The 1,064,231-nt window shown below is 41.6% G+C and overlaps 3 protein-coding genes, 3 long non-coding RNA genes and 1 pseudogene across 8 annotated transcripts in view; 4 read left to right on the top strand and 3 right to left on the bottom strand.

Annotated features, from left to right (window-relative positions):
• Positions 1–4,236, top strand: part of LOC117263842 (uncharacterized) — a 4,305-nt gene extending 69 nt beyond the window's left edge. The window contains exons 1-2 of one of the 2 annotated variants that reach the window (XM_033637509.2): positions 1–228; positions 2,652–4,236. The exon at positions 1–228 is cut by the window's left edge and continues 69 nt beyond it. In XM_033637509.2, the coding sequence (XP_033493400.1) occupies positions 30–228; positions 2,652–3,292 (840 nt within the window). In that variant the 5' untranslated portion in view covers positions 1–29 and the 3' untranslated portion in view covers positions 3,293–4,236. Of the gene's footprint in view, positions 229–2,648 lie in introns of both variants that reach the window. The other variant, XM_033637508.2, reaches the window with a different exon arrangement.
• Positions 4,237–40,115: 35,879 nt separating this feature from the next.
• Positions 40,116–46,766, top strand: LOC144467458 (uncharacterized). The gene is made up of 3 exons (XR_013493654.1): positions 40,116–40,618; positions 43,455–43,520; positions 43,622–46,766. It is a non-coding gene; the product is annotated as an uncharacterized LOC144467458 (long non-coding RNA).
• Positions 46,767–51,566: 4,800 nt separating this feature from the next.
• LOC144467332 (uncharacterized) lies at positions 51,567–54,180 on the bottom strand. Its single transcript, XM_078175744.1, has 4 exons — positions 53,131–54,180; positions 52,686–52,841; positions 52,291–52,383; positions 51,567–51,924 (listed from the first exon to the last, which is right to left on the bottom strand). Exons 1-4 carry the CDS (start codon positions 53,230–53,232, stop codon positions 51,601–51,603), a joined length of 675 nt encoding a protein of 224 aa, XP_078031870.1. The 5' UTR covers positions 53,233–54,180; the 3' UTR covers positions 51,567–51,600.
• A 36,174-nt stretch (positions 54,181–90,354) lies between these two features.
• Positions 90,355–591,427, bottom strand: LOC117263568 (semaphorin-6D-like). 2 transcript variants are annotated; one of them, XM_078176102.1, is made up of 23 exons: positions 591,181–591,427; positions 511,472–511,606; positions 380,844–380,980; positions 335,229–335,452; positions 329,933–330,047; positions 328,331–328,388; positions 322,818–322,874; positions 322,353–322,454; positions 292,634–292,724; positions 285,409–285,531; positions 252,091–252,179; positions 240,862–240,951; positions 240,157–240,284; positions 239,143–239,274; positions 238,871–239,026; positions 217,126–217,299; positions 216,900–217,040; positions 201,761–201,838; positions 162,385–162,443; positions 162,118–162,171; positions 104,518–104,768; positions 93,693–93,824; positions 90,355–92,960 (listed from the first exon to the last, which is right to left on the bottom strand). In XM_078176102.1, exons 4-23 carry the CDS (start codon positions 335,383–335,385, stop codon positions 91,635–91,637), a joined length of 3,513 nt encoding a protein of 1,170 aa, XP_078032228.1. In that variant the 5' UTR covers positions 335,386–335,452; positions 380,844–380,980; positions 511,472–511,606; positions 591,181–591,427; the 3' UTR covers positions 90,355–91,634. The 2 variants fall into 2 exon arrangements, with proteins under 2 accessions (XP_078032228.1, XP_033492964.1); XM_033637073.2 differs by having other exon boundaries at positions 90,355–92,948.
• On the bottom strand, positions 268,680–270,366 carry LOC117263569 (uncharacterized). Its single transcript, XR_013493597.1, has 2 exons — positions 270,158–270,366; positions 268,680–269,283 (listed from the first exon to the last, which is right to left on the bottom strand). It is a non-coding gene; the product is annotated as an uncharacterized LOC117263569 (long non-coding RNA).
• A 45,950-nt stretch (positions 591,428–637,377) lies between the features above and the next one.
• Positions 637,378–649,936, top strand: LOC117264110 (uncharacterized). The gene is made up of 3 exons (XR_004502240.2): positions 637,378–637,416; positions 637,491–637,553; positions 643,460–649,936. It is a non-coding gene; the product is annotated as an uncharacterized LOC117264110 (long non-coding RNA).
• An 18,614-nt stretch (positions 649,937–668,550) lies between these two features.
• On the top strand, positions 668,551–672,174 carry LOC117263645 (uncharacterized; annotated as a pseudogene).
• The last annotated feature ends 392,057 nt before the right edge of the window (positions 672,175–1,064,231 follow it).

The following is a 1,064,231-nucleotide window of genomic DNA, read 5'->3' as shown; positions in this document are numbered from 1 at the left end:
TCCACTCCGCCGCTCAGACTGCTGCGAACATGTCTAAAATCGAGATGCTGAGGCTGCTCATCAATCAGCGGCTCACCGAGGCCGCGGAGGAGATCTTCGGGGTGTTTGGGAGAACCATAGCCGAGTACGAGGAAGAGATCTCCCGCTCAAAGCTGGAGATCGACCGGCAGCGGCGGCTGCTGGAGCTCTCCAGGAAGCCACAGGTCTCTCTGCAGGCCAACAGCACAGGTGAGGAACTGTTGGAGGAACGTTACCGACTCTCAGCCGGTTTATTGCCCACTGAGCCGCCCGATATTAGAAATATACGTAGAATAAAGCTCATGTGACAACAATACTTAGGGACTGTTCGTTACTTATGAGGGGGTAGGGGGTGATGTAAAAAGGATGAGGCATCTCAAATAATTGTGAAAAGCACTGTGGAGGGACGTATATTTGTTTTTTGGCCTAGGGGAGGGGCATACATATTAAATGGCTGTAGTTCTTATTCATTTTACCGCTAATTTTTTAAAGAAATCTTGCAGGTATGTTATACCAATTATCACAGCCAGGAACTGTAAAAACAGCAATTTTTGTTGGATTTTTAAATTTGTGATGGTGCTCAGACTGATCATGTGCATCAAAAGCCTCCATCAGAAAAAAACAAAACAAAACATAACCAGATCTGAGGTTAAAATAGTGATATTTAATTAAAATCAGTCTACGTCTCATTTAAAGTAGCAGTGTGTGTAATTCACTCATAAAAAAAATGTAGTTTCAGAATTTATGTAATTATAAGTCAGAATGAGCCTTAAAGGAATGAAAACAGAAGGGTTATTTTTGGCTGAACAAACGTTTTATTACTATAATTGAAACTATTATGATAATGGAAGTTTGTGTTAAAACTTTACCCTTTGATTCAAATAAAGGGGAGGCTCTCCATCAAGTTGCTTTTTTTATTTATTTATTTGTTAGTGTCGTAGATAAGCAAATGTACATGGTATGATAACTGTCAACTTTTACATCACAGTATACCTTACATCAAACATATCACTGCAGTGAAAAGTGATTAAAAAAAACAAAACAAAATACTAAAAAATTACCTCAAATTTGTTTTCTTCTAATTTGTCAAGGTTTTCATGTTTTCTTTAAAGATTGCTAAAATTACACCATTTATCACAGCCAGAAACTCTAAAAACAAAAAACTGTTATATCTTCAAATTTCTGTTGGTCCTAAAAATTTGGCCAAAAATAAACTGTTTGCACGATAAGAGTGAAACACTGAGGCTTTTTTTCAGCTCCAGGATTTCATCTTCAACTTTTATTTTTAAATCAATATATACATATAGAGATGTATTAATGTGTTGATCAGTTTAATGTTGCAGCTGGTAAAAGTGGAGCTCATTTTAATGACTTCACATACTGCTGGGTAGCTTCATGTATAAAAATACATCATCATTTCTGAACTGATTATATTTTGTATTATTAATCTGAATCTGTAAAGTAACTAAAGCTGTAAGATAAATGTAGTGTAGTAAAAAGTACAATAATGGCTTCCAAGATGTGGTTGAGTTGAAGTATTAAAGCTATAGTTGGTAATGTTGGAGAGCTAGCAACATTTGAAAGCGGCACCTCCTCTAAGCTCCGCCCCCTCCTCCCCCACTCGTCAGTGCTGTCCAAAGCCATGGCCCCACACAAGCTTGAACGCGCATCCTGCAGTCAGCAGGGCAGAGGAGAGCCGAGTAAAATAACAAATCCCCCCGAAGCAAACAAATAATTACCTGTCCAACAGGAAGACAACAACCTCTGCATCACTTTTCAGGCCCTTCAGCTCCCTCAGTTGTCTCCACCGTTCAAAAGCTGCATGGATGTTGATGTCTGGTTTGTCCTCTCGCTTTATCGAAAGCCTTTTTCGTCGCAGCCTTTTCTGCCTCTGACTTTCCTTTCTCAGCCTGTTTAGCGGGGCGAGCCGTTACAAATAACGCTGGAAGTGGTACTTTTGGCTGCATTTTCTCTGCCATTGTTCAGCAAACTCCTGCTAATTCGGTATTTCTGCTGAGGAATGTGCTGAATATTTCCGGCAATGGTGACACGTGATGAGTGCACGCAGGGAGGAGGGAGGGAGGGATGGAGGGGGGCTCAGGCAATACGAGACATGAAGGCATCTGATTGGTTCTTTCCATTCGCACCGAATGGCAGGGATTGGTCAGAGTTTTTACAGGCCTGCAGCTACCACAGAGGTCTGATTTTTTTCATCCCTTTTTCTGAACACATTATGTATTGACTACTCTCAGGGTGGAAGGACCATTTCACCCAATATAACAAAAAGTGTTTCTGAACAGGATTACCAACTATAACTTTAAGGGGCATGAAATGGAAATACTAGAAGTGAAAGTACCTCCAAATTGTACTTCAGTAAAAGTTATACTCTACTGCTGATGTTAGCATTTAGGTCAAAGCACTGCTGTGTTTTTATAACATCAGGTCATCAAGATATGACATTGCTGAAATGAGGTCAACTATAATATTAAATTATCTCCACCTTCACATGGTGGAAAAAGAAAACAAAGACACAGATCTCATTTACATTTGGAACATTTCAAGCTTTTCTTGACAAAGATTTGAGCAGCTTTAGTTGATCCACCCTTCCTGGCTGTTTTGTCTGTTGTCAGCAGCTGTCTGTGAGCAGCAGGACTGGAGTGCCAGTCTTGACCTGAATGAGATGAAACCTGCTTCCATCAAAGAGGAGGAGGAGCTGTGGCCGGAAGAGACGTCTCAGACGGCCGATCAGAACGATGTCAAGTTCGTGTTGTTCCAGAGTGGCGGTGTAAGAAATAAGCAGGGCGATGACCACATGACCTCCTCACTCTCAAAGCTCCAGGACCTGGGCGACTCAGAGCTGGACCCCCAGCCGGGCACCTCGGTCCAGCCGACCAGTTCAGACCTGGATGACGATGCCCCCGAAGCTGCAGATCCGGCTTCAGGTAACGGCGACTGCGTCGATCTGGACGCATCACTGTCTGAGGTAGTGGACTCGTACATTTGCACCATTTGCGGCCGTGCGTTTGCTCAGCGAGGCCACTGGGCCAAACACGTGCAGGTGCACCGCAAGGTCGAGAGCAAAGTGGACAAGTCATACACATGTGACATTTGCGGGAAGAGACTGACACGGTTTGACGGTTATCAGAAACACTTAAGAATTCACACAGGGGAAAAGCCATACTGCTGCGACGAGTGCGGCCGCAGATTCAGCGACAACTCAAATTATAAACGGCACATTCGCACGCACATGGGACAGAAACCACAGCAGAGCTGAGGCTGCGGGACGAGTGTTCATACTGATGTGTGACCAAGCAGGACAGACGATCTAACCTCTTTGAGCCAGGAAATGTCCAGTCTGATGTGGAAAAATATGAAATTCCTCCTTCCTCCACACCAGCTTATTTACTGAAACTTTTTTTTAAAAAACTACATCTGTATTTTACATTGAAAACAAACAAAACACAACACAGTAAACCTAGAAACCCAGAACAAATTATTCTACTACAGATTGTGTTCCAGATTTAAAAGGTTTCCAGGTTTTACTCCTGTTTTTTTTTTTTTTTTTTGATATTCAAACCAGAAAAACTAAAACTCGTTTATTTAAACTGTGTCGAAGGAGAAAGAAAGAACCAGCTGTGTTGGTCGACCAAACATGTCACCATTTCGTTTTGCTGCTGTTAAACAAGAGGAGGAAAACCAGGATTTTAAAGCATTTTTCTTGCGCCAACATTCCACTGTGAAAAAATAAACGGACTGGAAACTTTGATTTTTTTCATATTTCTCTACATTGGTGTGAACATGGACCCAGACAAGGAGGAAGAGACACTATAGAGTATTTTTCTATGTGATATATTTTGACAGATATTTCTGCACTGGAGGAAATGGTGATGTTGCACTTTACAGATGTATTAAACATATGTGACAGTCACAGGTTCAGTTTGCTGTCAGTTTAGACTCATTGAGATCTGCCTTGTTCATGATGGAACTCTGTGTCCACTAAAGATTATTTTTGAATTTGTTAATCTTGATGGTAACGGGGCAAAACAGTCATCCAGCAGTCATATTTTTGATTTAGTCAGAACTTTATGACACATCAAAGTCTGAAGTCTCATTTCAGGGTGTCAAACATGGCTGCCCATACAGTCAACAGGAAGTTAATTCTTTAACAAGGCTGTATGACATTTACTAAGGTAATAAAGTCACATGATTGGAAACTCATTTTTATGTTTCTCACATTGATTCAAATGCTTTGATTGTGTTACTGTTAAGTTTATGAAAATTTCACATTCAACAACAAACGTTTATATTCTTTTACGATGTCATGCTGTGAGCAATTTTAGTCAGTTTTAAAGGGTTAGTTCGACATTTTGGCAAATACGCCTATGGCCGTAATCCCTATAGTCATATGGGTAGGTACATTACCTTTAACAGCATATGTTTAGTGCAGTTACTCCCGTCATCAAAACAACAAGTTTGTTGAGAAGAAGCCAACTGCTGATCATGGCAGACTCAGGGCTTGAAGTTCTCTGGCACGGTGCCGGATTTCCGGTGCAGGAATATTTTTTCTCATAAATATTTTATCATCTTGCCGTAGCAACAGTCATTTAACCAGTTGTTGTAAAGCAAATCAAAGTGATAGTTCCAACTACCAATGGTGTATCACATTACTCAAGGTAAACAAGGAGTTCTAGCCAATCAGAGGCAGAGCAGGGCGGACCTTAAGTTTTCACAGTCTCTCATTCAGTCACGCCACGGACACACCGGACGCGGAACCGAAGCTCAGCGCCCTGCAGCGGAGGCAGTTTTCAATCGGTGCCCATGTTAACCTATCTGACTGTCCACACAGGCCGCTGAGCAGAGCGGAGCGCACTGCAGCGCTTCAGTTCAGCGTCTGGTCTGTTTCTCATGCGAGCCGCGAGCGCTTCTGTCAAGCTGGATAGAGCGGATCGTACCAAACAGGAAGAGGGGGGTGGGGGGGTGGGGGGGGGGGGTAGAAGTAAGTGAGAGATAATTTGTGAAGCCACAGATGGGTTGTCACTTGCTAATTAGCTCAGTCAGATAGAAGATGCTCCTTGATGTCAAAGGTTGTGACCTCAAGCCTCAACTGATGTAAAATGTACATTTTAATGCAGACGTTCTTGTTGTCTTCCTATTCTGCCTCTTGTTGCTCAGAAAAAGTGTAGTGAGCTAAGCTATTAGTTACTCTAATATTAAATCAAGCTTCACTACATCAAAGCTATCACCCTCAGAAATGTAGCAAGCTAAGCTACAGCAAAATGAAAGTAAGTAGTGCAACTACATCCAAGCTTTTTACTAAATTGAACCAACTTTGTGCCAAGTCAGTGTTATCTTACTGATCAATAAAACTGTCAGTCAAACAGATAAGGCCAAAACACACCGGCGCCATACGACGCGCATCAGAACAGCCGCCCCCATTATTTTCTATTTACAAACCCACACAGGCGGCGGCTCGACGCACTTTATGCTATTGTCCTATTTTTCCAGCTTCGCCGCCCTTGAAAAAGCGCTATTTTGTACTTCCCAGCCTAGCGGACTGGAGTGTGCAATAGAAATCTGGTTAATGCCCCGCAACGCGACGCTTTTTGTGTGTGTTGGGGGCGGCACTTGACCGCTGTCATATGACGCCACCGGTGTGTTTTGGCCTATAGGCAGGCAAAAACAGTGAGCTGCGCTAACTCCCAACACGACTCAAACCACAACAGCAAGAATGAAGACCTGCTTCAAACAGTCACAACATGGTCAAAAACGTACATGCGTGTATGTATGTGTATGTACACTGCAAAAACTCAAAATCTTACCAAGAATATTTATTTCTAGTCAAAACAAATCTCATTACAATTGAAATAAGACTCATCACCTAAAAAGTAACTTGTTTTTAGACAATTTTCACTTGTTTCAGGAAAATTTTCACTTGAAATAAGCAGAAAAAAATCTGTCCATGGAGCAAGTCTTTTTTCTTATTACAAGCAAAGCTTTTCTTATCAAGTGGCGTGTGCCGTCTACAGGCAGCAGAGCACCGTTACATGTACCAGCGTTGTCACGTCAGCGTGGTTACACCCCGCCTTTCCGAAAATAGACCTCCATTCTTCGTAATGGCAGGGTTTCCCATTTTTTCTAAAGGCCCCGCTATTCCAAATATTGGGGACAACCCCTCCATTCCGAAATTGATTTTCAAGTCCATATTTCTCCGAGTTTCCTGCATCAAACACTGCTGCCACTGCCGATGGAGTCAAATGGATCACGTGCATAATTAACCACAAAACAAGCAAATACTTCATCTTAATTACATATAACATTAATTATGCTTCAGCTGAATCCTCTAAGCAAATGACCATGTTGAATTGAAATTAGTTTATCATGTTAAATGTCCGAAATTGTATGAACTTGCTCCAATGCGTTAAATCAATCTTTGTGCATAATCACACAGCCTGATATGCCCTGGCAAACACAGTGGGACTGCTGTACAGACCGTTGGTCTTTCTTACCCTAACACCAGGGCCACACTGCCAATGAAGTGCTGCGACGCGCAGCGCACCGAAATTCTCGCGTGAGCCCGTTCACATTTCTCCACGCTGGTCGACAAGCGCTTCTGCTCCCAGCTGTTGTCTCCGTCACATTTGGGGCTGTTTTTCCATCAAGAGTATCTCTCTCTGTTTGCGTGTGTGTGCCCCAACCCCACCCCCTATAGCCAGCCCACACTCTCTCTCTCTCTCTCTCTCTCTCATTCTCTCTCCCTTTCTTGTGTGTGTGTGTGTGTGTGTGTGTGTGTGTGTTAGTGGGTGTGAGTGTGTGTGAGTGTGTGTGTGTTCATCTCTCTCACGCTCTGTTTAGATACCACTGACTAATATGTATAGCCTATATTCCTTCCCGGCTTGACACATTCGCTCGTGGCTCGCGCAGAAAATAGACCAGACGGGGCGTTGGTGGCTTAGTGGTGGAGCAGGCGCCCCATGTACAGGGCTGTTGTCGCAGCGGCCCGGGTTCGACTCCAGCCTGTGGCCCTTTGCTGCATGTCACTCCCTCTCTCTCTCCCCCTTTCACGCTTGTCTGTCCTATCCATTAAAGGCTAAAAAGCCCCAAAAAATATCTTAAAAAAAAAGAAAAAAGAAAATAGACCAGACGCCGAAACAGTCGCTGTGGATGACACAATTGGTTAACATGGGCGCCGAAAGGAAACTGGCTTCGTTTCTCGGCGCTTTGAGGCTATTCGCAGCACTTCCGCATCCGGTGTGGCCCTGGCGTAACCCTGGGTATTTTCTGAAAGCACAGAGCAAAGAAATGTCCTTTTTTTTTCTCCCCCAGTCTGCTGTCAGCAGGAGCGGTGGCTACAGTGGGGATTTCAGCACCACGGACAGCGCGTGTAAAAGACTTGACAAGCGTCTCCTTTTAAATGTGTTTGCTGCTAGCGAAACTATACATAATAAATGAAGACAGTGACATATTTTCAGTAAAAAACAATGAGTTGAACGTTCATTTCAAGCTTTTGTAGTACAACGATTTTCAGAATTGTGCGAGTGCGGCCGGCGAGCGGGCGGCAGTGTTTGATGCAGGAAACTCGATATGGACTTGAAAATCAATTTCAGAGTGGGGGTTGTTCGGAACGGCGGAGTTTCGGAATGGAGGGCTGTCCCCTGTCAGGTTTATGTGGAAGTGACTCTGTGTGGTAGTGGTGACAGTTTTATTTCAGTCCATAACAGAAATTTTCTGCTCGTTTGAGCTTAAGAAATGATTTTGGAAATGTAGCTTGTGTGGACGCTACCGAGCTAAGTAATCAATAAAAGAGCTTAACTACTGAGAAGTTACTTGATTCAGAAAACAGTGACGCTACCACCAAGCTACTGAGAAATGTAGTTAAACTACAAATGTCCGCTATTGTAGTGATGCTACTGCCCAACACTGACGATCACTTACCACTAGTGCTGCATGATTTGATAAAAATGTGCGATTGCGATTATGGTGGACAATATCGCGATTTACAATAAAATATAATAAATAAATGGTATCATGAGTCTTTTTGCTTGATTCAGTGTTTCCCCTACATTATATTAGGGGGGCACTGACCTGACATAGTTATTGTTATGGACAGACAGTGTGTCAATGACCGTCAACAGACTGAGCACAGTCAAACACGCTGCTCACACAGCAGTGCAGCATGGCACTGTACACACAGTGGAGCGAGCCTGCGTTGCGTTCAGGCGTTGTCACATAAATGACAAATTCCAGCACGCCATAGCACAACACAGCAGCATGTCAAGTGGGCCGAACCCGAGCAAAATTGCTCAGTTTTTCATTTGTTATGGAGTCCATGATTTCCCTGTGACACTTACAAATGTTTGCTTAACTGTGCTTGGATGTTGTTTTATGAGGCTCTGGCGGCTTTCAGTTGTCTCTTTGTCTTTAACGTTACACGGCTCAGCTTTCTCTCGCATGCACTCTTCCTACTTTTCCCTGTGCTGTGCTGTCTCAAGTGTTGATATAGATTGGTCGTGTTGCCGCGGGACGTGGTGACTTTAACTTTTACACTTACACAGCACGTCTTTCTGTCCAACGTCGCCGTACCTGAAAGACGTGCCGTGTAAAAGTTTAAAAGTTAAAGTCGCCACGTCCCATCTCAAGTGCTGTTAGAGATTGGTCGTGTTGCCGCGGGATGTGGCGACTTTAACTTTTACACTTACACAGCACGTCTTTCTGTTCAACGTCGCCGTACCTCAATCCAAAGTATCACCATGTAACAGATGTTTTTTTCGCTACCAACTCAGGCTGTTCATGGTCGTGCTCATGCTCTTCTTCAGCGTGTTGGTCACTGCTGCACGCACCAGGGGCCTGTATCACGAAGTGAGATCAACCTTTCCTGGGTTACCCAGACCTATCCTGGGTTGACTAACCCTAACAATGGCAATCAGGATAATCGGTATCACGACGCTGGATATCAACTCGGTAACTCAACCCAGGGTTGCTTTATCAAGAGCCGTGAACGTGCACGCAGCAGACCAATCACAATCATGAGAGAAGCGCAGTGTGTCCTCACAGAGCGACGTATGTGAGGGAAAAAAAAAAGTATTTCTCGTGAGGATCAGAGATTAATTCTACTAAAATATGAGGAGGAGAAAAGCAACATAACAGAAAAGGCCAACACCGTGGCAGCTGCAGGAGGAGGAAACATACGTGGCAACGCATAACGGGATGAATAATGTTTAGTTTTAGTTTAGATTAGTTTATTTGCACATAATGTTAAAAACAGACAGTATAACATTTACAAGATTAAAAAAAGAAAAGTGCCGGAGAGGTTAGAAGCCACTAAAAGCTTATCAAAGAAATTCCCCTGTCAAAACATCAATGAAATCACATAATAGAGAAGAAGAAAAACGGGTAAGGAAAGAAGAAATAGAGGAGGAGAGAGGGAAAAATCAAGACAAAACAAGGTAGCAAATAAAATTATGTGTAGGTTAAATTACTCAATTATTACTAAATTAATCACTGGTTCAAGTAGCTACAGTACCTGTACCTGTACATCTGACACTGATCACACCCTTGAATCCCATGAAATCAAGGCTGCGCAGATGAATTGTGTGTATTACAATTACCGTCTAACATCATTGCGTCTGATAAATTGGTCTTCTTTGTCATAACGTTATATATGCTACAATAAAGCTTAAAGCTGACGTCACAATTAAATCATATCAACACCAAATTGATAGTCTGAATAAAATCATCCTGATATTGAGCTGTGTTAGAAATTAACAGCTGCACAAAAATATACCTAGTCTCCCTCTTTAAAAAACAAAAAGGAAAATCCCTTAAACACCATGAAGTATAGACATGATAGACTACTTTCCACATTTCCAGCAGCAAAGCTGTCAATTAGGCCCATTATCTTTAACAGGGATCATTTCCTCCAACAAAACAAAATGTTGGCACTAATTAATGGTGCTATTAAGTGTCCGCAAATTATCAGTTTCTTTCTTATGAAGGGGTCGGATGAAATTTCGACTTCTTTCCACTCCTTTTTGAACAATCTTTTCATTGTCTGTTGTTGCTGCTTTCTTTTCTTTTTTAATGTTCAAAATAAACTTTCAAATCAAAATCAATCAAATTAATTAAACTTCCCATCATGACTGGACTGCATTTCTGTCAGCGGAGTCATTTTTTTCCGAACAGCTGATTGGCCAGTGAGTGGTGCTTTTTATAGGATCAGATTCAACCCTGAACGTACCCTGCTCCGGAGCAGGATAGCCGTTTAGAGTAAGTTACCATGGTGATGTACCCCGATAAGAACTGAACCGGCTTCGTGAGTTACCTCGCTAAGACATTAATCCTGCTTCGTGATACAGGCCCCTGGATAGCTTGTGGGTGTGATGTCAACAAACTCCACACACTACAGGAGAGGCAGTCACATTCACAGGCACACACGTTAACATTTATTTAGCCTACATTAAATCGCAAATCGCAGCCTTTTATGCGGTTATGTAATCGCACAGCCTGACACTGTGATTGCGATTAGATTAATTGTGCAGCACTACTTACCACGTCTGCTCGTTTTGTGATGCCGACAGATGGCATGGCAGTATCTTTCAAGAAAAATGTTTGAACCATTCCATTCCTGCGCTCCATCCTTTGACTGTAGTCCTCCGGTAAAAATGGTTGGAGCAAACAAACATTTTCCGAACCATTTCCACAGGCGTGTTGGGATCGATGTCCAGCACAAATAGCCATTGTTTCATCCTGTCCATATTTTTGGTTGGTACTACGTGAAACTTCACTCTGCTCCATGTCTTCGGCTTGTTACCGCAACCTTTTACAATACATGTGTAAACCATGATTTACAACAACACTCTGTAAACTTTTCTCAAACTTTCTGGTGCGTCCAGCTGACGATACCGCAAATGCAAGGCTGCAAGCAATAACTATGGCACTGTCTCAGGTACGCACTGTGTCACTCCACCCAGTGGTTTACTCAAGAAAATAGTATTTGCTTCATGTGTCGTAATGTTACTTAATTATACATTATTATTTCATAGCGTGGGGAGTGCGCAAGCCATGTGTTGTCCACTAGAGCGTTTTGGAGTCATTTGATGGTGTATTTGATTAGTCTTGAGGGAGAGAGGGGGCCATACCGTTCACCTCCATTTTGTGCGCTAAGCAGTGGGCAGCTCTGCCCCACCGATCTCAGAACAGTAGGCACTGACAATGAAAGGTAATGTACCTACTCATATGACTATAGGGATTACGGCAATAGGCGAATTTGCCAAAATGTCGAACTATCCCTTTAACCATTTCATTGTCTGTGAGACAAGGCAAGGCAGCTACATTTGTATAGCACATTTCATACACAAGGACATTTTAAAGTGCTTTACAGAGCAATAAAATGTGAAACATAATCAAAGACACAGAAAAGAATAAAGAGAAAAGAGATATAAAAAGGTAAAATAATTACTGAATGATTTCCAATTCTAAAAAAATCATTAAAAATAGCAAAAGTGCAGACAAAAGGCACAAAAATTAAAAGATTATTTAAAATAATTTGAAATTGAGTTTAAAAATCAGGTTGCAGTCATTACAGGGTGGCTTTGACGTAAAAGAGTTCAGAGTCAGGGATGCCTAATGTTATCTTGTAGGTTATTCCAGGTTTGTGCTGCTTCACCATGTTTTGTTCTGACCCTTGGGACGGTCAATAGGCCAGCCCCAGGTGTCCTCAGGGTCCTAAAAGGTTCATATGTCACAAGCATTGCCAAGAGATATTTGGGCGCTGAGCCACAGAGGTATTAGATTTTGAAATCAGTTCTCTGAGTGACAGGTAAACAGTGTAAGGATTTTAGAACTAGGATTATGCGGTCAATCATATTTCCTAGTTTTTGTCAGGACCCTAGCAGCAGCATTCTGAATAAGCTGATGTTGCCGAACAGCTTGTTTTGAAAGTCCTACAAACGGAACACTGCAGTAATCTTATCTACTGGAAATAAAGGTGGGTCAGCCTTTCAAGGTCTTGCTTTGACATTATTCCTCTGGCTCTTGGAATGTTTTTTAAATGGTAGTAGGCAGATGACATTACAGATTTTATGTAGCTGTGTAAATTTAAATCTGAGTCCAGGAACGTTTCTTTTGTGACTTTTAGTTATAAGAGAGAGGGATTCAAGGTGAGGCCTGACACTGTCTTTCTTTTTGATGCCCAAAGACAATGATGTCGGTTATCTCTGTTGAGTTGGAGAACATTTTGACATATTCAATTAATGATTTGCTCAATACAGTGACACAGGTGTTGTACAGGTCCATAATCACTGGTGAGAGCAAGATGTATATTTGCGTGTCATCTGCATAATTATGGTGGGCTACGTTATTGTTATTTTATGATTTGGCCTAATGGAAGCATATAGAAATTAAACAAGGGGTCCCAAAACAAGACTTCAGAAAACCCAAGAAATACTGAAGACTCCATCAGAACAATTTTCTGTATGTGTGATAGTCACTTTACAAACGCTAAAATCATTTCTGCTAAATTTTTGAATTCTGTGACATTTTTTGAGGTCCATATTAAGGTTGTTGTACATTGAAATACTAAAGTAAAGCACAGAGCTGGCAGTCCTTCCATCCATCAGCTCCAATTTGTTCAGCTTTTATTTACATCAATAGAAATGCAATTTCTATAAATGCAATAGAAAGGTTAGAAAAGATGGGAGATATCATTTACTCATATGGTGTAGAGAGGTTTGGGTTGCATGAGAGAAAGAGGAGTGAGAGGGTACAGTCAGGTAAATCTAGGCGGCAAAGAGAAATAGAGGAACTCGTCAAGGAAAGGAGACAGTTAAGAAAGGTGTGGAGAAAGGCTACAGAAGAAGAAAGGGAGGGGATTAAGGTGTTGCAAGAGGAGTTGAGAAGCAGACTAGCAGTTCTTAGAAGGGCGGAGCATCTCAGGAAAAAGAGGAGGAAGAAGGAACATGTAAGGACAGGTTTTTTCAGGGACCCTTTTAAGTTTGTTAAAGGATTGTTCAGCCAGGAAAAGGGAGGGCAGCTCAAAGCAGAAAGGCTAGAGGTTGAAGAATATTTGAGAAATACATATTCAGATTTAGAGAAGAATAGGATAGTAGGTTTCCCACCCGATATCCCTCCATTAGAAGGGATAGAGCATGAGATGGATGTCAGACCACCTAGGTGGAAGGAAGTTCAGGAGGTGGTCAGGCATGCAAAGGCTTCTTCGGCCCCAGGGCCTAATGGAGTCCCCTACCGGGTTTATAAAAGTGCGCCTGATACCCTTAAATTTTTATGGAAACAGCTAAGAATAGTTTGGGAGAAGCAAATTATACCAAGAGCATGGCGTAGGGCAGGGGGTGTCCTCATTCCTAAGGAGAAGGAGTCTGTGGACCTTAGCCAGTTCCGGATGATTTCTCTCTTGAATGTAGAATGGAAGATTTTCTTTAGTGTAGTTGCGCAGAGATTAGCTAGCTACTTAGAAAAGAATAGCTTAATAGATACCATGGTGCAGAAGGCAGGAATACCAGGTTTTTCAGGGTGTTTAGAGCATACTAGCATGATCTGGCACCAGATTCAGGCAGCGAAGATTAAGAAAAGGGACCTGCATGTAGTATTTTTAGATCTTGCAAATGCGTTTGGTTCAGTACCGCATAGCCTTATTTGGAGTGCGTTTGACTACTTCAGAGTGCCACAGGTAGTTGTTTACTTAGTGAAAGCATATTTTCAGGATATTAGGCTGTGTCTAAGTACAGCAGGTTTCACAACAGGTTGGCAGAGGCTAGAAATAGGCATCATGGCAGGGTGTACAATTTCTCCATTAGCATTTACTATGACAATGGAAGTAATCATCAGGGCTTCTAAGTGGGTGGTAGGTGGAGAGAGACGGCAGAATGGGTTGCATTTTCCACCAGTTAGGGCTTACATGGATGACATGACACTGGTGACCACAACAATGCCATGTACAAAGAGGCTATTAGAGAAGGTAAATAAGAACCTCAAGTGGGCCAGCATGAAGATCAAGCCTAGTAAATCTAGAAGCATCTCGTTACGTAGAGGGAAGTTAAGTGATAGGAAGTTTGTCATAGATGATGAGGAAATCCCAACAATTAGGGAAAAGTCAGTAAAGAGCTTAGGTAGGGGGTACAATGTGGAGTTGAATGATGTGGAACAAGTGGTGAAATTTAGGAAAGATGTGGCAGAAGGATTGGATAGAATAGATAAATCCGAACTTCCAGGAAAGTTGAAGTTGTGGTGTTTGCAATTTGGGCTATATCCTAGGTTAATGTGGCCATTATGAAATTCCAATATCCGTAGTGGAGAGAATTGAAAGGTCGGTTAGCTCCTATATTAGGAAGTGGTTGGGTGCTCCTAGGTGCCTAAGTAGTGTTGCATTGTATGGAAAAGGGATACTTCAGCTGCCAGTATCTAGTTTAACAGAGGAATTTAAATGTACCAAGGTCAGCACAGAGCTGTTGTTATCTGGGAGTAAGGACGTGGTAGTTAGGAGTGTAGTTCCAAATCCAACCAAGGGGAGGAAGTGGAACCCAAGATCGGCAGTTCAGGAGGCAGAGGCAGCTCTTAGGCATGCAGAGATTGTAGGTAATGTTCAGTTTGGCCGGGGAGGCCTGGGGCTTGGCTCAGGCAAACCGGTATGGAATAAAGCAGGTCTCAAAGATAAAAGAAAGCTGGTTGTAGAACAGATACGTAGACAGGAAGAGATGCTAAGGGGTGCAAAGGTAGTGGCCCAGGCTAAACAGGGACAGTGGTTGAATTGGGAAAGTGTGGAGAAGAGGAAGCTTAGTTGGAGGGACCTATGGAGTATGGAGGAGAATCGTATTAGATTCCTGGTAGGGGCTACATACGATGTGTTACCAACCCCCCAGAACCTAAAACTGTGGGTAAATGAGGACCCATCATGCCCATTGTGTTCACGTACCGCAACCTTAAAGCATATTTTGTCAGGCTGTAAAGTTAGCTTGTCACAAGGCCGATATACATGGCGACATAACCAGGTGTTGAAATGTTTAGCTGCAGACATTGAAGGGAAACGAAGACAGGTGAATTCAGAAGGTGTTAAGGATAGGAGTTTAGTAATTCAGTTTGTCCGTGAGGGAGAGAAACACAGAAGAGATAAGTTAGTGAGGAGGCAAGGGTGTGGCCGCCTAGAAGGTGCTTGTGATTGGGAAATGCAAGTAGATTTAGGGGGAAAGCTTGTTGTTCCCCAGGAAATAGTTTGTACCAGGCAGAGGCCTGACTTAGTGTTGTGGTCAGTGAGTCAACGGATAGTTTATTTCATTGAGCTGACAGTTCCTTGGGAAGACCCAGTGGAAGAAGCCTATGAAAGAAAAAAGCTTAGATATGCAGACTTAGGAGCAGAAGCTGAGCAGCGAGGATGGAAGACTAGGATTTGTCCAGTGGAAGTGGGGTGTAGGGGATTCATAGCAAGATCAGCTGTCTTGCTCCTGGGGGAACTCGGAGTGCGGGGACAGAGTTTGAGGAAGACAGTGAGGGAAATGTCAGATGAAGCAATTAAATGTAGCCAGTTCATCTATAAGAGAAGAAATAATGTCAGTTGGGGGCCAGCAGGGGGAGCTACTAAACAGGGCACATAACTCCTTGAGATCAGGTGGAGAGATCCACTTCCTCTCAGGAGGAAATCCAGGAAGAGGAAGGTTATTTAAGTGTGGGAGTGGCCTATCTGAATCCATTTTGTTTGAGGCCATGCGGCAAGGTGAATGTGTTTGCTGATCCTGTAAGTTTATTTAGCTCCTTTAACTTTAGCTTATATTGTAGTTATGCTATGTAACATGTGAAATAGAGTGTGGTGAATGTGCTAGGAAAGGTAGTATCAGCTCGCTTCTACCTAGAGTTCGCATGTATGGAGCCTGGGTTTGGTTAAAGGTGGCAGTGCTGTTTGGGCTGAGAAAGCCATGTGTAAGTAAGGTAAAGGAGGTTATTGGGTTGGTGCAGAGAGGGGAGCAGTGAGACCTGGCATTAGGGGAGTGTCTCTGGGACGCTAGAGATCACTGTCTAGCCTCCTGGAGGTGTCGTGGGACCAACTAGACGAAACACTGCTGAAAGGAGGTTCCCACCCAATGATCCCAAAGACATGCTAGTTATCACTGCTCATTGGTTTGTAGAGTTAAGCCTTGCCATATTAGCTTATCATAGGGCTTAGGTTTTTCACTGAGTGTTGATCCTTTCTCTAGAGCACAAACTTCTTGTGTTTATTTGAACATCTGTTTATCATTGACTTGTTTATAAAAAGTTTCCTTCAAATAAGTTTGAACAGCCGGGGTGTGAGAGTGATAATGTGACTGTTTTATCTTTTCATTTTTGTTGTATTTATCATCTATTGCGAAAAACCTCATCTGTGTTTCTGCGTGACCTGGAATCAACTCAAACACAGAAACAAAACATTTGTAGAACTTTTCAAAATGTCTTTTAAACAGCATCCCAAATGGTGTCTGTTTGGCAGCTATTTTAGATTTAGTCTTAGTGTTGAGATGAAAATGCTTACTAGTTTTAGTTAGGGATGTCCTGATCACGTTTTTTTTAATTGCATCCGATCTAATACAGAGTCCTTTATTTTGAAACCGAGTCCGATACCAAGTCCAATCCGATACTTTGAAAAGCATTAAGAAAGAAAAAAAAAGAATGCATTCAAGTTGTCCCATAAGGTTTGTTTTTTATCTAAATAGTATCCAAAAAGCTTATCAGTGGTTCAGCAGCACAAAATGTACACAAATTCTGAATTGCAAACAAATTGTCCCTCCAGAGCTGCCATAGGGCTGTGGTAGGCGAGGTTTCGCCGTTAGGTGTGGCTGTGTTGCTCGGAATAAAGAGAGAAGCAGTGGCCCGCTGAACTTGTTGTCTCGACTCCTGTCCGTTTATTGCTCATTAGCTGCCTTCAGTTAGGCGAACCCAGAATGCTTGGTTACAATACATTGGAAAGCGGAGGCAACAATGAACAACATAAATGAAAAACCTGGCCATTTTTGTTGCTTTGATTCCTCCGATCTTTTATTACCAATTCCGATTTTGTAAAAATAACGCTAGTTTTAGTCACATTTCAGTCATTTTTATCCTTCATACTTTTAGTTGACAGAAATTGACATGTTGGTCGACTTCTAGTCGAAACTTCTAGTTTCTGTATTGTTTTTATCTTTAAACTAATACAGTGAGGCTATTTCATGTATCAGAAATTAGAATCAAGGTGACAGGTTTAGACATGATTTTTTCTCCACTCTAAATAATTTCTGCACACTTACAAACTGTGATTTCTCCAGTAACTGTAACTCAACATCTCTCTATTTATGCTCTCAAAAACTTTGACGCCACAAATTCCCTGGAAGAGGGATCCCTCCTCAGTTGCTCTTCCTGAGGTTTCTACTGTTTTGTTTTGTGTTCTTCCTTATCCGCTGTGAGGGTCCTAAGGACAGAGGGATGTCGTATGCTGTAAAGCCCTGTGAGGCAAATTGTGATTTGTGATATTGGGCTTTATAAATAAAATTGATTGATTGATTGATTGAACTAGGCCTGTCGCGATATGTGATAAGTCAGTTAATTGCACGGTTAATTAAAAGGGAGACGGTAACTTTTCCAGCCGTGATTAATTGCCTTATTCATGCTGTTTGTTTTCCTCGTCTCTCTCTCCACGAAAGCGACTGTATGACAATATGGAGCTACATTAGGGTCAAATGTTTTGTACTTGAAAAAAATAAAGTTTGAAACTGAAAATTCATGTGTTGATCTTAAATTTTGAAAAATACAACAATGTATTCAAAATAAAAATAAGTATATGAAACGTTTTTTCAGGTTAAATATAATTTTGATTCACTTTGGTAATTCTTTTGAATGAATAATTTATTTTCACTTTTCACTTCCATATATATTTTAACATTTGAGGTCTTATTTTTTTCAGTTGCATGTTTAATAAATAATAAATAGAAAATAAATCAACACAAGAAACCTTTAAAATGTCTAACATTGAAATTAAAATAGTAGCAAGACTCCACACACTTCACTCTGACATCTCTCCACTTTGTATGTATAGGTCCTGTTTGTGCATGTGTGTGTCTTTCGGACCTGTGTGTAATTGACAAGCAAGAGTGAAAACATTGAATTTCCCCTCAGGGGGATTAATAAAGTAAAGAAACTTAAACTTTAACTTGTGCTTTGCCCCCCTAATAAATAAAAAATAGATTAAACACCACAAGACATTGTTGACATTTAACAAACAATGCAGCCTTTCCTTTTCAGTTATTTTAGTAGTGTCAGTGCCAGCCTGGTGCACAGGCACACAATATTGTACAACTGTTTAAACAAGCAATAGTCCATCCATGGCTCCAATTTCACTAATTGTGCCCAAAACAATGCCATCAGTGCTCTTTACTTAAACAGTAAGAGTGTAAACCAAATAAAAATATCACTCTCGAAAAACCAGAGCAGAAAACAAATAGTCAGTTAAATTGACCGCTACTCTTCCTATCCTCCATGTGTGTCTGCCATCTGCACACTGGCCTGGTGGATGGATAGTAAATGCTGGAGCGGATCACTGGAATGGACTGCTTGAATCGCGGAGTGCTGGGCTAGCCGGAAAACCTGGCTCGGACTCTGTGAAAAACTGGATCGGCGTTCTTGGCTTGGCATTTTTCCATGCAGTCTGATGCGATGCCGATGCACGTTTTTTGCTAATATCGGCAGCCGATACCAATCATCTGCAACATGTTAGTCTGCAACATGTTAGTCTGCGCATCTGCACATAAAAAAATGCAGTAGTCGGTGCCGATACCAGTAAAATTACGCGATTCTCGATACCAAAGTCGATACCACAGTTAAAAAAAATAAATCCTAAGATCCCATGCACTTAAACAAGAAATACTTTATTAAAATATTTGCGTATAAAATAACATTTCTATCAACAGATTGGTATTACTTATATTTTTTCTTTTTCTCTTTACCTATTTTTCGTTGTAAAAAACATTGATCAACATCTCAATAAACTCGATAAACTATTTGAATATTTACTATTTAAATCACACTGACAGCATTTGAGCCAACCACAAGAATGTGTGGAATTTCGTTGGTTTCATTTATTGTTTGTCCTGTCCCGGTGCGAACAGCCTTTTTTTTCACGTCCGTGGTCCAGTTGTGGAAAAATCAAACGTCCCAGTACAATAAATCAAACACACCCCAACCGCTGTGTTTCGGAAGTAGACGTGCATGCGCAGTCATGTACTGCTGAGAGTGAAATTCCCTGATTGTTAGCTCACACGCAGCTTGTTCAAGCTGTTCTGTGTTGTTGAAATTAAACAAAATAACATGGAACATATCTGCTTATTATGCTACAGATTTTAATTGGGATATTTTTTTTTTTTTTAAGATATTTTTTGGGCATTTTTAAGACTTTAATTGACAGGACAGCAAGTGTGAAGGGGGGAGAAAGAGAGAGAATGACGTGCAGCAAAGGTCCACAGGCTGGAGTCGAACCCGGGCTGCTGCGGCAACAGCCTTGTACATGGGGCGCCTGCTCTACCACTAAGCCACCGACGCCCCTTAATTGGGATATTTTTTGATGAACTGAATGACATTTAACGGAGTGTTGCACGTCTCAAAGGCTGGGCTCTTAGGAGACCACCGGACTCTGTCCCAGGGGAGGGGTTGAGGGAGAGAGGGAGATGTCCGGAGTCCGGACAAAGCTCTGCACGGAGCATGGACAGTTCAGAAGCAATTCGGAACGAGTTACAGTGCCTTGAAAAAGTATTCATACCCCTTGAACTTTTTCACATTTTGTGACCTTACAATCACAAACTTGAATGTATTTTGTTGAGATTTTATGTGATAGACCAACACAAAGTAGCACATAATTGTAAAGTGGAATGAAAATGATATCCGGTTTTCAAAATTTTAAGCGAATATAAATCTGAAAAGTGTGGTGTGCATTTGTATTCATCCCCCTGTACTCTGATACCCCTAAATACAATCCAGTGCAATCAATTGCCTTCAGAAGTCACCTAATTAGTAAATAGAGTCCACCTGTGTGTGATTTACTCTCAGTAAAAATACACCTGTTCTGTGAAGGCCTCAGTGGTTTGTTAGAGAACACTAGTGAACAACAGCATCATGAAGACCAAGGAACTCACCAGAGAGGTCAGGGATAAAGTTGTGGAGAAGTTTAAAGCAGGGTTAGGTTATAAAAAATATCCCAAGCTTTGAACATCTCAAGGAGCACCATACAATCCATCATCCAAAAATGGAAAAAGTATGGCACAACTGCAGACCTACCAAGATAATGGCCGTCCACCTAAACTGACAGAGCGAGCGAGGAGAGCACTGGTCAGAGAAGCAGCCAAGAGGCCTATGGTCACTCTGGAGGAGCTGCAGAAATCCACAGCTCAGGTGGGAGAATCTGTCCACAGGACAACTATAAGTCGTGCACTCCACAAATCTGGCCTTTATGGAAGAGTGGCAAGAAGAAAGCCATTGTTGAAAGAAAGACATAAGAAGTCCCGTTTGCAGTTTGCCACAAGCCATGTAGGGGACACTGCAAACATGTGGAAGAAGGTGCTTTGGTCAGATGAGACCAAAGTTGAAATTTTTGGCCTAAATGCAAAGCGCTATGTGTGGCGGAAAACTAACACTGCTCATCACCCTGATCACACCATCCCCACTGTGAAACATGGTGGTGGCAACATCATGCTGTGGGGATGCTTTTCTTCAGCAGGGACAGGGAAGGTGGTCAGAGTTGATGGGAAGATGGATGGAGCTAAATACAGGGCAATCCTGGAAGAAAACCTGTTGGAGGCTGCAAAAGACTTGAGACTGGGAAGGAGATTCATCTTCCAGCAAGACAATGACCCTAAACATAAAGCCAGAGCTACAATGGAATGGTTTAGATCAAAGAATATTCATGTGTTAGAATGGCCCAGTCAAAGTCCAGACCTAAATCCCATTGAGCATCTGTGGCAAGACTTGAAAACTGCTGTTCACAGATGCTCTCCATCCAATCTGGCTGAGCTTGAGCTATTGTGCAAAGAAGAATGGGCAAAAATTTCAGTGTCTAGATGTGCAAAGCTGGTAGAGACATACCCCAAAAGACTTGCAGCTGTAATTGCAGCGAAAGGTGGCTCTACAAAGTATTGATGCAAGGGGGCTGAATACAAATGCACACCACATTTTTCAGATTTTTATTTGCTTAAAATTTTTAAACTATGTATCATTTCCGTTCCACTTTACAATTATGTGCTACTTTGTGTTGGTTGATCACATAAAATCTCAATAAAAAACATTTAAGTTTGTGGTTGTAAGGTGGCAAAATGTGAAAAAGTTCAAGGGGTATGAATACTTTTTCAAGGCACTATAATTATCAGCAATTAGCCCCAAGAGGCCGTGTTTTGCCAGCGATTTTACCACGGCTAAGGGGTGCCCCTTAGCCGTGGTAAAATCCACGGCCTCACGGGGCTAATTGCTTTTATAAAACGGTCACTACATATACCTGGCTGGGTTTCATAAAATAAACACACATTAGTAAGAGCTGCAATAATTTATTAATGAGAAATAATCATTCTTTCACTCTTCCACCAAAGAAATAGTTCCTCAACAAGCAACAGATGGACGCAAAAACACACAGGAGCTACAGAAACACAGTGGAAAGCATGCTTAAAGCTTATTAACATTTATCATTGTTGACTATTTAGCTACATTTATCTGGATATTTCCATTAATTATGCAATTGCTGAAGTAGTGTTCAATTATGTTAGCACTCCTCTTTGCTAGTACGGGGGTGTCTGACTCTGGACAGGTGCGTTTTAATTGCGCTGTGCCAGAAGCAAGGATGTTGCTCCAGGATTTTCTCTCATCGTAGTTTGGGCGCCAGTATGACTGCAGGGAGGATTCACATTTATGCCCCGTTACTGACATGATTTCTCTCGCCTCTAAGCCAGCGTCAGAGAGTTTTTGTACAGTGGTGCTTCGCAGGCAGTGGTTGGTGTAGATGGTCTCGGTGCCGGCTACTTTACAGATCCGTGGCAACATGGAGCCGAGAAAGTTCACCCCCATGGGCTCTCTAGTATACCTAACCGTTAGGAGAGAGAAAAATAAGTCCCCTAAACGTTTCAAAGTAACTAAGCTACACTGTAACAAAACAAACAGACTTTACATGTTAACTTACCATACATCGTCGGTGTAGTTTCTCTGCTTTGGATGGAGATAAAAGGCCGGTGGATTGGGTGGCAGCAGTGACAGATATTTCTCCAGTGAAGCGACAGTACACAGTGGGTTCCCTGGCTGCTCGAACATAAATCCCCGCAGACTCTTTGTTTCATTCGCCGGCATCCTGGTGGTTTTTGGTGCATTCATTAAATGACAGCGTTGCATATTTTTGACCATTTTCGTCCTGTCGGATGATAAATGAGTCAGGCTTCATTTGGCGGTTGCCCTCCTTAGCTCTGCGCCCATATGCAGCTGCACATCAAACCAAACTTTGTTGACAAGACCCTCAGGTGTGTTTGGATTCAGTGCCCGAGAGAGCTTGATTTTCTGAAAGTCGGCCTGTGTTAACGCTTGGTGGTGGGATGTTTTGTCACGACCTTCTTTGCGAAGTTTCTGCACTACTCCAATGAAGACGTTGTTGCTGGTGGTGAACTCTGTATCGTTCATCAGACACCAGGATCGACTGATGGGCGGATCATTAATGTGACGGTTAAGCCCCGCACGAAGGCCAACATAACTGCTGAAACCGTAAGCTTCACCTTTCCCGTTTTTTACAGTGGCGGAGGCGGCAGTAGCTCAGTCCATAGGGACCTGGGTTGGGAACCAGAGGGTCCCCGGCTCAAGTCCCCGTCCGGACCAAATGTAGAGCGTGGACTGGAGAGGTGCCAGTTCACCTCCTGGGCACTGCCGGGGTGCCCTTGAGCAAGGCACTGAACCCCCTAACCGCTCAGGGCGCCTGACCAAGGCATCCCCCTCACTCTGACATCTCTCCACTTTGTGCATGTATCGATCCTGTTTATGAATGTGTGTGTATTTCGGACTTGTGTGTTAATGACAACGGAGTGAAAAAATTGAATTTCCCCTCAGGGGGATTAATAAAGTATATAAAATTAAAATTAAAACTGGTGGAGAACCTGGTTTAGCTCAATCTTGGTGACCGTTTTAAAATCAATAGCCACCTCCTTCTCGGCACACCAGGTCTGAAAACAGCGAACTGACCACAGAGTCTGTTTAACGGTCCCAGCTCCACTTCTTGCCTTTTCCAGCTCTTCAATCTCTCTTTCATTAATTTCAGCGTGTCTCCTTTCTTTTTCTCTTCCTTCTCGATCCCATCCATCTCCTCCAGCCACTCATCCATGCTTAATCCACCCAGTAAATCAAAATTCACAACAATGTCCGACATTGTGATAGGTAACAAAACAGCTGCAAACGGTTTAACAATTAAGTAGGCGGAGTAATACGGTGATGCGGTCACAGGTGTATGGTCATAGTGGTTTTACAACGGCTTCCAACCAATCACAATCAAGGCTTGGATCAACCCGTTTTATAAAAGCAATTAACAAACAGACAAAGTGGTGTTTAAAACTGCATATATTGCTAGCAGATCTATTCTCTGGCATAAAGTGGGCCGTGACTGGTTCTGAATGTGGGCTTTAGCAGGCAGCCGCTCTCTCCTCTTCCTTGTCATCCCCTCACTCTGAATGTAGGCATGGACTGTAACGCTATATGGCATATACTGCCCCCATCAGTTCTGGAAGAGTCATAGCACTGATTCTTACGCTGATATCGGTTCTTCGTGGCAAAAATGAGCATCGCCGGGTTTTTTTCATCATGGAATCGAAAGGTATCAGGAGTACTGGTTTTCATGACATCACTAGTCCTCTCACAGAGTTGGTGATTCAAACTGAACTTTCATCTCTGTCAGAGAAAACTGACTGTTTACTTACAGCACAGCTACACTCACAGATAACTGAGCCTCCTACCTGCCTGTCAAACCCTATCAACCCAGAAACCTTCTGTAGTCTGCACTGATTGGAGTCCTGCGGGGATCAGCTGTGAACTTCGGCGGTCGGTGGCTGCCTGCTCCGCTGCTGTTCAACAGCTAATGAGCGGAGCTAACTGCTAACAGCCATCGCTGCAACAAACAAACTCCACAAATCCATTCAGCGGCTCCACCATCCACAGTCAGACACACACACTGCTGATTATTTACTGCTGAATTGCAGCACACTACTCGCACCAATGGCTGACGCTGCTCCACTCTGAGTGTTTCTGCTGGCTAATGAAACATCCTGGTGCAGACTATACGTTGGAGTTTACCAACTTGTCGCTCATGAAGCATTTGAAGATAATTACAAACACTTTCAATGCCCGATAGTCCACCACCACTAACATTTTCATCACATCTTCCTCAATAAAAATGAAACAGACTTTCATCTTAGTTTTTATTATCAAGATTTCATCAGCGAAATAAACACTGCATCCAAATCCACCCAAATTCACACTTTTGACTTGTAATTCTAAGTCAGACCACAACAAGGCCAAACATGGTGGAAAAATTCTAATATTTAAAATGTCTAATATATGTTTTTTTTCCCTATTCTGGGGACACTGTCTTTCATAATGTCAATACAAAAAGAAAGACGTGAAGTCAACTACTTGACCTGCTTATTTTACACCAGCAGATGGCAGCACAACACTTCATTTAAAATAGCTTCTTTGTAAATCCACAGTGGTGAGGACGTTTAAATTCAGCAATATAATTTGTTTCAGTAGCTTAATTAGTCAATCACTGAAAGACACAAAACACTGCAGGTTCCCTATTTAAAGAGGAAGTGAAAACAAACTGATGAGAAGTAGCTCTGCAGAGACAGTCAGAGAATTACTGTCTGTATAAATAGAAACCCCATACAATGTAATTTATAACTGTGATTGAATATAAACAAACTTGTGTATAAAACATAAAACAAATAATTGTTTCACTCTTTTACAGATAGTGGTGGGTTACCCCCTTGTGTACACTCTGTAAAAACACTTCCCTGCTATGTATTGCAGATGTGCCTTATCTGTGGAACTTTCTCAAGGACCTCTTAAAAGGCCCCTTGAACTCAACAAGAATTTAAGGAACCCTCTTAAGGACTTGGAGCCCTTGAACAATCCTGGAATTCCCCCCATATATACTTTGAATCCCATTCATGACTTAAATTCCTTGAAGAACGCCTGGAGCATCAAACAAACTTGGACACACTAAGGGCTTCTAGATCATCCTCAAGGATTCCTGGACAGCAGCCCATATTCTTACAAGAACTAATGGGACACCATCAATGACTGTGAGATGTTCAAAATTATTCCTGGAACCCCTTCAAGGACTCCTGTAATCCTTTATAAAATTTGTGAAACTCCATCAGTGACTCATGTAACAATCTCAAGGACTCTTTGGCCACTCTTTTACAGGTGATGGGTTTTGTGATACATTCTACCTCCTCATGTACGCTCTGTAAAAAAGCCACTCACCTGCTATGTTGTGCACATTTGCACTATACCTGGAACTTCCTCAAGGACCTCTTTAAAGCCTCCTCGAACTCAACAATAATTTAAGGAACCCTCTTGAAGACTTGGAGTCCCTGAACAATCCTGGGATTCTCCACATGTACACTTTAAATCCCTTTTCATAACTCTTGAATTCCTTGAAGGACCCCTTCAGGGACCCTTTCTTCTTTCACAATAACTAACTTGGACACACCAAGAACTTTTAGAACATCCCAAAGGATTCCTGGACAGCAGCCCATAATTCCTTAAAGAACCACTGGGACACCATCAATGACAATGAAATGGCCAAAACAATTCCTGTAACATCTTCAAGGACTCCCATAACCCCTTCTAAAATGTGTGAAACCCCGCCAGTGACTCATGTAAAACCATCTCAAGGACTCTTGGCCCTCCTCAACGACACCAAGGGAATAATGAAAATAAATCATTAGGTGCGTGATTTAAAAAACAAATATGAAAATACATAAAATGACAAATCTGCCTTTAATTGAACATCATTAATCCTCAGTGTCACATTCGGTGTATGCCAAGTACCCTCGTTTGTCATCTCCTCACAAAAGATCCACGTCTTCCATTTTGTAGAACTTGAATTTAAATGGCTCCAGAATTGCGTCTTTCTCCATGTCATCAATCATGGAACTTTCATCTTCAACCCTGAGTCTGCCATACTGCTGCACAGCCTCTGCCAGTTTCTCTTCTCCCACTGTGATCACACTTGGCGACTCCACCTTGAAAACAAAGAACAAACTCTGAAAACAAGTGCTGGTTTGTTTCAACCCACTCTGCTGCCTTTTAACATTCATAAATTACACTGGCCCCAACTTTGTTCTACGGAGAAGACAGAGAGAAAAAAGGTAGTCTTCCTATAGCAAAACTGCTGTACCATAAACTTTCCCATAAACTTGCCATAAACTCTATTATTCACGTAAAAATAACAGCACGTAGAAAGCAGCAAAAGGACACTTCAAAAGGAGCTTTTTTTGTCAGAATAACCTAAGTATAAAACAGGAAAACATGCCAACACTTCCACTGACAAGCTGTGCAGCGTTCCACTTTATGCCCTGCACTTGTTTGAATAATTGAGTGATGCATCTACATAACAAAGAAAAAAGTAATGTTAAGTTCATAGTATATATTTCAATTAGTAAAAGTATAAACCAAGTGAAAGATAGCAAAACATTTCATGTTCATTTAGACAACAAATAACCTGAGCATCGTAGTCAACCGCTAGCCACTGTTAGTGTAACATATGTAACATTCGGTAATTTATGTGCATAGAGTGGCTGGTAAAATGGCAAACATATGCAACCCGTGCATTTGTTTTTTGGGATATATAAATTGTCATTGTCACTTACTGTCACGGTAGTAGTCAACTGGCAAAAGTCGGACACGGCGGCAGTCAAATAGCAAAAGTCCTTCACTTGTAAGCAACTGACGAAAATGCCGGAGTCCTTTTGGAGACGCACAAAAAGTTTGTTATTTCCAGGCCTGACGCTGGAGGCGGAGGAGCCTGCACCGGAAGCGGCCTCACGCTGGAGGTCTGCAGCCAGACTCTCTTGGAAGGTCGCAGCAGCTTGAGCCTGTCAGCCTGTGCTCAGGGTGACGCACACTTTGAGTTACAGTCACAAATCTTCTCACGCATTTGCAGATCTCACACGGCAGAAGAGTAGCAAAAATCACGGGTACAAAGAGAGCCAATTGAGGGGCCTGACTGAGTTAAAGCTGAAGACATAGATATTTACAAATCTGTCTACATATTTACGCATTTGCAGATCTGTGTACAGATTTACAGATCTCTGTACGCATTTGCAGATCTGTGTACAGATTTACAGATTGTTGTACACATTTACAGATCATTGTACAGATTTACAGATTGCAATACACTTGCAAATCTGAATACAGATTTGTAGATTTTTTACACATTTACATATCTGATTACGCACACAGATTCTAAATACACATTTGCAGATTTTTGTACACATTCACAAACTTTATTACGCTTTAACAAATTATTTTACACATGTACAAATTTGATTACGCGCACACATTGAGATAAGCATTTGCAGCTATTTTGCACCATAATGGCCCCATAACGGACCTCCTCAAAGGCCCCTCAAACCCAACAATAATTTATGGATCCGTCTTGAAGATGGTCCCTCATGTACACTTTAAATCACTTTTCCTACTCTTGAATTCCCTGAAGGACCCCTTCAGAAACCCTTTCTTCAACAACTACCTTGGACTAATCTCTAGAACATTCCCAAGGATTCGTCAAATAACTATTGGGACACCATCAATGACAATGAAAAGGTCAAAACAATTCCTGTAACATCTTCAAGGACTCCCGTAACCCCTTCTAAAATGTGTGAAACCCCACCAGTGACTCATGTAAAACCATCTCAAGGACTCTTGGCCCTCCTCAACGACACCAAGGGAACCCCTCAGGGATTCCTGAAATAGTTGAAACCTGTGAAGGATCACAAGATTTAAGTCAAAAGCTCCTGGAAACTCATTAAGAACCTTTGAAACTGCACCTAGGATTATTCAAACCCTTGTGATGACCCCAGGACACCCATGCGAACTCCAGGAGCTACAGAGCTGATAGTATGAACACCTTTATATAGTCAGCCATCTTAAGGACTGATCTACATGTTAGTTGAAACTGACTTTTTATCTCTTCAGAAGTGCACCGCAGTATTTCAACAGAAAAGCAGTGTGGCATTGGATGCTGTTTGTCTCAGGGAGAGAAGAAAAACTATTTTTTTTTTCTTTTGATTCATCATTAAAGGGGTTTTTTTTGGGGGAGTTTTTCCTTATCCGCTGTGAGGGTCTTAAGGACAGAGGGATGTCGTATGCTGTAAAGCCCTGTGAGGCAAATTGTGATTTGTGATATTGGGCTTTATAAATAAAATTGAATTGAATTGAAAATTGAAATCTGCCAAAAATGAAAATTGGAATGAAAAGAGAAAAAAAAAACACTAACCAGCAGGGCTTTATACTTATGACAGCAGGATGTAAAATATGCTGCTCATTGTAACAAACTGGATATGGAGAAAAAGACTTCCTTTGTTTAGTTTGTTTGAGTTAAGAACTTTGTCAAGGACCTCTGGATCTACTTTTTCAAGCAACCCCAGGACACCCATATGGATCCTTGGAAGCCCCTCAAAAACTTATGAACCCACCCAATGACTTAAAGACGAAATTTTGTAACAGCCTCAAAGACTTAATACACAAAGAGGATTTCTAGAATGCCCCAAGGGACACCTGAAATACCATAAAAGACTTCACTTGTCCTTAATGACTTCTGAAACACTTCCTTGACAGCAGGGATCTCTCTTGAGAACCCAAGGATCCCCATAAATAACTTTTAGGATGCTTTCAGACCTAGAGTTGTCTTGCTTTGGTCTGAATCAGGGACTAATTTTGTTACAAAGTTGCATAATTGCCTAGAGTTGGTTCATGTTCTCATGGCCGCATTTACAAGCGGACCAGATCAAATGCCTTTGCGAGAAAGCTGCTCTCGATTGGTCAGAATTTCCATGTGGAAAAAATCCAGGAAGTAAACAAAACGTCAGAGAAGAGTTCACTTACTTGATAAATACGACACTTTCTGATGTCACAATGGAGGGACAACTACACAGGTTGATTTTAGTGCTGGTCATCATGCACTATATTGCTTGCATTGTTTGTATCAGGCAAACCATATAGTTTGAAGACGATGCACAGTTCCAACTATAAAACACTTACTGATGCATTGGATGTGCTGAATGTGCATATTAAGGCAGTGCAGGAGGAGGCGCACATTGATAACCCTCTGGGACTGTAATATGCTCATGTGTAACCCAAGCAATGCATAATGCGAATGCAGTTGGTTCAGATCGAGGTCAGAACACGTTCTTACCACAAATGAACCACACCAGAGTTCATTTGTAACTAGACTGAGACCACCTAGGTGGTCTCAGTCTAGTTACTAGTCACTAGTCATATTGAGGTGTTTCTCAATATGCGTTCTTGTCTGTACTTGTGTTCTTGTGTCCCTGTGGAACGTCATCAGCCGCAGCCCAAGTACTGTCCCAATACACAAGTTGGCATTTCGCCAAGAACGGTCAAGAGCCCGGAAGTTTTCTTGACACGCCCCTTTTTACCGAGGATGCATCGGTTGGTAACTTGTACGTTCTTGTCAACACAAATATCCCGGCATGCATTTCGGCAGTCAAGAGAGCCCCGGGAAGCTTTGAAAAGGAGGACAAAAGCTGTAAGTTTTTTACAAATTTCGTATGCTATTTTATCACAGAATTAACTTCTGATGATTTTTTATGCGCAAAATGAACTGTGTAGTCTTCAAATATAGGCAGTTTTACAAAAATTGATGGCGAATTTAATAATTGCTCTAACATTGTCCGAGTTGAGAAGCTCCATAAACTGGCTCGCCTCCAGGCAGCACCTGTGGGGTTAGCTGGTTAGCTAGATGGCTTGCTCCGGTCTGCTTACCGTCCCCTCTTGTTTTCCCACTGTCCCACAGTTAGGTGACAGTGGCAGAGGAGAGTCAGACCCACAACTGTAAGATATGTTTTATTAATATTCGTACCACTGTTACTGTGTCATTACATTAATTTCTGAAAAAATGTAACGTTAAGTAACGTTAGTTTAATAGGTTGTAGCCTGTCACGTTAGCTTAGCGTTATAGTAAATGATTATATTCTGTGTGATGTTAACGTTACCATTGTAACTTAAATCAAGGGACAACAGAGCAAACCAGTGCCCTAATTGAGTGGCGAGCCGCCAACGAGGTCCTGTTTACAGGGAAGAGGAATTCCTCAAAAAATGGATGGGAGTGAGTTAGGGCTGTACCCAAATATTCGGATATTTGAATATTCATTTCTATGGGTAGGTATTCGAAAATTGGTATTTGATATTCGTTTTTTTTTTTGTTGTTTTTTTTGTTTTTTTGTGCTAAATGTAGTCTTTTGTTGTTGGTAAATGTAGGTTATCAATAAAAATCAAAACTTTTAAATTGCATTGTTAAAAATGTGAAAATATAGTATAGCCTACCAGCTGAGCTTGTGTGCACGGCACGCTTGAGCGCATCCATCTCACTCATAGCAGTGAAAGGCCCCGCTTCACTTTAGCAGTATGCCTAAGAGTGTACAAAATATGCGACAAGAAACTGGCATACCATGGTGGCACAACAAGCCTCAAAAGTCACCTGGATGCTGTAAGTAAAAAACCGAGACCGCTATGCTGAGTTATGCTCTGTCCAGTCACCATTTTGTTGTCTTTATCCCCCGTGTGCACTTAACTTTGCTTGAAAAATGGTTGCAACTAAAATAGGTACAATAAAACATAAGGAGTAACATAATATAGGGACATCTGGAGCTGAGGCAATTATTGGCTTAAAAGACGTCGAGTAACTTTTATTAGCTTATAGCCGTAGCCTAATAATAGTTTCCAATGTCTGTATAGGTGCACCCCCAGGCATCACAGCCATCTTCATCAACAACCACCACCACCAAGAAAACTGTACAGATGGTCCTACAGTTCCCAAAACCAATAAAAGAAAGAAAGAGATAACTGATGCCATTGTGGAGTTCATAGCTATTGATATGAGGCCTGTTAACGTGGTTGAAGGCGAAGGCTTCAGGAAATTAATGAAAGTGATGGAGCCCGACTACACTGTACCCAAGCGCTCTAGTGTTACGCATAGCCTGTCGCTGAAATACAGTGATCTGAGGGACCAAATTGCGAGTCTTGTTGAAAACGCAACTGCGGTTAGTTTTACAACGGACATCTGGACCTCAGTGAGTATGGAAGCGTACATGGCTGTCACCTGTCACTTTACTGACGATGAGTGGAAAATGTGCGCTTTTGTATTGGAGACGAAACTAATGGAACTGAGCCATACCACAGTGAACATTGCACAACAGCTCGGAGAGGCTGCGGACGCATATGACATTCCAAGTTACAAGAGAGTAGCCGTTGTTCACGACAATGCCAGCAATATGAAGTTGTGCACGGAGACGCTGAAGAACAAACCGGAGAAATGGGACATTGTTCAAGGGTGTCCTGTTCAGGACACACGCTACAGCTGTGCATAAATACAGCTCTAAAACAGGACAACATACGTCGCACAGTTTCAGCTGCCAGGAATCTTGTGGGACACTTCAAAAAAAAGTGCCAAGGCCACAGCTGCCCTGAAGAAAAAAACAGCAGCAGCAGAGTGTTGTGGAGCACAAGCTCATACAGGACGTCGCTACTCGCTGGAACTCGACGTGTAAAATGCTTGGGCGACTGGTGGAGCACTGATGGGCAGTGACAGCTGTTTTGTCAGATCCCAGCATCACAAAGAAAGGAGATCGCACCCTGGACCTGACAGCAGACCAGTGGAAACTAGCAGAGGAGATGACAGAGTTGCTAGGACCCCTGATCACGCTCACAGAGCTGCTATCAAGTGAGGAGAATGTGTCGTTGTCTGCTACAGTGCCAGTGCTCTTCAACTTTAAGAAGCGCCACCTGTCACCGGAGGAGGATGACAGCCCTGCCATCAGAGAACTGAAGAAGGCCCTCGTCACGGAGATCAACAGCAGATGGCAACTGTCAAGTTTGGAGGACAGCAGCATCTACCTCCTTTCTTCAGCACTGGACCCGTGATTCAAGCAGTTGAAATTCCTCCAGAACGACAAGAAGGACTCCGTCTACATTGAGGTTAGACTAACATAATATTTTATATTTAAATTAATAATTTAAAATTATTATATTAGTATTAGGCCACACTGGAAATAAGCCCTTGGGAATTCTTGTGTTTCTTTCATTTTGATTCTTTTTTATGCTTAGGCTCTAGGCTACTTATTGGCCTACACAAACAAAAAGGCTGGGCATCAAATAAAATGCTATTTTTGATTATTTTAAGGTTGTCAGCCTGGCTGAACATCTGCACCAGCGAAAGGCCATTGACTCGGTGGAAGAGCCGACAGCGAGCCACGGTGAAGAGACGCCACCATCAAAAAATGGAAAGAGAAAGATATTTCAATGCTGATGGAATCTGACTACTGTGACGAGGGAGAAGAATGGGACAGCGCAAAGAAAGAGATGGAGCAATATTTGAAAGACTGCAGTAAAGTCCCATCTGGCCCGCTTGCATGGTGGAAGCAAAATGCCGACCGCTATCCTAAACTGGCATTTGCCGCCAAACACTGCCTTTGCATTCCGGCAACTTCAACTCCCTCAGAGCGCATCTTCTCAAAGGCTGGCTACATCGTGAACAAGACCAGAAGTTGCCTTTTACCTGAAAATGTGGATAAACTAATCTTCCTCGCGCACAACATGAAGAGAGTGTAGGCTTGCTAAGGCTTGAAGCTTTCAGTTAGAAATTGTCAATGTGTGCTGTGCTGCTGTAGCCTAGGGTCCTACTGTGCCAATTGTGCAATTTAGTTTAATTTAATCTTATGATTATGACATTTCGTCATTTTAAATTGTTCTTTTGTTTGCTGTGGGAGCCTATATGTTATATTTGTTAGCCTACATTTCGTTACACATTTAGCCTATTCATTGTAAATGTTCGTTTTTGAAATGTGTGCTGCATTGCTTAGCTGTAATATTTTTCGTTTTTTGTTCAGGCTATTTAAATTTATTTATTATTTAGGCAACTGTGTTATGAAGGACTAGTGTATTTAGATTATGATTTATTGTGTAATATAGGCCTTGAGGCTATGGATCAATGTCAAGTTTTACCACTTTATCACTGTTCCCTCTAACTTGCAGCTGTTTTTTCGTTATCTTTTGAATTTAATATGAATTATGAAACCGTTTTTGTCAACGTTTGTTTCCCCCGTTTTGTACAATAAATTATTGTTTAAAGTTTCAACAAGTTTCTTTTGGAGTGCGAGACATACATAGACGTTGGAACTAGGGGTGCGGGGGTCCGCACTCGCACAATTCTGAATTTCGTTGTACTACAAAAGCTTGAAATGAACAATTGTTTTTTATTGAAAATATATCACTGTCTTCATTTATTATGTATTAATTTCTCTAGCAGCAAACACATTTAAAGGAGACGCTTGTCAAGTCTTTTTACGCACGCTGTCCGTGGTGCTGAAATCCCCGCTCCTGCTGACAGCAGACCGGGGGAGAAAAAAAGACATTTCTTTGCTCTGTGCTTTCAGAAAATAGTCCCACTGTGTTTGCAGGGCATATCAGGCTGTGTGATTATGCATAAAGATTGGTTAACGCATTGGAGCAATTTCATACAATTTCGGACATTTAATGTGATAAACTAATTTCAATTCAGCATGGTCATTTGCTTAGAGGATTCAGCTGAAGCATAATTAGTGTTATATGTCATTAAGATGAAGTATTTGCTTGTTTTGTGGTTAATTATGCACATGATCCGTTTGACCCCATCATGCGGTCCGTTCGTCCCTGCTGCTCACTATAAAATGTGTTTACTATAAATGAATGCATCTCTCTGCAGAGAGGGAAATATTAAAAAGTGATCCGGTCGGGCCGGGCCGGGCTGGGGCAGAGAATCTAAGCTCTAGCGGCTAAGCCTTGAGCTGAACATACTGAGGGATGTGTGTAGGGGACGAGAAGTTAGCACCATCCAGGATGTTGTGTCCATCCTGCAAACCTTGCAGCCCCAAACCCGCTCCATGCTGTCGGAGGTGGAGAAGCTCATTAAACTCTGTCTGGCCCTGCCCATATCTGTCGCAGTATCGGAGCGCTCTTTCTCAGCCTTGCCCATGCAGGCTGAAAACCTGGCTGCGCAACAGTGGTGGAGCCAGAATGTAGCTAATGGGTGGGCCTGCAAAAATTTGGATGGGCCTGATTATTTTTAAAGCTGAGATGTCTGTGGATTTAGAACATACTAAAACATGACTAAAACTGTGTGCCCGCACAAAGCCAGAAATATGCATACACATTATTTTCGGCATATTTGTAAAGCCGTGTGATGCTTGATTCTGTTTTATAACTCTCAGTTAATGTACATATTTGGACATATTGACATATTTGATGAAGCCTTATTGTTTTGCTGCTATTAAACAATGAGAGACATGTTTTCTCCGTTTACTTAATAGCATAAATATTCACACTACTGCGCACAGGGAGACAGAGACTTGCTCTGCTCCAGACACACTCAGCACCTTGGACATCACGGCGCACCTGACTGTTACGCTACAGTTACTAGCCTATAAGGTTAATTCATAAAGTTGGTGTTGGATACAGCACAGATATTGAAATGTCAGACCAATGGAGCATGTTCAGAGCCTCCTCACAGGCTCACACAAACGCAATCATAACATACCACGGCGGGCCAGAATAAAAAAAAAACAGTCTTACCTGTAGTTGATACACAAGGCGGAGTCTTGGGCTTGGAGTTAAAAGCGTTGATTATGTCATCATAATCCGAACTGTCAATCATCTCTCTTTCAAATGACAGGAGTGTCAGGTTGTTGAGGCGTCCAGTCAGCATGGATGATCTCAGGCGCGCCTGGATCCTGTTGGTAGCGGAGAAAAGTCTTGACGCTGCAGGAGGTCAAAGGGAGCGTTACGATGGCCCTTAACAGACTGTGCATATTAGGAAAAATGTCCGACAGGCAGCTGTCCAATATTTCCATCAGTGTGGGGAAGTTGTTCTGATCCATTTTCCATCTGATGTGCTGAGTGAACACAGAATGTTCAGCATCAGCTATTTCAATCCCATACAAGTCACACAGAGCTTTTAAAATGTCTTTGTCTCCAAAAGTGGCAGATCCAGGTGCAAAAGAGGCCGATGCTCTCATGATTCCATGTGTCCTCTTTAAATCAGCTGTTTAACTCCGATACCTGCCTGTCCAGAACACTGTTCCACAAAGCCTTTAAATCAGCATCACTCGTGATGGCCGATGTTTTCCCCAGTGTCATGGTGACAACAGATGTGCGAAACTTTGAAGGCAGCTTGCGCGCACGAGAAGCAGCCACATCCCAGTTAGCTATCTAGTGCTTTTCCATCAATTCTTCTGTCAGTCTGAGCACTTTTTCAAAGTCACCATCTGAATCATCCCGGAAAGCCGCATATGTACAGTACAGGCCAAAAGTTTGGACACACCTTCTCATTCAATGCATTTTCTTTATTTTCATGACTATTTACATTGTAGATTCTCACTGAAGGCATCAAAACTATGAATGAACACATGTGGAGTTATGTACTTAACAAAAAAAGGTGAAATAACTGAAAACATGTTTTATATTCTAGTTTCTTCAAAATAGCCACCCTTTGCTCTGATTACTGCTTTGCACACTCTTGGCATTCTCTCGATGAGCTTCAAGAGGTAGTCACCTGAAATGGTTTCCACTTCACAGGTGTGCCTTATCAGGGTTAATTAGTGGAATTTCTTGCTTTATCAATGGGGTTGGGACCATCAGTTGTGTTGTGCAGAAGTCAGGTTAATACACAGCCGACAGCCCTATTGGACAACTGTTAAAATTCATATTATGGCAAGAACCAATTAGCTAACTAAAGAAAAACGAGTGGCCAAATGAAGGTCAGTCAGTCCGGAAAATTGCAAAAACTTTAAATGTGTCCCCAAGTGGAGTCGCAAAAACCATCAAGCGCTACAACGAAACTGGCACACATGAGGACCGACCCAGGAAAGGAAGACCAAGAGTCACCTCTGCTTCTGAGGATAAGTTCATCCAAGTCACCAGCCTCAGAAATCGCAAGTTAACAGCAGCTCAGATCAGAGACCAGATGAATGCCACACAGAGTTCTAGCAGCAGACCCATCTCTAGAACAACTGTTAAGAGGAGACTGCGCCAATCAGGCCTTCATGGTCAAATAGCTGCTAGGAAACCACTGCTAAGGAGAGGCAACAAGCAGAAGAGATTTGTTTGGGCCAAGAAACACAAGGAATGGACATTAGACCAGTGGAAATCTGTGCTTTGGTCTGATGAGTCCAAATTTGAGATCTTTGGTTCCAACCGCCGTGTCTTTGTGAGACGCAGAAAAGGTGAACGGATGGATTCCACATGCCTGGTTCCCACTGTGAAGCATGGAGGAGGAGGTGTGATGGTGTGGGGGTGTTTTGCTGGTGACACTGTTGGGGATTTATTCAAAATTGAAGGCACACTGAACCAGCATGGCTACCACAGCATCCTGCAGCGACATGCCATCCCATCCAGTTTGCGTTTAGTTGGACGATCATTTATTTTTCAACAGGACAATGACCCCAAACACACCTCCAGGCTGTGTAAGGGCTATTTGACCAAGAAGGAGAGTGATGGAGTGCTGCGGCAGATGACCTGGCCTCCACAGTCACCGGACCTGAACCCAATCGAGATGGTTTGGGGTGAGCTGGACCGCAGAGTGAAGGCAAAGGGGCCAACAAGTGCTAAACACCTCTGGGAACTCCTTCAAGACTGTTGGAAAACCATTTCAGGTGACTACCTCTTGAAGCTCATCGAGAGAATGCCAAGAGTGTGCAAAGCAGTAATCAGAGCAAAAGGTGGCTATTTTGAAGAAACTAGAATATAAAACATGTTTTCAGTTATTTCACCTTTTTTTGTTAAGTACATAACTCCACATGTGTTCATTCATAGTTTTGATGCCTTCAGTGAGAATCTACAATGTAAATAGTCATGAAAATAAAGAAAACGTATTGAATGAGAAGGTGTGTCCAAACTTTTGGCCTGTACTGTAGTTTTCAGCGTTTCTATGAGGGATATGCAGTCTGTGACGCATAATGTTGAGCTCTGCAGCCCCTTTGTGGCAAAATCACTGTTTTCAAAAAGTTTGCAAAATGTCACAAGCATGAAAATGAACTTTTTCGTTTGCATCTGTTGCAACAGTTGTTCTGCTTCTATTTTAGTTTGTCCACTGCCTTCTGCACATTCAGCTAGAGCCTCCAGTAACACATCCAACAATTTCAATATCTTGTGCACCGACCCAGATTTTGAACTCCATCTGGTGTCGCTCGATCTCTCCAGCTCTATCCTCTGACGGTCGGGGTGCATCTCCTTTTGGATCTCCATAAATCGAGCGTGCCGCTGGGCCCCAGTGAAGAAGCTATGTATTTGATTCACAGTGTCAAAAAAGGTGCTAACATGCCCGGATTCTTTGGCTGCACTGCACAACACTAAGTTCAGCTGATGTGAGTTGCAGTGTACATAAATGGCTTTCGGAAAAGTTTCTTTCAGGACAACCTGAACCCCACCCCTGTGTCCCGACATAACAGATGTTCCATCAAAACAGAGTCCGACACAGAGAGAAGCATCCAGACCAAGTGGTTGAAGGGCCTCCAGGATCTTTTGTGATATTCCTTGTGCAGACAAGTCCGCGGCCTCAACAAAGCCCACTGCCCACTCTTTGATGACTGCTCCATGAATAAATCTCACACAAACAGCAACTAACTCTCGTTTCGCCAAATCTTTATACTCATCTGCAAATATTGCAAAATATTGTCCATGCAGTTCAGCCTTTATCTTACGAAGCAGGATTGATGCTGCAGCTTCAAGCAGCTCATTCTGAACCTGGTAGCTCATCAGTGTGGCATTTCGTGGCAGCTCCTTCAGTCGGTTATCAATTTCTGGTGCATATTTTGACATGAACTTAAAAAGCTCCAAAAAATTCCCTTTGTTGAGTCCTCGGTTTCTCTGTGGCCTCTGAGCGGGATTTCAAGCTTGGCACACAACATAACAATGTCCAGGACAACCTTAACATGTTCCCGGTGTCTCTCCACGAATGCTGGAGCATCACCGTGCAGCTGGTTCAACACTGTCCCGCGGCTTTGTGGCCCGTGGCTGTTCCTGAATGATGCCAGTTTTGTTTGCGCAATGACATGCAGCTTACTAGACTCATGTTTGTCGCAGGCCTCTCTGAGAAGTTTCCAGTTATTGTAGCCACTTATAAACGTAGTCTCAGTGTGCATCTCTGGAAAATGTCTGCAAGCTTTACAAAACACTGCATCTTGTTCTTTACTGTACTCAATCCACTTGTACTTCCCATACCAGTTGGCATTAAATGACCGCGATTTCCCACCTATGACAGTAGCTGGGAATGCTATTAGCTTGGGTTGAGTGGCTGGTTCCTCCATCGGTGATAAATCCAACAGTGTCCGGATTGGCTCACTAGATGCGGCCAGCGGCGGTCGGTGGGTCGGAGCCGGAGCCGGAGCCGGGTTAGCACAAATGCTAGCATGACTCTCGGGATGGCGACGATGACGTGGTGGCTCTTTCCCCCTCATTCCCCGGGCCAATTAAGTTCTCCTGACGACCATCCTCGTTAAGCACAGCCTGGTCCGAACTTTCTTCTGTCTGTAGACGTGGTTTCTTGAAAAAGTGGCTCAAAGATAACTGTTAAGCCATTGTTAAACGAGTTCAGCTTCCTGCTACAGTGCCTGTGACCCTCGGCACCCGCCGTCTGACTGCTTGTGAACTCAAGCATGTGCATGACATCGTCAATGACGCAACAGAGGAAGTTCTTTTTTTAAAATTTTTATTTAATTTTGAAATTTCTCAGTAAAACAGAAATGACAATTAAACATTTAAAACAGATTCTATGATAATTCTGTATGAATTGTGATTTATTTTTATTTATTTTTTCAAAAATTTTTTTTTTTTTTTCATGAATCTTACTGGGTGGGCAAGCTGTGCCCACCCAGGCCCACCCATAGATCCGCCCCTGCTGCGCAACACCATGATACAGGTAAGACTAACACATTTGGCCATTATGAATGCTCACAGTGACCTCACGGATGAAAGCGTAAGTAATGGCCTAATGATTATAATAATAATAATGTCAAAATATCATTTACAGACCTATTTAACAGACGATCACCCCCAACCCCACCCCCCCGCGCCGTGAACGAATATTCAGATATTCATTATAAATTCTGCCTAAGGTCCGAATGTTAAAAAATGGCATTCGGGACAGCCCTAGAGTGAGTATGCTTTTTATGTGTTTGCATGCGACAGGCGGTGGTCCATTGGTGTGTTTGTATCAGACTTGATAGCCTCTTAGAAGAGTTTGATGCTGAAAAAATAAAGAAAACAAATACAAAGTAGAAAGCTAAAGCAAATATTATAAAAGTAAATTGTAACCTGGTGAATAGATAAGTAATTTCACTCTGAGGATCAATAAAGTTATTCTTATGACTATTCTTAAAGTAGGCTGTAGTGTGGTATCAGTGCAAAGTACTTGAGAAGCGCAAAAGAAAAGTACAGGTGACAGTTATGTAGTTATCAACTTAAACAAAATGACTAATTTGTACTAACAATAATAATAACTTATGTGTACTGCCGAAGTGCAATATTGCCTTCATACGAAATGTCTGCATTATCATACCATAACTACATATCGAATGTTTCTGTCAGCTTGTGTGTTTGTCATTGAAATATCTCTGTTAACTTGTGTGTTTAATTTGTAATAATATCATGTAATATGATGTCTGACTAAGTTGTCTTCTTTGTGTGTGTGTGTGTGTGTGTGTGTGTGTGTGTGTTCTTTATCCAGAGTCTTCGTGAAAAATTGCGGCTTTGCTGTGACAGCCAAGCATGCCATGAAAAAATGGAACAACCTGAAGGTAACCCACCACTGTGTCTACTCTTTAGCAATGAAGCTATATACATATTTGTTAAATGTGGAATTCATCATCTCAAAAAAGTCAAGCTGAAAACAAATATTGGTATTACACAATATTTATGGAATCAGTATTTCATTGTGGCAAGACATCTTAAAATAACGGTATTATAACTTGACATTTCAACAGTTGATAGTGTTGCAACAAACATATTAGTCAACATTTGTGAAGCCATTCAAACTGGAAACCTTTTGGGACTTCAAGCGTTCATTCATTGATGCTGTCTTTTAGGAGTTTAGGGATCCTCCGACAGGGAAAGGGGTGGAGGCGGGTGGGGTGACTGCTGCACTCCGGGGGCAGCACTCCATAAGCCCGCCCCTGGTAGTGGCATCTAATTTGACCACCACTACAGGTGGTGTTGTCACCTCCCCTTCTCTGCCCCTCCCAAAGAACGGGCCAACCTGCCACCAAGAAAGAGGTCCAGGGTCAACCAGGAGCTCCTGGAGTTCCTGAAGGAGCAGGTAGAGAGAGAAGAGGCGAGGGAGAGATCAGCCACTGAAAGGGCTGAAAGATACTTGTCTCTCTTTGAGAAATTTGTAGATAAATTATAAAAAATGTATAGTTGATTAAATTTAATATAACAGTTCCTAATTATTGTTTGTTCCAAATTATTGTTTGATGTATTTGTTTTTGAATAAATATTTGAAATACGGAGTTTCAGTCTGTATGGTAGATGAACAGTTATACATAAAGTGGTAACATGCAGGCATGTGTTATTTAGACTTCACTTTCCCAGCATGTAACAGAGCCAACACACAATAAGGGACATAGTTTAGATCTAATTATCTCCAAAGGGCTCAACATTTCTGAGGTTGTGGTGACTGATGTTGCCTTTTCTGATCATTACTGTGTTTTCTTTAAAATGGCCATCTCCGCTGACACCAGTAAAATTACAACAGAGGTAATCAGAAAACGCTATATCAATGAAAACACCTGTACACTATTCACCCAGGATTTTATACCCACACCAGCTCTGCCCTCAGTTTCTGTCAATGATCTGGTTCATAGTTTCAGCTCTAAAGCTATGAATATCATGGATAATATTGCCCCCGTGAAGGTCAAAGTTGTCTCCGGTAAGAAAAAAACCACCATGGAGGAACGCCACACGGGTAAAAGCTCAAAAAAGAGAATGTAGAAAAGCAGAACGCAGGTGGCGAAAAACCAAACTCCAGGTTCATTATGACATCTATAAGGAAAGTCTGCACATCTATAACTTGGAGCTAAAAAGGGCACGGCAGTCCTTTTTCTCTGAGATTATCAACAAAAATAACAACAATGCACAGACTTCATTTACTGTTGTTGACAGACTGACAAACCCATCAGCGTCAGTCCCTCCTGAACTGCTATCCACCAAGGCATGCAATGACTTTGCTTCTTTTTTCACAGACAAGATTTTAAAGATAAGACAGACAGTCTGTAACTCCAACACAGTGGCTATTTCACCTGTGCCTCATAAGACTACTCCAGTTAATTTGGCACTTTTTCACCTATTAAATTATGCTACTTTGACAGACATAGTTAGAAACCTTAGGTCCACTACCTGCTGCCTTGACACTCTGCCTACAAGCTTTTTTAAAGATGTTTTTTAACTGCATAGCATCAGATATACTACAGATAGTAAACTGTTCTCTTCAGTCAGGCCTTTTTCCAATGGCCCTGAAAACTGCAGTCATTAAACCTCTCTTAAAAAAGCCTAATCTGGATGCCTCAGTAATAAATAACTACAGGCCCATATCAAACCTACCATTTTTAGGAAAGATCATTGAAAAGGTTGTTTTTCAGTAACTTAACACCTTCTTGGAGCAAAACAATTCCTTTGATGCCTTTCAGTCTGGATTTCGAGCACATCACAGCACTGAGACTGCACTTGTAAAAGTTTTAAATGACATTCATCTGAGCAGTGATGCATGAAAGATTTCGGTTCTGGTATTACTGGACCTCAGTGCTGCATTCGACACAGTTGACCATAAGATAATGCTCGACAGACTAGAAAAGTTTGTGGGACTTTCTGGCACTGTGCTACGTTGGTTTAAATCTTATTTACAAGACAGGGATTTCTTTGTGTCACTTGGCAATTATGAATCTGTGCGAACAAAAATTACATGTGGAGTTCCTCAAGGGTCCATTCTTGGGCCTCTTCTGTTCAACATCTATATGCTCCCTCTTGCTCAGATTATGGAATATCATAACATCTCCTACCATACTTATGCAGATGACACACAACTTTACATAACAGTGTCACCAGATGACTACAGTCCCCTACATCTGCTAAATAAGTGCATTGACAAAATCAATACGTGGATGTGCCATAATTTTCTACAACTAAACAGACAAAACTGAGATAGTTGTTTTTGGCCCCAAAGAACAAAGATCAATAGTCAGTGCTCACCTTGACACCATGACACTAAAACCTACAAATCAAGCCAGAAATCTTGGTGTAGTTCTGGACTCAGACCTAAATTTCAATAGTCACATTAAGACAATTACTAAATCAGCCTACTACCACCTTAAAAACATAGCAAGAATAAAAGAATTTCTGTCTAAACAAGATACAGAAAAACTTGTTCATGCTTTCATTTTCAGCAGGCTGGACTATTGTAACGGTGTCTTTACAGGCCTGAGTAAAAAATCAATCAGACAACTGCAGCTCGTCCAGAACGCTGCTGCCAGAGTCCTCACCAACACCAAGAGAGTGGAGCACATTACACCAGTGCTTAAGTCACTGCACTGGCTTCCTGTGTGTCAAAGGATAGACTTTAAAATCTTGTTACTTGTCTATAAAGCACTAAATGGTCTCGGGCCTAAATACATCTCTGATATACTTGTACATTATGAAGCATCCAGACCCCTCAGATCATCTGGAACAAGTTTACTCAGTGTTCCCAGGATCAAAACCAAACAAGGTGAAGCAGCCTTTAGTTTCTATGCTCCCCGCCTGTGGAACAAACTTCCAGAATATCTGAGGTCACCTGAAAGTGTCAACTCATTTAAATCAGGGCTTAAAACATTACTATTTACTGCAGCTTACCAGTGAACTAGATATGTAATTTATTGTTAGGATAATCTGTAGCTATTGTTTTTATATTTGTCTGCTGTTGCTTTTGCTTTATGTTTGCTTTTTAAATACATTTTCTGCACTGTTTTTAACTATTTATTGTCTTGCTTTTAGCTTTTGTTTTTAATGATCTATTGTTCCTTTAATGTTTTATTTTAATGTATTTCTCTTGTAAAGCACATTGAATTGCCTTGTGTATGAATGGTGCTATATAAATAAAATTGCCTTGCCTTGCCTTACAGGGACTCCTTGTACATTGGAGATCTTCGGAGGATAAGGGCATCATGGACTGACCCCGTGTTTCCAACGTAGGTGTCCAGAAATTTCCCGCCACTGTCACACACTCCCTGGAGCACCACTGAAGGGAAGAGCTTGCGGTTAATGTAGCATTTCTTCTGTGGTTCTGCAGATGGGAGAATGTGGACGTGGCACCCATCTATGGCACCAGCCACACACTGAAATGCCTCGTGCCCAGCCAGACGTGCAAAGCCTGCCCCCACATCCTCCATCTCTTCAGGCTTGGGGAAATGGATAACCTTGTGGAGGATGGCCATCATGTCCTCCACTTAAGTGTGGACTACCCTGCCAACTGTGGCCCTCGGCATGGCAAATATGTCTGCTGTAACTCTATAGGAGGTGCCACATGCCAGCCAGTAGAGACAGACAGCGGCTGTGGCTTTTACCGAGGCAGCATCTGGACCAGTAAATTGATGGTCTCCCTGGACAGCCTAAAGGCTGGTTTTAGGTCTGCCTCAGAGAAAAAGGTGCGGAGGATAGGCACACTGTTGTTTATCTGTGCATACCTCCGGGGAGAATGATCCTGAATTCAAAAAGAAAGATATATTTTTAATGTTTACAATCATGAATTGACATTTTAATTATATTTATTTATTTATTTATTTAACTATTTCATAGTTTTTATCTGTTTACTGTGATCATGCCTATTTTACTTAGATGTATTTAAAATTATGTAATGTAAAATGAATTAAATATTGTTCTTTTGTCAGGTTCTCATTACGCATTATCATTTATTATTTATCTTGTATACAAGTGAACTTCACTGCCAATGTGATATAAGGTAAGTGTGTGGCATATATTATTTAATGTCCTCAAATAAATTATAAAACTTAATATGGCGTTAATTCCATGCCCCCCACGATTTCACCACAAGGTGGTGCTGGGGCACCATCAACAGTACCAAAATATCAAATGTCAGATGTCAAATTTGACTGAGTGGTTGGAAATTCATGAATGAAAGGGGTGGGTCTATAGCGTCACTATTACACAGTTTGGGGAGGATCCTGGATCCTCCTGATCCATTAATAATAATGGAAATAAAAGTGCTGCTTGAGGGAAACTTTGTGAGATTTGCCTACTTACAAAGCCAGAGACAAACGCTAGGTTAGCGCAACGCCTTTCCTGACTCCTCTTCCTCATCCCGGCTCTTCTCAGCTGAGGACTCCTCCTCAGCCTGGTTCTTCTCAGCTGAAGACTCCTCCTTAGCTCAGCAGCCTCCTCTTCTGCCTCCTGGTAAAGAGTACCGAAGGCGATGACAGCTGCGATCGTTCGCCGGTCCATATTTGACATCAACCAGATTCAATATACTACTCTCAAAACACCCTCAGACACTCTTAAACAACGCGATCCACAAACAATAGCCTTTCCCGGGCTCTTTATTCCTGCCGTTGACTCGTGATGTACAGAAAATTCTTGGCTCGTGAGATTTCTAAACAGCTTAAACAAAATAAGGAGGTGAATGAAACAATGAAAGGAGGTTGTTGCTGCTTTATTAAAAAATAGGCATTACATTGTTAGTGTACACTTGTGGTAAATTACAACAGCTGAGCTTAGAGTATTGTGTGTGTGTGTGTGTGTGTGTATATACATATATACATATATATATATATATATATATATATATATATATATATAGTACCTCATCCTGCACGTCAGTGACAGCTCTCTGGGCTATCCAGCCTTGGTGAAACTTTTTGGAGCGCTGGCCAAAGACCCATCCAAATCCACCAAGGAGAGGACAAGATCTCAGGGTAGCTATATACACTAAGATGACAGATTGGCTTTTTTGGTGGAGATGGCACTGATGAAAGATGCGCTGGAGATTCTGCAGGCCCTGTCACTTTTCCTTGAGAGGAGAGACGCAACCGCTGTCAGTGCTAATACTGAGGTGGGCGTGGCACTGAGCGCACTGAGATCAATGAGGAAAGCCGACGGTGTGGACACAAAATGCATGCATTTTTTCGTCTTCTTTTAAATGTTATTTTGTCATCCCAATGGTTCAGGACGTCTGACCTTGAATAAAAATCAGATCCGATGAGAAAAAAAGTCTGAGAACCCCTGGTGTTAGGTTTACACAAGAAACAACTGTTTTCATATAGCCTGACTGTTGGCCTGCCGTTGTGTGGTAATTTTTTTTTAAATAAAAACGTTTCTCAAAATTATCCCCCCCCCTCTGCTTTTTTCACAAATCGCACCCTGTATACATATATATACATGCTGTGTGTGTGTGTAGCGCAATACCAATTGTTTTGGATGATAAGGTACTGGATAAAAAAGCACAGCTGTAGCAGGCTGTCTCGGGTATTGCGCAATACCTACAAGAACGCATAGTCTTAAACTGACAACAGAGCGTCATGTGTGCTCGTGACCTTGCCAGTTCATTCTTCCAAGCACGACTCGCAAGAACATTCTCCCCAAGAACACAAGTCCATTCTTTGCATTTTTGGCATTGAGAAAGGCCTATGGTCTTGTTCCGTTTTTTTTTGGTGCGCACCCGAGTGTGATTGCTGTGTTCACACCTGTCCAAACAAACTGCACTTAGGGGGCAAACGAACTTGAGATGAACTCAGTCTGTTCATGGTCGTGCTCATGCTCTTCTTCAGCGTCTATGTTGGTCACTGCTGCACGCTGGGTGGTCACCTGACCATATGTGCTGCACACACCAGCCCTGCGTTCCAAATCGCCCTTATAAAGTATGTAGCGTAGTATGCAGTATGCATGCAGTATGCATACTATTGGGACACACTACATCCGCCATCACATCCACCCTGAACTCCGACCCTCTTGCTCACCTCCGCTGCCGTCCGTAGCGCCACATTTGAATATTTTGTTTTGTTGTACTTCGGAGATGCAGCAAATCTCCTCTCGTTGAGCCCACCAGAGTCGTGCATACTGTCGGAGGTGCCGGAGAGCTCTGTTGCTGTTATGTCGTAATGTATGTTGTTGTTTCTAATAAACTGATGTGTTCACGTAAACAGTCCCAAGCCCATTATTAGTGACCTGTCTATTGAACTAGTCACCAGTAGGCATATTAACCCCCTTCACACACAGCTCTCTGTTGCTGGCAGATGTTTGATGTTAAATATATTTACAGCCATGCAGCTGCTGGCACTATATTCTGTCTGCACGTGAAGCAGCCTTACATTCACATTACTTTTATTTGTAGTGTAACATACTTGCACATTCTTACTACATTACTTAATATGTGTTTGACTTTTACTATTCATATATTTACTAGTCTATACTGCTCATACCTGGCCCATAGTGTATTCATATTTAGTCATATGCATTCATTATTTATACCACACTTACCCCACTGCCTGTACTGGTAGAATTTTCTATATTGTAGTCATAGTTGAACCCTAACACTGATTATACTATAATCACAATAAAGTTGAATGTTGTAACTGTGTTCTTGCAAAACTGTATGATATGTGACAGTATATAATCAGATCATTGCAGTCCTAATATGTAGTGTCTTAGTATCTCAAATTAAATAAACCATGTATGAAAGGAAGTGTGGGCGTTGGTTGTACACACAGCTCAGTCAGTGTGACGTAACTTCCGCTGCGCAAAGGATTGTGGGTCAGAATGGCCAAAGAAGCATATTGACATACATGCTGCGAAATATGACCGGATGTAGTAGAACATCCTGGTACTTTTGGCATACTGCATCTGACATACTATGTATTGGGACACACTAATTCTTTTTCTGGCATACTAAATAGTATGGTAGTATGGGTATTGGAACACAGGGCAGGATAGCTTGTGGGCGTAATGTCAACAAACACCACACACTACAGGAGAGGTAGTCACGTTCAAAGACACACACATTAATATTTTTTTCGCAGCCTTTTATGCGGTTATGTAATTGCACAGCCTGACATCGTGATTGCAATTAGATGAATTGTGCAGCATATTTTATCCATTTTTCATGCATATTGTTTATAATTGATACATGTTGTGCATTTTGAGTGTTTTTTTCATGATTTTTTAAAGTTTTTGGCTTATTGTAAACAATGTGAACTGAACTGAAATGTTCTCATTTCTCCGCTTCATTTGAAGCCTGTGGCTTGTAAGTATGTGCCTGAGAGATTTCCTTAGTGATGACATCATTTTAACCATATATGGCAAATGAAGGAAATACCTGCTTTTTCCGATAGATGGCACGCACACTATTCTCCTCTCCCTCTGCTCTCCACACAAGCGCTGAGGCATTAAGTTTGTGTGGGTGTGTGAGTATGTGTGGGGGAAAGTATGCATGTGAGTGTGCATTACCGTATGTCCTAATGCGTACAAGCGCAGGTAGCTTTCATGTGGCCGCTTTTCCATATCCTCCGTTTCATGTGTAACTCTTGTAAAGAGAGATGTAAAAGTTTAAACACCACGATATTTTTTATTATAAAATACGTAAAACACACATCTACACAGGGGCCCCTGCACAGCTTTGAAATAAACGAAATGCAGGACCTTTCCCAGCACATCAAATGTACAGTCGCCGTGATAACCAAAACAGACTCCAACTTTGTTTACACAGCTGCACCTGCTGCACAGTGCACAGGAGTACAGAGTACATTTATAGTGTTTTTTAGACCATAAAATGGAGTTGCATCATGACTTGGCAATTTAAGGGTTAAAAATTCATTTATCTTTGATATGTATGATTAGGACTGATACTGGTTTAAAGAATTAAATATATACATATATATATATATACAGTACAGGCCAAAAGTTTGGACACACCTTCTCATTCAATGCGTTTTCTTTATTTTCATGACTATTTACATTGTAGATTCTCACTGAAGGCATCAAAACTATGAATGAACACATGTGGAGTTATGTACTTAACAAAAAAAGGTGAAATAACTGAAAACATGTTTTATATTCTAGTTTCTTCAAAATAGCCACCCTTTGCTCTGATTACTGCTTTGCACACTCTTGGCATTCTCTCCATGAGTTTCAAGAGGTAGTCACCTGAAATGGTTTTCCAACAGTCTTGAAGGAGTTCCCAGAGGTGTTTAGCACTTGTTGGCCCCTTTGCCTTCACTCTGCGGTCCAGCTCACCCCAAACCATCTCGATTGGGTTCAGGTCCAGTGACTGTGGAGGCCAGGTCATCTGCCGCAGCACTCCATCACTCTCCTTCTTGGTCAAATAGCCCTTACACAGCCTGGAGGTGTGTTTGGGGTCATTGTCCTGTTGAAAAATAAATGATCGTCCAACTAAAAGCAAACCGGATGGGATGGCATGTCGCTGCAGGATGCTGTGGTAGCCATGCTGGTTCAGTGTGCCTTCAATTTTGAATAAATCCCCAACAGTGTCACCAGCAAAACACCCCCACACCATCACACCTCCTCCTCCATGCTTCACAGTGGGAACCAGGCATGTGGAATCCATCCGTTCACCTTTTCTGCGTCTCACAAAGACACGGCGGTTGGAACCAAAGATCTCAAATTTGGACTCATCAGACCAAAGCACAGATTTCCACTGGTCTAATGTCCATTCCTTGTGTTTCTTGGCCCAAACAAATCTCTTCTGCTTGTTGCCTCTCCTTAGCAGTGGTTTCCTAGCAGCTATTTGACCATGAAGGCCTGATTGGCGCAGTCTCCTCTTAACAGTTGTTCTAGAGATGGGTCTGCTGCTAGAACTCTGTGTGGCATTCATCTGGTCTCTGATCTGAGCTGCTGTTAACTTGCCATTTCTGAGGCTGGTGACTCGGATGAACTTATCCTCAGAAGCAGAGGTGACTCTTGGTCTTCCTTTCCTGGGTCGGTCCTCATGTGTGCCAGTTTCGTTGTAGCGCTTGATGGTTTTTGCGACTCCACTTGGGGACACATTTAAAGTTTTTGCAATTTTCCGGACTGACTGACCTTCAGTAATGATGGCCACTGGTTTTTCTTTAGTTAGCTGGTTGGTTCTTGCCATAATATGAATTTTAACAGTTGTCCAATAGGGCTGTCGGCTGTGTATTAACCTGACTTCTGCACAACACAACTGATGGTCCCAACTCCATTGATAAAGCAAGAAATTCCACTAATTAACCCTGATAAGGCACACCTGTGAAGTGGAAACCATTTCAGGTGACTACCTCTTGAAGCTCATCGAGAGAATGCCAAGAGTGTGCAAAGCAGTAATCAGAGCAAAGAGTGGCTATTTTGAAGAAACTAGAATATAAAACATGTTTTCAGTTATTTCACCTTTTTTTGTTAAGTACATAACTCCACATGTGTTCATTCATAGTTTTGATGCCTTCAGTGAGAATCTACAATGTAAATAGTCATGAAAATAAAGAAAACGCATTGAATGAGAAGGTGTGTCCAAACTTTTGGCCTGTACTGTGTATATATATATATCTATATATAAAGATTTTTACCCATTTTCTATCAGACTCCAACAGTTTGCAATAGCCTTTTTTTTTTTTTTGCTAGTAGAAAAAAAAATAGCAACCACTCAGATGAACTTACCTGAAAGTCAAGTACTTTATGACAGACTTGAGCCAGCGTTCATCCAGAACAACTTCTGCAAGCTTCTGATGTGCTTTGGATTCCTTCTGAATCAAGGGCTTGTCTCTGTTTTCTGTCAAGGGGGTGTGTGCACAGGTACCAAAGACCCACGAGTGTTCTCCTGTCACATGGTGTAAGACCCCAGTCCACATATCCTACAGATAAATAAACAAAAGTCAGGATAGCACACACACAATATATGCAGTATCACAAAACTGCACTCTAAATGCATGACCCATTTACAAATGGTGAATGAGCTTCATCAGCCACATACTTCACTCCATCAAAAGCAACTGTAATAGAGCTGAGTATCTCTCTAATAACTTGCCTGCTTTGCCTGTTTAATGTCCCTTATGCAAACGATTTTGGTGACAGCACTTTTTTGGACAGTGGTTACAATATTCACTCAAATCTGTCAATGTTATAATTGAATTTTACAGAGATTGCAAAGTACTTACAAAAAATGTGTCATAGTCATCGGCCATCTTGCAACAGTACACTTAAAAAAGAAAATAGTTGGACCAACTTAATTGAATTGTTTCAATTGGTAACACCTAAATGAATTATTCATTCATTCATCTTCTAACCGCTTCATCCTCTTGAGGGTCGCGGGGGGGCTGGAGCCTATCCCAGCTGACATCGGGCGAGAGGCAGACGCCAGACTATCGCAGGGCTGACACATAGAGACAAACAACCATTCACGCTCACATTCACACCTACGGACAATTTAGAGTTATCAATTAACCTAGTCCCCAATCTGCATGTCTTTGGACTGTGGGAGGAAGCCGGAGTGCCCGGAAAGAACCCACGCTGACATGAGGAGAACATGCAAACTCCACACAGAAGGGCTCCCACGCCCGGGATTGAACCGGCAACCCTCTTGCTGTGAGGCAAGAGTGCTGCCCCTAAATGAATTAAATTCTTTGAAATTAAGTTAATAAGTTAGATTAATGCAATTGATTTAAGTCACATGTACTTAATAATTTATTTGTTCTCAAATCAATGTTTTGCATTAATCCAACTTAAAATTAAGGCAAGTCAACTTAAAGTTTTCAGTTTTTCCAACTCAACAATTTACATAACCCAAAAGTAAAATATTGCTCCTTTCTGACCTAATACTATGGTTTCATGTAAATTACTTTTTGTAGTAACCTTGAAATGAAATTGTAGTTTGCTTAATATAAGTAAAATTACAATTTTAAGTTGGCTGAAAATATTTAAAAAAAACTCAAAATCTGATGTTTTTTTTTAATACTTTATTGTATAATTGTAATGACCCATTAACTTTATGGCCACCAACACAGCTTTTGGGCCAACACATTACATATTTGTCCTTTTAAAACACATATGGACAAAATGCATAAGTAACTGTTAGGAACACATAGTTATTTTGTCAGCAAAGTGCAAATTGTGGTTTGAGGAATATTTGTTGAGTCTCTTCATTGTATCTTGGAGCAAAAAAAACAAAAGGCCCAACATCCTAAAGAGACTACATTTTTAACATGCTATATGTCCAAACACCATTGTTCTTTCACAATATGGCACTAGGCCATTTGTTGGCCCAGAGGAGGAATCCATTGTAGTGTGTCGTTACTGCGAGCTTTGAAGTTTGCTATACAGATTATGGACTTTGGGGGACATCTTGTGCTGATCAAGCTGCATGATGATTTTTTGGAGCACTTCAAAAGTGAAGCGAAGGGGTTTTGGATAAGCTAAGTTGAGTGCATATATCAAACCTAGAAGCAAGGCACAAGCTGAGGCAACTGAAGTCAGTTCATGCAACACTTCCACGTCCTCAATGACAATGCCAATGTCTTCAGGTGGCTCAAGCAGTCCTTCCCCCTCCTTCCAAATGACAAACACTGCCATGGTGAGCTGCTCCAGGTCCCTCTGAGCATCATCTGCTCCAGAGTCCTACAGAGGGGTACAGGACACAAACACAAATCATCATTGGCCTCACTTCTTACTGTGATGAAGTTTTTGGGTGATGTACCAATATGTGTTATGTGCTGGGCTATTTCTTGATTGGGTGTCATCACACACCACAACCAGCAGAGAGAGGTGTATTAATCTGACCATCTAACTGTAAGCAAGAAAGATAAGATTTCCCAAAATGTTAAACTATTCCTTTAAATTTGTATAATCAACTAAGATAGGCAAATCCTTCTTACTTAAAAAAAATATTTGATCCAATATGTTGTGTATTGTTGCTGGGAATTACATTATGTCCAATATGGCCATGATAATAAATACAACATGTAAATAACTGTTGAAACTTACAAGATATTCCTTGATCAGGTCATCTGCATCTTCTCCCAGGAAGATGGTGAGGGCTTTCAGCACACACTCCCTCCGAAGATTAATGTCCACAGTCTAGAACAACAAACAATTCATTTTATTGTTCTAAATCTCATAAGACAGACATCCTTACTCGTATAACTTAACTCTTACACTTACTTTATTTAAAAACAGATAGTAATTTACAAGCCCAGAGATTCATTATCGAAAGAAAAAGGGATGAACTCAGTGGTGTGTATGAGTCGCCAAAAACATTCATGCATATGAAAGACATGATTAGCATTGGCCTGCCCATATTAATGTATTTATGAAGGATACAGATATATTGTGACAGCCCTCTTAGTTACAAAGGGTCTCGTTTGATGGTACAGATTTACCTGGTTCAAAGTGTCCATGATGTCCACAGTCTTTTGGCGTGTTGCTCCTCCTTTGGCATGGATGACTTTGATCAGCTGACTTGAGTGCATGTCTAACTGGGCCATGAACTTCTCCTTAAGAGGAACAGCCATGAGCCTATGGAACTCTGTATTAATCTAAAATCAAAACACAATGACAGTAGATATTGTATTCTGACAAAAAGAAAATGCCACTATTCTCATCCTGTATACAAACTCAGAACACACGAAGTAACCACTGAAGCATACCTGCCAAAATGTCAACACCCCAAAGAGTATAACAAATGTGGAAATTAAAAATGTAAATTCTGTCATTAAGTTCAGTGTTATATAATCTCAACCACATCAAATTATGACCAATTCATGAAAGCTCACTTTAACAAAACCTGAAGCATACAGACTTTCATTACTTCAGTTCCATTCTTACCTCTTTCTGTGTGAAGAGTGCAGGCCATCTGTCCTTGAAGTCCTGAATGCTTGGTTCTTGGTTTACCACCTCATGTCGTCTGTAGGCAAATGTGTTAGCCATTTTGTCTGCAATGACCCTTTAGTTGTTCCTTATCCCAATCTCTGTTCTAGTCTCATTTTTTCCAGGCTGTCCAGACTTTCACCAGTAGGAAAGGATGGATAAAAGTTAGCTTCAGACCGTTTTGGCTTCTTCACTTTTTTAGCAGGGAAAGCATCTGTAGTAGCTTTAGATTTCAGGGGGTTTACACACAGCTCTGGACACCCCTACAATTTGAGCTGAGTCCTGTAGTTTGCCATTTTGTACTTAAGTCGCTGTTTCCAACCATAGCAGCCATTAATTGAGCCAGGTTCTTTCAAACAAGGGTGCTTTTTGATTAGGGCCTCTGCAGCTGCGCAGAAATGTGCATCCTAAGGACAGAGGGATGTCGTATGCTGTAAAGCCCTGTGAGGCAAATTGTGATTTGTGATATTGGGCTTTATAAATAAAATTGATTGATTGATTGATTGATTGATCCTCTGGGTAGGCCTTGTATCGGTAAATTTCTTCTGATACTCTTTTCAGGATATCAGACAGCATTCGGGAGCTGACAGTCAACATTTTTTGGCTCACACGGTACTCAGTATTCCCCTTCTCTAGCCGTATCATATGAAAATTGGGGAATCGCAAAGTTCTTTGGCCACTATTGTGTTCGAGATGACACAGACTCAGGGGATGAGAGGATTATTGTGTTGTTTGATGCCAACAAAGCACCGTCATCAGACTCAAATGAAGGAGATGAAGTGGACTGAGTAGCACTGATCAAAGGTGGATTTGTTTGCTGGTGGATCACCTTGATTGTTCCCAAATCCTGAAGTTCAGTGATAGAATTCAGATTGAAGAAGTCGTTGCCAAAATCTTGGTCCATGTATTGGAGTCTGAGGTTACCCTTTAACCCAGAGGTAGTCTTTATCTCACTGAGAAGGTCATCTAGTGACTCTGGGATGCCATTTGGAAGAGTCAGTTTTTCAATGTTGTTCTCCCCTAATATCAATCAATCAATCAATCAATTTTATTTATAAAGCCCAATATCACAAATCACAATTTGCCTCACAGGGCTTTACAGCATACAACATCCCTCTGTCCTTTGGACCCTCACAGCGGATAAGGAAAAACTCCCCAAAAAAACCCTTTAACAGGGAAAAAAACGGTAGACACCTCAGGAAGAGCAACTGAGAAGGGATCCCTATTCCAGGACGGACAGACGTGCAATAGATGTTGTACAGAACAGATCAACATAATAAATTAACAGTAATCCGTATGACACAATGAGACAGAAAGAGAGAGAGACAGAGACAGAGGCAGAGAGAGATGCAGAACAGACGGTAATGACAGTAGCTTACAATAACATTAATGAAAGTAATAATATTATAATTAATAATAATATATTAATATCTGATAGTATACATGTGTGACAATAATCATATGTGTATAATAACAGTAGAAGTATGACTAATGATAACAGCAGCAGCAGGAGGCATCTGGCAGGACCACGGCAGCAGCATAACCACACACGTCACATTATCCAGGCACCACTGCAATACAAGTTAACCTGAGAGACAGTGGAGCACAAAGGCTCCGGAGAAGAAGCCGAGTTAGTGACATCCAGAATGGCCGAGTTAGCAAGATGCAGTAATAGGACACGAGAGAGAGAGAGAGAGAGAGAGAGAGAGAGAGAGAAGGGGAGAAGGAGAAGGAGAGAAGGTGCCTGGTGTATTATAGGGGGTCCTCCGGCAGACTAGGCCTAAGTCAGCCTAACTAGGGGCTGGTACAAGGCAAGCCTGAGCCAGCCCTAACTATAAGCTTCATCAAAAAGGAAAGTCTTAAATGTGGAGACAGTGTCTGCCTCCTGGACCGCAACAGGAAGATGATTCCACAGGAGAGGAGCCTGATAGCTGAAGGCTCTGGCTCCTGATCTACTTTTGGAGACTTTAGGGACCACGAATAACCCTGCATTCTCCGAGCACAGTGTTCTGGTGGGATAATATGGCACTATGAGCTCTCTAAGATATGACGGAGCCTGACCATTTAGAGCTTTATAAGTTAACAGTAGGATTTCAATTCTGGATTTTACAGGGAGCCAGTGCAGAGAAGCTAAAACAGGAGAAATATGATCTTGTTTCTTAGTTCCTGTTAGTACACGTGCTGCTGCATTTTGAATTAGCTGGAGAGTTTTTAAGGACTTACTAGAGCTACCTGATAATAGAGAGTTACAGTAATCCAGATTTGAGGTAACAAAAGTGTGGACCAATTTTTCTGCATCTTTTCGGGTCAGGATAGGCCTAATTTTTGCAATATTACGCAGATGAAAAAATGCAGTCAGTGAGGTTTGTTTTAAATGAGAATTAAAAGACAAATCTTGATCAAATGTTACTCCGAGGTTTCTTATGGTAGTGCTAGAGGCCAGAGCAATGCCATCTAGAGAAACTATGTCATCAGATAAAGAGTCTCTGAGTTGTTTCGGGCCAAGAACAATAACTTCAGTTTTGTCTGAATTTAACATCAGGAAATTCGTGCTCATCCAGGTTTTTATGACTTTAAGGCAATTATGAAGTTTAGTTAATGGATTACTTTCTTCTGGCTTCATAGATAAATACAACTGTGTATCATCCGCATAACAATGGAAATTTACAGAGTGATTTCTAATGATGTTACCTAAAGGAAGCATATATAGAGTAAATAGGATTGTTATTATTATTGTTATTAGGACTGTTATTACCTGCATCTCTCTCTCTCTCTCTCTCTGTCTCATTGTGTCATACGGATTACTGTTAATTTATTATGCTGATCTGTTCTGTACGACATCTATTGCACGTCTGTCCGTCCTGGAAGAGGGATCCCTCCTCAGTTGCTCTTCCTGAGGTTTCTACTGTTTTTTTTCCCTGTTAAAGGGGTTTTTTTGGGGAGTGTTTCCTTATCCGCTGCGAGGGTCATAAGGACACAGGGATGTCGTATGCTGTAAAGCCTTGTGAAGCAAATTGTGATTTGTGATATTGGGCTTTATAAATAAAATTGATTGATTGATTGGTCCGAGCACAGAACCTTGCGGAACTCCAAAACAAACTTTAGTATGCAAGGATGATTCATTATGAACGTGAACAAACTGAAAACGATCAGATAAATAAGATTTAAACCAGCTTAGTGCAGAACCTTTTAGGCCAATTAAGTGTTCCAGTCTCTGTAGCAGAATTTGATGGTCAATTGTGTCAAACGCCGCACTAAGATCTAATAAAACAAGTACAGAGACGAGTCCTTGTCTGAAGCAATCAGAAGGTCATTTGTAATTTTAACCTTCAGTCTTGCAGGTGTCGAACCAGCCATGGTGGCCTGAGAAGAGAGCACAAGCACAGTTAGTAAAGATCAACATGTAAAACAAATCCCCTCTAGGGGTACCACTGACTACTATCCGATTTAAGAATTTACTGTCAAACTATTGTATCAGACTGCATTCATTTTAGCTAGGTGGACTTAATAAAGTGGCAACTGTTATATTAGAAAAATGGGTTTAGCAAATGTAGAAAAGGAGGGGAGGAAAGAAGAGGAGAGGTGGAAGACAAGAGGTGAGAAGAAGAGGGGCGAGGAGGAGGAGGAGAGAAGGCAAAGAGAAGGAGGGGGGAGGAGGAGAAGAAGAGGAGAGGTGGAGGAGAAGAGAGGAGGCTAGTAGGAGAAGAGAGAGGGCAAAGAGAGGAGAAGGGGAGGAGGAGAAGAAGAGGAGAGGTGGAGGAGAAGAGGAGACGAGGAGAAGAGAGAAGGCAAAGAGAGGAGGAGAGGGGAGGAGGAGGAGAAGAAGAGGAGAGGTGGAGAAGAGGGGAGGAGAAGTGGAGACGAGGAGAAGAGAGAAGGCAAGGAGAGGGGAGGAGGAGAAGAAGAGGAGAGGTGAAGGAGAAGAGAGGAGGCGAGAAGAGGGGAGATGAGGAAGAGGAGAAGAGGGAAGGCAAAGAGAGAAGAGGGGAGGAGAAGAGGAGAGGTGGAGAAGAGAGGAGGCAAGAAGAGGGGAGACAAGGAGGAGGAAAAGAGAGAAGGCAAAGAGAGGAGAAGAGCAGAGGATTAGCATTTACTGACTGGAATCCAGCAACCTACATTATAAAATGACATAATGCCTACCCTGCTGCAACTATTAGTTGATTAATTGATTAGTTGCCAATCACATCGTCACACCATTTTGGCTTACAGTATGAAATAAATATGTTTTGAGAACACAACAGTATTGTATGAGTCTGGCATTTGTTTTCTCACTTAATAAAATAACTTATAACATTCAGAAGCCTCACCCTTTATACATGGACATATCTTTTCAAAGTCACAAGACGCATCCCCCTAATTTTGTAGTCTGCCAGTGGGTAGGTATCATGTAGTTCTTGTGGCTCAACAAGTTCCACTTGCATGGTTGGCGATGTTTTGAGATCATCTGTAGTGTTCCATATACCATCCACTAAGCTTCTTCACGATGAAGATTAGTTTGTCCTGCAGTATCACCATTTGGATGATTTCACTAAACTCTGGCAGTCCTCCCAGTGAGCCGTGGATCAAGATCATCCCACACTTGTAGTTTAGTCCATTATATGCTACACTTTTAGCCAAGCACACATTGTCCATATCTGGAGACTTCTGTCTCAGTGCATTTGAGATGTCCTTGTTAAGAACATCAATGTGAACAGTGGAAACATCCGTTACTTCCAGTGGGGGTTTGGTAAAGCTACTTGCATGCAAATGATGTGCAATCTGATACTGATGCCTCTGTTAAAGGGAAAGAAGCACATTTTTGAAGCATCTGATATTCCTTGCAACTCTTTTAAAAAAGCTATGCTTTGCTTCAAAACACATAGTCCATAGGGCAAGTAATGGCCCAAACTTACGGATCAAGTACGGATAATGCTCCAAGAAATGGTGCTTTGGTTTAAGCTCACAGTCTGGAAAAACCTCTTGAAATCTCTTTCTGTGCTCAGAGATCTTAAAACCAAGATATGCAATGGAGTCCACGGTATGAACGGGACTGACAACGAGATCAACAATGTCCTTCAGGGCTGTTAAGATCTCCCAAGCAGGCTCCTCACAGGGAACACTCTGTCCAATCAACAAAGGCAAAAATCTGATTAGACTCCAGTTCTCGTGTGTATTTCCCCCCGACAGTTTTTTTGGTTGCAAAACTGAGAGCCACAGGATGAGGTTGATTTGTTTTGTCAGCCCACTTAAAGTTGAAAGATAATATTGCTTCATTCAATGTACATAATGTGAAATACTTTTTTTTGATGAACAAACTGAGGCAAAGTGCAAGTTTGAAAGGGACAATTCCTTCAAAAAGATCATGTACAATGTCTGGTGGAAACCCAGTGGTAACATCAAAATATGAGAGGTGTTTTGACAAAACACACTTTGATTTCACACCATAATAACTGGGCAATTTGTTTTCCTCAAGGATTCTTAAATGATCTGCATGAATGTCTTTTGTTCTCAAAGTAAAGACTTCACTTCTGACTTCTTTAGTCTGGAACTCTGATCTCTCTGCAGTGCAAAATCTACATACATATGTCCCTGAGAAATTTTCAACAAATCCAGCAATACTGTGTGCACCAAGGTTGTCGGCGACCACACACTGAACTGTGCCTTTTACTGTTCTGCCTAACTTTGACAGAAATATCCCACTCTGTTCCAAAATTACAAGATCATTAATTACAGGTTTTAACACTTTCTCATACCCATAGCACTTCAGATTGTTACTTTTGATTAAAGCAGCCAAATAGATGGAGGGTAAAGCAGAGTTACAGCCTGGCGGCAAATTACCCAGAATCCAATACAAACCAAATATTTTATGCTTCCTCCTGGATGTACCAAGGGGATTACATATTTCAAATTCATCAATGTATAATATCAATGAAATGCTTTCTTGCTTAGACAACAGTTCATTTTCATTGAAGAAGGCACCATCAAAGACAGTTTTGTATAAGTTCACACAAGTTCTCTGTGGCTGATTATCTACAGTATTCAAATAATCCAAGATTGTCTGGCAGTCAAGAATATGCTGCAAAGACTTTAAAACTGAAATATATTGGAATGACTTATGATTTTTTCTGTCAAGTATATATTCCACTGGTTCCACTACATTAAAGTGGCTCTTATAGTAAGCTTTTCGCCTCCAATTACTAGAAAGTGGACCTTTATCTCCAATTGCTTTTTTTACAGGGTTTGTCTCACAGAGTACGCTGGCTAGCTTTTCAACAACTGACTAGGGATCAACCGATATGGGTTTTTTAGGGCCGAAACCGATACCGATTATTAGTAGTCAAGGAAACCGATAACCGATATTTAGAACCAATATTCATTTGCAGTAAAAATTAAAATTAAAAACACACCTGGGATTAGACTGAATACAACACAACCTGATCTCACAGAAATACGTGAAATGACCACGACCTCTTAACACCGCATTCCATGGTGGCAGCACATAATGGGTTGAAATTACGTGCTGCCACCAAAACAATGCCAATGTAAAGTCAATTAGGGTCCTCTCCCGTGGTGGACACACGGATTCCCTGATTCAATCACGTCACGTCAACCTCGTTTTCCTCAATAATATCTTTAACATTCCTGTATACACACAAAAACACGGAAGTGTTCTTGATATTAAAACGGCAAATATATTTCTCTGTTATAATTTCCCACCAATAATAATAATAATGATAATAACGTGATAGTTCGGCTGTTCTAGATATTTGTTATAGCCTATTCAAATATTCAATCCCAAAAACGCTGTTTCTAGAGAACTTGCTAAAATATCTGAAATGAACCATCATGCCTACTTTTTCTTAACATATTTCATCTAGGTGCAGTGTCATTACTAGTTCAGCTTTACTAGACATTTGATATATTCAGTTGATGTATCTTTTTACGACCCTGTTGCACAAGCCGCAAAAAACCTACCGTCCCAAAAACGCCGTTTTTAGAGTACTATCTAAAATAACTACAATTAGCCAACATCCTTGCTTTTTTTCTTAACATAGTCCATCTAGGTGCAGCGTAATAACTACTTCGGCTTTACTAGATATTAGATTTATTCAGTAGATCTATCTTTTTACAACCCTATTTTACAAGCCGCAAACGAACCTACTGTCCCAAAAACGTCGTTTCTAGTGTATTAGCTAAAATATCGAAAATTAGCCGACATCTTTACTTTTTCTTACCATAGTTCATCTAGGTGGAGTGTAATAACTCGTTCGGCTTTACTTGATATTAGATATATTCAGTAGATATATCTTTTTACAACCCTATTTAGAACCCTACTTTGCAAATCAGAAGAACTACAACTATGTTGCTGATATGTATCAAACTGCATGGCGCGGTCCCAGGGAATTGTAGTTTTTTTAAAAATCTAAGTGTTTTTCCCAGATTTGGAAGTTGTAAATACTGAATTGAGAGTACACTGTGGACTTTAAGGGGATGGTAAACACATTTATGAAATCAGATTTTAAATATCTAATTTCTAAATGGGTGAAAATTAATTTTATCCATATTTTATCCATATCTGACAGCACCCTCAGTTGTTGACTACACTCACATGATAGCTGAGGTCAAGAGCTCTCTATAACAGTTGGTACCATGTCTGTACCCCCTTTAGTTGCTGAGTTATAAGCCCTCAAACATGCACTGAGGTCAAGGTTCAAAGGTCAATGGCTGAAAGCAGGAGCCATGTAGAATCTTCATACTGACATATGTTACTATCCAGGTTGAGACCTTTCCAATGACGTATTTGGTTTAGCGCTACGACAAAGTTTAGATTTTTTCATTTTTTTGACACAAGCCATGCCAGGTGTAGTTTCAGTGAGCACTTTGAAGGCCCCGTGTATAAAATGAGTTTTGTTTGTTTCTTTGCTTGTTTTTTTCTTTTTTACTGTAGATAGTTACTAAAATGAGTCATCCTCAGACAATACAATACTACTAAAAAGTAAAACCAATAATAACAATAATGAAATAAGCAAAAATAATATTAAAATCATATTGAAATGTTAAAATCTATTTACAGAGTGGAATGGTAGCCTAATAGATAACTTAGATAATATTTATTATTGTTCAGACACTTTATTATTGCTTAGATACTATTTAGCCTATTATTGTATTTACTTTTAGCATGTTCTACTTTTGACTAATTTCTGAGAATTTATGATAAAAAAAATAAAAAAGGAGACAACCTCTTCAGTGTCTCACGTCAATTAATTAACACTATTTGTCGGCTTTTTATAATGCCTTTTTTTTCTGCTGCTGTCTCCAGTTGAGAGTGGTGATTTGCTAAATACATTCTACAATAACAATTAGATTAACATTTGGTCTATAATATTGTTGGCTATATTACGCATTTTAATAAAAAAAAACGGAAGAATAAAAGAAATAAACACCGAAATAATTACTTTTTTTTTATTGATACTCCTCTCTGACACACACACACACACACATTGAACACGCAATTGAATGAATGAATGAATGAATGAACATTGGAAGTGGTTCAGCCACAGTCCCGCCGGCTGTCGCGGTCACATTGAGATTACAATTGTTTTTTATTACTAATAAAATGTTTTATATTGACCTTATGAATGGTTTCGTTTTCAAATAAATATTTGGAAACGAAAATATGCTTTGGTGTACTTTTACAGAGTTTTGCAATATGTATATAGCCTACCTGTATCAAAATGTATAACTTTCAGCAGCAGTTTGTGTGACAGCTGCCACGGTCGGAGGTATAACCAGCGGGGCAGCCGCTGGTTCTGTGGCGCTGGCTTGGGGTCCACTCTCCCCTGGTGGAGTGGAGGGTGGCCGGGTTGCCAGGGGCAGACGGCTCCATGTGATGGTGTTTCCTCTCTGGTTCTTCCGTGCTCAGCCTTATTTTTATCTTCTTATTTATTTATTTATTAGTGGCGTCTGGATTCAGTTACGGCAGACGGATGGCAATCTGAAATGGAATGAAGCCCACAGATGGCCGACAGCAGCTACAAAACAGTAGTGGAACACGCCCCATCCGCCCACAGCACAATGCTCTTAAAGCCCTACGCTATCAAAAGCTGGCAAAATACATTTATTTTATTTTATGGCCTTGACATTAACCTGTCATATTGTTGAGTTATCAAGGACACTTCTGCGTTTTTGTGTGTGTACAGGAATGTTAAAGATATCATTGAGGAAAACGAGATTGACGTGACGTGATTGAATCAGGGAATCCGTGTGTCCACCACGGGAGAGGATCCTAATTGACTTTACATTGGCATTGTTTTTGTGGTGGCAGCACATAATTTCAACCCATTACGTGCTGTCACCACGGAATGCGGTGTTAAGAGGTCGTGGTCATTTCATGTATTTCTGTGAGATCAGGTTGTATCCAGCGTGCGTAAATACGAAGGCAGCCCTGCCACCGAGGCACCACACACCATCTACTCCCTCTCCCACAACCGATCCCTGCGTGTACGAGCGCTGCACGCACCCTCTCTCCATTAAATGCATTGAAAACAATGCCGGCGGCAGTAAATTCACGCTTTCTGGAAGCACCACAATTAAAGCATAATTGACCTTACCTCCCACATCACCTGTGGCCGTGGGGACAATCCAAAAAGTGTGACCGTGTTAACTGTGTGCGCCGACAGGCATGGGAACACTCAAGTATAAACGCACGTGCCCGAAGTGGTCTAAACGGAACCGCGGCCCAGCTTGCTGCGACAATGTGCTAATGCTAATGAATCACTAACACAGCCAACACCATCACACTGCATGAATAACGTTAAGCAAACGTTACGATATTAAACCAAGAGTCCCGCCCGCAAACTACTAACGTTCACCTACCTGTCCAGGCGCAAACTACCAAATGGTCTGGGGCCTCATTTATAAAGCTTGCTTACGCACAAAACAGGGCTTGAAAGTGGCGTACGCCACTTACCACGCAAAGGTTGTGATTTATAAAAATAAACTTGGAGGGAGAATGTGCGCACCTGTAAGCAAACTCTGAGTCATGCGTGCGCACATTTTGGAAGACACTGGGAAGTGGCGACGCAGACGGCGAGGTGGAGAAGTGGAGTCAGATTTTTATTGATGTCTCACACAAATTTAATGTCACGCTATATCCACCTTAGATCCACGTTATCATTGAAATTAAATCCAGCAGCCTTATTTTGCACTTGGAGTGAGTGATAATTGTTTCATAAAAACGTTGTAAAATCCAACTCAAATCCCGAATTGAAATTCTTTCTAAATACGTATTTAATCCGCACTGCCTCTAATGTCTAATTGTCCACTCTGTGAGTGCAGGAGGGGGAGAGGATGGCACGACTGCATGGAATATATTTGTTTATTTAGCTAAATATTTCCAGTGCATTTATCATGTCTCGAAATACAGCCATTAAGCACAACCGTTACACTCATTTAATCAGCCCTACTTAGACGTGCTGTTCATGACAAAACTGGCATGAAGAAACATGCGCCTATTACACTTTCATCTTTGAATTGTATTTCAAATTACACGTTGTATTTTGGGACAGGGATACCACTGGTTCATGCTGTAATTCAGGCTGGGAGTCTGATCAGACTAATTGCCATAAACATATAAATACTGCGGTGACCCTCGTGTGTAATTGCACAAGATGGCACTGGCACATACTCCTTTTTGCCTCCACCTTTAATAAATGTGATTCTTTATGTCGCACATCAATGTCAAACATCCTCAAATTTAAAATTCAATTCAATTCAATTCAATTTTATTTATAAAGCCCAATATCACAAATCACAATTTGCCTCACAGGGCTTTACAGCATACGACATCCCTCTGTCCTTATGACGCTCGCAGCGGTTAAGGAAAAACTCCCCAAAAAAAACCCTTTAACGGGGGAAAAAAAACACAGCAACACATTAACTACATGTTGGTAAAGGAGTAGAAATATTTGGTCTACCTTTAGATCAGACCACTTTTTTTTGTTTGTTCTGTCACTGTCGTGCAGTCCCACAGACACAGCTGACAGCATCAGCAGCGTTGATGTGTTGCCACTTTTTTCGCTTTCTTTTATTAGTGATCCTGCTGCTGTGGCCACCAAATAAAATCTTTCTTCAGTCCTCCACCTCCCGTTAAAGGGTCTCTAGCTCAGTCTCGGAGAAATTACGTTTTTTGGTTCGTTTCTCACCCGTCGCCTTGACTCACACAACACTCGCATGCCGGCTTATTTATATGCAGATCGCATTCATGAGGTGATTTGCATGACCATTTATGGTTGAACTAGGGCGTGCAAGTGTGCGTGCGCACGGTTTTATAAATCAGATTATTTTTTGGCGCATGCCATTTTCAGCTTTTGGGCGCACGTCAACTTTTAGTATGAATCCTAAGCACTCTTTTATAAATGAGGCCCCTGATATTTAACAGCTAATTTAGAGTTTTTCTTACTCTAAGCTCGCTAGCAGAATGCTAACGTTAACTGGCACAGCGGCAGGGTACAGTTAACTTGTTACTGACCAGCTAAAGCATCACTGGGGTATAATTTCACTCGAAGAGTTACACATCAGTGACGTGAACTTCAAGCTGTAACAATATATTTTTGACAAAAACAGCAAACTGCATTGAAATGATTATGTTAATTTAAAACTTGCTAACATTAGCAGGACTGAATGATAGCTGGTTTGGTTCAGTCAGTCATACAGTTGGGCCATTTTATATCTAACATATTAAATTATTTGTTTTACCTTTAACTTACCTTCAAAGACGATGGAGAATAGAGTACCGTAATTCAGTAACGTTATCTTTGTTAGCTCCTTCCCAAGTTGTCGGAGCCAAGTAAATGGCAGTTCAACTGCAGGCAGCGTTGCCAGGTGGGAAATGTAGGATTATCGTACCAGAGACTCAAAATTACCGTATTTTGAGGAAAATTATCGTACATCCGTCATAACCAAAATAACAATCCTACTGATGCGCTATAGGCAGTTATACAACAGTTAGTTTTGACCGAGTAATTTGATTGGATAAGAGGCATTCCGTCCATGAGTGCTGATATAGAGTATAACATCACTGGGACATGTAACAGTAAAATCACTCCGCTCACAGGTGTTATAAATATAAATACCATCAGAATATGTGACCTCTGTGTTTCTATCTCTGTGATGATCCCAAATACAAATATATGTGTCCACATTAATGTGAGAGGATGACAGAAGGATTGAAAACAGTTATTTTGAGGTTTAAACACGTTATTATGCAGATTCAGTGAGGTCACATATTCTGATGGCTGTGCATCTAGCTCTTTACAGCTGAACTTTGAAATGAAAATACATCTGTCCAAATATTGAGGCAATAACAGAGCACCTGTGTCGATGTTTACTCATTTATTAAACAGTGCATACATTATCACACAAAACGTTGTTATAATAAAAGTAATTTACAACATCTACCTTAAGGCTATCTACTTTCCATTGCCAGATAAAGTGTTACTATGTCTGGGATGGTTGTTATGGTCACGAGTGGTTTCTTAACAAACAGCAGAGCGACGGCAATCAAACTTTTGGGAGAAATTATTCATAGAATCATAGATGGTGTAGAGTATCTTTGGAAGTTTATGCCAATGGATCAATGTGTACGCCGTTAACGTAAATACTCCTCTTCTCTACTGTTGATGGCCACACACACGCAGACAATGTGCAACATCGCCCCCTGTGGTCACAGATTCCGACGGTCACAGATTTCGGTGCAACACCTGCCGTGCCAACATCCAGGTTTGCCAACGTTTCATCAGCTGAACTGGACGAAGTTACACAGTTGCAGATCAATGTAAATACAAAGTAGCTTGTGAGTTCCTGGCATGTGTGCTGCGTTGCCTGGCAATGGACTGGGGGAAATGTTTGTTTTTGCGGAGCTACATAACATACTTAAATCATTTATTTCATCACCTTTTGTTAACACTTCCTTACTCAGCATTGCTGTTTAAGCTGTTGTTGAACTGTTGTATAAAAGCAATATCACACTCGAGGTCGTGATGTTGTACTGTCCGTCCTGGAAGAGGGATCCCTCCTCAGTTGCTCTTCCTGAGGTTTCTACCGTTTTTTTCCCCGTTAAAGGGTTTTTTTTGGGGAGTTTTTCCTTATCCGCTGTGAGGGTCCAAAGGACAGAGGGATGTTGTATGCTGTAAAGCCCTGTGAGGCAAATTGTGATTTGTGATATTGGGCTTTATAAATAAAATTGATTGATTGATTGATTGATTGATTGATTGTATATCGTCATGGCTGTAATTGTCTTCTCCTATGACCGAATCACAGCCGTGACGATATACAGTACAACATCACTCCCTCTCATGTGATATTGCTTAAATATAGTCACTCTAGTGTTTACTTTATTTTCCATTTTCCTCGCTTCTGTTTTTCCTCTTCTTCTTGTTGTTCAGAGACAAACGTCACCCGTATCGCATGCTAAGCAAAGTGCGATTGGCTGGAAACATGTCACATGGGAACAGATGCCTTCAGGGCTCACAAAAAAACTCCGGCATACTGATTACAACCACACATTCATGAAATGGTCAAATTATCATACATTTGGCCTTTTTTGGGATTATTGATCGTACATTGTACAGAGGGCCAAATTATCGTACAAATACGATAATTATCGTACACCTGGCAACGCTGGGATCGCCCATTTATGTCGTTCTCTCTCCTCACTGGATAAAGGTTGTAGGATACAAGCAAAATTTTCTCCTCAGCTTACTGCAGAGCAGAGTGACTGACAGACCTGTGTTATGGACCAAACACTCTATATAAGTGATTGCTGTGGGAAGATAGAACTATTTAAGACTTATATTAACACAAATATATCACTTACTTCTGCTTTAAGTTCCAAATATATTTTTCCTGCATTTAAAGTCTTTGCTATGGTGTGATTTTGTTTATAATCTTTGATTTGATTAAACAAAAATGACATAATTACAGTAAATGCTTTAAAAAAAATCAAGTCTCTGGCAGCCTTCTTAGTGATGTGAGCTTTTTTTTACATTGACAGCAAAGCAAATAAATCTGCTTCTTTGGGAAAATTAAATCCAATTAGGCAAATATTAGTTTTAATTCAGTTAAAAGGTGTTGCCTCTCTCCTACTACTGTAAATAAGCAGCATGGTGTGTGTGTTTGTGTGTGTTTGTCTTATTTATTGACCATTTACGTCAGCAAAAATGGCAGAAAAAAGAAAAACCAACATCCAATCATTTTTTTCAATGCATCAAATCGCCAAGTAAGTAGAGAGACCCTGTAATATGAAAGGCAATTCAATAAAGTCTATAAAAGTCTTGGAGTGCTTATGGAAATGTTTCATAATGGTGTCATTAGGCAAAGGACGCACAGCGAACAAAGCCGGGCACAGAGAGGCAGGGACAGTCAGACAGGGTCATAGAGTCTCAGGTAAGTTTGATGAGCTTGTGTTTATTAGTGTTGTGACAAAAGCACCCCATTTGATTTAGACATGAAATAAAGTAGAGACAACAGTGTTGCTACTGTGTTGAATTGGGTGTAGGTAGTTATCAAATCAAATCAAATCAAACTTTATTTGTATAGCAGTTTTCATACATTAAAAATGCAGCACAAAGTGCTTCACAGAATAAAAAACAAACAAAAATATTACATACATATTGAAAACCCGCCCCTCCAACCCCCACATATAAACACACACATAAACATAAACATAAACACACACACACACACACACACACACACACACACAGAGTCAATATAGTCAATAACATGGCTGGGCACTGAGGAACCAGGTGAGGAAAGAGCCACCTATGGGGAGCCATCCACACTGAGAGGTGTCGCAGCCTATGGCCACAGGGAGCGCCGCCACAGAGACCACCCCGACCCAGACAAACCGAGGTAGGCTCCACACATGGTGCCTGGAGCCCCCCAATACTCTGGGCCTGAAGGATCTCCAGGACGACGTCCCCGCGGGCAGACTGGGCACACCTCTCAGTGTGGAGGCCCCCCATGAGGAAACACTGGAGCTAAAAACTAAAAACTAAAAACTAAAAGGCAATATGATAAGATTAAACAAGTATGAGATAAAATAATGATAAAATGCATAAAAGTGTAAGGATTTAGAAAGAATTAAAAATTTAAAGATTAAAATAATTTTAGATTTTGAAACTTAATAATAATAAAATGCATAGAGATTTAAAAATAAATCATTTAAAAGCATTAGAAAGTAAAAATAACATATAATAGAAGAATTAAAAGAGTAAAAGAAATCAGTTAAAAGCCAAATTAAAAAGGTGAGTCTTGAGCCTCCTTTTAAAAACATCAACAGTCTCTGCAGTCCTGATGCTCTCCGGCAGGCTGTTCCATAAGTGAGGGCCATAATGGCTGAATGCAGCCTCCCCATGGGTTTTTGTTCTCACTTTTGGAACAATTAAAAGGCCGGTGCCAGAGGACCTCAGCATCGGCAAGGGTTGATATGATAAAAGCAGGTCAGATAAATAAGATGGCCCAAGACCGTTAAGACATTTAAAAACTAATAAAAGAACCTTAAAATCAATCCTGAAACACACGGGGAGCCAATGCAGCGATTTTAAAACTGGTGTAACATGCGCCTGCCCTCTGGTCCTCATCAGCACTCCACTCAAGACCAGAGCGCAGGGCATTACAGTAATCTAAATGACAAGAGATAAAAGCATGCATCAGCACCTCCGTGTTAGCCTGAGAGAGAAACTGGTGGACTCTGGCTATAGTCTTATGATGATAAAAACCTATCTTTGTTACATTTTTGATGTGTGGAATAAAACTAAGCTCAGAGTCAAAAATGACGCCCAGGTTCTTCACACATTGTGAAGGTTTAAAATCTTGTAGTTTTGGTAAAAGTTTCTCTCTCTGGCCTTCAGGACCAATAACTAAGACCTCTGTTTTGTCCTGGTTGAGCTGTAGGAAATTCACTGCCATCCATGACTTGATATCTAAAATACGGTTTAAAAGGGTATCAATCGGCCCTGCGTCATCAGGAGACACGGCGATGTACAACTGTGTGTCATCTGCATAACTGTGGAAGCTGATGCCGTGCCTCCTGATGACGTCCCCAAGGGGAAGCATTGAGCACATAGATTAAAAAAAATTGGACCTAAAATTGACCCTTGGGGCACCCCACACCTAATTTCTGTTCTGGAGGAACATGTATCCATACTTACAAAGAAACAACGATCTGTGAGATAAGAGCTGAAAAACCAGATTGATATTTCTCTAAAATATTGTTTATTTTTAAAAAATCATTTACTTAGTTAAAAACCAGTTTTTCTAAAATCTTACTTAAAAACGGTAAGTTGGATACAGGTCGATAATTATTAAAAATTTTGGGGTCTAAATTACTCTGCTTCAGAAGGGGCTTCACCACCGCCATTTTGAAGGCAGCAGGAAAGACACCCGTCTGAAGAGAGTAATTTACTATATTTATCTGTATCTGTTCCTCAAAGAATCCATAAAATGTCTTTAAAAGTGATGTGGGAATTGGATCTAAAAGGCAAGTTGTTGGGTTTACCTGGGAGAAAACCCGACCAAGTGTCCTCGTATCAACCAGGGCAAAACTCTCCAGTGTTTCCTCAGGTAAAAGCAATGATCCAGGTGTGTTAAAAATTACATTCTGTTGGGATAAAAGACTGGACCTGATATCATCGATTTTACTTCTGAAGTGGTCTGCAAAGTCCTCGCAGAGGGCATCTGTTGATATGTTGGATGGTTTATTAAAATTGGTGTTGGTTAAAAGATCTAAGGTGGAGAAAAATGACACCCATATTTGATGTACATCACCACTTACTAGTCATTCTTGGTAAAGTAGGTTGAACATATTATAAGCCTTTATATAGGGGCTACTGTATTGATAAGGGACGCTGTTCTAAACATTATTATTACTTTTAATATAATTATTAAATACATTTGACCATGTCGGTTCCATTTATATGTGTTACAACAGTAAATTTGACTGCAACTTTGTTGGTCCCCCCCAAACATTGCTCTTGAGAAATATTTTTGTCTACTGTCCCCCCTAACAATGAAATGGAATTTCCGCCCTTGATTCAGTCTGATGCTCTACACTAAAATGAGAGTCCTGTTGGTCGAAGAAATGGAGCGTTATATTTCTAGATGAAGTAACGAACGGTTAAGTTAATCACAAATTCATTCCTCGGCGCGAGTGCCCAGAGTGCGCTCTGCCACTCTGAGAGTGCGGTGCTCTGGATAACCAAACCGTATATTATCACAGTGCTCCTAATTTAGAAACGGTCCGGTGTGTGCCAGAGTGCGCTCCCACACGTATTTTGAACGCAACGCTCACATCATCTTCCACCATTGTCCAAAACAATCCAACAGAAGTTGCTAGCTAGCGCTAGCTAAAGTCTGTGGAGAACTGTTTTGCCTCCAGCTAAGCCCCGTACACCAAAAAAACGTCATACTGTTAACTAACAGTAAAAGGGTCTATTTGTCCCATCCCTACTCTATAGTGATTGGACAGCTGGGTAAAAAGTTATAGTGATGAGCACAGTCTTTTAACCAACGCTGAATATTTTTGAAAACGGCAAACTAAGCGCAGAGTGGACGTTTGTGGCAGAGTGTAAATAGGCGGTGCTCCCCTTGCAAATAATTAACAAAATACACTGACCTCAGGAAAAAAGACTTTCATTTTTTTCTCTTTTTTTTATTAACCCTTTTATTCACCAATAAGTGCATACATATAACCAAATACAAAGTCAACAAGCAAGCAATAACATTGGACTGATGTAAAGTAAATGTGAAAGTAAGAAAGCAACAACGATAGTATGGACAACAATGAAGAACATAAAGATATTTAAAGACAAAACAAAAACAAACAAAAAAAATCGGGGAGAAACAAAAGGCTGTGAGAGACAAAACAACAAAAAATAACAAATAAATAAACAGCATTGATTGATTGGGTTTAGTTACATTTCATATTTGCAGAATGTTTTGGTTTAGTGTTATTTGTTTCTGCTCATGTCTATGCATATGCACTTTTTTTAAACCCTTTTTCTCTTTTCCTTCCTTGCTTTCCTCCTTTTTCTTTTCCTTCCCCTCCCTTCCCTTCCCTTCCCTTAGCTGCACAATTGTGTTTACTTTTATCTTTTATCTGTATTATATTGTATTGTACTGTATTGTATTGTGGCATCAGCTCACCGACAAAAGGACAGCGCTGAGAATTGTTGAATATATTTTATCGAATTTTTTTTTTTTTTTGCAAAGCTGATAGTTTTTCCAATGATAAGTGTTGTGTGAGGAGATCTAACCATTGTGAGATATTGACTTTTTCCCGTTTTTCCGGTTTAGTAGTATTGTTTTCTTGGTGATAGGGCCACAAGAAGCGGTGTGATGATTTAGTTTGGACATGTATCAATTGTATTTAGATCACCAAGTATACATAGCGAGGGGGAGAACGGAATGGTAAAGCTAAGAAATTGGGATAGTGTGGTGGTTACTTGTTGCCAGAAATGTTGTATTGGTGGACATGACCAGAGTGCGTGGAGGTAGTCGTCGGTTGAATTAAATGTAAAATGAGTGCATTTGTCTGATTCAATTAATCCCATTAAATTCATCTTGTGCTGTGTGATGTGTGTTCTGTGGATAATCTTATACTGTATTAGTCTTATGTTAGTGTTCCTGGACATGTAGAAGATGTTATTACAGATTTTATTCCAAAAGTGGTTATCAGTGCAGATGTTGAGGTCTTCCTCCCATTTGTTTGTAGGGATACATGATGTATTGTCAGTGTCGGATATAAGTTTATACAATTTTGAAAGTGGTTTCTTAGATTTTGCGATTTTATTGATCTCGTCCAGTAGCGGTGGTTGTCCTAGGTTTATGGTGTCTAGTTTTGCCTTTATTGCATGTTTTAATTGGATGTATTCTAAAAATTGTTGTTTCCCAGTACCGTATATGTCAATAAGCTGTTGGAATGTTAGCAGGGTGTTATGGTCAGAGATATGATGGAGGTGTATGATGCCTTTTTCTATCCATTTAGCGCCTGTTAGAGGTGATTTATTTGCAATGAAGTCCGGATTGTGCCATATGGGTTTTTGTGCGGTGGGTGAGATTGTGGTATTTTTTATATTATTGATTTTCCACCAAGTTGTAGATATTGCGATGTTTTTGAGCAGTTGTGTTTTTTGATTGTGTCACTGATGAAAGGTATGTCTGAGATTACTATGTTTTGGCATGCAGTTTGTTCAATGTCGAGCCACGGGTGGTGGTGATGAGTTGCGTGGATCCATTTGATAAGGTATTGTAACTGATTTGCTAAATAGTAGTGATGGAAATTTGGTGCTTCTAGACCTCCTTGTTGTTTTGATTGTTGTAATGTGGATAGTTTTATTCTGGGTTTTTCCAATAAAATTTTGTTATTAATGTGTCCAGTGTGTTAAACCATTTTACTGTAGGTTGGATTGGGATCATTGTAAATAAGTAATTGATTCTTGGCAATACCATCATCTTTATTGTTGCTATGCGTACTATAATGGAAAGTGCAGGGTTCTTACACTTTTTCACCAATGATTTTCCGGCACCAGCCTTCTCTTTGACTTGAAATTGTTTTATCTCAATGGGACCACCGAAAATGAATTATCGTAACACTAAGTAAAATTAGGTTTACATCTGACATGTATGGTGCCTCTCTAAAACAAAAAAACACCAGACAGGCACACTTAGATACATTACAGATGGAATATTCAAAGTCTGGAACTCAATGTGTAACAAATCTGTGTAGTGCAAGTCCTTGTATTCACTTTCAACAAAATTATATAAAATATAAAATAATAAAATATTTCTGTCCACCTGCTTTTGCATCTCTTTCAGTAGAAGTCCAAACGCTTTCCAGTTCACGTGTGGTCCGTCCATAGACAGCTGTATGAGGTTATTAACTCCTGTCTCGGACAGCACATTGCTAATCTTTTTGACGATATCAACTGCAGTGAAATGTCCCAAAAATTCCGAGCCAACATATTTAGTCTTTACTTCTGCTCCATCCCACAGCCTCACGTGTAAATCCATTTGTTTGGACTGCAAATGGTGGTTTAGGCTTTCGTCAAACAACACTACATATGCCGTTTGTTGGGACACTTCTGACAGTAAGAGTCTTTTAAAGTGCGGAGCAAGCCCAAAAGTACAGACATAGGCACACTTGTTCTCACCACAGGTAAATTTCGCTGCAGTCTGACTGTCCGGGAACATGGCGGCGAAAAGACGGCTCGTATCCTCGGATGACTTGAATGAGTAGTATGAATTCATGATTTTTTGTGCCCACAGTATCTCCGCTTTGAGGACTTCATTTTTTGCAGAAACGTCCAAAGTTGTCTGCTTTGTTGCTGTGGAAACTTTAGTAGTGTTGCTGGATGTCCTCACAGCATCGGAGTTCATAAACTCACCTATGGGTATTGCGCTGCTAGTAACTGCGGCTACAGTCTCGTGCTTTTTCCCCTTCAAGTGGCTAATGAGTGCTGCCTCGCCCATATTCGAAATGTCAAATGTTTTACAGCACAGTTTGCATTTAGAACGTCTTGGGTCAGTGTTTTTTGCCAGCCATAATTGGTATTTATCCTTAAAAAGCCATGTATTATTGAAGCTGCACTTCACTGGCATTTTGTCGGCATCGTCCTTTTGCTAGCAGAAGCAACTCCAGGCTAGTGGGCGTGCCTGCAGTTCCTAGGCGCGTGCACGCCGCATGCCCAGTAACACAGACTGAGCCAGACTGAATAAACTTTTCACACCACCAAAATATCATCACGGTCCGTGGCAATTTACATTTTATTACGACACATCGATTTTGTTTGGATTAATTGATGAAACTTTAGATATATTTCCATGACTTTTCCAAAACGTCTGAAAAAATATTATTTTCCATAACTTTTCCAGGGCCTGGAAATTGCATTTTAAAATTCCATGACTTTTCCAGGTTTTTCATGACCATACGAACCCTGAAAGTGGTAGTGTCATCCATCAGTTTAAGTCATCTTCTATTGTTTTTAGTAATGGTGTGAAGTTCAGGTGGAATAACTCTGACAGCTTGGTGGAGAATTTTATGCCTTAAAAGGCTTTTCTTATTGACGTGTTGAGGTGGAGCTGTCTTTGCAGCTGCACTCATTGCAGTCTTCCATGTGTTGTTGTTGTTCTTTGCTGGTAGGCATTTTTCTTTTCACTTGGCATTTAACAGCAGACTAGAGCATTTGTAGGCAAATATGCTGCCTTGTCAGTGCGGATGAATTGCGTCTTTAGTATCTACAGTACTGGAAAAAAGCAAGTATATTCATGTTTTCAGAATTTTGGCAATGAGAATGCTTCTCACGACATACCCAGAACAAATCACTCCTACAACTTTGTCAGGCAACCCCATCAAGAACTACTGATCTCCTTAACCATAAGGACCCCTTGAAACCCTCACTAAAGGACAACCATCAGAAAATTTTGTAACCTATTTAAGAACTCCTGTAACACTCCCACAGACAATGGGCATTCCCCTTAACGACCTTTGGAACATCCCATTCGCTCTCCTAAAATTCCCTCAAACACTCAAGAACATTTTGCTGCCCATCAAGAACTACTGGTCTCCTGTAATGGCTTAAACATGCTTGGGACAACACAAAGCCCTCCGAAAACGCCTTCAATATGTAAAGAGCCCACCCCCTGTGACACCTTCAGGGACTTCAAGAGTTCCACATTAGGACTTTGGAACATCCTAAAGACCCCTGCAGCCCATTCCAGGACTCCTGGAACTTTTAGGAGTCTTACAAAAGGAGTTCATGTACTTTTCAGGAATCCTAAAAGAAGTCTAACAATCTCTGAACACATTAAGGGCACCTTAGAACTTCTTCAAGGGCACCTGGATCCAACACTCCTGGACTCACCATATCCTGGAGCCTTGCCATGGACCAAAGCACATCTCAAGGACTCCCAAAGTCACCCCAAGAACTTCTGGAGCCCTTCAAGGATTTGTTTGTACACCTAAGTGAGTATGACTGTGGTTATCATGGTCTGCTGTCGCTTTTTATTCTGTTTTTCACCCACAACTTCAAAATAAGAGTTCACAGAAATAAGAATCACTATACTCTGAGGAATATTCCACAGTAGCCTTTATTTACACTGTCATCCACATTGTTAATTAATAGCAGTAAGGTAAACATAATTGCTTTTAACATTATTACATTGTCATTCCGGTGTGGCCCACTGGGTGGCACTGTGACTCCATTATCAGTGATGTCACAGTGTCTCTGTTCTCCATTGGTGTCTCCAGCTGAATCACAGAGAGCACGTTTAGAGGATGAGAATGGAGAACCACCAGATGAATTAACAAATTTATTTTCAAGGTTACAAGTGCATCCTCATACAAAACCCCTTTTTATAAAATGAGCAATAGTGTTTATTTTCTGCAGCGTCCCCACAGTAGCACCCAGTGAAAACATTCCTAAAGGACCATTGAAGAGTCAGTCAGATCATGAATGAACAGCAGCTTCTTTTTCTTTGTTCTTTTAGCAAGTTTCAGCAGCCTTCTGACAGTTTCTCTTCATAGCAGATGGAGATTCTTGTTCCTAGCATCATCTTTATGTCTATATGAATGCATTTCAATGTAAAACATTTGTAAAATATGATCTCTGCCTTGTTTACTGCAGGGTGAAAAATACTGACATGATATTTGTTATACCCTCTATTGTAGCTTCTGGGAAACAAGACTGTTTGGTGTGAAAGTGACTGCTGAGAGGCCTCATGGAATGATTTAAAGGACCATGAAGGTACCCTTTTTAAACCAATTAACTACAAGTAGCCTTTTCTTCAAGTCACCACTGACCATGCTCTCGAGCTGGGTTTTCTTTGAAAAAATTTTGATACCTGAGTTTCTGCACTGATACCAAAGTGATACTTTAGTTGATTTATTGATTATCACAAAACTCTTATTTTCGTTTAACAAAAGAAGCCAAACTTCTGTTTAAATGTTGTTCAAGTACAAGCAGTTGCTGAAGAACTGTGTCTGAATAAATTACGATGAATGCACATTAATATCAGCACGTCATCGGTATCAGCCAATATCAGCTTTAAAATGAACAGAATCGGCCAACATGCTTTTTCTTATTTTGCACATTCATTCATTCATTTTCCATAACCACTTCAAATGTTGTGGGTCATGAGGGGGCTGAAGTCTATCCCAGCTGACATTGTGCGAGAGGCTCACCCTTGTCAGGTCACCAGACTATCACAGGGCTAACACATGGAGACAGACAAACATTCACGTTCACATTCAAACCTATAGGCAATTTAGAGTCCCCAAATAACCTGCATGTCTTTGGTGTAAGAGGAAACCCGAGCACCCGGAGGAAACCCATGCTGACACAAGGAGAACATGCAGACTCCACGCAGAGGCTCTCCCACCTGGGGTTCTGACCGGGAGCCCTCTTGCTGTGAGGCAACAATGCTAACCCTTCCTGGAGACGAGTGCCAAGAACGCTACCAACATAGAGCCGGCTTTCATAACCATGGCTGCAGAGATCAAGAAGTGTGTGAATGAATATTACATACTTTGAAAAGCATTCTATTTCACGTCTCTATCTGCTGGTGGGCCATCACGATAAGAGTATGCATGTATAATGTGAAAAAAATATGAGACTTGATGATCACTAAAATTAGGTGGGGAAAAAAGTGGATATATCGATATCAGTTATCAGCTAAATAAGTTGTTATGTATGGGCGTATCAGATATCAGCAAAAAATCCAATATTGTGCATCCCTATTAATTACAGTCTAATATTGGCAATTTATTGATTTAAATCAGGAACTACCCTTCTAGCTGGCACCGGACATCAATATGACATCAGAAAGACGTTGGATTCTTAGGTCATACAGACGTTAAATTTTGGTTTCAATAAAAATCGAGTTGACAATATTTTAGATGTCTAACGATGTTAGAATTTCATGTTGTGTCGACGTTAACATTATGACATTGGGTTTTGTTCTTAATACTTAAATGTCATTTTTCAGTATCAATGTCATCTGTTGTTAGTATTTTACGTCAATTGACGTTAGCATTAGACATCTGACACTGAATTTTGGTCACCTGACATCATGACCTAAATTCAACCAGATATAAAAGTCTAATGATGTTGGTGGCCAGTTGAGTGAAGGACGAAAAAAATTGAAAGGATTCAGATTTATCAGAAAATCAGCTTTTGTGCCAGCTTTTGGCATGCGACAGTTTTCAGACACATTTTGGTTGGCACCAAAAAACGTATTTCAGTTGATACCAGATATACCACTTTCCAAATCACACCATGAGTTGAACGTATCAAACACAATTAGCTAAATACAACCAATTACTACGTTCAGTTTTCCATTTATCTGTTGTTTTTTTCCCATTAGGGGATGACAATTTCTGAAAAATGAAATGTCAGACATTTCTGAAATATTTTTAAAGACAACATATTCAAATGCTTTATTTGTCCAACCAACAGTCCAAACCCCAAATATATTCAGTTTACAGTAAAATACAATAGAAAAGCAGCAAATTCTCACATTGCTTTGACTCTTCAGAACTATCCTTAATTGAAGACCCAAATACTAGATTTTTTTTTCTTATGACCTTTCTGTTGATTTTTTTGTTATTCATTAAAGTATCATTATTATGATCATTATGTTGCAGGGATGCATCTATTTATTGGCTGAACACTCGCCATCAGCCGACATTCTCATCAGTTTTGGCTGAAAAGGCTGAAAAGTAGAGCAGTGTCCAGTCCTCCCAGGGACAATAGAAAAAATGTTTGGGACAAATGATTTCTTTCCCGGGACGCCTTTGGGACAAAAGGACGGAGTAAACTCACTTTCAACGCATCAGGGGATGCACCCTCGCTATTAACAGCTGGTGGCCAGAACCAATGTGGGATTTATGCTTCTGCATCGAATCGATGCTGTACCCTACGCCGTAGTCTGACATACACCTCCCCAGAAATGTAACTACACGTCACGGCGGTGCATACCTCCTGTCTATTTTTGTAAGCTGAAACCATTTCCCTCAGTGGAAACGAAGCTTTCATTAACCTATATTTCACTAGTCTCACTCACCAGACCTTTCTCAAGAAAAGAAAGGTCTGGCTGGACCGACTCTCACTTTAAGATTGGAGAAAAAAACGCCCCGGCTGCTTGTATTTCTTTCAACCAACCTCAATTGTTCTGGGCGGTGCCACAGCAACGGTGCGCTTGCAAAAATATTGCCGGGGGGAAACAGGTTTTGGTGTAACACACCCACAAAAATATCGCCTACAGGACGCGAACCATGGCAGAAAAATGGCTACATCCCCGCAAGATCAAACACCACAAAAGTTAGTAAAGGATGTGTTGAAAACAGTTGAAAACTGCTACACATCCAGAGGTGGTAGGACGGGACTTCAGCGGGTGGCTCGTTCCGCCCAATGAGAGACTGATCTATGCAGCAAACTTTCGCCCACTCAGACTAATATTTCACAGATAAGAAACAATAAATTGTGAAGACAATAAAGCCCCCACAAAATAGCATTTTAAATCTTGTGTGTGCTTTATCTTTGCTTTATTAGATATATTTGGTAGAGGAAATCTCTGCTTGTCGCTAGGCTAATATGTACTATGTAAAATGCCATAGGCTTATGCTAATAATGTTACCATGTTGTATTTGTTTGGAAAAAATTGTTTAGTATAAGACAGTTGTTTTGTCAGTGACCCTTGTGAGTTGTAATGGAGCTGAATGTTTTAATGTTAACTTATTTAAATGTTGCTGTTGTCCCTGGCTTCATATGAGTAGAGGAAAAGTCCACTCGCTGCTAGGCTAACTTATACAATGTAAAATGCTATAGGCTTGTGGTTATGATGTTAGCATATAGTATTTGTATTGAAAATGTGTCCAGCAATAGACAAGTGCTTTGTCTGTGAATCCTGTGAGTTATAGTGAAGCCAATTTGTGTACTTGTGTTTGAAATTGTTGCTCTTAAGCCATGTTTAATATTTGTTAAACGTGTTTTTAATGTGTGTTTAATGAGTTTTTTGTGTGTTTGGAAGCAACTGAACTTGAAGGGATAATGCACCCAAAAATTAAAATTCACCCATTATCTACTCACCCATATGCCAATGGAGGCTCAGGTGAAGTTTAAGAGTCCTCACAACACTTGCGGAGATCCAAGGGGAGAGGGGGTAGCAACACAATTCCACCTAATGGAGGCTGACGGCGCCCCAGATTCAAACGTCCAAAAACACATAATTGAAACCACAAAATATCTCCATGAGTCCGTAGTGATCCAATCAATCAATCAATCAATCAATCAATCAATTTTATTTATAAAGCCCAATATCACAAATCACAATTTGCCTCACAGGGCTTTACAGCATACGACATCCCTCTGTCCTTAAGACCCTCACAGCGGAGAAGGAAAAACTCCCCCAAAAAACCCTTTAACGGGGGAAAAAAAAACGGTAGAAACCTCAGGAAGAGCAACTGAGGAGGGATCCCTCTTCCAGGACGGACAGACGTGCAATAGATGTCGTACAGAACAGATCAACATAATAAATTAACAGTAATCCATATGTCACAATGAGACAGAAAGAGAGAGAGACAGAGACAGAGACAGAGACAGAAAGAGTGTCCCCGACATAAAAAGTTGTTTGGAAAAACAACGTCATTTGAACTCTGTTTTTAGCCTCATTGTAGCCTGTAGCTCTAACTGCCTCTCTGTACATCGCGCTTACGTCCTCCATTAGGTGGAGTTGCTACCCCCTCTCCCCTTGGATCTCCGCAAGTGTTGTGAGGACTCTAAAACTTCACCTGAGCCTCCATTGGCGTATGGGTGAGTTGACAATGGGTGAATTTTCATTTTTGGGTGCACTATCCTTTTAACAGCATTTTACAAAAACCCCGATGCTGACCAGTCTTTTGGAGGTGTAACTGCAGAGTGACACAGACACATCACCGCACAAGTATAAATGCTCACAACGGCATAGGTTACAGTGCAGGCTCTGCAAAGAGATAAATCCCGCTTAACGGCTCACAGAAGTTGCACGGTGTTACGTTATGATGCCTTCACGCTCCATTCAGTAAAAATGAATATTGGACAATGGTGAATGATAAAGTTATCATGATGTGTTCAATGTAATCTTGTAAAATGTAGCTTTTGGTAAGAAACTTAAATAAATTCAGCTGTTTGAAGGAGAAATGTGTCAATGTTTTCACAGAAATTTTAGAGAGGGAATTATGAAGTAAAGTTCTTTCTAAGACTTCTGGAGCAGTTATTTTAAAGGGTTTTTCATAAATGTGTATGATTGAATTTATGCTCAAGTGAAGGTAGTGTAATGAAGGACTGAATGACTTTAAAACTTTTTTTTTTTTATAATGATCATGCTTTCTTTTTTTGGGACACAAGGGGGAATAAATAACAACAAAATGAAAATAAACAACACCATTGGTATTGGTCCAGAATTTCATAATTGGTACATCCCTATTTTACAGTAATGCAGTTGCAAAAAACTGTTTTAATTTCCGAGAACCAATCATTAATTTTTTGTATCCATGTATTATTTTTCTTTTAGCATTGACATTTCCAACAACATATTTGACCAGCTGAAGCCTTGACTAGACCACATGCACGCTGCCTGGAACTGTGCAACCACTCACACAAATGGAAGTTTCATGTCAAAAAAATAAGAATGACCTGGTGTTTACTTATTGAATATGCATCCAGTTTTAATTCTCTGCATGTTGAGTTCTACAGACAAAAACAGGTTTTCAAATGTCAGTCAGCAGTGATGCTCAGTATCTGCAGCTCATTCCTTTGAATTACACAGAGAGCTCCAACTCGTGACCTCCTCTGTGACAGTACTGACTCATTATAATCCAACATTTTTCAAACGTTACTCTCGTTCTGTAGACACTCGAGAAACCGTCAGATCTTCCACAAAGAGATGAAGATCAGATTTGCTTTTCTCATGTGAACACAACCCGTTAATTTGGACTTTGATTCATTTAGGCAGTGTCTTCTCAGTGACCAGAACGACACTAATCTCTGATAACTATCAAACAGTTTCAGTCAGACGACAGATTCAGGTTGGAGATGAAAGCGGATGATGTAACCTCTTCAAATAAGAACCGTGACACAAGTCTGCGCTTAACATGAAGTAGAGTTTAATATCAAACTGGTGCTTTGTCCTCTCTTATTAAAACTGAACAAAACAGTCTGAGGTGAAAGCGGCGACTTTTACAGCATGGCTTATTTGGGAGGAGCTTCACTTTCCAGCCCCCCTTCCCTCCTTGACCGTCTGGTGCCGCCGGACTCAAAGTTGCATCATTTGGTGCAGAGGCTGCTTGCCTCATCTCCAGCAGACAGGGATTTTTCACGGATGCTCTGCTGCAACAACATTGCCACTATCGCCGCTTCCTTATTGCTTAATCTGTGCCGGAATTGTGCGTCAAGCTGGCTGAGCCACTCAGATAAAACTAAAACGGGATGTTTATTGGCTTTAGCGGCAGCAGGGAGCCAAATAAGATGCAGAAAAACTCACAGAAAAGTCTTATAAGTGATACCAACTGATATTGTTTTTTGTCTCTCCTGCCCTGTTCATTTCCTGCAACTCTTTAATCTGTTTTAATATTTCAGAATTCTTAATTTCCTGAAGAGGTCAGCGTTCATGTGATTAACTTTGATAGCTGCTGTCGACTTTCCCTCGTTGGTTAAAGGATTGAACCAGTGTTTTACAGCCTGTCATCAGCAGAGTCCCCACGGTCATGGAATTTTCTTGTTCGTAATGAAATTAATTGTTACAGTAATCTTCTGTGGATAACCCTCCTTGCAAGATGATGGCAAATTTATTTTATGTAAGTTAGCCGCTGACATAATGTAGCCTTAATTTGTGTCATCTCGGGGCTACATGAGCATTTCAGCATTTCAAAATTGTCTTATCGAAGAACGTGCAATGTCAATTTCCCATGACTTATACCAGCCAAGCCTTCTGCTTTTAGACATTACGTGTACATGTGACATAGTGTGGCACCGTTTTTTATGTGTAGTGAGACTCTCCTGCATGGGTGTGTGTGGAAAAGTATCATAACAACATGTCTCAGGAAGAGATCAGGTTAAAGATTTAGTAAGTGGATCTTGAATTAATATTTTTTCTTCACATCACTGCAGACCAACAGTTTTTAAGTTGATTACCTTCCTTTCAGACGTTGGACACTTTCAGCTTTGTTAAAACCGACATGAAAATGTGCATTTTTGATTCTAATGCCATGTAGCTACAACATAATGAAGCCAATTTTAAGCCAGATACCCCCTGCTGAATAATCTTCAGCAAAGCCTTGATTTTTTTGATTATTTTAACAATCATCTTGCCTATTGTTTAAGAGTGTTTTTTTTTACATCCCCTGATCTGCCTGGAAGTCCACACATATTAAATGTGTAATATTAACATGTTCTCATCCCAAATCATCAAAATAGAGCTGTTTTTACACAGAGATGGCGCTATATCATCAACCCGACAAAAGTCCCTTCTTTACAACCTTACTTATTTACTTTATTCTAATGTCATGTAGTGTTATGTGACACACATCAATAGCATAGCATGCTTCACAAACTAGTTCTTGTGTTTCAAATACATTGGCCAGACGTGGCCATCAAAGAGGCCGGGGGGGTCTGGCACCGTGTAGTTCCTAGAGCACCTCCTCTTTTTGCATTCTTGGTATGGGATGGAAATAAAGTAGCGTTGGTTGAGCATGTCGATCAAAGGTCCGTAGGTGTAAAGCAGTTTGTGAAACTAGCTGTCATTATTAAAATAACACTGACTTTTGATTTCACGCAGCAAATGAACAGTGGGCTCCCTAGAGATTTACAACAATACCTAAATACTAGATGACAAAATGGCACATATTAAGTCCTGTGGAATTGCTTGCCTAGTGTATACGGCCCAAAAGTTTCTAGTTTCTGGATTTACTGGAGTAGTGTTACTCCCACTGTCCCGGCCCATGAATTCCTGCTCGGCTCATAGACTTTACATTGTGATGACATCACAGATTTTTAAATTGCTTTTCTCTGCTTGAGGAAAGTTTAACAAATATAAAACCACCATGGATCAAAAATTACCAAAAATGGTAAGAGTCATAACTGAGTTGGAGGTGTCCTGTCAGCAGTTTTACAGATGTCTCTTTAATAATGACGGTCTATGGGAAAAATGCTTTTTGGGCCACAGGGGATTTATTTATTTTTTCTGCAATATCACGAGTGACCGCTGGGATAAATTGTCTGCAAGACTGAGCAGCATTCCTGGGAGCCTCAGTGAAAGCCCGGAGTTCGTTTGACCCATCCAACTCCGCTCTCACCTGCCCTATATGGATTTTGTCGCTCTTCGTATCAGCCGCCACCTGGTGCATTTCATTCCACCATGAAGAGTACTGGGCGGCACAATGGGACAGTGGTTGTCATCTTCCTGGTTTGAATCCAGGATGGGGGGCTTGAACATGTGGTGGGGGAGCCCTTCTGTGTTTGCATGTTCCCCCCGTTCCTCCCACAGTCTAAAGTCAGGCAGGTTAATTGGTGATTCTAAATTGCCTGTAGGTGTGAATGTGGGCGTGAATGGTTGTCTGTATCTGTGTGTTCGCCCTGCCTGGGAAGGTATGTTCGCAAATAACTTTTAATAGGAAGGTGGTATAGACTTGAAACTAAGCTTCAGGTCTGGTGACCTGTCCAGGGTGAACCCCGCCTCTTGCTCAGTGTCAGCTGGGATAGGCTCCAGCCCCCCGTGAACCCAACAATAATAAAGAGTACCTCTGTGCATTGGTGCCACTGACACAGCAGCGGTATTTGACGAGTTGGAAGTGAGAACAGGCTGTCAATATTTACAATCCAAAATCCTGACACTGGCAGTCCCGCAGGTTTTAGAGGATTTTGATGCAAAATCAAAAGGAATTCAACTCTGACTTTATTCATATCCAGCTTGCACTCTAACACGTACAGTCCATATTCACACCAGCTGCATGACTATTTCTACATATAAATTTTCTGTAAAAAAATCGGTTGTTGATGAATGGAATCTGTTATTGTGGTTTGTGCTGTTTGGGCCAAATCGTTGCTCTCTACACAATAAAGCAATAAAAGTATTAAATGTATCATTCCATGTCGTTATGTGTGGGGTCTCTCACATTTTCAACATCTGTTAAGATTTGTAAAATCTTTTAGTGGGAGCCAGACTTCAGATAGAAGTGAGTGATGAGAAAATTGGTCAGGTATACAATCACATGTTTTGGAATATGGTCAGCAGTAATATAAAGTGCATCTGAAGGGCTAAAACATGCAGAAGCACCAGCAGGTTCTTCATAGATTCAGGACAGCGAGTCTAAGTCCCAATTTCAGGATGGGGTGTTTCTACAGTTAAACTCCTCAGACCTCTTCTTGCAGTCAAAACTTAATGAATTTAAGAATGACCACATTCATTTTCCAAACTTTATCGAACCTGCACAGCAACATGTTTAAGCACCACAGGAGGTTAACTCTGTCAGCTGCTTTTGAGGTCACCCTCATCACTTCAGTTCATGCAGCTCATTGTTTTATTTACAGGTGTTCTGTTATTGTTGTTGCCGGCAGCGTTGCTCACCTGGACTGCCTCAAAATTTCCCTCTGTGTTAGACTGTTAACCTCTGACCGCTGCACTTGTTTGGTTCATTGTTTGCCTGTTTCAGGCTGAGTGCTCAAACTGAAGAAACATCCAAAGAATACAAAACTGACAAACACTGGGAGGTAAACGTGAAACAGCAAACAGCAGATCCTCTTCACAGTCGGGTATTTTTAGACCATCTATAAGGAAACACTCCCACAGACTAAGGTCAAACTAAAAAGCCTGTAAAAGTGAATGAATGTGGAGCAAAGTTCACCCAAATGACCACAAAAGTAAAACCTGTGAGATCTATCCATGCAGATAGGTTTGGTTTTCTGTGTCTGCAGGGTTTGAGAGACAGAGACACACTGTCAACAGTTTTCACTCAGACTAATAGTCCTCACAAGACCTGATGCAGGAACCGTACAGGTTCAGGTCCATGTTTTGTTATGGTCAGTCAGTTCTGGGTCCGGTCCCATTGTATTACTTTGGGTGTGAGACCCGTGATCACCGCTGATCACCGGAGAAACACATAATGATGATTAGTCTAATTCCCTCCAGGATTTCCAGGGTGATTTTTGGGATTGTTGCAACTTGGAAGGGCTCTAGTTTCCCGGCGCGGCACAGGGTGGTGCAGGGTGGTGAACCCCGCGAAGAGCTAGTTTCGAGCAGCGCAACCCGAGGCGTGCTCAGTTTGGTAGTTTGGCAGACCGAGGTGCGCTGAGATGGGTGTGACAGTGCTGCAGGGGGAGGTGTCGACAGATCCAGCTTGGCGCAGTGACAGTTTTGTGCCAAAAGGCTTCGTCGAAGGTGTGCTAAAAGCTCGCCAGCTGAAACCAGGTCTACTGTCAGCTCAGGCAAGCGCAGCTGGTGTAAGCCGAAGTTTGGCTGACCGGCGGACAGTGCGCACACGTCACCAAAACCTCACAGGCAGGTTTCCAGAATATCAGGCACATTAACGATGCAATAAATACCCAAAAAATGCAACTATCTGCAATCAGCACATAAATGTATCTCTATATCGACTGTCCTGTCACATCTGATGTCAGATCAAAGGGGATTGGCACCGTTTGGCACGTTTGGCACGCGTAATGGAAACCCAACTTGATTTGATTAACACAGCTGCAAACTAATGAGTTCACATCCCTCTCACCCAACCATAAACAGCCACAGCATCAGATAGGGAGTATATATTCAGCATCTGTCATCTTAGAAAAGTCCAAAGAAAAGAAACAGAGTGAGACTGCGAGAAAGAAAGAGAGAGAGCGCGCACGAGAGAAACGCAACATTGATTTACAATTGCGGTGACCTCCTCCCAGGCTACCTTTGCATCATCAGCCCGTGGAGGTCTGCTCACAGTTCCGTATATTCGGACACTGTGAGCAGACCTCCCGGACCAAAACATCAGTTTCCTCCTGGGAGAAGTTTGGCCGTCTGACGCTGCTGCTCTCTTCTGCCATGGCGAATTGAGTAAACTCTCATTATGACTTCGCGCGGCGCATTTCAGGGTGAGGAGAGGGGCTCATTTGATTGGTGTGATGTGAATCGGCTGTGTAAAACCCACTCCACGCCCTCTTTCAGACTTGCGCAGGTAGGAGGGACGGAGGTGGGAAAGAGGAGTAGCTGCGCCAGCATGCACGGTGTACCAAACTTGCAAAATCCGCCTGGCCACACCCAGTTGGCGAAGCGCAGGTGCGCTGCGCCCCCGCCTCGCCCGGTCTGTGAAACTAGAGCCCGAAATGTCTGATTTCATGGCAGGTTTTCAGAAAAAAAAATTGCAGTGCATGTTGTGATGTTTGGTAGGGCTGCCCCGTAACAGTCGACCAAACGTTAGTCGACCACAAAGGTCATTAGTCAGCAAGATTTCATTGGTTGCTTAGTCTCAGAAACAACAACAACAACAAAAAACAACCTGAAACTCTATTAGGAGCGGTACCTTGTCAATATAAGTCAAAACCTACAGTATATAACTGGACCATGTAGGAATTAAATTTGAGAGGACAGACACGGGAAGAGGCCACGCTCAGCAATCACAGAAGTCACGTTACAAACCAATTACAGCCGACAGATACCTTTCCTGTCTTCTGTCAATATTCAGTCTGATAAATACAGAAAAGTTGATCATTTCAGTGCAGGGCTACCCAGAGCTTTACATCTGTCCCACAGACGATAGGCCTACACATTTATAAACAGCGCCTGGAAGAAGATCAGCTCTGCACTCAGGATTTCAGATAAATAGGCTATACGGTGCTTGTTAACATAACTTAGCAACCTCAGATGCAACCTGTCGCTGCACTCCTGAAAGCTGGCACAAAAAAGGGCACAAGAGTAGCGCTCAGAGCCCAACCTTGCGTTTCCAGGCAGTTAAAGGCGTGGCATGTGTACGGCCCCTAATTTCCAGGGCTAGTACCTGTGGTTATTCCACAGGCTAGTTTATAACATGTCGGACATCAAATCCAAAGTGTGGGATCATTTTGAGAAGGTGAAGGATGAACCCAAGGTGATATGTAAACCCATCTTCATTCGTTGACTACAAACATGACGTATCATCTGAAACGTGTAAGTAGCTGCATGCCCATTAGCCACTTAGCACAACCATTACCGCTTTGCCGACAGCATAATTAACCGGTGGCTCGCTCAGTGTGTGATGTGCACTTGTAGATAAAATGTAGGCCTATGAAGGTCCATTCGTACGGTTTTGTATTTCACAATGTTGACAATGTTACTGATACTTTTCTCTCTCACACCTTCAACTCAAATCACCAAAATATATAATTTAATAATTAAATTAACATCGTAAACATGCTGGCGACTAGTCAATTAATGGCCCTAAATGACGACCATTGTTCGACTAGGAATATTCTTAGTCAGGGGCAGCCCTGCTGTTTTGCGTATTATTGTAAAGTGGGGGAGCAAATGAAAATGTAATGCTGTTTGGAGATGCTGTTTCTGAATTTGGAGCCTATCATTATGAGCATTCAATGTTTCCCACAGAATAAAAAATGTACAAGTGCTGAATCACAGTGCTGCACGCAGCTCTACAATGAAATGAGATTTTGGTAAATACAGTCATATTTGCCGTAAAGTTGCAAGCTTTGGACAAAATTGCAAGATCATGCAGAATTCACTAGGATTGGCTGAATTTGCTTTGTGATGGTTGTGATTGCAACATCCTCGAGGGACTGATTTAGGATCAGATTACAAAAGTAAAGGTAAAGTGAAAAAAAACAAGCAGCAGTGCCAGCGAGTTTGAGGTGGAGCAGAGGAAAGAGGGACAGTGAGCTGGACAATATTCACAGCTTCAACAAATTTTTATGAGGAAACGTTTTGATTCTTTTCATTGTTGGAACCTTGTGAACTAAAGGAATACAAATAATCAACTCATTTCTGTCTCTCTCGTTTACCGTGCCGGTAAATCTGAGTAATTTTACTTTGGTGCTCATAGTTTCTGTGAATCAAACTGAGTTATTGAATTGTGGAGATGAGGGATCTGAGCCGTGTAGAACTATCAGAAACTGGCAGGCATTACAGCAGCTCACATCCAAGCTTTTCTCATGCACTGTTCATACGTTTTCCTACAAAAAGTAATGCAGGTATTTTGAAAGGTTGCGATCACATGACCAATGTGTTGGCAGGAGTAAAGTTGAAACAGTCCTGAGCGAGTCCAATAAGGAGGCAGGTTGGGGTGGTGGATGGGTCACAAAACCCATGATGTTCCCCAGGAGACGGGTGTTCCGTGCCATGTGAACTTTGAGTCATTTTAAGGTATGTCGTCACCATTTTTCTTTTCCTAAACCTGATCTCAGTACCTTTATGTTAATTATGTAACTTTCAGTTAAGGACATGACATCATTCTTGGGGTGCTAATTTGTAGGATATCATACAAACTCTTGTGCGTGCATTAGGGATGCAGTCCTACAATTAGATGAAATTATGATGTTAATTCCACGACTGAAGAGACTTGATGATCTAAAATGACAACAAACAATAACAAAAAGTGGATATATCAATATCAGTATTGGTTATCGGTCAAATGAGTTGTTACATAATGGCAGATCAGATATTGGCAAAAAATCCAATATCATGCATCTCTAGTGTGCATTTTTGTTGGATATCATAGGAATCCTTGCACGGTTGTGCAGTGGTTAGTATAGTCACCTCACAGCAAGAGGGTTCCTGATTTGAACCCAGGGTAGGGGAGCCCCTCTGTGCAGAGTTTGCATGTTCTCCCCATGTCAATGTGGGTCCAGAGACATGCACATGCATGTCACGTTAATTTCTGACTCTAAATTGTCCAAAGGTGTGAATGTGAGTGTGTCAGCCCTGTAATAGTCTGGCAACTTGTCCAGGGTCCCAATGTCAGCTGGGATCCCTAACAGGATAAGTGGTTACGGACAATGAATGAATCATAGGAATCGTTGTATGAGGATACTTTGTCACATCACAACAACAAAATAAATAATAAAAAAAATAAACTTTCCCCTGTCAGACATGCACTGAGTCAGCGCTCTAATATCTCAGACAAAAACAGGTTGAATTAATATATTCTTAAGAAATTACCCCATCCAGTCGAATCTCAGAACAAATTTTTCCTGTCCATCAGGGTTCAGGTCCATCACTTTGGACTCATGACAACCTCTGATTCAGACTACTTTCTAATGAAAAAACAGTCTGTCTAAAAACTCTCTCTACTGTGGTCTGTGGATGATTCAGGGTAACTGGGACATTTTCTGGGCTGTCACAAACTCATTAACCTCCACTGAATCTGAGACACATACAACTCAAATCCATAACTATCTGCATGGCTACATATCACCAAAGCAGCAGTTCCCACCCGTCCTCACTGACCTTGCAGTCAACACACAGCGGAAACTCAACTAAAACAAGGGTTATCTGTCTTTAAAATTTCTTTTACTGACACTGATGTTACTTGAAAGTGAAACATATAACTATGTATACTGCAGGTTGTCATGCAGGTCATTTGACTCTTTGTCTTGCTACTACAGTAACTTTTGATGTTTATTGCTTCTTTTCTTTTTTGACAGAAAGTTAATAAATGTCTCTGATGATAAATGTACAGTGAAAACGATGGAAATGAACAACCCTTGTTCCATCCTGTCAGCACCTGAGGGGGGCCACAATACCCGCTTTGGGAACAGCTGCACCAGAGGTAAGAGAGAAGCTGTCTTTTTTAAGTTTGGGTGAACTGACATTTTAGTAAAAAGGCCAAACGCTGGTATACGTTTCATTCTGTGAGCTGTTTCTGCTGCTCAGGCAGGTTCACCTGTTGTTCCGCTGCAGACTGCAAGTGTCCCGTCAAAACAAACTCAGCAGGTGATGAGAAAACTTTTGATAAACAGCTCCGTCACATCACTTAATTGATACCCTGAAATGAACAGTTGGCCTCTTTCATTAAATACAGTTTGATTTGATCTTTGACTTCTATTTAAACATTTTACTGATCCTGCGGTTAATAAAAACTCAGCTCAGAGCTTGCAGAGCTCTTCGTAGATAAAGACAGATGCAAAAGAGAGAGGAGGGGTCAAATTAGGTCTTTTGAGAGCAGTTATTAATTCAAGGAAATCAATTCAGTAATTTGAACACACAAATTACTAAAGTGAAGGAGTATTAAGTGTACTGAGTGTATGAATTTTTAATTGGAGGGAATGATTTATCAGAAATCCTCTCTCGTTCACCTGCTGGGCTCCGTGGCAAACACAGCTCGATTAATGCTTCGTTTGTGGTTCAGATACCAATATGGTACAAAAGAGGACATTCATGTGTTTTGTGTGTACTGTCAGTGACGGCTGCTCTGATCTGGATCTCTGTGTCTGCTGGATTCTGACATTTCATACAGCAGCTCATGAAGCAAATCTCTCTTTGTCTCCTCACATTCCTCAAAGTGTTGCTGATGTGTTGGTGTACAAAAATCTCCATCTCCTGAACATCCCGTCATCTTGAAGCGTCGGACGTGATAACAAAACCTTCACAACAGTTTTTCTTTCTTTCTCCTTTTGGAGTTTTTATCACAGAGCAGAGAGAGAACCCTTCTGTCAATTTTTTATTATCCGGACCAGATTCAGAGGGACAAACAGACTTCCAAAAGACAGGAGCAACCCTCCGGGCATTTCTGTTGGATTTCTCCTGTGGAAAGAAATCTCATCATCCTGGAGCAATGTCCAACACTCCCTGGGGTCCTGGACTCAGTTCATGTGGGGTTTGCCGCAGTCCAATTTTCTGCTTTTTTTTTTTTTTTTTTGTTAATCTTTGCAAATTAAATCCGGGCCTTGTGCCAAGGTGCAACAACTGGGGACATTAGATCAAAGCGCTCACAAGGAAACTGCATTAATCAAGAATTTTTTCAGGCCACCTCAAGCCTTGGGGACTCCTTTTGAATCATTAACATCCTTCACCCTGCTTTTGGAATGTTTCTTAGACTCGTCTGAGCTGGTTTTGATCTGCAGTCTGTTGTGAGGGGAAAGTCGCCACAAGCGAGCGGCCCCGCCTGCCCGGAGAGATGAGTCAGAGATCTTATTTATTTGTAGATCAGAGTGTCTCTGTGGCTCTGTTTAGGGCTACAATGCAGCGGTTCTGACTCAGATAGGGCGACAGACGGCGTCCTCTCAGCAGGAAAGGAATCACAACTGAAGGGTTATAATGAGTAGTGATGGGAACAAACAGCTCTGAAGTCTCTTTTGTGTCTCTTCATCCCATCAATGCTCTCATTTTGTCTTTCCTCACAGGCCCTGCAGACATGTCGGAGTGCTTTGCTCTGCGAAGACTGCAGCAGCCATGTTAGAATGGTGCCACTTCCTCCCTCAGTCTCAGTAGTTGTATTTTCCTGCCTCTGCTACCGGTGATGTTGCCGTGTTTGGAAGGAACAGAGGTTTTGGCGGAACTTGGGGTTTGAGCGACGCCGTTCTCCGGACAATTGCTGCCCGCTGCATGTGTGGCCCTTCGCTGTAACTGTGCTGCCTTGTCAGGCAGGCGCTGGCAATGGACGGCCGCTGGCTCTCGCCATTGGTATCGGTGCTCACATTAGCTGCTGCACTGGTGCACGGGGGGCCGTTGCTACTGCTGTTCGTGTTCATTCTGGCTAGAATGTGTGCGTGCTGTGGTCCCCGTTGGTTAAAGCTGTGGTGGCGGGGCACTGCGCCGCCCCCACTGCCCATCTTGATGAGCGAGTGGCGCTGGGAATGGTGGCGTGCCACCGAGACGCTGCTTCCTCCAGGTCTCTCTAGAATCACCTGCTGCTGGAGCGGAGTTGAGGAGGAAGAAGAGGAAGAAGAGGGAATGGAGGTGGAGGAGGTTGGGTTGTTGGAGGATGAAGAGGAGGAAGAAGAGGAGGTGGCGGAGGATGAGGTGGAGTTTTGAGTTGGAGCGTCCAGGCGTTTGGGGAGGCCGTCCCTTGGTAGTGTGGAGGTGCTGTAATACGGACCTGATTCTGTCTCAGGGATCTGCTGCTGTTGATGATGACTGCTGCCGCTGCTGCTGTTATTGTTTTGGTGGTTGCTATGGTGATGGCTGTGGTTGTAGTGATGGGTGCGGGTGTGGCCGTGGTGATTATTAGAATGATGATGATGGTGATGATTATGATGATGTCCTCCAGAGGAGGAGGAGGACGCCCCGTGGAACAGGGAGGACGAGGAGGTGGCGGTGAGGACCTTGATGCCTCCAGTGCCCGATGCGCTGACCTCATGGATGTGTTTGAGCAGCTCATCCAGTGCTGACACATCCACCACTGTCTGGGGGAGGGACTGCTGGGAGTGGTGGTGATGGGGGACTCCCCCACCTCCTCCACCTCCTGCTACTGCTTGCTCATCATTCAAGAGCTTCCTCTCCTCAGGGAGGTGCAATGAAGTTGAAGAGGCACCCGCTCCATGGGCCGCTCCGTTGCTTAAACTGTTGCTGTGGTGATGAGAGAAGGGAAACACCTGCTGGTTCAAAGAGTTCCCGACAACGGCCATGAAACCCAGACTGGATCCGGAGCAGCTGGGCCCAGATATGGGGTTGCTGTCCTTGGCATTGTTGCAATTCTGGTTCTTCTCATACTGATGGTGCCTCAAGGCCTTCATGTTCTTGATGGGCAGCTCCGGAGTGGAGTCGGGCGTGGGCAGGCCGGACAGCTCTCCATCACCCTGAGATAGAGACTAAACAGAGGTCAGACCCATGGTAAGACACTTTAAACTCAAACAGGTCATCATTCTAAACTCCAAAAACACTACAGGATGACCCACTGGCAGTGGATAAACAGGAAACAGCTGATAGCAGGAATTAGCGAGCAGCTAGTAGCAAGAGGGAAACACAAACCTGACAGACACTGTAAAGATGAGCAACTGGGGAGACAAGGAATTGCGTGCCCTCCTTGCCCTTGCAATCGAAGAGGCCATTAACCGTCAGATGACGGGGACGGTGAAGGACGGGCCGACTTACGAGAGAATCGCCGAAGGACTGACTAGCTGCTGCTTCCTTCCCATGTCACTGTTTACGTCACACGCTGAGCTACACGTTTTGTTGCTTGTTGCTCATGCCCCCTATTGCCCTGAAAAAGGCGCATTCTGTATAAACAAAATTAGGTAGGCGTCATTTTGCTACACTGCCCGATTTTGTTTTTATACTGCCAATGCTGAAAAAAAGACTGATTGGGCTTTCCTGCAAATTTGCACAATTCCTATCTAAAAAGGGCTTTTCTCTTACTAAGTTTTCAAGCACACGCTGAGATATCTCTCTTGACATCACTGTGACATCATCAGGGCTATAAACTGTTTCCACAGACTGAGGAGGACTAACATGACTGGTGAACTGACCTTTCATATTAAATGTAATGACACTATTTTATCATGAACCAATCTAGGCTGCCCCTTCCGGAGGAGCCGCCCTACCTGGGAAAGGCTGAGGTCGGGGTCTCCCAGCGGCAGGCCCTGATGTCCAGGGGTGTGGAGATGAGGCTCCGCCCGGCCGTTGGGAATGAAGGAGCTGTACATCTTTGGGGTGGACACGTCCAGTTTGTCGTCCTGCAGGAAGACGAACCAAAAGAAGAGGAATAAGTGTAGTGTTAGTCTTAGCTTCTGTCTGAAGATAATCCATTCAGGGTGAAAGAAAGGATTCATCTTTTATAGTTCATAATGTCTTTAAAAAAACATTGAAAAGTATTCACTGCGTGTTTCAGGGCGAGTTTCAGTTATCATATTCCACAGAGTTTAATGAGGAGCTGGTTTAGATTTCATCAGAGGGATCAGAGGTCAGCAGGAAGCCAGCAGCAGCTCAGATATTCACTTTCTTGCTCAAGGACACTTAGAAAGAGCAGAGTTCATAATGAAACGGTCGATTGTAATGACTGAGTAAAAGACTGAAGCGAAGCTATTAACTTATCATGTACCCCCAAGTGAGGATGAATATTAACACAGCTGCTCAGAATTCTGCTGCTGATGTCACCGCTTCTGAGCCACTTCACGACAACCTACAAATGTGTGTAAACTGTAAGAACCTATAAACATGTTTAAGGCATTTGTGTGTATTCGTATTTAGTATCTTTGACGTTAAGTCTCAGCACTGTAATGCCACAGTAAAGGTTTTAATAGGTGAGTAGCATGAGTGTGAGATAGCAATTTAAGTCTCTGCTAAATAATAAAGTTTCTATCTATCTATACTATTTTTTATCATAAAGCAGTATTTTCTATCACTTAATAACTATTTCGGGCAGCTGTACAACATAAAAGCTTTCTTCAGCACATCGGATGTTACAGGGTATCTGCTGGATATTAAGTAATAAGTATTAAAGTCGATCAGTCAGTTCAGTGACAATTAAGGCTGTCTACCATAAATATATATTATTTATTCTATATCTAGATATGTTAAAAAGTATCGCTATTTATAGTAAGTATATAGTAAGCATTGTTGGTGGGAGCTTGAGATCTAAGATTTTTCATTGTCAACCACTGTTTCACTGTAATTGTACAAATCTCAATAAAGACATTTGAAACTGACTTTTTTTGTAGCATTTATTTATGGCAAACTATACTATGACATTTAATCACTTTTTAAGGCAAATTTTACGACATTTTTATGACATACCATACCATGACCTTTTTTTTTTCTTTTATTTTGTTACATTTTATGACTTTTCAGTGGCATGACATACTATGACACAGGCCTACTATACTGACTGTTATCGACATACTACACAATAACTTCAAAACTTTTTTGACGTACTATACTATGACTTATCTTTAACACTTTTCAACATACTATACCATTACTGTTTTTGACAAACTATACAATGACATTTTTGTTTGTTCTTTCTCAGATCATTCCTTCATTCTTGTCATCTCTGCATTCTGTAACAGTCAAATATATGAAATGTGCCTTTAACATGGTGTATACTGTGTCGCTTAACAGCAACGTCATCAAGCAGCGCCTGTTTTGATTTGAGTCTGTTGAGAGCGCACCCAACGCTGGTCAGACCGATACCTATGTGCTCCTGCTTTTTCTTTTGTCTCTCAACACAACAGTGATGGTTTTAAGTACATGTGGCGACTATTCTTTTCATGTATGAAAATGTAGTAGCCGTACAACCGGGCTTGGTAAGGTTGGAGTGTTTTTAAGTTGATGTAAAAAATAAACGACGAGCATTTGTGAAATCCCACACTCGTGTGGAAGTGAGTTTCTGCCTGTCGTCTAACTCCAAAGAGCTACACGGACCCAAAACCATTACAATTCGAAGGCTTCATCACATCGTCACAGCCGTCTAATCAGTTCCACAACCGGAAAACCTTCCATCAGCTTCACAGAAAGCTATTTGTAAAGATCTCGTCCAAAGCACACCCTCATCCCACCTTACTAGCTAGCGTCAGCTCCCCTTTTCCTCTCTAGACTTCACACTCATTCAGTTTTACCACGCAATGTATCCATAAAATGATAATAATAATAATGATAATACTGTTAATAATAAAAGAGAATTTCCTTCTCTACCCACAAGTACTCTTCTTCGACCCTCCACTTCGTCCCAGTTTTTTCTAATACAACTTCATATTTCCAATTCTGTCTCGTTCTCACTCCTCCACCGCTGGCCACCACATTCGCTCCCACGTTTGCAACAGTCGTAACCATTTCCTCCTCCCAGATCCTCGTATATCTGCCCCAGAAAAGCATTAATGGACAACCTCCTGCCCCATGTTTATCCCCTTCTCTCATTCGTTTATCCTTCCCCAACATTTTGTAATAAACAAACTCAGCCACCCCCACCCCTTTGTCCACAACCCGCGAGACGTACCCAGTCTCTACAGCAGCCAGCCTTTTGGGGGCATGATCACGTTCGCTTAACATGCTATTCATGCAGACACTCACCCTGGCCTCAGACCTGCACCATTTCATCAATCCGAGTGTCCCATATCCTCAATTGCCAATTCTTGCTTTCCCGTTATTAATTACAGAAATTCTGACAATCAGCACCAGCCTCCGACCTTTTGACTGTTTACTTGGGTTGTCTCTTCGCACGGAGCCACTGTAACCATTTACAGGCAGAAAATTCTTGGGTGCTGTTGTCTTAAGTAAACATCACACATATGCGCTATGATTCAAAACTTCCATGCACTCTTGAAGCTCTCTTTGGGGCTCTATCCAAAGCCGAGCTCATGAAGAGACAGCTCCCCCATTCAGTCTCACTCCCGGGATCCCTCCTGTGTTCCTGCCTTTGACTCGACACGTTCATCATCGTGCTCGCCAGCTACCCGGAAACCCAGCCATCATCCCTCAACCCTTAGTCTTCCATCCCTTCATCCCTCAACCCTCATACCTTCATTCCTTACTCAACATCCCTTGATCCTTACCCTGTCATCCCTAACCTTTCATCCATCTGGCCCTTGACCCTCATCTCTGCTACCCTTCATCCCTCAACCCTTCATCCCTAATCCATTCAACCCTCAACCCTCAACCTTCACCCCTCAACCCTTCATCCCTCATCCAATCGACCCTTGACCCTCAACCCTCATCCCTCAACCCTTCATCCCTCATTCCTTCATCCATTCGACCCTCAACCCTCATCTGTTCATCCCTGAACCCTTCACCCCTCATCCCTCATCTATTCGACCCTCAACCCTTCATCCCTCAACCCTCATACCTTCATTCCTCACTCAACATCCCTTGATCCTTACCCTGTCATCCCTAACCTTTCATCCATCTGGCCTTTGACCCTCATCCCTGCTACCCTTCATCCCTCATCCATTCAACCCTTGACCCTCAACCCTTTATCCCTCATTCCTTCATCCATTCGACCATCAACCCTCATCTCTTCATCCCTCAACCCTTCATCCCTCATCCATTCAACTCTCAACCCTTCATCCCTCATCACTTCATCCCCCATCCATTCGACCCTCAACCCTCATCCCTTTATCTCCCATCCACATCCTTTCATTCCTAATACCTCGATCCTCACCCCTTAATGCTTTCCTCAGAACCTATAATCCATCATATGCAATAAGTCATTCAAAATCTTTATCTTATTGATGTGGTCTTTGTTAGTGAACTATACTATGACAGTTATCGACATACTATACTATGACTGTTTTTGACATACTACACTATGACTTTTTTTAATAACTTTTTTCAACATACTATACCATGACTTTTTTCGACATACTATGCTTTGACATTTTTAACACTTTTTACCACTTACTATATTATGAGTTTTTTTGACACACTATACTATAAAATTTTACAACGTACTATACTATGACTCTTATCGACATACAAAACCATTACTTTTTAAAAAAAATTCTGACATACTGTACTATGACTTTTTTCCTCTAGTCTGCATGTCGAAGTATCCTTGGGCAAGATACAGAACCCCAGATTGCTCCTCACAGCTGCTCCATGGGTGTGTGAGAGCATGTGAATAGTTACTGAGTAGCAGTGTGTGAATGTGTATGTGAATGGGTGAATGTGACTCAGTAGTGTAAAAAGCGCTTTGAGTGGTCAGAAGACTAGTAATGCACCATAAAAATGCAGGTCCATTTACCAGGTCAATTTACCAGATCCATTTACATACTATATGACTTTTTTGGACATACTATACTATGACATTTTTAACTGTTTTTCGACATACAGTACAATCCTATGACTTTTTAAACTTCTTTTCGAAATACAATACTATGATGTTTTTTAACACTTTTGGACATACTATGATGTTTTAAACAGATTTTTTCTTATTACACGATGACTTTTTTGACATACTATACCATTACATTTGTAACACTGTTTTTTAAAACACTATACTATGACTTTTTTCTACATACTATACTTTACCTGTTTTGACCTTTTTCAACATACTTCATATGACTCTAATCAACATACTATACTATGACTTAAACTTTTTTTTGATATACTATATTACGACTGTTATAGACATACTATAACTTTTTTAACATACTATGTTATAACATATTTAACAGTTTTCATTATACTATACTATGCCTTTTTTCGAAATACAATACTATGACATTTTTAACAATACTGTCCTATGACATTCTTTGACATACTATACGATGATGTTTTTAACACTTTCTTCAATATACTATGATTGTTTTCAACATACTTTTTTATGACTTTCTTCAGCATACTATACTATGATGTTTTAAACACTTTTCGACATACTATACCATGACATTTTCAAACATACAATACTATGACGTTTTAAACACTGTTATTTACATACTATACTATGACTTTTTTCGACATATGCTATGACATTTTTAACACTGTTGGCAAAAAATTATACTATTTTTAACTTTATTCGATATACTATACGATGATTTATTTTTAAAAAACAATACTATAAAGGTTTTTGATATTCTATACCATGACTTTTTACCTCCGCCAAGGAGGTTATGTTTTCGCCGGTATTGGTCTGTTTGTCTGTTTGTTTGTCTGCAAAATAACTCAAAAAGTTCTGAATGGATTTTGATGAAATTTTCAGGAAAGGTTGATAATGGGACAAGGAACAGATGATAAAATTTTGGCGGTGATCGGTTGAAGCAAAGTGGATAAAATAATAAAATGGCGGAAAATGCGAGCTGCTTGGTGGAGGTCTGCGCTCTCCGAGTGCTTTTCTAGTTAAAGCTGTTTTCAAAATACTATACTATGACTTTTTTCAACATACTATACTATGATTTTTAAGCCTTTTTCGACATACTATACAAAAACTGTTACTGACATACTATACTATGATTTTTAACTATACTATGACTTTTTCCAAATACAGTACTGTAATGTTTTTCACACAGTTTTCAACATACTATACTATGATGTATTTCGACATGCTTTACTATGACATTTTAACACTTTTTTTATCATACCACATCATACTATAATATATTGAAAAAAAACATTTAAAAACATCATAATATAGTATGTTGAAAAAAGCATTAAAAACTTCATGGTATAGTATGTCGAGAAAAGTCAGTGTTGGTATGTCGACAAAATTGTTAAAAACGTCATAGTATAGTGGTTGAAAAAAGGCAGTATAGTATACCGAAAACAGTCAAAGTATAGTTTGTTGAAAAAAGCGTTAAAAATGTCATAGTATAGTATACTGTCTTTTTTTCATTAAAATTGTCATAGTATAAAACATTGTTCAAATCTTCATGAAAAAACTATTATTTGTATAGGATGCCATTATGACATTTTTGCTAAAAAATGTTATTGCATACAATACTATGACATTTTTCATGAAAACTTTCATTGTAGTCTAAACTTTGCCACGCTTTGACGTCGTATTCTAATATTTTGTCTTTTTTTGTGAAATGGCATACCATACTATAACAATTTGCATAACAATTACTTTTTTCATGAAAAATTGGTATGCTTTACCATACTATGATATTTTTATTTAAAATATATAATGTACTATACTTTTTACAGGAAAATTTGTATGGCATACTATATTATGACATTTTTGATACAAATAAATCATGGCATACTATACAATGACATTTTAATTCAAAAATATATAGAATACCATACTATGACATTTTTCCTGAAAGTTTTCATGGCATCCTATATGATGACATTTTTCATGCAAATTTTTATGGCAAACTATACTATGACATTTGAAGGAAATTGATTCGCTACTATTACATTTTTATTCAAGATATATAACATACTATACTATTACAATTTAATTGAGATTCCTGTACTGAAGAGCACCAGAGGTTGACCATTTTCACACTTTTTGAAGATCCCTGCAGCACTCCATGCATTTCTTTTTTCTATATAACATACTATACTATACATTTTAATGATTTTGTATAGCATTCTATAGTATAACATTTTACAGAAAATGTTATGCTATACTATTGTATGACATTTTTATTCAAAATATAAAGCATAATTTTCTTGGACATTTTTCATAATTTTTTATGGCATACTATACTATTACATTTTTCATGAACATTTTTATGTCATACATCTAGACAACTCTAGACCACTCAAAGCGCTTTTTACACTACGAGTCACATTCACCCATTCACACACATTCATACACTGGTGGCCGAGGCTACCATATAAGGTGCCACCTGCCAGCTTTCAACACACTCACACACCGATGGAAGCATCATCGGGAGCAATTTTGGGTTCATTATCTTGCTCAAGGATATTTGGACATGCAGACTGGAGGAGCTGGGGATCAAACCACTGAATTTCTGACTACCACTCTACAGCCGACTGCGGTATGCTATAGTATAACATTTTGAGGAAAACTTCATGCCAGACTATAATGTAATTTTTCATGAAAATGCTTGTGCCATACAAAACAATCGAATGTTTCCTGAAAAAAAATATGGTACAACATACTATGGTATTTTTTCATAAAAAAAATGTATGCCATGCTTTGACATTTTTAATTGATTGATTGCTAAACCATAGTATGGCATTTTTATGCAAATTATATAGCATACTATACTATGACATTTTTCATAGAAATTCCATGCCATAACATACTGTGATGTTTTTCATGAAAATCTTATGGCTTTCTATGCCATGACTTTTCAAAGAAAATGTTATGCCGTAGTATTCTATTGCAGTTTTCATTTAAGAAAAATGATAGCATTCTATACCATGCCTTTTTTCATGAAAAAAAAAATGATGGCATACTTTACTGTTTTTGTTTTTTTCTTCATAAAAATGTTATAACTACGGAGCCCCTAAAGTCCCCAAAAAAGAATAAAAAAAAAAAAAAATTCACGAGATACTAACTCGAGCACACGAGATAATATCTTGTGCGCACGAGATAAGCTAAATCGAGTGCACGAGATACTAAAACGTGCGCTCGACATACAATTATTTCCCACGCTGAAAGCTCAGAAAGGTCACTGTCTGAGTCAGTACCATGGCTGTGTACTATTTATAGACGAGGTTACGTTACAGCGCAGCCAGCCAGCATTGGCTCTCTGCCAAGTTTTCCAGCGCATCCACTTGAATATCAAACTGTATTTTGTGAATACAAACTGTATGCTGATGTTGTAAATAGTACAGGCTATAAACAGTAAGCAACATCTAAAATGATCCTCACTAATAACAAATAATGAATTATAATGTAGCCTAGTAAATCTATACAGTGCGACCACTAGATGACTGCTGGCTGCTGTCCAGTCCAGTACACAAGACACACTGGTCTCTGTGAGCTCGTACATCATCTCCAGGGGTCCGTTTAGTGAAAACTCAGAGTCTGTTAACCCTGAAATGAGGGAAACTCTGAGTTTTCCGTTTCAAAAAGGGAGGTAACTCAAACCAGAGAAAGAGGGGTAACTCTAGCCTGTTTCAGAGAGAGAGCTAACTTAAGCTCTCGGTCAGTTACCGTAGTAACAGACTCTATGAACCTAACCTGGTCGGGACCAGGTTTTTCTCAGTGAACCTCGAGTTTCTCTCTGTCTCCGCCCTCTTTCAGAGCCACACACTCCATTTGATTTCCTCATTCATTCAGTCAACAGGCGAGTTTTGGTGTAGCCTAGTTCTGCCGTCTGTCATTTTAAAAAATCATTAAAAAAAATCAGAATCAGTATATTAGAAGTCCATTAGGCACAGTAGGTGGCGACTTTTTTCACTTACATGTCATGTCCTTTTGATAACGATCCTGTGGATGAAGGTGCAGCATTACTGCGTAGAGAATTAAATATTCGTCAGGAGATGGTTATCAGACCGCGCATAGATGTTTTAGCATTTCCACACAGTTATCTTTTTGAGCTGTATCATTTCACGTCACAGTCCATCATCTACATACACAACCTAATCCGTCCTTACATTTGCAACATTACCAATCGTAGTCATGCTCTCACATCCCAGCAGATATTGTGTGTTGCGCTGCGTTTCTTTGCAAATGGAAGTTTTTTGTACAATGTCGGAGAGGCTGAGCACTTGAGTAGGCTAAGGCAACTGTATGCAGGGTGGTCAGAAAAGTGTGCTCATTTTACGGGCGTCTGCCTTCTTTCTGTTGGCTGAGTAGAAGTCTGTGTTAGTTTAAATAGGCTTAATTAACAGAACATGATATAGATGAGAAGACATTGATGTGTGTGAAAACAGCATTATGGTGGGGATAAAAAAACTGCACAGTCAAACAGCCACTTAATATTTACTTTACAATGTATAGCATGATCAAAATGAGGTACCCCCATGAGATTATGCTGAGCCTTACCTGTTTGAACAATGTTTTTATATTTCATCCTAAGCTGCTGCCAAGTGCGCTTCTCCCCCGCGGGATTGCACCTAAATGAAATAAATTAATAGGCTACCATTCAAGCAGTTTTCCCCTGTAATATTATTGTGATTGCAAAGGACTTAAACTTACGCATTGACCCGAGCAGCAATGTTCTCCCACGCCGTCTCCCTCTTTTTTGCAGCTGCAGCAGTGTTGCACTTCTTTTTGAAAACATGTGCAAACTCGCCGTATGAGCGCATTAAGATTTCTAATTCTAATGGGGTGAAAAACGCAGCCCTCCTCTTCCCCGTTGCCATGGTGACTCGTCAAATCGGGGCTCCATTGATGCTGGCTTTTTATAGTTGAGGTGCACGTGCTTAACTCCGGGGGTGAAACTACTCCGAGTTGATTAAACTGATTCAAATCAGCTGTTCTGGAACCGGAAACTCACGCACACTTATCAATGATTAAGGATTTGATTTGAAGTTATTTTATAATAACATGCAGTTATAAGAGAACTAGAATGTTTTGTTAAGAAAATGAAACTTTGATAACTAAATCAAGCCATTTAAGGAACAATATAACCCTGTCTGCAGGGACGAACGGACCACATGATGGGGTCAAACGGATCATGTGCATAATTAACCACAAAACAAGCAAATACTTCATCTTAATGACATATAACACTCATGCTTCAGCATAGAAAAATGTCGGGTTTAAATCGGGCTCAGGCCCATAATTACAGTTAATTGGACGGGCCGGACGGTCCTGAATATAACGTGCACGGGCTCGGGCCGAGTCGGGCTGGATTTTTTGGACCCGATCTAAGCTCTATTAGCTGCTCTCGTGGAAAGGGGGTCAGTTCCGGGGAACTCACATCCACTCGTTTCCCCTGAGCCGCCTCAAGCACTGCCGGCTCTCACCCTGCAGCTATGCGGAGTCCCTCCTGATCAAAACGCCGCTCCACCTCTGAGCGCAGCAGGTCCAGGGCCTCTGTATGTAGTCAGGCAGGCTGCATATGTGAGACAGTGACCTGTCTGAGCTTTCAGCGTGGGAAATAATTATATGTCGAGCGCACGTTTTAGTATCTCGTGCGCTCGATTTAGCTTATCTCGTGTGCACGAGAGCTTGAGTTAGCTTATCTCGTGCGCACGAGATAGTTTTTTTTTTCTTTTTTGGGGACTTTAGGGGCTCCGTATATAACACACAATACTGTGGTATCTTTAATGAAAAATGTATGGCACAATAGACTTTGACATTTTTCTTGACAAAATTTCTGGCATTGTATACACTTACACGTATTTTATGACAATTCACCAGTCAAAAATGAATTATTTTAAAATTTATAGATACACTTTTGATTGAAATTTAATAGAGGACTGTAGTCTGCAAGAGTAATAGATCATTGAAATTTGCAAACAGCCTACATAAACCTACAAACCTACATCACAAGCAGTCATCTTGTTTCAAACTGTGTATGTCTAGTCTGAAGTATGCTTGAGGTGAGCATATTCACACCGCACATTGTGTCTTTATGAATATCAGTTTATGTGTGGAAAATGTTGTATGCATGGATTTTCTGCATTGGCATGTTTATACATCTGGTCCCTGGTGTTGATAGTATATTTATGTGCACATGCAATGATGAGTATTTGTTGAGAGGGAACCCCTACATGACATGACCTTGAAGCTCACCAAAGTTTCATAAATTACCTTTTATCAAAGTTTACATTTTTCTGGTCCAATATTGGTTGTAGAATTTATGTGAACTCTTGGGAGTTATGACAAAGTAAGACTGTTTATTTTTGCTATCTTACATAATCATATAGTAAATGTAAGTTTACGTGTGTTGCTGATGTAATCATTAGAATTTCAAGTGGCAATTAGCCCTAAAAGCGTATGAAAAGGGTCTTTAAAAAAGATCTTAAATTTAATGTCAGGATTCCTGCACACACCGTGGATTAGTTTATGTTAATACATTATTTCCTCATACATCTTCCCTGTCCAAAGAGTCCACCCACCTTCGGCTGTCCATCCAACAGTCCGTTGAGCTTGGCCAGGGATCGCAGGGATAAGGCGTGTGGCAGCGACGCCTCAGGGTCTTTTCCCAGCCTCCTCGCCCGCTGAGCGGCGCTGCGGCTGCAGTAACATGACACCAGGAAACCTGACAAGATGGCACCCAGGAAGAAGGCCACCAGCACACAGGCAATCAGCAGGGTGTAGTGGACATTAGCACTTGCACGCTGGTCCATCTCAGGAAGACGACGAACACCTGGAAGACACAAGTGGAGAGGAAAAAGGGTTATTATTACATCTTTTTCACTACTGCCAAGGGGAAGGAGTCATTATATCCATCCATGTGACCAACATATCGTCAAGGCTTCGGGTGGGTCAAATGACAAACTACAGCTTTCTCTGTGGGTGGAAAAGTCTACGGCCGGACGAGTGTGACTTCTACATAAAGGACGTTGATGACATAGATGAGGATGCAAGAAGGAGGAAAAGAGGGAGGAGAGGTGAGAGCACAGTGAGAGGGTGGAGGAAGGAATAAAGGAAGAGAGAGACAGGGATGAGGATTGAACTTAATGAGAAAGAGGTGGTTCACAGGTAAGAAAACAGGATGATGGAGGAGGTGAAGAGGGTAATATCTGAGAAGAAAGAAGGAGAAAGGAAGGAGGGAAGACAGGAGGAGGAGAAGAAAAGAAGAGGAAAGGACTATGACTGCATCTGAGAGAAAGACTGGGGGTGGAGGAGGAGGGGTAGAGGATGACAAAAGGATGGAGAGATGATAACGGGAGGAGGAGGAAGAGAAATGAGGACGGGAGAAAGGATGGAGGTATGAAGGAGAGAAGAGATGAAAGAGCTTATTGTTTGGCAGCATTCACCTTGTCAAGTCCAGATACGACATCAAAGCTTCTCAGACACAATGACTCATCAGTCTGTCCAACAGCATTCACACACATGCACGCACGCACGCACGCACGCACGCACACATACGTAGGCACACGCACACGTGCGCGCACACACACACACACACACACACACACACACACACACACATTCGATGGGTAGATTATGCTGCAGTAATCAATATTTTGATACACGGATGCTGCTGATGTTGCATTCTAAGAAAGAATCAGTTTAAACTTTGTTAACTTGATCACCATCTTCTCACAGACATGACACATACTTCACTTCCTTTGTGTCAACAAATTTTTAAAAAGTTATGTCACTTTTGAAAAGTGAAGAATTTTCGAAAAGTTCTGTCATTTATGAAAAGTGAAGAAATTTTGAAAAGTTGTCATTTTTGAAAAGTGTAGACATTTTTGGTCAATGATCATATACAACATTTTATGTACGTATGCAATTTATTTGAACAATTATTTGTCATAGTATTTGTTGCATGTTATATTACAGGCTGTATGTCTATTCATGTTTAACCCTCACACATGTTATGTATATATACATATATGTTATTAATTTTTTGCGTATATTTTCCTGTTAGTACATATGTATATACTAATCTTCATATGTATCTGTATTGTGTGTTTCAAGCTGAAGTTGAAAGATAATTTTGTGAGTCAAATGTTTATTGTTGCCACCTGATTAGTATTGCTAAATGGCCAATGAATGCTAACAGAATATTGGCTATCATCACATGTCTGAGCTGTTCACACTGTTCTGGCACTCTCACAGCTTGGAGTTTGGTTTATTGCTCACTGCCAAGACTTAGAGACTGCCTGGTGGACACAGCGGAGCATTTAGCAACTAAAGAGACAGATTTTTTTATTTCCCTCAGACATAAACTGCTAATGAATGGTAAATGGACATCCGACCACTCAAAGCGCTTTTAACACTACGAGTCACATTCACCCATTCACACACACACATTCATACACTGGTGGCTGAGGCTACTATACAAGGTGCCACCTGCTGCTCAGTTTTTAACACACTCACACCGATGGAAGCATCATCGGGAGCAATTTTGGGTTCAGTATCTTGCTCAAGGATACTTCGACATGCACACAGGAGCCAGGGATCAAACCACTGATCTTCTGATTGGTGGACGACCCGCTCTGCCTCTGAGCGACAGCCGGCAATCATTGTGCTGCCCTGTAACTGCATAATATGGAAATAAGCAACTGATTGCTAACGAGTTTTCTTATAAGATGATATGATATGTCAAACCTCGTTTTCACTGTTGTTTCTGCTGAAAACAAGTGGACAAAAAGTGCAGCTTTAAAAGATCACCAACAAGACTCGCATAAAAAAACAACAAAAAAAATGAACTTATAGAGACCCTAACTGCAAATACTGCAACGACTTACATTTAACATGAGAAACAAAGACACTGATTCATATACAGTCTATGGTTTTTCTTGAAGTAGCATCTATCAGAGCAGCAGCTCAACACTTCAGCACAGGCTCCTCTTTGTTGTGTTTGTGTGTTTGCTGCAGTCACACTTTAGTTTGTTTCTGACAGCACTCGAAAGCAGCAGTCAGCAGTTGGTGCGTGTCATTAGCCACTTTAACAGATGAAAGCTGTGACTTTCAGGTAGCTTTTGCTTGTGTTAACCTCAGTTTTATCCTGAAGGCTTGATTGAGCATCACAGGAGCTCTTTTCATTACCACCACCCTGCTTCACATTCACAGCGACACACTCACGCCTGGCAGCCTTTGAGACCTCAGAGTGACAGCATGATTTACCTGCTGACACTTAAAGTGCATTTTACACCTTTTACAACATGCTTTGAACCGTTTATTGAGAATCTGGGGCGATTTTATAACATTTCATTTCAAACTTTATTTCATCAGGTAAAATGAAATATACGGTCTGTGTTGGTTGTTGGTGGATTATTTATTAAAAAAAACAAATTGGTATTAGAATCCATAATTTAAACAACTAACTTTCTGCAGCCACCTTTAAGCATTGGGTGCTACATTATTATTTCATAGTTCAGTTAAATCACTCAGAAAGAGCAGCCTGTTCCGGAAAGCTGATCAAAGGGCCAAAAATACCCCCAGAAACAAAAAGCTAATTTCATGCCCTGCACTGTTGACTGTCCGGGGGTTTTATTCCCCACTCCTCGCCTGTCCGGGACTCGAACTGGCAACTGCCTCTAACCTCAAAGCCAGCATCGCCTCAAGGCCTCCGAGGCTTCGCTTTGATACAAGACACCATGGAACAAATTTGTCTTTTATGCAACATGCTGTTGAAATAGAGCAAGTAGTCATTACACGTCCAGCCAGGATTCTCACACACACACACACACACACACACACACACCCCTGCGTTTAACAGGAGATGATTTCATGTTCGTTATTTCCACACTTTCATCTCTGTCCTTCACTCAGACAGTTATAAATAGGATGATGGAGACATACAGAGAAAAATATTATGCTAATTACAGCTCGACATGGAAATGTTTCATTCTCTGCCCTTCTCTCTCCATCTCTTTGTTTCTCTCAGTGTTCTTTGTCAGTGTGAGAGTTCCTCTTTCTCTCTGCTGTCACTCTCAATTGTAAAAGTTTCTGAAATCAAGGGTGAAATCTTTTGGGTGAAGTCTTGTCTCACTTTTCTGTCATCACTTTCTGTTTTCTGTCAGTCGAAAAACTTACAGTATTCTTAAACTCTCTCTGCTTTCCTTCAGTTCTTATCTTCCTTTATCTGTCTGTGCCTTATGTTCTTTTATTCTTTGCTCCATCTCTCCTTATTTATCCTCCTTTCCTCTCTTTTTTCTTCGTTAACCAAAATCAGTACAGAAGTACTTCCTGTCTCAGAAAATCAACAAATGAACCATTAAAACCAGATTCAGTAGAAAACCAAATGAGTACAATCCCTCATGCTGACGGCACGCTGATCGATTTCCAAACTTATGGACTTGCTGTGATGTAAATGATCGAAGGCCAATCTGAAGCAAAACAGACTGATCTGATGATGCAGGTAATGTGATGTGATTGAAAGATCCAGTTCTGGAGTTCCCAAGTTCAAGAATAAACTGTGATGGTCAACTTTCATCCAAAATGACTAAAAGTCATGACGAACTGCTGATAGTGAGGAACACTTTTGTAGAGACGCATGTGACAAGAGAGTGATGGACAATGTATAATAATCCTAAAATGAACTGAGGTGAGGGGTTTGGATGAACTTGAGGACACTGAGCTGGACTCGCCTACAAGCTCAAGTAAAGCAAAACAGCGAGACGAGTCAGCCTCACCTGGACTCAGGTAGGCCTCTATGTGTCCATTTAGCATTTCTCTCTGGCAGGACACTGGGGAGTGCTTAAACACAATTTTTACAACATTACACCACTCTAACCACTGTTGTATGACAGATTAGCATTACCCCTTTGGTTTTTATTATCTACTGGGGTTACTATCTATTTGTTTGACATTGTTTTTTTTCACCATAAGCACCAGCTGGTGGATGCTTATGCACATACTTTGTATGGATGAGCTAGTCAATGCTATTATGAAAATATCCCAAAAAATATTAAAAAGTCTGAAAAACCATTCAAGAAATTGTCCAAAAAATTGTGATAAAATGTCTGAAAAATATTAATAAAATGTCAAAAAAACGTCCAGGAAATTATTAATATGTCTGAACAATGTTCATAAAATGACCAAATGAAAATGCTGACGACATGTCCAAAATATATTATTAAAATGTCCAAAACAAAACAAAGTACCTATCCGAAAAATGTTGATAAATTGTCTGAAAAACATTATTAAAAATGTCAGGAAAAAATGTTAATAAAATGTACAATGAATTACAGAGAGCAGTAATCATCATCTGTGTGGCGCTTGGTGCACACACGGAGACAGAGATGCACCACCTGTTCTGCCAAACTTGTCGTGCATAAGTTGCAGAGCTAATGACAGACTCTTGACATAAACATGTCAGCCTTTAACAGTAAAATCGTTTCAGTATTAATTTTGAAATTCAGTATTTTTATCAGGCTTGAGTCCAATACGGCTACTGTATCTGATCCAAGCTCTATGGAGGATGTGGGTGCAAAAATATGATGAGAACTACTGGTAGGGTGTTTTCACACAGTTGAGGTAATTTGATTCACACCAGATTGTTGCATTTCAGTTCAGGTTCATTTTCTGTTCACACTGACTTTATTGATTTATCATGCTAAAATCATATGTGCTATGATAAAATCCTGTGGTTGGTTCATTTTCTTTCACACCACAGACTAACCGCACCAGAGTCCCTTTGGAAGCGGACCAAGACCCACTTTTTCGAGTGGTCTCTGTGTGGTTGTTTGGTCTGCACCAGGGTTCAATTGACAACTTTCACACTGGCCCAAAGGAACCGTATTAACCAGGCAAACAGACCTGAGTTCATTTTAACTGAACCAAACAGATTAGGTGTGAAATCACCCTTAGAATGAGCCCACTTCCAAGCATATTTTAGGCTAACAAAGCAGCAGTTTATCTTTGTTGTGATAGTTTCTGTGTGACATATCATACAGTTCAGGACAGAACAGAACAATTTCTCAAACGTTCTTTTCTTGGTGACAATGGTGACTAGTCCCTCTTCAAATATATGATTGGTTGCCTGAAAAGCAGTGACATTCAAGTCACCAGCGCCTTTCTGTATGGTGCAATCTGTAAATTTTGCAAATGCTGTGTAGCTTCCTGAGACCTGAACTTTTGTTTGGTATGCATTTTTAATTTCTGCTAGCTATTTGAGATCAGTAGGACCCAATAAGTATAAAACCTTAACACTGTCAACGATGATTAAGTCGCAATGTCCTCAATCGAGACAATAATAAAGTCCCAGTGTCCTCAAACAAGACGATAATTAAGTCCCAGTGTCCATAAACAAGATGATAATAAAGTCCTAATGTCCTAAAATAAGTACTTTTTATCAACAGTGTTTTAGCTTGTTACCGTTGTTGCCATATTAAAATACAACTGGCTGCCATCTTGTTTATACATGGATTGTTGTGCTCTTACTACCACTAGATGGCACAAAAAGTGAACTGTGACTTTAAGCCCGAGGAGGCCAATGCTCCACACACTAAAGTCAAGCTCCAGAAACTTCTGCCCTATTAGCATGCTCTCTTTCTCTGTGTCTCACTCTCTGCTGCTCTCTCGCCCACTCATTCTCCACAAGATCCATTGGTATTCACATGACGGCAGACGGCAGTGACACACACACAGAGCGGCTAGAGCGGCTAGAGCAGCGAGAGCAAGACAGAGAAGAAATGACAACGAGATGAAGGAGAGAGAGAAAAATGACAGACATGGATTAAGGGAGAGAGAGACATGTTAGAAATGAAAATGAAAGAGAGAATGTGTGTGTGTGCGTGCGCGCGGCAGGAGAGTGTGGAAAAAGGAGAGACCTTGTCAAGTTTGACTTTTTCACTTCGCCACTGAAAATGTTGGTAACACACACTATCCCCTCACTTTAAAGGTCAGACAACTCACATCTGACACACACACACACACACACACACACACACCTGACACACTGTGTGTCAGAGTGCGTGTCAGGGTGTGTGTATTGAATAAGAATGAAGCTGTTTCTCTGCAGCAGGTGAACCAACAAGCTGCTCCACTCCTCCTCACCACACTGTTGCTTCTTCTATTTTAATATCATCTCCTGGTGCTCCTCACATGTGTGTGTGTGGACACTGCACCTCCCAGAGGTCATCTGTCTATCAAACTATGTGGGCGGGGCTTAGTTTACATTATCACAGTTTCTTTCCTTGTCTCTTCCAACATCATGGCTGAGTGTTTGTAGAGATAATCAAACAAATCAAATTAAGTGTCACTGGCCCCTTCAAATCCTCTGGATGAACCAATCATTTGTGAAACTGCCACTGAGAAGCTCACTGAAGGAAATTACATTTTTGATACCAAAGAAACAGTTTTTGGTTCACTAATTATTATTATTATTTTTTATTTTTTATATAAAATTAAAAAAAATAAAAATTAGTGAACCAAATCCTTGGGCAAGATACTGAACCCCAAATTGCTCCTGATGGCTGGTAGGCTACATTGATGTGTGAGTGCGTGTGAATGGTTACTAAGTAGCAGGTGGCACCGTGTATGGTAGCCTCGGCCAACAGTGTGTGAATGTGTATTTGAGTGGGTGAATGTGACATGGAGTGTAAAAGCATTTCGAGTGGTCGGAAGACTAGAAATGTGCTATAATAGTGCAGTCCATTTACAATTTAAAATAACATATATCTTGTGCTCTACTAGCACATAAAGAAGGATGCAGGTGTGTGCAAAAACAATACATATTTATATTACACCTAGGCCCCATTTTAATCAAAAACTTACAGTACAGGGGCCTCATTTATAAAAGAGTGCTTAGGATTCATACTAAAAGTTGACGTGTGCCCAAAAGCTGAAAATGGCGTGCGCCAAAAAATAATCTAATTTATAAAACCGTGCACACGCACACTTGCATGCAATGTTCTCTTTATAAATCACAGACCTCCTGGAGTTGTGCGCACCCAGATCTGCCTCATATTCTGCCCTCTACACACCCTAGTTCAACCATAAATGGTCATGCAAATCACCTCATGAATGCGATCTGCATATAAATAAGCCGGCATGCAAGCGTTCTCTCGTTGTGAGTCACGGCGACAGGTGTGAGAAACTAACCAAAAAACGGAATTTCTCCAAGACTGAGCTTGAGACCCTTTAACGGGAGGTGGAGGACTGAAGAAAGATTTTATTTGGTGGCCACACCAGCAAGATCACTAATAAAGCAAAAAAAAGTGGCAACACATCAACGCTGCTGATGCTGTCAGCTGTGTCTGTGGGACTGCACAGACAGTGACAGAGAAAAAAAAGTGGTCTGAACTAAAGGTACACCAAATATTTCTACTCCTTTACCAATATGTAGTTAATGTGTTGCTTTTAAACTTGAGGATGTTTGACATTGATGTGCGACATAAAGAATCACATTTATTAAAGGTGGAGGCAAAAAGGAGTATGTGCCAGTGCCATCTTGCGCAATTACGCATGGGGGTCACCGCAGTATTTATATGTTTATGGCAATTAGTCTGATCAGACACCCGGCCTGAATTACAGCATGAACCAGTGGTATCCCTGTCCCAAAATACAACGTGTAATTTGAAATACAGTTCAAAGATGAAAGTGTAATAGGCGCCCATTTCTTCATGCTGGTTTTGTCATGAACAGCACGTCTAAGTAGGGTTGATGAAATGTGTGTAACGGTTGTGCTTAATGGCTGTATTTCGAGACATGATAAATGCACTGGAAATATTTAGCTAAATAAATAAATATATTCCATGCAGTCGCGCCTCCTCTCCCCCTCCTGCACTCACAGAGTGGACAATGAGATGTTAGAGGCAGTGCGGATTAAATACGTATTTAGAAAGAATTTCAATTCGGGATTTGAGTTGGATTTTACAACGTTTTTATGAAACAATTATCACTCACTCCAAGCGCAAAATAAGGCTGCTGGATTTAATTTCAATGATAACGTGGATCTAAGGTGGATATAGCGTGACATTAAATTTGTGTGAGACATCAATAAAAATCTCCACTCCACTTCTCCACCTCGCCGTCTGCGTCGCCACTTCCCAGTGTCTCCAAAATGTGCACACATTCTCCCGCCAAGTTTATTTTTATAAATCACAACCTTTGCGTGGGAAGTGGGGTATGCCACTTTAAAGCCCCGTTTTGTGCGTAAGCAAGCTTTATAAATGAGGCCCCAGACCCTTTCACTGTTGCAAACAATAGAACGTTTTTTGGTGGGCAGAGCTTAGTTGGAGGCAAAACAATTTTCCACAGACATTAGCTAGCGTTAGCTAGCAAGTTCTGTTGCCTCGTTTTTACACTACGGAGGAAGATGATACGAGTCTCTCTGAATAGGGTACATTCAGAAATATTCACTCTGAGTGTGGGAGCGTATTCTGGCACAAACTGGACTGTTCATAAATTCGGAGCGCTGTCTGAATGTACTGTTCGGTTCAACCTGATCTCACAGAAATACGTGAAATGACCACGACCTCTTCATACCACATTCCGTGGTGGCAGCATGTAATGGGTTAAAATTACGTACCGGTACCACAGACACAATGCCAATGTAAAGTCAATTAGGAATCTTTGTCATGATGGACACACAAATTCCCTGGTTCAGCAACGTCACATCAACGTCGTTTCCCTCAATGATATCTTTAACATTCCTATATACACACAAAAACACGATTGTCCTTGATAACTCAACAATATGACAGGTTAATGTCAAGGCCATAAAATAGATTAAATGTATTTTGCCAGCTTTTGATAGCGTAGGGCTTTAAGAGCATTGTGCTGTGGGCGGACGTGGCGCGTTCGACTACTGTTTTGTATGGTCTGTCGTCTGTGGGCTTCATTCCATTTCAAATTGCGACTGGTCTGCCGCAACCTGAATCCAAACGGCACTATCTCTGTTAAGAAAAGTGTGTGTGTGTGTGTGTCTGTGTGTGTGTGTGTGTGTGCATCAAATCTTATACCATGGCAATATAAACAGGATGAAGACAGGATGATCAAACTGGACTTTACATTTCACATCCCTCATTTAATCTCTGCAATTGTCACTTTCATTTTATTTCATCAAACTGGACTTACGTTTGTGCATTGCATTCAACTTCCACTGTTACATAATTTAATTATTTATGCACATTGTTGCTCTTGTCACTGTCATATATTTCATACACTTCATTTCTTTGTCCATAGCGCAGACCATTTTTCCTTTGTACAGTCAATATTTAATTTCACGTTTTATATACCATTTCCGGACTATTAGGCTACTATTCCACTCTGTAAATAGATTTTAAAATTTCAATATATATATATATTTTTTTTTTAAAGATTATTTTTTGGGCTTTTTCCTTTAATGTACAGGACAGAGTGAAATGGGGTGAGAGAGAGAGCGGGGGGTGACATGCAGCAAATGGTTGCAAGCCGGAGTCGAACCTGCGACCGCTGCAGCGAGGCATCGCCTCAGTACATGGGGCGCCAGCACTATCCACTACTCTACCGACGCCCAAAAAACTTCAATATAATTTTAATATTATTTTTGCTTATTTCATTATTGTTATTGGTTTACTTTTTAGTAGTATTGTATTCTCTGAGGATGACTTACAGTAAAAAAGAAAAAAAAAACAAGCAACCAAACAAAAGAAAAATCATTTTATACACTTGGCCTTCAAAGTGATCTCTGAAACTACACCTGGCATGGCTTGTGTCCGAAAAATGAAAAAATTAAAACTTTGTCGTAGAGCTAAACCAAATACATCATTGGAAAGGTCTCAACCTGGAGAGTACCATATGTCAGTATGATGAATCTACATGGCTCCTGATTTAAAATACTGACCTTTGAATCTTGACCTCGATGCATGTTTGACAGCTTATAACTCAGCAACAAAAGGGGGTACAGACATGGGACCAACTGTTACAGAGAGCTCAGCTATCATGTGAGTGTAGTCAACAACTGGGGGTGCTGTCAGATATGGGTAAAATATGGTTAAAATTAATTTTCACCCATTTAAAAGTTAGATATTTAAAGTCTGATTACATCCCCTTAAAGTCCACAGTGTACTCTCAATTCAGTATTAACAACTTCCAAAAAACACAACAATTCCCTAGGACCGTGCCATGCAGTTTGATACATATCAGCAACATAGTTGTAGTTCTTCTGATTTGCAAAGTTGGGTTCTAAATAGGGTCGTAAAAAAAAGATATATCTACTGAATATATCAAATATCTAGTAAAGCCGAACTAGAAATTACACTGCACCTAGATGAACTATGTTAAGAAAAAGTAAGGATGTTGTTTAATTTCAAATATTTTAGCTAGTACTCTAGAAATGGCGTTTTTGGGATGGTAGTTCTTCCAGCTTGTAAAGTAGAGTTGTAAAATAGGGTCATAAAAAGATATATCTACTGAATATATCAAATATCTAGTCAAGCTGAACTATTAGTCACACTGTATCTAGATGAGCTATGTTAAGAAAAAGTAAAGATGTTGGTTAATTTCAGATATTTTATCTAGTACTGTAGAAATGGCATTTTTGGGATGGTAGTTCTTCAGGTTGTAGAGTTGTGAAATAGGGTCGTAAAAAAAGTAAAAAGTCTACTGAATATATCAAATATCTAGTACAGCCAAATTATCATGTTATTATTATTATTATTATTATTATTATTGAGGGGAAATTATAAAAGAGTAAAAAAATATATATATTTGCACTTTCATGTTTTTGTGTGTATACAGAAACTGAGGAAAACGACGCTGACGTTGTGTTAAACCAGGGAATTCATGTGTCCAGCACAACAAAGGATCCTAATTGACTTAACATTGGCACTGTTTCCGTGGTACCGGCACGTAATTTTAACCCATTACATGCTGCCATCACGGAATGCGGTGTTAAGAGGTCGTGGTCATTTCACGTATTTCTGTGACATAGGGTTGGTTCAGTTATCCAGAGCACCGCACTCTCTGGGTAGCAGATTGCACTCAGTCGGAGATGGAGCAGCAGAACGCCGAGCGGAGTGAATGTAGGTTAACTTGGTTAATTTGGTTGGTTGGTTAATTTATGTAGAATTATAATGATACGTTTCTTCGACCAAAAGGGCTCTCATTTTGGTGTAGAGTGTCAGACTGAATTTACGAATGCACCATGTCCGGTCACTCACTCTCCGGGCCCGCAAGTGTTACTTGAATAAGTAAACACTGACCAACGGGACCAGGCTGACCCGTATGCTCTCGCAGTCGATAAATGATGTCACAGGAATATTTGTGGTTGATTACTATACCAGTCATACAAAGGGGGGTGACAATTGAACGGTTTCCTCCAGTTTGTTTTGCTATCACAGCTAATGTTTGCTAACATGCTAAAAAGTTCGCGTTGTGGAAAAATTCAATATTCTTTTTAAATACCTCCCCAATTTCTGATGAGGTGGACATGATAACCCTTAAAGGGGACATATTATGGAAAAATTACTTTTTCAGTGTTTTTATACACATATTTGGGTATCTGGAGTGCCTGCCCACCCATCAAGTGTGAAATTAGACAATCAAGTCAATGTTTTGAGAGCTCCCTATATTAGAAAACATATCTTTAAACAAGCCCTTCAGATTTTGGCCGACTTGTTTTGTAACTAGCCAGCTAATTGTAATAATACCACAAATGTTATTGTGTGTTATTAATCCCTACAACAGGAGATACTTTTTCCCTAACCTGATATGAGGTGTGTGCAGAACATGTGAGCATTTTTAAAGAATCTCCTCCTTCTAGTCCTTTCGTCTTATCACATATAACTGTAGTTGTCTTTGTTTTCGTTTCCAGGCAGTGGCGGCTGGTTTTGAGCCATGACTCTATTTTGGCTCCCAATAACACAACAAGACCTATTTTTAGACTTCTATGTAGCCTATAGCCCTGTGGTGGAGAGGTAGGTTTATCTCCAGATAGGAAACTGACATCACTGTGAGGCCCCTAAAAAGGTCTATAGTACCTTTAGAACCAAAAGTAATCCCTGTGGACATGCACTTAGACCTCAGGTATGTCTAGTGTTTCCACTGCAGACAGTACTCTTAAATATGGACGGGGATGTTGTCACTCACTGCTCCGTCCAGCACTTGCTGTATTTCTTACAGATGGAAGTCTGCACCTCGTTTATCGTCCACAGAACGAGGCTGCATGTCGACATTTTCACAACAAAATAGAACAGGCTGCAGTGAGAATCTCTCTCCATGGGGTATTTAAAATCGGCGGGTTTGTGCATTTAGTCCCTCTCAGGCAGTGTTGCCAGAGCCAATGGAATGAAGCTCTGCCACTATTTTTTCTTCATATACATTTTTCAAATGCTTGAAGATCTAATCATCAAGTGTGTGTCACTGACAAATGACAATGAAAACAAATGGAATGGTCAAAGTTGTCATAATGACATTTAAGGTGTGTAAATTGATTCATGACAATAACTCATGCACTGAGTAACATTACAAGTAAAGGTTTCTCCTTAAAAATTGCCGGCAGTTTTTTCTCAGTCTACAGCTGCTTCAAGAGGCAGCAAATCATCCATTTAGTTTATATCACTGTTTACTAATATAGCTAAAACTTGGCAAAGTATGAACAGTGGTTACATAAGATTCAAAACAAGCTACAACTCAGCCCTGAGCAAGAGTGACTCTACTGACCAAGAAGTGTTTCTAACTCCACTCTTTAGTGTCAGATCAGCGTGCTAGGTACCCCAACAGAGGGGTGATGAAAAATGGGGACGGTTCCTTTTGGTAGCATCCACAACTTTTCACAATGGAAACAGAAAAGTTCCTCTGGCGACTGGTATGAACACCAACAGTCTGCTGAAACATTTTTCTCCACAACTATTGCCGTGTCTTTAACACTCTACACAGGAGCACCACTGCTTCCCAACCGAGCAGCACGTCCGTTACCGAGGGGAAATATTCTGTTATAATACCATTAGCACCATGCAGGCAGGTTTAGCAAATTTCATTCTTTCCCCTCCACCTCCTGATAGTGTCAAACCCAAACATTCTGCAAATGTTTGGTCAAGTTAGTAAGTACTAATTAGAATAAAAAGTTTTATAGGGCTCAAAAGGGTGACGTAGCGGAGGTGGAAAAACCGCGATGCATTGTGGGCTTTGCGGGTAATTGGAAAGTTGTTTACGTTTCGCTGCGCTTGTGTTCTATTGTTGTTGTTTTAGCATTTTAAAAGTAACTGTATCGTTTGAAAATGGTGCAGACTTGCTGTGTCATTAACTGTCACAATCGTTCTCATGATCGCTACGGGAAGAAGATCGATGAGCTATAAAATGTGATATATTTTGATAGCAAAAACTGAAATAGAACTAGGGACAAATCTAACACAGTTGTGCAGTCAGGACTTTTAATCCCATTTTTAAAAAAAGAAAAAAAAAGTACACATCTTGATGTCACTAAAACATTGTTTCTCAGTTGTCTCCACAGGAGTAAACTTGTCCTAAATTGTGGTTAAGAAATGAAAGTTAAGAATAAAGATAAACTCCATGTTGTGCCCAACCATGTATGACGATGGAGAGTTAGAGATTTATGGTGTGAAAATGCCCTAATTCTGAAATAAATAACCGAGAAGCCCATACATTTTTTTTTTTTAAAGATATTTTTTAGGGCATTTTTCTGCCTTTAATTGATAGGATAGTGAAGTGTGAAAGGGGGAGAGAGAGAGAGGGAGAGACATGCAGCAAAGGGCCACAGGCTGGAGTCGAACCTGGGCCACTGCGGCAGCAACCTTGTACATGGGACGCCTGCTCTACCACTTTTGTTTGAAATAAATTGGTCCAGCAGACACCAAGATATGTTAATCAAAACCTGAGCAAGCAAACAGGCAGCACCACACGGAGGTGGGACACAGTGAGGCTTGTAAAGTTTACATACCTCTGAAATGACGACGGTCTTCTCTTTAAGGCGTAAAATTCGGAGGTCCTGCACCCACCCAAAGTTTGCTTGCCCATGAGCCCTTAAAGATTTGGCATTCCTAAATTTGTCGCCTGTATAATAACTTATACCGTTGATGAGATAGAGGACAAGCTCAGCTTCAGTCAACGGCGGCAGGGCTTTTAAATTCCGAGTCCAGTCTCCGTGCTCATACGGATCCACTCCACCTATTTTCTGGATTTTGTCAAGGTACCAAGCCTTTGGAACAGGGTCCAGCTTGTCTCGGTACCGTCCGACACACTTTTCCTTTGCCCGGTCCATTTAAATCTCTCGCTTCACGTCTCTCTCCCGGCGCAACGCAATGTAAACAAAACAATTTGCCCGTAAAAATGGCGCTGGTTACACACAATGCATTGTGAAGTCGCGTGCCCTTTTGAGCCCTATAATTTGTTACAGCAGACATGTGATGTGATGATCTGTTTCTGTGGGTAGGTTCAGATGTCCTCCAGGATTCGATCTGTAGCTGCTGGGTGAGGACAGATTTTTATCAAAGGTCTTGTCGCACAAACAGATAAGAGATATTTTAATATCTTCAAGGCATCTTTTTCTCACATCGTCTAGCCCAAGGACACTTCAGCAGGGCAGGTGTTTGCTGACAGTGTGGTATATTAATGTCAAAGGTCTTCACAGCGCTCACATCATCTAACAGTAAATGAACACCATCACACGATAGAGGTAACATCTCATTAAGAGGAAAGAACAGGAGGAAACCTTGAGAGGATATCTGTGCTCAGACAGAGATCGTCCTGCAGGTGATTGTCAGGTGTGTAATTACTGCAGCTAAACATTTGCTGCTTACTCAAGGACAGAGGAGGCATTCGGGAGGCCTCAGAAATATCAGTTTTCTGTTATTCTGAGGAATTAAAAGTTGTTTGAAAGTTAATCCCACTTCACCCAGTTAACCTTACTGGGAACTCATTATGTTCCCATTGGAGGACGGTTGGTGTGTTAGAGCCATTAAACTCCACATTAGGCCTTGTGTGGTGATAATGATGATGATAATGATGATGATAATGGGAAGGGAAGCACCACTTAACACTCCCTTAGTAATGTCAATGGAGTATTCCTTCAACCTTTTCATGGCAGTATTCTTGGTGTTGTTGTCAGCATGTTTTGATATTTGTAAATGTGTTTCACCGTGTGATTGAAAAGTGATCCACCAGATGGGCTCAGCAGCAGAGGATTTTTCAGTACTGTGAAACTGTTTGCTTCTCCGTCTCTGGGTGCCAAACATGTTTGAAAAGAGCACATATTGAGCTGCCAAAACTGAACCAGAAGAAACTGTGAGTAAACCACATACTCAGCCAAACTGGCTTTGTTGTCACTTTCAACTTTCTTCAGGAACATTTTGAAACTGGAAGTTTGTGTTTATTGCTCACTGCCGTTTTTGCCAGTTATTGAAACCTAAAAATGTGACTTAAGGAAACAGGGCGGACACCTCTCGGATGCTGTGCACGGACGGGCATGAGGACACATCTATTGCTAATGAGGTAACACACCTGGTCAATCAAGCAATCCATGCCTTCAAACATACATGTATTAAAATGTGCAGGGTTTTTTAATGCTGTTTGTACATTTACCCATGAAAAGTAATGCACCCAAATTCATACATATCCCACGTAATGATGAGCCAATAATTCATGTATAACCCAAATGTTATGGAAGGCTGCCATCACCTGAGCAATGAGCTGACAGGAGTAAAGAAGGAAGGAGTTCAGAGCGGTCTTTCATGAGGCAGGCTGAGGTGGTGGATGGGTCACAAAACACAGGACTTTCCCTCAGGTATGTGTGTTTGTAACCGTGTAACTTTGAGTCATTTCAGCGTACATCGTCACCATGTTTCTTTTCTTATACCCAACCACAGTGACTTTATTTACAAAAATCTAACCTCCGTAACTTTACGTTAAGTACGTAATGTCATTCACTCATTCGTAGGATATCACAGGAACCGTTCTGTGAGGATATGTTAAAATGTGAGACCTCAACCTAAAATCTGTGCCAACCAAAGTGATTACTGAATTGGTAATGGTACACTCTAAAGACCAGCCAACAGGAACAGACCAGTTCCATCAACTCCATTAACATATTTCTTTATATGAATGCAGAATCTGTAGGCAATGGAAAGAGATTTTGGAGGCGGTATCTTTGGTATTGGTATTTTGGTATGGTTTGTAGTCCAAAGTAGTTTTGAGCAGCAGGTAAAGTCCATGTGGAGAGCAAAGTAGGCAGAACGTATTGGTCATTGGTCAATATAGACCCTGTAACTGCACCGGTCCAATAAATAATGGCCACACATCATACAGATGTCTTTTTATGATTTCATCAGACACCGTGAAAACTACAAAAAATAAAACACATAAAACCAGTAAGTCAAAATATACATCTGTCAGTCATTTTGTAAAATCTCTTTAGCAAGTGTCTGTAATTAGACAGGCCCAAACAATTAAGTCTATCATGTTAACATCTGTCAATAGACAGATCCCAGTCCATGAACACAGCAACAGAAAATATCAAAAGTATATACAAAAGGCATTTCAACAATATTATGCACAAATATGACACAATTAAAGGTACATTACCGTGTGCGCCTCTTGAACCATGCAGAATATTGATAATTTAGGCCGTAGTACTCTATTCCTCTGCAGCCACATTTGGCTCTTTTCTCTGCAGGCATGTTGTCTTTCTCTCTCTGCTGCCTATTGTTTCCTGACCCATATTGCATCATGTGTGCCCTTCACTAAACTCTGTTCATTTGGCCTGTGACACTCAACATCAAAATAAAACATTCAAAAGCATCAGATTTTTTAACCAAAAATTATTTTTGAGGTAGTGTATTTAAATCCAGTTTTAAATTAAAGTTACCCTTTTAAACATTCTATTTATTACATTTAACACATTTTAATGACTGTATGAATTCAAACATTGATTGAATTATTACTGAAAAATATAAAACAAACATTTTAATGAAATCTCTGTAAAAACTGTCTCTCAGACAGTTACATACCCTTTTACTGTTAGTAAACAGTATGGCGTTCTTTTGGTGGGCAGGGCTTAGCTGGAGGCAAAACAGTTCTCCACAGACATTAGCTAGTTCTGTTGGCTTGTTTTAGACAATGGAGGAAGATGGTACGAGTGGTGCAATCAGAAATACTCGTGTTGGAGTGCACTTTGGCACAAACTGGACCGTTCATAAATCTGGTACATTGTATGATATGATATTAGGGCTGCACGATATTGGGAATAATTGACATTGGGAATTTTTTGCCCCCAGCAATATATAGTGCGATTTATATATATTTTTTTAAGGATGCATTATTTTCCACCAGATGACTTAAGTAGCTCTACTTGGTGAGAATTAATCATTCTGGAATTATTAGGCTGATATTGCTTTGAATGCAACAGCATAAAATGTGCTGAAAATAGGCATTTGTTCAGTTAAACCACCATCTCTTTCAGTGTTTCCCCTATATGCAACTAACAGCGGTGCACCACACTGCTGATTTTTTTTTTTTTTTTTCCGTCTTAGCTCTTTAGAAACTACCATTACATTATTTGGCACTATGGACGCTTCATAACCAGGTAAATTCACACACTTGTGAGTAAAGTGGAGAGGAGAGGGCTCTGCCTTATCTCTTCATAAACTAACGTTATATTATTTTGCACGACGGACGCTTCCTATAATAACATAACATTACACTATTTATCGTGTTATACAGTGAAACATTTCACCTTATAACGTGATGACTTATATTGTTTACACGACGGCATGTCATTTCTGTCTCTACATGGTCGCGCCTTCACAATTCTCCTCTGCTCTCTGTATCGCGCACGGCGGAGTTAGGCCCCGATGCACGCGCACACACACGCACACACACACACACACAGACACAGGTGAGCACACTAGAGCGCGGCTTGGGACATATTTTCCCAAGTCCAAGACATTTATAACCAAGCCAGGCCCGAACCCACAGCACTGTGCACACAGTCAAATAGTGGAGCCTGTGTTGCGTTCATGCGTTGTCACGTAAATAACAAATTCCAGTACTTGGATAGGCCATTTATTCTTTATTCCACTAAATTAGACACATTTTGTTGGTCAGTCATTAAAACGGAAGCGAGTTTTACCCGCATCACTTGGCAATTTAAGCATGCATGCTTAACTTAATTAGGGCAAGCCACATCGCAAGCCCTGCGATGTAAATATTGCACACGTGTGCATTGCGATGGCGATGCTTAAAAGATATATCGTTCAGGCCAGATTAATATGTTGTCTAATGTAGTCTGTTTCAAATGAAGCTGGTACGCTCTGCAGTTGTGGTGAGTAAAGGCCCAGACACTTTCTGTGAATTTTATTCCTTCATATGCTACAGTGTGAAGAAATAACATTCATTGCTAGCTTGATGCTAATGGCAGTACTCACCAGGTTCAGAAAATGCCTCTGTTGTTTAACGCCATCATTTTCCCTTTTTAGTCTGTGTGGTAACGTCCCTACATGATATATCCAAAAGGCTTGGGTGTTGTTGCCATACAGTTGTCCACGGTAGCAGATAGCTCTGTGTTTCTATTGGTGAAAATGACGGCTGTGACGTGGAAGACAAAAAGAAATTCAAACATGCTAGACTTTCTGTCAGGACATTGTAAGGCATCCCAGACGTGGTGTCAGTTGTTGTCTACTATGACACACTACACGAGATAAAACAATAGATTATTGCATATGACATTAGTAATTCACGCATCGGACTATAATCAAGCTGATATTGCGTAGTCTACGCTTCACAGATAAAGTTGCCTTGCCTTAACATTACAGCATAACAGTTTGTGTTATTGGGTAGCTTTGGTGAATCTGAACTGACCCTTTAAAACACCAAAGTCACACAATCACACAAACTAACTGATGGAGGCAGCAGTAGACCAGCAGCAATGTGTTCAACAAGGTTAAATCACTGTTTGTCTCAGTGGAGTCTGGCTTTGAAGAGAGCAATAGGGCTTCAGTTCCCTGTCAAAAATCCCTGCTGACAGTAAGGTGAGGCAGTGAAAATATTTTAAATGTAGCATATTGTGTTTTAGGGGTCTAAAATATGTTTTTGCTGTACATTGCTTAGCTTCTGTCAGTACTCCTGCTGACTCTTCAAACTGGGGGCGTGCTGACTAACCTCTGCTGTATGCAATACACCAGCTGTGGGTAAATACCTCATACAATGGCACTTGAAAATATCCAAACTCTCCCTTTTAACTGGTCTAAAATCAAGTGTGTGAAAACCACACACCATATGTGTAAAATGATAAAGTGTTGTACGTATGATATCATCATGAAATTTAAGTTAAGTCTCACATTTCATAAATGACATGCTCCTATAATGTGTCAAATGTGTTTCCATATGCCATGAACAACTGACATGAAATGTGATGAATACAATATTGCCATGGTGATGATAACCAGCACACAGGCCTAACTCTCTTTAAGTGGCACATTGCACAGGACATTTGGACAGGGACACACAATATTCATGTTATTATCTGTCCGACTGAGAAGAGAGTGTGTGTGTGTGTGTGTGTGTGTGTGTGTGTGCGCATGAACTTCTCTGTGTGCAATCCCCCACACACCTGCAGCAGACTTAGTTTGGGCTTAAAAACTGCCATTTAGTCTCTACATTATCCAGATGCACATAATGGGAGCGAAGTCACAAAGCATTAAATGCACTCAGGTAGACATACACCTAACTTCATAATGGTTTTGTTCTGGCTTTTCGCAGAGGAGTGTTTAAGTGTGTGTAAAATGTTCTCTTTGGGGTACTTCATCACAAATTTACATTTAAAACTGTGTAAAATATGTTTTCATCCTATCCTGTCAAATTTAAGAGCTCTTTATAGTGTATGGAAAGTGACAGCTGTCTCAAAGGTTTTGGGATAGCTGGAGTCAGGACAGGGTTAGTCTAGCTTACCACAAAGGCTGGAAGCAGGGGGGAAACTGCTATCTTAATATCAGACATCAGCCCAGTACAAGATCATATCAGTCTATTGTTTTATTTACCCCCTCCAAAAGCATTTAAATAATAGCAATAAGTATCATTAAGCAAAGAAACACTGCAGCAAAACTAGAGCAACAGTTCAGCACCAGAGAGCAGAGATTCTGTGTTGCCAGACTTGCTAGTCTTGGTGGTGCTTTTTGTGGTTGGTGTTGGACAGTAGCCACGTGTGGCTGCAGGTCATCATCAGGATAAGGATAACAACTCACCAGTCTGTAAACTTTCCTCCTGCCATCTACTGCTAGCTAGCTGCTGGCTAGCCAGGTCAAGGTTTTCAAATGTAAAGATCACTAAACAACATGGAAGATGGAGAGGAAATGGGCATCCGGTGGACTAGCATCCTGCTAGCTATTGTACAGGTGTTGGAAAATAAATTGGACGACCTCTGTGCTGCATCAGTTTCAAACAAGATATACGGTGTAATATCCCTTGATTCACTGAAATAAATTCTGCACAGCACCATTTAACAAGAAGACTACTCCTTTATATGCTGATCTGACAGAGCAGAGGACTGTGGGAGACAGGGAAAGGAGGCATGAGCTTCACGATGAATAAGGACTGGTGTGACAGTGGGAATGTTAGGTGCCTTCCTGTTCCTGCTGTGGATCACTGCTACACACTGTCCAGAGGTGGCTGCAGAGTGGCCCTGCCCATGTTCAGGAAGAAGTGACAGTTAAATCAGTTAAACCAAAAACCATGGATTACCAGACAATTATAAAGCAGCAGCGGACAATGTAAGAAGACGTAAAAAAGACTAGTTACAAGTTACAGTGAACAAGTTAAAGGAGCTGATGGATCACATTTCACTAGAGCTGTACTTTGTATGATTCCATGTGACAAATAAGTTACTGATTGCTTGATTTTTTTAAAAATTTTAATTTTATATACTTTATTAATCCCCGAGGGGAAATTCAATTTTTCACTCTGTTTGTCAATTACACACAGGTCCGAACACACACATGCACAAACAGGACCTATATATGCACTAAGTGGAGAGATGTCAGAGTGAGGCTGCCCATGACAGGCGCTCTGAGTGGTTGGGGGGTTCAGTGCCTTGCTCAGGGGCACCTCGGCAGTGTCCAGGAGGTGAACTGGCACCTCTCCAGCTACCAGTCCACGCTCCATATTTTGGTCCGGATGGAGCGACCTTCCAGTTCCCAACCCAAGTCCCTACGGACTGAGCTACTGCCACCCCGAGATGAATATGAACAACAATATGTGGTTCAAGATGGCATGATATGCTTAAACTATTTCTTAGTGAACAACAGTGTATTCATCCACCCAGCACTTCTGTGCAGTGTCTCTTAGCAACTTCAGCGTAAAAATGAGGCTTCAGGAAATTGCACCAACGGTTGTTTGAGCTTTACATTCTCTCAGCATCACACCAATTAATTTATTTACATATTATTTATAAGTAATCTCCGAGCCTCCTGTACTTTTGGCTGCCGCACCAGAGCCAATCACCGCCAATGATGTCTCAAATGACATCATCAGGCTCCAGCCCCCTTCAGGGCCACAACTTGCATCATCAGCCCCCCCTAGTGGGGGCCAGGTCGTATTACCCCCTGTGCCTGCTCTCTCTGTGTCTGACTTTTCTCAAATAATCAATTTCTCATCGCAGGTTCACAAAATCCCCGTACACATACATCCTTTCATCCCATCATCCCTTTCTCTACCCTTTCTTCAGCCACATACAATAACACGGCCCTAGACCCTCATCCCTTCATCCCTCAACCATCTTTCTCTTGCGAGCTATGTAGAGCCCCCTCCCACACTGCCACAGCATGCTCAGTCAGTGTTCCACCATCACGCTCATGTTCCTCTTCCACACACGCCTCATCAACGCCCTCATCCATTCGACCCTTGACACTCATCCCTTCATCCCTCAACCCTTCATCCCTCATCCCTTCATCCCTCATCCATTCGACTCTCAACCCTTCATCCCTCAACCCTTCATTCCTTCATCTATTCGACCTTTGACACTCATCCCTCACCCATCTCTCTCTTTCGAGCTATGTGGAGCCCCCTCCCACCCTGCCACAGCATGCAGTTCCACCACCACGCTCACACCCCTCTTCCACACACAACGCCTCAGTATTTTTGACTCACTTTCAAAAGCCCTGTGCCGGATCCTGACCAATTAATTACAGATTCCCTTACATTCTTCATCTTCTTGACGATTTCCTCATTGTCACTCCTCCATCCTCACCTCCTCACCACAGGCTCACTACCCTTACACAAGCTTTCTCAGAACTTGGTGTACATGTACACAGAAGAGCAATCCTCAAGGCTTAGCACTTCCACCAGATTCCTAGGCATCAAACTGGACTCCATTTCTTTTCAGGGATCTTTGTCCACAGAGAAAGTGCAGCACATCACTCTGCTTCTGTCAAACTATCTTCTGGTTGACAGATGCACAAAATGCCAGCTCCTGTCCAATCTTTTAATTAAAGCCGCAGCCATCCCATCTCTCCATGATAAAGTTGTTTTGGATGATGCATGCAAAATGGAAATGCATTTGTGGCAACATTTCCTTTCTTCTTGGAATGGCATTTCTTCTATGATGATTTCATCATTCAACTTTACATGGACGTAGCTCCTTCCGCAGGCCTCGGTCGTTACTACGGAGGGAAATGGTTCAATTCCACATGGCCCGCAGAGATCAAAGCCCTTGACTCAGAGTCCCACTCTCCCTCATCTGCGCTTCATGAGCTATATCCCATCATCATAGCTGCCATTCTTTGGGGGCTTAAATGGTCTAGGAAGACACTGCAGCTGTAGAGATCCTTAACAAAGGGCGATCTCGTTCCCCAGCCATCGTGCAGTTCATGTGCAGACTCACATTAATCTCAGCTCAACACCAGTTCATTCTCAGGGCAGCCCACATTCCTGGTTAGCATGACAGCATTGCTGATTCACTGTCTCATTTCTCATTCCAGAAATTCAGACACTTGGCCCCAGGATCAGATCTCCAACCTACGCCAGTCTCACCGTTTTCAGCCACGACATTCAAATAGCTACTCAGCTAAGAAACCTCTCTAACGCTTCACAGAAGCCATCCTTAACAGCCTCGCCCAAAGCACTCTCTCCGCTTACTTATCCGGCTGGAATTGCTTCAAGGCATATCACGCCACTTACCTGTTGCCATTTCGCTCTCTGGACATCATGTCCAAATGCAATTTCATCACCCATGCTCATCCCAATCAAAAAATCTGGTCGTCCACCATCCAAACCTACCTAGGTGGTATCAACGTTGTTATCAAACTAATCACTGGCCACCATTGCCCTTCAGTTTCTCACTCTTATGTCACAATGTTGATTAAAGGCTTGCGTAACCAAGAGAGCCCACTCTCACAGCTAGACGCTGATCACAACTGCAACTTCCTAAGCCTCTGTATTCATTCTCTATGCCCAGGCTACATATCCCCTATGGTCGACTTAACCCTAGAATCATGTTGATGTTCATAATGAATCATCCTTACGTACCAAAGTTTGTTTTGGAGTTCCGCAAGGTTCTGTGCTCGGACCAATCCTATTTACTCTATATATGCTTCCTTATAGGTAACATCATTAGAAATCACTCTATAAATTTCCATTGTTATGCGGATGATACTCAGTTGTATTTATCGATGAAGCCAGAAGAAAGTAATCAATTAACTAAACTCCATAACTGCCTTAAAGACATAAAAACTTGGATGAGCACCAATTTCCTGATGTTAAATTCAGACAAAACTGAAGTTATTGTTCTTGGCCCCAAACAACTCAGAGACTCTTTATCTGACGACATACACTGCCTGGCCAAAAAAAAAGTCACCACCAAAAAAAAAGGTCATACACTCTAATATTTCATTGGACCGCCTTTAGCTTTGATTACGGCACGCATTCGCTGTGGCATTGTTTCGATAAGCTTCTGCAATGTCACAAGATTTATTTCCATCCAGTGTTGCATTAATTTTTCACCAAGATCTTGCATTGATGATGGTAGAGTCTGACTGCTGCGCAAAGCCTTCTCCAGCACATCCCAAAGATTCTCAATGGGGTTAAGGTCTGGACTCTGTGGTGGCCAATCCATGTGTGAAAATGATGTCTCATGCTCCCTGAACCAGTCTTTCACAATTTGAGCCCGACGAATCCTGGCATTGTCATCTTGGAATATGCCCGTGCCATCAGGGAAGAAAAAATCCATTGATGGAATAACCTGGTCATTCAGTATATTCAGGTAGTCAGCTGACCTCATTCTTTGAGCACATACTGTTGCTGAACCTAGACCTGACCAACTGCAGCAACCCCAGATCATAACACTGCCCCCACAGGCTTGTACAGTAGGCACTAGGCATGATGGGTGCATCACTTCATCTGCCTCTCTTCTTACCCTGATGCGCCCATCACTCTGGAACAGGGTAAATCTGGACTCATCAGACCATATGACCTTCTTCCATTGCTCCAGAGTCCAATCTTTATGCTCCCTAGCAAATTGAAGCCTTTTTTTCCGGTTAGCCTCACTGATTAGTGGTTTTCTTAAGGCTACACAGCTGTTCAGTCCCAATCCCTTGAGTTCCCTTCGCATTGTGCGTGTGGAAATGCTCTTACTTTCACTATTAAACATAGCCCTGAGTTCTACTGTTGTTTTTCTTCGATTTGATTTGATCTCACCAAACGTTTAAGTGATCGCCAATCACGATCATTGAGGATTTTTTTCCGGCCACATTTCTTCCTCGAAGACGATGGGTCCCCACTATCCTTCCAGTTTTTAATAATACGTTGGACAGTTCTTAACCCAATTTTATTAGTTTCTGCAATCTCCTTAGATGTTTTCTCTGCTTGATGCATGCCAATGATTTGACCCTTCTCAAACAGACTAACATCTTTTCCACGACCACGGGATGTGTCTTTCGACATGGTTGTTTAGGAAATGAGAAGCAACTCATTGCACCAGTTGGGGTTAAATAACTTGTTGCCAGCTGAAAGATAATCGCCCATGCAGTAATTATCCAATAGGAGGCCCGTACCTATTTGCTTAGTTAAATCCAGGTGGCGACTTTTTTTTTGGCCAGGCAGTGTAGTTTCTCTAGATGGCATTGCTCTGGCCTCTAGCACTACCGTAAGAAACCTCGGAGTAATATTTGATCAAGATTTGTCTTTTAATTCTCATTTAAAACAAACCTCACGGACTGCATTTTTTCATCTCCGTAATATTGCCAAAATTAGGCCTATCCTGACCCGAAAAGATGCAGAAAAATTGGTCCACGCTTTTGTTACCTCTAGGCTGGATTACTGTAACTCTCTATTATCAGGTAGCTCTAGTAAGTCCTTAAAAACTCTCCAGCTAATTCAGAATGCAGCAGCACGTGTACTAACAGGAACTAAAAAACGAGATCATATTTCTCCTGTTTTAGCTTCTCAGCACTGGCTCCCTGTAAAATCCAGAATTGAATTTAAAATCCTACTGTTAACTTATAAAGCTCTAAATGGTCAAGCTCCATCATATCTTAGTGAGCTCATAGTGCCATATTATCCCACCAGAACACTGCGCTCTGAGAACGCAGGGTTACTCGTGGTCCCTAAAGTCTCCAAAAGTAGATCAGGAGCTAGAGCCTTCAGCTATCAGGCTCCTCTCCTGTGGAATCATCTTCCTGTTACGGTCCGGGAGGCAGACACCGTCTCCACATTTAAGACTAGACTTAAGACTTTCCTCTTTGATAAAGCTTATAGTTAGGGCTGGCTCAGGCTTGCCCTGTACCAGCCCCTAGTAATGCTGACTTAGGCCTAGTCTGCCGGAGGACCCCCCTATAATACACCGGGCACCTTCTCTCCTTCTCTCTCTCTCTCTCTCGTATTCTATTACTGCATCTTGCTAACTCGGCCATTCTGGATGTCACTAACTCGGCTTCTTCTCCAGAGCCTTTGTGCTCCACTGTCTCTCAGATTAACTCATATCGCAGCGGTGCCTGGACAGCGCGACGTGTGTGGTTGTGCTGCTGCCGTGGTCCTGCCAGATGCCTCCTGCTGCTGCTGCCATCATTAGTCATTAGTCATACTTCTACTGTTATTATACACATATGACTATTGTCACACATGTATACTGCCAGATATTAATACATACTTTCAACATATTGTACCACAGTAGCCAGAACTATAACTATAATATTATTACTTTCAATAATGTTGTTGTAAGCTACTGTTATTACCTGCATCTCTCTCTCTGTCTCTGTCTCTGTCTCTGTCTCTGTCTCTCTCTCTCTCTGTCTCATTGTGTCATGCGGATTACTGTTAATTTATTATGCTGATCTGTTCTGTACGACATCTATTGCACGTCTGTCCATCCTGGAAGAGGGATCCCTTCTCAGTTGCTCTTCCTGAGGTTTCTACCGTTTTTTTTCCCCGTTAAAGGGGTTTTTTTGGGGAGTTTTTCCTTATCCGCTGCGAGGGTCATAAGGACAGAGGGATGTCATATGCTGTAAAGCCCTGTGAGGCAAATTGTGGTTTGTGATATTGGGCTTTATAAATAAAATTGATTGATTGATTGATTGATTGATTGATGTTTCTGCTGGCTTTCTTTGGCTTCCTAAGGTGCTCTGAATTTGCACCTACTTCATCTTCCTACAATCTTTCTAACCATCCCGGCCTATCTGACATCACCATCCACACTTCCAACTCCCTCATATTTACCCTCAGAAGGAGCACAACAGACCAACTGGGAGTTTCTTTGCTAATTACATTTTCCACCTCAACTCCTATCTCAGCCCATACGAGCCACTGACAAATACATTAGTTCTAGGTATTCAGCCAGTGCATCACCTCAACCCCCTCTCTTTCTCACCGGAGCAGGAAAAATGGCCACTCGATTCTGGTTCGAGAAACATTTTCACAAAGTCCTCCGCATTTCAGGCATATCACTACTCAAGCCATTCTTTCGCATTGGCACTGCGTCCACAGCTGCCACACTGGGCATCTCAGATCAAACAATCCAGGTCCTCAGCCACTGGTCATCTCAGGCATATTGCTCCTACATCCGCAACAATCTCAGCGATCTCCATCAAGCCCATGCTCAACTCAGTTTACTTTAACTTTGATTCTTTTGGGGGTCTGTAATCAGCTCGGGTAGGAAAATGCCTGAGACAGAACCCCCACACTGAGTCTCCCTCTGCCCAATCTCAAGTTCATCCTCCCAGACCAACCTAACAGAAGACATCCCTCTTCTACCTCCACCTCCCACTTACATCCATTCACCATTCCTCAGTGAAATTAAGTTAATTTGTTAACTTAGGTTCAGTAGCAGGGCCACGCCTCAACCATACCCCTGATAACCTGTCAAGTCTACTTATACCTGGTCAACCCATCCTGCTCCGTTTGTCTCAGATTTCTCAAGAACAGACCGCGCTTCATGTCTGAACGCAGTATCAAACTTCGACAACGCTGAAACTTAGGTTTGTTAGGTTTCTTATGTTTGTCTCAGATTTCTCAACCCACCCTCCCTTTCCCTTCCCTTCATGCATCACCCCTCCTACCTCATCCCTACCAACATTCCGTCATCCTCTCTTCCCTTCTTCCATCATCTCTCCGAATTCAATCTGGTGCATACCTCTCCCATGTCTCTTTCTAGGTACTGTCTGGGGGGCCTGTAATCAGCTCGGGTAGGAAAATGCCTGAGATGGAACCCCCACACTGAGTCTCCCTCCGCCTGATCTCAAGTTCATCCTCCCAGACCAACCTAACAGAAGACATCCCTCTTCTACCTCCACCCCCACTTACATCCATTCACCATTCCTCAACAACTACACCTCCTGAATTACAATAAACATTTAAACGACACATTGTTGTTGCGTGGTCCTAGCTTGTGAAAAAATGTTCATACACACACACACAGCCCTCACACACACACACACACACACACACACACAGCACTGAAAGCAATCAGGCCAGTCTTCTAAAATCAGCTGGAGGTGTGGAGGCAACGTGTCACATCAGATTGTTAGCAGTTAGCAGAAAATGCAATAATCATCTAGTACTGATAATCTGTACAAAATGCTAGGCTAGGCTGCCTGTGTTAGGCTATACTTAAAGCTCTGCAGCTCCAGGTGACATTTTAGTCTAAAAAAAACGATGTTGCATGCAGCCGTTACCACGGTTACCTGGTGTTTAATGGAGACACCTGGTGAAAGACTGGCAGAAGTGGAGTGTCCTGGGCAAATTATAAGAGGAGCAAGAAGTTTTAAGTGATTTGCAGTTTTTGGTGAAGCTGTGTGAAATGTTTGAAATGTGTCTGTCTCAAAACACGCCCGCTGATGTGCAGAAGAAACTGTGTTGAATAATGTATCAGAAATACATGTTTGATACATACATGTGTATACACACATGATGTTCTGTGGTTATTTGATGTCAGCCTGATGCTGGTTGTACACAATGTCACCAGTAAATCTGCCATGTGTTCTTGTGGTTTGACAGCACACAACATTCCTCCAGTTAGATACTGCAAATTGAAGAGATACGTGCTGTATTTACCAACACATTTTCAAGCGGACCCTATCACAAATTGACGTTTGGTCATGGACTTTCCACGTTGAGATATGACATGCAAGGTACCCTGGGTGTGTTGGTTGTTGACGTTCTGGGATGCCGTGTCAACTTCAACCTGTTACATGCATTGTCTGTTTTCAAAATACACTTGTGTTTTTACAGGAAATGTACAGTTTGCATCCAGTCTCTTAAAATAAATGCACTATGTTGGTACAACACTGAAAATTGACATTTTCTTTGCTTCAACAATAAAACCACATGATTGCATTTGGGGAATAAAGAACAGGGTTTGGCTTTATGATCTTAAGTGACTGCCCTCCCAGGTGAAAGTCTGTGTTTGTTGGACCCATCCACTACACCTCCCACTCGCCCTATTCAGACTTGTGCTGCCTTAACCTTTGTTGTTGTCCCACCACGTTTCCCCTTGATGCCACAGGTTGCCATTAAACAATAACGGTGACCGGCCATTTATCATGCCGACGTGAAAGGACAGCTTTTTTCATCTGTCTGATGCCAGAAGTCACTGCCCAAGCGCTGGATTTTGATGACCTCCAGAGTGAGACTGGGTTCTACTTACATGTCCAAAAGAACCTTTCAGCTCTTGCAAGCTGACAGCGATACCTACCAAGAACAGTCCAAACTGGAGCACGCTGAGTCTCCTCACAATATGACGTCATCAGATTTTTGTATTATTCCATGTGTGAAGCACAGTCAGTATCACCACTGTAGCATATAAGAGTCCAATCTACTTGCATAGAGATGCATGCAGATCCATAAACTTTTAAAAATAAATTATATTTGCTTATCAACTTGCATAATCTACAGGTGCAAATATGAGATGCATTTAATTTATTTAGTGTGAGCAGAAGCAGGGATAACACATATCTCCACCGGGAATAAAAAATGAATGATCAGAGAGGGGAGAGATCAAAAACAGAGAGGGGTTCACACCCAGGTGGTTTTACACGCATACTAATAAAGTGACTCCTCCCTGTGTTCACTCTCTGCTCTCTTATTTATATTTTCACCATGAAGAATATATGAGATGATTTAAATCCCCCTGAATGATCACCATCATCATTGGACACAGGCTGGAAGCTGGTAAACAATGGCCGGCTGAATTTCATCCAGAGAAGCTGCTTTTATTCTTCGCCTCATTTTGCTTGGCGCCAGGAGAAGATGAAGATAATTAGCATCAACGCAACTGCTTTTGGCTGCTTCCTAACCCCTCATATCCCCGCCTGTTCAGCATGAGCCACACAACACACTCAGTCCATTTGTAAGAGCTCCAGCTCATTAAAAAACACTTTAACACGCTACAATGGCTCTTTTGCCTGCTCGCTGATGAACACACACACACACACACACACACACACACACAATAACACAAAAAGACACACTCATACACTCAGAAAACCTCTCACCAGGCAATTGGTACACACAATCACATGCACAGTTACTTGATAACAAACACACAAACACGCACACGCACACACACACACACACACACACACACACACACACACTTGTTTTTGTTCTTGTGCGTGGAAGCACATCAGAAACACTCGTACAGTATAATCACACTCTTTGTCTCTCTGATACACATACACTGTAATTAGAAGATGGTCTCTTCTGGAGAGTGGAGAGCTGACATTGACCTCGTTCATTTCTACCACAGAGATAAAGACTGTTGGTGAACATGTTCCTGTGCTGCAGAGTCCCACCGATCGATCACATCAACAGACAACCTGCTGCTGTTAAAGACAAACCAAGTTTCATTTTATCTTTAGAGGTCTGCCTCTGTTTGTTATGATGACACTGTGGTGTCAAAGTAATGGCTGAGGTCTCTGAACACATAAACTTCCTGCTCAACAAACTCATCACTGACATTCCATACAAATTTCAGGTGAAGCCATAACCATCAAAAAGTAATTTAAACATCTTAATTCACTCACATGGAACATTAACCAAAACACCAAACTAGAATTACCACTCCGTGGTTGTATGCCTCAGCGCACCAGTCAAGTTTCTCTGACAGTTTCCATCCATGTCTGTGAAAACATGGATGCTTCACACACAGAGAATCTATACAATCAGCACAGTGTCAAGATCAGAGTCACCAATTCAGTAGTTGACCAAATGTCTCCCCTTCTGTTCCTGAGATATGACACTGAGTAAAGGCCAGAAAAGTGTTTTATGCAGAATGATGATGTCACCGTGGAGCTGACCTTTGATCTTTTGGATATAAAATGTCATTGCTTCATCATTTTATCCTGTTCAACAATTGTGTGAAATTTAGTCATACTTAGTGTCATAGTGACCTTTGACCTTCAACCACCACATTCTAATCAGTTCATTCTTGAGTTCAAGTGGACGTTTGTGCCAAATTTGAGGAAATTCCCTCAAGGGGTTCTTGAGATATCACGTTCACAAAAATGAGATGGATGAATGCAATTTTGACTGCAAAATTTTTATCAGTTCATCACTGAGTCAAAGTAAACGTTTGTGCCAAGTTTGAAGAAATTTCTCAGGGTGTTCTTAAGATAACAGCTTTATGGGAATAGGACAGATACGCTCAGTTTAGACCAAAGATTTGTGACAGGACTGAACCATTTTAGAATGTTGCAGAGAAAAGTTGCAGCAGTCTGAGCTCAACTCAAACCGGCTGATGGAGTCACCTGCAACTCAGCTGGTCTAATCGCTGGCGGCTGGTTTTAAAGCACGTCACCTGTTTAAACAGCCAAAAAGCTTGTAGAGAAGTCCACTGGTCAAGTCAAAATGACCGCAGACGACATGTTGGCTTGCTGCGCAGGTGCTCCGTCCCCACCAAGCCCTCACGGTGTGCCAGTGTCGGATATTGGGTCGCTGCTGCTGCTCGCTGTATGTGCTTTTGCCCCGCCCACACACACACATACTCATTGAATGATTAATTGGCGCTGGTTATTTATATTATTGTGGCGTATTGATGAATGAATACAGTCCATCTGATGCTGGTTTTGTTTCGTCACTACTACAAATGCAACTGTAGCCAGTGTCTCACTGTCACTATTCTTATTCACTTAAGAAGCTACAAATTATATTCCACCACAATTTGAATTTGAATTTAAATTTGAATTTGAAAAAAAAAATGGACCTTCGAATGTGAAAACTGATATTCGATTGTGGAGAAAAAAAAAAAAACACCACCGCAGCTGTCCTCTGCGAGTGGGCGTTGGCATCAGATGCGCATTTCTCCAGCCTGGTCGACAAGCGGTTCTGCTCCCAGCTGTTGTCTCCGTCACCCGGCTTGACATATTTGCTCATGGCTCGCGCAGAAAATAGACCAGACATTACAGCTGCTCAGGTCAATAAACAATAGGGCTGCCACTGACTAAGAATTTTCCTAGTCGACCAATAGTCATCATTTAGGGCCATTAGACGACTAGTCACTAGCATATTTATGATATTAATTTAATTATTAGATGATATTTTTTGGGTGGGGTGACACAATGGTTTGAGTTGAAGGTGTGAGAAAGAATAGTATCAGTAACATTGTTAACACTGTGCTACATTACAGAGAAATACAAAATCATACTAATGACCCTTCATTAATATAGGCCTATATTCTATCAACAAGTGCACATCACACACTGAGCGAGCCACCTGTTAATTATGCTGTCGGAAAAGCAGTAATAATTGTGCTATGTGGCTAATGGGCATGTAGCTACTTCCATGTTTCGGATGATACATCATGTTTGTAGTCGCTGAATGAAGATGAGTTTACATATTGAGTTCATCCTTCACCTTCTCAGAATGATCCAACACTTTGGATTTGCTGCCCGACATGTTATTAACTAGCCTGTGTAATAACCACAGGTACCAGCCCTGGAAATTAGGGGTCGTACACATGCCGCGTCTTTAAGTGCCTGGAATACGTGAGGTCGGGGACTGGGCGCTACTCTTGTGGCTTTTCTGTGCCAGCTTTCAAGAGCACGGTGGTAGGTTGCATCTGAGGTTGCTAAGCAACCTTAACAAGCAGCATATTTACCTGAAATCCTGAGTGCCGAGCTGATCTTCTTCCAGGCGCTGTTTATAAGTGTGTAGGCCTATCATCCGTGGGACAGATGTAAAGCTCTGGGTAGCCCTGCACTAAAATTATCAACTTTTCTGTTTATCAGACTGAATATTTACAGAAGAAGGGAAAGATATCTGTCGGCTGTGGTTGGTTTGTAACATGACTCCTGTCTGACTGCTGTGCGTGGCCTCTTCCTGTGTCTGTCCAAAATTAAATTCCCACACGGTCCAGTTATATAGGTTTTGATTTTTTGACAAGGTGCAGCTCCCTACAGAGTTTCATGTTTGTTTTACTTTTTATTATTTTCTGCAACTAAGCGACCAATGAAATCTTGCTGACTAATGACCTCTCTGGTTGACTATTAGGGGACAGCCCTAGTAAACAGTGACAGCTCATATTGATCACTTTGGTGTTCGCCTCTGTTTTGTCTTTACAGACATGTACTTATCTCAGAGGTTTTTCTGACTTATCAATATTCTATTAATATCAATTACTGCAATAAGAATTGAAAACGATCTTTGGTAGTTCTGGAGAACTGTGGCTTCATCCGCAGTTTTTTAGCCACTTATAGCTCCTAGTTTTGTGGCACATCTCCTTTCAGTCTCAGCATTTTCTGATAAAGCCACTGTACATAGCAGACAGACTCTAGCTGGTTTTACACAGAGACGATACTACAGAGCCGCTAAAAAGTCCCCTCTTTATGGCTCCTTCACATTTTCACACAAAACCAAATGATGGCAGCATCACAGAAGCAAAAGACACGTGATAGGCATGACAGCGTCGGCCTATAGTGTGACATATAGCATAAACGTTGGCAGCGCTTTAAAAAAAAAAAAACAATAACGTAACATGTCAATAACAATCATTTACGGTCCCTGTTTAATGGTGGCTGATCTCATCCTCTGCTTGGAGGGTAAGGAGCTCCTGGACCACACTATTTTCAGAATTTTATGCAGCTGTTCTTCTTCTTTGAGTTAGCCGCTAACTGCTACCCATGTTTTTTTTTAAATCTCCCGTGGTAGGTGGTACACAACACATTGTCAATACATTACGACCGTCCTGTCCACGACCCTGTCCTACTCACTGTCCTGCTTATACAGACATCGCTTTGGCGCTGTTACTACCTCCCATGGCAGATTAAAGTGAGACCACGTTGTCCCCCCGATTCCACAATGGTACTTTATATACAGCACGGCAAGGTGGCGTAATGGCGTGACATTCCTGTCTTGAAAGGGCAGTGTAAAAGGGGCTACAGTTAGAGACTACCTGGTGAACATAGTGAAGCATTTAGCAGCTAAAGAGACAGATGTTCGTCTCAGGGGTTGGTGGAGAACAAAAACAGAGCTACAGACATAAAATCAACAAAATGACTTCACATCAGACAAAATATTCAATACCAACAATCATTCCTTGTTGGTTTTAGAAAGTGTGTGCTTCGGTCACAGCCCAGACGGTGCAGAGGTTTGATATTTAGCTGTAAAATGGATGCATGGCATGGCATTTTGACAGCTCTTTAGGATGGTCCGAGGTGACGAGGATGTTCTCCTCCTGCTTTAATACACATCTCCCCAGCAGAGGAGATGATCTAATGGAGACATCCTCACCTCCCTCACACACACACACACACACACACACACACACGCACACGCACACGCACACACACACACACGCTGCCTCATAGCTGACTTTTCTGCTCCGTCATCTACACTGGATCTCAAGGTCTCAGGCTCGTAGGGAGGAAATGCAACTTTTTAGTGTGTGTGTGTGTGTGTGTGTGTGTGTGTGTGTGTTTGAGTGAGTGTGTGTGGGTGTAAATGTGCACATGTGTGTGCAGGTGCAAGCAGGAAAAGGTGTGTATGTGTATGTGTATGTGTGCATGCACTCTGTATATTAATAATTAATAACTTCCCACACTACTTTCAGGTACAGGAAAGATGGAAAGTGTGTAAGTGTGTGTGCATCTCAAACTCTGAGCATGGCATGCTGAAAGTGATAGCTAACGAGGTTGCCATGGTGATGTGTGTGTGACCTCAGAGCAGATGGAGCACATGGGGGTTAGTGGTTTGATACCTGCAGCAGCTGCAGGAGGCTGGAGCTCTCTCACATCACATTTTAACAGTAAGGCTGAAATTATCATCACAATATTAATGATAATACTTTTTTATGTTGATTTTTGATTGGAGAGCAGTACACTCATGTAGAGAGTCAAACACATGACATCCCTGGAGTTTAGGCACACGTTGTAGGAAGATGTTTCAACCCAGTCATCAGAAGAAAATGTTGCCATTGTAAGTTTCTGTAAACCACAGATATGTTACATTTGTATGTTTCATATATTTCATATCAATGTTTTTAAAGTGACATAGCTGACTTTGTAATTGGGAGGTGGGGGGTTTGATGGTGTGACATCTAGGTGACATGCCTGCCTGCAGACCACTGTTCAAGACTGACAAACAACAAAATAGGTTGTTTTTCTTACTCACACATGGCTGTGTTTCCAGCAGGTTTGTGCCAACAAAACCAGGTATTTTAAGCCAAGTCCTGATCTTTTTCTAACCATAATCAAGTTTTTTTGTGCTTAAACATAACCACAGCATTGTTAAAACATAATGTTTCAAAGTATCTGCTAAATAATAATGTAAAATATAATGTGTCTGTGGTTTGAAATGTACAATGCTAACATTTTTACTTGAAGTGGTCATTTTGCAGACATTACAGCAGCACTCCTCCTTGAAGAAATCAATCAATCAATCAGCCTGAGAGGGCTTTACAGCATAAGACATCCCTCTGTCCTTTGGACCCTCACAGCAATGAAATGATGCCACATTTTGGGTGTTTCCCTTCCTGTCCTTGCTCATTCCCCTTAGATTCTGTTCTTGAATGTAACATGGATAAAAAACAGTCCATAAGTCAAATCAATGCTCATAATCTTGCAGCTTTGGACTCTTTAAAGCAGAGGTGTCTGCTCACTTCAATTTCAATCAATCAATCAATTTTATTTATAAAGCCCAATATCACAAATCAGAATTTGCCTCACAGGATCTCCCCCCCCCCCCACAACTGGCCAGAAGGCTCATCCTGTAGAAATGGAAGGGCTCTTCATCTCCAACATATGGACACTGAGGACGTTATGCATCATTTACAGCTGGAAAACATCTGCTGTTTTATTAAAGGATCAACTGCATGGTTCTTTACCACCTGACAACCACTTTTGACTTTTGTGGCAAATATGGAAGCTGAAAATTTGTAATGTAACATGCTACACTCCCCTACTTATGTCACACAAGTTAATTTATTTGTCGTCACCCCCCCCCCCCCCCCCTTTTTTTTTTCTTTCCTCTCTATTAGATTTCCTTTGACTGGTCTGGCTTTCTCTGTTTGTTGCTGGGTTGATGGGTGGGTGGAGTTGTCTTTTAGTTCTTACTAGTTCTGCGTTTGTTAATTAATAATCTGTATATCGTTATTAAATTACCAATAAAAATACCTTGTTAATTTTTTTTTTTTTTTTCCTTAAATGAAGCCACAGTTTGGACCATTTCTTGCAACACAGTCTGACTCCCAACCCGTCAAATACCAATATTTGGTGAGTGGCACAATTTAGCAGTGGTGTGAGACAACCCAGGCGGTGGCGTTTGTTGACGTTCTGGGCAACCACTTAAGTATAAGGAGCAAGGAAGTCCACATAGGAGGCAGGAGGGGACGTGGATGGGTCAAACAAACTCTGGACTTTCACCTGAAAGACTGCTGTCTGTTTCCCTGTGAAACCAAACGTCAATAGAGTTGTTTTCACAAAGATGTTGTACGCTGGTAGGTGTAGCATGCTACTCTAGTGACATCTGTCATGTGATGTTGCTAAAATAAGATCTATTTTAACTTTAAGAGATACAGAAATTGTTATATATGCTTTTATCTCTTGGCACTGCAACAGTCTTTATTCCTGTCTTAATCAAAAAACCATGCAACGACTTAAGACTGTTCAGAACTCAACTGCTAGGCTTTTAACCGAAATCAAGAAGCACAAACACACCACACCAGTTTTAGCCTCTTTACATTGGCTCCCTGTTTGTTTTAGGATCGACTTTAAAATCTTTTAGATATTTTTAGGACTAAAAGGTCTGGGCCGGTATTCACAAAGAATCCTAAGACTAAAAGTAGCTCTTAGTGACGTCATTCTAAGAAAAATCTTAGAATTCCTCGAATTCTAAGATTTTTCTTAGAATTTTCCCTTGGTAAGATAAAAGTTATTCACAAAGCATCTTAGGCCTTAAGAGAGCTCCTAAGGTGAAAAACTGTTAAAAGGAGCGAGGAGGACTTTTAAGAAGCCTAAGAGTGTCTCAAACAGAGAAGATGGCGGAAAGACAGAGAGGAAGGAGAGATATTCTCCATATATTGAACGACAGTGATTTAATAAGACGCTACCGGCTTGATAGTGCAGGGATAATGCTTGTGGTTGACCTCATTAGGGATGAGCTTACTTTTCCCACCCAGTGTAGTAACGCAATAACGCCTGCTTTGGATTGCAGCACGCACCAGCGCTTCTCACATTCATCGCTTGTGCGTAAAAGGAGAGGGAACGACGCATTGATGTGTCGGGCAATACGCTCCCAAGTCTGCCTCTTCCCTTGTGCCGTGATCCAGGGACCGAATTTCCCTCTTAAAACTCTGTTGTTCTCCTCCACAAGCTGTGCCAACAGCAGGCACTGCTCTTCTGTCCAGTTCGGCTTTCTCATTCTTTTTTCTCCATTTCATTTGTTGTTTTGGTCATTCTGCCAAATCAAACCGCTTTTTACAAGAAGGCCAGCAATCACAGTAATTGCTGACAGCTGAGTCTGCGTCCATCATTAATATCAAACAGATTAAGTAGTAAAATTACCAGCATGGCGAGTAAACATAACAATAAAAAAATCAATATAATAATCGGCATGTGAATGAGGTACGTTCAAACATTTTGAAGCTGTGTAACAATTAATTTAATTTTGCTGAGTTTCATCATCATGACATAAAATTATTTTCACGATTACACATTTCTTAATACAGTCTAAGTTCTATGATCGGTTAATTTCACTGTCCATTCATTACTAGGAGCGCTTTTTTTTTTCTTTTTGTAACAACCAATCACAGCTTTTAGAAGACTGCGTCATACGTAGCAATGGGGTCAACCACACCTCCTCACTAAGATAAAAGTTTCTGTCCCCTCCTTGTTCAGAGTTGCTCTCAGAAACTTTCTGAATCACTCTTAAGCTAAGATTCCTTGCTAGGAATTTTTAGGCTAAGTTAGGAGCTCTCTGAGAGGACTCTGAGAATCTTTGTGAATACTGGCCCTGATTACATTTCAGACCCTGTAGTCCCTTATCATAGTTTGAGATCCTCTGGCAGAGGTCCTCTGCTTGTTCCAGAGTTCAGGCTGAAGACTAAAGGGGACAGTGTTTTTGCAACCAGGGCCCTGAGGATCTGGAACAACCTGCCCAAGGATATAAGACTGTCTGAGTCACTGTCTTCGTTTAAGTCTCTCCTAAAAACATACTTCTATTAGAAAGCATATCCTGATTTAATCTGAGCTGTCTGTCTATTTTATTGCGATCTTACTGATGTTATTTCCCATTCATTATCTTGATTTTAGTTTTGGCCTTCTTTATTTTATCTTTTACTTTGGTGACATTGGTCTGGCCTGTGGCTCAGAAACATTAGTGGGTCAATCCCCAGCTCCTCCAGTCCGCATGTTTAAGTATCTTTGGGCAAGATACTGAACTCCAAATTGTCCCCGGCTGTTCCATCGGTGTGTGAGTGTGTGTGTGAATGGGTGAATGTGACATGTAGTGTAAAAGTGCTTTGAGTGGTCAGAAGACTAGAAAAGTGCTATACAAGTGCAGTCCATTTACCATTTCTTATTTAAAGCCAAAACACAAATTATTTTTTAAACTTAACCGTGTGCTTTTGTTGCCTAAAGCTCAGGAGGTAAACCTAAAAATTTTTGCTTAGGTTTTAAGTTTATTTTGAAAAAGACTACTGTAAATGCATTTAATGAGCATAAATTAAGTCCTGAACGTCCAAAACTGATGAAGGAGGGTACCTAGTGCTTCATATGCTGATGTGGTGGGCCACTGACCAAGCAACAGTATTTGACGAGTTGGGAGTAGGGCTGGGGGATATGAACAAAACTCATATCTCGGAATTTTCAGGCTGAATGGTGATACACAATATATATCTTGGTAATTTCTACAAAATGGGCTCACTGATCCAGGGCTAAAGTCCCCTGTTATTTTTGCTGTGAGTGTTTTTCCACAGCATGGCAGGTAAAAGAAGTTTACCTGTTGGAGGTGAGCTGTTTGCAGCGATGCAGTAAGAGCCTGTTGTCTGCAGCTCTTTATCAACATCTCACTGTGGCTGTTTCTGCTTTCACTTTCCTCCCTGCAGTAATATTATACTTGTCTTTATTGAAGAGAAGCTGCTAACAAAGTTAGCTAATTCAGTGACAAACACATTTCATGTCCTACAGATTCTTCACAATAAAAGTCCCCTGTTATTTTATGTAAAAACATTTATTGTGAAGCAGCAAAATAAGGTGTAATAATGTTGAGTTTTACAGCAGCAACTACACACAACTTCTAATACCACTGATGGCGAACATGTAACAGTAAAATAATGCACGTGTTCTCTAAGTAACAACAGGCCGCAAGAGAGAAACTAAACTCCAAACCACAGAGATTCAGTTAGAAGCTACAAAAGCATTGAGAGCTGAACACAGACTATTAAAAACACCTTTCACTCTGGTCGTCTGCAGACGGAGCTGAGTCTCACAACACACACGGCTTCTCTGAGGAGGAGAAGCAGGCTCATCAGGTGCTGGTCAGCGAGATATCACTGCTACCCGCTTAAGGGCAGGTGGCTCGGCATTTGGACCTACTCCTGAGAGGGTCCATCTCTGGCACAGCTCAGCGCGGCATGGTCTTAACTGGTAATGTAAATGAAAATCAGCGTGGCATGGCTTGACTTGACACGGCCAAGAGTGACAGTGGAAGTTTGGGCCCTGCACGTGTGCCATTTTATTAATCTCACAGACTGATTTAGCATAGCACGTGCAACTTATAGACTGATGTCTCACTGTAGACTAATTAACAGACAGATTAAACAGAGTAGCAGCTTTGTGTGCAGAGTGTGTGAGAGAGGAGAGATGCACACTGGTATGCATTATGTAACACAACTTGACCCTATATCGATGTAAACAGTGTTGTCCAAATCTATATCTTGCTTGAAAATATATTGATATATTGTACACAGTTATGTTGCCCAGCCCTTGTTGGGAATGAGAATGTGTTGTTTCCTCCTCTCACCCATGACTCCATCCTGTAGCAAGTTTCCAGCAATGTACACACGAGTTTGATATCACTGTTTTGCAATTGTTAGAAAAACATGCCAATATCAATAAAGGGAACTGTTGCTTGGAGGGAAACGATTTTAATGGATTGGACAATTTGGAACAGGTGTCCCTTTGTGAGGATATTGAATTGGAAGATCAGATATTTTGCTGTAAAACAAATAAAAACATGTTGTCAGTGAAAATTTTACATTTTTGTGACTTGTCATATTCCTCATTATGTTAATAGAAAACATAATCTGATATCTTGATATTATTTCCTTCAAATAATATTTGATGTTGCAGAATGTGCTGTACATAAACATGATTTCAGGAACTTCGAATTTTGGTTGTTTTTGGTTTCAATTTGCTTTTAATCCAGGAGAAAATGGAGTTTAGTCACTGAGGAAAGTCCATTACAAATGTCTGGAAGAGGACGTGTGTGATTTGGAATGGTGCATACACTTAATTTAAATGTCATGCAGCCTGTTGCTGTTGAACGATACGATGCTTAACACTTCGATTAAACAGCATTGGAGCTGTCAAGTATCCTGTAAATGTCATTGAAAACACAAGAAGCTGTTGTGTCCAATGTGATGTGTGTCACAGTCCCTGCAGGCAACACAAACCCTGTGACTGCTGTGGAGGAGTGGCTCCATGTCCAACAGCAGCAGACCACGGACAGAGTGATGGAGATTAACGACCTAATCGCTCTGACTTTGTCCTTCATGCATGAGCACAGGCGTAGGATTGGGTAGGGACAGTAAGGACACGTCACTACCAATATTCAGCCCCTTCTGTATTGTCCCTACCAATATAAACACTGGCTGTTGGTGTCCGCTCAATATGGTACACAAAGGGTTAACAATTGTTGGTGTCTACCATACGTCCCGCCTCTAACCTCGTATTGCTCATCGATTGGCTCTACCGTTATTTTGGCAATGTGTGATTGGTCCTCACCAGCACCGCTCGTGAGGGAACGACACATACATGCGCGTCACTGTTAGCGCTCCACACCAGAGTGCCAAGTGTGAACGTGCCCCAGTGATCTGTGAGTGTCTATGATCCTGATATATCGCACGCACAGCGTACATTTCAAATTCGCATTCTACAAACAAACACGTGCAGATTTCGCAGCTGAAAAATGACACGCCAGCAGGCCCAGCACCAACAACAGTTGTTGATGAACTGGATGAAAAGGAAGAAAACAGATGTGAGTTGGTTGGTTCAGTAAATAAGCTAAAAAATAGTATTTTCTGCCAACACCTGTTGATGTTAGGCTAACTGAATGGCGTTCCTTGGCAACTCTTTGCTAGGTAATGAGATACTAACAAGCGAATACTAGCTGAGCTAAGTTTGGCAACTATTAGATAAATATTGCTGCCAGAGAACATGAAATTCCACTTAACATGCTCCATCAGCAATTATAGATCTCATATAGTGATGACAAAGTTCAAATTAATGTTTGTAGTAAGATGACATGATAGAAACAGTCTGAATAAATAAAGTGTAAATAATAGCTCCTTCAGTGACAGTCTTCAGCATCCATGGTGTGTGAAGGAGAGACTTAGGAGAATAGAGATCCACTGCTCCCAGTAAAAACACCAACACTGAGTCATATTTATGTAATAGATATTGGGTGTAAGTGCAACATTTTGCACACAGTTGTATTATAATGATTTTGGAGCATTTACATTTTTGGTGATTTATTTTATTTATGTTTAACATGATGAAGCTGACTAACTTGTGTTGACATTATGGCTGTTCTTTAGCCTATATACATTCAGATGTTGTTTAATGAATTACACAATTGTAAAACATACAGTATGTTTTCCTCAGGCTACAACAATCAAAATCTATGACTGTTGCATCTCAAATTGTCCCACTGTTCACATGTAAATGGACCTGCATTTGTATAGCACCTTTCTAGTCATCTAGTGACCACTCAAAGCGCTTTTTACACTACGAGTCACATTCACCCATTCACACACACACATACACTGGTGGCCGAGGCTACCAAACAAGGTGCCACCTGCTACTCAGTTTTAACACACTCACACACCGACAGAACAGCCATCGGGAGCTACTTGGGGTTCAGTATCTTGCTCAAGGATACTTCAACATGCAGCCTGGAGAAGCCCGGGATTGAACCACTGATCTTTCGATTGGTGGACGACCCGCTCTGCCTCTGAGCCACAGCCGCCCCATGTTTTGCATCAATATATTTTTTGTCGGATGACAAGTAGGAGAGAGATTGGAGGAGATGGAGGAGGAGAGGTAGAAAGAGAGACAGAAGGAAATGGAAGAGAGACAGGAGCCTCACAGGTGGGATTCAGCATTGTGACTAGGGGTAAGTAAAAATATTTATTCTTGATTACTTTAAGTGAAGTGAATTTAAAAAATCCAGTAAATTCAAAACTTGAATTTAATGAATTGGATCTAATCTAATTGGAACTAATCTCTGACAATGAAAACAATCCCAAATTCCTCTTCTCCACAATTGATATTTTAAGAAACAGTAATTTTAACAGATCGCCTAAGACAACAACCAATGCCCTTTGTGAGGACTTTGCAGACCACTTCAGAAGTAAAATCAATGACATCAGATCCAGTCTTTTATCGCAACAGATTTTAACTGTCAACACACCTGGATCATTGCGTTTACCTGAGGAAACACTGGAGAGTTTTGCCCTGGTTGATGCGAGGACACTTGGTTGAGTTTTCTCCCAAGTAAAGCCCACAACCTGCCTTTTAGAACCAATTCCCACATCATTTCTAAAGACATTTTATGGATTCTTTGAGGAACAGTTACTGTACGTGGTGAATTGCTCTCTTCAGACGGGTGTCTTCCCGACCTCCTTGAAAATGGTGGTGGTGAAGCCTCTTCTGAAGAAGAGCAATTTAGACCCCAAAATTTTTAAGAATTATCGGCCTGTATCCAACTTACCATTTTTAAGCAAAATTTTAGAAAAACTGGGTTTTACCCAAGTAAATGATTTTTTAGATACAAATAACACTTTAGAGAAGTATCAGTCTGGTTTTAGGATGAACCACAGTACCGAGACAGCCCTTTTAAAGATTTTAAACGACATCAGGTGCAATTTAGATAACCATAAACTCACAGTCTTGGTTTTACTGGATCTGACCGCCGCCTTCAATACAGTAGACCATCACATTTTATTAAATAGACTGAGGCTCCTGGTCGGCCTTTCTGGTACTGTTTTTAACTGGTTCGTCTCTTACCTTACTGATCGACACTTCTTTGTAAGTATGGATACATGTTCCTCAGGAACCAATGACATAAAGTGTGGGGTCCCCCAGGGGTCAATTTTAGGTCCAACTCTTTTTAATCTCTACATGCTTCCCCTGGGGGACGTCATCAGGAGGCACGGCATCAGCTTTCATAGTTATGCTGATGATACGCAACTGTACATCACCGTGTCTCCTGATGACACGGGGCCAATTGATACCCTTTTTAACTGCATTTTAGACATAAAGTCATGGATGGCAGCGAATTTCCTACAGCTCAACCAGGACAAAACAGAGGTTTTAGTCATTGGTCCTGAAGACCAGAGAGAAACTTTTACCAAAACTACAGGATTTTAAACCGCATATTTCCACGTTTAAAACATAACAAAGGCAGGTTTCTACCACCTTAAGAATATAGCCAGAGTCTGCCCGTTTCTCTCTCAGGCCAGCACGGAGGTGCTGATGCATGCTTTTATCTCCTGTAGGTTAGATTATTGTAGTACCCTGCTCTCTTGTCTTTCCAAAAAGAGTATCTCAAATCTACAATTATTACAGAATTCAGCTGCACGAGTGCTGACAAGAACCAGAGGGCGGGAGCACATTACACCAGTTTTAAAATTGCTGCATTGGCTCCCCGTGTGCTTCAGGATCATTGTTAAATTTCTTTTATTAGTTTTTAAATGTCTTAACGGTCTTGGGCCTTCTTATTTATCTGACCTGCTTTTATCATATCAACCCTCGCGGACCCTGAGGTCCTCCGGCACAGGCCTTTTAACCATACCACAAGTTAGGACTAAAGCACACAGGGAGGCAGCATTTAGCTATTATGGCCCCCGATTGTGGAACAGCTTGCTGGAGAACCTCAGGGCTGCAGAGACTGTTGATGTTTTTAAAAAGAGGCTCAAGACTCATCTTTTTAATCAGGCTTTTAACTGATCTCTTTATCTATTTTAAATTCCTTTTGTCAGGCTTGTAACCAATTTATCTATTTGTTTTTTGTTTTTGTTTTTTTAAAAAAATGCTCTTACCCTTCCTCTTTTTACGTTCTTATCTCTTTTAATCTTTATCTTTTGTTATTTTAGTCATAGGTTTTAGTTTTGATGCATTTTATGTCTCTGTTTTAGATCATTCTTACCTAGCTATTAACTTAATATTATGAGCTAAATAGCTTTTTGTTTATTTGGTTCATTTTATACCTTTTATCCTATCCTACTGCTTTAGTCCCTCAGTTTTTAGCTCCAGTGTTTCCTCATGTGGGCCTACCACACTGAGAGTTGTTCCTGGTCTACCGATGGGGGTGCCATCCCGTGGACAGCTCTGACCTTGGTGGCTGAAGGGCACTGCACCTCGGTGTGGAGCCTCCTGTCTGCCCGGGTCAGGGTGGTCTCTACGGCGGCGCTCCCTGTGGCCGTGGTCCGTGGGCCCTCTCAGTGTGGACGGCCCCCAGAGGTGGCTTTTTCCTTGCCTCGGGTCTCGGTGCTCGGCCATGTCTCTTTAGTGATAGCTAGTGTGTGTGTGTGTGTGTGTGTGTGTGTGTGTGTGTGTGTGTATGTGTATACTTATGTATCTCTATGTGGGGGTGGGAGGGTTGGGTTTTCTCTTTTCTTTTTTGTTTTCTATTTTGGTTCTTTGTTGTTTTTAACCTCTGTGAGGCACTTTGTGTTACTGTCGTATGAAAAGTGCCATATAAATAAAGTTGATTTGATTTGATTTGATTTGATTTGATCCTGAAGTTGTTTTCTGCCTTTTTGATCGAGCTGATTTGCCAATATTTCCGCCATCAACAAGTGCAGAGGCTAGGGAGACATCATGGCTCATTTTCAGGAGCTTTTGCAGGTATGTCAAATTTTGAGTCTAAGTGATGAATGGAAACAACTGCTTTTGAAACCGAGAGTGCTGCAGCCATGTCTAATAAAAGTGTTTGTTTTTTGTCACTGACAGGCTCAGATTGTCATGCTAAGTGTCTGTCAACATTATGGAAAGGATCCCTATGGAAACAGACCTTTGTTTTAAAAAGTAAGATCCTTTTAATTTCACCCGAAACAGCCCCAAATTAACCACTGTTAAACCCACCAGACTCCATTCAAATAAACAGTCATTTTGTTATCATAAAAGACAAAAACAAAATAAAACTCACAAAAAACTGTTTTGGTTTGTCTTTCCACTGTTCCAACAATCACCAGCTGCGGTTTGGTTGAAATAAAACAGAGCCGTTTTAAGGAGTCTTAAAACGTGGTTTTGTTGTGTTATTGGGAGCCAGAATAAAAGGAGTCATGGCTCAAAACCAGCCACCAATGCCTGTCAACAAAAACAAAGACAACTATGGTAAAAAGTGATAAGACGAAAGCACTAGACACAGTGGTGGTTCTAGCCTAAATGGCACCCTGGGCGACACACCCCCTATGGCGCGCACTAGAGCACGGCTCGGGCCGCATTTTCCTGACAAAACCCAACCCAAGTCCGACACAGTTTGTTAACTAGCATAGTTATTGTTATGGACAGTGCGTAAATAACAAATTCCAGCATTTGAATAGGCCATAGCACAACACAGCAGCATGTCAAGTGGGCGAAACCCCAGCAAAATTTTGATACTACTGCACTGATCAGAAGAACACACCTGCAGCTAAAACCTCACCCTTCTGGCCTTCCTTGCCACAAAGTCCTCAGTGATGCCCCCCCCATCATCAAAAATGCTCACGTGTGCAGCACACACTTCATATCAGGTTAGTAGTATTTGCTGTTGTAGGGATGAATAACGTTATGTGTATGAAGGGTTATCATGTCCACCTCATCAGAAATTAGGGAGGTATTAAGAGGAAAACTGGATTTCTCTGTGACGCTAACCTTTCAGCTCATTAGCTAATGTTAGCTTCCATAGCAAAACAAGCTGAACATAACCATTCAATTGTCGTCCTCCTTTGTAAGATTGGCATAGTAATCAACCACAAAGCTTCCTGTGACATCATCCATCCACTGAGTGAGAGCATACGGGTCAACCAGTCTGGTCCTGTTGGTCAGTGTTTACTTATTCAAGTAACACATACGGTCCCAGAGAGTGAGTGACCTGACATGGTGCGTTGGTTAATTTCTGTCTGACACTCTACACTAAAATAAAAGCCCTGTTGGTTGAAGAAATGGAGCATTATATTTCTACATAAATTAACCAAAGGTTAAGTTGATCACAAATTCATTCAGCTCGGCGCTCTGTTGCTCTGTCTCCCCAGACGCCCAGAGTGCGCTCTGCCATTCCGAGATGTAACCGAACAGTACATTCAGACAGCGCTCCAAATTTATGAGTGGTCCAATTTGTGTTAGAGTGTGCTCCAACACTCGGAATGAGTATTTCTGAATGCACCACTCATTTCATCTTCCTCCATTTTCTACAACAAGCCAACAGAACTTGCTAAACTAGCTAATGTCTGTGAAGAATTGTTTTGCCTCCAGCTAAGCTCTCTAAAAAGTAAAAAAAAAAAAATAAATAAAAAATTCCCAGGGGGAGATCCCTTGGAGCCTCTATAGAAGTCCGGGCTAAGCCTCCAGTGTCCTCAAATTGGTTGCAGGATTGGAGCACTTGATGGGAGAAACACAGAGAACATGATAGGCAGCTGATGCAGTCTGTGTTAGTGCTGCAGCTGTTGCTGGGAACATGGAGGCACTTGTGCACTAATCTCTCAAGACAGATTCTGCAATTTACATTGTAAAATCTGTCGGCAGCCCTGCGTGAAAGACGACTACAGAGGGGGGGAGGGCGGGGCTTTGAGTTTGAACGATGCTGCGCTTTAGCCAATCACAATGGAGGGGGCGTGGCCGAGACGTGCAGGTGTCCCCAGGAAATGTGTACCTACAGAAACAGCAAGCTCCGCGTCCATAGCGACCGCTCCACCCAAAACGCTGTCTCATCAACGTGAAATTTTTTTTTTCCAGTGGATGTCTTAGTTACAACATGATTGAGCAAACTGGAGTAGTTTCATGTCGTATCCGACAACGGGAGGCTTTTAACAGATGACGTTCTGATGTTAGCTTTGCTAACTGTCCCTGTCAGCTGCAGCCACTGATGCTTTCTAGACATTGTGATTTCCCATAACTGAATAAATACCACACATAGCAACACAATACTGCTTTGCTAGCTCACTCATGTTGTAACTAAGATGTCCGCTGGAAAAAATATAATTACAGACACCGCTAACGGCTAACGTTAACAGCTAACGGTTAGCCCAGCTAATCTACGATAACCATGTTAATTACAAAACACACAGAAATAGTAACGTTTGTTCAATCATTGTGTTTATAGACTTAACAAACATCAGATTAGTCTACATGGTGATATAGAGACGTGAAAAATGTGATATATAGCTAAACTCTGCTGGTTTTCTACCCAAAGTATTTGTAAACAACACGGCGATTCCCTGGGGGCACCGCCGAAAGTGAAGGGCATGAGCGATCGCCGAGGCCCCTGCACTTCCGTTAGTCGAAAAACTCCGGGCTGTGCCTCCAGAGGTAAAGGAAGAAAAAAAGGTTTTTTTTTTACAGATGGATTTCCAGATTGCTTGTGCACATTCTGCTCGTGTCACTGCGTCAAGTCCACAATTGATTCAGAGATAATTGCAGGTGACAGGTCGCTTCTGAGGCTAAGGCTGAGGCAGAGCTCTGCAGGTGTGCACAAAACATGTTTTCACATGTAGCAAATTTGTTAAAATGTTCAACAGCACACAACATTCTTATGTGTTTGCTGTTAATATGTTTATTTCCTCAGCATGATTGTCCCCCCAAATGTTTTGCACACTGACAGAAATGTATTTCTTGGGTGTGACAAAGAATCAAATACACAAGATATATTAGAGATGTACAACAAGTGGATGAAGTGGAACAGCGACTGTGGGCTAAAGCTGATCAACTGCATCAGTCACCATCTGCTGGACACACTGAGGCACATTAATGGACATAAAGTGACATATCTCACTGGAACTCTTCCACGACACATCTGCTGAAGGATTGTTTTAATCCGACTGGATGGGAACACTGAATTCATTCTGAAACTCCTGACAAGTTCACCATTCAGGACATAAAAGCCGTTTTAATTGTTCATTATTAGGGCTGAGCTCAGCAGCAGAATAAACTTCATTTCATGGATCACCAACGGTACAATAAGTAATGTAAAGGTCACACACAGACAGCATTCATGTCATCTGAGAACCATCATCATTTGCATTTGCAGAATTCATTCTGCACAATGTCAACTCTCATCTAATAAAGAACTCCCCTGTAATGGCACTCTGCAGCATAATGGCCAATTTATGTCCATTCAGAGCCAAAGCTGCGCCCGCAGGGGCCTCCCTTGCACTGCATTAAATAACCAATTTGCAGCAAAAACGTCATTATGGGAATAGTTTTCCGCCAAACGATGTCATTACAGTAACAGCAGCCACTTTAGCGTGATGCTGCGAATAAATATGGGTGCAAGCTGGCTAAAACATCTATCATTTATTGTGTTCCGAGTCCTTCATGCCTGGCTGCCCGACACCATGAAGTTAATGCGTCAGACACCATTATGGAGGAAGTGCCTGCTGTCAGTCCTACTGTATAATAGCACCACCAACAATCACTCTTGACTTAATCACTGCATATTTAAGCTTCGCAATGAAAGCGTGAAGAATGAGCGTGCTGCCAGATGTGGCTAATGTTAGCTGGTGAGTGCTGTGGGTTCTTATTGTGTTATGGTACTATTAACTCGCTGGGTAATCCCCGCAGGCGTCAATAAAATCTAAAACTTAAATGACACGGTTTATCACGACACCATTAGTGCAAGTCAGGACATAAAAGTGTGGAAGGATGTTAAATAATCCGCCGGCACTGTTGGAGTCTCCCACTGCTTTACATCTGCTGCGCCTGTAATCATGTCAGTCAGTCAGTCAGTCAGGGCTAATCGCTGCACAGCGAGGTGTGTTCTGCCTGCAAACTCATATTTATGGAGGGAAAACTCAGGCAGGAAATCATTGTTTTATAACCTGCTCTGTAAGTGACTGCAGGCTGTCTGTGTAGTCTCACATCCTGCTGCTGTTTCACTGATTAAAGAGGCAAATTAAAGGTTGAGGTGAAGCTGCAGCAGCTACATATAAATACACCTGAGCTCCGGAAGTGTGGAAACACTGCTCAGCCTCATATTTCCCTCCTCTAACTGCATTGTAAGTGTATAAGTGGGCAAAGTCTGAGGCAATATTACAGCAAGACAAATGCATTCACATTTAAGGGACAAGCAGTGATATTTAACTGTCTCTCTGCAGCTGTTTCCATATGTTTCATTTTCTAGAACATGCGCTTCAACTAGTAGCAGCAAAGTCTGGTAGCTCTGCAATTTTACTTAGTTTTACTGAATGTTTATTACATTTTCTCAACTACTAATGGATACTTATGTGAAGAGAATAGTTTATTCAAGAGAGGAGCCTTTTTTTCGTTGAAACAGAGCAAGTCTGGAGGACACCATCCTATTCCAGCCGAGATGAAGAGGTGTTTTTGTGGTTGCCGTGCTGGTGCAAAGGTGAAGGCTTGGAAATGGAGATATAAGCCCTTCATCATGGGAAATGTCAACTCTCTGCCCAACAAGAGTGACAAACTGGAGATACTGGTGAAGACTCAGAAAGTATACCGTGAGTGCAGTCTCATGTGTTTTACGGAAACGTGGTTGAATCAAAACATCTCAGACTCCAATGTGGATCTACCTGGCTTCACTCTCATACGATCGGACAGAGACTCTAAAGCTAGTGGCAAGAAAAAGGTGGGGGCCTGGCTTTATTTGTGAACCAGAGATGGTGCAGTTCTGCACATATTACTGTCATGGAGAAGATGTGTTGTCCAGATATTGAACTTTTGGCAGTTGGTATGAGGCCATATTATGTACCAAGAGAATTCAGTCATATCATAACAATATTTGTGTACATCCCACCCAAGGTAACTGCTGAAGTTTCATGTTAAGTTCTCCATGAACTCGTTGCTAAGATACAGACTAAACATCCTGAGGCACTATTGATAATATCAGGAGACTTCAACCATGTTTCCCTCTCCTCTCACCTGACTGGATTTACACAGTTTGTTAACTGTGCAACCAGAGAAAATAAAACCCTTGATCTGCTGTATGTCAATGTCAAAGAAGCTTACAGAGCCACTGCCTTACCACCACTGGGCAGGTCAGATCACAACTTGGTTCTTCTGCAGACATGTTACAAACCCCGTGTGTGGAGGCAGCGTGCAACTAAACTCACAGTCATGAAATGGACACCAGAGGTTACTTAGGCTCTAAGAGACTGCTTTGAATGCACAGACTGGGATGTGCTGCTGGAAACAGAGGAGACCATCATGGACATTGATAGACAGGTTGACTGTTTTACTGATTACAACAACTTCTGTAAAGACACAGTCATACCTACAAAGACTGCACGCTGTTTCCACAATAACAAACCTTGGACTATCAGTGACATAAAGGCAATCCTCAATGAGAAGAAGGCAGCTTTTAGAGATGGTGACAAAGCACGGCTCAAACAAGTGCAACATGAGTTGAAGAAGAGACTTAAGATGGCAAAGGTGGAATACAAAAAGAAACTGGAGAGGAATCTACAACACAGCAACATCCGTGAAATGTGGAGAGGAGTCAACACCATCTCTGGTTACAACAACAAGAAAGGACAGCCAGTGGTGGGTGATGCAGAAAGAGCTGATGAACTCAATCAGTTCTTCAATAGATTCAATACGGCAGCCACTCCCACTTCCAATGGTGCTTCTCCTCCTCCTCCATCACCTCCACCTCCACAACTTGTGTACAACTCCAATGTGGCAGCCACCCCTCCTCTTACACCTGTGCCTCCACCCTTGTCTGTCACAGAGATAGGGTTGAGTTTGGAGCTGGGAAGACTTTGCTCTGGTAAGGCTGCTGGCCCAGATGGTGTGTGTCCAAGGCTCCTCAAAGACTGTGCTGCCCAACTGTGTCAACCTCTCCACAAGATCTTCAACCTCAGTCTACAGTTGGGGTGGGTGCCGGCACTGTGGAAGACTTCCTGTGTTGTACCGGTACCAAAAATTAAATGTCCAGCTGAACTTAATGACTTCAGACCAGTAGCCCTCACTTCGCACATCATGAAGACCTTGGAGCGGCTGATTCTACGCCTACTGAGACTTGAGGTCAAAGACAAACTCGACCCCCTGCAGTTTGCATACAAACACATTGGAGTGAATGATGCTGTCCTCTACATGCTTCACCGTGCCCTAGCTCATCTGGAGGAACCTGGCGCTTATGTGAGAATCATGTTCCTTGATTTTTCAAGCGCATTCAACACCATCCAACCCAACATACTCAAAAACAAGCTCACAGAGATGGCAGTGGATCCTTCCTTTATCTCCTGGATCACAGATTACCTGACAGGAAGGCCACAGTATGTCAGGTTGGGGAACTGTGTTTCTGGGACATTAATGAGCAGCACAGGAGCTCCACAAGGGACTGTCCTGGCTCCATTCCTGTTCACACTGTACACGGCAGACTTCAAATGCAACTCTGAGTCCTGCCACATCCAGAAATACTCGGACGACACTGCTATTGTGGCCTGTATCAGGAATGGGCAGGAGTCTGAATATAGGGACCAGATAAAAGCCTTCAGTGACTGGAGTCATAAGAACTGTCTCCTCCTGAACACCTCAAAGACCAAGGAAATGATCGTAGACTTCCGCAGGTCCAAGCCCCCTCTTCAGGCAATGAATACCTGTGGGGTGGACATCGAGGTGGTGCCAAGCTATAAGTATCTAGGTGTATACCTGGATAATAAGTTGGACTGGTCCCTAAACACAGACGCTCTCTACAAAAAGGGGCAGAGCCACCTCTTTTTCTTGAGGAAGCTCAGATCTCTCGACATCTGTAGTAAGATGCTGCAGATGTTTTATCAGTCTGTGGTGGCAAGTGTGTTGTTTTATGCTGTCTGCTGGGGAGGAAGCATCAGACACAAAGATGCAAGGCGGCTGAACAAACTAGTCAAAAGAGCTGGCTCTGTGATTGGAGTCAGGTTGGACACACTGAAGGAGGTGGTGGAGAGATGCACACTGAAGATGTTTGAGGCCATCATGAACAACCCAGATCATCCACTCCACAACACCTTGATGGACCAAAAAAACTGTGGTGGACGGCTCCTCTCTCCTCGATGCAGGACAGAGAGATACAGAAGATCCTATATACCAACAGCCATCAGGCTTTATAATTCTTTGACATATAATAGATGAACTGACAGATAATTGAATTTCCCCTTGGGGATGAATAAAGTTATTCTTATTCTTATTCTTATTTTGCGACTCAATTCTTCCTCAAAGAGATTTCAAACTTTCTGAACAGGTGCAGCATACCCGGCTCCGTAAAGAGCACAGAGTCCTGCACTGGAATGGGTACCCACGGGATGGTAAAAACATGTAATTATATATAAATTAACTCGTAAAAATGAACCACACGCTGGCGGGTAGTGGGTGAGACCTATATTTTTATATTTTTCAGAATGAAACTAAGTAAAAAGATGTGCAGTCTATGTGTAATATTTTGACATCTAAATCACTATCAAGCTGCAGCTCCTTTTATTTTAAAAGTCAGTGACACAGGTGGAACCTTTGACCCCGTTGTCACATTGGTCACCGACGCGGAGGACTCCAGTCATGAAACTTAGCAGCTCGTGGCAGTCTACATGGAGTTCAAGACACCCAAGGAGGTTCCTTTTGGGGTTTTATGGTGGTGAAAAATGTTAATGAAATGTCCAGAAAATATTATATAAATGTCTAAAAAAAAATGTTTCTAAAATGTCCAGAAAATCTTATTAAAATATCTGAAAAAAGTTGATAAAATGTCCAAAAAAAAAATTGATGAAATGTCTGAAAAATATTCTAAAAATGTCCAAAACAAATGTTGATATGATGTCCGAAATATATTTTGAAAACGTCCAAAAAATGTTAATGAAATATCTGAAAAAATCTTGATAAAGTGTTCAAAAATATTATTAAAATGTTGTAAAATTAAATTGTATTGAAAAGTAGCATGCTCAAATGTTTCCTAACCTGGCAGTGATTGAATGTTTCACCATTCCGCCATTAAGCACAGCCAGTGAAAGAAACACCTCCTCCACTGGATTTGGAATTCAAGAACAGAGAACCTTATTAACTTGAGTGACTGTAGCCTGTGTGTGTTTAATCACGGCTGCAGGTTGGGTCCTGGGTCTTTTATTAACGGGTGCAGCTTTGACTTAGACATAATGACAGGTAACGGGTCGGTTCTGGTCCCGAGCTTTACAGGTATGGGTGCCGGTTTTCAAAAATGGACCCGTGCAGGACTCTGGTCCTCCATGTTTGATTTTCAAGACCTGAACCCTCCCCGCTATCTGCACATATGATCAATGAGTTCTGCAACCCCACTGAGAAATTAATTCATCATTAAGTAGTTCAGAAATTAACTATTTAAAAACACTATTTATTTTTATGAATATTTTTGCTTATTCTCATAATATTAAGAAGCACATTCCCAGAGGGGGTGCCTGCTCACTGTTCTATAAGTCCCACGTCAAGACTTACAAGTCCAAAGTCCTAAACATTGAATTTTGAGTCCTATACAAGTCATAATGCGCTCCTTACCGAAGGTAATGCTATCTTAACTAAAGGGTAATAACATATTAAAGTTACAAAAATCATGCCTACTTTTTAAAAATTTTATCTATTTTTTAAAACAAGTGCGAGTGAACTTCATCATAAAAAAGTAGTGCTGACATAATATTTTCATAGCAGAAGCACATCAGAATGATTTTTTTTATGTTTCTGTCCTGACTTGTATTTAACTCTTCTCACATTGGAAAAATGTTTATGACTTTCTCTGGTCAAATTCACTCAAGGAAAGGTATCAAGTATTTTCAAATCAAAAGGCTTGAGTCCATGTAAAGTTGCAAGGTTTTAAAATCCAAGTCGAACTGCAAGTCTTTTTTGACTTCCTGAAGTCGAGTGTAAAATCATCAAATTTAAGCTGCTAACACCTAGAAAGAACAAGTTAATTTATCATTTTTAAGTTACGTGTCATTTATTACCAGTGAATTTATGTATCTATGAATGTTCATACATACATACATACAGTACATGAATGTTCTTCACTAGCCTTTTTGTCACAAAAACACAGATAAATAGAGTCCAGGTGGAAAAAATACCCTTTAACTTGAAGCTTAATGTAGTGAAAGGATGTCAACTGCTGATTTTTACGGTCACCAGACTTGAGTGGGTTCATTTCTTCAGGACAGCATCTCTGTGCTCTGTGGCTCTCAGAGCTCCTTTATAAAGGGTACTTTTCATTCTAGTCGTCTAACAGGACCTCATTTAGATGCCAGGTGAATGCAATTAACTTATGCGGCAGAATACAAAGCGAGGCGCTCTCTAAGCTCTGAGGACTTGGCTACCCTTTAAAAAAAATCCCATGGACTTCAGTGTTTAGTGTGGAAGCTGCAGCTCTCTGAAAGGATCAGGACTGCTCAGCAAAAAAATGAAATAAAATCTGCATCAATTTCCCACCAGGAATGACGCAAAACAAGTCAAACATGACAATGTCAAACTGAGCTGGTGATCGACTTTAGGAGGCTCAGAGACGTCTGATAAGAGACTTAGGATGTGGTGAAAAAGAACAACTAATCATTTATCTCAGTCAGTTTTTCTTAATCCTCTCAACTTCCTGTATTTTTCTGTGTGGTGACTCTGTGTTTTCTCTTTATCACCACTGACATGACGCAGCCACTCAAGTTCTCTTCAAGTGCTCCTGACAGACAATCTGTATTATTGAAGTCTGTGTTTCTGCTGTCTGTCTGCCCCCTCTCTGACTTTAATCACAGTAATACAGCTCAAAGAGCCTTAATGGGATTCACTGCGTGGGTCTGCTGTCGCTCTCTGAATGACAATTCCTGGGCTGGTTTAGGAATTACCAACTCTTTACAGTCAGGTAGCAGCCGAGACACGGCCATGAATACAGGGCAGGCCTCTTAGCAAGGCGATGCTTTGATCTGCTGGACTGTAATCTAGTGGAGGTCAAACCAAGCGACGAGCTACTGTACATCAACACGAGTCAATCGAGCGGTAACAACCAAATTTCTTCCGGTTGAGTTTGAGCTCTTCAGCAGAGGGGTCAAGATGAGCTCATTGGCATGTGCCTGCTGACACGCTGCTCTCTGTAAACCCTCAGACTTCTGGAAGATTCACTCTTTCGGGACCTTTTCTCCTGGTCGAAGATGTATTTAATAAATCTGCTGATTTCCCATCAATCAGAGACTGATCACTTATTGTACATGGAAATGTAAACTGCAGCGTCACAACAGCATTTGTGCAGATCAAACTGTTTTTTTAGATATATTTGTGAAAACAGAGTCTGAGTGGGCATTTCCCACAGCAACAGTTGATTGACAGTTGAAGGCCTGCGCTGCTAGGAGACATGTTGGTAACTTCAGAGGTGTCAGACTGTATATCCTACAAATTTTGATAGAAAACAATCTGTCACAATACAAAAAAATAGGTATTTTGATTTAGGATGTCTTACCATCAACATGTGAGACCCATCAGGCTGTCAAAGTAGTAGAATCAATACTTTTATAATGATGCATTAAATGACAATGGGAAAACAGTGTGCTGTGTGCCTCTCTGGTAGAAGCTGTGTCTTAATTCAGGGGCGGCATCCTTTGAAGGACGCGGCCTTCACAGTTTACGTCGGCCGCGTCCTTTAAAGACTGCATCAGCCAAACCGAATGGTCTCCGAAATGGGACAGTCTGGTATGCCGAGGATTTCGTGGTTGCATCACCAGTTGTTCTCGCCTCAACCAATTGCCGTTCCTGTTACCTAGCAACCAGCTAAACTTGACGAAAGAAGGATAAAGGTAGTAAGTAAGTTAGCCCTAAATCATGGACCCAGAGATTGATATTATATTTAAACTTTTTATTTAATACTTGAGGAGATGATTCACCGCCAGAGACACCGCCGTTTGATATATTTCAGGATGATGGAGGACCGTTTTCAGGTAAACTTTTTGAGTTAGGATTGTTTAAGCTGTGTGCTTTTAGCTAATAGTAATGTTAACAACAGCTAAGCGTTAGCTAGTTAACAACTGTTACAACTGGGCCACGAAGGATTCATCTATTGCATCCTCCAAATATTGGGAAAGAAAGCTGCATTTCTTGGCTGCATTTGAAGGAGCCTTCGAAATGGGACAGCCTTGGTCACACCGATTTGACGCAATCGGTCTTCAAATGCAGCCTTTGAAGGCTGCAGCCCCTGAATTGAGACACAGCTAGAGGGTTATCAGCTGAATCTGCAGCTCCCGTCGGCCTTTATGGAGTTTTATAGTGAGTATCATCTCATTGTTCATCCGTCCCATGGTGCTGTAGTCAACCAAAGAAAATCTTGGTCGACTTAAATTCTACATACTATTCAACGAATCAATCGGCCGAAGGGGGAAAAAAAAATGGGCACATCATTGCTAGATTAAAAGTGCTGTATGTAACTCTCGAGAAAGATAGTTGATTGTTGAGTCTCATTCCCAGTTCGTCAAATACCAATGCTTTGAGTTGGTGGTCGGCCTGAACCACCAACCCAAAGCATTGGTATTTGATGAATGACTTATAATATAGACCAGTCAGCCAAAACATTAATTTTTTCAAAGAAGAAGCTGTAAGAAGCCACTGTAGCCTGGTTGCTCAGCAGCAGATGGCAGACAGACACAGCTGGAAAATAGCTGGTGAACATAGTGGAGTGTGAATGATCATATTGCTCTGTAACCCCTGGACGTGGACTTCAATTTAGACGTCCTGTCCTGATGATGAGGTGTAATACCTCACCTGACCAGTGGTGGTGCTGTTAAATATCACATCATGACTCTCTGCTGCTGAAGTGGAATAAAAGCCATCATAAGAAGAGTTTCTTACCGTAGGCCGAGTCGGCTGCAGACTCCTGATTCCGTGTGGTTGCCAACACATCGGCTGCACACGAACACAACACAACCACAGTCAGATTCTTCTGCTGCACAAAACTCCACGTATCCCCTTAAAATTCTGCCCATTTCTTTCATTGTCCAGTTTATTGTCTGTATCATTACTGCACTTTTACAATCCACTGACTTTTACACTGTTTACACCTCATATTAGAACTGTTATCATAAGTATTGTGGCTGTAAAATGGCGAGTTTATCTCACCATGGCAGCTGTCTGGGTGAAACGAGTGGTCGCCCTCGATATCCTGTTCAAACCCGGCCCTGCACAGAGCCAGAGGAGGAAGAGGAGGAGGAGGAGGAAGAAGAGGAGAGAAGAGAAGAGGAGGAGAGCAAGTTAAACAAACAAAAGAATCAAATTCTTCAGACACATCTCATCCTCTCATGTCAGTTGCCGTGGGTTACCGTTGCCAGGGCAATTAATCGATGATGTCCATCCAGATAACGAGCTGCGACAATATTAATTAGATTATGTCACATAGTTCATCTGCAGCTCATCATTTACTTTGAAGGCTGAAGAGGTCGACTGAGGAAAAAGAGCCGACACCTTCTGTGGTTGTCCAATTAAGGATAAAGGAAGGTGACAGACGGCAATGAGAGGCGACCATGAAACACATACTGAGTCTCAGTGGCAGTAAAGTGAAACAGGGTATATCTCACTGCAGCTCCAGTAAATGAAGCCATTTACTTTCCTCACAGTGTCTCCAGCTCTGGCTTTGTGTCCCTGCTGTTAACTGTCTCTGCCTCTGTCACCAGCGGCGTTTCCATCTGACCTTCAAATCAATTTTAAAGGGCCAACAAATCTGGATTTTACTGCCACAAAATGACTGCAGTGTAACGGCAGTGTCAGAGCCGAGGAGCAGGAGATGGATTCTGCCTGTGGAGTTCTTATTGCGCACCTGCTCCAGGCGCAGAATAATAAAAACCTCTCTAGGTAATCACTTAAATGTTAGAAAAGAAAAACATGACTTCCGGTGCTACGATGCGTGGGTAGGCGGAAGATTTTGGAGCTCCCTGCCAATTGCTCAATAATTCTACACTGTCCATTTTTGTCAGTTGGGAACAAACAACTGTTCTGGTGATATTTTTGATATTATCACGTCTTTTTTGAGTAATACATTATGCTGAACCAGCCTCGTGCTAAGGGAGCTAGCCCTGACAAAGCTAACCCTGCCACATTGGACAATGCTGTTCTCAGTATTATTGCTTCACTTCGCACTGATTTAACATCTGAGCCGGCAGCACTGAAAGCCGACATTTGTGCTTCTGTGGACGCTAAAATAGAAAGTTTAGCAGCATCTTTGAGATCCGAAATTACATCAGTACGGACTGAAATACATGGCGACCTAGCGGCAGTCAGATCCGAGGCTGGGGCCTTGGCCAATCGTGTGACAGAGTTGGAAAAGGGGACAAATCACTGGACAGATGAGGCTACATCCCTGGAGATCAAACTACAAAACCTCACTAAGCAGGTGGCTTCCCTATCCGAGAAGTGCGAGGATCTAGAGGGAAGGTCACGTAGAAATATCATCATTGGCCTGCGTGAAGGCACAGAGGGACCTCGCCCGACCGATTTCATTGCTAACCTGCTAAAAGATGCTGTCATTGATAGCTTCTTGGGCTAACTGCTGGCTAATCTGGCCGGCTGGCGGTAGCCTAGCCGTATGTGAACTAATGTTAACGTTACCTGTTTGCCAAAACATATGCTGGACTTTTCCTATACGACCAGTTCTGGTAAACAAAGGCACAATGTGAACGTTACACCATCACGGAGATGTTTAGTTACTTGATAACCACTGTGTTTTGGTCAACATTTATAGCACGGTGTTGGGACTGCCGACTTGTTATCAGTCTGTCTTGTGCTAATGTTAATTTCTCAGCCACCTCAGCTTACATCCGGCTGCTCTCTGAAACTCCAGCCACACAAGCCTACACAGGCGGAGTGGACAACTATGACTGTCGTATTTGCTGAAAGAGGTTGGGCTGGATGGTTTACACGTTTTGCACTAAAGCTAGTTCTTTGACCAACAATTTTTATTCATATTTTGAGACGTACTTGGCTAATTGTGTTATGTTGTTAGCCCACTGTTTATAGTTTATACCTACATACCCATACTCTTGTTGGTAGGTACTTTTTATTTTATTTTATTTATTTATTTTTGTCTCTTGCTTACATCCCTAGTGTAATGGGCCCTACAATTTTGGCTGCTTTATTTACATGTTTTTTTTTAGCTGTTTTTCACTGGGCTCAATGGCAGTCTGTATTTCAGTTTATAGAATTTAGGTTTACAACTAGGAAATAGAGGGCTACAAAATGTTTTCCTATGCAAGATGAGGTTGTTATATACATCTGTTCTATAGTATTTTGTTATAGCTGGCCTCCTAAACAATAGCCATACCTCAGTTTAGAAGTTGGTAAGCTATTATGCAGGATACCATTCACATCTGCTGTCTAACTTTGGATGAGTCAATTGTATGTTTTTTGTATGTACTTTATTATAATGACTGGGGATTGTAAATATTTCTGCTGGTGTCACCTACTTTATATTTTTATTTATTTTTATAAGAGCTTAATAGCCATATGAGGATGGCACCACTTGTATAAACTACAATTCACTTTACCTGGCTACTGCCAGACAGGCTACCAATGCCTTAATACACTGTAGGTGCCTTGTGTATGTACACACATGTATATATATTTCAATCTCCCACTGAAACAGTTCAGTAACATTCCTAAGTGCCAATATATTTTCTATATATGTTTCTTATATTTCCATTTGGCAGGACTCCATTGTTTGCTTGGTTGTTAAATGTACGCAACAGCGTATGCTTGCCCCTGTTGGGGTTGGCTGTGGGGTGGGAGTAGGGGAAGAGGGATCTGGGGGGAGGGGTGGCAGGTTATGGGTGCTACTGTATGGTGTTTAGATTATTTTTATTTCGTTTTATCGTTTTCTTCTCTCTTTTTTGTTTCTCGTCTCTTTTCCCTTTTTTGTATTCTACCCCAAACTTTCCTCCTCTACCAGTCTACTGATGGTTAATACATCTCTCACTGACTGTATCTCTCCCTCCAACTTTGTCATTAGATGCTCGTGCCTTTTCTCTCCTGCGGTGATATATAATGCCACTACCATCTGGAACAGAGAGCAGTATGAGTAGGTCAATCAACTGCACAAGCTGGAATGTGAAAGGCCTCATGTGAATGTGAAAGGAAGAAGGTTCTCACTCATCTAAAACAGCTCAATACTCAGATTGTATTCCTCCAGGAAACACACCTTCGTGATTGAGATCAGGCTCTCCACTGTGGTTGGGTAGGCCAGCTTTCTCATTCAAAGTTTCAATTCAAATCCAGAGGGGCCGCTATTCTTATTAATAAAAATGTCCTGTTTTCGGTTTCCAAGGTAGATGCAGACCCCAGGGGACATTATATAATTGTCACAGGTCAGTTATATCATAGTCTGGTTACGCTAGCCAACATCTATGCCCCAAACTCAAATGATGCACAATTCCTCAAAGATTTTCTCTCCCGCCCTCCCAACATCAACACACACTACCTGATTCTTGGTGGGGATCTTAACTGCATCCTGTCCACTACTCTTGATCGTAGCTCATCAAAACCTGCCCTGCTTACTAAATGTTCTACGGTTATTAATTCATTCTTAAATTCCTATGGTGTTTCGGATGTTTGTCATTTTCTAAATCCCACAGCTCGCGACTACTCATTCTTTTCCCATGTACATAAAACCTTTTCTCAAATTGATTACTTTTTGCTAGACAACAAGTTGCTCTTGTCGGTTCGAAGTTGCAGTTATCAGGCTACTGTAATTTTAGACCACGCCCCATTATCTCTCGAACTAACTTTACCAAACCAACCCTTATCTCGCCAACCGTGGCGCTTTAACTCTCCCTTTCTTGAGATAAATTGTACCCCAGACATATCTATAGCAACTTTGTGGGAGACATTAAAAGCTTACATGAGGGGTCAGATTATGTTGTACTCTGCCTATACCCAAAAATGTAAAATGCAACGAATTAATGTCTTATAGGATTAAATACTTAAACTTGATAGAACTTATGCCTCTTCCCCGTCGCCTGAGCTATATAAAAAATGTCTTTCACTACAAACAGAATTTGAAATGTTGTCAACGGGACATGCAGAATGCCTCCTTTTGAAGTCACGCTCTAATAACTATGAGCAGGAAGAGAAATGCGGCAGAATTCTTGCGCATCAGCTTCGCCAATAACAGAAATTCGAACTCCCTCAAGTACGGTTACTACAAATCATGATGAAATAAATGATGCATTTCATAATTTCTATTCAAAACTCTACGCTTCGGACCCCCCTGAGGATCAGTCACTAATGGACTAAGTTGGAGATCCCCTCCATTGATGTAAATATTAGAGACAGATTTGAAGAGCCCATCTCTGAAATTGAAATAACGCAAGCAATTGGTACAGATGGCTTTCCGGCCGAATCTTATAAGACATTCTCAAAGCTCCTTTCCCCACTACTGGCCGAAATGTTCAAGGAGTCATTCATAGCTCATTCTCTCCCTCCATCATTATGTGAAGCCTCAATTTCTGTACTGCTCAAGAAGGGTAAAAACCCCCTCGACTGTACATCTTACCGACTTATTTCGCTCCTTAATACTGACGTGAAGATACTGGCCAAGGCCTTAGCTCACCGCTTAGAGACGGTCCTTCCTAATATAATTTCTCCAGACCAGACTGGATTTGTCAAAAATAGACACTCCTTTTTCAATCTCATTCAATCTCGTCATCTTTTTAATATTCTTTATTCCAATCCTTCCAAGACCCCTGAGGTGGCTGGTCTCATTCGATGCGGAAAAAGCTTTCGACCGCGTGGAGTGGGACTATCTTTTTTTTACTTTATGAAAATTCGGTTTTGGTGATAATTTTATATCTTGGATCAGATTACTGTACTCTTCCCCAAAGGCCTCAATACGTACAAATGACACAATATCCCCATCTTTCGAGCTGCATGGAGGAACTAGGCAGGGATGCCCTTTCAGTCCTCTGCTCTTCGCGATAGCGATAGAGCCGCTTGCTATAGCCCTGCGTAGTGACAGTAGTATCCATGGTATCCAAAGAGATCAGATGCATAAAGTATTGCTTTTTGCAGATGACCTGTTGATCTTTATATCCGATCCATCAACCTGCATCCCTAAGATCTTGAAGTTATTAAAAGATTTTGGAACTTTCTCTGGGTATAAACTCAATTTAAACAAAAGTGAACTAATTCCAATTAACACTGCGGCAGACGAAAGTCCACTCAGCTCCCTTCCATTCAAGATCTCACTTAATAAGTTTACTTATCTAGGTGTTGTTGTAACACGGAAGCATAATGATCTTTTTAAATGTAATTTTCTTCCTCTGTTGGGTCGTACCAAATTAGATCTGGAACACTGGTCTGGGCTCCCTCTATCTCTCACAGGCCGTATCAACGCGATTAAAATGAACATCTTGCCTAAATTTCTATACCTTTTCCAGTCGGTACCAGTTTACATTAAAAAATCCTTTTTCTTTTCATTAGATCAACTCATTTCATCATTTATATGGAATGGCAAAACACCTCAGATATGCAAAACTGTCCTTCAGAAACCCTGTGTAGCTGGCAGAATGGCCTTACCAAATTTCCAACATTATTATTCGTCCTGTAATGTAAGGGCACTGTATTTATTATTATTTATTTATTATGCTGATCTGTTCTGTACGACATCTATTGCACGTCTGTCCGTCCTGGAAGAGGGATCCCTCCTCAGTTGCTCTTCCTGAGGTTTCTACCATTTTTTCCCCGTTAAAGGGTTTTTTTGGGGGAGCTTTTCCTTATCGGCTGTGAGGGTCCTAAGGACAGAGGGATGTCATATGCTGTAAAGCCCTGTGATATTGGGCTTTATAAATAAAATTGATTGATAGATTGATTGTCCTACTGGCAGTCCAAGTCCGCAGGCACCGAAATTCCATGTTGGTTAGTCCTAGAGGCATCATCTGTCTCTCATACATCTTTACACTCTCTCTCAACACTTCCTTGGGCTCACCCTACATCCAAATTCACTACTAACCCAATTATATGTGAGTCTATTAAGATTGGGAAACAATTTAGACGGGCCTTCGAATTGAAAGATCTTCCCATTAGTACCCCTACCGCAAAAAAAATCTGGCTTTTTTTTTTCTATCGCTGATGGAACCTTTGAGCTTTGGAGACTCAAAGGGATACATACTTTGGAGGACCTATTTATTGACACTTTTACATCTTTCAATCAGCTCTCTGAAAAATTTGATTTACCACAGTCTCACTTCCAGGTCTGGGATTTTAGTCATTCTAAATTTAGTCACTTTCCAGTTCTTTCCCCAAAAACCCAATTGGATCATATTCTTAAACTCAACCCTGCGGGAAAGGTGTATATTAGTAAACTTTATTTTATGATCAACACTCTTGACCAAGTACCATTTGAACCTCTTAAAATTCAGTGGGAGAGGGATATGAAGATGTCTATCTCAGAGGAAATTTGGGATCATATCATTAAAAGGATACATTCATCTTCGATATGCACGAGACATTGTGTTATTCAATTTAAAGTGGTCCACCGCCTTCACTACTCAAAAGAGAAACTGGCGAAAATTAATCCTAAACTAGAATCGATGTGTGACAGGTGCAAACAAGATACTGCTAGTCTCTTTCATATGTTCTGGTCCTGCCCGACACTGACCCAGTTCTGGCAGTTGATTTTTGACACCTTGGCTACTGTCTTGCATTACCCACTTGAACCTTCTCCTCTGAGTGCCATTTGGTGTTGTTCCAGCTGGTGCACACTTAAATGCTACTCAGGCAAATCTGCTGGCCTACACCACTTTATTAGCTAGGAGACTGATACTGTTAAAAATGGAAGGAAGCTTTGCCCCCTACTTTTGCACATTGGATAAGAGCGGTCATGCAGTCATTTAAATTAGAAAAAAACAGATACATCACGAGAGGAATGATATTTAAATTCTACTTAACATGGAGCACCTTTTTAGACTTTGTGGAGGAATCGGATGCTCAGTTGCTCGCAGAAAGTAGTAATTCACTAGTAACTAGTAATTCACAATCCAGATCTACATCTCTTCTATCCTCTTTCCCCTTTTTTATTTATTTATATTTATTTTTTATTTTTATTTTTTTTAGATTCATTTTTTTCTAAAACTTTTATTTTGTGTTAAATTCTTTTATTTTTTTAGTTTTTCTTAATTTAGTTTAGGGTGGGAAGGGTCTGTGTAGTGGATGGGTGGGTAATGGGAGGCTTTAAAAACTGAAAAATAAACCTTGATTAAAAAAAAGGAAAAAAGAAAAGAAAAAATGGCAGAGAGAGAGGCATGCTTTTATTCCTAATTTCTCCAATGCATACTCAAAACTTCTGCCATTGAGAATTTCCACAGCACTAATTCCACTACAGTCATGTCATAGTCACCACTTTGTTCTTGGTTTGACTTCTCCAACAGAAATACTGTTTTCATTAACTAACTGCCTACAATTGCTGCTGGCTGCTGTTAAGCTCCTGTCATTGGAAATCAATACTCCCTCTGCAAATCCTTTATATTAAAAGTTTAAATGACATAATCCCTCACTGTCACATTTGGATTTCATTGTGAAACATCTGCAGGAGTTTCATTCAGTAACTTTAAAACAGTGAACTCTAAGAAATAAGGGTTCCAAAAAGGTTCTTTCTGAATGGGCTGAGTCTCCACCCAGAACCATTTGCTTGTGAAGAAAAAAGGCTTCTTCAGGTGTTCTTTGTAAGACAAAAGCGGGATTCATACTTGTGCGTTAGCTCCATGCAGAGCCTACGCCGTAACCTATGTCCATAGCCTACGCCGTTGTGAGCATGCATACTTGTGCGGTGGTGTGTCTGTGTCACACTGCAGTTACAACTCCAAAATATTAATTGGCGATGGGGTGTCTGTAAAGTGCTGTAAAGTTTAGCTGATTTAAAACACACCCAAAACACACATTAAACACATATTAAACACACATTAAACATGGCTTAATAGCAACAATTTCAAACACAAGAACCCAAATCAGCTTCATTATAACTCCCAAGATTCACAGACACATTTTCCCCACATATACAACATGCTAATGTTTTTAGCACAACCCTAAGGCATTTTACAATGTATAAATTAGCCTAGTGGCTAGCAGACTTTTCCCCTTCTCATATTAAGCCAGGAACAACAGCAACCATTCAACAAATGTAACATTACAACTCACAAGGTTCACCAACAAAACAACGGTCTTAGCTAAACACGTTTTCCGAACAAATAAAACATACTAACATTATTAGCAGAAGCCTATGGCATTTCACATTGTATACATCACCCTAATTTTCTCTGCTCATATGAAGCCAGGATAAATCAAACACCAGACTTAAAATGTTATTTTGTGGGGGCTTTATTGTCTTTACAATTTTATTGTTTTTTATCTGTGAAATTAAAGTGAATAAAAGCTTTGTTTCCACTGAGGGAAATGGTTTCAGCTTACAAACATAGACAGGAGGTCTGCGTTGCTGCGATGTGTAGTTACATTTCTGGGGAGGTGCGTGTCAGGCTATGGCGTAGGGTACGGCGAAGGCTCTGTGTTGACGCAGAGCATACACCATAGGTACAGCATTGATTCAGAAGTATAAATTCCGCTTAAGGGTTCCATTAAGAATCATTTTCATCCAAAGAACCCTTTTTGGAAGGAAGAGATTTTCAAGGATAACATTCAAACACGGCACAAGTTCTTTGTAAGACTTATGCCGCATTTGAAAGGGGTAGTGCTTACCATGTTTACAAGAAGAGTCCATGTGAATGCCCCCCTCTTGTGGCAATTACGATCTCATTAGAGGAAACTGAAGTCCACAAGTTCGTGTTCATGACTTCCCATGTCGTAAACACGAGCTCACAAATTCTATTTGAATGCAGGCTCCATTAAGAATCCATTTCATCCAAAGAACCTTTTCTAAAAGAAAGAGTTCTTCAAGGATTGTTGAAAGTACAGATGTTTACACGATTGTCTCCCTCAAATAATGGTATTTTCAAATGTAGTTGTATCTGAAATCCCCTAAATCAATCAATTTTACTTGTGTTCTGTCATAGTTGATAACTTTACCATCATTTCACACAATCCAACACCACATGGTCACATTATTATTATTATCTTTAAACACATACCCACTACTTCGCATTTTGTATTTGGCTCTAATTTGGAATCGAGCTGGTTCCCTACTCAACTGCACTATTTAAGTAGTATTTAGTAATGGCTGTAGTAGTAATGCTTCAATGAACTGTGAGTGTTGTGGGTTGTTCTGGACCACATCAGCTCTGGCCCTTAAAAAGCCTCATGAAGCCCAAGACTCCATGAGTAATGTAATCTGTTACTATTTTTCAAGTCCCTCCTGGGTGGGTACTAGATGAAACCTTTGGGATATGAAGGGATTCTTGGTAGAACCCCCCTGGGTGGGTTCTTGTTAGCACCCTTGGAAGATGGATAGGTTCTGGATAGAACAATCTGAAAGGACTCCAGGTCTAACCTTAGTAAAAGGTTCTACCAGGAACCAAACAGTGTTCTCCTATGAGGACAAGCTAAGAACCCTATAGACATTTTTGGCCTGGAGGAACTTTTCATAGTTCTAAGAACCCCCCTTTTTATTGTGTTGTTGTGTGTAGAACTGGGAATGATCTTAGATCACAGAACACCATTTTGAGGGACTTTTTTAGCTCCTATTTCAGAACAAGAGGAATCATGTCATGTGTGACATGTATGTTTAGTGGTCAAACATATGAGCGAATGCAGAACTGGCAACTGCCATTTTTAAAAAGCTGTCAGCTGTGTAAACAACAGACAACACAAAACACAAACAGTGGTTAGCACTGTCACCTCAGCTCATGTTCTCCCTGAGTCAACACAGGTTTTCTCCGGGTCCAAAGACATGCAGGTTGATTTGAGACTCGAAATTGCCCATATCCCACACATTTGTGTGTCATAATTAGCATAACAATTCTTGAATTATGTCCAAAAACAGTTTTGTAAAGTCATAGTGACCTTTGATCTTCGACCACTAAATTCTAATCACTGTATTCTTCAGGCCATGTGGACATTTGTGTCAAATTGAAAGAAATTCCCTTAAAGTGTTCTTTAGATATCATGTTCAAGCGACTGAGACAGATGCAAAGTCACATTGACCTTGACTCTTGACCTTTGACCACCAAAATCCAATCAGTTCATTGTTGAGTCCAAGTGAACAATTGTGCCAAATTTCAAGAAATTCCCTTAAGCTGTTCTTGAGATATTGTGTACATGCAAAAAAAATCGATGTATGGAAAACCTGAAAACATTATGCCTCTGGCCAGGACTATTACTGGCTCGGAGGCAAAAAACACAAGATAAAAGTGATCAGAAATAGTTTTTGAAAGAGGGGGTTAGATCGGGGCAAGTTGAACTTAGAAGTCCAAACTCCCAACTGGCTTGCTAACTCCCAAGATGCCTCACTGGCAGACCCTCACATTTCCAAACACTGAATCAAATATTCAAGATAAATGTTTTGATGAATCATCCACATATACAGTTTATTTCTCCTGCAAAATAATCGTAATCAATGTCATCAATCAGCTGATCCATCAGTTGATTGGGCTGCTTAAAATAAGCTGATGTAGCTGGGATGCAAGCTGAGCTTGACATTGTTTCCTGCCCGAACTAACGTTATTCTCAATTTGGAGACACAGTAACAGTTGTTATTCTGACTGTGATTGGGGAGGGTTCTGATTTTGACATGGCGATCAACAGCCAATGTTCACGACCACAATCTCTCTTTAACCTTTATCAAGTAGTTTAGGCCGCCTAAACGAAATCAAACCTAAACTAGAAAACATGGTAATTTGTTAAAACATTCAAATGGGTCATTTTGAAAAGTGTTGAGTTAACTCTGTAGTTTATGGTTTAATTATGAAGACATAATTATCCACCAATAACTTTACACAAATCTGGCCAGTAGTATTGGGGACATCTGGTTTAGAGTTGGACAGATGGACTGACATTGCCATCACACCCACAAGCAAAATCAAATGTCTTGCGGTAATGATATAGTTCTAGCAGTGTTTTTTTTTCAAAGCCAGCCAGAGTATTTTCATGATTTATTTTTCCAAAAACAAAAACAAAAGAGGAAACATTTGACGACACTCCAGTGAACCAACCTACAGTCATAAAGCATCAATAGGAAGTCGGAGTTGCCGTGATGTTTCTGGAGGTGGACAGGTATTTTCCCAGGAACATTTGAGAGAGTGAAAAGGTACATTGTTTCTCAAGCTGCTGCGTGCTGACACAGAACCATTCATCAGCCTGATCGTGCTCAGCCCACGCCCTTGTTTATTTGGCACAACGTGTTTCCAGCTCTGTTTATCACGTTTTGTCTGTATTGGCAAAAACATTTTCCACCTGAGTGATCGAGTGGGAGAAGAAACATTTATTTATTTTTTTTTCTGATGGTATAAAAAAAAAGTGACAAAAGGACATCAGTGTTAGTTTTCACCTGCTCAGACTTTGTTGACTTTATTTACACATTCAGCTTTTTCCTAGTTTCTCTAATAGCGTCAGATTTCCTGTTGATTCCCTTGGCACTTTGTTTTCCATGTTTTATCACTTTTGTCCTTTCTATTCATTTCTTCGATCATCTCTCTGCACTCCTTCATAACTCCCTTCTCTCACCCTTGTTTTCATATGAGCAGATGCAGTGGTGTGATGTTGTTGCTAGATAAATATGGCGTGGTAACTTCCTGTAAAACCTTGGCCTATTATAGATTGTGGTTAGGTTCGAACAGAAGTAGTTCATATGATGTGTTGTCAGACAGAAAATTGGATTCCATATTCCACAGCCCGGTCGGCAGAAGAAAATGTTGGTATGGTTTGTTTCTGCAAACCACAAAAATGTTACATTTGTACACTACATGGGTATCATATCAATATTAATTAAATGACGTAGCATATGACCTGTCTTTGCCATCAGGAGGTGCAGAGGATGGTGGATGGTGTGACATCGGGTGAGACACAGTGATAATTTTGTTGACGAAAACTATGAGGAAAGTTATTCGTCAACAGCCTTTTTTCGATGACGAAAACGAGGCGATGACAAGCTAAAAACAGATCTTGATAATAAAAACTAAAAATAGATCCATGTTTCATTTTCGCTGACAAGACGAGACGTGATGAAAATGTTAATGGTGGACGATGAGATGTTGCAAATGCTGCATGAGCGACAGCCTGGTAAACTCTGGTAAATAGTCTGCACCAGAATGTTTCGGTAGCCAGCAGAAACACTCAGAGTGGTTGATGCGAGTCGAGAGCTGCAATTCAACAGTAAATAATCAGCCATGTGTGTCTGACTGTGGATGATGGAGCTGCTAAATGGATTTGTGGAGCTTGTTCGTTGAAGCGGTGGCTGTTAGCAGTTAGCTCCGCTCGTTAGCTACTGAACGGCAGCGGACTTCACAGACTGATACCCGCAGGACTCCACTCAGTCCAGACTGGAGAAGGTTTCTGCTGTTTGACAGGCAGGTCGGAGGCTCAGTTATCTGTGAGTGTAGCTGTGCTGTAAGTAAACAGTCTAAACTCAGAAAAGCTTTCTCAGACAGATGAAAGTTTAGTTTGAATCACCAACCCTGTGAGAAGTTTAAACCTCCAGACTAACATGTTGCAGATGAAGAATAATTCAGGCTTTAATGAAGATATTTCTCTGCTTCTTAACAGTCAGGTGATAAGTTGGAGTTTACAATGAACCTGGGTACTAGTTGTTCTAGTTGTCTCAGATTAGTTATTTGTGGTGACAAAGTTTTTGAGAGCATAAATAGAGATGTTGAGCTTTTCAAATGATGATCAGTAAGTGTGTGCTCGTAAATCAGCCCTTAAATCTGTCAAGCACTGCTGGAGAAATGACAGTTTGGAAGTGTGCAGAAATTATTTGTCTAAATGAAAATTTTATACAACCCGTCACCTTCATTCTAATTTCTGATACATGAATTATCCTCACTGGACTAGTTTAAAGATAAAAAAACCCATAGAAATCATAATGATTAAACATTGACAAAATGTCATGAATTTAACTAAAACTAGACTCAAACTAAAAAAAATCCAGAACGATAAAAATGACAAATACTGAATAATAATAATAATAATAATAATAACAATACATTTTATTTGTATAGCGCTTTTCAAAACACTTTACAAAAAAACAAAAAAAAAAACAAGATAAAAACAACATAAGAGCAGTAAAACACAGTTAAGAGAAGGATTCGGGATTGAATGCAAGCCTGAACAGGTGGGTTTTGAAGATTTGACAGAGTTTAAGTCTGTACAGTTACGGATGTGTTGGGGGAAAGAGTTCCAGAGGGAGGGGGCAGCAGTGGAGAAGGCTTTGTCCCCCCAGGTTGTGTGCTTGGTCCTGTGTGGTAGAGAGAGGAGATTTGCATCAGAGGAGCGGAGACTGCGGGAGGGGGTGTGACGGTGCAACAGGTCAGTGAGGTAAGATGGGGCCTGGTTATGGAGGGCTTTGAACTGAATGCGTTGAGGAATTGGGAGCCAGTGGAGGTTCTGGAGGATGGGCCTGATATGGTCGCGGGAGCGGGACTGGGTGAGGAGACAGGCAGCAGAGTTCTGGATGTACTGTAGTTTGTTGAGGACTTTAGAAGATGAACCATACAGAATGCTATTGCAGTAGTCGAGTCTGAATGTTATGAATGCGTGAATCAGAGTTTCTGCAGTGGAGAAGGTGAGTGGGGGATGGAGCCGAGCTATGTTTTGCGGTTTTGGTGATATGATTAACGTGCAGTTCAAATGTTCAAATGAAAGGTTGCTGTCGAAAGTGACTCCGAGGTTGCGTAAATGTGGAGATGGAGAAAGTGTAGAATTTGTAACATTAAGGCTGAAATTATGGATGGTTTTTAGTAAGGGAACTGGGCCCGATCATGTCTGATTTGTTTAGTTGTTAGACAGTTGAGTTGTAGAAAGTTAGTTTGCATCCAGGATTTTATTTCAGTGAGGCAATTTTCAAGTGTGGAGCAGATTGCTGTAGTGATGGATTTGGTGGCAATGTAGATCCAGACGTCGTCGGCATAGCAGTGGAAATGGAGGCCATTTTGGCAGATGATGTTACCAAGCGGGAGGATGAAGGATGAAAAGGAGAGGACCAAGCACAGAACCCTGGGGGATGCCTTGGGACAGAGGAGCGGTGGAGGAGGTGCAGTTATTGATATGGATGAATTGCTGTCTGTTGGAGAGATATGATCTGAACCAGGAGATAGCCGTGCCAGTGATGTTGTAAGAAGTTTTAAGATGGGAGGGGAGGATGGAGTGTTTAATCATGTCAAATGCAGCAGTGAGGTCGAGCATGATGAGGATGTTGAGGTGTCCAGAGTCGGCGGAGAGAAGGAGGTTGTTGGTGACTTTGAGAAGAGCTGTTTCAGTGTTGTGTTGTGACTGGAATCCTGATTGAAACGTCTCAAACAGGTCGCTGGAGGTGAGGTGGGTTTTGAGGTGAGTGGCAACATTGGCTCCAGGATTTTTTGACAGTAAGGGGAGGTTGGAGATGGGCCGGAAGTTGGTCATGATGTCGGGAGTGAGTCCGGGTTTTTTGAGGATGGGGGTGACAGCGGCGGTTTCAAAGCGCTTCTTTTAGCGCACCTTCGGCGAAGCCTTTTGGCACGAAACTGTCACTGCGCCAAGCTGGATCTGTCGACACCTCCCCCTGCTGCGCCGCCACACCCATCTCAGCACACCTCGGTCTGCCAAACTACCAAACTGAGCGCGCCTCGGGTTGCGCTGCTCGAAACTAGCTCTGCGCGGGGTTTGCCACCCTGCACTGCGCCGGGAAACTAGAGCCCGTTGTGTCAAGTTGAAGCAATGTAGAAGATCCAGAAATTCAATGGCAGATTTGCAGACAGTATTATCAGTGTGGAGATTAAAATCGCCGAGGAGGAGAACAGAACGTGAAATGGCGCAGAGCTGGGTCAAAAAAACAGAAAAATCAGACAGGAAGGAGGGGTGTGGCTTGGGGGGACGGTAGATGATGGAAGAGACCAGGGGAGTCGGACCAGAGAGTTTGAAGACAAGATGTTTAAAAGAGTTAACTGCAGGGATGGATATGGTGATTATTTTGATGTCCTTCTGGTGAATAGCAGCAACACCACCTCCGCGGCTTCAGGGTGAGGTTTGTCCGTGTATGTGAATCCGGTGGGTGTGGTCTGACTAAGTGAAAAATAGTCCAGGGGTTTGTGCCATGTTTCAGTGATGCAAAGAAAATCCAGGTTATTGTCGGTGATGAATTCATTCAGGATAAGGCTTTTGTTGTTCAGAAATCGTGTGTTGAATAGAGCCAGTTTCAGATGACGTTGCTTTTGGACGGCTTGCGAGGACTGAGAAATAGTAATGGGTAGTAAATTCTGGGCACGTCTGTGAGCAAAGTGAGGCTTGATTGAGTAGGGCCTTTCAGTGATGATTACAGGAATGTTTGAGGGAGGGAGGACATAATCGGTGGAAACATGTTGTGAAGGGCTGGGAACTGTAGGATGTTTGGGATTTGACCTGGAGCTGGCTGTAGTGGTTAGTGGCAGTTGCAGTTGGAGCCTGTAAAGGGAGAGGTTGTGGGAGCCAGTGCTCGCAGAATGATCCGTAGAGGAAGAAGGGGAACGCACTGAGGAGGGGGTGTGGCACATGGACAGTCATGGACGTGTGTTTTCCGTGGTGTGTACAGTGTGCATTATGTTGGCTGCTAGCATGCAGCTACCTAGTTTGCTCGGGTGAAGTCTGCCATGCCTGTAGAAGGAGGGACGATTCCAAAGTAAGTTAAAATTATCGATTAAGTTAAAACTGTGCATACTGCAGGCAGCACAGAGCCAGGAGTGGAGAGAGAGGAGTCTTGAGAATCGCCCTGTGCCACGGCCAAGTGTGGAAAGAGGGCCGCTGATGAATATGGACTTCCCGCAGTCTTTTAATGTGGAGAACAGACTGTTAAAGTCATTCTTCAGCAGTTTGGTGTGACCTTGGACAACATCATTGGTACCGACGTGCACAATGATGCTTTTAATGGAGTCCGGAAAAGAGTGCAGTAAATCCGGGAGCTTGTCTGTGATTTTTGGGACAGTTGCTCCTGAAAAACAGTGAGTGCTAACGTTAAAAAATAAAAATTAAAAAAATAAAAAAAATAAAAAAATCCTCCTAATGGAGTCACCCACGATCGCAGTGGTTGGAGGGAATAAGGGACAAGGACGAGGAGGCAGCCACCTCCGCTCTGAGGGACGTGTCGATAGGATGTGTGGTGAGGACACAGCTGAAGCTGGGGGCTCACTTGTCCCTCCAAGGCAGGGAAGACCACTGAGCGTCTCGCTCTGAGAGCAGCATCCTTCACCATCTTCCGGCGGGAGGAGGAGGTCGAGGACCTGACCAATGGTCCCCGAGCAGGTCCACAGACCCCCTTGGCCACTGGCAGCGAAGCATTCACGGGGTCAGCAGGAGGAGAGGAGTCAGATTTCAGCGGAGGGAATTCCTTGACACTCAGGACGTTAAATCTGTTTTCCAGTTGGAGCTCACAAGGTGGGAAAGGTAGTAGGTTTGACCCCCCTCAACATTTTCCATTTATCCTGGACCACGGCTCTGTGTTGGGGGTGGAGGTGTTAGCTCTGAGCTTTGGATTTGGACTAAAAGTGAAAGTAGCCTTTGCACTCCTCCAAGCCCATTTTGGCTTATCCCCCAGCAGCAGCCACGGTTCCTCAGCGGGGGGATGTGGAGCTGGAACTGAGGGGGCAGGCGTAGGTGAGGCTGAGGCGGCATCATCAGGAGCCGGGACTGGCTGCTCAGCGGGGGCCAAGCCGGCGGAATTGATGACAACTTGTGGCGAGGAGCTGGTACCAGGTTCTGGGATGGTGGAGTCCAGATCTGCTGGGTTTGCAGGAGGACAGGTGTTGCCTATGGCACCTATGGTAACCACAGAGTCAAGGCGATCTTCTTCATTCCAGATCCAGTATAGGCTGGAGATGCGTTGCTCCAATTCAGCGATGATCCGGGACTTGTGGAGGCAGCTGTCACAGTTGTGGGGTGAGGTGAGTGGACCCATGGGAGCAGATCAGGTGGCCTAGGAAAAAGATAACAACTACGGCAGCAATGGTGCGATGTGTGACGGCGTAGCGAGTTTATATTTAGCAAGAAGCTACTTTCTCTAGCTTATAGCACTCCATGTAAGCCACCGTAGACAGAAACCTTATGTGTGGGGACTCTAGAGGAGACCGCAGTGTTTTGTAATCACAGATCAATAGGAGGAGGGTGGGTTTGGATACAGCAGAAAGTGGATGATATAGGAGAATATAACCCAGGATTGGAAATTTACCGTCGATGGCCCAGACAGTGGGCCTGCTGGAAGGTTTCAGGTAAGTTTCCGTGTTTTTCCCGCGCTGTCAAGAGGTAGTCAGCTGTTGTTTTGGCAGCGACTTGTAGAACAAGTGAAATCGGTGCCCGATGGCTATCACTTTCTCACTCGATGTAAGATAAGGTTAAAATCTAACAGTTCTCAAAAATGTATGTTAGAATAAAGCCAAAATCATGGCAAAAATTGGGAAAAAGATGGGTTTTAGACAGAGCGGCTGACAGGAGGACACAGACACTGACACATGCGTGATGAAAAAACACATTTTCTTCTTGAGACTAAGACTAAATCTAAAATAGCTGTCAAAAGTAACACTGGCAAGACGCATCCCAAGCTGCAGACCATTGTTCAAGACCAACAAAAAACAAAACTAGTTTCTTCAGAGGTCATCGCTGTTTTTTCTTTTTAGCCACCAAACCTAGGGGTTTTTTTTTAGCAACCCTTTGCTTTTTTGCCAATGGGGATAGTGTCACAAAAAGCAGTTGTTTTCATCACTGCATACTATGAAGTATAAAAAAGACTAAAATGTGACCAAAGCTGGTCCCCCAAAGGGATTTGTGGAGTTTGTTAGTTGCAGCGGTGGCTGTTAACAGTTAGCTCTGCTTGCAGCCACCGGCCGCCGCACTTCACATCTGATCCTCGCAGGACTCCTCTCAGTCTGGACTGGAGAAGGTTTCTGGGTTGATGCTATTTGACAGGCAGGAAGGAGGCCCAGTTATCTGTGAGTGTAGGTGTGCTGTAAGTAAACGGTCTGAACTCAGATCAGTTTTCTCTGACAGAGATTAAAGTTTAGTTTGAATCACCCTAACCCTAACCCTGTGAGAGAACACAAGTTTAAACCTCCAGACCAACATGTTGCAGATGAAGAAAGAGATACTGCCACAAATAGCGATTGTTTCTCAGCTCGCTGATTTTCCTGCAAGAATAATGCCATGAAAAGTGGTTGGTCCTCACTGAGGCATCATTGTATTTCTTGCTGGGAGAGTGCAATAAAAGGTGTTGTTTTTTAATCGAGACATCGCTTGCGTTTATTGCCAAGAAGGTGTCATGAAAATGTATTGTTTTTTACCAAGACATTGCTGCTTTCTTGCCAGAAGTGCGTCAAGAAAGGTTGTTTGTGTTGTTTTTCACCAAAACAGCACTGTTTTTTCCAGCAGACATCGTGCCATCAAAACCAGGTATTTGTCGCCAAAACATGCAAATGGTTTTGTGCATAAACCTAACCACATATTGTCACAACGTGAAGTTCCATCATGTCTGCTAGTAATGTACAAATGTAACAGTGGGTTGTGTTCCAAGATGGTGCCCAATTCATTCAAGCTGCTTACTGGGTGCACCAAAAAGGATTCTGCATGTTAAAGCCCATGTTGCACACAGTGACTCCCCACACACATTAATGGGACTTTCCAGTCTTTATTGGACTGAATGGATCAGATTGTCATTATACAAAGTGTCATACTGTTTTTTACAGAAAAATGTAAACACCATACATCATGACTTTTGTACTGTTGTACAAACTTCACCAAAATCACCTCATAGCCAGACCCTGTCCTCAGGGACTTGGTAGCAGCAGTTTGGGGAAGATGCTTGATTATTTCAACATGACAGTGTCCTCATGCACAATGTCCAACACATTCTCACTCCGACCTCGTCACATATAGAGCTTTCCACATCTACATAAGATGTGCAAGGTACCCTGGGTGCATTGATGTTCTAGAACGCCGTGTCAACTTAAGCATGTCACGTGTTGTCTGTTTTCAAAATACTCTTCTGTTTTCACAAGAAATGTATAGTTTCATACAGTCTCTTTCAAATTGAACATACTACATCAGTACAACATCACAAATTGACGTTTTTTTTTCCTTCAACAACAAATGCAAGTGGTTATGTTTAGCCAGCACAGGCACGTAGTTAGGTTTAGGCAACAAAAGTATGTGGTTGGGTTTAGAAAAAAAGAACAGGGTTTGGATTTACAGTCTTGTGGGAAGTGAACACTGGCTACCTGATTGAAAATCGTTGGTTGCTTCCCAGTCTGCTCTGGAAGAACTTGACTGGTCTGCACACAGGCCTAAATGCTGTATTTATATAAAATTTTTATCCAAAGCTCTTTACAACCCTCACCTTGATGTCTGTATGGATGCAAATCACTGCCACAAGGTTCAAAATCTGCTGGAAAGACTGAAACCAGGAGAATGAAGACTGTATGAGCAGCCAAAGCGATTTTCACATACTTTTGGCCACACTGTATCCTCTCAAACGTTCCCCCTGCACATACCAGTAGAAATGCAGACCACCTAATCCAATTATGGCTAAATGAATCATGCAACAGAAGAAGAGCTGTAGAACATGTCTATCATATTGAATGAACTCTACAAGTTTGGATTTATTATGAAATCATTATGCTTTCCTCTCTTCCCTTGCTCTAAATTTACCTCTCTCTACCTCACTTATTTGCTAACTCCTCCGCCCCCTCAGTCACTCAATATTTATCTCCCTTATCACTCATTCCCTCCCTCCATCACCATATTTCCTCCATCTCTGGAGCTACATTTCCACCAGCGTGGGCTGAGCTGTAAGTGAGGAGAGGGAAAAGAGAATGGGAGAAGGTTGTTGCGACGGCGAGCTGCCATAAAGCCAGAAACCTCTCGGGCATCTAAACGCCTCGTTCATCTACCAGGGAGCAACTCGGAGGAGGGGATGGAAATAGACTGCGTCAGTTATAAAATACAGCCAAGTGATCAGATTGTTGTTGCTGATTGTATTTTCATGTTCTCCGCATTCAGGCTCCACAGTAGAGGCATTAACAGGTTTCACTGGCTGTGAAATGTAATTACGGCCTATAAATGGCTGCAGAAAGTTTGCTAAAGGAGAGAACATTTACAGGTTCTGTGCACTCCAAGGATGCAACACTTTGTTTTGGTGTGATCTCAGCTCTCAGGTTCTGTCTCTGACTCTATGGAGGCTATGGAGTGTCCCTGAAACTTCCTCTGAAAGACTTGAAACTTGTCCCAAAAGATTTCAGAGCAGCTCAGTGTATAGATCAGTACACAACAAGCTCAGTGTAAACTAACAATCTCATCACATCAAGCTGCATGGCGCGGCCCTAGGGAATTGTAGTTTTTAAAAATATAAGTGTTTTTCCTAGATTTGGAAGTTGTAAATACTGAATTGAGAGTACACTGTGGACTTTAAGGGGATGGTAAACACATTTGTGTGATAAGATTTTAAATATCTAATTTTTAAATGGGTGAAAATTAATTTTATCCATATTTTACCCATATCTGACAGCACCCCCAGTTGTTGACTCTACTCACATGATAGTTGAGGTCAAGAGCCCTTCATAACAGTTGGTCCCATGTCTGTACCCCCTTTCGTTGCTCAATTATAAGCCTTCAAACATGCACTGATGTCAAGGTTCAAAGGTCAGTATTTCAAAGCTGGAGCCATGTAGAATCATCATACTGGCGTATGTTACTCTCCAGGTTGAGACCTTTCCAATGATGTATTGTTTTAGCTCTATGACAAAGTTTTGATTTTTTTTTTTTTCATTTTTTGGACACAAGCCATGCCAGGTCTAGTTTCAGAGAGCACTTCGAAGGGCCAGTGTATAAAATGATTTTTGTTTGTTTTTTTTCTGTTTTTTTCTTTTTGTTGTAGATTGTTACTAAAATGAGTCATCCTTAGACAATACAATACTACTAAAAAGTAAACCAATAATAACAATGAAATAAGCAAAAATAATATCGGGTCAGGTCGGGGCTGGGTGGCCGCTGGTTCTGTGGCCCTGGCTTGGGGTCCGCTCTCCCTGGTGGAGTGGAGGGTGGCCGGGTTGCCAGGGGCAGACGGCTCCATGTGATGGTGTTTCTTCTCTGGTTCTTCCGTGCTCAGCCTTATTTTTTTTTTTTTCTTATTTTCTTATTTATTAGTGGCGTTTGGATTTGGTTACGGCAGACAGATGGCAATTTGAAATGGAATGAAGCCCACAGACGGCAGACAGCAGCTACAAAACAGTAGTGGAACGCGCCCCATCCGCCCACAGCACAATGCTCTTAAAGCCCTACGCTATCAAAAGCTGGCAAAATACATTTATTTTATTTTATGGCCTTGACATTAACCTGTCATATTGTTGAGTTATCAAGGACACTTTCGTGTTTTTGTATGTATACAGGAATGTTAAAGATATCATTGAGGAAAACGAGGTTGACGTGACGTTTTTGAATCAGGGAATCCGTGTGTCCACCACGACAAAGGATCCTAATTGACTTTACATTGGCATTGTTTCCATGGTACCGGCACGTAATTTCAACCCATTACGTGCTGTCACCACAGAATGCGGTGTTAAGAGGTCGCTGTCATTTCATGCATTTCTGTGAGATCAGGTTGGTTTTAGTCGTGCACATGTAGGAGTACCACACCCTCAGTTTTATGTTGTATGGACAGAGATTGAGAAATATATTTTTGAGATAGTTATTGTTGAAATAACATTAGCCTTGCATTCGAGTTACTTCGAATACAAAGCTCGCTAGCTAACGCTGTCTGCTTATCAACTCCTTGATCATGGATCAATACAGAATATAGCAACTTTTTAACTTTACTTTTTTTTTCGGAGGACCACCGCAAGGAAACATGTTCTTTGCTGGGATTCTCAAATGAACAATGGATCACAGATACGTGTTTCTGGCTGCCAGTGTTAGCTAGCTGAAAAGTTGTCTATTTCCACTTTAAAATGTTGGTTAAAAACATTGCTGTCTGTTGATATTTTGTCAAGGGTTAATGTTAGAATGGATGGTCTGGAGGAACAAGTCATTTCGGCCAGAGAACAGGGGAAGAAAATTAGAAGCGTCCTGGCTCTAAGACCCTGGGCAAACTCATTCTCACTCCAAACTCGACACATATGGCTGCTTAGTCGCAGACTTTCCATGTCTACATATGATGTGCAAGGTACCCTGGAAGCATTGGTTGTTGGCATTCTGGGATGCCATGTCAACTTCAGCCTGTTACATGCATTGTCTGTTTTTATAATACACTATAATACACAGGGACTATACACAGTTTGCGTATAGTCCCTTCCAAAATAAATGCACTTCATTCAAATAAAACACAAGAAGTTTGTGCTCTATAGAAAGGATCAACACTCAGTGAAAAACCTAAGCCCTATGATAAGCTAATATGGCAAGGCTTAACTATACAAACCAATGAGCAGTGATAACTAGCATGTCTTTGGGGTCATTGGGTGGGAACCTCCTTTCAGCAGTGTTTCGTCTAGTTGGTCCCACGACACCTCCAGGAGGCTAGACAGTGATCTCTAGCGTCCCAGAGACACTCCCCTAATGCCAGGTCTCACTGCTCCCCTCCCTGCACCAACCCAATAACCTCCTTTACCTTACATTACACATGGCTTTCTCAGCCCAAACAGCACTGTCACCTTCAACCAAACCCAGGCTCCATACATGCAAGCTCTAGGTAGAAGCAGGGCTGATACTACCTTTCCTAGCACATTCACCATAGTCTATTTCACACGCTACATAGCATAACTACAATATAAGCTAAAGTTAAAGGAGCTAAATAAACTTACAGGATCAGCAAACACACTCACCTTGCCGCATGGCCTCAAACAAAATGGATTCAAATAGGCCACTCCCACACTTAAATAACCTTCCTCTTCCTGGACTTCCTCCTTACTACATCAGTACAACACCTCAAATTGAATTTTTTTTTCTTCAACAACAAATGGGCATGGTTGGGTCTAGGAAAAAAGAACAGGGTTTGACTTTACAATCTTACGGGAAGGGAACACTGGCCTTCCAGGTGAAAGTCAGTGGTTGTTGGACCCACCCCGGGGAGGGTGGGAGGTCGGTGGGGTCTGTCAGCTTTCCACCAGTGTCCACACACCCCTGGATGTGGATCCATGGACTTTGTCATTTTTTTCCCCAGGGGTTTCGTGCCCCTGACCAGCCATTCTACCATTAACAAAGTATCAACAGATTGCAAGGTTTTTTAATCAACATTTTGAAGTTGAAATAGACAACTATTCAGCTAGCTAATGCTGGCAGCCAGAAACAAACAACTATGATCCATTGTCCATGAGCAGTTTGAGATTAGAGCATAGACTGGCTGTAAACCAGTGTTGCCAACTTAGCGACTTTGTCGCTATATTTAGCAAGTTTTCAGATGCCTCTAGCGACTCTTTTTCAAAATACCGACTAGCGACTTTTTCTGGTGTTATTGGAGACTTTTGGAGACTCTGACATGAAGCACGTATTGTTCTTACTCTTCTCAATGAGCAGTGGGTGCGGCCATGGGCCCCTCCCCCATCCCACAGCACTCACAGGCGGCCCAGTCCTTGCACAGCAGTCCCTCCCAGCTGCAATCAGAGCAGGAGATGTTCATCCCTCTGTGTCCAGACTGCAAATGAATCGCGCATGCGCAATTGCGCAGCTGGCTGATCCCACCCTGGCTTACTGTCAGGGAAATTTTCTTTGTCTAAAGTAAGTCACTGAAAGAAAGTTCACTCGTAGTTCTAAACATATTCAGGGTATTTTTTACTCACTTTTTGTCTCTTCCATGACATTATTCCTTTCTCCTACAGCATCCATTACAATAACATGCACATGGCCAATTATGCAAATTAGGCGATGACGTCATTTAACGACTTCTAGTGACTTTTAGAACAGGCAATAGCTACTTTCCTTACTGAGTAGTTGGCAGGGCTGTAAACTCCAGTAAATAGTCTGCACCAGGATGTTTCACTAGCCAGCAGAAACAGTCAGAGCAGAGCAGCGTCAGCCATTGGTGCAAGTTGTGAGCTGTAATTCAACAGTAAATAATCAGCAGTGTGTGTCTGACTGTAGATGGTGGAGCTACTGAATGGATTTGTGGAGTTAGTTGCAGCGGTGACTGTTAACAGTTAGCTCCGCTCGCAGCCAGCAGCCTCCTCACTTCACATCTGATCCCCACAGGACTTCACTCAGTCCAGACTGGAGAAGGTTTCTGGGTTGATGGTGTTTGACAGGCAGGTAGGAGGCTCAGTTATCTGTGAGTGTAGCTGTGCTGTAAGTAAATGGTCTGAACTCAGATCAGTTTTCTCTGACAGAGATTAAAGTTTAGTTTGAATCACCAACTCTGTGAGAGGACACAAGTTTAAACCTCCAGACTAACATGTTGCAGATGAAGAAAAAAATTAGGCTTTAATGAAGATATTTTTCTGCCTCTTAACAGTCAAATGGATAAGTCAGAGTTTACAGTGAACCTGGGTACAAATCCTAGTTGTCTCAGATTAGTTATTTGTGGTGTCAAAGTTTTTGAGAGCATAAATAGAAAGATGTTGAGCTTTTCAAATGATGATCAGTCAGTGTGTGCTCGCAAATCAGCCCTTAAACCTGTCAAACACTGCTGGAGAAATGACAGTTTGGAAGTGTGCAAAAATTATGTCTAAATGAAATTTTTATACAACCTGTCACCTTGATTCTAATATCTAACTAAAACTACACTCAAATTAAAAATCAACCGAGAAGGATAAAAATGACTTAAACTAATATTTTCATCTCAAGACTAAGACTAAATCCAAAATACCTGTCCAAATGAACACTGGCAAGACACCTCCCAAGCTGCAGACCGTTGTTCAAGACTAACAAAAAAAACATGGTATGATATCTCTAAGATGACTGGTCATCAAAACTCTTCATCATCCCTTCAACCAATAATTAACAATAACTTCTTTTTACCTGGACAAGGGAAAGGGTTTTTTGAAGAGTGGTTTACAAAAGGTATTAAAACAATCGGAGACCTGTTTGAAGCAGAAACATTTATGTCTTTTCAGCAACTTCAGATTAAATATGGAATATCGTCCACATTCTTTTTTGCATATTTACAGATCAGACATTTTATATTCTCTGCCTGCAAGTTTCCTGATGATAAGTATGTTAGGAACACTCTTGATGACCTTCTTCTCACTCCAAATATTACAAAAAAGTTTATTTCCATTTTTTATCAGAAGCTACAGTCCTTGGACAAATATAACATTGATAAAAATGATCAGTACATGGGAGAAGGACCTAGGAATCCAATTTAGTCAGGAAGAGTGGTCTAAGATATTCTCATTGTCAAGTAAAATATTCTTATGTAATCGGTTAAATGAGAGCCAATACCGAATATTTCACAGGCTACAACGTACACCCCAGTTTCTCAATAAATGCAACTCCAATACATCTCCCATGTGTAAAAAAAGTAAGAAAGAGTTGGGAACTTATTTTCACTTAATATGGAAATGCCCTTTTATTGCACATTTTTGGAAAAATATTAAAAAAGAGCTCTGTACAATCTTGGGCATGGACATTAAAAGGGAACCTGCATTGTTTTCCCTCTCAGTACACTCTTATAATAAAACTCCTGTTACTAGCTAGACAATGTAACGCAGTGGTACAGAGAAATTTATAAGGTCTTACCAATGGAAAGCCTCTCTGCTACCTTAGGGGGAACAATACATTTTTTTTTTTAAAAATATGGCAACCAATTTTAGAGCATCTGCCATATGAAATTTCAGATTTACTACAGAGGGGTGGATTGACTTTCAGAATGAATTCCAATTGATAGTTAGTCCCTTCTTTTTTGTAATTTTATTTTAAGAATTCATCTTCTCATCAAACCCCTTTTCCTTGAAAACTTGTGACCTAATACAGGAATGGAGTAAATTTTCCTTTTGTGCTGTGCTTGTCCTGTGATGTATATTGTCGATGTTGCCATTTTGTTATGATTTGTGATTCAGGTGCTGTCATGCTTGTTTGTTTGTTTGTTTGTTTTTCTTTCTCTGTTGTCCTATTTTGTTTTTCTGTTTGTTTGTTTTTCTGTTTCCTTTTGTATATATATTATATATATATATATATATATATATATATATATATATATATATAAAAAACTAGTTGTGTCTTTGGGGGTCATTGCTGTATTTGCTTTTTAGCCACCAAACGTGGGAGTTTTTTGTTTTTTTTTTTACTAACGGGGATAGTGTCACAAAAAGCAGTTGTTTTTTGCTGAGACATCACTGCATACTATAAAGGATAAAAATGACTCAAATGTGACTAATGCCAGATTCAAACTACAGGACATTTTTGTCTGTTCCAACAATCACTATGTCAGATTAGGTGATTGTGGAGTCATAAACTCTTGCTGTGACTTGGCCAACAGACATGACACACGATGGTCCACACCAATCATCGCTGGTCGTCTTTCACAACATGTGTGATGTCATCGAGTTATTCTTGTCCTATTTTTATTATTATTATTATTATTATTATTATTATTATTATTTCAGTCACTGTGACTGTTCACATCCCTGCTGAACTGTTTTTTTAGTAATGTAAAAAGTGCAACCGGATGGGCGGAGCTACATTTTAAGCACCACATGCAAACTATGTAAGTCACTGAATCCTGCAAATGTTTCACGATAAAAGCCTTTGAAATTATGGTGCGATGCATTAAATTGAACAGAACAAATGGAAGCAGATTAAAAATAGAAATATAAAACTACAGAGGGAATGAGAAATAATGTTTGTAATGTAGTCTGTTTCAAATGAAGCTGCGACCCTCTGCAGTGGAGTAAAGTCCCAGATACTATCTGTAAATGTTATTCCTTTATATCCTCCATTATAAAGAAAGAACATTCTTTGCTAGCTTGATGCTAATGGCAGTACTCACCGGGTTGATAAAGTGCTTCTGCTGTAACTCTGTGTGGCAACGTCCCTACAGGAAACATCAAAAGGCTGGGGTGTTGTTGCTGTACAGGGAGAAGTTGTGGAAGACAAAAGAAAATCCAACATGCTAGACTTTCTGTTGGGACTTCGTGAGGCGTCCCAGACATGGCGTCAGTTGTCGTCTACTGTGACACATTACACGAGATGAAATGATGGATTATCACGTATGACACTTGTTGTTCACGATCTGAGCCGACACCGTACAATGCTGCAATGGGCTATAATTGGGCTGATATCATGTAGTGTGAACCTGACATAAAACTAATAGGAATCTTAAATAGCTACCAAAATTAACACTGCGTTATTATGCTACTTTTTCAGTGGCATAATATGGTCTCAAAATGACAATAATATTGATTATCACAATTATTTCTGGGAAAATACATCATCCAACAAAACTCGTTACATCATCCAACACACACACACACACACACACACACACACACACACACACACACACACACACATCTCCAGGGGAAACGGCTGACTTGCTGCCACGACAACCGAGTCCATCTGGTGCTCATCTCCTGTGGAACCTGTCTGTTTGTCCCTTGTCTTTCTCTCCTCTGCTCCCTCCATCTTCCTCCTCTACCTGCCTCATCCTCTTTCTCTCCCTCTTCTGCTGAAGTTAGTTCAACTTCTGTATGCTGTAAAATGTCCTTTTTCACTCCAGCTCTTGCCTTCCTTCCTCCATCCCTTCATCCCTCCTTCTCTCCCTGGAGGAAATCTTCCACTTATCAGCCGAAGTTTGAGAAGCTGGACTCAGTTCAGCTCAGAGATGTTCAGTTGAGTGAAGCTCTGATTATATCTGTGTCTTCAGAAGCTGTATTTATACTGAGGTCAGGCTTGGCTAGGCTGATTTGTTTTCTACAGTCCAAACTTTAACTTGGTTGGTTGGATGAATGGTTCCCAGACCCCCAATACAGCAGATCTGGCTCCAAATGTGTTCAATTCAGCTGTAGAAAAGTCACACAGTCTGAGGATAAAGTCTGAATGAGGTGGGTGGGACATGTGACTGTACTGTACTGTGTCGGGAGTTTTGATGTTAACAGAGGTGGATCAGATCCAGGAAGCTGTGATGAGATCTTCACTGACACTAATAGAGGATAATCACCAAACTTGGTCAAACTTCACTTCAGTGCAGAGCACACAGGACGAGCACTGACTGCTCTCCCATCAGCCTCCGACACATTCTAACACATGATGATGTTTATTAAAGGCAATGATGTCTGCTGATGAGGTACATGTAACCCGCAGACTTTTACTGGGTCACTGTGGTAGAGTTAGTTTGGAAAAAGAAGAACTGGAAACAGATAAGTCATTTTTCCTCTCTTTTGCTAAAAGAGGAGAGGATGCTGACGTGGCTGTCATGCCACCGCTGATGTTGTCTTCTTCTTCTTCTCTCAAATCTTTCTGCTCTACTCACTCTAATGATGCTCTCATATATAAATCCTCCACATCTCCCTGCTTGCACCCATTTTTCTGTCATTGTTCTCTTTTTCTTTTCACGTCTCCTCCTGATTCCTGATATCATCACACTACAGTTTGCCTGTGACATCATCTTATTCTGCTGAATTTGTGATTGGAGAAGTCAGCTTTATTTATCTCATTTCTCTGGATCAAACTGAAAAGTGTCATTTAATTTATATCATTGAATCATTTCAGTGTGATATTTTAATTTAGAAGAGTAACTTTGCTATCTGCAATGTTCCTAGCTCATATTTCATTTGGACCATTTTCTCCATGACACTAACTAGCTTGCCTGCCTCGTTCTGAAGACATCAAATATCGGCACTTGGGCAGTGAGCTGTCCTTTCACATTGGCGTGATATGCGCGCCAGGCGCTGTCAATTTGTAACGGTGTCTGACAGTGTCAGGGAAAAATGCAGCAGGACTACAACATAAGTTAAGAAGGCCAAAAGTCTGAGTAAAGGCCTTTTTTTTTTCTTTTTTTTCATCCGAAATTGTCGCATGCCTAAAAATAAATACACCCCCTCACACTGTGTCAATCATGTTTGCACACTGAGTCCGAAACTTTCATCCTTCATTAAACTTTTCGGAACAGGTTCATTTTTCTGCATTTTTCGTATCCGTCAGAGCCTTGAGAGACGTTTGACCAAGAGACAGTGAAGACAATGTGGCGGCGGGACACAGCCACGACAAGACAGAGGAACAGAATCATTTCAAAAGTAAGATAGCTCACTTCAACAGGTCAGATAGTAATATTCAGGTGGATGATGATAAAGAGGAGGAGGAGGATGTGGAGACTGAGAGGGTAGACAGCTCCGCAGCTGTGGTGCCAAATTTTGTCACATGTTGCGAATTCTGGCACAATAAAATGCAGGTTTCTGTGTGTTACTTCTTTTTTTTTTCGGATGACGGATTAAAAGAACGCATCCGAAAAAAACTGACTCAGTGTGCAAAGGCCTTAAGGGAGGGGTGGCAGATGGGTTCAACAATCACTGACTTTCATCCAGGAGGCCAGTGTTCACCTCCCATATGATTGTAAAACCAAACCCTGTTCTTTTTTCCAAAACCCAACCACGTGCTTTTGTTGCCCCAACCCAACTTTGTGTGTGTGTGTGTGTGTGTTGGCTAAATGTAACCATATGCGTTTGTTGTTGAAGGAAAAAAAACATCAATTCATGGTATTGTTCTGACGTACTGCATTTATCTTGACAGCGGCTGTATGCAAACAATACATTTCCTGTGAAAAATTAAATGTATTTTGAAAAGACACAATGCATGTAACAGGCTGAAGTTGACATGGCATCCAACAACATCAACAACAGGGGCAACCAGGCTACCTTGCATATCAGTGTTTCCCCATCCCCCCTTAAAGGTCAAGTTAATTTTATTAGGGTCCGGGCAGCTAAGCTGCCAGGACACTATTGTAATCCTAGGTATTCTTCTTCTTTCTTCTTCCGAGGAAATCATACTTCCCATGGGTGAAAATTCACCAAACTTTGTATACACACATACAGTGCCCTCCAAAAGTATTGGAACAGTGAGGCCAATTCGTTTACTTTTGTTGTAGACTGAAAACATTTGGGTTTGACATCAAAAGATGAATATGGGACAAGAGATCAACATTTCAGCTTTTATTTCCAGGTATTTACATCTGGATCTGATACACAACTTAGAAGATAGCATTATTTGTAATGGAACACAAAATTTTTAGGTGAGCAAAAGTATTGGAACATATAAACTTAAAACAGATTAAAGTGAATGAGACTTAATATAGTTGCAAATCCTTTGCTTTCAATAACTGCATCAAGCCTGTGACCCATTGACATCACCAAACTTTTGCATTCTTCTTTTGTGATGCTTTTCCAGGCTTTCACCGCAGCCTCTTTCAGCTGTTGTTTGTTTTGGGGGGTTACTCCCTTCAGTCTCCTCTTCAGCAGGTAAAATGCATGCTCTATTGGGTTTAAGTCTGGAGACTGACTTGGCCAGTCTAAAACCTTCCACTTCTTGCCCCTGATGAACTCCTTTGTTGTTTTGGCAATGTGTTTTGGGTCGTTATCTTGCTGCATGATGAAGGATCTCCCAATCAGTTTGGTTGCATCTTTCTTTAAATTAGCAGACAAAATGTTTCTGTAGACTTCTGAGTTCATTTTGCTGCTGCCATCATGTGTTACATCGTCAATGAAGATGAAAGAGCCTGTCCCAGAAGAAGCCATGCAAGCCCAAGCCATGACATTACCTCCACCGTGTTTCACAGATGAGCTTGTATGTTTGGGATCATGAGCAGATCCTTTCTTTCTCCAAACTTTCGCCTTTCCATCACTTTGGAAAAAGTTAATCTTTGTCTCATCAGTCCATAAAACTTTTTCCCAGAATTTTTGAGGCTCATCTCTGTACCTTTTGGCAAATTCCAGCCTGGCCTTCCTATTCTTCTTGCTAATGAGTGGTTTGCATCTTCTGGTGTAGCCTCTGTACTTTTGTTCATGAAGTCTTCTGCGAACAGTAGATTGTGATACCTTCACTCCTGCCCTCTGGAGGTTGTTGCTGATGTCACTAACAGTTGTTTTAGGGTCTTTCTTTACAGCTCTCACAATGTTTCTGTCATCAACTGCTGATGTTTTCCTTGGTCTACCTGTTCGACGTCTGTTGCTTAGTACACCAGTGGTTTCTTTCTTCTTCAGGACATTCCAAATGGTTATACTGGCTATGGCCAATGTTTGTGCAATGGCTCTGATTGATTGTCCATCTTCTCTCAGATTCACAATTGCTTCTTTTTCACCCATAGACAGCTCTCTGGTTTTCATGTTGGTTCCACCTCTAAATGCAGTCTGCACAGGCAAAACCTATCGTACCCAATCTGAAACTGAGCTCAGACATTCAGTGCTATTTATTGTTTGAATAATCAATGTAAATGGGAGACACCTGGGCAACAAAACACACCTGTCAGTCACATGTTCCAATACTTTTGCTCTCATGAAAAATGGGTGGGTTCAAACAAAAGGTGCTATCTTCTAAGTTGTGTATCAGATCCAGATGTAAATACCTGGAAATGAAAGCTGAAATGTTGATCTCTTGTCCCATATTCATCTTTTGATGTCAAACCCAAATATTTTCAGTCTACAACAAAAATAAAGGAATTGGCCTCACTGTTCCAATACTTTTGGAGGGCACTGTACATACATACATGTCTGTGTCGGTGTCCATCAAAGCGTTTTAGTAGTCAAAGTGCTCAGCCTGCTCTTTGTGACTGCTGGGGAGCAGCAGTTTCCTCTAACACCAATTTGTAAAAGCAAATTACAGTTAACAACTGTATTTTGTGGGAGACAGCACTGACATTTTGATTATCAGAGAAGAGAGAGGAATGCAGAGACAACAGATGATGGAGAGGTAAATCTGCCGGCTTTTAAGTCTGTGAATCCAATGAAGGGACCAAGACTAAATAAAAGTATAACTCTACACCTGTTGTCTGTGTTTATCTGTTTGCCTCTGTACATCTCCTTTTACCTACTTTTCTTTTGACTGTCTGACACTGATATCAGTATCTGAGCTCCGTCTCTCACTCGTCACTCTTCCCTTTCCACCTCTTGCATCACATCTTCGCCTCCCTCTCTGTTTCCCTCCTCGTCCCTTTTCATCTCCGCCGGCTCGTTCTTAATCACCCTGCAGCGTCTCATTTCTGTTGCGGCTGCATGCCACTGTGATTCTATTAAAAAGTCAGTTGTGTTTCTTATAAGTACAGTAGATATTGCTGTTTCCTGTGTGTAACCTTGCTTCCTTTTTCAACAGCTGGACCAGGACAGCTGGGTTTCAAACTCACCCTCTGCTCCTCCATTACTCTGTCTTTTGACCAGAAGTCAATCAAACAAGAAGCAAGAAAGCAAGAAGAAGTAATAGAAGAGAAAGAGGCAGATTTTCAGGAACTTTCGAAATACTAAGATAATAATTGTTTGCCTTGTAAGCTCTCAAAATTAAACATCTACCCTGGAACTGTCATCACTCACTGATCCAATGTCTTATTAAAAACCATGTATCTGAATTCAGCTGATTTTCCCTTCGGGATAACTATAGTTCTTTCTATTCTATTCTATTCTTCAAAATGTGAACTTTTTAGTCCTAGTCCACATGTACATGGGTATTTTTGAAAACGTAGCTCTTTCTATTTGTTTTATCCTTTCATCCACATGCAAACTATGTTAGCGGTCATGGAAAATGTAAGTTTTTGTAAAACTCCATGCAGGTTGAAGATTATCAGAAACTTCATTTTCATTGTTAACTGGGAAAACTGAGTTTTCAGCCTGTGATGTCAGAGTGTGCACTGTTACTTTCTCTGTACAGCGTCACACATGAGGTGACATTTAGTGTAATGGCGGACAATGACCAAAACAGTGCTGGCTCTAACGTTGCTACAGTAACAGGAATTTTGTATGTGTTTACACATAAATGTACAGTTAATGTCCCATTAAACTGAGGAACAGCGGTGTCAGTCAGCAGCATTTGGCAGAAAGTTTATCAAAACAAAGATGGAGGCACCGGAGAAAGAAATCAGACGTGCTGTATACGTTTAAATTAAAATGTCTGGACTTTTTGGATCTTCTAATATGGAAGGAAAGGACGACTTGAATATTTCACATGTGATTTGCAACCAATGTCATATGAAAAATAATACTACAAACATGAGGGCTCACCTCACACTCCATGGTGTTAGCCGCTGATGGCCTAGTGCGGCTGTACTAGATATTTGATATATTTATTAGATATACCTTTTTATGACCCTATTTTACAACTCTACAAGCCGGAAGAACTACCATCCCAAAAAACGCCATTTCTAGAGTACTAACTAAAATATCTGAAATTAAACAACATCCTTACTTTTTCTTAACATAGTTCATCTAGGTGCAGTGTAATTACTAGTTCGGCTTTACTAGATATTTGATATATTCAGTAGATATATCTATTTACAACCCTATTTAGAACCCAACTTTGCAAATCAGAAGAACTACAACTGTGTTGCTCATATGTATCAAGCTGCATGGCGCGGTCCCAGGGAATTTTTTCTTCTGATTTGGAAGTTGTAAATACTGAATTGAGAGTACACTGTGGACTTTAAGGGGATGGTAAACACATTTGTGTAATCAGATTTTAAATATCTAATTTTTAAGTGGGTGAAAATTAATTTTAACCATATTTTACCCATATCTGACAGCACCCCCAGTTGTTGACTACACTCACATGATAGCTGAGGTCAAGAGCTCTCTATAACAGTTGGTCCCATGTCTGTACCCCCTTTAGTTGCTGAGTTATAAGCCCTCAAACATGCATCGAGGTCAAGGTTCAAAGGTCAATGGCTGAAAGCAGGAGCCATGTAGAATCTTCATACTGACATATGTTACTCTACAGATTGAAACCTTTCCAATGATTTGGTTTAGCTCTACGACAAAGTTTTGATTTTTTTCATTTTTTGGACACAAGTCATGCCAGGTGTAGTTTCAGAGAGCACTTGGAAGGCCCAGTGTATAAAGTGATTTTCTTTTTTTACTGTAAACAGTTACTAAAATCAGTCATCCTTAGAGAATGCAATACTACTGACCAATCTAGTACATTACTACAGGCTTGGAGGAAGGTCTAAAGTGCTTGGGTTACGGTTAGGGTTGATAAGACCAAGCCGTTCTCATTCACGCATAGGTTACTATTTACACAACCCTGGAGATTTTTTGTATCTTTATGATTCTTGGTTTGGGGATTTTATGTCAGTGTGACATATATTCAATCAGAATCTGTTTTATTAGCCAATGCAAGCATACAACGAATGTGTCTTGGTGTTTGCTCCCAAAAACACGCAACACATAAGAATGGAAAAGAGTGGAAAAATGAGCTTCCAAATCCTCATATCTGATTTTTTTTTTAGATTTACTCTAGTGGTGGTCACATGCAGAATTACAAGATTGCACAAAAACAAAAGTATGAATGTATAATTAAGTGCAAATAACGTATCTTTACATGTTCACATCTGTTGTATAAGAGACGAGACCAGGGGCGGACTGGGACACAAATTCTGCCCGGAACATTCAGGCGCACCGGCCCACACGTTTCTACCTATAATCCTCTATATGCTTGTACACACTACACAAACTCTGTCCTCAAAATCAACTGCATAAATGGCTATGGGCTTATTATTTAACTTAAAATACGAGCATATGAGTATATCCTAATGCATCTAATTTTATGCACAATATAATTGTCTGCCCTGTCCTGCCCAGCCCTGCTCTTGTGTTACATAACCCCAGTTTATATCTCCATGGCTCACAGCGATGAACTAAGGAGGTATAAATTGGGCAATAGGCCCTATAGTCAACTTTTAGTCAACTTATTACTACAACAAAAAAATACCACTTCGTACTACTAAAAAGGTTTTCCTCTGGCTAAAATGTAATGCATAGTAGGCTATGCCTTCACATTGCACCTGTCATATTTCTGGTCTCATCCTCCTCCTCATCACGACTGGGGTTAGTCTGTCCCTCAGCTTCATTGTCGTTGGGACTGGGAGCACACCTTAACGTTAATTGCGTGCATCCACTGGGAAAAAGCAAGCACATATTTTCTTTTAGTACAAGTTTAAACTATAATGACTTAATGCAATACCTAGTAGGCTAGTTGGCCTCTTGAACCGGACACCTAGAAGAAATACGCAATTTGCCAAAGCCAAACTTGCACATTACACACTCATGAACATTAGCTAACGTTAATATACCTGCTATAATGGCACTGTCGGCTCCAGTTCCATCTCCGTCGTTAGCAACACCAGCAGCCTCAACCAACGCCGTGGCCCAACAGGTCGGTTATTTTGGAGCACTTTGCTGCCTCTACTTGTAAAGATTTAAGTTTTTTTATTCGAGTTTTTTCCACGCCACCCTTTCTTTTTTTAACCGACTTTTCCATGTTTTCTGTCTAACAGTCAAACTAGCCTGATCTGCCATGAGTAATGACTGATGACTGCGGCTGAGCCAATCAGATTTCAAGAAAAATGAGAGCCTTTTTCCTATTGGAAGAGGCCGCTCTTATCTCCTCCTTAAAGCATCAAAACATAAGATTGACACCTACATTCCCTCTGAACATCTCACAGCAAACAAACAACATGGGAGGGACGCACACTGCAGCACGGACAGCTAGCAATTAGCTTGACATTCACTAGTCTCACCGGGCGAGCCCCACAGGCTTCGTTCCACTGTGGCTGATTTAGATAACATGCAGAACTTTTTCCCCATCAACCAATCGATTGGTTAAGGTAGAAATTCAAATGACCAAAATTTTCTTTGACTGAGTACAGCCCTACTATAGTAACAACAAACAAAGCCCAAAGTACAGTCAGAGTTGTGATTGAGGCAGGATCAGCTCCACTGATGATTTGTACCAAAAAAAGAAAAAGCAATTGGAGAGAATCCAGATGCCATAGATCTGATGGCTTTCTTTTGTTTTTCCTGTTTCACAAATCCTTAATTTTGTACATTAATATGGTGCTTTTAGAAATAAGTCTCCCCTGATATAAAGTGTAGACATGTTTGTTGTTAATGGACCAAAACGTGCGGAGTAACTCCTTTCGATGCTTTTAGTTTGACTCTAAATTCAAGACACGAAAGTCAAAGCCTGAAGATGAAACCCCAGGTGTTTCTGTGCTTGACTCCATCAATATGCTGAGACAAGATGAGGTTTTAGCAGCACACACACACACACTGTGGCGCCACCTTCCAATCAATAACTCCAAAGTGTCAGGTAGCTCGCGCCCACTCCACAAGACTTCATGACAATCGATCTGCGGCCGAACCGCCACTTATTCTGCCGTTCCTCTGCTCCCCTGCCCCTCAGCCAAAATAAATCTAAACAATATTATTTTCATATTCATCTTTTCGGGGGTGGAGTTGTTTTAATCCTGGGAGAACTGTGGAGTGTTTGCAGCCTCCTCATCTGTAAATATCATCACTTAAAACTCCTGCATGTTGACAGCCACTCACAGAAAAAGAGTTGTTTTTCTGTCCAGAGCTGCAACAGAGATGACTAACCACGTCATGGAGTCACTAGAGCAGCTGCATGATGACATTTCTTGTTCAGTATCTGTCTGTTGCTGCGTTCACACAACTCTGAAAACCAACTTATCTAAACGCCTCACTCAGTGTTTGTCTCACAAACTCTTCTGATCAGACATTAAAGTTTAGTAATGAGCAGCAGGATGACCTCTTGTCCTTGAACATGTGTCTTTCAGAGACACTGATGCTGTTCAGTGCTGAGGCATCTGTCGTCCCAGCTCAAACAAAGTGTGTTACCTGCAGTGACACTGTGGGGATGGTGGCTGTGTGATCAGCAGATCAATGATCAGGAATCAGCCATGCATAAATGCCCGGCGCGCCAGCTGTCTACCAGAGTGTGAACTCTGAAATGCCTCATGTGGAAACTTTCCCCTGATGATCATCTAAACTTCATCTGATCTGATGAGCATGTAAACACCAGGACACTTCCTGTTTGCTTTGTTGAGGAGAGTTAACATATTGCTTTAAATATCAATCCAATTATTTATAGAACAGCGAAGGACAACATGAGCCATTTCCTTTGAGTGTTCCCGATTAAACAATCTCCCCTTGATCTTTTTACTGCAGACTAAGTGAGTACACTGCAGCTTTGGATCTCTAAACTGATGAGAACATTTAAGTGTTTCTGGATGGAAAGAAAAGCTTTGATTATTTGTTCACTTCATGTCATTCTTGTTTTTTTCTTCATCCACAGTCAGAGGATGTGTAACTATCTAGTGGGATTTATTTTCCAACAAGCTGATCAAGTTTCTAGTTTAGTTTAGTTTGGATTTTTGGAAGTGGAGTTAAATGAGGTAATTATCCCTAGTTAGTGTATTACCTACAGTTGATGGTGGTCAGCATGCCCCCAGTTTGGAGAAGCAGGCAGGAGAAACGGACTGGCTTAACACAACAAACTACAGAGAAACTCGTATTACAACACACAAAAAGGGCGACTTCATCCTTTGCTCAGGACGCTATTACTCCCCTATATCTTTACATAGCAGATTCAGTATCTGACCAAATGTCTCCTCTTCTGTTCCTGAGTTCTGATGTTGAGTAATGGCTGGTTTTCATATGGTGTTTACAGAGCATTATGATGTCACAGTGAAGCTGACCTTGGACCTTTCGGATTTAAATACCATCACTTCATCATTTTAACCTATTAGACATTTCTGTGCAATGTTGTCAAAAAATGTAAATAATTTCTTGCCAAAAACATGTTTTGTGAGGTCATAGTGACCTTTGACCTATGACCACTTACCTCTAATCAGTCCAACTGGACATTTGTACCAGTTTTGAGGGAACTCTCTCAAGTTAAGATATCACGTTTACAAGAATGAGATGGACTCAAGATCACAGTGACCTTTGACCTATGACTACCAAATTCTAACCACCTCATTGTGTTTAAGATGATGTTTGTGCCAAATTTGTAGAAATTCTCATAAGGTTTTCTTAAGATATCACATTCACGAGAATGAGACAGACAGGGTCACCTTGACCCTTGACCATCAAATTCTAATCTGTTCATTGTCCAGTCAAAGTGGACGTTTTTGCCACATTTGAAAAATTCCCTCAAGGCGTTCTTGAGATATCACGTTCACAAAAATGAGACTGACGTAAGGTCACAGTAACCTTGACCTTTATTCACCAAAATTGAATAATTTCATTGTTAAGTCCAAGAGGATATTTGTGTCAAATTTAAAAAACTTCCCTCGACGAAATCTTGAGATATCGTGTTCATGAGAATGGACGTAGGGACATATGGACAGACAGACAACCGACAAACATAATGTCTCTGGCCACAGCTACTGCCGGCGCAGAGGCATAAAAATAACCATCCAGTGAGCGGCATTTGTGCTGGTTAAAATGCTGCATTAATAAGGTAGATCTGGTACAAGCTGACAGGAAGCTGACAGACACATCAAATGACCAAACATTATAACAAGGCTGTGGAGCTCATCAAGACTGAATCAGAAAAACCTCTTCTGCTCTGACACATCTTCTGGTCTGTGTTGAGCAAATTAGCCACTAGAAGCTGTGGTTAATGGTGCTTCTGAGTGGCTAAGGGGCGTTGTTAGGCATGATGCAGAGCATTTACAAGTGTAAACATGAATCCATGGATCCATCCTGCCTTGTATCAAAAACTCAGACTGCTGCTGATGGTTTGATAGTGAGGGGGATTTTCCTGGCAAACATTAGGCCCTTTAATACCTGCTGAGAGTGGTGTACAAGCCAGACCTAGTGTTGTTGCTGACCATATGCATTCTTTATGGCCACAATCTACACATCTTCTAATGGTATCTTCCAGCAGGATGTCACAGAGATCAATGTGCTACAGTCACAAGATCTGATCATAAAGAGTTGGAATGGGCAGCTGCTGTGTGACACTGTCATGTCAAAATGACTTGTCATGGCGGAGCTAACAAAGCGGCCATCAGTGTATATTATACTGTCAGCAAATGTGGAAAAGCGAACTTTAAAGCTCGCAAAGAGATTAAGGTGACAGTTACTGAACAAGTGTTTGTGATGCTTCCAACACAAACTCAGAGAACAAACTGAGTCCTTTCCAACAAAGTTTTACACCAAGAGATTTATACCAACAGAGTGCATGCAGTACATTCTTGCTGACATCCATTTTAACATTTGTTCCCATTATGTTTCCTCATCCATCCTTTTACTTTGGCTGCAAGGATGAAAGGCATCATGGATTTACATCTCTCACATATACGAGCCACTGCTCGCAGCAGCAGATATATGAGTTGAGATGTCACAGCTTTATTAGCTGTCGGATTGATGATGGCTTAGAGAAGAAAGAGAGGAAAAAACCAAAGTGACAGAGAGGGAGGAAAAGAGGAAGTGACACGTACTTGAAACCTGGTGCCATGTTGGCACAACTCCCGGCCCGCAGCCAGATGCAGTATGGGTCACGAGAGGCCAGGCATGCTCTGGAGAAAGAGAGGAGAGGGAAGTTTGTTGTTTAAGTGGGCTGCAGGATATCAGGAAATCAGGAGTGGAACAGATAATAACACTCCTGAATATCAGACAACAATATTACTTGCGGTAACTAAACATAGTGGGGTGGCATAGCTCAATATTTTTCCAAAATCTTTTTTTTGTTTTTTTTAAGATTTTTTTTGGGCATTTTTAGCCTTTAATGGATAGGACAGACAAATGTGAAAGGGGGAGAGAGAGAGAGGGAGTGACATGCAGCAAAGGGCCACAGGCTGGAGTCGAACCTGGGCCGCTGTGGCAACAGCCTTGTACATGGGGCGCCTGCTCTACCACTAAGCCACCGACATCCCCAGAATCTTGCAATTTTGTGATAAAAGCACCAAATCTGGCAGATGTGTTGACAAATATATTTAGAACAAATCTGGATATTGGGACATCAGAAACTCGCCCACTGGTGGCCAGAGCAGGCAATTGAATCCTACCTGCCCATGGACCCGTCCCATTAATTGGATCCACTCCAAAATGTGATGGCTTCTAAACTGGACCATGCTACATGCCTCCACCAAGTTTTGTGAAAATCGGTTGGACAGTTTTCACATAATCCTCATCCAAAAAATGAACGGAAGTGAATGGGCAGCCACGTGTGGGTGGCCCGTGCAAACGCCCCCTGACTTGGATCAACACCAAAATTTAATGTATTTTAAGTTGGCACGTGTTACATCCCTCCACCGAATTTTGTGAAAATCGGTCAGGCAGTTTTTGTATAATTCTGCTAACAAACTAATAAATTGGGTGGCATAGCTAAAAAATTGTTCATTTTTGAGACAAAAGCGCCAAATTTGGTACATTCATAGCTTAATATACCAGAATAGAACACTTTTGTCACCCCCCCCAAGCTGCTGTTACCATGTTTTCAGCACCACAAATATAATTTAGAGACCAGTTAAAGTGAAAAATATGTTTCATTCTAATGTAGGACAGTAGTAAATTAAAGACATCCAACACAATGGTGAGATTTCAGTGAACATACTTAACAGTTACATTGTAACAGTTTGAACATATGATATTTAACTAGTACAGCCATCTGCAGCAATGTGGAACTTTAATAATAGAGCTGACAGAAGGATTATATGAGCCCCACTGGACAACGTTACCACAAGCATCAAAATCCTGGTGGAGGTGATCTCTTGTGGCTGCAAAAGTGGTTGCAGAAAACGCTGCTAGTGTAAGAAGGCTGCTCTTCAGTGCACAGGCCTCTGCTTCTGTGAAGGAGAATGTGAGAGCTGACCCTGGCCAAAGTCTAAAGTTCAATAACAGGAATGAGAAAGTTGATCAGGCTATTTTGCTCTATAATTTCCCATCTACCTTAATACTCCTTTTCTTTTAATCTTCAAGGTGAATGCATATTATCCTCTGTAGATTTTAAACTTTTTCTCATGTCCATTTTGAAAACAGATTTAGTTCAATTAATTCACGATATCTGAACATTAGAGAGCACAGAGCAGTGTAAGTGAAGAAACTGCATAGAGATATCAATGCTGGGTATTTGTAGAAAAATAATCCACTACCAATTTCATGGCCTGGTCTCTAAATTATATTTGTGATGCTGAAAACATGGTAACAGCAGCTTGGGGGGGGGGACCAAAGTGTTGTATTCCAGTACATTAAGCTATAAATGTACCAAATATGGCGCTTTTATTGCAAAAAATGAACAATTTTTTAGCTATGCCACCCAATTTATTAGTTTGTTAGCAGAATTATACAAAATTTTCACAAAATTCAGTGGAGGGATGTAACACGTGCCAACTTAGAATACATTAAATTTTGGTGTTGATCCAAGTCAGGGGGCGTTTGCACGGGCCACCCACACGTGGCTGCCCATTCACTTCCGTTCATTTTTTGGATGAGGATTACGTGAAAACTGTCCAACCGATTTTCACAAAACTTGGTGGAGGCATGTAGCATGGTCCAGTTTAGAAGCCATCACATTTTGGAGTGGATCCAATTAATGGGACGGGTCCATGGGCAGGTAGGATTCAATTGCCTGCTCTGGCCACCAGTGGGCGAGTTTCTGATGTCCCAATATCCAGATTTGTTCTAAATATATTTGTCAACACATTTGCCAAATTTGGTGCTTTTATCACAAAAATGAACGATTTTATAGCTATGCCGCCCCACTAACAGATGTTAAAGTGTTCTCAATTCTTGACTCAGACCTGTGCTTGTGCCACATCATCTAACCTGTATCCAAAATATCCCCAGATGGCTGACATGATTTTTTTTTTTTTTTTTTTAGACATCACTTCCTCTCTGGCATTCAACCTTTCATCTACACTTGACACACTTTCCATCTTCAATCATACAGTAGTGCTAAAGCACTAGTCCAGTAAACCTCACTCTCAGATTCTGACCAATCAGATGATGCTGTAAAATATTATTAAAATGTCTGAAAAATGTTATGAACATTTCTGAAAAAATGTAATAAAATGTCAAAAAATGTTAATAAAATGTCAAAAAATATAATTAAAATGTCAGAAAAAAAGGTATTGAAAGAGGCATGCTAAAATGTTTCCTAATCTGGCAGTGATTGAATGGTTTTTTTTACCATCCCATCATCGAGCGCAGCCAGTGAAAGAGACATCTCCTTCGCTGGATTTAGAAAACTGAGAACCCAGCTTAATGTGAGTGACTGTCCGATAGCAGGATTTTTGTCAACGGATGCAGCTTTGACTTAGACATAATGATGGGTGACTTCCGGTGAGGCGAGCACCCAAGATGGTAGTGCGACACTCCGTGGGGCTCCTATAACGATTTTGGAGATATCTAAGATAGATAAAATAACTACATATTAGAACAAGAAGGGAAGAAATATGCAGGGAGTCCAAAAATCCATCACACAGTACGGTCTGAGAGGCCAAATTAGCCAACCGGCCGCAGAAGACGTAGACGACAACATGGCGCCTCCGCAGATAGACACCGCAGCTGAACTAGCTAGCATTAAAACTTTGCTCTAAACCACTGCATCGGACATGAGCGGGCTGAAAGCAGGCATGGATGCAGTCCAAACTACAGTGGAGACGCTTGGACACCGGGTGACTGAGGCCGAAACACGGATTTCGGCGCTGGAGGATAAAGATGGGGTCAGAGAAACAGCGGTGAACACAGCGATGAGAACCGTCACACAGCTGCAGGAGAGAGTTATCTACCTGGAGGATGCCGGGCGGCGTAATAATGTTCGCATCATGGGGATAGAGAAAGGCACTGAAGGACATGATATACAGGGGTTTGTACAGAAACTCATCTCTGAAACACTGGATGTCGAGCTGACACAGGACTTTGAAATCAAGCGCTCCCACAGAACTGGCCAACGAGGAGGCAGAGACCAGCACATTCTGGTACGTTTCCTGAGATTCACAGCCAGGGAGGCTGTTCTACGTGTGGCGAGAGAGAAAGGACGAGCAACGTGGAAGGGTAAACCAGTCTCCTTTTTCCAGGATTTGCCTCAGGACGTTATCCACAAACGCAAGAAGTTTGATGGAGTGAAAAAGAAGCTGCAGAAAAAGGGGCTGCGGTACACTATGGTGTACCCAGCCATGCTGAGAGTTGTTGCCGACAACATCAGACACGCTTTCACTTCACCTGAGGATGCTGGAGTTTTTCTGTCATCAAGAGGCTGATAAAACAAAGTGGACGAAGTGACCTACTAGACAAGCCGTCTTACAACCCTGATTTGGTGAGCTAAATCCGAATTTACCTTGGACATATACAAATACATATATATACATATTTTTATTTTATTTTTATTTTTTTCTCCTTCTCTCTCTCTCTTTTTTTTTTAAAATCATCCAGCAGTTGTTTTTTTTTCCTCCTCATTGAGTCAGCCGGTATGATGGAAGACGGTGTTTACAAACATTGCAGTCCCCTCACTGCACTCGAGGAGATTGGATATTTATTTACTTTTATTTATTTATTTATTTATTGTCTTTCTTTACTGGGATGCTGCAAGGTGCGATAACGGTTGAAAAACCAGGACAAACCATCTGAACTTGTGATCTATACTTGTGTCATCTTTGAACAGACAAATTGAGTCATATTTTAAGTTAATTTACAGGACTATGGGGATTATAAGTGATTTCCTGCAGCATCTGACTTTATTTGATTTTTTTTTATTTTTTGATAGTGAGGGCTGTGAAAGACTGAAAGATTTGCATAAATTGCGTACAGGACTCAATGTTGGGAGCTGCTATGTAAAAGAAGGGAAGATTCTAACATTTTATGAGAATGAATCATAGGTTTGGAATTTATTTGCCAGATATATCTGGCTATAACTCGCAGGGTTTCGGATGGACTATGAACCTTATATCAGTAGGCTATGTCCAAGTAAGGCATGGGGAAGGACTACTATAGTTCTCCACTAAAACTACATGCAGGGATGGAGCTAAAATAGGAACAGGGGAGAGGAGGAGGGAAATATTAAAGGGGCAAATTTAGCTATTAAGAGGAAAAAACTTCTTCTGTACTGAAACAAAAAAAGGTAGATCTTTGTTTCTTGCAGGAAACTCATTTAAATAACGAGGAATCCACAAAACTCCAGAGAGACTGGGTTGGTAAAATATTTTTCAGTGCCTACTCCTCCAAACAGAGGGGAGTATGCATACTAATCCGTAAGAACCTTAACATTGTTATCCATAAGCAACTTTCTGGTGGGGATGGCAGATGGGTTGCATTAGACACAAGTTTTGGTGGCATTAGATGTTCTCTTATTAATATATATGCCCCAAATACTGACTCTCCAGATTTTTTTGTTGACATTTGCAATACTGTGAAACAGATTGGGAATACCTGTGACACTTGGGGGGGATTTTATCCAGGTGAGAAACCTGGTACTTGATAAATCAAATATCCCTACCACAAGAACAACACAGAAATCTCAACTAGCAATAGATGTTCTGGAAGAAGGTGTAGACAGAGGTACTACGAACAAGGGGAAACAGCTGGCAGGTTTCTGGCTCAACGAGCAAAACAACAATTCAATCAAACACTAATAACATCTGTGTTAAAGGATGACGGGGTCTTAACCACAGATAGTGGGGAGACATTTAGGACATTTTAATAATTGTTGTATACATCACAGTTCACCAAAACAGAGGAGGATATAGACATTTTTTTGTCAGTGGTACACTTGCCATCCCTATCAGAACAAATACAAAAAGAAATTGGGGGAGATAGTACATTAGAAGAAATCCAGCAAGCTATAAAAAGATCTGAATTCTGGGAAGTCCCCTGGGGGGATGGCTTCCCCACAGATTTTTATAAAGCATTTTCTGACATCTTGGCACCAAAGCTACGCACAGTTTTTCAGGATGCACTTAAAAAAGGCCATATGCCAGAGAGCATGCAATCCGCTGTGATCACACTCATACATAAAAAAGGCAAGAACCCCCAGCAATGCGGAAGCTATCGACCGGTCTCACTTATTAATGTAGATGCCAAAATATTGTCTAAGGTTCTAGCTTTAAGACTGGAGAAACACTTGCCCAGTCTTATTCACCCGGACCAGGTGGGTTTTATCAGGGGGAGGTCTTCTGCAGACAATGTTCGCAGGTTATTACATTTAATTTGGCATACAAGGAATAACATCGAACCTATGTCGCTAGAGTAGAGTGGAGGTATTTATTTAAGATGTTACAAAGGTTTGGATTAGGGTCTTCATTTATAAATTGGGTAAGACCGCTGTATAGCAATTCAAAAGCCTCAGTACTAACAAATAGAAAGATGTCTAAAAGCTTTGACCTGCATAGAGGCACGAGGCAAGGGTGCCCCCTTAGCCCAAAGATTTTTTGCGTTAGTATTAGAACCTTTAGCGTCTGCCATTAGATGCAACACAAATATTAGGAGAATTCACGCTGGAAAAACAGAACATAAACTGCTATTATACGCGGATGATGTGTTGTAATCATCATCAAATCCAGAATTAGCTGTTCCTCATATACTGTCGGTGATTGATTCCTTTTCTCTGATCTCAGGCTATAAGATAAATTGGGGGAAATCAGAGGCAATGCCTTTGTCAAAGATTTGCCCACTAGTGATTAGAAAAAAACTGGCAGTTTAATTGGCTTCCTTCAGGCTTGGTTTATCTAGGCATTAAGATTACCCCAGCCTTGAATAATATAATGATGGAAAATCTCCTCCCCCTTATTCAGAAAATTGAGAGTACTTTACAAAATTGGACAAAGCTGGGACTATCCTTATTAGGCAAAATAAACATCTTAAAAATGATAATAGTTCCACAAATCAACTATATCACATGTCTTTTACCTTTGAGATTCCCTCCCCCACTACTATCAAGATTCAATAGGGCAATAAATTCATTTCTATGGGCAGGCAGAAGACCTCTTTTTAATAGAATTAAACTGTGCGTGGCTAATGAGGATGGGGGTCTCAGTCTACCGAGAGTTGACTGGTATCACTATGCTTTTTTCTGAATCAGATGTCTAAATTGTATATGGCAGAAGATCAAGTCCCAGGATGGGTTTTAATTGAAAAGGAACTTACAGAACCCCTTCCGGTATGGGCTTTTATATCACAGACAGGAGGAGAAATACCATTTAGGAACCCATTGCTTGAGTTTGCAAGGGACACTTGGAAAATATCACACCAAATTACTGGGGAAAAACCATCTTTTACCAAAAAATCGCCTCTTTGGCACAACAAACTCTTAAAAGTGGGCAAGAAGACGCTTTATTGGAGAACTTGGGTCGAGGCAGGTATAATTTTTATTGATGATGTTTTCAAGGATGATAATTTTATGTCATTTCGACAGATAATGATTAAATATAGAATTCCTAAGAAAGACTTTTGGAAATATCTCCAACTGAGAAGTTGTATAATGTCCATGAAAAGAAAACTTCCCTTAATACATCAAACTAGTATACAAGAAATGTTACAGAACAGACAACAGGTGAAGGATGGGGCTTCGAGATTTTACAGTACTATGAGACAATCTCTCCCACCAAAACTCAATGATGTCAAACGAGCCTGGGAAGGGGATTTAAAAAGAGAAATAACTGATGAGAGATTCAAAGAAATTGTGGGTTCCTGGTGTAAAACATCGAGAGAAATACAGATGAGATTAATCACTTATAGTATTATTCATAGGAGCTACTGGACTCCATGTAAGATGGCAAGACTCAAGCTATGGGAATCTGATTTGTGTTGGAGATGTGATAGTGACAAAGGTACATTTAAAAAACATGTTATACAATTGTCAAATGACCAGGACTTTATGGTATAATATAATATTCTTCCTTAACAAGGTACTTGGTACTGAAATGGTACAAAGCCCAACACTCTGCATACTAGGTATAATACCAGAAGGGGCAGGTTTGACAGGCCAACAAGTTTTATGGTGTAGATTAGCTCTTATCACTGGCTGTAGGATAGTGCTTAGGCTCTGGAAAACAACAACTATACGGTAATACAGTTAAGGCTCTCTCTCTTGCTCTTTTGATGCCTTATTTCCTTCCTGGGATGGCCTGGGTGGTATTTTCTTTCTTTGTGATTATGTCTGACCATGTGGATTTATGCAACTTGTGAATGAGATGTGATGTGAATAGTGAGGCTTCATAAGGAAAATGTGATATGCATTGGGATTTGTAATGACATTGTATGCCGATTTTTGATGATGATACTGCTTACCCTGTGACTTCTTTCTTTTTTTTTATTTACTTACTTATTCTTGTAATTATTACTATTTTTTTTTTTATTTACTTTTACTGGTAGGGTCTGTTTCAGTTTCATCTTTTTTGTCGTTTTGAGCTTTTTCACTTGTATGGTACATCTTGTATCCTGAGTGATATTATTGTTTGTACTAAAAAAACAAAAAACAAAAAAAAAAAAAAACCAATAAAAAGAGAATTACAAGACATAATGATGGGTAACAGGTCGGTTCTGCTGCTGAGCTTTACGGATATGGGCCGGTGCAGGTTTTCATAAATGGACCCATGCAGAACTCTGGATTACATTATATCAAATTGCCAAGTTGACTTAAAATTAAGTTGTATTCACTTAATTTTGCAAAGTTGTTGCAACTTAAAAATGTTAAATTGACTTGTTCTTTCTAAGTGTCAGTAGCTTAATGCAACCAAGTTTGTTTCATTCAACTGGAAAGTTGTGTTTGTTTACTGAACAGAGTTTAGGAAACTAATTGACTTAGATAAATAAAGGAAGCACAATAAGGAATGATTATTTTTTTGTATTCTAACAAAATGCCATTCTGAGCATCTTAGGACAAGGCCAGTATATCTGGAAACAAATGAAATTATACAAGTTAAAAAAACTTTTTAGACTATAAAATGATCTTCCAAAAAAAAAAAAAAACATCTAATAAACCAATTGCTTTAAAAAGGTAAGAGAATAAAACTAATAGGGTTGCAACTGTATGAGATTTTTACTGTAAGATGACCGTCGTCGACAATATTGTGGTATCATGGTATCTTGGTATTACAGCATATATTATTATTAGTCAGAATGAGCCCTAAAAGACCAAAAATAGAAGGGAACTAATTGGAACTTAAAAAACATTTTGTTGATAGAAGTTTGTGTAAAGGGCGGCATGGTGATGTGGTGGTTAGCACTCTCGCCTCACAGCAAGAGGGTTGCCGGTTCGATCCCGGGCGTGGGAGCCCTTCTGTGCGGAGTTTGCATGTTCTCCCCGTGTCAGCGTGGGTTCTCTCCAGGCACTCCGGCTTCCTCCCACAGTCCAAAGACATGCAGATTGGGGACTAGGTTAATTGGTAACTCTAAATTGTCCGTAGTTTGTTTGTCTCTATGTGTCAGCCCTGCGATAGTCTGGCGACCTGTCAAGGGTGTACCCTGCCTCTCGCCCGATGTCAGCTGGGATAGGCTCCAGCCCCCCCGCGACCCTCAAGAGGATGAAGTGGTTAGAAGATGAATGAATGAATGAATGAATGAAAGTTTGTGTAAAGAGTCTCCCCTTAGAAAATAACAAAAATGAAGGGGAGATTTTCCATCCAGTTGCATCTTTTTTAATATCGTGGATAAGCACATTTACACGGTATGATAACCATCAACTTTTATACAAAGTTTGTGTAAAGAGTCTCCCCTTAGAAAATAACAAAAATGAAGGGGAGATTTTCCATCCAGTTGCATCTTTTTTAATATTGTGGATAAGCAAATTTACACGGTATGATAACCATCAACTTTTATACCTTAAAACTGGTATATCCCTTGTAGGAGCTTACAGCCTTCCTAAAACTCTCCAGATTCTGGACTACAAGTAAATAGACAATGACAAGGCCACAAGCGAGAGTCAAATGTTTATTGCCCTGCCCCCGAGCTTACTCCGGTCAGGAGGGATGCATCCTCCAGACATCCGGGTGCCAAAAGGGGGGGGGTAAAGAGTTCATTTGAGGTGCTTCAAATGCTTTTTAAGTCATTAACTTATAAAAGGGTCCCCTCCTCCGCCCTGAGGCAACGCGCCTTGATTAACAGCCCTGCTAGGATCTTAAGACAATGCTTCTTTTATCCACCACATCCTGTCCCTTCCTGTCACCCCGGGGGATCATGCCCTCCCCTCTCTTACCAAATGTTTCTGTGTGACAAAATTGAGATGTCTGTTGGAAGTGAGATTATACATTTGTTTTCTTCTTTTTGTTGGTTGCTTTCCTATGTTCAAAACTTTTACACGTGCATAATCATGTTTTCTATCTGAATGATACTTTGCTTTAACCCCGTAAAACAAAATATTTATAAGTTGCAAAATTCAATTTCAATTTCAACTGTTAACCCCTCATCTAACATGGAGCTGAGAGCTGTGAGTTGTGGGGTGCCACAAGGAAGTTCTTTGGGGCTGCTTTTGTTTTCAATATTTATTAATGATTTTCCTCTGATTTTGAATCATGCCACTGTTGCGATGTATGCTGATGACTCAACAATTTACACATCAGCACATACAACTGATGAATTGACTGCAATTTTAAATGAGGAATTAGAGTTAACAGAAAAATTGATGATAAGAAATAAACTGGTTCTAAATAGGGGAAAAAAACAAATGTGTAGTTTTCGGTTCAAAACATTCATTAAGAGAAGCACCTAAGCTTCACATATCCATGGGTGATACAGAGATAGAACAAGTAACCGAGGTAAAACTATTAGGAATTACTGTAGATAGTCAAATGTCTTGGAACAACCAAGTAGATCAAATAGTGCAAAGAATGGGTAGAGGTATGGCTGTGATTAAATACTGCAGAAAATTTATGTCTAATCATTTATTGAAGCAAGTGGTGCAGGCACTGGTGTTGTCACACTTAGACTATTGTTCTGTAATTTGGTCCAGTACATCAGGAAGTAATTTGAATAGGTTACATGTAGCCCAAAATAAAGCGGCTCGTTTGGTCCTTCAATGCCCATACCAAACAAATGTAAGTACAATGAATGATTGTTTAGCTTGGTTAAGTGTAAAATGCAGGGTGCAATATTCACTAATATGTCTTATAGGCATGTAACGATATGTCGAATTTCGCGGTGTCGCGATAAAATAAATTCTCAATACCGTCGTGGGAATGCCGGTAATATGACTGTGCGACTACATTCCCCATAATCCTTTGCATGCAACTGTGCACGCAGGTGAGAGCAGACTCGTGCAGCTCACCCTCTCAGCCTCCGACTCTGACCCGTGCGTGACCGGAGGAACAGCGAATAAAAGTAAGGAGATTGACTGTTCTTCTCTGTGGATTTTCTCCGCGACCGTTCATCATAGCGAGAAGCCACGCATATCACATGGAACAGCGGAATCGTGGCTTTCCGACAAGACCAAGTTGTCGGTAGTCTAATGTTTTCACAGCGAAAAACAATGATAAAGTTACACTAAAATTATGTATAACAGAGCTTTCATACAGCTTTGCACACACATTACTCTTGGATGGATTACTCGCGAATGCAGGGTCGCACAGAAATGCCATGCATATCACATGAAAGCACAAGACCAGAGCTTTCCTCTCCTCATCTCCTGTTCTGAGAAAGTGTTAGGGTCTCCTTGATGTCAAGATTGTCAACCTGGCGTGAACAAACTGAGTGAATGTGTGTTTTTGAGTTTTTCTATGACTTCCAGGGAAATGGCTGGGCTTTATCTATTTTGGTTTTCTTTTACACACACATCTCTCTCTCTCTCTCTCTCTCTCTCTCTCTCTCTGTCTCTCTCTCTCTCTCTCTCTCTCTCTCTCCCCGTGTCTCTCTGTGTATCTGTGAGTGAGGGATTGTGTGTTATTGAGTTTACATTATTTCTAATTTGTTAATTTTGTTGTTGTTGCAGGGTCTGACTGTTCTAAGTTCTGTATATTTGATGAATATTAAGATCCTCATAATTTGATGTCATTCAGATGACTTTCTAGTAATAGTACTACACTACTTTTGTTCAGAGTAGGTTAAAAAATACTGAATGTTTCCATTTTCATATTCTGTCACTATAGTTTTAATTGACATGACTTTGTTATGGCACTTTAATGTCTGCCTGCCTAGCAGTAATAGGGGGGAAATGAAAGCACATGTTCAACTGTATGTTGATTTGTTTATGATACGCTTCCAAGTTAAAAATAACATGCTGTACAGTGTACATGCACTATTTTTGAATAAAATAGCTATTTTTAACAATAAATTTTCTCTTTTTTTCCCCTTGTATAAATATCGTGATATATATCGTATTGTGGACTCTTTATCGTGATCATATCGTATCGTGAGTTTCTGGTATCATTACATCCCTAATGTATAGGACTTTAGCATTTTTTTCAGATACATATACGCGGCATAATAATTGTATTTTGATTTAATGTTAATTTGTATTTATTTTTCTTTTTTTTAGATCTCTTTTGGGCATTTTGCCTTCAACGGACAGGACAGGCAAGCATGAAAGGGGGAGAGAGAGAATGGTGGATGACACACAGCAAAGGGCCACAGGCTGGACTCGAACCCAGGCCGCGGCAACAGCCCTGCACATGGGGCCAACAGGATGGATGTTAAGAATTAATTTTGACCATAATGGGAAGAGTATGTGTCAATCGCGCGTAACATATCAGAGTATACGACCTCGTATAAGAAAAGCATTAAGTTTCCTCCAAAATACCATGATGAGACTATTTTTCAACTAAAGAGAGGTCGCCTTATCAAATCCGCCCACTTTGGCCAGATAAATACAAGTGCACTTGGCGTGGCTCGCCCTCTTGTTGGTGCTCTTGCTTCTTGTATTTTCCGTCCTCTTGTAATTTCCACTTTTTGTATTCTTGCTCTTGTTGCGCTCTTCTTCATTTTAGTCTCTTGCTTTTATGTTTTGCGTACGTTCTTTCGTTTTTACTTTATCTACTTGCTTTTGCCATATCTTATGTTTTAACCAGTTACGTTTGGTTCATGCGTAACTCTTTTGTGCTCATGATCAAAGTTATTTTAAACTTTTAAATTTTGCTTATCCACTTTTCTTTTATCTCCAGTGTTCAACATTTTTGCTCATTAATAATAACTTTGACAACAATATCGAACGGCCAACGATGTTTTCACTATTATTATAAGCGAGTAATCATAACGAAGTAGACCAGCACCTGCCGCCCCAGATTCATTGGAACCAGCGGCTGCCAGCCACTCATCACCGTGGCTCTTGTGCCAAACCCAAAGACTCTTTGCAGCGCAAGGGAAACGAAGTCTGGGGCCAACTGCAGGAAACCGCAGACTCATCCGCTCCCACACTGCTGTGGGACAGCCGGCTTCATTCTGCTGGAAAGTGTGGGAGCTGCGAAGCAACAGTTCAGCGCCCAAAGAGGAACTTCGCCTTTGATCCCCGCTGCTAAAAAGTAGGCCAAGAACTTCCATAACTTGAGTAAACCGCTGTGCGGTGAAGAGTGAGGTCGAGCAGGAGGCTTAGTTAATTATCCTGATTTTAATTTAGGTTTCATTAGGTGAATGGTTTTGCGCATCCCTGCATTCCCAATTTATATATAGCTTAACATACTCTGTCCCACTATTGCCAAACTAAATAACTCACACAAGTGTTACCTCTCATTTCATTCCATTTATATGTTGTGTCATATAATTATCATTTGCTATTCATTTATTCAATTGTTATATATTTAGCTTAAATAAATCTTCATTTAGCGCCAAGCTGTTGTCTGTGTATATATCTTTTGGACAGCTGAGCTGAGATCCCTGTATAGAGGATTCATAACCCAGATATTGAGATTGATTCATTATTGATAAGCGTACTGACTAATTAATAATTGGTTTACTGAGTTATTAATTTGAATAGTCACTTCCCTCATTCGGAGGGTGGTGCCCCAAAAATTTTATTACGAGTGCAAATATTCTCAAAAAGGTATTTCCCCTACACCCTGCAACCCTAATAGCTAAAAGCCTTAAGTTAAATTTACATATCTAATTGTTAGGAGTACTTCAAATTTACTTGTATGTTATTAATTCTGTGAGGTTGTTGCTACTTAAAAATAACAAGTGGAATTGATTTTTTCTTTTTAAATATTAGCAACTTAACTAAACCAAGTTAGTCTGACTTACCTCAACAGTTTATTCATGATTTTGACTGCTTCAAAAAATGAAAATAATTTATCTTTCAGGGCAGTTTATATAGTGTTGTGTGATGCTTCCTCACCTACTGTAACTGTGAGTGCTTACAGAAAACAAAACGTTTGACTGCAGGTAGTAATGTCTGGATCAAGACAAACGAGGTTGACACAGCTGAAGCAGGATTTAGGAGGCAGCAGAGATGGGAGGAGGGAGGAAGGAGGGAGAGGGAATGAACGAAAGACTAAGAGGGACAAAAAGGAAAGAAGTGGGGAGAAACATAAAGTGATTCAGAGACACAAAGAGAGACAGGAAAAGAGAAGATGAGACAGGAGAGAAAGAAGAGAAAGATGGAGACAAAAGAGTGAAAGAGGAGAGGACGCTGACTTCTGTATCAGCTGCTGCCACGTGTGAGACTGAAAGGCACACAGACACACAGACAGACAGACAGACAGACACGCACACACACACACACACACACACACACACACACACACACACACACACACACGGTTATTTTGTCTGGCCCTACAGTGAACTGTGTGTGTTTGGCATGTGATGTGTGTGTGACTGGCAGAGTGTGAACTAAATTAACTGGTAAAGGGTGACAGGCTTTGAGTGTGTGTGTGTGTGTGTGTGTGTGTGTGTGTGTGTGTGTGTGCGTACGTGTGAGCAGAAATAAAAGCTCTTAGAAATATAGTGTGTTTTTTACAAACTTGACATTTGTCCATTTGCAATGGGATCGCGACCCACTTTTAGACCATGACCCACCAGTTGGGAACCACTACTTTAGGGAGACACAGCTCACTTAAGCTGAGTCTTACGGCAGTCAAGTCCAAGTCCAGTTGGAGTCTATTTTGTAAATGTCCAGCCCTGCTCCCAGACAATGAAACAGTGACTGAGATACAGAATGTCTTTTTGTCCATGATGCTGATGAAAGCCTCTCTACAGCTCTGCAGCTGTTTCCACATCACATCGGCTGGCACTTATTCATCCTACTCACTAATTAAAATGAGTCTGATTAGTCTACGTGTGTGTGTGTGTGTGTGTGTGTGTGTACGCCTCCCCAGTGATGAATGTGCTCTAATTTGGGCAGTGAGCTCTGTTCAGTGTAATGGTGTCTATAAATGAGGATCTTTTTACTCATATTCAAATGTTGAGACTCGGCATCCCTGTCTCCCCTGGCACACACTCACTTCTACAACAATATGATGCCAAATTTAGATCACTATATTAATTTTCAAAAGAGTCTCCCATTCTGAGTTTTTAACCTTTTCCAGAATTCATTAAATTACAGTCTCTCTCTGATTTTTGTGCTGCATTTCAGAAAAGTTGAGCCGGTTTTATTTTAACACAACACGGAATATTAACAGTGTGTTTAACTGAGAGCAGAGGAGAATCAAAGAGGAGTTTTAATCTGGTTTTAACAATTAAAAAACAGTAGGCGGAAGAGCTGCTTTCAGTCCTGTCTCTTACTTTTTACAGGCTCCACGTTGGGTGCAGCGGCTGAGCGGCACCCTGATCACACAGCTGGTGAAAGCAACAAACAAGGCATGATGGTCCTTATCTAGCTCCAGTCCCAGAACCCTCCTGTCCTCCTGACCTTGAACATTACACCTGCACGCACAAACACAGAGCAGATTATAATCATATCAACGTGGATGTTAAATAATTTAGTAGAGTATTTTAACTCAAGTCTTACTTAGATGGGTTGTAGATGTCGATGTCCTCCAGCAGTTTGGATCCGAAGCTGTCGTTGGGATGTGTACTGGCCAAAACCTTCAGGACTCTGCCATCGTCTGAGCCCAGGAACATCACTGTCCGGTCCTTGTAGGGTCCCGCCGACACATCTACCACAATCTGAGTCAGTTTGGATCTAGTAAAAAAAAAAAAAAAAGAAAAAAAGATGCTCGGTGGCCTGTGAGAAACTATAAAATCTCCAAGTCTTTAAAACTTGCCAAGAGAATTTTGCTGACTGTGTAATGACAACCAAGTGCCAAAGACCACTAAGATAAAAAACAAAAGATCTGCCTCTTTATTACCCATATTAACCCTGACAGTAAACCTGTTTGATCTTTCTAAAATTTGTAGATGGAACATACTTGTACAGGCACAAGTCGTGCCTGTACAAGCCAAGAGTCCTCACAAAGTGACTTCCAGTTGCAAAATCTGAAGAGAATAAATCAGTGATTGGATTTTAAGAAAGACTTAAAGGGGACTTAAGAAGCTTTTTCTTATTTTCTGTTGTGTATATATCATGTTTAAATGTCAGATGTTCAGTTTAAACCTGACCAAAATTTGAAATAATGAGATAAACTATGTAAAAGTAAAAACCTCAAGCTTCAGATGTATCTAAGTTTGTTTGTTCTTTACTCTGGCTACATGATGACATCATAGTGTGACCCATTTCTTTATATGGTCATCAGCTCCAGACACATTATTGCAAGTGCTTACATTATATACACTGCTACATGTAGCTACATGCTAACATCACCAAAACATGGAATCTTATGCCCCTTTTTGACAGTCATGGGCTGGCTTGGCTTGGCTTGGTTTGGGCCGTAAGCCCAGCACAGCAGGGATTTGCATTTCCATTACAACAGGGCTACCTTCTTCAAGTTGTTTCTTAAACTGATATTTAAAATCAGAGTGCTAGTCCATGGCTAAAGCCCCCTATTATTTTTGTAACATGTTTTCCCATCACAGCAGGAGGGCAGGTAAGTTTTCCTGTTGGAGGTGAGCTGTTTACAGAAGTGCAGTAATGGCATGTTATCTGCAGCTCTTCATCAAACATCTCACTGTGGCTGTTTCTGCTTTTACTCTTCCTCCCTGCCATATTATCAGACTTGTCTTTATTGAAGAAAAGCCGCTAACAAAGTTCAGCTAATTCAGTGATGAACACATTTAATTGTCTAGATTCTTCACAATAAATTTCCCCTGCTATTTTGTTATGTAAAATATTTTATTGTGAAGCAGCAAAATGAGGAGATGTTGAGATTTCGAGTCGCAACTTCACACAACTTCTAACATGGCTGATAGCAAACATAAAACCATAAAATAAAGCAGATATCTTAAGTACAAACAGGATGGGGGGGAGAAACTAAACTCCAAACCACAGCGATTCACTTAAAAGCTACAAAAGTACTGAGAGCTGAACACACAGAGACTTTTAAAAACACCTTTCTCTTTGGTCTCCTGCAGACAGAGGTGAGTAGACTCTTGCAACACACACAGTTTGTTTGAGGGGGAGAAGAGGGGCTGTCGGGGTTGGCTGCGGTCAGCGAGACGTCACCAATACCCGCTTAAGGGTGGGCGGCCAGGCTTTTGGACCTACACCTGGGAGGGTCCATCTCCAGCGTGGTTTGGTGTGGCACGGTGCGTCTAAACTAACAATGGAGAAGAAATTACTCAGCGCAGCCAAAAGTCTTCGTCGTCGTCCTCCGCTTATCTGGGTTCGGGTCGCAGGGGCAGCAGCCTCAGCAAAGAAGCCCAGACAGTCCTCTCCCCAGCCACTTCCGTCAGCTCTTCCGCGGGAACCCCGAGGCGTTCCCAGGCCAGCTGGGTGATGTAGTCCCTCCAGCATGTCCTGGGGCGGCCCCGAGGTCTCCTCCCGGTTGGACACGCCTGAAACACCTCCCAAGGGAGGCGTCCGGAAGGTATCCTTACCAGATGCCCGAACCACCTCAACTGGCTCCTCTCAATGTGGAGGAGCAGCGGCTCTACTCCGAGTCCCTCCCAGATGTCCAAGCTCCTCACCCTATCCCTAAGGCTGAGCCCAGCCACCCTGCGGAGGAAACTCATTTCGGCCGCTTGTAGTTTCAATCTCATTCTTTTGGTCACTACCCAGAGCACGTGACCATAGGTGAGGGTTGGAACGTAGATCGACTGGTAAATCGAGAGCTTCGCTTTTTGGCTAAGCTCCCTCTTCACCACAACGGACCGGTTAAGCACCTGCATCACTGCTGACGCTGCCCCAATCCACCTGTCAATCTCCCGCTCCATCCTAGCCTCACTCGTGAACAAGATCCCGAGATACTTAAACTCCTCCCCCCGACCTGGAGTGGGCAATCCACCCTTTTCCGGCTGAGGACCTCAGACTTGGAGGTGCTGATTCTCATACCAGCCGCTTCACACTCGGCTGCGAACCGTCCCGGCAAGAGCTGGAGGTCACTGTTCGATGGAGCTAGGAGGACCACGTCATCCGCAAAAAGCAGGGACGAGATCCTCCCGTCACCGAACCTGACACCCTCCACCACTCGGCTGCGCCTAGAAATTCTGTCCATAAAAGTAAGAGTCCAACCCTCACCGGGAACAGGTCCGACTTACTGCCGGCCACACAAACCAGACTCATGCTCCTTCGGTACAGGGGTTGGATGGTCCTTAGCAAGGGGCCATCCAACCCCATACTCCCGGAGCACCCCCAACAGGATGCCCCTGGGGACACGGTCGTAAGCCTTCTCCAAATCCACAAAACACATGTGGACTGGTTGGGCAAACTCCCATGCCCCCTCCAGCACCCTGGCGAGGGTAAAGAGCTGGTCCACGGTTCCGTGTCCGGGACGAAAACCACATTGCTCCTCCTCAATCTGAGGTTCAACTATCGACCGGACCCTCTTCTCCAGCACCCTGGAGTAGACCTTACCGGGTAGGCTGAGGAGTGTGATCCCCCTGTAGTTGGAATACACCCTCTGGTCCCCTTTCTTGAAAATGGGGACCACCACCCTGGTCTGCCACTCCAGATGTCCACGCAATGTTGCAGAGGCGTGTCAGCCAGGACAGCCCTACAACATCCAGAGCCTTGAGATATCTAGGACGAATCTCATCCACCCCGGGGCTCCGCCGCCTCGGAGTTGTTTCACTACCTCAGCAACTTCTGCCCCAGAAATTGAACGACCCGCCCTGAGACCCCCGTCTCTGTTTCCTCACTGGAATACGTGTTGGTGGGATTGAGGAGCTCCTCAAAATATTCCTTCCACCGCCCGACAATGTCCCCAGTTGATGTCAGCAGCTCCCTGCCCCCACTGTAAACAGTGTGAGCAAGTTGCCGCCTTCCCCCCTGAGGTGCCGGACGGTTTGCCAGAACCTCTTTGGAGCTGATCGATAGTCTTCCTCCATGGCCTCACCGAACTCCTCCCACGCCCAAGTTTTTGCCTCCACAACTGCCGCCGCTGCGCTCCGCTTGGCCCGCCGGTACCCATCAGCTGCTTCCGGAGACCCACAGACCAACCATGCCCTGTAGGCCTCCTTCTTCAGCCTGACGGCTCCCCTCACCTCTGGTGTCCACCAGCAGGTTTGGGGATTACCACCGCCTCGACAATGGCAGAGCAGAACAAGGCCCATTCAGACTCAATGTCCCCCTCTGCCCTCGGGACGCGGTCAAAGCTCTGCCGGAGGTGGGAGTTGAAGATCATCTGGACAGGTTCTTCCGCCAGGCGTTCCCAGCAGACCCTCACTGTTCATTTGGGCCTGCTAGTTCTGCGCGGCATCTTCCCCCACCATCTGATCCAACTCACCACCAGGTGGTGATCAGTTGACAGCTCTGCTCCTCTCGTCACCCAAGTGTCCAGAACATATGGCCGCAGGTCAAATGATACGACTACAAAGTCAATCACTGACCTACGACCTAGGCTGTCCTGGTGCCACGTGCACCGATGGACATCCTTATGTTTGAACATGGTGTTAATTATGGCCAAACTGCAACCCGCACAGAAGTCCAATAACTTAACACCACTCGGGTTCAGACCGGACAGGCCGTTGCTCCCAATCACACCCCTCCAGGTCCCGCTGTCATTGCCCATGTGAGCGTTGAAGTCCCCCAGCAGAACAATGGAGTCCCCGGTCGGGGCACCGTCCAGCACCCATCCCAGGGACTCCAAAAAGGACGGGTACTCTGAACTGTTGTCCGGCGCATAAGCGCAGACAACAGTCAGGACCCGTTCCCCGACCCAAAGGCGCAGGGAAGCAACCCTTTCATCTACCGGGGTGAACCCCAACGTACAGGCAGAGAGTCTGGGGCTATCACAAAGCCCACCCCGGCCCTCCACCTCTCACCCGGAGCAACTCCAGCGAAGGAGAGAGTCCAAACCCTCTCAAGGACTCGGGTTCCAGAGCCGGAACTATGTGTCGAGGTGAGGCTGACTATATCTAGCCGGTAGCGCTCAACCTCTTCCACAGGCTCCGGCTCCTTCCCCGCCAGAGAGGTGACATTCCATGTCCCAAGAGCCAACTTCTGTAGCCGAGGATCGGACCGCCAAGGCCCCCGCCTTGGTCTGCTGCCCAATCCACATTGCACCAAACCCTTCTGGATCCCTCTGCTGGTGGTGGGCCTGCAGGGGGACGAGCCCATGTAGCCGGTTCGGGCTGGGCCCGGCTGGACCCCATGGGCGAAGGCCTGGCCACCAGGTGCTTGCCCATGGGCCCCAACCCCAGGCCTGGCTCCAGGGCGGGGCCCCGGTAACCCTACGGGCCGGGTACACGTGTCCTTGTTTTTATCCATCATGAAGGGTCTTTTGAATCGAATTTAATCGAAAAAGGATATTAGCTGCTGATGATTACAGATCATATTCTTGCGGTAACATGTTCAGTTGTGTTTAGAACATGGGTGCAGATCCCGGGGGGACAATTTCTGAAAAACACAAATTGCCCCCCCCCAACAAACTGATCTCTCTCCACTTTCTCTCAGCCACTGGAACGTGGCCATTGGCTGGTGCTCTAGCAGTAGTCAGTAAACAGATGCCTTTCTGTGGGATATTTATTCCTATAAAGATGATTAATGAATGGATATGAATTTATTTAAATAAATCTGATTTTACTGGGTCAACTTGTGTAACTTGTAAGTATTTATTGTGCTCCTAGAACTGTACTAAGGCTGCCTTTACACTACCATGTCTTGATGCCCAATTCCAATTTGTTGCCTATATTGCCTATATTTTTCCTGACTGCTGTTTACATGCTCTATTCACCTTATTTTTCACGGAAACACGGAGGCAAAACAGAACACAGCCAGCTTCCGTTTTTTTTGTGCGACACTTCCAGTCCAGCACTCTTGACCACTGTGTAAATGTCCCACGGTATTTGCTACAGTGACATTACTGCGCGCACGGAAATGTTTACATTACTGAAAGCAATTTTAAGGACTAACTTTAAATATTTGAAGTTAAACGTTAAAGAATAAATCACCTGGAAAGCTGGCGCTGCTCCACATAATTTAAAAGGTAACTTAGCCTTCACAGAGCGGTGGAAATGTCCGTGCAGCTGCAGACAGGTGCGGCTGGATGACTGATGCGTACATGCTGATTCGGGTGCTATCAGAGCCGATCCGCGCATCACTAATGGCTTAAAAACAACCCGTCCTGTGTTAGGAGTGTATGTCGCTGACAGAAAGAAAAAAAGAAAACAAAAAAAGATAGAAAAGCAGTGTACACCTCACATATTTATTTCTCACAGTTGCGTACACGTTTGGCTGGCATGCAGAAGCACCGTCTGTGTGTCTGTGTGTCGAGGGTGCGAGCCACAGCTTCAGCTGCTCAGGTTGAGAGGCTTTGTAGCCCGGTGTGTTTTTTCGCTGATTTGGTTCTGCAGGTTCTCTGCTGGTACACTGGAGACGGGGATCAAGCAGTTTGTCTCACTCGGGATTGTGCTTTTTTTGGTTCATAGTTTTTGATTGACGTGCGATTTATTTGGCTTTCCTTCCTTTCCCTCGCTCATGAGCACGTCATCAAAATGCACTGTCGTCACATTATTCATGACGTACGACGTGGATTGCCAGGAAATATCCGATCTGTCTGTTGAGATTACAGACCTATTGGCAGATACCTGATTCATATCCGATATATTTCCACATATGAAGGAGGCCTGAATCTGATCTGACAATATCCGATATCATACGTTTTTTTTCCTGTTTACACGTTCATGTTACAGATTCGATCTGTGCCACTTGAGAGGAAAAAATCGGAATTGGGTCACTTGAACCATGTAGTGTAAAGTAGGCCTATTACTAGCATCTCTGGCTCTGTAAAAACATGATTACTTAGTTTAGCCAAGCTCAGTTAGGGGCTCATGTTCTGATAATCATCCATATCCACTGATGTATACAGTAGTCCCATATACTGGGAGAAAGGGAAGATGATGAGGAGAATTGGGAATCTGTGAGAGGCAAGAGATGAGAACATGAGTGGACATAACATGCCTGAGACCCTGAAACTAGAACTCTGCTCGGACGCCCGTGTCCATGCTCCATCCCTCCATGGTATCTCCCAGGCACACTACATCATCAAACCATGTGATGTTTGGTATTACCGGATTCAGGAAGCTCTCGACTTTTCAAAAATGACATCGTTTTTCTTTCATTTCTTATGGATTTCGCACCAGAGCAGCCTAAACACACAAAGTCCAAAATCGCGATGAGTGGTGACAATTGTCACCACTTAAGTCATGTCATGCCGTTTTCAGAGGAGAAAAGTTAAACGATTACTCGCGATCTTAAGCGGAGCTTCAAGTGGAGACTTAGATCTTTTATAAAAGGTAAGAGTCTCACTCTTACCACTATTTTTGGCTGAGATATACCGCCTAGAAAGTGGGATCATAACTTTCACGTTTCATATGGCTTTATTTGGTGATATTTTATGGTGTTTCTGTCATAAACAACATCAGCTATCATAATCACACCTGATTTCAATAAGGTACAATGTTTGAAGCTGGCTGAGTGTTGTTTGATCACTGATAGTACTGTTTTGAAGCCCAGTGAGTGCTCTTGTCATTTGGAGCTCCGCCTGGATCTTTTCATGGAAAAAACACTGTAGAATGGTCATACTTTGAGCAATCTTCTTCAAATTTGAAACAAATGTTCATTGATAGTGTGCCTACAGCCCCACAGTGTCATTTACCTGCTCAAATGAAGCCACAGACAGTTATTCATCCTGAAAAACATTTTTTATTTTATTTTAGACAAAATCTTCAACTTTTTACTGACTTCAGAGGCCCATTACTCTGTCTCTGTATCACCTAGAGTGTTTCTGACACATTCACAAGAAACTTCAGGGAGTTTGCTTTCTGGCAAGACCTCATGCATGCATGTAGTCAGAGCAGTTCAGAGGCTACAGTCATTTTAATTTGGGTATGTCATTTTAGGCGTTTTCGCTACAAAATGGGGGTGGAGTGCACGAGGTTACAGCGAAGCAGTGAAAAGGAGGGTGATGGCTGGCTCCATGTACTATTGGCTGTTTAAGAGAAATAAACAGTAAAGGTAAGCATATGATTCTCTGTGTAGTGCTTTTTGAATGACTTGGTGATGGTGATGAGCCTCTATGAAATCGTGAAATATGCTAGCAGTCTCAAGCGCTCTGTGGGCATGATTTGCATGCAATTAAAAAAAAGATCACAACTGATTGTGTGTCCCTCAAACTTGTCATCAGATCTGCACCCATGGTTTAGAAGTGTTTTATTGCTGTTTTTTTTTTTTTTTTTTTAAAGTAGAATGTGCATCAAAAAACAATTATTTACCAAGTACAGTGCGACATGTAGCTACATGCTAATGTTTAGGGAACATGGAATCTTGATTTTTGTTGTCATTGTTATTTTTTCCGATATTTCAGATAAGGTTTCTGTTGGAACGTGTCAAGCTGTGAAGATTTTAGCGTAGAAGCTGTTATTGGGGAAAATCCTGCAGAGTGTACCCCTAAATAAAATATATAGTGACTCTGTTTCTTTGCAAACAAAAACTTGGTTATAAAACAATCAGACCTGTCATCATACAGTGCGTTTGTCAGATTGCGTCTCTTCTGGTTTTACCTGTCTTCTGTGATGTGATTTCATGTTGTCATGATTTAACTGCTCGTGCTGACTGTCTGCTTAACATGGCTTTGTATTAACTCCCTGCTTTCTTACATGTCCTACTCTGAATGATGCTGCCTTCCTCCTCTGAGTTTTTTATCCTGTTCAGCTGTACATGTTTGCTTTATCCACTTTTAATTCTACATTATGTGTATTTTATTGTTGTTTTAATGGCTCATTTAACATCTGTTCGAGGGACACTAGCTGAAAATTAGCTGTTTGAGCTAACACTAACACTAGTAATGCTGATCAATGTAGATCATCCCTGAAAATAAATTTATAGTAAGAAAAAAAAAAGAAAACCAGAACAGCTTTGGGTAGCCTTTTACACTCAACTCCCCTAAGACATTACAGAAAATTACAGTTAATCCTTTTGGGGGAAAAAAAAAAACAAAAAAAAAACACCATCATTGTCTGATATGATGTACAGAAATATGTGGGTGACTCTCCTGCACTTTTTCACCAATATGGGGCAATGAACAATTTACTCTGGCTTAAAATGACATGGGCTTTAAAACATGGTCAAGTAAGGGCTTGTGTACTGTACAGGATCACTATAAGGACAACAATTAAATGTCATTTGATGAGTTCAGGTTGAAATAATGAATTAAGGAATGACTATTTCAAACCAAAAAAAAAAAAAAAAAAGAACATAATAAAAAAAAACAAGACAAAATAATAGTGTCCAAAAAGGAGGTAGGTAAAAGTAAAACATATATGTCCCTACCCCTTTTTAAATTCATTTACAACTTACATACAACTATCCCTCTATTTACCACCCAATTAGATGAATAAGTAATAAACCGTTTATTTACAGTCCAAGTAGCACCCAGTGTCACAAAATAACTATGCACTCCCCTAACACAACCTTTCCTCCTCTATATATCTACCAAAAATATCTTTTTTGTATAGTTTTTAAAATTGATTTATATTTGTGCTTTGTTTCAACTCATCACGCAGCCCATTCCGCAAATCCACCTCATACACTGAAATACACAGTCTTTATTTTTTTTTTAATTAAATTCTCCTTTTAAATTACAACCCCCCTCCCTGTCACAATTTTTTTTTAATGTTGCCCGGAAGTAGATCAGTTCTTGTTTTAAACATAATTATTGTAGTTTTAAATTTGACCAGATCTAAAACATTTTATTGCATGTGACTATAAAAACGTAACTTGCTTTTGTAAGTGTTGCCCCAAACTTCTACATGGCAAGTCAAATATGGTAGTACAAGTGATGAATACAGAATGTGCAGTGATTTATGGTCCAGTATAAGGATAGACCGATACATCGGCCGGCCGATATATCGGGCCGATATTTGAGTTTTTTACTTGTATCGGCATCGGCTGATACGCGCGTGGGTTCGCGGATTTATTTTTCCCTGGCACTTTTTTTCATTTGAAAGTATGTGGTTAAGTTGAACAAAGCTGCTGAATCCTACTGTGTACAGTAGTTGTTGTTTTATTTATGCTTCAGCTTAAATATTGGTTTATTTTATAAAGACATTACTGGAAGATTTAAGAGCACTGAACTCTTTTTTTTATTTGAATGTATAATAATAATAATAATAATAATAATAATATTCTACCTGTTCTACCTCAACTTTCCATCTTGTTTTAGTATTTTTTACTGTTCAATAAATGTTTCTTATTTTAAACTTGAGACCTGAAATATTTGTTATCATTGTGTCATTTTTTTGATGTAAATTGAGGGAGCAAAAGCAGTATCGGCCCCAAATATCGGCTCAAGAAAATCGGCAGTCCATAATCGGTCATTGGCTAAGGGTGATGGAAAAAAATCGGTATCGGCATCGGCCCTAAAAAATCTATATCGGTCTATCCCTAGTCCAGTATGTGTTTTGCTTTCCCCAGACCTGTAATGCTCTTTGCTAGCATAGTTCTCACATAAATCAAATCATTGTTTTACTAACCCTAACCCTAACCCTTACACATTTCTGTCATGACCTCCAAAAGCTGCTGCAGATTTTCCCCTTAACAAAGAGCATTGGTGTCATCTGCAAATAAAACAAATTTTAATTTTCTGGACACCAAACATATGTCACTTATATACAAAATGAAGAGTTTATCACTTGCCACAGAAACACATTTTTAAGTATTTACAACTTAGAAGCTTTGTTTTGTCACGCCTGGGGAATTCTTTGCAAAAACCATCACTGTCCACATTAGAAGCATTTTCTATGAGGAACTGTTCTGGGAAAGGTCTGGTTTCTGATTTATACCATCTGCTGGTTGATAACCATCAGGACAAAACTGAAAGTAAGAGAATGGATTCAAGAGGACATTTTAGAGAGTGAATGGGATACAATATGTACAAAAGCCCAGACTCAGACCATCAATACTCGACTGAGATTACTACAACATCATTGGGTAATGAGAACATATGTCAAACCGGAAAAACTTAAATAACTTAAATATTCCTGGCCAATGCTATAAGTGCAACATACATCAAGGGACCTTGTATTACTGCCTATGGGAGTGTGTTGAGATCAAAAGAATCTGGAGGTCGGTGCTGCAGTTTGTGACGGATGACATCATCCCCAACACCTTTAAGTTCTAGGCTCTGCTTGTTAGCCATATTTCCAGACAGTTTTACTCTGCCCAGGAAAGAGAAAATGATGGTTGGTTGGTTGGTATATGTTTGTGCAACCTGTTAAATGTTTAAAATCAATAAACATATGTTTACAAGAAGACCAGAACACATCACAAAACCAAACCCAGCTGTAGGACTCCAATGCTGTCAAATGCAAACTTTGTAAGAGTTTTAGAGCTGATTCTTTATGGTCTTCAAAAGGTGTGATGGTCAACCATCAATAAATGGTCAACCTCTGGTGCTCTTCAGTGCAGGAATCTCAGTCTTGACATTTTCATCCAGGCCTTCATCAGGGCCCTGATGAAGGCCTGGATGGCTGAAACGTGTAGGTGTACGTGCATTTTAAATGACTTTGTAAGCCCATTTAATAAAGGCTTTTTATAAATGTCCCTCTGAGTGCCTCAGATTCTTCTTTTTGAAAATATCATTTTATTACATTTTAATTTTTGGTTTAATTTTATTTTTGCATTCTGATGTTATTCAACGATCATCTTCTGATTTTTGCAAGAAAGCACCTATTAGATAGTTTTTTCAAAAAGTCCTCAGCTGATGAAGTCTGCTCAGTTGTCATCACATGACTTTTGTTCAGTCACATGGTAACAGGCAGGCGTATACAGGAGATACATCTGCTGAGGAAGACTGGAAATAAGTTGGTGAGTGAACGTTGAGCATCTGTCTTGACCTCGCCGTCACGTTCACCCTCTGCACATTAACTCACATAAAAACAAATTCTCAATGTCTCACCATATTGGTGTGCAGAGGGCATTCTAGGAAATGTAGGAAGTATAGAATGTCCGTGGTGAACAGCTGGCCATCACAGACTGCTCTTCCTATCCCAGCCTGATGTTAAATAACAGAGTGAGACATCAACATCATCATTTTCTGGGTCAGCTTGGGCCTTTTCAGAGCTGAGGCTGATTCCAATGTCTCATTCCCATTTCAGACTGGTAATTAGACTCCATCAGAAAGTTGTTTGAAACCTGCAGACTCAGATTACAAAGGTCAGAGACTTTCAGAGCATCGAGGCAGAGATGGAAATAGACAGAGGGGACTTCCTGTGTGCTGATGACTGATCAGAGCTGATGATGATGATCCTGGAGACATTATCCCAGAGCGGCTGGAACTTTAAAACTCGCCGCACATTCTCGTCTTCCCTCTTGATATGTTGGATCTCTTTCTTTGCCGCTGTGTTCCTCTGTTATTTGTCTGGACTGAAGCTGAAACTGAACTCACTGCTGCTGATTGAGGAAATCAAAGATGTGTTAAAAATTCCGACCACAGTCATGGAGCCTGTGATGACTCTACATTTCACTGGCTCCAACATCTGACGATGGTCCTGAAGCTGCAGATAACTTCACTGTTGCATCTTGTAAACGTGTTCCAGAGTCACAACAACAATCCCGAGTTTCTTCTATTAAATCTCATCACCCTCCACAAATCAGACAGTTAGCAACAAGTAAACAAAAGCTGCACTCAATGCCAGGATGTAGACTCATTACTCCCCACTGTTTTAACCAAATCTCATGTGATGTATTTTTTATCATGCTGGGAGAGAAAAGAAAGACTTTAAGGTGAGTCATTGTCTGCTATGATGTGACATGATGTGTTCAGGATAGATACATTGGTCACTGTGACAGACTGCTGGTTACAGACACATCAGTTCTTCACAGTTTCACCTAACAGCATCAACACAAACATGTGATTGATGAGGCTGGAAACATTGACGTCACCAGGCGGTGAAGGGGGATTAATGATCCTTGGGATGATGGTCAGATAGTCACAGCTTTACTGGAGTAAAATAAAACAGAATTCTCTTTCCTGTCTCTATGTTTGCAGTTGAGGAGACACTGAGAAACTGCATGATATACATCCAGTAACAGTCATCCCACAGCGCTGGGGGCATCTGTCTGATAATGATAAGCCTCTCGGGCCATATTCTCATTTCAATTTAATCAGCTTTATTGACATGACATTATGGATCAAATATGTTGCCAAAGGAAAATGTCACACATTACATACACAATAGAATATATATCATAAATAAAAAAATTGAATTAAAAAAAAGAAACTAGAATTTCCGGTTGCATGCCTCCATGCACCAGTCAACTTTCTCTGACAGTTTACATCCATGTCCTTGAAAACGTGGATGCTTCACACACAGAAGAGCTGTGCAATCAACACATTCTCACTCCAACCTCATAACATATTGACGTTTGATCACGGACTTTACACATCCAGATACAACATGAAAGGTACCCTGGGTGCGCTGGTTGTTGACGTTCTAGGACGCAGGAAATGTATAGTTTGCAAACGGTTTCTTTCAAAATAAACACACTACGTCGGTACAACGCCCCAAATTAATTGTCTTTTCCTTTAACAACAAACGCACATGGTTGGGTTAAGGAAAAAAGAACGGGGTTTGGCTGTATAATCATTTACGGGACGCAAACACTGCTCTCCCAGGTGCAAGTCTGTGTTTGTTGGACCCATCCGCCACCCCTCCCACCTGCCCTACTCAGACTTTCACTGCCTTAACTTTTGTTCTTGCCCTGTCACGTTTCCCAGATGCCACCGAGTGCTGTTAAACTATAACGGCGACTGGCCGCGAATCACGCCAATGTTACAAGACAGCTTTTTTTCGTTAGTGTCAAATGCTGCAAGTCATTATAAGATTCGGATTTCAACGACTTCGGAGTGAGACCAGGTTGATATAATCACCACAGTTACAAGGTGAACACTCAAATGTCTACCCTTCTGTTCCTAAGATGTGACACTGAATAATGGCCAGAAGTATAAGGACGGACAAACGTCCGTATGAACAAACAACCCGAAAACAGAATGCCCCTGGCTATTGCCAGCACGGAGGTATAAAAACACTGTCTTACACTGAAATATTTCTGGCGTTGTGACATGTTGTAATATATTCACCCAACAGTTCATCTTCTCCATCTGTCTTTGAGAGGATAAGAAAGTCTGGGATTTTCTGGTTGAATTTGAAGAAATTTTCTCCAATTTCTTTGTATTTTGGACAACTTGTGAGAAAACTAGAATTACCGCCCCATGGCTGTATGCCTTCCTGCACCAGTCAAGTTTCTCTTACACATCTCTCCCCTCAACAGCACAAAAGATCAATACAATCAGCACAGTTTCAAGATTAGAGTCACCAGTTCAGTATCTGACCAAATGTCTCACCTTCTGTTCCTGAGATATGATGCTGAATAATGGCTAGAAAGTGTTATATGCAGAACATTATGATGTCTCAATGAAGCTGACCTTTGACCTTTTGGATATAAAATGTCATCACATGATCGCTTTATCTAGATAGTTGGGTGAAGTTTTGATGTAATTAGCAAATGAATTCTTGAGTTATGGACAAAAAATATGTTTTGTGAGGTCACACTGACCTTTGACCTTTAACCACCAAAATCTAATTAGTTCATTGCTGAGTCCAAGTGGACGTTTGTGTCAAATTTTAATTTAATTTATTTTTTCCAAAATGGCGAATGAGGAGTAGGCACGTTAACCTGTGGCTCTTAGGCTTCCTGACATTTAAAAGTTTAAGCCCCAGAACTCGCTTTTTCACCTTTTGCAAAATCAGCTCTTTTAAATGATACGAAATGACCTCTAAACCTGCTAAGATGACCACAAAGAAAGACTCCCTGCCCAAAGATGACACACTCACCACTGAATTCAGCATGGCGGCGTTAGCCAGCTTGCTGGAGGCCCACTGGGCGGCTCTCTCTGAAGAATTCAAGACAGCCACCTCCTCTCTCGAGTCTAAAATCAACCTGGTGCAGGCAACCGTGTCCAGTCATGGGCAACAAATTACTTCCCTTGAGTCTAATGCAAACTCTGTGAGTCAGTATCTGCTGTCTCTGGAGGCTACATGTGCAGAGCTAACAGCTAGCAATGCCAACCTAAAGGCCAAAGCTGCGGACCTAGAGGCCTGAAGCCGCCGCAACAATGTCCGCATAATCGGACTCCCAGAGGCGATTGAAAGCCTGCAACCCACATGCTTCTTTTCCGAACTTCTGTTCTGGCTTCTTGATGAACAAATCTTGCCTTCTCCCCCTGAACTGGACCAAATCACAGGTCACTAGCTGCAAAACTGAAGCAGGGTGAGAGACCAAGGCCAGTTATCGTCCGGTTCCACAACTTCCAGACCAAGGAAAAAGTAATTCATGAGGCACGGAGGAGTAGAGCCGATTTGCAATTTGAAGGCAAATCCATCGCTATCTACGAGAATTATACTCCTGAAGTTGTGGAGCAGCGGGCCCCATACCGGGAGGTTAAGGGTCAGCTTTACAAACTTGGATTTAGGCCTGTTCTCCAGTACCCAGCCAGGCTGTCGAAACAACGAAGACCGGGGACAAATTGCGGTTTGCATCTGCTGACGAAGCCAAGAAGTATCTTTTGGCTAGTTACACCTAGCACAGATTGCAACGAATACAGTAATATGAGCTGTCCTGGTGGCCTGTAAATAGCTATGGTGAAGAGTGTGTGTCTTAAATACTGACATAGTAGCCAATGTGCATTGACCGTAAGTTTGTAATTCATGGCTGAATCCATGTAAAATAGCTTACTGTCGCATGTTGCCATGGCAACTAACATGAACTTAGGCAGCAGTTCATACTCCTGTTATAAGTGGGACATGGTGTTATACTGGTTCAGATAGTTTAAAATCTGCTACATGTAGTGTTTTTGACATTTTAAGTTTGCTGTTGATGTGTGGTGTTTGGAATGAGAGAGGCAGTCCACGTGGTGCAATCACGCTCCAATATAGAATATATCTGCCTTTAATTGCTCATACATAGAGGAAAAATGCAATATTGTCATATTTAGGTTTAATGTTCACTGGTATAAGTAATTTACATGGTCTGTTATGTTTTTTGTTTTGTTTTGTTTTTTTGTTAGTTAGTTTTTTCCTGATTTTTTTGTTTATGTCTTTTTATGTATGTCTATATCTGCATATGCTAATTTGTGTACATATGTATATATTTATTTAAGGTTGTATAGACTTCCATTGATTCTGATTATAGCCTCTGGCTTAAACCCTTAAAGACAGCTGCAGGATAACTTGGTTGTTTTCAGTTGCAACATTATAGGTATGATAACGAAGAAAGGAAGGAAGGGGAAAAAAAAATCTTCTTTTTCCTCTCTTTTTTCTTTTTCTTTCTTTTGTGCGATTTCTCTCTTTTTTGGGAGAAGTTTACACTGAAAAAATAAAAAAAAAAATTGTATATAACATACTGGATCTCAGGGGAGGTGCTTTTCTAAACACAGGTGATATTAGCATAGGACCAAACAATTTTTTTTGTGAGTATCTGTGCAACTTTATGATGGGTTTTACTGTAGTTATAAGCTGCTATGACAGGACCCCTTGTTTAGGCTGTGGTGCTTTGTCCGAGATCCTATATTTTTGTGTTTTGCCAATTCATAAGTTAGAGAAATGGCACCATCCCACTAAGATGTGCTACCTTAAAGTGTTTTGTTTTGTTTGTTTGTTCTGTTTTGTTTAGTTTTGTTGTTTTTCTTGTTTGCTTGTTCTTGTTCTTTATATTTTCATGTTATGTACTACATTATATTGTTTACATTGAGGTAAGGTTACTTTAACAGAAACAGAGTTGTTAGGGACAGGAGAGGATTAACCTTTGTTGGGAAGGACAACAAGAAAGTGCTGCTGTATCTAGGGAGATACAAAGTTTGATGTTTCCTTCGGGATTAGGGTGTGTGTGTGTGTATGTGCCTTTTTTTTTTGTTTGTTTGTTTGTCTGCATTCTTTCCCGTTTACACTGTTCAGGTTACGTTGTATCTTAAGGGACCATGCCAGTGAGTGGTAGAAATATTCGCTTAATTTCTTGGATGTTTAAAGGGATGAACGGCATCACCAAATCCAGCAAGGTAATCACACACCAACAGCACCTCAGAGGAGACCTTTGTTTTCTCCATGAGACACACCTTTGCACTTGAGATATCGCTGGTATCAAAAAGCCATGTGTGACTGGATGGATGATTTTCCCTCCCTACCACTATATGGCACTGTGCCAGACTCCCAGACACTTTAATTGAGAGGTGGCGCCATGTGCCCTGAGAAATACAGGAAGCTAGCCGCCCCCCTCTTCCTTTCACTTCCTCCTTGAGCCAACATCCGGGTTGGTGTGGCAGAGAAAATTGTTTGGCCTCCCCAAGCCTGAGCTCACTGGTGTCATTGTCGCCTAGTGGAGCGGAGTATTGTTTGGCATGGCCAAGATATTGCGTCTTGGCTCATCGGCATCCCCAATTAAAGCGCCCTGCGTGGCTGCGGGTAGGGGAAGCGACTCCGTGCGGGCTTTTGCTGGGCGCAGCTTGGTTTCCATGAGTGTTGAGCAGTGAGTTTCGTTGCTCTTACCCACCTGCTCTCTGCGAGGCTTCACCTGTGTTCTCCGGCTGCGCTCCAGTGTGCGGCCCGTCTCCGGCTGCCACACTCTGGGACAGACTGCTGTTTTGGCTCTCTCTTTTCCTGCAGATACTCTTTCTTCAGAGTACTGTTTTGGCTTTCTTTTTGGCCCGCCTGGTTAATACTGCTCATTAAGCAGACACCTTTTATTGTATTTACATTGTTTAATTTCTTTTCTCTTCGTTTTCTGAGGCGAATTAGTTCTGTGGCCTCAGTTCATTTGGTTAGTTATTGTTTTTTGTCTCAGTTATCTACTATTAATTTGCACAAGTGTATTTTATTTATTTGCGAGATTTATTTTGATTTGCTTTTCTCCATAGGTTAAGTATCGGTGTATATGGATTTTGTTTATTTTGTGTATACATACTTTTTTGGGGTTTATTTTGGCTGTGCTCAGGTAGTGTGATTTTAATGTATTTTACTTCAGCTGGTTTTGGTAACTATATGTCACTCTTTTAGCAACTGTTTTCTTCTTTCTTTTGTTTAACAGGTGCTGGTGGTCTAAGCGAGCAGCAGCCCAAATCCCCTGGTTGGGGTGTCCCTTCACGATTCCTTTGTTGTTAGTGTGCTGTGTGACGGGTGGTGTTTAGTTTTTTTTGGATCCCTACCCCTCTTGATTTTCTGCTGCCGGGGTAAGCCCCAGCCCTGTCTCTCGCGTGCCCCTGCCTACCGGCAGTTGTTTTACCAAGCCTTTATAATGATGCCTAACCTGTAGCTACAGCATGTTATTTCATTAAATAAAGATGTATATTTTTTGGAACACGTCTCCGGCCCTGTGTGTTGACGAACCTGTGTGCCCTGTGCTTAAGTAGTTAAACCCAATTTCATAATTTCCTAGGGGTGAAATGCCCTTTGGTGGCGTTGTCAACAGTCCCCCTTATCCCCTTGCTCACGCCACACATGGATGGGTCACTTATTTAATTCTAGGTTCTCTGAGAGGGCTAGAGGGGTGGCTATTATTATTCATTTTCATATTGCTTATGAACCAACTATCAACTACTGTTATATCTGACCCAAATGGTCAATACGTTATAGTGTCCGGCAGATTACAGAATACTCCCGTAGTACTGGCCTCAATTTACGCTCCAACTTGGGATGATGATAAATTTATATCCAAATTCTTCTCCTCCATACCTAATCTCAGATCTTTGCAAAGTAACAAGTCACCAGGCCCTGATAGTTTTACCAGTTTTATAAAGCCTTCGCAACAGTACTTGCCCCGATCTTAGTAAGAGTATTTAATGATTCCCGTCTGAAAGGTCACCTTCCATCTAGCTTATCAGAGGCCTCTATTACCTTGTTGCTTAAAAAGGACAAGGACCCCCTACTGTGTGGCAGCCACAGGCCAATCTCTCTCTTATATATAGACTTTAAGATACTGACTAAGGTCTTGGCTTCTCATCTTCATAAAGTTATACCAAGCCTGATCAACCCTGATCAGACAGGTTTCATTTCAGGAAGGCAGTCGTTTTCAAATATCAGAAGGTTGTTGAATATTCTTTTTTTCTCCTACCACTAATTCTCCTGAAATCGTACTGTCTTTAGATGCGGAAAAAGCATATGATAGGGTATCTGTTTTACACTCTTAAAACATTTGTAGCATCCATAAATATTAATGGTATAAAATCTGGCCTTTTTTCATTGTCCCTGTTATTGTTTGCCCTTGCAGTAGAAAGCGAAGCTCTCGATTTACTGGTCGATCTACGTTCCAACCCTCACCTATGAGCTCTGGGTAGTGACCGAAAGAACGAGATCGCGAGTACAAGCAGCCGAAATGAGTTTTCTCCGCAGGGCGGCTGGGCTCAGCCTTAGAGATAGGGTGAGGAGCTCAGACATCCGGGAGGGACTAGGAGTAGAGCCGCTGCTCCTCCACATCGAGAGGAACCAGTTGAGGTGATTCGGGCATCTAGTAAGGATGCCTTCCGGACGCCTCCCTTGGGAGGTGTTTCAGGCATGTCCAACCGGGAGGAGACCTCGGGGCCGCCCCAGGACATGCTGGAGGGATTAAATCGCCCGGCTAGCCTGGGAACGCCTCGGGGTTCCCTCAAAGGAGCTGACGGAAGTGGCTGGGGAGAAGACTGTCTGGGCTTCTTTGCTGAGGCTACTGCCCCCACGACCCGGACCCGGATAAGCAGAGGACGATGAGTACAAGTACGGACGACGAGTTTCCGGTTATGAACTTAACCTAGGAAAAGGTAAATATTTTCCAATAAATTCACCCGCTGATAAGTATCCTCACACTCTCTTTCCTTTTCGGAAGGTTTCAGAGGGAATTAAATACCTAGGTATCTTCATCTCCAGGTCATTTGTGGATCTCTTTTCTAAAAATTTTCACATATTATTAGATCATTGTAAATTGGACTTATCCAGATGATCTTCCCTTCCGCTGTCTTTAATGGGTTGTGTTAACTTGATAAAAATGGTGGTGCTACCTCAGTTTCTGTATGTTTTACAACATGTATCAATATTTGTAAGAAAGCCTTTTTCCCCTTATTGGACCGAATGATAAATTCATTTTTATGGCGCAATAAACAAGCTCGTATTAGGAAAACTGTCCTTCAGCTCCCCAAGTCCAAAGGGGGCCTGGCTCTACCCAATTTCTGCCAGTATTGCTGGTCTTGTAATATTTACAAACGTCTTTTTTGGAATACAAATATGAAATCAGGCGAACAACCACATTGGGCCCAGATGGAAACAGCATCCTCAAATCTTTCCCTCTGGTCAGTGGTCTGCTCCCAGCTTCCTCTTCCAATTAGACAATTCGCGCAAAATCCGACTGTAACCAACTCCTTAAAAATCTGGAGTCAGTTTAGGAGACATTTTGGCCTTCATGCATTATCAGGTCTAGCTCCAGTTTTTCAAAATCACTTATTCTTACCATCTTGTTCACATCCAGTTTTTCAGACCTGGTCATACAAGGGTCTGCAGACCATTTACGACTTGTATGATGAAGAGATGTTTTACTCATTTGAGACTTATCAGCTAAATTTAATCTTCCAAATACTCACCTGTTCCAATTTCTTCAGATTAGACATTTTATACAGAATAAATTCCTGCAATTTCCCAATCATCCCCCTGACTCTATGATGGACTCTTTTCTATCACTTGACACTAGACTAAAGAAGCTAACTTCTGTTATTTATGATCATACTTTCAAGTTCGGCATAAGAAGGAGAAAAAAATAAGCTGGGCTATAATATCATATCATACAACAGGAGGATCCAACCAGGCAATCTGATGGGTCAACTAGACATTAGAACGTGATCAAATCAACATTACAGATCACTTAAAATATCACTCCGCAATTTCCATGTCAACACTGTAACTTCCTGAGCTGAATCAGAAGCCAGTCGACTACGATACTGAAACAAAACGGATCATGTGAAAATCAACTTTCTTTGATGAATATGATTCATGGTGATGTTAGATTGCTGCTGGACTGCTCCGTTAATACAGGTGCAGCAAGACAGACAAACAGTTTTGTGACTGCACTGATAATATTAAGGCATAAATTAAAAGACTGTTATTTTCTTTATCATTCTTTTGCTATGGTTTTAGAATTATGTAATTTAAGTAGCACGGAAAAAGAGGCATAGGTGAGCTGGTCAATTAATTAATATCAGCTATGCAGGTGCACTTCCTTTGTCTCCTGCACAGAGAAACAGGTCGGAGAAATGTCATTTACATCAGTGCTAAGATGACTGCAGAGACACTGTTGGAATGTGTATGTGTATATGTTTGACAGTAGCGCAAGTAACAATAATTTACGACTTACCGCAAATAAAGTACATAGCTTGCAAGCCGCGGTGTTACGCAAGCAGCAGGAGTGATCCTCTGATATTCATTCATACATTCATGTAGTGTAAGTTGTGACACGGTGCTGTGTGTAGATATGGTTATTCATTTCATTCACATAATGTAGTAATGTGTTGTCGATCTCTGAGTTGATTATAAGGTGTTTGTTTGTTTAGTGACTTATTGTTTTGATAGGGCAAATTTTATATGTGTGAATGAATTGATTTAAAGTAAATGAGTCATTTTATTCATTGAAGGGCTTTATGAATATTAGTTGGAAATTTGGATTTATTGTATTTGGGATTAAAAGCTAAAGTAAAAATAATTCAATAATTATTACAAATATTGCTGAAAACATTTAATAAATATTTGGCACAGCATGAGATTGATTATATTAACAAGTGTATTCGACATGAAAATATGATGTTTTGATTGAAATGAGGTGATTTATGTGATTTAAGACATGCATTTATTGGTTGAATTAACTGACAGGATTTATGTTTCTCTCTTTATCTACCTAGTACTCAAAAACTGATCATCATTTGAACAAAAGAAGAAAATGAGTCGAGTTGTCCCGCGTCTTCTGTTGTTGTCTACGCTGAGTCGAGTTCAAGTAGGCATTGAGGCTGAAACCCAGGAGAAACTCAACAGAAAATGTTTCTGAAAGGCTCAATGCAAACAAATCTGGATTGAAGCAAAATATTTCTGCTCTAAAGTGACTGGTCAATACTACACTAGAATGCCTGTGTGTGTGTGCGTGTGTGTATGTGTGTTACCTGCTGGAGGTCCTGGTGAAGCAGGGCCGGTCGTTGACGGAGGGGACAGCTTCATCCATCAGAGGATAGGACTTGATAAATGTCAGTGTCTCGTCTGGGAACTGAACTGATGATTTGTAGTCTGCAGCTGGACCATCGCCTGCACACGTACCGGGCCTGGAGGAAAAAAAAAACAACAAAAAAACATTTCATGTTAAAATGCTGCTGTGAACTCTTTAATGTGCTACACAGAGATACAGTGTTTTTAGATAACCCTAATAGTGGTGTCTCACCGTGGTCTGGGAACCTGCTCGTCAGGTACTGGAGTCCAGGACGAGTCACTGGTCCGCTGCTCCTTGAATTTACCATTGAAGACTTTCTCTATATCGTCCATGTAGAACGCACAAACTGCCGAGCCGGGGATACTGCAGAGAACCACAGACAGATTCATGTTTAATAAGCTGCAAATAATAATTCTGTCATAATGTTCAGAGAGCAGGAGGACATTCTGAGACTGTGATGAGGGGAGCTCAGAGGACATTTTCTCCATGTCAGACCAAACCTTCAAACCTAACAGTCAGTAAACCAAAACTGAAAATAAACCAAAACTAATAAAAACACACTGAAAGCCTGTAAGCACTCTGCTGAGTTTCTGACTCACAGCACAACAAACATGATATGATCCATACAGAGTGTAAATTTATAAAGTTCACTGGACACATAAGAAAGGAGCCTCTCTACTGTAACACTGAGTTCAACACATTGAGCAGGAAAAACTACTGAGGTGCACTTCCTTGAGTAGAACAAGGACTTAACGGACGACAGAAAGAAAAAACACAGAAAGAAATGCAAGAAGGGAACAATGACAGAAAAAAAGAGAAAAAACAGAAATAAGGGAAGAGTGAGTTTTTTCCCCTCTTTTAATGCATAAATAGTTTTGTTCATCTTGTGAGAAATGTTGTTGACACAATATATTCCTAATATATACCTTAATCATGACTCTAGAACCATGTCTTAATGACTGAGGAGCCAATTAAATGTCCCCACTTCCTTAAATAGTTTCACTTCTCAAAAATATATCCTAACATTCTAATAATGCCCTCATTTCTAAAAAAAAAAAAAAGTCTTTTCAAGTTCTCTCTTCAAGTTTTGAAAAATGTCCTCACTTTGACTCACTTTGGACTTATGTTCTCACTTTCTAAAAATGTCTTCATGTCCTAAAGACTGTCCTCACTTTTTAATGTCATTTCATCACTCCTCATGTTCAAGACTGACACTGGTCCTCACAAAGACAGAAAGATGTGCACCTGTTGGCCTGAGTGGTGAAGACTCCGACCACAGCAGGTCTCTGGTTGATCTGCAGCACATTGGTGAGAGACTGAAGAATGTCGAAGTAGAAGAACGACTCTCCAGGAACTGAACAGTTCAGACGAGCCTGAATAGACAGACACACACACACACACACACACACACACATGCGAAGTGCTGAGTTGTGGAACAGCCATAAAAAATACCGCAACATTAATTAGCTAATGTGTCTGAAACATGCCAATAAACGACTCTAATTGACCTCACATTGTGACACTTATGACATCCATCATTAGGGCTGAGTACTGCAACTCGATACCTTTGAGGTATCAACCAAAAGTCGTACTGAAACTTCTACAGTCATATGATACCTACATTGGATCCTTTTTGTACCAGGATCTAGAAACAAATTATTATTTGGATGTGCAGCTGCAACCCGTACAGTCTGAGGTGTGGTGAAGTCAAGCGCAGTGTATTTGATGGAGTTAGCAGTTCAGCATGCTGAGATGCCACTAAATCACTCAAAAGCAATTAAAGTACTTTACTAAATGCTTCCATTCACATGATGGGTATTGAATGAAGTAGAAAAAAGGTTGTGGCATCACTTCCATCCACTATTATCCTCCATTATTCTCACACACAGAGAACCTCAAAGCACAATCGTAGTTCATGTTCTTTGTTTAACTCATTCAGTGTGAAGTCACCTTGAGGAAGGAAGTCCAGTATCTCTCCAGAACTCTGGGAGAACCTCCGTTATCGTTCTTACAAACCCGGGCCACTCGAGAAAACACCACCTGGACAGAGACAGAGAGAGAGATGGCTTTACTACAGGTGTTTATGATGTCTGCTCTCTGGATTTATTTAGTCTCATGAATGGCCTTGACTTGGAGGGTGCCAAGATTTGCACCATCTTACAGGTTAAAATTGTTGGGTGTCACTAATAAACTGGGCTGCCGACCATGAGCCGACAACCCTCTTACAGATTACGTGGTAACTTCCACTGTGATAAGTGACCACCAACTCATTTTATAATCCAGAGAGTTTGGAAAAAACACAACTTCTAAACACCTGTAGGTCAACTGGTGCATCAGAGAAGACCCTGGGTAGGCTTCAGTGGAACAAATGGACCTTCGAATCCATTTATGGACATTCGAAGCTTCAGAGCTCAGAACAGAACGAATTTAATTCGAAGCATTTGAGGGGGGGTTTAAAAAAAAAAAAAAATTATGGCGAAAACGTAGTTTCTTCCAACATTAGAATTAAGATAAAAATATTCACAAATCAAAAAACACTAATGGTCGGTGATAAGTAGTGTTTAACTTTTGATTGAACACTAAATTAAAACCCTCGGCGCATACTGCAGCACAATCAAATCAAACAGATACGCAACTCAGAGCATCAGAAGTGTCTCTGACACCAGACTCAGAGCGGACCGGTGGAACTGGAAAATGCATATTTTACATCAATAAAATCTATTTTATCAGTATTTTGAGTCACATTGTTTAAAGAATTTAGTCATCTATGTTCAAGCAGGATAATAGCAGGACTCCATTGTGCGTCAGGCTTTCTATTTCCTTGTCGGAGAGTTTTTCTTTTTTAATTACTACTTACGTTTTTCAAGTGATTTCCCAAATTTGTTGTTGAGTTGTGATATGCCAATTGCTTTTAGCAAATCTGGCACTCTGCTTTCTGGGTGTTGTCGGGGCATATTTTAAAGTGCAACCACACATCTGATGACCTCTTGGACATGTCCGCCAGCTCTGAGTGCGCTCATTGTCAGTATCGGACTGGTGGGGGTTAGGGTTGTGTATAAGGCCTCCCCCCAAAAAACGGGAAAAAAGGCACCGAAGCTTCGAATTTTTTTTTTTTTTTTCACAATCGAATCCCGTGCCATCAAACGAAGCTTCGAAGCTTTGAATTTTTTGGGTCAGCCCTACTGCACTCAAACACTGTTCTTATTGCAAGTACAGAACACAGTGTGTGGGAGTTCTTTGTTACTAAATGCTACTAAATCCAGAGAGTTTTAAAATACTAACAGCTAAATCAGTCTGTAAAGCAGAGAGCTCGTTTCTCTTAATATAATGTATTAAGGATAACCTGAGAATAAAGAAAACCACCAGATGGCATAGTTCTGTGGGAAATAAGATGTTTTTGTGCAGAGAAAGATGAGAACAGAATCAACTGGTTTAAGGTGAGACAGCTCAGTCTGTGTTTTTTAGGCTCTAGGATCAAACCACAGATGAAGTGGATAACACTGTTCATCTTGTTACAATGCAATATTCTTATGAAACCTTTGGCATTTATGTGGATGCCACTTGAAACACTCCACCCACCCACACATCGCAGTGATCCCCCCAGGAGGGCAATGCACCATGCCACACCACAAAAAATATTTAGGAATGACCAAAAGAATGTGACAAAGAGCTCAAAGTGTTGACCTGGCCTTCAAAATCCCCAGATTCCAATCTGATCAAGCATTTGTGGGACTACATAGTACCCCACCTCAAAAGCCAAGAAGTCTCAAAGGATACTTTTTCAATGCCCTGGTGCCACACACCACAGGATATCTGCAGAGGTCCTGGGGTACATGCCTCAATAGGATCCAAGAAGGCCGCACCGTGGAGTTGGGAAATGGCTGAGGTAACAGCACATCCCACAGATGCTTGATTAGATTGGCACGGGATTCGATTGTGAAAAAAAAATTCGAAGCTTCAGTGCTTTTTTTTTCGTTTTTTTGGGGGAGGCCTTAAACGCAACACTAACCCCCACCAGTCCGATACTGACAACGAGCGCACTCAGAGCTGGCAGACATGTCAAAGAGGTCATCAGATGTGTGGTTGCACTTTAAAATATGCCCCGACAACCCCCAGAAAGCAGAACTGAAGCGCTGCCTCTGCGGGCGCTCCGCTCTGCTCAGTGCCCTGTGTGGACAGTCAGACAGGTTAACATGGGCGCCGATTGAAAACTGCCTCCGCTGCTGGGCGCTGCACTTTGGTTCCACGTCCGGTGTGTCCAGAATTGCACGGGTGTGTGGATGTCTGTTCATCATTTCGTTCATGTCCTTATTAATGCACACTTTATAACTTGCTTGTTCGATTTATTAAAAACAAACGAATGAAAACTAAATATCTTTGAATATCTTAAAGGAAAATTAAAATGACCGGTAAAAATAGATTATGACCGGATTTTTATGACCCTGTCGGTCAAAATGACCGGCGACGAAAAAGTCTGGCCAGGACCCAAACGTTTCCCATTAGAACACTGTATTATAACCAGGTGATCAATGTTATTCACTTGCTGACGTATTGCGGTAAGCGAGTTGTGTCATTTCCGGTGTTTCTGTGACAGCGTCTCTGTACTGCTCTGGTGAATTCTGCTAGCCTGCTTTCTCACTTCAGTTGCTTTAACGTCTACTTCAAGTCTTAACCCACAGTGGTTCTGTTTAAGCACTTATAGCTCTCCTCCTTTCTACGACTTTCTCGCTAATCTATTAGCTGTTGTTTGTACGTTACTAGCCTTGGTAGCTACATTAGCTTTACAGTTAGCGATGGCTTCTCCTTCTGCTCTTTCTTGCTCGGTGTGCCAAATGTTCAGTTATGCCTCTGCCTCCTTTAGCGACAGTGGTAATTGTAATAAGTGTAGCTTATTTGCTGCGTTGGAGGCGAGGCTTAGTGAATTAGAAGCGCGGCTCCACACCATGGAAAACCATTCAGTAGCTGCGGTAGTTAGCCAGCCCCCTGTAGCTGGTGCAGAGCCACATAGCATAGCCTTAGCCTCTGCTAACTGTCCTCCGGCAACCGGCTGGGTAACTGTTCGTGAGAGGCGCAGCTCCAAGCCGAAGCCCACGGCTCACCACCAGCCTGTTCACGTTTCCAACCGCTTTTCCCCACTCAGCGACACACCCGCTGGCAGCTCTATTCTGAGGAACGTGAAGTTAGCAACACCAGCGGCCATAGTCAAATGTATCCCTGGGGCCAGAGCGGGCGACATTGAGTCAAATTTAAAACTGCTGGCTAAAGCTAAACGTAGATTCAGTAAGATTGTTATTCACGTCGGCGGCAATGACACCCGGTTACGCCAATCGGAGGTCACTAAAATTAATATTGCTCGGTGTGTGAATATGCAAAAACGATGTCAGACTCCGTAGTTTTCTCTGGACCCCTCCCAAATCTGACCAGTGATGACATGTTTAGCCGCATGTCATCATTTAATTGCTGGCTGTCCAGGTGGTGTCCAGCAAACGATGTGGGTTTCGTTAATAATTGGCAAACTTTCTGGGGAAAACCTGGTCTTATTAGGAGAGACGGCATTCATCCCACTTTGGATGGAGCTGCTCTCATTTCTAGGAACCTGGCAAACTTTATTTGTAAATCAAAACCCTGACAACCCAGAGTTGAGACCAGGACTCGGAGACGCAGTCCTATACGCCTCTCTGAGCTTCTAGTTCAGTTACCCAGCCATAGTTTTCATAGTTTTATACAAACGGTGTCTGTCCCCCGACCACATAAATTATTTAAATCTAAAATTAAACATAGAGGAGTTGTGCATAACAACCTCATAAAAATTAAAACCTCTTCTGTGACAGAAAGACAAAACAGGAGAATTAAATGCAGACTGTTAAATATCAGGTCTCTATCGTCTAAAGCAGTGTTAGTAAACGAATTAATATCAGATAATCATATTGATTTACTCAGTCTCACAGAAACCTGGCTGTGTCAAGATGAATATGTCAGTCTCAATGAATCCACTCCTCCCAGTCATAATAATACCCACATTCCTCGAGGCAGCGGCCAAGGAGGGGGAGTTGCAGCCATTTTTAACTCTAGTCTGTTAATCAGCCCTAAACCTAAACTAGATTATAATTCATTTGAAAGCCTCATTCTTAGTCTTTTACATCCGACCTGGAAAACCTCGCAGCCACTTTTATTTGTTATAGTGTACCGTGCTCCTGGCCCGTATTCTGAATTTGTATCTGAATTCTCAGAGTTTTTATCCAGTTTAGTTCTTAAATCAGATAAAGTTATTATTGTAGGCGATTTTAACATTCATGTCGACTTTGATAATGACTCCCTGGCTACCGCGTTTATCTCATTAATAGACTCCATTGGCTTCAGTCAGGGTGTACATGAACCCACTCATTGTTTTAACCATACCCTCAATCTAGTTCTGACGTATGGAATTGAAATTGATAACCTAAAAGTCTTTCCACAGAATCCCTCGCTATCGGATCATTATCTGATTACTTTTGATTTCTTTTTACCCGATTACACGCCACTCAGCAACAGTTACTATACTAGATGTTTATCAGATAGTGCTGTCGCAAAATTTAAGGAAAAGATTACTCCGTCGTTAAATTCAATACCAAGTCCCTCAGTAACAGAGGTTTCCTGTACCGACTTTGATCATTTTGTCGATAGCGCCGTAGGCTCGCTGCGAACAACACTTGACTCTGTAGCTCCTCTTAAAAAGAAGTTAAAAAAGCAAAGAAAGTTCGCTCCTTGGTATAACTCTCAAACCCGTAAGTTAAAACAAATATCGCGAAAATTTAAAAGGAATTGGCGATTGACCAAACTGGAAGAATCTCATTTAATCTGGACAGACAGTCTCAAAACTTATAAGAGGAGCCTCCGCAATGCCAGAGCAAACTATTACTCAGCATTAATAGAAGAAAACAAGAACAACCCCAGGTTTCTTTTCAGCACTGTAGCCAGGCTGACTGAGAGTCAAAGCTCTATTGAGCCTTGTATTCCTTTAGCCCTTAGCAGTAATGATTTTATGAGCTTTTTTAATGACAAAATTCTAACTATTAGAGGCAAAATTCATGACCTCCTGTCCTCAGATAGTAGCTATCTAACCTCAAACACAGCTGTAACACCTAATATATATTTAGATTGCTTCTCCCCAATTTCTCTTCAAGAATTGACAGCAGTGATTTTTTCATCTAAATCATCAACATGTCTCTTAGACCCCATCCCAACTAGGCTACTTAAGGAAGTCTTACCTTTAGTTAACACTCATATATTAGATATGATCAATATATCCTTATTAACAGGCTATGTACCACAGTCTTTTAAGGTAGCTGTAATTAAACCTCTACTAAAAAAGCCCACCCTGGATCCAGAGGTGTTAGCCAACTATAGACCAATATCTAATCTTCCCTTTATGTCAAAGATCCTTGAGAAAGTAGTCGCAAACCAGCTGTGTGATTTTCTCCATGATAATAATTTATTTGAGGAATTTCAGTCAGGATTTAGAGTGCATCATAGCACTGAGACAGCACTAGTTAAAATTACAAATGACCTTCTGATTGCTTCAGACAAAGGACTTGTCTCTGTACTTGTTTTATTAGATCTTAGTGCGGCGTTTGACACAATTGACTATCAAATTCTACTGCAGAGACTGGATCACTTAATTGGCCTAAAAGGTTCTGCACTAAGCTGGTTTAAATCTTATTTATCTGATCGTTTTCAGTTTGTTGACGTTCATAATGAATCATCCTTACGTACCAAAGTTTGTTTTGGAGTTCCGCAAGGTTCTGTGCTCGGACCAATCCTATTTACTCTATATATGCTTCCTTTAGGTAACATCATTAGAAATCACTCTATAAATTTCCATTGTTATGCGGATGATACTCAGTTGTATTTATTGATGAAGCCAGAAGAAAGTAATCAATTAACTAAACTCCATAACTGCCTTAAAGACATAAAAACTTGGATGAGCACCAATTTCCTGATGTTAAATTCAGACAAAACTGAAGTTATTGTTCTTGGTCCCAAACAACTCGGAGACTCTTTATCTGATGACATAGTTTCTCTAGATGGCATTGCTCTGGCCTCTAGCACTACCGTAAGAAACCTCAGAGTAATATTTGATCAAGATTTGTCTTTTAATTCTCATTTAAAACAAACCTCACGGACTGCATTTTTTCATCTGCGTAATATTGCCAAAATTAGGCCTATCCTGACCTGAAAAGATGCAGAAAAATTGGTCCACGCTTTTGTTACCTCTAGGCTGGATTACTGTAACTCTCTATTATCAGGTAGCTCTAGTAAGTCCTTAAAAACTCTCCAGTGTGGGTGTTTAGAGCATACTAGCATGATCTGGCACCAGATTCAGGCAGCGAAGATTAACAAAAGGGACCTACATGTAATATTTTTAGATCTTGCAAATGCGTTTGGTTCAGTACCGCACAGCCTCATTTGGAGTGCGTTTGACTACTTCAGAGTGCCACAGGTAGTTGTTAACTTAGTGAAAGCATATTTTCAGGATATTAGGTTGTGTCTAAGTACAGCAGGTTTCACAACAGGTTGGCAGAGGCTAGAAATAGGCATCATGGCAGGGTGTACAATTTCTCCATTAGCATTTACTATGGCAATGGAAGTAATCATCAGGGCTTCTAAGTGGGTGGTAGGTGGGGAGAGACGGCAGAATGGGTTGCATCTTCCACCAGTTAGGGCTTACATGGATGACATGACACTGGTGACCACAACAATGCCATGTACAAAGAGGCTACTAGAGAAGGTAAATAAGAACCTCAAGTGGGCCAGCATGAAAATCAAGCCTAGTAAATCTAGAAGCATCTCGATATGTAGAGGGAAGTTAAGTGATAGGAAGTTTGTCATAGATGATGAGGACATCCCAACAATTAGGGAAAAGTCAGTAAAGAGCTTAGGTAGGTGCTACAATGTAGAGTTGAATGATAAGGAACAGGTGGTGAAATTTAGAAAAGATGTGGCTGAAGGATTGGATAGAATAGATAAATCAGAACTTCCAGGAAAGTTGAAGTTGTGGTGTTTGCAATTTGGGCTATATCCTAGGTTAATGTGGCCATTGTCAGTTTATGAAATTCCAATATCTGTTGTGGAGAGAATGGAAAGGTCGGTTAGCTCCTACATTAGGAAGTGGTTGGGCGCTCCTAGGTGCCTAAGTAGTGTTGCATTGTATGGAAAAGGGATACTTCAGCTGCCAGTATCTAGTTTAACAGAGGAATTTAAATGTACCAAGGTCAGGACAGAGCTCTTGTTATCTGGGAGTAAGGACGTGGTAGTTAGGAGTGTGGTTCCAAATCCAACCAAGGGGAGGAAGTGGAACCCAAGATCGGCAGTTCAGGAGGCAGAGGCAGCTCTTAGACATGCAGAGATTGTAGGTAATGTTCAGTTTGGCCGGGGAGGCCTGGGGCTTGGCTCAGGTAAACAGGTATGGAATACAGCAGGTCTCAAAGATAAAAGAAAGCTGGTTGTAGAACAGATACGCAGACAGGAAGAGATAGTAAGGGGTGCAAAGGTAGTGGCCCAGGCTAAACAGGGACAGTGGTTGAATTGGGAAAGTGTAGAGAAGAGGAAGCTTAGTTGGAGGGACCTGTGGAGTATGGAGGAGAATCGTATTAGATTCCTGGTAGGGGCTACATACGATGTGTTACCAACCCCCCAGAACCTAAAACTGTGGGTAAATGAGGACCCATCATGCCCATTGTGTTCACGTACCGCAACTTTAAAGCATATTTTGTCAGGCTGTAAAGTTGGCTTGTCACAAGGCCGATATACATGGCGACATAATCAGGTGTTGAAATGTTTAGCTGCAGGCATCGAAGGGAAACGAAGACAGGTGAATTCAGAAGGTGTTAAGGATAGGGGCTTAGTAATTCAGTTTGTCCGTGAGGGAGAGAAATACAGAAGGGATAAGTTAGTGAGGAGGCAAGGGTGTGGCCGCCTAGAAGGTGCTTGTGATTGGGAAATGCAAGTAGATTTAGGGGGAAAGCTTGTTGTTCCTCAGGAAATAGTCTGTACCAGGCAGAGGCCTGACTTAGTGTTGTGGTCAGTGAGTCAACAGATAGTTTATTTCATTGAGCTGACAGTTCCTTGGGAAGACTCAGTGGAAGAAGCCTATGAAAGAAAAAAGCTTAGATATGCAGACTTAGGAGCAGAAGCTGAGCAGCGAGGATGGAAGACTAGGATTTGTCCAGTGGAAGTGGGGTGTAGGGGATTCATAGCAAGATCAACTGTCTCACTCCTGGGGGAACTCGGAGTGCGGGGACAGAATTTGAGGAAGACAGTGAGGGAAATGTCAGATGAAGCAATTAAATGCAGCCAGTTTATCTATTACAGAAGAAATAATGTCAGCTGGGGGCCAGCAGGGGGAACTACTAAGCAGGGCACATAACTCCTTGAGATCAGGTGGAGAGATCCACTTCCTGTCAGGAGAAATCCAGGAAGAGGAAGTATTTAAGTGTGGGAGTGGCCTATTGGAATCCATTTTGTTTGAGGCCATGCGGCAAGGTGAGTGTGCTTGCTGATCCTGTAAGTCCAGTTAGCTCCTTTAACTTTAGCTTATATTGTAGTTATGCTATGTAGTGTGTGAAATAGAGTATGGTGAATGTGACAGGAAAGCTAGTATCAGCATTGCTTCTGCCTGGAGCTCGCATGTATGGAGCCTGGGTTTGGTTGAAGATGGCAGTGCTGTTTGGGCTGAGAAAGCCATGTGTAAGTAAGAAGGAAATCCAGGAAGAGGAAGGTTATTTAAGTGTGGGAGTGGCCTATTTGAATCCATTTTGTTTGAGACCATGCTGCAAAGTGAGTGTGTTTGCTGATCCTGTGAGTTCATTTATCTCCTTTAACTTTAGCTTACATTGTAGTTATGCTATGTAGCGTGTGAAATAGAGTATGGTGAATGTGCTAGTAAAGGTAGTATCAGCATTGCTTCTGCCTGGAGCTCGCATAAACGGAGCCTGGGCTTGGCTGAAGTTGGCAGTGCTGTTTGGGCTGAGATCACTGTCCAGCCTCCTGGAGGTGTCATTGTTGTGAGGGCTCGTCCTGGGGAGGTAGACTGTACAGCCTAACCCGGCGGGGGAGTGTGATAGCCTAACAAGGCTTCCTTCCCTGGGTCTACCTCCTCTGTGGTAGTATAGGTAAGGTAAAGGAGGTTGTTCGGTTAGTGTGGGGAGCAGTGAGACCTGGCATCAGGGGAGTGTCTCTGGGACGCCAGAGATCACTGTCTAGCCTCCTGGAGGTGTCGTGGGACTAACTAGACGAAACACCGGTGAAAGGAGGTTCCCACCCGATGACCCCAAAGACATGCTAGTTATCACTGCTCACGGGTCTGTATAGTTAAGCCTTGCCATAATAGCTTATCGTAGGGCTTAGGAGGATTATTCACTGAGCGCTGATCCCTTTTTTTTTTTTTTTATTATTATTAGAGCACAAACTTCTTGTGTTTATTTGAATTCAGCTAATTCAGAATGCAGCAGCATGTGTACTAACAGGAACTAAGAAACGAGATCATATTTCTCCTGTTTTAGCTTCTCTGCACTGGCTCCCTGTAAAATCCAGAATTGAATTTAAAATCCTACTGTTAACTTATAAAGCTCTAAATGGTCAAGCTCCATCATATCTTAGTGAGCTCATAGTGCCTTATTATCCCACCAGAACACTGCGCTCTGAGAATGCAGGGTTACTCGTGGTCCCTAAAGTCTCCAAAAGTAGATCAGGAGCCAGAGCCTTCAGCTATCAGGCTCCTCTCCTGTGGAATCATCTTCCTGTTACGGTCCGGGAGGCAGACACCGTCTCCACATTTAAGACTAGACTTAAGACTTTCCTCTTTGATAAAGCTTATAGTTAGGGCTGGCTCAGGCTTGCCCTGTACCAGCCCCTAGTTAGGCTGACTTAGGCCTAGTCTGCCGGAGGACCCCCCTATAATACACCGGGCACCTTCTCTCCTTCTCTCTCTCTCTCTCGTATCCTATTACTGCATCTTGCTAACTCGGCCATTCTGGATGTCACTAACTCAGCTTCTTCTCCGGAGCCTTTGTGCTCCACTGTCTCTCAGATTAACTCATATCGCAGCAGTGTCTGGACAGCGTGACGTGTGTGGTTGTGCTGCTGCCGTGGTCCTGCCAGATGCCTCCTGCTGCTGCTGCCATCATTAGTCATTAGTCATACTTCTACTGTTATTATACACATATGACTATTGTCACACATGTATACTGCCAGATATTAATACATACTTTCAACATATTGTACCACAGTAACCAGAACTACAACTATAATATTATTACTTTCAATAATGTTGTTGTAAGCTACTGTCATTACCTGCATCTCTCTCTCTGTCTCTCTCTCTGTCTCATTGTGTCATGCGGATTACTGTTAATTTATTATGCTGATCTGTTCTGTACGACATCTATTGCACGTCTGTCCGTCCTAGAGGAGGGATCCCTCCTCAGTTGCTCTTCCTGAGGTTTCTACCGGTTTTTTTTCCCCGTTAAAGGGTTTTTTTGGGGGAGTTTTTCCTTATCCGCTGCGAGGGTCATAAGGACAGAGGGATGTCGTATGCTGTAAAGCCCTGTGAGGCAAATTGTGATTTGTGATATTGGGCTTTATAAATAAAATTGATTGATTGATTGATTGACTTCACCTGTCAATGGTTTGAATGTTTTGGCTGATCAGTGTATACTGTCCTTCCGAGTGAAACGTTGCCAATGTACAACAAAGCCAAGATAATATCTGGAGAGTGTTTTACAGGCAGGATCTTCATTCAGCTGCAGAGATGAGGGTTGTTAATGCAGTGTGCTGCTTTACTGAACTGTGACGAGGTAACCTCAAAGCAGAGGTTGCCATGTAAATGCAGACACTTAAAATGAGTTTAAAAATACAATTTTGCACAAGGATCATGATTAACAGGTGAAGCAGCCCCTCACAGGATTTCAATCAGACAGAAGTCATTCGCTTTTGCCTGAATTTAGTTTTTAGGCTTTAGATAAAGAGGTTACCTTCAGAAACAGCTCTGCAGACTGAGACCTGACCTGAAGAAAACACATGTATTCATCATGCACAGCCAATCAGAGCTGAGTTTACTGCCTTAATACACATTTATGGATATTGTATAATATTGTTCTACACACACACACACACACACACACACACACACACACACAGGTGCACCTTGCCGAGGGTGGTGTACTCCACTGCAATCTCACTGAGGAAGAAGTATACGTAGTTCCCATAGTCGATGGCGTGCAGGAAGTGAGGCTCTGCAGTGAGAATTAGAAGAAGAAGAAAAAGAAGAAGAAGAATGTATGTTATCGACTTGTTCTATTTTCAAGGTAAAACTCTTCTCATATATTCTCTCACTGTAGCACATCACATAATATTCAACATGTCCTGACTAATAAAATGCAGTTTAATTCATCGCCAACTTTACTTCACACTTACTGACTCTTTACTTCTCCTAGAATCCAGTTCAAAATCCCCCAGATATAAAGCAAGGATTTGGGTGACGATGTTTTCAGAAAAAAAAAAAAAACGTTTCAGTCTACTGTTGAGGTGTAAAATGAAAAAGTTTGTGACTCGGCCATCATGTTGGAAACAGCTGAGCTATAACGAAGCAGTGGCCAGAGTAAACCTTCTCATGTTACAGCTACACAGGGCACTAAAATATGTTCCTGAGAACATCTGAGGTGAGAAATAGGCAATTAAGTAACACAATCTTGATTCATGTTTGCTAGTACCGGGTTGGACCCCCTTTTTAATTCTTGGTGTTATAGATTTAACATTGTGTGATAGCATCACACAGTCACTGCAGATTTGTTGGCTGCACATCCATGATGAGAATCTCCCGTTCCATCACATCCCAAAGGTGCTCTATTGAATTGAGATCTGGTGATTGTGGAGGCAACTGGAGTACAATGAACTCATTGTCATGTTCAAGAAGCCAGTTTGAGATTATTTGAGTTTTGTGACATGGCATGTTATCCAGCTGGAAGTAGCCATCAGAAGATGGGTACACTGTAGTCATAAGGGGATGGACACGGTCAGCAACAATACTCAGGTAGGCTTTAAACGATGTTGGTACTAAGGAGCCCAAATTGCGCAAAGAAAATATCCCCCACACCATTACACCACCACAAACCAGCCTGAACCATTGATAAAAGGCAGGATGGATCCATGGTTTCATGTTGTTTACCCCAAATTCTTACCCAGGGGCGGGTTTTTTCTGATCGCACGACGGACGCAAGTGGAACCATAATTTTAACACGAATACTTTATTTGCAGTATAAAAACAATCTAATGATACTGAACACAACACACACAGATTAGTCAGTCAGCAGAGTGTATTGAATATAATATAATTCTATGCAAAGACCTATTGCCAACCCAGTCCTGCACACTGCACCTGTACCTGGCACTGTTTTCCTGCTCCACTTTCCTCCTTCTCCTCCTCCTCTTCCTCCTCCTCCTCCTTCTTCTCCTCCACCTCCTCTTCCATCTCCATCTCCTCCTCCTCCTTCTCCTGCCCCCCCTCATCTGTCTCTTCCTCCTCCTCACTCCTATGACTGGCATTATCCTGTCCCTCTGCATCAACTCCACGACTGACACTGGCCTTGTCAGCTAACGATAACAGCAACAATGATAAATGTTATAGCAAAGAATTCACAGTGTTAGAACACTAATACAATATAAAAATCAACATAACAAAAGCGCCACACACATACACACACACACACACTGTAAATGAATTACTCACTTCAATGTATTTTTCTTGAGCTGGTAAAAATGGCTATATATTTATGTAGAAACAGAACAGGAAAACAGGATGTATAGCCTATATGGGCCGTTCTACCGAATTGGTGCAAACTGCTGTCCCCAAACAAAAAACCAAATTTAAAAAACATTTAAGTATGCAAATTTTACATGTTTAATAAGATCTTGTAGTTATCTATTGAAACACCAAATGATATTTAAGATATCAGTATGCTTAATATATATAAAATCATCATTTATAGGGTACTTTACATTGTGAGGTGGCTGTCCCCAACCCCAACTCCTAAATTTCAATTCATGAAAATGATAGTGAAATGATTTTTATAAAATGTTCTTTTGTTCTTTTTAGAAGGGTCTTTTTGATTTATTTGAAATGGAAGTGTAAAAAAGTAGATTGATTTTATATATTTTTTGTAAATCATGAAAATGTGTGTAAAAAATCTTGTCCCTCATTTTCTTGTCACTACCGAAACATTGTAGGTTTTAGTCCATAGGCTAAGACTGATTTAAGCCACACCTCTAATTTTTTTATCAGGAAGTATTCCTTTGTCCCTCTCATGTTTTGGCTGCATGGTGAGTAGCTAGGTCTCATCATTTTGAAGAAAAGGTGTTCAAAAGTCTGAAAATCAGTGTGTAACTTTAAGAGACGTCACTACCGGACACCTATTTACTGCACTTAAACAAACTTTTTTTGGTTTTATGGCAGAAAAAATAGTTTTTATGTGTGTGCAATAGTTCAGAAAACTGCTAGCTAACCATGTGCTGATCAGCCTCTTTAAGCTAGGCTAGCTAGTTATCTAAAATTGTCACTACCGAAACAGTCACTACCGAAACATGTGGTGACGTTTCGGTAGTGACATGATTGTTTCGGTAGTGACAAAATGGAAACTCCTCCCTCTGTTGGTGGACACTCCCCTTTACCTTTACCTACTACGTATGAACACCAGTATGTTTTTGAGTGCACACACAGAACAGTCATCATGGAATGTGAAGAGATATTTCCTGAAATTGACAAAAAGTGTATTGGATTACAAATGAAGACTGCACCTTTAAGTCAGCATGTTCCATTAGTTCCATCGGTCAGGCTCAGATTGACACTTGTTTTTGCCACTGCTTTCTAATTACTGACTTCTTAAAATGTGTCAGTAATGTTAATTTCTATGGTTAACTTATACAGGGAGAGAGACAGTATGCCAAATAACAAGAGGAGCAGAGCAAAAACAGGAGCAGAGAGACTGAGGGAGTACAGAAAAAGGTTGAGGGATGACCCTGTGAAGTACGAAGAGTACTTAAAAAAGGAAAGAGAAAGAAATAACAAACGAAGGGAAGAGGGAAAGTTGAAGAGTGTCACGGAATTATCTGCAAGGGAGCAAAGACAGCAAAGAAAGGAATGGAGGACAAGACAGAAAAAACACAGGATGATGAAAAGGCAGAAAGAAAAAGCTGTTTGCAGGGACACGCCACCCAGCACTTCCAGTGAGAGTGAGGGGAAAAAAGCGACCAAAAGAACATCAATGAACAGATACAGAAAATTAAAGAAATTGGAAGAGAAGATAGCAGGAATGCAGAGGAAGAAAGAAAGATATAAAAAGCGATGTCAAAGATTAAGACAGAAGATAATGTCAGAATTGTCTAAATCTCTGAGATCGAAAACAGATGGATGCACAGAAGTACAGATTTCCTAAACATGTGACAAAGACCCTACTTTTTCACAACACACTCATGCATCAAATAAAGAAAAATACAAATCTGCGAGCTACAAAGACAAACATTCATTCAGAAGATCTCTCACAACCGGGCTACTGAGGAAGTACAAACTTGTCTCTACAATGAGAAAATGTGTTGGTGTCTCCCACAAAGTGTTCAACAAGACTGAAAACCACCCATGTCTTACTTTCACCTATCAGAAAAATCACAAACAAAAAAACATGGACATCGTCAAAACATTTCTGAGTCGAGATGACAATAGTCGGATATCAGCAGGAAAGAAGGAAACAATCACAAGATTTAAAACAAAGAAACAAAAGAGGTTTCTGTCTGACACAATGCTGAATTTGTATCAGAAACTGATGTTGGAGATGCCTCATCTAAAGCTATCCTATTCGCTTTTCTGTAGGATAAAGCCATTTTGGATTGTTGCTCCAAACATCAGTGACAGGGAGACATGTGTCTGCAAAGTGCATGACAATGCCAAAATGAAAGCAGAGAGGCTAAAACAGCTTGGCATCATTAACTCACAGAGTTTGAACAAAGTGGCAGAGGAGTTGTGCTGTGACACACAGGTTAAGGCTTGTATGTACAGAGAATGTATCTCATGCAAGAACAAGTCGCTCACACATAGCGAAAAGACTTCAGGAGCAGGGGTCACATGGTGGTACCAGTGGCTCACAAAAAAAGAAGACTATGAAAAAGAAAAGGATGGAAAAAGAGAGACGATCACTGTGACAAAAACCATTAAACAGAGATGTGAGGGTAGCACAAAGCACCTACTGGAAAATTTTGAGAAGGAAATGAAAGACAAGGTGTGCAAGCACCTCTTCAACATCCAACATCAATACACACAGCTACAGTCTTTGCACAGATCTCTGAAAGAAGATGAGACTATTCTTCACATTGACTACGCAGAAAATTGGCAGTGCAAATATTCTAAGGAGGTACAGCAAGTCCATTTTGGAGCATCTCATAGACAGACAACACTACACAATGCTGTTTTGTACACCACAGAAAATACTCTGACATTCTGTGCCCTGTCACCCTCAATGAAACATGATCCTGCTGCCATTTGGGCTGAACTTGAACCGGTTCTTCAGTTCCTGAGAGTGAATCAACCAAAAGTTCAAAAACTCTTCTTCATTAGTGATGGGCCAACCATGCAGTATAGAGGCAAGAAGAACTTTTACTTCATGAGCACCATTCCTTTCCAGATGGGTTTTACTGCTGTGAACTGGAGTTTTCTGGAAGCTGGTCATGGTAAAGGGCCAGCTGATGGTGTCGGAGCCACCATAAAGAGAACAGCAGATTCACAGGTAGCCAGAGGTACTGACATACCAACAGCAAAAGCACTGTATGATGCACTCCTTCCTCTCACCAAAGCCAAACTCTTTTATGTGGAAGAAGAACAGATTTCAACAGTAAGTGCTCGCCTGCCAGAAAAGCTGCCCACCATCAAAGGCACACTCAGCATCCATCAGGTGATTTGTACAACTCCAGGCACCATCCATCATAGAGTGCTCAGTTGCTTCTGCAACAGAGAAGCAATCTGCCCCTGTTTCGAGCCAGTGTCCACCAACATTGCACCACCGACACAGCCTTCAAGAAATGTATGTGCATCTGCTGAACCACCAACCCCAACCTCAAACTCTGGATGTCAAGGGACTCTGTGTCCAGTTGACGACATCACAGAAGACCTTGTTGGCAAATGGTGCATGGTCACGTATGAAAGTGATCCATATCCTGGGATTATTGAAGATGTGGATGAAGGTGAGATATTTTCATTTTCATTTATAATATACAAACAGTTTATTTCTCCTATAAACTATTTTCCATTCTAATTTTCCATAACACTCGAATAAGTAACATCACCAGTCATGTCATTTGCCCTTTTTACGTCTTCAGGTGCAGTAGAGGTCAGGGTAATGCACAACATTGGACAAAACAGATTTTATTGGCCACTAGTTGAGGACAAGATCTGGTACACGGCAGACAAGATCGTCACCCTAATCTGTCCACCTCAACAGGTCACGAGCAGGCATGTCCAAATAAACCCACCAATGTACAAGGCTGTGTGTGAAAAGTTAGACTACTGAACAGACTTCTGAGTTGCACACAAACACACACACACACACACACTCAATCATTTCTGTGTTCATGTTTTGTAGACTTTTGTGAAGCAAATGTTCTCATCTTTTTAACCTGCGATACACAGTCAATCTCTCTCTCACTCACTCACTCTCTCTCTCACACACACACACACACACACACACACTAATTTCTGTGTTCATGTTCTGTAGACATTTGTTAAGAAGGTTTTCTCATTGTTTTAACCGTTTTAAATACATACTGTGGCTTTATTCTGTTGTTTAAAAAGAGGAGCTCCTTTAGAATTATTATCGCTCTGCATTTCTTTTCAGCTCTACAGAGATTTTCAGTGTCTATGTTGCTGTTCATAATAAAACAAAGTGATTCTTAAACAGTTTATATTGTGAGATGTTTTCTTTTTTTTAGGTAGAAAAATCAACATGTTATGATTTTGTTATGATTTCTCACTTGCAGTCTCGTCAAGACCGAAACTATCCAATACCTCTTCAGTAAGGTGTAATCTGAAATTCAAGCACTGTTATGTCATTTTCAGATATTTAATGTCAGATGTGTGTCTGATATACATGTGTTCAACATTTATGAGTTATTAGTTATTTTTATTGACATAAAATGATGACAGTCTTATTCAGCCGTGACAAACAATATATTGTGGTCACTACCGAAACGGTATTGTCACTACCGAAAATGTGCCGTCACTACCGAAACATGTGATGTTTTGTCAAAAATAAAGTATATTGAATTATGAACTAAGATATTGTGATGGTCTTTGGTTCAATGTGTATTAAAACTAATGAATCCTAAAGTTTGTAATCATTATGAACAACTTTATGCCCTTTTCAAAGAAAAACTGGATTCAAAATCCAATGATTCTGATAAATAATGGTTAAAAAATTTGTTAAAATTATATACTTTTCAATTTACCTGTGAATTTTGAAAAATAAAATTTCAAAAAAATATATTTACAAGGTAGATATAAACAAAATTTTTATAGATTAATATAACCATTTATTTCATGTGATATTTCATTGTGTTTCGGTAGTGACAAATTTTGGGAGAGGAAAAATATTCCAAAACTGTATGAAAATACAAAATGAGAATTAACTGTACAACTACTAGAAATGTGTACCTTGGATATTATACAACTAACATACATGAAAAGTTTTGGGGAAAAGACACATTTATTTCAAGATGTTTCCAACTCTGACTTTGCACCAATTCTGTAGAATGGCCCATATATTCAAATATTATCTTTTTAACTTTGAACACAGACTCTCTCCTGAAATAGGCTATGTTTTTTTTTTTTTGTAATAAAGAAATTTGTGCGCTTTTCTGGTCAGCCAGTATGGATTTTATTTTTAATTGATAAAGCAGATTAATGATTTATGCAAGTATGGTGTAACATTGCTGATAGGCTACCTTTAATGTTCTGTGTGCCCTGAACACATCCAAAAACGCAAACTAGAGTTCTCAATGGGCCTGAAAATCACAACCCGACCCGGCCTGCGGGTTTTTAAGCCCAGACCCGACGCAGCCGACACACCAGCATTAGCCTAATTGTCTGCCCGAAAAAAAGGAAGCCCGAGGCCCAACAAGCCCGAGTCATTTGCATATTTTTTCGGCCCGAACCGCGGGTCCGGTCGGGTTTGTCGAGCCGGCCCGACCCGTCTGGGATGATAGGGCCATGTAGGCAGTGCTTGCTAACAGCTCGTATCCCCCCTTAATATGCATAATATTAGATTGACCCAGTCTGACGTTCCACTCTGTGCCACTGCCACCTGCGGCTGCGAGGGCAGGCTGCTGTGCTCAACCGCGGCTGCATTTTATGGGGTAAAAAAACGTTCCCACCACCGGCCAGTTGTAGAAATAAAGCCTGGTCCCTTACCAATGGATGTAGCCAACGTCTGATCAGACGTCAGCGGGCTACATCACCTCAGCCAGCCATGCTTAGTCAACAGCAACAGCTAGCCTGGCCCCATTGCACTAGCCTGTTGGTCCCTGGCAGCGGTTTGGCAGCAGCTTGGCAGCGGCGGTGACTGCGGTGGCCTCTCCGATGGAGTCCGTCCTCTGGCCGAGGACCCGGCGGCTGCTCGCCTTCCCTGTTGGGTCGTTACAGGGCGTTAGCTTGACACGGCGGTGGCAGTGGCCTCTCAAGCGGAGCTACACCTGCACCAACTACCCTCGGCTTGAAGCGACAGTTCACCAACAACAGCGACGGCTCTTCCAGTAAACTCACAACCGCTGGCCCAGCAGCTGAATGCCTCAACCAATGTGCTGCATATGGACAACACAACGACAGCGGTGGCACTCCCAGCGGTGTGGAGCGGACTGAGTAACATCCACCCCACACTCCCGGCGGTGTGGAGCGGACCAAGTAACATCCATCCCACACTCCCGGCGGTGTGGAGCGGACCGAGTAACATCAACCTGTCCCCGGACAGCAACTTTGCTACAGCGGCAGCCCCAGCGGGACTATACCCTCAGCCACCAGCCCAACAGTGGGACAACGCTAACAATACACAGCGGACCTGTCTTCACAGAAAAGCCCAAGTAATGTTATAACTAAACTTAGAAATCGTGCTACCAAAAAAATATAGGTTCATGAAACTTTTCCATACTCTAAACTCTAGCTAATATAATGTGGGACCCACAATACAGAAATAAAGGACTTTTAGGAGGGCACCTGAATGTACGTAGTATGGTCCCAAAAAGGGAACAGCTGGAATATCTTCTTGTCAATTCTAATATTGATTTTTTGGGACTATCTGAAACATGGCTCAATTCCTCATCTCCAGAGGCTGCAATAGTGTTACCTGGCTATACACAAGATGAACTCTGTTCTGTCATGCTATACAGAAGAAATAAAAATAATCCGCTCGGATGCGGCCAAACTGCAACAGCGCGTCTCCAACAATGAAAAGACAACAGCTGCCAGTCAGAAGGACTTGCAAACTCTCAATAAAAAACTGGTGGAACTATAAGACAGCTCATGTAGAGACAACTTGCTAATATTCAACCTTAAAGAGGGTCTGGAGAAGGACAACGTTCTCGCCTACCTGACAGAGAAGATCCCGATATGGTCCACTAATCTGGCAGCTTCACCACCCCCCCAGAGCTGATGAGATGTCACCGCCTCAGGCGGCCGGTACACCGGTCTGACGGGAGACAACTTGGTCCCCAGCCGATGATAATGAAGTTCCTTCGCTATATCTACAGGGACCGCGTCCTGAATGAAGCACGGGGAAGTCCTCCTACGGTGGGTGGCCTCCAGCTGAAGTTTGCTACTGATTACAGTGAAGCGACTGCAGCACGCTGTAAACCTTGCTATAAGCTGATGCATAAGGCCCGGGCCTTGGGCTACAAGGTGTTTCTGCTATACCCTGCCAACATAAAGCTCACCAAGGGAAATGAAATCCACACCTTTACGAACTTAAAAGAAGTCACGGATTTCATCTCCCCCTCCCCACCACCAGCGGAGGACTGAGTGCTGGTGGTAACGCTAGACCGTCTCAAACTGGTGAAACATAAACATTCTAAATGGATCCCTTTATATTTCCTCTTTGAATGTATGTTAATGCAGAAGCTGACAGGAAGTAAACAGGGACCAAAGTTGTTGCCCTAGCAGCAGAATAGCAATGAAACGGTCCATAGGTACGCTGAGGCTGTTCTCAACTGCCGGGAGTGTCTTGAGTGTCTCAGGCTGTGCAGCTGCAAATCTTGCTTGAACTTTGTATACTGAACTGGAAAACAAACTAAAGACTGAGCCATATTTTTTTTATTTTATTTTATTTCATGTATTTTTTTGACCAATAGGGATTATTATGATGTCATCATATTGATAAGATCACTTGGGGATCTGTCTTATTTTCTGTGTTATTTTTTATTTTCTATAGCCCATTTTCTTCTGGTATGGAGGGGGTTGGAGGAGACATGACTGTTGCTCTTTTTTGTTATGTCTCACTCCTGCTGTGCACAGGGCATCATGGTGTTTGTTAGTTTGTTCATCTGTTGTCTTTGTCCTGTTGTTTGTTCCCAGAAATCATCCTCAACAGCCATCTCACTTATAAATGTCAGGTTTTATATGGGTTTTGATGATTTAAGTCGTGATGGAGAATATGTACAGCAGTGCATTAACAATGATGGGAATTTAAGTTGTATGTATAATGTATAAATATTAAATAATGTATAAATAATTATAAAAAAAAATACTCATTTCTGCACCTAAAAATTAGAAGTCTAAATAAACACCACGATGACCTAGTTTCTTTTCTCTCTAACTCAGGCTGTAGTTTTGATGTGATAGGATGCAGTGAAACATGGCTAAATGACAGCTCTTATATTGACATCCTGAATTTAGATGGCTACAATTTATATTATAAAAATAGACTTGGTAGAACTGCTGGGGGTACATGTCTTTATGTCAAGTCAAAGTACCAGGTAAATATTTGTGATGACCTTGGTATTGATAATGACTACTCTCTCTTTATTGAGCCAAATTTAATTAATGGTAAAAAAAAAAACAACTTATTGTTGACTGACTCTGACTTAAGTATATTCAAGGTCAAGCTGGATGAGCTTTTGTTCTCCATAAATAGAAAAAATAAAGCCTGTGTCATCCTTGGGGATTACAGATATAGATATATCCAAGGAAGATGCTGCTAAAAATGATTTCATCAATATTTTACACTCTTCCTCATTTTTTCCCACCATTAATTCATTTACTAGAGTAACACATCATAGCCAGTCAAATATTGACAACTTCATCACAAACATTCAAAATACTAGTTTGGTTTCTGGTGTAGTGCTTTGTGACATTTCTGATCATTTCCCCATTGTGTTATTTTCTTGATTATGTTTGCATGATGATGAACACACGTAATACAACAAAAACCAAAGTCTTAAATGAGAGAACCTTGCAGAAATTATGTGAAAGCCTGCAAGCCAAAACTTTTGACTCAGTTTATTGTTGCAGTGATCCTGAAACTACGTATGACCCTCTGATAAATGACATTAATGATTCCATTTGGAGTACAATACCAGAGAAGACTGTCAGATGCAGTATCACAGATTGCAATCCCTGGCTCACAAAGGGCATCTTAAAATCCATCACCCACAAAAACAAACTGTATGCGTTACATCAAGAATCCAAGTAACATTAGTAACGAGAAATACACAAAATACAGGAATAAACTCACACATATTATGAGATTGAGCAAAATAAATCATTACACTGAACTCATAAAAGCATCTCAGGGTGACTCAAAAAAATCTTGGTAAGTGCTAAATAAAATCCTTAACAGGGGCCCAAAAAAACACTGCTTGCTGATATTGATGATCTTGTAAACAACCTAAATAATTACTTTATTTCAGTCGGAGAAAATCTTTCCAATGTTATTAGCCATCCATGTGGTGCTTCGTTTAAACATTATTTGTCAGGTAATTACCCAGATTCATTTTTCATGAAGCCAACTGACAAAAATGAAGTCTTAAAAATTATTATGAACATGAAAAGCACTAATACAGCTGGGGTAGATGATATTTGCAACAAAATCTTGAAAGCCATCGTACATGTAATTATTGATCCATTTGTTCATTGTATAAATCTCTCTTTAATATCTGGAGTTGTGCAGAAAATGGCAAAGATTGCAAGAGTTGTACCAGTATTTAAGTCTGGTGCCAAAAATTGCCTGCATAACTACCGACCTTTAGCTGTCCTGCCTACACTCTCAAAGGTCTTTGAGAGAGTAGTATACGATCAACTGAGTAGTTAACTAGACAAATTGAATATTCTTACTCCATCACAGTGTGGCTTTAGGAAAAAGAGTACTACTTGTATGGCAGTTATTGATCTTACTGAAAAGATTAATGACGCCATCGAAAAAGGTGAATGTAGCATTGGTGTGCTTTTAGACCTATTTAAGGTCTTTCACACTATTGATTTTGAGATTCTTTTAAACAAATTACATCACTATGATGTCAGAGGTGTTGCACTTAGCTGGATCAAAATTTATATGTATGGTAGACAACAATATGTTTACATTAATGATCAAAAGTCTTTACGTAAATCCATCAAATATAGGGTCCCCCAGGGCTCTATTTTGGGGCCGCTCCTCTTTATCCTATATATTTATGATTTTGTAAATTCTTCATCTGTTTTACATTAAGTATTGTTTGCGGATGATACAAACCTGTTTTCGTCACATAAGAGTCCATTTGAATTACAAGATATCCTAAGCAGGGAGTTAGTGAAAGTGGACACATGGTTTAAATGCAACAAATTATCCCTAAATATTAAGAAGACAAACTACATTTTCTTTCTTTCTCATAAAAATTACTTGAATGACCTGCCTATTAGTATCAGTATAAATGGGCAGGATATTGAAAGAGTTTACTCCACTAAATTCCTGGGGGTCCATATAGATGAATTTGTATATTTCAAATGTCATATTGATTTTGTAACAAATGAATTGTCTAAATATGTTGGTCTGTTTTTTTAAACTGAGACACTTTCTCCCACTTTCAGCACTTCTCACCTCATATAAAACCTTATTTGAACCCCACATCAATTACTGCAATGTTACTTGGGCTAACACTTTTCCAGTCACCTATAGAAATTACAGATTCTCATGGTCACATTTTAATGCACCCACAACACCACTTTTTTGTGCTGTAACAGAATGTAACTTCTTTCATAATGCAAGTATGATTTATCAAGTAGTATATGGATTAAATAACCGACTGTGTGACCTTGTTCCAATCTGCCGTCCACAGCACTCACACGACACTAGGAAAAAGCATCTTATCTTTGGAAAGAAACAAAAACTAAAGTGCATCAGTCTGAGTGTCGTGTGCAAGGGTCCGCAGATTTGGAATGAGCTTGACGAAAACATCAAAATGTCACATTCAGTCTCCACCTTTAAGAAAAATTAAAAGAAACACCTTCTCTCAATGTATAATGATTAATTGATTGCATGAATGCCACTCATTGCACCGTATGTATGCAGCTGTATATCCTTATTTGGGGATTCGATGCTCTCCATCTTTTTGCCTTTTGCCTTGTTCTGACTTGTTCTTTTCTTTGATCCTGGGTTCCTATTGGGTGCTCAATAACCGTCTTTTCTGCATCTTTTGTTAATTAATATAAAGTTGGGGATAACCTATTTGGTAACACTTTATATTAAGGTACTGTAATAAGCGTTAATTAATGCTTAATAAGCACCAATTAACAGTTAATGAGCACTTATAAGACAGTGTAAGATGTTTATTACCATTAATAAGACTATATATGTGTGTTAATTATAGCATAATTAACACAGTTATTATTGCATATAGGAGCATTATAAGCACTTAATAGAAACTTGATATAAGGGTTAATTATAGAATAATAACCACATTTATTACTGGTTTATAAGACAGTATAAGACCCTATCAGATTAAATGAATAAGGCGTTATTAATAGTTAATAATGACCCTTTGCAGCTACTGGATCTAAAGTGGGAACAGTGTCATATAAAGGTTAATAAATTATTAATATGCTCTCAGGGCTTGAAACTAACGGTGTCCTAACGTCCCGATGACTATAAAAATTGCTACTGGGACACAAAGATGATTTGTCTGGGACAATTCCAGGACAGCAAAAAAAGAAAGTCAAAGCAATATCGAAATGGGTGTTATTTACAGCGTCATTATGTATGGGCATCTGAACGTTGCTTTTGTTGCTTGAATAATTTCAATAAAAACTTATGAACAGCAAAAATACAGTGGCTTTTGCTACACCTGATCTGGCTCCACACGCGTGCGCATGCACACACACACACACACACACACGGAACCCCTTCTTTCTCTATCGATACAGCCTATAACGCGTCTAATCGGCTATTTGAAGTGTCACCTATTCAGAGCGAAGCATGTCAATTCTGTTTTGAAATTCGTGTTATTTGCAAAGTCATCACATCTAAACATAATTTTGATGTTACTTTTAATCGTTTAAACAGAAAGTTAAGCACTAGTAAAGGCTATGGCCAAACTGTGCAAAATGCATCCTGGGATATTATCTCAACTCACTGCATGACGGTCACGCTGGGTGCCACTCGCCACCTATGATCACCACTCCTCATCAGAGTACACAACCTAGCAATGCTGAGATTAGGGATGGGCAACACAAGCAAAAACACTATTCGAAAATCATGGTAACTATTCGACGATTTTTCGAATAATCGCCCCCCCTCCCCCTCCCCTCACGGAGCCACGCACACAGAGATCCATTCATCATTACGGCCGGGCTTCACCAGCTGCAAAGCGTCACGTCAGCGTAGCGTCGCGGCGTATTCATTTGGGCTCCACTGACTGCGTATGGAAGTGACACGTAGAGAAGCCAGCAAGGTTGTTTACCGTTTGCTGAGCCGAGAGGCTGCGTGTAGGCTGCATGAAATGTTAAAGCATTTTCCGCCTAAGTTATTACATATATTTGAGTAATCTACAAGTTTACTGTACTGTTTGTCATCTACTCGCTTTCAAATGTCCGCCACGGACATTTACACAATGTCACGGATAAACATGGGTAAATGCATGAAAAAAAAAATCATCACATATCACCTCTGATAAGGGTTTATTCATTTAAAAACACATTGTGCTCGTTTAGCACACTATTTCATGTAGTTTTCATCTGCTGGAGGGTTGCGTAGGGGAGCGTAGCGTGACAAAAATAGAAGAGCCGTGTAAAATAGAGAGCTGTCGCGCGGCAGACGGGGGTTGCCGGTGGAGCCGCTGTAATTGATTAACAGGGGGGCGAGCTGCTACGGGACTCGCGCTGCAGACGTGTCGCGCCGCTGAGCCCGGCCGTACGGTCCCTCGCCGCCTCCTGCGTGCCTCGCTCTCAAATGACTGTGCATACTTGTTGTAGACTTGTGATACGCAAGCTTTGCCTCACAGAGTTTGCACTGCACCTCATTTTCGTTTATTTTGTCGAAGTTGTTCCACACTGAACTTTTTGATGACTGTAGTAGTCTCTGCATGTTTCTCCTGTTTGTAGAAGAGCATCAAACTAGCTGATAGCCCATCTCACACCGCTGTAGAAATCCTATACTGCCCTCGTGCGGTTAGGAGCTGAATTGCATGTCAAATAAAGGGGGGAAATAAGAAGGCGAATAGTAATAGTCGCATTAAAAAAATCGATTTTTCAAAATAAAACGACTATTCGAAAATTCGAAAATCGTGACCCATCCCTAGCTGAGATGGTTGAAAAAAACTGATGCAAGCTCCTCCAGTGCCGCTCCAGTTGGAGTAGGATGCGACACTTCGCTTCGGGACTCTGAAGACAATGACTGTGTGTTTTGAGGCTTATCCCGGCTTTGAGCATATCCGGGATATGATGTTTACATGGAACACAGAGAAACCTGGTTATTCATATCCCTGTATACATGATAAATACCAGTAACCCGTTTTCTGATCACTGCATCCTATCTGCGCAGGCGTGTGTTACGTCTTCTACGTCTTTTGTTTACAACAGATTGAGCGGGAAATGTGATATATGTATTATATTTAGAAGTGAGACAAAAATGAGACCTCTGTGGCTTCTAGCGGGCTTAGCATTACTTAATACCCACGTCGCATTACAGCTATGGCTCATCCACTTCATTTTCAGCAATGGGAGGAGAGAGCGACGACAAATATTGAATACGTCACCATCTTTGATTCGGCTGTCACTACCACTACGCAGTACAAGGCAACAGTGGATGAAAATACGTAGCCGTGACTGGTGGGATAGGATCGTCCTCATGGAGTTTACAGATACAGAGTGGAGAGAAAACTTCCGAATGAGTAGGGCATCCTTCAGCCAGCTGTGTGACGTAGTTAAACCATTCATGAAACCAGAGGAAGCTGTAGTACGCGCACCAGTCCCGCTACCTATGAGAGTGGCAATAGTTTTATACAAACTAGGTAGTTGCGGGGAGTATCGCTTAGTAGCCAACCAGTTTGGAGTTCACAAGAGTACAGTGAAAAGTTTGTCTACATGTTCTGTCGCGGGATGGTGGACAGAGTCATAGGGCAGTTCATTAAAGTCCCCAGCCAAGAGGAAGCCTTCCAAATAGCTGAGCGCTTTCAAAGAGCCTACGGGCTTCCCCAAGTGATTGGCTGCATTGACGGAAGCCACATCCCCATCCTGCCCCCTACTGACGGCTATCGAGACTTCATCAATAGAAAAGGATGGGCTTCTTATGTGCTACAGGGTGTTGTAGATGACCAATACTGGTATGCCCCCCCGCCCCTCTCTTATTATGACAGAAATAAAATAAATGAAATGAAAACATATAGCAAAGTTTGGCAACACACTTGTGACAGATAACTCAGATAGCCATCTAACAAAGCCCACTTTGTGATTCAGTTTTTGGAGTGTGAACTGCAGAGTGCCTGGCAGTGCCCATGATGCCAACGTTCTGCATCAGTCAGAGCTGTTCAAAAAGGCTGACCAGTTGCCCAAGGCAAGTTTGCAGTGTAAGAGTAAACAAATTCAAAGCTTACTTGCTTACATAGGTGATATTTTCTGTGTATGAGTCTGGAGTGTTTTGTCCCAGCTATTATCAATCTTTTTTTTGTTTGCAGGGAGTTGTGGAAGTTGATGGTCAGGGTGTGAATTACTTCATCATAGGCGACCCTGCTTATCCACTGCTGGAGTGGCTTATAAAGGGATATACACGCTATCCAGGACTAACCCCTGAGCAGGAGTCTTTCAACGTTTATCTCAGTGCTGCCCATACCTGTGTAGAAATTGCGTTTGGGAGACTAAAATCAAGGTGGAGAATTCTTTTAAAGAGAAGTGATTTGCACTACACATTTTCTCCTTACCTCATAGCAACATGCTGCGCCCTACACAACTTCTGTGAGAAAGAGAAGGACCACGGCAACCCAAGATGGATGCATGAGGCAACAATTCTGGAGGAACAATTTTCTCAGCCTGCAGATCATCCTGTAAATGCTGTCAGTGCTGATGGTCAAGCAATTAGAGAGGCACTCAAAAATCATATGGTGACAAACTTTCCCCTTCGTCAAGGTGTGCGTCCCTGAGCTGTTGTCGTGACAAGGAGCTGCTGACAATTGTTGTTGACAAACACTAGTATATTCCCCAGCAGTATCACATTTTATGAAGAAAATAATAATAATCAAAATGCCCTGTAAATAGTTCATCATTTTTATTAACAGTTGCCATTCATTAAATATCAAAAAATATTGGCCAGCTGGTTAACAATATAATAAACAAAACAATTTTAAAAAACCTAACAAAACCTGTCACAATGCTGTCCATAAAGTTAGAAAATATTACACAAAAGTGCAAATGACAGCAGCTTAGTCCTTAAAGTGCAAAATGTAAAAAAATGAACATGCTCTTTAAGCAAACATTTTCTGAAACACTTTAAAGTTCAAAAAAAGAGTTTTCAGAGTTGTCCTCCATTGCTCCTCCTCTCCCCTGTTGAGAGGTGTCAGGTGCAGGATAATAAGATGGAGAGACTTCGTAATGCATATTATTAGGATTAGCATAGGGAAACGTTGGCTGAAAAGATGGTGGAATGTACGGGCCTCTCATGCCGCCAAGTAATGGTCTCAGCAGGGACTCCATGGAGCGGCTGCTTTGCTGCATCACTTCAGTAAGAAGTTGACGCTCCCGCTCGAAGCTCTCTCGCAGCTGATGCTCCATCCAGGTATTTTGGGCCTCCTGGAACCTTTCTAGGAAATCCTGCTGGCGGCTGAGGGTGTTGTTGAGCCTTCTGCGCCTTCTCCTGTCTGAACACAACAACACATGTAACAATTTCAGTAACGTGCTTTAAATATGGTTTGAATTGAGCAAGTTGGGTGTATTCTTCATGTGGCATCAGCCTTACTTGTTTATATGTAATGTACTAATTTGTGAAATGTAATCTGCCACATGTAATTTGGATTCACCATTCGTTACTTGTTGAGATAACTTGCATTTACTTAGGTGTGTGCCTCGTTCATAATACACTGATAAGTCACAACATGGTGATAAGTTGTTGTTAAATGTAGTTACAGCAAGCTGTGATGCTCTTTGTCTGTTCTGACAGCTCTCTATCATAACCAGTATGGCTTTTGTCAGTTACTCAGAACCTTACACTGACCGTTTTTACAAGTGAGTGAAGGGTCTGTTCTTGAAGTTGATGTGTTATGGGGTGTCTCTGGCAATGCTCAGTTCTTACCAAGGTGGTCCGAGAAGAACAATAGGTGAACATGTGACAGGGTTATGGACACCCAAGGCTAACTGATACATGTGAGGAGCAAAGGCTAGTCTGATCAAACACAAGACATACTGAAGCACAAATAGACAAATAGCTGAAAAGATAAATACTTATTATGATAGAAAGCTGTCAGAACATGCATAGTGCAGTACAGCTTGCTGTAACAGTATTAAACAACAACATTAAAACAGTAAAATCATCTATTTAGTGACTGGATCTAATGTTAGGTCTGATCGTTGTATGTGTCTGTTTAATTTATGTGTTGGAACATACTGAGTTAGGTTAATAAAATTCATTATTCACCGCTTAAGAGAAAACCTAAATAAAGTGTTAAAAGACTAAAAAGACTACAGTAAAGATTATCTTGTGCGCCATAACTTGTGATACTGTATGTCACCAGTTACCTTGTGTTGTGGACTCTTGGGAGGGTCTCTCACATGATGCATAAGTAGGGATCCCTTCAGCAGATGCAGACAGGCTGTCAGCATTTGCGGATGCAGCAGAATCCTCAGTGGCCTCAGCTGGTGCAGGGGTTCTGGCTCTGCTTAAGTCCTCCTCTGCGTCATCATCCATATCTATGGAAAGAAATATTAGGCATGATAAATGTTTTGCATCTGCTTTTACTTGTTCACGTGTGAAAAATACAGTAAATATATAACGAATAGTGGCCAAAGTATGCGTAAAAGTACAACACCACACTGCGTGCAACACCACACTGAAAATACTTTACTAGTAAATGTTTTTGGTTTTTGTATTTTAAGAAAAACTTATTTGTTAAATGTATGTAGTTATAAGCAAAGTGTACTTCACTATCAGAAGTAAAAGTACTCATGCAGTAAAATGGTCCAAACTAGTTGTTTTTTTTTTAACCTACCTCAATGTCCCTAGATTCATACTTAAACTGCACTAATGTGTATGCTGCTACACTTCACTACTGCAAACTGCTGTGTGCAAATCTGTATAAATAGTTTTGGGTACTTCAATCTAGAGTAAAGCTTGGATTTGTATAGTACAGTATTGTTGTCATGAGAGAATCATGTGTATCAAATAGTTCTTTTGAGCTTAAAAGGTAGGAAGATTCATTCAAAATAAGAAGATAAATGATTGTCACTAGACCTGAAGTGAATGAATAAGTGTAATCTTATCAGTGCTGCCTTATAGCTGTGAAGTAAAAAAGCACAACATTTCTCTCTGAGATGAGCAGGGAAAGTATAAATTAGCATTATGTTAAGTGGTAACATTAGCTAAATAACTCACCTGGGTATAAGTCATCTCCCTGTGGAGGCTCTGCTGCATTCGAGAAGCCGATGTCAACACCACTGCTGGCTGCTGTTGCCAGAGGACGGTGACCTAACATCTCGTCCAGTGTTTCGAAAAATTTGAAGGTTGCTGGATCAGAGCCACTTTTCTGGTTCTGGCGCTTGGCTAAGTAGTAGTGCTTCTTCAATATTTTCCACCGTGACCTAACTTGTTCAACGGTGCGAGGTGGAAAACCAGCGTCACGTAGCTTGTCCGCAACAGACTTGAATAGGTCGGCATTTCTGTGTCTTTTGCCGTCTAAACACTTAGTTATGTTGAGTTCTTTCATTACTTTCAGGCAAAATTCAGTCTCTTCGTCGCTCCAAAAATGGGAAGCTCTCGTTGCCGCCATGTTTCTTCTTGTTTATCTGGTGCGTCACTCACTCTGGCGCCTGCGCACAAGGCAGGCAGCCGTCAGAAACCGGGATAAGGCGTATACATGCTCCAGTATCCCGGCTTCTATGAGAGTACTCCAGGTGACAAAACCGGGTTTCTTGAAACCGGAAAAAGGGCATAACCCGGTTTCTGAATTCGGGATATGGTGTTTACATGCACAAACACAAAAACGGGATACTTAAAAAACCCAATCAAAACCGGGATACTAAAGACCTTGTAAACACAGTCAATGTTTCATCTGTTTCTGCCCCTGTGGTAAGTTAGTTTGTTAAAGTAGGCTAGGCTAGCTTGTTGATTTTTAGCTAGTTCTAGTTCTTTGTGATAGCTAACACTAGCAACTCAGCTAATCATGTAAATGATGGCCTTACAAAGTTATAAAATGTGACTGTGTGTTCTAAATTTTGATGTTTATGATAATGAGTTAATCAGAAGAGGTGTACTCGGTTCATTCAGTCAGTAATAATTAGGCTAGCAACTTTAGCTACAGAGATGAAGGTCATGCTTGAACTAGCAGCCAGTCATGTTTCTAAATTTCCTACAGGTAAGCTGAGTATAATGAACACCCAGATAACAGTAGTATGTTTTAGCAGAACCTTAGTGTGTAACTGTGACACTCAGAGACATTGACTTTGATAGTGATTAAGAGAGTGTGTGTGTCGCGGCTTGTGGAGGGTGCCGCTAGAAATAGGTTCAGTAGCTAAGTGCGTCGCTAATGATGTTCTGTGGGAGTTAAAGTGGGTGAAATGTGTATGAAGATGCATATGGTTGAGATACAAGACTGACAATAAATGTGTGAAGCAGGATGAGCAGAGTGAATGTGTTAGGAGCATCGATGAGCTGTGTGTTATGTTGAGCAGGTTAATGGATATAAGCTGCCTCATGTTCATGCTAACTCCTGCTGATTTGCTAACGCCATAGCCTGACTTCGGGTTCGACTCCAGCCTGTGGCCCTTTGCTGCATGTCACTCCCTCCCTCTCTCCCCCTTTCACACTTGTCTGTCCTATCAAATAAAGGCTAAAAAATGCCCCCAAAAATATCTTAAAATAAATAAATAAATAAATAAATTACGGTGACCAGATGTCCCCGATTTCCGGGGACAGCCCCCAATTTGGGTGACCTGTTCCTGGTAAAAGCTGTCACCGATTTTGACATTGAATGGGGGAAAAATGCACGCAGACTCAAACATCACCTATTACGGTAGTCAGTAAATGCATCGCCAGAGAAGACGTCATAAGACGTACAGACGTTATCAGGAAGCACAACCAGACAAAGCAGCATCAACAACAATCTAGAAGCAGCAAAAAGGACAGAAAAGGAGAAAAGGAGACCAGCTGCCGAGTTAAATGGTATGTTGTGTATGAACTTACTTATTTTGTGTGAGTTGGCAGTAGATTTGACTGTGTGTGTGTTTAGCGAGGTAACATTCAGTGCATCTGTTTAATCTGAACTGAAGACCTAACGTAAGGTTACAAAAGTCAGTGAACGTTAACATTATGTCACTGTTTTTATATCTGTCATTGGTGAAGCTGTAACGTTAGCGTGAGATTACCAGGTGATGACACTGTTGTGGCTCCGTTTTAGAAAAGGAGGAGGTGGAAGACTGCTTTGGTAGCATAGGATTTTCCTGGAGGCATAGGGACCTGAGACTGTGTTAAAATAATAAATAAATAATAAGTAAATGGTTAATAGTTGTGTGTGTTAACTGCTGTATTTTGTGTCGGGCTGGCACCAGACAGTGCTGTGTGGGTAACCAATGACTGTAGTAATCTGTAATGACTAAATTAAATAAGTATTATATTACCAAAACTGCTGTTTCTTTAAGAAACTATTCACTTACTATTGGCTCTGTTCTTGCAGTTTTTCTCATGTTCTCCTCTGCTCTTATTCTGCCCAGGCTCCTGAGGCGGAGGCTATGGAGGTGGATGAATGAGGAGATCACGGTGATGTCATCCATTTTTTGATTGCCACCTTTTGTGTCATAAATATCAATTCAGTATTCAGTTATGAGTTGAAACCTTTGACCAAAAAAATCCATCCTAACTCAAGCTAATAAGATAAGATATTTTTGTCTTCCTCAGTGGATGGATGGTTGGTGATGACACTCATTTTTTTGATTGCAACTTTTGAGTAATAAAAGCTGGTCAAAATACATGAAAAAGTACTTGTCCCCGTTTTTTATTTCATAATGATAATATTTAATGATTTTTCACCGCCGCACTGAAAATGTCCCAGATTTTCATCTCAGAAATCTGGTCACCTTAGATTAAATATGTTTATGGGTTTAATTCTGAGCCTTCTCTTTCAGAGGGATGGGCTGACATTTCAGATGGTGTCTTGTAGCCATGCAGGTAAACAAAATAAACTCCCTAGAGAGGAATTAATATGCTACGGTGTATGTTTAGCAATCGTGACAGTGAAAGTTTTTTTCTTCTGTATTTCAGACAGTCCCAGGTCAGCATCTGAAGCAGTTCCTGGATGAAGTGGGACCTTTTCCCAGAAACACCTTCTCTGGTGTAAAACTCAACAGGAAACAAGTGGATGATGATGACTTCCACAAAGTGAAAGATAAACTAATCAATGGCTTATGTGACAACCTCACCACGCAGTTTGGCAACCTTGATGAGGGTGTCTTGAAGGCTGCTGCCACCATGTTTGACCTAAGCAGCTGGCCTGAAGACGTCACTGACCTGGCCACCTTTGACCTGGCTGATGTTGAGACTTTTGTCACTCACTTTCAGAAAACTGATGGGTTACAGGGAGCTTTGTGGAACATTGTGTTCCCGAACAGTGAATCTAAGTAACAAAATTTCTGAAAAAGCCAAATGAACTCAGATCTGTCATTTTTTTTAGAACTCAACTATTAGGGTTTCCAATCCTTTTTTCCTGTTTTTGACAATAGTGGTTGCATTAAAAATCAATATGAAAAGGATATATGTCCTTATGTTGTGTTTTCACCACCATTGGTAGGCTGAATTCTAATCACAATTGAATATAGCAGCTAACTCTGAATCAATCTACTCCAATTTTTTAAGTTCAAATAACTTATGTTTGTCTTAGTATGCCATTTTGAGGAAATGAGATTCCCATGATCCTTTGCCAAAGAAAATAATAACATACTAGAGTGAAAAGATTGCATCAGAATTCTTTAATGTTGAAATAATGATTGATATCTGGATGTTGCAATAGGTGCATAATTAATACAATTATTAACTTCAGTGAGTACATAATGAAGGGTTTATGAATGTCAACAAGACACTGTTCCCACTTTAGATCCAGTAGCTGCAAAGATGCATTAGGAGCTGTTAATAAGTGCATATTAATAATTTATTAACGTTTATACGACACTGTTCCCACTTTAGATCCGGTAAGGCAAAGGATCATTATTTACTATTAATAAGTGCATAATTAAGCATTTATTAACCGTAATATGGCATTTATATAAACTTCTTATAGTCTCATTAATGTTAATAAACATCTTGTTAATACTGATAAATTGTCTATAAGCTCTTAAGGATGTTCTCGTACCCAATAATATCTTATAAGCCAATAATAAATGTGTTGTATACTATTATTAACACTCATTAGGTCTTATTAATGTTAATAAACACCTTATTAATTTCATCTTATAGGGTCTTATAGTGTCTTATAAACCAGTAATAAATGTGGTTATTATTCTATAATTAACCCTTATAAATCATAATTAATGTAAATAGACATCTTATTAATATTTAGTATAAGTTTATAATATAAAATGTTAATAAGCATCTTATACCGTCTTATAAGTGCTCATTAAGCATTAATTAACGCTACATTCACTACCTTAATATAAAGTGTTACCACCTATTTTATTCTTTTATGCTGTCATAGCATGATTTCTGCTATACTTCTGTTTTCAGACTCTGATAATGTACATTGCCATATGAAATTGAAATTTGATTACTGTTTGTCTCGAGCTGAACTCATATTAATCTATGTTATGGGAACCCTATAACTTTTGGTGCTGATTTGCTGTGTTTATCTTTGCTCGGATACTCTAACTTTGGATCTGTATGACTGTTGCAGAGATAGTTTCTGGAACCACTGTGTATTGTTGTTGTCTTTATGTTCGTTGTTTTTGTGTATCTGTTTGTTGTTTGTGTATGTCTGGGCCCCCTCTTATAAGCTTAATTTAGCTTTCCTGGGGTGACCCATTTCACATGTCCTATGTGTGTTGAGCTCAACACATTTGAAGAAATTCCCTGGTATGTGAATAAACAAACATGACAAAGAATAATGTATTTCGAAGAGACAGGCTTCAAGGGAAGGGTGGTGGTGTCCTTTTTTATGTCAAAAACACAATTGCCTGTAAACAAATGATATGGCCTAATGACATCACAATTGAATGTGTTGGTATACATATCACACTTTCTTCCGAAATGTCCTTTACTGTGAACTGTCTCTACCGTCAACCCTCTGCCAAAGTTGATTTTTATGATTAAAACCCTCCTCAACCACTGTGATTTTAATAAAGAGGTACTTAATATGGGAGACTTTAATTCGGAATTGGAATGACAAAAAGAATAGGATAAACCTTAAGCAGATCACCAATCACCATAATCTTACTCAGTTAATTAACGCTCCAACTAGGATAACAAATCACTCTGAAACCACAATAGATTTAGTCTTCTCTAATAAACCAGAAAGAGTCATAAAATCTCATAACTTTCTGACTGGTCTATCGGACCACAACGCAATCTTCATCACCAGAAAACTCACTAAAAAGCGGTTCAATACTGCACTCTCAAACTCCTCTAAGGATTCCTCTAATTACTGCTTTATCCCTAAAAACCAAGAACAAAATCTATCTGAGGCCTTGAATGGTCAGGACTGGGATGAAATTCTCTCTTGTGATGATGCTAATATAAGTTGTGATTTTTTTCATTCTTTACTAAAAACAATTGTAACACCTTTTATGCAGAAGGGAAGCCACAAGAAAAGGGCGTACTCCCTGCCCTGGATTAGTAGCCATTAGTTTGTAAAAAACTTATGGTGCACAGGGACCAATTATTAAAAGAATCCCTAATTTCTGGCCTGACTAGACACAATTTTACATCAATGAGAAATCAAGTGACACAGAGTCTACGCCTAGCCAAGGCAAAAAAATGTATGTCTGTCATTGAAAATGCAAAAGGAAATAGCAAACTGATCTGGGAAAGCATAAATAAACTCACAGGTAGACATAAAAAAATCAAGACAATAAAGAACTTGAACTCAAATTCTGTGAAAGGCTGGTGTCTGAACTAGTGCTGCACGATTTTATAAAAATGTGCGATTGCGATTTGAGTGGACAATATTGCGATTTGCGATTGCGATTACAATATAATACATAAATGATATCATTAGTCTTCTTGCTTGATTCAGTGTTTCCCCTACATTATATTAGGGGGGCACTGACCTGACCTGACATAGTTATTTTATGGACAGTGTGTAAATGACCATCAACAGACTGAGCACAGTCAAACACGCTGCTCACACAGCAGCGCAGCACGGCACTGTACACACAGCGGAGCGAGCATATGTTGCGTTCAGGCGTTGTCACGTAAATGACAAATTCCATCACGCCATAGCACAACACAGCAGCGTGTCAAGTGGGCTGAAACCGAGCAAAGTTGCTCAGTTTTTCATTTGTTATTATATAGTTTGTTATGGAGTCCATGATTTCCCTGTGACACTTACAAATGTTTGCTTAACTGTGCTTGGATGTTGTTTTATGAGGTTCTGGCGGCTTTCAGTTGTCTCTTTGTCTTTAACGTTACACGGGTCGGCTTTCTCTTGCATGCATTTTTCCTACTTTTCTCTGTGCTGTCTCAAGTGCTGATATAGATTGGTCGTGTTGCCGCGGGACGTGGCGACTTTTACACTTAAACAGCACGTCTTTCTGTTCAACGTCGCCGTACCTGAATCCAAAGTATCGCCATTAACAGACGTTTTTTTCGCCATCAACTCAGCCTGTTCATGGTCGTGCTCATGCTCTTCTTCAGCGTCTGTGCTGGTCACTGCTGCACGCCGGCTGCACACACCAGGATAGCTTGTGGGCGTGATGTCAACAAACTCCACGCACTACAGGAGAGGCAGTCACGTTCACAGACACACACATTAACATTTATTTACATTAAATCACAAATCGCAGCCTTTTATGCGGTTATGTAATCGCACAGCCTGACATCGCGATTGCGATTGCGATTGCAATTAGATTAATCGTGCAGCACTAGTCTAAACCGGTCACACTTGCTACCAAACTAAATGAATACTTTTTAAACTCAGTGCTTGAGATCTCTCAATCCTTCTCAAAGCCCAGTGCCACCCAGCATCATTCTTATGCTCCAGCTGGGTTGCTGGTACAGCTAAAGGGTTAGCAGCTGAGCCCCCATCTCAAACATTTCAACCTGCTGTATCTAGTCAGCAATATTCTAATAATGATCCTGCACTTCTCATTATCAAAGAAGTAACTGTGTCTGAAGTAATAAACATTATTACTAACCTAAAAAATTCAAAAGCCAGGGATGATCATGGTCTTGATACCAGTTTTTTAAAATCTCATAAATATTCCTTAGCACAACCAATCACATATTTAGTCAATGTATCTATTAACCAGGCGACTATTCCATCAGTGTGGAAAGTGGCAACGGTAACCCGTTTTCAAATCTGGTGACAAAACCAGATTTGAAAACGGGTTACAAATCTGGTGACAAAACCAGAAAAAAACCCTGCCAACTAGAGGCCTATTAGCATCCTCCCAGTGACCTCTAAAATTGCTTAAAAGTGGATTGCTAAATCCATTAAAGAACATCTTAATAACAGTGGCCCACCTCTCCATCCTATGCAGTTTGGTTTCCATTCTCACCACTCGACTGAAACAGCCGCCGCCGTGTTTTTGTTGAGAAGGTCAAATATTACCTAGATAGATTTCCATGTGTTGGTGCTGTATTTATTGACTTCAAACGGGCATTTGTCACTGTCAATAATAATAATATCCAACTCTCTAGACTCTCTGGTTTTAATTTCTCCGATAATGTTATAACATGGATGAAATCTTATTTATCCAAAAGAAAAAATAGAAAAAAACTATGTAAGAGTTGGTGAGCACAAATCACCCTACCTGCATTGCCCAGTAGGGATCCCTCAGGGGTCCATACTAGGACCTCTATTGTTTTCTCTAATGAACTGCCAAATGTTTGCCCAAAGTCGAAACCCTTATGTTTGCTGATGATACAGTGATCTTTACTTATGCTGAAAACCCCCAAGATGCAGCTCAAAAATGAACCACTGCCTTAATCCACATTCAAAAGTGGCTGATTAGCTCATGTCTCTCACTAAATGTTAAAAAACGGTTTGCATGACCTTCGGTAAACCAACATCCCGCCTGTCTCCCTCTAAAATTTATTTGAGGGGTGAGGAGCTCCAGAATGTGAGTGAATTTAAATATCTTGGTGTCATGTTGGATTCAACATTATCCTTTAAAGTCTGTGTAAAGCAGCAAAAAATATCTGTTATAAGTTTGTCACATCACAGAAATATGTGTCATTAATCACTGAGCCAAATTTGAAAGATTAAAAAAATCGCTAAGTATATAAAATTAGGTCTCAAAATCATGGAAAAACAAGCACTTCTCTCTGCTGTGAAACGCTGGGGGCGTGTCTGGAGGGGTATGTCTGCAGCCTCTTGTCTCATGACTCCAGGCTGCAGCCACTCAGTCCACGCCCACTCGCGGGAGGGAAGCCGCCTCCGTGTACTGTACAAGGACGTAACCCCGCACCTGCAGCCAGTGGAACGGGAGGATGTAATCCAGGGAGGGAGAGTGTCTGTTCGGCTCCACAAAATATTTTTTCCAGCAGATGTCTTAGTTACAACATGATTGAGCTAACTGGAGTAATTTCATGTCGTATCCGACAACGGGAGGCTTTTAACACATGACGTCCTGATGTTAGCTTTGCTGCTGCTGTCAGCTGCAGCCACTGATGCTTTCTAGACATCGTGATTTCCCAAAACTGAATAAATACCACACATAGCAACACAAAACTGCTTTGCTAGCTCAATCAAGTTGTAACTAAGACATCCGCTGGCAAAAATATTTTTTTCACGGACCGTTTATTGAGTTACTGAGTTAGTTATTATAGACACTGCTAACAGCTAACGGCTAACAGTTAGGCCAGCTAATCTACGATAACCATGTTATTAATTACAAAACGTGCACACAGAAGTAGTAATGTTTGTTCAATCATTGTGTTTATAGACTTTACAAACATCAGATTAGTCTAAAGGGTGATATAGTGATGAGAAAAATGTGAGATATACATATATATATATATATATATATATATATATATATATATATATATATGTGTGTGTATATATATATACATATATAGCTAAACTCTGCTGGTTTTCTACCCAGAAGTTATTGTAAACAACAAGGCGATTCCCTCTCTTTATACTGCTACAGCCTCAGGGGGTGTGTTTGTAGCAGGGATAGCTCCATTACATAACGCGGCTATGATTTAAGGCCCGCCCACTAAATTCAGAACACAGAAACCTAGAAACGCAGTTTGTGAAGCCTAGCTCCACAATTCAATTGTAAATGGTTGAAAGGCTTTTGACCTATTTAATGTGTTTAGAAGAAAATTGCAGTATTTGCTTCACACAGACTTTAAGAACCATTTTAAAAGTGTCGTAAAATCTGTCAATTTTAATCTTCAAAATTTTAAACAGATCAGATCATCTGTGTCTGTCAGCATGGCCCTAACATTTTTACATTCCATGATTCTATCGCTTATTGATTACTGTATCAGCAGCTGGTCCTATACACGTGACTCAGATCTTAGATCTACTGAATCTTGTTTTAAAGAGGCACTGAAAGTCTTAGATAAGAAGCCCTTGTCTTATCACTATTGCAGCATTCTTGACAAATATGATTTCTTAAACTTTACCAATTTAAAAAATTTCAAATCTGCCTGTCTTATTGATAAAATTTTACATGGCTTGGCCCCTCCGCCACTGAACGATTTTATTAAACTGAGATCTCTCCGTGGCTCTACCTTACGAGTGACTAGGGCCATGGATAGAGGGGATTAGGAACTCCACTCCATGCAGACATCTTTTGCTCGGAATACTCTGTCTTTCAAAGGGTGTGCCTTTTGGAATAGCATCCTACCCTCCGTAAGGGAGTGCTCAAGTTTTATCACATTCAAGAAACAGCTTTTTTTTTTTTTTCCTTCTTTTTCTTCTACTTGTCTGCATTGGTCTTCATAGCTTAGCGCCACAAAAGGGTGTAAGCTTCTTGTGAAGACTGATGCACTGTTAATCTTGCAGTCAAGTATTTTATACCCATAATGCGTGGTTGTGACCATCACCCACCCTCCCTGGAGACTAGCCTAACAGCCTTTATTGGAAAAACTTCCTAATATGAGCCAGAGAGGGCCGTGATACACCAAAGTGTGTCAAGGGGAAAGTAAGGAAACAAGCAAGGGGGAGGGGGCAGGTGCTTAAGTCCTGAGTTATATAGTGACAGTGCATGCGGAGAAGGAGGAAAAACAAACAAACAAATAAACAAACAAACAAAAAAAAAAAAAACGGGAGAAACAGGCAGTGTAGCTGATGTATTGTGGCCTTGAGGTGGTTGTGCTCCATGCAGATTATCAAAAATAAACATATACATGTCTACTATACTGTACTGAAAAACAAAAACAAAAGAGAAGTCTATACTGAACACCAAAAATATCAGAGTCTTGGTGGAGGGGGAAAGCCCGATTGTAGAGAAGAGTTGCCAGCGCGGTGTGGTAGGTTTGAGAAGCAAGTGGGCCCCTTTGGAGTGATCCCATCGGTTCTTTGCGATGCGTCACAGAGCTGAAGTATCGAACATGCATGCGTGTATTTGAACCCTCCCAATGTGTTTATGAAAACCATCACCAGGGTCCAGGGCCAGCCCTGCGGGGGAAGGGGGGCGGTATGGCACCCCAAGACCGCAGGAGCGCCCAGACCCCAAGACCAGGGAGCCGCAGAGGCCGCAGGACACCACGCAGGCCCAAGGACCCGGGCGGCTGAAGTTGTGCTTAAGAGGAGGCCAAACCTATGATCATGTATAAATTCTGAATGGGCACGCTCTGGTTATGTGTAAAAGTTTACTTAAATCGTAAATCTGGGGTTAGGTGAAATAGGGCAACCTGCATGTTACAGTACGATTCTTTGCAGGGACCTATGCAATCCAGCAATGTGCAATTTCATTGCGCACTTTATATTTAATACACTGGGTTTTTGTGTAATACACATGTTTATATTCCTGGTTTTTGTGCAATTTATCAAAGGGACCTATGCAATCGAGCAACGTGCAATTTCACTTTGCACTTTATATCTACAAGCTGGGCTTTTGTGGGAACCGGAGGGTCGCCAGTTTGAGTCCCCGTCCGGACCAAAATATGGAGCGTGGACTGGTGGCTGGAGAAGTGCCAGTTCACCTCCTGGGCACTGCCGAGGTGCCCTTGAGCAAGGCACCGAACCCCCCAACCACTCGGAGTGCCTCACCAAGGGCAGCCCCTTCACTCTGACATCTCTCCACTTTGTGCATCTATAGGTCCTGTTTGTGCATGTGTGTGTTCGGACCTGTGTGTTAATGACAAGCAAGAGTGAAAACATTGAATTTCCCCTCAGGGGATTAATAAAGTAAATAAACTTAAACTTAAACTTAATAGGTAGCACAGGGAGAAGGCTTAAAAATATGTTATTAATTGTGCACATCTGTGTTGTCATATTTGACTAAAATGTAAAATACATATTGATGTTGATATGTTTAGTGTTGTGTCACTTTCTGTCTTCATGCCATTAAATTAAATTATGTGGCTTATTACCCTGTTACCTTGTAACAAGAAATGGCTAGAAAGTAAGGAAAGTTGATTCGGAAAAAATAATATTAAAGCCACAGTGTGTAGGAATTTCTCCCATCTAACGTTGAAATCATATATTGTATTCAAACAGATGGCGCACTCTATCGCCTCACTGTTTCAAACACGTATTGCAACAACTGTAGCCGCTGTGTACCAAAAAGCTATGATAACACTGATGAAACCATGTCATCCGATACTACATGGAGTATTCATTCAGGCTCCTACACAGACACACGCAACGCGAGTTGACAAACCCCCTCCTCACCATGCTGGCTGTGTTTACAACGTAGGACTGTTGGGGCGGATGTAAATTGAAACAAACCAATCACGTCTTGTCCTTTGACAACTGACAAGTGGCTCAACCTCACACACCTCATCCCTCTCCTCGCATTACTGCACCGCTAACAGCTGTTAGTGGCCAGCGGCACTACTGCCGCATAACAAAGTCCCACTCTTTGAGCATAATGCAGGATCATGTATTATGCAGCGTCACAGGAGACGGAATCCTCGTCGCCAAGAAAGTGCAAAAGGGAATCAAAAAGGCAGCGTGACCGGCGAATTAAAAAAACAAGGGTCAGCATTGGGGTTGCCTTTCCCAGGTGGAGAGAGCTGCTGAAGGAGAAAGGTAATACAATCACAGGCCAGCGCTAACAGCGGCTAACAGCGGCTAACAGCCAACAGCGGCGCTGGCCTGTGATTGCATTACCATTCTCCCTCAGCAGCTCTCTCTACCTGGGAAAGGCTACCCCGATGTGGGCCTTCGTTTTTTTAATTTGCCGGCCACGCTGCCTTTTCTATTCCCTTTTGTGCTTTCTTGTTGACAAGGATTCCGTCTCCCATGATGCTGCATATGCATGATCCTGCATTATGCTCAAAGAGTGGGACTTTGTTTCAAATTTGCCAGGGTAGTAGCGAAGCGCCTCTTGCTCCTCTCCTTCGGCTCCTCAGTCACGCAGTGCTGGCCTGGCTCTCAACGAAAACGCCGAAGGCGGTGCTGTATGTCCCTTGCTGGCGGGTGTATTCTCAAGATGGCGAAACGTAATGGAACCCCACAGACGACTTACCCGCACAATGTACAAACAAATCCGAAATTCTCCTTTTACGAGAATAAGTCAGATTATTGCTGGAGGTAATAGCACACCAGTGATGACATATTTATGAATGCAGACATCAATTTTTGCCAATAAACAACTAAAAATGTTACACAATGTCCCTTTAAAAAGTGAATGTTCATTCTTCTCGCAGCCAGTACCAAACCTTTGTGTCTCATGTGTTGTGAAACTGTGGTGATGATCAAAAACAGGAAAGTTAAGTGTCACTGCGAGAAAAAAACACAGGTCCTTTGAGGAAATATATCCACTGAAGTGAGAGCATGCAAAATAACTGAGCTGAGAGCCAAGTGTGACAGATCTACCTGACTCATCACACATTCATTTACTGCCCAGCCACGTGCAATTGAATGTTCACTGAACACACTGGGGCAACATAAAAAAACATTCAGTGACGCGAAAAATTAAGTTAAAGACTGCTTGAATGCCTCTGCCAAGAAGTTACTTGAAGGTAAAGAAAACTGTGTGACAAAATCAAGCAAATCCCAATGTCAGCGATGACAATCAGAAAACCAGAAATATTGCAACTACTCAGAATGCAGCATGCACATCCTTCGCCATTGATGAGTATTTAAACGTGGTCCTGATTTCTATTACTTGAAATGTAGGCTTCAAGTTAATTGTGCTAGCTAGAGGACTTATTTTGTTTATGGTATACACAGCTATTTGTTTTCCATGTTAAAAAGTATCCCACGTTGAATACTGTTGAAATGATAAGGAATGTAGGTTGTTTATTTTATTTGATAGGCATAGGGGTAGGCTATTGGATGCAACTTAGACATTATAAGATTCAGGATTCAAGATTCAGAAATTTTAGTAACTGGCCTTCCTTGAATTTTAATTGAATACCCCTGGTTTACAGTAACTATGTAAACTATGGAGGAGAAACTTGACATTTAAGTGCAGGAATACCCAAAGCTTTACATTTGTCAATACAATATTTTAGGTCTAATATACATTTTAAAAAAAAGAACACCTGGAAGAAGATCAGATCTGCACTCTGGATTTCTGTTTGAGTAGGCTATGATACGATGCTGGTTATGGTCACTTTGTAACGTCAGGTGCAACCGCAACCTGCCTTTGCACTCTTAATTAAAGGGACAAGAGTAGCACCCAGTGTCCCAACCTCACATTTTCCAGGCGGTAATGTGTTGTGGCCCTTAAGGTGTCAAAACTTAAGTTAGTGACGTCTCACAGCAGGCAACTACTTGCAATGCGTTGACCTGCAACATTTTTGTAGCTTCTTAAAATATGAATGAAGATAGCGATAGTAAGATACTGGCTACAGTTGTATTCGTAGTAGTGATGAAACAAAAACAAGCATCAGAGGGATTGTATTCATTCATCTATATGCCACAAAAATATAAATAACAAGCACCAATTAATCAGTCAGTGAGAATATGTGTGTGTGGGTGGGGCATAAGCACATACAGCGAGCAGCAGAAGCAATCCACTGTCCGACACGGAAACACCATGTGGAAATAAACAGAAGGCTCGGCGGGGTCGGAGCACCTGCCGCAGCAAGCCAACATGTCGTCTGCGGTCATTTTGACTTGACCAGTGGACTTCACTACAAGCTGATTGGCTGTTGAAACAGGTGACGTGCTTTAAAACCAGCCACTAGGGATTAGACCAGCTGAGTTTCAGGTGACAGCATCAGCTGGCGTAAGTCGAGCTCAGACCGGCTAGTTCACACCCTGCAACTTTTCTCTGCAACAGACCTAAAACTGTTTCATTTTGTCATGAATCTTTGATCTGCACTGGGTTTAATAAGTCAAACACCTGAACACTGCATGACTAAAATTTCAGATTTACATCACATGATAAAAAACTGAACCATCTGTCACAAGATGTAATTGAAAGCTTCAGAAAACAACAGGTAAGTTTGAGTTGGGAATGCTTTTGTCCATCTGATAACGAACACTGTGACCGACCTCTGAGCCACTTGGAGTCGTACTTGACAGTCCTGAGGACAGGTCGGCCGTCCCCCAGGCTTCTGTAGATGACGGCGTCGCTGGCCAGGAAGTCAGTCATGGTGGCCGAGTAGAAATCTCCCCCTGAGACACAGAAACATGTTGATGTTCACACTGACAATCTCAACTCCTCTGAGACAATACATTTCAAAAATTACTTAAAAAAACACATTTTTTATGTTTAAAAATTCAAACCAAAGTCAAACCAAATACACATGGTTGTATGTATCATTGTGAATGTCTCTTCTGTAGTTATGTATGTAATTATTGTTGTAGATTTGCGCTGGCCTTTAGTCATTTGTAACAGTTACCATATATTTTGGTTTCATACTTTACACTAACTTTGATCTGTAAAAAGTGTTTTTTTTCCCCCTAAATGTGTTTTGTTCTGTTTTATTAAACTTGCATAATGAACAGTAGTGGAAAGTGACTCAGTACATTTACTCAAGTACTGTACTTAAGTACAAATTAGAGGTACTTGTACATTTCCATTTCATGCAGCTTTATACTTCTACTCCACTACATCTCAGGTCCTGGTTCAGCAGAACTTTAAAATGATTGTAATCTGCAATCCTCACCACTAGATTACACTAACACCCTGTCTACACATATACAGATACTTTTGTAAAATATAATTTTTCCTCCATGTTATAGCCTCCTGTCTACATGCAAACAGAGTTTAAGGTCACTAAAACAGGGATTTTTCTTTTTTTTAAAAACACATTTGCATTTTTATCAAAACTGTGGTTGCTGTTTGCCAAAGGACTTCCTATAACACACTGAGCCCCTTTCTCCTCAATTTTCAATTTCATTCAATAAGTTTTATTAGCATGACATTTCATTGTTGCCAAAGCACAATTACAATATAAGACAGTGAATTCAATTAAAGCTACTCTTACCTTTCTTGCATTTCACACAGCACTTTTTACAAAATTTGAACATCCACAACTCCCGCCTCCCTCCAAAGTCCCACCCCCCTCCTCCTGCAACTCCACTTCCCTCCAAAGGTCTACTCCCCCCTCCTCCATTACGTCCTCATTACGTCTATGATAGACGTAGGCGTTGGCAGGGTAACGTTAGATGCACGGAAGAGGAGAAGTGAGTGTAACATGCCAAGAGGAGAGTAGAAGAGAACAGGAGCCCCAAGACCTTCTGATCTGAGGTAACGTTAGATACACGGAAGAGGAGAAGTGAGTGTAATACGCCAAAAGTAGAAGAGAAGAGGAGTAAAACACACTGCTGATTGCTAACGTTAGCCATTAGCAACTGGATGCTGTGTTGCCATATATAACGTTATAGCCTATGTCACATTAGAGGCAAACTAAAAGAGAAATGTTACGCAAACGGTTACGTCAGTCGGAGGCCTCCACGTGGGGATGACAGACAAGACGCTCGGCCAATCGCTGCATTTGGATGCAGTGATTGGTCAGTTTTCTTAGAACCATATGAGAATGGTACCATTATGAGTTTTAATCTCTGGTGGAATTCACTTACATTTTAGTGTACCATCAGCTTATTAATAGTATTTTAACCTAAACAAAGAAAAGCATAAAATTTCCAGAAAGAAAAGTGTCGATTAACTGCAATGGAATGTAATAGGTAATTAAATTAACAACAATGTATTAATACAAAATCATGGACAGACATGGACAGAGGCTTGTACGAAGCAGGATTTGGCATTAGCGAGGTAACTTCAAGGTTAACTCTGAGTTTTCAGTACTATGAAGCTGAGGCCTGCATTACGAAGCAGGATTTGGCATTAGTGAGGTAACTTCAGGGTTAACTCTGGGTTTTCAGTACCACGAAGCTACCATTTCATATCACATGAAGCAACCTACTTCATTCATGGTTCTGATGATGTTAACACCCCCGCCCCTTTTACATGAATACGCTTGCAGCTGGATAGGAAAACCCAGAGTCGACTGAACTAGTTGATAACCAGCTTCGTAGTACCAGTTATCCACACAACCAGTGTTAGGGTTAGCCAAACCAGATAACAAGAAGATATGCTGGGTAAGTTGATCTAGCTTCATAGTACGGGCCTCTGGTTCTCTATTTACCGGGATAAATCACTGTGGCAACTTATGGTGAACAGCCAACCTGCTCTGGAGCAGATTAACTTCAGGATATCGGATCACAGCCTGTCAACATACCGATCTCTGACCAATCAGATCACTGAAGAAAAGAGTATACATGAATGAAAGTCTGGAGTGACAAATAAGAGTGGAGTGGTAAATAAGAGGAGCCTATATGCTGTTATAGTTCTGTAGAATCATTTATTGCGCCAGGGCTCTATTTCCACTGGTTTTAAAACAGAGCTTCTAACAAATGGAGAGATCGTTCACAACACTAAATACATGATTTTAGCACTATTTGAAATGATTAAGTTTATTTTAGTCTGCAGTGACTGCTGACAGTGGCACTACTTTTACACTCTGATTCTATCACTGCAGCTCAAAATAACATGAGACACCTATGTGATGAGAACTAGGATAAAACAGATAATATTTTTTATTGGTAAAACAATCCACACACTGTTAAGTGGCCCCTGTTATTATAAATGTGATATTTTGGGCAGATAGACCTCATTGGTCATTAACTACTTTTCCACCCATTACTTCAGCAGCAAAAACAGTCTGGTGTTACGTTAAAGTGTTTTATGTGACATTCAGAGTAGTATTATCATCATCCAACGACACAGCAAAAAATACTCTATACTAACATCACATAGGCCCATAGCGATAGCAATAGTGATACCTGCACGGAATTTTAGTTTCAGATAATGGTGAATTTTGGATGGTGTTTTCAATGTGTCTAGATCTTCCGTTTAAAGACTACAGTTTGTCATTCACATCCCTCACCACTGACATTTTACTGCCTAGTAAACCACTGTTTCATCTCATATGATATGAAGCAGCCTACTTCATTCAGGGTTCTGATGATGTCGCTAGAAATCAACAACCCCGCCCCTTTTACATGAATGCGCTCATGGCTGGATAGGAAAACCCAGAGTTGACTGAACTAGTTGATAACTAGCTTCGTGGTACTGGTTATCCAGACGGCTAATGTTAGGGTTAGTCAGACCAGATAGCGAGAAGATATCCTGGGTAAGCTGAACTGGCTTTGTAGTAAAGGCCTCAGGTGTTATGTCTTGTTATGTTGGTTGTCTCTTAGTAATAAATAAATAGACAGTGTGAATTGTGAGGAGATGAATTCCAGGTTTTATGTCTTGTTATGTTGGTTGTCTCTTATAAAAGGCAGAGCACCTATGGCGCTGACACTATTTTGTCCAAGTAGATGTCGCATTCTAGTCTGGTCACAGAGTGTCAGAGAGTCTGTCTATCTCTCTCTCAAGCTCAGAGCAATATATATATATATAGGTGGCATGACACAAAAAAAAAAAAAAATCAAAATAAAATCATATATACATACACACACACACACACACACATATATATATATGATTTTATTTTGTATATGATATGTATATGATTTTATTTTGATTTTTTTTCAAAACAAAATAACAATACTGATACAATGCTCCCTTTCTCATGTCCCAAGCTTTCTCCAAATACTTTGCCAGTCCAAATAGGTCTTTTTCAAACAGCCAAGTCAGTCATTGTGAATCATCCGCATTTATACAATCTACCTTAATCTTTGTATTACTAAACAACTCCTCGCGGATCTTCCAATAAAAAGGACAGTACAAGACAAAATGATACTCATTTTCTACTTCTTTAAGGTCACACATTGGGCAGATTCGACTGTCTTCTTCCAACCCTACATACCTCCTGGTTTCAATATGAAGTGGCAAAATGCTTGCTCTAATCTGTGCACAGAGTGATCTTTGTTTCTTTGACAGGTTATACAGAACATGATTTTCAGTGAAGTACATGAATTTTATTTCACGGTAGGTACGTAGCTTTGGTTTACTCCAAATCTCATCTGCCCACTGTTGTTGAAACTCATAAAGCAGCCTTTCCTTTAAAGTTACAATGTCAGTTTTCTCTGTTCTGAAGAATACTTGTTCATATCCATATTTACAAAACAAATCACACATGTCCATTATCCAAGGTCCATTCCGTTGTATATCCCATTTGAATATTTTTTTTGCTAATCTATTATCATCCATATTGAGTAACCTATTCCATAATCTGGCAGCCCAAACCTTCCAATGGACTTCACTGGGTTCCCAGCCCGTAACCCCTGTGACCGCCAGCATTGGAACATATCTATGCACACCCAAAAAATATCGAATGGCCCGATTATGTACAGCTACACTCTTAGGATAACTACCATGACCCCAGATCTGAGCCCCGTAGTCCAGGACTGGACAGACACAAGCCTGAAAAAGTTTGGTATATGTAAGGAAACCAATATCTTTGAGTACCTTAATTTTACCAATAACTCCCCCTAGTGCTCTACCTGCCGATTCAGAGAGGACTGTTGTGCCTTGAACAAAATTCATGTACTCATCTACATAAAGACCCAAGTATTTATAAGAGCGAACAAAATTAATTTTTTGTCACCAAAATAAAACTGATATTTACTACAACAAATAAAAGGATTTCGGAAATGTATAACTTCAGTTTCTTTCATTTATGGACAGCCTCCATTTCTTGCACCATTCATTTGTATAAGACAACATTTTTTGCATATTGTGTTCATTTTCAGTCACTGTAATAATATCATCAGCATACAAAATAATGCTAACCATTTCTTCATTCATTGACTTAATTGCACATGCCAGATCATTAATATAAACTGCAAATAAAGTAGGAGACAAATTGTCTCCTTGTTTCACCCCCAAAGGTGTCGGAAACCACTCTGTGTAAGACTCATTTATTCTTACACAAGCTATGGGATTGCTATATAATGACTGTATAGATTTATAGAACTTCCCATTTACTCCATATTTAAATAACCTATACAACAAAAGATCTCTATACACAAAATCAAAAGCTTTTCTAAAATCAACAAAACAGACAAATCTCTTCTCTTTTAACCTTACCCTTACTATCAAGCTCAAAGTATAGAGTTGATCCAGACAAGCCCTGTCTTTACGGAATCCATTTTGTTCATCTACAAGGAGTTGTCTCTTCTCAAGATATGACATAAGTCTAATATTAAGTATGGAGGAGTATAATTTGTAAACAGTGCTAAACAAACTAATCCCTCTATAATTAAGAGGCACCCTTGGGTCATCGCTTTGAGATTTAGGAATCAGGGTTTTGATAGATCTAAGCCACGCAGAGGGTATTTTACCTGTTTCAAAACATTTTTTAAATAAGCCATGCAGAGTGTGAGAGAGCATTGGGAATTTCAGGACTTCATTTGGTAAATTTTCTATGGCTGTGGCTTTTCCTACTTTTGCTTTTTTAATAGCCAACTGAACTTCTTCCATAGTCAGCTCATGGTTAAGATCTTCATTACTGGTATGAATTTCATTTGCCATCTCACCCTCCTGCATCGCTTTCACAGAACATATTTCCTGATAAAATGTATCATCATTATTTGATGTACCATCATGGAACAATCCTTTAAAGTCTGCTTCCCATTTCTTAATAACTTGGAATAATGCTGTAATCTAGTTACCATGATTTCCCAGGACCTCCACAGGAATTCTCTTTATCCTTTTTGGGCCCAGTTTATTAATTTCTTTCCAGAAAAGTTGTGGGTTAGAAGTTTGAATCCTTTCAATGTACAATACATGTCCTCTTTGATAACATCTTTTATACTTTCTGTATGTCTTGTCAAATATGTACTGACATTCTTTAAAGACTTTTAAAAGGCCCTTTTTATCAGACTGGGTACCTTTGCATTTCAGAAATGAGTGTTCTGCTTTATGCATAGACTGCCATAGATATTGTAACTCTTCATTTTCTTGAGTATTTGGGGTTCTTTCCTGTTTTTTTTTTTACTTTGGCTGCAGTTTTTCTTCTCTTTTCCCACTTCATCATGAATTAATTTACAGAAATCTTCATACCACTTGTTCAATTCCTTTTGATCTTTGTGACAACTCTGTACCCTCTCTGTCAATACTGATAGACTGTTGTGCTTCTGGGCCGAAAAAGTTTTGGGGTAATTTCCTACACATGTTCCCTTTAACATAAAACTGATTGATTTGTGGCCCTGTCTCAAGTTGACCCATTACACGTCCTGCATGAAGTTTTAAAAATAACACAGAGTGATCGGGAAGTCCACAACACTCTCTAATTAAATTTATACAACCTGCATTATCTGCCAATTGACTTGGGGTGATCACCTCAAAAGAAATACAGTTCTGTAAACAATTATGTGGTACCAGTCAACCACCGCTCTCCCTTTAGTTGAGACAGAGGTAAAATTATCACTAAGGGGACAAATTCTTCCACTAACAATACATAGTTTAGAGTCCCTCAGAAATTCAATTAATGATTCACCATGTTTGTTAATGCATATATCTAATGGGGTTCTTATTGGCACGTCATCAGTTTCTTTTAAATAATCATCCAGTGCACCCACTCTACTATTAAAGTCCCCACAAACATATGTAGCATCAGCTTCTGAACATAAATATATCTGGCTCAAGAGATGACACGAGATGTCACCTGCTTCCGACTTGTCAGCTTTGCCACTTCGGAGATTGAGATTTTTCTCGCTCATATTCGCAACTATTTCTCAAAGTTTTTTTTCAGGTTTTTCAGGTGTTCTTCATATACATATACATACATATATATATATATATATATATATATACACACACATAGACATACATATATACAAACATATCTCATATGTCTCATATATGTATAAACATGTTTTATATGATTGTGTGTGAAAACAAACAAACAAAAAACATGGAGTGGGGAAATAAATAAAAAAAAGTACACTTTGAGCTTTAAGGAGATGAACACCGGCTTTTCTTTTCGGTGCTACTGTAAAAATTAGGGATCGGGGAAAAAAATCAATACAACATAGTATGGTGGTATTTTTGTGTGGCAGTATTGTATCGTCACACAGTGCCAAGTATCAGCTTTTTTATTATATAAATTATTGATATTACAAATACAATTTTTGTATACAATACAAATACATTTTTGAACCTCAGTAATTATTTGTATAAATAAATGTGACAGTATGTCTGTAGCATGACAGAGCCCAGTCATTGGTTATAAGTGATTTTCTAAAGTGACTTTGGACTCACCAGCAAACAGTCCAACGTTGGACTGACCAGACTCAAAGGGACAGCGAGCCTGACCGACCACCTCCTCTCCGACCTGCTCCAAGGACGTCATCTGACAGCAGAGAGGGAAATGATTCAATATATGTTTAAGATTAAGGAATAACAAAAACCCATACATAACATGAGGAAATATAAAAAGTGACTCTGTAACAACACTGAGCTCCTGTCTTAAATCATTTGTAGATAATGTGTGCTGAGATTATCCAGATGAGATAGATAGACAGATAGATAGATAGATAGATAGATAGATACTTTATTCATCCCATAGGAAATTAAAGATTATTCAGTGTGTCAGCAGAGATGACGATGCTGCTGATCAGCTGGTGTCAGTCAGTGTTGAGCAGAGACTCACTGCATGTTAATGTACCTCAGCTAATAATAAATACACTGACAGTGATGATGATTCTCAGACACAAAATGTAAACAGATATCACCAATCAAATCTCACACACACTTCACACACATACTTATGATAATATAGGGATCAATCATTTAGAGGCTGCATAAAATGACACGATGGTCATTTTCAGGCTTATCTTATGTTAAAGTAGCAACATGTACAGTAAAATACTGGTAAAATAAAAAAATAAAATAAAATAATAAAAATAAATAAATAAATAAAATTCTTCAATTCAATCAATTTTATTTATAAAGCCCAATATCACAAATCACAATTTGCCTCACAGGGCTTTACAGCATACAACATCCCTCTGTCCTTTGGACACTCACAGCGGATAAGGAAAAACTCCCCAAATAACCCTTTAACGGGGGAAAAAAAACGGTAGAAACCTCAGGAAAAGCAGCTGAGGAGGGATCCCTCTTCCAGGACGGACAGACGTGCAATAGATGTCATACAGAACAGATCAACATAATAAATTTACAGTAATCCGTATGACACAATGAGACAGAAAGAGAGACAGAGAGAGAGAGAGAAAGAGACAGAGACAGTCAGAGATGCAGGACAGACGGCAATAACAGTAGCTTACAACAACATTAATGAAAGTAATAATGTTATAGTTATAGTTCTGGCTATTGTGGTACAATATGTTGAAAGTATATATTGATATATGGCAGTATACATGTGTGACAATAGTCATATGTGTATAACAGTACGACTAGTATGACTAATGACTAATGATGGCAGCATTGCATTCAAACTCTTATTTTCAAACCACAGCTGTCAGATGCAGTGTCAGTGATTTTTCCCCAGATGTAGACACAAACACAGTGATGACTGAGTCTTTGCTGTGGCTGCCCCAAAACTCTGAAACAGCTCACCTATTCAAATAAAAACTGCTCAGACTACAGAAACCATTCTGCCGCCACTGAAGACCTTCCTCGTCTTCCATTTTCTGTTGTGCCTCATCCTCTGCTTTGCTCCGATTTGTTCTCTATTGAGTTTATTGTTTTCTTTTGTTTGCCCCTGTATTCATCTGTTTGAGCGTTTTGTGCCTGTTGAGTACTTTGGTCACAGCGGTTGTTTTTAAATGTGCTCTATAAATAAAGTTTGACTTGACTTATCAGTGATAGTTATGATGGGCCCCATGACACAAAATTTCAACTTAAAGTCTACACTGATGCATTGGATTGTCAAAATAAAATAAAACTTTACATTTACTTGACACAAAAACTCATCCCTTGTGAGCCTGGCACTTTATCAAATTTTAAGTTAAGAACTAAGCTGCTCGATATTATTGTTAACTCATGGTTTATTATTGGGGAAGCAGCGTACATCTTTACTGGCATCACAGTGTCTCTACAGAAGTGTATTCTGTCAGAATGTCCACCCTCCTGTCCATGTCCATGTTATAGTCCTGTGGCTCTAGTAGTACAGTCCAGTCTGTACATTCAAAACAGTCCCTGAGAGACTCACTGGTCTCCGAGGACCACTTCCTGACTGAGTGGGTGGTAACAGGCAACTTCAATACACAGGGTTTTTATGTAGGCTGGAGAGGAACCAGATTATGATCTGATCTGCCAAGAGGTGGTAGGGCAGAGGCACTGTAGGTGTCCTTGGCATTTCCATAAAACAAATCTAGTGTCTTATTCTCCCTGGTGGGACAGTCCACATACTGAAAAAAACCCTGTCAGATGGGAGGAGAGAGTAGTGTTGTTAAAATCCCCCTTATTAAAATGAATGCACTAGGGTGCTGGGTCTGGATTTTGGCAACAGTTTCATGGATGAAGTCACAGGCCACTGCCGTTGCTGCCCGCAGTGGAATGTACCAATAACCACCACAGTGGAGGATTTACCAGACTTGGAGGCTTTCATTGACCACTACTACTACAACCAGCAGGACAACATGGACAACAGAACACCCCAACCCAACAAAAAAAACAAGCGAGATTCATCCACCGACACAGAAGATCTACAAACCACAGAGATCGAGGTCAGTATTCTGAACAGTATCAATAAAAAACTCGATCTTCTCATCCCACTTCACGATGAAATAAAAGAGCTGAAAGCTAGCGTGGAATTTGCACACAACCACATCCTCTCCGTCAATAAAGTTAACAACTCGCTACAGTCATTCGTTAAAACCTTATCCGAAAGAATGGACACAGCCACCAGAGAAAACAAAATGATGAAAGAGACAATTTTGGACTTACAATCACGAAGCATGCGGACCAATCTGATCTTTTCCGGCATACCAGAAACCACACCAGACAACCCCGACACAAAACTCAAAGACTTCATGAAAACCCACCTCAAACTCCCACCGGACACAGTAAACAACATAACTTTCCATCGAGCACACCGCATTGGCACGGCATCATTCAGAGGACCCAGAGCAATCATCGCAAAGTTTGGACTTTTTTAGCAGAAGGAACTGGTCAAAAGTAAAGGCAGAGAACTGAAAGGAACTAAATTCGGACCAGTTTCCACGCGAGATTAATGAATGACGTAAAGTACTGTACCCGATCCTGAAGGACAACAGAAAAAAACAGTAAACAAGCTTACCTGGTCGTAGACAAATTATACATTGATGGACAACTCTTCTGCAACTCAAAACTAACCCCTTTTTTTTAAATGCAACAGGGATGTCTCGCCGCCTCTCACCCCCCCCCCCTTTTTTTTCATTTTTGTTGACATGGTTTTTCCTTATGTATATCGATTTTGCTTATTCCTTTCTCATCTCTTTCTTTCCTCTCACGCTGTCAGTAGGCACATGGGCTCCGCATACACACAGACGCATGCACACGCACGCACACGCACGCACACGCACACACACACACACACACACACACACACACACTTTTTCCTCATTTCAGTTTCACCCCTCTCCTCCCCCTTCCCCCCTCCCCTCACTGTCTCTCCTACCTTTGTTCACTCCTTCACTGTATGTTCTCACATTCCACCTTTGTGTCATGTCTGTTCAGTTACATGTCATTGCATTGTATTTGTTCATGTTGTACTTATATGATAGACTGTATCGACAATAAGGGCACACACACACACACACACACACACACACACACACACACAAACCAGCCATACTGTACTCACAGACCCAATTCTGATAGAGGCTCACCTACATCAACATAACACAGACACTTAAAGGGAAATTTCGGTTTATTTCAACCTGTCTCCTATCGTCCTAAATTTGGTTCAAGTGACTAGTGACATACAGATAATAGTTAGCATGTTAGCCGTTAGCCTAGATACAGCCGTAGCATCAGACCTGTTAAAACGTAATTGAACGGGCATCCCTTCAAGTGCAAAGTTAGTCCACTAAACAAGCTTTTTTCCCACAAAGACCGCCTCATATCATTAGGATTAATGTCAGAAAACATATAGAAAACGACATGTAAACGTGTTGTCTTACCTTACCGGTGTGCTAATTAAACTCCATCTCATTTACCGTGCTTTGTGTGACTTTTTTGCCTTGTTATCATGATTCAAACTGAGGTATTTGGAGAAGATCCAAGAAATAAATAACATCGATCCGTACGAGCTACCTGCAGCTGGAGCAGGGACCTAGATGCGTTGCCACCCTGTACCTACATGCACTTGGTTCACTACTTAGTTTTCGGCATTAGTTACTATACTATGCAGGAATTTAAAAGCCTGAAATCACCGAACAGTCCCACTAAGACATGGCATAATGGTTATGTGTGTTCTGTGTGTAAAAGGCAGCCGTGGACCACACTTTGCCACGATGACACACACACTCTCACTCACTCACAAGGTGAAAACAATCCCAGGCGTCGCGGTGTGTCACAGCTGGTAAAAATATTATTTAATAAGTTCACCAGCAATTTGTCTTTGTAGAAAGAGTGTCCCTGGTACTCTGGATAATCCACAGACCTCACTGTCAAGATTTTTTGTCATAGGGACTTCAGCTGAAAGCACTTCCAAAGAAAACTAATAACACTGGGTCACTGTTTCTGAAAAGATGTGTTGCTTTTGAATCTGTTAAATGTTTCCAATGTTGTGAGCATCGCAAATGAAATGCCTTCCACCGTACTGGAGGGTGGAGGCATCAATATCAGATATCTCAAAATAAATCCAAAATGATCCGCATGGCAAGATAGCCCTTGCGTCAGCCAGGACACGCATCTCTACTGTGTAGCCTCCTGCTCAGACGCAGGCAGCATATATTTCCCTCTCTGCACAGAGATGCATTTATTTATAGTAACCATGTTTTATAGTGAGCAGCATATACATGTCCTCTACAAATCCCAACCAAGTTTGGATGAACGAGTCACACTCAATCTGACAGGAAACGAAGGCTGCTCATCGGTCCCGTGCTCCGCTGTATGCAGGACGCACGGATTACATGAGAGGAGCGAAAGGATCCACTGTATAATTAACCACAAAACACGTAAATAACTTCATATTACTGGCGTGTAACACTCATTAATGCTTAAGCTGAGTCCTCTACGAAATGAGAATGTCCATTTGAAATAATCTTCTCATGTTTAATGTCCGAAAATGAATTAAATTTGTTCAAGGCGTCAAACTGATCTTTGTGCATGATGATCTCAAACACACTTGACTGACTTATATTTTTGTCAGGCTATTATTTTTTTCGTTATTGTATAATTATTTTCAGTAAATCAGGCAAGCTTCCGTTCGTCCCTGCAGACAGGGGCAAAAGGATCAATGCGCAGCCTCCGTTTCCTTTCTGATTGCATCCATCTTGTTCATTCAAACTTTGTAAACGCGGTTGGGATTTGTAGGGGACATATGTATGCTGCTCACTATAAAATGTGTTTACTATAAATAAATGCATCTTTGTGCAGAGAGGGCTTAAAATCTTCATCAGCAGGTCAACAGGAGAGAAGGTCCACTTTTGGAAATGCATGAAAGTCAGGAGCTCAGACTTTTCTTTTTTCATTCAAGGTTACAAATAATGCTGTTATGTTCCTTAAATGGCTTGATTTAGTTATCAAAGTTTCATTTTCTTAACAATAAAGATGCCGTGATCATCCATTCTAGTTCTCTTATAACTGCATGTTATTATAAAATAACTTCAAATCAAATCCTTAATCACTGATAGCCTAAGTGTGCGTGTTTCCCCCGCCCCTCCCAACAAAAACCCCGCCCCCCCTCTCAGAAAATAGTTCCGACGTCCATGCCTGCAGAACCTCACTCTGGTTAGACAGCAGCGAGCCAGGAGTGCGCAAGACCACCTTTTATTTATTTATTTTTTTTTATTTTACCCATTATCAAACCTGAGTTCAACTTATAATGACACGACAGTAAAAATATTGAATGGTTCTCTGTTGATTTTTAAGGCTTTACTGTAGGATACTATATACAGTAACCTGCATCGATACCGCTGCCCACCGCTACGGTGGGCGGAGGAATTAATAAAATAAATTAAAAAAGAATCATTTAATAGGCTACAAACACTCGATTTCTCCCAGTCAGAGCCAACATAAAAATTAGTTCAGGGAATTCCTGCTGTATGTTAGTGTGTCGGCTTTTTATCTATGAAAGCCAGGGACACCTGGCTCCAACACACATTCAAGAACTTCTTGTCACGTCACTTCAATTAAATGTGTTTATTTTACAATATCAGAATAATTAAGTTAATAAAGCTATGAAACGAAAAATCACAAAATCATCGAAAAACTCCATATAGTCTAAAAAGACTCAGTGTAGAAATGTCTTCTCTCTCGCCCCGCATTCCAAATAACCCAGTACGCAAACAAAAGGTTAGAGTATAGTTATGCTAAATCACTGGTGTTGGAGGGGGAAGGGCAGCTCACAGCGTGCACATTCCGGCAGCCGACATGAGCCGACAACATTCAATAGGTGTAAACCAGAGGGGACCCTGCCTGTTAGCGCAGTGTGCGGCTGAATGTGCATTATCCCTTTTAATTACACAACGGATCTTACTGCTCAGCATCCCCTTTAATAATTGTTTTTATTCTCTTGCCCAAAATAGCAAAAACAACTGCGCTTGGCCGCGTTATTTTTTTTTTATTTTGACTAGACTGTCTGCCGTCAGGGCAGCACGGTGGTGTGGTGGTTAGCACTGTCGCCTCACAGCAAGAGGGATCCTGGTTCGATCCCGGGCGTGGGAGCCCTTCTGTGTGGAGTTTGCATGTTCTCCCCGTGTCAGCGTGGGTCTTCTCCGGGTACTCCGGCTTCCTCCCACAGTCCAAAGAGGGGATTCCAGATTGGGGATTAGGTTAATTGATAACTCTAAATTGTCCATAGGTGTGAATGTGAGCGTGAATGGTTGTCTGTCTCTATGTGTCAGCCCTGCGATAGTCTGGCGACCTGTCTAGGGTGTATCCTGCCTCTCGCCCAATGTCAGCTGGGATAGGCTCCAGCTCCCCCCGCGACCCTCAAGAGGATGAAGCAGTTAGAAGATGGATGGATGGATGTCTGCCGTCAAAACAGAGGGGTCTTTGTACTGTATGTGAAAACTTCGGCTGCTTGTCAAATCCTGTAAAGTTGTGATTATAATTTCTTATTATTCAGTCTACAAGTAAAGTCTTAACTTACTGTGTATTGACCAGATCTATACAGTTAGGCTACTGTACAAGATTCTATTCAAGACGTTGAAGAGACTTATTGACAGATGCCTTTCATCCAGTCGTTAGTGGCTGGTTTTAGATCATAAGGCAAGTCGCCTGCACCCTCAGTTGAAATTAAAAAATTAAAAACTTTTCAAAAAAAAAAAAAAAAACCCACACCATTCCTCCGACTGACTTGTAGCGCCGGTACCCGGTGTATTTCAGCTGTCAGAGCTGTGCCAATTAAACGTGATGACGGTTCAACAAACATTAAACGTTAGACATAAGTGCACAGGACACAAGGACAGGACTGCTGCTTCATTCATGGGTTTTTTACGCGCATCCGAGCACCTGTGCCGTGCATAATTCAACTGGGAAGGCGTAGCAGAGCCAGCAGGATTTCTTCACAAGAACACAAATAATTTAAGATATTACACAGTTTTACACACAGTTTTACACACAGAATATCCTCTAAAATTCTCAATATCCTCGTTAATTGCCTTTTGCTGACAACAATCTCATGCAAAGCAGCAAGTGCAGAGTGAATGACTGAATGAATGAATGAGGATTCAAATTAATTAAAACGAGCGCACGATGTATATTTTTTCCTCTCAAGCCACTGCGGGGCTCCGTAATTTATTACAAAAAGATAAACAAAACAGGTTTCCAAATTCAAAATAACTTGTAAACTAACAAAATCTTCAGTATTACACCTTTTCGGTTACTTTTCTTTCAGACATTTTTTGAAGATGTGATCTCACTGATTAACTGAAAACAATTATACAATAACGAAAAAAATAATATCCTAACGAAAATAGAAGTCTAATCAAGTAAATAACCTTCAGAAAGTGCATCAGTAAAAGCCCAGTTCTATACTGCTGCCCGCTGCTGACACGCGCAGTGTGCGACTGAAATGTCTGCACTGCAGCACTGTAGCTGTGCCATATTCCACAATATCCAAACTTCGGAATGGCGGATCCTTTAGAAAAAAGAGAAAGGGCCGACATTTCAAATAATAAAGGCAGGAATTTTCGCAATGGTGGGACTTATGAAAAAAAGGTGAAGGACCACCATTCCGAATAATGGAAGTTAACGTTCAAAGAGGCAAGGTTTCGGAAAGGCAGACAGTTACCCCTGAAAAGAGTCGTTGCTATAGAAACGATACGCTTCCACGTTTGATAAACTGAATGGCTGCAGGCTGTTTTTTTGTGAGAGAAGCGCCATCTCATGGCGATACCCTGCAATTGAACAAGTGGGTGTGTCTAGAATTAAAATAGGAGAGGGAGGGGGGGTAGAGCCAGCACGGCAGCCGGCTGGCAGCCAGCTGGAACTTGGCTGGGATTTGGCTGGGATTTGACAGGCAGCCGTCTGACAGCTGGCTGGGAAGGGGAACTTTTGAGTGGCTCCTATTGTACATCCAATCGTAATTAGTGACCATGCACCAGTACCCCTCACCTTAAACTTTGAATCCGCTGTCAGATACTCTCCCTGCTGGCACCTCAGTATCTCATTAATCAAGGATTCTGATTTTACTGCTTTCATACAGAGAGTGGGCATGCTTTTTGGAAATGAATGACTCCCCAGAAATTTCATCACCAGTTCTATGGGAAACCGGCAAGGAGGTAATTAGAGGACAAATAATATCATACTCAACAAACAAGAAAAAAAAGGAAGAGGAACTAGAAAAACATCTGGAACAGAAAATTAAGCAACTCACAGACCGCTGTTCAAACAACCCCAATGAACAAATAAAAAAGGCGCTACACAGCACCAAATTACAGTTAGAGGAAATCACAAGCAAAAAAACACAATTTTTGATACAACTCAAATACGATAATTTTGAAAATAACAATAAATCAAGCAAATACTTAGCTAGTCAACTACAATGTAAAAAAGAAAAAGCAATAATTCCCACCATAAAAAAACTCTAAAAACACATTCTACACTAACCTATATTCTTCAAATACAGACCCTGACCCATCAAAGATACAGTCGTTCTTTAATAACCTGGACTTACCAAAACTATCCAAACAAGATACAGACACACTTGACAAGCCATTAACATCAGATGAACTCTACAAAGCCCTACTCCAGATGCCCAACAATAAATCACCTGGACCCGACGGCTTTCCTCCCGAATTCTATAAACACTTTCGGCACATACTATCCCCACTATTTTACAGACTAACATTAGAAATTCAACATACATAACAAATTCCTCCACACATGAATACATCCGTTATATCAGTTCTTCTCAAACCCAATAAAGATCCAACGCAACTTTCCAGCTACCGCCCATTATCACTTATAAACACAGACCTAAAAATCATCACAAAAGCTCTAGCCATGAGATTAGAAACAGTTATCTCCACCTTAATACACCCTGATCAGACAGGTTTTATTAAAAAAAGACATGGTTCTGACAAAATACGAAGACTATTCAATATCATTAATCTTTCACAACAAACTCAAATCAAAACAATAATCATATCACTAGACGCAAAAAAAGCATTGGATCAAGTTAACTGGACTTTTTTATTACACACATTGCATAGATTTGGTTTTGGGGAGTCGTTCATCCATTGGATTAAAACACTATACACCTCACCTAAGGCCACTGTCACCACAAACGGAATTACATCACACAGTTTTCACTGGGGCACCAGGCAAGGATGCCCACTCTCTCCTTCATTATTTGCAATCTTCATAGAACCACTTGCTCTTGCTATATGTCAGAACAATATCATCAAATGAGTTCACACCATAAACCACCAACACAAAATTAGCCTTTACACAGGTGATATTTTATTGATATTTTATTGTACCTACAATTACCTACCTTCAATAAAAAAAACCTTTAATCTTATTAACACCTTCTCAAAAATCTCCAATTACACAATAAACTGGAACAAGTCCACCATACTCCCACTTTCAGAAGATGCTTGGGATTCTGCAGAACAAAACTTATCACTTTCACTTCGCACTGGGAATATTAGATACTAAGGTACTCACATTTCCCCCAGGCTGTCAGAGTTGTTTCATCTTAGTTATACCCCATTATTAAAAACAGTAGAAGATGATCTCCGGCGCTGGATGAATTTACCATTATCTCTTTTAGGACGAATAGCCACTGTCAAAATGAAAATACTCCCCCACATCAATTACTTCCTCTCAATGCTGCCCATCATACCAACAGAAAAATGGTTCAAATCTATCGACTCTCTCATTACTCATTTCTACTGGAAAAATAAAAAAACAAAAATTAAACAATCTACTTTGCAAAAAAGCACATCTCAAGGCGGACTGGATGCACCAAACTTTTACTGTTAGTTCCTTGCAAATCAAACACAATATATTGCCAAATGGATCCACCAAACCAACCACAATACCTCATGGTCAGACTTAGAACAGCACTATTGCCAAAACATTTCACTCTCAGATCTACCTTTCCTCAATACAACCATCAAACGACATCCCTGCTTCAAAAACACGATAATCTCCACAACTCTGACAGCCTGGTAGAAAGTCATCAACATCTTCAACTCCACTCCAGCACCATGTAAATACACACCAATATGGCAAAACCCAGACTCCACAACAATCCTCTTCACTATCAGACAGGGGCACAAAAAGGTATCACACATCTCCGCCATCTCTTTCACGACAATTGGTTCATAGACTTCAAGGACCTCATACAGAACCACAGGATTACTAGACACCAATTTTTAAATTACTTACAACTTAAATCCATATTTAAATAAAAAATTAACATAAATCATTACCCACTTGAACCTTCTGAAATAATTGACAACATAATTGAATTTACAAATCTAAATAAACCAACCTCAAAACTATATTGATTGGATTTCTCATTCAAATATCACATTAATGAACTTATTTTAAACTTGCGACAAAAAATTGGCTTTCTGTACAGAAACAAATCTTGTTTCCCAGTGCTCTCAAGAAGAGTAATAATTGAAGCAGTGTTTATGTCTGTTATGGATTATGGTGATATTATCTATAGGCATGCTGCTGCCTCAACTTTGAAGCGTCTGGAATCGGTCTATCATTCAGTCCTTAGATTTATTACTAGTGATAAATATGATACTCACCACTGTGTTCTGTATGAAAACATTGGTTGGCCCTCTCTTGAGGGAAGGCGCAAGAGGCACTGGCTTTTATATATTTTTAAGGCCTTTCTAGGCAAATTACCACCATATATTGCAATTTTGTTGGAGTGGAACTCAGGCACTTACATGACCCGTTCAGCTGAATTGCTGCTACTCAAAGTTCCTCGAGTCCGTACAAGTATTGGTAAGACTGCCTTCTGTTATGATGCCCCTAGCTCTTGGAACGCACTACAACACATCCTGAAATTAAACACACTCCCTTCACTCAGAGTTTAGGACCTTAATCACAGATAACTGTGTTTCTAATTGTAATTGTTTCAGATGACTGTCTTTCTTGTTAAATGTATTTTGTTGTGTGTAATCATTGTCAATATTTTAATGGCTTGTCAACTCAACAGCATTGAAAATGAGGGTAACCTCAATGTCTATCGAGAATAAATAAAGGTTATATATAGACTAATATTAGCCTCAGATGATTCCAGAACACTCCCACTAGCCCACTGGAACACAGATCTAAACATCTCCCCATCACCTGACTTCTGGACAGGTATAAACAAAAACATATTTGCCATGACATCCAATACAAACCAATAAGTTTGTATTGGATGTTAATCCAATAAAAAACTATCCACCGAACACATATCACTCAATATAAAATGTATAAAATGGGACTGGCAACCACAGACACTTGCTCACAATGCACAATAGGCACAACAGATAATTACTTCCACGCACTCTGGGCTTGTCAACCGGTTCACTCTTTTTGGAACTCTGTCACAGAAAATCTTTCCACCATATTGGACTGCAGAATCCCTTCATCCCCACAGCTTTGCCTACTAGGAGACACTTCAGTAATCACCATACCAAACAAATACAAGAGCAGCTTGTTCATTTCTCTGTCCCCAAGAAAACAATTCTCTTAAACTGGAAATCCAAAACTCAATAAACATCATCCACTGGACCAATCTTCTCTCAGAATACATCTTTATGGAAAAATATCACTGCTCGCAATAACAACAAAATAACAGTTTTCACAGAAAGATGGTCCCCATTCCTGTCCTCGATGGGCCTGGGCTAGTAGCTACCGTGCACATTCCTAACACCCCGAAACACATCACAATTTAACACACACACACACACACACACACACACACACACACACTCATATTAATTAATTAATTCATTTATTCATTAATTTATTTATTTTTTCTTTTACTGATCTCTCACACATTATTATTTGTACTATTATTAGTATAACTGTTATTATTATTATTATTATTATTATTATTATATCATTATTGTAGTGATTGTGATAATAATAGTTATTATTGTTATTATTATTGTTGCAACTATGATTATGATTGAGATTGTTATGATTGTGATTATGACTACGATTGTTATAATTATAATTATTATTATTGTTGTTGTTATTATTGTTGTTATCATAAGACCATCACAACTATTGCTATAATAACATAAAGGCGGAGGGGTGGACGAGAACGGCTGGATGCGGTCGATCGCCCATAAAATAAAATGAAATCAAAGGAAATTAAAATTAATCAAAACTAACCACAGGGTAAAAGAACAGGGGGGTCACACTTTTTGAATAGTGAATTGACATTCCCCATAAGGACCGACGGCAGGAATGGCTTGTATCTCCACCTCCTAGCCTTTACCTTAGCTCCTGCTCTGCAGCCTCTGAACAGCTTCCTCAGCTCAGCTGGTATTGGGTGTCTAACTCTGTAAGTCAGGGGCGATTGCTCTGAGACAACAAGGGAGGCTGAACTTTCCCTAAAATTTCATAGAATGGTCAAATATGCACTATTGAATTTACATTAAAATAAGAATTTAAATTGCATTAAACGTGCACTAGGATACGATTAACATCATGACTATGAAGTTCAAACGCCAGCTGTTTATCACCAGTTTTCAAACGCGACCTCCCTGTCATACATTCTCGTGTCAGCCCGCTGGATGCAGAGCTTCCAAGCATTCCTATAAGACAACGCTGAGCAGATTTTTTCATGCAGTAAAGCGAGACAGTCATTGGATAAATGCGACAAAATTGTCACTTCCAGGGAGGCTTAGCTTCCGTGGGACCTAATGGAGCGGTAGGCAGGAGAGGACGCTCGGTGTATGCATGCTGATTGGAGGAATTGTCTAAAAGGCGGAACCCCTTTGTGATTGACAGCGCTTTGGAAATACACACTGGCATCGGCGAGTGGAGTCTTCAGACAGAGTGCTGTCCAGAGGTCCTTATTTCCATAAGTGATATAGCTCATTTTCACCGTTTGTACAGTACACACACACACACAACACACACTGTAAATAAAGACATAAACGTTGCGTTATTGAGTTTGTACTGTTTGGTGTCGTTAGTTAGTTCGTTTGTTCGTTGAATCACAAAGCTGTAGCTGTGTGTGTGTGCAGTTGGTATGACAGGGTCAAAGACCGTTTTCTGCAAAACAGTCTTTGACCCACATAATAAATGTGTGTTTCAGTAATATTTGAGAATGTTCAGAGAATATTGCTATATAGCACTGTTACCTGGGCCAGTGCTAAGGTGCTGCTCCTTTCAGGGAAACTTATTTTGAGAGAAAATCAGTTCTGGTGGTGTAGACACAGTTCAGGTGTTTAAACCCATCTGAAGATCTTTGAGGTTTTGCTGTGGTTCTATGGCATGAGTGTGGTTGAAAAACTGCTTCAATTAAATGTTCCTTTTATAAGTTACTGCCTCGCTACAATATGACAAATTTTATGATGTAACCTTCTGTAAGCTTCCCTTGTTTGAAAGACCAGCAGCTGCCACTGCCGTAAGTGGTTCTTCTCAGAGCCAGAAGATCGTCCCTCGTGTACACAACTTTACTCATCACATTGGAAAGTTTAACAATCATTAAAAAAGGAAAAAAACACACTCAAACATGACTCAAAAACAGGAGCTACTCAGACTTGCTGCCAGTCTAACCAGCGTACCTTAAAAAAAGATATCCCATTTCTGCCAATCAGGCCTGGAATTTCATCATTTTAGGGGCAAGGCCACTTGGCCTTTCGTGTTGTCAATTTTTTGAGGGCACAAAGGCCAAAAGCCAGGGCAGCAAGGCCATAAAATAAAACAATGATTTTAAATCCACGTCCATAATGAATTTAATTTAAGGACTGAGGATGTATAACTGTCTGTGAAATGAATAAATAAAACAAGCTCAAGTAATAATAATGAGTATAATAAGTAATAATGTGATTTATTTCATAGTACTAATAAACCTCATGTGTTTTTAATATATATGTTTTAAAAATAATCTTAAATATTAGGCCTAAATATTTTTGAGTGTACATGATAAACTGATTCACTGAACAAGATCAGCTTACAATTATTTTTGATGTGTTGTTAGATAGCTAACAAACAAACAAACTACAGCAGGGCTAATCAGTTACTATTTCAACTGGGCCACATTTCAAAACCAGATAATGTCGATGGGCCACATTGTTAGCAGCAAGCAAGCGATCCACTTTTTTTTTGCATACATATTGTAACGGACTGCGTGACGTGGTGTTAACTATTATGCTGTCACTGTAAGACATGTTATGTTCATCTAGTTAAAAGGTCTGTTATTGCAGTAACTGAGTTTTCCATGATGTCAGTGAACGTGTCATTGCCAGTGAAGTTGTATGTGTGTGTGTGTAGAGGCTGTGAAGCCTGTCAGTCATGTCAGCTACCTATGACAGTGATTTGTGTGAGATAGCCACTTGTGATTGGCAGAGGCTCTAAGAGGGAGGGCTGTTGTTGTTTCTGCTAGTTCGGGGGGGTGTGTAGTTGGCGGAGAAGTGGGAGATGTTGAAGTGAGCCGCTAATGTTAAGAGCACATTACGAGCAGACAGGTTTGTTCTTTTGGCGTTGGCTACGGCCCACAGTAGCCTGTATTAAGTTTCAGAATAAAGAGCAACGAAACGAGTTCATGCCTCGTAGCTTCATTGTGAAGGGATGCTACAATATACAGGCATGGCCCTCCTCAACATGATGTAGAAACAGAATAAAAAGAGCTATCAATGCACAGAAGCATAATAAGTGACATTAACAGTATCTAATAACACACAGTATCTCTCTACCAGCATCTCCCTCCCCCCTCTCCTCCACACACACACATGCACACACCCCACCTCCTAACGTTTTCCTTATAGGTCAGTTACACAGGATATAGTTTTATACAGTCCATGGCAGCAACAGTCATGTTTACAACAACAAAGTCACAATATAAACTCAATAATATCTCACTGGAATATAAATATTCCTCCTGACATCACAATACTGAGTGAAGAAAGTCACGTTATCTCAGCATGAAGACAAACATCAGTATCAGTCATTCATCCTGCTCTCTGTCCCTCCTCTACTGAGGACGCTCACTGTCTGCAGGTCGGCTGCCTCAGGTACATGTTCAGATAAAGTGTTAGCCTACACACAGACAGCTTTCATTTTAGTTTGTCTTTAACACTTTGCTGTTAGCACCGCGAGCGCGATGTGCTTGTGTCGACCGAGATCATAAATCATAATAGCGCTGAATGAGAGACTGCGGACAGAGCAGAATGAAATATTCTACATGCTGATCACATGTATTGATAAAGTATTGGCTTGGCTGGCAGAGGTTTTATCGCACTTACCCACAGTAACAAGTGCAGCTGTCGTTAACTAGAGTAATCTTGAAGTTATATTCCCTTCATCTGCACCGCGGCCCCACCGCTGCAGAATGATGACACATGAAACCAAAACTTTAAAAAGTAACGCCAATAATGGCGGAGCTTACTATTATTACAGTGTTGATTAAATTTACCTTTGGTTGTTTAATACCGGGTCTCGGTAGCGATCCCTGCCCGGGCGTTTGATGAAGTCTCCTGGTTGGCCGGTGATAGATTGGTGTCAAACTGTCGTTACAGCCCGTCCAAGCGGTTTATGCCAGGCTCACCACTGGTGATGTACGCATCGTCTCATTTGATGTTGCCAGATAAGAATCCAAAATGTCAGCGCATTTTTTTCTCAAAAGACGCGGGTGTCAAAGCCGTGTTGACAGGACAGAGAGACAGAAAACCGCAAAATCACCTGGGGGCAGTGCGGGCGGGGCATCAAGGCCACCGTGGCCTTAGGGCAGATATTTTTTTCTTGTGGCCCTCGTGGAATTCCTGCCCTACTGCCAATATACCCCCCTAAATAATAATAATAATAATAATAATAATAATGCATTTTATTTATAACTCACTTTACATTTGAAAACAAATCTCAAAGTGTCCTACACACATAAATTCCTCTTTGAGCACAAGGACATTTTTGCTCAATACACTGTTAGACGGCCCTCTCTGTCTACAGACCCCGATGCAACAGCTCTGCCTGAACTGCCTATATTTACACCACTGTATCCTACCTGATTATGTCTGCTGCATAGGAGGTAGTCACTAAAAAAAAAATAGATAATTTAGATTATTTAACCTGGGCGAAACTGTTGTGCAGCAGCTGCAGTGAAAAGAGTGCAAATTAAACAAAAATATAACCAATAAAGATTAGCAGTAAGGTGCAAAAACCAAATGCAAATCCTTCTGTTTCTCCTTCAGTGTAGCTTACAATTGAATTTAGTATATGGACAAAAATTAGACAAAAGACTCATTAAACTATGTTAAATATGATTAAGTGTTAAAAAGTCACTATTCTGTAAAATATTGTGTTTTTGTTCATCTTAGAATGAAGACAGAAAACCTCAAAAGTGTTTGCGGTTTTGAAGAATCTGATGCTAATGGAACAGATGCTAGCATTATAAAAGCCCAGCATGCTAGCATCCTACGATAACGTGTATACTGACCGTCGTCTCTCAGTTATTATGATGCTGATAACGTCATTGGCATGTTAGCTGAGCTGATAGCTCTCTGATGATAATTCACTGTCAGTCTGCCAGCTGTGTTGGTGATAAGTGTGTTCAGAAGCTACGTTACCTGAATGGCTAAAGGAGGCCTGTCGGTTGGCCTCATGAATACACAGATCTGCTGTTTCACCCTCAGGAAGACCTCAATCTATTTATCGCTGCGAGTGCTGACACTCTGACCACCGTGCATTTCTGCTCTGTTTGACTCCTCCATCATGAAGTGACTGATAACATGTTCATCGCCTCTTTCCTCCATGTTTCTGCTCTCACGCATTTTTGTTCTATTGTGTCCTGATTTATGTAGAATCTAGCATGATGAGGTGAAGCCGGGTGAATCATGGCCAAAATAAACATTTAATTACACTATAATTTTGTTTTCTTCCTTATTTATCTTTTTCAGCTTGTGCTCAGAGGTCACATCCAGCACCGCTCCACCATCATTTCCATCACTGTCTGCTGCTGTCTGAGGAGGAGGGGACATTAAACACTCCTCACTGTCTTTACTCAGGGACAATACAGCATCCATGATGACCCACTGCTGCTGTCTGAGGAGAAGGGGACTTTAAACTTTCCTCACTGTCTTTACTCAGAGAACACAGTGTCCATGATGAATTGATGATGATGGATTTTGTCATCATAAAACACATTTCATTCAAAGTCAATGAAAAAACAAAAAATGAAACAAACAAACAAAAAAACTCACAGAAATGCCTTGGTTTATCTCTTCACTGTTCCATCAATCACCAACTGTAGTTTGGTTGAAATAAATTCTTAATTCAACCTAAGTGGTTGAACTTAGGTTGACACTTAAGCCCTGTTTCCACTGAGCAGTACGCTACAGTTCAGTTCAGTACACATTTTTTCCATTTCCACTGTGAAAAGTTGTGGATGGTGCCAATGGAACCGTTCCATACCGTCCCCATTTTTGGACCCCCCTCTGCTGGTGTACCTAGCACACAGTTCTGGTACTAAAAGGTGGAGCTAGAAACACTGCAGTCCATTGATTAGTCAATAGAGGACGCTCACTCTGCTCAAGGCTGAGTTGTGGTTGGTTTCATCTAACCTCTGTTCATACATCAGTAAACTATACGTATTAAATGAAAGGATGTTTTGCAGTCTCTTGCAGCAGCTGTAGTCTGAGAAAAAATAACTTCATTCACTGGACCGACTGCCAGAAACTTTTAAGGTGGTGCTCTTACTTGTAATGTTACTCAATGCAAGATCTGACAACATGAATCCATCAGCACACCTTAAATTTCAATATGACAACTTTGACCATTCCATTAGTTTTTATTAGTAATGAGTGGATTATCAAGAGTTTAAAAATATATATTAGTTTTGACTAGATTATGTGAACTGCATATATTCTAATCCTCACCTGGAGAATAAAAAAAAGCCTCATGGAGCATACTTCCTCTGGGGTACGGCAACACTAAACCCCTGCGCTTGCTTGAGAAGGACTAAAATGCACAAACCTGCTATTTTTAAATATCCCATGGAGAGAGACTCTCACTGCAGCCTGTTCTATTTTGTTCTGAAAATGTCAGTGTGCAACATTGTTCTGTGGACGATAAATGAGGTGCCGACTTCTATATGTGTCACCGGTGATGAGGAAACACAGCGAGTCCTGGACGGAGCTGTGAGTGACAACAACCGAGGCCCACATTTAAAAGAACTGTTTGCGATGGCAACGCTTAACAGACCTAGGGTCTAGGTATCATATCTGAAGAGTTACTTTTGGATCCAAAGGTACCATACTGAAAGTGTTTGATGGAAACGGGGCTTTAGAATAAGAACCTGAGCCTGTCAGTGACAAAAACAAACACTTTTAGTGAATGTGGCTGCAGCATTCTCATTCAATACTGGACCCATTTTTAAAAGTGTTGTTCTCATTAGTCAGTTAAACACAAAAACATGTGAAAGTAGTGTCCAGGTTGAAAAATACTTAAGTCTTTAATATCTCTGGACTGAGCCGTTTCCTTTCTGACATGATGTTTTCAGAATCATTTCATTCTATGAAAGCAACTCTTACCTTTCTTGCATTTCACACAGCACACAAGTTTGAACATCCACAACTCCCGTCTCCCTCCAAAGTCCCATACTCCTTCTCCTGCAACTCCACCTCCCTCCAAAGGCCTACTCCCCCCTCCTCCATTACGTCCTCATTACGTCTATTTTCAACATTGTCAAGGTAACGTTAGATACACGGAAGAGGACAGCGAGTGTAACGTTACAACCAACACAGTCAAAGGCAACCCCGGAGTTTTAAAACTCAACCGGAGTCAGTGATGATTGATGAGTTTTAGAATAAGGTTACAGTGCTAACGTTACATAGTAGCGTTAACGTTACTAGTAGGTGGAAACGCACAAGGAAGATAACGTTAATGTTTCAGAGGCTATGCTACAGAAGGCTAATTAGCCATTAGCAACTGGGTGCTGTGTTGTCATATAATGTTCTGAACTGAACTTCTTTATTTTTCTTATGCGTAGCACAAAAACGCATATCGCATATTTCACATATCCCAGGCAAAAAGAAACAAATCATTTAAAAACAATTTGTGCAACATAGAAGAAAGAACATGAAGTGCAATAGTAAGATGAAAAGGGTCGACATTTCACAGTCAAAAACTCCACATCCTGAGAGCAGAACTGGGAGATCCTCTTCACATCACAGCACCATGAATTGTTTGTGTATATTGCAGGGGTGTAACGGTATATGTATTTGCATTGAACCGTTTCGGTACAGGACGTCCGGTTCATTGCAGAGGTGTACACAGGTGAGTTCCCACACGAGCATAATAAGTGGCAGAACGGAAGCTTCGTTTACGTTTGTTTACTATCCGCCTGCAGTTACACGTGCAGCCTCTGGTTATCTGATGTCATGGCTACCGCTAATGCTACCGCTGGCGAGAAACCAGAGCTTGAAGACTTTCCCTTGTCGTCAAAGTCTCCGGCTTGGGAACACTTCGGCAACATTGCAACAGACAAAGACAAGTGGACAAAACGACAGCAGTGTGCTGACATTGTTCTGTTATCGGGTACGTTTCTGGCAACACGACAAACATGCTAACTCATTTGAAAGGGCACCACCCGCGTGTGAATATCTCTGCTACAAGAAAAAAACCGACCTTAGTGCAAACACTGCTGACTTCGGCATTCAAGCAGCCTCTCCCTGGCAATTCAGATCAGGCCAAAGCTATAACAACTGCCATCAGAGTTTTTATAGCAGTGGATCTAAGACCATATTCAGTTGTTGAGAACGCCGGATTTTTTGGGAACAAGCAAAATCTGCTGTTGCCCAAGACTTGTCAAAGTCATATGCAGTAGCACTCACGACTGATGGATGGACATCCAGAGCTAACGAGAGCTACAAAACGGTGACTGCCCATCACATCACTCTTGAGTGGAATATGGTAAGTTGTGTTCTGCAAACGCGGTCCATGTATGAACAACATACCAGCGCAAATCTGGCAGAGGGACTAAAAGAGACAGTGTTGGAGTGGAAATTGGAGAGGCCAGGAACAACAATTACAGTCACAACAGACAATCAAAGGAATATTGTCAATGCAGTGAGTGAAGCTGGACTGGGCCCCCAAATTGGGTGTTCTGCTCACACTATTAATATAGCTTCACAGAAAGCAACATGTCTCAACAAAATGTCCAGACTGCTTGGTAAAGTGAGAAGGATTGTGTCTTTCTTTCATTGTAGCCCAACAGCTGCGCACATATTGGAGAGCAAACAGGAGATGCTTAATGTACCAAAACACACCCTTATTCAGGACGTCACCACCCGCTGGAACTCAAGTTATGTTAAGCTTCAGAGGTACCTTGAGCAGCAAGCAGCAGTGTACTAGGCACTGACAGAGAAGGCTCTCAAGAAGAAAGATATCACCACATTGTCTGACCAGGATGTGAGGATGGCAGAGGAGGTAAGTGAGGTCCTTAAGCCACTAAAAACTCTCACAACACTGATAAGCACTGAAGCTACACCTTCAGCACCTATGATCCTGCCCCTCAAAGCCACAGTTCTCCACTCTATGGAACCCAATGAGGGAGACAGTGCAACTGTGACCCAAGTCAAGGCTGCCATCAGAGAAAACCTGGAGGACAGGTACTCTTCTTGTCAAGACTTCCTCCACAAATGCACAGCGCTTGACCCGAGGTTCAAAGCCCTTGTAATGCCTGTCGTGACAGGATCTACAACAGCCTCACCACAGAGATTGTGGCCATGGAAGAAGAGGTATTGTAATCATTTTCATGTGCATAAAATGTCTTTGGCGGCCCGGTGGTGTGGTAGTTAGCACTCTCGCCTCACAGCAAGAGGGTTGCCGGTTCGATCCCGGGCGTGGGAGCCCTTTTGTGTGGAGTTTGCATGTTCTCCCCGTGTCAGCGTGGGTTCTCTCCGGGCACTCCGGCTTCCTCCCACAGTCCAAAGACATGCAGATTGGGGACTAGGTTAATTGATAACTCTAAATTGTCCATAGGTGTGAATGTGAGCATGAATGGTTGTTTGTCTCTATGTGTCAGCCCTGCGATAGTCTGGCGACCTGTCCAGGGTGTACCCTGCCTCTCACCCGATGTCAGCTGGGATAGGCTCCAGCCCCCCCGTGACCCTCAAGAGGATGAAGCGGTTAGAAGATGAATGAATGAATGAATGAATAAAATGTCTTTTTCACTGATCATTTTGAAACAATTAATTGCTAGTGTCAGTAGTATTCATATTAAATATTTATACATTTTTGGGGTATTTTATTTTACAGAGTGAGGAGGCCACAGGGGCAACAGCAGCAGGTTCATCCCCAGAGACAGGACACCCAGAGGCAACTGAATCATCTCCTCCTGTCAAGAAGTCAGCAATGGCTGAACTGTTTGGTGAGCTCTTCAAGACGCAGGTGGGAAACAAGGCTACTTTGCAGCTGGTGAAGGAAGAGGTTGCCGCATACAAGGCAGCGAGCTGTATTTCATTAGACTCTGACCCACTTCTATGGTGGAAGACCAATGAGCCCATATATCCCCTAACTGCCAAGTTAGCAAAGCGCTACTTCACCATACCCGTTACCTCTGTCCCTAGTGAGAGGGTATTTTCAACCACTGGGGACATTGTGACAGCCAGCAGATCTGCCCTTACTGTAGACAATGTGGACAAGTTAATCTTTCTGGCAAAAAACATGAAGGTTGAATTAAACTGAACAGGGCTACATGCTGGAACTGTTAATGCTGCACTTTGGACAATATGGAAGAATTAATGTCATTCTTAAAAAAGGAAAGGAAATCTGATCACACTAATATGCTTGAGCTGTTAGTGCTGCACTTTACACATGGAAAAGTTTTGTTAATCTGCGCCAACAAGCTGAGAAATTTATTTTTATAAGATTTTATATATTTTTTGTTTATTTGAGAATATTTTATTTATTGGAAAGCTTATTTTATATATATTTTGTTTATTTGATATTTTATTTAACTCATTACCAGCACTTTGCAGCAGTATTCTATTTTTTTATTTTATTTTTATATTTTGTATAATGTTACAATTACATTTGACTAAAAAATGTGTAAACTGTTGATGTTTACAAAAGTTCCTAATAAACAACAAGCAAATTTATGTTTTGCATTTTGTTCCCATACTGTACCAAAAATTAACCAAAATGTGACCTCAAAACCGAGGTACGTATCGAATCGTGATTTTTGTGTACCGTTACACCCCTAGTATATTGCCAGACCATCACCACGGAGCTTACCAGATGATGCAGCCTCCCTGTCCGCTCTATGTAGTGTTAGCCCCGTTAGCTCAACACCTGAGTCTGATATGTTACCATTCATCCATGTCTCAGTGAATACAAGGACACAGCATTCCCTCACTCCTTGGTTAGTGGATCTCCACAGTTGGATGTAATCCATTTTTGTGTCCAGCAAGCGGACGTTCGCCAGAAGGCCGCTGGAAACAGCTGGTTTGATGGGGTTAACTCTTAGCCTAGAGCTAACCCCTCCGCGCTTCCCCCGCTTCCGCATCCTGTCACAGTGCTGTTGGCGTCTCCCCGTCGGGACAGCTCCATGCGAAACCACGGTCATCTCAGGGCTAGCTCGACGTAGCAGGCCAAGCTTGCTACACATCCTGAGCTCTCTCGGTTGTAGCGTTAGATCTCTGCAGTTTCTAATGTCTGTTAGAAACTCGCGACTGCATTGCACTGAATAATTCACTTATTGTTGCACCGTGTTTACCTCACCGGTGTACGCAGAGGCTGCCACAAGCATTGATCGTGCCGCCATGTTGATTCAAACTTAGAGGCAAACAAAAAATACCTGTCCAGCAGAAACTCTGCGACCATCTCGTCCCTTTTCAGCTCAGGATGAAGCTGCATCAGTCTTCGCCATCGCTCGAAAGCAGAGCTGATGTTGACCCAAGTTTTGGCTCTTGCAGCATCGAGTTCTCTCTGAGTGTTAGCTTTTTCTGCTATATTCTTTCTTTTGCCAACTGGTTTCCCAGTTGGAGCGGCTGAAAGTGGAAGCGGCGGTCCGCATTTGTCTGCCATTGTTACGGAGAAAAGCTTATATCCACAAGCGTCCCTCCCCCGGGGGGAGATGTTACGCAAGCGGTTACCTCCGTCGGAGGTATCCACGTGGGGAAGACAGACATGACGCTCGACCAATCATTGCATTCAGTTCGAATGCAATTATTGGTTGGAGTTTTCTTACAACCATATGAGAATGGTATAATTATGAGTTTTTATCTCTGGTGGAATTCACTTACATTTTAGTGTGCCATCAGCTTATTAATAGCATTTTAACCTAAAAAAAGAAAAGCGTAAAATTTCCAGAAAGGCACGTGTTGCTTTAAGTGAGTTTTACTGAAGAAGGAGACAAAAGATCTGTGGGCTAACAAGTGTTTTGTTAGTTGTGAACTGATTGATTGAATGAATTAATTCTGCCACAAAATGTCACCTTGTCCAATGTCTTCTCATAGGACTCGTATGATATCCCATGAATTTGCATCCCACAAATGATGTTATGTTCTTAACATACCGTTATGTAATTAACATAAAGTTACAGATATTAGGGTTAGAAAAAGAAACATGGTGAGGACATCTCTTAGCATGCTTTCAGACCTAGAGTTGTCTTGCTTTGGTCTGAATCAGGGACTAATTTTGTTTTCTCAATTTTCTCACCGCAGCATTTACAAGCTGAACAGATCAAATGCCTTGCTCGAGAAAGCTGCTCTTGATTGATCAGGATTTCCATGCAGGAAAGATCCAGGAAATAAACAAAACATTGAAGAGTACACTTGCAAAATGAATGTGACACTTTCTAATGTCACAATGGGGACACAACTACATGGGTTGATTTTAGCGTTGGTCAACTTGTACTATATCACATGCATTGTTCATTTTAGGCAAACCATACAGTTTGAAAACCAGACGCGCCTCCAACTAGAAAACAATGTTTTGATGCATGGGATGTGCTGAATGTGAATATTAAGGCAGTGCAGGAGGAGGCGCACATTAAAAATCCTCCAGGACTGTAACATGCTCATGTTTAACCCAAACAATGCATAATGCAACTGCAGTTGGTTCAAATAACTGGACCGAAACCACCCCTTCAGGAAGGTCTCAATCCAGTTGTTTTGGTGATTGCTGTGTTCACACCTGCCCAAACAAACTGTACTTAGAGGGCAAACAAACTTGAGTTCGATTGAACCGAACCAAACAGGGCAGGTGTGAAAGCACCCTTAAAATTATTAAATGTTCATTTAGGGTTCACACAGATCCGAACACATGATTCCACTGGAAAGTCCCGGGCGTAAGTTCTGTGTTTTGTGACCCATCCACCACCACTCCGTACAACCACTTGGGACTGCTTTCTTGTTAAGTGCCATTAGGGCATTGGCCACATGATTTCAATCTTTAAAAATACGTGGTGTATGTACGTATTTCTGTGCATTGCTTTTAGGAGGAAAACATACAAAAAATTTGTGACAACAGCCTGCCTTGTTAACTGCTGGTGAGAGCAAGCCTCCTGTGCTTCCTGTTCTGATCTCTTTCTGGGCAGAAAAACATCACACAAAGTGAAAAGAGCTCCTGCACAGAGCTGAGCTTTACGTCCTGCTGGAGTTTCAGGAGTTAACAATCAACAAAATAACTTTATTGATTGAAGCTCGTCATTAGGCTCATAGCTCCCTGCTGTTAACATGCAAGCCTGTCGTCCTGGAAACAGGACGTTTACTGCCTTGTGTTTAAGGAAGTGTAAAGTCTTCAATTGTTTCCTGCAGTGATTCTGATTTAATTGAGTGCAATTTACAGACTTCACACTGATTCTTGCAACTCTTACAAAGTGAACTTTAACTCTAGAAAAAAACAGAATCTAATAAACATTAAAGGCTGATTTGTGAAAATTACAGCCATTCATGTCAACTTATAGCTGAACCAGTGCTACAGTGCAGAGCTGTGTCCTTGCTAAATGTCATTTTACTTACAAATGCATAAAGCTCACAGCTCTGTTAGAAACACGCATCACTGCAGTGATAAATAATAATAACCTTCATATAAAAACATGAACTTGGGGTCAACTTCCTGGCTCTTTGTGGATTTAACTTTTGATTAAAAAACACTTGGATCTATCATTTATATCCATTTCAGTCTGTCTCACAGTAAAATATGTTTAAAGCTTTTTCACTGATTATCTGTGAACCTGCAGCTTCTTGACTGTTTGAAAAAGACCCAAAATCACTTCCTGTTCTTTCAAAAGTGCGAGCTGATTTTATTTTGTGTGATCAATCAGTGAAATGAGAGCACTGTTTTTTTCTAAGTGCTGCTTATCTTGTTTTGGATCCAAAGCTCCCCATCTTCAAGTAAACTTGTTTTTCTCGCCGCCAGAGGTTTCAAAGAGCGGGAAGCTTCTGCTAAACGGGGCCAGTGCCTGTCAATCAAACCTGCAACGCCACAGCGTTGTGAAAGAAAGGAATGCACCTCTGGATTGACACCTGCAATTGTGGCTTTTGTGAAGGTGTTGTGTTTGGTCCTGACGAGGCGTCTTGAGCTGCCTGACACTTTCAATTAGGAGCTGAACGAGGAGGAGGAACGCCGCCGGAATAAAAGTCATCTCATCCCCTGTGCCCCGTCTCTCTGCTCATTAACCCGACGCTGCTGCTTAAGATGTGTTTGGAAATTCAATAGCTGAGAGGATAATGGGCAGGTTAGTGCACGCACAGACACACACACACACATACACACACACACACAAACACACACACACACACACAATGTTGTTATGAAATTGTGTTCAGTGAAGGTTTTATTTACAGGTACTTAATTTGCTGTTTGTGCAAAATACCCAGATAGCACACATACATCTGGCCAATGTCGACCTAAGGACGACACATCGGCCCATAATTTATAACGTCTGACAAGCGTTGGCCGAATGGGCGGATATCGTCAAATTTAATACTCTTTTGTCCCAGCTCATCAAACGTCTCTGTTATGTCGGCTTTGGGTCGGCCCATACCTGCCCACATACGGAAGTCGCCACAGAAGGCGGAATTTCATCTCCGCGGTCTTTGTTTGGAACTGAGCTCACAGGTCGCAGCATCTCATCGCAGTTGGTTTCAGGTAAGCTAATTGGAATAAATTGGCAGAAAATAGCTATGTTGTTTATTTTCTGACCGTTAAAAGAGGTTCCTGGTGAGTGGTGAGGCTCGACTGGTTGTATATAGCTTAGCACAGGTCCCCACCAGCTAACGTTATCTTTAGTTAACTGTTAGCTAGTTTAGCTCATGTTAGCTAACACGCTACAACTGTGGTGTTTTCATTTTATTTTCCCTAGTTGACGTTATCTGCTTATCTGGTTATCGTGAGCACTCGTTTTAGGGTTAAAAGTGGAAGTGCCTGGAGCTGCCACCCGTGGTCTCGGGCAGGGCTCGAGACTTAGGATCCCCTCATAGTGAAGTTTAAGGATGCCTTCGGTATGTTGTTAATGTGATTTTATGGGCAATTTATCAGTGGAGGTCTCCTCCTCTGCAAAGCAAACTGACCCGGTGGCTACAGGTAATAGCGCAGTTTTGAAACCACTGTTTTTCCGAGATGAAGGACTGATTGTTGACCTGCTTTTAACAGTTAATGTCAGCTCAGTTTGTGTCTGATCTTTGAGACCAATATTCATAGTTTTTGTAGACAGCTGGATAATCCGCACATTTCCTCCTCTCCAAAACAATCGGATCCTGTTATTTAACCGTTTCAACACTAAATTAAGCAGTGACGGACCCAAAGCCTTCAATCTGGCTAAAAGACAGTTAAAATGCTAAAAAATAAATACAGTGGTGAAGTTGGGATTTGTTTCTTGAAGTTACGTGCTTATCGTCTTTTCTGTCTCTTGCAGGCTGCCAGGAGAAGCGGACTGGCCATCAGATATTGTTTGTGGAAATTAGAAAATAAAGTTTCTCAAATTGACTTTTGTCTCTTCATTGTGCACACTTACACAGGAAATAGGGTAACAGTTAGCTATTTTTGAATGTCAGCATTGATTTCTCACATTGGATGGTGAAATATTTCTAGTTTGAAAGGTCCAACCTAAATGAATAAAGGTCGTAGTTAACGAAGCATATGAATATTAATACACAGTAGAAGGAGCGCCCACTGAGCGTAGCTTCTTTTATTGATCGTTTGAATGTCGTCTGGTGGTCATTTTCGATTGCAGGCCGACGTCTCGGCAATGTATTGCCAATGAGCAAACGCTCTCCCTGCTACGTCTTAACGATCTAAACTTGATATATCAGGCTGGCGCCGGCCAGATGTATGTGTGCTATCTGGGTAGCAAAAGTTTCCCCTTATTAAAATTGATTATAATCTAAAGTAGAAGGTAAATACTTGAATTCAGTGTGCTATAAATGCACCCAAAAAATATCCTGATATTATTTAGATAGGGGGAAATGTCAGTATATTTGTGTGTGTTATTTACAACAAGTCTTCCAACCGAAACAACCACATAGTTCATATGTTCCTACCCTCCCAGCACGATTAGGGCTGAATGTCGGTACTCGATAACTTTAAGGTATCGACTGAAATAACCCAGTACCAGGTAGCAACAAAACCTCTCCAGTCAACCAATACCTGCATTCAGTCCTTTTTGTGGCGTGGGTCTGATCCTGGAGCGTCCTCACTGCCTGTCACATAAGCAAAATAACTGTTGCTGCCGTCTCCGGAGCTGCTCTACTGTTGGTGAATGGTCAGTTCAACATCTGCCTGTTTAGCTAACAGGGCTAACATCCAACACTGAGCCATGTAACAGTCTCAAAAAACTCACACTAAATTGCTTGAGTATGTCCTTAATCCCCATGATAACATCAGCCATGTAATGCTAACAGTTAGCTCTGTATGTGTGCAGCAAGCAGGCCAGCCATTAGGCGTTCCCTGGCCAGATGAGATATATAATCCCTCCAGCGTGTTCTGGGTTTGCCCTGGGGGCCTCCTACCAGTGGGACGTACCCAGAACACCTCCAGCGGGAGGCACCCAGGAGGGTCCTGATCAGATGCCTGAACCACCTCATCTGACCCCTTTCGACATGAAGGAGCAGCAGCTCTACTCTGAGCTCCCTTTGGATGTCTGAGCTTCTCACCCTATTTCTAAAGGCCCTGACACACCAAAGCGGACGGTTGGCCGTCGGTCAAAGTTGGGCTGTCGCCCTAGTTTTTGCAGTGTGTCTCGCACCGTCGGCACTTCGGCGGCTTTTCGGCCGATTGAGCATGTTGAATCAGCGGCGGAGCTTGTCGGTGAGAGAGATCACTCTGATTGGCTGATTCACTCGCCCCTGTAGCGAGTGAATCTGCCTGTAGTGAAACCAGGACTAACCGGTGCTTCCTCCTCAGGCTCCACTTCACTCAGCTGCCCGACAGACCCACTGTTTCTTCCCACTTTAACCTGAATAACAAACTGGGGCTAGCTGGGAGGCTAGCGGAGTGTTAGCCACAGCATGACCGGAGGGTAGCACAGCCAGTTAGCCTCCGCTAGCCTCCCAGCTAGCCCCGGCTCTCTGTTTGGATCCAACCGGAGCACTGAGCCCCGGTTTGTTATTCAGGTTAAAGTGGGAAGAAGCAGCGGGTTTGTCGGGCAGCTGAGTGAAGCTAAGTGAAGTGGAGCCTGCGGAGGAAACACCGGGACCGTCTGGATGTAATAGTCTGTGGAGGTGCTGTGGTGCTCGGCTGCACAGATAGGAAACCCCTCGGCCGACAGGATGTACCACTCTCTCACTCCGCTGCTTTGTTTATCTCATGCATTCCTCAGACTTCTGGTTTCCCTTTTGGCGTTATTTCCTCTCACGCAGGTGCAGAACGTACGTGCTACTTGGCCGTCGGATGTAGTCTTTGTAGTGTGTTAAAATGCAACTGACACAGGGCGACGTGAGGCGATGTAGACGAATCAACAGTTGGCTTTCGTCGCTGCTAGTTCTTTGATGCCGGTTTGGTGTGTCAGTACCTTAAGGCTGAGCCCAGACACCCAACAGAGGAAACTCATTTCAGCTGCTTGTATCCGTGACCTCGTTCTTTTGGTCATTAACTATAGCTCATGACCACAGGTGAGGGCTGGGATGTTGATGGACCAGTAAGTTGGTCGTCTTTTCTTTAGGGGGACATAAAGTCGGTCCAGCTCCCACACAGGACAGGACAGGAACAGGAACAACTGTGTGTTTACCTTGTAGTTTCTGCAGGTGGGGTTGAAGGCGTTGGTGCCACAGGCGAACAGTGTCTCGTCGTTTCTGGGCACCAGCACTTTGACGTAGTTGTAGCACTCGTCCTGAAACACAAACAAAAAAAATGTCTTCACAGGATGAAACGTCTTCAGTGTGCTTGTTTTACTGAAGCTGTGAGAGTCTTTCTAATTTTATCTTTAGTGTCACTGAACTTTAAAGAAAAAAAGTCAGTCATTTATCATGTCTGTCAGGGATGAAATGTTTCCGAAAATAGTTTAGAATGACTGCTTGTCACTAATCTAACAAAATGTGTTTGAAAATATCTACATATGTGATTCTGTATTTTTAAACCATCCATAAACATAAGCCACAAATGAAACAGAGAGTAAGAGCATAGGAAAAGAAAAGGATATAAGGTAAAGGAAAAGGAGCAGAGACACAATGTGGAAACAGAAGAAGGAACTCACGCTGTTCTTCCCTCTGACCGTACACTTGCTGACATCTTTGGAGCGCCACGTCAGCTTCTGAAACACAGGAAGAGGACGTGCTGGATGTAATCTGGTGTGACACTTGCTTGTGAAAGGTGTAATTTACTCAGAGCATGCTCACATTAAGAGCTTTGATGATGAGATATAAATACAATCGCTCTGGTGAGGAGGAGTATGAGTCATAACTGACTGCACAAACACCTGAAGATAATCAGTGAGCAGTTACTCAGGACAGGGTTAAAGTCAGCTGGGAAGTTCAACATGTTTGTTTCTGAACACATGCAAATAATCATGTTGAAACTAGGAAGCCTTCTTCACTTTCAACATGCTTGTTGGTCATTGGCTGTAGTCTTCATGGTATGTTCAAGTGCCACTTTTCGCAGAGACACAGGCAACGGTAAGCCTCTGTCACCACTAGTTCTTTGTCAGTTTAATGTGTTTTTGGAAAAGCATAAAAACATGGACGCCTCGTAACAGCCAGTCATTTGAGGTAATTACTCCAACATTTCATGCTTGTAGTGTTATAATGTTAATGCACAGTATTTTAAACCCTCACATGACTGTAACTGTACAAGTATTGCCAGTTGGTCAACGATCTGAACGCCTGTGAGTGATGAACATTTCTACCATACATCTGACATGAAATGAATGTGGCATTGGCCGATAATGTTCTCTGACATTCAGGAAAAATATAAGTTCCGGAACTTTTTGTGATACACCTTCATGAGGATAATAGTGAAGAGTATTTCCATCTGAGAGAGAACATATACGGAACTAAGATTACAGTCTATCTTAGTTTGGAAGGGAAGTATGTTAATTTTGATGAGAACATGAGTTCATTATAAAATCAAATATCCTTAAAGAAAAAATATACAGACAGACAGAGACACTGAAAGGCAGAGGATGTGATGTGGTCCTCAGCCGGATCACTGATAACGAGAGTAACATCTCACATCAAAGAGCTGCTGTAGGCCATCCCACAATACACCGGGAGGCCCATTACTGTCAGGGTCCACCCTGTAACCTCCTCTCTTTGATGAGGACGAGGTGTGCAGATCAAAGGAAGCGTGTCTTTTGTGCCGGAACATTACGAGCTGCTGGAGTTTTTGATATTTACGGAGTCTAAAAAGTAAAGAGGATCTTTTGCTGCACTGTCAGCCGCCATGTTTGATGCTGCTCTCGACGCTTTGAGGGAAAGAGTCTTATGTAAGACCAAATCACAGAGAGGAGCTGCAGCACAGACAACTCTCTGTGAGGTTCAGTCAATATAGACAGTGACATTATTAAAAAGAAGCTCCAAACTAAATCTGAAGCCGTATTTTTATATTAACTTTGAACAATATCTGCAGAATCAGGTCCTTTCGCACATGTAGAACTTTGTGAGACTTGTTCTCTACAAAGTTACACTCTACCTACTAGAAATACTATGTTTAGATCAGGCGAGGACATAGACTGTACATAAAGACAGACAACATGCCAGCTCCTCGAAAGTGAAGCCAAAACGTGTGGATTGCCCCTTGGTGGCTGTATTATACGTCATAAACCCCTCCCCCTCCATGTAAGCAGATGGGACATGAACCAAGCAAAAAAAAAAATTGAAGTACACATTGAAGAAATTTCCCCCAAAGATGATTTTAGTCATTTTAGGTCTTTCTTATCACGCTGATGTTTGCTTTTCTAATAAGTTTGTTTTTAATTAGTTACTTGATGCTAAAAAACTGGGGTTTGATATAATGACTGACAGCTGTGGAAGCCAATCAGCATGCGTTCAATGGCGCTTCTCACAATAGGTCAGGCAGTGTATGGGCGGGAACTTAATAGACCCTTTTAGAGCCGACCCCACAATGATGTAATTTTATTAGCTGGAGGCAAAACCTGCCTCTCCACCACAGGGCTGTAGGCTACATATCATGATCATTCGTAGCCACACTCGTAGCCAAAAAAGACGTCATAGGCCCGGCCTGGCCCGTACTCTGAGCTGTTGGTAACTTTTGAGCCTGAGGCCTGCCCGAGGGCTGGGCCAGCCCGCGGGCTCGGGGGCTTTCTGGCTGACCTTTAAGTGGTGGTGCTAGTTCTCGAGTCTCGCCTGAGTTGCCATGTAAACACAGCAGCCTGCAGGGCAGGCTAACTGACCACGGTGAGAAATGATGCTATAAAAGTGGAGTGAATTTTCAGTTTTCAAGTCAATTTTGTATGCCACGGCTTCAGGGCACTTGGATTACGACAGATGAGCCGTTCTGATGTTTTTGAAATGCATTAGCGGAGTTTTATTACACTTTGAAAATGTGGGTTCCATGCATTTTAAGTGTAGCTGTTATTCCGGCTAGCTGTTATACTCCGATACCCCGAACAAGTTTTGTGGATTAAAAAACTACACTGGACTTCTTGTCGGCATGAGGGTGAGTAAGTAATGTCTGTATTTTCATTCTAAAGTGGCCATATCCTAACGCTGAGGACGGCTATGAGCTGAAACGCGTCCGTTTGACTGCTGCTGTGCAATCCACTATATTAAAAAGTATTATACTTATTAGTGAGTGCTGTCGGGTTTTTCTGCTTAGCTGTAATTTTTTGGACCATCACCCAATTACACTTTGAGACTTTTGAGTAAGCACGCCGAGTTTGCTGAAGACTCATCTCCATACACAACAGTACTAGCCAGCTGGCAGTGTCCTCCCCAAGATGGCGGCGACATTGACTCTTTGCCAAACCCTTCACCCTAAAGGCAGATTTATACTTGTGTGTCAGCTCTTACGCACGTGACATACACCGTTGTGAGCATTTATACTTGTGTAGTTGTGTGTCTGTGTCACTATGCAATTACACCTCCAAAACACTAGTTGGGTTTCTGTGAAGAGCTGTAAAGTTTAGCTGATTCAAAACACACATTAAACATGGCTTAATAGAGACAATTTCAAACACAAGTACACAAATCGGCTCTATTATAACTTGCAGCATTCACAGACAAGGCACTTACATTTTCCCAGCAAACACAACATGCTAATGTTATTAACACGGGCCTATGGCATTTGTGTGGAGATAGTGGAGATTTACTCTACTCATATGAAGCCAGGATAAATCACACACAGGACTTACAATGCTATTTTGTGGAGGCTTTATTGTCTTAAAAATGTATTGTTTCTTATCTGTGAAATAAATAAAAGCTTTGTTTCCACTGAGGGAAATGGTTTTCAGCTTACAAAAACAGACAGTAGGTCTGCATCAGTGGCATTTCTGGGGAGGTGCACGTCAGGCTACGGCGTAAGGTATGCTGTTAATTCAATGCAGAAGTATAAATCCCACTTAAGAAAGACTGTCAAATCATAACTTAGCAACCATACATGTTAGCATTTGTATTTTTCCACATGTTGAAGTATTGTACACAAGGTTTCCAAAACCAACACACAAAATGTCAGGACCAACACACAAAATGTCAGGAATGAATTTAAATTGTTTTAAATTTGTTAAATGTGATTGTCGACTCTAAAGTAACATTAGCATGCCTGGCTAATGAGTGTACTATCTACAGTAGTATACCAGCATTACTCTGAAAGCCCAGAGTTGAGGCCTTTGCACACCAGGTCCGTATTTTTCATTTAAAATCGTCGCACCTTTAAAAAAATAAATACGGCTGTGTCAATCACATTTCCATGCAGACTCTGAAATCTTTGTCTGTGGTTTTCGGAACACATTTACATCTGTCAAAAGCCTTTAGAAATCTGTCTGAACAAAAATGACTTAAGAAAATGTGGTGTAACCTCTGGCACACAAGAATACATAACAGGAGAGAGGAACAGGACAGAAGTAGACAACAATAAAATGAAGTAGAAATACATGGAAGCAAAGTCCTTCTGGAAATCTTCCACAACAAAGAGAAGGGAACATTACTCTATCCAGAAACACACAAAAGCAATGATTATGCTTACAGCAAAGTGTAATTTAGTAGTTGCACAGCATCATTTCATAACTGAGGCAGCTGTGGTGCCAAATGCAAGACCCAGGTAGAGAATGGCGACAGACAGGAAGGTACCTGCAGTGGAGAGAAGCAAGGAAGCAAATGTGGCGAATAAAGAGTATGATAAAACCCATCGCACTCAATGTGCAAGGTTACTGTGTGTACGATTTTTATAAGATGACACAGACTTGTTGTCCAAACGCCTTTACAGGTTATGTGAGGAAACTCAGGACTGAAACATTCACCGTGTGGGAGTCAGTCCTTGATGATAATAGAGTTTAGGCTAATGTTAGCTGCTCTCTCCTGATCTTTATTGGATATAGAGTGTCTACCTGAGATTACTTTGTATAGCTAATTGATAAGTCCTCATCCTATAAGCCTTTTCATTAAGTGGCTTGCCTGCAGCTGTCACTGTTACATTGTGTAAATGCAGAGCTAAAATGGAAATAATTGTATAGGGATTAGGCTTGTGCCAATTTCCGGTTTAACCGGTTCGGTCCGGTTTAAGAGCTCCACTCGGTTTAATTCACGTTAACCGGATAAACCGGAGGAGAAAAAAAAAACAAAAAAAAAAAACAAAAACTTTTCACATCGGCGGCATGTCAAGGGACTATATTCAACTTATCTTGCATTGTAACATGCATTATGACAACTTAATAAGGTTTAGGAGCCTACAAGTGTTTTGTTTAGTTTGTCTCAGAGGCTTCAGAGGGACTCCACAGCTCCGCTCAGCTCAGTTGTCTGCTGCTGCTGCGAGAGATCAAATTTCATTGGGGGCGGGGAAAAGTGCAAGGGAGTCAGCAGTCATTCAGTTTGTTGCCCTAGTAACCCGTTTCCACTGAAGAAGTTCCTGGTACTATTTGGGGGGCTGGAACTACTACAGGAACGTCCTCTCGCTCGGCCATCTCAACCACCGTGTCTCCACTGAGAGAGCGGAGTCGGAGGAAGGTTCCTTGGTGTCCTTCTGCATCTTCTTCTTCTTGTGTAAACTTGTGTGTATTGGCGGTTAATACTGCATTACTGCCACCTAGTGGATTGGAAGTGCATTACACCTATAATAGGCTTTTATTGGGAAAAATAGCTTAAATGTGACACCCAGTGCTAAAATTAGGTATATAATTCGATATATCGGTTCGGTTGGATATTTGGCTTGAAATCAAACCGGTTGGAAAATTTTCAAACCGGCACAAGCCTAATATGGATATATTCCTCTATCTCTGTGGTTCAGAGGTCGGCAAGGTTTAGCAGTTTGTAAGGAATCTTTGTTCGCTCTGAAGCCCATGATTCTGAAGCTCGAAGAGTCCACAAAATGTTCCAGAAAAAGTTCCATTTCTTCAATGGATCTCTCCCAAACCAAAGCAGAATGACATCATCAGATTTGCTTTGTCTTTTTTGGACTACAGGGGCTTTAAAAATATGAGTCGTTGGAACAGTGGCGTGCCACCAGAGCTGTGTCCCATCTGTCTACCTGGAATCGACATTTATGTTTTCTAGAAGCAACAAACCAAAAATAAACAGTTTAATATAAAATTTCACCCACCAGCTGAGGTACAAACTCCTCCGAAGCTGTCGTCAGGTTCACTGCAAACACATGATCCCTGAAGAGTTCAAAGCACAGAGTCAACATGCAGAGTCACACCTCAGGAAATACAATACATTACAACAAACGTTCTGATCCATATGTGTCGCTAATTGTATCTGTTGTTACAAGCTCGTCTGTGTCGAATCCAACATTTACCATCATGTCTGTCCACCAGTGTCAATTTTGACAGCTATTCTATATTTAGTCTTAATATTGAGATGAAAATTCTTATTACCTATGTTTTCTGTATGTTTTTATCTTTGAACTAATCCAGTGATGCTAATTCATGTATCAGAAATTAGAATCAAGGTGACAGGTTGTATAGAAATTTAATTTAGACAATTTTTTCTACAACTCCAAATAATTTCTGCACACTTCCAAACTGTCATTTCTCCAGCAGTATTTGACAGGTTTAAGGGCTGATTTGCGAGCACACACTGACTGATCATCATTTAAAAAGCTCAACATCTCTCTATTTATTCTCTCAAAATTTGACACCAGTAATAACTAATGTGAGACGACTATGATATGTACCCAGGTTGACTGTAAACTCTGACTTATCTATGTCGCTGTTAAGAAGCAGAAAAATAACTTCATTGAAGCCTGAATTCTTTCCTCATCTGCAGCATTCTAGTCTGGAGGTTTAAACTTGTGTCCTCTCACAGAGTTGGTGATTTAAACTAAACTTTCATCTCTGTCAGAGAAAACTGATCTGAGTTCAGACTGTTTACTTACAGCACAGCTACACTCACAGATAACTGAGCCTCCTACCTGCCTGTCAAACACCATCAACCCAGAAACCTTCTCCAGTGCAGACTAAGTGGAGTCCTGCGGGATCAGCTGTGAAGTCTGGCAGCCAGTGGGTGCTCGCTCCGCTGCTGTTCAGTGGCTAACAAGCAGAGCTAACCGTTAACAGCCACTGCTGCAACTAACACAAAGCCATTCAGCAGCTCCACCATCCACAGACACACATGGCTGATTATTTACTGCTGAATTAGTCAACGTCTTTTACAAATTTATGGTCCAGATTTAATCTACTTCTTATGAGGTAAGTGATTTACAAGGCCTCTTAACACCAATGATTTTCATTTCTGCAACAGAGCAATTTAAATAAGATCTAATTAGCTGATTCACTGTTAAAATACCATCCCACCAAAACAACAAAAATCCTGTGAATTCAAACACTGATCCAGATTTCAGCCTTAAAACTAAATTGATAATGTAGTGCTAATCATGGATTTCAAGAGACACAAGAGGATGTAAAATGTACAATATCTGCAAGAAGACCTGAAAGAAAGTTATATGATTTTCTTTAACCATTTATGTTGATATTTGTAATATTTCCTCCAATTTGCATGATTAATAAAAGACTTGTTCCTGGCCCTTAAATAATAAAAAATGTCCAAACATCATAAGGAAACAATTAAGTTCTGTGTTGTGCTTTTTGGTGTGTTTATTTCTCTACAGTGGATTTCTTTCTGTATGATTATTGAACAAGATTGAACATCCAACATTTGTGCACTTCATTGTGTGTGTGTGTGTGTGTGTGTGTTGACTGACCTGGCAGCGATGTACAACATGTGGTTGATGCGTAGCAACCTCTGAAAGTCCAGGCCCAGACGCAGCGTGTCATTGTCCTGAAGCAAACCCTGAAAACTTGGAAACTGATACGACTCTGCAGAGAGAGACACAGAGAAGATGAGGAAACAAGAGAACAGGCAGGAGAGTTTATAGGGACATTAGAAACGTGTCAAAGGGACACTCTTGGCCTCAGTTACATCAGAAAATTGGTCAATCATGACAGGTGCAGATTTTCTCCTGCATTCTTCCCACATTCATTCTGTCTGGGTCCTAAGTTGCCCACTAACTGAAGTCTGATCTTCAAAACACTATCAGATATTTTTAAAATGAAAATTCACTCAACCCCTTTGACAGCTACTTTTGGCATTGTAGGAGTGGAAAATAAGAATCTTTCAAGACCTAAACTCAAAGTATTGAAATCTGTCACTTTATTAGCACAGAGATTCTCCACTGGAAGAACCCTGAGGGCAGTAATGCAACATCTCAAACTTGGGACACTAAGATTGAGGGATGTACAATATTGGATTTTTTGCCAATATCCGATATGCCAATATGCAACAACTAATTTGACCAATAACCAACACTTGGCTTAACTCTAAACCCCCACCTTTTTGTTAATAACTTCCCCTGAAGTAAGTCACATGTACTTACTGTTTTACATCTTGTTGCAGATCATAATACATGCAATTGACCTTTCGCTTAGCCCCGCCCCTTTGTGATGGTCCAACAAGCTGTCAGAGTAAGCATGGAGCCCACACTGTAACTAACTGCACTCCCTGAAGAAATATTATCATATTTTTGAAAAAAATGAAACTGTGATTCCAGAAAGAAGCAGACAAAGGGGTCTACAAAATGCACTTGAAGGATACATCATGGATGTCAGACTCAGCAGCAAAAACAGGTTAAAAAGACAAAGATATCTAGAATCTAAAGCCAAACTATAGGCTACAGATCACAGTGTAAAAGTCAATCACCACATCACTGGTGATCGCCACAGAAGACAATGAATATAAAGGGAAACTTTGCCAATATTGAACAAGCTGTGTGGCATCGCAGTGTGTGCGGATGAACAGTGTTTGGCTTCACCCCCATGTCACTGCCAGCAGCACTCGTACCTCCACCACTGGACGGGCAGGGATCTGCGCAAAACACAATGAGACACAGCTGGTTGAATATCAACCAAGTTTCCCTGCTTCCCTTCACTGGCTTCTGTACAGCAGGGTAGGTATTTTTTTCAGTTATAATCATTAAAAAGCAAAAGCAGCATGTGTATACATTCAGTAGGCTATATCTTCAGTAGCCAGCTGGCTAGGCCTACACTTTTCAGGGTTTGATTTTTGGTTTTGGAACAGGGAAGAAACATATATCTTTTCCCAACCTCTCTAGGTAATGAGTATCATTAATACACAACGAGCACCAGGCACAACATTTGGCTCCAAATCCACAAAACCAGCCTGAAAATGAAGGAAATCTGAAACAACTGCATTAGAGTCAGTGGAGCACAGCTGTATTATTGTTGGACCCTGGTCTGAGCTGGCCCGATGATTGGCCAGTTTGCGTCCAGGGGCGGGACTTAGCAAAGGGACAACTGTCTGTTCCTTTAAAGTTTGTGTATGTATGTAGGTATCTGAATACGTGTGTACCTGTGCATATGTACACAGTTTGTTAATGTGTACTGTATCTTGAAATGCTGTATAGCAGTTTATATGTTGTTTAAAAAAAAAAACAATAAAAATATGTTAAAAAGGTTGATCATCATGTTTCACACCTGCTGTGCTGCCTTGTCTGTTTGGATAAATAAACTAAGCACAAAAAGTAAGGAAATTTGTGTTTGGTAGATTAGTCCTTTGTTGTAACAATGCTTCTTTGGCAATAAATTTTATACTGTTGGAAAGTCTGTTTATTTCCCTTTAAAATGGTGCCACATTTGTGAGGAGCATGCATTTGTGGGATGAGCAGCAGAACTGAGTATGTGGGTTGCGCCAATGCCAAACAGCTTTTTTTTTTTGCTGTTGACTCTTGTTTGGTGTTGTTTGGTGGATTGGATGATTGGAGTCTGAAAAAAGAAAAAAAACATTGGCAATTTAAAAATGTATTCATTTAACAAACAGGAGCCTCAGTCGTGTGTAGAAGAACCATACACAGCCACAACAGCCTGGCACCTCCTCTTCATGCTGGTCACCAGCCTGGTCACACACTGCTGTGGGATGGAATCCCATTCTTCAACCAGTATTTGTTGCAAGTCAGCCAATGTGGTTGTGTTGGTCACTCTGGCACAAACAGCACGCCCAAGCTGATCCCACAAGTGTTCAGTGGGGTTGAGGTCAGGACTGCTGACAGGCCATTCCATCCTCTCCACTCCCAAATTCTGGAGGTAGTGTCTGATAAACCGCTCTGTGTGGGGGCAAGCGCTGTCATCTTGGAGAATAGAGATTGGTCCCAGACTGTGGAGACATGGGATTGCCAATGGCTGCAGAATTTCATCTCGATATTTCTCTGCATTGAGATTGCCTCCAATGATGACAAGCCTCGTTTTTCCAGTGAGGGAGATGCTGCCCTACACCATCACACTGCCTCCACCAAAAGATGTTACTGCAGCAATCAGCAAAAGCGTTCTCCGCGTCTTCTCCACACAATCTGGACTCATTGCTGAACATAACGTTCCTCCACATGTTCAGGTTCCAGTGCACGTGTTGCCGACACCAGCGCAAACAGGCCTGATGGTGAAGGGCAGTCATGGCAGGACTCCTGGTGGCCCTATGAGACCGGAGATTGGCTGCGTGCAGTCGGTTCTGGATTGTCTGGGCAGAGAGCCGTCGGCCATATCGTCCTGCAAACCTTGACTGCAAATCTGTAGAAGACTGCCTATGGTTCCTAAGTGCTGACAGGATGAGGAAACGGTCTTCTTGGGGTGCCGTCTTCTTGGGACGCTCACTTCGCAGCCTGTCTCTGACATCCCCCGTTATATAGAACTTGGCCTTCAGTTTGCAGATGGTACTAGGGCTCTCTCCAAATAATGCTGCAACTTGGTTTTGCAGAACACCAGCTTGAAGTTGCCCTATCGCACGGGCTCTATCCAGATCAGTCAAACGTGGCGTGCCGATTCTTGGAGCAGACGCTGCAGTAGGTCCCATGCTCACAAGTGGCATGGGACCAACTTCAAGCTGGTGTTCTGCAATACCAAGTTGCGGCATTATTTGGAGAGAGCCCTAGTACCATCTGGCTCCTGGGGGTACCAGAAGCTCAAAACAAGAGTCAATAGCAACAGAAAGAAAAAAAAAGCTGTTTGGCATTGGCAGAGAAGATTTGGCAAATTTTTCATGCCAGCAACCCACATACTCAGCTCTGCTGCTCATCCCACAATTGCATGTTCCTTACAAATGTGCCACCATTTAAAAGGGATGTTATGTTTTGAGCTCAGTTCCTGAAAGAGACATGAGCTGCCAACAAAACCTCATTTGTAAAATTTTTATTTTTCAGTTACAGTTAAATACAATAATTTTTGGTGCTGCTAACAAAAGAAACCACACCGACTTTGCAACTGTGAAAAATGTTTCTGTGTTTGTTGTTGCAGGCTAAATATTCTCTGTGTGCACTGATAACATATTTCTGCACACAGGCATGCACATTCTTGTATACGCGTGAATGTGCACAGTATCCTTCCATTCCCAGAAAATAGAGCTCCCTGAGAGCCAGGGTGTAATTCAAACACATGCTTTAAGTTATGCATACAGAGAGTATAATGTTTTAAGTTTTAACTGTATTCTTTTACATTTTTGGTAAATTAGAACCATGAAAATCTATCGAACAGAAATTATTATGCATTTAAACAAAGAAAAAGAAAATAGTAGTATTAAAAACTTCTGGAAGAAAAGGTTGGTGAAGGAAACAAGTCTGGCTTAAATTTCTGGAGGCAACAAGGGATTGTTTTAATTAAGCAGCTATTCATTCATTCATTCTTTATTTCTGTGTCGTGTCATATGTTTGGCCCATCCCTCATGGGATTACAAGACACCACTTTTTACAAAACATACATCTTCCGGTCTTGCATACAAAACTTGTGGCAAAAGAAAAAGAAAGACAGACAATACAGAGGTATATATATATTTAACATAACTATCACAAATCTATACATTATCTTGATAAAGAGCTTTTTTCCTCTTCTCCCAGGCTTTCTCCACATACCTGGCTAATTTATATGTTTCATATGTGAACAGCCAACTCAGTCTTTGTGCATCGTCCATAGGCCTGTCGCGATTTGCGAAGTCTGTTAATTGCACGGTAAATTAAAAGGGAGACGGTAACTTTTCCAGCCACGATTAATTGCCATATTCATGTGTGTTTGTTTTCCTCGTCTCTCTCCACCAAAGAGACTGGACGACAAGTGCGTTCACTGCCGTGCCTCGTAATGAACGGACGGAAGGCTCTCGTCATCGAGTTTCTTTGTCTCTGTGGGGGAGGTGGGGCTATGGGCTACACACACACGTGAGGGGGAGACGAGGCGAAAAAAAAAAACAAAAACAGTTGAGCGTAAAAGAAAGACATGGAACTTGTTCCTAAACCAAATGCCACGGCCCCTGTGTGCGAGTGTTTTCGATTTAAACCAAATGACAGAGGGGAGCCCAGTAATTTGGATGAGCCAGTATGCCAGGTTTGTTCTAAAACCATCTCAACAAAAAGAGTGACTATGACCAACTTAACTGCACACCAGAGAGTGAGAGACTGAGAGTCTATTTTTTTGTATTTATTCATTAATTTCGATATTTTTACGTGTTATTTCAGATATTTAAATTTTCTTTTTTGCATTTCTAAATATTCTTGTTAAATAAATGTTTATTTCTCTTTAAAAGGGTGTACTTGCATCAATATGCCTTTATTATCATTATATAAGTTTAAAAAATGGTCTAAAAACAGCAAAATTACAACAATAATAAAAATGGTCTTAAAAGCACACTATTATGCAATATTATTGCTTGTCGCAATAATTTCTGACGCAATTAATTGCCCAGCAAAATTTGTTATCGTGACAGGCCTGATAGTCCATATTTATAAAATCAACGTCCATTCTTATCTTACTAAACATTCATTTTATTGTCTCCTTTATTAATAAGCAGTTTAATAACCACGAAGAAACGACAACCGTCCAGTGAGTGACGAAGCCATCCAATCAGGAGGGGTTTGTTTATACTATGAGACACAATCATATACATTTGAAGGCAGAATAGAACCAGGATTAGAATCTGACATCATCATCAATCAGAGAGTCTCTACTCACGCTCTGAGCTGACCATGTTGATTGGCTCCAGGTCTTTGGGAAAGGGTGCGGTCAAGGCTGACTCAGACAGGAAACAGGAAGTGAGGATTAGGAGCAGCAGCAGCAGAGGAGGAGGCAGCGGCTGCCACCATGGTGACAGCCAACTGTTCGTAGCCATTTTGTAGGATAGAGAGAGAGAGGGGAGGAAGGGTGTGGTGACGTCAGCAGGTCATGGTGGGTGCTGGCTGTGAGGAGAGAGATAGATGGGTTAAAGGCAGGAAATACAAAAAATAAAGGTAGTGCAGTAAGTGTGTGTGTGTGTGTGTGTGTGTGTGTGGGTCCTCTCAGTCTGCAGCTATAAATGATGGGGGATTAGCATTTAGCCTCACAGTTAGCCCTGTATTAACCTGCAGTTCACAGAGCACAGCCTACAATCAATTACTTGGATTAACATTAGTTTAGCCTGGGTGTGTTTGTGCTTATTTTGACAGCACACACACGCACACACACACACACACACACACACACACACATATGGACATAGCACCAAATTTGTTCAGAGATTGTCATTATACCTTGATGATGTTGTTGTTGATCTTGGAACAACTACAAATTTAAATTGATTTAAAATCACCTGACATTATTTTTCTTCATAAGATGAGATGCATCAGCAGGAGGCAAATCTTGGAAATATTTTCTCAGATATAGACTTTTATCTTAGTTATGTAAAAACTTTAGAAAACAAAAGCTATGTGTCACTGTGACCTTTCAAGATTGTAAATTTAGAGTTCACCTCTTTGCAGCCTTTTGCTGAATGTAATAAAAGAGAAAACAAATCTCTTGATGTCAGGTGGTTTAAGAGTTGGTGTGGAAAGATAACAGACCAAACATCAGGTTGAATTTACATCTTCGAACAGCATTATTGGACAGAAATAACCTGCTGTCAGTGAAAGAATTTTTCAGCTGCAAGTACATCTGATAGTCATTAGCACCAGCGTACCTCCCTACAGAGGCTTTGTAACAGCTTGTTTCACAAGTCTGCACCTTCATGTGTCTTTTTAACCTTTAGGTAATCTTTGTTTTTTTACACTACAGGTACAAACACTTGATTTAAAGCACCTGAACAGTGTCTGACTAATTAAACACAAGTTTTCCAACCAAGTACTGCAGAATACAGTAATATTTGTTGGCTGTTTGAGAAAGACAAAGATGTGTTTCATTAATAAAAAGTTGTTGCTGCGCTTCACACCTGCACCCTCCATTAACACTATCTGATTAGCCAATGGGCTACTGCAACCAGATCACCAGAAAAAATGGTGGTATTGTGTATTTCTGCAAAACCACAGTTACATTTGCACATTATTATGTAGCGAGGATATAAAGGAATAAAATCTACAGATAGTGTCTGGGCCTTTACTCACCACAGCTGCAGAGGGTACCAGCTTCATTTGAAACAAACTACATTTGAAACTCTCTGTATATCTTTACTTTTAATCCTCTCCTGTTTGTCCTGTTAAATTTAATACATTGTGCTGTCATTTCAAACTCAACACTTCCTGTATCTGTTTAATCTTAAAAGCCCCTCATAATTTCGATGTAAAGAATCACTTAATTTTCTTAAAAGGCTTTCATTGCGAAACAGAAACTTGTTGTGGAGGATTCAGTGACTTACATAGTTTGCATGCGGTACTTCAAATGTAGCTCCTCCCATCTGGTGACACTTTTTACATCAACACATTCTCACACCGACCTTGTCACATATCAACATTTGGTCATGGTCTTTCCACGTCCAGATACGACGTGAAAGGTACCATGGATGTGTTTGTTGTTCAAAATATGCTTCTGCTTTCACAGGAAATGTACACTTTACATACAGTCTTTTTCAAAATAAATGCACTACATCAGTAAAACGCCGCAAATTGACTTTTTTTTTGCCTTCAACAACAGACGCATGTGGTTAGGTTTAGAAAAAAATAACAGGGTTTGGCTTTACTATCTGACAGAATGCAAACACCGCTCTCTCCTGTGAAAGTCGATGTTTGTTGGAACCATCCACCACTGCTCCCACCTGCCCTACTCGTACCTTCCTAGCCTTTACTTTTGTTCTTGCCTGCCATGTTTCTCTCTGATGCCGCCGGGTGCCATTAAACTATAATAGCGACTGGCCATGTATCATTCCGACGTTAAAGGAGGTCTTTTTTTGTCAGTGTCTTATGACATCAAATCTGCCCAAGCGCCAGATTTTCGATGACTTTGGAGAGACACCAGGCTGTCTACATTACTGCAATAACAGTCCAGCTGGGACTTAAAGTGACTGAATGACATCAATGACATCACGCATGTCATAAATGATGACCAGCGATGATTGGTAATGGACCAATATGTAGTCTGTAACATCTGTCAGCCAAGTAACAGCAAGAGTTTATGACTCCACAATCTCCTAATCTGACGCAGTGACTGTTGGAACAGACAAAAATGTTCTTTAGTGTGAACCCGGCATCACACACTCATCCAGCAGTGATTATTGCCTAAATATCAAGACTATAATTGACTGGAAACAAAACTTTTTTTTAAAACAACTCATTGCAACTGGTTGAGAAATATAAAGGCTATAGTGCTACTGTCATTTGCTTACAGGCAAGTTTTGCCTCTTCAGTATGGCGATGCCACTGATGTATCACTGCAACGGGCTGACACAGTCAATGCAGTGTCTACGTATTTGCCTTTGGTTTCAACAACATAGTGAAGAGAAAAATCAGGTGAGTGTGAGATGATATCTGACCCAAATGACAACTCTGTGACCACTCGTCAAGACACTTCTATTTTGCATTTGTTCCAAATGCAACACTGTTTCTTTTGTTTGTTTGATTTGATTACAAATGATGATATCAGCTCAACAATTTGAGCGAAAAGTTGAGTCTTTTAAAAATGTACATTGATTTTTTTGGTATGTCCCCCTTTGGCTTTGATGACAGCGTGCACTCGAGCTGGCATGGACTCCACAAGTTTACCGTACTTTTGTATCAAGAAGTAGTTTGTCAGTGCCAAATTTGCTTAGATTTGATTGCTGACCTAGAATAGGAGCCAAATCTTAAATATTTCTTTTTCATTTTACATAAAATAAAACTTCTTCTTTTTTTTTTTTTTTTTTAATGTTTCTGAATCCTCAAATTTTCTGTTCATTTCCAGGTTTATGTGAAAGTATAAAGATTTAAAATTTGGTCTCACTTTTTTGGACCCCACTGTACAGTATACATATATATAAATGTATATATATATATATATATATATATATATATATATATATATATATATATATATATATATATATATACACACACATTTATATATATGTATACTGTACAGTGGGGTCCAAAAAAGTGAGACCAAATTTTAAATCTTTTTCTGTTCATTTCCAGGTTTATGTGAAAGTATAATTTTTGTATATATATACACATATATATATATATATATATATATATATATATATATATATATATATATATATATATTATATATATACATATATGTATATGTGTGTGTATATATATATATATATATATATATATATATATATATATATTTAGAGAGAGAGAGAGAGAGAGACTACACACAGTCTGTATGTGTTACATGTGACATGACCTTCTCAGAAAAGGGAAGAAATGTCTCCAACAAGAACTAAATAAAGCAGCCTTTTCTCCAAGGTGAGCTCTGTGTGTGTGTGTGTGTGTGTGTGTGTGTGTGTGTGTGTGTGTGTGTGTGTGTGTGCTTGTACATACTGCATAGTGAGGACCAAAAACTGTGATGATGAGGACATTTTCAGAAAATAAGAACATTTTGGCCAATTTTCGACCTCTTCAAAGGCCTTCTTGAGGGTTAAAGGAATAGTTTAATTTTTTTTCTAAGTGGGGTTGTATGTGGTACTTATCAATAGACAGTTTATTACATACAGTAGATGGCGGTCGGCATTCCCCCACTTTGGAGAAGCAGGCTGGAGTCCTACTCTCAAGCTAAGCAATCTACTGCTGTGGACAGGGTCAGCAACAAAATGTGTTTCAGCCACCTTAAAGGGCCAGTGTGTAATATTTGGCATGGTTTATTGTCAGTCTGAATCTGAATCTGAATATTCTACCCATTAATATGTTTATATTAAGTGTATAATCGCTATAAAATAAAATTTGTTTGGTCTTCGTAGCCTTATAATTATGCTTTTATATATATATATATATAGCAAGGGCCTTGCTTTAGAGAGGTCGCCATCTTGCACCGCCATGTATGTACGGCAGACCGAGCGGACAATCCAGCCAGCCAGAGAACGCGTTTCGCGTGTATAAATGAACCAACGAAGACAGCGGAAGGAAGGAAGAAGGAGGAGGAAACAGCAGAGAGTGTTAGTAGTTCGTCGATAGAGAGTAGTGAAAAGTTTTTTTAGTTATAAAGTTTGCGAATGGACCACACTTACCACGCAACAAGAGAGAACGAACCCGAACCGTCATCTGCGAGGAAAAGAAGACGCAACTTCACTCCTTGTGATGCACTCTCTGCGGCGCTTTTCCTCCTGATGATATATCTCCCCAACGATGGTAGCAGTAGCACCGAATCCCATTCTGTGCATTCAGCCTCTCTTCTCGCCTGCTCAGCATCAAACACATGGAGTTCCTCATCTGTATGCTCCAGCTCAAACAGGTATGGCTCTGGGTCTGTATCCGCTACAAGAAACTCTTCAAAATCGCGTTCAAAGTCGTCCATCGCAGCTGCTATAGTCCGGAGATATTGCTAGGCTAAATAAACACCTGAGCTCTGTTTACAGGCTATGCTGTCAGTCAGTGTGCGGGCTGGAGATTGGCGGAGCAGAGAGGGAGGGGGTGCCAACTCGGTATGGTAAACGAGTATGTGTGTATGAAGTGTGTCTGTTACGCTAGAAGAGTCAGAGTTTGGGACGGAGTCTTTTACCCCCTGGAGTGATACCAGAGTTTCTGGAGTACTCCAATAAACTGGCCTTTTTCCCGAATGCTCCTCTGGTCTCCTGCTCGTGAGGGATTCATTACAATATCGTAACATGGTTTAGATTTCTAAATAAATATTCACCTCGTTGCTAGATAGACCTATTCCTGAAAAACTCGTGCGCAAGGCTTTTTGTCCCTACGAGGCCGCTGTCATTTACCCAACGAGAGGGGTGAGTGAGTGAGCCCTGCAATCTAGAATTTGACCACTGATGTCACTGTTTTCAACCCATTTTACACACTGACCCTTTAAGAAGTCCCACCTAAATCGTCAATATCAGTTTAAATGTGCAATATGTAATTTTCTGCCGCTAGGGGTCTCAAACCAAAACAATAACAGAAGACAGAGTTGGATGACGTCACGAAGTAGCGTGGGATCATGGGAGTTGTAGTCATATAACAGATAAAGATCTGACGTTCCTCACTCCGTGAAACCGAAACCGGCCGTGGCAGTTTTTTTGGCAGAGCGAGCTTCAGCAGCAGAGAAATGCTCATGTTTACCGGGACAGCTTCAGTGTCGGAAGGTGCAGAAACCATCAGTGCATAATCATGATCCATGACGAGTTAGCTTAGCCTAGCAACAGTAACGTCTCATCAGGTCTGCTTCTTCTCCTCCTTCATTTAATGACTATGGTAACTGGAGTTACGTCGCCATTGACATGCGACCTAATGACACAGTCCGTAACTTTTATTAATATTTCATATTTATCTGGGTTTGAAAAATTGTTGGAAACATTTCTGATAATCGAAGTACACAACTAAACAAAATACACTGCCTGGCCAAAAAAAAAGTCGCCACCTGGATTTAACTAAGCAAATAGGTACGAGCCTCCTATTGGATAATTACTGCATGGGCGATTATCTTTCAGCTGGCAACAAGTTATTTAACCCCAACTGGTGCAATGAGTTGCTTCTCATTTCCTAAACAACCATGTCGAAAGACACATCCCGTGGTCGTGGAAAAGATGTTAGTCTGTTTGAGAAGGGTCAAATCATTGGCATGCATCAAGCAGAGAAAACATCTAAGGAGATTGCAGAAACTACTAAAATTGGGTTAAGAACTGTCCAACGCATTATTAAAAACTGGAAGGATAGTGGGGACCCATCATCTTCGAGGAAGAAATGTGGCTGGAAAAAAATCCTCAATGATCGTGATCGGCGATCACTTAAACGTTTGGTGAGATCAAATCGAAGAAAAACAACAGTAGAACTCAGGGCTATGTTTAATAGTGAAAGTAAGAGCATTTCCACACGCACAATGCGAAGGGAACTCAAGGGATTGGGACTGAACAGCTGTGTAGCCTTAAGAAAACCACTAATCAGTGAGGCTAACCGGAAAAAAAGGCTTCAATTTGCTAGGGAGCATAAAGATTGGACTCTGGAGCAATGGAAGAAGGTCATGTGGTCTGATGAGTCCAGATTTACCCTGTTCCAGAGTGATGGGCGCATCAGGGTAAGAAGAGAGGCAGATGAAGTGATGCACCCATCATGCCTAGTGCCTACTGTACAAGCCTGTGGGGGCAGTGTTATGATCTGGGGTTGCTGCAGTTGGTCAGGTCTAGGTTCAGCAACAGTATGTGCTCAAAGAATGAGGTCAGCTGACTACCTGAATATACTGAATGACCAGGTTATTCCATCAATGGATTTTTTTCTTCCCTGATGGCACGGGCATATTCCAAGATGACAATGCCAGGATTCATCGGGCTCAAATTGTGAAAGACTGGTTCAGGGAGCATGAGACATCATTTTCACACATGGATTGGCCACCACAGAGTCCAGACCTTAACCCCATTGAGAATCTTTGGCATGTGCTGGAGAAGGCTTTGCGCAGCGGTCAGACTCTACCATCATCAATGCAAGATCTTGGTGAAAAATTAATGCAACACTGGATGGAAATAAATCTTGTGACATTGCAGAAGCTTATCAAAACAATGCCACAGCGAATGCGTGCCGTAATCAAAGCTAAAGGCAGTCCGACAAAATATTAGAGTGTATGACCTTTTTTTTTGGTGGTGACTTTTTTTTTGGCCAGGCAGTGTATATAATATTGGTTTAGTCATTTTTAGACATTTTTATGTGGAAAAACTACATATTATACCTTTAAGTGTATGCTATATTTAGAATACTACAAACTAACTTACTGATCAAAATAGCAGCCAGCAGCTCCTGTGTTTAATTTTTCAGGTTGTAAAATTGCATTATTTATTTATTTATTTTGATGACCGCGATTCACAGCATTAGATTTCTTAGGTTCCATGTCAGTACTCCAGCCTGCTTCTCCAAACTGTACGTGTGCCGGCTGCCATCTACTGTAGGTAATACACTGACTATGGATACGTTCCTCATACAACCCCACTTCAAAAAGTCTCAACTATCCCTTTAAGGCTTGGTTTTAGGTTTCAGGTTACATTTACATACTGTTATTATACACATATGACTATTGTCACACAAGTATACTGTCAGATATTAATACATACTTTCAACATATTGTACCACAGTAGCCAGAACTATAACTATAATATTATTACTTTCATTAATGTTGTTGTAAGCTACTGTCATTACCTGCATCTCTCTCTCTCTCTCTCTCTCTCTCTCTCTCTCTCTCTCTCTGTCTCATTGTGTCATATGGATTACTGTTAATTTATTATGCTGATCTGTTCTGTACGACATCTATTGCACGTCTGTCCGTCCTGGAAGAGGGATCCCTCCTCAGTTGCTCTTCCTGAGGTTTCTACCGTTTTTTTTCCCCGTTAAAGGGTTTTTTTTTTGGGGAGTTTTTCCTTATCCGCTGTGAGGGTCTTAAGGACAGAGGGATGTCGTATGCTGTAAAGCCCTGTGAGGCAAATTGTGATTTGTGATATTGGGCTTTATAAATAAAATTGAATTGAATTGAATTGAATTTAGGTTTAGGGTAAGGGTAAGGGCTGTGGGGCTGTGTTTAGACATTTAGCTGTGAAGGTTAAGTGTAGGGTAAGTGGCTCGGGAATGCATTATGATAACAAGGGATAAAGGAATAAGGAATAAAACACGCACACACACACACACACACACACACACACTGAGGAGGCACAGCGAGGGTCTGAGAGACTTTTCATATTTTTGTTATTTGGTGGCAAAAGGCGTCAGAGAAATCCTCCAGGTTCGACTGTGTCTGCAATTTATAAACACCAAATCTGTCTGTGTCTTCCTGTCTGTCATGCACATACACACAAAGTAGAAGCTAATGCTGAGCTAACAAGAGGAAGCGGAATTTACTCCAGCAGAAGGACCCCCCCCCCGAGAAGTGTCAAACACTTAATTTCCTGCATTCTGGCTATTTTATGCACCAATTTGTTCTTGTTCTTTTAATGTATCAGGTTCAAAGTGCTCACTTCTCTCAACATGAATGTGAAGAGAAAAAAGAGTCACTATAGTAAACAGTTGCATCAGTTATATTAAGGTTGAAAACATCCTATTATAGACAGGTAAAATGTTTGGACTGTCAAAATAAATAATAATAATTATAGCTGCTGCGCAGCGATGGGTCAGGTCCGGGCATTTTTAGGCAATTCTGAGCAACAAGCAGAAGAATTGGAAGACATTTAGGAATTTAGCAACACAATCTGCCTTTTGCATCAGCTGAGGCTTGACCTCACAACCTCTGAGACAAAGGATCAAGTTCTATCTCACTGAGCTAATTAGTCAGTGACCATTCATGTGTAGCTTCACAAATTGACTAAGCCAGACGTGAAGGTTTAGCAGCCGTCCATGCATAGAAAAGCAGATTTCAAACCTACTGTAAAAAATTCAGTTATCGAAACAAAAATCTTAAAATACACATATTGCATCTAGACAGCATGGAGATGTTGGTAATTTGTTTGTAACAATGATTGATTTGCTCCATAAGTGGAAAAACTGATGTTTAAAATTGCCATTTTTACATTGACTCCAATTGTTCACATTAGAGCAAAATTCAAAATACTGTCAAAAATTCAGTTTTTGAGATAAAATTCTGAAATTTGCCACACATCATCTACCATGACTCTGGAATTTTGTTATTTTTTTCATGAACATTGAAGATTTATTTAGCAAGAATTTGCATGTATATGTTTACAGTACCATTTACAGTCAAACATTTTGATGAACTGTAGGCTCAATTTTTGATAAATCAAAAATCTGAGAAACATAGTTTTTGTAGGACAGTCTGAAGATGCTCTGTAGCAAGTTTGGTGTCAATTGAGCAAAAATTGTGGGAGGAGATAGGTTTAAGAAGTTTTACAGTTTTTGAAAAAAACAGAGTGATGAACTTCGTCACGTATGGTTGATTTGTTATGAATTTTAGACTTTAGAACTTTAGACGCTTGCTGTAGCGCCACCATCAGGAGTATTGGCTTGAGTTTACAGTTGAGGATATCTGGCATGAGACTGGACCTTTGTGCAAAGTTTGGTGAGTTTTCACCCATGGGAAGTATGATTTCCTTGGAAGAAGAAAGAAGAAGAATACCTAGGATTACAATAGTGTCCTGGCAGCTTAGCTGCCCGGACCCTAATAATCCCTTTTATGTATGGAACCTCCCATCTAGAACAAGCTTGAGAAGCACCCTCGTTTGAGGACTTGGCTCAGATTCTGGAGTTACTCCTTCAGGATTCTGACCCCATTTGATTCGGCGGTGGGAACTTCTTGTGACGGAATGCCTCTGCTGACGTCGATCCCAGCAGGATTCAAACCCTTGACCTTCCGCATGGAGGACGAGCGATCTAACCACTACACTGTCAAAATATATCTATTCAGTATATTTGAAAGAAACAAGACAGGGGAGGCTATATGCGAGACTCCTGTAGTTAAACCTTTTAAGACCTTTTTAAAGAAACTTTCCACAGCCTACTGTTTAAGACCTCATCACCACGTCCAGTTCTACCTGGTTATATCAGAAACTTTATTTACATTTACTATAGGACATTGACTGTAAGATAGCACAACTAAACAGTCAGTAGTTCCTGATAACTCCTTGGACCACGGTGTCCATGCAACATGATTCAGGGTGGGGATAATAAAATGAGGTGGGCATGAAACATACAGTGAGAGATTTAGCTTCAGAGGTACAATTCGTTTGTAGGTTTGTCAGTATAGACCCTTTTACTGTTAGTAAACAGTTTGACTTTTTTTGGTGGGCAGGACTTTGCTGGAGGCAAAAAAAATATCCACAGACATTAGGAAGCACTAGCTAGCAAGTTCTGTTGGCTTGTTTTAGACAATGGAAGAAGATGATGCGAGTGGTGCATTCAGAAATACTCATTAGCCCCTTTTCCACCAACATTTCCAGGAACCTTTATTACCAGGAATTTATTTACCTGGGTAAAAGAATTCCTGGTAATCTGTGTGGTTTTTGTTTCCACCGCACCTCAAAGTTCTGGAAAATGTATTCAAATTAGCGTGATGACGTAGATGATTCGGCGTGTGCCCTGTATTTGGCTCAGCCAGCTTGGCTGGTTACATGCTGGTGTAGAGAGTTGGGGCTGTTTGTCTCAGCCAGCAGCTAAGTTTAAAAGTATTTTAAGATAAGTGTCAAACTAAGTAAGTCTACATACAGACAGCTGTCATTTGAGCTTATTAGTAACAATTCACTATCAGCTGAACTAGCGTGCTGTCCTTGTGTAAAACATAACGTTAGTGACGGTGAATGAGACTGTGGACAGAGCATATTGAATATCGCTGTCTACATGTTTACATGTTCATGCTGCTGAACACATGTATTGATAAATTACTGGCTTCTTACTCGCTAAGGTTTAATGTCACTTACAGTAACAAGTGTAGCTGCTGTCAACTCGAGTCATTTTCAAGTTGTCTTCACTTTGTTTCCACTGCGGCCGCTCAGCTGTTCACAGATTACCGTGTCGCATTGGTGTATGTGTGTGTGTGTGTGAAGGAGTTAAGCGCCCTAATTTAGCCCTGGGGTTTTTCAAAATCCCCAGTAAATGACAAAAGTTCCTGTGGTGTAAAAGGGGCTATTCTGAGTGCTGGAGGGCACTCTGGCACAAACTGGACTGTTCGTAAATTTGTAATGCTGTCGCAATGTAGGCTACCATTCGGTTATTCAGAGCACCGCACTCTTAGAGTGGCTGACTGCATTCTGGGCACTTTGTCTGGGGGTGCAGAGCAGCAGAGCGCCAAGCGGAGTGAATGTGTGATTAACATAACCATTCATTAATTCATGTAGAAATATAATGCTCCATTTCTTCGACCAACAGGGCTTTTATTTTAGTGTGGACTGCAGACTGAATTTATGAATGCACAATATCAGGTCACTCACTCTCCAGGAACGCAAGTCTTGAATAAGTAAACACTGACCAACGGGAGCAGACTGGCCAACCCATCCGCTTTTACTCAGTGGATGGAAGATGTCACAGGAAGCTTTGTGGTTGGTTACTATGCCAATCTTACAAAGGAGGACGACAAAGGATTTCCTCCAGTTTGTTCTGCTATCTTTTTAGCTAATAAGCTAAAAAGTTAGCATTACAGAGAAATCCAGTATTCCTCTTAATACCTCCCCAATTTCTAATGAGGTGGACATGATTACCCTTCATACACATAAAGTTTTTTAACCGTACAACAGGAAATACTTTTTCCCTAACTGATATGAAGTGTGACGTGAGCATTTTTGATGATCGCCTCTGTCCAGTCCTTTCGTCTTATCACATTTTAGCATAGTTGTCTTTATTCTTGTTGATGGGCAGTGGCAGCTGGTTTTGAGCCATGACTCCTTCTATTATGGCTCCCAATAACACAACAAGACCACATTTTAAGACTCCTATGTAGCCTCCAGCTAACAAAATGATGTCATTGTGACGTTGGTCCGAAAAGGGTCTGTTAGTGAGCATGTTATCATTTTGCAGTCTAAAATATTACTTATAGGCACATTCCTAAACTTAATTAGGCTAGCCTTAGTAATTGTCTGGCATTTGCATGACGATATTACCATTGTTTTAAATTAGATTACATTTGAGCCATTATTTCCATGTTCTTGTGCTTTTGATTTTCTCCTGAGTTGTGCAACAATTTACGAAGTCTGTTTCAATACGAGCATTATTAATTAATCATTAATAATTTGCTTGAAGTGTAATAATGATCATTAAAATATCACCATGATGATGATTTACAGGTACATGTGATGAATGTCTAATGTCTAATGAGTGGTAAAGCGGGCACAGATATTGATAAGGAAACGGATTTAAGGGTGCCTCTGCATCAATTCATGTCCCACTGTAAGAGTGGAATCAAGGCTCATGCATGTGCATCCAGCTCTACAATGACTATGTAAAACAGAATCAGGCACACGTGAGGATTTATGAATTCATAAACTTTGTACTTCAACACCCGGGCGTAAAGGGACCCTTGTATATCTTTATCAAGCAGCAGTCAGTAAGTGTGTCAGTGAGTGTGCCAACGGTGGTCCTGTGCATAGGAGTCTCCATAACCATGGCAACAATGACGCTGGGTGACAGGTGACAGACGGATGCATCCTCCAGACATCCGGGTACCAAAAAGGAGGGGGGGTAAAGCATTCATTTGAGGTGCTTCAAATGCTTTTTAAGTCATTAACTTATAAAAAGGGTCCCCTCCTCCGCCCTGAGGCAATGCCTTGATCAACAGCCCTGCTAGGTTCTTAAGACAATGCTTCTTTTATCCACCACATCCTGTCCCTTCCTGTCACCCCGGGGGATCACGCCATCCCCTCTCTTACTAAATGTTTGTGTGACAAAATTGAAATATCTTTTGGAAATTATACATTTGTTTCCCTTTTGTTGGTTGGTTTTCTATGTCCTTAACTTGTACACGTGCATAATCATGTTTTCTATCTGAATGATACATTGCTTTAACCCTGTAAAACAAAAGATTGATAAGTTGCAAAATTCAATTTCAATTTAAGTTTCCTCCAAAATAACATGATGCGACTATTTTTCAACTAGAGAGAGAGGCCAATATGACAACAATATCGAACGGCCAACAATATTGTTTTCACCATTATTATAAGCGAGTAATCAGAACGAAGTAGACCAGCACCAGCTGACCTCACTCTTCACCCCAGATTAATCGGAACCAGCGCCTGCCAGCCACTTGCCACAGTGGTTCTCGTGCCAAGCCCAAAGGCTTTCTGTAGCGTGAGGCAACCAACCTGGGGCACCCACGGGACATTGCAGACTCAACCGCTCCCACACTGCTGTGAGACAGCCGGCTTCATTCTGCTGGAAGGTCTGGGAGCTGCGAAGCGACAGCCCGTGGCCCCAAAAGGAGCTGCGCCTTTGATCCCTGCTGCTAAAAAGTAGGCCAAGAACTTCCATAACTTGAGTGAGCCGCTGTGCGGTGAAGAGTGAGGTCGAGCAGGAGGCTTAGTTAATTATCGTGATTTTAATTTAGGTTTCATTAGGTGAATGGTTTTGCGCATCCCTGCGTTCCCAATATATCTATATCTATATCTATATATCTATATATAATATATCTATCTATATCTATATATATATATCTATATATCTATAATATATATATATATATATATATATATATATATATACATATATATTTATCTTAACATACTCTGTCCCACTATCGCCAAACTAAATAACTCACATGAGTGTTACCTCTCATTTCATTCCATTTATATACTGTTGATTTTGTGTTGTGTCATATAATTATCATTTGCTATTCATTTATTCAGTTGTTACATATTTAGCTTAAATAAATCTTCATTTAGCGCCAAGCCGTTGTCTGTGTATATATCTTTTGGACAGGAGCTGAGATCACTGTATAGGGAATTCATAACCCAGATATTGAGATTGATTCATTACTGATAAGCGTGCTGACTAATTAATAAGTGACTTACGGAGTTATTAATGCGATTAGTCGCTTCCCTCATTAGGAGGGTGGCGCCCCAAAATTTTATTACGAGTGCAAATATTCTCAAAGAGGTATTTGCCCTACACTCATGTCATTCCAAGCACGTGGAAACATAATTTATGCAGCCGGGTTTGCACAGAAATAAGGGACAAATTGTGTCCCGTATTGACTCAGTAAGGAACAGTACATTTTACTTTTGTTGCACTTGAGATAATTCTCTGAAAATTTAAGGTCTTCTTTTGTTGGCGCTTACCTGTAGTTGCTATGTCAGGAGCAGTTGTAACATGGCTGCATTAGCCTCACTCTAGCCTACCATTAATGTTGTCTACTGTAAATTAAATGGGTTTTTATATTAACAGGTCAATTTAGCTTTGATAATGATATTGTGGACCCATGTTCATGTGTATTTTCAGAACCAGGCTCTAAATTTTGCCTCTCTAAGATCAGACTTGATTTAAGCAATATTACACAAGAGGGTGTGCTTTAACATCATTTGTGGCACGATAGTGGAGGACTGAGGTGCTCAAGTGCAATATTGCGATTATACAAATACAACTATTACCAAGAAAAAAGTAATTAAATAAATAAGTAGCAATTAGTACTCAAAATAAAAAAAAACAACAAAAACAAAACAAAACTTTTTGTGACTGGGAAAATACATAGGGTCAGACTAATAACTGGAAAAGAATCAGTCATGTCAGTAGACTACTATACATAATAAAACCTACTCTACTACTCCAGGAGGTAGGTTGAAAGATAGTAACAACTGAGCAACAGACCCAATCACTTGGCCTTTTAAAAGTATGTTGGAGAATTTCTGCAAATGCTGTGGTTAAATTAAAGTTCTGAAACTCTTTTATTAAAGTTAGATAATAACCCATTTTTAGGTGGCTTTTTGTTGATCAGCTCTTTGGGTCATTTGACATAATGGACAAAAAATGTTTCAGATATGTTAGTTTAATAAATGTTGACTTCCAGCGTGCTTATAGGCTATATAATATTTGATAATATTTTTTTTCTATAGATTTTAGCCCATATACACAAATACATATAGTGCATGTGTGTGTCCAGAATGAACCACAGCAACGGCAGCAGACTCATCTTCTTCCAACCATTCATTAAACTAAGTCTGCTGCATAGATCATAATAAAAATTATGTAATAAAAAATAAATCCATTTTGTAGCAGTTTATGGTTTTTGCTCTGGCAGTTACAACATTGCCATAGAAATGGCGGAGCAATATTTTTAGTGATGAACCAGGTGTGCTGTTATGCTGATTTGAGCACATTCTAAATGTCCTGTTGACCAATCAGATTGCTTGGTCAGAACTACTTGTTGTATAATCACCAACCAATCATTTCCCACAATACTTTAAACGATCAGCTAAATAGTTCTACAAATAGTTTTCACAGTGTTCTTGCTCAAGCCCAGGGTTAGTATCAGTTTGTGAGAGCGTGTGAATGGTTACTGAGCAGCAGGTGCCACTCTGTATATTAGCCTTGACCACAAGTGTGTGAATGTGTGTGAATGGGTGAATGTGACATGTAGGGTAAAAGCACTGAGGGGTCCAAAGACTAGTTTTTGATATGACTAACACTTTCTTTGACTGCTGTGCATTTCTGTGTCTCTGTAATGGAAGACAGGTAAGTGTTAACATGTAGCAGAGACAGCTTGACCTGACCACTGTGGTTTCTCCTGAGGAGGAGGACGAAAGACGGCACAGGAAGTAGAAATATTATATTTTGAGGAGGATTCAGAGGTGCAGCTTCTATATGGATTAAAGGAGCATTAATTCAAATCTCCATGTTTATAGCTGTGATTTTTATTTTGATGCTCATGATGAAAATTAGGAAGAAAAGATGAGTGGAGTGACACATCTGTTTTTTAGTTTATTTGTAGAGGAGAGAGCTGTGGGAGTGCCTCTCTCCTTTTCATTTGTCACCCCGTTTGACAATAGGAGGCAGGAGAAGTGAGGAGACGACGGGGAGGAGGCGATGAAAGAGGAGATGAGAGGAGATCGTGTCACCATCACGCTTCCTTCTTTTCTGCTTTGTCACCGCATGACATAACAGGGAAGCAGGGAAGGAGTGAGGAGAGAAGGTAACAGGTAACACAGTTTAATGAAGAGGGATGGAAACAAATTCTCTATTCCCTGCAGCTCCCCTGTCTCCAACACAGACTCTGTATGTATCACTTTGTTTCCCCTGAACCTCCACAATCATTATTCTACAACAGTTTGGTTCAGAGAGGAGGGGAGAGGAGGAGGGAGGAGAAGAGAGACGAGGAGATATACAGGCTTAAATAATCTTCAAACTGTTGGATTTTTAACAGCATCTAAACGATGGACACAACAATCAAACTGTTTCTCCCACTAACTGATTCTGAACTTTTTTTTTTTTTAAAGATATTTTTTGGGGGCATTTTTGCCTTAATAGATAGGACAGTTGAGTGTGAGGGGGGAGAGAGGGAGGGGAAATGGCATGCAGCAGGGGCCACAGGCTGGAGTTGAGCCCGGGCCACTGCGGCAGCAGCCTTGTGCATGGGGCACCTGCTCTATCCACTAAGCCACTGGCGCCCCAATGATATACTTTTCTTTAAAATTAATGTCATTCATTTTAGTTTGGTGCATCAATCTTGTTAAACAAGGTGACCTCTTGACTACAAGTGCTTAAAATCTCTAACTCTACATGAAAGTCACCTGTCCACCGGCTGGCAGCACGGGGGAAAGACAAACACTGTGATGCCACACAGCTGTTTGAATATCAGTGTAGTTTTCCTTTATATTCATTGTCTTCTGTCACGATCGCCAGGTGATGTGGTGGTTCACTTTACACTGTCATCTGTGGCCTACAGTTAGGCTTTAGTCTTTATCTTTTTAACCTGTTTTTGCTTCAGAATCAGTTTCAACTGAATGTTGTAGACCCTTCTGTCTTCTGCTCTCTGAAATAACCTTATTGTTTTTCCAAAAAAGTCATAATATTTCTTCAGTGCAGTTAGTCACACTTGGGGCTCCATGCCAGCTCCTACAGTTTGACAGACAATCACAAAGGGGCGAGGCTTAGTGAAGGGTCAATTATGTAACTTTACAGTCTCATACTTCAACAGTTTAACAACAAACTGCAACTTTCTGGACTTTCAAACTAGATTTACCACCCCGCGGTTGTGTGCCTCTATGCACCAGTCAAGTTTCGGTTAGAGTTTCCATCCATGTCTGTGAAAATATGGATGCTTCACACACAGATCAATACAATCAGCACAGTTCCAAGATTAGAGTCACCAATTCAGTATCTGACCAAATGTCTCCCCCCTTCTGATATAATGCTGAATAATGGACAGAAAAGTGTTTTATGCATAACATTATGATGTCACAGTGAAGCTGACCTTTGACCTTTTGGATATAAAATGTCATCACTTCACTATTTTATCCTATTAGACAGTTGTGTGAAGTTTTGTCGTAATTAGCATATGAATTCTTGAGTTACCACCAAAAACATACAGTATTTTGTCAGGTCACATTGTCCTTTGACCACAAAATTCTAATCAGTTAGAGACAGACAAGGTCACAGTGACCTTGACCTTTAAACACCAAAAACTAATCAGTTCATCATTGAGGCCAAATGTGTAGTAATTTCCTTGAGTGTTCTTGAGATATCTTGCTTACAAGGAGCAAATTGTGGGGTAAAGCAGCAGCTCAGCAGCAGCACTGAGCAGCAGGACTGAGCAGCGAGAATCTGTCTGAAATCCTTACAGTCCTAAGTATTTCTTCCATCAAAGTCACCTCACTTGAGGTTAAGTGTGGCCTTATACTACACAAGAGTGGAATTTGCAACTGTAAGTGACTACTGGATACCATCAGCCTCATCAGGCCTAGCAGCAGCTACCACCAGGGCAGCAGCAGCTAGCAGCAGCCTCACCAGGCCAGCAGCAGGTACCATCAGGCCCAGCAGCAGCCTCACCAGGCCAGCAGCAGGTACCATCAGGCCCAGCAGCAGCCTCACCAGGCCTAGCAGCAGCCTCACCAGGCCAGCAGCAGCTACCATCAGGCCTAACAGCAGCCTCACCAGGCCAGCAGCAGGTACCATCAGGCCCAGCAGCAGCCTCACCAGGCCTAGCAGCAGCCTCACCAGGCCAGCAGCAGCTACCATCAGGCCTAACAGCAGCCTCAACAGGCAAGCAGCAGCTACCATCAGGCCCAGCAGCAGCCTCACCAGGCCTAGACCTCTCATGCCACCAAAGGCTACAAAAAGTGATGAGGACTTAATCACCACTGCACAGGCTCGTGACCTCCTAGAACAACAAAAGTTCTTCTACAAGGAATTACTCCAACAACAGGAAGGTACCTATAAAGGTTTTGTTCAAATGCTTATGGACTCTTTCAACAAAAGGCTAGATGGCGTCTTAAAGGAGCTTTGTGACATCAAATCAAGTCTACAATACACCCAAAAGGATGTGGATGACCTAAAATCTCTGACTGACAACCTTTCAATCCAGTGTAAAGAGCTGAACGACGACATCAAATCAGCCAGTTCAAGCCTTAACAACATGGATGGTAAAGTTGATTACTTGGAGAATCAATCTCGCCGTAACAACTTAATTTTTGAAGGAATTCAAGAGACTGGCCATGAGAAGTGGTCCAACTCTGAGGAAAAGGTCAGAAAAATCTTATCAGAAAATTTTAAACTTGACCACAAGCACATTGAACTAGAGCGAGTGCACCGCTCTGGAAAGCCACCTGGCCAAGGAGATAAACCAAGGCCAATAGTGGTTAAGGTTCTTAGACATAAGGACAGGCTTGCTGTACTGGAGAAAGTGAAATGCCTCAAGGGTACAAACATTTTTGTCGATGAAGACTTCTCTGAATCTGTTAGACAGAGGCGCAAGGAGTTGCTACCAGCAATGAAAGAAGCCAGAAAAAGGGGAGACATTGCTTATCTGAGATATGATAAGCTGATCACTCATCGTCCCTCAAAAACACCCAAGGAACGAGGAAATGTTTCTCCTTAAATCTAGAGTGAGTACAATGAAAGAAACTATTTTACATGGTTTTTATTTAAGACAGTTTTCATTAAATCTTACATGGATCAGGAAAACAAATGTCCAAAATGTGAAAAGTTTATGGGTTCAGGTTTTCATTGTTCTCTTTGTAATAAGAAATTTCATTTAAAATGTACACCTGTTGTATCTTGTATTTGGATATCATGGATCTGTGAAAACTGTGCCTCTATTTCCTTTTAATCAGCTTAATGATGAAGAATTTCTTGTATCCCTGTCTAACAGTCTCATTACAAATCATAGGTTTACAATTGGTAACAGTCTGGTATATAATCCTTTTGACCTTAACATAAATGAAAGTGTTATTCATGTTTCAGATTTTGACCCTGATATTAATTTTTTTTCAGCAAGTAACATTTCCCATTCCTGTGAATATTATAATGAAATCTGTTTCAACAACTTTATGGAATCATTTCCAGTTGGATGTAATCTATTTTCAGTTTTTTAAATATTTGCAGTCTTTCAAAAAACTAAAATCAGTTGGTACACTATTTATCTTCCTTAAACCATGAGTTTTCTGTAATTGCTCTTACTGAAACCAAAGAACTAGGCCTTTATGAACTTCCTTTTTATAACTCTACTCACTTCATCAGACAGTCTAGGACTGGAGGTGTTTCAATTTTTGTCCATCAAAATTTTGAGTTTGTTAATCGACCTGATCTTATGTTAAACTCTGATGAGGTGGAGGCTGAATCAGTTTTCACTGAAACTGTGTCCCGCAAAAGTAACAAAAATGTGGTAGTAAGTAGCATCTATCGTCCACCAGATACAGACATTACTTGTTTTAATAATAGTCTAATGAATAATTTGGAGCTGATGAATAAAGAAAATAAAATGTGTCATATCCTTGGGGACTTTAACATTAACCTTTTCAAAAGTGAAATTCATTCTCTCACAGAAGATTTCTTAAATCATTTACACGAAAGCTATTTTTAACCGACTATCAACAAACCAACCAGAATAACCAATAAATCTGCCACACTAATTGATAACATACTATTTAACAGTTTGAACTATGTAACAAAGTCAGGAATTCTATTCACAGATATATCCGATCATTTCCTGATCTTTCAAATTGTCTCATTAGAGAGAGAAAAGGTAACAAAAAATAGCTCTGCAATCAGTTATAGAAAATTTAATTTGACCAATAAAGCAAAATTCAAGCTGGAAAAAGTCTCCTTTCAACAGGTATACAAGGAGAATAATCCAAACTCAGCTTATGAAAAATGTATAGAACTATTTAATTCAATTTTCACAAAACATTTTCCACTGGTTGCTCAGTCTGTTCATAGTGGGAAAAAATGCAACACCCCTTGGTTTTCTGCTGAGTTGGAAAAGTCCTCCAAAATTAAAAACAAACTCTACAGAAAATGTATTTCTTCACCAACTCCCTTAAATTTGGCTACTTACAAATCTTATAAAAATAAATACATCCATCTCCTTAGAGCTGCCAAGAAAAGGTTCTACACAGTTTACAAAGTCTGAAAGCAATATCAAGGCTACATGTAAAGTTATTAATCAGCTACTGCAAAGAAAAAAGGCCTCCACATAATTCCCTTCAACTCTTAATGATCCTAATGACATAGCCTGTAAGTTTAATGATTTCTTTTCCAGTGTTGGTGCATCTCTTGCTACAAAGATAGCTGATACAAAACGCAACCCATTAGACTATATACAAGGTTATTTCCCTTCCTTTGGTAAGTTTGAGTTGCCTGACTCTAAAGAGGTAAAAGACATTATAATGGACTTAAAAATATCTGCACCTGGTCATGATGGAATTCGTGCCTCCTTAATTAAAGAAAACATTTCTCCTATTATTGAGCCTCTAACATTTATCTTTGCATTATCCATGGAAACTGGCACCATACCCCAGAATTTAAAAATAGCCAAAGTTATTCCGTTGTTTAAAACAGGTGATCCTGCATCCTTTACAAATTATCAACCAATTTCTATATTGCCATGTTTTTCAAAGATTCTAGAAAAACTAGTGTATAAAAGAATCCTGGACCACTTAAATACACACAATATTCTTTATAGTCATCAATATGGGTTTCGTAAAAATCATTCTAATTATATGGCATTTGCAATAAGTGTATTTTTAGACCTTTCTAAAGCATCTGACACCGTATACACTCTATTTTGCTTTTGAAATTGTTTAGATAAGGTTTTCATGGTAATGTTCATAAGTGGCTCAAGAATTATGTTCACAACAGAAATCAATATGTTCTTATTAATGGTCATGAGTCAAAAAGAAATATAATGCAATATGGTGTACCTCAAGGGTCCATACTAGGATTATTATTTCTTATTTATATTAATGACCTTCCTGCAGTATCTAACACCACAATGCCATTCCTCGTTGCAGATGATACCAGCATTTTTGTCTCAAATAGAAATTTAACAACTCTCATCAGAGACCTAAATCATGATCTTATGAATTATTCAACATGGTTTCAAACCAATAAAGTTTCACTAAATGTCAAAAAGTCCAATTTCATGCTATTTGCTGGGAACAGGAAATATGACAGTGAACAAGTTAAACTTCATATTCATAATGAAGAAATAATTAAAGTTTCAACAACATGTTTTTTGGGTATTCTAATTGATGACAAACTCTCTTGGAGAGAATAGGTTGGCTTTGTCTGCAAAAAGGTCACAAAATCTTTTTTTTAGAAAAATAAGAGACTTTGTACACAGTTCTTGTTTCCTTACATTATATTATACTTTAATTTATCCATATTTAACATATTGTAATATTGTATGGGCAAGTACTTTTCCATCTTATTTGCACAAAATATTATTGTTTCAAAAATGTTTTGTTAGATTAGCAACTTCTTCGAAAGCTATTGTTCCAAGTGCATCTCTTTTTTTTAAATTGCAATTACTGACTATCTTTGACATTAACATTCTTCAAGTCTGTATATTTGTCTTTCAAGTGAGACAAAAGACTGTTGAATTACCTCTTGGTTTTAGATATTATTATTTGTTAATAATTCTCAATTCCATTCCATTCCAATTCAACTCAACAGAATAAGAATCTTCATCTACCATTGTATAAACATCCCGTGGTCAATTTTCTATCAAATACCGTGGAGTTATTATGTGGAATAACTATGTACTTTTAATGGATTCATCTTTGTCATTGTCCATATACAAAAAGGAAACTTAAAAATGCTCTGCTGTTTAAAGGGCCAGTGTGTAAAATGGGTTGAAAACAGTGACATCAGTGGTCAAATTCTAGATTGCAGGGCTCACTCGCTCACCCCTCCCGTCGGGTAAATGACGGTGGCCTCGTAGGGACAAAAAGCCTTGCGCAGACACGAGTTTTTCAGGAGATCTAAACCATGTTACGATATTGTAATGAATCACTCACGAGCAGGAGACCAGAGTAGCGTTCCGGAAAAAGGCCAGTTTATTTGAGCACTCCAAAAACTCCAGTAACACTCCAGGGGGTAAAAGACTCCGTCCCAAACTGTGACTCTTCTAGCGTAACAGACACACTTCATACACACATACTCACTTACAGTACCCAGCGGGGCAGCCCTCCCCTCTCTGCTCCACCAATCTCCAGCCCACACACTGACTGATAGCGTAGCCTGTAAACAGAGCTCAGCTGTTTATTTAGCCTAGCAATATCTCCGGACTATAGTAGCTGCAATGGATGACTTTGAACGTGATTTGATTTTCTTGTAGCGGACACAGACCCAGAGCCATACCTGTTTGAGCCGGAGCATACAGATGAGGAACTGTTGGATGCTGAGTGGGCGAGAAGAGAGGCTGAATCCTCCGCTCCCATTTTGCTGCACAGAATGTGATTCAGTGCTACCACAATGAGATATATCATCAGGAGGAAAAGTGCCGCAGAGAGTGCATCACAAGGAGTGAAGTTGCGTCTTCTTTTCCTCGCAGATGACGGTTCGGGTTCATTCTCTCCTGTTGTGTGGTAAGTGTGGTCCATTCGCAAACTTTATAACTAAAAAACTTTTCACTACTCTCTATCGACAAACTACTAACACTCTCTGCTGTTTCCTCCTCCTTCTTCCTTCCTTCCGCTGTCTTCGTTGGTTTATTTATACACGCGAAACGCGTTCTCTGGCTGGCTGGATTGTCCGCTCGGGCTGCCTTACATACATGGTGGCGCAAGATAGCGACCTCTCTAAAGCAAGGCCCTTGCTATATATACATAAAAGCATAATTATAAGTCTACGAAAACCAAACAAATTTTATTTTATAGCAATTATACACTTATATAAACATATTAATGGGTAAAATATTCAGATTCAGATTCAGATTTGACAATAAACCATGCCAAATATAACACATTGGCCCTTTAAGTCTTTTGATTTGGAAAAATAGGACCACTCTAGTCTTTGTTCTGTTTTTTATATATATATATATATGTATATATATATATATATATATATATATATATATATATATATAATTGTCAATTGTATTGATGAATGATTATGATTCTAATTTTTTACATGAAACTTCTCAACTTGAACATTTAATATTTATTGGTGATTTTTGTATCGAATGTATTTTAACTGTAGGATCTCTCGGGTGTGGTTTTCATATAAGCCTCTACAGGTTTCTAACCACACTTCACACACACACACACACACACACACACACACGTGTATATATATATATATATATATATATATATATATATATACACATATATATATATGTATGTGTATATATATATATATATATATATATATATATATATATATATATATTTATGTTTTCTTTATGTGATCCCCCCTTTCTCCTTGTATTTATACATGTGTGAAACAAACAAATAAATGAAAATGAAAGGATGGGATGGACGAACAACCTGAACACATAATGCATCTGTGCCTGAGATAGCTCTCGCTAGAGGCATTCAATTATTTGCCATTTATTTCCTTATATACTTTTTCTGAAATATGGTCCCATGCTGGTCCACCAGAAGGGGAGGGACTTGCCCTCTTGATATGACTCAGAAGAGCATTTCCCAAATTAATTTCCTACCACTGTTACATAACGTGACTACATGATGTGACCTGGTAAAGTCCTGTGTTTGTTTGAGCCAACCATCCACCTTTACCTCCTCCCTGCGTTTGTGACTTTTTATCCTTGATCACTTGACTGCTTCCTTTACTCCCGTCATAGTTATGACAGCTACTAGAGGATTATGACAATATTACTTTATTTTCTTCTTAAAAAGACACTAATGAGCCATTTGACAGTTCCCTGCCTCTGCTCCTCTTTCTCAGCTCACAACTTCTCTTTCACTTATTATTTTTGTGGGGGTTTTTTTTCTTGTTGATCTCATCTTTATCGAGTCCTGAAACTGTTTGGTTTCTCGTTTCACCGAATTTACCTCCGTCTGCCTCCGTCTGTCAAATCCAAACGTGTATTTTTATATCTTCTCTCAGGTTGTTTTTCAGAAGTCTCACAGGGTTTTTCAGTCTCACCCACATACCTTACATTATGTTGTCTTCTTTTTTTTCTATGTGCAGAAAAAGTTGAAAACAATCCAGATTTTCTTTCCCAGAGCAGATAAACTGAATGTGACTCTCAGATTGAACAGAAAGAGGAGCACGCTGAGATCCCTGTCGGTCAGCCCCACTCATTTAAACAACTGAAACATCTTGTCCTCTTCCTTGTTGTTGCATGTTCCCTGCCACCTGAACATGATCTTCCTCCCTGGCGAGGACAATCTGTCATTTATACAGCGGGATTATTCTGTCACACTGGGTTTAAACAGGAAGTTTACTTTTCCCTTGGTCACTGTGGAGCTTCACGCTGATTTATATAAAAGGCTGATATTCAGATCAGACCATAAATCTGATTTGGTTCAGACACTGTCATTCTCTCATCTGATGGAGTCTGATCGATAACACAATTACTGCAGGTTTAATCAATATTACACTGCCTTCAGTGGGAGTGAAGACATTAATCTGGACATGTTTAACTCTTTACTGCCCACTGCTTTGCCTGCAGAACTCTTACTAGAACAAGTGGCAGCATGGTGGTGCAGTGGTTAGCATTGTTGCCTCACAGCAAGAGGGTTCCTGGTTCAAACCCAGGGTAAGGGGCTCTAACCTCGGGGTGGGGGAGCCCCTCTGTGGGGAGCATGTTCTCCCTGTGTCAGTGTGGGTTTTCACCAGGTGCTCTGGCTTCCACATTTTTAGGAAAAGTCATAGGAAGAGAAGCTTGTAGGTTTTATCTAAACAGAGTTATTTGCATTATAAAAACCCAAACGGTCTGTCAGACCGTCGTGGCAGTTCTAGTGTTAAGCCCCGCCCTCAAGATAGAGCCCAGTCTGCTCTGATTGGTCAGTGTTTCTGGGTTGTCTGTATCTCAGCATCCAGCAGGGGAATTATTGTAAAAATTGTTACTTTCCCGTGTAAAAAATGACCAATGAAATCTTCAAAACACAACTCAACATGTTGCAGCAGGTAGCCAAGATTACATTTGTCCCTGACGTTAGCATGTAGCTACATGTAGCATTGTAGTCACAGCCAGGGAGTGACTGTAATAAAGAAAAGTGTCACTTTCCACTGTGAAAAATCACCAATAAATGCTTCTAAACACAACCCAACATGTTCCAGCAGGATATGATCTGAAACGTGGGAGAAATTAACATCAGCTACCAAGATTACATGTTTCCCTGACGTTAGCATGTAGCTACTTGTTGCAGTGTAATTGTAGCTGGGAAATTACATTTATTTGAGGAAAGTGGCATTTTCTACTGTGAAAAATTGCCAATAACAGCTTTAAGCTAATTAAGTATGTAACAACATCAGCAACCAAGATATGTAAGCATGTAGCTACACGTAGCCGTGTATTTATAGCTGGGGAATGACTGTTTATAGGGGCACTTTCTACTGTGAAAAATCACCACTGAACGCTTCTAAACACAACCCAATGTGCTCCGGGAGGAATATGATCTGAAAATCAGGGAGAAATTAATAACATAGGCAAAAAAGATTACATTTGTCCCTGACGTTAGTATGTAGCTACATGTAGCAGTGTAGTTACTGCCAGGAAATGACTGAATAGAGAATAGCATCACTTTCTACTCTGAACAATACCCAATGAAAGCTAAACAACTAGACATGGCCCAGCAGTAATATAATCTGAAACATCAGCAGCCAAGATTACATGTTTCTCTGACATTAACATGTAGCTACGTATAGCAGTGTATGTAATGTAAACACTTGCAGTAGCTTGCCTGGGGCTGATGACCATAAAGAAGTCTGTCATGATCTGACATCAGCTTGTCTTGTTGGAAACAATTTGATACCTGAGGTTTTTACTTACAGGGATTGCCTTAACATATGTTTACCTCATTGTTTGAAGCTTTGGCCACAATTAACATGATGATCTGACACTGTAGGTCCCCTTGAAAAGTCAATTTAACATGTTAATGTGCATGTGAATAGATTAGACTCCCACATTTTTCTTTATTTCTGTGTTTCTCAGAATACACACTTGGTTGCAAAATACTCTACAGCTTCAAGTTCAGGCAAATTATAAAAAACAGATGATTTTAAAACATGCCTTCAAAGCCCTAAATTGATTAAGAAAAAAAACTGTATTTGTATCATGAAAGGTTCACCCAAACGGCAGCACAAAATCAATATCAGCTGATGTCAGCAGCATCTGTGCAAAGAATATTGTATTCTCTTTGCTCATATCAATGAATACAACACACACACGGCCGTGTTGTGGAGCATCATTTGATGAATGTAGAAAAACCAAAAGTCAAGGCACAGCAGTCGGGCTGTGAGGACTTGGATAATATGTTGCTTGTATGCAGCAGAGGTCTAACGGACAGAGAGGTTGGCTTGGTTTTACTGGACAGCTTCTGGGTGTGAATGTGGACAAAGTAAATACATAAAGGAAAGAAAATAACTGCAAGCAAATATCATGTGTGTCCATGGAAACACCAAAAAACTATAACAGATAAATTAGAGGCAATAAAAGCAACCAGCAGCAATGTCTTGCAGACAGCCTGACAATTAATCTGTCCTGCCCTTTATTATGTTTAACTTTAAGAATTAATAAAATGTAAACAGGTGAGTTATGTAAAAATTTGACTCCCATACGGTTGTCATGAATGTTGAAATTAGCTATGGAGACCAAAAATTGACCACAGTGTTAGTTCAGGCAGGACATGATGTCAAGCTCAGCTCACATCCCAGCTACATCACCTGATCTCAAGCTGCTCAATCAACTGATGGATCAGCTGATTGATGGAAGGGAGTCAGCTGATAGATCACACGATTCCTTTCTATGTAATCAGTTGGCAAATCTCACTCGGTGCACTATTTAAACTGCTTCGGCCTGCTTACTGTTGCTGCTTCCTCTGCAAGGTGCTTTGCAACCCACCTCCACCCCAGCTCCTCCTTTTCATGTTGTGTTTGACTTATCAATGTAATTTATGTTTGTCATTGATGCTCTGTTCTGTCCCCAGGGGGTCTTTGCTGCTGCTCTCCCTGTTTTGACTTTCCATGTAGATGCATGGAAGGGAGGGAGGTTTGTGCTCGTAGCGATTTTGAAGAGTTTCTTGTAGCATAGATCCAGAGCCATACCTGTTTGAGCTGGAGCATACAGATGAGGAACTCCAGGTGTTGGATGCTGAGCGGGCAAGATAGAGGCTGAATCCTCCGAGGCAGCGAAACAGCAAGGGGTCGAGGGGAGACGGAGGTCAGGGGAGGATTGGTGGTGTAGCTGCGGGGCTTGTCAACCTATGCTTACGGAAGTGGAATCATTTTGCTGCACAGAATGGGATTTGGTGCTACCATCGTTGGGGAGGCTAAAGATATATCATCATCATCAGGAGGGAAACCGCCGCAGAGAATGCATCACAAGGAGTGAAAACTCTGCAATCACTAATCCTGGCGTGATTGAAATATTCATGTTCCTAAGATAAACTGGAAAAAACGCCCCAGGCCTTCAGAAGCTGATGGACAGCTTTCAGTTGAGTGAGTAATATCGCCTTATGATCGTCCGTGTCGTCTCTTTGTTTGCTTTTACCGAGTGACCTAGCGTACCTGTCCCAGAGCCAGCTGCAGCTGTTGCTCACCGGTGTATCCCTCTGCGCAGGGGGTAAACACACTATAGTTCCATGTATCAAACTTCAAACTAAAAAGGACTCTTGTTTTTCAAATTAATGTTTAAACATGTTTATTTTAAATGCACGTGTAGAAATACCAGCTTCAGGGTTTCTGTGACGTTTATTTGTTCACTTTTACGAGTAGGCTACTGACACCCTATAGACTTCAACTATATTCGCTAAGCTAAGCCGCAATGCTAACCGCTGAGACCCAGCCACTGGATGTACAGACACAAAAAAGATATCGATCATATTGTCTCAATATGGAAATGATAGAGAAAGGGCATAACTCCCAAATCGTCGGAGTATTCCTTTAAGGCTTTCCACGTAGGCATGTGGAAAGGACAGAGAGGCCCCAGAACAGAGCCATACCACCAAATATAATACTGCAAATGGAAATAAAGTTCTCTTTGACTAAAGTAGTCCTGACTGAACTTTTTTTTGCATCAGGCTGTTGACATGTTAATTTCTGGTGCAAAGGCGGACATTTCAACATTGGGGTCTATGGGGATCGACTTGCTCTTGGAGCCAGCCTCAAGTAACCAGTAGAGGAACTGCAGTTTTGGGCACTTAAGCACTGGCTTCATTTTTCAGCCTGGAGGATACTGCTTGTGGAGAGTCCAATCAAGCCAACGATGTGTAGCCTGTCCATGTGGAAAAAAGTAGTAACATTGTATGTTAATGGCTGATGCTGAGCCGTTTTAGGACTATCTCAGTGGTGACCTCCTGAGATTTTAAAGAGATTCTGACATTATGAAAGCAAAGACTTTGACCCTACCGTGTTACTACAAGTCTCATCCATAATTTCAGGGAGACATAGAGGGATGTTGGCTGCCAGCTTGTCTTCATGCCTTTACGCTTTAAGCTTCTAAACTGTATTTATCATCTAAATTTGGGGATAAGAGTTTCATCTTCTGAAAGCCATACTTTATTTAAAACCAAGCAAAACCCTAAAATTTATCTGAAAATCAGCTGTTGTGACATCTGACTCATGTTGATAGAGCATGCCACATATTGTATTGTCGTCTGAGCAGGTGAGTGTCTGGATGTGTGACTTTAAGAGACGTCAGCCTTAAAAAGTCCTGATCAGCCTGTTTCTCTCCGTCCATCACTCTGCCTCTGCTCATCCTGATAAACTCAAACACCAAGTGGACCATCTGTGTTCTCTGTAACAAACTACATCCTGCCATCTGAATTATTGCTGCTGCTTTAATTTAGATAATTGATTGAGATCAACTTAGTGTTTGTGTGCCAGACACTTCCACACATCAGCGTCTGTGGCGGCAAGCGGTGGATCGCCTCTCCGGCCCGCTGCCGTTGGATTAACGGTTATTGGGAGACTGTCAGAATGGCTTTGAGGTTTTAATGAGATTGGTATTAGAGAGATTGCCGCCGCTCGGCCAACGTGTTTATTATGAAGGCTGATAATTGGTAATGTGATTAAGGTCAGCAGCGTGAAGGCAAATTCACCCGTTTGGTCCGTTACAGCTGTCGGGGGGGGGGGGGGGGGGGGTAGGAAGATGGAGGATAGAGGATACAGGTTGAAGGACGGACGTGTTTGTGGTTGGTCCCAGGCAGGGAGTGGCTAACCGGGAGAACCAGGACAATTTCCCGGTGGGCCGGTCTGACGTTTGGGCCGCGAGGGCCGGTGTTCAGTTTTTGTTTTTTTTATTGGACCGGTGTTCAGTGATGGCACTGGGTATCATGTATGCTGCTACCGCTGTCTCTGGGCCGCGGTGGCGGACGCACCCTGACGTGTGTTTGCATAGGGGGCGTTCAGATGTAGCGTCTTTTGCGCGCACAAATCCATTACTTTCAATGTAGATGTGCGTCATGCAACCCAAAGCCATGCCATAGGGGCGCGCATTCGGTGCGACACGCTTGTTTTTTCGTCCGGCGCACAGCTCCACGGATCTGCTTCTCCCTCCGGTGTTGTGTCAGATCCCGGTTCCCCCTCGGGCTGTGTCTCTCAGACTGTTTCCCACGGAGCTCTGCCCCGTTTGAAAGGCGGAGGAGGACGTGGAAGGACGTCGCCTCCGAGATGTAGAATGTGTATTGTAGAAGAGGAACACATTTCAGGACCGCTGTATTGTATCATCAGAACACACATGTCCTGTGATTTTCAGCCTCCTTTCATATTTACTAGAGGGGGGACCGTATCTAAAAATACAGCTGTCAAGATGCCCCCCACCACAGGCCTTTGCCACCTTGGTCTCCAAAAAATCCAGGGAAAACCCTGAGAGATAGTGTTATTAGAGAGTGCAACACTGTTTATTTTATTTATTTTTCAAATTTAATATTTAGTATTTTTATTCCTCATTTTCATTTTTAAGGTTTGGATATCTGTGAACACTTATTTGAACAGAATGTAGATTCTGATATTGTTGAAAAGGATGTTAAGAATAATGTTGGAGATGTGCACTCATGTTGAAATAAATCTACATTGTGAAGCAACCCTTACTTGCACTGAATTGGAAATATTTTAGAAAATACACTGAATTACAAGGCTTTAGAGAACAGTGCGCTATTGTAGACTTAACATGTAAGGTTATAATAGGTTGTGATCTAAAGTGGGCCAGTCTGAGACATGAAACTCCAGGGCTGAAAATGAGTCCCACTCCAGCCCTGGTTGGTCCTCTCCGCTGAACAGGGATTTGAACCTTAAAACTCTGACGCTGTGGGTCAAACTGGAGTCTGAAATCATTATTTCTGCCCTTACTGTGTGGAGGTGGACAGTTACAGTATGCAGCGTGCTAAACACACTTCCAACAATGGTTTGAAACAGGAGCTAGACTTTTTATGTTTCTACTAGAAGCAAGTTTTGGTATTAAAAAAGATGAGACATCAAAAAGTCCAAAGGCGCTGTATAAATTAATGAACGCACTAAAAAGAAAATGTTTACCAGCTCAAATCAACATTAAGTCTCTCTACACTCATTAAATGATTAAGTGTTAATACTAATAATAGGTCCAAAAGAGTACTGCAAGTAAAAAGAGTAAGAGTATTCTTTAACCAGCAGCTGGTTTGAGTTAAACTACTGCGACACAATTCCACAGTGGATTAACTTTCAGAAAATAATGAAAACAAAACATGAAAGATTGTTTGTTTCCATCCACTCCTAATGTGTGAACATTTGCATAATACATATTAACAGCTGGTCTGTGCCATTAAAGCCCATTAGAAGAAGTAATTTAAGGAGCTCCAGTCAAACTCAATGTATGAGAAAGGTTACAGTCTCCTCATCACTCCACTCACACATTATGTTTTCAGCTTATTATTTACATCATCATTTATTCACTTAGTCTGATTCTGCTTTTATCCACAGTGTTACTCCTCAGACAGGAATCACTTTGTGATATTCATGCTCAAATTAAAAATGTGCTTGTAAACAGGTGAAAGGAAAACAACTAACTATTATTTATCTACTATCTGACACAGAGATATGGGGCTCTAGTTTCCCGGCGCAGCGCAGGGTGGCGCAGGGTGGCGAACCCCGCGCAGAGCTAGTTTCGAGCAGTGCAACCCGAGGTGCGCTCAGTTTGGTAGTTTGGCAGACCGAGGTGCGGTGAGATGGGTGTGGCGGCGCAGCAGGGGGAGGTGTCGACAGATCCAGCTTGGCGCAGTGACAGTTTCGTGCCAAAAGGCTTCGCCGAAGGTGCGCTAAAAGCTCGCCAACTGAAACCAGGTCTACTGTCAGCGCAGGGGGAGCGCAGCCGGTGTAAGCCGAAGTTTGGCTGACCGGCGGACAGTGCGCACACGTCACCAAAACCTCACAGGCAGGTTTCCAGAATGTCAGGCACATTAACAATGCAATAAATACCCAAAAAAAAAAACACTATTCAATGCAACTATCTGCAATCAGCACATAAATGTATCTCCATATCAACTGTCCCGTCACATCTGATGTCAGATCAAAGGGGATTGGCACCGTTTGGCATGTTTGGCACGCGTAATGGAAACCAACCTGATGAGTTCACATCCCTCTCAGCCAACCACAAACAGCCACAGCATCAGATAGGGAGTATATATTCAGCATCTGTCATCTTAGAAAAGTCAAAAGAAAAGAAACAGAGTGAGACTGCAAGACAGAAAGAGAGAGCGCGCGCACGAGAGAAATGCAACATTGATTTACAATTGTGGTGACCTCCTCCCAGGCTACCTTTGCATCATCAGCCCGTGGAGGTCTGCTCGCAGTTCCGTATATTCGGACACTGCGAGCAGACCTCCCGGATCAAAACGTCAGTTTCCTCCTGGGAGAAGTTTGGCTGTCTGACACTGCTGCTCTCTTCTGCCATGGCGAATTGAGTAAACTCTCATTACGCCTTCTCGCGGCGTATTTAAGGGCAAGGAGAGGGGCTTTCCGATTTGCGCCGGTAGGAGGGACGGAGGTGGGATAGAGGAGTAGCTGCGCTAGGCGCACGGTGTGCCAAACTTGGAAAATCCGCCAGGCCACACCCAGTTGGCGAAGCGCAGGTCCGCTGCGCCTCCGCCTCCGCCTCGCCCGGTCTGCGAAACTAGAGCCCAAAGTCTCATTAATTTAGGCAACGTAATGTGACTCACAGTTGGAGTTTAAAGCTCCAGTGTAGGGGGGAAATACTGAAAGACATGGAACATAATATGATAAGTATGTTTTCATGTTCACGTCTATGTAGATCATTATGTTGAACTGCCATGTTTCTACAGTAACCCAAAATGGACATACCAAACTGGCTCTAGATAGGGACACTGACATTTTTTTTTAAATGAAACTGCTTTATTCAGTGTTTTTACTGGTTGAAGTCGCTTGGTTCAACTTTCTAAATCCGATTTGGACGAAGTTTGGTGGGATGAAACGGGATCTCCATGTAGGTGACAGTGACACACAGACAAGAAGACCACAGAGGAGAGGGAGACAACAGCACACTGAATGATCACTGAACGGTACAATGTGTTCAGCTATACCTCAAAGAGAATATTATGTCCATTATTATTGTTATTTTTATTTATACTATTGAAGTCAACATAAAGAAAAAACAAAAAATCAGCTTCTTGTCTGAAATGCTTTTTTTATTTAATGAACATGCACAAATTTAAGTCTTGATTTAAAAAAAAAGGAATTAAATAAGACAGAATAAAATGTTTGTTTGTGTTTAAAAACAGAAGGTCTCTTCTGTAGTTTGATGTATATACTGTTTACATAGTCATAGAACAAATTATTCTGTGGGTCTTGAAAAATTAGTAAAGATGATCAAAAATGCTAGTGGTGGCTGGCAACTCAAAAATAATACTCTGGTGGGGAAAGTGTTAAAACCTTCTGAACGTCTAGATCTTAAGTTATCAGAGAAATAAGGTGAGCATACATTGGCAGATGCTAAACTAACGGCCCATCTTCAACATGCCAAACAGCCTCAGAGAAACAGATTTATAACGTGAAATCTACATTATTCAGTATTGTTAATGACTGAAATCACCTGGTCCGTAATTCCGCTTCCGGTAAAAATCTCCTGAACAATGAACACTAAAGGGATTCTAACCATAAGGGGATCTGCTAGTTACAATCTGTGATCCTCACAGCTAGATACTAGGGGTGGGGGAAAAAACAATACAGCAAAGTACCTTTCACAATATTTTTGAGTGGCAATATCATACCTTCACACAGTGCCAATAATTGTTTTTTTTTTTTTTTATTCGTTCATTAATTTTCCGTAACCCCTTATCCTGTTTGGGTCGGGGGCTGAAGCGGGGTACACCCTGAACAGGTCGCCAGACTATCACAGGGCTGACACATAGAGACAACCATTCACACTCACATTCACACCGATGGACAATTTAGAGTCACCAATTAACCTGCATGTCTTTTGACTGTGGGAGGAGGCCAGAACACCCTGAGAAAACACAGGGAGAACATGCAAATCCCACCCAGATTTTGTTGTCAAATACATTTTTAATATGACAAATACAAATTAAGCTTTAGGTAGCATACTAGACCTTTATTTCATCCCAACATATGACCAAGAGCTGAAAATATGTTTCTTTAATTAAGAAGTCAAAGGACATACAAAACTGGAGAGGAGAAATCATCCATGACTTCCAGGGTGCATTTACAGCTGCAATGCAGCTTTAATTAATTGATTTGATGTCTCAAACATTCTGGATGAATTCAGTAAGCACGGGGATGTGATTTGTTCACAAATTTAACAATAGAGTGTTCATGTCCCAGGTGCTAATCCCAATCTCCACACTCACAAACTCATAGACTCTGAGGCGCATTCCTAGACAGTATGCGAGGACTAAGGGCTGCCCCACTGTCAAGACTTAAGTGCATGAGTGCACTCGAGTCTCTCCTGCAGACATTTTGAGCCCTTTGTGAACACTTTCTAAATGTCTGCATTTCTACAGACTCTGCCCAAGGGGATGACCCACAATTCATAGCGCTGTGATGTTAAAACATGACATTATCAGGGAAAGCCCAGTAGCATTTAATGGTAAACAAGACGGACTGGCACGTGTGCTCAGCCTGTCATATTAAATGTCCACAGAACACACAAACACTAACATTAAGGATTTAAGTTGGTCCATGATGTGAAATCAAAGGAATGCAAGCAAAGGTTACATATTACACTCCTCGATTATACATCAGCCATTCTTTTTTATTTTTGCTTAATGATGCTGTTTTGACAAAACAAGTACATTTATCAACAATTATCTATCATCCACTAAGATAAGAGGGTGGGAGATGTTTAAATCTGGGACAGACTCCTGAAGGGCCTCAGCCGTGAAGACCGTAAAAACATGAAATAAAAAGCCTCAAACCCACAGTTGTACCATCCATAACATGTTTGGCATCGTCAAGGTAATGTGACATGTCACTGCAGAGTGCTGTCCTGTTCCTATTCATACTTCAAATTTCAAAGACTTGCCGCCTTTCGCATTTAAACATTTATTAGTAGATGTCAGTAAAGTCCCTGAGGGTTCAGGGCCTAAGGCCTTAAGCAGGATTTATACTTCTACATCAAATTGATGCCATACCTACTGTGTAGGCTCTGACCCATACCCTACCCTGTAGCCTGATGTACACCTCCAAGTCTGAGGTCATGGTTCCCTGTCAGCAAATGCTGGATTGCCCCCTCTGAGCTGGGGGAGTGTTACTGCCTCAAGCAAGGGAGTTCAAGTATCTCGGGGTCTTGTTCATGATTGAGGGTAGAGTGGAGTGTGAGATGGATCTGCGGTTTGGTGCAGCATCTGCACTGATGCCTGTGCTGCGCCAGACCGAGGTGGTTTGGGCATCTCATCGAGATGCCTCCTGGGTGCCTCCTGTTAAAGGTGTTCCAGGCATGTCCCACTGGTAGGAGACCCCAGAGTTGACCTACAACACACTGGAGGGTTTACATATCTTATCTGGCCTGGGAATGCCTTGGGGTCTCCCAGAAGAAGCTGGAAAGTGCCGCTGACGTCTGAGTGCTATATGCTCGGCCTGCTGCCCCCGCAACCCATGCCCCGAATAAGTGGATGAGAATGGATGGATGGATGGATGGATGGAGGCAAATTTTATAAAATGTGCCTAATGTTTTATCTGTGAATACTGTGAGTTATAATGAATCAGATTTGTGTTCTTGTGTTTGCAATATTTGCTATTAAGCCATGGTTAATGTGTTTCATCTGTGTTTTGAATCAACTAAACTTTACTGCACTTCACAGAAACCCCACTGCTGACTGGTGTTTTAGAGGTGTTACTGCAGAGCGACACAGACACCCCACCACACAAGTATAAATGCTCACCATGGCGTAGGCCACATGCGTAGGCTGACGCACAACTCTAAATCTGTCTTTGAGGGGGACATTGGGATTGGGCCCCTGCTTCATACCTCAGACTGGCTTCTTCTCTTTGGCAACAGTAGCAGAAGATCATGGGTATTGTAGTAATTAAAACAACACTGGCACACAAAATATGAATCTTGAAAACAGAGTAGAAGTGCTTCAAAGAAGAGGTGACATCATAAACCAGTATGATGGTGACATCATCAGGCAGAGTGCTGACCTTCTGTTCACTCACTTTGAGGAGATGATTTATGATGATGATTTATACCTTGCAAGTCTTTTTATTTTTTTATTCCTCTATATATCATCTGAAGTGGAGCTTTAGATTTTCATTTAAACACACCTCAGCTGTGTTTTTTAAATTTTATATAATTTTATATCTGCATCGTGTGTGTGTGTGTGTGTGTGTGTGTGTGTACGAGCAGTAAACTGAAAAAGTGTGTCTTTAAGTGTGTGTACAGTGTGTGTGTCTTCTGGCCTTGGATGGGCGTCCCAAGTGCCAGACTGAGAAAGTGAAATCAGTTTTCATCCTGACAGGCAATCCACCAGCTTATCCCACTGTGTGTGTGTGTGTGTGTGTGTGTGTGTGTGTGTGTCAGACTAATGGACAAATTGTTAAAAAAAAAACACCTTATGAGAGAGGGGACCACCTAAAAAAAGTGAAAAGGAGACCATGAGCAGAATAAAGAATAAATGTGTTTTTTTTTTCAGTGTATCAGTGCAGTCAATCTTGAGAACTGGGACAAATTACTAACTTATCAACATGCTAATTTTGTCCCTGGAGTGAAATATTCCTTTTGAAGTATTTATATCTATAAAATATATGATTTATAAGATCTGCTTTAAATTTTCTTTTTACTGCTTAACTTGCCCTGTGCCAGAAAAAAAAGCCATACATACTGACAGCATCTGAGTAAAAATGTTCTGTTATAATCATCGTTGTTTTGAAATATATTATTTTGTAAAAATGTTGGCCCTTTAAAGATGTGTCCCATATTTTTGCCAACTCTGCCAGATTTCTACAAAAACATAATTTAATCAGGTATAAGAGGGGTTAACTATATCACAAAAACACCTGCCTCACTTCCTGGTTTCCAAATAAGGTGTGAATGCTGTAGCAACTCATAATGTAATAATGGCTCATAATGTAATAACGCTTCATAATGTAATAACAGAAATGTAATAAAAGTTCATAATGTAATAAAATCATGAGCGTATAATGTAATAACAACTTAGTGCATAATGTAATAATGTAATAACTTATTACATTATGAGCCTTACTGGCGCCACTCATAATGTAATAACAGCTCATAATGTAATAATGGCTCATATTGTGAGAAAAGTGTTGCATTATCATCCTTTTTTGGTCAAAACTGAGGGCAGAGGTCTGTGTTTGTGTTTGACTATGATTTGTTTATAGATGGCACGACAGTAACCAACTCAAAAGCTGGCTGGAGAAGAGGGTGGATTAGGGAAGAAGGAGGGGGACTGTAGTTCTTATAGTTTAAAAGAGCATTTCCTTTGTTTACTATTGCTACAATAAATGCAGGACACAATAACTTCTACAATAAAAACAGATTTAAGATTGGTCTTTTCAAATAAGTAAGTGATCACTCTCCTTCCATACAACCTAGTAAAGACCTTCCAGTCAAAATGTTGCTGTTATTTTATTGTTGGTCTTAATGCCAATTTAATAAAGACTTTTAATAAGCATTGTTTCCCTACTACTTAGGTTAAATACATGATAGCTTTGTCAGTTTATTCATTCACATTAGCACAGACAGTCAGAATTGTAAACTTGTAAATGAGATGGCACATCTCAAGGGGTTATTCTTAATAAAGAATTTCAAACAAATTCAGCAGAACAAACAAATCTTATACTCATTTCTATATGAGAGGGCTAGAGGGGCTTTGGTCAGGTCATGTTACATCAGTATCAGAGACATGGACACACCTACATCCTTCTTCTTTAACCTGGAGAGGTCTGTCTCTCGGGCCAAACAGATGGTCTGTCTCCACCTTCCTGATGGTCCTGTGACTTACAAACCCAGTCCAGATGAGTCAGCATGCTGTGGAGTTTTACAGCACCCTCTTTGGAATGGAGGACTGTAGCAGTGACTGTGTGGGTGAGCTGCTGCAGAGCCTTCCTCGGCTGGGCTCCAGTGGCAGGGCTGCCCTGGATTCTGACATCTCTCTGGAGGAGCTCACTGCTGCTGTGGGTCAGATGGCTCTAAGTAGAGCTCCTGGACAGGATGGGCTGCCTGTGGACTTGTACCAGCATTTCTGGAGGTGTTTGGGAGCTGACCTGTGGGAGGTGGTGCAGGAGTGCTCTCAGACAGGACTGTTACCTGCAGTCCTCTCACTTCTGACAAAAAAGGGAGATTTGGCTCTTCTTAGGAACTGGAGACCAGTGGCTCTGCTGTGTGCTGACTAAAAAACTCCGCGACAACAAGCTGAAAAACTTTATTAATTCACAGGGACCAGTCATATTGCGTACCGGACAGATCCATCATGGACAATCTCCTCCACACGAGGGACTTCTTTGATGTCTGCAAGCTGTACAATATTGATGTTGGGGTCATTTCATAAGACCAAGAAAAAGCTTTTGACAGGGCTGAACATAATTTTGTTTTTTTCCACCTTGACAGCTTTTGGTTTTGGAGAGGGTTTTATGTCTTTGTTGAGGTTGCTCTATAAGGATGCCTTTTGTTTGCTGAAGGCAGGTGGTGGGCTGAGCTGTCCAGTGCAGGCTCAGACAGGCATTAGGCATAGGTGTCCTGTCTCTGGATTGCTGTACTCTTTAGCCAATGAACCACTGTTAAGCAGGTTGAAATCTAGTCTGTCAGGTGTTATGCTACCAGGTTTGTCACAGCGCCCCTCATTGGTGGTATCTACCTATGTGGATGACATCAATGTTTTTGTGAGAGAGAGGGTTGTGGCTCTCCTGGTTGGCAGTTTAGAGTTACATGAGAGGGCATCTTCAGCAAAGGTAAACAGGGGAAGAGTCAGGGTTTGCTGGTTGGGCAGTGGGCAGTTGGCAGATAGGCGGATCGTCAGTTACCAGGAAATCTCAGCTGGGAGCAACATGGCATGAATGTATTGGGGATTGTTCTGGGAACTGAGGAGTTTCAGAGGCAGAATTGAGAGGGTGCTGTAGAGAGAGTGTGTGCCAGACTGTCTAAATGGAAAAGGCTGCTGCCGCAGCTTTCCTTGAGGGGCAGGGTCTTGATTGTTAATAACTTGGTTGCCTGGTGGACATGACATCTTGTATCGCAGCCTTCAGACTGCAAACTGTTGTACAGCTTCGGCCTGCCTTGGATGGACACTGCCTGTCTGCTGCTGAGGAGAGCTGGATGCATAGGACTGGACCAAAACCTCTTCCTGCTTCAGCCCCAGTCCATAGAGTTGACTGGTTTGACAACTTTTCACCAGTCTGTTTTACAGGCATGGCAGGTCTTCTCATTCCACTGCTGTGGGGACATGTGGGATGGGGCTCTTTGAGGAGCCCCTCTTTGGAACCAGTTACATCTCATCTCAGGTCCTGCCATCTGTTAGCTTGAGATCCAGACTGAGAGAGGCTGGCATAGTGAAGCTGGGTCACCTAATTAAGACATCCATCCCTCATCTGGCTGAGTTGCTTAACATCCCCTCCAACAGACTGCTGCCCAGGCTGGTGGAGGAGGTCTGTGCTTTCCTGCCAGCTGCCCTCAGAGTGTTTGCTGAAGACTGTATCTATCTGGCCAGTGGGATGATGACCATGAGCATGTCTTTCCTTCCCTAGCTGTCTCGTCTGCAGTTGGGGGTTGGCAGGATGAGGAGGACAGCCTGCTGTCTTTTAAGACCCTAGAGCTGGGGGGGACTTTGAGTCAGTGGGAAAAAAGCCATCTATCACGTCACTGGGAAGGTTTAAAACTTATGCTCACTGGCAGGGGCACAGGTGTTGTGGTGGACTGATTGTCCTCGATGAGCTGTTGGCGGTCCCTGTACAAAGCCCCCATTGACAAACAGACAGGTAACCTCCAGTGGAGGATTGTACATGAGACCATAGCCACAGACGGATATCTGGTGCAACTTGATCCTGGTACAGGGAACAGTTGTCCTTTCTGCTCAGAGACAGAAACACTTCAACATCTGTTCATTCAGTGCTCCAGGCTCAGCAAGGGTATTCAGACAGCTACAGGACTGGTTTCAGGGTTTAGGGGAACATTTTTCATTTCCACTTTTCATTTACGGTCCGCAGTAGGCAACAAAGAAAAGATCCATACATATATTGTGTAGGGAAAACAGCCTTCTGACGTCTCCAAAAACCTGAAGTAAATGGGCAGGGGTGAGATGGGCCACTCTGAGGGTCAAATGTTTATTGCTTTGTCCCGGTCTCATCTCAAAGTTGATGAACTCTTTCACCGTCATCCTGACGCTGAGGGTGGTAAAGGTGTCAATTGGAAACCCTCCTGATCTCAAGTTGCTGATTACCATCCTGGCCAGACCCGGGGTCATTAACTCTGCTTTTAAGTTCACCACATCCTCTCCCCTTTCTGTCACATCTATGGGAGCCACCCCAGCTCTATCTTGTTCTCACCCCGGTGAAGATGAGATATAGAACAGATGTGGGGGTCGTAAATTCAGTATGCATTCCTGAGCAGAGACTTTCTCTTGTAACCAACTTGGAATGTCTCTTGAAAGTAAAACTATACATTTTATGTTCTAACATTGTAACTAGGGGTGGGAATCTTTGGACACCTCACGATTCGATAACGATTACGATTCAGGGGCTACGATTCGATTATAAAACGATTATTGATGCATCTTTAATTTATGTATATTGATGCACTTTTTCACAACACACATTTCTTTTTGTCTCACTGAATAAGCATTCAACACTTGCAATTTTTAAAAACAGTGCATTTGTAATAAGAAACAGTTGAATTCATTTCCATTATATTTAATTAGACATATAAATAGAAATGCTTGCAAACTGGAAAGTTACAGCTTCGTTGTACGGAACCAAATGTAACAACAGGTATCTTAAATCACAAGATAAAATGCGCAGTTAGAGTAACAAATGATTCGGTGGCGACAAACGTCCACGCATCACATGTAACTGCGATCCTACCTGCCTTCAACAGTGAGGCCATGACTTCTGTTTTGGTTTGGTTGTAGAGTGTCGGTGAAATAGCGTCGGGATGGGATGGTGTATCTGGGCTCCAGTGTATGCAGCAGTGCTCGAAATCCCTGATTTTCCACGACGAAATAAGGACCCAAATCCTTGGCAATAAATGCCACGGTGGCCTTCGTAATTCGCTTCGCCTTTTCCGATGAGGGTGGCAGCTTTCTAATTGCTTCCTCGATTGTTCTCTGGTCGGTAGCGCCACTAGTTGCCGCAGCAACAACAGCCTGCCATCTCCCTGACTCCTCCGTCAGGTGGAATCGAGTTACATGGCTTCTCATGTTTGTTGTGTTGCCAAAGTATTTTATTTTAGCACAACACAGCTTACATATAACGTGGCTCTTGTCCAGTTCGCTTCCACCGTCAACGTTGTAGAAGCCGAAGTATTTCCACACGTCTGCTTTTAAATTAGAAGGAGCTGTTCGGATCTCACGGCGAGATGGGTGGCGGTCAGCCATGTTTGTTTTCCTCTGTGCGCGTGTCGGCGTGTCCGCTCCAGGTGCGCATCCCAAAGTGCCCCGGAGATGACGCGTACCGCGCTTCTTAGTTGCACATTATTTAGAACCTTCTGTATTACTCTAATTAACAGATTTAAATAATCAAAATTTGGACGTTTGTGAATCGATTCAGATTCCTCCACGTCCGAATCGCAATGCATCTAAGAATCAGAAATTTCCCCCACCCCTAATTGTAACTGTGCATAATCCTTGTTTGTTAGTTGAATGATTTTTTTCCCCACTCTTGTAGGCCATAGTATGAGTGAGTTATAATTTCATGTGTTTAATCCCTCATTTAACATGGAGTCATACTGCCATCTTGTGACGATAGTTAAGAAGGGTTCCCATACGAATCCCATATTATATTTCGAGTTAAGATATAGTTGGATTGATTAATCAACTTGTCTTTATTAACATGTGCTTTCTCATTTAGTATGTTGAAGTAACTGCAGACTAGGTTTGTTTGTGCACGAAACATTTTATACTTGTGTTCTGCTGATATATGTGGTATAATAATTGTATTAAATCTAATTTGATGTAAGAGCCGATTTTGATTATAATGGGAAGAGTATGTGCGTGTCTATTGTGCGTGACATGTTAAAGTATATAATCTTGCAAAATAGAGATCATTGAGTTCCTCCGAAACAAAGTAATGTCTAAACTAAGAGACCCGCCTTGCCTCAAACATGCCCACTCAACCTGGTTGGATAAAACTATTGCGCTTGGCGCATCTCCGCACTTTCCTGTTGCGTTCTTTCCTCTTTACTTTGTTCCTTTACTTTATTTTACTTTTGTATTTTTCTTCTTCTTTCTTGTGCCATCCCTGCTTCTAGTTATACTCCCTATGCCTTAACTCGTTACGCTCTTAAACTCTAAATTCTTTTCTTACAATCAAAACTACCTTAAACTTTTAAGTTTTGCTTGACACGTCCAGGACTGTCTGTCCTGAGTTTTCTTTCTTTTTGTCTGTGCCTTCAGTAACATTATACTTGAAGCAACAAAGTCAGGTGATGGCAACAATTTTTATATGCGTTGATAATAACATTGATAATAATATCAAACAGCAGACAAGATTGTTTTCAACCTTATTATAAGCAAGTAGCCACAGCCAAATAGATGAGTTACTATTCAACCCGCAACTCCATCAAAGATTCATCGGATCCAGCGGCTGCTAGACACTTGCCAAAGTGTCTGCAAAGCAGGGGTTCTTTTGTCAAACCAAGAGACTTTCCACAGCCTGAGATAAACCAACGTTTGAGGACCACCTGAAGGACATCGCAGTCAGGCTCAACCGCCCCTCCACCACTGTGTTCCGACTTCATTCTGCTGGGAAGCCCAGGAGCCGCAAAGTGACAGTCCGGGGTCCTCGGAGAAACGTTCCGTCTGAGCCAACGCTTCTAAAAGTTGGCAAAGATCTTTAGGTTTTGTTAGGTAAATGGTTTTGCGCATTCCTGCATCCCCAATTTATCTATGGTGACATACTCTCTTTTACTATCACCAAACTAAATAACTGACAAAAGTGTGAGCTCTTGTCTTAATCCATTTATACATACTGTTGATTTTGTGATAGTTAATATCATCCTCATTTACTATTCATTTACTCAGTTGTTAAACCTTTAGCCCTAAATAAATCTTCATTTATCGCCAAGTCGTTGTCTGTGGATATTTCTTTTGAGCAGGAACTAAGATCACTGTATAGAGAATTCATAACCCAGGTACTGAGATTGATTCATTATTAATAAGTGTACTGACAAATTAATAATTGGTTTTCGGAGTTATTCATTTGATTCGTCGCTTCCCTCCATAGGAGGGTGGTGCCCCTAAATTTATGACAAGTGCAAACATTTTCTAGGTAAGGTATTGCTCTTACAATTGATTAATGACCTTTCAGAGCTGGCCAAGCTAGCTATCTGGAAAACTAAGAAGAACTGTGTGAGGGGTCACAGGATATAGTCAGGATGTTAAAGGGAATGCTGGCAGCTTGGTTTGGTTTTTACGGCCTGACTAACAGGATGGATGCTTTTGTCGACATTTGGGAGGTGCAGGAGGTGTTTTCTTCTGTGCAGGATAACTCTTTGGTTCTCAACTTCTGATACAGTCCTGATGTGGTTTTGCATATTTTTCTGGTGTTTTTCTGTTTTTTGCTGCTGTAGTTTTTTATTCTATTTTGTATTTCATAGTTTCTGTAAAATGGCTGTGTGAGTTACCTTGGAATAAAGGTCCATTATAAAATAAAAAAAAAATCTTTCTTTCTTTCTTTCTTTCTTTCTTTCTTTCTTTCCTCCTTCCTCTCTTTCTCATTTCCTCACTGCAAAATCCTCAGTGTTCAGTGTCACTACTGGAGTGTTACTGGTGGTCAGAGCTGTGTGTAACTGCTGAAGTCTTCAAACAACATGAAGTTGAACAGCTTTAACCTGGGGGTTTGTTAGATAGTTTCTTTTCAGTCATCTTAGTGGATTAGTGGAGTCATCCGCCTCTTCTAACTCCTACAACACAAAATCAAACTACACCACATTTCCACTGTGTGGTACGGCTCAGCTCAACTCAACTCCACTCACTGTTTTATGGTTTTCCATGGACAAAAGTTGATGGTAATACATGAAACATTTGAAGAGATATATATATATAGATATATATATTTTTAGGGCATTTTTTGCCTTTAATTGACAGCACAATGAAGCGTGAGTGGTGGAGAGAGAGAGGGAGTGAGTGACATGCAGCAAAGGGCCACAGGCTGGAGTCGAACCCGGGCCGCTGCGGCAACAGCCTTGTACATGGGGCGCCTGCTCTACCACTAAGCCACAAATGCCCCAATACATGAAACTTTTTAGTGCTACCTCAGTCAAAGTTCTGAGTGAGCCAAGACTAGAAGGTAAAGTTAAAACACTGCAGAACTCTGATTGGTCAGACAGTCTCTTATGCAACGCGGGACAACCTGCACATACCCACCATTTACAATGGTCAAGCTATCGTCAATAGTGACCACATTTTTTTTATTCTCTTGACCCAAATTTTAAAACATGGCAGCCTGCAAAACTCCATCATACAACAAAAAAGTGCAGATATTCCTCTAGGCACTGTCTGTAGTGGAAACGAGGTGTTACTGTTCCTACAGGTAAACAGACACCCAAACACAACACGGTCACAGCTCTGCCTCCAACTGCAGGGAAACTTAACAGACAGATGATGTAATGACACTGATTATACACACACACACACACACGCACACACACACACACACACAGACAGTAATAATAGAGCAGATGTTTATTTGTAAGCAGCTTATTTTTTGATTGTTTCTGATTGTAATGAGACGTTTCTGCAAAATGATTCAGCTAATGCTCATCTCAATGATAGAGAGCATGCTGTGATGCCTTCAGTGCAGCTGAGAATTCCAGTTAATGAACAGCTGCAAGTGGTGTTACTGATTTTTTATCATTCAGCCAGAATTTATGACATTATTATTTTAATTTATTTACTTATTTATTCATTCTGGAATTCGGTTGGATAACTTTTTCCTCCATCATGAGGCCTGCAGCTCTGATGACCACTGGTGTTATTATCATTGTTATTAGAGACACGTTTCAGAAGTTTCCAGCCTCCAAATAGTTTAATTTCATTGAGAAACTCTGTTCAACCTTCAAAATGTTCAGATGAGGTTCACACTTTAATTAAAAATACCTGTCATACTTTATAATCTGCTTTTAACAGGAACATGTGAGCAGAAAGTTCAAGGTTCCTCCTTTTAAACATGATAGAAATTTTACTTTACAGTTTTTTTAATGTCTTTAATCATTTGGGTGGGTGTGCATTACACTTCTCAAAAATTAAGTTCAAACATAGTCCATCACTTTTCCAAGAGCAGATAACAGGCAGTAGGTTTATATTTATATTTTCTTTGTGCAAAATCTAGATTATGAACACTGATTGCTTTTTTTTACTTCAAAGATTTGTTTAGGAAAAAGAAGTAAAGTGTAAGAGCAAGTTGTAGATAGACAGAGGGAAAAAGAGAAATCAACACATCATCCAGACAGAAGTAAAGGAACACTGAACACAACATGACAGATCTGAGAACAGTCACACGAGTCACTTCTGACGGCCGTGATGTGTAAAGATATAAAGATACTCACAGTTTGTAAATCTGCGCTGACAGCAAGGTGAAGCCTCCAGCCAGTCAGGTGAGAGTTGTGAAGGTACAGGAAGTGCTCACTTCGTTCCAGGAAGTAAACAGGAAGTCAGGAGGCGGGGGTGGACCCCCTCAGTCATCCTGGAACAACAACAACAACAACAACAAAAGTTATTATAGGACAGTGACATTTTTTGTTTTCAGCTTCCTGACTCAGAGTAGATGGTGTGCTCAGGCTCAAATTTAAAGGGAGCTTCCACCTAATAAAATCAGGATGCACCAATGAGATTAGAGGAAGCTCCACATGTGAAGCAAAGACGAGTGTCTTTACATTCTGAGGCTGACTGTATGGATGTTTGGAGCTTAATCTCTGGAGCTCTCACATCTTGCCTGATGGCATAAATCTAATCAGCTGTTGTTCTGGCCTGAGGCTGATTGGTCTGACTGATCTCATTCATGAAGCACAAACATGAGATTACCATTGTGGTGTCTAAAAGCATTACTATAACGGCCATGGCCAGAAGACTAGTTAGGGGCCCAGGGTCAAGAAGTATATATGGTCAGGGTCAAGAAGGTATTTATGGCCCAGGTCAAGGACTGGTGAAGTCCAACTAGGGTGTCTCTTGCTCTGTCATTTGTTTACTTTGTCTCACATTTCACAAAAACAACCAATCTATATAAGCAGGGTAGTTGGGGCTGTTTTTCAGAGCAGTTCATATTGGCTTCGAACACTCTCCAGGCAATCTAGACGCTTGATTTGATGCTGTACTTCTTGTAATAAACCTTTTCTGTATACAAGCAAGACGGTATCAGCGGAGTTTCCTTCATCACCTTCACATCATTGCTATTCAATAAACAATACCATGCAGAGAGGAGGAGAGGGACACTGGTGGGAATTAAAGACCCAGATGTTTCCTTCCTCCTCCTCCTCCTCCTCAGTGCAGTGTGAAGATGTGTCTGATTCTCTCCTCAGAGCTGCCGGAATAAAATCCTCCTCCTAACAAAGCCAAGGTGGCGGCACTCATTAGCGAGGTGACGGCAGGAAGTTTTGCAATGAGTTACCCTTTCCCGAAGATAATGGGAGTCATTAAGATGAGCAGCGTCCAATTAGAGGTGACCTCCCTAATGAGGTCAAACGATGGGGGATCATAAGAAAATGTAGAGCAGCACAGAGGCAGAGTGAGTCAGATATGTGACACTGAGACCTGATGAAGAATCAAGCTGACAGGAAGCCAATCACGACATCATCATCATCGTCATCATCATCATCATCATCTTGAACTTGCTGACGCTCAACATGAAAACTTTATTTAAACACAGAGTGTATTCTTGTGTCTGGAAGCGGAGGTCCTGGTACTGGCGGCACAAGGGAAAACAAACAGCATTAATCAGCACACACTTTGAGGACACAGAGTTGGTTGAATATCGGCAAAGTTTTCCTTTATATTTATTGTCCTCTGTCTCAGTGATGTGGTGGTTCACTTTTACACTGTGATCTGTATCCTATAGTTAGCCTTTAGCTTCTAACTATCTTTATCTCATGGACTTTCCACATCGGCATATGACGTGCCAACCCAGTCTCACTCGAAAGTCGCCAAAATCCAGCGCCTAGGCAGTGACTTGGGACGTCAGACTATTGGGTGCCGTTTGTAAAGTGGCTCACGCTGAAAATAACATCAACATTTTGCCATATTAAGCTTCAAACAATGTTTAAAAAAGTGTTGTGAATTTTTTAACGTCACCTTTTACCACATTTACAGCAATATTTGTTAACTTAGAAATATATTAAATACCTAAATCTAAATATTAAATGTGGCACCTAAATGTTAAATGTTAAATCTAAATACTAAATCTAAATCTAAATGTTAACTAAATCTAAATGCTAAATCTAAATCTAAATGTTAAATCTAAATGCTAATTCTAAATCTAAATCTAAATGATAAATCTAAATGCTAAATCTAAATGTTCTGGGTGAAACTAAATATTTAGCTAATATGCAAATTCACACTGATTGAGATGTTTTGGCCAGCACTATCCTAGCCAACATGTTGGCAAGCAGCAAGGAGCATGGAGAAAGTGACCGACAGTGGGTGGGTGGGGGTGGGGGTAGGATAGTGCTGGCCAAAACATCTCGATCGCTCCTTCGTGGCTGCCTGTAGTACAGGTCATAAGTCCTACACCCTCCATAGAAGGGACACTAACAACTCAAAGTACACGTCAAATAAAATTTCTCCAAACATGTTTTTTGTTATTTTACGTAGTTATTATCACATTAATGTATGTTCAAGTGTTCATTTCCCCCAATAAGTTGGTTTGTTTTTTTTATTCTATAAACACAGTCTGACCATCTCAAGCTTTTATTTTGATACTTCCGGTGACCGGCAGTGTGAATCTGCATATTAGCTGAATATTTAGTTTCACCCCAAACATTTAGATTTAACATTGAGATTAAGATTTAGCATTTAGATTTAACATTTAGATTTAGATTAAAATTTAGATTAAGCATTTAGATTTAACATTTAAATTTAGATTTAGATTTAATATTTAGATTTAACATTTAGGTGCCACATTTAATATTTAGATTTAACTGTTTAATATATTTCTAAGTTAACAAATATTTCTGTAAATGTGGTAAAAGGTGACGTTAAAAAATTTTTTAAACATTGTTTGAAGCTAAATGTGGGAAAATGTTGATGTTATTTTCAGCGTGCGCCACCTTACAAACGGCACCCCATACCAGACACTGACAAAAAAAGCTGATCTTATGTGGGACAAGAATGAAAGTTAAGGTGACAAAAGTCACCTGGGAAAGCAGTGTTCGCATTCCATAAGTTTATAATGCCAAACCCTGTTCTTTTTCCCTAAACTGAACCTACAAATATCTGGGCGTCCTGCTGGATGATAAACTGGACTGATCTTCTAACACTGACGCCCTCTACAGGAAGGGGCAGAGCCGCCTGTTCTTCCTGCGGATACTGTGTGAGGAGATGTTGACCATGTTCTATCACACAGTGGTGGCCAGTGCATTTTTCTACGCTGCAGTGTGTTGGGAAAGCAGCTTGACAGACAAAAACACCAAGCGTTTGGACAGGCTGGTTAAAAAAGCTGTCCCAGTGCTCAGCAGGAGACTGGACCCACTAAGAACTGTGGTGGACAGGGGCACATTGAACAAACTGAAAGCTATAATGGACAATAGCAGACACCCTCTCCACAGCCTCCTGGAGTGACAGAGGAGCAGCAGCAGCAGCAGCAGTTGGCTCATCTCGATCTCACTGCGTTGCAGAACAGAGTGTTTCAGAAGATCCATTGTCCCCAGAGCAATAAGACTGTTTAACACATCCCGAATCCAGTCACACACACACTAACAAATTTTAACAACTGGACTGTGTAATCGACAATTTTATTTTAATTTAATCTCTATTTATGCACTTAATTTAATGTATTTTATTTTGTTTTTTGTCTTTTATGAGCTGCTGGACAGCTGAATTTTCCTTTTAAATGAAGTTCTTTCTATTCTATTCTATTCTATTCTATTTATATACAGTATACATATATATTTGGGATATACCTTTCATCAGCAGACTAGGATACATTTTCTTTACCTAACCATGTAGCTAAACCATGTGGCTAAAATTGACAAAGTGAAAGTGAAATCTGAATAAACTGCAACAATTTCACAGCGTTGAATATGAAAACAGCCATTTAATGGGCTGATAATGACCTTTGAACCTATTATTGTTTAAACTTATATCTATGAGAATGATAACCACAGATAATGACCATTTAATGGGCTGCTAACATCTGAAGCGAGTGGGATGCTGGTGGATGGTGGTTAACAACTTATGTCAGAGATCAGCAATTTGTTCTTTTTCTGTTTATCCCTTTGTTTCAACAACAAATCTGATCTTTATCGCACCCATGCAGACACACACACACACACACACACACACACACACAGAGGCAGACTGTCACAGAGGATTAACATTCATATGTGTGTATGTGTGTGTGTGTGTGCGTGTGTGTGTGTGTGTGTGTGTGAGTGTGTCTCTCTTCCTCTAATTTTTACTTTTATCACCACGCTGACACTCTGCTTTCCTTCTCCTCCACTTATGCGTTTAACCATCCAGCTCCCTTATTTCGCTCTCTTTATTTCTGCTTCCACATCTCTTTCTCTTCCAGCAGCCTTGTTGTGACTTTACGTAATCTCTGAAAATCCAAACAGCCTAAAAGCTGTATTGGCGGGTACGCAGAGTTTGTGCTTCCAGAGCTTTCACAAGAACACCATAAGTGACAAATCATAATTATCAAACATGGCAACATTCAAAAAAAAAAAAAAAAAAAAAAAAAAAAAAGTCAGTATTGCAGCAGTGGTGCTTAAAGCAGAGTCAGAGGGTCCTTCATACACTCTGCAGGGTGGAGCTGAAAATTAAAGTCCATCTGCAAACACATTAATCCAAAAACACTGACAACAGTCATCTATTCATATATCAGGAGTCTTGAAAAGACTCGATAGCCTATTGATGTTCCCTGACAAGAAACAAACACAAAGCTGCAACAGGTGAATAAAACCGATAAGACTAGCAGAACAGCTGGCAGTTTTGGAATTAAAGAGGATGCAGTGTGTTCAAGAAGTCAACAGAGATGTTGAAAGTATTAAGGTGGAGAATGGCAAACAAATTTAGCCAGCAAGTGGAAACCCTAATAATGAATTTAATACATTTTTAAAGTTCAAAGTTCATTCCTGACCTTGAGGAAAAGTACGACGAAGTATTAGGGCCACATTAAAGAAAAAAAAATCGGAGATGTCAAGAATAAAGTCATAACTGAGAAAAAGTCATAATATTACGAGAATAAAGTCGAAATATTATGAGATTAAAGTCGTAATTTAATGAGATTAAAGTCATAATATTACGAGAATAAAGTCGTAGTTTTTTAAGGAAATAACCAACAACAAACATTGATGTTATTAGGCTAAATACTACATTTCTAACAGTGTCTGAGCTGATTTATTGACACAGCATGCTTGTAGGCTGCTGTAACGTTAGGTTTACAGAGGAAATAACGGGATGTGACTTAATGGGGTGAAAATATCGTTAGTGAAACAGAAACAAGCGTTAGTTAGGGGACAAGAGTCAAGAGTCACAAAGACTCACGTATGTTAAAAGTTACTTACAACCGGTGTATTTACTGTAGGTTATGTGTCCGGGGTCCTTCACCTGTGAAACGAGTAACGTGACTACTAACTTGTCCCCAAACAAACGTATGTTTCTGTTTGACCTATTTGTGTTTCACTAACATTCTATATGTATTATGAACAATGTCAGACTGGCCAATCAGTGGCAGAGTTGGGCCCGGAGTTTCGACTGACACAGAGCCAGTTCCCGAACCTAATTAGGCTACTTACAACGGCACAAAAGACAATCTGATATTCTGTTTGTTGTTGGTTATTTCCTTAAAAACTATGACTTTATTCTTATAATATTATGACTTTAATCTCATAATATTACTACTTTATTCTCGTAATATTATGAATTTTTCTCAGTTATGACTTTATTCTCGAAATATTATGACTTTAATCTCATAATATTTTGACTTTATTCTCGTGATATTATGAATTTTTTTCAGTTATGACTTTATTCTCGAAATATTATGAGTTTTTTCTCGTAATATTTCGACTATATTCTCGAAATCTCCGAATTTTTTTTTCTTCAATGTGGCTCTACTACTCCGTCGTAGAAAAGAGTATGTAACAAATAGAAATAAAACAGTTGATAGCCTTTCTGAGATTTTAACCACATCTGATGGTCCTCTTTAGTGAACTGGTGTTCTGAAAGGGTCTGAAACTATTCGAAAACTGAAAAAAAAAGAAGAAAAAAAAAAACACTGCACTGGCAGAGGTGTCTGATCCCATTCACACAGATTTTAACCTATGATGTTATTTGCAGCTGTGGCGAAGAGGTAGAGTGGGTCATCCACTAATTGGAAGAGCAGCAGTTCAATCCCCAGCTCCTCCTGTCCGCATATCAAAGTATCTTTGAGCAAGATACTGAAATTGGAACCCAAACTGCTCCCAATGGCTGTTCCATCAGTGCATGAGTGTGTTTTAAAAAACAACAACAAAAAACTGAGTAGCAGGTGGCACCATATATGATAGTCTCGGCCATCAGTCTATGAATGTGTGTGTGTGTGTGTGTGTGTGTGAATGGATGAATGTTACTCGTAGAGTAAAAGTGCTTTGAGTGGTTGGAAGACCAGAGAGATGTTATACAAGTGCAGTCCATTTACTATTTACTATTTGACTTGTGCTTCCTTGCACTAGGGATACGACTGTGAGCATAAACCTTGCTTAATAAAGAAGAGCACCACTGAGACATTTTTGTTAAAAAAAAAAAGAAAAAAAAAAAAGAAGAAGATGGCAGCAGCTTGATGTGGAACTTTCTGTTTGTTTACTATTTCATCCCAGTGGCCAGAAGAAAATATTGACATTGCACCTTTCGGCAAACCACAGATGTGTTACATTTGTACAGTACATTTTATATATATCATATCTAAGTTTCTAAAGTGACATAGTATATGAGCTGACTTTGTTCTCAGGAGGTGAAGGGGAAGGGGATGGTACGTCACCTTGGCATCTACCAAGCTGCAGACCATTGTTCAACACCAAAAAACAACACGGTCACTGCTGTGTGTGTTCTTAGTGCAACACATTCTCACTCTGACCTTGTCACATATTGATGTTTGGTCATGGACTTTCTACGTCCAGCTATGATGTGCAAGCTACCCTGGGCACATTGGTTGCTGACATTCTCACATACAGTCTCTTTCAAAATAAAGGCACTACGTCGGTACAGCACCGAACACTGACGTTTTTTCCTCCAACAGCACACACAGGTGGTTGGGTTAAGGAAAAAAAGAATGAGGTTTGGCTTTAAATTCATATGGGAAGTAACCACCGGCCTCCTGGTTAAAAGTCGGTGGTTGTTAGACCCATCCACCACCCCTCCCTTTTTCAGTGACATCTTTTACCCATCACTGTGACCCTTCACTATTTTTCCAGCAGGGTTAGTGCCACACAAAGCTTCTTTTTTTTTTCATCACTGTGTTTCCAGCCAGGATTGGGCCACCAAAGTGAGTGTTTTTAGGCATCTTTTCCAAACCATAACCAAATGGTATTTTCAAAAAGCAGAATCTGAGGCACTCAGAGGGACATTTATAAAAAGCCTTTATTAAATGGGCTTACAAAGTCATTTAAAAACACCTACGCGTTTCAGCCATACAGGCCTTCATCAGGGCATTTACAAAATGGCTGACAGGCTACTTCCTTTATAGGTTCAGTCACATGGCCACAAAGGTCAAAGGGTGAACACAAGTCACTATCTCTATACAAGGAACCCACATAAGTACAATACAATCAAAAAACAAAAACACATCTGATTACCAATACAAGCAATAATCCTAAAAACAAGACATTCAGAGAAAAGGAGTACAATCCAACTCTCCATTTGGACCTGGATATTGTGTCACTCTCAAAGTGTAAATCCAGAAGGATTGTTTTTGTAAGAGTTTTTTTAACCTGTCCCCTCCCCTGATTGATCTGGCAATATGTTCAATGCCTATGATTTTTAAAGAATAGCTACTGCCATGCTGAGCTTCTCTGTAGTGCAGGGCCATGGGATATAGTGGGTTACCAGTTTTTATAGCTTGTTTGTGTTCAGATAGTCTCACCTTTAACTTCTGTTTTAACCAAGTGGTGTTTGTACCTAAACATAATCATATAACAACAGTGTTCTTGAAATGTAAAGAAACATACATGTTAATGTATCCGCTACATAAAAATATACAAATACAACCTACTTGATTATGTTGAGTGGGTCTACTAATTTCAAATTCTGAGGGCTCAAATGGCAACATTTGTTCACAGACATATTGATGCCACACCATCACAGCTCATCTCTGCACACTGTTGTCCGTTTACATTTATCGCTCAGTGCAACGTCACGTTTCATGGATCTGGTTGGCCTTAGGTCTGCCCAATTCCATCTCGAGGCATTTCGGTCTAGGGCTTGATGAAGTGAAAATCGGTGCCTGGAATTGGGCCAGATGGCTCCCGACCTCGTCCTCACCTTCTCTTCAAATCGTCCTCTATGTTAATCTAGTATCTTAGGTTCGGTTGGCTGGTACTCTGAGAAGCACTGGAGACCAATTGAATCTGGCACAATCGAGTTTAATGTGTTCACAAGCTTCAACACATACAACTCATGAGTCAGGCTCCGGAGCAAGACTGAAGCTTCACTTTCTGAGCTCTCCCTTTTATGCTGGTGAAGATTCGAGAGAATCTCCACCCTTTTCCTTTAGCCCTTCCTACCCGGGCCCAAACCTACTGGTGGCAGGCCTTTTTGCCTTTGTTCAGACATGCCCAAACATGCCCGGGCATGTCTTAATGGTGTAATCTTTTCCCCCCGGCCTGGAAATCCCCAAACTCTCCCACCATTAGGTTTGAACTCGGGTTCACACCATTTTTTAAAAAACATATGGAACTTGGGGACTATTTCTATAAGGTCCCTTGTGCCTTCATGCAATATAAACCCTTTGAGTGTGTGTGTGTCTATTATTACACTTCCAGGCAGTACATGGTATGGTATGTGTTTTTTAATATATGAATACAAAACTTGTGTAAAAATGTTTTGCCATACAAGGATAAATAAAACCATTATTATATGCACTTCAGCCTTAATCCACTTTACTGATTAATGATTAATGATTAAATCTTACACTACAGGCTGCAGATAATGTCCCTTTGAAACTGAAGATGAACTGATAGGATCCAGACTAAATCTCACAGTTGCAATGTTGTCTGGTGATGTCAGGTTGAGTAAAACCCAGTTTTCCACTGAGCAGACCAGTACAGTTCAGTTCAGTTCTGAACCTTCTAGCCTTAGGTCAAGATGGCGCTGGTGTTTGTGGCTGGCTGTGCTGCTCCTACTGCTCCTGGTTGGTGTTTTTGTTGAGTCTCTGCTGGTGTATTATCGCCAGTTCCTCTTGGAACTTCGACATAATGTCAGAGATCTAGGTGTGTTTGATCATGGTGGACAGAAAATGTCGGGAATCCCGACTCACCTTTACCGGGCCTCGGCCCTACCCTCCTGGCAGAAGCGTCTCCGTCGCTGCGGTAAATGCAGCGGCCGGCAGGTGAAGCTGAAAGTCTGGTTGGCACGCTCTCTGTCCATTTCCCGGTCGGGACATAGATTATACCCACCCTTCGCTGTGCCCCGGTGCTTCCTGGATCCCATCAACGCCTGTCTGGTACCTGTCACCGGCTCGGTTGAGGGACTCTGGCCCCACCGCCCCTGCCTTCCTCGGCTCTCTCGGCATGGGGTGAATCACCGGCATCTGAAGAAGCTGTTCCGGGCCCCCCCGATCCGCCGAACCACAGGCCCCAGCTCCTGCCAGGATTGGCCTGGTGAACGCCAAGTCTCTGAGGAACAAAACTTCTGTCCTGAGGGATTTCTTCAGCTCCCGGGGCCTGGATTTCCTCTGTTTGACAGAGACTTGGATCGGTGCCGGTGAGTGCAGCATTCTTGTTGAACTCTTACCAGCTGGCTGTTCTTACTTTAACTCCCCGCGGACATCGGGTCATGGAGGAGGAACGGTGACTGTTTATAAAAATGGTTTTAAATGTAAGCAGCGCGCTGTATCATCTTCATTCTCCAGCTTTGAAGTGACTTTATTTCAGGTGGGTCGCTCTGACCCGGTGCTGTGCGCTGTCATATACCGACCCCCCAAATACAACAAGGACTTTGTGAATGACTTTTCTGATCTTCTGGTTGAAATTATGCTTAATTATGACTGTGCCCTTTTTGTTGGAGACTTTAATATTCATGTGTGTTGTCCTTATAAGCCGTTGGTGAAAGACTTTTTAAACCTTATAGACACTTTTAATTTGGTACAGTGTGTGTGTGGTCCCACACATGAACATGGACATACATTAGACCTCGTCCTCTCATACGGTTTGTCTGTGCTTAACTTGGAGATCTGTGACAATGTGATTTCTGATCATATGCCTGTATTATTCCTAGTTGGTTTCTGTGTTGCAGTTAAATCTTGTGCTCCTGCTTGGTGCCATCAGACTTTTAATCCTTTCACTGCCGGTCAGTTCTCTGCTGCTTTCGACCAGCTCTGTGTCCCCTCTGACTCAAAATCTGCTAACACAGAGGAGCTCAGTTCCTGGTTTCACTCCTCCTGCTGAAACATACTGGACTCTGTGGCTCCATTAAAGACTGTGCAGCCTAAAGGCCTGAACATACTCGGGCGTACTATTAGCGGAGCGGACTCCGTGAGGAATGTCCGCAGTCATTCGGGCTTTCATAGTCGAGCGCACTTCCGCGTTGTAGTTTCCTGTAAAAATGTCCGTGAAAAATCCCTGCGATGTGAAAAATACATGCCGAGCAGTCACTGGTGCGCGGAGCGGAGTCTGCGCGGTCGTAAACTTTTTGCACGCACAGGGCTTGCGGACATCCGCTTTGAGTCCGCGCGGACCTCCGCGGAGTCCGTTCCGCGTACGTTCCGCCCGAGTATGTTCGGGCCTTAAAGCTAAAACTAAGCCCTGGTTCAATGACAGAACTCACGCAGCCAGACAGAAGTGCCGCAAAGCTGAACACAGGTGGAAGAAGGACAAGCTGCAGGTTTCTTTCCAAATCTTAAAGGACTGTTGGCGCCGTTACCAAAACACTGTTAAAGAGACCAAAAGAGAACACTTGTCTAACCTTATTGTGTCTAATCGTCACAACCCACGTGTGTTATTTAGAGTAAAACTATTGACTCTGTTCTTAATGCCCCACAGTCTGTCTGCATGGAAGCATCCCCTGAAATGTGCAATAGCTTCCTGCACTTTTTCATTGACAAGGTTGTTACCACAAGGGCTTTTATCTCAACTCCTGCCTCTGATCCCTCTGTCTCTGCTCCTAGCTTGGCTGTGTTTGATAAGTGTAAGCCTGTGACTCTTTTAGAGGACGTGGTTGGCCATTTTAAGCCATCTGGTTCTCCAGGTGACGCTGTCCCTCCTCACTTTCCAAAAATGTTTTCCCTAGTATAGGACAGTCAGTTCTGGCCATTATTAACAGCAGTCTTTCTTCTGGTGTTGTCCCCCTACGTTTTAAATATGCAGTAGTGCAACCCCTGCTAAAGAAACCTGGCCTCTATTTCAAAAATCCTGGAGAAAGCTGTTCATGCTCAGTAAAAGTTCTTTACAGATGAGCTTGATATCCTGGAGGTCTTTCAGTCTAGTTCTGAAACACTGCATAGCACAGAGTCAGCTTTATTAAGAGTTTTTAATGACATCCTCCTGGCAAATGACTCTGGCGACTATGTGATTCTTGTTCTGCTTGGCCTAACAGCGGCCTTTGATACTGTGGACCACAATATCTTAGTGGCTCGGTTACGGCACCTAGTGGGTATTTGTGGTAGTACTCAGGAGTGGTTTAGACAGAACTATGTGTGTAAGCATTGGTGGTTCTGAGTCCTGCTCTGCTCCTCTGTCTTATGGGGTTCCACAGGGTTCACTTTAAGGGCCCCTGTTTTTCTCACTCAATTTACAGCCTCTGGGTTCCATCCTTAGAAAGCATGGCATTTCTTTCCATTGTTATGCTGACGATAGTCAGATATATGTGCCGTTGAAGAAGAAAGATGCTTTCTCGCTTAAACCACTTCTGTTATGTCTCGAAGACATTAAAGCCTGGATGGCGCTGAACTTTCCTGTTGCTGCTCCCGAACTTTGGAACAACCTACCTTTGCGCATCAGACAAGCCCCCTCACTGTCCATTTTTAAAACTTGTGTTAAAACCCATTTTTATTCCTTGGCTTTCAACTCAGCATGAGATTCTGCGCTTGTTTTAATGTTTTCTTTATTTTTATTTTATTGTTTTAGTGTTTTTATTGTTTTTAACTGTTTGTTTTATGTCTTATGTTTATGTACAGCACTTTGTTTCAGCTGTTGTTGTTTTTAAAGTGATCTATAAATAAAGTTGAGTTGAGTCGAGTTGAGAGTTTGGTGCATTTTTTTTCCGTTTCCACTGTGAAAAGTTTTGGATGGTACCAACAGAATCGTTCCCCAGCGTCCCTATTTCTGGTCCCCCCCTCTGTTGGGGTACCTAGTACACAGATATTCCACTTCTCTTACAGCCTCTTCACTGTTCTAACAAAGTTCACACTCGTCTTCGTCCTCTCCTCGTCTCCGTAACATCCAACCTGCTTTTTCTTTCCACTCTGTCTCTCCTCATTTCTCTTCCTGCAGCAGCTGTTTTTTTTTTTTTTTTGTTTTTTTTAAAAATCCACTTCCTTTTTTTAACAGTGAGTCTGGTAAAATATGAATTATTAACCTCTCTCATTTTTTTATATTCCCTGGTTCTCACACCAAAAAATTTCAGTCTGATAAATGAAAGTATTTAAGTTTTACAGGATGATCAATAAGCTGTGTACTTAGGCCTGTCATGATAACAAATTTTGCTGGGCGATTAATTGCATCAGAAATTATTGCGACAAGCTATAATATTGCGTAATATTGTGCTTTTAAGACCATTTTTATTATTGTTGTAATTTTGCTGTTTTTAGACCATTTTTTAAACTTATATAATGATAATAAAGGCATATTGATGCAAGTACACCCTTTTAAAGAGAAATAAACATTTATTTAACAAGAATATTTAGAAATGCAAAAAAGAAAATTTAAATATCCGAAATAACACGTAAAAATATCAAAATAAATAAATACAAAATAATAGACTCTCAGTCTCTCACTCTCTGGTGTGCAGTTAAGTTGGTCATAGTTGCTCTTTTTGTTGAGATGGTTTTAGAACAAACCCGGCACACCGGCTCGTCCAAATTACTGGGCTCCCCTCTGTCATTTGGTTTAAATCCAAAATATTCCCACACAGGGGCCATGGCATTTGGTTTAGGAACAAGTTCAATGTCTTTCTCTGATGCTCAACTGTTTTTTTTTTCTCCGCCTCGTCTCCCCCTCACGAAGTTCGCACTGTGTGTGTGTGTGTTTGTGTGTAGCCCATAGCCCCGCCTCCCCCACAGAGACAAAGACACTCGATGACGAGAGCTTTCCCTCCGTTCATAATGAACCAACTCACCTGGCTGCCAGACGATGCACGGCAGTGAACGCTCTTGTTGTCCAGTCTCTTTGGTGGAGAGAGACGAGGAAAACAAACACGCATGAATATGGCAATTAATCGCGGCTGGAAAAGTTACCGTCTCCCTAGTCTCGCCACCAGACAATCAGAGATCTCCGCCTTCTGATAGTCTGGGGACACTCTTTTCTAAAGTGTGTTTAACACACCGGCGAAAACGGCCGGCAACAAAGCATTGCCTCTTGCATTTTTGAAAAGGACACGCCCTCCCGGAAATGTGCGCTCCTCCTTTTCTCGTCCGCAAGGAAACAAACACACAGAGAGCTTTAAAATGGATGCCGAGAGATTTAACTCCGTTTTATCAAACATGTGCTCAGTCCACAAGATTGTGGAAATGAAGGACTTACAGCGACTTGAGCCATTTTGTACCGCTACACGTGTTTCTAGTCAGACTATGTTTACGAGCACAAGAGTTCAGCGAGTCACCGAAGGACCGCCTTGCGGATTTACTATTGGTTCTGCAATGTAGGGAGTTTTTTTAAACTCTGAAATTGTATCCGCCCATCTAAACACAAAATCAGGGAGAAAGTCATCAGTCTTTAGTTAAGCAAAGCGTCTAAAGACTGACTTGTGAGTCTACTGTCTCCCTTTTAATTTACCGTGCAATTAACCGAGTTATCGCATATTGCAACAGGCTAAATTAAATGGCTAAAATGTAATATTCAGTATTTTTAAATACTCCTTTTCTTTCATTCCCTTTGTGTCTTCGTCCATCTTCTCCTCGTCCTCTTCTCTTCTTCATTTTCTAATCAACGTATTGATCCCATCGTATCTTCCTGTTGACTTCGATTTATTTTCCCTCGTTTCTCTTAACTAATTAAATCTCTCTTTCATTACTTTAAATTCTTCCTCATCTTCATCTTGTCTCCATCCATCTCTATCTCATTAGACCGCTCTGCTGATGAACATTGTCCGTCCTCTCTGTCTTCATCTTTTCCACCTGTCCTGTCTGCTCGTCTTTCATGTCGCCCCTTCATTAGTTCCATTCCCCTTTTCATGTCATCTCTCTGAAATATACCCATCTTTTTATCTCGTTCTATCAATGGTCTGTCCTTTCTTTTCTTTGTCTTTTAATCAATTTCAATACCTGAACTTGCATATCAGCCAATACCAAGAACCAATCCAATACCACTGCATTTACAAAAAAAAAAAAAAAAAAAAATGTAACAGCCATACTACTTGCCCTGCAACTAAAGCCTTATATACTGTACCTGTTGCTTTGTTCCTGGTGTGACTTTTCAGTGTAAAATACTGCCAATATTGCTGACACTTTGCTAAAGGGTAACGTTGTGCTATTTACCGGACATTTACCGGATCACAGCGTAATTAACAAGTCTGTGATGTGCACTTGTAGATAAAATATAGGCCTACATTAATGAAGGTTCATTAGTACGGTTTTGTATTTCTCTGTAATGTAGCACAGTGTTAACAATGTTACTGATACTATTTTTTCTCAGACCTTCAACTCAAACGATTGTATTGCCCCACCCAAAATACATAATTTAATAATTACATTAATATCATAAACATGTGGGCGACTAGTCGACTAATGGCCCTAAATGACGACCAAAGGTCAACTAGGCACATTCTTAGTCAGGGGCAGCCCTATTTCTGGGTGGCATGAACACTGTTTTTCTGCTATTTCCTCGGTGATACCAACAACACACAATGACGTGGTGAGGTCAATTCCAGTCGCCTCTCTGTCACCTCCGATAAAGCTGTGCTAAATTTAAACTCATGTCTATTTTGCAAGTCTTGGTGGTGCTTTTTATGGTTGGTTTTGGATAGTGGTAGTGTGTGGCTCCGACTTGCTCATAGGGAATTGGAAATTTCTAGCTGGCTAGCTGCTAGCTAGCCAGATCAAGATTTTCAACTGCAAACATCAAAATGGGCACTAGCTGAACTAGCATCCTGATAGCCATTGTAACGGCAGTGGAAAATAAACTGGATGACCTCCGTGCTGCATCAGTTTCCAACAGGATATCAGGAACTGTAATATCCTTTGATTCACAGGCTCTTTTACTATATGCTGGTCAGACAGAGCAGAGGACTCTTTCAGAGTCGTGCTTAACGGAGAATAAGGACTGGTGTGACAGTGGTAATGTGAGGCGCTGTCCTATTCCTGCTGTGGATCACTGTTGTATGCCATTCAGAGGTGGCTTCAGAGTGGCGTGCCTGTGTTCAGGAGGAGCAGCCATTCGGCCGTCTGTTTGAGATTGGGATGTGAATGCTTTCTGTCTGAAAGTGCCTTCAGGATAAGCTGGGAAACCTTACAAAGGAAAATAATTTTCGGGACTCTGTAAACACAATCTGTTTCTTTAAATCTCTTTAAATCTCTCCCCAGAGCTTATGGCCATGAACAAGAGTCAGAACAAACAGCAGACACTTTGATATTCATATCCAGCTTAATCTTTACCAGGAAAAGTATCTTAAAATCAGTAAATAACTACATCATCATATCTTCTCTAGTAAAAGACTGACAAAGTGTATTTTTAGATCTACTCCCTCTGCTTCTACATGAGGTGTTTCATCCTCATTCTGTCTTGATTTTCTTCTTCATCTCTCTCTGTTATTTCTGAGTAAAACATCTTTGACAGCGTCTTGATTTCTCAGCATCAGAGCATCGCCGTCGGCCTGTCAGGCAGAGGAACATCTTTATCAAAGAACAGGAGTGTTATAATCACGGGAGAATGAACCGCTTAGCTCAGAGATAAAAACTGAAAAATTCACAGCCTTCATATTTACATCTCACAATAAAGCAATCATGACGGATCATTCTGCACCAATTCCATATCATCCACACAGGACTCTGTCTCTTCTTTTTGTCTCTCAGTGATCAGTGCCAGCCGCTGTGACCTCACCTCACCTCACTGCACATCAGTCAATGATTTAACCCAAAAATAGAAAAGCACCTCTCAGATGTTGTTAAAGGAGGTCTCTGATGCAGAAATTGAAGGGTTATTTAATTTTTTACATTTTAGTAAGTTTTTACAGAAATGTTGTAATATTGCAACATTGGGCCTGGATGGGAGCAAAATTTGTGTATTTGCACTATCATTGTAAGTACAAATATACTGACAACTAAAGGTTCATTTGCAGTGTGAATTGCTTACAAAGCTCTATAACAGTAAATATCATGAATAATAATCACACAACAGTCATATTTTTATGAATCATAATCTATTGGGCTAAAAAAAAAAACAGATGGAAAACGTTGGGGCAGACCCAGGACACACTGGCAGAACCCGGATTACTGGGAGAAGACAGCGATGACAACTTTGTTCAAAAACCAGTGCCCAGTGTTCATGTACAGTGGTACTCCGAAAAGCAGTTCCTTTCCTCTGAAAAGCATGACGGACACTGCACTTCCTGCAGAGCGTATTGGAGTAACCTTTTTTGCAGTGTCTGCAACATCCTCTCTTTGTCTTTATGGGAAATGTGCGATCATGTCCTTGCGCACATCTACTGGTGGTACACATGACCTCTTTGGAGCAGTCACAGGTCTCTGTGGTGTTACTGTCATGGATGTCAAAGGGCTCTGTGATGTCACTGGTGATACAGGGCTCCCACTGCCTAAAGATGGTTGCCCTCTCCTTGGTGTATTGACAGATGCTAGTTGCTCTCCGTTCAGCATCTCTTTCTTGGGAACATTGCAAGCTTTGCAGTCCCGCTAGTAGAGGAGCCAGGTGTTGATCACGGGATGATGTTGTGCCAGAAGATGTAAATGTACCAGCGGTCCGATTTCATCTGGAACTTGTATTTTGCAGCAAATGAGTCCAACAAATCCACACCAACCATTTATTTATTGTAGGTACCCATAATGCAAGGCCTCTCAACTTCTGTGTAGGATTTGGTGCAAATGAATCCTAATTATGTGATATATTCCACTGAGGTCACACAATACTGTCTGGCTAGCGTAATGTACTCTCTAGTTAACATACTAAAAGGAACCCCCAGACCACTTACATCCCCACAGTCAAGAACATTCACACCTGTCCCTACACCCATACAGTAACCATCCTACACAACCAGTGTCTGGCATTAGATATTTGAGCAAACAAACAGAGCAAAAAAACCCCAATAAACAGTTGTATATGTATTTTTACTGATAAAATACAGCCACAGTTTTGAAAGGGCTTGAAATACCACAAGAAATAATTTAATCATGCAGAATTACTCAAATTTGGTCTAAACAGATGAAACACATTTAGAAATTGTAAATCATCAAATACATTATATTTCTAGTAGTAATAAGTAAGTATTTTACCATATGTGAACTTTTGATAAGTGCAATGTCCCCATGTAATGAGCCTGTCTACAGAGCTATGTAAACTGTGTTTCTGGTTTGAGAGGACGCTGGCGTTTATGTCGCCGCTTTTCATTCCGTGCCAAAAGCCTTGTTTACGGTGTCTTTTCATTGCTTTTTCTGCAATCGATCACCACAGTCTGTGAACTTTACTGGGATTGTTACTACAGCTCAAAGATAGTACAGTTTCTGTACTCACCTGCACGTTGCTCTGCTGTTGCTGCTGTGTGTCATTGTCACCGATCAGCTGTTCCGCTGACCACTGACAGGTTTTCCCTGCAAGGCAAATAGCGATCCTCGGCTGCAAACTATCTGCATGTCTTAGGTTGGGGGGTGGGGTAGGGTTAGGGTTAGGGGGTCTGGTCTGAACTCTGAACCCACTCTGAGTGACTGACAGATGGTCAGGAGGGGAGACACAGAGGCATTCTTGGATAATTTAGTGTACATACATACATACATATAGCATGCATGACTTTGAACAGATCTGCTATGTGGGCCTTTGCATATTCTGGTACTTTTTAAAATCAAAATCAGTTGTGAACAGCCCTTAAATATCACACTGAGGATTACTTTAACTCATCTTGCCAGTTCTCTAGAACTGTACGTGTTTTTTATTACTATTATCACAGAGCTGAAATGGACAGCAGAGACGAACCTCACTAACGAGCTGTCTGATTTTAAAGCTCCTCGGCTGCAGATCAATGCAGAACACAGTATCCAGTTTGTCTGAAACACTGAGACATTTTCCCGGCAAGCTCTCGGCTCTACAGACTGTGTTTTATCTCACTGACACTTCTCCGTCACCAACACAACAATAACAGGTCAGCCTGCAACAGGTTTTAAATCCCTGTGAAACCCTCTGATTTGATCTGATTCCAGCAGGACTGAATTGTCTTCTCCATCTGTCCCTCATTTTCCACTCAAAGCTGAGTCAGCTGACCGATCCCTGAGGCAACGACCTGACCTGAGCGTCACTGGTCAGCATGTCAGCGCATAAAGATGTATTGAATAAAATGGCAATGATAATAAAAGAAAATGGCAGATTTCTGGAGGCAGTCTGAGTTTGAAACAGATGATGTAACAAAACCCACGGGTTCAGTGTGATGTCATCTGATGCAACAACAGGATCACACAGAGTATTAAGTTTATAATAAACATAAAACAGTCTGTTATTGTAGTTTTAAACACAGAGGCTCACTGAGGCTCAACAAAACAATCTGAACTTCGAAGGTTCACTTACTAACTTTTCCTGCAGCTTTAATCATATCTCATGGTCTTCAACAGCAGATGGAGTTCACTCAGTTACCATGGAGATTGACATGTTGACATGTAGGGTTGCAATGGTACACCAGTTTCAAGGTGATATGAAAATTATCGCTTAATATACTGTGTACTTTGCTTATTTATGATTAAGGGGAAAAAAGTAACTGGATGGAGAATCTCACCTTGATTTTATTTATTTTAAAAAGGGAGGCTTTTTAGGGTGTCGGTGGCTTAGTGGTAGAGCAGGCGCCCCATATACAAGGCTGTTGCTGCAGTGGCCCAGGTTCGACTCCAGCCTGTGGCCCTTTGCTGCATGTCATTCCCTCTCTCTAAAGGCAAATGCCCAAAAAAATATCTTAAAAAAAAGAAAAAAAGGAGGCTTTTTACACAAACTTCCATTAAAAATCTGTTTCAAGTTTCAATTATAGTAATAAAACAATCAACCAAAAATAACCCTTCTGTTTTCATTCCTTTAAGGGTTATTCTGACTGATAATAATAATACTATTAAACTGTGATACCATGAAACGGCGACATTTTCCAAGATGGTTATCATACCGTGAAAATGGCATACCATCACAACCCTATTGAAACATGAGCTCTATAGGGAAGTTACAGTACATGTATTCGTATAAACCGAATCACAACGTTTATGTGTAATAACCTCCAGGTAGAAAATCCCTGTGTCACGTTAGGGCTGGGCGATACGGACAAAAATTAATATCTCGGTATTTTCAGGCTGAATGGTAATACATGATATATATATCTTGGTATAGTCTACGAAATGGGCAACCTGATCCACGGCTAAAGTCCCCTGTTATTTTTGCTGCATGTGTTTTCCATTACACAGCAGGGCAGGTAAAAGAAGTTTACCTGTTGGAGGTGAGCTGTTTGCAGAGGTGCAGTAAGGTGTTGAAGGTGTTGTCTGCAGCTCTTCATCAAACATCTCACTGAGGATGTTTCTGCTTTCACTTTCCTCCCTGCTGTATTATTAGACTTGCCTTTGTTGAAGAAAGGCCACTGACAAAGTTCAGTAATTCAGTGATAAACACATTTAATTTCCTATAGATTATTCACAATAAAAGTCCTTTGTTGTTTTTTATGTATAAACTTTTATTGTGAAGCAGCAAAATAAGGAAATGTTGAGTTTTCAAGCAGCAACTTTACACAACTTCTAATACAGCTGATAGCAAACATGAAACAGTAAAATAAAGCAGATATCTGCAGTAAAAACAGGACGCAGGAGAGAAACTAAACTACAAACCACAGAGATTCAGTTAGAAACTACAAAAGTACTGAGAGCTGAGCACTTTAAAGAATGCCTTTCTCTCTGATCTCCTGCAGACAGAGGTGAGGAGAGTCTTACAACACACAGCTTCTTTGAGGAGAAGGGAGGACGTTGGGGGTTGGCTGGCTGTGGTCAACGAGATGTCTCTGCCCAATGCTTGAGGGCAGGTGGCCCGGCTTTTGGACCCACTCTTGAGAAGGTCCATCTCTGGCGCAGCTCGGCGTGGCACGGCGTGTCTAAACGAACAATGGAAATGCAAATCCAGGCGACATGGCTTAACTCTGCGTGGCCAAAAGTGACAGTGGAAAAGGCCCACAGTACTGCAAGTGTGCTACTGCTGTGATTTCATTCACTGATTTAGCGTAGCAGTTATGGACCGATGTCACACTATAGACTTTCAGTGTTGCTTGGGACAGAGCTGTGCAGAGAGTGTAAAAGAGGAGAGATGCACACTGGTATGTGTTATGTAATGCAACTTGACAGTATATCAATATTAACGGTGTTGTCTAAATTTATATCTTGCTTGAAAATATACTGATATATTGTACAGTCATTATATTGCCCAGCCCTATGTCACGTACATTAAAATCTAAAAAAAGCCCACCAAAAAAAAAAAAAAACAATTTAGTTGTATGCTATATTTAAAAATTTTCACCACTGTACCTTGCCTTCAGACAGTCTTTTCCTATGGATAAGTAGAGCTGTCATTATCAAAATCATCAGACTCCACTGACAAAAAAACGATCATTCATCAGAACACTGAGCCGCTGGTCTACTGCGGCCTTGATTGATTAGTGTGTAAGGTGAAGCTGAGTAAATCGTCAAATACAGTGTACACTTGCACTGATACTGATTTTTTTGAGGTGACCAAAATACATTTTGCTGCGGGCCCGTCCACAGCACTAAATTGGTGCCTTCAATTTTGGTCGATTTGATTCATCAAACATGATATTAAAGCAATAAAGTACATAAAAAAGTCATGGTCAAGGTCAAATTTATTTATATAGCACATTTAAAAACAACCAGAGTTGACCAAAGTGCTTCACAAGCATAAAAGAAACTAACAAAAAACAGAAACACAGGGCAAACAAACAAAAACAATATGTGGAGTCAAAATGTCAAAGATCAGCTCACATTAAAAGCCAAAGAAAAAAGGTACATCTTTAGTAAAATCTTGAAAGATTCAGCGGTCTGAGCAGTTCTTATCTGCATGGGAAAACTATTTCAAAGATTAGGAGCAGCCAAAGAAAAGGTCGGTCACCTCTATTTTTTAGTCTAGATCTAGGGACATCCAGCAACATCTGACTGGATGATCTCAAAGCTCTGACAGGTGTGTGGTATGGGGTGCTGTTTGTAAAGTGGCTCATGCTGAAAATAACATCACCTTTTACCACATTTACAGCAATATTTGTTAACTTAGAAATATATTAAATAGTTAAATCTAAATATTAAATGTGGCACCTAAATGTTAAATGTTAAATCTAAATATTAAATCTAAATCTAAATCTAAATGTTAAATGTTAAATCTAAATGTTCTGGGTGAAACTAAATATTTAGCTAATATTCAAATTCACACAAAACTGCTTTGCTAGCTCAATCATGTTGTAACTAAGACATCCGCTGGAAAAAAATAGTTTTTTCATGGACCGTTTAGAGTTAATGAGTCCTTACAGACACCGCTAACGGGGCTAACAGCTAACGGTTAGCCCAGCTAATCTACAATAACCATGTCATTATTTACAAAACGTGCACACAGAAATAGTAATGTTTGTTCAATCATTGTGTTTATAGACTTTACAAACATCAGATTAGTCTAAACGGTGATATAGTGATGTGAAAAATGTGAGATATTCATATATATATATATATATATACATATATATATATGTAGCTAAACTCTGCTGGTTTTCTAATGTTCAAGTGTTCATTTCCCCCGATAAGTTGGTTTTAATTCATTATTTGATTCTATAAACACAGTCTGACCATCTCAAGCTTTTATTTTGGTGACCGGCAGTGTGAATTTGCATATTAGCTAAATATTTAGTTTCACCCAGAACATTTAGATTTAAATAGATTTAACATTTACATTTAAAGGGCCAGTGTGTAATATTTGGCATGGTTTATTGTCAAATCTGAATCTGAATCTGAATATTCTACCCATTAATATGTTTATATTAAGTGTATAATAAGTGTATAATCGCTATAAAACAAAATTCGTTTGGTTTTCGTAGCATTATAATTATGCTTTTATATACACACACATATATATATATGTATATATATATATATATATATATATATATATATATATATACGTATATATATATATATATATATATATATATATATATATATATATATATATATGTATATATGTAGCAAGGGCCTTGCTTTAGAGAGCTATCTTGCGCCACCATGTATGTAAGGCAGCCTAAGCGGACAATCCAGCCAGCCAGAGAACGCGTTTCATGTGTATAAATAAACCAACGAAGACAGCGGAAGGAAGGAAGAAGGAGGAGGAAACAGCAGAGAGTGTTAGTAGTTCGTCAGTAGAGAGTAGTGAAAGGTTTTTTTAGTTATAAAGTTTGCAAATGGACCACACTTACCACGCAACAGGAGAGAATGAACCCAAACCGTCATCTGCGAGGAAAAGAAGACGCAACTTCACTCCTTGTGATGCACTCTCTGCGGTGCTTTTCCTCCTGATGATATATCTCCCCAACGATGGTAGCAGTAGCACCGAATCCCATTCTGTGCAGCAAAATGGGAGCGGAGGATTCAGCCTCTCTTCTCACCCGCTCAGTGTACTCCGGCTCTCATCTGTGTACTCTGGCTCAAACAGGTATGGCTCTGGATCTGTGTCCGCTAGAAGAAACTCTTCAAAATCGCGTTCAAAGTCGTCCATTGCAGCTACTATAGCCTGGAGATATTGCTAGGCTAAATAAACAGCTGAGCTCTGTTTACAGGCTACGCTGTCAGTCAGTGTGCGGGCTGGAGATTGGCGGAGCAGAGAGGGGAGGGGGTCCCCGCTAGGTATTGTAAATGAGTATGTGTGTATGAAGTGTGTGTGTTACGCCAGAAGAGTCAGAGTTTGGGATGGAGTGGAGTGTTACCGGAGTTTTTGGAGTGCTCAAATAAACGGGCCTTTTTCCCGAACGCTACTCCGGTCTCCTGCTCAAGAGGGATTCATTACAATATCGTAACATGGTTTAGATTTCTAAATAAACATTTATCTCGTCGCTGGATAGACCTACTCCTGAAAAACTCTGTCTGCGCAAGGCTTTTTGTCCCTAAGAGGCCACCGTCATTTACCCGACGGGAGGGGTGAGCGAGTGAGCCCTGCAATCTAGAATTTGACCACTGATGTCACTGTTTTCAACCCATTTTACACACTGGCCCTTTAACATTTAGATTTAGATTTAGATTTAATATTTAGATTTAACATTTAGATTTAGCATTTAGATTTAGATTTAATATTTAGAATTAACATTTAGATTTAGCATTTAGATTTAGATGTAATATTTAGATTTAACATTTAGATTTAGCATTTAGATTTAGATTTAGATTTAATATCAACAACCAAACACAATAACTTCAGTTTTATTTTCATTCAAGCACAGAATGTTCAAATCCTGCCAAGTGTTAAGGTCTCTCAAACAATTTAACAGGGGTTGCAGTGTGTCTGTATTATTAGTTTCAAATGGCAAATAAAAAGGGCAGAGCAGATCATAAACCCATGGATATAAAAGCAACTCACTGCAATCATTTGAGAAATATAAACATTATAGAGCTTTTTATGTTTTATTTAGTGCTCACACTGACACCACTACTCTCCCTTTCTGCCACTAGTTCAGCTCTGCCCACAAATGTGTCATCGCTGTTTACAAACACTAAAGGAGTTAATGTGTCAACAAAATGAAACAAAAATGTTTAAGTTCTGGACATATATGCAAATCAGCACATATTTAAGTCGATAATACCTAGCTTGGATATTTAAACAACTTTATAAAACTTATAATCTAAAAGCAATTATTGCAAAGCAAGTAATCAACTGGGAAGTTTCATGGTGATATTTGAGTAGAAATTTTTACCCCGTTCATCTTTAGTGTCTCCCCTTTAGACTAACACCATGAAAATTTTCCAGTTGATTACTTACATTGACATAGTAATTTTGTTTTTTTTTAACAAGTATAAAAGTTTACGTTTAATTTGCAAATGAGGCATTATCTAAATAAATGTGAGCAAACACATCCAGAACAAAAATTTGAACTTTAATAAACCTAATGTGTATTTTAGACATCTTCTTTCCACTTGTCTGAAGAAAATGTGTTATAAAAAATAAAATTATCACTATACGTTTCACTCCTTCAGCTGAAACTGTCAGATCAATGAGATCGTATTATTGATTAACACATCAGACTGTACTTCAGTCAACATCCAACACAGGTAGAGTTATGAATCAGTAATGAATCCGCCCTGTCAGTCATGACAGTGATATTAAAGGCTAAAATCAGGTGAGATCAAATGAACCAGACACTCATTTTAAGTTCTCAATTGTTACCCTGTGATCACAAGATTCTCATAATTAATAATCTCGTTATCTCAAAAAACGGGCCTTTTGTTTACTCAAGAACCGACATAAATGAACCCAATATCGCAAGAAAACAAGCTTTTTTATCTTCCATCAATCCATCCATTTTCATCCACTTATCAAGGGTCACAGGGGCAGCAGGCGAAGCAAAGCACCCCAGACGTCCCTCTCCCCAGCAACTCTTTCCAGCTCCTCCTGGGGGACCCCATCATGTTCCTGGGCCAGATGAAATATGTAATCCCTCCAGTATGTCCTGGATCTGCCCCGCTGCCTCCTACCAGTGGGACGTGCCCAGAACACTTCTAACAGGAGGTGCCCAGGAGGATCCTGAAAAAATGCCCGAACCACCTCAACTACCCCCTTTCAACGCAAAGGATCAGCGGCTCTACTCCGAGCTCCCTCTGGATGTCCGTGCTCTTCACTCTAAGGCTGAGCCAAGCCATCCTGTGCCATGAGGAAACTCATTTTGGCTGCATGTATCTGTGATCTTATTCTTTTGGTCACGACCCAAAGCTCATGACTATAGGTGAGGGTTGGGAAGTAGGTGGATCTGTAAATCGAAAGCTTCGCCTTCTGGCTCAGTTCCCCCTTCACCACGATGGTCTGGCATCGCCCGCATCACTCTTTTTATCTTGAGGTAGAGAAATGATTTACTCATGATCTCAAGGTAATGGCATTAAAAAAAGTCATTGCAAGTTGTGGGCCTCCATAGCCATCAGCAGAATAAAACCAAGAAAGAAAGAGGATGTCTGACCCAAGTGAACTAAAACTAAACTAAGTACTCAAGCTAGGTGTGAAACATTTTAGCTACATTTTAACTACCTGAAATGTTATTGTGTATTGGAAAACTAACTAAAATAAAATGCTTTTAACATATACCATCCATTATGATAAAAATAATTTTTGAAATATTGATAATAAAGAAAAAAGAATAAAAATTAAACTGAAATGAGAAAACACACTCAACTAAAGTAAATTGAAAACAAAAATTCAAAATGGAATACAATGAAAAATAAAATGAAAAATATAAAACCATAATAACTCTGCTCTGACCTGATAAAAAAAGTTGTTCAAGGATATAAAACATGAGTGGAGGGTTTGGGGAAAAAATGGTGACTTCTCAAAGCGCAGTGAAACATTTGGTGACAGCAGATCAACTCAGGTATTCCCTCTCACATCACTGCCCAGCACAGGCTCCACATTGCCGGGCTAAACTGAGCCTGGTTGTATCCTATCATCTTAAATAAGGGCCTGACAGCAGGACCGGCTTATTTTCACAGCGCTGAAGTGGCCAATTTTCCCCTGCCGGCTGTTGTGCGGCTCCAAGACAGGCCGGCTGAATGCGAAACACAGCGAAGCAAAGCTGCAGAGAAGCTAAAAAGCTGCTCCGTCAGACGTTTCACAGCCTGGAGATCCATCTCACCTGAGAGTTTAGACCTGTGAGCAGGAAGCTGACGGAAACATACACGGTTCAAATGGGTTCAAAATGGGTCCAAATGTGATCTGTGGACGTAAATGCTTCAAACTATCAGGTCCTCAGTCACTCACCTGACGAGTATCTGAAGATGGAAACTCAAAAAGGGGGAAATATCTCTTATTTAGTCCTCCAAACTCTGTCCTGTCTTAAGATGAATCACTGACCCAAAATTTGAATTTACACCACACATTTATTGGGGACACTGCATGCATCATTTTGGTGTAAATATTGGCAAAGTGGCCAGTTGCAGGTTCATGCCAAAAGTTTAAAGTATGAAACAAACATTAAAGCACATATTGAGCATAGTGTTAGTTTAGGCAGGACACGATGTCAAGCTCAGCTCATGTCTCAGCTACATTAGCTGATCTCAAGCAGCCAAATCAACTGATGGATCAGCTGATTGATGGAAGGGAGTCAGCTGATAGATCACATGATTTCTTTCTATGTAACCAGTTGGCAAATCTCGTTCAGGGTGCCCTATTTAAACTGGTTTAGGCCCTGATCACACAGAAAGCCTTGTAGCAACTGGAGGCGGCTTTTGTAATTGTTTTTAATGAGAATGAAGCTTTTTGCTTGCTGTTTTAGCATTGAGACGCACCTCACATTTCTGCACTCTAGGTGCCTGGTGTTTTTGCCAGAGTGCTCTGAACTCCTCGAGCTGAAAAAACTACAACTCAAAATAAGAGCAAAGTCTGCTCATGTGTTGGATAACTTTTTCTTCCAATCAGGAGATGAGATGATTCTTTCTGTCTCTCAGTTTGTCTTTCTAAGACAAAACTGAAGCAGCTAAGGTTAAACTCAGACAAAAACAACTTAAATCAAACCTAAACTAAAAAGAAACCTTGGTTTAAACTGTGCAAAAACAAAGTAAGAGAAGTTTATAGTGGCAATCTCAAAGATTTCAGTCCTAGTTGATTTGGTGCCACCTGTGGTTACTGGTGGGAACAGTAAATGTGGTTTAACACTACAGGTCACAGCGTTCTCTGGGCAACAAAAGAAACTATTGTTGTCTCAATAAAGAAGTCAATAACTGGCCTTTTTCCATCATTGTGTGAGCAACTGTGATCTGATTTTGTGCTGCACACAGCATGAGTCTGCAGTAAGTTGGAGGTGTGCAGCCTGTCGCCGGCTGCTCTTCATCTATCAGCTCACTGTGGCTGCTCCTGACAATTTACATCACTTCCCGCAATATTTCAAACTGATACACTGTTGACAAATGAATGACTGTTGTCTTGTTTTATAGACACATTTTTGATGAGCGAGAGCCGCAAGTGCTAAACTCATAGACAAACACAATGCATTTCCTGTGTCCCCGTCATAATAAAAATCACTGGATCTATCTAGAACCAGTGTTTGGTTTAGTTGGACTCCATGGATGCGGACCTGCTCCCTACGCAGATAACAACTCATAAACAACTCATTCTAAGGTAACAAAACACAACACTTCTTATTTTTAAGGTGAATATAAAGTAATGAAAACATAGTTATGAATATTACATTCCATTTCTGCCAATACCTCACCCTAAATCCTACACACTGGACCTTGAAAGGAAGATCTTTGATATTATTAGTGTAAACTCACCATACAGTGAGGCTAAAGGCTAAAGTGAACATATATGTTTTTAGCTTCTTTTTTTTTTTTTTTTTTTAATATTTAGTGAGCTGGCTTCCCAGATGTCTATAGGTAGTGTGTTCCATAGCTTTGTTTCTTCCAGCTGTTGCTGGTAACCTCCAATAAACCAGCAGCACATGATCACAGTGTTCTTGGAGGCAAATAGATTACACGGGAGTTAGCAATGTAGCTTGGTCTGAGCCCAATTAGGGCTTTGTATACAAGGAGGAGGAGCTTAAAATCAATTCTAAATGTAACAGGAATTCAGTGCAGAGCGGCTCAGACTGGCCTGATGTGCTCTCTCTTCTTGGTTCAATTCATTTTGAAAATGAATTACAAACATTAATTAAACTAGAATGACATCCATGTCGGTGAAAACATGGATGCTTCACACACACAGATCTATACAATCAGCACAGTTTTAGGATCAGAGTCACCAATTCAGTATCTGACCAAACGTCCATCCTTCTGTTCCTGAGATATGACTCTGAGCAATGGACAGAAAAGTGTTTTACGCAGAACATTATGATGTCACAGTGAAGTTGACCTTAACCTTTTAAATATAAAATATCATCACTTCATCATTTTATCCTGTTAGACATTTGTGTGTAGTTTTGTCATAATTAGCATATGAATTCTTGAGTTATGGTCAAAAATATGTTTTGTGAGGTCACACTGACCTTTGAACTTCGACCACAAACTTCCAATCAGTTTATTCTTTAGTCCAAATGGATGTTTGTGTCAATCTGAAGAAATTCCCTCGGGGCACTATATCGTGTTCGCAAGGATGGGACAGACAGATAGCCCCAAAACATAATGCCACTGGCCACAGCTATTGTTGGCATAAAACGCAGATAAATCTCAGCTTTAACAAATGATTTCACTAGAAAGCAGCTGTTTAGATTCTTTCTTCACTTTAAATACTCTGTGGGGAACACGGTCTATAGCACATAAACATGAGCTCCATCCAACAAACTTGTTAGGAGGATAAATTATTTGCTGATGTAGCGGCTTCATGGGTTTTTTTTATATTTAAAGATAAAATAACAGAAACCTGATTCTCACCAGAAAATAATCAGATATCAGCAAAAAACACACACTCACAGGATCCTCCTGATGTACCTGACTCTATACACTCGTCAACTTATTTTATTTATTAACTTATTTACACACACACACACACACACACAGCCTGACATTTCCTACTGGGCGACATCTCTCAGACTAACAAGCTGATCCTCCGGCTCGAAACAGCAGCGCTAACAAAGACAGATTGGCTGATGACAACACACCAAATGTCACTGTGTGTGTGTGCGAGCACGTGTGTGTGTATGTGTGTGTGTTGACCGCAGCATGACTCACTCAGCTTTTTGCTCATTTTGAGAAGATTTATTGTGTTTTGGAGTGCTCAGCTGAATGTTGCTCAGTGTTGCTTCTTCCTTTCATTGACTCGCAGCCTTTGGTTCAAATAAAAAGTGGAGTTGACACAAAGCTGCAGTCAGTATGAGCAATTTATCTTCTTCTTCTTTTGGAACAATTTATCTGATTCACAGGAGACTAAAAAGGCTTCAAATTATTTTTCAACACCATCCATCCTCCAGTCTAATCATTTGAGAGGTCCACTCTGCATCACAGTTGTTGAAAGTCATACAAACAAACACATTCTGGTAATACGGCTGGTAATATTACTTATGACTCCTCTCATATTTAATTCAAAGAATATCAGATTCTGTCATCACAAAGAAACAGAGGGCCCCAGCCGCAGACCCCTGACACACCAAGCCAATTTCAAAGAACCCATGACAATGAAGGCCGACAGTTGCATTGCTTCACGTCAGCTGTGTCTCAGCCAAAAATTTGCACCTGAACACACCACAAAGACTACAGCTGACGGCCAACCACTAGAGAGGAAATAACTCCACACCAGCAGACGGCAGTGATCTGTAATCATCATTCAAAAGGGGAAACAAGAAGACCATCTTGATGCTACTTAGCCAGTTATGCTACTTAGCCTACTTAGCCATTAACAATACAAACCAACATTGACAGAACAGAGCATTTTTACTGTGCGCCAGAAAAATCTGAAAAAAGAATCTGTGGCTCTAAATTCTCTGTGCTTCAACTGTTTATTCATAAAACAGATCTGCAGTGATTTTTAAACTACAGTTGCTTTTGAGCTTTGTTAAACACATATTTTTTTCTTCTTCTGTGCTGCTTCTTATTTCATGATTCATAAGGAATCTTTGTGTCACCTGATTCTCTCTTTCTGCTCTGATTTTGGTCTCCACCATCTCCTTAGGGGATTCATACTTGTGTGTAGGCTCTATGCAGAGCCTACACCATGGTGGGCATTGAAGTGAACATTTGTGTCAAATTTGAAGAAATTCCCTAGAGGCCATCTTGAGATACCGCGTTCACAAGGATGGGCTGTATGTGCATCAGTATGTATGGATGTACAGATGGATGGACAAACTACCCAAAAATATAATGCCTCCGGCCCCAGCTATCATCAGCATGGAGGCATAAAAACATTTAGAAGTTGATGAAGTTGATGTGTGCATGATTCAAGTACTTTTTGGGGTTGTACCTACGAAGCTGAATGCAGTTAGTGGAGGTCATTTTGGATTAAGACATCAGCAGAAGGTAATGAGTGGAAATGATAGAAATAAAGAAAGTGACATGATCCAGAGTTTGATAAATTCATTTCAAAGGATGACCTCAGAGGGCCTGATGCAGAGTGCAGAGGCCTCCAGCAACAACCTCTTCATCAAGGATGAACCTGGATCAATGCTGCGCACTTGCCAATCAAACACACGCAAGTTCACACACTCCCTGAAGATGAGTCTTAAACATTGACAGTTTCAAAGACCTTCACTTGATGTATCTAGAGTTACACTCTCAGTTTTCTTTAGTGCTCATTTTTCACTTTACCAAGAACCAAAAACAAACATCAGCAGGTTAACTCCTCTGAGTCCTGACCTGCCTGCCTTTATCTGATCCTCCATATCAAACCTCTGCAGTCTGTCTGCCTCCACCTTCATCAACCCTAACACCTCATCTCTCCATCACCACTTCATCTCTCCACTGTAGCCACTAATCAGCCTCCTCTGCTCTGTGGCAACATGTTCTGCTTCACTGCAGACGATATGAGCAGACGCTTGTCCACTCAACAGTCTTATCCTCCTGCTGAGCATGCTGGGATACTGTGGTTGCCGTGGCAACCAAAAGACTGAGTGGAAGAATCTGGGAAGAAGGAGTTAAAGAAAGAAAAGGAGAGAAAGCAATGACCGAGGTGACAGAAAATCACTAAGAATATATATTGGAAGGAAGGATGGAGGAACAAAGGAGGAAGGAAAAGGAGGAAGGAAAAGAAGGAAGGAAAGGATAAAGGATGAAGGGATGAGACAGATGAGACGGCGGCACTCAGTCTAAACCTGCAGGAAATCTGATTTACAGAGATCTGACGACATAGCAGGACACACACTCACATACACACACACACACACACAACGAGGGGCTGTCTCCCGGTGGGTAATCCACTCTCAGTCTCTCCTCTCTGGGATTAGAGCGTTGCTGGGAGCCCTGTGGAGATCAGGAGGAACATTCAGCACATGGCTCATCTCTACACACCTCCATATGTCTCACAGTGAGATGCAGGCTTCACATAAGTTGTGTTGTGTTTTATCTGTTTTAATTGATCAGTATCATTTTGTTTTTTTAACGGATTCGAATGACTATTTTTTTAATGAACCACTTTACTCCGCTCATACACTTGAAGGGTTTCTAAACACAGGCAGCTAAAACTGTGTGAGTCACAGAGTGCTGCAAACGAATGGACTTGTACTTGTTAGACAAATATACACACGGTCAGATGCTGCAGGGGACTGACACTGAGACACAACCCTACTGGTACTAAATCTGAGACCTCCATCTCAACTTAAAACCTGATATTTTTTGCTTTATTTTATCTATTACTGACCATCAGCTCACCCGAAAAGGCTATCATCCCTTCTCACTGGATATCTACTTAACTTACATAACACATGATGATCAGCACATTCAGAGAGACAAACAGACCAAAGGCAAAGCTTTATATAACAAAGCGGCCACTGGCAGATTCAGGTACAGTAATAGGTAGCACACTGAGAACCAGTAAAGTAAATTGGGATGCTTAAGGTCTAAAAAAAACAATATGTCTCTATATCTGCAACATTTAAGCAGCGTTTCACACTGTCAGCCCAACAGCTATCCAAACCTGCCTGCTACACACTCATAAGGTGAAGTCATCACCAGAGACCATCACCTAGCCAACAATACTTTCGAAGTGAGGAAAGACGATATTTACAGGTCGCATAAATCAATTAAAATTCATACACTTTTTTTTTTTTTTTTTAAAGCACTTTAAGATCTGATCATTATCAAAGTGACTTCCCTGCAAAATGGCCAAAAAAGGGATGGTCAAAGTTGTCATATTGACATTTAAGATGTGTTGATTGATTCATCAACTCATGCACTAAGTTACATGCAAGAAAACATTCCACCTTAAAAACTGCAGGTAGCTCCCGGCAGTAACCTTTCAACAGCACAGTGAATGAAGTGATTTTATCTCAGTCTATAACTGCTGACTGTGTTCTAGGGATGGAAGGTAAAATTGACACAGTATTGCAATATTTTTGTGTGGCAATATCATATCATCATTGTTTGTTTGTTAGAAATAAAAAGCTTGCATTATGACTTCCAGATTTTTTTTTGGCAACCCTTGAAGCACCCTTGAAGAGTTCTACACTGGGACAGGAAACCCGCAAAAAGCTCCCTCAGAAGAAATTTGTCTTTGACATTCGAGAAACTACAGGCGACACAGCCACACACATGTAAAATCAAACTACAATTACAAACAGTATCCCCAGAGTGGGTTTTCTGTGGGTGTTCCGGCCTTCTTCCTGCAATCCAAAGACATGCAGGTTAATTGGTGACTCTAAATTGATGTGAATGTGATAAGCGATTACAGAAAATGATTGTTCTTTTTTTAATCACCCCTGATCCATAAACCCCAAGAGTACTGCAGTACAGAGTCCTGCACCGAGTTGGGTATGCGATGGGTATACTGCAAAAAGCTGTGTAATGGGTAAAAATATGTATATATATATATAAATTCATGGGTAAAAATGAACTTAACAAGGTCGGGAAGTGGGTGAGAACAAAAATACAATTTTTATTTATCAGAATAAAACAAATGACAAAGACATGCAGTATATGTGTAATATTTTGCAGTGATTGAATGTTTTCACCATCCCGCCATCAAGCACAGCCAGTGAAAGAGACGTCTCCTCCGCTGGATTTGGAATTCATGAACGGAGCACCCAGCTTCATGTGAGTGTCTGTAGCCTGTGTGTGTTTAATCACAGGTGCAGTTTGGATCACGGGACTTTTATTAACGGGTGTTGGCGGGTGCGGCTTTGACTTAGACATAATGATGGGTAACAGGTTGGTTCTAGTACTGAACTTTACAGGTATGGGCGAGTGCAGGTTTTCAAAAATGGACACGTGCAGGACTCTGCCTTGAAGTAACAGAAGCAACCTGTTCTAGTCTAACTCAGCCTGACCTTACACATGCTGGACTCAGTGTACTGAGATGCACTGAGATATACAGGTATCCATCTGAAACAAAATAATCTGGAGAAGACACAGAAGAAGCTCCAAGGAAAAAGGGATGTCATATGCTGTAAAGCCCTCTGAGGAAAACTGATTTCTGATATTGGGCTTTATAAATAAAATTGAATTGAACTGAATTGAAAAAGAAAATGGAGGCTTCCAGTTCCGATACCACCCAAGATGGCAGCCTAGATTGTGGTCTCCTCCAACAGAATCGTAAATTTTCGTGAAATAATAACAGCAGTTATATAGCAGGATAACGATGGAAACGAGAGAAAAGAGTAAGAGGATTGTGACAGAAATGAGCGAGACTGAAGAAGAATTGCGAGGTGCGGAACAACATGCTAACATGAAAGATGGCGGGCAGCAGAAAGGCACCGAAAAAGCAAAGGTGAACTTAGAGAGGATTCTGATGGAAATTCAAGACTTCTGAAAAGAAAACAACTGCCAGTTGGAGGATATTAAAGACGAGCTCAACAAAACAAACCAGCGAATTGAGGAGGCAGAGGGCCGTATCGACGCAGTGGAAACCAGAATGCTAACAATGGAGCAAGTCGTGAGGAATATGCTTAAAATCCAAAGTCAGCAGGAGGAAAAGCTTGTGGACCAAGAGGGGAGATCAAGGAGAGAGAATATCAGAATATACAACGTACCCGAAAACCAGGAGGGAAGCTCGATGACAACTTTTGTGGAGACGTTTCTCCGGGAAAAGCTGGAAATCCCCCCGGACACGGAGCTCCATATTGAGAGAGCGCACAGGGCGTTAGCCCCGAAGCCCTCGGCAACAGGTAAACCCAGGTTGATCGTGAGTAAATTTCACCGGTACAAAACAAAAGAAGAAATCCTAAGTAAAGCCTGGGAAAAGAAGGAGATTCTCCTAAACAACGAGAGAATATATTTTGACCACGATTATCCGGCAACGGTGCTGAGCAAGCAAAAAGAATACAATGAAGTGAAACAAATGCTGAGGGAGAGGAGGATTCATTTCCAGACTCCCTATCCAGCTCGTCTGTGGGTCTTCTACGAGGAGGGAACGCAACTCTATCATAACATCAGAGAGGCCACAAAAGACATGAAGAACAGAGGTTTCCCAGTTAAGGTTAAATCCCCACCGGAGGATCCAACTGAGCAGCTGAATCGCCAAGCATGGCACACGGCAGGAGGAGGTCGGTCAGAGCAAGAGAAAGGAGCATCCCGGAGTGCTGATATTAGAGAAACTCCAGGTTTACAGAAGGAAACCTTCCTAATTGAAAAACAAGATGGAAATGACTCTGATTAAAGGACACACATGAGGTAACACAGTCATCCTGAAAAAAAGAGCTAAGTTTGACTAAACACAATGAAGCACATCTTTATATAAAAAAACAGAACACTATGATAAAAGACAAAAAAATGGGATGATTGCCATAATTTCTTTTTCTGTCACAATTTTTTTTTTTTTTTTTTTTTTTTTTTTTGGTATACAAACAACTTGCTGTCTTTTTCTTCATTTGTTTCCTTTGAAATAAGAGTTTCAAAAATAAGTTGGAGGATTCAAAGAGAAAATATTTCTTATGATGGACATGTACACCATATGCTGCTATGGAGGGCCCTACTCTTACACATCTTAAGAGAGGTTTTCCCTCCAAAGCCAAAGAAGTGCTCTGGACACTTGAAGGGTCAACTTATAGAAACCCTTACTTTGGAAGCTCTAATTAGGTTAATGATGTGTTTGTTGAATGGTGATAGTTATACCAGTTCATGTTTTTATTCTTATGCTCCACCAGAGAGATGGCCTGCAGCAGAGTGTTTTTGGCAGTTTATGTATCCCTGTAGATAGGATGACATATGAAGACCTCAGGATAGTTTCCTTCAATGTAAATGGTATACTTAACCCAATAAAACGCAGTAAGATACTCACGAAAATGAAAAAAGAGAAGGCACACATTGTATACTGACAAAAAACACATTTAGATGATAAAGAACATGAAAAACTAAAAAGATGGGCTTCACAAAAATATATTACTCATCATTTAAAACTAATCATAAATGTGGGGTCACCATTTTGATTTCTAGTAAGATTGTTTTTGAACAAACATATGAACAGAAAGATAAGGAGGGTTGATTTTTTCTAGTTAGGGGAACAGTAGATGGGACTGAAATCACCGTACTCAATATTTATGCTCCCCCAGGAAGTGACTTCTCTTTATTTCAAAAATATATTTGACATTATAATAAGTTATATGTGGAGGAGATTTGAACACCTGCAACCAAAACTGGATGTGTCAAACCATAAACACACATCTAAAGCTGTAACTAAAAAGTTCAATGAATTAATGAAAGACATAGGCCTAATAGATATATGGAGAGAAATGTTTCCAAATACGAGGCAGTATACACATTACTCTACTCCTCATTCAGTCTACACTAGAATTGACTATTTCATCATTTTCAATAAAGATAGGTCAAGGATTAGGGACTCAGATATTGGAACAATAGATCTGAGTGATCATGCCCCCATATATATCACTATCAATTTGGAGAACAGCAGAAGAAATACTACATGGAAGTTCAATTCAAGCCTTGTTAATGATTCCTCCTTTAAAAGACAAATGAGTAATGAAATACAAATGTACATTAACGAAAACTATAACGGAGAAGTCTCACCTCCTATGATATGGGATGCAGCGAAAGCTGTCTTAAGAGGCAAAATTATAGCTATAACTTCACTCAAAAAAAAGCTACGCCAAAGAAAATTACTTGATTTGCAAAATCAGTTGAAGCTGCTGGAAGGTAGACATGCACAAGACCAAAACCTAGAGATACTCCAACAAATAAAGAAAATTAGAAATGAAATTAACATAATGTACACACAAGACATAGAGAAAAAGATGCTATTCACTAAACAAAAATATTATGAGAACGGCTCAAAATTTACAAAACTGCTGGCAAGGAAATTGAAAAAACAACAAGCAGAGAATACAATATATAAAATTAGAGATTCTCATAAAGATATCATCGAATGCAAACAGGATAAGATCCAAGCTGTCTTTGAATCACTCTATCGGCAACTTTATTATAGAATGTCAGAAGACAAAGAAAACCAAATAAACTCCTTTTGGAGGGCCTAGAATTACCAGTTATGACTGAAGAACAGAATAAGAACCTAAGTGCAGAAATAACTATATAAGAACTAAACGAGGCAATTAGTAGACTCAAAGTTTCTAAATCCCCAGGAAGTGACAATTACACAGCCGAATGCTACAAAGCTTTTGGAAAGGAACTTACACATGTGCTACCGTCCACTTGCAATTGGGCGTTTAAAAAAGCTGAGATCCCTCCTACCTGGAAAGAGGCTATTATTGCTCTTATACCGAGAGAAGGAAAAGATAAGACTGAATGTGGGTCATATAGACCGATTTCAATTCTCAATGTGGACTACCGTATATGGCTAAAAGGATGGAGGAATTTCTCCATCCTTTTTTAATTAAAAATGATCAGACAGGATTCATACACATGCGTCAAACACAGGATAATATAAGATGAACTCTGCATATTATGGATCACATACAACAACAAAAGGAAAAAGCCATAATTCTAAGCTTAGACGCGGAAAAAGCTTTTGATTCTGTAAGCTGGCAATATCTATACAAGGTTCTACATAAATTCGGTTTTAGTGAACCAATAATAAATAGTATTAAGTCTATTTATGACAACCCCACAGCCAAAATTAAAATTAATGGGCACATATCAAAACCCTTAACACTAGAAAGAGGAGTAAGACAATGTTGCGCTTGGTCCCCACTTATATTTGCACTGTTTCTTGAACAACTCGCCCAACATATTAGACAGAATGACAAATAAAAGGGTATTGAAATTAACGGAGTGGAATATAAAATAGCCTGTTACGCTGATAATGTTCTTCTGTACTTAAGAGACTCTGAAATATCCTTACCCGAAGTGATGAATTCTCTTAACCTTCTTTCTGTCTTCGGGTCATATAGACCCGAAAACAGAAGGAAGGTTAAATTTAAAGGTCTGCTATCAGGTTACAAACTGAACTTAGATAAAACAGAAACCCTTATATACAACATAAGTCCATCTGAAAAACTCAAGAATGCATACCCACTGAAGTGGAAAACAGAATCTTTCAAATACCTGGGTGTAATCTTGCCTAAAGACCTCTCAAGAATATTTGGGAAAATTATCACTCCCTGTCACGAAAAATCAAAGAAAAGCTTGCAAGGTGGAATCTTATACTTTTCTTGAGCTTAAGTTCATGAATTGAAACAATTAAAATCAATGTTCTGCCAAGACTACTATATCTTTTTCAAACCCTCCCAATTACAGTCACCCAAAACCAACTTATAAAGTGGAACAAAATGATATCAAGATTTATATGGCGAGGTAGGAGACCCTGAGTACAGTACAAAACATTACAATTACCCAAAGAAAAAGGAGGCTGGGGCTTACCATCTTTAAAAAATTACTATATCTCAGCACAGATTAGAGTGTTGTTGTATTGATGTGACCCCTCTTATAAAGCACAATGGAAAGACATTAAAGGTAGAAGAATTTCTGATGTCCATATTCAGGCTATATTACCGGATAAAAACTTGCAGAGGTACATAGATAGACTGAAAAACCCAGGGGTTGGATCTGCTTTAAGGGTTTGGAAGAATATAATTAAAAAGCATAAATTGGAGGAAGATATTAAGATCCTGAGTTGGTGTGCATATGACTCGGATTTCACACCAAATTTGTTGGATGATAGATTTAAGCTTTGGATGAAAAAAGTCATTACATCCCTATCTAGTATACAGAAAGATGAACTTATGTCCTTCCAGACCTTAAAGGACAACTTCGGTATTTTTCAACCTGGGCTCTATTTCCCCATGTGTATGTGTGCGTATGATTCATGGGTACCACTTGTTCAGTGGCAAAAAAAAAAGCACTTTTATACGGGACGCATTTGCCCCCATTACCGTTTTAGCTCGTTTCGCTCCTCAATACTGAAACAATTTTAGAATGAGTTGTACCCATGAATCATGTGCACACATACACATGGGGAAATAGAGCCCAGGTTGAAAAATACCAAAGTTGTCCTTTAAGAGAAACAATTTTTATTAGAAAAGCAGGATTTTTATATATATCTTCAATTAAGACATTTTTACAACCAAATAATCAAAAAGGATATTAGAGAAACCAGTAAACCTTTTATTCAACTATTTATAAATGCATATAAATCAGGTACTACAAGAGGAGTCATCTCAAAACTCTATAAATCTCTCCACTGCCTAAAAGTCTGTTTGACAAAATACATTAAGGTCAGATGGGAAAAGGAAGGAGACCTGTCAACAACGGATGAAGAATGGCAAGATATATGTGTATTTTAATGGAAAAACACTAAATCTCAGGCATGGAAAGAATTTTGCTGGAAAAATGTGGTTAGATTTTTTATCACTCCTCTCATGACAGCACACTATGATAATAGTAGCGCCCAATGCTGGAGGAAATGTGGCTGTCAAACGGCAAACCACTATCATGTGTTTTGGGAATGCCAAAAAATACAGAATTATTGGAAAGAAATACATAGGGCAGTACAATTAATCTTTAATATGCATATACCATAAGATTTCAAAGTTCTATATTTAGGCTCTATCCCCCCTGAAGTAAAAGATATTGACAAATACTTAATGGGTATATTGCTGGCAGCAGGGAAAAAGGCTCTGACCAGAAAATGGATGATGCATGCTGGTCCTACAATAACAAACGTGTTTTCTTATCTGTCTAGATATCGCATAGAGATGTGCAACCTTTAGAGCCAAGCTGCCACAGGCATTTTATTTATTCTGTTTTATTGTATACTGATCTTTACCTCTACCTCTCTAGTTGTAAATAGTTAGTAGTTGCTAAAGTTGTTATATTCCCTTTTGATAGCCATCCTTTGGAAATGGACAGAAATAGAATATTAGTTAACAGAAATGAAGATGAGGGTGAGAGGCTTTATTTGTGATATACATGTATGAGGGTTATTTACAACCTTCCACTCTGATACATGGGTGCTGGTCTCTTTATTTAACTGTTGATATTATTTTTATTTTATGTATTGGTCTCATTTACTTATTCACCTTTTAAAGTTTTTGTTGTTGTTTTTTTCTCTCACTGATTGGCATTGACAAAGGATGTGTTAACACTGCATTTCAAAAATAAAATTAAAGTTACAAAAAGGAAAAAAAGAAAATGGAAGCTTATCTACAAAATTTCTAAAGAGTTCAAACTGCAAACTCTGTGTGTAAAAAGAGAAAAATCTGGACACATCATCAGCTCCCTGCACTACACAATTACAAGGGCAAACTGACACACATCAGATTAATGTGACCCAACACTCTTTTGATCAAATCCTGAGACTCTAAATCCATTGTTTCATCTCTGCAGATCGATATCAGCATATGTCTCTCTGGACTGAAGGTCTCATATGCCCACTGGAGACAGCAGATGAAGCCGGCTGCTGTATTTTAACTTTAGTCCTGTCAGGATCCATTGTTCATCTCAAAAACTCCAAACTACAGGCTGCCAAGAACGTTTCAAGATGGTGAAACAGAAGTGAAGAGCAGAGGCACCTGAGGCGTCAGCTCACAGCACTGGAGACAGTTTGGTGGAACAGTTGATCATTTCTTGCTGTTTAAACAGAAAACAAACAGTTGCTTGAGCTTTTTTTTTTTTGTCATAGAGGTGTCTGAGGCGAAGACGAAGAAGTAAAGCCTCCCACCTGTGTGTGCTGTCTGCTGGCTTCTTGTTTTGGGTCGTGTTCAGACAAGTTAACCTGGGAATTTCTCCATCTCGGCTCAGCAACTCACCATCTGGCAGATTAGCTGTTAAAACTCAGTGAAGTGAAGTTAAGCAGTGCTGGCAGCCTCACCGCTGTAAGACTTTACATTTGGAGGAGCGAGGACAAAGAGCGAGAAGTTTTTCATTTGCTCCAAAAAGAAGATTTTTCATAGAAGCTTTGAGATACTTTAATCAGGTTAAACACTGCAGCTGCGCACGCATGCACGCACACACACACACACACACACACACACACACACACACACACACTCACACACACATATACACATGTATGTATTCCATAATAGTACTGTTAATAGTATTTTCAAGGTCTTCCAAAGAAGTAAACTGGACTGGATGGAGGCGATCATCAAAAAGGCCACATGTGCAGCGCACACTTCATATCAGGTTAGTCAAGTATTTCCTGTTGTAGGGATGAATAACGTTATGTGTATTAAAGGGACATTGTCTAACATTTTCAGTTGTTTATTGGCAAAAATCAATGTCTGCATTCATAAATATGTCATCATTGGTGTATTATTACCTCCACCAATAATCTGACTTATTCTCTTAAAAGGAGAATTTCGGATTTGTTTGTACATTGGGCGGGTAAGTCATTTAGGGAGTTCCATAACGTTTCGCCATCTTGAAAATACATCCACCAGCAAGGGACATACAGCATTACCAGGGAATAGCCCCGCCTTCGGCGTTTTCGTTGAGAGCCAGGCCAGCGCTGCGTAACTGAGAAGCCAAAGGAGAGGGGCAAGAGGCGCTTCGCTACTACCCTGGCAAATTTCAAAAGCCTGCACTACTGCAGCATAACAAAGTCCCACTCTTTGAGCATAATGCAGGATCATGCATATGCAGCATCACGGGAGACGGAATCCTCATCGCCAAGAAAGCACAAAGGAAATCAAAAAGGCAACGTGTCCAGCGAATTCAAAAAACGAGGGTCAACACTGGAGTAGCCTTATCCAGGTGGAAAGAGCTGCTGAAAGAGAAAGGTTTTAAAAGGGAGGCTGTGATTGGCCTGCTGCCCTGCCTGTCATTTTTTTCCCAACAGGCAGGCCAGGCCAGTGCAATCACAGGCCAGCCCCACTGTCAGCGGTGCAGTGATTCGAGGAGAGGGATGAGGTGTGTGAGGCTGAGCCATTTGTGAGTTGGCAAAAGACAGGACATGATTGGTTTGTTTCGATATACACCCGCCCCAACTGTCAATTTACGATTTCAGCGTTAGATGGGAGAAATTCCTACACACTGTGGCTTTAAGGGTTATCATGTCCACCTCCTCAGAAATTGAGGAGGTATTAAGAGGAATACTGGATTTCTGCGTTAGAGTAACTTTTTAGTGTATTAGCTAATGTTAGTGGTATAAATGGGATAGCAGGGCTAAGCCATGCCTATCTTTTACGATAAAGACAAGAAAATTATTAAATTAAAGAAAATATTAAAATATTAGTTATTGAACCTTAGAAATGATTGTTTTTAGTGGAACCTATAGCAGCAACAGCACTAAAAAAGTCACAAAAACGCAGGATTTATCTAAATGGGCTGATTTTTTACAGCCCATACTCCTACAATTAGCTTCCAATCATTGTTGTCACATCATGAGTGACAGGTGTCATGACAAGCCCCCTTAATTTACCGTCCAGTTGGGCTAAATTAATTCAGCCCAGGCCACTGACTTTTGGCCAATGACAGTGCGTGGAAGTACAGTGAGGGCCTGCCCACTGTTACTGCAGTGGGAGAGTGAGCGTTGAGTCCTGCGAATTGTGTTAGCATCATGCTAAACGAGGTGGATTATTTTAAATGTTGTCTATCGAGCGGGACCTCATCCAAAAATCATCAGACTTAAATGACTTGTTGATTAACCTGTATGCATCCCAGAAAGGCCGTTGATGTGAGCTTCTCTTCAAATAAGGAAGGCCCAAGCCCTAACCTCTTATTAAAGGAGCCTTACTCCTTTCCTTTCTTTACCTTTCCTGTCTGTGTGTACAGCGGAAAATAGTCAGTGTGTGTGTGTGTGAGTGTGAGTGTGTGTGCGCGCGTGAGTGAGCCAGCCAGCCAGCGAGAGAGAGAGAGAGAGAGGGAGAGAGAGAGAGAGAGAGAGAGAGAGAGAGAGAGAGGGAGAGAGAGAGAGAGAGAGAGAGAGAGAGAGAGAGCTTTTGGCTCCAGAATGTCTTTGTAGTTAGCCTAATTCTCTAGTTTTGTTGTAGTGCATTGTTGCTGTAACCTGGTACTGTATCTCGGTGTGATGTTACTGTTACTGCAGCTGAACTATTAATCAGTATAGGCCATAGGCCTAATGCGTTAGCCCTCCCACCCAATTTCACCACGAGCTGCTACTGCATTCAAGTGTCGTCCTCCTTTGTAAGATTGGCATAGTAATCAACCACAAAGCTTCCTGTGACATCATCCATCCACTGAGTGAGAGCATACGGGTCAGCCGGTCTGGTCCCATTGGTCAGTGTTTACTTACTCAAGTAACACCTGTGGTCCTGGAGAGTGAGTCAGCCGACATGGTGCCTTCATTAATTCAGTCTAACGCTCTGCACTAAAATGAGAGCCCTGTTGGTTGCAGAAAGGGAGCGTTGTATTTCTACACAAATTAACCAACGGTTAAGTTACTCACACATTCACTCCACTCGGCGCTCTGCTGCTCTGTCTCCCCAGACAGAGTGCCCAGAGTGCGCTCTGCCACTCTGAGAGTGCGGTGCTCTGGATAATCTAATGGTACATTCAGACAGCGCTCCGAAGTTACCAATGGTCCAGTTTGTGCCAGAGTGTGCTCTGACACTCGCATCATCTTCCTCCATTGTCTAAAACAAGCCAGCAGAACTTGCTAGCTAGCGCTAGCTAATGTCTGTGGAGAACTGTTTAAGCCTCGCCCACCAAAAAAACGTCCTACTGTTTACTAACACTAAAAGGCTTTTTAGCACAAAAGGAAAATGCTGGTCAAACAACATGAAGGGTTCCTGTTGGAACTGGTAATTTATGGATCACGAGACATTCAGGTGTGTGGGTAGAAACAGGGCCAAAGATTGGAGCCCACATAGAGCAAACAGTTCAAATGAAAAGAGATTTGGGTTGAACATACCTGGTGATGAGTGATGATCGAGGAGCGGAAGCACACATGGGGAAAAAAAAAATAGGGTCATATTAGTTCATACAGCGGCAGGAAGCAGTTAACTCAGTTCCCTGTCTTTGCTCTCATCAAAGCTACCAGACTCCATTTACAAAAACAGTAATTTTAGCTCATTAAATACAGAAGCTGCTGGTCTGCTGCTGCCTCCATCAGTTTGTTAGTTAGTGTCATTGTGTGACTTTGGTGAATCTGAATGAACCCTTTTAAACACCAAAGTCACACAATAACACAAACAAACTAACTGATCAAGGCAGTGGAAGACCAGCAGCTCCTGTGTTCAGCAACGTTAAATCACTGTTCTTCTCAATGGAGTCTGGCTTTAAAGACAGCAATATAACAGCTTTAGTTCCTCACAGAAAATGTCTGTCTGACAGCAATGTAAAGCAGTGAAAGTATTCTAAATATTGTGTACACTTAAACTGGTATTATTTGTTTGAATAAAATATGTGTCGCTGCTGCCCCCATTAACAGCAGTAAATTGCTTAACTTCCATGTCAGTATTTCAGCCTGCTTCTCCAAACTGAGGGCATGCCGACGGCCATCTACTGTAGGTAATACACTGACTATGGATAAGTACCCCATAGAACCCCACTTCAAAGGACCTTAACTATCCCTTTAAAATCAAAAGACCCAACAAATGGCTACGCTGCTGACTGGTGTCACTTATAAAGTTGGTGGAAAAACAAGAGCAGGCGCAACTAGAAAAGCACTCGGAGAGCGCAGACCTCCGCCAAGCAGTTTGGGTTTCCCGCCATTTTATTATTTTATCCACTTCGCTTCAACTGATCACCACCAAAATTTTATCATCTGTTCCTTGTCCCATTATCAACCTTTCCTGAAAATGTCCTCCAAATCTGTTCAGAACTTTTGAGTTATTTTGCAGACAAACAAACAAACAGACAAACAGACCAACGCCGGCGAAAACATAACTTCCTTGGCAGAGGTAATAAGACACAAATTCACCACAGTCATGGTTGCAATTGGGGTAAAGATGCACCCACATGAGCTGACTATGTTTTAAGTTGCACATATCTTGGAGTTTAATTCATATACATCAGAAACAAAAACAACAGAAGTCTGAAATCAGTCAGACATTTCATTTTGTGCGGATAATGAAATATTAAAACTCACTTTGCTTTCTGTCTGGACACACCTCAAGATAAGGCATTAACACATAAGGAAAGGAAACAGGAAAGAAGAAAGCATTAAACAATCTGTTTCTTAAAAATACCTCATGTCACAATTTGTTATTTCAGAGCAGTTTGAGTTTGATTTATTCTGATTTACTATTATTTTCCACCAGAATCTGCACATCAGAGCTGCATATGTCACAAAGTCAGTGAATTTATGTTTTGTTTGGAGTTTGTCAGTTATTCATTTTATACCAGAATTAAGTGGCTGGTCCACACAAACCCTATTTTATTCCAATGACTTAAAGGGTGCTTTCAGACCTAGAGTTGTCTTGCTTTGGTCTGAATCAGGGACTAATTTGGTTACAAAGTTGCATAATTGCCTAGAAGGCAGAACAGATCAAATGCCTTGTGCAAGAAAGCTGCTCTTGATTGGTCAGAATTTCCATGTGGAAAAATTCCAGGAAGTAAACAAAATGAGTACACTTGCAAGATAAATGTGACACTTTCTGATGTCACAATGGAGGGACAACTATACAGGTTGATTTTAGCACTGGTCATCGTGTGCTATATTGCTGTCATTGTTCATTTCAGGCAAACCATACAGTTTGACAACGAGGCGCGGCTCCAACTAGAAAACAATGTTTTGATGCATTGGATGCGCCAAATGTGCACATTAAGCCAGTACAGGAGGAGGTGCACATTATTAATCATTCAGGACTATAACATGCTCATGTTTAACCCAAACAAAGATCTGGTTCAGATCGAGGTCAGAACACGTTCTCACCACAAACGAACCACACCAGAGTTCTTTTGTTTTTGTGCGCATCCGAGTGTGATTGCTGTGATCCCACCTGCCCAAACAACCGCACAGGGGGCAAACAAACTTGAGTTCAATTGAACGAAACCAAACAGGGCAGGTGTGAAAGCACCCTAAGATACATTTAGTCTGTTTGAATTTCTGTCAGCTTCCCTGTAGCAGTTGCTAATTGTCTTGGAATCCACACAGGTATAATGAGTTTAGAAATATAGATTGACTTGACAATAACAGTGAATCGATAAAGTACAACATCAGTTGTCTGATAAATCTTAAACAGTTGTAGTGTAATGTACTGATTTACTGAAGACATATACTGTACCTTTTATCTGACCTTTAAAAGATATGTGTTGAAGCAATATAATCTGTGCAACTGACAAATTACACACTGGTTTAATATTTCATGTATTCTTATGACACACACCCACTTATTGAGCACTTAAGCATTGTGGTGGAGAAGTACCTAGGACTCACTGTGAATCATTTCTAAAAATAGCATGAGGATGAGTTCAGAAAACACTAGTGGAAAATTAGGGGAATTACAGCTTGTCCTGAGAATGACCCTAGAGGGGGAAGGACTAAAAAGTGCTGAGTCAGCAGAAATATGACACCATTATGGTGGAGAAAAAGTGACTCAGCAGAGGTGGGATATCGTTATGATCAGAGCCAAGTGGGAAGGATTAAGGGAAAGAGATGACTCAGCAGAAATTCTACGATAAAAGAGCGAGCGCAAACAAAGAAATTCCAGCCTTGCTCTGGAGCTTGGCTCATTTGGGTTGTGATGTGTTTGTTGCCTGTGAGCACATTAAACTCAGTTGCATCTGATTCTACGTGTCTCCAGTGATTTTTTTTGACCTCTGAGTATTTGAGTTTTTGATATCTAATGGAAGATAAAGAAAGTCCGTTTGAGAGGAAAAGAGCGAGGTCGCGAGCTAACTGGCCCGGCTCGGGACCTTGACTTTTTTGCTTCTACACAGTTGAAGTAACTTATAACATCTTCACATTTTTGTAAGTGAGTTAACTTTAATAATTTTATCAGGTGAAAACCATAATGAACTTATTCTGAGAAGTCTGAAGCTTGTTTCTGATGAGTTGGGCGTAACTGCTGTTCAAGAAGGAAGCAACAGAGTTCAAATTGCACTGAACCACAGTGCAGTGCTGCAAAAACTGGCTGAGCTAAGAAATCAGAATATTTTCTCAGCTTGATTTGCAATCTGAACAGAACAGACTTAAATTTCCCTACATGTAGGTAACGTTTAGAATCTGAGAGCCACACTGCAACACTTAACATATCCTCTACTTGTTTTATCTTTATTTGATGTTATTAGTGCAGCATTGTCTGCATAAGGACAGATTTTAAATCATTAATATATATAGTTATCAAAAGAAGAATGGCCTCAAGAAGTTTCCATGGGGAACACCACAAAATAGTTATGGATTTAGGACATCTAAGAGTTTGCAGTGCTCACAATGTAAAAACAATAATTAAAATATTATAAAAGAGTGCGTTCCGACCAAGCAATTTCATTGGACATGAGGCATTTCATGAGTTGCTGACATAGAATAAAACAGCAATGGGACTTTTAACTATGCTTTATCACTCTGCTTTAATCATATTTGGAGTAGTTAATTATGTTAACCATTGATTAGCTACATTAAGGGCTGTTATCACAAACTTTGTACCACAAAGGGGAACATATATTAACAAATAACATTTGAGTAAATAATAAATGGTTGTCAGAAAAGCCTGAAGGGCTGTGTGATCATCTTTGGCACCGGCCTGCAGCCTCTTGCCAATGACTGAATCACAGCTGTGATAATATTCAGTACAACAGTACTCCCTCTCATGTGATATTACTTAAATAAAGTTTAACAAGATGGTCTATATAAAAATGAACTGGAGAAAAAGCATGAAAGGGTAACATTCTAGAATGAAATGGTAGTATTAGAGTTAAAGCTGACCTCTCATCTTGTGCCTCACTGAGGATGAACTTGATCCATTCATGGTGGGAATCTAAGAATAGAAAAGTTGCCTGTCCATTTTTCACTCTCTTTTAACGCTCGACTCTGTAGCTCCTCTTAAAAAGAAGTTAACAAAGCAAAGAAAGTTTGCTCCTTGGTATAACTCTCAAACCCGTAGGTTAAAACAAATATCGCGAAAATTTGAAAGGAATTGGCGATTAACCAAACTGGAAGAATCTCGTTTAATCTGGACAGACAGTCTCAAAACTTATAAGAGGGGCCTCCGCAATGCCAGAGCAAACTATTACTCAGCATTAATAGAAGAAAACAAGAACAACCCCAGGTTTCTTTTCAGCACTGTAGCCAGGCTGACTGAGAGTCAAAGCTCTATTGAGCCTTGTATTCCTTTAGCCCTTAGCAGTAATGATTTTATGAGCTTTTTTAATGACAAAATTCTAACTATTAGAGGCAAAATTCATGACCTCCTGCCCTCGGATGGTAGGCCTACCTATCTAACCTCAAACACAGCTGTAGAATCTAATATATATTTAGATTGCTTCTCCCCAATTTCTCTTCAAGAATTGACCGCAGTGATTTCTTCATCTAAATCATCAACGTGTCTCTTAGACCCCATCCCAACTAGGCTACTTAAGGAGGTCTTTCCTTTAGTTAACACTCATATATTAGATATGATCAATATATCCCTATTAACAGGCTATGTACCACAGTCTTTTAAGGTAGCTGTAATTAAACCTCTCCTAAAAAAGCCCACCCTGGATCCAGAGGTGTTAGCCAACTATAGACCAATATCTAATCTTCCCTTTATGTCAAAGATCCTTGAGAAAGTAGTCGCAGACCAGCTGTGTGATTTTCTCCAGGATAATAATTTATTTGAGGAATTTCAGTCAGGATTTAGAGTGCATCATAGCACTGAGACAGCTCTAGTTAAAATTACAAATGACCTTCTGATTGCTTCAGACAAAGGACTCGTCTCTGTTCTTGTTTTATTAGATCTTAGTGCGGCGTTTGACACAATTGACCATCAAATTCTACTGCAGAGACTGGATCACTTAATTGGCCTAAAAGGTTCAGCACTAAGCTGGTTTAAATCTTATTTATCTGATCGTTTTCAATTTGTTGACGTTCGTAATGAATCATCCTTACGTACCAAAGTTTGTTTTGGAGTTCCGCAAGGTTCTGTGCTCGGACCAATCCTATTTACTCTATATATGCTTCCTTTAGGTAACATCATTAGAAATCACTCTATAAACTTCCATTGTTATGCGGATGATACACAGTTGTATTTATCGATGAAGCCAGAAGAAAGTAATCAATTAACTAAACTCCATAACTGCCTTAAAGACATAAAAAATTGGATGAGCACCAATTTCCTGATGTTAAATTCAGACAAAACTGAAGTTATTGTTCTTGGCCCCAAACAACTCAGAGACTCTTTATCTGATGACATAGTTTCTCTGGATGGCATTGCTCTGGCCTCTAGCACTACCGTAAGAAACCTCGGAGTAATATTTGATCAAGATTTGTCTTTTAATTCTCATTTAAAGCAAACCTCACGGACTGCATTTTTTCATCTGCGTAATATTGCGAAAATTAGGCCTATCCTGACCCGAAAAGATGCAGAAAAATTGGTCCACGCTTTTGTTACCTCAAGGCTGGATTACTGTAACTCTCTATTATCAGGTAGCTCTAGTAAGTCCTTAAAAACTCTCCAGCTAATTCAGAATGCAGCAGCACGTGTACTAACAGGAACTAAGAAATGTGATCATATTTCTCCTGTTTTAGCTTCTCTGCACTGGCTCCCTGTAAAATCCAGAATTGAATTTAAAATCCTACTGTTAACTTATAAAGCTCTAAATGGTCAAGCTCCGTCATATCTTAGAGAGCTCATAGTGCCATATTATCCCACCAGAACACTGCGCTCTGAGAACGCAGGGTTACTCGTGGTCCCTAAAGTCTCCAAAAGCAGATCAGGAGCCAGAGCCTTCAGCTATCAGGCTCCTCTCCTGTGGAATCATCTTCCTGTTACGGTCCGGGAGGCAGACACCGTCTCCACATTTAAGACTAGACTTAAGACTTTCCTCTTTGATAAAGCTTATAGTTAGGGCTGGCTCAGGCTTGCCCTGTACCAGCCCCTAGTTAGGCTGACTTAGGCCTAGTCTGCCGGAGGACCCCCTATAATACACCGGGCTCCCTCTCTCTCCCTCTCTCTCTCTCTCTCTCTCTCTCTCTCTCTCTCTCTCTCTAACTCTCATCCTATTACTGCATCTTGCTAACTCGGCCATTCTGGATGTCACTAACTCGGCTTCTTCTCCGGAGCCTTTGTGCTCCACTGTCTCTCAGAATAACTCATACCGCAGCGGTGCCTGGACAGTGTGACGTGTGTGGTTGTGCTGCTGCCGTGGTCCTGCCAGATGCCTCCTGCTGCTGCTGCCATCATTAGTCATTAGTCATACTTCTACTGTTATTATACACATATGACTATTGTCACACAAGTATACTGTCTGATACTAATACATACTTTCAACATATTGTACCACAGTAGCCAGAACTATAACTATAATATTATTACTTTCATTAATGTTGTTGTAAGCTACTGTCATTACCTGCATCTCTCTCTCTCTCTCTCTCTCTCTCTCTCTCTCTGTCTCATTGTGTCATATGGATTACTGTTAATTTATTATGCTGATCTGTTCTGTACGACATCTATTGCACGTCTGTCCGTCCTGGAAGAGGGATCCCTCCTCAGTTGCTCTTCCTGAGGTTTCTACCGTTTTTTTTTTCCCCGTTAAAGGGTTTTTTTTTTTGGGGAGTTTTTCCTTATCCGCTGTGAGGGTCTTAAGGACAGAGGGATGTCGTATGCTGTAAAGCCCTGTGAGGCAAATTGTGATTTGTGATATTGGGCTTTATAAATAAAATTGAATTGAATTGAATTGAATTGAAATTGAATTGAATTGAATTGAATTTTATTTTCTGTTGTGTAATGAGCAGCAGTTATTTTTCAAAAATGAGGTCACCGATGATGACTACAGGACAAACTGGACTGTAAAACTCGAGGGAGAAACTGTCAAGAAGCAGTTTAGGCTCTAAACACCTAAACAACAGCAGCGCCAACCTCAAACCTGCACAACCCACCACTGCTGCTATTTATACAAATAACAGGTCAACAAACGCCAACTGGGCAGAATTTAAGTGCGAATACACTCTGAGTCAACCAGCACATTTATACATGACAGACAACACTTCTTCAGGTCTGATTGGCAGCTCAGACTTTGGAAATATTTTGAGTTTGGAAGGTTTAAGAGAAAGAGAAGATAAATCCGCAAAGTGTGTGACTTGAGACACAGACATACACACACAGAGGAAGTTTAAATGTATGCAGCTGGTGTCTTTGCAGGCTGTCAGAGCTGAATGTCTCTCTGACAGATATAACACTGAAACACTCACATACAGCAGCCATGACTGACTTTATGTGTGTTGATCAGCTGTGCTAAAGAGTAGACTTCCTGTCCTCTCAGGAACCCATAAGACAATAAAACCCTCCTCTGTGTCCCTTCTCTGCATGTGTGTGCGTGTATGTGTGTGCGTTTGTTTGTTTGTTTGTGTGTGTGTGTGTGTGTGTGTGTGTGTGAGAGAGAGAGAGAGAATAAGAGAGAGAGAAAGTGGGCCTCAAAAATGACTCACAAATGTTTCAACAAGTTAAAAAAATGCAAATGTTAAAATAAACTACATCTCCCAGAATTCACTCTTCTTTTGTTCTCTCGCATATAGCCCTTATTTACAGAGAGATGGGGCTATAGAGCTGCTATGAAGTCCCGTCTTTATGCTGTCTTTGCATTTTTTGATAGAACCAAACAAAAGCGACATCGACAGGAAAGGAGAGGAGGGGGGACGAAAGGAAAGGAAAGAAAGACGGATTAATTCAGATTCTGTCAAGAATAAAATGATGAATGAAAAAAAACAAATAAAAGATCCATACTTTTCTGCGGTCAGTTAGTTTCTTGTCCTTTTCTTTTATATCTGAAGTGTCTCAGTGTCAGAGCAAGCTGACTGGTGGCGTCGCTCCACTGACGGTGAACACGAGCTGGCAGCACGACTCACTCAGCTTTTACAGCCATTTTCTGCTCCATCACTGCCAACACAGAAACCTCATCTCTCTTTGTGTTCATCAGCTGAGGAGAATTTCATGCTGTCATTTCCTCTCAACAGATTTTCCTCTTATTTTCCTCCAAACAACTAAATCCACTTTGTGATTCTAACTGTAGTTAATGAATGACAGAGGGGATTAATGAAGTCTTCAAACTGTTGATTTTAGTGTTTTACAGAAGTTTGAAAACCAGAATCAAATTAAGATTTCAGTTTGACCAAGGAAGACACAAAACATTGTTTACCTTATATTAAACTACAATTGACGCCCCATTTCTCTGACAGTTTCCATCCATGTCTGTGAAAATATGGATGCTTCACACACAGAAAATTTATACAATCTCACAGTGTCAAGATTAGAGTCACCAATTCAGTAGTCTGGTGACCTGTCCAGGGTGTACCCCGCCTCTGGCCCAATGTCAGCTGGGATAGGCTCCATGACCCCTAACAGGATAACCGATTACGAAAAATGAATATATATGTAGACATTGAACTGTTGCTGTGGTCATTTGCAGCCTGTTCTTACTCCTAACTGTCGCTTTGTCAGTGGACCTTGGCATCAGACACCAATGCACAGAGGCACCCTTCAGTGTCAGTACAATACGCACTGGCCAGCGGGTCCGGTTTTTTTTTCAGCACAATTGTATTGCAGAGTTTTGCACAGCGGCGACCAGATCTTTGCTCTCAAACCACAAAAAAATGTGATGGCACAACAGTCTCCTTCAGTACATTATTCTATGCTTTCTTTTGGTTTTCACATTGGCTAGTCATCCTGTGTAATTTGTCTTCTAATTAAATCGGAACCGTTGAAACAAGTTGTATGAAGCCTCTGCAAGTAATTGGTTGCTGGAAGACACTCTGTGCTCCAATAAAATGGTTAATCAGCAGTGCCGTGCACTGTAGAGCTGATGCGCTGCTGGTTCTGCCGGCCTGAATAGAATATAATGTCTATAGCCTTACTGTTGTGTGTACAGCCTTAAGGCCCGAACATACTCGGGCGGAACGTATGCGGAATGGACTCTGCGAGGAATGTCCGCAGTCATTCGGGCTTCATAGTTGAGCGCACTTCCGCGTTGTAGTTTCCTGTAAAAATGTCCGTGAAAAATCCCTGCGATGTGAAAAATACATGCCGAGCAGTCACTGGTGCGCGGAGCGGAGTCTGCGTGGTCGTAAAATCTGAGCTTTGCGCACACAGGGCTTGCGGATGTCCGCTTTGAGTCCGCGCGGACCTCCGCAGAGTCCATTCACCGTACATTCCGCCCGAGTATGTTCGGGCCTTTATAGACTGAGCTGAGTATTGAGGCGCGGGTCGACCTGTAACCCGCGGGACCCGCAAATGGACCTGCGGGTCGGGCAGCAGTGATCATCTGTTAAATCGTTCTGTAAATGATATTTTGACATTATTGGCTATTACTGTCATGGCATCCGAAGGTACTGATGCGTTGAGCAGGTGACAGTCCGCGGTCGTTTTCAAAACACGCTTGTGTCACACACTCCAAAAGAAACTTGTTGAAACTTTAAACAATAATTTATTGTACAAAACGGGGGAAACAAACGTTGACAAAAACGGTTCCATAATTCATATTAAATTCAAAAGATAACGAAAAAACAGCTACAAGTTGGAGGGAATAGTGATAAAGTGGTAAAACTTGGCATTGATCCACAGCCTCAGACGGATGCGCTCAAGCGTGCCGTGTGCACAAGCTCAGTTGGTAGGCGATACTATATTTTCACATTTTTAACAATGCAATTTAAAAGTCTTGATTTTTATTGATAACCTACATTTACCAACAGCAAAAAGAATACATTTAGCACCAAAAAATTATGTAAAAAACAAAAACACAAATTAAAAAAATAAATAAATAAAAAAACAAATATCGAATACCAAATTTTCATAACGAATACCTACCCATAGAAACGAATATCCGAATATTTGGGTACAGCCCTACTGTATACATGCAGGAGGAATTCGACTTCAAATTAGAGGCTGACATTTTTTCGGGAGTCCCACGGGTCACGTGATTCCCGTGGGATTCCCATGGCATGGGAATTGGTTTCACTATTCTTCAGGTGATTGGGACGGGATGGGAAAAAAAAGTCAACGGGAGCGGGAGGGACTGGGAGTCATAATTAGGCCTGTCGCAATATGCGATAAGTCAGTTAATTGCACAGTAAATTAAAAGGGATTAATTGCCATATTCATGCATGTTTGTTTTCCTCGTCTCTCTCCACCAAAGAGACTGGACGACAAGAGCGTTCACTTCCGTGCATCGTCTGGCAACCAGGTGAGTTGGTTCATTAGCGTAATGAACGAAGGGAAAGCTCTTGTCATTGAGTGTCTTTGTCTCTGTGCTACACACACACACAGTGCGATCTTTGTGAGGGGGAGACGAGGTGGGGAAGAGAGTTGAGCGTAAGAGAAAGACATGGAACTTGTTCCTAAACCAAATGCCACAGCCCCTGAGTGTTTTGGATTTAAACCAAATGACAGAGGGGAGCCCAGTAATTTGGATGAGCCGGTGTGCCGGGTTTGTTCTAAAACCATCTCAACAAAAAGAGCAAATACAACCAACTTAACTGCACACCTGCTACAACTGATGCTTCAGTATTAATAATCTAATGATGTCATATATAATAATATCAGTCAGAGGAACCAAACACTACTTCTACTGCAATACTTTAACTACTTTTTTCTCTCTCAGAACTGGTTCTTACGACATGTTGTCTGACCACATCAGAAATCAAATGTGTTTATCATTCTGAACAGCTTCAAGGTGGAGTGAATGTGAAAGTTATTAGGCAATAAACATCAAAACACAACATTAGATGTCATATTTGGGTTTATATTCAACTAAGCATTGTGTGATCCATGTACTATAGATATATATATATATATATATATTTTTTTTTTTACTGGAACTGAAACACAGCACGGGAGTCATTCTTGTGGGATTGGAACGGGACGGGAATTTTTTTTTTTTTTCCTTTTTCATGGGATTGGGACGGGATGGGATTATTTTTGTGGGAGTGGGATGGGACAGGACTGAAAATCCACTCCCGTGTCACCCTCTACTTCAAATAGCATTATCTGGGTGTGTTAGTCTGACTTTGAGAAATTTGATTTAGTATGATTTCAGTCAGACTAACATGTTTACATGTATTTCATAAGTGTGGTTTTAGTTGGATTAACACAAAAAAATCCATTTTCTCCAATATCACTTAATGTACTGCATGTTCGTTTCCCCTCTAAAACCAAAAGTCAGTGGAGTTATTTTAACAATTTAGTGTGCTAGTGTGTGTAGCATTCTATGCTAGGGACATATATCACGTGACCTTACATTACGTTGGTAACAAACTTACTTATTTTGAGCCTATTATTTTGAGTTTGCATGTTCTTCCTGTGTCAGCATGGGTTTCCTCCAGGTGGTCATGCTTCCTCCCACAGTCCAAAGACATGCAGGTTAACTGGTGACTCTAAATTGTCCGTGGGTGTGAATGTGAGCGTACCCTGCTCCTCGTTCAATGTTCAGCTGGGATAGGCTCCAGCACCCCTGCAACCCCTAACAGGATGAGCGGTTACGGAAAATGATTGAATGAATTAACTGTACGCATGTACCTTCACTGTGATAAATGTGTCTATTTTGTGTATTTTAAAAAGACACAATGCATTCAACGGGTGTAAATTGACACACCACCCCTAAATGTCCAAAACTGATGCAGGAGGATAAGTAGTGCATTATATTTTGATGTTTAGGCACACTGACAGTGTCGGTGTTTGACCAGTTGGGATGAGAACAAGTTGTAATTGACTAGTTCAAAAGAAGAGAAAATGGTGATTGTTATTAGTTGTTATGGTGACAACACACGTCAGCACAGCTGTTATGTATGAAGTATTCAAATCCAGCAACTTTCAATTCCTCTCTAGCAGCAAGGCAGTGGACAAATGACGCATCTTCAGTGCTTCCTACTGCTCCACTGCCGATTTGGTCGTTACTGCAAAACCTTACCTCAGTGAGTTCAAGACATACTGCAAGTCCATTTATACGGAAGTCAGACCGCTGTGACGGTCACAGTTCTTTGCAAGGGCCTAGCATGCTAACATAAGCGCTGAGTTACTTTTGATAAATGACATGTCAACACCTGCTGAGTCATCAGCTGCTGAAACACTTAGTGTTCATCCTGCAGTACAGAGAGGAGGGAGGCGCACACACACACACACACACACACACACACACACACACACACACAAATCTTTCACAGCTTTGCATTCATGACATTATGAAACCGCTATTAACTGCAATCTGGACTATAAGCATCAGCTGGCGTGTGTGTGCGCGTGCGTATGTGTTTATGGTCATCAATGGCAATGATTTATAATAACTAGGGCTGTCAAGCGATTAAAATATTAATGTCATTAATTACATTCTCTGTGATTTATTAATCTCAGTTAATGTATACATCAATCTTTGCTGTGAAATAATTTTTAAAAATCATTTCAAATGAATTTTGGCAGATGTGTCGTAGTAAAGCTGCTGGATAATGGACACAGTTGTCCCCCTGTCCTTTATCACCAAATCTGGTCTGCAGTCCATTGCAATCCATTTTATAAGGGAGTTAGTGAGTCGGTAGACTTACTGACTTTGAATGCCTGGTCGAGTGTGGCTTGACGAGGCTGGCTGCTAGTGCTAGCATCAGAGGCTGTGCTAGCTCGGACCTCCGGGTTTGCTGCTAAATGCTTTGCGTTGAGGTGATAGTTCAGGCTTGAAGTTCTCTGATGGTACAAAACTTCCTTACCGCAGAAACTGCAGAGGACTGTGCTCCTATCAACAGCTCCATCTGGACATTGTTTAAATCTGGGGGCCCATGATTAAGAGGGGCCCAGAGAGGCCCCTAATAAAATTATAATACTGACAAAAAATAATATGACACTAAGTTATTAACTAACTTATAATCACAAATATATTTTATTTACAATGTACTGGTAACAATAACTTTATTTGTTTTGGAAACATTAACGCCCCCCCCCCATGTTCATGTGGTGGTGTGTGGTTCATGTGGTGGAAAGTTATGGAATATTAACTTTGTCCGTGGCCTATAAGCTAGCTCACTTTTCTCCCCATGTTAGCTCATATTTCTGAAGAAAACTCTGGATTTTTACATTTCACTGTTGTTTTAGTTAAATAATCAATACAGTCAAACATTTAGCAAGCTGCTCATATTCAATCAGATGACCTCCCCTCTGTCAAAACGATGCCTCATTCCGAACAGATACATCAAGTGCAGCAGCAGCAGTCTGTCAGCCCCCAACTCCACCTGCCCCTGAACCAGTATCTCTGAACAATTTTAATGGTTTAAAAAGCATATATATATATATATATATATATATATATATATATATATATATATATATATATATATATATGTATGTATGTATTATATAACTTTTTTGTTTTGTTAAAATTCAGCTATCACTGAAACAGAAGAATTGCAGTAGGAACAGAGGAGAAAATCTGTGGTGTGTGCAGCAGACTGAGTGAATGTTTACATATTCTGGAAATCAGAAGATTAAATAGATTAACGACCATATAGCCTCATATATGTATTTTTTCACCCCAAATCCAATGCCACCACCTGTGAGTCTACAGTTTTGGAGATAAATTAGACCTACAAGTGAGACAGTGAGCAGTGGGGGATTGTTAGTGAAAATCACATTTTCTTTTGTTATTTTTGGTCAAATCACTAAAAGCACCTTTAAGTAAAACAAAATGGTGGGAGGCCACCTGAAACGGTGACTATGATGCTATTACAATAGTTAGGCTACATTATAGGAAATACTATATAATTTATGTATGTCACGTACACTCTACAGAGCCAGGTCCAGGATCCTCTTCAAGTTTGTCAGGGAGGAATGTGGAAGTGGCCTCCCAGCCGGCTGTGGAATTAGCCCAGTAAAAATTATTTTCATGGGGCCCAAAATCCCTGGCGGCGCCCCTGGCCTTCAATGACGCACCGGGTCAAAGGGCACCACGAAACACCATTAATCAGCTTTAATTTTTTCAACGTGTTTTTTTTTTTTGTGATTAATTAATCATAATTGATGCATTATTTAGAAAGCCCTAATAATAACTCTTATTATGGTGTGTATATCTATATAATTAGCCCACATAAAATCTGCACCTTTGGATTTTCCACAAATTTTAAGAATATCGATGATGCTTGTAAAACTCAAGATGTTGTCACTGACTCCTCCACCTCCTTGTGCATGTGTCTGACAATTGTGTGTTGTATTCAGTTAGCATTAAAATCTAAATTAGTGGTGTAGTGAGAAGAAATGTCATGAATAAGATTTAATAGATTATTAGTAGACTGTCAAATTAATGTTTGTTCTCTCTGCTCCATATTGAAGATTCAGATTTAATGTCCATGTGTGCAACATTTTGTTTACTGACTTTTCCAACTGACTTTTTTTCTTGAAGTGTTCATAATTAAATCAAATTTCTGATTTAAAGTTTCTACAATCTACTAAATAGTTCTTTTAGCCTGCTTGAGGTCATTTTAGTTTTCTTTTTTTTTTAAATATTTGTTCAAAAACAAATATTATCATTAATGAACATTGTCTATCACATTGCGAGCGTCAGAAACTTTTTTTCTCTTTCTCTCTCTTTCTTTCTTTGCTCCATGTTTGCAGGTCAACAGGATCCACCTATCTACAGTAATTATCTCCTCTGTATATGGTGGTCACTAGATATTCATGGTTGGGGATGTATGCTGATTGCTGACTAGTAGTCAGTTAACAATTGACTGGCATTTATTAGGGATGGGCAGCACAAGCAAAAACACAATTCGAAAATCATGGCAACTATTCGACAACACATTGTGCACGTTTAGCACACTATTTCATGTAGTTTTTATCTGCTGGAGGGTCGCATAGAGGAGCGTAGCGTGACAAAAATAGAAGAGCTACGTAAAATAGAGAGTTGTTGCGCGGCAGACGGGGGTTGCCGGTGGAGCCGCTGTAATTGATCAACAGGGGGGCGAGCTGCTACGGGCCTCGCGTAGCAGCTGACGTGTCGCGCCGCTGAGCCCAGCCGTACGGTCCCTCGCCGCCTCCTGCGTGCCTCGCTCTCAAATGACTGTGCATACTTGTTGTAGACTTGTGATACGCAAGCTTTGCCTCACAGAGTTTGCACTGCACCTCATTTTCTTTTTTGATGACTGTAGTAGTCTCTGCATGTTTCTCCTGTTTGTGGAAGAGCATCAAACTAGCTGGTAGCCCATCTCACACCGCTGTAGCAAATCTATACTGCCCTCGTGCGGTTAGGAGCTGAATTGCATGTCAAATAAAGGGGGGAAATAAGATGGCGAATAGTAATAGTCGCATTAAAAAATCGATTTTTCAAAATACGACTATTCGAAAATTCGAAAATCGTGACCCATCCCTAGCATTTATGAACATTCACACGTGCCTATGATCAAATCCAAGTTTTCCACAGTGTTCATGAATCTGGTGTAGGTTTTTAGTACCAAGGTTTATTATCTGCAAGTCTACTCACAGATTTACTAATACTTCATGAAGGAGACCCAGTGTTTTTTAAACATACTCTATAGATAAATCTGACTTGACTTGACTAACTGCTGAGAGAGGGATGTGTTGATGTGAATTTTAAAGCTACGCATTTTATATTTTTTCCCAACTGTGTTTGAAGTTCCTCTTTTAACCTCTTCATGAAAATCCGTGTGCAACGACCATGGAAATAAATGTCTCTAAACATAACTTAGAAATACATCAACAGCTACAATACAGGAGCTCACACTTTGTTTTAATTGTCAAGATGAGGAACTCATTGATTTCTGTTAAAAGATTTACAAGTAGTTTTTTTTTTTTTTTTTTTTGTATAAAAGACTCGATTTAATGAGAAAATAAACAAACAAACAAAAAAAACTCTTGTCCCTTAAGCAAAAAAGCAGAAGGACAAAAGCTCAGAGGAAATGTTTTCTCTAAAAAAGGAAACAGAAGAAGTTTGGGGCTTTGGGAAATGTTCTTTGTGTGCGTGTGTGTGTGTGTGTGTGTGTGTGTGTGTGTGTGTGTGTGTGTTAATCCCCCCTCCAGCCGCCAAATTAGATAAGCACCAATCAGATCTACCCACAATCCCCCACGGCTGCTCTAGTGAATGCTGGGTAAATGAAGGACAGTGAGTCAATACACACACACACACACACACACACACACACACTTGATTTGCATGATAGTTGTGTGTGTGTGTGTGTGTGTGTGTGTGTGTTTCCTTTGAAGAAACAGTCTCAAACTTCTAAATCTAATCAGACTTCAGGTCGCTGCAGGCCGACTCTCTGAAACTAACTTTTATTTAAAAGCAGAACATTCCTGCAGTCATATTTACTCTAAACTCTCTGATGACAGTTTTTTTTTTTTTTTTAATTTTCATTTTAGAGCCGGAGGACGCTCGCTGCACTAAATGATTCTTTATTTTATCTGTTTGAAATTTGAATACAAAAGCCTTTCTGCAACTTTGTCTTTTTATTAAGCAGAAATGTATCTTTATGTTTCATTTTCTTTTTTGTATGTTTTCACTGATTCACATTTTAAGGCTTCACTGCAGAGAAAAACAGTGATGGAGAACAATCATCGATTAAAGGATTCTTCAACCACACAGAACTGAAATTCATCTCGCCTCATTAATCAGTCTAACATCCCACAGCCACAGATGTCTGCCACAATACTAAATGAAGAAATAAATAAAGGCTGCGGAGTTGCAGTAAAGTACATTTCAGATGAGCAGAAGGAGATAACAATAAAGCTGTAACAGTGCGCAGTGTTTGTTGTGTTGAAGTGACAGCAGCCTCTTCATGCTGTCACTCTCTGCTTCCTCTTCACTTTTTCACTTTGCTTTAAATGTCAGAATGATTTTCTGTCTGAACAGAAGCTGAGCGGCCTGTTGGGTCACAACAAAACTACTCACAGCTGAACTCTGAGCTCTTTCTGCAGTGACGGGCAGTTTGGAAGCTTTTCAGGTTTCGGCATTAAATGACTTTATCAGAACAAAACAGTTTGCCGTGGCTTTAACACGTCCCATTCAAACACATCGGATTTAAAGAGTCATTTTAGGAGATTATCATTTTAAAGAAGCTGAAACTAAATGTGATGTAAGATTACATATGCACAAACCCAACAGGAAGGTGTATATGAATTATTGATCGGAGGCCGGAGGGTGATTCAGTATGAATAATACAATAATAGAGAGTCACAGTGTTAGCCCTGTTAGTCCGGCCCCGTCACAGCTATCTGCCCCAGGCTGAACATGAAAGACTGTCAGCGAAGAGAAAACGCTAACTGCTAATGAGGATAAAAAAGTAGTTTTGAAGTGGGAGGCTATGACTGGTAGTCCTGGGTCCTGGGTCTGCTGAGTATTGCGATAACATATATTGTGATATTTTGCAATTTATTACCTTTTTTAACAACAAATTATGTCCCTAAATTTAAATTAGCCAACCTCTGTTTTATCTAATATCCTTTCCAGCCTGTCCATCACACTTTAATCATTTTTATTGCAGCAATGTGTATCTAGTTGATTAAAAAAGAAATTGATTTTATTATAGGCCAAAAGCTTAATTTGTATTTGAAATATTAATAATTTATATAATGGAAAAAGAAAACCAATTCTTGTCATTTGTGTATTTATACAATAATTGTAATGTAAAATATCTTAATATTACTTCTACTCTCAATTTCCTCCCACCCCTTTTTATTTATCATTTCTGCCCCAAGAGGCAAGGATAAAAACACGTACTGTGGGTAATGGCTACATTTATCTCCTGTGTACGAGATATCACCTCCTACATAAGATATGCTATCTTCTATGTACGAGATGTTATCATCTACCTAGAGGATATCATCTCCTACTTAAGAGATGTAATCTCTTATGTACAAGATATCATCTCCCACCAAAGGGAAATTATCTCCTACATAAATAATGTTATCTCCTACCTAGGGGATATTATCTCCTACATAAGAAATGCAATCTCCTGTGTACGAGATATTGTCTCCTACATAAGAGATGCTTTCTCCTATGTATGAGATATCGTCTCCTACAATGAGAGTGAGAAATCTGTGCAGAATGAAGAGCTTAGTGCACGATACAAAGAACATTGAAAGTTCAACCAAGTTCAGCATAAACAAAATGATAACTATCTACACATGTCCACTGTAAAACGTAATGGAACTATGCAGTGGTGTTCATGGGAACCTGGACCAAGCAGGCAGGCAGTTCTTTTTCATATGAAACAGAATCATGATGGCACGACTGCACAGTTTCATTAAGTTTCATTATGTTTATTACCTTTTATTTATGCTGCATTTGGTTGAACTTAAACACCCTTTGTATCATGCACTGAGCGCTTCATTCTGCATGGATTTCTTACCCTCAAAATAGCCTTAAAAAGCCTAAAATTTTATCTCCTACCTGGGAGATTTTTTTTTTTCACCTTCCCTCTCAGGGCTCTAGAAAATCTAGAGTAGTAGTAGTACCATCAAAATATTTTGCGTGGCAGTATTGCAATGATTTTTATTATCCACGTCTTTCTAACTGTTAAAACAGCCTAATTCAGCCTAAAAGTTTCTCTCCTAGTTAGGAGATAATATCTCCTACATTGGAGATAACAATTTGAAATTTGATATTTTGATAAGAAACAAAAGATTATTGATTTTTTTTTGGTGGCTTTTTAAAAAAAAAATTAATTACACACATGGCCTTGACTATCTTTTTGAGACATTTTTGTAACCTGTTTATTCATTTTCTAAATACCTCACATCACAAAAATATGTTTATTTTTTTGTAAATATGGTTTCTATTGCACAATTAATACACACAAAACATATTATCAATAAACGTACATCGAACTGTTGTCTTGCTGCTGTTTCTGTGACACTTTATTTTCCATGGCCAAGCAGCTGATTGAGTATCAGTGTTAAGCGACTGAAAATAAGCTGTTTTTTAAACTCAATTTACTGTTTTTGTTTCTTTTTTTAAAAATTATAATTCTATTTAAATCTTTTGTATCTGTGTTTATTCCCAGTTTTTTTTTCTACTTTTTTTCTGACAATCTTCAAAGTTGACAGAAAAATAGGTTTTAGCTGTTGTTCCAGAGAAAAGTGTGAATCTTAGTTCTTCTGTTTCCTGCAGCAGCAAGTTTCAGATCCTGTCTGATGACTAAAAGTTTCTCTGTTTGTGACTTTGGGGCAAAAATGTCTTTTGTGCCATTGTTTTTTATGCTCCGAATGTGTTTAGACACCAGCGACACAGTGTGTGTGTGTGTGTGTGTGTGTGTGTGTGTGTGTTATTGTTATTTGTCCAACACTTTAATCAATATGAAGACAGAGAAAGATGAATAAAGTTTAATGACACCACACAATGACTCAGCACAAACCCGGACAAACAGTACGTCACATGACCCAGACCACCTAGCAACCACCTGGTAACTCCATGGCAACTGGTGACAATCACCTGGGAGCCAAACGCAACAAGTGGAAATTAAGAGAAGATGAAGAGGAGGAGGAGGAGGAGGAGGAGAAACTGTAAAGAAAAAATCAGAGGAAGAGGAGAGTGAAGTAGAGAAGGATAAAAAGTAGAGGAGGAGAGAAAAAGAAAAGGAGGCAAGAAGGATGACAAAAGGGAGAGGAAAGGAGTCCATCAGGAAGAAGGAAATGGAGAGACAAAAGGAGGAGGATGGAAATAAAGAAATGGTGGAGATGAGAAGAAGAAGCAAAAAAAAGAGGGAAAAGAAAGACAGACAGAGGATGGGAGGAAAAGGAGAGATGAAGAAAGAGAGGAAATGGGGAGAGGGAGAGTGAAGGAAGGAAGAAAGAGAAGGAGAAAAAGTCGGGAGGAAGAGCCGGAGAGGGAAAGAAAAAGAGGTGAAGAAAGAAGACACAAGGAAGAAGGAAGGAGAAGAATAGGAAGGAGGAAGAGAGAAAGAGACAGAGGGAAGGAAGAACCAGAATAGACAGAAGGAAGGAAACCAAAGTAGGCGAAGAGGGGAAACAGAAGAGGAGGGAGGCGAAGGAGAGAGACGCGGAAATAGGAAGAAACAAAAAGGTAGAGGAAATAAAAAGAGGGAAAGAGGAGAAGAGAGAATGAAGGAGGAGGAAGAAGTGTAGCAAATGAGGAGAAGAAAAGCGAGGGAGAGAAGAATCACGAGGACAAAAGGAAAAAGAGGAGACAGACAGATAACAAATGGAAGATGAAGAAAACAGCAGGAAATGACAAAGGCTCACGGCTGTGCACTGAAACACACACAATGTGACAACCCACAGTGTGTGTGTGTGTGTGTGTGTGTTACAGACTCAATCAAAGAGTAGCTCAATTTGGAAGGACACGGAAACCTTGAGACGTGAGCAAGAGAAGGAGAGTGATGGAGAGACGAGACGGATATAAGGACAAAAAAAGAAAGAAAGGAAGGAAGGAAGGGAGGGAGGAAGGGAGGGAGTCTATAAGAAAAAAAGGGAAAAGGACAGAAGCTTTTTGTGAGCTTTTTATATATTTTCTGACGTGCGTTCACACTGTTTTACAATCTGAACTAGGGATGTAACGATTACCGGTATTACGGTAAATCTCAGTTAATTTTTACACCGTAAGAATGACCGTTTATGTTTAAATTAATTGGATTATGGCGGTGGATTATCAGGATATGTAATAACAGCCTCATTCAAGTCTCGCGATGCAGGCGCTGCGTGAATGCGTACCATATGTAAACACAAAGAATGAAAACATGGCAGAAGGTGGTGACAGCGGCACTCTGGACATTTCCCCCCCCCAACTAAAAGCACAAAGTCTGTGGTCTGGGCGTACTTTGGGTTTCTGAAGAATGCCGAGGGGCAGCTGGTGGAGGACAACTATCCTGTGTGCAGAACATGCAGAAAGAAAGTTGCTGCGAAGGGTAGCAACACTACAAATCTGCTGGCTCATCTCCATGACCGTCATCCACAGCTTTACAGCCAGTGCAAGTTATGCCATGCAAACGTCAGTTATTGTGTGAGGGACTTCAGTTTTACAAAGATTGTCATAATGTGTAACTCTCGACGTATATGGGACATTTGAGCCGTATCTGTCCTCCTAAAAGGTGACTAGGTTTTCGGTTTTCGTTAATACTAGCTGAGAAGCTAATAGCCGTATTAGCAGCTATGTTGCTAAGTGTTTCAAAACGAAACGGAGCTGAAAACACTGAGTGGAGCCAACAGAATATAAACCGGCGTAACGTAACGCTAATTGAGATCAACTATGATTGAATCACTGTGATTATGGTTATTGTATGGCGAGCTAGAATCGATATAGACGGCCAGTTATGCTTTCTCGACATAAGCTCAAGGAAACAACATAAAACGCTGCCGTGTTAACCTTTGTCCGAGAGCATGCACTCCTTTTGTCATATAGGTAATCCTCTGACTCACATGCACACTTCTAATGTGTGAATTATTCTGTGTAATGATGACCATTGCCCTTAGGGCTTTTTTGGTTTCTCCTGCACATTTGTGATATCTATTGTATATATTGTATGTCTTTTGTTCTACTCTTGCATTGTTTTGTTTTATATATATTTTTCCTCTCGTGCTAATAAATAAATAATTAATATTTAAATTGTTTACATATTTTGCTGACTGTTAAAACGCACCAGACAAATAAGCTTTGCTCCTGTAATTTGTTTACATATTTTGTTAATTTAAAATAAATTTTTCTGTTGCTGTGCCAATCCCTTGCCCCTTTAATGTGAAAGTTTCATTTTAATATAAGATTTTGGCTGTGTACATTTTAGTATGATAAGAAAGTTACAAGATTTAGTGAAGTTATTTCAATGTATCTATTTATTGGACATTTTACAGCGCTTACAAAAATATTGCAATATTATCGTTTACCGTGATAATTTGGTCACTATAATCGAGATATCAAATTTTCCATATCGTTACATCCCTAATCTGAACACATCACATTTCCACTGGTGTGTTAGAAAAGACTTTCAACAACTACTTCAGTAAAAACAGTGTTTCCTCTGCAGTGCTAATTTCTGATTGGTTTGTCCTAATAAATCCTGTGTGACCACAAGGCTTGGGCGGTATCTAATTTTTCATACCTTCATACCTTCCTGGAATTTTAACAATGTATACGGTATATGACGGTATGAGTGTACGGTGCTGTGCTGGCTGGTGGAACATCCTGGCGCTGACTATTTACTGGAGTTAACCAGCCTGTCACTCATGTGGCATTTGAAGATAATTACAAGCACGACCATTCTCAGCTTTCAATGTCTCATAGTCCACCACTAACATTTTCAGCACGTCAATGAAAATAAAACAGATTTTATCAACCCAGTCTGATTCCAAAGTCGTCAAAATGCGGTGCTTGGGCAGTGACTTGCAGCATCAGCCGTCCTTTAACTCTGGCATGATATGTGGCCAGTCGCCGTTACAGTTTAACAATGCTGGGCGGCGTCAGAGGTAAATGCAGCGGGACAAGAGCAAAAGTTAAGGTGATGTGGAGGAGTTGTGAATGGGTCCAACAATCACCGACTTTCACCTGGGAGAGTGTTCGCGTCCTGTAAGATTATGAGGCCAAACCCTGTTCTTTTTCGTAAATCTAACCAATCACACCACGTTTTGTTGCCTAAACCCAACCACGTGCATTAGTTGCTGGAGGAAAAAAAACATAAATTGTTGCTCGCAGATAAGCTTTGTTTCTGCAGTCTCCACTTTCCCGGCATTCCTCACTGATGAATGCTCCACTTTCACACACATTAAAACCCTCGGAGCCTCGGCCCTTCGCTCTGCTCTGCACCAATGTTTACCCACAATGCTTGCTGGCACTGCTTCTGGGTTATTATTGTCCCTCACACATAGTGTTTCAGAGGAAATATCGGGACTATTCACAGCAGTATTGCATGTTTCTTAAGGTCACAGAAAAATTGGCGCAAAATCCTGGAGAGTGGATTTTACCTGTCTTACACCAAGCTACTTTTCAAGTGATTTTACTGTCACAGACAAATTTTTAATGTTAAAATAAAAGAGTTTTACCTCAGTTTGTGCATGCTCCCGTGATGTCAATGGTTTGGTATACGGTGGTCAGTAAATTTAGGTCTTAGGTCAGTCTTTTTACTACTGACGTAGTGTTTATTTTGAAAGAGACTGTTTGCAAACTGTATTTTTTTAAAACAGACAACACATATAACAGGCTAAAGTTGAATCACTGCCCAGAACATCAACAACGAACGCACCCAGGGTACCTTGCACATCGTATCTGGACCCATGATCAAACACAAACCCATCCACCACCCTTCCTGCCCACCCTACTCGGACTTTTGCCACTTTAACTTTCATTCTTGTCCCACTGCATTTCCCCCTGACGCTACCGAGCACCATTAAACTATAACGGCTACCTGCCGCTCATCACCCAGACATGAAAAGACAGCTTTTTTTCATCAGTGTCTTATGCCAGAAGTCACTGACCAAGCACCAGGTTTTGATGTGGTTGCTTAATGTGAGTGACTGTAGCCTGTGTATGTTTAATCACGGGTGCAGATTGGGTAGCGGGACTTTTATTAACAGGTGTGGCTTTGACTTATGGGCAGGTGCAGGTTTTCAAAAATGGACCCGTGCAGGACACTGAACACAGTTACTGTATATACTGGCGCCAAAGAAAACAGCAATACTCCAGGGTGATAAGCAATCAATCTCGTGATCTCAACACTGCTAGCCTGTTTGTTTGCACATCCAGCACAATGGTGGCTCACTTTGCGCTGAACTGGAAATGAAATGGAATGGAAAAGAACATGATGCAAGAGTGCTTTCAGACCTAGAGTTGTCTTGCTTTGGTCTGAATCAGGAACTAATTTTGTTACAAAGTGGCATAATTGCCTACAGTTGGTTTGTGTTCTCACGGCAGCATTTACAAGCAGACCAGATCAAATGCCTTGTGCGAGAGAGCTGCTCCTGATTGGTCAGAATTTCCATGTGGGAAAAATCCAAGAAGTAAACAAAATGTTGAAGAAAAGTACCCTTGCAAGATAAATTTGACACTTTCTACATCTCAACTACATGGTTTGATTTTAGCGCTGGTCATCGTGTACTATATTGCTTGCATTGTTCATTTTAGGCAAACAAGTTGTTAGAAAACAATGTTTTGATGCATTGGATGTGCTGAATGTGCATATTAAAGCAGTACAGGAAGAGCCGCACATTAATAATCCTCCAGGACTGCAATATGATCATGCTTGTTTAACCCAAACAACGTGTAATGTGAGTGCAGTTGTTTCAGATCAAGGTCGGAACACGTTCTCACCACAAACGAACCACGCCAGAGTTTGTTTGTAACCTGACCAAGGCCACCTCCTCAAGAAGGTCTCGATCTGGTTGTCTTGGTGCACACCCGAGTGCAATTGCTGTTTTGACACCTGCCCAAACAAACGGCACTTACTGTAGGGGGCAAACTAACTTGACATTGATTAAACTCAACCAAACAGGGCAGGTGTGAAAGCACCCTCAGTCTAAGTAAAAGAACCTGATCTTCCAATGAGCAGAACAGCAGGTTTGGTGCCTATCAAACCTATCAACAACATTTCACTGTTGAAAAATGATTTACATGAGCTGTGTTTAGCCTACATCTGTTTACATTTAGTCAAACCCTCTCCATTTCTAGTCTGCTGACTGATCTGTGAGCAGATCCTGTTTTAGACAACTAACACTGAAGTACTTTGATACTGAAGACAACATGATGATTTTAAGGTAGGTTCTACAGGGTCTTTTTTCTGTGATCAATGGGCGTTTATTTGCAATAGAGATGAGAGATAATGATGCTGTGGAAAACTAACTATCCCCCGATGCACTCACACCTGACCTACCTGTGCTGCATTATGTGAAGTGTGTGTGTGCATCAATAAAGTTGTCTCGCCTGTTCTGCAGCTGTGCTGAGATGCAGACTTCCCATCAGACAATAAAACCCTCCTCTGTGTCCCCTCTCTGCATGTGTGTGCATGTGTGCTTGTGTGTGCGTGTGTGTGTGTGTGTGTGTGTGAGTGTGTGAGTGTGTGTGAGAGATAAGCTGACATTTAGGAATGTTCTCCCCTGATTTTTCTTCACAGACTCGCAGATAAACTTTGTTCCTGCCTTCTCCACTTTCCCGGCATTCCTCACTGATGAATGCTCCACTTTCACACACATTAAAACCCTCGGAGCCTCGGCCCTTCGCTCTGCTTTGCACCAATGTTTACCCACAATGCTTGCTGGCACTGCTTCTGGGTTATTATTGTCCCTCACACATAGTGTTTCAGAGGAAATATCTGGACTATTCACAGCAGTACTGCATGTTTCGTAAGGTCAAAGAAAAATTGGCGCAAAATCCTGGAGAGTGGATTTTACCTGTTTTACACTAAGCTACTTTTCAAGGGATTTTACTGTCGCAGACAAATTTTTAATGTTAAAATAAAAGAGTTTTACCTCAGTTAGTGCATGCTCCCGTGATGTCGATGGTTTGGTATACGGTGGTCAGTAAATTTAGGTCTTAGGTCAGTCTTTTTTTCATCTTGATGTTTCGACAAAATCCAACATGTTTAACCCTTTGAAACTTGGAGTGACATCACTTTTGTTATGCTGCTTTCAGACTGCTTTAGCAAGTATTTAAACCTTTGAACCTTGAGCAAATTGGTGTGGGGAAAAAAATGTCTCACAAACTGCAAAAAAATTAAAAGTATTTAAGTATTAAAAAAAATTGGGAAAAAAGAAAAAAGGTAGGGAATAATTACATTTATAAATATTATTATTAGTACATATTTTTTAAATTAATTATGGTACAGTAGTTTAATTATTTTAACCTTTTTTTTAGGCCATTTCCTTATTTTTATTTCATTTTATGCCATTTTATCTTTTTTTTTTTTTAAGATATTTTTTAGGGCATTTTTTGCCTTTAATTGACAGGACAGTGAAGCGTGAAGTGGGGAGAGAGAGAGGGAGAGACATGCAGCAAAGGGCCACAGGCTGGACTCGAGCCTGGGCCGCTGCAGCAACAGCCTTGCACATAGGGCGCCTGCTCTACCACTAAGCCACCAACGCCCCCATTTTATCTTTTTTAACTAACGCTCTTGTTTGTTAATCTTCTCTTTTTACTAATCTCTTGCAAATGTTTTGGGTCATTTTTTGGCCTGTTGCCCATTGCTGTCTCCCTGTGTTTTTGAAAGAAATCAAGCAAATTTGTTCAGATTTCAAAGGGTTAATATTACCGTAAGGTTTTAGCCTTAGCTCATGGAAATAGGGAAGTTCAATGACGTAAACACTGTCAATGACTAAAAGGAGCGCTCTCTCCAGCACAAAACAGGAAGCAACAAACAGTGAACATAGAGCAAGCTGTGGGGAAGAGCAACAACATGAATAAGTCTCTTAAAAAAGGAGGAGAATTGTGGAGTAGACAAGGAATCAGTGTTTAATTTAGCGTGTATCTGATCCACTAACCAGCCCTTATTTTACTGAGAAATCCAGTGTTGGGCAGTAGCGTCACTATAAGTAGCAACGTTTCTAACTTAAAGGAGCAATAAGCAAAATTGTTTCACCGCTAGGTTCGCTGTTGTGCACTGCCTGTAGAGCAAAACAAAGTGTGTCATGAGCCACTCCTCCCTCTACCTCTGCTCTCCAACACCCCACCCACCAACCTCAGGGAGAAGAGTTGGAATGTTAGCATGGCAGCCCATTAGTGCTAACGTCCTCACACTTCTCCGCCAGGCGCAGTGAGTCGGAGCCGAGAAGCGTGGGGACGTTAGCGTTAGCGCTAGTCGGCTGCCATGCTAACGTTCCAGGAATGTTAGAGGAATGTTGGCGTTAGCTCCCAGAGTTAGCACTAGAGCTACTACGGCTACTGGAGTAGCTTGCAGCTATGGAGTGCTTCAACAGCTCTTCTAGTCACGGGTCCATGTCACTGGTTCGACAGCCCATTGGTTCGACATCCCATTAGTCCGATTGTCCGTGGTGCTGAACGGCTCGCGGCGGGCGTATGGTGTGCCGCAACCGGCTTGAGGCAGAGCAGGCTCACGGCTTATGAGTTTGTCACTTTCTTTTTCATTTTAACCCACACCATGATCTTTTCCTGACCCTAACCAAGTGGTTTTTGTGCCTAAACCTAACCAGACCTTAACCACAGGGCATCCTGATGATTTCGGAACGGACTTCGGAACAATGAGTTTAATATGGTCGGAACAATGGGATGTCGAACCAATGGGCTGTCAAACCAATGGGAAGTTCCCCTAGTCACTGAGCCTCGCCTCCATCTCAGCAAATATATTACATTTATTACAGGTACCATCATCACTGAAGTAGGCGCAGGGAAATAGCTAAACACAGCCGCCAGGCTGCCCGCCGGGCTACATTTTACAATGCTAATTGCAAATGTTAGCTGGGCTGCCGGGCTACTCACCTAACACAACCGTAACGCCTGACCCATTGCTAGGACAGAGCCGCTAATAACTCAAGCTCCGGACATTAACCCATGCTACGATTGTAACATTAAATTTAATTGAATTGACATAGCGACATGTGCCTAACGTTACTGTAACACTAATTAAAACAGACATTTGACTTTATGTTGTACCTGTCCAGGAGAAGAAGAGCTGGCTCCAAGTCAGATTGTAGCCCCTTTAGCTCTTGCAGTGCTCTCCACCTTGGAAATGCAAGGCCAATGTTAATCCAAGTTCTGTCCCTTTCTTTATCCGACAACTTCTTCGCCAACAACCGTTGTTTCTTTAGAGGTAATGTCAGATCCTGGTCGTCTTCAGGTGGACGTTTTGTTCCGCTCTCTGCCATTTCATTTCGAAAATACGCGCTGCCATTGCTCGCTGGCTGTAGCCTTTTATAGGGAGGGAGGGCCAAGGGCTCTGAGAGGAGGAGGAGGAGGAGGAGGAGGGGGGGATTCACATGAACGTACATGAACGCGCAGCCGGACCAGCTTGTAAACAATGGGCTGGAGATCAACATAGAGAGAGGATGTGTGAGGTCATGCTATACTCCAGATGAAATTACACCTCTAGTTCTTCACATAGCAATTTTTTAATTCGTTCAATCTAGAAATGATGAATTTCGCTTATTGCTCCTTTAACATTATTTCGGCTGTTGATAGCCTATGCATCTGTAACGTGGATGTGAAGTGCAAACTGCAAAGCAATGGAGCCATAGGGACAAGAAAACAGTGAGACAAAAAGAGGAGACACGCCAAAAAAACCCGACATAAAGCGCCAGGAGTGTGGCATCATTGCAAGTTCAAAGAAAACATAGTTCAGTGTGTTGTAAGCAGAAAACACTCAGTGTGTGCAATGAATTTGCCAAGCAGACCCGACACAAAGAGGTAATGTTAATGTCAAGTTTAATTGCATTTAACCTCAATCAGTGATTACGAGCTGAGATTCATAAGGCATGTAAATAACATATGTGTATTATGGCTTTATAATGGCTGATTAATAACTGAAATCAATGCGGTGGCTAAAGTTAGTGGCTCAAGCGATGTACACAGTGAAAATGTGAATTATCCACATTGTGCTAGAAAAAAAAGCAGCACACAAAACTTAAAATGCTGTAGTCACTTTGTTTAAAGCCTTTGGAAACACAGCTTGAAATAGTAAAAATGCATATATTATATCAAAGTTGAGTGTCTCATTAATCATCCACAAAAGTCTGAGTGAAAATAACCATTAATAACTATTAGAAAACCTGGTTTAAAAACAGCTCATTTTGCTGTTTAGACCACTTGCCAGGACAGAGTGGGTGTGGCAGACAACGCTCTGAATGACATCTCCCTGGCTCAGCAATGGCTGCCACAAATTTAATCCAGCCGTACATGTTTGAGCCCTCTGATGATTCAGAGGACAAAGCAGAAGCTGAAAATGATTCCTTTCAGGTGGTCACTGAATGGTAAATTTCAAAATGTTTTGTGATTCATATTAATGTTACTTCGTAGAATAGTTAGCATAACTTTTACATGCAATGTTACGGCCAGGCTCCACCGGCTGCAAACGTATAGCGTAGCGTCGCAGCGTATTCATTTGGGCTCCACTGACTGCGTACGGAAGCGACACGTAGAGAAGCCAGCGGGGTTGTTTACCGTTTGCTAAGCCGATAGGCTGCATGTAGGCTGCATGAAATGTTAAAGCATTTTCCACCTAAGTTATTACATATATTTGAGTTATCTACAAGTTTACTGTACTGTTTGTCATCTACTCGCTTTCAAATGTCCACCACAGACACAGTGTCACGGATAAACAACAGAGGAGCCGCGTAAAATAGAGTTGTCGTGCCGCTCTCGTTGCCGGTGGAGCCGCTGTAATTGATTAACAGGGGGGCGAGCTGCTACGGGACTCGCGCTGCAGACGTGCCCGGTTGAGCCTGGCCATTAGCTGAGATGAATGACAACGGGAGGCTAGCGCTTAGCCTTTCTTCATTGAGATACGTTTTCACTGAAAACATAAATCTGCTCCGTTTTTCTGATAATAGCCTTTTTCATTCAAACACATCCAGTCTTAATAGATTAAATATGTCTTTACTCTGACACACACACCGACCGCCAAAGCGGGAGAGACTGTTGCCGGCCGGCCGTCTCTCTGGCGTTGTGTAGAAGTATTTGCCCGCCTCAAATAATGTTCACCTCCGGCTAAAATTGTGTTGTTTCCCGCAGCATCACCTCCGCGATTGGGGATATGTTTATGCGTAGCAAAGCTAACTGCTTGGGGTTAGGGGTGAGGAAGGGTGCACATGACGTCCCCTCCCCGCGAGCCGACACGGGCACCGGGCCGGCAGGCAAGCCCGGCCGCTCACAAGCCGCCTCTTCCAGCAGCTCCACGAGCTGCAAAGGCTCGGATTGTCCGGGCTCTGGAGCCGGTCAACCTGATTCGAGTGCTGCTGGGAGCCCGCCGGAGGCAGAGCCTCCGCTGGGTCGCAGCCGAGCGGTTCAGCCAGTTTACGATCTGTATTTTCTAAACATCAGAGTTGGCTCAGACTCAAAGAGGCAGATTTAGCTGGAGCAGAAAGGTTTTGTTGCGCTGCCACTGGGGGGCGGGATGAGACAACTGACTGATGATTTATGATTGGTTTGGAATTTATTGCGTAATAAATCTCAGAGATAACCATGGCCAAATCAAACCCAATTTCAAGAATGTACAAAAACTTAAAAGACAGATATTTCGAATTTGGATGGAAACAGATTTCTAATTGTTTTACATGTTTAATATTATGTACATAAGACCCTAAATTACATAGTTAGAAGGCTATTGTGGATTTGGGTTTCCAGAGGCTTTAAGCCTGAGCTTCATTCATGTTATGTTAGTCACACACATCCCTTACTCACTCATTCATGCACTTGTGCACATATGCACTATTCAATCACTCTCAGACACACACATACACACACAGAGTAGAAAATGGAGCCTAAATGCACAAATCGAGTACAGCAGGTATATTAATTTGGATTGCAGTAAGAAGGGTCAGCAGGTGTAAGGCCACAGTGAGTAGGTATGATTTTTATGGAGGCCTAGTAATAAATATCAATTAAAAAAAAAAATTATACTCTTTTTCAAATAGTTGCAGAGTCACCTCACAGGCCGGGCAGGTTTCCAGAATGTCCGGCACATTAATGATGCAATAAATACCCACAAAATCCACTATTCAATGCAACTATCTGCAATCAGCACATAAATGTATCTCTATATCGACTGTCCCGTCACATCTGATGTCAGATCAAAGGGGATTGGCACCGTTTGGCACGTTTGGCACGCGTAATGGAAACCCAACCTGATTTGATTAACACAGCTGCAAACTAATGAGTTCACATCCCTCTCAGCCAACCACAAACAGCCACAGCATCAGATAGGGAGTATATATTCAGCATCTGTCATCTTAGAAAAGTCAAAAGAAAAGAAACAGAGTGAGACTGCGAGAGAGAAAGAGAGAGAGCGCGCGCACACACGAGAGAAACGCAACATTGATTTACAATTGTGGTGACCTCCTCCCAGGCTACCTTTGCATCATCAGCCCGTGGAGGTCTGCTCGCAGTTCCGTATATTTGGACACTGCGAGCTTGGACCTCCCAGACCAAAACATCAGTTTCCTCCTGGGAGAAGTTTGGCCGTCTGACGCTGCTGCTCTCTTCCGCCATGGCGAATTGAGTAAACTCTCATTACGCCTTCGCGCGGCGCATTTAAGGGCGAGGAGAGGGGCTCATTTGATTGGTGTGATGTGTGTCAAACTTGCAAGATCCGCCTGGCCACACCCAGTTGGTGAAGCGCAGGTGCGCTCCGCCTCGCCCAGTCTGCGAAACTAGAGGCCTTAGAGTCCTCACATCCCTTGCGGAGATCAACGGGGGGAGCGCCTAGCACACCTAATGGCTGACAGCGCCCCAGACTAACATCCAAGAACACAAAATTGAAACCACAAAATATCTCCAACATGCACATCCGTCGTGATCCAAGTGTTCTGAAGCCCCGACATAAAAAGTTGTTTTGAAAAATGTCATATGAACTCTGTTTTTAGCCTCACTGTAGCCTGTAGCTCTGACTGCTTCTCTGTGCCCACGCTCACGTGTGCACGCTCAGGGTGATCGGTGATGCACGGTCTCTGAAGAACAGCAGTCTCGTCAGTTCTGATGTCCAGATTCTCAAGTGCAGGCATCGCCAATTCCCAGTCTGAGCAGCAAAGACTTTCCTCATCCGTTGGCATTGCTTTGCATTTGAAACAACTACACCACCAGGTTGCCAGTGCTCAACTCTGGTATTCTGCAGCTGGCTGAGGGTTAGGCTCATGAGCTGCGGTGGCTGCTTCGTCCAGTAGCCTGCGTCCCGCGTCTGTATACTTGGGCTCAGACAAATTCAGTGCAACAAAGAAATGCTGTTCCTCCTCAATTTCAAAGTCTTCAGACATGTTGGGCTGTCCTTTGCTACTGTGCTACTTAGCTACTGTGGTTACTGTTGTCTCCCCCTGTGGTACACGTGTCACATGATGTAAACACGGGTAAGCAAAGCTCATGCTTTCGCTGGTCTCGCGCAAGTGCGCACACGTGAGCGCGGAGCACAGAGAAGCAGTCAGAGCTACAGGCTACAGTGAGGCTAAAAACAGAGTTCATATGCATGATGGAGACATTTTGTGGTTTCAATTTTGTGTTCTTGGACGTTAGTCTGGGGCGCCGTCAGCCATTAGGTGTGCTAGCCGCTCCCCCCGCTGAGCTCCGCAAGGGATGTGAGGACTCTAAAACTTCACCAGGGCCTCCGTTGGCATATGGGTGAGTAGATAATGGCTAAATTTTCATTTTTGGGTGCACTATCCCTTTGATATATATTACAATTACCCTTGAATAAAGCTAAGTAATTTTATGAAAACACACAGTATTTCTTAACCGATTACTCTATTAATCGCCAGAATAATCTGTAGAATACTTGATTACAAAAAAAAATTGATAGCTGCAGCCCTGGTTATTTTTATTGTTTAAATAACTGTCTTTTATTCATCATTTTTTCTATTAAGTGAAAACTATATTTTGGAATTCTGCTTTTGAATTAGTGACAGAGCCAGAGAGCTGACTGACAGAGGCCGGGACAGAGAAATGCATTACGGAGGAAGAGGAAAGAGAAACACAGAGAGCAATAGGCTGACTGATGATGTAATTTTATTAAAGGACATGTTCAAATGTCACAAAGGCATCAAAACAAGTTTCAATTTAACTGCTATTTTATAATCAACAGTCAAATGAACACTTTTTGCTGCCTATTTGTTTGGCTGACAGTTTTTCTGATCACTGAGAAAAGGCTGATTTGACATTAAGTTGCAACTAGCAGGTTGCTTTTGCCATTTTCTCATAGCTTAGTTTGCTACATTTCCCTGGAGATACCTTCAGTGTAGTGAAACTAGATCTAGTTATGTGTTTTTGCAGACATGTAAGGAATTGTTAATATGTCATATTTCTTAAGGGAGTTTGGTGTAATATTTTCAACGAGAAGCACGATGGGAAATAATCTCAGAGAGAGAGAATTTAGTTGTAGTCTTGCAGATAGTGACCCTGAGAGATCCCCAGTCTTTGAAAAACATTTTATAGTGTGTGACTAAAAAGTCATGTTTTCTGTCGATGTAAGAGGGTGTCAGACTTGTGTCTTTTTAAAGTCTTTTCAAAGTCTTACAGTGTGTGGGAGTCATAAGTTGTGCAACAGGAAATCTTACTAACAAAACTGTTGTTTTGGTGAAACTTCTAAACTAAGAACAAAGAAAAATTCAACACATCTATTTCCACACAGATTTGTAGGAGAGGGCCAAGCAGAACACAACTCCTGCACACTGTCTCACAAAAATAAATATTTTAATGGTGCAAGGTTTTAGTAACTGGATCTTTATCAGGCAAGTTAGACATTGTTTTTCTACAAGAAGCTCTTAATCTCAAAATATATAATAAATAATGAATTCTGATTTGTTTCTACATGAATATTAATGTGCTTTGTGATGTAAAAATTCATGATTTATTTTATTTTATCCAACTAATTGTGAAACACCAGTTGATGAGTCAATTAATCAAGCAACAGAAAATTATTTAATAACTGGTAATTGTTTCATTCTTTTTTTTGTATTTAAGCAAATCTTTTCTCTAATGCTTTAATCAACTGAATGTCTTTGGTGTTGTGGACTTTTAGCTGGATGAAACATGACATTTGAGAATGTCACCTTGGACATAATGATGGATGTTCACAGTTTTCGAAATGATTAACTTAATTAATGATGAAGGATTAGCAGATTAATTGATCATGAAAATAATCAATTACCTTAAAACCTAGACTGGAACTGTGAGTCTGTATCTCTAGTTTTCAGACTCACTAAAAGTCATCTCTGAATGATGCTCTTAAAATTTACTTCATTTTGCGGGGTGTCTACAGTCCTCACACACCTAAATTTAATGCTCTTTTTGACCATTTCAAGATTTTAATATACGACAGATATTTGGAAGAATCATCTTTTACTCCTTCAAGCATTGCAAGTGAACATAAAGTAGGGGTGGGGGAAAAATCGATACAGCATAGTATCGCGATGTTCTGGATTTTGCAATATTGTATGGTCACACAGTGCTAAGTAGCAATTTTTTCTTAGATAAATTATCAATATTACAAATACAGATTAAACTTTAGCTAGCCTGATATAATAATATCAATGACTTTTTCAGTTCACAATATACATTTTACTGCTACAAAACAAGTGGCTTAAGTCAGATGAAGAAACTGAAAACTTTATCTAATTAGATAATACAGATTTTTTTGATTTGAATTGATTTATTTATTTTGAACATTTAAAAAAAAATAGAATATATAGTTGAAAAAAACTGACAAAACAGAGACAAACAATAAATGATGATCAGTGTGATTTTCTCCATGATAATAATTTATTTGAGGAATATCAGTCAGGATTTAGAGTCCATCATAGCACTGAGACAGCACTAGTTAAAATTACAAATGACCTTCTGATTGCTTCAGACAAAGGACTTGTCTCTGTACTTGTTTTATTAGATCTTAGTGCGGCGTTTGACACAATTGACCATCAAATTCTACTGCAGAGACTGGATCACTTAATTGGCCTAAAAGGTTCTGCACTTTTAAGCTGGTTTAAATCTTATTTATCTGATTGTTTTCAGTTTGTTGACGTTCATAATGAATCATCCTTACGTACCAAAGTTTGTTTTGGAGTTCCGCAAGGTTCTGTGCTCGGACCAATCCTATTTACTCTATATATGCTTCCTTTAGGTAACATCATTAGAAATCATTCTATACATTTCCATTGTTATGCGGATGATACTCAGTTGTATTTATTGATGAAGCTAGAAGAAAGTAATCAATTAACTAAACTCCATAACTGCCTTAAAGACATAAAAACTTGGATGAGCACCAATTTCCTGATGTTAAATTCAGCCAAAACTGAAGTTATTGTTCTTGGCCCCAAACAACTCAGAGACTCTTTATCTGATGACACAGTTTCTCTAGATGGCATTGCTCTGGCCTCTAGCACTACCGTAAGAAACCTCGGAGTAACATTTGATCAAGATTTGTCTTTTAATTCTCATTTAAAACAAACCTCACGGACTGCATTTTTTCATCTGCGTAATATTGCGAAAATTAGGCCTATCCTGACCCGAAAAGATGCAGAAAAATTGGTCCACGTTTTTGTTACCTCTAGGCTGGATTACTGTAACTCTCTATTATCAGGTAGCTCTAGTAAGTCCTTAAAAACTCTCCAGCTAATTCAGAATGCAGCAGCACGTGTACTAACAGGAACTAAGAAACGAGATCATATTTCTCCTGTTTTAGCTTCTCTGCACTGGCTCCAAGTAAAATCCAGAATTGAATTTAAAATCCTACTGTTAACTTATAAAGCTCTAAATGGTCAAGCTCCGTCATATCTTAGAGAGCTCATAGTGCCATATTATCCCACCAGAACACTGCGCTCTGAGAATGCAGGGTTACTCGTGGTCCCTAAAGTCTCCAAAAGTAGATCAGGAGCCAGAGCCTTCAGCTATCAGGCTCCTCTCCTGTGGAATCATCTTCCTGTTACGGTTCGGGAGGCAGACACCGTCTCCACATTTAAGACTAGACTTAAGACTTTCCTCTTTGATAAAGCTTATAGTTAGGGCTGGCTCAGGCTTGCCCTGTACCAGCCCCTAGTTAGGCTGACTTAGGCCTAGTCTGCCGGAGGACCCCCCTATAATACACCGGGCACCTTCTCTCCTTCTCTCTCTCTCTCTCTCGTATTCTATTACTGCATCTTGCTAACTCGGCCATTCTGGATGTCACTAACTCGGCTTCTTCTCCGGAGCCTTTGTGCTCCACTGTCTCTCAGATTAACTCATATCGCAGCGGTGCCTGGACAGCGTGACGTGTGTGGTTGTGCTGCTGCCGTGGTCCTGCCAGATGCCTCCTGCTGCTGCTGCCATCATTAGTCATTAGTCATACTTCTACTGTTATTATACACATATGACTATTGTCACACAAGTATACTGCCAGATATTAATACATACTTTCAACATATTGTACCACAGTAGCCAGAACTATAACTATAATATTATTACTTTCAATAATGTTGTAAGCTACTGTCATTACCTGCATCTCTCTCTCTCTCTCTCTCTCTCTCTCTCACTCTCTCTCTCTGTCTCATTGTGTCATGCGGATTACTGTTAATTTATTATGCTGATCTGTTCTGTACGACATCTATTGCACTGATCTGTTCTGTACGACATCTATTGCACGTCTGTCCGTCCTGGAAGAGGGATCCCTCCTCAGTTGCTCTTCCTGAGGTTTCTACCGTTTTTTTTTCCCCGTTAAAGGGTTTTTTTGGGGAGTTTTTCCTTATCCGCTGTGAGGGTCCTAAGGACAGAGGGATGTCGTATGCTGTAAAGCCCTGTGAGGCAAATTGTGATTTGTGATATTGGGCTTTATAAATAAAATTGATTGAATTGATTGATTGATTGACTGACAATGAGAAACATCAATAAACATTTCATGTCCAAAAAGAAAAAGGAAGACACATCATGCTTGTCTAGTCCTACTCCCAGTCCCAAACTCTACTAATCCATTACTAATCAAACATCAATCAACAATAAATTTACACCACTGCTCTTCTTAATACGTGATAACCAATTTTACCCCGTGTATGAAACAAATACAAAAATACGAATTGAGAATACCGACAACAGACTCACCCTGAGTGTTCTTTACATTCCCTCTAATCATTTCTGTACCTTGTGAAATAAGTAAAAAGACAGCATAAAGTTCTGTGGTAGGTTTAAAGTTTGGTCACAACAGAAATGTGGACTGTCAAACCCAAGAGTTTGATTCATTTTAACAAAAAGAAATTAAAAGATGAATAAATTAAATGAGGGCACCACAGTGCAATGGTTAGCATTGTCTATAAAGATTTTAATGGTGCAAGGTTTTAGTAACTGGATCTTTATCAGGCAAGTTAGACATAGTTTTTCTACGAGAAGCTCCAAATCTCAAAATATATAATAAATAATGGATTCTGATTTGTTTCTACATGAATATTAATGTGCTTTGTGATGTAAAAATTCATGATCTATTTTATTTTATTTTATCCAACTAATTGATGAACACCAGTTGATGAGTTAATTAACATTACTTAATTTTAACAAAATGAAATAAAAAGATGAATGAATGAAATGAGGGCAGCACAGTGGTGCAATGGTTAGCATTGCCTCCTCACAGCAAAGGGTTCCTGGTTCGAAGGGTGGGGGACCCCTTCTGTGTGGAGTTTGCATGTTCTCCCCATGTCAGCGTAGGTTTACTCCAGGTGCTCCTGCTTCCTCCCACAGTACAAAGACATGCAGGTCATTTGGTGACTCTAAATTGGCCATAGGTGTGAATGTGAGCGTGAATGGTTGTCTGTCTCCATGTGTTAGCACCCCAGTGACCCCCAACGGATAAGCGGTTATGGAAAATGAATGAATAAATGAAACTAGATCCAATGGTTGTGATAATTAAGACTTTACAAAGTCAAATGTAAGACTGTTTAATGTTTTTAAGGTCTAATATTTGTAAAATTGAAGTTATGACTTTTTAAGGCCCTGCAGACACCCTGTTATGTCTTTCAACAGTTTCCCTCACAGACCCCAGTGTCCCCCCTGTCCCTTGGCCTCATATTGCGCACTGCCCGTCTGCGTATCACATTCTACTCGACTAATAATTGCTCTGCGGGCACCTTATGAAGCAATAAAGGAACCCCCCTCGAGGCAAAATTCCTACTGTTGCCTCTGTTCAATTCTCCCTTAAATGAAGCTTCTGCCAATCACCACCCCGCCGTCAAACACACACACACACACACACACACACACACACACGAAGAAGAAGAAGAGGTTGAGAGATGGCGCTCAGATTCCTAACACTCAGCTAAATCCCAGCTTGCTTGCCGTAGGGCCACTTTAAAGGTTAAATATTAGGAATTAGGAGGGAAAAGGTGGAAACCTGCCTGAAAACCTCTCGAGGAAGAACAGATGCATGACGTGCTGAAGCCTAAAGTGTATCTGACAAAGAGAGCGTGGAAACACACAGAAAAGACATAAATCACTTGACTTTTAATGAAAGTTTATGAAGAGGAAAAATATAGACAGGAAGCGGAGATGGATGGTCCAAGCTTTTGTCTTCCAGGAAAAAGAGGGGGAGGCAAACAAAGAAGGGTGGAGGAGGAAGGAGGGGAGGAGGAAGAAGAGGCCTGAGAGTCCACTTAAGCTAATTAATGGATCCACGTGCACGAGTGGCGAGCGTGCATGTTGTGTTTTAAGGGGGCTTAAGTCTTCATCCATTAGACAAATGAGAGGGCAGGAGGGGGGCTTCAAGTGGGAGACTAATGGACAGCAACACACACACACACACACATAAAAACACACACTGACGGCTACAAAAAGTAATCAGTCTTCTGGACTAATCAGGATTTTTTTAATGAACACGCAATCTCTCACTCCGAGGCTACAAAACACAGTGATTGAATTAAAGCAGAGCTGAAACTACAGCAAGAGACAGAGACAGAGAGAGGAGGAGGATGTTGAGGAAAGATGGAGGAAGTAGCAGAAACAGCTGAGCAGGTGGATTCAGTTTCACTGTCATGGTGAGCTAACAGATGTTAGTGTCAGTGTCTTGCTGTCAGGGTTTAGTGCCTTGCTCAGAGGCACCATTGGAGGATTTCTAATCTGCATATCTCCACCCTCTTACACTGCCTCTAAATGTACTATTATTCCAATCAAATAAAACAGTTATCAGCTGAGAAAATATTGTATATGTTGTAGAGATGTTAATGATGTTTGTCTGCTTCCCACACATCAGTGGTATAGCAGTGGTACGTGGGTGTACACATTTCCAGTTGCCTCTCTGTCAGCGCCACTAAATCCGGGCTCTCTGTCCATTTTGCAAGTCTTGCTGGTGCTTTTTGTGGTTGGTGTTGGATGGTGGTGGCGTGTGGCCTTGAGTCGCTCACCAGGACGAGGACATCGGCTCACCAGTCTGTAAACTCTCCTCCTGCTGACTACTGCTAGCTAGCTGCTGGCTAGCTAGGTTGAGGTTTTTAAATGTAAACATCGGAAAACATCAAGGAAAAGATGGAGAAGAAATGGGCACCTGCTGAACTAGCATCCTGCAAACCACTGTACAGTAGCGGTGGAAATAAACTGGACGACCTCCGTGCTGCATCAATTTCAAACAGCATATCAGGAAGTGTAATATCCTTTGATTCACTGAAACTTGGCTAAATCCTGGACAGCTCCATTCAACCAGGAGACTCTTTTGCTGTAAGCTGATCTGACACAGCAGAGGACTCTGGGAGAGAAGAAGAGGAGGCGTGAGCTTTATGTTAGATATGGACTGGTGTGACAGGAATGTGAGGTGCTGTGCTGTTCCTGCTGTCCTGTGCCAGAGTTCAGGGGGAGTGGCCGTGTATTTTGAAATAAACTCTATGCAAACTGTCAACTTCAGCCTGTTAGTGATGTGTCAGTTGCAAACGAAATGGCTCTTAGAGCCGGCTCTTTGAAGTGAATGATGGGAGCCGGCTCCTGATTGGGAGCCGCTTTGTTTTTCTTGTTGTTGTTTTTCTGTTCAAGCCGCACGTCAATATGTGTGGTGTCGTCTGTGTGTCCGCGATGAGCAGAAGAGGGAGGGGCGGGGGTTACAGACACACCTGCTATTAATGAAGGTGCCAGTGTGTCTACTGCAACTGCTGCTGCAGTTTTAGTTATATTCTGTTGTGTGATTCTGTAAACTTCTCTATGTTGTTTCACTGTAAATAGTTATAAGTTTAAGACAGTTAAGTGTTTAATAGTAAAAAGCTAAAAGTTTAAAATAGTTAAAAGTTTTTTTTGTACTTTATAATTTATTTTTTTAGCACTCTGTAGAGTATATAAAGCCATATAAATAATAAACATTTCATGTAATGTTTTTTTTTTTTTTTTTACATTAGTAATTCATTTTACACATAATTTTACATTATTGTTGGTAATAAATTAATTTAAGCAACAAAAATCTGAGGAGCCACTTGGGAACCAAAAGAGCCGTCTCTTTTCAGTGAGCCGAGCCAAAAGAACCGGCTCTCTAAAAAGAGCCGTAATTCCCATAACTATTAAGCCTGTGGCAGGGGCGTCAGAAGCTTTCCATATGTAGGGGGGACAATAAGACGGGGGGTTTGAGGGTCCTCCCTCAGAATTTTTTTTTAAAGAAATAGATGCCATTTCCTGCATTCTAATATTTGTAATATTTAGAGACCTAGAAACACATTCTTAAAATAGGCAGACATTTAGAAAAATTAACATCTATGCAAAATGTTTTCATTTACTTTGTTTGACCACCAACAAACACAACTTATCTGAATTTGGCCACAGAAGGCACAAGGGTGCGAGATGTGCTAATTTATACTTCTGCTACGGCATAGGCTCCATGTCAACGTAGAGCCTACGCCGTAATCTGACATGCACCCAGAATTGTAACTACACGTTGCGGCAACACAGACCTCCTGTCTGTTTCTGTATACTGACACCTTTTCCCTCAGTAGAAATTAAGCTTGTATTTACTTGTAGCCTATTTCACAGATAAGAAACAATACATTGTGAAGACAGTAAAGCCTCCACTAAAATAGCATTATAAGTCTTGAGTGTGATCTATCCTTTATGGATATATACCTCGAGATTTATCCTGGCTTCATATGAGCAGTGAAAATCTCAGCTCATTGCTAGGCTAATTTATACAGTGTAAAATGCCATAGGCTGGTGCTAATAACGTTAGCATGTTGTATTTGTTTGGAAAACGTGTTTAGTGTGACAGTTGTTTTGGCGGTGAATGTTGTGAGTTGTAATGGAGCCCAATTGTGTGCCGTTATCTTTGTTAAATGCTGCTGTTGTCCCTGACTTTATATGAGAGGAGGGAAAGATCGCTTGTTGCTAGGCTAATTTATACAATGTAAAATGCCATAGGCTGGCACTAATAAGGTTAGCATGTTGTATTTGTTTGGAGAGTGTGTTTAGTGTGACAGTTGTTTTGGCGGTAAATGTTGTGAGTTGTAATGGAGCCAAATTGTGTGCTGTTATCTTTGTTAAATGCTGCTATTTATAGTGAAGCCAATTTGTGTACCTGTGTTTGAAATTGTCTCTATTAAGCCATATTTAATGTGTGTTTAATGTGTGTTTTGAATCAACTAAACTTTACAGCACTTAACAAAAACCTCCACCGCTGACTAGCGTTTTGGAGGTGTAACTGCAGCGTGACGCAGACACACCAACGCAGAGGTAAAAATGTTCACAACGGTGAAGACTACGTGCGCAGGGTCTACGCACAACCATAAATCCCCTGCACGTCCCCCTCCAGAGTAATAATTGCGACTCTCATAGCCTGTGGACAGGCTGACCAAATGTTGATATGTGATGAGGTCCGAGTGAGAATGTGTTGGCCAATAATGTAAAAACACAAAAAATGACTAAATTATAGTGAACAAGTTAAAGGAGCTGATGGGATCACATTTCACTGGAGCTTTGTGACAAATAAATGCTTGATTAATTAAATGAATTTGAGGAAACTTTCTTACCTCTTGATGACGAAGTCAGCACATATACTACGTCACGGTTAGAAATGTTGATATGATGGGTCCATGTCATTGGTCCGACAGCCCATTGGTCCGACATCCCATTAGTCCGACGTCCCGTTGTTCCGATATGTGATTATACTAGGCTATACTGTATTTGTGTACCATAGAGGATCAGCAAACGCAACAAAAGTAGGCTACTGGTCAAGATACAAGTGTCATAGAGAGGAGAGAATGAAACACCATAACCTCCTGTTATTAACTCGAGGGTCGGGGTTGTGTGGGGAGCTCTCCGCGGTGCTGAACGGCTCCCGGCCGGCGTATTTCTGCCTTGATGGTGTGCCGCGACCAGCTCTGGGTCAGCTGGGAAAGGCTTGAGGCGGAGCAGGCTCACAGCTTATGTGTTTGCCACTTTCTTTTTCATTTCAACCCACACCATGATCTTTTCCTGACCCTAACCAAGTGGTTTTTGTGCCTAAACCTAACCAGACCTTAACCACAGGGCATCATGATGATTTCGGAACAACGGGACTTCGGAACAATGGGTTTAATATGGTTGGAACAATGGGATGTCGAACCAATGGGCTGTCGGACCAATGGGCAGTTCCCGATACGAAACTGTAAATATCGTAATTGTAACGCACCCATGGTTTGCAGACATGTATAATGCCAGCATTTTCCCTGGGCTGGTAAAGCAGATTTGGAGAGGGCCTATTCGCTGGACCTTTTCAGGTGCTCAGTCATTTCTATGGGGGGTCCACAATTTGGTGTGGCTTCTGGGCGCTCAGCCCTAAAGGTTTTCTCCAAAGGCTCCACCCCTGCCTTTCACACCTACTCTGTTGGGTCCACACTTTCAGATTTTCCAGTTCCAAAGCAAAATCTAAGGTGTGAAACCTCCCTGGACCATATGGTTCATTTCTAGTTTGGAAGCTTTGTTTTTTAGGAAGGTTTGGACAATCAGAAAAATTGCAGGAAGTCTGTTTTGGGAAGCTTCGCACTCCGGGAAAATAGACCCACCAACTCTAAACTGAAATTTGGCCCATCAACTTTATAAAGAGTAAAGGATACAAGAGGATGGGAGAGCCCGTCTACAAACCAATAAATGTCAAGTATCGAGGGATGCAGCTCATGTAAGTAACCACAACAGGACACAGGTATGACATAAGTTTTTAGTGTGCATCACTGCAATGAGAAACCAAAACTAACCAGTTAAAATATAAAGCATGGAACAAAAAAAAAGCTTGGTTCACACTTTCAGGTGTTAGAACTTCAAGCAGTGTGTTCTGTTGTTGCTTTTCATCCTGAGTGACTGTATAAAGTTATTTCTGGCTCTTAATCACCTCTTCCCAGCAGGTAGTGATGAACAACAGTCTGTCTGTTGATCCTTGCTCTGTAGGCCGTCTGTAAACTTGTCTATGCCTGTTGATCACTTATGGAAACCTTCATCAGGTTTATTCTGGTGGAAATGCTGCAGATTCATTGAGTTCTCCCAACCCTGGACCTTTGACTGTCCCTCCCAATCACACAGAAGACCCCGAAACGGTCCCAATCTTTTATCTCGAAGTTGAAATTTAGACTCAGCGTGGGATTAGACTGCAGCTCTCTGAGCTCACAGCGGCTTGATTTCCATGTAATTTAAATATTTGTCCCCTCAGTCATCCCCCTGCCAGGAATCTGATCAAACTAAAATAGCTCCTCTAAGTCTCCAAATGTCTCAGAGCTGTTTCTGTCATCACTGCTGGGAGGATGAAGGATTTTAACTTCCCACAATCCACTGCTTTAAACATGAGGAAGACTCAGAATATCAGTTTTACCAGAGGAGCTTTTAATCTCATACCTGCAATGTTAAAGTGTATGTTCATACAACACGTCTGTGTGTTTGTGTTTGTGTGATAACGCACCAAACCTGTGTGTGTGTTTGTGTGTGTGCGCACAGAACATAATGTGTGTATGAAATAAGCGTTAAATTTGATCTTGTGTCATGTTGCACAACACTCTGTAATACAACATGAGACAGATCCAATTTCTTCAGTAAATTTAATGAAAAATGATGGTCTCTGCGTGTCAACATTTGAAACATGTGGATTACATCATCAGATATGGATTATGGATTAGGAATGACCCATTTTGGAGCTTCATACAGGCGCAAGTGGGCTAATATTCAAATCTGAATACTTCATAGTGGATAATAAGTCTTTGATATCCATGTTAAAAATGAGGAAAAATACACATTCAAACACATCAGATTACTTAAAGCTATGGTCTACGTTTAGAAAGACGATGAGAAAGATTTGAAAAAAGCATTTCCCCCCCACACACACCCCTCCCTCTGTGCTCCATGATCCCTCCCCTCCGAGCTCGTGTCCCCCTCCCCTTGGAGCCTCCTAACGACACACACCCTCCCGCATAGCAACATACAGTTACATACAGCATACAGTTATCTATGTCACAACATCCACAATAAAAACGAAATATTACCTGTTCAACAAAAACTCTGTTGTATCAGCATCACTTTTCAGGCCCAGATCTTGCCGGAGCTTTCTCCATCAGTCAAAGGAAATGAGGAGACAGAACATGGCAGCGTGCGAGAGTGCAGCGGCTATGTAGTTTTGTCTGCGTTTTTCTGCTCATGTCGAGCAGATTTTGTGTATAGTTGGCAGGACATTATCGACATTGGCTGAAAGTGCAAGGTTGACATCACGAGAGACTTTCAAAAGGCACAACAACATCCCGGACGCCATCGGCAGACCTGCGGAGTCACTGTGGATCTGCTGCCCGAGTAAGCGACGCAGACACCGGAGGGAACGAAGGCAGTAGCTCAGTCCATAGGGACTTGGGTTGGGAACCGGAGGGTCGCCTGTTCGAGTCCCCGTCCAGACCAAATATGGAGCGTGGACTGGTGGCTGGAGAGGTGCCAGTTCACCTCCTGGGCACTGCCGAGGTGCCCTTGAGCAAGGCACCGAACCCCCCAACCAACCCCCTGACCAAAGGGCAGCCCCCTCACTCTGACATCTCTCCACTTTGTGCATGTATAGGTCCTGTTTGTGCATGTGTGTGTCTTTCAGACCTGTGTGTAATTGACAAGCAAGAGTGAAAACATTGAATTTCCCCTCAGGGGATTAATAAAGTAAATAAACTTAAACTTAAATAAACTTAAACAGGAGCGCGGGCGCCGCTCAGGGATATTGGCTCGGCTAAAGAAGTACCCTCACAATCCGTCACTGCCGAGCATCTTCCTGACAAACGCCAGATCTATTTTGAACAAAATGGATGAACTGGAGCTACTGATTGCCTCTAACCGCTACGTACAGATGATCATAACGGAAAGCTGGCTTCACCCACTCATACCTGATGCTACGGTGCAGCTAGCAGGCCACACTAGCCACCGGCAGGACAGAAACATTGAGTCCGGTAAGGAGGGGGCTTTGTGTTTATCTCCATAACAACTGGTGTAACAACAGCAGCATCATTGGTCACCATTGTTGTACAGATCTTGAGGCTCTCTCAATATCCTGAAGACCATTCTACCTTCCCTGGGAACTGAGTGTTGTCACCGTCTCAGCTGTCTACATACCACTGGATGCTAACATTAGCATTGCTCTTAGTAGCTTAGCAACCACTGTAAACAAACTGCAGCGCCCCCATCCCGAGGGCCTTACAAACCGCTCGTACTTTCAAATGCGGAGGGAGGTTGGGACGAGGCGGGACGAGGAGCAGAGGAGTGTCAAAATGGAGTGAGGGGATTGGACGGAGGGTAAGAGAGAGAGAGTGCAAATTTGAGCAAGGAGTGACTCCCATGCGGACCGGATGGCTTTGATTGGTCAATTTCTTTGCAGGCCTGCAGCCACCAGAGAGAATGGATGTTTTTTGGTTCCTTTTGCTCTTCACATTGTGTAGCTAGCACTATTGGGCTATAACCACCATCTAAATGGTGTTAATAATAATGATCAATCTTTCTAAACGTAGACCATAGCTTTAATCTCACATACCTTAAATATAATTATGGTTTATTAAAACTTGTAAAACTTTACCTGGTTAAATAAAACTATTCAAACTGTGTGCCGGTAGTTAAAGATAAAACAGGGAAGATATCCTGTATTTAATTACTAAATAGAATACTTAATAGAATTACAGGCCCATTGCTCTGGCCAGTGTCTTGTCAAAAGTGCTTGAGAGAATCCTGCTAGATAGGCTACAGGAATATATGACCACCACTGATGAGCAGTTCGGATTTAAAAATAAACATGGCACTGACATGTGTATCTATGCTTTGAAAGAGGCTGTCAGTAGATATAGAAAACAAAACTCTACCATGTTTTTATGCTTCCTAGATGCCTCTAAGGCCTTTGATCGCATTAATCATGGGAAACTGTTTGCAAAATTACGAGAGAGAGAGAGGGGTCCTTATTTATTGCGGGTTTTATATTTCTGGTACTCACATCAAACAATGCAGGTCAGATGGGGTAACACTACATCTGAACCCTTTTCAGTGATTAATGGGGTTAGACAGGGTGGAATTCTGTCACCTATGTTGTTTAGTTTGTATATGGATGAGCTCTCTTAAAGGCTTAAAGAGTGTAGGACTGGCTGTATGGTGGGAGAAAAGCTGATAAATCACCTACTGTATGCTGATGATTTGGTCATCATGTCTCCATATTCTGCTGGTCTGCAGCAACTTCTTAGAGTCTGCTCAGACTACGGAAAGCAGTTTGATATCAAATTTAACTCCAAAAGAGTGTAGTTATGATTATAAAGACTAAGGCAGACATGAAGAGAACATTCCCCTCTTTCCTCTTGGCAGAGAATCCACTGACTGTTGTGGACAAGGTGAAATATCTTGGTCACATCATCAGGGATAACCTGTGTGATGATGATGATATACAGCAACAGTACTGTAAGTTGTATGCACAAGCAAATATTGGCACGTAAATTTGATATGTGTTCGGATCATGTTAAAATTGCTTTGTTTAAAGCCTATTGTACTCCACTGTATACTGCCCACTTGTGGTGCAGCTACAGTAAGGCTAAATTTAACAAACTTCGGGTGGCATATAATGATGCACTGCAAATCCTGTTGAAGCTCCCTAGATGGACGAGTGCCAATCAGTTGCTTGTACACAGCAATGTTCCCACCTTAGATGCTCTTCTTAGGAATTTTATGTTTACTTTTATGGCATGGCTGAAGCACTCTACAAATGAAATTGTTATGGCTCTAGTCATGCCTAAAAAGAGCCTGTTATTTTTCTAGTTTTTGGAGGCACTGGAGAGAGTGTTTGTATGTCTTTTAGATATGGTTGTAATGATTTTTTTTTTTTTTTTTTTTTTTTTTTGGTGAGTGTTTTTTATCTAGGTGTCTGATTGTTGTTACTGTTTCTTGTATAGTTGTGTGTTTTTATGGACCGAACTGAGTCTGAAATAAAGATTGCTTGATTTATCTTTCATCTCTCTGTCTCTCCATCAGAACCATTAACATTGTTCTTACAAAAGTAACCGCTGATTCCTGGGAACAAGTTTTTTGCCATGGATTTACCCTACTCTTAGTGACAAAGACCAACCCAGGACCTGGATGGGTCCAAATTAAATTCAGTCTGATCAGGTCTGTCCCATTTGGTCCATGATGGTATCACAGGGTTTTTATTGAAATATTTAAAACACATGGGTGTATACTCTTCTGTTGAAAAGCTTGTAATCTCCTGTCACAAAGCTTGCTTGGGTCTAGTCTTGGGATGTCTGATTTGTTTAATTTTGCTTGTGATAGCCCAACACCCATTAACCGGTGACTAACCCGTCAATTTGTAAGAGAAAAAAATGCAAAATGACATGAAATACAAGAGGCCTTTCCTTTTAGTCTGAGTTTGAGTCAGTGAGCTTTAGTGCCACATTTCAAAGAGCTATCCATTTGGTGGATGAGTCCAACAACCACTCACTTTCACCCGGGTTATTTTCTCTCTGTTTTTTGAAGAGCCCTGGGCCCCTGATAAAGCTATTTCAAAGCTAATGCCCAGCTACATTGCTAAAACACAACCAAAACTACATCAGGTTAAACATAGCTCAAAAAAGTTGTGTTCCTTGTCTATTATAAGTTATATTTGAATAACATCAACTTGGACATGCTTCATGCCAGACTATGCAAACTATCCTTTTTGACCTTCACCATCTTGTCAACCACACCATAGGTCTAACTTTATGGGAGTTTATAGTTTGTTGTGTCACTGGTGTCCCTTTGACTCTGACATGTAGGAACTCCGCACCACGATGGGTTGATATAGCTAAGCTGCCCTGCAACCAAGCTACCCACCTCATGCAAAATAGGAAAGGGGGGTCCATAAAGCACATCAGCTCATCACAGGGGGGTTCAGGTTGGGAGCTGCTGATCTAACCCACTTTATTGAGAGGTTGAACTGAGAATGAGTCACCTAAAGTGTCAGCAATAATCCCTCACTCCCTCAGGATCACGGTGAGTACAGAGGTTCAAAGTTATAGAGGAGAAGATCTGTAAACTGTGACGGATGTTTATTGCCTGACTGCTTGAATTTCTGACCCGTCTCAATTGTTTTTAGTGAAGTCACTATGTTCCCAGATCTCAAACGTTAACCTGGTGAGTACAACGTTATCACTAGTAACAGAAGTGATGGAAAGACCCAGAAAAATAAAGTCAAATTACGCTGACAATAACTGCAGTGTACAGTCATTTATTCAGAAGAGACCAGCGAGGCAGTGACGACCCTCCAACCAGGAGCTGTTTCAAAGTCTCAATCGCACCTCTTAAATCCCTGCTTGACAAAATGAGAACACTTTAACAGACTGGACCCTCCAGACTGCAGAGATGTTGAAAGATCACCTTCAGGTAATGATCTGTCTTCTCTTTTAACTCCCAGATGAGCATGAAGCTCGTCTAACATGCGGAGTCTCATCAGCTCCAGTTTTCTGGGCCAGACAGGAAACTTTGGCCCACTAAAAATTTGGGACACTGTTAGAAAAACAACTGAATAATTCCTGCTTAAAGTGGGCCACCTTCGAGACCAGATGACCAATAGAAGGGTCTGGAAGATTAAACACACAATCTACAGTCCCTCCCTTCATTTCCACTCGGACTGAGAAGAAGCTGATTTCGTTTTGGAGCTCCTCAAGAAACAAGGTCAAACATTGAGATTGAAACTTTCAGGCTGGAAAAAAAGGCCAAACTGGGACAGAAAGCAGGGAGCATGAGCACACACACAAACAACATACACAAACAACACACAGCAGTGCATAACAATGTCTTTTTAAGCTTGTGAAGTTACAAAATGATTCTGATTTACTGCAGTGATACAAGTACTAACATTAGCACAACCAAAATACATCCAAATTGCCACTTTTCAGTGTTAATTTTGTCAACTAAAGTTTGGACGATAAGTATTTGTTGACGTCCTTTTATTTCATAAGTAAACTGTAATGACAATGTGAATAAAAAAAAAAAAAAAAAAAACATTGACACGATACAAATTACTTGGCTCTGTTTGGGTGACAAGCAAAACAGTGGCCATCTCAAAGCATTGGCTGCTTAGCTTGCCTTGCTATGGCAACATATTGTTAAATTTATAATAAAATAATAATAATACATTTTATTTATATAGCACTTTTAAAGCTCTCAAAGATGCTTTACATTTAAAACAAAGAAAAGAAGTACATACAAAAAAAGGAGGGGTACATGAGAAAGAGAACGAAAAGCTAATGTTTAAAGGTTGAAAGCGGATTTGAAAAGGTGGGTTTTGAGGAGTGATTTGAAGGTGGATGGATCTGGACAGTCACGGATGTGTATAGGGAGGGTGTTCCAGAGGGAGGGGGCGGCTATGGAGAAGGCTCTGTCACCCCAGGTTCGTTGCTTGGTCCTGTGTGGAGATGAGAGGAGGTTTTTGTCGGATGATCGAAGATTGCGGGAGGGAGTGTGGTGGTGGAGCATGTCCATGAGGTAAGTTGATTCTGTACGGGACAGGGAGCCAGTGTAGGTTTTGCAGGACAGGGCTTATATGTTCACGGGAGCGGGTGTGGGTGAGAAGGCAGGCAGCAGAGTTTTGGATGTACTGGAGTTTGTTGAGGACTTTGGATGATGAGCCGTAGAGGATGCTGTTGCAGTAGTCGAGTCTTGAGGTGATGAAAGCATAGATGAGAGTTTCAGCGGCAGAGAAGGAGAGTAACGGACGGAGACGGGCAATATTACTGAGGTGAAAGAAGGCAGTTTGGGTGAGGCAGCTGATGTGATGTTCAAATGTGAGGTTACTGTCGAAGGTGATACCAAGGTTGCGGATGAATGGGGAGGGAGAGAGGGTGGTGTTGTCGATGCTGAGGGTGATGTTTTGTGTTGATGTAGAGAGGGATTTTGGGCCGATGAGTATTATTTCAGATTTGTCACAGTTCAGTTTGAGAAAGTTGGTTTGCAGCCATGATTGGAGTTCAGTCAGACAGTTGGTGAGGGTCGAGCGGGTGGCCTGGGTGATGGATTTTTTGGAGATGTAGATTTGGATGTCGTCAGCGTAGCAGTGATTTAATGGAGCCGAGCTAGCTTATGGCAAACATTCTCCTAAAAAATGATTTATGATTTCTTTGACTCATTAATCAACTTAAGACTCATCTTACAACACTAACTCATTGAGCAGACATTTAACATAATTCAGAATTAATTTTAGCTCAGTGTATAATAAATAAACCTAATGTTTCCCACATAATGGTCATTTGCTGTAAAGGCTAACACCAAACCTAAAGTAGAATTTCAATATGTTATTTCCAGGGCCAAGGAAAGTTAGTCAATATTTGTGAATGTGAATGACTCCCTCTCAAACCTTGAAACCAGAGAAGTATGTTTCAACCTTCTGATGTCATAGGATATAAAGTCGAGAGCTGCTCCATGGATAGTAGCCCTTTTTAAAAGGGATGCACGTTAATATCGGCACATCATCAGTATTATCGGCTTTAGAATGAAGTATTAGCATTGGCCAACATGCTTTTTCTTATTTTGCACAATGGATGAATATTACATACATTGAAAAGTATTTCATGTCTCCATCTGCTGGTGGGCCGTCACAATAAGAGTTTGCATGAATAATTTGATGTTAATTCCACTACACAAGAGACTTGATGACCTAAAGTTAGGTGGGGAAAAAAAGTGAATATATCAATATAGGTATCAGTAATTGGCCAAATGAATTGTTGCATATCAGCGCATCTGATATTGGCAAAAAATCCAATATCGTGCATCCCTGCTTTTTACACAGAGATGGCACAATAGAGCCGCTATGAAGTCCCTTCCTTATGCCACCTTTACATTTTTACACAGAACCAAACAATGGCGGTATCATTCCATACCAACCAGCGGTGGTCTCTAGTGCGACATATAATGTACGCATCATCAGCAGTTTATGAACAATAACAATTAAACATGATAATAACAATCATTTACCGTCCCTGTTACATGGCGACCTCTGCTTGGAGGGAGTTAGAGTTAGCTGCTAACTGCTAGCAGCTATTTTTCAAATCTCCCATGCTGGGTCGCACACATCATACACTATCAAAATGTCACTCCTAGACCGCCCGTGATCCCATGCTGCCCGCTGTCATGTTTATACAGACATTGTTTCGGCGCTCTTACCACCTCCATTCTTGGCTCAGAGGTGAGACAACTCTGTCCCCCTATTCCATGATAGTAACGTTTATACAGGGCAGCGAGGCAGAAAAACTTTGTTATATTTCCACCTTAAAGAGGCAGTGTAACAGGCGCTAATGAATGGGAGCCTGACTTTGACACACAGAATGCTTGTTTTCTTTTTCTGCTCTCAGTGTCATCTAACAGTGGTTCCCAACTGGTGGATTGTGGTCCAAGTTTGTAAAAAAACATACTTTATTTTGACATAAAGTGAATTTCCAGCACAGAGTTTTTATTTTGAAGTGCTATTTCTTGCTGTAAAGTGAGTGAATAATGGACAGCTAACAGAGACAGCAAACCAGCTCGAGGACATGTCCAAATAAAAGTATGATGCTGAATATATTACGCTGTGTTGACCTTGAACTAATGACTAAAGAGAAATCTGGACCTTGTGGCTGGACCAGTTGGGAGCCACTGTGTGATGATTCTGTTTTAGTTTTGTCTTTTGTCGGTTCTCCTTTCCCTTTCTGTTTCTGTTCCTGCCAGGCTTGTGTGTGGCAGGGGACGTGGCTGGCTTTTTCCACTGCAGCTGATGAGGCACACCTGTGTCTACTCAGCTCATTAACCTGCCTACATATACCCAGGCTGTGGTCAAAAAGTCTTTTTTGCTTAGGAAGGTTCCTAACTGAGTGAAATGACCCCGAAGTATCAAAGTGGCCGCCATGATAAGAGCTGGTCGAATTCTCTAAATTTTAAGGAAAGGTGCTTCAGTGCTTCCTTTCTAATCTCTTTTAGCATAGGATACACTGGACCGTCCCTTACAAAAGGAAAGGAGATAATTCCGTCCCACAAGTCCTTGCGGTGGCAATATATTATAATATATATATATATATATATATATATATATATATATATATATATATATATATATATATTATAATTATTATATTTAAAGCGACCAAGTGACGCACCATTCACAAACTCAAATCTCAAATGATTAGGAAAGAAAAAGATCAACATGAACATTTCGCTACTATTGGTGTACCCTCTGTCCACAGCTTTGTTTAACTTGTTTTATGATAGATAGATAGATGGATAGATGGATAGATGGATGGATAGATGGATGGATGGATGGATGGATGGATGGATGGATGGATGGATGAGTATTATCTAGACCTGCTCTATGTGTAAAGTGCCCTGAGATGACTTCTTTTGTGATTTGGCGCTATGTAAATAAAACTGAATTGAAAATAATAGATAGATAATCAATGAAGTAACGTTGCTGTGCCTCGTGCGTAAATGCGCATATACTTGGCGTATCTGGAGATTTAAATAATCAATGAAGTTACTTCTTCCCACTTTTTCTTCCCCTGTACAGTGTTTCCCTGCAGAGCTACAGTGGAAGGATCATAACAAAAAGAGAGAATTGGGTACTATACAAAAGACTGTAACGTTAAAAGATATCTGCTTGAGGTTATTAAATACTTGCAGTGAGCACCCCACCCCACCCCACCCCCCACCCCGCAGCAGAAGCAATAAGCGCTTTCCCCATAAAGAGAGATGCTGTGCGCATTTACACACAAGGCACAGCAGCGTCCCTTTTGTTATTATTTTTCACTTTTATTATTAATATTATTATTTATAATTTATCTGTCTATCTATGCAGTAGGGGCAAACAATATTGATATAACAATAAAGGCCAAACACAAGTTGGTTACTGGTTGTGATCTAATTTCTATTCCAATTGCCCATTTGAAGAAGAAAATGGAAAAAGCATGTGGATTTCCATTATTTTTTATTCACACGGAAAAAACAAAATAATGCATTTAATATTTATTTATCCTGTTATAAAACAAACAAGTTGAACACAGCTGTGGACGGAGGGGACACGCACCCATAACATGTGCTCAGTCTGCATCAGTCATTTATTGATTTGAGCGTTGTTGTATTGTCAGCCTTTAGTAATATCATTAATAAAAAAAAATTTGCTACTTAGGTTAGCAAACTCAGTGCCCTCTTTTAAATCAATTTCATTTCAGTTTGTGGTTGGTAGCCTATATTCCTTTTTTTAATTCAATTCCGACCATAGTAATTAAATAGTATCTTTCACCATGTTGTCCACGTTTATATATCCTGCATGAAACAACACGATGAGAACGTACGGGGCGCATTACCTAATCTAAGATGTGCTTTTTGTAGTCCATCTTCAGAACATTGTAGTTTCACCACAGCAGACCCACGTCAATAACACCGACCGTCGCATAATTATGTAGCCCAGTGTAAGTGCAGTTGGATTCTCTCAGCACCGCAGTTGTCTTTTCCTAAAATCTTATGAATTCTCCTTCACATCTTCCCTTGACCTTGTGACGTTTTCCATCGAAGTCAAGGAAAAGTGGTTAGGAAAAGACGATAAGAGGGACATTTCGACCACAGCCCCAGTCTTCACTCCACTACTCTGCCAGATAATTCTGTCCGTGTCTGGTAATATCAAGCATACACTCTTCCAATGCTGATTCAGTAGTGATTTCTTCCTTGTGGTTTTTCAGTTTTTCGTGCCTTGTGCATTTTTGTGCTAACTTGTATTTATGCCCTGTTCTTCATGTACTCAGCCCTCAAGTCATCTCCAGCAATCTGGCTCTCTACACTGGTGGACAACCAGCAATAAACTCTGTTGTCTTCAAACACCTGCGTCTGTCCCTGCTTTGGGGTCCAGCCAGAAACCAAACTTAACACACTGCTCTATGCATATTTCCTAATTCATTGTTTTACGATTTAGGAGAGAGTTCTTAATTTTTACCAATACCTTTGAACTGTCTAGGACTGTAGGAGTAACATAGGAATTCTAAACATGGGTGTAGTTCCCCTTTAATGCATTAATAGTTATAATCCAGTAACATATATAATTCTGAAATTAGCAATTTAGCATAATGAGTACTTTAACTTTTGGTACTTTAAGTGAATTTTAATGCAGAACTTTTTCTTGCAACAGAGCATTTCGCACTCTTTTTCCTGTTTTTACTAAGGTAAAAGATCTGAGAACTTCTTCCAACTCTGGAAGTACTTCAATAAACGTTTTTGTGTGTCTTTAGACAATCTAAAGTAAACAGGTTGTGTGTGTGCTTGACGGATGTCATTAAAGTTCTGTCAAACTGTGAAAAGTTTCATGACTTCAAATAAATGCAGCTCATGATTCTTAAACTGCAGAAAAACCAGTGCAGCGGCACAAACACGACAGGAAGCTGCAGACCTCTGGGACCGTATTCACAAAGCTTCCTAGCACTAAGAGTTGCTCGTAGTGATGAAATTCTAAGAAAATTCTTAGAATTGTGACGTTTTCTTAAAATTTCCCTTAAAAGTTAAGACTAGTTCCTTGTAAAGACAAAAGTTATTCACAAAGCATCTCAGACCTTAAAAGAGCTCCTAAGGTGAAAAACTGAGGAGGACTTTTAAGGGGCTTAAGAGTTTCTTAATCGGAGGAGAAAATGGTGGAAACACAAAGAGGTGGGAGAAACTGTCTCTAAACACAAAATGACAGTGAGTAAATGAAATGCTACAGATGAGATTGTGCAGATAAGGTTTGTGGTCTATCTCATTTGGAATATGCACACATTTCCCACCTAACGAAATAACGCTTATAAAATTAGCACAATACTAAGATATTTGAAAAACTGGAGAAATGCAACAGTGCAGCAGTGATGACTCAACCTTCCACCAGCAGAGTGATCACATTAAGAATGACAACACTGTCAAGCTCATATTGTGATGCAGTTCATTTCATTTCCACTGGGTGTCCACACGTTGCATATTTTACTGTATCTACATATTTTATTTTACTGTTATTACGAAATGTTGATTGTAATGTTTTTTTCTTTTAGCTGGCATTTAACACCTTGCCTGGGGACTGCAGTTGGAAACTAGCTACTCAGCTAAAACTGGAACATTTAAAGCAATGTTCATTAATGTGCACTGTCCCTGTACAAATAAACAAATAAATGAAATGAAAAAAAACCCTAATCACATATGTTAAAAGAAAGCATCGCACCTAGCAACAGGGTCAACCACACCCCCTCAGTAAGATAAAAGTTTCTGTCCCTTCCTTGCTCAGAGTTGCTCTTAGACCTTTCCTAAATCCATCCTAAGCTAAGACTCCTTACTAAAAGTTTTTAGTCTAAGTTAGGAGGTCTCTCTCTCAGAATGTTTGTGAATATGGCCCCTGGAGTTTAAAACATCACAAATCTAAACAGGTTTCACGTTGGCATATTAACAAAAACACCTTCACACAGCAGCATGTCATCTGCTGGGGTTTGGCCTCAGAGGGAGGACACACACACACACACACGAGTTGGGGGGTTCGAGGGCATTTTCCAGCCGAGGGGATAATGACTGGAGGCAAACTTGGAGGTTGAATCAGATTTAATCCAAAGACAGACAAAGAGACTCCCCTTCCCCCTGCGCCGCCAACTGCTCAAGGACACACACACACACACACACACACACACACACACACACACACACACACACACACACACACACACACACGGACATTAACCCTTTCAGCCTTTTAAAGTCTCTAAATCGAGGCCACGTCCACAATAACCATTTGTCTGACGGAAGTCAGTTCTGAGGCTTCAAACCTTAAACCAGCAGACACAATAACAGGATGTGACAGTCACGACCTGCTGCTGTCACTGGAAGCTTCAGTTTGCAGGTTTTAGTGAAATATTTGAATGTTTTTTCTTGCAGTGGCTTGAAACATCTGAAAACAGGACAATAAAAATTTTAGGGATCATGTTTTAAAGCCATGAGCTGCTAGAAAACAGAACAGGCATAATAAGCTGCTGTCAGAGTCACATCATTCTAAAATGCTGACTCTAAAAGATGTTTCACCTTGAAAAAATTGTTTTCTCTGGCATAGGCGTAGGATTGGGTAGGTCCCTACCAATATTCAGCCCCTTCTGTATTGTCCCTACCAATATAAACACTGGCTGTCGGCGTCCGCTCAATATGGTACACAAAGGGTTAACAATCATTGGTGTCTACCATACGTCCCGCCTCTAACCTCGTATTGCTCATCGATTGGCTCTACCGTTATTTTGGCAACGTGTGATTGGTCCTCCCCAGCGCCGCTCTCTCCACTGACTTTGTGGGTGTGCGTCACCGTACAGTTCACGGCAGTTCCTGAGGGAACGACACATACACGCGCATCACCATTAGCGCTCCACACTGGAGCGCCGAGTGTGAACACGCGCCAGTGATCTGTGACTGTCTATGGTCCTGATATGTCGCGCGCACAGCATACATTTCAAATTCGCATTCTACAAACAAACACGTGCAGATTTCACGGCTGAAAAATGAAACGCCAGCAGGCCCAGCACCAACAACAGTCGTTGATGAACTGGATGAAAAGGAAGAAAACAGATGTGAGTCGGTTGGTTCAGTAAATAAGCTAAAAAAATTGTATTTTCTGCCAACACCTGTTGACATTAGGCTAACTGAATGGCGTTCCTTGGCAACTCTTTGCTAGATAATGAGATACTAACAAGCTAATACTAGCTGAGCTAAGTTTGGCAACTATTAGATCAATATTATTGCCAGAGAACATGAAATTCCACTTCACATGCTCCATCAGCAATCATAGATCTCATGTAGTGATGACACAGTTCAAATTAATGTTTGTAGTAAGATGACATGATAGAAACAGTCTGAATAAATAAAGCGTAAATAATAGCTCCTTCAGTGACAGTCTTCAGCATCCATGGTGTGTGAAGGAGAGACTTAGGAGAATAGAGATCCACTGCTCCCAGTAAAAACACCAACACTGAGTCATATTTATGTAATAGATATTCAACATTTTGCACACAGTTGTATAATAATGATTTTGGAGCATTTACATTTTTGGTGATTTATTTTATTTATGTTTAACATGATGAAGCTGACTAACTTGTGTTGACATTATGGCTGTTCTTTAGCCTATATACATTCAGATGTTGTTTAATGAATTACACAATTGTAAAACATACAGTATGTTTTCCTCAGGCTACAACAATCAAAATCTATGACTGTTGCATCTCAAATTGTCCCACTGTTCACATGTCTTGCATCAATATATTTTTTGTCAGATGACAAGTAGTAGAGAGACTGGAGGAGATGGAGGAGATGGAGGAGGAGAGGCAGGAAGAGAGACAGAAGGAAATGGAAGAAAGACAGGGGGAGATAGAGGAGAGACAGGAGCCTCACAGGTGAGGTTGAATCGTGAAGGATATATGTTAATAGTGAGATTCAGCATTGTGAGTAGGGGTAAGTAAAAATATTGATTCATGCATAATATATGTTTTTACCCGATATCAATATCAATTTGGATCACTATTACCAACCCAACTGCAGACCGCAGGCTGGTACTGAAGTTACGCTGTTATACTGTTATTTGATTGGTGGACAGTACCATAGTGCCATGTGATTGACATGACAATATGCTATCAAGTGGGTAGCACTGGGTCTGAAAAAGATTCTATTAAAACTTGATAATCATAGATATTATAGTTTACCCTGGGAAGCACATATGGACAGATGTGGTGAAGTTATCAGTGTATATTCATGTAGCTGATAACATTAGAGAATACATTAACCAAGACATTCTTGTATTTAGTGTAGATATCTAAATATGCATTATAAAGCAGTGATCAGTTTCGCATGACGTAAAATTACATTAAAAAATCATCAACGTACAGGTTGCCACCATGGAGCACTTTTATGTCCCTACCAATGTGAAAATCAAACCTACGCCCTTGTTCTCTGGTGAGAACTCGTTGGGGGGGTACACAGGGGACATGTCCCCCGCACTTCCCTTATCTGTGCCCTCCGTCCCCTACACTTTTTACAGCCGTTACAACTGTTCAATTTGTTTTGAACATGTGGTAACATGATGACTAATTAATAGATGCCAATATATCAAGTTAAGATAGTTAACAAGAACACTAATGTAAGTGTTACCTATGTTAAAGGGATGGTTCAACATTTTGGCAAATTCGCCTATTGCCGTAATCCCTATAGTCATATGAGTAGGTACATTACCTTTAATTATCAGTGCCTGTTGTTCTGAGATCAGTGGGGCAGAGCTGCCCGCTGAAATGGAGGTGAGCGGTACAGGTCCCTCTCTCCCTCAAAACTAATCAAATACACCATCAAATGACTCCAAAACGCTCTAGTGGACAACACATGGCTTGCGCATTCCCCACGCTATGAAATAATAATGTATAATTAAGTAACATTGCGACACATGAAGCAAATACTCTGAACTACTTTCTTGAGTAAACCACTGGGCGGAATGACACAGTGCGCAGCTGAGACAGTGCCGTTGTTATTGCTTGTAGCCATTTGCGGTATTGTCAGCTGGACACACCAGAAGGTTTGAGTAAAGTTTACAAGTGTTTTTGTAGATCATGGTTTACACATGTATTGTAAAAGGTTGTGGTAACAAGCCAAAGACATGGAGCAAAGTGAGGTTTTACGTAGTTCCAACCAGTAATACGGACAGGATGAAACAATGGCTATTTGTGCTGGACATCGACCCCAACACACCTGTGGAAACGGTCCGGAAAATGTTTGTGTACTCCTGCCATTTTTTACCGGAGGACTACAGTGAAAGGATGGAGCGCAGAAGCTCAGGAATGGTTCAAACGCTTTTCTTGAAAGATACTGTCATACCATCTGTCGGCATCACTAAACGAGCAGACATGGTAAGTGATCGTTGTGTATTTTGCTCAGCAATCTCTCTGCTGTAACGTTACCTCCATGTTGAGTAACATTAGCCTACAAACCAAGCATGGTAAATAAGGCTAAAATGCAAATGTTGTTGTGGTTATGTTATGGATAAGTGCTTGCCCAGAGCATATAGTGAAGTGACTGGCATTACTTCTCATTGTTGGGAATAAACAGACTGCTAGGGAACATTTTATGTTGCTGTTCCCTCAGGAGTTGTGGTGATTTATGAGTGTGGAGTTAGCATGTTCTCCCCGTGTTCCGGTGATTATTTTGAGGCGCACTCTATATTTATATTGCACAGGTGTACCTAATAAAGTGGCCAGTAAGCCCCACATTTACACCACCGGCTCTGGGTCTCCCCTCAGCCCCTGGTTGCTCGGCAGCCTCAATTTCTCTTCTTGCTCTCTCTTCTTCCAAAACCTGTAACTCTTCCTCTGTATATTCTGGCTTCTTCTCAACAAACTTGTTGTTTTGATGACGGGAGTAACTGCACTAAACATACGCTGTTTGAAATCACTCCGCCCAGCAAGTACTGTATGTCTGGAATGTAGTTCCGGCTCTGCATTTGGCTTCAAAACAACTCTGTCTCGTAATATCAGATTATTATTTCATAGCATGGGGAATGTGTAAGCTACAAGTTGTCCACATGAGCGTTTTGGAGTCATTTAATTGTGTATTTGATTAGTTTTGAGGGAGAGAGGGACCTGTACCGTTCACCTCCATTTCAGCGGGCAGCTCTGCCCCACTGATCTCAGAACAGCACGCTCTGACAATTAAAGGTAATGTACCTACTCATATGACTATAGGGATTACAGCAATAGACGAATTTGCCAAAATGTCTAACTATCCCTTTAAATCGCTTGCTAGCTAGTTTCATGCTAGGACTAAACCCACTCCTCCTTAATTTCTATGCAGAACTTGTGCTCACTATTGCTTTGCACATATTTTTTTAATCTTTATTGCAACAACAAAAAGAGCAGGGTCAGGGAGGAGACAGTGGACCAGAGGCCAGCAAGGATGATCATGCAGGGTCTTCACAGGTGATGAGAGATTATAACTGGCTGAGAGAAAATATCTATAGCATAAAAGTGACTTTGCGATTAATTTCCACAGCTATGTCAACACTACTATTCTTAATTCTATTTCTAAATGTTGCTTTGCACATTTATTATCTATATTCTTGCAATAGATAGAAGAGGGACAGGGAGAAACCAGGCAGGTATCAGGACAGGGACCTGACAGCATCACCAATTATCAGCCCAAGGCTTCACAGGTAAGGAGAAATTATAACTGGCGAAGGAAATGTCTATAGGATAAGAGTGACTCTAAGATTAATTTTCACAGCTATTTCAGAACTACTTTTATTTATACTCTAAAATGTTTTTGTCTGTATTGCAATAGCAATACTACTGTATTATTTGTGTTTTTTAAAGGCAGCAGGTATAGGTCATGCCATTTTTCTTTATCTTGATTAATTTTGCACATTTGTGCTGTCATATTTGATGATGTGTGCACACAAAAAAATCAAAGCTACATTGCATCCCCCTTGTTACAACTTAACAATTCGACCATGGGGTGTAATCCATTTCCGTGTCCAGGGGGTGGACGTTCGCCAGAAGGAAGCTGGGAACAGCTGTGAATGCTCCCCCAGCACGGGTGTCCTGTCACAGCGCTGCCAGCGTCTCCCCGTCGGGACAGCTCCACGCGAAACCATGGTCATCTGAGGGCTTGCTCGACGTAGCAGGCCAAGCTTGCTACACATACTGAGCTGGGGGATGTTACGCAAGCAGTTACGTCAGCCGGAGGCCTCCACGTGGGGAAAACAGACAGGACAGGAGAAAACTCTGACCAATCATTGCATTCGGTCCCAATGTAATGATTGGTCAGAGTTTTCTTAGAACCACATGAGAATGGTATAATTATGAGTTTTCATCTCTGGTGGAATTCACTTACATTTTAGTGTGCCATCAGCTTATTAATAGCATTTTAACCTAAACAAAGAAAAGTGTAAAATTTCCAGAAAGGCACGTGTGGCTTTAATTGTAATTGTATTAGTGATTATATTTATATTGCATAGTCTGTTCAACACTTTGGTCAACTGAGGTTGTATTTAAATGTGCCATACATATATATATATATATATATATAAACACATTTGAGTTGAGTTAATTGTATCCCTTATGAGAAATTTGTTGTGGAAGTTCTAGAGAACGCAGGCCACATAGCCATACTCACATATAATCAAATTAAAATTAACACATGGTATCACGCTGAGATCCATATACCCCAAGAGCATAATGCAGGATGCCCTACCGAAAGTAACTGCACAAAAGTCCTAAGCAAAGTTATTGCGCAGATGCCCTGTACAAGGTTATTTAACAGCAAATGCCCTACATAGCTGATTAGCTAGTGGCTGCTACCTCACTGGTTTGGAACAGTCACGCATGATTCCGTTTTTCTACCCATGTAGTTGTTTTCAGGGATGCACAATATTGGATTTTTCTGCTGACAACGAGCTGCCAGTTTGGTTAGCACAGTGCATGTACGCCTATGGTTAGCTGTGATAATGCTAATGCTAATTTTTGTTAGCGAACAACCATCTTAAAACCAGTATAACAAAATGTACAACAGAACAGCTGAACATCTGACTCATTAGAGTGTCTTTTAGTGTAACCAAACACTAAACAAGACTTTTTCAGGTGACCAAAACTTTATAACTAACTTTCATGAACTGAAAACGGACTGAAATAGCTAGGGATGCATATATATTGATATTGGATTTTTTGCTGATATCCGATATGCGGATATATAACAACTCATTTGACCGATAACTGATACCGATATATCCACTTTTTTACCTACCTAATTTTAATGATCATCAACTCTTTTTTTCTGTAGTGGAATTAACACTATATTATGCATGCATACTCTTATCGTGATGGCCAACCAGCAGATGGAGACATGAATGAGACATACAATACTTTCAATGTATGTAATATTCATTCATTGTCCATTAAGAAAATGCATGTTAGTCAATTCTGGTAGTTCATTTTAAAGCCGATATCGGCTGATACCAGTGACGTGCCAATATTATCATGCATCTCTAGTTGTTTTATGTGGATTGAAAATGCAACTGCATTTACACCTGTTTTCAATGGGGTCACAATTTGTCCCTGATCATTTGGATCACAATACATCCTCAGTGTGTTTTGGGTGCAATTACATCTGTACTTTCATGAGGTCAAGCACCATCTGATTGCAGTCACCCAAAAGACATCCCGATGCAAGGTGTTAATGGGGTCAGTGTAATGTTTGAATCAAACCGTGTTCACTTTAAGTCTTTGATCAGGTTAAACCTGCAGCTTTCACTGCCCCTGCCTTTGACTCTGGGATCATGAGTTGAGTGCTGTTGTGTTTTTGGCTGCTGCAGTGTTTCACTGTGCAGCAGTGGGATGTCTCTGGCCTTCAGCAGGACCAGGATCAGATAATCCCCGCTGTCCTTAATCCCTGACTTTAGAGAGAAGAGAAGAGGAGGGAGGAGGGCAGACACCACCAACACCACCCACTTATCTGTCACATATTTGGGGAGCAGCTAGGTTCACCTGAATCCAGCTACAACACTCTCAAAAAGTTCTCTGAGTCCTGTGCAAACAACTTTTGTCATAGTCCGGCTGTGCCACCCTCTCATTTCTGTTGTTTCCAGCTGTATCCCCCTCCCTTGTGTTTCTTGTCAGTCCCAGTTTGTCTTCTGTGTGTGTGTGTGTGTGTGTGTGTGTGTGTCTTTGTCTGGGCGTGGCTCCTCCCTCTACCTGATTAACTGATTATCTGATTATCTGCACAGCTATGATCACCTACTCACCTAAGGCTCATCAACTCATCAAGCCCTGCAGTATAAAACCCCAGTTCTTTAGACCAGTCTTCGCCAGATTGTTTAGCTTGGTACATTCGTATAGTCAAATTTAGGCTTGTTTGATTCGCTTCATCGCTTTTTTCACTCCTGCTGACTCCTGTTTTTACCCGTGTCTCAGGTTTCATCCAGCTACGGATCTCAGCCAGCCTGCCCGTTTGTCTCTCTGCCGCCTGCCCAGCTCACTCTGCCTGCCAGCTTCATCGTGGATGCCTACCAAGATCACTATTCATTTTTGACAATAAAACACTTTGGAACTTTTTCATAACCTCTTGTCTGCGTTCTGCTTTTTGGGTCCTAAGGTGTACAAATCCTAACAACTTTACATTTCCAATGTACAATAAACTAGACCCTATTGATCATGATTACTGATAAACCAGCATTAATGTTTAAGGGAGAACAGCAATTAGATTCAGATTCTTCTTTAAGAATTTAGAGATCTTAACATCTTACAATCTGACACGAAAGGTTGGAAAAAGACAGAATCATTCCTTAACGATAAAAACCAACAAGCCATTTTTTTAAGCAAGCAACGTTACTGTGGAGAGAGATACATTCAGAAAGTTAACACAGGAAGCAGCAGAGGACTTTATGTATGACTGGAGCTTCAAACAGTGATGATCCCATCCAGGGTTATTCTTTCAGACTCGAGAAATCTCCTGTGAGACTTTTCTCTGTCAGGATGAACTGATGCTGTCAGAGACACTCAGGAGGTCAGGATGGATCCTCTGACAAAATGTGTTCACGTTATACCAAACCTTTTTAACAATGACTGGGATAATTCTCAAACACTGACTAAACCAAACTTTGACCACAGAGGTGGCTGATCAGAGAACTGCATCACGCTTCAGCTTCTTTTTGGCAGAATTTGTTTATTATTTAATAGACTTTATCAACATGCTTATGTTAGCTTCATCATCAACATATTTTTTCCAAACAGCAGTGTATATAGATGCATGTATGTTTGTCTGTGCTGTTTACATTTCCAATACACAAAGAGCAGCTCCACATTTCTCAGTAATGCATAAAATCCTTCCAAAGGAAATTCCAGAGTTCAGCAGGTATTCGACACATCCTTAAAAGGTGAAATGCTCTGATTTCACCGATAATGGTATCAGTAGCTACTAGCATAACACTCAAGTTTGGAATTTCTCCACAGCCAATCATTAGTGATGGGCAAACCAAATCTCTTTGGATGACTCTCTTTAGTGTGCAGTTTGCACAGGGTCGGCCTGTCCAACTTCCGAGTGCTCATTATCCCGACTTTTCCCACTCGCCTACTTGCTGTTATTGTAACATACTGTTTACACTGTCTGCTACAGTGAGTGAAAGACAAGACATTGTCGGAGTTGAGACCTCCGCCAGCCAAGGCCAGTGGTTCATTCACATGCTCCTCAGATTATCACTCCTCTGACTTTGGTGTGTTCATGAGCTTTAAGTTGAAATGTGGAAACTACATGGATGCTACAAAGAAGATGTTTTGCATTTTATAGCTCAGAGGGTTTAAACAAAGCGTTGATAACAAAGACCAAAGGAAACAGATCAGGTGAGCCATGATATACAGTATGATCAAGAATTTTTCAGATTATTCTAACACCACATGAATGCAGCACAAGGCTGGAGTGGTAAGTAGGATGGCTCCTCCTTGCCACGAAGACAGCTAATTAACAGCTAACTGGTATGTGACACTTCTGTATCATCGTATTGAGCTTATATAGCCTACAAACATGCAAGTAAAATCAAGTGCTGAATCGATGCATCAAAATGATATTTTATCTTTATTGCTGTCAACTTAAACATGATGACTGGTGGTGCATTGGAAGTTTTGTGGGGTGGGTAGCACTAGCTGTTAAACGTACATGTACTATAACGGAATGTCACAGAGAAACTGACACCATATTTTGCAAGAAGTATCAAAACTCGAAAGGTTCAATACATTACATGTATCAACTTATGGGAATCAATACTGTGACAAGAATCGATCTGCCCATCACTACTGATCCTAAAGTGTCATCTCATGCAGCAACATTGAAGCAGACACTTGCTGTTGTTGTGGATTTAGTTGCTGCCCTCGAACCAAAAATCGTCTGTGGTGTTGGTCAAAATTCAGTAAAACTTGCTTCCAATAAAATCAAAGAAAGTTCAGAGCACTCTGAAGAAAAACCAGGCTGATCAGAAGTCCAATGTAAGAAGGTTTATTCTTTGTTCAGAGATGACATCCAAATAAAATCATGTGAGTTGGTGGTCCGGACCAAGAACTGAAGCCAAAAGGCTCGGGCACTGACCTTTATACCTAGTCTTTCTCTCTCTCTCGCTCACTTTCTTAAGTTTTTTAACCGATCTTATGTGTAGAATTACTTTTATTTTTTCTAACACATATGTCACAACATCACTTTTATGTCACTTGAACCCTGACAGACCCCTAAAACCAATTAAAAACGGTTGGGGGGGCCTTCCTTCTCAAAAGTGTCAACCGCAGCACTTTATGTCTTCCATATCTGATCTCCCCCCTTTGATGTATCCCAATCATCCAAGTTTGAGTTGGTGTGCAGGTTGAAGGTGCTTGGACTGGCCTAAGGGTGTGTGTATGTCCCAGGCCTTGCATGTACTATGGTGTCTATCAGCCTGCCGGTGTGTCCCGGTGTCTCCGTACTCCAGCTCCCCCCTCCTTCTCCTGTCTTGCTTTTACAATAGGGGCTTCATTCTACTATTATATTTGGATCTTGCTTGACTTTTTCTTTTAAATTCACACAGTGATAACATATTGATGATGCAGTAGTAGCGTATTGATAACACAGTGGTAATATATTGATTATGTATTGATAATACATCTCAACACACAGTGATTATGCTTAGATTTTGGTGCTCTTGATTACCTTTTAACTTAATTTGACAGGATAGGATATACATGTACACACATACACATGCATATATACATACACACATGTATGTGTATGTGTGTGTGTGTATATGTGTATATATATATATATATGTATATATATATATATATATATGTATATGTATACATACATATACACACACATATATATATATGTATATACATATATATATATATATATATATATATATATGTATATACATATATATATATATATATGCATTCGCACGCACATAATGATCAGATAGTTGTTGAAAACAATTGCCCAATGAATATTACATACAGTGTAAAGCATTGTATTTCATGTCTCCATCTGCTAGTGGGCCATCACACTAAGAGTATGCATGCATTATGAGGTTTGTCTATTCAAGTGCTATAATTTGTTATTTGTACAGTGCTACACAGGCACCGCTCCAATTGAGTGTGTGTCCAGTGCTGTGCTGCGCTGCTGTGCGAGCAGCATGTTACACACTGTCCGTAACAATAACTTTGTCAGGTAACAAACTGCGTCAGACTCGGGATGGGTTCAGTCAGGAAAATGCGGCCCAAGCCGCGCTCTAGTGTGCTCACCTGTAAGTGCACACACATGTCTGTGTGTGTGTGCGCATTGGGGCGGAACTCTGCCGTGCGAGACACAGAGAGCAGAAGAGATTTGTAAAGCCTCAGTTATGCCTTCGCCTGGCACACCTAAACAGAGCGCGAAGGCATTTATACTTGCCGTATTCTCCATTAAATTATGCGCCGCAAAGACAGGGGGTAGTAGAGAAAAAATACTATAGGAAGTAGTAGAAGCAGGCAAAAAACAGTAGAAGTAGAAGCAAGTGGAAAACCACGGAAACAGCAATAATGGCGGCACGAAAAGTACCCAGGGTACATTGCACGTCACATCTGGATATGGAAAGCCAAACCAAGACCAATGACCAAACGTTGATATGTGGCGTGGTTGGAGTGAGAATGTGTTGTTACACTTCATCTACCTGACTTTTGCTTATGGCATAGGCGGGGAGTTCCTGGCCCAGCACAGTGGAGACCCTGCCCTTTTTATCTGCCAACACCAACACTGCCTACACTACGGTGACACAGGGCTGTTGAAACTCAAGTTTTGCTTTAAGTTACTCAGGTGTTAACGAGTATGCCATGTGACATTTCATAGATAACATAGTTTAAAAAAAATAAATAAATAGAAAAACACATCACACGGGACACAAACTGCAGTCTCCTGTGCTTGTTAGACAAATCAACCTCCACTTCCTCTAACTTAAACTCTCCCACTGTTTATAATAATAGAGCTTGATCAGAGGTCAGGGCTAAGTCTTGAACATCTTCAAACCCTAGAAACACTTCCGCATACACCTGATCTGTGTAGGCCTGCTGGGACTAGATTTAGCTAAGATGAGTAAGGACAGCAAAGGCAATTAATTTAATTTAGGCAATTAATTTAATTTAATTTAGTTTTTCTAGTGGACCATTCGAGCAAGTCTGGCTTCTCTGCTGCTAACGCTGCTACCGGGATACAGCTGAGGAGAAGCAGGTTGCTAATCCTATGTACCGGGACACTGCTAATGCTGCTTGCCGTGCTGCTGTAGCTCAGTCGTAACTGTAACTGATGCTGAGACTCTACTGACTGCGTGACTGGTAGATGGCGGTGGGTGGAGCAGCAGGCCAAAACACAAATTCAAAACATAAACATGATTTGTGGACTGTAATTTTTTTTTTAAAATGCAAATATTCTGGCCGTACTATTGTTGTCGGTGAGATCAGTATGTTATATGAACATTATTCCTTAATCTCTGTGACATATTAGGATGATTTTACGACTATTTGCTTTAGATTTCTTACATATAGCTCCTTTAATGTTTGTTTGTGAAATGGCCCATGTTCTTTTGTGATTTTCCAAAAGTGGTCTATGGGAAAAAATTGAGTATCTCTGCTCTAAAGGCTCTGAGAAAAATGGATATGTTTGTCTGTCCATCACTTTCATAACTGCAGCTGCAATATAAGGTTAAAATCCAAAAAGTTCATCCTCAGAGGAGCAGGAATGAATTGAGGACATTTTGTGACAACCAACAGTTCTTTTCAAAGTATGTCTGAAATAAATCTACCAGAACAAGCTGAATGTCGCAAATGTTTGCTGTGTTTGTGTTTTTTGTAAATAGCATCATTTAGTCATCACACACTGAAAACAGCTTTTAACGAATCTATCTGCACATAGTTCAGTCTCTCATCTGTCTACAACACATTGATGCTCATCTGTACGAGATGTTTGTTTTAATGACAGAGAGCTGTTGGAAATAGTTCTGAACAATAAACTAAAAAGAAATCAAACCGCCCTTTTAGTTGTCAGAAGTGTGTTGGGAAAGAAAAAAAACAGGCTTCTTATTAATTTTATTTTTACAGCTGACCCTCTTGGCTCAAATGCTGTGGACAGATAAAACCGCCTCTTGCCAAACTTGAGTTTTAATGACAGCTTTAAATCTCACTTTTCATCCTGCCAAATAAAAACACTCCTCTGCAACCAAAACACCAAATGCTGCTCTGGCTTCACTTTCTTCTTCTTGGATCTTTGTGCTCCTCCAGTCCTGAAACTGAAGCCAAGCAGCACCTTCCTCTGATGGGCCAAGGAACACCCCAAAATCACTCACCAAGTCTGTTTCACACCAACTCCTACGATGCTGTTTGAGACGCTTTTCATTTTGACTAATATTAATTTTACTGTTTTAAGTCCAACATGGTCCTGAAACATGAAATACAGCAGAACAACATCAACAAAGTCATTTAAATTATTACATTTGAAAAGAAAACAGCTCAGTTAAAACCAAAGACTTTCATTCTACAAAGTTATGTTGGTCTGAGTTTATTTTTATGAAGAGTCTTTTTCATGCAGTCACCTTTAATATTTATTGGATAAAACTAAATTAAAAGTAGAGAAACTCTTCATTTTCAGCCTCATAATGAACTAAATGACTGACTGTCCATAAAATGGACAATTATTTAATAATTGGAGACAACCACACAGAAAGTTATCGCCGACAAACGGTTTTAACAGTAAAATGGACCAATCACAGAGCACTATGCTGCCAACACTCAGCAAAACAAGCCAATCCCAAACAGCATATGGCTCTCTTTGTGTTGTTATCTCAGCCAGACATAAGCATTAATGCATTTGACTGTGCACATGTGCGACTGTGTGTATCCGTCTGCCCGCAGCCACTCTTACAAACTACTGGACCAATCAGCCTAATATTTTGTGTACACATGTATGACTGTATGTTTAAGGACCTCTCATGGTTGCAGTGATTCAAAATTGTTGTAAAACCTGTTTTATTGACTGTTTATACCGTCACTGACTGCTGACTCCTCATTCCTCTTGACTGGCACAAGTTTTCCAGAAATCAGCTCGACTAAAAACCACAAGCCTTACCATCTGTTGCAGGACATATTTTGCCCTGGTTCAAAAACTTGGTTAAAAAAAAACCCTGACATCCATTAAAAGTTTGGTCTCAATTTCACCCCAGCATCTGTAGATTAATTCTATACCTAATCCACTAAAGTTAGTCACAATACCAGATGAATCAGTCCCCCTTTTTGTTAACGTGCTGCAACTCCATCAAATATAGATGAGGCACTATTTGCTTCTAGGGAGCTTCTGAAACAAGCTGCGCCGCGTCTGCTGCAATTATAAGAATGACCTGTGATCAGCACGGGAGGCCACCTGGTGGAGATTTGCACTTTTCTAACTTGTTGTTGTTTCTACATCTTCTTATTCTCTATTTTTGTGATGATATATTTCAGCTTTCAGATTTTACAGAGTTGATCTGAGTCCTAACTTCTTTCATTCAACATAGTCATTACAATTAATAAATATTAATCAACACATCACATAATGAAGACAGCAGACAAGAGTGAAAAAGACAGTAGCAGGTGAATGAGAAAAGAAGATGATGATGTAGTCCAGTTCCTAATGTATTTTCATTAAAAATTCTTGGGGAGTCTATAAACTATACATTTTTGGAATTATTAGAACATGAGGAACATGAAAACTTATGTTTCCATTTTCTTTCAAATTCACTATGGTGGCTATTTTGGATTTTAAAAATGGCGAACATTCACCAAATTTGAGCTTGCACATGTAGCTCCTCTATCAATAAGCTGTTGCAGCGCATCCTCTGTAGGTGGTGGCTTGTATCTATCTGCCTTATACTTGTCAAAATGTGCCATCTCAGCTCTGGAATGTTTCCCATTGTGAATCCTTTTGAGTAACAGGAAGCACACAGAAACCTAGTCTAGTGCTTCTGTTGTTCCTCCATTACTCAGAGCTTCAGTGATGCCTGATTTGCCACTTGCAAATAGTTTTTGGAGCTCCCTAACAAAGGCTCAAGATAAGACGCAAATCAGTGTTGGCTTTACACTTGCAAAATTGGTGCTTGAACACTAACTGTTCAAAGATGTGAGGCCAAACATTGGCAATGCAATGCAGGTGCACCCAACATATCTAGCATACTGAATATCTGGACCTGTCAGGGACTCTGTCGGCAAACTACAGCTGATGAGAGCGCAAGACACAGGTTGAGAACAAGCAGCTTGCAACAAGCTCGCTTTAGGATTAGCTCCATCCTTTTCTCCAAATGTGGTCACTTCTGGCTCCAAAAATCCAAGATGGCGATGGCCAAAACACCAAAATGGAGGCTTCAAAACGGGAGTCCACAAACCAATAGGTGACGTCACAGAACAGGCTGCACTAACAAGTTTTTCGTAGGTCTTCCATGAAAAGCAATGCACTCAAATTTCATACATATTCCACGTATTTTGAAAGGCTGCAATCACATGACAAATGCACTGACGGCAGTAAACAAGGAAGCAGACCTGAAAGCAGTCCATAAAAAAAACAGACTTTTGCTAAAGACTTTCCCCTGGAGTCACATGTTTGGATCTGTGTGAACTTTGAGTCATTTTAAGGTACGTCCTCACCATGTTTCTTTTTCCAAATCTAACCACAGTAACTTTTGTTGCCCAAACCTAACCTCTGTGACTTTATGTTAATTATGTAACTATATGTTAAGATATAATATGAATCATTCTGTGAGAATATGTTGCACAGTGGCTGCGTCCATTATTTTCTATAGTCTATGCTGAAAACAAACAGATTGAAGTGATTTAATTTAACCCACAAACCAGTCTCAGATTCTCTGTTACCAACCCAATCACTGGAAAAAAGTGTTGGCATTGTACCTTTGACACATTATGATATAAAGGAAACGTTAAATTTTTATGTTTGTTTATGTTTCAACAATGCTGTGGCTAATGTGTGCACCAAAACCACTAGATAATGGTTAGGAAAAGATCATGTTGTGGCTTAAAATACAAATTTTTGGGGGCACAATCCCCGCTGGAAAAACAGCCAGAAGTCCCAAAAAAACACTCATGTTTGTGGGCTATAAAGACACTGGAACTGCAGTGATGGCTTAGTAAAGACAAAAACTAGTTTGTTAATAGCTGGTGTTGAACAGTGGTCTGTAGCTTGACAGACGTAGTCTCTCCATGCTGTCACAACATCCCATCATTCTGAACCTCCCATCCAATCAGATCTCTTCAGCTGACTTTCCCTACTCCAAACTCAACACAACCTGCTCTGTAAATGAAAGAAAGAAATCCAATACCTAACATCATATCCGATATTTAATCTGTGCTCCTCTTCCACTGCTGCTCTGCTGTCACTCCAATAAAAAACATACAAAATCAGCCGACAAAGAGAAGCAGACAGAGGATGAACCAGAGAAGAGAATAAAGAGAATAAAAGTGTGGAGAGGAGGCAGATATCAGAGCCGCTCTTAGCCAGTGTTTGACGAGCTGATGTAAAACTAGGAGGCTGGTCACTTTCAGGATGAGGAGACGCTGCTCCTGTCAGACTCAATCCTTCATCTGTGATAACACAAAGGGAGCCAACACACAGTTTCATTATCATCTCCGTCTCAGGTACAGACGCAACTGAGCCGCCACTTTCTGTCTGCCCTGAGAGGAATCACTCAGACAGCTGTAGGTGAGCTGGACTCTTAATACAGGCTCTTTACTTCTTCACACTGAAGGAGAATCCATCTCTACATGCTCAGGCTGTTTATCCAAACCCACAAAAAGATCACAAAGACAGAAAATATATCAGGCTCCACTTTGGGGACATTTGTCTAAACTGGTGCACAAAACATCTAAAATATTCCTGGTGATAAAAATCACGGAAACACCTGAAATATCTTTACAGTTATTCGATGGAATGTCATGTTCTTCAGAGGAAAAATCCTTTCAACATCCTACTACCAGCACCGTGTTTATGCTAGCATGCTAACTTGCTACATGTTGCTGGTGTCACTTATTCGAGTTAATCATCTCAACCTTTTTCTCCATGTCACAAAAAACATTAAAAGTAAACCGCCATTATCTCCTTGGTGAGGCGTCAGAAATGAGGCGACGTTATTCTTCCACTGTACTGAGGAACAAATACGTCAGAATGTATGGTGAATGCAGTTGCGGTGAGTAAAGGCCCAGACACTATCTGTGAATTTTGTTCCTTTATTATATATCCTCCATGATGAAAAAATAACATTCTTTGCTGGCTTGATGCTAATGGCAGTACTCACTGGGTTGCTTAAGTGCCTCTGCTGTTTCACCCCAACATTTTTCCTTTTTTACTCTGTGGTAACATCCCTAGAGGAATATCTAACAGGCTGGGGTGTTGCTGTCATACAGTTGTCCACGGCAGCAGATCACTCTGTGCTTCTATTGGTCAAAATGACGGCTGTGATGGGAGAAGTCGTGGAAGACAAAAATAAAATCAAACATGCTAGACGTTCTGTCGGGACGTCGTAAGGTGTCCCAGACGTGGCGTTGGTTGTTGTTTACTATGACACGCTATACGAGATGAACAGTTGATTATCGGGTACAACACTCGTTATTGTTCATGATGCCAGCCAACACTGTATGACAGCCGCGGCCAGCCAGAATCGGGTTGATATTGTGTAGTCTGAACCCAGCATTACAGGTTTCTGGTTGGCAAAGAGCTTCTTCTTCTCTGTCTGGCTTAAGAGGTAAGGTTAATACTTTGCCTTAGAGTGTCTCTCATCAAATAAAAACTAAACAGTGACGTGAGAGATTAATAAATTGTCAAAGGTACCAATTTTAATGCATTGAAAGCCATTAAATGACCTGCATGCATCAGCAGAACATACATTATCTCTTCTTGATAAGCAGCATCTTGCAGTTCAGTGACAGCTCGGGTACAATGATGTTAACGTAACATAGTCAAGGGTTGTGGATTTAACATGCAAAGGGGACCCAGTGTGCTTTTCTTTATTTTCTATAATGTTAAAATGTTGGATTTTAATATTAAACATAGCCAAAGTCTCAAATGATGAGGTAAACACATGTAACAGTAATCCTCGTGAGGCTTCGGACTGTTCTGAATACTCCACTTACTCTCCAAAGGGTCAAGCTGTCGTCAGATTGTGATTTCTTTATGTGATCGTCTGCTCCAGGCACGCTACTGCAAGTGTTTACATGACATACACTGCTACATGTGGCTACATGCTAAAGTCACGGAAACATGTAATCTTGTTGCTGATGTTTGTAATTTATCCCTGATTTCTGAAGAGGATGCTGAGAAAAGTACTCAGTATTCTGGACGACTCTCACCCCTTGTTTGCCACTCTGGAGTCATATCAGAGCACATCAGTATATCTTGTGCAATATTTCCTTCTTCCTTTTTCAGAAGCGTCATCTGACGTGCGTCATGACGTGTCTTTATCAGCTGGTAGTATCCCGGAGGCGTGACCAGCCTGGCAATCCAACAGATTTTCCAGACTGGTCACGCCCCCCGCCGCCCGGTGTTCTTTGTAGGAGAGAGTCCCAGGTGTGTGACAGCATGAAAGCCCCCTCATCCCGGTTGATGGTGTTCCTGGCCCGCCTCCTGATCTCTATGGCCTCCTTGATCCAACGTTTGAACTTGTTGCTTTCCGATCTGATGATTTTTGCGTTGTCCCAGTCCATGATGTGATTATTTCTTTTGCAGTGATCTGATATGGCTGATTTTAGGTTCACCTGCTCTGCTTTTTCTTTTTGTGATCTTGTGAGACGTCCTGTCATTTCCTTTTCACATTCTTTTTTATGTTCTGTTTTTCTTGTATTGAAGGTTCTTCCTGTTTCTACTATGTATGTTTTTTCACGTTATGCATGGGATTTCGTATATTACGTTGCATTTTTTGTCCGTGTCTATCCTGTCTTTTGGGTGAACTAGGAGCTGGCGGAGCTTTGTGTGAGGTTTTACTATTGCGTTTATTTTGTGTTTTTTCATTGTCCTCTGTATGCGCTCGCTGATCCCCCTGATATACGGTATGGTCACCATGTCTTTGTAGCTGCTTTCGGTTTTTTGTTTGGGTTTTATTTTGTTTTCTTTCTGTTTTTCTTTGTTTTTGACTTGCTGTTTCCCTTTGGTTATGGCCCATTTTGGATACTGGCAGTGTGTGAGTGCGTGTCGTATGTGTTTTTCCTCCTCCTGTCTATCCTGTGATAATACCAGCTGATAAAGACACATCATGACGCACATCAGATGACGCTTCTGAAGAAGACTGAAGTGACAGTTGAAACATGTCAAGGTAAACTACATCTCCTTAAAAACTCATTGTCTGGTAAAAAGAAACTTTCTACACTTAATCTATTTTGAGTAGACAAAATGAACCTAATTACACCAGGGATAAAACAAGATCAATTGAACTGAACTGAACTGAACTGAACTGAATTGATTCAGACCATAATCCTTCTGGAACATGTGCGGTTATGAAGAATTTGGTTTAAAACTTAAATTGGTGATTTTTCATGGTAGAAAGTGCCTCTCTATTACACTACTAGTGTTTACATTATATACACCATCAGGGAAACATGTTATCATGGTTGCCGATATTAATTTCTCCTCAATTTCACATCATATTCCTGTTGGAACATGTCCAGTTGTAAAGATTTTGGTATATTCCTTGGTGATTTTTCACAGTAGCAACTACTGCTGACAGTCAATTCCCAGCTGTAGGCTACACTGCTACATGTAGCTTTGTGCTAATGTCAGGGAAACATATAATCTTGGTTGCCTGAAAATGAGCAGAATAGCTTCTCTTTAACTTTACTTTCTCACATTTACATGCTATCAGAAAGACTGAGTGAAGGAAAAATATTAGCTGTCAACCATTTAAATCTCCCTCCAGATGTTCATTAAAGGTAAATCTCTGCATTAATGTCATCTGAAGTTTTAGCCACACGTCTCAAGTTAAAGCCGGACAGGAAACAGTATGTTAATGAACAGGTGAGTGAATAATGAGCAGGAACAATGACCAGTGAACAAAAACCACAGAGAGTAAAAACAGCTGGAATTACTGAGGGCAAACAAGTTAATGTTTTTCTGTCTTAATTTTCTTGTTTCAAAGTTTCACTAATGGAAACTAAACTGACAGCAGTGACACAACAAATGTAACTACACTGTGCACTTTCAGCAAAAGACTAAAGCTGAGTCAGAAGTAGATGGAGGATGATGCTGTTGTGACCAAAAATGACCTGAAACAGAATGTAAAGAGTCTGTATTTGCAGTTTTTCTGATGAATAACAAAGCTGCAGAGAGAGGAGCTATCTGACAATCAGAAAAGATTCCAGCACTTAAAACATGCATAAACATCAACCCGCTAAAACAACACCTAACTGTCCTTGAAAAAACACATTCCCCACTAACTTTACCAAACTTGATTCCAAACTTGACTCTAAAACTAGGCTACATCTCCGCCCTGGACTGTTTTCAGGTGGCACATCACCTTTTTTTTTTTTTTTTTTTTTTTTTTTTTTGCACATCACATTAGTTTAGGAAGAGGAAAGGGGACACAATCAAATCCAATTACAGTTCATGACAACCCCTCTCCACTTCTTAAAATACTATCTCATATATAAAAAATAAATAAATAAATAAAGGAAAAGGAGAAAAGAAAAGAAGGAAGAAAACAAAGAAAAAAGAAAAATAATAATAAAGACTATATATACATCTAGACATAGGGTAAGGTGTTGCGCCACATACAGTCCAGGGCACGCGGGAGTGGAGAGGGGTGTCCAGGGGTGGGCAGGGACCTGAGGCACCCCATAAATTTAAAGACCTCCCCTCCTTCTCCACCCTTCCTCCATATTATTATTATTATTGTTACTCATCATCTTTATTAATATTGAATATTATTATTATTGATATTATTTTTACTATTATTATTGCAAAAATTATAAGTTTGCATTGTGGTATTTCTGTTTTGCTTTTTTTGCTTCTACTTTCTTTTCATTTTCTTATTTATTTGTTTATTTATTTTATTTATTTATATATATATATATTTTTTTTTTTTGCTCCCTTCTGTTTACTCATTTCTATTATTATTATTATTCCATTTGCCTGTCTGACAATTAAAATATTTATTATTATTATTATTAATATTATTATATATATTAGGGCAGCACGGTGGTGTGGTGGTTAGCACTCTCGCCTCACAGCAAGAGGGTTGCCCGTTCGATCCCGGGCGTGGGAGCCCTTCTGTGCGGAGTTTGCATGTTCTCCCCGTGTCAGCGTGGGTTCTCTCCGGGCACTCCGGCTTCCTCCCACAGTCCAAAGACATGCAGATTGAGGACTAGGTTAATTGGTAACTCTAAATTGTCCGTAGGTGTGAATGTGAGTGCGAATGGTTGTTTGTCTCTATGTGTCAGCCCTGCGATAGTCTGGCGACCTGTCCAGGGTGTACCCTGCCTCTCGCCCGATGTCAGCTGGGATAGGCTCCAGCCCCCCCGCGACCCTCAAGAGGATGAAGCGGTTAGAAGATGAATGAATGAATTTATATATATATATATATATATATATATATATATATATATATATATATACAGTTGAAACCAGAAGTTTACATACACCATATAAAAAGGCACATAACCTTTTTTTCTCACCGTCTAACATTAAATCAGATTAAACTTTTCCTGTTTTTTGGTCAATTAGGATTTCCAAAATTATTTCTATTTGCTAAATACCAGAATAATGAGACAGATAATTGTTTAGACAATTTTTTATTACTTTCTTGAGAGTCAGAAGTTTACATACATTTCATTAGTATTTGGTAGCATTGCCTTTAAACTGTATGACTTGGGTCAAACGTTTTGGATATGCTTCCACAAGCTTCTCACAATAGTTTGCAGGAATTTTGGCCCATTCCTCCTGGCAGAACTGGTGTAACTGAACCAAGTTTGTAGGCCGCCTTGCTCGCACATGCCTTTTCAGCTCTGCCCATAAATTTTCAATAGGATTGAGATCAGGGCTTTGTGATGGCCACTCCAAAACATTGACTTTGCTATCCTTAAGCCACTTTCTAACCAGTTTGGCAGTATGCTTAGGGTCATTGTCCATTTGGAAAACCCATTTGCGCCCAAGCTTTAACTTCCTGGCTGATGTCTTGAGATGTTGCTTCAGTATGTCCACATAATGTTCTTTCCTCATGATGCCATCTATTTTGTGAAGTGCACCAGTCCCTCCTGCAGCAAAACAACCCCACAACATGATGCTGCCACCCCCATGTTTCACAGTTGGGATGGTGTTCTTAGGCTTGCAAGCTTCCCCCTTCTTCCTCCAAATGTAACGATTGTCATTATGGCCAAAAAGTTCAATTTTAGTTTCGTCAGACCACAGGACATGTCTCCAAAAATTAAGGTCTTTGTCCCTGTGTGCATTTGCAAACTGTAATCTGGCTTTTTTATGTTTCTTTTGGAGTAATGGCTTCTTCCTGGGAGAGTGGCCTTTCAGCCCATGTCGGTACAGGACTCGTTTCACTGTTGATAATGACACACTCTTACCAGCTTCAGCCAGCATCTTCACAAGGTCTTTTGCTTTTGTTCTTGGGTTGATGTGCACATTTCGGACCAAAGCACGTTCATCTCTGGGACACAGAACCCGTCTCCTTCCTGAGCGGTATGATGGCTGGACATTCCCATGGTGTTTATACTTGCGTATAATTGTTTGAACAGATGAACGTGGCACCTTCAGGCATCTGGAAATTGCACCCAAGGATGAACCAGACTTGTGCAAGTCCACAATTCTCTTCCTGATGTCTTGGCTGATTTCTTTTGATTTTCCCATGATGTTACACAAAGAAGCAGTGTGTTTCAGGTGTGCCTTAAAATACATCCACAGGTGTGCCTCTAATTAACCCACATGTTGTCAATAAACCTATCAGAGGCTTCCAAAGACATGACATCATCATGTGGGCTTTCCCAAATTGTTTAAAGGCATACTAATCTGTATGTAAACTTCTGACTCTCAAGAAAGTAATAAAAAATTGTCTAAAAAATGATCTGTCTCATTATTCTGGTATTTAGCAAATAGAAATAATTTTGGTAATCCTAATTGACCAAAAACAGGAAAAGTTTAGTCTGATTTAATGTTAGACGGTGAGAAAAAAAAGGTTATGTGCCTTTTTATATAGTGTATGTAAACTTCTGGTTTCAACTGTATCTATATCTATATCTATATCTATATATATATATATATATATAGAGAGATATATATATATAGATATATATAGATATATATATACACATATATATAAAATACCGTTTTTTTTTACTCTCAAATCACACACACACATGCACACACAAAACCACAAATGTTGTTGTTGTTGTTTGTTGTTCACACCTGGTTTATCTCCCCTGTAATGTCACTGTAATGTCATATTGCACAATAAAAAAAAAATAAAAAAAAACTAGGCTACATCTGAACCATCAAACAGCTCCTTAAAAAGTCCAAAAATGTCTTCTCTTTGCAATATGTTCCTATTTTCCAAATTTGTCCTCACTTTCCCAAAATATCTCCAAAATGTCTTCACTTCACAATAGTATACAGATGAGTATTAATGTCAGGCAAAAGAGAAAATGAGAGGATGAAAATTATTTTTTGAAATTTTGCAAGCATAATAAATAATAAATCATTAAGTTGAAATGTTTAAAATAAAACTGACATTTAAGATTAAAGTCAAACTTTTGAGAGTAAGTCAAATTACTGGCGTTAGTGTACATATGGCTGCCTCTACAAAATGACTTGTGTAGATGAGTTGATAAAACTGACCTTCAGACAAGGAACACAACAAGGAAAACTGAATGACATACAAGGGATTTGATGGTTCCACCTGCATGCAATACCAAGAGGACATGTTGTATCACAAGTAGGGCTGCCTCCGACCAAGTTTTTTACTAGTCAACCAATAGGCGTCATTTAGGGCCATTAGTCGACTAGTTGCTCGCATTTTTACGATAATAATTTAAATTTAATAATTTAATTAAATGATAAAATTTAGGTGGGGCAACACAATGGTTTGGGTTGAAGGTCTGAGAAAGAATAGTATCAGTAACATTGTTAACACTGTGCTACATTACAGAGAAATACAAAACTGTAGGCCTACTAATGACCCTTCATTAATATAGGCCTATATTTTGTCTGCAAGTGCACATCACACACTGAGCGAGCCCCCTGTTAATTACCCTGTTGGCAAAGCAGTGATGATTGTGCTAAGTGGCTAATGGGCATGTAGTTACTTCCGTGTTTCAGATGATACGTCATGTTTGTAGTTGACGAATGAAAATAAGTTTACATATCACCTTGGGTTCATCCTTCACCTTCTCAAAATGATCCCAAACTTTGGATTTGATGTCCGACATGTTATAAACTAGCCTGTGTAATAACCACAGGTACCAGCCCAGTTAATTCGGGGCCACACACATGCCGCATCTTTAACTGCCTGAAAAGCATGAGGTCGGGCGCTGGGTACTACTCTTGTGCCCTTTTTGTGCCAGCTTTCAAGAGCGCTGCAGCAGTTTGCATCTGAGGTTGCTAAGTAACCTTAACAAGCACTGTATAGCCTATAAATCCTGAGTGCAAAGTTTGTTTTTATCTATCTTCTTTAATCGGATGTTATCTTTTAATCACTGGATCTCCAAGCATTAGGAGGTTTTATCAGCCAGACACTACCCGGCCTGCTTGACAGGTGGGAAAACTTCTGCCAGCTGACAGCACAGCGATACATCAATTTCAAATAATTTCAAATAATTTAGTTGTTTAAGAAGGGACAGTGTACATCAATGAACATTCCTTTTAAGGAAAAAAAGAAAAGAAAATGTAGATGCACCCAATTGCAGCCAAGGGCTGATTTACATTGGTAGTCCCCTGCCAGATGTTTGTCAGCATGGTTCCTAAAAAATAATTAAGAATCAATACAATACACATAAAATATGCAGTTACAAAATATAAAATACATTAAAACACATAACAATCTTATTGTCACAGTATAAAGTCACCCAGCGACACATAACAGTAGCATTACACACATTGTGTTGCCTCCAGTGCCTTAAGTATGTGGAAGCTTTACGCCTTGTTTCTGGATGCAACCAAGTAAGAAGCAGACGGGGGAGAAACTTCTTGAACTGCTTCATTCACTCCCTTCCTCCATAAACCGGCTGATTTTTAATTTGGGCTCGAATGACACGGCCCACCGGCAATCAGAGCAGACAAAAATGGATTTTGTTGCTCTTTTTAACCTTTTAAAAAACTGTGGAAAGTCTGTTTTTATCAGCGGTCCCCTGCCAACACTGTCCCACAGTGCAGAATGGTTCAGCAGGCTCCTCGCCCTCAATTCATGGATCCAGGCTGCCTGTAGCAATTATGGCTTTACTTTTATCGACAATTTTAACCCATTTTGGAACCGGTCCCATTTTTTCAGGGCTGACGGTCTCCATCCGAGCAGGCTGGGCAGCAGCATGTTAGCAGCTAACATTCAGCACGCTGTACAGTGTGCCCCATGTGACTGACTGTTGCGTACACTGGAAGCACACGCCCCCATGCTTTCCTCCTTGGTACATCAAGCATACCAGTCAGAATCTCAAATAGATTTAATAGACCAGCTTCACCATGGACCAATAGCAACCCAAAAAACTTAGTTCCTGTCACACCTGCTTCATTCTCACTACATTGTGATGATGAGTGCACGTTCGGCATGAACATTAACTTGGCCGTGCTGAACGTGCCCTCTCTTTTAGATAAAACTTTTATCATAAATGACCTGATTTTAGATAACAAGTTGGACTGTGTTCTTTTAACAGAGACATTGAGACTTGGCACTGACACACCAGTTGTTCTCACCGAGGCTTGCCCACCAAATTTTAATTTTTTATTTTCTACTAGGGGAGGTAAAAGAGGAGGCAGAACTGCTTCAGTGACCAAAAATACACTAAACTCTACTGAAGTTTTTTTTAACAGCTACACATCATTTGAGCATCATGCCTTTGTTTATAGCAGTCCTATTCTTTGTATCACAATTTACAGACCACCCCACCATTCCACCTCTTTTATCAGTGAATTCTCAGAACTGTTATCAATCACACACACACCACCGATAACAGATTTTTAATAACTGGTGATTTTAATTTACATGTTGATAATACCTCTGATTTAATGTCCAGAGAATTTTTAAACCTTTTAACCTGCATGGTTTTTTAACAACACGTCACACAGCTGACTCACAACAGAGAACATACCCTGGACCTGGTCATAACCTATGGTCTGTCCACTGGTGTGTCCTCTGTTGTTGACCTGGCTGCGTCTGACCACTACTGTGTGTATTTTAACATCACCAGTTTTAGCCATCAGGAGGCCCCGGTGAGAATGGTGAGGAAACGCTACCTAACTTCTGAAGTGGCTGCAAATTTTATCGAGATTTTACAGAGCACTCCTGCTGAAATTTTACCTGCACCCTGTGATTTTATTGTGGACAATTTCAACAGTAAATTGAGATCAACACTTGACTCAGTGGCTCCACTTTTAACCAAAACCACAAAAACAAAACCTACACCCCCGTGGAGAAATAATAACATCAAAAAGTTGAAAAGAAAATGCAGGAGTGCAGAGAGGAGGTGGAGAAATTGACAGTTCATTTTGAAATATTACATGATCAACTCAAATCCTACAATAAAACAGTCAAACAGGCAAGAATATCCCACTTTTCAAAACTCATTTCCGATCATGAAAACAACCCCAAATTTCTTTTCTCCACCTTCAATCTTTTAACCAACACCAATTTTAATAAACATTCAAAAGAATGTAATTTTTAACACACATGAACAGTTGCTTTTACCTGAGTAAACACTGGAGAGTTTTGCCCTGGTTGACGCAAGGACACTTGGTCGAGTTTTCTCCCAGGTAAACCCAACAACTTGCCTTTTAGATCCGATTCCCACATCACTTTTAAAAACATTTCATGGATTCTTTGAGGAACAGATTTTAAATATAGTAAATTACTCTCTTCAGATGGGTGTCTTCCCCACTGCCTTCAGAACGGCAGTGGTGAAGCCCCTTCTGAAGAAGAGTAATTTAGACCCCAACATTTTTATAATTACCGACCTGTATCCAACTTACTGTTTTTAAGTAAGATTTTAGAAAAACTGTTTTTTAACCAAGTAAATGACTTTTTAAATAGAAACAATATTTTAGAGAAATATCAATCTGGTACCGAAAAAGTCCTTTTAAAGATTTTAAATGATATCCGGTTTAATACAGATTCACAAAAACTCACAGTCTTGGTACTACTGGATCTAAGCGCTCCTCTCTGGTACTGTTTTTAACTGGTTCAGCTCTAATCTCACAGATCAATGTTTCTTTGTAAGTATGGATACATGTTCCTCCAGAACACATGAAATTAGGCGTGGGGTGCCCCAAGGGTCAATTTTAGGTCCAATTCTTTTTAATCTATACATGCTTCCCCTTGGGGACGTCTTCAGGAGGCACGGCTTCAGCTTCCACAGTTACGCAGATGACACACAGCTGTACATCGCTGTGTCTCCTGATGACACAGGGCCAATTGATGCCCTTTTTAACTGCATTTTAGATATCAAGTCATGGATGGCAGTGAATTTCCTGCAGCTCAACCAGGACAAAGCAGAGGTTTTAATTATTGGGAAGAGACAATGTCTGAAGAACCTGGGCATCATTAGCTATGTTTCCATCCAAAAGTGATTCGATTCATTGGGAAATGCCCATTAAAAGAAATACGAATCCTGTGTGTTTCCATTAAATGTACGGACTTTGGTGAAAACTACAAAGTTTTCCGCAGAACTGGAAACAAAACAAGTCTTGCATTCTTCTTTTTCTACGTTTTCTGGCGGTTGGCAACCAGCTTGTAAATGCAAGCCAACCCGGAGTGTGGATATCACCATGGAGAGAGGTGTGCTACGTCAGACTTAATTCGAACATAACTGTTTCCATCCCCTGTTTTGCAAATCAACATTTTCTCGAATCAACCAAAACCTGGCTAAAGCGAGCATACTTTAGTTTGTGCGAATCAGGGGATTTTAATTCGAATTTTGGCGTTTCCATCATAATTTTCCGCTGCGATACTTCTAGATGCGCATCTAAACAGGCTGATGGAAACATGGCTATTTTTGACTCTGAGCTTAGTTTTATTCCACACATACAAAATGTAACAAAGATAGGTTTTTATCATCTTAAGAATATAGCCAGAGTCCGCCCGTTTCTCTCTCAGGCTAACACGGAGGTGCTGATGCATGCTTTTATCTCTTGTCGTTTAGAATATTGTAATGCTCTGCTCTCTGGTCTTCCCAAAAAGACCATCTCTAATCTGCAGCTACTCCAAAACTAAGCCGCACGAGTGCTGACGAAGACCAGAGGGCGGGCGCACATGACACCGGTTTTAAGATCACTGCATTGGCTCCCGTGTGTTTCACGATCGATTTTAAGGTTCTTTTATTAGTTTTTAAATGTCTTAACGGTCTTGGGCCATCTTATTTGTCTGACCTGCTTTTATCATATCAGCCCTCACGGATGCTGAGGTCCTCCGGTATCGGCCTTTTAATGATTCCAAAAGTTAGAACAAAAACCCACGCGGAGGCTGCATTCAGCCATTATGGCCCTCACTTATGAAACAGCCTGCCAGAGAGCATCAGGATTGCAGAGACTGTTGATGTTTTTAAAAGGAGGCTCAAGACTCACCTTTTTAATTTGGCTTTTAACTGATTTCTTTTACTCTTTTTATTCTTCTATTATATGTTATCTTAATCTCTAATGTTTTCAAGTGATTTATTTTTAAATCTTTATGCATTTTATTATTATTATATTTCTAAATCTTATTTTTTTTTTTAAATCTTTAAATCTTTAATTTTTTCTAAATCCTTAATTTTATATGCATTTTATCATTATTTTATCTCATACTTGTTTTATCCTATCATATTGCCTTTTAGTCTTTTAGTTTTCAGCTCCAGTGTTTCCTCTTGGGGGCCTCCACACTGAGAGGTGTGTCCGGTCTCCCTGCGGGGACGCCGTCCTGGAGATCCCTCAGGTACGTTGGTGGTTCTTCAGTGGCCAGCCATGTTACTATATTGACTATATTGACTGTGTGTGTGTGTGTGTGTGTGTGTGTGTGTGTGTTTATATGTGGGGGTGGGAGGGGCGGGTTTTCAATATTTTTAGTATTTTTGTTGTATGTTTTTATTTTGTGAAGCACTTTGTGCAGCATTTTTAATGTATGAAAACTGCTATATGAATAAAGTTTGATTGATTGATTGAAATGACCTATGAATTCTTGCCGACTAATGACCTTTCTGTTCGACTAACGTTTGGTTGACTATTAGGGGGCAGCCCTAATCACAAGACAGAATTTGTTTTTATTTTTGACATATCAACTTTAATCTCAACATTTGGACTCTATCCAAAATTCAATTTAAAACAACAAACAAACAAACAAACAAAAAAACACCCTCCTCTGATTTATTTTTCTTCTTAAGCCTGGTGCTCATTCTTAAAGTTTGACTTAACTCTTGTCATTTCAACTTTATTCTCAACATGTAGACTTTATCTTGACATTATGACTTTACTATTAACATTCTGACTTTATTGTCGAAATGCGGGAAAAAAAATCCTCCTCTGATTTACTTTAACCATTTCCACTTTATTCTCTACCGTTTGACTTTATTCTCAACATTTTAACTTTATTTTTAGATCGCAAAGTAAAAAAAAAAAAAAAATCTATTCATTTTCTTTCTAATGTATGGCTGTAATACTTTCCTGTAATAATGTCCTCAGTTTTCAAGAAAAATCAATAATTTCTTGAAACATTTCAAAAACAATTTCAGAGTATTAAAGTACTATAAGATAAGAAACAATACTTCTACTTAAAATGTTCAGGTATATTTTCTGGCCATAAACTTAAAGTGGTCCTCACAAAGATAGAAAACAGGAGCACACACACCCACTCTCTCAGGTGAGAGACATCATGTGAAACACACCTATTATCATATGAAGTGTCCTATTATCTGTCTAGAGGAACCAGAAGCAGCTGACGATGTATCACACTCACAACCTGTTATGCTAATAAGCTCGTTAAATAAGTTAATTAATGTGCTGATTAGCAAACATTCCCATGGGAACAGAACTCTCCCATCACTGCTAATCATATCAACTGTACATATTAATGGATTTAACTTGTTTTCACTTCAGGTTTTTTTTTCCTCATTAATATGCTAATTTATACAGTGACACACTCAAAACTGGAAGACATCACTGAGTCAAAAGATGTGACTTAAAGCCTCTGGAAACCCAAATCCACAATAGCCTTCTAACTATGTAATTTAGGGTCTTATTTACATAATATTAAACATGTAAAACAATTAGAAATCAGTTTCCATCCAAATTCGAAATATCTGTCTTTTAAGTTTTTGTACATTCTTGAAATTGGGTTTGATTTGGCCGTGGTTATCTCTGAGATTTATTACACAATAAATTCCAAACCAATCATAAATCATCAGTCAGTTGTCTCATCCCGCCCCAGTCTGTAGCACAACACAGCAGCATGTCATGTCCCTTTCTTGGGAACAAGTTCTTCCCCGCTCGCTGCCATGTTGTTTGTGTATCAAGCATGGGGAGGAGGGGTAAGCCCACTCTGAACTACGGGAGCCCAGCGGGAAGCATCGGTGGCAGATGTTAAACAGAAACTCGATTTTCGTTAAAACAAATCGACCTAAACTACAAATTCGAATTAATCGATAAAATTGATTTATCACCCAGCCCTACAGTCTAGATATACTGAATTCTGTTTAGTTAGAACAACATATCAGCAGCTACAGCAGAAACATGCAAATTCATCCAATCTTACAGTGCTGATACTTTTTGAACATCAGCTCTGATCTGTGTGTGTGTGTGTGTGTGTGTGTGTTTAGGAGCGGCTCTTATCTCTTACCCAGAACAGTATCAAATGTGAGTCTGTGTGTGTTTTCAAGTTCAATCAGGCACTAATGAAGCCACAAACACTCACACAAACCCTGGGGCGCACATACACTGTACACATCCTCCAGTGTTTACTAATTTTTCTCACTGCAATTCATTATGTCACACACACACACACACACACACACACACACACACACACACACACAAACACACAGTTTCATTAAAACATAAGCTAAAGTTTGTCTGAGAAATCAAACACTTGTCTCTTTTCCAGGGACTATTTCCTGGACTGAACTCAGAATAAACTCAAGAATTACTTCTATCAAGAAAAAAAAAGTGAGCATTATTTTGACCAGATTTTTGGGTCATTTTGTTTTGAAAAAACATTAAAAATAAATTTCCTGTGCAGCTTGAAACTGAAACTCTCAATTTGTATGATAAGATTAGTTTTAACCTGAACACAGGAAGCAGGTCAGACTGTCAGAGCAAATATTTCACAGAGGAACACTGTTTGTTTTCCTGTGCAGTCTTTAAAATGAAATCTAAATTTTTTCACATTTTCGCTCTCTGTCTGTTTCATGTCCGGCACTTTTGTTGTTTGATTACTGTTTTATCTTGTAACATCTGAAGCCTTTATGGATGTGATTTACTGATGAAATGTTACATTAAAAAATAATTATTTGGAAAATAAAAGATAAAAAACAAAAGGAAAATAATGTTTAACAACAATCCTTTAAAACACCCTGAATGGTTCCTTATTTTACTCCTGAACACAAACCAAACACATGAATCTAAATCGGGCTGGTTTGTAGCTTATGATGGATTTTGTGGCTCATACAGTAAGGTTTTTGAATGCATTAAGGAAGTTTATAAGACATTAAATGCTTAAATTGTCCTTAATCCACACAATTATTGCAATTCATTTGAGATTACTAATTAATGTCAGAATAAGATTACAAGTAGCCCTTAATTTGTATTTTAAAATGATGAAAAAACCTGCACAATGTGCTTCTCGAAAAAAGTAAAGAACAGAAAAAGAATTATCCCAAAAAATATAAAGAAACATTAAGATGCTGTTTTTAGTCTACAAAAAATAAAAATGACTCTTACCTTGAATCCAGGGCTGTCCAATCACTGCCAGTTTCACAGGAGAGCCAATCAGTGAGGGAGAAATGTCCGAATCCAGGAAGAGAAGAAGAGGTCCAAGTATTGTTCCAGTCCTGATTAAGTCCTCTGTTTATGTGTCTGCAAAGAAGAGAAGAAGAGCTGTTGTTAGGAGTGGCGCCAGTTGAGGAGGCAGGGACTCTCCTTGTAATCTTTATCCAGAGGCATTTTGGGACAGGTGCAGGTTTCTCTGAGAACTGGGACACAGAGAGATTGGACTACAACAGAATGGAAGATCAGGTTCAGATCTGAGTCTGAACACACACCGAGGAGAAGAAAGAGGAGGAGTGGACTGATCTCAGGACAGCTCAAACCACTGATACTGACATAAAAACTGTAAAAGTCTTAAAGTTAGCATCTAATATCAATTTTTCTAATACTGTTAACTCATTATTTAATTTCATTTAGTTTTCCTAGACACACTGAGGTTCAGGGTCCAAAACTAACTTTTTCCTGGTAATTGAAATTTTTTACCAGCCAGGCAGATATTTTACCAGCCAACCAAATAATTAATAATTTAAAGGAAAAAAAGTCAAGTCACTTAATGCTGCCAGTGGATGAGACTGGGGGATGGCGGCGGCGGGAGCAGCAGCAGCAGCAACAGCAACATTAACTTCCGTCTCTTGGTCGTCGGTCGGTAAAATCTCAGCCTCAGCAGGTTCTTTTGCTTTAGTTTTTTGTTTTTTGCGGGAGACTCCGCAATACCCGGCCAGCATCGCCACATGATACTTTTTCTTACTTCTTCTTCTTCTATGGGGGTTCAGAGCATGGAGGTACATTAACAATAGGTTCATTCGAGATGAGCCAGGCCTGTGCAGATTCGATCACCGGCAATCAACGCACAATGCATACTGGTTAGTTTTGTGTCCGACTTCATCCCAACTTGCTCTGACGTATTACAAAAGTGGACGGTGATAAAACCGCGAGAGCAAGGCGGCCACAGTTTTTAGAGCCAGGTGCTGCAGTTGCTCTCCACCGACTGCACCGCCTGGCTCCAGCTCTGACCTGATCTAACAGCTGATTGGTTTAGATGTCAACTCAACAAGATGACGTTTTAGATAAACTTTTCATTTTTGTTGAATTTTAGAGATTAAGATTGTATTTGTGTTTGTAAAGGTTTATTCTGTGAACAGAAAACATGTTGTGTGACTGATGGTGAAGTTTAGTTGTCAGAAACTAAATACATTCATCATAAACTATATAGAGTCTACTGTATATTAATATTGGACTTTTTTAATTATTTAAGTATTTAGCAACACAGAGACCGGTGGTCAGTGGGATGTAAGGATTCTTAAACTAACATCTGTGCAGATGTGAAGCCCTGGCTGTATCTGACTGAGCCTTGTCTTGTATTTTTTTTCCTCTGAAAATATTAACCTTAAAGTCAAACATAGTTTATTTAGCCTGTGTAGTTGAGGGGACAGGTCAAACTGATATGATGCTGATTTACAGGAGAATTCATAGAGGATAAACCATGAACATAAACTACAGTACACTACATACTACAATAAATTAATCTATCATAAAACTATCATTAAAACAACTGGAGACTGAGAACAAACTGATATATGGGTCTGATCACTTTTTTAATGAACTGACATCATTCCAGACAGAATGTTAGTGTGTCTGTGACTTCCTGTACGGACTGAAGGCTGCTGGAAAATGTTGGGAAACCGCGGCTTTTTGTCACCGCCCCCCGCTGCGGCCGCCTGCTCTCGTCTACTTTCCAGGCGAGGCACAGTTCATCTCGAACGAGGCTATTAACAAAGTCGCGGAGTGAGAGAGTGGTACATCCTGTCAGCCGAGGGGTTTCCTATCTGTGCAGCCGAGCACCACAGCACGTCCACGGATTATTACATCCAGACGGTCCCGGTGTTTCCTCCGCAGGCTCCACTTCACTCAGCTTCACTCAGCTGCCCAACAAGCCTGCTGCTTCTTCCCACTTTAACCTGAATAACAAACCAGGGCTCGGTGCTCTGGTTGGATCCAAATGGAGAGCCGGGGCTAGCTGGGAAGCTAGCGGAGGCTAACTGGCTGTGCCTCCCTCCGGTCATGCTGCGGCTAACGCTCCGCTAGCCTCACAGCTGCACCTCGCCAACGAGCCTAACAACAGCTATCCACCTCGGCGCGCTGGAGTAACGTCATGACTGATGCACTTACGTGACCAAAGATCGTCTCTGCCTAAAATACACAATACTCTGCCAGGAAACCAGCCGATACCAGCATCGTTCTCCAGTAACAAGTGCGTGTCGGCTTTGTCGAGTGTACCAAGTGCAGCACGATGCTGGTATATGACAGCAAAAAGACGGGGACCTAGACATTTAAGAGGCACGTGACGAAGGCCATGGAAAGAAAGACAAGAGTCAGCCTTTAATGTCCACGTTCGTATCCTTAAAAAAAAATTCGGGTTTAAACCGGGCTCGCAATTACAGTTAAAGGGGCCGGGCTTGGACAGAACATGCCCGGACTCGGGCGGGATTTTTTGGGCCCAATCTAAGCTCTACAGCTTATACACGGAGCTGACGTCCCTTCAGAAAGCTGTTAATGAGAGCGTCACAGACTATGTTATTCGTGCAGAGACTGCTATCACACCACTGAGGAATGCAGGAGAAACTTTAAGTGATGGCTTGTTAACTGCAATGATCCTGAAGGACCTGCCGGACTCATTAAGGAGATGTTATCAGGCCCGGGTGCCTTTCCAGCTTTGCACCTGCTCAGCTGCTGCTGCACATCCACTGTAGTGAATGGGAGGTGTGCAGGTACATCCGGGGGGAGGGCAGTGAGCAGCTCCTGACATGTGGCAGAGTGGTCTTGGGTGTCAAACCGTGTGTAGAAGGAGTTCAAGGTGGCAGCAAAGGTGATGGGATCTGTGATTGTGGAGTGAGCCTGACTGGGTAATTGACCAGTGAGAATCTTGACTTTATGGAAAGCTTGTTTAGTGTTCATGGTGCTGAATTCCTGCTCCAGTCTGTCCTTGTATTTGTGTTTGGCCTTGATGATGTCATTCTTTATTTGTCTGTTGAGTGAGTTGACAGCAGTCCAGTCCTTGCGTTGAAAAGCTTTGTGCTTTTCCCTCAGGCTGTTTTTAATGTGGTAAGTGATCCAGGGTTTGGAGTTAGGATATCTCCTCACAGTTCTGATGGGGATGGTGCATGAGATACAGAAATTAATGTAGTCTGTGATCAGTGACACCCTGTGATCCAGATCGGCGCCGTGGATGTGTGGCTTCTTGCATTTCAGTTCCGGTCTGTAGTGTGGCAGCAGGAAAACAACATTGCGATTGGAGTAGCCAAGTGGAGGGTGTGCGTGGGCGATAAACGCATCAGAAATGTTCCCATAACATAAGTCCAGAGTGTTGTGCTTCCTCGTGGGAAGGTCCACGTACTGGTGGAAAGATGGCATGACACAGTCGAGTCTACAGCTGTTAAAATCAACCATACTGAACATCGGGGCATCGGGATATTTAGCCATCATGTTGCTAGCACCCTCGGCTACCAACTCCGCTGCTGCCCCGGTGTTAGCACTTGGTGGGATGTAAACACAGCTGATTACAACAGTGGGGAATTCCCTCAGGAGGTGGAAGGGCCGCAGTGACAGTGTCAGCGTCTCCACGTCAGGTGTACAGACTGTGTGGTGCACTTTGTTGTTTGTGCACCACCGTTTATCAACAAAGATTCAGACGCCTCCGCCTCTGTCCTTGCTGGACCGGCTGGTCCTGTCAGCCCGCAGGATGGGAAAGTTGTCAAGTCTGACCTCCGTGTCCGGGACATCCCCGTCGAGCCAGGTTTCTGTCAGGGCGATGATGCATGCATCTCTGAAGGCCCGCTCCACCCAGCATTTGGCATGCAATAGATCCATTTTATTCCGGAGGGAGCGTACATTTGCCAGTAAGATGGAGGGAAGAGGGGGTCTGAAGGGACGCTTCCTCAGCCTGGTGCGTACATCTCCTTGCCTACCTCTTTTCCTTGGACGGATTTCTGGAGGAAGACTGACTGTCGGTTGAGAACACAGTTTTTTGATTTTAAAAGTCTTTTGTAGTCAAACTTTTGCAACACAAGCGTTTTTAAGAAATATGTCTCATACATGTTTAATATAAATGCATATTGGACTTTAAAACAAAGCAGCAATCAGTAAAACACTTACTGTATTGAAGTGAATGGGAGAAAAAAAAACTTATCTCAACAATACAGAGTCGATACAACTTTTAACACAAAAACAAACAAGCAAACAAATTCAGTGGATCATGTGACTCCTAATGTCTTGGTGGCAATTCCAAATCTTTCAAAATATTTGTTGCAATAAAAAACTCAGGCTTTTATATATGAGACCAAATCACCCCCTTAAAGTTCTGTCCTCCAGATAAAGTTGTGAATTTATCCATTTCTTTACAAAAACAATCCTGAGTATTTCTTACAGTATCTGTGTTTCCTGACTGCCTGCCACTCAAAAGTTACTTTGCCTCATAAGATTTAGTATGAAATGTTCTGATGGCTGGAAGATGACTGTGTTGATGGATTTTATGTATTCCTACTGCATGATCTGTGCGCCTCAGAAGCACTTTGAAGTCAAGAACATGCAGAAGAGCAGAAAATCCATCATATCAAGAGAAGAATCAAACAACAGCATTTCTCAAAATTCAGGCCAAACTGTTCGGACACTTTGAAAAACTTCAAGTTAAAAAGTTGTGCAGCTCCAGTTTTCAGTATTTTAGTCTCTGAGCCAATGTGGTTAATTTACCTCTCTGGGTAAACGAACAAGAAGCAATTTGAACATCACATCGTAAAAGGGAAGTAAATGAGCAGCAGATGAGCTCAGACTGCTGAGAGAGAGAGAACTGCTTGAAAGAGGACATAAAATCATTGGACTATGGGACAAAAACACAGTAGCTCAAACTGCAGATGTTCATGTTGGACTGACACAACTCAGGGTCTGATTTTCTTCATAATCCTCTCATTTCTACATTTCAAATATATTTCACTACTTTCAAATAACTTGCATTATCTTTCACACTTTCTTTTTGCCACAAACCAGACATTTGTTTTCTGGCTCTCAGCTCTAATTAGCTGCTTAATTCAAAAATGAAGACTTTACTGTTTGTTTCCCTGCAGAACATCACAGGTTGCAGCGGTTTGAACTGGAGAGCCAGACAGAGTCAAGTCTGAGAAACATGTTATTTCCTGTGCCTCTGTCAGCCTGCCACAAATAAAAAAATAAAATACATAAAGCTGACGGCACACTGATAACCAGTAGTGATTCATCCAACAACTTGTAAGCAAAGAAACACTAATTTCCTCTTTGGGATCCCTTCAACTCAGAGAAAAGAAAGAAAAGAAAAAAAGCTGTGCAGATTTAAAAGGCAGCGTGACTGCATTTGAAGTCAGACACAAATTTACACATCTGCAAGAGTTCAAATGTCTCAACTTGAGCAAAAAATTTAGGGCTTTGAGGGACTAATTCTTCAACATACAGACAGAGGAGAGAGGAGTGAGACTGGAGGAAAAAAACAGAGAGAAGTAAGGTCTCTGCTGAGAACAAACACACTTTGTCCTGAGGAGAACATCAATATCTGAACAAAAGTTCTTGAGACATTCCAGTGGGACTTCAGTTGTGGACCAAGCAACAGACAAATGAAGTTCGCTGTTAGGATGGCTAAAAAGAAAAGATGTGGGGCCGTGCTCAGTCACAAAGTTTGCCATCAAAGTATCCCTCCTGCTGACCACAGAGCAGCTACAAAGTTTCCAAAGTCGTACCCAAGCGGCAATCTTCAAGGCTAACTGAATGTCCGCTTGACGCCGGCTCTAAGAGCGAGACAAGCCCCATACACCCCCAGGTTAAAATGTCCAATATACTAACTTCCAAGTTTACAGCCTGGTACAAAAAACGGCTTTGGTCTCTGTAGTTAATTTCATCATTCGTGACAATTGTACAGGGTTTTTTGTTTGTTTTGTTTTTTTCATAACTCACCTGCTTAAAGCAACTCTTACCTTTCTTGCATTTTACACAGCACTAAGAAAAATTTTTTACATGCACAACTCCCGTCTCCCTCCAAAGTCACATCCCCCTCCTCCTGCAACTCCACCTCCCTCCAAAGGCCTACTCCCCCCTCCTCCATTACTTCCTCATTACATCTATGATAGGTGTAGGCGTTGGCATGGTAACGTTAGATACATGGAAGAGGAGAGCGAGTGTAACGTTACAACCAAGACAGTCAAACGCAACCCCGGAGTTTTAAAACTCAACTGGAGTCAGCGATGATTGATGAGTTTTAGAATAAGGTTACAGTGCTAACGCTAGATAGTAGCGTTAACGTTACTTGTAAGTGGAAACGCACAAGGAAGATAACGTTAATGTTTCAGAGGCTATGCTACAGTAGTCTAACGTTAGCCATTAGCAACTGGATGCTGTGCTGTCATATGTAACGTTATGAATTGAACTGAACTTCTTTGTCACTTTTATATGCAGCACAAAAACAAAATGACATTTCGCATACCCCAAGCAAAAAGAAACAAAACAGGGTCGACATTTCACAGTCAAAAACTCCATATCCTCAGAAGGCCAGAAGGCCGCTGGGAACAGCTGGTTTGATGGGGTTAGCGGTTAGCCTAGAGATTACCCCTCTATGTTTTCCCCACTTCCGCATCCTGTCACAGCGCTGCCGGCGTCTCCCCGTTGGGACGGCTCCAGACGAAACCACAGTCATCTCAGGGCTAGCTCGACGTAGCAGATGTTACGCGAGCAGTTACGTCTGTCGGAGGCCTCCACGTGGGAAAGGCAACTTGAAAGACTGAAAGAAACCGGTTTATCAGTTCATCTCCTATCCTACACCGACTATCTACAACAATACAAAGATGCACTCAATGCTGCCCGGTCCACCCACTACTCTCACCCCATCCACTCTGGTTCCGACAATTCCAAGGCTCTGTTCTTCACCATAAACTCCCTCCTCAAACCACATGACATCACCTCCTCATCATTCACCACTGAAAAGTGCCAATCCTTCTTAACATACGTCCAGACAAAAATAAACACCATCTACAGTAACCTCAATACCTCCAGGATCCCTCCCATCTCCCCACCTGCCTCACCACCCATCACCATTCAGCCCCTGTCCCACTTCTCTCCAGTATCCCCAGCACAGTTAACAACCATCATGACCAGAATAAAAACCTCCACCTGCACTCTGGATCCCATACCGTCCAAACTCATTAAGGACTGCCTCCCTGTCATCCCCCCACTCATTACTGGTATTATTAACGCCTCCTTCAGCTCTGGTTCCGTCCTCCAAACCCTCAAACTGGTTGCCATCACACCAATCATCAAAAAACCCGGTTTAAACCCTGACAATCCAAGTAACTTCCGCCCCATCTCCAATCTCCCCCTCCTGTCAAAAATCCTGTTGCCTCACAACTCAGAACCCACCTCACCTCCTGTTCAAAATAAAATAAAATCATGGATGCAAACAAACTATCTCCAACTGAACAGTGACAAATCGGACATAATCATCATTGACCCCACATCCCCGCACCAAAGCCACCCACAATCTCTGTCTCACTTTCGATAACTGAACTCAACAGCCAGCTAAGGTTTGACCACCACATCAATCACATCACCAGGACTGCCTTCTTCCACCTCAAGAACATCGCCCGTCTCCGCCCCTCACTCACCTTCTCTGCTGCAGAAACCCTCATCAGTCACCTAGTCTACATATGGTCGCTTCTGGCTCCAAAAATCCAAAATTGTGCTGGCCAAACACTGGGCTCAAACTGGTAGTCCACAAACCAATGTGTGACCTCACAGTAGCTATGTCTATTATTTTATAGTCTGTGGTCGTACCAAAGCTACTTCCAGTAATCAGTCAGTGTTCAAGCTGCGTGCTTCAGTGGAAAATTGGCCTGGGATTGTTTGGTGTAGGTAAAGGTTAATGGGTTAAGAATTGTTTTCATGTTTGATAAGACTGTTAATTTAAGAAAACATTAAAGATGGTGGTCATGAATTTATCATAGGTACTTTGATTGTTCAGCCTTCTCCACTCACCACCTTCACTTCAGCTCAAACACAGACTAATTTACAGATGCACTCATTCACCACCTCACTGATTCACTTTGTTTCAATTTGTCACTGATGAACTTTCTCACAGTTGGGGACTCAGAGACAAAATACAGCGCCAGTAAATAAATCAAGAGAATGCTACTCTGTGTAATCTGAATGTGCAGCATTCTGATTCATTTAAAATCACATCTGACACATTTCTGCACGCCGTTACCCAGCAGTCCCTGCAGCGCCGCTCTGACATGTGAACATGCAAAGTGAACGGGGTCAGCTCATTAACAGCCTGAACACCACTTCATGTTCTCATGCTGGAACTCGAGACAAGACCAAATCTATTTGCCTCCATCAACACACACACACACACACACACACACACACACACACACACACACAGCTTCCTGGTGACTTTCTGATTCGAAAAACTGGATAAATCTGGTCTGAAGTCAGCAGCAATGTGTTTTATAATCATGTCACAGCAGTTTATTTATTGCTGCAGGTTCTTCAGAGATCTGTACAGAAACTTGTTGGGCCCAGGAGCTGACTGAACTTGTATCATGACTGTTTTTCACAGACACATTTTTGGTGATCTGAGACTAAAACCCCTGATGCCAGGAGGTCACAGTACTCAGGATAAAACCAGCAGCTGATGTTTCCTTTTTGTTTGTGGTCAAACTATTGGGTAGGGCTGCAAAATTAATTTAAATATTATTGAAATCGCAATATGGCCAAGTATAATATCCAAATCGCAAAAGCTGTAATTTCTTCATAAAGATAAAATGTGTCACAACATAACATGAACAAGGTTTCAACACATTTTTACCAATGAATTTTCAAAACGTTCGGATATTATTTTACCCAGTTTCCATGAGTTTAAATTGGGTAGTCTTATAAAGCAATACCATTACATTATGTTATTTCCAAACCATTTCCAGGCCTGGACAACAGTTTTTCTAATTTCTTAACTTTTCCAGGAATTTCATGACTGTGAGAATCCTGCATTAAGCATTGTGGTGCTACAGAGATGCCCCGGCCTACCAATCGTACTCCAGATCTAAGGGAAGATGCTTGTTTGGCACAGACCCCAGCAAAAATAATGTAACTATAATTTTATGTATTTTATGTCATATTTTTAGAGAAAATAAAAATTCAAAAATTACAGTTCCTACTACTTGCATATCGCAATATTGCAATAAAAAAAACTGACAATATGACTTTTGTTTGCATTTTGTGCAGCCCTACTATTTGGATCATATATTAATCCTCCTTTATTAAACATATAACTTGAGTTTGAACATTTTAATTTGAGTAAAAGCTCATTCTGACATGATTTACATTTAAACAGCAGTCCTGGGAGGAACTGGTGATATGTAGACAGCGATGAAGAAAAAACATTCAAAAATAATAAAAACTGAGGGAAAAACTGAGAAGAGATGAGCACAGACTCCAATTATTAAAAGTGAACTCTCCCTCAGTGAGACTCCGGCAGCAAACGGCTCGATGAAGTAATAAGGAGCCGCCCATCAGAGAAGGATATTATGTGTACAAATTAAGCTATTATCTAACTGTAGTCCAGGTAAGTCACTCAACTTCCTGCTCTCTACACTTCTCCAGGCCTCCTGAGGCGGTTGGATGGTGGGGCGTCAGTCATATCACGGCAGAGAGCTCGGAGGGACACGGCGCTCTGCTGCAGCCGTCAGTGGAAATAAAACAGAAGTGAGTCTGGGAGCCTTTGGGTGGCGGGAATGAGAGTGGTGTTATGGGTAACGGCGGCTGGCAGATTTGAGCAAATGAGGTAAAAACAGCTTCAGAGAGGAGGAGAGGGGTTTAAGACTGAGATTGAGGAAGCTGAGCAGCCAGGGAGAAAATTAAAGAAGCAGAGAAATAAGGGAACAACTGAAGAAAATAATAAAAGAGATGCAGATACAGCCGCGTGGAGTGTGTGACTGTGTGTCATATTCCTGCTTCATGCAAACTCGCTGGTTGAATCAGATTTGATTGTGATTTGATTGCAGCAGGGGAAATAGGATGTTCGACTCCTCCACCTGTGTATTCGTTCTGACAGAGACTTCTTGCTTTACATAGAAACATCCTGCTAGACGCAAAACAAAATCAAACTGTGGACAGAGGCGGTCCCACACTAATTATAAAACAGGAGTACATTACATTTTTAATGATTTTATTCAGCAGAAACAAAACTCAGTCTCCCACAAGTAAAAATAACTGATTAAAGCAGAGAAAAGAAGGACTGAAGAGAGAACTTCACAGCCCTCAGGAGCTCTTATTTTTACAGTTTTTAACATGGGTTTTGGTGTCACCTGGCAGCAAGCTACAACACAGGACTTAAAATTAATCATGTTTTTAGAGAACACTGGATATGTACTGTATATACAGTACAGGCCAAAAGTTTGGACACACCTTCTCATTCAATGCCTTTTCTTTATTTTCATGACTATTTACATTGTAGATTCTCACTGAAGGCATCAAAACTATGAATGAACACATGTGGAGTTATGTACTTAACAAAAAAAGGTGAAATAACTGAAAACATGTTTTATATTCTAGTTTCATCAAAATAGCCACCCTTTGCTCTGATTACTGCTTTGCACACTCTTGGCATTCTCTCCATGAGCTTCAAGAGGTAGTCACCTGAAATGGTTTTCCAACAGTCTTGAAGGAGTTCCCAGAGGTGTTTAGCACTTGTTGGCCCCTTTGCCTTCACTCTGCGGTCCAGCTCACCCCAAACCATCTCGACTGGGTTCAGGTCCGGTGACTGTGGAGGCCAGGTCATCTGCCGCAGCACTCCATCACTCTCCTTCTTGGTCAAATAGCCCTTACACAGCCTGGAGGTGTGTTTGGGGTCATTGTCCTGTTGAAAAATAAATGATCGTCCAACTAAACGCAAACCGGATGGGATGGCATGTCGCTGCAGGATGCTGTGGTAGCCATGCTGGTTCAGTGTGCCTTCAATTTTGAATAAATCCCCAACAGTGTCACCAGCAAAACACCCCCACACCATCACACCTCCTCCTCCATGCTTCACAGTGGGAACCAGGCATGTGGAATCCATCCGTTCACCTTTTCTGCGTCTCACAAAGACACGGCGGTTGGAACCAAAGATCTCAAATTTGGACTCATCAGACCAAAGCACAGATTTCCACTGGTCTAATGTCCATTCCTTGTGTTTCTTGGCCCAAACAAATCTCTTCTGCTTGTTGCCTCTCCTTAGCAGTGGTTTCCTAGCAGCTATTTGACCATGAAGGCCTGATTCGCGCAGTCTCCTCTTAACAGTTGTTCTAGAGATGGGTCTGCTGCTAGAACTCTGTGTGGCATTCATCTGGTCTCTGATCTGAGCTGCTGTTAACTTGCCATTTCTGAGGCTGGTGACTCGGATGAACTTATCCTCAGAAGCAGAGGTGACTCTTGGTCTTCCTTTCCTGGGTCGGTCCTCATGTGTGCCAGTTTTGTTGTAGCGCTTGATGGTTTTTGCGACTCCACTTGGGGACACATTTAAAGTTTTTGCAATTTTCCGGACTGACTGACCTTCATTTCTTAAAGTAATGATTGCCACTCGTTTTTCTTTAGTTAGCTGATTGGTTCTTGCCATAATATGAATTTTAACAGTTGTCCAATAGGGCTGTCGGCTGTGTATTAACCTGACTTCTGCACAACACAACTGATGGTCCCAACCCCATTGATAAAGCAAGAAATTCCACTAATTAACCCTGATAAGGCACACCTGTGAAGTGGAAACCATTTCAGGTGACTACCTCTTGAAGCTCATCGAGAGAATGCCAAGAGTGTACAAAGCAGTAATCAGAGCAAAGGGTGGCTATTTTGAAGAAACTAGAATATAAAACATGTTTTCAGTTATTTCACCTTTTTTCGTTAAGTACATAACTCCACATGTGTTCATTCATAGTTTTGATGCCTTCAGTGAGAATCTACAATGTAAATAGTCATGAAAATAAAGAAAACGCATTGAATGAGGAGGTGTGTTCAAACTTTTGGCCTGTACTGTATGTCTTATTATGATCAATAGAACAAAAGGTTGTAGTTATGAAAATTATTCAGTAGTGGACATTAAAACCTGCAGGACTTTTGGAGAAACTGATGCAATCAGCTGCAGATTCCTGTTCAAGCTGCGAGAGCTGGGTGACTTTGGAACCACGGTGCCCAAACAATCCCTTTGGAAATTTCCTGAAAAGTTGCATGTAGTTTGGGCCTAATTATAAAGAAAAGGGACACAGTGCACTGTTTCTTTTGAGGGTGCTTTCACACCTGACCTGTTTGGTTTGGTCAGGGCAGGTGTGAACACAGCAATCGCACTCTGGTGCACACCAAAACAACTGGACCAAGGCCCTCTTGTAGAGGTGGTACTGGTCCGGTTACAAACGAACTCTGGTGTGGTTGGTTTGTGGTGATAACATGTTCTGACCTCAGTCCAAACTAACTGCAGTCACATTACGCATTGTTTGGGTTAAACATGAGCATGTTACACTCCTGGAGGATTATTAATTTGCACCTCCTCCTGTACTGCCTTAATATGCACATTCGGCTCATCCAATGCATTAAAACATTGTTTTCTAGTTGAGGCCGCGCCTTGTTTTCAAACTGTATGGTTTGCCTTAAATGTACAATGCAAGCAATAAAGTACACAATGACCAGCACTAAAATCAACCTGCTTAGCTGTCCCTCCATTGAGACATTAGAAAGTGTTGCATTTATGTTTCAACTGTACTCTTCTTCAACGTTTTGTTTACTTCCTGGATTTTTCCCGCATGGAAATTTTGACCATTCAAGAGGAGCTTTATCATGCAAGGCATTTGATCTGGTCCGCTTGTAAATGCTGCCGTGAGAACACGAACCAACTGTAGGCAATTATGCAACTTTGTAACAAAATGAGTCCCTGATTCGGACCAAAGCAAGACAACTCTAGGTCTGAAAGCACCCTAAGCTTTCATCAGCTAATAATAGCTAGATAGATAGCTAGATAGCTAGCTAGATAGATAGATAGATAGATAGATAGATAGATAGATATTGTTTATTGTCCTTTCGGAAATTTTTCTTGTGTTGGTGAAAAGGGAGCTTAGCCAGAAAGCGAAGCTCTGGATTTACAGGTCGATCTACATTCCAACCCTCACCTATGGTTACGAGCTCTGGGTAGTGACCGAAAGAACGAGATCGCAAGTACAAGCGGCCGAAATGAGTTTCCTCCGCAGGGTGGCTGGGCTCAGCCTTAGAGATAGGGTGAGGAGCTCAGACATCCGGGAGGGACTCGGAATAGAGCTGCTGCTCCTCCACATCGAGAGGAGCCAGTTGAGGTCGTTCGGGCATCTGGTAAGGATGCCTCCCGGACGCCTCCCTTGGGAGGTGTTTCTGGCATGTCCAACCGGGAGGAGACCTCGGGGCCACCCCAGGACATGCTGGAGGGATTACATCGCCCAGCTGGCCTGGGAACGCCTCGGGTTTCCCTCGGAAGAGCTGACGGAGGTGGCTGGGGAGAAGACTGTCTGGGCTTCTTTGCTGAGGCTGCTGCCCCCACGACCCAGACCCGGATAAGCGGAGGACGACGACAACAACGATGAGTACATAGACACAAGACAATAAAATATTAAAAATGCAAACCAACCAAAACAGAACAAACTAACAAAAAAAGATGATTATTGAATAAAAAGATGAATAAAAAGACAGCAAATAAATAAATGAAATAAAAATAAAAATAACAATGAACAGGAGAGATAAAACAAGGTAAAAACCAATGGTTAAAACTTAAAAATCAAGGCTGTAATGTTACTCCACATTAAAAGCCAGATTAAAAAGATAGGTCTTTAATTAACGTTTCAAAATACCAAAAGAGCTTGCCATTCTAATATCCAGAGGTAGCAAATTCCACAGTTTAGGGGTGTAAAAACAGAAAGTGCTCTCACCAGTACTTTTATGGGACACATGAGGAACATTTGAAAGTAAAGAAGTGGAGGCCCTAAGTGATCTGGCTGAAACATAAAATGATAGATATTAACTGTAGTTTGTTATTGATTTTTGGGTAGCCCAATGAAAAGGGAATTGCAGTAGTCTAAAAGGCTGGTAATAAAAGCGTGAGTGAATATTTCAGCATTTTTCTGGGTTAAAAAGACCTTGACATTGACAATGTTCCGATGATGAAAAAAAGATGTTTTGATGACCCTGTTAAAATAAGGATTAATTATTTATTATTAATTATTTTTTGGGCCTTTTTAGCCTTTAATGGATAGGACAGACAAGCTTGAAAGGGGGAGAGAGAGAGGGAGTGACATGCAGCAAAGGGCCACAGGCTGGAGTCGAACCTGGGCCGCTGTGGCAACAGCCTTGTACATGGGGCGCCTGCTCCACCACTAAGCCACCGGCGCCCCAGTAATATTAGTTTTAATGTGTTTGCTAAGGCCACCAAACATTTAGTGCAGTTTTTTCTCTTGCTCCTTTTTGTCCAATTCAAAGAATCTTAGTTTTTTCTTCATTTAGCTTAAAAAAGTTTTTACCCATCCACACATTTATGTCAGTGAGCATCCAGTGCATCAGGGGCATTTGGTGTGATGAGGATGTATAATTGTGTGTCATCAGCATAAAAATGGTAATTAAAGGGAAACTAATGTTTTTTTTAACCTGAGCCCTATTTTCCGATCTACTTTTGTCTAAATGAGTGATAGGATGTTTAATATGTGACATTTCTCCAGTACGAAGCTAGGGCTGACCTTCCTGCAGCCCGTGAGCGCACACTATATTAAATAATTGGGCACTCAGACAGTGTCAAACAACATTAAAATACGCCCACTAAAAGTTCATTTTTTTCACACAGATAGGCTCGGATTGTTAGTATAATTATCCAACAACATAACAGAATGGAGAAATGAACGTCTGTGTTTACCTTTAGCTGGATTTGGACATGTTCCTCTGCCTGTTGCAATTTTAGTATATGTGCTACTGAAGTAACAGTGCTCCCTCTCTCTCCTCGTCTGCTCTTCAGTTTCAATCAGCTCTGCATCCGTGTACGACCGTGTGTTCAAATAAATACAGGCGGTCATCAAATTCAAATGGCCCCTCCAGATCCAGTTGGTCAAAATCGGGTAAAAATTCGGACATGTTTGTTGTAGCAAGTCAAAACACTCACTCAGAGAGCGAAAGTCTGGCTCTGAAATCTCACGTCTCGTGAGATTTGAGTTGTTGCAGGAAGTTACCGCTGGAGTGACCTTACAAACGCGAGGAGTTACTCTGTTTGTTCCAGTTCCCAAGACAAACTGCCCCAAAATACTGAATGATTTTAAGCCTATTGCACTGACATCTATTGTGATGAAAACTTTTGAAAAACTAGTGAGGTCTTAAATATTAAAGAAGACAGAGTCTGATATTGATCCACTGCAGATTGCCTATAGGCCACATAGAGGTGTTGAGGACGCCACAGTCACTTTGACGAAACATGCTTTTTAAACATTTAACATTTGGAAGGAAAAGGAGTACATGCTCGGCTTTTATTCGTAGATTTCTCATCAGCTTTTAATACAATCCAACCCCACATCTTAACAGAAAGGCTTTTAGAGCAATTTGGTTTGAGTAAAAATCTTATTGGCTAGGTTTTAGATTTCTTTACTAATAGGACACAAAGAGTGCGAGTCAATGAAGTACTGTCTGACCAGATATGTTCCTCCACTGGGTCCCCTCAGGGTTGTGTGTTGGCCCCTCTCTTGTTCATCCTTTATACAAACATGTGCCGCAGCAGCAGGGAAGACAGATTTATTTTAAAGAATGCAGATGATTCTGTCATTGTAAGCCTGCTAAAAGAAAATTAAACAGGCCATGGTCCAGTTGCCCAGGATTTTATAGAATGGTGTGATAGGTCCTTTTTACAGATGAATATTTCAAAAACAGAAGACATGCAAATTGACTTTGTAAAACTCTCCAGGGCTCAGGAACTCACCGTCATAACGGGTCAGACAGTGGAGTGGGTAGAAAAGTACAAATACCTTGACAATAAGCTAAACTTTGAAGCAAATTGTGAAGCTGTGTACAAGTTGGGGAACCAGCGTTTATACTGTTTGAGGAAACTGTCCTCCTTTCATATTGACAGTACACTGTTAATCCTATTCTACCGCTCTTTTATTGAGTCCATTCTATCCTTTAGCCTAGTGTCTTGGTTCAGCAACCTATCCCTAAAAAATAAGAACTCCCTGAACCAAATTGTGAGGTGGGCTAGTAGGCTGATAGGACAGCCACAGCTGAACCCCAAATTCTTATACACCAAGCAGTTACAGAGGCTTGCTGGGTCCATTCTAGAAGATGGCTCCCACCCACTATACGGCGAATTTCAGCCCCTGCCATCAGGTCACAGATACAAAGTGCCTGTCTGCAAAACTAAACGATATAGGGACAGCTTTGTGCCCGTGGCCATTAGAATGTTAAACAAAACATAGTAATCTTTTATGGACTAAACTTTAATTTATTGACTGTACAGCCTTTTTATTCTTTTTTTTCTTTTTTATCTGCCATGATGGCTTTTACTGTTTTTTTTAATATGAATATGATTTTTGTATATTTGTACCTGTCTCTTAGTCTGAAGCACTGTTGTCACTGTCATATCACTGTCTTATATCTTTGTCCTAAGTATTATCTGTGTGAAAGCAGCCGACTCACCTAATCTAACTGCAAATCAAATCTATCCTCAGGTACTAATAAAGTTACCTTACCTTACCTTACCCCTGCACATGGGGAATCCGCTCCATCTACTAAGCCACCAAGGCCCCATGGAATGCTTAGATGATAATCCATTCTGATTTATGCCCAGGGAAAACCACACAAATGGGCAAAAGTCTTTTCAGAGCCAGAGTTACTTGTGATGTGTTCAGTGTCTCTGATGTTATTAAGAAAACTGCCACTGCCGAAGAATCAAAGGGCAATGCATAAAATTTGCTCTGATGATAATGGAACAGATTGTTAGATAAATGATGGAGTTTGACGTGAAATTGTATCTTTCATATAGACACTCCTCTGGGGAGAAATCCAAACGGGGTCTAATCACCCTCTCCTTACACAACAGCACAACATTCACGACTTAATTCACAAAAGGAAACGCAATGTTTCTCCTTCCTGCTACATGCTCAGCAGGTGATCAGCCAAATCAGTTAAAAAAAAAAAAAAAAAAAACAGCGGAAACTCTCTGAGGCCCCTCTTACCCCTTAAAGGCACAAAATTATTTACTCCGCCCCTGCACTATAATTAAATTATCTGTAGACAAAACAATATGGAAACTGCAGTTGTTTCAATTTAAATTTTTTGCCCAAACTTGATATCAGTAATCATAAGATGCAACAATAATTTGGTTTTCCTGCCGGACTCTTCCTGCTGACCCATTCTGGAGTTTTCTGGTGGTGCCCCAGGTACACTCCCCCTTGACTTTATTATTATTGTTAGTAAATATTATCTAATTATTTGTATTGGTGGTAACAGGGTAATGGCAGGATTAGTTTTAACATCACCTTGTCCCCTTATCCCCTGACAACACTTCATTTACTGGCATGTATTCACTTTTGTGTTCACCATTCTTTTTCTTCTTTTTTTTTAGTGTTTTGTATTGTTTGCAATAAAAAGAAAAAGACAGAAAGGAAAGGGAAAGCAAACTGACTGTAACACAAAAAAATGCAAAAGGTGCATGTGAAATAGGGATGGGCAAATGATTAAAATTCATTATTCGATCATCAAAAAAATTAAAATTAAATTAAAAAATCCTTAACAATCAATCATCGATAATCGAAAACTGATGCCCATCCCTAATGTAAAAGACCCACAGACCCTGCTTATGCATAGGGCCCAGTATTTGGTGCTACGCCCCCTGACCACTGCAGACCACTGTTCAAGACCAGCAAACAACAACGCTGTCTTTTAGCAGGTCATCGCTGTGTTTCCAGCAGCATTTTGTAGCAACCTGTCACTGTTTATCCAGTGGGGATTGTGCCCCCTACAACTAGGTATTTAAGCCCAAACGTAATCTTTTGCTAACCATAACCACAGTGCTGTTAAAACGTAACGTTTCGATGCATGCATTACATGACATGCACATGCAACGTATTCATGGTTTGCAGAAATATGCATTGCCAAAATTTTTTCTGGTGATTTGATTTAGGTATTAATAAACTCAATACAGTCTAACTAAAGATTGTAGGTTTTGCTCAGTCAAATGAATCTACATGAAAAGTAATCACATTAACATGATTTCTGGTTGTTACATTTAATGAAACAAGCATAGTAATTGAATATTTTCCTCACATTATCTATTATTACTTCTCAGCCTACTGCTCATACAGCAGATGTCTCAAGGAAAGTTTACCATACCATCACACTTCCTGTTTAATGGAAATAAAACCCCAGTACATAGAAACAGTCCTCTGCAGGATCCGTCAGACTGAGTCTAATCCGGAACATGAGAGGCATGAGGATCCAGCAGGGTTCCACTCTGCAGCCTCCTCGGGTTAATAAGTGTAAATCTGCTGCAGCTTCCTGCAGGAAAACTGTCAGATCCGTCGCCTCATGCAGATTTACTGGAGCAGTGTTAAACCCTTGGCGGGTTAACAAGCTCTGCACGCGCTCAGAACACACTCCACATACTGCAGCTTTAAATCTGACTGCTGACCTTCAGCACATATCACACGTTCGCGTCTCTCACCTCACACAGACACTTCCTATGTAGAGAGGGATGATACAGCTGAATGGAAATCATTTGGACCTGCTGTGAGGAGGAAGATGTGAGAACTAACTGTTAATGAACAAGGAAATATCTCAGTCAGCTGACTCACGCAGCTCATTGTGTCTGCAGATTCATTCACTAACAATCTCATCATGCAGGTTGATGTGACTCAGTTTTATATCTAGTCTGTTAGTCTGCACTCCCCAACTCTCAAAAATCACTTCACTTGAAGGAGCAATAGTGGATTTAGTAAAGACATTTACTACTTCTACTATTATACTGTATGCTGCTATTATAGTAAAAAATACGGGCGCACATATGTAAATTAACAGTCTCTTTATTCCAAAAGTTCTAAAGTAAGCAAGGGAAGAACATTTAATAAAGCCCTGGAGGGTGGGAGTGGATGAACCCAGTTAAAGAGTACCCGCCCATACGGGACGCTCTAAAACTAAAGCAAGCGTGCCCGCAAGGAGGCAGGGATCATTTTATTGGTCAACAATAAACCTGGCGTTCTATTGGTTGGAGGATTTTCACAGGGTTGTTACACAAAAAAATCCAAGAGCAGGGCAGAAATCTGAGAGCAGAAATTCCATGTGCGCACAGAAGCAGCTTGAGCGTGAGGAGAAGAGCTGAAGCTGGAGCAGGAAATCTATGCAAGCAACATTGTATCTGAGGGCGAGCACACAGTTTGAGCAGAAACAGAGTAGATCTAAGTGCAAGCAGAGGCTATTTGAGTGCGAGGGCAGGGTTTTGATTGACAATATTACAAAATCAACTTGAAATCAATAAATAATGCTCTCAAACTGATATACCACTCTCTTGAATAAAGATAGGAAAAAAGCTCCATACAAATTCTACTGAGTTTATTTTTGGGTCCAGGTAGACGATGGTGCCAAATCTGAAGAAAATTCCTCAGGCCTTCTTGAGATACGACATTCACAAGAGTGGGACGGACGCAAGGTCACAGTCATAATTAGCAAATGAATTCTTGAGTTATGGCCAAAAACATGTTTTGTGAGGTCATAGTGACCTCTGACTTTCAAAGACCACCAAATTCTAGTCAGTTTATTCTTCAGTCAAGTTTGTGTCAAATTTAAAGACATTCCACAAAGTGGTTCATAAGAATATGACAGACAAGGTCACAGTGACCTCTGACCATCAAAATCACTTCATCACTAAGTCCAAATGGACTTTTGTGCCAAAGTTGAAAAAATTTCCTGTGTTATTGAGATGTTGTTACAAAGATGGGATGGACGGACAACCTGAAAACATAACCCCTCCGGCGACAGCTATCGCCAGTGTGGAGGCATAAAAAGTGTCCTGTGAACTAAACGTATTATAAACTGTGTCAGACAGAGATGTTTGAAATGTGATACTTCTTATTAACAAATGAGGGAATCAGCTACATTTTGGTATATGATTAGAAAGTCTGATGAGTGATGTTAGCTGGCTAATACCATTTCAACACAAAGTTGAGTCAATTGTGAGCAAGGCTGGTTGGCAGACACACAAACCAACTATAAAATTAAAGTTGGAAAAAAGAAAGAAAAGACATTTTGGAACAATATACTTATATAGCCTAATATTTATAATATTATTCATATGAAATACACCAAAATGTGTATGCGGATATATCTCTCACCCTCTCCCTCCGCCACCCCCACTGCTGAAAAAAAGGAAACACTGGAATGAATGGACTTCCGGTAGCCTTGTTTCCATACCCATACGTGAGTGGAAACAAGGCATTGACGAAAATTAACGGCATTTTAGTCAACAATCGAGTGATGCTAATTCAGTATCAGAAATTAGAATCAAGGTGACAGGTTGTATAAAAATTTAATTTGGACAATTTTTTCTACAACTCGAATCATTTCTGCACACTTCCAAACTGTCATTTCTCCAGCAGTGTTTGACAGGTTTAAGGGCTGATTTGCGAGCACACACTTACTGATCATCATTTGAAAAGCTCAACATCTCTCTATTTATGCTCTCAAAAACTTTGACACCACAAATAACTAATCTGAGACAACTAGGATCTGTTCCCAGGTTCACTGTAAACTCTTACTCATCCATCTGACTGTTAAGAGGCAGAAAAATAACTTAATTAATCCTGAATACTTTCTTCATTTTGCAACATGTTAGTATGGATGTTTAAACTCATGTCCTCTCACAGAGTTAGTGATTCAAAGTAAACTTTCATCTCTGTCAGAGAAAACTGATCTGAGTTCAGACTGTTTACTTACAGCACAGCTACACTCACAGATAACTGAGCCTCCTACCTGCCTGTCAAACACCATCAACCCAGAAACCTTCTCCAGTCTGCACTGAGTGGAGTCCAGCGGGGATCAGCTGTGAAGTCTGGCGGCTGGTGGCTGCTTGCTCCGCTGCTGTTTAGCGGCTAACGAGCGGAGCTAACTGCTAACAGCCATCGCTGCAACTGAGAAACTCCACAAATCCATTCAGCAGCTCCGGCATTCACAGTCAGACACACACGGCTGATTATTTACTGCTGAATTAGGCTACAGCTCAAAAACCGCACCAATGGCTGACGCTGCTCTGCTCTGAGTGTTTCTGCTGGCTAGCGAAATATCCTGGTGCAGACTATTTACTGGAGTTTACCACCCTGACATTCCTGCAGCATTTGAAGATGATTGCAAGTGATATTCCACCAATAATATTTCTGTCACGTCTCGTCTAGTCTTGTCAACAAAATGAAACATAGATTTCATCTTAGTTTTTATTATCGAGATCAAGGCCATTGATCAAAATTTTTTATCACCATTTTCGTCAGTGAAATTAATACTAGTCATCTTGGGACAGCCCAAAATCGCACAGAGTACACCAATCTTAATATAAATTATGCCAGAGAAATACAGCAGAGAAGGGAAAAGTGCGCCAACCAACCCCTGTCTCCCTTTCATACACAAACCATCATGTGCAGAGGTTCATTCTTCACACTGTAAACACAGATTCATGTTATAACCTGTAGAGACCTACAGGTGGACCCTGAAGACCAAAGTCTGACACATAGGTCAGGTGAAGTAAACGCACTTTGAGTTAATATTATTCTGTCAAACGACTATATTCAGGATCAGGAATGAACTCTTACTGTCAGACTTGAACAGTGTTCCTTCAGTTCACAAGCCTGACAGGCTTACAGAGTGTTTTCGGATATTGGATTTGAATTCTGACATTTTGACTATGTTTAACCTGTTTAAATTTTACATCAAATTAAATACCAGGATTTTATTAATAATGAGCCAAGCTAAAACAGCTTTAATAATTTTCAACACGCTCATTAATTCTGAACAAACACTTTCCTGTTTTCTGCTGCAAAAACGGGTAAATCTGCTGTTTATTAACACACAGAGGAGATTAGGGCTAATCCACACATTATTCTGTGTGTGTGTGTGAGAATTGTACAGAGTGAATGAAGTGAGTTTAGATGCCTAAAAAAAAGGATGAATCCCCCGGATGAAACGGATAAAGATTCGACAACAACGAGACCATGAGCCGGCAAAAAACACAAAGGTTACTCACAGGAGGACACACAAAAACATAAACACACACCCACACACAACAGTGAAACACACAGCTTGAGTGTGAAATGTGCTGCAGCCGTCCACATTGTTTGGCAGCAAGGCAATCCTAGTAGCTTGGAAGTAAGCCAACACACACACACACACACACACACACACACACACACACACACACACACACACACACACAGACGCAGGTCAGCTTAATGGGTTTTATCCACTGAATGTGGCTTTCAGAGCCTCCTAACACAGGTAGGAACATATAAGTTTTACTTCTACCTACTCCTTTTCGAACATTTCTGTTATTGTTTTTTTGTTTTTTGTTATCACAACATTGTTTTAAACTTTGGTTCAAAATAAAGTCATTCATTCATTCATTCCTGACACACTGAACACAGAGGCAAGAATACATGCTGAAACAAATACAGGTGGCAGAACAGAAAGTCCACGAGGCATCACAAACCTAAACACTTCACATTCCTGAACTTTAAGACAGAAACAGTGTTTTTATCTGCTGCTATTAGCCTTTTATCAGCAGCTGACACAACCGGTTCTGCTGATATGCATAAATCAAACCAGTTTAAGCTCATACACTGGACTGGACAAACAACAAAACTGGAAATCAACCCAGCTCTAGTGGAAGTGTTCCAACTTACAGGTAACAGGTAATGATCCTCCGCCCTAACAGGGGATGCAACTTGGAACAGCTGATTAACATGGTCGCCCTCATCTGAATGAAACAGGAGCTGCTGATGAGGCAAAATAAACTGACTCAAACTATTCTGCTTTCAAAATTGTTGACATCAAATTGAGGTGCAAACTGAAACAAGACCAGCATCTACATGGAATCAAACCCCTGACACAATGTAGAGTATCAGGACATGCCCCCGTCAGTTAAGCCCTTTCTTGTTTTACAATGACAGTTTCTCTGTGCTGCAACACATTTTATCTTCCGGCTGAAGTGTTTTCAAAGGCCTCATTTGCTTCAGCTGCATCTGTAACCCAGCCAAGACATTACAAGATTATTTCAATGTTTTGAGAAGTATTTTGGTCTGAGTCTGGTAAGAACATCAGTTCCACTCTAACATCTATATGAAGCTGAAGCTTTAAACAGCAGCCAGTCAGCTCAGCACAAAGACTGGAAACCAGTGAAGTTACTGGTCCCACAGATCCTCCATAATGTTCGTAGTTTGAATCTTGATGACAAAATTTCTATGGCTACTAGAGTTTTGTCCGACCCAGTCTGGTGTACAAGCTTACACCAGTTTAATTTTATGCAAGGGATAGGAATCACCAGAGGTTCCACAATATGACCAACATATATAACATTAAACCTAAATTAAACGCCCAGTCTCTTTTACTAGCCTAGTGTGGCTACACCGTTTGACAAAATAAAGGCCTGTCTAAATTAGAGATTTCCAAGCAGTTCTCTTTTTTTTATAGAAGTTCATAAGATGTATACAACCAGGTTGTTGGCTACCCCAGATTACGTGTCCATTCCTTGATTACCCGATAGGTTATTTATATTCCCTTAGTCCGTAAGGGTCCTCAGATCAAAAGAGTCAAAAGGGTTTTTCATAAAAATTAATCCAAGTTGTGAATATTGTAACAGGATAACGTGGCATTAACATGGTGTGTGTCAGTATTAGGGATGGGAATTGATAGGATTTTATCGATATCAATGCCATTATCGATTCTGCTTATCGATCCAATTCTTTATCGATTCCTTTATCGATTCCTCCTGTGAATTAAAGATATCACCTCCTGTTGTTTGCAATCCAACACATCTGAAGAAAGAAAGAAATGTTTTGACACCGTCTAACTGTTAACCACACAAAAAACTAACGGCAGCTTTCACAGTCATAAGCCAGCATTGGCATACAGTTATCTATGTCACAACAGCCACAACGAGTTGTCATTAATGTTACTCCTAGCTGGTGATATAGAGATAAATCCCGGCCCACAGCCTGAGTGTGTCAACACCACGCAGTTAGTGCAGCTAACTCAGGTGAGGCAGCTAACACAGCTAGCCCTGCATATTATAACAACAAATAGCGTGCAAATCAACTCAACTCATCTTACCATCCTTGTGTTCCCATGAAATCCGACAACAGGAGCGGGGACGCGCTGAAGCTCCACAGCGGGCTAGCAGCTCCAGTGAGGCTAACAACAACAGCGCCCCGCCGTCCACCTGGAGCTGGGATGCACCAAAGCTCCACAGCGGGCTAGCAGCTCCAGTGAGGCTAACAACAACAGTGCCGCGCCAGCCGTCCACCTGGAGCGGGGACGCGCTGAAGCTCCACAGTGGGCTAGCAGCTCCAGGGAGGCTAACAACAACAGCGCCCCGCCCGCCGTCCTTCCGGAGCGGGGATGCGCCGAAGCTCCAAAGTGGACTAGCAGCTCCAGGGAGGCTAACAACAGCATGAAGTGAAGCCATGGCTTTGACTGCTTCTGTCTCTCCGCCATTACGTCTTCTTTGTTGTTGAACGTGCTGCTGACTGACGAGCATAGATTCGGCGTAATGAAAAGAATCGATAAGGGAATTGTTAAGCATAAAGGCTAATGATGTCGATGAATTGAACCAGTTGGAACCGGTTCTTAACAGGAACCGGTTCTCGATTCCCATCCCTACATCATACCCTGCTGCACATGTGAGCATTTTTGATGACTGCCTCAGTCCAGTCCCTTTGTCACATTTAACCATAGTTGTCTTTGTTTTTGTAGACGGGCAGTGGTCGCTGGTATGTGAAAAAAATTAAGTTTTGAGCCAAGGCTCCTTCTATTCTGGCTCCCAATAACACAACAAGACCATTTTTAAGACTCCTATGTAGCCTACAGCCCTGTGGTGGAGAGGCATGTTTTGCCTCCAGCTTACAAACTGACATAATCATGATGTTGGCCCTAAAAGGGTCTATTGGATATGAGCAAAAAATCAAATATCGTGCATCTTTAACGATTAGTTGATAAATCAGTCAATCAGGAAAAAGTGATGAGTACTTAAAAGTTTTCTGATACAGACCAAATGATTAACCAAATAAAGAAGATAATAACAATCACAATAACTGTTAGTTGCAGCCCTGAATTGAAACTCAGACCAGCTGGGGACACATAAAATAAATCCATATCAGTTTGATGATTGATTAAAAAACTTTGTGACCTCATCTATGTGACTTTTCTGAAATCACAACAGATTAAGTTCCAGTATTCAGCTGAAAACCAGTGGAGGAACAGTGAATCTGTAAGAATCAACTTGTTATTGCTGCCGATGGTCATCGCCTCCTTCTTTACACCCTCCAAACTGCCAGATGGATTTCCCGCCTCATGTAAAGGTCAGACGGATGAAATGAAAGAGAGCTGCAGGACACAAGTGTGATGGTTACACTGCAGCAGCGCCGAGGTTGGCCCCCAGCTCGCTCCAAACACGTTTCATCCATCTTCATCTCACAGACACAATTTAGCAGAGACCTCAGTGGCACCGTGCAGGGCCGAGAGAGGATGTGAGAGACAGAGGGAGATGGAGGGAGGAGGTCTGTGCAGGGAGGCAGAATGAGAGCAAAAACAGGACAAGAAGGAAAAGAGAGGACAGATGTCTCTGTGCCTGACAGAGCAGACAGGCAGAACATGAAAACACAAACTGAGTCTCTACCTGCAACAAAAACATCCAATCAGCAAAACCTTTTACTTCACCTGATAAAACGTTCTCTGAAGAGAAATAATCCTTCGCAGCAGTAAGACAACGGCTACTGGCCTCATGCTGCCAACTTGTTCTTTTATTTGTTCCACTTCCTGTTTTGGCTCATAACTTCAGGTTATTGTTGCCAACTATTTCAAATATAAGTCAGAAGTCTCCGTCCTGATCAGTTTAAACACATCAGTTTAAAGTTGGGAACACTTCCACTAGAGCTGATTAGTTTTGCTGTTTGTCTAGTCCAGTGTATGAGCTTAAACTGGTTTGATTTATGCAAATCAACAGAACCGGCATTTGTTATTATGACATGTTCTGGCAAAATAAAAAGTAGCCTACATCATCAGCCTGTGTAGACGGCATCACAGTGGTAAATCCAAATTGTATTGCCTCAGTAATAAACAATCTGGCAATGAGATTAAAGGGGAACTAATGCTTTTTTCAACCTGGGCCCTATTCTCCGATCTACTTTTGTCTAAATGAGTGATAGGATGTTCAGTATTTGACATTTCTCCAGTACGAAGCTAGGGCTGACCTGCCTGCAGCCCGTGAGCGTGGGCTATATTAAATAATAGGGCACTCAGACAGCGTCAAACAACGTCAAAATACGTCCACTAAAAGTGCATTTTTTTCACACAGATAGGCTCGGATTGTTAGTATAATTATCCGACAACATAACGGAAAGGAGAAATGAACGTCTGTGTTTACCTTTAGCTGGATTCGGACATGTTCCTCTGCCTGTTGCAATTTTTGTATGCTACCGAAGTAACACTGCTCCCTCTCTCTCCTCGTCCGCTCTTCAATTTCAATGAGCTCTGCATCCATGCATGTCCATGTACTCCGTGTTGCTCCCTCAGCTGCATGCCCCCCCTTCTCCACCTTCACTCCAGTGGATGCTACTTGGATCAACAAGTTGGTCACCAAGGCCAAGGCCTCCACCTGGTCTCTGGACCCAATGCCCGCGGCACTTGTGAAGGCTTGTCTCCCCACCCTCTCCCCCATCAAAACGGACATTGTCAACTCCTCTCTCCAATCTGGCACAGTACCCACCAGTCTCAAAATAGCCTCTGTCACCCCAATTCTCAGACACCCCGGACACATAGGGTATGACAATGTTCCTGCGCTTGTTTCCCTGATGACTTTACCAACTACCAGCTAATCTCCAACCTCAGGGTTCTGTACTTGGTCCCCTCCTCTTCACCATTTACATGCTCCCCCTGGGTCAGATCATTTGTAAACATGGTCTGAATTTTCATTGTTATGCTGACGATACCCAACTATATCTCAGCTCGACGCTATCCACCCCACTCCCTCCTCAGTCCATAGTCAACTGCCTACTTGCGATAAAAACCTGGAAGACCACCAACTTACTCAAACTTAAGAGCAAGAAAACTGAGCTCTTGGTTGTGGCTCCAAAGGCACTACTTCAAAAAGTGGGGGATTTTATCCTCCATGTGGATGGTTGCTCCATCTCCCCATCCCGAGGTTCACAACTTGGGTGTCATCCTGGAATCCACCCTCACCTAAGAATCCCACATAAAATCTGTTGTTAAATCTGCCTTCTTCCACCTCAAAAACATCTCCAGACTCCGGCCTTCACTGTGTTGCTGAGACCCTCATCCATGCATTTATCACCTCCTGCCTGGACTACTGTAATGGAGTCCTGTTCAGGCTCCCCAACAAAGCCTTGGACGGACTGCAGTAACTCAGCTGCAAGGGTTCTCACCCCGACCAAGCCTTGGCAGCACATCACCCCACCCTCAAACACCTACACTGGCTTCCTGTCAAGTTCCACATCACCTACAAACTCCTCCTCCTCGCCTATGAAGCTCACCATGACCTTGCCCCACGGAACCCTATCAGACCTCCCACTGATTACACACCCTTACGGAACCTGCGGCCCGCTGACTTGGGTCTCCTCAACATCCCTCTCACCAGTAGGCAAACATTCGGGGATAGAGCCTATTTTCAAACACGGAAGTAAATAGTGATCAGCTTTTGTGTTTTTGTGCATGACTTCCAGTCAGCCGCTTTCCCTTACCGGAGCTAATGGTGCAAGCTAATTTTTTTCAAGTTTCAAATGTTTATGTTAGTCAATCAGTTATTTAGTTAGTTAGTCTGTGTATTTTATATAGATAACTGTGCCCACGTTTCTGTTATCCGGTAATTGCCGGTAAAAATATTTCCCTCTAAACGCGAATAAATCGCATGTCAATCAAAAACTATGAACCAAAAAAGCACAATCTATCCCGAGTGAGACAAACTGCTTGATCCCCGTCTCCAGTGTACTAGCAGAGAACCTGCAGAACCAAATCAGCGAAAAAACACACTGGGTGCACAGACATTTCCACCACTCTGTGTAGGCTAAGTTACCTTTTAAATTATGCAGAGCAGCTCCAGCTTTCCAGATGATTTATTCTTTAAAGGGGCAATAAGCGAAATTCATCAGGAATTAAAAAATTGCTATGTGAAGAACTAGGGGTGTGATTTCATCTGGAGTATAGCATGACCTCACACACCCTCTCTCTGTGTTGATCTCCAGCCCATTACAAGCCCATCCGGCTGCGCGTTCATGTATGTTCATGTAAATCGCTGCCTCCTCCCTCCTCTCGGAGCCCTTGGCTAACGCTCCCGTGAGCTAACGCTTACATTCCTGCTCTTCTCTGTGAGCCCGTGAGCCTGCCAGGCCTGTGAGCCTGGCTCACGGAGAAGAGTAGGAACGTTAGCGTTAGCTCCCGGGAGCGTTAGCAGTTAGCACTAGTCGGCTGCCACCGGCTACTGGAGTAACTTACAGCTATGGAGCGCTTCTACCAGCTCTTCTGGTCACTGAGCCTTGCCTCCATCTCAGCAAATATATTACATTTATTACAGGTACCATCATCATTGAAGTAGGCAGGGGAATAGCTAAACACAGCAGAGACCGAGAGAGTGAGAAAGACATCGCTAACTGCTAAACTAAGCCAAACTAAGTTGCCTGTTCAGGTTTTATTTCCTCGCCCCTGTGGCGAGTGAATCTGCCTATAGTGAAACCGGGGCTAACCGGTGCTTCCTCCTCAGGCTCCACTTCACTCAGCTGCCTGACAGATCCGCTGCTTCTTCACACTTGTGATAGTGATAGTTCAGGTTTTTGGACATGAAGTTGTGTGAAACACTGACCATCTGTAGCTCTGATGTGATGGTGTCACTACTGTCAATGAGCCTCCTGCTCTGAGAAATTGCCCGTAGCTTACCGGAGAAAAAGTAGTTCTGAAGATATAAGGGGGACACGTAACCAAAAGGTTTTAAGCTACAAAAAAGTATGCATGTGTTTTGTTAGACTATTTCAATAATTTTAAAACATCCCCGCATTACGTCAGACCTTGCTATCAATTGGGACTATTTTCTGGCTAGTATCACTCCGCCGTGCAGGCCCGCAAGACAGCACACGAATAGAAATCAATCAGACAGTTCATCACCACGCCGTGCAGGTGCGCAGGATAGCAACAGCTAACGAAAACTTCATCGGCTATTTCCAACAGAGAACCACTAGGCTATTATTAGTGAGGAAAAAGATGCACTAGCCCTATACCTACTACTACAGCGCGAACACCGGCTCAGGCTCACGTTATCCAATGTAAAATGCTGTAGACTTGTGCTAATGACGTTAGCATGTTGTATTGGTGGGGAAAATGTGTCCAGATAAAGATAAAGTGTTTGTCTGTAAATTCTGCAATTCATAGTGAAGCCAATTTGCATACCTGTGTCTGAAATTGTCTCTATTAAGCCATATTTAATGTGTTTTGAATCAACTAAACTCTACAGCACTTAACAGAGTCATCCACCTCCGACTAGTGTTTTGGAGGTGTAACTGCAGAGTGACACAGACACACCACCGCAGATGTAAATATAACGTGCAGATTTTTTTTTTGCCCATGACTAATCGATTAGTTGAAGATTGTGTACGGCTTCAGTCGACCAAGATTTTTTTTGGTTGACTACAGCCCTATTATTATCAGTAAAAAGGTCTCAATCCAAACTCTAAAAAGCCCAACTCTAATGTCCATTCCTTTATTATTTCTGTAAATCAACTCACAACCACCTGTAAACATTTCTTCCACATTTGAGACTTTTTTGTTGCCATTTTTACATGTAGCTAGCCATGTAGGAAGATGATCCCACCTACAAAGCTCTGATTGGTGGGATCATCTTCCTACATGGCTAGCTACATGTAGGAAGATGATCCCACCTACAAAGCTCTGATTGGTCAGTTGTTTTTCCAACCAGGTAAACAAACATCCCATCAGACCTGTATGCATTGTGAAGTGTGATTCAGAGTTCTGGTTAAATGACATCAGCTTTTACACCAATCAGACAAATGGGTCACATATGGCTGTTAGAGCTGCCACGATTAGTCGACTAATCGATGACTAATCGACTATTAAAATAATTGGTGACTATTTTAGTAGTCGACTAATTGATTTGAGTCATTTTTCATAGAAAAGTACTATAAAAGTACCCCAAGATACTCTTACTGCAGCTTCTTACGTTCAGATATTGGCAGCTTTACACACTATCCCGTGACAGTGAACTAAAACCTTTTGGCGTGAGTATGAAACAAGACATTAGATGACGTAATTTTGGGGTTTGGGCGAGACAAACCGATATTTTTCAACATTTTAACACATTTTTTGATGAAATGATTAGTCGACTAATCGAAGAAATAATCGACAGATTAGTCGACAATGAAAATAATCATTAGTGGCAGCCCTAATGGCTGTCAGTTTAACAGTATACAAATGACTACTGTGTATTTCAAAATGTAGCCAAGTGCTGATGTATAAAGCTTTGAAATTCTGTTGAAACAATCTTTGACTTTCAAACTATATTTAGCTGAAACAGAACCATGAGATCAGTTTGACCAATATACATCAATGTCCAAAGCACAATCCATCCAGATATTTTACTCTGAGTTTGGATAATAGATGAATAAAACAGATTTTTATGAACTATAAAAAGACGTACTATTGCAAAAAAGACGAACAATGGCAAAACTACTAACTACTGTATGGTGAAAAACACTCAAAAACACGGCAAAAAACACTCAAAAACACAGCATAAAACACTCAAAAACACGGCATAAAAAAACTCAAAAGCTCTCAAAAAATACTATTATTTACAACACTAAATATTATTTACAAAAAAAACACCACCCAAACTCCACTAAAACTCACCAAAACTAAAGCTAAAAGCTAAACCACCGCTAAATCACTCCAAGTTGCACTCTCCTCATCAGCTGTCACTCTTCTCCTGATGTGCTCACTTCCCTCCCCTCCTCCACAGGTAATGACATCACTACCGTAATGTACCGTATATCACTGGAAAGCTCCGCTTTCAGAATCCGTTGGAATTAGGTCGATAGTGTGAATGGTCGAGGAGTTACGGTAATTTGAAAAATAAAAATAAAAATAAAATTAAAATCAATTATGAGTTTTCCAAATCGATGCTCGCATCGTTCAAGACAGAATCTCGATGCATCTAAAAATCAATTATTTCCCCCACCCCTACATTACAACCTCACTTTTGTTGTCATCCACCTGCTGATCCAACAAATCCAACAATCAATCACATCCCCAGATTTATTTTCATAATCATCATGCTGCATGTCAGTAGCAAGCTAACTTGGTAGATTGAAACTGTTGTCTTCAGTCGCTGGATATATTCCCATCTCTTTGAATTTGTTGGGAGGAAAAATAGTAAGAATACAGTTCTAGGTGGTTTTACTGAGACACAAAACTTGACCTTAAACCTCCTCAAACACAACAGCACGACCCCACGAAGCTCCAGGAAATACACCCCACCAGAGGTGTGTGATTTTACACAGCATGCCGACATCGCAGAACCAAAAGAGGTGTGATGAGCATGACATTTAACATAAATGCATCGGTCTCTAGTGTAACATATAACATACCCGTCAGCGGCACTTCATAAACAATAAAACTGACATAACATGACAACAATAACCATTTACTGTCTCTATTATATAGTGGCTAATCTCATCCTCTGCTCGGAGGGTGAGGATCTCATTGTTTTCCCAATTAGCAGGTATCTTCGGCCGCTGTTCTTCTTCTTTGAGTTAGCTGCTAACTGCTACCACCTGTTTGTTTTTTTTAAATCTCCTGCAGTGGATGGCACACTTAACATGTCATCAAAACATAACACTTAACCATCCTGCCTATGGTCCCATCTGGCCGGTACAACTCCTCCCTCAGAGTGTCGGTCGTTCTGAGTCGATAGACTGGCATTTGGACTTTATTTACTACTGCATTTATAAGTCATAATTTTCTATTGGGTGCAATAATTCAATTGCTGCAATATTCTGTGCAATTATTCAGCTGTGCAATATTTTTGTCAGTATACACTGTTTACTTTGAATATTTTTAATATCTTAAGTTCTAGTGTTAGGGTGCTTTCAGACCTAGAGTTGGCTTGCTTTGATTCAAATTAGAGACTAATTGTGTAATTGTGTGTGCCTGTGTGAGAAAGCTGCTCTTGATTGGTCAGAATTTTGTAATGTCACAATGGAGGGACAACTACACGGGATGATTTTAGCGCTGGTCATCCTGTAATATATTGCTTGCATTGTTCATTTTAGGCAAACCATACAGTTTGAAAACGAGGCATGGCTCCAACTAGAAAACAATGTTTTGATGCATTGGATGTGCTGAATGTGCATATTAAAGCAGTGAAGGAGGAGGTACACATTAATAATCCTCCGGGACTGTAACATGCTCATGCTTGTTTAACCCAAACAATGCGTAGTGTGACTGCAGTTGGCTCGGATTGAGGTCAGAACATGTTCTCACTGCAAACGAACCGCACCAGAGGTTGTTTGGAACCGGACCAAGACCACTTCTTCAAGAAGGTCTTGGTCCGGTTGTTTTGGTGCGCACCAGAGTGCGATTGCTGGGTTCACACCTGCCCAAACGAACCGCACTTAGGGGTCAAATAAATTTCAGTTCAATTGAACCGAACCAAACAGGGCAGGTGTGAAAGCACCCTTAGACACTGTAGCATAAGCACGTTTATTTTTCATGTACATTTTCATTTCTCTCTTTTTTTTGCTATATATTCATATACACTCCTGTTTCATACTCTCATTCTTACTTCTTCTAATTCTCTATTATTTACATCGGAGCAACTGTAACGAATTGCAATTTCCACTTGGGGATCAATAAATTATTTCTGATTCAGATGCTGATAACAGCACAATATCCTCTTGAAAGGGGCTAGAGAGACCAAAACTGTTTTTTTTTTTTGTACCAGGCTGTGAAGACATTTTAACTTGGGGGTCTATGGCAGATTGAATCGCTCTTGGAGCCAGCCTCAAGTGGACATAAGAGGAACTGCAGTTTTTGGTACTTATGTGTTGGCTTCATTTTTCAGCCCCGGAGATTGCCACTTGGCCTAAACCTAATCACATATTAACCACAGCTTTGTTAATTCATTCAGTTTCAACATATCCGCTACATAATAACACAGTTATAACTGTGGTTTGCAGGAACATACAATGCCATCAGTTGTTCTTGTGATTTGGTTGTGTTATCAGGTACTGTATATAAATCCATTATTGAAGTCTCTGCAGGTGGATTTCCACTGAGATGAAATGAGACCAGCAGCTGCCTGGAAGGAAGAAAGTCAATCTAAAAATGACTGAATGATTTGGAAAATGATTTAAAGTTAACAGGCACAAACACAAAGAATCACTTTCATTTGCTGTAACAAATCAGCTCAATTGAGAAACAGTCAATGTTTCTCTCTTTAATTCAATGTTATAAATAAAAACTCTGAACAGCATGTAGAGCATGAGATATTTGATCTTAATACAGTAACAATGCTGCAGTTAATCGATCAATAACACAATAAATCCAGAGACTGAATCAAATCCATCACAACAGACCTGAGCTCTGACCGGTTGGTATTTAATCCGTCCTGAGGCCTTTTATGAACTCTATAACTATTTTATTGTTTTATTTACTGGAGCAGAAGGACCTCACAAAAAAAGGAAGTAAAAAGCTGTCAAAACTTTCAGTATTAATATTCACACCTCGCTTGCGAATTTTCACACAACTCCCACCATCTTCACATTAACGCAGAAAGAAAAGACTGAGCAACTTTTTCACATTTTCACAGCAGGAAGTCAACCAGCTGTCCTAGGAGAGACAATAAATATGGTTTAACTGGTGTTTGTATTTAGGTCTCTAGGAGAAGAAAATCATGAAGCTTCAGAGCTCTTATTCTGAAGGTCTCTGTGTTGAGGTTCAAAGGTGATGGACTAATTACAAGAGTAGATGACATGCAGGTGAAACTCCAGTCTGCCCCTCTCTTGACACCGTCACCTCTGACCTCTCTACCCTGAGCTGAATATGAGCTGCAGAAGAGTTGGAGTCAACTTTCAAGCAATCACAACCTTTAAACTCTAAAGGAGAGAATCCAAAGCAAGAGAAATGTTTCCTGCTTTCTGACAGTTCCCAAGTTTCCTGAAGCTGACATTAATTCATAAAGATGTACTGTGAAATTTTTAAAACCCTCATGAATGTAAACTGACCATTCTGACCATCAGCACTGAATCACCTACCATCAAACACGGAACACAATAACTCTAAAGTGTCCTACCGTCACTCTGCTGGGTTACTCAGGTGAGTATACAGAACATAAAAGGAACTGTACAAGGTCCTTGAAAAGACAAAAGTGGGTATGAACGTCAATTTGTTTAATTTATCCTAACTTTAAATTACTTCATAAAAGGGATGCACCAATCAATCTGCTGGTAGCCAGAATCAGCCAACTCTCAGCTTGATTGGACATGACTGGTGACCGGCCTGTCTCAGATATAGACGATACTGCATGATGTTTCACATCACCAACAGCAGCAAAGACTACTGTCAGAGCTGCTGCAACCTCTTTTTATCATCCGGGTCTCACTGTGAATGTCATTGAAAACCAACGCTTGGTCAGTGACTTCCAGCATCAGACACAAACAAAAAAAGACGTCCTTTTATGTTGGCATGATACACAGCCGGTTGCTGTTATTGTTTAAGGTGCCCAGCAGTGTCAGGGGGAAACACAGCCTGTCAACAATGAAAATTAAGGTGGTGGACGTCCATGTAGAGCGGGCAGGAGGGGTGGTGAATGGGACCGACAACCACCGACTGTCGCACAGGAGGCCGGTGTTCTCTTCCTGTAAGATTGTAAACCCAACCACATGCTTTTGTTGTTGAAGGAAAAAATTGTCATTCCAATGTAGTGAGTTTATTTTGAAAGAGACTGTTTGCAAAATGTACATTTCCTGCGAAAACAGAAGTGTATTTTGAAATCAGACTATGCATGACACTAAAGTTGACATGGCGTCCCAGAACGTCAACAACTAACACACCCAGAATATCTTTCACGTCATACCTTGACGTGGAAAGTCCATGACTGAACGTTGACATGTGACTTGGTTGGGGTGAGAATGAGTTGGTACACAAAGAGGAGGAAAAAAGAAAGACTGGAGGACGCAAACAGAATGAACCAGAGTTGTAGCTAAAGAGTTGACTGAGTTTCAGACGGAGGAGCAACAGCTGTTTGACTGATGGAGGAAAATGTCGTCATTTCATTTCTCTCTTTGTGTTAATGTCCATCCTCTGTCATCTCTTGTCTTCTTCCTCCTCAATTTATTTGTCTCTGCTGTTAAGTTCCTCTCAGCGCTGCAGTTTATTTTGAAAATCACTTTCCTGTCTGTAGCTTAAGAAGCTTCTCTCCAACTGTCAAAAAAGTAAGATTGACTGCAGAAATTACTTTTTCCATTTCAGCAGGTTTTTGAGTGGATAATTTAAAAAAAAAAAAGAAAAGAAAAAAAAACACTCATCAAAAGCCTTTGGCTTTTTGAAAATTAATTTGTGGGGTCGAGTTTCATGTAAAAAAGAAAACAGGGAAACACTCAGTAAAACATCCTAAACAAAATAAAGGCATTAAAGTTAGTTCAAGTTTCAATCAACAGAAACCCTTAAGGCCCTGACACACCAGGCCGACGGTCGGCCGTCGACCAAAGTCGGGCCGTTGGTGAGCGTCTGTCGCCCTAGTTTTTGCGGTGTGTCCCGCACTGTCGGCACTTTGCCGTCGACAGCTTTTCGGCTGACTGAGCATGTTAAATCAGCGGCGGAGCTTGTTGTTGAGTGAGATCACTCTGATTGGCTGTAGTGAAACTGGGGCTAACCGGTGCTTCCTCCTCAGGCTCCACTTCACTCAGCTGCCCGACAGACCCACTGTTTCTTCCCACTTTAACCTGAATAACAAACTGGGGCTAGCTGGGAGCAGCTAGCGGAGCGTTAGCCGCAACATGACCGGAGGGAAACACAGCCAGTTAACCTCCGCTAGTCTCTGAGCTAGCCCTGGCTCTCCATTTGGATCCAACCGGAACACCGAGCCCTGGTTTGTTATTCAGGTTAAAGTGGGAAGAAGCAGCGGGTTTATCAGGCAGCTGAGGGAAGTGGAGCCTGCGGAGGGAACACCAGGACCGTCTGGATGTAATAGTCTGTGGAGGTGCTGTGGTGCTCGGCTGCATAGATAGGAAACCCCTCGGCTGTCAGGATGTACCACTCTCTCACTCCGCTCTCTCTCACGCAGGTGTAGAACCTACGTGCCACTTGGCCGTCGGATGTAGTCCGTGTAGTGTGTTCAAATGCAACTAACACAGGGCGAAGTGAGGTGATGTAAGCGATGCAGCAGTTGTCTTTAGTTGCCGCTAGTTCTTTGATGTTGGTTTGGTGTGTCCGCACCTTAATACCTGTACTCTAAACTGTCTTTGTGTCCGGTATAAATAAACTATGCCTTGACTTCAGTGTCTTTAACCAACCGGTGAATCCTGTAATCAACAAACACACACTGTGAGGTTAAACCTCCAAACTCCCTCTCTGTCTGACGGCTCTGAAGCAGACAAACACAGCTGTACTGCAGTTTACTGCCTCTGCTGATGTTTATTTCAGTTAAACTGTGAATCTGTGGTGTTTAATAAGACATCTACTGAGCTTCCTTATAGCCACAACTAAGCCTTGCCAGATTATAAGTCACATTTTAGTTTTTATGAATATCTATCTCTGTTTCCACTTCAATTAAAATGATTAGCAGGATTTTACATCCAATAAAGAAACATTAAGGCATCAAACTAACTTTAGTCGAATGCTTGACCCAACTTTGACACCACAGCAAAGTTTATTATTCATGATGACGGATGAAGAAGAAATCTAAAAATAAGTAGAAAAGCACTTGGAGAGCGCAGACCTCCGCCAAGCAGCTCGGATTTCCCGCCATTTTATTATTTTATCCATTTTGCTTCAACTGATCACCACCAAAATTTTATCATCTGTTCCTTGTCCCATTATCAACCTTTCCCGAAAATTTCATCAAAATCCGTTCAGAACTTTTTGAGTTATTTTGCAGACAAACAAACAGACAAACAGACCAACGGCGGTGAAAACATAACCTCCTTGTCGGAGGTAATAAAGACTCAGCTTTAGGACAGCAGTGAATGCTTTCTATCAAACTTCTCAGGAGGAGCTTCTTTCTGATGGGCCTGATGGTTTTATGTTTCAGCTTCAGAGTAAAAGCTTTTTATCACATTCCATCCAGGAATTAACAGCTGAAGATGGAGAATCTCTTATTTTGGAAAAAATATAACGTGTATCTTTAAACTCTTTAAACCTTCTTTTCTGTGCTTTGTAACTCCTTACAAACCCAGCTGGAGTTAATCAAACATCTTAAGTGTTGGTTTAGCTCCTGTTTTAGGCCGTGATGCTCTTGGTGTTTAAAGTTGCTTAAAATTGCTTTTTCAAGAATTCTAATCAACTATGTGAGCAGTGACTGCATCGTGGCGCATCAGTTAGCTCACAGCACACAACAGACACATGGTACAGACAGAAGGAGTCAAGATACTTAAGTCAATATAAGTTGGTCAAGTGTTGCTTTTTGGGAGAGTTAATGTGCATCACTATGGTAAAAGTGTGTGTGATTTTACATAAAACCTAGAATTACCACTCCGTGGTCAACACATTCTCACTCCTACCTCGTCACTGGGGCGGCAGTAGCTCAGTCCATAGGGACTTGGGTTGGGAACCGGAGGGTCGCCTGCTCAAGTCCCTGTCCGGACCAAAATATGGAGCGTGGACTGGTAGCTGCAGAGGTGCCAGTTCACCTCCTGAGTACTGCTGAGGTGCCCTTGAGCAAGGCACCGAACCCCCCAACCGCTTGGAGCACCTGTCATGGGCAGCCCCACTCTGACATCTTTCCACTCAGTGCATGAATCGGTCCTGTTTGTGCATGTGTGTGTACAGACCTGTGTGTAATCGACAACAGAGTGAAAAAATTGAATTTCCCCCCTTTCCCCAATAATAAAGTATATAATATAAAAATAAATATCAACATTTGGTCATGGATTTTCCACATCCAGACACGACGTGAAAGGTACCCTGGGTGCGTTGGTTGTTGACGGTTCTGGGATGCCATGTCAAGTTCTGCCTGTTACATGTGCTGTCGTCTTTCAAAATACACTTCTCTTTTCACAGGCAACGTACAGTTTACATACAGTCTCTTTCAAAATAAACACACTATGTCGATACAACAACATAAATTGAAGATTGAATGCATGTGGTTGGGTTTAGGAAAAAAGAGCAATCACTGGCTCTATAATCTTACAGGACGTGAGCACCGCTCTCCCGGGTGAAAGTCGGTGTTTGTTGGACCCATCCACCACCCCTCCCACATGCCCTACGAGGACTGTGAAGACATGAATGTTTCACACACTGGAGATCTGTACAATCAGCACAGTTTCAAGACTAGGATCATCAATTCAGTCCAAATGTCTCCCCTCATGTTCTGAGATATAAAGCTGAATACTGGCCAGAAGCTGACTTTTGAGCTTTTGGATATAAAAAAATCACTTCATCATTTCATCCTGTTAGACATTTGTTTGAAGTTTTGTCATAATTAGCGTTTGAATTCTTGAGTTATGGCCAAAAATTTATTTTGAGAGGTCACACTGACCTTTGACCACAAAATTCTAATCAGTTTATTTTTCAGTCCAAGTGGATGTTTGTGCCAAATTAAAGAAATTCCCTTATGCTGTTCTTGAGATATTGCGTTCACAAGCATGGGACGGACAACCCGAAAAAATAATGCCTCCGGCAACAACACCACGAGAAGAATCTCTCTTCATATAAATAAATCTTTGATACAGCAGCAGCTCTTCACCTTCAGCACACTCTGCTGTCACTGAGTCAGACAATGCTGAACTTCCCTCAGTTCAATGTTAATCTGTTACTGCTGTTTCATTCGAAATAAATAAGAAATCAAATCAAATCAAATCAAATGGCAGCAACCAAAACCAATGGGCTCATCTCAGTTTGCATTAAACTGTTGAGTGTCTAAACATGTGGTTGAGTTTAGGTGTGTTTGATTTGCTCAGCTGGAGCACAGAGGCAGTGAACCAAACATTTACATGCAGCAGTAACACATCCCTCCGCACCACCAACAACACCTCATGGAAATAATCTGTCCTTTGGTCTTGGGATGCACTGATCATGAAATTCTGGGCGGATACTGATGGGTATTGTTGTTGTTATTTATTTTGATTTTGTTGTTATTTATTCCCCCTTTTGTTCCATGGAAACAAAGAAATCTACGTTATCAAAAATAACTGAACTGTTTTGAAGTTATTCAGCCCATCATTACACTACCTTTGATCGAGCTCATATTCAACCATATACATTTATGAAACAACCTTCTTTCACATGAAAAACATCTTAAAATAATAACTGCTTCAAAAGCCTTTTTACCAAACCAAAAAACTCACCAAAAACTACAACTTACAAGAATACATTTGAACACATCGTGAAAATGTTATAATTTACTGTAGCCCAATACTAATTTTTACTGAACAGAGGTTTAACACATCACAATGTAACTCAATGCAATCTCCATCACCAGTTAATTCCGGCTCCTCCTGCTGATGTCAGCAAAGATTTGTTGTTCATAAAAAAGCATTAAAGTGGAAATAATAGGTTGCGTCCTCTGACACATCGATAGTAAGTTTACTGCATCCTTTCCTCCTGACGGCATCCCAGTGAAGATCTCTGTTCATCTCAAACACGATTTCTGTTGTCCCCGGGATGACAGGATGCAAATTTGTGAACCCTGGTATACCCAGGAAATGACAGCTCCTTATTTTTGGCCAGTTCTTGTTGCCTTCCTTGGTTGAATTGGTTAGTTTTAGTCAAGAGGTGTGGAATCGGTTAGAGTTAGGGTATAAATGTCAGGGTAAGCCAAAGGCAGAGAAAGGTGGGCCATTCCTGTCAAGCTGTGGAGCCATATGGCAAAATATAATACTGTGACAGAAATAAAGTTTTCTTTGACTGAAGTGGTCCTGACTGAAGTTTAAGGGTTCTGCGCAGTATCTTAGCTTGTTCTAGGACTGCACTCTTCAGGACAGAGACCTCAGACATTGTACCTGGAATCTGCTGAACCCACTCTCCCAGTTTGGGGGTCAGAGCCCTGAGTGATTCCATTACCACTGGCATCACTGTTGCCTTTACTCCCCATATCTTTTCTAGCTCCTCTTTCAGCCCTTGGTATTTTTCAAGCTACTCGTGTTTCTTCTTCCTGATGTTGCTATTGCTTGGGATGATCACCGCTGCCTTCTTCTGTTGTTTGCTGATTAACACGATGTCCGGTTAGTTAGCCAGTTTGTCAGTCTGGATCTGGAAGTCCCACAGGATCTTAGCTCGGTCATTCTCAACCACCTTTTACTTTGTGTGGCCTTTGTTTTCCTGGAGAGGCAAAAGGCGTGGCCAAGGGCACACAGCTCCTAAATACTGTGGCCACCTCATCAGACCATACCATCTACTGCCATGTCAGGGGGGGGGGGATTTGTGTAGTTCGTTTTTCCTTTGTACTAGTTCTAGTTAGATATTTTGTTTTCCCCTTTTGTGTTTGATGGTTTGGCCAAACCACTATATATGTTCCCTCATGTTTCACTAGGTTAGGTCGGTTTGTTAAGTAATCGTGTTTTGTTGCTGTTATTTTGAGTATAGTTCTATTTGTTTGACCTCTTTTATAGGCCTAGTTAGTAAATTCTTGGTTTGAATTGGTTTTGGGCATTTTTGGGGTAAATAAAACCCCATTTTTCCAACCAAATCCTGTTTTTCTTATTGCCTCACTGCTTGGTCCCTGACAATCGTCTGTATTATGTATTTAATTTTTAACAATTTTTTAATCTATTGTGTTATTTTTGTGTTCTGTATCTGTCTCTTCACACTCGCACACTCCCATGAAGTCAGAAAACATCTTCCTTTGTCAAAGTATTGACTCTTCCCCTGCAGGCAGCAGGAAGTTTGAGTCGACTGTAAGCAATACACACACACACACACACACACACACACTGCCAGGTGAAGGTGAAGCTTCTCTTCCTGCTCTATTGATCAGCTGCTAGCAGTAACACAACACACACTGCCCTCCCTCAAGGTGTGTGTGTGTGTGTGTGTGTGTGTGTGCGTGTGTGTGTGCGTGCGTGTGTGTGTGTGTGTGTGTGTGTGTGTGCGTGTGCGCGCACACGTTGTTTGCCAGCGGGCATTAAACCAGCAGAAGAAGAAAAACGAGAGTTTAAAATGTTTTTAAATTTGAAGTCAGAAAGAGTTTTTCTGCATCTGTGAGGACATGAGTGTGCGTGCGTGTCTGTGTTTGGCAAGAAGATTCTCTTCCTCTGGTTAATAACTTTATTACAACTTGCTTGGGTTTTATTTATTCATTTATTTATTATCATTTTGTCCATTAGTTATAATAGAAACATTCTGCCCACACTAATTAACCAATGCTGTCAAACTCAGGAACTGTTCCACCCTGATCTCCTCCCTACTAGTGGACTACACTGGGATTGGGATCCTGTGGGACCCAACACAGATCTTGTGGGAATGGGCAGTTTTATCTTTGCTGCAGGAGGGAGCAGAGCTTAATTAACATGAAGGATGGAGACAACGACAAGTGAAGTGGAAAAGATAAAAGCAGGACAAACAAGAAAAGCAAGAAAAACAAAGCAAGTCGAACATTTGGAGGAACTCCTCAGTTCAAATAAACTAGACTTGCACCGATTAATCGCAGTGTTGCCAACTTAGCGACTTTGTCGCTATATTTAGCGACTTTTCAGACCCCTCTAGAAACTCTTTTTCAAAAAAGCAACTAGCGACAAATCTAGCGACTTTTTCTGATGTTATTGAAGACTTCTGGAGACTCTCTTGTGAGAGCACGTATCATTCTTATTCTTCTCAATGAGCAGCGGATGCTGCCGTGGGCCCTTCCCTCGCCCCAAAACACTCACAGATGGCCCAGTCCTCCCTCCCAGCAGCAGTCAGAGCAGGAGATGTTAACCCCTCCATGTCCAGACTGCAAGTGAATTGCGCATGCGGGAACCGCCGCTGGCTGATCCCGACCTAGTTTACAGTCAGGGCGGGATGTAAATGTAAAATTTTCTTTGTCTAAAATAAATCACTGAAAGAAGGTTCATTTGTAGTTCTAAACATATTCAGGGTGTTTTTTTTTTTACTCAGTTTTTGTCTCTCCCACGACGTTATTCCTCTCTCCTACAGCAGCCATTACAATTACATGCATATGGACAATTATGCAAAGTAGGCGATGGCATCATTTAGCAACTTCTAGTGACTTTTAGGACAGCCAATAGCTACTTTTCTTACTGAGGAGTTGGCAACAGTGATTAATCAGCAGTGCTCGAAATCAGGCCGGTTTTCACGTGATCGGCCATGACCTGCGACCGGCCGGTCAGTCTAAAATATGCCGATTTAAAACGGCGGTCAAGTTCCCGGCGCGCCACATGATTGACATCGTGTAACATCAGCAGCGCACACACACCACATATGCCACTCACGGCTTGGGCGATGTGAGGAAGGGGACCTCAGGGACACACTGGTTTGGGTAGGACAACTATGGAGTAAATGATTCCGGCCAGAGAATGAGGTTCGAGAGGATACTGTAATTTTCAATGCAGGAGGTTCACAAAAAGTATGTATGTGTGTTTCTGAAATAAACAAAAGGAAAAATAGCTTTACACTCAATTCTTACAAATATGGCTTCTCACCTTAATCATTCACGTGCACACATCAAAAGGGGGAAGGAGAAAGTTGTTAATTGTCTGTGTTAAACTCAACTGTGTAGCTCTTACTGCTGCACTGTGCCGCTTAAAACTGACAAGGCGCATGTCCGAGTGCCGAAGATGCGCGTGTCCGCGTGCTTACTGGCGGGCGCGTCCTCAGCGCTAAGGGCTTCGTACATTTATTTTAATACTGTAGGCCTACCTGAAGTTATATTTGAATAAAAAGGAAAATGTTTCTTAACCTGTGTCACTGTTTTTGTTTGTTTGTTTGTTTGAAATGATTATTGAAAAGCTGGTTGCATCTTGGTTAAAATGTTCTAATTAAGGAAAGATAGAAAATATTGCAACATCTTGTGTTCTCTAAAGTGGTTTGAAAAAAATTAAATCGGAATCGGCCAAAAAATTGTAATCCGTGCAAGTCTAAATTAAACACAAGAAATTTGTGCTCTAGAGAAAGGATCAGCGCTCAGTGAATAACCTCCTAAGCCCTATGATAAGCTATTATGGCAACGCTTAACTATCCAGACCAATGAGCAGTGATAACTAACACATCTTTGGGGTCATCAGGTGGGAACCTCCTTTCACCAGTGTTTCATCTAGTTGGTCCCACGACACGTCCAGGAGGCTAGACAGTGATCTCTGGTGTCCCAGAGACACTCCCCTAATGCCAGCTCTCACTGCTCCCCGCACCAACCCAACAACCTCCTTTACCTTACATTACACATGGCTTTCTCAGCCCAAACAACACTGCCACCTTCAACAAACCCAGGCTCTGTTTATGCGAGCTCCAGGTAGTGATTGTGCATATACTAACTTTCCTAGCACATTCACCATACTCTGTTTCACACGTTACATAACATAACTCCAATATACGCTAAAGAAAGTTAAAGGAGATAGAGAAGATAAACTCACAGGCTTTCTCAGCCCAAACAGCACTGCCACCTTCAACAAACCCAGGCTCCATTTATGCGAGCTCCAGGTAGTGACGGTGCCAATACTAACTTTCCTAGCACATTAACCATACTCTATTTCACACGTTACATAACATAACTCCAATATAAGCCAAAGTTAAAGGAGATAGAGAAGATAAACTCACAGGATCAGGATCAGCAAACACACTCACCTTGCAGCATGGCCTCAAACAAAAGGGATTCAAATAAGCCACTCCCACACTTAAATAATCTTCCTCTTCCTGGATTTTCTCCTTGTTTTTTTTAATGTAAAGCACTTTGAGTTTACTTGTAATGAATTGTGCTATATAAATAAAATTGACGTTGACATTGACATTGAGAGAACTGATTGGTGGATCTCTCCACCTGATCTCAAGAAGTTATGTACCCTGCTTAGGAGGTCCCCCTACTCGCCCCCAACTGGCATTATTCCTCCTCATCCAAATCCACTGACTAGATCTAGCTGCTTCATCTGACATTTCCTTGACTGTCTTCCTCAAACTCTGTCCCCGCACTCCAAGTTCACCCAGGAGCGAGACAGCTGATCTTGCTATGAATCCCCTAAACCCCACTTCCACTTCCACCTAGTTTTCCAGCCACGCTGCTCAGCTTCTGCTCCAAAGTCTGCATACCTAAGCTTTTTTCTTTCATAGGCTTCTTCCACTGAGACTTCCCAAGGAACTGTCAGCTCAATGAAATAAACTATCCGTTTACTCACTGACCACAACACTATGTCAGGCCTGTGCTTGGTACAAACTATTTCCTGGGGAACAACAAGCTTTCCCCCTAAATCTACTTTTACATTTCTACATTTCCCAATCACAAGCACCTTCTAGGCGGCCACACCCTTGCTTCCTTACTAACTTATCACTTCTGTATTTCTCCCCCTCACGGACAAACTGAATTGCTAAACTCCTATTCTTAAAACCTTATGAATTTACCTGTCTTCATTTCCCTTCGATACCTACAGCTAAACTTTTCAACACCTGGTTATGTTGCCATGTATACAGGCCTTGTGACAAGCTAACTTTACAGCCTGACAAAATATGCTTTAAGGTTGTCGTACCTGAACACAATGGGCATGATGGGTCCCCATTTACCTACAGTTTTAGGTTCTGGGGGGTTGGTAACACATCGTATGTAGCCCCTACCAGGAATCTAATACGATTCTCCTACATACTCCACAGGTCCCTCCAACTAAGCTTCCTCTTCTCTACACTTTCCCAATTCAACCACTGCCCCTGCTTAGCCTGGACCACTACCTTTGCACCCCTTAATATCTCCTCCTGTCTACTTATCTGTTCCACAACCAGCTTTCTTTTATCTTTGGGACCTGCTTTATTCCATACAGGTTTGCCTGGTCCAAGCCCCAGGCCTCCCCGGCCAAACTGAACATTACCTACAATCTCTGCATGCCTAAGAGCTGCCTCTGCCTCCTGAACCGCCGATCTTGGTTTCCATTTCCTCCCCTTGGTTGGATTTGGAACTACACTCCTAACTACCACGTCCTTACTCCCAGATAACAACAGTCCTGACCTTGGTACATTTAAATTCCTCTGTTAAACTAGACACTGGCAGCTGAAGTATCCCTTTTCCATACAATGCAACACTACTTACAGAGAATAATAATAATGGCACAAAATTCCAGAGACACCAGAATATCTGTCAGTATGAATGTAGTTATGCTCCAGAAAGTAATATTACTACTTAGTACCGATAGGTATGCTTATCTTTCTTCATAACACAGTAACATTACATTTTCCCTGCAGGATGAGAAAAGACTCAGTCTATTGATAATCAGTCTATTGTGCAGGCGTGGGTCAGAATCCAGCAGGAGTGGGCTGGAGCGCAGGGCCGTGCACAGGCTAATAGAGGGGCAGGGGCTCAAAGGCAGAAAAGGGCACTGGGTCTAGCACAATACAGTATGCAATATAAATTGATAAAGTAGGCTACTACTCATAAATAGCTAGCTAACAACCTAGCTGCATACCCTAGTATGTAGCATTTTAAATCTTTGTGCCAAGAAATTATCACCAACAGATTAGTTTAAAGGGCCAGTCAGCGGTTTCTGGCAGCATCTAGTGGTAAAAAAAAAAATGCTCTTAATATAACGTTAAATATGTGGCGTTTTTTGTGGAAACTGAATATAATATTCATAAGTATAATAAAATAGTGCAAAATACAGCAGAAGTGATCATTTCTGCATTCTCCTTTATTTTTTAATTTAATTTTAATTTTTTTTTATTTTAATTTTATATGCTTTATTAATCCCCGAGGGGAAATTAAATTTTTTCACTCTGTTGTCAATTTCACACAGGTCCGAATACACACATGTACAAACAGGACCTATACGTGCACTAAGTGGAGAGATGTCAGAGTGGGGCTGCCCATGACAGGCGCTCCGAGAGGTTGGGGAGTTCGGTGCCTTGCTCAAGGGCACCTCGGCAGTGCCCAGGAGGTGAATTGGCACCTCTCCAGCTACCAGGCCACACTCCATATTTTGGGCCAGACGGGGACTTGAGCAGGCACCCCCCCAGGTTCCCAACCCAAGTCCCTATGGACTGAGCTACTGCCGCCCCAGTATCTTAGAATGAGTCATTTTATATACCTAGAAGTAGGCCTGTCACGATAACAAATTTTACTGGGCGATTAATTGCGTCAGAAATTATTGTGATAAGCGATAATATTGCGTAATAGTGTGTTTTTAAGACTATTTTTATTTTTGTTGAAGACAATTTTTTAAACTTCTATAATGATAATAAAGGCATATTGATGCAAGTACACCCTTTAAAAGAGAAATAAACATTTATTTAACAAGAATGTTTAGGAATGCAAAAAAGAACATTTAAATATCCGAAATAACACGTTAAAATACCGAAATGAATAAATACAAAAAAAATAGACTGTCAGTCTCTCACTCTCAGGTGTGCAGTTAAGTTGGCCGTATTCGCTCTTTTTGTTGAGATGGTTTTAGAGCAAACCCACCATACCGGCTCGTCCAAATTACTGGGCTCCCGTCTGTCATTTGGTTTAAATCCAAACACTCCCACACAGGGGCCATGGCATTTGGTTTAGGAACAAGTTCCCTGTCTTTCTCTTACTGTGCGTTCACACCAAACGCGATGGACGCGATGTTATCGCCATTAACGCGAGTATCGCGTTGCTTGATCACAAATGTCACCTTTTTGATTATCGCTTCATCGCTTCAAACGCGACGACGCAACCCTCCTCCTGCAATTTTCTTCACCTCCCGCTATTTTCTCATCAACCATGGCTGAGTTAACTACCGTAGCTGCTCTTTATCTGTTGTGGACATCTGATTTGGATCGGAGACCCAAACGCCGCTGTGTCTGGGTTCACAGTATCCTCCAGAAATGCACACAGCTGGGTGAATATCATCACCTCCTGCAAGAGCTGCATCTGGATGACGGTCGTTTCCAGCGGTACTTCAGGCTGATGCTGGCCCAGTTTGAGGACCTGTTGGCCCGTATCAGTGTGAGGATCTCCCGCCTGGACACCAACTACAGGCGCTCCATCCCAGCTGCGGAGCGCCTGTCCATCTGTCTCCGGTTAGTTGCTTATAATTTCTTTATGAATGGTTGGATAACAACGCTGATTGGATGTCGCGGCACAGTGTCACACGATGTCGCTTGAAAAGTTCAAATTTTTCAACTTCAAGCGACACGCGATGAGGCGATGGACGTGTCATTGCTTCATCGCGTCGCTATTATCGCCTGAAACACGTCACCCGAAGCGACATCGCGTGTCATCGCGTCATTTACATTGATTTTGAATGGAAACTTGTGGCGTTCATCGCTTCCATCGCGTTTGGTGTGAATGCACATTTACGCTCAACTCTCTGTTCTCTTCTCAGCCTCGTCTCCCCCTCACAAAGATCGCACTGTGTGTGTGTGTGTGTGTGTGTGTGTGTGTGTGTGTACGTAGCCCATAGCCCCACCTCCCCCACAGAGACAAAGAAACTCGATGACAAGAGCTTTCCCTCTGGTCATTACGCTAATGAACCAACTCACCTGGCTGCCAGACGATGCACGGCAGTGAACACTCTTGTCGTCCAGTTTCTTTGGTGGAGAAAGACGAGGAAAACAAACACGCATGAATATGGCAATTAATCGTGGCCGGAAAAGTTACCGTCTCCCTTTTAATTTACCGTGCAATTAACCTACTTATTGCATATCGCGACAGGCCTACCTAGAAGCACGGGTCGAATTTCGTGGATGCCACCATGTTGTTCCAGAATCCCTATTGAAACCCTGTGGCAGGGTTACCCAGTTAGTTCTCACAGATTGCCAAATTAAGTCGAGGGCCAACTTGTCGGTTGTTGTTTTTTTTTTCATTGGACCAGTAAACATTGTTTTATGTGCAGATGTTACTGTTGCTGCTATTATTAGAAGTAGTATTATTGTCATGATTAGTAGTACCAGTGGTAGTTGGTTGTAGTAGCAGATATAGTCATAGCCTGTGTTGAGGGACAGGCGAGAAAAAATGCACACTTGAAAGAAAATAAGTCAGTATCAACGATTGATTTATTTGAATGTCCCTGGAGAATATTTTGATCAACATAATATGACCAGTTTGATCAACAACCATAAACAACAGCACTACAGCAAGTGGTGCACAAGAGGAAAAAAGAGTATCCTCAGGCAAAGATGCTAACTTTTCTACATAGACCTGGAATATTTCTGAATACCAATATCAGAAACATTGATGCTGAATGTTAAACAGTGTACCCCTCAGTAAAATGTCCAAATGGCTTTCAGGTTTCCACACAGACAGCTGTCAGCAGCATTTCTACAACCACATTCACCTCAAGAACAGCAAAGTGAGACTGTGTGAAAACAGTCAGACTGGAGGACATCAGAACCAGCAAACACACACACACACACACACACAATTAGAGAGACAGACAGGAAGACAAGCAGAGACAGACAGAGAGAGAGAGATTATCAGTTTGTCCCTTTTGAAAATTAGATAACATAAGAACACAAAATATTATGAGTTACGCACGTTTAAAATATGTGTGTACCAAATAATATCTGTAAACAACAATTTTTTTTTTCTTGTGGCAAACAATATAATTTGATTTTATTTTCATTTTTTTTTATCATTTTGTTTATTTTGTTTATGTTTTTATTGTATCACATTTTAACAGTTTTGAAGCAATTTTGTCCTCCCATTTCATTAATTTACTCTTTTTAATTGATAAAAATAGGTGAAAATTAATATATGTTTACTCACCAATCAGTGAGAGAAGTGAGAGCGACAGGATGAGGCAATCTTTCTGATGTTGGGCTTGTATTCTGTTGTCACAATCCTGAGGCACTGTCCAAGATGTGTGTTGGGTAGTCTGTTTCTGTCCTGACTCTTGATAGTGTTCATTGAAGAAAATGATGACTCACATATATATGTGGAGGGGAACATTGTGAGTAAGAGCATTGCAACAGCTCTGATGTTTTTGAATCGAGCTTGTGGAACCATGTTGATCCAAAAGTCACTCACCAAAACGTCCTTGTGCTGTGCTTTGAGCAAATTCGATGTTGCCATCTCTAAGACCTCCATCTGAAGAGCTGCCTCATCAATAGAAGGCAACAGTGTTTTGGCCTCTGCAGTCCACTGGCCACCAGCCGGAACAGAGAACGGCTGTCTCAGGAAGAGGAGGATGTCACATGAGAGTTTAGGGGAGCTTTCAAATCGTTCCTTGAAGTTTTCTGCCAGACTCGACACAGAATCCTTCATCGCTGGATGTTCCCGCATGTCGTGCTTTTCACAATGCTCGCGCACATGTGGAAAGTGCAACTTTCTTCCATGAATGTCTCTCTCCAGAAGGTTCAGCTTTGACTGGAAAGCTTCAACTGCCTCGTACATGTCAGCAACAGTGTGATTTTTGCCCTGTAGTTGCAGATTTAGGTGATTTAGATGAGACATGATGTCACACAAAAAAAATATATCTGCTATCACCTTCTTGTCACTTAAAAAGCTCAGAAATTCTTGGGCTATTTCGCTCCGCAGATTGGACAAAAATGATACCAGCTCATCACGCAGGTCACACACCCTCTCCAACACACCTTTGCTCAGCCAGCGAACATCGTTATGCAGCAGAAGATCTTTTTGTTCAGCTGACATTTCCTCCAGCAGTGCTCTGAAAAGACGATGCTGTAGACTGGAGCTCTCACGAACAAAGTTAACAAGTCTCGTCACTGTGTCCATCACCACTTGCATTTCTCCACTCAGTTTAGCGCACAATGCTGTTTTGTGAATGATGCAGTGAAATGTCAGCAGTGCGGGGTTAACGGCGGAAAGCCTGCTCACCAAGCCCTTGCAGTGTCCCACCATCAACGGAGCCCCGTCCGTCACCACTGACACGATTTTGCTCAAATCCAAGCCATTCTTCTCGAAGAACTGTGTCAACTCGTTAAAGACGATTTCTCCGGTTGTGTGCCCCGGTAGAGGAAGCAAACAAAGCAGCTCTTTCCGAAATGTCTTCCCATCAAAAAATCTTACAAACACAGCCAGCTGCTCCATATCGGTTCGGTCACAGGACGAATCTATGGCGAGTGATATGGCTTCTGCTTTCTTCAAATCGGTGAGTGGCACTTGCTTTAACAGCTCGACCACGGCTTTCTTCTTTTTCTCATCATGACTTAAAACTTCAGTTGCCATTTCTACTGCACACTTTTTAATCAACTCGGCATCAGCAAAGGGCTTCTTAGCTTTCGTCAGGGTCCATGAAACTTGCAGTGATGCAGCTGTAGCGCTCTCTTGTGCCGATGTTGACTTATTTATAGTAGAAACGGACTGCTTGTACGACGTTAGCATGTTTGCTATTTTGCATTTACGCTGATCCGATGTTGTTGGGTAGTTGGTATTGAAGCTGACAGCATGCATAGTGTTCAAGTGCCGCTTTAGATTCTCAGCTTTGCTGACAGTAACAGTTTGCATGCATATTAAGCATGTCAGTTTTGCAGTGGCATGGTCCGGTAAAATAAAACTCCTCTGTCCAGTCAGATTTGAACTGACAGTTCTCCTGGTCAACCTTGCGCTTCTTCACAGAGGCCATGTTGTTCTCGGTTCATTATTTATTGTGACTTACTGGTAATATTTTGCTTTGCTAAGGCGGTCGGCTAGCTGGTGACTGACAGAGTCGAGGATGAAGTGCGTGCATGTCTTCCATGTACATGCGCAAAAGGGCAATACGGGTCAAGTGTACGGTGTGGGATGAGGTCAAAATAGAACCAAACACAATTCATTTCACCTTATGGCAGTTTATTACATAATGTCACTGGGTCCGCACGGGCCGGACACTTTGCTCCGGCCCGCGCGCCGCTAATTGGGGATGGCTGCCCTATGGGAAGAGTTGCAATACACTGGTTGACCAGCAGATGCTGCCAGAAACCACTGACTGGCCCTTTAATATAATTCATGTCATATCATAATTCCGAGATTTGGAAGACATCTTGGAATTTAGACACTATTCTAAGAAGCAATAAAACACTTTTTTTATTTTATTTTTTAAAATTGGTTTAAAGAGGCAACAGATAGGATTCAGGGTTTTTTTTTAGCTTGGCGCCACCTAGCGTCAGCAGTGTTGCTCGCACTGTCGCAAAGACCAAATTGACCGTGGGGATCAGAGATAATCAATAAAATATAGGCTGTAAAGCCACCAGTATACCTCTATGTATATGCAGAATGAGAAAGTGTGGACACTATACTAAATAAATGAGTAAAGAGACCGAGCAACAATTATCAGATTTATCTGGAAACAAATAGTAATGCAAATAATTATACCAGAATGCACAGTACCAGTACAACCACCTCACAGTAAATTATACCAATATGCACAGTATCAGTACAAACAACAGTAGACATGTAAGGGATAATGTATAGTGAGCCGGTGACTGTTGAAAAATAACTCCCGACAGGGGAATGGAACCCTGACGCACAGCAGAGTTATTTTTCAACAGTCACCGGCTCACTATACATTATCCCGCTTAGAACATGGCTTACTACTAAAACATTCAAATGTTACAACTGGCATCAATATTATTAAATTGCTGGAAGAGTGTATTGACAGAGGAGAGGCGTTCACCAGACAAATGGGAGCGGAGGAGAGGATTTTACTCCACTTCTCCCGGTCGGAGAGGCTGGGTGCCCAGTAGCTGCAAAGGCGGCGGCGGCAGGGGGGTGGGGGTAATCACTGTCCGAGGGCTGCCGTAGAATGGCAACAAGGATGTCAGCTGACCAACATTCGCTACCTGGTCCCTGGTTGCGGCGATTTGCGATGCTGGCCAGCTAGGAATTAACTACCAGCCAGTACAGTAAAGTCCTCTCTCGGCTAGCTAACATTTAGCTGTGTTACTTACTGATCTATTAGAAAGAAAGCTAGCTGGACACCGGTGTTGAAGCCTCTTTGGTCACAGAGCTCCCTCCATCTCTTGAACGCCTGACTAAGGTTTACTCTTGTTTTTCCTCTTCTTTTATCACTCTCCTTTTTGTGCATCCTCGCCTCCTCAGACAGATTAGCTCGTTTTCTTTTGGGAGGCCGTTTTTCACTTATCTCCAAACTTTGTCTGTCTGCCATTGTGCTCCTGACTCAACTATCTCATGCCCTAGCCAGTTCCTCATAAGGACCAGCTCCAGTCCCTGATTGGCTGACCGACCAGTTTGGCAATACATGACGCATTTCCTGCCGTAAAGCAGATTTTTTTCCGTGAAAATTCGTCCCCGGTGGCAGAAGCTTATTGCGAAGATTGCAAAGCCATTAAGTAACCTATGTAAACGCTGATAGTCTGATTTTACTGTGTATACTACCCTGTGCAACCCACATTATTTTCATGCAGGCAAAAATGCTGTCTGTTGCTTCTTTAAGATAAAGATTTTAACACTTAACATTCCTTCATCCCTTCCCTTTCCTCTCTCCCTCCCTCCCAAAAAATACTGAAAATATTATCGGTTTACGAAGATTTTAACATTTAAAGAGGCAACAGATAGAATTCAGGGTTTTTTTTAGCTCGGCGCCACCTAGCGTCAGCAGTGTTGTTCGCACTGTCACAACGACCATGTTGGGGGATCAGAGATAATCAATAAAATGTAGGCTGTAAAGCCACCAGTATACCTCTATGTATATGCAGAATGAGAGGGCGTGTGGACATTCTACTAAATAAATGAGTAAAGAGACCGAGCAACAATTATCAGATTTATTTGAAGAAAAAACAAATAGTAATGCAAATAATTATACCAGAATGCACAGTACCAGTTCAAACAACTCACAGTAAATTATACCAATATGTACAGTATCAGTACAAACAACAGTAGACACGTAAGGGATAATGTATAGTGAGCCGGTGACTGTTGAAAAATAACTCCCGACAGGGGAATGGAACCCTGATGCGCAGCAGTTATTTTTCAACAGTCACCGGCTCATTATACATTATCCCGCTTAGAACACGGCTTACTACTAAAACATTCAAATGTTACAACTGGCATCAATATTATTAAATTGCTGGCAGAGTGTATTGACAGAGGAGAAGCGTTCACCAGACAAACAGAGCAGAGGAGAGGATTTTACTCCACTTCTTCCAGTCAGAGATGCTGGGTGCCCAGTAGCTGCGAAGGCTGCCCTCTCATTTAGCTGTAGCTGTCATCCCATCACGCTGTAAATACAGATCAACTGTCTACAAAATAAAAACCTGACGAATTTCTTTACAATCCATTATACAGATCTTGTTATCAGTCACTTCATATAGTGAGGAATAATATTATTACTACTTTTCTATGATCTTAGATGTAAATATTGCATGTTTCCTTCAGATAAAACACATTTTTGACTTGTGAATGAGTCAATGGAATTTCTTGCAATAATGAAAAAATATTGGCAATCATGTCCGCCTGGCACAAACCACATGTTTTGGACAGCTGTGAAGTGACAGAATGTCCCACCATCATGGTTCTTATATTGCCAGATTCCAGAGAGTCTCCCCTCTTCATACATGGCAGAATATGTCAACTTCCAACTTGCTATGGTGAGATACATGTTAAAATGTAAGAATTTAGTAATTGTAATTTAGTCTACTGCCATTGGGGAGTGTTGTTGCCATGAGGGGGTTTGCTTGATCCACAATGGTGTTTAGGTGGGTGGTGCGTGTCAAGTGGCATCCACATGAATGCTAGGACCCCAAGTTTCCCAGCAGAACATTGCATTGTAACAAGATGACCAATGTTATTTACTTCACCCGTAAGTGCTTTAAATGTTTTGGCTGACCCCTCTTTATGACAGCAGCAGCTGAACTAACCTCCGTCCTGGACTCTGAGTAAAAACTGATATGGATGTGAGGGTGTGACTGTGCAGAGGAACAGGACGATCTCCCAACAGGTTGGACTGTTGCTCTAATGTAAAATATGCATGTGACTGTTCCATGTATTATGCAGCAGTTGTTTAGCATTCATGCATGATTCAGATGTTACAAACACACAGTGTGATAACCTGAGGCGACAATAAATTAACTCACTGAGAAAGAGACACAAAAAATAATCCATGTAAGTGCAGCTCAGCAGAGAAAATCCTAACTGAACTACCAGATAAAGAAACACAGAGAGAAATACAGCTGACAACCAGGTTAAACTTCCCCGGCAGCCTCAGACACAAAGAAGCACACAGGTTGGGGCGTTGGTGGCTTAGTGTTAGAGCAGGCACCCCATGTACAAGGCTGTTACCGCAGCGGCCCAGGTTCGACTCCAGCCTGTGGCCCCCTGCTGCATGTCTCTCCCTCTCTCTCTCCCCCTTTCACACTTCACTATCCTATCAATTAAAGGTAAAAAACTGCCCATAAAAATATCTTTAAAAAAAAAAAAAAAAAAAAAAAGAAGCACACAGGTTGAATATGTAAAGTCCCAGTTGTAGATCCAGATGACATGTATGCTCCCACTGTACAGACCAATTGATCGATTGATCACAACAATGTACACTAAACATCAGTTTTTATTGTCTGTAGCAAGGGGACGTACAGACTTTGTCAAACAAGCATTTATGTATGCAGGTCCTTACGTGGATTCTTCTGCAAGGGACTTAAAGTTGCACTCATTGGTTTCTCTCAGTCATTTCAAAGCACCGCTGTAGGATTTTTGTATGCAATCATCTATATGCCAATGTCAGGGTGTATTTTAGCTGTTTTTTGTAATCATAGTTGCCCCTGTTTTTTGGCTTTTCTTTGTGGTAATCTCATTTTGTGTTTTATATTGCTTGTTGTAGAGCAGTATATTTTGATTTTGTATTTTTGTTCTATGTTGTCTGTCTGTAACTGATGTTGTTGGCTGTCTCAGCCAGGACACTCTCGTAAAAGAGATTTTCTTTTATCTCAAGAGGTTTTTCTGGTTAAATAAAAAATACATATTAAAAAATAATAATAATAATTAAAAAAAAATCCAGGTACTACCTTCTGCTATTCATTCATTTTCCATAACCTCTTATCTTGTTGGGGGTCGTGGGGGGCTTAAGCCTATCCCAGCTGACATTGGGTGAGAGTCAGGTTACACCCTGGACGGGTCGCCAGACTATCACAGATCTGACACTTAGAGACAGACAACCATTCACACCGCAATTTAGAGTCACCAACCAGTCCCCATCCTGCATGTCTTTGGATGGTGTGAGGAAGCTGGAGCACCTGGAGCACCCACACTGACACAGAAAGAACATGCAAACTCCACACAGAGGGGCTCCCCCACCCACAGATTCGAACCAGGAACCCTCTTGCTGTAAAGTGACAATGCTAACCGCTGCACCACTATGGTGCCTGCCCTGCTATTCAAACTAAAATTACCGCCTCATGGTTGTATGCTTCTGCGCACCAGTCAAGTTTCTGACAGTTTACATCCATGTCTGTGAAAACATGGATGCTTCACATACAGAAGATCTGTACAATCAGCACAGTTTTAAGATTAGAGTCACCGATTCAGTATCTGACTGAATGTTTCCCCTTCTGTTCCTGAGATATGATGTTGAATAATGTCTTTGTGTCAAATCTAAAGAAATTCCTTTATGATGTTCTTGAGATATTATGTTCATGAGAATGAGAAAAATGCAAGGACACAGTGACCTTTGACCACCAAAATCTAATTAGTTTATTGTTGAGTCCAAGTTAACGTTTGTGCCAAATCTGAAGAAATTCCCTTGAGGCATTCTTTAGATATCCTGTCCACAAGGATGGGACGGACAGACGGACATACAGACACCCCAAAAACATTATACCTCTGGCCATGGTTATTGTTGGCACAGAGGCATAAAAACAAATAGAGCATTTTGAGTAGGGCTGTACCATGGAGAGGAAATGCAGCATAACTGTAACACTACTCATGCAAAAGCACAATTTTTAATTATTCTATTTATTTTGTATTTTCAGTTTCTAAGCAGAAATGACCTGTTGCCTTTTGGGAAAGTTTGTTTAGTATTCTGTAAAGCCTTACATCCCAAAATCCAGAAGATCGTTGATTGATCAGGTAGTCTAATTATTCTGCTGACCTTGAATAAAAATTTGGCTCTGAAATGAGCTGGTGGCTGAATCCAGTTTCTGCCTGCCTTTTTTCATAACAACTGCTCTGAACTTCGTGGCTCATTCATCAAGTCAGGAAAAAACAATTTCAATTCAAGGTCCACTTACTGGCCTATTCTAGTGCTTTTGTCCAAATCAAATGGTGCTCACCAGCAGATTGAGTTTGCACTTCACATGATTCTTTTCATCTCGAGCTTCTCAGACAAAGAACAAGAAGAAGAAGAAGAAGAAGAAGGAGAAGTTGGCATCCCAAAAGTGCTCAGAATCAATAATACATCAAACTCAATCATCAGATCAGGACTGTGTGATAATCTGATGCAGGTTAGTGGACCCTTGGTTTTTTAGCTTCTGTTTCCAAACAACTTTTGAGCTGAAAGTCTTTCTTCTGTCGCTGCATCTGAGTTGAAATAAGAGTCAGGAAACTAAACATGACCTTAAGTGACACTTTGTGTTTGTTCTTGGGATGGAACTCGAAAATCTAGTTTTCATTTTTTCAACATGGCACACATCCTCCTCGGAGTTAGCACGCAGTCTTGAATCCTCTGCAGTTTTCATGGTGTTGCGTCACAATTACACTGCATTCTGCCGAAAGTGTCAAGACAAAAAAGATATGAAGAGTGGAGAGACAGAGAGAGGAGGAAGAGCAGAGGAAATAAAAAGGAAAGAAGGTAACAGGAGGGCAAGAGCTCATCCCTGCCAGGTATGTTTGATTCATCACACCATGACATCCTGCAGCCACAGAGACTAGCAGGAAACAGGGAGGGGAGGGAGTGGAAATCACACACACACACACACACACACACACACAGATTAAAAGGTCTGAGAACTTCCTGTCCTCTGGATTCCCTCATTTTGTATCTCTGAGTGCTACAAACACACACACACACACACACACACACACACACACACACACACACAGTCATAATCACAGTGTGTGTGTGTGTGTGTGTGTGTGTGTGTGTGTGTGTGTTAGGATACTCCTGACATAACCTCACCACTGTGCGTGTGTGTGTGTGTGTGTGTGTGGCCTGGTGTAACTGACTGGAGTTCATGGAATCAGTTTTAATGAAGGTGAAGGACAGACAGAAGACGAGAGCATTGCAAAGAAATCTGTCAAACGTCTCTGATCTCTATCAACACACTGTAGAGACCAGTGACAGACACATGACGGTCTTAACAGGTGACACTCTCTCACACACACACACACACACACACACACACACACACACACTAAAAAACACTTTGCTTTTCCTTTAATGACAAACTAACATCTAGCACAGATTAAATCAGCTTCTCATCATCAGCTACAGTTTGGATCCTGCAGTTGCAGTTTTGCTCTCCTTTAACCACAGCACAGCATTACTCTGCAGGCGAGAGTCAAAATAAGAGTGTATGAATGTGAAGAATGATTTGGGCGCCCCAGAGCAACTGACTCTGAAGTTGGCTAATAACCGCTAGCCATGTGATGCTACAGTTAGCCATTATTTGCATCATTACCTCTGGCTGCGTAAGTGTGCGTGAGACACAGCTGCTTTTCTGTCTGAGTTGAGTGTTAATGTGCGAGGTGAATCAATAGTGCATCACTATTCTCCTTGGTAGTTGTAAGCTGGTCTATCATGGGACGGTGAGACACCGCCTGGGTGTGTTTATACAAATGCAGCCTGATGATATAAACATTTCATACACCAGATGCAACGCTGACCTGCCAATGTTCATATTAGTCAGCTGTCACTGTTTGTTTGTCTGTTAGTAGAGACTCCACTCTGCAGTGTAATTCATACACTTTACTGATACACCAGAGAATTACACAGTAACACTGGGCTTCATCATCTCCCTCTCTCTTACCGTTAACTATAAATTTAATACTGATTTGAGTCATTTGACTTTCACATTCTTGTATTTATTATGTTCATCAGTAGTGTAGGGTTATATGGGGGCAGGGGCGTTGAGCAAATGCTGGAAAAAAGGCTGGCAGCTGAGTATTTTAAATTAATTTCAAACAGCCGGTGAGCCGGGTGGGCGGAGTTGAAGTTTGCAGCCAGACTTCAGACAGGGGAGAGGAGTGGAGAGGGGCAGACTCCGCCTGACCAGCGTACCGGTTGAGTGAAATGGAGTACAGCCAAATGTTTCTGTGGAAAACTACTCACTGATTGGTGCGCAATCCATATTTGCACTTTGATTGGGCAATCTCACTCCACCGTCACTGAGCCCTTTTTTTTTTTTTTTTTTTTTTTTTTTTTTTAACGTCCAGTCCATTGTGTGGCTTGACCGGACCGCATACTGGATGTCCACTGGATCCGTCCGAGTGGTTGGAATTGTCAGATCGCGATATCATAATGTCACGCAATAATTTGTGGAAACCCTGGAGGTATAAAGCAGGGCTGGACTGGGACAAAAAAATGGCCCTGGCATTTTTGGCCATGGCGGCCCACTATGATTGGCGAAATGCCATACGCACACACTATGCTGTTACCAAAATTAAAATAAATCTCAGTAGTACCCTACGTGCACTGGAAGAGAGTACCAAGGCTAGAAAATCGATGTGCTCACTCACTTCTCATATACATCCTGGTGGTAGTAGATGGCCACAGAGTACACAATGTCTATGGTGAAAGCACTTGCCAAAGAAACTCTACAAGATTTATCATTTCAATTTTTAATAAAATGTGTGCAAGTACAAATGAGATACATAAATGTCGTCATTTTTTTGTCCCAGTCCAGCCCTGTACACAGGTCATTGAAAGTCGTTGAATTTATCTATTTCTCTATGAAATTGCATGAAAATAGGATTTTGCTGTGTGAATTTCAAAATTTTCTCAGGGGAACCCCCCTTAAAATCTTTCTGTTTGTCACAGCAGGACATATTACTGGATTTTTTAAGCAGATGACTATACTACCATAGATAGATGAAATGGACCTTGATCTGCACCGTAAAACAATTATACGTCTATGGAAGTATGTGGGGCTTAGGCCTATAGATATGGATATGTAAACATACACTCATTTCTTCTGTTTGCCACATGTGCATATTAACTCTTTTAAGGTAAAAAAACAAAAAACAAAAACAAAATGTGCCGCCGTGTCCACGTATGTTCATGACCACACACGCGCAAACAGATATTACATCACAAGCTAAAATCTCACTCCGGCCCTCTGACCAAAGTTGGCAACCCTATATTAGCACAAGTCTATGGCATTTTACATTGTATAAATTAGCCTAGCATTTAGCGATCTTTTCATCTTCTCATATAAAGCCAGGGACAACAGCAACATTCAACAAAGGTAACGGCACATAATTTGGCTCCATTACAACTCACAAGATCCACCGACAAAACAACTGTCTTATACTAAACACGTTTTCCAAGCAAATACAACATGCTAACGTTATTAGCGCCAGCCCATGGCATTTTACATTGTATAAATTGGCCTATCAGCTAGCGATCTTTCCCTTGTCTCATATAAAGTCAGGGACAACAGCAACATTTAACAAAGGTAAGGGCACTCAATTTGGCTCCATTACAACTCACAACATTCACCAACTATCAACCGTCACACTAAACACGTTTTCCAAACAAATACAACATGCTAACGTTATTAGCGCCAGCCTATAGCATTTTACATTGTTAGCCTAGCAACGAGAGGAGAGTTCCTCTGTTCATATGAAGCCAGGATAAATCCCGGCTTTTTAAGTAGGACATAAAATGCTATTTTAGTGGAAGCTTTACTGTCTTCACAATTTATTGTTTCTCATCTGTGAAATACAAGTAAATAAAAGCTTCGTGTCCACTGAGGGAAATGGGTGTCTGTATACAGAAACAGACAGGAAGTATGTGTCACCGCGACGCTGTGCATTAGGGTGGGCAAGTTCAAATTTACAGGTAGCTTAGCCTGCCCCCCCGCTGCAGGAAATAATGGATTAATCCTGGAAAGCTATTGATGTAGCACTTTTCTCCTTATGAAAGTAACACCGCGATTATTCGACCAATGAGAATTTGGTCGGACAAGAGCATATGGACCAAATAATCGACTAGTCAACCAGGAGACTACAGCCCTAGACATTTCGGTGTTTCCCATAGAATTAGAATCTAATGGTGCTTCTCAAAGTTAAGGATCTTTCCTTGGTAGAAGTTTGGTCCTACAGGGGCAAGGCAAGACTTCTTCATAGCATTCGGTGAATACTAGAGGTCGACCGATAGTGGATTTTTAAAGGCCGATATAATAACGATAGTTTGGAGTAGAAAAAAAACGATAGCCGATTAATTAGCCAATTTGTCTTAACAGTCTGGTTCTTTATCAATACTAAGTTAAACTAAGAATTAGGGTTTTTCTAATTAACATTAAGAAATACTGAATTCAGAACAGGATTAGAATTGATTTATATATTTAAATAAACTAAACATTGTTTCTCCATCAGGAACAGTTAAGTTTACAACAGCAAAGTCACTATATACAGTGTTTCCCCTAGGATGGAGTTGTAGCAGCGGAGGTGAAGCACAGGCACAAAAAAAATTTTCACATGTGAAACTTTTTTGTACGCTTGCAAAGCACAGCCTGCTGGGATGTTTCTGTGTATCTACTGGCACCAGAAGGGCTCAGGACTCTGCTTGAAAGTGGAAAGGGTGTCAATATTGCGAATGTCGTGGGGGACAGAGTTCCAGAGGCGGGGGGCAGAACAGCTGAGGGCTCTAGAACCCATGGTAGTCAAGCAGGCAGATGGTGATGTGAACTGGAGAGCAGAAGAAGATCTAAGAGTACGGGAGGGTGTGTAGATATGAAGGAGTTCAGATAGGTATGAAGAGGCATGATTATGAAGGATCTTGAAGGTGAGAAGCAGAATCTTGAAATCGATGTGACATTTAATAGGAAGCCAGTGACGTTGCTGGAGAACAGGAGTGACATTATCTATGGAGGGGGTTCTGGCTATGATACAGGCAGCTGAATTCTGGACCAACTGGAGTTTCTGTAGACACTTGAGAAGAAGACCAAAGAGGACAGAATTCCAATAATCAATACGGGATGCAACCGGGTCAATGACGTGACGCTACCTTGTTTGTGTCCATATGGTTTAGTCAAATTTAAAAGGGTTTAAATTTTAAAATAATTGTATAATTAACTTACAAACTTTCTTTTTGTGTGAATCCAGTATAAAATGTCTGCTTTTAATCCATTTTGAGAGACTATATTAGAGGATTATGGCAAAAATGTCTAAGTGGTGTAACCATAAAAACTTTGCACCAAATAATTAAACTCGCTTAAAACACTAAAATTCTCAATAAAACACCATATCAACTAGTTTGGCATGATCTTATATTACTACTTTTTTATACTGAATAATGGAATGGAATGGAATACAATTGCTCTAAAAATGAAATTTAATTTGGGGAATCCTGAAAGTCAAGTAAACTACATGAAGTGTCAAGTTGTGTAACCACCATTTTGAGAGGCAACAGATAGGATTCATTTTTTTTTTTTTAAGCTTGGTGCCACCTAGCGTCCGTGGTGTTGTGTCGAAGTGTCGCAACAACCAAACTGACCGTGGGGATCAGAGATAATCAATAATATGACGCTATTAGACTCTCTAAATTAAATAAAATGTAGGCTGTAAAGCCACCGGTATACCTCTCTGTATAGAATGAGAAGGTGTGTGGACACTCTATTAAATAATCAGAATCAGAATCAGAATCAGAAATACTTTATTGATCCCCAAGGGGAAATTATTTATGTTACAGGTGCTCCTTGCAAGAGAGGAAGATACATGAAAATATAAGAAATTTAAACAATAGTATTAACAAATATATAGTTAAATAAACAGGAATTATTAACAAACATAAACGTAAATATATATATATATATATATATATATATATATATATATATATATACAGTACAGGCCAAAAGTTTGGACACACCTTCTCATTCAATGCGTTTTCTTTATTTTCATGACTATTTACATTGTAGATTCTCACTGAAGGCATCAAAACTATGAATGAACACATGTGGAGTTATGTACTTAACAAAAAAAGCTGAAATAACTGAAAACATGTTTTATATTCTAGTTTCTTCAAAATAGCCACCCTTTGCTCTGATTACTGCTTTGCACACTCTTGGCATTCTCTCCATGAGCTTCAAGAGGTAGTCACCTGAAATGGTTTCCACTTCACAGGTGTGCCTTATCAGGGTTAATTAGTGGAATTTCTTGCTTTATCAATGGGGTTGGGACCATCAGTTGTGTTGTGCAGAAGTCAGGTTAATACACAGCCGACAGCCCTATTGGACAACTGTTAAAATTCATATTATGGCAAGAACCAATCAGCTAACTAAAGAAAAACGAGTTGCCATCATTACTTTAAGAAATGAAGGTCAGTCAGTCCGGAAAATTGCAAAAACTTTAAATGTGTCCCCAAGTGGAGTCGCAAAAACCATCAAGCGCTACAACGAAACTGGCACACATGAGGACCGACCCAGGAAAGGAAGACCAAGAGTCACCTCTGCTTCTGAGGATAAGTTCATCCGAGTCACCAGCCTCAGAAATCGCAAGTTAACAGCAGCTCAGATCAGAGACCAGATGAATGCCACACAGAGTTCTAGCAGCGGACCCATCTCTAGAACAACTGTTAAGAGGAGACTGCGCGAATCAGGCCTTCATGGTCAAATAGCTGCTAGGAAACCACTGCTAAGGAGAGGCAACAAGCAGAAGAGATTTGTTTGGGCCAAGAAACACAAGGAATGGACATTAGACCAGTGGAAAGCTGTGCTTTGGTCTGATGAGTCCAAATTTGAGATCTTTGGTTCCAACCGCCGTGTCTTTGTGAGACGCAGAAAAGGTGAACGGATGGATTCCACATGCCTGGTTCCCACTGTGAAGCATGGAGGAGGAGGTGTGATGGTGTGGGGGTGTTTTGCTGGTGACACTGTTGGGGATTTATTCAAAATTGAAGGCACACTGAACCAGCATGGCTACCACAGCATCCTGCAGCGACATGCCATCCCATCCGGTTTGCGTTTAGTTGGACGATCATTTATTTTTCAACAGGACAATGACCCCAAACACACCTCCAGGCTGTGTAAGGGCTATTTGACCAAGAAGGAGAGTGATGGAGTGCTGCGGCAGATGACCTGGCCTCCACAGTCACCGGACCTGAATCCAATCGAGATGGTTTGGGGTGAGCTGGACCTCAGAGTGAAGGCAAAGGGGCCAACAAGTGCTAAACACCTCTGGGAACTCCTTCAAGACTGTTGGAAAACCATTTCAGGTGACTACCTCTTGAAGCTCATCGAGAGAATGCCAAGAGTGTGCAAAGCAGTAATCAGAGCAAAGGGTGGCTATTTTGAAGAAACTAGAATATAAAACATGTTTTCAGTTATTTCAGCTTTTTTTGTTAAGTACATAACTCCACATGTGTTCATTCATAGTTTTGATGCCTTCAGTGAGAATCTACAATGTAAATAGTCATGAAAATAAAGAAAACGCATTGAATGAGAAGGTGTGTCCAAACTTTTGGCCTGTACTGTACAGGAAAGTAAGTGTGGAGTAAAATGTGGAATAAATGTAATCCACTTTTGCAGTGCAACACTGTGTTTTTTTTTTTAACAAATTTTACATAATTTGTCAAGCATTATTTAGAAAAAAAGGGGTGCTTTTAGGATATGTCCTGCTCAATATTGCCAAAATGCAAAACCAACAAAAATACCTTATGTACATTTCAACAAATCTGATGCATGCTTTAAAACTATTTGCTATTTACTAAACTATAGATATTTCTGAATTGCTCATCTTGCCAACCCTTATTTGTCACTGACCCAACCAGAGAATGAACGAGGATGGCTGCCCTCTGAGGTGTAAGTGATGGGTGGAGATGATCCGTGGATGAAAGTATGCAGACTGAGTGACAATATTGATGTGGGCCTCAAAGGACAATGTACTGTCCAGGATGATAACCAGACTCTTAACCTGAGGGGACGGATGGACTTCAGTTTTATCACTGTTAAGTTTGAGGAAGTAAGCAGTAAGCAGTCAGAAAGGGATTTTTGGGGGGGGGGGTTGTAGGCCTAGTGGATAGATAGAGCAGGGTATCATCAGCATTACAGCCAAGAGGTAGAAGGTAAATGAAAAATAAAAGGGGACCTAGGACATCCAAGAGGATGTTATGTGAAATGGTATCAAAAGCTGCACTTAGATCAAGAAGAACAAGAATAGTTTAAAGCCCAGAGTCAGCTGCCATTAGGAGATCATTAGTGATTTTACCAGAGCTGTCTCAGTGCTGTGACAGGAGCAAAAACCAGACTGAAATTGTTCAAACTGATTGTTGTGGCTAAGGTGAGCATGGACCTGAGCTGCAACTGATCTTTCAAGTATTTTAGAGAGGAATGGTACATTTGAAATTGGACAGAAGTTGTTCAAATTGTTAGGATCTGCACCAGGTTTCTTTAGTATTGAAGTTATAGCAGCAGTTTTGAGAGATGTGGGCACAAGACCAGAGGTAAGGGAGGAATGTACAATCACAGTTATTAAGAAGGAGAGGGAAGTAAGACAGATTTTAACTAGGTTAGTCGGAAGGGGGTCTAACAGGCAGGTAGATGATTTGGATAAACATACGAATCTGACCAGATATTTCAGCAACTGTCGGAAGTTTAAAACTAGACAGGGAAGGCACGGGAGGGGAGCACAGAAAAGCAAATCAGGTGAACTGTAGTTAGTATTGACAGATGTGGTCAGTTGCTGGTGAATATTCTCAATTTTGGCAGTAAAAAAGTTCACAAAGGTGTTACACTGGACTGTAGAAAACAGGTGAGGAGCAAGAATATCAGGTGGCCTTCACCTAACTGGATTAAATATGCATAATGTGTTGATTTAGCTTTAGCTATAGCATCCTTATAATGAAGTAAGTGGCTAGTGTACATGTCTTTATTCACCACAAGGCCAGTTTTAGCACAAAGGCGTTCCAGGCGACGACCTTTAGCTTTAAGCTGGTGTAATTCTGGTGTAAACCAGGGGGCAGAGTGGGTGAAAGAGACACATCGGGTTTTCAGAGGAGCAATGAACATCTAAGACACTATGGAGTCCATCATTGTAATACAAAACCAGTTCATCAAGGGTGGATAAGTTATCTCTGCTGAGGAGGTTAGCAATTCCACTGGCAAGAGCTGATCAATGTTCTTAGTGTTACGGTAAGAAATAGAATGTAGCGGTTTTGTTTTTGATAGTGTGAGGTTGACATTGAAACATATTAACTTGTGATTAGGGCTGCGCGATTAATCGTAATAAAATCGTGATCTCGATTCATATGCATATGCTAACTCTTCAATGACGGCGATTCTGCGGTCCCGCCCGTGCCGGGAGTTGGGACATCATCTGCATGAAAACAAGCGCTCCCAACGATGCAGCGTTATACCACGTGATGCAGAGCGACAGCCGGCCGGCAGTTTGGAAAGCAGCAAGACAGGGGGGAAACACACTGCTCACTGTAGCCTCAGTTTGTGCCTCATACAGATCTGCTGGTAAAGTTAACTTAGTGTTAGCAAGCGTAATAAAAGATGGCAGAGAGGCGACGTTGTGCAAATAAACCAAAGATTTATTAATTTTCTGTAGCAGTAAACACACGGGCCGATAAAAAATCTGTTAACTAACTATGCTAAAACTTTACAAGCTATTCAGGGCTGCCAACGATAACATTAATATGACAAACAGCAAGGCTACGGCATGTTAATGTACTGACACTCCTCAGACAGACAGACATACACATATCGGACAGCCTCTCAGTCCTTAGCCGCTAACGTTAGCTCATGTACAACACAGGTACCACACAGAAACTTTTACAAAGGGTCATAATGTGCTTCTAGTGACTGTCAAATCGCCAGCGAAAGATGTTTACACTGCGGACACGGAGAACAGCTGCCTGCTCTCATGGGACAAAGATCCTCTTAGAAGAAAGACGGATCACTCTGCTCTGCCGCCAGGAACAAACTGGGAGGCAAAGATCCTCTCTGAGGAAGAGGGCTCACTTTGCTGCAGGGTTCACCAGAACGTTTTTTTAATAAATTGAACACACATTAACGAACATACAAGATCCTGTAGAGAATTAATACATATAATACAATTCGATACACATTGTCAAATTAAATGAAGGAAGAGGATTTTTTAAAGGCAAATAAAATATTGGGGATTTATGTAAAAATATACATAGAGACATATAAATAATTATATAATTAAAGATATGTAGGCTATGTTAGGTGAATACTCCTGTCAAATGCATGGTGTTGAAACGTTTAATTTTGACTTAATTCCAGGCCTGGAATACCTACCTCAGAAAAATGTTGTTCAACATTGATATTATTGTTAAAATTGTTCAAAAGCTGTAAGAGAAGACAAGAGACTAAAGCTAAAACAGGAGTGTTCCCTCTCTGCTGACCAGAGTTTATGTGCCTTGTGTCTCTTGTATCAGGCACAATCATAGGCTTTGTTATTTAATGATATTTTTTTATTATTTATTGATAATTTTTGTTACTTTTCCTTTTGTATCAGGAAATAAGCACAATATATCTTTATGTTGAAAAAAATCGTGAGAGAATCGTGATCTCAATTATAAGCCAAAAAATGGTGATTCTCATTTTTTCCAGAATCGTGCAGCCCTACTTGTGATCAGAAATGGGTAAATCAGATGCTGCACAGCTGACAGGAGTTACAGAGCAACAGATGAGATCCAGAATGTGCCCTTTGGAGTGTGTGGGAAAGTCAATATATTGCTGTAGTCCAAAACAGTCCAGACAAGATATGAAGTCCTTTGTAAGAGCATTGTTGACATTGTCCATGTGTATATTAAAATCACCCAGGAGTATTAAATTAGGAGACAGTGCACATTAAAAGGTTAAAAAAGCAGCAAGTTCATTAAAAAAAAAAAAAAAAATCAGCATTGGGCTGGGTGGTGGGTAAACAGTGGCTAGTATGGTAGGAATGGGTCCATTGATTTGTAGGGCAATGGACACAAATTAAACATACACAGGCACAGTTACAGATGACACTTTCCACTTATCCCTGTGGACAAAAGGCTTTACAATTTTACAGGAAGCAAACACCAGCCTCCCGGGTGAAAGTCGGTAGCTGTTGGACCCATCCACCACCCCTCCCGTCCACCACCCCTCCCATCCACCCCAATTGGACTTCCACCCTCTTTACGTTCATTGTTGTGTTTCCCCCTGACACCACCGGATGCCATTAAACAATAACTGTGACTGGCCGCGTAAACTGATGTGTCTGACAACAGAAGTCACTGACCAAGCCCTTGGTTTCGACGACTTCGGAGTGAGACCAGGTTGTGGTTACAGGTAATTATGCCCACACACAACCTCAAACATCACAGTAAATTATCTGACTTCATTATAATAGTGACATTAACGACAGTCAAACAAGAAGAAACATATCTCCTCCAATGATCTGTCAGATAAATACTCCTTTAGAAAGGACTTCACCTTATTTATGTCCATTTAAACTCCTGATTCATTATACTGATTTGTTTAACCAGGATTCATCATTTAGGGCTTTTATTTAGTTAAAATCTGTGTTTGGTTCCATGCTGCCACATGTTGATGTGATAAGAGCCTTCCTCAATAACTCAGATCAATTAAACATCTTCTTTTCCACCAAACAACCACACAGCTCCAGTTTGAAATAAGTCTGCTCCCAGTGTCTGCTAGCAAAGCTGCCTTGCTCAAAAGAGGAAGGAAGTGGTGACAGAGTGGAATCACAAACACTTCTCTCCTCCTCTCTCTTCAACAAACTTCAGAGAGAAAAGCCCAACATGAAGCTCAGAGCTGCAGGAAGAAGAAAACAATGGGAGGAAACAACAGTTTAGAGCAGAAAACACAAAGATAGCACCTGAGGCACAGAGACAATCGGCTTCTATAATAGCCTACAGGTACTTTATCTGTCAGAGCTACTGTCAAACACAATTACAGTCTGATATCATGGGGGGCGGAGACGGGGGTGAGGTGGCGAGGTCTGGCAGTAAAGCTCAGGCCTCAGGACAGGAGTCGTATTTTCAGCCCGATTACAGCAGCGATTTGGCCTTCACACACTGAAGCTGCAGCCGCTCGCATCATCAAACCACCTCTGAGACCTTTAAAGCAGCCGTCACTGAGCCGGGCTGCGTTCACACACACTGATGTGTTATTTAATGTGCAGGTTTTACTGCTCCCTCTGTTTTATATCACAGTAAACTCAGTCTCTCTAGTCTGGACTCTTTGAAGATGTCTTCTCTGACATTTTTCAATATCTTCTGACATTTAATAGACAAAAGATTAATTATTTAATTATATATTTAGAATAAAAGTTACACCTTCCAGGTTTCTGCACAAACATTTTTATTTAATTTATTTTACATCAGTTATAAAACTGACGACCTTGCATTCATCCAGCAGAGGATGAAGTTTAACAAACTTGCCTCACATTTCTGTGGCTGCAGACAAAGTGACACACCTCACCCTTCTTTCCTTTCTTTCTCCTCCTCTGCTAACTTCCATTTCTTCTTCTTCCCTTCACCTTTCAACCACTTTCCTTCCTTTTTTCCCTTCACTTCCATCCCTTTCTATCCTCCCATGCTTTCTTTGACTTTCCCCCTTCCTTTTGTTCACTTCCTTGCCTACCTTCTTCTTCCTTTCCTCCCCTCCTTTCGTTTAGTCCCCTCCCTTACTTTGTCACTTTTCACCCTTCTTATTCTTCATTTCCCTCCCTTCCTTTGCTTCTTTTCCTCCCTCCTTTTCCTTCACTTTCCTCCCTTCCTTTCCTTCATTTCCCACTCTTCCTTTACTTTACTTCCCTCCCTTCCTTTCCTTTGTTCCCGCCGTCCTTTTCCTTCACTTTCCTCCCTTCCTTTCCTTCATTTCCCACTCTTCCTTTACTTTACTTCCCTCCCTTCCTTTCCTTTGTTCCCTCCCTTCTTTCCATTCATTTCCCATTCATTCTTTCCTTTACTTCCCTCCCTTCCTTTTGTTCTTCTCCCTCCCTTTCTTTTTGCTCACTTCTATCCCTTTGTTTTCTGAATTTCCTCCTTGTCTTTTGTTCTCTCCCCTCCCTTCTTCTGCTTCATTTCCTCCCTTCTTTTCCATAACTCCCTTCCCTTTCTTTTGTCTCCTTCCCTTTATTTTGCACTTCTCCTTCCCCTCCTTTCATTCCCTTCCCTCCCTTCTTCTCCTTTATTTCTCTCCCTTTCTTTCCTTTACTTCCTCTCCTTCCTTTCCTCCTTTCAATTTATTCACTTCCCACCCCTCCTTTCCTTTCCTTGTCTTTTCTTTCTCAAGGAAAGACAAGACAAAAAGGAAATGAGAAAAAGGACCCCCCCCCCCCAAAAAAAAAACAAAAAAAAACAAACATTGGATTATTATTTGCCAATAATGATGATGAAGTTTCATTTCCACAGTTTTCCTGCAGTCAGAAGCTCGGCTACAGCACTCTCACACACTCACACACACACAGACACAAAGACACACACACACAGAGGATTAGAACAAAAGGCGAGTCCCGCGGCTCAGATTTGCACAGAGAACATAATGGCTGATGACATGCGGCAGTTTGGAGGCTTTGACAGCGACGCAGCTAATCTTCCTGCACCGGAATAACAGTATTCTCTCCGCTTCCTCCTCCTTGGAGTCCGCCCGCCCACCCACCAGGGACTTGCAGTTTATTGTGTCCAAACGCACCCCAAGGTTAACACACACAATGGACAGGCAGTGGCAAGCAGACAGACGGCTGCTGATTGCCTGCTCTGGTGACAGATTTGTGAGACAGGTGCTTCGTTCAGGTAAAAAAAATAACACAAAGACACGTTTCAGATGGAAACACCTTCACAGACGGTCCGAGGAACAATAGAGGACTGAGTCTAGACTGGGGGGGTGGGAGGAGGGAAGAGGGGTGCTGGGAACACTGGTTTTCGTGTTAATCCTGGTTTATATTCTGTGTTTGACGAAGAGACATGTGAACTTTGACCTCCATCTCAGGATCATACACAAAACAACCTATTATGGAAAAAAACATCACAACAGTAAAGATGGACAATAATCTGCAGACAATGTGTGAGTGTTTCCACCAATTTATTTCTGTATGATGATAGGCACCACACATATCAATCCATCCATCCATCCATCCATTTTTTTTGTAACCGTTTATCCTCTTAAAAGGTCGAAGGGGGGGCTGAAGACGACCCCAAATATTTAGTAAATCAAAATTATGAAAAGGCAAAACACACAGATATTTATTTTAAGGAGTCCAGAAATGTATGTCTTGCAAAATACAGAAAACAGTTTAAAGTAAGTGGACAGCTGACCTCAATATGTTGAGCTTGCAACATGTTAAACAGGAAAAAGTGTTGCAGGCTTTTAGAGGTTGCACAGTCTTTTATTCTGATAAAATACACAGCTGTAGTTATCTAACATTTCATTTATGAGTTGGTGAATAAACAATTTCTCGGCATGTTTGTGTTAAAATCTGTGTCTCGCTTGTTTTCTGTTTCCCCTTATGTAACCTGACCACAAGCAGTCCCCTAACCCTAAGCCCGAGGGCCAACACTGGTGAGTTCTGGCTCCCAGTCTGTGATCCAGTGCATCCCAAAGCTGTTGAAAGAGGTTAATGTAAAAGCTCAGTGCAGTCAGATTCTTCCTACAGCAAACTTCTTCATTAAGCTGGTTTTGTGTACGGAAACAATGTCCAACAGCTCCTCTGAACAAACATCAAAATCCAACTTTTCTAACTGCCTTAAAAAAAATCTATATTTCTGATCTGGAGCCTCCCCTCCTTAATTTTTGGTAAAAACATCATCTTTCTAAGAGCTTATTCATTTTTTTTTTTTTGTTTGTTTGTTTTTTTTTTGTTTAGAGATATTTTATGGGCATTTTTGCCTTTAATGCACAGGACAGTAAGTATGAAAGGGGGAGAGAGAGAGGGGTTGACATGCAGCAAAGGGCCATGAGCTGGATTCAAACCCGGGCCACTGCGGCAACGGCCTTGTACATGGGGCGCTTGCTCTACCACTAAGCCACCGACGCCCCAGCTTATTCATGTTTAATGTTATTTCTGCACGTTTTCTGAGTGCTTGCAAATATGGACCAAACGAAGCAGAACCACTGGTAACCGTAGAGGCAGTGTGGCATAGTTCAAGCAAGAAACAACTGTAGGAGACGACGAATAAATTTAAATAATGGCGGAACAGAATAAATCTGTAATACAGTGAAAGCAATTCTCCATCCACGTCAGGAAAATGGCCATAATGGACCAACCCCATCTACAACTGAGCCTCCATTTAAAGGTACAATATTACAGCCTCCTCAACAGTTTGTTGTTGTGTTAAACTTTTAATTCTGCCCTCTAGTGCCATCTATTGATTGTATCTATGCCATCATAAAGGACACATGGAAGTTACAACCTTTGAAATTATGTTTGGTCATCATAGATCAAATTAGACCTTGGGGGTTAAACTTACTAGGGCTGTAGTCAACCAAAGAAAATCTTGGTTGACTAAAGTCGTACATAATCTTCAACTAATGAATTAGTCGTGCATGGGAAAAAAAATCTGCATGTTAAGTTTAGTCTAGTTAGTAGTTTCAAAACACACATTAAACACACATTAAATATGGCTTAATAGCAGGGGTGTGCGATATGGACAAAAAATAATATCTCGATATTTTGGGGGATTTTGACGATAACGATAATTAGACAATTTTCTTTTAAATACGTGTTTTTAACAGCCTGAGTTATAGCTCATCAATTGTTTCTCATGGATGATATTAATGGACACAATGTTTTAAAGGAAAAATGTTCTTAACATTTCTTGCTGCTTTTTAACCTGCTTGCTCTGGTGACGGCCTTTTGTAGCGTCAATTCGGGGTCCATTTGCAACTGTTCAGATAGGCGTTTGTCCCGCAGACTCACCACAAGCCTGTCCCTCACCATCTCATCATGTAGAGCCCCGTAACCGCAGTGCTCTGCCAGGCAGTGCAGCGCCGTAATGAAACTGTCGGCTGTCTCACCCGTTTCTTGATGCCGCTGATTAAACTTTGCTCTCTCAAAGATCACATTCCTGCGATTCTCTTCTCCTTGCGTCTCCAATCCATAAGCAATGCGGATTCTGTCGAAGCGTTTAATCCATTTAGGCCAGTCTTCAGCCTTGAAGGTGAACTTTTCCGGCAGGGAGACTTGAAACTGTGTCATGTTGCCGCTTCGTTTAGCTAACTGTGGCTAGGCTAGGTAGCTCCGTAGATGGTCTTCTGGTACTGCGAACCCGACCTACAACTAGACACCTTTGCGTGTCGCTATATGCAAACTAAGTCACTAGTACTGTCGCTCACATCTAACTTTACTTCTGACACCATGTTCAGTTATTTGTTTGTATAACCACAAACCACTCATGAACCACGCAGGCTTCAGGTACTTGAGCAACCCGTTAATTTTTCCCCTGGAACACAATACAGCATGAGTTCCCACCTTACAGGCTTGGACCCTGGGACCTATCACTGCGGTTGACCCACGTCTTCCGAAGCTGCTGGAGCATCCGTGGGCGGTGTTGCCATGTTGTCTCGCTAATGTTTGTTTAGCAGCAGGCTAACCTGCCGGGAAGGTGCCAGTGAGAGATCATGTGACCACCTAGGCATACTGCGGCGTGCTGCTGCACGCAAGTTACGTAACTCTTGTTCGGTGAATGTGTGGGGTTTCACCCTGGTTTCAACGTGTGTTTTCAGTTGTTTTTGTGAAGTCATTTGCATACTCGATAACGTAAATTTGCACATTGTTAAAACAACAATGACAATATTATCGTTAACGATATATATCGCCCATCCCTACTTAATAGAGACAATTTCAAACACAAGTACACAAATCAGCTTCACTATAAATCGCAGAATTGACAGACAGACACTTTCCCCCACCAATACAATATGCTAAAGTTATTAGCACAAGTCTATGGCATTTTACATTGTATAAATTAGCCTAGCGTCTAGCGATCTTTCCCTCTTCTTATATAAAACCAGGGACAACAGCAACATTTAACAAAGGTAACAGCACATAATTTGGCTCCATTACAATTGACACCATTCACCAACAAAACAACCGTCACACTAAACACGTTTTCCAAACAAATACAACATGCTAACATTATTAGCGCCAGCCTATGGCATTTTACATTGTATACATTAGCTTAGCGATGAGAGGAGATTTCCTCTGTTCATATGAAGCCTGGAAAAATCTCTAAGTATAAATCCATAAAGGATCACACACAAGACTTAAAATGCTATTTTAGTGGAGGCTTTTTGTCTTCACAATTTATTGTTTCTTATCTGTGAAATACAGGTAAATACAAGCTTTGTTTCCACTGAGGGAAACAGTGTCAGTATACAGAAAATGACAGGAGGTCTGCATCACCACAACGCTGAGCATTAGGGTGGGCAAGTCCAACTTTCAGTCAACAACAGGGGGGATTTGAAAATACCCCCATTTTCACAGGTAACTTAGCCTGTCCCCCGCCGCAGGAAATAATGGATTAATCCTGGAAAGCTATTGATATAGCACTTTTCTCCTTATGAAAGTAACACGGCGATTATTCAACCAACAAGAATTTGGTCGGACGAGAGCATATCGACCAAATAATCAACTAGTTGACCAGGAGACTACAGCCCTAAAACTTACAGAACAAACTTGGTTAAAAGTTGTTGACTGAAATCAACACATTATCACTCACAAGTCATCAAATACTGATGCTTGGTCAGTGGCCCATCACATCAAAATATGACCCGCTACATACCAGCGTGCATCAGTTTTGGACGTTCAGGGACAGTGTGTCAATTTACGTTTATTACATGCATGGTCTCTTTTCAAAATACACAGGAAATGTACAGTTTCTGCTTGTTATGCATACTCTTTTCAAAGAAAATGTACTATGTTGAAACAATGTGTTTTTTGGTATACTTCCTTAAGTTTAGGCAATAAAAACACGTAGTCAGGTTTAGAAAAAAACATCTGTGGCTCAAGAGGCAGAGCCAGTTGGCCACTAAACGGAAGATCTGCGGTTCAATCCCCAGCTCCTCCTATCCTCATGCTGAAGTGTCCTTGGGCAAGATACTGAACACGAATTGATCCCTAAATGTGGGTGTGTTTAAAATGAGTAGCAGGTGGCACCATGGCCATAAGCCTCGTCCACCAGAGTGTAAATGTGCATGTTTGAGTGGATGAACGTGACTTTAGAGTGTGAAAGCACTTTGAGTGGTCGCAGACAAGAAAGGCACAATACAAGTGCAGGTCCATTTGCCATCGTGGTGAGTACATTTGTTACTAACATAATGTAACGTCACATGCCATTAGCATAGTATGCTATACATACTAGCACATTATGTCATTATTAAAACAACTTGATTGACTTTTGTTTTAACACGGGACATGAACAGGTGGCTCCCAAGTTAAAGTCCTGAGTTAATTTAACCAACTACCCCTTATGGATTTTCCACAATACATTTATTCAAGGCGGCCCACCACGAATAAATTTGTTTTCCAATTTTGGAGCTGGAAAGTTCATTAGGGGCAGTATTGGAATATACAGCCTTTCAGTTATATATAGCACCATGCTGTCGGAGCGCAGAGCACATTCAGGGCACAGATGGAGCAGCAAAACGTCAGGCACATTGAAAGTGAAACTTAACCGTTCACTCTGCTGGGTCTAAAAGTTTGCATTCACTCACAGCTCCTGTCATATCAATCTGATTTGATCAGTTCTGAACAAATCCCAGATCAATTATCCACCCTGCGACTCACAAACTGAGAAAAGAAGAACTCATGGAGGGCTCCACCTGTGCTGCGTTCACAAACCCACAAAATCCCCTTAAGTTTGAGAGAGGGGACAAAGACTGGTACACAGGGACACAGAGGCAGCTACTGTCACATACTCTTACTCTGTCCTAAACACTGTACTGCGGCCGTTGCCAGGAGTGTCAACAAATCCACTGTCCGTGCCGTTTCATTCCACAGCTAAAAGGTGCCTCTATGTAGGGCTGGGCGGTAGGGCTGGGTGATATGGCCTACAAAAAAAAAATCTCCGATTTTTTCACAACAAATCCGATTCACAATTTAAATCGATTTTTCCCCTCTACTTAAAATCAATTTTCAGAAAAATATTTGCGGCCTGGTAGCACATACCTGGGCTCCAAAACTTTCAGTATGTGAATAAACCCCAGCTTTTCCATGGTAAATATGGGCACCATATCTCTTGCAAGATACATCGCGATTGCATCCGTGATCACTTTCCACCGGGCCCCTTTCTCATCATACGGCAGTGTTTCCCCTACCATTGTATTGCGGTATGACAAAATTTTCATATCACGTTTTTTTAAAAAATCATATTGGTTTCACAGTATTTGACGGTATTTTGCTCGGGTTCGGCCCACTTGACATACTGCTGTGTTGTGCTATGGCCGATTCAAGTGCTGGAATTTGTTATTTACATGACAACACCTGAACACCTTCCCCGCAATAGGGGAAACACTGCTGTTTTTGGTATGAGTTCTTCTGGGTCATCGTGTTCTTCTTCAGCAATGTGTACAGTTGCTTCTCTTTCAGAACTCTCTCCAGCAGCCATTCTCGCCTCTAAACTTTCTCTCTATACTCTCACTCTAGCGGCTCTAGCACGCATGTGGTGTGCAGCGGTGAAATGGGTCCCCACTGACACACTTTCCTGCCGCGCACGTTCCGGACGTTGTTTGGGCTATTCACCGGTATTGCGGTATAAGAAAAATTCATATCATAACGAAAATAAAGACCGGTTTTCAGTACGAACCGGTATACCACGCAGCCCTACTTCTCTGTGTTGCTGTCTAACACCAACAGGCCAGCTGGGAGTGACACCTGGCTGCTGAAAGAAGGACAGTCGTACAGTTTGTTGCTGCAGCAGTGTCAACATACTTTTGTCCATATAGTGCATGTTTAAACACTCTTGGTGTTACGTCTTCTACTTCTTCAGTATTAAAATCTGAGGTATAAATTTTAGCAGATCTTAATCAATTCAAGAGTAAAAAAATAATGTGGAAACCAAAAGCCAAAGTTGCCTCGAAACAGTACAGATGGGTCCTGGTTACTGAACTCTAAATACCATAAATATGTCTCTTTAGTGCTCAGATGATTAGTCCATTAATCAATCATTAACAAAAATATAATCAACAATTTTGATAATCTACTAATCATGTAAATTAAAAAGTGACATCATTCTTTGGTTGTCTCAGATTTAATTCACTACAAACTCAATGATCCATCAGTCAATCATAAAAGAGTCAATAAATTAATCTTGAATGAGAACAGTTGTATCACTTTATGTGTTAAGAGCATTTCAAAGACATAACACCAGCTCCACTATCAGCTGACTGTGACAAAGTGCAGCATTCAGGTGCATCGGAGCATTTTACAACCTTTATGATTCCAGCAGATTTTCTTTCTGCAGGAATTCTACTTTATATTTTACGCTTGTATAACTCTCCATCAGCTGGAGATCATCAGCTCATAAACGTTTATGTCCACCTTTTAAAACACATAATACACACTGTAAAATCTATTTTCCATGAAAAACGGTGGTTTAACTTCCATTACATCCTGTCAACTCATCCTGCATGTTGATTTTTCCTCCATGCAGCAGTGATTCTGTCCTGCAGCCTCACTCTGACTCTGTTGCCAAAAAGCATAAACACTAACATTAATAATTCAATATCCGGCTCATAATTGGCGGTTAATTGGCGGAACAACATCCTTCCTGAAGTGACAGCTGTGTTTCACCCCTGGATAATAAAAACATGATCTGGCAGCAGGTAAACGACTTTCAGACAGACCGCCCCCTTTTCTTTGTCGTAAATTAACTGTTCAAACTCAACAAACGCCACGAAGGCCTCGTTAATAAGGCCAATAAAAGCCAGTTCAGGACAACTTAGGTTGTTTACTTTGAGAATTTACTCTTAAATCCCTGATCAGACTCTGATCAGAGGGTTTAATCCGGTCAAATGACCCCACTGTGATTTTACCTCCAGGACTTACTAAACTAGAGGAGGGTTGATGGAGCTTTTCCAGCATCAATACTGTAGAATTTTTGGTCTTTCCTTTAACATTTTTCTTCAGTTTTTCAACATGGTGAGGAGAGAAATTATGAGGAATCAAAGAAAATGTTTTCAAAGTTTTAATCCATCCTGCACTCTTCATATCAAACACTACAAAACCTGGCAACACTTACAAAGTTATATTTTTGTATCAGAGATACTGCTTTTCACCCGTTCTTTCAGTTGTACATCATTTTCTAGGAGAGCATTTTGGTTTAACTAAATTATTATCCACTTGGTTCATTCAGAGTCCAAAACAGTTATGTGTACTTCCATCCAAATAAACACCAGTGTCCCTTCATAATGCAGATTATCAGTGAGGAAAATAACAGATGTGGATTCAAGTCAAAAGTCAGCCAATAATGATGTTAAACTGAGTCATTTAGTGTTAAATCAAACCAATAAACCCACAAAACAGCTGACACCATTTACTCAAAAACACCACAATTTATCCAACAGAAACAATATCCTTAAATATCAGAACTGATTATTTTTCTGTCAAGTGACTGATTCCATTAAATCATCAGATTGATTATGATGTTCTGAGTGGATCCAAAGAGTCACAGTGGAACCCGATCCAGGACTTTATTTGATGGTTCATAAATTAAGTCTTGTTCTGAGTGAAACCCTGGACTGAGCTCAGTCCTGGTTCTGGCAGTTTTTGCTGTTGAATGAGTCGGATCAGGATTGGAGGCCGTAAATCTGCTGCAGTTAAGATTTTCTGCATTTGTTTGTCACATGTTTCAGTAAACAGTTTTGGACTGTTGGTCGGATAAAACAGGCAACCTGAAGATGTCATTCTGGACTCTGCAAACTCATAAAGGGACATTTCTACTCAAATCGATGAATGAAATGATCAGAAAATTCAACAAATGACTCGATGAAAAAAGACTCACTGGGAGTACATCAGCTGTCACTGTCCCCCCACTGTGTTCCCTTAAAACACTGGCACCACAGATTGTTCTAAAATAAATACTGGATCAGCTCATTAGACTGCATATAAAGAACTTGGATCAGGAACAGAATCTGGACTCTGTTATCAATCCATAAACATCAACATCCACTCTCAACAAGGAACGAGCCTCCTGTCTGAAGCTCAGGATGTTTTCAGTCAGTCAAGGAAATATGAGGAGCAGAAGCAGAGATGGGGGGTGAGTCTTGGTCCTGCAGGCCATTGACAAGTCCTGCAAGACCTGATCAGTCCTGCAGACCCCAATCAGTACTGCAGACCCTGTCGAGTCCTGCAGACCCCCTATCAATCCTACAGATCCTGACACGACTTGCAGACCGCCAACAGTCCTGCAGACCCTGACAAGTCTTGCAGACCCTCATCAGTTCTGCAGACTTTGATTGGTCCTCAAGACCCAGACAAGTCTTGCAGACCCCAATCAGTCCTGCACACATCAGATCAGCCCGTTAGCAGAAAGATGAAGTTAACACATCAGGCTGCAGAGAGGGTGACTGGAGTTATTGAATCTTTATATACACACACACACACACACCTGCCTCTTCGGCTCTTTATTGTTGTTGCTGCTGCGCGTGCTGATGACCGGGTGATTGACAGCAATCAATCGAAGCTGCCAAACAGTCACACACACACAAAACGAAAAAAAGGCTAACGCAAACACACACATTTCATTCCATCCCATGTCAGGTAACAAAAAGCATCCTGATTCCGATTCTGCATCCACACACACAGACACAGACACACACACACACACACAGACACACACACACACACACACACACACACAAACAGCAAGCAGCGGGCACAAATGCACGCGAACACACACACACACACACACACACACACACACACGGTCAATCACCGGGAGGAGCAGAGACGCGGCGTTTCTTGGAGGAAAACGCCGGCAGAAGAAGAGGAAACTCACCTCTGTGTCCATAGTTGCACAGAGACATTAGACACTCCGTCCAGCCCCAACACACAGGCATTATTAATCCACTACAGCTCAGCTTATTTCCAAAAAAGCGAGACCGAACAGGCGTGAAAATCCTCCTCCGGCACCGAGCCGTTTCCGGTATAAATCCACCGCGAGAGACAGAGAGCTGACAGAGACATAGAGACAGACAGGCAGACAAGGAGGGAGAGGGTATCTCCACTCTGGGTCCAAACGGCACAATGAAGAGTCTCTCAGCAACGCAGCGTCCCCAGCTCCACACCACGCCCTCCTCATTAGCATAATAGACCCCCGCAGCCAACCAAAGGGCGGCATCGCCGCTCTCCGACTCCACCCCTCTTCAATTTAAAGTCACTGGATCAATTTAACTGCTTCTACCTACAATGATAATAATAATATAATAATAACATTAAACATTTCATAATGAATTAATAAACCATAAACATAATTAAATATAACTGCGGAAGGTGTTTTGTTTATTTTGTCTTTGATATTTTTTCTCTTTCGTATTCGACAAAATGTATTGATAAAAATATTATAATTACTTTAAAATGTTATTTGTCTCTATACACTTTCCTTGTAGTATAATTTTCTCCATACTATATATGTTTTTGTACTGGGGAAAAAAATAAGGATATTATTTAGTGGCGTAAAGATGTTAAGATGGGCCCTAGTGCGTGCTATCCTGCATATATAAAGAGACTTGAAATGGGACAACATCAGCATACATATTACCCAGCAATCATCATATGTGACAAAAGTATCAAAGAAGAAGTAAGATATAAGAAATAAAAATAAGTAAGAAGAAGTAAGAAATCAATCATTTTTCACTTTTAATACTTATATTTAAGAAAAATACATAGTTTTGTTTTAGATAGCTACTCAGTATAAAAAAAAATTAAATAAAAAAGTAAACCCTGACGCAGATGGGTTTGCCACTTTTGAGCACATATAGCAAATGGCACCATTTTTGATGGATCTTTTTTTTCTTTAATCATATAACTTTGACCCCATCCCCATACAGCCTCCCAGTCGTTACGTCCATCGTGGGAGGAGGCAGAGCCTCAGGACTTGACAGGACTCTTGCCCATATCCCTGGCAGAGGTTGCTAAGGTAGTCAAAAAGCTCCCCAGGAGAGTTGGGCTGTCTTGGCTGACACACCTTTTCAGTGTTGTGTGGAGGTCGTGATTTAAAAAATTAAGAAGTGCCAAAGTGAGTATGAAAAACAAAAATAGTTTGCACAGTAAATAAAGATCTGCCAGAATTTGGTTTATATACATGTCGCTGCTGAGTGGGTATCACCTCTGACACACCCACCTATTGAGAGAAAACATAACCCAAAGCCTGTTTCGCGCCTGTTCCAAGAAACATATTGTTCACTCTGGAAACCATAGTGAAAATGTGCACGCTTTTTGCAGATTTGTAACCGTAGTTACTGTACACAATATATTTTTGCATTATTTAGTTGCCAAAGTCACCACACTACTTTATGTGTTGCAAGACATGGTGGAAAGATGAATATTTTAGCTGGAACAGTTTCACATTGTTATTTTGAACTTGCAGAAGCAAGTTAATTACATACAGTAATTATTCCTTTATCATTCATAGCACTTCAAGTATTATTTTATTCATATATTTTCATGTGTACCTTTAAGTCAAGTGAGAGTAACTATAGTTCCTACTTGACATTGTTTGGTGGGGGACAGGTGTTAGTGTAACAGACTCAGGGTAACTTGCTGCAGCTGAGTCAAGAGGGAAGCTGGATGTACACTCCATGCGGTATGTAGGTGTTGATTTAAGAAGATTAAACAAGAGAAACTGTAGCCCGTTTATTACCCACAAGCCAAGGGCCTAGAGAACGTTATTGAACAAGAAAGTAAGGTTCCAGATTGAATATGCCCCTGGTGTTGCATAATGTTTTAACTGTAAATCATTAAGTGTCTCCAGAGGGAGCTGTGTGCAGTCTGATAATTGACTCAGGTGATCGTCACTTGAAGACGACAAGTTTGAAAAGTAAAAAAAATGTGGAGGTGTAGAGTTAGGATGCTCTCAGACCTAGAGTTGTCTTGCTTTGGTCCAAATCCGGAACTCATTGTGTTACACAGTTACATAATTACCTAGAATTGGTACATGTTTTCACGGCAGCATTTACAAGAGGACCAGATCAAATGCCTGCACGAGAAAGCTGCTCTTGATTAGTCAGAATTTCCATGCGGGAAAAATCCAGGATCTAAACAAAACATCAAAGAAGAGTAGGCTGCACTTGCAAGATAAATGCAACACTTTCTAATGTCACAATGGAGGGACAACTATACAGGTTGATTTTAGCGCCGGTCATCGTGCACTATATTGCTTGCACTGTTCATTTTAGGCAAACCATACAGTTTGAAAACGAGGCATGGCTCCAACTAGAAAACGATGTTTTGATGCATTGGATGTGCTGAATGTGCATATTAAGGCAGTGCAGGAGGAGGTACACGTTAAAAATCCTCTCGGACTGTAACATGCTCATGTTTAACCCCAAAAAATGCGTAATGCAACTGCAGTTGTTTCGGATTGAGGTCGGAACACGATCTCACTGCAAATGAACCACACCAAAGTTCGTTTGTAACCGGATGGGACCGCCTCTTCAAGTTGGTCTTGATCCAGTTGTTGCACTTCCAAGTGTGACTGCTGTGTTCACACCTGCCCAAACGAACCGCACAGAGGGATCAAACAAACCTGAGTTCGACTGAACCAAACCAAACAGGGCAGGTGTGAGAGCACCCTAAGAAAGAGGTGAGACCTCTATAGCCGAGTCCTGTACCAGGTCAGGTACCTGACAGGTAACCTGCAAAAAGCTGTTTACCAGGTAAAATATGTATGTATATAAATTCATCGATAAAAATGAACTACAAGGGGGCGGGCAGTGGGTGAGAACAAAAATGCATATTTAATTTTTCAGAATAAAACAAATGTCAAAAGTTGTGCAGTATTTGTGTAATATTTTGACATCTAAATCACTATTATTGAGCTGTTGTTCCTTTTATTTTGAAAGTCAATGACACACATGAAACCTTTGAACCAGTCGTCACATTGGTCACTGACGTGGAGCTCTCCAGCCATGAAACTTTGCAGCCCCAGGATGAGGTGGCAGCCTACAGTTCAAACCCTGCGCTACCACACTTTATTTGACTTTACTTGACATTGTCACCTTTGTCCCTCTCATGCATAGTTAGACAATATAGTAGAACTAACAAGTAATTCCATTTCATGACTAATCTGCACTGAGTCTGGCAATCAGCACCGCTTACTTATACTGTATATAATGTTCAGTAGGATGCAATAGTTATTGACATGTTTGCATCTATTTTTAATTTATTCATTAGTCGCCAGTATTCAATGTTACATTTCTGTTTCTTTTCATGTTGCATGCAATGCCTTGTCTCCTCAGTTGCTCATCTTTACAGTGTCTGTCAGGTTTGCGTTTCCCTCTTGCTAGTAGGTGCTCGCTAATTCCTGCTATCAGCTGTTTCCTGTTTATCCACCGCCAGTGGCTCGCACGTGCGGCGTCATTAACAGCTCCTACCACAATTCTTCAACAGCCCCTCCCGTTGCGGAAGGCCGCCTTGGTCTGTTTAAACTAAAAGGGTTCTGCCAATATGACTACCCTACGAGGTGGAAAATTGGGCGCCTTGGATCAACTCCAAACTCAATCTGGCAGTGTAAAAGGGGCTTTTGATGTTATGACTTTTGGGATTAAAATCTAATAATCTGATATTACTAGCTTGAAACAGGTAAAACAAACCAAAAAGTATTAAAACTTTAACTGTTTTCTTTCTCTGTGAAACAGACAACTGTGAACATGATGCATCATTTAATTTCATGTAACAAAAGACAGACTATACTCTGAAGATAAGTAATACAGTGTACAATTAGTCTGTCCGATGCAATTTTTTAGTACCTCTGCAGCAGTAACTGGCACAGTAACAACTAAGAGAAGTAATAAGAAGAAGCTCTGTCCTCTCCTGAGTTCTCTGCACGGCGGTAAAATGATTTCCATGCGGAAACTTCAATTAAATTTCCAGCTGACAAATTGAGTTTGTTCCTCCGCAGGATAATTAGAGCAAAGTGGAAAAAGAAAAGTGAAGGAGACGCCTCACATGCAGTGCTGGGATTACAAACCAAATCCCTTCTGTACTCAGCAGCATCTCCATCCATCTCTCTATCTGTCTTCACATCTTCCTGGCTGTTTGTCCTTCCTCAGATCTCCTCCTCCTCCTCCTCACTGTTTATGAAAAACAACAAATTACAGGATATGAGGACTGGTGATGTCAGGGGAAATAAGCTTTTGATTATGCTTGAGTTAGCGTTCCTGTGTGCCTGATTAAACTGGGATGTCTGCATCTACACTCTGTTCTCTGCACAACTCTGCGTGTCCACATTTAAACACAAATCTGCTGATCTCACTGAACAGAAAGTCCACAACCCTGTTCTTCAGATGAGGCTCAACTAATCCAGGCTAACACTGTTATGATCAGGATAAAATGATCCTGTTTATTCTCTGAGAGCAGTCTGACGATTGATTTGTTGATCCTAGAGTCACAGTTTTATTTATTTAGCAAATGCAAATTTCTCAAGCCAAGCAGTAGCCTCTTGATCTATATTGTGGAGGGAGACTAGACCTCCTTTTAGTCTTTGGAGAGGGCAGGCTTCAATAATATGCTCCATGGTTTGCTCCTCTCCACAAGCACACATTGGGCTCAAGCTGCTCCCCCATCTGTGAAGGCTGGCCAAGCAGGGACCTTGACCAGTCCTAAATCTGTTCAAGGTGGACCACTGTCTCCTTGGGAGGTTGGTGCCAGAGACTGGTTGAGTCAGTTCTGACACTAGATGTTTGTTTGGGGTGTCTTTGGATTCCCATTCAGTCACCCAGGCAGACAGAGATTCAAAGTCAGTGGGTGGGGGGGTCCTTCCAAATTGGACGTCTAGATCGGAGATGAACAGGTGGTTGGGTTGAAGATGTCGGCCCGTTAAATGGGGGGAGTCTTTGACCTTTTGAAGCATCTTTGCCATTGCATGGTGCAAACAGACAATTTTTTCCCGACATTTCGACCTAATCAAACCATCTCTCTTTGTTCTGGAAGTACGTAACCCTAGAGTCGAATGGTTAAATAATCCTCCACAACAACTTGAGAAAGCAGCAACAACACACTGAATATCGACTGTTTTTAATCCTTTCCTTATCAAACCACGAGAAGTCTGAATTTTTAAAAAAGAAGAATCCGAAATTTTAAAATAATGGTAACTAATTTTAGAACACCAGATTCACCCACAAAATGGATCTGACTAGAAATTCACAATGTAACAATACTGTCATTATAACTCTGTCCACTTTGTCCACTTTTTATCTTAATGTGAAAACATAAGTAATGTCAACATTAAATCCCTTGACTGACTTTTGTATGAATATTAAGGCGATATATGAAAAAAAAAATATTTGCAAGGTGAATTTCGATACATGAAAGTCAACATGACTTGAAAGTCAACACTTCGATACTCAAATTGTCAAGAGTTAAAATATCATTCCAACTTAAATCTCAACATGGTGGAATTTATTTTAACATGTTGAGATTAAAATAGAAATGAAACATGAAAATAACCTAAAATTTTGGCCGAAATTAATAAAAAATGTGTCTAAATTTATCCAAATTTGTTATAGAATTACCATTTTGAAGTCTGAAAGTGCCAGAATTGAATTCAGCACCCTCTAAAACCTCTAAAACCACTCACATATTGTAGAAATTGGCCATACAGTGCAAAATATGGACGATTAAGCTAATAATGCTAATTATGCTAATTATGCAAATTGCTCAACATTAGCATCCGGCAGTTTCTGTATGCTGGGGACCCATACTTCACATTTCTGCAATAAAACTTTGGTGTACTCAACATTTCCGGGTTCACAATGGGGCTCTATGGGCTGGCTACTAGACTATTATATATCCACACATCTGAAATGTGATTCAAAATGTGGGCTCAAGCCAAAAATACAATATACAATAATAATAATAACATTAAAGCTGCAAGCAGCTGTGATCGGGCCCTCGCTCCCCTATGCAACCGTGGGGGCCTGAGGCACGTGGGGGCTGTGGCACGAAGCGAGAAGGGAGAAAAAACCTGGCAGGATAGAAAAAACGCAATGTTTCGTTCATCCACCAGGTGGCGCTATGAGCGTAACCAGATGTGGCCACGTGCGTTCAGGGGTGGACCCTCATCATGCATGTGAAATTTCGAGCAAATCCGACAATGCATGAAGGATTTATACCAAGTTGATGTTCCGTGGCGAAGGATGAAAAGTCGCAGCCGCCGCAGCAGCCTGCAACATGACAGGACACGTGTGTCACTGTGGAGATTCATCAACTTCATTGTCATGTGGCCACAAAATGTAGTTGATCAGGTCAGGAGCTTGAGGTTGGTATTTGTCAGTGTAAAAGATGGCATTTCCTGTTTCCACAAGGGGGTGCCATGAGCAAGATTGCCTACAAGTATATGGAGGTGTTGAGGGCGGGGCTCTTATCATGTACAGAAATTTTGAAGCAGTTTGGATGAATTATGTGGGAGAGAGAGCTGCTTGAATACACATGGCAATGGATCAAAAATGGCAGCGCCATAGCAGCCACGCCCTTTGACCTACAGACATGCAGAGCACAACTTTTGATCAGCATGGTCTCGATTGGATGAAATCCCTAGGACGAGTTCGTTAAAATGTGGAAATCACGCCAAAATGACAAGTCAAAATCAAAATGGCTGACTTCCTGTTTGGAGTAGACCATTGGTGCCAGAGACTTTTTTGTGCGTCTGGGCAATATACACATATGTACCAATTTTCATCTTCCTACTCCAACAAAAACCCTACGTGGAGGGTTTTTTGAAAATTTCAAGAGGGCACTATAGAGGCATTTTGTCCCCCCCATGGGCAACACCCCTATCAGATGCAAGAGCTCGCCATTCTTGACCTGTGTATCAATTTTCATAAGGATATGAGGTTGATGAAGCCATCAAAATGCAAAACGTATTTGGTGGCGAGGGATCGATAGTCGCCACGCTGCCACATGGACACCATTAGATGTAGCTTCACAGCGTTCATAAGGTAGCTTCACCAACTTGTTCTGCATGCATTAGAAGTGGAATGAAGTTGATGAGGTCAAGTTTGTGGCATCAGTACATGTTAAAGTAAAAACTGGTCACTTCCTGTTTCCACCGGGGGGCGCTATGAGTAAGGTGGGATATTTACATATTGGGGAATTCAGGGCAGAGCCATCATCATGTCCAGCAAGTTTGAAGCTGCTACGATCAAGTATGTGGGCGTGAGAGCCGTTCGAAATTCGATGCCGCGAAAATGAAAAGTCACCAAAATTTGTCACGCCCTAGCAGCCACGCCCTTTGACCTACAGACATGCAGAGCACAACTTTTGATCAGTATGGTCTCTGGATGATCTGTAGCCAATTTGAAGTCGATCAGGCAAAAGCCCTAGGACAAGTTCGTTCAAATGTAAGTTGTGGAAATCGCCGTAATGAAAAAATTCAAAACAAAATGGCCGACTTGCTGTTGGGATTTTACCATGATGTCAAGAGACTTTTTCGTGCGTCTGGGTATGGTACATGTGTGTACCAAATTTGGTTTGCCTACGACAAACTAACTCCAATGGGGAGGGTATTTTGAAAATTTGTAGGGGGCGCTATTTCGGCATTTTGCGCCGACCATGTGCAACTGCCCAAAAATATCGAATTTCGGATGTGGCCGGATGAATGTGGAAAGTTAGAAGCATTTTCAAATTTGGGAAAGGGGCAAAATTGGGACACGAAATGTAGGAATAATAATAATAATTAAAGCTGCAAGCAGCTGTGATCGGGCACTCGCTCCCCCATGCAACCGTGGGGGCCTGAGGGACGTGGGGGCTGTGGCACGCAGCGAGAAGGGAGAAAAAACCAGGCAGGAGCGAAAAAATGCAATGTTTCGTTCATCCACCAGGTGGCGCTACAAGTGTAACCACATGTGACCAGGTGCGTTCAGGGGTGGACTCTCATCACACATGTGACATTCTGAGCAAATTGGACAATGCATGAAGGATTTATACCAAGTTGATGTTCCATGGCGAAGGATGAAAAGTTGCTGCCGCAGCAGTCTGCAACATGACAGGACACGTGTGTCACTGTGGAGATTCATCAACTTGATCGTCATGTGGCCACAAAATGTAGTTGATCAGGTCAGGAGATGGAGGTTGGTGTTTGTCAGTGTAAAAGATGGCATTTCCTGTTTCCACAAGGGGGCGCCATGAGCAAGATTGCCTACGAGTATATGGAGGCGTTGAGGGCGGGGCTCTTATCATGTACAGAAATTTTGAAGCAGTTTGGATGAATTATGTGGGAGAGAGAGCTGCTTGAATATGCATGACAATGGATCAAAAATGGCACCGCCATAGAAACCACGCCCTTTGACCTACAGACATGCAGAGCACAACTTTTGATCAGCATGGTCTCTGGATGATCTGTAAAAAATTTGAAGTCGATTGGATGAAATCCCTAGGACGAGTTCGTTAAAATACAACATGTGGAAATCACGCCAAAATGACAAGTCAAAAGCAAAATGGCCGACTTCCTGTTTGGAGTAGACCATTGGTGCCAGAGACTTTTATGTGCATCTGGACAACATACACATGTGTACCTATTTTCATGTTCCAACTCCAAAAAAATCCCTATGGGGAGGGGTTCTTGAAAATTTCAAGGGGGCGCTATAGAGGCATTTTGCCCCCCCCCCCCCCCCCCCCCATGGGCGATGATGCCCCCATGAAGTTGATGCGGTCAAGTTTGTGGTATTAGTACATGTTAAAGTAAAAACTGATCACTTCCTGTTACCACCAGGGGGCGCTATGAGTAAGGTAGTATATTTACACATTGGGGCGTTCGGGGCGGAGCCATCATCATGTCCAACAAGTTTTAAGCTGCTACAATCAAGTATGTGGGCGTGAGAGCCGTTCGAAATTCGATGGCGAGAAAATTAAACGTTGCCAAAATTTGTCACGCCCTAGCAGCCACGCCCTTTGACCTACAGACATTCAGAGCACAACTTTTGATCAGCATGGTCTCTGGATGATCTGTAGCCAATTTGAAGTCGATCGGGCAAAAGCCCTAGGACAAGTTCGTTCAAATGTAAGTTGTGGAAATCGCCCAAACAAAATGGCTGACTTCCTGTTGGGATTTTACCATGACGTTAAGAGACTTTTTCGTGCGTCTGGATATGGTACATGTGTGTACCAAATTTCGTTTGCCTACGACAAACTAACCCCAATGGGGAGGGTATTTTGAAAATTTGTAGGGGGCGCTATTTTGGCATTTCCTGCCGACCATGTGCAACCGCCCAAAAATATCGAATTTCGGATGTGGCCGGACGAATGTGGAAAGTTAGAAGCATTTTCAAATTTGGGAAAGGGGCAAAACTGGGACACGAAATGTCGGAATGATAATAATAATAATAATAATAAACAGCACAATTTCAATAGGGTCCTTGGACGACTTCGTCGTCGCTCGGGCCCTAATAATAATAATAATAATAATAAACAGCGCGATTTCAATAGGGTCCTCGGACGACAAAGTTGTCGCTCGGGCCCTAAATATACAAATATATAAAGATCTCAATAGAGGGCATACTCTAAAGACAACATAGCCCAAGCTATGTATCTGGCCAGAGAAGCCGTCATAAACGGTGGGTGTCATCTCAAAGCGCCTCTATAAAAAGGTGCATAAATCGAAATACATATGGATATGGATATGGATATGGATATTCGCCCCTTCCATTGACTCTGTCTCCATTCAAAAATCCCCCCCTTGCTCCTACGAGTTACCTCCTGGTGGATTGGACTTTTGGTAGCTATCTGTATTTCGATTTATGCACCTTTTTATAGATGCGCCTTGAGATGACACCCATCGTTTATGACGGCTTCTTGTTGCAAGTCATTCACCCTTTTTTTGCAGGCATAATCAGACCATCTTCCTCTCCTGTTGGTGCTGGTTTCTTCTTTGTTTCCAAGAAAGATCAATCATTGTGCCCATGTGTTGACTACAGGGGGCTAAATAACATCACTGTAAAAAAACAAATACCCGCTGCCTTTAATCACCTCTGCTTTTGAGCCTCTTCAAGGAGCCACAGTGTTCTTTAACCTGGACCTCAGGAATGCCAACCACCTGGTTCGAATCAGAGAAGGGGATGAATGCAAAACAGCATTCAACACTCCACTTGGACATTTTGAGTACCTGGTAATGCCTTTTGGTTTAACAGCAGTCTTCCAGGCGTTGGTAAATGATGTGCTGAGAGATTTCCTCAACCGCTTTTTTTTTGTGTACCTTGATGACATTTTGATATTCTCCCAGAACATGTCTGACCATGTCTCCCACGTCCACCAGGTTCTCCAGAGGCTGCTGGAGAATAAACTTTTCGTGAAGGCAGAGAAGTGTGAATTCCACGCCAGTTTTGTCAGCTTCCTGGGCTACATCATTGAGAATGGGCAGGTGAGGACCGATCCTGAAAAGATCAAGGCAGTGGCAGAGTAGTCAAGACCATCCACCCGGAACCAGCTACAGCGGTTCTTGGGATTTGCAAACTTCTACAGCAGATTCATCCGAGACTACAGTAAGGTAGCTGCACCCCTCACCAAACTCACTTCCTCCTCCATTCAGTTTTCCTGGACCCCTGAGGCTGAAAGTGCTTTCTCACAGTTGAAGAATCTCTTCATTTCTTCTCCCATTCTGGTCCAACCCGATCCATCCTGCCAATTCATCATTGAGGTGGATGCCTCTGACACAGGAGTGGGTGCAGTCCTCTCTCAACGCTCAGGCCCAGACCAGAAGCTCCATCCCTGTGTCTTTTTGTCCCGTCGTCTTTCTCCAGCCAAGCGTAACTACGATGTTGGCGACAGGGAGCTGCTAGCAGTTAAGTTAGCATTAGAGGAATGGAGACAATGGTTGGAGGTAGCAGAGCAGCCATTTCTGGTGTGGACAGACCACAAAAACCTGGCCTACATCCAGACAGCTAAACGTCTGAACTCTCACCAAGCACGTTGGGCATTGTTTCTTGGTCGTTTTACCTTTACTCTCACCTACAGACCCGGTTCCATAAATGTGAAGCCTGATGCTCTCTCCCGCCAACACATTGCTGATGAGACTATCCCAGACAGCATCCTCTCCTCAACCTGCATTGTGGCAGCAGTTTCCTGGAAGATAGAGTCCATAGTTCGAGAGGCTCAGCAAACTCAGACAGATCCAGGTAACGGCCCACCTAACCGCTTGTTTGTACCTGATTCAGCTAGTTCCCAGGTCCTCCAGTGGGTGCACACGTCCCATTTCACCTGCCATCCAGGTATGAACCGTACCCTGACCCTCCTGAAGTGACACTTCCTGTTCGTTGCCCTCCATTGCCCTAGATTTCGTCATTGGTTTACCTCCTTCACAAGGTAATACAGTCATTCTTACCAGAGTTGACCGTTTTTCTAAGGCAGTTCATTTTGTTGCTCTCCCTAAACTCCCCACAGCCCGTGAAACAGCAGACCACCTTATCCAACACCTCATCTTAAGACAATTGAATTGAATGAAACTTGACTTAGTTTTGTCTTAGAAGATGTTTCACCTCTTTATAGGTGGGGGATAGGTGGTGTCGCAGACCTCCTCCTCTACTGAGAGATGTTTTTTCCAGTTTCACATAGATAGCTTCTTTTACACCTCTTTCAAACCATCTGTCTTCCCTGTCCAAAATGTGCACATTGCTGTCTTCAAAGGAGTGTAGTTTCTCCTTGAGGTATAAATAGACAGCTGAGTCTTGCCCTGACAAGTTAGCCCTTCTGTGTTGGGCCATGCGTTTGTTTAGTGGTTGTTTTGTTTCACCAATGTACAAGTCTGGGCATTCCTTGCTACATTGGACAGCGTACACCAGGTTGCTCTTCTGGGTGTGTGGTGTACGGTCACCTATAATGCTGTCCTTTCATCCTTGCCCAGGAGATTTAACAGCTTAACCTCTAAAAACAATGGTCGTTCACAAATGGCCTCATGTGACTCTAATGACTCCAATGACCATTGTTGCAGCAGGAGTTTCAACGGCCGTCGTTGACACACCATTGGAGCATTAACGAACCAATGACATCATTGGCCTTGTGAAGCCCTCCTCAGAGGTTAAATACCTGGGTCTTTCCACACCAGTTTGTCAGACTAGTTCCAGCCTAGTCAGACAAGCATGAACTGATGAAGCCTCTTGGAGAAGAGGTGAAACATCTTCTAAGACAAAACTAAGTCCAGTTGTGTTCGATTCAACTGCCTTGAGATAACTATGACCTGGATAAATGAGAATAACCACAGGCTTATCCAATATGTTTTCCATCTTCATGGCATTCTGTTGGACATAGTCTCAGATTGGGGTCCCCAGTTCACATCTCAGGTTTGGAAAACACTCTGTCAAGCTCTTGGTGCCTCTGTAGGCCTCACCTCTGGTTTCCATCCTCAGACCAACGGCCAGTCAGAAAGGGCTAATCAGGACCTTGGGACAGCCTTGCGCTGTGTTACTGCCTCCAACCCCTCATCCTGGAGCTCTCATCTCGCCTGGATTGAGTATGCCCACAACTCTCTGACCACTGCAGTGACGGGTTTGTCCCCTTTTGAAGCATCATTGGGTTTTCGACCACCTCTGTTTCCCTCCCAGAAAAGTGACCTTGCTGTACACTCAATCCAAATGCATCTCCGCCGCTGTTGTAAAATTTGGAAGGACACCCGTGCTACCCTGCTTTGCTCTGCTGACCGCAATCAGTGAATTGCCGACCGCCACAGGATCCCAGCCCCACAATACAGACCAGGTCAGAAAGTTTGGCTTTCTTCCAAGAACATACCACTGAGAACTGAATCCAAAAAACTGTCCCCCCGCTGCATTGGTCCATTTGTCACTGAGCACGTCATAAATCCATCCGCTGTCAGACTTAAGCTGCCCAGGACTATGAGAGTTTTTTTCCCTCGTGGATTTTTGCTTAAAACTTGTCTTTTTCTGCCTCAGATTGACACTCACTGATTACCCTTGTGCCTGCCACTTCAGCCTGTCACCTTCTTCCAGCCTTGTTCTGCCTGCCTGCCTGCCCCGCTCTGCCTGCCTGCTACAGATCCACATTCACTCGTTACCCATTTGCCTTCCTTGTTTCTCTTGAGAGCCCAGCTTCAACCCAAAACATCCTTTCTTGTTTTGTTTTTGTTTTTTTAAATAAAACCATTCAAAGGTTAACAGCTGTCTGGGTCTTGCTTTTGGGTCCAGTTCTCTCCATTCCACACAACACTACAGGGGTCATTTTGTTCCACTTTGTGCACCACTTTTCCACGCTTTGATCACTGATCAATAATAGACATAACCACAGACTGAATAAAAAATGGACATAGTCACTCAATGGTTTGTGGACTCCCATTTTGAAGCCTTGAGTTCAGCATTTTGGCCATTGCCATCTTGAATTTTTGGAGCCAAAAGTGACCATATTTGGAAGTGAGGCTGGAGCTAATCCTAATGACAGATGCTAGCTTGATCAGCACAGTGCATTTACAGCTATGGTTAACTGGGATAATGCTAATTCTTGCTAGCAAAATCAGGCTTAATACCATTCAAACAAACAGGAAAAACTGAACATCGGACTCCTTAGAGGGTCAGTATGATACAAGGCTGGTCGCTGTTATAGTTTAACGCCACTTCACAGCATCAGGGGGAACGCAGCGGGACAAGAGCGAAAGTTTAGGTGGCGAAAATCCCAATATGGCAGATGGTGGATGGGCCAACAACGCACCCAGGGTACCTTTCACATCGTATCTGGAAGTGGAAGATCCATGACCAAACACCAATATGTGACGAGGTCGGATTGAGAGTGTGTTGTTCTTAGGTGGCTAAAACATGACAAATTAACTTTCATGAACTGCACCCATATGTCAGTCAAAGTGGCAACACCCTTAGTTATGTGTATCTTTAAGCCTATCGGCTCGTGTTTCTCCACTCAAATTGATGAGGATGAACGGCCGCCATTGTTAGCTTAGCCACAGCATGTTTTAACAGCTCATGTAGCCACTGGAGGTGAAATTCAGTTAAGGTAAGGGGCATGATGTTTCCGTTACATGCCCTAAGTGTTGCACCAATCACAACAGACTGAGCGAGCTGACCAAACACAGCAAACTGGGCTGCTGAAGAGGTGGGACATAAGCCCGAACAAAGTGTTTCAGACAGAGGTCCTGCAGCAATGGGCAGTGTAAGAAAAAACATGTTTTTGAAACATTAAAGCACATAAATCTATTCCACTAGACACCAATATTACAAATATGACCCTGAAAATAAGCATAATAGGTTTTCTTTAAATAAAAATTAACCCCTGTACAATTGTCATGAACGTTGAAAATAGCTATAAGCCCTTTTTACACAGAGATGGCTCTATAGAGCCCCTAGGACATTTCTTCTTTATGACTCCTTTACATTTTTACAACAAACCAAACAATGGCAGCATCGTGCCGCTCCAGTGTGTGATTTTAGACAGCATGACGACATAGCTGAAGCAAAAGAGGTGTGACGGGTGTTGGGAAGAGGAGGAGCTAAATATGATCATTGGCAATAATTCATAATTATTAATATTAATTATGGATTATTAAAATATTTGATTAATTAATTAATAACTAATTAATTATTACATAAGCATAATAATCAAATAAGCTTACAGCGGGGCACCACCGAGAAAACCCGGACCAATGATCAGACGTAAATTCAGTCTCAAGAGTGTTCACTTAGGAAGCTAATTCTAGGGAGATATCAGCAACTATAAGATGAACAGGAAGGAGTGGAGCTCAGGCACTGACTTTGTCAACCAGCTTCATCACAGTATACAATGAAAGACCAGAGCAACCTCTCTTTGCAGTATAACAGGGTTTATTCACACTGATGACATTAATTTACAACCAACATCAACATTGCTCTATAAACCCTATCAACTATAAAACATTACCGAATCAACCAGCAAGCATCAAGAAGGGTGTGTGTGTGTGTGTGTGTGTGTGTGTGTGTGCGTGTGTGTGGGTGTGTATGAGGGTGTGGGAGAAAGTGGGTGAGTGAGTGAGAATGTGTGTGTGTGTGTATGTATGTGTGTGTGTGTGAGAGAGGGCGTGGAAGAAAGTGGGCGAGTGAGCGAGAATGTGTGAGTGTGTGTGTGTGTGTGTGTGTGTGTGTGTGTGTGTCTGAGCGAGTGGGTGTGTGAGAGAGAGGGAGGTGTGTGAGCGTAGCAAGATGGCGGCTGTGACGCTGCAAGCTACGTCACGCAATGGCGGCTCGCCAAGAAAGCACGTGACTCAAGAAAAAAGGAGGGGAGCCGGTAGAGAGGGAAGTTCAAATTGCTCGGCTCCAAGTGTAGGTTAGTGGAAGAGAGGAAGAGAGAAAGGGGAGCACTCAGAAGTGTGGTCACGCAGGCGGTATTGAGATGCAGTAACCCGTCTGTGTTACGCCGCTCACCAGCTCGGCTCAGCTGGTGAGCGGCGTGAATCTGGACATTGAACCAACACAGCCGAAGTACTGATCAATCCCGTGTGCGGGGCGACACAATAGCGGTCCGACGAGGTCGGATCACTACGTATTACAAGCAGACGCAAACAGGCAGAAGAATAACAGACAGCAGCAACACAAGCAATATTTTTACAATATCAATGCAGCCAAAATTGGACGCGGCAGTCCGTATCAACAAGCCCTTACAAAACTTAAAAAGAAAACACACACTAACTAATATCTGCCCAGAGCTAAAGCCTCTTACTGTTGCAGAAGGTGGAGTGATGTGTCGGTCGTTCCTCGTGCATCCTTTGTTGCGGCAGAGGTGAAGTGGTTAGCGGCTCACAGCAGCTAACGGGTCCTCGGCGAGGGGGTGAGTCTCTGGCGAGGCAAGTTAATTCCGGCTCGTAGCGGGGAATCACTCGGGGAAAGAAGGGGGTCCTTGTCCTTCTTCTTGAAGCAGGCAGTCCTTGTTATCTACCAAACTTCGCATCCGCGGGCATCCGGGTGAGAGGGTCAATCCGTGGTCTCGTACCGGGCTACTCTGTGTTCCTCGGCGCACAGAGTGAGGGAGAGGAGAGGAGATCAGCTCGACCAGCGAGGGAAATCCGTAGGCCTAAAACGCGTCTAACTGTGCACAGTAATAACTTTTTCTAAAGCGTTCGCCGTGTGGGACGAGTTGCTAAGCTTTAGGAACAGTTGTGGGTACTTCTATTGGCTATGAGGATCGCAGCCAGAAGCGTTTCCCTCAGGCACGCTTTGTGATGATATACCCCGGCGTGACGTCATCGGTGCGGGGTTGGCCACGGCGGATTTCACCCAATGGGAGCTGTGTATTTCAAGGGATCTCTGCTGGTCAGCTGGGGTGCTGTGTTGGGGGTTGAATCAGCTGATTCACACATAGAAAGGGGGTTGACTGATTCCTTTGTTGTTTTGGGCGCCAACATGTGGTCTCAGGCTTTGATTGTTACATGTATGCCCAAAAGTTTATGGATAAAGTGTAGGCCTTTGTTAGAAATCCTTGTACGGCACAACACGGGTGTGACATGTAACACAACAGCATCAGCCTCTGGTGTGACATATAACATCAGCAGCACTATATAAACAATTACAACAGCATGACATGTCAATAACAATAGTTTATCGTCCCTGTTATATGGCGGCTGATCTCTCGTCATCCGCTCTGACAGTAACGAGCTCCTGGACCTCATTGTTTTCACTATTTGTTGACATTTTCGGCCACTGTTCTTCTTCCATGAGTTAGCTGCCATCTGCTAGCAGCTACTTTTCAAATTTCCCGTGGTTGGTCTCACACATTACACTTTGTAGTCCAGTTCCTTATGTATTTTTGTTCAAAATTCTTGGGGTCTATGAACTATACATTTCTGGAATCATTAGAACATGAGGAATATGAAAACTGTTTCCATTTTTTTCAAGCTCTCTATGGTGGCCATTTTGGACTTTAAACATGGCAGATATTCAAAACAGCTTTTCTAAAAAAAAAAAAGTCAAGTTCAAAGCTATGCAGGTGTTTACATTGATAGATTAATATACATTTTATTTATTCAGATATTCCCATAAACTAAGAACAATCACTTGGATGTGTCACTGTGACCTCATAAAACATCTTTATAGTTGTAATGCAGTAATTAATTTGCTTACATTTTACACAAATTGGTAACAGGATAAAGTGATGAAGTGATGACATTTTATATTCAAAAGGTCAAAGGTCAGCTTCACTGTGTCACTATAATGCTCTACTAAAAGACTTTTCTGTCCATTATTCAACATCATATCTCAGGAACAAAAGGGGAGACATTTGGTCAGAAACTGAATTGGTGACTCTAAAAACTGCTGATTGTACAGATCTTCTGTGTGTGAAGCATCCACGTTTTCACAGACATGGATGGAAACTGCCAGAGAGACTTAACTGGTGTGCGGAGGCATCCAAGCACAACACAGTAATTCTAGTTAAAGTAATTGTCTGGAAATTTAATGTCATTCTTTATCTTCAGTATCACTTTCATCTTAATCCTGGTTTTTAGATCTTGAGTACTGGTCGTTCTCACATTGTTTTCTGCAAAGGCAAAGGTCATTGCCTTGTAAGTCCCTTGACCTACAGGAACGTCTTTGTGTTGAACAGTCTCCTTTGTGGTGACACCTCACCATTTCAGTGAAAGCCTGAGGAATGGGTAACTCAAGTAGCTTTTAGCCATTTTGCAGAGGATTCAAAGCAACTTGCTGCTGAACGCTTGCCTGGCTCCAAACTTGAGCTTGCACATGTAGCTCCCCTATCAATAAGATGTCTCAGTGCATCCTCTGTAGGTGGTAGCTTGTTACTATCTGCCATAAACTTGTAAAAATGTGCCATCTCAGCTCTGGAATGCTTATAATCGTGATTCCTTTTGAGTAATAAGAAGCACACACAAACCTCGTCAACTGTTTCTGTTGTTCCTTCGTTACTCTAAAATTATCTGTAAGCATCCTCAGAGCTTCAGTGATGTCATCCTCAGCTTCGCAGAAGATCTTGAACCATGTTACGTTACGCCTAGTTAACACTACTGGACTTAAGCCCTGATTTGCCACTTGCAAATAGTTGTTGCAGCTCCCCAACAGACGCCCCAGATAAGACAAAAAATAGTGTTGGCTTTAGACTTGCAGAACTGGTGCTCGAATGCTAACTGTTGAAACATGTGAGGCCAAACATTGCCAATGCAATGCAGATACACCACACATATCTAGCATGCTGAATATCTGGACCTGTCGGGGACTCTGTCGGTGAACTACAGCTGATGAGAGCCCAAGACACAGGTTGAGAACAGAGACAAGAACTGATCCCTGCGTTTCTGTCAAGAGTGTGTTTGTGTGTTTGAGAGGGAAAGAGAGAGAACGCAGAGACCACTGGTAAATCCAGATGGCTCATTTCATTGGAATTTAGTCTTTCTTCTTTCATTGTAGGTTGCTGCTTTATAATTGTCCATGTTTAGACTGGTTGCAGTGTGTGTTTATGGCATCCTGGATGGTTCTGTTAATCCATGGTTTCTGGTTGTGGAATAATTTAACTGTAGTTTTGGGTGCAGTTGCTTCTATTGTTTCACTAATGAAATCCACCACAGACTCATTGAATTCATTGATGACATCAACAGAGGTGCCCTGGAATGTGCTCTATCCTTTTATTGGCTCCATCTCTCTTGTCACTGGGGGATGTGTTGAAGTTTGTTTACATATCCCAGCCTCAACAAGACAGACAAATGGTCGCTCCACAGGCTAATAGAGGGGCAGGGGCTCAAAGGCAGAAAAAGGCACTGGGTCTAGCACAATACAGTATGTAATATAAATTGATAAAGTAGGCTACTAGTCCTAAATAGCTAGCTAACAACCTAGCTGTATACCCTAGTTGCTTTTTAAATGTTTGTGCAAAGAAATGATCACCAACAGATTAGTTTAAAGGGCCAGTCAGCGGTTTCTGGCGGCATCTAGTGGTGAAAATAAAATGCTCTTAATATAACGTTAAATATGTGTTTTTTTGTGGAAACTGAATATAATATTCATAAGTATAATAAAATAATGCATAATACATCAGAAGTGATCATTTCTGCATTCTCCTTTATCTTAGAATGAGTTGTTTTATATACCTAGAGGTACAGGTCGAATTTCGTGGATGCCGCCATGTTGTTCCAGAATCCCTATTGAAATCCTATGGGAAGAGTTGCAATACACTGATTGACCAGCAGATACCACCAGAAACCGCTGACTGGCCCTTTAATATAATTCATGCCATATCATAATACTGAGATTTGGAAGACATCTTGGAATTTAGAAGCTTATAAGAAGAAATAAACACTTTCTTATTTTATTTTTTAAAATTAGTTTAAGATAAAGATTTTAACATTTAACATACCTTCATCCTTTCCCTCCCTCCCTCCTTCCAAAAAATACTGAAAATATTGTAGCGGCCCTGGGGCAGTGGTGAGTGTGGTATTATGGAGTCAGCTGTCAGTCAGTGTGCAGGCTGGAGATTGGTGGAGCAGAGAGGGGGGAGGGCTGTCCCGCTGTGTACTGTAAGTGAGTATGTGTGTATGTGGGGGTAGTGTAACGGTAGAGGAGTCAGAGTTTTGGACGGAGACTTTACGTGCTACCCCTGGAGTGTTACTGGAGTTTTGGAGGGAGTAAATAAACTGACCTTTTCCTGAACGTTACTCCTGCTCGTGAGTGATTCATTACAATATTATTGGTTTATGATAAAGATTTTAACATTTACCATTCCTTCATCCCTTCCCTCCAAATATACAAAAAATGCTTGAACTTCCTTTACTTCAAGACAAAATAAATAAAAATAACATATGTATATATATATATATATATATATATATATATATATATATATATATATATATATATATAATAGTTTAAGATAAAGATTTTAACATTTAACATTCCCTTATCTCTCCCCTCCCTCCAAAACTACTGAAAATATTATTGGTGTAAGATTTAAAAACAAACAAACAAACAAACAAAGATTTAACGTCACTCTCACCACTCACAAGTCACTACTGGACTAGGCTACTGGTGCTGATTGCGCATCCAGAGATAAGTTTTACTTTCCACAGAAATGCTTGTAACGTTAATTGCGGTACGGGAGGGGCATCATCACCCAGGGCTTCCAATCATCGATCTCCCTGTCTGATATTTTGTTTCAATCAACATCTGTTCGGCAGGGCAGGAAGATCAGGCTGTGTGTGACAGGGAAAACAAAAAAAATCCCGACCTGCAGAAAAAGGGCACTTTTCTATGTGAGGCAAAAAGGGCAGGGGCTCAAGCACCCTTTGAGGTCTATGTGTGTACATGCTTGCTCCTCTTGTACACAGGCAGCACTGCTCTGCAACCACCTCTGAATGGAGTTTTCTGCTATGTCAGATCACTAAAAAGAGTCACCTGGCTGAATGACGCCGTCTGTCCGTGCCTATGTCTTAGCTGTCAAGCGAGTTCTCAACTGATGACTGCTAAATAACTTATTGTGTTTAACATTAGCTAGGTATGTCAGCCAGTATTTAACACTAGGTTATCTTTGCTGTTGTTTTTCTGAAGGCAGCTGCTAATGCTATGTAGCTAGTTACCAAGTGTAGTAATAAGAGATACATTAACCTATTTACCTGATAAAACAACAACAACAGCAACAACACATTATGGGAAGGTGCAGCAACAGATTCTATTTTCAATGTATTGGAAATGGTCCCATTTGTTTCTTTGGCTTGAAAAATTTGCAATTAACTTCTAAACTCAGAACCAATTTGATTTATCATGAGGGATCCACCTAGAAACAGGTTATGGGTGGTCGCCATTTGCACAAGTCCAAGATGGCCACCCCAGAGACTTTGAAAAAAATGGAAACATTGGTTTTGGGTTTTTTTAGACTCTAAACTTTCCAAAAATGTATGGGTTATAAACTCCCCAAAGATTTTGAGCAAAGGTTGAAATCAGGACATAGTGAATTGAACCTGACTATTGTCAAAACGTTACACCCATGCCACCCATGGCCTTGTCCTGCTGGCTTTCCCTTTTATACAGACATTTTTTCGGTGCTGTTACTACCTCCAGTGCCAGCTGTACCAGTTTGCTGCCAGCTAACCGCAGCTAATTTGTTTGTCAATTGTTTGGTCTGTGATGTAATAGGTCAACGGGAAAAAGGTCCAATACTAACAAGTTGAAAGGGGGCATATTGCCACCTATTGTAGCGGAGTTAGACATACTTTGGTCATAAACTGATTCCCCTCCCATGCTTGTAAAATCGTACAAGAACATAAGTCCAATTAGAAAGCCTAGTCGACCTGTAACTATAGCTCCACTTAACTATGCATGGAAACGTGCTGAATGTCATAACGTAAAGCCTGTGATATTGCATGGCTATAAAAGCCATTGATAGACAGGCTTCAAGTCTGTTTCACTTGTTGCTGGAAACTTTCGAGCAACAGCTCCAACTCTAGACTTTGATTGATGCAGCATCTGCAGATAACAAGATTTAAATCCCATTTGCAGGCTTTTTTTCATGCATTTCTATATCATGTATAAGCTTACACATACTCAAATACAGAGATTTTTGTCAAAAATGGCCGGACTGTGACTAAATAAATTTGGTATTACTTACATTGGAAGACTTTTTTGCTGTTTTTCAGATATTTTTGTAAGTCTATATATTTGGTATTACACTGCACAGCCTTTATAGGAAAGGCTGCAATAACAAAATGCATTCTGATTACCTCAACAGCCTACACTTCTACATATTTAATATCATGGCCATATTGCAATAAATTGTGTGTTATTAAATCAGTGAAGTCTGCAGAAAGTCTTCCTGAGGCCCCTTGTGGACTGGATGAATTGTGGATGTAGAGCCCTGGGCACTTCTAGACTTCCGCCTGCAACGTCTGCAAAGTGCCAACATTTGGATTCATCCTTTATCGTACACTAAGCCTACTATGAAGTGAAACCTTACTAAGGTCTCTGTAAAAGCAGCGTTAATAATTACAAAAGGCAAAATCAGTTCTGCAGTACATCGATTTAATCTAACTTTAATGTCAAATTATGGCTCCATTGTTCTTTTACAACACAGCTGTAGCCTCTTCATGCAACACACACATAGAACCTATGCAAATATTTAAATAAACATAGAATAAGATAAATTAAACTAAAATAAAAACACAGACCTGCATCTGTTCTAACAAACACAATGGCTTAAATACTACAGTTAACATTTGCTGAACAGTTACAGTAGTTGATATTCCTTCTTTGGTGAAGTTGCTCTTTGATGCTGTGGTTGTTTGGTATTAAAAAAAAAGGCAGTAGCATAGTTCCAGTCTACAGTCTGATCTCCCCCAGATGTAAACAGCAGATTACAGCACATAACATATACAGCTGACATATTAAACAGCAGCAGCCTTGCTGAGCTTTTGCACAATGAAATGCATGAAATAAATAAATGTATGAGCGTTTTCAATTGACCCATCGACTTCTGCAGCTTTAAATCGTCACTCTCGTCGCCATCCAAACAATAACTCAGAGACGTTCGACCCCTCAGGGCTGAAAACGGAATGGAGTTCAAAAAGAAAAAGCTTTGTCACATCCTGTGTGAGGTCCCGTCAGAGCCGCACAAATTTAATGATGGAGGGAATGGAAGGAGGACACAGCAGATCATCTGACTGAGAGGTAAAATGTGGCTACTTGCAAGGAAAATATGGCCCATATGGCACTTCATCACACACACACACACACACACACACAGCATTAGAGAACAGCTGCCGAGCAAATAATTTCATGAAAATGAGACTTGGGTGGATAAATCTGTAAGAGTAACCTGCTGTAAACACCTGGGAAACATTGCAATAACATATTTGAGTAACAAACAATCTTTGGTGGCTGCCTGTAACTTAAAACTTAGTCCCTGCTGGCCACCGTACCCTCTCTGTGCCCTTCAGTCTAAAGCAGTATAAATCGGGTGTGTTGGGTAGATCTGATTGCTGATCAGGAAGTGAGTCAGCAGCTCTGAAAGGATCGGACAACAACAACCCAGAAACTCATGGTAACAGAATCACACAGCCGACAGATAAAGACCAAATGAATGAAACAATTAGTCTGCAGTGCCTATCTGTCAAAATGCCTGTTAGCCTGCAGGTGTTATTAAAGACATTTTTTGCTGCCTGAGATGTGAGAGAAACAGGGTAAAATTTTGGTTGTCCATCCAAAACAGAGGTTGTAGATCTCAGTGTGAGACTTGACCGACAGTTCAGACAGTTGGAAATAAGATAACCTACGGCAAAATTTACACCCATCTCACACAGTGTGACATGTATGTGATCATTTAAAATGCTGACCACACCAAATTTACTACAATTCATCCTGGAGGGAACCTGAATGTCTGGACCCATCTTACCAAAATCTATCCAATTGTTGCTGAGATATTTCACTCGAACAAAGTGGTGGCAAACTGACACCATGCTGCTGACATAATTAAAACCAACTTCCTGTTTAGTTTTCATTGTCATGTTGCTCAGCCCAATACTGTATAAAGGTGTGTGTGTTTTAAGTGTGTGTGTGTGTGTGAGCTCTCTGATGGATTACAGTCAAATAAAAAGTGATCAGCCTGCAGGAGAAACAAGCAGTGTGTGTGTTACACCTATGAACAAACATGTGACTGATTGTTTTCGCAGCTGCAGGACATTCAACAGGTTCATTAGCATCACAGCTAACACTGCTACACAATCTAAATGTATGTCCAGATTATATATATCCACACAGTAGCTGCTCCCTGTTTAACCTGCTGACAGAGAAGGGTTGTTGCAGGATTTAAGTTTAAACCCCGCCTTCTTTCACACCTCCACACAGCTGACCAATCACAGTACAAGATGGGTGTAATTGTTGGATTGTATTCAGACCAGTGGCGGCTGCTGGTCTTTCAAGGAGGGGAAGCTCATTTTCGGCCTACATAAAATGTGTCCGTTTATTTATACGTAAATTCTACCGTCTGTGGCTGCTGTGTGAGGCTAGTGTGACCACCTGTGAGTGCTTTGGGACGGTGGAGTGACTCACAGCAGCACTCGCTGCTCGTTGGGGACAGTAACTGCAGAGTGACAGAAGTCAGAGTCTCCAAACACGAGTACAGTCTCTAGTAACACCAGAAAAAGATGCTAGATTTGTCGCTAGTCGTTTTTAACAAAGAAAAAGTCACTAAGAGGATTGGAAAAGTTTAAGTTTATTTACTTTATTAATCCCCCTGAGGGGAAATTCAATGTTTTCACTCTTGCTTGTCAATTACACACAGGTCTGAAAGACACACACATGCACAAACAGGACCTATACATGCACAAAGTGGAGAGATGTCAGAGTGAGTGGGCTGCCCTTTGGTCAGGCGCCCCGATCGGTTGGGGGGTTTGGTGCCTTGCTCAAGGGCACCTCGGCAGTGCCCAGGAGGCAAAGTCTCCAGATCAACTCGGAACAACGGAATGAAACTTGAAAAATGCTCCGGTGGTTGTTTATATTTCAGGATCGCTGATTCGCTCATTTCGCTGTCAATCAAAAAGGGATTCAGCCTCAGACAGATCATCCAATCCTCATGCAGAAGCCCAGCGTCCAGGCCGGCCGAGGGCAGCCCACTGCCACATAGACCCCCAGAAATGCTGAGCGTCCGATGGGCGGGACAAATCCGAGCATTTATCCAATGACTGTCTAGTTTCGCTGCAGTGGAACAACCCACTCTATGCTTCCCCATTGAAGTCTTTGGACGCTGAGCTTCCACTGTTTAATGCACTGTGACGCTACGGGAATGAATGAGAAGAAAGTCGCGTCAGTGACCTGTGATAAGTAGCTGATTCTGAACAAAAGTTGAATGAGTTCTAGCGCATATTTAGTCAATGAAATGTAAACACAACAGTACATATTTGACCACTTATTTTTTGACATTTTAGGGGAAGCTGAGCTTCCCTTGCAGTCTTAGAGCAATCGCCACTGATTCAGACGCTGTCAGATGACGTGACAAACACTCCATCTGAAGATTTTTTTTTTCTCCTCACTCGAGGTGAATCATTTTAACCTCTTCTGGGTTGTTAACAGCTAACGTCACCTGAGGTTTGTTGATGTCACTTGTGAGATGTTGGGTCACATAGTAACCCTGTGAGGGACTGTGAAAGTCAGTCTCACTAATTGGTCAGCTGTACAGAAGGTGTAAAACTGTGCGAAACTCAAAGTACTCCCAAAAAAGGTTTCCCCAACACATTCACCTACTGGGTTTGGTTTTCTGAAAATGGACCTTGTGAGTTCAGTGCTTTTCAGCTGCAGCAAACGCACCACCAAGGTGAGTTTTGAAAAATGACTCATTATTAATCCATCACAAGTGTTCTGTAGAAAGTTCTAAGTCTTTCTGAAATCAGTGTACTCAATGTTAAATCACATCCAGTCTGTCTATGAAGAATATAAAAAACTTTTCCTTATGTAAGTGAAAAGTGAAAAGTATTATCAAACGGTCCCCTGTGACTGTTAAACTAATATATTTATATGATCTCATTAGATGATTCTGACTCTTACTGTTGTAGTTATTTGAGGTGGAGCTCATTTTGAACTATTAACTCATTATCATTTTCATTATGGATTAATCTGCTGATTATTTTCTCCATTAATCATTTAATTGTTTGGTTTTTAAAAATAGTGACGATAGTGAGGAATTGTTTGTTTTCACCACCTACTCTGCAAAGTTAAGTACCAAATAATCATAAATAATGTACGACAGACATAGGCGGCGCTGGGGGGCGGGGCTTGGAGGTGCTTCAGTGTGCCCGTGAAAATATGCACTCGCTCTCTCTCTCTCTCTCTCTCTCTCTCTCTCTCTCTCTCTCTCAGATGCTGCTATATCCAGGGTTGCCATGATGATTGTGGAGCCCAGCAAAATTAAAATAAAGACATGTTATTCAAAGATGGTTGTTGTTGGTGATCCCTCTAATTCCACAATGTGCATGATTTTTTTTTTGTTGATTTGGACTCTGCTTATATTGGTAGGCTATATCCACAACTCCTTAGCACCTCCAATTAATAGTCAAGCTCCCCCCCAGCACCTCCAGTAAAAATCGGCTGCCGCCGCCACTGACAGGAGAGGAGCCACCTTAGGACATATTAATGAATGCTCATTTAGACCCACCAACCAAAGAGCTGGTGGTGGATTTCCGCGGGCGCAGACTCCTCCCCCCAACACCGGTGAACATCCAGGGAGAGGACATTGAGATGGTGACATCTTATAAGTACCTGGGTGTTCATCTTAACAATAAACTGGACTGGACTGGTCACATAACAGCACTCTACAGGAAAGGCCAGAGCAGACTGTACCTGCTGAGGCGGCTCAGGTCTTTTGGAGTGCAGGGGGCGCTCCTGAAGACCTTCTTTGACACTGTGGTGGCATCAGCCATCTTTTACAGAGTGGTCTGCTGGGGCAGCAGCATCTTGGCTGCAGATAGGAAGAGACTGGACAAGCTGATCAAGAAGGCCAGCTCTGTCCTGGGATGCTCTCTGGACACTGTGCAGGTGGTGGGAGAAAGAAGGATAACAGCCAAGCTGTCATCTCTGAGGGACTAACGACTCCCACCCCATGCAGGAGGAGATAAAAGCTCTGGAGAGCTCCTTCAGCCATAGACATAGACAATCGCAGGTCCTTCCTGCCTGCTGCTGTCAGACTACATAACCAGCACTGCTCACAATAAACTGCACCATGGACACTTTATGGACACTATGGACACTTTATAAACGCCATTATAACCATTACTGTCTCCTCAATTGCACATACAATCACTTTGCGCTAGAAATGCTGATCCACTGCTCATTATTATCCACTTCTCATTATTTTAATAATAATAATAATTATTATTATTGTTATTATTTTTATTATTTATTGCAGTTTCTTGTATTTTTTTTTTTTTTTTGCATGCCTAGTTTTTAAGTTTTTAAAATTCTAATCTGCCTCTCTCTCCTTGCCTGCTGTAACACTGGAATTTCTCAACTGTGGAATCAATAAAGGTGTATCTTATCTTATCTTATCTTATCTTATCTTATCTTAGTAATGTTGAGAGGCTAATGCAAACCTAATAGGCCATATGTTACTTTCATTATAAGGATCAAACATGTTTTATGGTTCCAGAAAGACTTTTTAAGAAAAAAAAATATATTATCCTGGCTTCATATGAGTAGAGGAAATCTCTGCTCATCGCTGGGCTAATTTATACAATGTAAAATGCCACAGGCTTGTGCTAATAACATTAGCATGTTACATTTGTTTGGAAAACGTGTTTAGTATAAAACAATTGTTTTGTCTGTGAACCTTGTGAGCTGTAAAAGAGCCAAATTTTGTTGTTACATTTGTTAAATGTTGTTGTTGTCCCTGCCTTAATATGAGTAGAGGAACAGTCCGCTAGCCACTAGGTTCATTTATACAATGTAAAATGCCATAGGCTTGTGCCAAAAATATTAGGTTATTATGTTGTATTTGTGGGGAAAATGTGTCCAGCAAAAGACAAGTACTTTGTCTTGCCATGTTTAATGTGTGTTTTAGTTGTGCTTTGAATCAACTAAACTTCACAGCACTTCACAGAAACCCCACCACTAACTAGTGTTTTGGTGGTGTAACTACAGAGTGACACAGACACACCACAAGTATAAATGCTCACAATGGCGCAGGCTCTGCATAGAGCTGATGCACAACTATAAATACGGCTTAACAAGTTACAAATATTGACATTATTACTTACACATTAAAATCATCAACAGTAAAACATATTCCTTACAATTATTAACATTATCACTAATATGTTACAATTATTAAGATTATTCATAGGAAAAGTTTGTGAAGCTGAACCATTAATTATTCTTTCCATGAAAAATGACTTCAACCATCATAACGGTTTTTCATTCATTTTCTGTCAATTCACTAATTGATTAATGGACTAATGGTTTGGGCTGAACATGTATAAACTTACTAAACATACTATTCTATAAACTCATCAACTGTTTTGTGTATAAAATTCTTCATTTGTAAAGTGACTAAAGCTGTTGGATAAATGTAGTGGAGCAGAAGTATAAAGTGGCAAGAAAAAGGCTGAGCAAGGTATTCCAGACATCCCTTGCCCCAGCAACACTTTCCAGCTCCTCCTCACCCTATCTCTAAAGGCCCTGACACACCAAGCCGATGGTCGGCCGTCGATCAAAGTCGGGCCGTCGGTGAGTGTCTGTCTGCCTAGTTTTTGCGGTGTGTCCCACACCATCGGCACTTGGCCGTCGGTGTCAGCGACTTTTCGGCTGATTGAGCATGTTGAATCGGCGGTGGAGCTTGTCGGTGAGAGACATCACTCTGATTGGCTGTTCAGGTTTTATTTCCTCGCCCCTGTAGCGAGTGAATCTGCCTGTAGTGAAACCGGGGCTAACCGGTGCTTCCTCCTCAGGCTCCACTTCACTCAGCTGCCCAACAGATCTGCTGCTTCTTCCCACTTTAACCTGAATAACAAACCGGAGCTAGCTGGGAGAGGCTAGCGGAGCATTAGCCGCAGCATGACCGGAGGGAAGCACAGCCAGTTAGCCTCTGCTAGTCTCTGAGCTAGCCCCGGCTCTCCGTTTGGATCCAACTGGAGCACCGAGCCCTGGTTTGTTATTCAGGTTAAAGTGGGAAGAAGCAGCAGGTTTGTCGGGCAGCTGAGTGAAGTGGAGCCTGATTGGGAAACACTGGGACTGTCTGGATGTAATAGTCCGTGGAGGTGCTGTGGTGCTCGGCTGCACAGATAGGAAACCCCTCGGCTGACAGGATGTACCACTCTCTCACTTCGCTCTCTTTCATGTAGGTGCAGAACGTATGTGCCACTTGGCCGTCGGATGTAGTCCGTGTAGTGTGTTCAAATGCAACTGACACAGGGCAACGTGAGGCGATGTGAGGCGACGTAGGCGACGCAACAGTTGGCTTTCGTCGCCGCTAGTTCTTTGATGTCAGTTTGGTGTGTCCGCACCGTAAGGATAAGCCCAGCCACCGTACCGAGGAAACTCATATCCACTGCTTATATCCACTATCAGTCTTTCGATCACTACCCAAAGCTCCTGACCATAGGTGTGGGTTGGGACGTAGATGGACCAGTAAATAGAAAGCTTCGCTTTCCGGCACACAATTACATCTCTGCTCTTTGCAGATGATGTGGTGCTGTTGGCTTTATCACACCGTGATCTTCAGCATGCACTGGGGTGGTTTGAGCGTGAAGTGGTCAGGATGAGAGTCAGTACCTCCAAGTGTGAGGTGTGACCTCCAATGGTGAATTGCCCCCTCTGAGTTAGAGAGCTACCACCCCAAGTACAGGAGGTCAAGTAACTTATACATTTTGTCCATGGGTGATGGTGTTCATTCATTCATTCATCTTCTAACCGCTTCATCCTCTTGAGGGTCGCGGGGGGGCTGGAGCCTATCCCAGCTGACATCGGGTGAGAGGCAGGGTACACCCTGGACAGGTCGCCAGACTATCGCAGGGCTGACACATAGAGACAGACAACCACTCACGCTCACATTCACACCTATGGACAATTTAGAGTCACCAATTAACCTAGTCCCCAATCTGCATGTCTTTGGACTGTGGGAGGAAGCCGGAGTGCCCGGAGAGAACCCACGCTGACACGGGGAGAACATGCAAACTCCACGGTGATGGTGTTTGCATTACAATTTTTAATCCTTTAGGTAAATAAGCCTTTAACAACTCAGTTACAGGCCAAGATCATTTGATATTTGAATTTGAATTCATTTAAAGGATAGCCCCTTGATTTGTAACATCTCACTTTCAAGGGGGTCCTCAGACAAAAATACAGAACAAATACACACAGACAAAACTGCATTATATAACAAACATACACTACAAATACACAGATATAGACATCTTGATCACCATCTTCCATCCACTCCCCCTGCCCTCAGCGGTTGTACAAGAAAAACAGAATTGGATACCATGACCTCGAAATGTTACATGGCAGTTTACAGTACGACATGACTTTCGTCCAACTTCTTTGAAAATTCTGGGGACAAAGAAGAAGGAATGTTGCATATGTCTGAGTGGATATGAGGAATTGCATGGAGTCAAAAACAGTTTCAAATACAAGGGACAACTGAAATGAACACATTTGAAAATTAATTGAATCCAGTGAAACTGCCTTCTGGATTTAGGATGCAACCAATTCAGTGATTCATACATGAAGCAGTGGTGAGTTCTGAATGGACACTCGGATGTCAGATGTGTCTTGATATACAATGTCACCATAATAAATAATAGGCAATATCAACAGTAAAATCAATCTTTTCCTGATCTGAAAGGTAAAATAATTAATTGATTGATAAAGTGAACTCAGACAACCATACACTCTTTTAATAATGAATTCAATATGGGCAAATAGCTCACTTCCTGTTGGATTTAGGTCAGGGGTTATTTGTAGGTCTTGATGAGACGAACAAGCCAGTTTTGGTTTGATCTATCTACGACATTCCTACGGGCCCCAGCAGCCATTTTAGTGTGTCTAGGTGGCGCGAAGATTGTGGGGAGCTTTTGTGTCACGTCACCTTTAAGAGGGCATAAAATTTAAACCGTTCCAGTAATGACAAAGTTATTCAGAGGATCTGTTCAGCAGGAGTTGGCCTGTCATATGTGTGTGTTTGAAGCTGATACAATAAACAGTGTAGGAGGAAATATTTTTTGAAAAAGAGAATTTGTGAAAAACTACATCTTACTTTGAAAGGGCAAATAGCTCACTTCTTGTTGGATTTATGTCAGGGGTGTCAGCTCGTGATTTCTAGGTCTTGATGAGACAAACAAGCCAGTTTTGGTTTGATCTTTCCACAACATTCCTACAGGCCGTAGTGGCCATTTTAGTGTCCCTAGGTGGCACTAGAGAGCCCATTTTGGCACTTTAGGGGTTAATTTTTTCATTTTATAAAATTTTTCGCCAAGTCTGATATGCATGCCATTTTTGAGCATGTTTAGGGTGGCAAAGAGGCGGCAGGAGAAAGAATAAAGAATAAAGCTGCAAGCAGTGTTGGGCGAGACCTCACACTCGTGCCTGTTTCGGCCTCCAGCTCACATAGACAGTGCTAATTATTTGTCAGAGTTGAAATGTCGAGAAAACAAGCAATTTCAAGGTTACGTAAGGTCATTTTTGGCAATAGAGGGACTTAATATTACAGTAAGTTACAATATACAGTACAGGCCAAAAGTTTGGACACACCTTCTCATTCAATGCGTTTTCTTTATTTTCATGACTATTTACATTGTAGATTCTCACTGAAGGCATCAAAACTATGAATGAACACATGTGGAGTTATGTACTTAACAAAAAAAGGTGAAATAACTGAAAACATGTTTTATATTCTAGTTTCTTCAAAATAGCCACCCTTTGCTCTGATTACTGCTTTGCACACTCTTGGCATTCTCTCCATGAGCTTCAAGAGGTAGTCACCTGAAATGGTTTTCCAACAGTCTTGAAGGAGTTCCCAGAGGTGTTTAGCACTTGTTGGCCCCTTTGCCTTCACTCTGCGGTCCAGCTCACCCCAAACCATCTCGATTGGGTTCAGGTCCGGTGACTGTGGAGGCCAGGTCATCTGCCGCAGCACTCCATCACTCTCCTTCTTGGTCAAATAGCCCTTACACAGCCTGGAGGTGTGTTTGGGGTCATTGTCCTGTTGAAAAATAAATGATGGTCCAACTAAACGCAAACCGGATGGGATGGCATGTCGCTGCAGGATGCTGTGGTAGCCATGCTGGTTCAGTGTGCCTTCAATTTTGAATAAATCCCCAACAGTGTCACCAGCAAAACACCCCCACACCATCACACCTCCTCCTCCATGCTTCACAGTGGGAACCAGGCATGTGGAATCCATCCGTTCACCTTTTCTGCGTCTCACAAAGACACGGCGGTTGGAACCAAAGATCTCAAATTTGGACTCATCAGACCAAAGCACAGCTTTCCACTGGTCTAATGTCCATTCCTTGTGTTTCTTGGCCCAAACAAATCTCTTCTGCTTGTTGCCTCTCCTTAGCAGTGGTTTCCTAGCAGCTATTTGACCATGAAGGCCTGATTCGCGCAGTCTCCTCTTAACAGTTGTTTTAGAGATGGGTCTGCTGCTAGAACTCTGTGTGGCATTCATCTGGTCTCTGATCTGAGCTGCTGTTAACTTGCCATTTCTGAGGCTGGTGACTCGGATGAACTTATCCTCAGAAGCAGAGGTGACTCTTGGTCTTCCTTTCCTGGGTTGGTCCTCATGTGTGCCAGTTTCGTTGTAGCGCTTGATGGTTTTTGCGACTCCACTTGGGGACACATTTAAAGTTTTTGCAATTTTCCAGACTGACTGACCTTCATTTCTTAAAGTAATGATGGCCACTCGTTTTTCTTTAGTTAGCTGATTGGTTCTTGCCATAATATGAATTTTAACAGTTGTCCAATAGGGCTGTCGGCTGTGTATTAACCTGATTTCTGCACAACACAACTGATGGTCCCAACCCCATTGATAAAGCAAGAAATTCCACTAATTAACCCTGATAAGGCACACCTGTGAAGTGGAAACCATTTCAGGTGACTACCTCTTGAAGCTCATGGAGAGAATGCCAAGAGTGTGCAAAGCAGTAATCAGAGCAAAGGGTGGCTATTTTGAAGAAACTAGAATATAAAACATATTTTCAGTTATTTCACCTTTTTTTGTTAAGTACATAACTCCACATGTGTTCATTCATAGTTCTGATGCCTTCAGTGAGAATCTACAGTGTAAATAGTCATGAAAATAAAGAAAACGCATTGAATGAGAAGGTGTGTCCAAACTTTTGGCCTGTACTGTATATTTAACAGTCATAATCCCAAAAGTAGCAACAGTTTTATCAGAAATAAAGGCTGTAGTAGTATGTGAAAGATAGATAACACTGATATATGATATGTAGATACTGTTTCAAATGGAGATTCTACTCCTGTAAGATCTGCCTTTGAGGTTGTGAGACACGCACACACAGAGCTGTGTTTGTCGTTGAAAATTTCTCAAACTCAGTGTTGGGCAGTAGCGTCACTACAGTAGCAGACGTTTGTAGTTTAACTACATTTCTCAGTAGCTTGGTGGTAGCGTCACTGTTTTCTGAATCAAGTAACTTCTCAGTAGTTAAGCTCTTTTATTGATCACTTAGCGCGGTAGCGTCCACACAAGCTACATTTCCAAAATCATTTCTGAAGCTCAAACGAGGCGGGGATTTCTGTTATGGACTGAAATAAAACTGTCACTACTACCACACAAAGTCACTTCCTCATGAAGCTGACGGGGGACAGCCCTGCATTCTGAAACACTGCTTTTCCGAAACCCTGCCATTCCGAATGACCCCCACTCTGACATTGATTTTCAAGTCCATATCGAGTTTCCTGCATCAAACACTGCCGCCCGCTCTCTGGCCGCACTCGCACAATTCTGAAAATCGTTGTACTACAAAACCTTGAAATGAACGTTCAACTCATTGTTTTTTATTGAAAATATGTCACTGTTTTCATTTATTATGTATAATTTCTCTAGCAGCAAAGACATTTAAAGGAGACGCTTGTCAGGTCTTTTTACACGCGCCGTCCGTGGTGCTGAAATCCCCACTGTAGCCACCGCTCCTGCTGACAGCAGACCGGGGGAGAAAAAAAAGACATTTCTTTGCTCTGTGCTTTCAGAAAATAACCAGGGTTAGGGTAAGAAAGACCAACGGTCTGTACAGCAGTCCCACTGTGTTTGCCAGGGCATATCAGGTTGTGTGATTATGCGCAAAGTTTGGTTTAACGCATTGGAGCAGTTTCATACAATTTCGGACATTTAACATGATAAACTAATTTCAATTCAACATGGTCATTTGCTTAGAGGATTCAGCTGAAGCATATAGCTGATAGCGCCCCCAGTGCGGACACCTGTTACAGCAGCTCCTGCTCACCGCTGAGCTTTTTTCAATTTCTTTTTCATTTAACTTTCTTATTTGGAGTTTTTTTTTTTTTCAGTTAGCTAGCTAGCACTTATGTTCTGTTTTGTTATGGAGACGAAGACCGCTCTCTTTATAGTGGTCTTTCTCCCATTTTGCTATGGATATGATCGTGTGCGGCAATCCGGCGCCCAGCCGTGCCTCCATTGTTTACACCCGGGACCAGATGTTAGTGCTGCGTCAAACCGCGGTGCGGCCCGAGGAGAGGCTCAACATTCCCGGCGAGCTGCAGAGAAGGAGACGGGGATGTCGCGCCGGAGTGCAGCGCCAACAACGGAGGAGACGGTACAAACCCATCCTCCCGTCCGTCGTCATGGGGAACGTAAGATTGCTCCCAAACAAGATGGACGAGCTGTCGGCCTCCAACAACGGAGGAGACGGTACAAACCCATCCTCCCGTCCGTCGTCATGGGGAACGTAAGATTGCTCCCAAACAAGATGGACGAGCTGTCGGCGCTGACTCGCCATCAGAGGGAGTACCGGCAGAGCAGCGTGCTGATGTTTACAGAGACAAGGCTGAACGCGGAAGTACTGGACACGATCGCCGCGCTGGACGGATTCCAGCTCATCAGACACGACAGGACAGCAGACAGCGGTAAGAGGAAAGGAGGGGGGCTGGCTGTGTTTGTGAATGATAGATGGTGTAACTCTGGGCACATCATTATCAAGGAACAGCATTGCTGCATGGACATTGAGCTGCTGGCTGTTGGCATGAGGCCTATTATCTACCCAGGGAGTTTTCTCATGTCATTATGGTAGCAGTGTATGTCCCCCCCGTCTGCTAAAGCTGAGTCTGCTTGTGACATTCTCCACTCTGTTACAAGTAGGCTGCAAACACAGCACCCTCAGGCCCTCCTTCTGATCTCTGGGGACTTCAACCACACCTGTCCATCCACCACCCTGCCCACCTTCACCCAGTATGTTTCCTGCCACACCAGAGACAATAAAACACTGGATTTATTTTATGCCAACACCAAGGAGGCATACCACTCATCCCCCCTGCCCCCCCTGGGAAAAGCTGATCACAACCTGGTTCATCTTCTGCCTGTCTACAAACCTCTGGTGCAGAGAGAACCAGCAACCACCCACAATGTGAAAAGATGGTCTGAGGAGGACGAGGAGGCCCTGAAAGACTGCTTCGAGGCCACTGTGTGGGAGGTACTCAGTGATTCCCATGGGGAGGACACTGACAGTATGACATCATGCATTACGGACTACATAAACTTCTGTGTGTAGCACCATACCCACCAGGACTGTATGCTGCTTCTCCAACACCAAACCCTGGATTACTCCAGATATAAAAGCTCTCCTGAAGGAGAAGCGGAGAGCTTTTAACTCTGGAAATAAGAAGGAGCTGAAGGCCGTGCAGAAGGAGCTACAGAGAAACATCAGGTGGGGAAAGGAAGGATATAAAAAGAAGATGGAGGAACAGCTGCAGCAGAGCAACGTCAGCGGAGTCTGGAGAGGTCTGAAAACCATCTCAGGACACAAACAACCAGACTCCCAGGCCAGAGGTGACCAGAAGTGGGGGAATGATCTGAATCTGTTCTTCAATAGATTTGATCAGTCTGCCTCTCCCCTGGCCGAGACATCACGGCTGCAACCCCCCACATCCTCACCTTCACCTTCCCCCCCACCTACACTCCTGGCACACTGCTTCGACACCTCCCCCACCCCCACCCCTGCTCCCCCAGACATCTCAACACCCCCCACCCCTCCCCCCACCTCATCACCTCCACCCCCCAGCACACAGCCCCCCTGCTCCAGTTTGTCCTTCACTACTTGTCAGATGAGAGATCAGCTGAGGAAGATAAAGACGAGGAAGGCTGCGGGTCCAGGCGACATCAGCTCCAGGCTCCTGAAGTCCTGCGCAGACCAACTGTGCAGGATAGTTGAAACCATCTTCAACCTGAGCCTGAGTCTGGGAAGAGTACCACAGCTGTGGAAGACATCCTGCGTGGTACCTGTGCCCAAGACTCCGCACCCCAAGGGCTTCAGCAGCTTCAGACCAGTGGCTTTAACATCACACCTCATGAAGACTCTGGAGCGCCTGGTCCTGTCTCGTCTCCGCCCCGCAGTAGGCCCTTCAATGGACCCGCTGCAGTTTGCCTACCAGCCTGGCATTGGGGTGGACACTGCTGCCATCTTCCTCCTGCATAGAGCTCTTTCCCACCTGGAGAAGCCCGGAAGCTCTGTGAGAATCATGTTCTTTGATTTCTCCAGCGCTTTCAACACCATACAGCCTGCACTTTTGAGGGACAAATTGGAGCACGTAGGGGTGGCTAATCACCTCACATCCTGGATCCTGGACTACCTCACGGACCGGCCACAGTATGTCAGGACCCAGGATTGTGTATCGGACTTGGTTGTCTGCAGTACGGGGGCCCCGCAGGGGACGGTGCTGGCACCGTTCCTCTTCACCCTCTACACTGCACACTTTTCATACCACACCCCCACCTGTCATCTGCAGAAGTTCTCTGACGACTCTGCCATAGTTGACCTCATCACAGATGGGGATGACAGGGAGTACAGAGAACTGAACCAGGACTTTGTGGACTGGTGCCTGAGGAACCACCTTCAGATCAACGCGGGGAAAACCATAGAGCTGGTGGTGGATTTCCGCAGGCGCAGACTCCTCCCCCCAACACTGGTGAACATCCAGTGAAAGGACATTGAGATGGTGACATCTTATAAGTACCTGGGTGTTCATCTTAACAATAAACTGGACTGGACTAATCACATAACAGCACTGTACAGGAAAAGCCAAAGCAGACTGTACCTGCTGAGGCGGCTCAGGTCTTTTGGAGTGTGGGGGGCGCTCCTGAAGACCTTCTTTGACACTGTGGTGGCATCAGCCATCTTTTATGGAGTGGTCTGCTGGGGCAGCAGTGTCTCGGCTGCAGATAGGAAGAGACTGGACAAGCTGATGAAGAAGGCAAGCTCTGTCCTGGGATGCTCTCTGGACTCTGTGCAGGTGGTGGGAGACAGGAGGATGACAGCCAAGCTGTCATCTCTGAAGACTAATGACTCCCATCCTCTGCAGGAGGAGATAAAAGCTCTGGAGAGCTCCTTCAGTGATAGACTGATTCACCCAAAGTGTGTGAAGGACCGCTATCGCAGGTCCTTCCTGCCTGCTGCTGTCAGGCTACATAACCAGCACTGCTCACAGTAGACTGGACCATGGACACTTTATTGACACTTTATTGACACTATGGACACTTTATGGACACCACAACAGTCTGCTGTTTTTTGCACATACAATCACTTGCACCTTATCCACTGGTCATTTTCATTCACTGCTGCTCATTATTATCCACTTCCTATTATTATTATTATTATTATTATTGTTATTGTTATTTATCGCCATCTCTTGTATTTTTGTACTTATTTGCATGCCTAGTTATTTAAGTTTTTTAAGTTTAAATTTTAAATCTTTAATCTGACTCTTTTCTCCTTGACTGCTGTAACACTAGAATTTCTCAATTATGGGATTAATAAAGGTGTATCTTATCTTATCTTATCTTATCTTATCTTATCTGTTATATGTCATTAAGATGAAGTATTTGCTTGTTTTGTGGTTAATTATGCACATAATCCATTTGACCCCATCATGAATGGGATTTTTATTCGTTCCTGCAGACAGAGGCAAAAGGATCAATGCGCAGCCTCCGTTTCCTTTGCCTCCGTCTCCTTCATTCAAACTTTGTAAACACGGTTGGGATTTGTAGGGGACATGTGTATGCTGCTCACTATAAAATATGTTTACTAAAATGTGTTTACTAGCCTCATTTCTAGTCAAAACAAATCTCTTTACACTTGTTTCAAGCAAATTTTCACTTGAAATAAGTATGAAAATCTGCCCATGGAGCAAGTTTTTTTTTGTTGCTTGCAATAAGAAAAAAAAACCTTGCTCCATGGACATTTTTTTTCCTACTTATTTCAAGTGAAAATTTTCCTGAAACAAGTGAAAATTATCTAAAAACAAGTTACTTTTTAGGTGATGAGTCTTATTTCAATTGTAATGAGATTTGTTTTGACTAGAAATAAATATTCTTGGTAAGATTTTGAGTTTTTGCAGTGTACATACACATACATACACGCATGTACGTTTTTGACCATGTTGTGACTGTTTGAAGCAGGTCTTCATTCTTGCTGTTGTGGTTTGAGTCGTGTTGGGAGTTAGTGCTGCTCACTGTTCAATAAACAATTGAACTTAAATTTTTTACCTGCCTATCTGTTTGACTGACAGTTTTATTGATCAGTAAGATAACACTGACTTGGCACAAAGTTGGTTCAATTTAGTAAAAAGCTTGGATGTAGTTGCACTAGTTACTTTCATTTTGCTGTAGCTTAGCTTGCTACATTTCTGTGGGTGATAGCTTTGATGTAGTGAAGCTTCATTTAATATTAGAGTAACTCGTGGCTTAGCTTACTACACTTTCCAAGTAGCTTGCCCAACACTGCTCAAACTCCTCCCTCTCATTCCCAAACCGTGGTTCCAATTGTCAGTCTGAACATACCAGCAGAGACCGCCAAGTCCCGAAGGCAGACATATACTTTTTATATGTGTGTCATTTCTTCAGCAGTTTGGCTTTCAGAAGCCATCAAAGTTCCACTTCCAAATCATGTTGTCTGCCTTTTCCTTGGTAAATTTACAAGGAATGACACTGGATGTTTGTGGGTATTTCTCATCATCACACACACCTGACAGTATACACATTGACCAAACTGACCAACTCATGTGGCTCATTCCTACAACCTAAATAAATGCCTGATAGCAAAAACATGTAAGTACAAGATTTCTAGGTCAAACTCTTTTGCCTCATTTAGAATTTCAATCAAACCTGTAGCTAAAACTATGCTGCAGCAGTATACGATCAAATACATGTAGTCCTGCTCAGTTTCTCCACTGAAATTAACTGGTATATATTTGTGTCTGCCTGCTGTTAGTTATGTCCTCACAGCAGCCAGTACACATCAATCAAGCTTTCACTAGGTCACATGAATTCAAATGAATATGGATGTGTCGTTTGATCATCACACATGTCAAAGTTTCATGAGGTCACATGGCTTATGTCTAAGTATAAGCTCACACCACCTTCATAAGAACCCTTTACTTTTTAAAAAATGAAATGACCGCATTCATTTGTTGTACACCCAAGCTCTTCAACAGGTCAAGAGGTTTTAAATTACTTTAAAAATGACCTTAAAAGTATTTCCATTTATTTTCATCAATATTATTTCTCTGAACCCAACTGAATGACCTGGACAGTTACAGCAAATTACCTCATTTCAAGTACAAGCCCATAAGAGAGTATTACAAACATCAGGAAAGTATACACATCTTTGAGGAAATGTTACACTCCAAAATTACAAGCTCCTTTGTTTAATCATCACTTTAGTCTTTGTAAAAATTGTTTTATTTTATGATTTACTCTCCTTTATAATTCATATTTTATCCAATATTTGTTATCCTGTTAAAATGTATATAATAGTATAACAACAATTCTTAACAGTATAACATGTTGTTGTTAGCGTTATAGAATTTCTTTATCATTACAGTGTATTTAATTTCAATGTGGATGTTTTGGAGAAGACATTTTGTTTCCATAGCTGACATATCACAGTTGCATTTTAGTTAATACATCGGTTGAAAATTAAATACATATTGTAATGTACTGTAATATAAAGTCCCTCTTTTGCCAAAAATGACCTTGCGTACTCTTGACATTGCTTGTTTTATCAACATTTCGACTCTTACGGATAATTCGCATTGTCTACGTGAGCTGGAGCCCGACAGCGAGAGTCCGAGGTCCCACCCAACGCTGCTTGCAGCTTTAATTATTTCTTCTTTCTCCCGCCATCTCCTAAAACCCATATTTGACCCCTTAAACATGCTCAAAATCTCACCAAAATTGGCATGCATGTCAGACCTGGCGAAAAATTTGATAAAATGAGAAGATTAATCCCAAAAGTGCCAAAACGGGCTCTCTAGCGCCACCTAGACACACTAAAATGGCCACTGCTGCCCGTAGGAATGTCATAGAAAGATTAAACCAAAACTGGCTTGTTCATGTCATCAAGACCAACAAATCACGCGCTGACACCCCTGACCTAAATCCAACAGGAAGTGAGCTATTTGCCCTTTCAAAGTAAGATTTCCCCTCAAAAATGCTCTTTTTTCATCTAAAAAATCTAAAACTAAATTGGCCCATACGGCGGTGGTCCGCAGTCCTACCCAATGCTGTTTGCAGGTTTAATTAGGGTCCAAGCCTGTGGGGCCTGGGGAATGCGTATGCAAGCAGACGCATTCTGCTTGCGACAACAAAGTTGTCCGCGTAGGACCCTATTATAATCACGCTGTTTATTAGGGGTCCAAGCTCGCGGGGCCTGGGGAACGCGTATGCAAGCAGTCGCTTTTCCCAGGACCAGCAGTGCTGGGAAACCTATTTTTTTGGTTCAGATTTTTATTAGGGCCCGAGCAACGATGAAGTCGTCCGTAGGACCCTATTGTAATCATGCTGTTTATTACTATTATTATTATTAACACAAACATTTAATCCCCAATTTGGCCCCTTTCCCAAATTCAAAATCGCACTTAATTTGGCACACGCATTTGGTCTTGCGATAAATTTGATATTTTGGCAGTGTTGTATGTGGATGGGGCCAAATGGTGACATCGCACTCCCTAGAAAATTTCGTGCCTCGAGGCCCGCCTGTAAGTTTCACCGACATGCATGAAAATTCATGGGCTCATAGAACATGCCAAGACGCACAAAAAATCCTCTTGATCATCTAGAGGCCATGCTGATGAAAAGTTATTAAAAGAATGTCAGTAGGTCAAAGGGTGTGGCTGCTAGGGTGTGACAAATTTTGGCGACTTTTCGTTTTCTCGCCATTGAATTTCGAACGGCCCTCACACCCACATACTTGATCTCAGCAGCTTGCTGGACATGATGATAGCTCCGCCCCCAATGCCTTGATATGTTAATATCCCACCTTACTCATAGTGCCCCCCGGTGGTAACAGGAAGTGACCAGTTTTTACTTTAACATGTGCTGATGCTACAAACTTGACCCCATCAACTTCATTCCACTTCTAATACATGCAGAACAAGTTTGTGGCATCAATTGTGTGTTCTTGGACGTTAGTCTGGGGCACCGTCAGCCATTAGGTGTGCTAGCCGCTCCACCCGCCGATCTCTGCAAGGGATGTGAGGACTCTAAAACTTCACCAGAGCATTCCTCAGCATGAGGGTGAGTAGATAATGGCTGAATTTTCATTTTTGGGTGCACTATCCCTTTAAGTAGTCAGACTGATAACCCTGAAAGACAACACACTGATGTTGGTTATGAAAATAAGCATTATACCTGAGGAGAGCATTTTGATTTAAATCAATAGAATATAGCATGTCAAGCAGGAGGTAGTGATTAACCTTATCAAAAGCTTTGGAGATATCAATAAATATAGCACCTTTAAATTGGCCTTTATCAAAGGATGAGACACATCATTAGTGAATTTTAGGGATAGCTATTAAGAAGATTTTTGCAGTTATAAACGTAATCAATGTTAAAACTGGACATTAAAAAAACAGTACCCAAGTAAGTACCCAAAAGCCTGGAATGATCCTTTAAATTGTCCACCTGTTTTCTAAAACTGTGGGTAAATGGGGACCCATCATGCCCATTGTGTTCAGGTACTGCAACCTTAAAGCATATTTTGTCAGGCTGTAAAGCTAGCTTGTCACAAGGCCGTTATACATGGTGACATAACCAGGTGTTGAACATTTTAGCTGCAGGCATCGAAGGGAAACGAAGACAGGCAAATTCAGAGGGTTTTAAGAATAGGAGTTTAGCAATTCAGTTTGTCTGTGAGGGGGAGAAATACAGAAGGGATAAGTTAGTAAGGAGGCAAGGGTGTGGCCGCCTAGACGGTGCTTGTGATTGGGAAATGCAAGTAGATAGTTTGTACCAATCAGAGGCCTGACATAGTGTTGTGGTCGGTGAGTCAACGGATAGTTTATTTCATTGAGCTGACAGTTCCTTGGGAAGACTCAGTGGAAGAAGCTTATGAAAGAAAAAAGCTTAGGTATGCAGACTTAGGAGCAGAAGCTGAGCAGTGAGGGTGGAAAACTAGGATTTGTCCAGTGGAAGTGGGGTATTGGGGATTCATAGCAAGATCAGCTGTCTTGCTCCTGGGGGAACTCGGAGTGTGGGGACAGAGTTTGAGGAAGACAGTGAAGGAAATGTCAGATGAAGCAGCTAGATCTAATAGGTGAATTTGGATAAGGAGGAATAATGTCAGTTGAGGGCCAGCAGGGGGACCTACTAGGCAGGGTATGTAACTCTTTGAGATCAGGTGGAGAGATCCACCAATCAGTCCTCTCAGGAGAAAATCCAGGAAGAGGAAGGTTATTTAAGTGTGGGAGTGGTCTATTTGAGCCCCTTTTGTTTGAGACCATGCTGCAAGGTGAGTGTGTTTGCTGATCCTGTGAGTTTATCTTCTCTATCTCCTTTAACTTTAGCTTATATTGGAGTTATGATATGTAGTGTGTGAAATAGGGTATGGTGAATGTGCTAGGAAAGGTAGTATCGGCACGGTCACTACCTGGAGCTCGCATGTACAAAGCCTGGGTTTGTTGAAGGTGGCAGTGCTGTTTGGGCTGAGAAAGCCATGTGTAATGTAAGGTTAAGGAGGTTGTTGGGTTGGTGCGGGGAGCAGTGAGAGCTGGCATTAGGGGAGTGTCTCTGGGATGCCAGAGATCACTGTCTAGCCTCCTGGAGGTGTCGTGGGACCAACTAGACGAAACACTGGTGAAAGGAGGTTCCCACCTGATGAACCCAAAGACATGTTAGTTATCACTGCTCATTGGTCTGTATAGTTAAGCCTTGCCATATTAGCTTATCATAGGGCTTAGGTTTTTCACTGAGTGTTGATCCTTTATCTAGAGCACAAATTTCTTGCGTTTATTTGAACTTGGACAGACAGTGCTTTGGATGCAGCTTACAGAACACAACACGAAAGTGAAATATGAATAATAAGATGTAGTAATATTTCATATGTGTGTGCGCATGTATATGTGTGTGTGTGTGTCATATCTCTCATGATAATTGTGTTTGCTGATTGTTGCTGACGGAGCTGCTTTAATCGCACCACGTCTTCCTCACAATTCTGCCAACAAGCTCATCAAATATTCAGAGGACAAATCCAATCACACCTCCTGCTGCTTGCTCCTGTGTTTCCTTAATTCCCCTCTTTCTCGCTTTGTTTCCTCCATCACTTCCTCTCCTCCTTCTTCATCACCTCCTCTACATCCTCATCAATTCCTCTCCCTCCTCATCACCTCCTCTCCTCCTTCTTCATAACCTTTTCCTCCCTCTCTGCTTACACACACAGGATTTCATTTTAATATCACAGTGATGAAACTAATAAACACTTTCCATAGCGTCCTCTGGCGATTTTGATGTGTATGTGTGTGTGTTTGTGTGTGTGCAAGAGAGCTAAGCAAAGAAAGAAAAGGAGAGAGAATTGTTTTTATTGTAATTCCAGACATAATTTAATCTTTTGTGTCAGAATAATCGTCGTTCTTTATCTTTGGTCGTATCTCGTGTGTGTGTGTGTGTGTGTGTGTGTGTGTGTGTGTGTGTGTTTGTGTGTGTGCATGCATGTGTGTATTCTCCTGATGCAAATCAATTTCAAACCTTTGTCTGTAAGAGAATAAGAGACAGCACCATAATTCAAATCATATTTCAAATTCAAATCATTGCCTTTGTGTGTATTGAGGTGTAAAGTGTGTGTGTGTGTGTTTTCACAGCAGCAGCTTTTGTTGAAGAGTCTCCTTGAGCTCCGGATGTGGAGGACAGAGAACCATCAGTGTCTGCTGTCGTCTGAAAAAACAGAAACTCCCCCAGAAATACCTGCAGCTCCGCAACACGTCACTCCTACATGACATTTACATATTATTATAGATTATAGATTTCATATATAAACAAATAAAAACAACAAAATATACATAACAAACATAAAAAAAAAAACAGTCATGGGTTTTTCCACATGAACCGTTGTCTGATACTAGAATTGTCGCCCTGCGGTCGTATGCTTCCGTGCACCAGTCAAGTTTCTCTGACACTTTCCAACCATGTCTGTAAAAACATGAATGTTTCACACACAGAAGATCTATACAATCAGCACAGTTTCAACATTAGTCGCAAATTCAGTATCTGACCAAATGTCTCAAATGTGAAGTTGACCTTTGACCTTTTGCATATAAAATGTCATCACTTCAATATTTTATCTATTTAGATACTTGTGTTAAGTTTTGTCATAATTTGCATATGTATTCTTGAGCTATGGTCAAAAACATGTTTTACGAGGTCACACTGACCACCAAAAACGAAGTCATCCTTGAGTCCAAGTGCAACCTGATCTCACAGAAATACGTGAAATGACCACGACCTCTTAACACCGCATTCCGTGGTGGCAGCACGTAATGGGTTGAAATTACGTGCTGCCACCACGAAAACAATGCCAATGTAAAGTCAGTTAGGGTCCTCTCCCGTGGTGGACACACGGATTCCCTGATTCAATCACGTCACGTCAACCTCGTTTTCCTCAATGATATCTTTAACATTCCTGTACACACACAAAAACGCGGAAGTGTCATTGATAACTCAACAATATGACAGGTTAATGTCAAGGCCATAAAATAAAATAAATGTATTTTGCCAGCTTTTGATAGTGTAGGGCTTCAAGAGCATTGTGCTGTGGGCGGATGGGGCGCGTTCCACTACTGTTTTGTAGCTGCTGTCGGCCGTCTGTGGGCTTCATTCCATTTCAGATTGCCATCCGTCTGCCGTAACTGAATCCAGACGCCACTAATAAATAAATAAATAAGAAGATAAAAATAAGGCTGAGCACGGAAGAACCAGAGAGGAAACACCATCACATGGAGCCGTCTGCCCCTGGCAACCCGGCCACCCTCAACTCCACAAGGGGAGAGTGGACCCCAAGCCAGCGCCACAGAACCAGCGGTTGCCCCGCTGGTTATACCTCCGACCGTGGCAGCTGTCACACAAACCGCTGCTGAAAATTATACATTTTGATACAGGTAGGCTATATACGTATTGCAAAACTCTGTAAAAGTACACCAAAGCATATTTTCGTTTCCAAATATTTATTTGAAAACGAAACCATTCATAAGGTCAATATAAAACATTTTGTTAGTAATAAAAAACAAATGTAATCTCAATGTGACCGCGCCAGCCGACGGGACTGTGGCTGAACCACTTCCAGTGTTCATTCATTCATTCATTCATTCATTCATTCATTCAATTGCGTGTTCAGTGTGTGTGTGTGTGTGTGTGTGTGTGTGTGTGTGTGTGTGTGTCAGAGAGGAGTATCAATAAAAAAAAAAGTAATTATTTCGGTGTTTATTTCTTTTATTCTTCGGTTTTTTTTTTTATTAAAATGCGTAATATAGCCAACAATATTATAGACCAAATGTTAATCTAATTATTATTGTAGAATGTATTTAGCAAATCACCACTCTCAACTGGAGACAGCAGCAAAAAAAAAAAAAAAGGCATTATAAAAAGCCGACAAATAGTGTTAATTAATTGACGTGAGACTTTGAAGAGGTTGTCTCCTATAGTCTGTAATTTTTTATTTTTTTTTATCATAACTTCTCGGAAATTACTCAAAAGTAGAACATGCTAAAAGTAAATACAATAATAGGCTAAATAGTATCTAAGCAATAATAAAGTGTCTAAACAATAATAAATATTATCTAAGTTATCTATTAGGCTACCATTCCACTCTGTAAATAGATTTTAACATTTCAATATGATTTTAATATTATTTTTGCTTATTTCATTATTGTTATTATTGGTTTTACTTTTTAGTAGTATTGTATTGTCTGAGGATGACTCATTTTAGTAACTATCTACAGTAAAAAAGAAAAAAACAAGCAAGGTGTAACCCGGATGCAAAATGCAGCCTGTTGCTTTAAGAGTAGGTCATAATGTCATGTGACTGCTTGCCGCCAATCACTACAGCATAAAGTTGTTTCAGGAAATAGCCTCCGTGCTGCCGAGCCGCGGTCGTGACATATGTTTGCTGCAGGTGAGCTAACTGTTGTTTCGTAAATATAGATATATGTCAATTTAATACTTACTGTGACAACCCTTAACTCCCAGGAACTGCCTACCGTATCACCGCGCTACCGCTGTGTTCCGAGGTTGTCACTAGAAAGCGAACTGGTGAGTGTCTGAACTGTTTATATGGCGCTAGCTTAGCTTAGCCGTCCCCATATGTTTAATGGGACTGGTTAGCTTCGCAGCTAGCATTACCAAACTATGGTTTGCATTACTGTGTATACTGTGTACAGTACAGGCCAAAAGTTTGGACACACCTTCTCATTCAATGCATTTTCTTTATTTTCATGACTATTTACATTGTAGATTCTCACTGAAGGCATCAAAACTATGAATGAACACATGTGGAGTTATGTACTTAACAAAAAAAGGTGAAATAACTGAAAACATGTTTTATATTCTAGTTTCTTCAAAATAGCCACCCTTTGCTCTGATTACTGCTTTGCACACTCTTGGCATTCTCTCCATGAGCTTCAAGAGGTAGTCACCTGAAATGGTTTCCACTTCACAGGTGTGCCTTATCAGGGTTAATTAGTGGAATTACTTGCTTTATCAATGGGGTTGGGACCATCAGTTGTGTTGTGCAGAAGTCAGGTTAATACACAGCCGACAGCCCTATTGGACAACTGTTAAAATTCATATTATGGCAAGAACCAATCAGCTAACTAAAGAAAAATGAGTGGCCATCATTACTTTAAGAAATGAAGGTCAGTCAGTCCGGAAAATTGCAAAAACTTTAAATGTGTCCCCAAGTGGAGTCGCAAAAACCATCAAGCGCTACAACGAAACTGGCACACATGAGGACCGACCCAGGAAAGGAAGACCAAGAGTCACCTCTGCTTCTGAGGATAAGTTCATCCGAGTCACCAGCCTCAGAAATCGCAAGTTAACAGCAGCTCAGATCAGAGACCAGATGAATGCCACACAGAGTTCTAGCAGCAGACCCATCTCTAGAACAACTGTTAAGAGGAGACTGCGCGAATCAGGCCTTCATGGTCAAATAGCTGCTAGGAAACCACTGCTAAGGAGAGGCAACAAGCAGAAGAGATTTGTTTGGGCCAAGAAACACAAGGAATGGACATTAGACCAGTGGAAATCTGTGCTTTGGTCTGATGAGTCCAAATTTGAGATCTTTGGTTCCAGCCGTCGTGTCTTTGTGAGACGCAGAAAAGGTGAACGGATGGATTCCACATGCCTGGTTCCCACTGTGAAGCATGGAGGAGGAGGTGTGATGGTGTGGGGGTGTTTTGCTGGTGACACTGTTGGGGATTTATTCAAAATTGAAGGCACACTGAACCAGCATGGCTACCACAGCATCCTGCAGCGACATGCCATCCCATCCGGTTTGCGTTTAGTTGGACGATCATTTATTTTTCAACAGGACAATGACCCCAAACACACCTCCAGGCTGTGTAAGGGCTATTTGACCAAGAAGGAGAGTGATGGAGTGCTGCGGTAGATGACCTGGCCTCCACAGTCACCGGACCTGAACCCAATCGAGATGGTTTGGGGTGAGCTGGACCGCAGAGTGAAGGCAAAGGGGCCAACAAGTGCTAAACACCTCTGGGAACTCCTTCAAGACTGTTGGAAAACCATTTCAGGTGACTACCTCTTGAAGCTCATGGAGAGAATGCCAAGAGTGTGCAAAGCAGTAATCAGAGCAAAGGGTGGCTATTTTGAAGAAACTAGAATATAAAACATGTTTTCAGTTATTTCACCTTTTTTTGTTAAGTACATAACTCCACATGTGTTCATTCATAGTTTTGATGCCTTCAGTGAGAATCTACAATGTAAATAGTCATGAAAATAAAGAAAACGCATTGAATGAGAAGGTGTGTCCAAACTTTTGGCCTGTACTGTATATTGATGAAGCATTTACCGGGATGAATGATGATGATGACAAAAACCTTTCTAAGCACTTGAGATAGTGCCTGTATGAACTTTTTATGTTGATTATGTATACATTTTGGTTATATTATTATGACTGAATATGAATATTTTGATGCAATGTGTATATAGTGAATGGGATTATGATAATGTGTACACTGAATTTAATGAATGGTCCTGTTCTATACACAGGCCAGGTTTGATGGCGAGCTACAGGACATGTTAACCTGCCCGGAACTACAGCCAAGCTACCTCAGCCTAGCGGCCTCACTGCCGGTCCTGGCAGGAGGCTCCTGGCAGCCATAAATAGACACTTAAGAACATTGCCCATACTGCCCCTACACCCACCAACACTCTGCTCAGATGGACTCTGCTGATACACTCACTTGAACTATTGACTCTCATAACCTGGAAGGGGGACATATTAATTTGGGTCGTTTTGGATTGCTTATGGTCTATGGCTTGGGGTTGAATATGAAATGAATTTGAATACTGTGAAGCTGTGGTGAATATTGAACTGAATTTCGACTCAAGTACTAATTGCTAAATGGTCATTCAAGGAAAACATTTTTTTTTTGCTTAATATTGTTTATTTATTTGTTTTGTTTATTTATTATTTCAATACATGGTACCACACCAAATAACATTACTGCCTTTGTGTGTGTGATTCACGACTGTCCACTTCCTCCCTGAGCCGAACCAGCCTCTTCTGTTACCTAGCCTAATTAACTAATCAAATATAGCAAATCAGTTGAGCTAGCATTCAAGCTAGCACAGTCGTCTTTTCTTCATATATGCTACAAAAGAAACAAACAAAACTCATTTTATACACGGGGCCTTCAAAGTGCTCTCTGAAACAACACCTGGCATGGCTTGTGTCCAAAAAATGAAAAAATCTAATCTTTGTCGTAGAGCTAAACCAAATACATCATTGGAAAGGTCTCGACCTGGAGAGTGACATATGTCAGTATGAAGATTCTACATGGCTCCTGCTTTCAGCCATTGACCTTTGAACCTTGACCTCAGTGCATGTTTGAGGGCTTATAACTCAGTAACTAAAGGGGGTACAGACATGGGACCAACTGTTATAGAGAGCTCTTGACCTCAGCTATCTCTGAGTGTAGTCAACAACTGGGGGTGCTGTCAGATATGGATAAAATATGGATAAAATTAATTTTCACACATTTAGAAATTAGATATTTAAAATCTGATTTCACAAATGTGTTTACCATCCCCTTAAAGTCCGCAGTGTACTCCCAATTCAGTATTTACAACTTCCAAATCTGGGAAAAACACTTAGATTTTTAAAAAACTACAATTCCCTGGGACCGCGCCATGCAGTTTGATACATATCAGCAACATAGTTGTAGTTCTTCTGATTTGCAAAGTAGGGTTCTAAATATGGTTGTAAAAAGATATATCTACTGAATATATCTAATATCAAGTAAAGCCGAACTAGTTATTACACTCCACCTAGATGAATTATGGTAAGAAAAAGTAAAGATGTCGGCTAATTTTCGATATTTTAGCTAATACACTAGAAACAGCGTTTTTGGGACAGTAGGTTCGTTTGCGGCTTGTAAAATAGGGTTGTAAAAAGCTAGATCTACTGAATAAATCTAATATCTAGTAAAGCCGAAGTAGTTATTACACTGCATCTAGATGAACTATGTTAAGAAAAAAAGCAAGGATGTTGGCTAATCGTAGTTATTTTAGATAGTACTCTAAAAACGGCGTTTTTGGGATGGTAGGTTTTTTTGCGGCTTGTAAAACAGGGTCGTAAAAAGATACATCTACTGAATATATCAAATGTCTAGTAAAGCTGAACTAGTAATGACACTGCACCTAGATGAAATATGTTAAGAAAAAGTAGGCATGATGGTTCATTTCAGATATTTTAGCAAGTTCTCTAGAAACGGCGTTTTTGGGATTGAATATTTGAATAGGCTATAACAAATATCTAGAACAGCCAAACTATCACGTTATTATCATTATTATTATTATTGGTGGGAAATTACAGAGGAATATATTTGCCGTTTTAATATCAAGAACACTTCCGCGTTTTTGTGTGTATACAGGAATGTTAAAGATATCATTGGGGAAAACGAGGTTGACGTGACGTGATTGAATCAGGGAATCCGTGTGTCCACCACGGGAGAGGACCCTAATTGACTTTACATTGGCATTGTTTTCGTGGTGGCAGCACGTAATTTCAACCCATTACATGCTGCCACCACGGAATGCGGTATTAAGAGGTCGTGGTCATTTCACGTATTTCTGTGAGATCAGGTTGTCCAAGTGGATGTTTGTGTCAAATTTGAAGAAATTCCCTGAAGGTGACAAACATCAAACATCACATTCATGAGAATGAGACAGACAAGGTCACAGTGACCTTGACCTTTGACCTATAACTACCAAATTCTAATCACTTCATCACTGAAATTTGAAAACCCTTCCATGAGAATGGGAAGTATGTATGTAGGTATGTATGTATGGACATACGGACAGATGAATGGACATCCAAAAACATAATGTCTCCAGCCATGGCTAATGCTAGCACGGAGGCATAAAAACACATACAATGCTATGCGTAATAAAAAAATATTAATTATATTACTGTATTATTACAATCAGAGGAGGTCTTTGTGGTACCACATGTTGCAGACTCTGGGGCAATAAACTCTTCAGCTATTGGATGTTTATCAACTGAATAAAAGAATGATTATTAAACCTGGGTCTTCAACGGGGGATCCGGAACCCTTGGGGGGTCCTCAGAGTTACTGCAGGGGGGCTGCCAAATAATTGTTTGATATGTTTTTCCTTTTAAAAAATTAAAATAAGTCTGAAAATGCACATTCACACTATCCCCGCCAGTGCTGAGATTTTCTGTTATTTATGACAGAAAGCTTTCCTGCCATTGATGAGATATTCCAGGCAATCAGCGCTGCCGTGTCCAAAAACAAACGAGGAAGATCTGCCAGAAAAAAGATGTTTACAGAAATGTAGCAGCTTGTAAATCGCATGAAAAGGCTGGTGCCGTTGAGATGTTGATGATCTCAGACTCTGACAATTCCTGTTTTGATCAACATTCTGAATCTGATTTGGACGAAGAAGCAAACGAGTTTGGTGAGATGAAATGGAATCTCCATGACGGTGACAGTGACACACGGGCAAAACGACCACAGACAGCAGAACACTCACCGATCACTGAATGTGACAACGTGTTACCTCAAAAAGAATATTATTTTCATTAACATTATTATTATTTTCATTTTTACAATTCAAACTGAGTAAGGAAATAAGAAAACACCAAAAAAATGTAAATGTGAAATTGATTTTGTACTTGAAAATTACATTCTTGGACAAAAATGCATTTTCTAAGCTTTTTGTCCGAAATGTTTTTAATTTTTTTTAATTTTTTATCTTTTTATGAAAATGCACAAATTCAAGTGTTTATCAAAAAGAAATGGAATAAGACACAATAAAAATGTTTTTGTGTGTTAAATAAACAGAAGGTCTCTTCTTTAGTTTAATGTATATACTGTTTACATATTTATAGAACTAATTATTCTGTTGATCTGGAAAGATTAGTGAATATAATCAAAAATGCTAGCGGCGGCTGGCAACTTAAAAAATAATACTCTAGCGGGGAAAGTGTTAACAGGAATCCCTTTTGCAACATCTTATCTTTGTGAAAGTGAAGTTTCCTCCCTTTCCCACCTGAGGAGCAAATACAGGTCAAGACTGCAGTCTGAGGCAGGTATGGCCCTCTGCCTGAAAATCTTTGTCCACCCAGTTTAATATGCAATACAGTTTTATACATCATATGCAGCACCTGCTTAGTTTCGCATTCAGCTAAGTGGTCGTCGGCCTGAAAAACAGTGAAGACCCTTCTTATTAAATTTGATTGATAAACATAAGATAAAATTAAACTTTATTATCATAAGGCAAATTACTTCAATACAAAGTGACACACACACACACACACACACACACACAGATCAATAAATCACACATATACACACACAAAGATTTGCAAATATAATGGGACATACAGCAACATCCTCACCCTCCCTATCTCTGCTGTCACTTTAAATCTGCTGACTCACTCTTTCTCTTCCCAGGGTCAGAAGCTTCGTAATGACTCAGCAGATGGTTTACCCTGTGAGTTACTGGAGTCTTCATCAGCAGGGACGATGACCAAGATGTTAAGCATCAGAGGATCAGGGGGCAGAGATCGGAGTCCCTGTGAGTCACAGGGACGTCAAACAGCTCCACGCCAGCAGAAAGGGTCGAACCAATGATTATTTGCCTTCCCTGTTGATTAATTTTTTTGTCTATACATCGTTAGAAAATAGTGAACCATCATAATTGTACAGATCTCAGTGTGTGATCAAATGTCTTGTTTTGTCTCAACAACAGTCCAAAAGCTCAAAGATATTCAGTTTACAAAGATAAACAGAAAGCAGTATATCGTTATAATTCAGACAAACTGGAGCAAAAACAATCTTTAAAGCAACTCTTTCTGAGAGTCAAAGTATATGAGTTGTCTGCACATGGTTTTCAGCATGGACGTAGCTGAGCCGGCAGCTAGCAGCTTACGGTGCTGACTTCAATCTTGAGAGACATGTTCTGAAACAAAAGAATATTTATTTACATGTGTGCATAAGTCTGTGATATGTGGCGATTAGACCCCATTGTGGTGGTAAAGATGAAGCAGATTAGGGAATGCCCCCTATGGAGTCTAGATGCTGGTGATGGTAGTGATGAGATGAGATGAAGAGGGAGCTGAGGTTCTGGATGTAAAGAGGAGTGGGCTTTTGATCAGCTCGTCCTGGGCTCTGGATAAGGTGACTGGAGGTGAATGGGGTGGAAAAGGGTGTGTCGATTCTGCCTAAAATGACAGCTGACAGGAGCAGAAAGGAGAGCAGATTTAAAGTTTGGCAGTGGCAACGAGTGGCTCAAGGCTAACTAGGATACGAAACGCTAGTCAGCTGATTGGAGGATACGCTGGGAGTGGGTTAGAGAGAGACTTGTGATTGGATATAGCATAATGAAAGTGTTCCTGATTTTAACTTATACTGAGCTTTGTTAACAGTATTGCAGTCCAAATAACAGCGGTAATCACCACAGCGCAGGGCAAAGGAACATGTTCTGTCTGTACCACAAATGCGAACCTTCTGGTGGCGCGAGAGGAAGTCAGTCATTAGGGTTTGTTTGGGGGCCTTCATGTCTGGTTTCATGACAGTCAGTCTAGTAGTTGATGTTTCAGCCTGGACCAAAGTGACCAACTTACTGACGTACCATCCCCAGCTATTGTGGCTAAAAATATGGTTTACAGACACTGTGTGTAATAAGAAACAAAAATCTAAATGTAGTTGATGTAGCTAGTGATTGAATATACTCCCCACCAACATAACAGCACATTTATGCACTGTAACAGTGGGCACTTTTCAGCTGCCATCTTCTCAGCTCTTTCAATAATTTCCCCTCACCCCGCCTCGTCACCACACCTACCTGTTTCTGGACAGCTTCCTTGTTACCGAACATGCCTTTCCCTGATTCTCCTTTTTCATCTGCTCCCTAGTAAACCATTCTGCCTTTCTGTCCTTGACCAAAAACTCTGCCTTCCTGGTTCCTGTTTAGCTGTTTTCTGTGTCTGTCTGAAGAAATCGTCACCCAGCTCTCCAAAGTGAGTTTACTGATTCAGTTACCAGCGGTCTTCTGTGCTGTTGATTGCTTCACTGTGTGGCTGCACATTCTGCCTTTGTGTGTGTGTGCTGCAGATTGCACTCTTCATTGCTGCTGACAAGCTCTTCCCTGTCCACAGTTGGCTTTGCCATTGCTGAGACTGTTTCTCCTGTGAGTACTCCTGAATTTGGAATTCCTGTTCGTCTGACATTGCTCTCTGCCTGCCCCCTCACGGTACCATTATAAATGATTAAACTGTCTGCTGTGTTTGTGAGTCCGGTGGACAATGGCTCCTCACTTGTGTGCTGCTTCAGCATTCCATGCCAAGAGCTGTGGACTGCTTCAGTTTCCCTGGAAGCTCAGAACCTGATCATTGACTCTCTCTGTTGTTTTATCAGCCTGCTCTCTCTGTACGTGTTAAAATGGTGCATTAAAGCTCAGTATAAACTGTTCTGCCTGTCTACAGTGCTGCTTTTGGGTCCTAAACTCACCTGTTACATACACAGGCATAATCGAGGGCAACTCTTGTTGACAGGGGTCCAAACACCTCCTAGTTAGTGGTGAATGCTGACAGACAGGTATGTTTAGTGTTTGGTCTCAAAGGTCTAATGTTTAAGATATAGTGGGATTTAATGGCATCTTATATTTCTGCCAATTTATCCCCCTAAATCACTGGAGCTTTGCCAACTCATAAAAACTGGGGCTTTAAACAGATGATACATTTTGTAGACTGCATTTGCAGTTTTTCACTGCCACTCAGACATGCTCTTATTTGTCACATATTGCAGCTTTGTCAGTGGACTACACATTACGTGCTAGGTACTTTCCTGTGTCTGGCATTGACGTTTTGGGACGTTGCAACCAACATCAGGATGTCAACAAAAGCACGTGGTTAGGTTTAGAAAACAACATCACAGTTTTGCTCTACATTCATACAGGACGCGAACATAGGGCTCTGGTGTGGACGTCTGCCTGCCCTGTAGGGACTTTCCACCTCCTTACATTACATTGTTTTCCATGTGGTGTATCATACTGCTGCGATAGGATGGCTTTTCTCATTGGTGTTCGATGCAGAAATAACTGACCAAGCAGCTGTATTTGATGACTATGGATTGAAAAAAGGTTGCTTGACTTTAAATTAGGCAAAAACATTCACTTTTAGTCAAGGATGAACCGATTAGATTTTGATGGGCAAAGGTCAAAGGTTAAAGTTATCATGACCTCATCTGTCTCATTCTTGTGAACAAGATATCTCAAGAACACCTTCAAATTTGACACAAACATCCACTTGGTCTCAAGGATGACTTAGATTTTGGTAGTCAAAGATCAAAGGCCACTTTGACCTCATAAAATAACTCAAGAGTTCATGCACTAATTTAACCACTCCTTGTGCCCACCCTGTAGGGACTTTCCAGCTCCTTATATTACGTTGTAACTGGCAGCATTTTTAAGTGACGCTGTCCAGCAGTGTTCTGTAAGTGGTGGTGTTAGTGTCTGGCACCGAATTCACTGACAAAGCAATAGTATTTGATGGCTTTGTTAACAAGAAAAGGCAATCAATTTTGTATAGGTGCAGACAGCAAAGCTAGCCTTCAGTCCTATTTGACAAGTGGGAATCCTGAGGTATTCAGAAGAGTCCAGATTGTGGGAAACTGCTGCTTTGGTGAGGCAAATTATTTGGGTAATTACATTTTGGTACTATAATTAGTCTTTTGGATTTTGTCTCTTATAATTTGTAATTTATTTGATATCCTCCTGAGACCCTGTGTCCTCATATGAGGACATCACATTCTGGGTTTGTTGCACCTTTTACTTCATTCTGCTTAGCTTAGACCTACTGTCCTTGTTCATGGACACTTTTTGTGTTACTAGGTGGTGGCAAAAGCACAATATTCTAATCCATGTAAAAACAAGATGGCAGCCATCTCCGCCAAGTCAGTCTGCAGCCAATCTTGACACAAAAGTGTCACACTCTGCCCTGGCTCACTCACCTCCTGTCTCACCACCTCATTAGCGCCAATCTCCTCCACCTGTGCACCTGTCCTCAGTTGCTGCTCATCACCACTCATCAGCCAGCCAGTATTTTAGCAGCACAGTTCCTCTCACTCATTGCCAGATAGTCTTTGCAGCATGCAATACTCTCCAGCACTCTTCCTCGGTTGGATCTCCCGGTTTCGACTCTGCTTGCCTCTGACCACATCTCCTCGTCTCTGCCCTGATAAACCTAACTGCCCTCTGCTCTTGACTACAAGTTCAGCCTGTGTGTTCCTGGTTCTTGTCTGCCTGTGGCTGTTTGGCATTACCACTCCGGCTTTCCTGGGAGAAATCGCCTGCTCTTCTGTCACCGTCTGAGCTGCCAGCCTGCAACACATCCCATCTGTGTAAGTGCTTCTGGCTCGCTTGTCTTCCTGTTAAAAGACCCTGCTCCTGCTTGCCTTGCACCCAGCCTGCCCTGTTCATGTGGGATTATTGTTACCTGTCACGTGGGAGACCCTGGTTCGCTTCCTGGCTGCAATGCAGTTTTCAAGACTGCAAGAACTTTTGCACAAACTGTTCATATTTTGCTGCTGTCTTATCTGCTAAGACGTTGAATTACAATTATTGCAATTACACTGCTGGGGTTTTGTGCTGCTCTTGGGTCCTGCCTCAACCTGTGACAAAAAGGGGACAAGGTACAAAACCAGATCAAATGTTATGGCTGAAACTTGTTTATTTATGTTTAAGTGACATTTGTAGTTTGATAAAGCAACAAATTTGAACAATTTTAGCAGCAGTAACAAGCTTTCATAATCATCTTGTTTGAGGACGTTGGGACCAATAAGGTGTCAGAGACTGTTCCTACAGACAAAAGGACATACCTCACTTGGTGTGTGGAACAAGGAAAATTCATCCAGAGTCACAAAATGAACAAATCACAATACTTTTAGATTTGTTAGATTATTTGTAGTTAAGTTTTTGCACAACAATGTTCAGGCATTGAAATGAACAGTTCTATACTTTATTACACACTTTTGACTATTAAAATAAACCCATCATCCCCATATGATCATTTTTCTTCCCCTAAAACATCCTCCTGTATGTAGAGACAATGTTTAGTTTTTATACTTATCAGGTCCTACTGATCCCAAATTGTGAGGAGAAACTTAAAATGCAGACCAAGCCGAAGCTGGGGTCTGAGGAGAATATTGCATGTTGTATAGTGTCTTATTTTGTAAAGTTTCTGATTAGCACATAGTTACTGGAGCAGGTTGTCAGCTGTTGTATCATGGTTTTAATTCTGTTTCTGTAAAATATTTCCTGTATTTGCTGCTTTCTTTGTGAACCTGAACCAAAACACTCCAGGTTAGGGGTTTTCAAGCATTGGGATAACTGATCTGATGAGTCAGGGTTTATAATCACGAGACTGCAGTGTGGCCTTTTTGCATGTTGCTATCTCCACGGTGTGTCTCGCTGTCTGGCCATTCCTTGCATGAGAACTGAACCGTCTATTATTAAAAAGTGCTTGTGTAATAAAAGAAGACCCATTGCTCTCCAGCATAGTACCTTTATTGATAGGCTTGAAGAAGACGGTAATGGAGGATTTAAAACATGCAGCACTGTGTATGTTGTACTGTAGCAATGATACCGCAGGATTGTTAGATCTGCTTGATTATTCACTCCTGACTGTGAGGACCTTGGAGGTTAATTTGTGCCAATAACAGAACTCTGACATCCTTTTATTATGAACTTAGGAAAAAAAGGTAAAAAAAGGTAAAAGATAGCGTTCTTAGGTGATGAAGTTTTATTCTGCTTTAAGACAAGTCACACACTCCTCAGCCCGTGGCTCCGCTGTAATAAATGTAACATTAAATCTCGTTTTACAGTCTCATTTGTCTTCCTGTAAACGCACTGTGACGCTTTTGCTGAATCACCCAGTATCCTGTGATTTTACAGCATGAGTTGACATCCATTAGCAATGTGTGGGGAGCCGGCCGCTGAGGACAGGGCGGGGAACTCCGATGGATCTAAAACTTTGACCTCTGGCTGTCAGACTGCGGTGCGACCAATGAGACCGATGAGACCTGCGCACTGCCCGGCGGGACAAAATGCCACAGATCCTCCAGGGTTACCCTGAGGTTGAAGCTTCCTGTCCCTCAGAGAGACACTTAAGGTGCAGTTAACATTTCTGTACTGAGCCTGAAAACCCCACAGGGTCACTGTGACACTAAGTGGACAGACATTTCCCAAAAGTCTTTGAGGCTAAAATAATGGAGAGAGTTGGAGTACTACAGCAGAGATAAGAGGTCAATATATCTGCAAATTATCTGCTCATTTTCTTACTGAGCCACCTCACTAACCTCTTTAACTCCTATTATACCATTGACATCTTCCATTATGGTTCTTTTAATCTATGCGAAATGGTAGCAATGAGGAAAACATTCCAACAAAAGACGATTGTTTTTATTCTACATGTCTTCTGTCACAGTGTTTTGGATCATGTCATCATATTATACATTACAATGAGATAATACAGAATCCAAATTTTTAGAGTTATCATTGAACATTTAACATACAATACATAATAAATTAAACCTAATTTAGAAACCACTATCACCCTTTACCATTACCAAATAAAAGTTGGTAAGAAATACACAGAAATATCATACAGCTTAAATGGACACCAAAATGCTACAAAGTCCAAATTCATTTGACACTTCATCATCTTCATCAACAACTGCTCCTCCTCAACTGCCCCTCTGTCCCAAGGCGTCCCCCAGGGTTCGGTGCTTGGTCCTCTCCTCTTCACCCTCTACCTCCTCCCCCTTGGTCAAATCATCCGTCGTCATGGTCTCTGTTTTCACTGCTACGCTGACGATATCCAGCTGTACATCTCCACTAAATCCATCACTCATTCAACCCACTCTACCCTGTCAAACTGTCTCTCCGAAATTAAATCCTGGATGCAAGCAAACTTTCTTAAACTCAACTGTGACAAATCAGACATGATCCTAATTGGTCCTGATTCCCTCACCCAAACAGCCAAAGACTTCCACCTCACCATTGACAACTCCACCCTGTCCCCCTCCCCTCACTGCCGCACTCCACATCCAGGCCCCCTCTTACCTCACAGACCTGCTCCACCCTTACACCCCCTCCTGCAGCCTCCGCTCTTCCAATGCCAACCTTCTCACCATCCCCAAGACCAAGCACAGAACCTGGGGGGACAGAGCCTTCTCCGTTGCTGCCCCCACCCTCTGGAACTCCCTCCCAAAACACATCCGTGACTGCACTGACCTCCCATCATTCAAATCACTACTCAAAACTCACCTGTTCCGTTCTGCTTTTAATGTTTAGCTACTTTTATTCATTTACTTATTTACTTGTTTTTTCACTCCCATTACTATTCCTCTTTGTCTTTGATGTATTTGCCGAAAATTGTTGTTTTATTTGATGTGTTTGAACTGTCTCTGTAAAGTGACTTTGAGAACTTTGAAAAGTGCTTTTTAAATAAAATTTATTATTATTATTATTATTATTATTATTATTATTATTATTATTATTATTATTATTATTATTATTATTGTTACCTTGGGTCTATTATTCTGTCATCATCATGTGTCATCAGTAACATACCATACAGAGGTTTTATAAAAGCTAATAATAATTATACTAAAACAACATTTATATGGTGAGGAGTCCAAATAGCTTTATCCTCAAAATAAATTTGACACAGCAAAATGTGGAAGGTCCCAATATTGTTTCAGTAGCATTTACTGTCAGTAACATACCATATGTACATTACATACACGCTAATAATAATTATACTAAAACAACATTTATATAGCGGGGACTCCAAATAGCTTTATCCTCAAAATAAATTTGACACAGCAAAATGTGGAAGGTCCCAATATTGTTTCAGTAGCAACTATGTAAAGGAAAAAAAGCCCACATATGTTGTGGTTACATACCGCACACAAGACTTTGAAAGAGGATCAAAATTTAATACAGCAGAGCAACGCGTTTCACTTACAGCTTCATCAGGCTGTTTGTTTCAGAAGCATTTACTGTGAGTAACACACCAAAGTCAAAAGAGAGTTGTATGAAAGAAGCTGAAAAACAATATTGATGGAAGGGACTCTGAATAGCTACAGATTCTCAGTTCAATTGACAACATTAAAAATAGTGGGTCCCAATATTGTTTCAGTAGCATGTATTGTTACTAACTTACCAAAGTCAAATGCTTGTAAGAAATAAACTGGAAAAATAAAAATAAATCAATAATAAAAATAAATAAATAAATACATAAGATAAAATAAATAATGGATAGGAAGGAATCCAAATATCTGCAAATTCAAATATATTTGACATAATTAAGCATAGTGGGTCCTATTATTGTTTAAGTAGCATTTATTTTCAGTAACATACCCTATATAAGGTACATAAAAGCTAAAAATAAATATACTAAAAGGAGTAGAAGGGACTCTAAATAGCTATATCCCAAATACATTTGACACAGCATCATGTGGAGGGTACTAATATTTCTTTAATAGCATTTAGTAGTCAGTAACATACAGACAGCTTGTAAGAAATAAACTGAAAAACAGTAATGATGGAAGGGACTCCAAAAAGCTACAGATGCCAAATACATTTGATACTACCTAACACAGTGTGTCACAATGTTATTTACTGACATGCTAAAGTCAAATGAGAGCTTTAAACAAAATTAAATGAAGTTAACAAAAAAAAGAGAGGGAGAGAGATTAAAGGGACTCCAAGTTGCTGCAGAGTTCATATACATTTACTTTACACACTGTGTTCCAATATTGTTTTAGTAGCATTTACTGTTAGCAATATGCCAAAATCAAATGAGAGTTTTTATGAAATTAACTGGAAAAGAAAGTTGATGGAAGGGACTCCAAATAGCTGCAGGGTCCAGATACATTTTGACACCATTAAACACAGAGGGTCCCATTATTGTTTCAGTAGCATTTACTGTCAGTAACATGCCAAAGTCAAGTAAGATGATAAGATATAATCTAAAAAGAAGTATATTTAGAGGGAAAGGATTCTAAATTACTCCACACAAATCTTATGCTGCAAAACTCAGTGAGTCCAGTTGTTTTTTTTTATCTGAATTTGTTGTCAGTAACATAACCAAATGATATAAAATTTCATATTGAAATAAGACACAGACAGCAGGGACTCCAAATAGCTACATTGTACAAATACATTTATACTGCCAAACTGAGTGGATCCGATTATGCTGGTAACATAAGGAAATAGTGATTATGTGCAGAGTTCTTTTAGTATATTAGTGAAAATTAAGAACCACATGGAACCACAAGATGAGGATTCCAAATAATTACAGTCTGACAGCATTTTCTTAAGTTGTATTCTAGCTAATAAAGGCCAAGCCCTGTCAGGGCTATTTGGAGCCTAATCTATCTATATATGGACTGCACAGTCCAGACAAACATTTTAAGGCAGTATTAGCCCTATTTGGCTAATCTTTGTGACTCCAACTGTCAAATCAAGGAGTCCTCAGCCTGTCAGCTTGTCAACACACCTTCAGAGCCATATGGATCCTCACTGCTGCCAGGTTCACGCCAGGGTTTGGTTACTAGTAAAAGGACTTAACAGGCTTTAAGATGCCACTAAGCTGCCTGGAGCCAAAGACTTAATGGTACCTCTTTTTCTAAGTATTTACTCCTCTTTCAGTTACCATAAAGGCCTTCTCTGGCCCAATTCCAATCCGGCCCCTAAAGACTCAAGCCCTGAACCCTCACTGACTTAACTGACGTCAGCTGTAAGTGATTGAGTGTGAGAGTCTGAAAGGGCTCCGGATGCTACAAATAGGAATGGGACAGCACTTACCCCCCTCTCTACAAAATGTTGTTGACACTGGCGGCTCTGGGCGTGATCATTTATCGGTTATTGTCAGCATATATTCCACACACAAAGAATATATATCTATATATATTTATAGATATAGATATATAGCCTAGGCTATTCTTTGTGTGTGGAATATAACCACTGGTATTCCTCTGACTTCATGTGTGTTTATGTACCATCTTAAATCCTTGTTAATTTAATGTTTCATTGTTTATCTATCTGTTTTTTTTGCTCTCCTTCCATAACGTTTCCGTTTGCATATCTGCCGACCGTGTTTTCATTTTTTTTTATAACACTTCCGGTGTTCCGAGGGCTACCCCTGTATTTGACGTCACAACGCTATGAACTGTGGGTAATTTCCTTACCGTAAGTCCGCATCGATGCTGACCTACGGTAAGGGGGCATAAAGGGCTCACTCACTGACTCTCTGACTTGACGATTTGACAATGGGACAGCCCTCACACACTCACGCACTTAACACGAACGCGCTTTTAAGTCAGTGAGTCTGTAAGGGATCGGATTGGAATTGGGCCTCTGTCTCATCTCCTTCCCCATCGGTCATTCTTCTCTTGACTCTCTCTGGCTTATCCTTTCATCTTACACTCCTCCTCAGGTGTTCGTCCTTCTATCTTTTGTTGCTTGAAAGCCTCTCTTCACACTCTAACCTCTGTAAATCCATCTGTATCTGTTTTTTTAGCATCTGTATCAGCATCAGAGAGGCTCTAATAGCATGACCAGCACCAACTGAAGCACTCAGGCTTATTAAAGACGTTTTCCTCTAAATATCATTTCCTCTCCTCGCTGACTGCTGTTAAACAGCATCTACAGCTCATGAAAGCTTTTCCATTTGCTCCTCTGAACACTCTCTGTCTTGAATGTTCTATCTGACAAACAAGAAATTGTGCATTTTGCTGTATGCTTGCAGTTTGTGTAGATTAAACAGAGGAAGAGGAACTGGGACATGTGCAGAAACTGATCAAGAGAAAATTAATGGAATCATGTATCTTTAAAAAACAATTCACAAACACATACTATGATTTTATTTTGGAACTAGACTTGCAAGCAGGTATACCCAGTGGTGTAGTGGAGGGTAAATGCAGGTATACAGGGTATACCCACCTATCAGCAAAAAAGCCATTTATGACCACTATGCCACTGGGCACAGTCCTCCACCAGGTTGGTTACCTGCAGCTACCTGGTGCCAACAAAAAGCAATGTAACAAGTAAAAATATGTTTATTTATAAATTTACTGGGAAAAAAAATGAACTCCATGCAGGTGAGCAGCAGGTGAGAACAATTTTTTTTTTCAGAATAAAACAAAGTAAAAATATGTGCAGTGTATGTGTAATGATTTGACATCTAAATAACTGTTATCAAGCCACAGATCCTTTTATTTTGAAAGTCAGTGACACAAGTGGAACCTTTGACCCCGTTATCACATTGGTCACCGACATGGAGGACTCAAGCCATGAAACTTTGCAGCCTGAGGCTGAGGTGGCAGCCTACATGGAGTTCAAGACACCCAAGGAGGATCCTTTTGAGGTTTTATGGTGGTGGAAGGAACATGCTAAAACGCTTCCTAACCTGGCACTGATTGAATGTTTTCACCATCCTGGCATCGAACACAGCCAGTGAAAGAGACGTCTCCTCTACTGGATTTGGAATTCAAGAACAGAGAACCCAGCTTAATGTGAGTGACTGTAGCCTGTGTGTGTTTAATCACAGGTGCGGCTTTGACCTAGACATGATGATGGGTAACGGGTCGGTTCTGGTACTGAACTTTACGGGTATGGGCAGGTACAGGTTTTCAAAAAGGGACCCATGCAGGACTCTGCCACTGGTAATACCCGGGCCTAAACAGGGAATATTTGTTATTTTGGGACAAAAATCATCACATTCTTTCTCTGACCTCATCACATATCATTTGACAGGACTTTCCACATCGAGACATGATGTGCAAGGTACCCTGGGTGTGTTGATTGTTGACATTCTGGGACGTAATGTGAACTTCAGCCTGTTACATGCACTTTCTATTTTCAAAATACACTTCTGTTTTCACAGGAAATGTACACTTTGCATACAGTCTCTTTCAAAATAAACGTTCTTCAACACCGGGAATTGACGTTGAATTGGCGGCATGGTGGTGCAGTAGTTAGCACTGTCACCTCACAGCAAGAGGGCTCCTGGTTCAAACCCAGGGTGGGGGAGCCCTTCTGTGTGGAGTTTGCATGTTCTGTCCGTGTCAGCATGGGTCTCCTCCAGGTGCTCCAGCTTCCTCCCTCCCACAGTCCAAAGACATGCAGATTAAAGGGATAGTGCACCCAAAAATGAAAATTCAGCCATTATCTACTCACCCATATGCAGATGGAGGCTCAGGTGAAGTTTTAGAGTCCTTACAACACTTGCGGAGATCCCAGGGGTGAGGGGGTGACCTTATGACCTTAACAACTCTGAAACTAAGAGCTCACATGTGACCCCTACAACTCTGCAAGGGTTTAAAACCTGCAACTCTGTACCAGTCATTTAGAACTGAAGAGGATGAGAGGCGAAACGTTTTCAAGAAATGCAAGGAAGTCCAGTTGCCTACGATATAGTACATACAATTACCATGACCTGAATGACTGAGAATCTTCACTGACTAACTGGTCAACAGTTTTGAATAGGAATCTGGGGTTGTGTCGATTGGCAGAAATTAGTTCAGAGTAGTAGTGAGATATTGCATTTTTCACCATCCTGTTGTAAAGGAGTAGTGGCTCTTTCATAGCAGCAAAGTGAACCTGGAGACCTGATTCCTCCAACTGTATTCAGCTTTTCTGCATTCCCCTTTTGCCGGGGATCGAACCACTGACCCGCTGATCTTTCGATTGGTGGACAACCTGCTCTACCTTTGAGCCACAGCCACCCCACACAGTTGAGTTAGTGTAGGTGAGATCAGAATACACATTGTCAATGGAATTAAACAGTGTACAAAATTTGGAGGAACTGTGCTCATTAAAGGTGCTAGTGTACGTGGAGCGGAATAAGACATTGTTAGTTGAAGACATTGCAATGGTGATTTGATATAAACATGTCCACATTTTCTGCAGAGGGTATTCTTAAACCCAGACTAAATATGTCACAGGGTGAGATAGTACCCAAATGCAGCACTCAGAGGCAGGCAGACAGTTGGTAATGGCTTTTATTGCTGAGAACTGAACAAGGGATGCAGGACTGGTGTTGCACCATGCAGCCACAGAGCCGAGCAGACGGGAACCAGGAAAGGGGCAGGCAGGAATCAGAGTCACAGACAGAAGGCTGAGGTAATTACTGGGATTCAGGCAAGGTTGGCAACAGGAAATCAGTCTGAGTAGTGCTGGAGAGTCTTGCATGCGAAGAAGCGAAGGACAATCTGGCAGTGAGTGTGTAGAGAGCAGGAGTCTTTATACTGAGCCAGTCAGTGATTGAAAGCAGGTGAGTGGAGGTGGGCTGATTAGGTGGCAGGCTGATGCCCTGTTTACACGTGGCCAGCTATTTTCATAAACGGACATTTCACCATCTCCGTTTTCAAAAATAACAACGTGCACACCTGTCCGTTTTCAAAAAAATCTTCGTTTACACTAACCCGTGTATATATGCTGTCAAGAGCATGCCAAACCTGTAGGTGGCAGTGTAACGAGAAGCTCAAGCCCACGTTAGCCAATCAGAATCCATAAAATAGCAACAAAACAAGCATTTCCAAAAGTGGACCTTCTCTTATGTTGACCTACTGATGAATATTTTAAGACCTCTCTGCACAGAGATCCATTTATTTATAGTAAACATATTTTATAGTGAGCAGCATACATATGTCCCCTACAAATCCCAACCGTGTTTACAAAGTTTGAATGAATGAGACGGATGCAATCAGAAAGGAAACGGAGGCTGCACATTGATCCTTTTGCCACTGTCTGCAGGGACACATGATGGGGTCAAACGGATCATGTGCATAATTAACCACAAAGCAAGCAAATACTTCATCTTAATGACATATAACACTCATTATGCTTCAGCTGAATCCTCTAAGCAAATGACCATGTTGAATTGAAATTAGTTTACCATGTTAAATGTCCGAAATTGTATGAAATTGCTCCAATGCATTAACCAATCTTTATGCATAATCACACAGCCTGATATGCCCTGGCAAACACAGTGGGACTATTTTCTGAAAGCACAGAGCAAAGAAATGTCTTTTTTTTCTCCCCCAGTCTGCTGTCAGCAGGAGCGGTGGCTACAGTGGGGATTTCAGCATCACGGACGGCGCGCGTAAAAAGACTTGACAAGTGTCTCCTTTAAATGTGTTTGCTGCTAGTGAAATTATACATAATAAATGAAAACAGTGACATATTTTCAATAAAAAACAATGAGGTGAACATTCATTTCAAGCTTTTGTAGTACAACGAATTTCAGCATTGTGTGAGTGCGGCCGGAGAGCGGGCGGCAGTGTTTGGACTTGAAAATCAATTTCGGAGTGGGGGTGTTTCAGAATGGAGGGCTGTCTCCTGTTGGAACATTGTGCGTGCACAGCCCTTCACCACCTGGACCCTAAAATAAACACCTGTTTTATTACATAATCATGCTTCCGTGTTGCGCCATTCATTAAGATCCTATATTTCTGTCATTCAAATAACAAGAATTGTGATTTAATACTCTTAATTATAACAGCCAACTTATTGAAAAATGTCGGGTTTAAATCGGGCTCGGGCCCATAATTACAGTTAATTGGACGGGCCGGCCGGTCTCACCCTGCAGCTACGCGGAGTCCCTCCTGATCAAAACACCGCTCCACCTCTGAGCGCAGCAGATCCAGGGCCTCTGTATGTAGTCAGGCAGGCTGCATATCACATCAAAAGCACAGATCTATGCATTCATGATATGAAAGAGATAAATGTAAGTCAGACAAATTGAGTTAAAATTTAGATTCTTTATTTTTTTTAAAACGTAATGCAGTGGGTAGGGAGGCTGATGGGGTGCGAGGGGGGGGCGGATGGGAGCACCCCCTGCACCCCTAGTTCTGACGTCTATGCTGCCTATAACTCTGTTTATCTCAGTTTACACGCAAACGTGCAACAGGAGTTTTTAGAAAGACTCGTTTTCAGAGGAGAAATCTCCGTTTGCGTGTAAACAAAGGGCACAAACGAAGGAAGATGTCTCCGTTTATCAAAACCACCGTGTACATGTAAACGGGGTCTGAGTGAGCAGGTGAGCAGAGTTGCCTTGATGAGATGGGTGTGGCTGGCAGCCAGAGTGGAGCAGAAGTGGGGTAAATGGAAAAGTACTGCATGAGGTGAGCAGAGGAGCAGAACTATGACAAAATACTAGCTTGAGGGTGTGGCCACGGTTATGAGTTTGGCCAGACACATATTGCTGAAAATTAAATGAGTTTGTAATATTTAAGAAATCAGTAGCAAGGACATTAGGTGAGTCATCAATATGAATGTTAAAATCACCACAAAGAACAACTCTAACATAGTTTAGAACAAGACCGGATAGAAGTTCAGAGAGTTCCATGAGAAAGGAGCCAGGTGGTTTAGGGGGGTGATAAATTACTGCAAATATGACTGAAGTGATCCACCAAGTTTAAATGTGAGTTTTTAGAAGGTTAAGAGGTTAAATTTATAATTTTTCTTGAAGACAGTAACAAGGCCACCACCTCGACCACAGTCCCTTGGTCGGCTAAAACAATCATAATCAGGGGGACACAGTTCCTCAAGCTGGCTGTGGTCACCAGGTTGTAACCAGGATTGTGTTAAACATAAAATCTAACTTATTGGAAGAGATAAAATCATTTAGCATAAACGTTTTGTTGGAAAGGGATCTTATATTGAGAAGAGCCAGATTTAACAGTCTGTGCTGGGTTAAAACTGGCTTACAGGTAATGTGGATCAGATCTGCAGGATTGGAGGACTGTGACCCATTTATTAAACCTTTGTCTGGATACTGTGGTTATTGCTTTTGGGAAGATTGTTTTATCCTCGCTAGTCAATCAATCAATCAATCAATCAATCAATCAATTTTATTTATAAAGCCCAATATCACAAATCACAATTTGCCTCACAGGGCTTTACAGCATACGACATCCCTCTGTCCTTAGGACCCTCACAGCAGATAAGGAAAAACTCCCCCCAAAAAAACCCTTTAACAGGGAAAAAAAAAATACAGTAGAAACCTCAGGAAGAGCAATTGAGGAGGGAGCCCTCTTCCAGGACGGACAGACGTGCAATAGATGTCGTACAGAACAGATCAACATAATAAATTAACAGTAATCTGTGTGTCACAATAAGACAGAGAGAGAGAGAGAGAGAGAGAGAGACAGAGACAGAGACAGAGAGAGATGCAGGACAGACGATAATGTTAATAGCTTACAACAACATTAATGAAAGTAATAATATTATAATTATGATTCTGGCTATTGTGGTACAATATGTTAGTAAAGTAAATATTAACATCTGATAGCATATGTATGTGACAATAATCATATGGGTATAATAACAGTAGAAGTGTGACTAATGATAACAGCAGCAGTAGGCAGCATCTGGCAGGACCACAGCAGCAGCGCAACCACACACGTCACACTATCCAGGCACTGCTATGATAGAAGTTAACCTGCAAGAGAGTGGAGCACAAAGGCTTTGGAGAAGAAGCCGAGTTAGTGACATGCAGTATGGCAGAGTTAGCAAGATGCAGTAACAAGACATGAGAGAGAGAGAGAAGGAGAGAAGGTGCCCGGTGTATTATAGGAGGTCCCCTGGCAGACTAGGCCTAAGTCTGTCTAACTAGGGGCTGGTACAAGGCAAGCCTGAGCCAGCCCTAACTATAAGCTTTATCAAAGAGGAAAGTCTTAAGTCTAGTCTTAAATGTGGAGACGGTGTCTGCCTCCCGGACCGTAACAGGAAGATGATTCCACAGGAGAGGAGCCTGATAGCTGAAGGCTCTAGGTCCTGACCTACTTTTGGAGACTTTAGGGACCACGAGTAACCCTGCATTCTCAGAGCGCAGTGTTCTGGTGGGATTATAAGGCACTATGAGCTCTCTAAGATATGACGGAGCCTGACCATTTAGAGCTTTATAAGTTAACAGTAGGATTTTAAATTCAATTCTGGATTTTACAGGGAGCCAGCGCAGAGAAGCTAAAACAGGAGAAATATGATCTTGTTTCTTAGTTCCTGTTAGTTGTTGCTGCTTGTTAGAATGCTGCTGCATTCTGAATTAGCTGGAGAGTTTTTAAAGACTTATTAGAGCTACCTGATAATAGGGAGTTACAGTAAACCAGCCTAGAGGTAACAAAAGCGTGGACCAATTTTTCTGCATCTTTTCGGGTCAGGATAGGCCTAATTTTCGCAATAATACGCAGATGAAAAAATGCAGTCCGTGAGGTTTGTTTTAAATAAGAATTAAAACTAGTGATAGGCAATCCTAACCACAAGAGGGGGCTAGCGGGATTTGTAGGGGATTGAGTGGTGAGTGGGTGTGGATTGGAAGTTACCAGGAGTGGACTTGAGGTGGAAGGTAGTCAGGCAAAGAAGAGATTAAAATTTTGTAAAATGAATTGTCAGTCAGGGTGTGTGAGCCCAGGCCATTAGAGTGAATGCCATCACATCGGAAGAAAGCTGGGCGTTTCCAAAGAGATTGAAATTGTCCACAAAAGCTATGTCGCAGGCTGCATAGGTGGACTCCATCCAAGAAAGGAAACTGAGAGTACGGCTGAAGTAGCCCATGCTGCGATAAAGTGGGGGAAGAGGACCAGAGACAAAGATCCTTCTACTCTGGACCGTGAGAGATTCCAGGAGTTTGGTGTAGTCATGTTTTAGAATTTCGGAGATCCGCTTGTGAATGTCATTACCACCAACATCAAGGACAATATTCTGGGCGAGAGGATGGTCAGCCAGGATGCCAGGAATCTTTTCCATAATATCCATCAACTTGGCGCCTGGGAAACAAAAAGTCGCCATTGATTTTTTTCTTCACATTTGTCACAATCGAATCTCCAATGATGAGTATGGATGGAGGAGGAGTAGTCACAGGAGAACGCTTCACCCTTGGTGATGGAGCAGTTGATGAAGAGCGGACTGAGAGGCGGGCAGGAACTCACCATGGCACTGGTGTGAGTATTGGCATAGAGCAGCGAGCCTTAGGACGGGAGGAGTACTCAGATATGGCTTGTGGTGGAGTGATCGGAGGCGGCGGCAGGGAAGGTGAAAGAGGAGGGAAGTCATGAAGGTCAAGGATGTCATATTTGTTCTGGAGCTGGATGTTATAGTGAGGGGGAACATGAGGAGGGCGCCTGCCTTTCCTGCAATGAGCATTGACTAGGGACTAGGGTTCCTGATGGGATGGAGTGGCTGGCTAGGGCTTCAAGTCTAGCCCCGAGCCGTGATCAGGAGTCACTGGAGCTAGTGACCGGAGGAAGGGCAACAGCAGCGGGGCAGTGAGCGGTGACAGGCTCCACTGGGAAAGCAGCTTCAACAGCAGGACAGGGCACAGTGGCATCAAGCTCACGGGCACTGGTTGTCTCAGTCTGTGCTGGACCGAAAATGATGGTGTCCAGGAATTTTTCAGCTTCTTGGATCTTGTACAGTGTGGAGATTCTTTGTTCCAGTTCAGTGACCTTAACGGCCAGGTGGGCACAGTTGACAGGGTGGCTGGGGATGTGAAATAAAAACAGGAGGCCAGTACAGGGCTAAAAGTGCAAAATTGTGCAGTGATCAGGTGTGTAGGACAGCATCTGTAGACAGGGAGGGCACCAGAACTTACACGCAGGGGCTGAGCCCACAGCATTGATGTGGTTTAAGCAGATGGGTCAGAAGCCACACAACAGGCAGTGGAATTTATCGACATAGGTCCACCAAGTGGACCCACTGCGGAGATTATCTTTTAGTTAGCAGCTGGTGGTTGGTGGCGCCTTGACCTCCCTGTGGGTAGTTAGCTCTCAATGCTATAAACAAACTGGGTTGTGTTAGCCTCTACAGGCTGTTCAGTCCATAAAACATTAAATTAAAGTAAATCTGTGCAACCGATGACTAAAATATTCTGCCTCGTCAGAGCATATAGATAAAACCACTGGAATAAAAAAGAGTAACATGTATCTCAAAAACAGGGTTAAAACATCAGATTAAGACAGCACTTCACACAAGCACAAACAAATGCCATGCATGGGCAATATAATACAGCTATATATGATCTGAATCTCTCCCTCCCTTTCTTTGAGTTGAACAGCACCCATGAGCCATTTTTCCTTTGTAGTTTGTCTCACATTCTTTTGTGTGTATCAGGTATCCAAACTCCTTTGCAAGTGAATATTCTTATTTTACCAAAAACATCTGAGGGCTGTACAATGAAGCCAGTTCTACAGAGTCAGGCTCTCTTTGTCTGACCTGGCTCAACAAACCCTAAAGCCCCAGTCCAGATTCCCAGTCCCAGAAGATTTAAATCTTTAAAAACACTAATATACAGTTTAATGTCTACAAAAGTCTCAGTAATTTCCTTAAATAGCTACTCACTATAGTTTTTAACAAACAAAAAGGAGAACATTTGTGGGGACTATTTTCAGTGGTGGATAATCCACATTAAGGGCTCTAGTCAGTATTTATGTCAGCAGGACAATGTAGGCCTATATGGGAGTCAATATAAACTACAGTGTGTGTTAATGAAAAAAGTTACAGATTGAGTAATAAAGCAATTCAAAGTGTGTTTACATTGTTTTTATGATGGGCTGTTTGTTTTCCTCCTATCTAAATTGTTGTGAGGCACATCTGAACTCTTTTAAAAATGCTGAATGAATAAAGTCTCTGTCTCATTAGCTGCGGTTGTGGAAAGCCTGCTGATCACAGATTTAAGCTCCACATTAACGTTGGCTTTTTAACGGCTTACGAGGAAGATTTGAGTTTTTAAGCGCTGAGCTGCACTCGAGGGATGGACAGAAGGATGGAGGGAGGAGGAATTAACGAAGTAAGAAGGAGAGGAGATAAAAAAAAGTGAGTAAAACGAACAGGAGCTACAGATCAAACAAAATAGAGAGGTTATAAAAGGCTTACAGCTGTCTTTTTCAACAGTTGGGGCTGAAAAAGAAAATAAACAAGAAAATGAACACAAGGAAATCAAGACAAATGGCTCAGAAATATGAAATAACATGAAATGGAAATTTGGACAGAGATGGAAATCAGACATTAGGGATAGAAGATGGAAAGAAAATCAGGAAAAAATGAACGGAGACAAAACAAGTGCTGTTTTGAGGAGTACCAAAATGTAAAAACTTGGAAATTGTGATGAAGGAACAAAAGTGAACAGAGAAAGATGAACAAAAGACGATGGAGTGAACCAAAGAAAATCTAGCAGAGTCAAAGGATTAAGACAGCAGAGTATAAAAGAGAAATGTAAAGGAAAACAAAGAAATTAAGAAAAATTGAAAGAGCTTGACAGAAATAAAAGGAGACGAGGCATATATGTTAATATTGAAGAACAAGGAGAGAAGAAGCGAAGGACGGTGCGGTTGATGAGTGATAAAGTGATCGAGGCGTAGATCGATAGATGGATGGATAGGTCAGAAGATCAATGGATGGATAGATGAATGGATGCGTGAAAGAACACACAGGCAGTTTTTTTTAAATGTCACAGATTCATCTCCCTCCATCTTCATCTGTCTGTCTGTTCATCCGTTTGTCTGTACACATCTCACTTTGTATTTTCAAAGCTCAGATAATTTCAGATTTTTCATAGCAAGTCATCAGAGAGCTGCAGCGCAGGTACAAATCGGCTATTAAGGCAGTTCAATCAGGAGAGACTCGTTTTTAGTTTTGGAAAAGAACATTTTTAATGACAAGTGCACATGAAAATGAAAATGTGAAAAGTCTTTGGCAATTAGACCCCTTCGAGATGGTGAGCTATAAAGAGGGTGATGGATCCGTAGCCAATTAGGGAAACCCCCCCGGGGTCTAGACGCTGGTGGTGGTAGAGGAAGTGAAGAAGAGATGAGGATTAGATGGATGGGTGCTGATGATCCGGATGAGTAGAGGTATGAGTCTTCAGGCTTGTCTTTGACCTTGGATACGACGGCTGGAGGTGAACAGGGTGGAGGAGGGGCGGCGATCCTGCCTAGAATGACAGCTGAAAGCGGCAGAGGAGAGAACAGATTTAAAATCTCGTAGTGACAACCTGATTGGCTGCTGGAGGTTGTGGCTAATTACGATAGGACAGCTAGAAGAGTGAATGCCCAGAGGCAGCTGATTGGAGGAAGCAGTGGGAGAGGGAGAATTGTGAATGAATGAGCACAGGAAGGTCTTCCTGATTGAACTTACGCTGAGCTTCAATTGTATCATCGAAATAAAGAGGAAAAAGTCAACGTTTAGAATTTGAGGAGGCCCTGAAAACACTCATTATACTCATTATCACCGAGACATCACGTACAAACTGTGACTGGTTGTGTTTCAGAAGATGTACTCAGATTTTTTATTTATTTTATTTCTTATTTATATTTTACTTATTAAGTTGCACAAATACTCTCTTAAAAGTTTAAGTCATTCATTCAAACTCCTACTTCAGTAAAAGTACAAAAGTATTGGCCTCTCAATATACAGCCAGTACCAGAAGTAAAAGTGCTTATGCAGAATAATTATATGATATAATTGGATTATAATTATTGATGCATTAATATGTTCATTACTTTATATTCTGCTGGGTCATCTATAATACTACATCATCGTTTTTTAACACTTCATTTGGCTTGATGCTGGGGCAACAATTATCCCATGTCTTAGCCCATGTCAGACACTGCCTGACTTATTTCTTTCGGCAAGCTGAGTTTTGGTCGATGTTGGGCCAGGTATTTTTGACAAGAGCCCAGTGATGGCAGTGTTGGGATTCAGAATCAGGTCAGGTCAGTTCCTGTGTTTTGAGTCTTTTTATTCTACAGCATAATTGGTGAGGAGGATGGGATGGGTTGTGCTGGAATTAGGATCAAAGTTATCCCAATCCTACCAAAATGTTTTGAACAACACAAACTGAAGGTTTGACCCAGATAAAAACCAAGATCCAATTACATGATCTAATATGATTTCAGAATCCTTTTATTCTGCTTAACAATTTTCAAGATTGATCCAATTAGAGCCAAAATCCAATCTGAATACAGTATGTCTGAACAACTGGGCCCAGGACTTAAAAACAAACTAGTCCAATAAATCATTTCATGATTTATTGTATCAAATGCTTTTTTTTTAGATCAATGAATACCCCAACAGCATATTTGTTTTTATCTATGGCATTTGTGGTTTCTTCTATTAGTTCAATTAAAGCTTGTGATGTTGACCAGTTACTTCTGAATCCATATTGATTATCAGTGAGAAAGCTATGCTTCTCTATAAAATTGTCTAACCTGTTATTGTCAACTTTTTCCAGAATTTTTGAGAACTGTGGGAGAAGCAGGTCTGTAATTTCTGAAATGGTGTTTGTCTCCAGTTTTGTACAGAGGAACAACTTTAGCTATTTTCATATTATTGGGAAAGTGACTGGTTTGTAATGATGAATTAAAGATGTGCATTAATAGTTTGGAAATCCCACGAATGACCTTTTTTACTACTTTCATATCTATTTCATTATAATCAGTGGATGTCTTGTTTTTGCAGGCATTAACAATATCTATAACCCTTTTTTCTTCTACAGGCTTAAGAAACATTGTCATTGGATTTCTATCTATTAGATTATCATTGAATGTCACTGGATCTTGAATTTCTTCTGCTAGAGTTGGTCCAACATTTACAAAAAAATCACTGAATGTTATTCATTTAATCATCCATGTTATTTATAATCTTATAATTTTCTATAAAATATTGTGGATAATTAATCTGTCTAGATTTATTTCTAATTATACTGTTTAATATATTCCATATGCCCTTTATATTATGTTTATTATTCTCTAGTAATTTATTAAAATAATCTTTCTTACAATTTCTCATGATATTAGTTAACTTATTTTTATACTTCTTATATTTATTTTCTGCTTCCTCAGTTCTGTGTTTTATGAATTCTCTATATAGTGTGTTTTTCTTTTTACAAGCGTTCTGGAATCCCTTCGACATCCATTGATTATCTTTATACTTTGTTTTCTACAGTATTGTTTAACTGGACAATTTTTATCATACAGTATTTTAAATACTCTTAGAAATTCATCATATGCTTTATCAGTATCATTTTCTTTATATATCAAATCCCAATCTTGTTTTAGTAACTCATTTTTAAGTGCATCCATGGATTCCTCTGTCCTAACCCTTCTGTACATTGGTATCTTGTCCTGTTTGTTTTTTATGTGGTTATCATTATAGACTGTAAAAACTGGAAGGTGGTCACTGATATCATTTACTAATAATCCACTTACTGTATTGTGTGATGGAAAATTCTGGTATTTAAACATATTTAGCCTATAATGTGTTGTATAAGGTTACTTGTTTTGATGAAACTGAACTTCTCACCTAATGATATGTGTTGCTCATTTAACCCCTACTGTGACAGCAGTGAGAGACACCAAGGTCACGAGCCAGGGAGGCTCAGACACCAAGATTATGAGCCAGGGAGGACAACAAGTGTCCTTGTTAGTCTAAAGAGATGTTGTGTTTTAGGAATGTCAAGGCGCCACATATTTTGACTGTTGATGTGCATGTGTTATGGGAACTATAAAGATAGCAGGGCGAGAGGACTTGCTAGGCACTCCTTTTGACTGACTGTTCATGTGGTTGTATGTTTGAGTGTCTCCATTCATGAAAGCTTATTAAAACTCAAGAAAGACAGCCGACGTGTGAAGACTTTTTCTTTAAACTGTTCATTAAATAGTTGTTTTGCCACCACAATTGTTATACATTTCATTTGAAAATATATTATCAATTAATGTTGCACAATGGGTTCAGCTGGGTCTGGTAATTTTGGGATATAAGCCAATACTGTATAGAGTATTGATAAATTCATCAGTCATCTTATGTTTATTTGGATTTAACAAATCTATATTGAAGTCACCACCAATAAACATGACTTTATGATTTGTAATTGTGAAGTGTTCCTCCATCCAGTTTTTAAATGTTTCTATATTTGAACCTGGTGTTCTATATAGATATACAGACATATATTCACTATATACAACTTACAATGATGTTTTTCTTTTTTGCTCTACTTATCTGTATTGTTATACATTGAAGCACATTGTCTACCACAGTTGACATATTTTCTACCACCTCATAATTATAATTCATGTCCACATACATAGCTACACCACCACCATTTTTGTTTCTCCTATATCCTTCAAGTCCAAAATTCATGCCCCTTTCATTGTTAATCCATGTTTCCGATATTAGAATTATATTAAAAGGCTATGTGAATTGATTTAAATAGTCCTTGATATTATGTAAATTGGCATACAGGCTTCTACTGTTGAAATGGATTATTGAGATTTTGTTTTCAGTCTTGAAAGTACTGTTATACTGTTCATCTGTATAATAGTGGCAGTCGTTGTTGATGTTCAAGAAAAAGTTGTTTTCTGGATCAATATCATTTTCAATGTCCTGTGGCTTGTATGTAGTGTATTTAAAGGTATTTAATTCTGGATGGTCAAGTTCGACAATTCTTCTTAGTGAATGTTCCGATTCAGGATGTCTAAGAGTTGTGTCAAGTGTCATATTAAGTGTTGTGGTTCAATGTACCCGTTGTCCAGTATCGGTTGTTTTGGTGTGCTGGTGCGTGGATGAATGACCAATTTGTTGTAGCGCAGGTAAGCAATGTCCCCCCTCTCTCTGGCAGCTCTCAGCTCCGGCATCAGTTCTTTCCTCTTTCATCTGACAGCGTCTGTGAAGTCCTCGTTGCACGTTGTAATATGGCTTCTCTGTCCTTGTGGATGAGGAGTTTTACACCTATGGGCCTCGGTCTCTCACCTCCGCTGGGTTTCCCTGTGCGGTGCGCCCTTTCCACCTCCATCTTGTGCTGCAGTTGTAGTTTCTCTGCCAGGATTTTCGTGATTTTCTCCGGGTGATTCTGCTACATCAAATACAAGGTTGTTCCGTCTGGTCTGTCCCTCCAGGTACTCCATCTTATCTGTGACAGTCAGCAAACTGTCACAGACTTTGTAAATATCTGCCTGCATTGTGTCACAGCGCTTGGTCCGTTTGCTGCTGTCAGCCTTCAAATCATCCACCTCTTTTTTTGTGAACCGCAGGCTCACTTTGACTTCTTGTATGTCCCTTGCTATTGCATCTAGGCTGGAGTTTGTAGAGTCCACAATGATTTGGACAAAGCCTTTTAAGTTTTCCTGTTGTTGATGTAGAAGAGCCGTAAACATGTCCTTCTGTTGTTGCTTAAAGTCAGTTACCTGACTGAGTGATATGTCCTCCTCATCTGGCTTCATCTCAGCTTTTGATGCTTCAGGTGGCATTTTCAGTGTCTTTCCTACGAATAGAAACATGGACAAACTAACTGTAAGACCGAACAGCAAAAGCTTGTTGAAAGAGATGAGATGTATTAACTCAAAATTTAAAATCCAACTAATTCAGCACAAACGGGTTGAGTCATTTGAACAAATTTCCAGTTTAAAGTTTACAGCCAACTACTTTGATGATTATGGTGTATTGTACTCAAATCATCTGACAGCGACTCTTAATCCGCGTGATGACGTCAGGCATCTCTGTATGTGCTTCTCTGCCAAACGGAAAAGTCCACCATTACTGCCACTTGCGCTTGCTGGAGCATGCAGCACCTTGCCCAACCTAACGGACCTTACCTGCCGTTATTTTCTGCCGCTGTGCCCGCCCTGCTGACAGCGCTGACCGCCATTATTCTAATTTTTTCCTTGGTCGTCCTACTCTGGTGAGTTATTTCTTGGTTTGCATTTCATGATTTAATTGCGTTGAATTACTTAGTTCATTAAATGCATTTGTCTCCATTTAAACTTAGTTTAAGCACTTGAAAAACCATAGTATCTGCCTCAGTAAAAGTGAGAAGACATTGAAAAGCTGAAGCCAGTACTTTAATTTGTTCACCCACTGAAGTGGACAGTTTGCATTAACGTTAGCTTGCATTAATTGCGCATACTTTAAACTTTTACAACCATTAAATAGCAGCATGTGAAAACATTCTTACTTAGCATGCATGTTTCAGTAAATTTAATGGTCGGCATCAAAGTTTTACCTTAATTTAATGCTATAACGTTGCTCCACGTGTAATGTGTTTTTGTAAGGTGAGCTAATAATAAAATTAAAGCCTGTAATTTTTGTGTGAAATAACCCATCGCGGTAATGGCCAGGGTTCAGTGTCCAGGGTCTGTGCGCGGTAACCTGACTTCCAAAGAGTAGAAGTGTTATTGAAAACAACTGAAAATAAGTAATGTGCTAAAGAAAAAAAAATCCAAGGTCCTTATTTGCTTGCTATAGGCTTTTGTTTCTTTTATGTTTAGTGGTGTAAGGACTGTTTTGAAGATATATATCTGTTATGGATAATTAAGGATTTTTACTCTGCCAGAGTTTAAAGGTATTAAGTAGCCTGTTAAATCGTTTGCACAATTACACTCAGCAAAGCCTTTATGCAAACAAGGCATTAGTAAGACATACATTAACTACCTACTGACTGTTAATTCTATAGAAAATAAATATCTTAAATAAATATCTTAACTGTTTGAGACAGGCCCCTTCACCCAAATCTGGGATGGACCCGAGGTTAATGACCCATGCAAATGGACTGATTACAACTATGACATGCATTTGCGGCAAGCTGTGTAAGAACCATCGCAGCCTAAGGATCCACCAGGCCAAAATGAAATGTTTGGAGTCGGAGAGTGAGGTTCAACGCACAGGTCCTGAACCTAGTGAGACGCAGGAGGAGCCCGGCCCCTCCACATACCAGAGTCTCCCAGTCCTGACAAAGTAGTTTCACAGCAGCGGATTAAGTGGCCCCCAGCCAGCAGACGTAGTGAGTGGCCACTTTTCAAAACAAATGCTCGGGGACAAGCGCAGTGGCCGGCTTGGGTGCTCAACAGAGGAAGTGAATCGCTTCCTCCGGAACACCATGAGCGACCCACTGAGGGAACAAGATCTGGAACCCAACAAAGCTCTCACCAGCCTCGCCCCCCAACAGCAGAGTTCAAGATGACGGAGCCAAGTCTGAAGGAGGTTGAGGAGGTCATCAAGGCAGCCCGCTCAGCATCTACTCCAGGCCCCAGTGGCATACCCTACCTCATCTACAAGTGCTGCCCAGAGATTCTCCAGCACCTGTGGAATACCTTGAAGGTTATTTAGTGAAGGGGGAGAGTTGCCGACCAGTGGAGGTGCGCAGAGGGAGTTTGGATTCCCAAGGAAGAGAATTCGAAGAACATCAACCAGTTTTGGACAATCTCACTACTGAGTGTTGAAGGAAAGGTGTTTTTCAGCATCGTCTCCAGGAGACTGACCGAGTTTCTCCTCAAGAACAACTACATTGACCCTTCAGTGTAGAAGGGCGGGATTCCTGGAGCTCCCGGCTGCCTAGAGCACACTGGTGTAATCACACAGCTCATCAGAGAGGCCCATGAGAACAAAGGTTACCTAGTTGTGTTGTGGTTGGACCTGACCAATGCCTATGGGTCCATGCTTGCTCTACACCTCCACCATGTTCCCAGCAAGATCAAAGACCTGATCCTGGATTATTTTAACAATTTCAGGCTCAGGTCACTTCTGGGTCAGAAACATCAGACTGGCATCACCTTGGGAAAGGAATAATAATGGGCTGCACCATCTCTGTTACCCTCTTTGCCCTTGCAATGAACATGGTGGTCAAGGCTGCTGAAGTGGAACACAGAGGGCCCCTAACAAAGTCAGGTGTACGACAGCCCCCCATAAGAGCCTATATGGACGACCTTACCATCACAACAACATCAGTCCCAGGGAGCAGGTGGATCTTACAAGGACTTGAGAGACTGATCACATGGGCAAGGATGAGTTTCAAGCCCTCCAAGTCAAGGCCCATGGTGTTGAAGAAGGGGAAGGTGATTGACAAATTCCGTTTTTTAATTGCAGGAACTGTAATCCTATCCATCACGGAGCAACCAGTCAAGAGCTTGGGGGAAGCTCTTCGACTCTAGCCTAAAAAACTCTGCTGCCATCCAGAAGTCCAGTGAAGAGCTTGGAGCTTGGCTCACCAAGGTGGACAAGTCGGGTCTGCCTGGTAGATTTAAAGCCTGGATCTACCAACATTCCATCCTGCCCCAAGTCTTGTGGCCTCTCCTTGTCTATGCAGTCCCAATGACAACAGTGGAACTGCCTGGTAGATTTAAAGCCTGGATCTACCAACATTCCATCTTGCCCCAAGTCTTGTGGCCTCTCCTTGTCTATGCAGTCCCAATGACAACAGTGGAATCCCTCGAAAGGAAGATCAGTGGCTTTCTTCGGAAGTGGCTGGGCCTTCCCCGCAGCTGCACCAGCGCTGCAATGTACGGGACGAATAACACCCTGCAGCTACCCTTCAGCAGGCTCACAGAAGAGTTTATGGTGGCACGCACGAGAGAAACCCTACAGTACAGGGATTCCAGGGACTGTAAGGTGTCATCAGCTGGCATTGAGGTGAGGCAGGAAGGAAATGGAAGGCAGAGAAGGCAGTGGAGGTGTTGGAGTTACGCTTAAGGCAAAAGGCACTGGTGGGGGCCTTTATCAACAGGAAGAGCAGGCTTGGGCTACTTCCCAAAGACCCGGGTGAGCAAGGCCCGGGACAAGGAGAGACACCAGCTACTCAAGGAAGCGGTCCGGGCAGGCGTGGAGGAAGAGCGAGTGAGCAGGGCAGTGGGACTCCAGCAGCAGGGGGCATGGACAAGGTGGGAGAGCATGTTGCAGCGAAAGGTCAACTGGTCTAACGTCATGCAGGCAGACTTCCATCGCGTCCGGTTCCTTGTGCAAGCGGTCTATGATGCCCTGCCAAGCCCAGCAAACCTCCATGTCTGGGGGAAGAGTGAGACACCTTCCTGCCTCCTTTGCTCCGGAAAAAGCTCCTTAGAACACCTCTTCATCAACTGCCCAACTGGCCGTGGCTGATGGCTGCTATCGTTGGCGCCATGACCAGGTGCTCAAAACAGTTGCCAAGAATGTAGCCTTAGCCATCAGCACCAGCAAACACCATCATGGTCCTAAGAAGGCAATCCCCTTCATCAAAGTAACAGCCAAGAAGAGGGCCATCCAATCTGCAAGTGAAGCCGCAGAGAAAGCCACAAGGTGGCTTTGGATTGAGAGGGCTGACCCGTGGGTTACTGCTGGGATGCAAATCGGGGCCTGATCATCCCCGGCTGGGTTGCCTGGGTGAGGGTGTCTGATGTTGCGAGACCCAAAACACCCGATGACCCCAGGATACATCACTGAGGATGTGTCCCAGTGCATCCAGGAGATGTTTCTTGCATAGTGTCCTCACATTTAATTCATAAAATGCATTGAAAACTCACTTAACTCAGTTACATACTCAGACAGTTGTGCAAAGTGACAATCTAGTGGGAAGTGTGTCATTTGTCTGTGCTGTGTGTAAAACCAAACAACCTTTTGATGACAAAACTCTTCTCAGTCATTTAAGGACACATTTAAAACAGCACAAGATGGTGGATTGTCCATTCAAAAATTGTCACTACCGTACTAATGTGTATTCCTCCTTCAATGCTCACAAAAGAAGGACTCATCCAGACTGTGAAATCTCAGCTTTTAAGACAGAGATTGTCTTGACAGAAACTGACTGCCAACCAATTCAGAGCCAAGTTGAATCTGAGGAAGCTGGTCCCTCTCAGAATTTTCTTGAGCTGGATGCTCCAGAGTGTAATCTTCCTGGGTCTGGATTTGACACTGGTGAATTGCAAGCTCAACTGAGAAACAACTTGGCTTCTTTGTTCTTGAAAATGCACAGTGTTCTGCAGGTATCAGAGATGGCGATACAAGACATAGTTGAAAATTTGGCACAAATATTCACATTGTCCAAACCCTTTGTGAGAGACTCAATCATCTAGGTTTTAGGAGAGCATAGTCAGGCTATGAATGATGCTCTTTTTAATGAAATAGTGAAAGCTGTCATGAAAAGTAATGTTTTTGTCAGCACTACTGCTGAAGGTGCAGAGCTGTCCACTGCTAAGCAGAGAAAAGCATTTGTAAGAAGTAACTACCCTCTGGTAATGCCAGTACAGTATGCTTTGGATTCTACTGGGCACACAGCAGTGTATGTTCCAGTACTACAGATGCTTCAAACAATGTTTAAAAATACAGATCTTCTTGACAAGATTCAAGAAGTTAAACCATCACCACCTGGAATGTACAGTACATGTCTCATGAAGATGGAACATATTTCAAAGAAAATCCATTGTTGTCAGCAACAAGAGAGTTGAAGTTGTCACTGATTTTGTATGTGGATGACATTGAACTAGCTAATCCTTTAGGCACAGCTAGAAAGATCCACAAGCTTTGTGCAGTATACTCGTTGCTAGCCAATCTACCCAGTATGTATAGGTCCAGCCTTCATGTCATAGAGCTAGCTCTGCTGTGCAAAGTCCCTGATTTGCAGAGATGTGGTTATGAAAGTGTTCTTTCACCTTTGATGACAGATTTGAGCACTCTTGAGCAAGATGGCATTTTTATTGAACCTGTCGGCCGATGTGTAAAGGGCACTGTCATGTGTGTTGCAGCTGATGATTTGGCTGCCCATGGTCTTGCAGGCTTTGTCCAGTGCTTCAGAGGAGACTACATCTGCAGATTTTGTGTCTGTACTGCAGCTCAGATACAGTCCAGAGAAGTTTCTGAAGGAGAGTTTTGCATGAGAACAAGGACCTGCCATGATCTTCATGTGCAGAATGTTGTGCAAGGAGAAAATGCGTCTCATTTTGGCGTTAAGGGTGAGTGCGCGCTCAGGAAGACATTGCAGCATTTTCATCCGATTTCTGGTTTCCCGCCTGATATACTTCACAACCTTTTTGAGGGTATTGTGCTAGTGGAGTTGGCCTTGTGCATCCGTGAGATGATTCGTATTAAGTATTTCACGCTTGAATATCTAAACACAAAGATTTGCACATTTCCATATCAGCACTCTGATAGGCTTGACAAACCACAACCAATCCCAAAAAAATTTGCTGCCAAATTAAGCATTGGTGGGAATGGGCATGAAAATTCCACTCCGCTGAGGTTATTGTCTCTTACGGTAGGAAGTAAAGTTCCTGAAGGAGATGAAACATGGGCAATATTGATGGACCGGAAAGACATTGTGCAACTGGTGTCGTCCCCATCTTTCACAGAGGAATCCATCCGGTACATGCAGACTTCATTCAAATAAACACAAGAAGTTTGTGCTCTAGAGAAAGGATCAGCACTCAGTGAATAACATCCTAAGCCCTATGATAATCTATTATGGCAAGGCTGAACTATACAGACCAGTGAGGTGATAACTCACACGTCTTTGGGGTCATCAGGTGGGAACCTCCTTTCACCAGTATTTCATCTAGTTGGTCCCACGACACCTCCAGGAGGCTAGACAATGATCTCTGGCATCCCAGAGACACTCCCCTAATGCCAGGTCTCAGTGCTCCCCGCACCAACCCAACAACCTCCTTTACCTTACTTACACATGGCTTTCTCAGCCCAAACAACACTGCCACCTTCAACAAACCCAGGCTCCATAAATGCGAGCTCCAGGTAGAGACATTGCTGATACTACCTTTCCTAGCACATTCACCATGCTCTATTTCACAAGCTACATAGCATAACTCTAATATAAGCTAAAGTTAAAAGAGACAGATAAACTCACAGGCTCTGCAAACACACTCACCTTGCAGCATGGTCTCAAACAAAAGGGATTCAAATAGGCCACTCCCACACTTGAATAACCTTCCTCTTCCTAGATTTAAAATAAGTGATCACAGACAGGGTCTTCAAGCAGTGTTTCCAGACTTTAAGCTCTGATCCAAACATCGTTATATTGAGCATTACCCAGAACTGACAAAGTGTTTTGGGCCACTTGTTAACCTGTGGACCATGAGGTTTGAGGGAAAACATCACTTTTTAAAAAGGGTGATACATGACACACAGACTTTCAAGAATGTCTTGAAAACTCTTGCAACCAGGCATCAGCATATGATGGCATATCACCTCAATGTGCCATCTTTTTTCAGACCCCACACACAAGCCTTAAGTGTCACCTCGGTCCAAGTCGCCACACTGGCACATGTGGCCAAGAATTAATACAGACAAAGACAGATACAGTACATCAAAGGTCCCCATAAATGGCACATAGTTTGCAAAAGGAATGTTTGTTTCTGCAGACCAGACTTGAGGACTTTCAAAGTTCAGCAGAATTGGACATGTACTGCTTGTGAACAACTCTGTTTCGGTGAGAACCTGGACAGTCTTACTCTAATGTAGATTAAGTTTTCTCCAAAAGCTAACAAGTGGTCATAAATTGTCAGTGTACAGGCATTAGTGTGGCAGTTTCCATTGTGTCTTATTTTTCCTTTTCAGAAAGGACACATATAGTAGGGATGGAATGGATCATAAAAAAACTCTGAACCAATCGCTTCTGCTGTTTTGGATTTGGAAGCGTGTGTGTCGTTCGGTTCATACGCATGCGCAACTTTTTCTTTTTTATTACGGAGGCGAAGGAGTGTAGCAGGTCAGTTGTGGAGGCATGTATGTTGAGGACACAGTGAGCAGAAGAAATAGTAATGACTCAGAGCATGTGAGCGGAGCAGAGCTGGATAAGAATTGGTGCTGGAGTGGAGCGAAGAATGAGCAGAACCAAGCAGAGCAGAGGGGTTGAGTTAATGGACAGGTCTGTGAGTGAGGAGCGGAAATTTTCACCCGCTCCGCTCTGCTCAGAGATAGAAGATGCACCAGCAGGATTGTATCGGTCTGCAGTATGGGAGCACTCATTTAGTGTGACGTATGATGACGGCGGTAAGAAAGTGGTGGATAAAAGTGCGACTGTCTGCAAGCACTGTGCAACACATTTTGTTTATGCTGATGGCAACACGTCCAACATGTCCGGTCATTTGCGGAGACATCACCACAGTGTGTCACTCGACAGCACAAAGAGGAGAGTGTCGGGTAAGAAAAAACAAATTCTACTTCCTGCAGCTTTTAAACAGCCTTTAAGTGAAAAGTCAGACAGGGCAAAAGTCACAACAGAAGCTGTCACAATGATGTATTAAATGTCAGACTGGCTCATTCTTCAGTTTTTACATGACTATACAAGACATAATTGATTTAAAAAAAATGTAAATGGTGGATTATTGGTATATAGCCTATATCTTATGTTGATATGGTATTTCGGTAACGCTTTAGATTACAGCCCGTAATTTACACCAATTTACACTAACTATCGGGTAGTTCCGGTGTAATCTGTTGTACTAACGGTGTACCAGTGTAGTACATACCAATACATATATGTAGGTACAGGGGAACAAGATGTTAAGTTATGGAATAAGGGGCTAACAATTCGTGAATTTACAGAGAATTTATATCATAGGGTTTATTTTAACTACTGGGTACCTATTCTAACAGGGTATGTGCAACCTGCTGATCAATAATATGGACGTTTGGGGGGAATTTACAGAGAACTTATACAATAGGTATTTTTAATTACAGGGTACTTATTCTATTATTACAGGGTACAGTATGACAATAAAACTGAAAAATCGGAGGGAAGATGGAGGGAAGACTTCTGCAGCAAGTAATAAATCAGATGTGATTTTATTTAAAAATGACCTAATTACAAACAAACAGTCAATCTACATTGTTCCTTTATATTTTCAGCGAGTAGCCTATACAACTACAGGGTACATCTGTGCGTTTACTTCAGAACAAAGGTCCAGGTGACAGTGTGTTGTCATGGATACTGTTGGCGTCTGAAGACTGTCTCAGCTGTCGCTCACCTCACCAGCTTTACATTACTGGACGCTTGTTTATGGCTTCATGACTCTGCTTGCCATCGGCAGACAGAATTCACCCACCCTAGATGTGACTCACTTGTGTTTTGGTGTAAACACGTTGACAATTTTGAAGTCATTAAAATGTTGCAGGTCTTCTCCCTGGCAATTGTGTTCGTCCAGCATTACGGCTCCTCAACATGCAAGCTCACTTTTTTCCAGCTCTGTGCTCGCTCTCCTTTCATCCCAGGAAATAAATACAAATATAGCAAGATAAAACACAACGCATATGGTTGATATGCTTTACTGACAGCTTACTGTGCAGTTAATTTACAGTTTGTTCTTCCATGTTTTGAGGCAAGTAAAATCAAAACAAACATCTCACATTGTTCTCTGTATTTACAGAACAAGTGATATATGCAGTGGTAGTTTTTCTCTTGTTACATTTAGTTACAGGGGAAGTACAGCTATAAAATCGCTAATTGTTCCCCCATAGTTACATTTAGTTACAGGGTAAGTACAGGGTATGCGGGCTGTATTCTAAAGCATCAATAGTTCCCCCGTAGTAACATTTAGTTACAGGGTAAGTACAGGGTATGCAGGATGTATTCTAAAGCGCTAATAGTTCCCCATAGTTACATTTAGTTACAGGGTAAGTACAGGGTATGCGGGCTATAATACTAAATGTAAATTGTACATTGTATATCATATAAAAAACAAAATATTACATCCTTAACTTAGAGCCTTTACTTAACATACTTCTTATTTCAGAATAAGTAAACTGATAGCATTTAATTCTTTATTTCTTAGTTTTTCTTGCATTGCTTCATTTTGTCCTTTTTCATCTTCCTTTCCACTCCTGATGAAGATGACAGGGTTGAAGCTGAGATGAGGGGAAAGAAGCTGGTGCATCTTGGCCATATGTTGAACCTATAGAGAAAAACTGTTAGTTTCAGTCTCTTAACCATAATATATAGTCTGAGATATCTAGATTTCTGACAGCCATGATCTCTTCCCAGTTGGTGAGAAGCCATCAAACTGTTGGCCACACAGCCGCAAAGCCATCATCGCTGGCACTCTAGATGTGAATAAATACAATATTAATGGTCTACGTAAGGCTATACAAGAAATACTGTATAGCTAACTAAAATCAGCGCATAATTTCTAGTTTGTCAGCAGACCATTACAAATATGTAGCACATTAATAATGGAAAAGTTGCAGTTAATTTCCAATTACCGTGTGGAACAAGCTTGCAACAACAGTAGTCATCGAGCAATAAGCCATGAAACCAAGCATGAGTGACTTTCCCTTTTATTTTACTGACAAAACCTAAATGCAGCATAGAACATGTTTGATATGCTGCTAATTGGCAGCAAAGCAATAATAAGTGTATATAAGTTCAAAGGAGGAAAGTTTAGCCAGTACAGTAACAACACTGAAGTTAGCTTCTGATTTGTAGCTTCCGATTCCCAGCTAAGTGAAAGTTCTCGGAAACATTATTAATGGTTCATTCTCCTGTTTTGCACCACTTACACTTATTAAAGAGTGTTACGCATCATAGCAAAAGCCTTAAAACACAGTTTCGGAATCTTGAAACCTTTATTTTGCTTATGAAAACAGAAAAATTACAGATTCACTGATTTCACTGATATTTCTCCATCAACCACATTAGACCAGGTCCAGATCAAATAACACTATACTTATTATACTTAGACTTATTTTTACCTTTTGAAATACGATCACACAATATCTCTTTAGAATACATTGTCAAATCTGTTTAATGTGGTCTGAGTGGGAAAAAAGTTTTCCCCAAAAGATTAAATGTTTCACAAATTTTAAACTGTGTTTTAGTGAGTCTTAATAAGTGTCCTTAGTAATTTAGTCTAGATTTGACAAGTCTAAGTATAACGTTAGTGGTTTTTGATTCATAAATATCAGTGAAATCACCCTTTTTTCATAAGCAAAAGAAAGGTTTAAAATTCTTATACTGTGCTTAACAGCGTTAAGACCTTCGCTACGATTTCTAACACTAACACTTTAATAAGTATAAGTGGTGCAAAAATGGAGAATCCGCCGCTAAATATCATTATTTATATTCCCCTAAACTTTTCCTTTCATCCTGAATCGGATGTGACGAGTCGCAAGCTAACTTCAGCGCTGTAGTGCACGACAGGACAGTAATGTTAGCAGATTAGCTTACTGAAAGTTGCTATGTGAATAAAATCACCTGAACATGTTTCTGTGTCTGTAAGACACAAACCCACATGTATTATATTCTATTGCATTGGATGTAATGACACTTTAAATTCTATTAGAGCAATCATAAGTGTCAGGTTGTAAAAGCTGCAGGGTAACGTTAATGCTTTGCTTTAGCTTGGATGTGAACATCCGGTAGCTAGTAAATGATTAGCGAGCTAACACTCCAACAACACCTTTCATTTGTTCAGTTAACGCTACATTTGACATGAGCCACAAACCAGACTGTTTTGTGCCAGTAAATATATTCAAGTTATTACCCACCGTATGTTTGCTGTAAAGTAGGTTAACAGCAGTGCCATCTACATCTCTCTGGTTAGCAGGAAACAGATTAGGTACGTTGCCTCATCTCACCAGCGTACGCCAAAGTGTGGGCGAGCGGAGAGCTTCTTCTATTTCCTTATACACAACATCTCGTCTTTGTCTGGCCTGGGAACGCCTTGGGGTCCCCCAGGAGGAGCTGGAAAGTGTTGCCGGGGAGAGGGCTGTCTGGGGTGTTTTGCTTGGCCTGCTGCTCGGATAAGCGAATGAAGATGGATGGATGGATGGATGGACAACACTGTCGCCCCCTGCTGTCATTTGATATTAATGAAGCGTACCCATTCAAATCGCACTGAACTTTGATGATGCTGATGTGAAAGGTTATAGGTCACAAGTTTAATTATAAAACAACAACATAGTACTATCAATCAATCAATCAATCAATTTTATTTATAAAGCCCAATATCACAAATCACAATTTGCCTCACAGGGCTTTACAGCATACGACATCCCTCTGTCCTTATGACCCTCGCAGCGGATAAGGAAAAACTCCCCCAAAAAAAACCTTTAACGGGGAATAAAAAACGGTAGAAACCTCAGGAAGAGCAACTGAGGAGGGATCCCTCTACCAGGACGGACAGACGTGCAATAGATGTTGTACAGAACAGATCAGCATAATAAATTAACAGTAATCCGTATGACACAATGAGACAGAGGGAGAGACAGAGAGAGAGATGCAGGTAATAACAGTAGCTTACAACAACATGAGTACTCTTGCCTTATTATGATTATATATTATGCCTTATTGGCATTGCTTTTATCGTTTTTCCTAACCAAATCTGTGTCACTTATTTTTTTTAATACTTTATTTTATTGTCATCATGGCATTTCATACATTTAATCCATGTTATATAACCTATGTAACGATGACAAAACATTTTTGACATACATAAATAACGTGTGTAGGTGTGTCACCCAGTGATACATAAAATAAATAAATAAATAATGACAATATTTGCAGTACAGATTTAAATTATACAATGTTGTAATAACTGAATTAATAGAAAAATGTCCTCCTTCCACCTTCTTCCTTAGAAGAGGAAGAAGGGGGTGAAAAAATCCCAAAACAAAACACTTTGGGCCGGATCTACTAAGATCCCAATTTGCGTGTATTAATTTGCCTGCGCAATCTAGAATTTTGCGTGTGGGGCTGAACCGCGGTTTGCGGGTGATTTACTAAGAGTGCTTGCACAAATGACAACAGGTGCAAACGTGTTGGAGACATCCTATTTAAATGAGGGTTTTGCGTGTTTTATGGTTTGCAGCATGGCGAGTTTGGAGAGAAAGCGCAAAGTGAAATTTGACCCTATGGAATTAGAGGTGTTGGTAGATGAGGCCAATAAACACTTAAATGAGCTACAGGACAGAAACCTGACTGTCTCACAAAGGAACGCTATATCACTAGGACCGCCAGGATTACAGTGCCCCTCCAAGCGCCGCAACGGCCAGACCATCATATGTAACTTAATTGTTTATGCTGCCCGTGTGCTCAGAAGCACACAAAAATGCATTTTTGAGTAATTTCCGAGAAGTTATGATAAAAAAAACAAAACAAACAAACTATAGAATAGGACTGACAACCTCTCCAATCTCTCATGTCAATTAATTAACACTATTTGTCAGCTTTTATAATGCCTTTTTTTATTTTTTTTCTGCTGTGCTGCTGCTGCTGCGCCATGTTGCCAGTTATAAGTGGCTTTGCAAAACACACACACACACACACACACATTGAACTTGCGATTGAATGAATGAATGAACATTGGAAGCGGTTCAGCCACAGTCCCGCCGGCTGGCGCGGTCACTGTTGAGATTAGGCTACATTCGTTTGTTATTATTAACAAAATGTTTTTTTATTGACCGTATGAATGGTTTTGTTTTCAAATACAGTACAGGCCAAAAGTTTGGACACACCTTCTCATTCAATGCGTTTTCTTTATTTTCATGACTATTTACATTGTAGATTCTCACTGAAGGCATCAAAACTATGAATGAACACATGTGGAGTTATGTACTTAACAAAAAAAGGTGAAATAACTGAAAACATGTTTTATATTCTAGTTTCTTCAAAATAGCCACCCTTTGCTCTGATTACTGCTTTGCACACTCTTGGCATTCTCTCCATGAGCTTCAAGAGGTAGTCACCTGAAATGGTTTCCACTTCACAGGTGTGCCTTATCAGGGTTAATTAGTGGAATTTCTTGCTTTATCATTGGGGTTGGGACCATCAGTTGTGTTGTGCAGAAGTCAGGTTAATACACAGCCGACAGCCCTATTGGACAACTGTTAAAATTCATATTATGGCAAGAACCAATCAGCTAACTAAAGAAAAACGAGTGGCCATCATTACTTTAAGAAATGAAGGTCAGTCAGTCCAGAAAATTGCAAAAACTTTAAATGTGTCCCCAAGTGGAGTCGCAAAAACCATCAAGCGCTACAACAAAACTGGCACACATGAGGACCGACCCAGGAAAGGAAGACCAAGAGTCACCTCTGCTTCTGAGGATAAGTTCATCCGAGTCACCAGCCTCAGAAATGGCAAGTTAACAGCAGATCAGATCAGAGACCAGATGAATGCCACACAGAGTTCTAGCAGCAGACCCATCTCTAGAACAACTGTTAAGAGGAGACTGCGCGAATCAGGCCTTCATGGTCAAATAGCTGCTAGGAAACCACTGCTAAGGAGAGGCAACAAGCAGAAGAGATTTGTTTGGGCCAAGAAACACAAGGAATGGACATTTCCAGTGGAAATCTGTGCTTTGGTCTGATGAGTCCAAATTTGAGATCTTTGGTTCCAACCGCCGTGTCTTTGTGAGACGCAGAAAAGGTGAACGGATGGATTCCACATGCCTGGTTCCCACTGTGAAGCATGGAGGAGGAGGTGTGATGGTGTGGGGGTGTTTTGCTGGTGACACTGTTGGGGATTTATTCAAAATTGAAGGCACACTGAACCAGCATGGCTACCACAGCATCCTGCAGCGACATGCCATCCCATCCGGTTTGCGTTTAGTTGGACGATCATTTATTTTTCAACAGGACAATGACCCCAAACACACCTCCAGGCTGAGTAAGGGCTATTTGACCAAGAAGGAGAGTGATGGAGTGCTGCGGCAGATGACCTGGCCTCCACAGTCACCGGACCTGAACCCAATCGAGATGGTTTGGGGTGAGCTGGACCGCAGAGTGAAGGCAAAGGGGCCAACAAGTGCTAAACACCTCTGGGAACTCCTTCAAAACTGTTGGAAAACCATTTCAGGTGACTACCTCTTGAAGCTCATCGAGAGAATGCCAAGAGTGTACAAAGCAGTAATCAGAGCAAAGGGTGGCTATTTTGAAGAAACTAGAATATAAAACATGTTTTCAGTTATTTCACCTTTTTTTGTTAAGTACATAACTCCACATGTGTTCATTCATAGTTTTGATGCCTTCAGTGAGAATCTACAATGTAAATAGTCATGAAAATAAAGAAAACGCATTGAATGAGAAGGTGTGTCCAAACTTTTGGCCTGTACTGTATATATATATATACATACATACATACATACATACATACATACATACACATGGGCGGCACGGTGGTGTGGTGGTTAGCACTGTCGCCTCACAACAGGGTTCCCGGTTCAATCCCGGGTGTGGGAGCCCTTCTGTGCGGAGTTTGCATGTTCTCCCCGTGTCAGCGTGGGTTCTCTCTGGGTACTCCGGCTTCCTCCCACAGTCCAAAGACATGCAGATTGGGGATTAGGTTAATTGATAACTCTAAATTGTCCGTAGGTGTGAATGTGAGCATGAATGGTTGTCTGTCTCTATGTGTCAGCCCTGCGATAGTCTGGCGACCTGTCCAGGGTGTATCCTGCCTCTCGCCCAATGTCAGCTGGGATAGGCTCCAGCCCCCCTGCTACCCTCAAGAGGATGAAGCGGTTAGAAGATGGATGGATGGATATATATACATACATATCAGTACAGTAATGTGCAAAAGTTTTAGGCACTAAAAGTAAAGTGAAGATGCTTTCAAAAATAATGCCATGAATAGTCTTTCTTTATTTATTAACTTCATACAAAGTTCAGTCAATAGAAGAAACCTAAATCAAATCATTATTTGGTGCGACTACTCTTTGTCTTAAAACAGCACCAGTTCACCTCGGTACACCTGCACACAGTTTTTCAAGGTACTTGACTGGCAGGTTGTTCCAAGCATAAGCATCTCGGAGAACTTGCCACAGTTCTTCTGTGGATTTAGGTGGTCTCAGTGTCTTCTTTCTCTTCATGTAATCCCTGACTGACTTGATAATGTTGAGATCGGGACTCTGTGTAGGGGCTATACCATCCGTTGCAGGGCTCAGTGTTTTTCTTGTCAATCAAAATAGTTATTTTTGACACTGGCTGTATTTTTTGGGTCATTGTCATGCTGCAGACTAAATTCGGGACCGATCAGAGGCCTCTCTGATGGTATTGTGTAATGGATAAGAATCTAAACATCTTACAGTAGGAGCCACTCAAAAGTTCGCCTTCCCAGCCAGCTGTCAACCGGCTGCCTGTCGAATCCCAGCCAAATCCCAGCCAAGTTCCAGCTGGCTGCCAGCCAGCTGCTGTACTGGCTCTACCCCCCCTCCCTCTCCTATTTTAATTCTAGACACGCCCATTTGTTCAATTGCAGGGTATTGCCATGAGATGGCGCCTCTCTCACAAAAAACAGCCTGCAGTCATTCAGTTTATCAAACGTGGAAGCGTATCATTTCTATAGCAATGACTCTTTTCAGGGGTAACTGTCTGCCTTTCCGAAACCTTGCCTCTTCGAACGTCAACTTCCATTATTCGGACTGGCGGTCCTTCACCTTTTTTTCATAAGTCCCACCATTGCGAAAATTCCTGCCTTTCGAAATGTCGGCCCTTCCTCTTTTTTCTAAAGGATCCGCCATTCCGAAGTTTGGATATTGTGGAATATGGCACAGCTGCAGTGCAGACTTTTCAGTCGCACACTGCGTGTGTCAGCAGCGGGCAGCAGTATAGAACTGGGCTTTTACTGATGCACTTTCTGAAGGTTATTTACTTGATTAGACTTTTATTTTCGTTAGGATATTATTTTTTGCATTATTGTATAATTGTTTTCAGTTAATCAGTGAGATCACATCTTCAAAAAATGTCTGTGTGATGATCCCTGTGTCATCTAGGGGTGTGTCTGCTGTGAGTTTGTCAGGCCTGTCTCTCCCAAGCTGACTTGATTGCAACTCAGTGCACCTGGACCCAGTGCACTGAAGGTGATAAAAGCTGTGTTCATTCATTCATTCACTCACTCTCTGCTTCTCCCTACAGGTAACCACTCTGGTCTGGTTTGTTGATGTTTTAGTTTCTTTGCTTTCATGGACTCTCACACACCCATCATTTAATACTCACACATAATACTGATATCACTGACATTCACACTCCATATGTTGCTCTTATTTAGTTATTTGTTAATTTGGTCTAATTTGGTTTGATTTGCTTCTAATAAAATATCCTTTGTTAACTGTCAATCATGGTGTGTCTCCTTTTTGTTATGGCCACTTGAGCCGGGTCGTAACAGTCTGAAAGAAAAGTAACCGAAAAGGTGTAATACTGAAGATTTTGTTTGTTTACAAGTTATTTTGAATTTGGAAACCTGTTTTGTTTACCTTTTTGTAATAAATTACGGAGCCCCGCAGTGGCCATGAGAGGAAAAAATATACATCGCGTGCATGTTTTAATTAATTTGAATCCTCATTCATTCATTCAGTCATTCATTCTGCACTTGCTGCTTTGCTTTTGAGATTGTTGTCAGCAAAAGGCAATTAACGAGGATATTGAGTTTTAGAGGATATTCTGTGTGTAAAACTGTGTGTAAAACTGTGTAATATCTTATATTTGTGTTCTTGTGAAGAAATCCTGCTGGCTCTGCCTTCCCAGTTCAATTACGCACAGCACAGGCGCTCGAATGCGCGTAAAAAAACCCATGAATGAAGCAGCAGTCCTGTCCTTGTGTCTTGTGCACTGATGTCTAACGTTTAACGTTTGTTGAGCCGTCATCACATTTAATTGGCACAGCTCTGACAGCCGAAATACACGGGTACCGGCGCTACTCCTCAGTCGGTGGAGTGGTGCGTTTTTTTTTGTTTTTTTTTTAAAACTTTTTAATTTTTTAATTTCAACTGAGGGTGCAAAAATAATAAATTGATGGTAGCCTACTTAGCATGCTTTTGCACACTCGCAGAACCGGGGAGCTATTCCTCAAACAAATTGAGGTGATCCTCTTTTTTCCTTTCTCTTCTCTCTGTCAAACTGTCATTTTGCCCCACGTGACCAGCTGACTTTGCTACGAGCTGATTGGCAGTTGAAACAGGCGACTTGCCTTATGATCTAAAACCAGCCACTGGCGACTGCATGAAAGGCATCTGTCAATAAGTCTCTTCAATGTCTTGAATAGAATCTTGTACAGTAGCCTAACTGTATAGATCTGGTCAATACACAGTACATTAAGACTTTACTTGTAGACTGAATAATAAGAGATTATAATCACAACTTTACAGGATTTGACAAGTAGCCAAAGTTTTCACATACAGTACAAAGACCCCTCTGTTTTGACGGCAGACAGTCTAGTCAAAATAAAAAAAAATAACGCAGCCCAGCGCAGTTGTTTTTGCAATTTTGGGCAAGAGAATAAAAACAATTATTAAAGGGGATGCTGAGCAGTAAGATCCGTTGTGTAATTAAAAGGGATAATGCACATTCAGCCGCACACTATGCTAACAGGCAGGGTCCCCTCTGGTTTACACGTATTGAATGTTGTCGGCTCATGTCGGCTGCCGGAATGTGCGCGCTGTGAGCTGCCCTTCCCCCTCCAACACCAGTGATTTAGCATAACTATGCTCTAACCTTTTGTTTGCGTACTGGGTTATTTGGAATGCAGGGAGAGAGAGAAGACATTTCTACATTGAGTCTTTTTAGACTATATGGAGTTTTTCGATGATTTTGTGATTTTTCGTTTCGTAGCTTTATTAACTTAATTATTCTGATATTGTAAAATAAACACATTTAATTTTTGAAGTGACGTGACGAGAAGTTCTTGAATGTGTGTTGGAGCCAAGTGTCCCTGGCTTTCATGGATAAAGAGCCAACACACTAACATACAGCAGAAATTCCCTGAACTAATTTTTATGTTGGCTCTGACTGGGAGAAATCGAGTGTTTGTAGCCTATTTAATGATTCTTTTTTAATTTATTTTAATAATCATTTATTTTATTATAGTGGTACCGATGCAGGTTATATAGTATCCTACAGTAAAGCTTTAAAAATCAACAGAGAACCAATCAATATTTTTACTGTCATGTCATTATAAATTGAACTCAGGTTTGATAATGGGTAAAATAAAAAATAAATAAAAATAAAAGGTGGTCTTGCGCATTCTTGGCTCGCTGCTGTCTAACCAGAGTGAGGTTCTGCAGGCATGAAGATTTTAAGCCCTCTCTGCACAGAGATGCATTTATTTAAAGTAAACACATTTTATAGTGAGCAGCATACATATGTCCCCTACAAATCACAACCGTGTTTACAAAGTTTGAATGAACGAGACAGACGCAATCAGAAAGGAAACGGAGGCTGCGCATTGATCCTTTTGCCCCTGTCTGCAGGGACGAACAGACCGCATGATGGTTATTTTCTGAAAGCACAGAGCAAAGAAGTGTCTTTTTTCTCCCCCGGTCTGCTGTCAGCAGCAGCAGGGATTTCAGCACCGTGCCTGGGCTTTCGTTGATTGTGTAGCCTAATTGTGTTTGCACCTTCAATAAAAACACGCAAATGGCAAAAAAAAAACCTCTACTGTCTTTCTTATTACATTTTGGGGAAATACCACTCCGCTGCGCATTGCAGCTGTGTAAAATGTCATACAAAAATAAATATAAATTCCAATAGAATAAGCTTGCCTGATTTACTGAAAATAACTATACAATAGCGAAAAAAATAATAGCCTAATGAAAATATAGGTCAGTCAAGTGTGTCTGATATCACCATGCACAAAGATCAGTTTGACGCCTTGAACAAATTTAATTCATTTTCGAACATTAAACATGAGAAGATTATTTCAAATGGACATTCTCATTTCATAGAGGACTCAGCTTAAGCATTAATGAGTGTTACACGCCAGTAATATGAAGTTATTTACGTGTTTTGTGGTTAATTATACCGTGGATCCTTTCGCTCCTCTCATGTAATCCATGCGTCCTGCATACAGCGGCGCACGGGACCGATGAGCAGTCTTCGTTTCCTGTCAGATTGAGTGTGACTCGTTCATCCAAACTTGGTCGGGATTTGTAGAGGACATGTATATGCTGCTCACTATAAAACGTGGTTACTATAAATAAATGCATCTCTGTGCAGACAGGGAAATAAATGCTGCCTGCGTCTGAGCAGGAGGCTACACAGTAGAGATGTGTGTCCTGGCTGACGCATGGCTATCTCGCCATGCGGATCATTTTGGATTTATTTTGAGATATCTGATATTGATGCCTCCACCCTCCAGTACGGTGGAAGGCATTTCATTTGCGATGCTCACAACATTGGAAACATTTAACAGATTCAAAAGCAACACATCTTTTCAGAAACAGTGACCCAGTGTTATTAGTTTTCTTTGGAAGTGCTTTCAGCTGAAGTCCCTATGACAAAAAATCTTGACAGTGAGGTCTGTGGATTATCCAGAGAACCAGGGACACTCTTTCTACAAAGACAAATTGCTGGTGAACGTATTAACTAACATTTTTACCAGCTGTGACACACGCATGGTATTGTTTTCACCGTGTGAGTGAGTGAGTGAGTGAGTGAGTGAGAGTGTGTGTGTCATTGTGGCAAAGTGTGGTCCACGGCTGCCTTTTATGCACAGAACACACATAACCATTATACCATGTCTTAGTGGGATTGTCCACTGATTTCAGGCTTTTAAATTCCTGCATAGTATAGTAACTAATGCCGAAAACTAAGTAGTGAACCAACTGCATGTAGGTACAGGGTGGCAACGTGTCTAGGTCCCTGCTCCAGCTGCAGGTAGCTCGTACGGATCTGCAGATATTACAGTATTTTGGTGATAATCACTGCTCCTCCCCGTGGACAAATGAAGCATTGCAACTGGTTTTCACACAGGTCTCTAGGGGCGTTACAAGTCAGGGCTGCATTTCCTACGTCATCGCGGGGGATTAAATTAACTCCACGGAGCAGGCGGCAGGCTTGCACGGAACAGTCATCGATCTGGCATGGACCTGCCGAGGTTCAGTCATGGAAACAGTGGAACTTTTGAGTGGCTCCTACTGTAAGTGATTAAAACTTTTGCACAGTACTGTGTGTATATATATATATACATACATATATATATATATATATATATATATATATATATATATATATATACAGCGCCTTGCAAAAGTATTCAACCCCTTTTGCTTTTTAACTATTTTGTTAGATTCCAACCTGTAATTTAAATGTTTTTCATCTGAAAATTTCATGTGATGGATCTGCACAAAGTTATCTAAGTTGGTGAAGTGAAATGAGAAAAATATATATAAAAGAATAATTTAAAGAAATAAAAAAGTGAAAATTGGCATGTGCATATGTATTCACCCCCTTTGCTATGAAGCCCCTTAAAAAGCGCTGGTGCAATCTATTACCTTCACAAGTCACAGAATTAGTTAAATGAAGTCCACCTGTGTTCAATCTAAGTGTCACATGATGTGTCAGTATAAACACACCTTTTCTGAGAGGCCCCAATGGGCTGCAACTCCACTTAGCAAGAAGCATCACATCATGAAGACCAAGGAGCTCTCCAAACAAGTCAGGGACAAAGTTATAGAGAGATACAAGTCAGGACTGGGTTATAAAAAAATATCTACATCTTTGATGATCCCCCGGAGCACCATCAAATCCATAATCACCAAATGGAAACAACACGGGACCACAACAAACCTGCCAAGACAGGGCCGACCACCAAAACTCACAGACCGGGCAAAGAGGGCATTGATTAGAGAGGCAACAGAGAGACCAAAGGTAACCCTGAAGGAGCTGCAGAGTTCCACAGCAAACACTGGTGTGTCTGTCCATAGAACCACAATAAGCCGTACACTCCATAGAGCTGGGCTTTATGGAAGAGTGGCCAGAAAAAAGCCTTTACTTAGTGTTAAAAACAAGAAAGCACGTTTTGAGTTTGCCAAAAAGCATGTGGCCGACCCCCTAAATGTATGGCGGAAGGTGATCTGGTCAGATGAGATTAAAATTGAACTTTTTGGCCACAAAGGGAAATGCTATGTCTGGCGGCAACCCAACACATCCCATCACCCCAAGAACACCGTCCCCACAGTGAAACATGGTGGTGGCAGCATCATGCTGTGGGGATGTTTTGCAGTAGCAGAGACTGGGAAACTGGTCCGCATAGAGGGAAAGATGGATGGTGCTAAATACAGGGACATTCTGGAGCAAAACCTGTTTCAGTCTGCCTGTGATTTGCGACTGGGACGGAGGTTCACCTTCCAGCAGGACAATGACCCGCAGCATACTGCTAAAGCTACGCTTGAATGGTTTAAGGAGAAGAAGTTAAATGTGTTAGAATGGCCTAGTCAAAGCCCGGACCTCAATCCAATTGAAAATCTCTGGTTTGACTTGAAGACTGCCGTTCACAAGCGGAAACCATCCAATTTGGGGGAGCTGGAGAAGTTTTGCCATGAAGAATGGGCAAAAATCCCAGTTGCAAGATGTGGCAAGCTCATAGAGACTTATGAAAAGAGACTTGCAGCTGTAATTGCTGCAAAAGGTGGCTCTACAAAGTACTGACTTCAGGGGGGTGAATAATTATGCACACTGAAGTTCTTTGTTTTTGGGCCTTTTTGTTGTTTGCTTCACAATAAAAAAAACTTTTCACATCTTCAAAGTTGTTGGCATGTTCTGTACATGAAATGATGCAAATGCTCAAACAATACATTTTAATTCCAGGTTGTGAGGTTTAAAAACGTGAAAAATTCCTAGGGGGGTGAATAATTTTGCAAGGCGCTGTATATGTGTATGAGTAATATATGAGTATTAATTGTTTTTGGCTGCCGTTTGTCCATGGCAATGATGTATTTGCTGCAAGTGTCTTTGGGAGATAGCTGAGGCAGTTTGGGGCCACAGGTAAGACCTCTGTTCTTGTCTGCAGGTATCGCAGTCTGACGAACCAAACATCGATGACGTACCAGTCGGGCTCCTCTTGATCAGTGCCAATTCAACAGATGCTACATTCTTCTGCCCAGAGAGGATTGCAGTCGTGCTTGAGGGTAACATGTAGGGCTGGGCGGTATGACAAAATTTTCATATCACAGTGTTTTTAAAAATCGGTTTCACGGTATTTGACTGTGTTTTGCTCGGGTTCGGCCCACTTGACATGCTGCTGTGTTGTGCTATGGCCTATTAAAGTGCTGGAATTTGGTATTTACGTGACAACGACTGAATGCAGCACAGGCTCCGCTCCATTAGTGCCGTGCTCGGTTATAGTTGTTTTGGACTTGGGTTGGCTTCGGTCAGGAAAATGCGGCATGAGCCGCGCTCTAGTGTGCTCACCTGTGTGTGTGTGTGTGAACACGTGTCTGTGTGTGTGCACATCGGGGCAGTGCGCCGCTGCTAGTTGCATATAGGGGAAACACCGCTCTTTTCGGTATCTTCTTCTGGGTCATCGTGTTCTTCTTCAGCAACGTGTACAGTTTCTTCGCTTTCAGGACTCTGGCAGGCATTCTCGCCTCTAAACTTTTCTCTATGCTCTCACTCTAGCTGGCTCTAGCGAGCCTGTGATGTGCAGCGTTGAAATGGGTCCCTGCTGAAACACTTTCCCGCTGCGCTCGTTTTAGACGTTGTTTGGGCTATTCACCAGTATTGCGGTATATGAAAAATTCATATCAAAATGAAAATAAATACCGGTTTTCGGTATGAACTGGTATACCACCCAGCCCTAGCAACATGGTTATTGATCTCCCCACATTCGCTGACGCATTTGTCATGCTTTTTGCACTGATTTATGCGCTGCATCTAAGTTACCCAAAAGCCTTGACTAATACATTTGACTTTACCCAGAAAGTCTTGATGGGCCTGGAGGATGGGAAGCTGGAGTCTAGGGTGTTTAGCCTTAAAAATGCCCTTTTGGCAGTGGACTAATTTCAAGTGTATGGACAAACAAAAAGTCTTAAGAGATGTGTTTTGAAAATATTCTCAGTGAATTTTGTATGTGTTACTGTTCAAAAGTAATGTTTGATGTAGTGTTTGTACTGAATGGATGTGTAAAACAGAAATAGCTACAGCAGTAAAAATATCTTTTTGAAAACAGTTGAAATGTGTTTTGAAAGTAATGTAAAACAAATCAATCAATCAATCAATCAATCAATCAATCAATCAATTTTATTCATAAAGCCCAATATCACAAATCACAATTTGCCTCACAGGGCTTTACAGCATACGACATCCCTCTGTCCTTATGACCCTCGCAGCGGATAAGGAAAAACTCCCTAAAAAAAACAATAGCAATACAAACAATTTTGAATGTGTTACTGTTCAAAAGTGATTTTTGATGTAGTGGTTGTACTGTATGGATGTGTAAAACAGAAATAGCTACAGCAGTACAAATATCTTTTTTTTATAAAACATTTTAGAGACATGTTTTGAAAGTAATGTAAAATTAAAGCTGCAAGCAGCGTTGGGCAGGAACTCAGACTCCCGCGATTTGGCCTCCAGCTCAAGTAGTTAAAAACAAAAGTTTTAGATGATTTTAGACCCCTCTCCAGTCTAGCTCGCAGCAGACAATTTCTCCACATTTGCTCATGTTATTTTCAGAGGCACTACCTCACTTCCTGTTGAATTTAGGTCAGGGGTGTCAGTGTGTGATTTGTAGGTGTTGATGAGACGAAAAAGCCAGTTTTGGTTTAATCTTTCAATGACATTCCTACAGGTCGCAGTGGCCATTTTTGTGTGTCTAGGTGGCACCAGAGAGCCCTTTGGCACTTTTGGGGTTAATTTTTTCATTTTATCAAATTTTTCGCCAGTCCTGATATGCATGCCAATTTTGGTGAGTTTTTGAGCATGTTTAGGGGATCGAATTCCGGCTCAAAGAGGCGGTGGGAGAAAGACTAAAGAAAGAAAGAATAATAATAAACATACCAGAAACAAGAGGGACTTCGTCCGTTGGCTGAGGTCCCGAATAAACGTACCAAAAACAACAGGGACCTCTGCTGTTGGCCGAGGTCCCTAATTAAAGCTGCGAGCAGCGTTGGGCAGGACCTTGCACTCGTGGCCGTTTCGGCCTCCAGCCCGTGCAGACAGTGCAAATTATTACACATTTGTACAATTACTACAATTATTATTAAATTAGATAGATAGATAGATAGATAGATAGATAGATAGATAGATAGATAGAGCTGTATTACACACACAGCCATTTCCTCATCTCTTAATGTGACCGTTTCATATTCACAACAAATAAACATCATTTCCACGTGAAAATTTATGACACATTTATTCTGCACCTGCTGTCTGTTCTGTATAAACCTGTATGATGTAAACAGGTAAAAGTAAAGTAAAGTGTGTGCTCCTCAGCATGTTAAAGTGGTATCTCACCCCCCACATTTTGACCACATCAGATACAGCAGAGTGAAACATGGAGTGCTGCTGCTGGAGAAGCTTTTAAACCCACACTGTGGATCCATGTCAGTGCAGCCTCCTGCAGCTGTGTGGGAGTCTTTATATAAAGCTCCATAAAAAACACGGGATGCCAGGTCCAGTTGGATTTTAACTTCTCAACAATTTGACCATGAAGAAGAGAGAAAGAGAAAACACACTGCCCTAAAAACTACACAGAGAGCTGTAACAAAGAAATATGACAACAGCAACTAAAGCATTAGATGCTGCTGAAAACTAAGGAGCTTTTGAGGGAAAACAAGCAGGAACTACATTTCAATGACAGAGATAAGATGAGCCCCCCTAAATTAGCTGTGAGAAGGGTTTGTCAGACACACACAGCCTCTGGGGTGATGTTATCATGTTCATTAATGTTAAAACTTAATTTGCTAATTGATTGCTAAATGATTCTATGAGGGTTTTGTACTGAAGCAGAGTTTTAAAAAGCAGATTAACATCTTTAAACCTCTGAATGTTTTTACTGTATCATCCATTCAGATGCTATCTCGTGCGCACGAGATACTAACTCGATACTTTTTCTTTTTTGGGGACTTTAGGGGCTCCGTAGAAATGTAATAAACACTGTTTGTTTTTTAATTCATTATCTTCTTCGTCTGAATCTTGGAACACGTTGACAGAAGAAACAGCTGATCTGTGATGCAAGTTAAGTGTTCACTATATCAGATCTTATTCTGCAAAGGCATTTCCAGATCCCGTTTATCACATCATTTCTTTTTCAACAAAGGCAAAACCACCACGAGAGAACAGTTTTATCTAGTTTTGCCATTTCCATACAGCTTTTCTAATGTGATACTTCAAAATGTGCATGCATATGTTTCTTGAAACAGTGGTGAGAGGGCCTATAGGAGTGAAGTGAATTACCTAACCCAATGGTTCCACTCTCTCTAGACAAAATAAATTATTGTTGACTTTGGGAAAACCAGAGGGAATTCCACTCATATTCGCATCAACAGGCCACCTGTCGAAATTGTTGGCAGTTTTAAATTCCTGGGCACAAACACAGACACACTCACAAGGTCCTTGAAGGCAGCAGAGGCTGCACTTCCTGAGGTGCATCCAGGGCTTCAGTATGTGAACTGAAGTTCTTGTGAACTTTTACCCAAGTCACCACAGAGAGTGAGCTGGCAGTCTGCATCACATGACTGTAAAGAACTATAAAAGACTGTAGTGAAAAAGAAAAAGACACCAGCCATCCTGCAGACTAAAAGCCTTTTCACTAACAGTTTGTTTTCAGACTGCTGAATAGCTGACACTCACACATACAACAATCAAAGTTTGTAAACAGTATGTATGCAACATGTGTGATATGTGCTGGGTTTATGGTTATGAGGGTTACTGTTGTTGTGGGCTTTTGAATGATAAATAGACTGCTTTTTTTGTCTCAGTGATGCCTCAAAGAGCTTTACAACACAGGCCCCATTCACACACCAACACTACCATACAAGGTTACACCTGTCCATCAGATAAACATTCACACGCACACAAACATCTTCAGTATCTTGTCCAAGGACACTTTGTCTGGATGTATTTATCATCACAAAGAACCAGAGAGATGGGGCACTTTCACTGTGCTTATATGAAAATAAACTTTAACTTGGTTTGTAGTGGAGAGCAGGGGTTGGATGGCTGGAGATATTTGCTTTTAAATATAGGTTCACTTGCTATATGATGGCTGCTGGATACATAACATCTATGATGGCATCACTGTCACTTTTTCTTCTGTAATCTGCGGTGAAGTCAGAACTAACAATAGACTCATCCAAGATGAGCCAGGCCTGTGCAGATTCAGTCACCAGTGATCGGTGCACAATGCATGCCGGTTCGTTTTGTGTCCAACTTATTCCCGACTTCCTCTGACGTCATACAAAAGTGGACAGCAATAATCTCACAAGAGTGAGGCTGCTGCAGATTTTAGTGCCAGGCACTGCAGTTGCTCTCCACCAACTGCAAGACTCGGATCATAATGGGAAACACCTGGCTCTTACCTTATCTGACTGCTGATTGGTTTAGATGTTGACTCAACAATAGGCTCGTTTGAGATGAACTGTGCCTTGCCTGGAAAGTAGCTGAGATCAGGCAGCTGCAGCAGGAGGCGGTGACAAAAAGCTGCTGTCAGGTCGGACAGTTTTCTGCAGCCTTCAGCCCATACAGGAAGTCACAGAAACACTTACATCTTGCCCGATATGTTGTCAATTTATTAAAATATCATCAGACCTATATACAAGTTGGTTCTCAGTCTCCAATTGTTTTAATTATGATAGATTAATTTATTAAAATGCTTTGATGCGATCTGTAATTTCTGTTCATGGTTGAACTTCCATTTTACATGATTTCTCATGTAAATCAGCATCATATCAATTTGCTGCTGCAGAGCAGACTTGTCCCCTCAACTACACAGGCTAAATACATTTTGACAATAAGATACAGATACAGTCAGGGCTTCACATCTGTACAGATGTTATTTTAAGAATCCTTACATCCCACTGACCACAAGTCTCTGTGGTGTTAAATACTTGAATAATTATGCAGTCCAATGTTAATATACAGTAGACTGCGTAAAGTTTATGATGATTGTATATAGTCTCTGATGACTCACACAACATGTATTCTGTTAACAGAATAAACCTTCACATCAGACAAATCAAATCTAAATCTCTGAAATTCAACAAAAAATGAAAAGTTTATCTAAAACATCTTCTTGCTGAGTTGACATCAGCTGTTAGATCAGGAGAGAGCCAGGCAGTGCAGTCGGTGGAGAGCAACTGCAGTGCCTGGCTCTAAAAACTGCAGCTGCCTCACTCTCATGATTTTATCGCCATCCACTTTTGTAATATAAAGGACTGTAGTAAAAAAGAAAAAGATACCAGCCATCCTGCAGACTAAAAGCCTTTTCACTAACAGTTTGTTTTCAGACTGCTGAATAGCTGACACTCACACATACAACGATCAAAGTTTGTAAACAGTATGTATGTAACATGTGTGCTATGTGCTGAGTTTATGGTTATGAGGGTTACTGTTGTTGTGGGCTTTGAATGATAAATAGACTGCTTTTCTTGTCTCAGTGACGCCTCAAAGAGTTTTACAACACAGGCCCCATTCACACACCAACACTACCATACAAGGTTACACCTGTCCATTATCGCCATCCACTTTTGTAATACGTCAGAGCAAGTCGGGATGAAGTCAGACACAAAACTAACTGGTATGCATTGTACGCTGATCGCCGGTGATCGAATCTGCACAGGCCTGACTCATCTCAAATGGGCCTAATATGACGTTTGATATAAACTTTTCATTTTTGTTTAATTTCAGAGATTTAAATTTTATTTGTCTGATTTGAAGGTTTATTCTGTTACCAGAAAACATGTTGTGTTACTGATGGTGAAGTTTAGTCATCAGAGACTAAATACATCCATCATAAACCATACGTAGTCTACTGTATATTAACACTGGACTGTTCTAATCATTGAAGTATTTAACATCACAGAGACATGTGCTGAGATGTGAGGAACCTTAAAATAACATCTGTACAGATGTGACGCCCTGATTATATCTGACTGATCTTTAATGAAAGCTGTTGTCTTTATTTTTTTGTCCCTCTGAAAATATTAACTATATGGTCAGTCACAATTTATTTAGCCTATGTAGTTGAGGGGACAGGTCTGCTCTGCAGCAGCAAACTGGTATGATGCTGATTTACATGAGCATTCATGTAAAATGGAGGTTGAACCATGAACATAAAATACAGATCACCTGTAAAGCATTTTAAAAACTCAGTCTATTATAATTAAAACGACTGGGGACAGGGGACAACCTGATATATGAGCCTGATAATGTTTTTTATCAATCGATATCATATTGGGCAGGATGTGAGTGTTTCTGTGACTTTCTGTACAGACTGAAGGCTGCTGGAAATTGTCAGAAAACTGTCTGACTTGAATGCAGCTTTTTGTCACCACCTCCTGCAGCAGCCACCTGATCTCGTCTATTTTCTAGGCAAGGCACAGTTCATCTCGAACAAGCCTAATATAGACCCTGAGTGTATCTCAAATTGTATACTTGCGATAGTACACATAGGGCCGGATCTACTAAGATCCCAATTTGCGTGTACTAATTTGCATGCGCAATCTAGAATTTTGCGTGTGGGGCTGAACCGCGGTTTGCGGATGATTTACTAAGGGTGATTGCGTAAATGACAACAGGTGCAAACGTGTTGGAGACACCCTATTTAAATGAGGGTTTTGCGTGTTTCATGGTTTGCAGCATGGCGAGTTTGGAGAGAAAGCGCAAAGTGAAATTCAACCCTATGGAATTAAAGGTGTTGGTAGATGAGGCCAGTAAACACTTAAAGGGATAGTTTGACATTTTGGCAAATTTGCCTATTGCCGTAATCCCTATAGTCATATGGGTAGGAGTGCCTGTTGTTCTGAGATCGGTGGGGCAGAGCTGCCTGCTGCTCAGCGCACAAAATGGAGGTGAATGGTACGGCCCCCTCTCTCCCTCAAAACTAATCAAATACACCATCAAATGACTCCAAAACACTCTTGTGGCTTGGACGCTAGACAGTACTCTCTTGAGCAACATAACAAGACGAACTGACACAAGACAAAGGGAGACAAGGACTATTTATACATGAGGTAGGGGGATCACAGGTGAGACCAATCAGGGAGCAGGGAGAAAATCACAGTGGTGGGAAAATCACACAAAGGGAGGAAGTCAGGGTCTGAAACGAGAGGGAAAAGGTGAGTACAAAATAAAACAGGAAGTGCGAGACAAGACTAGACATGAGTGACTTTAACTTAACATACAAGTGCTCATGACAACAAAAACGACTAAACATGAAACTAAACTAAGGCATGATATTGTAGCAGAATGTATTCATGTATGTGTATTCATGCTGGGTGTAAGTTGGCCTGCCCTGCTGTAAGTAGCCAATCCCTGCATGAGGGCATGCCATTGATCTGCATCTGATCAGGCATTTTTCTTGTTTTATCATCTTGAAGGTGAGGCATGAGAAGAAATAAAATATTGCCCCAGTGCAGAAAGGGAGGACCCAGCCAAGATCTTTTCCGTTTTGCAGGAACTGTATGGTTGTTCTGAATCTTATGCGTCTCCCCTTACAGGAAGGTGAGACGCTCCAAGAGTTCTCTCTCGCGTTGATGAATCTGATGGCGTCGGTGAAAGCGTGTGCACCTAGTGAGATGTCAAATGCTGATGTTTTGTTGCGTGACCAGTTTGTTGAGCATGTGTTGGATGGTGCCGTCCGTTGCAAGCTAAAACAGTTGGTGCGTAGACAGCCTACTGCTACTTTGCTTGAGGTCAGGAGTGAGGCGATCAGGTGGGAACGTGAGGGTTTGCCAGGAGGTGTTAGGGGCCGAAGTCACTCTGTCCCTTCAGCTTTTGGTCTCCAGTGCAGAGTGCAGGGTGGCCCTCGGGAAGCAGCTGCTCCAGCCCCAGTGTCTGAGCTTCAGGAGATGAGGGAGATGTTAAGACTTCAGCAAGAGCATTTAAACCAACTTACTCAAAGCATTTCCGCTTTGCAGAACCCCCATCAGCGCCGCCATCCATCTCATCGTGGCCCCATCATATGCAAACACTGGTCTCCGGTCTCGGAAAACTAGCACCCGCCGAATTGCAGAGCCACAGTTTGGGGGGGGGGGGCAGCCACTGGCTCAGGGGTTGTTTCAAGTGGGCTAGAGGAAGCTTCTAAGCTTATGTCATCTTGTCCACAGATAGATGTGAGCATGGGTGGAGTTAAGGTCCCTTGCCTTGTAGATACTGGGTCCATGGTGTCTACATTCACAGAAAGCTTTTTCCTCCAGCATTTTGAACCTTGGGGTCGAGAGAGGCTCCATTCTTGCAACTGGCTGCAGCTCAGAGCAGCTAATGAGTTAGCCATCCCCTACATTGGCTATCTGGAGCTCGATGTCAAGCTCTGTGGTAAGTTAGTGCCGCGGTGTGGGGTGTTGGTGGTCAAGGACCCCCCTGGAGATGTGTCTTCTCAGGTCCCTGGTGTCATGGGGATGAACATCATTTGCAGATGTTACAGAGAGCTCTTTGGACAGTATGGGTTGGCTTTGTTTGATTTGCCCTCGGTATCTGAGGCTCCAGAGGTCCATGTCGTCAGCTTGCCTACAGGAGTCACTGAGGTTCCATCTGGTGTAGCCACAATGGCGTCCCAGTCAGTCTCTCCCGCAGTGCCAGATCAGATCGAGGCCATAGACTTGTCTGCATTGCACACTGATGAGCAAGGCATGGTGAAGTCTCTTCTTAGGAAGTATGAGTCTGTCTTTTCTGCCCACGATGGGGATTTGGGTTGCACCAACCTGGTAACCCATGACATCCCTCTCTTGGATGACGTTTCTGTCAGGCAGCGCTACAGGCGCATTACGCCGTCCGAGTACGAGGTGGTCAAAGACCATATCAATCAACTGCTCGACGCACAGGTAATCAGAGAGAGTAGCAGCCCTTATGGCTCCCCAATCGTGCTTGTGAAGAAGGATGGCAGTCTGCGCATGTGTGTAGACTACAGGCAACTTAACAACAAGACCAGAAAGGATGCTTTTCCTCTTCCACGGATGGAGGAGTCTTTGGACGCCCTGAAAGGTGCTCACTGGTTTTCTACCCTGGACCTGGCCAGTGGGTACAACCAGGTCCCAGTCTCAGAGGCCGACCGCCCCAAAACTGCATTTTGCACTCCTTTCAGCCTCTTCAAATGGAATCGCATGCCCTTTGGGCTCTGCAGTGCCCCCAGCACCTTCCAAAGACTGATGCAACAGCTGTTCGGTGACCAACAATGCCAGTCATTGTTCCTCTACCTTAATGACATCGTGGTTTTCTCTTCCACAGTAGAGCAACATCTGGAGAGGTTGGAGGTGGTGCTGGGGCGGTTGCAGCAGCAAGGCCTCAAGGCCAAGCTTAACTAATGTGCGTTCTTTCAGCGGGAAGTGTTGTACTTGGGCCATGTGGTCTCTGATAAGGGTGCTTCCACAGACCCCAGCAAGGTAGAGGTGGTCACTAACTGGCAGCCTCCCACTACCATCTCAGAGCTGCGATCATTCCTTGGTTTTGCCAGCTATTATCATTGCTTTGTTGAAGGTTTTGCCAAGTTGGCGGCTCCCCTGCACAGGCTGGTAGCAGAGCTGGGAGGCAGGAAATCTAAGTTGGCTGAGTGAGCTGTTTCCAAGAAGTGGTCAGAGGAGTGTCACCGAAGCTTTGAGGCACTGAAGAATAAGCTCACCACTGCACCAGTGCTTGCTTACGCAGATTTTTCCTAACCATTCATCCTGGAGGTCGATGCAAGCTATGGTGGCCATGGGGCTGTGCTCTCACAGGAACAGAATGGTAAGGTTAGGCCCATAGCCTATGCCAGGAGAGGTCTGAAGCCCACTGAGTGCAACATGTCGAACTATAGTTCCATGAAATTGGAGTTTTTGGTGCACAAGTGGGCTATGACTGAGAAGTTTAGGGAGTACCTGCTGGGCCACAAGTGTATTGTCTTCACAGACAACAATCCCCTCAGTCACCTGTCTTCGGCTAAGCTTGGTGCCACTGAGCAACGTTGGGCAGCCCAACTTGTGTCATTTGACTTTGAAATAAAGTACCGCTCTGGGAGGAGCAACAAAAATGCATATGCTTTATCCCACAAGTATCCACCCGAGCCACAGGATCTGGATGCCATGGTCTCCGGCACATCACTCCCTGAGCCCTTACAGCGAGCCTTGCAGCGTGAACCTGCTGAAGCCACTCAAGCTGCTGTTGTAGCCCTGCCTCATCATGCACCTTCTGGTCTTTGTGCCCTCCAGCAAGCTGACCCTGTCCTCCAGGAAGTCTCTGTGCTCTGGAGATGGAAGCAGCGACCCGACTTTCAGGAGCGGAAGCAGTTATCTCGTCCCGCATTGGCACTGGTCTGACAATGGGACCGGTTGGTAGAGAGGGATGGAGTTCTCTATCGGCAGGTCTTCCGTTCTGATGGTGCTGAAGAAGTGCTTCAGTTGCTGTTGCCTGCTGCTTTAAAGGAAGAGGTGCTTAATCAGGTTCATCAGGGGCACGGCCATCAGGGTGTGGAGAGAACCTTGGAGCTACTGAGGCAGCGGTGTTACTAGCCAGGTATGTCCTCAGAGGTGGCACAGTGGTGCCAGGCATGTGAGAGGTGCCAAGTTGCCAAAGACACCCAACCAGCTGCTCGTGGCTTCATGGAGCATTTGCTGGCTTCTCGCCCTAACGAGATTCTAGCCATGGACTACACTGTTTTGGAACCCAGCCATAATGGGCTGGAAAATGTCCTCGTCATGACTGACGTTTTCAGTAAGTACACGCTTGCTGTGCCTACTCGGGACCAACGAGCCTCCACTGTGGCTCAGGTTCTGGTCTCTGAATGGTTCTTTAAGTTTGGTGTCCCTGCCCGGATACACTCAGACCAGGGGCATAACTTCGAGAGCTCCCTCATCCAGCAGCTCTGTGGCCTTTACGGCACTGAGAAACCTCGCACCACTCCGTACCACCCGGCCAGTAATGGCCAGTGCGAACGTTTCAATCGCACCCTTCGCAACCTGTTGCGTACCTTGCCGGTGTCTCGGAAAACAGACTGGCACTCCTGCTTGCCACAGGTGCTGTACTCCTTCAACACCACTCCCCACCAGGCAACTGGTGAGTCTCCATTCTACCTGATGTTCAGACAAGAACCCAGGTTACCAGTCGATTTTCTGTTGGGTAGAGTTCCAGATCCTGTTGGTGGTGACATCCATGGGTGGATCCAGGAGCACGAAACCTGGCTGCAGATAGCCTTTGAGGGGGCCCGGAAAAGGTTGAAGGTTGCGGCAGAGCGCAGAAAGAAAAACTAGGATCACCATGTTCGAGATACACCACTGACAGAAGGCCAGTTGGTGTGGCTGCGGGATTTCAGTCTGAGGGGGCATCATAAGATCTAGGATCTGTGGGGCCCTGTGGTTTACAGAGTCTTAAAAGCGCCAACAGGAGGAAGTCGTCAGAGGACGAGCTGTCAGGTGACGGTGATTTGTTTGTCCTGGGGCACGGGGCCCCCCAGGCAACCCCTGCTCGAACAGCTGCAGTGACTTAGACCACCCCTCGGTTGCTGCTCCCACAATCTGACTCAATCTTTCAATCTTTATTTATAAAGCACTTTTCATACAAAAATGTAGCACAAAGTGCTTTACATGGTTAGAAGAAATGGCCCTCCCATCCACCCGCCAGCCACCCACACCCCCACAGACATACCCACCCACCCAGCCACCCACACCCACCCACACACACACCCACCCACCCACAAACACAGTCATGATGTAGACATAAAAATATGTGGCAGATCGCAGAGCAACCAGGTGAGGAAACAATACTGCAGGGAGTCGTCTGCACCGGGAGCTGATCACAGCCCGTGGCCACCAAGACACCAACACGGAGTCCAGGGCCAATCACAGCCCCCAGTACAGAGGGCCCCCACTGAGGAAACACAGGAGTTAAAAACTAAGAATAACATAAAACATCAATAAAAGACTAAGAGTGACATTAAAACCTCAGTACAAGACTAAAAATGACATTAAAATATCAGGTTTTTCATTCTTAGTTTTTTACGAAGTAAAAGTGTCAATGACAGTAAAACATCAGAAAACTAAGAAAATATTAGTTAAAAGCCTGATTAAATAGGTAGGTCTTGAGTCTGCTTTTAAAAATAACTACATTCTCTGCCGCCCTCAGGTTCTCCGACAGGCCATTCCACAGACGGGGGCCATAATAGTGGAAAGATGCCTCCCCTTGAGCATGTGTTCTAACTTTGGGAATGATCAAGAGGCCAGTGCCAGAGGACCTCAGGGTCCGCAAGGGTTCGTAGCGTATAAGCAATTCTGTAAGATAAGAAGGCCATAGACCATTAAGACATTTAAAAACCATTAAAAGAACCTTAAAATCAATCCTGAAACACACGGGGAGCCAATGCAGTGATTCTAATACAGGTGTAATGTGGGCCCGCCTTCTGGTCTTCGTCAGCACACATGCAGCAGAGTTTTGTAAAAGTTGTAGGCCTGAGATACTTTTTTTGGGAAGACCAGAAAGCAGGGCATTACAGTAATCAATACGACTAGAGATAAAAGCATGCATTAGCGTCTCCGTGTTGGCTCGAGAGAAAAACGGGCGGACTCTGGCTATGTTTTTTAGATGATAAAAGCCTGTTTTTGTTACATGCTTAATATGTGGAATAAAAGTAAGCTCAGAGTCAAAAATAACACCCAGGTTTTTAACTTGAATTGGATTTAAGGACAATGCCTGTAGTTTGGATAAAATTTTCTCTGTCTGAGCCTCAGGACCGATGAGTAAAACTGTCCTGGTTGAGCTGTAAAAAGTTTTCTGCCATTCAGGATTTGATGTCCAAGATACAGTTAAAAAGGGCATCAATTAGCCCTGTGTCATCAGGAGACATGGAGATATACAGTTGTGTATCATCAGCGTAACTGTAGAAGTTAATACCATGTCTCCTGATGACACAACCAAGAGGCAGCATGTACAAATTAAAAAGTACGAGACCTAAAATTGAGCCTTGGGGTACACCACATTTAATTTCATGGATCTCTGAAGAGCATGTATCCATACTTACCAAGAATTTTCTATCTGTGAGATAGGAAGTGAACCACTTAAGAACAGTGCCAGAGAGCAGCTGTTGGAGTGTTTAAAAGAATAGGGTGATCTACTGTGTCGAAGGCAGCGCTTAGATCCAGTTGCACCAGGACTGATAACTTCTGTGAGTCCAAGTTACACCTGAGATCGTTAACGATCTTCAGCAGGGCTGTCTCTGTACTGTGATTCTTCCTAAATCCAGATTGATATTTATCAAAGATGTTGTTATTATTTAAAAAATCATTAAGCTGAATAAAAACAGTTTTCTCTAAAATTTTACTTAAAAATGGTAAGTTGGATACCGGTCTGTAGTTAACATTAACATTAGGATCTAAATTGTTCTTCTTCAAAAGGGGTCTCGCCACTGCTGTTTTAAAGGCATCGGGAAAAGTACCCATTTGAAGAGAAGAATTCACAATGTTTAAAAGCTCATCTTCGAAGAATCCATAAAATGTTTTAAAAAGTGATGTAGGAATTGGGTCTAAAAGACAGGTTGTTGGTTTCACTCGGAGGAAAACTCTACCAAGCGTCTCAGCATCAACCAGGACAAAACTGTCCAGTGCTTCCTCAGGTAAAAACAAGCATTCAGATGTGTTAAGAACTGTATTTTGATAGGATAAAATATCAGATCTGATGCCGTCAACTTTACCTCTAAAGTGGACTACAAAGTCTTCACAAAGGGAATCTGTTGAAGTGCTTTGGAACTTGTTAAAATCAGGGTTGATTAAAAGGTCGATGGTGGAGAAGAGGACTCTGGGATTATTTTTATGATTATTGATTATGTTGGCAAAGTAAGTGTTTCTTGCATGTCTGAGTGCATTATTGTAAATTTTAAGTTGCTCATGGAATATTTGGTAGTTAATTGTTAATTTGTTTTTCCTCCATCTCCTTTCTGCTATCCTGCAATTTCTTTTCAGTTTTTTGATTTCTTCATTTCTCCATGGGGTTATATGACTGTCTTGTACCAGCTTTGATTTTAGTGGAGCGACTGAATCAAGACTTGACTTTAGTTTACTGTTAAAATCTTCAACAATAGAATTGCAGGAAGCAGGTAAAATAACTGGAGGACATTTATCTAAAACTTCAATAAAATTTGCAGCCACTTCAGAGGTAAGATAGCGTTTCCTCACAGTTCGCACCGAGGTCTCTCGCTGAATAAAACCGGTGATATTAAAAAACACACAATAATGGTCAGACACAGAGGTGTGTCCTCTGTTGTGAGTTGGCTGTGTGACATGTTGAGTAAAATCCATACAGCTGAGGATGTTTAAAAACTCATGTGCAAAGGAATCTGACTGATTGTCTATGTGCAGGTTAAAATCACCGGATAGAATTATCATATCATAAGCGGTATGGATTATTGATAAAAATTCAGAAAATTCATTAATAAAAGCAGCACATTGTTTGGGTGGTCTGTAGACTGTGACACATAGGATTGGAGGGCTGCTAAAAACAGTTGCATGATGTTCAAAGGTGGTGTACTGATCAAACAGAATGTGTTTAGTAGTGAGTGAATTAGTGGAGATTGATGCAGTACCACCACCCTTCTTACCGCTCCTTACAGAAAAAGCAAAATTAAAATTTGGTGGGGAGGCCTCAGTGAGAACAGCTGGTGCGTCCGCGCTCAGCCACGTCTCAGTTAAAAATAAACAATCAATTTTGTTATCTAAAATCAGCTCATTGATAATAAAAGACTTGTTTGCCAGAGAGCGAACGTTTAAAAGTGCCATATTGATAGTGATTGGTGACTTCTGGACTGTAGAGATGGTGGTTGATATTTAAGGAGAGGTTTGAGGTTATTAAAGTTTACTGTATTGATGTGTTTATCTAGATATGTGTGGTGATATCTAGTTTGCTCTCTGTTTGTTATGATGACAGGAATTGATGTAGTGTTTGTGTGGAAACAAGGTCCAAGTCCGGTGATGCGTGCATTGCTGTTAAAAGTGGAATTAAAAACATGGGGGACATCAATCGCTGACGGACTGGTCAGCAGGTGTGGGTTTGGAGCGGGGAGAGGAGAGTGTGGTGCGGGCATGCTGGACGCTGTATGCCAGGTTAGCGGAGAGTAGACGGGAACCGGCTTTATTGAGGTGAAGCCCATCAGCTCCAAAGAGATGCCTCCTTTCCCAGAAGACATCGAAGTTGTCTATGAAGGCAACGTTGTGGGAACTGCAGGTGGAGGAGAGCCAGGTGTTTACACTGAGCAGTCTGGAAAAACGGCCTATTCCTCTGCCACAGGTGGGGGTGGGGCCAGAGATAAAAGCACTCAGCTGTGACTGTTTGACCAGATTAAAGAGGTGGATAAAATCCCACTTTAAAAGTTCGGACTGCTGCTTGGGGATATCGTTCGTAGCTGCATGAATGATCAGTCTGTCGGCCTGCAGATGAGACTTCAGGATGCCTGGGATTTTTTCCGTTATGTTGGTAACGGTGGCGCCCGGGAACGACAGTGTGATCGCCCCCCTCATCCGTGCGTTCCTCATGATGGAGTCCCCGACAATGAGGGTTGTAGGAGGAGGATCCAACAGTTGTCCACGGGGGCAGGTGGCTGGACCGTGAACGTGGTTCCCTGCCAGGTGAGCGGAGCCCCTGGTGTGCCTCCGCACTGCATTCTGCAGGAGCCGCTTGCGCTGGGCTGAAGAATGGAGAGGGGATCGCTGAGGCCCCACTGCCGGGCGAGGGATAGAAGCAGCCCCGTTCGAGCTCCTCCTCCGCCCGCGGACAACAGCCTCGGACCAGGAAGCCCCCTGGTCAAGGTGTTGAGATGGAGAACAGGAGGAGCCGTCAGCACGTGAACTGCCAGGACCCCACAGGATGACTCTCCAACTCCGCAAGATGCAGAGCACGGCCCGGTGATTGTAGGCGCAGGGACAGCAGCGGAATCAGCGGTAGCAGCAGCGGCGGCAGCAGCAGCAAAGATGTTATGTGAAGGTGAACCGTCCGGGCCTCCCACTCCGCCACCGCTAGCTCCAGCAGGAGGAGAGGCCACTGGTCGGTGCATGGGGTCGGGGGACGCTCCAGTGGAGGCACGGTCAGGAACCACGAATGCCCTGCCATCCTCACCTGGGTGATCCGGTGCCTCAGTCAGCGCTGTGGAGCGGTTCGACAGGTAGAGCAGTGGCGGTGGAAAATCCGTGATCCGCGCCTTCCCCCCTCCCTTACCTATCACCTCAGACCAGTTGCTCTCTGGGTTTGGGGTCGAGCAGGAGGATGACCGAGGTTGTAGAGGATCCCATAGCAAAGTGTCGACCGTGGAGGAGTTGATGGTGGAGTTCAGGACGCCGATCTTCTTGTTTTGTGCAGCAGCTGTCTCAATGTAGCTTGACAGCAAGACGTCCTTCCTCCGCAGTTCCTCCGACAGTCTCCGGACATCTTTCCTAAGGTTAGTAAGCACTCTTTCCCTGTGGGTATGAAAACAGTCCTCACAGGGCATGATGATCACCCAGGAGTTTAAAAATTGCAGGCAAGAGCCCAGAAACTGGGCCCGGTGAGATGCCTATGCGTCCGGTAGTTGCGGCGCTGTTGTGTCGGCACAGTCATGCAGAATTGTTTAAAACTTGAGGCCGGTCCGTCTGATGATTAACAGCCCGAGTGGATGAATTACGTAATAACAGAGCAGGGCCTGAGCTTAAAATATTTTAAAAACCTATAAAATGAGTTAAAAATGAGTCAAAAGGTCGTATTTTCTAAGAGCCAAAATGACGGAGGTCTGCTGTGCCAGGTCCTTCGCAGGCTCCCACTACTGTGGCAGCAGACTTACCATCCGCTTCTTTGGCTGTTCCGCCGATCGCTTTCCCTGACAACAGCGACGTGTGAGTTCGATGGACAGCACGGTCGACTGCAGGCCAGCACTCCAACGTCCATTGCCTTCCAAGGTCCGTAGGGGAATCTGCACATGGGGCTGCTCCTGGCCCAGTGTCTAACGCTGTTGTTACTCTCTTTAGACCGTGGAATTAGCTGTTTTCCTTGGGATTAAATGGTCCATCGTTGGGGCGACGATTCCTATTCCTTAAGGGGGGGTAGATTGTAGCAGAATGAGATTGTACTCATGCTGGGTGTAAATTGGCCTGCCCTGCTGTAATTAGCCAATCCCTGCAGGGGGCGCAGTCTATAAAAGCAGGTAGCTGTCACCTGGGCGCTTTCTTGCTCTGAAGCTGGAGGCACGCCCTGCCCCTTGGTTGCCTCACTTCCTGCTTGCTCTGTGTGCTTCTCTGCAGGTATGGTAGCAGTTGCTGTGCTGTTTGTCCTCCTGTTTAGTGTTTGCCATCATTATAGATGTTAAATTAAAGAACGACAGGTGGACTCAATAATGCAGACAACCACAGAGCTCAGTTCAAAAGGGTTTATTTGCTCCACCAAGAGAATTATACTAGTAGTCCAGAGTAGGTTTTGAACCTGGGTCTTCTGCATGCAAGGCAGCAATACTGCTGTTGGACCACATGGGCAGGTAGTACTCACTGGCTGGTACCACAGATAACGAGGACCGGGGAGAGGACAGAGCTGGACTGAGGCAGGGTGGGGGGAAATCCAGGATTGGGTGTCGGAGGAGTGGAGCAGGCAGTGGAGCAGAGCAGGCTGAGGAGGATGCAGCTTGAGGCTGGACTGCAGCAGGCACAGACAGCAGCAGGTGAGGCAGGTCAGCAGCTGAAGTTCCGGAGATACAAACTGGAAACTGAGGAGATCAGAGTTAGGAGCAAGGTAAACGGCCACAAACAAACATGCACAAAACCTGGTGCAAGACAGGTGCCAAGAGCTTTACCATACAAAGGTTGACAACGAACTGGCGATGACTGCAGAGAAGAGCCGGTCTCAAATACTCCAGGTGGATTGCTGAGTGATTGCAGGTGTGGAGATGATTGCTGCAGCCTGCCTCACCTGCTCACACTCACACAGAAAGGAGGGGGGAAAGGAAGAGGGAAAGGAAAAAAAATAGGTGCAATCCTAACAATAGAAGTTAAATTTATCTTTTGTAGAGCTCCGTTTGGTGGGTCCTATGTAGACTATATGGTGCTATTGTTATCTTTATAAATTATTATTTTGTTGCTAATTTAAGTTTCCTTTTGTATGCCAGGGTCTGTTTAATTGCTGCATGGGGAAGCTGCTGCTACGCTAACCCTTGTTCAGAAACGCTGCTGCTTTGCCTGCACGGGCTGTGTCCACGCTGCTTTGCTGACACTGCTTTGTCTACGTTGCCTTTTTGCTTATGCTGCTTTGTCCACACTGCTTCGCCTACGCCGGTGCTTTGCCTTTGCTTAACTTGGCATTAAATTTACACTGTGTCCACCGGTGCCTGCTGTACTGCTGGCTGGTTCTTCTCCAACTGCTTCTCCCAACCATCTGCGTATAGCTGGCTGTGATCGTGTGGACTTTATAATTGTGGGCTGCATATGGACATAACTAACCGCCGACCTCTTACCCTGGGTTATCTTAATAGTATGGATGTGTGTACAAGGGGTTCATTTTGTTAATTTGTTTAACCATCCCTTGTGGGTGATTTGACTTATTTATGTATCCCTGATTTGCTATTCATTACGCCATCATGTGACTGTTTCTTTCTTTCTAGTAATATATTAGTTATTTTGGTGTAGCTTTTAGTTATTTTGGTGTAGCTTTTGGTTTATTTTGTTTGTCACGTGATGTATATTTTCTTTAAGTGATATTCTTTTGTTTATTTCTTTTAGATTACTGTATTTGTTACAGTTTGTTTATTTTGATTCTTTTGATTCAATCACGAGGAAGTGGCTTTCTGCTTCCTTGTATTATTTCTTTTCTGAATTTTTGTTTTGTTATTGATAGTGGGGTTGTGGCAGCTCGTATAACCCTGCATTTACTTATATAATTTGCTTAGTTGTGGCTGCCAACCACCTATACTTACCCCATCTTTGTTATGTTTTGTTCAATTGTGTGACTGGTTTGAAGAAACCCCCTTTAATTGCTTTTGTCCTCTTTCTCCCTTTTCAGAAGCTGAGTGCCTAAGGTGGCGGTACTGGTGCTCCTGGGTGGTGGTATCTCCCTCCTGTGTGATGTGCCGTGCACCCCTGGTCTTGAGTGTGTTCACCACCGTGTATGAGAGTGTATGAGTGCTCACGTGTATCTGGGGTGACCTTCCCTCATCTACCCTAGTTGACCAATTGCCCCACTGGTAAGCCTCAGCTCTGATTAGGCCCCAATTTCCCCTTTTTCACTAAGTGTGTGTGAATGAGATTTTGGAACATTTTAATACTTTTGTAATAAAGAATCTATATCATCGTTTAAACGGAACCACGTCTCCTGCTCATTAGTATAACGAACCTGAGTGTCCTTATCTGTACTGTTACTGATATTTAGAGGTAAATTACATCTCCCTGGTTGAAATTCCCAGAGTGGCGTTGTCTGGCTTTTTGATGTTTAGAGTACTACATATCCATACATATTGCTACTCTATCATATACATCTTACCTCCTGTGCTTGCTACAATATGATCAACATAACACATAAACATGAATTAACAGATTTTACGTGACGTGACACACCTCACCCAACTTGCTGTAAAATGGTCCACTTATAGAGTGCACTGTCACTAAAACAACCACCACAGCCTGATGATGTAGTCCTTGTCAGGGACACATCAGGACGCATTTGTTTACACTAGAAAACATACACTGCCTGGCCAAAAAAAAAGTCACCACCAAAAAAAAAAGGTCATACACTCTAATATTTCGTTGGACCGCCTTTAGGTTTGATTACAGCACACATTCGCTGTGGCATTGTTTCGATAAGCTTCTGCAATGTCACAAGATTTATTTCCATCCAGTGTTGCATTAATTTTTCACCAAGATCTTGCATTGATGATGGTAGAGTCTGACCGCTGCGCAAAGCCTTCTCCAGCACATCCCAAAGATTCTCAATGGGGTTAAGGTCTGGACTCTGTGGTGGCCAATCCATGTGTGAAAATGATGTCTCACGCTCCCTGAACCAGTCTTTCACAATTTGAGCCCGATGAATCCTGGCATTGTCATCTTGGAATATGCCCGTGCCATCAGGGAAGAAAAAATCCATTGATGGAATAACCTGGTCATTCAGTATATTCAGGTAGTCAGCTGACCTCATTCTTTGAGCACATACTGTTGCTGAACCTAGACCTGACCAACTGCAGCAACCCCAGATCATAACACTGCCCCCACAGGCTTGTACAGTAGGCACTAGGCATGATGGGTGCATCACTTCATCTGCCTATCTTCTTACCCTGATGCGCCCATCACTCTGGAACAGGGTAAATCTGGACTCATCAGACCACATGACCTTCTTCCATTGCTCCAGAGTCCAATCTTTATGCTCCCTAGCAAATTGAAGCCTTTTTTTCCGGTTAGCCTCACTGATTAGTGGTTTTCTTAAGGCTACACAGCTGTTCAGTCCCAATCCCTTGAGTTCCCTTCACATTGTGCGTGTGGAAATGCTCTTACTTTCACTATTAAACATAGCCCTGAGTTCTACTGTTGTTTTTCTTCGATTTGATCTCACCAAATGTTTAAGTGATCGCCGATCACGATCATTGAGGATTTTTTTCCAGCCACATTTCTTCCTCGAAGACAATGGGTCCCCACTATCCTTCCAGTTTTTAATAATGCGTTGGACAGTTCTTAACCCAATTTTAGTAGTTTCTGCAATCTTCTTAGATGTTTTCTCTGCTTGATGCATGCCAATGATTTGACCCTTCTCAAACAGACTAACATCTTTTCCACGACCACGGGATGTGTCTTTCGACATGGTTGTTTAGGAAATGAGAAGCAACTCATTGCACCAGTTGGGGTTAAATAACTTGTTGCCAGCTGAAAGATAATCGCCCATGCAGTAATTATCCAATAGGAGGCTCGTACCTATTTGCTTAGTTAAATCCAGATGGCGACTTTTTTTTTGGCCAGGCAGTGTATGAGTTCAAATGCGTCCCAGACCACTTCAGCAAGTGGTGTGAGCGATCAGGTTACGAGGCGACGTGGTGGTCATTTAGACTTATATTTAGCGCTGTCCATGTGTGACTGGGTCGCCTAAGATGTCTTTTAAAAACAAGTGGAAACATGTTCATCGTAGTCCATCATGCGTTGCCATGTTATTGTTTACATCATGCAAATCTATAAGTTCTATATGATCTGTGGTGGAAATTTTGTCTATGCTTATATTGTTTCATTCTTCCCATGTGTTTGTAAGTGTGTGACCTGTGCATTCCCCTTTTGGAAACATCTATCGTTACTTCATTGACTGTTACCTAACATGTTGCAACAGGTATGTTCCTCTGATATAATCAAGAGAACATTCTTAATAAATCAGGAAAGCCCAAGAAAGCTACAATTGATATCTCATCATCTTGTTATCTGAGTGAAAGTATAAAGATGCCCTGTATTTACTGTTCTGGGCACAGCCTCTGAGCTCTGAGCTTGAGGTTACGCCTTCTCTATAGAGAATAAACTTTCATGCACAAAGCTATTTAGTCTTGCTTGATGACTCCCAAACAGATCAGCTAAAAATTGCCACAACAGATCTAAAATCCTTGGTGTGTCCTCTAATGGAATCCCCTCATAACACATGGAGCGAAGAGGCGAGTATGTCAATAATTCCATGAAATGATGCAGCCCGTCCCCTGCATGAATTTGTGGTTAAAACAGCAAGTAGATCTCTGGTCTAATTTGCATTGTTATGGCCTTGTTCATATTGCATACCAATTAATTTCATGAAATCTGGACAACAAAAAATAACGCATATAATGCGAATTTTGCAAATCAGACATATATAACCACATTTAGTGGTCGGTTGACATGAAATTCCAGTCAGATTTCGACAGATGCTCCTCAAATTGGATTTCAAAGTAATAATAGTAATAATAATAATAATAACTTTATTTGTAGAGCACTTTTCAATATAAATAACAAAGTGCTTTACAGCATAAAATATCAGCACACACTCAATATCAAGACAAAATACATACAAATTAAACATTACATCAACTTAAACATTACATCAATTTAAACATTACTTCATAAAAGCCTTCCTGTAAAAGTGTATCTTGAGGAGCGATGTAAAACAAGGAACAGACTCTGAAAACCTGATTTCCTCAGGCAAATCGTTCTACAGTCTAGGGGCCCTGATTGCAAAGGCCCTGTCGCCTTTTGTTTTCAGCCTAGACCTTGGAACAGCTAGCAGGGCCTTATCAGCGGATCTCAGACTGTGAGCTGGTCTGTGTGAGGATAAAAGGTCTGAAATATAGGCAGGGGCTAGCCCAAGTCTGGCCTTAAAAACAAATAAAAGAATTTTAAAATCAATCCTAAAATGAACAGGCAGCCAGTGCAGGGATGCTAAAACAGGGGTGATGTGGTCACATTTTTTAGACCTAGTTAAAAGCCGAGCTGCAGCATTTTGTACTAACTGTAGATGGTGAAGTGATTTCTGGCTGAAACAGGTATATAAGCTATTACAATAGTCGAGGTGTGAAGAAATAAAAGCATGGATGAGTTTCTCCAAATCTGTGGCTGAGATAAAAGACCTGACTTTGGCTATGTTTCTCAAATGATAAAAACATGTCTGGACCACTTTTTTTTTTACATGAAGTTCAAAGTTCAAGTCCTGGTCAAAAATGATGCCGAGCTTTCTGGCTGAGGGTTTTACAAGAGGTGTTAAATCGCCAAGGCTTTCCAAAATTAGTTTTCTTGTTGTGAATGGAAGTATAACAATGACATCGGATTTTGACTGATTGAGTTGGAGAAAATTGTCTGACATCCAGTATTTTATTTCTGTGATACAGTTGTGGAGGGCTGCTATATTAGACTGATCACCGGGCTTGATTGGGATGTACAACTGTGTGTCGTCTGCATAACAATGAAAATGGACATTGTATTTACGGATGATGTCACCTAGAGGGAGCATGTAAATGGAAAAGATAATAGGGCCCAGGATCGGCCCCTGGGGGACACCATAGGAGACATTAGTGGGGAAAGAAAGAGAGCCAGCTTATAGATGATTTATCAATTGTTTGAATACAGTTTTTTCAAGGATCTTTGATAAAAAGGGAGCTTTGAGACTGGTCTGTAGTTGTTCAGAATGGATGGGTCTAGTTTGGGTTTTTTGAGCAGAGGTTCAATTAGAGCAGAAAGTGTCTCCATTCACAAAGCAACAACAACAACAACAACAATAACATCAAATCTAGCGTGATGGAAGTGCTGAGCAAAAGGTATACCAGCCTCATTCCTCGCTGACTTTGTGCAGTTGGACCAAGCAGTAACCTCCATGGCTATGGCTAAAAAATTAAGCCAACTATAGTGTCTATAATGACCATATGAGGCTGGCTCCAAGAGCAAGTCAATCCCCATCGACCCCCATATGAAAGTGTCCAAATTGACAGCAGAATTAAATATGTTAACAGCCTGGTACAAAAAGTAGTTTTAGTCTCTTTAGCTAATGCCAACATTCATGACGATTGTATGGGGATGAATTTTTATGTAACTCACATGTTTATATTTTGTTGAGGCTCAAAGGTATGCATGATTAAATCTGTGGCTGCTTTGAGTGACAGGTGAGTGCCGACATTCAACAAGTCGCTACTGTCAAGGTATTGCATTGACAAGAGTTAAAGTAACGTGTGAATATGCGTCTTACCTTGTAACCAATCAGGGGGCATGTTGAATGTGTAAGCGGAAAATGAAAGCACATGTGAGAGCAGTTGGATAAACCGGGCTCGGTTAGGCAAGGCAAGGCAAGGCAATTTTATTTATATAGCACCATTCATACACAAGGCAATTCAATGTGTTTTACAAGAGAAATACATTAAAAACAATAGATCATTAAAAACAAGAGCTAAAAGCAAGAAAATAAATAGTTAAAAACAGTGCAGAAAATGCATTTAAAAAGCAAACATAAAGCAAAAGCAACAGCAGACAAGTATAAAAACAATAGCTACAGATTATCCTAACAATAAGTTACATGTCTAGTTCACTGGTAAGCTGCAGTAAATAGTAATGTTTTAAGCCCTGATTTAAATGAGCTGACCTCAGATATTCTGGAAGTTTGTTCCACAGGCGCGGAGCATAGAAACTAAAGGCTGCTTCACCTTGTTTGGTTTTGATCCTGGGAACACTGAGTAAACCTGTTCCAGATGATCTGAGGGGTCTGGATGCTTCATAACGTACAAGTATATCAGAGATGTATTTAGGCCTGAGACCATTTAGTGCTTTATAGACAAGTAACAAGATTTTAAAGTCTATCCTTTGACACACAGGAAGCCAGTGCAGTGACTTAAGCACTGGTGTAATGTGCTCCACTCTCTTGGTGTTGGTGAGGACTCTGGCAGCAGCGTTCTGGACGAGCTGCAGTTGTCTGATTGATTTTTTACTCAGGCCTGTGAAGACACCATTACAATAGTCCAGCCTGCTGAAAATGAAAGCATGAACAAGTTTTTCTGTATCTTGTTTGGACAGAAATTCTTTTGTTCTTGCTATGTTTTTAAGGTGGTAGTAGGCTGATTTAGTAATTGTCTTCATGTGACTATTGAAATTTAGGTCTGAGTCCAGAACTACACCAAGATTTCTGGCTTGATTTGTAGGTTTTAGTGTCATGGCGTCAAGGTGAGCACTGACTATTGATCTTTGTTCTTTGGGGCCAAAAACAACTATCTCAGTTTTGTCTGTGTTTAGTTATAGAAAATTCTGGCACATCCATGTATTGATTTCGTCAATGCACTTATTTAGCAGATGTAGGGGACTGTAGTCATCTGGTGACACTGTTATGTAAAGTTGTGTGGCATCTGCATAAGTATGGTAGGAGATGTTATGATATTCCATAATCTGAGCAAGAGGGAGCATATAGATGTTGAACAGAAGAGGCCCAAGAATGGACCCTTGAGGAACTCCACATGTAATTTTTGTTCGTACAGATTCATAATTACCAAGTGACACAAAGAAATCCCTGTCTTGTAAATAAGATGTCTCCATCTTAAGGTTAAGCTCCTGATGTGAAACTGAAGTTAATTAAACCGGTTATTGAGCAAAAAGTAATTGAAGCGGACATCAGTTATTTGACATGGTGTCTGAAGTGTTCTAAGAGAGACTCACGGTCAACGCTATGGCAAAGTTCAACCCGCCGGAGCACTTCAACTTTGAGCGACCCGGAGACTGGCCGGTATGGCGACAGAGATTCACCCGGTACAGGTTGGTGGTAAAGTTGGGAGAAGAGGACAGTGAGGTTCAGGTTAGCATGCTAATCTCTACAATGGGCTATGAAGCTGAGAACATTTTCAAGTCGTTTACGTTTGGACAAGCAGAGGACAATGACGACTACGATACGGTGCTAGCTAAATATGATGCATACTTCATGCCGAAGAAGAACACAATACACGAGAGAGCGTGTTTCCACCAACGAGCGCAGAAGCTGGGGGAAATGGCTGAGACGTTTATAAGAGCCATCTATAAACTGAGTGAAAACTGTGACTTCGGAGACAAGAAAAATAAACACATCAGGGACAGGCTGGTTGTTGCATACATGACTCTCCAAAAGACTGCAGCTTATGCCAACACTCACTTTGGAAACGGCAGTACAGATGATACGGCAGGCTGAGGATGTGGAACAGCAGATAAACCAGCAGGAGCGACAGACAGCTACTGTGTAGGAGGTGACACATCGGCGACCATCAAAGAGAGGTGGTAGACTGCCATGGAGGCAGTCTGCAGAGGAGAGAAGCGGCGGACCAGGAAATCGCCCGCGGGACTCCACGTGCAACCAGTGCGGTAAAGGGAAGCACAAAGACACTGCAAAATGCCCAGCATCAGACACAGTATGTAGAAAATGTGGGGAAAAGGGCCATTGGGAGAGAAAATGTTTCTCTGGGTCAGTAAGAGAAGTCACACACAGTGAAGATACCGAGGAGGGAAGCTTTTACTTAGGTGCAGTGAGTAAAGCAAACCAGAGCAGTGCTGAATACTGGACTGAGAAGATAACTGTAGGATACACTCCTGTTAAATTTCGTATTGATACAGGTGCTGATGTCACAGTAATGAACCTTAAAACATTTAATGCACTTAAGCCAAAAAGAAAGCTAGTTAAATCTAGCATTCCTCTCGATAGCCTGGGTGGAGCGCTGAGCATTGTGGGACAGTTTACTGCAAGTACACTCCATAAGCAGAGGAAGTACATATTTACAGTGCAGGTAGCAAGAGGACCTACAGTCAGCAACCTACCTACTAGGAAAAGAGACAGCTGTAGAGATGGGGCTGGTAAAAAGAGTAGAACATGTTAGAGCAACAGCAGGACAGGAAGGGACATTTAAAACAGAGCCAGTGCAGATCCACCTGAAAGAAGATGCTGTGCCCTATGCTGTAATATACAGCCAGAAGAGTTCTCCTACCGCTCCTTCCTAAAGTAAAAGCTGAGTTGCAACACATGGAGGAGCAAGGTGTGATAGAGAGAGTCACACAGCCAACAGACTGGTGCGCACCGATGGTGCCAGTCATGAAGCCAACAGGAGTAATAAGGATCTGCATCGGGCTGCAAAAGCTGAACGACAACATAAAATGGGAGCGATACCAATTACCGACTACAGAAGAGACACTGGCTAAGCTGTCAGGGTCCACAGTCGTCACCTCCCTGGATGCAGCTTCAGGCTTTTGGCAGGTGCCGTTACATGAAGACAGCAGCCTGCTAACTACATTCATCACTCCTTTTGGGACGTTTGTTTCAAGCGACTGCCCTTTGGGATAAACATTGCCCCAGAGATATTTCAACGCAAGATGAATGAACTGTTGGAGAGGCTGGAGGGAGTAGCCGTGTACATGGATGATGTCATTGTCCATGGGAAGGACGTGAAAGAACACGACACACACCTGCGACGCACATTGGAGAGAATGGAGCAGGCTGGACTCAGGCTCAACAAAGAGAAGTGTGTGTACAGAGAGTCAGAGCTGCGCTTCCTGGGCCACATTGTGGACGCCACCGGAGTCAGATCAGACCCAGGTAAAGTGTGTGCTATCAATGACCTACAGGAGCCCAGAAATGTTCACGAGCTTAAGAGAGCACTGGGCATGGTCAACTACATGAGTAAATACATACCGGACTTGGCAACAGCAGCAGCTCCCCTATATGACCTGCTGAAAGGAGATACAGCGTGGACATGGGATCAGCCAAAGCAACACTCATTCAAGCGAATAAAGGAAGCCCTCAGCACCTCGCCTGTATTGGCTCACTATGACGCACAACGACAGACTGCAGTCTCAGCCGATGTGAGCAGTTATGGCATAGGAGGTGTTCTTCTCCAGCTACACAATGAAAGATGGAAGCCAGTTGCATATTGTTCCAGGAAACTGTCAGATGCGGAAACCAGGTAAGCGCAAATTGAGAAGGAATGCTTAGCAGGAGTGTGGACCTGTGAGAGGTTCCAAAAGTACCTGGTAGGCAAGGTATTCTCCAAAGCATTTATTGGAAATGCAGTACAAAGAAGGCACTAGGTATCATGCAGAATACAAGTCACCCCGCACACAGTCTCTTCTCGTCTATTGACTTGGTGCTGAGGGAATGCCAGAGCATTCTGTATTTCATTGCTGTGTTACACTGTACTAATATGCATATGACAATAAATATGAACTTGATATTCTTAATGTAAAGTTACTGTGCTTAGGGAAAAGAAACATAGTTCCGAACATGCATCTCCATGGGAAAGTCTCGGAGGAAAGTCTTGAGGAAAAGTCTGGTTTCGTGACACATCCCTCTTTACAAGACTGGTCAGGACCGTTTTCTTGTTTTCTCCTGTCAGTGCATTGCTCATGTGATCGTAGTTGTAAAAATTATGTGGGTTGTGCATGAAATACTGGCTTATGATTATGTGGGATATGTACAAATTTGGATGCAATACGTTTTGAAGGAAAACATATGAACAGTTTATGAGTACAGCATGAACCATGGCATAACCCCAGATTCACAGAGTATAGGCGTAGCTGTTGCTATATTGGTGCATTCATGAAAGTTTATTGTAACATTTTGGCTTTCTAAAAAAGTCTTGCTCAGTGTTTGGTTAAACTAAAAGACATCAAGTCAGATGTTCAGTATTTCTGGTAAGTTAATTTTGTTTTAATGGCTTTAAGACTGTTGTCACTAGCGGAAATTAGCATAAATGCACTATGCCATCCAAGCTAGGAGCGAGTGTTAGGGTTAGCTCCACCCTCTTGTACAAATATGGACACTTCTGCCTCCAAAAATCCAAGATGGTAATTTTAGAATGGGATTCCACACACCTGTGGGTGACATTACTGTGGCTCTATCCATTATTTTATACAGTCTGTGGGTGCGATTAAGAAGTTCTGCACCATGACTTGGCAGTGCGATTGTTAGGTGGACGAATCCATGGACCTCTTTTTGGAAAGCCGCATCACCAGTATAGCTATGTAGTCTGTGACGCCTACGTCGTTACCACAGCATCATCAGATATGTTTGTGATGTCTGGAAACAAATCTAATCTTGCAAATAATAGTGTGGACAGTGTCTTCAAGATCTGATCTGAGAAGCAAATTTGATTTGCCTGCAGTCTGAACAGAGCCTCAGGGCTTCAAGTCAACTCTTAGCGTCCCACATTTGTTTCTGCTTCTCAAATGATTAATTTTACACACATGAATGTCCTCTGAAAAGAATTAAATCTTTAAACAACAACAACAACAAAAACCATCAAATGATGGTTCTGGAACCATCAATTCAGGACGGAGGAGGAACAAGAGAAGTGAGGAGGTGGAGGGGGGGTGACCCTGTTTACAACCTCCTTAATTACACTCTCCAATCTTAGAGGGCGGACAACACACACACACACACACACACACACACACACACACACACACACACACACACACACACGCACACATACAATTAATTAAAGTGCTGATAGGTACAAACAAACACTGAATCAGAGTGTATGAGCATCACGGCCACCTTTTATTATCTTAATGATGTTAATACACATTCCATCCTGCTTGTTCACACTCCAGGATATCACTAACACACACACACACACACACACACACACACATATTGACAAACACAAATTAGTGTGTGTGTCCAGCTAACCCCTCTGGTTAAGCTGCTCACACTCTGCAGCCAATTTGTGCGGATTTTAAAGGACTCTGGTTGGCCCTGATTAATTTTGTGGTTCCACATGTTCACAAATCTGTATTTAACAAGCAGGATGAATGTCACAAATTACTGAGCATTAACATGGCAGATTTATCTTCCCCTCCACAGGCCAACTTGTTTTATTTATTTGCAGTCTTCAAATAAATGTTAATAAAAATAAATTCTGCTCCATCGGCTGTGACGAGGATTTGATTAAAGAAAGAAGTATCACCTCAGATCTTATTAATCTGTGATGTTACAGCGAATGTAGTTTTACATGCAAACACTTTTCTCTCAGACAACTTCCGCTGGAGAGTTCCTACATTTCCCAGCATGCTGTTAAAAAAATGCAAAGTGGAGATGCAAACTTGAGAATACTGACCTTAATGGGACTGACTGCTGCACCTCAGTGCTACCAAGTATTGAAAAAAAAGGACTTTTACTCTACACGACAGTCTAAACTTATCTTTTATATATATTGAAGTAGATAATCTTGTCAAGAAGGATGCCCCTGAAACCTGGTTCTGTGGAGACTGGTTGTAAACACCTGTATTTTAAAAAACTTTTTTTCTGTATGATTAATTCAGTGGAAAACATAGTTTCTGGGTATTTTTTTTCTCTCCTCTTCTCCACTTCTAAAAGTTGTGTTTTTATACAGCTACTTTGCAACAACACGTTTAAAAAAAAAAAAAAAAGTAATGCCACCTGGATGATGTTTCCTACCAACAAAAAAAAAATGTTTACAATGAACACATCTGCAAAGAACCATTATTTAAAAATGACATTCTGCCCTAATTGTAAAGTAAAGAGAAACAGGGGACAGAAGGAGGAAGAGGGAGAGTGAGAGAGAGAGAGAGAGAGAGAGAGAGAGAGAGAGAGAGAGAGAGAGAAAAAGATCAATTTTTATTCATATTTTACATTTACCCAAAAATCTCAAGCGGAAATCAGTTCAATTCAATTTTATTTTATAAAGCCCAATATCACAAATCACAATTTGCCTGTTGATGGACTCTCCTAGTGGATAAGAAAAAACTCCTTTCAATAAGAAACAATAGTCGAAATATTCCAAAAAAGTGTCCTTGTTTGAGTAGCGGATGGAAGTGCACATTCATGCTTTTGTGATTTTTTGCATCTCAGCATGATATGTGGTGTTCCTCAAAGCTCAATCCTGGGGCCTCTTTTATTATTAACATGCTTCCATCGATGCTTTTGTAATTATCTATCTATCTATCTATCTAGAATCAGAATCAGAATAAACTTTATTGTCCTCAAGGAGGAAATTTGTTGGACTTTCAGTGCCTGGTGGCTGTAAACACGTTCAATTTACATACATACATGAACAGCAATAGACTACACATTACTGTGGTGTCTGGATTAACCATCAGATTGCACTGAACTTTCACAAATAATATTGAACACAGATTAAAAGTGACTTGTGCATGAAACTGATTTATACAAGAATAAAAAGAAAAGGATAAGAAAGTTGAGACTACTGTGGAAAATAGCATTTTAAGAAAACACAATATCTATCTATCTATCTATCTATCTATCTATACATACATACATGTATCATGACTTTAATGTCATGATATATATATCATGACTTTAATGTCCTCCAAGGGGCAATTTTAGATACAGACAGTAGGCATGAGTACAACAAAGCAGACAATACAATTCAAACACACAGAATCCAGAATCACACACTGTCAGATGTAAATAATAGGCAGTTAGTGGTCACTGCTGGTTAAGATAAGTGACAGCAGACAGGACAAAGGATGATCTGTAACGCTTAGTGCTACATTTAGGAAGGCCAAACCTCCACCCTGATGGATCAACCCAGTCTCACTCCAAAGTCATCCAAATCCTGTGCTTGGGCAGTGACTTGCTGCATCAGACACTGATGAAAAAAGCTGTCCTTTTAAGTCAGCATGATACACGGCCGGTTGCCGTTATAGTCTCGGTGGCATCAGAGGGAAACGTGGCGAGACAAGAATGAAAGTCAAGGCGGCGAAAGTCCGTGTAGGACAGGTGGTGGATGGGTCCAACAAACACCAACTTTTACCCGGGAAAAGCCAAAATCCTGTTCTTTCTATCCTTCTAAACCTAACCATGTGTTTTTGTTGCCTAAACCAAACTATGTGCATTAGTTGTTGGAGTAAAAAACGTCAGTTCGCGGTGTTGTACTGACATAGTGCATTTGTTTGAAAGAGACAGTATGTAAACGGTAAATTTCATATGAAAACAGAAGTGTATTTTGAAAGAAGACAATGCATGTAACAGGCTTAAATTGACACAGCATCCCAGAACGTCAGCAACCAAGCACCCAGGCTACCCTTTATGTCGTATCTGGACATGGAAAGTAAGAATGGTATTGATTAAAGCATCTGAAACCCAACATGGAGACAAAACTGAAGTTATTGTTCTTGGCCCCAAACAACTCAGAGACTCTTTATCTGATGACATAGTTTCTCTACATGGCATTGCTCTGGCCTCTAGCACTACCGTAAGAAACCTCGGAGTAATATTTGACCAAGATTTGTCTTTTAATTCTCATTTAAAACAAATCTCATGGACTGCATTTTTTCATCTGCGTATTATTGCGAAAATTAAGCCCATCCTGACCCGAAAAGATGCAGAAAAATTGGTCCACGCTTTTGTTACCTCTAGGCTGGATTACTGTAACTCCCTATTATCAGGTAGCTCTAATAAGTCTTTAAAAACTCTCCAGCTAATTCAGAATGCAGCAGTAAGTGTACTAACAGGAACTAAGAAATGAGATCATATTTCTCCTGTTTTAGCGTCTCTGCACTGGCTCCCTGTAAAATCCAGAATTGAATTTAAAATCCTACTGTGAACTTATAAAGCTCCAAATGGTCAGGCTCCATCATATCTTAGAGAGCTCATAGTTCCATATTATCCCACCAGAACAATGCGCTCTGAGAATGCAGGGTTACTCGTGGTCCCTAAAGTCTCCAAAAGTAGATCAGGAGCCAGAGCCTTCAGCTATCAGGCTCCTCCCCTGTGGAATCATCTTCCTGTTGCGGTCCGGGAGGCAGACACCGTCTCCACATTTAAGACTAGACTTAAGACTTTCCTCTTTGATAAAGCTTATAGTTAGGGCTGGCTCAGGCTTGCCTTGTACCAGCCCCTAGTTAGGCTGACTTAGGCCTATAGTCTGCCGGGGGACCTCCTATAATACACCGGACTCCTTCTCTCTCTCTCTCTCTCTCTCTCTCTCTCTCTCTCTCTCTCTCTCTCTCTCTCACTCTCTCATGTCCTGTTACTGCATCTTGCTAACTCGGCCGTACTACATGTCACTAACTCGGCTTCCTCTCCGGAGCCTTTGTGCTCCACTGTCTCGCAGGTTAACTCATATCGCAGCGGTGCCTAGATAGTGTGACGTGTGTGGTTGTGCTGCTGCCGTGGTCCTGCCAGATGTCTCCTGCTGCTGCTGTTATCATTAGTCATACTTCCACTGTTATTATACACATATGATTATTGTCACATATGTATACTATCAGATATTAATATATACTTTCAACATATTGTACCAAAGTTGCCTGTAATATTAGTTATAATATTATTGCTTTCATTATTGCTGTTGTAAGCTACTGTCTCTGTCTCTCTCTCTGTTTCTGTCTCATTGTGTCATATGGATTACTGTTAAGAGTGGCATGCAGCAGGGGGCCACAGGCTGGAGTCAAACCCGGGCTGCTGCGGCAACAGCCTTGTACATGGGGCGCCTGCTCTACCACTAAGCCAACGATGCCCCGTGATATTGGGCTTTATAAATAAAATTGAATTGAAACTGAATTGGATGTTGAGAGTGTGAGACAACAGACCAAGCTTCAGAGGTGACCCTCTCTTTATACAGATGCTGTATGTTTATTAAAAGTAACACCAGTGACCTTACAGCACAACTTCACCACTTTTTCCAGCTTGTTCTTTTTTTAAGGCTCAGATTATCAAACCAAGAGACAATACTGAAAAAAAGAACAGATCAGTAAATGCCGAATAGAACAATTTCATAATTGTCTTTTCTACATGGAAACACCGCAGCTTCCTTAAAAGGAATAGGTGTTGGTTTGCGTTCTTACAGATGCTGTCATTGTTCACATCAAAATTCAACTTGCTGTCTGAGACAGTGGCCAAATACTTGTACTGCCTCACTGCTGCCACCGGCTCCCCTTTGATAACACAAGGGGGAAAAAAATATGTGAAAATATCCCTTTTTAAGATTATGTTTCTTCACAAAAAACATCAAATTGGACTTTTGGGTTCGTAAATTCTAAATGTCATAGCTGTGTCTTCATGCCTTATTCATATTTTATTGTAGATATTTATTATTAAACACATTTAACAAACAATTAGCTGTCTGACTTCTGACTTAAGATTAAACATAAATGAAATGGAAGACATTGCATGTCTGTTATGTTAAGTGTTATCATACAACAAGTAGTTCTGACCAAGCAATCTGATTGGTCAACAATAAATTTAGAATGTGCTCAAATCAGCATAACAGCACACCTGGCTCATCACCAAAAATATTACTCCGCCATTTCCATGGCAACATTGTAACTGCCAGAGCAAATACTGTAAGGCTAAAAACTGCTACAAAATGGATGGTTGTGTTGTTAATTTTGATCTATACTACGGACTTTGATGAATGGTTGGAAGATGATGAGGCTGCTGCTGCTGCTGTTGCTTTGGTTCATAGTAGACACACACATGCGCTATATGTGTTTATGTATATGGGCTAAAATCTGTAGAAAAACTCCTCACAATCCCTGAAAATATTATATAGCCTAATATGTAAATATAAGCACACTAGAAGTCAACATTTGTTAAACTAATATATCTGAAACATTTTTGTTCTTTATTTAAAATGAGACCCGAAAAGCTGATGAGCAAAAAGCCACCTAAAAATGGGTTATTGGGATATCTTATAAACAAATGATCTGACAAATGCTCTTGATAGCCTGTTTCTTGCAGCTGTTACAGTAACATTTATAGAAAAATGAACTCAAAACAATTTTAGAACTTGAACTCAACCACTGCATGCAGAAATTTTCAAAAATACTTCTAAAGGCTAAGTGATTAATCAGATTAAATGAGTTAGTCTTATGTTTATTAAATTAACTTTCTTTAATTCATATAATGTATGGTGCTGTCTGCTGCTCAATTGCCCCTTTAATGCAGACCGCAATGAAAAAGTTGAGAAGTTTGGAAATGATTACATCAAATTTTTTTTCCTAATTAATATTGAATTTTGGACTTTTAAATGCTCTTGAATGATTGGAAGCCTCTTGCGTCCTTTATCAGCTGTGCTGGTAACACAGTGCTACTAGGTTAAAAACTTGTTAAATTTGTTATGTATGAGCTAAATCTGTTTATTTCATCATTTTTTTAGTATTTTTTTTATTTCTATTTTTTTAATTTTTTCAGCAGATATCTTAGTCTTAACAAGACTGAGCTAGCAAAGCAGTTTTGTGTTTATATGTGGGGTATTTGTTAGTTTGGAAAGCACAACAATCTCTAGAAAGTATCAAGCTCATGTTGGTTGGTGGACTCAACAGAGACTAGAAGTGCTCTGAGAGACCATAGGTCGTTACTATGGTTCAACTTACTTGCTAGAGTAGTAAACTAGGTTTCATTACATACAGGGGTCTTCTAACGTGACTGATTCTTTTCCAGTTATTTTGAGAGCTAATTGCCCTTCAACATGACGACATTTTGATTATATATTTTATTTTGTTGGTAATAGTTGTATAAACGCAATATAACACTCAAGGGTGTGCTTTAGGGAGTGTGGCACTTCAGTGATGTAGTCAGGACAGAGGTGCTTGCTCAATTAACTGATGTTTCAAACTAACAGACAGCCAAACAAGGACATGTTTGTTTTTTCATAATTATGCTTTCCAATAAACAAGCAGTTTCTGAGTCATGTGAGTCTAGATTTTAATTTGTAAGTGTGACTCTTAGTTAATAAAACAAGGTAAACACAAGAGAAGAAACAACTTGTGTACTTTGGTTCAGAGATGATGTGTGACTTCCTGCTGCAGCTGAGCTGAACAGGGAATTGAACCCTCCTGTCTGTTACTATGTGTTCTGCTGTGACTTCCTGCAGTGGGTTCAGATCTCACTCAGCTGGATTTTTGTTGCATGTTTTATTGAGCCACCATCATTGCTGCTGCTGCTGCTGCTGCTTGGATCTAATATGGACGCCCCCATGGAGGGTAGTGGCACTTCATATGGAGCAGCAGTGCATTTTTTGAGGTCCTCCTGGATCACCTCATAGTCATCTTACCCATGGTGCCATCCTGCATTCACTTTGTGATTCATCTGCTCTGTATTATTTAATCCCAGCCCATTGGAGCTGCAGGAGTCAGTCTGTGTGAAGCTCGCTCAGTCAAACTCTGTAAGACTGCCTCCTCTATCTGAATGCTGACTGCAGGAGGTTATCTCCACCAGGCTGCTTTAAAAGTCTCCTCAGATTTACCACAAACAGTCAATACCGCTCTGTCATCAGGTAACTTTTCTTAAAACTGCAGTCATTGTATCAAATATTGTTTACACCTCATCCTTCACATGACGAGACGCTAAATTTACATGGATCGCAGCAAAAACCATAGAATATAAATTGTAGATTATCAAATCTTTTAAAAAAAATAATAAACCAATGTGCCCTGAAGCTAAGTCTGCCTAACTGTACTGGTCTTTGCATTATTGCAACCTCATTTTCCATACACACCCTCGACAGAGTCCTCCTCCCTAATTTAATGTAACTTTAATGTAACTCGTTTTTTTTTTTTTACACCAACAGCTATTAATGTTCATATGAGCACTGCAGCACTTTATAACCTTGCTCATATCCATTCTTTCTATAGCTACAGCATAACAAGAATCATGAACCGGACTTTGCATTGCTGCAGTCTCATCTTCCATCCACACATTACTTACAGTCCCCCACTCAAACTCCTTTTTACACTGTATATTATTGCACTAATGTTTTGGTCTTGTCTTGTACTGTATATGCTTTTGATATTGTTGATGGATTGACCTGGGGTCACGTGCAATGGGGTCATGTGCAATAGGGTTTATGTGCAATATTATGATATCCCTGGTCACCTCTGGTGTTGTCATGGGCTACACTTGAAGTATTTTCGAATGTATATTGTGCATCTCTTGTGTCTTCTGTATTGTGTCTATGTGGTTGCCATGAATTTTAACTCTGTCTTTTGTCACTGCTGTTCACTACATTTTTACATCAACCTGCCTATAGGAATAACAGATGGAAATAAGCCCTAGGCTACAATCTCGCGTATTTACATATACTCATGTATTTGTTTATTAATATGCATTGTGCCTATTTCTAAATGAATCAATAAATAAATAACAATTCATTATCCCCTCCATATTTTCAGTCTCCATGACCAAAAATTTTCCAAATAGGGGCCTGAAAATCTTCATAATTAACACATGCATATGCCTCTATTCTTACTTTTTCTGATGGTATTAAGCCTGTGATTAGTAATAACTAATAACTAATTCCCTCTGTATATTAAAAATAACATATGTATTGGAACTGTCGTCACTGAATGTAATTTAAGGTTTTTGCAGAACAGTTTAATATCAATGTTCATAATTTGGAAATGTAGCTTTCATCAGTTTTAAATTGAGTTGAATATTATTCCTAAACTTGATAGTGGCAGTCTTAGTGCTCCTGAGGAAATCCAGATCGGAAAATCTTTACAAATTTCAGTCTTGGCTGGAAAAATTTCAAATTTCAGAATGTTGATATTGCAGAGATTAGATTTAATAACAAAACATTTTTTACACACAAACCAAAATTTTCAAAATTATTATTATTTTTTTTTAAGTTTATTTAAGAAGGGACAGTGCAAATTCATAAATACACATACAATAGTATCAAAATGCCAGAATTAGCCAAAAGGCTATTTTTCATCTGTAGTCCCTTGGCCAGGGTGTTACACAAGGCTACCGAAAATGCAAAAAAAAGCACAAAAAACAAACAAAAAACAAAACAGAATTACCAAAAAAAGACAAAGGAAAAGAAAACAAGGCATACAGCTTAAAAGACTTCATCAACAAGAAATTATTTTAACATGATTTTTAGTCACAAGAATGTAATGATCATCAATGTGTAATTCAGTGCTAAAACTTAAGGCAAATTTGATGCAATATAAAATGACATGCGATCTTTAAAAGCACTAGAGGCAGTAGTGAAATATTTATAGAACAACATCACAACACTAGCAGGACATAATATTACCAGTGCTTACATGTGTATGTATTAATCATCCATTGTTTTAACTGATTATTAAAAGATCTATAAGTGTTCAGTTCTCTGATATGAATTGGAATTACATTCCACTCTCTTGAACCTCTTACAGACCAGGCTGACTGGCGAAAAGCACGTGCTTTCTCCAAAATCTGCATGACAGCTACAGTATGTTAAAGGTTTGAGAACTATCATGGTTACAGCAAATTAAATATGGCAATGGTATGATTAACATTAGGAGAGTAAACACTTGGTTGAGATAAATAGAAAGGGAAATATTTATTCCAGAAACAATTTTGTGTCACTGGGAAACTATCTAAACATATGTTCTCCAAGCCTCAATCATGGGGCCTCTATTATTTACTATTTACATGCTTCCATTTAGACAAAACAAGTTTTACATGACAATAAAAACAACTGTCATAACTGCAGAGAGGACATCCATATTTTAACCCCAATCCCCAATATATGTTGCCATTGTACATTTCTGCAAACCATGGATATTTCACATTGTATGTTATTATGTAGCAGATACATTTAAGGTTTACTTTTCTTTCCATTTCAAAAACAACTTGGTTATGGTTAGGGAAAGATAATTTGGGGTAAATAAATGCAACTATGCTTTGGTATAAAAAAAATCACTTTTGGTGGCACTATATAGGCAGGAAACACAACAATGTTTTTGGTAAAAAACTACTGCTTTTTGAGGCATTATGCCCGGTGGTTGCTAAAAACACCCATACTTGGTGGTTAAAAAGCCAATAGAAATGCATCAATGACTAATTAAAACACAACCAGTATTGTTATTTGTTGGTCTTTAACAGTGGTCTGCAACTTGGCTGGCATCTCGCCTAGGTGTCACACCATCCAGTAGGCTAAGTAGCCTAGGTTATATATCCTATCATTGCCTTCTTTATTTGGATCATGACAGTGTTGTTTACTCGTACATTAGTTTTCTGACCAAGATGTATTCATCAGCGTTTTATTTGTCTGATATATACACTGTTTTCTCTTTTTCAGGATAGATATGTCTCTCTCTTTAGAGGAACTTTGTGCAATAGCTAAAGTAAAGTATGACAGGACAATTAAGGCAGAGGCAGAGGCAGAGACAAGTGTCAGCACAAGTGAAGAAGGTTTGTGGAGGGAAAAAATAGAGTTAGGTCAGCCACTGCAAAGGATGCAAACTTTTTGCAACATTGAGTTATGTCAATATTGCATTCAGTGTACTAAAGCTGTTTCTCTTTATTTAAGAATCACTCAAGAGTGACAGGGATGACTCTCTTGAGTATGTCCCAGAAGAATCTGAAAATGAAGGTATTATGAAAATATTTTTTGGATAGAAACTTACCCACAGAAAACTACGCTTCAAAGGGCTTTACAGATCTAGATTTAGTATCCGCAAAAGGACGTTTTAAACCCTTAAGCTACGATTTATTGCTGCTGTATTGCAAAAGGATCAGCACGTCAGTGGGCGTCTTTCTAAACTCATAAATTAAGAGAATGCTCACACTTTTTTACAACATTGAATTATGTAAATTTTGCATTCAGTGTACTAAATATGTTCCTCCTTATCTTTTCAAGATTCGCTTGGAAGTGAACAGGATGATACTCCTGTTTTTGGCACAAATGGATCTTAAAATGAAGGTGGGTATTATTATTAACTAGCAGTTGCCCACGTACAGTTTCACATGGTGTGTGTTTGGGGATACAGGTCATAGGAAATTGCAGATTAAATAGTCAACTGAATCGATTAAGAAGAGCAATGTATTCAGACAGAGTTTTTGTTAATTTGATAGTACGATTGCTTTATTGAAAGTACAAGGCAAGGCAAGACAAGGCAATTTTATTTATATAGCACCATTCATACACAAGGCAATTCAATGTGCTTTACAAGAAAAATACATTAAAATAAAACATTAAAGGAACAATAAAATTGTGTTTGAGATCATTAAAAGCAAAAGCTAAAAGCAAGACAATAAATAGTTAAAAACAGTGCAGAAAATGCATTTAAAAAGCAAACATAAAGCAAAAGCAACAGCAGACAAATATAAAAACAATAGCTACAGATTATCCTAACAATAAATTACATATCTAGTTCACTGGTAAGCTGCAGTAAATAGTAATGTTTTAAGCCCTGATTTAAATGAGCTGACAGTTTCAGCCGACCTCAGATATTCTGGAAGTTTGTTCCACAGGCGCGGAGCATAGAAACTAAAGGCTGCTTCACCTTGTTTGGTTTTGATCCTGGGAACACTGAGTAAACCTGTTCCAGATGATCTGAGGGGTCTGGGTGCTTCATAACGTACAAGTATATCAGAGATGTATTTAGGTCTGAGACCAGTGCAGTGACTTAAGCACTGGTGTAATGTGCTCCACTCTCTTGGTGTTGGTGAGGACTCTGGCAGCAGCGTTCTGGACGAGCTGCAGTTGTCTGATTGATTTTTTTACTCAGGCCTGTGAAGACACCGTTACAATAGTCCAGCCTGCTGAAAATGAAAGCATGAACAAGTTTTTCTGTATCTTGTTTAGACAGAAATTCTTTTATTCTTGCTATGTTTTTAAGGTGGTAGTAGGCCGATTTAGTAATTGTCTTAATGTGACTATTGAAATTTAGGTCTGAGTCCAGAACTACACCAAGATTTCTGGCTTGATTTGTAGGTTTGGTACAGTAGTACCATTGCCAATAGTGGGATAGTTAGTGGGCTAAAACTGTACATCAGTAGTTGAGGTAGCACATTGAAAGGCAGATAGTAAAAGTGTTTATATGTTGTATTGACTTAAAAGTGGGGCACACTGGTAGAATGACTGACTGACTGACAGAATGACACGCTGACAGTTTCCGTGATTATGTACAGCATACCATACCATGACTTAGTCATACCAAAATTAGAAAAAAAACCCAAAACATTCGGCCACAGGGGGAGCCACAGCAATCGGTCGCAATTTAGCCATTTTTAAACATTTTTCTGTTGTTATAGCGCCACCCAGTTGCCAATTAGAGTTAAATTTCTCCAGTCATCTTTAGGTGTCCTGTTCTACATATCTACCAAGTTTAGTAAAAATCGATATGGCGGTTGGGCTTAGAAGGAATTGGCTCGCTAGCGCCACCATTTTGTTTGATTGGGTCAATAATAGAGGGGTCCCCTCAGATCATGTGTGGTCATATGCCTACAAAGTTGTGTGGTGATCGGTGAAACCCTTGAAATGTTATACACTTTTATGTGATGAGCAATGCCCTCCGCAATATTCATTGCCTTATAGAAGCTCAGTTTTAGTAACTTTTCCAACTTTTGCCAAGAGGGAACTTTAGATATTGGTCCCTAGATTATGTTCACTGAGTTTCATGAGATGTTATACACCTTTATGTGATGAGCCACGCCCTCCGCAATATTCATTGCCTTACAGAAGCTCAGTTTTAGTAAGAGGTAACTTTAGATATTGGTCCCTAGATTATGTTCACTGAGTTTCATGCAGATCGGTCAAACTTCCTAGGAAGAGACTGATTTGAAGTGTTTTTCAAAAAATTCAAAATGGCGGAAAATCTATATAACCGCAAGTTATGGGTTCTTGAGGCAAATTTGTTCCTCACGAGGAGAGGCATCTCTGTGCAAAGTTTTCATGTCTCTACGACATACGGGGCATGGGATATGCCCATTCAAAGTTTGCAATTTCAATCGGTTGCTATAGCGTCCCACTTTGGCCCATTTATGTAATATTGCTCCATTCGCATCCTCCCATGACCCTCTACCACTGTGCCAAATTTCACATGGATTGACCAAGTCAGTGAGGAGAAAAACGTGGAACAGACACACAGACACACCCACAGACAGACAGAGTTTTCGTCATTATATAGTATAAGATAAGATGAGGTTGATCCGACCAAAATGTTACATTTATAATAACAGCAGCCATTTAATAGTGTGTGGATTATTTTACTAATAAACTATATGTTTTATCCTAGTTCTCATCACACAGGTGTCTCATGTTATTGTGAGCTGCAGTGATGAAATCAGAGTAGAAAAGTAGTAGTAAAAGTAGCAATACTGTCAGCAGTCACTGAAATAGATAAAATATATAATCAAAATAAAGTTAATAATTTCAAATTGTGCTAAAAATCATGTGTTTAGTGTTGTGAACGATCTCTCCATTTGTTAGAAGCTGTTTTAAAACCAGTGGAAATAGAGCTCTGGAAATATTAAATAATTATAACTTAATAACTAATAATAATAATAACTTAAGCAATATCACAACATCACGACCTCGAGTGTGATATTGCTTTTATACAACAGTTCAACAACAGCTTAAACAGCAATGCTGAGTAAGAAAATGTTAACAAAAGGTGATGAAATAAATTATTTAAGTATGTTATGTAGCTCCGCGAAAAAAAAAAAAAAACAGTTCCCCCAGTCTGTTGCCAGGCAACGCAGCACACACGTCAGGAACTGGATTCAGCTTCCACTCTCTCTCATCCTCATCAGTACCTCATCAGATGATCATTGATAATTCCTGAGCGTGTTCGCTTCATTTTTGCTCCTCTCCAGTTTGTCGAGGTCATCTGATGTTATACAAACACACCTGGAGGTCTGCACAGAAGAGTCCTGGCTTTCCTTTCCTTTTCCTCATCCTCTCCTGACGACCACTCATAATTTAATTCAAATGTAATTTTGGGGAAAATATCCATCTTCTTGGTGTAATGCTATAGTGTCAGTTTGCGTCAATGTAGCGAGTGTGACAGCTGGTTAATTAACGGTTGTATTTATATTTATAACACCTGTGAGCGGAGTGATTTTACTGTTACAACTCCCAGTGATGTTATACTCTATATCAGCACTCACGGAATGCCTCTCGTCCAATCAAATTACTTGGTCGGAACTAACTGTTTGTTTAATGACTTATAACAGCATGTAGGCTCCTCTTTTTTACCTGTCACTCCAGACTTTCATTCATGTATACTTTTTTCTTCAGTGATGTGATTGGTCAGACATCGGGATGTTGACAGGTTGTCGTCTGATACACAGAAGTTAACAGTCCACTCAGGATGTTGAGGCAATGCTCTCTAAAATGTCCCAAGATGTCCCCTCGCACCACCCCGGGGATCACTCCCTCTCATTGACAATGGAGTGAAGAAGAGACTGAACAGATGTTGATTGTCCTAAATTAGGTATGTCGGTTGTAACAGAGACTTAGTAAGTCTCTGGGAGTGAAATTATACATTTGTTTCCTTTTTGTTTGCTTTCCTATGTTCTAAACTTGTACATGTGCATAATCCATGTTTGTTATCGGAATATTTTCCTTTAATCCTGTAAAACAAAAGATTATTATGTTGCAAATTCAATTTCTTTTAATCCTTCATTTAACATGGAGCCATACTGCTATCTTGTGGCGGAGTTAAGAAGAGTTCCCGTAAGGAATTCCAGATTATATTTAGAATTAAGATACAGTTGGGATTTGCTAATCAACTTGTTTGCATGAATATGTGCTTCTTCATCTTGTTTTTTTTTCATTATATATTGCAACTATAGGTTAGTCTAGAGTGTGTGTATTTGAAGCAGTTCATACGTGTACGCCAGTGCACTTGGCACTCTGGTTCTCTTGTATTCTTGCTCTTGTTGCTCCTCTTCTTTTTAGTATCTTAGTCTCTCCTGCTTTTATGCTTTGCGTACGCACTTTTGTTTTTTTTTCATTGTGCCTCCTTGCTTCTGCCCTATCGTATGTTTTAATCAGTTACGTTTTTATACTTGGTTCCTGCGTACGATCAGTTATTTTAAACTTTTATATTTTGCTTATCCAGTTTTCTTTTATCTCCAGTGTTTTCAACATTTTTGCGCGTTAATAATAACTTTGATAACAATATCGAACGGCCAACGATACTGTCTTCATTATTATCAGCGAGTAATTATAACAAAGTAGGCCAGCGCCTGTCAACCGACCTCTTCAACCCAGATTCATCAGAACCAGCGGCTGCCAGCGTTGGGGGGCCACCTACAGGACATCGCAGACTACACTGCTGTGTGCCAGCCGGTTTCATTTTGCTGGAAAGGCCGAAGCGACATTCCGGGGCCCCAAGAGGAACTTCACCTGATCCCCGCTGCTAAGAAAGTAGGCAAAGGATTTCCATAACTTGAGGAAGCCGCTGTGTGGTGAAGAGTCAAGTCGAACAGGAAGCATATATAAATCTTCATTTATCGCAAAGTCATTGTCTGTGTATATATCTTTTGGACAGGAGCTGAGATCACTGTATGGAGAATTCATAACCCAGATATTGAGATTGATTCATTATTGATAAGCGTGCTGACGACGAGTGCAAACATTCTCTAAAAGGTATTTCCCCTACATATCTGGTGCCATCCGTGTGAGGCCTAATCAAATCATTGTTCCTGTAAACAAGTTATATGCAGACAAACCTTGGTGATTTTAACGGCGATAGTGAAAATAAATTTCCCCGATAACTCCCATAAGGTTTAGCATATCAGCATATTCTGAGCAGGCTGTCCACTGGAGGATCGATCGTGTGTGTCTTACTTTTGCGCTTCTGATTTGTGTGTGAGCATTAATAACTGCACTAAATTATAACCTTTGGGTGATGACGCTAAACCCAAAAGCTAGTTCTTGCATCTGAACCATGGTAAATTATATATTTGTGTTATAATACTGAACTTAAGAGTTAAAACTACGGTAAGCCTTAATGTTTCAATTGTGGTGCTGCTGGCACCCAAATCTCTCAGATATCTAAAGCGTCACAGCACGCATTAAGAAAAGGCCTATTTGACAAATTGATTGCCGTAAAACGCGGAGTCATAATTGTGTTTTAATTAAGCTTTGCTGCGATACTCCAGAAAGTTATAATTAATTCAGTTCCTGTGTCTTCTAGTTGGATTAGCTACCTAGCCGAGACAGCTGTGAGACAGCAGCAAAGGGGTTAAAGTTGTTACTATCGTTGCTATAGTAACGCTTGTGCTGACACAGCGCTGACCGTTGCCGAGATTTAAAGTTGATTCACTACTTTTGTAAGAGTGAACAAAATCGTCGCTGAACGATAAAGTGTTAGCTGATTGCCCTGCTTGGGTTACTTTGCTAAGTGGGTTAAGCCGCTGTGCTCATCTGTGTGTGGGTTTAGTGAAATTCTAAACTGCAATATAAGTGCCTCTGATGTTGTGTCTTCTGTGTCTTGAGGAACTCTGGTCGTGCTAAGGCCAAACAGGTAAAGTCACTCAGTGGGCAGTGCTAAACCGTCACTTCCTGCCCTAATCTTCTTCTACTATTTAGTACTTTCTCAGAACAGTGCCCTCTTGGGCTATTCTGCCCAATTGCATTGCAGGCTTAAAATCGAACAGCACACTCTTTGGTTGCTTTGCCTCATTACATTGAATTTACAAATTGAACAGCGCCCTCTCCTGTTTACTTTACTTAACTACATTGAATTTACAAATTGAACAGCGCCCTCCCTGGTTGCTGTCCCTTATTACATTGAATTTGCAAATTGAACAGCACCCTCTCCTGCTTACTTTGCCTCATTTCATTTGGTGTGCCAATTGAACAGCGCCCTCTACTGGTTGTTTGGTTAACTGAGTTTGATTCACAAATTTAAACTGTGTCTACAATTGATGAGAGTCATAATAACCAACATTGATTTAAGTTAAGTTTTGTTAACTTTGATAAACCCATTATCTATTAAGATACTGAATGTTATCTTTTACAAAACAATTTCTTTTAAATCTGAGTTAACCTATATTAAGTCTGATTTCATTTAAAAGGGTATTTAACCACATATGAATTTAAGAGTTGTCTTACCATTCATAAATAAGTAGCTTATTTTGTGTGTTTTGGATCTAAATTGTGAATAATTACGAACTGTGATATTCGATTTTGACTGTTTCTCCCACGGGAAATTTTAAATAGACAGACCATTCTAATGACTGTAAACTCACTAGTTACCACTGACTGTTTTATTTGACTTTTACCGCAGAAAATAATTATTTTCCTCTCAAAAGAAAACTCCCAATTCACCGATCTGATTTTCTATAACTACTAATATCACTATTGATGTTAACAAACATACACATATCTATATAGTCATATATATATACATATATATATATATATATATATATATATATATATATATATATATATATATATAGACCAATATACACAATTTTGATCTTATAAAAAAAAGGGAGAGATCAAAGAACTTAATAAAATAAAATATTCACACACCTTACACATTTTGAAGAAAAAAAAATTCTCTTCTGGCTCCTACTACACTTACTGATAGACTCTCTCAATTTGATGTGTTTTGTGTTCTCACTGATCTGTAGGTCAAAACTCTTTAACCAAACTACGTCTAAGCTAAAGCCAACATGGCTACAGGTCACTCTTCTGAACCCTCAAGCCGCGGAGACCCCCGTGATGAACTCGAGCCAGCGTTGGTGGACATGCCTGAAGAATTGATACCTAACTATGCAACTGACATCCAGAACCTTCCGAACTTGAATCTATACTGTCACAATTAACAACCACAGCTTTAGTCACCCCCCTAAAAGACCAGGCACTAACTGAGATGTTAGGAAAAATGGCAGTTGTGATGTCTACACAGCTCAGACATGCCTACAAACTGCTATACCAAACCTCAGCTGAGCGGAGAGCCCTCAAACAAACACTTGAGAGCACTCAATAGGCTCTTACTAAAGCAGAAAGACATATTAGCGAGCTGAAAGCTTGACCTAATACTTCAAAGGAGGACGCTGTGCAACTTCAAAAGATGAAGAGAATGTTGAGTTGTGAGGTAAGAACACAGAGTTGGTCAGCCACCTCCATGACCGTGACATGGAACTATCTGCAACCACACAAAGGCTCACATTAGTAACCCAAGAATGTGATGATGCCGAAAACCTCCTCAAGAAAGCTGCCAAGGAAATAAGAGACTTGAAAGCTCAGGTCAAAATCCAGTATGAAGATATAGATCAAGAGCAGATCAGCGATCTGCGCCAACAACTGGCAGACGCCAAAGACAGAGTTGCTGAGTCGCAACACCAACAGTTTATCAAAGAAGAAGAACTTGCAGATGCAAAGAGAGAGTTACAGTACTCCTTTAAACAGAGTCAAAGCCGCAGGGTCTTTCTTAATGAACCTCCCCTTGAAGCAAAGAGAAATACCAAGTCTCTGAAATCACCTCAAGAAGACTTACCCCTGCAATCTTCTCCATTGTTATCGCTGGAACGGGCCTCCCGTTCCCGGGACACCCGGCCACCACTGAAACAGGTAAGTAACATTTACGCTCAACATCCCCACCCGACTGTGGGTGCTCACTTTGCGCAGGGTCTCTCAGATAGAGACCTTGATAAAATCGCACGCAACATAACTCGCTTTGAACCCAATCTTGGTGGTTCACATCACACCAATCTCTACCTCAGAAATATTGACTTCTATCTATGGAAGTTTCTGAACACCACAGTTAACGACAAGATTTACCTTATCAAGGTGACCTCTAGTCGAGATGTCAGTGCTTTCACTGACCGCCCTTCTTTACCAAGTACTGCTTGAAGAATTCTCTGACTACCTCTCACAGACTGGTTTGACCTCTGCCAAGGCACTCAAACAGGGAAGAAACAAATCTCCTCAGCAATACTATCATCGCCTGCGTCTCACCTACTTTGGTTCCAGAAATGAACATGCAGCATGTCCTCGTACTCTAACAAGCTGACACCTACGAGAACTCCCTTTAAAGGGTTTTGCAAAACAAAAACAAAACGTGGTTAAACACGGAGAACCCAACACAATCTTGAGTCTCGAGGCTATGACTTTGGAGTTGGAAGGGGCTCCTAACTGCACTACCCCTCCCAAACCTCATCAGCCTGGTCAGACCGAAAAGCCACCTCCACCTAAACCAGCCCATCAAGGTAATGGCTACTCACGACCACCTTGGTCAGGTCAGAATCAGAAACCAAAGTTTAAGGGGAATCACTGTTTCCCCAACCATGGATCAGATAAGTTTTCACCAAACCAACCAGAAACCCGTCCCGTGACCGCAAAGAAAGTGATCAACGTAAAGTACGAGACACTTACTTCCAGGACAAATGACCTCAAAAGCAGGGTCCGTCTGACGAAGAAACAAAGACAGGCAATGACCCAAGAGGTAAGTCTACAAAAGTTGATTTTAGCGAGGAAGAACTTATCAGAGGAAGATTGCTATCAGACGCATCATACAGAACATGCGTAAAGAAAAAAAGGATAAAGCTGACCTCTTCTCCATCACCTCCACATGCTCTGAACCTACCCCTCAGGTTGCTTTGACCCACTCACCTGAGGCAGAGGCTGAAGGAATCTATTTGGACCCCTGTAAACCCGAGCCTGCACTGCTTTCAAACCAGGTCACGACAGTCCAGTCCAATTCTCCTGAACAAAACTTGTCTCAGTTAACACCTCCCAGTGCTGTCTTGGTGGTTCAGCTGGACTCAAAAGATGACTCTTCCAAGGAGAACCCCCTAACCATACAGGGTGAACCACCCTTCCAACAGTTCTTGTGCCACCTCACCGAGAAAGAGGTCACTTGTAAATTCTATCTGTCCATGACACTTGAAGACGAACTTGTGCATGAAGCACTCCTTGATACCGCCGCAGATATCACGCTGATGTTGGTGACCCTGTTCAATACACTGCGAGCAACAGCACGTCGCTCCAACTAGGAATTGAAACTGCAGACCTGCTCTCTCGAGGTCCAACCATACGGTCTGCATAGCACCACTTTGAAAGTCATGGCACTGGTGCAGCTGACTATCGGACCAATGACTCTTGTCCACCCTGTGTACTTGTCATCCCTCGACGCAATTCCTCTTTTCATTGGCAAGGATCTTCTCAATCGGTTCGAACCACTGATCGATTTCAAGCGGCTAAACATCTGGGCACATGTTCATCAACCCCTGCCTATCTCCCTTCCCCAACACGGTGCGAGTCAGTGCTGTGTTCTTGACACCGAGTCAGTGTCACTCAAGGCCCAAATTGACCCACCAGAGGTCACTAGGGGAGACGATATACCAAGCACAACTTCTGAAACCTTGCCGACATCACCATGGCATCAAAACGAATTGTTGGCACAACGAGACACCTTCCTGTGATCATTCACTGATTCCGATGTGGAAAGTGAATACTGCCCAAAAGTCATAAACAGCATCAAACTTGAAAATGGCAACATCAATGATGTAACCTTAGCTCTGGGCCGACACATCAGCTATCAGCCAAGAGCTCTATGAGTCATTGACACAACAAAATCCCCATGTGCAGCTGTTACAGGAATCCTCGCGTTTCCCTCTAGACCCATTGCCCATGGCGATGATGAAAGCTGTTGGCACTTGCGCCCTAAAACTACAATGGGGTCAGAGACAATTAACCCATTTTTTTCTTGTCATCCTGAACCTGCCACATGCGGTTTGCATTGGCGGTGACATACTGGTGTGATTGGATGCCCAGTTGGACACAATCAGCAACATTCTTCAGGATGAACCTGACTCTCCTAAGCCTGAAAACATAAAATCAGGCCAAACCATCCCTGAAGTTTGCCAGGTGGGTAAAGAACAACATGCGGTGGTACCTGCTAACACTAAAGAGGTGCCCCTGCATTTAAACATTAAGCAAGGTCAAAACCATACCCACTCTCAGGCATTCTTCCAACCTTCTCTTCTTTTCTTTGAACTGGAACTGTCCTTAGAGGCTACCCCTCTAATGGACGTGAGTTCAGTACACCTTCACCAGGTGTCCTTTTGGCTATACTAACTCACCTGCTGAGTTCAACATCTTCCTGAATAAGGCATGCCCCGATGCTAACAGCCGGGGAACCCTTATTTGACATCTTGGTATGTAGTCCTACTCTGGACTCTCACTTGGAAGAAATAGATCATATGCTAGGCCAACTCACAGCCGCTGGAGCAAAGATCTCTTTATCCAAATGCCAAAGGTGCAAAACCAAAGTGAACTACGTGGGCCTCCTTGTGGGATCAAAGGGTGAGACGAATTCAAGGCATTGCAACCATCAAGACACCATCAAACGTGTCCGAACTCTGCAGCTTTTTGGGAGTTTGCAACTGTTCTCGACAATTCATTGAGAACTATGCAGACTTGGCCAAACCTTTTGTGTGGGACCAGCCACAGAAACGAGCTATGCAAGCTTTAAAAGACAAGCTCTGTCCAGCATCCTGTTTGGCTTACCCTGACTGTCAGAAAGAATTCCATCTGGAAGTGGGATTCTCTAACCATTGCATGAGTGCAGGCCTGTATGAGCTCTACGACTCGGACAAACGTGTCGTAGCATAATGCCAGCAAAACTCTGCTGGCCCCTGAGCTTAAGTACACAGACTGCGAAAAAGCACTGCTTGCCATGGTGTGGGCTGTTAAGCATTTCTCGAACTATCTGGGTGGCCAGAAAGTGATTGTTGAGACCAACCACCAACCTGCAACTTTCCTTAACAGTCAACGAATTAGAGAAGGTGTGGTGACCAACGCTCGTGTCGCCTCATGGCTGATGGCTTTACAGAGCTTTGACATGGAAGTGCATTACAACAAAAACAGAAAGAACCCCTTAGGCACCAAACTCGACGTGCCTTCAACTTCCATTCTGACTTGTGAGCCTCCTCCACCTGAACCCTCACGTCACCACTACTTCAATCAGACTGTCTGCAAAGACATGATCACGGCATATGTGGACGAGTGCTCCTTTGGGTGTGATATGGGTCAACAACACACCATACGACCCAAAGAAATTCCAAATGGGTCCACAAACCTCCCAATATGCTGAAATTGCGGGTATTCTCATTGTGCTTCAGTTGGCTGCTGAACAAAACTTCAAAACCTTTGTCATCTGTGCTGACTCCAACAACACGCGTCTCAGTTTTTCCTGCCATTTGCTGTCATGGAAACACAATGGCTTCATAACGTCAAACAGGAAACCGGTTAGACACAGAGAGCTCCTCATGGCCTGTGATCACCTGGTCGAAACACACGACATGCAGATCTACTGGAAAAAAGTCAGAGGCCATTCCCGTGTGCCTGGCCAAGACAAAGAGCTCAATGACCAAGCCAACTCTCTGGCTAAACAAGGTGCCATTAACCGGACATGGCGACTCTGCCCAGAATCTTTCCCCAACCCACCCATCCCTTCTGTTTATGTGGTCACTCGTGCTCAAGCAGCAGCCTCCACTCCGACTGCCGCGCCTGTGCGCGCTCCTCTCGCAGTCACTCCCGCCTTCTCTGACTCTGGTGACTGATCTGGTTTCCCTCCAGTCTCTTGATCCTGCCATAAATAAAATGCTGCTTTCCTTGTCTGATCCTGCTGTCCATACCATCTCCAGCAATGATCTCGAGCAAGTTTCTTCCCTGCTGGGAAGGTCCTTATGTGATCACAGAGAAGCTCTCACCCGTCGTATACCAGATCCAAATCAAAAGAGGCCAGAAAGAACCAACTCTCAAATGGGTTCATTGTAACCAGATCAAGCCTCACAAAACCCCTATGGGAAGTAACGGGGACGTCAGCGTCTCTGTTTAGTTTTTGCAAGGAGCAGTCAAACACTTGGGGCAAACACCGGGCACCTTCTCTCCTTCTCCCTCTCTCTCTCTCTCTCTCTCTCTCTCTCTCTCTCTCTCTCTCTCTCATGTCCTGTTACTGCATCTTGCTAACTCAGCCATACTGCATGTCACTAACTCGGCTTCTTCTCTGGAGCCTTTGTGCTCCATTGTCTCGCAGGTTAACTTATATTGCAGCGGTGCCTGGATAGTGTGACGTGTGTGGTTGTGCTGCTACCGTGGTCCTGCCTGATGTCTTCTGCTGCTGCTGTTATCATTAGTCATTAGTCATACTTCTACTGTTAACATACACATATGATTATTGTCACATACGTATACTATTCAGATATTAATATATACTTTCAACATATTGTACCAAAATAGCCTGTAATATTAATTATAATATTATTACTTTTGTTATTCCTGTTGTAAGCTACTGTCATTACCGTCTGTCCTGCATCTTTCTCTGTCTCTCTCTCTCTCTGTCTCTCTGTCTCTCTTTCTGTCTCATTGTGTCATACGGATTACTGTTAATTTATCATGTTGATCTGTTCTGTACGACATCTATTGCACGTCTGTCCGTCCTGGAAGAGGGATCCCTCCTCAGTTGCTCTTCCTGAGGTTTCTACCATTTTTTTCCCCTATTAAAGGTTTTTTTTTTGGGGAGTTTTTCCTTATCCGCTGTGAGGGTCCTAAGGACAGGGATGTCGTATGCTGTAAAGCCCTGTGAGGCAAATCGTGATTTGTGATATTGGGCTTTCTAAATAAAATTGATTGATTGATTGAATTAGAACCAGGACCTGACTCTGGGATTGTTCTGAAGGAACAATCCAGGCTGCTGATCACTGACTGTCGCCTACACACACAAAAGGTGTTTGTTAGGTTGAACCCCCTGGAGGTACAGTACAGGCCAAAAGTTTGGACACACCTTCTCATTCAATGCGTTTTCTTTATTTTCATGACTATTTACATTGTAGATTCTCACTGAAGGCATCAAAACTATGAATGAACACATGTGGAGTTATGTACTTAACAAAAAAAGGTGAAATAACTGAAAATATGTTTTATATTCTAGTTTCTTCAAAATAGCCACCCTTTGCTCTGATTACTGCTTTGCACACTCTTGGCATTCTCTCGATGAGCTTCAAGAGGTAGTCACCTGAAATGGTTTCCACTTCACAGGTGTGCCTTATCAGGGTTAATTAGTGGAATTTCTTGCTTTATCAATTGGGTTGGGACCATCAGTTGTGTTGTGCAGAAGTCAGGTTAATACACAGCCGACAGCCCTATTGGACAACTGTTAAAATTCATATTATGGCAAGAACCAATCAGCTAACTAAAGAAAAACGAGTGGCCATCATTACTTTAAGAAATGAAGGTCAGTCAGTCCGGAAAATTGCAAAAACTTTAAATGTGTCCCCAAGTGGAGTCGCAAAAACCATCAAGCGCTACAACGAAACTGGCACACATGAGGACCGACCCAGAAAAGGAAGACCAAGAGTCACCTCTGCTTCTGAGGATAAGTTCATCCGAGTCACCAGCCTCAGAAATCGCAAGTTAACAGCAGCTCAGATCAGAGACCAGATGAATGCCACATAGAGTTCTAGCAGCAGACCCATCTCTAGAACAACTGTTAAGAGGAGACTGCGCGAATCAGGCCTTCATGGTCAAATAGCTGCTAGGAAACCACTGCTAAGGAGAGGCAACAAGCAGAAGAGATTTGTTTGGGCCAAGAAACACAAGGAATGGACATTAGACCAGTGGAAATCTGTGCTTTGGTCTGATGAGTCCAAATTTGAGATCTTTGGTTCCAACCACCGTGTCTTTGTGAGACGCAGAAAAGGTGAACGGATGGATTCCACATGCCTGGTTCCCACTGTGAAGCATGGAGGAGGAGGTGTGATGGTGTGGGGGTGTTTTGCTGGTGACACTGTTGGGGATTTATTCAAAATTGAAGGCACACTGAACCAGCATGGCTACCACAGCATCCTGCAGCGACATGCCATCCCATCCGGTTTGCGTTTAGTTGGACGATCATTTATTTTTCAACAGGACAATGACCCCAAACACACCTCCAGGCTGTGTAAGGGCTATTTGACCAAGAAGGAGAGTGATGGAGTGCTGCGGCAGATGACCTGGCCTCCACAGTCACCGGACCTGAACCCAATCGAGATGGTTTGGGGTGAGCTGGACCGCAGAGTGAAGGCAAAGGGGCCAACAAGTGCTAAACACCTCTGGGAACTCCTTCAAGACTGTTGGAAAACCATTTCAGGTGACTACCTCTTGAAGCTCATGGAGAGAATGCCAAGAGTGTGCAAAGCAGTAATCAGAGCAAAGGGTGGCTATTTTGAAGAAACTAGAATATCAAACATGTTTTCAGTTATTTCACCTTTTTTTGTTAAGTACATAACTCCACATGTGTTCATTCATAGTTTTGATGCCTTCAGTGAGAATCTACAATGTAAATAGTCATGAAAATAAAGAAAACGCATTGAATGAGAAGGTGTGTCCAAACTTTTGGCCTGTACTGTATGTAAAAAGAACATCCCTGTCACAGCTCAGCTAACCAGTTGGACTGGCACGAGCTGGAACAGGGAGGTTATACGCCACACTGAGGCAGACACAACCCACATGTTGCAGCAGCTACAGAAGTTCACAATCACCCAATCAGAACTAGGTGGACACAATAAGAGATCCAAACAGTTTATTAGTGGGCTGCTAACCACAGCTGCTGCTGTCGGCTCTCTTTTCAGCATTGGACTCTCCTCAGTCAATGCAGTAAGTCTGTCCACCGTTAAGCACCACATAGGCGAACTCCAGGCCGAAATTCCAGACATCAGAGCACAAATTAACCAACAACAAAGCCAACTTCAAACCATAGGACAGACAGTGCGAGGCACCGTCCTAGCAGTAAACACCCATGGTGAGACATTATACAAAACACTTTGTGTGGTTAACTCTCTCCTCTCTGTCTTGCAAGTTGATTATGCTCATACACAACTCGTTAGCGCATTGATGTCAGACATGCTGCGAGATATTGGATCCTCTGTGGACAGCTTAGCTATAGGTAGGATTCCTCCATATCTCGTCCCTCTTTCTCTGGTACAGAGTCTCCTAACTGCGACTTTTCGAGGTCAGGTCACTCCCCTTCAAGCCCGTTTGGCCTACACTTTAGGTAATGCGGTCCCAATCTAAGTCAGTCCTGAAGACAGAGAATTGGCCTTTATTATCAATCTGCCAATCGTGGCCTCTGAAAACATATATCGGCTAAAGGATGTAGTAAATGCCGTATTCTGGTAGGGTGACATGCACGTTTAAGTGCAGACCCCTCCAGTCATCGCTTACCATGACAACAGCCTGGACCTATACCTAGCCCCAAATTTGTGCATGTGCACCCTGACCAAGGATATCCATTATTTATGTCCCAGTAAGCCGTTTATCTGTGATAGCACGGATGAGATATGTGGCCTCAAGTCCATGGCACCTGATGCCCGGTGCCCAACAACGGTAACACCCTGATCTCAGGTCACCAACACTCAGGCTGTAGGAGGCCACTAGCTAGTCAACACTCCAGCTAGCACTACTGTTCTAACGTACGATCAACATGACACCGCTACCCGCATTGCACTGCCCAGCCAGATGCTGTGGATTACTGTACCAGAGAATGCCATTTTACATATAGAGTTCTTCAGCAAACACACCTTGGAGTTAGATCCAGACACAGTGACTCAGGTACAATATAAAGGCACTCAAACGATTCATGTAACTCCAGTTGATGACGTGCTTAAGGAGATTGCCTCATCTAGCCAGATCCATAGTCCACCCATCAACCATGCATGGTCGACCCCCAACACCATACTTGCCGTCACGATAGCCCTAGGATACTTCCTGACCTTCGGGATAGCTTTCTTCTATATTAAATGCTCCCAGGCTCTACAATGTAAACTAAACAAACGTCACAAAGGTCTAGAAACCTTAGCTAAATCCAGGAAGTCACGGAAAGACAGACACTCAACTGAACTGCAGGAGGTTGAGGAAGACAGGGACTACAATGGAGTTGGTACTCTCCTGGCCCCGGCCATCTTGGAATTGGCTTTCTAAGTAGTGAACCCTGTAACATGACTTGGCCATCACCTCACATGGCCTAACCCTCGAGTACCCTATTTTAGTTCATCAGATACGACATCAACTCTGATCACTGTGAGCTACTGCCTTCCAACTTTTCATCTGGTTTGCCCCTCAATGTGCACCATCTGGGCGATCCAAGGTTCCCTGGACAGTCAACATTGGAATCGAGTGGGGGGCTGTAGGAGCATACAGCCTTCCTAAACTCTCCAGATTCTGGACTACAAGTAAATAGACAATGAGAAGGCCACAAGGAGGGTCAGATGTTTATTACCCTGCCCCCGAGCTTACTCCGGTGAGGAGGGATGCCCCCTCCAGACATCCGGGTGCCAAAAGGGGGGTAAAGAGTTCAATTGAGGTACTTCAAGGCTCTTTAGGTCATTAACCCCCCCCCCCCAGGGGGCAGCGCACCTTGATTAACAGTCCACTCAGGATGTTGAGACAATGCTTTCTAAGATGTCCCATGATGTCCCCTTGCACCACCCCGGGGATCACTCCCTCTCATTGACAACGGGGGGGGGGGGGACTGAACAGATGTTGATTGTCTTATGTCGGTCGTAACAGAGACTTAGTATGTCTCTGGGAGTGAAATTATACATTTGTTTCCTTAATAATTGTTTTAATGTTAATTGGATGTTAAGAATTGAGTTTGACCATAATGGGAAGAGAATGTGTCCTTCACGCATAACATATCAAAGTATACGACCTAGTATACTTAGAAGCATTGAGTTTCCTCCAATATAAAATAATGGACCTATTTTACCACTAAAGAGGCCGCCTTATCAAACCTGCCCACTTTGGCCAGATAAAACCCAGTGTGCTCAGCAGTCTGGTTCTCTTGTTCTCTTATATTCTTGCTCTTGTTGCTCCTCTTCTTTTTAGTATCTTAGTCTCTCCTGCTTTTATGTTCTGCGTACACTGTTTTTTTTTTTTCCTTTTGTCTATTTGCTTCTGCTGTATCTTATGTTTTAACCAGTTACGTTTTTATACTCGGTTCCTGCGTAACTCTTTCGTGCTCACGATCAAACTTTTATATTTTGCTTATCCAGTTTTCTTTTATCTTCAGTGTTTTCAACATTTTCCGCGTTAATAATAACTTTGATAACAATATTGAACGACCAACGATATTGTTTTCACCATTATTATAAGTGAGTAATTATAACAAAGTAGGCCAGGGCCTGTCGACCGACCTCTTCACCCCAGATTCATCGGAACCAGCAGCTGCCAGCCACTAGTCACAGTGGTTCGTGTGCCAAATCCAAAGACTTTCTGCAGTGCAAGGAAAACAAGGTTGGGGGCCACCTACAGGACATCACAGACTCAACCGCTCCTCCACCGCCGTGTGCCAGCCGGTTTCATTTTGCTGGAAAGGCCGGGAGCTGCGAAGCGACAGTCCGGGGCCCCAAGAGGAACTTCACCTGATCCCCGCTGCTAAGAAAGTATTTAACATCCTGGAAAAATCCAGGGTTGTTGACAACACAGCCAGATTAACTGCCAGTCCATTAACTATGCTTTTAAGTGCACCACATCCTCTCCCCTTTTTGTCACATCTTTGGGTGTCACCCCGGCTCTCATCCGAGTGAAACTGAGATAAGAAAAACAGATGTGTGAGTCGTAAATTCAGTATGCATTCATATGTTTGCATATGCAGAGACTAAGTTTGTAACCAACTTGAAATGTCTCTTGAAAGTAAAACTATACATTTTATCCATGTTCTAACATTGTAACTGTGCATTATCCTTGTTTGTTAGTTTGATTTTTTTCTTTCATTCTTGTAGGTCACAGTATGAGCGAATTATAATTCACGTGTTTAATCCCTCATTTAGCATGGAGTCATACTGCCATCTTGAGACGATAGTTAAAAAGGGTTCCCGTAAGGAATCCCATATTATATTTCGAGTTAAAATATAGTTGGATTGATTAATCAGCTTGTCTTTATTAATATGTGCTTTCTCATTTAGTTTGTTGATGCAATTGCAGACTAGTTTGTAGTGTTTGTGCACAAAACACTTGTGTTCCACTGATATATGCAGTATAATAATCATATTAAATTTAATTTTTAAAGTCTCACAAAATAAAGTTTCATTAAAGTTCATTAAGTTTCCTCCAAAATACAGTAATGTCTAAACTAAGAGACACGCCCCCTCAAGCTGGTGGGATAAAACTATTGAGCTCGGCGCATCTCCGCACTTTCCTTACTTTTTACTTTACTCTTACTTTCTCTTTATGCCTGAACCCGTTACGCTCTTAAACTCAGTTCCTGCATAACTCTTTCTTTTCTTACGGTCGAAATTATTTTAATCTTTTAAGTTTTACGTCCAAGATTGTTTTGTCTGTCCTGAGGCTTCTTTCTTTTTGTCTGTGCCTTCAGTAACATTATGCCTGAAGCAACAAAGCCAGCCGATTGCAACATTTTTTCTACGCGTTGATAATAACTTTGATAATAATATCAAACGGCCAACCAACCTCAACCTCATTATAAGTGAGTAGCCACAGCTAAATAGATAAGCTACCGTTTGACCTGCAACTCCATCAAAGATTCATAGGAGCCAGCGGCTGCCAGCCACTTGTCACAGTGGTTCTTCTGCCAAACCAAGAGACTTTCTGCAGCTTAAGAGAACCGACGTTTGAGCGCCACCTGAAGGACGTCGCATTCAGGCTTAACCACTCCTCCACCACTGTGTTCCAGCTGATTTCATTCTGCTGGGAAGTCTGGGAGCCGCAAAGTAACAGTCCAGGGGTCCTCCGAGAAGCGTTTGCCTGATTCAACGCTGCTAAGAAAGTAGGTAAAGAATTTCCCTCACTGTGTTGTCACAAGAGTTGATGTCAAATAGGAGACTTAGTTATTCTGATCTTATCTACATTCAGTGAATGTAGAGTCTGTAGGCAAACCCCGGAGATCTTGCCTCCGGAAGAAGAGCGGAAGAGCCCTGGTTTCCGGTTGTAGGCTGTTTGTAGTACACGTGATATTGACCAATCACGTTTGAGCCGGCTGCAATTGTTGCCAGGTTACACAGTCCGTGCGGTGAAATAACGAGGCGGAACATAATTCGCGTCACTGCAAACTCTGAATCCATCACAATGGTTCAGCATATTTACTTATATATAAACGGAAGTTGGAAACGGAAATTCGCCTCCTCCGCCCAAATCAAACCGGAATGCCAAAAAATCGGGGGTCTGCCTCCAGAGGCTGTATCGCTGTCTGCCAGAAGTCAGACGCTGAATACAGCCAATGGGTTCCGAGAATGTTCTGATCTTAATTTAGGTTTGGTTAGGTAAATGGTCTCTAAAGGTATTGCTCCTACACCATCATTTCTCTTGTCACAGCTTACATCATCTCTGGCTTTTATATAATTTGGTGGCTAGACCTCAACATGTTTCCTTCCTGCTTTCTTTTTCAACACTTACTTCGCATCTATCATCATCTACTAGTTGGTGGCTCCCTAGCTGTCATTCCATTCTCATTCTCATCAGAGTTGTACTATCTCATTCAGGGCTTATTTCTGTCATATACTTAACTATGCACATATCCATTCCATAGTCTTTCACATTTTGCTTTATGCGTGTTTCTTTAGCTGCGCATCTCCCTGTAATTTTCTCTTTACTTATTTATTAGAAGCCTGTTGCCTGCTGGTAAGGTAAAGATCACCTCATGTCAATTGGTCGGTTGTCCCTCTCCCCTCTTACTCTTCTTTTGGGGGGGTTCCATATTCAGCTATGGATTCATCACTCTCCAAATCATACCATCTCTCCGGGGTCTAATTGCCAGACCACATGTTGCACATGTTAATAAATATTCTTTTTACTATAAAAATGTGTCTCTGCTGATTGAAATATGTTTATGTCAGATCACGTACACTATAACTCTCACGGCCATTATGAGGAAACACCAGCGTATTCATGGCTAAATACCACATTTGCATGGCACGTACAGTGAAGTAATGTATGGTCATGATGTCCTGACAATGATGACAGAAACTTTAGCTTTCTGCTGTAAAAAGAATGAATGCTCCATCTATTATGGTTCTTATTTTAGATAGACAGGATCATGCAAACAGTGATCTCCCAGGGATGTCCATTTCTAAAGGGTTAACTGAGTAGCAGGTGGCACCTTATACAGTAGCCTTGGCCACCAGTGTGAATGTCATGTAAAAAGCGCTTCAAGAAGTCATAAGACTGGGAAGGCACTATACAAATATAAGTCCATTTACCTTTTGACGTGCAGGCTCAGTAGTTATGATTTTGTCCATATAAAGACTTCTGTGTGGTTTAAAGTGAAGCATCAAAGCAGAAAGGTCATGAAACATTTCAGCATCTTTATTTTTAACATTCTGTAATGTTGCATCCATTCTCTTCATGTTCAGTGTGTAAATAAAATCATTTTGATCCCTTTAATCTCTAGTCAATAAGCCTCCCAGTCTGACTCCATTCAGATGACTTCCTCTCCTCTCCCTTTGACACATTTTCCTTCTTTATATTTTTCTGCTTTCATTTCCACTTTGCTTCCTTTTAAAAGGATTGCTTCAAAGTCAACAGGCGAAGATTGAAAATGGAGCTCCTCATTCACAGTCTGCCACTGCCTTTTCACCCTCCATCAAATATAAAAGACAGATGAAAAAGAGATATTACTAAGGACATGAAAGATTGAAGAGCGGTGTCAGAGCTCAGGAGGACAGTGAGGGAAAAAAATATGGAGCAATGTCAGCTTTGTTGGTGAAGGACGATTAAGAATATTCCATAAAATATGACACTATTAGCATGTTTATCGGGAAGCATCTCCTTTATGTAGTATTTCTCATTCTGTGAAACGAGGGCTGAGGTTACTATCGCTTAAATGTATTTTCTACTAACTTTCATTACTCATTGTCAGTCGAGGGTCGATTTCACCTCCATAACAGAATAATTCCACTCTCACATTATCTGACGAGCTGAATAAAAATCTACAGCATTCACCATAAAACTTAAAGTTTACAGAACACTTGTTTTTCTGAAACAGTGGCTCTGAAGGCACTAAAGATCATTATTATCATTAATGAACTGAAAGTTACAGTCAGAGGTGGATGGGTTTACATCATAAAAAAGGAGTTAACATTAACAAATAACTAATAAAAGAGGACCTTTGTGGAACTTGTTGAATAAAATCAGCAGCAGTTTTAAGCAGTTCAATTTCAGACTTTGATCCATTCAGCAGCTCTAGTTCAAAACTATCTTAACTCAGACTCCACTTGTTTTTTCTGGTGCTTTTGATTGCATCGCATGGCATTCAATATCTGAATCTGTACGTGTTCAAACTTTCCATGTTTCTGTGCTACTCTTGTTTACAACTCTGATTTAACTGCTTTTAATGGAGAGCTGCAGGGATCAGTTCCTAAATGCAGACATGAGTTACCATGTTGGCACTCCTGGTTTCCTCGTCTTGAAGGTTTTTGAATTTGGTAAGAAGTTCTCAGTAAGGTCTGCTTAAGAGACTTTCACCTTTTGTGCTATGACATAAAAGCATCAGTAAATACCCCACTGTCAATTTTCATGCTTTTACGTGTCTTAAAAAAGGTGGTTGCTAACAAGTGGCTACAGGATGTCTACCGGAGCATTGTTGCAGGGTCTCTGAGATCTAAACTTTTCTAAAATTGCCAATGACTGCTTCTCTGTAATTTTAAAGATATGAGAGAAAAAACAGAACGTGTCATAAAGGAAGGTGAAACTTATGTAAGTGATGACCAGAACACACAGTTTATTCCGGTATAGGGGTCTACAATATTAGGCCTCACCAAGGGGCACCATTAATGTTGTAAATTATACTGGTGATACTGTAAAAGAGGGAATACTATTTGTTGTGATCTAGGCACCAGTGCTATGTTTTCCACGGCGGCACCATCTGTTGGGACTTAAGCCTAAGTAAAAGAGTGAACACCCATAGTCAGCTAACCAGAGGAAGCAGTGGGATAGATATGTTGTGAATGAATGAGCACAAAGAAAGTCTTCTTGATTGAACTTACGCTGAGTTTCATTATCCTAACGGAACTTCAGCTAAATGATCTGGCCAGATTCTGGCTTCTGGTTATTTGAGGAGAAGCAATTGGTCTCGGAGCTGATTGTCTGAATAACAGAAAAACAGTAGCTTTAGTGACGGGAGACACATTTTAATGTGTACTGGAGAGCTGTAGGTGTATCAACTGATGCTGCTTGTTTGTCAGACACTATAAATTATCATGATGTGCTAATTTTTTGGCTTTCTTGCGAGTAGACCCTCAAAATGTCTAATCCTGTGTTTTGAGTCTCTTAATTCTACAACAGAAGTTATTGTTTGCATAATTCTGTTGGGAACAACAATTTTAGGCATCACACAGAGGCACCATTTATGTTAGGAACAACAATATTAGGCCTCACCAAGGGGCACCATTAATGTTGTAAATTATTCTGGTGATACTACTGTATAAAAAAGGGGATACTATGTATTGTGACCTAGGCACCAGTGCTATGTTTTACACGGCAGTACCACTGGTTGGGACTTAAGCCTAAACACAGGCCTGACCTTGAAATAGATCTCCAATTTAAGTATCAAATTGGCTATCGGAAATAATTAAAAATCATTAATAGTAATTACTGATTATGTTAAATACTGTGACTTTATTTACATTAAACCACCTCGTGGGGCACCATTCCCAAAAAGGGGAAAATGATAGCCCGTTAAAGATATCAGTCTCATAGTTAGAAATTATAGTCTGTATAAACTACTAGAGATTTACCTCCACCCACATAAACCTCAAAATGCTGCAGAGCCCAAATGAGAGCCAGTGCCTCCTTTTCTACAATAGAGTAGTTCAACTGGTGAGAGTCGAACTTCCTCGAGAAAAAGCTTACTGGGTGGTCAGTGCCATCAGGACCTGTCTGTAAAAGTGCAGCTCCAGCTCCCACATTGCTGGCATCTACCTGCAGCTTTAAAGGTTCATCCAGGTGGGGAGCTGCCAAGACAGGAGCAGAGGAGATCAGATTTTTGACATGTTCAAAAGCACACTGACATTGAGGGGTCCAATCAAACTTTACCTTTGAACTCAAAAGATTAGTCAAAGGTGCAACAACTGTGGAGAAGATTCTACAGAACCCTCGGTAGTAACCTACCATGCCAAGAAAGCGCATCAGCTCTTTCTTTGTGGAGGGAGTAGGAAACTGATCGATGGCGAGGACTTTTGTGGGTTGGCCCTGCCCCTGACCTGTACCCCGAGCAAACTCAAACCAGGTTTACACTAAGATTTGCCCACACCAGGCGGTCAAACAAAGCTCGGATGCATTCTACATGCTCACCCCATGTGTCACTGTAGATCACAACATCATCTAAATATACTGCACACCCCTCTAACCCTCCTACAACTTTATTCATTAACCATTCAAAAGTTGCTGGGGCATTCCGCAACCCAAATGGCATGACGATATAAGAATAAAGACCTGAGGGAGTAATGAACGCAGCAATGTCTCGAGCACACTTCGACAGTGGCACTTGCCAGTAGCCCTTTAAAAGATCAAGCTTACTGACAAATTTTGCTGTGCTCACTTGATCAACACAATCCTCCACACGAGGAAGTGGGTAAGAGTCTGGCTTAGTGATTTTATTGACTTGTCAAATATCTGTGCATGGTCTAAATGTTTGATCTGGCTTACTGACCAACAAACATGGGGAAGCCCAGCTAGAAGAAGATGGCTCTGCAATGTTATGCTCCAACATGTACTTCACCTCCAACTTTAATGCTTAAATTTAGGCTACTGCTACAAAATACAACAACAGTCACTGTTATTCATCATAGTAGACAATTTCTCCTAGATGAGCCCCCATTTGTTACAAACCTGACTCACAGTTTGCAACAAAAGAGAGTCTACACAACCATTTCATGGGACAGAGGTAGTTTATTTAACTAAACATACTCCAAAAGCAGAAATAATGCATGTCGAAATGGTGTGAGTGACTGCAGTGTGTATGTATGTATGTGTGTAAAACAGAACAAAGGAAAACCAAACTACACCATGTTGGCCATGTGGCTGTCAGCTACTCAGTCAGGGGAAAGAGAGAGAGAGCAGGATGACAAAGGAGACCATTTTATAAGGTGAGACCACACCCTCAGGTGTGGCCAGGAAGATCTGACGGTCCGCCTCTCCAGTCACAAGGAAAAAGATTGCTGTGAAGAAACAGACACATTAGTAGGGCCGTCAGACATAAAATACACTAAACTATTAATTTGGAATTTTTGATCAATAATTAAATTAATAACCATAACCATAGCCTTAAGGATTTCAGAGTTTTGACGCAGCAGAGGTTGACTTTTCATTCACTCTTGTGCAATATCAAACAGACAGCAGGTATGATTCCAAAAAAAAAAAATTTATTCATAAAGTAAGCAAAGCAAAACCAAAACACACAAATTCTAACTAACTATATACAAGCTTGGTGTGTGTGTGTGTGTGTGTGTGTGTGTGTGAGACAGAGAGACAGAGAGAGAGAGAGAGAGAGAGAGAGAGAGAGTGAGAGAGAGAAAGACAAAGGCGGGTATGGTAATCAAAGGGCTGTTTGGCCTACAAAACAAAATAGCTGACAACAGAGAACTACAAGATGGCCGAATCAAAGCTGGCTTCAAATCGGGGGAGGTCTTGTAGTCAGGACAAAGACAAAGGAAAAGAAGCGGGACTTTGAGTTGCCTCTTTGGGTGTCGCTCTGTTGAAAGCCTATTTGTAAATGAGTCTATGTTTGTTTGTTTGTTTGTTTATTTGTTTATTCTTCCTGGGGTCTGACATATAAAATACAGTACATTACAACAGAAAAATTAAAAAACAAACATAAAGAGGTAGCATAATATAAATATATATTATAAATTATAAATAAAAAAAAACAAGAAAAGAAAAATAAAAAGAAATGAAACTAAGCAAAATTAAACGACAAAATATACTTTAGATTACTGCTCAATAAGACCAATGCTACTTTTGACACTCTTATTGAGGTTATAGTCATCCCGGTGACTGTTTAGATACATTCAATAGTGTACATATTCCTACATCCTGCACCTAGCATCAAAAATTCCCAGTGACAGTTTAGATACATTCAACACATTACATATTCATACATTACGCACCAAGCAACAAAGATTCTCAGCGACTGTTTAGATGCATTCAATACAATACAATACATATTCATACATTCTACAACTAGCATCAAAAACAAAAAAAATAATTCATACAAAGTAAAGTTTTCGTAATTTATCCCAACGGCCGTCAATCTCAGCTGGTAAATGGTTCTAGATTCTCACTCCATTTGCTATATTTTATAATTAAGCAATATCACACTCGAGCTCGTGATGTTGTACTGTGATATCGTCACGGCTGTGATTGTCTTCGGCCGAATCACAGCCGTGACGATATCACAGTACAACATCACGAGCTCGAGTGTGATATTGCTTTTATACAACAATTCAACAGTTAAATAAGCAAGGCTGATTAAGAAATGTTGAAAAATGAGGACAAATAGATAATTTAAGCATTTTATTTGTCTTCCGCCAACAAAAATAGTTCCCTCAGGACTCCGCTGTCACCGTTGCTATGTAACGCAGACATGGTGCGCCAGGCACTTACTCTTTATACACATTTATCTGCACGTTTCCATTAATTGTGCAGCTGGTGAAATAAGTCTCTGGTGACTGCATGGTGGACTGTCGCTTCACAGGCACAGCCGACTCTGTCTTCTGATCTGACAGTATGTTCTCCAAGTCATTGAGCTCCGCTGATGAAACACTGACAAACCTGGATGTGTGCTCAGATGGATTCAGCTTCTCCTCTCCCTCATCTTCCTCTGATGACCATTCATAGTTCAATTCAAAACTTATTTTAGGAAATAAATCCATATTTTTGGCTGTTTGACAGTGGATGAATTAATTAGCCTACAACGCAACTGCTGACCTAACTGACACTAACCGTCAGTTTTGATTTGATTGTTGATTGCAATCAGCTGTGAGGCGGAGTGATACATACAGAGTGAAATAACCGTGATGTTGTACTCCAACATCATCACGGTTTTACTGTCTCTCGACCAATCAGATTGCAGGGCCGGAACTAACTGTTGTATAATTTCTATTCTATATCTATTCTTAGTTTATATTTAATGTTTTTACATATATTTAATAATTAATATCCATTATTTTATAATTGTTATTCTATATATTTTAGTATTCTATATTTATTACTTAATAGTTGTTATTCCTTGCTGTATAATTTTATTCTATATCTTTAGTGTTCTATATTTATTTAATAATAATTCAATAAGTTTTATGTATCCATTTAAGAGATATATCTTCACTGACAATTGTAATTCTTTTATGCTAATAGTTTGATCAAAGTGTTTGGGGACTAAGTTCCATGCATACACGGCTCTGTACATCACCGCTCTTTTATAGTAATTTGTGTTTATTTTTGGCAGTGAAAAATTTCCTCTGGCTGCATGTCTTGTAGTAGAGCTATGATTGTTCGAACTATAATATGGTTCTCTGTGTAGAACTTGCAGGGTTTTGGATGTGGATACATTTCTTACAAATATTAATAACGAATAAAGTAAAGTTCCAACCCTCACCTATGGTCACGAGCTCTGGGTAGTGACCGAAAGAATGAGATTGCGAGTACAAGCGGCCAAAATGAGTTTCCTCCGCAGGGTGGCTGGGCTCAGCCTTAGGGATAGGGTGAGGAGCTCAGACATCCGGGAGGGACTCGGAGTAGAGCCGCTGCTCCTCCACATCGAGAGGAGCCAGTTGAGGTGGTTCGGGCATCTGGTAAGGATGCCTTCCAGACGCCTCCCTTGGGAGGTATTTCAGGCATGTCCAACCGGGAGGAGACCTCGGGGCCGCCCCAGAACACGCTGGAGGGACTACATCACCCGGCTGGCCTGGGAACGCCTCGGGGTTCCCGCGGAAGAGCTGACGGAAGTGGCTGGGGAGAGGACTGTCTGGGCTTCTTTGCTGAGGCTGCTGCCCCCGCGACCCGGACCTGGATAAGCGGAGGACGACGACGAATAAAGTAATCTGTCTTTTACCATGAACCAGTTGAGATTTTTATGCATTTTAAAAGAATACTCCGACGATTTGGGAGTTATGCCCTTTCTCTCTCATTTTCATAGTGAGACAACATGATCAATATCTTTTTTATGTCTGTATGTCCAGTGGCTGGGTCTCAGCGGTTAGCATTGCAGTTTAGCTTAGCGAATACAATTGAAGTCTATAGGGTGTCAGTAGCCTGCTCCGTAAAAGTGAACAAATAAACGTTACAGAAACCCTGAAGCTGACATTTCTGCACATGCATTTAAAATAAACATTAACCCTATGGGCCCGAACGACACAAAGTGCGTCCAAATTCACACCTGTTCTTCTCTGTTGATTTTCTCTATGACCGTGCGTCATAGTGAGAAGCCACGTGAAACAGCGGAATTTTAGCTTTCCGACAAGACCAAGCACTTGTTGGTAGTCCAGTGTTTTCACAGCAAAAAAAAAGATAAAGTTACACTAAAATTATGTATAACAGAGCTTTCATACAGCTTTGTATATAAAACACAGGCACATAGAAGAACATGAAATGATGGCAAATCTGGATAGCCCTCATTGTCCTGAAAAAAACAAGATGTAGCATGTGTATGTAGCCTTTATAATGACTGTGATATGAGCTTAAAAGTAAAGGCAGTAAAAATACCCCAAAAATGCCTAGGGCCCATCAAAAAACTAGAGTCCTTTTTAGTCGTTTTAGAAGAAGTTTGATACATGGAACTATAGTGTGTTTACGTCCTGCACTGTAATCCGCGGAGGGATACACCGGTGAGCAGGCACAGGCACAGACGTAGCCTGTAAACAAAACTCTCCGGAATATAGTAGCTGCAATGGACGACTTTGAACACGATTTTGAAGAGTTTCTTGTAGCGGACACAGATCCAGAGCCATACCTGTTTGAGCCGGAGCATACAGATAAGGAACTCCAGGTGTTGGATGCTGAGCGGGCGAGAAGAGAGGCTGAATCCTCCAAGGCAGCGGAACAGCAAGGGGTCGAGGGGAGATGGAGGTCAGGGGAGGATTGGTGGTGTAGCTGCGGGGCTTGCCAACCTATGCCTACGGAGGTGGAATCATTTTGCTGCACAGAATGGGATTCGGTGCTACCATCGTTGGGGAGGCTAGAGATATATCATCAGGAGGAAAACTGCCGCAGAGAATGCATCACAAGGAGTGAACACTTTGCAGCAATCACTAATCCTGGCATGATTGAAACATTTTTTCATGTTCCTAAGATAAACTGAAAAACCAGTTTCTTTTTATCTATTTCCCTTAGCCAGTTGTCTGTCATTTGAGTTAGAGCTGATGTTGTGGAGTGACCCTTACGATATGCGTGTTGAAAGTCTGTTATTAAATTATTCAAGGACAGGTAGTTTGTAATTTGTTCAAATATTACACATTCCATTATTTTACTTAGTACACGTAAAAGGCTAATAGTACAACTGTTTGCTTCTGAAAATTGCAGTTTCTTGTTTTTTGGTAGTGGAATTATCTTGGCTCGCTTTCATAGTGGTAGTGGTGGAGTAGTAGTAGTATAGAAGTAGTGGACACAGACAGTTGACAATACACATGTTTATGATGTGACAGATGGGAGGTGCAATTTCCTCTGCGACCAGTTTTAACATCTTACCATCAAGGTTGTCAATGCCTGGTGGTTTATTTTTACAAGTTCTTATTATATTTTCTACTGTCTTTATACATACTTTATCAAATTTAAATGAGACTGTGTAAATGTGACGTGTTGCAAACGGTCTGGATCAATGCAGAGGATTTTCAGTTGCATGCAAGATGTTTTGTGAAAACATTAGCAAACCAAACAATCACAACAATAACTCGGTTATCATTATTATTGCCCTTTTAACACTAAGGACACACAGGTTCGTTATACTCAAATGAGCTTGCAACAAGGTTCCAAGTTGTAAAAAAAAACAATATTTTTATTAAACAATATTAAAAGTTTCAAAGTCCATTCATACAGGGAGAGGAAATTGAACTTATTAGGAGCTGAGCAATGCTGGGTGGACGAGAGCTAGTGATAGGGAGAAGTGATCCACCAAAATAATAAGGAAACAATGTAATCACCCACACACACACACGTGACGTTCTGTGGTGGCAAAACAACTATTTAATGAACAGTTTAAAGAAAAAGTCTTCACACGTCGGCTGTCTTTCTTGAGTTTTAATAAGCATTCATGAATGGAGACACTCAAACATACAACCGCATGAACAGTCAGTCAGTGAATGCCTAGCAAGACTTCTCATCCTGCTATCTTTATAGTTCCCATAACACATGCACATCAACAGTCAAAATTTGTGGCGCCTTGACATTCCTAAAACACAACATCTCTCGAGACTAACAAGGACACTTGTTGTCCTCCCTGGCTCATAATCTTGGTGTCTGAGCCTCCCTGGCTCGTGACCTTGGTGTCTCTCACTGCTGTCACAGTAGGGGTTAAATGAGCAACACACATCATACGTCATAGTTACCTTATACAAAACATGCAGAAATACCAGAATTTTCCATCACAGTTCACACTCTGTGGAGTAACCAGTCCCGGGGAGCACAGCACACAAAATGGGAGGACACCACCACCCAAATCACTGGCACCACCACCAGCCTTCAGCAACTGAAAAGGGGAATAAAACAAATTAGTGGGGTTGCCACAACACAAGGAAAAACAAACGAAACGAAACTAACAAAATATATAACTAATGGACAGGTTTCTGTCTTAGAAACCTGCACAAAATATGCAAAATATTAATTTTCCAATTAAAACTTATGGCAAACCAAATCAAAGAAACAAAACCCCAAAGCCCAAACAAATATCTAACAGAAAATTTCTCAAATTAACTCACTCAGCAAAGTCAATTAAATAGGCGACAAAGCTGTCAAAATCAATATAAACAAAGGAAATATAGAAATAAACCTATACAAATAACTCAAATAATATACAAATGACTCAAAAATAAGTGTAATAAGTGTAACCCACACTTCACTCACACAAATCAAGAATAGATTAAACCAGATTTAAAAGTCATATTAAGTCCGCTGTATAAGCAGCAGTCATGCACAGCGAGGAGGACACCGTGTAGACAGCAGCAACCAAAGAGTCTATTTGGAAAACAAACAGCAGCGAAACTTCTTTTGCGGAGACAATGCAGCAGCAAGCTTCCGTTGGGATTCACAGGACCACAGATGATTTATCATTTGGTAAAATCATCACTGGACAATTTAAAGGCTTTTTCCTCTGCAGGCTCCTTGTCTTCAAACAAAGAGGGCTATGCAACACCCATCTCCACAGGAGATCTCACCTCACACCTCAGTGAGACTCAAGTCCCAAAACTTAATTGGACAAGACCTTTTACAGTAACATGTGACTCTGTGATGTCACAGGCATCTGTACAAGATCTGCTCCCTTCCACAGAACTCTCTCTTTGCTCCAGCCGTGGAGCCGTGCTCTTCTTGCTCCAGCTGCTGTAGCAGCTAACACCTTTCCAGCAACAAGGAACTAAGTGAGTTAGCACCCAGTGTCTAACTCTGCAAGGACCCCGAGCGACCAGCTTCCTCGGATCAGAACCTTTCGAACAAAGGACAGAACAAAGACTGCAGCTGAAACCACACCTTCCCAGCCTTCTTCTGCTGGCTAACAAAACACCACCACCAAGTGACTCTTTCTTCCATCCATTCAAGGATCGGTAATGTAACAACTGGGCATAGCTTATCACAGCTTTACAGGCTAAGCAAGACTGTTTAACTTGTTGTACGTGATTTGATGCTGTTTACTGAGTTATTGTTGTGATAGATTGCAGTTAGGTCATTGATTAGTTGGCTTCGCCACAGCTAAGTGTTTAGTTTGCTAATACTGTTCACAAACAGATTCTCGCATGCAACTAAACAATCTCTGCACTAATCCAGACCGTTTTGACACACGTCACATTGACGTAGACTCATTAACAAACAGGCTTTCAACAGAGCTACACCCAAACAGGCATTTCCAAGTTCCCGCTTCTTTTCCTTTGTCTTTGTCCTGACCACACAGTCAGAGAAACACCTCCCCCGAAACTGAAGCAGCCTTGATTCGGCCATTTTGGTAGTTCTCTGTTGTCAGCCATTTTGTTTTGTAGGCCAAACGGCTCCTTGATCACCACACCCGCCTTTGTCTTTCTCTTCTTTCTCTCTCTCTCTCTCTCTCTCTCTCTCTCTCACACACACACACACATACACACCAAGTTTGTATATAGTTAGTTAGAATTTGTGTGTTTTGGTTTGCTTTACTTATTTATGAATAAATATAATTCTTTGGAATCATACCTGCTGTCTGTTTAATGTTGCACAAGAGCGAATGAATAGTCAGCCTCAAGAACTCCGAAATCCTTCAGGCGTTACTGTTAATTTTGGTTGTTGTCATTAATTTAATTATTAATCAAACTCCAAATTAATAGTTTAGCGTATTTTATGAGACTGATATCTTTAACTGGCTATCATTTTTCCCTTTACGGGAATGGTGCCCCACGAGGTGATTTAATGTTAATTAAGTCACATTATTTAACATAATTATTAATTATTACTAATAATTATTAATTATTTCTGATAGACAATTAAACCCCAACATATTTGGTACCTCCGTGTGAAGCCTAGTGTGTTGACCCCAACATTTATGGTGCCGCCGAGTGAGGTAAATATATGTTGACCCCAACATATTTGGTGCCACCGTGTGAGGTAAGTATATGTTGATTCCCAGCACTTCTTTTGTGGAGACAAAGCAGCAGCAGCCCTGATCAGCTGTTTACAGCGGCCGGCATGCAGTTATACCTATCCAAAACATAACATTAGCATTTCTAAACCAAAAGCCAACAATGATGCGGTTGCAAACTAAATTTAAAACACATACATACCCTTGATCAAAGGCGGATACACGTGTACACACACACGAGGAGGGAGGAGGAGAGATCTCCGGCAGTCACCAGCATTTACCTTGACCACACTAGCATTAGCCACATATTAGCACACATCATAACGCCAAGAGAGAGAGGACACTTACCACAACTAAATGAGGGGGCACATATGGCGAGCAGCATGAAGCAGCACCCAAGCAGGCACTACAAAACACAACATTACGACCTTTAAAGCATGCAACAATGCAACCAAACAGCTAGCGAGAGGAAGCTGGGAGCAGCCATACCTGTCGAGGCAAACACTTCGGACACGGAAGTGATGCAGGTGGGAGCGCAAAGGGAGAACCGGGGGGAGGGTGGTCACCTTTATACCGAGCTCACCTCACTGATTGGCTATCAGTGGTGCTTGTCATGTGAAGCAATATAATGCATAAAGAAATGAACAACCATTTCTATGCTGCTACATTCTACCCCCCCTTTCTGCATCGTCATCCCGACGATGGACAAAGTAAAGCTGATGCCACAAGCTAGCTCCAGGGTCTAAACAGGGCAGAAACAGCATTGGACGTAGGAGCAGTCGGCACATCTCTAGCTGGCCGTGGGAGATGGTGTATATTAGAGTGGTGGCCCGCAGTTGACCGTGCGGTACGGCGTGAGGCCACGTGGCTTGAGCCAGGACCACTGACTGATGGAACAGCGAACGACGTCGAGGCTACAGTAGATGGAGCTGTCAAAGGGCCACACCGAGGACAGTCCAGATCAGATACTGGCACCTGGGATGTAGATCAGATACTGGCACCTGGGATGTAGATCCAGTCACTGTGCCAGAACTGGTGGAGGGCATGACTGAAATACCCACAGAAGGTGGCTGCCCGAGAACAAGCAAGTCACAATCAGAGAAGCGCTCATCCTCAGAGGTTGGCTCTTCCTCAGGTGGCGAATCATGGGAAGAAGCACTACCAGGTGAGTCCACTCTAACCACACCCTTCCACATGGTGCGGTGGACCTGTCTGGCCTTGGTCTGGTTGTCTACTGGCGCAATAGTATACACTGCGCCCCCTTGCTTGGGTGCCCTCAACACTCGATGCCTCACACAGCTCCAACGATCGCGGGTCTTGTGGGGACCCCTTGCACTGATATCACGCAAAAATACCACCTGTCCTTCACTCAGTGGCAGAGCTTTAACATGCTCATAGTGGGCCCGCTTTCAGCGACCTGCAGCCTGTTGAAGGCATTCCCTTGTGCCTTAAAACGCTACCTGCAGTCGGGCTTGATGCTCTTGAACCCACTCATGAAAAGACCCACCAACAGGACTCTCAACTCTACCCAACAGGAAGTCTGCTAGCAGTCTCGGCTCTTGGCCGAACATCAGGAAAAAGGGAGACTCTTCTGTAGCCTGATGGGGAGTTGTGTTATAGCAATATAGGACCTGGGGTAGACACGCATTCCAATCCCTTTTTCGGGACACAGGCAGGGTATGCAGCAAAATGTGAAGCGTCCGATTAAACCGCTTGCACTGACCATTCCCCTCTGGGTGGTACGGCGTAGTGCGCGATTTCACAACTCCATACAAGTTGCACAGCTGCCGGATGAGAGAACTTTCAAAGTTCCGGCCTTGGTCGGAATGTAACCGAGCAGGGACACTGAACTTATAAAACCATTCTGACACCAGAACCTAGGCCATAGTGGCAGCGCGCTGATCCCGAGTGGGGACAGCTACTGTGTATTTACTGAAAACATCGGTCAGAACCAAGACGTTTTCCACACCATTCTGGGCAGGCTCCAGAGTGGTGTAATCAATGGCAAGGATTTCGTTAGGGCGTGATGCCAACAGATGCCCCATATAGCTGCCAGCTTTTGGGTGCACATCTTTGGCCACTTGACACCTCTCACAGGTCTGACACCATCGGGCCACATCCGAGGACATACCAGGCCAGTAGCATCGAGACTGTAGGAGCCCCAGCGTTCGCTCCACTCCCTGATACCCATGCTCCTGGTGGACTTGGGTCAAAACTTCACGAGTTAGCACACTAGGCAATTCCTGTCTGACAGGAGCAACCTGTTGAGAGGTGTGAAGCTCACAGGCGGTGTGCTGTGGCATGGCTGCAATGGTAGCTTGAGTTGCCTCAGCTTTCCTCAACCCCAAAGCTTGCTGCAAAGGTTTGGACGTGGCAGTACTGGGGAACATAGCTTCCATGGCCAGGGGGCTAGGAGGGTGCTGACGAGAGAGAGCGTCTGCATTGGTGTTACTCCTCCCCGACCGGTACTTAATTTCAAAATCGAATGAGGCTAACTGGGCTGCCCACCTCTGCTCAGCCAGTTTAGCAGGAACTTCTCCATCATGGCCCACTTAAGGGCCAAGAACTCAAGCTTCACTGAACTGTAGTTCTGCATGTTCCGTTCTGTAGGGCTCAGGCATCGACTAGCGTAAGCTATCGGCCTCATCCTGCACTTGAGAGAGCACCGCTCCCAAGCCACCATGGCTTGCATCAACCTCGAGAACGAACAGGAGGGCAAAATCTGCATAAGCTAACACTGATGCAGTGGTAAGCTTAGCTTTCAAAGCTTCAAAGCTCTGTTGGCACTTGTCAGTCCAAGACAGAACACCACGATCATACTTCTTACCAGTCTTGGCGCCACCACACTCAGCCACCGCCTTATGTAGAGGTGCTGCCAGCTTGGCGAAGCACTCCACAAAATGGCGGTAATAACTGGCAAACCCAAGAAAGGACTGCAACTCTGAGGCAGTAGTGGGAATCGGCCAATTGGCTACCACTTCAATTTTGCTCGGATCTGTGGAGACGCTGTTGCCAGAGATCACGTGGCCCAAGTAATGTACTTCTTTCTGGAAGAAAGAGCATTTGCTGAGCTTTGCTTTGAGGCCCTCATGTTCAAGTTGCCCCAGCACCACCTTCAGTCTCTCCAGGTGTTGTTCCACAGTGGAGGAGAACACAACGATGTCGTCGAGATATAACAGTAACGACTGGCACTGTTGGTCACCAAAGATCCGCTGCATTAACGTCTGGAAGGTGCTGGGAGCGTTACAGAGCCCAAAAGGCATCCTGTTCCACTCGAACAAGCCAAATGGTGTGCAGAAGGCAGTCTTGGACCGATCCGCCTCAGTAATTGGCACCTGGTTGTAACCACTGGCCAGGTCCAGGGTGGAAAACCAACAAGCCCCAGACAAAGCATCCAGAGACTCCTCTATGCGTGGCAGAGGGAAGGCATCTTTTCGGGTCTTACTGTTGAGCAGTCTGTAGTCAACGCACATGTGTATACTACCATCTTTTTTTCGTACCAACACAATGGGAGACGCGTAAGGGCTGCTACTTTCCCGAATGACCTGTGATGACAGTAGCTGGTTAATGTGCTCCTTCACAACCTCATGTTCCAAAGGAGGAATACACCTATAGCGTTGCCTGACCGGAGTATCGTCAACCTGGGGAATGTCATGGGAGATGAGATTTGTGCAGCCCAGATCTCCCCCATGAGCAGAAAAGACAGGTGTGTACTGCCTCAGCAGCGACCTCGCCTGACACTGTTCCTCAGCAGACAAGGAGGGCAGGTCCAAGTTCTCCACTTGTTGCTGCACACTAGGAGAAGCTGTCTGTGAGGACATGGTGGCCACACCTGAGGGTACCTCAGTGACACCTGAAGGCAGGCTGATAACATTTACATGGTCCAATGTGCCAACAGCAGCGTGGGGATGCAATACCACATCGGTGGAGCCAACATTAAGGATGGGTATATAAGCAGTGCCCCTGATTACTCAGACCAAGGCAGAGGAAGCAAGTAACCCATCTGGCAAGCCAGAGTCTGAGGGCTCGAACAGTACTGTAGAGCCTGAGTACTGCTGTGAAGACGTGGCGGCCGCGACCTTCATGACACCTCCAGGAATCTGCTAGGCATTCTTACCTCTGACCTTCACCCTCTCTGGACTGTCCCGAGGGGCTTGAGCACTAGCATGGTGACACTTTTGCAATGCCAACATGACTTGCGTAGGAGCCTCAGAGACACAGGGCTGAGTGAACCAGGCAGTGCCATACTGCCCAAAGAGCTCTTGGTAGCATTTACGGAGCATGTTTATCCCTAAAACACCAGGCACCTGAGCAGGCACACCACCAGGGGGATCCCTTATGACCAAAACACCACAGTGGGGCATCCATTGCCGCAAAGCCACAGGTCAAGCTCCAAGTGGCCAAGGTAAGGGATCGCCAGAACGTTGGCAGCTCTAAGCTCCAACCAGTGACATGAGCGGAGGTGCTCCTGGCCCCAGGGTTCAAGATGCTGGTGGAAAAAGCTTTCAGAAATCGTAGACACCATGGAACCAGTATCTATCAAACAAGGAATCTTCACTCCATCCATGTCCACATCCAAATGGAGACAAGAAGAGATCAGCTTTGAAGCAGCATCACTGCTGCTTGAAACAGCTTCTGAGCCAGTCGCGGCCCCACCCAAACTGTGGCCCTGCAGTTCTGTGGGCACTGGTTTTCCGACACCGAAGCAGAACGAGACGGCCGATCAAGGTTGGATGGGGGTCGTGAGGGGCCTTGTGAGCGAGAAGGAACACGCACCCCATCACACTCCCGTGCAAAATGTACAGGCTGATTACAACACAGGCAGATTAGGGGGCCACTATGAGGTGGACGGTGGTGCTGATGGTAGCTGTGCGATGCTTCCCATGAGCTGATCAAGCTGCTCTTGCTGACGTGCCAACATCTCTCTCATCTGACTCATCTCAGATGCCGATGAAGGAGCAGCAGCCTGGGGGCCGCCTCTAACACCATACTGGACACCATACACTGAGGGGACAGATTGACTGCGGCCTCGCACACCGCCGGGTAGACCCTCACGCTCCCACCGGCTCGCCTGTGCCCTAACGTCAAGCAAAGTGTAGTTGGGCTGCCCACGCACCAACTGCTTCAACTCACGTAGCAAGGAGCTATTCAGCACATGCTCAATGAACTGGTCTCCCAGAAGGGCTTCAGTCCTTTGCATTTCAACAGGTGCATGCTGCTTCACCCACTCCATGAGACCCATCAGAGCGAGGGTGAACTCCTGAAGTGTCTCTCCCTCTTGCTGCTTCCTGGAGGGCAACATACGACTCCGAGCACCCATACAGCTCCGTTAAAATGGCAAGTATTCTGGCAGAGTCCTCTCTCTCCGCACCAGAGCGGTACTTGATCTCATCTCGGGCTTCTCCCTCGAGATGGTCGAACAGGAAAAACGCCTGGTCAGACTGGGAAAGATGCCAAGCCCTCATACATGCCTGCACTTCCTCCATCCACTCACTCAGCCCTATCCCTGTCCTTCCCCTAAAGATGGGACACTTCCTATCTCTAGGTACAAATATGAGTCTTTCTGCTACAGGGAGACTAGAAGTGGAAGGGGCAGCCAGTGGTGCTGTAGAGGTAGATGGTTGAGCACTAGAGCTAGCCTGTCCCTGCCGCAATCGCTCATTATCAGCTTTTAAATGTGCAACCAGCTCTCTAAGTCCCTGCAGTTCTTCCTCCATGATTACCACAACGCACTATACTACACGTCGCAACGGCACCACAAAAAGCCAAACTGTAGTAAATACCTCACCAGAAATGTCGCGAAGATCCACTAGGAACCACTGCTGCTCTGTCTCCAAGCTCTCCGATCTGCATACAAAAATAACAAAATTAATACACACAGCAAAACACAGGAAATCAACAAAAGAACAAAAAAACCCAACAAGGAACACATGTCTCAGCCATTTAGGAGTGTAAATCCTGCCGACAACGCCAAGTTTGTGGTGAAGGAGGGTGGAGATATGAGTGTATGATGATGCACGTCTGTATGTGCCTCAAGAATGTGATCATGCCTTGCATCTTCTAATGACAGAAATGTCACTTCCCATTTTATTAATAAGTTTATTTATATGTGTTTTCCAAGACGATTTGTCAACTATGATGACTCCCAGCAGCTTGGTCAACCTGCACTTGTTTGATACATACCTCTTTAATTTAAAGTGAGGATTTCTACTAATGTTATGGTGTGACCCAATTACCATACAGTTGGTTTTGGCTACATTCAAAACAAGTTTGTTGTTATTTACCCAGTCCACAACTGTTTTTAACTCTTCTTTCAAAACTGAATTTAGCTCACCAGTAGTGAGTGCAGACGCATATATGGTCGAGTCATCAGCATACATTCCTATGTTTGCGACTTTCAGAACAAGTGGTAGATCATTAGTGAAGATAGTGTACAATAACGATCCCAAACAACTCCCCTGGGGTACTCCACACAACAAAGGGTCAAACTGCCATGTACGGTGTGGTCTGATGCACTCTGGGAAATATATATCCAGCTGTATGGGGCCATGGTCAGAAATGACAATGCTGTTATACCCACTATCCTTGACCATAGGGAGAGTTCTACTATCTACAAGGAAAAAGTCGATCCTGGAAAAAGAGTGGTGAACTGGGGAGAAGAAGGAGTATTGCCTAGTAGTTGGGTTGTGTCTCCTCCAGGGGTCAAAAAGTCTGTATTTGTCTATAATTGATTGAATAACTGCACCTGAGTTTGAGATCTTATTATTAGGTCAGGGATTTGATCTGTCTAGTTTTGGGTGTAAAACACAGTTGAAATCGCCCCCTAGTATCAACTGGTTGTTATTGAGATCTGGTAATACTGCTATAAAGTTAGTCAAAAAAACAGTGGGTTGTCCCAGTTGGGTCCGTATACATTAGCTAATGTTACTTGGGTACCGTACAATTTGTCAGTCACAATAACATATCTACCCCTGGAGTCACACATGGTCTGTGATGGGATGAATGGGATGCCTTTTCTAATCAAAATCGCTGTACCACATGCTCTATCCTCATTTTTTGGACAGAATAATTGCCCTATTCAAGCTTTCTTTAGCTTTGTGCATTCATTTCATCGTAACTGAGTCTCCTGTAAAAACATGATATCACTTCCTAATGTTTTTATATGTGCAAACACCCTACTTCGCTTCACTGGGTTATGGATTCCCTTTATGTTCCAACTCAAAAAACGAATATGGCCTGACTTTTGTATATAAGACATTGTGCTTCTAGGATAAATAAGAAAAATAAGAAAGTGAGAAAAAGTCCCTGTCTAACTACAAAACTAAAACTAAAACTGAGCCTTAAATCACTATGCTGATCTACTGAACCTGTCGAGATCGCACACCCCTCTTCTAGCACTGTGCTGCAGATAACCATCTAACCTATCCTCCTAACCGGCCCCAACCAGGGCAAACCATGATATATATAAATTGGATTGAACTTAGAATGAAAATTATTTGCATGTAGCCAACAACAGGCTTCGCTGCCACTAGAGTGTGGAGCCACTTTTATTTGTTATAGTGTCCCGTGCTCCTGGCCTGTATTCTGAATTTGTTTCTGAATTCTCAGAGTTTTTATCCAGTTTAGTTCTTAAATCAGATAAAGATATTATTGTAGGTGATTTTAACATTCATGTCGACGTTGATAATGACTCCTTGGCTACCGCGTTTATCTCATTATTAGACTCCATTGGCTTCAGTCAGGGTGTACATGAACCCACTCACTGTTTTAACCATACCCTCAATCTAGTTCTGACATATGGAATTGAAATTGATAACCTAACAGTCTTTCCACAGAATCCCTCGCTATCAGATCATTATTTGATTACTTTTGATTTCTTTTTACTCGATTACACGCCACTCAGCAACAGTTACTATACTAGATGTTTATCAGATAGTGCTGTCGCAAAATTTAAGGAAATGATTACTCCGATGATTAAATTCAATACCATGTCCTTCAGTAACAGAGGTTTCTCGTGCCGACTTTAACCTCTCCTGAATTGATCATCTTGTTGATAGCGCCGTAGGCTCGCTGCGAACAACACTCGACTCTGTAGCTCCTCTTAAAAAGAAGTTAACAAAGCAAAGAAAGTTCGCTCCTTGGTATAACTCTCAAACACGCAAGTTAAAACAAATATCGCGAAAATTTGAAAGGAATTGGCGATTGACCAAACTGGAAGAATCTTGTTTAATCTGGGCAAACGTCTAAGAGGGGCCTCCGCAATGCCAGAGCAAACTATTACTCAGCATTAATAGAAGAAAACAAGAACAACCCCAGGTTTCTTTTCAGCACTGTAGCCAGGCTGACTGAGAGTCAAAGCTCTATTGAGCCTTATATTTCTTTAGCCCTTAGCAGTAATGATTTTATGAGCTTTTTTAATGACAAAATTCTAACTATTAGAGGCAAAATTCATGACCTCCTGTCCTCAGATAGTACCTATCTAACCTCAAACACAACTGTAAGACCTAATATATATTTAGATTGCTTCTCCCCAATTTCTCTTCAAGAATTGCTTACTCCGAGCGTTCTCTCTCACCTACCGCTCCATTAGGTCCCACGGAAGCTAAGCCTCCCTGGAAGTGACGATTTTGTTGCATTTATCCAATGACCGTCTCGCTTTGCTGCATGAAATAAAACTGCTCAGCGCTGTCTCATAGGAATGCTTGGAGGCTTCGCGTCCACTGTGCTGACACGAGAATGTATGTCAGGGAGGTTGCGTTTGAAAACTGATGATAAACAGCTGACATTTGAACATCATAGTCATAATGTCAATTGACCATTTCTTCTATGAAATTTTAGGGGAAGTTCAGCCTCCCTTGTTGTCTCCTAGCAATCGCCCCTGCTACATGCTAACAAGCAAACAGGAAAAAAAGATGCTAACAACACTTTCCATTCTGATAAGTCTGATAGTCACTGGATTTGGTGCTCAACTGTTTCTCCTCTGAGGCCCTGATCACACAGAAAGTGTTTTAGCAGCTATAGGCGCCTTTTTGTAATTGTTTTTTTTTTTTTTTTTTAAGATATTTTTGGGGCTTTTTAGCCTTTAATGGATAGGACAGACAAGCATGAAAGGGCGAGAGAGAGAGGGAGTGACATGCAGCAAAGGGCCACAGGCTGGAGTCGAACCCGGGCCGCTGCGGCAACAGCCTTGTACATGGGGCGCCTGCTCTACCACTAAGCCACCAGCGCCCCTTGTAATTGTTTTTAATGAGAGTGAATGGATGGTGGATTGATTACGCAAGGTTAGTTTAAGGACGTTATAAAAAGGCGCATTTTTTTTTAAAGTGACATTCAATCTAAAAAAAAAAAAAAAACAAGGCAGTGTGGTACGCCTCACGTTTTGCAACCTGCAAAACATTTTCTGTGTGATCGGGGCCTGAGTCTGACCAAAATTAGAACATGTATGGCTAAAACTTTTCAGTGTTTCCCATAATGCTTACGCTAGCCATCTTGATGTGCACTGCTCTTTCAAACCTATTGTGACCAGCAGTGGTGGGCCAGATACAGAAATTCCAGCCCCCTTTTTTTTTTTTTTAATTTATTTTTTTTAATACTTTCTATATTTGAAATTCATGTTAAACAAAATATTTATTACAGCAGAGTTAATGTACTTTAAAATGTGTCTGGAGGTGGAGTTTATTGTTCATTTATTAATGCATCAATTCATCATTAAATAATGCACATACTGTCATCTGCTGTTACCCTGCAATGTAGTGAATAAATTATTTAGTGCATTAAAACAGACATTGAAAATAAATATTGAAAAATTTACTGGGTATCTCCAGCTCCCCTCTCCTCCTCCTCCCCCGTTCCTCCCTGGATAGTCTCCTATAAATTTTAGCAGGCGGTAAAGGGCGAGTTAATGGAGAGGTTTATAGCAGGCTGTAAAAATGGTCCATCTCTCTCTCTCTCTTTAATTTTTTCTCTCCATTTCATCCACAATGCCATCGTCATGGTTCGTCTCCTTCTTCCCATCCTTTTTTTTCTCCCCTCTCTTTATCTTTATATCTCACAAATCAAGGCTCTATGAATCCTTCCATCCCTTCATCAACCTTACACTTCTTTTGGCCTGCGTCTGTTTTTTCCTGGTTTTGGTTTTTTAGTTCCAATGAGGGGGATTCATAATGCCACAACACAAAGAAATGGTTTCACAGTTTGGTGTGGAAGAACTTAAGCAGCCCAGAATCACCAGGGTTTAATTCACACTGGATGATTCAACAGATCACAACCTATTTCCGGTGTCAGTGTAGGCAACCCAATCACCAGAATAAATGTTGGCATGTTACGTTTCTGCAAACCAGCAGCAGGTTGTTCAAAAACACTCATGTTTGGTGTCTAAAAAGATATTGGAAACACAGCGAGTACTTGTTTAAAAACAAACTGTTTTGTTTGTGGGTCTCAAACAGTAGTCTGGAGCTTGGCAGATATGTCTACATTTTCTTCTGGCGACTGGGCTGAGAAGTAACGTGCCTTTTATGTAGTTAAACTGTGACACCTTGGGTACCTTATGTCCTCCATACATGCCATCTCCTCAGCCTATTCAGTAATTTCCCATGCACCCCGCCTCATAAGCACACCTACCTGCCAGCTTATTGCCTGTTCACTCATTTCCTGCTCCTGCTGGTCCTCCACACCCACCTCATCAGGCTAATGCAGCTCACCTGTGGATCTTTACCTCCTGTCACAGACATTCCTTGCCAGATTGTTCTTTGCTTCATGCAAGACTTTCCAATGTTTGTTTTTACGGACTGCTCCCTCAGTGTCAACCCTGACCGTCTTTGACTCACCTGCTTCATCTGATCCCAGGTAACCCACTCTGCCTTCTGTCTTCAACCAAGAACTCTGCTTCTGCCCTCCTGGTCCCTGTTCACCTGTTCCCTGCGGCTGTCTGGAACAAATGTCACCCAACTTTCCAAAGTGAGTTTACCGGTTCAATCACGTATGATCTTCTGAGCTGTGGTTTGCTTCATTGTGCGGCAGTACGCCCTGCTTTTGAGTGTGCTCCGCAGATTCCACGTTTCATCGCTGCTGTCAACCTCACCATTGTCCATTCTTAGCATCGGAAAGACTGCGTTGTCAGTGAGTACTCCTGGTGTTGGAATCTCAGCTCTCCTGTCATCGCTCTCTGCCTACTCCCTCTCATTACCATTGCACGCTATTGAACTGTCTGCTGTGTGTGTGTGCCCGGCTGACTCACCTGTGTGCTGCTACAGCATTCCACGTAGAGGGCTGCGGACTGATCCTATCCCCTGGGAACTCTGAAATGGAACATTGACTGTCTCTGTTGCCTCACCACTCTGCAGGCTCTGTATTTATTGGAGTTGTGTATTAAAGGTCAGTATAAACTGTTCCATCTGTCCCTGGTGTTGCTATTGGGTTCAAACTCCACCTGTTACAAACTGAGAGTAAGACTTTTCCCAGCTGAAAAAGCCAAGCAATCGTTAACACTCAACTAGGATCAGCAGTGCGCTTTGGAGATGCAACATTTTAATGCCTCCATGCTGGCGATAGCAGTGGTCGGAGGCACTATGTTTCCGGGTTGTCCATCCCGTCCTTGTGAATGCAATAGCTCAAAAACACCTCAAAGGTGTTTCTTCATATTTGGCACAAATGTCTTCTTGGACTCATCAATGAACTGATTAGATTTTGGTGGTCATATGTCAAAGGTCAAGTCTATGTGACCTTGTCTGTCTCATTCTTGTGAAAGTGATAGGCTATATCAAGAACACCTTAAGGAAATTTCTTTAAATTTGACACAAACGCCCATTTTTTTGCTTCACACAAATGTCTAACAGGATAAAATAATGAAGTGATGACAGTTTATGTCCAAAAGGTCAAAGGTCAGCGTCACTGTGACGTTATAATGTTCTGCATATTACACTGTCCATTACTCAGCGCCATAGCTCAGTAACAAAAGACATTTGGTCAGATACTGAATCAGTGACTTTAATCTTGAAACTGTGCTGATTGTATAGATCTTCTGTGCTGAAGCATTAAAGAGGCAACAGATAGGATTCGTTTTTTTTAGCTTGGCGCCACCTAGCATCAGCGGTGTTGCTCACACTGTCGCAACGACCAAATTGACCGTGGGGATCAGAGATAATCAATAAAATGTAGCCTGTAAAGCCACCAGTATACCTCTACGTATATGCAGAATGAGAAAGTGTGGACACTATACTAAATAAATGAGTAAAGAGACAGAGCAACAATTATCAGATTTATCTTAAGAAAAACACAAATAGTAATGCAAATAATTATACCAGAATGCACAGTACCAGTACAAACAACTCAGTAAATGATACAAATATGCACAGTATCAGTACAAACAACAGTAGACACGTAAGGGATAATGTATAGTGAGCCGGTGATTGCTGAAAAATAACTCCCGACAGGGGAATGGAACCCTGACGCACAGCGGAGTTATTTTTCAACAGTCACCGGCTCAAGGCCAAAACACACCGGCAGCGTCATATGACGGCAGCATCATTGACGCGAGTCAAGTGCCACCCCCAACACACACAAAAAGCGTTGCGCTGCGGGGCGTCAACCGGATTTCTATTACATACTCCAGTCCACTAGGCTGGAAAGTACAAAATAGCGCTTTTTCAAGGGCGGCGATGCTGGAAAAATAGGACAATAGCGTAAAGTGCTGCGGCACATCAACGGGGGTCAAGCCGCCGCCAGTGTGGGTTTGTAAATGGAAAATAATGGGGACGGCTGTTTTGACGCGCGTCGTGCGGTGCCGGTGTGTTTTGGCCTTCACTATACATTATCCTGCTTAGAACATGGCTTATTACTAAAAGATTCAAATGTTACAACTGGCATCAATATTATTAAACCGCTGGCAGAGTGTATTGACAGATGAGAGGCGTTCACCAGACAAACGGGAGCGGAGGAGAGGATTTTACTCCACTTCTCCTGGTCGGAGAGGCTGGGTGCCCAGTAGCTGCGGCAGCGGTGGCGGGGGGGTGGGGGTAATCATTGTTCGAGGGCTGCCGTAGAATGGCAACGGGGATGTCAGCCAACAAACACTCACTACCCGGTCCCTGGTTGCGGCGATTTGAGATGCTGGCCAGCTAGGAATGAACTAGCAGCCATTACAGTACAGTCCTCTCTTGGCTAGCTAACATTTAGCCGTGTTACTTACTGATCCATTAGAAAGAAAGCTAGCCGGACACCGGTGTTGAAGCCTCTTTGGTCACAGAGCTCCCTCCATCTCTTGAACGCCTGACTGAGGTATACTCTTGTTTTTCCTCTTCTTTTAACACTCTCCTTTTTGTGCATCCTCGCCTCCTCAGACAGATTAGCTCATTTTATTTTGGGAGGCCGTTTTTCACTTATCTCCAAACTTTGTCCGTCTGCCACTGTGCTCCTGACTCAACTGTCTCATGCCCCAGCCAGTTCCTCATGAGGACCAGCTCCAGTCCCTGATCGGCTGACCGACCAGTTTGGCAATACCTGACGCGTTTCCTGCTGTAAAGCAGAATTTTTCCGCGAAAATTTGTCCCCGGTTGCAGAAGCTTATTGCAAAGATTGCAAAGCCATTAAGTAACCTATGTAAATGCTGATTGTCTGATTTTACTGTGTATACTACCCTGTGCAGGGTGTGCAGTTTATTGTTAAAATGAACACCCAGGTACTTATAAGATATCACCATCTCAATGTCCTTTCCCTGGATGTTCACCGGTGTTGGGGGAGGAGTCTGCGCCTGCGGAAATCCACCACCAGCTCTTTGGTTTTCCCCGCGTTAATCTGAAGGTGGTTCCTCAGGTACCAGTCCACAAAGACCTGGTTCAGTTCTTTGTACTCCCTGTCGTCCCCATCTGTGATGGGGCCGACTATGGCAGAGTTGTCGGAGAACTTCTGCAGATGACAGGTAGGGGTGTCATATGAAAAGTCTGCAGTGTAGAGGGTGAAGAGGAACGGTGCCAGCACCATCCCCTGCGGGGCCCCTGTACTGCAGACAACTAAGTCCGATACACAATCCTGGGTCCTGACATACTGCGGCCCGTTCGTGAGGTAGTCCAGGATCCAGGATGTGAGATGATTAGCCATCCCTATGTGCTCCAGTTTGTCCCTCAGAAGCGCAGGCTGTATGGTGTTGAAAGCACTAGAGAAGTCATAGAACATGATTCTCACAGAGCTTCCGGGCTTCTCCAGGTGAGAAAGAGCTGTATGCAGGAGAAAGATGACGGCGTCGTCCACCCCAATGCCAGGCTGGTAGGCAAACTGCAGCAGGTCCATTGAAGGCCTACTGCGGGGCGGAAACGACACGGGACCAGCCGCTCCAGATTCTTCATGAGGTGCGATGTTAATGCCACCGGTCTTAAGCTGCTGAAGTCCTTGGGGTGCGGAGTCTTGGGCACGGGTACCACGCAGGATGTCTTCCACAGCTGTGGTACTCTCCCCAGCCTCAAGCTCAGGTTGAAAATGGTTTCAACTATCCCGCACAGTTGGTCTGTGCAGGACTTGAGGAGCCTGGAGCTGATGTCGCCTGGACCCGCAGCCTTCCTCATGTTCATCCTCCTCAGCTGATCTCTCACCTGACAGGTAGTGAAGGACAAGCTGGAGCAGGGGGGTGGAGGTGATGAGGTGGGGGAGGAGTGGGGGGTGGTGAGATGTCCGGGAGAGCAGGGGTGGGGAAAATCTATTGACGTCACTCTGTTGCAGCTGGTTCCTCCATCTTCTTTTTATATCCTTCCTTCCCCCGCCTGGTGTTTCTCCGTAGCTCCTTCTGCATGGCCTTCAGCTCCTCCCTAGTTCCAGAGTTAAAAGCTCTCTGCTTCTCCTTCAGGAGAGCTTTTATATCTGGAGTAATCCAGGGTTTGGTGTTGGAGAAGCAGCATACAGTCCTGGTGGGTACAGTGCTTTCCACACAGAAGTTAATATAATCCATAATGCATGATGTCAGTCTGTCAATGTCCTCCCCATTAGAATCGCTGAGTACCTCCCACACAGTGGTCTCGAAGCAGTCCCTCAGGGCCTCCTCGGGCTCTTCAGACCACCTCTTCACAGTGTGGGTGGTTGCTGGTTCCCTCTGCAACAAAGGTCTGGGATGAGTGGTATACCTCCTTGGTGTTGGCATAAAATAAATCCAGTGTTTTATTGTCTCTGGTGTGGCAGGAAACATACTGGGTGAAGGTGGGCAGGGTGGTGGAAGGACAGGCATGGTTGAAGTCCCCAGAGATCAGAAGGAGGGCCTGAGGGTGCTGTATTTGCAGCCTACTTGTAACAGAGTGGAGAATGTCACAAGCAGACTCAGCTTTAGCAGAAGGGGGGACATACACTGCTACCATAATGACATGAGAAAACTCCCTGGGTAGATAATATGGTCTCATGCCAACAGCCAGCAGCTCAATGTCCCTGCAGCAATGCTGTTCCTTGATAGTGATGTGCCCAGAGTTACACCATCTATCATTCAAAAACACAGCCAGCCCTCCTCCTTTCCTCTTACCGCTGTCTGCTGTCCTGTTGTGTCTGATGAGCTGGAATCCGTCCAGCGTGGCGATCGTGTCCGTTACTTCCATGTTCAGCCATGTCTCTGTAAACACCAGCACGCTGCTCTGGCGGTACTCCCTCTGATGGCGAGTCAGTACTGACAGCTCATCCATCATGTTGGGGAGCGATCTTACGTTCCCCATAACGACAGATGGGAGGATGGGTTTGTACTGTCTCCTCCGGTATCGGTGCTGCACTCCGGTGTGACATCCCCATCTCCTTCTCCGCAGCTCGTGGGGAATATCGTGCCTCTCCATGGGTCGTAGTGCTAACAGCTGGTCCCGGGTGTAAACAATGGAACCACGGCTGGGCGCCGGTTCCCCGCACACGATCATATCCATAGAAAAATAGGAGAAAGACCGCTATGAAGAAAGCGGTCTTCGTCTCCATACCAAAATAAAACATAAGTGCTAGCTAGCTAAACTGAAAAAAAACTCAAAGTAAGAAAGTTAAAAAGAAAAAAAATTGAGAAAAGCTCAGCGGTGAGCAGGAGCTGCTGTAACAGGCATCCGCACTGGGGGAGCTATCTTACCATTATCATCATCTTTCCCTATTTTTGACTATATGATGGTTGCTATGCACAGATATTTTAAAGGGAAATGTTTTAAAAACGTCTTTGGATGAAGTGGAATGTTGACTGTGAGTCAGTGATGGACCTCACTATTCCTCTTGGCAACAGGTAACATTCAACATCTCTAAAAGAGTGGAGGCTGTTGGAGCTGCACATTAAAGGACCTACAGACTCATGGCTTCAATGCTGTAATGTCCACATACTTCTGGACATGTATTTAATGTTGTGTCTTCACACAAAGCAGAACTTGTGCTTGGATTTTTCTTTTATGTGAGTTTTAGGATGAAATGTTGCATCAAAACATTGTACATGCCTGAGGAGACAGAGATCGTTCCTCGTCCTTCCTGGAGGTCACGTCAGACCTGTTGTCTTGAATTACACAGTGGCTGAATTCAGCGGACTATCCCTTTAACCCCCGCTGGGACGCTCACATGTCTGATCGATAACACAGGGCTTCCCTCAGCCTCCTCTGAATGGGACAGACTGCACAAAAAACAAACAAAGTAAAATTTATGGATGCTATTTGGGTGTTTGGTCTCAGACGGTCCAGTTGATATGTGAACGCTGAAACAATGCAGCATGACGTCACTGGTGTTTCATTATACAGTGGATCTGATCCATACTCCATCAGAGTATGGATCTTATTTATCACAACTCTTTGTCCTCTTTTATCTTTGTTGTCACAGACTGGTGTAATTATTGTTAATGTGATGATTCCTTTTATGACTGTTTCTAACAACACTGCAGCAGGTGGACAAATTTACAGCAAGCATACAGGAAGGTCGCTCACTTTTTAAAGTTTTATTTGGACATTTTGTGCTTTTGTTAGATGACATGGGGGAGAAACTGGAGATAACATGAAACAAAGCAACAATGCTTCTTTGATAAGATTTAAAATCTGGTGAAAATATTGAATCTTTGGAATTCATTTTGCGTAAATTTTATCACACTTATTAGTTGTATTAAATCATGTTATAACTAGCTAAATGTCTTGACCCCGCTGCAGCCCTACAACTGGCATGCTTGCTTCCCATTTTAAAGAACACACCTCAATTGCCCACAGTACACTGCCTGGATGTCAGGTGGCAGTACTGGTCTAGTTCTGGTAAGAGTAGTGCTAAAAGCAGCTCTCAGCTTTATTCTGCTAACCATATATGAACCTTGAGTTAGTAGGCCAACATAATCAGAATCAGAATCAGAATCAGAAATACTTTATTGATCCCAGAGGGGAAATTATTTATGTTACAGGTGCTCCTTGCAAGAGAGGAAAGATACGTGAAAATATATAGGAGTATATATAGTTAAATAAACAGGAATTATTAACAAACATAAACGTAAATAAATATATATATATATACATATATATATATTGTAAACTGAACAAGATTATTTACACAAACAGAATATATACAGTCAGGGTGAATGGGGTTATTGCACAAGTTAAATTAAATTATTGCAGTGTGTGAAAAAGTCTCAGGGCCACTCAGAGGGAGGAGTTGTACAGTTTGATGGCCACAGGCAGGAATGATTTCCTGTGGCGCTCAGTGGTACATCTTGGTGGTATGAGTCTCCCACTGAAAGTACTCTTGTGCCTGACCAGCACATGGTGGAGTGGGTGTGAGACATTGTCCAAGATAGTTCGTAGCTTAGACAGCATCCTCCTCTCTGACACCACCATCAGAGAGTCACACTCCGTTCCCACAATGTCACTGGCCTTGCGGATCAGTTTGTTGAGTCTGGTGGCGTCCGCCACCCTCAGCCTGCTGCCCCAGCACACAACAGCATAGAGGATAGCACTGGCCACCACAGACTCATAGAAAATCCTCAGCATAGTCCGGCAGATGTTGAAGGACCTCAGTCGCCTCAGAAAATAGAGACGGCTCTGGCCCTTCCTGTAGAGAGCGTTAGTGTTCTTAACCCAGTCCAGTTTATTGTCAATCTGTACCCCCAGGTACTTATAGTCCTCTACAATGTCCACACTGACCCCTTGGATGTAAACAGGGGTCACCGGTGTCTTGGTCCTCCTCAGATCCACAGCCAGTTCCTTTGTCTTTGCCACGTTGAGCTGCAGATGGTTCTGCTCACACCATGTGACAAAGTTATCCACAACTGCCCTGTACTCATCCTCATCACCCTTGGTGATACATCCAACTATAGCAGAGTCATCAGAAAACTGAAGATGGCAGGTCTCAGTGCAATAGCTGAAGTCCGTGGTGTAGAGGGTGAAGAGGAAGGGAGAGAGGACAGTCCCCTGTGGGGCCCCGGTATTGCTGACTACTCTGTCTGACACACAGCGTTACAAGCACACATACTGTGGTCTGCCAGTCAAGTAGTCTACAATCCAGGACACCAGGGGGGCATCCACCTGCATTGCTGTCAGCTTGTCACCCAGTAGAGCTGGACGGATGGTGTTGAACGCACTAGAGTAGTCAAAAAACATGACCCTCACAGTGCTCGCCGGCTTATCCAAATGGGCATAGACACGGTTGAGCAGGTAGATGATGGCGTCCTCAACTCCAAGTCGGGGCTGATAGGCGAACTGGAGGGGGTCCAAAAGTGGCTTGACCATGGGCCGGAGCTGCTCCAAGACGAGTCTCTCCAGGGTCTTCATGATGTGGGAGGTCAATGCCACGGGTCTGTAGCCCTTGGAGCCACTGGGATGCGACGTCTTTGGCACAGGAACGAGGCAGGATGTCTTCCACAGCAAGGGGACCCTCTGGAGACTCAGGCTCATGTTGAAGACATGCTGAAGTACTCCACATAGCTGGGGGGCACAGACTTTGAGCACCCTGGGAATGACACCATCAGGGCCTGCAGCCTTATTTGAGTGGAGTCTCATCAGCTGTCTTCTCACATAGTCAGCAGTGAAGCACATTGTGGAGGTGACGACACGTGAGGGAGGGGTGTAGTCCTCATGATGGAGAGAGCAGTCAGTCTGACCATGGGGGGATGAGGTGTGAGGAGGAGGAGGAGGGGGGGTCAAGCAGGAGGGTGTTGAGGTGTGAGAGGGAGGAGTGGGGGAGGAGGGCGGAGTGGGAGATGGTTGACCAAGACAGACAGCAGAAGAGTCGGGGGGGGGATGGGCAGGTCCAGCAGTGTCATATCTGTTAAAAAACAGATTGAGTTCATTGGCCCTGTCCATGCTGCCTTCAGCTCCTGTGGTTGTTGGTCCTGAAGCCAGTGATGGTCCTCATTCCACTCCAGACCTCTCTCATGTTGTTCTGCTGGAGTTTCCTCTCCAGCTTCCTCCTGTACCTCTCCTTAGCCTCCCTGATCTTCATCTTCAGCTCCCCCTGTATTGTGCTCACCTCCTCCCTGTTACCAGCTCTGAAGGCCCTCTTCTTTGCATTGAGGATGGCTTTGATGTCCTTTGTTACCCACGGTTTGTTATTTGGATAACAATGGACAGTCCTGGCTGGGACAGTGGAATCTACACAGAAACTGATGTAGTCCGTGATGCATTCTGTGAGCCCGTCGATGTCCTCCCCATGTGGCTCACAGAGTGCCTGCCAGTCTGTCGCACCAAAACAGCCCTGCAGTGTCTCATAAGTCTCCTCCGACCATCTCCTCACTGTCCTCATGGTTGCAGGCTGGCTCTTGACTAGTGGTACATAGCAGGGGTTGAGGTGCACCAGGCTGTGGTCTGACCTACCCAGAGGGGGGAGGGGGGAGCAGCTGTATGCATCTTTGGCGTTTGCATACAGCAATTCCAGTGTCCTCCCCTCTCTAGTAGGGCAGCTCACATACTGTGTGAATGTGGGCAATGTTGTTGCCATGGTGACATGGTTGAAGTCACCCGAGATAGCTATGAAGGCACTCGGGTGTTTAGTCTGCAGGCGGGCTATGGCGGAGTGAATGACGTCACATGCCGACGTCGGGTTGGCAGAGGGGGAGATGTAAACAGTTACAATAATTGCATGTGAAAACTCCCTGGGCAAATAATATGGCCTGAGTCCAACAGCAAACAGTTCAATGGCCGGGCAACAGATACGTTCCTTAATGGAAATATGGTCAGGACTGCACCAGCGGTTATTTACTAGAACAGCAAGCCCCCCTCCTTTGCGCTTACCGCTCTCGGTGCAGTCCCGGTCGGCCCGAACAGTCTGAAAGCCGCTGATGGAGACGTTGGTGTCGGGAATGTCCTGGTGAAGCCATGTCTCAGTGAAGCACATAAGACTACATTCCCGGTACTCCTTCTGACTTTTGGCGACCGCTGTCAGCTCGTCCATCTTATTTGCCAGTGACCTCACGTTGCCCATGATGAGAGAGGGGAGACACGGCTTATATCTTCTCTTCTCCATAAGCCTCCGTTGTCTCAACCCGACTTTTTTCCGCCGCTGTTTACTTCCTCCCCTGCATCCTCTGTGTGTTTTCCTCCACAGTTCAGCTGGTATCTCCGATGTTCCGGCCGCCAAGCCGGCCAGCCTCAGCGCGATCAGCTGATCTCTGGAGTAAACAATGCGGCCATGAAGTTGTTGCGCAATGGTGCCGGGTCCGAATGAAATAAGTAATTCAAACATGACTGCAAATGTAATAAAACTGCAACACAACACATGAAAGGAAGCAAAGATGCATGTTTACAATATTAATTTAATTATTAAATTATATATTTTGGGCGGGGCAACATAATGGTTTAAGTTAAAGGTCTGAGAAAGAATAGTAAGTAACACTGTTAACACTGTGTTACATCACAGAGAAATACAAAACCATACCAATGAACCTTCATTAATATAGACCTATATTTTATCCACAAGTGCACATCACACACTGAGTGAGCCACCTGTTAATTATGCTGTCGGCAAAGCAGTAATAATTATGCTAAGTGGCTAATGGGCATGTAGCTACTTCCATGTTTCGGATGATACATCATGTTTGTAGTCAATGAATGAAGAATATCACCTTGGGTTTGTCCTTTACCTTCTCAAAATGATCCCACACTTTTTATTTCCTGCCCAACATGTTATTAACTAGCCTGTGTAATAACCGCAGGTACCAGCCCTGGAAATTAGGGGCTGAAAACATGCTGTGTCTTTAACCACCTGGAAAACGCGAGGTCAGGTGCTGGGTGCTACGCTTGTGCCCTTTTTTGTTCCAGATTTCAAGAGTGTGGTGGCAGGTTGTGTCTGAGGTTGCTAAGCAACCTTAACAAGCATCGTATAGCCTATTTACCTGAAATCCTGAGTGCCGAGCTGATCTTCTTCCAGGCGCTGTTTATAAGTGTGTAGGCCTATCATCCGTGGGACAGATGTAAAGCTCTGGGTAGCCCTGCACTAAAGTGATCAACTTTACCATATTTATCAGACTAAATATTTACGGAAGAAGGGAAAGATATCTGTCGGCTGTGATTGGTTTGTAACGTGACTCCTGTCTGACTGCTGTGCGTGGCCTCTTCCTGTGTCTGTCCTTTCAAATTAAATTCCCACATAGTCCAGTCATATAGGTTTTGATTTATTTTGACAAGGAGCTGCTTAAAGAGTTAAGCCTCTTTCACACAGAGCGCGATTTTCGCGGCGCCCAGAGCAAGCGGAGAGCAAGGCGCGCAAGACAAGATTTGGGGGAGTACAGGCTCGTTCAGGAGCTACAGCTCCATGGTGACCGCTTCCGGGTCTACTTCAGGCTCTTCTCTGCTATTGGACGCGCAGAGGTGTCGTCACAGCGCATTGAGGTGAAATAAAAAAAATTTCAATTAGAGCGCAGGCTGGCGGCACGCAGACGCATGTATGCGCCCTCTTGCGCGTCGCTCAGCTCGGCGGCAGAGCAGTGCGCTCTTGCGCCACGGTAGCATATACACAATGAATGGGGTTGTCGGCGGAGGTCTGCGCTTTGCGTGCTCTGTGTGAAAAGGGCTTTACACATTTATTTAATTGTGTGGGTTTTTTTTCTGCGACTAAGCAAGCAGTGAAATCTTGCCAACTACTGACCTTTCTGGTTGATTAATGTTTGGTCGACTATAAGGAGACAGCCCTAGTTTAGACACAATGCATTTTTTAGATCTGACATCGTTCTCCTGAGCTACATCCTCCAGCTACTCCTAGAAAAGCAGGATGTGGAGTTTCCACAGGGAGGAGGCTCCTAATGACATATCAAACCATATTTACTGACTCATTTTCAATGGTGAGGGGGCAGTGGCCCTACTTCGAGCTCCTTGACCCTGGATGTTTGAGCTCCTCACAACGTCTACCAATGTACCGATGATCTCATTCTTTCAGTCATTCTATAAAGCTCATGACTGCAGGTGAGGGTTGGAAATAGCTTTGCTTTCAGACTCAGCGCTCTCTTTTTACTGCCACAGACCAATAAAATACAAACAAATGTCAACTGAAGTACACTCACCGGCCACTTTATTAGATACACCTGTTCAACTGCTTATTAATGCAAATAGTTTATCAGCCCATTACCTGGCAGCAACTTAATGCATTTAAGCATGTAGACATGGTCAAGGTGACCTGCTGGAGTTCAAACCGAGCATCAGAATGGAAAAGAAAGGTGATTGAAGTCACTTTTAACACAAACATGGTTGTTGGTGCCAGACGGGCTGGTCTGAGTAATTCAGAAACTGCTGATCTCCTGGGATTTTCACACACAACCATCTCTAGGGTTTATAGAGGATGGCCCCAAAAAGAGAAAATATCCAGTGAGCAGCAGTTCTCTGGCTGAAAATGCCTTGTTGATGCCAGAGGTCAGGGGAGAATGACCAGACTGGTTCAAGATGACAGAAAGGCAGTAGTAACTCAGATAACCACTTGTTACAACCAAGGTATGCAGAAGACCATCTCTTAATCAACAACACGTTGAATCTTGAAGCAGATGGGCTACAGCAGCAGAATACCACAACGGGTGCCACTCCTGTCAGCTAAGAACAGGAAACTGAGGCTACAATTCACACGGGCTCACCAAAACTTTACAATAACTCCTTGATGCCGATTGTTGCGAATTCGCATCACACCACTTCCATTCAGACTGCAGCCGAGATAGCATTTGTATTACCCCAATGCCAGTATTGCATATTCAATACATACCTAGGGACCTTTTGCAAGCACCGGTTTTTACCATTTATGCCTGTTGTTGTTAATTTGCATCATACCTACATTTATATCTATTCTATGTGCTATGGACAAAATCTCAGCTTAAGTTAGCATCAGCTTGAAAGCAAAAACACAAATACTTAAAGCTGCAAGCAGTGATGAACGGGCCCTCGCACCTCTGTGCAACTCAGGGTGCTGGCAGGACGCGTCACTTCATTTCTGTCAAAGTCAGACAGCACAAGCTGGAGAGAGATGGCATATCCTTCAATCAGTCCGGGAATGACTATTTCACATTCCTGGACTTCCTCTTCCCACTAGAGGGAGTTGGAGAAGGCACTAATGATATGTCATGTTCCTATACATGAAATATAGACGACAGCATGTGAATGTCAGGTAAATTAAAAAGTAAGTGTCTGAAAAGATATACTTACTGTCGCCTCTAGGTGGCGCTGTATTCTTCGCTGAATATTGGCATATAGATCTGTTCAGGGCGGAACTGTCATCAATCCTGTGAAGTTGGGGGTAGACTATGTATACTGGAGTTACAAACCACTTCCTGTTTATGGTGACACATGTAAGTTAAACGCCTTGCCATGGTCACACGGTTTGACAAAAACTCAAGTTTTGAATAAGTTTTTTTTCTTCAAGGTCTTGGGGTGGGACAGACCAAGGTTTGAAGTCGATCGGATAAAATCTCTAGCACAAGTTCGTTAATTTACAAACCCTGAAAATGGGCAAAAATGCACAAGTGGCACTAGTAAATTCAAAATGGCAGACTCCTGTTGGGTTTGGAGCATGGCTCCAAGAAGCTTTTTTGTACGTCTTAGAGTGTTACAGGTGCCTACCAAGTTTCATACATGCAGGTCAAACCACCTTCAGGGGCTGCTTCATTGAAATTTTCTAGGGGGTGCTGTCGAGCCATCTTGGCACATCAAAGCACAAAAATCACATCAGACAACAGAATTTGGGAACTCTGTGTGTGCCACATTTGGTGAGTTTTCAAGCATCCATTGCCCCTTAAAAACAACTTCGTGTTTTATGGCGAATATGGCGGTGCCACAGTGATAGCGTTTGATGAAAACTCAAGAGCTTCATTTTCGAGTATCATCAAGGTCTTAGGACTTTTTAGCAGCAAATTTGAGGCGGGTCTGATTAACCTGCTAGAAGAGGGACATCAAAGAATGGACAAAGTAACTTTCTGTTGCCAGTAGGTGGCGCTATTCCTCTGTAGAGGTGTTCAGGGTGGGACTCTCATCATATGTGTGTAATTTTGGAAAGATATACCCATGGAGTCAAGTTACAGCAACGTTTATCATCACGGTGAAAAATTCGCCTCCAGGCCATGGCCACGCCCTTCGACAAAAACTCACAGTTTCCACAATAAAGCAATCAACGTCTTATGGTTTATATGACCAAGTCTGAGGTGGATCTGGTCAACTTTGAGATGTACATCAAAGTCTAAAACATGACATTTCCTGTTGCCAGTAGGGAGTGCTGTATCAGTAATAATTGAGAATCTAGATCTGGTCAGGGCGGGACTCTCATCAATCCTGTGAAATTTGGGAAAGATTGGACAATGTATGCTGGTGTTATAAACTGCTTCCTATTTTGTGGCGAGACCCCTTAGGGGTGATGCCTTGCTACGGTCACAAGGTTTGATGAAAACTCAAGCTTCTAATGACTTTTCTTCTTCAAGGTCTTGCCGTGGGACAGACCAAGGTTAGAAGTTGATTGCATGAAATCTCTAGGAGGAGGAGTTCATTTAGGACCCCTGGAATGGGCAAAAATGCACCAAAATTGCACATTAAATTCATAAATGGCTGACTTCCTGTTGGGTTTAGAGCATGGCTCCAAGAGGCTTTTTGTATGTCTTGGAATGATACATATGCCTACCAAGATTCATACACATAGGTCAAAGTAGCTTCGGGGGCTGTTTTTTTTTTAATTTGTAGGGGGCACTACTGAGCCATTTTTTGCCACCCGGGTAGGGGATCCTTATAATATCAAATATTTCACCAGTTCTGATATATCTGTAAAGTTTCATGAGTTTTTGAGCATGTTAAGTCCCCCAAAAAGGCAATTCATTTGTCAGAAGAAGAAGAAGAAGAAGAAGAAGAAGAAGAATTCCTTGTATTTCAATAGGGTCCTTGCACCACTAGGTGCTTGGGCCCTAATTCATTTTTTTTATATATATATATAATTGTAAATAAATTCAGGCGTCAAGGAGATAGAAGGTTGGAAAAATGTTGCCTGGTCTGATGAGTCTGGATTTCTGCTGCAACATTCAGATGGTAGGGTCAGAATATTGCGTAAACAACATGAAAGCATGGATCCATCCTGCCTTGTATCAATGGTACAGGCTGGTTTGTGGTGGTGTAATGATGTGGGGGATATTTTCTTGGCACACATTGGGCCCCGTTAGTACCAACTGAGCGTTGTTTAAATGCCACAGCCTAACTAAGTTTTGCTGACCGTGTCCATTCCTTTATGACCACAGTGTAACCATCTTCTGATGGCTACTTCCAGCAGGATAACAAGTCATGTCACAAAGCAAAAATCATCTCAAACTGGTTTCTTGAACATGACAATGAGTTCACTGTACTCCAATGGCCTCCACAGTCACCAGATCTCAGTCCAATCCAACACCTCTGGGATGTGGTGGAATGGGAGATTCACATCATGGATGTGCAGCCAATAAATCTGCAGCAAATGTGTGATGCTATCATGTCAATATGGACCAAAATCTCTGAGGAATGTTTCAAGCACCTTGTTGAATCTATGACACCAAGAATTAAAAAGGGGGTCCAACCCAGTAATAGCAAGGTGTACCTAATAAATACCAATGGAAACACTGTCACAATGCCGGTGCTAAGCTGACACCATCACAACACCAAAACAAAACCAACAGAAACACCAAAACAACATCAACATGATGTGCAAGAACACATACAACTGCAGTGCGAATTGTTGGAATTATAACACCAGACTGACTGACTGACTGACAGACTGACTGACTGATGGACACACAGATTGATTGATTTATTGATTCTTTAGAAAATAGAAAGAAGAAAAAAACAGCACAGATGGAAGAACAGTAGGAAGGAAAAAGGAGAAGAGGAGGCCTTCAGGAGTGTTTCCTCTCTTCCCTCAGCTCTGTCTTTCTCCCTCTCTCATAACACAAACACAGAAATCTAATTACGGCGCTGTTTGTTCAGGAGCTGCAGACAGACAATAAAAAGCTTAAATTACCTTCCTCTAGCTGAGGAAACAAGTAAGACAGAGAAACAAGTCTGAAAAATCAAAGATGACGCAGAGACTAAAAGAGAGCAGTTTGACGTTTGTTTACTTTTTTAATCATTCTATTATTTTTAAGGAAATTAAAGGGACAGTTTGTTGAGTAAAATTTGTTGGATTTATTTATTTATTTATTTTTAGAATTATTTTTATTGGTTTTCATATTTACAAGTATCCATGATACATACATAAAACATAGAAACAAAATACAAATCGACACTTAAGACAAAGACTTTTCACTTATACATATTGACATTCAGACACAGACACGTCATAGTGGGGAAGGGTAGGTGAGTCCTGTCCTCCTTTTCTCTCCCACCTGACCTTAAAGGGGAGGGGAAGAGGGAAAGAGAGGAGACAAGATGAGTGGATCTTCTTATTGAATTTCAAGAGCTGTTATTATTGTATTCCAGATTTGGCTGAATTGTTGTGCTTTTCTTCTCTCCTTAGCCACATTATATTCCATTCTTAGTGTGTGCAACATATACCGCTTCCAGTGGTTAAAGGAGGGAGGTCTAGTGTCTTTCCAGTGCAACAGTATTATTTTTTTTAAAACCAGTGATGAAAGTAGAACAATCCAGCCCTTTGGATATCTTAGGATGAGATCACTGTGCACGTCATTAATGAGACAAAGTGATGGAGTTAATTTGATACTTACCTTACAAGTCACTTCAAGCCATTGATGTAGTTCTGCCCATAAGGGTTTTATTTTATTGCATTTCCAGAAGGCATGGAGCATGGAGTCCTTCTTTATTTTATTTTACACAGTTACTTGATATATTTTTATTAAATTTATGTATTTTGTCTCTTGTATAGTAAATGCTCATCATCACTTTATATTGTATTAGGCGTAGGTTTTCATTGTTTGTTAGTTCACGTGTAACTGTCCATGCTTCTAGCCAGTTGTTTGTGAGATTACTACCTAGATCTTTTTACGAGGTGCTTATTATCTTGTTTAATGTTATTTCTGAGTTATTTGAGTTTTGTAATTCTTTATAGATTTTTTGATTAAGTTTTGAAATATTTTCAGTTTTAAAGAGTATATTATCTGTTTTGCTACCTATAGATAAGTCAAATTGATGATCAGTTTGTTGGATTTATGATTAACTTCCTTTCATACATGATTACAGGCACAGGCACTACTTTACGTTATTAATAACATGCACCTGATTCCTTTACATTGTTGATTACAGGCACTGGAATTCTTTACATCATTGAAGGAATGAATGCATGACTTGATTTTGAGCAAAATGAAAAAAACAAAACAAACAAAACATCAACAGACAAAAAAAAAGGAGCAGGAAGAAGTCTACAATCAAATAATCCTACACCCTTCACAGTATGTCTCATCTGAAAAGGAAATTGTCAACAACTATCCCAAACTTATTTACAACCAATAATATAGAAGATAGTTAAGGAAAGAAGACAGTTAAGAAAGCAGCAGAGCAAAGCTACAGAAGAAGAAAGGGAGGGAATTAATGTGTTGCAAGAGGAATTGAGAAGCAGGCTAGCAGTTCTTAGAAGGGCAGAGCATCTCAGGAAAAAGAGGAGGAAGAAGGAACATGTAAGGACAGGTTTTTTCAGGGACCCTTTTAAGTTTGTTAAAGGATTGTTCAGGTTGAAGAATATTTGAGAAATACATATTCAGATTTAGAGAAGAATAGGATAGTAGGTTTCCCACCGGATATCCCTCCATTAGGAGGGATAGAGCATGAGATGGATGTCAGGCCACCTAGGTGGAAGGAAGTTCAGGAGGTGGTCAGGCGTGCAAAGGCTTCTTTGGCCCCAGGGCCTAATGGAGTCCACTACCGGGTTTATAAAAGTGCGCCTGATACCCTTAAATTTTTATGGAAACAGCTAAGAATAGTTTGGGAGAAACAAATTATCCCAAGAGCATGGCGTAAGGCAGGAGGTGTCCTCATTCCTAAGGACAAGGAGTGTGTGGACCATAGCCAATTCCGGATGATTTCTCTGTTGAATGCAGAGGGGAAGATTTTCTTTAGTGTAGTAGCGCAGAGATTAGCTAGCTACTTAGAAAGGAATAGCTTAATAGATACTATGGTGCAGAAGGCAGGAATACCAGGTTTTGCTGGGTGTTTAGAGCATACTAGCATGATCTGGCACCAGATTCAGGCAGCGAAGATTAAGAAAAGGGACCTGCATGTAATATTTTTAGATCTTGCAATTGGTTCAGTACCGCATAGCCTCATTTGGAGTGCATTTGACTACTTCAAAGTGCCACAGGTAGTTGTTAACTTAGTGAAAGCATACTTTCAGGACATTAGGTTGTGTCTAAGTACGGCAGGTTTCACAACAGGTTGGCAGAGGCTAGAAATAGGCATCATGGCAGGGTGTACAATTTCTCCGTTAGCATTTACTATGGCGATGGAAGTAATCATCAGGGCTTCTTAGTGGGTGGTAGGTGGGGAAAGACGGCAGAACGGGTTGCATCTTCCACCAGTTAGGGCTTACATGTGTTGGGATTTAAATTCGGGCTTCACATGGAGGCACCAAATATGTTGGGAACATAAATTCGGGCTTCACACGGTGGCACCAAATATGTTGGGATCAATATATTAGGTCTCACCAAGGGGCACCAAATATGTAGGGATTTAATTGGCTATTGTAAATAATTAACAATTATTAATAATAATTAATTAATAATAATTATGTTAAATAATGTGACTTAATTAACATTAAATCACCTTGTGGGGCACCATTCCCGTAAAGGGAAAATGATAGCCAGTTAAAGATATCAGTCTCATAAAATACGCTTAACTATTAATTTGGAGTTCTTGACGCAGCAGAGGTTGACTATTCATTCACTCTTGTGCAACATTAAACAGACAGCAGGTATGATTTCAAAGAATTATATTTATTCACAAACTAGCAAAGCAAACCAAAACACACAAATTCTAACTAACTATGTACAAGCTTGGTGTGTGTGTGTGTGTGTGTGTGTGTGTGTGTGAGAGAGAGAGAGAAAGAGAGAGAGAAAGAAGAGAAAGACAAAGGCGGGTGTGGTGATCAAAGAGCCGTTTTGCCTACAAAACAAAATGGCTGACAACAGAGGACTACAAATGGCCGAATCAAAGTTGGCTTCAGGTCGGGGGAGGTGTTTTTCCGACCATGTGGTCAGGACAAAGACAAAGGAAAAGAAGCTGGAACTCTGAGATGCCTGTTTGGGTGTAGCTCTGTTGAAAGCCTATTTATTAATGAGTCTGTGTCAATGTGATTTGTGTTGCAAAACGGTCTGGATTAGAGCAGAGATTGTTTAGTTGTGTGCAAGAATCTGTTTGCGAACAGTATTAGCAAACTAAACACGTAGCTTTGGCAAAGCCAACTAACCAATGACCTAACTGCAAACAAACACAACAATAACTCAATGACAGCATTAAATCACATACAACAAGTTAAACAGTCTTGCTTAGCCTGTAAATCTATGATGAAGCTATGCCCAGTCATTACATTACCGATCGTTGAGTGGATGGGAGAAAGAGTCACTTGGTGGTGTACTGCTTTGTTAGCCGACAGAAGAAGGCTGAGAAGAGCTGTGGTTACAGCTACAGTCTTTGTTATGTCCTTTGTTCCAGAGGTGAAACTCCGAGGAAGCTGGTCGCTCAGGGTTTAGCAGAGTTAGACGCTGGGTGCTAACTCACTTGGTTCTCTTTGTTGCAGGAAAACTAGTTGCAAACCTTGTGTTTGCAAGAGAGTCTATGATCAATTGCCCTCCCTTTAGTGGTTTGGGGCTATGGAGCAAGGGTCTGGGCCTCTGGGCTGTTCCAGGCCCAGCTGGAAAGAGGTGTGGGCTGCTCCGCAGTTCCTGAGTAAGAGAGAGAGATCTGTTGAAGGAAGCAGACCTTCTACAGGCCTGTGACATCAGAGTCACATGTCACTGTAAAAGTCCTGTCCAATCAAGTGGTGAGACTTGCGTCTCACTGAGGTGTGAGGTGAGACCTCCTATGGAGATGGGTGTCACATAGCTCTCTTGGTTTGAAAGACAAAGAGCATGCAGAGGAAAAAGCCTTTAAATGTCCAGTGATGATTTTACCAAATGATCTCTGTGGTCCTGTGAATCCCAACACATGGATGACATGACACTGGTGACCACAACCATGCCATGGTGCCATGTACAAAGAGGCTACTAGAGAAGGTAAATAAGAACCTCAAGTGGGCCAGCATGAAGATCAAGCCTAGTAAGTCTAGAAGCATCTTGATACATAGAAGGAAGTTAAGTGATAGGAAGTTTGTCATAGATGATGAGGAAATCCCAACAATTAGGGAAAAGTCAGTAAAGAGCTTAGGTAGGTGGTACAATGTGGAGTTGAATGATGAGGAACAAGTGGTGAAATTTAGAAAACATGTGGCTGAAGGATTGAATAGAAGAGATAAAAAAGAACTTCCAGGAAAGTTGAAGTTGTGGTGTTTACAATTTGGGCTATATCCTAGGTTAATGTGGCCATTGTCAGTTTATGAAATTCCAATATCCGTTATGGAGAGAATTGAAAGGTTGGTTAGCTCCTATATTAGGAAGTGGTTGGGTGCTCCTAGGTGCCTAAGTAGTGTTGCATTGTATGGAAAAGGGATACTTCAGCTGCCAGTAACTAGTTTAACTGAGGAATTTAAATGTACCAAGGTCAGAACAGAGCTCTTGTTATCTGGGAGTAAGGACGTGGTAGTTAGGAGTGTGGTTCCAAATCCAACCAAGGGGTGGAAGTGGAACCCAAGATCGGCAGTTCAGGAGGCAGCTCTTAGGCATGCAGAGATTGTAGGTAATGTTCAGTTTGGCCGGGGAGGCCTGGGACTTGGCTCAGGCAAACCGGTATGGAATAAAGCAGGTCTCAAAGATAAAAGAAAGCTGGTTGTGGAACAGATACATAGACAGGAGTAGATATTAAGGGGTGCAAAGGTAGCAGCCCAGGCTAAACAGGGACAGTGGTTGAATTGGGTAATAGTAGAGAAGAGGAAGCTTAGTTGGAGGTACCTGTGGAGTATGGGGGAGAATCGTATTAGATTCCTGGTAGGGGCTACATACGATGTGTTACCAACCCCTCAGAACCTAAAACTGTGGGTAAATGAGGACCCATCATGCCCATTGTGTTCAGATACCACAACCTTAAAGCATATTTGTCAGGCTGTAAAGTTAGCTTGTCATAAGGCCGATATACATGGCGACATAACCAGGTGTTGAAATGTTTAGCTGCAGGCACCGAACGGAAACAAAGACAGGTAAATTCAGCAGGTTTTAAGAATAGGAGTTTAGCAATTCAGTTTGTCTGTGAGGGGGAGAAATACAGAAGGGATAAGTTAGTAAGGAGGCAAGGGTGTGGCCGCCTAGAAGGTGCTTGTGATTGGGAAATGCAAGTAGATTTAGGGGGAAAGCTTGTTGTTCCCCAGGAAATAGTTTGTACCAGGCAGAGGCCTGACATAGTGTTATGGTCAGTGAGTCAACTGATAGTTTCTTTCTTTGAGCTGACAGTTCCTTGGGAAGACTCAGTGGAAGAAGCCTATGAAAGAAAAAAGCTTAGATATGCAGACTGAGCAGAAGCTGAGCAGCGAGGATGGTGTCGTTTATTAAATAGCGATGATGTGAAGGTGATGAAGGAGACTCCACTGACACCGTCTTGCTTGTATATAGAAAGGTTTATTACAAGAAGTACAGCATCAAATCAAGCTCCTAGGATTGCCTGTGAGAGTGTTTGAAGCCAATATGAACTGCTCTAAATAACAGCTCCATCTACCCAGCCTATATAGATTGGTTGTTTTTATGAACTTTGAGACAAGATGTGACAGCTGACAGAGAGACAATCTAGATGGAATCCAACCTTTCAACCTAGCTTATCAATCCTTGACCTGGGCCATAATAAAGTCTTGACCTGGGCCCCTAACTGATCATAAAAGACCCCGGTCATCAGATAATGGCACGTCAGATACTACAATGGAAAACTAGGATTGTTTGATAAGTGTGCTGACGAATTAATAAGTAATTTACGGAGTTATTAATTTGATTAGTCGCTTCCCTCGTTAGGAGGGTGGTGCCCCAAATTTATTATTACGAGTGCAAATATTCTAAAAGAGGTATTTCCCCTACACCAGGAAGAGCAAGGTTACTTAAGTGTGAGAGTAGCCTATTTGAATCCCTTTTGTTTGAGACCATGCTGCAAGGTGAGTGTGTTTGCTGATCCTGTGAGTTTATCTATGTCTTTTAACTTTAGCTTATATTGGAGTTACGCTATATAACGTGTGAAATAGAGTATGGTGAATGTGCTAGGAAAGGTAGTATCAGCACTGTCTCTACATGGAGCTCGCATGAACGGAGCCTGGGTTTGTTGAAGGTGGCAGTGCTGTTTGGGCTGAGAAAGCCATGTGTAAGTAAGATAAAGGAGGTTGTTGGGTTGGTGCAGGGAGCAGTGAGACCTGGCATTAGGGGAGTGTCTCTGGGACGCCAGAGATCACTGTCTAGCCTCCTGGAGGTGTCGTGGAACCAACTAGACAAAACACTGGTGAAAGGAGGTTCCCACCCGATGACCCCAAAGACATGTTAGTTATCATTGCTCACTGGTCTGTATAGTTAAGCCTTGCTATAATAGCTTATCATAGGGCTTAGGAGGTTATTCACTGAGTGCTGATCCTTTCTCTAGAGCACAAATTTCTTGTGTTTATTTGAATGAATGTCTGAACATCTTTTTAAAGTAGCCTACTTACTGTAAAATCCTCATCTAACCATAGATCCACCCCACACACTGAAACACAGAATCTTTTCAAAACTGTACGAACACAATGCTTTTTTCGATTTAATTATCCCCTTAAATTATATGTCCCCCTCCCTATCACAAAACATTTTTAGAATATTGCCCAAAAGTAGATTATTTGTTGTTCTGTACATTATTTGTACTGTTTTAAATTTAACCAAATCCCCAAATTTCAATGCATTTGAATGTAAAAACAGTGTGTTCGTATTCCCCCTTAAATCCAACATCATTTACAATCCTAATAGCTTTTTTTGTAATATGGGTAATGTATATAAATTGCTTTTATGGGTGTTACCCCAGACCTCTAGCCTGGAAATCCAGACCCAAATCTAGAAAGATTTAGGGTCTGGTCATGAGTAATGAAAATGGCCCAACTCGAGGGGCGGCACAAATGCATTTGTAAATATCACTGCACGCAATTGGATAACACTACGACCAATCAGAACAATACACGGGGTGACGTATACGCTTAGCAACCAACGGAGCTAACTGGTAGATTAGACTCTTGCTGTATCCGATCGGAAAAACAGCAAAAACGTCCTTCTTGTAAAGGAAAGACTTGAGCGCCGTCTTCTGGTCCTCTTTTAGAGAAAAAGCCAAGTGTAACTCGTTCATTGTAGCGGCCAAAGCCGTTTCAAACAACTGGTGTTCATCCGTAGCCATCTTGCAATGTTTACTGACTGATTCTGGACTTCGTCGTCACAGCGCTGTCGTCATCTGTTTAGCTCGCCTCTGGCCCGCCTATTTCAGATACACTGATGTGATTGGTGCAGCTCAGTTTCATGGGCATAGGTAATGAGCATCATTACTGAATGCCAGAGTGACTTGCTGAGCAAATTCAAATTGTGCTCTCACGAGAACTCTGGATTTCCAGGGTACCAGACCTCCACACAGTATTTAAGATCTGGTAAGACGAGCGAGCAGTAGATGATATATAGTGATTTATGGTCCAGTATCTGTCTTGAGTTTCCCATAATGCACTGCTCCCTGCCAGCTTTGATTGAATGTGACTTATTTGAGGTTTCCAGCTGATTCATGGACATTATCTATCTTAATTCGCATTTGCATAAAAAAATTTGATTTCCAAATTACATTATTATGGTGTTTAGGGAGTTTGTTTTTGTCAAACTGTTTTTCACTTTATTAATTTCTGTTGTGTTCTCAGTCAAAAGCAGCTGTAAATCCTCTTTGGAGAATAAAATAGCGGTATCATCCCCCAAATAACACAAATTTTAATATTTCTGAAGTTGGCATAAGTCATTAATATATAATAGAAACAATTTTTGTCCCAATACTGACCCCGGGGGTACACCACAAGTAATGTGGTTTTTTTTTTAAGATATTTTTTGGGGCTTTTTAGCCTTTAATTGATAGGACAGACAAGCGTGAAAGGGGGAGAGAGAGAGGGAGTGACATGCAGCAAAGGGCCACAGGCTGGAGTCGAACCCGGGCCACTGCAGCAACAGTCTTGTACATGGGGCGCCTGCTCTACCACTAAGCCACCAGGACCCCCACCGCAATTAATGTTACGAAATGATGATTTACATTCCACCATTTGAACAAATCGCTGGCTGTTTTTTAAATAACTTTGTAACCAATTCAGTGCTGTTTCCCTGATGTCAATTTTTTCAGTTCATATGTTGTGATAAATAGTGACAATTGTGATCATTGATTACAGGCACTGAATTATTTTACATCATTGAGTACAGGTACTAGATTCCCTTATATGATTGATTTCAGGCACTGTATAACTTTGCATTTACAACAAACACTGGATTTCTTCTGCAATCACATAATCTGTATCACATCAGCTGACTGACTGAAATGCCTTTGGAATATTGATTACAGGCACTGGATGTTATTGATCACCACATTTCTAAAAGTGTTAGTAACCTTCATCAGGGTCTACTGTATGTATATATAAACATTCACTACTGCTTTTTTAAACACTTCCAGCCTATCTTTTGTCCAAATTACTAGAGGGTGTGTAAGTGTTCATCAGCCTTCTTATTAAGTGCCAGACAGGCTACAGTCCATATGACTGACAGTAAAGCAGACAGCACACTTCTGAAGGTCATGACCTCTGAGATCCTCCAGAGTCATTAAACCAGCTGATTCACCGAGAATCTTTTTCTCAGAATCATTTTCTGACAGTTGATGTGATTTCACTTCCACTTATCAACCATGTGATGTCTACCAGCTGTTCAGCTGGGACACTTCTGTACAGTAAATGACAGCTTTGGTAGGTGGATTCTCAATAAATCTCTACTGAAGTCTTTAACCAAAGTACGAATATGAAGATATGATGGTTTTACACTTTAGTTTTTGTACTGATTGAACATTCACTAAGCTTAAGAGGTGCTGGTTATTGTAGTTTGTTATTTTCAGACAGAGTGATGCCAGCTGTTCTCCCTGTATCCAGCTTATGTGCTACGCTAAGCTAACTGGCTACTGACTGTAGCTTCATATTTAGCAAACAGCAGCCAAATCTCAAAAAAAAAAAAAATAAATGCTGGCATTGTTTGTTAATGCAAACCATGGATAAGTTACATTTGTATGTTTCATACATATCACATCAAGGTTTGTGGAGTGACGAAGTGAGCTCACGTTGCAAACTTTTTGCATCGCCATACAAAAAGACACCTTTCACATTCCCGGAGCGTTCCCAAGTGCCTATTTTTCAGGGCGTGACAGCTGCACTCTGAAATAAATCGAGTTCAATTTTTGGAATGCAGCAGTGCACATCGTATGTCATGTGATGACGAACAACCAATCACAGCTGACAGATATATTTCCCTTCTTCCATAAATATCAGTCTGTGATAAATACAGTAGCTAACATTGATCATTTTGGTGCAGAGCTGTCAGAGCTTTACATCTGTTCCACAGACATTTATATACATACACATTTATAAACAGCGCCTGGAAGAATATCAGCTCTGCACTCAGGATTTCAGGTAAATAGGCTTTGATACAATGCTTGACAAGGTTGCTTAGCAACCTGAGATGCAACCTACCACTGCACTCTTGAAAGCTGGCACAAAATAGGCATAATATTCCGTAATATACGGAGCTGGACAGGAGGAAGGGGAGGTGGATGAGTCCTAAAAACCCTGGACTTTCATCTGGGAGGCAGCTGTTTGCTTCCTGTGTAAATGTTGAGCCACAGAGTGTTTCTTTTTTCTTTTTTCTTTTTTTTTCTAAACCTAACCACGTGCTTTTGCACAAGGAAATTAACATAAAAATGAAGTGTTTTACCACCGTTGTAAGTTTCTTTTGAAAAAGACTGTATGCATCTAACAAACAGAAACTGTACATTTCCTGAGAAAACTGAAGTGTATTTTGAAAAGACACAGTTCATGTGACAAGCGTACATTGACAAGTCAACAACAGATGCAGGAGCGCACCTAGTGCATCATATTTAGTCAGAAGAGGCCACTGACAAATCAGTGATACTTGATGAGATGGGATGAGAATGTGTTCGACTTTGTCATCAGCAGGTGTAGGGGATGGTGGAGGCGTGACACCTCGGCAAGATGGTAGTCAAGTTGCAGAAAACTCTTCAAGGCAAACATCAAAACTGGTTCTTGTAAAGTGAGCCCCAAAACATGGGTATATTTTTTGCAACCTATTTCTTGTCTTCAAAGGGGATAATGCCATGAAAAGTTTTTTTTTTTACCAAGACATTCCTGTGCTTCCTGCTGGGATTGTGTCATGTAAAACAGGTATTTTAAGTCAAAAACAAACAGCAACCTCCGAGGCTGAAAAATGACACCAATGCTGAAGTGCCAAAAACTGCAGTTCCTCTAATGCCCACTTGAGGCTGGCTCAGAGAGCAAGTCAATGCCCAGGGCTGGACTGGGACAAAAAATCGGCCCAGGCATTTTGAGCCTAGTCCAGCCCACCAGGTATTGATGGAAAGACAATGAAGCCTATGAATGAAAACAAACTTTCTTGTGACACCGCTTGTACACTGTCTTGTTGGTGTATATGTACTTGTCTAATAAATTTAAACCTACACCATCCTCCCAGTCCCATTATTCTATACAGTACTTACTTAGAGGAACCCAAAAGGCTGCTTGGTCTAGTGAACCTCCTGAACAATGAACGTATGATGGGATCCTGAAAATTGGACAGTGAGGAACAGAGGTGAGACATGATCATTGATGAATATTAAAATGAATAAATGACAGATTTAGTAATATTTTCATAGACTATGTACTCACCACATCAATAAACAGCACAGCAACACATAATACTTCCTCAAACATGGCAACCTTTAAAAAGTGAAGGGATATTTTAAACTCAATGGAAACATGCCCACAATAAAAACAAAATACAAGTAATTATTGTCCACAAGAGTTTGCTGTTACATGTCAGTAAAAAAAACAATAAGATAAAAACACAACTTATCTAGAATTAAGAGAATATTTATGTATAAAAGACAAATACATTTAAGTAGTTACTTTTAACTCCAAGCCACTTTTATGTTAATGAGCAGCATCACATCTCCTGGCAAATCCTAATGCAAGTGGGTTTATGATGAATACTAGCCTAATCATTTGGTTTTACATGAACATTTTTGCTCTGTTGAGCTTTAGCTGTTTCAGAGTAAAGAATTACTGCACAGTGCACTTATATCAATTAATAGACAATGAAATATTTTACTACCTAACTAATAAAGACTATATTTAACTAACTAGCTAAATGAATAAAATAAAGTTACTGAAGCACTAAGATCACCATCACTAGTATAACATCATAGAAACAGCCCAGCAGTAGAGAAAGCCCGTCATGCTGCTCAACAGCCAGCTAAATTGTTAAATGGCCTACTCATAACTATGCTGTGTTAAGAGTTAGCAAGCACAACGAAAATAAACTATCAACCAAACTTGATTCATATCTGACCCAGATAGACTGCTGTTCATCACTTCTTACCTGAAGTTCAAATTCCCCTCCAGTCGCACCGACTGTGCCGTCGTCATATAATGCGGCGGCTGCGGGTCTCCTCTTCCTGCCTCCCCTTCACCTCATTACCTGCTGCAGCTGCTTTGGATGCCAGTGCGGGTGCGGTCACTGATGCTGCCGCTGAAGAAGCTCCGCCATAACCAGCAAACATCTGTGTTATTTTAACACATTTGGCAGCATCTTCCTAAAGGGCTTGTCTCTTTTTCTCTCTTATTTTTTGCGCACCTCCTTTGAGTTTCTTCTCAATTTTGTCAATCTCCTCTCTCTCTGTATGATTGATTGACTGGCAGCCGAGGCCCAAGTGGGAGGGGGCATTGGCCCTCGGCTGTAATTGGTCCAGCCCAGAATCAATCATGACTAATGGGCCGATCTACCAGTTTTGTGTACCAATAGGTATCATGACATGACTAAAAAAAAAAAAAATTAAAAAAAAAAAAAAAAAAGGCCCGGCCCAAAATTACCATCGGCCCACCGGGCAAATGCCCGGTATGCCCGATGGCCAGTCCAGCACTGTCAATGCCCATAGACCCCCATGTTAAAATGTCCAACTTTACAGCAGATAATCATGTTTACAGCCTGGTACAAAAAAAAACAGTTTTGATCTCTGTAGCTAATTTCAACATTTGTGACAACTGTATAGGGGGTGAATTTTTCTTTAACTCACCTGTTTACATTTTTTAAGGCTTAAAGTTACGCATAACCAAAGGCAGACAGCTTTAAGTGACAGGCTGTCTGCGAGGCGTCGCAGCACTCTGTGAGTCAGATCCCCCCTCACTCCTCTATATCTCCACCCTCTTGTCCAAATATGATCACTTCTGGCTCCAAAAAAAAAAAAAAAACAAGACAGCGACGGTTAAAATGCCGACTTTGCAGCTTCAAAATGGGAGTCAGCAAACCAGTGGGTGATGTCACAGTAGCTACATTCATTACATTTACTGTTTATAGCCAAAACATGTTTTCATAACCATAACCAAGTGTTTTTTTTTTGTTGTGCCTTAACATAACCACATGTTAACCGCAGTGTTTATTAATCGTACTGCTACATATTACATTACAAATGTAATGAATCCCTGGTTTGTAGACACAAACAAGGCCAAAACTGATTACTATTGTGTTGCATACAGACAATAACAGTGGAATCGATCTGAACATCTACTTCTCCGCAAGACAGCAAATAAAAATATTTGCAAATAAAAATGTTGTATTATTCCTTTAAAGACAGTTAAAAAAAAAAAGACAAGTTTGAAAGAAATGAAAGAATCTGACTGAATTTCTCTCAGGGTAAAGTAAAGAGCTTATCTATGCCCTAATAACAGATAATAAATGAATTAACCATATGAACAACAGCAACTTGTAACAACACAAGTTGCTGTTGTTCATATGGTTAATTCTCTGAGACACTCATGTTGTGTATAAGCTGCTTTGATTATGGATCATTTATGAACAGTAAGCAGCTAGGTGCTCAGATTATGACACATATTTGACAGAGTATGAGCCTAAACCTGAACTAACCCTAACCCAAAATTATTTTAGTGTTTATGCAGTTGAAAAAGTTAATTAAACTGTAAATAAATGCTGCAGAACTTTGAATATGAATCCTGTTTGAGAACTGAGACAGATTACTGATAAACCTGTGCAGATAGCAGCATCCTACAGACTTGAATGTTCAAGTTTGGATCAGACAGTGAGAGTCTCCAGCTTAGATGTGTTTCAGAGCTGATGAGGACACTCGGATATGTTAAAGACTTCTCTATTCCGTTCCCATCAATCCACTTCAAACTTGCAGCCAGCCCTCCCAACATAAAACAGACCAGCAGATGGAAATCTCACCGTCTCATATTGCTGGATTTTTTTTTCTCTATCCTGTTTCTGCTCCATGAAATCAGCTCAGAGCTGCATCTCCTCAGTCTGCTGCTGCTCACATTTAAAATGTAAAAGAAACGACGGCTCGTCTCACTCCGCTTCTATTCTACTTCTCTGAGAGTAAAAATAACTCGCACTCTCTCAGCTCCACTCAGAGTGTGTTCATATCTGTGTGTGTGTGTGTGTGTGTGTGTGTGTGTGTGTTGGCCCTGACCCTGTTGTTTGAAACCATTTGAGGTGTTTTTCTGCATTGCTCTTACTGTTATGTCACTCATTACAGGATAGGTGTGTATGTGTGTGATGAAATATACATCTGAACGCGCACAGAACGCTTTCTCTGTGCATTTCCAAGGACATCAGAGCCATATACATAATATAGTGTACATGCACACACAGTAGTCAGAATCGTATGTATGTACCAAAATGCACCTTAAGCACCTATACACTCATTTACATGTGCCATATGTGCATGTTCTCAAACTTCCACACACTGATAGTAATAATAAAGTTAATCATGATGAATCATTAAAGCTGCAGTAGGTAGAAAGCCTGAAAACGGTTGATTTTTGAGTCTCATCTGAGTTAGGTTTTGTTCGTCTCCACCCTGAGCCCCTCCTACCAGACGAGCACGCAAGTATTTTATCCTACGAGGTTCTATTTCTCCCTCTCTGGGAGCCTCAGCACATACTCCCGAGCCTCGCTATCCCTCACCGTGCAGCAGCCCTCCCCATCCCTCTCTCGCGGAGAGCCCTCGGCTCCACTCCCACGGCTGACCCTCGCGCCCTCCGGCCGGGCCCAGCCCCACCTCACCCTTCCCCTCCCTCCAGGGCTCTGGGGAACTGAGTTCTGTCTTCCTTTTTTTGGGTTTAGCCGTGTAGGCAGTTGTAGCCAATGCTGGAATAGCTATTTTACCTGGTGCACTGTTCGCCATTGCCGCTTGCTCTCCCCTTCTGCCGGCGGCACGGGAACGCGCATATGCAGTAGAACAGCCAATAGGAACGTAGTGGTCTGAGCTGACGTTTGATTGGTTGATGCACATCGGCACGATACTGATTCTTTAGAGGCTGAACACAGAACCATGGTGAGGTGCAGAAACCTATTGTTTGTCTCAGACCACTTGATTTACATTATGCTTAGAGGATATTATAAAATTTTTACTCAGTTATACCAAAACAATGTTGCCTACTGGAGCTTTAATGAGCCCATGTTAACATTTAATCAGCTGTTTGAAACACACTATAATGTACTGAGAAGATAAGAGGACGTGCTTAAGCATTCATTAATGTACTATATATCAATAAGAGCAACATTCCAAATGAAGACGTATTTTACATCATGGCAGCTCTGTTTTGCAATATTAAGGGTTAAAGCCTTGGTGTAGATGTGCTGATTTATTATAATTAAAAAAAATGTTTCACAAAGTCCCATGAGATGGTACGCAGTAGACACATGATATTTTCACCAGTGACTGGAAGTTATGTGCAAATGCTGCCAAAGAAATATGAGCGCAATTGACCTGATATGATTCAAGGGCAACTTTGAATACTCTTCTACACCAAAAGTCAGATCTTCCACTGACTTTAGTTGTTCTTTTATCTCAGATATGTTAGGATGTTACATACCTTGACATGTTTCAGCAGAAACTTCCACCTTCCTCAGAAGTGTCACTTGGTGGTGGTTGTGACGCGTCTTTATCAGCTGATCTGTCAGTTAGCTGATATTAGGGAGACGTGACCCTCCTGTCAAAAACTGACAAGACGGTCACGTCAACTTTAAAAGGGGCATGGCTCAGCACATAAATACACCTAACTCCACAACTATTGAGCCAGTCATGTTCATTGACTTGGCCGATAGCGGGTCACAACATTGCTGAAGAAGGGCGTGGCTTGGCACAGATTTGGCCATAAATGAATAAGCATCTGTACGTTCATTATAAAACTTGATAGTTATTTTTAATGCAGGCGTCGGAAACTGTCAGAGGCTGCAGCTTTCAACTTCAAACAATCCATGCTGGCTTGAACCCCAGAATTGCTGCTTGCAGCTGTATTGTCTTTAATTATTTCTTTATACAGTAGCCTGTAGTTCTGGGTGACCACAAGGGGAATTAAAATTTAACACACAAATAAACCTGGACCCCCTGCAGGCCCACCACCCGCAGAGGGATCCAGAAGGGTTTGGTGCAGTGTGGATCAGGCACCAGACCAAGGCGGGGGCCTTGGCGGTCCGATCCTCGGCTACGGAAGTTGGCTCTTGGGACATGGAATGTCACCTCTCTGGCGGGGAAGGAGCCGGAGCTTGTGGAAGAGGTTGAGCGCTACCAGCTAGATATAGTCAGCCTCACCTCGACACATAGTTCCGGCTCTGGAACCCAAGTCCTTGAGAGGGGTTGGACTCTCCCCTTTGCTGGAGTTGCTCCGGGTGAGAGGCGGAGGGCCGGGGTGGGCTTTTTGATAGCCCCCAGACTCTCTGCCTGTACGTTGGGGTTCACCTCAGTGGACGAAAGGGTTGCGTCCCTGCGCCTTTGGGTCGGGGAACGGGTCCTGACTGTTCTCTGCGCTTATGCGCCAAACAGCAGTTCAGAGTACCCGCCCTTTTTGGAGTCCCTGGGACGGGTGCTGGACAGTGCCCCGACCGGGGACTCCATTGTTCTGCTGGGGGACTTCAACGCTCACGTGGGCAATGACAGCAGGACCTGGAGGGGCGTGACTGGGAGGAACGGCCTGCCCGATCTGAACCCATGTGGTGTGCAGTTATTGGACTTCTGTGCGGGTCGCAGTTTGGCCATAACTAACACCATGTTCGAGCATAAGGATGTCCATCGGTGCACGTGGCACCAGGACAGCCTAGGTCGCAGGTCAATGATTGACTTTGTAGTCGTGTCATTTGACCTGCGACCATATGTTCTGGACACTTGGGTGAAGAGAGGAGCAGAGCTGTCAACTGATCACCACCTGATGGTGAGTTGGATCAGGTGGCAGGGGAGGATGCCGCGCAGACCTGGCAGGCCCAAACGAGCAGTGAGGGTCTGCTGGGAACGCCTGGTGGAAGAACCTGTCAAGATGATCTTCAACTCCCACCTCCGGGAGAGCTTCGACCGCGTCCCGAGGGCGGAGGGGGACATTGAGTCCGAATGGGCCTTGTTCCGCTCTGCCATTGTCGAGGCAGCTGTTGTGAGCTGTGGCTGCAAGGCCGCGGGGGCCAGCCACGGCGGTAACCCCCGAACCCGCTGGTGGACACCAGAGGTGAGGGGAGCCGTCAGGCTGAAGTAGGAGGCCTACAGGGCATGGTTGGTCTGTGGGTCTCCAGAAGCAGCTGATGGGTACCGGCGGGCCAAGCGGAGCGCAGCAGCGGCAGTCGCGGAGGCAAAAACTCGGGCGTGGGAGGAGTTCGGTGAGGCCATGGAGAAAGGCTATCGATCGGCTCCAAAGAGGTTCCATCCAGCACCTCAGGGGGGGAGGCGGCAACTTGCTCACACTGTTTACAGTGGGGGCAGGGAGCTGCTGACGTCAACTGGGGACACTGTCGGGCGGTGGAAGGAATACTTTGAGGAGCTCCTCAATCCCACCAACACGTATTCCAGGGAGGAAACAGAGCCGGGGGTCTCGGGGGCGGATCGTCCAATTTCGGGGGCAGAAGTCGCCGAGGTAGTGAAGGAACTGCACGGCGGCGGGGCCCCGGGGGTGGACGAGATTTGCCCTGGATATCTCAAGGCTCTGGATGTTGTAGGGCTGTCCTGGCTGACACGCCTCTGCAACATTGCGTGGACATCGGGGGCAGTGCCTCTGGAGTGGCAGACCAGGGTGGTGGTCCCCATCTTCAAGAAAGGGGACCAGAGGGTGTGTTCCAACTACAGGGGGATCACGCTCCTCAGCCTACCCGGTAAGGTCTACGCCAGGGTGCTGGAGAAGAGGGTCCAGTTGATAGTTGAACCTTGGATTGAGGAGGAGCAATGTGGTTTTCGTCCCGGACGCGGAACCGTGGACCAGCTCTTTACCCTCGCCAGGGTGCTGGAGGGGGCATGGGAGTTCACCCAACCAGTCCACATGTGTTTTGTGGATTTGGAGAAGGCTCATGACCGTGTCCCTAGGGGCATCCTGTGGGGGGTGCTCCAGGAGTATGGGGTTGGTGGCCCTTTGCTAAGGGCCATCCAGTCCCTGTACCGAAGGAGCACGAGTCTGGTTCGCGTGGCTGGCAGTAAGTTGGACCTGTTCCCGGTGAGGGTTGGACTCCGCCAAGGCTGCCCTTTGTCACCGGTTCTGTTCATAACTTTCATGGACAGAATTTCTAGGCGCAGCCGAAGGGTGGAGGGTGTCAGGTTTGGTGACAGGAGGATCTCGTCCCTGCTATTTGCGGATGACGTGGTCCTCCTAGCTCCATCGAACAGTGACCTCCAGCTCTCGCTGGGACGGTTCGCAGCCGAGTGTGAAGCGGCTGGGATGAGAATCAGCACCTCCAAGTCTGAGGCCATGGTCCTCAGCCGTAAAAGGGTGGATTGCCCACTCCAGGTCGGGGGGGAGGTCCTGCCTCAGGTGGAGGAGTTTAATTACCTCGGGATCTTGTTCACGAGTGAGGGTAGGATGGAGCGGGAGATTGACAGGCGGATTGGGACGGCGTCAGCAGTGATGCGGACGCTTAACCGGTCCGTTGTGGTAAAAAGGGAGCTATCTACGTTCCAACCCTCACCCTATAGTCATGAGCTCTGGGTAGTGACCGAAAGAACGAGATCGCGAGTACAAGCGGCCAAAATGAGTTTCCTCCGCAGGGTGGCTGGGCTCAGCCTTAGAGATAGGGTGAGGAGCTTGGACATCTGGGAGGGACTCGGAGTAGAGCCGCTGCTGAGGTGGTTCGGGCATCTGGTAAGGATGCCTCCCGGACGCCTCCCTTGGGAGGTATTTCGGGCATGTCCAGCCGGGAGGAGACCTCAGGGCCGCCCCAGGACACGCTGGAGGGATTACATCGCCCGGCTGGCCTGGGAACGCCTCGGGGTTCCCTCGGAAGAGCTGACGGAGGTGGCTGGGGAGAGGACTGTCTGGGCTTCTTTGTTGAGGCTGCTGCCACCACGACCCAGACCCGGATAAGCAGAGGACGACGAGATGAGACGAGACGAGACGAGACAAGAATAAACCTGGAGATCTACTTAGGTCTATTTTATAGTAGTACATTATAGTATAATGTATCCCTTTGCAACTAATGCTTGTGAGCCTTTGTGAGAATTGCACTGTTTTATGCAATTCAAAAAAACGCAGCTGCCAGTACTTCTGGAGCCAGTTCATATGACTATTTGAAAGAATTTTATGAAAAAATCAGTACAGATTCCAACTGAAAAAATCTAATTTTTATGAAAATTGTGCCCTCCAGGAACATCAATGATGAATCAAAAATGACACATCAAGTTAAAGCATACGACCAAAACCATAAGAAATGTAAGTGAACTTGTTTCTTTTAATGTGTGAGCTTGTGAAGTGTGAACTTGCACTTCACTGGTTAGCGAGATGAAGATGTTGTGCTTCTCATGCCTTTTGACAAATGAAAAGTTTTATTGTCAGAGAATGGTGAGTTTGAATGACTTGCAGTTGGTAATCTTTGCTGTGTGAATGAACAGACGTCCTGTTCCTGTCCTTCACTTTTATCTGACCACTGTTTTTGTTACTCAGATCATTCACCAAATATCACATGGTCCCGAGGAATACATTTTAGATACATTGTTAAAATAAATATTTTTTTCAGAAAGCTGTGACTTGGTTGTTGATCATCTTCTCTCCCTGCCGAATGCAGACTCTGGTGATAATTATCTGTCTGTCACTCTCTGATTGTGATTGGTCCACAGAGGCTGATGTATGAAGTAAACAAGTTAATTATTAATCTCCTTAATGAATTATACAAACACTCTCCGTCTTCATTCATCAGCTGCCAGGAAACTAAGTCATATTTCTCTGTGTCTGGTGATGTTTCAGCAGGAAGGATTCATATTTCAAACAGCCAACTGGAAACAAGAGTCAGGTCTCCCCTCAGGTCTCCTTCAACCACACTGAGTTTAACTGTCTTCAGTCTGTGTTTGTCGTAGCTTCATTTCTCAAACTTTGACTGGGAACACTTCAACTTAACTATAACAAAGTCCAATAATGTCAGACAGCACTGACCATTTGTTCAAATGCCTTCAACAACATATGTTTAAGTCACTGTAACCTTTAGCAGCTGTGTGAATAATGACTTATTTCTTTCAGAGGTAAACTCTAAAGTAGTGTTTTCCGTATTCAATCCTTTACTTCACTAAAAGTAGTAATATCTCAGTGCAGAGGTGGGGGACTCGAGTCATGTGACTTGACTTAAATATGACTCCAGTCACAAATTTGAGGACTTGTGTTTTGCTTGACTAACACTGATGAAAGACCTGACTTGACTTTGACTTCAGACAGATGACTTGAAATAACTTGACTTTTTAAAATTTAATATTTCTATTTTTCAAAATATGGGGAAGTTACATTTTGATTTTAAAATATGATGATGCATATATCGGAGTCGGGGAGGACCTGCTGGCTGATATTCATGCCCACGCCACCACTTACTCCTTGGAGGAATGGCGATATGTGAAGCAGAATCATGAGCTTCACTGTACTTTTATTCGGTTCTGTCTGCTATATATGTGATTTAAGTTTTTAATAGTCCATTCAGTATTGACTGTGCTTTGCAACCAGTGACACACTGTCAGCTCCGGGCAGTTATGCACACACAGTCACCTCTGTGAGAGCCAATACATGCGCTGCTAGCTTTATATGCTCAGGCTCTCCTCTTATCTATACGAGGTTTTGATACAGTGCGTAACGACTGTTCCTGCCTGCTGTCCCAACTTAGGTTTATATCTGTGTGTGCATCCGTGCGCCACGAGATAGTTTTCCCAGTGACTTTTTTTTTTTTGGCCTCCTGTCCCTGCTCTGCTTGCATTTGTGGAATTTAATGGTGTGTTATTATCTTTATGAGTGGAGTCTTTCTCTCTGACCAGAGGGCTTGGAGCAGGAGAGGAAGTATTTAAATCCTTTACTCTAGTGAAAGTAACTAATACTACCCTGTAAAACTACTCTGTTACAAGTCAAATTCCTGCATTTAAAATGTTACTTAAGTAAAAGTACGTAAGCATAATCAGGGAAATGTACTTAAAGTACAAGTTAAAGTACTGTAAAATGTCCCCTGTTGTAGTCTATGACTACAACAAGGGATCTCATTAGATGATTCTGAAGCAGGATTTTACTGTTGGAGTTCAGGTGAAGTTCATTTTGAACTAACTAATGATTATTTTCATTATGGGTCAATTAATTTTCTCCATTAATTGATTAATTGTTTGGTTTGTAAAAATTCTAAAAATCTAAAATCTGTTCTCTCCTCTGCCGCTTTCAGCTGTCATTCTAGGCAGAATTGCCGCTGACAATTGCTCACCTTACCTTTTTTTCCCGCAGTCTCTTGTTGATTCTAACAGCCTCGTGCGATTCCTCAGCAGCACCGGAATCATCTCTCACTCATCACATCCTCCAGTTCAGGCAATTTCGCCTGTTATAAGTCATATTGCCAATGCGCATCTTCTGCCTCCGTTTCCTTCTTCAGTCTCGAGCTCAGTGTCGTGTATGGATTAAAGATGTGGGCCCAAACTACACATAACATGATTTGTTTCTTCGGGACACGTTTGCATACGTACACTCGGATTGCCATGTGGAGTCCCCCATTACTCCGGCCAAGCTTCCACACGCACCTTGCTTCAGTCCCTGAATAGCCTCCGCCTCACACACTCACTGCACACAAGCCATTTTTTTCAAATTTTTGGTTTGCCTGGTCTCTTTATGTATTAATGCTTGTATAACCTCAACCCTGTATGGCTCAGATAGAGATATTCTAAAAATAGTAACGAGAGTCATCTCGTGTGGTATACGACATGAGCGACCCCCGAGGGTTAACCGGGTCAGATAAATAAAGTATACATAGCCCCGGGTGTCTGCAAAAAATACATTTGTGTTATGTTTTAGTAATGCATCAGAGCACTTAATACACATACACATGTGGATACATAAATAGCTGTAGTGCCTCCTCCACCATGAGTCCTTTAGATCAGTAAAATATGGCTGATGTTCAGTATGTTTTCCAGATATCAATGTTGATTGACTTCTCCTTTTTTCAGATGCACCCCTCTACTTTGAGTGACGAAGCCAGTCTGGGGCACACAACCCTTTCACCATCCGAGTTTGGGTGTCCTCTCTGGCCCAGATTTAAAACCAAAAATGAGAGTGCGACCCAGAGGCACCTGAAAAACCATATGGAAAATGCAGTTAATTTCCATGGTATGTTGATGAGATATATGTGTTTGAGATCATATACTTCTACATGTAACAGTAATGTTTAATGATATTTGTTTGGGACAAAACAAGACATTTTAGGCTGCATCTTGGGATTTGGCAAACAGTGGTTGACATTTTATACCATTTTCTTACATTTTATAGACTAAACAAATAAATTATTTTCCTGTTTTTCCATTATTTTTGTTGTTGTTGTTTTTTCTACTTTTGAGATTGATATGGATATCTGGAATAAAAACTTGTTCACAAAAAAGAGAACTTCAAGTCTACTTCTTTATGTTGCCAGTACAATAGTGTAATATTGTGTTTACCTGTATTCCTGAAATAGGAGGAGTAGTTACTGAGGAACTAATGAGGAACTAATGAGGAACTAACTATTAGTTAATGGTCAGTTCTTCATTAACTCATGATCAAATTTCATAGAGGGGTTAATCACGACTTAATAATTAGTGAACTAGTTACTTCATCAGTGCAGAATCATTACTCAATAACCTGATCGTTAGTTAACCTTTTTATGTCCTAAAGTAAAGTGACACATAATGAGTAGTCTTTCATTACTTCATCATCATCTTTACAATTAGTTCCTTAACAAAAATCAGACAGCAGGATTCTTGAGAAGGGTTTTATTCATTATTTTCAGACCACATACACATCCACACACACCATCCATGTTATTCTGTATGATGATGCCTTAGAAATAAATATGATAGTGTGTCACATTTTAGGTAGGCTAAGCTTAAAGAATTTATCATGGGGGCTGCATGTAAAGTACTGTATACTGATCACACCGTTGTTCACAGTACAGTTGTTTGATGTGCACAAAATTACTATGAAACACATTTGGAATGAATGAGGAACTAACTATTAGTTAATGGTCAGTTCTTCAGTAACTCCTAATCAAATTTCAGTAGTTACTGAGGAACTAATGAGGAACTAACTATTACTTAATCATTACCTACCCTTTATGTGTACCCTAAAGTAAAGTAAAGTGAGACATCAAAATGAGTAGGTAATCATTACCTACTCATTTTGATGTCTCACTTTACTTTAGGGTACACAAAAAGAGTAACTAATGAGTACTGAATCATTACCTACTCATTTGATGTCTCCTTCTACTTTAGGGCACACAAAAAAGGTAGGAAATGAATAAGTAATAGTTAGTTCCTCATTAGTTCCTCAGTAACTACTCCTCTGAAATTTGATTAGGACTTACTGAAGAACTGACCATTAACTAATAGTAAATTCATCATTCATTCCAAATTTTCGGCTGATTGAGCATGTTGAGTCAGCAGTGGAGCTTGTTGGTGAGAGAGATCCCTCTGACTGGCTGTTCAGGTGTTATATCCTCTTCCCTGTAGCGAGTGAATCTGCCTGTAGTGAAACCGGGGCTAACCGGTGCTTCCTCCTCAGGCTCCACTTCACTCAGCTGCCCGACAGATCCGCTGCTTCTTCCCTCGTTAACCTCAATAACAAACCAGAGCTAGCTGGGAGCGGCTAGCAGAGCGTTAGCCGCAGCATGACCGGAGGGAAGCAGCCAGTTAGCCTCCGCTAGCTTCCCAGCTAACATTAGCACCAAGCCCTGGTTTGTTATTCAGGTTAAAGTGGGAAGAAGCAGCGGGTTTGTCGGGCAGCTGAGGGAAGTTGAGTGAAGTGGAGCCTGCGGAGGAAACACCGGGACCGTCTGGATGTAATAGTCCGCGGAGGTGCTGTGGTGCTCGGCTGCACAGATAGGAAACCCCTCGGCTGACAGGATGTATCACTCTGTCACTCCGCGCTACTTTGTTGATCTCATGCATTCAATGGACTTCTAGTTTCCCATTTTGAGTTATTTCCTTTCACGCAGGCGCAGAACGTACATGCTACTTGGCCGTCGGATGTAGTCTTCTGTTTTTTTCCCCACAACTTTATATAAGACAGGAAGTTTACAGAATGCAGATCTTCAACATTACACATATATGTCTTATAGAGGGGGTCGGGCAAAATGGCGACCAGTACGCTTGTTTTGAGTTGAACTCCGAAAAGATTTGAGTACCTGTTGCTGTAACTGATAAGGAGAGATGCATGACGACAAGTTAGCGGACTAATATTCTCAAAGAAGTCACATCTAATGTTTATTCAAAGTTAAACCTGTTCTAACGGAAGAAATACAAACTTTAACAACTACGACCAAGCTCAGCTAACTTTAGCTAACCTGTCCAAGCTAGCTTGCTAGCGTGCTAACCACACGTGAAACATGCCGAAACGAGATAAGGACAGGAGGGGAAACCTTCTAATGCACTTCAAAAATGAGAATGAGCTCCCGGTGTGTTCACCTCTACCGGACTCCCCTCTGGCAAGTCCTAATCCAAGTCTGCTCCAACAGCCAAGATGAGAGGGTATCTAATGCTGATATTCTGAATGCCATCAAAGAGTTGTCGAGAAAATTTTCTTCTCTCGAAACTAAGATTAACCAAAACTCAGCGGACATCGGCATAATTAAAGACAATATTGAAGGAATAGATCACCAAATGAAAACGGCCTTTGACAAAGTTAACGCCGTGAATCGACGGGTTTCTGAGCAAGAGAGAAAAATTGAAGAAGCAGAGCGTTACACCCGACGCTGGAACCTCAAGCTGCTCAACCTCCTGGAGGGTGTCAACGAGACCGCAGAAGACACAAGGAAGAAAGTTTTTGACATCTTCAGCAAAGTGATTCCAGAGGAGAAAAACAAGCTCGGTTTCCTCATCGATACTGTACACCGGATCGGACGCCCCAGTGAAAACAGGAGCCCATGCCCGGTGATAATTCAGTTCACCATGCGCACCTTCAAGCAGAGGATCTGGAGGGCTTCAGTGAACGCTGATGTGATGAAAGAGAAGAAACTACGACTAGCTGAGGACTTGATTTACTGGGAGAGACAGTGTTGGAAGAAACTCTGGCCGGTTGTTGACAAAGCGCGCAAAGAAGGAAAGAAAACTGCATGGCGCGGTCCAGATGTGATTATTGATGGGAAAAGAGTCACAGCAGAGACTGTCTAAGTCATTGTTAACAACATTTGTCTCTGGTCACTCCACACAATTTCATTTCTTTAAGGATGGACTAATAATTTTTTTTTTTTCTTCTATAAGAAACTCACTCCAGTGATACTGACAGTAAATTTTGGAAAAGTCAGTGGGGGGATCAAGCATATTTTGCACATGCCTCTCATCGCTCTGCAGGTGTTGCTTTATTATTTAACAAGTTCACATGAGATACTTTAGAAAAATTCATTTCTGAAGAGGGAAGGTGGATCATAATTGTAGTAAAACTAGACAACTCTCTTTTCTTAATATGTAACGTATATGGTCACAATGAGATAGCCCAAGCTAAAACTATGTTTAACCAGATTTATTCCAAATTAAATAGTTTACAGGAAAAATATAAAGATACACATCTGATCCTTGGAGGAGACTTCAGTGATGCTCCAGATGATACGGTAGACAGAATCCCAGAAAGAATTTCTCACAATTCACAATTTAAAGCTACACTTTATCTAAGTGAAAAATTATCAGTTACAGATGTTTGGCGTTTTTTTAACCCAAATTATAAAGAATTTACCTGGAGTAATTCAAGATGTACATAGCAGTCTAGAATAGATTGGTGGTTAACCTCCACCTCTTGCCTGCAATACATATCCGAAGTTTCACACTGTTTTGCTCCTTTATCAGACCATAAAATGATCACTATACTTCTGGTGGATTCAAAAGAAAATAATAAATTGCGTGGGTATTGGAAACTAAATAATAATTTACTTAAAGATAAAACCTTTCAGGATTCAGTTAAATTAATGGCACAAGAGATTTTTAATCAAAAGAATCTGAATGGTATCCAGAAATGGGAATATTTCAAATTTAAGGTTAGAGAAACGGCTATTAGACGAAGTAAAGATATAAAAAAAGATACTAATAAGAAAGAAATCATGGATAACTTGAATGTTTTATTGAACAAAGAAAATCTTTCAGAAGATGAAAAAGTAAAATTAATGCAACTCCAGAGTGAAATAGATAAACTGTATGTAGATGCAGCTAAAGGAGCCTTTATACAATCCAGGGCCAGATGGTTAGAAAATGGCGAAAAAAACACCAGCTATTTCTTTGCATTGGAAAAATGTAACTATAAAACAAACAATATTTCTTCTCTACAAATTAACAATTATATTAGTACTAATCCCAAGGAAATAGCTGAACATGCACGGTCCTTCTATAAAGAATTGTATACATCCAATTTTGAACCATTATCCTGTGATGAATTCTTAGATAAAGTCAAAGAATATATTCCTACAATTTCTGATGAATTTAAATCCAATTGTGAAAAACCCCTTTTGAATTGTGAAGTTGTAGGGGCTTTGAAACATATGAAAACTGGAAAGTCCCCTGGGATTGATGGTTTAACTACTGAATTTTACTTATGCTTCTGGGATATTATTGAGGCCCCACTCATGGAAATGTATAGATAATGTATTGATAAGGAAAAAATGTCAACTATGATGAAACAAGGAATAATTAGCTTGATACCCAAACCTAAAAAAGATCCTTTATCAATAGAAAACTGGAGACCGATCACCTTTCTAAATGTAGATTATAAGCGCTTGTTTTTGCTAAACACTTAAAAAGTAATCTAGCGGAAATTATTAATGAAACCCAAACAGGTTTTAGGGCTAATCGCCATATTAGTAACAATATAAGACTAGTGTTAGACCTTCTACATTATTCAGAATATGTAGAATCACAAGCAATTATTGTATTTCTTGACTTATATAAAGCGTTCGATACAGTCGAACACCCATTTATATATAAAGCTTTGAACTTATTTGGCTTTGGGGGAAAATTCATTTCAGTAGTTAAAATGTTATACAAGGACATTAATAGTAACTTAATGATTTATCCCAATACCTCTAATAGATTCCCTGTTAATAGATCAGTGCGTCAAGGCTGTCCAATTTCACCCTTTTTATTTTTAATCGTTGTAGAATTACTGTCATTACAGGTTTTGAACAGTCCCAGTATACAAGGTCTTTCTATTTTTCAAAAAGAAATTTGAATTACACAACTGGCAGATGACACAGCCTTGTTTTTAAGAGACAAAAATCAAATTGGGCCAGCTTTACGTTTAATTAATGCGTTCTCTAGAGCCTTAGGCTTACAACTCAGTATAAGAAAATGTGAAATTTTAAGTCTATTTGATACAGATGATGAACACTTTTATAACATACCTGTAAAGAAAACTGTTAAATATTTGGGTATTGATGTAACTAAATATATGCTTACCAGACAGCAACTTAATTTCCTTCCTAGACTAAAAAAGACTAAAAATATTATAAATATGTGGCCACAACGTGATTTATCCATTTTTGGAAGAATTCTCTTAACTAAAGCTGAAGGCATCTCTAGCCTTGTTTATCCCGCCTTGTCTCTGTATGTCCAAGATTCAACAGCTAAAGAAATTAACACCGTACTGTCTAATTTTGCTTGGAAAAACCGACACCATTACCTAAAAAAAGATATACTTTCTGGGCCCAGAATAGAAGGAGGATTTGAATTATTGAATTTTTTTTATTTAAACAATACATTCAAAATAAAGTGGATTAAACATTGTCTTACAACATCAAACTCTATCTGGTATTTTATTCCACATAATATTGCTAAAAAATTGGGAGGCCTTCATTTTCTCCTCACCTGTAATTATAAGTGTTCTAAATTGCCAATAAAGTTATCTAAATTCTTTCAACAGGCCCTCCTTGCATGGAAATTATGTTACACACATAACTTTTCCCCACATAAAACCATCATATGGAATAATGGTGATATAACTGTGGGGAATAAATCTATTTTCAAGCAGAATTGGTTTGACAAAGGTATCATATTTGTAACTGATTTATTTGACACCAGCAGTTTATTGCTTAGTTATGAGCGTTTCCTTCTCATTAAATCCTTTCCTGTAACAAGTAAAGAGTTTAATTTTGTGATAAAAGCTATTCCTGGCGGTCTGTCTCACCTAATGAAATGTCACCTACAATTCCAAGAAGTGCTAAGGATAGAATCTCTGTTATTTGTGAATGGTCTAGACTTTATGGATCGTAAATGTAACAATAAACACATACGTAATGCACACTATGAAAAAAGGAAAATTAGTCCCAAAGGGAAAGCATTTTGGAATAACAACTTTACTGATATTAACTGGCAGAAAGCTTGGCTTTTGCCATATAAATTCTGCATTAACAATAAAATTAAACGAGTGCACATCAAAATTTTACACAATATACAGTACAGGCCAAAAGTTTGGACACACCTTCTCATTCAATGCGTTTTCTTTATTTTCATGACTATTTACATTGTAGATTCTCACTGAAGGCATCAAAACTATGAATGAACACATGTGGAGTTATGTACTTAACAAAAAAAGGTGAAATAACTGAAAACATGTTTGATATTCTAGTTTCTTCAAAATAGCCACCCTTTGCTCTGATTACTGCTTTGCACACTCTTGGCATTCTCTCCATGAGCTTCAAGAGGTAGTCACCTGAAATGGTTTCCACTTCACAGGTGTGCCTTATCAGGGTTAATTAGTGGAATTTCTTGCTTTATCAATGGGGTTGGGACCATCAGTTGTGTTGTGCAGAAGTCAGGTTAATACACAGCCGACAGCCCTATTGGACAACTGTTAAAATTCATATTATGGCAAGAACCAATCAGCTAACTAAAGAAAAACGAGTGGCCATCATTACTTTAAGAAATGAAGGTCAGTCAGTCCGGAAAACTGCAAAAACTTTAAATGTGTCCCCAAGTGGAGTCGCAAAAACCATCAAGCGCTACAACGAAACTGGCACACATGAGGACCGACCCAGGAAAGGAAGACCAAGAGTCACCTCTGCTTCTGAGGATAAGTTCATCCGAGTCACCAGCCTCAGAAGTCACAAGTTAACAGCAGCTCAGATCAGAGACCAGATGAATGCCACACAGAGTTCTAGCAGCAGACCCATCTCTAGAACAACTGTTAAGAGGAGACTGCGCGAATCAGGCCTTCATGGTCAAATAGCTGCTAGGAAACCACTGCTAAGGAGAGGCAACAAGCAGAAGAGATTTGTTTGGGCCAAGAAACACAAGGAATGGACATTAGACCAGTGGAAATCTGTGCTTTGGTCTGATGAGTCCAAATTTGAGATCTTTGGTTCCAACCGCCGTGTCTTTGTGAGACGCAGAAAAGGTGAACGGATGGATTCCACATGCCTGGTTCCCACTGTGAAGCATGGAGGAGGAGGTGTGATGGTGTGGGGGTGTTTTGCTGGTGACACTGTTGGGGATTTATTCAAAATTGAAGGCACACTGAACCAGCATGGCTACCACAGCATCCTGCAGCGACATGCCATCCCATCCGGTTTGCGTTTAGTTGGACCATCATTTATTTTTCAACAGGACAATGACCCCAAACACACCTCCAGGCTGTGTAAGGGCTATTTGACCAAGAAGGAGAGTGATGGAGTGCTGCGGCAGATGACCTGGCCTCCACAGTCACCGGACCTGAACCCAATCGAGATGGTTTGGGGTGAGCTGGACCGCAGAGTGAAGGCAAAGGGGCCAACAAGTGCTAAACACCTCTGGGAACTCTTTCAAGACTGTTGGAAAACCATTTCAGGTGACTACCTCTTGAAGCTCATCGAGAGAATGCCAAGAGTGTGCAAAGCAGTAATCAGAGCAAAGGGTGGCTATTTTGAAGAAACTAGAATATCAAACATGTTTTCAGTTATTTCACCTTTTTTTGTTAAGTACGTAACTCCACATGTGTTCATTCATAGTTTTGATGCCTTCAGTAAGAATCTACAATGTAAATAGTCATGAAAATAAAGAAAACGCATTGAATGAGAAGGTGTGTCCAAACTTTTGGCCTGTACTGTATATGTAATTAATTCTTACTTTTCCAAATTTTTAGACATTGATAATAATTGTACCTTCTGTAATAACGAGATTGAATCCATATCCCATTTATTTTATCAATGTTCATACTCACTTAACTTCTGGTCTCAGATTGAGTGATATGTACTGTGTAAAACTAATAATATTATCAAAATTGATTGTAAAAGTGTCATTGTTTATTTTGACCACAAGAATGACAAAACAGAATTTATTGTTAATCTACTGATTTTGTTTGGTAAATTTCACATCCACAAATGTAGATTCTTGAAAGTAGCCCCTAATTTCATCAGATATTCACTGGAATTTGTTGAATATATTAAAATGCTAGATTGTTTTAATACAACCAAAAGTAACAAAACTGTCAATATATATAGAGATCTCTTTGAAGAAGAATAATGTAACCCTTTTCCTTTTGCAATGATGAATTTTTGTTTGTAATGCATTTTATGTGAGTCCCACTTTTTCATTTATTTATCTTGTTCTTCAATTGTACGTTTTTACGATTGAATTGCTTGTTGAGCACTTGTCTGCTTGTTTTGTACATGCTATTTTATGAAAAAAGTTTGTTAAAATCTAAAAAAACCCAAAAAAAAACCCATATATGTCTTATATCACATATGCCAGGGGGGATAAGAGTTTACAAGAAAATATTAAAATGATCACAAATATTAATGGTTTTGATTGCCTTTTGATTAAGGGAAAATTTAATGGAACCGATGTAACGAAAGCAACAAAAGAAGATTTTCTATGTGTAAACTTTTGTGAATGTGAAATCTTGCCAAAAGTAAGATGAGATTAATAATAAATCTTTCAATGGGTTTTGCCGTATTTCTGTTAAAGTCAAAAAGTCCAAACAGCACATCCCTCCAAAACAGCTTAAATTATTTTTTAATATTGTTCGCAATAAAATTACAAATATCACTCCAGAGTCTTTTGACAATGGGGCAGTGCCAAAATAAATGAGTAACAGTTTCAAGCGTTGGGTGCAGTCTTTGTAGTGTGTTCAAATGCAACTGACACAGGGCGTCGTGAGGCGACGTAGATGACGCAACAGTTGGCTTTCGTTGCCGCTAGTTCTTTGATGTCGGTTTGGTGTGTCAGCACCTTGTACAGAATAACATGGATGATCATATTAATGTGTATGTGGTCTGAAAATAATTAATTAAACTCTTCGCAAGAATCCTGCTGTCTGTGATTTTATTTGTTAAGGAACTAATTGTAAAGATGATGATGAAGTAATGAAAGACTACTTATTATGTGTCACTTTACTTTAGGACATAAAAAGGTTAACTAACGATCAGGTTATTGAGTAATGATTCTGTACTGATGAAGTAACTAGTTCACTAATTATTAAGTCATGATTAACCCCTCTATGAAATTTGATCATGAGTTAATGAAGAACTGACCATTAACTAATAGTTAGTTCATCATTAGTTCCTCAGTAACTACTCCTCTGATATTTGATCATGAGTTACTGAAGAACTGACCATTAACTAATAGTTAGTTCCTCATTAGTTCCTCAGTAACTGCTCCTCTGATATTTGATCATGAGTTACTGAAGAACTGACCATTAACTAATAGTTAGTTCCTCATTAGTTCCTCAGTAACTGCTCATCTGAAATTTGATGAGGGGTTACTGAAGATCTGACCATTAACTAATAGTTAGTTCATCATTAGTTCCTCATTAGTTCCTCAGTAACTACTCTAATTTTATGTACCTTAGTTCCTCAGTAACTTCTCATTAGTTCATCATTCATTCCTCATTTGTTCCTCAGTAACTACTCTTATTTTGTGTAGCTTAGTTCCTCAGTAACTCCTTGTTCGTTCCTCATTAGTTCCTTATTAGTTTCTCATTAGTTCCTCATTCGTTCCTCATTAGTTCCCCAGTAACTACTCTAATTTTGTGTAGCTTAGTTCCTCAGTAACTACTCATTTGTTCCTCATTAGTTCATCAGTAACTACTCTAATTTTGTGTACCTTAGTTCCTCAGTAACTACTCATTAGTTCCTCATTCGTTCCTCATTAGTTCCCCAGTAACTACTCTAATTTTGCGTAGCTTAGTTCCTCAGTAACTACTCATTAGTTCCTCATTCGTTCCTCATTAGTTCATCAGTAACTACTCTAATTTTGTGTACCTTAGTTCCTCAGTAACTACTCATTAGTTCCTCATTCGTTCCTCATTAGTTCCCCAGTAACTACTCTAATTTTGTGTAGCTTAGTTCCTCAGTAACTACTCATTAGTTCCTCATTCGTTCCTCATTAGTTCATCAGTAACTACTCTAATTTTGTGTACCTTAGTTCCTCAGTAACTACTCATTAGTTCCTCATTTGTTCCTCATTAATTCCTCTGTAACTACTCTAATTTTGTGTACCTTGATGCAATGATTCATGAAAACTTTTGATATATTCAAAGATTCCGCAGTGTATTTGGCTCATTCATGGGACTCAGCATCCCATCATAGCTCCATCTGAGAATGAAGGAGATTATGTGAGTCAGAAGTCATTACACAGCAATTCAGCAATTCAATTAACCTCAATTAACCTCATGTCGACACAATGAAGAAAGTATAAGCAAAACCTTTACCAGTCTGTACAATACCTTTGTGTTTGATTTTGAGTTGCTGTCCAGTGTCTTTGTCAGATTACAGCTGAATAAGAGGATATAGCAAATTATATTAAAATATATGAACTCTGTGTAATATTTCTATATTTTCTGTATATCAGACAGGCATTAATGCATCACATTACAAACGTCACTTGACGTTATCTATTAACACACTTTGCAATCTTTCCCCATCACACTTCACGTTGTTTAGCTGCAGCTGCAGCTACCATAATAGATTTTTTTTCATGTCTTCATTCGTGGTCATTAAAATCTCCGATTCAGTTGGGATAAAACAAGTGTCTTTCTGCTTTCTGCCACTGAGAATCATGTTATCTGCACTCCACTGATGATGTCTTTTGGTGCTTGCTGTTGTTGGGAAGAGGAGGAGCTAAATATGATCATTGGCATTAATTCATAATTATTAATATTAATTATGGATTATTAAAATATTTGATTAATTAATTAATAACTAATTAATTATTTCATAAGCATAATAATCAAATTAGCTTACAGCGGGGCACCACCGAGAAAACCCGGACCAATGATCAGACGTAAATTCAGTCTCAAGAGTGTTCACTTAGGAAGCTAATTCTAGGGAGATATCAGCAACTATTGTGATGGCAGTGAGGAATAGGACCCAAAATGCAGACTCAGAGGGAAGAGGGTTAACAGGTTTATTGTGTCAGAATTGTGCAGAGAACTGAGGAGATCCGGAGTCGAGGTGCCGAGTGAGGAAACCAGGTGAGAGTGCTGGGCTGTGGGCTGCTGAGAGGCACGGAGGGAGACACTGGAACAAAAAAGGCAGGAGAACGAGGGTTAACACACGAGGAGCAAAAAACACCATCAAACTTGCAAGATACTTAATTCACTGGAGGATCAGAGGAGCCGAGATACCACTGCGTGCAGAAGCGAATACTCTGGCACTGAGGCTAGAGACGGTGGCAGTCTTAACAGCCCGTTGATTGCCGATGAGTCACAGGTGTGCGCACTCAGCCTCAGTGCAGGGCGGGGGAAGGGAGAAGCCTCTGGAGACAGGCAAACACAGCAGCAAACAACCCACACAGGAAGTAGACTCCGGAAATGTTCATAAAATAAAAGCCAAAAGTCCATGCTCACCACAGTACCCCCCTCTCAACGGACGCCTCCTGGCGTCCTACCAGGCTTGTCCGGGTTAGCAGCGTAAAAATCTCTCAGCAGGGATGCATCCAGAATGAGCTTCCTGGAGATCCATGATCGCTCCTCCGGGCCATACCCCTCCCAATCGACCAAGTACTGGAAACCCCGTCCTCGGGGCCGAACATCCAGTATCCTGGACACAGAGAAGGCGGGGTGGTCATCGATGATCCGGGGGGGTGGAGGCTGGAGGGCTCAGGTCACAGGAAGCGACAGGTTTCAGGAGGGACACATGGAAGGTAGGGTGGATCTTAAGAGAGTCCGGTAACTGGAGTCTGACAGCAGAGGAGTTAATGACTTTGACGACAGGGAAGGGACCAATGAAACGGGGTGACAGCTTACGTGACTCAGTCTGTAGTGGGAGGTTGCGGGACGAGAGCCACACCATCTGACCGGGACGGTACTCAGGGGCAGGAGACCGGTGTCCGTCCGCTATCCGCTTAGTCCTGGCTGCATTGCGGGTGAGTGCGGCTCTGGCGGTCCTCCACACCTCCCGCAGGCGCCTGATGTGCTCCCTCACCAACGGGGTGGCCACTGCTCGCTCCTGGTCAGGGAACAATGGGGGTTGAAAGCCATAACAACACATAAAGGGTGACATACCTGTGGCCGCGCTGGTGAGGGAGTTGTGCGCGTGCTCGATCCACGGGAGGTGGGAGCTCCAGGTGACCGGATGGTGAGCCGCCACACAGCGCAGCGCAGTCTCCAAACTTTGGTTGGCCCGCTCTGTCTGGCCGTTGGTCTGAGGGTGGTAGCCAGAGGACAAGCTAGCTGTTGCGCCCAGGGACTTACAGAAATCCCTCCAAACCTGGGAGGAAAACTGTGGACCACGGCCCGACACAATGTCACAGGGTATCCCATGTAGTCTGAAGACATGGGTAACCAGGAGATCTGAGGTCTCACGAGCTGAGGGGAGCTTGGGTAAAGGCACGTAATGCACACACTTGGAAAATCTGTCTATGATGGTAAGGATAACGGTGTTACCTTCAGATGGCGGTAGTCCAGTGACGAAATCCAGAGCTATGTGAGACCAGGGACGGGATGGTATGGGTAGAGGGCGCAACAGACCAGCTGGAGGCAAATGAGAGGCTTTGCCTCGGGCGCAGACAGAGCAGGCGGCCACAAAATCCCGGACGTCCCGAGCCATCCCCGGCCACCAGAAGCTTTGGCGGAGGAAATGGAGCGTTCTCTGGATCCCAGGATGGCAGGTGAGTTTCGATGAATGTCCCCACTGAAGAACCTGAGAACGGGCGGATTCTGGAACGAACCTCCGGTCCGGGGGTCCAGTCTTGGGGTCTGGTTGCGTCTTCAGCGCCTCCTCAATAAGTGCCTCTACCTCCCAGGTGGCGGCACCGACGAAGCATGTGGGTGGAAGGTTCACTGGTGTCAGAAGGAGCGCTGAAGATCCGGGAGAGGGCGTCGGGCTTAGCGTTGTGGGATCCGGGTCTGTAGGACATGCTAAAGTTGAATCTGCTCAGAAAAAGTGCCCAGCGGGCTTGGCGGGAGTTCAGGCGCCGAGCAGAGCACAGATAGGCGAGATTCTTGTGGTCCGTCCAGATAATAAAAGGAAGATGCGAACCCTCCAGCCAGTGCCTCCACTCCTGCAGAGCCCACACCACAGCCAGCAACTCTCGGTTTCCCACATCATAATTCTTCTCTGCAGGAGACAGGCGGCGAGAAAAAAAACGCACAGGGATGCAATCTCTGAGTCTTGGGGTCCCGTTGAGACAGAACCGCTCCAGCACCGGAGTCGGAGGCATCCACTTCCACCACGAATTGCAGCGACGGGTCAGGATGCTTTAACACAGGAGCGGAGGTGAACAGAGCCTTCAATCTGAAGAAGGCTGAAGCTGCCTCCGGGGACCAGAGGAAGGGAGTGTTGGGGGATGTGAGACGAGAGAGGGGAGCAGCCACCTTACTATAGTCCCGTATGAATCGCCGGTAGAAATTTGCAAAGCCGAGGAAACGCTGCAACTCCTTGCGGGTGGTAGGAGTGGGCCACTCCCTTACCGCCTGGATCTTAGCTGGGTCTGGCTGCAACTGTCCCTGAGCTATCACATAACCCAGGAAACTCACCGACGAGGTGTGAAACTCACATTTCTCGGGTTTCACATAAAGGCGGTTTTCTAACAGTCTCTGAAGAACCAGACGGACGTGCTGCCGGTGCTCCTCCTCATCCCGGGAGAAAATGAGGATGTCATCCAAGTAGACGAACACGAACCGGTTCAGCATGTCCCGGAGCACGTCATTGATCAGGGCCTGGAAGACGGCGGGGGCGTTGGTGAGTCCAAATGGCATCACTAGATACTCGAAATGACCAAGCGGGGTGTTGAATGCCGTCTTCCACTCATCTCCCTCCTTGATTCTGATTAGGTGGTAGGCATTCCGTAGGTCGAGCTTGGTGAAGATTCTGGCGCTACACAGTGGTTCGAAGGAGGGATCAATGAGGGGAAGAGGATACTTATTTTTAACTGTGATCTCATTCAGACCTCGGAAATCAATACAGGGGCAAAGGGAGGAATCTTTCTTTTTAACGAAAAAGAAACCAGCACCTAGTGGGGAAGAGGACGGCCGAATGAGTCCTGAAGCTAAGGAGTCCTGAATGTAGGACTCCATGGCCTCCCTCTCAGGACGGGACAGATTGTAGAGACGGCTACAGGGAAGAGTGGCGCCAGGAAGGAGGTCGATGGCACAATCATAGGGGCGGTGAGGGGGTAGGGATAAGGCCAGTTCCTTACTGAACACAGTAGCAAGGTCATGATACTCTGAGGGAACATTGGTGAGAACAGGTTGAGCTGGGGTTGCCATCTGTCGGCAGGAGAAGGGATTGGCGGATCTGAGGCAGTGGGAATGACAATGAACGCTCCAGTTGGTTATGGTGGCAGATTTCCAGTTAATTTGCGGATTGTGGAGTTGTAACCAGGGGAGACCAAGAACTATGGGGGATAGAGGAGAGGGAATGACGTAGAGCTGGAGGTCTTTACGATGATTACTGGAGATGATAAGAGTTAAAGGGGCAGTGCGGTGGGTGACATTGGAAATAAGGCGGCCATCTAAGGCAGTGACTCTCTTGGGAGAGGGAAGAGGCTCTAACGGGAGATTGAGTTGTTCAGCTAACTCACTGTGAATGAAGTTGTCGTCCGCACCAGAATCGATGAGGGTCTGCAGGGGTAGAGAGTCCCTCTCCCAGAGGAGGCAGGAGGGCACAGAGATCCATTGAGGAGAGCTGGAGGGGGAGGAGGTGTGGCTCACCAGTGCGCTCTCACCTACTGATGAGCCTTGTCGTTTAACTTATGAGGGCAGGTGGCGAGGAAATGGCCAGCTTGGCCGCAGTAGATGCAAAGTCTCTGAGTGATGCGTCTCTGCCGCTCATTTGGGTGCAACTTCGCCCGCCCCAACTGCATGGGCTCCTCCGGGGGCACAATGGAGCTGGCAGGAGAGGGTGGCGAAGCAGAGGGTCTTGTCAGGCCGGAAGAGGGAGCCAAGCTACAGGGTCTGGGTAATCTATGCTGAGTTCTCTCCCTGTGTCTCTCCCTCAAGCGATTATCTATACGAATCCCTAGGGAAATTAACTCCTCGAGTGAGCCTGGCTCATCTCTGGAGGCTAGCTCATCCTTAAGCTCGTCGGACAAGCCTCTCAAAAATACCCCCTTTAATTCTTGCTCCCCCCACCCACTCTCTGAGGCTGCGATACGAAAATCAATGGAAAATTCAGCCACTGACTGAGAACCTTGAGTTAGAGAAAATAGGCGCTTTGCTGCCTCCTGGCCCCCAATAGGGTGATCAAAAACTCTGCGAAGTTCCTCAGAAAAACAAGAAAAAGAACTTAAGACAGGTGACTGCTGGTCCCAGATGGCTGTGGCCCATTTAGGTGACTTACCCCGTAACAAATTAATGACATAAGCTATCCTGGCTTTATCGGTAGGATAACTACAGGGCTGCTGGTCAAAAACTAAGGAGCAGCATAACAAAAAACTCCTACAACTACCTATCTCCCCAGCGTAAGGCTCAGGAGGGGGTACATAGGGCTCTTTGGGGGAAGAGGGAGAGGGTGAGGTGGCTGAGGTGTCAGGGAGGGGAACCGTACTCACAAGGGGAGTGGAGCCGGATGGCTGGGGAGGCAAGCGGGTGACGAGTTGCTCGGAGAGGAGGGAGACTTGAGTGCGGAGGTCCTGTAAAGAGTCCATGAGACCTTGCAACATGTGCTCATGCTGTCCGAGCCGAGTTCCTTGGTTGGCAAGAGCTCTCCTGACGGGGTCTGAATCTGCTGGGTCCATGATTGGCCAGAGTATTCTGTGATGGCAGTGAGGAATAGGACCCAAAATGCAGACTCAGAGGGAAGAGGGTTAACAGGTTTATTGTGTCAGAATTGTGCAGAGAACTAAGGAGATCCGGAGTCGAGGTGCCGAGTGAGGAAACCAGGTGAGAGTGCTGGGCTGTGGGCTGCTGAGAGGCACGGAGGGAGACACTGGAACAAAAAAGGCAGGAGAACGAGGGTTAACACACGAGGAGCAAAAAACACCATCAAACTTGCAAGATACTTAATTCACTGGAGGATCAGAGGAGCCGAGATACCACTGCGTGCAGAAGCGAATACTCTGGCACTGAGGCTAGAGACGGTGGCAGTCTTAACAGCCCGTTGATTGCCGATGAGTCACAGGTGTGCGCACTCAGCCTCAGTGCAGGGCGGGGGAAGGGAGAAGCCTCTGGAGACAGGCAAACACAGCAGCAAACAACCCACACAGGAAGTAGACTCCGGAAATGTTCATAAAATAAAAGCCAAAAGTCCATGCTCACCACAACTATAAGATGAACAGGAAGGAGTGGAGCTCAGGCACTGACTTTGTCAACCAGCTTCATCACAGTATACAATGAAAGACCACAGCAACCTCTCTTTGCAGTATAACAGGGTTTATTCACACTGATGACATTAATTTACAACCAACATCAACATTGCTCTATAAACCCTATCAACTATAAAACATTACCGAATCAACCAGCAAGCATCAAGAAGGGTGTGTGTGTGTGTGTGTGTGTGTGTGTGTGGGGTTGTGTATGAGGGTGTGGGAGAAAGTGGGTGAGTGAGTGAGGATGTGTGTGTGTGTGTGTGTGTGTGTGTGTGTGTGTGTGTGTGTGTGTGTGTGTGTGTGTGTATGTGTATGTATGTGTGTGTGTGAGAGAGGGCGTGGAAGAAAGTGGGCGAGTGAGCGAGAATGTGTGAGTGTGTGTGTGTGTGTGTGTGTGTGTGTGTCTGAGCGAGTGGGTGTGTGAGAGAGAGGGAGGTGTGTGAGCGTAGCAAGATGGCGGCTGTGACGCTGCAAGCTATGCCACGCAATGGTGGCTCGCCAAGAAAGCACGTGACTCAAGAAAAAAGGAGGGGAGCCGGTAGAGAGGGAAGTTCAAATTGCTCGGCTCCAAGTGTAGGTTAGTGGAAGAGAGGAAGAGAGAAAGGGGAGCACTCAGAAGTGTGGTCACGCAGGCGGTATTGAGATGCAGTAACCCATCTGTGTTACGCAGAGACGCGCTCGGCTCAGCTGGTGAGCGGCGTGAATCTGGACATCGAACCAACACAGCTGAAGTACTGATCAATCCCGCGTGTGGGGCGACACAGTAGCGGTCCGACGAGGTCAGATCACTACGTATTACAAGCAGACGCAAACGGGCAGAAGAATAACAGACAGCAGCAACACAGGCAATATTTTTACAATATCAATGCAGCCAAAATCGGACGCGGCGGTCCGTATCAACAAGCCCTTACAAAACTTAAAAAGAAAACACACACTAACTAATATCTGCCCAGAGCTAAAGCCTCTTACTGTTGCAGAAGGTGGAGTGATGTGTCGGTCGTTCCTCGTGCGTCCTTTGTTGCGGCAGAGGTGAAGTGGTTAGCGGCTCACAGCGGCTAACGGGTCCTTGGCGAGGGGGCGAGTCTCTGGCGAGGCGATTTAATTCCGGCTCGTAGCGGGGAATCACTCGGGGAAAGAAGGGGGTCCTTGTCCTTCTTCTTGAAGCAGGCAGTCCTTGTTATCTACCAAACTTCGCATCCGCGGGCATCCGGGTGAGAGGGTCAATCCGTGGTCTCGTACCGGGCTACTCTGTGTTCCTCGGCGCACAGAGTGAGGGAGAGGAGAGGAGATCAGCTCGACCAGCGAGGGAAATCCGTAGGCCTAAAACGCGTCTAACTGTGCACAGTAATAACTCTTTCTAAAGCGTTCGCCGTGTGGGACGAGTTGCTAAGCTTTAGGAACAGTTGTGGGTACTTCTATTGGCTATGAGGATCGCAGCCAGAAGCGTTTCCCTCAGACACGCTTTGTGATGATATACCCCAGCGTGACGTCATCGGTGCGGGGTTGGCCATGGCGGATTTCACCCAATGGGAGCTGTGTATTTCAAGGGATCTCTGCTGGTCAGCTGGGGTGCTGTGTTGGGGGTTGAATCAGCTGATTCACACAGAGAAAGGGGGTTGACTGATTCCTTTGTTCTTTTGGGCACCAACATGTGGTCTCAGGCTTTGATTGTTACATGTAGGCCCAAAAGTTTATGGATAAAGTGTAGGCCTTTGTTAGAAATCCTTGTACGGCACAACACTGTGAACGCGCCTCTCTCAGGCTGAACATACTCAGAGTTGATTGAATTGATTCCGATCAGCTGTTCTGGAACCGAAAACTCAGAGTTTCTCAGCTCAGGCTCAGTCAACGATTAGGCTCAGAGTTTGTTGAGCCTGCTTTCTGAAATAGGGCCTAGGTGTGGGACACGGGTGAAGAGGACAATAACAGGCAAGCAGAGACTCAGTGTGGGGACCTGTAGCGCGAATCACAAAGCGACCTTCCAGAAACAAGCCACCAGAGCCTGAAGCGCAGCAGCCAGTATCCGTTCGCCATGAATATCACAGCCTGAGTCAGTAGCAGCAGTTACTGTCCAGGAAAATATTTATCTCTGTTTTGCGTACTGAGAAGGCTTGCTGCAGGGCCGGGCAGAAGGTGGCATATTTTGGTGTTTTGGCAGCATACTGGTGGCTGTTGTCTATCTCCCTAGAAAGGGTGGAGGGCCATACATAGGCACTTGGCAGCAACAGGATAGCCAACAGCCAGACATATGGCACAGCTACTGGCACAAGAGGACGATGGCTTCACCTGACAAAGGACAATAATTGACTCTTGGGGAGAGGAGCCTAGTGAAGTGATTTTAAGATGTTTTAATCATCTGTGTAGTCTTGTATGGAGTCCTAGGGCCCCTTCAACCCCAGGGGTGTTGTATAGTATAGAGTGAACTGGACCCAAATGCATGACTCAGACAGCTTTTCAGTTTAAAGTGGATTAATTTTCAATAAAGCAAGAAAGGATGCCTTGGGTTGATCCAGGGGACTCAGGAGAAACAGCAGGCAGGCTGAGCAGCCTGGAAGCAGGTTGGCAGGCTGGAGTGGCAGGGAAACGCATGACCGATGAGTGTGGATCTGAGGCACAAGGAAACAAGGGTTTAGGCAAAAAATCCAAGAGGAAAAAAGAAATAAGCACCAAGTAGGCAGTAGTTAGTAGCGCAAGGTAGGCTGAATGATCTGGCAGAGACTAGACTGCAGAGCCGTATTTGTACTGCTAGGGTTGATTAGTGGCTGCTGTTGTTTTATTGTTGTATTATGATTCATGTCAGTTTTTGACATAATAATAATCTGGTTCCAGTTTCTGAAATCTTTTTTACTGCTTTTCTGTTTTGAATCAGAGCTAAATACATCTTTTTGGTCAAATTGAATAAAAAAAGCCTTAAGGATCATTGTAGAGTGTTGAAACATTGTTGAAAGTTATTAAGCCATTATTTTTATATTGTTAAAATACTGGTTGAATGTTACCAAAGGAATGGAGCAATTTAATATTCTGCGCATTATCAAGGTCTTCCTATACAGTATACAAATTATACTTCAAATCTATTCTATTCGCCCATTTGTCTGTTCATCCGTCTCTTCTGCTTCAGTCATTTCATTGTGAAACTTTTAGAGAAGTGACTTTCTGCTGCTCCAGAAGAAAAAGAAAGAAATCCCATTTTCTCTAGCTGTGAGTCAAAACCAGACTCTTCTCTCCCACTCTGGTTCCGACTCCATCTTCTCTACCTAGACACAATGAAAAGTGACTCATGTATGATTCACAGCATCAGTGATCATTTGCTGGTGAGTGCTGTGGTGTACGTCCTGGAACATAAATAGCACAGGAGTGCATCCTGGGAAAAATATAAAAATCCACCTCTGCTGCTAAGGATCTGTGTTGATTTTTGTTCATTTTGAATCATATCATGTGGTTTGAAAAGTGCTTATTAAAGATTCCTGCAGTGCAAGGAGAAAATCAGACACAATCTCTTAATCGGCATCATAAAACTGGTGTTTTTACCTTTAGACTGGATGAATAATTTAGTTGTCCTACATTTTACATCAAAACAAACATTTGAAAACAGCATCACAGAACTCAAACTGCAGCTTATTATCGACGGACTGACCGATCTGTGCTACAAAATATGTAACAATATGTTTGTGAAGTAAGACTCAGAAATAATTCAACTATTGTGAGAGTGTGAAAAGTAATCCTAAATCTTATTGTGTGAAAATGTAAATAAACTATTCACAGAAATTAAAGTATATAAACAAAACAGATATTTGTAGTTTTATTAACATTATGTGAATGTAAAAGCATACTTTGTCCTGAACATAGTACATAGTACACTGATTGTTCGTACATAGCCATAGCCCTTCTTTTTATTGTATATAGTAATAGTCCTACTATTTTCCAGTACATAGCCATAGCCCATCTTTTTATTGTGCATAGTAATATTCTTGCTGTTCATTAGTACATAGCCATAGCCTTTCTGTTTATCATGCATAGTAATAGTCCTACTGTTCACCAGTACATAGCCATAGCCCTTCTTTTTATTGTGCATAGTAATAGTCCTATACTATAATCAAGGTGCATGTTAGAGCAGCCTATGGGATGTACGTGATGTACATGTAGTACAAATGGTGCAAATGGTTTAAGTAAAGTGAAGTAAAGTGCACAGTGGAAAAATAAACAGTCAGCAGTATGTAATATTATTAATATAATTAATATAATAATAATATAACACCGGGGTGCAGATGTAGTGAGTCTATGTGCAAAACAGCAGAGGTAGTCTTTATATGCAGTGGGTGTAATTACAATCCAGTGGCAGGGGGCAGAGGGGGGAGGTAGTGGATAGAGTTCAACATCTTGACAGCCTGGTGGATAAAGCTGTTTGTGAGTCTTGCGGAGTGGGCCCGGAGGCTCCGGTACCTTCTCCCCGAAGGCAGGAGGCTGAAGTGGGAGTGTGAGGGGTGGGAGGTGTCATCAACAATGCTGATAGCTCTGCGGGTAAGGCAGGTGTTGAAGATGTTTGTAAGGGAGGGCAGAGGGGTACCAGTGATCTTCCTGGCTGTATTCACTATGTATTGCAGAGTCTTCAGGCAGGAGGCAGTGCAGCCTCTGTGCCACACAGTGATGCAGCCAGTGATGACACTCTCAATGGTGCCTCTGTAGAAAGAGCACATGATGGGGGTAGGACTCTTGCTCTCCTCAGTTTGCGGAGGAAGTAGAGTCGTGTTTGAGCTTTCTTTGCCAGTGATGTGGTGTTGTTGGTCCATGGGAGGTCCTTGGAGATGTGCACCCCCAGCAGCTTGGTGCTGCTCACCCTCTCCACAGGAGCACCGTCAATGGTCAGTGGGGGATGCTGTGGAATTCTTCTCCTGAAGTCCTGGACAATCTCCTTGTTCTTCCCCACATTGAGGAAGAGATTGTTGTCCTTACACCACTGGACCAGTCGGCTCACCTCACTCCTGTAGTTGGCTTCATCATTGTTGGAAATGAGGCCCACCACAGTTGTGCCATCCGCAAACTTGACAATGTGATTGGTGCTGTGGGTTGGCACACAGTCGTGGGTCAGCAGTGTGAAGAGTAGTGTGCTGGGCACCAACCCCTGCGGAGCCCCTGCGCTTAGCATGATGGTCTTGGAGGTGTTGCTGCCGACCCACACATTTTGTGTCCTCCCACTTAGAAAGTCCAGCACCCAGTTACAGAGAGAGGTTTTGAGTCCCAAGTGTCTGAGATTTTGTATGTATGTTGAACTGAAGTCTAGGAACAGCATTCGCACGTATGCGTTCTTTGAGTACAGGTGGGGGAAGGCTGGATGGAGAGCAGCAGAAATGGCATCCTCTATGGATTTGTGGTGATTACCTCTTGAAGCTCATCGAGAGAATGCCAAGAGTGTGCAAAGCAGTAATCAGAGCAAAGGGTGGCTATTTTGAAGAAACTAGAATATCAAACATGTTTTCAGTTATTTCACCTTTTTTTGTTAAGTACATAACTCCACATGTGTTCATTCATAGTTTTGATGCCTTCAGTGAGAATCTACAATGTAAATAGTCATGAAAATAAAGAAAACGCATTGAATGAGAAGGTGTGTCCAAACTTTTGGCCTGTACTGTATATATTTCTTATATTCAGACAGACAAGATGTAAGGAGATGTGTTTTACCTGCTTGACAGTTTCGACTGAGACTCCAGTCTTCCTCAGAAGCGTCATCTGACGTGCTGCTGACGTGTCATATATCAGCTGGTAGACCTGACAGACCAATCAGAGTCTGTCAGGCCAACCCCTACTCCCGCGTCGTTGTTTGTTCTCTGGAGTAGGGAATCCCATATGCGAGAGGGTGTACGCCCCCTCGTCCCAGTTGATGGTGCCACTTGCCCGCTTCCTGATCTCAATGGCCTCTTTTATCCACCGTTTGAATTTATTGGTCTCTGATGTGTTCATTTTGCTCCTGTCCCAGTCCATGATGTGGTTATTTCTTCTGCAGTGATCTGTGATAGCTGATTTTAGGTTTTCCTGTTCTGCTTTGTCTTTTTGTGTCCTTGTGAATCGCCCCACTGTCTCTTTTTTGCATTCTTTTTGATGTTCTTTTTTCCTTGTGTTGAATGATCTGCCTGTTTCCCCGATGTATGTTTTCATGCATGATTTGCATGGTATTTCATATATGATGTTGCATTTCTTGTCCGGTTCTGTTTTGTCCTTTGGGTGTACTAGTAGCTGACGGAGTTTTGTGTGTGGTTTCACGGCTGTATTGATGTGATGTTTTTTCATGATCCGTTGTATTGGTTCCGTTATCCCCCTGATATATGGTATGGTTATTGTGTTTTTGTTTTTGTAGTCTGTTTTCTGTGTGTTTTGTTTTCCTTTCTTTTTGCTTCTGTTCTTTGTTTTTGACTTGTTGTTTTCCTTTGTTTATGGCCCATCTGGGATATTGGCAGAGTGTGAGTGCATGTTGTATGTGTTTTTCCTCCTCCTGTCCGTCTTTATCTTTGGTTATGATGCTAGCCCATTCGTACAGTGTTCTGATAACTGAGAGTTTGGGCACTGTGGGGTGTTCTGATGTCCAGAGGAGGTACTGGTCCGTGTGAGTGGGTTTCCTGTAAACTGTGATCTTGATGCTGCCGTCTTCCCTGTGGTGAATGTTCATGTCCAGAAATGATATGGTCCAGTTTATTTCCTCTTCGTGTGTGAATTGTATGTTGCCGGTGTTGTCCATGGTGTTCAGATGATCTGTGAGTTCTTGTGTATGTCCAGCTTCTATTTTCTCCAGGATGTCATCAACGTCTCTTTTCCAGAGTGTGGGTCGGCAGTGTGTGGGTGCTGTGTGGATGGCTTTTGTTTCCAGGTCCTCCATGAAAAAACTGCTCATTATTGCGGATAGTGGATCTCCCATTGCGAAGCCTTCTGTCTGTCTGTAGATGTTTCCTTTGAACTGAAAATAGGTGGATTTGGCAACGAAGTTGAGAAGAGTGGAGATGTCTTCAACTGTTAGGTTTGTGCGTTTTTTGAGGGTCCGGTCTTCCTTGAGGCATTCCTGTACAATGTGTAAGATGACGTTAACGGGGGAGGGTTTGTGAATAATGACACAACATCGTGTGAGATGAGGATTTCATTTTTCTGTACTGTTGTGCTGTTGAGCTCTTGTGCCAGTTGTTTGGAGTTCTTGCAGTGGTGTTCTGTTGTACCGAGGAGGAGCTTGATGATTTCCACCAGAGCTTTTGAAAAGTTGTATGTGACGGATCTGATACTGTCAACTATGGGGTGCAGTGGGGTGTCTTTTGTGTGTATTTTAGGTGTTCCATATATACGGGGGGTAACGCTTGCTGTGGGTATTAAGTGGTCGTATGCATCTGGTGTTATTTTCTTGGTTTCCAGTAACGGTTTTAATAGTGATTTTAGTGTCCTTTTCTTTTCTTCTGTGGGGTCTTTTTTCAATATTTGATATGTGTTTCTGTCCGCTAGCATGGTTTCCATCTGTTGTTCATATGTTTCTGTGTCTATTACAACTGTTGTTCTTCCTTTGTCGGATGGTAGAATGGTGATTGTTTTGTCCTTTTTTTTTTTTAAAGATATTTTTTGGGCATTTTGCCTTTAATGGACAGGACAGTTAAGCGTGAGGGGGGGGGGGACGACACGCAGCAAAGGGCCACAGGCCGGACCCGAATCTGGGCCACCACGGCAACAGCCCCGCACATGGGCCACTACTAAGCCACCGACGCCCCTGTTTTGTCCTTTTTGAGTGAGTTTATTGCTTTTTCTTCTTCCTTGGTGATGTTACTTCGTGGAAGTTTGGCTGCTTTTAATATCCCTGCTACTGCATTCCAGAGTTCTGCTTTCTGTCCCTGGTCTTTTAGTTTGTGGCATTGCGAGTTCTGTGGCTAAGATGTATTCTTATTGTGGTATTTTTTTAGGTGTGATGGCGAAGTTTAAACCTCTTGTTAACACTGTTTTTTCTGTTTCCGTGAGGGCGCGTTTGGATAGATTTCACACCCATTTTTCATTGAAGTGTGTTTGTTTGCTTCTGTTTTTTTCTTTCTATTAGTTTGTTAAGTTTTTTGATCTGGCGTTGTTTTGTTGTGGCAAAGGTGAGCGTTTAATTCCTCCTCCATATTAGGGCTCCACCGTGTAATGGTCTTTGAAAATGTCCATTTCCTTTTTTATTTGCGTGGTGATTTTGTCAACTCTGTTTGCTGTTGTTCTTATTAGCTCTCTGATAAGAGCCTTTTTTGCTTTCTTTATGATGTTTTCCGCATTTTTGGTGGAAATGGGGCTTTTGATGTTGAGGCTTGCCGGTGTTATGTCCTCGTCTTTGCATCGGAGGTTAAATCTCAGGTGATTTTTCTGGCGTGCTTGCGTTTTTTCCAATCTCTCCAATCGGCGGAGTGCTTTGACACAATCATGTCCAAAACTTCCACGTAATAGATTGATAAGATTCATACTGTCTTCTTATTTAGAATATTTTAAGGTTTTCTTATATTCAGACAGACAAGATGTAAGGAGATGTGTTTTACCTGCTTGACAGTTTCGTCTGAGACTCCAGTCTTCCTCAGAAGCGTCATCCGACGTGCTGCCGTGTCATATATCAGCTGGTAGGCCTGACAGACCAATCAGAGTCTGTCAAGCCAACCCCGCCTCCCGTGTCGTTGTTCGTTCTCTGGAGAATGGAATCCCAGGTATGCGAGAGAATAAATTCAAACGGTGGATAAAAGAGGCCATTGAGATCAGGAACCGGGACGAGGGGGCGTACACCCTCTCGCATACCTGGGATTCCCTGCTCCAGAGAACGAACAACGACACGGGAGGCGGGGAAGACTGGAGTCTCAGTCGAAACTGTCAAGCAGGTAAAACACATCTCCTTACATCTTTTCTGTCTGATTATAAGAAAAATAATAGTCCTTCTGTTCTTCAGTACATAGCCATAGCCCTTCTGTTTATCATGCATAGTCATGCTCCTACTGTTTTTCAGTACATAGCCATAGCTGTGATATTTATCAGTACATACTTAAAGCCATGCTTAATACATAGCAGTAACCCTCCTGTTATTCAGTATATAGTCGTAGCCCTGCTGTGCAAAGGGCAGGGAAGAGTCACTATCATTTTACATTTTTTACTTTCAGTCTTTTACTCAGAGATGTTACCTACATGAGTGATTTTTTTCAGGTGAACAATCTATATGTGTCTACTTACATACACCACTTAAAGTTCTTCAATGAAGAAATCATGTTATGAGGAAATAAACCAAAGGTGGATGATGTCCAATGTTACAAAAGAAGCTGTGAGGTAAATTCCCCTCTCTGAAGAAGTGACAGACTCGGTGTGAGGAATCAAGTCTCTTTAATACATGTAGCATGGGGAGTGCTGTGGTGTTCTCTCACAACCTTCAGAATGTACAGACCTTTATACCAAACCAAAGCTTTGAACCCAGGTTGCACCCACCAGCTGCACTCGTAAAAGGTGGAGTCAGGCGGAATTCCCTCTGAGGTCACCGAGACTTTAATTGCCGCCGTGCGCTGACACCCCGCGCAATCCCTGTGTGACGAGCTGCTGAAAGGAAGCCAAAGCTTTCTGTGCGCAAGTTACTGAGAGGGAGCACTTCAAACAATTGAATTTAACAGACCTAGACTGAATGACACCTTTTTCTTTTTGTTTTAACACTCCACGGAGAACCAGAGAAACGGCGTGGTTGCGTAGGTGGTAGCCGATGGCTCATTAGCACACCTACTAATGAAGTCCTTATGTCATACAATCGTCGTGATACAGCCACTAAGCTGACCTTACCAAACCAGACAGTATTCTTAACAGTTTCCAAAGGAACCACTGTGCATATTGGTGATGTTGTCCTCCATTATCTCAATCCAGACAGGCATGACGTGGAGACTGAGATCATGGATGCCTTTATTGATCACAATCTCACAATTGATGACACCATTCAAAACCAACTCCTAGTCGAAGGGACTAAATTAGTTAAGTTCAGTCTAAAACCAACTGGGCTTATCGCCACATTTTCTAGCCGTGTAGCGAAGTCAGCTTATGTAGACCACCCAGTCAGCATTGTTGCCCTTGAGCTCCTGCTTACTGGTTAGATCATCACAGCAATAATTGCACACGCCATGTACAAGTACATCCAGAAACTGCAAGCCAGACTGGATTCCCTCCTCCTGGTTTCACCACGATTTTCACACCAGTCTGTGGCTGTACAAATCGTAATCCTCTAAGAGGAGAAGGAAGAGCCTACTAACCTTGTTCTAACCACCATTTCTTCCTCCTGCCTCTTCCTTGTGTACCTCCTATGGTGATTTGGAAGTATTGGTGGTTGTAAGAAGAACAATGTACCCTTTTTGTTGTCCATCTGTGATGTAACCATGGCTTAGAAATCTTGCACTGCCCAGACTAGCCTCTGAACATGAACTGTTTACTGATTACTCGACCCATGCTCCCAAAGGAACACTTAAACTGTTTGACCACCTCTCCTGCATTAATGGACACAAGGACTGTTTGGCCCTAAGGTTGCTCCAGAGGTTGTGCTCAGCACCCCACCCTTCGGACCAAAGGGGGGATGTTTGGACCTCAGCCACAGTATTAAACAATAGAGAGGCCTTCACAAAACACATGAGTCTGAGAACAAAGGAAACGTGCCAGGCCTCCATAGGTCCAGCAACTGTCAAAGGTGTATATCACTTCCAAAATTCAAACTCTTGGAGAGTTACTGATAGGGAGCCCTCAAACGTTTGAATTTAACCGACCTACAGTGGGAGCCACTCAAAAGTTCCCGTTTCCATGACTGAACCTCGGCAGGTCCGTGGCAGATCCGTGACTGCTCCGTGCAAGCCTGCCGCCTGCTCCATGGAGTTAATTTAATCCCCCGCGATGACATAGGAAATGCAGCCCTGACTTGTAACGCCCCTAGAGACCTGTGTGAAAACCAGTTGCAATGCTTCATTTGTCCATGGGGAGGAGCAGTGATTATCACCAAAATACTGTAATATCTGCAGATTTGGGAAAGACGGCTTATCAGCTGGTCCATGGCTCCACGGAGCCATTATTTAGCCTAGTAGCATTTTATGACTAGGTCGAATTACAACTACTGTATGCAGCCCATATTTTTTAAAATAATATTACCATGTGAAAAGCCAAGAGGACGCTCTCTTTTTATCTTTCAAAACCTACTTGTCCCTGTGTTTCCCATTAATTAGGCTACCCCAGTGTAATTAAACTCCATCTCATTTACCGTGCTTTGTGTGACTTTTTTGCCTTGTTATCATGATTCAAACTGAGGTATTTGGAGAAGATCCAAGAAATAAATAACATCGATCCGTACGAGCTACCTGCAGCTGGAGCAGGGACCTAGACGCGTTGCCACCCTGTACCTACATGCAGTAGGTTCGCTACTTAGTTTTCGGCATTAGTTACTATACTATGCAGGAATTTAAAAGCCTGAAATCACTGGACAGTCCCACTAAGACATGGCATAATGGTTATGTGTGTTCTGTGCGTAAAAGGCAGCCGTGGACCACACTTTGCCACGATGACACACACACTCTCATTCACTCACAAGGTGAAAACAATACCAGGCGTCGCGGTGTGTCACGGCTGGTAAAAATATTATTTAATAAGTTCACCAGCAATTTGTCTTTGTAGAAAGAGTGTCCCTGGTACTCTGGATAATCCACAGACCTCACTGTCAAGATTTTTTGTCATAGGGACTTCAGCTGAAAGCACTTCCAAAGAAAACTAATAACACTGGGTCACTGTTTCTGAAAAGATGTGTTGCTTTTGAATCTGTTAAATGTTTCCAATGTTGTGAGCATTGCAAATGAAATGCCTTCCACCGTATTGGAGGGTGGAGGCATCAATATCAGATATCTCAAAATGAATCCAAAATGATCCATATGGCGAGATAGCCGTGCGTCAGCCAGGACACACATCTCTACTGTGTAGCCTCCTGCTCAGACGCAGGCAGCATGTATTTCCCTCTCTGCACAGAGATGCATTTATTTATAGTAACCACATTTTATAGTGAGCAGCATATACATGTCTTCAACAAATCCTGACCAAGTTTGGATGAGCGAGCCACACGCAATCTGACAGGAAACGAAGGCTGCTCATCGGTCCCGTGCTCCGCTGTATGCAGGACGCACGGATTACATGAGAGGAGCGAAAGGATCCACGGTATAATTAACCACAAAACACGTAAATAACTTCATATTACTGGCGTGTAACACACATTAATGCTTAAGCTGTATGCTCTACGAAATGAGAATGTCCATTTGAAATAATCTTCTCATGTTTAATGTCCGAAAATGAATTAAATTTGTTCAAGGCGTCAAACTGATCTTTGTGCATGATGATCTCAAACACACTTGACTGACTTATATTTTCGTTAGGCTATTATTTTTTTCATTATTGTATAATTATTTTCAGTAAATCAGGCAAGCTTATTCTATTGGAATTTATGTTTATTTATGTATGACATTTTACACAGCTGCAATGCGCAGCGGAGTGGTATTTCCCCAAAATGTAATAAGAAAGACAGTAGAGGTTTTTTTGCCATTTGTGTGTTTTTATTGAAGGTGCAAACGCAATTAGGCTACACAATCAACGAAAGCCCAGGCGCTGTGACTCTCGGTCAAGCTTTCTGGGGCTCCTCTGTCTCTCGTTGATGCGGTCTTGGATCCTGTGCCACTGGTCCCTAGACAGATCGGGAAAGCGCTGTGTCGCGTGGTGCTGAAATCCCTGCTGCTGCTGACAGCAGACCGGGGGAGAAAAAAAGACACTTCTTTGCTCTGTGCTTTCAGAAAATAACCATCATGCGGTCTGTTCGTCCCTGCAGACAGGGGCAAAAGGATCAGTGTGCAGCCTCCATTTCCTTTCTGATCGCGTCCGTGTTGTTCATTCAAACTTTGTAAACAAGGCTGGGATTTGTAGGTGACATATGTCTGCTGCTCGTTATAAAATGTGTTTACTATAAATAAATGCATCTCTGTGCAGAGAGGGCTTAAAATCTTCATCAGTAGGTCAACAGGAGAGAAGGTCCACTTTTGGAAATGCATGAAAGTCAGGAGCTCAGACTTTTCTTTTTTTCATTCAAGGTTACAAATAATGCTGTTATTTTCCTTAAATGGCTTGATTTAGTTATCAAAGTTTCATTTTCTTAACAATAAAGATGCCATGTTCATCCATTCTAGTTCTCTTATAACTGCATGTTATTATAAAATAACTTCAAATCAAATCCTTAATCATTGATAAGTGTGCGTGCTTCCCCCGCCCCTCCCAACAAAAATCCCGCCCCCCCTCTCAGAAAATAGTTCCGACGTCCATGCCTGCAGAACCTTGCTCTGGTTAGACAGCAGCGAGCCAAGAATGAGCAAGACCACCTTTTATTTTTATTTATTTATTATTTTACCCATTATCAAACCTGAGTTCAACTTATAATGACATGACAGTAAAAATATTGATTGGTTCTCTGTTGATTTTTAAGGCTTTACTGTAGGATACTATATACAGTAACCTGCATCGATACCGCTATAATAAAATAAATAATTATTAAAATAAATTAAAAAAGAATCATTAAATAGGCTACAAACACTCGATTTCTCCCAGTCAGAGCCAACATAAAAATTAGTTCAGGGAATTCCTGCTGTATGTTAGTGTGTCGGCTTTTTATCTATGAAAGCCAGGGACACCTGGCTCCAACACACATTCAAGAACTTCTCGTCACGTCACTTCAAAAATTAAATGTGTTTATTTTACAATATCAGAATAATTAAGTTAATAAAGCTACAAAACGAAAAATCACAAAATCATCAAAAAACTCCATATAGCCTAAAAAGACTCAGTGTAGAAATGTCTTCTCTCTCGCCCCGCATTCCAAATAACCCAGTACGCAAACAAAAGGTTAGAGCATAGTTATGCTAAATCACTGGCGTTGGAGGGGGAAGGGCAGCTCACAGCGCGCACATTCCGGCAGCCGACATGAGCCGACAATATTCAATACGTGTAAACCAGAGGGGACCCTGCCTGTTAGCGTAGTGTGCGGCTGAATTTGCATTATCCCTTTTAATTACACAACGGATCTTACTGCTCAGCATCCCCTTTAATAACTGTTTTTATTCTCTTGCCCAAAATAGCAAAAACAACTGCGCTGGGCCGCTTTATTTTTTGTAATTTTGACTAGACTGTCCGTCATCAAAACAGAGGGGTCTTTGTACTGTATGTGAAAACTTTGGCTACTTGTCAAATCCTGTAAAGTTGTGATTATAATCTCTTATTATTCAGTCTACAAGTAAAGTCTTAACGTACTGTGGATTGACCAGATCTATACAGTTAGGCTACTGTACAAGACTTATTGACAGATGCCTTTCATGCAGTCGCCAGTGGCTGGTTTTAGATCATAAGGCAAGTCGCCTGTTTCAACTGCCAATCAACTCGTAGCAAAGTCAGCTGGTCACGTGGGGCAAAATGACAGTTTTGGACAGAGAAGAGAGAAAAGAAAGGAAAAAAGAGGATCACCTCACCAATTTGTTTGAGGAATAGCTCCCCTGTTCTGCGAGTGTGCAAAAGCATGCAGTAGGCTACCATCAATTTATTATTTTTGCACCCTCAGTTGAAATTAAAAAATTAAAAAGTTTTCAAAAAAAAAACCCTGCAGCGCCAGTACCCGGTGTATTTCGGCTGTCAGAGCTGTGCCAATTAAACGTGATGACAGCTCAACAAACATTAAACGTTACTGTGCGTTCACACCAAACGCGATGGACGTGATGAACGCCACAAGTTTCCATTCAAAATCAATGTAAATGACGCGATGACACGCGATGTCGCTTTGGGCGACGCGTTTCAGGCGATAAGAGTGACGCGATGAAGCGATGATGCGTCCATCGCCTCATCGTGTGTGTCGCTTGAAGTTCAAAAATTTGAACTTTTCAAGCTACATCGCGTGACGCTGTGCCGCGACATCCAATTAGCGTTGATATCCAGGGCCAACAGGTCCTCAAACTGGGCCAGCGTCAGCCTGAAGTACCGCTGGAAACAACCGTCATCCAGACGCAGCTCTTGCAGGAGGTGATGATATTCACCCAGCTGTGTGCATTTCTGGAGAATATTGTGAACCCAGACACGGCAGCGTTTGGGCCTCCCATCCAAATCAGATGTCCACAACAGATAAAGAGCAGCTACAGTAGTTAACTCAGCCATGGTTGACGAGAAAATAGCGGGAGGTGAAGAAAATTGCGGGAGGAGGGTTGCGTCATCGCGATTGAAGCGATGATCAAAAAGGTGACATTTGTGATCCAGCGACGCGATACTCGCGTTACAGGCGATGATATCGCGTCCATTGCGTTTGGTGTGAACGCACAGTTAGACATCAGTGCACAGGACACAAGGACAGGACTGCTGCTTCATTCATGGGTTTTTTACATGCATCCGAGCACCTGTGCCGTGCATAATTGAACTGGGAAGGCGCAGCAGAGCCAGCAGGATTTCACAAGAACACAAATAATATAAGATATTACACAGTTTTACACACAGTTTTACACACAGAATATCCTCTAAAACTCTTAATATCCTCGTTAATTGCCTTTTGCTGACAACAATCCCATGCAAAGCAGCAAGTGCAGAGTGAATGACTGAATGAATGAATGAATGAATGAATGAATTTATTTTATTTCGAACATAAAAAAATAAAATTTAAAGACAGAAAACAGAATACAAACAAAAAAGAACAGTGTCCGAAAAGGAGCAGGTAGAAGTAAAACTTATATGACCCTTCCCCTTTCTTACTTATCTATTAATAAATTAAACAGCTTCATAAATCAATTTACAACCAAATATAAACATACAAACAACTATCCCCAACTTATTTACAACCCAAATTAAATATATACACATTCATCAAATTATTTACAACCCTAATATCCACCCAGTGTTTTTTTTTTTAAAAAATACTAATAAAAAATAATAATTTAACAAACAAACAAAATCATCCCTTAACACAACCCCTCTTCCATATATATATATATATATATATATATATATATATATATATATATATATATCCATATAATTCCCCAAGATTTCTTTTTTGTATCGTTTTTTAAATTGATTTATATTTGTGCTTTGCTTCAACCCATCACCCAACCCATTCCACAGATCCACCCCACCAACTGAAATACACATACTTTTCCTTTTTGAATGAACACAGTGTTTTTTTAAATTAAATTTTCCTCTTAAACTATAACTCCTCTCCCTGTCACAAAACATTTTCTGAATATTGCCCGGAAGTGAATTGGTTCTTGCTTTAAACATAATTTGTGCAGTTTTAAATTTGACTAGATCCCAGAATTTCAATGCGTGTGATTTTAAAAACAGTGTGTTCATGTGCTCCCTATATCCCACATTGTGTAGTATCCTGATTGCTCTTTTTTGCAGTATGAATAATGGTTGTAAGTTGCTTTTGTACGTGTTACCCCAAACTTCCACACAATAATTCAGATATGGTAATACAAGTGAAGAATACAGAATGTGCAGTGATTTATGATCCAGTATGTATCTTGTTTTCCCCAGTATTGCTACGCTCTTTGCCAGTTTTGTTCTTACATGACTTATTTGGGGTTTCCAGCAGTGGTCCAGTATCACACCCAGAAATTTATTTTCATTTACTCTTTCAATATGTGCATTATCTATCATTATTTGCACTTGTGTGTCAACATTGTACAATTTCCAAATAACATGAATTTAGTTTTGTTCAGATTTAATGATAATTTGTTTATGTCAAACCACTGTTTTTTTAAATTGCTACAGATTTTCCCCAGAACAAAAGATATTTGTATAATCCACAAATAAAACAAACTTTAATGTCTCTGATACCTTACACATGTCATTTATGTATAAAATGAAGAGTTTTGGCCCTAACACTGACCCCTGTGGGACCCCACAGGTAATGTTTAACAGTGTTGATTTGTGATCACCCATCTGCACAAACTGCTGTCTGTTCTCAATATAGCTTTTCAACCATTTCAGCACCACCCCCCTTATACCATACCTTTCCAATTTATTAATTAATATGTCATGATTAATGGTATCGAATGCTTTTTTTTAAGTCTATGAATATCCGTACTGCATACTTCCTATTATCTAAACTATTGGTAATTTCTTCTGTTAATTCCATTATTGCCATTGATGTTGATCTGTTTTCCCTGAATCCGTATTGACTGTCTGTTAATAAATTATGCTTTTCAATAAAGTTATCTAACCTTTGTATAAACAGCTTTTCCAATATTTTAGAGAACTGGCAAAGTAGCGATACAGGCCTGTAATTAGTGAAATGTTTATCCCCAGCTTTATATAACGGGATAACTTTAGCAGTTTTCATTTTATGTGGAAATGTACCAGTTGTGAATGATAAGGTAAGTTAATGGGTTTGCAATACCACCAATGACTTTCTTGACTAGTGTCATCTTGATTCCATTCCAGTCAGTGGATGTTTTATTTTTGCAACTATTAACTATATCTATGATTTCATTTTTTTCTACCAGTTTCAGATAGATTGAGCTTGGATTTCTTGCAATGTGACTTTCAGCAACCTCCCCCTCATTTGGATGCATGTCATTTATTTTTTCTGCCAACTTTGGTCCCACGTTTACAAAAAAATCATTAAACCCATTAACTACATCGTTCATATCATTTACGGTTCTACCATTATTATAGTCAGTAAAATGTTCGGGATAATTTGTGTTAGTTGAACTATTTCTAATAATACTGTTTAATATGTTCCATATCCCTGTAATATTGTTTTTATTATTCTCTAATAGTTTGGTATAATATTCCTTCTTGCATATCCTCATAATATTAGTTAGTTTATTTTTTGTATCTCTTATATTTATGTTCTGCTTCCATAGTTCGATATTTTATGAATTGTCTATATAGATTATTCTGTTTTTTACAGGCATTTTGCAGTCCTTTTGTGATCCATGGCTTGTCTGTGTGATTTTTTCTGCTGTTGTATAATTGGACAGTTTTTATCATATAATGACGTAAATTTTTTTAGAAATGTTTCATAAGCTGGGAATGAATGAGTATTCAAATTAATTAAAACGTGCACACGATGTATATTTTTTCCTCTCATGGCCACTGCGGGGCTCTGTAATTTATTACAAAAAGGTAAACAAAACAGGTTTCCAAATTCAAAATAACTTGTAAACTAACAAAATCTTCAGTATTACACCTTTTCAGTTACTTTCTTTCAGACATTTTTTGAAGATGTGATCTCACTGATTAACTGAAAACAATTATACAATAACGAAAAAAATAATATCCTAACGAAAATAAAAGTCTAATCAAGTAAATAGCCTTCAGAAAGTGCATCAGTAAAAGCCCAGTTCTATACTGCTGCCCGCTGCTGACACGCGCAGTGTGCGACTGAAATGTCTGCACTGCAGCACTGTAGCTGTGCCATATTCCACAATATCCAAACTTCGGAATGGCGGATCCTTTAGAAAAAAGAGGAAGGGCCGACATTTTGAATAATAAAGGCAGGAATTTTCATAATGGTGGGACTTACGAAAAAAAGGTGAAGGACCGCCAGTCCGAATAATGGAAGTTAACGTTCGAAGAGGCAAGGTTTCGGAAAGGCAGACAGTTACCCCTGAAAAGAGTCGTTGCTATAGAAACGATACGCTTCCACGTTTGATAAACTGAATGACTGCAGGCTGTTTGTTTGTGAGAGAGGCTCCATCTCATGGCGATACCCTACAATTGAACGAGTGGGTGTGTCTAGGATTAAAATAGGAGAGGGAGGGGGGGTAGAGCCAGCACGGCAGCTGGCTGGCAGCCAGCTGGCAGCCAGCTGGGATTTGGCTGGGATTTGACAGGCAGCCGGCTGACAGCTGGCTGGAAGGGGCACTTTTGAGTGGCTCCTACTATAGGTTGCCCTTTTTCTTGACTTGCTGGACAAGAAAAGACACCTTTTTCTATTTGTTTTACCACTCTACAGAGAACCAGAGGAACGCCGCGCAGCCCCGCCGTGCCTCAACATCTGCAGAGTTTGGAGAAAACCCTTTCTCCAGAAGACCACCGAGGCCCCACTTCTTCAAACGAGTCGACTACGCTGATCCCTCTTCTGCCACACCAAGGACAGCCCTTTTCATCCCGCTGTATGATGCTACAGCGGCCCCATGCACTCATCCCGGAGCAACAGAGGTGGACAGGAAGCACACTTGTCACACCAAGCGACCCAAGTAAGAGAGCTTTAGTCTGGGCAGAGACTTTATACTTAGCGTGTAATCTATCATCTGTGACCGTGTCCTTTTTGATGTTCTGATCACTGATCACTGATTGCTGTTTGTTGTTGTACTCGCCAGAGCAAATTGATTGTGTTTCATTTGGTGGATAACCTGCTGTTAGTTTGTGCCGGCCGCACACTCACAATATGCCGCATTCCTACCTGGAACAAAGACCAGCTGTTAGCTCGCGCCAATTCCGAGCATCCACTCTCCCTTTTTTTAACCTGCCTTTAGCAAATCCCAACACATGTAAACATGTTAGTCAAACTGAAATCATACTAAATTGAATTTCTCAAAGTCGGACTAACACACCCAGATAATGCGATTGGGAAGTGAAATACTCCTGCATGTATACAGTCAATCAAACCCAAACTGAAACTTGCAAGTCTGGGCAGTTACAAATGTAACACGTTACAAATAACTGCTGGATGCCCTTGTTGGGATCTATGCATCACCAAGGGGCACTATTACTATTACTATTACTATTAATAATAACTAATAATTCTGTTAAATAATGTGACTTAATTTACATTAAATCCCCTTGTGGGGCACCATTCCCAGTTAATGATATCAGTCTCATAAAGTTCACTAAACTAAACTAACTAAGACAAATCATCTGTGGTCCAGTGAATCCCAACACACTTGTGCTTCGGCGTTCCTTACAGAGCATAATTAGCATGCATGACCAACACATTCTCACTCCGACCTTTTCACATATTGATGTTGGGTCATGGACTTTTAATGTCAACATATGACTTACAAGGTACCCTGGAAGCGCTTGTTGTTGACGTTCTGGGACACTGTGTTAACGTCAGCCTGTTACATACATTGTCTGTTTTCAAAATACACTTCTGTTTTCACAGGAAATGTACAGTTTCCATACAGTCTCTTTCAAAATAAACATACTACGTCAGTATAATATGAATTGACATTTTTCCCCCCAAAATAATACACACGTGGATGGATTAAGGAAAAAAGAACAGGGTTTGGCTTTACAATCTTATGGCAGGCAAACACAGGCCTCCCGGGTGAAAGTCAGTGGACGTTTTGCTCTGACACTGGCATACACCATTAAACAATAATGGCAAATGGCCACATATCATGCTGACATGAATGGATGGCTTTTTTCATCTGTGTCTGATGCCAAAAATCACTGACCAAGCGTCTGGTTTTGACCACTTTAGAGTGAGACCGAGTTGGCATGATGTGAAAAGTATTCTAACAGATACATGTAGACAGCCTTGTGGATTTTATCTCCACAACATAAAAACACAGCATAATATTCAAAGTATATCCCTGGGTCTTTATTTTTACTTTGTGTGTGCTAAACTGGTTTTCCACCTGCAGAGTGGATGAAATCCTGTTGATATTTCTCAGAGATGTTTACTATTGTACTGGCTGCATGCCAACATGAAGATGTCATGATGGCATTTACGTAGCAAAAGAAAATGTGCCTGTTACAACTGTAATGTGTTACATTTAAGGCAACTCTCCCCTACATAACCCCAGCCCTGCTGTATCAGTTTACAGTCAGAGCCCTGTTTACCAGTACATAGCCACAGCCCTCCCACTATTTCTCTCTATACCATGAATGCTTTTACGCATTTTAAATCCATCGTAATTGATGAAGAAATGATAAAACTACAAAAGGTTTACAACTGTGTTTGTTTGATATGTGATTTGGGGTAAATATTAATACAAATATCTGATCACACCCTCTACATGCTGATCAGTGTATTCTGTAGATTAATCAAGAGTCTGTTTAGTTTGTTGTTAATGTTGCTGAAAAGAAAGGTGTTTGAAAAGCTGCTCTATAAATTGACTGTAGGTTTGTGTGTGTGTGTGTGTGTGTGTGTGTGTGTGTGTGCACGTGTGTGCGCACGTGTGTGTGTGCATGTGTACTTCTTTTGATAAAAGGATTACCTGTCACATTCATTAAAGACTTCCTGTGTGTGTGTGTGTGTGTGTGTGTGTGTGTGTGTGTTTCCTGGCGAGGCCTGATGTTTTCCACCTTCACACACACTCAATTATTCAGCAGTGTATTGTTGAGTTCAGCTGCAGTGGAGCAGCTGTCACCAAGTCAGATCACTGTGTGTGTGTGTGTGTGTGTGTGTTACATCTTTTTCAACTTTCTGAAGTTACGTTGAATTTCAGTCAAACGCATAAAAATAACACACACACACACACACACACACACACAAAGTTGCTGCTCTACAGAAAGCAAGAAAAACATTCACCATGTCAGAATAACATGATTTTGTTCACTACAGAGACAAAAAAAAAATCAAGACCCTGTATTCTTAAGCACTTCTCACATTTTATGCATTTAGTTAACAGTTTAAAAATATTAAATGTAAAAAAAAATATTAACAATGGTTTATTTTCATCTGCTCATGTAGATCCAAATCTTGTTTCCATGCTGCCAAATTCTGGCAGCCATTCCCCTCCCGCCTGGCCTCCCTCCCCCACAGCATGAGGACCCCGACCCACAGCCAAGGCTCTGTGAAGGTGTCATGTGGCATTTGTAGTAAGTAAGCAAGTATGTTTCATTTTTTAAACAAGATCTTTAATGGAGCTGGCAATTTCAGACATGACATCACACATGTTACTCATGAGTCATGACTGTACGTATTTGTTGGAGTTCGTCTCTGACTTCATTGATTGCACTGATGGTGTCCGTCTGCGTTTGCAGGACAGTGCCGGTTAGGACCCAGCCACTTCCAGGTGCGCTATGCGCTCGGGATGCACTGGTGCTTAGCGCACTGGTACTGGGGACAGCCAGGCCTGCAGCCACGGTGCCAGGACACGCCGTACTGGGAACCTCCTCGTCACCCACCGCTAGGGCTGACCTAAAAAATTCGAAGCTTGGAAGTTCCGTTCGATAGCACGGGATTGGATTATGAAAAAAAAATTGAATATTCGGCCTTTTTTTCTACCGTTTTTTTGGGGGACCTTGAACGCAACACTAACCCCATTCGGCCGAGTAAAGAGGTTATCTGGTCTGATTGTTGCATGAATTGCCTAAAAAAGTTTCACAGTAAATCAAAGAACAGGGATATTATTATTGCCACGGGTTATTTGAAATGGACAGAGGTATTCTTTACTGGTGAGTTAAGGGAGAATAGCTACCATGTAATTAAGAAAGAAAGAAAACATCTCCGACAAGGAAATAGAAAGCCTGACGTGCAATGAATGGAGACCTATTATCCTGTTTGAACACAGACGACTAAATTCTTTCAACAATGTGACTCAAAATAATGATAAAATAGATTTTATTGATGTAAAGTAGTATGCTGATTGTGACATCTTCCAGTGGTCCGCTGCGCTCTGAGTCTGGTGTCAGTGACACATGCTGCTCTGAGTCGCGTATCTGTCAGCTTGCGCTGCAGTGCGCACCAAGGGTTTTAATTGTTTTGTTAAATCAAAAGTTAAACACTACTTATCAGCAACCAGAAGTGTTTTTTTGTTTGTGAATATTTTTATCTTAATTCTAGGGTTGCAAGAAACTACCTTTTCGCCATAATTTTAAAGTTATTAACTTAAAATTTACTAAGTTTGGCTGACCGGTGGACAGTGTGCACACGTCACCAAAACCTCACAGGCAGGTTTCCAGAATGTCAGGCACATTAACAATGCAATAAATACCCCAAGAACCACTATTCAATGCAACTATCCGCAATCAGCACATAAATGTATCTCTATATCGACTGTCCCGTCACATCTGATGTCAGATCAAAGGGGATTGGCACCGTTTGGCATGTTTGGCACACGTAATGGAAACCCAACCTGATTTGATTAACACAGCTGCAAACTAATGAGTTCACATCCCTCTCACCCAACCACAAACAGCCACAGCATAAGATAGGGAGTATATATTCAGCATCTGTCATCTTAGAAAAGTCAAAAGAAAAGAAACCGAGTTAGACTGCAACTGAGAAAGAGAGAGCGTGCGCGCAGGAGAGAAATGCAAAATTGATTTACAATTGTGGTGACCTCCTCCCAGGCTACCTTTGGATCATCAACCCATGGAGGTCTGCTCGCAGTTCCGTATATTCGGACACTGTGAGCTTGGACCTCCTGGACCACAACATCAGTTTCCTCCTGGGAGGAGTTTGGCTGTCTGACGCTGCTGCTCTCTTCTGCCATGGCGAATTGAGTAAACTCTCATTACGCCTTCTCGCGGCGCATTTAAGGGCGAGGAGAGGGGCTCATTTGATTGGTGTGATGTGAATGTGCTGTGTAAAACCCACTCCACGCCTTCTCTCCTCCCTCTTTCCGACTTGCGCCGGTAGGAGGGACGGAGGTGGGATAGAGGAGTAGCTGCGCCAGGGCGCACGGTGTGCCAAACTTACAAAATCTGCCTGGCCACACCCAGTTGGCGAAGCACAGGTGCGCTGCGCCTCCGCCGCTCCCAGTCTGCGAAACTAGAGCCCTACATGTCTGTGTCCTGTAAAATAGTATTTGCTCATACTGTGGCTGTAATGAGCCCTGCACCCTGCAGGGGGCGCTAACAGCTCTTTAGCCCGTTAGTGTTAATGCTATCTGACAACACTGCTCTCTAACACACTCTGTCAGTGAGTTCTTGTATTAATGGTGGTTTCAGTGTAAAATGCTGACTCAGCAGGCCAGCAGGCGTCCAGACAGACAGTCAGCTCATTTCAAACTAATTAGCTGCTAACAAACTAATGAGGTCCTCAGGAAGGACGAGGAGGATAAACGGCCTCAGTGTCTCAGTGTGAAGACATTTAGAGTTTGTTTATTCACTTTCTGTTGCACAGTCCTCTGATTATGTGTTCAGTTATAGTTTCGAATCCCAAACTTAGTCTAATGCAGCTCTGCTGTTTTTATTGATTAAAAACTTTGGCCCTGCCCCTCTAAATTCCACTAGATGATTGGATAGTCATAAACCAATCAGAACAAGGCTGAAATCAAAACGAATAAGCTCTGAGAGACCTCCTGAGTGAAATCTTTATAAAAAACTGCTGCTCCTCGCCTGCATTACATTTAGTTTCACCAGCTGCCTTTTTATTTTATATCAAATATTAAATATATCCATATTAGTTTTACCTTAAAAGTAGTATATGAAATTAAAGGCAAAAGCTTTGAATGTACGCCATACACAATAAATGAATAAATAAATAAATAAACAACAAGAAAATGATTTTATGGCATGTATGTGACTGGCACTGGCGGGCCAAGCGGAGCGCAGCAACGGCAGTCGCAGAGGCAAAAACTTGGGCGTGGGAGAAGTTTAAGTTTTAGTTAAGTTTATGTACTTTATTAATCCCCTGAGGGGAAATTCAATGTTTTCACTCTTGCTTGTCAATTACACACAGGTCTGAAAGACACACACATACACAAACAGGACCTATACATGCACAAAGTGGAGAGATGTCAGAGTGAGGGGGCTGCCCTTTGGTCAGGCGCCCCGAGTGGTTGGGGGGTTCGGTGCTTTGCTCAAGGGCACCTCGGCAGTGCCCAGGAGGTGAACTGGCACCTCTCCAGCCACCAGTCCACGCTCCATATTTGGTCCGGACGGGGACTCGAACAGGCGACCCTCCGGTTCCCAACCCAAGTCCCTATGGACTGAGCTACTGCCGCCCCAGGGTAAGGGGTAGGGATAGGGTTAGGGGGTTAGGGTTAGGGGGGTTAGTTAGGTGAGGCCATGGAGAAAGACTATCTATCGGCTCCAAAGCGGTTCTGGCAAACTGTCCAGCGCCTCAGGGGGGGAAGGTTGCAACTTGCTCACATGGTTTACAGTGGGGGCGGGGAGCTGCTGATGTCAACTGGGGACATTGTCGGGCGGTGGAAGGAATCCTTTGAGGAGCTCCTCAATCCCACCAACACGTATTCCAGTGAGGAAACAGAGCCAGAAGTCTCGGGGGCGGGTCGTCCAATTTCTAGGGCAGAAGTCGCCGAGGTAGTGAAGCAACTCCATGGCAGCGGAGCCCTGGGGCTGGATGAGATTCGCCCTGGATATCTCAAGGGTCTGGATGTTGTAGGGCTGTGTAGGAAATATTGATGTTACATTATTTATAATTTATTCTGTGGCAGCATTTATTAAATAAATGCTCGCCGAAATTCTCCACCATTACATATGTAAATTTTGATTTGATTCTAAACAGTTTATTCAGGTGCCTACGTTTTTCACCATGAATACTGTAGGGTTTGATTAGCTCAATATTAGGAAAAAAGTGATGTTAATAAGAATTATTAAACATAACCACTTGAATTATTCGTTCAGCGATATAATTTCATAGTCAGACTAATAAAATCACACCTCTTGTTGATCAGACAAGAATGTTTGTCATTTCAAATCATTAATTATCAATTGTCAATTCAAATAGAGCTCAAATAGCCAGAATCTTTGCACCCGTAAAGTGACTGAATGTAATCCTACAGAAAACCAAGACAACGACTTTATAGACAAACATTTATTCTACATTACTGACACAGGAGACCAAGACGCAACACAACTAACAACAAACAAGACAATGAGTAAATGCAACTATGAGTGGAATGAAATGAATACAGCGATGAATGAATGAATGAATGAATGAATGAACGAATGACCAGAGTGAACCAGATGAAGCAATGAGCAATGGTGAGATAATCATCAGAGGAAACTTTAACATGGACCTGTGAAAAGCACCATTCAACAGCTGACAGGCATGGGAAGCAAAAAAGGAAACATCTGAAAACTTAGGGGAAATCCTAGTTTTATCTAATGCTCCCTACCATACTTATTAAACTACGCATCAAATCCCAGCACAGGAAAATTATGTTGTTTCACCTGAGTTGTAGCAGACCAGAAAGAAGATGCTCTGGAGGGGGAAGAGGAAAAAGCAGCGCTGCTCCTTGGTGTAAACTGCTCCTGGTGCTGTCCCAAGGGGCAGTCTGCTCAGCTGGTCCGTCTCTTCTCCTCGGTCGAACCTCCTGGTGCTGTTGGGCGTTTCTGGGCATTCCTGAGCCCACATGGCAACCTTGGCTCGGGTGAGCTTGGCCCTCCATGTTGGTCATTTTCTGTCTGTGTCAGGCTGAGTCCAGTAGGAGCAGTTCACTGTCACTGGCGGGACATTTCACTCCTCCCCTCCTGTACCTTAAAGTTCAATTTACTTTAATTGCTTCCTAGATGGTTAATGAAGCTTGGAACTTTTCTAATGCTTCCATATTTACCAACAATGGTGCTGTCTGCTATTGAATGGTACCAAACACACGTCGTCTGCAACAGGATATTACCCACTTATAAATAAGTGGTCAACAGACACTACTAATTCAGATTTAAATGTTATACATGGTGATCATGTTATAACATCATAGATATATGTACATGTGTATGTATATGCACTGAAATAGAAAGAAAGGTGAAGCATAAAATTACACTCAACATGTTGGTTCCTGGAATCCGCATTTCTGTCTGTCCTCTTAAAAGACAATCACAGGGAGAGGGGGTGGTATCACATTAGCATACAGTACACACAGACGTCTGCACCCTAGGGGACCTGGTGCCGAGTGGCATCTCGCTTGGATCTTCTTCCTGGGTAACACCAACATGTTAAATAATAATGTTACGTCTGAAACACCTTTCAGACCATGTGGCTGAGTCCATCTCTGAAGTGACCCAGTGGTTGGTCACCGATTCGTCTTTGATGTCAGGAAGCTGAGTGAAAGTCCATTGGTGTGAATCCAGAATAAACAGGCTTGATCACCCTACAGCTGTCCTGGCTGACACACCTCTGCAACATTGCGTGGACATCGGGGGCAGTGCCTCTGGACTGGCAGACCGGGGTGGTGGTCCCCATCCTCATGTATATATATATATATATATATGTATATACATATATAAGTCTTATGCTAGCTGAAACGTTTTTTTTTTGCTCTTCATCTTTCTTTTTCATGCTGATCTTATTGGGCTGTGCTCAGCATGTGCTGGCTAAATAATAACTGTGTTACCTCATATGTAATGTGGAGTTTTATTGTGTTTTATGTGAGTTTTATTTTAATTTTCTCGTGTAGAGTGGTGGAGAGATGCTGTGTGGCTTGTGGTGTGTGACGCCTGTGTTTTTTCTTTTTCTGTGTAGGTATGTTAGCTTGAAGTGTTTAATTTAGTTCATGTTCTTGATATTCATGTATTATAAAGAAAATGGGCTGATGTGGGTGAAATTATTTTTGTTATACTGGAAGATGTGTGGAAAAGAGTTTATATATATGTTTTCATTGTGTTTTGTATCCTGCTTTAATGTGGGCTGGATATTGTGCAGTATACGAAAAGAGCTGTGTGTGCTCGAAACTGAGTGGTGGAGAGATGGTGTGTGGCTCGTGGTGCGTGACGCCTGTGTTTTTTTCTTTTTCTGTGAAGAATAAATGCCAGAGATACTCACCTCCAGTGTGTGTCTCACTCGCTAACTACACAACACAATGCACAAAGGAGAGCAGAAAGCCATCTGCTACACTTGATCAAGTGGTGGCACACAGACTTCCTGGAACTTAGAGAACCAGGTGGAACTTCCACAGTCGTGCTGTTAACACTGTGCATGAGCACAGGGATGACCTCCTTCAGTGTTTCCAGACCATCAGAGACTCTGGTGACTTTGATCCTCTAATTGTCAGAGAGACCGGGGGCTTTGTGAGAATGCTGGAAGATGAAAATTTCTGCTTTTTCCCTGCTTTTTTCCTAGCGTTGTTTCACAAGACCATGCCACACATGGACATGCTGTTTAACCAGCTGCAGAAGAGGAACATCGACTCGGTCTACATCACAGGAGTCATCCAGAGGTTCACTGACCGCAAGCAAAACATCAGGTTAATAATTATTTATCATTAGCTGAGAAAAATGTGTAAAAACATAAATGACACTACAGCAACTCATAAATATGTGTTTCATCATTTTAAAGACAGTAAACGGGAAATTAATTTAGGATGATAATATATAGTCTATTAAACACAGTTCACAATGACAGACTATTTTATTTTATGTCTCCAATATGTTAGTTTCTGAAACAGTAATTGTGGATGGTAACCTGTGTTTTTGATTAGGGACTCCATTCCTTTTCTGGGTGAGGAATACAGTGGATCTGTGCAGCAGCAGCCCACAAAGAAACGGAGGACAGCAGCAGTTGGCTACAGAAGTAAGCTGTAACGTTACAGTTCTGTTTACACTCAATTAGGTGTTTTTATTTTTTTATTTATTAATGTGTAAAATTACCCTCTGCTATGTTCCTCTGTCTACTGTAGTTTATCTTTCTTATTGCAATGACTAAAAGATGGTGAGATGATGGTGAAGTAAAAGACTCCGCTGATACAGGCTTGTTTCGGATCAAGAGAACTTTATTAGCAAGCCAGGGTATCAGATCAGATTTCTGCAGCAATCTGGGAGAGCTTCAGCCAATCTTTGAAACTCTCTCTCCTCTGTCCCCCCAAACTCCACATTTTAAGGCCTGCAAGACATCCGCATCCATATTCATAATATTAGCTCATTTCTGATAGCATAGTGAGATACAAAGCCATCCTCCTAACCAAAGGTGGTCATTCCCTTCTCCAGTTTCAGAAGGTTCTTTGTCCATGCAAAACAGACTGATGTATACATTCCTTTAGTTTCTCCACATAGGTTTTTGGATGTAAATTCTACATGCATAAACACAACATGACAGTGGTGCCTTACTGCAGGGTCGTCGTTTCAGCAAAAGCTAAGGTATGGCAATATGACATGACGTCACAGAGCTACTGATGATGGAGTTTCAAAAATATGAACTTATATAAACCTTCACTTTGGTCTTTGACCTGTCAGAAGTACATACTATGCTATTGAAAACTGTTTCAAAGGACATGAAGCTGTTTCTCACATTCATAATACCTCATGTCTGCATGTAATGCATGACTTGGTGAGAGCAGTGAAAACATCGGACCTATTTCGGCGCATATTTCAGCACCACAGACAGCGAGTGGACGTTTAATTATCATTAGTCAAGTGTTTAACTTCACAGAAAATAAAGAAAATAAATTAATTACAAGCTCATTTCTAGAAGATAACCAAGGGGTCCGGTGTATGAAACACAGTAAAACAAAGGCCAATTTGGTACAATACTGTATAGGCGAATTTATTGGAGTGTCTGCAGAGACCGAAAATACAAGCTTAACATGCCGACATGAAGAAAAAAACCCACATACAATCAGACAGGCTTCAAGACATCGTTTAGACAGGCTGTCTACAGCAGCAGAGCAAAATGCTTTTACAACACACAGATAACTCACAAAACTCATAACTCGCGGAGGAGTGAAGTGGCGAACAATTTGATTCAATAACACTTGTATTCACTAACACGTATTCACTGATGAGCATATTATTGACTTATTTAAGTGCAATACAATGATGACTACAGAACCTCTCTCTTTTTTTTCCTCCTGATTCCAAGGTATGGCAGCTGCCATACCTTGCCATACCTAAATGACACCTATGCCTTACTGCTCCTCAGCAAGCCACCCGTGAGTCTATACATCATGAGGCCCGAACCCTTCAAGATGTTCCTTACGAGAAACAATGCAGTTAGCCTTCGTGTATGTGCCGTGCAATTACCATATATGTATGTATCCTGTGGATGACCCCTTGTATCTTGCCAGACTCATGGATTCCTGTTTACATCTGTAGAGCTGTAGGCCCCACAGCACAGTTAGAATGATGGAGTCATCCTTACAGTCAAAAACAACGGGAGTCTGGGTGGACAGCAGTCTCTAAAGGCATCCAAAAATAATCAGCATTAATGTACATCTGATGAGCAGACACCTCATATTCCCCCCCTTCGGGACTACACAGAGTCCTGAAAGAAAGAATAGTAAAACATTTAAAATTTTCTGTCATTTGACTTAATCACACTTGCTTGCTTCAACAAGGTCCTCTTCATCCTATCCTACTTTCTAATTTTAAAGTCCTATTTTAGAATCTTCAATTTTGGGATCAGCTAATTTACTAATTTCCTATTTAAAGGGAAATTTCAACCCATCTCCATCGTCCTAAATTTGGTTCAAGTGACCAGTGACATACAGATAATAGTTAGCATGTTAGCCGTTAGCCTAGATACAGCAGTAGCGTCAGACCTGTTAAAATGTAAGTGAATGGGCATTCCTTCAAGTGCAAAGTTAGTCCACTAAACAAGCTTTTTTTCCACAAAGACCGCCTCATATCGTTAGGATAAATGTCAGAGAACATATAGAAAATGACACGTAAACGTGTTGTCTTACCTTACCGGTGTGCTGCCATGTTTGTTTATCCCTCTAGCTCTGCTTTCCAAAGCGCAGCCAAAATATATCTCGCCAGCTCTAGATAAAGCCCAGCTGGATACTAACGTTACTCCAGGTGGAGGTGTGTCTCGTCCTCGGTCACATCCAGACCTTGAAAATAAGGCTGCAGCTGCTCCCATTCCTTGCAACAGAGGCATTCCTCTTCTGTGGGCACTGGGGCACAGCATTCACAGGTACACCACTAATCTCCAGAGCTACGCAGCCTTGCAGCAGCCATTCCTCCTCTCTCGTCCTCTAACGTTACCTGTTGTGCCTCTCTCTCTCCTCCTCCTCCTCCTCCGTTCAGGCGACCGTCCGATTCTGCCTTCGCGCTGTTGCTGCTTGTTCAGGCACGCTATGAGACTGCTGCTTGTTCTCGCGATATTTCGACCGCGCTTTGGAAAGCAGAGCTAAATGGTAAACAAACATGGCAGCACACCGATAAGGTAAGACAACATGTTTACATGTCGTTTTCTATATGTTCTCTGACATTTATCCTAACGATATGAGGCGGTCTTTGTGGAAAAAAAGCTTGTTTAGTGGATTAACTTTGCACTTGAAGGGATGCCCGTTCACTTACGTTTTAACAGGTCTGACGCTACGGCTGTATCTAGGCTAACAGCTAACATGCTAACTATTATCTGTATGTCACTAGTCACTTGAACCAAATTTAGGACGATAGGAGACGGGTTGAAATAAACCAAAATTTCCCTTTAAGGTCCTATAGCACCTTATTTTAAACTATTTCAGACTAGGTAAGCTAATCATCTATCCTAATCAGATCAAATTCAGCTAACCTTAGCCCCCTGTAGATCTTCTTCCAGCTACAAATACCAAAAGATACACCTCATTCCAATGACCTTTGTCACCAAACGTATGACTCTTTTAGGTGTAGGTGTAAGACAGAGATGGGGACTCGAGTTATTGTGACTTGGACTCGAGTCGACTCGAGTCGCTGTTTTGATGACTTGTGACTTGACTGTTATTCACATCATGTTTTCGGTTAGAATATAAATTTAATAAATTAATTTAAAAAATAATGTCGATTACCCGGTAGGAGTGCAGGCTGAGAGTGGCGTTGTCATGATTGGATCACTACCCTGTCAATCAGTCATGTCCTCTCTACGTACCTTACATGTTTATTGGAGAAACAGGCCCTCTTATATCAGATAGGCATCAACATGTCAGCGGGAGGGGTACCGAGAGTCATCGTCTTCGGCTTTCGGAATTAGCATTATTACAGCAAAAGACGAACAGCACAGTGCAAGACATGTGGCATCAACATCTCGGACAGCCAGGCGACAACTTCAAACTTTGTTCGTCATTTGAAGAGCCACTCTGCCCAGTAAGTGCTTGTCAATTAGCTAATATTATCTGGTTAGTCGGTAGTTAGCTAACGTTAGCTTGATACGATACGGGGGTGGGGTGGGGTGGTGGGTCGGTTTGGTGGAACTTGTTTTTCAATTTATTTGCTAACATTAACCCCAGAAAATGTGAATGAACATTCCGACCGGTTCATCACAAGACCGGCTGTATGTTTTATGAACGAGCAACACAGGGTTAAATGAGCTAAATGGGTGATTTTGGCCGCTGCTTTGGTTAGTGTGTGTGTGTGTGTGTGCACACGCGCACGCATGGGGGTCGTCCCTGCAAAGTAAACATTGCAGCGATGAAGTCAATGTTTACTGACAGTTACTTATATCTTGTCTTTTCACTTTATTAAGATCAGATTCTGCAGGTAAAATTACAATAATAAGGTGACTTGACTTGGACTTGACTTGACCTATTACAGGACTTGACTTGACTTGACTTGACTTGACTTGACATAACCTGTGACTTGACTTGACTTGACTTGCCCAAGAAAAAATGACTTGGGACTTACTTGAGACTTGAAGGTTAAGACTTGAGACTTACTTGAGACTTGCACATGTGTGACTTGGTCCCATCTCTGGTGTAAGAAGCGCCACAGATCAGCTGTTACCTCCTACTCAAAAAACCACCCCTCCTAAAAGGAGGGAAAAAGGGCAGGAGACCTTTCTAATCGGAGAAAACCTCACCCTTAAGCCAATCAGGATAAGGAACTCCTATTACAGTTCACAATTACCAATTAGCATTTATCTTCTAATTTTATGACTATTTGCCAATCGGTCATTCACCTCTACAACTTTCACTACTTATAATCTATCAAACATGATTAAGACTTAAAATATTACGCATGTAAACAGAAAAAGTAAATCTTAAACTAAAGTATTATATTACTAAGATTATCACCAATCACCAATATATAAATCTTTTTCTGGGTTCCTTAATGTATAACAAAGGGATTACAAAGTATCCATGACATCAGTATCATCAACTGCAACAAATAAAACAACACTCAATGCTATGAAAGATACATAGGAAAATATAGGAATATATCAAATTCTATATATCAACAGTCACATGTATATCATCTGATGTGTCAACCAAATTCTTAACCCTCAGCAGCGTTGCCTCCTAGTGTAGTGTACTGTACTGTTCATGAAACTCTGATTCAGTGTATCCTATTACTGTACTGTCCCGTCCCCCCCAGTCCATTTTCATTGTCCATGTTTGAGTCTCTGAATCCATTTAGGGCGTAGGGGTCCCTGACCAACCAACCGCTCTCAGGTTGGTCTCCCCGCTGTCGTCCTGGGAAGAAAGAAAACACCAACCAGTATCTTGCAAAAAATATCAAATACTATGCAATACATTGTAACTAAGCAACTTCTGTTACTATGTGATTTTAGATCAGACATGTCCAAAGTCTGATTCCGGAATCAAAAACAGCTTATTAGCTGCTCTCAGATGGTCCCCCATTTATCTCCATATTCCTTTGTATGGCATGGCATGTGTTTCTGCTTATCTCCACCTGTCATGTCATACTAACATTGTAACACAGTCTCAAATGAACACCCAATAAAAGAAATACAACCAAATTTGAGTTATTATGCATTTTTATTTTCCATTTTTATTCATTTCTCACCATTCTTCATTATTTCCATTTCCGTTTCCCCCCTTTAACCACTCTGATTCCTATTAAGAGTTTGGACACCTCTGCTCCAGACAACACCACTGTCAATAACCACTCATTCTTTGCATCAGCGAGCTAATTTTTATTCAGAATAACTCAGTTTACCAAAATATCACACACAGCAAACCAAACCAAATAAAATCAAACAAACACGTATACATGACTCGCTCAAAATAACAAATAAATGATGAAACTATAATGAAGTTAGACATTCAGAATGGATACATCAATCATATCACCTTCTATCACTACTGCCTCATCGTCTCCGTCAGGGTCATTTCTGTCTAACAATGGCATTTTAGACTGGCCTCAACTATGGTCTTCAAAGGAGTTGGAGTCATAGAAGTCATCTCAGGTGTAGCTGTAGTTGAACATGATGCGCTTATACTGTTGGTAACCTTCAGAACTGAAACAATGCAATTTTGCTCCACTTGTCCTACTTTAAACTGGGAAGTTGATATCAGGGTTGTCAGCCCTCCTGCTTCTTCAAAAATTCTCGGCTTTGCGATAGTGCTTTCATTTATTAGCACCAGAGTTACAATTTTAGTATTGAGTAATTTTCCGTAGACTGACCCTGACCACATGCCACGCTCCTTCTTGCTCTCTAGTTGTGGGTCATAGTAAGAACACTTATATTCTCCTTGGTCTTCCTGCTGGACCTTACGTATAAAGAGACTACAGTCTCCTTCAATCTTCAATCTCCTGTGATCGTTGAGCAGCAAATACTTATTTGTTGGGGACGTTCCTGATAAGTCAAGGTTCCTGCCGTGGTTGTCTTCCCACATGGCGCGAAGGCCACCCCAGCCGATATTCCATCGGGTACATTTGCATGGGAGCTGTGCTGACTTTCCCACGGTCACTTCAATCCTAGTCCTCGAAACGTTTTGGTCTGACCCTTTGTCGAACCGGCCTTGGGCTCCTTGGTCTGACTGGATCTCTGGGTTCTCTTGGGGTGAGATCACAGCCCTTTGGAGTCTTCGGCGAATCACACTCTGGGGGAGTCGGCTCTGTTGTCTCTGGGACATGTTGTAAATCGATGTCACCGAATCTTCTTTCCTGTTTATTGACTGGGAGGTCATCCCTGGCATCATCAGGTACGTGTACACGATCATCATGAGTGTCCATGACGTGGTCAGCCTCTCCTTCTGGATCTTGATCCTGGAAATCCTCTTGGGCTCCTGCTTCTCCTGTATTCTCTCCTGGATCCTCTGAGCCTTCAACATCTTGGCTCTGAGGGCGTGGTGCCTCTTCTTCTTGGCGCCTTGACACAGTGCGATAGGTGATACCATGTCGGAAACCCTTTGACCTGGACTGCTGTCCCGGTACTGCGAACAACTTCAAATGGATAAAGGAAAGGATATCTGATCTGGAAGCCCCCACCTACTTTTGACTTTGCAACATAGGAACTTGGCAACAGACTGATCATCTTTCCGCTTAGTTGGACAGGCCTCTGTCCATCGTGAAAATCTGTCTACAACGACTAGCATGTATCTTTTACCTCCAACTGGTTTTATCATATCGACAAACTCTACAACTAGCTCACGCATGGGGCCTTTTGGAGTTGGAATGTAACCAGGAGGGACCATCACACCTCTCCTAACATTGTTTTTCAGACAGATAGTACATCTGCCTATGACATGATCAATTTGATCAAGCAGGTACAGTGCCCAAAAACCATACTCTTTTGTGATTTTTCTCTTGACCTCCCCCCTTGCAACATGGGCTTGCCAATGTGCTTCCTGAATCAAAAGACCTAGCAGGTCAGGAGGTGCTACCATCAGTCCCTCATGGTTTCTCCACAAGCCGGTAGAATCTTGACTAGCACCTCTGTCCAGCCATAGCTGTTTATCTATTGCATGAACTGCTTCTTGCATTAAAATCACATCTCTGAGCATAATTTTCTCTTCCAGGTCCATCTCATGTGTGATCAGAAGAACCTTACCTGATTGGTCTGCCCCTGTAACTGTTTTTGCAGCCTCATCAGCCGCTTTGTTACCTTGTGTGACCTGTGACATGTCTGATTTATGTGCTGCACAATTAGCCATTGCTGTTTCTTTAGGCTTCATCATAGCATGCAACAGTTTCATTATTTGTGCATAATGCTGTATGGGAGAACCGTCAGTTTTCTTAAACCCTCTGTTTTTCCACACAGAACCAAACAAGTGACATACATTGGGTGCATAAGCCGAATCTGTATATATTGTCACCCGTTTACCTTCTGCCAGCAGACAAGCTTCAGTCAGGCCCACAAGCTCGGCCAGCTGCGCCGATGCCAGCTGTGGTATTACTTCAGCCTTCTCGACAACAAATTCAGAGCCCTGGGCTTTTACTATTGCACAGCCAGCGCTCAATTTTTCTCCTATCCAGTAACAGGACCCATCAGTCCAGTATTCCAGGTCCGCCTCATGCAGTGGGAGAGCCTGTAAGTCTGACTGGAGCTTTGAGTATTTCTCTGCTGCTTGTACACAATCGTGCAGCTCTCCGTCCTCTGAAGTTGGCAAAGTTTCAGCTGGATTTACCGTGTTACACCTTGCCAGTGTAACATCTCCCTGTTCCAGGAGCCTGTGATAGTCTCTGAGTCTAGGCATGGTCAAAATGTACTTGCCATGGTTCAAAAGGTTTCTGAAACTATGGTGAGTGAGGATTGTCACAGGGTAACCCATAGTGACAAATGATGCCATCTCGTACAGCAAATAGACTCCTGACATCGCTCTATAACACTGTGGTAACCCCAGTTCCACTTCTGAGTAGGCAGTAGAATAATAGGCAACGGGTTGAGGACTTATCCCTGTGCCTGTTGGCTGACAACGAACTGCACATGCAAGTCTACCTCCAGTGGAAGTGGACACATACAGCACAAAATTCTTAGAATAGTCAGACCGCGCTAGTGCTGGGGCATCCTGCAACCTTTGTTTAATTGTCTCAAAGGCCAGTTGGCCATCTTGTGTCCAGGTGAGATTACAGTGGAGTTGGCCATTCCCTGTGTCTTTGATCATAGCCCTCAAAGGCTCTGTTAGTCTGGTGTAATCTTCTACCCACACCGAAGAGTAACCGGCGATACCAAGAAACGTCATCATTTCTCTGACTGTCCTGGGCTTTGGAGTCTTTCAAATACCTTCTAGATGGCTGTCAGAGATACTTCTGTGTCCCTGAGTTATTGATTGCCCCAAATAGACTACCTGTTCCTGTAGCTTTTTCTGAGAAACCTTGTGTCCCCGCTGTGCCAAAGTCTGCAACAACTTAATTGAGTCTTTATGACATGTTTCCCTGTCTGGTGAACAGATGATGATGTCATCAACATACTGAACAACAGTGCTATTCAATATCTGACCTATACCCTCCAAATCGTCTTTCAGCACTTTACTGAACACATGAGGGCTATGCTTGAACCCCATGGGAAGTCTCTGGTACTGATAAAATTGACCCTGATATGTAAATCCAAACAATCCCTGAGATTCGACCCTAAGGGGAATACCAAAGAAGGCTCTACACAAATTTATCACTGTGAAGTGTGTAGCATCTGGCGGGATTTGGGCTAACAAGGTATGCGGGTCTGGCACTTCTGCTGGGAAATCAGTCACCACTTTGTTTACCGCTCTTAAGTCATGTACCAAGCGGTAAGAATCATCTGGCTTCTTTACAGGCAGTAGGGGTGTGTTGTTCTGGGGGTTCTCAGTTATCTTCAAAACATCTGCTCGCAATAGTCCTTTGATTTGTGGTTCAATCCCCCCGATCGCCTCCTCTTTCAGTGGGTACTGGTTCTTCCAGGGAGGTCTGGCTCCCGGTCGGAGTTCAACTTTCACTGGCTGGGCTGATTTCACAAGTCCAGTGTCTGTACTATGTCGTGACTATCTGAGATCATAATCTTTATGAATTGTTGGTCTTCACTTATCCAGATAGCCCTGTTTTCTTTTGTTGGTACAAAGATGGCCTCTTCTGATTCTGCCACCATTACTCCTCGGTGTTTCTGTTCATAGCCTTCAGCTATAATCAAAGTCACATGTGGAATGCTTTTCTCGATATCATGTTCTTTATCAAGATAATCATCCCTGTTTATCTTCATAGCTGCCCCTTGTGGTCAAAAAATTATGCAGCTTGAGCTAAGCTGAACTTGCTTTGGTTGACGACTCAGCCACTCATCTGGACTCGATTGGGCAGCACTCTTGAAATACTTGAGCGTGCAGTGATGTGGATACTAGGGAGCCTAGCATCAGGCATGTTTGCAGCATTAAACTTCTCCCACACTGGCTGGCTTCAATAGATCTTGACTTACATTTCCGATCCAAAACACTGACAAAGTCTCAGTCTTCGTTGTCATAAATAGTTGACGACAAATGTCATAGGGCACTTCCATGTGACAGCCATCAGGTGTGCATCGTATTGTACAATTCAGTCTGCATAGAGCATCTCTTCCCAGGAGTGCGATGGGTGTGTGTTCTGACACCAATATGGGTATTGTAGTCTTTTGGTTTCCATAGCAGAGCTCGATCGGTTTTATTTTTGTTTTTTATTTTTTTCTTTTATTTTATTTATTTATTTAGAGGACAGTGCACATTAATGAACATTGCTGTAAATGTGCCGGTGTTAGCCAAAGGCTAATTTTCAACTGTAGTCCTCCGGCATGATGTTAAAAAGACCTCAGGCCCATTAAAAAACACAAAAACAGGAACACAGAAGTCATAATATATGACTTCTGTCAAATATGGAGGGAATCAGCTGTTTTATACCCTCAAACCTGATTGTCCGTACGAATTTGCTGGACATAGGGAGATGTGTAGCATCTTCAGGCCGGATACAGGTGAAAGCAGCTCCACTATCGACCATCACTTTCAATAGTTGATCATTTACTTTCACCAATATTGTTGGATCATATCCGCAGATGGCCTCATCCATGTCACTCTGATCCATCCTTCTGGATCTATTTCCGCTCTCCTTTTTCAGATGTGCCATTTCCTCTTACTCTTGGGGTACAACACTATGGTTGTTTTGGCCTTCCCGGTCTCCACTATTTGCTCGTCTTCATCTTCAATATGGTAGCTACCCTCTTGACTGATCTTTGGGAGTTGGGGATAAATGTAGTTGATCAGGTCAGGAGCTTGAGGTTGGTGTTTGTCAGTGTAAATGATGGCATTTCCTGTTTTCACAAGGGGGCGCCATGAGCAATATTGCCTACGAGCATATGGAGGCATTGAGGGTGGGGCTCTTATCATGTATGGAAATTTTGAAGCAGTTTGGATGAATTATGTGGGAGAGAGAGCTGCTTGAATATGCATGGCGATGGATCAAAAATGACAGCACCATAGCAGCCACGCCCTTTGACCTACAGACATGCAGAGCACAACTTTTGATCAGCATGGTGTCTGGATGATCTGTAAAAAATTTGAAGTCGATTGGATGAAATCCCTAGGACTAGTCAAGTCAAAATCAAAATGGCCGACTTCCTGTTTGGAGTAGATCATTGGTGCGTCTGGAGAACATACACATGTGTACCAATTTTCATCTTCCTACTCCAAAAAAAAAACCCAATGGGGAGGGATTTTTGAAAATTTCAAAGGGGGGGCTATAGAGGCATTTTTTCCCCCCTATGGGCGATGCCCCTATCAGATGTAAGAGCTCACCATTCTTGACCTGTGTATCAATTTTCATGAGGATATGAGGTCACTGAAGCCATCAGAAAGCCAAACGTATTTGGTGGCAGGGGAGGCGCCTTAGGGGCCACGCCCCTTGAGATAAAGACAGGCTTTTAATAACTTTTGATCAGCATGGTGTCTGGATGATCTGTAAAAAATTTGAAGTCGACTGGATGAAATCCCTAGGACTAGTTCGTTAAAATGCAGCATTTGGAAATCACGCCAAAATGACAAGTCAAAATCAAAATGGCCGACTTCCTGTTTGGAGTAGACCATTGGTGCAAGAGACTTTTATGTGCATCTGGACAACATACACATGTGTACCAATTTTCATGTTCCTACTCCAAAAAAAACCCTATGGGGAGGGGTTTTTGAAAAATACAAGGGGGTGCTATAGAGGCATTTTGCCCCCCCCCCCCCCCCATGGGCGATGCCCCTATCAGATGTAAGAGCTCACCATTTTTGACCTGTGTATCAATTTTCATGAGGATATGAGGTCGTTGAAGCCATCAAAAAACCAAACGTATTTAGTGGCGAGGGATCGATAGTCGCCCCGCCGCCACATGGACACCATTAAACGTAGCTTCACAGCGTTCATAAAGTAGCTTCACCAACTTGTTCTGCATGCATTAGAAGTGGAATGAAGTTGATGCGGTCAAGTTTGTGGCATTAGTACATGTTAAAGTAAAAACTGGCCACTTCCTGTTACCACCGGGGTCGCTATGAGTAAGGTGGGATATTAACATATTGGGGCGTTCGGGGCAGAGCCATCATCATGTCCAGCAAGTTTGAAGCTGCTGAGATCAAGTATGTGGGCGGGAGAGCCGTTTGAAATTCGATGGCAAGAAAACGAAAAGTCGCCAAAATTTGTCACGGCCTAGCGGCCACGCCCCTTGACATAGAGAAAAGCTTTTAATAACTTTTGATCAACATGATGATCTGTAGCCAATTAGAAGTCGATCGGACAAAATCCCTTTGAGTTTGTTCAAATTTAAGTTGTGGAAATCGCCGTAACGAAAAAATTCAAAACAAAATGGCTGACTTCCTGTTGGGATTTCACCATGACGTTAAGAGACTTTTTTGTGCGTCTCGGCATGATACATCTGTGTACCAAATTTCGTTTGCCTACGACAGACTAACCCCAACGGGGAGGGTATTTTGAAAATTTGTAGGGGGCGCTATTTCGGCATTTCATGCCGACCATGTGCAACCGCCCAAAAATATCGAATTTCAGATGTGGCCGGACGAATGTGGAGAGTTAGAAGCATTTTCAAATTTGGGAAAGGGGCAAAATTGGGATACGAAATGTCGCAAGAATAATAATAATAATAATAAACAGCATGATTTCAATAGGGTCCTTGGACGACGTCGTCGCTCGGGCACTAATAAACAGCACAATTTCAATAGGGTCCTCGGACGACTTTGTTGTCGCTCGGGCCCTAATTAAAACTGCAAGCAGCGGTGAACGGGCCCTCGCACCTTCACGCAACTCAGGGGAGGTGGCAGGACGCCTTCCGACACGTCAGTTCATTTCTGTGAAAGTTAGATATCGCATGCAGGAGTGACTCCACATATCCTTGATACAGTGCTTGAATGACATATTTCACATTTTGTGTCACTTCCTCTTTCCACTAGAGGGAGTTGGAGAGCGCAGTAATTATACATCATGTTTTTGTACATCAAATATACACCACAGCATTTAACTTTGAGATAAATCAAAAGATAAGTGTTTGAGACCTACTTCCTGTCACCACCAGCTAACACTATGAGTATCAGGAAATATGGTCATATAAATGTTTTCAGTGCAGAACTAATATGAACCATCTGAAGTTTGATGGAGATCAGAACATTTACGGCAACAATATAGCAATTTCCTGTTTCATGGCGAGACCTCAAAATTAAACCCTCTGCAGCACGTATTGACACTAATGATATGTCATGTTTGTGTACATCAAATACACACCACAGCACTGAAATTTCAGGTTAATCCAAATATAAGTGTTTGGTAAGAAGTACTTCCTTTCACCACTAGGTGGCGCTATGACTATCACGGAATATTGTCATATAAATGTGTTCAGGGTGGGACAAATATGAATCATGTCAAGTTTGGTGGACAACGGAGCATTTACTCCAAATTTATAGCAATTTCCTGTTTCATGGCGAGACATCAAAATTAAACCCTCTGCAGCACACGTAGACACTAATGATATGTCATGTTTGTGAACATCAAATATAGACCACAGCACTGAAATTTCAGGTTAATCCAAAGATAAGTGTCTGATGAGAAGTACTTCCTTTTGACAGTAGGTGGCGCTATGATCAGGCAATATGGTAATGAAAATGTGTTCAGGGCGGGACTAATATGAATCATGTGAAGTTTGGTGGAGATTGGACCATTTATGCCAGAGCTACAGCAATTTCGTTTTTCATGGCGAGACCTCAAGATTCAACGCTCGGCAGCAGGCGCACCATTCAACACTGGGCAAATCCTGTGATAACTTTTGGTCACAACATAGTCACGCTTACATTCACCAAGTTTGGAGCCAATCTGATTAAATCTGTAGGACAAGTTCGTTGATTTACAAGCCCTGGAAATGGGCAAAAAGGCACAAAAGTGGCACAAGTAAATTCAAAATGGCGGACTTCCTGTTGGGTTTGGAGCATGGTTCCAAGAGGCTTTTTTGTATAAGATAGAGTGTTACAGGTGCCCACCAAGTTTCATACATGCAGGTCAAACCAGCTTTGGGGGCTGCTTAATTGAAATTTTCTAGGGGGCGCTGTTGAGCCATCTTGGTGCATCAAAGCACAAAAATCACATCAGACAACAAGACTTGCGACCTGTGATGTGTATGCCACGTTTGGTGAGTTTTCAAGCATCCCTTGTCCCTTCAAAACAACATCGTGTTTGATGGCGAACAAGGCGGCGCCACGGTGATAGCGTTTGATGAAAACTCAAAAGCTTCATTTTTAAGCATCATCAAGGTCTAAGGACTTAGACCAGCAAGTTTGAGGTGGGTCTGATTAACCTGCTAGAAGCGGGACATCAAAGAATGTATAAAGTAGCTTTCTGTTGCCAGAAGGCGGCGCTATGGCGGTGATTCAAAATTCCTCTGTAGATGTGTTCAGGGCTGGACTGTCATCATATGTTTGAAGTTTTTGCAAGATATTCCCACATGGACTCAAGTTACAGCAACGTTTATCATCACAGCGAAACATCAAAGTTCGCCCCCACGCCATGGCCACGCCCTTCGATGAAAACTCACAGTTTCCACAATAAAGCGTCATCAACGTGTTATGACTTTTTTCAGCAAGTTTGAGATGGATCTGGTCAATTTTGTAGGAGATGTACATTAAAGTCTAAAACATGACATTTCCTGTTGCCAGTAGGGGGCGCTATGTTTATCTCTATCTAGTTTGGGCAAGATTGGACCATGTACTTCCTGTTTAGTGGCGAGACCCCTAACTTTGACGCCATCCCACGGTCACACGCATTGACGAAAACTCAAGCTTTTGATAACTTTTCATCTTCAAGGTCTTGGGGTGAGACAGACCAAGGTTTGAAGTCGATCGGATGAAATCTCTAGGACTAGTTCGTTCATTTATGACCCCTGGAAATGGCCAAAAATGCATCAAAATTGCACAGTAAATTCAAAATGGCCGACTTCCTGTTGGGTTTAGAGCATGCCTCCAAGAGGCTTTTTTGTACGTCCTGGAGTGTTACATAAGCCTACCAAGTTTCATACACGTAGGTTAAACTAGCTTCAGGGGCTGTTTCCTCAAACTTTTGTAGGGGGCGCTACTGAGCCATTTTTTTTAAACCTGCGCATGAGACCCTTAAAATATCAAATTTTTCACCAGTTCTGAGATGTGTGCAAAGTTTCATGAGTTTTCGGGTATGTTAAGCCTCCCAAAAAGGCAATTCATTTGGAGGAAGAATAATAATAATAATAAAAAATCCTTGCATTTCAATAGGGTCCTCGCACCGCTAGGTGCTCGGGCCCTAATAATAAAAAATCCTTGCATTTCAATAGGGTCCTCGCACCGCTAGGTGCTCGGGCCCTAATAAACAGCACGATTTCAATAGGGTCTTCGGACGACTTCATCGTCGCTCGGGCCCTAATAATCGGCAATGACTGTTCTGTGAGCAGTCCTCTGCTTTCGGGCTCGGTCCCTAATAATAATAATTAAAGCTGCGAGCAGCGTTGTCGGGACCTCGGCTTCACGCTTTTTCGGCTTCCAGCTCACGTAGAGATTTTGAATTATTCGTGAGAGGCAAAATGTTGATAAAACAAGCAATGTCAGTATAACGCAAGGTCATTTTTGGCAATGAACCCATGACTTGGGAGTAGAACTTTGATGGCTTCTGAAAACCAAACTACTGATGAGGACATCAATCAATCAATCAGTCAATCAATCAATCAATATCACAAATCACAATTTGCCTCACAGGGCTTTACAGCATACAACATCCCTCTGTCCTCAGGACCCAATGTACAGAAAGGGAGACAGAGAGAGATGCAGGACAGACGATAATGACAGTAGCTTACAACAATTTTAATGAAAGTAATAATATTGTAATTATAATTCTGGCAATTGTGGTACAATATGTTGAATTAATATCTGATAGTACACATATGTGACAATAATCATATGTGTATAATAACAGTATAAGTATGACACACACAGACAGACAGACATAGACGGCCGAGTTAGTGACATGCAGAGAGGGAGAGAAGGGAGAGAGAGGAGAGAGGGGGGAGAGAGAGAGGAAGGGGTGGGGGGGTGGGGGGGAGAGCTAGAGAGAGAGAGATAGAGAGAGAGAGGGGGGCGACAGGCAGTGGAGTGTGTGTGTGTGTGTGTGTGTGTGTGTGTGTGTGTGTGTGTCTGTGTGTCTGTGTGTGTCATACTTATACTGTTATTATACACATGATTATTGTCACATATGTATACTATCAGATATTAATATATACTTCCCACATGTTGTACCACAATAGCCAGAATCATAAGTCAAACTCAATTTTAAAAACTGTAAAGGGTTCTTATGAAGGTGGTGTGAGCTTATATTTTGAACGTTGTAGACATAAGCCATGTGACCTAATGAAACTTTGACATGTGTGATGATCAAACAACACATCCATATTCATTTGAAATCATGTGACCTAGTGAAAGCTTGAGTGATGTGTACTTGCTGCTGTGAGGATTTGAGTGCAGCAAACAGACACAAATATATACTAGTTAATGTCAGTGGAGAAACTGAGCAGGACTACATGTATTCCAATTCCTAATGAGGTAAAAGAGTTTCACCAGGACAGCTTGTATTTACAGGTTTTTGGTATCAGGCATTTCTTTCAAAGTTTTAGGAATGAGCACCATGAGCTGGACAGTTTGGTAAATGTTATACTGTCATGTCTGTGTGACCACACACATACACACACACACACACACACACACACACACACAGACACTTCACTCTGACACACAAACTGTCAGAGTGAAGCTTTTGTTATGCTAATTAATGAGAGCTGCAGCTCACACAGAGAGCAAAATGGGTTGAAAGTTTCTCAAACTAGTCCTTCCAGTTCCCAAACTGTGGGTCCGATCTTCAATCTGAAAGCATCACTAGATAGATAAACTTGTTCTGAACGCAGAAATATAAAGCTTGTATGTCTTGTTGGACTAAGAGTCTCATCCTACTCTCCAATGTGCAATGTGTGAGCTCAGTCCTGCGTGTTCTTTAATGAAGCAATAGGAGAAGATATTCGGTCTCAGTTAATGTAGTTTATTAAGCAGTAAAGGAATAAAATTACAGAGCTCTGGGTCTCAACTTCACGTCCCTGACGAACAACAAAGGTGTGTCAGTTCACGAAGTCTGACCTCCTGTCCTTTCCCTGACCCAGTATATTTGAGCGTAACAGAGTGTCATTGTGCACGCAAGGCGTTGTCCTCTTCTCATTGGCAGTTCCACTTCCTCCTTCACCACACCACGCCCCTGCCTTGTGTTAATCTGACTCCTTCCCGCTGGCGGTGGGGGCATGGTTCCTGTTTTGAAAGACAAGAGAACAACACAACTCCCTACACGTGCTGTACCTTACTATCTGTATATCACTTTCTATTCTTTTTACCATATATGAAACTAATTATCTAAGCATTGCGGTATGTGCTCCTCAGACTTCATGTCTCTTCCTCTCCTGTACTTCTCCACTTCTGCAAAGCAAACACATTCAGATCAGCTGAAATCATCTCAGTATTCTCATTGTTCACACATCTAAAACTTATATAGTGAAACACAACTTATAGTAAAACACATAAAATCATTCTATTCCCAACAGTCTATGGACTCAAAAATGTGACCTTAATCACAAGTTTACAGTGTGTTGGCCCTTATCTTTTCTTACAGAGATCATCATGAGGATTTGTGTACTGCACCTTCTAACGCTTCTAAAATCCGAACCGTTCCAGTTATGACAACGTCCTTCACAAGTAATGTTCACCAGGGGTAGAGCTGTAATTTGTGCAAGTTTGAAGCAGTTATGATAAACAGTGTAGGAGCAAATATTTTTTGAGAGACAGAATTTGTGAAAAACGTCATCTTACATTGAAAGAACAACAGCGCACTTCCTGTTGGAGTTAAGTCAGGGGTTGCAGTGCGACATTTGTAGGTCTTTATGAGACGAAAGAGACAGTTTTGGTTTGGTCTTTCTAAGTGATTCCTACCCGTCGCACTGGGCATTTTAGTGTGTCTAGGTGGCACAAAAAATCATCAGGAGGTTTTGTAAGACATCACCTGTAAGACGCCATTAAATCCAAACCATTCAAGTAATGAAAAAGTTATACAGGATAATTGATAAGGTAATGTGTGCGAGTTTGAAGCCGATACAATAAACGGTGTAGGACGAGTTGATTTTTTAAGGAATTTCTTTTTTGGAGGAAAACTCTTACTTTGAAAGGGAAATAGGTCACTTCCTGTTGGATTTAGGTCATGGGTGTGAGCGCGTGATTTGTAGGTCTTGATGAAACGAACAAGGCTGTTTTGGTTTGATCTTCCTACAACGTTCCTACTGGCTGCAGCAGCCATTTTAGTGGCCTAGGTGGCGCTAGAGAGGCCAGTTTGGCACTTTTTGGATTACTTTTTTCATTATCTAAAGTTTTTTGCCAGTCCTGACATGCGTGCCAATTTTGGTGAGGTTTGGAGCATGTTTAGGGGGTCAAATTCCAGTTTAAAGAGACGGCGGGAGAAAGAAAGAAAGAAAGAAAGAAAGAAAGAATAATAAACTTCAACCTTCAACCGTCAGTCAGTTGTTTAACAGTTAAACAACTGACTGACGCATTACCGCCACCAAGTGATGGGAGGCTGTATTGTAACTGAGTGTGTCAACATAACAGTATACGGCCCTTGCAAAACTGAATTTGTTTTGCGACCCTCTAGGTGGCGCTTGCGGCCCAAGTGTGGGCATTTTTCAAGATGGCTGCCACTTTAATGGAACAATTAAGTGATGTAATTGTTTAGTTGGTGATATAGGCAAGAAATTTGGCATGAGCAGTCTCTATGAGCCACTTAACAAGAATATCCTCCAAGCCACTTGAAATTTCAAGATGGCGACCATTTTTCAAGATGGCCGCCATCTTTTTGGAGCAGTTATGTGGTGTAAAGGTTCAGTTGGTGATACAAGCATGAAAATTGGCATGAGTAGTCTCCATGGGTCACTTGACAAGAAACTGCTCACAGCCAATTGAAATTTCAAGATGGCGGCTGTTTTTCAAGATGGCTGTCACCTTAGTGGAGCAGTTAAGTGATCGAATCCTTAAGCTAGTGATACAAGCATGAAAATTGGCATGTACAGTCTATATGGGTCAAATAACAAGAAACTGCTTACAGCAAATTGAAATTTCAAGATGGCAGCCATTTTTTAAGATGGCCACCAGGCCGCCACCTTAGTGGAGCAGTTAATATATGGAATATATGGAGTATGGAAACTGGTGTGAGCCACCTCCTGGATCCTCAAGAGATACATTTTCTCATATAAACATATTGGGTTTTGTCAGTAAAGAGGAGTTAGTATAATTTTATTTTATATATTTTATATGCAATGCGATGAAAAAGACATCAAAATACAGTTCTGTTGATTTGGTGATTAGAAGTAAATCAGAAAGAGTGAATATCTGCACTACCAGGGCACACTGGTGATATACCACTACTGTTAAACTCAGTGTGGGGTTCAATGTCAGCTAATTAAAAGTTAGTATCCCAAATGTTATCTAATTTACCCCAAATCAATTAGATAGCCGCACATGAATTGACAGGTTGTGTCAGCGTGGGAGAGCCGAACCAAGGTTAACGGGGTTTTAGTTAACCGGATGGTGTACAGATCGCACGGGATTTAAATGGCATTGGATGAACGATCGGACTAGGTGTAGGGCTAAGGCATGAACCTAGTTGTATCCCATACATGAAAGTGCTTAGTACAAGGTGGTAAAAGGATAAACCCTCGGCCTTTGCTGCAGACATGACAGAGGTTATAACAGTTCAGAAAACTAACTGGGACAAATGTTGCCTTTGTCAGCGGGACACGAAGGAAAAACTTCGTCAACCAAGTTTATTCAACAGAGAATGTGATCTTACTGGTTATGGTAACATTGCAAGAAATGTTCCATTGTTTGCCGAGATCGATGCTCTCCCTATCTTACTAAATCCACTCCGACTAGATGAAGGTGATGGCATCAAAAGCACGTTGACAAGAAACAAGGCAAGGTATCATCTAAGCTGCAGACTCTTGTTCAACAACATAAAGTTGGAAAGGGCCCAAAAGAGAGCATCTTCTGCTGCTGCTGAAGACACAGAAGATACCAAAGGTATCAAGGTCAAGAGACCAAGAAGATCCCAACCATCGCAAGCATTGTGCTTCATCTGTGAAGATGAGAGTGCATTGCCCCCCTTAAGAGATGTGATGACAATGAATGTTAATGAAAGGCTTAATGAATGTGCCAGGAATCTAAGTGACACGAAGCTCTAGCAAAGCTTAGTGCAGGTGATGTTGTTGCACAGGAATTAAAATACCATCCTGCCTGTCTCGTTGGACTGTACAACAGAGAGCGAGCCCATCTTAGTGCCCTCAAGCATGAGCAGAACTCCAGAAGCTCTGGGAACCATGACCTGTATCATTCAGCTTTTTCAGAACTTGTCATCTACATCACAGACACAAAGTCCACAAGTGATGGCACAGATCCAGTTATATTTAAGCTTATAATCTTGTCTCTCTTTACAAGCAACGACTGCAGCAACTGGGTGTCAAATCACCAAATGTGAATTCCACTAGACTGAAGGAGCAGCTGCTTTCAAGCATAACTGAGCTAGAAGAACACAAGACAGGGCGTGATGTACTGCTTTCTTTCAAGAAGGACATCAGCTCTGTTCTGACTGATGCAAGCAAATACAATGATGCTGAAGCCCTTCACCTAGCTAAGGCTGCCAGCATCATACGTAGAGAGATGCTTAATCACAAGACAAAGTTTGACAACAAGTTCCATGAGGGATTTGTTGAGGAATCCATTCCACCAACCCTTCTTCAGTTCATCTGCAATATCGAACATGGCGTGGATATCAAGTCACATTTGAATCATGGGGTATTTAAATCAGACATTGCAATAGCACAATTATTGCAATACAATTGCAACACTAAGTGCAAAGATGGTGCAGCAACCCACAGGCACTCAAAAGACCGTGAAACTCCATTTGCTGTCTACATCGGGATGATGGTGTATGCGAAGACACGAAAGCAACAACTCATTGACATACTTCATGAGAATGGAATTTGCATCAGTTTCTGCACTGCTGGGAGAATCTGTGGTGCACCAGTATGTGGTAGATGGGGTTGTCTGCCCACCAATTCTGCAAAAGGGACTCTTCACCACATCTGCTATGGATAACATTGACCATAATCCAACAGCAACAACGGCAAATACATCCTTTCATGGTACAAGTATTTCCATGTTCCAACATCCAATCCTTAACAATGAGGGCGAGATAAGGCCACCACTCCAACTTTCAGAGGACAGACCACACAGAGTTCCTGAGATTCCTGAATCCTTTTCGAACATCCAACCAGCTTTCTTCAACAAGAAAAACCCGGAACCCTGTCCTGTAGACAACCGGCCTTTGCCAGACCTCACTACTCAGTAGAAACTTGGCACCCGAGTTTGACTGGCTGGAGAAAGTTAGCCTAACCCAAGCAGTCGATGCTTCTGTGGATTTAACATGGTCAGCCCACCATGCATCCCAAAGGAGGAGCATGGGTTTTAAAGTCAGCATTACCTCACTGCTTCCCCTCCTCCGAGACCAAGCCCACTCTGTCGCAACAGTAAAGCATGTCATGGACAAAGTTAGCGACACAGTGGCATTCCTGAATCCAGGACAAACGCCTGTTATAACTGCTGACCAGCCACTTTATGCTCTTGCTAAGCAGATCCAGTGGCACTGGCCAAAACAATATGGAGAAGACAAATTTGTGATCATGCTAGGAAGTTTGCATATTGAAATGACAGCATTGAAATCTATCGGAACGCTACTCACAGACAGTGGATGGACTAGTGCCCTTGTTGAGGCTGGAGTAGCCTCACCTGGTACAGCAGATTCGTTTCTTTCAGCATCAAGTGTAACTCGAACACGCTATGCATATCAGATAACAGTATGCAGTCTGTACCAGCTCATGAAGGATGCATACAGTGTCTACAGGGAAGAGACACCCGACAACACTAACACCAGTTTTGAAATGTGGTGCATGGAGCAGAAGAGCCTACAATTCAAGTTCTGGTTTCTCATTTATAGGATGGAGTTGACCATTCTTATTTTGATCTGATCATTTCGAGAAGCTAACTTTAGACTGTACCGTGAGTCACTATTTGAACTCATACCATACTTTTTTGCTAACAACAATGTTCACTATGCCTGATGGCTTCCAGTACACCTCCAAGACATGATGCGCATCGAGGCGCAACATCCAGAAGTGGCAAGAGAGTTTGACAAGGGGAACTTTGTAGTACACAAATCAGACAGAGCTTTCTTTGCAGTCGCAACTGATCAGGCTCATGAACAAAACAATGCTGTCATCAAACGTGATGGGGGAGCAGTCGGGCTGACAGAGAACCCATCAGCACTGAGAAGATGGATGTTAGCAGGTCCAGAGGTGAGCCGTCTAGTTGCAAACTATGAAGCGGTGTCAGGAGCTAAAGATGTGAAGAAAGGAAATCGTCACCATGAACAAACTGAGGCTGCTCAAAAAGCATTTTTTGAGAAAGTGAAACGACTCACATCAGTGATGCATGAAATGGGCAACCCTTTCATGGAAGAATCAGATGATCTGCTTGTGTTGGACACAAAGGACATTGCTGATGCCAGTTCAGCTGAGCTGATCGCAGTGCATCACGAACAAGGCAAAGAGCAGTTTAAGTCTTTCATGACAGATCTACAGAGCATTGATGGCCAGTGTTCTTTCTACAAGCCTATCAAGAAGAATATGGTGACTTTCTTCAAGCACAAGCCAGCTGTCAGTGGAACAAACTCAAAGATGAAGGAACTTAGGATGACTACCGACTTATCTCCCAACTATTCATCTCTTGCCAGAACAGGCAGTGTGACTTGGAAGAGTTCTTCATGCAGGACAACCAATCAGCTCCCGCCTCTCTAAGTGATCAAGGGAAACTCCGCACATGTACCAAATCACAACTGTCTGATATACTACAAGCAAAAGTGACACTGCCTGAAAAAAAGCCAGAAACAGATGTTCTCATAGTGGATGGATCAGCTATGGTGAATACACTGCCACCACGTTCACCCAAGACATTTGATGAATATGCAACAAATGACATACTTGCAAGAATAGAGATATACAGCTATATATACAAGCGGACGGATATTGTGTTCGATGTATACTGGCAGTCCAGTCTGAAGTCTGAGGCAAGGTCAAAACGCGGAAAAGCAATCAGGAGGAGAGTAACAGGCACAGGCAAAACTTCATTAAACTGGCAAAGCTTCCTACGGGATGAAAACAACAAGCAGGAATTGTTCTATTTTATTGCTGATAAAGTTACAGAAATGAAAACAGCCAATAAAGTCATTGTGACAAAGGGGGACCATGCTGTTAGTAATCAAGGTGCTAACCTGGATGCAGTAGCCCCATGTAGTCATGAAGAGGCAGACACACATATTTTCCTACATGCCCAGCATGCAGTGAATGAAGGACAGAAATCTGTGATGATCGATGCCAATGACACAGACATTGTAATCATAACCACTTCTGTTATGCCCTCTTTGATGCAACTTGGCCTTGACAAAATGTGGGTGACTTTTGGCAAAGGAGAGAAGACAAGATGGATCCCAATACATGAGGTGGTTTCAGCCATAGGACCAGAGAAAACACGTGGTATCCTTTTCTTCCATGCCTTTAGTGGTTGTGACATTGTGTCAGCCTTCCATGGAAAATCAAAGAAGTCTGCCTGGAAAACATGGGATGTGTGTGATGAGGTCTCAAACACATTTGCAAAACTCAGCTGTTGCCCCTCTGCAGTGGATGACAGCGACCTGCAAGCTTTGGAGAGATTTGTTGTGCTAATGTATGACAGATCCAGCGATGTTACAACTGTAAACGGGGCTAGGCTTGATCTCTTTGCCAGAAAGCAAAGACCATATGACCTGATCCCACCAACTCAAGCAGCACTCAAAGAGCATGCCAAACGTGCATGTTATGAGGCTGGATACGTGTGGGGACAGGCATTGAAGCGACAGCCACAAATGCCAAGCCCATCCGACTCGGGATGGATGAAACAAGATGAAGAGTGGAAAATCTTTTGGACTCCTCTTCCACCTATCCTAATTGTTGAGAGTTGACCAAATGTGGATGCACCAAGGCATGTACTGGAAGGTGTAAGTGCTTCAGATATGGACCCACTTGCACACGTCTATGTAGGTGCCCCTGCTAAATACCTATGTGCGTAGGCCTATTCTTTTTGCCAGGGTTGCTCCCCCTTGGCCACCTGTGCTTTCAGGTGTAGATCTATGGCTCGGCTCCCCATTACCACATCAGTGCGTATTCAGTTTTAACAGTGAAGCACATTTTAGTTTAGTTCTTTAGTATATTGCTCAATTATTATTTTGGAGCACTGTCCATTCAGAACCACAGCTGTGCTAGTTTAGTAGTCTTACTTTTTGTTTCCCCATCCCTTAGTAATTATTTGACAAAGTTTCTGTTAAGTTCAAGACAAAGGCAAAAAAAAAAACAAAAAAAAAACAACCACCTCCCTTGTCGTGGTAAGGGAGCTTGTGTACTTCAGAAAAGCCTGAGAGCTGTGCCGTTGGAAGGCAACTTCTGGCAGGTTTTACCAAATCGGACAGGTCAAGGGCAAGGAGTAAGACAAAACACAGTCAAACACAGGAACCCAAAAAATGTATATAGGGAAATATATAATTTAAAGATCCAGGTGGCCATCTCGAAGAATGGCTGCCATCTTAAAATTTCAAGTGGCTGTGAGTGGTTTCTTGTCAAGTGACCAATGGAGACTACTTGCGCCAATTTTCATGCTTGTATCACCAACTGAATGATTACATCACTTAACTGCTCCACTTAGGTGGTGACCATCTTGAAATTTCAATTGGCTTTGAGCAGTTTCTGGTCAAGTGACCCATGGAGACTGCTCATGCCAATTCTCATGCTTGTTTCACCAACTAAACTTCACTTAACTGCCCCACTAAGGTGGCGGCCATCTTGAAAAATGGCTGCCATCTTGAAATTTCAAGTGGCTGGGAGAATATTCTTATTATGTAACTCATAGAGGCAGCTCATGCCAAATTTCATGCCTATATCACTAACTAAACAATTACACCACTGACTTATTCCATTAAGGTGGCGGCCATCTTGAAAAATGGCCGCCATCTTGAAATTTCAATTGGCTCTGGCAATTTTCTTGTGAAGTGACCCATGTAGACTGCTCATACCAATTTTCACACTTGTATCACCAACTGAATGATTTGGCCTAAAATCAGCTGTTAGTCGCTCCACTATAATAGGAATTTAATTTTGACACTCCTTAAGGGAAAAATACATTTTCACTTTTCTCCGCCTAGGCTTTTTAATCATCTGAGACCGGTCATTTAAATGGTTAACCCTTCTTCATCATAGTTTCTCGCCTGACAAGCTCATGTCAAACAAGCTCATGTTTAGTAGTACTACTTCACAATGCATGCACGCTATTAATCTCAAACTTCATTATCTCTTTTTGAGTCCTACCTTTTCACGCAGCAGCTATTACACATGTCTTACAGTTAAGAAGCTTATAGTTATTTAGCTGGCTTTATCATTACTCATTAGGCTCCATATCTATACTCTTTACTTCACTTTTACTTCAGAGTACTACTTCAAGTACTCTTTACTTCACTTTTACTTCAACATAGAGGGGACATCTCTCCCACTCTTTACACACACACACACACACACACACACACACACACACAGAGTTCTCTTTAACTGTTTACTCTTTCAATATTGAGGGGACTTCTCTCTCACTCTTTACACACACACACACACACACACACACACATTCCCTTGACCAAATCTTTCTTTGTATATAGTAGATAATAGTAGATCTTTGCACAAGACATCATCCAGCAATATATTGCACTTTAGAAATTTCTAGTATTTTGTCTTAGAACTGGGTTTGTCAATATTATTAGGGCCCGAGCGACGACAAAGTCGTCCGTGAGGACCCTACTGTAATCGCGCTGTTTATTATTAGGGCCCGAGCAGGAGACCTGCGAGGTCCCTATTGTTTTTCTCCCGATTATTAGGGCCCAAGCAGGAGACCTACGAGGTCCCTATTGTTTTTCTCCCGGTTATTTTATTTTATTTTTTTTTTCTTCCGCCCATATGGTCGCATTTTTCACTGCCTGAACATACCCCAAAACTCACCAAACTTGGAATATAAGTCACACCTGGCGAAAAATTTTATAATCTATTGTCGTCCTGAATTTCCACCACTAGGTGGCGCTGTTATTAAGGAAAGTGCGTTTTGGGTCATAACTCCCATATACTTTGTAGCACATTCAAAAACCTTATATCCACGCGTTCAGTCAATTGTGCTGACTCTTGTGATATAGGCCATGCCCATTTCCACCTACCGTTTTTTTCCACAAATTCGCAAAATGTCGCAAACCTACTTTTTCAAACTCTTCCCAGGCAATTTCACCGATTGGCATGAAACTTTGCACACAACATCTGTGGAGTCTCCTGACAAAAAGTTATTAAAAGAATTTCGATATTCCAAACAATACTCAAGTTATTAAATAGCAACTTCCTGCAGACTTCGTCCTAAAGAGGAAGTGTTGCATATCTCCACATTGGTGTATCCGAATAACATGAAACTCTGGGTACTACTTCCCCATGAGCCCCTGAGGCTCTGTGCAAAATTTCGGGTGATGACCACAAGGTGGCGCTCATTAAATTGAAGTATTTTGTATCTCAACAACGGTTGGGCCGATTAACACGAAACTTGGTATAATTATTGTCAGTGTCCTCCTGAGGATATCTGATGAAGGACTTACCAATCCGCCACTAGGTGGCACTCTGGTGGCCGTCTACTTTAATATTTGGCACTGTGCCAACACCATAACACTCATGGAAATAAAATTGATAGGGGTGGTATAGACTGGCCCCTGTAACTCACACACCAAAAATGACCAGCAGGTGGCGCTATTTTCACTGCAAAAGCGTTTTTGGCTAATAACTCCCACATAATATGTCGCACATTGTTAAACCTTCTATTTCCGTGTTCTCTGAATTCAGCTGAATTGTGTGGTGTAAGCCACGCCCACTTTCGCAGTAACTTTCCATTCACTAAATTGCAACAAATGAAAAACGTACTTTTTCAAACTCCTCCTAGGCGATTTGACCGATTTGCACCAAACTTTGCATGTAGCATCTGTGGACCCTCCTGACAAAAAGTTATTAAAAGAATTTTGATTATCCAAAAAATGGCCAAAATATAAAACAACAAATTCCTGTACATTGTTTTCAAAACAGACATTTCATATCTTGACCAAATACAGTCCAATTACCACAACACTTTTGCTAATTGTGTTCCATGGCCCGATGAGGGTTTGTGCAAAATTCAGTGCAAATCGGCCAATAGGTGGCGTTCTGGTGGCAGTCTAATTAGTGTGAACGGAAGTAAATTGGAAAATCTTCAAATCCTCTTCAAAACTCGACTTTCAACCTCTTCTTGTCCCTCACACTTTGAGCTAGAGACACCATGTCAACTTTTAAAGAGTCAGAAGACCTTGAACTATTGGGCATGTATTCAGCTACTACTTTTTGGAAAAATACATACGTGGGTTGGGTGCCTACCTGTATACTGGAAATGTAAGTAAGAGATAACGTTTTTTTTTATTTATTACAGCTGACAAGACTTCTAGGTGCACGCCTCCCAATGGCAGCATGCCCCGACGCGCATGGACTGTGAGGGCCTGTTCATCGCTGCTTGCAGCTTTAATTTATATATTTAGGGCCCGAGCACCTAGCAGTGCGAGGACCCTATTGAAATGCAAGGATTTATTGTTACCCTATTGAAATACAAGGATTTCTTCTTCTTCTTCTTCTTATTCCTCCAAATGAATTGCCTTTTTGGGAGGCTTAACATACCTGAAAACTCATGAAACATTGCAGATATATCAGGACTGGTGAAAAATTTGATATTTTAAAGGTCTCGTGCGCAGGTTCCAAAAAATGGCTCAGTAGCGCCCCCTACAAAAGTTTGAGGAAACAGCCCCGGGAGCCAGTTTAACCTACATGTATGAAACTTGGCAGGCTTATGTAACGCTCAGAGACATACAAAAAAGCCTCTTGGAGGCATGCTCTAAACCCAACAGGAAGTCGGCCATTTTGAATTTACTGTGCAATTTTGATGCATTTTTGGCCATTTCCAGGGGTCATAAATGAACGAACTAGTCCTAGAGATTTAATCCGATCGACTTCAAACCTTGATCTGTCCCATCCCAAGACCTTGAAGATGAAAAGTTATCAAAAGCTTGAGTTTTCGTCAATGCGTGTGACCGTGGGATGGCGTCAAAGTTAGGGGTCTCGCCACTAAACAGGAAGTAGTTTATGACTCCAGCATACATGGTCCAATCTTGCTCAAACTTCACAGGATTGATGCCAGTCCCGTCCTGAACGCATCTACATCTCAATAATTAGAAATAAATATGGCGCCCCCTACTGGCAACAGGAAATGTCATGTTTTAGACTTTAATGTACATCTCCTACAGAATTGACCAAATCCATCTCAAACTTGGTCAAAAAAGTCATAAGACATTGATGATGCTTTATTGTGGAAACTGTGAGTTTTTGGTCGAAGGGCGTGGCCATGGCCTGGCGGCGAACTTTGATGTTTCGCCATGATGATAAACGGTGCTGTAACTTGACTCCACGTGGGAATATCTTGCCAAAACTTCACACATATAATGACAGTCCAGCCCTGAACACATCTACAGAGGAATTTTGAATCACCGCCATAGCGCCACCTACTGGCAACAGAAAGCTACTTTATACATTCTTTGATGTCCCTCTTCTAGCAGGTTAATCAGACCCACCTCAAACTTGCTGGTCTAAGTCCTTAGACCTTGATGATACTTAAAACTGAAGCTTTTGAGTTTTCATTAAACGCTGTCACCATGGCGCCGCCTTGTTCGCCATCAAACACGATGTTGTTTTGAAGGGACAAGGGATGCTTGAAAACTCACCAAATGTGGTATACACATCACAGTTCGCAAGTCCTGTTGTCTGATGTGATTTTTGTGCTTTGATGCACCAAGATGGCTCAACAGCGCCCCCTAGAAAATTTCAATTATGCAGCCCCCAAAGCTGGTTTGACCTGCATGTATGAAACTTGGTAGTCACCTGTAACATTCTATTATGTACAAAAAAGCCTCTTGGAGCCATGCTCCAAACCCAACAGGAAGTCCGCAATTTTGAATTTACTTGTGCCACTTCTGTGCATTTTTGCCCATTTCCAGGGCTTGTAAATTAACGAACTTGTCCTACAGATTTAATCAGATTGGCTCCAAACTTGGTGAATGTAAGCGTGACTATGTTGTGACCAAAAGTTATCACAGGATTTGCCCAATGTTGAACGGCGCGCCCGCTGCTGAGGGTTGAATCTTGAGGTCTTGCCATGAAAAACGAAATTGCTGTAGCTTTGGCATAAATGGTCCAATCTCCACCAAACTTCACAGGATTCATATTAGTCCCGCCCTAAACACATTTTCATTACCATATTTCCTTATAATCATAGCGCCACCTAGTGTCAAAAGGAAGTACTTCTTATCAGACACTTATCTTTGGAATCACCTGAAATTTCAGTGCTGTGGTCTATATTTGATGTACACAAGCGTGACATATCATTAGTGTCTACGTGTGCTGCAGAGGGTTTACTTTTGATGTCTCGCCATGAAACAGGAAATTGCTATAAATTTGGAGTAAATGGTCCGTTGTCCACCAAACTTGACATGATTCATATTTGTCCTGCCCTGAACACATTTATATGACAATATTACGTGATAGTCATGGTGCCACCTAGTGGTGAAAGGAAGTACTTCTTACCAGACACTTATCTTTGGATTCACCTGAAATTTCAGTGCTGTGGTGTGTATTTGATGTACACAAACATGATATATCATTAGTGTCTATGCGTGCTGCAGAGGGTTTAATTTTGATGTCTCGCCATGAAACAGGAAATATGCTATATTATATATATATGCTATATTTTTGCCGTAAATGTTCTGATCTCCATCAAACTTCAGATGATTCATATTAGTCCTACCGTGAAAACATTTATATGACCATATTTCCTGATACTCATAGTGCTACCTAGTGGTTACAGGAAGTAGGTCTCAAACACTTATTAGGGATGGGTCACGATTTTCAAATTTCGAATAGTCATTTTATTTTTGAAAAATAGATTTTTTAATGCGACTATTACTATTCGCCATCTTATTTCTCCCCCTATATTTGACATGCAATTCAGCTCCTAACCGCACGAGGGCAGTCTAGGATTGCTACAGTGAAGTGAGATGGGCTACCAGCTAGTTTGATGCTCTTCTACAAACAGGAGAAACATGCAGAGACTACTACTCCGTGAGGAATGTCCGCAGTCATTCGGGCTTTCATAGTCGAGCGCACTTCCGCGTTGTAGTTTCCTACAATGTCGGACGTCTGCTTTGAGTCCGCGCGGACCTCCGCGGAGTCCGTTCCGCCCGAGTATGTTCGGGTTTTTAAAGATGAGTGGATCTCTGTGTGCGTGGCTCTGGGGGGCGATTATTCGAAAAATTGTTGAATACTTGCCACGATTTTCGAATAGTGTTTTTGCTTGTGTTGCCCATCCCTAACACTTATCTTTTGATTTATCTGAAAGTTAAATGCTGTGGTGTATATTTGATGTACAAAAACATGATGTATAATTACTGCGCTCTCCAACTCCCTCTAGTGGAAAGAGGAAGTGATACAAAATGTGAAATATGTCATTTCAGCACTGTATCAGGGATATGCTGAGTCACTCCTGCATGCGATGTTTAACTTTGACAGAAATTAATTGACACGTCAGAAGACGTCCTGCCAGCCCCCCCGAGTTGCATGAAGGTGCGAGGTCCCAATCATCGCTGCTTGCAGCTTTAATTTTTTTTTTTTCTTCCGCCCATGTGATCGCATTTTTCACTGCTTGAACATACCCCAAAACTCACCAAACTGCGAGGGCCCGTTCATCGCTGCTTGCAGCTTTAATTATTGTTATTATTATTAGGGCCCGAGCAGGTCACAGACCTGCGAGGTCCCTATTCTTTTTCTCCTGATTATTAGGGCCCGAGCGACAACGAAGTTGTCCGAGGACCCTATTGAAATCGTGCTGTTTATTATTATTATTATTATTATTCTTGTGACATTTCGTATCCCAATTTCGGCCCTTTCCCAAATTTGAAAATGCTTCTAACTGTCCACATTCGTCCGGCCACGTCCGAAATTCGATATTTTTGGGCGGTTGCACATGGTCGGCATGAAATGCCGAAATAGCGCCCCCTACAAATTTTCAAAATACCCTCCCCGTTGGGGTTAGTTTGTCGTAGGCAAACGAAATTTGGTACACACATGTATCATGCCGAGACGCACAAAAAAGTCTCTTAACGTCATGGTGAAATCCCAACAGGAAGTCAGCCATTTTGTTTTGAGTTTTTTCGTTACGGCGATTTCCACAACTTACATTTGAACGAACTCCTCCTAGGGATTTCGTCCTATCGACTTCAAAGTTGGTACAGATCATCCTGAGAACATGCTGATCAAAAGTTATTAAAAGCTTTTCTCTATGTCAAGGGACGTGGCCGCTAGGATGTGACAAATTTTGGCGACTTTTCGTTTTCTTGCCATCGAATTTCGAACGGTTCTCCTGCCCACATACTTGATCGTAGCAGCTTCAAACTTGCTGGACATGATGATGGCTCTGCCCCGAACGCCCCAATATGTTAATATCCCACCTTACTCATAGCCCCCCTGGTGGTAACAGGAAGTGACCAGTTTTTACTTTAACATGTACTAATGCCACAAACTTGACCGCATCAACTTCATTCCACTTCTAATGCATGCAGAACAAGTTGGTGAAGCTACCTTATCAACGCTGCGAAGCTACGTCTAAAGGTGTCCATGTGGTGGCGTGGTGACTATCGATCCCTCGCCACTAAATACGTTTGGCATTTTGATGGCTTCAACGACCTCATCTCCTCATGAAAATGGATACACAGGTCAAGAATGGCGAGCTCTTGCATCTGATAGGAGCGTCGCCCCTTGAAATTTTCAAAAACCCCTCCCATAAGGGTTTTTTTGGAGTTGGAACATGAAAATTGGTACACATGTGTACATTGTCCAGACGCACATAAAAGTCTCTGGCATCAATGGTCTACTCCAAACAGGAAGTTGGCCATTTTGATTTTGACTTGTCATTTTGGCGGATTTCCACATGTTGTATTCTAACGAACTTGTCCTAGGGATTTCATCCAATCGACTTCAAATTTTTTACAGATCATCCAGAGACCATGCTGATGAAAAGTTATTAAAAGCTTTTCTCTATGTCAAGGGGCGTGGCCGCTATGGTGCCTCCCCCGCCACCAAATACGTTTGGCTTTTTGATGGCTTCAACGTCCCCATATCCTCATGAAAATTTACACACAGGTCAAGAATGGCAAGCTCTTGCATCTGATAGGGGCGTCGCCCATGGGGGGGACAAAATGCCTCTATAGCGCCCCCTTGAAATTTTCGAAAAACCCTCCCCGTAGGATTTTTTTTGGAGTTGGAACATGAAAATTGGCACACATGTGTATGTTGTCCAGACGCACATAAAAGTCTCTGGCACCAATGGTCTACTCCAAACAGGAAGTCGGCCATTTTGATTTTGACTTGTCATTTTGGCGGATTTCCACATGTTGTATTCTAACGAACTTGTCCTAGGGATTTCATCCAATCGACTTCAAATTTTTTACAGATCATCCAGAGACCGCGCTGATGAAAAGTTATTAAAAGCTTTCCTCTATGTTAAGGGGCGTGGCCGCTATGGTGCCTCCCCCGCCACCAAATACGTTTGGCTTTTTGATGGCTTCAACGTCCCCATATCCTCATGAAAATTTACACACAGGTCAAGAATGGCAAGCTCTTGCATCTGATAGGGGCGTCGCCCATGGGGGGGACAAAATGCCTCTATAGCGCCCCCTTGAAATTTTCGAAAAACCCTCCCCATAGGATTTTTTTTGGAGTTGGAACATGAAAATTGGCACACATGTGTATGTTGTCCAGACGCACATAAAAGTCTCTGGCACCAATGGCCTACTCCAAACAGGAAGTCGGCCATTTTGATTTTGACTTGTCATTTTGACATGATTTCCACATGTTGTATTTTAACGAACTAGTCCTAGGGATTTCATCCAATCGACTTCAGATTTTTGACAGATCATCCAGACACCATGCTGATCAAAAGTTGTGCTCTGCATGTCTGTAGGTCAAAGGGCGTGGCTGCTATGGTGCTGCCATTTTTGATCCATCGCCATGCATATTCACGCAGCTCTCTCTCCCACATAATTCATCCAAACTGCTTCAAAATTTCTGTACATGATAAGAGCCCCGCCCTCAACACCTCCATATACTCATAGGCAATCTTGCTCATGGCGCCCCCTTGTAGAAACAGGAAATGCACATTATACATTGACATTGTCAGATTTGCTCGAAACTTCACGTGTGATGACGGTCCACCCCTGAATGCACCTGGCCACATCTGGTTACGCTCGTAGCGCCACCTGGTGGATGAACGAAACATTGCGTTTTTTCGCTCCTGCCAGGTTTTTTCTCCCTTCTCGCTTCGCGCCACAGCCCCCACGTGCCTCAGGCACCCGCGGTTACATGGGGGAGCGAGGGCCTGATCACAGCTGCTTGCAGCTTTAATTATTATTATTATTTTTATTTTTTTTCTTTGTCCAAAAGGATTGCATTTTTCACTGCCTGAACATACCCCAAAACTCATCAAACTCGGAATATAAGTCACACCTGGCGAAAAATTTTATAATCTATTGTGGTCCTGATTTTCCACCACTAGGTGGCGCTATAATCAAGGGAAGTGCCTTTTAGCTAATAACTCCCATATACTTTGTCGCACATTCAAAAACCACACGTTGATCCATGCGTTCAGTGAATTGTGCTGAATCTCGTGATATAGGCCACGCCCATTTTCGCCTGCAGTTCTTTTTTCACAAATTCGCAAAATGTCGCAAACCTATTTTTTCAAACTCCTCCTGGGCAATTTCACCGATTTGCACGAAACTTTGCACACAGCATCTGTGGAGTCTCCTGATAAAAAGTTATTAAAAGAATTTCGATATTCCAAAGAATACTAAAGTTATTTAATAACAACTTCCTGGAGATTTAGTACAAAACAGGAGGTGCTGCATATCTCCACATTGGTGTATCTGAATGACATGAAACTCAAGATATCACTTCCCCATGAGCCCATGAGGTTCTGTGCAAAATTTCGGGTGATGACCACAAGGTGGCGCTCTTTAAATTGAAGTATTTTATATCTCAACAACGGTTGGGACGATTAACACGAAACTTGGTATAATTATTGTCAATGCCCTCCTGAGGATATCTGACAAAGGACTTACCGATCTGCCACTAGGTGGCGCTCTGGTGGCCGTCTAATTTAATATTTGGCACTGTGCCAACACCATAACACTCATGGAAATAAAATTGATAGGGGTGGTATAGACTGGCCCCTGTAACTCACACACCAAAAATGACCAGCAGGTGGCACTATTTTCAATGCAAAAGCATTTTTGGCTAATAACTCCCACATAATATGTTGCACATTGTTAAACCTTCTATTTATGTGTTCTCTGTATTCAGCTGAATTGTATGGTGTAAGCCATGCCCACTTTCGTGGTAACTTTCCATTCGCTAAATCACGACAAATGAAAAACGTACTTTTTCGAACTCCTCCTAGGCGATTTGACTGATTTGCACCAAACTTTGCATGAAGCATCTGTCAACCCTCCTGACAAAAAGTTATCAAAAGAATTTTGATCGTCCAAAAAATGCCCAAAATATAAAACAACAAATTCCTGCACATTGTGTTCAAAACAGACAGTCTTTCATATCTTGACCGAATACAGTCCCATTACCACAACACTTTTGCTAATTGTGTTCCATGGCCCGATGAGGGTTTTTGCAAAATTTGGTACAAATCGGCCAATAGGTGGCATTCTGGTGGCAGTCTAATTAGTGTGAATGGAAGTAAATTGATGGCTTTTTGCTGGCTTCAGCGACATCGTATTCACATGAAATTGATACACAGGTCAAAAATGGCGAGCTCATACATCTGATAGGGGTGTCGCCCATGGGGGGTGACAAAATGTCTCTATAGCGCCCCCTTGAAATTTTCAACATATCCTTCCCCATAGGGTTTTTTTGGAGTAGGAAGATGAAACGTCACACCACGCCAGGGTTAACCCCGTAAGACCCAGATATAGAAAAAAATGAGCAAATTTTTTTTTTGACTCAGATATTGACTCAGATATTGTTTTAGGAGGCCTCTGATGTAGAAATCAGAGTTTTCAAATTTTTTACATTTTAGTAAGTTTTTAGGGAAATGTAAATTTGCAACGTTGGGCATAGTTGGGAGCAGAACTTCTGTGTTTGTACTCACTTTGTCTGAACAAATATACAGAACATTTAAGTATTCATTTGCAGGGTTGATTGCTTACTTAGCACCATAACAGTATATATCATGAGTAATAATCACACAGCAATCATAGTTTTATGAATAAGCATTTATAAATAAAAATATTGGAAAAAAAATATATTTACAAAACTTTTTCCTCCATCACTTTCAATGTGGTTTACTACATTCAAACAATACTGTCTGGCTGGCCTATTATGCTCTCTGCTTATCATACTAAAAGGAACACATGCATCCCCCCAGAGCACTTACAGGTTCACATTCAAGACCATTCACACCTGTCCCTGAACAATGCAACAGGCACTGGATCGTTAAATTCATGGGCTAAAGAGATACTGTTGGTCCACTGATCCCAATTAAGATGATAAAAACCTTTGGATGATGTCAAATACATTCAGTTTCTTATTTTCATTTTCAAGACCATATCACATTACATACAATAACAGAAGGATGGCACACGGCATGGCCAAAGTACAACCAATGTTACTCAAACAGAGGAAGAACGTTCTTTAGACAAAACACCCAGTTAACAGATGACTTTCGATGGACGGTTCAAATAATACTTTGGCTAATACCTTTCTCTGGAAGTCATTAAGCTTCATTCTGACATTCAAACTGAATATGAAACTCATGTCCCACACCATCATCATCATCGTCATCACCATCACAGAGGTTACAGATCCTCTGGTTTCTGTCCAGCCCGTCACATCTTCACTGACTTCAGGACTTCTGGTGTTATTTACACTAAAGTTACAAACAGCCTTTTTTGTTTTCATGCCACAGATCATTCTCCAGTTTAAACTCTTGTTTAAATATATATTATATACCACATGATGTCACACTGCTGAGCTCACTTTACCATGTTTGTATTAGCCTCTGTTCATCAGTTAGTTTGAACCAGCTGATGTTGTTACACTTTGGTGTAGTGATGGGCAAAGCAGTTCTTTATATGTTACTGAATCACTAAAGGAACACATGCATCCCCCCAGAGCACTTACAGGTTCACATTCAAGACCATTCGCACCTGTCCCTGAACAATGCAACAGGCATCCCCCCAACAAATCCAGAACATACAGAACCTGTTTTTCTATCTCCTAATGCTACAAACTGCTGCTTGGGCAACACTGAGAAAAATAGCTCAGGATCATTTAGAAGTTAAAAAACAAACAAAAAACTGCAAAGATACAGGGAGTTTCAAATACTGCTATAGATGTTGGAGTTTCAAATAAAACTAAGTAAAGCTAAATTAAATAAAACTTTAACAGAAAAGCACATTTAGAGCTTCGTTACAATGAATCATCTAATACTGTAAATTTCTACTACATTTTTTTTTCAATTTATGACCATGTGAGAAGTGCAGTGACCTTATGTAATGTGTAAGGAGGAGCACAGGCTATTTTGACTACCACACTGACCCAACGTTGTAGAATTACAACATAGACATAACAAGCTCTAAATCAAATTTGATGAATGTTTTCCAAAATAACTAAATATGTACATGTTGTAGACATTGTAATAAACACAAAAAAATATTTAAGGAATTTTACTTACTTTAATCCTGACAAATCCAGTCATGCAAAAAAAGGAGATGAGCTCAACAGGAAGTTTGCAGGTAGAGTGAGTTCATGGCCAGATGACCAGACCTATAAACACTTCTTCTATCCAATAGCATTGTGAGGACAAACAATAGGACCCATTAACTATGTAAATGTGGTCTTGAGAAAAAAAAACATTTGCAGGCCTTTTTTTATAATTGTTAAAAGTGATGTTGTAAATTTGCAACAGTGGGTTTTACAGGGTTAACTTACTCTGAGTTTTCACATAACTGCTTCAGTGATGCGTGCTGCTGGCCCCCCGCATAGACGCGGGAGAGCCAGGGCCCGGTCACAGCTGCTTACAGCTTTAATTATATATGTAATCTGTTCATCATTTTCTTGATTGTTTAGTTTATACAATGGTTTTTCATTGACTCATATTAGACATATGAAAGAAGCAAATCTTAACTTTTGATAATCAAAAACAAAAAAATGTTTGGAATCTTACCTTGGAAAATCACTCAAATGCTGACATTATTATCAAAATTGTTGCAGATAATATTTTTCTTGATCGACTAATTGAAAAATCAGTTAATTGTTGCAGTTCTGATCACATTAGTAACATTTAGCTTGATCATAAAGTATTGTACAGTATTCTTCCAGCCAAAGGTTTGAGTTCAGCCACTTTATATTCATTTCTTTATTATACATCCTTTATACAGTGTAAATTTCATAGATACATTACTACAATCTATATAATTTTATGTTATTGTAAATAGTCCACTTTGCACTCTGTTCTGGTGGCTTGTCTCTTGCGTTGCCTATTTACTACTAACACACCGTTTCATGTGCTCAGCTGTGCACCTCCGCCACAAGGGGGCACTGGTGTAACAGTCAACAGCCTTGTGTGTAAAAATGTGTAAATATAATTAAGTCATTTGTGTACATGTTCAGTTTCAAATGCAAAACTTGTGTTTGTGCAATATGCTGTTTATGTTTTTGTGTAAGAATGCCTCAACTTTTTAATACTGGCATTAAATAATTACTATTTCACAGAGCAGTGGTATCCTGCTGTTTGTGTTAAATTGTATTGGGATAGTTACTGAAACTGGCTTAATATGGCACAGCCCCACCTAGAATATTTTTCACCAGCCGCCACTGGTTACGTCCTTAACATACAGTTATGTAATTACATAAAGTTACTCAGGTTAGGTCTAGGGAGAAAAACATGGCGAGAACGTACCTTAATATGAGTCAAAGTTCAATTCAATTCGATTCAATTCAATTTTATTTATAAAGCCCAATATCACAAATCACAATTTGCCTCAGAGGGCTTTACAGCATACGACATCCCTCTGTCCTTTGGACCCCAACACTGATCTGAACACACAACTCCACTGGAAAGTCACGGATGAAAGTCTGTTTTTTTGTAATCCATTCACCACCCCAACCTGCCTCTTTACAAGCACTTGGGACGGCTTCCTTGTTAACTGACATCAGGTCATTTATTGCAGCCTTTCAAAATACGTGGCATGTGTACAAATTGAACATCACCATTGTGCCCCCAGCAAAGACCTGTGGGATTTTTCCATTGGATTCGGATTATTGCCAAAAAAAAAGCTATGGGGTGAAAAAAAATATTTATGATACATAAGGTTTTGTTCAGCAAGATAATCTTTACAGATGAACACCACTTTTATAATTTTTGTTAAGGCAATGGCCAGAACTAAAAAGATAATGTTAGGCTTTAAACTAACTACACTAATTTCACATGACGTGACATCACCACCACAAGGCTGTAAGGCCGTGTTCAGCATGTCATTCTGTAGTCTCATTTAGTCACTTGTTAGCAACAATCTTAAACTCATAAAAGCTTCAAAATTCACAGTGGTATATTTATTGATGTATTTAATGTTGCAGAACAAAACATAAAAATCTCCATATTTCAGGAATCTAACCAAAAAATCATTCCAAAAAAACCCACTGACTTCAAAACAAGGATAAATGCTAACTTATTTTCTATAGTGCACTAGTAATGAGTCCTAAAACCCTGTCTTAATCCTGTCTTTAAAAAAGGCGGCAGTAGCTCAATCCATAGGGACTTGGGTTGGGAACCAGAGGGTTGCTGTTCAAGTCCCCGTACGGACGAAATATGGAGCTTGGACTGGTGGCTGGAGGGGCCAGTTCACCTCCTGGGCACTGCCGAGGTGCCTTTGAGCAAGGCACCGAACCTCCCAACCGCTCGAGGCGCCTGACCAAGGCAGCCCCCTCACTCTGACATCTCTCCATGTGCATGTGTGTCTTTCAGACCTGTATGTTAATGACAAAAGAGTGAAAAAATTGAATTTCCCCTCAGGGGGATTAATAAAGTATATAAAATTACATTAAAAAAAAAATAACAAGTGAGTAAATGAGACTGCAGACTGTAATCATGTTGAACATGGCTTTACAGCCTTGTTGTGGTGATGTCGAAATCCTGAGATTGTGATGTAGTTTATTTATAACCGAATGTTCGATTATTTGTTCCAGTAAATGCATTTACGCTTCAAAAACCATAAAAGTTGCGTTTGTTTGTGACCCGTAAGTATCATAATTGTTTGTTTGGCACAGACCTTATTTCAGGCATCTAACCAAAACTCCACTGACTGAACATGAGGGAAGTGGGAGCGTTAAAATGCTAACTCATTTCTGGGTTTTCAGACTCATTCCTGGAGCAAAGGGAAAGATTATGCACTTTGAGGTGTTTAGAAGGCTTTTAATTTGAAACATCTGTGAATAAAGATAATTTGCATCAACAGCAAATTAAACAGGAGCAGAAATCACAACTCCAGTTGCAGAGTTGTTACTGAATTATTGTCTAATAACAGAAGGTAGGTTTAAACTTCACATGATGACATTATCTAAACTAGTTTTAGTGTCTTGTAGTGCTGCGTGATGATAACAAATTGGAACCTTTTGAATTCCAAGTAGTTTTTACATGCAAGAGATTTTGTCTTTGTCTTTTTTACTGCATAAAAATAAAAATAGTAAGCGACATTAAAATAAAATCACGAAACATACATATAGAATAAAAAAATGTCAACTAAGGGTAGGAGAACAAATACTATAAAAATATGTACAGTGTATCTGTTTTTAAAATGAAGAGCTGCACAGTTTTGTGCAGGGATGTGACAACAAAGTTCACAGTTTAAAGTATAAAAGACAACAGTCCAAAAGAAATATACCTCAAGGTCCACTTACTAGCTTTTTGTGGGGCTCTCAGCCAAATCTCACGACCTTCATTGGCAGATGTTTGTTCAACACATTCTCACTCCGACTACGTCACATATCAAAGTTTGGTCGCTGACTTTCCACATTAAGATATGATGTGGAAGGTACGCTGGGAGCGTTGGTTGTTGACATTCTGTTACATGCATTGTCTGTTTTAAAAATACATTTCTGTTTTCACAGGAAATGTACAGTTTGCTTACAGTCTCTTTCAAAATAAATGAACCACGTCTGTATGACATTGCACATTAACATTTAGTTGTCTTCAACAACACCCCAGCCAGCATGTCCATGTGGGGCCCACAAGGGTTAAATACGGGCTATGTGAGTACTGAGTGGGCATGGGCTTGAACTGGGCAAATTTTGTAGGTCCCATGTGATTTCAGTTACATGGGCCCCACATGTGAAGCCCATGTGAGCTGGCTGTATGAGCCCCATAAGGGATGTAAGTGGGCTAAGTGGGCATGGGCACACACAGGGCAAATTTTAAGGGCCCCATATTTTTTCAGAAACATGGGCCCCACATGTGAAGCCCATGTAGGCTGGCTAAATGGGACCCATAAAGTATATATGTGGGATAAGTGAGTCTGGGCTAGAACTGGGTAACACGGACATGGGCCCTATAGGGAATATAAATGGGCTAAGTGGGCATGGTATGGATCTGGGAAACACTATGTGGGACCTATTTGGTTTTAGTTACATGGGTGCCACATGGGGAGCCCATGTAGGCTGGCTAAATGGGCCCCATAAAGTATATATGTGGGCTAACTGAGTCTGAGCTAGAACTGGGTAACATGGACATGGGCCCTATATGGAATACAAGTGGGCTAAATGGGCATGGTATGGAACTGGGAAACACTATGTGGGACCCATTTGGTTTTAGTTACATGGGTGCTGACTACATTGGCCCTATAGGGAATATAAGTGGACTAAGTGGGCATGGTATGGAACTGGGAAACACTATGCGGGACCTATTTGGTTTTAGTTACATGGGTGCCACATGGGGAGCCCATGTGGGCTGACTACATTGGCCCTATAGGGAATATAAGTCGGCTAAGTGGGCATGGTATGGAACTGGGAAACACTATGTGGGACCCATTTGGTTTTAGTTACATGGGTGCCACATGGGGAGCCCATGTAGGCTGGCTAAATGGGCCCCATAAAGTATATATGTGGGCTAACTGAGTCTGAGCTGGAACTGGGTAACATGGACATGGGCCCTATATGGAATACAAGTGGGCTAAATGGGCATGGTATGGAACTGGGAAACACTATGTGGGACCCATTTGGTTTTAGTTAGATGGGTGCCACATGGGGAACCCATGTGGGCTGACTACATTGGCCCTATAGGGAATATAAGTGGGCTAAGTGGGCATAGTATGAAACTGGGAAACACTATGTGGGTACTTCAATGATGATGGTCCCTGTAATAAATGCAATATATTTGCTGAAATGGAGGCGAGGCTCAGTGACTAGAAGAATTGGTAGAAGCGCTCCATAGCTGCAAGTTACTCCAGTAGCCGTAGTAGCTCTAGTGCTAACTCTGGCAGCTAACGCTAACATTCCTCACTTCTCCGTGAGCTGGAGCCGGAAGCCCGTGAGCCCGCTGGAGAAGAGTTGGAACGTTAGCATGGCAGCCGACTAGTGCTAACGCTAACGTCCCCATGCTTAAGCGTAGGGACGTTAGCGCTACTCGGCTACCATGCTAACGTTCCAACTCTTCTCCGTGAGACTGTGAGCCTGACGGGGGGGGGGAGGCATAGGGACCTGAGACTGTGTTAAAATAATAAATAAATAATAAGTAAATGGTTAATAGTTGTGTGTGTTAACTGCTGTATTTTGTGTCGGGCTGGCACCAGACAGTGCTGTGTGGGTAACCAATGACTGTAGTAATCTGTAATGACTAAATTATATAAGTATTATATTACCAAAACTGCTTTTTCTTTAAGAAACTATTCACTTACTATTGGCTCTGTTCTTGCAGTTTTTCTCATGTTCTCCTCTGCTCTTATTCTACCTAAGCTCCTGAGGCGGAGGCCAACCTGATCTCACAGAAATACGTGAAATGACCACGACCTATTAACACCGCATTCCGTGGTGGCAGCACGTAATGGGTTGAAATTACGTGCTGCCACCACGAAAACAATGCCAATGTAAAGTCAATTAGGGTCCTCTCCCGTGGTGGACACACGGATTCCCTGATTCAATCACGTCACGTCAACCTCGTTTTCCTCAATGATATCTTTAACATTCCTGTATACACACAAAAACGCGGAAGTGTTCTTGATATTAAAACGGCAAATACATTCCCCTGTTATAATTTTCCACCAATAATAATAATAATGATAATAACGTGATAGTTTGGCTGTTCTAGATATTTGTTATAGCCTATTCAAATATTCAATCACAAAAACGCCATTTCTAGAGAACTTGCTAAAATATCTGAAATGAACCATGATGCCTACTTTTTCTTAACATATTTCATCTAGGTTTACTAGACATTTTGATATACTCAGTAGATGTATCTTTTTACGACCCTGTTTTACAACAAGCCGCAAAAAACCTACCATCCCAAAAACGCCGTTTTTAGAGTACTATCTAAAATAACTACGATTAGCCAATATCCTTGCTTTTTTTCTTAACATAGTCCATCTAGGTGCAGTGTAATAACTACTTCGGCTTTACTAGATATTAGATTTATTCAGTAGATCTAGCTTTTTACAACCCTATTTTACATGCCGCAAACGAACCTACTGTCCCAAAAACGCCATTTCTAGTGTATTAGCTAAAATATCGAAAATTAGCCGACATCTTTACTTTTTCTTACCATAGTTCATCTAGGTGGAGTGTAATAACTAGTTCGGCTTTACTTGATATTAGATATATTCAGTAGATATATCTTTTTACAACCCTATTTAGAACCCTACTTTGCAAATCAGAAGAACTACAACTATGTTGCTGATATGTATCAAACTGCATGGCGCGGTCCCAGGGAATTGTAGTTTTTTAAAAATCTAAGTGTTTTTCCCAGATTTGGAAGTTGTAAATATTGAATTGAGAGTACACTGTGGACTTTAAGGGGATGGTAAACACATTTGTGAAATCAGATTTTAAATATCGAATTTCTAAATGGGTGAAAATTAATTTTATAATTTTATCCATATTTTATCCATATCTGACAGCACCCACAGTTGTTGACTACACTCACATGATAGCTGAGGTCAAGAGCTCTCTGTAACAGTTGGTCTCATGTCTGTACCCCCTTTCGTTGCTGAGTTATAAGCCTTCAAACATGCACTGAGGTCAAGGTTCAAAGGTCAATGGCTGAAAGCAGGAGCCATGTAGAATCTTCATACTGACATATGTTACTCTCCAGGTTGAGACCTTTCCAATGATGTATTTGGTTTAGCTCTACGACAAAGTTTAGATTTTTTCATTTTTTGGACACAAGCCATGCCAGGTGTAGTTTCAGAGAGCACTTTGAAGGCCCCGTGTATAAAATGAGTTTTGTTTGTTTCTTTGCTTGTTTTTATCTTTTTTACTGTAGATAGTTACTAAAAGGAGTCATCCTTAGACAATACAATACTACTAAAAAGTAAAACCAATAATAACAATAATGAAATAAGCAAAAATAATATAAAAATCATATTGAAATGTTAAAATCTATTTACAGAGTGGAATGGTAGCCTAATAGATAACTTAGATAATATTTATTATTGTTTAGACACTTTATTATTGCTTAGATACTATTTAGCCTATTATTGTATTTACTTTTAGCATGTTCTACTTTTGAGTAATTTCCGAGAAGTTATGATAAAAAAAATAAAAAATTACAGACTATAGGAGACAACCTCTTCAATATCTCACATCAATTAATTAACACGATTTGTCAGCTTTTTATAATGCCTTTTTTTTTTTTTTTTTTTTGCTGCTGTCTCCAGTTGAGAGTGGTGATTTGCTAAATACATTCTACAATAATAATTAGATTAACATTTGGTCTATAATATTGTTGGCTATATTACGCATTTTAATTAAAAAAAAACGGAAGAATAAAAGAAATAAACACCGAAATAATTACTTTTTTTTATTGATACTCCTCTCTGACACACACACACACACACACACACACACACATTGAACATGCGATTAAATTAATGAATGAATGAATGAATGAACATTGGAAGTGGTTCAGCCACAGTCCCGCCGGCTGGCTCACATTGAGATTACATTTGTTTTTTATTACTAACAAAATGTTTTATATTGACCGTATGAATGGTTTCGTTTTCAAATAAATATTTGGAAACGAAAATATGCTTTGGTGTACTTTTACAGAGTTTTGCAATATGTATATAGCCTACCTGTATCAAAATGTATAATTTTCAGCAGCAGTTTGTGTGACAGCTGCCACGGTCGGACGTATAACCAGCGGGGCAGCCGTTCTGTGGCGCTGGCTTGGGGTCCACTCTCCCCTGGTGGAGTGGAGGGTGGCCGGGTTGCCAGGGGCAGACGGCTCCATGTGATGGTGTTTCCTCTCTGGTTCTTCCGTGCTCAGCCTTATTTTTATCTTCTTATTTATTTATTTATTACTGGCGTTTGGATTCAGTTACGGCAGACGGATGGCAATCTGAAATGGAATGAAGCCCACAGACGGCGGACAGCAGCTACAAAACAGTAGTGGAACGCGCCCCATCCGCCCACAGCACAATGCTCTTAAAGCCCCACGCTATCAAAAGCTGGCAAAATACATTTATTTTATTTTATGGCCTTGACATTAACCTGTCATATTGTTGAGTTATCAAGAACACTTCCGCGTTTTTGTGTGTATACACAGGAATGTTAAAGATATCATTGAGGAAAACGAGGTTGACGTGACGTGATTGAATCAGGGAATCCGTGTGTCCACCACGGGAGAGGACCCTAATTGACTTTACATTGGCATTGTTTTCGTGGTGGCAGCACATAATTTCAACCCATTACGTGCTGCCACCACGGAATGCGGTGTTAATAGGTCGTGGTCATTTCACGTATTTCTGTGAGATCAGGTTGGGCGGAGGCTACAGAGGTGGATGAATGAGGAGATCACGGTGATGTCACCCATTTTTTGATTGCCACCTTTTGTGTCATAAATATCAGTTCAGTATTCAGTTATGAGTTGAAACCTTTGACCAAAAAAATCCATCCTAACTCAAGCTAATAAGATTAAAATATTTTTGTCTTCCTCAGTGGATGGATGGTTGGTGATGTCACTCATTTGTTTAATTGCAACCTTTTGAGTAATAAAAGCTGGTCAAAATACATGAAAAAGTACTTGTCCCCGTTTTTTATTTCATAATGATAATATTTAATGATTTTTCACCACCACACTGAAAATGTCCCCGATTTTCATCTCAGAGATCTGGTCACCTTAGCTTTCCATTAATATAAATCTGACGACAGTACAGACAATTGTCTGTAGCTAGCTAGCTACAGTACGCGAATATGTTTTTCGTAGGTGGAATCCGGGAAAAATTCGCAAAAGTCCCGCCCTCAAGCGACAGGCAGCCTGTCAGTCAAACTCGCACCCCAGCCAGAGCTATGTCATCATGCCTTCATTCATATCTTCTCTACAGCCAGTCTGCTGCTGTTACTTAGAAATGAAAATGTATATCAACTTCGCCTTCACGCACCAAACAGCTGTAACGAAATTGTGAGGCTAGATTAGAAATGTTGATTCGTTTGCCTTTGTAATCTTGGATATTTCTATAAAAGAGAAATGTTGATTCATTTGTTTGCTCTTTTGTTTGATCATTAGGCTGTGTTAATAGGCCTACATTGTAAATAGTTCATCGTTCTTCTTAATTACGCCATTACTATAATTCCATTATGTAGAAATTATTTATATATTGAATAATTACTTGCATTACTATAATTCCATTATGTAGAAATTATTTATATATTGAATAATTACTTGCATTACTATAATTTAATTATGTAGAACTTATTTATATATTGAATAATTACTTGCATTACTATAATTCCATTATGTAGAAATTATTTATATATTGAATAATTATTCTAATGTGCTTGGCTTAGACCTAGGCTATTTGAATTGGTGATTTGAATAGGTGATCAGATCAGCCTGCACAGCATTGCAAAACTGGATAATATCATGTCAGATCAGACTCTGAAGTCAAACTAGTAGCCTACACCATGGATATATATAGAACACGGCCTACACAGTCCAACTTCTGCATCACAAATGAAGTTAACTAGTTAACTTAGGTTCGGGAGCAGGTTCACGCCTCAACCACACCTCTAATCACCTGACAAGCCTACATATACCTGGCCAACCCATCCAGCCCTGTTTGTCTCAGATCTCTCATCAGATCCTCAGACAGACAGTGCTTCACGTACAGCTAACAGCATCCTTGACTAAAGTCAATACAGCGATTAGCTACTCACCCACCATGGACGCCGAATTGCACATCGGTCCACCTGATTCAGACAGCGATCTGTACGACGAACTGTACGAGACCGATTATCCTCCTCCAGAGCAGCAACCGGACCGCAGCCAAGCGGCCCGCAGGAGCCGGGTGCGCTCGGTGGTCAGTGTACCACAATCTCGCCGCTCGAGCTCCATCAACGAGATCTCTCCCAAGCCCAGCAGAACCCGGGCCTCTTCTCCACCTTCGGCGAGGATCCACAACACTGGTCGCCGCAGGCGGGATCGCAGAGGCCGGCTTCATCCCTCTGCACCTCCTACCCATCGGCAGCCTCCCTCACGTCAGCGAAGAGCCTCCGGTCTACAAACACGGCACCCTCGCACTCCGCCTTCACCTCCAACCCGGCAGTCTCCACGTCCACAATCACTGCCCGACATTAGAAACTGGACCGTCGCCCGTCTCCAAAGGTTCCTGAGGGAGAAATGCATCCCCTTACACTGTACCAACAACAAATCCAAGCTGTTTCAACTGTATTCAGCCTCCATCGCCACTGCTTCAACCGCGCTTCCGGTGCTTCCGGCTTCGACGCCCAAGCCAACCACTGCCAGCATCGCCAGCCGTGACGTCACTCAGGTCAGCCCGCCACAACCACAGCCTGCAGCATCAGCCCCCCCTAGCAGGGGGGAGGTCGTATGTCCCCCTGTGCCTGCTCCCTCTGTCTCTGACTTCTCTCAACTAATCTCAGCTTTCTTTTCATCCCTGTCTTCACAGGCTTCACAAAATCCCCGTGCACATGCATCCTTTCATCCCATCATCCCTTCCTCTACCCTTCCTTCAGTTATCCAAAACAACATGGCTTCACCAGAGGGCTCCACCACAAACTGCACAGCCTCCTTCCGACTATTCTATCCTTCCCCTCCCCTTCCCCTCCTTACCCCAACACCCAAATGTTTTTTCCGATTGTGCAACTAACTCCACTCTCGCCACAGCAGCACCACCCAGCCAACCAGCTTCAGCACTCTATCGCCCTTCTCCTGCCTCTCCCACCTTACGCCACCAAATTCTTACTGGTAATTACGTTGATCTAGCCCAACTCCTTCAGCCATCCATCATAGACACCAGTCAGCCCAGAGAAATTCACACTCATTCTGGTTACGTGCAGCTCCGCCCCACCACCTCGATCACGTCCTTCTTCTTCACGCGACACCTCAGTTTTCAACCGCTTATCAACCGCTGCACCCCCACCTTCCATCATCCCTAAGCCTGCAGACTTACATCCCTCAGTCAATGTCCCAGTGCCTAAGGGGGTAGATAAACGGGGGCGCCCAGTCCTCTACCAGGCAGGAAGGATGGTCTGCAATAATTTCAACCACCTGGGCTGCTCCATCTCCAACTGCCGCTTCCTGCACGTCTGTTCCGTCTGCGGAGGTGCGCACGCCAGGACCACCTGCCCTCACAACCCTACCACACATGCAGCATGACTAGCACGGCACCTCGGCACACCCATTAAGGTAAACATTCTTGCCACTGCTCTACAACATCATCCCAATAGACCGTTTGTTGATTTTCTCATCAATGGCTTCACACACGGTTTCCATCCCGGTATGGAAGTACTTCCTGACACTTCACACATCTGTCATAACCTCCAGTCCGCTCTCGCGGAACTTCACACTGTCGACACCCTGCTGGCTTAGGAAGTCAAAGGGGGTTTCATGATAGAGCCATTTGACAGTCCCCCATTTCCTATATTCCGCATCAGTTCCATAGGCGTTGCAACTCGGAAATATTCAGGCAAAAAGAGGCTAATCATTGATCTATCTTCACCACACGGCTCACACATTCCGAGCATCAACAGTGTCATACCATGCCCAGATTTCTCCATGCAATACACAAACATTGACCATGCCATCACCCTCATCCGTCTAGCAGGATGCGGGGCCTGGCTTTCCGAAGCTGACATCACCAGCTCATTTAAAGTTATGCCCATTCACCCAGACTACTGGCGTTTTTTCAGCGTTTGCTGGAAAGGAAGTTTTTACTTCTCAGTACGCCTCACCTTCGGATGCAGAAGCAGTCCTAAGATCTTTGACTCACTCTCAGAAGCCCTTTGCTGGATCTTGGTCAACAACCACAAACTCCCTCTTGTCTTACACCTCCTCGACGATTTTCTTATCGTCACTCCAGCATCCTCACCCCCTTGCCACGAGCTCACTACCCTCATCAAAGCCTTTTCGGAACTCGGTGTTCCTCTTTCTGAAGAGAAAACCTCAGGGCCTGACACATCCATTGAGTTCTTGGGCATCACTCTCGATTCAGTCTCCTTCCAGGCTTCTCTGCCAGCCGAGAAAATACAGCGCATCACTTTGCTCCTGTCTAACTATCTCCTGGCAGACAGATGCACCAAACGCCAGCTGCTAGCCCTCTTTGGCCATCTCAATTATGCCATTTGCATAATTCCTCAGGCAAAATCCTTCCTCTCCAACCTCCTGACTAAAGCAGCAACCGTCCCCTCATTCCACGACAGAGTCACCCTAGATCAGGGATTCTTAACCATGGGGCCGCCACCTAGAGGGCTGCGAAACAAATTCCGTTTTGCACCTGTGGGCCGTGAGGGCCGCATACTGTTATGTTGACACACTCAGTTACAATACAGCCTCCCACCACTTGGTGTCAGTGGTTTAACTGTTAAACAACTGACTGACGCACGAAGTGGTGGGAGGCAGTATTGTAACTTTTATTATTTTGAATGTATTTATCACCACATAATATTATTTGTCAAATTTCTAATTTTTCTTATCAGTTTTTTGAGAGGCCATCCTTTTTGCTGTAACTTGAGCCTTTAAAATTGTTGTTAAATATGTTCTTGTAGCACATTTGTCCCATGAATTGTTAGCCTGTTCAGCATCTTGACGGAGGTGTAGATTTATATCCACATGATAAATAAATGTTTCTGTGATGATCACATTGTATCATGTAATTTATTTGATACGTTTTTAGCTTATTAATTGGAAGTGGATTTGATCTAGTTATTGAATACAAATCAAACCAAGAGTAAGATCAATTAAACATGTTAATATCTGAATGGGCCCCAGGCCACATTGTACTAGAAAAGTTGGGCCCCAAGGTCAAAAAGGTTAAGAACCCCTGCCCTAGATGACGCCTGCAAAATGGAAATGCGCATGTGGCAGCATTTCCTGTCCTCCTGGAATGGTATTTAGTTCTTTTATGAAGACTACCTCACGCAGCCCGAGGACATCCAACTTTACACAGATGCAGCTCCCTCCATAGGTTTCGACGGCTACTATGGAGGGAGGTGGTTCGCTTTAGCTTGGCCCCCAGAGTTTAGCTCTCTCGATTCAGAGTCCCGCTCTCCTTCATCCACACTCCACGAGCTATATCCCATCATCATAGCTGCCATTCTTTGGGGGCACGAATGGTCAAAAAAATCCATACTCATCCACTCCGATAACACAGCAGCTGTAGAGATCATTAACAAAGGGCGATCTCGCTCTCCCATCATCATGCAGTTCATGCGCAGACTCACACTAATCTCAGCTCAACAATAGTTCATTCTCCAGGCAGCTCACGTTCCCGGTCATTACAACAGCATCGCTGACTCATTGTCTCGCTTTTCATTCCAGAAATTCAGACACTTGGCTCCAAACTCGGATCTTCATCCCACATCAGTCCCACTGTTTTCAGCCACAATATTCAATTAGCTCCACAGCTAAGAAACCTCACAAGCGCCTCACAAGAGGCCATACTCAACAGCCTCGCTCCCAGCACTCTCTCTGCCTATCTAACTGGCTGGAACTCTTTTAAAGCATATCACGCCACCTACCAAATGTCATTTCCCTCTCTCCACATCACGTCCATCTGCAACTTCATCACCCATGCTCATTCCATCTTAAACATCCGAGTATCCACTATCCAGACCTACCTAGCAGGAATCAACTGTTTCCATAAACTAGTCACTGGCTCCCCTTGTCCAGCCACCTCTCATTCACACGTTACCATGCTAGTCAAAGGCTTGCGCAAACAGGAACCCGTGCCTCCAACTAGACGCCTACCACTCACTTCTGACCTTCTCAGCCTCTGCATCCACACTCTACGTTCAGGCTACATGTCCCCGATGGTCGACTTAACTCTCAAATCTATGTTCCTGCTGGCTTTCTTTGGGTTCCTGAGATGCTCCGAATTCACCCCAACTTCTTCTGCTTACAACCCTTCTCGTCATCCCAGTATGTCCGACATAACCATCCATACCTCTGACTCTCTCATATTCACACTCTGAAGGAGCAAAACCAATCAACTGGGCATTTCCTTCCCCATCTACCTCTTCCGCCTCAACTCCTATCTCAGCCCATACGAGCCGCTGACAAAATACATCCACTCCAGGTATGCTTCCAGTGCATTACCTCAACACCCACTATTTCTCACTGAAACAGGAAAAATGGCCACCCGATTCTGGTTCCAGAAACATCTACACAGAGTCCTCTGCATTTCAGGCATTTCTTCCGAACAGTATTCAAGCCATTCCTTCCGCATCGGTGCAGCCTCCACCGCAGCCAGAATGGGCATCTCTGATCAAACCATCCAGGTCCTAGGTCGCTGGTCCTCTCAGGCATACCGCACATACATACATAACAACCTCAACAATCTGAAGATACACGCACAAAAACACAAACATGACAATGATGACTGCTGTGTAAACTCACATGAGGTTCTTGCTGTGTCTTCATAAGACAGCGGTAGCTGCAATGACTGAAACCAGTCCTCTGGAAAGTCCATTCCTGTCAAAAATATGAAAACACACAGTACTGAAACTTATCGCACATGCAGGTGGAAGGACATATCTCACCACCAGTGGCTATCTCGTGGTACAGTTTCCTCGTAGTGATCGTGGAGGTGTGAGGAAAGGTGTCCTGGAGCTTGAATATCTTTTTGCTTGCAACGTTGCCCAGAGATCCCACTGACATGGTATCTCTCAGGACCAGTTGAGCTGGGCACAATGTAGTACATCTCATCCTCCTGTATCCAAAATGCAAAAATAAAACTGTTATGGATGTTTCACAAAACACAGAGTACTACAGAGCAGTAAAGAGACACACCACAAGGGGTTGCTGTTATCCCAGTATTAACGGTATGCAATGCTCTGCCTGGAATGGTATCAGCACTGAATTGAAACTGTTGCTTGTTGCAAAGTTCTGTTGCTTGTGCACAATCTACGATTGCCACAGCGCTTTACTGACACACTGATTATGTATTAAACTTGTGGTTTATTCCTGAAATATATAATTACAGCATTATTATTGAAATGAAATGTATCAGATTCCACATTATACCTTCACAATCGCCCCACAATCGACTGCTCCTGCGGTGCGATCCTCTCCTCTGACCCGGTTGTTGGCCACATCTGTTAGTTGGCGGATGTAATGTGCCTCCAGCCTGGTGTGGACAAAGTAAACCAGCTGGGTTACGTTGTACACCTTTAGTCGGTAGAGGACCTTCTCCTTGAGAACCCGCATTGCACTCTCGGCATAGTTATTGGTGTGATGTCCTCTTGTAGGGAGCCCCGACTGAAGACAGATGGCCCACTCCTCCCGCCTTCCCTACACCTCTGCCAGGTGTTTAATGAACTGAGGGTGTCCCTTGGCTACAGGGTCTTCAGTCAGCATGCGGTAGTTCTCTGCCAGGGAGGATGGGGTGTCCGCGTACACCAGCAGCTGGAAAGACCTCATCAGTTGTGATCGATGCCCCTTTAGGATACCATGGTGTGAGCTTCACAGCCATCTCCACATGGCCTGTGCAAGATGGAAAGCACACAGGATACAGGTGGCGTCTGGGTAGATGGCTCTCAGAGAGTTGCACAGGGCCAAGCAATCATCCGTCATTATCACCTGGGGACCTTTCTCCTGACACCCGTAGAAGCCATCTTCAGGTAGGATGGTGCTGAGGAGCTAGAGAGCAGCTGTGATGGTCGGCTGGCTCTCTGAGGTTGTGATGAGCACCCCAAGTGGCAATCCACCTGCTGAAGAGTGAGTGAGCAGCAAAAAGAGCCGGTGGTTTTGGCGGTCACAATTTCCAGTTGAGTCAATGAATAACATCTCCTAACTCTGCCTGACCTTTGCATGCACCCTCTTCATGAGTGGAGTGCAAATAGCAATGACCAGCTGTCCCTCATCAGTCCTGGCCATCTTCGCACACATATCTCCCTGCTCCTGGTTGTAGTTGTCCAGTCTTTTCTGAAGATCAAACAGCATCTCCTCCCCATCTGGTGCTCCATACGCATCTTTGAAGAGCTTTTTGTACAGCCAGTAGCAATAGTCCCTGTCCGGACACACTGAGCGATCAGCAGCCGCAAAATAATAGTTACTCCCCTCCTGCTCCTGAAGATCATATTTAGAAGTGTCGAGCACGGATGCAGGGGAGAGGCCACTTTCAAAGAATTTCTTCAGTTTTTCAGTGGTCTCTTTTGAGACATCTCTCTTAGCCAAGGCTGCCGCACAGGACACACAGTGGTTGTGGCTGTTGTTTATAACTACATGGAAGTAGTACCCCTCCTTGATGTGAGGGTCTTCAGACCTAAAGTGGAGAGGATATAATGTTAAGTGCACAGATAACCTGTCTGCAATCTCCCTTGATGCACATCCATCATGCACAGCCCCAATGCCACACCCTTCTGCAACATATGTAACGTTAGAGTGGGCATATTGGTATCAATGGAAAGCTACTGTTTCCAGTGCCAAATTAATTCTGATGCTGACAACTGTACTTGTGAATGTGCCCATAAAATCAGGACATTTAGCAGTCCAACCAGTCTGAGAGATACTAACCTTGACTTCCGCCCTTTACTATACGTCTGTCTTTTCAGAATCAGCTACATAAATGCACAGCAGGAGGTGTTTTTGCTACTCTTGGCAGTACTGGTGCGGGTGTTGTGTTGGCACCTCAAGTCAACCTGCAGATAATGGAAAGGTTCAGCACTGGAAAGAATAAGTCCCACACACTGGCATCTTCACGTGGTCTAAGTACCAAAACTTTGCTCAAAATAAATGTTTGTTTGCAAGTGAAGATGACACTCTACTGGAGTCTTTTCTGTGGTAACCTCCGCTTTTCTCCTATGCACCTGTGAGACCACATATGTGCAAAAGCTATTCTTTTTGTAAACACTGTACACTATCGTAACGGACACACATACACCAGATAGACACTAACACCAAAAGACACAAACCTCCGCTTTTCTCCTATGCACCTGTGAGACCACATATGTGCAAAAGCTTTTCTTTTTGTAAACACTGTACACTATCGTAACGGACACACATACACCAGATAGACACTAACACCAAAAGACACAAACGCAAGACACCTGAACATGACATAACTGGTCTGGGTATCTGTGTTATTAAAACAAACTGTAGGATGTCTCTGTAGCCTGTGTCTGTACTAACCCTATACTTGTTAGAGCCATGACCAGCATCTGGGTAGGTCTTTGACTTTCGCCAGGTCAAGCCTGAGGACGCCTGTAAATCCTCCTGCCACTTCTGCACCTCATCCTCTGTAGGCCTCTGGGAAAAGGTTCTGTCAAAATATATATTACAGTGTTAACTCACACTAGCCGACCAATTAAAAAAGTACTTGCTTGATATACATAGTGTACTACTACTTGATATATATAGTCTAAGTCCCACAAATACATTTACAACTAAAATGCCTAGACTAGAGCATCCAGTTAAAAGTACACACAAATGCTACATCTGTTCTAAATGGGTAATGTCTGTATATTCTGAAATATCTGACCTTCAGCACTGGATAATCGGACAGGTTGTCCTGGACAATTGCGTGATCACACATCTCCTCTGTGTCCTCTCTGTTACAGCTGTCCTCTGTGAAAAGAAAATGCAAGAAAATGCATTACAATAATACATGTACAAGGTTGCAGATAAAGGAGAGTGAGGTCCCACATTTACTAGTCTTCCTTTACCTTTATCACATATACCTTTGCAGGGTAAAGGTTTATTCTATTCAAAAGGTTTAAAACATACTCTCGCTTTATTCTAATATTGGTTTATTCTTTGAGGGTAAGGGGTTGCTCCTGTCTCTATAGTTACTAACCGTTTCTGGTGTTGTGCAGATCACCTCAGCTAGGGGTCTGTCTGACGCACCTTGCCATCCGAATCTACTGTGGTGTGGGGGGAAAAACACACTGTCATTGACATCTCGATTCATTCATTCATTCATTCATTCATTCATTTATTCTGTGTAAGCTGACCATGCTACTAATCGTTTCTGGTGTCATGAAGATCACCTCGTGGTCTATCTGACACACCTTGCAGTTCGAATCTACTGTAGAGTGGGGGGAAAACACACTTTAATTGACTTCTCAATTAATTAATTAATTAATTCATTCATTCATTCTGTGTAAGCTGACTAAGCTATTTATTATTATGATGAACCAATACGGAAAGGAACCCTTTCAATTGTTTGTCCCAAATGTGTGTTTTACAATTGATAGTCAAATTGGAAATAGATGTTGTTGATAGTCAAATTGGAAATTAGGCTAGATGTTAGCTTTAGACAATAAGCCTCACATCTCACACACTTAGCCTTTTAACTTGTGTGTGTGCCTATCTTGATACAAAACGGCAAATGTTAGACATCACAGGATGGGCTATGAGCCTGGTTTTCAGATGTGAGGCACTTATTCGACTTTGAAGACAGAAATAGCCACATATTCCTAGGCTACACATTTCAGAGATCTTTATGTGTCAGTAGGCTAGCAGCTAGTGCCACAGTTGTCAGGAGGGGGGCTGTCAATAATACTTCGTAAATACATGAGCTGAACAGGCCTTTAGCAGCTCCAAGACTAAACATCATAAATTTGTCAACATAATGAATAACACACACACGCGAATCAGAGTAATTCGTTTGACTAACGTTAGTTTAATAATAAATATACATTACAATATGGGTTATTCTTCCTCCTCCTTCCCTGCGATGAAGCGCGAGCCAGCAGAGAAGCACGAGCGAGCGATGCAGTCACATGACGGATTTTGGCCTTTTTGGATTGGATCAGGGACTTGACCAACGTCATTGGATAATCTCTGGCTATCCCCTCATTAATATTCATGATTTTCCCGGATTCTGTCAATGAAAAATATATTCGCCTACAGTACAGCTCTGTAGCTGTGCTGTAGCTAGCTAGCTACACTAGCTACAGAGCTGTACTCACTTAAGCGAGTAAGTCAAGCACTTAAAAAGTATTGAGGTGTAGTCAGACTACTTAACCGGGACAAACTGGTTTGCTTTCAGTTTTTCAGTAACGTTAAACAGTTATGTGCTCGGCATAACTAACTTATTCTCTTGTGAACTGAGCAAGGTTTGTAAATGCTATTTTTTCCAAATCTTCGTTGAGCAAGCAGTACAGCACATTTGGCGCGCAGGTGCACCTCCTTAAGATATGTGAATGACATTATGGGCCACATACGATGCATCGATGGTGGCCCAATAGTGGGTAATTTCACGTGTGGGCCAGTTGTGGAAACACTGAATTCATATGAATATAACAGGAGATAATTTTACTTTCATAGCAAGATCAGCTATCTCGCTCCTGGGGGAACTCTGAGTGCGGGGACAGAGTTTGAGGAAGACAGTGAGGGAAATGTCAGATGAAGCAGCAAGAACCAGCCAGTTTATCTATTACCGAAGAAATAATGTCATTTGGGGGCCAGCAGGGGGATCTACTAAGCAGGGCACATAACTCCTTGAGATCAGGTGGAGAGATCCACTTCCTCTCAGGAGGAAATCCAGGAAGAGGAAGTATTTAAGTGTGGGAGTGGCCTATTTGAATCCATTTTGTTTGAGACCATGTGGCAAGGTGAGTGTGCTTGCTGATGCTGTAAGTTCATTTAGCTCCTTTAACTTTAGCTTATATTGTAGTTATGCTATGTAGCGTGTGAAATAGAGTATGGTGAATGTGCTAGGAAAGGTAGTATCAGCCCTGTTTCTACCTGGAGCTCGCATGTACGGAGCCTGGGTTTGGTTGAAGATGGCAGTGCTGTTTGGGCTGAGAAAGCCATGTGTAAGTAAGGAGGAAGTCCAGGAAGAGGAAGGTTATTTAAGTGTGGGAGTGGCCTATTTGAATCCATTTTGTTTGAGGCCATGCGGCAAGGTGAGTGTGTTTGCTGATCCTGTAAGTTTATTTAGCTCCTTTAACTTTAGCTTATATTGTAGTTATGCTATGTAGCGTGTGAAATAGAGTATGGTGAATGTGCTAGGAAAGGTAGTATCAGCCCTGTTTCTACCTGGAGCTCGCATGTACGGAGCCTGGGTTTGGTTGAAGGTGGCAATGCTGTTTGGGCTGAGAAAGCCATGTGTAAGTAAGGTAAAGGAGGTTATTGGGTTGGTGCAGGGAGGGGAGCAGTGAGACCTGGCATTAGGGGAGTGTCTCTGGGATGCCAGAGATCACTGTCTAGCCTCCTGGAGGTGTCGTGGGACCAACTAGACGAAACACTGGTGAAAGGAGGTTCCCACCCGATGACCCCAAAGACATGCTACTTATCACTGCTCACTGGTTTGTATAGTTAAGCCTTTCCATATTAGCTTATCATAGGGCTTAGGTTACTCACTGACTGTTGATCCTTTCTCTAGAGCACAAACTTCTTACTTTGATGTAGGGCTAATTTGTAAGTGACTTTTAGATCATGGCCTATACTAATTAAATTCAGCGCTCGACAGTGCGAGCGTTTCACTCGCATTTGCGACTAAAAATAGATGTGTGCAAACTGTAAAAAATATTTAGGGGCACATGTGCACATAAAAAAATCAGCCGAAGCAGCCTATATTTTTGTCAATAAAAAAATATGATAATCTAACCACAAATGTTGGAAGAACTCCAGCCATCTTCCCTCTTCCCCGTGTTACACGGTTATGGGCAGTTTTCCAAGCCACTGTCGGCACAATGAATATAAGTCCCACTGTCGGCAGGGTAGAAATAAGTCAAAGTGTGGCGGAGGAGACAGACCGGGTTAAGCGGCGGACCTCCGGGGAAGGCCTCTCCCCTCTCCCTGCAGTGAGGGACCGTTCTCCAAGCTACTGCTGCTGGGCAGCGTGGAAATAAGTCAAAGTGTGGAGGAGACGGACCGGGTTAAGCGGCGGACCTCCGGGGAAGCCTACTCCGTTCTCCCCGCAGTGAGGGACCGTTCTCCACAGCCAGGCTGTCGGCTGGGTGGAAATAGGTCAAAGTGTGGCAGAGAAGAGGGACCAGGAAAAGTGGCACTGCTACCGGTACCGCTGCTGGGCAGGGTGGAAATAAGTCCTACAGAGTTTCAGAGGACCCGGAGAATGTTTTAGGATAGTAATAACATTATATAAGGTAATCATATTGCAAAGATAATATATATAAGATAATAACATTAAAGACAAATTAAATTGCAATACTTTTTCAAAACTTGATGATTTTACCTTTCTGTACATATTGTATACAAATTCATTAAATAATTTTGCTTGTAAATGTCTATTTGTATTACATTTATTACGGAAAATACATTATTTGATCAATTTACATTGTGCCCCTAAAGTTCTTTGTGCGCTCCTTACTTTTTCAACTTGGGATCACATGTTCTCCTTGGGAAAAAAGTTAGCATCAAGCCCTAACCTGATCACAAAACATTTTGTAAGGGAATTCCTACTTTATATTTATGGATCTGTGTTTGCACATTGTTTCTCAATAGCATGTGTCATAAAAATGTTTCCCATACATTTCATTCATTTTACACTTATTTGCATATCTGTTTTCACAGGCTGATTTGTCCTTTGACCCAACCAGCACCACATCAGATTTAAAGGTACTGCTACTGTTATTAGTTTGTGTAACTACAGTGTCTGATACTGATTAGGCTTTTAACCATGGATAGAAGAAATGTTAGAAAGCGAGCTTTAGAAAAACTCAGTACCTTGATAGCTTCCTTTCAGAGTGAAAATGATGTTGAGTCTAGAGAGGCTGTGCATGAGGAACATCATTCTGAGGTTTATCAGGCTGATGAAGCAGAGTCTGATGAAGCAAAGTCAGCCTCATCAGAGTCAGCAGACTCAGATGGCCAATCAGATGATTAAGATCATCTGTGAGGATTCTTTAGATACATCTTTGTGTGACTGGGCTGTAAACTTTAATGTCTCTCTGGTTGCTTTGACTGCTCTCCTGACCATTCTGAGGATTTATCATCCTTTGCTTTCTTCCACTGCTTGACTATGGTGATGTACTGTATATGCATGCTCCAGTCACATGTCTACGTTCTCTGGACACTGTGTATCATTGTGTTCTAAGGTTTGTCACTGGATGCAAAAATTCGACCCATCATTGCACTTTGTATAAAAAAGCTGAATGGTCATCCCTGTCTGACAGGAGATCCACTCATTGGCTGACTTTTATTTACAAAGCTCTACTTGGGATGGTCCCATCCTATCTCGGAATTCACCTTGTTAGGAATCATGGACATTACAGGCTACGATCCACTGGCTTTTTTACTCTGACTGTCCCTCGTGTTTTCACAGAACTGGGGAAAAAGGCATTTCGTTTTGCTGCTCCCTTTGCATGGAACTCTCTGCAAGATGAATTAAAATTGTTGGACCTGATCCCCCTTGATAACTTTGTTAAACTTCTTAAAACTAAGGAACTCGAAAGCATGGGGCTCTGTCACTGTTTTTAAATCAGATGTTACACTTCTTTCAACTTATCCCTGATAATTTTACTTTTGTTTACTTTTGAACTATTGTTATTTATTTGTATTACTGCTTGTACTTGTAATTTTGCTGCCTCTTGGCCAGGTCGCTTTTGAAAAAGAGATTCTATATCTCAATAAGCTGCACCTGGTTAAATAAAGGTTTAATAAAAAATAATAAATAATAATTTGCTACCCAAGGATGCTAGAACTCTCCTCAAAACCAAAACTGTATATAATGTACAAAGTCTAGCTGGTGGTAAATACTTTTACTTTGGCATACTACAGCCACTTGGGAAAACCTTTGAGAGAGTCTGGTCTAAGCTCCCAGATGGACATGTGTTTAGACTGCAGCTGAACATTGACGGTTTGCCACTCTTTAAAAGTTCTAATATGCAGTTCTGGCCTATTTTGGGGTTACTTCAGGATCATTCAAAGAAACCAGTCATTCTTGCACTCTTCTGTGGTGACTCAAAGCCATCCTCACTAAATGAGTACTTAACAGATCTTGTGAGTGAATTACAAATAGTTGGCAAGGGCTTTGTCATAAAAGGCAAGAATTTTTTTCTCAAGGTGAGCTCTGTCATTTGCGATACTCCAGCTCGAGCTTTTATAAAGGGAATAAAGTCACACACAGGATATTTAGGATGTGATAAATGCATTCAGACAGGGGTTTGGATCAACCATAGGATGACCTTTCCAGAGGTCAACAGTCCTTGCAGAACTGATGCCTCCTTTATCAGAATGTCTGACGAGGGACACCACATTAAGATTTTTTCAAATATTGGAATGGTGACATGCTTTCCACATGATTATATGCATCTAGTTTGTCTTGGTGTCATGAGAAAACTGCTAGATCTTTGGAATGGTTCAGGACCATTGCGTTGTCGAATCTCTGCCCATCAGAGTCAACTGATTTCAAATGCACTAATGGCCTTGAAATATTCCATTCCAGCTGACTTTGCACGAAAGCCTAGAACATTATTAGAGAGGCAGAGATGGAAGGCAACAGAGCTAAGGCAGTTTTTATTGTACACGGGTCCAGTGGTCCTCTGTGGTGTGCTTGCAGCTCCACTATATCAAAACTTTATGGTGCTATCTGTATCAATTTTTATCTTGTCAAATTCAGTGTTATGTCTGACCCTAAATTATTTTGCTCACAGTCTAATTGTGTCCTTTGTGGAACATTTTAGTCAGTTGTATGGTCCAGAGAATTCTATTTATAAGATTCACGGACTGACACATCTTTGTGAGGATGTAAGGTTGCATGGAAACCTGGACTTAATATCTGGCTTTCCATTTGAGAACTTCTTGGGAAGGATCAAGAAAATGATAAGAACTCCACACCATCCTTTGCCTCAGATCATCCGCAGACTCTCAGAAAAGAATAGTTCCCTTAGGAATGAAAAAATACAGGGAAAGGGAACTTTACTGAGAGAGCACAAAGATGGCCCCGTACCAGGCAGTTTCAAAAATGTTTTTTTGAACATTTTTCAGGAGCCAGTCATAGGCCCTGCAACGATTAACATCTGTTGTGAGAAAGAAAGTTGTGTCAAAATAGGCAACAGCATAGCTTTAGTGATAAATATTGTTTTGTCTGATGATGGAGCCCATGTAGTATACAGGGAATATGAGCAGCAAGAGCCATTTTTTGACTACCCCATAAACTCTACTGAGCTTGGAATATATGTTGTAAGTAATCTGTCAAAATATGTTAAAGCCAACAAACTTGATGATGAAATAGTTAAGTATGTCAAGTTACCATATAAGGGGAAATGTGTAGCTATACCTTTATTGCATACAAGTAACTAAAAGAGACTTGACTGGATGAAGTGAGTTGACAGTGGATCTTGTGTGCGATAGTACATTTACACATACTAAAAGTAATGCAGTCCAGTGCAAAGTGAAACACAGTATTTCAACAACACCAAAAACTACAGCCTCCAAAATTACCATACTGTGCTTAATTAGTTCCAGTAACATAATTCTAAACGTGTTTCAGTTGAACTGCTTTTTGAGAATCTTTTCACCACATTTCATAGTACTTGTAAAGCCAGGATCAATCCAGGGGACCTTGTGCTGAGATTTCTTTTGTGTGTTATCTGCTGTTTTCATGAAGTTTGTATTCATTGTTAGACTGAAGAATTAGAATTGCTTTATTTAAGCAGGTGATTGATAGTGGAATCCTGCTGCTTATTCTAACCATGGGTCACCCCATGAAAGTAGAGGGAAATAGTGACATCAGTAACATTATATTTAGTGTTTCAAGTTTGCACATTTTTCTTTAAAGGGCTCTTGATTGTGACAGGGGGGAAGCTCAGTCCTACTCCACAGATGAGTGACTTATTTTGTGTGTGACAGAAAAGACATGTTTAAAATAGTTGAATTCTTGGAGACCACTGAGGTAGAGCTGGTGCCAGGTGCTTGGATAAAGGACAATGAATGCCTATGGCCAGCTCTCAGAGGGAAGGCCCTAGAGACAGCCATAAAGCAACAAGTTAATCCTGAGCCAGGCTGGATGGCATGGAATATTAGAGTGATGTTTACAACTGGTATGTATACATATATGTTTTTACAGTAGTTTGTTGCTGTCAGTTGTTTTGTATGTCATTATTTAATTCATTGAACTCGAATTTTAAAAATGTTTTAAACAGATAATTATCAGGAAGGGAGACAGAAGCTGCGAGAAGCAGAACAGCGATCAGACTTTCAGTCGGATGCTGAGGACTGCAGTGGAAGGAAAGCAAGGCGCAAAATGTAGGTGAAGTATTGTGAACAGCTCCTATTGAACTGAACACTTCTGTATTTGCTGTATTGATGCTTACAATACACATCAGTCACAACTGGTTTATAGGGGAATCTTTCAAACAATGAATGAGTGATAAAAAGTTCAAACATACAAAACTGTAATTCAAACACATGTTTATGTGGTTTATTAATTCACTCTTCATCAGAATATTTAGTAGTAGCCCTGTAAAATTAAATTCTAAAAAACATTCACAGATAATTAATTGCATCACACAGGTACTATGAATGCCAATCTGTAAACTATGGAGATCGTATAGATTACTTATGAATGTCCTCAGCAAATATTTAAACTAAGTGTGTTACATACAAAATAAATGATGCATTCAAAAATGTGTAGTTACTGTGTAGTGGAGGAGAAATATGACAGTATTTTTTAACAGCTGCAATATTTTCCTAGTTTGAAACTCAGAGGCAACAGCCCACCAAATAATCTTACAATTCCTTTTTATGATTTAATGTTACAAGTGCTTTTTAGAAAACTACACCTTAGATTTCAATATAACGTCTTTTTAGGCCAAGTAGCCGACTTCAGCATGCTGCTTATCTGACAGATAGTGAGAATGAATCAGGACTTCAGCAGCGCAACAGTGGTTTACCCAGTGCTCCGCCAGTTTGTCCACCAACATATGCAACTCTCCATCCTCCCATGACCTGCCATCAAAACTCTGGTAGCCAAAGCCAACATGAAATGAGACATGAGAAGGTTTGCCAGTCATCCTCCTCTGGTCATTGGAATGCAGACCAGGACCATAGGAACAGCTTGCAATGGGGTCACCAGTTTGAGTGTAGGTGTTTTCAGTCAGTGTTTACCTCATCTTGCTTTGTTTCATATAAGAAAAAGATGGTTATTCTTAATGACTTTATTTTTAGATATCAGATGTGCAATTTCTTTTTACTAAATTTTAAGTCTGGAGTGTAACTAGATTTTTTATTTGACAAGTAGAGATGAACAAAAGTGTGGTGTGTAGTGTGGTGACACATATTGTTATTGTGATTACAAAATGATCTCATAAATCTGGGCCATACATTGCTAATGGAGATCACTGATCACTTTGTTAACATTTCACAATCAGCAGATAGATTTAATAATTAAGGTTTTGAATTCATGCTAAAATCCTATCTGCTCGTACAAAGTGGTGTGGTTGGCCTGCTTGGAACCACACGACTCTCCTTTTCAGGGGATCTCAGTCCAATTAGGTCTGCACCAGAGTTTGATTGATAGCTTTCACACTGGCCCTAAAAACTACAATAAATAGGCAAACACAAAGTTCATTTTTATCATACACACAGGTTAAATGTAAAGCAATATTTTTTTCCTGGTTAAAAATATCCTTTATTTTCTGGCAGCTATGAAAGTAACTCTTAGTAATTCTAAACTGTATCTGCCCTTTGCACATAAGCTGTCCAGGGACATCGGAAACAACTGAATTCATGGACCCCACAAGACAGTTCAGCAAGTGGGAATTGCAATGAGACGTCTGCAGGAGTTGATGACTTTAAGAGAACTAATTACAGATTTGATATTTTGACCTGAGATGTTTTACACTATAGTAAGAAAACAACAGGGTATCAAGCAACGATCTGTTTTCTTCTAGATCGTGCAAGCACATGGACAGATGGAACACAAGCCAAAGCACAAGTCCAAAGTCCTCCAGTGCCTCAACAAAACTATGCTTGTGAGTGAGCTATTTAAGATATGGTTGGGTTAAACTATTCACAATGTGCCTACATGTTCTTTTAAAGCATGTTAAATGTCCTAAATTCAAATTTGTATGGTTAAATTTAATTGAATTTGATAGTTAAAATCAGGTGAAGAGAGAGTAAATGAGGAAATACGTTTTAAGAGAAATGAGATGTGTTTTCCTCTGAGGTGTCAAGCGATGTCTGTCATCACTCAATAATAATTTAAAATGAATTTTGTACATGCAGAACATGTAAATAAGGGCTGCACGGGCACTTATTTAATTACATCATACGTCCACTAGAGGGCATTCCAATCAAATCTGTTGTGTAACATTTGCAAAACACTTTAGTTTTACCAACTCAATTTAAAACTTCAAGAAGGGAAATTGAAATATTAGGCCAGATATATTGATATATAGAATAGATACAAGAAATATTCAAGCAGGCCAGAAATATTCAAGCAGTGATGTTTAATGGAGAAGCAAATATGTTGGTTCATTCAAACAAATACATACATTGCAACTGTAAGACTCAAAAAGACAACTCTTTGTCTAGAAAGACAAGCAGGCATTTTTCACGTGGACACACTGGACGTGTTAGTGCCGCGGAAGTCCTCGCCTCGTCAGTTTACTCGCAGGCGCTTGACTGTCCACACCGGCAGCGCATTTCTCCTGCACTCTCCGCGCCGGTTAAACATCGACTCCACTCGTCTGTTCCCGTCAGTACTTGTTTTTTCGAGTTTGTTTGGTACAATCCACTCTATCCAGCTTGACAGAAGCGCTTGCGGCAGTGCGTGAGCCTCCGCGGGCGCTCCGCTCTGCTCAGCAGCCTGTGTCAGTCAGATAGGTTAACATCGGCGCTGATTGAAAACTGTCTCCTCTGCTGGGCGCTGTGCTTCGGTTTCGCGTCTGGTGTGTCCAGGGTGTTGCGTCGTACCGAAAGTCAAATATTCGAACCTTTAGTTTCCAACTTCGAATATGCTTATTTTTACAACAATTCGAATTGTTTTCGAAGAGCGAAGTTCGTTCTAACAGCCCTAATTAGTATTAGTTCAGTGCACATGCTTACAGACACAAACCGCTGTTAAGCTGACTGACAGATGATCCAGATGTGATCAAATGCTGCTGTCATCCGGAACAGACATCACTTCACTTGATGCTGCAGAGGAAAGGACATTTCATGTTTCTTAAAACACATTTCCACTCTCTCCATGCACAATTTCCTTGCGTCTCTCCATGCATTGACAGTGAAAGGAACTAAGACGCAAGGAAAAGACACAAGTGAGGGAAACGTTGCAATTTAAGGGAAATCGGAGGTGCCCCCTGTGAGGTTGCCATCTTAAAGTTCAGGGAGTCACTTTGCCTTAATTTCCTTGCCAAAATTTCGAAATCTCCCTATCCTATTTAACTGTATTCACAAACGCAATGATTGATTAAACTGGTGTAAATGTTCTTAATGCTTATGTTGTGGCTAACAAATTATTTTCCTACTAAAATCTAAAATAACTCTGTTTCTTTCAAGATAATCCTAATCCATGGTCCCAGCCAATGCCTACACCATCATGGACTCCTCAAGGAGCATTAGAAACTAGAACCTGTAAGTGATTCTTAGTTATATGTAGTCTTAGTTATATGTTATATAATATGGGGATGCTGAAAAGTAGATGGTTTCCCTTGCTCTGGATCATGTTCATACTACCATTATAGAATCAAACAAATGAAAAGGAGTGGCACTGGATTTTTAAAAAAAAATTGTATTTGACATCATGCTAAAATCTACTACCACAAAATCCTGGTCTGTTTTGTTTACAGTTTGAATTCAGTTTGAAAAGTTTAATTGCATGTTCAGTACATTAGGTCGGATTTGCACACTGTCAAATGTACATTGTTGAATTGAATCAAAAGCTCAAGTGTGAAAACGACTTAAAGGTTCTCTCTAAGGTAGTATCTTATGAAGACTGCCACTTTATTAACAATTGGCTTCATTCTACTTTTATGATGGCATCAAATTCATTCAATGAAGCTCTAAATAATTAGGAAGTGAGTTAGATCTGTGTGAGTTTTTTGGGATGTATGTATGTTTGTATGTAACAATCTTTTGTTTTTCAGCACTAATTCGTGAAATGCTCACAAAACAAGAGATGATTCTCGACCAGCAGACACACATTCTGCACCTGCTGAAAGCAAGACAGCAAGATGTGTCTGAATACCAGGTCAATGATGACCTTCTGCCAGTAAAAGACCAGCAAGGCCTCCAGAATCTTGAAGCCCAACTTCAGGAGTCAGATTTCACAATGAAACTGGTGAGTAGATGGTGTCTTATTTAAAGTGAAATTTCACCAATGTGTGCAAATTTGCTCAAAACTTATTGTTCATTATTTTATTTGAATGATTTTTTAGCTCAAAGCTGTTTCATCAAGAGTCTATATTAAAGTTACAATGTGTAATTTACGTGGTTGTTTATTAGCAAATATCAACTATTGCTTTCATAAGTATATATTTACTAAAGTGTAATGCAATTCACATACAAATGGAAGCGTTCTCATAGGCTTAGAATGATTTCTCTATATATACAGGCAGGGCGTGGTCTGCTGGAGGCTGCCTTCTTCCGTCACCATATTTGAATACAGTGGCCAAAAGGGATATACGCGCTTCGCCTTTCGCGTTTACCTAGAACTTGCCATCACTGGAGACAGTTAAGGTGAACATCAATCGGGCACTTCTGTGTGAACCTGCTTTGTACTTTTATGATTCTGTCGCACTTTAAAGGGCCAGTGTGTAATATTTGGCATGGTTTATTGTCAATCTGAATCTGAATCTGAATATTCTACCCATTAATATGTTTATACAAGTGTATAATTGCTATAAAATAAAATTCGTTTGGTTTTTGTAGCCTTATAATTATGCTTTTATATATATATATATATATATATATATATATATAGCAAGGGCCTTGCTTTAGAGAGGTCGCCATCTCGCGCCGCCATGTATGTACGGCAGCCCGAGCGGACAATCCAGCCAGCCAGAGAATGCATTTCGCGTGTATAAATGAACCAACGAAGACAGCGGAAGGAAGGAAGGAGGAGGAAACAGCAGACAGTGTTAGTAGTTCGTCGATAGAGAGTAGTGAAAAGTTTTTTTAGTTATAAAGTTTGCGAATGGACCACACTTACCACGCAACAGGAGAGAATGAACCTGAACCGTCATCTGCGAGGAAAAGAAGACGCAACTTCACTCCTTGTGATGCACTCTCTGCGGCGCTTTTCCTCCTGATGATATACAGTGCCCTCCAAAAGTATTGGAACAGTGAGTCCAATTCGTTTACTTTTGTTGTGGACTGAAAACATTTGGGTTTGACATCAAAAGATGAATATGAGACAAGAGATCAACATTTCAGCTTTTATTTCCAGGTATTTACATCTGGATCTGATACACAACTTAGAAGATAGCATTATTTGTAATGGAACACAAAATTTTTAGGTGAGTAAAAGTATTGGAACATATAAACTTAAAATAGATTAAAGTGAATGAGACTTAATATTTAGTTGCAAATCCTTTGCTTTCAATAACTGCATCAAGCCTGTGACCCATTGACATCACCAAACTTTTGCATTCTTCTTTTGTGATGCTTTTCCAGGCTTTCACCGCAGCCTCTTTCAGCTGTTGTTTGTTTTGGGGGGTTACTCCCTTCAGTCTCCTCTTCAGCAGGTAAAATGCATGCTCTATTGGGTTTAAGTCTGGAGACTGACTTGGCCAGTCTAAAACCTTCCACTTCTTGCCCCTGATGAACTCCTTTGTTGTTTTGGCAGTGTGTTTTGGGTCGTTATCTTGCTGCATGATGAAGGATCTCCCAATCAGTTTGGTTGCATCTTTCTTTAAATTAGCAGACAAAATGTTTCTGTAGACTTCTGAGTTCATTTTGCTGCTGCCATCATGTGTTACATCATCAATGAAGATGAAAGAGCCCGTCCCAGAAGAAGCCATGCAAGCCCAAGCCATGACATTACCTCCACCGTGTTTCACAGATGAGCTTGTATGTTTGGGATCATGAGCAGATCCTTTCTTTCTCCAAACTTTTGCCTTTCCATCACTTTGGAAAAAGTTAATCTTTGTCTCATCAGTCCATAAAACTTTTTCCCAGAATTTTTGAGGCTCATCTCTGTACCTTTTGGCAAATTCCAGCCTGGTCTTCCTATTCTTCTTGCTAATGAGTGGTTTGCATCTTCTGGTGTAGCCTCTGTACTTTTGTTCATGAAGTCTTCTGCGAACAGTAGATTGTGATACCTTCACTCCTGCCCTCTGGAGGTTGTTGCTGATGTCACTAACAGTTGTTTTAGGGTCTTTCTTTACAGCTCTCACAATGTTTCTGTCATCAACTGCTGATGTTTTCCTTGGTCTACCTGTTCGACATCTGTTGCTTAGTACACCAGTGGTTTCTTTCTTCTTCAGGACATTCCAAATGGTTATACTGGCTATGGCCAATGTTTGTGCAATGGCTCTGATTGATTGTCCATCTTCTCTCAGATTCACAATTGCTTCTTTTTCACCCATAGACAGCTCTCTGGTTTTCATGTTGGTTCCACCTCTAAATGCAGTCTGCACAGGCAAAACCTATTGTACCCAATCTGAAACTGACCTCAGACATCCAGTGCTATTTATTGTTTGAATAATCAATGTAATTGGGAGACACCTGGGCAACAAAACACACCTGTCAGTCACATGTTCCAATACTTTTGCTCTCATGAAAAATGGGTGGGTTCAAACAAAAGGTGCTATCTTCTAAGTTGTGTATCAGATCCAGATGTAAATACCTGGAAATGAAAGCTGAAATGTTGATCTCTTGTCCCATATTCATCTTTTGATGTCAAACCCAAATATTTTCAGTCTACAACAAAAATAAAGGAATTGGCCTCACTGTTCCAATACTTTTGGAGGGCACTGTATCTCCCCAATGATGGTAGCAGTAGCACCGAATCCCATTCTGTGCATTCAGCCTCTCTTCTCGCCCGCTCAGCATCAAACACATGGAGTTCCTCATGTGTATACTTCGGCTCAAACAGGTATGGCTCTGGGTCTGTGTCCGCTACAAGAAACTCTTCAAAATTGCGTTCAAAGTCGTCCATTGCAGCTACTATAGTCCGGAGATATTGCTAGGCTAAATAAACAGCTGAGCTCTGTTTACCGGCTACGCTGTCAGTCAGTGTGCGGGCTGGAGGTTGGTGGAGCAGAGAGGGGAGGGGGTCCCCACTCGGTATGGTAAATGAGTATGTGTGTAAAGTTATGAAGTGTGTGTGTTACGCTAGAAGAGTCAGAGTTTGGGACGGAGGGAGGGATTCATTACAATATCGTAACATGGCTTAGATTTCTAAATAAACATTCACCTCGTCGCTAGATAGACCTACTCCTGAAAAACTCGTGCGCAAGGCTTTTTGTCCATATGAGGCCACCGTCATTTACCCGACGGGAGGAGTGAGCGAGTGAGCCCTGCAATCTAGAATTTGACCACTGATGTCACTGTTTTCAACCCATTTTACACACTGGCCCTTTAAATGGAGGACCACACATATGTTTTGCCCCGTAAGAGGGAAACCATGCCACCAAATAAAAGAAAAAGATCAGATAAGCTGTGAATCTAAAACGGTGGAGACGGCTAGTTTTGTTGGCTACATTGGCACTAGCCCCGTCTCGATCCGAGACACTACCTCCTCGCCTGGCCGTTCTTGCACCGCCTCTACCCCCTCGCCCCCTTCCTCTCCCTGGTCTTCCTCCTTTCCCTCTTCCTGTCGTCCTCTCCCTACCAACATATTTGCCGCACTGTGCTGTGACGATCATATAAAACGTGTTATTTTAGCATTACTGTGCTAATGTTTAGAAATAAAACACTCCTAACGTATATCTCACAGATAACCTATATCAATCAATCAATCAATTTTATTTATGCAGCCCAATATCACAAATCACAATTCTTCCAGGACAGACAGACGTGCAATAGATGTCATACAGAACAGATCAGCATAATAAATTAACAGTAATACGTATGACACAATGAGACAGAAAGAGAGAGAGAGATGCAGGACAGACTGTAATGACAGTAGCTTACAACAACATAAATGAAAGTAATAATATTATAATTATAATTCTTGCTACTGTGTTACAATATGTTGAAAGTATATATTAATATGTGATAGTATACATATGTGACAGTAATCATATGTGTATATTAACCGTAGAAGTGTGACTAATGATAACAGCATCAGCAGGAGGCATCTGGCAGGACCAAGGCAGCAGCACAACCACACACGTCACACTATCCAGGCACTGCTGCGATATGAGTTAACCTGCGAGACAGTGGAGCACAAAGGCTCCGGAGAAGAAGCCGAGTTAGTGACACGCAGTACAGCTGAGTTAGTGACATACAGTAGCAGGATATGAGAGAGAGAGTGAGAGAGAGAAGGAGAGAGAGAGGGTGCCCAGTGTAGGGGATCCCCGGCAGACTAGGTCTAAGTCAGCCTAACTATATCTCACTGGTAAGCTATAACATATCGTAACATGGTTTAGATTCCTAAATAAATATTCACCTCGTCGCTAGATACTCCTGAAAAACTCGAAAAACTCATGGATGATGCCATCTCTGCTGTTTGCGCAAGGCTTTTTGTCCTACGAGGCCACCGTCACTTACCCGACGGGAGGGGTGAGTGCTGCAATCTAGAATTTGACCACTGATGTCACTGTTACTCACCATTTTTACACACTGAGGCTTTAAAGTCAAAATAAAAACATTTTCAAAGTTCCAAGTCACATCCACACACACATAACAGCTGATACTTAAACAAACTCACACCCACATTAATCATACATGGTAACACATGCAGTACATGCACATATACACTTTATACACACAAACATATCAATATACTATATATCAGCAGTTCTCCATTTTTCAGCCCTCTGATCACATTGACCCAACTTGCAGATAATAATTAATACATGCTGCAGTACCCTCTGACAACCTAGTGATTTGTCATCAGACACTCAAAAAAATTATTATTTGATCCTTTCAGATTAACCACCTGAGCCTTGTTGGGGGATGTGATGTGAAGGATACTGTTTGGCGTATAATGAAGCAAATCATCTCAAACAGCCTTGCAAAGGATACCAATTGGAGAGGAGTGAATGGGAAAACATCCATGGCTTCCCTGCAGTTAAAGGCTGTTCTAATCGGTAAATATTCAGATTTTTCAATGCATTCAAATTTCTGCTGGGTCATATAGTTTTGCCACATTGTATTTGGCCTGTACTAACAAAATTTTTATTTCTTTGTAAACTGTTGTCTGCACCAGCTGCTGTCAGAAAGAACCCGCTCACATCAAAGGCCTCTCAACATGAAATTGAGATGTTCATGAAGAGATGGTTGCAGCTGGCAGCAGACAGAGAAGGGGGCAGAAAACGATGAGCCAGGATGGCTGACTCACCCTGAAGTGGGGCTTCAAGTCTGGAGGCACAAGGTTTTCAGACACTTCATTGATTTCCCACTTTTGCCCAGACTGCAGGACATTTTGTATGGACATTTGTAGTTCCATTTGATGAATCCTAATGATTTTGGTGAATCTAAATTTTCTTCTGACACAATGGGCTCTAGTTTCCCAGTGCAGCGCAGGGTGGCAAACCCCGCGCAGAGCTAGTTTCGAGCAGCGCAACCCGAGGCGCGCTCAGTTTGGTAGTTTGGCAGATCGAGGTGCACTGAGATGGGTGTGGCGGCGCAGCAGGGGGAGGTGTCGACAGATCCAGCTTGGCGCAGTGACAGTTTCATGCCAAAAGGCTTCGCCGAAGGTGCACTAAAAGCTTGCCAGCTGAAACCACGTCTACTGTCAGCGCAGGGGGAGCGCAGCCAGTGTAAGCCTAAGTTTGGCTGACCAGCAGACAGTGTGCACACGTCACCAAAACCTCACAGGCAGGTTTCCAGAATGTCAGGCACATTAATAATGCAATAAATACCCAAAAAACCACTATTCAATGCAACTATCTGCAATCAGCACATAAATGTATCTCTATATTGACTGTCCCATCACATGTGATGTCAGATCAAAGGGGATTGGCACGTTTGGCATGCGTAATGGAAACCAACCTGATTTGATTAACAAAACTAATGAGTTCACATCCCTCTCAGCCAACCATAAACAGCCACAGCATCAGATAGGGAGTATATATTCAGCATCTGTCATCTTAGAAAAGTCAAAAGAAAAGAAACAGAGTGAGACTGCGAGAGAGAAAGAGAGAGAGCGCGCGCGCGCGCATTAGAGAAATGCAACATTGATTTACAATTGTGGTGACCTCCTCCCAGGCTACCTTTGCATCATCAGCCCGTGGAGGTCTGCTCGCAGCTCCATATATTCGGACACTGCGAGCAGACCTCCCGGACCAAAACATCAGTTTCCTCCTGGGAGAAGTTTGGCTGTCTGACACCGCTGCTCTCTTCTGCCATGGCGAATTGAGTAAAGTCTCATTACGCCTTCCCGCGGCGCATTGAAGGGCGAGGAGAGGGGCTCATTTGATTGGTGTGATGTGTGTAAAACCCACTCCACGCCTTCTCTCCTCCCTCTTTCCGACTTGCGCAGGTAGGAGGGACGGAGGTGGGAAAGAGGAGTAGCTGCGCCAGGCGCACGGTGTGCCAAACTTGCAAAATCCGCCTGGCCACACCCAGTTGGCGAAGCGCAGGTGCGCTGCGCCCCGCCTCGCCCGGTCTGCGAAACTAGAGCCCTGAGTTAAGAATACAGATATTCAATGACATGTTTGCTCAAAATCCAGAAATGTTATGGTAGTCTGATGATGACAGAATGTAGTGTTTGTTTAATTTTAATATTTCTAAGTTGGCTAATTCTGTCTCTAAAGCTTGGGAGAAGCATCAGGACGGGTTATTTGTTTAATATTAATTGTTAATAATTGTGTCTCATAAGCCTGTTTGGACTGGGCACATTGTTAGTGAATGAATGAATTTATACATTTTTATTATTGTGTCATGCACAATGATGTTGTCATGTCTTGAGACAGATCTCTCCATCTGTTGTGTTGTATTCAATCAAATTTGGTTGAGTAATAAATTACTTTAATTGTTATCACTTTGGTGATTAAAAGTTGATTGATTATACTGTATTCATGTATGTTTTTAATTTTCACAGAAACACACGTGTACGTACACACGTACCAGGTCTTATTTGTGTTGCACTAGCCTCTGTTCCACAGTGTATTTTTGCATCTTTCACTGGTGTTTCTGAGATGCTAAAACATGATACTCTGGGCATTTTGTTAATATTCAAAGCAGGGGCAATTGCCATTTTATAGCACTTATTTTTTCGATTCAACAACTGCAGCTAAGTCAGACTGTACTAATAAGATAATTTTATCTAGAATATTAATAGCAACTCGGAGTGTCATGTTTCAGCATTTCAGAAATACTGATGAAAGATAGAAAAATACACTGTGGAGCAGACGCTGGCCCTGAAATGGGCCAGGACTCAAGATCTCCATGACAACAAGGCAACCTTTCATGCAGTACGTGGGCCAGGTCTGGACCAGTAGCACATTTTATATTTGATATCAGTGTATAGTGTATGGGCCAGAGATGGGCCAAATTATTAGAATTAAAATGAGACAGTGTGTGGACCAGAAGTGGACCACAGCCTTTTTCTATTGTTATAAACACACTGGGCCATGTCAGGCCCACTAATGTTTAACCTGAAAGCCATGCTGTATATGGGACAGACTTGGCCCGTGGAACCAACCGTATACTGGGCCAGAAGAAACACAAGCATGTGGCCCAAGTATGAGCCGGAGTAATTTTGCTATCTAGGTAGCTGATGCCACCACTATGAGGAACACAACCTTGAGTGACAACCACTTCATATCTGCTGACTCTAGGGGCTCGAAGGGTTTCCATCGCAAGGCAGCCAGGACCAGGTCTAGGTCCCATTTTGGGATGGCCAACCTTCTGCTGCATTGAGCAAGCCTTGCAGCACCTTTCAGAAACTGAGGCTGCAGTCACCATCGGCCAACCTGTTACCCCCAACACGAGCGGCCATGATTGCTGCCACCATATCCCTAAGGGGAGATGGTGATTTCCCTGCCTCAAGCAGCTCCTGCAGATATCGTAGCACCTCAGGAGCCAGACAGGTCAGTGCGTCCGCATGGGTCGCCCTGCACCTCAAAGAGGTCCCAACGATACGAATATGCTGCCCTTGTCGATGGCGCTCGAGCACCATGAATGGTTTGAACCACTGACTGTGCTAGCCCCATGCCCAACAGACTGGCCCTCTCAGGGGCCAGGTCCAGAGCTTGTGACAGGAATTGTGTGCCTGCCCATGTCAAAAGCCTGTGTGCCACCCTGCAAAGGCGTTGGGAGCCTAAGCCCCCCCTGCCTGTTGACATAAGCCGCCGCCACCGTGCTGTCCGTTCTCACAAGCACGTGATGGCCCTGCAGGCTCGGTGCAAAGTGCAGAAGTGCTAAGTAAATGGCCCTCAGCTCCAGGACATTGATGTGGTGGTCCATCCAGGCACCACTCCAGCTCCCACTGGCGCCCTCACCCTCATGGACCATGCCCCATCCTGCCAGGGATGCATCCGTAGAGATCACCTGGCAACGCAATACTGGACCCAGCAAACTCCCCCTTGAGATGTTGGCCGGGGTCTCCCACCATTTTAGGGCCACACACAGCCCTCTGGTGACCCACACTGTGGCTTGTAGGTGCCTCTGTGGGCATAGCCCCCAGAAAAAGAGACATCTCTGTACTGGGCGCATATGCAGAAGAGCCAGTGGCACCACCTGTACTGTCGCCGCCATAAGGCCCAAGAGGCGAAGACAAAGCCTCCAGGTAACCTTGACTCCCAGTTGAAAATGAGAGAGGCAGATCCTGAGGGATTCCTGCCACTCCTGTGTCAGTGTCACCAACCCAGTCCTGGCATCCAGCCACATGCCTAGGAACTGGGTGGTCTGTGCGGGCTGTAATCTGCACTTTTTTTCGTTGATACGCAGCCCCAGACTCCTGATGTGTGCCAAAAACACTAATATGTGGTGACGACATTGCTCCTCCATCGGAGCGCATAACAACCAATCATCGAGGTAGTTCATTATCCTGAGACCCTGACACCGCAGAGGCCCCAAGACCGCGTCCATACATCTGGTGAAGGTGCGGGGGGCCAGAGAGATGCCGAAAGGGAGGACACAGAACTCGAAGGTTCTGCCTTCGAAGGCGAACCTGAGAAACTGTCTGTGCCCTTCCCAGATCGGTATTTGAAAATAGGCATCCCTGAGGTCGACGGTTGCAAACCAGTCGCCTACCAGGATAGCCTGCTTTACCCTCGGAATAGTTAACATCTTGCACTTCAGAGGCCGGAGGAACTTGTTCAGTCCCCTGAGGTCTAATACTGGCCGGAGGGTACCGTCCCGTTTCGGGAAAAGGAAATAACGGGAATAAAACCCCACCTGCTGGTTCTCCCTCCCCACCTCCCTGATGGCCCTCTTCTCGAGGAGAGTGGAGATCTCTGAATGCAGAGCCTCTCTGTGCTGCATGTCTGCAATGATCGAAAATGCAGCCAACTGAGTCACAGGAGGGGTGCGTATAAACTGTAAGCGGTACCCCTGGGTCATGTAACTGCTTCCGGCTTTCTTACAGTGCAGACGCTCTGCTGCTTGCGCTTCGCTTTGCTTACATTCTTTTGTGGATATACTTGTTTTTTCCTGCTAAAAGCTACAGAAAGTAGATCCTGGATACTTATAAAGCATTGGGACCTTAATTTGTGAGAGATACAGAGGACTACTGCCATATTTTCACCACTTTTTCACAACTTTAGTACTGTGTGAGCAGGGCTGAGGCACAGTGCAAGCCTGAGTGGAGATGACTTGTGAAGCAACCTGTAGCAACTTAGCTTGGTTTGCTAAGCTAATGGCTACATCCAGCCCTCCCGATGAAAACCAGCAACTTGTTAAGAAAGACAGGATCATTGCCAACCTCAAGGAAGACATCCGAAGGCTGTCAGCAGAACTCAAGTCCCAATCTGAGCTGCTGACAAACACCCTGGACGTGGCTCACGAGCCGTCTCTACAGATTGCCTCGTTAAAAGCTGCTCTTCAGGACACAGTAGCCTGGGATCCTACCTCCTCTCCTCCGCAGCCCAGCAGTTCAACGCCCCGTCATAAGCTGCAATGGTCGGAGGTGGTGTTACAGAGCAAAAAAAGGACCTCGCTCGGCGTCGGTCTCTCATCCCACCTCAGCCTTTCCAACAGATTTGAGCCTCTGTCATCGCGGGTCGAAGCGCCGGACTCCGATGAGCTCAAGGATGATGCAGCCCGTCCCACGTCTCCCCAATCCGGGAGTCATCCTCTGCCGGCAGCTCCCCTCTCGGCAGCTCCCCTCCCGGCTAACAGCTGGCAGTCTCCCTGCACGGACAGCTCTGTGTCCCCCCTCGCACACACCAATGAAACAGAGCGGCAACAGAGGAAATAGAGTCGCTTAACTCATAAAGGTGAGACTATGAAACTGAGCAATAACAAAGTTAACGGGTCACAAGCCAGTACCAGGCCAAGAGCCAGAGAGCATTCTGCCAAAAACAAAGCTAAGAGGATAGACACTATTCTGATTGGGGATTTTATAACGAGGCAGGTGGAAATGGCCAGGACTGAAAATCTAACTGTGAATAACACATCAGTCAGAGAGGTGGCAGCTATGCTACCAGACATTATGTCTACACGGCCACATATTAAGAAGATTGTTATTCATGCTGGCTCATTTGACATCCTCACAAATAAATCTGGGTCTGAGACCCTAAAGAAAGACTTTTTGTTTTTATTGGAAACACTTAAAAAACTTCACTCAGGAGTGTCCTCATCTCTGGACCTATCCCAACACTCGGCAGAAGTTGCGAGTCCTTCAGCAGACTCCTTGGCTTAAGCACATGGCTGTCATCAGCCTGCCTCGAGCAACAGGTTGGATTTATTGAGAATTTTAATATTTTTTGGAACATAAAAAGCCGCTTCATGTCAGACGGGATTCACCCAAACAACCTTGGCTCCAGATATCTTGTCACACCATCGAGTCATCTTATCAGAACATATATGCACTGATAAGCAGGAAGGTCAGCACACAGGGAGCAGACAGACAGACAGTTACTGCTCCAAAAACAACAACCGCCTCCCATGATGATGACGTCATGGTCTGTGACTCTGTCCTCCACATTACAAGAAACCTGCAGAAATTGTCTCTGTCCCAGCAAGAATGCCAAGAAAAGAAGAGATAGGACAGTCACCATGCCGCTTTCCTCCTTATGCCGGCAATTTCACTCAGCTGGCGGCATGGCGAAAATAAAAACAACTGCAGAAAATCAAGGACAGTCAACCCATCAAATCTGATATGTATCTCATGTCAAACACAGTCTGTCTCTAAACTTATGCCAGATAACATTTCACAACTAGCACTTCTAAATATCAGGTCTCTGGCTGGCAAATCCTTCTTAATCAATGATTTTATTAACAAGCACAAACTTGATTTTATGTTTTTAACTGAAACTTGGCTAGGTCAGGAAAATAGTGCAGCAGTTTTAATTGAGACAGCCCCTCCAAATTTTAGTTTCTTTAGTGAAGCAAGAATACATAAGAGAGGAGGCGGAGTTGCCACTCTGTTCAAGGACAGCTTCCAGTGTAAGCAAATGTTTTATGGTCAATTTGACTCCTTTGAATATGGTGCCACTCAGTTAAAATCCCTCTTTCGAGCAATTTTAGTGACCATCTACAGACCCCCCAAATATGATGCAAGGTTTTTTGATGAGTTTGCCAAATTGCTGTCTATTGTGTGCATGGAATTTGACTGTGTTGTTTTAGTGGGAGATTTTAACATTCATGTTGATAATCTTACAGATGGGTGTGCTAAGGAACTGTTAAATATTCTGGATAACTTTGGGCTTTCTCAGCATGTCACAGAACCAACACATAACAGAGGACACATATTAGATCTAGTTATTTTCAAAGGTCTTAATATCTCTGAGGTTGTGGTGAATGATGTCGCTTTATCTGACCATTACTGTGTTTCATTCAAAATGACCACCCTTGCTAATCCTATGAAAAGTGAAGCAGAGGTGATCAGAAAGCGTTATATAAATGATAACACCTGTGCATTATTTACCCTGGGTTTTACACCATCATAAACCCTGCCCTCAGCTCTAGTTGATGACTTTGTAAGCAGTTTTAGTTCCAATGTTATGACTGTTATTGATTCTATTGCCCCAATTAAGACCAAAGTTCTGTCAGGTAGGAAAAAGGCACCCTGGAGAAATGCCACGCTGGTTAAAGAATACAAAAGAGTATGTAGACAAGCTGAACGCAGGTGGCGAAAAAACAAACTCCAAGTATATTATGACATTTATAAAGAGAGTCTTCACAACTATAACCAGGAACTGAAGAATGCAAGGCAATCATATTTTTCAGAGATTATCAATAGAAACAGTAATAATGCCTGCACACTTTTTTCTGTAGTGGACAGACTGACCAACCCCACAGCATCACTCCCTCCTGAACTACTGTCTAACAAGTCATGTAATGACTTTGCAGCCTTCTTCACAAACAAAATATTACAGATAAGACAGGCAGTGTGCAGCTCCAGCTCAGGAATGATAACACTTGTGCCTTCCTGTCCTCCGGTTAATCTAGGACATTTTAGCCTCCTAGATTACACAACTCTAACAGAAACAGTTTCAGAATTAAAGCCTACAACATGCTGCCTTGATATTCTACCTTCAAACTTTTTTAAAACCATTTTTAACTGCATAGCTCCAGATGTACTGCAGATAATAATAATAATACTTCTCTTAAAGCAGGCCAGTTTCCCCAGGCCTTGAAAACTACAGTAATAAAACATCTCCTAAAAAAATCAAATCTGGACGCCACAACAATTAGTAACTATAGGCCAATATCAAATCTGCCATTTTTGGGGAAAATCATTGAAAGGGTTGTCTTTCAGCAAATCCATACTTCTATGATGCAAAACAATCTTTTTAACACATTTCAGTCTGGATTTCGGCCACATCACAGCACTGGGACTGTACTTATCAAAGTCTTAAATGATATTCATCAGAATAATGATGCATGCAAATCCTCTGTCCTGGTATTACTAGATCTCAGTGCTGCATTTGATACAGTTGATCATAATATACTACTTAGCAGATTGGAAAAGTGGGTGGGACTCACCGGCACTGTGCTACAATGGTTCAAATCTTACTTACAAGATAGGGACTTTTTTGTGTTAATCGGTTACCATGAATCTGAGCGAACTATGATCACATGTGGGGTTCCTCAAGGGTCCATTCTCAGACCACTTCTATTCAACATCTATATGCTACCCCTAGCCCAGATTATGGGACATCACAACATCTCTTATCATACGTATGCCGACGACACACAACTCTATATCTCAGTGTCATCACATGACTACAGTCCCTTACTCTCATTGAGTAACTGTATTCATCAAATCAATGACTGGATGTGCCAGAATTTTCTCCAGCTAAATCCAGAAAAGACAGAGGTATTAATTTTTGGCCCTAGAAATGAAAGGGCAAAGATCAGCGCCCACCTTGGCTCTATGTCATTGACAGCTACAAATCAAGCCAGAAATCTTGGTGTTATTATTGACTCAGACCTGAACTTCAACAGCCATTTAAAGTTTATTACTTAATCTGCCTATTACCACCTGAAAAATATAGCTAGAATTAAGGGTTTTCTGTCTAAACAAGACATGGAAAAACTTATTCATGCATTCATTTTTAGTAGGTTGGATTATTGCAATGGCTTATTTACAGGCTTTAACAAAAAATCAATCAGACAGCTGCAGCTGATTCAGAACGCTGCCGCCAGAGTCCTTACAAACACCAGGAAACTGGACCATATTACACCGGTCATTAAATCGCTACACTGGCTTCCTGTGAGTCAAAGAATAGATTTTAAAATCTTACTGCTGGTCTACAAAGCCCTAAATGGTCTCGGATCAAAATACATGCTTGATCTACTGGTTCTCTACGAAGCATCCAGACCCCTTAGGTCATCTGGAACAGGTTTGTTGTGTGTTCCAAGAACAAGAACCAAGCAAGGTGAGGCAGCATTCAGTTATTATGTTCCTCACCTGTGGAACAAACTTCCTGTAGATCTGAGGTCTGCTCAAACTGTCAGCTCCTTTAAATCAGGGCTAAAAACACTATTGTTTACTGAAGCGTACTCTTAGATTAAATACTTACCTGCTGTATTCTACTGCCAGTACTTTTTAACTACACACTGCTGATTTATGCCTTTTATTATTCTACTTCTTTTCTTATCTTGACTGTTCAATGTATTGAGCCTGTTTTTATTTTATGTTACTGTATTTTATTATTATCACTATCATTCTCAGTTTCTATTTCCCTTTTCAATCGACTGTTTTTATTGTTTTAAATTGTGTCTTGTTGCTTATAATGTCTCTGTAAAGCACTTTGAATTACCTTGTGTTGAATTGTGCTATACAAATAAACTTGCTTTGCCTTGCCTTGCCTTGTAGAAACAACCCAGGGGTCTGCCCTCAGAGCTTCCCATGCTGCATGAACCCCTTGAGGACAGGGTACGGCTTGGGATGGCATTGCATCAGGGCTGAGGCGAGGGCTGAGGCGAGGGCTGAGGCGGCCCCTGGCCACCACTGCCTCGTCTCCCTCTCTTAGACCTGCCCTGCCTGGATGCATCCAGCCGGCCCCTCAGATCCCCCTGACTCCAGTTAGACTGAGGAGGCTTAGGCTGCTGCAGCTGAGGCCGGCGCCAGTCCTGGCTCCGCCTTAGAGCACTGGACACCTCTTGAGCACAGCGGCGAGCTTCCTGCGACTGCTGAAGCATCTTAGACGCATCCGGCCCAAACATTGCTGATGGCTCTACGGGCAGCTTGAGTAGACAAGCTCTAACCTCTGGCTGCAGCATGGACTGCGACAGCCATAGGTGGCGTCTAACTGTCCAGAGTCCCGACATGGCTTTACCAGCCGCCTCTGCCTGCTCCCTCATCAGCTTAGAGAGAAGTGAGGAGACCTGCTGCAGCTCCATCAGCAGGTCATCACTGCACCCCTCCTTCAGCTGCTGAGTCAGATGGTGTTGGTACAGGGATAATATGGCCCCTGTATTGGCCAGCTGGGTCTGGACCGCCATAGCACCATGCATTTTGGTGAGCAAGGCGTCCATCATTTTGCAGTTTTTACTGGGGCAGCCACTTTTCCCAAGAACTGACTTAGATGGAGACACCAAGGCCGCCAAAGCCTGGTCCACCGGAGGTAACGGCCCACAGTCTATCTTCTCCCGATTGTGAACCGCCGCTAGGCATCTACAGAGCCCAGACCAGCGACCTGATGGTGTCTGAAACTGCTTCCGGAGCACGTCCTCAAAGTCCGAGAGGAGGGGCACCAGGAAGCGTGTGGACCGCCCCCCCGCCTCATCATCAAAACGGGAGGGGGAAGGCCCCTGATCAGATGGCAACTCAGTGTTCAACGCAGCAGCTGCCCTACTCACAATCTCCTGAAGGAGAGGGGGCTGCTGCTCACGTTCTTCTATGACTGTCTCCCCTTGCTCCAAGGGGAACACATCATCATCTGAGGGCTCCAGGCTCATAATATCAATCTCCCTATCTGACTCTGAGTCAGATTGGCAGCCCCTATCAGCCCCAACTGATATCATGGTGAAGGGTCGGGGGTGGGAGGCTTGCTAGTCGTCGCCTGCGGCCCATGTGACACAAATCGCTCATGCCTGATTGATTTAATCACAATATTGGAGGGTGAAGGGGCACCTTTGCCAGCTGCACTCTGCACTGCTGGAGCCACAGTCCTAGGGCGCTTGGCCAACTGCAGTCCATGAGCAGGTGTGGGTGGCTGTGTCCTAAATACATGGTAGCGGGCCTCCCTTAATCTCGCTGACAAAAACAGCTCATGCATGAGGATGGGTCATCCCTTGCCATGAGTGTATGATCACTGTCTCAACAAATCACACAATAATCATGGCCATCCTCTGCAGGCATTTTCGCATTGCAGCCCCTGCAGGGAGGTCCCTCCCGGCTTGCCATACTGATGTACCGGGCAAACCAGGAAGTGCCCTCGCACGCTGTGCCTTATGCTCGCAGCAACAGCAGCTAACTGTTGCTACGGTGGTTTGTGGATACAGCAGCGAGCCTCCATGCTATTCCCACCGACTTGGTCAGTTTCGACAGTGGATAATGTGTTTCAGTGCTTGCTGTACACACACAGGAGGACACGCAGGTGCGTTAACCGGACACCCAGCGATACACCTCGCAACACTCCCGAACGTCACCAGGCAGAGAGGGATGCCACACCACGCCCGCCGACCAAGTCAGCTTCAGTGGTGGACTATACTGGGGCGCGTTAGCAGAGCGATCGTGCAATACGCCTTACAGTACCCCTTTTACACCAAGTTACTTTTCCAAACGAAGGATAAGAGAATAAAGAATTAAGAACAAAGGCAGACCAGCAACCGAGAGGGGCCCGGAGTCTGACTTTCTGCTCACACAATCGGTAAGTGGATCTACGCTAATCTCCCATCTCAACAACACGTATGCTCTCACGTCTCCTACTGCCAGAGTGGAAATCAATGAATCAGTGATTACATGTGCACCTGGGGCTTTTAGAATGGGCGGGCCAGTCAATAGCATCAATGCCTTCATCATCCAGGAGCTGCTGACATACTCCAGTCACATGAGTCTGCCGCATTGTCATGCATCAGAAGGAACCCAGGGCCCCCTGCACCAGCATATGGTGTGACAATGGGTCTAAAGATCTCATCCTCGTACCTAACAGCAGTCAGGGTACCTTGTCTTGCCTTAAAGACATAAAAACCTGGATGAGCACCAATTTCCTTATGTTAAATTCAGACAAAACTGAAGTTATTGTTCTTGGCCCCAAACAACTCAGAGACTCTTTATCTGATGACATAGTTTCTCTAGATGGCATTGCTCTGGCCTTTAGCACTACCGTAAGAAACCTCAGAGTAATATTTGACCAAGATTTGTCTTTTAATCCTCATTTAAAACAAATCTCACAGACTCCATTTTTTCATCTGCGTAATATTGCGAAAATTAGGCCTATCCTGACCCGAAAAGATGCAGAAAAATTGGTTCACTCTTTTGTTACCTCTAGGCTGGATTACTGTAACTCCCTATTATCAGGTAGCTCTAGTAAATTTTTAAAAACTCTCCAGCTAATTCAGAATGCAGCGGCACGTGTACTAACAGGAACTAAGAAATGAGATCATATTTCTCCTGTTTTAGCTTCTCTGCACTGGCTCCCTGTAAAATCCAGAATTGAATTTAAAATCCTACTGTTGACTTATAAAGCTCTAAATGGTCAAGCTCCGTCATATCTTAGAGAGCTGATAGTGCCATATTATCCCACCAGAACGCTGCGCTCTGAGAATGCAGGGTTACTCGTGGTCCCTAATGTTACCAAAAGTAGATCAGGAGCCAGAGCCTTCAGCTATCAGGCTCCTCTCCTGCGGAATCATCTTCCTGTTGCGGTCCGGGAGGCAGACACTGTCTTCACATTCAAGACTAGACTCTTTGATAAAGCTTATAGTTAGGGCTGGCTCAGGCTTGCCTTGTACCAGCCCCTAGTTAGTCTGACTTAGGCCTTGTCTGTTGGGGGACCTCCTGTAATACACCGGGCACCTTCTCTCCTTCTCTCTCCCTCTCTCTCCCTCTCTCTCTCTCTCCCTCTCTCTCCCCTTTGCTAACACTCATGTCCTGTTATTGCATCTTGCTAACTCTGCCATACTGCATGTCACTAACTCGGCTTCTTCTCCGGAGCCTTTGTGCTCCACTATCTCGCAAGTTAACTTATTTCGCAGCAGTGCCTGGATAGTGCGATGTGTGTGGTTGTGCTGCTGCCGTGGTCCAGCCTGATGCCTCCTGCTGCTGTTATCATTAGTCATACTTCTACCTTTACTTCTATACTATCATATATTAATATATACTTTCAACTTATTGTACCACAATAGCCGTAACTATAATTATAATTTTATTACTTTAATTAATGCTGCTGTAAGCTACTGTCATTACCGTCTGTCCTGCATCTCTCTCTGCCTCTGTCTCTCTTTCTGTCTCACTGTGTCATACGGATTACTGTTAATTTATCATGTTGATCTGTTCTGTACGACATCTATTGCGCATCTGTTTGTCCTGGAAGAGGGATTTCTCCTCAGTTGCTCTTCCTGAGGTTTCTACCATTTTTTTTCCCTGTTAAAGGGTTTTTTTGGGGAGTTTTTCCTTATCCGCAGAGAGAGGGTCCAAAGGACAGAGGGATGTCGTATGCTGTAAAGCCCTGTGAGGCAAATTGTGATTTGTGATATTGGGCTTTATAAATAAAATTGATTGATTGATTGACTGATTACATCCAGCAAGGACTTTCACCCAACGATGATTATGATGATAATAATAAATAATAGCAATGATAAATGATAAATAATCTAACACAATACATTCATAAAAATGAAACAAAAGAGCCTAACATAGGAAACAGATTATCATGACATTTTTAATAAAATCCTAAAAACAAGAAAAATCAAATCAAATAAATCCACCATAAAAACAGTTCCAAGACTTCTGTTAAAGTTTTTTTTAATGATTGTGGTTTTGATAAGCCTTACATTTAGTTAAAAGGCAAGTTTCAATATTTTGTAAGACAGCCAGGCTGTCATAATTTGTGCATACGCATGGTCTGAGAAAGTTCTAAATTTGTTTGCAGAATGAGGCCCAATGTGTACAGGTCCACAAGAGATGGCAGATTGCAGCTGAAGATCTTCTCTGCAGACTGGATAATGTGCTGCAGCCTGTTCTTGCTGAAAAATGTTGTCTCTTGATCTTTTTCTCCCTTTGATTGTCAGGGTCAGCATCGGACAGCCCAACAGAAGAAGATCTGATTTGGAAGTATTTCCATCTAAAGAAAGAGAAGAAAATGGAAATCGGTAAAATGTAACACATCTTCATCTGTCATTTGACTTTATATGAGTTTACATGGTCACTGGTGTGTGAGCATACCTTCACTGTTTTCTGTTCCTTCTTAGACTTAAGACGTGTCTTTGAAAAGAATGTCTTCCTCTCCCTCTCTTTAATTTCCCTAAATTTAAGAAAGGACTCTACACTAGACCTTGCTGGTACAATGAAAATAAGAAAAGACAGGAATGAGACATTAATTGCTCTTTATTTATTCATTACTCCTTTATCAACTCTTTTTAAAGGGGACTCATCATGCATTGCATTGATTGCATGCATGCATGCATTTTTCCTCATCATGTATATAATGTTAAAATATGGGCTGCTCATATTATGGCCAAAGTTTCAAATAATGGGGTAAAATACGTAGAAGTAATCCCTGTGAGTAGAAAGCACAAGCCTCAGACTGCTCTGAATGCCAGCTGATGTCATCTCGCAAGTCGACATATTCCATATTTCATATGCTCACAAGCACATTGTTTCTATAGTTTGTTTCCGTTGCTCCAGAAGCAAAGGAGCAGGACAGAGTGGGCTCATCAGGATCTAAATAGCTTTTGTGGCTTAAACAGTTTCAGAAAAAGGCTGAACTGAGGGGCTGCATAAACTATGGTACAAGACAAAAAAGTAGTATTTTTTTAAGACTAAGATTCATGCAAAGCTCTCGTGGAGTCTGTGGATAAAACTGGAAAATGAGCAGATCCCCTTTAAGCTCACTAAAGGTCTCATCATTGATCTTTGCAAGTCATTCTGAAGCACATTTAACATGCTTGAAAATGAATTAGGCAAGCAAGATAGGACTGAGATCCATTTGAGTACAAGAACACAATTTGAACTGTTAAACCAAGTCTTTAACTGCTTATTTTTTCTGCACTTCAACTACAGATCTTTGTACCTGCACAAGTGCTTGGCTGTGCATTAGGATGTGCACTGGTGGTGGGCATCTCCTCTGGTGGGTTGTTTGCCACATCTTTTAGAAATTTAATGTTTTTGCCGCAGACACAACAAAAGCCTGGGGAAGCTGTCACGGTAGAGCCACAGAATGGACAGTAACGTTACATCTGTGGGGGAAAAAAGAGGAGAGTCTGCAAGGTCGGTGAGGTTATGTCAGAGACAGTGGATAGTTAGTTTTCCTAAATATTTAAACAATATTATTATCTGATTAATGTCATCTCCCTGTGCACTTACCATTATTTACCTGCAATCGAGTTGTCATCTCCTCACAGCTTAACTTCTTTTTGCCCTCTGCACCTCTGCCCGTTACATTTCTTTTTACACACCTTCTCTGCTCTCCCTTTCACCTCTCTCCACCTTCCTCTTATTCAAAAGCCCATCACTGATCAATAAAGTATCCGATCATATGTGGAGACGAGGTTGAAATAAATGCAATCAAATCTCTGGGGTGTCCTGGAAAGTAACGTTAGTTACAGTAACGTTAGCTAACATTACTACTACAGACACACTACTCGTGTAGAACTCAAAGTCTCTAGCACGCTGATGTCAGCTGTGTAAATCAGCTTTACTTTAATTATACAGTAAAAGATGAGGGCCACATGTGAAAAACAAGAAAGAAAGAAAAATAAAAAAGAATACGTACCTTTCTGTGTTGCCTATCCCGGCTCCAACTTTCCTCCAAACATAACTTTCTTCTTCTCGCTTACTCGTCTGTCTCTCGGGTCTGGCCTGGAGCACTTCCGTTGTAACTGTGCATTCACACCAACAGCGTCATGAGCGCCAGCGGTCCTTCAGGTCGCTGGCATCGCGCTGCCTGGCAGCTCTGGCAGGGCTTGCAGAAGGCTGCCAAGGGGCGGGGCTTTCAAGCTGCGCTGCAGAAGATCTCTTTCTTTCTTTCTTTCTTTCTTTCTTTCTTTCTTTCACTCTCCCGCCTTGAGAATATTCATGGTCTGCAATTGGCTGCTGCTCGCTGCTGCTTCGGCAGCGTCGCTGCTCATTTGCATAAAGTTGAGCTTCTCTCAACTTCACAGTTCGCTGCTGCCGATGCTCCAGACGCCCTTCGTAGCAAACGTACATTGAAAATGAATGGCTGCCGGCCACTTATGACGCTCATGACGCTCATGACGCGTTTGGTGTGAATGCACAGTAAGAGTGGCTATGCAGCATTTTCTTTTTGCATTTGTTTTCTCATTTGCAGTGTGTTTAAGTATATGCAGCACGTTTCTGTAAATGCAGCACTTTCCCATTGCATTTGTTTTCTCATATGCAGCGCGTTTCTCGATTTGCACTGCGTTTCTCTATTTGCACTGCGTTTCTGTATTTGCAGCATTTTCCCTTTGCATTTGTTTTCTTATATGGAGTGCATTTCTCTATTTACAGTGCGTTTCTGTATTTGCATTGCGTTTGTCCTTGTTGGCCACCGTACCTAAGGGTCCATAGTCATACCTGTAAATGTTGTGGATGTTCTGTGGGGTGTACGGATTCAAACAGTCAGGCTCCAGGCCTGGATGGTGTATCAAACATGTAGGATGAACTACTGAGGTCCCCCAGCAGACAACAAACTGTATGAAAATACACTGGTTCATTACCCCAAAACCTAATAGGTAAAAAAGACACAAGGCATACTGTTTTACAAGTAAGCAAATAAAGACTCAGGAGACAACATCACTGCATAGAACAAATACTGATCCAGGACGCAACATGTGTTTTACTATGAAACTTTGATTTCATGATGCAGCTGCAGTAAATGTTCATTATTTGACTAAAAAAAAATATACGCATTTTAACATCAGTTTGGACCACTCTAGCTAGTAGCTACTTTATAGTAGGCTATAATCCTATACAGTGAGTTGATAGTTTTACTATGGCAGGCTACTTTGTGCCAGTAGGTTTAGTACAACAATAATGGTCTTTTGAGGGAGAGAGGAGGGAGAGAGATTTTCTATTGTAAGGACTCTAGAAACCCATTTTCACTGAGACATATTGAGGTGAGAGGTAAAGAGACCCCTTTAAGCAGTTTTAGCAAAATTCATACCAAAATGACCAAAAAGTTTTCTGTAGGGGGAGTGATCAAGGAGGTTGATTAGACCTTATTGATTACATTACATTACAATGCTTGAAGATAATTTGGAATGAAAGGTTTGAATTAATGCATGTGATTATTATCAAATTCTAGGCTAGCAAGAGTAATGCAACAACAACAACAACAACAAATAAATAGTAGATGACACAAACGTAAGGTCATGTACTCTTCAAATAAGTGAATAAAGCGCTGTTTAACAACATTATTTGATGTGGTTTAAGGCTTCAAGCCACTGAATAGTGTTCAGACATTCTCGGAACCCATTGGCTGTATTCTGCGTTTATCTTATTTACATGACGGCATGTCATTTCTGTCTCTACACGTTTACAATTCTCCTCTGCTCTCTGTATCGCGCACGGCAGAGTTTCGCCCCGATGCCCACACACACACACACACACACACACACACACACACACACTAGAGCGCGGCTTGGGCCACATTTTCCTGACCCAACCTGCAGCATGGCACTAATGGAGCGGAGCCTGTGTTGCGTTCAGGCGTTGCCATTGTCAGGTAAATAACAAAGCCAAAGAATTCTCAATAGGCGCTCCAGCCAGTGCGCTACAGAGTGATGTTCATTTACTGGAGGCATTTTATATCTGGACGATTTTTGGAGACTATGGCGGGGCAAATTATATTATGATGCGCCGCCATAGTCTCGTCAATGTATGGGAAACACTGTTCACTCACCTCGTCTGTCAGCTAGCAGTATTATCGTCATCCTGTCAACTGAATTCAAGTTTTCCGCGTTCCGCCAATATGTCAGATAACTTCCTGCACGTCATTTCAAAATAAAAGCTGTCCGGTGTGTTAATATGTTAACCATTCTGTTTGGGGCTTCTTCTGTTTTTTTTCTCTTTGAAATTTTTACCAAGGTCCAGACCTCGGTGACCTCATAGCTGGCTACAGCCATGGTTGCTGCTTGCTGTTGTCCAGTCAAAAAACTCATAGTTGGCCTACAGAAAGTTATGTTTGGTCAATGAAAACAGAAAACATATGTCATCCCATTCAAACCAAGCAAGGAAGACTTGCACACTATGTCGCAACATTAGCCTGCAATTCTGTCCTCTATTACTAACATTACACACTTTAAAACTCACCAGACCAACCAACTACCTCCGCGACACGGTCCCAAGCATCATTCTTTAATTTGGCCTCTGTAACCGAACAGCGACACATTATAAAGGACTGAGTGGGCGCAAACGCAAGTAATAAACTTCTCGATATCCATTGTCGGAACAAGTGTGCTGTAGGAACCAAAGTTACATGGCTTGTTCTCTGGGACCCGCTTCATCGAAGCACATCAGCATTTCGATTGGTTGCCACCGAACTGCGTCAGAGCTCATTACCATAAAGTTAAATGAGTTTTAACTCCCTTCTGGACCGCTCTGGTCACTTTGGTCGCCCAAGACACACGGCTAATGAATGACTCTCATTAATTTGCTGTCAGCTGCTGGAGGACAGAAATAATTCTGTGGTGAGGTCACATTACCATGGCATAACCCCACATTCACAGAGTATAGGCGTAGCTGTAGCTGTCACTATTTCAGTGTTTTGTTTTGGGTTTTTTTTTTCAGTTTATGAAAGTTAATTGAAACACTTCTAGTCCACAAACCAATAGGTACTGTATTTTATACAGTCTTTGGGTTTTATGCTTTTTTCAGTGTTTTCTTCTTTTCCTTCCAAAATCAGTCCTAAGTCTGTCAATAAACTCATTTCAACCTATGTATAAAAAAACTAGAATAAGGAAAGAATTTGTTCAGATGCAAAGATTAGAAGAAAGATGGGTTGGTGCCCATTAATATTGCTTTAGGAAGAAAAAGTAGACAACGAAGAGGAAGAAAACATCTTATGTACAGCCATTAAACTCTGGAAATAAATAACATAATGGATTTTTCTATGAGGCAGATGTCGTCACCAAACAATGAGCCCCTGGGCACATATATGCAGAGGGGCCCCACCATCTCTTCTACATAGGATTAAAAGTATTTTGTGACTCTTCCTAGACATCAGCTATCTTTTTGTAGTATTTGGGCTCTTTTTGGTCATTTTTTGTCTCCTTGGGTTTGTTTTTTGTGTTTTTTTAGTCATTTTGTGTCTCCTTGGGGTTGCTTTGCATCTTTTTTAGTCTTTTTTTTAATATTTATTTTTTTATATACTTTATCAATCTCCCCGAGGGGAAATTCAATTTTTTTTCACTCTTTTGTCATTAACTTTTGTGTCGTCTTTGGGTTGTTTTGGGTCTCTCTGAGATAATTGTGTCTTTATTTGTCTTTTGGTGTGTTCTTAGGGTTGTTTTGTGTCTCTGAGCTAATTTTGTTTCTCCTCAGGGTTGTTTTGGGTCCTTTTATTGTCTTTTTGTGTCTCCTTCGGGTTGTTTTGTGTCGCTTCGAGATAACTTTGTCTTTTTTGTCTTTTGGTGTCTCCTTGGGGTTGTTTTGTGTCTCTGAGCTAATGTTGTGTCTCCTTGGGATTATTTGTATCTTTTTTTAATAATTTTGTGTTCCCTTGGGATTGTTTTGAGTCCTTTTTTAGTCATTTTGTGTCCCCTGCTGTCATTTTGTGTCTTTTTAAGGCAATAGTGTGTCTTTTTTTCTGTCATTTTGTCTTCCCTGTGGGTTGTTTTATGTCTCTTGGAGATAATTTTATGGTTTGTCTTTTGTCATTTTCTGTCTCCTTGGGGTTGTTTTCTGGCTCTTTGAGATAGTTTTGTCTTTTTTTTTGTCTATTGGTGTCTCCTTGGGTTTGTTTTGTGTCTCTGAGCTAGTTTTGTGTCTCCTTGCGGTTGTTTTGTGTCTTTTTTTTTAGTCATTTTGTGTCTCCTTGGGGTTTTTTTCTAGTCATTTTGTGTCTCCTTGGGGTTGTTTTGTGTTTTTATTTGGTCATTTTGTGTTTCCTTAGCATTGTTTTGAGTCCTTTTTTAGTCATTTTGTGTCTCCTTGGGGTTTTTTCATGTCTTTTAAAGGTAATTTTATGTTTGTTTGTTTGTTTTTTGGTTATTGTGTCTCCTCTGGGTTGTTTTGTGTTCTTTTGAAGTCATTTGGGTCTCTCTGAGGTAATAATTACCCCTTTTCCACCAAAGCAGTTCCAGTGCTGGTGCTGAGCTGGTGCTGGTGCTGGTTCTCAGTTGGTTCAACTTGCGAACCAGCTGAGAACCAATTTGCTTTTCCACGGTTCAAGGTGGTTAGGGTGCCACGTCATTGCGTCACTGCATACTTCAGTTAGGTCGTTGCTTTCCCACTGGCACCAAGCTCGAAGGAACAACAACAATGGCAGACCACGTATTTGTGCAGCTGTTACTCCTGGCTCTACGAGGCCTTATCGGCATCCAAACACGGCAGATACATTGTATTTGTGCTGCTCGACAAGATTTGTATGGACAGCAATTATGTTCCAGAAGACAGGTAATAACCTAACACAGTTTGTCTCTTACTAACACTGAATGTGAGATTGTTATGTTAGCCTTTGTTGTAAGCTAACGTTAGCTGGCAGAGCACAGCTAATTCACAATGCAAATGTGTATGTGTACTTATTTAGACAACTGAGGGCTAGATAATTGTAGTTTCAGCTGGACAAAAGAGGATACTTAGCTCTGTGAAATGAACTCTACTATTTCAATTGCATGTAATCAAACTGTATGAAAATACAAGTCAGTGATTTATGTTTAACCTCATTTTCTTAACCCATATACCTCACTAAGAACATTCTTGGTTTGTCACTTAATTTTCTTGATAATTTTGGCTGTGTTCATATGGCATCAATAGAACGTAATAAACTCAATAGAATGATATATTACACTTCAAATGTGCTGTACATTTCCTCATACATTAAATGTACAGCACATTCACATGCTATGAATGCAGATCCTGTTTGTATCTGCACATACACACATTTATGTACAGACACTCATGTGCATACACATTTATTTTTCAATACAAGCAAAACTTTATTAAATGAGGCATAAGGGTTAAATAGCATGATGGATATTCATTTTAGTATTGATCACTCTCCACTTAACATGCTTATTTACCTATACATTTTTGTCCTACCCCATGCAGAGCTGGCTCTTGAAGCCCTTTGCGGACATTGGCAGATTGACCCCTGAACCAGACACCTACAACTACAGATTAAGCAGTGCACAGTCACCTGTGGAAATTCAATAAATTCACAGAAATGATTATGGCTGTCATGTTCTCATTTCTTTACAAACACAGTGACTGAAGACATCATTGACCAGCATCTTCATAAATGGGTAACCTGTTGAGGTCTTGACTTGTTTTTACTAGCTTTCCTTGAACTTATTACACAGTTAAATTGTACAACATTAAGTGAAAACATACAGAAGCAGACATGTCTCTTCATAAAACAAATGTGCATTGAATGTGCAAAACTAAAACTTCCCATGAAACAGAACTGCTCATTCTCCCCATGAAAAGAATTTTTACTGGGCCCTATACACAGCTGGCCGGGAGGCTGCTGAAAATTTTTGATGCTATTTTACATAAAACTATGCATTTTGATGGTATTTTTGACTATCATTCCCACATTTGTGAAAAAACAACAATCTCTTCCTCCACTTCCACATTCCTCCCTGACAAACTCTGACAAGAGTGTACGTTAAAGGGCCAAAAAAAAAAAAAATCGAATATTCAGCCTTTTTTTTTTCTCCCATTTTTTGGGGGGACCTTTAACGCAACACCATCTCCGAAAAGGAACTCGAAAGCCCGACGTGCAATGAATGGAGACCTATTATCCTGCTTGAACACAGACAACTAAATTCTTTCAACAATGTGACTCAAAATAATGATAAAATAGATTTTATTGATGTAAGATAATATGCTGGTGACATTTTCCACTGGTCCGCTGCGCTCTGAGTCTGTTGTCTGTGACACATGCTGCTCTGAGTCGCGCATCTGTCTGCTTGCGCTGCAGTGTGCGCAGAGGGTTTTAATTTTTAGTGTTAAATCAAAAGTTAAACGCTACTTATCAGCAACCAGAAGTGTTTTTTCGTTTGTGAATATTTTTATCTTAATTCTAGGGTTGCAAGAAACTACCTTTTCGCCATAATTTGTAAATTATTAGTCAGTTTTTGCTCAGCAAAAAAAAAAATAAATAAATAAAATGTTGTTTGCTCATCCCTAACTAAAATGATCACCTTCTTCTGAATATTAACGTTGTCCCTGGTCTATATGCTGGTTATAGACCAGGGACAAAGTTAATATTCCATAACTTTCCACCACATGAACCACTAACAAACCCACCTTGCTTTTTGAAATACTGGGTGACATACTGTCGACCCTTCGCTTCTTTCTCTTCTCTTAGCTTCTTTTCTTTCCGTTTTTGGCTACCTGATTTTTGAGGAATATTGCCGTCTCCGCCTCCTTACCCGCTGTCTGTGACAAATTACGGCACAGTGCAGCTGATCCAATTGGACTGAACCATTTTATGTAAACAGAGAGGGGGGGGGCGTTAATGTTTCCAAAACAAATAAAGTTATTGTTACCAGTACATATATACATATTATTTTTTGTCAGTATTATAATTTTATTAGGGGCCTCTCTTGGCCCCTCTTAATCATGGGCCCCTAGAATCCTTCTCCTTTTTCCCCCCTTTTCGGTGCCCCGGCCTCCATCACAGATACCATGGCCCCATCAGTCCAAGAAACGCACTGGTGTCAGTCTCCAGCTTCTGCAGCAGGGCATCATTCAGGTCCTTGCTGTACTGCAAGAACCTCTCGTCTGCCCTCTCCAGCAGCTCTGTGTTGCTGTCTCTCGTCCTCTTCCCTGTGTACAAGAATAGAAGAATCAGTTTAAAAGTTTTTTATTGAGTTATAAGTAGATAAACACAGGTTCAGCAGAACAGTGTAACAAACATGTCAGCTCAACAATCAGCACTAGTCTTACGACACATTATACACCCCTCACACCATATCAAATTGAGGATGTGGGTATAAAAGTAACAGTGACAATTGTGCATAGTATTGCTGATTGGAGTTCAATGGCAGCAGTCATGGGTGGTAGGGGATTGTGTATGAATGATTGTTCATTTATCACAGCACATATTTATATTATCAAGTCATACTTTTAGGTATATCTCCATGTTTGCATAGTGTCTGGTGAGACAAACTACTGGATAAACAGCACAACAACTCTAACCTGGTCTGGTGGCTTTGACCTGAGCTGCTGGATGGTGTTGGCGAGCTGCAGTGGAGTGGCGACGTTAGCTCCAAGTTAGCATCGTCTTGTTCGATGGCAGATAACTCTGTAGACCACATGAAAAACAACGCTTTAAACAGTGACTTGTCCACTACACATTATACAGTGTTTAGCCAACTGAAAGTGGGGCTGGTACGTGAGCCCATGGCTAAGTAACTTGCTAACGTTAGCTAATGTTAGCAAGGCTAACCTGTTGATCAGTTAACATCAACCCAAGCAGACATCACAAACAATAGCCGTGTCCCAATTCAGGGGCTACATCCTCCGAGGGACGCGGGCCCTAAATTGGGACACAGCTGTTATCTGAAGAAACTGGTAACACTAGGGTGAAAATATTCGAAAAGAAACTTACCAGGTTCCGTTTGCGACAGTGTTACGCTTTCGTCCACCATTGCCTTCTGCATTGCATGGCTGAGTTTAGAGCTCTGGTCACTTGGCACGCCGGTCTGTCACCAAGGTCCGAGTCCAGGACATCGAAATGCGGATTTCTCCTTGACCGCCCGTTGCCACTTTGGCCGAGGTCCTCCTTTTGGTCCCGGTAATCTTTAAACTTTATAAGCTTGATGCTTACCTGCTAGCTTCGCGCGGTCTCGTTTATTGTTGTTGGTCTCAATAACCCCGACGACCTTCCCCGTGACGTATGTGGTTCATTCTTCTAGTCCAGCAAAGAACTGGTGTCACTCTGGAACCATTTTTCTGGCCCAGAGCCAGTTCTTTTGTCTGTCGAAACAGGAAAACCGGTTCCAAATTAAGCACTGGCCCCGAACCAGCACTGGAACTGCTTTGGTGGAAAAGGGGTATTTGATCCTTTTTGGTTGTTTGTGTCCCTTCGTGATTATTTTGCCCATTTTGTAGATACTTTATGTCTTATTCCAGTACCTTTATGTCTTTTCGTGGTCATTTTGAGTCATTGCATGTTCATTTGAGTAATTGCAGGTGAAGGCAAGGGGGAGCCCCCTGATACTTTGGACCCCTGGATCTGTGCCCGAGGGGCCCAGTCAGTAAACAATCCATGCAACCATGTCTTAAGGGGACCTTTAAAGTGTTAACAGCATTAAATCAATAATTGATTGGTAATCGTCATCCTTATTTCACACATTAGCTTAGCTTTAGCATTTTACTCATGTTGATTAAGTTGTGATTTTAAACACAATCTCTCACTCTGTCTTTCTTCCTTAATCTCTCTATAATGAGGACAGATAGAAACCATCTGAAGAGGATGATTGGAGGTCAAAAGCTTTGCTGCCGTAGTTACCGTCTCTCAGGTAACAGTCTCTACCTCCTCCAGTCACCTCTCTCCATCCTCCTTCACTTCACCCCCCAATTTAATTTTCTCCTTTCCCGTTGAAACATACATCTCACACCTCACCATCCTTTCATCTCTTCTCTAACTACCTTTTTTTCTTTCCCCTGTCTTTTGTCTCTGTTTTGACCTGTTCTCCTTTATTTTTATTGCCAGTTTCTCTAAATTCCTGGCTCTGTCATCTTTCCTTTCTTCTCTTCATTCCTGTTATGTTTCTTCAACCTTTTCTTATCTCTTCCTCAAATTCCTCCCATAAACATCACTTCTTTCAGGTCCTGTCTTCCTCCTCATCCTCACCTTTGTTCCTCTCCTCCTTTTTTTCATCTCATAGTTTCCTCTGTCCTTCTACATTTCGTCTTCTGGTCTTTTTTCTTCTTTTAATATCTCACCATCCCTAACACTCCATCTGTCTTCCCTTTTCTCCCCTTCTCTCCTCCTCCTCCTTCTCGTCAGCAGCCTGATGAGTAAACTCTCTGCACATGAATCCAACATGGCGGCTGATTAGGATCTGTTCATTAGCAGCGTGAAGGATTTATTAATAATTAGCGTCTGCAGCTGATCTGAGCTTATCGACATGCTGATAGTAGTTTAGATCATGAAGTGAGACAACGTGAAACAAAACCAGATCACAATCACTTACAAGCAGATCTTCGTTCTCTCAGTGACAGCTTTGTTTCTGAATGACTCAATGATTTCATGTACGCAGTGTTTCTTCTCGTGAGCAGTGTTGGGAACATTACTTTAAAAAAGTAATTAGTTATAGTTACTCATTACTTTCACCCAAAAGTAACTGAGTTAGTAACTGAGTTACTGCACTATAAAAGTAACTAATTACCTGGAAAAGTAACTATAGCATTGCTTTTTTATAAAATGCTCAAATATGTCAAATAGCTTGGAATCGTCCCCCTCTTGACGTTGAATCTTTTAATCCTCTTTCTTTCTACAAATCTTTATTGTATTCTTTCCATATTTCACCCACTTGTTAGCGAAAAAAGAACCTCCATTAATCACGCGATTTAAATGTGAAAAGTCTCATTGACTGACCGTCAGCTGTGTGTATGCGGAGAAGGAGAGGGGCGGAGGGAGCAGAGCTGTGGAAACATCCTGCAGTCCGACATACTATCATGCATTTAAATAACTTATTAGACGGATATATATAGAGAAAGGCCACGTTCAGAGAGCAAGCCCAAATAAGCAACTCCACTTTAGAAACAAGCCCAAAAAAACGCAACCCGCGGCTACCAATATTTGTAAGCGACTTTACAAAAAAACAAGCCCAAAGTCGCGGCTAATAAGCGGACCTGGCAAACCTGCTTGTGTGCTTGTGGATACCCGCCCTACTCTGCCTCTGATTGGTTTATGATGAAATTTTACTCTCCCTAAGCCAATCATCAGCACTTATGCGGTTGTCTCTCCCTCCCTTCCCCCTCACCTGCCCTCACCAAAGTAAAAAGAACTTTAGAGCTCTGCTGAGAAGGAGCTTGCTTGGGTGAAAACTACTTCAGTGAACTCAAGTAAAGCCGAGTAATGGCGCATTTTATTGTGAGTAACGGTAACGGCGTTATAACAGTGGAGACTAACTTTTTTGATTACTCATTACTGAAAAAAGTAGCGCCGTTAGTAATGCTGTTTATTTATAACACCGTTATTCCCATCACTACTCGTGAGGCTACACTTAATACTTCATACAGATTTCACAGGTCCTCATTGTCACTCTGCTGTTAAAGTCCCTCAGGAATATATTTCAGTTGTGAAGGAGTCCTAGAAGAATTATTGTGCGGGATGTTGAATTGTTCTTCCACATCTGCATCACCAAGAGTCTCTGCAGTCCACATGATGTATATTTTGCAGTAGTGGAACAAATTCAAGGTTCTGCATGAATAATTAAGATTTTATAATAGAATATTCATTATTCTGAAATGGGCCATTCTGCATGATGACTGTTTTTACTTTTGGTACTTTAAGTATATTTTGATGCAAATCCTTCAGTACTTTTATTTAAGTAAGATTATGAATGCAGGGCTTTTAGGAGAGAATTTCTACTTATTTACAGGGTAATATTTGTAATATTGGGGTCTATTGGAACAGATTTAGGTGCTTTAATGTTCAAAAAACACAGTATTTGTCTTTTACTGCCCACTGCTGCAGCATCTCTGACTAAAACACTGTGTTTGGGCTCGTGTCCTGCCTCCCCTGCAGCCCAGTCTGAGGTGATTGGTCAGCTCGCTCAGTCTGTTGTGATTGGTGCAATGCTTAGAGCTAGTATCAGCAATGTCACGCCCCTTACCTTAACAGAATTTCAGCCCTGGTGGCTACATGAGCTGCTAAAACTGCACTGTGGCTAAGCTAACAATGGCGGCCATTGGCCATCATTAATTTGAGTGGAGAAACATGAGCCGATAGACTCCGAACCACCAAGTTTTTATTTTGTAGCTCTCTTATATTCTTATTTTTCTTTTTATAATTATTTATTATTATAATTAATTACTACATAACGTGGAAACACCAACAGTAGCACTCACATATTATATGCAGTGGTGTAAAGCATAACTTCTTTTTAATCTAGGCAGGGTAACTTTACTTGTGTTGGGTAAAGATAACAGTATTTATAAATTCGGCTACTTACACATTCCCCGTTAAAAACGGGGCGACTTGAGCGTATATTCGCCCAAGAGAAAAATCGCTCCAAGAGCAACAGTGACAGAGCGACTGAGCGAAATTTCGCTCCTTGCTTGAGATGAGAAATCCCAGCTGGAGCTGTATTTCGCTGGGTCCTGTCGCTTGCAGCTTAACGCTGATTGGCTGCTGGGGGGTGCTTGACTGTCATGACATGTCAGCTTCATTAAAAGTATAGCTGCACATTAAAAGCAACAATAGATGTAAAAACACACAGAGACAATGCATCTGTGATCAGTTCCCTAATTTAATTTTAACAATTTTTTCAATCTTATCCAATTTCTCGTTTTATTTTATGGAAGTGATCAATGTAAGTGCACTTATAATGCAAATAACTCTGTCTAGATAAAACCTACAAGCTTCTCGTCCTATGACTTTTCCTAAAAATGTGTCTTGTATGTTTTCTGAAGCCTTTAAGTTACAAAAATGAAACACACTAGACTTCTGAGCATTTATACCTCCGACCGCAGCAGACCGCTGCTGAAAATTATACATTTTGATACATAGGTAGGCTATACATATTGCAAAACTCTGTAAAGTACACCAAAGCATACATTTTCATTTCCAAATATTTTATTACACAAAAGACAAAGAAATTATAATTTTTTTTTTTTACCTATTTTGGCTTCAACTCCGCTCACATGCTCTGACTCAGGCATCAGAGCCTCTGAGCTACAGCGATAGATGGAGTGGCGCTGTCCATGGCGCTTAAGGACCGCCAGGATTACAGCGCCCCTCCAAGTGCCGCAACATATGTAACTTCATTGTTTATGCTGCCTGTGTTCTCAGAAGCACACCAAAAATGCATTTGAGTAATTTCCGAGAAGTTATGATAAAATAAAAAAAATGTTTTTTTATTGGTCGTATGAATGGTTTTGTTTTCAAATAAATATTTGGAAAGGAAAATGTATACTTTGGTGTACTTTTACAGAGTTTCGCAATATGTATAGCCACCTGTAGGGCCTATGTATCAAAATGTATAACTTTCAGCAGCGGTCTGCCACGGTCAGAGGTATAAATGCTCAGAAGTCTAGTGTGTTTCATTTTTGTAACTTAAAGGCTTCAGAAAACATACAAGACACATTTTTAGTAAAAGTCATAGGAAGAGAAGCTTGTAGGTTTTATCTAAACAGAGTTATTTGCATTATAAAAACCGTCGTGGCGGGTTTAAGGCAAGTGCACTTACATTGATCACTTCCATAAAATAAAACGAGAAATTGGAGAAGATTGAAAAAATTGTTAAAATTACATTAGGGGACTGATCATAGATGCATGCAATTGCAATGTGGCCAATGCAATAACTGCTCTTCTTCTTGCACACTTGCACATTTCTTTTAAATTATGTATAGTATTTTTATTTGCATTTAGTTTGTCATATTTGATCCTATTTTATACAGATTTATTTATTATATTGCCTGTTATGCTCGACATTGTACCTGCTACAAGACAAGAGATTGCTGCCAAACAAAATTTCGTTGTATCTGCTGTGCAATGACAATAAAGTTTCTTTTCTTATCTCGTCTTATCTTTCTGCCATGCGCTTTCATTGAGGCGCGCAGTCGCTCTCTCTCTCTCTCGCTCTGAGAGAGCGAAAAAGTGAGAATTTCTGAGAGAATTTCTCAGAAACACACAGAAACACACATCACACATGCTGCATAGAGAGAGACATGCCTGAATGAAAATACCGCTGCGCAGGATGCTGCTTAGTTACAATGTAACTTAGAGTCAATGAGCCTGAGCCCGACGTATTCATGAAAAAAACGGCCTGGCCCAGCCCGATTTGACGGTCCGGGCCTGCGGGCCCCTGCGGGCTTGCAGGGCTCTACCCTCGAGAGAGCCCTGCAAGCCCCTCCAGGCTTCTTCTGTTTTCTACTGCGCTGATTTTCTGTTCAGCACCAAGGACAGCGCTACACACTCTCTCGAGAGCCCAATAGGAGCCATCAAGTCAAATAAGGATTAAAAACCTTCTGGAAAGGTTATAATCGCCCCGAGCTCAGCTTTGAACAACCAACAGGTAAGCTACTGAACACAATTTTTTTATTTTGAAAACCAATCTTGCTGTCGGGAATTAGGCTATGCGTCACTACAGTACTATAAACTCTCAATAGATCAGATTGCTGGTTGCATAATATGCAACAGCCTGTAGATACGGTGCATGCCTTTCACTCCCACGGCCCGAATGGAGGTGAACGGTCAGAATGGACAGTCAGACTTATGGGACCTCCCATCAGTTCGACCTCCCATTAGTACGAACAGGTCGGACTGGTCGAACTAATGGGAGGTTGAACCAATGACATAAGGTAAAGTAAGGTAAAGTTCCACTGATTGTCACACACCTGAATGTGTGAAATTTGTTCTCCGCATTTGACCCATGCCCTGAGGGAGCGGTGAGCAGCAGCGGTGCCGTGCTCGGGAATCATGTGGTGATCTAACCCCCCAATTCCAACCCCTGATGCTGAGTGCCAAGCAGGGAGGCAATGGGTCCCATTTTTATAGTCTTTGGTATGACCCGGCCGGGGATTGAACCCACGACCTCCCAGTCTCAGGGCGGACACTCTACCACAAGGCCACTGAGCTGGTAACATGGACCCGTTTCAGTCACGCCAGGATTAGTGATTGCAAAGTTTTCACTCCTTGTGATGCATTCTCTGCGGCAGTTTTCCTCCCGATGATGATGATATATCTTTAGCCTCCCCAACGATGGTAGCACCGAATCCCATTCTGTGCAGCAAAATGATTCCACCTCCGTAGGCATGGGTTGGCAAGCCCCACAGCTACACCACCAATCCTCCCCTGACCTCCATCTCCCCTCGACCCCTTGCTGTTCCGCTGCCTCGGAGGATTCAGCCTCTCTTCTCGCCCGCTTAGCATCCAACACCTGGAGTCATCTTTATACTCCAGCTCAAACAGGTATGGCTCTGGATCTATGTCCGCTACAAGAAACTCTTCAAAGTCGTTCATTGCAGCTACTTAAGTCTGGAGATATCGTTAGGCTAAATAAACAACTGAGTTTTGTTTACAGGCTACATCTGTGCCTGTGCCTGCTCACCGGTGTATCCCTCCACGGATCACAGCGCAGGACGTAAACACACTATAGTTCCGTGTATCAAACTTCTTCTTAAACGACTAAAAAGGACTCTCGTTTTTCAAATTAATGTTTAAACATGTTTATTTTAAATGCACGTGTAGAAATACCAGCTTCAGGCTTCTGTAACGTTTATTTGTTCACTTTTACGAGTAGGCTACTGACCCCCTATAGACCTCAATTGTATTTGCTAAGCTAAGCTGCAATGCTAACCGCTGAGACCCAGCCACTGGACATACTGACACAAAAAAGATATCGATCATGTTGTCTCAATATGAAAATGATAGAGAAAGGGCATAACTCCCAAATCGTCGGTGTATTCCTTTAATTCAACCCCAGATCTGACTGCTGTCGTGTTGTAGGCTAAGTGTTTGAGCTAGCATTAGTTAGCTGCTTAGATCAGGTTTCACATGTAACCCCCTGGGTTATTTTGTTCTTTAAGAATCACCATCAGCATAGAAAGAGACCTTCCAGCAGCCCCTAACATAGCTTTCTCCTATTAGTGATTAGTTCACATTAACACAAAACACACAAATATGCACTAGTTTGAAGTTCAGCTATCATACATTTTTCATTGACAGGCTGTAAAGTTCTGATGAGGGCATCTAGACATTTAGAAGGGGGATGGGAGCGTTACCCCCTGGGTTATTTTGTTCACTAAACCCTAGGGTATTTTCTTGTTTTATTTGTGTAGCCATATAAGGGATAAAATGTCTAAAAAAGTCTATTTACTTTTGAGTGATGCCATTTACTATTGACAGTGAATGCACTGCAAGAAGTTTGTTTGCAAGGTATAGTGTTTGCACGTGGAGAGGTGTTAAGACCTAACTTGCTAATTTGCATCCTATACTGTTATTTGTTTGAGTCGACTTCCGATTAGTCAGTCAAGAGGCAACATCAAGTTCCTTGGTTTCTGACTGGTTAGGGGGCGGGATGACAACATCAGAGGTGGGCAAGGGCATATATATATATATATATATATATATATATATATATATATATAATCATTAGATGACTCATTCCTGTGGCTACTGTGCTTCAACATCGCCGCCATCTTGGCGAGGTCACGGCCGGCTGCCTAGTACTGTTGTGTATGAAGATAAGTCTTCAGCAAATTTGGCATGCTTCCTCAAAAGTCTCAAAGTGTCATTGGGTGCCAGTCCAAAAAATTACAGCAAAGCAGAAAAACCCGACAGCACTCAATAATAAGTGTAATACTTTTTGATACAGCAGCAGTCGTACGGACGCGTTTCAGCTCATGGCTGTCCTCAGCGATAAATGGTTTGTGGGCGTGTGTCCCTTTTAACAGAAACCAGCTGGTTCAGATTAACATTAAAATAAAAATATGGATCCTTCATAAATGCAACCTCAGTGATACATCGAATAGTCTGAATATAATTAAAAAAATAGAATAAAAGAAAATCTTGAAGCACAAAATACAATACAACATCAAAAGATAGACCAAAATATATTTATAAGTTTCTTATATATATATATATATATATGTATATGTATATGTATATATATGGTGTATCTATCTTTTGATATTGAATTAGTAAGTGGAGAGTAAAAAATACGGTAACGCTTTAGATTACAGCCCACAATTTACACCGTAACTATCGGGTAGTTACAGTGTAATCTGTTGTACTAATGGTGTACCAGTGTAGTATGTACCAATACATATATGTAGGTACAGGGGAACAAGATGTTAAATTATGAAATAAGGAGCTAACAATTTGTGAATTTACAGAGAATTTATATTATAGGTTTTTTTTATAACTACTGGGTACCTATTCTATTATAAGAGGGTATGTGCGATCTACTGATCAATAATATGCACGTTTGGGGGAATTTAGAGAGAACTTATACAGTAGGTATTTTTAACTACTGGGTACCTATTCTATTATAACAGGGTATGTGCGACCTATTGATCAATAATATGGAAGTTTGGGGGAATTTAGAGAGAACTTATACAATAGGTATTTTTAATTACAGGATACTTATTCTATTATTACAGGGTACAGTATGACAATAAAACTGAAAAATCGGAGAGAAGATGGAGTGATGACTTCTGCAGCAGGTAATAAATCAGATGTGATTTTATTTCAAAATGACCTAATTACAAACAAACAGGCAATCTACATTGTTCCTTTATATTTTCAGCGGGTAGTCTATACAACTACAGGGTACATCTGTGTGTTTACTTCGAAACAAAGGTCCAGGTGACAGTATGTTGTCATGGATACTGTTGGCGTCTGAAGACCATCTCAGCTGTTGCTAACCTCACCAGCATTACATTACTGGACGCTCGTTTATGGCTTCATGAAACTTGCCGTTGGCAGACAGAATTCACCCACCCTGATGTGTCTGATGTGACTTGTGTTTTGGTGTAAACACGTTGACAATTTTGAATTCATTAAAATGTTGAAGGTCTTCTCCCTGGCAATTGTGTTCGTCTGGTATTACGCCTTTTTCCAGCTCTGTGCACTTTCTCCTTTCAACCCAGGAAATAAATACAAATATAGCAAGATAAAACACAACGCATATGCTTGATATATCTTACTGACAGCTTACTGTGCAATTAATTTAGTTTGTTCTTCCATGTTTTCCATACTTTAATAAAGTAGGCCTACTCATAAATTGTAACGTGGGAACATAATGCCAACAGGAGATAAAATGCATACATACACTTGCCAATAAGGCATAATATATGATAATAATAAGGCAAGAGTACTCATGGATGTAGTACTATGTTGTTGTTTTTTTAATTAAACTTGTGACCTATAACCTTTCACATCAGCGTCATCAAAGTTCAGTGCGATTTAAATGGGTACGCTTCATTAATATCAAATGACAGCAGGGGGCAATAGTATTGTCCATCCATCCATCCATCCATTTTCATTCGCTTATCCGGGCCCAGGTCACAGGGGCAGCAGGCCAAGCAAAGCACCCAAGACATCCCTCTCCTTGGCAACACTTTCCAGCTCCTCCTGGGGGACCCCAAGGCGTTCCCAGGCCAGACGAAGACGAGATGTTGTGTATAATGAAATAGAAAAAGCTTTCCGCTCACCCACACTTTGGCGTACGCTGGTGAGATGAGGCAACGTACCTAATCTGTTTCCTGCTAACCAGAGAGATGTAGATGGCACTGCTGTTAACCTACTTTACAGCAAACATACGGTGGGTAATAACTTGAATATATTTACTGGCACAAAACAGTCTGGTTTGTGGCTCATGTCAAATGTAGCGTTAACTGAAAAAATGAAAGGTGTTGTTGGAGTGTTACCTCGATAATCATTTGTTAGCTACCGGACGTTCACATCCAAGGTAACGCTGTGCGTCCAGCTGAAAGAGCAAAGCATTAACGTTACCCTGCAGTTTTTACAAGCTGATACTTATGATTGCTCTAATAGAATTTAAAGTGTCATTACATCCAATGCAATAGAATATAATACATGTGGGTTTGTGTCTTACAGACGCAGAAACATGTTCAGGTGATTTTATTCACATAGCAACTTTCAGAGGCTGATCTGCTAACATTACTGTCCTGTCGTGCACTACAGCGCTGAAGTTAGCTTGCGACTCGTCGCATCTGATTCAGGATGAAAGGAAAAGTTTAGGGGAATATAAATAATGATAATTAGCGGCAGATTCTCCTTTTTTGCACCACATATACTTATTAAAGTGTTAGTGTTAGACATCGTAGCAAAGGTCTTAACGCTGTTAAACACAGTTTAAGAATTCTGAAACCTTTCTTTTGCTTATGAAAAAAGGGTGATTTCACTGATATTTATGAATCAAAAACCACTAACGTTATACTTAGACTTGTCAAATCTAGACTAAATTACTAAGGACACTTACTAAGACTCACTAAAACTTTCAGATTTGTGAAACTTATTCTATTTGTGAAAACCAAACGAAGGGCAATTTCACTGACCAATCTACTTCCAAACCACATTAGGACAAATCCAGATTAAAAACCACTATACTTACACTTGTCAAATTTGGACTAGACTAACAAGGAGACTCCAGAAACTCATTAAAACACAGTTTAACATTTGTGAAACATTTAATCTTTTGGGGAAAACTGAAAAAAAGGGGATTTCACTGCTTTTTTCCCACCCAGACCACATTAAACAGATTTGACAATGTATTCTAAAGAGATATTGTGTGATGGTATTTCAAAAGGTAAAAATAAGTCTAAGTATAGTGTTATTTGATCTGGACCTGGTCTAATGTGGTTGATGAAGAAATATCAGTGAAATTGTGTGTAAAAGTGTAAAGTGTAAGTGGTGCAAAAACGGAGAATGAACCATTAATAATGTTTTCCATAACTTTCACTTAACTGGGAATCGGAAGCTACAAATCTAGCTACAAATCTAATTCCCCATGTGTATGTGTGCGTATGATTCATGGGTACCACTCGTTCTAAAATTGGTTCAGTATTGAGGCGTGAAACGAGCTAAAACGGTAATTGGGGCAAATGCGTCCCGTATAAAAGTGCTTTTTTTCACCACTGACCAGTTCAGATCGCCAGTGTTATCTCTGTAGATAGCATATTGTAGCGGCCGTGGGGCAGTTTTGAGTGTGAATGAGTGGAGTCAGCTGTCAGTCAGTGTTGGAGCAGAGAGGGGGAGGGTGGCCCCGCTGGGTACTGTAAGTGAATATGTGTGTATGAAGTGTGTTTTTTCCACCACTGACCGGTTCAGATCACCAGTGCTATCTCTTTAAATAGCATACCAGCCTTTCCCTTACCTCTGTGCTGTGTGATGTCACGAGCTTTGCTCCACTGTGTCTGTAGGACAGCCGTTTTCTTGAGGAAGAGGTGTTTCGGGATTGGATGTCTTCTTTTCTTCGGCTGACAGTAGTAATCTTGGGAGAAGTGAGCACTGCAGACCCGATGGTCTGCGAGGCGCAGTGTCTGGACAGGAGTGTTAGCATCCATTTGTAGCACAACTAGCCACAACTTCAGCATCTCGCCGTCCGACAAAGGCAGCCTATGAAAGCTGTACGGGGTGTTGCGCAACATCCTGTTCTTGCGTTCGGGAAAAAGGCCCGTTTATTTGAGCACTCCAAAAACTCCGGTAACACTCCAGGGGCTAGCACGTAAAAGACTCCGTCCCAAACTCTGACTCTTCTAGCGTAACACACACTTCATACACACATACTCATTTACAGTACCCAGTGGGGCCGCCCTCCCCTTCTCTGCTCCAACACTGACTGACAGCTGACTCCACTCATTCACACTCACCACTGCCCCAGGGTCGCTACAATATGCTATTTACAGAGATAGCACTGGCGATCTGAACCAGTCAGTGGCGAAAAAAAGCACTTTTATACGGGACACATTTGCCCCCATTACCGTTTTAGCTCATTTCGTGCCTCAATACTGAACCGATTTTAGAACGAGTGGTACCCATGAATCATACGCACACATACACATGGGGAAATAGGGCCCAGGTTGAAAAATACTGAAGTTGTCCTTTAAGTAAAGGCTTTAAGTTAAGGATGTAATATTTTGTTTTTTATATGATATACAATGTACAATTTACATTTAATATTACAGCCCGCATACCCTGTACTTACCCTGTAACTAAATGTAACTACGGGGGAACTATTAGCGCTTTTATAGCTGTATTTACCCTGTAACTAAATGTAACAAGAGGAAAACTACCACTGCATATAACTTGTTCTGTAACTACAGAGAACAATGTGAGATGTTTGTTTTGATTTTACTTGCCTCAAAACATGGAAGAACAAACTAAATTAACTGCACAGTAAGCTGTCAGTAAACCATATGCATTGTGTTTTATCTTGCTATATTTGTATGTATTTCCTGGGATGAAAGGAGAGTGTGCACAGAGCTGGAAAAAGGTAAACTTGCATGCTGAGGAGCCATAATGCTGGACGAACACAATTGCCAGGGAGAAGACCTTCAACATTTTAATGAATTCAAAATTGTTCGGACCAATGGGCTGTCGGACCAATGACATGGACCCGTCACATCTAGGGTGGGTGAATTCTGTCTGCCGACGGCAAGTGGAGCCATGAAGCCATAAACGAGCGTCCAGTAATGTAATGCTGGTGAGGTGAGCGACAGCTGAGACGGTCTTCAGACGCCAACAGTATCCATGACAACATACTGTCACCTGGTAGCCTGGTTCCAGACCATAGACCCCGCCCACTCAACTGAGTAGGCTTGCATTACTGGTCTGGCATACTTCAATGAATTTGCGATTTATCTCGTCCAAACGATGGACGGACCAATGAACGCCGGTGTCTAGCGATTAGCCAGTCAGTGCCACGCTGATGTCAAGCTGTACACAGGTGGGTAACTGGTGAGGATAGCAACAATGGCGACCGCTACAGATCCTACAGATCACATTAACGATGCTATCAAGGTATTTCGCCACTACTCGCGTTAATGGAGGACCAAATTAAGGAAGCTGCTAAACTGGATTTAACGGCGATGCAGCTGGGCGTGCACGATGACAGAGACATTTTAAATGGGCAATGCTGGCTTGTTTTCGGCACCCCCGAGGCATGGATACTAATGACGTCAGTTTCTAGGTGAGTCGTTGATCCCTACTGATTGGTTAGGGAAAAAATCAAATTCCCTCCCCCTTGTAAATCGCCTTCAATGGAAACCATGTCAGACTGAAGGTTCTGGGAGCTTCAGTCTGACACTCAGGCTAGTCACCTGGACCTTTGTTCCGAAGTCAACGCACAGATGTACCCTGTAGTTGTATAGGCTACCCGCTAAAAATATAAAGGAACAATATAGATTGACTGTTTGTTTGTAATTAGGTCATTTTGAAATAAAATCACATCTGATTTATTACTTGCTGCAGAAGTCATCACTCCATCTTCTCTAATAATCTAATAATAGAATAAGTATCCTGTAATTAAAAATACCTATTGTACAAGTTCTCTCTAAATTCCCCCCAAACTTCGATATTATTGATCAGTAGGTCGCACATACCCTGTTATAATAGAATAGGTACCCAGTAGTTTAAAAAAAACCCTGTAATATAAATTCTCTGTAAATTCACAAATTGTTAGCCCCTTACTCCATAACTTAACATCTTGTTCCCCTGTACCTACATATATGTATTGGTACGTACTACACTGGTACACCAACAGATTACACCGTAACTACCCTATAGTTACGCTGTAAATTGCGGGCTGTAATCTAAAGCGTTACCAAAAATACTACTGTTGGTATGCCTGAAAGGTCAATTGCTTTATTTCATTTTTTTATATTTGTTTAGACCTAATTTGGGTTTATTAAATCTTTTAATTTTGATAGTTTAAAACCGTAACATTGTCTCCTGGTCATTAATTTGCATTATTCTGAGATTTAAAGGTACAGGGTTTATTTCTAATTAATTTAAAGGTACTCCTAGTAATTTTAAAAGTATTCATAAAGAGAGTAAAAGTATTCCTAACATGTTTAAAGGTACACCACAAATGAGGAACACACACAGTTTGAGTCTTCATTCTTTAATAAAGTAGACAGATATGCATTCAATACACATAAGAAGCATACAAACAGCAGTTTTACTCTATTGAGTGTCGGTAAACAAATCCAGGGCGCTGTTCATAAGGCTGGTAGACCAGAACAGTGTTACACAAATGTTGAAACTTTTGTCAATATGGACGTGCTGCATATCTAAGCTCTGTTAGATTCTCCACAATTCAATCATTAAATTCATATTACTGACACCACCCAGCTAGCCGTGTAACTTACTGTGAGCCGAGTAGCAAAAGCATTTTAAAACAATAGCTTTGGTTAGCCAGTTAGCCAAGGCCTACAGCTAAGCATTTGGTGTACAGCCTAATGCTAGCTCCTACATCCATCTAGTCCACACTTGAACACTCAGTAGCAGCTTCCTTGTTTGTTTTTACACAACAAATTCATAACTCATAAAGCATACTTGCAGGTTGTGATCCCGAATCTCCAGATTTTACCAACAAAGAGGGAACTGCCCCATGTTTCAGGGGTAACCGCTGTGAAAATCCAGCTGTAAACTGTTGGCAGTTTGTGAAGCAGTCCTTGGGAAAATGGAGGGAACGCAATAAAATGTTGCAGTTCTATTGCTGAGGAATAGTATCGAAAAATAAATTCCAACCACTTATTCTTCGTTTCTTCTTCTCCTGGCAGTCAAACAAGGGTAATTTGTGGTCACGCTGACAAAAGCAGCATCTCCTAGACATTGCGTCTCCTCAACAGCTCCTCAATAGTTCAATCTTTCAATTCAATTCAATTCAATTCAATTCAACCTCTGCTCTAGCTCTGCTCGAAGTAGGTTTGTTCGCAGCTCAGTGGCCCACAGGTGGGCACTGTGTGCGTAGCTAATGTGTTACATTGTGAGGCAAAAAAGTCATGGAAGTAAAGGCAGGAATGCAAACAAGCCGTTTCAGGCAGCCGAGGAGCTGTGTGTCTGTGGGGGGAGAGAGCCCCCTTTAGCTTGAAATTCGTTTTTTTTTTTTTTTACTTAGTAGACCTTGTAGACAACCTGATCTCACAGAAATACGTGAAATGACCACGACCTCTTAACACCGCATTCCGTGGTGACAGCACGTAATGGGTTGAAATTACATGCTGGTACCACGGAAACAATGCCAGTGTAAAGTCAATTAGGATCCTTTGTCGTGGTGTACACATGAATTCCCTGATTCAACAACGTCACGTCAACCTCGTTTTCCTCAATGATATCTTTAAGATTCCTGTATACACACAAAAACACGAAAGTGTTCTTGATATTAAAACTGCAAATATATTCCTCTGTCATAATTTCCCCTCAATAATAATAACATGATAGTTCGGCTGTACTAGATATTTGATATATTCAGTAGATTTAATTTTTTACGATCCTATTTGACAACTCTACAACCGGAAGATCTACTGTCCCAAAAACGCTGTTTCTAGAGTACTAGCTAAAATATCTGAAATTTACCAACATCCTTACCTTTTCTTAATATATGAAAAGTCCCAAAAACGCTGTTTCTAGAGTACTAGCTAAAATATCTGAAATTAAACATCCTTAACATAGTTCATCTAGGTGCAGTGTAATTACTAGTTCGGCTTTACTAGATAATTGATATATTCAGTAGATATATCTTTTTACGTCCCTCTTTAGAACCCTACTTTGCAAATCAGAAGAACTACAACTATATTGCTGATATGTATCAAGCTGCATGGCGCGGCCCTAGGGAATTGTAGTTTTTAAAAAATATAGGTGTTTTTCCTAGATCTGGAAGTTGTTAATACTGAATTGAGAGTACACTGTGGACTTTAAGGGGATGGTAAACACAATTGTGTCATCAGATTTTAAATATCTAATTTCTAAATGGGTGAAAATTAATTTTATCCATATTTTACCCATATCTGACAGCACCCTCAGTTGTTGACTCTACTCACGTGATAGTTGAGGTCAAGAGCTCTCTGTAACAGTTGGTCTCATGTCTGTACCCCCTTTTGTTGCTGAGTTATAAGCCTTCAAACATGCACTGAGGTCAAAGTTCAAAGGTCAGTATTTTAAAGCAGGAGCCATGTAGAATCTTCATACTGACATATGTTACTCTCCATGTTGAAACCTTTCCAATGATGTATTGTTTTAGCTCTTTCATTTTTTGGACACAAGCCATGCCAGGTCTAGTTTCAGAGAGCACTTTGAAGGCCCAGTGTATAAAGTGATTTTTTTGTTTGTTTGTTTGCTTGTTTTTTCTTTTTTACTGTAAATAGTTACTAGACCCTGGGGGGTTCAGACCATCGCCTTTTGGCAGTGAGGCTGGGCTCTTCCCCTGCCTGGGCCGGGATGGGATTTCCTGCTGGCAGTCGGGATGCCGGGGGCAGCGGCTGCCTCCCGATGCGGACGGCTCCATGTGATGGTGTTTCCTCTCTGGTTCTTCCGTGCTCAGCCTTATTTTATTTTATTTTTTTATTCATTTATTTATTTTTAATTTTATTTTCCTTCTATTTTTTTTAATCACATCGGGATGGGGGTGAGGGAGGGGAGGGGGTCTGTGGAGGATCTGTTTGGGATGGAGGGCTCTGCTTTCAACATGTAAAGCATTTTGTGCTACATTGTATTGTATGAAAAGTGCTCTATAAATAGAGATTGACTGATTGATTGATTGATTGATTGATAATAGACCGGAAATCCCATCTTCATCCTATTTATATTGCCATGGTACAAGATTTGATGCACACACACACACACACACACACACAGACACACACACACACTTTTCTTAATAGAGATAGTGGCGTTTGGATTCGGTTGTGGCAGACGAGCGGCAATTTGAAATGGAATGAAGCCCACAGACGGCAGACAGTAGCTACAAAACAGTAGTCGAACGTGCCACATCCGCCCACAGCACAATCCTCTTAAAACCCTACGCTATCAAAAGCGGGCAAAATACATTCATTTTATTTTATGGCCTTGACATTAACCTGTCATATTGTTGAGTTATCAAGGACAATCGTGTTTTTGTGTGTATACAGGAATGTTAAAGATATCATTGAGGAAAACAACGTTGATGCGATGTTGTTGAACCAGAGAATTCATGTGGACACCACGACAAAGGATCCTAATTGACTTTACATTGGCATTGTTTCCATGGCACCGACACGTAATTTCAACACATTACGTGCTGCCACCACGGAATGCGGTGTTAAGAGGTCGTGGTCATTTCTGTGAGATCAGCTTGCATGAAAATGCTATATAACACACTAAAGAAGAGGGAAACCCCTAAAAAGCATAATAGGTCCTCTTCAAGTAAAATTATTGAGTGCTTCTTCCACCACTGGGGAACACAAACAGTGGGATTCATGCTTCCGTGCAGGTAACAATGTGACTGATGTTGACTTACTATGTTTTTATTTATTTATTTAGCTTATATTTATTAAACTTTATTTAACCAGGCAAATCATTATGGATGAATTCAATGGTGGCCAGGCAAAAACAATAACTTTGTTGTTGTTTAAGGGAAGAGGGGAGGGCCTAAAAAAATGTTTAAAAGACAGCAGCACACATTCAGATCTTTCCAAAACAACCATTACATGTGTAATGTAATGTAACAACACACAAGCAATGATAAGATGAATAATATCAGTAAATGTGTTCCTTCAGGTGTTTGTGACCAGCTTACAAACCTGCAGGTGCTTCTTCCATTTTCATTTTTGTTACAGCACCAATGTATCTGCAGCTGGAGACTCCACACTCTCTACAGTTTGATGCTGCAGTTGTTTTTCTACTACCTTAAAGACCGAGCAGCCCCTGTAACAATCACTAATGTAGGGAGTAGGGATGCGTGATTAAATGTGTAAACAATTAAACGTCCGCCCCCTCGCTAGTCAGCACCAGAAATATTAGTCGGTTGAGGGCAGTGATGTGACACAGGGCTGTAGAAAACAGCAGGGCTGTGTGACCCCTCCTGGCCGTCCCATAGTTGCTGCAATCGGCTCTTTAACAGAAAAAGTTTCTGCATTTGTTGATTATTTTCTACAGCCCTGTGTCACATCACTGCCCTCATACACCAAAGACTCCACTGATTTCATTAAAACTCTGCAAGCTCAACCCATACATGACAATAATCTGATGGCTCCTATGGACATTGAGTCACTCTACACAAATGTACTCGTACAAGAAGGCTTAAGAGCAGCCGAACACTTTCTCCACCAGCAGAACTCCAGTAATTCCAATACACCTAGTCTAGTCTGTCTACTTGAACTCATGGAGACTATGTTGACAAACAACTACTTCATGTTTGGAAACGCTTTCTATTTACAGGTGTCAGGGGTCAGCATGGGCTCTAAAATGTCACCCAGCTTTGCCTCTCTGTTCGTTGGACTGTTGGAGCAGGAGGTCATACTGAATCCAGCGGTGAACCCCTTCCTGCCACACATCTCTGCTTACAAGAGGTACATTGATGATATCTGGTTTATATGGAACTCCACAGAGGAGTCACTTAAAGAATTTCATCACTTCATGAATACACAGAACACTCATTTAAAATTCACCATGAGCTCAGACAGACTTAAAATGAACTTTCTGGATGTATTGGTACTCAACAACAATGGTCATCTAAGCCCTACATTATACAGAAAACCTACGGATACAAATTCATTACTTCATGGACACTCATACCATCCATCATAGTTGAAAAAAAGTCTTCCAGTCTCACAGTTCAACTGCATACAAAAAAAAAAATACAAAAAAAGATTGAGTGAGAACACAGGTTCAGACAAAGGGGTTATAAAGAAGAATGGATCACACACGCATCACAAAAGTTTTCTGATTCCACACAGTCAGAATTTTTGAACCGCACCAGAACCAAAGTTACTAATAACAACATCATTTGTGACATACCTTATTCTCCTCTCTCCAGGGACATGTCGGAAGCCATAAAAAAACATTGGCACATTTTGGTCACGGACCCTGCACTCCATGGACAATTCAACCAGCCTCTGAGAATCGTCTTCATAAGGCCCTCTAACATCAGATATATGCTGGTGAGAGCAGACTGTCCCCCTGACCCCCGCCCAGTCCCTCCACATTCCTGGGCACACCTGAACCTGGCAACTACAAATGTGGTAACTGCACTCAGTGCAATTTCACCTGCAAAACACACACATTCTCTCACCCTCATACAGGAAAATCTTGTGACATTAAAGGCATTATCTCATGCACAACTAACAACGTGATCTATCTACTCAAATGCCCCTGTGGACTAGCATATGTTGGTAAAACCTCATGACCCCACAAAAATAGAATTGCAGAAAATAGAAGCAACATAAGGACCCAGGATCAAAGAAGCTGTGTTGCTATGCACTTTAACCTCATGAAACATAATGTTGCCTCCCTGAGATACATAGACATTGAACATGCACAGCTTCCACGGAGGGGTGGCAACATTAATAATCTCCTCTTGCAACGTGAACTCTTCTGGATGTACACTTTGGACACTGTTTCTCCTAGGGGTTTAAATGAGGATATGAATATTTGCCCCTTCCTTTGACTCTTTCTCCATTCAGCCCCCCCTTGCTCCTACAAGTTACCTCCTGGTGGATTTGACATTTGGTAGCAACCAGGTTCTCCTGTGCTTTGAGTTATGCATCTTGTAGAGGCGCCTTGAGATTACACCCACCATTTATGGCTTTTCTGGCCCGATACATAGTTTGGGCCATGTGGTCTTTAGAGTGTGCCCTCTATGTAGATCTTTATATCTTTGTATATTGTTGTTATTATTAGGGGCCGGGCAGCTTAAGCTGCCCAGACCCTATTGTTATCCTGCATCTTCTTCTTCTTCTTCTTCTTCTTCTTCTTCTTCCGAGGAAATCCTACTTCCCATGCGCGAAAAATCACCAAACTTTGCACAAAGGTCCAGTCCCATGCCAGATTGCCTCAGCTGCAAAAACAGGCCAATAGTCCCGATGGTGGCGCTACAGCAAGCCTCTAAAGTTCAAAATTTTGAAAATTCACAATAAATCAACCATATGTGCTACAGATTTGTAACTTTCACCAAAATGTAGCCCCAATACTGAAGAAACTTTTGTACATTTAAACCTATTGCAAATTATGTTCTCTGTGAGATGGCGGACACAATGTCAGCGCACACAGTTGCAGCAGCTCAGTGCTTTCCTTGTCGGTGTTTTCATTCATTCATTCATCTTCTAACCGCTTCATCCTCTTGAGGGTCGCAGGGGGGCTGGAGCCTATCCCAGCTGACATCGGGCGAGAGGCAGGGTACACCCTGGACAGGTCGCCAGACTATCGCAGGGCTGACACATAGAGACAGACAACCATTCACGCTCACATTCACACCTACGGACAATTTAGAGTTTTCAATTAACCTAGTCCTCAATCTGCATGTCTTTGGACTGTGGGAGCAAGCTGGAGTGCCCGGAGAGAACCCACGCTGACACGGGGAGAACATGCAAACTCCGCACAGAAGGGCTCCCACACCCGGGATCGAACCGGTAACCCTCTTGCTGTGAGGCGACAGTGCTAACCACCACACCACCGTGCCGCCCCTTGTCGGTATTTTGTTTGGCTTTTTGTGTTCGTGTTGTTTCTTGTCTTATGTACATGCTGTTGGACGATAAAACATCTACAGCCAGCATGATCACCTTAGAATAGGAGTTTGTCTCGAGCGGAGTGTCACAGCTGAGTATCTCCGCTACCACAACATTCCAGTGGATATCGCGAGGATCCCCGGCTCTCCGGGGATTATCATCCCTGCAGGGAGGAGGCGAAGGCAGCGCCGCGAGAAGAAGCGGAGATGAGGCTGCAGGGTTGACGCACTAGCCAGGCTACTGAAGCAGCCACACAGACCACCGCTCCCCATCCTTTTTTCACCAACGACAGACTGTTCACCAGCAAGATGGATGAACTGAGGCTGCAGATTACAGCCAGCAACATTGCAAAGGACAGCTCTGCTGATCACAGAGACCTGGCTTCATTCATCCATCCTGGACTCGGCTATCAAGCTAGTGTAACCGGTTGTGTCTGTCTGTGGATGTGGAGGTGTCTATGATGCAGGAAGAATGACACGGCCACACAGGACTTGCTCTCACGGCTCTCAATGGCTTCCTTTTTATTCTGGAGCTGGTAAAAAGATAACAGCAACACAGGGATGTCATCAAATGTGCAACTGCAAGCGTTCAGGTCTCCAGCTCAGAAGTTTTTTTTCTTTTTTCAAAAGACTAATATAAAATGCAAGTCTTTTTTTTCCCGTACATTTCAATACAAAACAAATAAAACATGTGATCGTACAGTGGAAACATATTATCTATACAGCACTTATATGAGAGCTATTTTCTTTCACATTTAAACAAAAGCTTAAACATTCACAATAAACATTTGATTCATAAACAAATAAAACATAAGTCAGAAAGCTATAATAATTAGGTTTTTATACAGCAACAATATATAAAACTAACATTAATGGAGCCCACCTGGTATAAAGATAACAGCCACATAGAGATGTCATCAAATGTGCAACTGCAAGCATTCAGGTCTGTGTAACACAGAATAGAAAAGTTAGTGTCTGAAATAATTACTAGAAATCATCACGGCAGGGGACGAGCTAGCTAGCTAGCTTATTAGCTGGACATGCCACCAGAAACACTCCCTCATAAAGTTACTATTTCTGCACAGAAACGTCCGTAACTTTCCACATACATGCTAGAAGTGCTTACAGTCAAAATGCATGTCACTGATAGCTTCAACAACAACCAAAAAGCATTAAACATAAAAATACGGTTTGTAACGTGGCTCCCGTGGACTCACCTCCAGCTCAGAAGTTTTTTTTCTTTGTGGAGCGATGTACGGTGCACTGAGAGGAACACTAAACCTGCAGTTGCACTATTAACCCACCAGGTGGCTCCAAAACTATACACATACAGACCAGCACATCGATTTTGCAGGAATTCATAATAAAGATTATTTCTAACCCTGTTACACTAGCAGACTACACCACACTGCGTCAAGACAGGACATTGGACTCCGGTAAGAGCAGAGGAGGGGGGCTCTGTATGTATGTCAACAACGCCTGGTGTACTAACACAGTGACGGTTGACAGTCACTGCTCCCTGGACATGGAGTATATGTCTGTTAATGCAGGCCCATTAATCTCCCGAGAGAGTTCAATGTAGTCATAATTGAAGTTGTGTACATTCCACCGGATGTTAATGCTAACTCAGCTATTGGACTTCTGCATGACAACATATTCTGATGCTGTGCACATCATAGCAGGGAACTTTAATAATGCAGATTTGAAGGCAGTGCTCCCCAAATTATATCAACATGTTAAGTGTGCTACTAGAGGAGCTAACACACTGGACAAGGTCTACTCTAACATCAAGCTGGGCTACAGGGCCAGACAACTACTGCACCTGGGCCAGTCTGACCACATGTCCCTGCTTTTAATCCCTGCATATGCCCCCCCTAAGGAAAACTGCTCTTACCATTACAAAGACTGTCAAGACTTGGCCAAATGGTGCCTCTCAGCAGCTGCAGAACTGCTTTAAATAAAGTAAATAAAGTTAAACTTTGACTTTGGATGTTTTTGAACACCCAGACCTGGAGGTATTCACGGACATAATTTTATGTTACATTAAGAACTGCATAGACACTGTCACAGTGGACAATCGCATCCGGGTCTACCCCAACCAGAAGCCCTAAATGACCCAGGAGGTCCAGCAGCTGTTGAAGGAGAGGAATACAGCCTCCAGGTCTGGCAATGGGGCTCTCTACAGCACAGCCCAAGCTAACCCGAAGAGAGGCATCAAAGAGGCCAAGTCTGACTACAGGAGGAGAACTGAGGACCACCTGGACAGCAACAACAGCAGGCAGGTGTGGCAAGGTGTCCAGCATCTCACCAACTACAGGACCAACCTTGGAGCTGCTGAGGGGGACGCCGCGCTGGCAGAGGAGCTGAACCTCTTCTTTGCCCATTTTGAGGTGGAGCCAGGTCAGGCACACAGCTGAGGGCCGTCAACCCAAGGAAGGCTGCTGGACCCGATGGTGTCCCAGGATGGGTCCTGAAGGGCTGCGTGGACCAGCTGGCTGGAGTCTTGGAGTCAGGATTTTCAACCAGTCCCTGTCACAGTTCACTGTTCCACCCTGTCTGAAGTCCTCCACCATAATCCCCTGGCCTAAGAAACCCCACATCTGACTACCGGCCAGTTGCACTCACTCGGAGTGCTCAGAGTAATATTTGACCAAGATTTGTGTTTTAATTCTCATTTAAAACAACTGAATTTTTAATCTGCGTAATATTGCGAAAATTAGGCCTATCCTGAGCCGAAAAGATGCAGAAAAATTGGTCCACGCTTTTGTTACCTCTAGGCTGGACTACTGTAATTCCCTATTATCAGGTAGCTCTAATAAGTCTTTAAAAACTCTCCAGCTAATTCAGAATGCAGCAGCATGTGTACTAACAGGAACTAAGAAATGAGATCATATTTCTCCTGTTTTAGCTTCTCTGCACTGGCTCCCTGTAAAATCCAGAATTGAATTTAAAATCCTACTGTTAACTTACAAAGCTTTAAATGGTCAGGCTCCATCATATCTTAGAAAGCTCATGGTGCCCTATTATCCCACCAGAACACTGCGCTCTGAGAATGCAGGGTTACTCATGGTCCCTAAAGTCTCCAAAAGTAGATCAGGAGCCAGAGCCTTCAGCTATCAGGCTCCTCTCCTGTGGAATCATCTTCCTGTTGCGGTCCGGGAGGCAGACAACGTCTACACATTTAAGACTAGACTTAAGACTTTCCTTTTTGATAAAGCGTATAGTTAGGGCTGGCTCAGGCTTGCCCTCATACAGATGCAGCCACTTCAGATTTCCGTTTGGTCCGTGGTGGAGCTGTGACAGATCCGTGACAGGTCCCTGTCATCACCTGGCCGGGCTCATAGCTCTAATGAGATCCCCCGCGACGATGTAGAGAATACAGGCCGACTGGTAATGCCCCTAAGTTTAATTTGTAGAAACCAGTTGCAATGGTTTGTCTATCCACCAGGAGTAGCAGTGAGTGTGGAAGATGAAGCGGTTTACTGTGCCTCCTATTACTGAGAGAGCTTCCCACACAGAGCATATTTATATATTTCATCTATATAATACCATTATTATGGCTATATAAATGTAATTTATAGATAGACCACCCCACTCCGTTTACAGAATGTGCGAAAGACGAGGATTTTTTTAACCTCCGTGAAAATGTTGTTTTTCAGACTACACGCCAACAAATATGGACTGAAGCAGAATCTTTAGTTAGATAAAAACAGCTTGTGAATATTGGAAATGATTACAGAGATCTTTTCTTTTTTAATTATCATTTTGACGTTTGGACTGTACAAGGCTCTGAACACGCTCTGCCTGCCGCACGCAGCACGGCTTTACCTCATTGATCTGTCGCTGTCTGTCTAAACAGATACATGGAAGTGATATTTCACTATATCTGATGCAAGAGGAATTTGTGATAAAATGTCTATTACTATTTATTAAAACTAGAACCGCCAAGGGGTCGTTTTTAACCCCCTGCCATGCAAATACAAGCTAGTTTTGACAGACAGACAGAAAGAAAGACAGACAGACAGACAAGCAGAAGAGAGGAAAGGAGAGGGATTTGGATCGTGTAGCCTAATTATGAACCGGAGAAAATGGATGAATGTCGAACAAGCTCTGGCGATGCTTCAGGACATAAGTAACGGAGAATCAGATGGGGGAGAGGTGATTGAGGGAGAGACGGATGGGGGAGACACAACGGTGAAAATGAGAGAAGAAGGACTGGATGAGGGAGAGACTGATGATCCATCCTTTTCACCTGGCGAGGAGGAGTCATCTGAAGAGGAGGACCTGGAGCCGGCATTCAGAAAAAGGCCCAGGCCTCCGGTGGCAGAGGCTCCCCCCGCTTCACCCTCACAATCACTGGAAAAGATGGGACTGTGTGGAAGCGTACACAGCCGGTATTACGCACTGGCAGAGCGCAGTCACGCAACATCTTGACTGAAGTAGCTGGTCCAAATGCACATGCATAGGCTACCGTAATATTGATGACCATTTGAGCACATTCATGTGTCTGATGGATCACGTCATGCTGCAACACATCTGTGACTGTACGGTGGCAGAGGCGCATCGGTTTGGAGTGGTGCATGGCTGCCAACACGACTCTGCCATGCACGATACAGAGAGCAGAGGAGAATTGTAACCATGTGCAGAAACGGATTTCGTTAGTTTTAAACATGAAGAATCGTAAAATGTCACTTGAATGAGGCTATCAGTCAGTCAGTGAGAGATCACAGGCTGAAATTGGCATTTCATCCTCACATGCAGCCGCAACGACGGTCAAGCTGCACATAGCCTGCAGAGTTTAACTGAAAAGGAGTGAAGTACTTTCACTAATGCGACATAATGTGGTCCTGTTTATCTTGGAAGGAGAGAGAGATCAAACACACAATTAGCATTACCATGAACCTTTTCCTTCCCTCTGAATGGGTGAGTGCTTCCATCTGAATAGGTTTCCCAGTCACTCACATCATCACACTAAGTGGGCTATATTAACTTTTGATGCAAACATTCAACAACACATCGTCACTGTCGATGTCTGAACTACCACATAAAAGTGACATTTTACAATTCTTCACATTGTAAACCAAAAAAATGATTTTCTCTCTTAATTAATGTTAATGTAATTTTGAAATTTAAGTCTCCTAATGAGCAACTTCTTTCAAGATGATTTAAGTAATTATTAAGTTATTTTCAGAACGTTTCTCATTATTCTGAGAGACTAACTCAGTATTTTCAGACAGGGGAGACCTGGGCCAATTGTAACAACATTTTGGGTTTTCCTTAATAGCTGATGTGTTTATAACACTGATGCTGCAGCAGATAAAGGTGGTCATTTTAATAACTTAAATACTGCTGGGTGGCTTATCAGGGCCGTGCCGCCCATAGGGCAGGTTAGGCAATGCTATAGGCGCCAGCATGCCAAAGGGCACCAGGGAGTGAGATGTTTTTTGTTTTTTTTTTTCTTCCCCATTCTATTCGAAAAATTAGACAAGAATACACTACAAAACAACAACAGTACATATAGCCATACGTCTTTAAATAATAATGAAATAATATTTCTAATTTAAATTTCTGCCTGCTTGGCATCCTTCTGCCTCTCTGGCAGGCAGCATCAATTTTGCCAGGGTCCCTAACCGTGCCCCCCTCCCCCCCCCCCCCCCTGCTACCTGCCGTCCTCTGTAATGTGATGCTCCTGAGTGACAAACTGACAGTCGGGTGCCATCGTCATGAAGAGGCAAAAGCCCTCTGGGGCGCAGTACAAAAACAAAGAAAAGAAGAGGAGGAGAAACGTGAACGAGACCGAGGTAATGATGTGATGTGATGAACACTTCATTTAAAATGGTAGAAACACAACGTAAGTTCCAGTTACTTAAGCACTTGCAAGCTAACGTCAGCTCATTAGCTGCTAATGATTAGCGGTTAGGCTACTACTACATAACGTCAATGTCACTGCGACTTCATTAGCCACTTGTTTTAGGAATACTTTAAGCATTCAGTTGGAGTTAATGTCAGTTAATGTTGCTCCCATCTTAGAGAAAGTTAGAAAAAAAGACTCAAAGTGTTTAATGGAATGAATAAGCAACATAATTGAATATATTGGCCTATCTTTTCTTTTAATGTTTAGTGTGCTGCTGCACAAACCACTCACTGTTTACCAACCAGGCATATATTCATATACTGTATATTTATGTTTTCCAATTTTCAGATTTGTGCAATTTGTGATGTTACAGTTGCATTTTTTATATTTTGGCTGTTTGCTGTGTTTAAAATGTCATTAGATCAAGGCAGGCTGTAATGTTAGGTGCTATTATGGTTATTCCATGATGGTTTCACAATCAGCAGCTATTTGATTAATATATTGTAAAAGCCCAGTTTGTCAAATATATGTATCTCCTCTTTTTAGATGCACTTCTGAAGTATTTGTCCCCCACCTCTGCAAATCCTGGGCCTACTAATGTAACTGCAGCCACCTCATCACCAAGTGATGCAGCCCCAAGTGCATCTCCCTCCCACACACAAACTGAGAGTGGAGAAATAAGATTATTTAGAGAATGTAGACTGTTAAGAGATTAACAAGTTTTTATTTATTTATTGTGAACTGTAAGTTAATATAACTTAAGTAATGTTCATGTTTATTGCAATGCAACATTTGTTTAATAATTAATAAAATCCAGACATTTTTTCAGGAAGTTTTTGAAATGTTTCTTAAGTAGTTTTTGAAAACCGAAGTTTGAACCGAACCGTGAGTCGGGGGGGCGCCAGCAAATATCTTGCCTAGGGCGCCAAATTGGTCAGGCACGGCCCTGTGGCTTATTGTAACCTGTAATAATATAACCGAGCAACAAATGTATATTATTGTACAAAAGTACTGTAACCAACAGGTCAAACTAAATCTTTAAAATAAAAGTAGTGCAATAAAAGTGTAATATTTGCATCTGAAACAGTGGAGTAGATAATGTAGCATAGAATGGAAATACTACAAGGTAAAGTACAAGCACCTCTAAATCTTTGTTAGTTTTTGTGTTTCTGTGAGGGAAGCACCATCTCATGGTGACACCTTGTAATTGAATAAATGGGTGCGTTAAAGTGGAATCTAGGCACACCCCCAGAAAGATGGGTGGGGGGATGGTATTTGGCTGGAAGTTGGCTGGAAGATGGCAGGCATCTGGAAGGCTTTCGGATGGCGTGAGAAATTTGAAGTGGCTGCATCTGTACCAGCCCCTAGTTAGGCTGACTTAGGCCTAGTCTGCCGGGGGACCTCCGATAATACACCAAGCACCTTCTCTCCTTCCCTCCCTCTCTCTCTCTCTCTCCTTTGCTAACACTCATGTCCTGATACTGCATCTCGCTAACTCGGCTCGACTGCATGTCACTAACTCGGCCATACTGCATGTCACTAACTCGGCTTCTTCTCCGGAGCCTTTGTGCTCTACTGTCTCGCAGGTCAACTTATATTGCGGTGCCTGGATAGCGTGATGTGTCTGGTTGTGCTGCTGCCGTGGTCCTGCCAGATGCCTCCTGCTGCTGCTGTTATCATTAGTCATACTTCTACTGTTATTATACACATATGATTATTGCCACATATGTATACTATCAGATATTAATATATGCTTTAAACATATTGTACCACAATAGCCGTGATTAGAATTATAATATTATTACTTATTACTATGTTGTTGTAAGCTACTGTCATTACTGTCTGTCCTGCATCTCTCTCTGTCTCTGTCTCTCTTTCTGTCTCATTGTGTCATACAGATTACTGTTAATTTATCATGTTGATCTGTTCTGTACGACATCTATTGCACGTCTGTCCATCCTGGAAGAGGGATCCCTCCTCAGTTGCTCTTCCTGAGGTTTCTACCATTTTTTTCCCCGTTAAAGGTTTTTTGGGGAGTTTATCCGCTGTGAGGGTCCTAAGGACAGAGGGATGTCATATGCTGTAAAGCCCTGTGAGGCAAATTGTGATTTTGGGCTTTATAAATAAAATTGATTGATTGATTGATTGACTCCAGTGGTGATGAAGTGCTTTGAAAAACTGGTCCGGGGTCACATCATGTCACTCCTGCCCCACAGTTTTGACCCCCACCAGTTTGCTTACAGATCAAACAGGTCTACAGAGGATGCCGTAGCCACAGCCCTTCTTGCTGCACTGTCCCACCTGGAACGGCCGGGGAGCTATGCGTGGCTGCTCTTCGTGGACTACAGCTCTGCGTTTAACACCATCCTCCCCCACAAACTGATGGACAAACTGGGGTAGCTGGGACTTCCACATTCCACCTCAGCCTCAGCACCAGCTCACCACAGGGCTGTGTGCTGAGCCCCTTGCTCTACACCCTCTACACCAACAACTGCTCCCCCGCCCACCTCAGCAACACCATTGTCAAGTTCGGGGATGACACCACTGTGGTGGGGCTCATCTCTGGGGGGGATGAGTCCATCTACAGGCATGAGGTGGAGCAGCTGACAGTGAGGTGCAGTGAGAATAACCTGCTCCTTAACACCTCAAAAACCAAGGAGCTGGTAATTGACTTCAGGAAAAAGAAAATGGACATTCCACCACTACTAATTAGTGAGGTCTGTGTGGAGATGGTGGCTGACTTTTGCATCCTGGAGTCCATATTTAGGAGGACTTGTCCTGGAGTGTGAACAGGCCCAGAGTGGCTAATCGGGAGGACCAAGTTATCTTTTTTTTTTTTTTTATTGGGCCGGTGTTCAGTCATGGCAATGGGTATCACGTATGCTGCTACTGCTGTCCCTTTTTTTTTTTTTGTTTGTTAGACGCACCCTGACGTGTGTGTGCATGGGGGGTGTTCAGATGTAGCGTCTTTTGCGTGCACAAACCCATTCAATGTAGACGCACGTCATGCGCACTCACAACCCGGCGCACAGCTCGATGGACCTGCTTCTCCCTCCGGTGTTGTGTCAGATCCCGGTTCCCCCTCGGGCTGTGTCTCTCAGACTGTTTCCCACGGAGCTCTGCCCCGTTTGAAAGGAGGAGGAAGCCGTATGTGGAAAAACGGCGCCTCCGAGATGTAGAATGTGTATTATAGAAGAGAAACACACATTTCAGGACCGCTTACTTGTATCATCAGAACAGACATGTCCTGTGATTTTCAGCCTCCTTTCATAGAGGTGGGACAGTACCTGACAGTAATATTCTCAGCTGTCAGGATGTGCCTGCTGTAAAGGGTAAATATAATCATAGACGGCTGAAAATTACAGGATGTCTGTTCTGATTATACATGTCAGCAGTGTAAAGCTCAAGCATGTGGGGGCCTCCTTTCATATTTACTAGAGGGGGGACCGTATCTAAAAATACAGCTGTCAAGATGCCCCCCGCCACAGGCCTTTGCCACCTTGGTCTCGAAAAAACCCAGGGAAAACCCAGACAGATAGTGTTATTAGAGAGTGCAATACTTTTTATTTATTTTTTTTTTTTTTATTCCTATTATTTTATTTAAGTTTTAAGGTTTGGATATCTGTGAACACTTATTTGAACAGAATGTAGATTCTGATATTGTTGAAAAGGATGTTAAGAATAATGTTGGAGATGTGCACTCATGTTGAAATAAATCTACATTGTGAAGCAACCCTTACTTGCACTGAATTGGAAATATTTTAGAAAATACACTGAATTACAAGGCTTTAGAGAACAGTGCGCTATTGTAGACTTAACATGTAAGGTTATAATAGGTTGTGATCTAAAGTGGGCCAGTCTGAGACATGAAACTCCAGGGCTGAAAATGAGTCCCACTCCGGCCCTGAGCGTGAACACCTCTGAGCTGCTGAAAAAGGCCCAGCAGAGACTGTACTTCCCGAGGGTGCTCAGGAAGAACAACATCACCCAGAGACTGCTGGTGTCCTTTTATTGATGCTCTATTGAGAGCATCCTGACATACTGTATGTGTGTGTGGTACACCAGCTGCACAGTGGCTCAGAGGAAAGAGCTCCAGAGGATCATAAACACGGCTCAGAAGATCGTCGGCTGCCCTCTCCTCTCTCTGGCCCCGTTGTTTCAGAAAAGCCTAAAACATTTAATAGACACTTCACACCCTGGTCATTCCCTGTTTGAACTGTTGCCATCAGGCAGATGTTATAGATCAATGAAAACAAGGACAGATTCAGAAACAGCTTCTACCCAACTGCAAATAACAAATGCAATAACAGGTTTTTTAGTGCAATAAGGGACTGTGCAAATGACAGATGAGAGAATGGTTGTGCTTGCTTTTTATTTATTTTTAGCTGTCTTCTTTTTAATGCCGCTTATGGTTTTATATGATATAGTTTTATGAGTTGATGCACTGACAAGATGGCGCTTTAATTTTGTTGTACATTTGATAATGACAAATGAACAAAATTCTATATTCTATTCTATAAATAAAGTTGACTAATTTAAACATTCGTTAACAGCTCCTATCTGAATCCATGCAGAACAATAGAAGACAGTAAACATGATGAAGCCTCTCTCTGGTTACTAACACAATGAGCTGATATGTGAAGTGATAAGATGGCAAACTGCACTTTCAGAGATTCATCTGCCTGTTGGGAATTTTCTTTTTCTTTTTTTTTTAACACACAGCGGATCATAAATAATGACGAATGTCAATATGTAGCTCCCAGTAGTTGGAGTTTAAACCGGTGCAATCAGGGATCTGTGAGCTGCAGTAATCTCACAGCTTGACAATAAAAACTCTCATATGGGAATCATCCACAACTCAAACATGACACTGTCTTTAAATTCCACAATGAAGCAGTTTTTTTTTCTTTTTTTTCCAGGACTGGAGGAAATCTTAGCAGCTGACTCAGTAATCGCTGACTCATGGTATTGATCCAGTGACCCTGCAGATCTACAGTATCACGGCCAAGTTTGGGCATCGAGGCAGAAAACGCTGCATTTATCGCCACTTTGACAAAGTGTTAGGTCAAGTGTAAAGAGAGAAAAAAATCTGAGAGAAGAGGAAGAGGAACTCCACACAGTCTGAGATAAAGTCGGTCACAAGTATATATATTTTATTTCAGCATAAAATGGTGCAAAACTGAGTTTCTCAACTTAACTGGAAGATTTAACACTGAAAACACTGAAACCTTAATGTTAGTCAAAAAAGGAGAGGAGGAAGGTGTGTCCATAGGCAGAGAGAGAAGAGGAAAGGCAAGAGTCTAAAATTAAGAGTAGGGACTGTGAATGTTGGGACTATGACAGGGAAAGCTAGAGAGTTGGCTGACATGATGCAGAGAAGGAAGGTGGATATACTGTGTGTTCAGGAGGCCAGGTGGAAAGGTAGCAAGGCTAGAAGCTTAGGGGCAGGGTTCAAGCTGTTTTATCATGGTGTGGATGGGAAGATAAAGATAAAGTAGGAGTTATCCTGAAGAAGGAGTTTGTTAGGAATGTTCTGGGGTGAAAAGAGTGTCAGATAGGGTGATGAGACTGAAGCTAGAAATTGAAGGTTCAGTGTTGTTAGTGGTTATGCCCCACAGGTAGGATGTGTGTTAGAAGAGAAGGAGAAATTCTGGAGTGAGTTCCATGAAGTGATGCAGAATATCCCTAGAGTTGAGAGAGTGGTAATTGGTGCAGACTTCAATGGACATGTCGGGGCAGGGAACAGAGGGGATGAGGAAATGATGGGGAGGTTTGGTATCCAGGACAGGAACGCAGAAGGACAGATGGTGGTAGACTTTGCAAAAAGGATGGAAATGGCTGTCGTGAATACTTTCTTCCAGAAGAGGCAGGATCAAAGGGTGACTTATAAGAGCGGAGGTAGGAGCACACAGGTGGACTACATCTTGTGTAGACGATGTAATCTGAAGGAGATTAGTGACTGCCAAGTCGTGGTAGGTGAGAGTGTAGCCAGACAGCATAGGATGGTGGTGTGTAGGATAACTCTGGTAGTGAGGAAGATGAAGAGGACAAAGGTAGAGCAGAGGACAAAGTGGTGGAAGCTGAAAAAGGAAGAAGGTTGTGTGGTTTTCAGGGAGGAGTTGAGACAGGCTCTGGGTGGCCAGGAGGTGCTCCCAAATGACTGGACAACTACAGCTAATGTTATCAGAGAGACAGGTAGGAGAGTACTTGGTGTGTTATCTGGAAGGAAGTGCAGGAGTGTATACAGAGAAAGAGGTTAGCTAAGAAGAACATACACAGAAGAGGTCACTGAGAGGACTGAGCGGAGTAGACAGGAGTTCAGGGAGATTCAGCGTAAGGTGAAGGTAGAGGTGGCAAAGGCCAAACAAAGGGTGTACGACGACTTGTATGATAGGTTGGACAGTAAGGAGGGAGTGACTGATTTACACAGGTTGCCAAGGCAGAGAGATAGAGATGGGTCGGATGTGCAGGAGGTTAGGGTGATTAAGGATAGAGATGGAAATGTATTGACAGGTGCCACAAGTGTGATGGGAAGATGGAAAGAGTACTTTGAAGAGTTGATGAATGAGGAAAATGAGAGGGAACAAAGAGTAGAAGAGGTGACCATTGTGGAGCAGGAAGTAGCAAAAATTAGTAAGGATGAAATGAGGAGGGCTCTGAAGAGGATGAAGAGTGGAAAGGCAGCTGGTCCTTATGATATACCTGTGGAGGTATGGACGTGTCTAGGAGAGGTGGTGGTATAGTTTTTGACTAGGTTTTTCAACAAGGTCTTAGAGAGTGAGAAGATGCCTGAGGAATGGAGGAGAAGTGAGATGGTGAGCATCTGTGAGCAGCAGTGTGGTTTCATGCCAAGAAAAAGTACTACAGATGCAATATTTGCTTTGAGGATGCTGATGGAGAAGTACAGAGGTCAGAGGGAACTGCATTGTGTGTGTGGAATTGCACTGTAGATCTAGAGAAAGCATATGACAGGGTGCTGAGAGAGGAGCTGTGGTATTGTATGAGGAAGTCTGGAGTGGCAGAGAAGTGTGTTAGATTGGTGCAGGACATGTATGAGAGCTGTCGGGCAGTGGTGAGGTGTGCTGTAGGTGTGACAGAGGAGTTTAAGGTGGAAGTGGGACTAGATCAAGGATCAGCTCTGAGCCCCTTCTTGTTTGCTATGGTGATGGACAGGTTGACAGACGAAGTTAGACAGGAATCTCCATGGACTATGATGTTTGCAGATAACGTTGTGATCTGTGGTGTGAGCAGGGAGCAGGTGGAGGAAAATCTAGAGAGGTGGAGGAGGTATGCCCTGGAAAGGAGAGGAATGAAGGTTAGTTGTAGCAAGACAGAATACATGTGTGTGAATGAGAAGGACCCAAGTGGAACAGTGAGGTTACAGGGAGAAGGAATAAAGAAGATGGAGGATTTTAAGTACTTATGGTCAATAGCCCAGAGCAATGGAGAGTGTGGAAAAGAGGTGAAGAAAGGTGTGCCAGCAGGTTGGAATGGGTGGAGAAAAGTGGCAGGTGTGATGTGTGATAGAAGAGTACCAGCAAGATTAAAAGGTTTATTATTAATAAAATAATAATAAAATAAATAAAGTTTATTATTATTAGGGCCCGAGCGACAACGAAGTCGTCCGCATAGGACCCTATTGTAATCGCGCTGTTTATTATTATCATTATTATTATTATTATTATTATGGCCCGAGTGACGGCGAAGTCGTCCGCATAGGACCCTATTGTAATCGCGCTGTTTATTATTATTTATTATAATTATTATTATTATTATTATTAAGGCCCGAGCGATGACGAAGTCATCCATGAGGACCCTATTGTAATTGCGCTGTTTATTATTATTATTATTATTATTATTATTATTAGGGCCCGAGTGACGATGAAGTTGTCCACGTAGGACCGTATTGTAATCACACTGTTTATTATTAGGGCCCGAGCGACGGCGAAGTCGTCCGTGAGGACCCTTTTGTAATTGCGCTGTTTATTATTGTTATTATTATTAGGGCCTGAGCGACGACGAAGTCGTCTGTGAGGACCCTATTGTAATCACGCTGTTTATTATTAATATTATTAGGGCCCGAGTGACAACAAAGTCGTCTGCGTAGGACCCTCTTATAATCACGCTGTTTATAAGGGCCCCGAGCGACGACAAAGTCGTCCGCGTAGGACCCTATTGTAATCGCGCTGTTTATTATTCGGGCCCGAGTGACAACAAAGTCGTCCGCTTAGGACCCTATTGTAATCGCGCTGTTTATTATTATTAGGGCCCGAACAACGACAAATCGTCCGTGAAGACCCTGTTGTAACCGCGCTGTTTATTATTATTATTATTGTTAGGGCCCGAGCGATGGCGAAGTCGTCCGCGTAGGACCCTATTGTAATCGCGCTGTTTATTATTCGGGCCCGAGCAACAACAAAGTCGTCCGCGTAGGACCCTATTGTAATCGCGCTGTTTATTATTATTAGGGCCCGAGCAATGACGAATCGTCCATGAGGACCCTACTGTAATCGCGCTGTTTATTATTATTAGGGGTCCAAGCCCGCGGGGCCGAGGGAACGCATCTGCTTGCAGGACCAGCGGTGCTGGGAAACCTATTGTTTTTGTTCAGATTTTAATTATTATACATCTTATTATTATTATTTTTCCGTAAGTAAAACTATTGCTGCAGGCTACACCGTGCAAGGGAGGGTGGTGCAATTTGGAGGGTTGGTCCAGACCCCTGCAGGGACCTCAGACGCAAAAATGTACATATGTGCACCTGCAGAGGGCGCTACAATCAAAGTTAATGCGTTTTGGCATCTAACTCCCACACCGTATGTTTGCATATTCAAAAGCCTTATATCCATGGATTCCCTGAATGAAGCTTTGTCACTTGTGCATGGCCCCGCCAAAAATGGCAAAAACTGCAAAAGCTGCTTTTTCAAACTCCTTCTACAGATTTTGACCAAACTGCATAAAACTTTGCACCTATACTCACAAGATGGACCTGATCTAAAGTTATCAAAAAAAATTTGCCCGGTCAAAAAATGTACGAATTATTGACGAACAAATTTTTGTAGCTAGCTATGAAAATGCAAACTGTTCCATATCTTTGTCAAATTAATAGCTATCAAACCCAAACCTAAGATCCTAAGTAAGTAAGTTGACCCATATTGGCCGATATTTCTGCTGTAAACCCAGAAATATCACGTTTCATAAAAGTTGATCGGATTTGTAAGAAAATTGGTGAGCGTGATGTGGGGACAGTCCTGAGGCCAGCCGCCGAGTTTGGTAATGATTGGTCAAAGTGGGTGTGACTTATTGCAACAAACGCATTCAGCCTTCAGTACTTCCAAAGTAAGTTTGCCCAAATTGGCCGATATTTCTGCTGTAAACCCAGAAATATCACGTGTCATAAAAGTTGATCGGATTTGTACGAAAATTGGTGAGCATGATGTGGGGACAGTCCTGAGGCCAGCCGCTGAGTTTGGTAATGATTGGTCAAAGTGGGTGTGACTTATTGCAACAAACGCATTCAGCCTTTAGTACTTCCAATGCACTTCCCATTACAGTGAATACTGCAGTTCAGATGTTGGCCTGTGTCCTGATGTTCGCCCCGAGCCCATTGTCCTATCGTGGGCTCCATGGGGCGTGGAGCCTGAATTGCGCGGGGAGGCTTTGACCCCGTTAATAACTGCTTGCAGTTCTAGTTATTATTATTTTTCTTCAGAATTGTTTTTGCAAATTCCTGTGAGGTGGTTCATCCTACTGACATGAAATTTTCACCAGTGTTTGGAAGTTGTGTGCAAATGCTGCTCAAGAAATAAAATGCCGATAAGCCAGATGGGGGAGCTATCATAAAGGTCAAAGAAATTTTGTTTTGAAAGGCCACTACCTTTGCACCATATGTCAGATTGACTTGAAATTTGACACACATGTTCAGGTGAATGGGTTTTACAAAAGCCTGCCTAATTAGATTGCCCACCATATTGACTTTTTTGAAAGACACATTTTTGACATCTCCAAAGGCGTAGGTCCGTTTTCAGTCAGTTTCTGTGGCTCATCATGGAATGAAGCTCTTCAAAAGTTATCAACAGCTTTTTGATATGTCATTGTCTTTTGATAATATTGGCCAATGAACTTTAGAGGGGGCGTGGCTCGGCACATTAATGGATTTTACTCCTGAACAGTTGAGCTAATCATCACAAAACTTGTAGGAAATGTCTACATACACTGATCAGGCATAACATTATGACAACCTGCCTAATATTGTATAGGTCCCCCTTTTGCTGCCAAAAAAGCCCTGATCTGTCGAGGCATGAACTCCTCCTCTGAAGGTGGCTGTGGTATCTGGCACCAAGACGTTAGCAGCAGATCCTTTAAGTCCTGTAAGTTGCATGGTGGGGCCTCCATGGATCGGACTTGTTTGTCCAGCACATCCCATAGATGCTCAATTCGATTGAGATCTGGGGAATTTGGAGGCCAAGACAAGTTTAAAGATTAAGTTCCGCTGACTGTCACACACCTGAAATTTGTCCCATCCCCTGAGGGAGCAGTGAGCAGCAGACCTAACCCCCCAATTCCTACCCCTGATGCTGAATGCCAAGCAGGGAGGCAATGGGTCCCATTTTTATAGTCTTTGGTATGACCCAGCCGGGGATCGAACCCACGACCTCCCAGTCTCAGGGCAGACACTCTACCACTAGGCCACTGACAACTGACAACACCTCAAACTCGTTGTGTTTCTCAAGCCATTCCTGAACCATTTTTGCTTTGTGTCACCGTCGATGCACAAAATTAGAAAATGATTGCTTAAAGCTATAGTTGGTAATGTTGGAGAGCTAGCAAGATTTGAAAGCGGCACCTCCTCTAAGCTCCGTCCCCTCCTCCCCCCTCCCGTCAGTGCTCTGTCCAAAGCCACGGCCCCATACAAGCTTGAACGCGCATCCTGCAGTCAGCAGGGCAGAGGAGAGCTGAGTAAAATAACAAATCCCCACAAAGCAAACAAATAATTACCTGTCCAACAGAAAGACAGCAACCTCTGCATCACTTTTCAGGCCCTTCAGCTCCCGCAGTTGTCTCCACCGTTCAAAAGCTGCATGGATTTTGATGTCTGGTTTGTCCTCTCGCTTCATCCAAAGCCTTTTTCGTCGCAGCCTTTTCTGCCTCTGACTTTCTTTTCTCAGCCTGTTTAGCGGGGCGAGCCGTTACAAATAACGCTGGAAGTGGTACTTTTGGCTGCATTTTCTCGGCCATTGTTCAGCACACTCCTGCTAACTCGGTATTTCTGCTGAGGAGTGTGCTGACACTCCGGCAACGGTGACACATGATGAGTGCACGCAGGGAGGAGGGAGGGAGGGATGGAGGGAGGCTCGGGCAGGACGAGACATGAAGACATCTTTCCATTCGCACCGAATGGCAGGGATTGGACAGAGTTTTTACAGGCCTGCAGCTACCACAGAGGTCAGATTTTTTTCATTCCTTTTTCTGAACACATTATGTACTGACTACTCTCAGAATAGAAGGACCATTTCACCCAATATAACAAGAAGTGTTTCTGAACAGGATTACCAGCTATAACTTTAAAGGGAGCTTACTACATTAATTTTAAATTTCAAGACATTTCACATTCCATACTTCAAAAAATCATAATAAATCACCAACGTGTCCTACAGAGCTGACATTTTTTCAGCACATCCACTAAATTGTGACAAAACTTTGCGGCCCTGCAACCTATAGTCAATGCAGAAGACTGTCACTGTATATTTTTAAGTATATGCAAAATTAATTCTCAGCTATATCTCCGAAAGTCTTCATCTAAATGCAACATTTTCTGTTTAATCTCATTTTTAACCATTTGTCACCAAAATAAAGTATTTGCAAAAGTAAGGAAATTTGTGTTTGGTAGATTATTTCTTTGTTGTAACAATGTTTCTTGGCAATAAATCTTATACCACTGGAAAGCCTTTTTATTTCCCTTTTAAATGGTGCCACATTTGTAAGGAACATACATTTGTGGGATGAGCAGCAGAGCTGAGTATGTAGGTTGCACCCATGATAAATTTGCCAAATCTTCTCTGCCAATGCCAAACAGCTTTTTTTTTTGCTGTTGCTATTGACACTTGTTTTGAGCTACTGGTAACCCCAGCAGAGCCCATGCTCACAGGTGCTGACAATCAGGTACAGGTTGTCAGCAGCTGTGAGCATGGGTTCTGCTACAGTGGTCAGTTGGTGTCTGCTCCAAGAATCAGCATGCCACGTTTGACTGATCTGGATAGGGCCCGTGCAGTGTTGTTTTTTATCTCTTTGAAATAATTTTGTGTCTCTTTGAAGTCACTTTTTTGTCTCTTTGAAGTCATTTTATGTATTTTTAGGTTGTTTTGTATCTCTTTGAAGTCCCCCCAGTCATAATAATACCCACATTCCTCGAGGCAGCAGCCGAGGAGGGGGAGTTGCAGCCATTTTTAAGTCTGTTAATCAGCCCTAAACCTAAACTAGATTATAATTCATTTGAAAGCCTCGTTCTTAGTCTTTTACATCCGACCTGGAAAACCTCGCAGCCACTTTTATTTGTTATAGTGTACCGTGCTCCTGGCCCGTATTCTGAATTTGTATCTGAATTCTCAGAGTTTTTATCCAGTTTAGTTCTTAAATCAGATAAAGTTATTATTGTAGGCGATTTTAACATTCATGTCGACGTTGATAATGACTCCCTGGCTACCGCGTTTATCTCATTAATAGACTCCTTTGGCTTCAGTCAGGCTGTACATGAACCCACTCATTGTTTTAACCATACCCTCGATCTAGTTCTGACGTATGGAATTGAAATTGATAACCTAAAAGTCTTTCCACAGAATCCCTCGCTATCGGATCATTATCTGATTACTTTTGATTTCTTTTTACTCGATTACACGCCACTCAGCAACAGTTACTATACTAGATGTTTATCAGATAGTGCTGTCGCAAAATTTAAGGAAAAGATTACTCCGTTGTTAAATTCAATACCAAGTCCCTCAGTAACAGAGGTTTCCTGTACCGACTTTGATCATTTTGTCGATAGCGCCATAGGCTCGCTGCGAACAACACTTGACTCTGTAGCTCCTCTTAAAAAGAAGTTAAAAAAGCAAAGAAAGTTCGCTCCTTGGTATAACTCTCAAACCCATAAGTTAAAACAAATATCGCGAAAAATTGGCGATTAGCCAAACTGGAAGAATCTCGTTTAATCTGGATAGACAGTCTCAACACCTATAAGAGGGGCCTCCGCAATGCCAGAGCAAACTATTACTCAGCATTAATAGAAGACAATAAGAACAAACCCAGGTTTCTTTTCAGCACTGTAGCCAGGCTGACTGAGAGTCAAAGCTCTATTGAGCCTTGTATTCCTTTAGCCCTTAGCAGTAATGATTTTATGAGCTTTTTTAATGACAAAATTCTAACTATTAGAGGCAAAATTCATGACCTCCTGTCCTCAGATAGTACCTATCTAACCTCAAACACAGCTGTAAAACCTAATATATATTTAGATTGCTTCTCACCAATTTCTCTTCAAGAATTGACCGCAGTGTTTTCTTCATCTAAATCATCAACGTGTCTCTTAGACCCCATCCCAACTAGGCTACTTAAGGAGGTCTTACCTTTAGTTAACACTCATATATTAGATATGATCAATATATCCTTATTAACAGGCTATGTACCGCAGTCTTTTAAGGTAGCTGTAATTAAACCTCTACTAAAAAAAGCCCACCCTGGACCGAGAGGTGTTAGCCAACTATAGACCAATATCTAATCTTCCCTTTATGTCAAAGATCCTTGAGAAAATAGTCGCAGACCAGCTGTGTGATTTTCTCCATGATAATAATTTATTTGAGCAATTTCAGTCAGGATTTAGAGTGCATCATAGCACTGAGACAGCACTAGTTAAAATTAAAAATGACCTTCTGATTGCTTCAGGCAAAGGACTTGTCTCCGTACTTGTTTTATTAGATCTTAGTGCGGCGTTTGACACAATTGACCATCAAATTCTACTGCAGAGACTGGATCACTTAATTGGCCTAAAAGGTTCTGCACTAAGCTGGTTTAAATCTTATTTATCTGATCGTTTTCAGTTTGTTGACGTTCATAATGAATCATCCTTACGTACTAAAATTTGTTTTGGAGTTCTGTGCTCGGACCAATCCTATTTACTCTATATATGCTTCCTTTAGGTAACATCATTAGAAATCACTCTATAAATTTCCATTGTTATGCGGATGATACTCAGTTGTATTTATCGATGAAGCCAGAAGAAAGTAATCAATTAACTAAACTCCATAACTGCCTTAAAGACATAAAAACTTGGATGAGCACCAATTTCCTGATGTTAAATTCAGACAAAACTTAAGTTATTGTTCTTGGCCCCAAACAACTCAGAGACTCTTTATCTGATGACATAGTTTCTCTAGATGGCATTGCTCTGGCCTCTAGCACTACCGTAAGAAACCTCGGAGTAATATTTGATCAAGATTTGTCTTTTAATTCTCATTTAAAACAAACCTCACGGACTGCATTTTTTCATCTGCGTAATATTGCGAAAATTAGGCCTATCCTGACCCGAAAAGATGCAGAAAAATTGGTCCACGCTTTTGTTGTATTTCTGGTCAGTATGTGTTAATTTGAGTGATATGTTGTAGGTGATGGCCTGACACTTTGGGCCCCTGTGCCAGGTAGGTCCATGCAGTAAGTCATCCATGCATGTAATGCAACTATATACTTCTACTCCACTACATCTCAGAGGGAAATATTGTCCTTTGGTACAATGATTTTATGACTTAAATTACTAGTTATTTTGCAGATTCAGATTATTAATACAAAATACCATCAATGAATACATTTCAATGTATTATTCTACCCAGCACTATATAAAGTCAGTAAAATCAACCCAATTAGCCTACTGAAAACGCATTGTGCGTTTCTGCAAACTATGGATACATTACATTTGTACATTATTATGATATGTTGAAACTTTAATGTGTGGTTAAGTGTATGAACAAAAAACACTTGGTTATGGTTAAAAAAAATGGTGTTCTGGCTTAAAATATCTTAATATAATGTAAAGATGTCTCAGGAAAAAACAACCAATCTTTGTACTGTAAAAATAGACAAACAAAAACAAAACAAACAAGAAAACCACTGGAAAAACAGTGAGGGGTTGCTAAAACACAACCAGTTTTATTGTTTGTTGGTCTTGGACAGTGGTCTGTAGCTCGACGGCTGTTGTACCATCTACCACCCCCTCCACCTCTTGATACTTCTTATTTCTTTATTATTCCAACAGAGGAGAGAGTGTGACTTGTGTGTGTTTCTGATGACTTTCAGCAGGTTTTTATTTAGGGCAGGTTGGCGTGGTGTCGCAGTCAGACAGCCAGCGAGGGGGTGACTGCCAATCTCCTGTCATTAGAATTCACTGGCAGCATATGATGAGGCCATATGGGCTATTAACAAACCCAGCCTCTCTGCAGGAAGAGAGAGGGAGAGGGGGAGAGTGACCCAGCCATATGGAGGAGGAAGACATTAAAATGGAGAGAGATGGAGGTAAAGATGGATGGAAGGATTTGGCAGATCTTCACCAACAGTTAGCACGTCGTGTTAGCATTGATTAAAGACACAGAGATGAGGATGAATGGATGAGCTATATGAAGGTGTGACAGTCAGAGAAAGATGAGAGGAGCCAGTGATAAAGGAGAGATGGAGAGGGTGTGCGGGTGGTGTAATGAACCTTCAGGCAGTCATGTTGGAGGTGGGTAATTAGCTCCGTGAACAGCTGACTTTGTCCCACAAACTGATCCAAAGGAATGATTTCATGTTCAGATAAAAATTCCTAAACATAACTGATTAAAAAGTACAACTGAAATTATGTTTGCTGCAGTAAAAGTACTGATATCACAATGTAAAAATTCTTTGTTAGGCGGAATTTATACTTCTGCTTTGAACTGACGCTGTACCTATGGCGTAGGCTCTGCGTCGACATAGAGCCTACGCCGTGACCCACGCTGTAGCCTGATGTGCACCTCCCCTCAGTGGAAACAAAGCTTTTATTTACTTTAATTTCACAGATAAGAAACAATAAATTGTGTAGGCCTAGATAAAAAAGCCTCCACAAAAATAGCATTTTAAGTCTTGTGTGTGATTAATCCTTCGGGGATCTATAGTTCAGGATTTATCCTGGCTTCATATGAGCAGAGGAAATCTTTGCTTATCGCTAGACTAATTTATACAGTGTAAAATGCCATAGGCTTGTGCTAATAACATTAGCATTTTATATTTGTTTGGAAAACGTGTTTAGTACAGGACAATTGTTTTGTTGGTGAACCTTGTGAGTTGTAATGGAGTCCAAATTTTGCAATGCTAACTTTGTTAAATGTTGTTGTTGTCCCTGGTTTCATACAAGAAGGAGAAAGGTTCGCTGGCTGCTAGGCTAATTTGTACAATGAAGACTGCCATAGGGTTGTGCTAATAATGTTAGCATGTTATAGCCTATTTGTTTGGAAAACTTGTTTAGTATAAGACAGTTGTTTTTTCGGTGAACCTTGTGAGTTATAATGGAGCTGAATTTTGTAACATTACCTTTGTTAAATGTTGCTGTTGTCCCTGGTTCTACAATGTAAAATGTTATAGGCTTGTGTTAATAACATTAGCATGTTGTATTTGTGGGGAAAACGTGTCCAGATAAAGACAAGTGCTTTGTCTGTGAATCCTGCGAGTTATAGTGAAGCCAATTTGTGTACTTGTGTTTGAAATTGTCTCTATTAAGCCATGTTTAATGTATGTTTTGGGTTCTGAATCAAATAAACTTTACAGCACTTCACAGAAACCCTGCTGCCGACTAGTGTTTTGGAGGTGTTACTGCAGAGTGACACAGACACACCACCGCACAAGTATAAATGCTCACAACGGCGAAAGCAACGTGCATAGGCTACAGCGTAGGGTCTGCTGCACAAGTATAAATCCCGCTTTACAATTAAAGTCCAACATTGATAGAAAAGGGTTTTTTTCAAGAGTACCCAGCTGCAGGCTGCAAGATGACGGACAAGAGCGCCGCCATATATCCAATCCATACTGGAAGTCCATACCGGAAGTTAATATTCTTCGTGTATACATGCCGGAAGTCTATACCAGAAGTTGTATACATACCGGAAGTCAGTTTTTTGTTTTGTTTTTTTCCCCAGAAGTCGGTTTTTAAGTCTGTCTTTTTTATATTATTTATTTTAGCAATACATTTACAAACGTTTCAGCAGTCAACAATTATAAATATATATATTATAAAATATATAAAAATAATAATACAATTATTTCAGCAATTATTTTAAATACAATCATGTTTTGTTTGGAATAACATTGACCCCAACAAGTTAAACCTACAAAAATTGCAGAAAATCAGCAAACACATGAATTTTAGTTGATTTAATTTTTAACAAAGATTAAATAAGGTGAGCACTTTCATTTATTGGGCTACAGTTGCAACATGCAGAACTGAACTCCATAACTGCCTTAAAGACATAAAAACTTGGATGAGCACCAATTACCTGATGTTAAATTCAGACAAAACTGAAGTTACTGTTCTTGGTCCCAAACAACTCAGAGACTCTTTATCTGATGACATAGTTTCTGTAGATGGCATTGCTCTGGCCTCTAGCACTACCGTAAGAAACCTTGAAGTAATATTTGATCAAGATTTGTCTTTTAATTCTCATTTAAAACAAACCTCACAGACTGCATTTTTTCATCTGCGTAATATTTCGTAAATTAGGCCTATCCTGACCCGAAAAGATGCAGAAAAATTAGTCCACGCTTTTGTTACCTCTAGGCTGGATTACTGTAACTCTCTATTATCAGGTAGCTCTAGTAAGTCCTTAAAAACTCTCCAGCTAATTCAGAATGCAGCAGCACGTGTACTAACAGGAACTAAGAAACGAGATCATATTTCTCCTGTTTTAGCTTCTCTGCACTGGCTCCCTGTAAAATCCAGAATTGAATTTAAAATCCTACTGTTAACTTATAAAGCTCTAAATGGTCAGGCACCGCCATATCTTAGAGAGCTCATAGTGCCTTACTATCCCACCAGAACACTGCGCTCTGAGAACGCAGGGTTACTCGTGGTCCCTAAAGTTACCAAAAGTAGATCAGGAGCTAGAGCCTTCAGCTATCAGGCTAATCTCCTGTGGAATCATCTTCCTGTTACGGTCCGGGAGGCAGACACCATCTCCACATTTAAGACTAGACTTAAGACTTTCCTCTTTGATAAAGCTTATAGTTAGGGCCGGCTCAGGCTTGCCCTGTACCAGCCCCTAGTTAGGCTGACTTAGGCCTAGTCTGCCGGAGGACCCCCCTATAATACACCGGGTACCTTCTCTCCTTCTCTCTCTCTCTCTCGTATCCTATTACTGCATCTTGCTAACTCAGCCATTCTGGATGTCACTAACTCAGCTTCTTCTCCGGAGCCTTTGTGCTCCACTGTCTCTAAGATTAACTCATATCGCAGCAGTGCCTGGATAGCGTGACGTGTGTGGTTGTGCTGCTGCCATGGTCCTGCCAGATGCCTCCTGCTGCTGCTGCCATCATTGGTCATTAGTCATATTTCTACTGTTATTATACACATATGATTATTGTCACACATGTATACTGCCAGATAATAATATATACTTTCAACATATTGTACCACAGTAGCCAGAACTATAACTATAATGTTATTACTTTCATTAATGTTGTTGTAAGCTACTGTCATTACCGTCTGTCCTGCATCTCTCGCTCTCTCTCTCTCTCTCTCTCTCTCTCTCTCTCTCTGTCTGTCTCTCTTTCTGTCTCATTGTGTCATACGGATTACTGTTAATTTATTATGCTGATCTGTTCTGTACAACATCTATTGCACGTCTGTCCGTCCTGGAAGAGGGATCCCTCCTCAGTTGCTCTTCCTGAGGTTTCTACCGTTTTTTTCCCCCGTTAAAGGGTTTTTTTGGGGGGAGTTTTTCCTTATCCGCTGTGAGGGTCCTAAGGACAGAGGGATGTTGTATGCTGTAAAGCCCTGTGAGGCAAATTGTGATTTGTGATAATGGGCTTTATACACTGAACAAAAATATAAACGCAACATTTTTGTTTTTGCTCCCATTTTTCATGAGCTGAACTCAAAGATTTAAAACATTTTCTATACACACAAAAGACCATTTCTCACAAATATTGTTCACAAATCTGTCTAAATCTGTCTTAATGAGCACTTCTCCTTTGCCAAGATAATCCATCCCACCTCACAGGTGTGGCATATCAAGATGCTGATTAGACAGCATGAATATTACACAGGTGTGCCTTAGGCTGGCCACAATAAAAGGCCACTCTGAAATGTGCAGTTTTGCTTTATTGGGGGGGTCTGGGGGGGTCAGAAAACCAGTCAGTATCTAATGTGACCACCATTTGCCTCACGCAGTGCAACACATCTCCTTCGCATAGAGTTGATCAGGTTGTTGATTGTGGCCTGTGGAATGTTGGTCCACTCCTCTTCAATGGCTGTGCGAAGTTGCTGGACATTGGCAGGAACTGGAACATGCTGTCGTATATGCCGATCCAGAGCATCCCAAACATGCTCAATGGGTGACATGTCCGGTGAGTATGCTGGCCATGCAAGAACTGGGATGTTTTCAGCTTCCAGGAATTGTGTACAGATCCTTGCAACATGGGGCCGTGCATTATCATGCTGCAACATGAGGTGATGAGGTGGATAAATGGCACAACAATGGGCCTCAGGATCTTGTCACGGTATCTCTGTGCATTCAAAATGCCATCAATAAAATGCACCTGTGTTCGTTGTCCATAACATACGCCTGCCCATACCATAACCCCACTGCCACCATGGGCCACTCGATCCACAACGTTGACATCAGCAAACCGCTCACCCACACAACGCCACACACGCCGTCTGCCATCTGCCCTGAACAGTGAAAACTGGGATTCATCCGTGAAGAGAACACCACTCCAACGTGCCAGACGCCATCGAATGTGAGCATTTGCCCACTCAAGTCGGTTACGACAACGAACTGCAGTCAGGTTGAGACCCCAATGAGGACGATGAGCATGCAGATGAGCTTCCCTGAGACGGTTTCTGACAGTTTGTGCAGAAATTCTTTGGTTATGCAAACCGATTGTTGCAGCAGCTGTCCGGGTGGCTGGTCTCAGACGATCTTGGAGGTGAACATGCTGGATGTGGAGATCCTGGGCTGGTGTGGTTACACGTGGTCTGCGGTTGTGAGGCCGGTTGAATGTACTGCCAAACTGTCTGAAACGCCTTTGTATATGGCTTATGGTAGAGAAATGAACATTCAATTCACGGGCAACAGCTCTGGTGGACATTCCTGCAGTCAGCATGCCAATTGCACGCTCCCTCAAAACTTGCGACATCTGTGGCATTGTGCTGTGTGATAAAACTGAACATTTTAGAGTGGCCTTTTATTGTGGCCAGCCTAAGACACACCTGTGCAATAATCATACTGTCTAATCAGCATCTTGATATGCTACACCTGTGAGGTGGGATGGATTATCTCGGCAAAGGAGAAGTGCTCACTAACACAGATTTAGACAGATTTGTGAACAATATTTGAGGGAAATGGTCTTTTGTGTGTATAGAAAATGTTTTAGATCTTTGAGTTCAGCTCATGAAAAATGGGAGCAAAAACAAAAGTGTTGTGTTTATATTTTTGTTCAGTGTAATAACTTCACATCCCTCTCAGCCAGCTACAAACAGCCACAGCATCAGATAGGGAGTATATATTCAGCATCTGTCATCTTAGAAAAGTCAAAAGAAAAGAAACAGAGTGAGACTGTGAGAGAGAAAGAGAGAGCGCGCGCGCACGAGAGAAACGCTGTCAACAAATTGTAAATTATTCAATTTATTTTATTTATTTATTTATTTTTTAAGATTTTTTTGGGGGCTTTTTAGCCTTTAATGTACAGGACAGACAAGTGTGAAGGGGGGGAGAGAGAGAGGGAGTGACACGCAGCAAAGGGCCTCAGGCCGGAGTCGAACCTGGGCTGCCGCGGCAACAGCCCCGTACATGGGGCGCTCGCTCCACCCCCAAGCCACCGGTGCCCCAATTTATTTTATTTTAACCCAGGAGGTTAGAGAGCCCAGCTCCCTCTCCAGCATCCTGAACCCCCCAGCCTGAAGGTGCAGGAAGGGCTGGTCCCGTGGCTGCACCCGGGCCCGTGTGGTCTGGCTGCGTGCTGGCTGCGGAGCTGGGGTCAAAGTAAAGTTTATCAAACATTTTCACATCTTTGATTTTGTGATTTACATGCCAAAATGATCACAATTCAATTGGGAAAGACAAGTTCATTTTACAGGCTATGCATCATCAGCCCGTGGAGGTCTGCTCGCAGTTCCGTATATTCGGACACTGCCAGCTTGGACCTCCCAGATTATGATGATCATTATTACTGCGATTAGATCATTCTGATTAATGACTGACCATTAAGACGTGTTTCTGATAAATATTTTATTGTGCACAATAATAACCTTTCACATTGTAATCATATTTTTATTTGTTATCTTTTGCATATGTGTGGCTGCTCCGTGTGTGTCTGAGCAGAGTGCACGCGCGTTGTGCACCTGCCTAGAGACGCATATTACTAACTTGTTTAACAGCGAAATTCTGCGCCGTTGACTTTAGACCAGGTTTTTGTTGGTCACTGGCGCATTTGCTTTTTACGTCATCTAACTAGCAACGCGCCATGACTGCGCCTGACCACTCCTCATTTTTAGACCAACACACCCAGAGAACCGCAAGTTCATTTGCTAGTTAGACGAAGAGGGCGCAGAACGTGAAAATGACAACTGCTCTTACAATGAAGGTAAAACACATTTATAAACTTTTACAATTTTTAGGTTGATTTCTGTAGGTTGAATTTGGCTTGAAATTCTCATGGGAAACAAACAGTGGGTTCCAGGTGAAAGTGGAGTTTGTCTGGCCCTTCCACAACCCTCCATATATGGACTTTTTTGTTCTTAACATTACAGTATTTGCCAGCGGTGTTACAAACTGACCAAGGTGTTTCATACTGTCGCGCAGGGTGTTTCTATGCGTCCATGTCTGATGTCGACACATTACATACACTCACCTGAAATACACACGCATGCACAACAGCACCTGTACACATACGTTCGGTGCCTTGTTCAAGGGCACCTTGGCAGTGCCCAGGAGGAGAACTTGCACTTTTCCAACAAACTGTCCATACTCCATACTTGATCTGTACAGGGACTTGAACTGGGAACCCTCTAGTTTCCAAACCATGTCACTCCAGACTGTGCTACTGCCATGGCGCTATTTGACAAGTTGGACACACCTGGTGCCTGCCATACCGCCATTAAAGGCGCCTCTCTGTGTCACTGACAAAGCAGCGATTTGAGTTTGGAGACCAGGCTGTGTAGACAGGACCAGGTTTAATTACAATTACAATTTTTTTTTATTCTGAGATAATTTTATGTAGTTTCATTCATTATAATTGAAGTGGAAACACATCTAGCATGTTTTGTCCCAGAAGAAAGGAAATCTCATTCAAAACCCCATTTACGTTTTGAAAGATTTTTAAATGACTGAAAATTCAGCAATACAATATAAAGTTACTTAACAATGTGTCGTGCTTTGGATTGAAATTGTCCTGACAGGGTGGCATTTTTAAAGAAATGAATGTTATTTTATTAATATTTCTGGGTTAAAATTCTGTGAAGATATCTTTAAACAGCACAAATTACACCTAATGTAGATAAAATGTCAGTGGGAGAGAGGGCAGTTGGAGAAATTACACTAACGTCAGATACCATGTTTTTAGGTCCATGTAGTTAAAACAATGCAGCCACAAACACAAACAACAGCAACAATTGCAGTAATGATCTGTTTTAAACTGAACTTTTATTTTTGAGGCTGTAGTTTGTAGTTTAAATCCACTTTTACATCACAGAAGGTAGACTAAATATTCAAATATTCTCTGTTCCTTCAGTTGAAGAAGGTTTTGTTTTCAAACAAAGGATTGAATACACTTTGATACATGCAGACGTATTTGATCATTAATGAAACTAAATAATGAGTTAATTCTGAAGCAGGGGTCTGTGAAGCAGCTGAGGAGGATTTGATATTCAGATTTTTGGAGTCTGTGCAGAGCGATTTGTCACGAGCAGCAGCCAATGTCATCTGTCAGACAGAGAGATGGATGGAGCAATGGATGGATGGAGTCAGAGATAAAGCTGCACAAGCTTCAACCATCTGGACCATTAACATGTCGGAGCGCAAAGGGAGCGAGAGAGAAAACGGAGGGATGTAAAGTGTGGAGGCCATATGTTCTTTTTACAGCTCAGGAAGGAGAAGACGTGAGACTGAGAGGCTGCAGTTTGTTTCTGTCCAGCTGTGGAGGGAAAATACATTCACATCTTTAAAAATACCACAACATGCAAAGTCTGTGCTTTTTGTAATTTTAATAATGAAGATAACCTGACTTGTCCTGATCACGCGTAAATTATTTTAAGTCTGACATGAGAAACATTTTGTTTTTTAAAACCTCACTGTGACAGAAACAGAAGCAGATAGTTTTTAGATATATGTAGACAGGATGTTTGGCTCGCTGTCTAACAGGACGACAACATTTGGCTCTGAGACACAAAACTCAACAGACTGAAAGCAGAGGGGTGTACCACTAAGTGACATTAGTGGCTTGGCAAAGTATGTGGAGTCTAAAGCCAGAGTTTTCCATGTCACAAAGGTGTCTCTCTTCTGACCTGCTCAGATTGCCATTGTAACTTAAGATGTGCGGCTTATCTGGTCTGGCCCACTTTATGTCCTGAGTTTTGGCTTGAAATTGGCTACAAAGCACCTTTCACAACTCCTTTGAGCAGTGTTACTCTGCAGTCAAGAGTCAGTCTATGAGGAATAGAGATTATCAGATGAGGGTGATGAAGCAAAAATCGGTCAGATGGCTCCAGACCTCGGCCTCAACGCCTTTGGTTGGACTTGCCTTTACTCAAAAAGTATCTTAGAATCAAAAGGATAGTACTCAGAAAATCACTGGAGACACTTAGAATCAGGTGCAACCAAGTTTAATGAGTTCACAAGCAACAACACATACAATTCACGAGTCAAGCTCCGGAACAAGACTGATGATTCACTCTCTGCATTCTTCCTTTTATGCAGGTGGAGGTTCTACTGAATCTCCACCCTTTTTTGTTAATCCTTCCCACATGAGCCAGAACATAATGGCGCAATCTTTTGGCGCGTTTGGATATGATCTCACCATTGATGGGTCAGAACCTAACGGTGTAATCTCTCGAGCCACCTGGGTATGACTCATACTGGTGTACCGTACGGTGTCAGCCTGGACTCAAATTTCCTCACTATTATGTCTGAGCCAAGTCTTACCCCATTTTTGAAAAACATTTAATCTCAGTGACTTTAATGCAATACATGACCAGATGTGTGTGTGAATGAGTACAATACAGGAATACATGTAAATGAGTACGTTAATTAAACATATATTCCACACCTAATCAACCTATCTCTGTGAATACTGACTGACTGTTATTTAATCACTCTTTGCAGTATAGGCTCATTTTACACTACATCTTCCCCCTTTTGGGGCTCGAAAGTCCCATTAACATCAAGTGCGAAAAATATGTATTCCCCCCTTTGGGACTGAAAAGTCCCATCTACACAAAAACTCCAGTAGACACATTAGAGGTGAGACATTCAATCAGTAGTGACATGCTATCGTAGTACCTGATTATAAAGGATTACGAAATGTGATCTTTGAGGCTATGCTTTGACACACGAGGTAAATCTTAGGCTATATTTCATTCCAGTGTATAGTTAACCCTATGGGCCCGAACGACGCATAGTGCGACCAAATTCACACCTGTTCTTCTCTATGGATTTTCTCCGCAACCGTCATAGCGAGAAGCCATGCATATCACTTAAAACAGCAGAACCGTAGCTTTCCTACAAGACCAAGCACTTGTCGGTAGTCCAATGTTTTCACAGCAAAAAAAAATGAAAAATTTACACTAAAATTATATATAACAGAGATTTCATACAGCTTTGCACACACATTACTCTTGGACATCAGTGCAAGCGGCAAAGCATCCACCCAATTAAGCTTGTCCCCGCTGTCTGCCACTATTTTGTTTATTTTTGTTTTCAAAATGCCACTAGCTCTTTCTACTGCTCCCTGTGACTGGGGGTGGTAAACGCAGCCAAACTTTTGTTTGATGCCTAACATCTTCAATGTCTCCTGTATCACGTTAGATACAAAATGTCCATTATCATTATCATTATCTGACGATATGGTATCTGGCATCCGAACCGTGGGAAAACTTCTCTGCAAAGAAATTTTCGCGACCGTCCTGTGGTCCAAGAGGGCTGTTGCTGCTGCTTCTACCCATCTGCTGTATCTGCATATGACTACCAAGACATATCTCATTCCCTTTATTCTGGATTCTGGTCCCATGTCTATGGAGTCTATCATGGGGTGTCTGAAGGGACCATCCGGGGGTGGGATATGAGCCAGTGGAGCTGTAAAAACTCCTGATATTGTATCTTGCACAGTGTTCACATTCACTTAGAACTCTGTCTACTGTGGCAGCCATGAATGGTGACCACCATACTGCTTGCAACCGTTGTAGGATCTCCCCCCTTGCGCAATGGTCACTGCCATGCGCCCAAATCTTAAAGGGAAATTTCGGTTTATTTCAACCTGTCTCCTATCGTCCTAAATTTGCTTCAAGTGACTAGTGACATAAAAATAGTAGTTAGCATGTTAGCCGTTAGCCTAGATACAGCCGGGGTGCATAGTAGCGTCAGACCTGTTAAAACGTAAGTGAACGGGCAACCTTCAAGTGCAAAGTTAGTCCACTAAACAAGCTTTTTTTCCACAAAGACTGCCTCATATCGTTAGAATAAATGTCAGAGAACATATAGAAAACGACATGTAAACATGTTGTCTTACCTTACCGGTGTGATGCCATGTTTATTTACCATTTAGCTCTGCTGTATCTAGGCTAATGGCTAACATGCTAACTATTATTTTTATGTCACTAGTCACTTGAAACAAATTTAGGACGATAGGAGACAGGTTGAAATAAACTGAAATTTCCCTTTAACAATAAGGTGGGCAAGACAAAATGGCCATGCCTGCTTCTCCAAACGCCATTGGCTGGACCCTGCGTTGCTGTTCTGATGGCACCTCGTTTTACCCATAGTCGTTTCTCAGCTTCACTAACTCTATTGCGGGCGGCTATGAGAGATGATAGAGTGGTGAGGGGAGCACAGTCCTCTATGGTTAATATAGGTGCAATTACCGTACCCACCACTGCCTGGTTTGCAGCTGCATCGACTAAGTTATTGCCCTTGGCTATTAGAAAGTCATTTTTTTCATGGGCTGGGCACTGGATAGCTAAAGCTGTGGGAAGGAGCATGGCTTCTAGCAAGTCAAGGATGGCATCCCCATGAGTTACAGGAGTGCCACTGGCTCTGCGAAACCCTCTTTGTTTCCAAATTTTAGCATGAACATGGCATACAACATAAGCATATACTGAGTCTGTGTAGACATTCAGTGACTTTCCTTCTGCCAATTTGCACGCTGCTGTTATAGCCTTTATCTCTGCGAGTTGGGCCGAGCATGGCTGAGCAAGTTTACGTGATTGTATTGTCATAAAGGTTTGGTCACCAGCTTGACGTGCTGATGAGTGGTAAGTGTGTTGTGTCATTTCCGGTGTTTCTGTGATAGCGTCTCCGTGCTGCTCTGGTGAACTCTACCAGCTTGCTTTCTGCTTTTCCTCACCTCAGTTGTTTAACATCTAATTCAAGTCTTAACCCACACTAGTTCTGTTTAAGCACTTATAGCTCTCCTCCTTTTTACGACTTTCTTGCTAATCTCTTAGCTGTTGTTTGCACGTTATTAGCATTGATAGGTACATTGGCTTCTCCTTTTGCTCTTTCTTGCTCGGTGTGCCAGATGTTTAGCTATGCCTCTGCCTCCTTTAGCGACTGTGGTAATTTTAATGTAGTTTATTTGTTGCGTTGGAGGCAAGGCTCAGTGAATTAGAAGTGGGCTCCGCACCATAGAAAATCACTCGGTAGCTGCGGTAGTTAGCCAGCCCCCTGTAGCCGGCGCGGAGCCACATAGCACAGCCTCTGCTAGCGGTCCCCCGGTAACCCCCTTGCAGCCGGGAGGCTGGGTAATTGTCTGGGAGAAGCGTACTTCCAAGCCGAAGCCCACGGTTCATCACCAGCCTGTTCATGTTTCTAACCGCTTTTCCCCACTCAGCGACACACCCGCTGAGGAGAAAACTCTGATCATTGGCAGCTCTATTCTGAGAAATGTGAAGTTAGCAACACCAGCTGCCATGGTTAAATGTATCCCCGGGGCCAGAGCAGGCGACATTGTGTCAAATTTAAAACTGCTGGCTAAGGCTAAACGTCGATTTAGTAAGATCGTTATTCACGTCAGCAGCAATGGCACCTGGTTATGCCAATCGGAGGTCACTAAAATTAATGTTGCCTTGGTGTGTGAATATGCAAAAACTAAGTCAGACTCTGTAGTTTTCTCTGGACCCCTCCCAAATCTGACTACTGATGACATGTTTAGCCACATGTCATCATTTAATCACTGGCTGTACAGGTGGTGTCCAGCAAACAGTGTGGGTTTCATTAATCATTGGCAAACTTTCTGGGGAAATCCTGGTCTTATTAGGAGAGACAGCATTCATCCCACTTTGGATGGAGCTGCTCTCATATCTAGGAACCTGGCCAAGTTTATTAGTAATCCAAAACCCTGACAACCTAGAGTTGAGACCAGGACTCAGAGTCGCAGTCCTACACGCTTCTCTGAGCTTCTAGTGCAGTTACCCACCCATAGTTTTATACAAACGGTGTCTGTCCCCCGACCACCTAAATGATCTAAATCTAAAATTAAACAAAGAGGAGTTGTGCATAACAACCTCATAAAAATTAAAACCTCTTCTGTGACAGAAAGACAAAACAGGAGAATTAAATATGGACTGTTAAATATCAGGTCTCTATCGTCTAAAGCAGTGTTAGTAAACGAATTAATCAGATGATCATATTGATTTACTCAGCCTCACAGAAACCTGGCTGTGTCAAGACGAATATGTCAGTCTAAATGAAACCACTCCTCCCAGTCATAATAATACTTACATACCTCGAGGCAGCAGCCGAGGAGGGGGAGTTGCAGCCATTTTTAACTCTAGTCTGTTAATCAGCCCTAAACCTAAACTAGATTATAATTCATTTGAAAGCCTTGTTCTTAGTCTTTTACATCCGACCTGGTAAAGCTCGCGGCTACTTTTATTTGTTATAGTTTACCGTGCTCTTGGCACCTATTCTGAATTTGTATCTGAATTCTCAGAGTTTTTATCCAGTTTAGTTTTTAAATCAGATAAAGTTATTATTGTAGGCGATTTTAACATTCATGTTGACGTTGATAATGACTCCGCGTGAAAACGAGTGGGACACTCTGAGTAAAGGGGCACTGGGACACGGTGGGAAGACACAGGTGAGCCGGGGAACCACGATAAGATGATTGGTAGAGTCAGATGAACACAGCAGGTTGAAGTGCAGTTTAGCCGCCAATGGGCATTTATTGAGTTTGGCATGGGCAAAGGTTGGACATTTGCACATAGGTATAGGTGTGTGTGCTATAGCAAAGGAAAGAACAGAAAAACATGGGAAATAATATTAGTAATAATAATAATAATGATAATAGCAGTCATAGTAATAATGATCATCATCATCATCATCACATCAATAATGCACAGTACATAATCACTCTGTTATATTACAGCCTACGTGTCTATAGCACATCACACCACAATTAGCATAGCCTATAGTAATCAGCACATAGTTCACTAATTAAGACTTTTGGCACTGTTGGCTTGCCGTATCCACACTTCTACACTTTTACCTAATGATCTCTTTATTATTCAAATAACACAAAACATAGTCATGACATCATTAAACTACCATGGCAGCATTAACATATTCTAAATTAATAACAATAAGCCATTAAATCACTCATTTAGATATTTGCATTATTTACAAAACGAACCACTTCCGGGTTACCGGCGCATTACGCATTATTGCCTCGCATGCTGCCCAAGATAAACAAACACCCGCAGTACCTCGGCTATTTTAAAGACCACACGCTTACTGTTGGATGTACAGCAACAATCAAAAATAGGGAAAAGGAAACCGCGCTCACGTTTTTGTGATGCACACAGGGAATCAGGATAATATGCTCAGCAGGCCAGGAGCAAGGAGACGTGTTAAAGCTACGGGATCCAGATGCAAACGGTAGCACACGAGATTAAGGTAAGTAATATAGCGCATTGCGTGTGGATTGTTTACGTGAGTGCAGGCAGGGAAGCAGCGTGAGAAGCAGTTGAATGGCTGGTCAATTATGAAGGGAGTGACTGTTTTCAACAGCCGCCCCGGAATTTGGTTCAAATTCCACACTTGGAGAACAGTCATGAGCTTCATCCTCCTCCTTTCCTTCACCTTCATCCTTTAGTTCCGGCAGAGGAATGAGTCTTGCCACAGGCCGAATGTAGACCTTATTTCCAACTTTGACCTCCACAGTCCGGATCCTTCCATCCACTCCAGAGATGACCTGCGTGACTCGGCCAACAGGCCAGAGTGAGCGAGGGAGCTGCTGATCCACTATCAAGACAATCTGCCCAGTGGACATGTTGCTGGTATCCCTCCTCCATTTCCCTCGCCGCTGCAAGCTGGGCAAGTAATCCCGGATAAATCTTGACCAGAAGTGGTCGGCAAGGAGTTGACTATGTCGCCATCTGCGCGTCCGGACAAAGTTGGAGGAAGTGAAGGTGGCTTGTGGGAGTGAGGAGTCACATCGGCCCATTAGGAGCATGTTCGGGGGAATTGGGTCTGGATCCGCAGGGTCAGCTGTAGGGCTGTACCCAAATATTTGGATATTCGAATATTTGTTTCTAGGAGTAGGTATTCGTTATGAAAATGTGGTATTCGATATTTGTTTTTTTATTTACTTATTTTTATTTATTTTTTTTTTTTTAACATATTTTTTTGGTGCTAAATGTATTCTTTTTGTTGTTGGTAAATGTAGGTTATCAATAAAAATCAAAACTTTTCAATTGCATTGTTAAAAATGTGAAAATATAGTATAGCCTACCAACTGAGCTTGTGCGCACGGCACGCTTGAGCGCATCCGTCTGAGGCTGTGGATCAATGCCAAGTTTTACCACTTTATCACTATTCCCTCTAACTTGTAGCTGTTTTTTCGTTATCTTTTGAATTTAATATGAATTATGGAACCGTTTTTATCAACGTTTGTTTCCCCCGTTTTGTACAATAAATTATTGTTTAAAGTTTCAACAAGTTTCTTTTGGAGTGTGTGACACAAGTGTGTTTTGAAAACCACCGCGGACTGTCACCTGCTCAACGCATCAGTACCTTTGGATGCCATGAAAGTAATAGATTATAGATTAATAGATTATAATAATAATGTCAAAATATCATTTACAGACCGATTTAACAGACGATCACTGCTGCCCGACCCGCAGGTCCATTTGCGGGTCCCGCGGGTTACGGGTCGACCCGCGTATAACTACTCAGCTCAGTCTATAAAGGCTGTATACACAACAGTAAGGCTATAGACATTATATTCTATTCAGGCCGGCAGAACCAGCAGCGCATCGCCTCTAAAGTGCACGGCACTGCTAATTAACCATTTTCTTGCAGCACAGAGTGTCTGCCAGCAACCAATTACTTGCAGAGGCTTCCTACAGCTTGTTTCAATGGTTCTGATTTAATCAGAAGACAAATTAAACAGGATGACTAGCCAATGTGAAAACCAAAAGAAAGCATAGAATAATGTACTGAAGGAGACTGTTGTGTCATCACATTTTTTTGTGGTTTGAGAGCAAAGATCTGGTCGCCGCCGTTGGGAATCAACATATATTTGCCTCACACGGTGGCACCAAATATGTTGAGAATCAACATATATTTGCCTCACACGGTGGCACCAAATATGTTGAGAATCAACATATATTTGCCTCACACGATGGCACCAAATATGTTGGGGTTTAATTGGCTATCAGAAATAATTAATAATTATTATTAGTAATTAATAATTATGTTAAATAATGTGACTTAATTAACATTAAATCACCTCGTGGGGCACCATTCCCGTGAAAGGAAAAATGATAGCCAGTTAAAGATATCAGTCTCCTAAAATAGGCTAAACTATTGATTTGGAGTTTGATTAATAATTAATTAATGACAACAACCAAAATTAACAGTAACGGCTGAAGGATTTTGGAGTTCTTGACGCAGCAGAGGTTGACTATTCATTCACCCTTGTGCAACATTAAACAGACAGCAGGCATGATTCCAGAGAATTATATTTATTCACAAATTAGCAAAGCAAACCAAAACACACAAATTCTAATTAACTATATACAAGCTTGGTGTGTATATGTGTGTGTGTGTGTGTGAGAAAAGAGAAAGACAAAGGCGGGTGTGGTGATCAAGTAGCTGTTTGGCCTACAAAACAAAATGGCTGACAACAACGAACTACCAAAATGGCCGAATCAAGGCTGGCTTCCGGTCGGGGAGGTGATTTGATGCTGTTTACTGAGTTATTGTTGTGATAGATTGCAGTCAGGTCATTGATTAGTTGGCTTCGCCACAGCTAAGTGTTTAGTTTGCTAATACTGTTCACAAACAGATTCTTGCACACAACTAAACAATCTCTGCACTAATCCAGACCATTTGCAACACACATCACATTGACATAGACTCATTAACAAATAGGCTTTCAGCAGAGCTACATCCAAACAGGCATTTCAAAGTTCCCGCTTCTTTTCCTTTGTCTTTGTCCTGACCACACGGTCAGACAGACACCTCCCCCAACTGAAGCCAGCCTTGATTTGGCCATTTTGGTAGTTCTCTGTTATCAGCCATTTTGTTTTGTAGGCCCTTGATCACCACACCCGCCTTTGTCTTTCTCTTGTTTCTCTCTCTCTCGCACACACACACACACACACACACACACACACACACACACATATACACAACAAGCTTGTATATAGTTAATTAGAATTTGTGTGTTTTGGTTTGCTTTGCTAATTTGTGAATAAATATAATTCTTTGGAATCATGCCTGCTGTCTGTTTAATGTTGCACAAGAGCGAATGAATAGTCAACCTCTGCTGTGTCAAGAACTCCAAAATCCTTCAGGCGTTACTGTTAATTTTGATTGTTGTCATTAATTTAATTATTAATCAAACTCCAAATTAATAGTTTAGCCTATTTTATGAGACTGATATCTTTAACTGGCTATCATTTTTCCCTTTACGGGAATGGTGCCTCACGAGGTGATTTAATGTTAATTAAGTCACATTATTTAACATAATTATTAATTATTAATAATTATTATTAATTATTTCCGATAGCCAATTAAACCCCAACATATTTGGTGCCTCCGTGTGAAGCCTCATGTGTTGACCCCAACACATATGGTGCTGCCTTGTGAGGTAAATATATGTTGATTTCCAACATATTTGGTGCCACCGTGTGAGGTAAATATATGTTGATTCCCAACATATTTGGTGCCACCGTGTGAGGTAAATATGTGTTGATTCCCAACAACGGCGTTTTTGGGACGGTAGGTTTTTTGCGGCTTGTTGTAAAATAGAGTCGTAAAAGATAGATCTACTGATTATATCAAATGTCTAGTAAAGTCTAACTATCATGTTATTATTATTATTATTATTATTATTATGATGGTGGGAAATTATAACAGAGGAATATATTTGCCGTTTTAATATCAAGAACACTTTTGTGTTTTTGTGTGTATACAGGACGTTGTTGAATCAGGGAATTTCTGTGTCCACCACGAAAAAGGATCCTAATTGACTTTACATTGGCATTGTTTCCGTGGTACCGCCACGTAATTTCAACTCATTACGTGCTGCCACCACGGAATGCGGTGTTAAGAGATCGTGGTCATTTCATGTATTTCTGTGAGATCAGGTGTCCTATTCACAAAGGATATTGCACTAATGATATACCAGCACAAACACACCCACAAAGTTTGGCAGCTGAGTGCAGTTTGCCCCTGATTTGCCCCTGATTGCAATTAGCCACACATGGCAAAGTATAAATGGTGGCTTTGCGCCAAGAACACCGTGGCAGAACAATGGCAGACTTTGTTTGGCAAAGTACTGAATACTGTATACCCTCATGTAGTGATATCTGCTGGTGAGTCAGTGTAACAGTGTCGAATGGGTTGAGGCTGTGGATTTGACCAAGTTTGACCATTTTATCACTATTCCCTCTCACTTGTAGCTGTTTTTTCGTTATCTTTTGAATTTAATATGAATTAGTTTTTGTTCACGTTTGTTTCCCCCGTTTCGTAAAATAAATTATTGAAAGTTGCTTTTGAAGTGCGTGACAGAAGTGCGTTTTGAGAACGACCGCAGACTGTCACCTGTTCAACGCATCAATATCTTCGGATGCCATTAAAGTAATAATGATTATAGTAATAATGTCAAAATATTATTTACAGACTGACTTAACAGACGATCACTGCTGCCATGATCACTGGAAAGTCTGGGCGAGAGGCTTCCACAGAGGAGCGCCCAGTTTGCACCAGCTTTCTAAAGACGTTATTTACTTCACTCAAACTGCGTGTGGCTATTAGCGCTGGTGTTAGTGAATTAGACGTTGTTTATCAATGAGGCTCATTTGCATAGAAAGGGGCATTTTTTGTGCCAAATACATGCATATTACCTCATTTAAATACGTGCAAATTACACCGGAGCAGTGAGACACAATCTGCTTGGCAGCGCAGTTAGTGGAGCATTTCACCCTCTGCGCGTGCTTTGTGAATTAGACGGGATCTGTTTGCTCCATTTTTACCGGTTTAGCGCCCGCAAAAGCCACACAATCCTTTTGTGAATTCGGCCCTGAGCCGTTTAAGGCTATAAAGAGTTTTTCGATGATTTTGTGATTTTTCATTTCGTAGCTTTATTAACTTAATTATTCTGATATTGTAAAAATAAACAGCCTTCGTTTCCTGTCAGATTGCGTATGACTCGTTCATCCAAACTTGGTCGGGATTTGTAGAGGACATGTAGGCTATATGCTGCTCACCATTAAACGTGGTTATAAATAAATGCAATAGAGATGCACGTCCTGACTGACGCACGGCTATCTCGCCATGCGGATCATTTTGGATTTATTTTGAGATATCTGATATTGATGCCTCCACCCTCCAGTACGGTGGAAGGCATTTCATTTGTGATGCTCACAACATTGGAAACATTTAACAGATTCAAAAGCAACACATCTTTTCAGAAACAGTGACCCAGTGTTATTAGTTTTCCTTAAGTGCTTTCAGCTGAAGTCCTTATGACAAAAAATCTTGACAGTGAGGTCTGTGGATTATCTAGAGTACCAGGGACACTCTTTCTACAAAGACAAATTGCTGGTGAACTTATTAAATAACATTTTTACTAGCCGTGACACACCGCGACACCTGAGTGAGTGAGTGTGTGTGTGTCATCGTGGCAAAGTGTGGTCCACGGTTGCCTTTTACGCACAGAACACACATAACCATTATACCATGTCTTAGTGGGACTGTCCAGTGATTTCAGGCTTTTAAATTCCTGTATAGAAACTAATGCCGAAAACTAAGTAGTGAACCAACTGCATGTGGTGCAGGGTGACAAGGCGTCTCCCTGCTCCAGCTGCAGGTAGCTCGTAAGGATCAATGTTATTTATTTCTTGGATCTTCTCCAAATACCTCAGTTTGAATCATGATAACACGGCAAAAAAGTCACACAAAGCACGGTAAATGAGATGGAGTTTAATTACACTGGGGTAGCCTAATTAATGGGAAACACAGGGACAAGTTTTTAAAAGATAAAAAGAGAGCGTCCTCTTGGCTTTTCACATGGTAATATTATTTTAAAAAATATGGGTTGCATACAGTAGTTGTAATTCGACCTAGTCATAAAATGCTACTAGGCTAAATAGTGGCTCCGTGGAGCCATGGACCAGCTGATAAGCCGTCTTTCCCAAATCTGCAGATATTACAGTATTTTGGTGATAATCACTGCTCCTCCCCGTGGACAAATGAAGCATTGCAACTGGTTTTCACACAGGTCTCTAGGGGCGTTACAAGTCAGGGCTGCATTTCCTACATCATCGCGGGGGATTAAATTAACTCCACGGAGCAGGCGGCAGGCTTGCACGGAGCCGTCACGGATCTGCCACGGACCTGCCGAGGTTGAGTCATGGAAACTGGAACTTTTGAGTGGCTCCTACTGTAAGTGCGTCCTGATGCCACTGCAATCATCGAAGCGCAACAATCTCTAAGCCATTTTATCTTATGGTAAGCATTTGCAAATAGCTGTTGGCAAGTGGTTGTGGTTCATTCAATTCATCATATAGCTGTGCCCACTCAGTAATTCTCAAGTCAGTGCTGACATCTTCTGGCAAATTCATTATCAATGGATCCAGGTCTTCCATGCCGAATTATAAATTAATGAAATGTTGAAAGGGTTTCAGATAATCAAGACCCACTGTCTAATCTAAATCTTTCATTCATGTCATCCTGTACGAGCTCATTATCTATTGAGGTCTTGGCTAACCATTAGCCATCGCAGGTTAAAGCATATCAAATGGCTTTAAGCAAATCCATAGCATACACGGCATTGAGTCGCACAGCCTTGCAGGCTAAGCATCGCATTAATGGTACTGAGCCTTATAGCCTTTGCAGGCTAAGCATCATCCCAAGATCATACCAACTTCATTGATTTATCATGGCTTGTTTATTTCAGCTTGGTAACTTAGGGCAAGTAGCTATCCTGGCCTTTGCAGGTTAAGCATAGCATTCATGACATCGAGCCGCAGAGCCTTTACAGGCCAAGCCAATTATCAAAGCTCAATGATCTCTAAAACCATAACAGCTTATGGTAGGCAACTGCATATAACAGGTGGTAGGTGGTTGTTGGTTGTTTCATTCTCATTTAGCTGCATCTTATTAATTTTTATGTCAGTGCCATTATTGATTAACTTGCCATTGATTAATGTTGTCTTTCATGTCTCCAATGCCCCTTCATGAGTAAATAAATGTTTAAAAAGTAGAGATTCACTTCCTAATCAAACATTTTCGATGCATGTCATTCTGCTAACCAGCCGTGTTGGCCAGCTCTTAAGGCCCTGACACACCAAGCTGACGGTTGGCCGTCGACCAAAGTTGGGCCGTCGGTGAGCGTCTGTCACCCTAGTTTTTGCGGTATGTCCCGCACCATCGGCACTTCGGCGTCGGCGGCTTTTCGGCCGACTGAGCATGTTGAATCTGTGGCGGAGCCGTGAGAACGGTGAGAGAGATCACTCTGATTGGCTGTTCAGGTTTTATTTCCTCGCCCCTGTAGGGAGTAAATCTGCATGTAGTGAAACCGGGGCTAACCAGTGCTTCCTCCTCAGGCTCCACTTCACTCAGCTGCCTGACAGACCCGCTGCCTCTTCCCACTACAACCTGAATAACAAACTGGGGCTAGCTGTGAGGCTAGCGGAGCATTAGCCGCAGCATGACCGGAGGGTAGCACAGCCAGTTAGCCTCCGCTAGCCTCCCAGCTAGCCCCGGCTCTCAGTTTGGATCCAACCGGAGCACTGAGCCCCGGTTTGTTATTCAGGTTAAAGTGGGAAGAAGCAGCGGGTTTGTCGGGCAGCTGAGTGAAGTGGAGCCTGTGGAGGAAACACCGGGACCGTCTAGATGAAATAGTCCGTGGAGATGCTGCGGTGCTTGGCTGCACAGATAGGAAACCCCTCGGTTGACAGGATGTACCACTCTCTCACTCCGCTACTTTGTTTATCTCATGCATTCCTCGGACTTCTGGTTTCCATTTTTGCGTTATTTCCTCTCATGCAGGCGCAGAACGTGCTACTTGGCCGTCGGATGTAGTCTTTCTAGTGTGTTCAAATGCAACTGACACAGGGTGACGTGAAGCGATGTAGATGACGCAACAGTTGGCTTAGTGGATGGAGCGGATGCCCTGCGATCCGACGCTCAGTCCGTAATGCAGCGGCCGCGTGTTCAAACCCAGCGTGCAGTCTCTCACGCATGACGTTCCCTCTCTCCCCCTTAATGTTATGCATTTTTAATTATGTTTTGCCATTAAAGGCAACAAAAGCCCAAGAAATAATCTATAAAAAAAGAGGAATTCCACAGAACTGCAGGTTTGTCAGTGTTAATAAGAAATGAATCTATGCAGATACATGATGCAATGATTCATGAAAACTTTTCATATATTCAAAGATTCTGCAGTGTATTTGGCTCATTTATGGGACTCAACATCCCATCATAGCTCCATCTGAGAATAAAGGAGATTACGTGAATCACAGCAATTCAGCTATTCAATTAACCTCAGCCTTATATTGACAGAATGAAGAAAGTATAAGCAAAGCCTTTACCAGTCTGTCCAATATCTTTGTGTTTGATTTTGAGTTGCTGTCCAGTGTCTTTTGGCTCCATCAGATTACAGCTGAATAAGAGGATATAGCAAATTATATTAAAATATATGAACTCTGTGTAATATTTCTATATTTTCTGTATATCAGACAGACATTAACGCATCACATTACAAACGTCACTTGACGTTATCTATTAACACACTCTGCAATCTTTCCCCATCACACTTCGCGTTGTTTAGCTGCAGCTGCAGCTGCTGTAATAGATTTTTTTTTTCATGTCTTCATTCGTGGTCATTAAAATCTCTGATTCAGTTGGGATAAAACAAGTGTCTTTCTGCTTTCTGCCACTAAGAATCACGTTATCTGCACTCCACTGATGATGTCTTTTGGTGCTCGCCGTGAACGCGCCTCTCTCAGGCTGAACATACTCAGAGTTGATTGAACTGATTCTGATCAGCTGTTCTGGAATCGAAAACTCAGAGTTTCTCAGTTCAGGCTCAGTCAACGATTAGGCTCAGAGTTTGTTGAGCCTGCTTTCTGAAATAGGGCTGTTAGCGGGTACATGTATTTCGGTAAACTAGGACAAAAACAGGATTTCACAAGAAACACGAGGGATAAAGAACACCAGCAGTAAACACAGCCGATCAGATACTGAAACAGAGAAAACACACAGACTAAATACACCAGAGGCCTGTACTACGAAGCTAGCTTACTAATAAACTTAATAATTTCAAATCCTGCTAAAATCATGTGTTTAGTGTTGTAAACGATCTCTCCGTTTATTAAAAGCTCTGTTTTAAAACCAGTGGAAATAGAGCCCTGAAACAATGAAATGATTCTACTGACCTATAACAGCATAGCTCCTCTTTTTTACCCGCCACTCCTGACTTTCATTCATGGATACTTTTTTCTTCAGTGATCTGACTGGTCAGAGGTCGGGGTGTTGACAGCCTGTGATCCGATACCCTGAAGTTAACCTGCTCCAAAGCAGGTTCAAATTGGTTCAGAAAAGGGTTCATATCTCGGGGCTTCATGTGCACACGAAACCACCTGCTGGCCAAAGTGTGTAAAACAGGCAGCTGTGATCTTAACCATGTATTCTGTGATACACTGTATTTTGTGTCAGTAACGGCTGATGGGAATGACTATTAATAATAATAATAATAATAATTATATGATGAATATATGACCATATAACTTTCTTTTTATCAATATAGTGTATTTTCTAGTGAATATATTATGACTATACTGTATCAAATACATGTATGATAAACTGTTATTGTTTTGTGAATGCATCCTATGTGTATAAACCAATTATTTGTCCAAAAATTGTATTGTGGTGTAGTGTCAAATAATATAATAATGGCAAAAGGTGTAATATTCGTGTTCTGTGTCACTTCTGTGCAAACCTTGCACCAAGATCTGAACTGCTTCCCGAACCAGTTAGGGCTGGGTATCGATTCAGATTTTCCAGATCGATTCGATTCGATTTTCCAGGACTCAGTTCGATCCGATTCACGATTCGATTCGATTCAGTTCAATATCGATTCAGTCAAGTATATTTCAATTATGACACAAAATTTGCTTGGATATTAAGATATTTTCTGAGAACTAACGAAGTATATTTAACAAGGAACCCTCTGACCTGGTGCATTACTATTAAAAATACTGTTTACATTGACCCCAAAGCAGTACATTACTCATCATGTACTTTTATTTAACATTACCTGACTAACACATACAAAATAAATATTTTAAATTAAATCTAATCACAAGGCAGACAATTTAAATGAAGTGGCTACAAAAAATGTAAACAAAGGACATCCACAAGTTTGCTGCCTGTAACCGTCTTATAAAGCTTTTGTACAATACACTTCAGTGGTTGTGATGCACACATTGACTGTATCAGAAGAAAAACAATATACGTAGGTGAACCCTGCAGCAAAGTGAACCCTCTTTGCCTCCCAGTTTGTTCCTGGCAGCAGGGCAGAGTGAAACGTCTTTCTTCTCAGAGAATCTTTGTCCCATGAGAGCAGGCACACTGCTCTCCGTGTCTGTGTAAACAACTTCACTGGCGATTTCAAAGTCACTAGAAGCCCATTATGACCCTTTGTAAAAGTTTCTGTGTGGTACCTGTGTTGTACATGAGCTAACGTTAGCGGCTAAGGAAGGACTGAGAGGCTGTCCGGTATGTGTGTGTGTGTGTGTGTCTGAGGAGTGTCAGTACGTTAGCTTGTTAGCCATAACGTTAGCCTTGCTGTTTGTCATGTTAACGTTATCGTCGGCAGCCCTGAATAGCTTGTAAAGCTTTAGCATAGTTAGTTAACACATTTGTTATCGGCCCATGTGTTTACTGCTACAAAAAAATAATAAATCTTTGGTTTATTTGCACAACGTCGCCTCTCTGCCGTCTTTTATCACGCTTGCTAACGCTAAGTTAACTTTACCAGCAGCTCTCCGTTTGACCAAATCATCATCCATAACCAGCATCACCTTTTCTGGCTCCAACATCCCCCTCTCATCAACAGTCACAAATCTTGGTGTAAAAATGGACCCCCAGCTCACCTTTGAATCCCATATCAACCACCTTTGCAAGACCTCTTTCTACCACCTCCGCAGCGTTGCCAGGTGTATGATAATTATCGTATTTGTATGATAATTTGGCCCTCTGTACGATGTACGATCAATAATCCCCAAAAAGACCAAATGTACGATAATTTGACCATTTCATGAATGTGTGGTTGTAATCAGTATGCCAGAGTTTTTTTTGTGAGCCCTGAAGGCATCTGTTCCCATGTGACATGTTTCCAGCCAATTGCACTTTGCTTAGCATGAGATACCGGTTACGTTTGTCTCTGAACAATGAGCACGATTGGCTGAATGGTCAGCTGTACCCGCCCCACGAGGTGCTAGGACCCGTCAGGAAGTCGAGCGAGAATGGGATTCAAAACAGAAGAAGAAGAAGAAGAAGAGGAAAAACAGAAGCAAGGAAAATGGAAAAAAAGTAAACCAAAAAAGTAAAAACTAGAGTGACAATATTTGCCTATATCGCATCAGTAGGATTGTTATTTTGGTTATGACGGATGTACGATAATTTCCCTCAAAATACGATAATTTTGATTCTCTGGTACAATAATCCTACATTTCCCACCTGGCAACGCTGCACCTCCGTAACATTGCCAAACTCCGCCCCATTCTCTCCCTCTCAGATGCCGAAAAGCTGGTTCATGCCTTCATCTCCTCCAGACTGGATTACTGTAACGCACTTCTCATTGGGATTCCTAGCAAGAGCCTGCAGAGGCTTCAATACATTCAAAACTCTGCAGCTAGGATCCTGATGAGAGTGTGGAAACATGAGCACATCATCCCATTCTCTACTCACTCCACTGGCTTCCTGTCTCCATCAGGATTGAGTACAAGGTTTCCCTCCTCACACACCAATGTATCCATGGACATGCCCCCCCCCCTTACCTGAAAGAACTTCTCAACCCACAAAACACAACACGCTCCCTCTGCTCCCCTCACTCAAACCTCCTCCAAATACCCAGAACCAGACTCGGGACCATGGGAGATAGGGCCTTCTGTGCTGCTGCCCCATGTCTGTGGAATGCCCTCCCTGACACCTTGAGGGCACCACAATCCACTGACTGTTTTAAAAAAGGTCTTAAGACATTTCTTTTTAGCAAAGCTTTTGGTCCCCCTTAGATGTTTTTGTTTAAATCCTTTTAAATAACTGCTCATCTTGTTTTTATTCTCTTCCATTCCTTTTTTTATCTTTCTTTGTTTTTAACTTGTAACACTTTGAGATCTTTTGATGAAAAGGGCATTATAAATAAAATGTATTATTATTATTATTATAATTACTATTATTATTATTATTATCTGTATGAGATACAAACTGAGGCTACAGTTAGCAGTGTGCTGATGCTTAGTGGTATTTCTTAATCTTTTCTGTGAAACTAATGTGCATTTAATAAACATTCGTACATTATTAGCGTTATATTTTTAGGGGAAAATGCGAGTGAAAATACTTGCACCGTAGACCCATGCCTTCAGTGGACGCGCTCCCACCACTGTTTGCTTCTCTGTCTTCCTTCAGTGTCCAGCCGTCTTGCGAGATCTCTCGCCATGACCTCAGGTGCTAAATGCTGATCTCGCAAGACTACCTGGGTTGATAGTACTGCAGGCTGCTGCAGTCTGCTACCGGCTGTACAACACGTCCACGGAGGAAAATAGTTATAGTAAAAGATCGATTTTTTAATTAACGAATCAATTTTGTGCCATTTAAAGGAAAATCAATTCGAATCGATTAAATCGATTTTTTCAACCCAGCTCTAGAACCAGTCACATGGTACAGCCGGGCAGCAAGGCTTTGGGCGTCATCAATGACATCACTCATCCGAAGCGATACAAGCCTTGATATGCGCATCGCGGAAACACTTCCTGGATTACTCGACACACACTTTGACGCATCTGCAAAGTACGTAACATCACTAGGTATCACCATCGCTATTGCCATGGGCCTATGAGACATTAGTATAGAGTATTTTTTGCTGTTTAGTTGGATGAAGATGAAACTCCTCTGAACATGTCACATAAAACACGTTCAAGTAAACACCAGACTGTTTCTGCTGCTGAGGTAAAGAGTGGAAAAGTAGTTAATGACTGATTCAATTCAGTTCAATTCAATTTTATTTATAAAGCCCAATATCACAAATAACAATTTGCCCCAGAAGGCTTCACAGCATACGACATCCCTCTGTCCTTTGGACCCTCACACCTTATAAGGAAAAACTCCTCCCAAAAAAACCCTTCAGCGGGGGACTGATGAGGTCTATCTGACTGAAATGTTACATTTGTAATAACAAGAGCCAATTAACAGTGTGTGGATTATTTTACTGATAAAATATTATCTGTTTAATCCTAGTCTCCATCACATAGGTGTTATTTTTAGCTGCAGTTGTAAAAGTAGCACCACTGTCAGCAGTCACTGCGGACTAAAATAAACTTTCATAAGTTTCATAATTTCAAATAGTGCTAAAATCATGTATTTAGTGTTGTAAATGATCTCCCCATTTGTTAGAATAGAAGCTCTGTTTTAAAATCGGGAAATATTAAATGATTCTACTGACCTAAAACAACATAATGGCTCCTCTTTTTTACCTGTCACTCCAGACTTTCATTCATGGATACTTTTTCCTCAGTGATCTGATTGGTCAGATTTTGGGATGTTGACAGCCTGTGATCCGTTTTCCTGAACAATAACCTGCTTCGGAGCAGTTTAGCTGTTCACCATAAGCTGCCACAGTGATTTATCCCAGTAAAATTAGAACTGGCTTCGTATTACTGGAAACCCAGAGTTAATCCTGAAGTTACCTCGCTAAATTCAAATCCTGCTTCGTAGTACAGGCCCCAGGACTAGAGCTTTGGTAAAATGTATGGATGTGGATGAAAACCAAATTACAATGATCCGATACCCTGGACTTAACCAGCCTGTCAACATCCCGAAATCTGACCAATCAGATCACTGAAGAAAAAAGTATGAATTAAAGTCAGGAGACAGGTTGAAAAGAGGAGTCTATGCTGTTATACGTCAGTAGAATCATTTAATATTTCCAGAGCTTTTAACAAACGGAGAGATCGTTTACACACTAAACCCATGATTTTAGCAGGATTTGAAATTATTAAGTTAACTTTAGTCCACAGTGACTGCTGACAGTGGCGTTACTTTTACACTCTGATTTCATCACTGCAGCTCAACATAACATGAGACATGAGACTGTTCCAATGTCAAGGATCCTTCCAAATTTTATAGAGGACTGAGTCCTTCTTTCAGAGAAATTCCAAGAATGCATGTCATTATCCTCAGTGGGTATTAAATCCCCACAATACTTTGCACACGATTTGCTGGAAGTGAAGGTGGGGCATCATCAATGAAACTTGCACCAGCGGAGCTCGGCAGGACTTACATAAATAGCCACAGTAAAGACATTGGAATATCCTGCAGGTGAAAGCATAATTCATTTGTATGAGGAGAACATATTTCAGAAGATTACATCATCATGTTGGCACGGTCAGCTGTTTCAGAGCAGCGCAGCCCATCAGATCTGAGGCCTGAGGTCTGTACTATGAAGCAGGATTTGAAGTTAGCGAGGTAACTTTGGGGTTGACTCTGGGTTTTCAGTACTACGAAGCTGGTTCTCTTTTTAGTGGGATAAAACACTGTGGCAACTTATGCTGAACAGCTAACCTGCTCTGGAGCTGGTTAACTTCAGGGTATCAGATCACAGCCTGTCAACATACAGACCTCTGACCAATCAGATCACTGAAGAAAAAGTATCCATGAATGAAAGTCCGGAGTAACAGGTGAAAAAGAGGATCCAATATACTGTTATGGGTCAGTTGAATCATTTAATATTTCCAGGGCTCTATTTCCACTGGTTTTAAAACAGAGCTTCTAACAAACACAGAGATCATTTACAACACTAAACACATGATATTAGCACTATTTGAAATTATTACGTTTATTTTAGTCTGCAGTAACTGCTGACAGTGGCACTACATTTACACTCTGATTCCATCACTGCAGCCCAAAATAACATGAGACACCTGTGTGATGAGAACTAGGATAAAACAGATAATATTTTATTAGTAGAATAATCCACACATTTAGTTAACTAGCTCCCGTTATTATAAATGTAACATTTCGGGCAGATAGACCTCATAAGTCATTAACTAGTGATGTTGCGTGCTGTGCCGATGCTTCAAAGCGTGTGTCGAGTAATCCAGGAAGTGTTTTGCCGATGCGTGTATCGAGGCTTGTATTGTTTCAGATGAGTGACGTCATTGGTGACGTCCGAAGCCTTGCTGCCCGGCTGTACCACGTGACTGGTTCGGGAAGCAGTTCAGATCTTGGTGCAAGGTTTTGACAGAAGTGACACAGAACACAAATATTACCCCTTTTGCCATTATTATATTATTTGACACTACACCACAATACAATTTTTGGCCAAGTTATTGGTTTATACACATAGGATGCATTCACAAAACAATAACAGTTTATCATACATGTATTTGATACAGTATAGTCATAATATATTCACTAGAAAATACACTATATTGATAAAAAGAAAGTTATATGGTCATATATTTTATTTCATATTCTATCATTATTATTATTATTATTATTATTATTGTTATTATTATTATTATTATCATTATCATTATTAATAGTCATTCCCAACAGCCGTTACTGACACAAAATACCATGTATTAGTGATGTTACGTGCTGTGCCGATGCTTCGAAGAGTGTGTCGAGTAATCCAGGAAGTGTTTCCGTGATGCGCGTATCGAGGCTTGTATCGTTTCAGATGAGTGACGTCATTCATGACGTCCGAAGCCTCGCTGCCCAGCTGTACCACGTAACTGGTTTGAGAAGCGGTTCAGATCTTGGTGCGAGGTTTTGACAGAGGTGACACAGAACACGAATAGTACCCCTTTTGCCATTATTGGATTATATGAAACTACACCACAATACAATTTGTGGCCAAATGATTGGTTTATACACATAGGATGCATTCACACAACAATAACAGTTTATTATACATGTAGTTTATACAGTAGCCTATAGTCATAATATAGGCCTACTCACTAGAAAATACACTATACTGATAAAAAGAAAGTTATATGGTAATATATTTTTATTATATTTTATTATTATTATTATTATTATTATTAATAGTCATTCGCAACAGCTGTTACTGACACAAAATACCGTGTATCACAGATTACATGGTTAAGATCACAGCTGCCTGTCTTACACACTTTGGCCAGCAGGTGGTTTCATGTGCACATGAAGCCTTGAGAAATTAACCTATTTCTGAACCAATTTGCTGGAAAGCTTCAATGCTTCATGAGGCTTCATCTCACCATCACTATCATTAATTACTTTTCCACCCTTTAGCAGAAACAGTCTGGTGTTACTTTTAAGTGTTTCATGTGACATGTTCAGAGTAGTATTAAAATCACCCAACTAAACAGCAAAAATACTCTTCTCCTGCACGTGATTTAAGACTCAACTGATGGTGCATTTTTGGAAAGAGTTTTCAATGTTTCGAGATTGTCCATTTATTTGGGCATTTTTGCTTTTAATTGACAGGACAGCTAAGCGTGACAGGGGGAGAGAGAGGGAATGACATGCAGCAAGGAGCCAGGGTCAAACCCTGGCCGCTGTGGCAATAGCCTTGTACATGGGGCACCTGCTCTATCCACTAAGCCATCACATATCACATATCATATGAAGGAGCCTACTTCATTCATGGTTCTGATGATGAAGCTCGCAATTAACAACCCCGCCCCTTTTACATGAACGTGCTTGTGGCTGGATAGGAAAACCCAGAGTTGACTGAACTAGTTAATAACCAGCTTTGTAGTGGTTATCCAGACAAACAATGTTAGGTTAAGATAAAATTAGGGTTAGTCTAGACTCACAAGTCAGTCTTTAGACACTTTGCTTAACTAAAGACTGATGTCTTTCTCCCTGATTTTGTGTTTAGATGGGTGGATACAATTTCAGTTTAAAAAAACTCCCTACGTTGCAGAACCAATAATAAATCCGCAGGGCGGTCCTTCGGTGACTCGCTGAACTCTTGTGCTCGTAAACATAGTCTGACTGCATTTAAAGTTTTAAACAAAGTAGCTGTAAGTCCTTCATTTCATTTCCCTTCTTAGTAGTGCGCATGCGCCCGCGCGTGCAGCCTGTTGCAGTCGCTCCTGCTTGTTTTCTCGGTTTTCTTACTTGTTTCTCAAGTTTGGTATTTGTGCTGGCTTTTTGTGATTGTAATTTTGGAACTGCGCCCTCTCAAAACATGCTGATTGAGAGAGCTGTACTCGTTTTCCTCACCCTTGAATTACTTATTTCATTCAGACCCGGCACCATTGCGCAACAACTTCATGGCCGCATTGTTTACTCCAGAGATCAGCTGATCGCGCTGAGGCCGGCCGGCTTGGCGGCTGGAACATTGGAGATACCAGCTGAACTGTGGAGGAAAACACACAGAGGATGCAAGGGAGGAAGTAAACAGCGGCGGAAAAAAGCAGGGTTGAGACAACGGAGGCTTATGGAGAAGAGAAGATATAAGCCGTGTCTCCCCTCTCTCATCATGGGCAACGTGAGGTCACTGGCAAATAAGATGAACGAGCTGACAGCGGTCGCCAAAAGTCAGAAGGAGTACCGGGAATGTAGTCTTATGTGCTTCACTGAGACATGGCTTCACCAGGACATTCCCGACACCAACGTCTCCATCAGCGGCTTTCAGACTGTTCGGGCCGACCGGGACTGCACCGAGAGCGGTAAGCGCAAAGGAGGGGGGCTTGCTGTTCTAGTAAATAACCACTGGTGCAGTCCTGACCATATTTCCATTAAGGAACGTATCTGTTGCCCGGACATTGAACTGTTTGCTGTTGGACTCAGGCCGTATTATTTGCCCAGGGAGTTTTCACATGCCATTATTGTAACTGTTTACATCCCCCCCTCTGCCAACCCGACGTCGGCATGTGACGTCATTCACTCCGCCATAGCCCGCCTGCAGACTAAACACCCGAGTGCCTTCATAGCTATCTCGGGTGACTTTAACCATGTCACCATGGCAACAACATTGCCCACATTCACACAGTATGTGAGCTGTCCTACCAGAGAGTAGAGGACACTGGACTTGCTGTATGCAAACGCCAAAGATGCATACAGCTGCTCCCCCCTCCCCCTTCTGGGTAGGTCAGACCACAACCTGGTGCACCTCAACCCCTGCTATGTACCACTAGTCAAGAGCCAGCCTGCGACCATGAGGACAGTGAGGAGATGGTTGGAGGAGACTTATGAGACACTGCAGGGCTGTTTTGGGGTGACAGACTGGCAGGCACTCTGTGAGCCACATGGGGAGGACATCGACGGGCTCACAGAATGCATCACGGACTACATCAGTTTCTGTGTGGACTCCACTGTCCCAGCCAGGACTGTCCATTGTTATCCAAATAACAAACCGTGGGTAACAAAGGACATCAAAGCCATCCTCAATGCAAAGAAGAGGGCCTTCAGAGCTGGTAACAGGGAGGAGGTGAGAACAATACAGGGGGAGCTGAAGATGAAGATCAGGGAGGCTAAGGAGAGATACAGGAGGAAGCTGGAGAGGAAACTCCAGCAGAACAACATGAGAGAGGTCTGGAGTGGAATGAGGACCATCACTGGCTTCAGGACCAACAACCACAGAGGAGTTGAAGGCAGCATGGACAGGGCCAATGAACTAAATCTGTTTTTTAACAGATCTGACACTGCTGGACCTGCCCATCCCCACCCCCCTGACTCTTCTGCTGTCTGTCTTGGTCAACCATCTCCCACTCTGCCCTCCTCCCCCACTCCTCCCTCTCACACCTCAACACCCTCCTGCTTGACCCCCCTCCTCCTCCTCCTCCTCACACCTCATCCCCCCGTGGTCAGACTGACTGCTCTCTCCATCATGAGGACTACACCCCTCCCCCACGTGTCGTCACCTCCACAATGTGCTTCATGGCTGACCATGTGAGAAGACAGCTGATGAGACTCCACTCAAATAAGGCTGCAGGCCCTGATGGTGTCAGCCCCAGGGTGCTCAAAGCCTGTGCCCCCCAGCTATGTGGAGTACTTCAGCATGTCTTCAACATGAGCCTGAGTCTCCAGAGGGTCCCCATGCTGTGGAAGACATCCTGCCTCGTTTCTGTGCCAAAGATGTCGCGTCCCAGTGGCTCCAAGGACTACAGACCTGTGGCATTGACCTCCCACATCATGAAGACCCTGGAGAGACTCGTCTTGGAGCAGCTCCGGCCCATGGTCAAGCCACTTTTGGACCCCCTCCAGTTCGCCTATCAGCCCCGACTTGGAGTTGAGGACGCCATCATCTACCTGCTCAACCGCGTCTACGCCCATTTGGATAAGCCGGCGAGCACTGTGAGGGTCATGTTTTTTGACTTCTCTAGTGCATTCAGCACCATCCGTCCAACTCTACTGGGTGACAAGCTGACAGCAATGCAGGTGGATGCCCCCCTGGTGTCCTGGATTGTAGACTACTTGACTGGCAGACCACAGTATGTGCGCTTGCAACGCTGTGTGTCAGACAGAGTGGTCAGCAATACCGGGGCCCCGCAGGGGACTGTCCTCTCTCCCTTCCTCTTCACCCTCTACACCACAGACTTCAGCTATTGCACTGAGACCTGCCATCTTCAGAAGTTTTCTGATGACTCTGCTATAGTTGGATGTATCACCAAGGGTGATGAGGATGAGTACAGGGCTGTTGTGGATAACTTTGTCACATGGTGTGAGCAGAACCATCTGCAGCTCAATGTGGCAAAGACAAAGGAACTGGCTGTGGATCTGAGGAGGACCAAGACATCGGTGACCCCTGTTTCCATCCAAGGGGTCAGTGTGGACATTGTAGAGGACTATAAGTACCTGGGGGTACACACTGACAGTAAACTGGACTGGGTTAAGAACACTAACGCTCTCTACAGGAAGGGCCAGAGCCGTCTCTATTTTCTGAGGCGACTGAGGTCCTTCAACATCTGCCGGACTATGCTGAGGATTTTCTATGAGTCTGTGGTGGCCAGTGCTATCCTCTATGCTGTTGTGTGCTGGGGCAGCAGGCTGAGGGTGGCGGACGCCAACAGACTCAACAAACTGATCCGCAAAGGCCAGTGATGTTGTGGGAACGGAGTGTGACTCTCTGATGGTGGTGTCAGAGAGGAGGATGCTGTCTAAGCTACGAACTGTCTTGGACAATGTCTCACACCCACTCCACCATGTGCTGGTCAGGCACAAGAGTACTTTCAGTGGGAGACTCATACCACCAAGATGTACCACTGAGCGCCACAGGAAATCATTCCTGCCTGTGGCCATCAAACTGTACAACTCCTCCCTCTGAGTGGCCCTGAGACTTTCACACACTGCAATAATTTAATTCAACTTGTGCAATAACCCCATTCACCCTGACTGTATATATTCTGTTTGTGTAAATTTTGTTTACAATATATATATATATATGCATGTATATATATATATATAAATATATATATATATATTTATGTTTATGTTTGTTAATAATTCCTGTTTATTTAACTATATATTTGTTAATACTATTTCTTATATTTTCATGTATCTTTCCTCTCTTGCAAGGAGCACCTGTAACATAAATAATTTCCCCTCAGGGATCAATAAAGTCTTTCTGATTCTGATTCTGATTCTGATTCATTTCCACAATCTTGTGGACTGAGCACACGTTTGATAAAACAGAGTTAAATCTCTCGGCATCCATTTTCAAGCTCTCTGTGTGTTTGTTTCCTAGCGGATGAGAAAAGGGGGAGTGAACATTTCCGGGAGGGCGTGTCCTTTTCAAAAATGCAAGAGGCGTTGCTTTGTTGCCGGCCATTTTCTCAGGTGTGTTAAACACACTTTAGAAAGGAGTGTCCCCAGACTATCAGAATGCGGAGATCTCTGATTGTCTGGTGGTGAGACTAGGGTTAGTCTCTGGCTTTGTAGTACAGGCCTCAGGCCTCTGTACTATGAAGCTTATTCAACAACCTTAAAACAGAAAATCTAGAAACACTGAAAACACTATCCAAACATTCACCATCATCTGAGACTTAAAATATATGCAGATATTACTAAGCTATGGGTCTATGTGACATTAGTATAGAGTATTTTTTTCTGTTTAGTTGGATGATGATAATACTACTCTGAATGTGTCACATAAAACACATTAACACAGTAAGACCAGACTGTTTCTGTTTTCAAACCAGTGGAAATAGAGCCCTGGGACAGCAAAAATGCTTCTTCTTCTTCTTCTTCTTCTCTGAAGTTACCTCGCTAACTTCAAATCCTGCTTCGTAGTACAGGCCTCAGATCTGCTATTGATATTTTTGTAGCGGAGTGTGTGGTGATTCACACATAAAATCTGGAACACTGGAATCACAGTGTGACTCTATGTGTGAGTCTGTATATACTGTGAATGATAATTTAGAACTTTTTAAGCTGTCGTCTTTACTTCATTACTCCACTGACTCTTAAGCGTGATCCAGAAATATATTCTCCCTATAAGATGCATGACTCTGAAAATACAGCAACACTTGTTACAAATTGTACAACAACATTAGAGTGCCAAAAATTATCACAGTACCCTGAAACCTTCTCAGTCTAATAAGGGTTAATGATGATCACCTGGGGGCAATTGTTAGCCTGTTCCAATGTGTGTTCACTGAATGCTGGGGAAGGACTCCTACCTTGCCTCTGGAGCACCCTCCCAAGGAAGGATCCTTGACTTTAGGTGTGTTCACACCGGACCTGTTTTTTTTTTCGCTAGCGACGAGTTTACAATAGATGTAAAAACACACAGACACAATGCATCTGTGATCAGTTCCCTAATTTAATTTTAACAATTTTTTCAATCTTCTCCAATTTCTCGTTTTATTTTATGGAAGTGATCAATGTAAGTGCACTTGTCCTAGAGCCGCCACAACGGTTTTTATAATGCAAATAACTCTGTTTAGATAAAACCTACAAGCTTCTCTTCCTATGACTTTTCCTAAAAATGTGTCTTGTATGTTTTCTGAAGCCTTTAAGTTACAAAAATTAAACACACTACACTTCTGAGCATTTATACCACTGACCGCTGCTGAAAATTATACATTTTGATACATACAGGTAGGCTATATACATATTGCAAAACTCTATAAAAGTACACCAAAGCATACATTTTCATTTCCAAATATTTATTTGAAAACGAAACCATTCATACAGTCAGTAAAAAAACATTTTGTTAAAAATAAAAATGAATGTAATCTCAACAGTGACCGCGCCAGCCAGCGGGACTGCAGCGCTTGGAGGGGCGCTGTAATCCTGGCAGTCCTAGTGTAAAGCACCACGCGCCAATGCATCTATCGCTGTAGCTCAGAGGCTCTGATGCCTGAGTCAGAGCATGTGAGCGGAGTTGGAGCTGGAGCTGCCTCAACCATAGGTTATTGGTAGGAAGAAAAATGGCTGCTGACAAAACTGTCACTGTCAACTGTCTCCAAGCGCCGCAACGATCTGCCAGACCATCATGTGTAACTTCACTGTTTACGCTGCCCGTGTGCTCAGAAGCACACAATGAATGCATTTTTGAGTAATTTCCGAGAAGTTATGATAAAATTTAAAAAAAAAAGTATTACAGACTATAGAATAGGACTGACAACCTCTTCAGTGTCATGTCAATTAATTAACACTATTTGTCGGCTTTTTATAATGTCTTTTTTTTTTTTTTTGCCGCTGCTGCGCCGTGTCTCCAGTTGAAAGTGGTGATTTGCTAAATACATTCTACAATAATAAATTAGATTAACTTTTGGTCTATAATATTGTTTGCTATATTACGCATTTTAATGAAAAAAACCTTAAGAATAAAAGAAATAAACACTGAAATAATTAGTGGAAACTTTTTTTTTTTATTGATACTCCTCCTCTCTGACAAACTAACACACACACACACACACACACGCACACACGCATACACACGGCTGGCGTGGTCACTGTTGAGATTACATTCGTTTTTTTATTATTAACAAAATGTTTTTTTATTGACCGTATGAATGTAGCTATGTATCAAAATTTATAATTTTCAGCCGCTGCTGTGGTCGGAGGTATAAATGTTCAGATGCATTCTGTCTGTGTGTTTTTACATCTATTGTTGCTTTTAATTTGCAGCTATACTTTTAATGAAGCTGACATGTCATGACAGTCAAGTACCCCCCCCCCGAAATACCCTGATTGCTTCAATGACGTCATCAAAGCAAAAAAGCAAGTCTGTTGATGTCAATTGCAACTGAGCGATGAAGCGATACGAAAAGGGGCAAACCGAGCGACAGCGAAAAAAATAAAAAGTCCGGTGACAGGTCCAAGTCCGGAAGACCTTTTGAGAAACACCCACTGTGCATTCCAATGCCCATACTACCATACTACATAGTATGCCAAAAAAAGATTTAGTAATTGCAGTATGCCAAAAATACCAGGATGTTTTACTACATCCAGTCCGATTTTGCAGTATGAAAGCCAGCATGGTTTTCTTGCTATTCTGACCCACAATCCTGTGCACAGCTGAAAATTTGTCACATTAACTGAGCTGCAAACAGATGACAGCTCAATAACAGCTGATTAACAGCTGTCAGAAGTCACAATGATGGATGACAGCGCATTCAAGTAACTGATGACCAGTGAAATAGTAATAATAGGAATATTGATTGTTTAGGTGAACAAAACATTCAAAGTTCAATTAACATGCACATTCTCACTGTTTTTTTGTGTGGTGCTGGGAGTTGATCCCCTTGGACTTGTACTTTTAAAGAAAAGATGACTGGACCTTCATCAGGACATGTCCTGATGAAATGTAGACCTGTGGGAACCTCACCCAGCCCCACAGCCAAACATCAACCATCATGTTACTCAAATTAAATCTGAAAGTCAAACTTTATCAATGAAATAAGAAAGTTAAGAGAGTTCAAAGTGTCCTCACAGTGCAGCTGTTTGTCCTTACAAAGACACAAGAGCAACAACACAAACACACACACGCTTTGTTCTTTGGGCCCTGCCAACCCCCACCAGATGTACTGACGGACAGGAGTCACACAAACACACACACAAACTGCATCTCCCTACAGTCACACACCATCTGCATGACCATATGTCAACTCTACTGCAACTGTACACGCGCACACACACACACACACACGAACATGCACAAACATGCACACGCTCTCCTGAGGCCAGGTGTAAACAAATTTGTCTCCCAGCAGATGTGTTTTCTGTCATTCTGTATATTGCTAGACTAGACCAGCTCTCTCTCTCTCTGTCTTTCTGTGTGTGTGTGTGTGTTGTCTGAGCTTTGACAGCCTGACACTTCTAAACCCTTCATTGGCTTCTCAAGACTGTAACACACACACATTCACACATGCACATATGCTCAAACACCTACATTTATGCACACACACACACACACACACACACACACACACACACACACACACAGGAGCTGTGACACTGAGCAGATTTTGACCGTAGAAAAAGAAGCAGAGCCAGACTCTTTTTTTCTTCTGCTAGAACTGACTACTGTACTTCAGTAATTCACTCACATACAGTAAGACACTTGTACACACACACACACACACTCCAGACCACAGCAGTGAATACTGATTACACAGATTAGTATACTTTTGTGTGTATCTTGTTGTTGTGTTGTAGATTTTAAGTGTTCTATATTTTTGTCCACACAGGCTTATTTATTTAAATGTTATTGGTACTTTATACTATGAACAAGCCAATTTTGGTTTAATCTTTCTACGACATTCCTACGGGCCACAGTGACAGTGGCCATTTGCGCACCAATGGGGCCCCATGTCATGCAGTAAGTGCCCTTTTTTCCTTTTCGCCCCTGCCCTTCAAACATCCTGAGTCCGTCACTGAGAGGGAGAGACAAGCTGTGTGAGAGCAGGCAAATTGAGATGGCTTTAAAATGTGTCAAACTCCTCCCTTTAATTCCCAAACCGTGGGTCCAATCGTCAATCTGATCATACCAGCAGAGAAATACCCTCGTCTCAAATGCAGACATATAGGTTTTTATGTTTGTGGAGTCAAAAATGTGATCTTGGTCACAAGTTTAAGATGTCTAGCTCACAGCTGACAATCTTTCCACATTTGCTCATGTTAATTTCAGAGGCACTAGCTCACTTCCTGATGGATTTAGGTCAGGGGTGTCAGTGCGTGATTTGTAGGTCTTGATGAGACGAACAAGCCAGTTTTGGTTTGATCTTTCTACCACATTCCTATGGGCCGCAGTGGCCATTTCAGTGTGTCTAGGTGGCGTGAAGATCGTCAGGAGGCTTTGTGGCACGTCACCTTTAAGAGCCCATAAAATCCATTTGAGTAATGACATAGTTATTCAAAGGATCTGTTCAGCAGGAGTTTGCCTGTCATGTGTGTGTGTTTGAAGCCGATACGATAAACGGTGTAGGAATAGATATTTTTTGAGAGAGAATTTTTGAAAAATGACATCTTACTTTGAAAGGGCAAATAGCTCACTTCCTGTTGGGTTTAGGTGTGATTTGTTGGTCTTGATGAGACGAACAAGCTAGTTTTGGTTTGATCTTTCTACGACATTCCTACGGGCGGCAGCGGCCATTTGAGCGTGTCTAGGTGGCGCTAGAGAGCCCATTTTGGCACTCAAATTTTTTGCCAGTCCTGACATGTGTGCCAATTTTGGTGACAATTTGAGCATGTTTAGGGGGGTAAATTAGGCCTCAAAGAGGCAGCGTAAGAAAGACTAAAGAAAGAAAGAATAAACGCACCAAAAACAATAGGGTCCTCTGCCTTCAGCCGAGGTCTCTAAATATTAAGACTAAGATTTACAGACATACAGACATTACATTATGTTAAAAAGAGGGGTTAATAGTACTGAAGTTAAATTGCATTATGGAAAGTGCATTGTGTCTATATCAGTTAAGTAAAGAGCAGCTTATATATGAGATTAACTGCAACTGGCACAAATGAAAATTTAAATCTGTTGGTTCTGGTCTGTGGTACCCTAAAACAGGTACCTGAGGGAAGAGTTTGGAATTCTGTGTGAAGTGGGTGAATAATCCAAAAGTATAGCCCAGTCTTTCTGCAACATATCATTGAGAAACACAGCACAGACTGAATATAAGATTTACTGTATAAAAAATAGTCATCAAGGTTCTGTCCACATTAAAAGACCTCAATTTCCTTAAACAATGCAAGCGTTGCTGACCTTTCTTGCACAACACTGAAGTGTTTATGTCAATGCACAACCTACAATCAATAACTGTTCCCAAGTATTTATATGACTCCACACTCTCTATTTTCTCCCCCTTAATGGTGGTTTGTGTAGAGACTGCCGATTTCTGTCTGAAATCAACTGACATTTCTTTAGTTCTGATTGTGTTAAGCTGTAAAAAGGCATCATCACACCAAGCAACAAAATCATTCAATACTGGGCCATGGCCTGGCTCATTATCCTCCAGTAAGCTCACAATGACTGAATCATTGGCAAACTTCACTATATGCCTGTTGTCATATTGACTGTGACAGTTGTTAGTATACAAAATATAAAGCAGGGGCAACAATAAACATCCCTGGGGGGATGTACACTGCATACACTACCTGTTGTATGAGTGACAAATGAAATACATTACAAAACACTGGGCCTAGCTGCTCAGTACATGATTTAAAAAGTCGTCCCTCTATGTCATCAGGCCCTGAGCTTTTTCTAGCTTTGCAGTGTTGGAAAGTCCTGATCACATTTTGCTAATCAAAAAAGGGTAGTAGAGGGGAAGTGATTGCTAATTTCTGACGTAAAATATCAAGTTCTTTGGTAAAAACATCAAATCTGAGATAAAATTGATTGAATTCATGAGCCAGCTGCTTGTCTGAATTAGTGCCATGATCTATATCCACCCTCCTGGTGCTCTTTACTTTAGCCCTCATGATTTTGTACATCCCATCCCATACAGACCCTAAGTTATTAGAGCTCAAGTCTCTTTCTAGTTTTTTCTTGTAGTCTAGTTTAGCCCTCCTCAGTTCACATTTGATTTCACGTTGTAATCTCTCTTTCTCAAATAAATTTCCCTCATGAAAGGCCCTGTTTCTTTCATTCATAAGGGTTTTAAGTGACTTAATGACCCAGGGTTTGTTAATGGGGAACACTTTAACAGTTTTGACAGGAATAATCACATCTTCACAGAAAGTAACATAACTACTGATGACGTCAGTCAGATCATGAATGTCCGCACAAGAGTCAATAAATACATATATCTACCTTTAATAGAAAGAAAAGGAGTGCACCAACTTGTTTTCGAACGGGTCCTTAACACAAATAAACAATGAATACAACAACACAACATAACACAGTTACATCCATACAGACACAAAAAGAAGCCCCCCCCCCCCCAAAAAAAAAAAAACTACATAAGCAGCAACATAACCATGCAATAAATTGTGTACATAAGCAAGCAGACATACAAGCAAAGGGGGCAGCATGCACTAACAGCCAAGCAAGATATAAACAGGTACATAGACATGCATGCATGATACATATCAGCATATATAGCAACATGCAATGGAAGAGAAATGTGACATGCAATGCAAGAAAATGTCCAAGCTTAAAAGGAGCAGGAGCAAGAAAAATCCATGTAAGGAAATGGCCATGCTTATTATGAACAAGAGGGTTCCCAATCAGTCCAATCAAAACACCCTTGTAGATGCTGGATGGGGTCGTCCACCAGACTTTCACCATCTTTGTCTGTGTTTTCTCCCTTTTGAGGACAGTTTTATAAACTGGTACAGGGAGCACGGAGTTGTGATCAGCTGACCCAATCGGTGGCTTGGCTACGGACTTGTATGCGCCTTTTATGGACCCATAGCACAAATCAAGTGTCTTATTATGACGTGTGGGGCAGGTGAAGTATTGATAAAAATCACGCAAGGACTTTTTCAGTGAACAGTGGTTAAAGTCCCCTAAGATTATGTTTGGGGCGTCAGGGGACATAGACTGTAACCTTGGGATTACCTGCACAATTGCCTCTGTTGCCCACGCCTCGTTGGCCTTAGGATTGATGTAGACCACAGTGACAAAGAGCTGAGGAAACTCTCTGGGCAGGTTTTGAGGCCGCAGCGACACCGACAGCAGTTCAATATCCTTGCTACACAGTCTAGCAGCTGAATGAGAGGCTATAGTCACTCAGCTGCTCTTGTTCCCCAGTGAGGAGGGTGTGTGTGCTGTGCTGCTGTAGACTGTGTGGTTGCATTAACCATATCCTGCTAACGAGAGTCTGTCACCTCGCAGCGGCTCCATCTTTGGCTCGGGGGTCATGTGCAGAGTTCAAATTAACACAAAAAATTTGTGCTCTAGATAAAGGATCAGCGCTCAGTGAATAACCTTCCAAGCCCTATGATAAGCTATTATCATATGGTATGACGTATGAGCTGACTTCATGGTCATGTGATGCTGACGTATTGCGGTAAGCGAGTTGTGTCATTTCCGGTGTTTCTGTGACAGCGTCTCTGTACTGCACTGGTGAATTCTGCTAGCCTGCTTTCTCACTTCAGTTGCTTTAACGTCTACTTCAAGTCTTAACCCACAGTGGTTCTGTTTAAGCACTTATAGCTCTCCTCCTTTCTACGACTTTCTCGCTAATCTCTTAGCTGTTGTTTGCACGTTACTAGCCTTGGTAGCTACATTAGCTTTACAGTTAGCGATGGCTTCTCCTTCTGCTCTTTCTTGCTCGGTGTGCCAAATGTTCAGTTATGCCTCTGCCTCCTTTAGCGACAGTGGTAATTGTAATAAGTGTAGCTTATTTGCTGCGTTGGAGGCGAGGCTTAGTGAATTAGAAGCGCGGCTCCGCACCATGGAAAACCATTCAGTAGCTGTGGTAGTTAGCCAGCCCCCTGTAGCCGGTGCGGAGCCACATAGCATAGCCTTAGCCTCTGCTAACTGTCCTCCGGCAACTCCCGTGCAGCCGGGAGGCTGGGTAACTGTTCGTGAGAGGCGCAGCTCCAAGCCGAAGCCCACGGCTCACCACCAGCCTGTTCACGTTTCCAACCGCTTTTCCCCACTCCCAGCGACACACCCGCTGAGGATAAAACTCTGGTTATTGGCAGCTCTATTCTGAGGAACGTGAAGTTAGCAACACCAGCGGCCATAGTCAAATGTATCCCTGGGGCCAGAGCGGGCGACATTGAGTCAAATTTAAAACTGCTGGCTAAAGCTAAACGTAGATTCAGTAAGATTGTTATTCACGTCGGCGGCAATGACACCCGGTTACGCCAATCGGAGGTCACTAAAATTAATATTGCCTCGGTGTGTGAATATGCAAAAACGATGTCGGACTCCGTAGTTTTGTCTGGACCCCTCCCAAATCTGACCAGTGATGACATGTTTAGCCGCATGTCATCATTTAATCGCTGGCTGTCCAGGTGGTGTCCAGCAAACCATGTGGGTTTCGTTAATAATTGGCAAACTTTCTGGGGAAAACCTGGTCTTATTAGGAGAGACGGCATTCACCCCACTTTGGATGGAGCTGCTCTCATTTCTAGGAACCTGGCAAACTTTATTAGTAAATCAAATCCCTGAAAACCCAGAGTTGAGACCAGGACTCGGAGACGCAGTCCTATACGCCTCTCTGAGCTTCTAGTTCAGTTACCCAGCCATAGTTTTCATAGTTTTATACAAACGGTGTCTGTCCCCCGACCACCTAAATTATTTAAATCTAAAATTAAACAAAGAGGAGTTGTGCATAACAACCTCATAAAAATTAAAACCTCTTCTGTGACAGAAAGACAAAACAGGAGAATTAAATGCGGACTGTTAAATATCAGGTCTCTATCGTCTAAAGCAGTGTTAGTAAACGAATTAATATCAGATAATCATATTGATTTACTCAGTCTCACAGAAACCTGGCTGTGTCAAGATGAATATGTCAGTCTCAATGAATCCACTCCTCCCAGTCATAATAATACCCACATTCCTCGAGGCAGCGGCCGAGGAGGGGGAGTTGCAGCCATTTTTAACTCTAGTCTGTTAATCAGCCCTAAACCTAAACTAGATTATAATTCATTTGAAAGCCTCGTTCTTAGTCTTTTACATCCGACCTGGAAAACCTCGCAGCCACTTTTATTTGTTATAGTGTACCGTGCTCCTGGCCCGTATTCTGAATTTGTATCTGAATTCTCAGAGTTTTTATCCAGTTTAGTTCTTAAATCAGATAAAGTTATTATTGTAGGCGATTTTAACATTCATGTCGACGTTGATAATGACTCCCTGGCCTTAAAGACATAAAAACTTGGATGAGCACCAATTTCCTGATGTTAAATTCAGACAAAACTGAAGTTATTGTTCTTGGCCCCAAACAACTCAGAGACTCTTTATCTGATGACATAGTTTCTCTAGATGGCATTGCTCTGGCCTCTAGCACTACCGTAAGAAACCTCGGAGTAATATTTGATCAAGATTTGTCTTTTAATTCTCGTTTAAAACAAACCTCACGGACTGCATTTTTTCATCTGCGTAATATTGCGAAAATTAGGCCTATCCTGACCTGAAAAGATGCAGAAAAATTGGTCCACGCTTTTGTTACCTCTAGGCTGGATTACTGTAACTCTCTATTATCAGGTAGCTCTAGTAAGTCCTTAAAAACTCTCCAGCTAATTCAGAATGCAGCAGCACGTGTACTAACAGGAACTAAGAAACGTGATCATATTTCTCCTGTTTTAGCTTCTCTGCACTGGCTCCCTGTAAAATCCAGAATTGAATTTAAAATCCTACTGTTAACTTATAAAGCTCTAAATGGTCAAGCTCCATCATATCTTAGTGAGCTCATAGTGCCTTATTATCCCACCAGAACACTGCGCTCTGAGAACGCAGGGTTACTCGTGGTCCCTAAAGTCTCCAAAAGTAGATCAGGAGCTAGAGCCTTCAGCAGACACCGTCTCCACATTTAAGACTAGACTTAAGACTTTCCTCTTTGATAAAGCTTATAGCTAGGGCTGGCTCAGGCTTGCCCTGTACCAGCCCCTAGTTAGGCTGACTTAGGCCTAGTCTGCTGGAGGACCCCCCTATAATACACTGGGCACCTTCTCTCCTTCTCTCTCTCTGTCTCTCTCTCTCCCGTATCCTATTACTGCATCTTGCTAACTCGGCCATTCTGGATGTCACTAACTCGGCTTCTTCTCCGGAGCCTTTGTGCTCCACTGTCTCTCAGATTAACTCATATCGCAGCGGTGCCTGGACAGCGTGACGTGTGTGGTTGTGCTGCTGCCGTGGTCCTGCCAGATGCCTCCTGCTGCTGCTGCCATCATTAGTCATTAGTCATACTTCTACTGTTATTATACACATATGACTATTGTCACACATGTATACTGCCAGATATTAATACATACTTTCAACATATTGTACCACAGTAGCCAGAACTATAACTATAATATTATTACTTTCAATAATGTTGTTGTAAGCTACTGTTATTACCTGCATCTCTCTCTCTGTCTCTCTCTCTCTCTCTCTCTCTCTCTCTGTCTCATTGTGTCATGCGGATTACTGTTAATTTATTATGCTGATCTGTTCTGTACGACATCTATTGCACGTCTGTCCGTCCTGGAAGAGGGATCCCTCCTCAGTTGCTCTTCCTGAGGTTTCTACCGTTTTTTTTCCCCGTTAAAGGGGTTTTTTTGGGGAGTTTTTCCTTATCCGCTGCGAGGGTCATAAGGACAGAGGGATGTCGTATGCTGTAAAGCCCTGTGAGGCAAATTGTGATTTGTGATGTTGGGCTTTATAAATAAAATTGATTGATTGATTGATATTATGGCAAGGCTTAACTATACAGACCAATGAGCAGTGATAACTAACACGTCTTTGGGGTCATCAGGTAGGAAGCTCCTTTCACCAGTGTTTCTTCGAGTTGGTCCCACGATACCTCCACGAGGCTAGACAGTGATCTCTGGCGTCCCAGAGACACTCCCCTAATGCCAGCTCCCCGCACCAACCCAACAACATCCTGTACCTTACATTACACATGGCTTTCTTAGCTCAAACAGCACTGCCACCTTCAACAAACCCAGGCTCCGTTTATGTGAGCAACAGGTAGTTGCCGTGCCGATACTACCTTTCCTAGTACATTCACCATACCCTATTTCACATGCTACATATCATAACTCCAATATAAGCTAAAGTTAAGGGAGATAGAAAAGATTAACTCACAGAATCAGCAAACACATTCACCTTGCAGCATCCAAATCCTCATATAAATCCACTGACTAGATCTAGCTGCTTCATCTGACATTTCCTTCACTGTCTTCCTCAAGCTCTGTCACTCCCAAGAAGGTCAGCCAACTTCAATGTCAAAAGGTCAAAGTAGCAGCTTTATTTTTATTTTTTCTTCGAAGGAGAGCAATGCCAAAATAACAAACAAAACAACTAAACCAAGATCCCTACCTTACCTGCATGACAAATAAATGTGGAAACAAAAGACAATAAAACTAACCTAACTCCTAACTAAAAAACAGGAGAAAAAGGGATGGTCAACTAAAATGGCTTCTCCCTCCTACTTCTGCTGCTACTACTGGTTTAAACAAATTATTTCCACTGCAGAGGAGGGGAGAAGAGAGAGAGCTGTCAGTACACAAAGAATACACAGAACACAAACATAAATGACCACAGTCATAACACCACACTCCGAGTTCCCCCAGCAGCGAGACAGCTGATCTTGCTATGAATCCCCTACACCCCACTTCCACTGGACAAATCCTAGTTTTCCAGCCTCGCTGCTCAGCTTCTGCTCCTAAGTCTGCATACCTAAGCTTTTTTTCTTTCATAGGCTTCTTCCACTGAGTCTTCTCAAGGAACTGTCAGCTCAATGAAATAAACTATCCGTTGACTCACTGACCACAACACTATGTCAGGCCTCTGATTGGTACAAACTATTTCTTGGGGAACAACAAGCTTTCCCCCTAAATCTACTTGCATTTCCCAATCACAAGCACCTTCTAGGTGGCCACACCCTTGCCTCCTTACTAATGCTGCGTTCCAGGCAAGTTTCTGAGCCACCACTACAAGTCACGACTCACGACTTCATAGCGTTCCAGGCAAGTCACGCCAAACTCTCAAAGCAACATGGCGGACCGTTTATGTTTGTTTATGATCACTTCTGTCACCAAAGGAGCCGGTTCCTTCCTCATTTCAGGGAAACGGAGGAGGAGACACAGCACATAAGGTCACAGATGCTATAATACTTTTTATTTTACGTTATCTGTGTGTTTGGAAACAAATTTTGTATTGATTTATTCTTGCACTGGAAACCAGCTTTTACAGCTGCTGCCAATAATGCATTAAAATTAGGGCTATTTTATATCTACTTCTCACCGTGTATCACCTGCATCAACACCGCATCCATGGGACTGCCATTGTTGTTTAGAGGAGTAAGGTAATTGGTTTAGAGGGCTGTGTGACGTCAGAAAGCGTAACTGGGAGTACATCGATCTGGTATGAGTTCACGGGTGGTAAGTTACGGGTTTGACTGTCGTTCCAGTGCACTTTCACGGGTAGAAGGTTGTAAAAACAGGAGTTACAGGTTGCCTGGAACGCGCCATAACTTATCACTTCTGTATTTCTCCCCCTCACGGACAAACTGAATTGCTAAACTCCTATTCTTAAAACCTTCTGAATTTGCCTGTCTTCGTTTCCCTTCGATGCCTGCAGCTAAACTTTTCAAGACCTGGTTATGTCGCCACATATACCGGCCCTGTGACAAGCTAACTTTACAGCCTGAGAAAATATGCTTTAAGGTTGCGGTACCTGAACACAATGGACATGATGGGTCCCCATTTACCCACAGTTTTAGGTTCTGGGGGGTTCGTAACACATCGTATGTAGCCCCTACCAGGAATCTAATACGATTCTCCTCCATATTCCACAGGTCCTTCCAACTAAGCTTCCTTTTCTCTACACTTTCCCAATTCAACCACTGTCCCTGCTTAGCCTGGGCCACTACCTTTGCACTCCTTAATATCTCCTCCTGTCTACATATCTGTTCCACAACCAGCTTTCTTTTATCTTTGGGACCTGCTTTATTTCCATACCGGTTTGCCTGAGCCAAGCCCCAGGCCTCCCCGGCCAAACTGAACATTACCTACAATCTCTGCATGCCTAAGAGCTGCCTCTGCCTCCTGAACTGCCGATCTTGGCTTCCATTTCCTCCCCTTGGTTGGATTTGGAACCACACTCCTAAATACCACGTCCTTAATCACACATAACAAGAGCTCTGTCCTGACCTTGGTACATTTAAATTCCTCTGATAAACTAGATGCTGGCAGCTGAAGTATCCCTTTTCCATACAATGCAACACTACTTAGACACCTAGGAGTGCCCAACCGCTTCCTAATATAGGAGCTAATTGACCTTTCAATTCTCTCCACAACGTATATTGGAATTTCATAAACTGACAGTGGCCACATTAACCTAGGATATGGCCCAAACTGCAAACACCACAACTTCAACTTTCCTGGAAGTTCTGATTTATCTATTGTATTCAGTCCTTCAGCCACATGTTTTCTAAATTTCACCACCTTTTCCTCATCATGCAGCTCCACATTGTACCACCTACCTAAGCTCTTTACTGACTTTTCCCTCCTTGTTGGGATTTCCTCATCATCAATGTCAAACTTCCTATCACTTAACTTTCCTCTACATATTGAGATGCTTCTAGACTTACTAGGCTTGATTTTCATGCTGGCCCACTTGAGGTTCTTATTTACCTTCTCTAGTAGCCTCTTTGTACATGGCACTGTTGTGGTCACCAGTGTCATGTCATCCATGTAAGCCCTAACTGGTGGATGATGCACCCTGTTCAGCCATCTCTCCACACCAACTACTACTTTGAAGCCCTGATGATTACTTCCATCGCCATAGTAAATGCTAATGGAGAAATTGTACACACTGCCATAATATCTATTTCTAGCCTCTGCCAACCTGTTGTGAAACCTGCCGTACTTAGACACAACCTAATATCCTGAAAATATGCTTTCACTAAGTTAACAACTGTAATGATAAAAAAAATTACATGCAGGTCCCTTTCTTAATCTTCGCTGCCTGAATCTGGTGCCAGATCATGGTAGTATGCTCTAAACACCCTGCAAAACCTGGTATTCCTGCCTTCTGCACCATAGTATGTATTAAGCTATTTCTTTCCAAGTAGCTAGCTAATCTCTGCGCTATTACACTAAAGAAAATCTTCCCCTCTACATTCAAGAGAGAAATCATCCGGTATTGGCTAAGGTCCATGGACTTCTTCTCCTTAGGAATGAGGCCACCCCCTGCCCTACGCCATGCTCTTGGGATAATTTGTTTCTCCCAGACTAAGGATATCAGGTGCACTTTTATAAACCCGGTAGGGGACTCCATTAGGCCCTGGGGCCGAAGACACCTTTGCACGGCTGACCACCTCCTGAACTTCCTTCCACCAGGTGGCCTGACATTCATCTTATGGGAGGGATATCCGGTGGAAAACCTCCTATCCTATTCTTCTCTAAATCTGAATATGTATTTCTTAAATATTCTTCAACCTCTAGCCTTGCTGCTTTAAGCTGCCCTCCCTTTTCCTGGCTAAAGCTAAGCTGCTAAGCTGTCCTTGCATACTTCTTCTTCCTCCTCTTTTTCCTGAGATGCTTTTCCCTTCTAAGAGCTGCTAGCCTGCTTCTCAACTCGTCTTGCAACACATTAATTCCCTCCCTTTCTTCTACTGTAGCCTTTTTCCACTGCTTTCTTAACTGTCTCCTTTCCTGAACTAACTTCTGGGTCATTCTATGAAATGGGTGTCATTTCCACTTTGCAATTTTAAAAATTTTCATAAAGGGCAAACATTTTTTTAAGAAATCCACAATATGAAAGACATGTTAAACCTCCAAGAAAACATATTTTCCCACCTCAGGCATAAAATATTTATTAATATTACACTTTTTATTCAGACTGGGGAGTCATTCTTGTACCACCCCGTCGCGGACAATATGCACACAATATGATTTTTTAATTTTCAGATTCTTAATCTTGAAATATGAATTTGACCTATCAAGTGCCTCACTTTTTAAACAAAAAATACAATTTCACTTTAAACTGTCAAATAAAAGTTACATTTATTTAATTAGTCAACAAAATAGGAGCACTACTCTACATTAATGTATAAAGCATTTCACACCCTTTCCATCATTTTTAAAGAAAATTACACTGTGATGGGCTGGTAACTCATGTGACGAGGTGGTAACTCATGTGACGGGGTGGGTGGTTGTCACTGTTGCTATTTGATTTGTTGGTTTTAGCCTTTGTTTAACATTATAAACGTTTTTTTTTCATTCTGGATATAAATGTGGAAATGACTTAATGATACAAGATCCAAAAGATACATCAAATCAGGCTTTATGAATACAGAACATCATAACAAAGAACAACAAATACTGACCATTCAAAATGCCAACAGAAAGAGAGAGAGTTACTGAGGGAGTGAGATAGTGAGTGAGATAGTGAGAGAGTTACTGAGGGAGTGAGATAGTGAGTGAGAGAGTTACTGAGGGAGTGAGATAGTGAGTGAGATAGTGAGAGAGATAATGAGAGACTTACTGAGGGAGTGAGATAGTGAGAGAGTTACTGAGGGAGTAAGATAGTGAGTGAGAGAGTTACTGAGGGAGTGAGATAGTAAGAGAGATAGTGAGAGACTTACTGAGGGAGTCAGATAGTGAGAGAGTACTGAGGGAGTCAGATAGTGAGTGAGAGAGTTACTGAGGGAGTGAGATAGTGAGTGAGTGAGTTACTGAGGGAGTGAGCTAGTGAGAGAGATAATGAGAGAGTTACTGAGGGAGTGAGATAGAGAGAGAGTTACTGAGGAGTGAGATAGTGAGTGAGAGAGTTACTGAGGGAGTGAGATAGTGAGTGAGATAGTGAGAGAGATAATGAGAGAGTTACTGAGGGAGTGAGATAGTGAGAGAGTTACTGGGGAAGTGAGATAGTGAGAGAGTTAGTGAGTGAGATGAACCAAACAGGGTTAAGTTAACAGAAAATAAAGTTATTATCCTACATCAACGTCCCTTGACCTTTCCTACTCAAAGCAGACATTTTACCATGTACACTTAAGCTCCAATTCAATCAATTTTCAAATTAAAATGGGAAGCAGAACCACTCCGTCACCTCACATACCACCCCGTCACAATAAAAAATGTGACGGGGTGGTATGTGACGGGGTGGTAAATTTCAACCTAAAATGGCTGCCAGTTCACTAGGTGGTTAGCTAGCTAACTTAGCATATATGATTTCAACTTGAAATATAATTTTCTTTGCATTAATACTGAAAACAAAAAACAAAAAAACATTTTCCTGATCTATTTTGCGTGACGGGGTGGTTAGGTTAAACTTGACGGACCCTATCCAACATACAAAAACAACAAATAAACAATGTATAATAATGTGGGAACTTGCCTGCTTTTGAACTTGGCTCCTCCAGAGTCTCAAATGATGTCACTTCCTCTTTGTGATGTAATTTAAAGCAACAGTACATTTTTTACAGACCGAAAAAGTAAGTGTGACGGGGTGGTAAGTCAAATTGAGAGACACACACAAATCATAACTTTTTTACTAAAAATAATATTTCTGTTTTGTATAAATATAGTTTATGGTATCATGGATATGCATTTCATCATAAAAATAATACAATTTTGATCAAAAAATAAGATTTTTTTTGTTGATAATTTACATGCAAATTCCATGTTGGCCATTGCGGACATGGCAAAAATGGCCATGTACTAATAAAAAATGATTAAAAATTGTGTATTATTCTTTTAGAATAGCATTGTCTCATATATTATGTGATTAAGAACACTTAATTAATAACTTTAAACTTTGGAAATACAATTTGACACATGTTTATGCTTTATGAATCTCATCATCTCATTCATGTCGACGTTGATAATGACTCCCTGGCTACCGCGTTTATCTCATTAATAGACTCCATTGGCTTCAGTCAGGGTGTACATGAACCCACTCACTGTTTTAACCATACCCTCGATCTAGTTCTGACGTATGGAATTGAAATTGATAACCTAAAAGTCTTTCCACAGAATCCCTTGCTATCAGATCATTATCTGATTACTTTTGATTTCTTTTTACTCGATTACACGCCACTTAGCAACAGTTACTATACTAGATGTTTATCAGATAGTGCTGTCACAAAATTTAAGGAAAAGATTACTTCGTCGTTAAATTCAATACCAATACCTTCAGTAACAGAGGTTTCCCGTGCCGACTTTAACCTCTCCCAAATTGATCATTTTGTTGATAGCGCTGTAGGCTCGCTGCGAACAACGCTCGACTCTGTAGCTCCTCTTAAAAAGAAGTTAACAAAGCAAAGAAAGTTTGCTCCTTGGTATAACTCTCAAACCCGTAGGTTAAAACAAATATCGCGAAAATTTGAAAGGAATTGGCGATTAACCAAACTGGAAGAATCTCGTTTAATCTGGACAGACAGTCTCAAAACTTATAAGAGGGGCCTCCGCAATGCCAGAGCCAACTAGGCTACTTAAGGAGGTCTTTCCTTTAGTTAACACTCATATATTAGATATGATCAATATATCCCTATTAACAGGCTATGTACCACAGTCTTTTAAGGTAGCTGTAATTAAACCTCTCCTAAAAAAGCCCACCCTGGATCCAGAGGTGTTAGCCAACTATAGACCAATATCTAATCTTCCCTTTATGTCAAAGATCCTTGAGAAAGTAGTCGCAGACCAGCTGTGTGATTTTCTCCAGGATAATAATTTATTTGAGGAATTTCAGTCAGGATTTAGAGTGCATCATAGCACTGAGACAGCTCTAGTTAAAATTACAAATGACCTTCTGATTGCTTCAGACAAAGGACTCGTCTCTGTTCTTGTTTTATTAGATCTTAGTGCGGCGTTTGACACAATTGACCATCAAATTCTACTGCAGAGACTGGATCACTTAATTGGCCTAAAAGGTTCAGCACTAAGCTGGTTTAAATCTTATTTATCTGATCGTTTTCAATTTGTTGACGTTCGTAATGAATCATCCTTACGTACCAAAGTTTGTTTTGGAGTTCCGCAAGGTTCTGTGCTCGGACCAATCCTATTTACTCTATATATGCTTCCTTTAGGTAACATCATTAGAAATCACTCTATAAACTTCCATTGTTATGCGGATGATACACAGTTGTATTTATCGATGAAGCCAGAAGAAAGTAATCAATTAACTAAACTCCATAACTGCCTTAAAGACATAAAAAATTGGATGAGCACCAATTTCCTGATGTTAAATTCAGACAAAACTGAAGTTATTGTTCTTGGCCCCAAACAACTCAGAGACTCTTTATCTGATGACATGGTTTCTCTAGATGGCATTGCTCTGGCCTCTAGCACTACCGTAAGAAACCTCGGAGTAATATTTGATCAAGATTTGTCTTTTAATTCTCATTTAAAGCAAACCTCACGGACTGCATTTTTTCATCTGCGTAATATTGCGAAAATTAGGCCTATCCTGACCCGAAAAGATGCAGAAAAATTGGTCCACGCTTTTGTTACCTCAAGGCTGGATTACTGTAACTCTCTATTATCAGGTAGCTCTAGTAAGTCCTTAAAAACTCTCCAGCTAATTCAGAATGCAGCAGCACGTGTACTAACAGGAACTAAGAAACGAGATCATATTTCTCCTGTTTTAGCTTCTCTGCACTGGCTCCCTGTAAAATCCAGAATTGAATTTAAAATCCTACTGTTAACTTATAAAGCTCTAAATGGTCAAGCTCCGTCATATCTTAGAGAGCTCATAGTGCCATATTATCCCACCAGAACACTGCGCTCTGAGAACGCAGGGTTACTCGTGGTCCCTAAAGTCTCCAAAAGCAGATCAGGAGCCAGAGCCTTCAGCTATCAGGCTCCTCTCCTGTGGAATCATCTTCCTGTTACGGTCCGGGAGGCAGACACCATCTCCACATTTAAGACTAGACTTAAGACTTTCCTCTTTGATAAAGCTTATAGTTAGGGCTGGCTCAGGCTTGCCCTGTACCAGCCCCTAGTTAGGCTGACTTAGGCCTAGTCTGCCGGAGGACCCCCTATAATACACCGGGCTCCCTCTCTCTCTCTCTCTCTCTCTCTCTCTCTCACTCTCATCCTATTACTGCATCTTGCTAACTCGGCCATCCTGGATGTCACTAACTCGGCTTCTTCTCCGGAGCCTTTGTGCTCCACTGTCTCTCAGAATAACTCATACCGCAGCGGTGCCTGGACAGTGTGACGTGTGTGGTTGTGCTGCTGCCGTGGTCCTGCCAGATGCCTCCTGCTGCTGCTGCCATCATTAGTCATTAGTCATACTTCTACTGTTATTATACACATATGACTATTGTCACACAAGTATACTGTCTGATACTAATACATACTTTCAACATATTGTACCACAGTAGCCAGAACTATAACTATAATATTATTACTTTCATTAATGTTGTTGTAAGCTACTGTCATTACCTGCATCTCTCTCTCTCTCTCTCTCTCTCTCTCTCTCTCTCTCTGTCTCATTGTGTCATATGGATTACTGTTAATTTATTATGCTGATCTGTTCTGTACGACATCTATTGCACGTCTGTCCGTCCTGGAAGAGGGATCCCTCCTCAGTTGCTCTTCCTGAGGTTTCTACCGTTTTTTTTTTTCCCCGTTAAAGGGGTTTTTTTTGGGGAGTTTTTCCTTATCCGCTGTGAGGGTCTTAAGGACAGAGGGATGTCGTATGCTGTAAAGCCCTGTGAGGCAAATTGTGATTTGTGATATTGGGCTTTATAAATAAAATTGAATTGAATTGAATCAAATGTTGTGGACTCAGATGGCACCTGTTTCATAGAATGACCCTTCTCTATTTCTTTGCCGCCTAGACTTACCTGACTGTACCCTCTCACTCCTCTTTCTCTCATGCACCCCAAACGTCTCTGCACCATATGAGTAAATGATATCTCCCATCTTTCTAACTTTTCTATTGCATTTCCTCTAAGCCTGCTTAAGATTACTGACAAATCCCATTCTTTACTGTCATTTGCCCTAGGCCATCTATCTCTAACCTTTTGCTCCATGGTTCTCTCTCTGTCACCTGCATCCCCTCTTACTACCTCCTCCTCCTCCTCCTCCTCCTCCTCCTCCTCCTCAGTGGCAGTGTTACTGATATCCTGCAAACTGTGGTTTTCTACCTGTCGCTGGACTTCATCCAACTGACTCGACTGACTTCTTAAGAAGTACTGATCAATGTGGCTACTCTGCCTTTTCTTTGCCACACACTTCTTCTTTCCCTGATGAGTTCTGAGGCCTTTTATTGATGTTACTTTCTGCCAGCCGCAAGGACAAACCTGAAGCATCTTGTTCTCGATTGTGCTACTTTTGTCCTCTGCAGATGCGCTTGCCTTGTAGCCCTGGTGGATAGGTCCGTGCCCCCATTCTTCACTGAGTCACAGATCCAATGCATAGTTATGTCCATTCCAATGTCTGTTACTGTGTAATCCACCTGTGAGTCATCCTCCACCCCTGCTCTCGCTGACTCTTGGGGTATTTTCCTTATGTTGGCTGTTGCTAATTTTGCAAGGCTGCTAGGCCTCACCACCGCTGCCATGGGTTGCTAGCCCATGCCAGCACCTTTGGGGTCTTTTCCCTCCTGTCAGCTGTCTTTCCAAGCAGTCACATGGTCTTTCCCTTGTTGTCAGCTGCCCTATTCACAGCAATCACGAGCTGGGCTAGTTCTGAATTCAAATAAACACAAGAAATTTGTGCTCGAGATAAAGGATCAGAGCTCAGTGAATAACCTCCTAAGCCCTATGATAAGCTATTATGGCAAGGCTTAACTATACAGACCAATGAGTAGTGATAACTAACACGTCTTTGGGGTCATCAGGTGGGAACCTCCTTTCACCAGTGTTTAGTCTAGTTGGTCCCATGACACCTCCAGGAGAGTCTGTAGCTGCACAGCAACTTGTTTTCAGTACCGGAGGTATGTGTGCTTTGTGCTACTGGGTCAGCTCCTAATGAGCGTCCGTGGCTTTGCAGCAGCCTGGCATCGATCTCCATTTCAGCTCCTTCAGTGGACACACCCCCAGTGTCTCAGACCAGAGAATACTACTAATTTTATAAACTTGCAGATTTTTTTACTCATTCAAATTTGGCTGGGTGGAAAAGTGTAAGATATACAAGTATTCTTACAAGCTTTCATTTTGAAGTCCCTATCTCATGGAGGGGTGTGCATCCCGAGAAGGAAAAACAATAGTTATGTTTTTTGAGTGAACGCCACGTTTTCATCTGTGCTGCGGTAAAGCTCTATATTGATTGGCTCCAGCAGAATATACTCTCTGATGGCGGCCACTGAGGCAGACATGCGTGAGTAGGTGGCGCAGGGTCAGTCTGCTGATTTATAACTTCTACAATATTTAACCAGGCTTAACACTCTAAGATCCAATATAAGCCTGATTTTAGTCTGTGGACTTTACCATCGACGCTAAAACTGGACTAAAAAGCCTACTTTTGAGCCTAATACTGTGACCTGAAAGCCCTACGCCAATCTCATTGTGAGTGTTTGTACCTGTAGCTGGACTGCCTCACGCAACAATGGCTGAGGATAATATCACCTTACAAACTTTTTGGGAAGCGGTGAGTGAAGGTAAAAAAGAAGTCTTGGCTCAAATTCAGTCATTAGTGCTGGCACTAAATGAAAAAATTGCCGAAGTTCAAATCAGAGTGAGTGCCACCGAGGATAGTGTGGCAGACGCTGATAGGAAGATTGCCGGGCAGCTTAAAACAGTGGGGACTTTGGAAACCAAGGTGGACTACCTGGAGAACAAAAGCAGACAGTCCAACCTACTGATTCATGGTGTTGTGGAGGGTGAAGAGAAGAATGATACAGTGGCGTTCGTACGCCACTTTTTGCCTGAGATCCTGGGTCGGGATGTCCAGGGAGATTCCCTGATGCAAATTGAAAGGGCGCACCGCATCTCCAAGCTAAACGCATCAAGAACAAGACCCATCATCGTGAAGTTCGGGAATTACCAACAGAAAATAAAAGTGATGAACCGTGCCCGGGACCGAGGAGAACTTATCTACAATGGGAGAAGGATCTCCATATATCCCGACTTCAGCGCGGCCGTTCAGAAGAAGCACAAACTATTTGCCCTGGTGAAAAAGAAACTGCAGGTCGCTGGCATAAGGTATGCAATGATCTTTCCTGCTACGCTTACTGTGAAATATAAAGGTTCCAAGTTGAGTTTCCAGTCGCCCACTGAAGCACAACACTTTCTTAATGAGCTGGAAGTTGATACCGGAGAATCTCCGATGAAATGACTATGAAAGAAAGCTACTCTCATCACAATGTTGGATAAACTGATAAAGCGAGGAAACGAGGAAACCGCAATATTGGACTAGGACAATGGGAGAGGGAGGGAGGAATCAGGAGGTGAGAATGACCTGTTGTTTATTTTCTTCTTATCCATCCTTTGTTCTCTCTTAGAACTAATCTACTTTTTTTTTTTGCGAGCTAGATTAGCAGAGACAGTCTAAGAAGATATGAATGACATGGCTCCTTAAATAATCTTTCCTCTCTCTCCCACAGTTAGGCCAACATGAATATAAAATGTAAAATGTAGAAGTAAGCTATATTAGATTGTTTGGATGGCAGACACACCCAGTCTTAGTTAGGGTAGGTGATGGCTAATATCTGTCTCCTTCAGATTGGTATTTGGCCAAATTTTGTTTTCTTTGTCCGTTTGGTTGTTTGTTGTAGTTGTTTTTTGTTATTTTTCCTCTTATTTACTTTCCTGTGGAGGGATTATTATCACATGGTTTGAAAAATGGCTTTTGGTCAAATGAAGACTGGATACTTTACACTCTGTGTGCAATGATGAGGTCCAACTCTTCTGTTAAAATCTGCTCCCTTAACATTAAGGGCTGCAAAAATCCAGTTAAGCGAAATAGGTTATTATCCTTTTTCAGAAAAGAAAATGTTTCAGTTGCAATGTTACAAGAGACACATTTAACTGATGAAGAACATAAGAAGCTTAAAAGAGACTGGGTGGGACAAGTTTATTTTTCATGATTTAATAGTAAAGCAGAGGAGTCGCAATATTAATACATAAAAAATTACTACTTATAATTGATCACTTTGAGACTGATTTAAATGGTTGTTTTGTGTTGATTCATGGATTCTTGTATGGTGAAAAAATTACTATTTTCAATGTGTATCCTGCTCCTGATATGAATGTATCCTTTTTTACTACTTTGACTGATTTAGTGGTTAAATACAGCTGTGCATTTACGATTGTGGGTGGTGACTGGAACTGTGTAATGGATAATGCATTAGATAGGAACCCAGGTTTGAACAAAACTAAGAATCCCAGACAACGAGCCCTGCAGCAAATGCTGGACAAGGTTGACGTGGTAGATATTTGGAGGTTAATGTGCCCTTATGATAAAGATTACACATTTTTCTCTAATCCACATAAAATGTATTGGATTGAATTGATTTCTTTTTGGTTTCTAAAATGTGTACAGAGCTTGTATCAAGTAGCAGTATTGGGAACATCCATATATCAGATCATGCCCCGATCTCAATAGAGATATTTATTACTACATCTAATAAACATCAACATTCCTGGCAGTGTAACAGGTCAATATTGTCAGACCCTGAATTTTGTGGTATGGCAAAAACTAAACTTTTGGAATTTTTAGAAATAAATGATAATGGTGAAACTGATTCATCAAACATATGGGAAACTACAAAAGCCTATTTGAGGGGTGTGATGGTATCCTATTGTACTGCCAGAAAGAAGAAAATAATTAAAGAACAGAGAAGATTAGAACTAAAGCTGCAAGATGCCGAATCTGAGCATAAATTAACCTTGTCTAAAGAAAGTTAGAACAAACTATTAATCACACTTAATACATTACAATTCCAAAAATCAGAAAAGGCCCTATTCCTGAAGAAGTACAAGAAGTATGAATATGGAAATAAATCAGAAAATTACTTAGCTAACTTAATTAATAATAAAAAAAAAAGCAATACAATCTCAAAATTGAAAGATAAAAATGGTAAAGCAGTATAGACATCCTCTGAAATCTCAAAGGTTTTCAAAGATTTTTTTTGTTCACTATATAAATCAGGGAATTTGGGAAAAGAAGAAATAATTAATACTTTTTTTCAAAAACTTAAGTTACCTAAGGTTAGTGAGGTTGATTGGAACTTACTTGATGCTGAAATTACACCTGAAGAAGTTGAAAAAACTATCACATCCTTAAAAAATCTCCACAAGCTGTTGTATCTGTTAATGGCTTTTCCTCCCAGATATTTCCTCTAGAGAGAGGCACAAAACAAGGCTGCCCCCGACACCCTTACTGTTTGCTTTGATTATAGAGCCTTTAGCTGAAGCTGTAAGAATAAATAACCACGTGAAGGGCATGCAAACAAATAATAGAAAACATAAAATGTCATTATACACGGATGATGTCCTGTTATTTATAAATGATCCCTCTAAATCCATACCAGCCTTAATTAAGACCATTCATGAATTTAGTATGTTTTCGGGATATAAAATAAATTAAAGCTGCAAGCAGCGATGAACGGGCCCTCACACCTTCACGCAACTCGGGGGGCTGGCAGGACGCCCTCTGACAGGTCAGTTAATTTCTGTCAAAGTTAGATATCGCATGCAGGAGTGACTCTCCATATCCTTGATACAGTGCTGGAATGACATATTTCACATTTTGTATCACTTCCTCTTTCCACTAGAGGGATTTGGAAAGCGCAGTAATTATACATCATGTTTTTGTACATCAAATATACACCACAGCATTTAACTTTCAGATAAATCAAAAGATAAGTGTTCGAGACCTACTTCCTGTCACCACTAGGTAGCACTATGAGTATCAGGAAATATAGTCATATAAATGTTTTCAGGGCAGGACTAATATGAATCATCTGAAATTTGATGGAGATCAGAACATTTACGGCAAAAATATAGCAAGTTCCTGTTTCATGGCAAGACATCAAAATTAAACCCTCTGCAGCATGTATAGACACTAATGATATGTCATGTTTGTGTACATCAAATACACACCACAGCACTGAAATTTCAGGTTAATCCAAAGATAAGTGTCTGCTAAGAAGTACTTCCTTTCACCACTAGGTGGCGCTATGACTATCACGGAATATTGTCATATAAATGTGTTCAGGGTGGGACAAATATGAATCATGTCAAGTTTGGTGGACAACGGACCATTTACTCCAAATTTATAGCAATTTCCTGTTTCATGGCGAGACATCAAAAGTAAACCCTCTGCAGCACACGTAGACACTAATGATATGTCAGGTTTGTGAACATCAAATATAGACCACAGCACTGAAATTTCAGGTTAATCCAAAGATAAGTGTCTGATAAGAAGTACTTCCTTTCGACACTAGGTGGCGCTATGATTATCAGGCAATATGGTAATGAAAATGTGTTCAGGGCGGGACTAATATGAATCATGTGAAGTTTGGTGGAGATTGGACCATTTATGCCAGAGCTACAGCAATTTCGTTTTTCATGGCAAGACCTCAAGATTCAACGCTCGGCAGCGGGCGCACCATTCAACACTGGGCAAATCCTGTGATAACTTTTGGTCACAACGTAGTCACGCTTACATACACCAAGTTTGGAGCCAATCTGATTAAATCTGTAGGACAAGTTTGTTAATTTACAAGCCCTGGAAATGGGCAAAAATGCACAAAAGTGGCACAAGTAAATTCAAAATGGCAGACTTCCTGTTGGGTTTGGAGCATGGCTCCAAGAGGCTTTTTTGTACGTAATACAGTGTTACAGGTGCCCACCAAGTTTCATACATGCAGGTCAAACCAGCTTTGGGGGCTGCTTAATTGAAATATTCTAGGGGGCGCTGTTGAGCCATCTTGGTGCATCAAAGCACAAAAATCACATCAGACAACAGGACTTGCGACCTGTGATGTGTATGCCACGTTTGGTGAGTTTTCAAGCATCCCTTGTCCCTTCAAAACAACATCGTGTTTGATGGCGAACAAGGCGGCGCCACGGTGACAGCGTTTGATGAAAACTAAAAAGCTTCATCTTTAAGCATCATCAAGGTCTAAGGACTTAGACCAGCAAGTTTGAGGTGGGTCTGATTAACCTGCTAGAAGCGGGACATCAAAGAATGTATAAAGTAGCTTTCTGTTGCCAGAAGGTGGCGCTATGGCGGTGATTCAAAATTCCTCTGTAGATGTATTCAGGGCTGGACTGTCATCATATGTGTGAAGTTTTGGCAAGATATTCCCATGTGGAGTCAAGTTACAGCAACATTTATCATCACGGCGAAACATCAAAGTTCACCGCCAGGCCATGGCCACGCCCTTCAACGAAAACTCACAGTTTCCACAATAAAGCGTCATCAACGTCTTATGACTTTTTTCACCAGGTTTGAGAAGGATCTGGTCAGTTCTGTAGGAGATGTACATTAAAGTCTAAAACATGACATTTCCTGTTGCCAGTAGGGGGCGCTATATTTATCTCTAATTATTGACATGTAGATGTGTTCAGGGCGGGACTGGCATCAATACTGTGAAGTCTCAGAAATATTGGACCATGTATGCTGGAGTTATAAACTACTTCCTGTTTAGTGGCGAGACCCCTAACTTTGACGCCATCCCACGGTCACACGCATTGACGAAAACTCAAGCTTTTGATAACTTTTCATCTTCAAGGTCTTGGGATGGGACAGATCAAGGTTTGAAGTCGATCAGATGAAATCTCTAGGACTAGTTCGTTCATTTATGACCCCTGGAAATGGCCAAAAATGCACCAAAATTGCACAGTAAATTCAAAATGGCCAACTTCCTGTTGAATTTAGAGTATGCCTCCAAGAGGCTTTTTTGTACGTCCCTGGGCGTTACATAAGCCTGCCGAGTTTCATACATGTAGGTTAAACTAGCTTCAGGGGCTGTTTCCTCAAACTTTTGTAGGGGGTGCTACTGAGCCATTTTTTGGAACCCGCACACGAGACCCTTAAAATATCAAACTTTTCACCAGTTCTGAGATGTGTGCAAAGTTTCATGAGTTTTCGGGTATGTTAAGCCTCCCAAAAAGGCAATTCATTTGGAGGAATAATAATAATAATAATAATAAAAAATCCTTGCATTTCAACAGGGTCCTCGCACCACTAGGTGCTCGGGCCCTAATAATAATAATAATAATAATAATAATAATAATAATAAATCCTTGCATTTCAATAGGGTCCTCGCACCGCTAGGTGCTCGGGCCCTAATAATAATAATAATAAAAAATCCTTGCATTTCAATCGGGTCCTCGCACTGCTAGGTGCTCGGGCCCTAATAATAATAAAAAATCCTTGCATTTCAATAGGGTCCTCGCACTGCTAGGTGCTCGGGCCCTAATAATAATAAACAGCGCAATTTCAATAGGGTCCTCGGACGACTTTGTGGTCGCTCGGGCCCTAATAATAGTAATAATAATAATAAACAGCGCGATTACAATAGGGTCCTCACGGACGACTTCGTCGTCGCTCGGGCCCTACTACTAATAATAATAAACAGCGCGATTACAATAGGGTCCTCATGGACGACTTCGTCGTCGCTCGGGCCTTAATAATAATCAACAGCGCGATTACAATAGGGTCCTCACGGACGACTTTGTCATTGCTCGGGCCTTAATAATAATAAACAGCACGATTACAATAGGGTCCTCATGGACGACTTCGTCGTCGCTCGGGCCTTAATAATAATCAACAGCGCGATTACAATAGGGTCCTCACGGACGACTTTGTCATCGCTCGGGCCTTAATAATAATAAACAGCGCGATTACAATAGGGTCCTCACGGACGACTTCGTCGTCGCTCGGGCCCTAAATAATAATAATAATAAATCCTTGCATTTCAATAGGGTCCTCGCACCGCTAGGTGCTCGGGCCCTAATTATGGTAAGTCTATGGCCTTACCTCTTGGGAAGAGCAGCAGTAAGGGTGTTTCACAATATCTACTTTTTAAGGTGACTAATAATGGTTTTAAATATCTTGACATTTTCAATCCGCCTAAGCCCTCTGATTTAATTCGATTAAATTTTTTACCTATAGTTACTAAAATCAAATCCGATCTCCAAAGATGGATGAATTTACCAGTGTCATTACTAGGCCGGATTGCAATTATAAAAATGAATGTTTTGCCACATTTATTGTATCCAATTCAGATGTTACCTATCTGTATTCCATTAAAATGGTTTAAAATAATACATAGTGCAATTCGTAGATTTGTTCGTAAAAATAAACGCCCTAGGATGAAATTACAAAAGCTCCAATCTCTCATAAAAAAGGAGGGGTTAGCCTTACCTAATTTGAAGTACTATCACTGGGCCAACATTTCAATGTCAGACCTTCCTTTTGTATGTTCCAGAAAGTTACAAATGAAGATGAAGGATAACTTTATAGTTACAAATATATAAATCAGTCATTGTACAGCATACGTAAATACTTTGGAGTTAGTCAATATTCATTTTTAGCACTCATTGTTAATAATCCTGACTTTGAATATACTTGCATAGATTTGGGTTTTAGAGACTGGAAGGCTGCTGGTATTACAAAAATTCAGGATATGTATCTGGGCGATGCATTAAAGTCTTTTCAACAACTACAAGAAGAGTTCAATCTCCCCCGAACACACTTTTATCGCTATTTACAAATCAGGAGTTATTTAAATTCAATTCCCTATTATAAAAGTGACAGTAAATTGAATACTCGAAAGTTGCAACAATCAATAAGAAAGTGATTACTTATATATATGACCAATTGCTTATGAATGATAAGACTCCAATGAATGTTAAAAATAGCTGGGAAAAAGACTTTGGTGTTCACCTAGATGACCAGGCCTGGTGCAAAGTTTTGTATAATGCCAAGAAAATTACTAGATCAGATAAATCACATGAAACACAATACAAGATCATTAATAACCTGGATGTGACTCCTGAAATACATAGTAAATATGATAATACATGCCTGGCAGCATGCAAGAAGTGCCAAAAACAAGTGGGCACTTATTTTCATTTAATGTGGTCATGTCCATTGATTAAAACTTACTGGTCTTCTGTTCAAACAGAGATTGAGAATTTTCTTGGCTTTAAAATAATAATGGATCCAAAACTATGCATCCTTGGTATCAACCCCTTGTCTGGTCATAGTGTAAAACTGTTAAATATTATGCCGTATGCTGTATGTCTTGCTATTCTTCACACATGATTGGATGCAGTCCCACCTGACTTATCAGCGTGGTATGACAAATTACTTTCAATCTTGCCTTATGAAACATTATCTCATGTAACCAGAGGAACCTTACAGGAGTTTACTGAAGAGTGGTCCCCTCTTAGTAGATACTTTGGACCTGAGTGGTCAGCAGTAATGTGTATTGGAGTGGAATGAGTTTAGTCTTATTCATTACAGCCCCCCCCCCCCCCCCCCCTTTTGTATTTTTTCTATGTGTTTATGGTTTTGTTGTTGTTTTGGTTGATGGTTGATTTTGTATGGTGTTATTTATGTTGAATGAAGGACAGTAGTTATACATTTTTTGTTTATTCAATTGATGTTTTATCTTGGCTGTCTGAAATAAAATAAAATAAAATAAAAAGTGGAAAAAAAAGAATATACTTTCCAAAAAAAAGGAACAGATCTCCAAATGAAAAGTTAAGCCAGAGCTTTGCGGTCAGTGTTGTGCTTTACTTTTTTACGATTTTAGGGGTATGAAGCATTAGAAGATACTCCAAGAAATGAAATTACAATAAGCAAAAATACCGATGTAGGTCTTGGTGAACCATTAGTATTGCAGAGTTAAGGATTAAGGGTTAAATAGGAAGAGGTTCCTGTTTCACTGCAAATGCACAGAATTGCTTCTAACATGCTGGAATAACTTTGGTAAAGCTCTCCCTCAAAGTTCACAATAGAAGCAGAAGGTTGGTCTAGGGTTAGCACTGTTAGAATATCAGCTGAACATAAATCACAGTCAACTGCAGAGGGCCCAATGAAACTAGACTGGACTGGAAACAAATTCAAAAGTTCATGCAGTATTCTCTCCTGTCATGTAGCACTGTTAGGACAAAAAAATGGAAGTTTGAATCATTCCATTCCTCCTTTTTTAGGGTCAAGACTTTTTTTGAGATGTAAATGATACATTTGGTTTTGTCTAGTCCCATTGTCTACATTGATGTACATCAGGTGCCTTGTGGATGCAGTCAGTTTTTAGATATTTTTCTTACTTTCCAGGCAGCCGTCAGTTTCAGTTTCAGAAAGTTAATGACATATTTTCATTTTCCAGCTTGTGAATCTCTTTATATTCTGATGTTTCTGCTGCTGAGTGTGGAGCTGAATGCAGGCTGATGTGAATGATCGGATGGGATTTGGACCCACGGGGGTTATGTCTTACACCACAAACCAATATAAAGCACTGCACAGCATGAAGAGGTGATGCATGCAGGAATAGAGCATGCTGGGATTGGGGATTCAGTTCTACGCCTGGCTGTCAATCAAAGAAGGCGGGTTTTATTCTCAGAGCGGGAGGCTGAGGTCTCGAGACAGGAGCTCATACAGGCAGATTTATATTCATACACACACACACAGCCTAACAGCTTGAACACAGCAGTCTAAGTCAAACATACACATGAAAACTCACACAGACACAGCCCTTCAGCCTCCTGAGAGTTAGTACAGGCCAGGGAATGCTTTGGAAAGTTTTAAGACTGTTTGTTTTTGACATTTCTGGGACAGTTTTGTCATTTTGGCAGAGCACCAACACATGAAAACGTGTCTCTCTATCCTTGCAGGGACTCTCCAGTGACTTCATTAATTCCCCATCCCCTCAGCTTAAACCTAAACCTAAATCTCAACCACTGAAACTGAGAGTTAATCCTTAAATTACCAGTAAAACTGGTGGGCTTCAGCATCTCTGATAAGGTCAGCAGGCTTTCACGTTTGGGTCCCTGCAATGTCTCACACACAAATCCCAAAATTACTTAAACTTGGCAGGTTCAATATTTTAGTCGCTAGAATGTTTTTAGATATTGGTGAGTTTCAGACTGTTGGACCACAGAATGGAGATAGGTCCTAAAAATGTGCTGCAAATAGGCCTCGACACCAAATTTGTCAAACTAGTGGGCTTCAGATGTTTGGTCAAGAAAAGAATAGTGGTTTTGCACATTCAAAAACCATTTAAGGCAATAAATGATAGCAAAAGCAAGGTTTTTATTTCAGATATTTAGTCCCCAGAATGCCAGTAGATCCTGATGAGGTTAGCAGTCTTTAAAGTTTGGGTCCTTACAATGTTTTGGAAACAAATTGTGATCCTAACTGTCAACTTGAGCCTAATTAAAGATGTCATTTCAGATATTTGGTTCCTAGAATGTATAGATGGGTCCCAACAAGGTGGTTGGGTCTCAAGGTTTGGGTTCTCAACATGTATTGCAAACAGGTATTATTATAGTAAAATTACTTGTAACACCAGGGGGAGTTTCAGATGTTTAGTTCCCAGAATCTTAGTCAGTCCTCAAAAGGTTAGTAGGCTTTAAAGTTTGGGTCCCCACAATGTTTTGCAAACACGTCATGAGCCTAAAATTACTTTTGGGTTAGGGTTGCGGTTTGGGTCCTAGCAAAATCTTCGAAACATGTCTTGGCTAAATTTCTTTATTGGTGGTTTTCAGACTTTTGGAACTCAGAATGGAAATGGGTCCTGATAGGATTTGTTACCCCGGCACTCCTGTGCAAGAGTCCAGACCAGCCTTCACATTAAAGTGGACAATATTAGCCTGCCTGTTCACCTACAGTGCAAGTTTTTAATCAATACTTAGACTGGTGCAAAGGTGATTCGCCCACCTATTAACTGTATTTTTTCCTAAAGCCTTCCCCACTGCCTTCTCACTGGCACCCTTAGTGGCTTGAACATAAAAATACTAGAGAGGATACTTTTGTTAACGACAACTCCCTTCTAAAGTGTAACCATTGCTGTGGTTGCTGGAAGTATACTTTTGCTGCTAGGGAAATGTTAATTTTTGAATCTAGACCAACCGAGAGCCTTTGTCTACGGACCTGACTTAGCTGCACACTAGCTGTAATTTTACATCACCGAGGAGAGGCTAGGTGATTATTTAAGAAACCCTTAATTCAGAGTAAGGACAGGAAACGTCTACTTTAACTGCAGATGAGTTACTTTATTTTAATTATGCAGAAGCTTACAGCAGTAAAACAATAATATCAATTAGATATAATAAATGCAATCAAAACAGATTTATTCAAAAACAGGCAAATCCTTTCCCTATCTCTACCCTATTGCTCTTTTTACTCAGGACCTCCTTGGATTCTGAAGAATAAGGCTGGAAGTAAAAGTGCAAGAGTCCAAAAATCTCAAAAACTGATAACAGCAACTTGTTTTGGGGACTGAGTGCGAACAGGATGAGCTCGAGCACTCTTGATCATCCCATCTTATCAGGCTCTGGTTTGTCTCAATCCATGGCAACAGCAAAGTTGTTCTGTTCAGTTGAAATCTCGTACTCAGATGGAAAAAGCTGCCGTTTTCTTATTCAGAGCAACAAAGTGTCCCCCAGTGATTGATCATGGGATTGCATTTGTCTAAAACCTTATACCTTTTTCTCCATCAATACATGGACATACTTCACCAAATCTCCTCCTTTACTGTCCCTGAATGATTATCCTACATTAGATCATTGGAAAGCACGATCACAGATCACAGATGGCGTGTTCACCTTTGCTATGATAAACAAGTGTTAAGTGACTGAAACTTGGTGTCCTTTCCTAAAAGTTCAGGTGCCGTATTCACAAACATTCTGAGAACACTTTCAGAGAGCTCCTAACTTAGCCTAAAAACTTTTAGTCAGGAGTCCTAGCTTAGGAGTGTTTTAGGAAAGTTCTCAGAGCAACTCTAAGCAAGTAAGGGACAAAAACTTTTATCTTAGTGAGGGGGTGTGGTTGACCATGTTGCTAGGTCTGATGCTTTCTTTTAACAAATTTGATTGGTTGTCACTGACACACCCTTTTGTAAGCCTGCAAGATATGGACACCCAGTGGAAATGAAATGAACTGCATCACAATGTGAGATTGACAGTGTTGTCCAACCTGATCTCACAGGAATACGTGAAATGACCATGACCTCTTAACACTGCATTCCGTGGTGGCAGCACGTAATGGGTTGAAATTACGTGCTGTTACCACGGAAACATTGCCAATGTAAAGTCAATTAGGATCCACTGTCGTGGTGGACACACAAATTCCCTGGTTCAATTACGTCACGTCAACCTCGTTTTCTTCAATGATATCTTTAACAGTTCTGTAGGCCTATACACACAAAAACACTAAAGTGTTCTTGATATTAAAATGGCAAATATATTCCTCTGTTATAATTTCCCGCCAGTAATAATAATAATAACATGATAGTTCGGCTGTACTAGATATTTGATATATTCAATAGATTTACTTTTTTACAACACTTTGACAACTCTACAACCGGAGTCCCAAAACGCTGTTTGCTAAAATATGTGAAATTAACCATCATCCTTACTTTTTCTTAACATAGTTCATCTAGATACAGTGTCATTACTAGTTTGGCTTTACTAGATATTAGATATATTCAGTAGATCTATCTTTTTACAACTCTATTTTTTACAAGCCGCATACACCTACCGTCCCAAAAACGCAGTTTCTAGCGTATTGGCTAAAATATCGAAAATTAGCCGACATCTTTACTTTTTCTTAACATAGCTCATCTAGGTGGAGTGTAATAACTAATTCGGCTATTAGATATATTCAGTAGATATTTCTTTTTACAACCCTATTTAGAACCCTACTTTGCAAATCAGAAGAACTACAACTATGTTGCTGATATGTATCAAGCTGCATGACGCGGTCCTAGGGAATTGTAGTTTTTGAAAAATATAAGCGTTTTTCCTAGATTTGGAAGTTGTAAATACTGAATTCAGAGTACACTGTGGACTTTAAGGGGATAGTAAACACATTTGTGTAATCATATTTTAAATATCTAATTTCTAAATGGGTGAAAATTAATTTTATCCATAGTTTACCCATATCTGACAGCACCCCCAGTTGTTGACTACACTCACATGGTAGTTGAGGTCAAGAGCTCTCTATAACAGTTGGTCCCATGTCTGTACCCCCTTTAGTTGCTGAGTTATAAGCCCTCAAACATGCACTGAGGTCAAGGTTCAAAGGTAAATGGCTCAAAGCAGGAGCCACGTAGAATCATCATACTGACATATTTTACTCTCCAGGTTGAGACCTTTCCAATAATGTATTTGGTTTAGCTCTACGACAAAGTTTTGATTTTTTCATTTTTTGGACACAAGCCATGCCAGGTCTAGTTTCAGAGAGCACTCTGAAGGCCCAGTGTATAAAATGATTTGTTTGTTTCTTTGCTTGTTTTTTTCTTTTTTACTGTAGATAGTTACTAAAATGAGTCATCCTCAGAGAATACAATACTAGGCTACTAACAAGTAAACCAATAATAACAATAATGAAATAAGCAAAAATAATATTAAAATTATATTGAAATTTTAAAATCTATTTACAGAGTGGAATGGTAGCCTAATAGATAACTTAGATACAATTTATTATTGTTTAGACACTCTATTATTGCTTAGATACTATTTAGCCTATTATTGTATTTACTTTCAGCATGCTCTACTTTTATCTACTGTAGGCTATATGTTTTAATTTATTTAATAACTAATTTATTTAATGTTAGACCTACATCTTAATATTTTATGTCATTTATCATAGTTTAGTTCTTACCTCCAGTGTTTCCTCAGTGGGAGCTGTGTGCGCCGGGTGGGGGGGCGGCCGCTGGTTCTGTGGCGCTGGCTTGGGGTCCACTTTCCCCTGGTGGGGTGGAGGGTGGCCGGGTTGTCGGTTCCATGTGATGATGTTTCCTGTCTGGTTCTTCCGTGCTCAGCCTTATTTTTATCTTCTTATTTATTTATTTATTTATTAGTGGCATTTGGATTCGGTTAAGGCAGACGGACAGCAATTTGAAATGGAATGAAGCCCACAGGCGGCAGACAGTAGCTACAAAACAGTAGAGGAACGTGCCCCATTCGCCCACAGCACAATCCTCTTAAAGCCCTACGCTAACAAAAGCTGGCAAAATACATTCATTTTATTTTATGGCTTTGACATTAACCTGTCATATTGTTGAGTTATCAAGGACACTTTCGTGTTTGTGTGTATACAGAAATGTTAAAGAGGAAAACGAGGTTGATGTGACGTAATTGAATCAGGGAATCCGTGTGGACACCACAACAATGGATCCTAATTGACTTTACATTGGTATTGTTTCCATGGTACCGGCACATAATTTCAACCCATTACGTGCTGCCACCGCGGAATGTGGTGTTAAGAGGTCGTGGTCATTTCATGTATTTCTGTGAGATCAGGTTGGTGTTGTCATTTTTTGTGCGATCACTTTGCTGATTGAAGGTTGAGACAGACAAAAGTCATCACTGCTGCACTGTTGCGTTTTTCCAGTTTTTTAAATATCTTAGTGTTGTGATCATTTTATTTCTGGAGTCACAGCGTTATTTTGTTAATTGGGAGATGTGTGCGTATCCCTAATAAGATTGACCACAAGTATTCTCCCTGCACAATCTCATCTGTAGCATTTCATTTACTCGCTGTCATCTTGTGTTTAGAGACTACCTCTTTGTGTTTCCACCATTTTCTCCTCTCCTAAAGAAACTCGTAAGCCTCTTAAAAGTCCTCCTCCCTGCTCCTAACCGTTTTTCACCTTAGGAGCCCTCTTAAGGTCCAAGATGCTTTGTAAATAATTTCTATCTTTACAAGGATCTAGTCTTAACTTAAAGGGGAAATTCTTAGAAAACTTCACAATTCTAAGAATTTTCTTAGAATTTCGTCACTAGGAGCAACTCTTAACACTAGGAAGCTTTGGGACAGCACATTAGATCATACCCCCCAGCAACTCTGGTCATGAACCAATGTTTTGCTGAGCTTTGCTTATCTGTTAATCAAACCATTTATTTTAATTCAGGTGTATAATCCTATACAGTGAGGTGATAGTTTTTCTATGGCAGGCTACTTTGTACTAATAGGTTTAGTACAACAATAATGGTCTTTTGAGAGAGAGAGGAGGGAGAGAGATTTTCAATTTTCAAGGACTCACTGAGACATATTGAGGTCAGAGACCCTTTAACCAGTTTTAGCAATTCATGCCAAAATGACACCTACAAACACAAGTACACTACCCAAGCTGTACACTACACACAAAGTCATCATCTATAATTAAGAAAAAAAAACCAAAAACATACATATTCATTGTCACATGGCTTAGGTTTTTTTTTTAAACAAATTAATCTAATGTATTCTGGAGAAAATGTTTTCTTTTTGACATCTTTCTTTCCCTCTTCTGTCACTTTCTGACTTGTTTTATTCTGTAGGGGGTGGATCAAGGAGGTTGATCAGACCTTACTGATTACATTACATTATAATGCTTGAAGATAATTTGGAAAAAGTAATGCAGCAACAACAAACAAACACGTGAGGTCATGTACTCTTCAAATAAGTGAATAAAGTGCTGCATAATGTAACATTATTTGATGTAGTTTAAGGCTTCAAGCCACTGAATAGTGTTCAGATAGATAGAGGGATGCTCTTATTGCCCAGTGCATTATATATCAAATACCCACCTAAATCAAATCTAGTGTACAACATACAGGTGCATCACCATAATTTCGAATATCATAATAAGTTAAGTATTTTTTGTCATTTTTTGTTCTTCCTCCTCTTCTTCTTCTGGACCGTCAGTGATAGAATGGGCTTGCTGGGGTTCTCTGCCTCTTTGCTCTGCTCGTTTTGTGTTTGCAATTCGACAGGGCTGCTGTCAGGCCTTTTCCTTTTATGGATGCTTAAGATTATTCTTCTTTCTGCTCTCTTTAATTCAAAATATGGGAACTTTTGTGTTATTTTTATTTTTGTTTCTTTTTGTTTTTATTGTCAAATGAATGAAATAAAAATAAACTAAATAACTAAGGCCTCCTGGATTTATCATCGACATCCGTTTTCAAGCCACTTTGACAGGTTGGTAAGCTCTAAAGTTTGGATTCTCACAATAATTTGGGAACAATCCATGATTATAAAATTACTCTTTCAACTTGTTTCAGATTTTTGGTCCCCCAACATGTATTGATGAATGCCATCGAGGTGAGTGGGTTTCCAGGTTTAATGCTAAAATTATTTTTTATACTTGTCCCCTGAGTGTTGGTGGGTCCCAGCAAGGTGAGTGGGGATTCAGGTTTGGGTTTTCACAATGTCTTGATGACACCTATCCCATGTACCTATGGAAGGAGGCCTGGATTCTCTTGTTAAATTTTATAATCATTTTCCCTTTTAATGCTTATAACTAAAATATGAATTATTTAAATGAAACGCCACACAATAATACTTAAAATGCAATGTAAACTTTGGTTAAGATTGTCTTAGTTCAAAATAAATGACAAAAATCACTCAGCTGAGTTCAGTGGTGAAATAAAGTTGAACAGAAATAATACAGCGTCAATAGTGTTCATTCACTAAGGTTTGTAAGAAAAATAAAATTAAAAAATAAACAAATAATATTGTGGCCCACCGCCCCCCCCCCCCCCCCCCCCCCCACACACACACACACGCTCTGCTACAGTCTCAAACAAAAGTACTCAAAACCCCCTGTTGCAGGCCTGAGTCGTAGCCGGTGTGCGTGGGGCCTCAAAACCAAATGGCCGCTTCACTTGTAAACAAGCGGAAAATAAAAGGCACGTGCTATTAGGCTCGTTCGAGATGAACTGCGCCTTGCCTGGAAAGTAGACGCAGGCGGGCGCAGCAGGGGGTGGTGACAAAAAGCCATGGTGAAGTCAGACAGTTTCCCGACAGTTTCCAGCAGCCTTCAGTCCGTACAGGAAGTCACAGACACACTTACATCCTGTCTGGAATGATGTCAGTTCATTAAAAAAGTGATCAGACCCATATATCAGTTTGTTTTCAGTCTCTTTAATTATGATAGATTAATTTATTAAAATGCTTTATAGGTGATCTTTAGTTTATGTTCATGGTTTATCCTCCACCCTCCTGTCCCCTCAACTACACAGGCTAAATAAACTGTGCTTGACTATAAGGTTCATATTTTCAGAGGAAAAAAAATACAAGACAACAGTTTACATTAAAGATCAGTCAGATACAGTCAGGGCTTCACATTTGTACAGATGTTAGTTTAAGAATCCTCACATCCCACTGACCACAAGTCTCTGTGTTGCTAAATACTTCAATAATTAAAAAAGTCCAGTGTTAATATACAGTAGACTCTATATAATTTAT

Source organism: Epinephelus lanceolatus, chromosome 16 (genome assembly GCF_041903045.1).
Source record: "Epinephelus lanceolatus isolate andai-2023 chromosome 16, ASM4190304v1, whole genome shotgun sequence".
Taxonomy (NCBI): domain Eukaryota; kingdom Metazoa; phylum Chordata; class Actinopteri; order Perciformes; family Serranidae; genus Epinephelus; species Epinephelus lanceolatus.
Note: the sequence above shows the minus strand (reverse complement) of the source record. Positions and strands in the feature narration are given on the sequence as shown.

Coding starts and splice junctions, on each gene's coding strand:
- LOC117263568 (XM_078176102.1), bottom strand. CDS start 335,385: ATGGCTACGAACAGTTGGCTGTCACCATGGTGGCAGCCGCTGCCTCCT. Junction 322,875..328,330: donor AGGAGTTTGTACCTCAGCTG/GTGGGTGAAATT, acceptor CCTGTGTTTCAG/AAGCTGACGTGGCGCTCCAA. Junction 239,275..240,156: donor TTCACCACTCAGGCCAACAG/GTGCACATCTTT, acceptor GGTTCTCTGCAG/TATCCCCGGCTCGGCAGTTT.
- LOC144467332 (XM_078175744.1), bottom strand. CDS start 53,232: ATGGCTAACACATTTGCCTACAGACGACATGAGGTGGTAAACCAAGAA. Junction 52,384..52,685: donor TCATGGACACTTTGAACCAG/GTAAATCTGTAC, acceptor TTGTTGTTCTAG/ACTGTGGACATTAATCTTCG. Junction 51,925..52,290: donor ACCTGATCAAGGAATATCTT/GTAAGTTTCAAC, acceptor ACCCCTCTGTAG/GACTCTGGAGCAGATGATGC.